Source organism: Carica papaya, chromosome 8 (genome assembly GCF_054855325.1).
Source record: "Carica papaya isolate Zhongbai chromosome 8, ASM5485532v1, whole genome shotgun sequence".
In the NCBI taxonomy this organism is placed as follows: domain Eukaryota; kingdom Viridiplantae; phylum Streptophyta; class Magnoliopsida; order Brassicales; family Caricaceae; genus Carica; species Carica papaya.
This window is the reverse complement of record NC_142316.1, coordinates 9,938,622-10,975,568: the sequence shown is the minus strand read 5'-3', so window position 1 is coordinate 10,975,568 and position 1,036,947 is coordinate 9,938,622. Positions and strand designations below refer to the sequence as shown.

Here is a 1,036,947-nt window from a genome sequence, read left to right as displayed (position 1 = left end):
GGTAGGTCCACTTTGTAGGCATTTTCATTTATTTTGGCTATGATTTGAAATGGACCATCCCCACGAGCATCCAACTTAGATTTCTATTTTGATGGAAATCGTTCTTTGCGCATATGAACCCACACCCAATCTCCGAGTTCAAATGAAATCTTACGCCTTCCTTTATTGACAAGGGATGCTATTTGTTCATTTTTTTCTTTTCAATGTTCTGCCTTTCTTTTTCATGAATTGCTTTAACCAATTTTGCTTTCTTATGTCCATCCAAATTAGAAATGTCACTTATAGGAATAGGCAACAAATCAAGTGGAGTTAAGGGATTAAAACCATACACAATTTCAAAAGGAGAAAACCCAGTAGAAGAATGTATACTCTGATTATAAGCAAATTCAACAAATGGTAGCATATCTTCCCAAGTTTTAACATTCCTTCCAATTAAAGCTACGAATTTGGGCTGTTCAAAAAGCTCATATTTGAACTTTCCACAATTGGCCAGCCCATCATCCACATATTTTTGAGTAAAAACTTGGAGCAATTCTTTAAGCTTCTTTGCCTTTGATCTTGTTACTGATTCGCTGAAACTTTCCAGGTTTGGAACTGTATTTGTGTTTACATCATTTGAAATTTACTCCAAGTATCTTGAGTGTTTACATCATTTGAAACATTTTGATGCTTTTTGAGTATCTTGAGTGTTTTTAACCTTGTTTGCATCATTTCCCCTCCCCTCAAGATACCAGAATGATGCAAATAAGGTTAAAAACATTCAAGATACTCAAAGAGCATCAGAATGTGACTTGGAGCAAATTTTAAATGATGTAAACACAAATACAGTTCTAAACCTGAAAAGTTTCAGCGGACCAGTAACAAGATCAAAGGTAAAGAAGCTTAAAGAGTTGCTCCAAGTTTTTACTCAAAAACATATGGATGATGGGCTGGCCAATTGTGGAAAGTTCAAATATAAGCTTTTTGAACAGCCCAAATTCGTAACTTTAATTGGATTTAAGTGATTTAGGATAATTTGGGCTTGTTTGAGTCTTATTGATAATGGATGAATAAACCTTGTGTATGGACTGGATTAATTGAGTTGTTTTAAGTATTTTAGATTGTTTTATTTTAGTTTGAGTTAATTAAGCTTATATAGTTAAGTATAACTCATTTTGAGCTTAAGTCTTGTCTTAGTATTATTACAATAATGAGCCCATAATTATATAGTGCTACAAACAATTAGTGGTGTTGATTAAGAAGATTGGAGTTACAAGGAGTTACATAACAATTACATGCGCATAATTAGCCTAGTTATTATTGGAGTTACAATTGTAATTACCACATAATTAACCTAGTTATTATGGGAGTTACAATTGTAGTTATTGTATTGTAACTTATCATTGATTTTTTTGGCTATAAATACCAAAAAAACTCTTCTTTGTGGACATCAAGAGTTGTAATCAAACATTTCAGAATTGAGTTGAGAGCGTTTTGGCTTTCTTTTTACTTTATGCACAAGGTGTTGATTTGGAATACAATTGTTATCACTTGTATTTCAATTTTGATTTTTTATTTCAATTGTTCTTGATGCTTGTTTGGATTGGGTTCAAGGGATATCATTTATGTTTCTTGGGTTCTCTTTAACTTCTACCATTTGGGTGATTGAATAAATTTGATTCCTTTTTTACTTGTGATCTAAATTCCGTTCTAAACCAATTGAAGAGTTCTAAGGTTCAAGCAAGGGTCTTGGGGTTCCGCATCAATAACAATGTCATTTTAAGGAGCCAAACTTGAGACTAGACCAACGAGCTTGTGTAGCTTTCAATATTCGGTTTGGCTATAATGAAGAGAAGAAAAGATTACATTTTAATGGATAGGGCTTTAACTAATTTGTGTTAAAATTTGAGATTATTATGTTTATATTTGTAAAGGCCCGGAACTTAAAAGGAAATAAAATCATGAATTAAGTGCGAAAGCGAAATAATAGAGTTTAGGGTTTACAGAAAATGAAGGTTAGTAAAAATCATAAAAACAACTAATGAACCTCTTGATTTAAGTAAATTAATTTATCATAAAAAAACCATTTATTACATATATTTACCGTTGCGAGATTTCTAAAATTGACCTATAGAGACAATAACTCAAATAAGGTTCCAATCTCATTTTCAAGTGAGTAATAACAACCACTTTCCATTTTTATTTGCATACTGGTATCTTTGGAGGCCCATAAGGATGTCCCACTACGCGTGAACCAATATCCAATATTGTTGACTAACCAGCGCTTCCATATCTCGTCCGGTATGAGCGTCAAAAATATTATCTCTCAATACTCCGTCCGGTGTGAGGGTAAATCGAACCGTCCCATACCCCGTTCGATATGAACGTTAAAAATATCATTCCTCGATACCCCGTCCGGTATGAGGCAACGTTCACGGTATGATTCTCTATGTACCCGGTTCGTCTAAAATATCCAATAAGGCTATCATTCATTAATTTACATGACCAAACAATTTTTCGTTTGTATATTAATTTTCAATTTTACAATCAACTGTAAATCATGTAAGACAAGCAATATGTATATTAAAGAAACATAATTGAATCATTTAACCATTCCAGTATATCATCATGTATTTAAAACTGTAAATTCAACAATCAGTTAAGCAGAATAATAAATAAATAACTAACCGATTTCTGCCTCCATTGGTAACCTGTAATTATTCTCAAATTTTTTTAAATTACACAAAATACTATATTACCGATCATTAAGCTTCAATTCCATAATAGATAATAAGGTGATGGATTCTTACCCGAATCAACGCTCGAACTATCGAACTTTCTACTGCACCTACTAGTGATCTTCGGATTTTTTGAATTTTTATGCGGAGGTTAAAATATGTTTTACGTATCTAAAAATGCCCCAAAAAATCCAAAATCGGTGTTAAAAATCTTTTCCAGCTAATTTCAGAATTCTGACACGGTGACACCACCGTGCTCCGGCGATGGCAGTTTGCCTTGGCCTGGGTGTTTTCGGCTAGTTTTAGTCGGTTTTATACTCATTCATGCGAGAAAACATGTTAGGGGGTCTCGGTTGGCCAAAAAAAAATCAAAAATGAAAACCTACCGTCTGGTGCAACAGCTCTGCCGGCTCACTTTTGCGGCTGAATGTTTTTCTTCAGTCAATATATAAAAAATAGAACGGTGAATAAAACGGTAAAAAAATTGCACGAAACGAGAAACGGGAAGGGGTTCATCGGAGGCAATTGCGAGTTTTATTCGCGATTTCTGGCTCACCCGTAGTTCTTTTTGTTCCGATTTGGCCATGGGGGTGCTCGGAATCAAATTCCGAGCTGATGGGAGAATTTTTACCTTTTTTGGCAGTTGGAGATGGCTCCGGCACGACGGCGAGCAGTGGTCGGCTCTCTTTTCCAGTGACTGGTTTTTCTTCTCCGGTGGGAGGTTAGTGATTAGGGTTTGGATTCGGTGTGATGCAAAATATTTATACCCGTCTCGTGTTAATCTAGACCGTTCATCGCGTTTGATCTCAACCGTCTGATCGCGTTTAAAGAAAAAATGGGTCTGGACTGTTCATCGCGAGTTGATCTCGACCATCCGATCGCATTTAAAGAGAAAATGAATCTGTGCTGTTCATTACGTTTAATGTTGACCGACTGATCGCGCTTGAGGAGGGAACAGATTCAGATCGTCCACGCGCGCGGGAACGCTTCCGGGCCGTCCGATCGCGGGGCACGTGGATCACTAGTGTGGCCTCCCGCATGACACCGAGTCAGTGTACCTTGTCACGCGATGCGCTCCGGTTCGTCAAGATTGCTGACTGGGCAGTCTTACATAGTGTAATTTTTTTAATTACATTATGACCCTCAGTTTTCGAATTTTCTTTCAAAAACATCATCCGAACCCAAATTTTCACTCATTTTTCTCAAAATTATTTTTAATTTCATCATCAACTTATTTTTTTTCATAATTCAACACTAAATTAAAATTTATTAATTTCAAAAATCGGTTTTTATACATTTTTTTATGTTAAAATTAATCCCGAATCAAATTTTGGATATGAATATTACAATATCTATAGAAAAAACCGATGAGAGATTTTTCATTATGATAATTTGATAGTACATTACTAATAAAATTGTACGCTCATGTATAAAGAATTTTTCTTCAACAACTCTATAGAATACACATAAATAATATTTATAATAAATATAAAATATATTTCAAGATAAATATAATAAAAATTTTCAATAAATACAAATCCCATCATATAAATATGAAATATTCCTAAGAGAAGATATCTTATTAAGCTACATCAATAGTAAGTTTTAATTTTATTATATTGATAGTCATGCAAATAACAATTGAAGATATCTAAATAATTTTTAAAGAATATAAAATAAACTTAAACATAAAAATAATACATCCACAATTTTTTTAATAAGAAGTAGGAATCAAATTTAAATTATTTATTTTATAAATAGAAATATTATTTCATTTAAACTAAATTTTACTGGGAAATACCACATATCTAATTTAATATTCAAACCCTAAATGTTATATGCATTTGTTTTATTTGTGGGTGATGACGTTAGTTGACGTTTTAAAAAAATATCAATTTGTTTTATTGAAAAATATTAATATTAGAAAATTTATACTATACACATATACATACACGTTTTCCTATATCACCACCTAAGATATAAAAATACTAATAAGACATACACTGAAATAAACACCCACGTTCTTTTTGTCCGTTTAATATTTTGGCCGGTATTTTCTGTCACTACCATCTTCACCATTTCGATTTTCGAACTTCTCTATTCAAACAGAGCTCGGAAAGTAAAGGATTTTCCTGGGAAACAAACAGTACAACCGGAGATTCAACATTAATGGCAACAACAACCACCTTCGATCCCAAAACCCAAATTTACACATCCCCAAGACCACCCATCAACATACCCACAGAACCAAATCTCTCTCTTACCTCGTTCCTCTTCCAATCAATCTCTATTAGTTCTTCGCCACAAAACACCGCCCTCGTTGAATCCGATTCCGACGAAGCTTTGACCTTTGACCAACTCAAAACCAATGTCTGTAAGCTCGCTCATTCTCTTCTCCACCACCTTAGACTCTCTGCAAACGACGTTGTTTTAATCCTCTCTCGTAACTCCATTCACTTGCCCGTTTGCTTCCTCGCCGTCGTCTCTCTCGGCGCAATCTTCACCACCGCAAACCCTGCTTACACGCCGGCCGAAATTTCTCACCAGTTCAATGACTGTAATCCAAAGCTCATCATCACAACACCCGATCTTCTCCAAAAAGTCAAACAATTCAACGTCCCTGTACTCCTCTTAAAACCCATTAAAACCCCGTTGCTAAAGACTGATGATAATGTTTTCCTTTACGAAAACTTACTGGAACTGGCTGGCTCGGTAAATGAGCTTCCAGAGATTGTTGTGAAACAGAGCGATGTTGCCGGGTTTCTTTACTCATCGGGTACGACGGGGATGAGCAAGGGAGTGATTTTAACTCACGGAAATTTTATAGCGGCGGCTCTTATAGCGACGGCAGATCAGGAGCGTTACAAAGAGGAGAGAAACGTGTTTTTGTGTGTTGTCCCGATGTTTCACGTGCTGGGTTTATCGGTAATAGTGTACGCGCAGCTGAGGAGAGGGGACAAGGTCGTGTCGATAGAAAAGTTCGAGCTTGAGAAGCTGTTGAGGTGCGTGGAGAAGCAGAGGGTTACTCACTTGTACATGGTGCCGCCATTGATGCTTGCGCTGGCCAAGAAGAGGAAGTTGATGGAAGAGTATAATCTGTCGTCGTTGAAAGAAATCGTGTGCGGTGCGGCGCCGGTGTCGAAGGAGATGATGGAGGAGTTGGCTAAGAAATTGCCTCGTGTTCCTATTCTTCAGGTTTTTCTTTCCCTTTTTTTTTTTTTTTTTTTTTCTGTATAATATATTTTTCTACGCCGACTGCCAATGTTTGGATCTAAAGGTCTTTAAATTTAAAACTTCATAAACTAGGTTTCTTTCAGTTTGTTTTACTATATATTTTTTTTATTAATATACTCTTTTTAAAATACTAAATTTCACTTAGATAATAACTAATTATTTTACAGTCCAACTTCTATTTTAAAATTAAAATAAAGTATTGATGTGATTTTTTTTATATATAAATATCAATTCAAGTTAATATCCAACCCTTCAAATAAATCGATTTGTGTGATTATTTTAGTTTATCTGTCTCTTTTTCTTCAATTTTTCTATCAAAAGAAACTAAATTTTAAATTTTTATTTAATTTTTAAATAAAATATATTATTATTAAATTTTAAATAAAATGTAAAATTAATAATTAAATTAATTTTATTAAATAAAATTAATACTAAATCTAAATTCTTAAAGTATTTCTTCAATTGGAGTTGGGATAATTATTTAATTAAATTTTATTTAATTCCTAGTTAAATTTATTACATATAATTTTTTAATATTTAAGTTAGCTCATTGTTTAAAAATTCCTTAAATACTTTTTAAGAATATATATTAGTGAAATTGGGCTTGGATGACCCGGGGAGTTAGATTGGGCTTAGGCGACTCAAATTGTGTATGCTTGGGTATTTACTATATTTTAAAATATTTTTATATTTTAATATATATATATATAGAAGACTGTTAAGTATTTTTTGCATATATTCTAATACATTTATTACATGACTTAACTAATAATTTAGAATCGGGTCCAAATCAGACTAAACAACTTTAAATATTTTATATCCATTTATTTTTTCTTTAATTTTTCTAGCATGCAAAGAAAAAAGAAAAAATTGCATTTTTTTAATTTCCTTTCCCTCTAGTTTTTTTTTTCTTTCTCGTCCCCTTTAACTACCTCATAAGACCATAACCTCGACGCTCTAAGAAGGTTGTCACATTTGCATCAAAACATTAGAATATAACTTGGAGGGCTTCACATAAATTAGAAAAATGATATCTTGAACGAGCTATCATAACCTATCTTTAAGTCAGATCTCTAAAAAAATACTATAGACTTATGAAAACTTTAATTCACTAGTCGACAAACAAGACTACACGTGTCTATACTAACAACTAAGGTAAGAAGGTTGATAGTTTATTGGTCACATATAATATCTTAATATTACCTCAAGTTAATCCTCTCATGTGCTTTGTTAATCAATAAAGAACCACGTAAACTCCCAAAAATTACCCTCATGCTGCTACAGGCCCCAATCACTAGGTTCTATAAACATAATAGCAAATGAAGATGAAGGTAGCCTTTTTACTATTTGAACAACCCTTGAGAATCATTGTTGTATTCTCATCATCGTCAACCACATTACTAACTTGACTGTTAAGGGATTTCCCTCGAGCATATCTTTAATATCCATTTCCCCATTGTTTGTTTTACAGGGTGACAAAATAAGAAATTTCACACTATAGCACTTAATACAATTTATTGGACTTCTCCATTTATTCTTAACAAAATGAATACTTGAAAAAAATAAAGAAGAAAAGAAGGTATCATTAATAAGAAATGAAACATAAGATACCTTAGTCATCATGTTTAGGGAATGAAATCTATATGGCCTTTACAAATACTTTGGCCACAAACAAGATGAACTCAGGCCCCATGGAGTGTCACAAGACTTTGGTTTCGGTGAATTTAAAAATAAGAGACCTTAAAAACTGTATGAATTCCCAAGATCTTCTTAGCCAAAAAACTGTATGAATTCCCAAGATATTCTTAGCTACTTAATGATAATAGGCATGACTTTTTCATTGTGTAAGACCTACATAAGCATATAAATCAATAAAGAAAAAATTTTAGAGAGCTCGATATGAAAGGAATGAAACAAAACTATCACTTTCCTTTGTAAGTAACAAGTAGATTTGGATCTTAAGATAAAGAAACAATGGAGAGAATAAGTCTTTCCACGAAATTTCTAAGATTAAGGTAGGATGGTATAGTTGATCCTCCCCTCATTGTTTAACATCCCAACTTACCCTTTTTCACCAGGCTTTAAATTTCTAGACATCAATAACTATAAAAAAACTATAGAATTGATTTATATGGAAAACTTTAAATCTAAGATACTAGTTTATGATGGCATGAATATCATGCTATGTCACATCTTCCCTTTAACTCCTTAAGAGGCTATAGTAGTGGTACTCCACACTTCAAGTATGGTCAAGTTAAACATTTAGATGATTTATAATAATAACCCACTTTATCAATTTTAGAAGATGGAAAAAGAACCTCATATCTCTTTTTAGGTTGAGGGGAAAAAAGTAACTAAGAGAAAACAATTACTTGATTTAACATTTAAGTCTAAGTGGAGGCTATATCATCCACTAGTATTATAAGGACATGGAAATGTTATAGGTCTCTTACTAAAAACACCTTTAACCACCATATGTGCCATAATTATCAAGGCCCACTCATTGGACTAGGTGCCATAATAAAAGCCCATGCCTCACATGTACAAACTCACCAACAAAATCAATATCCATATAAAAACCAATAAATTATAAGGGGCTTTATATATACCATCTAAAGAGATCTAGCCTCCTTTAACTCTAAAAAAAAATGCAAGAGTAACCTCCTCCACTAAAAGGGATAAAAAAGGTTAAAAATTGAGACACCACTGATACATTTAAGGATTATGACTTTGAAGGTTTTGCATTCTCTCATGACAACACCTTGGTTGTTACAGTAATAATATTAAACTTAAGAGTCTACTTAGTAACTAGTCCTTGTGGACAATAAAAGTCCAATTTAATAAAATTAAAGTTATTTTGGATGTGTTTGAACAATTATAATAGTTGGACTTTCCACTAGAGGATTCAATGGCTTAGCCACAAAAAAATAGAAAGCTCAATCAACTTGCCCACAGTTGTAGGGGAGGAGCCCTACATAAGCATGATTATGATAAAATTCCTTATAGCCAAAATCTTTTAACCTATAATGTTATATCTTTTGACCTTAATTTTTTTCTTTAAATAATATTATATTCCCTCATATCAATGATGAAATTTCTGATCCATTCCAAAATTAGTAAAGTCCAAGATGACTAAATGGAATGAGAGCAATGTGACCTTATTAATAAAGTTTTTGGGAAAAGCACCAACGAATTATAACACAAAATCTTGCCTTTAAAAACACAAATCATTGGGGCTAGTTGAGGTGATAGAGGAAGATCCCTTTATTAGTTTTCAAGTAACTATAATAAAACCCCATAAAAAGTAAATATAAGTTCCATATTGAAACACACACTAAAAAAATAGTGGGTATTCATCCTAGATGAACAAAGAAATTTTTTTGGTAAGAACCTTATACAGATACCAAGGCCATAAATGGCATCTTGTTGACTTTCTCTCATTGCATATGCAAATTTGATTGAAGGCCTTAGACACTGAAAAAAGTGGCAATACAAGAGGAAGTTACCATATAGAAACAAATTAGCCTTCCACCAGAACTGAAAATTTAGATTGATATTAGCCATGTTATCTTAGTAAATAAATAAAATAAAAAGTAACGGATGTGTATAAAATTCTTTGGACTTTAATAAAAATGTGCCCATAAAATTCATAATTTATCGTAGACTGTTCATTTGATTGATTCCAAAACAAGGCCCATTCTAAGTAGAACCCTTTTATACATTCTTCAGATATCATCATATCTTAATGCATCTTAAAGACTAAAAAAATTTATTTGATCAACCCTATGAATACTTATCTTTCCAAGAGATGTTATTCAGGTGGAAGAATGTTAGGCCATATGCCAATGCCTGTTTGATGAAGTGTTTAAGCCCAATTGTGGAGGAAATTTATAAGTATCCATTAATAAGTAAAGAAGCATAAGCCAAGACCAACATATTGAAAGATGTGTTCTTGGGTCGAATATAGAAAATTTCTTGATTTCCTAGTATCTTAAAAAAGAATTGATGTTACCTCAAGTAAAATGCAAACTCTCTAAATAATTTTTTTAAAAGTAATAAAAGATATATTAACTCATGATCATGTTTGTAACCTGAAGCATTTATTATTAAATTCACTAAAAACAAGCCTCTTATTCTCTTAACTAATTAAAAATGTTATTTTTTCCCCCTATTACTTGAATAAACCTTTAGAAAAACTCTACAGTTATCCATAAGAGTATCTTACATTTCCTTTAGTTTGATGTTAGTTAAAAAAAGTGGCAAGAAGAAGGTCAAATTCTAATCTCCTTCTTTAGCCAAGTTTTATAAGACTAAAGTCTCAATATTTGATCCTAGAAAAGACAAAAATTATGCTTTTCCAAACTATTACACTTGTGCCATTACTTGTAGGCCCATCTAGTTTTAATGTTAACTGATAAACATTAAGGCCCATCTTACATGATATAGACACTTTAGAAGGACTATTGGAATAAGCTTTTATGAATTATAATTTCCTTTATAAAGCCCAAAGAGGAATCATGGGGCAAGTATTAATTGACTTCTTAGTCAAGATGACACCACAAGAGTAATACATTTGATAAGTCTCAATAGATGAATCCATTGAAGTTGAAGGAAACATAATCTATTTTAGACTATTAGAACATGCACGGGATTTTAAATAACCATAACTCATACAAATTCTATAGAATATGGCTAGGCTTGAAACAAAAATTCACAGACCTTGAATTTTATGACTACCTCTCAAAGATTGAATTTATTAAGTCTAGTGATGAATTTATTAAGTCTAGTGCTATAGCTAGTACTCCCAACCTTGATATGAAGATAACAAACACTACAACACCCAATATTCATGTGCTTGAGATAACCATTATGATCATAAAATATAAGAAAGACTATTGGTTGGGTTGTCGCCCTCGAACCACTAAAAAGGTGTCACATTTAGTTAAAACAACCATATATAACTCAAAAGACTTGTTATACATCAAAATAATTTTATTTTAAATTGCTTAACTTCATTTTCCCCAACCAATGACCCTAAAAGATATTTAGTACTTGTGAAGGCACTAATCCATGAGTTGTTACACAAGGCCATACACATCAATCTCAATCGCCAAGGAAATAAGTTAGTGATAATTGATTAGCCATGTTAATTTATATCCTCAAATAGCAGATATCCCATGATGTCCTCATCTCACCACAAGTCAACCATCCTTTCAGTCTAAATCACATAAAGTTGTGGAAATCACTCGTAAATTATCATACTCTTTAATATCCAAGCTCTTATAAATACCTTGCCAAATAACAATAAAAATAAGAGTTTTATTTATTTCGCAAGTAAATTAGAAATTTCTACACCATAAGAGGGGCATATAATGTTTTAGGGAGTTTTTCCTTTTAAACATGTCCTTAGTGGGTAAATAACAAATTAAGCCAATTGTTTTTTTTTCTCATATAATCACGAGCTTTAGCTTTAAAAGTTGAAATTGAGTTTTTGTCGATTTGACTTTGATATAATAATAGTAAGAGTAAATTATTAAATTAGTTTCTAAAATTTGGTTTCAAATACTTTTTATTAATCTTTGGTCATCGATATATATTTTTATTTTAAATGTCTAGTTTCTTTCTATTTCATAATAGAAAAAATAAAAATAATTATGTTATATGTTTTAAAAAAATAAATAAAAAATAATTTTGACTAACTAACTAAATTAATAAATTAATGACAATAAAAATAGGCCTAATAATATTATTAGATTAATTACTTAGTTAAAATTATTCTTTTCGAGTTATTTTTGAAGCTTTTGAACATGGTTATAACCATTTTAATTTTCTTTTCAGAAATAGAAAGAAACTAGTTATTTGAAATAAATGAAAAATATCAGGCATTAAATTGTAACGAAAATTTAAGAACTAAATTGTATAAGTATCAAACTTTAAAGAATAATTTGATAATTTTACTAATAAAAACTTGTATTTCCTATTAGAATGAATATGGATGTAACCCAAGTTATAAAATAATTGGTTGATGAACCAATTATAAAATAATGGTGAATACGGTACCTGCAGGGATATGGAATGACAGAGACATGTGGGATGATTGCACAAGAATATGCAAAACAAGAGTCTCCTTACCATTCTGGCTCCACTGGAATCCTTGCTTCCACATTTCAATCCAAAATAATTTCAGTCTATTCCTCTAAAGCTCTGCCACCCAATCAACTAGGAGAAATATGTGTTCGAAGCCCCAGTATCACTCAAGGTTAAATGTCAGTTTTTATTAATTACCTTACATATATATGCACACACTCACTAGAATTATATTACTTTTTGTATCAGCTCATTAAATTTTATCATGCTATATTTTGTTAAAAGGACTTTATTTACTTCATCTATGATTTGTTAGGTTATCTTAAAAATCCACAAGCAACGAAGTTAACCATAGATGAAGAAGGGTGGTTACATACAGGAGATCTTGGATATTTTGATGAAGCTGGAAGATTGTTTGTTGTGGATCGAATAAAAGAACTTATCAAGTGTTATGGCTATCAGGTATTATACTTAAATTTAACCTCTTCTTTTACACTTAAACTTACTAAAATAAAACCAAGATGTATAAACATGCTAAGACGAATAAATGAGTAATATAGGGTTTTATTTATGGGAGTCGTTATAATGCCTAAATAACTAAAGGATAATAGGGAGAAAGATAGAAAAAAATACTTGTATGTATAAGAGTTCAGGAAGTGTTACTATGTCAATGTTTTTCACTTATTTATAGAATTCTTATGTCCCTTGGTTTTGTAATTGAAAGTGTTTGTTGGCATTACATAATGAACGTAAGAATTAGTAGTAAAGTCACGAGTAATACTAACCATTGATAGAGAAATGATCGAGAATAATGGAAGAAGAATATATCTCCTTTAAAGAGCCACATTTTGTTACTTGTCATTCTATCTATTGACTTAGCAAGCCATTTTGTGCCATTTATCATGCCATTTTCTACCACATAGCTTTTTATATACTTCAAATTTTGGATGTTGAAAGAAAATGAACTTCACCGACTAAGCTATCTAAGCTATCCAAAACTAATGTTTTTATATAAAAAATGATAGGTAAAAGAGAAGAAAAATACCGAATTTGCACAAGTAATATTCAGTGATGGCGGAAGGCGCAGAAGTGGGCGAATGGAGAGAGAAGCTCTTCGCAGGAGTGGCTGAATGACATGTGTACATATTTACCTACAAAACAACTAGAAAATAGTGCAAGAAAATAGGGAGAGCAGGTAGGGTTTCTCGGGGAAGAAGACGAGTTTAAATACCTGTTTTGTTCCCGAGCCTAGTTGAGCTCGAACACATCGAATCACTCTTTAGTGAAACAGTGCATTTTGGTATGGGTTGGGTTAGTCTATTTTTATATAGGCCCTATAATATCCCCCCTCAAGATGGAGAATAGACGTTTTCTACTCCTATATTGATCATATACTTCTTGAGAAGCTAACTAGATAGAGTTTTAGTGAAAATATGTGCTAGTTATTGCTTGCTACTCACATGCCTCGTGACTATACCCCCTTCATGTACTTTGTCTCTAACTAAATGGCAATCTATCTCAAGGTGTTTGGTTCTTTTATGAAACACAGGATTAACAGTTATATGTATGACAGCCTTGTTATCACAATATAGGTATGTTGCTTCTAAATTACATACTTTAAAGTCATCAAGTAAGTACCTTATCCAAGTTAGTTCATAGCACACACTAGCCATGATTCTATATTCCGCCTCTGCTGAAGATCTTGAAACTGTTTGTTATTTTTAGATTTTCAAGATATCAATGAATTGCCTAGAATAACACAATATCCTATAATAGACTTTCTTGTATCTGAGCATCCTGCCCAGTCATTGTCAGTATAAGCATTTAATTTTAGCTTAGATGTATTTAAGTAAAATAAACCTTGACCTGGTGTACTCTTAACATACCTTAGGACTTTATATACAACCTTTAAGTGACAATTTCTAGGACTCTCCATGAACTAATGTATAACTTGAACAGAGTAAACTAGATCATGTCTTGTCAATGTGAGGTACATCAACATTCTAATCAACCTCTTGTACATTGTTGGATCTATTACTGGCTCTCTTTCATCCTTTGAAAGTTTAATATTCTGGTATAGGGGGAACAATGAGGTTTTTCTTCCTAGAACCCCTGCATCTTTCAAAAAGTCTAAGACATATTTTCTCTAGCATATATAAACCCTTCTCTTTAACCTAGCAATTTCAACGCTAAAGAAATACTCTAATTTTCTTAAATCCTCAATTTTAAATTTGTTATCCAATGTTATCTTTAGTTCTTTAATAACAGATTCATCATTACTTGTCATAATAATATCGTCAACATATATAAGTAGTATGGTAAAGCTCTCACCATTTGTCCTCACCAACAAACTGTAGCTAGCCTTGGATTGCTTGAATCCTTATTGAGTAATAAACTTAAAAATTTTGGCATACCACTGTCTGGATGCTTGCTTAAGCTAAAATAAGTGTTTTTGAAGTCTACATACTTTTCCTTCTCTCCTTTTAAGATGCCTAGGAGGAAGCTCCATATACACTTTCTCATTTAATCTTTATGTAAAAATGCGTTGTTGACATCTAACTATTGAAGGTGCTATCATCTGATTGCAGCTAGAGCCAATAATACTCTTACCAAGACGATTTTGGCTACATGTGAGAATGTCTCTTGATAGTCTATACCTTCTCTTTGAGTGAAGCCCTTAGCAATAAATCTAGCTTTGTGTCTTTCAATGGTCCCATCTACTTTGAATTTTACTTTGTAGACCCACTTGCATCCTATTGCTCTCTTCCCTATTGGTAAATCAACTACTTTCTAAGTCTTGTTTTCTTCAAGAGCTTGGAGTTTGTTTTCCATGGCATTTCTCCAGTTTAGGTCCTTGCTGGCCTCCTTATATGAACTTGGTTCATTATGGGATGCTACAGTAAGTATGTACTTCTTGTGTCCCCTCATAAGTCTACTTTATGTAATTGTGCTTGATAGGGGAACGACACCACCATTGCAGACTTGTGGATCAGACAGCTTTATGCAATCACTGTTTCCTTAAATTTGATCACATATATAGTCCCTTAAGTACTTTAGTGGCCTCTTTGTCCATGTTGATTTTCTCCTTGGAATTTCATTGTCCTTCATATGGTATTCTTTTTTTTTTCCATCAATCATTTTTTGATTGTTGGATACCTCTTTTATCTGTGTGAGGTTCCTAACCTCCATATCTAGGCTATCTTGACCCATCACTTGGTTCCGAGTGTTGTCTTGTATAAAGGTATTTGATTCTAGTTTGTCTATCAATATATTCCTAGGCTTATATATAGTCTGCATATCTTTTATACACTTCTTTTCTTTGTGAGAAAATACTTTTTCATGAAATATTACATTTCTAGAATAATAACCTCATCAGTCTCTTCATCTAGCAATTTGTATCCCTTTATACTAAAAGGATACCCTATGAACACACATCTTCTTACTCTTGTATCAAATTTTCATCTTCCACTCCATAAAGTAGACGTAAAGGCTAAGCACCCAAATACTTTCATGTGACTATAATTTGATTTCTTTCCATGTAGAATATCAAAAAGTGTCTTCCCACCTAACACAGAGGAGAGTGTTTTGTTAATTAAATATGCAACAGTAAGAACAAAATCACTCCAATACTTGGTGTCCATTCCACTTCGAAATTTTAATGCTCTTGCAGTATCGAGTATTTGTTGATGCTTTATCTCCACTCTTCTATTTTGTTATGGAGTTTCCACACAACTTTTCGATGCATAATTCCCTTTTCATCATAGAATCTCTTTATTTGAAATTCTCTTCCTTTATCAATTCTATTCACTCTCATTTTCCTGTCAAATTGAGTCTCAACAAAAGTGCAAAAATATTGTAAATGTGAACCTGTTTCAACCTTACTTTGCATCATATATACCCAAGTACATTTAGTAAAATCATCAACAATCGTCAAAAAATATCTAAATCCATCATAAGAAATTTCATTACAAAGTCCCCAAATGTCACAATGTATTAAATCAAAACGTTGTTCTACTTCATTATTGATATCAGAAAGTGAAAATTTATGCATTTTTGCCAATGGGCATAGATAACATAATTTAGAGTCTTTGTTTGCTAACATATCAAAATTAAAACTAGATTTGGGTGAAGGGTGTCCAAGTCTATAGTACCGCATATCAAAGTCTCTCTCCTCTTTGCTGGAGCTTTGTAGTGTCATTCCTGTAAAGATTTATTGGCTTGCATTTTCTGAATCTTTGGGTTATCTAAGCTAGTATTGTCCATCCTTAATCTCGCCCATCCCAAGTGTCTTCCAGGACAAAAGGTCCTGGATGATACAATGTTATTATAACAAGATTAGACAATATCTAATATCATGTGTTAATCTTCTTGTAGATATTAAATTAAATCTATATAAAGGCAAACATAACATATTGTTTATACAAGCTTATCACTTAATTTTACTACTTCTACATGAGATATATCTACATTTTCTCCATTCGGTAATACAACTTTAGATCCAATATTTGATGTTATCTTAGTATATACTTGTGGTGTGTGTACTGTGTGATCTAAGGCCTCAGTATCAATTATCCAAGTTGTGTGTGTGTTAATATTTTTATCTATTGTGTATACATTAAAACAAAAAAACATACCAGAGAATGCAGTGAGTTTCTGATCCTGAATTTGCTCTGAAGTTACTTATACCATATTGACAGTAGCTTGACTTCGTTGAATAAAGGCCATAATTTGGTGGAGTTAATCCTTTATTAATAAATTGTGCTCTTCTCCCTTGAGTTCAGTTTATGTATCAATAGAGGATACTTGATTGATGGTGGGTTGTCTGGTTTTATTTTGGGTCCTTTGTCCCTTTGCTTGGTTATTATCTTTATAGCATACCTCAGCCGTATGTCTTAACAGATTGCAATGGGTGCATATAGGTCTATTTCGATTAGTATTAAAGCATATTTCCAAAAAATGTCTAGTCTTCTTGTAATAAGTACAATAATACTTCTCCTTATTTAGGCTAACAATTCTCTATGGTTTGTTGGCCTCTTTCATATCCGTGGCTCGATTAGTGATAGATTTCAAAAAAATTTCTCTCATTTTCTCTTCTTGTTGGATGATAGAAAATGGCTCGTTCAAACTAGGAAGAGGCTTCATTGCCAATATTTGGGACATTAAGTTGTTATATGACTCATTAAGACCCATTAAAAACTTCTTTGTGTGATCTCCCTCCTGGTCAATAATCGGTTTAAGCACCCCACATGTAAAGATGGGAATGGGTTTATAATTTATGAGTTCATCGATCAGAAATTTGAGTTTTGAAAAATAAGCCCGTACTGGCTCTTGATTTTACGTAAGTGCAGATATCAACTACTTAATTTGATACACCCTAGTTGCATTTTGTACAACATGCCTTTGTTTTAGTTCATGTCATAGTTTATGTGTTGTTTAAGCATAAAATGTGTCGGTCTTAATATCAGGTGAGAGTGCATTTTATATTAAAATAATCACTATATTTGCATTATTTCCAGTGTGTTCTCAATGGATCCATTGGATTCGTAGGTTGTGTTAGGGTTCCATCTACAAACCCTATTTTGTTTTGTATACTCAAGGTCCGTTCCATAGAAATTGCCCATGTGTAATAATTACTGTCAATAAGTAGTTCCGGGACAAGAACTGCCATAGAATTCAATGATTTATCAAGATAATACGGGCTATTGACATTTGAGGGATTTAGTTTTGTTATGGCCAAATCCCTAAAATTTGGGTTTGGGTTTATAGTAGTTTGATAGAAATTTTGACTCTTTATTCCTAATAAGTTCTGATACCATGAAAGAAAATGAAGTTCACCAACTAAGCTATCGAAAACTAATGTTTTTATATAAAAAAATAATATGTAAAAGAAAAGAAAAATACTGAATTTGGGTAGGCGGTGTTTGGTGACGGTGAAAAGCGTGAAAGCCGGTGAACGGAGAGAGAAGCTCTTTGCAAGAGTGGCTAAATGATGTGTGTACGTATTTACCTGCAAAACAACTAGAAAAGAGTGCAAGAAAACGAAGAAAAAATAAAAGCTTTTAGTGTGCATCGGTGGTAGCAGAGAGGAGAGCAGATAGGGTTTCTCGGAGAAGAAGACGGGTTTAAATACCTGTTTTGTCCGTGAACTCAGTTGATCTCGAACGCACCGAATCACTCTTTAGTGAAATGGTGCGTTTTTGTGTGGGCTGGGTCAGCCTATTTTCATATAGGCCCGATAACAGATGTATCCTATGCTTCTTAATTCCTCCAATAAAGTTTGAAAGAATTCAGTTTTAGAAATTTCTTTAGTTTATGCATTATGTAAAATATTTTACTTTAAATAGTAATAAATTTAATTTAATTATTTTATATATATATTTTTCCAACATATATTTTTTGTGTTACCAATGAGAAATTTGGATGTATCACAATCTTAAGCTAGAGAGTCTTGCCACTAGTGATATCATCGATCATTACACCTACCGCCAACTGTTACCATGTAATGTCCCATGCGTCCTAAAAGTTTTTGGACTTAAATTATATTAATTATTTCATATTTTAAAGTACTATGAAATCCAAGGCCTAAACAATCTTTTGAAATTTAACTTTCATTTTATTGACATAGTTGTTTTGTAAATATAAATAATAAACTATCTCAAAATTATTGAGATAATTAATTATTTTATATTTTATTAGGTAGCACCTGCAGAACTTGAAAAATTGCTACTTTCTCATCCTGAAATAACAGACGCTGTCGTAATTCCGTAAGTTCAAATATATATAATTTTTTTTTACCCATTTTATAAATAAATTGATTAAACTTTCGATCTTATTTGTAGATTTCCAGACGCTAAAGCTGGTGAAATACCAATTGCATTTGTGGTTCGCTCTTCCTATAGCTCGATAAATGAAGATGATATTATGAAATTAATAGCAAATCAAGTAAGCAAGAGAAGAACGAAAAAAAAAAATCTAAATAGAGTTAAAATATAATTAAATAGGATTTGAAGAATTTATTTTTGATGGATTTCTGGTGTATATAGGTTGCACCCTTCAAAAGATTGCGTAAGGTAAGTTTCGTAGCTCATATCCCAAAATCAGCTTCAGGGAAGATCCTAAGGAGAGAGGTTAGAGACAAAGTTAGATCGAAAATTTAATCAAATGGCATTGGTTGGTATGTTAATTATCATATAGTTCATTTGCCAAAGAAATTTTTGTTTGATTATATTTCTTTTAGTCTTTTAACCAATTTTGGGATCACAAGGTTGTAATTTTTTTTTAATCAATTCTCAAAGCACAAAGTTACAATATTTGTATGCTTCTTCATTTTGGTCTGCTCGATTTTCTCTTAGTTATTTTCTTAGCTAGAAAGGAGATTATAAGAAAAACAAAAAAGGGAAAAAAGAAGAGAGAAAGAGAGAAGCATGCATCATTAGTTTTCAGAAAAAAGAAGAAAGAAAGGAATATTTAGAAACTTAGATGAAGGAAAAAGCTGGTAAATGTTGGAGAAAACAACAACAGGAGAAGTTAAAAAAGAGTAATGAGTATGGAGGGAAATATTCGTTGTGTTTGTAATTCTGACAACCCTAAGAAAAGAAAAAAAAAAAAAAAAAAAAAAAAAAAAAAACCCTACAATCATTCCCACAACCAGAAGCAGAAGATTCAATTTAACAAACTCTCTTTCTCTGATCTGACATTTTTTGCTACTCTTTTCTTTTACCTGCAACAAGTAAAAAAAAAGCTACTTCTTTAAAATTCCATTTGTTTCTTGCCCTTCATTTGTTTTCTCTTATTTTTTTTTTTGATTAATTATATTCATTTTCATATATTAAAGTAGATTCTAACATTATATTCATTGCATGGGAATATTATGTTACTTTATTTTTGTCTTAAACTTTGTACTATCCTCCATCTTATATAAATTTTTTTAAGAAAAAAGAAATTGAAAATTAGGCAGTGGAAAAATGTAATTTGCAATTTGAGATAAGGCTCTGGGCATACCTCACATGCTAATCTATCACAGTTTGTTTTGTATACTTCTAGGACTATTTCAGCTCATTGTCAAGGACTTGTAGATAATTGGCCAAGCCCATTTCCTAAACTTCAAAGATTATATAACCCAATTCATCTCTGTCTATATATATATATATATATATATACTTATACACATAAAGTCACAGGCTTTCATTATATGAGTTTCTGTTTTCAACTTTTAATTTAACAACCTTTGACTGTAAGCATACAGAAGAGTCGTTTTCAAGTTGTTGAATGCTTTTTATCATTTCAGCCCTAATTCACCCTCTAATAATTTCTTTACCAAACCCATTCCTCTTTCAATTATTTTTCCAAAATAAAAATAACCATTTTGGTTTAAATCTCTACTCAGTCTTAATAAGCTAATTATACTATTCCTTCTCTATAATTATACATGAACTATCTCTATCATCTTTCTCCTATGCCTCGTCACTTTACCCAAACTTACACCACTACCAAAATTTGCACACCCTTTTGGATTGATGTTACAATTTTGAAAATTCACGTAAAGAAAAAACTTTTTTTTTTTTCTTTTTTCAGATGGGTCTTGATCAATATACACATTGGTTTGTTGAATTAAGTATAGAGTTTCTTGGTGGAGGAGAAGGACTTTGGTGGCCCATTAAAGAGAGGCTTCTAATTTTGACAGAAGATGCCATTGGTATACTAATTGCTATAAAGTTCAATAATTCAATATCACATGCTTCCTCCACAAACTCTCAACTTTCTTTTCTTTACTATTTTGATTTTTGATTTTTCAGTGAATTGAAAATGTTGGGTAGCTTATGTGAAACCCTAGGTCCCACTTCTCTGAAATTTCAGAGAAATTCTAACTAACATGTTTTTGGATTTTTTCCCTCTCAATTTGCTTTGACTTTTACATCTCTTTTCATTTACTTCAAATTCAATGTTAGGAAGTGATTGATGTTTAAGTGTTTGTAAAGTATGATTAATTTAATTAATATATTTCCTATCTATCCATTCAGTCTTTTTTCTTTTCTTTATTCAGCTTTGAATCCTTACCAAAGACCAACAAAATTATGTGCATGCTCTCTAATCACCAACTCTAAACCATACACGTCATTTTCTCAATATTATCTTTAACGGTAAAGAATTGATCTCGTTAATAATAATTTATATGATAGAGATACAAAATTTTATTTTATTTAGTTATAATATCACTACTGCACTCAGTCCCTTAAAAAAAAATCAAGTTTTAAGAGATTTACAATCTATCTCTTAATATCTTTGATTTCAAAAGTATTTGGCAATAGAGTTTTTGACAACTTTAAAGGACTATCATACATGTGCTTGATTTTAATGTAAGCCAATCCTTTAGAGGTTCCTTGTCTCATACAACTAGATTCTAGGAACTATAAGCCATCATCTATTCAATTAGAATTTGGGTTTTTGATCATGAAATCATCTGACCACTTAATAAAACCATGTACCTCAACACCAACCATCACCGCAAAAAGACTAGCAATTGGCAACAATTTAATAATAAATATTTAAAAAGTTTTTGTTATAAACTTGACATTAACTTACATTTTATGTATATAGCCCACTTAGAGGCAAGAGGGATATTCACATCCATAAAAATTATAATTCACCACACACTTATAAAAGGGTAGGGAAAGTTAAAGGCAAATGGGTTATCAAGTATCCTTTAAAACATTTATATCACTATAAAAGTAGCCATTTGGAAAACCCTTTGTGTAAATATTGCATCATCATTTGAACTTTTCATCATTTTTTTTTTGTAGTTTAGAGCCACAAAAAAAGAGACTAACTAGTAGAACTGAAAGATTAAATTAGATTGTTAGAAGAAACAAGGAAAATAACCTTACCTCAATAAAAATATCACTAGTTAGGAATCTTCATGAGATTCAACATTGTGGTAAAAAGAGTATAACTCTCTTTATTTGACCTTCATTTTGAAAACTCGAAACAACATAATCACACAATAGAAAAAGGAAGCCTAATTGGGACAACTTCCTAGATCCTTGGAACATTGTTAAGAAAAAATTGGGATAAGAGACTTATAAACTCTAAATGTGCAAAGACACTGAACTCCTAGATATTTGGAACATTAAGCACCTTAAGAGATATTTTTAATAGGAAGCAAAAATCTAGAATCAGTCAAAAATTTAAATTCTTATCTGCTATAGAAAAAATGTATAATCCCAAAATAACGAGTAAAATCATTAGTCAAGAACAAAGTGCATAATCAATGAAAGAATTACCCATAAATCTCCATTTAACTTTGCACTACTCATGCACACAAAACATGAAAATCTTCAAGTATATCTCAATATTAATAAATTCCCTTTAGCCAAGCTAGAGTACATGTATAAAAGAACAAAAATAAAAAGTTCATCTAGTCTAATCCGAGATATACTAGAATTCTAAATTACCTTTTTGAGGAGAATAATTTTTAGGTTTCCTGAGTCCAATATAGGAGTACAAATAAAACTATAAGTTTTTTTTTTCAAGAATAATAACTTTTAAGTTCCTCCATATGATATAACTTAAGTTGTAAGGTCCATTTTTCAATGATGACAATTTTCAAGTTCACTTAGTATAATCTAGGGATTAATTTAAATTATTAATTTTTCCTTTTAAGGAGAATAAATCTCAAGTTCACTATAATTTAACAGTAAACTTAAATTGAAAGTTTCATTTTCAATGAGAATAATTTTTAAGTTTTGTTAATCTAATTTGCGGGTTCATTAAATTTGAAGTTCTACGTTTAAAGGAGAGCAATTTTCAAGTTTCCTCAGTCTACTATGAAGGGTACACTTAAACTCTAAATTCTTTTTGTTTTTTTTCATAGAGAACATTTTTTGTGCTTTATTGATCTAATCTAACATTTAATTTTTGATGTTTCTTTTTTAAGGAAAATAATTTTTAACTTCTTCCCTCTCAACTCAGGGCATAAAATTCAGTTTAATTTCCTTTTTTTCATGAAAGTAATTTTTAAGTTTTATTATTCTAATCTAATGGGATACACTTAAATTTAAAAGTTTTCTTTTTTAACTAAACTAATTTTTGAGTTTTCTTGGCTTCATTTAAGGTTTATAATAAATGTAATTTTCTAATTTTTTCCATGAAAGAATTAGAATACTCGTATTCAGGATTCAAGCCTAAAAGATTTACTTAGTAGTTTCTTCAGATAAGATTTCTCCATCTCTTTTTATATCATTATTTACTAAAATTAAGAGAATAATAGTAATAAAATTGACTAGGCTTATAAAGAAGCAAGAAAGGGAAATGGAAGAAAAAATGAAAAAACTTGTTGGATCCTAAAATATATAAGCAGTCAAATAGAATCTAATGTACAACTTAGAGCCTTGTTCAAGTCACAATATTTGTTAGGAAAAAAGGATTGAAGCTGCTTATACCCATCGAATCAAAAGCCAACAAGCCCCCAAAATGCCAAATAGTGGCCATTATTTCACTTAGAGCCTCCTTAAAGTATCAAATAAACCTTAGTTGTAAAATTACCATTGATGAAGGTAATCATGATAATTATCCTCAATAAAACACATATATTATGAAGAGATTGGAGTTTTTAAGAAACATAGCAAAAGGAAAGCATGTATGTTTCACAATATGAAAAGTCACCATGATAAGTGCCGCTTACAATTTTTTGACAACTAAAATTAGCTAAAGTATCTTAGCAAAAACACTCTATTCTTTAATAAATAAAAAAGAAAAATTCCTTAAATACACCCAAAGAGGTTTAGAAAACTATTTTAAAAAAATAGGCGGCTTTACACATGCTCAAATGAAATTAAAATAAGAAATTGATTTCCAATTTATGTGGATGACAAGAGACACCATAGTTCCTATTTATATAGAATGGTAAAGAAAACTCATAAATATATTTTTGATGATTTAAGATTTAAATATGTTTATAAATTCTCAACTATTAGTTAAATCACCATATATGATAAGTATTCTAATTTCAAAAGCCCCTTTAAAAGTGAAAATTTACCACCAATGCTAACTAGCATACTCAAACTCAGAAAGGAACTCCTTATCTTTAGATCTTATGACTCATCTCATATGAAACCTAATTTTAAGGAAGACTGTTAGTAGAATTACTATCCTTAATCCATAAAATAGAAGTATCATGTCTCAAGAGATTATTAAGCCATCTCTCAAATGCACATTTTTAAATATGGCAAATGATATGACTCCTAGGTTAAGTCCTCAAAAAGATCATTATGTACGTGCTTAATCTCCTTTCATATCCAAGTTTACTATCTTTAATTAACTTTTTTTACCTTGAAAAACTAGAGTTCAAGAATAATTTAGTCAATTTTTTAAAGACCTAACCCAATAAAATTACTTGACCACCTGACAAGGCCACACATATCTTTACTAGCCATCCTGTGAAGTGACATCCTCATAATTAAGTATAAATAATTTTCTAAAATCACACAAAGATAAACCTCTATGAAACGATAAAATAATTAATAACAAACGACTTAAATCAGGAAGAATAACTCTAAATAGTTATGTATCTCCATGAATATAACATTATAAATACTATATAGAATCAAGACAAAACTAATATTTTTTGCTTTATGAATACCATATAGAATCAAGACAAAATTAATATTTTTTGCTTAAATTCCCTTAAGATTTTAAATCTTTCTCATCTATCCTTTAGCACAACCACTTATTAGATTGTTAGAGAGTTGACATTAAAAATAGTTTTAACATCTAACATAAACTAATCTCTTGTCTGCTTTATAATGAAAGGATATTTCATTTTTCAAACTACACTGATCCCTAATATAATAGAATTAGTTATAAATTAAGCTCCTTGGTTCAAATAGTCCAAGTTTTCTCAATCAATTATGTTATTTACTAATTTGATTTACATTTTTGGGCTTTAACCCTTTGCATCGTCTTTCTAGTTCCAACTCAATGATTCAAATTCCATTTGGTTAGAGAATTGTGGAGGGGTGAGTGGTTGTTATATTTCTGTATTTATAAGCAAAGAAAAGTTTGAATTAAGAAGGTGGAGACATGAATTAATCTTGGATCCGACAAGGAAATATTATCATCCAATCTATGCCTCCTTGTCTTGTCCAGACAACTTTCTTTATTTTCCAATGAATTATGAACATCTCAAGACCTTAATAATGATCACTATCATATTACTTCCTATGTGGAGACAATTACTTTGCTAATCACATCATTAAACCCATCAAAAATAAATTAAATCCTATAATTACCTATACCCATTAAAGATCTATATATATAGATACAAAGCAAAGACGGACTATATGTGTGTATACATATATACATATACATGTAGTTGCTTTCATAATCACTTTGTAGAAAATGAAAATTATATGGATGCATGATCCCATAAAAATGTGTATTGTTTTGGCATTATCAAACGTCCTTTTCTTGAGGAAAGCTCTGCCTTAACGGATCAAATCCTCTCTCTCTCTCTCTCTACATATGTATATATACATATAATTATTTCCTCGTTTGTGGTGCATGATCTCAGAATTTATAAGTGGTAGGGTTAATAGCACATGCGCAGCATATGCAGAGGGACCAACCCTTGTTTCTTCACTCTTAATGGAACCCTAATGAACAAGTTACTTACCAACTTAACCCATTTCATAATTAATCACCAAGGAGTTATTAATTAGCCTTATGGGTATTCATGTGCTTTGATAATGAATAAATATATTTGTAAATAGTTTGTAATCGTTTCAACAAAAGTTTAATTACATTCAAGTTCAGTCAAATTTCAAGTCAAAATTAAAACAAGAATTTCTTTAGATAATTAAACTGAATTTAATTTTTAAAATATATAGTTTGAAAATTTGTGAAGATATTCTTTTATTTACTTATAAATTTAACAAATTTTAACAAAACATATTATAGAAAAAGATTACAGAGAAGTTTATGTTCCAATTGTATATTAAATATTATTTGCAAAATTTAAAATAAAATTTCCGGAGCTTTGAATTTATTAAACTTAAATCTTAAAAAGAAATTATTGTCAAGATAAGTTTAAATTCACGACAGTTAAAAGAATTCAAATTCTAATATTTTAAATTATCACAATTTCTCTTCTTTTTTTAGGGTTTGGCACACCGCATATGAGAGGGACCCATTCTGCGCAGAAGGGTGGAAATCTCTTGACCGTACAATCAAAATTAGGCTGTTGTCATCCTCATGTACTATATATATATATATATATATATATCATACATGCATATATAAATGAATAAGTGGGTATTGTGCTTACCCAAAAAAAAAAAAGATAAAGTAGCAATTATTATTATTTTTTTTTTTAAAAAATAAAACTAAATTTTTTGAAAAAGAAAGAAATATCAATTTTATGAGTTTTTTTTTTTTGAAAAATAAATAAATAGAGAAGAGAAAAAAATAAAATAAAAACTAAAGAATAAAAGAATAGAGAGGAAGACAAAAAGGGGATGAAGGAAAATCATGGAAGATAGAAAGATAACATGTCCACATGGAAAACCAAAACCTCCACGAATAATCATTCATCATTAACTACACAAACTTTTTGTCATTTTCCCTCACCCTCAACTCTTGCCCATCTTCCTATACATACATATATATATATATATATTCTATTTATTTTTTTATTATATATAGGTACGTATATATTGAGGTATATATTGAATTTACCCTACCCCTACCTCTACCCCCTCTTTAGTCTTCTTCAAATAATGTTGTCCCTAACTCCATCACATGGATGATATATGACCTATAAAGAGTTAAGTTTGAAAAAACAAATGCATTTTTCATATGATTTCTCTTTTGTTAAATTTTTGTTTTATAATATTTTTAAATACTATAATCATTTTCATAATGTATTCTCTTTTTCTTGTAGTAGTTAAATTTTTTTTTTAATGTAATTTATAATATATCAGTCCAAACTTTATAAATTTTTCTTTTCAAAATTATGGCTAAATTAAAAGAAGCATGTGTAATAATATTGAAATAAAGATAAAACAAAAGAAATTTAAAACTAATTTATAATAATAATACATAATTACAAAACCTAACTGATAATTAACCCTTTAAATTTAAGCACCTTATAGTTGCGCTGCTAAAACTTTTTATTTTTGTTCGCGTACGTTGAAATTATTCATATGTTGATTTTTATTTCTTTATTATTATTATTATTATTATTTTCAAATCTCATTTTGATTTTAAAGTAACCCTTGTAGTATTTCATGTCTGGTTCTTTTGCCCTTTCCACTAAAAAAAGCAATAAAGAAAAGTAGATTATGTAATATTATTTCTTTTTCTGGGTTCTTGATTTCTTGCTCACCGGGAAAAAGATAAAGAAAGGAAAACCAATGTATTCATACCCTTTTGGTTGTAATTTAGAAGCAGTTTTATTGTATTTATTTCGGTTAAAAAAAAAAATTGTGTGCTTCAAGTATAAAACCTAGGAATCACATTCTTGATGGAACTCAATGAATTTGAGTTCTTCAAACTCTACTCGTCGTGATTTTTCTATTAAATAGGGCTCAAGTTGATAGAAAAATACCTGAATTTAGTTCACGGACTTAATTAATTAAAATTAAAAAATAATAGACATATAAAATTAATTATGTTATAGACAATAATATATGTATATATATATATACACAAAAGACCTAGTCCATTTCTTTCTCTCTTCTTTTTCTCATATATATTTTTTCAAATGGGTCAGGCACAAAGATCAACCTAAGTAGCTTGACAATAGCAAGCCACCACCTTTTTTTAACCCTCAACTAATAAGAGCCTCTTCCAAATTAGCTTCCCCATTGTCATTGTGGGGATGGTATCTTAGAAAGAGAGAGAAATAGAGAGAGAGAGAGGGAGAAAGAAAGAGAGAAAGAGAGAGAGATAGGAAGAGAGAGGGGGAGAGAGAAAAAGAGAGAGGGAGAGAGAGAAAGGGGGACGAAGAGAGAGAGGGAGAGTGATAGGGAAAGAGAGAGGAGAGAGAAAGAGAGAGAGAGAGGAAATTTTAGTTTCTATTTTTATTTTTTTGTTCTTTTTCAAGGTGAAATAGGGAGCAAGTGAGGCAAATGATAGGTGACTAGATGAATGATGATACAAAGACACAAAAACAATAAGGAGTGGCTTAAGCATGATGGTGAAATTATGATGGTGGTGATGGTTCAAGGAAGCAAGAAGCGAAATTCGAAATCAATCAAGGCAGACAAAACAATGATGAAGAATGATAGATTTCGACTGATAATGATAAAGGTAGAAAGGAAGTGTGATATGAATAAAAAAAAAACAGAGAGTGTGAGGTAGCAAGTGTAGTGATGATGGTGAAATATTGATAATAGATGATTTGAGAAGACACAAGGTGATAAGTCCATATCAAAGCTACAAAATTATTTAATGAAAACTGTATTCTTCTAGGGTGAGAATGGACCACAAAAATATGGAATAAGTTAGCTTTATTAATAACTCTGAAAGGGTTTAAATGTAAGAGGAAACTAACAATTATTCATATTTCTCGGGTCATATCTCAAAGAAATAGGACACATATGCAACAACTAAATTTCATTGAAAAATTTAAATGATAACTATTTGATCTATTTTTGAGCAATCAAATTTGTGACCATGATTACCTACTTAAACCAAGTCTTTAGTAACCCAAAATTTTCACGTGAAGTGTCTACAATGCATACTTAGTCAAAATACTTTAGGTTCTTCTTGGGTATTCTTTGGGACCTTTTTGGTTTATCAATAATGCTTTCTTTGGTAGCAACCTTGTGCCCAAGGTTCATATTGACAAATTTATCTTTTACTTTTGAGATGTTTCTCATGTAACATCATCTATTGGCAATATTTTTCATTTGATTAAGCTTTGTACTATAAATTCACACCCTTTTATGACCCCAACAAATGTTTAATAACGCTTTTAGTTTCATAATCGAATCACCATCTTTAGCCACTGGTGGTTATTTAGTACTTATTGTAATTATGTCTCCCATCTTTTTTTTTAAGAGGGACATATCAAACACTAGATAAATGTGAGAGCCTTGTGGCAATTTGAGTTTATAGGCTATTTTTCCAATTCTTTCTCTGATATGATATGGCTTATGAAACCTGCTTACAAGTTTTTGATAGGCTCTTTTAAACACAAATTGTTGGTGGTAGGGATGAAGTTTCAAAAATACAAAGTTGCCCACTTAGTGCTTAATGTCTTGGATTTTCGAATTGACTAGATGTTTTATCCAATTATTTGCAACAACTAAATTTCTTTAAAAGTTTCATAGGAAAACATCTCAAGAAACTAAGCTTTTATCAACTTCATTTACTAGGCAATCACCATTCTAATACGGTGGAATTGTTAGTGGAGTTCTACCGCATAAAGCTTATAAGGGAGTCATTCCTGTAGATGCATGATATGTAGTATTGTAACAAACCTCTGCCCATATGAAAAAAGAATGCCACGCACAAAGTTATTGATAAGCAAAACATCGAAGGTATTGTTTAATATAATGGTTGACCACTTCCATGTGTCCATCCATTTACGGATGGTAGATAAAATTCATCTTCAGCTATGTGACCAAAATTTTAAAGAATGTTTACTAAAAAATGGCTGTTGAATACTATTTTTTTATCGTTAATGATGGATCGAGGCATGCCACGAAGCTTCGCCACTCATTTAAGTAATTTTTCAGCCACTCATTTTCCCATATATGGATGGGAAAATGCCACAAAGTGTGCAGATTTTCTCAACTTTTCAACCATGACCAAAATTAAATTTTTACCATTAAAGGTGGAAGGCCTTCAATGAAGCCTATAGTGATATCATCCCAAAGTTGACAAGGAATTGGAAGTGGTTGAAGAAGTCCAGATGATGATAAACTCTCCACCTTAGTCAGTTGACATACTTCATAATAAGCAACATAATTCAAAATTACTTAGTAGATAGATGTCTGATAAAATTGTTGTACTAGCCTCTTTTATGTTCTCAATACACTAGATTGTCCAACCAATTTATGAATTGTGGAATTTTTGTAAGAGTTGGTGGATGATATTAGAATAAGGATGCACCACCACTTAAATTTTGTAAGAAACTAACCTGCTGCACCAGTAATAAGGATTGTCTAGAGTTTTAGTTGCTTATTTGCTAGTTTTTTTAATATAAGGATTGTCACGTATTTAAGCTTTGATTGTATCCCATAACTAAGTTTGAGACACAAACAATACTTCAAGGCTAGGATTGCCCACCACCCGTTGTAGTGCATTAACTACATTATTCTCCTTACCTGGCTTATATATGATTTCATAATCATAGCCGAGCAATTTAGTCACCCACTTTTGTTGCTCAAGTGTTGTGTTGCTCCAACAAGTGCTTAAGGCTATATTAACCAGTGTGGATATAAAAATTATGACCTAATGAATATGGTATCGATGTCTAATTTACATGAATGATTGTTAATTGCATAGACTGACCATGATCATGAGGTGATGCCCAAGACCTAACTCATGAATGCAGTCAACTTCTTTTGTTGAGTCAAGACTACACTTATACCACCCCTGAAGCATCCCACTCAATGATGAATGGTTCATTAAAATTCGGCATTGCAAGTGTTAGTGTAGTCGTCATCACTTTTTTGAGTTCTTGGAAAACATTTTTTATTTCATTCATTCACACAAATTGTCCCTTTTTTAGAAGGTTAGTGAGAGGATGTGCTATGGTGGCATAATTGCAGATAAATTTCTCATAATAATATGTGAGTTATAATGAGACATTAGTAGACTTAGACCAACTCAACATAGTTTTAATTTTCCCTTGATCCACCTTAACTCCTTGAGGGGTGACAATATGTTTCAGTTATTTTGATTCTTGTATGCAAAAGGCATATTTTCTGATTTTGACAAAAATTTGATATTGCCTTAATATTTCAAAAGCTTTTTGAACATGTTCAAGATATTATTAACGAAAACTAAAATTAAATTTATAGAGATAAGGATGGAATACATAATTCATAATTGCTTGAAAGATAGATAAAGCATTACAAACTCCATAGGGCAATGACTAAGTATTCATAAGTATTGTTATGAGTACAAAATACAATTTTAAGAATGTCTGTGGGATGTATTTATACCTAATAGTATCCTGCATGCAAGTCAGGTTGGTGAAATAAGTAGCTCCATGAATCTCATCAAGTATGTCATCAACAATAGAAATTGGAATGATCTTTAATGGTTATAACATTAAGTGTCTATTGTTAATACAAAAACACCATGAACTGTCTTTTTTCTTTTACCAACAAAACAGGAGATGGAAAAGGTCTAGTATTAGATCTTATAAGCTCCAATTTTAACATGTCATGAACTTGTCTTTCAATTTTAGCTTTTTAAAAATAGGTATAGCTGTATGGTCTCATATTAATGGGCTTAGTGTCTTCTTTTAAATTAATGTGATGATCTACCTATCTAGGGGAGAAAGTTACGAAGGCTTTTGGAATAAGTCTCTATATTACTTTAATAATTGTTTAATCTCAAGATAGATGTTTTGAAACTTAGGTTCTACTGTGGATTGAAGGTAAATAACAAACATGGAGCTCCTTTACCATGCATCCTTAGAAATAGCTTTTACAGATGCAGATCGAATCAATTATGCATCAATCCCTTACAATCTTTGAGTTTGATTATCCCATTGGAGCTCCATTGTTATTGCTTCTAATTGCATACAACTATTCCTAATTATGTCAACTAGTAGACCCGACCAAACCTAGTTGTTCATCTCTCATTCGTGCAAGGCTAAGCTTTTTTCGACGACTTGGCTTGAACATTGTTATACCATCGACTATCGGGATTACGACCTCTAATGAATGTCCTTATCAATACCTTTTGTGTTTTACCTTGTACCCAATTTTTTAATCGTTCGAATTCTTTTTGATAGTCACCTAACAAGGCCATTGTCTAATATTAGAAAAAGCTTCATCAAAGTCCTCACAATTAGTAGGACCAAACCTTACCTAAAGTTCTTGAAAAATTCTCCATCTCACTTTCTCACCTTCTTCCTTACAGGATCTTCTCAACCATTGCCACTATCAATTAGCTTTCAGAATAGAAAGATGCCAAGGACTCTTTTTGTGATTCAAAAGTGTCTTGAAACTAAAAAACAATTATCCACTCTTGTGAACCATTTCATAGGGACATCAGAGAAAAATCAATGAAACTCCAATTTTGCGAATTTAAAAGAGAAGAATTGTCTTCCTCCTCTAAATTCGACCCAAAATTCTTCTATAATGTTATGATGATGTGGAATTGGAGAGTTCTCCGTAGATTTAACATTGTTATTAGTAGAAGTTGTTCGATTAAAGAATAGTAATTATGATATTTTGCTGATGGCATCTTTTAATTGGTGTAACTTATCAGATACACCTACCTCTATTCTGTTAAAGCTAGTTTGAAGTCCTCTTAGGCCATTTTCAATATTTTTAAATCCTTTGTTTGTTTAATGCCATTAAAATTAGGTTTGGTACCAATTATAGGTCCCAATCAAACCTACAAAATTGTTTAATGAAAATTGTATTATGCTTATGATGAGAATGGATCACAAAAATATATGGAATAAACTTGTTTTATTGATGACTTTAAAGGGGTTTAAAGACAATTAGAAACTTATAACTATTCCTATTTCTCAAATCATATCTCTAAGAAATAGGATACATCTACAACAACTGAAAATTCATTTAAAAAATTAAATAATAATTACTGGCCTATCTAAACACTATCTTTAAGAAAAAGGGCACATCTGCAACAAGTAAAAAGAACTCAAAAGTCTAAATGATAACTACTTGTCCTATTCCTAAGCAATCAAATAAATGACCATGATTATCCACTTAGACCAAGTCTTTAGCAACCCAGATTTTTCACATCAAGTGTCTATAGTGCATGAAAGTTTTTAGTCAAAATACTTTGGGTTCTTCCTGGGTATTCATTCTAATCTTCTTGGTTTATAACCAATGATGAAACAAAAGCAGTGGAGATATGAGAAGATGATGACGTGAAGAAAAAGGAAAGGGGAGTGATGCAACCAAAGCATGGTGATGAGGAAGAAAAATTGGTAACGGTTTGATAATGAGAATGGAAGGGAGTTTCAATATGGGCATATTAGATGATGAATATGGATATAAAATGGAGGTTGAGATACAGCTTTAGAGGGGGCTCTAAAATAAATTGTAAAGCGCTTCTATATAAACAAAATAAGAGCCGAACAAGCCAATAGCAAAAAAAAAAAACAAAAATAAAAACAAAAGTCAAAATAGAGTACGCTCGAGAGAAAAATAGTGACTCTTAGTAAAAAAATAGTAAAAGAGTAAAGGAGAAGCTGAAAGCGTGGTCTTCTAGTAAGAGGTTCATTTTCTCCATTTTGTGTTTATAATACTTGTGATGTTCTTTATTTTCTTTAATATGATTACGTATCTTTTATTCTTTTCTATTTTAATTGATGATGAATAATCCTCTTTTCTTTTCCTATTTTATGAAAGAACAAATATGATTGTATGTTAATGGTATTTGATTGATTGGTGGTGGCTCAATATTTCTTAAATATATTATCTAGTTTGACATGTGTGAAACTATAAATGCCTTAATTTGACATAAAAGTAAGTGAAAGTAATATGGGTTAAGGTTAATTTTATGATGGAAGATGAATTTAATTTTTAATATACCATTTTTGATCTCATTTAATTTAAAAGTCCCATTTGAAAATGGAATATCAAGTTTAACTAAGAGAAATTTAATGAAATGTTGTTAATTGCCCACCTGAACCGAATGTTATCAAGGTTTGAGATGTTGCCTTCTCCTTTCCCCTCTTATGAAAATGCATAAACATCAGCTTTCGTAAATTAATTTTTCCTTGGTGATACTAAATGGCAATTTTCTTTTTATTTATTTTGTAATTATTACTATTGCTACTATTATCACTATTAGTATTATTCATTAAAAATTATTCATTTTTAATTCTTATTATTAGTACTATTTATTTTCTTTTTATTTATTATTTTTACTTTAGTATCATTATTATTTTCATAATTTTTATTAATTATTCTTTTATTTTTTTATTTTTATTTTCTTTCATTTTGATGTCTTTACTCTCTAATCTAGTCTATAAGTTTTTCAAAGGTTGAGCTGAGTCTTCACCTATTGAAGTAGAAAGAAAAATTCCTTAACTCAACAGATTATTATGCCCTAGAAATAACTGATCTTGGAGTCTTTGTTTCAATTATGCTTCAAAGGAGACTCCTTGGAATGAATTCATGTGAAATCGTCAAAGTCTGCAACAGGAAAACCCTACATTCGATCTAGTTTGAGTTATAATTGGAGTTGACTTTCTTACCATTTTAGTTTTTAACCTTTCTAGTTACCTTTCTTTTGTCAGTGATCTAGTTTGAGTGGCAGTCCTAGCTGATTTTCAATTTCTTTTTTCAAGAGCTTTCGGCTATTGCTTGTCTTCTTTAAGAGGATTCTTTAAACCATCTTATTGAGTTGAGAATTAGTTCTACTTATTGAGGTAATCTTGGTGTTTTGTCAATTCTTATTACTTTTTTCAATTACTTTAGTTCTCAATAGTAGATTGATTGTGGGTTAAATATGGACAATTGTTTAGAGATTAAGTTTTTGTGCTAAATTGTATGTTAAGATTTCGATCACATTAGTTAATTTTGGGTTCTGAATAATTTGGTATCAGAGCTTAGGTCTTAAATAGATCTTACTATATTGCACAATTTTTACATAATTGTTATCTTTCATTCAATTACCATATCATGTACATCGTGCATCCACTCTTTTATTCATACCCATCATACAAAAAAAAAAAAGTCTATATAGTGTATATTCTTGCACTTTAAGTTTCTTTTTTTATCGTTCATTTGTTTTTTTATAACACTAAGTAGCTAATTGCATCGCAGTTACTTAGCATCATACATAAACACATGACATCTTCATCTGTGTGTTTAAATTTTATTGCATCTAGAAGTGTGTTAGATTACCTTAATTCGAGAGAATTCAATTCTGGTATTCAACTTGAGGGCATAATATTGGGAAAGTAAGTGAAACACGAGAGTCAAACACATGTGGGAGTGTTATTTTCTAACTTTTTTTATAGATTTATCACAATGTTTTTGTCTAATGAATGAATCAATATGAAGCTCTATATGGAAAAGTTCCAAAGAAGGATTAAATAGTTTAATTGGGCGGAAGTAAGGCAAAGATCTCTTACTTCATTAAGAGGTAAAAACTGAATCTAGGAAGAGGAGGGTAATTCATGTGATGACATGGAGGAAAGATTATCCTATCCAAATGAAGATAAACAAAACAGCTTCTATAGATGTTGTTTTGTGAGCGGTAAAATATGTAGCCTACAGATTGATGAAGGTAACTGCACCAATATAGTTAGTTCCAACATGAAAAAGAATGTTGAACATATATGTGCTAAGTGCATTGCATGTAGACACGTTAAGTCTAGGTCACTAACTCATGGTTTGTACACGCCTTTACCTATTCCCAAGGCACCTTGGGTTGATATTTCCATGGATTTTGTTTCGGGATTGCCTAGGACTAAGAAGGGTAGCAATAACATATTTGTTGTCAAAACTAGTTTAACAAAATGACACATTGCATGACATTCCTAAAACTATTATCAATGATGCGATGAATATCGCAAATTTTTTCTTTAGGGATGTTGTTAAATTGCATGATATTCCTAAAACTATTATCAATGACGAGGATACTAAGCCCTTAAGTCACTTTTCACGAGTTTTATAGAATAAGATAGGAACTAAGCAGTTGTTCTCTACGGTTTGTTATGTAACACCCCAAAATCTTTATGTTCGAATGTGGAGTTTTAAACTCTATATTTTTCAAGTATTACGATCTTTAACTTAATTTCTATTGAATATTGAAATTTATGCCGCTTGTGTGTTTTTTAATTTTTAATATTTCACTTTATTAAAATTATGGATTTTATTTTATTTATTTATTTTTTTTATATTTTTGTCAAAGACTATTTTTAAATTTTGTAAAACAAAAAAAAATAGGAGAAATGGAAAAACGATGGGAAAAAATCTTGCGAACCGCAAAAATGACCTACGAGCCCGCGAGCCAGTGCCCCCACCTGCCCGTGTGACTGTGTATCTGCACACGCACACGAGGAGGACTGCGCATGTGCTATAATGCACGTCACGTTGTGCACTGTGCGCATCATCACTTTGTGTGAGCCAGCTTACTGTCATGTCGCGCAATCACATTACATGCCTGCATAATTGTGTGCGCATGCATGTGCATGCGTGGGTGCTTGCATGTGCAGCCTAAGCATAGCCCGTGGACTACAACACCAGCTTGTGCCCTGTTAGTGTGCGTCCCTTCAGCTTGCACATAATCAGCTGTCACTTCTGTTAGCTGTCTGTCGGGTCGCCTGCCATCTGTCCCTGTCGGCCTCCACATGCTGCCATGTGGCAACCACGCACACCACCACATGGCAAACATGTATTTTGTCTCCCATGGCTATTTAAAGCCCCTCAACTTTCTCTTTTCTCCCATTCCTTCCATTTGAGAACTTCTTCACTTAACCAAAGTCTTAGAGAGAAAATTTAGAGAGAAAGCTTAAAAGAGAGAGAGTCTTGGGAAGAGACTGAAAAGCCTTTAATTTTTAAACGGTAATTCACCTTCGTTCCTCTTTAGTTTTCTTTTCATATTTCATCTTAAAAAGGGTACACCCTTAGGCTCTTTGTTCGCTTAAATTTTGGAAAAACTACTTAACAACAAGACTCTATCAAATGATCTTCCTTTCATATCCCAAAAAAAAAAAAACTCATCTAAAAAAACTTAAGATTTTTAGTAAGGAATTTTTAGAGTATTTTCTCATGCATTTCTAAGTGATTTTCTAGATAATTTAACTTGAAATTTTAAACAATCTTGATGCATGAATTTAAAATGTGATTTATTTGTCATCTGATATGAATATGAACATGTGAAATAAAATGCATAATTGACTCAACGCATGATGATTTAAGGTCTGTGCAGGTTTGGCCGTTTGCCTTGCCTTTGGTGATGGTAAAAAGGGTCGTTCTATTGGGCCTTGGCTAGAGAGGATCTACAGATGGCCAATACCGAGTAAAATAACCTTTGTACCATAATATGTTATTAAACCCCCACTAGGACCTAAATATGTGATGATTGTAAATGAAAATCAATGAAACAAGTGAAAAGAATGGAAAAATCCATTTGATCGTTATCTCTGAGGGGTTTCTACTTCAGTATATAAATACGTATCTGAATATATTGCTGAACCACTCCCTATGAATGAGACTGGCGTTCCATATGAGGAGAGTGGGTTCACGATATGATCTGTAGGAGCTACAATGGTGAAGTATGGTCGTGGTTATTAGTTTATGTCTAAAATGAGAAATATGAAAATGAATATGTTACCATTCATAGTGGTTGTTTGGAGATCCCTTTTGCCCTCAGTTGATATAAGTTAGAACAGTTTCATGTGAAGATCTGTAAAAGATGTTAATAAAACTTATCCATATGATAACATGGCTAGAATAGTTGTTTGACATTTCATGATATGTTTGTCTCTATTTTATCTTAATCTTGTTAAGCTTTTAGTTGGTTCAACTAGTTTCACTTACACTGTCTGATTGTGTCTTGACTATCTTACTTATGCTTTGCCTTTATGTCATGTTACAATATCAATGAGTTTTAAAATAAAGATAAAGATATTCTTAATATCTCGAATAAATCCACTATGCGACAAGACGTAAAGGTAAGTCACTTATTTAAGTAAAGATGTTTTATTCTAAAGTTTGATAACCTTTATAAACCTTAGTAGTGGAAGTTTAAATATTATTTCTCTTACTGAGTTATATTGGAACTCACCCAAATCTATATCCCCCCTCATATGATGGAAATGATGATTCGCTTGCTCAGTTGCCTCTTAAAGCCTATTTGGATCCAGTTACAGATCTTTAGGAATATTATGAGTGCTTTATCTATCCGCATTATGATGAATCAACTTATAATGAAAGAAGTGGCTCACCATAAATTTTGTATGTTTATGTATTTTGGCAGCCGTATTCTTGGCCTCAGTTGATGAAATTTGAAACTCAAATTTTCTTGTAAGGGATTTATTTATTTTTGCAGCATATATATATTTTTATTACCTGCACTATATTTATTATGTTATCAGGCTCCCTTTTACCATACCAGGTATATGGGATGTCTCAGTTAGTATCAGAACATGATTCTTGAAAAATTCCTTACATTGAGGTCTAAAGTTTAGGTTTAGAAAGAAATATATGTTAGGAATTCTTAGCCTTAGAAATGATCTATATCGACCTAGTCATCAAACTTTTTTCTAAAACTTTTTGTCTCCCTTTTGTAGGCTTATGACTCGAGGGAGACACTTTGTAGAACAACTGAAGCCAAGGATGCTCAAATCCAGGCTGAGTTTACAGAATTATTCTAAGCCATTTAAGGTCTGACCACTATATTAGGTCACAACCGAGCCCATAATGACCAGCCACCCCCTGTAAATGATCATCGCCCTGTATACTAAACCATCTCCCAGAATATCTCAGAATTTAGGAGATTGAACCCTTCTCACTTTGATGGTGGACCCGACCTTATGGCCGTAGAAGCATGGATTCTGTAAATTGAGAAGCTTTTTTCTATTTTGAATCTTAGCAAGAAATAAAAGGTTCCCTTAACAGCTTTTATGTTTATTGAAGAGACGAACATTGGTTGCAACTTAAGAAAGACACCTTGCCAACTTCGACTACTTGGGGTCATTTCATGGATGCCTCTTTTAACAACTGTCTTTTAGGTTTATATTCAAGAAAAGGAGGAGGAATTCCAAGACTTTCATCAAGGAAACATGGCTATCAGCTAGTATGCCACCCAATTCATCTAGTTGTCCCGGTTTACTCCTAAGATTATAGCCACTTAGAGCTGGAAGGCTCAGAAATTTCTACAGGGTTTTAGAGTTGATATCTTTGATTGAATTACTATATTAAAGCCCAACTCCTATAGTAAGATTCTTGAGTATGCCCAGTTGGCCAAGGAATTCACTGTGGCCTGATATCGACATATTAATCATGTTTGTGCACAACAGTCATAGAAGAGGAAGATTACTGGCCATACCCCTGATCATCTTGATAAATAACCCCGTATGATTCCTGCTACTGTCCTACCCCCACCTCCTAGTAACCCTATTTAGTTTTCCCAAGTATGTCAACATGGTAACCAACTCTGCCACCATTTGAACAATTCCTTCTACAAGTGCGGGAGCATGCAATATTTTGTGAAGGATTGTCCCCAAAAGTCGTAGGATGCTGTTAGATCTATTGTATGTGGGAGAGTCTTCCATCTCAATGATCTTGGTGTAGTAGCTATACCAGCTATTATCTAGGGTATGCTTTCTTTTTATAACTCTAATGCCCGTGCTTTGATTAATACAGGTGTCACCCATTTCTTTGTGTCATATAGATTTGTAAAAAACTTAAGTATTAAACCAGAACCTTTAGGAAGAATTTTAGTGGTAGAAACATCCTCTATGAGACTTTTAGAAGCCTATGTTATATATAAAAACTGTAAAATAAACGTTTCAAGTAAAGAATTGACTATAGATCTTATACTCCTACATTTTCTCGGATTTGATGTAATATTAAGAACAGATTGGTTAAAAAACTATCAAGCTGTCATCGATTGTGATAACAAAACTGTAACTCTGCACTCACCTAGAAGGAAACAATATTAGAATTATAAAAAAATGTTGTTTTGTAAATAAATGTTTTCCAAATGTTTATAAAATTTTATAACCGCATGGTAAGGATTTCTTTTTTTTAAAAAAAAATTTGCTTTTTATTTTCTAACTTCTATGATGCCTAGGCACATGGATCCTGATCCATCAGTTCAGGCAATCCCTATTGTCTATAACTTTTCGAATGTTTTTCCTACGGAACTATTGGGTCTACCTCCTTAGCGGAAGATTGAGTTCTCCATTGGCCTAGTCCCATGAACACAGCCTATATTAAAAATCATCTACTATATGGGCAGAACAGAGCTTTTATAGTTAGAACGTTAGATCAAGCGTTGAGGGAGGAAAAACTCATTAGACTAAGTCATTCTCCTTGCAGTGCCCTGATTTTATTTGTGAAGAAGAAGGATGAATCCCTTAGTTTATGTATTGACTATCAGGAGCTCAACTAGGTGACTATCAAAAGTAAGTACCGTTTATCCTATGTTGACAGCCTGTTTGATCAATTGTAGAGAGCATCAGTCTTCTCTAAAATTTATCTCAGGTCGAGCTATCATCAGTTGAGGGTTAAGGTGGAAAATATTCCTAAAACAGTGTTCCGCTGTAGTTATGGCCAATTTAAATTCAGGGTCATGGCCAATTTAAATTCAGGGTCATGGCCTTTCGATTAACCAATGTCCTTGCTGCCTTCATGGACCTTATGAACTAATTTTTCAAGCTTGCACTAGATCTGTACATCATCGTTTTTATTTATGACATTCTAGTGTATTTCAAGAATCCTCATAAACATACAGTTCACCTAAATCAAGTCTTAGAGACCCTTTGAGGACATCGACTCTATGCTAAGTTAAGTAAATGTTATTTTTGGTTGGACCAGATTTCTTTATTTGGTTATATAATTTCTCCTAATAGAGTTTTTGTTGACCTTTCAATGGTCAAGACTGTCATCAATTGGAGTCAACCAAAAATATCATAGAAGTTCGTAGCTTTTAGGGATTGGTGGGTTATTACCGACGTTTTATCTAGGGGTTCTCCCGTATTGCTGCTCCCTTAACTAGTCTTACTAGAAAGGGTGTCATGTTTGATTGGGATGAAAAATATGAAGATAGTTTTGTTAAACTTAAGCATCGACTGACCATTGCCCCAGTATTGGGCCTCCCTGATAATACCGGATGATTCCAAGTTTCCTATGATACGTCTCATGTTGGTCTAGGATATGTACTCATGCAGCATGGTCAAGTAATAGTATATGGTTCCAGATAACTGAGGCTGTATGAATGTAACTACCCCACTCGAGACCTTGAGCTTGCCGCCATTATCTTTGCTCTGAAGATATGGTGCCACTATCTGTATGGTTAAACTTTTGAAATCTATACTGATTACAAAAGTTTAAAGTATTTATTTTCTCATAAGGAGTTGAACATGAGATAGAGGCATTGGATGGACCTCTTGAAGGACTAGGACTGCAAGATCCTGTATCACCCAAGTAAGAGTAATGTAGTTGCTGATACCCTCAATCAAAAGGACTTAATCATGTTGGCCCAATTAATGGTTTCCAGCTGGAGGATGCTCGAGACAATTTAAGGTCTCTGATTGAACCATTACGGTGACGTTGCATACCTTTCTCAAATTCGGATCCAATCCACTATCTTCAAGAAAATTTGAGAAGCCTAAGCAATAGATCCTAAAATTTCAAAGCACATAGATAAGTTTGCATTCGAAAAAGTCTGTAACTTTAGAATAACTGATGATGGACTTTATAGCTTTCAAGATCGAGTATAGGTACCTAGCGACCTTGAGCTTCGATTGGATGTTCTAAAGGAAACCCTTGCATTTAAGTTGTCTATCCATTTTGGAAGTACCAAGATGTATAAAGATCTGAGGCATTGTTTCTGGATTCCTAATATGAAGAAAGATATTATTGAGTATGTCTTCTAATGTCTCATGTATTAAAGGATCAAGATAGAGTATTAGAGACCCAGTGGCCTTTTGCAAGGTCTCCCCATCTTAAAATGGAAGTGGGAGCATGTGACTATGGACTTAATGATGAGTTTGTCAAGGATGAGTTCATATCATAATGCTATTTGGGTCATTATGGATAGATTGACTAAATCTGCCCATTTCCTTGTAGTTAAGACTACTAACTCAACCTATAAGTTAGTTTGGTTATTGAAAAGATTGTCTGACTCCATGGTGTTCCTACTTCTGTGGTTTCAGACAGGGATCCTCATTTCACCTCTTATTTTTGAGAAAGTTTGTAAGAAGCTCTTAGCTCTAACTTATAACTTCAACACTACTTACCATCCACAAACTGATGGACAGTCTGAATGGACAATTCAAACACTTGAAGACATACTGCGTGCCTATGTACTGGATTTTGGTGGCAATTGGGATCAGTATCTCCCCCTTGTTGAGTTTGCCTACGACAACAGGTATCACTTCAGTATTGGTATGACTCCATTTGATGCTCTCTATGATAGGCCCTAACGATCCCCAACCTATTGGAACGAAATTGGGAACAAACGTCTCCTTGGAATGAATTATGTTTAGGAAATAGTTGACAAGGTTTCCATCATCCAGAAGAATCTCATCACTGCCCAGAGCAGTCAGAAGAGAGGAAAGTTGAATACTCATTTTGTTGGACCTTTTGAGATTTTGGAACGTGTAGGTCTCATGGTGTACCGCCATGCATTGCCCCTAAAATTTAGCGGTCTATATGATATTTTCTTTGTCTCCATGTTTAGAAGGTATCACCACGATCCTTTTCACATCATCCCGCGTCTGTAAAATCTTTTCCGTTCAGACATGTCTTATGCAGATACTTTACCAAGATCATTGATTGGACGGAGAAGGTTCTGGCAATAGGATGATTCCTATGGTCAGGGTGTTATGGCAGCATCACACATTATACGAAGCCACACGGGAATTGGAAGATGAAATGCGCGATAAGTATCCAAAGTTGTTTTAATTTTTTTTCAAATTTGGAGAACCAAATTTTTTGTAAGGTAGGGAGAATGTAACACTTCAAAACCTTTGTTTTCTAATGTTATATTTTAAACTTTATATTTTCCAAATGTTACGACCTTTAACTTAATTTCTATCGGATATTGAAATTTATGTCACTGGTGTGTTTTTAATTTTTAATATTTAACTTTATTAAAATTATGAAATTTATTTTACTTGTTTTATTTTATTTTTATATTTTTGTTAAAGAGTATTTTCAAATTCTATAAAAGAAAAATAAAAGAAAAATAGGAGAAAATAAAAATGGTGGGGAAAAATCTTACGAGTCGCAGAAATGGCCCGCGAGCCACACATCAGCGCGCACACACAAGGCGGACTATGCGCAAGCCTGCACCCACGTAATGTTACGCACTACGCACAACGTTGCATCACGTGAGCCTGTGCGCAGTCACGTCGCACAGTCATGTCCTGCGCCTTTGCACGGTCAGTTGTCCGTCAAGTTGCCTCCCATCCGTCACCGTCAGCCTCCACATGCTGCCACATGGCAGCCATGCACATTGCCACGTGGCAAACATGCATTTTATCTCCATGACTATTTACAGCCCCTCCACTTCCTTTTTCTCTTATTCCTTCCATTTTCTCCTCTTCTTCACTTAACCAAAGGCTTAGATAGAGAAATCTTAGAAGAGAGAGAGAATCTTGGGAAGAGATAGAGAAACCTTCATTTTTCACATAGTAATTCTCCTTCCTTCCTCTTTGAGTTTCTTTTCATATTTCATCTTAAAAAGGACAAACCCTAAGGATTTTTATTCACTTAAATTTTGGAAAAACTACTTAACGACATGATTATACCAAATGACCTTCTTTGCTCCTCCTAAAAATCAAATCGATCTCGAAAAGCTTAAGGTTTTCGGTAAGAAATTTCTAGAGTATTTTCTCATAAATTCTTAAGTGATTTTATAGATAATTTAACTTGAAATTTTGAATGATCTTGATGCATGAATTTGAAATATGATTTTTTTACCATTTGATATGAATATGAACATGTGAAATAAATTGCATGATTGACTCAATGCATGATGATTTGAAGTATATGTGGGTTTGGCCCTTTGCCTTACCTTTGGTGATAGTAGAGAGTGTCATTCTATTGGGCCTTCGCTCAAGAGGATGTCCTAATGGCCAAGTCCGGCTAAAATAGACCTTTATGCCATAATATGTTATTAGACTCCCACCGGGTCCTAAATGCATGATGATTATAAATATAAATCAATGAAACAAGGGAAAAGAATGGAAAAATTTATTTAACTATTATCTCTGAGGGGTTTCTGTTTCTATATCTAAATCTACATTTGAATATATTGGTGAACCACTCCCTGTGAATGAGACTAGCATTCCTTCTGACAAGATTGGATTCGTAATTTAATCTGTAGAGGCCACAACTGCGAAGTATGGTCATGGTCATGAGTCTATTGACTAAAATGATGAATATGGAAATGAATATGTTGTCATTCATAGTGGTTATTTGGGGATCCCTTCTACCCTCAATTGATATAAGTTAGAAGAGCTTCGTGCAAAGGTCTGTAAAAGACATTAATAAAACTTATCCATCTTATAACATGACTAGAATAGTTGTTTGACATTTCATTATATGTTTCTCTTTATTTTATCTTAATCTTGTTATGCTTTTAGTTGGTTCAATTAGTTTCACTTACACTGCCTAATTGTGTCTTGACTATCTTACTTTTTGCTTTACTTTTATATCATGTTACGATATCAAGGTTTAAAAATGAGTTTTAAAACAAAGATAAAGTTTTTCGTAATATCTCGAATAAATTTGCTATGTGACAAGATATGAAAGTAAGACACTCATTTAAGTAAAGGTATTTTATTCTAAAGTTTGATAACCTTTATAAACCTTAGTTGTTTTGGACCTTTTTGAAAATAATTTCAGAAATCTAGGCACAACTATAATATAAGGGGGGCTATTTAAAAACTTTTACAAAATAGGGGTCAACTTGCAAAAAAGAAAAAAAAAGGGCCATCTCAGTGAGCACGACAAACTGCAACACACCGCATGACGGCGGCATCAACATGTGTTTCCACATGAGAAGCCAAGTGGGCGATCTACGTGCTAAACAGACTGGACAAACCACATCCATTCCCACTCACATGAACGGCCAAATCTCAATCCCGCCCTAATTCAAATAAATGGCCCCGATTTCCCATGTGATGGATCCAACGGTCATACGATCGACGGCTTTGATTCGTGGAGCTGATTGATCGAACGGTCCTAAATGCATGATGGAGAAAAATCTAGGTTGGCATAAATAGGAATGATTAAACGGCTCATATTGATCCATGCAGGCCCTAGTGATTGGCCGATATTAGAAAAAGAGAGGTATTTAAACCTCTCTTCAGACGGCACCCAAAACCCTAGCCGACACCCCAACCGGAGAAGAAAAAGAAGGGGCGGCCAGAGAAAGCCTTAGCTGCCGAAAGGACGACAGTGCCACTGGGTTAGAAACCTAAAATAAGCTAGTAAACACAATTTTTCTTGCCGTTCACCTTATTTTTTGCCCCATTTTTTTCCCCTAGGTCATTTAGATTAACCTTAATGCAAGATAAGCCAAGGAAAGCCGCAACCCAAGAGAGAGGGATGGCAGAGCACGGCTGTGCCGCCACACCAGAAGTCGAAACCCAACTGGTAAGGCCAAAACTTCCTTCCTTTCTCTGTAAAACACCTCCTCTCCATGATTTAATCTAAATTTCATCACGAGATTGCCAGGTTTGGCTTGGTAGAGAGAAAAAAAAGGTTGGAGAAGGAGAACCAAACGGTGGAGCCCAGTGGTGCCATCGTGTCGGAACACCCAACCTGACCCCGGTGAGCTCCTCTACTCTTTTTCATTACTTCTTACATATTTTCAAGCTGTTTTGATGTGTGTTTCCTAATTTTACCAGAACTAATAAATTCGAGATTCAGGAACCATCGCAAATCGTAGTTGAAAAAGGTGGTGTTTTGGTCTCTGAACTAGTGTAAAAATCCTTCAATATTTTCCTTGTTATGGTTAAATTAAAGTTTAATTAATAATGAATGAAAAATTCTAAACAATTTTGTGATTCCTTGATGATTAAATATAGGTTGCCGATGGAGCCAATAATCGATTTTTTTATGTTCCTCACTAGTTTATTCATGTCGCATATTCGTTATTTTTATCTCTATTTTTATTTTATTTTATTATTTTTATTTTGTTTATTTATTTTACTTTATTTTATTCTAGTCTATTTCCTTTTAGTTGGCCTAATCCATTTTCATTTTTCTTTCGTTATGTTAATATACTAATCACACACCCTGAATCATGGAAGTGTACTTTATTGCACTCTAGTTTCACATTTTGCTTTGTTTAGTTCCACCTTGTTTTATCGTTTCATTTTATTACTCATGTTATTGCAACGTGTGGTGTTTTTATTTTATTATGATATTTTATTTCACTTTTATTTACGATTTTATCCCATAAAAAATTTCGAAGCACGAATTTCATTTTATTGCATTTTTGAAGTATGGGTCTTGCATGTTACTGGGGGCTAAATAGTAATAGAAAATATGCATGCATAAATCAATATTGTTTAATAAAATGGCTTACTGGATATCATGAAAAAGAGTGTATGAACTTGGTACATAAGGTGAACCCTACCGTGAACGTTACCCTTAGTCGTACAGGGTTAGAAAGTCCTATACCGAAGGGAGTTCATTGATTTCGCTCATACCTGATGGGATATTGAGACAGTCCTTAGTTATGACGCCTATTGCTGGATGGGGTATGGGAATGCCCGATTGATTTACACATAAAGTGTATGTACCCACACGTAGTGGGAGCCCGTAAGGAGTATAGGGACGGCTGATTGATTTACACAGAAAGTGTGTGTATCCATTCATAGCAGGGATTCCTATGGGCTCCCAGCGATACCAGTAGGGAAAAATAAAATGATAGGGTAGAGATGGAGGTGGTAAGTAACCCAACTTTGTACAAAATACTGAAGAACCCAACGTTACATGTCTATTGGAAGGTTTACTATTTGTGATTGAATCATAATTCTAATTTTATCTTAATGTATGACGTTTGAGAGACTACTAGTTATAGAAGAAAAAATTAGTGTTTTCAGTAAAATAAATAAGGAATGCATTAGCATTCTGGTTGTATTAAAAAAGTATTCCATTAGTCATTTTATATTTTCTACAATTTTAATTTTCGTGTCAGTGGTAAAGTGTTGATATTCTTACTAAGCTAGTGTAACTCACCTCTTTCTTATTAACCATTTCATATCAGCACAATCAAGACCCGGATCCCGAATAGTGAGAGATAGCTAGGACATTATCTCTTTCCATTCTGCCAAATTCGAACTGAGGTTAATAATTACTTTGCAGTGGTTTTTTCATTTTAAGTTCTGAACATTCTTTTAGCCCTATTTTGGCATTTTAAGTAAATGTGTAAAGAATATAACGTTTAAACCTTTAATTCTCTCGCTCAATGAAAATTTTAATATTATTATTATGACTAGGCTAAAACGCTCGAAATCTTTGTTAGGGGTTTGGACTTTTACAGTTGGTATCAAGGCTATATCCATTGGAAACATTCTTTGCACGTAGGGTTGGAATGAATTTAATGCAATTCGAATCTCAAATTATTGTCAAGTAATGTAGGTAAGGAAACATGAGGAGAGGAAGGTCCCCGCTAAACAGAGCAGCCCAGGAGGGATCACTATGGGAAGACATTTATCGACTCTTCAAAATACTTGAAAGGTTGATTTTTGCTCAGTAGGCTAGGGAGGAGAAAAGGGAGTTGCTTGATCCCCCTCCACCCTTACCATAGTATGAACCACATCTACATCGAAAGGATCCAGTACCCCCATAATACAACCCAATTCCTCCACAGTACCATCTGATACCTCTGCAATACAATTCAATGCCTCCACCGTATAATATAGTGCTACCACAGGGCCACCCAGTTCCTCCCAACATAATCCAGTTCCCCTCCAACAGGACCTAACTCTGCTCACAATGGACCCGGGCTACATCGAGAGGTACAAGAGACTTAACTCATCTACTTTTACAGGGACATCCACTTTTGAGAAAGCTGAGGACTGATTGGCAGAGACAGAGAAAGCCTTTGCGATACTTGAGGTGATTCCCGAACAGAAGGTTGTCCTTGCCACGTATATGCTCGTAGCTGAGGCAGGACGTTGGTGGCAACTCAAGCAAGCTACTTTACCCACTCGATCACCTGAGAACAGTTTTTGACAGCCTTTAATGCTAAGTACCTTTTAAAACATCTCCGACATCTAAAAGAAATGAAGTTTGCACAACTAGTCCAAGGAGATTTGTCAGCAACAGAGTATGCTTAGAAATTCTTGGAGTTAGTTTGATACTCCCCTGACAGTATGATAGATGAAGGTGGGACGGCAATGAAGTTTGAATGGGTCTTCGTCCTGAGATTAGACAGTAGTTGTATGTGTTTGAGCTTGACACATGTTCGGCAGTCTTGGCCAAGGTACAGTTAATAGAGAGGAACATCCGTATTTTTTCCTCAGCAATGGGAAACTCCAGGCTCCAAATTTCGCATCGCAGACTAGCACCTACTGCACCGAACTAGCAGGATAAGAGGCCAAGGCCAACACCTCAGGCTCCGCTAGGCCTCGATAATAGGACGTGGTAAAGTTTACCAGCACTGCGCTAAAAATCATGAGGACTGACCTTGTAATCGTCTCAACAACACTTGTCGCATATGCAGGAGTGCTCAACACTACGCGAGAGAGTGCCTGAGGAATCAAAATCAGTCCAGACCCACAATCCAGGGCAGAGTCTACATGCTCACTGAGTAGGATATTGAAGCCAACCCATATGTGATTCAGGATGCGTATCCCATTTGTAAACATCTTACACATGTTTTAATTAACACTGGTACTTAGCATTCTTTTGTTTCACATGCTTTTACTCAACATTTAAATGTATTGCCTAAGCAGCTTGATTCTGTATTATTGGTGTCTACATCTGGGAATGGAACATTACTGAGAAATATTACAAACAAATCTTGTAGCATAGAAGTGGCAGGTACGGAACTGAGCGTAGATCTAATAGCATTAGATAGGAAAAATTTTGATGTAATCTTAGGGATGAACTGGCTAGCAGTTTATCATGCTACCGTTGACTATTTCCACAAGAGACTTTTATTCAACATCCATAATGAAAAACCTTTTACTAATTAATCAAATCTCAGATCTTGTTGGCGTATGGTGGTAATGTATTGAATTTAATCATATGTCATTGACTTAATTATTCCTTTTATGCGATAGGCAAACCTAAGGAAGAGATTTGCATCTAAGATATTCCTATTATCTGAAACTTTCTTGATGTATTCCTTGACGAACTACCAGGGCTGCTAGTAGATCGAGAAGTAGAATCCGCCATTGATCTTCAACCTAGCACTCAACCCATCCCGATTGCCTCATGCCAAATGAGTTGTGTCAAATTTGAGGAATTGAGAAAATAGATTGAAAAGTTACAAGACAATGGTTTCATCCGACACAGCATATCTCTTTGGGGTGCCGGAGTTATGTTCATAAGAAAGAGCGATGGGACTTTGAGGTTGCGATTAGACTACAGAGAATTAAACACAATCACAATTAAAAACAAGTACCCCCTCTCCAGGGTTAATGACCTTTTTGATCAGTTAAAGGGTACTCACATTTTCTCTAAGATTGACCTGCAATCAGGATACCATTAGGTGAAGATCAAAGCAAAAAAACTCCTAAGACGGCATTCAGAACCCGATATAGACATTATGAGCTTTTTGTCATGTCGTTCAGATGACTAACGCACCCACAATCTTTATGGATTTGATGAATAGGATCTTTATACCATTCTTAGATCAGTTTGTTATAGCTTTCATTGATAATATCCAATTTTACTTTAAGAACAGGAAAAAACACGCTCTACATCTAACCTAAGTCTTACAGATTCTCAGAGAAAATAAACTATATATAAAGTTGAGTAAATATAGATTTTGACATGAACAAACTTTTTTCCTATGATACATAATATCGAAAGAAAGAGAGTCAGTGAATCCTGACAAGATTGAGGCAGTGACGGGCTGGAAGTAACTGACTGTAGTCAAGGAAATTAAAAGTTTCTTAGGTATGGCAGGTTATTACTGCAGGTTTGTGGAAGAATTCTCAAGTATAACAGCCCTCCTAACACGACTCACGAAAAAAAATGTCAAGTTTGAGTGGAACGAGGAATGTAAAAGAAGCTTGACAGAACTTAAAGAGCGACTGACTACTGCATCAGTGTTGACTCTACCAAATAGAACAAACGAATATACAGTATACAGTGACACATCCTACTAAGGTTCGGGTTATGTTTTGATGCAGCATGGGAGGGTCATAACTTATGGGTCCATGCAACTGAAAAACCATTAAAAGAATTACCCACTCACGATGTGGAGCTTGCTGCAATTATCCACATCTTGAAAATCTAGCGCCATTACTTGTATAGAGAGACGTTTGAAATCTATACAGACCATAAGATCCTGAAACACATATTCACACAAAAAGGCCTCAACATGTGTTAGAGGTGTTGGATATAACTTCTCAAGGATTATGATTATAAGATCTTGTACCACCTAAGCAAGGTCAACGTGGTAGCCAATACTCTTAGTAGAAAGAATGCATGTATGTTAGCTCATATGACGTCCTCCAATTGCAGAATGATAAGGGCCACGCAGCGAATACAACTCTAAGACTTAGAACGGATCACATATCTAGCTCATTTGATAGTACAACTCGAGTTAATATAGAGGATCAAGGAGGCTCAACTAGCCGATTCTACTTTAGCAGCCCTCAGAAAGGATACAGAACTAGAGTTGAATCCAATGTTCTGAGTTTCTGTTGATGGGTTGCTCAAATTCCAAGACAAGATGTGTGTTCCGAGCGATGTCGATTTAAAAAGAGATACCATAATAGAGGCTCACAGTTCGAAGTTCACCATGCACTCGGGAAGTACCAAGATATACGAAAGGATGCAATCTTGATTTTGGTAGAATGGGATGAAAAGAGATATTGACGATTTTGTTTAAAGGTGTCTCACATGCCAACAGGTTAGGACTGAACATCAACGCTTATGCGGGGTACTCCAACCATTACCAATCCCAAAATAGAAATGAAAATATATCACCATGGATTTTATAACAGAATTACCCAAAGCTTGTTCTGGTCGTGATACGATTTGGGTAATAATCGATCGACTCACTAAGTCTTCCCACTTCCTAGCCATTAGATTAACAGACCCCTTAGACAAGCTAGCTAGGATTTATAATTGAGAGATAATTAGGTTGCATGAGATTCCAGTAACAGTGGTATTAAACAGGGACCCCAGGTTTACCTCTAGGTTTTATACCAGTTTTCAACAAGCATGGGGACCAAATTATCACTTAGTACGACATTCTACCTTCAAACAGATGGGTAATCATATAGGACTATTTGAACACTATAGGATATGCTTAGGGCTTATATCTTAGATTTTAGAGGACAATGGGATAATCATTTACCCCTTGATAGAGTTTGCCTACAATAATAGTTACCAGGCAAGTATTAGTATGGATCCGTATGAAGTATTGTATGGTCGACCCTGTAAATCACCAATCTATTGGAAAGAGGTAGGTGACAGAAAATTGATTAGTTCAGACCTTGTAGAGGATACCACAGTGAAGATTTCCAAAATAAAAAAAATATATCCAAATAGCTCAGAGTAGATAGAAGAGCTATATAGACACCCGAATGAGAGATTTAGAATTTGAGACAGATGATCAAGTCTTCCTTAAGGTCACTCCCTTTAAGGGCATCAATAAGTTTGGAAAGAGAGGAAAATTGAATCCTCGATTTATCGGACCATTTAAAATTTTGGATAGAATGAAAACATTCGTTAGAAATTAGTACTGCCACCAGAACTATTCAGGGTTTATGATGTCTTTTATGTGTCAATGTTGCACAAGTACAACCCTAATCCTTCGTATGTTTTATCCTATAAACCGCTCCCACTCCAGGAGGATCTTTCTTACGAAGAAGTACCCATCAGCATCTTGGATTGAAAGGAGAGAGTACTTCGCAATAGGAGAATCCCCTTAATCAAAGTCCTATGGCAGAATCACTCGCAGGACGAGGCTACTTGGGAGATAGAATCGGACTTTAAGATCACTCCCTTTAAGGGCATCACTAGGTTTGGAAAGAGAGAAAAATTGAATCCTTGATTTATCGGACCATTTAAAATTTTGGATAGAATGAAAACATTCGCTACAAATTAGCACTGCCACCAGAACTATTCAGGGTTTATGATGTCTTTTATGTGTCAATATTGCACAAGTACAACCCTGATCCTTCGTATGTTTTAAGTAAATGAGTAAAGAATGTAACCTTTAAATTTTTAATTTCCCTACTCAATGAAAATTTTAGTATTATTATATTATTATTATGATCAGATTAAATGCTTGAAATTCTTGTTAGGAGTTTGAGCTTTTACAAAATATTCTTATCAATTATATTGATCAAGTCTACTCTCTATTCCTTTAAAAAAAAAAAAAGTTTAAGGTTCTTTTGGCTGAATTAAATTAAATTCAAATTCAGATTAAAAAATATATGTTAACTAGAATCATCATGTTAAATTAAATACTAAAAATAAATTAGTCGCAGAATTCACCAACTTAAATTTGGGCATTACCGTGAATCACACATAATTATAAAAAATATATATAATACACACACACACACTCTTATATGAACTTGTACTAACAGTTTGAGAAGAAGAAAAAACAAAGTTGATTAATTATTAGTGCAATTTTGCATGAATAGCTGTAAAACTACATACTACTTATAAAATATCTTGTGATTGATTAATTAAAGAGATGTCATGTGTTGTGTGATAATGATGTGTTAATTATGTTAATTAAGATCTTGTGGAGGGCACTTCAAATTAATTAAAGATTATTATGTTTCATTTAAGGATACGCCAGAGAGATTCCTTTCTTTCATATATACCAGTAAGATTCCCATTAAAGACTCTAAAACATATTAATTAAATATAATTCAATTGGATTAAAATATTACCTCCTTTAAATCAAAAAGCCTAATTGCAAGGGATTTCTCATATGCCCATTTTCCAATTTGTTAAAAAAAATGTAAAGCACACTGCATTATATTGGTGAGCTGGAGAATATTAGTTAATTATATTTTTGTTTAATCTTTTCATACTTTTAAATCCTGACAAATTAAAGAGAAATCCTTGTGATTACAGTGTTTATAGAGTTGCATTATTGAATTTCAGTGGTGGCAGACTGTAATTAATTATAATTTTATCCAACTAAACATAATTATAATTAATTATAATTTTGGATGGCAGGTTACTCTCAAGAATAAAAGACTAATGATTCACATTTAAAGCACAAATTTACTCATTTAGTTTAATATATATATATATATATATATGTATATATATAATTTTTATTTTTGTTGTTAGAAAGCACAAAATTACTCAGATCCCAGCGAATGAAAGTAATTTTAGTTACAAGCAGAATATATTTTTTTACTCTCCACAAAAGTATATAAAGCCAGATTTTGAATATCATACTTTTAAAATATTGTTGGAGTACGTAAAAAAATAAATTTTAAATAATATATTAATTAATTAATTTTTTAATTTCTTAATTTAATATTTGTATATAAAAATATAATAATAATGTATTCTTAATAAAATTATGTCTATTAGAAATTATTCAAATAATTTTATTTTAAAATTAAATCATAATTTGAAATGGATAAGATCAAATCATATTAAAATAATTATTTTAAAATAAGGTAAGTTATTGAAAAAGATTTAAAATGTATGTATTAAATATTATTCAAATAATTTTAGTAATTAATTTTTTTGTGACTGTCTTATTAATGCAATGATAGTGTGCATAAACATCACTTTATTTGCTTATATTGAATGCATATTTGAATCACTTAATATCTAATTTAAATAATTTTGTTTATTTTGATGCAAGTCTAGAAATAAAATTCAAAATCAGAAAAATAGTGCATCAGAACTGGTTCTGTAAAGAGAAAGTAGCAAGTACGTGACTAAGCCTTAGGCAAAGCTTATACCTAGAAATAGCAGCTAACATCAAATCGTGCACAGGCAAGCCTTTGGCAAGGCTTACAACCTAGGCGCGATATCAAATGTAAATTTTTCAGAATCTGTCAAAATAAAAAAAGAAAAAGAGAAGACAAGAAAACAAATAAAAATGAGTCTTTTAAACATGGAAATAGGTCTAGATGAAATGAAGAGAAAAACCTTAGTTGCCCATAACTTGATCCTTTAAATAGAAGAAGAAAAAAAGGCCAATGGCAACAAAAAAAACGAGAAGAAAAACTTCATCTTCTTCCACCATTCTTTCTATAATTTTTCTTAGAACGATTTTTTATTATATCATTCTCAACATGAACACTTAAACATTGATTTCTAGTTAGAGATTTAATTAAAGTTTCAACTTTGGAATTTTGAGATCGAATTATTTTGTTTTTATTCTTATTTAACTTCAGTAGTTGTGTATCCTGCTATGGATAGAAACATTTTTAGCTATTATCTGTTCAATAGGGCCCTGTGTGCACATAATATGATAGCATGTTGTTATTCAAGATTTCTGAATCCGTAATTATTTAGATTATCTTGATACTAGTGGTAAATTAGTGTTATACTATGGGGATATATAACTGAGTTAAATAAACTGCGCGGTTGAGTTTATTAGTTAAAATCGGGTCTTTTTAGCTTTTAATGTTGTTAGTAAACTAAATTATAGGAGTGTCTTCAGGGTTGTTTATTAGCAAGAGTTAACCAACAAACGTCTCTTGGAGAACATATTAGTTATTAAGAGTGTCTCCAATAACTAGAACTGATTTATTTAAAATTAGTAGGAATTATCTTTACATCAATGATCAATCGTACAAGTTGAAACCAATATTACTTCTCTAACTGGAGCTCTCTCATAACTAAATTCTACTACGATATTTTATTGAAGTATTTTCTGTTTCAATTGCCTTAAATTTTTGTTGTTTTATTTAATTACTCTATCCCAAAAAAAAAACCCTCAGTTTTTACTTTTATCACTAACCATAGAAGAATATTGGTTCTTAATTCCTTGCAGATTTAATCTTATTCACCACTAGTACAATTCTTAATTTGTTGTTAGAATATGAATTTATTTTTTGTGGATTCGACACCCATCAAATTTAAGTGTTGTTGCTAGAGAATTGAAGTTAAACTAATTTAATTCTTTTTATAACCATATTTGATCATGAGGAATCACTCCTTTATAATTCAAAAATAAAAAAAACTAATAAGAGTTGAGGAAACAAACTAAGCTGAAGAGGACAGTGAGTAATCCAAACATAATTCTTGAAGGCAATAGTTTGGTCTTGGAATAGAAAAAGTGCATATGGAAGAGGAACGCACATTGAGAGAGTTGTCAGCCCCCCTACTAACCAGCAGCCTCTTTGCATCACTTGTCCAGCCTTAAAAGCTGTGTTTGAGTTAAAATATGGGCTGATTTGTTTATTGCCCAAGTTCTGGGGATTGAAAAACGAAGACCCGCATAAACATCTCAAGGAATTCCATATTATATGCTCAAGCATGAAGCCACAAGGAGTCTCTGAGAAACAGATTAAGCTAAAAGCATTTCCCTTCTTGTTGGATAATATAGCCAAGGATTGGTTGTTCTACCTAGCTCCCGGTTCAATCACAACCTGGTCTGAGATGGTAACATCATTTTTAAATAGGTTTTTCCCCACTTCCCATGTTACAGAATAAGAAGAGAGATATGCAAGATTAAGCAAAATGATACCAAATAGTTCACGATTATTAGGAGAGATTCAAGAGACTGTGCACAAGCTGTCCGCCAAATGACATATCAAAGTAGTCTCTCATGCACTAATTCTATGAATGACTACTACCCACAGAAAGATAGATGTTAGATACAGTAAGTGGCGGAGCCATAATGAATAAGACATCTAGCCAAGTGAGAGACCTTATAGTAATCATGGTTGCTACCTCACAATAGTTCGGGACCACACAAGACACCCTGAGAAGAGTGAATGAGGTAAATATTTCTTTTTTTGAATCTCAAATTTCACAACTAACTACTTTAGTGCGAACTATAGTTGTAGATAATACATAACAGGTTAGAGTTTATGGGATTTGTGTGCATTCTGAACATCTTGCTGATACGTGTCTTACAATTCAAGAAGATGACCAATAGCATGTCTATGCCATAAGAGAATTTTTTGGCCAAATACAAAGAAGATATGACCAATTTTCTAACAATTATAACCCGGGATAGAAGGATCATTCTAACTTTAGTTATGAAGTAAGACAACCGAGTTACTAATAATACTAACTAAGACCACCTCCACAACAACAACTAGCACCTCCAAAATAAGGTATATCTCTTGAAGAGATTGTTAAATCACTTGCTACTAACACCTAACAATTTTAACAGGAGACAAGAGTAAGCATTCAAAATTTGGAGACCCAAATAAGCCAACTAAAAACATCTATGAATGTTCTAGAATCCCAAGACAAACTGTCATCTCAACCCGAGGTTAATCCCAAGAAAAATGTGTTATCACGTTGAGAAATGGTAAAGAATTGTTGGAAAATCCTTGTGTTAAGCCTTAAGCAAGGCTTACGGAAAAGCACAGAACTAGAAGTAGTTGTTAATGATAAGGATGACAAAGGTGAGCTAAATTCTGACAAGTCAGCATCGTTCATAATCCCTCCACCATTTTTAGAAAAGTTTACAAAATTAAGGAAGGAAAAAGAAAATAAGAAGATCTTAAAAACTTTCTGCAAGGTCGAGGTAAACATTCCTTTACTCAATGTAATTAAGCTGGTACCTCGATATATTAAGTTTTTAAAGGTGTGCACCAATAAGAAAAGCTAAGTTGCAATAAAAGAGTAAGTGTAGGGAAAAATATTACAGTTAAAATTCAGATGAAACTACCCCCCAAATACAAGGATCAATATATGTTTACTATTTCTTACAAGATAGGTACTTTAGGGATTAAAAAAAATATCTGTGATTTAGGAGCATCAATAAATACTATGCCTTTGTCCATTTATTTAAGGTTAAATACTAGTCCTTTAAAACAAACAAATGTTATAATTCAGCTAGCCAATAGATCAATTGTTTATCCTGAAGGAGTTCTAAAGAATGTGCTTGTCAAAGTTGATAATCTCATCTTCACTGCTAATTTTTATGTGTTAGATATGGAAGATAATAAATCACTTAATTCCTCTTATATTTTACAAGGAATACCTTTCCTTAGTACGACTAAAACGAAGATAGATGTGCAGGATGGTACGCTCACTATGGAGTTTGATGGAGAAATTATAAATTTTAATATTTATGATGACATGAAGTATCTTAGTGATGTATCTTGTGTGGATAGTGTTGATACTATAGATTCTCTATGTCAAAAACACTTTGATTTAAGCCATGATAAGTTGAACATTGTACTTTCTAATAATTTTGATGTGGACAGTTTAAAATTTTTATGAGAGAATTTTGTTGCTGAAGAGAATCTACAGGATATGGTGCTCGAATTATAAGCATTTAGACCCCAAAAGAGTAATGCACCTTGTGTCAATCTTCATATTTCTCACACAAAAATTCTACTTTTTGTTTTGTAGGCATCAAAGTTAGAGTTCAAATCACTGCAAGAATTAGAGAAAGTTAGGAATGATGCTTATGAGAATTCAAGGACCTAAAAAGAGAAAAAGAAAGCCTTTCAGGATCGAATGGTTTCTGGGAAGCAATTTTTGATAAGGCAAAAAGTTTTACTTTATGATTCTCCTTTAAAGATATTTTTCGAAATATTACCATCAAGATGGTTAGATCCTTTTGTCATTACTAATATATTTCCTGATTTGTGTGTTTAGAATTTTATGGTTAATGTCTAAGATTAGGAAATATGAAAAAAAAAAAGAAAAAAAAGGAGTACAAATAATAATCTACCCCTCTAGTCAAATGAAATTGTGACCAACTAAGTAATAGAGTACATTCATCACAAATGTTTGCCATCGCGTCAAAAGGTTAATAACATTTCAAGATAGGCATAAAATTGTTAGTCAATTGACTATTAGTAGCGTTAGCAGCTACTTAAAACTTTGACCAACTGAGTAACCAAGTACATTCATCATAAATATTTTTTCTCACGTCAAAAGGTTAGCGACACTTCAAGCAAGCAATAAAGTGTTTAAAGTTAACAATGGATATATTTTGTTTTTAGCATGAACTAGTAATATGAAATCCTTATATCTGGACAAGTTTGTTGGTTGTTCTGTTGGGTATTAGTTATTCCCCTAAATAAAACTTTTTGTGTGCTAAAATTTGCCAAACTCTTTCATATCATGTTTGGTTATTAGTCAAAAAGGTTATTCATTAGTGTGGTTCCATAAAACTCAAAACTACAAACTATTAGTTGATGGTTATTTTATAACTCGATGATTGAAATGTAATAGGTGAGTTGTGATGGAATAATTGGGAATAAATGGGTTGAAGGTGAATGGTTGGGAATTAGTGCTTTGTATTGCGTGGTGCCTGAGAGTAAGCACAAGATAAGTGTGGGAGAATTTGATAGTGTATATAAATGTCATTTTTATTGCTTAGATTGAATGTATGTTTGAATCACTTAATGCTTAATTTAGGTGATTTTGCTTATTTTGATGCAGGTATAAAGATAACATTCAAAATCAGAAATATAGCACAACAGAACTGGTTACGTACAAAGACACCAATAAATATGTGTCTAAGCCTTGAGTAAGGCATACATCCAGACGTAGCAGTTGACATCAGATTGTGTAACGACCCCAGAAATTTAAAAGGAAATACATATAATAATCTGAGTGCGGAAGTGAAATAAAATGTTAAGGTTAACATCTCTTACACAATAACCTAAAAGTACTAAATAATATCACAGAATAAGTTCTCTAAAAGAAATACGAGAAATGAGAAAAATAAAGAAAACTATAAAGTATCTAGCATCTACTCGCCGTCTTCTTGTGGATCGGGCTTGGGAATCAGGTTCTCTTGATTTGAAATGGTTAAATAAGGAATGAGCTATACTAGCCCAATAAAGACATCACACTATATCACTGTCACAGAAGTAAAGGTTGGTAGAAAACCGAAAATAACCAATGAAGCACAAATTTTAAACTAATACAATTATTTAAAATAAAACCACTTACCCTTTTTCTTACCCTTGGAGAACCTGTGAAAACAACCTATAAAGACAATAACTTCATACAGATCACAATTTCACGCATAATCAGTGACATAAAACACATCATAAATCCGTATTCATTAACAATAACTGATTATCACCGTTTCACATTTTCACTAGCCTACTAGTATCCATGGGGATCCATAGGGATCCCCGCTACATGTGAACCATTCCCCTTAACAATCTTAATTACAGGGTCATCTCCATACCCCGTCCGGTATGAGCGCCAAAATAATAAACCTCAATACCCCGTCCAATATGAGGGTGAAGTGGGTCGTCCCCATACCCCGTCCGGTATGAGTGCCAAATGATCAAGTCCCCATACTCAGTCCGGTATGAGACAATGTTCACGGTAGGGTTCCCTATGGACCCGGTCCGTCCACCATCTCCCAGGATATCTAGTGAGGCTGTCATCTTATTCGTTTATTAAGTCACATCCCTTTCCTGTTTATTCTTAATCTCCGTTACAAAATTTAAACACAATCACATAAACAATGAACATATAACCGGTAATACAATCATATCTTAAATTTCAAAATCACACAATGGTCAAGTAATACAGTAATACATGCATTTAAAACTCTAAACCAGACACCATCATACCTTTAAACTGTAAAATAAATCAACAGAAAACAACAGAAAATAATGTTTGATTCTGGGCTTCATTAGCAAACCGAAATTAATTATGAATATCTATCTAACTTGTATAAAAGATCATATTATTATTTATTCAAACTTCACATCTATGATAGGAAATAGGATGAGGGGTCCTTACTTGATTTGATGCCGAAAACTAGATTGTTACTGCGCCTACAGGCAGTCTCTAGGTTCCCTAAATTTTTTTTGGGAACTGAAACGCGCTTACGGTACCTACACATGTCCCAAATAACCCAAAAATCATATCCAGGGCCTACTTGGCCAATTTCGAAATTCCGATACGGTAGCTCCGTCGTGCTACAGTGATGGCGTCAGCGCCTGCAGCGGTGATCTGCCTCGGGTTGGTTGTTTTCGATCGTTTTCAGTCGAATTCAACCAAACTTACATCTGTTCCTATGAGAAAACACACTTAGGGCCCTCAGTGGACCGAAAAAATGTAAAAAATCGAAACACATCGGCGGTGGGGCTCTCTCATGCGGCGGCTCCTCTGGCTCATGTTGCAGTTGGGTGTTTTGCTCTGGTCAACCTGTAGATGAGGAAACAGAGATCATAATGGTGGAAAAATCACATCGAAGGGGAATCGGGAAGGGCCTCATCGGAGGCGAAAATCGAAACACCCCGCGGCGGCACCGCTGAGCTTCAGCGGTATTTTTCGGCCAATTGGTCGGTGCTTTCACTCCGATTTAGCCATAGATGGGTTTAGAATCAAATTATGAGCAAATGGTAGAATTTTTACCTCGTTTGGCAGCCAAAAGTTGCTCCGGTGCAGCAACGGGTAGCGGCGGTCGGCTCCCCAGTGGCTGGGTTGTCTTCTCCAGCGAGGGGCTCTGGCGGCTAGGGTTAGGGTTTTGGTGCGGATGGAGTTATTTATACCCATCCACTTTTGATCTGAGCCGTCTATCGCATTTAATCTGGACCGTCCGATCGCTATTAAATAGGGAGTGAATCTAGGCCGTTCATCGCGATTCAATTTAGGCTGTCCGTGCGCAATTCAATATGGGTCGTCCATGTGTGATGCAATCTGGGCCGTCCGTGCACGTTTTTTATCTAGGCCATCCGTGCGCGCGGGAACGGATCTCAGCCGTTCGATCGCGCGCACGCGAATCGCCCACGTGGCTCCCTCCCGCATGGCCTCCCACATCTGCATCTCTGCTAGTTAGCGTGTCCTGGTTGGTCGGGGCTGCTGACCGAGCAGCTGACATGGCACAATTTTTTTAAATTGCGTTGTGACCTCCGGTTTATGATTTTTCTTTCAAAAAGACTCCTAGAACCCAAATTTTCACCCCTTTTCTCCAAAATTATTTTCAATTAAATCCCTAAATAATTTTTACCCCTTTTATTATTGTTATTATTATTATTTCCATTAAATTAAATTAAATTCAATTTAAAATTACATAAATAATAATTATATTCATACAATAATAATTAATAAAAAGAAGAAAAAAAAAGGAGAGGTTGGGTGTTACAGATTGTGCACATGCAATCTTTGGGCAAGGCTTCCACCCTAGGCGCAGCATTAGATGCAAATTTTCCAGAATCTGTCAAAACAAGAAAAAAAATGAGAGAAAATAGGAAAACAAATAAAAAGGAGTCTTTCAAACATGGAAACAGGCCGAGATGAAATGAGAAAAAAAAAAACCCTAGCTACCCACAACTTGACCCTTTAAATAGAAGAAGAAAAAGAGGCCAATGATAGCAAAAAAAACTTCATCTTCTTTCACCATTCTTTCCATATTTTTTCTCATAACAATTTTCTATTATATCATGTTCAACATGAGCGGCTAAATACTGATTTTCAGTTAGAGATTTAATTAAAGTTTCATCTTTGGGATTGTGTGATCAAATTGTTTTGCTTTTATTCTTATTTAACATCAATATTTGTGTATCTTGTTGCGCATACAAACATTGTTATCTGTTATTTGTTCAATAAGGCCATTTGTACACATAACATGATAGCATATTGCCATTCAAGACCCCTGAATCCGTAGTTAGATTATCTTGATGCTAGTGGTAAATTAGTGTCCTACTAAAGAGATATATAATCTAACTTAAATAGACCACATGGTTAAATTTATTGGTTAGAATTGAGTCTTTCTAACTTTTAATGTTGTTAGTACACTAAATTCTAGGAGCATCTCCGAGGTTATTTATTAACAACTATTAACCAACAAGTATCTCTTGTTTAATTTAGGATAAAGGAAAGATTGATTGTTAGGAGCATCTCCAATAAGTAGAACCAGTTTATTAAAATTTGATAAAGAATTATCTCTATATCAATGATCAATCTGCAAGTTGAAACCGATATTACTTCTCTAATTGGAGCTCTCTCATAACTGATTTCTGCTATGATATTTTGCTGAATTATTTTCTATTTTAATTGCCTTAAAGTTTTGTTGTTTTATTTAATCACTTTGTCCTAAAATAAAAACCCCCAACTTTTACTTTTATCACTAGCCATAGAAGAATATTGGTTCTCAATTTCCTGTGGATTCGATCATATTTACCAATATTACAAATCTTAATTTGTTGTTATAGGAATTTGTTTTTTTTTTTCAAAAGAAATAGGCTGGATTGGATTGGGTTAGGATTTAGAAGAAAATAATGTCCAAATCTTATCCATTATATTTACATATATTATATTTATAATTTTTTAATTAAATCATATATATAATTTATATATATAATTCAAGTCAAATGCTAAATTTTACTAGAATTATAGTCGAGTTGGTAGTAAAGTAAATTTGGTAAACTGGCCCCATATATTGGGTGAGTTTGGGTTTATATATTTAGAGTCATGTTCTGTTTTGTAGTTTTGTATTTAAGCCAAGTTAGAGAAACCTACCACGAGTCTAAATTTAAATAAACCACAATATATAGTTAACCATTTAAGTGAACATAAATATTAAAACTAAAATTATTTGGATAAAATAATAAAACTATAAATTACTTTTTATTAAACAAAGAACTAAAATTATCTCAAAGTTCTATTCAATCAAATCAATTTGTTATCAATAGTCTAACTTGTAATTTATGCTAGTCCAAAATAAATTAACATATACAATCATTCATGAAATTTAGAGATATTGTTATACTATTATAATCTATAGAAAATTGAAGTTTCATGAATTAAGTTACTTTACCAAGACTAAAAGCTACTGTTATGTATTTGTTTTGAAGCTATCGAGTCATTACTTATCCGGGGTTTCGGCGAGTAGTGTATAAATCATAATAGCTTATAGTGCCTAAAAACAACATCATTATCACATACTTTTGAGTTGTTAAACTTGATGGTATACTATGTAATCCAAGCTATTTTTTATATTTTATTGCAGGACAAGATATAAGGACAAAACAAGAAAAAACAAGATGAAAAGAGGAATAGTTCGTGAAAAGAGTCACCAGCCCATAAACAGGCCTTAGGCAAGGTTTAGGTCTTGCCCTAGACAACTTAGCCTTGGGTACGGCTAAGAGTAGCATACAGCAGCAGATTTAAATTAAAATGTGTGTTTTTGAAATGTGAAAAAAGGTATTAATCAAGCCAAGATCTGGGGTCAAAAATCAAGGAGAAAATATTCTAGAAGGCTTGGGATAAGCCAAAAATCAAGGAAAATGATCTAATAAAAAAAAAAAGAAAACCCTAGCTCCTTTTCTATAAAGAGGATGACTATCAAAGTAAAATAATCATCTCTCTTCTTCGTCTTTCTTCTTTTCTTTACTCTTAAAGAACTCATTTGTGTTAAAAAGTCCATGAGTGGCTGATTTATTTTCATTTCCTAGTTGATAGATCTAGCAAACTCCAGCAATATATTTGTTAGATCTAATCAAATTAATTAGATTTTTATTTCAGATATGATATTTATTTACATCATGCACCTATATATTTCTTGTTTTCAATCCATTTGAATAGAGCCCGTCATACGAGAAGAGAAACTGCAAGCAACTAGCCGAACTCCTCAAAACTATAATGGTTTGAGTGGTTCTAGCACTTAGTAGCGATCAGTGTCACACTAAGAAAGTAAGTCATCTAGTTGACCGGTTCATACAGGTGAATTTGACATCTTAAATCAAGTCCTTCTAGCTCTTGAGGCCGTTGATAAGTTAAATCTATTAACAATCCTAGGATTATTTGGTAGTAAAGAACAAATTAATGAACGTTTTTTGGTTAGTTTAGGAATAAGGAAGGATTGGTTGACGGAACATTTTTGACAACTATAACTGATTTGGCATATTTTGAAAAATGGATCCTTGCATCTATTATTAACTACATTATTGGATCTAGCTATTTCATCGACTAGGAATTCTTCTTGTACTTGTTTTAATTTCTAATTTCCAGCCAAGAGCTTGTTTAATATTATTCTACTCATTATTTATTTATACTTTGTGTATTGAATCTATAAAAACCTTTTTTGTTTGTCTTTTATTTGCATGTCAAGGAAAAAAATTGGTTTTAAATTCCCTATAGATTATATCCTTCTTACCACTACTACAGTATTGTTTTATTAGTTAATTAGGAATTTATTTTTGGTGGATTCGATACCTATCAAATTTTAGCGTCGTTGTTAGGGAATTGAGATTTACTGATTATTTTCCTTTTTATTTTCCTTACCGCCAAGAGCATAAGGAAACAAATCAAGCTGAAGAGTAAAACATGTCAATAGAACATGGTTTTTACATAAAAGAAAACAACTGTTGAAATAGAAGCATAAACAGGCAGATGGCCGACAAACACACCTTAAGGGAGCTAACAACATCGCTTACTAACCAGAAACCCCTCTACATCACTTATCTAGATCTAGATGTTGCTTTTGATCTAAAATCTGGCCTAATTCACTTGTTGTCCAAGTTTAGGAGTTTAGAGAATGAAAACTCACACAAGTACTGCAAAGAATTTCATGTCATGTGCTTAAAGATGAAGCTGCACAGGGTGTTCGAAGAGCAGATAAAACTGAGGGCATTCCCTTTTTCCTTGGATGATGCAGCCAAAAAATGATTGTTTTACCTATCTCCTCGATCAATCACGACTTGAAAAGAGATGGTAAAAGTCTTCCTAGATCACTTCTTCCCAGCATCTCGAGTAGCAAGTATTAGAAGAGAAATATGTCGAATCCGTCAAAGGGATTCTGAGAGCATACACGATTATTGGGAGAGGTTCAAATGGTTGTGCACAAGTTGCCCATAACATGATATCTCATAACAATCTCTCATTCACTATATTTATAAAGGATTGCTGCCCACAAAAAGAAAAATGTTAAATGTAGCAAATGGCGGTGCCACAATGAACAAAACACATTGAGAAGCTAGAAAATTGATAAAAATCATGACTGTCACTTTACAGTAGTTTGGGAACACACGAGACACCCCAAGAATGGTGAATGAGATAAGTATTTCTTCTCTTAACTTTAAAATTTCTGAACTAACTCATTTGGTGAAAAATATAGGTGCAGGAAATAACCCTCGTGCAAGGATTTGTGGAATTTGTGCGCATCCTGGACATCCTATAGACATGTGTCCTACACTTCAAGATGATGACCAGCAGCAAGTTAATGCGATTGGAGGATTCTCTAGGCAGCCATAAGGGAGATATGACCCTTATTCTAACACTTACAACTTGAGATGGAGGGATCATCCTAACTTTGACTATGGAGTAAGACAACAAAATTTCCAACAATATCAGCCAAGACCACCTCCATACGATAACCAGCACCTTCAAAACAAGGTATATCTCTTAAAGAAATTGTTAAATCACTGGACACAAGAGCAAGCATTCAAAATTTAGAGACCTAAGTGAGCCAATTAGCAACATCTATGAGTAGCATAGAATCCCAAGGCAAATAACAATCTCAAATCAAGGTCAATCTAAGGTAAACTGTAAATGCTATCATATTAAAAAGTGGTAAGGAACTACTGGAAAATTTTAGCCATGGGCAAGGCTTACAAAAAAGCACATAACCAAAAGCCATAGTTGATGGCAAGACATATAAAACAACCTAGATTCTAACTAGTTAACACTATTTCAAATCCCTCCACTATTTCTCCAAAGATTTGCATAATCAAAGAAGGGAAAAAAAAGATAAGGAGATCTTAGAAACTTTTTGCGAAGTCAAGGTAAATATTCTTTTACTCAATATAATTAAGTAGGTACCTTGATATGCTAAATTTTTAAAGGATTTGGGCACCAACAAGAAAAAGTTGAGCTGTAATGAACAGGTAAGTGTGGGAGAAAATGTTTCAGCTATAATTTAGAGGAAACTACTCCCCAAATGCAAGAACCAAGGTATTTTGCTATCTCTTGCAAAATAGGCACTTTAGAAATAAAGAAAGCCATGTGTGATTTAGGAACATTAATAAATGTCATGCTTTTGTCCATTTATTCAAGGCTAAATGTCAGTCTATTAAAAGAAACAAGTGTTATAATTCAGCCAACTGATAGATCAGTTGTTTATCCCGAAAGAGTTCTAGATTATGTGTTTTTCAAAGTTGATAGTCTCATTTTTTCTGCTAATTTTTATGTGTTAGATATGGAAGATAATAAATCATCTAACTCCTATGATATTTTGCTCGAATGACCTTTCCTTAGTACAGATAAGACGAAGATAAATGTGCAGGATGGTACACTTACCATGGAATTTGATATAGAAATGGAAAATTTTAATTTTTATGGTGAAATAAAGCACCATAGTGATGTTTCTTGTGTGTATGGAGTGGATACTATAGATCTTCTAAGTAAAAAAATATTTTGATTCAAGTCATGATGATAAGCTAAACATTGTGTTTTCTAATGATCTTGATGTAGATAGCTTAAAAATTTTATAAGATGATCTTATTGCTAAAGAGAATCCACAAGATATGATGTTCAAATTGGAGGCACTTAAACCTCAAAGGAGCAATGCATCCAGTGTTGACCTTCTAATTTTTTATACAAAACATCTACCCTTTGTTTTGCAGGCACCAAAGCTAGAGCCCAAATCACTACCTGAAGATTTAAAATATGTGTTCTTGGGAGGATAGGAGACCCTTCTAGTGATACATTATAACGAGTTATGTAGGCTATAAGAAGACAAATTGATTCGAGTGCTTAAAAATTGACAATGTCTAGCCTAGTAAATTAAATAAGGGCGTTTGATGGGAGGCAACCCATCTATTTTTCTTCATTCTTTTTTTATTTTTATTATTTACATTAGTGATTTTAATTTACTTATAACATTTTTCTCTGAGTTAACATGAATTTTATGGTGATTAAAGTGCAGGGATAGGGAATTCAGATGCTAGAGTAAAAAAAAACTCTGGAACAACCGAACAAACCTTGCCCAAGGCTTGTGTCAAGCCCATAAGACACAACCATGTACCTAGGAGACATGGTTGTGTGACATGCCTCATCCATACGACATGGTCGTGTGTTACCACAAAAGTGTTTCTTTGAGGGAAACACGGTCGTGTGTCAATCTATACATAAGACTTGTCCAAGGCTTGTGCAAGAATCTTAAGACACGGTCGTGTCGAGTCTGTAACAATGAAATCAATGAAATCAAAAAAAAAATACAATAATATGCATACCCAACATAGTCGTGTGCCATTCCTCATATAAGCCTTATACAAGGCTTATATCACCTGACAACACATTTAGTGGTTCTCAAAATGTAATGTTTACCAATGCACCCTACCTCCAAGTCAAGTAATTAGGGAAGTTAATCTAACACTTCATTTTTATTTTTTATTATTTGCATCACATTGGTAACAATGTGTAGTTTAAGTGCAAGGGAGAGACATTCTGCATTCTACATCTTAGGTAGCTAGTTTTTCTTTTTAGCTTCTCATTCTAGGTATTTAAACCTTACCTAATTTTTGCCACACCGCACACACACCTCCAACAATGTTTTGCTCTAATCTTCACAATTATCTCTATTATTTTTAAACAACTCAAATGGAATATTTCAAAAATTGAATTGCACTTATAACCATCTCCTAGGAATTATAACTTGTTTTTTTTTTATCTTTTTATACTATGAATGGTTTTTTTATTATATATTTAACATGACTCTTTGACGACTGCCTATTTAAAAAAATAATAATTAATTTTTCCTATTTTTTGTGAATATCAATATTCAGAAAGCACTCTTCTACAACTTGTCCGGAATTGTGTGCTTTGAATGAATAAATCAAATTGACTATCATGTGATGAGTGAGATGGACCATAAAACACACTAACAGTGAAAAAAAAAACACGAATAATAATCTACTCTTCTAATCAAATGACTACGAGTAGCGCTTGTCGCTACTTAAAATTGTGACCAACTGAATAACTGGGTGCATTCATCACAAATGTTTGCCCTCGTGTCAAAAGGTTGGTGACATTTCAAGCAAACAAAGGTGCTCAAGCTTTTCTATTTTTGGCATGGACCAATTGCATAAATCTTTATATATCTGGATAGGTTTGGTAGTTGTTCTACTAGGTATTAGCTATTCCCCTCAATGAAATTTTTATGTGCTAAATTTGTAAAACCCTCTCATGTCGTGTTTGGATGTTGTCAAAACGGTTATTCATTGGTGTGGTTCCATGAAACTCAAGCCTACAAATTACTAGTTGATGGTTATTCTTACAACTTAAGGGTTGAGGTGTAACATGCGAGCTGTGATGAAATGATTGGGAGTAAGCGAGTTGAAGATGAAGATATGGAGATTGATGGAGTGTATTATGTAGTGCTTGAAGGCAAACACAAGATAAGTGTGGGGGAGTTTGATAGTGCCTAAAAACGACCTCATTATCACTAATTTTTGAGTTGTTAAACTTGATAGTATGTTATCTAATCCGAGCTATTTTCTATGTTTTGTTGCAGGATATCATATAAGGACGAAATGAGGAAAAACAACATGAAGAGAGTCATCAGTCCAAAAACAAGCCTTAGGCAAGGCTTAGGTCCTACCCCAAACAATTTAGTCTTGGGCACGGCTAAGAGTCATGCGCAGCAGCATATTTAAATTAAAATGTGTGGTTTCCAATTTTCTGTGGATTTGACCCTTCTTACCACTACTACAGTATTATTTTATTGGTTAATTAGGGATTTATTTTTGATGGATTCGACACCTATCAATAGCTAAAATGTATTTTTACTCAAATGGAATAGAACTTAAGATGAAAAAGATGGTCACAATTATTAAAAAGACTATGATAATAAAACTCATTAATATATCAATAGGGAGAATATGGTAGTTGATTCTTGACTTGTAAGCTTGAAATTGCTTAAATTTATTACTCGTAAAAGTAACATGGGAGGGACATGGAAGGATCATTTTAACTTCTAAAATCTTACACAACGTAAAAATAAGAAAACTTAACCACCTAATTTACCCTCCATACTTGAAACTACAACAAAACAATGTAGATTGCAATTCAAGATAACTGTGAAAAATAAAGATGAATAGAAAAGATGTCATGACCCACCCGATAAGTCAATTTTGAATTTCTTGGCTCAACAAAGTGGTCTAAAGCTCCTCACTTGAAGACACTTGAAGAACACTCTCTAAATTAGTAAAAGCTAATTAATAAATAAAGCAAATCATTTGAAATTTTATTAACTGAAAATTATTACTTGTTTTCACAAAGCTCAAGCTAAAGCCTTTATATAGACTCCACTTTTCTAATCTGACTAAGAGTAGATTTACATATTCCTACTTTAACTCTTAAACATACTTAGACTAGGAAAATTAAACAAAATAATAAAATAATTAAATCATAATCTAGATGCATCATTAAATTAATAAAATATTACTAACTTAATTAAAATAGACTCCCTCTCCTCTTAGTCGAACCTCCTTACTCTTTATCTTCTTTAGACTTTAAATTTGACTAAATTCCTTCTCTAATTTCAACATATTACTCACAGGTGGAATTTAGGAATTTGTAGAAGTCCCTTGTAGCTTGGAATTATGGATAAATTAGGAAAAGAGAAGAAGATTCCAAGCCAGACTTAAAACAAGTTGTCTGCTCGTAAGTTGGTTGTTTGCATGCTTCTGGCGTACGCACGGCTGGTATATTCGCGTGCAGCAGAGACTACCCATACATGCGCACTACTACGCGACCTGCTGAAGTGTGTGTGCACTCCTATGCACTTCTGCTATGTGTGGCTTCTACGAGAAATATTCATGCATATGTGAGTGCTCTTTACATGCACATGCACACAAAGTTGTTAGCTTGTGTAACTTCTCTTTGGTGGAATCTCCTTTTCTTCGCGCCTGCAAGTATGTATCTGCGTGTTATGCGGCGTGCATGTACAACATCTTTGCGCTTGTGCTTGCATTTTTGCATTGTGTGCATTGTATGCCCTTCTTCCCGTACGGTTGCAAACTCATGGATAATATTTCTGTGAGATTCCTCCTTAATGCAAGATTGCATCCTTAAAACTAAATTTGGGCCATTTAGGTTCACTTCAAAAAATCACGTTCTATATAACATGGAGATCAGATGTGAAAGCCAAAGATATGAGGTGGTGATAGTACTTTAGATAAACTAATAGTTTAAAGGACTTTAACTATTTGAAGGAGTATGAAGCAATATCCAAATGAATGATTAATCAAACTCATTAAAGAAGTTCTGCAAGAAAGTTGAAGCCTTTAATTCATGAATATAGTTCTTTAAGATTTGATTTTCAACTTATATTCTTATAGGGGATAAGTTAAAGGACTAATTATGAGGGAAACCCATAATACTCCATATGTTGTACATTTAGTGGTATAAAGCCATAGAACCATCTTCTTGATCACTAGTAATGACGTGGTATCAAGCAAGAGAGTTTTAAACTTGTTTTCAAGTGTTTGACTATCAACAAATAAAGGCAAAACATCAAATTCCTTATGACCTATATAGGCTCTTCTAATTCTAGGATGGAAACAGGAACATATCATTAATAGACTTTTTTTATTGGACTTTCAATATAATTTATGGATAATAATGTTATATTAGTGATAATTGATCAGTTAATGAAGAGAGCCCATTTTTAGCCTAACCTTATATAAGAGTTAATGTCTTTATGGAGTTCATTTATCAACTACATCGTGTCTTTTCCCTCAATTTTTGTAGAGTTCATTCAAGGTTTATCAAGAAGATACTAATTTTAATAACTTTCTGCCTCGATTTATTTTTATCTTTTACCTCCTTCTTCCTTGCTCTTTGATTTTCTTTAAAAAATAAAACAAAAAATTAAATTGAGCCTTTTCCTTTCACTTTCTCCTCCTTCTCCCTCTAAACTGCTTTCTTTATTCTGCTCAACCTAAAATTAAGCTTTTTTATAAACCTAGAATGTATCTTCTTGTGTAACAGTTTTCTACTTCTCCACTCATAGTCGTGCTCCACCCCTTGGTTGTCATCCTTCCTTTGATTTAGGCACATTTTACCCCCTATCATTCACATATTCTTTGCTTTACTTTTTTCACATGATGTTGTCTCCTTATCTTCTTCCTTAAAGTGATCCACTTCGTTTCTTGTCATATCTTTCTCAATGTCTTTTTTCTATTGTTAAAAATTCCTCCAAGTCTTTGTTATGGTGCTCGTCAGTTAGTGAGTTGAAAGACATTAAAATAAAAGTTTGAAAACCTTGTTTTTTTGGTTAAATAGATGATAGGGCTAGGATCAAGTTTGAATAGGTCAAATATGGAGCATGTATTAAGGTTGAGCTTGGTTATTTGATGTTGCATTTTTTGTTCTATTTGCTTTTTTAAAAAATAAATAAAATATTATGTCAAGTTTTAACCTATTGTGGTTACATCAATCTAATTATGTTGAAATCTTCTTTTTATTTAAAAACATAATAAACTCTTTAAGACTAAGTTTAGTTTAATCATTACAGTTTCACCAATACACTAATGAATTAAGTACCCTATCTCATTGAATCAAGCATTATATTGTCAACTCATAATACATTTACAACGTGACAAATTATACAATCTCAATGAAATTTGAATTTATAACCTTCAAATAAAATACAGGGATTTTAATTACTAGACCATCATTTTGTTAGTGACTAGTTTCTGTGCAAGTTTTAATGAATTGTTCATGGTTTGATTTAGGAAAATATTAAGATAAAATTTTGTAATGGACTATGTAGGGCATAAGCGTGCCTGATAACATAAATATATACAAGTGCAATAGAAAAATATATACAGTAGAAAAATTAAAAATCCCTTACAACCAAAATATACGATAAGTGTTTATACAACCAAGACCAACAAGGGGTCATTGAATGGATATATACATAAAAGTTACTTAATTACAAAAATATTTTTCATTAAACTACGGACAAAATAAACACTTGTAAATACTCTAGGAATCCAAGAAGGGATCAAATTAAGTTTCGATGGGCAACACTGTGAGTGACTCATCACTATCATCATCTAGGAGTCCAACGAAAGAAATGGTGAGTTCCATGAAACTTAGTAAGGGAAACAATATTTAAAGTACATTGCTAAGGTTTAAAGAGTTAATAGCCTTAAAGTGAACATTCTAACCCAATGAATGGCATACCTTGGAGATCCGTCGATGAGTGAGGTAGACTTAAATATTTAAAAAATATTTATTCTTTAAGAAAATCTTTTAAACATATCAAACAGAGCAATAAACAACAGAGATAGAAAAATTCATATTTTAATATAAAAACTAGTTAAACCAACAATGCAATTGACGAACAAACACAATATATGAAATAAATAACCACATGTTTATGTCTTTTACCATTCCTCGTGCGAAACCGTTCTGATATATATCTACTGAAGGCAGAGGGAATTCTGAAATACCACTTTGAATGACATCGTTTCACTTCATATCAACACGTTACGGTGTGCCAAGCCTCAGCACGTTACGATGTGTCATGCCTCAGCACGCTACGGTGTGCCATGCCTCAGTATGTTACGGTGTGCCACGCCATTATAAGGATGGGTTCTATGACCATAGTTGTACTTGGCCACTGTTGCCCCTACCTACAGTTTCGCAAATCCATTCTCGTTATAGGGAACTCTCATCATTCACAGGAAGCGATTCGCCAATATTTTCATATTCAGAGACAACAAACTAATGGATTTTTAATCCTTTACCTTTTCTCACTCATATCCATCCTTAATTCACATATACCGAACCTGTGGGTTCCTTTCACTTACCTCGGCACAAGGCCCATCATAACACAACTCAAATGAGTACTTAACATATCAACACAATGCAATACGATAGTACATCAGTCATATTCAATGTCACTTGCTTTCATAATCAAGTAAAATAGCAAACAATATCATGCATCATAATGATCAGTTAATTAATCTAAAAAGAGCACTTAGAGGTGTAAATAGAAATACAAGATCCCTTACCAACACTTGGCGAGTAACCAGACTTCTAAAAGTGGGATGGAGGGGTAATTTACATTTTGGACTCCTTTGGCAAATCTTATAGGCTTCTTCCTTGCTTTATCTCTCGAGAACTTCACTTTCTATCTCTAGAATTTTGTTTTCTCTCTCTAGAAAATAGACGCAGGAAGAAGGGAAAATGGAAGTGGATGAAAAGTGAGGGGTAAGGGGTCCATATTTATAGATTTGGAGAGCCGCTGGATACATGCCACTTGGCACAAATCCAGTTTCCCACGTGGTAGTAAGGGAGACGATGCCATGGGACCAGCACAGCAAGGAGGGAATTACCCTGCCAGCGTGTAGGCACTAGTGTGCACGCCTACGCGCACAGTGCCTACAGGCGCATATGTGTGTACTCGTGCAAGCACACGAGCACGTTGGCTTACAGCTGTGGAAAGGAGGATTTTTTCCCCATCCTCCATTTTCTAATTTTTCACCATTTTCTCTCCTTCTTTCCTAAAAAATACTTCAAAAAATACTACGTACATATATTTAAAAAAATTTAAAACACAGGTTAGTTTAAAAAGAAAGCTTTATAAGAACGTATGTAAAAATATTAATTAAAAAAAAAACTTAAATGGCCTTGAGGCCCAAATAGAGTTTTCAACACCACCGACAATGGTGGAAAGGTAGGGGAGTTATTAGGGTTTCGAATAGGGCAGCATGGTAGTCGGGCCAACCGTAACCTGGTTTATGGGCCAAAACGAGTAATGGGCCAAATTTTATTAGGACTCCTAAGCCGGTATGCTTAATGGGTTGTAACCCAAATGAATGGTAGTAAACCCAAAATAACTTTGAGAGTTCAAATTTGAATGGGTCGAGCCTAGATGAGCTAAACTTGGAAATGAACAGTGGGCTTAGGTCATTCTCACAAAAAAAAATATAAATAAAAATAATATATATAATAAATAAATAAATTTTAAATATTTCAATGAGCCATCCACACATAAATGTCTCAATGGGTTGGATGTAAATGAAACAAGGGTAGAGCTTATTTAAGTTTAAGTTGAGTATAAGTCATGGGCTATTAATAGAAGCCCAAATAAACTAGATTTGAAAACTAAAGGAAATAGAGCTGATAAATGGTAGTAAATGGGGGAAATAATTAAAGAAATATAAATGGACCAATATAAAGAGTATGGATCAATAAGAGCTTTTAATATACCAAGTTGGGCCAAAAGCTCATAATGAGAAATAGTAAGGGAATTGTAATATACTAATGGAATAGAAGGGAATTAGGTTAGTTTCTAACTTGCTAATACATAGAAAAAGATAATAACATAAGCTAACTTCAGGGAGATTAAACTTTGAAATTGAGTCTTGTGGGGCATAGGCCTAAATATTGGAATAGGTGCAAGGTGCTTATATAAAAGTAAAAAACATTAAGTAAAGAAAATACACCATATCAAGTAGGAATGAGGAAAAGAAGTTATAACGAAAGAAAAATAAATTATAAACAATATGAACTTAATAATGTGCTTTTGCATAAAATTAAAGACAATGAATATGTACGAAATAATCCAAAGAGTATGTCTTAGAACATTTAAAATTCATTTGACCTTTATATCAAGGAGGAGTGTGTGTGTGTGTGTGTGTCTGTCTGTCTGTCTGTCTGGCCAAAAGCTAATTGATATGGCAGTGGACCCTATTTGATGAAAACCTAGACATAAGAGACCAAGAAGACAACTTGGGAGAAACTGAAAGCACAACTCAAGTTCTGGAGGGATTTATTATCCGAGCTCGTGCCAAAGGCTTTTAAAAGACCTTCAATTTGCTCGTCCAAACTTGGATTACTCAGAAAATAGAATTTGAATCTCAAGAATCTGCAAGAATAGGTCCAAGAAAGCAAGAAGAGCCCCGACCATATCTGGTTCTAGTTTAGGAAGAGAATAGAGATGCAGTCCCGCTCACCCATGCGGGAACTGCACTAAACTAGGAAAAACTGAGTTGGGATTCTCTTGAGGAGGCTTGAAGCCCTCTCCATGAACTCCAACTAACATGCAAAATAAAAACAAAAAAGAGATTGAAAATACAGCTATAAACAAAGAAGGATTCTCCTTACTACAAGCCATCTTCTAGTTTTCTAAAGTTGTTTCCCCAAATTTGCAACAAGAAGAAAAGTCTGCATGGCTACGCAATAAGAAGATGAAGAGAGGAAGAATGTCGAAGATGAGTAGAAAAAGCAAACTAAAAAGAGAGAAGATGAAGAAGATCATACAACATTGGAGAGTGAGTGGTCCAAATGAGGTAAAGTCTTACTTGATTTCTAAATTCCCAAATTGTTTACAACTTTGGAAGAAGTAATATGTCCATCCACTACCTCCACAAAGAATTAAATAATAAAGAGATTAGAAGATGAAGCCATTTAGAATACAAGTGTCAAAGGGAAAAGGGAGTCTAAGTCTATCAAAGAATAGGAGTCTAGCAAAGTTAATTCCAGAATTTTTTATATTGTAATTTTCTTTTAGTTTTTGAGTTTTAGTTAAATCAAATTTCAGTATTTTATTGAGATTAAAACTAAGAACTATATTTAGGAATCTTATTTCCTGATTTGAGTCAAATAAAGATGGTCAACTCTATAAATAGAGGCCACCACTCCTTCTTGTAGAGACAATTCAAACTTCAATAATATTCAGATTATCTTGCTTTACTTTCAAACTTCCAAGAGTGAGTTCAGTGAACGTGTCTTCGACCGACTTGTTGAGCAATGAATTGAGATCACTTATCGAGATAAGTCTCGTAGTGCCTTTTCAATTCCAAATTTTCTCATTTCCCTTTAAAATTAGTTTTTACTCCCTTATTGAGTGCAAGTCAAGTAGAGAGGGTTTACTTAGAGTTTTGAATTTCTAGTTACTGATGTACATGCAGAGTTTTAGATTACATTGTTGATCCCGGGTTCCGCTTCACTATCTCATAGATAATTTTGGATTATGTGGCATTCATCTTTAGATGAAATTTTAAGGTCTAAGTGTCAGTGTCTTAATTATATCGTAACTGTGATCTTGATTTATGAATCATATTGTATTGTATCATATTATATCGTAGCGTGTTAGAGAAATTGTGTGGAATATGATTTGTGCCTAAATTTTATGATATGTTGGAAAATGTGAAAAATTAATTTGAAATAAATATGGAAAGATAGTAATGGAGTTCGACTAATTTAGGTTGACACATTAACTTAATTATATAAGAAATTGAGAGTACTAAACAAAAAGGGACATTTGTGTTGAGATAAGTTAATCTAATTTTGTGAGATATAAACAGTTTTCAACAATGAAATTTTTTATATAAAAAAATATGGTTAATTGGTAGGTAATTAAGATAAATGTAAGGGACTTATATGTATTTTTATTCAGTTCGGTAAATTGAGATTTTTAATTTCTCTTACCGAACAGGTGTAACTCATAACAATCTATCATTTTAGAAGAAGATAACCAAGAGCTGACTCAAGAACAACAAGAACAGTCAGTAAATTGGAGTTTTACTCTCTGTGTGACATTATTAAATAACATTGTCACTCAAGGAGACAGAGATCCAACTGATGAACTTATGTGATGAATTCTATTAGCCGTATAAATTTTACAAATAGTTAAGAGAAATGAAAACTCATGATTTTATCAAACAATTCATATATATGCACATTTCAAACATGAAATTCACAATATGAATTATCAAGGGATTAAATCCATTCAATTAATTTTATCAACAAAAAAAAAAAAAAATTCCATCCAGCTAATTTTGTTTTAAAATGTAAAACCCGCATGATCTTTTTCTCAAGGCAAGCTATAAAATATATGTGCATGACATTAATTGATATCAAATTATATTTGTATTGGAGCGTCGGCAAATCATTCATTTTCCATTTTGGTTTTTTTTTTTTTTTTTTTTTTGAAATTACATGAGGGTTATATATATTACATAGCTAGTCAATTAGGACATCAAAATGTAGTTGGTCCAATTTGGTCACTACATATATTCGATATTTGGTGCTTGTCATATAGTTTTTAACTGTATATATTAAATGTTTGGTGTAGTTTCTGCCAACAAATCCATATCTTATTGTTAAGATTTTCCACTTTCTATTCTTAAGATTCTAGTGTCATTTCCCATACTTTATCTCTTTCTATTTAAATAATATTAATAATAAAACCAAAGTAAATAATTTGACAACAATAATGAATCTTTATTTAAAATTATTTTTTTTTACGATTTTTGTTGTGAGAAAGGTTTATTTACTATTTTAAAAACTTAAAATTAAGTTATTAAATGGTAAAGTATATTTTTATTTAAATTTATTGTGAGTTTGAAAACTAGAAGTTATCAAGTTCAGCCGTAGATAATTGAAGTATGATTTTATTTTTATTTAGGTTTAATATTTTTATTTTTATAATTCAGTCATAAATTACGTTATAATTTAACATAAATTATTTCTTTCCGTGATTCATTCGAGTATTTAATTATTTTGATATAAAACTAGTTAATTATTTTTTGTAAAATTATCTGTATTTTAATATTCAATTGAACTTTTGCAATGTTAATTAATGATTTTATCAAAACATTAAATAAAAATATATATATATATATATACAGCCAGAGACAGCTTCGCCACATCCTGCAGCATTAGGCGAGGTTACTCACTCTGTTCGTATGTTTTCGTACAGTGCTTGAAAGACAGACTTCGCCACCTGATTGAAAGCGGAATCACTAAGGGGGAGTGGATGCCTCTCAAAATGGGTCCATGGTGTCCCTCTCTCCCATCTCTTCTCCATGGATGGTCTTTTTTTTTTTATTTTATTCCGGAGGCTTCAGTTGAGCAAATTTTGGCTATCAAGAATTACTTCAATGTTTTTTTTTTTTTTTTTTTTTACGATAGTTTCATGTCAAAAGATCCAAACTTGCTAAGTCTTGAATATATTTCTCTAGAAATGTCAACAAAAACTTAGATATGAGATTAATACTCTAAGCAACATCTCTCACATGACTGATCTAGTAAGATAGATGTTCATGTTTGCCACTCTCAAATGAACTGCAATACCTATCATGGATTGGGTTCATTTGATGTAATTTATCATATTTTGACTATCATGAACCACACTTCGTCTTGTAGAGTAACGATCAAAACACATTTAAAAATAATTTAACTTCATTAATCATAATAGAATCATAAAAATATTACATTTCTTAAATATAAAATAAAAACATATGACACATTACAAAATAAAAGTACGAAAAAGTAATATTAATCTCAAAGTTTAGCTTCAAAACAATTTTTCTTCCCATCACCACCCATACGACAATAGTATTTTCGGTATCTGAATAGTGATAGAGAAGTGAAATATAATATCCCAGTAAACAATATTATGAAATTACAGCATAATACGTATAATATATAGTTTTTACACACAACAAAACATATTTTGATAACAGATATACAAATTAGAAAATGAATGCACAAATCAAAAAACAGATTGACAGTTGCTACATTATACAATGAACTATATGTAATCATTATTATGGAGAACTAATCAGTTACCATATATTATGTATAGGCACACATACTTAACATTAGTTCTCCATATACATGAACACGAAACAACATACACGGGTGCCCCAAAACATTGTTACCCTCCTAACATGGAACAGTCAGGGTAGCAAATTACATAAATCCCAATATACTCGAACACAAAACAATCATGTATGGGTACAAACTTATCACTTTGTCAATATATCCGAACACATAATGATTATGTCTGGTCACACTGAAGCCTATCATAAAGTAGATGATTTGGAAATAACTTATTTCAATAATGAGTGATACACACATATCAAAATTACATTTCAAAAATAAAAACACAAAATAATATTTATGTCAAATCAAAATTTTAACAAATATTTACTTAACACATACGAAATTATGTATTACACATTTTCTGAAAATATATAGGTTAAAATATCATAACATCTACTTACACTTTTTTATACTAACAATATGCAAAACACTTCAAAGGTACGTAGACTAATGAATCCATAATACCTAACTTATCTTAGGTCTTAAGTTGTCATATTTCAAATCTTTCCTTTTTTACTATCGCTCTATGAATTCCCTTGGCAGTGTTCTGGGATGATTCTGGTAACTTTCTTTCTTTCTCACAAATTTAATTCACACTCTTTTTTTCTTCCTATACCTCTCAGCTTCCCACTCTTTCTCTTTCATTATTCTCCCTCTATTCCCCCATCCTCTATTTATAGGAGTGGGGAGCTGTGAGAGAAATATTACATTATTTCATCATGCCACTTCAACCGAAAGGTTGCATCCTTTCATCATGTCTCTTCACCTGAAAGGTTACCACATTTTTCATCATACCTCTTCACTTAAAAGGTTGTCATCCTTTCATCATGTCTCTTCATGCTTGTTTTAGATTTTCCACTCTCTTTCACTTGCTTCCTCAACCTTTAACTACTTATTTGCTAAAATTTGGGCTTAATATCGAGCCCATTAGACCCTTTTAAGGCTACCTAAGCCCATGAGGCCCATTATCTCATCCTTATCCACCTTTATACCTATATGCATGCTTAATTAACCATACCAAACAAGATAAATCATAGTGAAAAAAATTCGGGATATTACATCATTTTCCCCTTAAAAACGAATTCGGTCCTCCAAATTGAACTTACGCACAATTACAAACAAATGGGGGTACTTAGATTTTATTTTCTCTTCTGGTTTTCAGGTGAATTGTCACGGACTATAACCCATTTTATAGGATAATGACTGGAGCATAATTACTTAAATCACAAAGACTTGAGTTAAGTAAAATAACTTAACTTTATTAATCATAATAGAGTCACAGAAGTGTTACATCTCTTAAATGTAAAATATAAACATATGTACGAGTATCTAATTTTCCTTGCTTACATTACTAAACAAAAGTGTGAACCAGTAACCTTAATCTCAAAGTCTAACTTCAAAAAGTTCTTCCGTATCACCACTCACTCTACAACATATCTTTGTATTTTAAGGGTTATAGGGGGGATGAGATAAAATACTCCAATAAGCGATATTATGAAATCACAGCATAGTACATGCAATATATAGTTTCTTTACACACAATCAAATATATATCATATAATCTTAACAAAACATATACGAATCAGAAGATGAATGCACAAATCAGAAACCAGATTCACACTTATTTCGTTGTATACTTCATCACTATTATAGAGGATCAATCAGTTACCATACATTATGCGTAGGAACAGATACTTATCACTAATTTCACATGTACCTGAATACGGAACGACATACATGAGTAACCCCCGAGCACGAAACGGTTGATGCACACATCAAACTATTTTTTCATACATCCAAACACGAAACGATTATGTATAGATACATACTTATCACTTCGTTAATATATCCAAATACCGAACGGTTATGTATGGCCACATTGAAGCCTAGCATAATCTAGGTATTTCGGAACAATTTCTTTGCATAATGAGTGAAGAGGTATCACATTTCGAAAACACAAAGCAAAATAACACTTATATCAAAGTTTACTTTAACAAATACTTACTTAGCAAATATGAAAGATAAATTAAACTTTGCATATTTTTATACTAAAACTACGATAAGTACTTCAAAACTACGTAGGCTATGAACCCATAATATCTATCTTTAAGAGTCGTAATCTTAATTCCATCAGAGTTCCGGCTTTATTTATGACATTTTCCTCTAAAAAATCTGGTAGAGTTTCAGTATGATTTTCGGTCACTTTTCTTGACTCAAATATATCCAACACAATACTCAAAAATTAATTCCAAAAATCAAAGAGAAACCAAACTTTAAAATTTAATAAAATGCTTACCTTTCCAACGGTTTATAACTTTTTTTTTTATCGTGAACCTTCTTCCTCTTCTCTTCCTCTTCTTCTGCTCTCACAACTTTAGCAGAGTTTTACTAATATTTTTATCTAAAATGCCACAGACCACTACCCGTCTTATAGAGTAATGACCGAAGCATACTTATTTAGATCATATAGACTCGAGTTAAGTAAAATAACTTAATTTTATTAATCATAACTGAGTCGCAAAAGTGTTACATCCCTTCAATGTAAAACATAAATATATGTACGAGTCTCTAAATTTTCTTACTTACATTACTAAATAAAAGTACAAAATAATAACTTTAATATTGGATTCTAGCTTCAGAAATTTTATCTGTATCACTGCTCACTCTGCAGCGGTATCTTCAATATTTAGAGGTTGATAAGGGGTGAGATAAAATATCTCAATAATCGATATTATGAAATCATAGCATAGTACATGTAATATATAGTTTCTTTACACATAATAAAATATATATCATATCATCTTTTCAAAATAGATACGAATCAAAAGATAAATGTACAAATCAGAAAACATATTCATGTTGTATACTTCGTCACTATTATGAAGGATCAATCAGTTACCATACATTATTCGTAATCACATATACTTATCACTGGTTCCCAATGTACCCGAACACGGAACAGCATACATGAGTACCTTGAAATATTACTACCCCCCAAACACAGAACAGTTAAGGCATGTAGATCAAATTGTTTCTCCATACACCCGAACACGGAACGGTTATGTACGGCCAGATTGAAGCCTAGCATAATGTAGGTACTTTCAGAATAACTTCTTCCCGTAATAAGTGATGCACACATATTAAAATCACATTTTAAAAATAAAAAAATAGCACTTATATCGAAGTAAAACTTTAACAAATATTTATCAAATACAAAAGATAATTCGAACACTTTCACATTTTTATACTGAAAATACGAAAAATACTCCAAAATTACGTAAGCTAATGAATCCATAATATCTACTTATATTGCTCTGAAGTGGCGCTGAGAACATCAAATATCTTCTCTAACTCCATGATCCATTGTTCGTCTAATATTGGGTCAGTTGCTCCAGCAAATGATGGTGTGTTCATTTTCTTAAATCTTTCAATGAGTTTTCCATTATTTTTCTCCATCGACTGGATGTTACTGGTACTAGCATTATTACCATTTGTAACACTTTGGCTGTGGACTACGTGTTGAGTTACTACTATGGCCAAGCCTTCAACTATACGCATGAGTCTATCTAGACTCTGCTCGATCCGATCTTCTAGAATCCTTGCCATTTCCTACATTCATGAAATTCAAATTTAGAGACATTTTCCTATGTTTTCCAAGTCTATCTAAGTCTTATGTAACCCTAAACCTCGTATTCAAGGGATGTCCTAGAATCATGCTATGATGCCACTTGTCACGAACCACACCGCATCTTATAAGGTAATGACCCGAGTATACTTTTTTAAATCATATAAACTCAAGTTAAGTAACAAAATTTAACTTTATTAATAATAAAAGAGTCGCAAAAACGTTACATCCCTTAAATATAAAACATAAACATATGTAAGAGGCTCTAAATTTTCTTTAAATATAAAACATAAACATATGTAAGAGACTCTAAATTTTCTTACTTACATTACTAAACAAAAGTACGAAATAGTAACCTTAATATTAGAGTCTAGACTTCAGAAATTTTTTCTATATCACCACTCACTCTACAGTGGTATCTTCAGTATCTGGAGGGTAATAGGAGGGTGAGATAAAATATTCCAATAACCAATATTATGAAATCATAGCATAATATATGCAATATATAGTTTCTTTACACACAACAAAACATATATCGTAATAATCTTTCCAAAACATATACGAATCATAAGGCAAATGCACAAATTAGAAAATAGATTCATGTTGTATACTTCATCACTATTATGGAGGATCAATTAGTTATCATACATTGTGCGTAGGCACAAATACTTATCATTGGTTTTCTATGTACCCGAACACGGAATGACATACATGAGTACCTTGAAACACTGCTACCCCACCGAACATAAAACTGTTAGGGCATACAGATCAGACTGTTTTCCCATACACCTAAACACGAAACAGTTATGTATGGGTACATACTTATCACTTCGCCAATACACACGAACACATAACAGTTATGTACGGTCAGATTGAAGCCTAACATAATACAGGTGCTTTCGAAATAACTTTTTTTCATAATGAGTGATGCATACATATCAAAATTATATTTCGAAAATATAAAACGAAATAATACTTATATCGAAGTAAAACTTTACAAATACTTACTTAGCAAATACGGAAGATAAATAAAACACGTGCACATTTTTATACTGAAAATATGCAAAATACTTCAAAACTACATAGGTTATGAATCCATAATATCCACTTACCTTAGGTCCTTAGCAGTCATAGTCTTAATTCCAGTAGAGTTTTGATTTTATTTATGACCGTTTTCTCTCAAAAATTCGGTAGAGTTTAAGGATGATTTTTTATCACTTTCTTGACTCAAAAATATCCAACACAATACTCAAGAACTAATCCCAAAAATTAAAGAGAAACTGAACTTTAAAACTTAAGAAAAGACTTACATTTCTAATAGTTTATAACCTTCTTTTGATCGTGAGCCTTCTTCCTGGCCCTTAGGCTTCCATCTGCTACTACGTTGGGCACGAACCGAGCCAACTCTATGAACTTTACTCTAGAAACTTCAATTACTTTTGTTCTCGAACAAAGTTAGGGAAATACTTCTCGTAAAATGTTGCTCCAAATGCCTCCCAAAATATCAGTGTCCTAAAGGATCTCTTCTTCATACGCCACTAATGTTCTGTAGCTCCCTTAAATGTGGCTAATTGTACTTTTTACTCTGAATTGGGGTTAAGAACATTGAATATCTTCTCCAACTCCATGATCCACTATTCGACTAATATTGGGTTGGTTGCTCTAACAAATGATGGTGGGTTCATCCTCTTAAATCTTTCAATAAGTTTTCCATTATTTTCCTCCATCGGCTAGGTGTTACTAGTACTAGCATTATTACCGTTAGTAGCACTTTGGCTATGGACTATGTGTTGACTTACCACTGTAGTCAAGCCTTCGACTATACGCATGAGTCTATTTAGACTCTGCTCAATCCAGTCTTTCAGAACCCGATGTGCCTGCTCTTTCGGTATTCTTGCCATTTTCTATATTCATGAAATTCAAATTTAAAGGCATTTTCATATGTTTCACAACTCTATCTAAGGCTCATGTAATCATTAGTCTCATATTTAAGGTATGTCCTAGAATCGTGCTCTGACACTACTTGTCATGGACCACACTCTGTTTTATAGGTAATGACCGGAGCATACTTAGTTATATCACATATACTCGAGTTAAGTAAAATAACTTAACTTTATTAATCATAACAGAGACACAGAAGTGTTACATCCCTTAAATGTAAAACATAAATATATATACGAAACTCTAAATTTTTTTTACTTATATTACTAAATAAAAGTATAAAACAGTAACTTTAATATCATAGTCTAGCTTCAGAAATTTTTTTCATATCACTACTCACTCTATAGCGATATTTTTAATATCTGGAGGGTGATGGGGGGCTGAGATAAAATATCTCAATAAGGAATATTATGAAATCATAGCATAATACATGAAATATATATCATATAATCTTTTAAAATATAAACGAACTAGAAGATGAATGTACAAATCAGAAAACATATTCATGTTGTATACTTCATCACTATTATAGAGGATCAATTAATTACCATAAATTATGCATAGGCATAGATACTTATCACTAGTTCCCTATGTACCCGAATACGGAATGGCATACATGAGTACCTTAAAATACTACTACCTTCTAAACATGGAACAGTTAGGGTACGCAGATCACATTGTTTCTCCATACACCCGAACATGGAACGGTTATGTATAGTTACACACTTATCACTTCGCTAATACACCCGAACACGGAACCGTTATGTACGGGAAGATTGAAGCCTAACATAATACGAGTGCTTTCAGAATAATTTCTTTCCATAATGAGTTATGCACACACATTAAAATTGCATTTTAAAAACAAAAAGCAAAATGACACTTATATCAAAGTAAAACTTTAATAAATACTTAACAAATACGAAATGCAATTCAAACACTTTCACATTTTCACACTTAAAATATGTAAAATACTCCAAAATTATGTAGGCTAATGAATCCATAATGTTTACTTACATTAGGTTCTTAGTAGTCGTAATCTTAATTTCAACAAAGTTTTTACTTTATTTATGATATTTTTCTCTCAAAAATCCGACAGAGTTTCGGGATAATTTTTGGTCACTTTCTTAACTCAAAAATATCTAATACAATACTTAAGAACTAATCCCAAAAATCAAAGAGAAACCAAACTTCAAAACTTAAAAAAATGTTTACCTTTCTAACAGTTTATAACTTTATTTTGATCGTGAGCCTTCTTTCTCTTCTCTTTCTCTTCCTTTGCTCTCATAAATTTAATAGAGTTTCACCAAGATTTTTATCTAAAATCTCAAAATACTCTCAAAAATCACACACTTCGTACTCCCTCTTCTTCCTTCACTTCTATGTTTCTCATTATTTTTCTCTCATCTAGAATGTCTCTTTCTCCTTTATCCTATCCCCTATTTATAGGAGTGAGGAGCCACGAGAGAAAATTTGTCACCATTCCGTCATACCACTTCACCTAAAAGTTACCATATTTCATCACATCACTTCACCTAAAAGTTTACCACTTTTCACATGCCATTTTATCTAAAAAGTCTTTTCATATGTCACTTCATCTAAAAAGTTATCACCTTTCACATGTCATTTCATCTCAAAATTGTTACTTTCTGTAATGTCACTTCATCTAAAAGTTACCACTTTTCACATGTCACTTCATCCAAAAATTATCACTTTCTGTTATATTATTTTATCTAATAGTTACCATTTTTTATTATATCACTTTATTTAAAAGGTTCTCACTTTTTTTCATGCATCTTTATGCTTATTCTAGCTCCTTCATCCTTATTCATTCTTTTTTTTGTTTGACTCTAAACTATGTCTTTAATCTTATTATATATTTTTAAACACATATAAAAGCTAAATTAAATATATTAAAGATTAAAAATTAACTCGGGGTATTTTCAAGCTATCATATAAAACCTCAAAATACTCTCAAAAACTATACACTTCGTACTCCCTCTTCTTCCTTCACCTCTATGCTTCTCACTATTTTTTTCTCATTCAGAATATCTCTTCCTCTCTTATCCCATCCCCTATTTATAGGAGTAGAGACCCACGAGAGAAAAGTTTTCACCATTTCGTCATTCTATTTCATTTAAAAGTTATCACTTTTCGTCATGTCACTTCATCTAAAAAGTTATCACTTTTTACATGTCGTTTTATCTAAAAAAATTTTCACATGTCATTTCATCTAAAATGTTACCACTTTTCACATGACATTCATCTAAAAGTGATCACTTTATGTGATGTCACTTCATTTAAAAATTAAAACTTTTACACATATCACTTCATATAAAAGTTGTCACTTTTCGTTATATCATTCTATCTAAAAGTTATTACTTTTTATCATACTAAAAGTTACTACTTTTTATTAAACCACTTTATTTAAAAGATTCCTAGATTTTTTTCATGTCTTTTCATGCTTATTCTAGCTATTTCATCCTTATCCATATTCTTTTCGTTTGACTCTCAACTATGTCGTTAATCTTATTATATATTTTTAAACACATATAAATGCTAAAATAAATATATCAAACATAAAATTAATTCAGGGATATTTTTAAACTATCACATGAATTCTTCAACGACTTGGTGTTGCCAAAGTACCTTTATTAATAGAATCTTCTTGGACCTGATATTTTTTCCTTGCGATCTAGTATTTTTATAAGGATTTGGACTCTTAATATCTCAAAATGTCTTATGTATTTAAGATTTGACATTCTTTTTATCCCAAATCTCATAATGCCTTTGATTAGCGAGGTCTTTTGAAATACAAGTCACTTATTTCAAATTTTAAGTTTAACTTTTTCTGTTTACTTTGGACAAATGTTTTTTGGCTAACTTAATCCCTTTGATGGTCTCTTACACTAATTTTAATCCAATTTATTTTTCGTTTATTGACTTTTTCTCAACAAATATGTGATTTATATAACCTCCCCTAAAACTTCATATGGTGTTATTTTTCACTGTATTAATAGTTATTATTATATGTGAATCCTAGCCAATACAAAAGGTCTATCTAGTTACTCCATCTCTATATCTGGAATGATAACTATTGTTGTCTGCCAACTCTATTAGAGGTAATTAGTCTTTCCATAATCTCTAAATTCAATAACACAAACTTTAAGCATATCCTTCAGGGTCTGTACCGACTTTCCTTATTCACTATCTATTTAAAACCGAAAGGCCTTACTGAAAGATAGTTTGGTTCTCATAGTATACCATAAGTTAGTCCAAAAACCTATATTTGAAACAGGGATCTTGATTTGCTATAATCGTGATAGGAATATCATGAAAAAGAGTTTGGCTAACTTATTTGATTATGGTAACTCATCACAACATCTTTAGAATATATCCCAACTTAATATTTTATTATCTATTCTTAGTTCATACCCTATAAATAATTTTTACTAAGGTTGGAAATTCTCTATCTTCTAAATAATGTATAATATCAATATTCATTTTGGACACTAGTTGAAAGTAATAAGTGGAGCTTATGGTTTTACCTTAAGGATAATAGATACTTATTAATGAAAAATCGAATCATGATTTCTTAATATCCTTTTGGAACTTTAATTTCATGCTTTTATTTTCTTGAGTTTCTAAGTACTCCCAAGTTGGTTTTTTTTTTGCTAAATACTCCCAACTACGGTTGTTTCTACTCAGAGAATAAGTTTTAGCCATTAAGAACTTGCTTTTTAATCTCATAGATTTAAAACATGATCTAGAATTCTTTATTTTACCTTATGTAGCTCTTCATCAAAAGTATACTATTAACCTCAACTTATCAATGGCTGGTTGATTCCCAAATATCTCAATAATTGAGCAGGCCCTCCTTGGGTCATTAGAACCCTTATCATCGTAATTTATTAGGATCCTTTGTGTAATATGGTCCACCAATAGTCTTACTAGGATCGATGATACTTCTAAGGCAAAAAATTACCAACATGAATAAAAATATTTCTTTCTCATAGAAAAACAAAATTAAATTTATTTTGTGTCTAGATATTACAAAAATGACGAAGAAGAGTGCCCGTAAATATCTCACGATTCTCGATATAAGGTTTTCTCTACTTTGATTTTGGAAGTTAAAGGAAAAGCAGAGACAATGAAGAAGAGTGCCCACAACATCATATGATTCTTGACTAAATATGGAAGACATTTGGGGAAGTGAAGAATGAGGAAGAAAAAAAGTATGAAAGTAGAATTCATTTGCTTCAACATTGGAGTTAATTAGTTTGGTTGATTTCGGGGTCCAGGGTGCCACATATTAGCTTGTAGAGTGGTCACACAACAAAAATTTCCTTTCCTGATAACGGTGTCCATGTGTATGTCTAATGCTTATATCACAAGATAATGGATTACTAACCAAAAAAAATAAAATCACGTAGTACTAAATTCAAAAGGATCAAACATATCATGTAACAAATATTAGATATGATAACCCAAACTTAAATCTTACTGTTATTTTGTTTTAAAAAGAAAAATTGAGTTTGTTAATTCTTATATCAATTGGCATCTACCAAAAGAAAAACGTTCAATGTGATATTCAATAAATAAAGAACAAATGTTAGTTGGATATAATTTATTTTTCTTATGTATAAGTTTCTAGTTTCAAACTTAAATACAAATTATTTTGTTAACACATATAGATATTCAAGTACAAACTCCTCCACCCTGGAAAATAGAATTGTGCAATCAATTTCTTCATATAAAATAAATAATAACCTATACATGATCTATTTGTTAGCTAGTACTGTGCATGGCGTAGGCGTAGTAAATTATTTAGTCTTGCTTATTTTAATTGTATATCTTATAATACTTTACTTAATTCTTAGCACTCTTTGAGAAAAATGCTCTAAGAACAATCGTGATTCAAGCAAGGGAATTGTGGGTGTAGCACCCGGAAAGGAGGAAAAAAAAAAAAAAAAAAAAAAAAAAAAGGGGGGGCCACGTCAGCAGCCACGTCAGCAGTCCCGGCCAACCGGGGCCTGCCACGTGGCAAGACCGCGTCACTCCGAAAGGAGCCACGTTGGCGATCCGCGTGGGTGCGATCCGACGGCCCAGATCAATCGCGCGATCGGACGGCCCAGATTCAATCGCACGGACGGCCCAGATTCAATCAAAAATGAACGGCCCAGATTAAAACGAAATGAACGGCTGTGATCAAAAGGCAAGGGGTTATAAATAGAAACCCCACACCAGACCACAAACCCTAGCCGCCCGCCGCTCGCCGGAGAAGACGAACCAGAGGCCGACCGCCGCCACCCGCCGCCGCACCGGGGAAATTTCCGACCGCCGATCGAGGTTGACCAAAGCCGAATCACCAAAACACGAACCTCGCCGGAGAGCCGCCGTACCCGAGAGCGCCGCCGCCGGTACTGTTAGTGTGTTTCAGTTCCCCGGGAAAAATTCAGGGAAAATTAGGGACGGCCTGCAGGCGCACTGTGAATCGTATTCGGATCCCGAAAACAAGTAAGGACCCCTCACCCTATTTCCTATCACGGTATTAAAGTTCAAAATGATAAAACGGTATTTCTTGAATTAACGAATGTGTGAAATTGCTTAAGGTGGCTAATGGAGCCCGAGTCTAGTGTGATTGGTGATTTACTGTTATTTAGCCTGTTTACAGCTTTAAATGCAAAATGAGGTTTGATGTGTTCATTTTACAGATTTGTGTGCAAATACTACGTTTTTATTAATCATGGGTTGAATGACTGAAAAACTGATACTGTATGTTGTCTGTTCGGCATGAATTACTGTTTTGCTTGTTTGTATGTGAATTGATGATGCTGACTGAGGAAAAGGAAAATGAAAGATTGTGTAGACTGATAATTGTATTATGAGGGTCAGCCTAACTAGATATCCTGGGAGATGGTGGACAGACCAGGTCCGTAGGGAACCCTACCAGGATTGTGGTCTCACATGCCGGACGGGGTATGGAGATCTTATGGTTTTGGCACCCATATCGGACGGGGTATGGGGACGGCCCGTTTCACCCTCATACCGAACGGGGTATTGAGGTTTATGGTTTTGGCGCCCATACCGGACGGGGTATGGGGACGGCCCGTTTCACCCTCATACCGGACGGGGTATTGAGGTTCATGGTTTTGGCGCCCATACTGGACGGGGTATGGGGACGGCCTTGGAAACTGATTATGAATGTTAAAGGTTAACGGGTAGCGGAACCCCTATGGACCCCCACGGATACTAGTAGGCTGGTAAATGAGAAAAAGATATGTTGTACAAGGATTGAATTACAAGAGGCGTGATAAGTGTTATGTTTTACAGCTTATATTATTCCATGATTATGATAATGTTATTATTTTTCTTATATTGTTTTCATAAATTCCACCGAGGTAAGTGGATGGTGAAGGTTTTCATGTTAATAAACGAGTTTATTGTAAATTATGCTCCATTGGTCTTTTTGTGTTTTTCTACCCACCTTTACCTCCGTGACGGTGAGATATCGTGATGTTCTTACTGGGCTAGCGTATCTCACTCCTTATTTAACCATTTCAGATCAGGAAGACATGGTTCCCGAGCCCGTTCCGCAGGAGGACGACGAAGGGGATGCCTAGAGACTCTGTAGTCATACTCATAGTTTTATTTTCGAGTTTCTCTCTTAGTTAGTTTAATCTTTTATATTTTAAGTACGTTTTTGGTTTTTCGTGTAAGGGATGTTAACTGAAATTTTGATCTCGCTTCCGCATTTGATATATTTAAATACTCATTTCATTTTAATATTTCCGGGGCCGTTACAGTTGGTATCAGAGCCGCATTTCCTCGGACCCATCCCTTACACTATAGTCCTTTAAAGAAATACTCACCGATATATCGTTACTCAATCATTCCTTGTGAAAACGAGTACACGGGAATGAGGAGAGGAAGGCCCCCACTAAACCAAGCGGCCAAGATAATTCGCTTCGGGAGGATTTAGACAGACTATTTGAGATGGTGGAGGCTCTCGTAGCTGCCCAGCAAAGGCAAGAGGAGAGAAGGGAGTTACCCGGACCTCCTCCGCTAGCGCAGGTTCAGCCCCCGCTACAGCAGGCTGATCCCGAGCCACCCCGGCAGGAGCCTGTTCCTCCACAGTACCACCCGGCACCACAGCCGCGGTACGACCCGGTACCACAGCCACAGTACCAACAGGTACCGCCACAGCACATTCCAGTGCCCCCACCCCATCAGCAGGCGCCACCACAGGGTCCCCCAGTTCACCATCAGCCAGCCCCAGTCCCTCTACCTCGGGACCCCGCTCCCTCCTTGATCGACCCCGGCTTCATAGAGAGGTACAGGAGACTGAACCCTTCTACTTTTTCAGGGGGATCCTCTTTCGAAGAGGCCCAATACTGGCTGGCGGAGACTGAGAGAGCCTTTGAGACCTTGGGAGTAATTCCTGAGCAGAGGGCTGCCATTGCCTCCTACATGCTGGTAGGGGAAGCAGTACGCTGGTGGGAGCTCAAGCGGGCCACCCTGCCTGTACCAGTTACTTGGGAGCAGTTCCTAGCGGCTTTCCATGCGGAGTATCTCCCTAAACACATCCAACATTTAAAGGAAATGGAATTTGCTCAGTTGGTCCAGGGTAATATGACAGTGTCGGAGTATGCCCGCAAGTTCCTGGAGCTGGGCCGACATGCCCCGGAGACATTGTTGGATGAGGGCCGAAAGGCCAGGAAATTCTAGTGGGGTCTCCGCCCGGCGATCAGACAGCACTTGTTGGTGATGGAGTTCGAGACATATTCGGCAGTCCTGGCAAAGGCGCAGATCATAGAAAGGAGCTTCGACACCCGCCCTCAGCTAACGGGAAGTTCCCGACCTTCAGCCCCGCTCCGCAGGCTAGCGCCTACCATGCCTGTCCAACCCAGTAAGAGACTCAGGCCTGCCGTTCAGGGCCCTCCCCAGGCTATGGGGGCAGCTCGTGGGAAGACCTGCCAGTACTGCGGTAGGGATCATGGGGACCGACCCTGCTACCGCCTCAACAACACCTGTCGCATATGCGGCAGTGCCCAGCACTATGCGAGGGAGTGCCCTAGGAACCAGAATCAAGGGAGGCCTCCAATCCAGGGCAGAGTTTACAACCTTACCCAGAAGGATGCCGATGCAGACCCGGACGTGGTACATGGTAAACCCAAGAAGGAAGTTTGTATCCAAGAGATTCCAGTCGTCCGAGACTTTCCAGACGTATTTCCGGATGAACTGCCCGGTCTACCAGGGGACAGAGAGGTCGAGTTCACCATAGACTTACAGCCAGGAACCCAACCCATCTCGGTAGCTCCTTACCGAATGAGCCGCATCGAGATGGAAGAGCTAAGGAAACAAATCACTGAGCTACAAAACAGTGGCTTCATTAGACACAGCATTTCCCCATGGGGTGCCGGGGTTACTTTTGCAAAGAAAGGAGATGGAACGTTGAGACTGTGTATTGATTATAGAAGGATAAACAAGGTAACAATTAAAAACAAGTACCCTCTCCCCCGGATTAATGACCTTTTCGATCAGTTGCAGGGTGCACAGGTCTTTTCTAAAATAGATCTACGATCAGGTTACCATCAGGTGAAAGTGAGAGCTGAAGACATCCCCAAGACGGCATTCTGAACCAGGTACGGACACTATGAGTTCCTGGTTATGCCGTTTGGGCTAACCAACGCCCCGTCCATCTTTATGGATCTAATGAACAGAATCTTCAGAGAGTTTTTGGATAAATTTATCATCGTGTTCATCGATGATATCTTAGTCTACTCAAAAAGTAGAGAAGAACATGCTCATCATCTTGCCCAAGTCCTCCAGGTACTCAGGGAAAAGAAGTTGTATGCAAAGTTGAGCAAGTGTGGATTTTGGCTCAAGCAAACCGCCTTCCTAGGACATGTTATATCGAAGGAAGCGGTGTCGGTGAACCCCGAAAAGGTTGAAGCGGTACTTGGTTGGGAAAGGCTGACAACAGTTAAGGAAATTCGCAGTTTCCTAGGGATGGCGGGTTATTACCGCCGGTTTGTCGAAGGGTTCTCCAGTCTAGCGGCCCCTCTAACCCGACTCACAAAGAAGAATGCAAGGTTTGAATGGAATGAGAACTGCGAGAGGAGTTTTTCAGAGTTGAAGAAGCGACTGACTACTGCACCAGTGCTGGCTCTACCGAGTGGATCAGGAGGGTACACAGTTTATAGTGATACATCCTATCTGGGCCTGGGTTGTGTCCTAATGCAGCATGGAAAGGTTATAGCATATGGGTCTAGACAGCTAAAGAATCATGAGAAGAACTATCCTACCCATGACTTGGAGCTTGCCGCAATCATACACGCCTTGAAAACCTGGCGCCATTATTTGTATGGGGAGACCTTTCAGATCTACACCGATCATAAAAGTTTGAAGCATATCTTCACTCAGAAGGATCTCAACATGCGTCAGAGAAGGTGGATGGAACTCCTCAAGGACTATGATTGTGACATCCTATACCATCCAGGTAAGGGCAACGTAGTAGCCGATGCCCTCAGTAGGAAGAGTGCAGGCACTCTAGCCCATCTGATGGTTTCGGAATGCAGGTCCATTGGGGCTACGCAGCAGGTTCGACTGCAAGATCTGAAGAGGGCCACATGTTTGAGCCACCTAGCAGTCCAACCCGAGTTAATCCAAAGAATAAAGGAAGCCCAGTCAATCGACCCCGCCCTAGTAAACCGCAAGAAGGATGCAGAACAGGGAGTGAACTCAGAATTTTAGATCTCTGCCGACGGATTGATTCGTTTCAAGGACAGAATGTGTGTCCCAGACGACAATGAATTAAAAAGAGACATCATGACAGAGTCCCATAGTTCAAGGTTCGCCATGCATCCAGGAAGTACAAAAATGTACCAAACTATGCGACCCCGATTCTGGTGGAATGGGATGAAGAGAGATATAGCCGACTTTGTATCTAAGTGCTTGGTATGTCAGCAGGTCAAAGCAGAACATCAACGCCCAGGGGGGTTGCTTCAGCCTTTACCGATTCCAGAATGGAAGTGGGAACACATCACCATGGACTTCGTATCGGGACTACCCAAGGCACGATCGGGACACGATGCCATATGGGTAATTGTTGACCGACTCACTAAGTCTTCCCACTTCCTGGCCATCAGAATGACTGATTCGTTGGACAAGTTGGCAAGAATGTATGTCCGGGAAATAGTCAGACTGCATGGGGTCCCAGTAACAGTGGTATCCGACAGGGATCCCAGATTCACTTCTCAGTTCTGGAATAGTTTCCAGCAAGCTATGGGAACAAAGTTGTCCCTTAGTACTGCCTTCCACCCCCAAACCGATGGACAATCAGAGAGGACAATCCGTACGCTGGAGGATATGCTCCGAGCTTGTGTCCTTGACTCCGGAGGCCATTGGGACGACCATCTACCTCTGATAGAGTTTGCCTACAACAACAGTTACCAAGCAAGCATCGGCATGGCCCCATACGAGGCGCTATACGGGCGTCTGTGCAGGTCACCGATTTGTTGGGAGGAAGTGGGCGATAGAAGATTGTTTGGCCCGGATTTGGTGGAAGAAACCACGTCCAAGATAGTTAAGATCAAGAAGAACATCCAGACAGCTCAGAGTAGGCAGAAGAGCTATGCTGATACCCGGAGGAGAGACCTGGCCTTTGAGAAAGGTGACCGGGTGTTTCTTAAAGTCACCCCCTTCAAGGGAATTAGTAGGTTCGGCAGAAGGGGAAAATTAAACCCCAGATACATTGGACCCTTTGAAATCTTAGACAAGATTGGTACCACTGCCTACAGACTTGCACTGCCCCCTAAGCTCTCCTGGGTTCACAATGTGTTTCATGTATCTATGCTGCGCAAGTACAATCCGGACCCTTCTCATGTCGTGGCTCATGAACCGCTTTCACTACGAGAGGACTTGTCTTATGAAGAAGTACCGGTCAGTATCACGGACCGAGAAAGCAGAATACTCCGTAACCGGGAAATGTCATTTGTAAAAGTCTTGTGGCGGAACCACACGCCTAGGGAGGCGACTTGGGAGCTGGAATCAGAATTTAGGGCCCAATATCCTCATCTGTTTGATCAAGAGTAATGAGGCAAATTTGGGGACCAAATTTCTTTATGGGGGGGAGAGTTGTAGCACCCGGAAAAAAAAAAAAAAAAAAAAAAAAAAAAAAAAAAGGGGGGGCCACGTCAGCAGGCCCGGTCAGCAGTCCGTGCGATCGGACGGCCCAGATTCAATCAAAAATGAACGGCCCAGATTAAAACGAAATGAACGGCTGTGATCAAAAGGCAAGGGGTTATAAATAGAACCCCCACACCAGACCACAAACCCTAGCCGCCCGCCGCTCGCCGGAGAAGACGAACCAGAGGCCGACCGCCGCCACCCGCCGCCGCACTGGGGAAATTTCCGACCGCCGATCGAGGTTGACCGAAGCCGAATCACCAAAACACGAACCTCGCCGGAGAGCCGCCGTACCCGAGAGCGCCGCCGCCGGTACTGTTAGTGTGTTTCAATTCCCCGGGAAAAATTCAGGGAAAATTAGGGACGGCCTGCAGGCGCACTGTGAATCGTATTCGGATCCCGAAAACAAGTAAGGACCCCTCACCCTATTTCCTATCACGGTATTAAAGTTCAAAATGATAAAACGGTATTTCTTGAATTAACGAATGTGTGAAATTGCTTAAGGTGGCTAATGGAGCCCGAGTCTAGTGTGATTGGTGATTTACTGTTATTTAGCCTGTTTATAGCTTTAAATGCAAAATGAGGTTTGATGTGTTCATTTTACAGATTTGTGTGCAAATACTACGTTTTTATTAATCATGGGTTGAATGACTGAAAAACTGATACTGTATGTTGTCTGTTCGGCATGAATTACTGTTTTGCTTGTTTGTATGTGAATTGATGATGCTGACTGAGGAAAAGGAAAATGAAAGATTGTGTAGACTGATAATTGTATTATGAGGGTCAGCCTAACTAGATATCCTGGGAGATGGTGGACGGACCAGGTCCGTAGGGAACCCTACCGGGATTGTGGTCTCACATGCCGGACGGGGTATGGAGATCTTATGGTTTTGGCACCCATATCGGACGGGGTATGGGGACGGCCCGTTTCACCCTCATACCGAACGGGGTATTGAGGTTTATGGTTTTGGCGCCCATACCGGACGGGGTATGGGGACGGCCCGTTTCACCCTCATACCGGACGGGGTATTGAGGTTCATGGTTTTGGCGCCCATACCGGACGGGGTATGGGGATGGCCCTGGAAACTGATTATGAATGTTAAAGGTTAACGGGTAGCGGAACCCCTATGGACCCCCACGGATACTAGTAGGCTGGTAAATGAGAAAAAGATATATTGTACAAGGATTGAATTACAAGAGGCGTGATAAGTGTTATGTTTTACAGCTTATATTATTCCATGATTATGATAATGTTATTATTTTTCTTATATTGTTTTCATAAATTCCACCGAGGTAAGTGGATGGTGAAGGTTTTCATGTTAATAAACGAGTTTATTGTAAATTATGCTCCATTGGTCTTTTTGTGTTTTTCTACCCACCTTTACCTCCGTGACGGTGAGATATCGTGATGTTCTTACTGGGCTAGCGTAGCTCACTCCTTATTTAACCATTTCAGATCAGGAAGACATGGTTCCCGAGCCCGTTCCGCAGGAGGACGACGAAGGGGATGCCTAGAGACTCTGTAGTCATACTCATAGTTTTATTTTCGAGTTTCTCTCTTAGTTAGTTTAATCTTTTATATTTTAAGTACGTTTTTGGTTTTTCGTGTAAGGGATGTTAACTGAAATTTTGATCTCGCTTCCGCATTTGATATATTTAAATACTCATTTCATTTTAATATTTCCGGGGCCGTTACAGTGGGAGTATGAAAATATTTAAAACTTTAATAATTTTAAGAGTTTTATTCTTTAAAAAATTATTTTATAATTTTTTTAATAATCTAATCTACAAAGTAAATTATAATATTATTATTCACTTCATATAACAAATATTAAATTTGATAGCACAATTTAAATTTTATTGTTATTCCATTTAAAAAAATTACTTTATTGATTCTTATATCAATTGGCATCTACAAATATATATATATATATATATATATATATATGTATATGCAATCTTCAAATGCATGTAGAACAAAGCTATGGCTAGATATAATTGGTTTTTCTTATGTTCTAAGTTTTTTAGTTTTGAACTTAAGAACAAATTATTTAATTACGTATGCGTATAAAGATATTCAAATACAAAATCTTCCCCTCTAGAAAATATAAGTATGAAATGAGTGTTTTCATAAATAAAATATTTATATCCTATACATAATCTATTTATTAAATAAGTATTTTACGTAGCATAAAAATTATTTTGTTCCACTTGTTGTTAAACTTATCTTTCATGTATATTTCATAATATCTTACTTAATTAGAAAGAAATTAAATAAAGTAAGTAAGAAATTAAGAATATTAGACATATAAATATTATACTACAAAATCGACAAAAAAATTGCTTCAAACTATATCATGTATGTATATGTATATACACATATAAATTAATTAATTAATTAAGAATATATATCCTAGTGAAAAAAGGTGTTGATAGGGTATATATGTAGATGAGGGTCCATTTGGTTGCTAAAAGAGACAATGAAGTGATTTTTTTTTTTCTTTTTTTTTTTATATAAAACTCAATCAATTAATATAAAAATGGTGTTGATATGTTCATAAATTGGAAGGCATACCTGAAAATTTGAGAATCTATATATGTAAATATTAATATATATATACATATACATATTTTAAATGTGGACCCAAAATCCCCAATTAATTTTGATCTTATTGGCATCTAATTGAATTAATATTATTATTTTGTCCACTTTTTTGGTATCACATGTTTAAAATTTTATCATACCCTTCTTTAATCATTCTCCCTTTATTTGATTCCCAGCTTGCTTCTCGAGATCTCATATGCTTTTACCATCAAACTTTTTTCATAAAATAATATTTAAGCTTTTATTCATTTTTTTTAGAAAATATTTTTAACTTTTAGCTTCTAAATTTACATATTTACATATATTTATATTGTAGGGATGTAGTACTTGTAGAATGATTAAACATTAAATAAATTAGTTTCTTTAGAAAATAATAAGAATGTATTTGAAGTAAACAATTAAATTTTTTTTCTTGTATTTAATTAAATTTAAGTAAATAAAAGTTGTACAATTGATCCCTTTAGGTTATCAGAAAAAATTTATTATTTTTCTTTTTGATGCTTAAAGTTAAGAAAAAATGTAGAATTAATAGATAACAAAATGTCCAAGGTTTTTTTAATGGGTAAAGACAAATTCATAGAAATTTCACTTGAGTTTGTAATAATGAGAGAAGATCTATACGTATATGTATATGTATACATGTATGTATGATGAAGAATTGGCTAGTTATTGAATGTGACGTTTAATATCATGTTGTTTTTGGGTAACATATAGTTTAATTTTGTTAAGATTGGGGACCCAAAGATACGAATTTTGTACTCATGGAACCACACTATATTTTTCTCAAAAAAAAAAAAAAAAAAGGACAATCAATATATTAACTTGGCAATGAAGATTATTTATTAAAGAATTAAATGAATTAATTATAGTGAAAAAAAAATGCATAATGTATGTCACATGCACCACTTTTGACGAGTATATTTGAGTATTTATCTTTGATTATTTAATTTTAATCCCTCTTTTTCTATTTGAAACATGAATTCAAATGGACCACATAAGAGAGAAACAACCTTTGTTGACTTCTTGGATTTCAAATTCACCATCTAAAGTTTAATTCATCTCTATTATTTCCCTCCAAATTTGGCACATTAATTAATTAATTAATTAATTAATCATGTAACTATAGAAATATAATCGGGTGCACATATATTTTTAAAAGGATAATTCTTTTCGATATGATAGTAAAAAATATATATTTTAAATTCAAATTGTAACTAATAATTATTATATATAAAAATAATTTTTTTTTTTATCTTAGACTTTAATTCTTCCATGAAATGAGTGGTTAAGTATGGGCACTAAGACCACCGACCTCTCACAACTTTACACTTAATTCCTAACTACCCATTTGGATTTGGGTAAATAGTCCATGTATAAATTTGGAAACCAAAATTGTCACTTTTAGGATTGTTTTAGAAAAAAATATGAAAATCCCATTTTTATTTATTCATTTATAGAAGTATATAAGATTTTTATATTTTACAGATAAAGTAATTTTTTAGAAAATATTTAAAATTTGCTATTTTCATTATTGTTCGATTAATTATTAATTAAGTTGTTTACTTTCTATGTAACAATCGGAAACAAAAAAAAAAGTTAATAAAAAAAATTTAAAAATAAAGAAAACCCCAAGGGGCAAAAAAAAAAAGAAAGGGTCAGAGAATTAAAAGAAGATTAAGAAGATGAAGAAAAATAAGAGGAGGAGGACGGCGTTGGCACGTAGAAAAGAGCACCACAAACGCCATCACTCGCCGGACGTTCGGAGGTAAGATTGGCGTAGTGCTGACCATCGATCCCTCATTTTGTGTTCATGTATGTATATATATATATATATGTATGTGCAGTTATAGATATGCATATATGCAGTATATATAAATATATATATATATATATTTATGTGTGTGTAACGGGCATGAACATATATGTGCAGTAAATGTGTACGCATTTTATATGTACGTGCGCAGTGTTTATTTTTGCTTTGTAGGCAAGTTCTAAGAAGGTTTAGGAAATTAATCTTACGACATAATTAAATTGGAAATAAATTAATGGGTGAAATTAGACTAATAGAATATGTCCCTCATGACTGATTATATTTTTATAGTTAACAAAATGAATCTTTGTTTTCTTTTATGTATGACGCATAGGTCGGAAGAATTTGTAACTTGGGAGAAACCACGTAAGGGCTGGTAGAAGGTGAACACTGATGGTACTTATCTTGCTGTAACCAATCTCACTTGCTGTGGTAGACTTTTAGGGATGAGGATGGTGTTTGCCTGAGGAAGATTGGCAGATGCTCTATTCTTTAGGCCGAGCTTTGGGGTGCTTTCGATGGCCTTCAACTCCTTTGGAATATTGGATTCCGTAATATTATTCTAAAAATAGATAGCACTCTAGCGGTGCAGTTACTTACTAAAAAGGATTACGGTGCTAATACGCATGTCGCGCTCATTCGTGAGATCAAGCATTTACTGTTGCAGGATTGGCAGGTCCGAATCCAACATATCTATCACAAAATAAATAAATGTGCTGACTGGTTGGCAAATGCTGACTTTTTTCTCTACCGATGGGACTCCACTTTCATGTTCAAGTGTCAAATAATCTTTAACAGCTTCTCACTGACGATATCATAGGTGTCTCTTACTCCCAGATGTGCATGACAATTTTTTAATTTTCTTTTAACTTTTGTCTCTCCTTATACCAAAAAAAAAAAAAAGAAAAATGTAAAGTCAAGTGAAGTTGGGTCCTAATGCTAAAGGATTGGAATTTTCTACACAAGTTTGACAAACCGATTTAGGATCTAAAATTCGTGAGGATCGATCAGTTTACGGAGTTGAGTTCAAGCCTGTAAAGTAGAAAGAGTTGGGTTAGTTTTCATTCGAGACTCCATATTTTTATAAAAAATTTGGTTATTGAATTTAAAATGATTATTTAGAATTTTATATATTATTTTTAAATTATGTCTTAGTTTATATATATATATATATATATTTTTGAAAAAATTTGCATATGAATGTGGATTGCATGTGAACGACTCTATGTAATTGTGTATGTAAATTGATATGGATGCAAGTATGTAGTGTGTTATGCACATATATGCGTAGTTGGATGTGAATTTTCCTTTTAAAAAATAAAATCTCAAAAATATTTGAGTTTTTAAAATTGAAATATAAAATAGAAATAATATTTAAAAAGAAAATAACTTACTGGTTATCGTGAGAGAGAATATACGGACTTGATACATAGGGTGAACCCTACCGTGGATGTGTTTTCAGTCGTACGGGGCTGAGAAATCTCATACCGGATAGGGTTAAAAGTTAGTTTAATGACGCTCATACCGGACGGGATATTGAGACGGTTTATAATTGTGGTGCCCATTACCGGACAGGGTACGGGGACAGCCAATGAATTGTGAAATAAATATTTTATATATCCGCATGTAGTGGGGATCCCTATGGACCCCCAGTGATACTGGTAATAGAAATGACAATATGTAACGGAAATAAAAATAGTAAGTGATCATGGTTTCAGTAAAATGCTAAGAAATCCAAAGTTTCATATTTAGTGATATGTGTTTTGACTATGTTTCTCACTGTGATTCTAACAATATCTTATGATATATGTGGATGACTGCGTGAACTGATAGTATTATTTTTTATGAACACGTACTTGACATGGTTGATAGTATTTGTGAACGAATTAAATTATCTGAATATGAATCTAATATGATTTGATAATATTTATGAATGAAAATAATATATATAATATCTAAATATGAACATGTTTAAAATGTGTAATGAAAAGTATGAGGTTCTTGGTTGTTTTCTTAAGTTATATTTAGCGATAATGATGATGAGTATGATTGTCGGATTTTAGCTTAAATAAAATCTGCATATGTTTTATAAATTTGATGCGATCAATGAATACATGTCTTATTTATGGACACTACCTCTTTTCTTACTGAGCACGTGAAGCTCACCCCAATTCACACCTCCCTCAATGTAAATTAGCTCATATCAGGAGCACGTTCAATGTCGGAAGAAAACTCTGGATAAATTTTTAGAGACTTAGGGAATATTACTTTATAAAATATATTTAATTACCTTATAACAATATAATGTAAAGAGATTTGGTGAGCCTCATGATTTATAGTTTCGTACAAGGGATATATGATTGAATTTTAAATTTTAGAATATTATTGCACAGATTTTGTAATACCTAGGCCCAAAATTTGACCCGGGATTAATTTTAACATTCTAAAAATGTATAAGAATCTATTTTTGAAATTAATTAATTTTAATTTAATATGAAATTATGGAAAAAAAATAGGTTGATAAAGAAATTAAAAATAATTTTGGGAAAAATTGGTGAAAATTTAGGTTCGAATACTATTTTTGAAAGAAAAATCGAAAATTGGGGATCAAAACGCAATTAAAGAAAATTTTACCACGTAGAACCGCTCAATCAGTAGCCTCGATGAACCGAAGCGCACCGCGTGGCAAGGCACGCTGACTCGGTGCCATGCAGGAGGCCACGCTGCCGACCCGCGTGCCCGCGATCGGATGATCCAGAAGCGTTCCTGCGCGCGTGGACGATCCGGATCCGTTCCCTCCTCAGGCGCGATCGGACGGTCATGATCAAACACGATGAACGACCTAAATTCATTCTTTCTTTAAACGCAATCAGACAGTCGAGAACAAATCGTGATAAACAGTCCAGATTTATTTCTTCTTTAAACACAATCGGACGATCGAGATCAAACGCGATGAACGGCCAAGATTAACGCAAGACGGGTACAAATATTTTGCATCATATTGAACTCAAACTCTACCCCCAGCCTCCCGCTAGAGAAGAAGAACCAATTACTGGAGAAGGGAGCCGATCGCCAACCGCCACCCAACCAGAGCCACCTCTAACTACCAAAAAAGGTAAAAATTCTCCTATCCGCTCAAAATTTGATTTCGAGCACCCTCATGGCCAAAACGGAGCAAAAGGAACAGCGGGTGAGTCGAAAACCACGGGTAAAACTCGCAACCTCCTTTGAGGAGCTCCTTTCCGTTTCCCATTTCGTGTGATTTTTCCACAGTTGTGTTCACCGTTCTGTTTTCTACAGGTTGACTGAAGAAAAACTCCTGGCCGCGAAGGTGAGTCGGCGAAGCTGCCTCACCCGAAAAATTCCACCGCCAATAAGTTTCTGTTTTCTAGTTTTTTTCGGTCAACCAAGACCCCCTAACCTATTTTTCGTAGGAATATGTATAAAACCGGCTGAAACCGGCCAGAACTGGCTAAAAACGACCAGGCCAAGGTAAACTACCACCGCAAGCAGTGGTGCCATCACTGGAGCACGACAGCGCCACCATGCTGAAACCTCAAAATTAGCTGGAAAGGGTTTTGTTTTCCACCGATTTTAGATTCCTATGGTATTTTTAAGGATGTGAAGCGTGTTTTAATCTCCGCATAAAAATTTAGGAAACCCGGAGACCGCCAGTAGGCACAATAGAAAGTTCGATATTTTGGACACCGATTCAGATAAGAATCTCTTACCTTATTCTCTGTTAATGAATTAAAGCTTAATAATCGATAATACGGTATTTTATGTAATTTAGAAACTTTAAAAATAATTACAAGTTACTAATGGAGCAGGAACCAATTAATTATTTATTTGTTTGTCCTGTGTAACTGATTGTTTGCTTTTACAGCTTTAAATACATGAGAATATACTGGAATGGTTAAATGATTCAGTTTTGCTTCCTTGATATACATTTATTGATTGTCTTACATTATTTAAGGTTAATTTATAAAATTAAAAATTAATATGCAAACAAAAAATTGCTTGGTTATGTGAATTAGTGAATGGTTGTCTTACTGGATATCCTTCAAGATAGTGGACGGACCAGGTACATAGGAAACCCTACCGTGAACGTTGCCTCATACCGGACGGGGTATCGAGGAATGGTATTTTTAGCGCTTGTAGCAGACGAGGTATGAGGACGACCCGATTCACTCTCATACCAGACGGGGTATTGAGAGATTGTATTTTTGGGGCTCATACCGGACGGGGTATGATGACGGTCGGTTAGTTTACAATGTTTGATATTTGTTCACGCACAGTGGGACATCCCTATGGACCCTCTAGGATACCAGTAGACAAATAAAAAGAGAAAGTTGTCATTCTTGCTCACTTGAATATGAGATTAAAATGTTATTTGAGTTATTGTCTCTATAGGTCGATTTTGAAAATCTAGCAATGGTGAATATATGCAATAAATGATTTTCATTATGATAAATGAGTTTACTTAAATCAAGAGTTTCATTGGTTGTTTTTATGATTTTTACTAACTTTTAGTCTCTGTATTGGTGAGTAGTGTGATATTCTTACTGAGTTAGTGTAGTTCACCCTTTCATTAACTATTTCATATCAAAAGGACCAAGCTCCAAATCTCGATCAACAAGAGGGTTGTGAATAGTTCACCACCCGGACTCCTTTCAAAAGGTAGTGAATGTCGTGTTAGAATGCTCAGTTATTTACCTTTTGTTTATTCCTTTAATTTTCGTTTATTCTTTTAGAAGAAAAATTCTCGTAACCTATTGGACATTCTAAATTATTGTGTAAGGAATGTAAACCCTAAACTATATTATTTTGCTTCCAAATTTAATTTATGACTTTATTTCCTTTTAAGTTCTGAACCTTTACAGTTGGTATTAGAGTCGCGTTCCTCGGAACCATTCCTTACGAAAAGACCTAATGAAACACCAAAAAAAATTAATTATACTCAACCATTCCTTATGAAATTCAAGTACAGACAGATGAGGAGAGGAAGACCCCACTAAACCGAGCAGCCGGGGAGGGTTTGCTTCGAGAGGATGTTGACCGACTATTTAAAATGTTGGAGAGACTCATCACTACCCAGCATGCTTGGGAGGAAGGAGGAACCACCTGACCCTCCCTCGCTGCCACAGTTTAAGCCACCCCTACAACGGGAGGATACTGAGCCACTTCGGTATAATCCTGCTCCTCCACAATACCATCCGACACCACCACAGTATAGTCTGATGCTCCAAATGCATCACCCGGCACCACACAGTACAATCTGATGCCTCCACTGTATAATCCAGTACCACCATAAAGCCATCCGGTCCTTCCCCAGCACAATCCAGTCCCTCTTCCATGGGACCTAGTTCCACCCATGATGGACTCATACTATATTAAAAGGTACAAAAGACTAAACTCATCTACTTTTACAGGGGCATCCTCTTTTGAAGATGTTGAGTACTGGTTAGCTGAGATAGAGAAGGCTTTCATGACTCTTGGGGTGGTTCCTGAACAAATAGTTATATTCGCCACCTATATGCTAGTGGGAGAGGAAGGTCACTGGTGGCAACTCAAGTAGGCCACCCTGCCCGTTCCGATTACTTGGGAATAGTTCTTGATGGCCTTCAATGCAGAGTACCTCCTAGAGCATCTTCGACATCTGAAGAAAATAGATTTTGCACACCTGATCCAGAGTGATATGATTGTGTTAGAGTATGCCCGAAAGTTCTTACAGTTTGGTTGGCATTCCTATAGGAGCATGATGGATGAAGGTAAAAAGGCAAAAATGTTCGAGTGGGGTCTCCGTCCTGAGATTAGACAACAGCTGTATGTGTTTGAGCTCAGTACTTACTTAGCCATTCTAGCCAAAGCACAGCTAGTGGAGAGTAACCTTCGCATTTTTCCTCTAGTAGTAAAGAATCTCAGGGCCCCAGTTTCACATTGCAAACTAACATCCACTGCAACTGTTCAGCAAAATAAGAAACCTAGACCAATGACTCAGGCTCCTCCTTAGATTCCAGCAATAAGACGTGGTAAGACTCGCCAGCATTGTGGCAAGGATCATAGGGACCGACCCTACTATCGCCTCAATAATACTTGTCGTTTATGTGGAAGTGCCCATCATTATGCGATAGAGTGCCCGGGGAATCAAAACTAAGCCAGACCTCTTATTTAGGGCAGAGCTTATAACCTCACTCAATAAGGTGCAAAAGCCAACCCACACGCGATATAGGGTACGTACACTATCTATAATCATCTTACACATGTTTTGATTGATACTGGTGCTTCATATTTATTTGTCTCACATACTTTTACACCAAACTTAAATGTATTACCCAAAAGACTTAATTCTGTATTATTTGTATCTACTCTTGGGCGTAGAACACTACTATGGGAGGTTATATACAGAGCTTGTATCATAGATATAGCAGATATAAAATTGAGTGTGGACCTAATAGAGATTGACACGAGGGACTTTGATGTAATCCTAGGAATGAACTGGCTAGCAGTGTATCACACCACTGTAGATTATTTTTACAAGAAACTTGCATTCAACCCTCCTAATGAACATTCATTTATAAATTAATTAAAAAAATTAAATATTATTCCCTCATGGCAAATTTCTTATTACCAAGTGCCTTAACTTGGCTATTTTCTCTAACTAGGCAAACTTAAAAAAAAACTTGCATTTGAGAGATTCTAATAGTCTGAGACTTTCCGGATGTGTTTCCTAATGAACTATTTAGACTGTCAGTGAACAAAAAAATTAAATTAACCATAGATTTTTAGCCAGACACCCAGCCTATCTCGGTTGTCCCTTACTGCATGAGTCGTGTTGAGATAGAAGAGCTGAGAAAACAGATCAATGAATTACAGAATAGTGGATTCATCCAACATAATGTGTCCCCTTAGGGTGCTGGAATCACATTTGCAAGGAAGAGAGATAGAACGTTAAGGTTATGTATTGACTACAGAGGACTGAACAGGGTCACAATCAAGAATAAATACTCTCTCCTAAGGATCGATGACCTTTTTGATCAGTTGCAGGGTAGCAGGTCTTCTCCAAAATAGACCTGCGTTAAGGTTACCATTAGGTAAAGATCAAGGAAGAAGACATTCTCAAAACAGTTTTTCGAACTAGGTACGGACACTATAAGTTTCTGATCATGCCATTTGGATGAACCAACGCACCATCTATCTTTATGGATTTGATGAACAGGATTTTTAGACAATTCCTAGATCAGTTCGTCATTATATTTATTGATGATATTCTGATCTATTTAAAAAGTAGAGAAAAATACACTCACTATCTGACTCAGGTTTTGCAGGTTCTTAGAGAAAGGAAGTTGTATGCAAATTTGAGTAAGTGTGGATTTTGGCTCGAGCAGACTACCTTCCTATATCACATCATATCAATGGATAGAGTATCAGTAAACACTGAAAAAGTTGAGATAGTGCTTGGTTAGGAGAAATTGACCTCGGTGAAAAAGATTCGTAGCTTTCTGGGGATGGCAGGTTATTACTGCAGGTTTGTAGAAGGATTTTTTAGCCTAGCTGCTCCTTTGACTCGGCTCACAAAGAAGAACGTCAAGTTTGAGTGAAATGAGAACTGTGAAAGGATCTTTTCAGGACTAAAGAAGCGGTTGACTCCTGCACCTATGTTGGCCTTGCCGAGTGGGACAGGTAGATATACAATTTATAGTGATGCCTCCTACCTGGGGTTGGGTTGTGTTCTGATACAGCATATGAAGGTTATGCCTATGGGTCCAGGCAGTTGAAGAGTCATAAAAAAAACTACCCCACCCATGACTTAGAACTTGTCGTGATTATCCACGCCTTGAAGACTTGGCGTTATTACTTGTATAAGAAGATTTTTCAAATCTATACTGACTATAAGAGCTTGAAATACATATTTACTCATAAAGATTTCAACATGCATCAGAGACGATGGATAGAACTCCTCAAGGACTACGATTGCAACATTTTGTATCACTCGGGTAAGGGCAATATGGTAGCCGACACACTCAGCAGAAAAAGTATAGGTATGTTAGCCCACCTAATGATTTTAGAATGTAGGGTAATAGAGGCTGCACAATAGGTACGACTTCAAAACTTGGATAGAGTTATATGTTTGGCCCACCTGACTGTTCAACCTGAGTTGATTCAGAGAATAAAAGAAGCTCAATCCACCGATTCCATCCTAGCAGCCCTTAGGAAAGATGTAGAATAGGGAGTAAATTTAGAATTTCGAGTCTCTACCAATGGGTTGCTCAGATTGCAAGACAGGGTGTGTATTCTATATGACAGTGAACTGAAAAAGGACATCATGACGAAGGCTCATAGTTCAAAGTTTTTCATGCATCCTAGAAGTACTAAAATGTATCAAATTTGCGACCCCAATTTTGCTGGAACATGATGAAAAGAGAGGTGGCCGACTTTGTTTCTAAGTGTCTAGTGTATCAGCAGGTTAAGGCAGAGCATCAATGCCCAGGTGACTACTTCAGCCATTACCGATTTTGGAGTGGAAGTGGGAACACCTAACAATGGATTTCGTGACAAGATTATTTAGGACACGCTCGGGACATGATGTCACTTGGGTAATTGTTGACCGGTTCACTACGTCTTCTCACTTCTTGGCCATCAAGATGACCGACCCCTTGAACAAGCTAGTAATAATGTATATTGGGGAGATAGTCAAGTTGCATGAAGTGCTAGTAACAGTAGTATCCGATAGGGATCCTAGGTTCACTTCTCGATTTTGGTCTAGTTTTCAGCAAGTCATAGGAATAAAACTGTCTCTTAATACTGCATTCCACTCTCAAACTGATGGACAATCAAAAAGGACAATCCGCACACTGAAAGATATACTCTGAGCTTGTGTTCTTAATTTTGGGGGCCATTAGGATGATCATTTATCCTTAATTGAGTTCGCCTACAATAACAACTATCAAGCAAGTATCGACATGGCTCTATACGATGTGTTATATAACCGCCCATGCAGATCACCGATCTATTGGAAAGATGTGGATGATAAAAAATTGTTCGGGCCAGATCTTGTGGAGGAGATTACAGCTAAAATAGTAAAATCATGAAGAACATTCAGACGGTTCAGAGCAGATAAAATAGTTATGCAGACACCCAGATAAGGGATTTAAAATTTGAGAAAGGTGATTGAATGTTCTTTAAGGTCACCCCTTTCAAGAAAATTAATAGGTTTGATAAGAGTAGAAAACTAAATCCCCAGTTTATTGGGTTATTTGATATCTTAGATAGAATTGGTACCAGCGCCTATAGACTAGCACTACCTCCAGAACTATATAGAGTTCATAATTTGTTTCATGTGTCCATGCTACACAAGTACAACTCGGACCCCTCTCACATCTTGGCCCACGAGCCCCTTTCACTCCAGGAGTATCTGTCCTATGAGGAGGTACCGGTGAATATTGTAGATAAAAAAACAGAGTACTCTATAACTGAAAAATTCCCTTCGTTAAGATCCTATGGCAGAATCACACACACAGAGAGGCCACATGGGAGCTAGAATCAGACTTCAGAGCCCAGTATCCCTAACAGTTTGATTAACTGTAAGGGAGATAAATTAGAGGGACTAAATTTTTTTTAAGTGATGAGAGTTGTAATACCCGAGTCTGGAATTTGGCCCAAGATTAATTTTAACATTCTAAAAATGTATAAGAATCTATTTTTGAAATTAATGAACTTTAATTTAATGTGGAATTATGGAAAAAATATATTAAAGATGAAATTGAAATTAATTTTGAAAAAAATGGGTGAAAATTTGAGTTCGGATAGTGTTTTTAAAAGAAAAATCAGAAATTAGAGGTCAGAACGTAATTAAAAAAAATTTTACCATGTAGGAACGCCTGCCCAGTCAGCAGCCTCGATGAACCAAAGCAGGCTGCGTGGCAAGGCACACTGATTCGGTGCCACGTGAAAGGTCACGCTGGCGATCCACGTGCCCCGTGATCGGACGACCTAGAAGCATTCTCGCGCGCGTAGACGGTTCGGATCCGTTTTCTCCTCAAGTGTGATCGGACGATCGCGATCACATACAATCAACGGTCCAGATTCGTTCTCTCTCTAAATGCGATCGAACGGTCGAGATCAAATCACGATGAACGGTCCAGATTTATTTCTTTTTTAAACTCGATCGGACGGTTGAGATCAAACGTGATGAATGACCTAGATTAACATGAGGCGGGTATAAATATTTTGCATCATACTGAACCCAAACCCTAGTCGGCAGCCTCTTGTTGGAGAAAAAGAACCAGTCGCTAGAGAAGGGAGCCGACCACTGACCGCCGCCGCACCAGAGCCACCTCTGACAGCCAAGAAAGGTAAAAATTCTCATATCTACTCGGAATTTGATTTCGAATACCCCCATTAGCAAATTAGAGTAAAAAGAACAGTGGGTGAGCCAAAAATTAAAGGTAAAATGTGGCGACATCGCTGCGGGCAAAGCTCGCAACCTCCTTCGATGAGCCCCTTCTCGTTTTCCGTTTCGTACAATTTTTTCACCGTTGTGTTTACCATTCTGTTTTCTACAAGTTGATCGAAAAAAAACTTTCAGTCCTGAATGTGAGCCGGCAGAGCCACCACACTCATAAAACCTACCCCCACTAGATTTCTTTTTTCTATTTTTTTGGGCTAATTGAGGCCCTCTAACATGTTTTTTCGCATGGATATGTATAAAACCAGCTGAAACTAGTCAAAAACGACCGAAAATAGCCAGGCTGAGGCAAACTGCTGTCGTAGGCGATGATGTCGTGCCGAAGCATGGCGGTAGCGCCTTGTTGGAACCTTAAAATTGGCCGTAAAGGGTTTTACTTCACCAATTTTGGATTTCTATGTTATTTTTAGGGACGTGAAGCGTATTTTAATCTCCGCAGAAAAATTTAGGATATTCGGAGACCACCAGTAGGCACAGTAGAAATTCGGTATTTCGAACACCGATTCGAGTAAGAATCTTTCATCTTATTCTCTGTTAAGAAATTGAAACTTAATAATCGATAATATGATATTTTGTGTAATTTAAAAAACTTTGAGAATAATTATATGTTACTAATGGAGCAGGAACCGGTTAGTTATTTATTTATTTGTCCTGTGTAACTAATTATTTATTTTTATAGCTTTAAATATATGATAATTTACTGAAATTGTTAAATGAATCAGTTGTGTTTCCTTGATGTATATTTATTGATTGTCCTGCGTAATTTACGGTTAATTTATGAAATTAAAAATTAATATGCAAATGAAAATTGCTTGGTTATGTGAATTATAGAATGATTGTCTTACTGGATATTTTAGGAGATGGTTGACGGACTGGATACATAAGGAACCCTACCGTGAATGTTTTCTCATAGCGGACAGGGTATCGAAAAATGACATTTTTGGCGCTCATACCAGACGGGGTATGGGAACGGCCCGATTTATCCTCATACTAGATGGGGTATTGAGAGATGGTTTTTTTGTCGCTCATACCATACGGGATATGATAACGGCCAGGTAGTTTACAATATTGGATGTTGGTTCACGCATAATAGGACATCCTTATGGACCCCTAAGGATCCTAGTAGCCAAATAAAAAGGAAAGTTGTTATTATTTCTCACTTGAATACGAAATTAGAATGTTATTTGAGTTATTGTCTCTATAGGTCGATTTTGGAAATCTCGCAACGGTGAATATATGCAATAAATGGTTTTCCTTATAATAAATAAATTTATTTAAATCAATAGCTCTATTGGTTGTTTTTATGATTTTTACCAACCTTCAGTCTCTACATCGGTGAGTAGTGTGATATTCTTACTGAGTTAGTATATCTCACCATTTCATTAATTATTTCATATCAAGATAACCAAGATCCATATACTGATCAACAAGAAGGTCGTGAATAGTTTACCACCCGGACTCCCTTCAAAAGGTAGTGAAAGTCGTCCTAAAATGCTCAATTATTTTTCTTTTGTTTATTTCTTTGATTTTTATTTGTTTTTTAATAAAGAAAATTTCCGTAGTCATATTGAACATTTTAAATTATTGTGTAAGGAATGTAAATCTTAAACTCTATTATTTCGCTTTCGCATTTAATTTATGATTTTATTTCTTTTTAAGTTCCGAACCTTTACAGATTTATCAGGTTATATGTATGAGTTAGCGTTCATTTCTTTCTAGAGAAAGTGAATTGTTACATTATATATAATTAAATAATATATATTTTAAAAAATAAAATAAAAAATAAAAAATATTTTTATATATAACTTTAGTTTTTCAAAAAAAAAAATCTAATATTTTTTGTTTATTTTACAACTAAAATGAAAATTAAAAATTGACCTCATATTTTGGTCCCCCTTTCCTAGTTCTAAACTTCAAAATTAAGGAATCTTCCCATAAATAAAACAAGGTCAAACTTTACAAACTTTGACCAATTCCCAAAGTGAATCTCATCTCACTTAATTCAGAGGAACAAGATAATTTATTTAAAAAACTAATTTGATGTGGGTTAAAAAATTAATTACATTAATTTATATAATAATAATATTAAAATTTTTTTAAAGATAAATATTGTATAACACGACTTAAATTGGGGTTATCAAGTTAATTCTTAATAATAATAATAATAATTTTTTCAAGAAAGGGAAGCATTTTATTTAATGCAATAATATTAATCGAAAATCGTGAAGCATTAAAAAAAAAGCAGAGCATGTTAGGGATATTGTTTTTTGAAAATAAATATTATGCATCACGTACGAGGAGGTTCTTCTGACTTAAAGTTTATTTATTCATCCCAAGGAATTTTCTGTGAATAATTAAGATTATTTAATTAGGTCAAAATTTGTATTGTTTTGATAAATCCAATTTAAGTATTCTATGTTTAAATAAATTAAAATAAAACCTTTTTTTTTTTAAATGTAAAAATAGTATTATTGTACGAGACAGTGACTCCTCAAAATTCCAATAGATATATTGACACCAGCACACAAGTAATTAACAATAAGTACTTTAATTTAATTAATACAGCGATTATTATGAGTATTTCAAATGTAGCTAAATCAAATTTAATCAAAATACATAAGATTCTAAAATTTAATCCCGTACCCTCATTTTAAATGATTCACATTAATTTAAAAATATTTTTGCAATTATAATATTTAAAACTATGTTGTACATTATAGATCTTGATGTATAACAAAACTGTGAATTAAGATGAATTTTAAAGACTCAATAAGAATAAAATGGTAGTCCAATAACAGAAAAGAAACCTAAAAAATAATTTTTTTCTAATCAAAATTTTAATTGTATAACTTAAAAATGGAATTTTGTTTATTTAAAATAAGTGGGTGAGTGGAAGTGGACAAGTGCCCGTGGGTTGGAAGGCACAAGACAAAACAGAGCCTTGCAAAGAGGGAATTGCAGATAAAACTGTACGGCCAGGCGTGAAAGGAGAGAAAGATATCAATACCAAACCTTTTTCTCTCTCTTACTTTCTAATTAAAAATATTAATAATTAATTTTTCAGGGAATTTAACAGTGTCAGCAGCTTTATTAAAAATTCCCCTTTAATTAATTTTTCAAAACCCAAAAAAATAAAAATAAAATAAAATAAAAGGGCTATTATTATTATATGTATGTATGTATATATATATATGGATTAATTTGATGTACAAAAACAAAAACAAAAAAAGGGAAAAGAAAATGTTGATTTGCTGTCATATAAAGAATCCCAAGATCTGTTGAAGAGCTTCTGACAATTAGTATAGTAGTTTGTTATTTATTAATTTGGAGAGGATTACAGATTATAAAGAGTAGTGGGATCTTAGCTGTTGTTGGATGTGATTTTAGTGCAAGTGTAAAGAAGGTATTTTTGTTTTACTACTTTCTTTTTTAAAAACAAAAAAAAAAAAAAAAATGTGTAGTTGTTTTAGGTGACAAAAAAATTGGATAAACTTTAGATTTTCACTTTTTAACCATCTATATGTATGTATGTATGTATGTATATATAAATATAAATATAAATATAAAAATATATAAATTGTCTAGAGAATCATTCAATATAAATAAATGGTTGATAAATATTTTATGGGAGTTTAACATTTGTATTAGTTTGAGTGATTTGAAGAAGATGTCTCATAAAGTCATTCAAATAACTTTGCAAAAAGATTCTAATTATTTATCATTTAAAAATGTATATATGTAATTCAAGTTTTATTACTTGGTTAATTAAATATAATTTTTTTTTTTAAAATAATTAAATGGTTTAGGCACTTTATATTTTTCAATAAATAGATAAATTAAACAGAAGTTATTGATTATTAATATAACTATAATTATATTTATTATTTTTAAAATTAAGAAATGATTAATTTCATCATTTATGTTAATAAATATTTAAAAAATTATATACATTTAAAAAAAAAACTAAAAAGAAAAAAATATTATATAATGAGAATGCATATTCGAATCAAGTAAAAATATAATTAAAAATAATTATAAGACTTCAAGAGCTTGCATAAACTAAAGAATACCCTCAGAAAGATAGTGCATCTAATTAAAAGATGATCAACATATCTATTCACTTCATAAAAAAAATATAGGTAATTTAAATTTACAGTCTTTGTTTAACAAGACACTAAGCGAAATTTCAAAATTTAAGATGAAAAAATCGAATATGTCCTTTTTGTGGAAGGTTTGCAAGAGAAAAAAGTAATGAATTTTAAAGATAAGCTTTCTAATCCTTTTATTCAAAATAAGTTTGAGGCCTTCTAAAGCCCCAAAATCTTAGTCGTCAAACCATTGGCCCCATGTGTTACATGAAACTAGCCACTCAACCAAGATTATCATTTGCAATATGTCCATTGCCATAACATTACTATGGTCACTATAAGCTAATTCATCCATGTTGAACTTAAATTAATTTATAGGAGGAACTATCCGACCAATCTTAGTGTTATGGTCTCTCCATCTCAAACCATGATTTTAGATACTCTGATCATATACATTTTGGAAGTCAAGTACTAACTTAATGATCACAAGCTTTTCTCTTCATTACGAATAAACTCGATCCTTCTACTCTATAAAAGCTAAGTATTAGATAAAATCGCTCTCCATCTTGCAACACCATCATTATTTAACTCCATATGTAAATTTCAATTAACTCACCTGTCAAAATCAATTGAGAAAATTTAGCTATAATATTACTTTATTTTTTCTGTAATCTCTTAAGATACAACATTAATTATAATCTTACAAGCTCTTAGAAGTTATGTGGCTATTAAATAATAAAATTTACAACATCGTGTCTTATTATACATAAAAAAGAACAAAAAAGTTTTAATTTTATGTAATATGATAAAGAAAAAAACAAACAATAAAAGTGTAAAAAAAATAAAAAGTGAATATGAATTTGTCTTAATTAACAAAACTGTATAAACATGATTGACATATGACGGTCTACTAGCAAAACTAAAAAAAAAAAAGTAACATTATCCAAAAAAAGATTAAATGAGAATTCTTATATGTAATTCCAACCTGAATTATTACATATATGACTGATTAGTGATATTTATGGAATATGAAAAAATATAGTAAAAATAATAAAGTAACCTTTAGATAATACACAATTTAATTATGATATTTATTTCATAATTAAAACTTGAATGCAATCTACGAATCTTCACCATAACATCTATTTAATCTAAAATTTCAATTGTGACTTCTTTATGCATAATTACTTTTTAATATAATTTCCATCTCACATATAGTCTCTTTGTCAATCTTTATCAACTAAACTTACCAAATTTATCACCAACATAGAAGTAATTAACATCTCTTGACTAGGAAGTTTTACCAACATATAAAAATTTAGTTTTGTAACTAAAACTTTAATTATGACATATCTATTTTCATTATTAATATCTTATTAACAAATATTTATACGTATATTTATTCATAGAATTATGTAAGAATGATGTATTTCTATATGAATAAAAACTTAGTGTTATAGAAAATATTAAAAATAATATTGTAAAATTTTTTATATTTTATTATTATTTTTACTATTCTTCTCTTCATTTTTAATTAGTTTGTGTGCAGTTCTGTGAATAAATTAGATGTAAATTTTAAAAATAATAACATCTAGAAAAAGTTTGCATACTGAAATAAAAAGAGCTTTAAAAAGAGAAATAAAAATTTTACCATAAAACCAATTAGACTAATTAACATAAAAAGAAATACAAATTTCAAAATTAATCACATACATAAAATTTACTTATCTAAATAACAAAAACTACTTTTATATATATAAGAAATTGAATATTGAAAATGTTAATGTTGGTTGGGAGTATTTTCATTAAGAAAAAAAAAAGTCCAGAAATTTGAGAGATCTAGAAAGTGGCTAGGATTTAACATGCATGAAAGATTAGCACTAAATATTTATTGATTATTAAAAAAATCAACTAATTTTTTAATATAAATAATTTAGCAACTAATAATAATAATAATAATAATTAATTATACAGTTAAATTATTTAATACAATTAATGCAGGATTTCTTTCAGAAAACAATAACTCTGGAAGGAGATTACTAAAAAAAAAAAACAGTTGATAGTTACGGAAAACATTAATTAGCAAAAAGGCTTCCCAATTAAATAATGAAGAACATAAAAACATTAGTGAAATGGAAAAACAAAAAGATAAAATCCAGAGTTTGGTGTGGTTTGAGTGTGAAGAAGTAAAACCTGGTCAGCCAATGTCTAGTAGACAGACAGAGCGTGAAAGAAGGAGATGAAAAATGAATAGATCAGAGAAATGAATATAAACACTAAACTTGCACAACAAGCCAAAAAACTTTGGAGTTGAAATCAAATTACTCGGCATACACATTTTTACAACTCTGTATAAAATACCAATTAATTAAAATATACAAATTATTGAAAGAAAAAAATAATTTATTTGGTTTTTTATGGATGAAGCTGCTTTGGTCAAAAACCCATCTCTAAGTATTCACACAGTCTTCGGTGTCAGGGTTGCTTCTCTTTCTTCTATTCTCTATCTGTGACACATAAAAAGAAACCCTTTTTCTCTGCAAATTTCCTTATGAGTCATTTTCTGTGTTTTTTACAGAAGAAGCAATACCCAATTACTGCTAATAGTCGTTTGCCTTCTTTCTTCTAGTAAACCAACAGAGATATGAGAGTAAAAACTGACTTCAAAGAACCATGGGATAAAAACAGTAGCTGCAGAGAGAGAGAAAATAAGAAAAAATGAGCTCATAAGCCAGATAGGTAGATAGATAGAAAGATAAATTGAGAGAGAGAGAGAGAGAGAGAGAGAGAGAGAGAGAGAGAGAGAGAGAGAGAGAGAGAGAGAGAGATAATAAAGAGGAGAGAAGGTCAGGTGGGGGTGGGGGTGGTTTGTTTGTTGAATAAAGCTAGGAATTTTGCCAATGTCGCAAGATTCTCAGGAGATAAAGACGATTGAGCAATGGAGATGGTCCGAAATGCAAGGTCTTGAACTCGTCTCTGCTTCTCCTCTCCACCCTTTCAATACAAATAATAATCCACCTACACCACTCCACACAGCAACTCCTCCTCAACATCCATTGACCCCTCATCACGATAGAGAAATGGAGGATAATAATCCTTCTTCTTCTTCTTCTGAACCCAACAAGGATAATGGTGGCAGGGAGAAGCCTGGTGATGTCCCCTCTATTGGGTTTGGAGAGCTTTTCAGATTTGCAGATGGTTTGGATTATGTGTTGATGGGAATTGGGTCTGTTGGAGCATTCGTTCATGGCTGTTCTCTGCCTCTTTTCCTTCGTTTCTTCGCTGATCTCGTCAACTCTTTCGGTTCTAATGCTAACAATATCGACAAGATGATGCAGGAAGTTTTGAAGGTACGTACTGAAATTTTGAAATTTTCGCTGTCAATCAAACTCATGACTATAAAATCAAAACTCTGTGCTTGTGATTTTGCAGTACGCACTCTACTTTCTTGTTGTGGGTGCTGCAATATGGGCATCTTCATGGGCTGGTACGGTTTCTAAAATCAGCTCTGTTCTTAATCACCTGGGTTTCTGGTTATTTATTAATGTAAATTGAGTTGGGTGCAGAGATATCTTGTTGGATGTGGACTGGAGAGAGACAATCCACTAAGATGAGGATCAAGTACCTAGAAGCAGCCTTGAATCAGGACATTCAGTATTTTGACACCGAGGTGCGAACCTCCGACGTCGTATTTGCCATTAACACTGATGCAGTAATGGTCCAGGACGCCATTAGTGAGAAAGTAAAGCTTTAAAGAAATTAAAAAAAAGATTTCTTTTATTTTCGTCTTTTCTGGTTTGGTTACTAAATTTGCCCTTTTCCTCTTTCTGCTCCTTTCTGGCAGCTGGGCAATTTCATTCACTATATGGCAACGTTTGTATCTGGATTTATAGTGGGTTTTACTGCTGTTTGGCAATTAGCTCTGGTAACACTTGCAGTGGTTCCTCTTATAGCCGTGATTGGAGGGATTCACACCACCACATTAGCTAAGCTCTCTGCCAAGACCCAAGATGCTCTTTCCCAAGCAGGAAATATTGTTGAACAGGTAAAGACAAAAGATTTCTATGCTTTCAGCTGTATTTTTCTTTAAAAGAAATTCTTTTGGCATCTGGGTATGGCTGAATTCAAGCTTAATTGCAGACTATAGTGCAAATTCGTGTTGTTTTCGCATTTGTTGGCGAATCAAGAGCATTACAAGCCTACTCATCGGCATTGAGGATAGCACAAAGGATCGGCTACAAGACTGGATTTGCAAAGGGAATGGGACTAGGTGCAACTTACTTTGTTGTTTTCTGTTGCTATGCTCTCCTTCTCTGGTATGGTGGTTACCTTGTTAGGCACCACTTCACCAATGGAGGACTCGCCATAGCTACCATGTTTGCAGTTATGATAGGTGGATTGTAAGTAGTAGTACTACCCTGCAAATGCTCTATTATATAGGTTACTATAGAGGCATTCTTTTGCTCACCATTCTCTTCAATTTTCAGGGCTTTGGGACAGTCTGCTCCAAGCATGTCCGCATTTGCCAAGGCAAAAGTTGCAGCAGCTAAAATTTTCCGTATAATAGACCACAAACCGGCAATTGATCGAAATAGTGATTCGGGTTTGCAATTAGAGTCAGTTTCAGGACTAGTTGAGCTGAAAAATGTCGATTTCTCATATCCTTCGAGGCCAGATATTCGAATCCTCAATAATTTTTCACTTACTGTTCCTGCCGGAAAAACCATAGCTTTGGTTGGAAGCAGCGGCTCTGGTAAGAGCACTGTGGTTTCCCTCATCGAGAGATTCTATGATCCCTCCTCAGGTAAAATGAAAATAAATTTTCATCAAAACAAAGTTGATAAATAGTTTTCATTTGAGTTAATTCTGCTTCTAGGTTGATTTAATTTGTTGAGAATTATCATGATCTTGTATAGGACAAGTGCTGCTAGATGGGCATGACATAAAGACACTGAAACTGAGATGGTTAAGGCAGCAAATAGGGCTTGTAAGCCAAGAACCTGCTCTATTTGCCACCACCATTAAAGAGAACATACTCTTGGGCCGGCCTGATGCAGACCAAGTTGAGATCGAAGAGGCTGCTAGAGTTGCTAATGCCCATTCTTTTATTTTCAAGTTACCGGATGGCTTTGACACACAGGTTAGTAAGATATTAATCTGTAGTTACTTGATAAATTAGCACTATGTAATATCATCCATTAGGGTTACTGAAAACTTTCAATAGCAAACCATTTTTTCCAAGTATGAGATCCCTTAATTAGAATGAATGAAGTGTTGAATTCAACAGCAGATTAACCTACTGTTACTATGGTAGGTCTGTTGTTTTTTATGAAAGCTTGGAAAGATGAGTGGTTTTGATCATTTGGAAGGTGAAAGTTAAACAGGGATCTTGACTAAAAGGGTTTGCCTTGATTTTTAATGGCCTGATGTTGCCAGTATATTATATTAAAAAATGAATGCTTCATTTCGTCAACAAACCGAACCAGGCTTTATATCTGATTATAGTTCTTCCAAAAAAGTCAATGTTGTTAGTGTCCATTCATGCATGCATTTATAAGGAGGGGTAACATGCTTCAGTCAACAATGCATGTGCAGAAATAAGACCAAATTAGGGGTAACAAAGACAATAGAGGATGAAGAGGACCAAGGATTTGCTAGCAATTGAATTATTTCCAAGATTTATTGGTATTAAAATATCAAGATAGGAACAAAAATGCTATATTTATGCCCAGTAAAAACATATTAGCTGACTTGAAGATGACACATGGGAAGAAATTGAGGAAATGTACTTATAATTTGTTTCATTTCAGGTTTGACTGAATTACGCATTAAGGGAAAACCAAGTTTCCTTTCTAAAAACTTTTAATATGCTAAGTGGAATTTAATACAGCAGTTTCCTTCTATATATTACGTAGTCTAGTTAAGAAAACGCCATCTGACCTATACTAAAAAAATGTCCAATAAAGTAAAGAAAATTTCCATATAAAAGAAGCATATTGTAAATTGACCAATGAGGGCAGTCAAAAAGAAGAAAGGAACTTGGGAGCATAGTCGAAATTAAGACAGTTACAAAATTCTACGTTTTATTTTCTTTCTATGTTCTCCCATCTAAATATGTAATCCATGAAGAAAGGTTAATGAGCATGAAACCATATATTTAGACAGTTAAAATAAATTCTAAAGCTTTAAGTATTTTTCCTATAATTCTCACAATTAAATTGATCATTCGCTGTGAATAAAGAGGCAGATGAGCAGGAAAACATACACTAAACAGTAAAATGTGAAATGGCAGGTAGGGGAGAGAGGGTTACAGCTCTCTGGAGGTCAGAAGCAGAGAATAGCTATAGCGAGGGCAATGCTTAAGAATCCAGCAATCCTGCTCTTAGATGAGGCAACAAGTGCACTGGACTCTGAATCAGAAAAGCTGGTGCAGGAAGCCCTTGATCGATTCATGATTGGAAGGACTACTCTTGTCATTGCCCATCGTCTATCTACTATTCGCAAGGCTGACCTTGTAGCAGTGCTACACCAGGGTAGTGTTTCTGAAATTGGAGCACATGATGAGCTCATTGCCAAAGGAGAAAATGGTATTTATGCCAAACTCATCCGAATGCAAGAGGCAGCACAAGAAACTGCCCTCAGTAATGCGAGAAAGAGCAGTGCAAGGTGACTTTCTCCATATTTTTTCTTCTCTTTAATAATGTCACATGGCTGGAAAATTTTTATCAGAGGCTTTTAATTTTTTCTCTTTGCCCAAATATGCTAATGTATTGCAAGGACACAGGATCCATCTTGCTAATATCAAGGTTTGAGGAATAGAAGGGAAAAAAAGATATCAAGGGGCCTCCTCTAACCCATAGAACGAAGTCCTTGTATGGGGCTTGTTGCAATTAATTGCTTAATCTTCTTTTTATTTTTTTGCAGGCCTTCTAGTGCTCGAAACTCAGTAAGCTCTCCTATAATTGCCCGGAACTCCTCTTATGGACGATCACCATACTCACGTAGGTTATCTGACTTCTCGACCTCAGATTTCAGTCTCTCTCTAGATGCGGCACACCCCAGTTATCGGATTGAAAAGCTTGCCTTTAAGGAGCAAGCTAGTTCCTTCTGGCGCCTGGCAAAAATGAATTCTCCAGAATGGGTTTATGCTTTAGTTGGTTCTATAGGCTCTATCATCTGTGGCTCCCTTAGTGCCTTCTTTGCATATGTTCTTAGTGCTGTCCTAAGTGTGTACTACAATCCTGACCATGCATACATGATCAGACAAATTGAGAAATACTGCTATTTGTTAATTGGGCTATCGTCAGCTGCCCTTCTCTTCAACACATTGCAGCACTTCTTCTGGGATATTGTGGGTGAGAATCTCACAAAGAGGGTGAGGGAAAAAATGCTAATGGCTGTGCTTAAAAATGAAATGGCATGGTTTGATCAGGACGAAAATGAGAGTGCTAGAATTGCAGCGAGGCTGGCCCTTGATGCGAACAATGTTAGATCAGCCATTGGAGACCGTATTTCAGTGATTGTGCAAAACACAGCTCTAATGCTAGTAGCCTGTACTGCAGGTTTTGTTTTGCAATGGCGCCTTGCCCTAGTCCTCATAGCTGTCTTCCCTGTGGTTGTTGCTGCCACTGTTTTACAGGTTTGCTTTTCTAACAATCATTTCTCATGCATGCATGACGATTTTTTTAAGATAAATTGGCTCCTGCTCAACATCAGATATATTCCTACATTATTTTTCCAAGTTACTGACCTTCTCTCCAGATAAATTTTGATCTAATAAAAAATAGTCAAAGGTTCAGAAAATCTTGTTGCCACCCTCACTTTTGAGTACATGTGAAACCATTTAACAGAAAAGTCCATGAACTAACTTTTGTTGTTGAACTACCAACAGAAAATGTTCATGCAAGGTTTCTCCGGAGATCTTGAGGGTGCCCATGCCAAGGCCACGCAAATAGCTGGGGAGGCAATAGCCAATGTAAGGACTGTTGCTGCCTTCAATTCAGAGGCAAAGATAGTTGGTTTTTTTTCCACCAACCTTGAAACTCCACTAAGGCACTGCTTTTGGAAGGGACAGATTGCTGGAAGTGGATATGGGGTTGCACAGTTTGCGCTTTATGCTTCCTACGCTCTTGGTCTCTGGTATGCCTCCTGGCTTGTGAAGCATGGCATCTCTGATTTTTCCAAGACAATTCGAGTTTTCATGGTTCTCATGGTTTCGGCCAATGGTGCGGCTGAGACACTGACCTTGGCTCCTGACTTCATAAAGGGTGGTCGAGCTATGCGGTCAGTCTTTGATCTTCTTGACCGCAAAACTGAAATTGAGCCTGATGATACTGACACAATCCCAGTTCCTGACCGACTTCGTGGGGAGGTTGAATTGAAGCACGTTGACTTCTCTTATCCTTCACGCCCTGATGTCCCCATTTTCCGTGATCTTAGTCTACGTGCACGAGCTGGCAAAACTCTTGCCCTTGTGGGTCCAAGTGGTTGTGGTAAGAGCTCAGTCATTGCCCTTGTGGAGCGCTTCTATGAACCATCATCTGGTAGGGTATTGATTGATGGGAAAGACATTCGAAAATACAATCTAAAGTCCCTGCGAAGGCATATTGCAATTGTTCCACAAGAGCCATGTCTGTTTGCTACTACCATCTATGAAAACATTGCTTATGGGCATGAATCAGCAACTGAGGCTGAGATTGTTGAAGCCGCTACACTTGCCAATGCACACAAGTTCATATCTTCCTTGCCTGATGGTTATAAAACCTTTGTTGGTGAAAGAGGGGTTCAACTTTCTGGAGGACAAAAACAGAGAATTGCTATTGCGCGAGCTTTGGTGAGAAAAGCAGATATCATGCTGCTTGATGAGGCAACAAGTGCATTAGATACTGAGTCAGAGAGATCGGTCCAGGAGGCTCTGGACCGAGCTTGCTCAGGGAAGACCACCATTGTGGTTGCTCACCGCTTATCAACTATTAGAAATGCCCATGTGATTGCAGTGATTGATGATGGGAAAGTTGCAGAGCAAGGATCACACTCACATTTGTTGAAAAACTATCCAGATGGGTGCTATGCCCGGATGATACAATTGCAGAGATTCACACATAGCCAGGTTGTTGGAATGACATCAGGTTCGAGCTCGTCAGGAAGACCTAAAGAGGATGATAGAGACAATTAGGGAGATCAAAGAAACATAACACTACAAGAGGAGTATATCCTGGTATACATCCCTTATGATTTTTTGTGTCTTTAATTTGCACTGTTAAATGTTTTTGGTATAGAATAGTATGTGTATTAAGGAATTTTTTTCTTTTTTTTTTCAATGATATATGGATGTTATCTCTATGAATATTTCTAAGAAAATGATAATGAGAAAATAGTTCATTGATAATGAAAATGGTCGATTCTTTTTCCCTTGTGTATTGATTCTACACTTTTTACTTTATGAAAATCAGGATAAAATTGTTGAGACAATAAATTTCCAATATGCACACAATTATACAAAATAAAAAATGAAATAAAAAAAGACGTAAAATTTAATATGATTCGATAAATATTTTTATATTTATAAATTTTATTTTTTATTATAATAAAAATTAAGAGTAATAACTAATAGAATATTAAACTTTTATATAAATAAAGCATTAGAGTTTTTTTTCTTGATATTTTCAGAATATATATATATATATAAGATATTGATAAAGATGTACACAAAATATTTGTAAACAATAATATAATATTTTTAAAATACACACAAAATATACATATAATATTTTTCATAATAAAGCTATGTCACCAAAAAAATATTAATATTGTAGCAAAAGAAGAAAGTCCATGAACATTAACTCTGAATTTTGTCAAGAAAAACAAAATTGGTTAAGTTAAGTGGATACATCATCAAATCAAATCAAATCAAATCAAATCAAATCAAATAATGTAAAACTCGAAGAAGACAGTCCAAAATTATTAAGTGAGGTTGAGGTGGTGGTTGTTGGTTGGACGTGTATAACAAGCTCTGTTTAAAGAGTCAGGGTTGAAACTGGAGAAAGAAACAAAAGTATGAAAAGAGCAGAGGCTGAAAATCGATGGAAAAGTAGATGGGTAGGGAACAAGCGTGAGTAAGGAAAAGAGAGAGAAAGATGATGATGAATTTGTGAGTGGGACAGACATCTCACCTCATCTGTTTGTTGGTAAAAGAAATGTAAGGATGACAATCAAGTAGCTACAAAGATTCACAGCACTTAAATCATGTTAAATGGAGGATGAAGCAATCGAGTAGTGACTACAGAAAGAATACAATCATCATTATATCTCTCTTGAGGAGACCGTACTACGACATGCCTCGAGTTCCTCCAATACAGTAGTTAATTAGGTATTTGGTAACTGAGAAAGAACAAAGTTTGATATCGAATTCATTCCGATTCATAGTTTGATTTTGCTTAACATTCTCACACTTCAATTCCGACTCTGTCAGTTCTCGGCTTGTAATATAACTTTTCTATGTGTAAATTAAAGGATTTAGAGGTTTATATGAGTTACCCAGTTGGAGTTTTTGGTTAACTTTTTCTTTCATATGCATTTTGTCTGTTTCAACATGATTTCTTTATTGATTTTATTTGAAAAAAAAAAAGTTATGATCCAATTCAAATTTAGCATGAGAATGTTTACCATTTAGGTTGTGCAAATTTTATTTTATTGGAGGGTGGACCAGGTCAAGGATCCCTCATGAGCGGCATTTTTCTTTTGAAAAAATAATTTTAAAATTCAAAATAATATGTAAAATTACAATATTAATTTATTACTAACTAAATTAATTCGCTAATCATTAATTGTTATTTAATTAAATTATTAGTAAGTTATTTTGTCTATAAGAAATTTATAAGGTTTGAGTCAGTCTATATTTTATATATAAATACTGAATAAATAATCAGTCTATATTAAAATAAAATATATAATTCAAAAAAATTTCACAAGCAAAATAAATTAAAATGAATGAGACTAGCATTTAAAATGGTGTGATCTTCAAATGATCTCTATCTATTACTTTAGCCATTCATAGTTTAATATTGAAAAGCAATAAATATATTAGCTTTTAAATATCTTAGATAGAATAAAGTTTATATTTTTTCAACAACTTAGTGAACGTGAAAACCTAAAATTAATAAATAATAATTAATAGATATTTATTTATTTATTTAACTTACTAAAATTAACATAATTTAAATTCAAATAAGTTATTAATGTTTAACTCATCAATTACTACTTAGTTAAATGGTTAGTACGTTCTTTTATTTATAAGAAGTCGGGTGTAAAAAGCCCAAAATTCCTATAAAGGATTTCAAATGTTTTAGTCCAATCATAATAATAATAATGACGTTGAATTTTTTTATTTAGCGAAAAAATTAACGGTTCGAATATTACATTTATTGTACATTTACTTAAATATCTTAAATAGGGGTTACGAGAATGCTTTGAAACTTGAAACCAGAGAAACCACTAACAAGTAAATATTATTGACCTCTATTCGAAATTGACAAAGTAGAAAAAAGTACTTGCTTAGCTGGTCTCTTACTGTTCAGAATCTACATATTGGTTGTCCTAATCTAAAATAATTAATAAGAAATGGTGAGCTGTACTAACTCAGTAAGAATATCAAAGTTTTACCACTGACACGGAAAATAAAAAGATTGTAAAAAATATAAAATGACCGATGGAGCAAAATTTTAATGAAATCCATATGCTAGTGCATTTCTTGTCTGTTTTACTGAAAACGTTAATATTTCTTTTTCTGATTAGTGGTATATCAAATACAAAATACTAAATAAAATCATAATAATAATTTAATCACAACAAATATACATTTTAATAGACATATCACATTAGGTTCTTTATTGTTTTGTCTGAAATCGGGTATGCATATCATATTCGTTTCTATCTTACCATATTTATCTATCCCTACTGGTATTACTAGAGGCCATAGGGATTTTCGCTAAGCGTGTGTACATAACATTTCCTTGTACATCATCGGCTATCCCATACCCTGTTTAGTAATGGATGCCACATGCTAAAGATTGTCTTAATACCCTATACGATATAAGTGAAATTAATTTACTCCTAAACCTGTATGGTTGAGGATAATATCAACGGTAGGGTTCTCCCTATATACCAAGTCCGTACACTCTTTCCCATTATATTTGGTAGGTCATTTCATTCAACAATGTTAATTTATGCATACATTTTTTATTTATTTATTATTTAGCTAGCAATGACACATATGCCCATATCCTACACAACATAAGAGTACAAAATTCATATTTCAAAATACAAAAGAGAATAAACTCGTAGAAAAAAGCAAGATAAAATAGGGTAGCAGAATAAGAACTTCAAACGTCACAATATGATGAATAAACAGTGAAACGAACAAATCAATGTGAAATTAAGTATAGTAGGATGTGATAATGAAACAGAATAAATAAAAAATAATGATTCAAAATGCATAATTAATATATTGATTCTAGATAGATATAACGCAAGAAGAACGAAAAATAAATTAGGTCGACTGAGAGAATATAGTTAGAGTAAAATAAGATAAAGTAAACTAAAATAGGACGAAATAAAAATAAATAGATAGAATAAAATGATGATAGAAATAGTGAATAGATAACACAATTAAATTAGTGACGAAAGTAAACAAATTAGTTATTGACTCCATCAGCAACCTGTATTTAATCGTTACGAAATCATAAGACCGTTTAGTACTACCATTTGTTATCGATTTAACTTTAATTTACCGTAACAGTGAAGGGTTGAGAGATTCTTATACTAGGCAAAGTCCAAGACACCACCGTTTTTACTACGGTTCGTAACAGTTTTCAGTTCTTGGATTTATTGGGTTTCCTGGTGAAATATGAAAACGCACATCAAACGGCGTGAAAATATGTAAAGAATGGTGAAAAAAGCAGAAAAAACTCACCGGGGGTCGGGTTGGGGTTCTGATGCGGCGGCAGCGCCAAACTTTATTGTTTGGTTCTCCTTTTTTGGCACTTCTCCCTCTCGACCAAACCGATTTTGGTTGGTTCCTAGTGAAAATTTATTTAAATAGTGGAAATGGGGTGTTTTATGGATAAAGGAGGGGAAAAATTTGGCCTTACCAACGATTTTCATTCTCCGGTGCAGTGGCTCAACCAAGCTTCATCGTCCATCTCTCGTGATTTGCGACTTCTCTCAGTTATCCTACATCAAAAATGGTTTAGGCAGCTAAGGATAGAGAAACGGAAAGAACAAGAAAAAAATTTGGGTTTACCAACACGTTTTGGGTTTCTGGCACGGTGGTGCCAGCGTCTCTCCAATGGCTGAGCTCTCCTCCAGCTGCCCTTCTTCTTCTTCTTTGGTAACCCTATGTTGGCTAGAGTTTTGGGGCTGACTGAAGAGAGGTTTAAATACCTCTCTTCGACCAATCTGGATCGTCCATCCTGAGAGGTGTGGAGGTACGTGGACCGTCCGATCGTGCTTATTTAAAAAATTCATCTGAGCTGTTCGATCTGGGAGACTTTGAGGCATGCGGGCCGTCTGATCGAGCCTGTTTAGGAAGTCAATCTTGGCCATTCACATGCACGGGAGTGGCCTCAAGTTTTTCAATCGGCCTGACACTCGGATTGCCAGCGTGGAGTCCGTGTTGGCGTGGCTGCCATGTGGCGTGCGACAATTCATCGTGCTGCTGACTAGGCGTCCACATGACCTGTTTCTTCTCTTTTTGCGATTAACCCCTGCCTGAATTTTTTTTTTTTAAATAGGTCCCCTTTGTTGTGCTTAGATTTCTGAATTTATTTTTAAAAGGTCCAAAATTAACCCTTTAATTATTTATTTTTCATTTGACGATAAATTAATTTTTAGTCACTCATTCTGCAATAAAATAAAAATAAAAAGGAGTTAAATAAGTGAAAATTCATGAAATTAAACGAATCGAGAGTATTTTTGTTCATTAAAAATTAAATGGTTAAGTCTCAAATTTGGGGTGTTACATCGGGATTTTAAAATGGTACTCTCATTACATGTAGCGCCCGGAAAGGGGCCGAAAAAAAAAAAAAAAGCCACGTTGGCAGCCACATCAGCAGGCCCGGTCAGCAGTCCCGGTCAACCGGGACCTGCCACGTGGCAAGACCACCTCTTTCGGAACGGGCCACGTTGGCGATCCGCGTAGGCGCGATCGGACGGCCCAGATGCAATCGCACGGACGACCCAGATTCAATCAAAAACGGACGGCCCAGATTAAAATAAAATGGACGGCTGAGATCAAAAGGCAAAGGGTTATAAATAGAACCCCCACACTAGACCACAAACCCGAGCCGCCTGCCGCCCAGAAGACGAACCAGAAGCCGGCCGCCGCCACCCGCCGCCGCACCGGGGAAATTTTCAACCGCCGATTGAGGTTGACCGGAGCTGAATCACCAAAACACGAACCTCGCCGGAGAGCTGCCGCACCCGAGAGCACCGCCGCCGGTACCAGTAGTGCGTTTCAGTTCTCCGAGAAAAAAATTCAGGGAAAATTAGGGACAGCCTGTAGGCGCACTGTGAAGCCGTTTTCGGACCCCAAAACGAGTAAGGACCCCTCACCTTATTTCCTATCACGGTTTTAAAGTTCAATAAATGATAAAACGGTATTTCATGAATCAACGAATGTGTGAAATTGCTTAAGGTCGCTAATGGAGCCCAAGTCTAGTGTATTTGTCGGTTAACTGTTATTTGGCCTGTTTTACAGTTTTAAATGCAGCATGAGGTTCGATGTTTTCATTTTATAGTTTCGTGTGCATATTTTACTGTTTTATTGATTATGGATTAAATGACCGGGATATTGATGTTGTATGTTGTCTGTTTAGCATAAATTACTGTTTGCTTGCTTGTATGTGGATTAATGATGCTGACTGAGGAAAAAGAGAATGAAAAATTATGTAAATGGGTAATGGTATAATGTGGTCAGCCTGACTAGATATCCTGGGAGATGGTGGACGGACCGGGTCCGTAGAGAACCCTACCGGGATTGTGGTCTCCCATACCGGACGGGGTATGGGGACGGCCCGTTTCACCCTCATACCGGACGGGGTAATGAGGTCTGTGGTTTGGCGCTCATACCGGACGGGGTATGGGGACGGCTCTGGAATGGATTTCAAGTGTTAAGGATTAACGGGTAGCGGGACCCCTATGGATCCCCATGGATACTAGTGGGCTGGTAAATGAGGAAAAGATATGTTGTATAATGATTGAATTACAAAAGGCGTGATAAGTGTTATGTTTTACTGTTTATATGATTCCAAGATTATGATAATGTTATTGCTTTCGTATATTATTTTATAAATTCCACCGAGGTAAGTGGATGGTAAATGTTTTATTATTAATAAAAGGTTTTGTTGTAAATTATGCTCCATTGGTCTTTTTGTGTTTTCTACCCACCTTTACCTCCGTGACGGTGAGATATCGTGATGTCTTTACTGAGCTAGTGTAGCTCATTCCTTATTTAATCATTTCAGATCAAGAGGACATCGTTCCCGAGCCGGTTCCGCAGGAGGACGACGAAGGGGACGCCTAAAGACTCCCTAGTCACATTCGTAGTTTTTTTTACTTTCAAGTTTCTCCTTTAGATAGTTTAATCTTTTATATTTTATGAGCACGTTTTTGGTTTTCGTGTAAGGGATGTTAACTGAAATTTTGATCTCGCTTCCGCATTTGATATTTTTGAATATAAATTCCATTTTAAATTTCCGGGGCTGCTACATTACATATCTTCATATGAAGTTATATTTGTAATTAGTGTCTCTGAACTACCTAATTAATGAATATATTTACAATTACATAAACTACATAATTTATAATTGTTAATGAATAAAATTGACATTGGTCATTTTTCTGCCAATTTTTCTTTAAACCCTTCTTTAATTTTTTTTTTAAATATTTATATCAGAATATGAATTCCTATTTGTAATTGGTCAATATAAATTATCTATTTAATAAATATAAAAATTTATTAAAAACAATTTAAAAACTACATGAACTATAATTTGTGATTGTAATGAAAATTGACACTGTTAATTTATCTGCAATTTTTTTTTTTCTTCAAATCCTTTTATTTTTCTTCTTTTTAGATCAAAATATGAATTCCTATAAATAAAACTTGTTATTTTTTAAGAGTTTAAGTAGAAGCCATAAAGCTTAGGAAAGAGAACAATGCATGTTCTTCATTAAAATAAAATTTTAAATTATTTTTATCATTTTTAAATAAATTTTTAAACTTTCCATCATATTTCATCATTTTTAAATTATTTGCTTTTATTTAAATAAATTTTGATTTTGTAAATATAGTATTCTCATCATTAAAATAAGTTTCAGAGTGGATTATTTTCCCAATAGTAACCTAAAAATATCTTATTTTGGGTCATTCAACTTCTTTTTCAAGTATCTATGAATTGAAACTATTCAATCTTCTTCTTTGAGCCATAAAAAGGAATTTATATTATAAGAAAATTACAGTTTGTTTGGTATATAAAAAAGCTTTTTAATTTTTAAAAAATTTATATATTTTTTGTAACGCCCCAAACTCAATAATGATGCGCAAATCTACTCATACCATTCTTCATACAATGGGCCACAAAATATGCGCATGCAAAACTCAAAAATTAAACATAAAACCTAACATCTCATATGATATATACTATTTTTATATATACAGAACATGATGTCAAAATATAAAGTTTAACAAAATAAAATGAAAATTTATAAAATATGAACAAAATATACATAAACTGAAACGTTTTCATATGTTCTACTTGCTCGTCACCAGTTCTGGTTCTTCTTTCTCTTATGAAAAATATCAGAATAAAATTTAATGAGTTTCACCAACTCAATAGGTATTCACGTTATTCTAAAATTCAAATTATACATCATGCAAAAATACACAATATGTGATAAATGCGACAATAATATTTTCAATACAAAATTTATTTATAATTTTCACAATTTTCTAAATCAGAATTTACTTATTAAATACAATTATTTTTGACATTCTAATTTCACATATTTCCAATCGGATTTCTCAATTACACTCAAATATCATTTATAACCTCGAAGTATCACTACATATACTCGAAAGAACATATATATACTCGAGAGGTCATCTCTAAAGTTTCATCGTGCTATCCCATTTATGTCGTCATCAAAGAGAAGCGAAAAGGATCTCTCCATCGCATGGATAGGAGACATAATCTCACATTGGTCACATAAGTTATGTTTGCTAGGTGACCCATGCTCATAAATACATATCCACATCTAGATTAGGTTTCAAACTCTATCCATATGCAGATTCACCATACTCACTGAACTTCAGCTACACACACACCATCCCCTCCTCGATTCAGACTAAATGAATAGGTATTTAGGATCCATATACTACTCACTCGTGTTCACTCCTTGTTTTATGATTTCTTCATTTATTTAATTTATTACTTCTTACTCTAATTAATTTTAGTTATTTTCAAATTACACTCTTATTTTATCTTATTATAAATCTCAAAATTTTTCATTTTTATGTCGGGTCACATAACAGTCATGTAGGTCCACAATTGTCAAAAACAACAAAATAGATCAAATGTCCTAAACTCCTCCTAACAAGCTTATGTTGCTTAGATGGTGTTTGGATCTCTGTTCTTCTTAGTATATCGGTGAAGTATCTATACTGGACTCAAACACACATAAAAATTTAGAATACACATGCAATGACTCTTAAAATCTTAAACCAGGTTTGGAATGAAGAAATACTTACCAAATTCCTTCACACAGATCATCTTCTAGGTTCGTTTAATAACCAAAGATCTTGAGGCACAGCTCGGTTCTTCGATACCCACCGAATCACCCTTTAGCGAACCACGTTGACATGAGCGTTCTGCCTTCCGGATTTAGCAAACACACGCACACATATGTGTCAACACATGCTCCCATCGAAAACCTTGATAGAAAAGGGAAAGAGGATTACCAGATTCAGGTTGAGTGCCATGAATACTCGAACAACTTTGTGTTTCAATTCCTAGCCTTTGAAAAATGATTTTCTTGATTCCCCGAGAGAAAACTCCTCACTTGCCGCGACAGGTTGAATTATTCAGTTCACACCTGCATATCCACTCGAGTGAGACGCAAAAAGGGGAACTTGAAGTGGAAAGGGATTAAAACTCACCTATTTTATGAACACCAGTGTCACGTGCAACACAACTTCAGAATTCACTAGCAACGTGGCATTTCCCGATCACAACTCCCTTTTTCCTTTCCTTCCTCCGGCCTCTTGCCTCTGCGACACCTCTTTCTTTCTCTTCGGTCGCGTTTCCTTATCTCCTTTTGGTTTTCCTTGCTTGTCTCTCTCTCTCTTGCAGTGTTCTCTTCTCCCTCTCGGCCCGATCCTCACTTAACTCGACCTCCTCTCTCACTCACTCGAACTCAACTCTCTTCCTCTCTCATTTTTGGCTCTCACTTTACAGAATGAGGAACCCTAATTTGCTCCTTTAAATACTAATTTTTCAAGTCGTTCAATCTTGCAAGATTAGATTTCGACCGTTCAACCGACCACGATTAAGAGCTGTCGGATCCCTCAGATGGTGCGATCTTAACTGTCCATTTCCTGATTTATTATTTGCTCCCTTCCACACCTATTTAATTATGCATTTGACCCTTTTTTTTTACAAGTTTTCACTTAAGTCCTTTAGAATTTAATAAAAACTTCTAATTTCTAAAAATTCTTTCATATGGACCCTTAAGTTCTAATTTAATTTATTTTATCACAAAAATTAAAATTCTTTTATTTATTGACTTATTTACACAAACTTTCTATTGAGAACCGGATATTACATTTTTTTATTTATAAAAATATGTAGAGTTGTTAATAATTAAAAAATTAGTGAAAATAATCGATGAGTTTGAAATTTTGAAAATTTTGTTTTTAGTACTTTATAGAAAACTATTTTGTTTATGTTAGATCATTGCATAAATATGTACTACTTATTCTTCATAAGTGTTCATACAACACAAATTTATTTTTATATAGCAAATGAAGCCTTAGTTTCTCCCAATTTTCCAAGAAAATGGCTCCAAGAATATCATATTTAAAACCCTTTCAATGAGACATTTTATCATGTTTTGTCTTAAAGCATTAGATTATATATACACTAGATGCGCACACATCCTCAAATATAGACACATATATTAATGTTTTGCAATCTATGTGGTTGATTTCTAGGGTTTATCTTTATGTTTAAGATGTAGAGTTTGAGTATAAAGAAATTAATATATATATATATATATATATATATATATATATATATAGAAGTGAATTTTTTTAGCAGATAATTTAGATATTTAACAAAAAAAAAAAAAGAAGAAAACAAGAATGTTTTAGTAATAACTTGGTTGACATTTTCAATGGTAATTTATGCTTTTAGAGCTATTATTAATTCATACTTTTTTATCCATTATCATGATTAAAATTTATCATTAAGATAAATGTAAGTATTTCAATTATGGTATTTAACAAAGCAGCCATCAAATATTATCGAATTTTGGTTGCTTTATGTATTATTTCCCTAGCTATCATTTAGTTGTGTTGTTGTCGATTACGGTTCTCTTACTATCCTGTGTTATCTTTTTTTCCTTATGTATAACTTAGCCACCATTTGTTCTATTTTGTCTGTTAAGGCTACTTTATTGTCACCTAGGGTTATTCTTTTACCATTTGTATTTTTAGTACATATCTTATTTTGCCATTATTTATTGTCCTTCTTTCATGTATAGTTAACTGTCTCTATTGTCTCTTTAGGGCATTTTGGTTCCACATTGGACTATTTCATTTTCATTATTAGCTTTTCTGTTGTTTGCTTGAGCTATCTAGTTGCATATGTTGTTCTTCTATTTATTGAACTATATGTTTAGATAGGTTACCAAACTCCATTATTCCATTATTTCCTATACCTCTCATATGATATGTTCCTGTTGGGAGAATATTTTAGGTATATTCTAATAATATTTTCTGAAAATATTATGAAAATATTCATGGTATTTTGTGTATATAAGGGTTTACAACTTAACTAGTTAGATATACTTTTCATTTTTATTATAGTGAAATAATTTTTATTTGGTCTTACCCATAGATGTGGGCATTTTTGTCGAACCACGTAAATTTTGTGTCTTTTTTTCTTTTTCTTTCTTACTTTATGTGATTGTGTATGTGATTGAGATTTATTTCTACAACAAATTAGTATATGAGCAAAAAAAGAAAAAAGAAAGCTGCCTCTAGGATTTTCTGTTCTCCTTTTGAGGTTTCCCAATTAAGCTAGGGGAGAGAAAGAAAATCAATCACATTTAGGTAATGTTGTTTAGATTCCGTCCGATTACACACGAATAATCGGCATGTGCACAAAGGCGAAGTAATGAACGAATAAGTGGTTTTATGTCTGTGTGGGGTGATTTGTGCAATTTGTTTCCCCTGCGATCAGTTCTTGATCTCCGAATAAGGATGAAGAGGAGGCAAGGATCAAGCGTGTGGCGACATTTCATTATGCACGAATGTGGTTCCTTTGCGACATGCGCGCAAATCCCAAGTTGACTTGTGATTCGCAATTTGCTGCCATGCATTTTACCATGTGTCTTCGATTTATAGATGTACATTTCATTGTGCATTGATGATTTGTAGTTGTGCACGATTTGCAGCTCTGCATAAATTCTATACCCTAGATTTACAATTGTGCGCGACAATGTTTCATTTTGCGCAACTTTGTGCATGGGAACATAGTGGTTTCTGCTTCTTGTACATGGCGGTTGCTATTCTTGCACACAATGGTGTTTTAGGCATGATGACGTTTTTTTTTTTTTTGGGCACAGCTATATAATATCTTCATCTTTTGTAAAGTATGAATTAGAAAATTTTGACATTGGAATGAGTTTTAGTCTATGGAAGATTATAATGACATAATTTCTAATTTTAGAAGATTTATGGAAGAAAATTGAGGAGAAATTTCCATAGGGGATGAAAGAGACTGATAAGACAAAAATGAAAGAGATAACCTTAAGTTCGACTTTTATAAATGTAACTGATAATGTTATGAAAAAATTACTGGAGAAGTTTAGGCATCCGCAGTGTGAAAGAAATTAGAAGAGTTAATGATAAACCCCGAAGGACTAGCAGAATACCCAGAAGGAGAGCACGTGTAGAAGAGGACTGAATAAAAGAAAACATGCAACCAAAGAAGGAAAACGTGAGGAAAAAGGAATCGAGCAAATCTGCTAGCCGTTGCCAAGACTTAGTCCAAACTTTATCCTTTATGCTTTAATTTCCATAAACTTCTTCCTAGTTAGTCGGAGCAACAGTTGAGTCTTCTGTATTTAAGTTCCAAATCAACATCAATAAAATGATCTTTGAATTGCAAAAAAATCTGTGGTTTCTTCTCACCCAAATGAGAAAATCTTATTTATATTCACAGGCTTCTGACTAGGATCTATCAATTGGTATCAAAGCCATACTTATCGAGGAAGAAAGAATATAAAAACTAGAAATCAGTTTGGAAGGGATACAGAACTGTTTGAGCTTGGAGATCGGGTTCGCTGAGAAGTTCTATCAGATTGAAGATAGCCTCCAGCGGCTTGCGGACACTCTGAAGATGAACAGAGAGCACTCCAGTTGCAATATTACAGACCGACCTAGGCAGATGTGAACCTACTGCAATGAGCCAAAACCGCTCATGCAAATGGCAACCTACACAGTACCATCACCGACAGTGGAATTGTAGAACATATTTGCTGAAAATATTCAAAATGATATTGATAATAGCACCGCCGAGGAAGAAAGATGTTCAAATTGTACACTTGATTTCTGCTGTGGTGAGCACGGCAAGATGAGGTTCCCCTTCTATTCTAGCAATATAAACTCCACTTGTGACTCGTTCAAGTTAAACTGTAGTGGGTTAGTTCAGATGATACAGCTAGTGGAGGGAGGAAGATGATATGACGTCGAAAGGGATACAAAAAAGAGACGACAGCGACGACCAGCATCAACTGCGTGCAGTACCTTCTTCGTTGCGGTTGTCTTATTTGCTGTCTCCATGCTCTCGTGATACCGAAAAAAAAAAGGAACAGGTGGAAACGAAAGAGAAAGAAGGCGATCTATGGGAGATATAGTGCTGCTAGGGTTGTTGGGAAATTTTTAGTGAACATATTCTAAGTTGGGTTTGTGGGAGATATAGCGAAATCTGCCATGAGTTGGGAAAAAAAAATCTATTGGGTTAGAGAATCGTGATGATGGAGAGCCGCAGAAAAAAAATGTATTGGGTTGGAGAATGGTGATGGAGAGTAGCAGAAAAAAATATATTGGGTTGGAGAATGGTGATGATGGGGAGCAACAAAAAATATATATATACATATATATTAGGTTGGAGAATGATGATGATGGAGAGCAAAAAAAAAAAAAACTACAAAAGGTTGAACAGAAATAATCCTCTTGAAGAGTTGAGGGAAGCATTCTTAAGTTTGGTGATGATGTGATATTTTTATTTTTATTTTATTTTATTTTTTCTGTATGGATGGATGGAGAGCTTATGCATTTGTTGTCATGTCTTTGAAGAGTCTATCAGAATCTGTGATAAGCTGAAAAAACTTGATTAAAAAATATAAAAAAAAAAACAAAACAGAAGTTTGAGAGTAAACAGTACACAGAGGAGTCGTGCTCAGGAAGAAGACGATTTGTTACTTACATGGAACGAAACACTCACCTTTAGTAAACTCTCTATGTTTCTCTCTTTCTCTCTCTCTATATATATGTATATATGTAAATTGTTGAAATCACTTAAGTTGAACAAGCACTGCAACCCATCCAATTATGTGGTGATCAGAAGTTGTGATGGGAAGACAAAGAAGCTACAATTTTCACTAACTTCGTGATTCATTATAAGTATTTTTGGAGTGAATTGAAAAGGTTCTCAGGTCTGAACCTTGAGGACAAGGTTCAAGTGAAAGAGGAGGGTAATGATAAGCCCCGAAGGACCAGTAAAATACCCAGAAGGAGAGCATGTGCAGAAGAGGACTGAATAAAAGAAAACATGAGGAAAAGAGAACCGAGCTAATCTACTAGCTGTTGCCAAGACTTAGTCCAAATTTTATCCTTTATGCTTTAATTTTCAGAAACTTCTTCCTGGTTAGTCAGAGCAGCAGTTGAGTTTTTTTGTATTTAAGTTCCAAATCAACATCAATAAAATCATCTTTGAATTGCAAAAAAATCTGTGGTTTCTTCTCACCCAAGTGAGAAAATCTTATCTACATTTATAGGCTTTTGACTGGGACATATCATTATACTCCACAAAATCATTGAAAATTTGCCTTTATTAGAAGAAAATACTATATAATATGAGAATGAGTGAAAGTATAACCCATTAAACAACATCTTGATGAATTTAATTCAATTATTATGAACCTAAGTGATATAAAATATTAAGGGTTATTGACGATATGCTTTAATTATTTTGTGGTTCGCTGTCGTTCTTTTATGAAATTTTTGTTGATATTTTGTTGTATGGGAATGATAATATTTTATTGGATGATGTTGGTAATGCACTAAAATTAAAAGAGTTGATTTTTTTTTTTCTTTCAGAAAATAGAATAGAAGGAGAGAGTTTGGTAAGTAAGGGAGGAGCATAAATAAACAAAAGTTCAAAAGCCATATCAGAATCTAGAGTTAAGAAAGAAAATTATTTTGAGTAAGGGAAACAAGGTCACTTTAAGAGAGATTGTCCTTAGTTAAAAGAGAAAATTAACAAACATGAGAATTTTGCAAATATAATTGAAATAAAATAATTTTTATGATAGTGATAATAGTACTATTGGGGAAGTTTTGTCTGTGAGTTCATATCATGGAAATAATTTCTAGATTCTTGATTTTGCTACTATATTTTATGTCCAGATAAACATTGATTTGCTACTTATAAACATATGCGTACTATTATGTATATGGATAATGATAGTTCGTTATCTATAATTGGGTTTGGTAACATTAGATTGAGAATGTTTGATAGAGTTGTCAGAATTATTAAATGTTGGCATGTTGCATAGATGAAGGGAAACTTGATTTCTCTTTTTATACTAGATTCTCAAGGTTATAGATACCATGCATAAAATTTTGTTATCAAAGTGTGTAAATGCTTTATGGTATTCATGAAAGATAGTTTGGAGTTTAGATTATATATTCTTTAAGGTAGTACAATTTTTGGGGGAAGTTGTTATAACATTAGGGAGCAACGATACAAAGTTGTGACATCTACGTCTAGGTCATATAAATAAAATTTGTTTAACAGGTATAAAGAAGAAGTTATGGATTTTTATGAATATTGTGCGTTTGGCAAATAAATCAAGATGAAGTTCAATAAAAGGACAATGTATAAGATCATAGATAAGATGGATTATATTTACTCTAATTTATAGGGTCCAAATAAGTTTCTCTCCAAGAGTGGTGTCAAATACTTCATAACTCTAACTGTGATTACTCTCAAATAATTTGGGTATATATTCTAAAATCATAGGATGAGACGTTCTTAACCTTTATAAATTGGAAGACTATAATTAAATAGGTAGAAAGGAATGTCAAGTGTCTTAAAAATAAAAATGGATTAGAATTTTGTAATCATGCGTTTAATGATTTCTATAATAAAGAATGCATAACGAGATATCACACTTGTGTAGGAACATCACAATAAAATAGTATTATAAAATTCATGAATAGAACATATTATAATAGGGAACGAAACATACTGTCACATTTAGGTTTGAAGATAAATTTTAGACTTAGGCTATTAACACTGCTTGTTTTGATGTTGAACCGATAATCAATAATGTAATCAAAAACTTTGTATATAATATCAACATTCAGAAATCTTAAATCCCTAAATAAATTTTTTCTATTTAACCCAGCAATCAACATGTGATTGTGAACTAAGATAATTGAGATAAACTAAATTGATTAAAATGACACAAAAATTAATTTAACAAGTTAAAATATACTCAGGTAAGGAAATTGATAAAATGCTATAAGGGGTTCTCTTGATAAATTAGATCAATCATTCACTCAACAAAATGGTTAACGAACTCGCTTAAAAAGTAATCACAATAGCATAAGTTAAAACAAATTTTAATTTTATTAATTTTGACTTGATTGTTCAATTATAAACTAAGGTTGTGCCTTTTATATAGGCATTCACCGATTTAATTCTAATTAAAATCAAATATTAAAATTCTAATAAACTTCTTAAATTAAATACAACCCAAATTGCATTAAAATAATAGTAAAAGAACTAAAATTTAGTTAAAAGATAAATTCTTCTCTCTTGAATCATCCGAAGTCTCCTAATAGGATTGTAAGTACTTGTGTTGTACTCAGCTTGTTCTTAAATTAAATAATTAATTTTGTTGAGGTATCCTTGTTAAGAAATTCAAGAATTCTCATTGTTGGAGTAGGAAAGTGGTGGAAGAATTTGGCTAGGTAACTTGAATCATGGCCAAATTCTCTATGTGCCTTAGTTCTTTTTTCTTGTGAAAATTCTTCTTTTTGGATTAAACTCCTTGGCCGCATGGAACTCTTCCTTCTTGCTGGAATTTAATTTAAAAAAGAAGTCTTCTTGATTGTTCTTTGAAGGTGAAGTTGGCTGGTAAGGGTATCCTCCTTGGGATAGAATTCCTGATTGGTTGGGACGGATCTCCCATGCCTTATCCTCTTTAGTTGAGTCTCCTTATTCCTCTAAAAGTCTGAACTGTGACTCCCATGGCTTCCCCTTGCTTTGTTGTGACTCTTCTTCCAAGCGGGACTCAAATTCTTTAAAATTTTCAAAAGGAGGGTTCAAGAAAGGGGGAAGTTTCCTCTCGAGAAAGAAGTTCCATGTAGGCGAGCTTCTCTTTATCCCTATCCACATAGCCACATGGGTGATTCACACATGGCTGCATGTGTGATGCATACTAAAGGGAATCAAGATGGAATGGGCTGGTTTTTAACAAGACTTAGGCTTTTTCCTTACCATATAATTTCCTAAGGATGCCTCAAACCCACTTTTTTGAACAATCTTGGGTTTTTCTGGATGTTAGACCGATTTAAGAGACCAATTTGGGTCCAAATCCAAATCTTGGCAGAAGATGGAGTTACGGAAGTCCTTGTGGGAAGAGGATTCCCATTTCTTACGGAAATCCATCATACCGAGGGATTCTTCTTTCCCATAGGAATCCTCCATGATGTGGGACTCATTTTTCCTCTGTGTGGGCACTTGTCTGCGAATGGATCTTGTGCGTTTAAGATTTCGTTTAGCTTAGCCATGATCATGTCATGTTTCTTGGTTAATAAATCTCAATATTCAACTATTGAGTGCAAAACTCTTTTTTAGTTATGGTATGGTTCACATGCTGATTAGTCTCAGTTGAGAGCATTTGGTTGTCCTGCTTATACTTATTTGAGGAATAGTAGGCTTGAAATGAGGGCAAAGAAATACATATTTATAGGATATGCATATTAAAAGTTGTATAGAGTTGAAGGGATGTAGTGAAAAAGTCTCCAACATTAATTATTAATAGAGATATAATATTAATAAATCTGTTTCATTAAATAGTCAAATGAAGAAAATAGTAGCATAATAAAATCACAGTGTCAGATAAGTGGAGCTAGAGGTTGATACTCTAACAGTTAAGTTCAATAATATAAAGAATGAGGTAAAAGATCTTAATCAAGAAGGTGATGATGGTGCACCTGATCAACAACAATCATATAGTATTATAACAAGTAGGAAGAAAAGATATAGTAGATCACTATAAATGTACAAAAATCTAGTTTTATATGCGTTATCAGTTGTAGAGACAACTAATTTGCAAACACTCGATGGTTATAAGGAAGTTATTCCTAATTCAGATGTAGATAAGTGGATTGGTGCTATGAGTGAAAAAAGTAAGTCACTTCATAAGAACCAGATGTAGCATGAGTGGACTAAGCATATTGATTTCAAATATCACTTGATTCGGGCATTGTATCACGGGGCACTATAATTGTTCAGAAGGTGTCTATACATGAGAATTTTGCAGATATGAGACTTAAGCGATCCTTATTAGCAAATTTAGGCAGTGTGTAAACTTGGTTGGAGTATGCAATTCTCAATAGTGCCTCTATCAGGGCATTTTGGCAAGATAATGGAATGATATGATTATTTTTCTTTATTAATATGATATAAAGAATTCAAGCTAAGGGGAAGATTTTTTTATGTAATTTGATTATGAGAATATTTTAGAAATTTTTTAAAAATATTTTGAAAATACATAAAATTTTACTATTTTATGTATATTCAGGGTTAACAACTTAACTGGTTATATGTACCATTTATTTTCATCATAGTGAAAAACTTCTACTCAGACTTGCCTGTAGATATAGGCTTTTTTACGAACTACAAAAATCTTGTGTTTTTTCTTCTTTTACTCTTTAATCTGTGTGATTGTGTACATGATTCGGATTTATTTCCATAATAGTTCCATTGTGACTTAAAGTATACTCGACTTCTCTTTTTATAATGCCTTCAGTTTATGAAATATTAATCTAACAACTTTTAATACTAATGGCACTCAAAAGCTCAAGGTCAAGCTGTTGGTACTATATGATTTGAGTTCTCATATAGATTCATGTATTATAATATCTACAACTTAGATCTTTAATAATCTCATTATTGATACATATTATAGTTATATAATACAATCCAAATATCCATAAAATCCAAATTTGCACTAACTTGGAGTTATTGAATTGGTATATACTCTGGTATCATTTCTAATGTTCTAAACCTAAGAATCATTGAGCATACAATTCTTTTAAGTTAAAACATTGATACGCGAAAGTATAAAGTCAAATTATTGATAATATGTAACTTGAACCCTCATGTAGAGCTCAATAATCACGTCTCCATAAAGTGCATTAAAGTATCACATTTTCGCGCTTATAAAGTTTCTCAATTTAACAAATATTTAGTTCTTTAGTCAACGATATTTTCATCTTTTTACCAAAAAATCCTAAAATCATTAGATGTAAGTTGTAGAATCTAAGAGCTTTTATCTTCAATTTAAATTGGATGCCAACTCCATCATTTGGCCCCTGCTCCTAAATAAGTTTGCCAATCTTCTTATATATTGATAATCATTGCATGCAGAAGGAGCTTATATCTATTGAACCTCAGTGCTTAACGTACCAAAAATAAATAGTCTCTACCAAATTTCTAGTTAAGCGATTTACAATTACCATAAAAGTTGGTGCGTATTATAGTTGCTTCAAATCTAAATGTTAATGAATATTGGTTATCTTAATACTGTAAGTTAATAATTATTGTTTGTAATCAGTTTTGCATGTTATGTCACCAATTTTTTTATTTGATAATGAATCTACTAGGGAACAAGCTTATGTTTATATGGTGATTGACCTATACACATTTGATCAATATTGTCATTACTTGCATATATTGAATGAAGAAAGCAAAAATGAGGCATGTATAAATGCATTCGGTATGGATCATATGAAAATAATGGAAGTTATTGGTAGAAACAAACTAAATCAAGCTATTTTTTTTTAGAATTTTGCAACTTTTAACAATCTTCAATATCTAGTCTATGTATACTCCAGTTCAATTTAATATATACTCAGTACCTACTACAGTATCAAAGTTCCAATATGCTGAAAACTTTGGCAACTTTTAATGTGTAGAAAATTCATGGAGCTTATCACAAAATTGTTAATGATCTTATTATGCATCTGCCAGAACAAATCCAAGTATATCATGCAACTAGATTGAAAGCACAAACTGGTTCACTACCGATTGAAAGCACAAATAGGTGGACTGTCAAATGCTGATATAAACGAGATGGACCAACCTGGTTTGACCGGACATCCCCACAAACCAGACTACTTCGCCCCGGCCACTGTCATGGGTGAATCAAACCCAAACACAGAGCACGTTCAGAAAAAGAGTCTAACCCAACCGATTAGCGTAGTCCATTATGGGGAAGGGTTAGACTAGGCTTGCAAGCCTAGGTGAAGCCTAAAATTGAGAAAGAATGTGCTCATGGGCTGGTAAGCTGCTGGTTTGATAAGAGTTTAGTAAATTTCTCGGCAAATAGAACAAATAGCCGACATAATTTATTTATCAGAAAATATTAGTTTATTATTCATATAAGCACAATTAAATGCAAATCAATAATCCAAAGCATGTTCCATGTTTTTACTATTCATTTAACTTTTTATCACTTTCTGACCTACCAGAAGAAATGTTCTATCAAGAGACATAATTAGCTGCAGAACAAAACTGATTTAACATTTCTTTTGCCATAAGATAAATAACAATTAAGAAAAAGGCAATTTTTACACACACCCTTCTGCGGCAAGGGCTTGTTTATCTTCCTAAATACTTGGATCACATACTAAAGAAAACATAATGCTCAGATTGACATGAGCTTTGGTCCATTGTCTGGCATGCCCATCCCAGCAGCTAACTCTGCATCGAGTTGAGTGTGCGGTGCAGGCCCCATCATAAGTTTTACACTGCATTTGATTAGAGCAGCATCAGGTACAAAATCCACACAAACTTCGCAGGCAGATAGGAAGCATTAACTTCACATGCAATTGGTAAAAATGCTTCTTTTTATTCTTATTATAAAAAATCATGAACATTACATGAGCTAAAAGATGAAACTTAGTATTTAAAAGAGGATTAAACAAAAAAAATTCTTCTTCCATCTCATTCAAATAAAGCTAAGCCTTTAAGCAATTAAGAGCATTTGAATAGTTTCACATGGATAATATGAAGATAAATTTCTAAACGCAAGACAATGACAATTTTTACAGATCTCAAATTCTATAATACAAATAATTTCAACACTTCCAGGATTCACCAAAATGTGAGTTGACAAAATTCATAAAGCATTGTCATCAACCTTTATAGAGTACCCTCACAAAAACAGTCTAAGTGAAAAAACAAACGAGATGCACAGCCATGAAAGATATATCATTAATGTTACTCACCGCTTCTTATGACGTTTTGTCTTGAAATGCTCATCCCTGACAGATGCATTTGGAAAATATCGGCTGAAATAGTGAACAAAAAGGAATATGTAAAACCAAAAAACAAGAGCACATGGGAATGATTTATGAATATGAACTAGAATATCAAAATAGATAAGAAATCATTTTTCTAAATGTTAAATTATTGTCCTACCTAGGAGTCTTATTGTTATTTTAGTAGTACTTGTGTTAGCAATGCTTGGTCAAATCTCATTTGCACAAATTACTCAGAAAGCATCATACATACTTTTGAAATCTCTTTAAAGAACAGTTCTTACAATTTTCTTATTCAATCAATTCCTTAAAATTTTCTTGATCTTTGGTTGTGAGCGATGCAATCAATTCCTTAAGTGTGATGCTTGGGAATTTCTAAGTGTAATACCTACGAGATACTAGGTTTACCTCAAATTTTTAAGTTGATAAATTAATCCCTTATGTGTATTACAATAACTGGTATGTGCCAAAAGTTCCTACACCCAAAGACCAAAGAATATCCAGCCATTTGAAAAAAAATGAACACAAGAACTAACCCTCACATTGTCGCTACCTCATATCTATCATCCACAACTAGTTGGAGGTGACTGACAAGTCCACCACTATTGGCATTAGATTAATCAAATGCTAGAAAACCAAACTCCAGAAAACCCATCAAATTTTGCATCATTTGCCGCTGCAAGATTGTGTAGCACTTTTTTCATCATATTGCCATGATCAATGCCACATCTCCATACAATGCCTATTGCTTGCAAAAGCCCAGCAACAGATGACTCAGCTGCTAGAACATAGACATCCTCTGATGATAGGAAACCAGCACATGGACCACCGCATGCATGACCAGCAGCTAAGCGTCGTCAAATATGTTAAGCTTTTATGTTTTTCAAGCCAGGTTTGACCAGACCAATTTGATCTCTTCCAAACTGATTTCTCACATTTCCAAACGGGTTCCAAAGTGTTTTTGGAATTTTTCACTAGTTTTGCAATCGGTTTCATCAAATTCTCACTCTGTAGCTCTCTTCCAAATAAAATTTTGAGTATTTGAATCTGTCCATAAATGGGGAAGAGAATAAGCAATCTATGATTGAGAATAAACTAGATACTTCTTAATTTGGCTGCCTTAAGCACAATTTGGCAGTTAAGTGAAAGATGATTGAAATCATTCTCCAACTTCCAAATCCAAATTCACTGTGATAAAATAAGAAGCTGGTCATTCACGAGGACTGTTGCATGAGCCTTATTTCTATCTCCACCGCTTAACGGCTCAATCTTCCAACGCAACTAAATAGACTATCATGGTACATGTATGAATAATAATATTTTGGTAACTAAACAATCTCTTGATTCACAATGATTCAATCCTTTGCTAAGTAGCATTTAGAATGTTCACACATTCTTCAAGGTTGATATTGGGTATTTGATCGATATATTTAGCATGATGATAAATAAGTGTCATCTTAGGTTTGGTAGAAAGAATGTAGTTCTGAAACCAACGACCACGGAAAAGATGAGCAAATATCGACCTTCAAAAAAGGCAACATTTGATGACAATAAACTTTCACGTAAGAAGTTGAACAGAAGGAGGAAGTTGAGGCGCCTATCATACTCATGTTCAATTGAAAGAGCAACTTGACAGACTAGTTTATCAATTAATGGATCTTTTTGTTTTCATGTTCCTTATCAGGTTTTTATGTCCACTTCCTCTGTTTCTATGTTTTATTCCATATTCTTTAGTACGGAAATCAGTCCCTGATTTGTTCTAAATCAGGCGGTAGTCATCAATCTGAAACATCATTCTAACTAAGTAAACCTGGTGGTGCCCTTGACTTGGGTCAATGTGACTTAGTTTTAGAAGCAAGTTGAAAAGACTTGGTTTGTATCATAAAGTGCTTCTATATGCAAAAAAGAATTTGAATAGTTCTGTCTCATACTATGAGCATCACAATTATATTCTTTTACCATTTGATAAATAGAATTTTCATGAACTGCCCGTCAGAAAAATCACGGACTGTAAACTTAAAAAATAATTTACAAGAACTAAATCAAATGAACCAAACCGTTCAGAAGCATACTTAAGCAGAATTTTCGCTTCCAAAAATCTCCAAAAACTAAAACCAATAGCTGCTGGTGTTTGTATTTTTCTCTATTTCTCATAATACTAAAGCAACCAGTCTACGAAGATGGATGCGATAAATTCACGTGTAGGAGGTGATTAAATAACTTACTCGCAGTGTATGCAATAATATTGACCCATGCCCGGTAAATTCTCGTCAAAGGGTAGGGTCTTCTTGTCTGAATCCGGCTTCTGCAGCTCCTCATAAACGGCGTCCTCGCGTGAACAAATTTGCAGTCAAGGAGAGACGCAAGTGTGATTTAATCAAAATTTTCAATCCAATGGAAAAAGAAGAGAACTTAGCAGAGTTATGAAGAGTAAACAACGAAAAAAAGAAAAAAGGAAAGGATATCTTTGACGAGAAATTTAGTGCGGCGAGCAGTCTTGTGTGATAACCTCCTCTTCTTCACCTTTCGGTTCGGGCATTTACCCATTTTCCTTCTTCTTTATAATATTCGATTTCTCGAGGGAACTTCAATTTGAACAGGCGTAGAGCTTTTCCTTCGGCCACTGCGCAAAAATACTAGGGTTTAGGCCTTGCTTGAGAAACCCTAAGAGCCCGATGAAGCAGGCAACAATCGACGCCCAGGTGGTCGAATATTATTATTTTACGTTAAGCCTTGAAAACTGCGTCGTTTTATTTATTTGGCCCATCTCTGCCCCCTCCAAATGATCACTAATTTGTTTATTGGATTATTTCCTAGGCTTGATGGGAGGAAGTGAAAATGGTGTTAGTTTTCATCTAGGCTTCAAACGCTTTCAAGATTTTTCCTTGTCGGCAAGACAAATGAAGTTGAGCCTTAATTTGTAAACAACTCTACCTAAAATCTCTATATGTTAAACTCTTACATCAAATTTTTTCGGAGATAATTAAAAGCCTACCATGTTACTTGAAGTTTATATGATTAGGCTAGATACCTTATTTTTTTCTTCTCACATCCAACTTTTAAAAATAACATATTATACAGAGGTACATGGATAATTAAAGAGATGTCTCTCGTACTAATATCCTACGATCCATTCTCAACTTTAGATAGTTTAAATTTTTTAATAACAAATGTGATTAAAATAAAATAGTTACTATTAAAATTAGATAAATTTATTAATATATTATTTAAGTAGGTTCACTCTTACTCACTTTTCAAGTAGAATTAGTTAGGTAGGTTCACTCTTACGTACTCTTCAAGTAGAATTAGCTAAACGTTATGGGTAATAAACAAAATTATGTTATAATTAAAATATACTATAAATTTTAATTATATTCATATACTTCTGTATAATATATTATTTAAAAAAAGAAAAATAAGTTGCCCAAATAATTTATAATAATGACAATTTTAGTAATATACGGTACCCATTACTAAATGTTAAACATGTACAAACGTAAAACTATTTTTTTAAGGTTAGTTTTTGTTGGTATAGTCTACTTTTAATAATAAATACAGTTTCATTGTTAAAAGTTACACTATAAAAATGCAAATTCTTTGTAAATGTTCAACTTTTACTTATGGATCCATTTCTGTTAATACAAATTCAACTATACAAACAATTTCAATTGTATACCTTTCAGCGTAATTTTTTCATTGGTATAGATCTATTGCTCATTAAAATATTTGTAGCCCAATTTATTTAATCTAGCTAAATGATTAGCGTATTAGCTCATTTTAAAGACCCAAACCCTTTTCTTAAAAAAAAAAAAAAAAACTTTGTCCTACTCTTGTTTGTAGCGTTCCTTCATCATCCCACATGTTCTAACTTCTCATTGTTCAACCATGGCACAACTTCTCACCATTCATAAGAAGCTGCAACTTCCTTCATCCTTCGCAGGCTACACTCTCATCTCCATCTTTCCTTCATCATCGGACCTCGTCTTACTTCATTTCCCTTCTTCATCTTATGGTTCCTCATACTTCATTTTCCTTATTCACCCCACGCCTCTTCTTGCTCTATTTCCCTTCTTTATCGCTGTGCCTCCTTCTTATCAGTCATCTATCTCTAAGTTACTCTTTCATTTCTTGCTTCCATCTCCTTTCTTGGCCTCTAGGTTATGGACGCACCTTTTCCTCCTTAAAGCAAATAAGGAACATTTGTTGATTGTCACTTACTAGATTTCACTCTAATATTTGCCAATTTGAACCACTATTCAAAACATTATCTCAACTCCTTCTTTCTCCCTTATAATCATAGGCTCGAATACTCGACCATTTCGTTTGTTAAGCTCATGAAGTCTAGAACTTGTTAGTTGAGATTTATTAGGTAAAATCCCTCTTCTTCCATTGCTTCATTTATGGGTTAGTTTTATTTTCATATGTATAAAGTTTTATTTTCATATGTATATTCTGGAGCTTGAGGAACGAGATAAAGATGAGAAATAAGGAATCGAAGAGAGAGATTGAGAATAGAGTGTGTGTGTGTGTGAGAGAGAGAGAGAAGCTAGATAAAGAGGAGACGTCCCAAGAAAGATATAAAGAAGATAAATAAAAAGGGCTTAGAAATGCAAGAGATATTGCAGGATATAGGGGAGACAGAGAGGAGTAAAGAAGAAGAAGATAAGGAGAGGAATAAAGAAACACATATGGAGGAGAATAAGGTGCTATATATTTATCATATTTTTTATGCTCTTATTACTTATTTTTGTAAGAAATTTGAATGAATTTTGAGTTAAAAAATCAATTTATAAGCAAACTTTTGATGCATGTTACATTGATGAAGAAAAGAGGAGAAAAAAGTCTGAAGAGAAAAGAAGAGATGAGGTAGAAGTCCAGGCCCAAATCTGCAGTTAAACCTAACCCATCAACACTCAAAACGATGTTGTTTTGAAGCTGAGAAACAGAAGCCAAAATGGCACCATTTTGAAGAAAGAAAAAAAATATCAGGATAAAACAGGCATGTACGCCTCTGGAAGCCCGAAAGACACCAGAAAAGAAGAAGAAGAGACCCGCACGGGATCGACCGAAGGAGGAAGAAGAGGCGTGCGAAACTTCACCTTCTTCTGCCTACAAATGAGAACCAAGAGCAGATCTGGAAAGGACAGATAGGTTAAGAGCCAAAGCGCGAGTAGAAGGCAAAGCTTGGTAGAGGGCTTAAGCAAAAGCAGAGCAAAAAACAGAATATGAAGCAGAGTAGAGCGGGGCGCAGAAGGCAGAAGAGAGCAAAATCATAAGAGAACTCGGAGCGTAGAGGAAAATAAGGCGAGTTTTAAGGAAGCTAGTGGAAGTAAAAGTTGAGAATAATAAAAGTGAAGCGGTAAGCTGAGTGGAGAATCAGATTCGAAGCAGAAGCATGATTACAAATCTTAAGCAGGAAAGTAAGGGAGTTTGGTGAGAGAGAAGCATAGAAAAGTAATTACGTAATGTAATATATTTTTTTAGCTTTCTATTTGCGTATTTTTGGATAAAAATTTCCATTAATTTTTTGATGAAACTCGGAATGTTAGTTTTTTGAACTTTTAGACATTTATTTTTAACTATCAAATGATTATCTATTTCTCAATTATAATTGATTTTGCTTAATCCGTTATGTGCGGCTAAATTTTGTTTGTGGGAGTGATTGATGTAGCCTAAATCGAAGAAATGTTTGTGGTTTGATTTTTAGCTTTTTTTCTAGTTGTAATCTAATAGTATTGAACTTAATTCGATTATATGAATTAGACAACTCACAATTTTATTTGTGATTGATGGTTATAGAGTCATGGAAGTGAAATTCTATTAATTGGACATATATTATTAAACGTTAATTGAGACTTGAACGAGAGTAATATAGTCAAGTTAACGTAGATTGATTGAATTATCAAGAGTTAAACTGCATCAAATTAATAATTAATATAAAATATTAATAGTTGTTAATTGATATGACTAGGGAATACCGGAAAGGAAAGTGAAAGTATATTACAATAATTCAACCACTATAAACTAAATTAAATCGATTACGAAATTAAAACTTAAGTATACCTAAGATTCAAGTAAAATTTAAATAATTCTAGTTTTGATTTTTAATAATAGTAGGATTTTCTATAATTAGTACTTCATACACAATACTTATGGGACGATATTTTTCTTATTACTGTATTACTTGAACGATTTTGTGCACTTGTGAATTCACTTACGAGAGAATTCAAGAGAGAAAAGAGAAACATATAATAGAAAATATTCGAGAATAATTCAAAATTATAGTCAAGTATCCTTTACTTAATCATTCTAGTTAGTAAAGTTATGATTAGTTATTCTCCTATTTATTAAGAACACATATGTTAGTTGTGTAGTCGCCATGTGATAGAATTTATGGACTATTTTTAATTGATTTTATTTCTATATAAGCCTATAAATAGGCACTTTCCTTTGTTGATTAATAACAAGTCAATTTGTTTCCTTATTAATTCTAAATTTTTATGTGATTTATTGTTTTATTAAAAGTATTTATTTGTTGGTCTGTTCTTATTTTCCTACATAATTGGTGTTAGAGCCAAGTTCACTGCTCACTAGATGTTCGACAAAAGTTGTGTAGGAAAGCTTCCATGGTAGTAAATAGGAGTAGTGTGAATGTTACCCAGCCCCTCAATCCCAAATTCAAAGGAGACTCTTATAGGTTTTAGAGCATTATAAATGATGATGTTGTTTAAGTTTAAAGACTTTGGGGCCTTGTGGAGAATAGATATGCTGACCTAGATGAGGAGAATCAGTTGAGGGAAAATAGGAAAAAAACTTTAAGGCATTATTTTTCATCCAACAAGTTATTCATCAAATGATTTTTTTGAGGATTTCAACCATACTACAGCAAAAAGAGCCTACGAAACATTAAAAAAAGACTTTCAAGTCTCAACAAAGGTAATTACATTGAAACTTTAATCTCTACACCGTAATTTTAAAACCTTGTTTATGAAAAGCAATAAGACTATGTAAGATTTTTTGTATAGAGTAATAGACATTGTGAGATAAATGAGATCCTATAGGGAGAAACTTCATGATCAAATTGTTGGTGAAAAAGTTTTAAAGAGTTTGACTCATAAATTTGATCATGTAGCTGCTGCCACTAAGGAATCAGAGGATCTTTATATTTTTTCATTCGATCAATTAATTTGTTCTCACATGAGGCAAAATTGAGTAGATCACTTAAAAAAACTAAAGAGAAGACATTTTAAGTGAAAAGCAACATAACTTCACATGATAATAAGTTGAGAAAAACAACCAATATAGGTGGATATCGTGGTTGAGGTCATTGTAGAGGAATAAGCAATGGTAAAAATTGGCAAGCTAATTGTGAGCAATCTTTAAATGATCAAAAAAGTTATAACAAAAGTGGTATTCAATGCCACTATTGTAATAAGTTTGGGCATACAAAGGCCGAATGCTGAAAATGAGAAAAATAAGTAAGTTATTCTACAGAGACAAAGAAGCAAAGGTGTTGTTCATGGCCTATGAAGTTAAACATGCTGATTCCAATGCAAATGAAGTCTGGAATCTAGACACTGGTTACTCAAGTCATATGTCGTGCCTGAAATCAGTATTCAGTGAGTTTGATGAGTCTCAAAAGACAAAAGTAAGGCTTGGAGACAATAAACCACTTTAAGCTGAAGGCAAAGGGACAATTGCTCTCACTACTTGCACCAGTAATGTCAAGCTTCTCCATGTTGTATTTTATGTTCTTAATATATCTCATAACTTGCTGAGTGTTGGGAAACTAATAGCTAGTGGGTATTCAATGTTATTTGATGGTTCCTCTTGTACTATTAAGGAAAAAGAATAAGGACAGACTATAGTTAATATTTATATGGTAGTAAATAAGATATTTCCTTTAGCTATTTCTACCATAGAAAATCATGCTCTTGTTGCTAATAGTATGGAAAATGACTCCATGTTGTGGCATTTACAGTATAAACATTTAAATTTCAAGGATTAAAATTGTTGAGTACAAAAAGGCATTTCCTGTAAGAAAATCCTCGAGAGCTAAGTGTTGTCTTGATTTAGTTCATGTAGATTTTGTGGGCCTATAAATATAGAATCTTTGGTGGAAATAAATATCTTTTGGTATTTACTGACGAGTTTAATTGTATGAGTTGGATATACTTCTTGAAGTTCAAATTAGAAATCTTTGAAAACCTTCAGAGGTTTAAAACACTTATTGAAAAACAAACTGATAGATGTATAAGGGTGTTTCACATATATAGGGTGGTGAATTTTTATATAATGAATTCAATATTTTTTATGAAGAAAATGGCATTCACAAAGAGTTAACATAACCACATACACCAAAACAAAAGAATCACATGATGGTAGAAATGACAAGAAGCTTGTTGAAAGCAAAGGGATAACTAAACGAATTCTGGGCAGAAGCAGTTATAACGACGATATATTTACTCAATATTTCATCCATAAAAGCTCTCTTGAAAATTAGATCACTTGTGAAGCTTTGACAGATGCAAGGCCTTGGCTAAGCCATTTAAGAGTTTTTAATTCTATTTCCTATACTTTAATTGATTCAAAAAAAAAAAAGGCAAGTATGAAGAATGTAGTTTTCTTGCTTATTCATTATAATCCAAAACATATATATTGTATAACCTTATAAATAACAAAGTGATTATAAGCAGAAGTGTGATGTCTGATGAAAATTCAAGCTACAATTAGGGTAAAACAAATGTAGATTCAACAATTGTATTGTCATCTGAAAGTGAAGATTATTTAAGGACAAAAGTATATACAACTCTTATAACTACAACTTCATCAACATCACAAATAGGGAGCACTCCATCTTCATTTGTAAGGAAAAGTGAAACGTCATTTTCAAATGCTTCTTCTGATGAGACTCCATCAAGGAAGTTCATATGCCATAACGATATATATTACTCCATATAAGCCTTGTTTGCAGCTGAGCCAACTAGCTTTGAAAAAGCAATTAAAAAGGAGTGGTACCAACTCCTTCAAGGCCAAACGGGCCTTGGGCCTTCCGTATGGACTCTATCTTGGACTCTTCTTCATTAATCCAATTTTACACAAATAAGTTAAGGACTTGTTGACCTTTGGGACCTTGAATGTGACAATCTAACTCCCTAACTTAAAAATTTAAATTTCTATGTTAGGGAATCATGGATCATGCTGTTATATTGAATTTTTAGTTGGTCTATTGGACATTATAATTCTCCTTCCAAATTGTCCTAGCCCAACATCTTAAAAGTCCACATGTTGTAGTTGTCAATGGGCCACTTGTGGACTTGAAAAGGGATTGAAATTCAAGCCTTTCTCCTTGTCGTACTCGTGGGAATCAAATTGGAGATACGATTCCTCCTTTTTGTGGGAATTTCTCAACTTGCAAGCGTAAAAGTTCTCAAACGCATGAGCTTTTTCATGGGCTTGGGCACGACCTTTGTTTCTGTGGGATTTCGCTTGCTCTTGGGTTATTAGTTTGCATGTTTACTTATGGGTTAACTTAGGATAATTTTGGCTACCTCGGCTCACATCATGAACTCTCCTATAAAGCATCATTAGGGAGTAACAAAAAGAATCTTTCGATACATTACTGGAACCAATGAGTACAGAGTTTGATATTCGAAGAATTCAGAATATAAGTTATTTGGGTACATTGATAGTGACTGGGGATATTATTTGGATGATAGAAAAATTACCTCAGGCAATGTATTTTCTCTTGGGTTTGAAGTTATTTCTTAGAGTCCAAAGAAGCAAATAACTATAACTTTTTCCTCTTCAAAGGGAGAATATGTGGCTACTACTTCTGTAACATGTCAAGCGGTTTGGATAAGGAGATTAGTTGTAGATTTTGATCAAGAACAAAAGAGTGCAACATAAATTTTTTGTGACAATAGTGTTGCAATCACAATGGCCAAGCGGTTGATAAATTTAGATTTGGTCATAATTAGGGCAATCACTTTGAAATTTTGCAGCACAAATGAACAAGTGGCTGATAAATTTACCAAAGCACTCGCCTATGAGAAATATGTTTATTTTAGATCAAAGCTTTGTGTATATAATTTTGAATCAAAGGGGGAATGTTGAAGAACTATTCAAAATTACAGCTAAGTATCTTTTACTTAGTCATTCCAGTTAGTTAAGTTGTGATTAGTTTTTCTCATATTTTTCAAGGACATATCTCTAAGTTGTGTAGGTGGGCATAGTGGAAAGATTTATGGACTATATTTTAGTTGATTTTGTTTTTATGTAAGCCTATAAATATGTATTTTTCTTTGTTGATCAAGAACAAGTCAATTTGCTTCCTTATTATTCTAAATTCTTTTATGATTTATTGTTCTATTAAAAATTTTGTTTGTTGGTTTGTTCTTATTTTTCAACATATAAGAGAAAAAAAAGGAGAGTTAGGAACTAGAAGAAACCCCAATTTAGGGTAAAAACCTTGAGTTTGAAGGCTTCCTTTTATGATTTAAAAGGTAACATTTTCTTTTAGGCATTTTCCATGAATTATGGTTGATGATCGGTTTTGTGTAGTATTGAAAAATGTAAGTCTTTAGTTTATTAAGTTGAAATGAGTTTAGGCTTTACGAGTTTTTGCTTTTGTTTTTAATCTATTCCATGAAGATATATATGTTTATGTAGATTGTTCTATGGGTTACAGTGCCCTCTAATGAACTGTTGTTATAAATTATTAGTGAAATATATGCAGTGATGATGACTTCCTACTCTTTAAGGCTTGAATATAAAATATTGGATTTGTTCCATGTCCTTATGATTATTATGGTGAAGGAAGATAACCCATTATGATCCATTCAACCCTATAATAATATGCACTTATAAACTTGATTCTTGTATTTTAGCTCATTTCATATTCTTTTCTACATCGTCTATTTTTCAAATAATTTATTTTTCTTCTAATTTAATTTTTATTACCTTTCAAATAATTTAACTGTCAAACCGAACAATGAAAGATTTAATTTTCTTGCAACTTCCACAACTACACAACTTGTCTTAAAATCTTTTCAGGTTTGAGATTTATCTATTGACTTTTTTGGAATAAGCTTTGGAGGCCACAAAGTATCATTGGTGAAGATTATGAGAAGTTGGTGCCTCTTATCAAACTTTTAAAACACTTTTTTGCACCAATCACCATGTCCTATATGCATACACTTGCAAGTAAAAAAGTTGAACATGCTCACCAGATGCCCTTTTACAATAATATTAGTGTCCAGCTATTATAAGTTCTTCTTTTGTTTTCTTTGATTCTTTGCTTTTTTTTTTTTTTTTCATTTCTTAATGTTCAAATGATTTTATATACGATTCTTGACTGATTGGTTTGATTGTCGAGATTGGATTTGCCACCTTTGATATCAACAATATTCAATTGTGATTTATACCTTCACTGGCCAAGCAAATAGTAATTTACCTTTTTTTTGTAATTTTCTTTATTAACTAATTTTTTTACAAATTATGTTCAATATTCTTGATTCTAATAATCTAATTCTATTATTTTACAGTTCTATTTGCCATTGATATGTTCTATAAATTATGTTTAATGTTTTCCATCCATCGTTCATGCAGCTTTATTATTTCACAGCTTTCTCCATTGATAAATGCACTTCATGATTTAAATTATTGCAATAATTGAGGTTTAATTTCTATTTGTAGGTGAAGTATTGATTTGGGAATATCAAAAGTGGGTTAGAAATGAAAGAAGAGATTACAAAGAAAGTTATAGATATTTTGTAAAATTTTAATGTATAATGAATTTTATATATTTTGTAATTTATATCTATATTATAAAATTTTTTGTAAAATTTTTATTAACAGTTTGAAATTGTTTAACTGAATACATGATAGTATATATAACTAAAAATATAAATAAATTAAAATTTAAAAAATTAATTGAAAACATGCATGATATATTCAATATAAATATAAATAATTAGGTCTTATACCAATTGCTGGTATAGATTTATGTCATAACGCATCTTAGAGCTTTAGACAAGATTTGAGTAAATCAATTGACAATATAAATATATAAAATACACAAATTTTAGGTAGTGATGAATAGGTATTTAGAGGATTGGATAATGAATTTTTGCCAGCAATCTATCATACATTGTTAAAGACTAATTTGAACAAACAAAAATTTGTTAGAATTGATCAAAACCTTTAATAACCGATCTTTCGTTAGTATAAACCCAATATCATGGATCATACCCCGTCTTATAGGATAATAACTATAGTATAATTATTTAAATCACATATACTCGAGTTAAGTAAAATAACTTAACTTTATTAATTATAATAGAGTCATAGAAGCATTACATCCTTTAAATATAAAATATAAATATATGTACGAAACTCTAAATTTTATATCTTACATTATTAAACAAAAGTATGAAATAGTAATTTTAATTTTAGAGTTTAGCTTCAAAACTTTTCTTCGTATCACCGCTCATTCTGCAGTGATATCTTCGGTATCTGAAGGGTGATAAAGTAGGTAAGATAAAATATTTTAATAAGCAATATTATGAAATTATAACATAGTATATGCAATATATAGTCTTTTTACACACAACAAAACATATATCATATAATCTTTCTAAAATAGATATACGAATCATAAGACAAATACATAAATCAGAAAACAGATTCACAATTGCTTCGTTGTATACTTCATTATTATTATCAATGATCAATTAGTTACCATACATTATGCGTAGACATACATACTTATCACTGGTTTTCGATGTATCCAAATATGGAATGACATACATGAATACCTTGAAACACTAATATCCCTCGAACACGGAACAGTTAGGGCACGCAAATAAGACCGTTTCTCCATAAGTATGGGTATACATTTATTATTTTGCCAATACACCCGAATACGGAACGATTATGTATGAGTATACACTTATTACTTTACCAATATACCTGAATACGAAACGGTTATGTATGGCTACATTAAAGCCTAGCATAATGCAGACATTTTTAGAACAACTCATTTTCATAATGATTGATGTACACATATCAAAATCATATTTCGAAAACAGAAAGTGAAATAACACTTATATCGAAGTAAAACTTTAACAAATATTTATTTAGCAAATTTCGAAAGACAAATCGAACACTTTCACATTTTTATACTGAAAATACATAAAATACTTCAAAATTACATACACTATGAATCCATAATATATACTTACCTTAGGTCTTTAACAGTCGCAATCTTAATTCCTATAGAGTTTTTGTTTTATTTATCATATTTTTTTTCTAAAAAATTTTGTAAAGTTTTGAGATAATTTTTGGTCACTTTTTTGACTAAAAAATATCCAACACAATACTTAAAAACTAATATTGAAAATTAAAGAGAAACTAAACTTTAAAACTTAAGAAAAGACTTACCTTTCTAATGATTTGTAACCTTCTTTTAATCGTGAGTCGTACTTATCTTTTTTTTCTTTTCCTTTACTTTCACAAATTTAGCAAAATTTTCCTAAGGTTTTATCTAACACCTCACAATATTCTCAAAAATCACACACTTCATACTCTTTCTTTTTTTCTCACCTCTATACTTCTCAATATTTTTCTCTCATCCAATATATCTCTTCCTCCTTCTCCCATCCCTATTTATAAGAGTAAGGAGCTACAAGAGAAAGGTTGCCACCATTCCATCATATCATTTCATCTAAAAATTGCTACCTTTTATCATATCACTTAATTTAAAATGTTACTACTTTTCACATGTCGTTTTATCTAAAAGGTTACCACTTTTTACATGTCACTTCATCTAAAATGTTACCACTTTTCACATGCTACTTCATCTAAAAGTTGTTACTTTCTGATATATTATTCTATTTAAAAGTTACCACTTTTTACATGTCACTTCATCTAAAAGTTATCACTTTCTGTTATGTTATTTCATCTAAAAGTTACCACTTTTCATTATACCATTTTATCTAAAATATTTTCACATTTTTTCATGTCTCTTTATGTTTATTCTAGCTCTTTCTTCCTTATCCATCATTTTTTTGTTTAAATTTGAACTATGTCCTTAACCTTATTATATATTTTCAAACACATACAAATGTTAAATTAAATATATCAAATATAAGAAATCAGGAGTATTTTCGAGCTATCACATCCTCTCCCTTTAAAAAAGAAATTTGGTCCTCCAAATTGGACTTACCAGTGCTCACAAATAGATGTAGGTATTTAGCTTTCATTTCCTCTTCTACCACCTATGTTGCTTCTTCAGTCGAATGATGTTGTCATAGTACCTTTACTAAGGAAATTACCTTGGACCGTAATATATTTTTTTTGCGATCCACTATCTGCACAAGAAGCTCAGTGTAAGGTAGGTTGTCCTGAAGTGCAAGGGGTTCATATCGAAGTACATGCGATGGATCTAGGTGATATTTCTTCAGCATCACACATGAAAAACATTGTGTATATTGGCTAACTCAAGTGGTAATACTAAACGGTAGGCAACAGCTCCTACTCTATTCAATATCTTAAAAGGTCCGATAAATCTATATATGAGTTTTCCTTTCCTCCCAAATCTTATGATCCTTTTAATTGATGAGATTTTAAAAAATACATGGTTTCCTACTTTAAATTCTAAATCTCTTCTCCAATTGTCGGCATAATTTTTCTGTTTACTTTGAGCTGTCAGAAGATATTTTCTGATCAATTTCACATTCTCTGTAGTTTCTTTCACTAATTCAGGTCTAACTAGTTTTTGTTCTCTAAATTCTTCCAACAAATAGGTAATTTGTAAGGTCTTCCATACAAAGCCTCATAGGCTGCCATTTGAGTGTTGGACTAATAACTATTATTATACGCGAACTCAATCAAAGGTAAATGATCGTCCCAATTACCTGACAACTTAATGACACAGACTCGTAGTATATCTTCTAAAGTTTGGATTGGCCATTCCAATTAACCATCTGTCTGAGGATGGAAAGCCATACTAAAGGATAACTTAGTCATCATAGCATTCTGTAGACTAGTCCAAAATCTTGAAGTAAAGGAGGGGATCTCAATCGGAGACGAATGTGACTGAAATTCCATGCAATCTCACAATCTCGTTGATATAGAGCCTAGTTAACTTGTTTAATTGATCATTTACTCTAATAGCCAAGAAATGAGTAGACTTAGTTAGTCTATCAATGATAGCTCAAATGGCATCATGGTGGAATCTTATTTTAGGTAGACCCACCACGGAATTTATGGTAATATGTTCCTATTTCCACTATGTTACCGTCAAGGGCTGAAGTAGTAATGTTGGCCTATGACATTCAGCCTTAACTTGTTAGCAGGTGAAATATTTGAAAATGAACTATGTTATATCCTTCTTTATCCCACTTCATCGATAATTGGTTCTCAAGTTCTGATATATCTTAGTGTTGTCAGGGTGCATAGCAAATCTAGAGCATTGCACTTCTTCTAATATCTCCTCTTTTAGACTGTTTTTATTCAACACACATGCTCTGTTTCTAGACCTCAATGTACCATCTTCTAGTAGTCTGAATTCTGGCCTAAATCCCTTATTAACATCTTCCATAATCGACTAGATTAGATTATTGGGCTTCTCTAATTTTTTGCACCAAAATGGGTTGTACTTTTATATTGGTTAGGTATCTTTCTGATTTCTTATGTCGGACATTCAGGTTCAATTTTTGGAACTCCTCTACTAGTCTCCACCCTGAGGCCATCATGTAGGTAAGAGTGCAAGTACTCTTCCTACTAAGTGCATCTGCAATCATATTATCTTTTTTCGGATGGTATAGGATATTACAATCATAATTCTCTAAGTAAATCCATCCATCTCTTTGATGCATATTAAGTTTTTTATATGAGAACAAATACTTTAAACTTTTATAATCTGTGTGAATTTCGAAACTTTCACCATAAAGATAATGGCACCAGAGCTTTAAGGCAAAAACTATGGTGGCTATTTTTAAGTCATGGGTAGGATAGTTCTGTTCATGATTCTTTAATTGTCTAGAATCATAAGTTATCACTTTTTCGTATTGCATTAACATGCATCCTAATTGAAGCATCACTGTATATAAAGAATCCACTAGTACCATTAGGAATAGTCAATATTGGGGCCATTGTCAATTACTTTTTCGGTTCTTGAAAACTTTGTTTACACTTATCATTCACTCATACTTTGTGTCCTTTCTAGTAAGCAGAGTTAGTGGAGTAGTGATCTTTGAAAAATTTTCAATAAACTTCCTGTAATATTCAGCTAGACTGAGGAAACTTTGAACTTTAGTTACCGTTATAAGTCTTTTTTAGTTTACTACAACTTCTACGTTAGTTGGATCTACTGATATCCCGTCATTTGAAACTATGTGTCCAAGGAAAGCAACATCATCTCACAAAACTCACACTTCTTAAACTTGACATACAACTTTTTTTTCTTAAATATCCCAAGCACTATTACTAGATGCTCTGCATGTTCAGCCTCGCTCAACAAATAGATTAGTTTATCATCAATGAAGATGATGACAAACTTATCCAAGAATGACTAAAATACTCTATTCATTGAATTCATAAATACCACGGGAGCATTTGTTATACCAAAAGGCATGACTAAGAATTCATAATGGCTATACCTAGTCCTGAAGGCAGTCTTGGGAACATCCTTTTTCTTAATCTTCAATTAATGGCATCCAAAACGTAGATCAATATTTGAGAATACTTGGGCTCATTGAAGTTGGTCAAATAGATCATTGATACGAGGTAATAGATACCTATTCTTTATAATAACTTAGTTCAGTTGCCTATAATTCATACAGAATCGCATAGTACCTTCCTTCTTTTTTACAAATAGTATTGGGGCTTCCCATGGTGATACACTTGGGGTGATACACTTGGTCTGATGAAACTCTTGTCTAATAATTCATGCAGTTATTTTTTGAGTTCCTCTAGTTCGGCTTTTGCCATTTGATATAGAGCCTTAGAGATAGGGCTCGTACCAAGAATTAAGTTAATAAAGAACTCGATCTGTCAATCTGATAGTAGACTAGAGAGATCTTCTGGGAAAACATCGAAAAATTCCTTCACCATGGGTATTTTTTGTAGATTAACTTCTTTACTTTTATTCGCCACTATGTAAGTCAAATACCCTGCACATCCCTTCTCAAGTAATCGTTGAGGTTGAATGTAAGATATGGGATATGGATGTTGGGGCTCCCTAATCCCTTTGAATTTAAAGGCTTTATCATTGGGAACACTAAAGGTCACCATCTTTCCATGATAATCTATATTAGTATGGTATGCTATCAACCATTCCTAATATGACGTCAAAATCATGCATATATAAGAGTATGGAATCTACTGGTAACTCTTTGTTGGCAATCTCCATAATACATGCTCGACAGACTGTACTACTAATGATCAAGTCCCTATTGGCTATGGTAAAGACTACTAATACATAATTTAAAGGTGACTGTTCAATATTCAGATGCTAAGTAAACTCATGTGATGCAAAAGAGTGTGTAGATCCTGGGTCTATTAAGACCTTAGCCAAGGTACTAAAAATAGTGAGCATACCTTAGATCACATCCTAGGAGGCTTCAACATCTCTCTCTATAAGGGCATATACTATTTCTTGAGTTCTTGGTCTGGTATGCTTTTTGTTGATAAAAAACTCTTTGATCCAATGTTAAGTACTATCATATCTGAAGTATCCATTTGTCAGCTTATAGTAAAGTTTGTTACCATGGTTCTTTCTACAATTGGGACATATTTGCTCTGACTCTTGTGCTGGGACTATGAGACCCGTCTTTTGCCTTTTATTAGGTTCTTGTGACTCATGGATCTTTTTTTTATTATTTGGTATGAATGGTCGAACTTGTTGGATCTATTATGGCACTGAGATTATAGCTTCTTCTGCAATCTAGGTATGTTCTAATGCTTTTTGGTAGTCATTAGTCTTCAAAACTGAGATTTTATCCCATATCTCCTTATGTAGGCTTCTCTGAAACTTTTTGGCTCTTAAGTTTCCATTTGCTACTAAGTTGGACGCGAATTGAGCCAGCTCTATGAGCTTTTTTGCATATTTTGCCACTCTCATGTTCCCTTGCTTTAACTCTAAGAACTCCATTTGCTTCTATTCTCGAACAAAGTTAGCAAAATACTTATTGTAGAATGTTGTTCCAAATGCTTCCCAAAGGATCGATGTCCTCACGGATCCCTTCTTTAGGCGCCACCAGTGTTCTACAGCTCCTTTGAACATGAATGTGGCTAATTGTACCTTTTGCTCCAAAGTGGAGCTGAGAACCTCGAACATCTTCTCCAACTCCATGATCCACTGCTCGGCTATTATCAGGTCGATTACACCAGTAAATGGTGGTGGATTCATGATCTTGAATCTTTCAATGAGTTTTTCATTATTTTCCTCCATCGATTGGGTGCCACTGGTACTATCATTATTACCGTTAGTAGCACTTTGGGTATGGACTACTTGTTGACCTACCACTATAGCAAAGCCTTCAATTATACGCATGAGTCTATCTAGATTTTGCTTGATCCAATCTTTCGGAACCTAATGTGCCTACACTCTCGGTATCCTTGTCATTTCCTATATTTGTGAAATTCGAACTTAAAGGTATTTCACTATGTTTCACAACTCTATCTAAGTCTCATGTAACCCTAAGTCACATATTCAAAGGATGTCCTAGAATTGTGCTATGATACTACTTATCACGGATCATACTCCGTTTTATAGGATAATGACCAAAGCATACTTGCTTAAATCATATAAACTCGAATTAAATAAAATAATTTAATTCTATTAATTATAACAGAGTCGCAAAAGCATTACATTTCTTAAATGTAAACTATAAACATATGTACGAGACTCTAAATTTTTTTATTTATATTACTAAACAAAAGTATGAAATATTAACTTTAATAAGTCTAGCTTCAAATTTTTTCTCCGTATCACCGCTCACTCTGTAGCTGTATATTCGGTATCTGAAGGGTGATAGAAGGGGTGAGATAAAACATCCTAACTAATAATGTTATGAAATCACAGTATAGTATATGCAATATATAGTTTCTTTACAGACAACAAAATATATACCATATAATCTTTCTAAAACAAATATACGAATTAGAAGAAAAATGCACAAATAAGAAAATAGATTCATAATTGATTCGTTGTATATTTACTCACTATTATGAATGATTAATCAGTTACCATATATTATGTGTATGCACACATAATTATCACTAGTTTTTCATGTACCTGAATACGGAACAGTTAGGGTATGCAGATCAGATTGGTTTCTCATACACCCAAACACAGAACGGTTATGTATAGGAATACACTTATTATTTTGCCAATACACCCAAATACGAAATGGTTATGTACGACTACATTAAAGTCTAGCATAATGCATATGCTTTCAGAATAACTCATTTTCATAATGAGTGATGCACACATATCAAATTCACATTTCGAAAATACAAAGCAAAATAACACTTATATCGAAGCAAAACTTTAACAAATACTTACTTAGTAAATATGAAAGACAAATCAAACATTTTTATGTTTTTATATTGAAAGTGCGTAAAATACTTCAAAATTACGTAGGCTATAAATCTATAATATCCACTTACCTTAGGTTCTTAGCAGTCACAATCTTAATCCCGATAGAGTTTCAGCTTTATTTATGACATTTTTCTCTAAAAAATTTTGTAGAGTTTCAAAATGATTTTTGATCACTTTCTTAACTCAAAAATATCCAATACAATACTCAAAAACTAATCTTGAAAATTAAAGAGAAACTGGACTTCAAAACTTAAGAAAAAAACTTACATTTATAATGGTTTATAACATTCTTTTGACTATAAGCCTTCCTTCTCTTCTTTTCCTCTTCTTTTACTCTCACGAATTTAATAGAATTTCTCCAAAGTTTTTATTTAACACCTCACAATACTCTAAAAAATCACATATTTCAAACTTTCTTTTTTCCTCACCTCTACACTTCTCACTATTTTCTCTCATCGGGAATGTCTCTTCTTCCCTTCTCCCATCCCCTATTTATAGGAGTGGGGAGCCATGAGAGAAAGATTACCACAATTCCGTCATACCATTTCATCTAAAAGTTGTCACCTTTCATCATGTCACTTCATCTAAAAGGTTATCACTTTTCACATACTAATTTATATAAAAGATTACCACTTTTCACATGCCACTTCATTTAAAAGATTACCACTTTTCACATATTATTTCATCTAAAAGATTACCACTTTTGACATGTCACTTCATCCAAAAGTTTATACTTTCTGTTATATCACTTCATTTAAAAGTTACCATTTTTTAAATGTCACTTTATTTAAAATTTGTCACTTTTTGTTATGTTATTTCATCTAAAATTATTACTTTTCATTATAACTCTTCACCTAAAAGGCTCTCACATTTTTTCATACCTTTTCATGTTTATTCTATTTCTTTCATCCTTATATATCATTTTTTTATTTGACTCTAAATTATATTCTTAACCTTATTATATATTTTCAAACACATATAAAACCTAAATTAAATATATAAAACATAAAAAATTAATTCGAAAGTATTTTTAAGCTATCACGCCCAAATAGATTCCTATTAGTATAATTCTCAGGAGCTATATTAACGAAACAATGACCTAGAATGGCAATATTCTTCCTTACTATAAATCAATTTCCATGTGCTAATTTATTAGTTAAAATAAAAAAAAGTTATTCTTTCTTTAAATAGAATATTTCATATACTAAAACTAAACATAAAAGAAATAATATTTATGAAAAACATATATACAACTCATATGTTAATTAAATTTTAAGTGACTATTTGAGAGACAATTTGTAACCAAAAAATAATTTTCAAGGAAAATTTGTTTCGATTTAATATATACATATATATTGTGATGCCCTATTTCCCACTAAGGGTTACACTCGTCAAACACTGACTAATTCGAAAAATTAGTCTGTTATAACACATTTAATACAAAAAAATATAAATTATTTATCACTTGTAACATTGTAATATTAATTTACAAAAGCATGAGGTACAAAATTCGTAGAGTCAAAGCTAAAATCTACCTTACTTGTACAAAGTAGAATACAAAATTCTAATTTAGGTGCTACTGTCCCTCTTCTCTAATACGAAAAAGATGAAAATTTAATTAGGTGAGTATTTCAACATGCTCAGTAAGTATATAAAGTAGACTACACCTTAGACATGCGACATACAATATACAATTAATCATATATGTAAAATTTTTCTTTTCCTTTTAAGAAAACCATGAACTTTAAACAAAAATATTTTTAACTATAACCTATAAGTCCTATAGTGTAAGTTTTGTGAAAGTTTGTTTGATGATTATTGTTGTTCTGTTTTCCTATTATTCTTTTTCTAGTTATGTTCATCAATTCTCGCTCCTAAGCATAGTGTCACTAATAGAACTAGTATCATTGTGGGATTAGAATTCCCATTACCTCATGGGCAGGAACACATACACTCATACACGAATTGGTCACAATAGTTTGTCATAGGTGATCCATAATAGAACATCCATTTCAACCATGTCTGGAAGGGCTTTCATCCACCCATAGGCAAGATTCATCACTCGTTAAATTTCAGTCATATTGTTATAACGTATTTCAAAGGTTTTGTTTTAGTAAGTTCTTTGTTTTTTACTTGCTTATATAGTTGTTTTGTCTCTTGAGTTTTATTTAATTAGTTATTGTTTGGCTTGATAATTGGTTGTATTGATGTATTTGTATATTTATTTATGTTTTACATCTCTTGCTAAGCTATTTACATTCTCTAAGAACTTTGTGACATGTGAAAATTCTTTAATTACACACACATCTTATTCCTCTTTTCAATATATACTCTATTTTATCTATAATATCTGGGCCTAAAATTTAGTCTGGGATTAATTTTAAAATTTAAAAAATATATAAAAATATAATTTTAAAATTAATAAATTTTTATTTAATGTGAAATTAAGGAAAAAAAATAGGTTGAGGATAAAATTAAAAATAATTTTAGGAAAAAGGAATGAAAATTTGGGTTCAGATGGTGTTTTTGAAAGAAAAATCAGAAACTGATAGTCAAAATACAATTAAAGAAAATTGCACCATGTAGGACTGCACAGTCAGCAGCCTTGACGAACTGGAACGCGCTGCGTGGCAAGGCACGCTGAGTCGGTGCCACGCGGGAGGCCACGCTGGCAACTCGCATGCCCGCGATTGGATGGTCCGGAAGCGTTCCCGCGCGCGTGAACGGTCTGGATCCGTTCCCTCCTCAAGTGCGATCGGATGATCGCGATTAAATGTGATGAACAGTCCAGATTCGTTTTCTTTTTAAACGCAATCGGACGATTGAGATCAAATCACGATGAACGGTCCAGATTTATTTATTTTTTAAATGCGATTAAACGGTCCAAATTTAAGTGAGACGGGTATAAATATATCGCATCACACTGAACCCAAACTCTAGCCACTAGCCTCTCATCGGAGAAGAACTAGTCGCCGGAGAAGGGAGTTGACCGCTGCCCACCGCCTGCCGTCGCGCTGGAGCCACATCCGACCGTCAAAAAAGGTAAAAATTCTCCAATCCACTCAGAATTTGATTCCAAGCATCCCCATGACCAAATTGGAGCAAAAAAAAAGGCGGATGAGACAGAAATTGTGGGCAAAGCCCGACGTTGCCACCGCGGGCAAAACTCAAAACTGCCTCCAATGAGTCCCTTCTTTTTTCCTATTTCGTGCGATTTTTTTACCATTTTATCTACAGATTAATAGAAGAAAAACATTCAGCCACAAAGGTGAGCAATCGGAGCCGCAGCATTGGAAAATTTCGTCGCTGGTAGGTTTTCATTTTTTTGACTTTTTCTGGCCAACTGAGGCCCCCTAATGTATTTTCTCACAAGGATGTGTATAAAACCAGTCGAAAACGGTCAGGCCAAGGCAAACTGCCGCCGCAAGCAGTGGTGCCATCGCTGGAGCACGGCGGTGCCGCCGTGCCGGGATTCTAAAATTGATCGAAAAATATTTTTAATACTGATTTTGAATTTTTTGAAATATTTTTAGGTACGTGAAGCGTGTTTTAATCTCCGTAGAAAAATTAAGGAAACCCAGAGACCACAGTAGGTACAGTAAAAAGTTCGGTATTTCGGACACCGATTCGAGTAAGAATCCCTCACTTTATTCTCTATTATGAAATTGAAGATTAATAATCGGTAATATGGTATTTTGTGTAATTTAGAAAACTTTGAAAATAATTATAAGTTACTAATGGAGCCGGAACCGCTTAATTCTTTATTTGTCATGCTTAACTGATTGTTGAATTTAAAGTTTTAAATACATGATGATATATTAGAATGGTTGAATGATTCAGTTGTGCTTCCTTAGTATATATATTACTTGTCTTGCGTGATTTACGATTGATTTGTGAAATCGAAAATTAATATGCAAACGAAAAATTGATTGGTCACGTGAATTAATGAATAGTAGCCTTACTGGATATCCTGAGAATGGTGGATGAATCGGGTACATAGGGAACCCTACCGTGAACGTTGGCTTATACTAGACGGAGTATCGAAGAATAGTATTTTTGGCGCTTATACCAGACGGTGTATGAGGACAACCCAATTCACCCTCATACTGGACGGAGTATTGAAGAATGATAGTTTTAGCGCTCATACCGGACGGGGTATGGAGACAATCGATTAATTGACAACGTTGAATATTGGGTCACATGTAGTGAGACATCTTTATGGGCCTTCAGGGATACCAGTAGCCAAATAAAAAGAAAAAGTGATTGTTATTGCTTACTTGAAAATGAAATTGCAATGTTATTTGAATTATTATATCTCTATAGGTCAATTTTGAAAATCTCGCAACAGTAAATATATGTAATAAATGATTTTTTCTTATGATAAATGAATTTACTTAAATCAAGAACTCCATTGATTTTTTTGTTTATTTTCTTGATTTTCCTAATTTCTTTTAGAAGAGAGATTCTTATATTCTTATTGGACATTCTAAATTAGTGTGATATTCTTACTATATTAGTGTAGCTCACTCTTTCATTAACTATTTCAGATCAAGAGGATCAAGATTCAGATCCTGATCAATGAGAGGATTGTGAATAAGTTTACCGTCCGAACTTCCTTCAAAAGCTAGTGAAGATCATCTTAGAATATTCGGTTATTGATTTTTTTGTTTATTTTCTTGATTTTCCTAATTTCTTTTAGAAGAGAGATTCTTATATTCTTATTGGACATTCTAAATTATTGTGTAAAGAATATAAATTTTAAATTTTATTATTTCGCTTCCGCATTTAATTCACAACTTTATTTTCTTTTAAATTTCAAGCCTTTACATTATCAATTTACTTTTTTTTTCATTTTCAATGAATTTCTCATTCACTCAGCTTTGTTTTGCATTGTTAATTTGAAATTTAATGTTGTGAATAATCTTATTAATTTATTGTGTTTATGTTGCTATTTTAGTTATTATTAATTTATTTTGTGTATTCATTTGTGTTCCAATTTTATTTTATTTAGTTACAATTTTAAAATAATCTTCACTAACTTACCCATAGCGTATGGTGCATTTATATACTTTAAATTCTTTTCAAATTTTACACTCAATCTGTCTAAAGTTCATATTTTTCTCTTTACTTATTTTTATGATATGATAAATTCATTTAATTTGAAATTTATAGATTTAATGCAAGTTTATTTTATTTGATGCTTTAATTTATTTCTGATTTATTATTTTTGTTTAAAAATTTATTTTTTGATTCTAAATCCTATTTTCATCCTACTTTACTGTCTTCATTATTTTCTTCTCATTTCTTTTTATCCCAGTTAACTTAATTTACATGCTAATCATTCTAACCCTGCACATTAACTTATTTTCATTTTGGCCAACCTAATAATCATTTCCCCTTTAGCCATTTTAACACAATTTACTAGTTAATGTTTTAATTAGTTTTGTTTTAAATTTTATTTATTTATTTATTTGTATTCAACTTATTTTCCTCATTAATCTACATTCTTTTTGCCAACCATTTTAATTTTATAAGCACTAAACATACCCATTAGCATACAAGCTTACTAATCTATTCACAATCATCCACATCATCATCATCATCATCATATATAATCAGCAAGAAATCATGCATAATCCGCTCAAGCAGCGAGCAACATGAATGAAATCCATTTTCACACATTCCACCTTACCGTAATTTGGTTATTAATTTTCCATTTCTTATTTCTTAATTTTATCCAAAACTTCTTAAATTTTTATTTCGAAATCCTTTTGAAAACATGTACGTGTGGTTTCAGATTAGTTACTAAATATACTTACCTTTTCATATGACTAAGGCGATTAAGCTCTATAACATAATCCCCAAATCCATTTTCAACCTAAAATGAAACTACATAATTGTTAATAAGAACTTTTCACCTGAAATCAAATATAAGGATTTTCCGAACACTTACCCAACCTCTTCGCGCAATGCTTAGATCGACAAATCATAAAAACATGGAATTTAAACCTGAAATGGAAGATCTCATCTCAATTAGTGAAAAGACCAAGATTTCATATCTCTAAAACATGAATGCATATTCGATTCTATGCATTTTTTGTAACTTTAATCAAACTTCTACTCTAAACAACTCAACTAAAACATATCTAACACTAATATACTCAAATTAATCTAATTTAAGTAAAATTGAATGATGCAAAGATTTCGAGTTTTCGGGTTTACCTTGAACTGGGTTCGGGATTCCCAAAGGAAACATTTCTGGTTCGCTGCATGAAGCGGTTGGACCAGGCTTGGACCTGAATGCAAAAAGAGAACCGGGTTAGAGGTCGATCAGATCAATGGAAAACAAAAACCTAAGACTCCCCTTACCTTGCGGCAGCAAAAAGAGGCGCAGGTTGTGGCCTCCGGGTTTCCTTCGCGCACAAGGCCCTCACATGCACGTCAATCTCTTTATTTCTGCCCTTGGGTTTTCATAGGCACCACCGTGCACATCGCTTCCTCTCTTTCCTTTTCCCTCGCTCACTCCCACGGCGGCATGGACGCCATCCGTGAATCGGAGGCTCTTGACCTCGCCTCCCCTTGCGGCGAAATCTCTCATCCCGCTCGCTTGTGGCTGTAACTACGCACACCTCCTCTTCCCTCGCTTGCTCATGGGCGTATCAATAACTCCCCTTACCTTGCTTGCTCGTGACTTATTTTTCCTCCCTCTCGCACTCGTGGTCATAGCTGCGTACGCTCTCCTCTTTCTCTTCTTCTGCTTGCAGCCTAAGCCGCTTACGTCTCTCTCCTCCTCTCACTCACTCGTGGCCACAACCACTCGCGAGCTTCCCCTTTTTCTCTCTCCTGCTTGCGGTTACTATCACAAGCCCTCTCTTCTCTGTTTTCTCGCTTCCCCTCACTCGAGGTCGCCACCACAAGCCTCCTCTTTTTCTTCTCCCCTCCCTTGCTTACAGTCACCACTGCGAGTGCTTCCTTTCTCCCTCTCTTGGTGGAGATCGTCACTGCACGATCTCCTTCTTTGTCCCTCTCACTTGATGGCACTCGATCCTGAATGAAGGAAAACCTAATCGAGTTTTCTTAAATTCACCCTTTTTTCGCCCATTAGATCTTCACCGTGAGATTTGGCTCATTTACTCGATCGTTCGATTGGCTTGCGCAAGATTCATATATGGGCGTTTGTTTGAATTTAGAAAGGAAGTCCATCTGTAGTTTGGGTGGGAAATCACTACGATTGTTGGATCGCACATTGATTGAGAACGAATATTGGCCATTGGATCAGCCTGGCAAGACGCGATCCTGGCCGTTCGTTTCAATTCTTGTGGGGAATGGCTCCCAATATCGCGTTTAGTTGGAAATCATCCTCACTGTTGGATCACAATCCAAGTGCGAATGGGCTCAAAATCGTCTGATCTACATCAATGCATGCAGACTGTCGGATGGCCCTTACACGAGGATCGCCGTGCACGCAAGCGTACCCTACATGGCCGCCACATGGCAGACGGCCTTTAGGGTCGCGGCCACGTCAAATGCTCATGCGACCTAGCTTTCTGTAATTTCCTTCGTTTAGATCCCTGGACCCTATCTTTACATCCAAAAGGTCCCTGAATTTTTTTTATTTTTCTTGTTTAGGTCTCTAAACTCCTATTTTATTTAATTTTGGATTTAAAATTATTTTTAAATTTTCTTTGAATTTATTTCACAATATTTTATTTAAATAATACCCATTTCTTTTAGAAATTAATTCCTATTTTTCCTAATAATTTTATTTTATTAATTTACGTATTTTAATATTTTTTTTTAATAATTTTAATTCTATTAATCAACGGATTTTAATATTTTTAAAACCCTTCCCAATTTATTTTCTTTTCTGATTTTTTCTCAGATTTTATAAACAATCGAATCCTAATTGCGGGTTGTTACATATATATTAAAGCATTAATTAGGATATTAAAAGGAAAAAAAAAAAAATCTTCATGTTTACAAGGATGTATATATCCTCTATGTATATTGTGGATTGAGTATACATCCTTTCAGATGTCTACATACAAATAAAGAAATAATATTATATGTATGTATTTAATTAATTTCTAGAAAAATACATATACAGAGATTGTAGAATAATATACACCAAAATCAGTTGATGATATACTTTAATACATGAATTTAGTTATTAATTAATTGTAGAAATGGTTACTATTGGTTGATGATTTATGGTTTAATACGGTGAAGATAGGATACAATATATATGTACAAAAGATTTCTATAATACACTTCCAATAACTCTTGTCTTTTGGACATAGTATATTATGATTAATAACTTTTTTATTTGCTTATAAATTTTGGACATACTACAAAAGATTTCTATAATACACTTTATAGTTATCTGGCACATCTAATTTTGTAATGTAATAATTAAGTTTATACTTCATAATTCTTAACTAGGTAAAGCTCAGGCCCAATTTAAAACAATTTTTTCTAAAAAAATAATTAATTATGTTATATATATACAACAAAGTAGAAAAAGAAGTTTTTATTGAGAATAAGATAATGAAATTAAAAATAAAATTTAGAAAATGTAAAGGAAGAAAGAACATACGTATTTGAGAAGAAAAAATATAAGATAATTGAGGAATAAAAAATAAAAAAGGAAAAAGATGACTTTTTAATTAATGAAACCAGATTTTAATTTATTGAGAAAATTATAGTTTATATTATTGCAAAACACGTTTGAGATTCTTTAAAAAGGGTTTATAGCCTTTGAGATTGCCAATTATAAGTCTATAAATTTTATTAACTACATATGTTGGGGTAATAATTATCATAATTATTATAGAAAAATTATTTATTACAAATGCTTGTGTAATGATTAAGAATTGTGATGTCTCCATATGGGCACTGACGTCCAACTAAGCAGACTAAAAGTGTATTTAAAATAACAAAATGCCAAAATATTCGTCCCTTACATTGTATTACAATAATATTATTGTAACGCCCAAGGATTTTTAAAATTTTATTATTATTATTATTAATTTTTTTTAATTTATTTTATAATTTTTAAATTTTAATTGATTTATTTAGTTTAATTTAATATAATTTAATAAAAATAAAAATAACAATAATTATAAAATTGGGTAAAAATATTATTTGGATTTAATTGAAATTAATTTTGGGAAAAAGGAGTAAAAATTAGGATTCTGGGGGTATTTTTGAAAAGAAAATCGGAAACCGGGGGTCAAAATACAATTTAGAAAAATTGCGCCCCGTCAGCGCCACGTCAGCAGCCACGTCAGCGGCCCAGTCAGCAGCCCTGGCCAACCAGGACCTGCCGCGTGGCAAGACCACGTCGACCCGGGAACGGGCCACGAGGGCGATCCGCATGCGCGCGATCGGACGGTCCAGATGCGTCCCCGCGAGCACGGACGGCCCAGATCAAGCGTGCGCACGGACGGCCCAGATGCAAGCGCACAGACGGCCCAGATGCACGCGCACGGACGTCCCAGATTCAATCAAGTATGGACGGCCCAGATTTAATCAAAATGGACGGCTGTGATCAAAAGGCAAAATGGTATAAATAAAACCTCCACACCTGACCACAAAAACCCTAGCCGCCTGCCCTCGCCGGAGAAGACGAACCAGACGCCGGAGGAGCCGGCCGCCGCCACCCGCCGCCGCACCGGGGAGTTTTTCGATCGCCGATCGAGGTAAATTTCATACTCCCGGCTCGTTTTTCAACGCTGAGTTCCCCTGTGGCCAAATCAGAGCCAAAATTCCGGCCAAACAGCCGGAAAACACGACCAAAACCCAGCGCCGCCGCCGCGTCCCTCCTCGATTTTTGCCTCCGATGAGGCCCTTCCCGGCCTCCGTTTGATACAATTTTTATATCACCGTGATCACCATTCTTTTCTCTACAGGTTAATCGGAGCCAAATCACCAAAACACGAACCTCGCCGGAGAGCCGCCGCACTCGAGAGCACCGCCGCCGGTAAGCTTCGGTTTTTTCGTATTTTTTTGGCCCCCGAGGGCCCTAGGGTTGTTTTATCACGGGGACCGATGCAAGTGTGGCCGAATTCAGCCGGAAACGGCAGAAAACAGCCAACCCGAGGCGAATCGTCGCTGCAAGCGACGGCGCCGTCGCCAGAGCACGGCGGAGCCGTCGTGCCAGAATTGCGATATTGGCCGAAAGGGGCCCTGGGTCTAATTTGGGATTTTTTGGGACACGTGCAGGTACCAGTAGTGCGTTTCAGTTCCCCGAGAAAAATTCAGGGAAAATTAGGGACAGCCTGTAGGCGCACTGTAGAGCCGTATGGGGTAAGGACCCCTCACTCTATTTTCTATCACGGTATTAAAGTTCAATAAATGATAAAATGGTATTTCATGAATCAATAGATGTGTGAAATTGTTCAAGGTCGCTAATGGAGCCCGAGTCTGGTGTGTTTGTCGGTCAGCTGTTGTTTGGCCTATTTTACAGTTTTAAATGCAGTATGAGGTCTGATGTTTTCATTTCATAGTTTCGTGTGCATATTTTACTGTTTTTATTGATTATGGGTTGAATGACCGAGAACCCGATGTTGTATGTTGTCTTGTTTGGCATAAATTACTGATTTGCTTGTTTGTGTGTGAATTGATGATGCTGACTGGGGAAAAGGGGAATGAAAGGTTATGTAAATTGATAATTGCATAATGTGGTCAGCCTGACTAGATATCCTGGGAGATGGTGGACGGACCGGGTCCATAGGGAACCCTACCGGGATTGTGGTCTCTCACCCCGGACGGGGTATGGAGACCTTATGTGTTTTGGCGCCCATACCGGACGGGGTATGGGGACGGCCTGTTTCACCCTCATACCGGATGGGGTATTGAGGTTTATAGTTTTGGCGCCCATACCGGACGGGGTATGGGGACGGCCCTGGAATCTGATTACAAGTGTTAAGGGTTCACAGGTAGGGGACCCCTATAGATCCCCATGGATACTAGTAGGCTGGTAAATGAGGAAAAATATGTTGTGTAATGATTGAATTGCAAAAGGCGTGATAAGTATTATGTTATACAGCTCATATGATCTCATGATGATGATAATGTTATTGCTTCCGTATATTGTTTTATGAATTTCACCGAGGTAAGTGGATAGTAAAGGATTTTATTATTGATAAAAGAATTTGTTGTAAATTATGCTCCATTGGCCTTTTTGTGTTTTCTACCCACCTTTACCTCCGTGACGGTGAGATAGTGTGATGTCTTTACTGGGCTGGTGTAGCTCATTCCTTATTTAATCATTTCATATCAGGAAGACATTGTTCCCGAGCCCATTCCGCAGGAAGACGATGAAGGGGACGCCTGAAGACTCCGTAGTTATATTTATAGCTTTTATTTTCGGGTTTCTCTTTTAGTTAGTTTGTTCTTTTATACTTTGAGCACGTTTTTGGTTTTAGTGTAAGGGATGTTAATCAAAATTTTTATTACGCTTCCGCATTTGACCTTTTTAATACACATATTTCATTTTAAAATTCCGGGGCCATTGCAGTTGGTATCAGAGCCGCGTTTCCTCGGATCCATCCCTTACACAATAGTGCCTTAGAGAAATACTCACCGATAGATCGTTTACTCAACCATTCCTTGTGAATGCAGGTACACAGAAATGAGGAGAGGAAGGCCCCCACTAATCCGAGTGGCCCAAGATAATTCGCTTCGGGAGGATTTAAACAGACTATTTGATATGGTGGAAGCTCTCGTAGCTACCCAGCAAAGGCGAGAGGAGAAAAGGGAGTTACCCGGACCTCCTCCGCTATCGCAGGTTGAGCCCCCGCTACAGCAGGCTGATCCCGAGCCACCCCGGCAGGAGCCTGCTCCTCCACAGTACCACCCGGCACCACAGCCGCGGTACGACCCGATACCACAGCCACGGTACCACCAGACACCGCCACAGCACATTCTAGTACCCCCACCACATCAGCAAGTGCCACCACAGGGCCCCCTAGTTCACCCTCAGCCGGCCCCAGTCTCTCTACCCCGGGACTCCGCTCCTTCCTTGATCGACCCCGGCTTCATAGAGAGGTACAGAAGACTGAACCCTTCTACTTTTGCAGGGGGATCCTCTTTTGAAGAGGCCCAATACTGGCTGGCAAAGACTGAGAGAGCTTTCGAGACATTGGGAGTAGTTCCTGAGCAGAGGGCTGCCATTGCCTCCTACATACTGGTAGGGGAAGCAGTACGCTGGTGGGAGCTCAAGCGGACCACCCTGCCTACACCAGCTACTTGGGAGCAGTTCTTAGCGGCCTTCCACGCGGAGTATCTCCCTAAACACATTCAACACCTGAAGGAAATGGAGTTTGCTCAATTGGTCCAGGGAAACATGACAGTGTCGGAGTATGCCCGTAAGTTCCTGGAGCTGGGCTGATATGCCCCGAAGACATTGATGGATGAGGGCCGAAAGGCCAGAAAATTCCAGTGGAGTCTCCGCCCGGAGATCAGACAGCACTTACTGGTAATGGAGCTCGAGACATATTCAGCAGTTCTAGCAAAGGCGCAGATCATAGAAAGAAGCTTCGACACCCACCCTCAGCTAGCGGGGAGTTCCTGACCCTCAGCCCCGCTCTGCAGGCCAGCACCTACCGCGCCTGTCCAACCCAGTAAGAGGCCCATACCCGCTATCCAGGCCCCTCCTCAGGCTACGGGGGCAGCACGTGGGAAGATCTGCCAGCACTGCGGCAGGGATCACGGGGACCGACCCTGCTACTGCCTCAGCAACACCTGTCGTATATGCGGCAGTGCCCAGCACTATGCAAGGGAATGCCCGAGGAACCAGAATCAAAGAAGGCCTCCAATTCAGGACAGAGTTTATAACCTTACCCAGAAGGATGCCGACGCAGACCCAGACGTGGTACATGGTATGTATACTATATCTGGCCACATTGCTCATGTTTTGTTTGACACTGGTGCATCACATTCTTTTGTTTCACATATTCTTGCTTCCAAAATTTGTGTATCACTTGATAGACTTGATTCATTGTTGCTTGTATCTACCACTGGGGGGGAGACATTGCTAGGAGAGGTTATCTACAGGGCATGTGCCGTGGAGATAGCAGATAAGAAACTGAGGGTAGACCTGATAGGGTTAGACACGGGGGATTTTGATGTAATCCTAGGAATGGATTGGCTAGCGGCGTATCACACCACCATAGACTGCTTTAACAAAAAGGTTGTATTTAATCCTCCCAATGATGAGCCATTTACAAGTTAATAAAATCATTCAATACTGATTTTCCCTGATGACAAGTTTTCTTAATTCCCAGTGCCTTAATCTTGTATCTTCTCTAATTAGGTAAGCCCAAGAACGAAGTTTGTATCCAAGAGATTCCAGTAGTCTGAGACTTTCTAGACGTATTTCTGGATGAACTGCCCGGTCTACCGGTGGACAGAGAGGTCGAGTTCACCATAGACTTACAGTCAGGTACCCAGCCCATCTCGGTTACTCCTTACCGAATGAGCCGCATTGAGATGGAAGAACTAAGGAAACAGATCACTGAGTTACAAGACAGTGGTTTCATTAGACACAGCGTTTCCCCTTGGGGTGCCGGAGTTACTTTTGCAAGGAAGGGAGATGGAACATTGAGACTGTGCATGGATTACAGAGCGATAAACAAAGTAACAATTAAGAACAAATATCCTCTCCCTCAGATTGATGACCTTTTCGATCAGTTGCAGGTTGCACAGGTCTTTTCTAAAATAGATCTATGATTAGGTAAAGATAAGAACAGAAGACATCCCCAAGACGGCCTTCCGAACCAGGTACGGACACTATGAGTTCCTGGTCATGCCATTCGGGCTAACCAATGCCCCGGCAATCTTTATGGATCTGATGAACAGAGTTTTCAGAGAGTTCTTGGATCAGTTTGTCATCGTGTTCATCGATGATATCTTAGTCTACTCAAAAAGCAGAAAAGAGCATGCTCACCATCTGGCCCAAGTTTTGCAGGTCCTTAGAAACAAGAGGCTATATGCGAAGTTGAGTAAGTGTGGATTCTGGCTTGAGCAGACTGCCTTCCTAGGACACATCATATCAAAGGAAGGGATATCAGTGAATCCTGAAAAGGTTGAAGCAGTACTTAATTGGGAGAAACTGACATCAGTTAAGGAAATCCGTAGCTTCCTGGGAATGGCAGGTTATTACCGCAGGTTCGTTGAAGGATTCTCCAGTCTAGCAGCTCCTCTAACCTGACTCACAAAGAAGAATGCCAAGTTCGAGTGGAATGAAGACTGCGAAAGAAGTTTCTCAAAATTAAAGAAGTGGCTGACCACTGCACCCGTGCTAGCCTTACCGAGTGGATCGGGAGGATATACAGTTTATAGTGATGCCTCCTATCTGGGCCTGGGTTGTGTCCTGATGCAGCATGGAAAGGTTATAGCATACGGGTCCAGACAATTAAAGAATCATGAGAAGAACTATCCCACCCATGACTTGGAACTTGCCACAATAATTCATGCCTTGAAAACCTAGCGCCATTATTTGTACGGAGAGACCTTTCAGATCTATACCGATCACAAGAGTTTGAAACACATATTCACTCAGAAGGATCTCAACATGCGTCAGAGAAGGTGGATGGAACTCCTTAAGGACTATGATTGTGACATCTTATACCATCCGGGTAAGGGCAACGTGGTAGCAGATGCCCTCAGCAGGAAAAGTGCAGGTATCTTAGCCCATTTGATGGTTTCAGAATGCAGACCAATTGGGGCCACACAACAGGTTCGACTTCATGATCTGAAGAGAGTCACATGTTTGGGCCGCCTGACAGTCCAGCCCGAGTTAATTCAGAGGATAAGGGAAGCCCAAACAGTTGACCCCGCCCTGGTAGCCCGCAAGAAGGATGCAGAACAGGGAGGGAGCTCAGAATTCCGAATATCTACCGATGGACTACTCCGTTTCCAAGACAGAGTGTGTGTCCCAGATGACAGTGAGTTAAAAAGGGACATCATGACAGAGTCCCATGGCTCGAAGTTTGCCATGCATCCAGGAAGCACCAAAATGTACCCAAGCATGCGACCCCAGTTTTGGTGGCATGGGATGAAGAAAGACATAGCCGACTTTGTATCTAAATGTTTGGTATGTCAGTAGGTCAAGGCAGAGCATCAGCGCCCCGGTGGGTTACTTCAGCCTTTATCGATCCCGGAATGGAAGTGGGAACATATCACTATGGACTTCGTATCGGGGCTACCCAAGGCGCGTTCAGGACACGATGCCATATGGGTAATCATTGACCGACTTACCAAGTCTTCCCACTTCTTAGCCATCAGGATGACCGATTCATTGGACAAGTTGGCAAGGATTTATATCCGGGAGATAGTCAGATTGCATGGGGTTCTGGTAACAGTAGTATCCGACAGGGATCCCAAGTTCACCTCTCGGTTTTGGGGCAGCTTCCAGCAAGCTATGGGAACAAAGCTGTCTCTTAGTACTGCCTTCCACCCCCAGACTGATGGACAATCAGAGAGGACAATTCGTACGCTTGAGGATATGCTCCGAGCTTGTGTCCTTGACTCCGGGGGCCATTGGGACGACCATCTACTCCTGATAGAGTTTGCTTACAACAACAGCTACCAAGCAAGTATCGGCATGGCTCCATATGAGGCGCTATATGGGCGCCCGTGCAGGTCATCGATTTGTTGGGAGGAAGTGGGCGATAGAAGATTGTTCAGCCCGGAGTTGGTAGAGGAGACCACGTCCAAGATAGTTAAAATCAAGAAGAACATTCAGACAGCTCAGAGTAGGCAGAAGAGTTATGCAGATACCCGGAGGAGAGACCTAGCGTTTGAGAAAGGCGACCGTGTGTTTCTTAAGGTCACTCATTTCAAGGGAATTAGTAGGTTCGGCAGGAGGGGAAAATTAAACCCTCGATATATTGGACCCCTTGAAATCTTAGACAAGATTGGTACCGCTGCCTACAGACTAGCACTGCCTCCCGAGCTCTCCCGAGTTCACAACGTGTTCCACGTATCTATGCAACGTAAGTACAACCCAGACCCTTCTCATGTCTTGGCTCATGAACCGCTTCCACTCCAAGAGGACTTGTTTTATGAAGAAGTACTGGTCGGTATCACGGACCGAGAGAGCAGAATACTCCGCAACCAGAAAATATTATTTGTAAAGGTCGTGTGGCAGAACCACACGCCCAGGGAGGCTACTTGGGAACTGGAATCAGAATTTAGAGCCCAGTATCACCATTTGTTCGACCAAGAGTAAGAGGCAAATTTGGGGGACCAAATTTCTTTAAGGGGGGGAGAGTTGTAACGCCCAAGAATTTTAAAATTTTATTATTATTATTATTAATTTTTTTTTAAATTTATTTTATAATTTTTAAATTTTAATTGATTTATTTAGTTTAATTTAATATAATTTAATAACTATTGGGTAAAAATATTATTTAGATTTAATTGAAATTGATTATGGGAAAAAGGGGTGAAAATTAGGATTCTGGGGGTATTTTTGAAAAGAAAATCGGAAACCGGGGGTCAAAATGTAATTTAAAAAAATTGCACCCCGTCAGCGCCACGTCAGTAGCCACGTCAGCGGCCCAGTCAGCAGCCCTGGCCAACCAGGACCTGCCGCATGGCAAGACCACGTCGACCCGGGAACGGGCCACGTGGGCGATCCGCGTGCGCGCGATCGGACGGCCCAGATGCGTCCCCGCGCGCACAGACGACCCAGATCAAGCGTGCGCACGGACGGCCCAGATGCAAGCGCACGGACGGCCCAGATGCATGCGCACGGACGGCCCAGATGCACGCGCACGGACGGCCCAGATTCAATCAAGCACGGACGGCCCAGATTTAATCAAAATGGACGGTTGTGATCAAAAGGCAAAATGGTATAAATAAAACCCCCACACCTGACCACAAAAACCCTAGTCGCCTGCCCTCGCCGGAGAAGACGAACCAGACGCCGGAGGAGCCGGCTGCCGCCACCCGCCGTCGCACCGGGGAGTTTTTCGATCGCCGATCCAAGTAAATTTCATACATCTGGCTCGTTTTTCAATGCTGAGTTTCCCTGTGGCCAAATTGGAGCCAAAATCCCGGGTAAACGGCCGGAAAACATAGCCAAAACCCAGCGCCGCCGTCGCGCCCCTCCTCGGTTTTTGCCTCCGATGAGGCCCTTCCCGGCCTCCGTTTGATACAATTTTTATATCACCGTGATCACCATTCTTTTCTCTACAGGTTAATCAGAGCCAAATCACCAAAACACGAACCTCGCCGGAGAGCCGCCGCACCCGAGAGCACCGCCGCCGGTAAGCTTCAGTTTTTTCGTATTTTTTTGGCCCCCGAGGGCCCTAGGGTTGTTTTATCACGGGGACCGATGCAAGTGTGGCCGAATTCGGCCAGAAACGACTGAAAACGGCAAACCCAAGGCGAATCGCCGCCGCAAGCGTCGGCACCGTCGCCGGAGCACGGCGGAGTCGCCGTGCCAGAATTACGATATTGGCCGAAAGGGGCCCTGGGTCTAATTTGGGATTTTTTGGGACACGTGCAGGTACTAGTAGTGTGTTTCAGTTCCCCGAGAAAAATTCAGGGAAAATTAGGGACAGCCTGTAGGCGCATTGTAGAGCCGTATTCGGACCCCGAAACAAGTAAGGACCCCTCACTCTATTTTCTATCACGGTATTAAAGTTCAATAAATGATAAAACGGTATTTCATGAATCAATAGATGTGTGAAATTGTTCAAGGTCGCTAATGGAGCCCGAGTCTGGTGTGTTTGTCGGTCAGCTGTTGTTTGGCCTATTTTACAGTTTTAAATGCAGTATGAGGTCTGATGTTTTCATTTCATAGTTTCGTGTGCATATTTTACTGTTTTTATTGATTATGGGTTGAATGACTGAGAACCCGATGTTATATGTTGTCTTGTTTGGCATAAATTACTGATTTTCTTGTTTGTGTGTGAATTGATGATGCTGACTGGGGAAAAGGGGAATGAAAGGTTATGTAAATTGATAATTGCATAATGTGGTCAGCCTGACTAGATATCCTGGGAGATGGTGGACGGACCGGGTTCGTAGGGAACCCTACTGGGATTGTGGTCTCTCATACCGGACAGGGTCTGGAGACCTTATGTGTTTTGGCGCCCATACCGGACGGGGTATGGGGACGGCCTGTTTCACCCTCATACCGGATGGGGTATTGAGGTTTATAGTTTTGGCGCCCATACCGGACGGGGTATGGGGACGGCCCTGGAATCTGATTACAAGTGTTAAGGGTTCACAGGTAGCGAGACCCCTATGGATCCCCATGGATACTAGTAGGCTGGTAAATGAGGAAAAATATATTGTGTAATGATTGAATTGCAAAAGACGTGATAAGTATTATGTTATACAGCTCATATGATTTCATGATGATGATAATGTTATTGCTTTCGTGTATTGTTTTATAAATTTCACCGAGGTAAGTGGATAGTAAAGGATTTTATTATTGATAAAAGAATTTGTTGTAAATTATGCTCCATTGGCCTTTTTGTGTTTTCTACCCACCTTTACCTCCGTGACGGTGAGATAGTGTGATGTCTTTACTGGGCTGGTGTAGCTCATTCCTTATTTAATCATTTCAGATCAGGAAGACATTGTTCCCGAGCCCGTTCCGCAGGAAGACGGCGAAGGGGACGCCTGAAGACTCCGTAGTTATATTTATAGCTTTTATTTTCGGGTTTCTCTTTTAGTTAGTTTGTTCTTTTATACTTTTAGCACGTTTTTAGTTTTAGTGTAAGGGATGTCAATCAAAATTTTTATTACGCTTCCGCATTTGACCTTTTTAATACACATATTTCATTTTAAAATTCCGGGGCCGTTACAATTATACTGAAACATTAGGGTATCAAATTCTACATACAAACGTTATGAATTTACAAAAAATATCTAATATATCAAAAACAAAATATAAATAAGAAAGTATTACAATGCTTTTACTAAACATCTTGGAATGGATCCAAACAGGCACCATCAAGGATATCTATAAAGTGATCTTCTGGAAAGAGAAGTAGATTATGGTGAGTTTCAATAAACTCAGTAAGATAAATAGTAATTAACTCATACAATCACAATTTTAAAAAAATACTTATTTAACGGTGAATTATTCAGATAACTTACCAAATCAGTCTAATTCATTTTATTTATCTATATTTCATATTATTAAAGCATCTAAACTAAAACTATTATATAAAATGTTCCATAACCCAATGTCATCAGAACATATCAGATCGGATTCAATCTCACAACGGAATCAAATCATATCACTGACTCACGCACCTGGACTTAGACTCTGACTCATCTTTCGACACTGTTTTAATACAACATTATTAATCTTTAATTAAGTTATAATGTTTACGTACCTACGCAAGTAGCCGCCTAAACCTATACCGAAAATGGCATAATATACTGAATAATTCCATGACTAGGGGCACAAATAACAAAACATATATATAAACAGAACACTCAACCACTCTGGTCGCCTTGTCCACTCTTGGTGCACATGATAGTGAACTAAAATATTCACCTAAATTAAACCTTCGTCCATGAGGGGACGCAGAAAACCCATTCATGTGTTCATAAACATACATACATACAACATATGACCCTTCCTAAATAGTAGAGTAAACGAATTTAACCGGACAACTTTATTTATTTTGCCTTATTAGACACTAGATTTGCTCTATTATTTTATTTCATTTATATCTAACCTAGACCTAGGTTAGACAAAAATACCATTTTTACTTTAGTTTATTTAAATCTAACATAGACTTAATTGATTTGCCTAGACCTAGGTCAGACAAAACTCCATTTTTTCCCAAAACAACATTTTTACCAATTTTTTTTAATTGATTTGCAAATTCCAAAAATTCATTTCCAAATTCCCTTAGATTTTTCTTTTGTTTAAAATTCATAATTTATTGCCCATTTTCCTTTTGATTTCTAATTATTTTACCATTCTTATTTTCAAACTTAAGCTCAATTATTTTATTTTACTGTGTTTAATTTTAACTCAATTTTAGTTATTTATTTTCCCAATTTAATTTTAATTTAATTTCAAAATTTCTAAGTCCAATTCCTTTTTACGTCTTTGGATAGTTTGCCCTAGAACCTGCGGCAGGGGGATAAAATCCTATAAGCCTACACTCTCGGCATGTGCATGTCTGGCAGTGCCTATGCCCCACACAACTTGCCAGTGGGACGCATGCCTCAGCATTGTGGGTGCCTAAGGGTGCGTCCCTGTGCACATGCGCGCTCATACTCGGCACAAGCTGTAACGGCCCCGGAAATTTAAAGAAAATGTATGTATTAAAATTTCTAAGTGCGGAAGCGAAATAAAAATTCTGATTAATATCCCTTACACAATAAACAAAACGTATTGAACGTATGAAAGAATAAATTAACTGAAGTAAACACTAGAAATGAATGCTATAAATAAATTTATCAAATCCTTAATCATCTACTCGTCGTCTTCCTGCGGGACAGGCTCGGGAACCAAGTCCTCATGAAATGGTTAAGTAAGGAATGAGCTACACTAGCCCAGTAAAGACATCACACTATCTCACTGCCACAGGAGTAAAGGCTGGTAGAAAATAAAAACGACCAATGGAGCATAATTTATAGCAAACTCATTTATCAATAATAAAAACCTTTATTGTCCACTTACCTCGGTGAGATTCATGAAAGACAGCTTATGAAACACAATAACATCATAAACATCATAAAATCATGCACACTTTATAACATAACACATATCAAACTCTCGTTTTTCAATCATCAGACAACAATTTTTCTCTTTATCAGCCTACTAGTATTCATGGGGATCCATAGGGGGTCCCCACTACACGTGAACCATTCACATTAATAACTTGATTCCAGGGCCGTCACCATACCCATCCGGTATGGGCGCCAAAACCATAAACCTCAATACCCCGTCCGGTATGGGCGCCAAAACATATAAGGTCTCCATACCCCGTCCGATATGAGAGACCACGTTCCCGGTAAGGTTCCCTACGGACCTGGTCCGTCCATCATCTCCCGGGATATCTAGTTAGACTGTCGACATTATCCATTTATCAATTCACATAACTTTTTCCATTTTTCTTGGCCTCAATTATCCAATCAAACATAAATACGTAAACCAGTAATGAATACCAAACAAAATAACACAACATCGGGTTCACCATAATTCAAACCATAATAAATAAAACCGGGATTCATGCATACGAAACCATAAAATAAACACATCAGGTACCATACTGCATTTAAAACTGTAAAATAGATCAAACAACAACTGATCGATAAATACACCAGATTCGGACTCCATTAGCAACCTTAAGCAATTATACACATCTATTAATTCATGAAATACCGTTTTATCATTTATTAAGCTTTAATACCGTGATAGGAAGTAGGGTGAGAGATTCTTATTTGTTTCGGGGTCTGAAATCGGGTTATCACTGCGCCTACGGGCTGTCCCTAAATTTCCTGAATTTTTTTTCGAAAAACTGAAACACACTTCTAGTACCTACACATGTCCCCAAAAAACTCCAAATTAGACCCAGGGCCCCTTCGACCAATATCAGAGTTCCGGCACAGCGGCTCCGCCGTGCTCCGGCGATGCCGCCGTCGCCCACGGCGGCGATCCACCTCGGGTTGGTCGTTTCTGGCTGTTTTCGGTTAAACTCGCATCGATTCCTGTGATAAAACACCCCTAGGGCCCTCGGTGGGCCAAAAAATTACGAAAAACTGAGACTTACCGGCGGCAGAGCTCTCGAGTGCAGAGGCTTCTTCGGCGTGAGTCGCGATTTGATGTTTTGCTCCGGTCAACCTGTAGAGAAAATGACGGTGATCACAGTGGTGTAAAAATTACATCAAACGGAAATCAGGAAGGGCCTCATCGGAGGCAAAAACTAAGGGAAGCCGCGGCGGCACCGCTGGACTTCGGCAGTATTTTTCGACCGGTTGGCCGGTGGTTTGGCTCTGATTTTGCCACAGGTAGATTCAGCATCGATAAATGAGCCAAGAGAAGAAATTTTACCACACTTGGCGGTCGAAAAATCCTCCGGTGTGGCGGTGGTGGCAACGGTCAGTTTCTCCGGTGGCTGGGTCGTCTTCTCCGGCGAGGGTACTAGCGGCTAGGGTTTGGGGTTGGGTGTGGGTGAGGTTATTTATAACCTTCCCCCTTTAATCTCAGCCGTCCATAACGAAATAATGTGAACCGTCTGATCGCGATTAAAATAGAAATAAATCTAGGTCGTCCGTGCGTGATTCGATCTAGACCGTCCGCACGCGTAAGATCTGGGCCGTCCGTGCGCGCTTTTGATCTAGGCCGTCCGTGCGCACGGGAACGGATTTGGGCCGTCCGATCACGCGAACGCGGATTGCTCATGTGGCCCGTCGTGCGTGGCTTCCTGCGTCAGCGTTCCTGCCACGCGGCGTGTCCTGGTTGGCTGGGACTGCTGACGTGGTGCATCCTTTCTAAATTGCGTTTTGACCCCCAGTTTTCGATTTTCTTTTTAAAAACACTCATAGAATCCAAATTTTCACCCTTTTTTCCCAAAATCATTTTCAATTAATTCCCAAAAATAATTTTACTCATTTTTATCATTATTATTATTTTTATCTCTATTAAATAAAATAAAATTAAATTACAACCTTATAAATTAATTAATAAATACAATAAAATCAAATAAAATTCTAATAAAAATAAAAATAAAATAAAAGTTTTTTTTTCTTGGTTGTTACAACTCTCCCCCCCTTAAAGAAATTTGGTCCTCCAAATTTACCTCTTACTCTTGGTCGAACAAATGGGGATACTGGGCTCTAAAGTCTGATTCTAGCTCCCAAGTAACCTCCCTTGATCCAAGAACTCTCTGAAGACCCTGTTCATCAGATCCATAAAGATTGCCAGGGCATTGGTTAGCCCAAATTGCATGGCCAGGAACTCATAGTGTCCGTACCTTGTTTGGAAGGCTGTCTTGGGGATGTCTTCTATTCTTATCTTCACCTGATGGTAACCTGATCGCAGGTATATTTTAGAGAAGACCTGTGCACCCTGCAGCTAATCGAAGAGGTCATCAATCCTGGGAAGGGGATATTTGTTCTTAATTGTAACCTTGTTCAATCCTCTATAATTAATACACAGTCTCCATGTTCGATCTTCCTTCCTGGCAAAAGTGACTTCGGCACCCCAAGGGGACACATTGTGTCTAATAAAACCACTGTCTTGCAATTCAGTGATCTGTTTTCTCAGCTCGTCCATCTCAATGCAGCTCATGCGGTAAGGAGCAACCGAAATGGGCTGGGTACCTAGCTGTAGGTCTATAGCGAACTCGACTTCCCTGTCCACTGACAGTCTGGGTAGTTCGTCCAGAAATACATATGAAAAGTCTCGGACTACCGGAATCTCTTGGATACAAATTTCCTTCTTGGGCTTGCCTAGTTAAATAAAATAGTAAGATTAAGATACTAAAAAATTAAGGAAACTTACCATCAAGGAGTAAGTACTAAATGATTTTATTAATTTGTAAATGGCTCCTCATTGGGAGGATTAAATACAACCTTCTTGTTAAAGCAATCTATAGTGGCGTGATACGCCATTAGCCAATCCATTCCTAAGATTACATCAAAATCCCCCGTGTCTAACCCTATCAGGTCTACAATCAGTTTCCTATTTGCTATCTCCACGACACAAGCCCTGTAGATAACTTTTCCTAATAGTGTTTCACCCCCAACAGTAGACACAAACAACATTGAATCAAGTTTATCAGGTGATACATTAAGTTTGGATGCAAAAACATGTGAAACAAATGAATGCGATGCACCAGTTTCAAATAAAACATGAGCAATATGGTCACAGATAGTGTACATACCCTGTACCACGTCCGGGTCGACGTCGGCATCTTACTGGGTGAGGTTGTAAACCCTGCCCTGAAAAAGAGGTCTTCATTGGTTCTGGTTCCTTGGGCACTCTCTCGCATAGTGCTGGGTACTACCACATATGCGACAGGTGTTGTTGAGGCGGTAGCATGGTCGGTCCCCGTGATCCCTGTCGCAGTGCTGGCAGATCTTTCCATGTGCTGCCCTTAGCGCCTGAGGAGGGGCCTGGATCACTGGTCTGGGCCTCTTATTTGGTTGGACCGGCGCAGTAGGTGCTGGTCTGTAGGGTGGAGCTGAGGGTTGGTGACTCCCTGCTGACTGAGGATGGGTGTTGAAACTCCTCTCCACAATTTGCGCCTTTACTAGAACGACAGAGTATGTCTTGAGCTCCAGTACCAATAAATGTTGCTTGATCTCTGGGCGGAGGCCCCACTGGAATCTCCTGGCCTTCCTGCCCTCATCCATCAATGTCTCCGGGGAGTATCGGCCTAGCTCTAGAAACTTACAAGCATATTCTGATACCGCCATATTTTTCTGGACCAGCTGAACAAACTCCATCTCCTTTAGGTGTCGGATGTGCTCAGGGAGATACTGGATGGTTGACACTTGGCGAGGGAAGAAAATAGTTAGCCTGCAGAGCCTTGGGTGTCGGTGTGAGTGGTGTCTCATCAGTGTGCAGTTCATGACAAACGACTTACATGCCGCAGGGATGCTTGTGAGTGAAAATTTTACGAGACCAAAGAGCCCGCAATTGGGGAAGTTTCAACAAGCATGTCCATGTGTTAGCCTTGCCCAAGGATGGGCATGGGCAGAAAACATTCTTGCGCACAAGCCTTGCCTAAGCGTTGGGGGCAAGGGAAGAACCAGCGCGCGTGTGAATTGTTTGGTGATTTTTCCTTGAAATTTTTTAATTCAAAATACATATATAAATACAAGAATTACAAGAAAATATTTCCTAAAATACATTTGATACATAATATAATAGAATTTGGTTTTACAAAAAGTTCAAATATTACAAGGACATACTTGATATTGAGGTGAACTTCTTGTTTAGCTCCAAGTTAAAACTAATTATGTTATACCAAATTAGTAATTAAAAGATAAAAGAAATGGAAACTATTAGGCTAAGTTTGTCGAAATAAATTTAGAAATACTGGAGGTGAACAAGTACACCATTAAAGGTTTTCTTTAAAATTAACAAATGAAAATAACAAATTTCAATTAAGTGAAATACTGGAAGTAAAATAAACGGTAACTCAAGAGTCAATGTAAAATGTTTATTCAAAAGTCATTAGTCAATGTAAAGTGTCAAAACATTCAAATCCATTTGATTATACATTAAGGAGGGGTGTGTGTGTGTGTGGCCGAAATTCGGTCAAACTGATCGTTAGTGAACCCTATCATGTGGACGAAAAATTAATTATACTCTTTACTGTTTACTCTTTATTATTTATTGTATTATAATGTTACTGTGTCCACAAAGGGATGTATGCGTATGCAGAAGAAATTCAATCAGAGTGATTATTATCCCATCATGCGGACGGATAATCAACTGTATTGTTTAATGGTCATATTTATAAACGATTATTGTGACCAATATTATTGTATCGTTCTGTACTACTCTACAATTATTGTTACTTTATCTACATTGATAGTAAAGATCCCTACTTTCTCTTTGATAGTGATTAAAACGATATCGTATAATGAAATCTCAATGTCTAAATGTTGAAGTGTCAATTGTACTGTTAATTGTAACTGTAACTGTAACTATTAATTGTAAATTGTGAAAGTGAATTGTAATTGTAAAATATAAATATGAAAGTGTAAACTAAAACTATTAACATAATTATTTGAAGTCTGGAGTGTAACTATTAAAATGTAAAGCATATATAATAAAAGTGAATTTTCAAAAGTGTTACAATGTGAATTATAGGTATTAAAATGAAAAGCATAAATGTTAGAGTGAAAAGTGTAAATGTCGAAGTGCAAAAGGTGTATCCGATGTGAATGTGAAAATTGGGCAGAAAATTAATTGAAAGCATGAAATTTAAAATGTATCACTGATATGGATGTGTAAGTGAAATCTAAAAACAAATTCTGAGATAAAAAAGTGAAAAATTCTGTAAGTTTAAAAATTTGAGTAGATAATATGCAAGTTGACACGAATTGTGAAATAAATGGGAAATTTTGAAAGTCTGTAAATGTGGATAGTAAACATCGAAGAATTTTATAAGTCAAAAATTCGAATAATCAAAATAGAAAATTTGTAAATTTGAAGATGTTTATATGTACAATTTGAAAATGAATTTTTCTTTGTAATGCATATTTTTATGTAAATATTCTTATAAATGCATGAGTTGGAAAACGGGTCGTATTGAAATGCATGTGTTAACGTAAATCAATTGTACATCTAGTTAATTAAAAAAAATTTACTTTTTTTCTTTGTAAAATATGACATTATTGTACTATATACATATTTGAATTCTGAGAGTTTTGTTTTGATCTGTTGGTGAGTTACCACAATTTTTTTATTGCGAATGTGATCATTCTAATTCACATCCCACTTTTAGATCAAGGCAAGCTTCAACGAAAGATAGGACAAACAGAAAAGGATTGAGATTTTAAACTTTGAGCATCTATTGAAAATAGCATAGATCTTATAGTTCAAGTGAATGAAAGAATTTAAGAGATTAGCACCTCATGTTACCTTGTAAATTATGTATCAACAAGGGATGTTTAAAATGATAAAAATTTATAATATGTAAACACTTTGTATTATAAATAAAATAGAAAATATTATTTTAATTTATGTGTGCTGACATCCGCACCCAAACAAAAGTGCAGGACGTTACACCAATTGTTAGAGATTCATGTCATACAACATCTTAGGGCTTGACATAAGATTTGAGTAAATCAATCAATAATACAAATACATAGACTACATAAATTTTGGGTAATGATGAGCATGTATTTAGATGATCTTCATACTGAATTTTTGCCAACAATCTATCTATTGTTATATGCGAATTTGTGTAAACAAAATTCCTTTGAAATAGAATCGAAATCTTTAGTAATTAATTCTTCCATTAGAATAGACCCAAAAAGTCATTTTGTCAGTCTTATAGAACTATTTTAAACAAACTTATTAAACAGACGGAAGAGACTTCCATTGATATAGCTCTCAGGAAACAATGACCTAAAATGACAATATTTTTCCTCACTATAAATCAATTTTCTTATGCTGATTTATTGGTTGTAATAAAAGAAATTATTCTTTCTTTAAATACAACATTTCATATGCTAAAACTAAACATAAAAGAAACAAAATTTGGAAATAACATATACACAACTCATACATTAATTAAATTTTAAGTGACTATTTGAGAGAGAATTTGTAACAAAAAAAAAATTGTCGAGGAAAATGTATTTTGGTTTAATATACATATGTATATATAAAAATATATATTAACTTTAATTAGAATATTAAAAGAAAAAACATCTTCATGTTTGCATGGATGGATATATCCTCTATATATATATATATTTTGTGGATTGAATATACATCCTCTAAGATGTCTATATACAAATAAAGAAATAATATTACATGTATATATTTAATTAATTTCTAGAAAAATACATATACATTGTAGAATAATATACACCAAAAATTACTTGATGATATACTTTAATACATGTATTTAATTATTAACTAATTGTAGAAATGATTAATATTGATTGATGATTTATGGTTTAATATAGTGAAAACATGATACAATATACATATATAAAAGATTTGTATAATACACTACCAACACTCTTGTTTTTCGGACAAAACTTGTATACTATGATTTTTATTTGCTTATAAGTTATATGCATCATAAAGCACTGTAGTTATCTGGCACGCCTAATTTTAATGTAATAATTAAGTTTATACTTCATAATTCTTAACGAGGTAAAGCTAATGTAACACCCAAATTATTATTTTTATTTTTGTATTTAAATTTTAGTTTAATATTTAATTTATAAGATTTTAATTCAATTTAATTTAATTTAATGAAAATAAAAATAATAATAATGATAAAATATGGTAAAATTATTTTTTGGATTTAATTGAAATTGATTTTGGGAAAAAAGGGTGAAAATTTGGATTTTAGGGGTGTTTTTGAAAAGAAAATCAGAAACCGGGGATCAAAACGCAATTTAGAAAAGTTGTGCCACGTCAGCAGCCCTGGCCAACCAGGACACGCCGCGTGGCAAGGAACGCTGACACAGGACGGGCCACGTGGGCGATCCGCGTGCGCGCGATCGGACGGCCCAGATCCGTTCCCCCGCGCACAGACGACCCAGATCAAATGTGCGCACGGACGGCCCAGATCTCACGCGTACGGACGGCCCAGATTCAATCAGGCACGGACGGCCCAGATTGCATCGCGATGGACGACCCAGATTTAATCCCAAATAAATCGCGATCGGACGGTCCAGATTAAATCTTGATGGACGGTTGAGATTAAAAGGGAAAGGGTATAAATAACCTCACCCACACCCGACCACAAAACCCTAGCCGCCAGTGCCTCGCCAGAGAAGAAGAACCAGACGCTGGAGGAGCCGGCCGTCGCCACCCGTCACCGCACCGAAAAAATTTTCGACCGCCAAACGAGGTAAATTTTCTCTCATTGGCTCGTTTTTCGATGCTGAATTCGCCTATGGCCAAATCGGAGCCAAACCACCGGCCAATCGGCCAGAAAATACCGCCGAAGTCCAGCGGCGCCGCCACGACTTCCCTCTGTTTTTGCCTCCGATGAGGCCTTTTCCGGTCTCCGTTTGATGCAATTTTTATACCACTGTGATCACCGTCCTTTTCTCTACAGGTTGACCGGAGCAAAACATCAAAACGTGACTTGCACCGGAGAAGCTGCCGCACTTGAGAGCATCGCCACCGGTAAGTCTTGGTTTTTCGTGATTTTTTGGCCCACCGAGGGCCCTAGGGTTGTTTTATCACAGGGACCAATGCAAGTTTGGCCGAATTCGGCCGAAAACGGCCAACCCGAGGTGGATCGCCGTTGCAGGCGGCTGCGCCGTCACCGGAGCACAGTGGAGCTGCCGTGCCGGAATTCTGATATTGGTCGAAAGGGGCCCTAGGTCTGATTTGGGATTTTTTGGGACACGTGCAGGTACCGGTAGTGCGTTTCAGTTTTCAAAGAAAAATTCAGAGAATTCAGAGACAGCCCGTAAGCGCACCGTAGAACCGATTTTAGACCCCAAAACGAGTAAGGATTTCTCACCCTATTTCCTATCACGGTATTAAAGCTTAATAAATAATTGAACGATATTTTGTGACTTTATAGATATGTATAATTGATTGAGGTTGCCAATGGAGCCTGAATCTGATACATTATTGGTCAGTTGTTGTTCGATCTATTTTTCAATATTATATGCACTATGATATTTGATGTATTTATTTTATGGTCTCGTATGCATGAATCATGATTTCTTTTATTATGGTTTGTATTATGGTGAACCCAATATTGTGTTGTCTTGTTTGGTGTCAACTACTGGTCTTCATATTTGTGTATAATTGGATGATTGAAACTAAGGAAAAGGGCAAAAAGGTTATGTGAATTGATAAATGGATAATGTGGACAGCCTGACTAGATATCGTGGGAGATGGTGGACGGACCGGGTCCGTAGGGAACCCTACCGGGAATGTGGTCTCTCATACCGGACGGGGTATGGAGACCTTATGTGTTTTGGCGCCCATACCGGACGGGGTATGGGGACGGCCTGTTTCACCCTCATACCGAACGGGGTATTGAGGTTTATGGTTTTGGCGCCTATACCGGACGGGTTATGGGGACGGTCCTGGAATCAGGTTATTAATGTTAATGATTCACGTGTAGCGGGGACCCCCTATAGATCCCCATTGATACTAGTAGGCTGGTAAAAGAGAAAATTTATTGTCTGATTATTGAAGTGTAAAAGTATGACATGTGTTATGTTACAAAGTCGATATGATTTTATGATGATTATCATGTTATTATTTTCATATGTTATTTTCATGAATCTCACCGAGGTAAGTGGACAGTAAAGGTTTTTATGTTAATAAATGAGTTTGTTATAAATTATGCTCCATTGGTTGTTTTTGTTTTCTAAGGACCTTTACTTTTGTGGCAGTGAGATAGTGTGATGTCTTTACTGGACTAGTGTAGCTCATTCCTTACTTAACCAATTCAGATCAGGAAGACGAGGTTCCTGAGCTCGTTTCGCAGGAAGACGGCGAATTAGACGCCTAAAGACTTTATAGTTCTATTTATAGTTTTTATTTCGAGTATCTCTTTTAATTAGCTTATTCTTTCATGTTTTGAGTACGTTTTCGGTTATTGTGTAAGGGATATTAATCAAAATTTTTATTTAAGCTTCCGCATTTAAGATTTTTAATACATACATCTTCATTTCAATTCCGGGGCTGTTACAATTGGTATCAGAGCCGCGTTCCTCGGACTTATCCCTTACACAATAATGCTTAGAGAAATATCCACCGATAAATCGTTACTCAACTCTTTCGTGTGAAATGCAGGTGCAAAGAAATGAGGAGAGGGAGACCCCCACTAAACCGAGCAGCTCGGGATAATTCTCTCCGGAAAGATGTGGACAGAATATTCGAGATGCTGGAAAGGATCATGGCCGCCCAGCAAGGTCGAGAGGAGAGAAGGGAGTTACCCGAATCTCCCCCACTACCGCGGGTTATGCCACCGCTACAGCAAGCGGATCCCGAGCCACCCCGGCACGAGCTTGCTGCACCACAATACCACCCGGCACCACCGCCGCAATATGAATCAGTGCCCCAGCCACCGTACTGCCCGGCACCGCTACAGTACAGTCCGGTGCCCCGACCATATCAGCAGGTGCCACCACAGGGCCCCCCTGTCTATCCCCAGCCGGGCCCAGTCCCTTTTCCACGGGACCCAGCTCATTCCTTGATCGATTCGGGCTACATAGAGAGGTACAGGAGACTAAACCCTTCCACTTTTGCAGGGGGATCCTCTTTTGAAGATGCCCAGTACTAGCTGGCGGAGACTGAGAGAGCTTTCAAGACCTTGGGAGTGGTTCCTGAGCAGAGAGCTGCCCTTGCTTCCTACATGCTGGTAGGGGAAGCAGGTCGTTGATGGGAGCTCAAGCAGGCCACCCTACCTACACTAGTCACTTGGGAGCAGTTCTTAGCGGCCTTCCATGCGGGGTATCTCCCTAAGCACATCTGACATCTAAAGGAGATGGAGTTTGTTCAACTGGTCCACAGAAACATGACAGTATCAGAATATGCTCGTAAGTTCCTAGAGTTGGGTCGATACTCCCCAGAGACATTGATGGATGAGGGCCGAAAGGCCAGGAGATTCCAGTGGGGCCTCCGCCCAGAGATCAGGCAACACTTGTTGGTACTAGAGCTCAAGACATATTTAGCGGTTCTAGCAAAGGCACAGATCGTGGAAAGGAGCTTCAACACCCGTCCTCAGCCAGCGGGGAGTTCTCGACCCTCAGCTCCGTTCCGCAGGCAAGCACCTACTGTGCCTGTCCAACCAAATAAGAGGCCCAGACCAGCCATATAGGCCCCTCCTCAGGCTCCAGGGGCAGTACGTGGAAAGATCTGTCAGCACTGCGGCAGAGATCATGGGACCGACCATGCTACCGCCTCAACAACACCTGTCGCATATGTGGCAATGCCTAGCATTATGCAAGAGAATGCCCGAGAAACCAGAATCAAGGAAGGCCTCCTATCTAGGGTAGAGCTTACAACCTTACCCAGCAGGATGCCGACGCCGACCCAGATGTGGTACAGGGTATGTATATTATTTGTGACCATATTACTCATGTTTTATTTGACACTGGTGCATCTCACTCTTTTGTTTCATATGTTTTTGCTTCCAAAATTAATGTATCACCTAATAAACTTGATTCATTGTTGTTTGTGTCTACTGCCGGGGGTGAAACATTACTAGGGGAAGTTATCTAGAGGGCTTGTGCCGTGGAGATAGCAAATAGAAAACTGAGTGTAGACCTGATAGGGTTAGACACGGGAGATTTTGATATAATCTTAGGAATGGATTGGCTAGTGGCGTATTATGCCGCCATAGATTGCTTTAACAAGAAAGTTGTATTTAATCCTCCTAACGAGGAGCCATTTACAAATTAATAAAATCATTTAGTACTTATTCCTTGATAGCAAGTTTTCTTAACTTCTAGTGCCTTAATCTTGCTATTTTCTCTGACTAGGCAAGCCTAAGAAGAAAATTTGTATTCAAGAGATTCCGGTAGTCTGAGACTTCCCAGATGTATTTTCGGATGAACTGCCCGGTCTGCCAGTGGACAGGGAAGTCGAGTTCACTATAGACCTACAGCCAGGTACCAAGCCCATTTCGCATTGAGATGGAAGAGCTGAGGCAACAAATAACTGAATTGCAAGATAGTGGTTTTATTAGACATAGTGTGTCCCCTTAGGGTGCTGGAGTCACTTTTACAAGGAAAGGAGATGGAACGTTAAGACTGTGCATTGATTACAGAGGATTGAACAAGATCACGATCAAGAACATGTATCCCCTTCGCCGGGTTGATGACCTCTTCGATCAGCTGCAGGGTGCACAGGTCTTCTCTAAAATAGACCTGCGATCAGGTTACCATCAGGTGAAGATAAGAACAAAAGACATCCTCAAGACGGCCTTCCGAACCAGGTATGGACACTATGAGTTCCTGGTCATGCCATTTGGGCTAACCAATGCCCCGAAAATCTTTATGGATCTGATGAACAGGGTCTTCAGAGAGTTCTTGGATCAATTTGTTATCGTGTTCATTGATGACATCTTAGTCTACTCAAAAAGCAGAGAAGAACATGCTCACCATCTTGCCCAAGTGTAGGTCCTCAGAAACAAGAAGTTATATGCAAAGTTGAGTAAGTATGGATTCTGGCTTGAGCAGACCGCCTTCCTAGGACACATCATATCGAAGGAAGGGGTATCAGTGAATCCCAAAAAGGTTGAAGCGGTACTTGGCTGGGAGAAACTAACATCAGTTAAGGAAATCCCTAGCTTCCTGGGGATGGCAGGTTATTATCGCAGGTTCGTTGTAGGATTCTCCAGTCTAGCAGCTCAACTAACCCGACTCACAAAGAAGAATGTCAAGTTTGAGTGGAATGAGGACTGTGAAAGAAGTTTTTCAGAATTAAAGAAGCGGCTGACTATTGCACCCGTGCTGGCTTTATCGAGTGGATAAGAAGGATATACAGTTTATAGTGATGCCTCCTATCTAGGCTTGGGTTGTGTTCGGATGCAGCATGGAAAGGTTATAGCATATGGGTCCAGACAGTTAAAGAATCATGAGAAGAACTATCCCACCCATGACTTAGAGCTTGCCGCAATCATACACGCCTTGAAAACCTGGCGCCATTATTTGTACGGAGAGACCTTTCATATCTATGCCGATTATAAGAGTTTGAAACACATATTCACTCAGAAGGATCTTAACATGCGTAAGAGAAGGTGGATGGAACTCCTTAAGGACTATGATTGTGATATCTTATACCATCCGGGTGAGGGCAACGTGGTAGCAGATGCTCTCAGCAGGAAAAGTGCAGGTATCTTAGCCCATTTGATGGTTTCAGAATGTAGGCTAATTGGGGCCACACAACAGGTTTGACTTCAGGATCTGAAGAGAGTCACATGTTTGGGCCACCCGACAGTCCAGCCCGAGTTAATCCAGAGAATAAGAGAAGCCCAGTCAGTCGACCCCGCCTTGATAGCCCGCAAGAAGGATGTAGAACAGGGAGTGAGCTCAGAATTCTGAATCTCTGCGGATGGATTACTTCGTTTCCAAGACAGGGTGTGTGTCCCAGATGACAGTGAGTTAAAAAGAGACATCATGACGGAGTCCCATAGCTCGAAGTTTGCCATGCATCCAGGAAGCACCAAAATGTACCAAAGCATACGACCCCGGTTTTGGTGGAATGGGATGAAGAGAGACATAACCGACTTTGTATCTAAATGCTTGGTATGTCAGCAGGTCAAGGCAGAGCATCAGCGCCCAGGTGGGTTACTTCAGCCTTTACCGATCCTGGAGTAGAAGTGGGAACATATCACCATGGACTTTGTATCAGGGCTACCCAAGGCACGTTCAGGACATGATGCCATATGGGTAATTGTTAATTGACTTACCAAGTCTTCCCACTTCCTAGCCATCAGGATGACCGATCTCTTGGACAAGTTGGCAAGAATGTATATATGGGAGATAGTCAGATTGCATGAAGTTCTAGTGACAGTAGTATCCGATAGGGATCCCAGGTTCACTTCTCAGTTTTGGAGTAGCTTTCAGCAAGTTATGGGAACAAAGCTGTCTCTTAGTACTGCCTTCCATCCCCAAACTGATGGACAATCAGAAAGGACAATTCGTACACTTGAGGATATGCTCCGAGCTTGTGTCCTTGACTCTGGGGGCCATTGGGACGACCATCTACCCCTGATAGAGTTTGCCTACAACAACAGCTACCAAACAAGCATTGACATGACTCCATATGAGGCGTTATATGGGCGCCCATGCAGATCACTGATTTGTTGGAAAGAAGTGGGCGATAGAAGATTGTTCGGCCCGGAGTTGGTAGAGGAGACCACGTCCAAAATAGTTAAAATCAGAAAGAACATTCAGACAGCTCAGAGTAGGCAGAAGAGTTATGCAGATATCCGGAGGAGAGACCTAGCGTTTGAGAAAGGCGACCGGGTGTTTTTTAAGGTCACTCATTTTAAGGGAATTAGTAGGTTCGGCAGGAGAGAAAAATTAAACTCCCAATTTATTGGACATTTTGAAATCTTAGACAGGATTGGTACTGCTGCCTACAGACTAGCACTGCCTCCAGAGCTCTCCAGAGTCCACAATGTGTTCCACGTATCCATGGTACGTAAGTACAACCCGGACCCCTCTCATGTCTTGGCTCATGAACCGCTTTCACTCCAAGAGGACTTGTCTTATGAAGAAAAACCAGTCGGTATCACGGACCGAAAGAGCAGGATACTCCGTAACCGGGAAATATCATTTGTAAAGGTCGTGTGGCAGAACCACACGCCCAGGAGGCTACCTGGGAGCTAGAATCAGATTTTAGAGCCCAGTATCCCCATTTGTTCGACCAAGAGTAAGAGGCAAATTTGGGGGACCAAATTTCTTTAAGGGGGCGACAGTTGTAACACCCAAATTACTATTTTTATTTTTGTAATTGAATTTTAGTTTAATTTTTTATATATTTAATTTATAAGATTTTAATTCAATTTAATTTAATTTAATTTAATTTAATGAAAATAAAAATAATAATAATGATAAAATATGGTAAAATTATTTTTTGGATTTAATTGAAATTGATTTTGGGAAAAAGGGGTGAAAATTTAGATTCTGGGGGTGTTTTTAAAAAAAAATCAGAAATCGGGGGTCAAAACGCAATTTAAAAAAGTTGTACCACGTCAGCAGCCCAGTCAGCAGCCCCGGCCAACCAGACACGCCACGTGGCAAGGAAAGCTGACACGGGATGGGCCACGTGGGCGATCCGCGTGCGCGCGATCAGACAGCCCAGATCCGTTCCCGCGAGCACTGACGACCCAGATCAAATGTGCGCACGGATGACCCAGATCTCACGCGTACGGACGGTCCAGATTCAATCAGGCACGGACTGCCCAGATTGCATCGCGATGGACGGTCCAGATTTAATCCCAAATAAATCGCGATCGGACGGTCCAGATTAAATCTTGATGGACGGTTGAGATTAAAAGGGGAAGGGTATAAATAACCTCACCCACACCCAACCACAAAACCCTAGCCGCCAATGCCTCGCCGGAGAAGAAGAACCAGACGCCGGAGGAGCCGGCCGCCGCCACCCGCCGCCGCACCGGAAAATTTTCTGATCGCCAAACGAGGTAAATTTTCTCCCCTTGGCTCATTTTTCGATGCTGAATCCGCCTATGGCCAAATCGGAGCCAAACCACTGGCCAATCGGCCGAAAAACACCGCCGAATTCCAGCGGCGCCGCCGCAGCTTCCCTCTGTTTTTACCTCCGATGAGGTCCTTTCCGGTCTCCGTTCGATGTAATTTTTATACCACTATGATCACCGTCCTTTTCTCTACAGGTTGACCGGAGCAAAACATCAAAACGCGACTCGCGCCGGAGAAGCTGCCGCACCCGAGAGCACCGCCGCCGGTAAGTCTCGATTTTTCATAATTTTTTGGCCCACCGAGGGCCCTAGGGTTGTTTTATCGTAGGGACCAATGCAAGTTTGACCGAATTTGGCCGAAAACAGTCAAAAATGGCCAACCCGAGGTGGATCGCCGCTGCAGGCGGTCGCGCCGTCGCCGTAGCACGGCGGAGCCGCCTTGCCGGAATTCTGATATTGGCCGAAAGAGGCCCTAGGTCTGATTTGGGATTTTTTGGGACCTGTGCAGGTACAGGTAGTGCATTTCAGTTTCTCAGAAAAAATTCAGAGAATTTGGGGACAGCCTGTAAGCGCACCGTAGAGCCGATTTTAGATCCCGAACGAGTAAGGATTTCTCACCCTATTTCCTATAACAGTATTATAGCTTAATAAATAATTAAATGGTATTTTGTGACTTTATAGATATGTATAATTGATTGAGATTGCCAATGGAGCCTGAATCTGATACATTGTTGGTCAGTTGTTGTTTGATCTATTTTTCAGTATTAAATGCAGTATGATATTTGATGTATTTATTTTATGGTCTCGTATGCATGAATCATGGTTTCTTTTATTATGGTTTGTATTATGGTGAACCCGATATTGTATTGTCTTGTTTGGTGTCAATTACTGGTCTACATGTTTGTGTATAATTGGATGATTGAGACCAAAGAAAAGGGCAAAAAGGTTATGTGAATTGATAAATGGATAATGTGGACAGCCTGACTAGATATCCTGAGAGATGGTGGATGGACCGGGTCCGTAGAGAACCCTACTGGGAACGTGGTCTCTCATACCGGACGGAGTATGGAGACCTTATGTGTTTTGGCGCCCATACCGGACGGGGTATGGGGACGGCCCTGGAATCAGGTTATTAATGTTAATGGTTCACGTGTAGCGGGGACCCCCTATGGATCCCCATGGATACTAGTAGGCTGGTAAAAGAGAAAATTTATTGTCTGATTATTGAAGTGCAAAAGTATGACATGTGTTATGTTACAAAGTCGATATGATTTTATGATGATTATAACATTATTGTTTTCATATGTTATTTTCATGAATCTCACCGAGGTAAGTGGACAGTAAAGGTTTTTATGTTAATAAATGAGTTTGTTATAAATTATGCTCTATTGGTTGTTTTTGTTTTCTAACGACCTTTACTCCTGTGGCAGTGAGATAGTGTGATGTCTTTACTAGACTAGTGTACCTCATTCCTTACTTAACCATTTCAGATCAGGAAGACGGAGTTCCTGAGCCCGCTCCGCAGAAAGACGGCGAGTTAGACGCTTAAAGACTTTATAGTTTTATTTATAGTTTTTATTTCGAGTATCTCTTTTAATTAGCTTATTCTTTCATGTTTTGAGTACGTTTTCGGTTATTGTGTAAGGAATATTAATCAAAATTTTTATTTAAGCTTCCGCATTTAAGATTTTTAATACATACATCTTCATTTATATTCCGGGACGCTCAGGCTCAATTTAAAACTATTTTTAAAAAAATAATTAATTATGTTATATATATATATATATATATATATATATATATAAACAAAGTAGAAAAAGAAGTTTTGTTAAAATTTATTGAGAATAAGATAATGAAATTAAAATAAAATTTAGAAGAAGTAATGGAAGAAAGTACGTACGTATTTGAGAAAAAATAAGATAATTGAGAAATAAAAAATAAAAAATAAAAAATATTACTTTTTAATTATGAAACTAGATTTTAATTTATTGAGAAAATTATAGCTTTGTTTTTTTAATCTAATACTGATACAATTATAGTTGTTATATAAATATATTAATTACGTATGTTTGTGGAATGATTAAGGACATGCATAATAAATCATAATTATTGTCGAGGAGAAGCCCGTGCTTAGCTCCAAATTAAAACTACTTTTTTTAAATTTTTTTTATTAAATATAAAATGAAAAAAAAAAGTTTTTCCCCAATTTATTGATTTAAATGTTAAAATATAACTATAACATATTTAACATTTTATAAAAAATTAAAATTATAATTTTTAAATAACAAAAATATTTGTTAATTGAGTTTATTTTTCTGCATTTAATGATAACTAAATATATATATATATATATATACACACACACAATGCATGTAGGTCCATAATAATTAAATAAACATAATATAAAAATTAACTCTCTTTGGAAAATCATTAAAAAGAGCAAAAATTATATTTTATACGGTGAACGGAAGAAAATGAAAGTGTAAAAATAACTAAAAAAATATTCATTAAATTATATTATAATAAAAATATCTAAATAAATAATTAATATAAATAAATAAATAATTGCATTCTTGGGACATATTCTATATAAATATAATTTAGTATTAATAGAATTTAATTTAATTTAATTTATTTTATTTTAATAGAAATAATAATAATAATAAAAGGGATAAAAATTATTTAGGAATTTAATTGAAAATAATTTTGAAGAAAATGGGTGAAAATTTGGGTTCTGTGAGTATTTTTGAAAGAAAAATCGGTCGAAAAATGCCGTCGAAGCTCAACGCTGCCGCCGCCGCCGCGAGGTGTCTTAGTTTTTGCCTCCGATGAGGTCCTTCCTTATTCCCGTTCGATGTGATTTTTTCATTGTTGTAATCACCGTTTCCTCCTCTACAGGTTGATTAGAGCAAAACACCCAACCGCGATGTGAGCTGGAGGAGCCGTCGCACCAGAGAGCCCTATCGCCCGTAAGTTTCGGTTTTCAGTATTTTTTTGGGCCCACCGAGGACCCTAAGTGTGTTTTCTCACAGGAACTGATGCAAGTTTGGCTGAATTCGGCCAAAAACGGCCGAAAATAGCCAACCCGAGCTGGATCGCCGTCACGAGCAGCGGTGCTGTCGCTGGAACACAGCGGAGCCGCAGTGCCAAAATTTTGAAATTGGCCGAGTAGGCCATGGGTCTGATTTTTGGGTTATTTGGGACATGTGTAGGTACTGTAAGCGCGTTTCAGTTCCCGAGAAAAATTCAGGGAACCTAGGGACTGCCCGTAGGCGCAGTGAAAATCTAGTTTTCGACATCCAATCAAGTAAGAACCCCTCACTCTATTTCCTATCATAGAATTAAAGTTCGAATAAATGATAATACTGTATTTTGTGCAATTAATAGATATGCATAATTAATTAAGGTTGCTAATGGAGCCTGAAATCGAACATTATTCCCTGTCAATTCCTGCTTGATTTATTTTACAGTTTAAATGCATTATGGTATCTGGTTTATCTATTCTATGGTTTTAAATGCATGAATCACTACTTACTTCACTACTGTTTGATTTTGGGAATCTAAGATATGCTTGCTTTGTTGGATGTACGTTACTTGTTTATTTATTTATATTTGAGTTGGTAACGGAGACTAAGGACAAATAGGAATGGGATGTAATTTGATAAATGGATAAGATGACAGCCTCACTAGATATCCTGGGAGATGGTGGATGGACCGGGTTCATAGAGAACCCTACCGTGAACGTTGTCTCATACCGGACAGGGTATGGAGACTTGGTCATTTGGCGCTCATACCGGACGGGGTATGGGGACGGCCCGCTTCACCCTCATACCGGACGGGGTATTGAGATTTATTATTTTGGCGATCATACCGGACGGGATATGGGGACGGCCCTGAAATTAAGATTGTTTAAAGGGAATGGTTCACATGTAGCAGGGACCCCTATGGATCCCCATGGATACTAGTAGGTTGGTGAAAAACGAGAAACGGTGATAGTCAGTTATTGTTAATGAATACGAGTTTATGATGTATTTTATGTTACTGATTATGCATGAAATTATGATCTATATGATGTTATTGTCTTTATAGGTTGTTTTCACAGGTTCTCCAAGGGTAAGAAAAATGGTAAGTGGTTTTATTTTAAATAACTGTATTGGTTTAAAATTTGTGCTCCATTGGTTGTTTTCGGTTTTCTACCAACCTTTGCTTCTATGACGGTAATATAGTGTGATGTTCTTATTTGGCTAGTGTAGTTCATTCCTTATTTAACCATTTCAGATCAGGAGGACCTGGTTCCTGAGCCCGATCCACAAGAAGATGGTGAGTAGATGCTAGATACTTTATAGTTTCCTTTATTTTTTCCATTTCTCGTATTTCTTTTAGAGAACTTATTCTGTGATATTGTTTAGTACTTTTAAGTTATTGTGTAAGGGATATTAACCTTAATCTTTTATTTTGCTTCCGCACTCAGATTATTATATGTATTTCCTTTTCGAATTTCCGGGGCCGTTACACATATTCTCCAACATTCTTTAAGAATTGGGTAGTAATTAATTGTTAAAAAAAGAAAAACTTATCGTAGGGATTTTACTCAGACTACATGATTATATGAAATCATTCGCGTTATTGAGTATTTATGGATAGTTGCTGTGTAATGCCCTGTTTTTTAGTATTTCTATATGTACTCTATCTACACAACCTATGCCATACCTTAATACCACCCTGGGACTACACAGGACTAACTTACCCCGGTAATTTAGTTATGGTTACAAGTATTATATGCAACAATAGAAAATCTAGTATTTCTATATGTACACTTTCTACACAACCTAAGCCATACTTTAATACAACCCTAGGACTACACAGAACTAACTTACCCTGGTAATTTAGTTATATTGCATACCAAGTGTGACTGTCTTCCAACGTCACTCCAGTCGTACAAATGTTCTCACCCGTCACCAATATCGGCGACCAACAATCAACTTTCTATCTCTCGACCCTTAGCAGGCCACACACACACAGATACAATTCTCTCCCGTCACCAATATCGGTGACCCAACCCCTTGCCCGTCGGAGTCTCCCGACTATCACCACTATCGGCGATCAACTTACTCTTTCTAGGTAGCGACAACCAATATCGGCGTCCCCCCAATGCTATCAACTCAAGAACAATACCATTCCGTTCTCGATTCACTATATTGTCATGAAGCTCTCCTATACCTTTAACCTATATATCGAACCTACACGCATCTCCCCCTAGAACACACACTAATATTTAACACATACACGCCAGTAATGTTCCCTCGCCAATTCCTAAATTTACAGCAGCTATACCAACCTATATACAACTCACACCCTCACACCACACAACTACGCCAATGCACTTCTATCCCGATACCTTATACCCATGCCCTACAGGCCTCCCTTTCCTTCTCCCTAATTTCCAGCATACACACACTCCACCCATTCCATGCCTACCTCTCCCCACAGCCACACCACACTTCTCCTCTTACACGAATTTCCTCACGCACCGAACTCCTCATTCTCCCTCCTCCTGCGACCTACTTTAAGGATCCCATTCACAATCATGAACTCTCCTCTCTCTCACGGACCTCACATGCCGTTTTCCTTCTTCTCCCTCCTCCTGCGGCCTACTCCAAGTATTACGACTCATAATCACACAATCACGAACTCTCATCTCTCTCACATAACTCACACATCGCTTTCCTCCTTCTCCCTCCTCCCGTGGCCTACTAAAAGTATCACAACTCACAATCACACAATCACGAACTCTCATCTCTCTCACGGAACACTCACACACCGCATTCTTCCTTCTCTCCTCCGGCGGCCTCCTCCATGCACCCCACTCGTACACACAGAAGATATCCTCGCTCTCACGGATCTCACTTACTCACCGAACTCTTCGCTCACTCTTTCCTCCCGCGGCCTCCTCCATGTACTTCCACTCCTCTTACACAGAATCTCCTCACTCTCTCGCAGACCTCTCTCACTCACCGACTTCTTCGCTCTCTCTCTTCCCACGGTATCCTCCGTGAACATCCTTCACTCCTCCACGATTTCACCTACCATCCACACCCGCCTGTTCCCTACATCGTAGTTTTCTACTCTATATACCAAACAAAACCTAGATTTCTCAACCTAAAATCACAAATTCAAAGCCATACCACACCTATACAAGAACTTAAAATTTACCGTACCTCCCATCTCCATCTTCCTTCCTCCCGTGGCTCGCACCATCACGATCCTCTTTCCTTCTCTCTCTCTTCTCGTTTCTCTCCAATCCAGCTCCTCTCTCTCTCTTTCTCATTTCTCTCTAATCCGGCTTCTCTCTCTCTTTTCTATTTTCTTTCTTTTCTTTCCTCTTCCTTTTCTCTTTTTTTTTTCTTTCCCTTCTCCTATTTATACCCCACCAGCATCTCATATTGTCCATCCATCTCACCTCATCCCAACCGTCCACTTACCCTTCTCCAAACGACGTCATTTCCTCATCCACTTCTCCAAACGACGTTGTTTCCTCCTCATCTTCTCCAAACGATGCCGTTTCCTCCCCCTGTTCTCCAAACGGCACTGTTTCACCTCTGAAATCCTCACTATATATACATATATACATACATACCAATTTTTTCTTCTTTTTTTTTACATCCAGTTACTACATATACTTCCCCTCAAAAAAAAAATTTGGTCCCTCAAATTTTGTTACCTTACATCCAAAAAGTTGCGGATAATTTCGTCTCATCTTATCCTCCCGTTCCCACGTTGCTTCTTCATTCGCGTGATGTCTCTATTATATCTTCACCATAGGTATTTCCCTACTCCTCAACTTCTTTTCTTGTCACTCGAGAACCCAGATCAGGTTCTCATCATAAGACAAGTCCTTCTCCAATGGTAACGATTCGTACCTTATAATATGATTCGAATCCGGTGATATTTCCGTAGTAGGGATACGTGGAATACATTGTGAACCCCACTATACCGAGGAGGAAGCACTACCGTGTACGCAACCACCCCCACCTTCTCTAAACTTTTAAATGGCCCTATGAAACGAGGACTTAACTTCCCTTTCTTCCCAAACCTCAACAAACCCTTCATGGGAGATACTTTCAGGAACACATGATCCCCTATTTCAAAGCTCAAATCTCTCATGCGATTGTCTGAGAATCCTTTTTGTCTACTTTGAGCAGCTTGTAAATTATGTCGTATCACCAACACTTTAGCCATAGTTTCCTCCACCATTTTCGGTCCCAACAACTGTCTCTCCCCTACTTCCCCCCCAACACACCGGCGACTTACAGGGCCTACCATACAGAGCTTCATAAGGAGTCATCCCGATGCTAGTATGATAACTATTATTATATGTAAACTCTATTAAAGGCAACATATCCTCCCAATCTCCCCCCATGTCGATGACACATGCTCGCAACATATCCTCCAATACCTGTATTGTCCTCTCCGTCTGCCCATCCGTTTGTTGGTGAAAAGTTGTGCTAAAACTCAATTTAATACCCAACGCCTGTTGTAAACTTCTCCAAAACCTAGAGGTGAATCGAGAATCTCGATAAGAAACAATTGATACGGGAATGCCATGTAACCTTTCTACCTATTTGACACATAGTTTGACCAACTGTTCCACTGAATTAGTCACCTTTATTGCTAAGAAATTGGAAGATTTAGTTAGACGATCAACTACCACACAAATACTATCATGCTTCTTGCGGTTCCTTGCCAACCCGGTCACAAAATCCATGGAGACATGTTCCCATTTCCACTCGGGTATGGGTAAAGGCTGTAACAAACCCCCAGGCCTCTGATGTTTTGCTTTCACTTGCTGGCATATCAAACACTTTGACACATACTCGGCCATATCTCTTTTCATGCCCCTCTACCAGAAACTTTTCTGTAAGTTTTTGTACATCTTAGTACTTCCCAACTGCATGACAAATTTAGTGTCATGTGCCTCACTAAGTATTTCTTCTTGTATCGTACGATCACGGGGAACACACATTCTGGTTTGAAATCTGAGTACACCATCACCTTCCACCGCAAAATCTCTCACTGTCCCCTGTTCCACCCCCTTCCAGATCCTCTGCATCTCGGTGTCCACCATCTGCCCCTCTCTGATTTTCTGAACCAAGGTAGGTTGTGCCCTTAAACTAGCTACATACCTTCCATTATCACCTTCTTGAATACATAGTTGTTGCATGGCTTCCTGTAAACACCACTCCAACACCATCAAATGTGCCAGCACCCCGATACCCTTACGACTGAGGGCATCCGCCATAACATTTCCTCCTCCGGGGTGATACCTGATTCTACAGTCGAAGTCTTTCAATAGGTCCATCCATCTCCTTTGTCGTATATTCAACTCTTGCTGTGTGAACAGATATTGTAAACTCTTATGATCCGTATAAATTTCAAAGGTTTTCCCATACAAATAATGTCGCCACAGTTTTAAGGCATAGACTACTGCAACCAGCTCCAAGTCATGGGTGGGGTAATTCCTTTTGTGTACCCTTAATTGTCGGGACCCATACGCTATAACCTTCCCCGTTGCATTAATACACAACCCAATCCAACATGAGATGCGTCGCTATACACTGCAAAATCACCTTCTCCCAACAGAATGACCAATATTGGGGTGGTGGTAAGTCTGCGTTTCAATTCTTGGAAACTGCTCTCACACCTCTCATCCCATTCAAACTTCACATTCTTTTTCATCAACCTAGTAAGAGGTGCCGCGATACTCGAAAACCCTTGAATAAATCGGCGGTAATACCCTGCCAACTCCAAAAAACTTCTTTACTTCACCACTGCTTCTACCTTCGCTTGGTCCACTGATACCCCATCTTTCGACACAATATTGCCCAAAAATGATATCTGATCCAACTAGAACTCACATTTACTGAGCTTTGCGTACAATTTAACTTCCCGAAGCATCCTTAGCACAGTTGCCAGATGTTCTGCATGTTTCGCTAAATCCCTTGAATAAATCAATATGTCATATATGAAGACAATGACATAATGATCCAACAGGGGTCTGAACACTCGATTCATCAAATCCATAAACACTGCAGGAGCATTCGTTAACCCAAAAGGCATCACCAGAAATTCATAATGCCCATACCTGGTGCGGAACGTCGTCTTAGCAATGTCTTCTGCTTTAACCTGTAGCTGGTGGTACCTCGAATGCAGATCTATTTTTGAAAATACTTGTGCCCCTTGCAACTAATCAAACAAGTGGTCAATCCTTAGTAACAGATACTTATTCTTTATTGTCACTTGATTCAGTTCCCTATAATCAATACACGTTCTCATAGTCCAATCTTTTTTTTTAACAAACAACACTAGGGCCCCCACGGTGACACACTCGGCCGGATGAATTTTTTATCCAGTAACTCTTGTAACTGTTTACTTAGCTCAAGTAGTTCTGACCTCGCCATCCTGTATGGAACCTTGGAGATTGGCTGGGTGTCAGGCTGGAGTTCTATGGTAAACTCGACCTCTCTATTGGGTGACAGCCTCGGAAGGTCGTCCGGAAACACGTCCGGGAAATCTCTCACCACTGGTATCTCCTAGAGTGTAAGCCTCTTACTCTCGTTCCCTATCAAAGACATAGATAAGGTTGTAACTCATGCATATATTCTTTCTAACACATTATTTTAACGCAAAACTCATTTATTCATTGATTTTTCCCATACAGTAAAAGGTTCTTCGTTAGGGATCTTAAACACTACCCTCTTACGGAAACAGTCTACATGCGCATGTTGTGCTGCCAGCCAATCCATCCCCAGTATTACATCAAAATCTTTAATGTCTAGTAAAATTAAATCTACTTTTAATTTCTCCCCTCTATTTCTACTCTACATGAGTTAAACATTACATCGATATATAAAGCGTCATTAGTTGGCGTAGATATTACTAATACCCGATCCAACACCCGAGGTTCCATCCCTATTCTAGACGCGAACCTAGGTGATACAAATGAATGTGTGGCACTAGGGTCAATTAGTACTCTAGCAGGAATATTTAAAATGTAAAGTATATCTTGTATTACTTCCGAAGTAGCGGCTACCTCCGACACTGTTATGGCAAACACCCGTCCTTGAACCAACGGTCTACTAGGCTCTCTCGGCAGAGGGCAATCCCGCACGAAGTGTTGAGTGTTCCCGCACCGATAGCAGCCCCGACTGCCACTCATACATGGCCGATCCCCATGGTTCTTACCGCACTGTGTGCAAATCGGGCCACTCAGAGACACCTGATGACTTGGGGCGGCATCTTGTGCCATTCTTTGCCTCTTCTCTGTTTGGCCGGATGATGGTGGTGGTCGTCTATAACTGGAAGATCCCTTATTATTTTCAACATGTTCCTTATACAGTGCCTCTACTAAATGTACCTTTTCCAATACCATCTGATATACAAGTAACGCAAATATAGCCACTTGGTGATACAATTTCGACCACAACCCCTTCTCGAAACTTCGGGCCTTCTTTGCCTCATTCATCATAACCTCGGGCGCAAACCGGCCCAAATCTGTGTATCTCTCAGCATACTCCACCACAGATAATTTTTCTTGTCTAAGTTCGGTAAACTATGTTTCCTTTCGTTGCCTCAGGAAATCTGGAAAATACTTTGCATTAAAAGCTTCTAGAAACACCTCCCAAGTGATTGGGAAGATTAGAGCTCCTTTTTTTATTTCCACCAACGCTCGGCGAATCCTCTTAACATGAACGTAGCCAGTTGTACCTTCTGTTCCATGGTCACGGTTATTACCTCAAATAATTTTTCTGTCTCTTTTATCCAATCTTCTGCCACCAATGGGTCAGAACCCCCATTAAAGGCAGGAGGGTTTAGCCTTCAGTATTTCTCAATATTGCTTGTATCCACTACACCTTGATGAATTCCCTGTTGTGGCACCGATGCTGTCTCCGATCGTAATTCTCTATCTCTGATCATAGTAGCCAGACTCTCAACTACCCTACAAAGCCGGTTAAAGTCCTCTTGTTGCACGCTGGACTGCCCCACATGGGTTGCCGATGGATTAGTAGTGGGTCTCGGCTGTGCGGAAGGGGGCACGATGTGGTACGGGGGCAGCCCTTGAAATGCGGCGAGTGGCACCTGGTGGAACCCCGGTGCTCGTCGAGGGGCTCCCGGTGAGCCCTGCACCCCCGGAGCAAATTCACGATGAGGTCGGTCCCATCGTTTCTTCGTCACCTCACTTGATCCACCTGCAGAATAGTGACACCCGTTAGTAGTATTCTTAGTTTGCTCTGATAGCAACTGTAACGCCCCATTTTTTTTTCTTAATGGCACAGTCTAAACAATTCCATGACCAAATACGAAAGTCTCATTCCAAATCAATCACACACATAGAAACCTTCATGCAATCCATTTTACAAAATCAAGATAAACTTGCAATCCTACATATACATCACAGAAAAATACAATCTCATACACTTCCAGCAGACACTATCTATACTACTACTAATTTTTACACACTCTATTCCGCCCACAAAAATAATCCTTGCTCTGTTGCGCTATGTGCTAGGCTTGAAAACCAGTAACTCCGATCCCGGCTCTATCCCTACTTCATCTGTGAGTGATAAAGACTGAGTACATATAATTCAATACAGTAAAAATAAAGTTACAAGTATCATATGCAATAACAAGAAACCCAGTATTTCTATATGTACTCTATCTACACAACCTAAGCCATACCTTAATACCACCCTAGGACTACACAGGGCTAACTTACCCCGGTAATTTAGTTATGGTTACAAGTATCATATGCAATAATAGGAAACTCAATATTTCTATATGTACCCTTTCTACACAACCTAAGCCATACTTTAATACCACCCTAGGACTACACAGAACTAACTTACCTCGGTAATTTAGTTATATTGCATACCAAGTGTGACCGTCTTCCGACGTCACTCCAGTCGTACAAATGTTCTCACCTGTCACCAATATCGGCAACCAACAATCAACCTTCTATCTCTCGACCCTTAGCAGGCCACACACACACAGATACAATTCTCTTCCATCACCAATATCGGTGACCCAACCCCTTGCCCGTCGGAGTCTCCTGACCATCACCACTATCAGCGATTAACTTACTCTTTCTAGGTAGCGACAACCAATATCGGCGTCCCACAATGCTACCAACTCAAGAACAATACCATTCCGTTCTCGCTTCACTATGTTGTCATGAAGCTCTCCTATACCTTTAACCTGTATATCGAACCTACACGCGTCTCCCCGTAGGACACACACTAACATTTAACACATAAACACCGGTAATGTCCCCTCACCAATTCCTAAATTTACAGCAGCTATACCAGCCTGTATACAACTCACATCCTCATACCACACAACTACACCAACGCACCTCTATCCCGATATCTTACACCCACGCCCTACAGGCCTCCCTTTCCTTCTCCCTAATTTCTAGCATACACACACTCCACCCATTCCATGCTTACCTCTCCCCACAGCCACACCGCATTTCTCCTCTTACACGAATTTCCTCACGCACCGAACTCCTCCTTCTCCATCCTCCCGCGGCCTACTCTAAAGATCCCATTCACAATCATGAACTCTCCTCTCTCTCTCACGAACCTCACATACTGCTTTCCTTCTTCTTCCTCTTCCCGCAACCTACTCCAAGTATCACGACTCATAATCACACAATCACAAACTCTCATCTCTCTCACGGAACTCACACACCGCTTTCCTCCTTCTTTCTCCTCCCGCGACCTACTCAAAGTATCACAACTCACAATCACACAATCACGAACTCTCATCTCTCTCATGGAACACTCACACACCGCATTCTTCCTTCTCTCTCCTCCCGCGGCCTCTTCCATGCACTCCGCTCGTACACACACAAGATCTCCTCACTTTCACGGATCTCACTCACTCACCGAACTCCTCGCTCACTCTCTCCTCCCCCGGCCTCCTCCGTGTACTTCCACGCCTCTTACACAGAATCTCCTCACTCTCTCGCGGACCTCTCTCACTCACTGACTTCTTCACTCTCTCTCTTCCCGCAGTCTCCTCCGTGAATATCCTTCACTCCTCCATGATTTCACCTACCATCCACACCCGCATGTTCCCTACATCGTAGTTTTCTACTCTATATACCAAACAAAACCTAGATTTCTCAACTTAAAATCACAAATTCAAAGCCACACCACACCTATACAAGAACTTAAAATTTACCGTACCTCCCATCTCTATCTTCCTTCCTCCCCTGGCTCGCACCGTCACGATCCTCTTTCCTTCTCTCTCTCTCTTCTCGTTTCTCTTCAATCCGGCTCCTCTTTCTCTCTTTCTCATTTTTCTCCAATCCGGCTCATCTCTCTCTTTCTCAAACCTTCTCTTTCCCCCCGATCTCTCTCTTCTCTATTTTTTTTCTTTTCTTTCCTCTTTCTTTTCTCTTTTTTTTCCTTTCCCTTCTCCTATTTATACCCCACTAGCCTCTCATCCTGCCCGTCCATCTCACCTCATCCCAACCGTCCACTCTCCCTTCTCCAAACGACGCCGTTTCACCTTTGAAATCCTCACTATATATACATATATACATACATACAAATTTTCTCTTTTTTTTTACATCCAGTTACTACATGCTGGATGCACAATTGGACTGAGAGGAGCACGATAGGGGTCACGACTTGCAATTGGTGAATAATAGTTATAAGGAGCAGCAGCTAGTTCTAATCGAAGAATGTTATTTTACTTACCATGGTTTTAAGCTTCTTATGAGTTTACTTTGTACATGCTATGTTCGATTATAGTTGTTGTTTATTCGCCGTATCCAGTTGGCTTTGTAATGAAGCTTTAATTCTTGATTCCTAGATTTATCACATACCAAGCCATGTACTTCCTATCTTTTTGAACTTTTAGAATGTTATAGTCTTACATTCCTAGATGTTTCAGAAGAAGTTCCAAAACATCTCTTAAGGTTCATATTACCTAATTTTCTTTGAATCCTAATCTTATATAAACGTGTAATCTAATACTACCTTATAATGTCACGAACCATACCCCATTTTATAGGATAATGACCGGAGTATATTTATTTAAATCACATAAACTTGAGTTAAGAAAAATAATTTAACTTTATTAATCATAACATAATCGCGAAAGTGCTACATCCCTTAAATGTAAAATATAAACATATATACGAGACTCTAAATTTTCTTACTTATATTATTAAATAAAAGTACGAAACAATAACCTTATTCTCAGAGTTTAGCTTTAAAAATTTCCTCCATATCACTGCTCACTCTGTAATGGTATCTTCGGTATCAAGAGGGTAATAGATGGGGTGATATAAAGTATTTCAATAAGCGATATTATGAAATCAAAACATAGTACATGCAATATATAGTTTCTTTACACACAATAAAATATATATTATATAATCTTTTAAAAACAGATATACAAATCAAAAGATGAATGCATAAATTAGAAAATATATTTACAATTACTTTGTTGTATACTTTATCACTATTATGGAGGAACAATTAGTTATCATACATTATGCGTAGGCACATACTTATCACTGGTTCTCCCTGTACCCAAACACAGAACGACGTATATAAATACCTTAAAACACTGCTACCCCCCCCAAATATGCAGATCACACTGTTTTCTCATATACCCGAACACGGAATGGTTATGCATGGGTGCATACTTATCACTTTGTCAATAAACTCAAACATGGAATAGTTATATATAGCCCCATTGAAGTCTAGCATAATGCAGGTATTTTCGAAACAATTTCTTTCCATAATGAGTGTTGCACACATATCAAAATCACATTTCGAAAACAAAAAGCAAAACAATACTTATATCAAAATAAAACTTTAACAAATACTTACTTAGCAAATATGGAAGACAAATCAAACACTTTCACATTTTTAAACTTTATAAAATACTTCAAAATTACGTAGGCTATGAATCCATAGTATCTAATTACTTTAGGTCTTTAACAGTTGTAATTTTAATTTCGGTAGAGTTCTAGTTTTATTTATGACATCTTCCTCTCAAAAATCCAGTAGATTTTCTAGATAATTTTTAGTCACTTTCTTGACTCAAAAATATCCAACACAATACTCAAAAACTAATTTCGAAAATTAAAGAGAAACTAAACTTCAAAACTTAAGAAAAAACTCATATTTCTAACACTTTATAACATTCTTTTGACCATGAGTCTTACTCCTCTTTTCTTCCTCTTTCTTTACTCTCACAAATTTAGTAGAATTTTCCTAAGATTTTTATCTAAAACCTCACAATACTCTAAAAAATTACACACTTTGTACTCTTTCTTCTTTCCTCACCTCTATACTTCTCACTATTTTCTCTCATCTAGAATGTCTCTTCCTCCCTTCTCCCAGCCTCTATTTATAGGAGTGGGGAGGCACGAAAGAAAGGTTTTCACCTGTCTATCGTACCATTTCATATAAAAGTTACCACCTTTCATCATATCACTTCATTTAAAAGGTTACCACTTTTTACGTGCTGCTTTATCTAAAATATCTTTTCACATACCACTTCATTTAAAAGTTTCCTATTTTTTACATACCACTTCATCTAAAAGTTATCACTTTTCTTTATGTCACTTTATTTAAAAGTTACTACCTTTCACATGTCACTTCATCCAAAAGTTGCCACTTCTCATTATGTCACGTCATTTAAAAGGTTCTTACCTTTTTTTATGCCTCTTCAAGAATCCCTCACCATATTCTCTATTATGGAATTGAAGTTTAATAATTAATAATATGGTATTTTGTGAAATTTAAAAAACTTTGAGAATAATTCAGGTCACTAATGGAGCCGGAACTGATTAGTTATTTATTTGTCCTGTTTAACTGATTATTTGCTTGTACAGCTTTAAATACATGATAATATATTAAAATAGTTAAATGATTTAGTTGTGTTTCCTTGATATATATATCGCTAATTTTGCGTGATTTATGGTTGATTGTGAAATGTGAAATTTATATGCAAATAGAAAATTGCTTGATGATGTGAATTAATATATGGTTGTCTTACTGAATATCCTGAGAGATGGTGGACAGACCGGGTACATAGAGAATCCTACCGTGAATGTCACCTCATACCGGACGGGGCATTAGGGGATGATATTTTTAGCATTCATACCAGATGGAGTATGAGGACAACCTAGTTCACCCTTATACCAGACGAGGTATTGAGGGATGATATTTTTTGTGCTCATACCGGACGGGGTATGAAAACGGCCAGATAGTTGATAAGTTTAGATATTGGGTTTATGCGTAGGGGGACATCCCTATTGACCCCCAAAGGTACTGGTAAGCAGATAAAAATAGGAAAAGTTGTTATTCTTGTTCACTCGTATAAGAAATCATAATGTTATTTGAGTTATTGTCTCTATAAATTAATTTTGGAAATTTCATAACGGTAAGTATGTAATAAATAGTTTTTATTGGGATAAATGAACTTATTTAAATTAAAAACTCCATTAATCATTTTATGTTTTTTTTACCAACATTCAGTTTTCGTATTGGTGAGTAGTGTGATATTCTTATTGGGCTAGTATAGCTCACCCCTATTAACTATTTCATATCAAGAATATCAAAACCCAGATCTTAATAAGCAGGAGCACTGTGAGTAGGTGTCTCCCAAATTCTATCAAAAGTTAGTGGAGGTTAACCTCCCTATAATATTTATTTACTATTTTCATATATTTTTTTTATTTTTTTTATGAACTGCTATGAAAGGGACATTTTCGTAATCCTATTGGGCATTTAAATTTATGTGTAAGTAATGTAAACCTTAATGTTATTATACACATCCCCATTAAAAAAATGAATTTATTTTCTTTCTAGTTATGGGTTGTTACATCGAAACTCTGCCGAATTTTTTATAGAAAAAAATCATAAATAAAGCTGAAACTTTGCCAGAATTAAGACTACAACTGCTAAGAACCTAAGATAAGTGGATATTATGAATTCATAGCCTACATAATTTTGAAATATTTTATGTATTTTCAGTATAAAATATACACATGTTTAATTTGTCTTTTGTATTTATTAAGTAAGTATTTGTTAAAGTTTTACTTCGTTATAAATATTATTTCGCTTTATGTTTTCAAAATGTGATTTTGATATGTATGCATCACTCATTATAGAAAGAAGTTATCCGAAAGCATTTTCACTATGATAGGCTTCAATTTGGCTATACATAACCGTTCTGTGTTCGAGTGTATTGGTAAAGTGATAAGTGTGTATCCATACATAACCATTCTGTGTTCGACTGTATGGAGAAATAGTATGATCTGCGCGCCCTAACCATTCCGTATTTAGGGGGTAGCAATGTTTCAAGGTACTCATGTATGTCGTTCCGTATTCAGGTATATGAAAAACTAATAATAAGTATCTGTGCCTATGCATAATGTATAGTAACTAATTGATCCTCCATAATGGTGATAAAGCGTACAAGATACATCTGTTTTATGATTTGTGTTTTCGTCTTCTGATTCGTATATGTTTTGGAAAGATTATATGATATATGTTCAATTGTGTGTAAAGAAACCATATATTGCATGTACTATGTTGTGATTTCATACTATTGTTTATCGGGATATTTTATTTTACCCCTCATATCATCCTCCAAATACAGAAGATACAGTTGCAGAGTGAGTGGTGATACAGAAAAAATCTCTGAAGTCTAAACTCTAATATTAAGGTTACTGTTTCTTATTTTTGTTTAGTAATGTAAGTAAAGAAATTTAGAGTCTCGTACATATATTTATATTTTATATTTAAGGGCTGTAACGCTTCTGCGACTCTTTTATTATTAATAAAGTTGTTATTTTACTTAACTCGAGTCTAAATGATTGTAAAAAATATACTACAATCATTATCCTATAAGATGGGGTGTGGTCCGTGACAAGTGGTATCAGAGTATGATTCTAGAACATCACTTGAATACGAAGCTTAGGGTTACATAAGACTTAGAGAGAGTTGGGAAAGATAGGGAAATGTCTCTAAATTTGAATTTCATGAATGTAGGAATTGGCAAGGATATTGAGAGAACAGACACATCAGATTCCAAAAGACTGAATTGAGCAGAGTCTAGATAAGCTCATGAGTATAGTCAAAGACTTGGACATGGTGGTAACTCAACACGTAGTCCATAGCTGAAGTGCTACAAACAGTAATAAATGCTTGTACCAGTAACACCCAGCTGATGGAGGGGAATAATTGAAAACTCATTGAAAGATTTAAGAGAATGAACCCACTATCATTTGTTGGAGCAACCAACTCAATATTAGCTGAACAGTGGATCATGGTGTAATACTTGGGCCCAAAAAATGATACGAGATAATTTTGTTATTTATTTAATTGTTCATTTAAAATAATTAATTAATTTATTTTATTTTTATTTAAGCAAAATTTTGAGAAAAAAATAAATTAGGAACGAGATTTAAAATAATTTTGAAAAAATGGGTGAAAATTTAGGTTTGAATGATGTCTTTGAAAAAAAATTAGAAACAGGGGGTCAAAGTGTAAAAAGAAAAAGTTCGAGCATGTAAGACTACCCAGTCAGCAGCCCCAAAGAATCGGAGCATGCCGTGTGACAAGGCATACTAACGTTAGTGCCACGCGGGCGATCCACGTGCCCCACAGCCCAGGATCGATCCCGCGCATGTGGATGGCCCGGATTCATTTCCCCTTTAGGCGCGATCGGACGGCTAAGATCAATTGCGATGAACGATCCATATTCATTTTTTCCTTAGGCACGATGGACGACCCAAATCAACGCGAGATAAGGATAAATACTTTGCGTCATACAGGAGCCCAAAACCTAGCTGCCAGCCCCCGCCAGAGAAGAAGAACTAGATGCTAGAGAAGGATGTCGACCGCCAATCGCCGCCACATCAAGCCACCGCCAGTCGCCAAAAAAGGTAAAAATTCCCCCTACCCACTCGAATTCGATTCCAAGCACCCTTGTGGTAAAAAAAGGCAAAGTCAGGCGGAGCCGCCGCGGCCAAAATCCCAAAATACCTCCGATGAGCCCTTCTCGCTTCTCATTTCGTGCGATTTTCTGGTCATTGTATTCACTGTTCTTTTTTGTGCAGGTTAGTCGAAGAAAGAATCTCAGCTGCAAAGGAGGACCGGCAAAGCCACCGTACTTGGAGGTCTCTCTCCATTGGTAGGTTCAAATTTTGTGATTTTTTGACCAACCGAGGGCCCTTAACATTTTTTTTTGCAGGGATACATGTAAAACTGACCAAATAGCCAAAATCGGCTAGGCTAAGGCAAACCACCGCCATGCCAGCACCCCAAAAATTGGCCAAAAAGGGTTTTGGACACTAATTTTAGATTTTTGGGATATTTTTAGGTACGTGACGAGTGTTTTGAATCCCGCAGAACATTCAGGGAACCTGGTACTTACTAGGAGGCATAGTAGACAGTTCGACATCTCGAAATATCGATCCGGATAAGTATCCCTCATCTTGTTCTCCGTTACGATAAATTAAGGCTTAGCGACGTATAATTTTGTATTTTTGTGAAAATCTAAAAAATTTTAAAAATAATTACAGGTCACTAGTAGAGCCGGAACCAGTTAGTCCACAATTATCTTGATTTTTTGTTTATTTTCTTATACTGTCCTACTTGCTTTATTTTCATATAGTACATGTTCTTAATTTATAGTTCAAGAGTCTTATCAACTTATCTAATTATTTTAGTTATGTACCGTCAGCATGAATGTAGGTTAATTGATATGTGAATATGATATAAGATATTAGTATGTATTTGTTGGTTGTTTGTTGATAAAAATCTGTATGTGAAAGACTTACTGGTTACCTAGGAAAAGGGCGAATGGGCCCGGTATATAAGGAACTCTACTATGAACGTTATCTCATTCGAACGGGGCTAGAAAGTCCCTTACTGAAAAGGTTTAGGAGATATAGTTCACCCTCATACTGGATAGGGTATCGAGGTAATGGAATATTTGGCGCCCATTAACAGACGGGGTATGGGGACAACTGGTCAATTATAAAATTAGATATTAAGTTCACAAGTAAGGGGGACATCCCTATGGAACTTCAGGGGTACCAGTAAGCAGGTAAGAAAGGAAAGTTATTGTCTTTTGTTCTCTTATGCATGAAAGTGAAAAGTGGTATGGATTGGATTTTCATAGGTTATTTTTGAAAAACTCATTACGGTAAGTATCAAACAAATATCTTCAAGTTTAAAGGTATTTAAATAAAGTAAGAGCTCCATTAGTTATTTTTCTGATTTTTACTAATCTTCAGTTTTTCGTATATATGATTAGCGTGATATTCTTACTGGGTTAATGTAGCTCATTATTTCATTAACTATTTCAGATCAAGAGGACTAGGATCTAAGAATCAATAAGAAGGTTGTGAGTAGTTTACCACTTAGACTCCCTTCAAGTGCTAGTGAAGGTTGTCCTTTGGTACTTTTGTATTTGCTCTTCTTTTCATTTTTTTAATTACCGTTTGTATTTCAGAATAAACATTTCTGTAGTCTTATTGGGTATTATAAATTATTATATAAGAAATGTAAATCCTAACTCTATTAATCACTTCCACATTTAATTTTATGAATTGATGTTCTCAGCGCCACTTCAGAGCAAAAGGTACAATTAACCACATTCATGTTCAAGAGAGCTGCAGAACACTAGTGGTGCTTGAAGAAGGGATCGTTGAGGACACCGATCCTTTGGGAAGTATTTGGAGCGATATTCTACGAGAAGTATTTTTCTAACTTTGTTCGAGAATAAAAGCAAATGGAGTTCCTAGAATTAAAGCAAGGGAATATGAAGGTGGCAGAATATGCAAAAAAGTTTATAGAGCTGGCTCGGTTTGCACCCAACCTAGTAGCGTATGGAAGCCTAAGAGCTAGGAAGTTTCAGAGAGGCCTGCGTAAAGAGATACAAGATAAAATCTCCATTCTGAAAATTAATGACCATCAAGAAGCACTAGAACGAACCCAGATTGCAGAAGAGGCTACAAGTCCAATTCAACAACAGATCTAGCGGGTTTGACCATTCATACCAGACAATAAGATGAAGGTTTATGAGCCACAACAACCTAATAAAAGGTAGAAAACGGATATCTTAGTCCCAACACAAGGGCCAGAACAGATATGTCCCCATTGTAGAAAAACCATGGTAGCAAACCTTGCTACAAGTTGACAAATGGATGCTTTAAATGTGGTAGTACTCAACATCAGATCAAATAGTGTCCTATAAATAAAGAGCAGGTCAGACCAATAACTCAAGGAAGAGTATATGTCATTACAGAGCGAGATGCTCAATCCTCTAAGGATGTAATCCAAGGTATGCTCACTATCTCTAGTACCTTGACTAAAGTTTTAATAAACCCAGGATCTACACACTTTTTTGCATGACATGAGTTTGCTCAACATCTAAACATTAAACAGTCACCGTTAGTTTATGTATTAGTAGTCTCTACCGCAGCCAATAAGGACTTAACCACTAGTACAGTATGTCGAACATGTATTGTTGAGATTGCTAACAGAGAGTTACCGGTAGATCTCATACTCTTAGATATGCATGATTTTGACATCATATTAGGAATGGACTGGTTGGCTACGTACCATGCCAATATAGATTGTCATGGAAAGATGGTGACCTTTAATGTTCCCAATGATAAGGCTTTCAAATTCAAAGGGATTAGGAAGCCCCAACATCCATGTCTCATATCTTGCATTCAAGCTCAACGATTATTTGAGAAATGATGTGCAAGGTATTTGGCTTATGTAGTGGAGAATAAAAGTAGAAAAGTCAATCTAAAATAAATACTAGTGGTGAAGGAATTTTTTGATGCTTTCCTAGAAAATCTTTTAGGTTTACCTGCAGATCGAGAGAACGAGTTCTTCATTGACTTAATTCCTAGTACGAGCCCTATCTCTACGGCTCCATATCGAATGGCGAAAGCCAAATTAGAGGAACTCAAGAAACAGTTGCAGGAATTATTGGATAAGGGTTTCATCAGACCAAGTACATTACCATGGGGATCTTTAGTACTATTTGTGAAGAAGAAAGATGGTACCATGCGACTCTGTATTGATTATAGGCAACTAGGCCAAATTACCATAAAGAATAAGTGTTTGTTGCCTCGTATCAATGATTTATTCGACCAACTTCAAGGAGCCCAAATATTTTTAAAGATTGATCTACATTTTGGATACTATCAACTAAAAATTAAGAAAGAGGATATTCTCAAAACTGCCTTCAGAACTAGGTATGACCATTACGAATTCTTAGTCATGCCTTTTGGTCTAACAAATACTCATGTAGCATTTATGGATTTGATGAATAGAGTATTCTAGCCATTGTTGGATAAGCTTGTCATCATCTTCATTGATGATATACTAATTTATTCATGGAGCAAGGCTGAACATATGGAGCATTTGACAATAGTTCTTAGAATACTTAGGAAATAGAAGATATATGCCATGTTTAAGAAGTGTGAGTTTTTGTTAAATGAGGTTGCCTATCTTGGACATATAGTTTCAAAAGATGGGATATCAGTTGATGTAGTTAAATTAGAAGCAGTAGTAAACTGGTAAAGGCCTACAACGGTAACTGAAGTCCAAAGTTTCCTAGGTCTAGCTACTACAGGAAGTTTATTGAAATTTTTTCAAAGATTGCTACTCCACTAACTCATCTCACTATAAAGGATACAAAGTTTGAGTGGAATTATAAGTGTGAACAAAGTTTTTAAGAACTAAAGAAACGGTTGACAACAGCTCCAGTATTGATTATTCCTAATGGTACTGGTGGATTCTCTATCTATAATAATGCTTCAAAACAAGGGTTGGAATGCATGCTAATGCAACATGAAAAAGTGATAGCTTATGATTTTAGACAATTAAAGAATTATGAGCAGAACTATCCTGCCCATGACTTAGAACTAGTCACCATAATTTTTATCTTAAAGATCTGGTGCCATTATCTATATGGTAAAAGTTTCGAGATTCATACAAACTATAAGAGTTTGAAGTATTTATTCTCGCAGAAAGAACTTAATATGAGCCAAAGCAGATGGATGGAATTACTTAAGGATTATGATTGCAAGATCCTATACTATCTAGGAAAAGGCAATATGGTTGCAAACGCACTTAGTAGGAAGAGTACTTGCACTTTTGCCTACATAATGACCTCATAGTGGAGACTCATAGATGAGTTCCAGAAATTGAATCTAAATGTCTGACATAAGAGATCAGGAGGATACCTAGCTAATGTAAAAGTACAACCTATTTTGATACAAAAAATTAGATAAGCTCAGTAGTCTGATCTTACCTTGAAGTCGATAATGGAAGATTTCAGTAAGGGACTTAGGCTAGAATTCAGACTATTGGAAGATGGTGTATTGAGGTTTGGAAATAGAACATGTGTGCCGAATAATAATAGTATGAAAAATGAGATATTGGAAGAAGTGCATTGCTATAATTTGCTATGCAGCCTAACAAAACTAAGATGTATCAGAACTTGAGGACCAAATATCAGTAAAGTGGGATGAAGAAGGATATAGTAGAGTTTGTTACTAAATGTTTGATATGCCAACAAGTAAAGGCTGAACGTCAAAGACCAGCAGGACTACTTCAACCTTTGCCGGTAGTATAGTGAAAATGGGAACATATTACTATGGATTTCGTGATGGGTCTACCTATAGCAAGATCCCAACATGATGCTATATGGGTTATCGTTGATAGATTAACCAAGTCTACTCATTTTCTGGCTATTAAAGTAAATAACCCACTGGACAAGTTGGTCAGGCTCTATATCAAAGAGATTGTGAGATTGTATGGAATTTCAATCACAATCGTCTCTGATCGAGATCCCCGATTTACTTCAAGATTTTGGATCAGTCTACAAAATGCTATGGGGACCAAACTATCTTTTAGTACGGTTTTCCATCCTCAAATAAATGGTCAATCAGAACAGAAAATTCAAACTCTAGAAGATATGCTACGAGCATGTAGCGTTGAGTTGCGAGGTAACTAGGACGATCATTTACCTTTGATTGAGTTCGCATATAATAATAGTTATCAGTCCAGCATTCAAATGGCACCCTATGATGTTTTGTATGGAAGACCCTGCAGATCACCTATTTGTTGAGAAGAAATTGGAGAACAAAAATTGGTTGGACCGAAATTAGTGGAAGAAAGCACAGAGAAAGTGAAATTGATTCGAAAACAGCTTTTGATAGCTCAAAATAGGCAGAAAAGTTATGTCGACAATCGAGGAAGAGATTTAGAATTTGAAGTAGGTGATCATGTATTTCTGAAAATCTTACCAATTAAAGGGATTATGAGATTTGGGAAAAGAAGAAAACTCAGTTCTCAATTTACTGGACCTTTTGAGATATTGGATAGAGTGGGAGCTGTCGCCTACCGTTTAGCATTGCCACTTAAGTTAGCCAACAAACACAATGTCTTTCATGGGTTGATGTTGAAGAAATATCACCCAGATCCATCGCATGTACTTCGATATGAACCCCTTGCACTTCAGGATAACCTATCTTACATTGAGCTTCTTGTGCAGATAGAGGATCGCAAAGAAATGATATTACGGTCTAAGGTAATCTCCTTTGTAAAGGTATCATGACAGCACCATTCGACTAAAGAAGTCACATGGGAGCCATAAGAGGAAATGAAGGCCAAATACTCACATTTGTTTATGATTACTAGTAAGTCAAATTTAGAGGACCAAATTTTTTTTTTAAGGGGGGGAGGATGTGATAGCTTGAAAATACCTCCGGGTTAATTTCTTATATTTGATATATTTAGTTTAGTTTTACATGTGTTTAAAAATAGATAATTAGGTTAAGAACATAGTGTAGAGTCAAACGAAAAAATGATGAATAAGGATAAAGGAGCTAGAATAAGCATGAAAAAACATGAGAAAATGTGAAATATTTTAAATAAGGTGGTATAATAAAAAGTGATAACTATTAGACAAAATGACATAACAAAAAATGACAACTTTTAGATGAAGTGACATGTGAAAAGATCTTTTAGATAAAATGATAAGTGAAAAGTGGTAACCTTTTAGATGAAGTAATATGCTAAAAGACCTTTTAGGTAAAATGACATGTGAAGAGTGGTAACCTTTTAAGTAAAGTGACATGATGAAAGTTGACAACTTTTAGATGAAATAGTAAGACGAAATGGTGGCAACTTTTTCCTCGTGGCTCCCCACTCCTATAAATAGGGGATAGGAGAAAGGATGAAGAGACATTCCGAATGAGAGAAAAATAGTTAGAAGCATAGAGGTGAAAGAAGAAGAGCGAGTACGAAATGTATGATATTTGAGAGTATTTTGAGATTTTAGATAAAAACCTTGGGAAAACTCTACTAAATTTGTGAGAGTAGAGAAAGAGGAAGAGAAGAAAAATAAGGCTCATGATCAAAAGAAAGCTATAAACAGTTAGAAAGGTAAGTTTTTTTTAAGTTTTGAAGTTCAGTTTCTCTTTAATTTTTGGGATTAGTTTTTGAGTATTGTGTTGAATATTTTAGAATTAAGAAAGTGACCAAAAATCATCTCAAAACTCTGCCGAATATTTTAGAGGAAAAAATCATAAATAAAATCGAAACTCTACCAGAATTAAGACTACGACTATTAAGGACCCAAGGTAAGTAGATATTATGAATTTATAACCTACATAGTTTTGAAGTATTTTACGTATTTTCAGTATAAAAATGTGCACATATTTAATTTATTTTCCGTATTTGTTAAGTAAGTATTTGTTAAATTTTTATTTTGTTATAAATATAATTTCGCTTTATGTTTTCGAAATGTGATTTTGATATGCGTGCATCACTCATTATGAAAAGAAGTTATCTGAAAGCACTTGCATTATGCTAGGCTTCAATCTGGCCGTACATAATCGTTCCATGTTCAAGTGTATTAGCGAAGTGATAAATGTGTACCCATACATAACCTTTCGTATTCAGGTGTATGGGGAGACATCTGATCTGCGTGCCCTAACCATTCCGTGTTTGGGAGGTAGCAGTGTTTCAAAGTACTTATGTATGTCGTTTCATGTTTGGGTACATGAGAAACCAGTGATAAGTATCTGTGTTTATGCATAATGTATGGTAACTGATTGATCTTCCATAATAGTGATGAAGTATACAACATGCATCTGTTTTATGATTTGTGCTTTCGTCTTTTGATTCGTATATGTTTTGGAAAGATTATATGATATATGTTTTATTGTATGTAAAGAAACTATATATTGTATGTACTATGTTGTGATTTCATAATATTATTTATTGAGATATTTTATCTCACCCCTTATATTACCCTCCAGACAAAAAAAATACTACTGCAGAGTGAGCGGTGATACGGAAGAAATCTCTAAAGCCTACACTCTAATATTAAGGTTATTTCATATTTTTGTTTAGTAATATAAGTAAGAAAATTTAGAGTCTCGTACATATATTTATATTTTATATTTAAGAGATGTAACACTTCCGCGACTCTTTTATTATTAATAAAGTTAAGTTATTTTATTTAACTCGTGTCTATATAATTTAAAGAAATATGCTCCGGTCATCACCCTATAAGACAGGGTGTATCCGTGACATTAAAAGTTTCACTTCTTATTTTATCATTGTTGTGTCAATGTCTATTTTATGTTTGGGTTAGAAGTCATTATTGTGTCAATGTCTAGTTTCAATTTGGGTTAAAAGTTCAACTTCTAATGTTTTTTGAGGTATTTATTGTGTCTTTGGTATTCTAATTATTGTAATAAAGTTATTTTGGATACCATTCATGTGTAGAATCACCTTAGTCATGTAAGTTATTTGTAAAACAAAATTTAAGAACTCTTGAGATTTGATATGTGCCTAGATGTGAATTTTCAGTTATTATTATGATATTTATATTGGAAGTAAGCAATTCTTTACTTAATAAATTATCCAAGGGAGTTTTACTTACATATGTAGGTAAAGATAAAGTACTTGGTGAAAATAATAATGAAAAATTTTAAAAGACTATATACACCAAATTTGGAATTAATTATTAATCCAAATAAATGTTTGGGCTAAATAGAAAAAGACTCATGATGAACATTATGTGTCTATATTAGTTTGGGAGCTTTCTTTTATGTCTTAACCATCTTACTACCTTTATAAATAAAAGTCTCATATCAAGATGAAATATAAAGTTTTATGAAGTTGTAAAAATAGTTATAAAGAGATTAAAGTTGTGTTTGAATGACTTTTAGGATAATTTATTAATGTATGATAATAACAACTGTTTTTATTTGAATTGATAGGATAGTAAGGTGACAAATTACTTATTTTGCTTATACCTTATTATATGAAATAATAAATAAAAAAATAAAAAAAATAAAAAATATATAATTAAATAAATATATATTTAATTAAATATATTATATATATGTATATATCTAATTAAATATATTATATATAACTAAATGTATATGTATATATAATTAAAAATATAGATACATGTATATATAATAAAATAAATAATCATCTAAACTCTTGTTTTTGAGAAGAAAAAGCATCTGGTAAAAAACAAAATAAATAGGTATATATATTGAGGGTATAAATGAAAACAAAATCATTCAAACCACACAACTATCGATTCGGTGGTTTGAAAAAACAAAAAAAATTGTAACTTTTGAACCATGCAACAATCATAAAAAAACCATATCATTTGTCTGAAAATACAAATAAATAAAATAAAATAATTAAAAATCATATTATACATTAATATACCACCATTCAAACAAAACCTAAGAGTAAGTTTGCCCCTCCATCAACTCTTTTAAGTTTTCAAATAAATAAGAGATCATGATTCTATCTAAGAAGAAATCATGATGAAACATTCAAGCGACTAACGACGAGAGATCTATGTGCGAATCCTCCAAGAAACCTAAGGGTGTACTTGGAACATCCCATACATCAAAAGAATATAAGAATCAAATATCATTTCATTTCGTTCATATTTTCCATATACATCCTACCTCATGAAATATTTACTCCTGCTATGTATGAAAATGATAACATTTGTAAATCAAATGAAAGTCCGCAACGATAACATACAAATATGTCCTATCTCTGCTTTACAAATTGTAACTCTGTTAAACCTGTAAATATACTAAGTATTCGTCAACAGTAAAGCTAAGTCTGCTCACATTTTGAATCATAGCTTGGTTCTGGGAGCTCTTGGATTTGTTGCTGCTTAACCGTCTCTGTAATATAATAAAGGAATGAGCTACGAAGCCCAGCAAGGTCGATTTAGAACTAAAAACCAACTTACTGAAATAAGAGAACATAAATCCCTACTTTTTTCAATATTTTTGTGCACTCATAACACCAAACACCCATTTGTTCCCTCTCTCTTACAACCCCTATTCTTCTATCTACTGCATGCTAAAATCCACTCAAAATCCCATAACAGCACTCCCTTTACTCCACCCAGAATTCACCCAGAAATCTATAAAACCCTCTCTTTATGCCACACTGTCATAACTCTCCCTATCTCACACCTATTTCCCCAATTTCCTCAACTAATCTGCCCCCAGATATTCCCGACCCAGTCTGCTCTTCTTCTCTTACCTACACCAGCCTCTTACAGTCTGTTCGTACCTCCAGCATGTCCAAGGCAGCAGCTAATCAACCCAGGTCTCCTTAACAGTAGCTAAAATTCCAGATTCCCTGCGTTCACACTGTACCTCTCATTCTCGTTCTAATATCGATTAAAATGCCCCTGCTTCTTGACTCACATTTGCGTATAAACCAGCGGACCATAGTTCCAGTCGCGCGTAATGTCGAACGACCCATCTGAAAAAAAATTGTTGCGATACGAGGACTTCCCAAGAGGTCACCCATCCGAGTACTACTCTCCCCCAAGCACACTTAACTGCAGAGTTCTGATGGGATCCAATGCATTAGTGCTGGTATGATGCCACTTGTTTAATTTTGCGCTTCAAATACATACACTCCTTCTCTTTTCTTCCTCCTCCCGTCATTTGTTTCCTTGTTCGTGCGCACTGCACCTCCCGTACTCGTTCTAATATCAAGTAAAATGCCACGGCGCCGTGACTCACATTTGCGAATAAACCTGCGGACCATAAATCAAGTCACGCGTAACGTCGAAAGAATCATCTGCAAAAAGATGGGTGCAACACGAGGACCTCCCAAGAAAATGGGTGAAATATAAGGACTTCGCAGGAGGTCACCCATCCGAGTACTTTTCTCGCCCAAGCACCCTTAACTGCAGAGTTCTGATAGAATCCGTTGCATTAGTGCTGGTATGATCCCTCATGTTTCATTCTGCACTGCAAATACATACACTCTTTCTCCTTCCATCCCTCCTCCCGTCATTTGTTTCCTTGTGCGTGCACTCTGCATCTCTCTTTCTCGTTCTAATATCAAGTAATATGCCCCGGCACCGTGACTCACCTTTGCAAATGAACCAACGGTTTATAATTCCATTCGCGCGTAACGTCGAACAACCCATCCGAAATAAAATTGGTGCAACACGAGGGCTTGCCAAGTGGTCACCCATCCGAGTACTACTCTCGCCCAAGCACACTTAACTGCGGAGTTCTGATGGGATCCGGAGCTTTAGTGCTGGTATGATCACACCTGTTTAATTTTGCGCTGCAAATACATACACTCCTTCTCCTTTCTTCCCCCTCCCTTCATTTGTTTCCTTGTGCGTTCACACTTCACCTCTCATTCTCGTTCTAATATCGATTAAAATGCCCCTGCTTCTTGACTCACATTTGCGTATAAACCAGCGGACCATAGTTCCAGACGCGCGTAACATCGAACGACCCGTCTGAAAAAAAATTGGTGAGACACGAGGACTTCCAAGGAGGTCACCCATCCGAGTACTAATCTCGCCCAAGCACACTTCACTGCGGAGTTCTGATGGGATCCGGTACATTAGTGCTGGTATGATCGCACCTGTTTAATTTTGCACTGCAAATACATAAACTCATTCCCCTTTCTTCCCCCTCCCGTCATTTGTTTCCTTGTGCGTGCGCACTGCACCTCCCGTTCTCGTTCTAATATCAAGTAAAATGCTACAGCGCCGTGACTCACATTTGCGAATAAACTTGAGGACCATAATTCAAGTCGCGCGTAACGTCGAAAGAATCATCTGGAAAAAAATGGGTACAACACGAGAACTTCACAAGAAAATGGGTGAAATATAAGGACTTCGCAGGAGGTAACCCATGCTAGTACTACTCTCGCCCAAGCACCCTTACCTACGGAAGTCTGATAGAATCCGTTGCATTAGTGCTGGTATGATCGCACCTGTTTCATTTCGTGCTGAAAAAACATACACTCCTTCTCCTTCCCTCCCCCTCCCATCAATTGTTTCCTTGTGCGTTCACACTGCACCTCTCTTTCTCGTTCAAATATCGATTAAAATGGGTGTAACACGAGGACTTCACAAGAAAATGGATGAAATATAAGGACTTCGCAGGAGGTAACCCATGCTAGTACTACTCTCGCCCAAGCACCCTTACCTACGGAGTTCTGATAGAATCCGATGCATTAGTGCTGGTATGATCGCACCTGTTTCATTTCGTGCTGAAAATACATACACTCTTTCTCCTTCCCTCCCCCTCCCATTAATTGTTTCCTTGTGCGTTCACACTGCACCTCTCTTTCTCGTTCTAATATCGATTAAAATGCCCCTGCTTCTTGACTCACATTTGCGTATAAACCAGCGGACCCTAGTTCCAGTCCTGCGTAACGTCGAACGACCCGTCTGAAAAAAAATTGGTGCGACACGAGGACTTCCCAGGAGGTCACCCATCCGAGTACTACTCTCGTCCAAGCACACCTAACTGCGGAGTTCTGATGGGATCCGGTGCATTAGTGCTGGTATGATCGCACCTGTTTCATTTTGTGCTGAAAATACATAAACTCATTCCCCTTTCTTCCCCCTCCCATCATTTGTTTCCTTGTGCGTGCGCACTGCACCTCTCGTTCTCGTTCTAATATAAAGTAAAATGCTACAGCGCCGTGAATCACATTTGCGAAAAAACCTGAGGACCATAATTCAAGTCGCGCGTAACGTCGAAAGAATTATCTGCAAAAAAATGGGTGCAACACGAGGACTTCACAAGAAAATGGGTGAAATATAAGGACTTCGCAGGAGTTAACCCATGCTAGTGCTACTCTCGCCCAAGCACCCTTTCCTACGGAGTTATGATAGAATCTGTTGCATTAGTGCTGGTATGATCGCACCTGTTTCATTTCGTGCTGAAAATACATACAATCCTTCTCCTTCCCTCCCCCTCCCATCAATTGTTTCCTTGTGCGTTCACACTGCACCCCTCCTTCTCGTTCTAATACCGATTAAAATGCCCCTGCTTCTTGACTCACATTTGCAGATAAACCAGCGGACCCTAGTTCCAATAGCGCGTAACGTCGAATGACCCGTCTGAAAAAAAATTGGTGCGACACAAGGACTTCCCAGGAGGTCACCCATCTGAGTACTTCTCTCGTCCAAGCACACTTAACTGCGGAGTTCTGATGGAATCCGGTGCATTAGTGCTGGTATGATCGCACCTCTTTAATTTTGCGCTGCAAACACATACACTCCTTCTCCTTTCTTCCCCCTCCCGTCATTTGTTTTCTTGTGCGTGTGCACTGCACCTCTCGTTCTCATTCAAATATCAAGTAAAATGTCACGGCGCCGTGGCTCACATTTGCGAATAAATCTGCGGACCATAATTAAAGTCGCGCGTAACGTCGAGCGGCACATCTGAAAAAAAGAAAAAGGGTCCAACACGAGAATTTCCCAGGAGGTAACCCATCATTGTACTACTTTCGCCAAAGCACAGTTAACTGCGGAGTTCTGATGGGATCCGGTGCATTTGTGCTGGTGTGACCGCACCTGTTTAATTTCGTGCTGAAAATACATACACTCCTTCTTCCCTCCTCCCTCCCATCATTTGTTTCCTTGTGCGTTCACACTGCACCTCTCATTCTTGTTCTAATATCGATTAAAATCCCCCTGATTCTTGACTCACATTTGCGTATAAACCATTGGACCATAGTTCCAGTCGCGCGTAACGTCGAACGACCAGTCTGAAAAAAAATTGGTGCGACACGAGGACTTCCCAAGAGGTCACCCATCCGAGTACTACTCTCGCCCAAGCACACTTAACAGTAGAGTTCTGATGGGACCTAGTGCATTAGTGCTGGTATGATCGCACCCTTTTAATTCCGCGTTGCAAATACATAAACTCCTTCTCCTTTCTTCCTCCTCCCGTCAATTGTTTCCTTGTGCGTGCGCACTGCACCTCCCGTGCTCGTTCTAATATAAAGTAAAATACTACGGTGCCGTGACTCACATTTGCGAATAAACCTGAGGACCATAATTCAAGTCCCGCGTATCGTCGAAAGAATCATCTGCAAAAAAATGGGTGCAACACAAGGACTTCCTAAGAAAATGGGTGAAATATAAGGACTTTGCAGGAGGTCACCCATCCGAGTACTTTTCTCGCCCAAGCACCCTAAACTGCGGAGTTCTGATAGAATCCGTTGCATTAGTGCTGGTATGATCCCTCATGTTTCATTCTGCACTGCAAATACATACACTCTTTCTTCTCCCATCCCCCCTCCCGTCATTTGTTTCCTTGTGCGTGCACTCTGCATCTCTCTTTCTCGTTCTAATATCAAGTAATATGCCCCAGCACCGTGACTTACCTTTGCAAATGAACCAGCAGTTTATAATTCCATTCGCGCGTAACGTTGAACAACCCATCCGAAAAAAATAGATGCAACACGAGGGCTTCCCAAGTTGTCACCCATCCGAGTACTACTCTCGCCCAAGCACACTTAAGTGCGGAATTCTGATGGGATCCGGGGCTTTAGTGCTGGTATGATCGCACCTGTTTAATTTCGCGCTGCAAATACATACACTCCTTCTCCTTTCTTCCCCCTCCGGTCATTTGTTTCCTTCTGCGTTCACACTTCACCTCTCATTCTCGTTCTAATATCGATTAAAATGCCCCTGCTTCTTGACTCACATTTGCATATAAACCAGCGGACCCTAGTTCCAGTCGCGCGTAACGTCGAACGACCCGTCTGAAAAAAAATTGGTGCGACACGAGAACTTCCCAAGAGGTCACCCATCCGAGTACTACTCTCGCCCAAGCACACTTAACTACGGAGTTCTGATGGGATCCGGTGCATTACTGCTGGAATGATTGCACCTGTTTAATTTCCCGCTGCAAATACATAAACTCATTCCCCTTTCGTCCCCCTCTCGTCATTTGTTTCCTTGTGCGTGCGCACTGCAGCTCCCGTTCTCGTTCTAATATCAAGTAAAATGCTACAGCGCCGTGACTCACATTTGCGAATAAACCTGAGGACCATAATTCAAGTCGCGCGTAACGTCAAAAGAATCATCTGCAAAAAAATGGGTGCAACACGAGGACTTCCTAAGAAAATGGGTGAAATATAAGGACTTCGCAGGAGGTCACCCATCCTAGTGCTACTCTCGCCCAAGCACCCTTAACTTTCGGAGTTCTGATAGAATCTGTTGCATTGGTGCTGGTATGATTGCTCATGTTTCATTCTGCGCTGCAAATACATAAACTTTTTCTCCCTCCATCCCCCCTCCCGTCATTTGTTTCCTTGTGCGTGCACTCTGCATCTCTCATTCTCGTTCTAATATCGATTAAAATGCCCCTGCTTCTTGACTCACATTTGCATATAAACCAGTGGACCCTAGTTCTAGTCGCGCGTAACGTCGAACAACCCGTCTGAAAAAAAAAATTAGTGCGACACGAGGACTTCCCAGGAGGTCACCCATCCAAGTACTACTCTCGCCCGAGCACACTTAACTGCGGAGTTCTGATGGGATCTGGTGCATTAGTGCTGGTTTGATCGCACCCGTTTAAGTTTATGCTGCAAATACATAAACTACTTCTCCGTTCTTCCCCCTCCCGTCATTTGTCTCCTTGTGCGTGCGCACTACACCTCTCGTTCTCGTTCAAATATCAAGTAAAATACCACAGCGCTGTGACTCACATTTGCGAATAAATCTGCGGAACATAATTAAAGTCGCGCGTAACGTCGAACGGCACATCTGAAAAAAAAAAAAATGGGTGCAACACGAGAACTTCCCAAGAGGTAACCCATCATTGTACTACTTTCGTCAAAGCACACTTAACTGCGGAGTTCTGATGGGATCCGGTGCATTTGTGCTGGTGTGACCGCACCTGTTTAATTTTGGGCTGAAAATACATACACTCCTTCTTCCCTCCCCCCCTCCCATCATTTGTTTCCTTGTGCATTCACACTGCACCTCTCCTTCTCGTTCTAATATCGATTAAAATGGCCCAGATTCTTGACTCACATTTGCGTATAAACCAGCAGATTATAGTTCCAGTTGCGCGTAACTTCGAACGACCCGTCTGAAAAAAAATTGGTGTGACACGAGGACTTCCCAAGAGGTCACCCATCCGAGTACTACTCTCGCCCAAGCACACTAAACTGCGGAGTTCTGATGGGATCCGGTGCATTAGTGCTGGTATAACCGCACCCGTTTAATTCCGCGCTGCAAATACATAAACTCCTTCTCCTTTCTACTCCCTCCCATCATTTGTTTCCTTGTGCGTGCGCACTGCACCTCTCGTTCTACTTCAAATATCAAGTATAATACCACGGCGCCGTGACTCACATTTGCGAATAAATCTGCGGACCATAATTAAAGTCGCGCGTAACGTCGAACGGTACATCTGAAAAAAAAAAATGGGTGCAACACGAAAACTTCCCAGGAGGTAACCCATCATTGTACTACTTTCGCCAAAGCACACTTAACTGCGGAGTTCTGATGGGATCCGGTACATTTGTGCTGGTGTGACCGCACCTGTTTAATTTCGTGCTGAAAATACATACACTCCTTCTTCCCTCCCCCCCTCCCATCATTTGTTTCCTTGTGCGTTCACACTGCACCTCTCCTTCTCGTTCTAATATCGATTAAAATGCCCCTGCTTCTTGACTCACATTTGCGTATAAACCAGTGGACCCTAGTTCCAGACGCGCGTAACGTCGAACGACCCGTTTGAAAAAAAATTGGTGCGACACGAGGACTTCCCAGGAGGTCACCCATCTGAGTACAAATCTCGCCCAAGCACACTTCACTGCGAAGTTCTGATGGGATCCAGTGCATTAGTACTGGTATGATCGCACCCGTTTAATTTTGCGCTGCAAATACATAAACTCATTCCCCTTTCTTCCCCCTCCCGTCATTTGTTTCCTTGTGCGTGCGCACTGCACATCCCGTTCTCGTTCTAGTATCAAGTAAAATGCTACAGCGCCGTGACTCACATTTGCGAATAAACATGAGGACCATAATTCAAGTCGCGCGTAACGTCGAAAGAATCATCTGCAAAAAAATGGCTGCAACACGAGGACTTCACAAGAAAATGGGTGAAATATAAGGACTTCGCAGGAGGTAACCCATGCTAGTACTACTCTCACCCAAGCACCCTTACCTACGGAGTTCTGATAGAATCCGTTGCATTAGTGCTGGTATGATCGCACCTGTTTCATTTCGCGCTGCAAATACATATACTCCTTCTCCTTTCTTCCCCCTCCCGTCATTTGTTTCCTTGTGCGTGCGCATTGCACCTCTCGTTCTCGTTCAAATATCAAGTAAAATGCCACGGCGCCGTGACTCACATTTGCGAATAAGCCTGCGGACCATAATTAAAGTCGTGCGTAACGTCGAACGACACATCTGAAAAAAAGAAAATGGGTGCAACACGAGAACTTCCCAGGAGGTAACCCATCATTGTACTACTTTCGCCAAAGCACACTTAACTGCGGAGTTCTGATGGGATCCGGTGCATTTGTGCTGGTGTGACCGCACCTGTTTAATTTCGTGCTGAAAATACATACACTCCTTCTTCCCTCCCCCCCTCCCATCATTTGTTTCCTTGTGCGTTCATACTGCACCTCTCCTTCTCGTTGTAATATCGATTAAAATACCCCTGATTCTTGACTCACATTTGCGTATAAACCAGCGGACCATAGTTCCAGTCGCGCGTAACGTCGAACGACCCGTCTGAAAAAAAATTTGTGCAACACAAGGACTTCCCAAGAAGTCACCCATCCGAGTACTATTCTCGCCCAAGCACACTTGACTGCAGAGTTCTGATGGGATCCAGTGCATTAGTGCTGGTGTGACCGCACCTGTTTAATTTCGTGCTGAAAATACATACACTCCTTCTTCCCTCCCCCCCTCCCATCATTTGTTTCCTTGTGCGTTCACACTTCACCTCTCATTCTCATTCTAATATCGATTAAAATGCCCCTGCTTCTTGACTCACATTTACCTATAAACCAGCGGACCCTAGTTCCAGACGCGCGTAACGTCGAACGACCCGTCTGAAAAAAAATTTGTGCGACACGAGGACTTCCCAGGAGGTCACCCATCCGAGTACTAATCTCGCCCAAGCATACTTCACTGCGGAGTTCTAATGGGATCCGGTGCATTAGTGCTGGCATGATCGCAACTATTTAATTTCGTTCTGCAAATACATAAACTCATTCCCCTTTCTTCCCCCTCCCGTCATTTGTTTCCATGTGCATGCGCACTGCACCTCCCGTTCTCGTTCTAATATCAAGTAAAATGCCACGGTGCCGTGACTCACATTTGCGAATAAACCTGAGGACCATAATTCAAGTCGTGTGTAACGTCGAACGGCACATCTGAAAAAAAAAATGGGTGCAACACGAGAACTTCCCAGGAGGTAACCCATCATTGTACTACTTTCGCCAAAGCACACTTAACTGCAAAGTTCTGATGGGATCCGGTGCTTTTGTGCTGGTGTGACCGCACCTGTTTATTTTCGTGCTGAAAATACATACACTCCTTCTTCCCTCCCCCCCGCCCATCATTTGTTTCCTTCTGCGTTCACACTGCACCTCTCTTTCTCGTTCTAATATCGATTAAAATGCCCCTGATTCTTGACTCACATTTGCGTATAAACCAGCGGACCCTAGTTCCAGTCGCGCGTAACGTCGAACGACCCATTTGAAAAAAAATTGGTGCGACACGAGGACTTCCCAGGAGGTCACCCACCAGAGTGCTACTCTCGCCCAAGCTCACTTAACTGCGGAGTTCTGATTGGATCAGGTGCATTAGTGCTGGTATGATCGCACCCATTTAATTCCGCGCTGTAAATACATAAACTCCTTCCCCTCTCTTCCCCCTCCCGTCATTTGTTTCCTTGTGCGTGCGCACTGCACCTCCCGTGCTCGTTCTAATGTCAAATAAAATGCTACGGTGCTGTGACTCACATTTGCGAATAAACCTGTGGACCATAATTCAAGTCACGCGTATCGTCGAAAGAATCATCTGCAAAAAAATAGGTACAACACGAGGACTTCCTAAGAAAATGGGTGAAATATAAGGACTTCGCAGGAAGTAACCCATCCTAGTGCTACTCTCGCCCAAGCACCCTTAACTTGCGGAGTTCTGATAGAATCCGTTGCATTGGTGCTGGTATGATTGCTCCTGTTTCATTCTGCGCTGCAAATACATACACTTTTTCTCCCTCCATCCCCCCTCCCGTCATTTGTTTCCTTGTGCGTGCACTCTGCATCTCTCATTCTCTTTCTAATATCGATTAAAATGCCCCTGCTTCTTGACTCACATTTGCGTATAAACCAATTGACCCTAGTTCCAGTCGCGGGTAACGTCGAACGACCCGTCTGAAAAAAAAATTAGTGCGGCACGAGAACTTCCCAAGAGGTCACCCATCCGAGTACTACTCTCGCCCAAGCACACTTAACTGCGGAGTTCTGATGGGATACGGTGCATTGGTGCTGGTATGATTGCTCATGTTTCATTTTGCGCTGCAAATACATACACTTTTTCTCCCTCCATCCCCCCTCCCGTCATTTGTTTCCTTGTGCGTGCACTTTGCATCTCTCCTTCTCGTTCTAATATCGATTAAAATGCCCCTGCTTCTTGACTCATATTTGCGTATAAACCAGTGGACCCTAGTTCCAGTCGCGCGTAACGTTGAATGACCCGTCTGAAAAAAAAATTAGTGCGACACGAGGACTTCCCAGGAGGTAGCCCATCCGAGTACTACTCTCGCCCAAGCACACTTAACTGCAGAGTTCTGATGTGATCCGGTGCATTAGAGCTGGTATGATCGCACCTGTTTAATTTCGCGCTGCAAATACATAAACTCCATCTCCTTTCTTCCCCCTCCCGTTATTTGTTTCCTTGTGTGTGCGCACTGCACCTGTCGTTCTCGTTCAAATATGAAGTAAAATGCCACGACATCGTGACTCACATTTGCGAATAAATTTGCGGACCATAATTAAAGTCGCGCGTAACGTCGAACGGCACATCTGAAAAAAAGAAAATTGGTGCAACACGAGAACTTCCAAGGAGGTAACCCATCATTGTACTACTTTCGCCAAAGCACACTTAACTGCGGAGTTCTGATGGTATCCGGTGCATTTGTGCTGGTGTGACCGCACCTGTTTAATTTCGTGCTGAAAATACATACACTCCTTCTTCCCTCCCCCCCTCCCATCATTTGTTTCCTTATGCGTTCACACTGCACCTCTCATTCTCGTTCTAATATCGATTAAAATGCCCCTGCTTCTTGACTCACATTTGCGTATAAACCAGCAGACCCTAGTTCCAGACGCGCGTAACGTCAAACGACCCGTCTGAAAAAAAATTGGTGCGACACGAGGACTTCCCAGGAGGTCACCCATCCGAGTACTAATCTCGCCCAAGCACACTTCACTGTGGAGTTCTGATGGGATCCGGTGCATTAGTGCTGGTATGATCGCACCTCTTTAATTTTGCGCTGCAAATACATAAACTCATTCCCCTTTCTTCCCCCTCCCGTCATTTGTTTCCTTGTGCGTGCGCACTGCACCTCCCGTTCTCGTTCTAATATCAAGTAAAATGCTACAGCGCCGTGACTCACATTTGCGAATAAACTTGAGGACCATAATTCAAGTCGCGCGTAACGTCGAAAGAATCATCTGGAAAAAAATGGGTGCAACACGAGAACTTCACAAGAAAATGGGTGAAATATAAAGACTTCGCAGGAGGTAACCCATGCTAGTACTACTCTCGCCCAAGCACCCTTACCTACAGAGTTCTGATAGAATCCGTTGCATTAGTGCTGGTATGATCGCACATGTTTCATTTCGCGCTGCAAATACATACACTCCTTCTCCTTTCTTCCCCCTCCCGTCATTTGTTTCCTTGTGCGTGCGCACTGCACCTCTCGTTCTCGTTCAAATATCAAGTAAAATGCCACGGCGCCGTCGCTCACATTTGCGAATAAATCTGCGGACCATAATTAAAGTCGCGCGTAACGTCGAGCGGCACATCTGAAAAAAAGAAAAAGGGTCCAACACGAGAACTTCCCAGGAGGTAACCCATCATTGTACCACTTTCGCCAAAGCACACTTAACTGCGGAGTTCTGATGGGATCCGGTACATGTGTGCTGGTGTGACCGCACCTGTTTAATTTCGTGCTGCAAATACATAAACTCCTTATCCTTTCTTCCCCTTCCCGTCATTGTACTACTCTCGCCCAAGCACACTTAACTGCAGAGATCTGATGGGATCCGGTGCATTAGTGCTGGTATGATCGCACCCGTTTAATTATGCGCTGCAAATACATAAACTCCTTCTCCTTTCTTCCCCCTCCCGTCATTTGTTTCCTTGTGTGTGCACACTGTACCTCCCGTGCTCGTTCTAATATCAAGTAAAATGCTACGGTGTCGTGACTCACATTTGCGAATAAACCTGAGGACCATAATTCAAGTCGCGCGTATCGTCGAAAGAATCATCTGCAAAAAAATGGGTGCAACACGAGGACTTCCTGAGAAAATGGGTGAAATATAAGGACTTCGCATGAGGTCACCCATCCTAGTGCTACTCTCGCCCAAGCACCCTTAACTTGCAGAGTTCTGATAGAATCTGTTGCATTGGTGCTGGTATGATTGCTCATGTTTCATTCTGCGCTGCAAATACATACACTTTTTCTCCCTCCATCCCCCCTCCCGTCATTTGTTTTCTTGTGCGTGCACTCTGCATCTCTCCTTATCGTTCTAATATCGATTAAAATGCCCCTGCTTCTTGACTCACATTTGCGTATGAACCAGGGGACCCTAGTTCCAGTCGCGCGTAACGTCGAACGACCCGTCTAAAAAAAAAATTAGTGCGACACGAGGACTTCCCAGGAGTTCACCCATCCGAGTACTACTCTCGCCCAAGCACACTTAATTGCGTAGTTCTGATGGGATTCGGTGAATTAGCGCTGGTATGATCGCACTTGTTTAATTTTGCGCTGCAAATACATAAATTCCTTCCCCTTTCTTCCCCTCCCGTCATTTGTTTCCTTGTGCGTGCGCACTGCACCTCTCGTTCTCATTCAAATATCAAGTAAAATGCCACGGCACCGTGACTCACATTTGCGAATAAATCTGCGGAGCATAATTAAAGTCGCGCGTAATGTCGAACGACACATCTGAAAAAAAGAAAATGGGTGCAACACGAGAACTTCCCACGAGGTAACCCATCATTATACTACTTTCACCAAAGTACACTTAACTGCGGAGTTCTGATGGGATCTGGTGCATTTATGCTGGTATGATCGCACCTGTTTAATTTCGCGCTGCAAATACATAAATTCCTTCTCATTTCTTCCCCCTCCCGTCATTTGTTTCCTTGTGCGTGCGCACTGCACCTCTCATTCTCATTCAAATATCAGGTAAAATGCCACGGCGCCGTGACTCAGATTTGCGAATAAATCTGCGGACCATAATTAAAGTCGCGCGTAACGTCGAACGGCACATCTGAAAAAAAGAAAATGGGTGCAACACGAGAACCTCCCAGGAGGTAACCCATCATTGTACTACTTTCGCCAAAGCACACTTAACTGCGGAGTTCTGATGGGATCCGATGCATTTGTGCTGGTGTGACCGCACCTGTTTAATTTCGTGCTGAAAATACATACACTCCTTCTTCCCTCCCCCCCGCCCATCATTTGTTTCCTTCTGCATTCACACTGCACCTCTCTTTCTCGTTCTAATATCGATTAAAATGCCCCTGATTCTTGACTCACATTTGCGTATAAACCAGCGGACCATAGTTCCAGTCGCGCGTAACGTCGAACGACCCATCTAAAAAAAATTGTTGCGATACGAGGACTTCCCAAGAGGTCACCCATCCGAGTACTACTCTCGCCAAAGCATACTTAACTGCAGAGTTCTGATAGGATCCAGTGCATTAGTGCTGGTACGATGCCACTTGTTTAATTTTGCGCTTCAAATACATACACTCATTCTCTTTTCTTCCTCATCCGTCATTTGTTTCCTTGTGCGTGCGCACTGTACCTCCCGTACTCGTTCTAATATCAAGTAAAATGCCACGGCGCCGTGACTCACATTTGCAAATAAACCTGAGGACCATAATTCAAGTCGCGCGTATCGTCGAAAGAATCATCTGCAAAAAAATGGGTGCAACACGAGGACTTCCTAAGAAAATGGGTGAAATATAAGGACTTCGCAGGAGGTCACCCATCCTAGTGCTACTTTCGCCCAAGCACCCTTAACTTGTGGAGTTCTGATAGAATCCGTTGCATTGGTGCTGGTATGATTGCTCATGTTTCATTCTACGCTGCAAATACATACACTTTTTCTCCCTCCATCCCCCCTCCCGTCATTTGTTTCCTTGTGTGTGCACTCTGCATCTCTCATTCTCTTTCTAATATCGATTAAAATGCCCATACTTCTTGACTCACATTTGCGTATAAACCAGTGGACCCTAGTTCCAGTCGCGCATAACGTCGAACAACCCGTCTGAAAAAAAAAATTAGTGCGACACGAGGACTTCCCAGGAGGTCAACCATCCGAGTACTACTCTCGCCCAAGCACACTTAATTGCAGAGTTCTGATGGGATCCAGTGCATTAGTGCTGGTATGATCGCACCTGTTTAATTTCGCGCTGCAAATACATAAACTCCTTCTCCTTTCTTCCCCCTCCCGTCATTTGTTTCCTTGTGCATGCGCACTGCACCTCTCGTTCTCGTTCAAATATAAAGTAAAATGCCACGGCGCCGTGACTCACATTTGCGAATAAATATGCGGAGCATAATTAAAGTCGCGTGTAACGTCGAACAGCACATCTGAAAAAAAGAAAATGGGTGCAACACGAGAACTTCCCAGGAGGTAACCCATCATTGTACTACTTTCGCCAAAGCACACTTAACTGCAGAGTTCTGATGGGATCCGGTGCATTTGTGCTGGTGTGACCGCACCTGTTTAATTTCGTGCTGAAAATACATACACTCCTTCTTCCCTCCCCCCCTCCCATCATTTGTTTCCTTGTGCGTTCACACTACACATCTCATTCTCATTCTAATATCGATTAAAATGCCCCTGATTCTTGACTCACATTTGCGTATAAACCAGCGGACCATAGTTCCAGTCGCGCGTAACGTCGAACGACCCATCTGAAAAAAAATTGTTGCGATACGAGGACTTCCCAAAAAGTCACCCATCCGAGAACTACTCTCGCCTAAGCACGCTTAACTGCAGAGTTCTGATGGGATCCAGTGCATTAGTGCTGGTATGATGCCACTTGTTTAATTTTGCGCTTCAAATACATACACTCCTTCTCTTTTCTTCCTCCTCCCGTCATTTGTTTCCTTGTTCGTGCGCACTGCACCTCCCGTACTCGTTCTAATATCAAGTAAACTGCCACGGCGCCGTGACTCACATTTGAGAATAAACCTGCGGACCATAAATCAAGTCGCGCGTAACGTCGAACGACCCGTCTGAAAAAAAAAATTAGTGCGACATGAGGAGTTCCCAGGAGGTCAACCATCCGATGACTACTCTCGTCCAAACACACTTAATTGCAGAGTTCTGATGGGATCCGGTGCATTAGTGCTGGTATGATCGCACCTGTTTAATTTCGCGCTGCAAATACATACACTCCTTCTCCTTTCTTCCCCCTCCCGTCATTTGTTTCCTTGTGCGTGCGCACTGCACCTTTCGTTCTCGTTCAAATATCAAGTAAAATGCCACGGCTCCATGACTCACATTTGCGAATAAATCTGCGGACCATAATTAAAGTCGCGCGTAACGTCGAACGGCACATCTGAAAAAAAGAAAATGGGTGCAACACGAGAACTTCCCAGGAGGTAACCCATCATTGTACTACTTTCGCCAAAGCACACTTAACTACGGAGTTATGATGGGATCCGGTGCATTTGTGCTGGTGTGACCGCACCTGTTTAATTTCGTTCTGAAAATACATAACTCCTTCTTCCCTCCCCCCCTCCCATCATTTGTTTCCTTGTGCGTTCACACTGCACCTCTCCTTCTCGTTCTAATAATGGGTGACCACTTGGGAAGCCCTCGTGTTGCACCTATTTTTTTTCGGATGGGTTGTTCGACGTTACCCGCGAATGGAATTATAAACCGCTGGTTCATTTGCAAAGGTGAGTCACGGTGCCGGGGCATATTACTTGATATTAGAATGAGAAAGAGAGATGCAGAGTGCACGCACAACGAAACAAATGACGGGAGGGGGGATGGAAGGAGAAAGAGTGTATGTATTTACAGTGCAGAATGAAACATGAGGGATCATACCAGCACTAATGCAACGGATTCTATCACAACTCCGCAGTTAAGGGTGTTTGGGCGAGAAAAGTACTAGGATGGGTGACCTCCCGCGAAGTCCTTATATTTCACCCATCTTCTTGGGAGGTCCTCGTGTTGCACCCATCTTTCTGCAGATGATTCTTTCTACGTTACGCGCGACTTGATTTATGGTCCGCAGGTTTATTCGCAAATGTGAGTCACGGCGCCGTGGCATTTTACTTGATATTAGAACGAGTACGGGAGGTGCAGTGCGCACGCACAAGGAAACAAATGACGGGAGGGGGAAGAAAGGGGAATGAGTTTATGTATTTACAGCACAAAATTAAACAAGTGGCATCATACCAGCACTAATGCACTGGATCCCATCAGAACTCTGCAGTTAAGTGTGCTTGGGCGAGAGTAGTACTCGGATGGGTGACCTCTTGAGAAGTCCTCGTATCGCAACCATTTTTTTTCAGATTGGTCGTTCGACATTACGCGCGACTGGAACTATGGTCCGCTGGTTTATACGCAAATGTGAGTCAAGAAGCAGGGGTATTTTAATCGAAATTAGAACGAGAAGGAGAGGTGCAGTGTGAACGCACAAGGAAACAAATGATGGGAGGGGGAGAGGGAAGAAGGAGTGTATGTATTTTCAGCACGAAATTAAACAGGTGCGGTCACACCAGCACAAATGCACCGGATCCCATCAGAACTTCGCAGTTAAGTGTGCTTTGGCAAAAGTAGTACAATGATGGGTTACCTCCTGGGAAGTTCTCGTGTTGCACCCATTTTCTTTTTTTCAGATGTGCCGTTCGACGTTACGCGCGACTTTAATTATGGTCTGCAGATTTATTCGCAAATGTGAGTCACGACGCCGTGGCATTTTACTTGATATTTGAACGAGAACGAGAGGTGCAGTGCGCACGCACAAGGAAACAAATGACGGGAGGGGGAAAAAAGGAAGAGTTTATGTATTTGGAGCGCAAAATTAAACAGGTGTGATCATACCAGCACTAATGCACCGGATCCCATCAGAACTCCGTAATTAAGTGTGCTTGGGCGAGAGTAGTACTCGGATGGGTGACCTCCTGAGAATTCCTTGTGTTGCACTATTTTTTTTTTCAGACGGGTCGTTCGACGTTACGCGCGACTGGAACTAGAGTCCACTGGTTTATACGCAAATGTGAGTCAAGAAGCAGGGGCATTTTAATCGATATTAGAACGAGAAGGAGAGATGCAGAGTGCACGCACAAGGAAACAAATGACGGGAGGGGGGATGGAGGGAGAAAAAGTGTATGTATTTGCAGCGCAGAATGAAACATGAGCAATCATACCAGCACCAATGCAACGGATTCAATCAGAACTCCGCAAGTTAAGGGTGCTTGAGCGAGAGTAGCACTAGGATGGGTGACCTCCTGTGAAGTCCTTATATTTCACCCATTTTCTTAGGAAGTCCTCGTGTTGCACCCATTTTTTGCAGATGATTCTTTCGACGATACGCACGACTTAGATTTATGGTCCTCAGGTTTATTCGCAAATGTGAGACACGGCACCGTAGTAATTTACTTGATATTAGAACGAGCACGGTAGGTGCAGTGCGCACGCACAAGGAAACAAATGATGGTAGGGGGAAGAAAGGATAAGGAGTTTATGTATTTGCAGCGCAAAATAAAACGGTTGCGATCATACCAGCACTAATGCACCAGATCCCATCAGAACTCCGCAGTTAAGTGTGCTTGTGCGAGAGTAGTACTCGGATGGGTGACCTCCTAGGAAGTCCTCGTATCGCAACAATTTTTTTTCAGACGGGTCGTTCGACGCTACGCGCGACTGGAACTAGGGTCCGCTGGTTTATACGCAAATGTGAGTCAAGAAGCAGGGGCATTTTAATCGATATTAGAACGAGAAGGAGAGGTGCAGTGTGAACGCACAAGGAAACAATTGATGGAAGGGGGAGGAAAGGAGAAGGAGTGTATGTATTTTCAGCACGAAATGAAACAGGTGCGATCATACCAGCACTAATGCAACGGATTCTATCAGAACTCCGTAGGTAAGGGTGCTTGGGCGAGAGTAGTACTAGCATGGGTTACCTCCTGCGAAGTCCTTATATTTCACCCATTTTCTTGTGAAGTCCTCGTGTTGCACCCATTTTTTTGCAGATGATTCTTTCGACGTTACGCGCGACTTGAATTATGGTCCTCAGGTTTATTGGCAAATGTGAGTCACGGCGCCGTAGCATTTTACTTGATATTAGAACGAGCACGGGAGGTGCAGTGCGCACGCACAAGGAAACAAATGGCGGGAGGGGGAAGAAAGGAGAATGAATTTATGTATTTGCAGCGCGAAATTAAACAGGCGCGATCATAACAGCACTAATGCACCGGATCCCATCAGAACTCTGCAGTTAAGTGTGCTTGGGCGAGATTAGTACTCGGATGGGTGACCTCCTTGGAAGTCCTCGTGTCGCACCAATTTTTTTTCAGACAGGTCGTTCGACGTTACGCGCTTCTGGAACTAGGACCGCTGGTTTATACGCAAATGTGAGTCAAGAAGCAGGGGCATTTTAATCGATATTAGAACGAGAATGAGAGGTGAAGTGTGAACGCACAAGGAAACAAATGACGGGAGGGGGAAGAAAGGAGAAGGAGTGTATGTATTTGCAGCACGAAATTAAACAGGTGCGATCATACCAGCACTAAAGCTCCGGATCCCATCAAAACTCCGCAGTTAAGTGCGCTTGGGCGAGGGTAGTACTCGGATGGGTGACCACCTGGGAAGCCCTCGTGTTGCACCTATTTTTTTTCGGATGGGTTTTTTGACGTTACGCGCGAATGGAATTATAATCCGCTGGTTCATTTGCAAGGGTGAGTCACGGTGCCGGGGCATATAACTTGATATTAGATTGAGAAAGAGAGATGCAGAGTGCACGCACAAGGAAACAAATCACGGGAGGGGGGATGGAAGGAGAAAGAGTGTATGTATTTGCATTGCAGAATGAAACATGAAGGATCATACCAGCACTAATGCAACGGATTCTATCAGAACTCCGCAGTTAAGGGTGCATGGGCGAGAAAAGTACTCGGATTGGTGACCTCCTGCGAAGTCCTTATATTTCACCCATTTTCTTGGGAGGTCCTCATGTTGCACCCATCTTTTTGCAGATGACTCTCTCGACGTTACGCACGACTTTATTTATGGTCCGCAGGTTTATTCGCAAATTTGAGTCACGGCGCCGTGGCATTTTACTTGATATTATAACGAGCACGGGAGGTGCAGTGCGCACGCACAAGGAAACAAATGACGGGAGGAGGAAGAAAAGAGAAGGAGTGTATGTATTTAAAGCGCAAAATTAAACAAGTGGCATCATACCAGCACTAATGCACTGGATCCCATCAGAACTCTGCAGTTAAGTGTGCTTGGGCGAGAGTAGTACTCGGAAGGGTGACCTCTTGGGAATTCCTCGTATCGCAACAATTTTTTTTCTGATGGGTCGTTCGACGTTACACGCGACTGGAACTATGGTCCGCTGGTTTATACGCAAATGTGAGTTAAAAATCAGGGGCATTTTTATCGATATTAGAACGAGAAGGAGAGGTGCAGTGTGAACGCACAAAGAAACAAATGATGGGAGGGGGGGAGGGAAGAAGGAGTGTATGTATTTTCAGCACGAAATTAAACAGGTGCGGTCCCACCAGCACAAATGCACCGGATCCCATCAGAACTCTGCAGTTAAGTGTGCTTGGGCGAGAGTAGTACTCGAATGGGTGACCTCCTGGGAAGTCCTCGTGTCGCACTAATTTTTTTTTTCAGACGGGTCGTTCGACGTTACGCGCGACTGGAACTAGGGTCCATTGGTTTATACGCAAATGTGAGTCAAGAAACAGGGGCATTTTAATCGATATTAGAACGAGAAGGAGAGATGCAGAGTGCACGCACAAGGAAACAAATGACGGGAGGGGTGATGGAGGGAGAAAAAGTGCATGTATTTGCAGCGCAGAAAGAAACATGAGCAATCATACCAGCACCAATGCAACGGATTCTATCAGAACTCCGCAAGTTAGGGATGCTTGGGCGAGAGTAGCACTAGGATGGGTGACCTCCTGCGAAGTCCTTATATTTCACCCATTTTCTTAAGAAGTCCTCGTGTTGCACCCATTTTTTTGCAGATGATTCTTTCGACGATACGCGCGACTTGAATTATGGTCCTCAGGTTTATTCGCAAATGTGAGTCACGGCACCGTAGCATTTTACTTGATATTAGAACGAGCACGGGAGGTGCAGTGCGCACGCACAAGGAAACAAATGGCGGGAGGGGAAAGAAAGGAGAATGAGTTTATGTATTTGCAGCGCGAAATTAAACAGGCGCGGTCATAACAGCACTAATGCACCAGATCCCATCAGAACTCTGCAGTTAAGCGTGCTTCGGCGAGAGTAGTTCTCGGATGGGTGACCTCTTGGGAAGTCCTCGTATCGCAACAATTTTTTTTCAGATGGGTCGTTCGACGTTACGCGCGACTAGAACTATGGTCCGCTGGTTTATACGCAAATGTGAGTCAAGAATCAGGGGCATTTTAATCTATATTAGAACGAGAATGAGATGTGTAGTGTGAACGCACAAGGAAACAAATGATGGGAGGGGGGGAGGGAAGGAGTGTATGTATTTTCAGCACGAAATTAAACAGGTGCGGTCACACCAGCACAAATGCACCGGATTCCATCAGAACTCCGCAGTTAAGTGTGCTTTGGCGAAAGTAGTACAATGATGGGTTACCTCCTGGGAAGTTCTCGTGTTGCACCAATTTTCTTTTTTTCAGATGTGCCATTCGACGTTACGCGCGACTTTAATTATGGTCCGCAGATTTATTCGCAAATGTGAGTCACGGCGCCGTGGCATTTTACTTGATATTTGAACGAGAACGAGAGGTGCAGTGCACACGCACAAGGAAACAAATGACGGGAGGGGGAAGAAAGGAGAAGGAGTTTATGTATTTGCAGCGCGAAATTAAACTGGTGCGATCATACCAGCACTAATGCACCGGATCCCATCAGAACTCCGCAGATAAGTGTACTTGGGCGAGAGTAGTACTCGGATGGGTGACCTCCTTGGAAGTCCTCGTGTCACACTAATTTTTTTTTTCAGAGGGGTCGTTCGACGTTACGCGTGACTGGAACTAGGGTCCATTGGTTTATACGCAAATGTGAGTCAAGAAGCAGGGGCATTTTAATCGATATTAGAACGAGAAGGAGAGATGCAGAGTGCACGCACAAGGAAACAAATGACGAGAGGGGTGATGGAGGGAGAAAAAGTGTATGTATTTGCAGCGCAGAATGAAACATGAGCAATCATACCAGCACCAATGCAACGGATTCTATCAGAACTCCGCAAGTTAGGGGTGCTTGGGCGAGAGTAGCACTAGGATGGGTGACCTCCTGCGAAGTCCTTATATTTCACCCATTTTCTTAAGAAGTCCTTGTGTTGTACCCATTTTTTTGCAGATGATTCTTTCGACGATACGCGCGACTTGAATTCTGGTGCTCAGGTTTACTCGCAAATGTGAGTCACGGCACCGTAGCATTTTACTTGATATTAGAACGAGCACGGGAGGTGCAGTGCGCACGCACAAGGAAACAAATGGCGGGAGGGGGAAGAAAGGAGAATGAGTTTATGTATTTGCAGCGCGAAATTAAACAGGTGCGATCATAACAGCACTAATGCACCGGATCCCATCAGAACTCCGCAGTTAAGTGTGCTTGGGCGAGATTAGTACTCGGATGGGTGACCTCCTAGGAAGTTCTCGTGTCGCACCAATTTTTTTTCAGACGGGTCATTCGACGTTACGCGCGTCTGGAACTAGGGTCCGCTGGTTTATACGCAAATGTGAGTCAAGAAGCAGGGGCATTTTAATCGATATTAGAACGAGAATGAGAGGTGAAGTGTGAACGCACAAGGAAACAAATGACGGGAGGGGGAAGAAAGGAGAAGGAGTGTATGTATTTGAAGCGCGAAATTAAACAGGGGGATCCAGTGCATTAGTGCTGGTATGATGCCACTTGTTTAATTTTGCGCTTCAAATACATACACTCCTTCTCTTTTCTTCCTCCTCCCGTCATTTGTTTCCTTGTGCGTGCGCATTGCACCTCCCGTACTCGTTCTAATATCAAGTAAAATGCCACGGTGCCGTGACTCACATTTGCGAAAAAACCTGCGGACCATAAATCAAGTCGCGCGTAACGTCGAAAGAATCATCTACAAAAAGATGGGTGCAACACGAGGACCTCCCAAGAAAATGGGTGAAATATAAGACTTCGCAGAAGGTCACCCATCCGAGTACTTTTCTCGCCCAAGCACCCTTAACTGCGGAGGTGTGATAGAATCCGTTGCATTAGTGCTGGTATGATCCCTCATGTTTCATTCTGCACTGCAAATACATACAGTCTTTCTCCTCCCATCCCCCCTCCCGTCATTTGTTTCCTTGTGCGTGCACTCTGCATTTCTCTTTCTCGTTCTAATATCAAGAAATATGCCCCGGCACCGTGACTCATCTTTGTAAATGAACCAGCGGTTTATAATTCTATTCGCGCGTAACGTCGAACAACCCATCCGAAAAAAAATAGGTGCAACACGAGGGCTTCCCAAGTGGTCACCCATCCGAGTACTATGCTCGCCCAAGCACACTTAACTGCGGAGTTCTGATGGGATCCGGAGCTTTAGTGCTGGTATGATCGCACCTGTTTACTTTCGCGCTGCAAATACATACACTCCTTCTCCTTTCTTCCCCCTCCTGTCATTTGTTTCCTTGTGCGTTCACACTTCACCTCTCATTCTCGTTCCAATATCGATTAAAATGCCCCTGCTTCTTGACTCACATTTGCGTATAAACCAGCGGACCCTAGTTCCAGACGCGCGTAACGTCGAACGACCCGTCTGAAAAAAAATTGGTGCGACACGAGGACTTCCCAGGAGGTCACCCATCCGAGTACTAATCTCGCCCAAGCACACTTCACTGCGGAGTTCTGATGGGATCCGGTGCATTAGTGCTGGTATGATCGCACCTGTTTAATTTCGCGCTGCAAATACATAAACTCATTCCCCTTTCTTCCCCATCCAGTCATTTGTTTCCTTGTGCGTGCGCACTGCACCTCCCGTTCTCGTTCTAATATCAAGTAAAATGCTACAGCGCCGTGACTCACATTTCCGAATAAACCTGAGGACCATAATTCAAGTCGCGCGTAACGTCGAAAGAATCATCTGCAAAAAAATGGGTGCAACACGAGGACTTCACAAGAAAATGGGTGAAATATAAGGACTTCCCAGGAGGTAACCCATGCTAGTACTACTCTCGCCCAAGCACCCTTACCTACGGAGTTCTGATAGAATCCGTTGCATTAGTGCTGGTATGATCGCACCTGTTTCATTTCGCGCTGCAAATACATAAACTCCTTCTCCTTTCTTCCCCCTCCCGTTATTTGTTTCCTTGTGCGTGCGCACTGAACCTCCCGTTCTCGTTTTAATATCAAGTAAAATGGTACAGCGCCGTGACTCACATTTGCGAATAAACCTGAGGACCAAAATTCAAGTCGCGCGTAACGTCGAAAGAATCATCTGCAAAAAAATGGGTGCAACACGAGGACTTCACAAGAAAATGGATGAAATATAAGGACTTCCCAGGAGGTAACCCATGCTAGTACTACTCTCGCCCAAGCACCCTTACCTACGGAGTTCTGATAGAATCCGTTGCATTAGTGCTGGTATGATCGCACCTGTTTCATTTCGCGCTGCAAATACATAAACTCCTTCTCCTTTCTTCCCCCTCCCGTGATTTTTCTCCTTGTGCGTGCGCACTGCACCTCTCGTTCTCGTTCAAATATCAAGAAAAATGCCACGGCGCCGTGATTCACATTTGCGAATAAATCTGCGGACAATAATTAAAGTCGCGCGTAACGTCGAACGCCACATCTGAAAAAAAAAATGGGTGCAACACGAGAACTTCCCAGGAGGTAACCCATCATTGTACTACTTTCGCCAAAGCACACTTAACTGCAGAGTTCTGATGGGATCCGGTGCATTTGTGCTGGTGTGACCGCACCTGTTTAATTTCGTGCTGAAAATACATACACTCCTTCTTCCCTCCCGCCCTCCCATAATTTGTTTCCTTTTGCGTTCACACTACACCTCTCCTTCTCGTTCTAATATCGATTAAAATGGCCTTGCTTCTTGACTCACATTTGTGTATAAACCAGCGGACCCTAGTTCCAGTCGCGCGTAACGTCGAACGACCCGTCTGAAAAAAAATTGGTGCGACACGAGGACTTCCCAGGAGGTCACCCATCCGAGTACTACTCTCGCCCAAGCACACTTAGCTGCGGAGTTCTGATGGGATCCGGCACATTAGTGCTGGTATGATCGCACCCCTTCCATTCCGCGTTGCAAATACATAAACTCCTTCTCCTTTCTTCCCCCTCCCGTCATTTCTTTCCTTGTGCGTGCGCACTGCACCTCTCGTTCTCGTTCAAATATCAAGTAAAATGCCACGGCGCCGTGACTCACATTTGCGAATAAATCTGCGGACCATAATTAAAGTCGCATGTAACGTCGAACGGCATATCTGAAAAAAAGAAAATGGGTGCGACACGAGAACTTCCCAGGAGGTAACCCATCATTGTACTACTTTCGCCAAAGCACACTTAACTGCGGAGTTCTGATGGGATCCGGTGCATTAGTGCTGGTGTGACCGCACCTGTTTAATTTCGTGTTGAAAATACATACACTCCTTCTTCCCTCCCCCCCTCCCATCATTTGTTTCCTTGTGCATTCACACTGCACCTCTCCTTCTCGTTCGAATATCAATTAAAATGCCCCTTATTCTTGACTCACGTTTACGTATAAACCAGCGGACCATAGTTCCAGTCGCGCGTAACGTCGAACGACCAATCTGAAAAAAAATTGTTGCGATACGAGGACTTCCCAAGAGGTCACCCATCCGAGTACTACTCTCGCCCAAGCACACTTAACTGCAGAGTTTTGATGGGATCCAGTGCATTAGTGCTGGCATGATGCCACTTGTTTAATTTTGCACTTCAAATACATACACTCCTTCTCTGTTCTTCCTCCTCCCGTCATTTGTTTCCTTGTGCGTGCGCACTGCACCTCCTGTACTCGTTCTAATATCAAGTAAAATACAACGGCGGCGTGACTCACATTTGCGAATAAACCTGCGGACCATAAATCAAGTCGCGCGTAAAGTCGAAAGAATCATCTTCAAAAAGATGGGTGCAACACGAGGACCTCCTAAGAAAATGGGTGAAATATAAGGACTTCGCAGGAGGTCACCCATCCGAGTACTTTTCTCGCCCAAGCACCCTTAACTGCGGAGTTCTGATAGAATCCGTTGCATTAGTGCTGGTATGATCCCTCATGTTTCATTCTGCACTGCAAATACATACAGTCTTTCTCCTCCCATCCCCCATCCCGTCATTTGTTTCCTTGTGCGTGCACTCTGCATTTCTCTTTCTCGTTCTAATATCAAGTAATATGCCCCGGCACCGTGACTCATCTTTGTAAATGAACCAGTGGTTTATAATTCTATTCGCGCGTAACGTCTAACAACCCATCCGAAAAAAAATAGGTGCAACACGAGGGCTTCCGAAGTGGTCACCCATCCGAGTACTATGCTCGCCCCAGCACACTTAACTGCGGAGTTCTGATGGGATCCGGTGCATTAGTGCTGTTATGATTGCACATGTTTAATTTCGCGCTGCAAATACATAAACTCATTCTCCTTTCTTCCCCCTCCAGCCATTTGTTTCCTTGTGCGTGCGCACTGCACCTCCCGTGCTCGTTCTAATATCAAGTAAAATGCTACGGTGCCTTGACTCACATTTACGAATAAACTTGAGGACCATAATTCAAGTCGAGCATATCGTCGAAAGAATCATCTGCAAAAAAATGGGTGCAACACGAGGACTTCCTAAGAAAATGGGTGAAATATAAGGACTTCATAGAAGGTAACCCATGCTAGTACTACTCTCGCCCAAGCACCCCTAACTTGCGGAGTTCTGATAGAATCCGTTGCATTAGTGCTGGTATGATCCCTCATGTTTCATTCTGCACTGCAAATACATACAGTCTTTCTCCTCCCATCCCCCATCCCGTCATTTGTTTCCTTGTGCGTGCACTCTGCATTTCTCTTTCTCGTTCTAATATCAAGTAATATGCCCCGGCACCGTGACTCATCTTTGTAAATGAACCAGTGGTTTATAATTCTATTCGCGCGTAACGTCTAACAACCCATCCGAAAAAAAATAGGTGCAACACGAGGGCTTCCGAAGTGGTCACCCATCCGAGTACTATGCTCGCCCCAGCACACTTAACTGCGGAGTTTTGATGGGATCCGGTGCATTAGTGTTGGTATGGTCGCACCTATTTAATTCCGCGCTGCAAATACATAATCTCCTTCTCCTTTCTTCCCCTTCCCGTCATTTCTTTCCTTGTGCATGCGCACTGCACCTACCGTGATCGTTCTAATATCAAATAAAATGCTACGGTGCCGTGACTCACATTTTCGAATAAACCTGAGGACCATAATTCAAGTCGCGCGTATCGTCGAAAGAATTATCTGCAAAAAAATGGGTGAAATATAAGAACTTCGCAGGACGTCACCCATCCTAGTGCTACTCTCGCCCAAGCACCTTTAACTTGCGGAGTTCTGATAGAATCCGTTGCATTAGTGCTAGTATGATGGCTCATGTTTCATTCTGCGCTGCAAATACATACACTTTTTCTCCCTCCATCCCCCCTCCCGTCATTTGTTTCCTTGTGCGTGCACTCTGCATCTCTCCTTCTCGTTCTAATATCGATTAAAATGCCCCTGCTTCTTGACTCATATTTGCGTATAAACCAGTGGACCCTAGTTCGAGTCGCGCGTAACGTCGCCCAAGCACACTTAACTGCGGAGTTCTGATGGGATCCGGTGCATTAGTGCTGGTATGATCGCAACTGTTTAATTTTGCGCTGCAAATACATAAACTCCTTCTCCTTTCTTCCCCCTCCTGTCATTTATTTCCTTGTGCGTGCGTACTGCACCTCTCGTTCTCGTTCAAATATCAAGTAAAATGCCACGGCGCCGTGACTCACATTTGCGAATAAATCTGCGGACCATAATTAAAGTCGCGCGTAACGTCGAACGGCACATCTGAAAAAAAGAAAATGGGTGCAACACGAGGGCTTCCCAGGTGGTCAACCATCCGAGTACTACCCTCGCCCAAGCACACTTAACTGCGGAGTTTTGATGGGATCCGGAGCTTTAGTGCTGGTATGATCGCACCTGTTTAATTTCGCACTGCAAATACATACACTCCTTCTCCTTTCTTCCCCCTCCCGTCATTTGTTTCCTTGTGCGTTCACACTTCACCTCTCATTCTCGTTCTAATATCGATTAAAATGCCCCTACTTCTTGACTCACATTTGCGTATAAACCAGCGGACCCTAGTTCCAGACGCGCGTAACGTCGAACGACCCGTCTGAAAAAAAAATTAGTGCGACACGAGGACTTCCTAAGAAAATTGGTGAAATATAAGGACTTCGCAGGAGGTCACCCATCCTAGTGCTACTCTCGCCCAAGCACCCTTAACTTGCGGAGTTCTGACAGAATCCGTTGTATTGGTGCTGGTGTGATTTCTCATATTTCATTCTGCGCTGCAAATACATACATTCCTTCTCCTTCCCTCCCCCCTCCCATCATTTGTTTCCTTGTGCGTTCACACTGCACCTCTTTTTCTCGTTCTAATATCGATTAATATGCCCCTGCTTCTTGACTCACATTTGCGTATAAACAAGTGGACCATAGTTTCAGTTGCGCGTAACGTCGAACGACATATCTGAAAAGAAATTTGTGCGACACGAGAACTTCCCAGGAGGTCACCCATCCGAGTACTACTCTCGCCCAAGCAATCTTAACTGCATAGTTATGATGGGATCCGTTGCATTAGTGCTGGTATGATCGCACCCGTTTAATTTCGCGCTGCAAATACATAAACTCCTTCTCCTTTCTTCCCCCTCCTGTCATTTGTTTCCTTGTGCGTGCACTCTGCATCTCTCGTGCTCGTTTTAATATCAAGTAAAATGCTACGAAGCCGTGACTCACATTTGCGAATAAAGCTGAGGACCAAAATTCAAGTCGCGCGTAACGTCGAAAGAATCATCTGCAAAAAAATGGGTGCAACACGAGGACTTCCCAAGTGGTCACCCATCCGAGTACTACTCTCGCCCAAGCACACTTAACTGCGGAGTTATGATGGGATCGGTTGCATTAGTGCTGCTATGATCGCACCTGTTTAATTTCGCGCTGCAAATACATAAACTCATTCTCCTTTCTTCCCCCTTCCGTCATTTGTTTCCTTGTGCGTGCACTCTGCATCTCTCTTTCTCGTTCTAATATCAACTAATATGCCTCGGCACCGTGACTCACCTTTGCAAATAAACCAGTGGTTTATAATTCCATTCGCGCGTAACATCGAACAACCCATCCAAAAAAAAAATAGGTGCAACACGAGGGCTTCCCAAGTGGTCAACCATCCGAATACTACTCTCGCCCAAGCACACTTAACTGCGGAGTTCTGATGGGATCCGGAGCTTTAGTGCTGGTATGATCGCACCTGTTTAATTTCGCACTGTAAACACATGCACTCCTTCTCCTTTCTTCCCCCTCCCATCATTTATTTCCTTGTGCGTTCACACTTCACCTCTCATTCTCGTTCTAATATCGATTAAAATGCCCCTGCTTCTTGACTCACATTTGCATATAAACCAGCGGACCCTAGTTCCAGACGCACGTAACGTCGAACGACCCGTCTGAAAAAAATTGGTGCGACACGAAGACTTCCAAGGAGGTCACCCATCCGAGTACTAATCTCGCCCAAGCACACATAACTACGGAGTTCTGATGGGATCCGGTGCATTGGTGCTGGTGTGATCGCACCTGTTTAATTTCGCGCTGCAAATACATAAACTCATTCCCCTTTCTTCCCCCTCCCGTCATTTGTTTCCTTGTGCATGTGCACTGCACCTCCTGTTCTCGTTCTAATATCAAGTAAAATGCCACGGCGCCGTGACTCACATTTGCGAATAAACCTGAGGACCATAATTCAAGTCGCGCGTAACGTCGAAAGAATCATCTACAAAAAAATGGGTGCAACACGAGGACTTAACAAGAAAATGGGTGAAATATAAGGACTTCCCAGGAGGTTACCCATCCTAGTGCTACTCTCGCCCAAGCACCTTTAACTTGCGGAGTTCTGATAGAATCCGTTGCATTAGTGCTAGTATGATGGCTCATGTTTCATTCTGCGCTGCAAATACATACACTTTTTCTCCCTCCATCCCCCCTCCCGTCATTTGTTTCCTTGTGCGTGCACTCTGCATCTCTCCTTCTCGTTCTAATATCGATTAAAATGCCCCTGCTTCTTGACTCATATTTGCGTATAAACCAGTGGACCCTAGTTCGAGTCGCGCGTAACGTCGAACGACCCGTCTGAAAAAAAATTGCTGCGACACAAGGACTTCCCAGGAGGTCACCCATCCGAGTACTACTCTCGCTCAAGCATACTTAACTGCGGAGTTCTGATGGGATCCGGTTCATTAGTACTAGTATGATCGCACCCATTTAATTCTGCGCTGCAAATACATAAACTCCTTCTCTTTTCTTCCCCCTCCCGTCATTTGTTTCCTTGTGCGTGCGCATTGCACCTCCTGTGCTCGTTCTAATATCAAGTAAAATGCTACGGTGCCGTGACTCACATTTGCGAATAAACCTGAGGACCATAATTCAAGTCACACGTATCGTCGAAAAAATCATCTGCAAAAAAATGGGTGCAACAAGAGGACTTCCTAAGAAAATGGGTGAAATATAATGACTTCGCAGGAGGTCACCCATCCTAGTGCTACTCTCGCCAAAGCACCCTTAACTTGCAGAGTTCTGATAGAATCTGTTGCATTTATGCTGGTATGACTGCTCATGTTTCATTCTGCGCTGCAAATACATACACTTTTTCTCCATCCATCCCCCCTCCCGTCATTTGCTTCCTTGTGCGTGCACTCTGCATCTCTCCTTATCGTTCTAATATCGATTAAAATGCCCCTGCTTCTTGACTCACATTTGCGTATAAACCAGTGGACCCTAGTTCCAGTCGCGCGTAACGTCGAACGACCCGTCTGAAAAAAAAGATTAGTGCGACACGAGAACTTCCCAGGAGGTCACCCATCCGAGTACTACTCTCGCCCAAGCACACTTAACTGCTGAGTACTGATGGGATCCGGTGCATTAGTGCTGGTATGATCGCACCTGTTTAATTTCGCGCTGCAATTACATAAACTCCTTCTCCTTTCTTCCCCCTCCCGTCATTTGTTTCCTTGTGCGTGCGCACTGCACCTCTCGTTCTCGTTCAAATATCAAGTAAAATGCCACGGCGCCGTGACTCACATTTGAGAATAAATCTGCGGACCATAATTAAAGTCGCGCGTAACGTCGAACGGCACATCTGAAAAAAAGAAAATGGGTGCAACACGAGAACTTCCCAGGAGGTAACCCATCATTATACTACTTTCGCCAACACACACTTAACTGCGGAGTTCTGATGGGATCCGGTGCATTTGTGCTGGTGTGACCGCACCTGTTTAATTTTGTGCTGAAAATACATACACTCCTCCTTCCCTCCCCCCTCCCATCATTTGTTTCCTTGTGCGTTCACACTGCACCTCTCCTTCTCGTTCTAATATCGATTAAAATGCCCCTGATTCTTGACTCACATTTGTGTATAAACCAGGAGACCATAGTTCCAGTCGCGCGTAACGTCGAACGACCCATCTGAAAAAAAATTGTTGCGATACGAGGACTTCCCAAGAGGTCACCCATCCGAGTACTACTCTCGCCCAAGCACACTTAACTGAAGAGTTCTGATGGGATCCAGTGCATTAGTGCTGGTATGACGCCACTTGTTTAATTTTGTGCTTCAAATACATACACTCCTTCTCTTTTCCTCCTCCTCCCATCATTTGTTTCCTTGTGCGTGCGCACTGCACCTCCCGTACTTGTTCTTATATCAAGTAAAATTCTACAGCACCGTGACTAACATTTGCGAATAAATCTGAGGACCATAATTCAAGTCGCGCGTAACGTCGAAAGAATTATCTGCAAAAAAATGGGTGCAACACGAGGACTTCACAAGAAAATGGGTGAAATATAAGGACTTCGCAGGAGGTAACCCATGCTAGTACTACTCTCGCCCAAGCACCCTTACCTACGGAGTTCTGATAGAATCTGTTGTATTAGTGCTGGTATGATCGCACCTGTTTCATTTCGTGCTGAAAATACATACACTCCTTCTCCTTCCCTCCCCCTCCCATCAATTGTTTCCTTGTGCGTTCACACTGCACCTCTCCTTCTCGTTCTAATATCGATTAAAATGCCACTGCTTCTTGACTCACATTTGCGTATAAACCAATGGACCCTAGTTCCAGTCGCGCGTAACGCCGAACGACCCATCTGAAAGAAAATTTGTGCGACACGAGGACTTCCCAGAAGGTTACCCATCCGAGTACTACTCTCGCCCAAGCACACTTAACTGCAGAGTTCTGATGGGATCTAGTGCATTAGTGCTGGTATGATGCCACTTGTTTAATTTTGCGCTTCAAATACATACACTCCTTCTCTTTTCTTCCTCCTCCTGTCATTTGTTTCCTTGTGCGTGCGCACTGCACCTCCCGTACTCGTTCTAATATCAAGTAAAATGCCACAGCGCCGTGACTCACATTTGCGAATAAACCTGAGGACCATAAATCAAGTCGCGCATAACGTCGAAAGAATCATCTGCAAAAAGATGGGTGCAACACGATGACCTCCCAAGAAAATGGGTGAAATATAAGGACTTCGCAGGAGGTCACCCATCTGAGTACTTTTCTCGCCCAAGCACCCTTAACTGCGGAGTTCTGATAGAATTCGTTACATTAGTGCTGGTATGATCCCTCATGTTTCATTCTGCACTGCAAATACATACACTCTTTCTCCTCCCATCCACCCTCCCGTCATTTGTTTTCTTGTGCGTGCACTCTGCATCTCTCTTTCTCGTTCTAATATCAAGTAATATGCCCCGGCACCGTGACTCACCTTTGCAAATGAACCAGTGGTTTATAATTCCATTCGCACGTAACGTCGAACAACCCATCCAAAAAAAAATATGCGCAACACGAGGGCTTCCCAGGTGGTCACCAATCCGAGTACTACTCTCTCCTAAACACACTTAACTGCGGAGTTCTCATGGGATCTGGGGCTTTAGTGCTGCTATGATCGCACCTCTTTAATTTCGCGTTGCAAATACATACACTCCTCCTTTCTTCCCCCTCCTGTAATTTGTTTCCTTGTGCGTTCACACTTCACCTCTCATTCTCGTTCTAATATCGATTAAAATGCCCCTGCTTCTTGACTCACATTTGCGTATAAACCAGCGGACCCTAGTTCCAGACGCGCGTAAGGTCGAACGACCAATATGAAAAAAAATTTTTGCGACACGAGGACTTCCTAGGAGGTCAACCATCCGAGTACTAATCTCGCCCAAGCACACTTAACTGTGGAGTTCTTATGGGATCCGGGGCTTTAGTGCTGGTATGATCGCACCTGTTTAGTTTCGCGCTGCAAATATGTACACTCCTTCTCTTTTCTTCCCCCTCCCGTCATTTGTTTCCTTATGCGTGCGCGCTGCACCTCCCGTTCTCGTTCTAATATCAAGTAAAATGCTACAGCACCGTGACTCACATTTGCGAATAAACCTGAGGACCATAATTCAAGTCCCGCGTAACGTCGAAAGAATCATCTGCAAAAAAATGGGTGCAAGACGAGGACTTCACAAGAAAATGGGTGAAATATAAGGACTTGGCAGGAGGTAACCCATGCTATCACTACTCTCGCCCAAGCACCCTTACCTACGGAGTTTTGATAGACTCCGTTGCATTAGTGCTGGTATGATCGCACCTATTTCATTTCGTGCTGAAAATACATACACTCCTTCTCTTTTTCTCCCCCTCCCATCAATTATTTCCTTGTGCGTTCACACTGCACCTCTCCTTCTCGTTCTAATATCGATTAAAATGCCCCTGCTTCTTGACTCACATTTGCGTATAAACTAGCGGACCCTATTTTCAGTCGCGCGTAAGGTCGAACGACCCGTCTGAAAAAAAATTGGTGCGACACGAGGACTTCCCAGGAGGTCACCAATCCGAGTACTACTCTCGCCAAAGCACACTTAACTGCGGAGTTCTGATGGGATCCGGTGCATTAGTGCTGGAATGATCGCACCTGTTTAATTTCGCGCTGCAAATACATAAACTCCTTCTCCTTTCTTCCCCCTCCCGTCATTTGTTTCCTTGTGCGTGCGCACTGTACCTCTCGTTCTCGTTCAAATATCAAGTAAAATGCCACGGCGCCGTGACTCACATTTGCGAATAAATCTGCGGACTATAATTAAAGTCGCGCGTAACGTCGAACGGCACATCTGAAAAAAAGAAAATGGGTGCAACACGAGAACTTCCCACGAGGTAACCCATCATTGTACTACTTTCGCCAAAGCACACTTAACTTTGGAGCTCTGATGGGATCCGGTGCATTTGTGCTGGTATGATCGCACCTGTTTAATTTCGCTCTGCAAATACATAAACTCCTTCTCCTTTCTTCCCCCTCCCGTCATTTGTTTCCTTGTGCGTGCACTCTGCATCTCTCTTTCTCGTTCTAATATCAAGTAATATGCCCCAGCACCGTGACTCACCTTTGCAAATGAATCAGTGGTTTATAATTCCATTCGCGCGTAATGTCGAACAACCCATCCAAAAAAAAAATAGGTGCAACACGAGGGCTTCCCAAATGGTCACCCATCCGAGTACTACTCTCGCACAAGCACACTTAACTGCGGAGTTCTGATGGGATCCGGAGCTTTAGTGCTGGTATGATTGCACCTGTTTAATTTCGCACTGTAAATACATACACTCATTCTCCTTTCTTCCCCCTCCCGTCATTTATTTCCTTGTGCGTTCACACTTCACCTCTCATTCTCGTTCTAATATCGATTAAAATGCCCCTGCTTCTTGACTCACATTTGCGTATAAACCAGCGGACCCTAGTTCCAGACGCGTGTAACGTCGAACGACCCGTCTGAAAAAAATTGGTGCGACATGAGGACTTCCCGGGAGGTCCCCCATCCGAGTACTAATCTCGCCCAAGCACACATAACTGCGGAGTTCTAATGGGATCCGGTGCATTAGTGCTGGTGTGATCGCACCTGTTTAATTTCGCGCTGCAAATACATAAACTCATTCCCCTTTCTTCCACCTCCCGTCATTTGTTTCCTTGTGCGTGCGCACTGCACCTCCCGTTCTCGTTCTAATATCAAGTAAAATGCCACGACGCCGTGACACACATTTGCGAATAAACCTGATGACCATAATTCAAGTCACGCGTAACGTCGAAAGAATCATATGCAAAAAAATGGGTGCAACACGAGGACTTAACAAGAAAATGGGTGAAATATAAAGACTTCACAGGAGGTAACCCATGGTAGTACTACTCTCGCCCAAGCACCCTTACCTACGGAGTTCTGATAGAATCTGTTATATTAGTGCTGGTATGATCCCTCATGTTTCATTTCGTGCTGAAAATACATACACTCCTTCTCCTTCCCTCCCCATCCCATCAATTGTTTCCTTGTGCGTTCACACTGCACCTCTCCTTCTCGTTCTAATATCGATTAAAATGCCCTTGCTTCTTGACTCACATTTGCGTATAAACCAGCGGACGCTAGTTCCAGTCACGCGTAACGTCGAACGACCCGTCTGAAAAAAAATTAGTGCGACACGAGGACTTCCCAGGAGGTCACCCATCCTAGTATTACTCTCGCCCAAGCACACTTGACTGTGAAGTTCTGATGGGATCCGGTTCATTAGTGCTGGTATGATCGCACCCATTTAATTCTGCGCTCCAAATACATAAACTTCTTCTCCTTTCTTTCCCCTCCCGTCATTTGTTTCCTTGTGCGTGCGCACTGCACCTCCCGTGCTCGTTCTAATATCAAGTAAAATGCTACGGTGCCGTGACTCACATTTGCGAATAAACCTGAGGACCATAATTCAAGTCGCGCGTATCGTCGAAGGAATCATCTGCAAAAAAATGGGTGCAACACGAGGACTTCCTAAGAAAATGGGTGAAATATAAGGACTTCGCTGGAGGTCACCCATCCTAGTGCTACTCTCGCCCAAGCACCCTTAACTTGCGGAGTTCTGATAGAATCCGTTGCATTGGTGCTGGTATGATTGCTCATGTTTCATTCTGCGCTACGAATACATACACTTTTTCTCCCTCCATCCCCCCTCCCGTTATTTGTTTCCTTGTGCGTGCACTCTGCATCTCTCCTTCTCGTTCTAATATCGATTAAAATGCCCCTGCTTCTTGACTCACATTTGCGTATAAACCACCGGACCCTAGTTCCAATCGCGCGTAACGTCGAACGACCCGTCTGAAAAAAAATATGTGCGACACGAGGACTTCCCAAGAGTTTACCCATCCGAGTACTACTCTCGCCCAAGCACACTTAACTGCGGAGTTCTGATGGAATCCGATGCATTAATGCTGGTATGATCGCACCCGTTTAATTCTGCGCTGCAAATACATAAACTCCTTCTTCTTTCTTCCCCCTCCCATCATTTATTTCCTTGTGCGTGCGCACTGCACCTCCCGTGCTCGTTCTAATATCAAGTATAATGCTACAGTGCCAAGACTCACATTTGCGAATAAACTTAAGGACCATAATTCAAGTCGCGCGTATCGTCGAAAGAATCATCTGCAAAAAAATGGGTGCAACACGAGGACTTCCTGAGAAAATGGGTGAAATATATGGACTTCGCAGGAGGTCACCCATCCTAGTGCTACTCTCGCCCAAGCACCCTTAACTTGCGGAGTTCTGATAGAATCCATTGCATTGGTGCTAGTATGATTGCTCATGTTTCATTCTGCGCTGCAAATACATACACTTTTTTTCCCTCCATCCCTCCTCCCGTCATTTGTTTCCTTGTGCGTGCACTCTGCATCTCTCCTTCTCGTTCTAATATCGATTAAAAAGCCTCTGCTTCTTGACTCACATTTGCGTATAAACCAGTGGACCCTAGTTCCAATCGCGTGTAACGTCGAACGACCCGTCTGAAAAAAAAAATTAGTGCGACACGAGGACTTCCCAGGAGGTCACCCATCCGAGTACTACTCTCGCCCAAGCACACTTATCTGCGGAGTTCTGATGGGATCCGGTTTATTAGTGCTGGTATGATCGCACCAGTTTAATTTCGCGCTGCAAATACATAAACTCCTTCTCCTTTCTTCCCCCTCCCGTCATTTGTTTCCTTGTGCGTGCGCACTGCACCTCTTGTTCTCGTTCAAATATCAAGTAAAATGTCACGGCGCCGTGACTCACATTTGCGAATAAATCTGCGGACCATAATTAAAGTCGCGCGTAACGTCGAACGGCACATCTGAAAAAAAGAAAATGGGTGCAACACCAGAACTTCCCAGGAGGTAACCCATCATTGTACAACTTTCACAAAGGACACTTAACTGCGGAGTTCTGATGGGATCCGGTGCATTTGTGCTGGTGTGACCGCACCTGTTTAATTTCGTGCTGAAAATACATACACTCCTTCTTCCCTCCCCCCCTCCCATCATTTGTTTCCTTGTGCGTTCACACTGCACCTCTCTTTCTCGTTCTAATATCGATAAAAATGCCCCTGATTTTTTACTCTCATTTGCGTATAAACAAGCGGACCATAGTTCCAGACGCGCGTAACGTCGAACGACCCATCTGAAAAAAAATTGTTGCGATACGAGGACTTCCCTAGTGGTCACCCATCCGAGTACTACTTTCGCCCAGGCACACTTAACTGCAGAGTTCTGATGGGATCCAGTGCATTAGTGCTACTATGATGCCACTTTTTTAATTTTGCGCTGCAAATACATACACTCCTTCTCTTTTCTTCCTCCTCCCGTCATTTGTTCCCTTGTGCGTGCGCACTGCACCTCCCGTACTCATTCTAATATCAAGTAAAACGCCACGGCGCCGTGACTCAAATTTGTGAATAAGCCTGCAGACCATAAATCAAGTCGCGCGTAACGTCGAAAGAATCATCTACAAAAAGATGGGTGCAACACGAGGACCTCCCAAGAAAATGGGTGAAATATAAGGACTACGCAGGAGGTCACCCATCCGAGTACTTTTCTCGCCCAAGCACCCTTAACTGCGGAGTTCTGATAGAATCCGTTGCATTAGTGCTCGTATGATCCCTCATATTTCATTCTGCACTGTAAATACATACACTCTTTCTCCTTCCATCCCCCCTCCCGTCATTTGTTTCCTTGTGCGTGCACTCTACATCTCTCTTTCTCGTTCTAATATCAAGTAATATGCCCCGGCACCGTGACTCACCTTTGCAAATGAACCAGCGGATTATAATTCCATTCGCGCGTAACGTCGAACAACCCATCCGAAAAAAAATAGGTGCAACACGAGGGCTTCCCAGGTGGTCAACCATCCGAGTAATACCCTCGCCCAAGCACACTTAACTGCGGAGTTCTGATGGGATCCGGAGCTTTAGTGCTAGTATGATCGCACCTGTTTAATTTCGCGCTGGAAATACATACACTCCTTCTCCTTTCTTCCCCCTCCCGTCATTTGTTTCCTTGTGCGTTCACACTTCACCTCTCATTCTCGTTCTAATATCGATTAAAATGCCCCTGCTTCTTGACTCACATTTTGCGTATAAACCAGCGGACCCTAGTTCCAGATGCACGTAACGTCGAACGACCTGTCTGAAAAAAAATTGTTGCGACACGAGGACTTCCCAAGAGGTCATCCATCCGAGTACTAATCTCGCCCAAGCACAGTTAACTGCGGAGTTCTGATGGGATCCGGTGCACTAGTGCTGTTATGATCGCACCTGTTTAATTTCACGCTGCAAATACATAAACTCATTCTCCTTTCTTCCCCCTCCCGCCATTTGTTTCCTTGTGCGTGCGCACTGCACCTCCCGTGCTCGTTCTAATATCAATTAAAATGCTACAGTGCCGTGACTCACATTTGCGAATAAACCTGAGGACCATAATTCAAATCGCGCGTATCGTCAAAAGAATCATCTGCAAAAAAATGGGTGCGACACGCGGACTTCCTAAGAAAATGGGTGAAATATAAGGACTTCGCAGGAGGTAACCCATGCTAGTGCTACTCTCGCCCAAGCACCCCGAACTTGCGGAGTTCTGATAGAATCCGTTGCATTGGTGCTGGTATGATTGCTCATGTTTCATTCTGCGCTGCAAATACATACACTTTTTCTCCCTCCATCCCCCCTCCCGTCATTTGTTTCCTTGTGCGTGCACTCTGCATCTCTCCTTCTCGTTCTAATTTTGATTAAAATGCCCCTGCTTCTTTACTCACATTTGCGTATAAACCAGCGGACCCTAGTTCCAGACGCGCGTAACGTCGAACGACCCGTCTGAAAAAATATTGGTGCGACACGAGGACTTCCGAGGAGGTCACCCATCCGAGTACTAATCTCGCCCAAGCACAGTTAACTGCGGAGTTCTGATGGGATCCGGTGCACTAGTGCTGTTATGATCGCACCTGTTTAATTTCGCGCTGCAAATACATAAACTCATTCTCCTTTCTTCCCCCTCCCGCCATTTGTTTCCTTGTGCGTGCGCACTGCACCTCCCGTGCTCGTTCTAATATCAATTAAAATGCTACGGTGCCGTGACTCACATTTGCGAATAAACCTGAGGACCATAATTCAAGTCGCGCGTATCCTCGAAAGAATCATCTGCAAAAAAATGGGTGCAACACGAGGACTTCCTAAGAAAATGGGTGAAATATAAGGACTTCGGAGGAGGTCACCCATCCTAGTGCTACTCTCGCCCAAGCACCCCGAACTTACGGAGTTCTGATAGAATCCGTTGCATTGGTGCTGGTATGATTGCTCATGTTTCATTCTGCGCTGCAAATACATACACTTTTTCTCCCTCCATCCCCTCTCCCGTCATTTGTTTCCTTGTGCGTGCACTCTGCATCTCTCCTTCTCGTTCTAATATCGATTAAAATGCCCCTGCTTCTTGACTCACATTTGCGTATAAATCAGTGGACCCTAGTTCCAGTCGCGCGTAACGTCGAACTACTCGTCTGAAAAAAAAAATTAGTGCGACACGAGGACCTCCCAAGAAAATGGGTGAAATATATGGACTTCGCAGGAGGTCACCCATCCGAGTACTTTTCTCGCCCAAGCACCCTTAACTGCGGAGTTCTGAGAGAATCCGTTGCATTAGTGCTGGTATGATCCCTCATGATTCATTCTGCACTGCAAATACATACACTCTTTCTCCTCCCATCCCCCCTCCCGTCATTTGTTTCCTTGTGCGTGCACTCTGCATCTCTCTTTCTCGTTCTAATATCAAGTAATATGCCCCGGCACCGTGACTCACCTTTACAAAAGAACCAGAAGTTTATAATTCCATTCGCGCGTAACGTCGAACAACCCATCCGAAAAAAAATAGGTGCAACACGAGGGCTTCCCAAGTGGTCACCCATCCGAGTAATACCCTCGCCCAAGCACATTTAACTGCGGAGTTCTGATGGGATCCGGAGCTTTAGTGCTGGTATGATCGCACCTGTTTAATTTCGCGCTGCAAATACATACACTCCTTCTCCTTTCTTCCATCTCCCGTCATTTGTTTCCTTGTGCGTTCACACTTCACCTCTCATTCTCGTTCTAATATCGATTAAAATGCCCCTGCTTCTTGACTCACATTTGCGTATAAACCAGCGGACCCTAGTTCCAGACGAGTGTAACGTCGAACAACCTGTCTGAAAAAAAATTGGTGCGACACGAGGACTTCCCAGGAGGTCACCCATCCGAGTACTAATCTCGCCCAAGCACACTTCACTGTGGAGTTCTGATGGGATCCGGTGCATTAGTGCTGGTATGATCGCACCTGTTTAATTTTGCGCTGTAAATACATAAACTCATTCCCCTTTCTTCTCCCTCCCGTCATTTGTTTCCTTGTGCGTGCGCACTGCACCTCCCGTTCTCGTTCTAATATCAAGTAAAATTCTACAGCGCCGTGACTCACATTTGCGAATAAACCTGAGGACCATAATACAAGTCGCGCGTAACGTCGAAAGAATCATCTGCAAAAAAATGGGTGCAACACGAGGACTTCACAAAAAAATGGGTGAAATATAAGGACTTCGCAGGAGGTACCCCATGCTAGTACTACTCTCAGCCAAGCACTTTTACCTACGGAGTTCTGATAGAATCCGTTGCATTAGTGCTGGTATGATCGCACCTGTTTCATTTTCGGCTGTAAATACATACACTCCTTCTCCTTTCTTCCCCCTCTCGTCATTTGTTTCCTTGTGCGTGCGCACTGCACCTCTCGTTCTCGTTCAAATATCAAGTAAAATGGCACGGCACCGTGACTCACATTTGCGAATAAATCTGCGGACCTTAATTAAAGTCACGCGTAAAGTCGAACGGCACATCTGAAAAAAAAAATGGGTGCAACACGAGAACTTCCCAGGAGGTAACCCATCATTGTACTACTTTCGCCAAAGCACACTTAACTGCGGAGTTCTGATGGGATCCGGTGCATTTGTGCTGGTGTGACCTCACCTGTTTAATTTCGTGCTGAAAATACATACACTCCTTCTTCCCTCCCGCCCTCCCATCATTTGTTTCCTTTTGCGTTCATATTGCACCTCTCATTCTCGTTTTAATATCGATTAAAATGCCCCTGACTCTTGACTCACATTTGCGTATAAACCAGCGGACCATAGTTCCAGTCGCGCGTAATGTCGAACAACCTATCTGAAAAGACATTGTTGCGATACGAGGACTTCTCAAGAGGTCACCCATCCGAGTACTACTCTCGCCCAAGCACACTTAACTGCAGAGTTCTGATGGGATCCAGTGCATTAGCGCTGGTATGTTGCCACTTGTTTAATTTTGCACTACAAATACATACACTCCTAATCTTTTCTTCCTCCTCCCGTCATTTGTTTCCTTGTGCGTGCGCACTGCACCTCCCGTACTCATTTTAATATCAAGTAAAATGCCACGGTGCCGTGACTCATATTTGCGAATAAACCTGCGGACCATAAATCAAGTCGCGCGTAACGTCGAAAGAATCATCTGCAAAAAGATGGGTGCAACACGAGGACCTCCCAAGAAAATGGGTGAAATATAAGGACTTCGCAGGAGGTCACCCATCTGAGTACTTTTCTCGCCCAAGCACCCTTAACTGCGTAGTTCTGATAGAATCCGTTGCATTAGTGCTGGTATGATCCCTCATGTTTCATTCTGCACTACAAATACATACACTCTTTCTCCTTCCATCCCCCTTCCCGTCATTTGTTTCCTTGTGCGTGCACTCTGCATCTCTCTTTCTCGTCCTAATATCAAGTAATATGCCCCGGCACCGTGACTCACCTTTGCAAATGAACCAGCGGTTTATAATTCCATTCGCGCGTAACGTCGAACAACCAATTCGAAAAAAAAAAGGTGCAACACGAGGGCTTCCCAAGTGGTCACCCATCCGAGTACTACTCTCGCCCAAGCACACTTAACTACGGAGCTCTGATGGGATCCGGAGCTTTAGTGTTGGTATGATCGTACCTATTTAATTTCGCACTGCAAATACATACACTCCTTCTCCTTTCTTCCCCCTCCCGTCATTTGTTTCCTTGTGCATTCACACTTCACCTCTCATTCTCGTTCTAATATCGATTAAAATGCCCCTGCTTCTTGACTCACATTTGCGTATAAACCAGCAGACCCTAGTTCCAGACGCGTGTAACGTCGAACGACCCGTCTGAAAAAAAATTGGTGCGACACGAGGACTTCCCAGGAGGTCACCCATCCGAGTACTAATCTCGCCCAAGCACACCTCACTACGGAGTTCTGATGGGATCCGGTGCATTAGTGCTGGTATGATCGCACCTGTTTAATTTTGCGCTCCAAATACATAAACTCATTCCCCTTTCTTCCCCCTCCCGTCATTTGTTTCTTTGTGCGTGCGCACTGCACCTCCCATTCTCTTTCTAATATCAAGTAAAATGCTACAGCGCCGTGACTCACATTTGCGAATAAACTTGAGGACCATAATTCAAGTCGCGCGTAACGTCTAAAGAATCATCTGCAAAATAATGGGTGCAACACGAGGACTTCACAAAAAAATGGGTAAAATATAAGGACTTCGCAGGAGGTAACCCATGCTAGTACTAGTCTCACCCAAGCACCCTTACCTACGGAGTTCTGATAGAATCCGTTGCATTAGTGCTGGTATGATCGCACCTGTTTCATTTCGCGCTGCAAAAACATACACTCCTTCTCCTTTCTTCCCCCTCCCGTCATTTGTTTCCTTGTGCGTGCGCACTGCACCTCTCGTTCTCGTTCAAATATCAAGTAAAAAGCCACAGCGCCGTGACTCACATTTACGAATAAATCTGCGGACCATAATTAAAGTCGCACGTAACGTCGAACGGCACATCTGAAGAAAAGAAAATTGGTGCAACACGAGAACTTCTCAGGAGGTAACCCATCATTGTACTACTTTCGCCAAAGCACACTTAACTACGGAGTTCTGATGGGATCCGGTGCATTTGTGCTGGTGTGACCGCACCTGTCTAATTTGATGCTGAAAATACATACACTCCTTCTTCCCTCCCCCCCTCCCATCATTTGTTTCCTTGTGCGTTCACACTGCACCTCTCCTTCTCGTTCTAATATCGATTAAAATGCCCCTGATTCTTTACTCACATTTGTGTATAAACCAGCGGACCGTAGTTCTAGTCGCGCGTAACGTCGAACGACCCATCTAAAAAAAATTGTTGCGATACGAGGACTTCCCAAGAGGTCACCCATCCGAGTACTATTCTCGCCCAAGCACACTTAACTTCAAAGTTCTAATGGGATCCAGTGCAGTAGTACTGGTATGATGCCACTTGTTTAATTTTGCGCTTCAAATATATACACTCATTCTCTTTTCTTCCTCATCCCGTCATTTGTTCCCTTGTGCGTGCGCACTGCACCTCCCGTACTCGTTCTAATATCAAGTAAAATGTCACGGCACCGTGACTCACATTTGCGAATAAATCTGCGGGCCATAAATCAAGTCGCCCGTAACGTCGAAAGAATCATCTGCAAAAAGATGGGTGCAACACGAGGACCTTCCAAGAAAATGGGTGAAATATAAGGACTTCACAGGAGGTCACCCATCCGAGTACTTTTCTTGCCCAAGCACCCTTAACTGCGGAGTTCTGATAGAATCCGTTGCATTAGTGCTGGTATGATACCTCATGTTTCATTCTGCACTGCAAATACATACACTCTTTCTCCTTCCATCCCCCCTCCCGTCATTTGTTTCCTTGTGCGTGCACTCTGCATCTCTCTTTCTCGTTCTAATATCAAGTAATATGCCCCGGCACCGTGACTCACCTTTGCAAATGAACCAGCAGTTTATAATTCCATTCGCGCGTAACGTCGAACAACCCATCCGAAAAAAAATAGGAGTAACACGAGGGCTTCCCAGGTGGTCACCCATCCGAGTACTACTCTCGCCCAAGCACCCTTAACTGCGGAGTTCTTATGGAATCCGAAGCTTTAGTGCTGGTATGATCGCACCTGTTTATTTGTTTCCTTGTGCGTTCACACTGCACCTCTCATTCTCTTTTCTTCCCCCTCCCGTCATTTGTTTCCTTGTGCGTTCACACTTCACCTCTCATTCTCGTTGTAATATCGATTAAAATGCCCCTGCTTCTTGACTCACATTTGCATATAAACCAGCGGACCCTAGTTCCAGACGCGAGTACGTCGAACTACCCGTCTGAAAAAAAAAATTGGTGGGACACGAGGACTTCACAAGAAAATTGGTGAAATATAAGGACTTCGCAGGAGATAACCCATGCTAGTACTACTCTCGCTCAAGTACCCTTACCTACGGAGTTCTGATAGAATCCGTTGCATTAGTGTTGGTATGATCGCGCCTGTTTCATTTCGTGCTAAAAATACATACACTCCTTCTCCTTCCCTCCCTCTCCCATCAATTGTTTCCTTGTGCGTTCACACTGCACCTCTCCTTCTCGTTCTAATATCGATTAAAATGTCCCTGCTTTTTGACTCACATTTGAGTATAAACCAGCAGACCCTAGTTCCAGTTGCGCGTAACATCGAACGACCCATCTGAAAAAAATTTGGTGCGACACGAGGACTTCCCAGGAGGTCACCCATCCGAGTACTACTCTCGCCCAAGCACACTTAACTGCGGAGTTCTGATGGGATCCGGTACATTAGCGCTGGCATGATCACACCCGTTTAATTCCGCGCTGCAAATACATAAACTCCTTCTCCTTTATTCCCCCTCCCGTCATTTGTTTCCTTGTGCGTGCACACTGCACCTCCCGTGCTCGTTCTAATATCAAGTAAAATGCTACGGTGCCGTAACTCACATTTGCGAATAAACCTGAGGACCATAATTCAAGTCGCGCGTATCATCGAAAGAATCATCTGCAAAAAAATGGGTGCAACACGAGGACTTCTTAAGAAAATGGGTGAAATATAAGGACTTCGCAGGAGGTCACCCATCCTAGTGCTACTCTCGCCCAAGCACCCTTAACTTGCGGAGTTCTGATAGAATCCGTTGCATTGATGCTGGTATGATTGCTCATGTTTCATTCTGCGCTGCAAATACATACACTTTTTCTCCCTCCACCCCCCCTCCCGTCATTTGTTTCCTTGTGCGTGCACTCTGCATCTCTTTTTCTCGTTCTAATATCGATTAAACTGGCCATGCTTCTTGACTCACATTTGCGTATAAACCTGTGGACCCTAGTCCCAATCGCACGTAACGTCGAACGACCCGTCTGAAAAAAAAATTAGTGCGACACGAGGACTTCCCAGGAGGTCTCTAATCCGAGTACTACTCTCGCCCAAGCACACTTAACTGCGGAGTTCTGATGGGATCCGGTGCATTTGTGCTGGTATGATCGCACCTGTTTAATTTCGCGCTGCAAATACCTAAACTCCTTATCCTTTCTTCCCCTTCCCATCATTTGTTTCCTTGTGCGTGCGCACTGCACCTCTCGTTCTCATTTAAATATCAAGTAAAATGCTACGGCGCCGTGACTCACATTTGCGAATAAATCTGCGGACCATAATTAAAGTCGCGCGTAACGTCGAACGAAAAATCTGAAAAAAAAAAAAATGGGTGCAACACGAGAACTTCCCATGAGGTAACCCATCATTGCACTACTTTCGCCAAAGAACACTTAACTGCGGAGTTCTGATGGGATGCGGTGCATTTGTGCTGGTTTGACCGCACCTGTTTAATTTCGTGCTGAAAATACATACACTCCTTCTTCCCTCCCCCCTCCCATCATTTGTTTCCTTGTGCGTTCACACTGCACCTCTCCTTCTCGTTCTAATATCGATTAAAATGCCCCTGATTCTTGTCTTACATTTGCGTACAAACCAGCGGACCATAGTTCCAGTCGCGCGTAACGTCGAACGACCCATCTGCAATTAAATTGTTGGGATACGAGAACTTCCCAAGAGGTCACCCATCCGAGTAGTACTCTCGCCCAAGCACACTTAACTGCAGAGTTCTGATGGGATCCAGTGCATTAGTGCTGGTATGTTGCCACTTGTTTAATTTTGCGCTTCAAATACATACACGCCTTCTCTTTTATTCCACCTCCCGTCATTTGTTTCCTTGTGCGTGCGCACTGCACCTCCCGTACTCGTTCTAATATCAAGTAAAATGTCACGGCGCTGTGACTCACATTTGCGAATAAACCTGCGGACCATAAATCAAGTCGCGCGTAACGTCGAAAGAATCATCTGCAAAAAGATGGGTGCAACACGAGGACCTCCCAAGAAAATGGGTGAAATATAAGGACTTCGCAGGAGGTCACCCATCCGAGTACTTTTCACGCCCAAGCACCCTTAACTGCGGAGTTCTGACAGAATTTGTTGCATTAGTGCTGGTATGATCCCTCATGTTTCATTCTGCACTGCAAATACATACACTCTTTCTCCTTCCATCCCCCCTCCTGTCATTTGTTTCCATGTGCGTGCACTCTGCATCTCTCTTTCTCGTTCTAATATCAAGTAATATGCCCCGGCACGGTGACTCATCTTTGCAAATGAACCAGCAGTTTATAATTCCATTCGCGCTTAAAGTCGAACAACCCATCCGAAAAAAATAGGTGCAACACGAGGGCTTCGCATGTGGTCACCCATCCGAGTACTACTCTCGCCCAAGCACACTTAACTGCGGAGTTCTGATGGGATCCGGAGCTTTAGTGCTGGTATGATCGCACCTGTTTAATTTCGCGCTGCAAATACATACACTCCTTCTCCTTTCTTCCCCCGCCCGTCATTTGTTTCCATGTGCGTTCACACTTCACCTCTCATTCTCGTTCTAATATCGATTAAAATGCCCCTGCTTCTTGACTCACATTTGCGTATAAACTAGCGGACCCTAGTTCCAGACGCGCGTAACGTCGAACGACCCGTCTGAAAAACAATTGGTGCGACACGAGGACTTTCTAGGAGGTCACCCATCCGAGTACTAATCTCGCTCGAGCACACATAACTGCGGAGTTCTGATGGGATCCGGTGCATTAGTGCTAGTATGATCGCACCTGTTTAATTTCTTGCTACAAATACATAAACTCATTCCCCTTTCTTCCCCCACCCGTTATTTGTTTCCTTGTGCGTGCGCACTGCACCTCCTGTTCTCGTTATAATATCAAGTAAAATGCTACAGCGTCGTGATTCACATTTGCGAATAAACCTGAGGACCATAATTCAAGTCGCGCGTAACTTCGAAAGAATCATCTGCAAAAAAATGGGTGCAACACGAGGACTTCACAAGAAAATGGGTAAAATACAAAGACTTCGCAGGAGGTAACCCATGCTAGTACTACTCTCGCCCAAGCACCCTTACCTACGGAGTTCTGATAGAATCCGTTGCATTAGTGCTGGTATGATCGCACCTGTTTCATTTCGTGTTGAAAATACATGCACTCCTTCTCCTTCCCTCCCCCTCCCATCAATTGTTTCCTTGTGCTTGCACTCTGCATCTCTCCTTCTCGTTTTAATATCGATTAAAATGCCCCTGCTTCTTGACTCACATTTGCGTATAAACCAGCGGACTCTAGTTCCAGTCGCGCGTAACGTCGAACGACTCGTCTGGAAAAAAATTAGTGCGACACGAGGACTTCCCAAGATGTCACCCATCCGAGTACTGCTCTCGCCTAAGCACCCTTACCTACGGAGTTCTGATGGGATCCGGTGCAATAGTGCTGGTATGATCGCACCCATTTAATTTTGCGCTACAATTACATAAACTCATTCCCCTTTCTTCCCCCTCCCGTCATTTGTTTCCTTGTGCGTGCGCACTGCACCTCCCGTTCTCGTTCTAATATCAAGTAAAATGCAACGGTGCCGTGACTCACATTTGCGAATAAACCTGAGGACTATAATTCAACTCGCGCGTATCATCGAAAGAATTATCTGCAAAAAAATGGGTGCAACACGAGGACTTCCTAAGAAAATGGGTGAAATATAAGGACTTCGCAGGAGGTCACCCATCCTAGTGCTACTCTCGCCCAAGCACCCTTAACTTGCGGAGTTCTGATAGAATCCGTTGCATTGGTACTGGTATGATTGCTCATGTTTCATTCTTCGCTGCAAATACATACACTTTTTCTCCCTCCATCCCCCCTCCCGTCATTTGTTTCCTTGTGCGTGCACTCTACATCTCTCCTTCTCGTTCTAATATCGATTAAAATGCCCCTGCTTCTTGACTCACATTTGCGTATAAACCAGTGGACCCTAATTCCAGTCGCACGTAACGTCGAACGACCCGTCTGAAAAAAAAAAATTAGTGCGACTTGAGGACTTCCAAGGAGGTCACCCATCCGAGTACTACTCTCGCCCAAGCACACTTAACTGCGGAGTTCTGATGGGATCCGGTGCATTAGTGCAGGTATGATCACACCTGTTTAATGTTGGGCTGCAAATACATAAATTCCTTGCCCTTTCTTTCCCCTCCCGTCATTTGTTTCCTTGTGCGTGCGCACTGCACCTCTCGTTCTCGTTCAAATATCAAGTAAAATGCCACGAAGCTGTGACTCACATTTGCGAATAAATCTGCGGAACATAATTAAAGTCGCGCGTAACGTCGAACGGCACATCTGAAAAAAAGAAAATGGGTGCAACACGAGAACTTCCCACGAGGTAACCCATCATTGTACTACTTTTACCAAAGCACACTTATCTGCGGAGTTATGATGAGATCCGATGCATTTGTGCTGGTATGATCGCACCTGTTTAATTTTGCGCTGCGAATACATAAACTCATTCCCCTTTCTTCCCCCTCCCGTCATTTGTTTCCTTGTGCGTGCACACTGCACCTCCCGTTCTCGTTCTAATATCAAGTAAAATGTTACAGCACCGTGACTCACATTTGCGAATAAACCTGAGGACCATAACACAAGTCGCGCATAATGTCGAAAGAATCATCTGCAAAAAAATGGGTGCAACACGAGGACTTCACAAGAAAATGGGTGAAATATAAGGACTTCGCAGGAGGTAACCCATGCTAGTACTACTCTCGCCCAAGCACCCTTACCTACGGAGTTCTGATAGAATCCGTTGCATTAGTGCTGGTATGATCGCACCTGTTTCATTTCGCGCTGCAAATACATACACTCCTTCTCCATTCTTCCCCCGCCCGTCATTTGTTTCCTTAGGCGTGCGCACTGCACCTCTCGTTCTCGTTCAAATATCAGGTAAAATGCCACGGCGCCGTGACTCACATTTGCGAATAAATCTGCGGACTATAATTAAAGTCGCGCGTAAAGTCGAACGGCACATCTGAAAAAAAAATGGGTGCAACACGAGAACTTCCCAGGAGGTAACCCATCATTGTACTACTTTCGCCAAAGCACACATAACTGCGGAGTTCTGATGGGATCTGGTGCATTTGTGTTGGTGTGACCGCACATGTTTAATTTCGTGCTGAAAATACATACACTCCATCTTCCCTCCCCCCCTCCCATCATTTGTTTCCTTGTGCGTTCACACTGCACCTCTCTTTCTTGTTCTAATATCGATTAAAATGCCCCAGATTCTTGACTCACATTTGCGTATAAACCAGCGGACCATAGTTCCAGTCGCGCGTAACGTCGAACGACCCATCTAAAAAAAAATTATTACGATACGAGGACTTCCCAAGAGGTCACCCATCCGAGTACTACACTCGCCCAAGCACACTTAACTGCAGAGTTCTGATGGGATCAAGTGCATTAGTGCTGGTATGATGCCACTTGTTTAATTTTGCGCTTCAAATACATACACTCCTTCTCTTTTCTTCCTCCTCCCGTCATTTGTTTCCATGTGCGTGCGCACTGCACCTCCCGTACTCGTTTTAATATCAAGTAAAATGCCACGGCGCCGTGACTCACATTTGCGAATAAACCTACGGACCATAAATCAAGTCGCGCGTAACGTCGAAAGAATCATCTACAAAAAGATGGGTTCAACACGAGGACCAACCAAGAAAATGGGTGAAATATAAAGACTTTGCATGAGGTCACCCATCCGAGTACTTTTCTCGCCCAAGCACCCTTAACTGCGGAGTTCTGATAAAATCCGTTGCATTAGTGCTGGTATGATCCCTCATGTTTCATTCTGCACTGCAAATACATGCACTCTTTCTCCTCCCATCCCCCCTCCTGTTATTTGTTTCCTTGTGCGTGCACTCTGCATCTCTCTTTCTCGTTCTAATATCAAGTAATATGCCCCGGCACCGTGACACACCTTTGCAAATGAACCAGCGGTTTATAATTCCATTCGCGCGTAACGTCGAACAACCCATCCGAAAAAAAATAGGTACAACACGAGGGCTTCCCAAGTGGTCACCCATCCGAGTACTACTCTCGCCCAAGCACACTTAACTGCGGAGTTCTGATGGGATCCGGAGCTTTAGTCTTGGTATGATCGCACCTGTTTAATTTCGCGCTGCAAATACATACACTCCTTCTCCTTTCTTCCCCCTCCCGTCATTTGTTTCCTTGTGCGTTAACACTTCACCTCTCATTTTCGTTCTAATATCGATTAAAATGCCCCTGCTTATTGACTCACATTTGCGTATAAACCAGCGGACCCTAGTTCCAGACGCGCGTAACGTCGAACGACCCGTCTGAAAAAAAATTGGTGCGACACGAGGACTTCCCATGAGGTCACCCATTCGAGTACTAATCTCGCCCAAGCACACTTAACTACGGAGTTCTGATGGGATCCGGTGCAATAGTGCTGGTATGATCGCACCCATTTAATTTTGCGCTACAATTACATAAACTCATTCCCCTTTCTTCCCCCTCCCGTCATTTGTTTCCTTGTGCGTGCGCACTGCACCTCCCGTTCTCGTTCTAATATCAAGTAAAATGCCACGGCGCCGTGACTCACATTTGCGAATAAACCTGAGGACCATAATTTAAGTCACGCGTAACGTCGAAAGAATCATCAGCAAAAAAATGGGTGCAACACGATGACTTCACAAGAAAATGAGTGAAATATAAGGACTTCGCAGGAGGTAACCCATGCTAGTACTACTCTCGCCTAAGCACCCTTACCTACGGAGTTCTGATGGGATCCGGTGCAATAGTGCTGGTATGATCGCACCCATTTAATTTTGCGCTACAATTACATAAACTCATTCCCCTTTCTTCCCCCTCCCGTCATTTGTTTCCTTGTGCGTGCGCACTGCACCTCCCGTTCTCGTTCTAATATCAAGTAAAATGCAACGGTGCCGTGACTCACATTTGCGAATAAACCTGAGGACTATAATTCAACTCGCGCGTATCATCGAAAGAATTATCTGCAAAAAAATGGGTGCAACACGAGGACTTCCTAAGAAAATGGGTGAAATATAAGGACTTCGCAGGAGGTCACCCATCCTAGTGCTACTCTCGCCCAAGCACCCTTAACTTGCGGAGTTTTGATAGAATCCGTCGCATTTGTGCTGGTATGATTGCTCATGTTTCATTCTGCGCTGCAAATACATACACTTTTTCTCCCTCCATCCCCCCTCCCGTCATTTGTTTCCTTGTGCGTGCACTCTGCATCTCTCCTTCTCATTCTAATATCGATTAAAATGCCCCTGCTTCTTGACTCACATTTGCGTATGAACCAGGGGACCCTAGTTCCAGTCGCGCGTAACGTCGAACGACCCGTCTAAAAAAAAATTTAGTGCGACACGAGGACTTCCCAGGAGGTCACCCATCTGAGTACTACTCTCGCCCAAGCACACTTAACTGCGGAGTTCTGATGGGATCCGGTGCATTAGTGCTGGTATGATCGCACCAAATTAATTTTGCGCTGCAAATACATAAATTCCTTACCCTTTCTTCCCCCTCCTGTCATTCGTTTCCTTGTGCGTGCGCACTGCACCTCTCGTTCTTATTCAAATATCAAGTAAAATGCCACGGCGCCGTGACTCACATTTGCGAATAAATCTGCGGACCATAATTAAAGTCGCGCGTAACGTCGAACGGCACATCTGAAAAAAAGAAAATGGGTGTAACACGAGAACTTCCCAGGAGGTTACCCATCATTGTACTACTTTCGCCAAAGCACACTTAACTGCCGAGTTCTGATGGGATTCGGTGCATTTATGCTGGTATGATCGCACCTGTTTAATTTCGCGCTGCAAATACATAAACTCCTTCTCCTTTCTTCCCCCTCCCGTCATTTGTTTCCTTGTGCGTGCGCACTGCACCTCTCGTTCTCGTTCAAATATCAGGTAAAATGCCACGGTGCCGTGACTTACATTTGCGAATAAATCTGCGGACCATAATTAAAGTCGCGCGTAACGTCGAATGACACATCTGAAAAAAAAGAAAATGGGTGCAACACGAGGACTTCACAAGAAAATGGGTGAAATATAAGGACTTCGCAGGAGGTAACCCACGCTAGTACTACTCTCGCCCAAGCACCCTTACCTACGGAGTTCTGATAGAATCCGTTGCATTAGTGCTGGTATGATCGCACCTGTTTCATTTCGTGCTCAAAATACATACACTACTTCTCCTTCCCTCCCCCTCCCATCAATTGTTTCCTTGTGCGTTCACACTGTACCTCTCCTTCTCGTTCTAATATCGATTAAAATGGCCCTGCTTCTTGACTCACATTTGCGTATAAACCAGCGGACCCCAGTTCCAGTCGCGCGTAACGTCGAACGACCCGTCTGAAAAAAAATTTGTGCGACGCGAGGACTTCCCAGGAGGTCACCCATGCGAGTACTTCTCTCGACCAAGCACACTTAACTGCGGAGTTCTGATGAGATCCGGTGCATTAGTGCTAGTATGATCGCACTCGTTTAATTCTGCGCTGCAAATACATAAACTCCTTCTCCTTTCTTCCCCCTCCCGTCATTTGTTTCCTTGTGCGTGCGCACTGCACCTCCCGTTCTCGTTCTAATATTAAGTAAAATGCTACATCGCCGTGACTCACATTTGCGAATAAACCTGAGGACCATAATTCAAGTCGTGCGTAACGTCGAAAGAATCATCTGCAAAAAAATGGGTGCAACACGAGGACTTCACAAGAAAATGGGTGAAATATAAGGACTTCGCAGGAGGTAACCCATGGTAGTACTACTCTCGCCCAAGTACCCTTACCTACGGAGTTCTGATAGAATCTGTTGCATTTGTGCTGGTTTGATTGCACCTGTTTCATTTCTTGCTGAAAATACATACACTCCTTCTCCTTCCCTCCCCCCATCAATTGTTTCCTTGTGCATTCACACTGCACCTCTCATTCTCGTTCTAATATCGATTAAAATGCCCCTGCTTCTAGACTCACATTTGCGTATAAACCAGCGGACCCAAGTTCCAGACGCGCGTAACGTCGAACGACCCGTCTGAAAAAAAATTGGTGCGACACGAGGACTTCACAAATAAATTGGTGAAATATAAGGACTTCGCAGGAGGTAACCCATGCTAGTACTACTCTCGCTCAAGCACCCTTACCTACGGAGTTCTAATAGAATCCGTTGCATTAATGCTGGTATGATCGCACCTGTTTCATTTCGTGCTGAAAATACATACACTCTTTCTCCTTCCCTCCCCCTCCCATCAATTGTTTCCTTGTGCGTTGACGCTGCACCTCTCCTTCTCGTTCTAATATCGATTAAAATGCCCCTACTTTTTGACTCACATTTGCGTATAAACCAGCGGACCCTAGTTCTAGTCGCGCGTAACGTCGAACGACCCGTCTGAAAAAAAATTCGTGCGACACGAGGACTTCCCAAGAGGTCAACCAACCGAGTACTTCTCTCGCCCGAGCACACATAACTGCGGAGTTCTGAAGGGATCCGGGGCTTTAGTGCTGGTATGATCGCACCAGTTTAGTTTCGCGCTGCAAATACATACACTCCTTCTCTTTTCTTCCCCATCCCGTCATTTATTTCTTTGTGCGTGCACTCTGCATCTCTCTTTCTCATTCTAATATCGATTAAAATGCCCCGGCTTCTTGACTCACATTTGCGTATAAACCAGTGGACCCTAATTCCAGTCGCGCGTAACGTCAAACGACCCGTCTGAAAAAATAATTAGTGCGACACGAGGACTTCCCAAGAGGTCTCCAATCCGAGTACTACTCTCGCCCAAGCACACTTAACTGCGGAGTTCTGATGGGATCCGGTGCATTAGTGATGGTATGATCGCACCTGTTTAATTTCGCGCAGCAAATACATAAACTCCTTCTCCTTTCTTCCCCCTCCCGTCATTTGTTTCCTTGTGCGTGCGCACTGCACCTCCGTTCTCGTTCAAATATCAAGTAAAATGCCACGGCGCCGTGGCTCACATTTGCGAATCAATCTGCGGACCATAGTTCCAGTAGCGCGTAACGTCGAACGACATACACAAAAAAAAATTTTTGCGATACGAGGACTTCCCAAGAGGTCACGCATCCGAGTACTACTCTCGTCCAAGCACACTTAACTGCAGAGTTCTGATGGGATCGAGTGCATTAGTGCTGGCATGATGCCACTTGTTTAATTTTGCGCTTCAAATACATACACTCCTTCTCTTTTCTTCCTCCTCCCGTCATTTGTTTCCTTTTGCGTGTGCACTGCACCTCCCGTGCTCGTTCTAATATCAAGTAAAATGCCACGGCGCCGTGACTCACATTTGCGAATAAACATGCGGACCATAAATCAATTCGCGCGTAACGTCTAAATAATCATCTGCAAAAAGATGGGTGCAACACGAGGACCTCCCAAGAAAATGGATGAAATATAAGGACTTCGCAGGAGGTCACCCATCCGAGTACTTTTCTCGCCCAAGCACCCTTAACTGCGGAGTTCTGATAGAATCCGTTGCAATAGTGCTGGTATGGTCCCTCATGTATCATTCTGCACTGCAAATACATACACTCTGTCTCCTTCCATCCCCCCTCCCGTCATTTGTTTCCTTGTGCGTGCACTCTGCATCTCTCTTTCTCGTTCTAATATCAAGTAATATGCCCCGGCACCGTGACTCACCTTTGCAAATGAACCAGCGGTTTATAATTCCATTCGCGCGTAATGTCGAACAACCCATCCGAAAATATATAAGTGCAACACGAGGGCTTCCCAGGTGGTCACCCATCCGAGTACTACTCTCGCCCAAACACACTTAACTGCGGAGTTCTGATGGGATCCAGAGCTTTAGTGCTGGTATGATCGCATCTGTTTAATTTTGCGCTGCAAATACATACACTCCTTCTCCTTTCTTCCCCCTCCCATCATTTGTTTCCTTGTGCGTTCACACTTCACCTCTTATTCTCGTTCTAATATCGATTAAAATGCCCCTGCTTCTTGACTCACATTTGCGTATAAACCAGCGGACCCTAGTTCCAGACACGCGTAACGTCGAACGACCCGTCTGGAAAAAAATTGGTGCGACACGAGGATTTCACAAGAAAATGCGTGAAATATAAGGACTTCGCAGGAGGTAACCCATGCTAGTACTACTCTCGCCCAAGCACCCTTACCTACGGAGTTCTGATAGAATCCGTTGCATTAGTGCTGGTATGATTGCACCTGTTTCATTTCGTGCTGAAAATACATACACTCCTCCTTCCCTCCCCCTCCCATCAATTGTTTCCTTGTTCTTTCACACTGCACCTCTCCTTCTCGTTCTAATATCGATTAAAATGCCCTGCTTTTTGACTCACATTTGCGTATAAACCAGCGGACCCTAGTTCAAGTCGCGCGTAACGTCGAACGACCCGTCTGAAAAAAAATTGGTGCGACACGAGGACTTCCCAGGAGGTCAACCATCTGAGTACTAATCTCGCCCAAGCACACTTAACTGCGGAGTTCTGATGGGATCCGGTGCATTAGTGCTGGTATGATCGCACCCGTTTACTTTCGCGTTGCAAATACATAAACTCCTTCTCCTTTCTTCCCCCTCCCGTCATTTGTTTCCTTGTGCGTGCGCACTGCACCTCCCGTGCTCGTTCTAATATCAAGTAAAATGCTACGGTGCCGTGACTCACATTTGCGAATAAACCTGAGGACCATAATTAAAGTCGCGCGTATCGTCGAAAAAATCATCTGCAAAAAAATGGGTGCAACACGAGGACTTCCTAAGAAAATGGGTGAAATATAAGGACTTCGCAGGAGGTCACCCATCCTAGTGCTACACTCGCCCAAGCACCCTTAACTTGCGGAGTTCTGATAGAATCCGTTGCATTGGTGCTGGTATGATTGCTCATGTTTCATTTTGCACTGCAAATACATACACTTTTTCTCCCTCCATCCCCCCTCCCGTCATTTGTTTCCTTGTGCGTGCACTCTGCATCTCTCCTTCTCGTTCTAATATGGATTAAAATGCCCCTGCTTCTTGACTCACATTTGCGTATAAACCAGTGGACTCTAGTTCCAGTCGCGCGTAATGTCGAACGACTTGTCTGAAAAAAAAAATTAGTGCGACAAGAGGACTTCCCAGGAGGTCACCCATCTGAGTACCACTCTCTCCCAAGCACACTTAACTGCGGAATTCTGATGGGATCCGGTGCATTAGTGCTAGTATGATCGAACCTGTTTAATTTTGCGCTGCAAATACATAAACTCCTTCTTCTTTCTTCCCCCTCCCGTCATTTGTTTCCTTGTGCATGCGCACAGCACCTCTCGTTCTCGTTCAAATATCAAGTAAAATACCACGGCGATGTGACTCACATTTGGGAATAAATCTGCGGACCATAATTAAAGTCGCGCGTAACGTCGAACGGCACATCTGAAAAAAAGAAAATGGGTGCAACACGAGAAATTCCCAGGATGTAACCCATCATTGTACTACTTTCGCCAAAGCACACTTAACTGCGGAGTTCTGATGGGATCCGTTGCATTTGTGCTGGTATGATCGCACCCGTTTAATTCCGCGCTGCAAATACATAAACTCCTTCTCTTTTCTTCCCCCTCCCGTTATTTGTTTCCTTGTGCGTGCGCACTGCACCTCCCGTGCTCGGTCTAATATCAAGTAAAATGCTACGGTGCCGTGACTCACATTTGCAAATAAACCTGAGGATCATAATTCAAGTCGCGCGTATCGTCGAAAGAATCATCTGCAAAAAAATGGGTGCAACACGAGGACTTCATAAGAAAATGGGTGAAATATAAGGACTTTGCAGGAGGTCACCCATCCTCTTCTCTCGCCCAAGCACCCTTAACTTGCGGAGTTCTAATAGAATCCGTTGCATTGGTGCTGGTATGATTGCTCATGTTTCATTCTGCGCTGCAAATACACACACTTTTTCTCCCTCCATCCCCCCTCCCGTCATTTATTTCCTTGTGCGTGCACTCTGCATCTCTTTTTCTCGTTCTAATATCAATTAAATTGCCCCTGCTTCTTGACTCACATTTGCGTATAAACCAGTGGACCCTAGTTCCAGTCGCGCGTAACGTCGAACGAACCGTTTGAAAAAAAAAATTAGTGCGACACGAGGACTTCCAAGGAGGTCACCCATCCGAGTACTACTCTCGCCTAAGCACATTTAAATGCGGAGTTCTGATGGGATCCGGTGCATTAGTGCTGGTATGATCGCAGCTGTTTAATTTTGCGATGCAAATACATAAACTCATTCCCCTTTCTTCCCCCTCCCGTCATTTGTTTCCTTGAGCGTGCGCACTGCACCTCCCGTTCTCGTTCTAATATCAAGTAAAATGCTACGGCGCCGTGACTCACATTTGCGAATAAACCTGAGGACCATAATTCAAGTCGCGCGTAACGTCGAAAGAATCATCTGCAAAAAAATGGGTGCAACACGAGGACTTCACAAGAAAATGGGTGAAATATAAGGACTTCACAGGGGGTAACCCATGCTAGTACAACTCTCGCCCAAGCACCCTTACCTACAGAGTTCTAATAGAATCCGTTACATTAGTGCTGGTATGATCGCACCTGTTTCATTTCGTGCTGAAAATACATACACTCCTTCTCCTTCCCTCCCCCTCCCATCAATTGTTTCCTTGTGCGTTCACACTGCACCTCTCATTCTCGTTCTAATATCGATTAAAATGCCCCGGTTCTTGACCCACATTTGCGTATAAACCAGCGGACCCCAATTCCAGTCACGCGTAACGTCGAACGACCCGTCTGAAAAAAAATTGGTGCGACACAAGGACTTCCCAAGATGTCACCTATCCGAGTACTACTCTCGCCCAAGCACACTTAACTGCGGAGTTCTGATGGGATCCGGTGCATTAGTTCTGGTATGATCGCACCAGTTTAATTTTCCGCTGCAAATACATAAACTCCTTCTCCTTTCTTCCCCCTCCCGTCATTTGTTTCCTTGTGCGTGCGCACTTCACCTCCCGTGCTCGTTCTAATATCAAGTAAAATGCTACAGTGCTGTGACTCACATTTGCGAATAAACTTGAGGACCATAATTCAAGTCGCGTGTATCGTCGAAAGAATCATCTGCAAAAAAATGGGTGCAACACGAGGACTTCCTAAGAAAATGGGTGAAATATAAGGACTTCGCCGGAGGTCACCCATCCTAGTGCTACTCTCGCCCAAGCACCCTTAACTTGCGGAGTTCTGATAGAATCCGTTGCATTGGTGCTGGTATGATTGCTCATGTTTCATTCTGCGCTGCAAATACATACACTTTTTCTCCCTCCATCCCCCCTCCCGTCAATTGTTTCCTTGTGCGTGCACTCTGCATCTCTCCTTCTCGTTCTAATATCGATTAAAATGCCCCTGCTTCTTGACTCACATTTGCATATAAACCAGCGGACCCTAGTTTTAGTCCTGCGTAACGTCGTACGACCCGTCTGAAAAAAAATTGGTGCGACACGAGGACTTCCCAAGAGGTCACCCATCCGAGTACTACTCTCGCCCAAGCACACTTAACTGCGGTGTTTTGATGGGATCCGGTGCATTAGTGCTGGTATGATCGAACCCGTTTAATTTCGCGCTGCAAATACATAAATTCCTTCTCCTTTCTTCCCCCTCCCGTCATTTGTTTCCTTGTGCGTGCGCATTGCACCTCCCGTGCTCGTTCTAATATCAAGTAAAATGCTACGGAGCCGTGACTCACATTTTCGAATAAACCTGACGACCATAATTCAAGTCGCGCGTATCGTCGAAAGAATTATCTGCAAAAAAATGGGTGCAACACGAGGACTTCCCAAGAAAATGGGTGAAATATAAGGACTTCGCAGGAGGTCACCCATCCTAGTGCTACTCTCGCCCAAGCACCCTTAACTTGCGGATTTCTGATAGAATCTGTTGTATTCGTGCTGGTATGATTGCTCATGTTTCATTCTGCGCTGCAAATACATACACTTTTTCTCCCTCCATCCCCCCTCCCGTCATTTGTTTCCTTGTGCGTGCACTCTGCATCTCTCCTTCTCGTTCTAATATCGATTAAAATGCCCCTGCTTCCTGACTCACATTTGCGTATAAACCAGTGGACCCTAGTTCTAGTCGCACGTAACGTCGTACGACCCGTCTGAAAAAAAATTGGTGCGACACGAGGACTTCCTAAGAGGTCACCCATCCGAGTACTACTCTCGCCCAAGCACACTTAACTGCGGAGTTCTGATGGGATCCAGTGCATTAGTGCTGGTATGATCGCACCCGTTTAATTCTGCGCTGCAAATACATAAACTCCTTCTCCCTTCTTCCCCCTCCCGTCATTCGTTTCCTTGTGCGTGCGCACTGCACCTCCCGTGATCGTTCTAATATCAAGTAAAATGCTACGGTGTCGTGACTCACATTTGCGAATAAACCTGAGGACCATAATTCAAGTCGTGCGTATCGTCGAAAGAATCATCTGCAAAAAAATGGGTGCAACACGAGGACTTCCTAAGAAAATGGGTGAAATATAAGGACTTCGCAGGAGGTCACCCATCCTAGTGCTACTCTCGCCCAAGCACCCTTAACTTGCGGATTTCTGATAGAATCCGTTGCATTCGTGCTGGTAGGATTGCTCATGTTTCATTCTGCGCTGCAAATATACACACTTTTTCTCCCTCCATCCCCCCTCCCGTCATTTATTTCCATGTGCGTGCACTCTGCATCTCTCCTTCTCGTTCTAATATCGATTAAAATGCTCCTGCTTCTTGACTCACATTTGCGTATAAACCAGTGGACCCTAGTTCTAGTCGCACGTAACGTCGAACGACCCGTCTGAAAAAAAAATTACTGCGGCACGAGGACTTCCCAGAAGGTCACCCATCCGTGTACTACTCTCGCCCAAGCACACTTAACTGCGGAATTCTGATGGGATCTGGTGCATTAGTGCTGGCATGATCGCACCTGTTTAATTTTGCGCTGCAAATACATAGACTCCTTCTCCTTTCTTCCCCCTCCCGTCATTTGTTTCCTTGTACGTGCGCACTGCACCTCTCGTTCTCGTTCAAATATCAAGTAAAATGCCACGGCGTCGTGAGTCACATTTGCGAATAAATCTGCAGACCATAATTAAAGTCGCGCGTAATGTCGAACGGCACATCTGAAAAAAAGAAAATGGGTGCAACACGAGAACATCCCTGGAGGTAACCCATCATTGTACTACTTTCGCCAAAGCACACTTAACTGCGGAGTTCTGATGGGATCCGGTGCAATTGTGCTGGTGTGACCGCACCTCTTTCATTTCGCGTTGCAAATACATACACTCCTCCTTTCTTCCCCCTCCCGTCATTTGTTTCCTTGTGCGTTCACACTGCACCTCTCATTCTCGTTCTAATATCGATTAAAATGCCCCTGATTCTTGACTCACATTTGCGTATAAACCAGCGGACCATAGTTCCAGTCACGCGTAACGTCGAACGACCCAACTGAAAAAAAATTGTTGCGATACGAGGACTTCCCAAGAGGTCATCCATCCGAGTACTACTCTCGCCGAAGCACGCTCAACTGCAGAGTTCTGATGGGATCCAGTGCATTAGTGCTGGTATGATGCCACTTGTTTAATTTTGCGCTTCAAATACATACACTCCTTCTCTTTTCTTCCTCCTCCCGTCATTTGTTTCCTTGTGCCTCCCGTACTCGTTCTAATATCAAGTAAAATGCCACGGCACTGTGACTCACATTTGCGAATAAACCTGCAGACCATAAATCAAGTCGCGCGTAACGTCAAAAGAATCATCTGCAAAAAAATTGGTGCAACACGAGTACTTCACAAGAAAATGAGTGAAATATAAGGACTTCGCAGGAGGTAACCCATGCTTGTACTACTCTCGCCCAAGCACCCTTACCTACGGAGTTCTGATAGATTCCGTTGCATTAGTGCTGGTATGATCGCACCTGTTTCATTTCTTGCTGAAAATACATACACTCCTTCTCCTTCACTCCCCCTCCCATCAATTGTTTCCTTGTGCGTTCACACTGCACCTCTCCTTCTCGTTCTAATATCGATTAAAATGCCCCTGCTTCTTGACTCACATTTGCGTATAAACTAGCGGACCCCAATTCCAGTCGCGCGTAACGTCGAACGACCCGTCTGAAAAAAAATTAGTGCGTCACAAAGACTTCCTAGGAGGTCACCAATCCGAGTACTACTCTCGCCAAAGCACACTTAACTGCGGAGTTCTGATGGGATCCAGTGCATTAGTGCTGGTATGATCGCACCCGTTTAATTCCGCACTGTAAAATACATAAACTCCTTCTCCTTTCTTCCCCCTCCCGTCATTTGTTTCCTTGTGCGTGCGCACTGCACCTCCCGTTCTCGTTCTAATATCAAGTAAAATTCTACAGCGCCGTGACTCACATTTGCGAATAAATCTGAGGACCATAATTCAAGTCGCGCGTAACTTCGAAAGAATCATCTGCAAAAAAATGGGTGCAACACGAGGACTTCACAAGAAAATGGGTGAAATATAAGGACTTCGCAGGAGGTAACCCATGCTAGTACTACTCTCCCCCAAGCACCCTTACCTACGGAGTTCTGATAGAATCTGTTGCATTAGTGCTGGTATGATCGTACTTGTTTCATTTCGTGCTGAAAATACATACACTCCTTCTCCTTCCCTCCCCCTCCCATCAATTCTTTCCTTGTGCGTTCACACTGCACCTCTCCTTCTCGTTCTAATATCGATTAAAATGCCCCTGCTTCTTGACTCACATTTGCGTATAAACTAACGGACCCCAATTCCAGTCGCGCGTAACGTCGAACGAGCCGTCTGAAAAAAAATTAGTGCGACACAAAGACTTCCCAGGAGGTCACCAATCCGAGTACTACTCTTGCCAAAGCACACTTAACTGCGGAGTTCTGATGGGATCCAGTGCATTAGTGCTGGTATGATCGCACCCATTTAATTCCGCGCTGTAAATACATAAACTCCTTCTCCTTTCTTCCCCCTCCCGTCATTTGTTTCCTTGTGCGTGCGCACTGCACCTCCTGTGCTCGTTCTAATATAATGTAAAATGCTACAGTGCCGTGACTCACATTTGCGAATAAACCTGAGGACCATAATTCAAGTCGCGCGTATCGTCGAAAGAATCATCTGCTAAAAAATGAGTGCAACATGAGGACTTCCTAAGAAAATGGGTGAAATATAAGGACTTCGCAGGAGGTCACCCATCCTAGTGCTACTCTCGCCCAAACACCCTTAACTTGCGGAGTTCTGATCGAATCCGTTGCATTGGTTCTGGTATGATTGCTCATGTTTCATTCTGCGCTGCAAATACGTACACTTTTTCTCCCTCCATCCCCCCTCCCGTCATTTGTTTCCTTGTGCGTGCACTCTGCATCCCTCTTTCTCGTTCTAATATCGATTAAAATGCCCCTTCTTCTTGACGCACATTTGCGTATAAACAAGTGGACCCTATTTGCAGTCACGCGTAATGTCGAACATTTAATTTTGCGCTGCAAATACATAAACTCCTTCTCCTTTCTTCCCCCTCCCGTCATTTGTTTCCTTGTGCGTGCGCACCGCACCTCTCGTTCTCGTTCAAATATCAAGTATAATGCCACGGCGCCGTGACTCACATTTGCGAATAAATCTGCGGACCATAATTAAAGTCGCGCGTAACGTCGAACGGTACATCTGAAAAAAAGAAAATGGGTGCAACACGAGAACTTCCCAGGAGGTAACCCATCATCGTACTACTTTCGCCAAAGCACACTTAACTGCGGAGTTCTGATGGGATCCGGTGCATTTATGCTGGTGTGACCGCACCTGTTTAATTTCGTGCTGAAAATACATACACTCCTTCTTCCCTCCCCCGCTCCCATCATTTGTTTCCTTGTGCGTTCACTCTGCACCTCTCCTTCTCGTTCTAATATCGATTAAAATGCCCCTGATTCTTGACTCACATTTGCGTATAAACCAGCAGACCATAGTTCCAGTCGCGCGTAACGTCGAACGACCAATCTGAAAAAAAATTGTTGCGATACGAGGACTTCTCAAGAGGTCACCCATCCGACTACTACTCTTGCCTAAGCACATTAACTGCAGAGTTCTGATGGGATCTAGTGTATTAGTGCTGGTATGATGCCACTTGTTTAATTTTGCGCTTCAAATACATACACTCCTTCTCCTTTCTTCCTCCTCCCGTCATTTGTTTCCTTGTGCGTGCGAACTGCACCTCCCGTACTCGTTCTAATATCAAGTAAAATGCCACGGCGCTGGGACTCACATTTGCGAATAAACCTGCGGACCATAAATCAAGTCGCGCGTAACGTCGAAATAATCATCTGCAAAAAGATAGGTGCAACACGAGGACCTCCCAAGAAAATGGGTGAAATATGAGGACTTCGCAGGAGGTCACCCATCCGAGTACTTTTCTCGCCCAAACACCCTTAACTGTGGAGTTTTGATAGAATCCGTTGCATTAGTGCTGGTATGATCCCTCAAGTTTCATTCTGCACTGCAAATACATACACTCTTTCTCCTTCCATCCCCTCTCCCGTCATTTGTTTCCTTGTGCGTGCACTCTGCATCTCTCTTTCTCATTCTAATATCAAGCAATATGCCCCGGCACCGTGACTCACCTTTACAAATGAACCAGCTGTTTATAATTCCATTCGCGCGTAATGTCGAACAACCCATCCGAAAAAAAAAAATAGGTGCAACACGAGGACTTCCCAAGTGGTCACCCATCCGAGTACTAATCTCGCCCAAGCACACTTAACTACGGAGTTCTGATGGGATCCGGGGCTTTAGTGCTGGTATGATCGCGCCTGTTTAGTTTCGCGCTGCAAATACATACACTCCTTCTCCTCTCTTCCCCCTCCCGTCATTTGTTTCCTTGTGCGTTCACACTTCACCTCTCATTCTCGTTCTAATATCGATTAAAATGCCCATACTTCTTGACTCACATTTGCGTATAAACCAGCGGACCCTAGTTCCAGACGCGCGTAACGTCGAACAACCCGTCTGAAAAAAAAATTGGTGCGACACGAGAATTTCACAAGAAAATTGATGAAATATAAGGACTTCACAGGAGGTAACCCATGCTAGTACTACTCTTGCCCAAGTACCCTTACCTACGGAGTTCTGATAGAATCCGTTGCATTAGTGCTGGTATGATCGCACCTGTTTCATTTCGTGCGGAAAATACATACACTCCTTCTCCTTCCCTCCCCCTCCCATCAATTGTTTCCTTGTGCGTTCACACTGCACCTCTCTTTCTCGTTCTAATATCGATTAAAATGCCCCTGCTTCTTGACTCACATTTACGTATAAACCAGCGGACCCTAGTTCCAGTCCTGCGTAACGTCGAACGACCCGTCTAAAAAAAAATTGGTGCGACACGAGGACTTCCCAGGAGGACTTCCCAGGAGGTCACCCATCCGAGTACTACTCTCGCCCAAGCACAATTAACTGCGGAGTTCTGATGGGATCCGGTGCATTAGTGCTGGTATGATCACACCTATTTCATTTGGTGCTGAAAATACATACACTCCTTCTCCTTCCCTCCCCCTCCCATAAATTGTTTCCTTATGTGTTCACACTGCACCTCTCCTTCTCGTTCTAATATCGATTAAAATGCCCATGTTTCTTGACTCACATTTGCGTATAAACCAGCGGACCCTAGTTCCAGTCGCGCGTAACGTCGAACGACTAGTCTGAAAAAAAATTGGTGCGACACGAGGACTTCCCAGGAGGTCACCCATCCGAGTACTACTCTCGCCCAAGCACACTTAACTGCGGAGTTCTGATGGGATCCGGTGTATTAATGGTGGTATGATCGCACCCATCTAATTCCACGCTGCAAATACATAAACTCCTTCTCCTTTCTTCCCCCTCCCGTCATTTGTTTCCTTTTGCGTGCGCACTGCACCTCGCGTGCTCGTTCTAATATCAAGTAAAATGCTACGGTGCCATGACTCACATTTGCGAATAAACCTGAGGACTATAATTCAAGTCGCGCGTATCGTCGAAAGAATCATCTGCAAAAAAATGGGTGCAACACGAGGACTTCCTAAGAAAATGGGTGAAATATAAGGACTTCGCAGGAAGTCACCCATCCTAGTGCTACTCTCGCCAATGCACCTTTAACTTGCGGAGTTCTGATAGAATCCGTTGCATTGGTGCTGGTATGATTGTTCATGTTTCATTCTGCGCTGCAAATACATATACTTTTTCTCCCTCCATCCCCCCTCCCGTCATTTGTTTCCTTGTGCGTGCACTCTGCATCTCTCTTTCTCGTTCTAATATCGAATAAAATGCCCCTGCTTCTTGACTCACATTTGCGTATAAACCAGTGGACCCTTGTTCCAGTCGCGCGTAACCTCGAACGACCCGTCTGAAAAAAAAATTAGTGCGACACGAGGACTTCCCAAGACGTAACCCATTCGAGTACTACTCTCGCCCAAGCACACTTAACTGCGGAGTTCTGATGGGATCCGGTGCATTAGTGCTGGTATGATCGCACCTGTTTAATTTCGCGCTGCAAATACATAAACTCCTTCTCCTTTCTTCCCCCTCCCGTCATTTGTTTCCTTGTACGTGCGCACTGCACCTCTCGTTCTCGCTCAAATATCAAGTAAAATGCCACGGCGCCGTGACTCACATTTGCGAATAAATCTGCGGACCATAAGTAAAGTCGTGCGTAAGGTCGAACGGCACATCTGCAAAAAGAAAATGGGTGCAACACGAGAACTTCCCAGGAGGAAACCCATCATTGTACTACTTTCGCCAAAGCACACTTAACTGCGGAGTTCTGATGGGATCCGGTGCATTTGTGCTGGTGTGACCGCACCTGTTTAATTTTGTGCTGAAAATACATACACTCCTTCTTCCCTCCCCCCCTCCCATCATTTGTTTCCTTGTGCGTTCACACTGCACCTCTCCTTCTCGTTCTAATATCGATTAAAATGCCCCTGATTCTTGACTCACATTTGCGTATAAACCAGCGGACCATAGTTCCAGTCGCGCGTAACGTCGAACGACTCATCTGAAAAAAAATTGTTGCGATACGAGGACTTCCCAAGAGGTCACCCATCCGAGTACTACTCTCGCCCAAGCACACTTAACTGCAGAGTTCTGATGGGATCCAGTGCATTAGTGGTGGTATGATGCCACTTGATTAAATTTGCGCTTCAAATACATACACTCCTTCTCTTTTCTTCCTCCTCTCGTCATTTGTTTCCTTGTGCCTTCCGTACTCGTTCTAATATCAAGTAAAATGTCACGGCGCCGTGACTCACATTTGCGAATAAACATGCGGACCATAAATCAAGTCGCGCGTAACGTCGTAAGAATCATCTGCAAAAAGATGGGTGCAACACGAGGACCTCCCAAGAAAATGGGTGAAATATAAGGACTTCGCAGGAGGTCACCCATCCGAGTACTTTTCTCGCCCAAGCACCCTTAACTGCGGAGTTCTGATAGAATCCGTTGCATTAGTGCTGGTATGATCCCTCATGTTTCATTCTGCACTGCAAATACATACACTCTTTCTCCTCCCATCCCCCCTTCCGTCATTTGTTTCCTTGTGCGTGCACTCTGCATCTCTCTTTCTCGTTCTAATATCAAGTAATATGCCCCGGCACCGTGACTCACCTTTGCAAATGAACCAGCGGTTTATAATTCCATTCGTGCGTAACGTCGAACAACCCATCCGAAAAAAAATAGGTGCAACACGAGGGCTTCCCAAGTGGTCACCCATCCGAGTACTACCCTCGCCCAAGCACACATAACTGTGGAGTTCTGATGGGATCCGGAGCTTTAGTGCTGGTATGATCGCACCTGTTTAATTTCGCGCTGCAAATACATACACTCCTTCTCCTTTCTTCCCCCTCCCGTCATTTGTTTCCTTGTGCGTTCACACTTCACGTCTCATTCTCGTTCTAATATCGATTAAAATGCCCCTGCTTCTTGACTCACATTTGCGTATAAACCAGCAGACCCTAGTTCCAGACGAGCGTAACGTCAAACGACCCGTCTGAAAAAAAATTGGTGCGACCCGAGGACTTCCCAGGAGGTCACCCATCCGAGTACTAATCTCGCCCAAGCACACTTCACTGTGGAGTTCTGATGGGATCCGGTGCATTAGTGCTAGTATGATCGCACCTGTTTAATTTTGCGCTGCAAATACATAAACTCATTCCCCTTTCTTCCCCCTCCCGTCATTTGTTTCCTTGTGCGTGCGCACTGCACCTCTCGTTCTCGTTCTAATATCAAGTAAAATGCTACAGCGCCGTAACTCACATTTGCGAATAAACCTGAGGACCATAATTTAAGTCGCGCGTAACGTCGAAAGAATCATTTGCGAAAAAATGGGTGCAGCATGAGGACTTCACAAGAAAATGGGTGAAATATAAGGACTTCGCAGGAGGTAACCCATGCTAGTACTACTCTCGCCAAAGCACCCTTACCTACGGAGTTCTGATAGAATCCGTTGCATTGGTGCTGGTATGATCGCACCTGTTTCATTTCCTGCTGAAAATACATACACTCCTTCTCCTTCCCTCCCCCTCCCATCAATTGTTTCCTTGTGCATTCACACTGCACCTCTTCTTCTCGTTCTAATATCGATTAAAATGTCCCTGCTTCTTGACTCACATTTGTGTATAAACCAGCGGACCCTAGTTCCAGTCGCGCGTAACGTCGAACGACCCGTCTGAAAAAAAATTGGTGCGACACGAGGACTTCCCAGGAGGTCACCCATCCGAGTACTACTCTCGCCTAAACACACTTAACTGCAGAGTTCTGATGGGATCCGGTGCATTAGTGCTGGTATGATCGCACCCGTTTAATTTCGCGCTGTAAATACATAAACTCTTTCTCCTTTCTTCCCCCTCCCGTCATTTGTTTCCTTGTGCGTGCGCACTGCACCTCCCGTGCTCGTTCTAATATCAAGTAAAATGCTACGGTGCCGTGACTCACATTGGCGAATAAACCTGAGGACCATAATTCAAGTCGCGCGTAACGTCGAAAGAATCATGTACAAAAAAAAGGGTGCAACACGAGGACTTCCTAAGAAAATAGGTTTTAATATAAGGACTTCGCATGAGGTCACCCATTCTAGTGCTACTCTCGCCCAAGCACCCTTAACTTGCGGAGTTCTGATAGACTCCGTTGCATTGGTGCTGGTATGATCGCTCATGTTTCATTCTGCGCTGCAAATACATACACTCTTTCTCCCTCAATCCCCTCTCCCGTCATTTGTTTCCTTGTGCGTGCACTCTGCATCTCTCCTTCTTGTTCTAATATCAAGTAAAATGCCCTGGCATCGTGACTCACCTTTGCGAATGAACCAGCGGTTTATAATTGCATTCGCGCGTAATGTCGAACGATCCATCCGAAAAAAAATGGGTGCAACACAAGGACTTCCCAGGAGGTCACCAATCCGAGTACTACTCCCCCCCAAGCACACTTAACTACAAAGTTCTGATGGGATACGGTGCATTAGTGCTGGTATGATGGCACCTATTTAATTTCGCGCTGCAAATACATACACTCCTTCTTTCTTCCCCTTCCCGTCATTTGTTTCCTTGTGCGTGTACACTGCACCTCTCGTTCTCGTATAAATATCAAGTAAAATGCCACGGCGCAGTGACTCACATTTTCGAATAAATCTGCGGACTATTATTAAAGTCATGCGTAACGTTGAATGGCACATCTGAAAAAAAAAATGGGTGCAACACGAGAACTTCCCAGGAGGTAACCCATCCTTGTACTACTTTCGCCAAAGCACACTTAACTGCGGAGTTCTGATGGGATCCGGTATATTTGTGCTGGTGTGATAGCACCTGTTTAATTTTGTGCTGAAAATACATACAACCCATCTGAAAAAAAATAGGTGCAACACGAGGGCTTCCCAAGTGGTCACCCATCCGAGTACTACTCTCGCCCAAGCACACTTAACTGCGGAGCTCTGATGGGATGCGGAGCTTTAGTGTTGGTATGATCGCACCTGTTTAATTTCGCGCTGCAAAGACATACACTCCATCTCCTTTCTTTCCCCTCCCGTCATTTGTTTCCTTGTGCGTTCACACTTCACCTCTCATTCTCGTTCTAATATCAATTAAAATGCCCCTGCTTCTTGACTCACATTTGCGTATAAACCAGCGGACCCTAGTTCCAGACGCGCGTAACGTCGAACGACCCGTTTGAAAAAAAATTAATGCGACACGAGGACTTCCCAGGAGGTCACCCATCCGAGTGTTAATCTCGCCCAATCACACTTCACTGCGGAGTTCTGATGGGATCCGGTGCATTAATGCTGGTATGATCGCACCTCTTTAATTTTGCGCTGCAAATACATAAATTCATTCCCCTTTCTTCCCCCTCCCGTCATTTGTTTCCTTGTGCGTGTGCACTGCACCTCCCGTTCTCGTTCTAATATCAAGTAAAATGCTACAACGCCGTGACTCACATTTGCGAATAAACCTGAGGACCATAATTCAAGTCGCGCGTAACGTCGAAAGAATCATCTGCAAAAAAATGGGTGCAACACGAGGACTTAACAAGTGGCCACCTATCCGAGTACTACTCTCGACCAAGCACACTTAACTGCGGAGTCATGATGGGATATGTTGCATTAGTGCAAGTATGATCGCACCTGATTAATTTCGCATTGCAAATACATAAACTCCTTCTCCTTTCTTTCCCCTCCCGTCATTTGTTTCCTTGTGCGTTCACACTGCACCTCTCCTTCTCGTTCTAATATCGATTTAAATGCCCCTGCTTCTTGACTCACATTTGCGTATAAACCAGCGGACCCTAGTTCCAGTCGCGCGTAACGTCGAACGACCCGTCTGAAAAAAAATTGGTGCGACACGAGGACTTCCCAGGAGGTCACCCATCCGAGTACTACTCTCGCCCAAGCACACTTAACTGCGGAGTTCTGATGGGATCCGGTGCATTAGTGCTGGTATGATCGCACCCGTTTAATTCAACGCTGCAAATACATAAACTCCTTTCCTTTCTTCCCCCTCCCGTCATTTGTTTCCTTGTGCGTTCACACTTCACCTCTCATTCTCGTTCTAATATCGATTCAAATGCCCCTACTTCTTGACTCACATTTGTGTATAAACCAGCGGACCCTAGTTCCAGACGCGCGTAACGTCGAACGACCCGTCTGAAAAAAAATTGGTGCGACACGAGGACTTCCCAGGAGGTCACCCATCCGAGTACTAATCTCGCCAAAACACACTTCACTGCGGAGTTCTGATGGGATCCGGTGCATTAGTGCTGGTATGATCGCACCTGTTTAATTTTGTGCTGCAAATACATAAACTCTTTCCCCTTTCTTCCCCCTCCCGTCATTTGTTTCTTTGTGCTTGCGCACTACACCTCCCGTTCTCGTTCTAATATCAAGTAAAATGCTACAGCGTCGTGACTCACATTTGCGAATAAACTTGAGGACCATAATTCAAGTCGCGCGTAACGTCGAAAGAATCATCTGCAAAAAAATAGGTGCAACACGAGGACTTCACAAGAAAATGAGTGAAATATAAGGACTTCGTAGGAGGTAACCCACGCTAGTACTACTCTCGCCCAAGCACACTTAACTGCGGAGTTCTGATGGGATCCGCTGCATTAGTGCTGGTATGATCACACCCATTTAATTCAACGCAACAAATACATAAACTCCTTCTCCTTTCTTCCCCCTCCCGTCATTTGTTTTCTTGTGCGTTCACACTTCACCTCTCCTTCTCGTTCTAATATCAATTAAAATGCCCCTGCTTCTTTACTCACATTTGCCTATAAACCAGCGGACCCTAGTTCCAGTCGCGCGTAACGTCGAACGACCCGTCTGAAAAAAAATTGGTGTGACACGAGGACTTCCTAGGAGGTCACCCATCCGAGTACTACTCTCGCCCAAGCACACTTAACTGCAGAGTTCTGATGGGATCCGATGCATTAGTGTTGGTATGATCGCACCTGTTTAATTCAGCGCTGCAAATACATAAACTCCTTTTCCTTTCTTCCCCCTCCCGTCATTTGTTTCCTTGTGCGTGCGCGCTGCACCTCCCGTGTTCATTCTAATATCAAGTAAAATGCTACGGTGCCGTGACTCACATTTGCAAATAAACCTGAGGACCATAATTCAAGTCGCGCGTATCGTCGAAAGAATCATCTGCAAAAAAATGGGTGCAACACGAGAACTTCCTAAGAAAATGGGTGAAATATAAGGACTTCGCAGGAGGTCACCCATCCTAGTGCTACTTTCGCCCAAACACCCTTAACTTGCGGAGTTCTGATAGAATCCGTTGCATTAGTGCTGGTATGATTGCTCATGTTTCATTCTGCGCTTCAAATACATACACTTTTTCACCCATTTTCTTAGGAAGTTCTCGTGTTGCACCCATTTTTTTGCAGATGATTCTTTCGACGTTACGCGCGACTTGTATTATGGTCCTCAGGTTTACTCGCAAATGTGAGTCACGGCACTGTAGCATTTTACTTGATATTAGAACGAGAACGGGAGGTGCAGTGCGCACGCACAAGGAAACAAATGACGGGAGGGGGAAGAAAGGGGAATGAGTTTATGTATTTGTAGCGCAAAATTAAAGAGGTGCGATCATACCACCACTAATGCACCGGATCCCATCAGAACTCCGCAGTGAAGTGTGCTTGGGTGAGATTAGTACTCGGATGGGTGACCTCCTGGGAAGTCCTCGTGTCGCACCAATTTTTTTTCAGACGGGTCGTTCGACATTACGCGCGTCTGGAACTAGGGTCCGCTGGTTTATACGCAAATGTGAGTCAAGAAGCAGGGGCATTTTAATCGATATTAGAACGAGAATGAGAGGTGAAGTGTGAACGCACAAGGAAACAAATGACGGGAGGGGGAATAATGGAGAAGGAGTGTATGTATTTGTAGCGCGAAATTAAACAGGTGCGATCATACCAGCACTAAAGCTCCGGATCCCATCAGAACCCCGAAGTTAAGTGTGCTTGGGCGAGGGTAGTACTCGGATGGGTGACCACTTGGGAAGCCCTCGTGTTGCACCTATTTTTTTCGGATGGGTTGTTCGATGTTACGCGCGAATGGAATTATAAACCGCTGGTTCATTTGCAAAGGTGAGTCACGGTGCCGGGGCATATTACTTGATATTAGAACGAGAAAGAGAGATGAAAAGAGCACGCACAAGGAAACAAATGACGGGAGGAGGGATGGAAGGAGAAAGAGTGTATGTATTTGTAGTGTAGAATGAAACATGAGGTATCATACCAGCACTAATGCAACGGATTCTATCAGAACTCCACAGTTAAGGGTGCTTGGGCGAGAGTAGTACTTCGGATGGGTGACCACTTGGGAAGTCCTCGTGTTGCACCCATTTTCTTGGGAGGTCCTCGTGTTGCACCCATCTTTTTGCAGATGATTCTTTCGACGTTACGCGCGACTTGATTTATGGTCTGCAGGTTTATTCGCAAATTTGGGTCACGGTGTTGTGGCATTTTACTTGATATTATAACGAGTGCGGGAGGTGCAGTGCGCACGCACAAGGAAACAAATGACGGGAGGAGGAAGAAAAGAGAAGGAGTGTATGTATATGAAGCGCAAAATTAAACAAGTGGCATCATACTAGCACTAATGCACTGGATCCCATCAGAACTCTGCACTTAAGTGTGCTTGGGCGAGAGTAGTACTCGGATGGGTGACCTCTTGAGAAGTCCTCGTATCGCAACAATTTTTTTTTCAGATAGGTCGTTCGACATTACGCGCGACTGGAACTATGGTCCGCTGGTTTATAGGCAAATGTGAGTCAAGAATCAGGGGCATTTTAATCGATATTAGAACGAGAAAGAGAGGTGCAATGTGAACGCAAAAGGAAACAAATGATGGGAGGGCGGGAGGGAAGAAGGAGTGTATGTATTTTCAGCACGAAATTAAACAGGTGCGGTCACACCAGCACAAATGCACCGGATCCCATCAGAACTCCGCAGTTAAGTGTGCTTTGGCGAGAGTAGTACAATGATGGGTTACCTCCTGGGAAGTTCTCATGTTGCACCCATTTTTTTTTCAGATGTGCCGTTCGACGTTACGCGCGACTTTAATTATGGTCCGCAGATTTATTCGCAAATGTGAGTTACGGCGCCGTGGCATTTTTCTTGATATTTGAACGAGAACGAGAGATTAAGTGCGCATGCACAAGGAAACAAATGACGGGAGGGGGAAGAAAGGAGAAAGAGTTTATATATTTGCAACGCGGAATGGAAGGGGTGCGATCATACCAGCACTAATGCGTCGGATCCCATCAGAACTCTGCAGCTAAGTGTGCTTGGGCGAGAGTAGTACTCGGATGGGTGACCTCCTGGGAAGTTCTCGTGTTGCACCCATTTTCTTTTTTTCAGATGTGCCGTTCGACGTTACGCGCGACTTTAATTATGGTCCACAGATTTATTCGCAAATGTGAGTCACGGCGCCGTGGCATTTTACTAGATATTTGAACGAGAACGAGAGGTGCAGTGCGCACGCACAAGGAAACAAATGACGGGAGGGGGAAGAAAGGAGAAGGAGTGTATGTATTTTCAGCACGAAATGAAACAGGTGTGATCATACCAGCACTAATGCAACGGATTCTATCAGAACTCCGTAGGTAAGGGTGCTTGGGCGAGAGTAGTACTTGCATGGGTTACCTCCTGCGAAGTCCTTATATTTCACCCATTTTCTTGTGCAGTCCTCGTGTTGCACCCATTTTTTTGCAGATGATTTTTTCGACGTTACGCGCGACTTGAATTATGGTCCTCAGGTTTATTCGCAAATGTGAGTCACGGCGCTGTAGCATTTTACTTGATATTAGAACGAGAACGGGAGGTGCAGTGCGCACGCACAAGGAAACAAATGACGGGAGGGGGAAGAAAGGAGAATGAGTTTATGTATTTGCAGCGCAAAATTAAACAGGTGCGATCATACCAGCACTAATGCACCGGATCCCATTAGAACTCCGCAGTGAAGTCTGTTTGGGCGAGATTAGTACTCGGATGGGTGACCTCCTGGGACGTCCTCGTGTCGCACCAATTTTTTTTCAAACGGGTCGTTCGACATTACTCGCGTCTGGAACTAGGGTCCGCTGGTTTATACGCAAATGTGAGTCCGGAAGCAGGGGCATTTTAATCGATATTAGAACGAGAATGAGAGGTGAAGTGTGAACGCGCAAGGAAACAAATGACGGGAGGGGGAAGAAATGAGAAGGAGTGTATGTATTTGCAGCACGAAATTAAACAGGTGCGATCATACCAGCACTAAAGGTCCGGATCCCATTAGAACTCCGCAGTTAAGTGTGCTTGGGCGAGAGTAGTACTCGGATGGGTCACCACCTGAGAAGCCCTCGTGTTGCACCTATTTTTTTTTTCGGATGGGTTGTTCGACGTTACGCGCGAATGGAATTATAAACCACTGGTTCATTTGCAAAGGTGAGTCACGGTGCCGGGGCATATTACTTGATATTAGGACGAGAAAGAGAGATGCAGAGTGCACGCACAAGGAAACAAATGACGGGAGGGGGGATGGGAGGAGAAAGAGTGTATGTATTTGCAGTGCAGAATGAAACATGAGGGATCATACCAGCACTAGTGCAACGGATTCTATCAGATCTCCGCAAGTTAAGGGTGCTTGGGTGAGAGTAGCACTAGGATGGGTGACTTCCTGCGAAGTTCTTATATTTCACCCATTTTCTTAGGAAGTCCTCGTGTTGTACCTATTTTTTTGCAGATGATTCTTTCGACGATACACGCGACTTGATTTATGGTCCGCAGGTTTATTCGCAAATGTGAGCCACGACGATACACGCGACTTGATTTATGGTCCGCAGGTTTATTCGCAAATGTGAGTCACGGCGCCGTGGCATTTTACTTGATATTAGAACGAGTACGGGAGGTGCAGTGCGCACGCACAAGGAAACAAATGACGGGAGGGGGAAGAAAAGAGAAGGAGTGTATGTATTTGCAGCGCGAAATTAAACAGGTGCGATCATACCAGCATTAATGCACCGGATCCCATCAGAACTCCGCAGTTAAATGTGCTTGGGCGAGAGTAGTACTCGGATGGGTGACCTCCTGGGAAGTCCTCGTGTCGCACCAATTTTTTTTTAGACGGGTCGTTCGACGTTACGCGCGACTTGAACTAGGGTCCGCTGGTTTATACGCAAATGTGAGTAAAAAAGAAGGGGCATTTTAATCGATATTAGAACGAGAAGGAGAGGTGCAGTGTGAACGCACAAGGAAACAAATTATGGGAGGGGGAGGGAAGGAGAAGGAGTGTATGTATTTTCAGCACGAAATGAAACAGGTGCGATCATACCAGCACTAATGCAACAGATTCTATCAGAACTCCGTAGGAAAGGGTGCTTGGGCGAGGGTGCTTGGGCGAGAGTAGTACTAGCATGGGTTACCTCCTACGAAGTCCTTATATTACACCTATTTTCTTGTGAAGTCCTCGTGTCGCACCAATTTTTTTTTCAGACGGGTCGTTCGACGTTACGCTCGTTTGGAACTAGGGTCCGCTGGTTTATACGCAAATGTGAGTCAAGAAGCAGGGGCATTTTAACCGAAATTAGAACGATAATGAGAGGTGAAGTGTGAACGCACAGGGAAACAAATGACGGGAGGGGGAAGAAAGGAGAAGGAGTGTATGTATTTGCAGCGCGAAACTAAACAGGTGCGATCATACCAGCACTAAAGCCCTAGATCCCATTAGAACTCCGCAGTTAAGTGTGTGTGGCGGGATTAGTACTCGGATGGTTGACCTCCTGGGAAGTCCTCGTCTCGCACCAATTTTTTTTCAGACGGGTCGTTCGACGTTACGCGCGTCTGGAACTAGGGTCCGCTGGTTTATACGCAAATGTGAGTCGAGAAGTATGGGCATTTTAATCGAAATTAGAACGAGAATGAGAGGTAAAGTGTGAACGCACAAGGAAACAAATGACGGGAGGGGGAAGAAAGGAGAAGGAGTGTATGTATTTGCAGCGCGAAATTAAACAGGTGCGATCAAACCAGCACTAAAGCTCCGGATCCCATCAGAACTCCGCAGCTAAGTGTGCTTGGGCGAGAGTAGTACTTGGATGGGTGTCCACCTGGGAAGCCCTCGTGTTGCACCTATTTTTTTTCGGATGGGTTGTTCGACGTTACGCTCGAATGGAATTATAAACCGCAGGTTCATTTGCAAAGGTGAGTCACGGTGCCGGGGCATATTACTTGATATTAGGACGAGAAAGAGAGATGCAGAGTGCACGCAAAAGGAAACAAATGACGGGAGGGAGGATGGGAGGAGAAAGAGTGTATGTATTTGCAGTGCAGAATGAAACATGAGGGATCATACCAGCACTAATGCAACGGATTCTATCAGAACTCCGCAGTTAAGGGTGCTTGGGCGAGAAAAGTACACGGATGGGTGACCTCCTGCGAAGTCCTTATATTTCACCCATTTTTTTGGGAGGTCCTCGTGTTGCAACCATCTTTTTGCAGAGGATTCTTTCGACGTTACGCGCGACTTGATTTATGGTCCGCAGGTTTATTTGCAAATGTGAGTCACGGCGCCGTGGCATTTTACTTGATATTAGAACGAGTACGGGAGGTGCAGTGCGCACGCACAAGCAAACAAATGACGGGAGGGGGAAGAAAAGAGAATGAGTGTATGTATTTGCAGCGCAAAATTTAACAGGTGCGATCATACCAGCACTAATGCACCGGATCCCATCAGAACTCCGCAGTTAATTGTGCTTGGGCGAGAGTAGTACTCGGATGGGTGACCTCCTAGGAAGTCCTCGTGTCGCACCAATTTTTTTTCAGACGGAGAGGTGCTCGTGTTGCAACCATCTTTTTGCAGAGGATTCTTTCGACGTTACGCGCGACTTGATTTATGGTCCGCAGGTTTATTTGCAAATGTGAGTCACGGCACCGTGGCATTTTACTTGATATTAGAACGAGTACGGGAGGTGCAGTGCGCACGCACAAGGAAACAAATGACGGGAAGGGGAAGAAAAGAGAAGGAGTGTATGTATTTGAAGCGCAAAATTAAACAAGTGGCATCATACCAGCAATAATGCACTGGATCCCATCAGAACTCTGCAGTTAAGTGTACTTGGGCGAGAGTAGTACTCGGATGGGTGACCTCTTGGGAAGTCCTCGTATCGCAACAATTAAACAGGTGCGATCACACCAGCACTAATGCACCGGATCCCATCAGAACTCCGTAGTGAAGTGTGCTTGGGCGAGATTATTACTCGGATGGGTGACCTCCTAGGAAGTCCTCGTGTCGCACCAATTTTTTTCAGACGGGTCGTTCGACGTTACGCGCGTCTGGAACTAGGGTCCGCTGGTTTATACGCTAATGTGAGTCAATAAGCAGGGACATTTTAATCGATATTAGAACGAGAATGAGAGGTGAAGTGTGAACGCACAAGGAAACAAATGACGGGAGGGGGAAGAAAGGAGAATGAGTGTTTGTATTTGCAGTGCGAAATTAAATAGGTGCGATCATACCAGCACTAAAGCTCCAAATCCCATCAGAACTCCGTAATTAAGTGTGCTTGGGCGAGAGTAGTACTCGGATGGGTGACCACTTGGGAAGCCCTCGTGGTGCACCTATTTTTTTTCGGATGGGTTGTTCGACGTTACGCGCGAATGGAATTATAAACCACTGGTTCATTTCCAAAGGTGAGTCACGGTGCCGGGGCATATTACTTGATATTAGAACGAGAAAGAAAGATGCAGAGTGCACGCACAAGGAAACAAATGACGGGAGGGGGAAGAAAGGAGAAGGAGTTTATGTATTTGCAGCGCGAAATTAAACAGGTGCGATCATACCAGCACTAATGCAACCGATCCCATCATAACTCCGCAGTTATGTGTGCTTGGGCGAGAGTAGTACTCGGATGGGTGACCACTTGGGAAGTACTCGTGTTGCACCCATTTTTTTGCAGATGATTCTTTAGACGTTATGCGCGACTTGAATTTTGGTCCTCAGGTTTATTCGCAAATGTGAGTCACGGCGTCGTAGCATTTTACTTGATATTAAAACGAGCACGGGAGGTGCAGTGTGCATGCACAAGGAAACAAATGACGGGAGGGGTAAGAAAGGAGAAGGAGTTTATGTATTTGCAACGCGAAATTAAATGGATGCTAGCATACCAGCACTAATGCAACGGATCCCATCATAACTCTGCAGTTAAGTGTGCTTGGGCGAGAGTAGTACTCGGATGGGTGACCTCCTGGGAAGTTCTCGTGTCGCACAAATTTTTTTTCAGACGGGTCGTTCGACGTTACGCGCAACTGGAACTATGGTCCACTTGTTTATACGCAAATGTGAGTCAAGAAGCAGGGGCATATTAATCGATATTAGAACGAGAAAAAGAGGTGCAGTGTGAACGCACAAGGAAACAAATGATGGGAGGGGGGAGGGAAGGAGAAGGAGTGTTTGTATTTTCAACACGAAATTAAACAGGTGCTATCACACCAGCACAAATACACCGGATCCCATCAAAACTCCGCAGTTAAGTGTGCTTTGGCGAAAGTAGTACAAGGATGGGTTACCTTCTGGGAAGTTCTCGTGTTGCACCCATTTTTTTTTTCAGATGTGCCATTCGACGTTACGCGTGACTTTAATTATAGTCTGCAGATTTATTCAAAAATGTGAGTCACTGCGCTGTGGCATTTTACTTGATATTTATACGAGAACGAGAGATGCAGTGCACACGCACAAGGAAACAAATGACGGGAAGGAGAAGAAAGGAGAAGGAGCGTACGTATTTGCAGCGCGAAATTAAATAGGTGCCATCATACCAGCACTAATGCACCGTATCCCATCAGAACTCAGCAGTTAAGTGTGCTTGGGTGGGAGTAGTACTCGGATTGGTGACCTCCTGGGAAGTCCTCGTGTTGCACCCATTTTTTTTCGGATGGGTCGTTCGACGTTACGTGCGAATGCAATTATAAACCACTGGTTCATTCGCAAAGGTGAGTCACGATGCTAGGGCATTTTACTTGATATTAGAACGAGAAGGAGAGATGCAGAGTGCACGCACAAGGAAACAAATAACGGGAGAGGGGATGGAGGGAGAAAGAGTGTATGTATTTACAGCGCAGAATGAAACATGAGCGATCATACCAGCACCAATGCAACGGATTCTATCAGAACTCTGCAAGTTAAGGGTGCTTGGGCGAGAGTAGCACTAGGATGGGTGACCTCATGCGAAGTCCTTATATTTCACTTATTTTCTTAGGAAGTCCTCGTATTGCACCCATTTTTTTGCAGATGATTCTTTTGACGTTACGCGCAACTTGAATTATGGTCCTCAGGTTTATTCGCAAATGTGAGTTATGGCACCGTAGCATTTTACTTGATATTAGAACGAGCACGGGAGATGCAATGCGCACGCACAAGGAAACAAATGACGGGAGGGGGAAGAAAGGAGAAGGAGTTTATGTATTTGCAGCGCAAAATTAAATGGGTGTGATCATACCAGCACTAATGCACCGGATCCCATCAGAACTCCGCAGTTAAGTGTGCTTGGGCGAGAGTAGTACTCGGATGGGTGACCTCCTGGGAAGTCTTCGTGTCGCACCAATTTTTTTTCATACGGGTCGTTCGAAGTTACGCGCGACTGGAACTAGGGTCCGCTGGTTTATACGCAAATGTGAGTCAAGAAGCAGGGGCATTTTAATCGATATTAGAACGAGAATGAGAGGTGAAGTGTGAACGCACAAGGAAACAAATGACGGGAGGGGGAAGAAAGGAGAAGTAGTGTATGTATTTGCAGCGCGAAATTAAACAGGTACGATCATACCAGCACTAAAGCTCCGGATCCCATCAGAACTCCACAGGTAAGTGTACTTGGGCGATGGTAGTACTCGGATGGGTGACCTCTTGGGAAGTCCTCGTATCGCAACAATTTTTTTTCAGATGGGTCGTTCGACGTTACGCGCGACTGGAAATATGGTCCGCTTGTTTATACGCAAATGTTAGTCAAGAATCTGGGGCATTTTAATCGATATTAGAACGAGAAGGAGAGGTGCAGTGTGAACGCACAAGGAAACAAATGATGGGAGGGGGGAGGGAAGAAGGAGTGTATGTATTTTCAGCACGAAATTAAACAGGTGCGGTCATACCAGCACAAATGCACCGGATCCCATCAGAACTCCGCAATTAAGTGTACTTTTGCGAAAGTAGTACAATGATGGGTTACCTCAAGGGAAGTTCTCGTGTTGCACCCATTTTCTTTTTTTCAGATGTGCCGTTCGACGTTACGCGCGACTTTAATTATGGTCCTCAGGTTTATTCGCAAATGTGAGTCACGGCACCGTAGCATTTTACTTGATATTAGAACGAGCACGGGAGATGCAATGCGCACGCACAAGGAAACAAATGACGGGAGGGGGAAGAATGGAGAAGGAGTTTATGTATTTGCAGCACGAAATTAAACGGGTGCAATCATACAAGCACTAATGCACCGGATCCCATCAAAACTCTGCAGTTAAGTGTGCTTGGGCGAGAGTAGTACTCGGATGGGGTGACCTCCTGGGAAGTTCTCGTGTTACTCCCATTTTCTTTTTTTCAGATGTGCCGTTCGACGTTACGCGCGACTTTAATTATGGTCTGCAGATTTATTCGCAAATGTGAGTCATGGCGCCGTGGCATTTTACTTGATATTTAAACGAGAACGAGAGGTGCAGTGCGCATGCACAAGGAAACAAATGACGGGAGGGGGAAGAAAGGGGAAGGAGTTTATGTATTTGCAGTACGAAATTAAACGGGTGCAATCATACAAGCACTAATGCACCGGATCCCATCAAAACTCTGCAGTTAAGTGTGCTTGGGCGAGAGTAGTACTCGGATGGGGTGACCTCCTGGGAAGTTCTCGTGTTACTCCCATTTTCTTTTTTTCAGATGTGCCGTTCGACGTTACGCGCGACTTTAATTATGGTCTGCAGATTTATTCGCAAATGTGAGTCATGGCGCCGTGGCATTTTACTTGATATTTAAACGAGAACGAGAGGTGCAGTGCGCATGCACAAGGAAACAAATGACGGGAGGGGGAAGAAAGGGGAAGGAGTTTATGTATTTGCAGGGCGAAATTAAATAGGTGCGATCATACCAGCATTAATGCACCGAATCCAATCAGAACTCTGCAGTTAAGTGTGCTTGGGCGAGAGTAGTACTCAGATGGTTGACCTCCTGGGAAGTCCTCGTGTTGCACTAAATTTTTTTTTCAGACGGGTCGTTCGACGATACGCGCGACTGGAACTAGGGTCCGCTGGTTTATACGCAAATGTGAGTCAAGAAGTAGGGGCATTTTAATTAATATTAGAACGAGAAGGAGAGATGCAGAGTGCACGCACAAGGAAACAAATGACGGGAGGGGGGATGGAGGGAGAAAAAGTTTATGTATTTGCAGCGCAGAATGAAACATGAGCAATCATAACAGCCCCAATGCAACGGATTCTATCAGAACTCCGCAGGTTAAGGGTGCTTGGGCGAGATTAGCACTAGGATGGGTGACCTCCAGCGAAGTCCTTATATTTCACCAATTTTCTTAGGAAGTCCTCGTGTTGCACCTATTTTTTTGCAGATGATTCTTTCGACGATACGCGCGACTTGAATTATGGTCCTCAGGTTTATTCGCAAATGTGAGTCACGGCACCGTAACATTTTACTTGATATTAGAACGAGCACGGGAGGTGCAGTGCGCACGCACAAGGAAACAAATGATGGGAGGGGGAAGAAAGGAGAAGGAGTTTATGTATTTGCAGCGCAGAATTAAACGGGTGCAATCATACCAGCACTAATGCACCGGATCCCATCAGAACTCCGCAGTTAAGTGTGTTTGGGCGAGAGTAGTACTCGGATGGGTGACCTCCTGGGAAGTTCTCGTGTTGCACCCATTTTCTTTTTTTCAGATGTGTCGTTCGATGTTACGCGCGACTTTAATTATTATCCGCAGATTTATTCGCAAATATGAGTCACGGCGCCGTGGTATTTTACTTGATATTAGAACGAGAACGAGTGGTGCAGTGCTCACGCACAAGGAAACAAATGACGAGAGGGGGAACAAAGGAGAAGGAATTTATGTATTTGTAGCGCGAAATTAAACAGATGCGATCATACTAGCACTAATGCACCGGATCCCATCAGAACTCCGCAGTTAAGTGTGCTTGGGCGAGAGTTGTACTCGGATGGGTGACCTCCTGGGAAGTCCTTGTGTCGCACTAATTTTTTTTTCCAGACGGGTCGTTCGACGTTACGCGCGACTGGAACTAGGGTCCACTGGTTTATACGCAAATGTGAGTCAAGAAGATATTAGAACGAGAAGGAGAGATGCAGAGTGCACGCACAAGGAAATAAATGACGGGAGGGGGGATGGAGGGAGAAAAAGTGTATGTATTTGCAGCGCAGAATGAAACATGAGCAATCATACCAGCACCAATGCAACGGATTCTATCAGAACTCCGCAAGTTAAGGGTGCTTGGGTGAGAGTAGCACTAGGATGGGTAACCTCCGGCGAAGTCCTTATATTTCACCCATTTTCTTAGCAAGTCCTCGTGTTGCACCTATTTTTTTGCAGATGATTCTTTCGACGATACGTGCGACTTGAATTATGGTCCTCAGGTTTATTCGCAAATGTGAGTCACGGCACCGTAGCATTTTACTTGATATTAGAACGAGCACGGGAGGTGCAGTTCGCGCGCACAAGGAAACAAATGATGGGAGGGGGAAGAAAAGAGAAGGAGTTTATGTATTTGCAGCGCGGAATTAAACGGGTGCGATCATACCAGCACAAATGCACCGGATCCCATCAGAACTCTGCAGTTAAGTGTGCTTCGGCGAGAGTACTACAATGATGGGTTACCTCCTAGGAAGTTCTCGTGTTGCACCCATTTTCTTTTTTTCAGATGTGCCGTTCGACATTACGCGCGACTTTAATTATGGTTCGCAAATTTATTCGCAAATGTGAGTCACGGCGCCGTGGCATTTTACTTGATATTTAAACGAGAACGAGAGGTGCAGTGCGCACGCACAAGAAAACAAATGACGGGAGGGGGAAGAAAGGAAAAGGAGTTTATGTATTTGCAGCGCGAAATTAAACAGGTGCGATCATACCAGCACTAATGCACCGGATCCCATCAGAACTCCGCAGTTAAGTGTTCTTGGGCGAGAGTAGTACTCGGATGGGTGTCCTCCTGGGAAGTCCTCGTGTCGCACTAATTTTTTTTTTCAGACGGGTCGTTCGACGTTACGCGCGACTGGAACTAGGGTCCACTTGTTTATACGCAAATGTGAGTCAAGAAGCAGGGGCATTTTAATTGATATTAGAACGAGAAGGAGAGATGCAGAGTGCACGCACAAGGAAACAAATGACGGGAGGGGGGATGGAGGGAGAAAAAGTGTATGTATTTGCAGCGCAGAATGAAACATGAGCAATCATACCAGCACCAATGCAATGGATTCTATCAGAACTCCGCAGGTTAAGGGTGCTTGGGCGAGATTAGCACTAGGATGGGTGAACTCCTGCGAAGTCCTTATATTTCACCAATTTTCTTAGGAAGTCCTCGTGTTGCACCCATTTTTTTGCAGATGATTTTTTCGACGATACGCTTGACTTGAATTATGGTCCTCAGGTTTATTCACAAATCTGAGTCACGGCACCGTAGCATTTTACTTGATATTAGAACGAGCACGGGAGGTGTAGTGCGCACGCACAAGGAAACAAATGACGGGAGGGGGAAGAAAGGAGAAGGAGTTTATGTATTTGCAGCGCGGAATTAAACGGGTGCGATCATACCAGCACTAATGCACCGGATCCCATCAGAACTCCGCAGTTAAGTGTGCTTGGGCGAGAGTAGTACTCGGATGGGTGACCTCTTGGGAAGTCCTCGTGTCGCACTAAATTTTTTTTTCAGACGGGTCGTTCGACGTTACGCGCGACTGGAACTAGGGTCCGCTGGTTTATAAGCAAATGTGAGTCAAGAAGCAGGGGCATTTTAATTGATATTAGAATTAGAAGGAGAGATGCAGAGTGCACGCACAAGGAAACAAATGACGGGAGGGGGGATGGAGGGAGAAAAAGTGTATGTATTTGCAGCGCAGAATGAAACATGAGCAATCATACCAGCACCAATGCAAAGGATTCTATCAGAGGTCCGCAGGTTAAGGGTGCTTGGGCGAGAGTAGCATTAGTGCTGGCATGATCCCTCATGTTTCATTCTGCACTGCAAATACACACACTCATTCTCCTCCCATCCCCCCTCCCGTCATTTGTTTCCTTGTGCGTGCACTCTGCATCTCTCTTTCTCATTCTAATATCAAGTAAAATGACCCGGCACCGTGACTCACCTTTGCAAATGAACCAGCGGTTTATAATTCCATTCGCGCGTAACGTCGAACAACCCATCCGAAAAAAAATAGGTGCAACACGAGGGCTTCCCAAGTGGTCACCCATCCGAGTACTACCCTCGCCCAAGCACACTTAACTGCGGAGTTCTGATGGGATCCGGAGTTTTGGTGCCGGTATGATCGCACCTGTTTAATTTCGCGCTGCAAATACATACACTCATTCTCCTTTCTTCCCCCTGCGGTATTTGTTTCCTTGTGCGTTCACACTTTAGCTCTCATTCTCATTCTAATATCGATTAAAATGCCCCTGATTCTTGACTCACATTTGTGTATAAACCAGTGGACCCTAGTTCCAGACGCGCGTAATGTCGAACGACCCGTCTGAAAAAAAATTGGTGCGACACGAGGACTTCCCAAGAGGTCATCCATCTGAGTACTAATCTCACCCAAGCACACTTAACTGCAGAGTTCTGATGGGATCCGGGGCTTTAGTGCTGGTATGATCGCACCTGTTTAGTTTCGCGCTACAAATACATAAACTTCTTTTCTTTTCTTCCCCCTCTCGTCATTTGTTTCCTTGTGCGTTCACACTTCACCTCTCATTCTCGTTCTAATATCGATTAAAATGCCCCTGCTTCTTGACTCACATTTGCGTATAAACCAGCGGACCCTAGTTCCAGTCGCGCGTAACTTCGAACGACCCGTCTGAAAAAAAATTGGTGCGACACGAGGACTTCCCAGGAGGTCACCCATCCGAGTACTACACTCACCCAAGCACACTTAACTGCAGAGTTCTGATGGGATCCGGTGCATTAGTGCTGGTATGATCGCACCCGTTTAATTTCGCGCTGCAAATACATAAACTCCTTCTCCTTTCTTCCCCATCCCGTCATTTGTTTCCTTGTGCGTGCGCACTGCACCTCTCGTGCTCGTTCTAATATCAAGTAAAATGCTACGGTGCCGTGACTCACATTTGCGAATAAACATGAGGACCATAATTCAAGTCGCGCGTAATGTCGAAAGAATCATCTGCAAAAAAATGGGTGCAACACGAGGACTTTCTAAGAAAATAGGTTAAATATAAGGACTTCGCATGAGGTCACCTATCCTAGTGCTACTCTCGCCCAAGCACCCTTAACTTGCAGAGTTCTGATAGAATCCGTTGCATTGGTGCTCGTATGATTGCTCATGTTTCATTCTGCGCTGCAAATACATACACTTTTTCTCCCTCCATCCCCCCTCCCGTCATTTGTTTCCTTGTGCGTGCACTCTGCATCTCTCCTTCTCATTCTAATATCAAGTAAAATGCCCTAGCATCGTGACTCACCTTTGCGAATGAACCAGCGGTTTATAATTGCATTCGCGCGTAACGTCGAGCGACCCATCCGAAAAAAAATGGGTGCAACATGAGGACTTCCCAGGAGGTCACCATAAATCAAGTCGTGCGTAACGTCGAAAGAATCATCTGTAAAAAGATGGGTGCAACACGAGGACCTCCCAAGAAAATGGGTGAAATATAAGGACTTCGCAAGAGGTCACCCATCCGAGTACTTTTCTCGCCCAAGCACCCTTAACTGCGGAGTTCTGATAGAATCCTTTACATTAGTGCCGGTATGATCCCTCATGTTTCATTTTGCACTGCAAATACATACACTCTTTCTCCTCCCATCCCCCCTCCCGTCATTTGTTTCCTTGTGCGTGCACTCTGCATCTCTCTTTCTCGTTCTAATATCAAGTAATATGCCTCGGCACCGTGACTCACCTTTGCAAATGAACCAGCGGTTTATAATTCCATTCGCGCGTAACGTCGAACAACCCATCCGAAAAAAATTGGTGCAACACGAGGGCTTCCCAAGTGGTCACCCATCAGAGTACTACTCTCACCCAAGCACACTTAACTGCGGAGTTTTGATGGGATCAAGAGCTTTAGTGATGGTATGATCGCACCTGTTTAATTTCGCGCTGCAAATACATACACTCCTTCTCCTTTCTTCCCCTCCGATCATTTGTTTCCTTGTGCGTTCACACTTCACCTCTCATTCTCGTTCTAGTATCGATTAAAATGCCCCTGCTTCTTGACTCACATTTGCGTATAAACCAGCGGACCCTAATTCCAGTCGCGCGTAATGTCGAACGACCCGTCTGAAAAAAAATTGGTGCGATACGAGGACTTCCAAACAGGTCACCCATCCAAGTACTACTCTCGCCCAAGCACACTTAACTGCGGAGTTCTGATGGGATCCGGTGCATTAGTGCTGGAATGATTGCACCTGTTTAATTTCGCGCTGCAAATACATAAACTCATTCCCTTTTCGTCCCCCTCCCGTCATTTGTTTCCTTGTGCGTGCGCACTGTAGCTCCCGTTCTCGTTCTAATATCAAGTAAAATGCTACAACGCCGTGACTCACATTTGCGAATAAACCTGAGGACCATAATTCAAGTCGCGCGTAACGTCGAAAGAATCATCTGCAAAAAAATGGGTACAACACGAGGACTTCCTAAGAAAATGGGTGAAATATAAGGACTTCGCAGGAGGTCACCCATCCTAGTGCTACTCTCGCCCAAGCTCCCTTAACTTGCGGAGTTCTGATAGAATCCGTTGCATTGGTGCTGGTATGATTGCTCATGTTTCATTCTGCGATGCAAATACATACACTTTTTCTCCCTCCATCCCCCTCCCGTCATTTGTTTCCTTTTGCGTGCGCACTGCACCTCTCGTTCTCGTTCAAATATCAAGTAAAATGCCACGACGCCGTGACTCACATTTGCGAAAAAACCTGTGGACCATAATTAAAGTCGTGCGTAACATCGAACGGCACATCTGAAAAAAATAAAATGGGTGCAACACGAGAACTTCCCAGGAGGTAACCCATCATTGTACTACTTTCGCCAAAGCACACTTGACTACGGAGTTCTGATGGGATCCGATGCAGTTGTGCTGGTGTGACCGCACCTATTTAATTTCGTGCTGAAAATACATACACTCCTTCTTCCCTCCCCCCTCCCATCATTTGTTTCCTTGTGCGTTCACACTGCACCTCTCCTTCTCGTTCTAATATCGATTAAATGCCCCTGATTCTTGACTCACATTTGCGTATAAACAAGCGGACCATAGTTCCAGTCGCGCGTAACGTCGAACGACCCATCTAAAAAAAAATTGTTTCGATACGAGGACTTCCCAAGAGGTCACCCATCCGAGTACTATTCTCTCCCAAGCACACTTACCTGCTGAGTTCTGATGGGATCCAGTGCATTAGTGCTGGTATGATGCCACTTGTTTAATTTTGCGCTTCAACTACATCCACTCCTTCTCTTTTCTTCCTCATCCCGTCATTTGTTTCCTTGTGCGTGCGCACTGCACCTCCCGTAGTCGTTCTAATATCAAGTAAAATGCCACGGCGCCGTGACTCACATTTGCGAATAAACCTGCTAACAATAAATCAAGTCGCACGTAACGTCGAAAGAATCATCTGCAAAAAGACGGGTGCAACACGAGGACCTCCCAAGAAAATGGGTGAAATATAAGGACTTTGCAGGAGGTCACCCATCCGAGTACTTTTCTCGCCCAATCACCCTTAACTGCGGAGTTCTGATAGAATCCGTTGCATTAGTGCTGGTATGATCCCACATGTTTCATTCAGCACTGCAAATACATACACTCTTTCTCCTTCCATCCCCCCTCCCGTCATTTGTTTCCTTGTGCGTGCACTCTGCATCTCTCTTTCTCGTTCTAATATCAAGTAATATGATCCGGCACCATGACTCACCTTTGCAAATGAACTAGCAGTCTATAATTCCATTAGCGCGTAACGTCGAACAACCCATCCGAAAAAAAATAGGTGCAACACGAGGGCTTCCCAAGTGGTCACCCATCCGAGAACTACCCTCGCCCGAGCACACTTAACTGCGGAGTTCTGATGGGATCTAGTGCATTAATGCTGGTATGATGCCACTTGTTTAATTTTGCGCTTCAAATACATACACTTCTTCTCTTTTCTTCCTCATCCCGTCATTTGTTTCCTTGTGCGTGCGCACTGCACCTCCCGTACTCGTTCTAATATCAAGTAAAATGCCACGGCGCCGTGACTCACATTTGCGAATAAACCTGCTAACAATAAATCAAGTCGCGCGTAACGTCGAAAGAATCATCTGCAAAAAGACGGGTGCAACACGAGGACCTCCCAAGAAAATGGGTGAAATATAAGGACTTCGCAGGAGGTCACCCATCCGAGTACTTTTCTCGCCCAATCACCCTTAACTGCGGAGTTCTGATAGAATCCGTTGCATTAGTGCCGGTATGATCCCTCATGTTTCATTCTGCACTGCAAATACATACACTCTTTCTCCTTCCATCCCCCCTCCTGTCATTTGTTTCCTTGTGCGTGCACTCTGCATCTCTCTTTCTCGTTCTAATATCAAGTAATATGACCCGGCACCGTGACTCACCTTTGCAAATGAACCAGCAGTTTATAATTCCATTAGCGCGTAACGTCAAACAACCCATCCGAAAAAAAATAGGTGCAACACGAGGGCTTCACAAGTGGTCACCCATCCGAGAACTACCCTCGCCCAAGCACACTTAACTGCGGAGTTCTGATGGGATCCGGAGCTTTAGTGCTGGTATGATCGCACCTGTTTAATTTCACGCTGCAAATACATATACTCCTTCTCTTTCTTCCCCCTCCCGTCATTTGTTTCCTTGTGCGTTCACACTTCACCTCTCATTCTCGTTCTAATATCGATTAAAATGCCCCTGCTTCTTGACTCACATTTGCGTATAAACCAGCGGACCCTAGTTCCAGACGCGCGTAACGTCGAACGACGCATCTGAAAAAAAATTGGTGCGACACGAGGACTTCCTAGGAGGTCACCCATCCGAGTACTAATCTCGCCCAATCACACTTCACTGCGGAGTTCTGATAGGATCCGGTGCATTAGTGCTGGTATGATCGCACCTTTTTAATTTTGCGCTGCAAATATATACACTCCTTCTCCTTTCTTCCCCCTCCCGTCATTTGTTTCCTTGTGCGATCATACTTCACCTCTCATTCTCGTTCTAATATCGATTAAAATGCCCCTGCTTCTTGACTCACATTTGCGTATAAACCAGCGAACCATAGTTCCAGACGCCCGTAACGTCGAACGACCCGTCTGAAAAAAAATTGGTGCGACAAGAGGACTTCACAAGAAAATGGGTGAAATATAAGGACTTCGCAGGAGGTAACCCATGCTAGTACTACTCTCGCCCAAGCACCCTTACCTACGGAGTTCTGATAGAATCTGTTGCATTAGTGCTAGTATGATCGCACCTGTTTCATTTCGTGCTGAAAATACTTACACTCCTTCTCCTTCCCTCCCCCTCCCATCAATTGTTTCCTTATGCGTTCACACTGCACCTCTCCTTCTCGTTCTAATATCGATTCAAATGCCCCTGCTTCTTGACTCACATTTGCGTATAAACCAGCGGACCCTAGTTCCAGTCGCGCGTAACGTCGAACGACCCGTCTGAAAAAAAATTGGTGCGACATGAGGACTTCCCAGGAGGTAACCCATCCGAGTACTACTCTCGTCCAAGCACACTTAACTGCGGAGTTCTGATGGGATCCGGTGCATTAGTGCTGGTATGATCGCACCCGTTTAATTCCACGCTGCAAATACATAAACTCGTTCTCCTTTCTTCCCCCTCCCATCATTTGTTTCCTTGTGCGTGCGCACTGCACCTCCCGTGCTCGTTCTAATATCAAGTAAAATGCTACGGTGTCGTGACTCACATTTGCGAATAAACTTGAGGACCATAATTCAAGTCGCGCGTATCGTCGAAAGAATCATCTGCAAAAAAATGGGAGCAACACGAGGACTTCCTAAGAAAATGGGTGAAATAAAAGGATTTCGCAGGAAGTCACCCATCCTAGTGCTACTCTCGCCCAAGCACCGTTAACTTGCGGAGTTCTGATAGAATTTAATGCATTGGTGCTGGTATGATTGCTCATGTTTCATTCTGCATTGCAAATACATACACTTTTTCTCCCTCCATCGCCCCTCCCGTCATTTGTTTCCTTGTGCGTGCACTCTGCATCTCTCTTTTTCGTTCTAATATCGATTAAAATGCTCCTGCGTCTTGACTCACATTTGCGTATGAACCAGTGGACCCTAGTTCCTGTCACGCGTAACGTCGAACGACCCGTCTGAAAAACAATTAGTGCGACACGAGGACTTCCAAAGAGGTAACCCATCCGAGTACTACTCTCGCCCAAGCACACTTAACTGCAGAGTTCTGATGGGATCCGGTGCATTAGTGCTGGTATGATTGCACCTGTTTAATTTCGCGCTGCAAATACATAAACTCCTTCTCCTTTCTTCCCCCTCCCGTCATTTGTTTCCTTGTGCGTGCGCACTGCACCTCTCGTTCTCGCTCAAATATCAAGTAAAATGCCACAGCGCCGTGACTCACATTTGCGAATAAATCTGCGTACCATAATTAAAGTCGCGCGTAACGTCGAACAACCCATCCGAAAAAAAAATAGGTGCAACATGAGGGCTTCTCAGGTGGTGACCCATCCAAGTACTACTCTCGCCCAAGCACACTTAACTACGGAGTTCTGATGGGATCCGAACCTTTAGTGCTGGTATGATCGCACCAGTTTAATTTCGTGCTACAAATACATACACTCCTTCTCATTTCTTCCCCCTCCCGTCATTTGTTTCCTTGTGCGTTCACACTTCACCTCTCATTCTCGTTCTAATATCGATTAAAATGCCCCTGCTTCATGACTCACATTTGCGTATAAACCAGCGGACCCTAGTTCCAGACGCGCGTAACGTCGAACGACCCATTTGAAAAGAAATTGGTGCTACACGAGGACTTCCCAGGAGGTCACCCATCCGAGTACTAATCTCGCCCAAGAAGACTTCACTGCGGAGTTTTGATGGGATCCGGTGCATTAGTGCTGGTATGATCGCACCTATTTAATTTTGCACTGCAAATTCATAAACTCATTCTCCTTTCTTCTCCCTCCCGTCATTTGTTTCCTTGTGCGTGCGCACTACACCTCCCGTTCTCGTTCTAATATCAAGTAAAATGCTACAGCGCCGTGACTCACATTTGCGAATAAACCTGAGAACCATAATTCAAGTCGCGTGTAACGTCGAAAGAATCATCTACAAAAAAATGGGTGCAACACGAGGACTTCACAAGAAAATGGGTGCAATATAAGGACTTCGCAGGAGGTAACCCATGCTAGTACTACTCTCGCCCAAGCACCCTTAGTTACGGAGTTCTGATAGAATCCGTTGCATTAGTGCTGGTATGATCGCACCTGTTTCACTTCGTGCTGAAAATACATACACTCCTTCTCCTTTCTTCCCCCTCCCGTCATTTATTTCCTTGTGCGTGCGCACTGCACCTCTCGTTCTCGTTCAAATATCTAGTAAAATGCCACGGCGCCGTGACTCACATTTGCGAATAAATCTGTGGACCATAATTAAAGTCGCGCGTAAAGTGGAACGGCACATCTGAAAAAAAGAAAATGGGTGCAACACGAGAACTTCCCAGGAGGTAACCCATCATTGTACTACTTTCGCCAAAGCACACTTAACTGCGGAGTTCTGATGGGATCCGGTGCAATTGTGCTGGTGTGACCGCACCTGTTTAATTTTGTGCTGAAAATACATACAATCCTTCTTCCCTCTCCCCCTCCCATCATTTGTTTCCTTGTGCGTTCACACTACACCTCTCCTTCTCGTTCTAATTTCGATTAAAATGTCCCTGATTCTTGACTCAAATTTGCGTATAAACCAGCGGACCATAGTTCCAGTCGCGCGTAACGTCGAACGACCCATCTGAAAAAAAATTGTTGTGATACGAGGACTTCCCAAGAGGTCACCCATCCGAGTACTACTCTCGCCCAAGCACACTTAACTGCGGAGTTCTGATGGGATCCAGTGCATTAGTGCTGGTATGATGCCACTTGTTTAATTTTGCGCTTCAAATACATACACTTCTTCTCTTTTCTTCCTCATCCCGTCATTTGTTTCCTTGTGCGTGCGCACTGCACCTCCCGTACTCGTTCTAATATCAAGTAAAATGCCACGGCGCCGTGACTCACATTTGTGAATAAACTTGAGGACCATAATTCAAGTCGCGCGTAACGTCGAAAGAATAATCTACAAAAAAATGGGTGCAACACAAGAACTTCACAAGAATGTGCCGTTCGACGTTACGCGCGACTTTAATTATGGTCCGCACATTTATTCGCAAATGTGAGTCACGGCGCCGTGGCATTTTACTTGATATTTGAACGAGAACGAGAGGTGCAGTGCGCACGCACAAGGAAACAAATGATGGGAGGGGGAAGAAAGGGGAATGAGTTTATGTATTTGCAGCGCAAAATTAAACAGTTGCGATCATACCAACACTAATGCACCTGATCCCATCAGAACTCCGCAGTTAAGTGTGCTTGGGCGAGATTTGTACTCGGATGGGTGACCTCTTGTGAAGTCCTCGTGTCGCACTAATTTTTTTTTCAGACGGGTCGTTCGACGTTACGCGCGTCTGGAACTAGGGTCCGTTGGTTTATACGCAAATGTGAGTCATGAAGCAGGGGCATTTAAATCGATATTAGAACGAGAATGAGAGGTGAAGTGTGAACGCACAAGGAAATAAATGACGGGAGGGGGAAGAAAGGAGAAGGAGTGTATGTATTTGCAGCGCGAAATGAAACAGGTGCGATCATACCAGCACTAATGCAACGGATTCTATCAGAACTCCGTAGGTAAGGGTGCTTGGGCGAGAGTAGTACTAGCATGGGTTACCTCCTGGGAAGTCTTTATATTTCATCCATTTTCTTGTGAAGTCCTCGTGTTGCACCCATTTTTTTGCAGATGATTCTTTCGACGTAACGCGCGACTTGAATTATGGTCCTCAGGTTTATTCGCAAATGTGAGTCACGACGCTGTAGCATTTTACTTGATATTAGAACGAGAACGGGAGGTGCAGTGCGCACGCACAAGGAAACAAATGACGGGAGGGGGAAGAAAGGGGAATGAGTTTATGTATTTGCAGCGCAAAATTAAACAGGTGCGATCATACCAGCACTAATGCACTAGATCCCATCAGAACTCCGCAGTGAAGTGTGATTGGGCGAGATTAGTACTCGGATGGTTGACCCACTGGGAAGTCCTTGTGTCGCACCAATTTTTTTTCAGACGGGTCGTTCGACGTTACGCACGTCTAGAACTAGGGTCCGCTGGTTTATACGCAAAAGTGAGTCAAGAAGCAGGGGCATTTTAATCGATATTAGAACGAGAATGAGAGATGAAGTGTGAACGCACAAGGAAACAAATGACGGAGGGGGAAGAAAGGAGAAGGAGTGTATGTATTTGCAGCGCGAAATTAAACAGGTGCGATCATACCAGCACTAAAGCCCCGGATCCCATCAGAACTCCGCAGTTAGGTGTGCTTGGGCGAGAGTATTACTCGGATGGGTGACCTCTTGGGAAGTCCTCGTGTCGCACTAATTTTTTTTCCAGACGGGTCGTTCGACGTTACGAGCGACTGGAACTAGGGTCCACTGGTTTATATGCAAATGTGAGTCAAGAAGCAGGGGCATTTTAATCGATATTAGAACGAGAAGGAGAGATACAGAGTGCACGCACAAGGAAACAAATGACGGGAGGGGGGATGGAGGGAGAAAAAGTGCATGTATTTGCAGCGCAGAATGAAACATGAGCAATCATACCAGCACCAATGCAACGGATTCTATCAGAACTCCGCAAGTTAAGGGTGCTTGGGCGAGAGTAGCTCTAGGATGGGTGACCTCCTGCGAAGTCCTTATATTTCACCCATTTTCTTAGGAAGTCCTCGTGTTGCACCCATTTTTTTGCAGATGATTCTTTCGACGATACGCTTGACTTGAATTATGGTCCTCAGGTTTATTCACAAATGTGAGTCACGGCACCGTAGCATTTTACTTGATATTAGAACGAGCACGGGAGGTGCAGTGCGCACGCACAAGGAAACAAATGACGGGAGGGGGAAGAAAGGAGAAGGAGTTTATGTATTTGCAGCGCGGAATTAAACAGGTGCGATCATACTAGCACTAATGCACCGGATCCCATTAGAACTCCGCAGTTAAGTGTGCTTGGGTGAGAGTAGTACTCGATGGGTGACCTCCTGGGAAGTCCTCGTGTCGCACCAATTTTTTTTCAAATGGGTCGTTCGACGTTACGCGCGACTGGAACTAGGTTCTGCTGGTTTATACGCAAATGTGAGTCAAGAAGCAGGGGCATTTTAATCGATATTAGAACGAGAATGAGAGGTTCAGTGTGAACGCACAAGGAAACAATTGATGGGAGGGGGAGGGAAATATAAGGAGTGTATGTATTTTCAGCACGAAATGAAACAGGTGCGATCATACCAGCACTAATGCAACGGATTCTATCAGAGTAGTACTCGGATGGGTGACCTCCCAGGAAGTCCTCGTGTCGCACTAATTTTTTTTTTCAGACGGGTTGTTCGACGTTACGCGCGACTGGAACTAGAGTCCGCTGGTTTATACGCAAATGTGAGTCAAGAAGCAGGGGCATTTTAATCGATATTAGAACGAGAAGGAGAGATGCAGAGTGCACGCACAAGGAAACAAATGACGGGAGGGGGGATGGAGGGAGAAAAAGTGTATGTATTTGCAGCACAGAATGAAACATGAGCAATCATACCAGCACCAATGCAACGGATTCTATCAGAACTCCGCAAGTTAAGGGTGCTTGGGCGAGAGAAGCACTAGGATGGGTGACCTCCTGCGAAGTCCTTATATTACACCCATTTTCTTAGGAAGTCCTCATGTTGCACACATTTTTTTGCAGATGATTCTTTCGACGATACGCGCGACTTGAATTATGGTCCTCAGGTTTATTCGCAAATGTGAGTCACGGCACCGTAGCATTTTACTTGATATTAGAACGAGCACGGGAGGTGCAGTGCGCACGCACAAGGAAACAAATGATGGGAGGGGGAAGAAAGGAGAAGGAGTTTATGTATTTGCAGCGCGGAATTAAACGGGTGCGATCACACCAGCACAAGTGCACCGGATCCCATCAGAACTCCGCAGTTAAGTGTGCTTTGGCGAAAGTAGTACAATGATTGGTTACCTCCTGGAAGTTCTCGTGTTGCACCCATTTTCTTTTTTTCAGATGTGCCGTTCGACCTTACGCGGTGCAGTGCGCACGCACAAGGAAACAAATGACGGGAGGGGGAAGAAAGGAGAAGGAGTTTATGTATTTGTAGCGCATAATTAAAAGGGTGCGAGTATACCAGCACTAATGCACCGGATCTCATCAGAACTCCGCAGTTAAGTGTGCTTGGGCGAGAGTAGTACTCGGATGGGTGACCTCCTGGGAAGTCCTCGTGTCGCACTAATTTTTTTTTTCAGACGGGTCGTTCGACGTTACGCGCGACTAGAACTAGGGTCCACTTGTTTATACGCAAATGTGAGTCAAGAAGCAAGGACATTTTAATCAATATTAGAACGAGAATGAGAGGTGAAGTGTGAACGCACAAGGAAACAAATGACGGGAGGGGGAAGAAAGGAGAAGAAGTGTATGTATTTGCAGCGCAAAATTAAATTGGTGCGATCATACCAGCACTAAAGCTCCGGGTCCCATCAGAACTCCGCAGTTAAGTGTGTTTGGGCGAGAGTAGTACTCGGATGGGTGACCTCTTGGGAAGTCCTCGTATCGCAACAATTTTTTTTCAGATGGGTCGTTCTACGTTACGCGAGACTGGAACTATGGTCCGCTGGTTTATACGCAAATGTGAGTCAAGAATCAGGGGCATTTTAATCGATATTAGAACGAGAAGGAGATGTGCAGTATGAACGCACAAGGAAACAAATGATGGGAGGGGGGGAGGGAAGGAGTGTATGTATTTTCAGCACAAAATTAAACAGGTGCGGTCACACCAGCACAAATGCACCGGATCCCATCAGAACTCTGCAGTTAAGTGTGCTTGGGCGAGAGTAGTACTCGGATGGGTGACCTCATGGGAAGTCCTTATATTTCACCCATTTTTTTGCAGATAATTCTTTCAACGATACGCGCGACTTGAATTATGGTCCTCAGGTTTATTCGCAAATGTTAGTTACGACACCGTAGCATTTTACTTGATATTAGAACGAGCACGGTAGGTGCAGTTCGCACGCACAAGGAAACAAAGGACGGGAGGGGGAAGAAAGGAGAAGGAGTTTATGTATTTGCAGCGTGAAATTAAACGGTTGCGATCATACCAACACTAATGCACCAGATCCCATCAGAACTCCGCAGTTAAGTGTGCTTGAGCGAGAGTAGTACTCGGATGGGTGACCTCCTACGAAGTCCTCGTGTCGCACCAATTTTTTTTCAGACGAGTCGTTCGACGTTAAGCGCGACTGGAACTAGGTTCTGCTAGTTTATACGCAAATGTGAGTCGAGAAGTAGGGGCATTTTAATTGATATTAGAACGAGAAGAAGAGGTGCAGTGTGAACGCACAAGGAAACAATTGATGTGAAGGGAAGGGAAGGAGAAGGAGTGTATGTATTTTCAGCACGAAATGAAACAGGTGCGATGATACCAGTACTAATGCAACGGATTCTATCAGAACTCCGTAGGTAAGGGTGCTTGGGCGAGAGTAGTACTAGCATGGGTTACCTCCTGCGAAGTCCTTATATTTCACCCATTTTCTTGTGAAGTCCTCGTGTTGCACCCATTTTTTTGCAGATGATTCTTTCGACGTTACGCGCGACTTGAATTATGGTTCTCAGGTTTATTCGCAAATGTGAGTCACGTCGCCATGGCATTGTACTTGATATTAGAACGAATACGGGAGGTGCAGTGCGCACGCATAAGGAAACAAATGATAGGAGCAGGAAGAAAAGAGAAGGAGTGTATATATTTGAAGCGCAAAATTAAACAAGTGGCATCATACCAGCACCAATGCACTGGATCCCATCAGAACTCTGCAGTTAAGTGTGCTTGGGCGAGAGTAGTACTCGGATGGGTGACCTCTTGGGAAGTCCTCGTATCGCAATAATTTTTTTTCAGAGGGGTCGTTCGACGTTACGCGGGACTGGAACTATGGTCCGCTGGTTTATACGCAAATGTGAGTCAAGAAGCAGGGGCATTTTAATCGATATTAGAACGAGAAGGAAAGATGCAGGGTGCACGCACAAGGAAACAAATGACGGGAGGGGGGGATGGAGGGAGAAAAAGTGTATGTACTTGCAGCGCAGAATGAAACAAGAACAATCATACCAGCACCAATGCAATGGATTCTATCAGAACTCCGCAAGTTAAGGGTGCTTGGGCGAGAGTAGCACTAGGTTGGGTGACCTCCTGCGAAGTCCTTATATTTCACCCATTTTCTTAGGAAGTCGTCGTGTTCCACCCATTTTTTTGCAGATGATTCTTTCGACGATACACGCGACTTGAATTATGGTCCTTAGGTTTATTCGCAAATGTGAGTCACGGCACCGTAGTATTTTAATTGATATTAGAACGAGCACGGGAGGTGCAGTGCGCACGCACAAGGAAACAAATGACGGGAGGGGGAAGAAAGGAGAAGGAGTTTATATATTTGCAGCGCGGAATTAATGCACTGGATCCCATCAGAACTCTGCAGTTAAGTGTGCTTGGGCGAGAGTAGTACTCGGATTGGTGACCACCTGGGAAGTCCTCGCGTCGCACCAATTTTTGTTCAGACGGGTCGTTCGACGTTACGCGAGACTGGAACTATGGTCTGCTGGTTTATACGCAAATGTGAGTCAAGAATCAGGGGCATTTTAATCGATATTAGAACGAGAAGGAGAGGTGCAGTGTGAACGCACAAGGAAACAAATGATGGGAGGGGGGAGGGAAGAAGGAGTGTATGTTTTTTCAGTACGAAATTAAACAAGTGCGGTCACACCAGCACAACTGCACCGGATCCCATCAGAACTCCGCAGTTAAGTGTGCTTTGCCGAAAGTAGTACAATGATGGGTTACCTCCTGGGAAGTTCTCGTGTTGCACCCATTTTTTTTTTTAGATTTTCCGTTCGACGTTACGCGCGACTTTAATTATGGTCCGCAGATTTATTCGCAAATGTGAGTCACGGCGCCGTGGCATTTTACTTGATATTTGAACGAGAACGAGAGGTGCAGTGCGCACGCACAAGGAAACAAATGACGGGAGGGGGAAGAAAGGAGAAGGAATTTATGTATTTGCAGCGTGAAATTAAACAGGTTCGATCATAGCAACACTAATGCACCGGATCCCATTAGAACTCCGCAGTTAAGTGTGCTTGGGCGAGAGTAGTACTCGGATGGGTGACCTCTTGGGAAGTCCTCGTATCGCAATAATTTTTTTTCAGATGAGTCGTTCGACGTTACGCGCGACTGGAACTATGGTCCGCTAGTTTATACGCAAATGTGAGTCAAGAATCAGGGGCATTTTAATCGATATTAGAACGAGAAGGAGAGGTGCAGTGTGAACGCACAAGGAAACAAATGATGGGAGGGGGGGAGGGAAGAAGGAGTGTATGTATTTGCAGCGCGAAAATAAACAGGTACGATCATACCAGCACAAATTCACCGGATCCCATCAGAACTCCGCAGTTAAGTGTGCTTTGGCGAAAGTAGTACAATGATGGGTTACCTCGTGGGAAGTTCTCGTGTTGCACCCATTTTCTTTTTTTCAGATGTGCGGTTCGACGTTATAAGCGACTTTAATTATGGTCCGCAGATTTATTCGCAAATGTGAGTCACGGTGTCGTGGCATTTTACTTGATATTTGAACGAGAACGAGAGGTGCAGTGTGCACGCACTTGGAAACAAATGACGGGAGGGGGAAGAAAGGAGAAGGAATTTATGTATTTGCAGCGCGAAATTAAACAGGTTCGATCATACCAGCACTAATGCACCGGATCCCATCAGAGCTCCGCAATTAAGTGTGCTTGGGCGAGAGTAGTACTCGGATGGGTGACCTCTTGGGAAGTCCTCGTGTCGCACTAATTTTTTTTTCAGACGGGTCGTTCGACGTTACGCGCGACTGGAACTAGGGTCCACTGGTTTATACGCAAATGTGAGTCAAGAAGCAGGGGCATTTTAATCGATATTAGAACGAGAAGGAGAGATGCAGAGTGCACGCACAAGGAAACAAATGACGGGAGGGGGGATGGAGGGAGAAAAAGTGTATGTAATTGCAGCGCAAAATGAAACATGAGCAATCATACCAACACCAATGCAGCGGATTCTATCAGAACTCCGCAAGTTAAGATGTATTTGCAGCGCAGAATGAAACATGAGCAATCATACCAGCACCAATGCAACGGATTCTATCAGAACTCCGCAAGTTAAGGGTGCTTGGGCGAGAGTAGCACTAGGATGGGTGACCTCATGCGAAGTCCTTATATTTCACCCATTTTCTTAGGAAGTCCTCGTGTTCCACTCATTTTTTTGCAGATGATTTTTTCGACGATACGCGCGACTTGAATTATGGTCCTCAAGTTTATTTACAAATATGAGTCACGGCACTGTAGCATTTTACTTTATATTAGAAGGAGCACGGGAGGTGCAGTGCGCACGCACAAGGAAACAAATGAAAGGAGGGGGAAGAAAGGAGAAGTTGTTTATGTATTTGCAGTGCGGAATTAAACGGGTGCGATCATACCAGCACTAATGCACCGGATCCCGTCAGAACTTTGCAGTTAAGTGTGCTTTGGCGAGAGTAATACTCGGATTGGTGACCTCCAAGGAAGTCCTCGTGTCGCACCAATTTTTTTTCAGACGGGTCGTTCGACGTTACGCGCGACTGGAACTAGGGTCCGCTGGTTTATACGCAAATGTGAGTCAAGAAGCAGGGGCATTTTAATCGATATTAGAACGAGAAGGAGAGGTGTAGTGTGAACGCACAAGGAAACAATTGATGGGAGGGGGAGGGAAGGAGAAGGAGTGTATGTATTTTCAGCACGAAATGAAACAGGTACGATCATACCAGCACTAATGCAACGGATTCTATCAGAACTCCGTAGGTAAGGGTGCTTGGGCGAGAGTAGTACTAGCATGGGTTACCTCCTGCGAAGTCCTTATATTTCACCCATTTTCTTGTGAAGTCCTCATGTTGCACCCTTTATTTTTGCAGATGATTCTTTCGACGTTTCGTGCGACTTGAATTATGGTCCTCAGGTTTATTCGCAAATGTGAATCACGGCGCTATAGAATTTTACTTGATATTAGAACAAGAACGGGAGGTGCAGTGCGCACGCACAAGGAAACAAATGACGGGAGGGGGAATAAAGGGGAATGAGTTTATGTATTTGCAGCGTAAAATTAAACAGGTGCGATCATACCAGCACTAATGCACCGGATCCCGTCAGAACTCCGCAGTTAAGTGTGCTTTGGCGAGAGTAGTACTCGGATTGGTGACCTCCTGGGAAGTCCTCGTGTCGCACCAATTTTTTTTCAGACGGGTCGTTTGACGTTACGCGTGACTGGAATTAGGGACCGCTGGTTTATACGCAAATGTGAGTCAAGAAGCAGGGGCATTTTAATCGATATTAGAACGAGAAGGAGAGGTGCAGTGTGAACGCACAAGGAAACAATTGATGGGAGGGGGAGGGAAGGAGAAGGAGTGTATGTATTTTCAGCACGAAATGAAACAGATACGATCATACCAGCACTAATGCAACGGATTCTATCAGAACTCCGTAGTTAAGGGTGCTTGGGCGAGAGTAGTACTAGCATGGGTTACCTCCTGCGAAGTCCTTATATTTCACCCATTTTCTTGTGAAGTCCTCGTGTTGCACCCATTTTTTGCAGATGATTCTTTCGACGTTTCGCGCGACTTGAATTATGGTCCTCAGGTTTATTCGCAAATGTGAGTCACGGCGCTGTAGAATTTTACTTGATATTAGAACGAGAACGGGAGGTGCAGTGCGCACGCACAAGGAAACAAATGACGGGAGGGGGAATAAAGGGGAATGAGTTTATGTATTTGCAGCGTAAAATTAAACAGGTGCGATCATACCAGCACTAATGCACCAGATCCCGTCAGAACTCCGCAGTTAAGTGTGCTTTGGCGAGAGTAGTACTAGGATTGGTGACCTCCTGGGAAGTCCTCGTGTCGCACCAATTTTTTTTCAGACGGGTCGTTCGACGTTACGCGTGACTGGAACTAGGGTCCGCTGGTTTATACGCAAATGTGAGTCAAGAAGCAGGGGCATTTTAATCGATATTAGAACGAGAAGGAGAGGTGCAGTGTGAACGCACAAGGAAACAATTGATGGGAGGGGGAGGGAAGGAGAAGGAGTGTATGTATTTTCAGCACGAAATGAAACATGGTGCGATCATACCAGCACTAATGCAACGGATTCTATCAGAACTCCGTAGGTAAGGGTGCTTGGGCGAGAGTAGTACTAGGATGGGTTACCTCCTGCGAAGTCCTTATATTTCACCCATTTTCTTGTGAAGTCCTCGTGTTGCACCTATTTTTTTGCAGATGGTTCTTTTGACGTTATGCTCAACTTGAATTATGGTCCTCAGGTTTATTCACAAATGTGTGTCACGGCGCCGTGGAATTTTACTTGATATTAGAACAAGAACGGGAGGTGTAGTGCAACGCACAAGGAAACAAATGACGGGAGGGGGAAGAAAGGGGAATGAGTGTATGTATTTGCAGCGCGAAATTAAACAGGTGCTATCATACCAGCACAAATACACCGGATCCCATCAGAACTCCGCAGTTAAGTGTGCTTTGACGAAAGTAGTACAATGATGGGTTACCTCGTGGGAAGTTCTCGTGTTGCACCCATTTTCTTTTTTCAGATGTGCCGTTCGACGTTACGCGCGACTTTAATTATGGTCCGCAGATTTATTTGCAAATGTGAGTCACGGTGCCGTGGCATTTTACTTGATATTTGAGCGAGAACGAGAGGTGCAGTGCGCACGCACAAGGAAACAAATGACGGGGGGGGGGGGGAATAAAGGAGAAGGAGTTTATGTATTTGCTGCGCAAAATTAAATAGGTGTGATCATAGCAGCACTAATGCACCGGATCCCATCAGAACTCCGCAGTTAAGTGTGCTTGGGCGAGAGTAGTACTCGGATGGGTGACCTCTTGGGAAGTCCTCGTGTCGTACTATTTTTTTTTTCAGACGGGTCGTTCGACGTTACGCGCGACTGGAACTAGGGTCCACTGGTTTATACGCAAATGTGAGTCAATAAGCAGGGGCATTTTAATCGATATTAGAACGAGAATGAGAGGTGAAGTGTTAACGCACAAGGAAACAAATGACGGGAGGGGGAAGAAAGGAGAATGAGTGTATGTATTTACAGCGCAAAATTAAACAGGTGCGATCATACCAGCACTAAAGCCCCGGATCCCATTAGAACTCCGCAGTTAAGTGTGCTTGGGCGAGAGTAGTACTCGGATGGGTGACCACTTGGGAAGCCCTCGTGTTGTACCTATTTTTTTTCGGATGGGTTGTTCGACGTTACGCGCGAATGGAATTATAAACCGCTGGTTCATTTGCAAAGGTGAGTCACGTATCCGGGGCATATTACTTGATATTAGAACGAGAAAGAGAGATGCAGAGTGCACGCACAAGAAAACAAATGACGAAAGGGGGGATGGGAGGAGAAAGAGTGTATGTATTTGCAGTGCAGAATGAAACATGAGGGATCATACCAGCACTAATGCAACGGATTCTATCAGAACTCCGCAGTTAAGGGTGCTTGGGCGAGAAAAGTACTCGGATGGGTGACCTCATGCCAAGTCTTTATATTTCATCCATTTTCTTGGTAGGTCCTCGTGTTGCACCCATCTTTTTGCAGATGATTCTTTCGACGTTACGCGCGACTTGATTTATGGTCCGCAGGTTTATTCGCAAATGTGAGTCATGGCGCTGTGGCATTTTACTTGATATTAGAACGAGTACGGGAGGTACAGTGCGCACGCACAAGGAAACAAATGACGGGAGGGGGAAGAAAGGAGAAGGAGTTTATGTATTTGCAGCGCGGAATTAAACGGGTGCGATCATTCCAGCACTAATGCACTGGATCCCATCAGAACTCTGCAGTTAAGTGTGCTTGGGCGAGTGTAGTACTCGCATGGGTGACCTCTTGGGAAGTCCTCGTATCGCAACAATTTTTTTTTCAGATAGGTCGTTCGACGTTACGCGCGACTGGAACTATGGTCCGTTGGTTTATACGCAAATGTGAGTCAAGAATCAGGGGCATTTTAATCGATATTAGAGCGAGAAGGAGAGGTGCAGTGTGAACGCACAAGGAAACAAATGATGGGAGGTGGGGAGGGAAGAAGGAGTGTATGTATTTTCAGCACGAAATTAAACATGTGCGGTCACACCAGCGCAAATGCACCGGATCCCATCAGAACTACGCAGTTATGTGTGCTTTGGCGAAAGTAGTACAATGATGGGTTACCTCCTGGGAAGTTCTCGTGTTGCACCCATTTTTTTTTTTAGATGTGCCGTTCGACGTTACGTGCGACTTTAATTATGGTCCGCAGATTTATTCGCAAATGTGAGTCACAGTGCCGTGGCATTTTACTTGATATTTGAACGAGAACGAGAGGTGCAGTGCGCACGCACAAGGAAACAAATGACGGGAGGGGGAAGAAATGAGAATGAGTGTATGTATTTGCAGCACGAAATGAAACAGGTGCGATCATACCAGCACTAATGCAACAGATTCTATCAGAACTCCGTAGGTAAGGGTGCTTGGGCGAGAGTAGTACTAGCATGGGTTACCTCCTGCGAAGTCCTTATATTTCACTCATTTTCTTGTGAGGTCCTCGTGTTGCACTGAAGGTCAGGTTTATTCGCAAATGTGAGTCAAGAAGCAGGGGCATTTTAATCAATATTAGAACGAGAATGAGAGGTGAAGTGTGAACGCACAAGGAAACAAATGACGGGAGGGGGAAGAAAGGAGGAGTGTATGTATTTGCAGCGCGAAATTAAAGAGGCGCGATCATAGCAGCACTAAAGCCCCGGATCCCATCAGAACTCCGCAGTTAAGTGTGCTTGGGCGAGAGTAGAACTCGGATGGGTGACCACCTGGGAAGCCCTCGTGTTGCACCTATTTTTTTTTCGGATGGGTTGTTCGACGTTACGCGCGAATGGAATTATAAACCGCTGGTTCATTTGCAAAGGTGAGTCACGGTGCCGGGGCATATTACTTGATATTAGAACGAGAAAGAGAGATGCAGAGTGCACGCACAAGGAAACAAATGACGGGAGGGGGGTTGGAAGGAGAAAGAGTGTATGTATTTGCAGTGCAGAATGAAACATGAGGGATCATACCAGCACAAATGCAACGGATTCTATCAGAACTCCGCAGTTAAGGGTGCTTGGGCGAGAAAAGTACTCGGATGGGTGACCTCATGCGAAGTCCTTATATTTCACCCATTTTCTTAGGAAGTCCTTGTGTTGCACCCATTTTTTTGCAGATGATTCTTTCGACGATACGCGCGACTTGAATTATGGTCCTCAGGTTTATTCGCAAATGTGAGTCACGACGCCGCGACATTGTACTTGATATTTGAACGAGAACAAGAGGTGCAGTGCGCACGCACTTGGAAACAAATGACGGGAGGGGGAAGAAAGGAGAAGGAATTTATGTATTTGCAGCGCGAAATTAAACAGGTGCGATCGTACCAACACTAATGCACCGGATCCCATCAGAACTCTGCAGTTAAGTGTGCTTGGGCGAGAGTAGTACTCGGATGGGTGACCTCTTCGGAAGTCCTCGTGTCGCACTAATTTTTTTTCCAGACGGGTGGTTCGATGTTACGCGCGACTGGAACTAGGGTCCACTGGTTTATACGCAAATGTGAGTCAAGAAGCAGGGGCATTTTAATCGATATTAGAACGAGAAGGAGAGATGCAGAGTGCACGCACAAGGAAACAAATGACGGGAGGGGGGATGGAGGGAGAAAAAGTGTATGTATTTGCAGCACAGAATGAAACATGAGCAATCATACCAGCACTAATGCAAGAGATTCTATCAGAACTCCACAAGTTAAGGGTGCTTAGGCGATTGTAGCACTAGGATGGGTGACCTCCAGCGAAGTCCTTATATTTCACTCATTTTTTTGCAGATAATTCTTTCGACGATACGCACGACTTGAATTATGGTCCTCAGGTTTATTCGCAAATGTCAATCACGGCACCGTAGCATTTTGCTTGATATTAGAACGAGCACGGTAGGTGCAGTGCGCACGCACAAGGAAACAAATGACGGGAGGGGGAAGAAAGGAGAAGGAGTTTATGTTTTTGCAGCGCAGAATTAAACGGGTGCGATCATACCAACACTAATGCACCGGATCCCATTAGAACTCCGCAGTTAAGTGTGCTTGGGCGAGAGTAGTACTCGGATGGGTGACCTCCTGCGAAGTCCTCGTGTCGCACCAATTTTTTTTCAAACGAGTCGTTCGACGTTACGCGCGACTGGAACTAGGTTCCGCTGGTTTATACGCAAATGTGAGTCAAGAATTAGGGGCATTTTAATCGATATTAGAACGAGAAGGAGAGGTGCAGTGTGAACGCATAAGGAAACAAATGATGGGAGGGGGGGATGGAAGAAGGAGTGTATGTATTTTCAGCACGAAATTAAACAGGTGCGGTCACACCAGCACAAATGCACTGGATCCCATCAGAACTCCGCAGTTAAGTGTGCTTTGGCGAAAGTAGTACAGTGATGGGTTACCTCCTGGGAAGTTCTCGTGTTGCACCCCTTTTCTTTTTTTCAGATGTGCCGTTCGACGTTACGCGTGGCTTTAATTATGGTCCGCAGATTTATTCGTAAATGTGAGTCATGACGCCGTGGCATTTTACTTGATATTTGAACGAGAACGAGAGGTGCAGTGCGCACGCACAAGGAAACAAATGACAGGAGGGGGAAGAAAGGAGAAGGAGTTTATGTTTTTGCAGCGCGAAATTAAACAGGTGCGATCATACCAGCACTAATGCACCGGATCCCATCAAAACTCCGCAGTTAAGTGTGCTTGGGCGAGAGTAGTACTCAGATGGTTGACCTCCTGGGAACTCCTCGTGTCGCACTAATTTTTTTTTCAGACGGGTCTTTCGACGTTACGCGCGATTGGAACTAGGGTCCACTGGTTTATACACAAATGTGAGTCAAGAAGCAGGGGCATCTTAATCGATATTAGAACGAGATGGAGAGATGCAGAGTGCACGCACAAGGAAATAAATGACGGGAGGGGGGATGGAGGGAGAAAAAGTGTATGTATTTGCAGCGCAGAATGAAACATGAGCAATCATACCAGCACCAATACAACGGATTCTGTCAGAACTCCGCATGTTAAGGGTGTTTGGGCGAGAGTAGCACTAGGATGGGTGACCTCCTGCGAAGTCCTTATATTTCACCAATTTTCTTAGGAAGTCCTCGTGTTGCATCCATTTTTTTGCAGATTATTCTTTCGACGTTACGCACGACTTGAATTATGGTCCTCAGGTTTATTCGCAAATGTGAGTCACGGCACCGTAGCATTTTACTTGATATTAGAACGAGCACGGGAGGTGCAGTGCGCACGCACAAGGAAACAAATGACGGGAGGGGGAAGAAATGAGAAGGAGTTTATGTATTTGCAGCGCAGAATTAAACGGGTGCGATCATACCAGCACTAATGCACCGGATCCCATCAGAACTCCGCAGTTAAGTGTGCTTAGGTGAGTGTAGTACTCGGATGGGTGATCTCCTGGGAAGTCCTCGTGTCGCACCAATTTATTTTCAGACGGGTCGTTCGACGTTACGCGCGACTGGAACTGGGGTCCGCTGGTTTATACGCAAATGTGAGTCAAGAAGCAGGGGCATTTTAATCTATATTAGAACGAGAAGGAGAGGTGCAGTGTGAACGCACAAGGAAACAATTGATGGGAGGGGGAGGGAAGGAGAAGGAGTGTATGTATTTTCAGCACGAAATGAAACAGGTGCGATCATACCAACACTAATGCAACGGATTCTATCAGAACTCCGTAGGTAAGGGTGCTTGGGCGAGAGTAGTACTAGCATGGGTTACCTCCTGCGAAGTCCTTATATTTCACCCATTTTCTTGTGAAGTCCTCGTGTTGCACCCATTTTTTTGCAGATGATTCTTTCGACGTTACGCGCGACTTGAATTATGGTCCTCAGGTTTATTCGCAAATGTGAGTCACGGCGCTGTAGCATTTTACGTGATATTAGAACGAGAACAGGAGGTGCAGTGCGCACGCACAAGGAAACAAATGATGGGAGGGGGAAGAAAGGGGAATGAGTTTATGTATTTGCAGCCCGAAATTAAACAAGTGCGATCATACCAGCACTAATGCACCAGATCCCATCAGAACTCCGCAGCGAAGTGTGCTTGGCCGAGATTAGTACTCGAATGGGTGACCTTTTGGGATGTCCTCGTGTCCCACCAATTTTTTTTCAGACGGGTCGTTCGACGTTACGCGCGTCTGGAACTAGGGTCCGCTTGTTTATACGCAAATGTGAGTCAAGAAGCAGGGGATTTTTAATCGATATTAGAACGAGAAGGAGAGATGCAGAGTGCACGCAGAAGGAAACAAATGACGGGAGGGGGGATGGAGGGAGAAAAAGTGTATGTATTTGCAGCGCAGAATGAAACATGAGCAATCATACTAGCACCAATGCAACGGATTCTATAAGAACTCCGCAAGTTAAGGGTGCTTGGGCGAGAGTAGCACTAGGATGGGTGACCTCCTGCGAAGTCCTTATATTTCACCTATTTTCTTTGGAAGTCCTCGTGTTGCACCCATTTTTTTGCAGATGATTCTTTCGACGATACGCGCGACTTGAATTATGGTCCTCATGTTTATTCGCAAATGTGAGTCACGGCACCGAAGCATTTTACTTGATATTAGAACGAGCACGGGAGGTGCAGTGCGCACGCACAAGGAAACAAATGACGGGAGGGGGAAGAAAGGAGAAGGAATATATGTATTTGCAGCGCAAAATTAAACGGGTGCGATCATACCAGCACTAATGCACCGGATCCCATCAGAACTTCGCAGTTAAATGTGCTTGGGAGAGAGTAGTACTCGGATGGGTGACCTCCTGGGAAGTCCTCGTGTCGCACCAATTTATTTTCAGACGGGTCGTTCGACGTTACGCGCGATTGGAACTAGGGTCTGCTGGTTTATACGCAAATGTGAGTCAAGAAGCAGGGGCATTTTAATCGATATTAGAACGAGAGGGAGAGGTGCAGTGTGAACGCACAAGGAAACAATTGATGGGAGGGGGAGGGAAGGAGAAGGAGTGTATGTATTTTCAGCACGAAATGAAACAGGTGCGATCATACCAGCACTAACGCAACAGATTCTATCAGAACTCCGTAGGTAAGGGTGCTTGGGCGAGAGTAGTACTAGCATGGGTTACCTCCTGCGAAGTCCTTATATTTCACCCATTTTCTTGTGAAGTTCTCGTGTTGCACCCATTTTTTTGCAGATGATTCTTTCGACGTTACGCGCGGCTTGAATTATGGTCCTCAGGTTTATTCGCAAATGTGAGTCACGGCGCTGTAGCATTTTACTTGATATTAGAACGAGAACGGGAGGTGCAGTGCGCAAGCACAAGGAAACAAATGACGGGAGGGGGAAGAAAGGAGAATGAGTTTATGTATTTGCAGTGCAAAATTAAACAGGTGCGATCATACCAGCACTAATGCACCGGATCCCATCAGAACTCCGCAGTGAAGTCTGCTTGGGCGAGATTAGCACTCGGATGGGTGACCTCCTGGGAAGTCCTCGTGTCGCACCAATTTTTTTTCAAACGAGTCATTTGACGTTACACGCGTCTGGAACTAGGGTCCGCTGGTTTATACGCAAATGTGAGTCAAGAAGCAGGGGCATTTTATGCGATATTAGAACGAGAATGAGAGGTGAAGTGTGAACGCACCAGGAAACAAATGACGGGAGGGGGAAGAAATGAGAAGGAGTGTATGTATTTGCAGCACGAAATTAAACAGGTGCTATCATACCAGCACTAAAGGTCCGGATCCCATCAGAACTCCGCAGTTAAGTGTGCTTGGGCGAGAGTAGTACTCGGATGGGTCACCACCTGAGAAGCCCTCGTGTTGTACCTATTTTTTTTTCGGATGGGTTGTTCGACGTTACGCGTGAATGGAATTATAAACCGCTGGTTCATTTGCAAAGGTGAGTTACGGTGCCGGGGCATATTACTTGATATTAAAACGAGAAAGAGAGATGCAGAGTGCACGCACAAGGAAACAAATGACGGGAGGGGGGATGGAAGGAAAAAGAGTGTATGTATTTGCAGTGCAGAATGAAACATGAGGGATCATACCAGCACTAATGCAACGGATTCTATCAGAACTCCGCAGTCAAGGGTGCTTGGGCGAAAAAAGTACTCAGATGAGTGACCTCCTGCGAAGTCCTTATATTTCACCCATTTTCTTGGGAGGTCCTCGTGTTGCACCTGTCTTTTTGCAGATGATTCTTTCGACGTTATGCGCGACTTAATTTATGGTCCGCAGGTTTATTCGCAAATGTGAGTCACGGCGCCGTGGTATTTTACTTCATATTAGAACTATTACGGGAGGTGCAGTGCGCACGCACAAGGAAACAAATGATGGGATGAGGAAGAAAAGAGAAGGAGTGTATGTATTTGAAGCGCAAAATTAAACAAGTGGCATCATACCAGCACTAATGCACTGGATCCCATCAGAACTCTGCAGTTAAGTTTGCTTGGGAGAGAATAGTACTCGGATGGGTGACCTCTTGGGAAGTCCTCGCATCGCAACAATTTTTTTTTAGATGGGTCGTTCGACGTTTCGCGTGACTGGAACTATGGTCCGCTTGTTTATACGCAAATGTGAGTCAAGAATCAGGGGCATTTTAATCGATATTAGAACGAGAAGGAAAGGTGCATTGTGAACGCACAAGGAAACAAATGATGGGAGGGGGGGAGGGAAGAAGGAGTGTATGTATTTTCAGCACGAAATTAAACAGGTGCGGTCACACCAGCACAAATGCACCGGATCCCATCAGAACTCCACAGTTAATTGTTCTTTGGCGAAAGTAGTACAATGATGGGTTACCTCCTGGGAAGTTCTCGTGTTGCACCCATTTTCTTTTTTCCAGATGTGCCGTTCGACGTTATGCTCGACTTTAATTATGGTCCGCAGATTTATTCGCAAATGTGAGTCACGGCGCCGTGGCATTTTACTTGATATTTGAACGAGAACGAGAGGTGCAGTGCGCACGCACAAGAAAACAAATGACGGGAGGGGGAAGAAAGGAGGAGTTTATGTATTTGCAGCGCAAAATTTAACGGGTTCGATCATACCAGCACTAATGTACCGGATCCCATCAGAACTCCGCAGTTAAGTGTGCTTGGGCGAGAGTAGTACTCGGATGGGTGGCTTCCTAGGAAGTCCTCATGTCGCACCAATTTTTTTTCAGACAGGTCGTTCGACGTTACGCGCGACTGGAACTAGGATCCGCTGGTTTATACGCAAATGTTGTCTGCTGGTTTATACGCAAATGTGAGTCAAGAAGCAGGGACATTTTAATCGATATTAAAACGAGAACGAGAGGTGCAGTGCGCACGCCTAAGGAAACAAATGACGGGCGGGGGAGGGAAGGAGAAGGAGTGTATGTATTTTCAGCACGAAATTAAACAGGTGCGATCATACCAGCACTAATGCAACGGATTCTATCAGAACTCCGTAGGTAAGGGTGCTTGGGCGAGAGTAGTACTAGCATGGGTTACCTCCTGCGAAGTCCTTATATTTCACCCATTTTCTTGTGAAGTCCTCGTGTTGCACCCATTTTTTTGAAAATGATTCTTTCGACGTTACGCGCAACTTAAATTATGGTCCCCAGGTTTATTCGCAAATGTTAGTCACGGCGCCGTGGCATTTTACTTGATATTAGAACGAGAACAGGAGGTGCAGTGCGCACGCACAAGGAAACAAATGACGGGAGGGGGAAGAAAGGGGAATGAGTTTATGTATTTGCATCGCGAAATTAAACAGGTGCGATCATACCAGCACTAATGCACCGGATCCCATCAGAACTCCGCAGTTATGTGTGCTTGGGCGAGATTAGTACTCAGATGGGTGACCTCCTGGGAAGTCCTCGTGTCGCACCAATTTTTCTTCAGACGGGTCGTTCGACGTTACGCGCGACTGGAACTGGGGTCCGCTGGTTTATAGGCAAATGTGAGTCAAGAAGCAGGGGCAATTTAATCGATATTAGAACGAGAAGGAGAGGTGCAATGTGAACGCACAAGGAAACAATTGATGGGAGGTGGAAGAAAGGAGAAGGAGTGTATGTATTTGCAGCGTGAAATTAAACAGGTGCGATCATACCTGCACTAAAGCTCCGGATCCCATCAGAACTCCGCAGTTAAGTGTGCTTGGGCGAGAGTAGTACTCGGATGGGTGACCACTTGGGAAGCCCTCGTGTTGCATTAATTTTTTTTCGGATGGGTTGTTCGACGTTACGCGCGAATAGAATTATAAACCGCTGGTTCATTTACAAAGGTGAGTAACGGTGCCGGGGCATATTACTTGATATTAGATCGAGAAAGAGAGATGCAGAGTGCACGCACAAGGAAACAAATGACGGGAGGGGGGATGGAAGGAGAAAGAGTGTATGTATTTGCAGTGCAGAATGAAACATGAGGGATCATACCAGCACTAATGCAACGGATTCTATCAGAACTCCGTAGGTAAGGGTGCTTGGGCGAGAGTAGTACTAGATGGGTTACCTCCTGTGAAGTCCTTATATTTCACCCATTTTCTTAGGAAGTCGTCGTGTTGTACCTATTTTTTTGCAGATGATTCTTTCGACGATACGCGTGACTTGATTTATGGTCCGTAGGTTTATTCGCAAATGTGAGTCACGGCGCCGTGGCATTTTACTTGATATTAGAACGAGTACGGGAGGTGCAGTGCGCACGCACAAGGAAACAAATGACGGGAGGGGGAAGAAAGGAGAAGGAGTTTATGTATTTGCAGTGCGAAATTAAACGGGTGCGATCATACCAGCACTAATACATTGGATCCCATCAGAACTCTGCAGTTAAGTGTGCTTGGGCGAGAGTAGTACTCGGATGGGTAACCACCTGGGAAGTCCTCTTGTCGCACAAATTTTTTTTCAGACGGGTCGTTAGACGTTATGTGCGACTGGAACTATGGTCCGCTGGTTTATACGCAAATGTGAGTCAAGAATCAGGAGCATTTTGATCGATATTAGAACGAGAATGAGAGGTGCAGTGTGAACGCACAAGGAAACAAATGATGGGAGGGGGGGAGGGAAGAAAGAGTGTATGTATTTTCAGCACGAAATTAAACAGCTGCGGTCACACAAGCACAAATGCACCGGATCCCATTAGAGCTCCGCAGTTAAGTGTGCTTTGGCGAAAGTAGTACAATGATGTGTTACCTCCTGGGAAGTTCTCGTGTTGCACCCATTTTCTTTTTTTCAGATGTGCTGCTCGACGTTACGCGCGACTTTAATTATGTTCTGCAGATTTATTCGCAAATGTGAGTCACGGCGCCGTGGCATTTTACTTGATATTTGAACGATAACGGGAGGTGCAGTGCGCACGCACAAGGAAACAAATGACGGGAGGGGGAAGAAAGGGGAATGAGTTTATGTATTTGCAGCGCAAAATTAAATGAGTGCGATCATACCAGCACTATTGCACCGGATCCCATCAGAACTCCGCAGTTAAGTGTGCTTCGGCGAGATTAGTACTCGGATGGGTGACCTCCTGGGAAGTCCTCGTGTCGCACCAATTTTTTTTCAGACGGGTCGTTTGACATTACGTGCGTCTGGAACTAGGCTCCGCTGGTTTATACGCAAATGTGAGTCAATAAGCAGGGGCATTTTAATCGATATTAGAACGAGAATGAGAGGTGAAGTGTTAACGCACATGGAAACAAATGACGGGAGGGGGAAGAAAGGAGAAGCAGTGTATGTATTTGCAGCGCAAAATTAAACAGGTGCGATCATACCAGCACTAAAGCCCCGGATCCCATCAGAACTCCGCAGTTAAGTGTGATTGCACGAGAGTAGTACTCGGATTGGTGACCTCCTGGGAAGTCCTCGTGTCGCACCAATTTTTTTTCAGACGGGTCGTTCGACGTTACACGGGATTGGAACTAGGGTCCACTGGTTTATACGCAAATGTGAGTCAAGAAGCAGAGGCATTTTAATCGATATTAGAACGAGAAGGAGAGGTGCAGTGTGAACGCACAAGGAAACAATTGGTGGGAGGGGGAGCGAAGGAGAAGGAGTGTATGTAATTTCAGCACGAAATGAAACAGGTACAATCATACCAGCACTAATGCAACTGATTCTATCAGAACTCCGTAGGTAAGGGTGCTTGGGGGAGAGTAGTACTAGCATGGGTTACCTCCTGCGAAGTCCTTATATTTCACCCATTTTCTTGTGAAGTCCTCGTGTTGCACCCATTTTTTGCAGATGATTCTTTCGACGTTACGCGCGACTTGAATTATGGTCCTCAAGTTTATTCGCAAATGTGAGTCACGGCGCAGTAGAATTTTACTTGATATTAGACCGAAAACGGGAGGTACAGTGCGCACGCAAAAGGAAACAAATGACGGGAGGGGGAAGAAAGGGGAATGAGTTTATGTATTAGCAGCGCAAAATTAAACAGGTGCGATCATACCAGCACTAATGCACCGGATCCCATCAAAACTCCGCAGTTAAGTGTGCTTTGACGAGAGTAGTACTCGGATTGGTGACCTCCTCGGAAGTCCTCGTATCGCACCAATTTTTTTTCAGACGGGTCGTTCGACGTTACGCGCCACTGGAACTAGGGTTCGCTGGTTTATACGCAAATGTGAGTCAAGAAGCAGGGGCATCTTAATCGATATTAGATCGAGAAGGAGAGGTGCAGTGTGAACGCACAAGGAAACAATTGATGGGAGGGGGAGGGAAGGAGAAGGAGTGTATGTATTTTCAGCACGAAATGAAACAAGTACGATCATACCAGCACGAAATGAAACAGGCACGATCATACCAGCACTAATGCAACGGATTCTATCAGAACTCCGTAGGTAAGGGTGCTTGGGCGAGAGTAGTACTAGCATGGGTTACCTCCTGCGAAGTCCTTATATTTTACCCATTTTCTTGTGAAATCCTCGTGTTGCACCCATTTTTTTGCAGATTCTTTCGACGTTACGCGCGACTTGAATTATGGTCCTCAGGTTTATTCGTAAATGTGAGTCACGGCGCCGTGGCATTTTACTTGATATTAGAACGAGAACTGGAGGTGCAGTACGCACGCACAAGGAAACAAATGACGGGAGGGGGAAGAAAGGGGAATGAGTTAATGTATTTGTAGCGCAAAATTAAACGGGTGTGATTATACCAGCACTATTACACTGGATCCCATCAGAACTCCTCAGCTAAGTGTGCTTGGGCGAGATTAGTACTCGGATGGGTGACCTCCTGGGAAGTCCTCGTGTCGCACCAATTTTTTTTCAGACAAGTCGTTCGACGTTACGCGCGTCTGGAACTAGTGTCCGCTGGTTTATACGCAAATGTGAGTCAATAAGCAGGGGTATTTTAATCGATATTAGAACTAGAATGAGAGGTGAAGTGTTAACGCACAAGGATACAAATGACGGGAGGGGGAAGAAAGGAGAAGGAGTGTATGTATTTGCAGCGCGATATTAAACAGGTGCGATCATACCAGCACTAAAGCCCCAGATCCCATCAGAACTCCGCAGTTAAGTGTGCTTGGGCGAGAGTAGTACTCAGATGGGTGACCACTTGGGAAGCCCTCGTGTTGTACCTATTTTTTTTCGGATGGGTTGTTCAACGTTATGCGCTAATGGAATTATAAACCGCTGGTTCATTTGTAAAGGTGAGTCACGGTGCCGGGGCATATTACTTGATATTAGAATGAGAAAGAGAGATGCAGAGTACACGCAACGGATTCTATCAGAACTCCGCAGTTAAGGGTGCTTGGGCGAGAAAAGTACTCGGATGGGTGACCTCTTGCGAAGTACTTATATTTCACTCATTTTCTTGGGAGGTCCTCGTGTTGCACCCATCTTTTTGCAGATGATTCTTTCGACGTTACGCGCGACTTGATTTATGGTCCGCAGGTTTATTCGCAAATGTGAGTCAAGGCACCGTGACATTTTACTTGATATTAAAACGAGTACGGGAGGTGCAGTGCGCACGCACAAGGAAACAAATGATGGGAGAAGGAAGAAAAGAGAAGGAGTGTATGTATTTGAAGTGCAAAATTAAACAAGTGGCATCATACCAGCACTAATGCACTAGATCCCATCAGAACTCTACAGTTAACTGTGCTTGGGAGAGTGTAGTACTCGGATGGGTGACCTCTTGGGAAGTCCTCGTATCACAACAATTTTTTTACAAATGGGTCGTTCGACGTTACGCGCGACTGGAACTATGGTCCGCTGGTTTATACGTAAATGTGAGTCAAGAATCAAGGGCATTTTAATCGATATTAGAACGAGAAGGAGAGGTGCAGTGTGAACGCACAAGGAAACAATGATGGGAGGGGGGGGAAGAAGGAGTGTATGTATTTTCAGCACGAAATTAAACAGGTGCGGTCACACCAGCACAAATGCACCGGATCCCATCAGAACTCCGCAGTTAAGTGTGCTTTGGCGAAAGTAGTAAAATGATGGGTTACCTCCTGGGAAGTTCTCGTGTTGCACCCATTTTCTTTTTTTCAGATGTGCCGTTCGATCTTACGCGCGACTTTAATTATGGTCCGCAGATTTATTCGCAAATGTGAGTCACGGCGCCGTGGCATTTTACTTGATATTTGAGCGAGAACGAGAGGTGCAGTGCGCACGCACAAGGAAATAAATGACGGGAGGGGGAATAAAGGAGAAGGAGTTTATGTATTTGCAGTGCGAAATTAAACAGGTTCGATCATACCAGCACTAATGCACCGAATGCCATCAGAACTCCGCAGTTAAGTGTGCTTGGGCGAGAGTAGTACTCGAATGGGTTACCTCTTGGGAAGTCCTCGTGTCGCACTAATTTTTTTTTCAGACGGGTCGTTCTATGTTACGCGCGACTGGAACAAGGGTCCACTGGTTTATACGCAAATGTGAGTCAAGAAGCAAGAGCATTTTAATCGATATTAGAACGAGAAAGAGAGATGCAGAGTGCACGCACAAGGAAACAAATGACGGGACGGGGGATGGAGATAGAAAAAGTATATGTATTCGCAGCGCAGAATGAAACATGAGCAATCATACCAGCACCAATGCAGCGGATTCTATCAGAACTCCGCAAGTTAAAGGTGCTTGGGCGAGAGTAGCACTAGGATGGGTGACTTCCTGCGAAGTTCACCCATTTTCTTAGGATGTCCTCGTGTTGCACCCATTTTTTTGCAGATGATTCTTTCGACGATATGCGCGACTTGAATTATGGTCCTCAGGTTTATTCGCAAATGTGAGTCATGGCACCATAGCATTTTACTTGATATTAGAACGAGCATGGGAGGTGCAGTGCGCACGCACAAGGAAACAAATGACGGGAGGGGGAAGAAAGAATAAGGAGTTTATGTATTTGCAGCGCGGAATTAAACGGGTGCGATCATACCAGCACTAATGCACCGGATCCTCTCAGAACTCCGCAGTTAAGTGTGTTTGGGCGAGAGTAGTACTCGAATGGGTGACCTCCTGGGAAGTCCTCGTGTCGCACCAATTTTTTTTTCAGACGGGTCGTTCGACGTTACGCGCGACTGGAACTAGGGTACGCTGGTTTATACGCAAATGTGAGTCAAGAAGCAGGGGTATTTTAATCGATATTAAAACGAGAAGGAGAGGTGCAGTGTGAACGCACAAGGAAACAAATGATGGGAGGGGGAGAGGGAAGAAGGAGTGTATGTATTTTCAGCACGAAATTAAACAGGTGCGGTTACACCAGCACAAATGCACCGGATCCCATCAGAACTCCGCAGTTAAGTGTGCTTTAACGAAAGTAGTACAATGATGGGTTACCTCATGGGAAGTTCTCATGTTGCACCCATTTTCTTTTTTTCAGATGTGCCGTTCGACGTTACGCCCGACTTTAATTATGGTCCGCAGGTTTATTCGCAAATGTGAGTCACGGCGCCGTGGCATTTTACTTGATATTTGAACGAGAACGAGAGGTGGAGTGCGCACGCACAAGGAAACAAATGACGGGAGGGGGAAGAATGGAGAAGGAGTGTATGTTTTTGCAGCGCAAAATGAAACAGGTGTGATCATACCAGCACTAATGCGATGGATTCTATCAGAACTCCGTAGGTAAGGGTGCTTGGGCGAGAGTAGTACTAGCATGGGTTACCTCCTGGGAAGTCCTCGTGTCGCACTAATTTTTTTATTCAGACGGGTCGTTCGACGTTACGCGCGACTGGAACTAGGGTCCACTGGTTTATATGCAAATGTGAGTCAAGAAGCAGGGGCATTTTAATCGATATTTGAACGAGAATGAGAGATGCAGAGTGCACGCACAAGGAAACAAATGACGGGAGGGGGGATGGAGGGAGAAAAAGTGTATGTATTTGCTGCGCAGAATGAAACATGAGCAATCATACCAGCACCAATGCAACGGATTCTATCAGAACTCCGCAAGTTAAGGGTGCTTGGGCGAGAGTAGCACTAGAATGGGTGACCTCATGCGAATTCCTTATATTTCACCCATTTTCTTAGGAAGTCCTCGTGTTCCACCCATTTTTTTGCAAATGATTCTGTCGACGATACGCGCGACTTGAATTATGGTTTTCAGGTTTATTCACAAATGTGAGTCACGACACCGTAGCATTTTACTTTATATTAGAAGGGGCACGGGAGGTGCAGTGTGCACGCACAAGGAAACAAATGACAGGAGGGGGAAGAAAGGAGAAGGAGATTATGTATTTGCAGCGCGGAATTAAACAGGTGCGATCATACCAGCACTAATGCACCGGATCCCGTCAGAACTCCGCAGTTACGTGTGCTTTGGCGAGAGTAGTACTCGGATTGGTGACCTCCTGGGAAGTCCTCGTGTCGCACCAATTTTTTTTCAGACGGGTCGTTCGATGTTACGCGCGACTGGAACTAGGGTCCGCTGGTTTATACGCAAATGTGAGTCAAGAAACAGGGGCATTTTAATCGATATTAGAACGAGAAGGAGAGGTGCAGTGTGAACGCACAAGGAAACAATTGATGGGAGGGGAAAGGAAGGAGAAGGAGTGTATGTATTTTCAGCAAGAAATGAAACAGGTGCGATCATACCAGCACTAATGCATCGGATTCTATCAGAACTCCGTAGGTAAGGGTGCTTGGGCGAGAGTAGTACTAGCATGGGTTACCTCTTGTGAAGTCCTTATATTTCACCCATTTTCTTGTGAAGTCCTCGTGTTGCACCCATTTTTTGCAGATGATTCTTTCGACGTTACGCACGACTTGAATTATGGTCCTCAGGTTTATTCGCAAATGTGAGTCACGGCGCTGTAGCATTTTACTTGATATTAGAACGAGAACGGGAGATGCAGTGCGCACGCACAAGGAAACAAATGACGGGAGGGTGAAGAAAGGGGAATGAGTTTATGTATTTACAGCGCAAAATTAAATAGGTGTGATCATACCAGCACTAATGCACCGGATCCCATCAGAACTCCGCAGTGAAGTGTGCTTGGGCGAGATAAGTACTCGGATGGGTGACCTCCTGGGAAGTCCTCGTGTCGCACCAATTTTTTTTCAGACGGGTCGTTCGACGTTACGCGCGTCTAGAATTAGGTTCCGCTGGTTTATACGCAAATGTGAGTCAATAAGCAGGGGCATTTTAATCGATATTAGAACGATAATGAGAGGTGAAGTATTAACGCACATGGAAACAAATGACGGGAGGGGGAAGAAAGGAGAAGGAGTGTATGTATTTGCAGCGCGAAATTAAACAGGTGCGATCATACCAGCAATAAAGCCCCGGATCCCATCAGAACTCCGCAGTTAAGTGTGCTTGGGCGAGAGTAGTACTCGGATTGGTGACCTCCTGGGAAGTCCTCTTGTCGCACTAATTTTTTTTCAGACGGGTCTTTCGACGCTACGCGCGACTGGAAATAGGGTCCGCTGGTTTATACGCAAATGTGAGTCAAGAAGCAGGGGCATTTTAATCGATATTAGAACGAGAAGGAGAGGTGCAGTGTGAACGCACAAGGAAATAATTGATGGGAGGGGGAGAAAAGGAGAAGGAGTGTATGTATTTTCAGCACGAAATGAAACAGGTGCGATCATACTAGCGCTAATGCAACGGATTCTATCAGAACTCCGTAGGTAAGGGTGCTTGGGCGAGAGTAGTACTAGCATGGGTTACCTCCTGTGAAGTCCTTATATTTCACACATCTTCTTGTGAAGTCATCGTGTTGCACCCATTTTTTTGCAAATGATTCTTTCGACGTTTCGCGCGACTTGAATTATGGTCCTCAGGTTTATTCGCAAATGTGAGTCACGGCGCCGTGGCATTTTACTTGATATTAGAACGAGAACGGGAGGTGCAGTGCGCACGCAAAAGGAAACAAATGATGGGAGGGGGAAGAAAGGGGAATGAGTGTATGTATTTGCAGCACGAAATTAAACAGGTGCGATCATACCAGCACAAATGCACCGGATCCCATCAGAACTCCGCAGTTAAGTGTGCTTTGGCGAAAGTAGTACAATGATGGGTTACCTCGTGGGAAGTTCTCGTGTGGCACCCATTTTTTTTTTTTCAGATGTGCCGTTCGACGTTACGCGCGACTTTAATTATGGTCCGCAGATTTATTCGCAAATGTGAGTCACGGGGCCGTGGCATTTTACTTGATATTTGAACGAGAACGAGAGGTACAGTGCGCACGCACAAGTAAACAAAAGACGGGAGGGGGATGAAAGGAGAAGGAGTTTATGTATTTGCAGCGCGAAATTAAACAGGTGCGATCATACCAGCACTAATGCACCGGATCCCATCAGAACTCCGCAGTTAAGTGTGTTTGGGCGAGAGTAGTACTCGGATGGGTGACCTCTTGGGAAGTCCTCGTGTCGCACCAATTTTTTTTCAGACGGGTCGTTCGACGTTACGCACGTCTGGAACTTGGGTCCGCTGGTTTATACGCAAATGTGAGTCAAGAAGCAGGGGCATTTTAATCGATATTAGAACGAGAAGGAGAGGTTCTTTGTGAACGCACAAGGAAACAATTGATGGGAGGGGGAGGGAAGGAGAAAAAGTGTATGTATTTGCAACGCATAATGAAACAGGTGCGATCATACCAGCACTAATGCAACGGATTCTATCAGAACTCCGTAGGTAAGGGTGCTTGGGCGAGAGTAGTAATAGCATGGGTTACCTCCTGCGAAGTCTTTATATTTCACCCATTTTCTTGTGAAGTCCTCGTGTTGCACTCATTTTTTTGTAGATGATTCTTTCGACGTTACGCGCGACTTGAATTATGGTCCTCAGGTTTATTCGCAAATGTGAGTCACGGTGCTGTAGCATTTTACTTGATATTAGAACGAGAACGGGAGGTGCAGTGCGCACGCATAAGAAAACAAATGACGGGAGGGGGAAGAAGAGAGAAGTAGTGTATGTATTTGCAGCGCGAAACTAAACAAGTGCGATCATACCAGCACTAAAGCCCCGGATCCCATCAGAACTCCGCAGTTAAGTGTACTTGGGCGAGATTAGTACTCGGATGGTTGACCTCCTGGGAAGTCCTCGTGTCGCACAACTTTTTTTTCAGACTGGTCGTTCGACGTTACGCGCGTCTGGAACTAGGGTCCCCTGGTTTATACGCAAATGTGAGTCAAGAAGTAGGGGCATTTTAATCGATATTAGAACGAGCATGAGAGGTGAAGTGTGAACGCACAAGGAAACAAATGACGGGAGGGGGAAGAAAGGAGGAGTATATGTATTTGCAGCGCGAAATTAAAGAGGTGCGATCATAGCAGCACTAAAGCCCCGGATCCCATCAGAACTCCGCAGTTAAGTGTGTTTGGGCGAGAGTAGTACTCGGATTGGTGACCACCTGGGAAGCCCTCGTGTTGCACCTATTTTTTTTTTGATGGGTTCTTCGACGTTACGCGCGAATGGAATTATAAACCACTGGTTCATTTGCAAAGGTGAGTCACGGTGCTGGAGCATATTACTTGATATTAGAACAAGAAAGAGAGATGCAGAGTGCACACACAAGGAAACAAATGACGGGATGGTGGATGGGAGGAGAAAGAGTGTATGTATTTGCAGTGCAGAATGAAACATGAGGGATCATACCAGCACTAATGCAACGGATTCTATCAGAACTCCGCAGTTAAGGGTGCTTGGGCGAGAAAAGTACTCAGATGGGTGACCTCCTGCGAAGTCCTTATATTTCACCTATTTTCTTGGGAGGTCCTCGTGTTGCACCAATCTTTTTGCAGATGATTCTTTCGACGTTACGCGCGACTTGATTTATGGTCCGCAGGTTTATTCGCAAATGTGAGTCACGGCGCCGTGGCATTTTACTTGATATTAGAACGAGTACGGGAGGTACATTGCGCACGCACAAGGAAACAAATGACAAGAGGAGGAAGAAAAGAGAAGGAGTGTATGTATTTGAAGCGCAAAATTAAGCAAGTGGTATCATACCAGCACTAATGCACTGGATCCCATCAGAACTCTGCAGTTAAGCGTGCTTGGGCGAGAGTAGTACTCGGATGAATGACCTCTTGGGAAGTCCTCGTATCGCAACAATTTTTTTTAGATGGGTCGTTCGACGTTACGCGCGACTGGGTTACCTCCTGCGAAGTCCTTATATTTCACCCATTTTCTTGTGAAGTCCTCGTGTTGCACCCATTTTTTTGCAGATGATTCTTTCGACGTTACGCGCGACTTGAATTATGGTCCTCAGGTTTATTCGCAAATGTGAGTCACGGCGCTGTAGCATTTTACTTGATATTAGAACGAGAACGGGAGGTGCAGTGCGAACGCACAAGGAAACAAATGACGGGAGGGGGAAGAAAGGGGAATGAGTTTATGTATTTGCAGCGCAAAATCAAACAGCTGCGATCATACCAGCACTAATGCACCAGATCCCATCAGAACTCCGCATTTAAGTGTGCTTAGGCGAGAGGAGTACTCGGATGGGTGACCTCCTGGGAATTCCTCGTGTCGCACTAATTTTTTTTTTTAGACGGGTCGTTCGACGTTACGCGCGACTGGAACTAGGGTCCACTGGTTTATACGCAAATGTGAGTCAAGAAGCAGGGGCATTTTAATTGATATTAGAACGAGAAATAGAGATGCAGAGTGCACGCACAAGGAAACAAATGACGGGAGGGGGGATGGAGGGAGAAAAAGTTTATGTATTTGCAGCGCAGAATGAAACATGAGCAATCATCCAGCACCAATGCAACGGATTCTATCAGAAGTCCGCAAGTTAAGGGTGCTTGGGCGAGAGAAGCACTAAGATGGGTGACCTCCTGCGAAGTCCTTATATTTCACCCATTTTCTTAGGAAGTCCTCGTGTTGCACCAATTTTTTTGCGGATGATTCTTTCGACGATACGCGCGACTTGAATTATGGTCCTCAGGTTTATTCGCAAATGTGAGTCACGGCACCGTAGCATTTTACTTGATATTAGAACGAGCACGGGAGGTGCAGTACGCACACACAAGGAAACAAATGACGGGAGGGGGAAGAAAGGAGAAGGAGTTTATGTATTTGCAGCGCGGAATTAAACGGGTGCGATCATACCAGCACAAATGCAACGGATCCCCTCAGAACTCCGCAGTTAAGTTTGCTTTGGCGAAAGTAGTACAATGATGGGTTACCTCCTGGGAAGTTCTCGTGTTGCACCCATTTTCTTTTTTTCAGATGTGCCGTTCGACGTTACGCGTGACTTTAATTATGGTCCGCAGATTTATTCGCAAATGTGAGTCATGGCGCCGTGGCATTTTACTTGATATTTGAACAGGAACGAGAGGTGTAGTGCGCACGCACAAGGAAACAAATGACGGGAGGGGGAAGAAAGGAAAAGGAGTTTATGTATTTGCAGCGCGAAATTAAATAGGTTCGATCATACCAGCACTAATGCACCGGATCCCATCAGAATTCCGCAGTTAAGTGTGTTTGGGCGAGAGTTGTACTCGGATGGGTGACCTCCTAGGAAGTCCTCTTGTCGCACTAATTTTTTTTTTCAGACAGGTCGTTCGACGTTACGCGCGACTGGAACTAGAGTCCACTGGTTCATACGCAAATGTGAGTCAAGAAGCAGGGGCATTTTAATCGATATTAGAACGAGAAAGAGAGATGCAGAGTGCACGCACAAGTAAACAAATGACGGGAGGGGGGATGGAGGGAGAAAAAGTGTATGTATTTGCAGCGTAGAATGAAACATGAGCAATCATACCAGCACCAATGCAATGGATTCTTTCAGAACTCCGCAAGTTAAGGGTGCTTGGGCGAGAGTAGCACTAGGATGGGTGACCTGCGAAGTCCTTATATTTCACCCATTTTCTTAGGAAGTCGTCGTGTTGCACCCATTTTTTTGCAGATGATTCTTTCGACGATACGCGCGACTTGAATTATGGTCCTCAGGTTTATTCGCAAATGTGCGTCACGGCACCGTAGCATTTTACTTGACATTAGAACGAGCACGGGAGGTGCAGTGCGCACGCACAAGGAAACAAATGACGGGAGGGGGAAGAAAGGAGAAGGAGTTTATGTATTTGCAGCGCAAAATTAAACAAGTGCGATCATACCAGCACTAATGCACCGGATCCCGTCAGAACTCTGTAGTTAAGTGTGCTTGGGCGAGAGTAGTACTCGGATGGGTGACCTCCTGGGAAGTCCTCGTGCCGCACCAATTTTTTTTCAGACGGGTCGTTCGACGTTACGTGCGACTGGAACTAGGGTCCGCTGGTTTATACGCAAATGTGAGTCAAGAAGTAGAGGCATTTTAGTCAATGTTAGAACGAGAAGGAGAGGTGCAGTGTGAACGCACAAGGAAACAATTGATGGGAGGGGGAGGGAAGGAGAAGGAGTGTATGTATTTTCAACGTGAAATGAAACAGGTGCGATCATACCAGCACTAATGCAATGGATTCTATCAGAACTCCGTAGGTAAGGGTGCTTGGGCAAGAGTAGTACTAGCATGGGTTACCTCCTGCGAAGTCCTTATATTTCACCCCTTTTCTTGTGAAGTCCTCGTGTTGCACCCATTTTTTTGCAGATGATTCTTTCGACGTTACGCGCGACTTGAATTATGGTCCTCAGGTTTATTCGCAAATGTGAGTCACGGCGCTGTAGCATTTTACTTGATATTAGAACGAGAACGGGAGGTGCAGTGCGAACGCACAAGGAAACAAATGACGGGAGGGGGAAGAAAGGGGAATGAGTTTATGTATTTGCAGCGCAAAATCAAACAGCTGCGATCATACCAGCACTAATGCACCAGATCCCATCAGAACTCCGCATTTAAGTGTGCTTAGGCGAGAGGAGTACTCGGATGGGTGACCTCCTGGGAATTCCTCGTGTCGCACTAATTTTTTTTTTCAGACGGGTCGTTCGACGTTACGCGCGACTGGAACTAGGGTCCACTGGTTTATACGCAAATGTGAGTCAAGAAGCAGGGGCATTTTAATTGATATTAGAACGAGAAATAGAGATGCAGAGTGCACGCACAAGGAAACAAATGACGGGAGGGGGAAGAAAGGAGAAGGAGTTTATGTATTTGCAGCTTGAAATTAAACAGGTGCGATCATACCAGCACTAACTCACCGGATCTTATCAAAACTCCGCAGTTAAGTGTGCTTGGGCGAGAGTAGTACTCGGATGGGTGAGCTCCAGCGAAGTCCTTATATTTCACCCATTTTCTTAGGAACTCCTCGTGTTGCACCCATATTTTCTCAGATTATTCTTTCGACGATACGCGCGACTTGAATTATGGTCTTCAGATTTATTCGCAAATGTGAGTCACGGCACCGTAGCATTTTACTTGATATTAGAACGAGCACGGTTGGTGCAGTGCGCACGCACAAGGAAACAAATGACGGGAGGGGGAAGAAAGGAGAAGGAGTTTATGTATTTGCAGCGCGGAATTAAACGGGTGCGATCATACCAGCACAAATGCAACGGATCCCATTATAACTCCGCAGTTAAGTGTGCTTTGGCGAAAGTAGTACAATGATGGGTTGCCTCCTGGGAAGTTCTCGTGTTGCACCCATTTTTTTTTTCAGATGTGCCGTTCGACGTTACGCGCGACTTTAATTATGGTCCGCAGATTTATTCGCAAATGTGAGTCACAGCGCCGTGGCATTTTACTTGATATTTGAACGAGAACGAGAGGTGCAGTGCGCACGCACAAGTAAACAAATGACGGGAGGGGGAAGAAAGGAGAAGGAGTTTATGTATTTGCAGCGCAAAATTAAACAGGTTCGATCATACCAGCACTAATGCACCAGATCCCATCAGAATTCTGCAGTTAAGTGTGCTTGGGCGAGAGTAGTACTCGGATGGGTGACCTCCTGGGAAGTCCTCTTGTCGCACTAATTTTTTTTTTCAGACAGGTCGTTCGACGTTACGCATGACTGGAACTAGAGTCCACTGGTTCATGCGCAAATGTGAGTCAAGAAGCAGGGGCATTTTAATCGATATTAGAACGAGAAAGAGAGATACAGAGTGCACGCACAAGGAAACAAATGACGGGAGGGGGGATGGAGGGAGAAAAAGTGTATGTATTTGCAGCCCATAATGAAACATGAGCAATCATACAGCACCAATGCAACGGATTCTATCAGAACTCCGCAAGTTAAGGGTGCTTGGGCGAGAGTAGCACTAGGATGGGTGACCTCCTGCGAAGTCCTTATATTTCACCCATTTTCTTAGGAAGTCCTCGTTTTGCACCTATTTTTTTGCAGATGATTCTTTCGATGATACGCGCGACTTGAATTATGGTCCTCAGGTTTATTCGCAAATGTGAGTCACGGCATCGTAGCATTTTACTTGATATTAGAACGAGCACGGGAGGTGCAGTGCGCACGCACAAGGAAACAAATGACGGGAGGGGGAAGAAAAGGGAAGGAATTTATGTATTTGCAGCGCAAAATTAAACCAGTGCGATCATACCACCACTAATGCACCGGATCCCATCAGAACTCCGCAATTAAGCGTGCTTGGGCGAGAGCAGTACTCGGATGGGTGACCTCCTAGGAAGTCCTCATGTCGCAACAATTTTTTTTCAGACGGGTTATTCGACGTTACGCGTGACTGGAACTAGGGTCCGCTGGTTTATACGCAAATGTGAGTCAAGAAGCAGGGGCATTTTAATCGATATTAGAACGAGAATGAGAGGTGCAGTGTGAATGCACAAGGAAACAATTGACGGGAGGGGGAAAAAAGGAGAGGAGTGTATGTATTTGCAGCGCGAAATTAAACAGGTGCGATCATACCAGCACTAAAGCCCCGGATCCCATCAGAACTCTGCAGTTAAGTGTGCTTGGGCAAGAGTAGTACTCGAATGGGTGACCACTTGGGAAGCCCTCGTGTTGCACCTATTTTTTTTTCGGATGGGTTGTTCAACGTTACGCGCGGATGGAATTATAAACCGCCGGTTCATTTGCAAAGGTGAGTCACGGTGCCGGGGCATATTACTTGATATTAGAACGAGAAAGAGAGATGTAGAGTGCACGCACAAGGAAACAAATGACGAGAGGGGGATGGGAGGAGAAAGAGTGTATGTATTTGCAGTGCATAATGAAACATGAGGGATCATACCAGCACTAATGCAACGGATTCTATCAGAACTCCGCAGTTAAGGATGCTTGGGCGAGAAAAGTACTCGGATGGGTGACCTCCTGCGAAGTCCTTATATTTCACCCATTTTCTTGGGAGGTCGTCGTGCTGCACCCATCTTTTTGCAGATGATTCTTTCGACGTTACGCGCGACTTGATTTATGGTCCGCAGGCTTTTTCGCAAATGTGAGTCACGGTGCCGTGGCATTTTACTTGATATTAGAACGAGTACGGGAGGTGTAGTGCACACGCACAAGGAAACAAATGACGGGAGGAGGAAGAAAAGAGAAGGAGCGTATGTATTTGAAGCGCAAAATTAAACAAGTGGCATCGTACCAGCACTAATGCACTGGATCCCATCAGAACTCCGCAGTTAAGTGTGCTTTGGCGAAAGTAGTACAATGATGGGTTACCTCCTGGGATGTTCTCGTGTTGCACCCATTTTCTTTTCTTCAGATGTGCCGTTCGACGTTACGCGCGACTTTAATTATGGTCCGCAGATTTATTCGTAAATGCGAGTCACGGCGACGTGGCATTTTACTTGATATTTGAACGAGAACGAGAGGTGCAGTGTGAACGCACAAGGAAACAAATGACGGGAGGGGGGATGGAGGGAGAAAAAGTGTATGTATTTGCAGCGCAGAATGAAACATGAGCAATCATACCAGCACCAATGCAACAGATTCTATCAGAACACCGCAAGTTAAGGGTGCTTGGGCGAGAGTAACACTAGGATGGGTGACCTCCTGCGAAGTCCTTATATTTCACCCATTTTCTTAGGAAGTCCTCGTGTTACACCCATTTTTTTGCAGATGATTATTTCGACAATACGCGCGACTTGAATTATGGTCCTCAGGTTTATTCGCAAATGTGAGTCACGGCACCGTAGCATTTTACTTGATATTAGAACGAGCACGGGAGGTGCAGTGCGCACGCACAAAGAAACAATTGACGGGAGGGGGAAGAAAGGAGAAGGAGTTTATGTATTTGAAGCGCAGAATTAAACTTATGTGATCATACCAGCAGTAATGCACCGGATCCCATCAGAACTCCGCAGTTAAGTGTGCTTGGGCGAGAGTAGTACTCGGATGGGTGACCTCCTAGGAAGTCCTCGTGTCGCACCAATTTTTTTTCAGACGGGTTTTTCGACGTTACGCGCGACTGGAACTAGAGTCCGCTGGTTTATACGCAAATGTGAGTCAAAAAGTTGGGGCATTTTAATCGATATTAGAACGAGAAGGAGAGGTGCAGTGTGAACGCACAAGGAAACAATTGATGAGAGGGGGAGGGAAGGAGAATGAGTGTATGTATTTTCAGCACGAAATGGAAGAGGTGCGATCATACCAGCACTAATGCAACGGATTCTATCAGAACTCCGTAGGTAAGGGTGCTTGGGCTAGAGTAGTACTAGCATGGGTTACCTCCTGCGAAGTCCTTATATTTCACCCATTTTCTTGTGAAGTTCTCGTGTCGCACCAATTTTTTTTCAGACGGGTCGTTCGACGTTACGCGCGTCTGGAACTAGGGTCCGCTTGTTTCCTTGTGCGTGCACTCTGCATCTCCCGTCATTTGTTTCCTTGTGCGTGCACTCTGCATCTCTCTTTCTCGTTCTAATATTAAGTAATATGCCCCTGCACCGTGACTCATCTTTGCAAATGAACCAGCGGTTTATAATTCGATTCGCGTGTAACGTCGGAAAACCCATCCAAAAAAAAATAGGTGCAACATGAGGGCTTCCCAAGTGGTCACCCATCCGAGTACTACTCTCGCCCAAGCAAACTTAACTGCGGAGTTCTGATGGGATCCGGGGCTTTAGTGCTGGAAAGATCGCACCTGTTTAAATTCGCACTGCAAATACATACACTCCTTCTTCTTTCTTCCCCCTCCCGTCATTTGTTTCCTTGTGCGTTCACACTTCACCTCTCATTCTCGTTCTAATATCGATTAAAATGCCCCTGCTTCTTGACTCACATTTGCGTACAAACCAGCGGACCCTAGTTCCAGACGTGCGTAATGTCAAACGACCCGTCTGAAAAAAAATTGGTGCGACACGAGGACTTCCCAGGAGGTCACCCATCCGAGTACTAATCTCGCCCAAGCACACTTGACAGCGGAGTTCTGATGGGATTCGGTGCATTAGTGCTGGTATGATCGCACCTGTTTAATTTTGCGCTGCAAATACATAAACTCATTCCCCTTTCTTCCCCCTCCCATCATTTGTTTCCTTGTGCGTGCGCACTGCACCTCCCGTTCTCATTCTAATATCAAGTAAAATGCTACAGCGCCGTGACTCACATTTGCGAACAAACCTGAGGACCATAATACAAGTCGCGCGTAACGTCGAAAGAATCATCTGCAAAAAAATGGGTGCAACACGAGGACTTCACAAGAAAATGGGTGAAATATAAGGACTTCGCATGAGGTAACCCATGCTAGTACTACTCTCGCCCAAGCACCCTTACCTACGGAGTTCTGATAGAATCCGTTGCATTAGTGCTGGTATGATCGCACCTGTTTCATTTCGTGCTGAAAATACATACACTCCTTCTCCTTCCCTCCCCCTCCCATCAATTGTTTCCTTGTGCGTTCACACTGCAGCTCTCCTTCTCGTTCTAATATCGATTAAAAATGCCCCTGCTTCTTGACTCACATTTGCGTATAAACCAGCGGACCCAAGTTCCAGTCGCGCTTAACGTTGAACGACCCGTCTGAAAAAAAATTGGTGAGACACGAGGACTTCCCAGGAGATCACCCATCCGAGTACTACTCGCTCCCAAGCACACTTAACTGCGGAGTTCTGATGGGATCCGATGCATTAGTGTTGGTATGATCGCACCCGTTTAATTTCGCGCTGCAAATACATAAACTCCTTCTCCATTCTTCCCCCTCCCGTCATTTGTTTCCTTGTGCGTGCGCACTGCACCAACCGTGCTCGTTCTAATATCAAGTAAAATGCTACGGTGCCGTGACTCACATTTGCGAATAAATCTGAGGACCGTAATTCATGTCGCGCGTATCGTCGAAAGAATAATCTGAGAAAATATGGGTGCAACACAAGGACTTCCTAAGAAAATGGGTGAAATATAAGGACTTCGCTGGAGCTCACCCATCCGAGTACTACTCTCACCCAAGCACACTTAACTGCGGAGTTCTGATAAGATCCGGTGAGTTAGTGCTGGTATGATCGCACCTGTTTAATTTCAAGCTACAAATACATAAACTCCTTCTCCTTTCTTCCCCCTCCCGTCATTTGTTTCCTTGTGCGTGCGCACTGCACCTCTCGTTCTCGTTCAAATATCAAGTAAAATGCCACAGCGCCGTGACTCACATTTACGAATAAATCTGCGGACCATAATTAAAGTCGCGCGCAACGTCGAACGGCACATCTGAAAAAAAAAATGGGTGCAACACGAGAATATCCTAGGAGGTCACCCATCATTGTACTACTTTCGCCAAAGCACACTTAACTGCGAAGTTCTGATGGGATCCGGTGCATTTGTGCTGGTGTGACCGTACCTGTTTAATTTCGTGCTGAAAATACATACACTCCTTCTTCCCTCCCCCCCTCCCATCATTTGTTTCCTTGTGCGTTCACACTTCACCTCTCATTCTCGTTCTAATATCGATTAAAATGCCCCTGCTTCTTGACTCACATTTGCGTATAAACCAGCAGAACCTAGTTCCAGTCGCGCGTAACGTCGAACGACCCATTTGAAAAAAAATTGGTGCGACACGAGGACTTCCCAGGAGGTCACCCATCGAGTACTACTCTCACCCAAGCACACTTAACTGCGGAGTTCTAATGGGATCCGGTGCATTAGTGCTAGTATGATCGCACCTGTTTAATTCCGCGCTGCAAATACATAAACTCCTTCTCCTTTCTTCCCCCTCCCGTCATTTGTTTCCTTGTGCGTGCGCACTGCACCTCCCGTGCTCGTTCTAATATCAAGTAAAATGCTACGGTGCCGTGACTCACATTTGTGAATAAACCTGAGGACCATAATTCAAGTCAAGCGTATCGTCGAAAGAATCATCTGCAAAAAAATGGGTGCAACACGAGGACTTCCTAAGAAAATGGGTGAAATATAAGGACTTCGCAGGAGGTCACCCATCCTAGAGCTACTCTCGCCCAAGCACCCTTAACTTGCGGAGTTCTGATAGAATCCGTTGCATTGGTGCTGGTATGATTGCTCATGTTTCATTCTGCGCTGCAAATACATGCACTTTTTCTCCCTCCATCCCCCCTCCCGTCATTTGTTTCCTTGTGCGTGCACTCTGTATCTCTCCTTCTCGTTCTAATATCGATTAAAATGCCCCTGCTTCTTGACTCACATTTGCATATAAACCAGTGGACCCTAGTTCCAGTCGCTCGTAACGTCGAACGACCCGTCTGGAAAAAAAATTAGTGCGACACGAGGACTTCCCAAGAGGTCACCCATCCGAGTAATACTCTCGCCCAAGCACACCTAACTGCGGAGTTCTGATGGGATCCGGGGCTTTAGTGCTGGTATGATCGCACCTGTTTAATTTCGCGCTGCAAATACATACACTCCTTCTCCTTTCTTCCCCCTCCGTCATTTGTTTCCTTGTGCGTTCACACTTCATCTCTCATTCTCGTTCTAATATCGATTAAAATGCCCCTGCTTCTTGACTCACTTTTGCGTATAAACCAGCGGACCCTAGTTCTAGACGTGCGTAACGTCGAACGACCCGTCTGAAAAAAAATTGGTGCGACACAAGGACTTCCCAGTGGGTCAACCATCCGAGTACTAATCTCGCCCAATCACACTTCACTGCGGAGTTCTGATGGGATCTAGTGCATTAGTGCTGGTATGATCGCACCTGTTTAATTTTGCGCTGCAAATACATAAACTCATTCCCCTTTCTTCCCCCTCCCGTCATTTGTTTCCTTGTGCGTGCGCACTGCACCTCCCGTTCTCGTTCTAATATCAAGTAAAATGCCACGGCGCCGTGACTCACATTTGCGAATAAACCTGAGGACCATAATTCAAGTCGCGCGTAACGTCGAACGGCACATCTGAAAAAAAAAATGGGTGCAACACGAGAACTTCCCATGAGGTAACCCATCATTGTACTACTTTCGCCAAAGCACACTTAACTGCGGAGTTCTGATGGGATGCGGTGCATTTGTGCTGGTGTGACCGCACCTGTTTAATTTCATGCTGAAAATATATACACTCCTTCTTCCCTACCCCCCTCCCATCATTTGTTTCCTTGTGCGTTCACACTGCACCTCTCCTTCTCATTCTAATATCGATTAAAATGCCCCTGATTCTTGACTCACATTTGCGTATAAACCAGCGGACCATAGTTCCAGTCGCGCGTAACGTCGAACGACCCCTCTGAAAAAAAATTGTTACGATACGAGGACTTCCCAAGAGGTCACACATCCGAGTACTACTCTCGCCCAACCACACTTCACTACGGAGTTCTTATGGGATCCGGTGCATTAATGCTGGAATGATCGCACCCGTTTAAGTTTGCGCTGCAAATACATATACTCCTTCTCCTTTCTTCCCCCTCCCGTCATTTGTTTCCTTGTGCGTGCGCACTGCACCTCCCGTGCTCGTTCTAATATCAAGTAAAATGCTATGGTACCGTGACTCACATTTGCGAACAAACCTGAGGACCATAATTCAAGTCGCGCGTATCGTCGAAAGAATCATCTGCAAAAAAATGGGTGCAACACGACGACTTCCTAAGAAAATGGGTGAAATATAAGGACTTCGCAGGAGGTCACCCATCCTAGTGCTACTCTTGCCCAAGCACCCTTAACTTGCGGAGTTCTGATATAATCCGTTGCATTGGTGCTGGTATGATTGCTCATGTTTCATTCTGCGCTGCAAATACATACACTTTTTCTCCCTCCATCCCCCCTCCCGTCATTTGTTTCCTTGTGCGTGCACTCTGCATCTCTCATTCTCGTTCTAATATCGATTAAAATGCCCCTCCTTCTTGACACACATTTGAGTATAAACCAGCGGACCCTAGTTCCAGTCGCGCGTAACGTCAAACGACCCGTCTGAAAATAAATTGGTGCGACACGAGGACTTCCCAGGAGGTCACCCATCCGAGTACTACTCTCGCCCAAGCACACTTAACTGCGGAGTTTTGATGGGATCCGGTGCATTAATGCTGGTATGATCGCACCCGTTTAATTTTGCGCTGCAAATACATATACTCCTTCTCCTTTCTTCCCCCTCCCGTCATTTGTTTCCTTGTGCGTGCGCACAGCACCTCCCGTGCTCGTTCTAATATCAAGTAAAATGCTACGGTGCCGTGACTCACATTTGCGAATAAACTTGAGGACCATAATTCAAGTCGTGCGTATCGTCGAAAGAATCATCTGCAAAAAAATGGGTGCAACACGAGGACTTCCTAAGAAAATGGGTGAAATATAAGGACTTCGCAGGAGGTCACCCATCCTAGAGCTAATCTCGCCCAAACACCCTTAACTTGTGGAGTTCTGATAAAATCCGTTGCATTGGTGCTGGTATGATTGCTCATGTTTCATTCTGCGCTGCAAATACATACACTTTTTCTCCCTCCATCCCCCGTCCCGTCAATTGTTTCCTTGTGCGTTCACACTGCACCTCTCCTTCTCGTTCTAATATCGATTAAAATGCCCCTGCTTCTTGACTCACATTTGCGAATAAACCTGAGGACCATAATTCAAGTCGCGCGTAACGTCGAAAGAATCATCTGCAAAAAAATGGGTGCAACACGAGAACTTTACAAGAAAATGGGTGAAATATAAGGACTTCGCAGGAGGTAACCCATTCTAGTACTACTCTCGCCCAAGCACCCTTACCTATGGAGTTCTGATAGAATCCGATGCATTAGTGCTGGTATGATCGCACCTGTTTCATTTCGTGCTGAAAATACATACACTCTTTCTCCTTCCCTCCCCCTCCCGTCATTTGTTTCCTTGTGCGTGCACTCTGCATCTCTCTTTCTCGTTCTAATATCGATTAAAATGCCCCTGCTTCTTGACTCACATTTGCGTATAAACCAGTGGACCCTAGTTGCAGTCGCGCATAATGTCGAACGACCGGTCTGAAAAAAAAAATTAGTGCGACACGAGGACTTCCCAGGAGGTCACCCATCCGAGTATTACTCTCGCCGAATCACACTTAACTGCGGAGTTCTAATGGGATCCGGTGCATTAGTGCTAGTATGATCGCATATTTCTAATTTCGCGCTGCAAATACATAAACTCCTTCTCCTTTCTTCCCCCTCCCGTCATTTGTTTCCTTGTGCGTGCACACTGCACCTCACGTTCTCGTTCAAATATCAAGTAAAATACCACAGCGCCGTGACTCACATTTGCGAATAAATCTGCGGACCATAATTAAAGTCGCGCGTAACGTCGAACGGCACATTTGAAAAAAAGAAAATGGGTGCAACACGAGAACTTCCCATGAGGTAACCCATCATTGTACTACTTTCGCCAAAGCACACTTAACTGCGGAGTTCTGATGGGATGCGGTGCATTTGTGCTGGTGTGACCGCACCTGTTTAATTTCGTGCTGAAAATACATACACTCCTTCTTCCCTACCCCCCTCCCATCATTTGTTTCCTTGTGCGTTCACACTGCACCTCTCCTTCTCATTCTAATATCGATTAAAATGCCCCTGATTCTTGACTCACATTTGCGTATAAACCAGCGGACCATAGTTCCAGTCGCGCGTAACGTCGAACGACCCCTCTGAAAAAAAATTGTTACGATACGAGGACTTCCCAAGAGATCACACATCCGAGTACTACTCTCGCCCAAGCACACTTCACTGCGGAGTTCTGATGGAATCCGGTGCATTAGTGCTGGTATGATCGCACCTGTTTAATTTTGCGCTGCAAATACATAAACTCATTCCCCTTTCTTCCCCCTCCCGTCATTTGTTTCCTTGTGCGTGCGCACTGCACCTCCCGTTCTCGTTCTAATATCAAGTAAAATGCTACACCGCTGTGACTCACATTTGCGAATAAACCTGAGGACCATAAATCAAGTCGCACGTAACGTTGAAAGAATCATCTGCAAAAAAATGGGTGCAACACGAGGACTTCCCAAGTGGTCTACCATCCGAGTACTACTCTCGCCCAAGCACACTTAACTGCAGAGTTATGATGGGATCTGTTGCATTAGTGGTGGTATGATCGCACCTGATTAATTTCGCACTGCAAATACATAAACTCCTTCTCCTTTCTTCCCCCTCCCGTCATTTGTTTCCTTGTGTGTGCACTCTGCATCTCTCTTTCTCGTTCTAATATCAAGTAATATGCCCCGGCACCATGACTCACCTTTGCAAATGAACCAGCGGTTTATAATTCCATTCGCGCCTAACGTCGAACAACCCATCCGAAAAAAAATAGGTGCAAGACGAGGGCTTCCCAAGTGGTCACCCATCCGAGTACTACTCTCGCCCAAGCACACCTAACTACGGAGTTCTGATGGGATCCGAGGCTTTAGTGCTGGTAAGATCGCACCTGTTTAATTTCGCGCTGCAAATACATACACTCCTTCTCCTTTCTTCCCCCTCCCGTCATTTGTTTCCTTGTGCGTTCACACTTCAGCTCTCATTCTCGTTCTAATATCGATTAAAATGCCCCTGCTTCTTGACTCACATTTGCGTATAAACCAGCGGACCCTAGTTCCAGACGCGCGTAACGTCGAACGACCTGTCTGAAAAAAAATTGGTGTGACACGAGGACTTCCCAGGAGGTCACCCATCCGAGTACTAATCTCCCCCAAGCAAACTTCACTGCGGAGTTATGATGGGATCCGCTGCATTAGTGCTGGTATGATCGCACCTGTTTAATTTCGGGCTGCAAATACATAAACTCATTCCCCTTTCTACCCCCTCCCGTCATTTGTTCCCTTGTGCGTGCGCACTGCACCTCCCGTTCGTGTTCTAATATCAAGTAAAATGCTACAGCGCTGTGACTTACATTTGCGAATAAACCTGAGGACCATAATTCAAGTCGCGCTTAACGTCGAAAGAATCATCTGCAAAAAAGTGGGTGTTACACGAGGACTTCACAAGAAAATGGGTGAAATATAAGGACTTCGCAGGAGGTAACCCATGCTAGTACTACTCTCGCCCAAGCACCCTTACCTACGGAGTTCTGATAGAATCCGTTGCATTAGTGCTGCTATGATCGCACCTGTTTCATTTCGTGCTGAAAATACATACACTCCTTCTCCTTCCCTCCCCCTCCCATCCCTTACCTACGGAGTTCTGATAGAATCCGTTGCATTAGTGCTGCTATGATCGCACCTGTTTCATTTCGTGCTGAAAATACATACACTCCTTCTCCATCCCTCCCCCTCCCATCAATTGTTTCCTTGTGCGTTCACACTCCACCTCTCCTTCTCGTTCTAATATCGATTAAGATGCCCCTACTTCTTGACTCACATTTGCGTATAAACCAGCTGACCCTAGTTCCAGTCGTGCGTAACGTCGAACGACCCGTCTGAAAATAAATTGGTGCGACACGAGAACTTCCCAGGAGGTCACCCATTCGAGTACTATTCTCGCCCAAGCACACTTAACTGCGGAGTTCTGATGGGATCCGGTGCATTAATGCTGGTATGATAGCACCCGTTTAATTTTGCGCTGCAAATACATATACTCCTTCTCCTTTCTTCCCCCTCCCGTCATTTGTTTCCTTGTGCGTGCGCACTGCACCTCCCGTGCTCCTTCTAATATCAAGTAAAATGCTACGGTGCCGTGACTCACATTTGCGAATAAACCTGAGGACCATAATTCAAGTCGCGCGTATCGTCGAAAGAATCATCTGCAAAAAAATGGGTGCAACTCGAGGACTTCCTAAGAAAATGGATGAAATATAAGGACTTCGCAGGAGGTCACCCATCCTAGTGCTACTCTCGCCCAAGCACCCTTAACTTGCAGAGTTCTGATAGAATCCGTTGCATTGGTGCTGGTATGATTGCTCATGTTTCATTCTGCGCTGCAAATACATACACTTTTTTTCCCTCCATCCCCCCTCCCGTCATTTGTTTCCTTGTGCGTGCACTCTGCATCTCTCCTTCTCATTCTAATATCGATTAAAATGCCCCTCCTTCTTGACTCACATTTGCGTATAAACCAGCGGACCCTAGTTCCAGTCGCGCGTAATGTCGAACGACCCGTCTGAAAATAAATTGGTGCGACACGAGGACTTCCCAGGAGGTCACCCAGCCGAGTACTACTCCCGCCTAAGCACACTTAACTGCGGAGTTCTGATGGGATCCGGTGCATTAATGCTGGTATGATCGCACCCGTTTAATTTTGCGCTGTAAATACATATATTCCTTCTCCTTTCTTCCCCCTCCCGTCATTTGTTTCCTTGTGCGTGCGCACTGCACCTCCCATGCTCGTTCTAATATCAAGTAAAATGCTACGGTGCCGTGACTCACATTTGCGAATAAACCTGAGGACCATAATTCAAGTCGCGCGTATCGTCGAAAGAATCATCTGTAAAAAAATGGGTGCAACACGAGGACTTCCTAAGAAAATTGGTGAAATATAAGGACTTCGCAGGAGGTCATCCATCCTAGTGCTACTCTCGCCCAAGCAATCTAAACTTGCGGAGTTCTGACAGAATCCGTTGCATTGGTGCTGGTATGATTGCTCATGTTTCATTCTGCGCTGCAAATACATACACTTTTTCTCCCTCCATCCCCCCTTCCGTCATTTGTTTCCTTGTGCGTGCACTCTGCATCTCTCATTCTCGTTCTAATATCGATTAAAATGCCCCTGCTTCTTGACTCACATTTGCGTATAAACCAGTGGACTCTAGTTCCAGTCGCGCGTAACGTCGAACGACCTGTCTGAAAAAAAAAAATTAGTGCGACAAGAGGACTTCCCAGAAGGTCACCCATCCGAGTACTACTCTCTCCCAAGCACACTTAACTGCAGAATTCTGATGGGATCCGGTGCATTAGTGCTGGTATGATCCCTCATGTTTCATTCTGCACTGCAAATACATACACTCTTTCTCCTTCCATCCCCTCTCCCGTCATTTGTTTCCTTGTGCGTGCACTCTGCATCTCTCTTTCTCGTTCTAATATCAAGTAATATGCCCCGGCACCGTGACTCACCTTTGCAAATGAACCAGCGGTTTATAATTCCACTCGCGCGGAACGTCGAACAACCCATCCGAAAAAAAAATAGGTGCAACACGAGGGCTTCCCAGGTGGACACCCATCCGAGTACTACTCTCGCCCAAGCACACTTAACTGCGAAGTTCTAATGGGATCCAGATCTTTAGTGCTGGTATGATCGCACCTGTTTAATTTTGCGCTGCAAATTCATACATTCCTTCTCCTTTCTTCCCCCTCCCGTAATTTGTTTCCTTGTGCGTTCACACTTCACCTCTCATTCTCGTTCTAATATCGATTAAAATGCCCCTCCTTCTTGACTCACATTTGCGTATAAACCAGCGGACCCTAGTTCCAGACGCGCGTAACGTCGAACGACCCGTCTGAAAAAAAATTGGTGCGACACAAGTACTAAGCTCGCCCATCCGAGTACTAATCTCCCCCAAGAACACTTAACTGCGGAGTTCTGATAGGATCCGGTGCATTAGTGGTGGTATGATCGCACCTATTTAATTTCGCGCTGCAAATTAATAATCACATTCCCCTTTCTTCCTCCTCCCGTCATTTGTTTCCTTGTGCGTGCGCACTGCATCTCCCCTTCTCGTTCTAATATCAAGTAAAATGCTACGGTGCCGTGACTCACATTTGCGAATAAACCTGAGGACCATAATTCAAGTCGCGCGTATCGTCGAAAGAATCATCTGCAAAAAAATGGGTGCAACACGAGGACTTCCTAAGAAAATGGATGAAATATAAGGACTTCGCAGGAGGTAACCCATTCTAGTACTACTCTCGCCCAAGCACCCTTAACTTGCGGAGTTCTGATAGAATCCGTTGCATTAGTGCTGCTATGATCGTACCTGTTTCATTTCGTGCTGAAAATACATACACTCCTTCTCCTTCCCTCCCCCTCCCATCAATTGTTTCTTTGTGCGTTCACACTGCAGCTCTCCTTCTCGTTCTAATATCGATTAAAATGCCCTGCTTCTTGACTCACATTTGTAAATAAACCTGAGGACCATAATTCAAGTCGCGCGTAACGTCGAAAGAATCATCTGCAAAAAAATGGGTGCAACACGAGAACTTTACAAGAATATGGGTGAAATATAAGGACTTCGCAGGAGGTAACCCATGTTAGTACTACTCTCGCCCAAACACCCTTACCTATGGAGTTCTGATAGAATCCGATGCATTAGTGCTGGTATGATCGCACCTGTTTCATTTCGTGCTGAAAATACATACACTCTTTCTCCTTCCCTCCCCCTTCCGTCATTTGTTTCCTTGTGCGTGCACTCTGCATCTCTCTTTCTCGTTCTAATATCAAGTAATATGCCCCGGCACCGTGACTCACCTTTGCAAATGAACCAGCGGTTTATAATTCCACTCGCGCGTAACGTCGAACAACCCATCCGAAAAAAAATAGGTGCAACACGAGGGCTTCCTAGGTGGACACCCATCCGAGTACTACTCTCGCCCAAGCACACTTAACTGCGAAGTTCTGATGGGATCCGGATCTTTAGTGCTGGTATGATCGCACCTGTTTAATTTTGCGCTGCAAATTCATACACTCCTTCTCCTTTCTTCCCCCTCCCGTCATTTGTTTCCTTGTGCGTTCACACTTCACCTCTCATTCTCGTTCTAATATCGATTAAAATGCCCCTCCTTCTTGACTCACATTTGCGTATAAACCAGCGGACCCTAGTTCCAGACGCGCGTAACGTCGAACGACCCGTCTGAAAAAAAATTGGTGCGACACGAGTACTAAGCTCGCCCATCCGAGTACTAATCTCGCCCAAGAACACTTAACTGCGGAGTTCTGATAGGATCCGGTGCATTAGTGGTGGTATGATCGCACCTATTTAATTTCGCGCTGCAAATTAATAAACACATTCCCCTTTCTTCCTCCTCCCGTCATTTGTTTCCTTGTGCGTGCGCACTGCATCTCCCGTTCTCGTTCTAATATCAAGTAAAATGCTACGGTGCCGTGACTCACATTTGCGAATAAACCTGAGGACCAAAATTCAAGTCGCGCGTATCGTCGAAAGAATCATCTGCAAAAAAATGGGTGCAACACGAGGACTTCCTAAGAAAATGGATGAAATATAAGGACTTCGCAGGAGGTCACCCATCCTAGTGCTACTCGCGCCCAAGCACCCTTAACTTGCGGAGTTCTGATAGAATCCGTTGCATTGGTGCTGGTATGATTGCTCATGTTTCATTCTGCGCTGCAAATACATACACTTTTTCTCCCTCCATCCCCCCTCCCGTCATTTGTTTCCTTGTGCATGCACTCTGCATCTCTCCTTCTCGTACTAATATCGATTAAAATGCCCCTGCTTCTCGACTCATATTTGCGTATAAACCAGCGGACCCTAGTTCCAGACGCGCGTAACGTCGAACAACCCGTCTGAAAAAAAATTGGTGCGATACGAGGACTTCCCAGGAGGTCAACCATCCGAGTACTAATCTCGCCAAGCACACTTAACTGCGGAGTTCTGATGGGATCCGGGGCTTTAGTGCTGGTACGATCGCACCTGTTTAGTTTCGCGCTGCAAATACATACACTCCTTCTCCTTTCTTCCCCCTCCCGTCACTTGTTTCCTTGTGCGTTCACACTTCACCTCTCATTCTTGTTCTAATATCGATTAACATGCCCCTGCTTCTTGACTCATATTTGCGTATAAACCAGCGGACCCTAGTTCCAAACGCCCGTAACGTCGAACGACCCGTCTGAAAAAAAATTGGTGCGACACGAGGACTTCACAAGAAAATGGGTGAAATATAAGGACTTCGCAGGAGGTAACCCATGCTAGTACTACTCTCGCCCAAGCACCCTTACCTACGGAGTTCTGATAGAATCTGTTGCATTAGTGCTGGTATGATCGCACCTGTTTCATTTCGTGCTGAAAATACATACACTCCTTCTCCTTCCCCCCTCCTCCCATCATTTGTTTCCTTGTGCGTTCACACTGCACCTCTTTTTCTCGTTCTAATATCGATTAATATGCCCCTACTTCTTGACTCACATTTGCGAATAAACCTGAGGACCATAATTCAAGTCGCCCGTATTGTCGAAAGAATCATCTGCAAAAAAATGGGTGCAACACGAGGACTTCCTAAGAAAATGGGTGAAATATAAAGACTTCGCAGGAGGTCACCCATCATAGTGCTACTCTCACCCAAGCACCCCTAACTTGCGGAGTTCTGATAGAATCCGTTGCATTGGTGCTGGTATGATTGCTCATGTTTCATTCTGCGCTGCAAATACATACACTTTTTCTCCCTCCATCACCCCTCCCGTCATTTGTTTCCTTGTGCGTGCACTCTGCATCTCTCCTTCTCGTTCTAATATCGATTAAAATGCCCCTGCTTCTTGACTCACATTTCCGTATAAACCAGTGGACCCTAGTTCCAGTCGCGCGTAAAGTCGAACGACCCGTCTGGAAAAAAAAATTAGTGCGACACGAGGACTTCCCAGGAGGTCACCCATCCGAGTACTACTCTCGCCCAAGCACACTTATCTGCGGAGTTCTGATGGGATCCGGTGCATTAGTGCTGGTATGATCGCACTTGTCATTTGTTTCCTTGTGCGTGCGCACTGCACCTCTCGTTCTCGTTCAAATATCAGGTAAAATGCCACGGCGCCGTGACTCACATTTGCGAATAAATCTGCGGACCATAATTAAAGCCGCGCGTAACGTCGAACGGCACATCTGAAAAAAAGAAAATGGGTGCAACACGAGAACTTCCCAGGAGGTTACCCATCATTGTTCTACTTTCGCCGAAGCACACTTAACTGCGAAGTTCTGATGGGATCCGGTGCATTTGTGTTGGTGTGACCGCACCTATTTAATTTCGTGCTGAAAATACATACACTCCTTCTTCCCTCCCCCCTCCCATCATTTGTTTCCTTGTGCGTTCACACTGCACATCTCCTTCTCGTTCTAATATCGATTAAAATGCCCCTGATTCTTGACTCACATTTGCGTATAAACCAGCGGACCATAATTCCAGTCGCGCGTAACATCGAATGACCCATCTGAAAGAAAATTGTTGCGATACGAGGACTTCCCAAGAGGTCACCCATCCGAGTACTACTCTCGCACAAGAACACTTAACTGCAGAGTTCTGATGGGATCCAGTGCATCAGTGTTGGTATGATGCCACTTATTTAATTTTGCACTTCAAATACATACACTCCTTCTCTTTTCTTCCTCCTCCCATCATTTGTTTCCTTGTGCGTGCGCACAGCACCTCTCGTACTCGTTCTAATATCAAGTAAAATGCCACGGCGCCATGACTCACATTTGCGAATAAACATGCGGACCGTAAATCAAGTCGCGCGTAATGTCGAAAGAATCATCTGCAAAAAGATGGGTGCAACATGAGGACCTCCCAAGAAAATGGGTGAAATATAAGGACTTCGCAGGAGGTCACCCATCCGAGTACTTTTCTCGCCCAAGCACCCTTAACTGCGGAGTTCTGATAGAATCCGTTGCGTTAGTGCTGGTATGATCTCTCATGTTTCATTCTGCACTGCAAATACATACACTCTTTCTTCTTCCATCCCCCCTCCCGTCATTTGTTTCTTTGTGCGTGCACTCTGCATCTCTCTTTCTCGTTCTAATATCAAGTAATATGCCCCGGCACCGTGACTCACCTTTGCAAATGAACCAGCGGTTTATAATTCTATTCGCGTGTAACGTCGAAAAACCCATCCGAAAAAAAATAAGTGCAACACGAGGGCTTCCCAAGTGGTCACCCATCTGAGTACTACTCTCGCCCAAGCACACTTAACTGCGGAGTTCTGATGGGATCCGGTGCATTAGTGCTGGTATGATCGCACCTGTTTAATTTCGCACTGCAAATACATAAACTCCTTCTCCTTTCTTCCCCCTCCCGTCATTTGTTTCCTTGTGCGTGCGCACTGCACCTCCCGTGCTCGTTCTAATATCAAGTAAAATGCTACGGTGCCGTAACTCATATTTGCGAATAAACCTGATGACCATAATTCAAGTCGCACATATCGTCGAAAGAATCATCTGCAAAAAAATGGGTGCAACACGAGGACTTCCTAAGAAAATGGGTGAAATATAAGGACTTCGCAGGACGTCACCCATCCTAGTGCTACTCTCGCCCAAGCACCCTTAAGTTGCGAAGTTCTGATAGAATCCGTTGCATTGGTGCTGGTATGATTCCTCATGTTTCATTTTGCGCTGCAAATAAATACACTTTTTCTCCCTCCACCCCCCTCCCGTCATTTGTTTCCTTGTGCGTGCACTCTGCATCTCTCTTTCTCGTTCTAATATCGATTAAAATGCCCCTGCTTCTTGACTCACATTTGCGTATAAACCAGTGGACCCTAGTTCCAGTCGCGCGTAACGTCGAACGACCCGTCTGAAAAAAAAATTAGTGCGACACGAGGACTTCCCAGGAGGTCTCCAATCCGAGTAATACTCTCGCCCAAGCACACTTAACTGCGGAGTTCTGATGGGATCCGGTGCATTAGTGCTGGTATGATCGCACCTGTTTAATTTCGCGCTGCAAATACATAAACTCCTTATCCTTTCTTCCCCTTCCCGTCATTTGTTTCCTTGTGCGTGCGCACTGCACCTCTCGTTCTCGTTCAAATATCACGTAAAATGCCACGACGCCGTGACTCACATTTGCAAATAAATCTGCGGACTATAATTAAAGTCGCGCGTAACGTCGAACGGCATATCTGAAAAAAAGAAAATGGGTGCAACACGAGAACTTCCCATGAGGTAACCCATCATTGTACTACTTTCGCCAAAGCACACTTAACTGCGGAGTTCTGATGGGATGCGGTGCATTTGTGCTGGTGTGACCGCACCTGTTTAATTTCGTGCTGAAAATACATACACTCCTTCTTCCCTCCCCCCTCCCATCATTTGTTTCCTTGTGCGTTCACCCTGCACATCTCCTTCTCGTTCTAATATCGATTAAAATGCCCCTGATTCTTGACTCACATTTGCGTATAAACCAGTGGACCATAGTTCCAGTCGCGCGTAACGTCGAACGACCCATCTGAAAAAAAATTGTTGCAATACGAGGACTTCCCAAGAGGTCACCCATCCGAGTACTACTCACACCCATCAGAACTCCATAGTTAAGTGTGCTTTGGCGAAAGTAGTACAATGATGGGTTACCTCCTAGGAAGTTCTCGTGTTGCACCAATTTTCTTTTTTTCAGATGTGTCGTTCGACGTTACGCGCGACTTTAATTATGGTCCGTAGATTTATTCGCAAATGCGAGTCACGGCGCCGTGGCATTTTACTTGATATTTGAATGAGAACGAGATGTGCAGTGCGCACGCACAAGGAAACAATTGACGGGAGGGGGAAGAAAGGAGAAGGAGTGTATATTTTTGCAGCGCGAAATGAAACAGGTGCAATCATTCCAGCACTAATGCAACAGATTCTATCAGAACTCCGTAGGTAAGGGTGCTTGGGCGAGAGTAGTACTAGCATGGGTTACCTCCTGCGAAGTCCTTATATTTCACCCATTTTCTTGTGAAGTCCTCGTGTTGCACCCATTTTTTTGCAGATGATTCTTTCGACGTTACGCGCGACTTGAATTATGGTCCTCAGGTTTATTCGCAAATGTGAGTCACGGCGCTGTAGCATTTTATTTGATATAAGAACGAGAACGGGAGGTGCAGTGCGCACGCACAAGGAAACAAATGACGGGAGGAGGAAGAAAGGGGAATGAGTTTATGTATTTGCAGTGCAAAATTAAACTGGTGCAATCATACCAGCACTAATGTACCGGATCCCATCAGAACTCTGCAGTGAAGTGTGCTTGGGCGAGATTAGTACTCGGATGGGTGACCTCCTGGGAAGTCCTCATGTCGCATCAATTTTTTTTTCAGACGGGTCGTTCGACGTTACGCGCGTCTGGAACTAGGGTCCGCTGGTTTATACGCAAATGTGAGTCAAGAATCAGGGGCATTTTAATCGATATTAGAACGAGAATGAGAGGTGAAGTGTAAACACACAAGGAAACAAATGACGGGAGGGGGAAGAAAGGAGAAGGAGTGTATGTATTTGCAGCGCGAAATTAAACAGGTGCGATCACACCAGCACTAAAGCTACGGATCCCATCAGAACTACGCAGTTAAGTGTGCTTGGGCGAGAGTAGTACTCGGATGGGTGACCACTTGGGAAGCCCTCGTGTTGCACCTATTTTTTTTCGGATGGGTTGTTCGACGTTACGCGCGAATGGAATTATAAACCGTTGGTTCATTTGCAAATGTGAGTCACGATGCCAGGGCATATTACTTGATATTAGAACGAGAAAGAGAAATGCAGAGTGCACGCACAAGGAAACAAATGACGGGAGGGGGGATGGAAGAAGAAAGAGTGTATGTATTTGCAGTGCAGAATGAAACATGAGGGATCAACCAGCACTAATGCAACGGATTCTATCAGAACTCTGCAATTAAGGGTGTTTGGGCGAGAAAAGTACTCGGATGGGTGACCTCCTACGATGTCCTTATATTTCACCCATTTTCTTGGGAGGTCCTCGTGTTGCACCCATCTTTTTGCAGATGATTCTTTCGACGTTACGCGCGACTTGATTTATGGTCCGCAGATTTATTCGCAAATGTGAGTCACGGCGCCGTGGCATTTTACTTGATATTTGAACGAGAACGAGAGGTACAGTGCGCACGCACAAGGAAACAAATGACGGGAGAGGAAGAAAGAAGAAGGAGTTTATGTATTTGCAGTGCGAAATTAAACAGGTGCGATCATACCATCACTAATGCACCGGATCCCATCAGAACTCCGCAATTAAGTGTGCTTGGGCGAAAGTAGTACTCGGATGGGTGACCTCCTGGGAAGTCCTCGTGTCGCACTAATTTTTTTTTCAGACGGGTCGTTCGACGTTACGCGCAACTGGAACTATGGTCCACTTGTTTATACGCAAATGTGAGTCAAGAAGCAGGGGCATATTAATCGATATTAGAACGAGAAAAAGAGGTGCAGTGTGAACGCACAAGGAAACAAATGATGGGAGGGGGGAGGGAAGGAGAAAGAGTGTATGTATTTTCAGCACGAAATTAAACAGGTGCTATCACACCAGCACAAATATACCGGATCCCATCAGAACTCCGCAGTTAATTGTGCCAGTCGCGCGTAACGTCGAATGACCCGTCTGAAAAAAAAATTAGAGCGACACGAAGACTTCCGAGGAGGTAACCCATCCAAGTACTACGCTCGCCCAAGCACACTTAACTGCGGAGTTCTGATTTGATCCGGTGCATTAGAGTTGGTATGATCGCACCTGTTTAATTTCGCACTGCAAATACATAAACTCTTTCTCCTTTCTTACCCCTCCCGTCATTTGTTTCCTTGTGCGTGCGCGCTGCACCTCTCATTCTCGTTCAAATATCAACTAAAATGCCAAGGCGTCGTGACTCACATTTGCGAATAAATTTGCGGACCATAATTAAAGTCGCGCGTAAGGTCGAACGGCACATCTGAAAAAAAGAAAATGGGTGCAACACGAGAACTTCCAAGAAGGTAACCCATCATTGTACTACTTTCGCCAAAGCACACTTAACTGCGGAGTTCTGATGGGATCCGGTGCATTTGTGCTGGTGTGACCGCACCTGTTTAATTTCGTGCTGAAAATACATACACTCCTTCTTCCCTCCCCCCCTCCCATCATTTGTTTCCTTGTGCGTTCACACTGCACCTCTCCTTCTCGTTCTAATATCGATTAAAATGCCCCTGATTCTTGACTCACATTTGCGTATAAACCAACAGACCATAGTTCCAGTCGCGCGTAACGTCGAACGACCCATCTTAAAAAAAATTATTGCGATACGAGGACTTCCCAAGAGGTCACCCATCCGAGTACTACTCTCGCCCAAGCACACTTAACTGCAGAGTTCTGATGGGATCCAGTGCATTAGTGCTGGTATGATGCCACTTGTTTAATTTTGGGCTTCAAATACATACAGTCCTTCTCTTTTCTTCATCCTTCCGTCATTTGTTTCCTTGTGCGTGCGCACTGCACCTCCCGTACTCGTTCTACTATCAAGTAAAATGCCACGGCGCCATGACTCAAATTTGCAAATAAACCTGCAGACCATAAATCAAGTCGCGCGTAACGTCGAAAGAATCATCTGCAAAAAGATGGGTGCAACTCGAGGACCTCCCAAGAAAATGGGTGAAATATAAGGACTTCGCAGGAGGTCACCCATCCGAGTACTTTTCTCGCCCAAGCACCCTTAACTGCGGAGTTCTGATAGAATCCGTTGCATTAGTGCTGGTATGATCCCTCATGTTTCATTCTGCACTGCAAATACATACACTCTTTCTCCTTCCATCCCCCTCCGTCATTTGTTTCCTTGTGCGTGCACTCTGCATCTCTCTTTCTTGTTCTAATATCAAGTAATATGCCCCGGCACCGTGACTCACCTTTGCAAATGAACCAGCGGTTCATAATTCCATTTGCGCGTAACGTCGAACAACCTATCCGAAAAAAATAGGTGCACACTTAACTACGGAGTTCTGATGGGACCCAGAGCTTTAGTGCTGGTATGATCGCACCTGTTTAATTTCGCGCTACAAATACATACAATCCTTCTCCTTTCTTCCCCCTCCGGTCATTTGTTTCCTTGTGCGTTCACACTTCTCCTCTCATTCTCGTTCTAATATAGATTAAAATGCCCCTGCTTCTTGACTCACATTTGCGCATAAACCAGCGGATCCTAGTTCCAGTCGCGCGTAACGTCGAACGGCACATCTGAAAAAAAGAAAATGGGTGCAACACGAGAACTTCCCAGGAGGTAACCCATTATTGTACCACTTTCGCAAAAGCACACTTAACTGCGAAGTTCTGATGGGATCCGGTGCATTTGTGCTGGTGTGACCGCACCTGTTTAATTTCGTGCTGAAAATACATACACTCCTTCTTCCCTCCCCCCCTCCCATCATTTGTTTCCTTGTGCGTTCACACTGCACCTCTCCTTCTCGTTCTAATATCGATTAAAATGCCCCTGATTCTTGACTCACATTTGCATATAAACCAACGGACCATAGTTCCAGTCGCGCGTAACGTCGAACGACCCATCTGAAAAAAAATTGTTGCGATACGAGGACTTCCCAAGAGGTCACCCATCCGAGTACTACTCTCACCAAAGCACACTTAACTGCAGAGTTCTGATGGGATCCAGTGCATTAGAGCTAGTATGATGCCACTTGTTTAATTTTGCGCTTCAAATACATACACTCCATCTCTTTTCTTCCTCCTTCCGTCATTTGTTTCCTTGTGCGTGCGCACTGCACCTCCCGTACTCGTTCTAATATCAAGTAAAATGTCAGGGCACCATGACTCAAATTTGCAAATAAACCTGTGGACCATAAATCATGTCGCGCGTAACGTCGAAAGAATCATCAGCAAAAAGATGGGTGCAACTCGAGGACCTCCCAAGAAAATGGGTGAAATATAAGGACTTCGCAGGAGGTCACCCATCCGGGTACTTTTCTCACCCAAGCACCCTTAACTGCGGAGTTCTGATAGAATCCGTTGAATTAGTGCTGGTATGATCTCTCATGTTTCATTCTGCACTGCAAATACGTACATTCTTTCTCCTTCCATCCCCCCTCCGTCATTTGTTTCCTTGTGCGTGCACTCTGCATCTCTCTTTCTTGTTCTAATATCAAGTATTATGCCCCGGCACCGTGACTCACCTTTGCAAATGAACCAGCGATTCATAATTCCATTTGCGCGTAACGTCGAACAACCTATCCAAAAAAAATAGGTGCAACACGAGGGCTTCCCAAGTGGTCACCCATCCGAGTACTACTCTCGCCCAAGCACACTTAACTGCAGAGTTCTGATGGGACCCGGAGCTTTAGTGCTGGTATGATCGCACCTGTTTAATTTCGCGCTACAAATATATACAATCCTTCTCCTTTCTTCCCCCTCCGGTCATTTGTTTCCTTGTGCGTTCACACTTCACCTCTCATTCTCGTTCTAATATCGATTAAAATGCCCCTGCTTCTTGACTCACATTTGCGCATAAACCAATGGACCCTAGTTCCAGTCGCGCGTAACGTCGAACGACCCGTCTGAAAAAAAAATTGGTGCGACACGAGGACTTCCCAAGAGGTCACCCATCCGAGTACTACTCTCGCCCAAGCACACTTAACTGCGGAGTTCTGATGGGATCCGGCGCATTAGTGATGGTATGATCGCACCAATTTAATTTCGCGCTGCAAATACATAAAGTCCTTCTCCTTTCCTCCCCCTCCCGTCATTTATTTCCTTGTGCGTGCGCACTGCACCTCTCGTTCTCATTCAAAAATCAAGTAAAATGCCACGGCGTCGTGACTCACATTTGCGAATAAATCTGCGGACCATAATTAAAGTCGCGCGTAACGTCGAACGACACATCTGAAAAAAAGAAAATGGGTGCAACACGAGAACTTCCCAGGAGGTAACCCATTATTGTACCACTTTCGCCAAAGCACACTTAACTGCGAAGTTCTGATGGGATCCGGTGCATTTGTGCTGGTGTGACCGCACCTGTTTAATTTCGTGCTGAAAATACATACACTCCTTCTTCCCTCCCCCCCTCCCATCATTTGTTTCCTTGTGCGTTCACACTGCACCTCTCATTCTCGTTCTAATATCGATTAAAATGCCCCTGATTCTTGACTCACATTTGCATATAAACCAGCGGACCATTGTTCAAGTCGCGAGTAACGTCGAACGACCCATCTTAAAAAAAATTATTGCGATACGAGGACTTCCCAAGAGGTCACCCATCCGAGTACTACTCTCGCCCAAGCACACTTAACTGCAGAGTTCTGATGGGATCCAGTGCATTAGTGCTGGTATGATGCCACTTGTTTAATTTTGGGCTTCAAATACATACAGTCCTTCTCTTTTCTTCCTTCTCCAGTCATTTGTTTCCTTGTTCGTGCACACTGCACCTCCCGTACTCGTTCTAATATCAAGTAAAATGCCATGGCGCCGTGACTCACATTTACGAATAAACCTGCGGACCATAAATCAAGTCGCGCATAACGTCGAAAGAATCATCTGCAAAAATATGGGTGCAACACGAGGACCTCCCAAGAAAATGGGTGAAATATAAGGACTTCGTAGGAGGTCACCCATCCGAGTACTTTTCTCGTCCAAGCACCCTTAACTGCGGAGTTCTGATAGAATCCGTTGCATTAGTGCTGGTATGATCCCACATGTTTCATTCTGCACTGTAAATACATACACTCTTTCTCCTTCCATCCCCCCTCCCGTCATTTGTTTCCTTGTGCGAGCACTCTGCATCTCTCTTTCTCGTTCTAATATAAAGTAATATGCCCCGGCACCGTGACTCACCTTTGCAAATGAACCAGCAGTTTATAATTCCATTCGCGCGTAACGTCGAACAACCCATCCGAAAGAAAATAGGTGCAACACGAGGGCTTCCCAAGTGGTCACCCATCCGAGTACTACCCTCGCCCAAGCACTCTTAACTGCGGAGTTCTGATGGGATCCGGAGCTTTAGTGCTGGTATGATCGCACCTGTTTAATTTCGCGCTGCAAATACATACACTCCTTCTCCTTTCTTCCCCCTCTCGTCATTTGTTTCCTTGTGCGTTCACACTTCACCTCTCATTCTCGTTCTAATATCGATTAAAATGCCCCTGCTTCTTGACTCACATTTGCGTATAAACCAGTGGACACTAGTTCCAGACGAGCGTAACGTCGAACGACCCGTCTGAAAAAAAATTGGTACGACACGAGGACTTCCCAGGAGGTCACCCATCCGAGTACTAATCTCGCCCAAGCGCACTTCACTGCGGAGTTCTGATGGGATCCGGTGCATTAGTGTAGGTATGATCGCACCTGTTTAATTTTGCGCTGCAAATACATAAACTCATTCCCCTTTTTTCCCCCTCCCATCATTTGTTTCCTTGTGCGTGCGCACTCCACCTCCCGTTCTCGTTCTAATATCAAGTAAAATGCTACAGCGCCGTGACTCACATTTGCGAATAAACCTGAGGACCATAATACAAGTCGCACGTAACGTCGAAAGAATCATCTGCAAAAAAATGGGTGCAACACGAGGACTTCACAAGAAAATGGGTGAAATATAAGAACTTCGCAGGAGGTAACCCATGCTAGTACTACTCTCGCCCGAGCACTTTTACCTTCGGAGTTCTGATAGAATCCGTTGCATTAGTGCTGGTATGATCGCACCTGTTTCATTTTGCGCTGCAAATACATACACTCCTTCTCCTTTCTTTCCCCTCCTGTCATTTGTTTCCTTGTGCGTGTGCACTGCACCTCTCGTTCTCGTTCAAATATCAAGTAAAATGCCTCGGTGCCGTGACTCACATTTGTGAATAAATCTGCGGACCATAATTAAAGTCACGCGTAACGTCGAACGGCACATCTGAAAAAAAAAAAATAGGTGCAACACGAGAACTTCCCAAGAGGTAACCCATCATTGTACTACTTTCACCAAAGCACACTTAACTGCGGAGTTCTGATGGGATCCGGTGCATTTGTGCTGGTGTGACCGCACCCGTTTAATTTCGTACTTAAAATACATACACTCCTTCTTCCCTCCCGCCCTCCCATCATTTGTTTCCTTTTGCGTTCACGGTGCACCTCTCCTTCTCGTTCTAATATCGATTAAAATGCCCCTGATTCTTGACTCACATTTACGTATAAACCAGCGGACCATAGTTCCAGTCGCGCGTAACGTCGAACGACTCATCTGAAAAAAAATTGTTGCGATACGAGGACTTCCCAAGAGGTCACCCATCCGAGTACTACTCTCGCCCAAGAACACTTAACTGCAGAGTTCTGATGGGATCCAGTGCATTAGTGCTGGTATGATGCCACTTGTTTAATTTTGCGCTTCAAATACATAAACTCCTAATCTTTTCTTCCTCCTCCCGTTATTTGTTTCCTTGTGCGTGCGCACTGCACCTCCCGTACTCGTTCTAATATCAAGTAAAATGCCACGGCGCCGTGACTCACATTTGCGAATAAACCTGCGGACCATAAATCAAGTCGCGCGTAACGTCGAAAGAATCATCTGCAAAAAGATGGGTGCAACACGAGGACCTCCCAAGAAAATGGGTGAAATATAAGAACTATGCAGGAGGTCACCCATCCGAGTACTTTTCTCTCCCAAGCACTTTTAACTGCGGAGTTCTGATAGAATCCGTTGCATTAGTGCTGGTATGATCCCTCATGTTTCATTCTGCACTGCAAATACATACACTATTTCTCCTTCCATCCCCCCTCCCGTCATTTGTTTCCTTGTGCGTGCACTCTGCATCTCTCTTTCTCGTTCTAATATCAAGTAATATGCCCCGGCACCGTGACTCACCTTTGCAAATGAACCAGCGGTTTATAATTCCATTCGCGCGTAACGTCGAACAACCCATCCGAAAAAAAATAGGTGCAACACGAGGGCTTCCCAGGTGGTCACCCATCCGAGTACTACTCTCACCCAAGCAACTTAACTGCGGAGTTCTGATGGGATCCGGAGCTTTAGTGCTGATATGATCGCACCTTTTTAATTTCGCGCTGCGAATACATACACTCCTTCTCCTTTCTTCCCCCTCCCGTCATTTGTTTCCTTGTGCGTTCACACATCACCTCTCATTCTCGTTCTAATATCGATTAAAATGCCCCTGCTTCTTGACTCACAATTGCGTATAAACCAGCGGACCCTAGTTCCAGACGCGCATAACGTCGAACGACCCGTCTGAAAAAAAATTGGTGCGACAAGAGGACTTCCCAGGAGGTCACCCATCCGAGTACTAATCTCGCCTAAGCGCACTTCATTGCGAAGTTCTGATGGGATCCGGTGCATTAGTGCTGGTATGATCGCACCTGTTTAATTTTGCGCTGCAAATACATAAACTCATTCCCCTTTCTTCCCCCTCCCGTCATTTGTTTCCTTGTGCGTGCGCACTGCACCTCCCGTTCTCGTTCTAATATCAAGTAAAATGCTACAACACCGTGACTCACATTTGCGAATAAACCTGAGGACCATAATTCAAGTCGCGCGTAACGTCGAAAGAATCATCTGCAAAAAAATGGGTGCAACACGAGGACTTCTTAAGAAAATGGGTGAAATATAAGGACTTCGCAGGAGGTCACCCATCCTAGTGCTACTCTCGCCCAAGCACCCTTACCTACGGAGTTCTGATAGAATCCGTTGCATTAGTGCTGGTATGATCGCACCTGTTTCATTTCGCGCTGTAAAAACATACACTCCTTCTCCTTTCTTCCCCCTCCCGTCATTTGTTTCCTTGTGCGTGCGCACTGCACCTCTCGTTCTCGTTCAAATATCAAGTAAAATGCCATGGCGCCGTGACTCACATTTCCGAATAAATCTGCGGACCATAATTAAAGTACCGCGTACCGTCGAATGACACATCTGAAGAAAAAAAAATGGGTGCAACACGAGAACTTCCCAGGAGGTAACCCATCATTGTACTACTTTCGCCAAAGCACACTTAACTTCGGAGTTCTGATGGTATCCGGTGCATTTGTGCTGGTGTGACCGCACCTGTTTAATTTTGTGCTGAAAATACATACACTCCTTCTTCCCTCCCCCCCTCCCATCATTTGTTTCCTTTTGCATTCACACTGCACCTCTCCTTCTCGTTCTAATATCGATTAAAATGCCCCTGATTCTTGACTCACATTTGCGTATAAACTAGCAGACCATAGTTCCAGTCGCGCGTAACGTCGAATGACCCATCTGAAAAAAAAATTTTGCGATACGAAGACTTCCCAAGAGGTCACCCATCCGAGTACTATTCTCGCCCAAGGACACTTAACTGCAGAGTTCTGATGGGATCCAGTGAGTAGTGCTGGTATGATGCCACTTGTTTAATTTTGCGCTTCAAATATATACACTCATTCTCTTTTCTTCCTCATCCCATCATTTGTTTCCTTGTGCGTGCGCACTGCACCTCCTGTACTCGTTCTAATATCAAGTAAAATGCCACGGCGTCGTGACCCACATTTGCGAATAAATCTGCGGACCATAAATCAAGTCGCGCGTAACGTCAAAAGAATCATCTGCAAAAAGATGGGTGCAAAACGAGGACCTTCCAAGAAAATGGGTGAAATATAAGGACTTTGCAGGAGGTCACCCATCCGAGTACTTTTCTCTCCCAAGCACCCTTAACTGCCGAGTTCTGATAGAATCCGTTGCATTAGTGCTGGTATGATCCCTCATGTTTCATTCTGCACTGCAAATACATACACTCTTTCTCCTTTCATCCCCCCTCCCGTCATTTGTTTCCTTGTGCGTGCACTCTGTATCTCTCTTTCTTGTTCTAATATCAAGTAATATGCCCCGGCACCGTGACTCACCTTTGCAAATGAACCAGCGGTTTATAATTCCATTCGCGCGTAACGTCGAACAACCCATCCGAAAAAAAATAGGTGCAACACGAGGGCTTCCCAGGTGGTCACCCATCCGAGTACTACTCTCACCCAAGCACACTTAACTGGGGAGTTCTGATGGGATCCGGAGCTTTAGTGCTGATATGATCGCACCTTTTTAATTTCGCGCTGCAAAAACATACACTCCTTCTCCTTTCTTCCCCCTCCCGTCATTTGTTTCCTTGTGCGTTCACACATCACCTCTCATTCTCGTTCTAATATCGTGTCGCACCAATAATTTTTTTAGACGGGTCGTTCGACGTTATGCGCGACTGGAACTGGGGTCCGCTTGTTTATACGCAAATGTGAGTCAAGAAGTAGGGGCATTTTAATCGATATTAGAACGAGAATGAGAGGTGAAGTGTGAACGCACAAGAAAACAAATGACGGGAGGGGGAAGAAAGGAGAAGGAGTGTATGTATTTGCAGCGCGAAATTAAACAGGTGCGATCATACCAGCACTAAAGCTCCGGATCCAATCAGAACTCCCCAGTTAAGTGTGATTGGGCGAGGGTAGTACTCGGATGGTTGACCACCTGGGAATCCCTCGTGTTGCACCTATTTTTTTTCGGATGGGTTGTTCGACGTTACGCGCGAATGGAATTACAAACTGCTGGTTCATTTGCAAAGGTGAGTCACGGTGCCGGGGCATATTACTTGATATTAGAACGAGAAAGAGAGATGCAGAGTGCACGCACAAGGAAACAAATGATGGGAGGGGGGATGGGAGGAGAAAGAGTGTATGTATTTGCAGCGCAGAATGAAACATGAGGGATCATACCAGCACTAATGCAACGGATTCTATTAGAACTCCGCAGTTAAGGGTGTTTGGGCGAGAAAAGTACTCGTATGGGTGACCTCCTACGAAGTCCTTATATTTCACCCATTTTCTTAGGAAGTACTCGTGTTGCACCCATTTTTTTGCAGATGATTCTTTCGACGAAACGCGCAACTTGAGTTATGGTCCTTAGGTTTATTCGCAAATGTGAGTCACGGCACCGTAGTATTTTACTTGATATTAGAACGAGTACGGGAGGTGCAGTGCGCACGCACAAGGAAACAAATGACGGGAGGGGAAAGAAAGGAGAAGGAGCTTATGTATTTGCAGCGCAGAATTAAACGAGTGCGATTATACCAGCACTAATGCACTGGATCCCATCAGAACTCTGCAGTTAAGTGTGCTTGGGCGAGAGTAGTACTCGGATGGGTGACCTCATGGGAAGTCCTCGTGTCGCACCAATTTTTTTCCAGACGGGTCGTTCGACGTTACGCGCGACTGGAACTATGGTCCGCTGGTTTATATGCAAATGTGAGTCAAGAATTAGGTGCATTTTAATCGATATTAGAATGAGAAGGAGAGGTGCAGTGTGAACGCACAAGGAAACAAATGATGGGAGGGGGGGAGGGAAGAAGGAGTGTATGTATTTTCAGGACGAAATAAAGCAGGTGCAGTCACACCAGCACAAATGCACCGGATCCCATCAGAACTCCGCAGTTAAGTGTGCTTTGGCAAAAGTAGTACAATGATGGGTTACCGCCTGGGAAGTTCTCGTGTTGCACCCATTTTCTTTTTTTCAGATGTGCCGTTCGACGTTACGCGCGACTTTAATTATGGCCCGCAGATTTATTCGCAAATGTGAGTCACGGCGCCGTGGCATTTTACTTGATATTTGAACGAGAACGAGAGGTGCAGTGCGCACGCACAAGGAAAAAAATCACGGGAGGGGGAAGAAAGGAGAAGGAGTTTATGTATTTGCAGCGCGAAATAAAACAGGTGCGATCATACCAGCACTAATGCAACGGATTCTATCAGAACTCCGTAGGTAAGGGTGCTTGGGCGAGAGTAGTACTAGCATGGGTTACCTCCTGGGAAGTCCTTATATTTCATCCATTTTCTTGTGAAGTCCTCGTGTTGCACCTATTTTTTTGCAGATGATTCTTTCGACGTTACGCGCGACTTGAATTTTGGTCCTCAGGTTTATTCGCAAATGTGAGTCACGGCACTGTACCATTTTACTTGATATTAAAACGAAAACGGGAGGTTCAGTGCGCACGCACAAGGAAACAAATTACGGGAGGGGGAAGAAAGAAGAAGGAGTTTATGTATTTGCAGCGCGAAATGAAACAGGTGCGATCATACCAGCACTAATGCAACGGATTCTATCAGAACTCCGTAGGTAAGGGTGCTTGGGCGAGAGTAGTACTAGCATGGGTTACCTCCTGCGAAGTCCTTATATTTCACCCATTTTCTTGTGAAGTCCTCGTGTTGCACCCATTTTTTTGCAGATGATTCTTTTGACGTTACGCGCGACTTGAATTATGGTCCTCAGGTTTATTCGCAAATGTGAGTCACGGCGCTGTAGCATTTTACTTGATATTAGAACGAGAACGGGAGCTGCAGTGCGCACGCACAAGGAAACAAATGACGAGAGGGGGACGAAAGGGGAATGAGTTTATGTATTTACAGCAAAAAATTAAACAGGTGCAATCATTCCAGCATTAATGCACCGGATCCCATCAGAACTCCGCAGTTAAGTATGCTTGGGTGAGAGTAGTACTCGGATGGGTGACCTCTTGGGAAGTCCTCGTGTCGCACCAATTTTTTTTCAAACGGGTCGTTCGACGTTACGCGCGACTGGAACTAGGGTCCGCTGGTTTATACGCAAATGTGAGTCAAGAAGCAGGGGCATTTTAATCGATATTAGAACGAGAATGAGAGGTGAAGTGTGAACGCACAAGGAAACAAATGACCGGAGGGGGAAGAAAGGAGAAGGAGTGTATGTATTTGCAGCGCAAAATTAAACAGGTGCGATCATATCAGCACTAAAGCCCCGGATCCCATCAGAACTCCGCACTTAAGTGTGCTTGGGCGAGAGTAGTACTTGGATGGGTGACAACTTGGGAAGCCCTCGTGTTGCACCTATTTTTTTCGGATGGGTATTTCGACGTTACGCGCGAATGGAATTATAAACCGCTGGTTCATTTGCAAAGGTGAGTCATGGTGCCGGGGCAAATTACTTGATATTAGAACGAGAAAGAGAGATGCAGAGTGCACGCACAAGGAAACAAATGACAGGAGGGGGGATGGGAGGAGAAAGAGTGTATGTATTTGCAGTGCAGAATGAAACATGAGGAATCATACCAGCACTAATGCAACGGATTCTATCAGAACTCCGCAGTTAAGGGTGCTTGGGCGAGAAAAGTACTCGGATGGGTGACCTCCTGCGAAGTCCTTATATTTCACCCATTTTCTTGGGAGGTCCTCGTGTTGCACCCATCTTTTTGCAGATGATTCTTTCGACGTTACGCGCGACTTGATTTATGGTTTGCAAGTTTATTCGGAAATGTGAGTCACGGCGCCGTGGCATTTTACTTGATATTAGAACGAGTACGGGAGGTGCAGTGCGCACGCACAAGGAAACAAATGACGGGATGAGGAAGAAAAGAGAAGGAGTGTATGTATTTAAAGCGCAAAATTAAACAAGTGGCATCATACCAGCACTAATGCACTGGATCCCATCAAAACTCTGCAGTTAAGTGTGCTTGGGCGAGAGTAGTACTCGGATGGGTGACCTCTTGGGAAGTCCTCGTATCGCAACAATTTTTTTTCAGATGGGTCGTTCGACGTTACGCGCGACTGGAACTATGATCCGCTGGTTTATACGCAAATGTGAGTTAAGAATCAGGGGCATTTTAATTGATATTAGAACGAGAATGAGAGGTGCAGTATGAACGCACAAGGAAACAAATGATGGGAGGGGGGGAGGGAAGAAGGAGTGTATGTATTTTCAGCACGAAATTAAACAGGTGCGGTCACACCAGCACAAATGCAACCGATCCCATCAGAACTCTGCAGTTAAGTGTGCTTGGGCGAGAGTAGTACTCGAATGGGTGACCTCTTGGGAAGTCCTTATATTTCACCCATTTTTTTGCAGATAATTCTTTGGACGATACGCGCGACTTGAATTATGGTCCTCAGGTTTATTCGCAAATGTGAGTCACGGCACCGTAGCATTTTACTTGATATTAGAACGAGCACGGTAGGTGCAGTTCGCACGCACAAGGAAACAAATGACGGGAGGGGGAAGAAAGGAGAAGGAGTTTATGTATTTGCAGCACGAAATTAAACGGGTGCGATCATACCAACACTAATGCACCAGATCCCATCAGAACTCCGCAGTTAAGTGTGTTTGGGCGAGAGTAGTACTTGGATGGGTGACCTCCTGGGAAGTCCTCGTGTCGCACCAATTTTTTTTCAGACGAGTCGTTCGACGTTACGCGCGACTGGAACTAGGTTTCGCTGGTTTATACGCAAATGTAAGTCAAGAAGCAGGGGCATTTTAATCGATATTAGAACGAGAAGGAGAGGTGCAGTGTGAACGCACAAGGAAACAATTGATGGGAAGGGAAGGGAAGGAGAAGGAGTGTATTTATTTTCAGCACGAAATGAAACAGGTGCGATGATACCAGCACTAACGCAACGGATTCTATCAGAACTCCGTAGGTAAGGGTGCTTGGGCGAGAGTAGTACTAGCATGGGTTACCTCCTGCGAAGTCCTTATATTTCACCCATTTTCTTGTGAAGTCCTCGTGTTGCACCCATTTTTTTGCAGATGATTCTTTCGCCGTTACGCGCGACTTGAATTATGGTCCTCAGGTTTATTCGCAAATGTGAGTCACGTCGCCGTGGCATTGTACTTGATATTAGAACGAGTACGGGAGGTGCAGTGCGCACGCACAAGGAAACAAATGACAGGAGTAGGAAGAAAATAGAAGGAGTGTATGTATTTGAAGCGCAAAATTAAACAAGTGGCATCATACCAGCACTAATGCACCGGATCCCATCAGAACTCTACAGGTAAGTGTGCTTGGGCGAGAGTAGTACTCGGATGGGTGACCTCTTGGGAAGTCCTCGTATCGCAATAATTTTTTTTCAGAGGGGTCGTTCGACGTTACGCGCGACTGCAACTATGGTCCGCTGGTTTATACGCAAATGTGAGTCAAGAAGTAGGGGCATTTTAATCGATATTAGAACGAGAAGGAGAGATGCAGAGTGCACGCACAAGGAAACAAATGACGGGAGGGGGGGATGGAGGGAGAAAAAGTGTATGTATTTGCAGCGCAGAATGAAACATGAGCAATCATACCAGCACCAATGCAATGGATTCTATCAGAACTCCGCAAGTTAAGGGTGCTTGGGCGAGAGTAGCACTAGGATGGGTGACCTCCAACGAAGTCCTTATATTTCACCCATTTTCTTAGGAAGTCGTCGTGTTCCACCCATTTTTTTGCAGATGATTCTTTCGACGATACGCGCGACTTGAATTATGTTCCTCAGGTTTATTCCCAAATGTGAGTCACGGCACCGTAATATTTTAATTGATATTAGAGCGAGCACGGGAGGTGCAGTGCGCACGCACAAGGAAACAAATGACGGGAGGGGGAAGAAAGGAGAAGGAGTTTATGTATTTGCAGCGCAGAATTAAACGGGTGCGATCATACAAGCACTAATGCACTGGATCCCATCAGAACTCTGCAGTTAAGTGTGTTTGGGCGAGAGTAGTACTCGGATTGGTGACCACCTGGGAAGTCCTCGTGTCGCACCAATTTTTTTTCAGACGGGTCGTTCGACGTTACGCGCGACTGGAACTATGGTCCACTGGTTTATACGCAAACGTGAGTCAAGAATTAAGGGCATTTTAATCGATATTAGAACGAGAATGAGAGGTGCAGTGTGAACGCACAAGGAGACAAGTGATGGGAGGGGGGGAGGGACGAACGAGTGTATGTATTTTCAGTACGAAATTAAACAAGTGCGGTCACACCAGCACAAATGCACCGGATCCCATCAGAACTCCGCAGTTAAGTGTGCTTTGCCGAGAGTAGTACAATGATGGGTTACCTCCTGGGAAGTTCTCGTGTTGCACCCATTTTCTTTTTTTCAGATGTGCCATTCGACGTTACGCGCGACTTGAATTATGGTCCGCAGATTTATTCGCAAATGTGAGTCACGGCGCCGTGGCATTTTACTTGATATTTGAACGAGAACGAGAGGTGCAGTGCGCACGCACAAGGAAACAAATGACGGGAGGGGGAAGAAAGGAGAAGGAGTGTATGTATTTGCAGCGCGAAATGAAACAGGTGCGATCATACCAGCACTAATGCAACGGATTCTATCAGAACTCTGTAGGTAAGGGTGCTTGGGCGAGAGTAGTACTAGTATGGGTTACCTCCTGCGAAGTCCTTATATTTCACCCATTTTCTTGTGAAGTCCTCGTGTTGTACCCATTTTTTTGCAGATGATTCTTTCGACATTACGCGCAACTTGAATTATGGTCCTCAGGTTTATTCGCAGATGTCAGTCACGGCGCTGTAGTATTTTACTTGTTGTTAGAACGAGAACGGGAGGTGCAGTGCGCACGCACAAGGATACAAATGACGGGAGGGGGAAGAAAGGGGAATGAGTTTATGTATTTGTAGCGCAAAATTAAACAGGTGCGATCATACCAGCACTAATGCACCGGATCCCATCAGAACTCCGCAGTGAAGTATCCTTGGGCGAGATTAGTACTCGGATGGGTGACCTCCTGGGAAGTCCTCGTGTCGCACTAATTTTTTTTTTCAGACGGGTCGTTCGACGTTACGCGCGACTAGAACTAGGGTCCACTGGTTTATACACAAATGTGAGTCAAGAAGCAGGGGCATTTTAATCGATATTAGAACGAGAAGAAGAGATGCAGAGTGCACGCACAAGGAAACAAATGACGGGAGGGGGGATGGAGGGAGAAAAAGTGTATGTATTTGCAGTGCAGAATGAAACATGAGCAATCATACCAGTACCAATGCAACGGATTCTATCAGAACTCCGTAGTTAAGGGTGCTTTGGCGAGAAAAGTACTCGGATGGGTGACCTCCTGCGAAGTCCTTATATTTCACCAATTTTCTTAGGAAGTCCTCGTGTTGCACCCATTTTTTTGCAGATGATTCTTTCGACGATACGTGTGACCTGAATTATGGTCCTCAGGTTTATTCGCAAATATGACTCACGGCACCGTAGTATTTTACTTTATATTAGAACAAGCACGGGAGGTGCAGTGCGCACGCACAAGGAAACAAATGACGGGAGGGGGAAGAAAGGAGAAGGAGTTTATGTATTTGCAGCGCGAAATTAAACGGGTGCGATCATACCAGCACTAATGCACTAGATCCCATCAGAACTCTGCAGTTAAGTGTGCTTGGGCGAGAGTAGTACTCGAATGGTTGACCTCCTGGGAAGTCCTCGTGTCGCACCAATTTTTTTTCAGAAGGGTCATTCGACATTACGCGCGACTGGAACTATGGTCCACTGGTTTATACGCAAATGTGAGTCAAGAATCAGGGGCATTTTAATCGATATTAGAAAGAGTAGGAGAGATGCAGTGTGAACGCACAAGGAAACAAATGATGGGACGGGGGAGGGAAGAAGGAGTGTATGTATTTTCAGTACGAAATTAAACAAGTGCGGTCACACCAGCACAAATGCACCGGATCCCATCAGAACTCCGCAGTTAAGTGTGCTTTGGCGAAAGTAGTACAATGATGGGTTACCTCCTGGGAAGTTCTCGTGTTGCACCCATTTTCTTTTTTTCAAATGTGCCGTTCGACCTTACGCGCGACTTTAATTATGGTCCGAAGATTTATTCACAAATGTGAGTCACGACGCCGTGGAATTTTACTTGATATTTAAATAAGAACGAGAGGTGCAGTGCGCACGCAAAAGGAAACAAATGACGGGAGGGGGAAGAAAGGAGAAGGAGTGTATGTATTTTCAGCACGAAATGAAACAGGTGCGATCATACCAGCATTAATGCACCGGATCCCATCAGAACTTCGAAGTTAAGTGTGCTTGGGCGAGAGTAGTACTCAGATGGGTGACCTCCTGGGAAGTTCTCGTGTCGCACTAATTTTTTTTTCAGACGGGTCGTTCGACGTTACGCGCGACTGGAACTAGGGTCCACTGGTTTATACGCAAATGTGAGTCAATAAGTAGTGGCATTTTAATCGATATTAGAACGAGAAGGAGAGATGCAGAGTGCACGCACAAGGAAACAAATGACGGGAGGGGGGGATGGAGGGAGAAAAAGTGTATGTATTTGCAGCACATAATGAAACATGAGCAATCATACTAGCACAAATGCAACGGATTCTATCAGAACTCCGCAAGTTAAGGGTGCTTGGGCGAGAGTAGCACTAGGATGGGTGACCTCTTGCGAAGTCCTTATATTTCACCCATTTTCTTAGGAAGTCCTCGTGTTGCACCCATTTTTTTGCAGATGATTCTTTCGACGATACGCGCGACTTGAATTATGGTCCTCAGGTTTATTCGCAAATGTGAGTCACTGCACCGTAACATTTTACTTTATATTAGAACGAGTACGGGAGGTGCAGTGCGCAAGCACAAGGAAATAAATGACGGGAGGGGGAAGAAAGGAGAAGGAGTTTATGTATTTGCAGCGCAGAATTAAACGGGTGCGATCATACCAGCAATAATGCACCGGATCCCGTCAGAACTCCGTAGTGAAGTGTGCTTGGGCGAGATTAGTACTCGGATGGGTGACCTCCTGGGAAGTCCTCGTGTCGCACCAATTTTTTTTCAGACGGGTTGTTTGACGTTACGCACGTCTGGAACTAGGGTCTGCTGGTTTATACGCAAATGTGAGTCAAGAAGCAGGAGCATTTTAATCGATATTAGAACGAGAATGAGAGGTGAAGTGTGAACGCACAAGGAAACAAATTACGGGAGGGGGAAGAAAGGAGAAGGAGTGTATGTATTTGCAACGTGAAATTAAACAGTTGCGATCATACCAGCACTAAAGCTCCTGATACCATCAGAACTCCGCAGTTAAGTGTGCTTGGGAAAAGTAGTACTCGGATGGGTGACCACTTGGGAAGCCCTCGTGTTGCACCAATTTTTTTTCGGATGGGTTGTTCGACGTTACGCACGAATGGAATTATAAACCGCCGGTTCATTTGCAATGGTGAGTCACGGTGCCGGGGCATATTACTTGATATTAGAACGAGAAGGAGAGATGCAGAGTGTATGCACAAGGAAACAAATGAAGGGAGGGGGGATGGAGGGAGAAAAAGTGTATGTATTTTCAGCAAGAAATGAAACAGGTGCGATCATACCAGCATTAATGCAACGGATTCTATCATAACTCTGTAGGTAAGGGTGCTTGGGCGAGAGTAGTACTAGCATGGGTTACCTCCTGCGAAGTCCTTATATTTCACCCATTTTCTTAGGAAGTCCTCGTGTTGCACCCATTTTTTTGCAGATGATTCTTTCGACGATACGCGTGACCTGAATTATGGTCCTCAGGTTTATTCGCAAATATGAGTCACGGCACAGTAGTATTTTACTTTATATTTGAACGAGCACGGGAGGTGCAGTGCATACGCACAAGGAAACAAATGACGGGAGGGGGAAGAAAGGAGAAGGAGTTTATGTATTTGCAGTGCGGAATTAAACGGGTGCGATCATACCAGCACTAATGCACCGGATCCCGTCAGAACTCCGCAGTTAAGTGTGCTTTGGCGAGAGTAGTACTCGGATTGGTGACCTCCTGGGAAGTCCTCGTGTCGCACCAATTATTTTTCAGACGGGTCGTTCGAGGTTACGCGCGATTGGAACTAGGGTTCGCTGGTTTATACGCAAATGTGAGTCAAGAAGCAGGGGCATTTTAATCGATATTAGAATGAGAAGGAGAGGTGCAGTGTGAACACACAAGGAAACAATTGATGCGAAGGGGAAGGAAGGAGAAGGAGTGTATGTATTTTCAGCAAGAAATGAAACAGGTGCGATCATACCAGCATTAATGCAATGGATTCTATCAGAACTCCGTAGGTAAGGGTGCTTGGGCGAGAGTTGTACTAGCATGGGTTTCCTCCTGGGAATTCCTTATATTTCACCCATTTTCTTGTGAAGTCCTCGTGTTGCACCTATTTTTTTGCAGATGATTCTTTCGACGTTACGCGCGACTTGAATTATGGTCCTCAGATTTATTCGCAAATGTGAGTCACAGCGCCGTGGCATTTTACTTGATATTAGAACGAGAACAGGAGGTGCAGTGCGCACGCACAAGGAAACAAATGATGGAAGGGGGAAGAAAGGGGAATGAGTTTATGTATTTGTAGCGCAAAATTAAACGGGTGCGATCACACCAGCACTATTGCACCGGATCCCATCAGAACTCCGCAGTTAAGTGTGCTTCGGCGAGATTAGTACTCGGATGGGTGACCTCCTGGGAAGTTCTCGTGTCGCACCAATTTTTTTTAAGACGGGTCGTTCGACGTTACGCACGTCTGGAACTAGGGTCCGCTGGTTTATACGCAAATGTGAGTCAATAAGCAGGGGCATTTTAATCGATATTAGAACGAGAATGAGAGATGCAGAGTGCACGCACAAGGAAACAAATGACGGGAGGGGGGATGGAGGGAGAAAAAGTGTATGTATTTGCAGCGCAGAATGAAACAGGTGCGATCATACCAGCACCAATGCAACGGATTCTATCAGAACTCCGCAAGTTAGGGGTGCTTGGGCGAGAGTAGTACTAGCATGGGTTACCTCCTACGAAGTCCTTATATTTCACCCATGTTCTTAGGAAGTCCTCGTGTTGCACCCATTTTTTTGCAGATGATTCTTTCGACGATAAGCTCGACTTGAATTATGGTCCTTAGGTTTATTCGTAAATGTGAATCACGGCACCGTAGCATTTTACTTGATATTAGAACGAGCACGGGAGGTACAGTTCGCACGCACAAGGAAACAAATGGCGGGAGGGGGAAGAAAGGAGAATGAGTTTATGTATTTGCAGCGCGGAATTAAACAGGTGCGATCATAACAGCACTAATGCACCAGATCCCATCAGAACTCCGCAGTTAAGTGTGCTTGGGTGAGATTAGTACTCGGATGGGTGACCTCCTAGGAAGTCCTCGTGTCGCACCAATTTTTTTTCTGACGGGTCGTTCGACGTTACGCGCGTCTGGAACTTGGGTCCGCTGGTTTATACGCAAATGTGAGTCAAGAAGCAGGGGCATTTTAATCGATATTAGAACGAGAATGAGAGCTGAAGTGTGAACGCACAAGGAAACAAATGACGGGATGGGGAAGAAAGGAGAAGGAGTGTATGTATTTGCAGCTCGAAATTAAACATGTGCGATCAGACCAGCACTAAAGCTCCGGATCCCATCAGAACTCCGCAGTTAAGGGTGCTTAGGCGAGGGTAGTACTCGGATGGGTGACCACCTGGGAAGCCCTCGTGTTGCACCTATTTTTTTTCGGATGGGTTGTTCGACGTTACCCGCGAATGGAATTATAATCCACTGGTTCATTTGCAAAGGTGAGTCACGGAGCCGGGGCATATTACTTGATATTAGAACGAGAAAGAGAGATGCAGAGTGCACGCACAAGGAAACAAATGACGGGAGGGGGGATGGAAGGAGAAAGAGTGTTTGTATTTGCAGTGCAGAATGAAACATGAGGGATCATACCAGCACTAATGCAACGGATTCTATCAGAACTCCGCAGTTAAGGGTGCTTGGGCGAGAAAAGTACTCGGATGGGTGACCTCTTGCGAAGTCCTTATATTTCACCCATTTTCTTGGGAGGTCGTCGTGTTGCACCCATCTTTTTGTAGATGATTCTTTCGACGTTACGCGCGACTTGATTTATGATTCGCAGGTTTATTCGCAAATTTGAATCACGGCGTCGTGGTATTTTACTTGATATTATAACGAGTACGGGAGGTGCAGTGCGCACGCACAAGGAAACAAATGACGGGAGGAGGAAGAAAAGAGAAGGAGTGTATGTATTTGAAGCGCAAAATTAAACAAGTGGCATCATACCAGCACTAATGCACTAGATCCTATCAGAATTCTGCAGTTAAGTGTGCTTGGGCGAGAGTAGTACTCGGATGGGTGACCTCTTGGGAAGTCCTTGTATCGCAACAATTTTTTTTCAGATGGGTCATTCGACGTTACGCGCGACTGGAACTATGGTCCGCTGGTTTATACGCAAATGTGAGTAAAAAATCAGCGGCATTTTTATCGATATTAGAACGAGAAGGAGAGGTGCAGTGTGAACGCACAAGGAAACAAATGATGGGAGGGGGGGAGGGAAGAAGGAGTGTATGTATTTTCAGCACGAAATTAAACAGGTGCGGTCACACCCGCACAAATGCATCGGATCCCATCAGAACTCCGAAGTTAAGTGTGCTTTAACGAAAGTAGTACAATGATGGGTTACCTCCTGGAAAGTTCTCGTATTGCACCCATTTTCTTTTTTTCAGATGTGACGTTCGACGTTACGCGCGACTTTAATTATGGTCCGCAGATTTATTCGTAAATGTGAGTCACGGCGCCGTTACGCGCGACTGGAACAAGGGTCCACTGGTTTATACGTAAATGTGAGTCAAGAAGCAGGAGCATTTTAATCGACATTAGAACGAGAAGGAGAGATGCAGAGTGCACGCACAAGGAAACAAATGACGGGAGGAGGGATGGAGGGAGAAAAAGTGTATGTATTTGCAGCGCAGAATGAAACATGAGCAATCATACCAGCACCAATACAACGGATTCTATCAGAACTCCGCAAGTTAAGGGTGCTTGGGCGAGAGTAGAACTAGGATGGGTGACCTCTTGCGAAGTCCTTATATTTCACCCATGTTCTCAGGAAGTCCTCGTGTTGCACCCATTTTTTTGCAGATGATTCTTTCGACGATACGCGCGACTTGAATTATGGTCCTCAGGTTTATTTGCAAATGTGAGTCACGACGCCGTGGCATTTTACTTGATATTAGAACGAGTACGGGAGGTGCAGTGCGCACGCACAAGGAAACAAATGACGGGAGGAGGAAGAACAGAGAAGGAGTGTATGTATTTGAAGTGCAAATTTAAACAAGTGGCATCATGCCAGCACTAATGCGCTGGATCCCATCAGAACTCTGCAGTTAAGTGTGCTTGGGCGAGAGTAGTACTCGAATGGGTGACCTTTTGGGAAGTCCTCGTATCGCAACAATTTTTTTTCAGATTGGTCGTTCGAAGTTACGCGCGACTGGAACTATGGTCCGCTGGTTTATACGCAAATGTGAGTCAAGAATCAGGGGCATTTTAATCGATATTCGAACGAGAAGGAGAGGTGCAGTGTGAACGCACAAGGAAACAAATGATGGGAGGGGGGGAGGGAAGAAGGAGTGTATGTATTTTCAGCACGAAATTAAACAGGTGCGGTCACACCAGCACAAATGCACCGAATCCCATCAGAACTCCGCAGTTAAGTGTGCTTTGACGAAAGTAGTACAATGATGGGTTACCCCCTGGGAAGTTCTCGTGTTCCACCCATTTTCTTTTTTTCAGATGTGCTGTTTGACGTTACGCGCGACTTTAATTATGGTCCGAAGGTTTTTTCGCAAATGTGAGTCACGGCGCCGTGGCATTTTACTTGATATTTGAACGAGAACGAGAGGTGCAGTGCGCACGCACAAGAAAATAAATGACGGGAGGGGGAAGAAAGGGGAATGAGTTTATGTATTTGCAGCGCAAAATTAAACAGGTGCGATCATACCAGCACTAATGCACCGGATCCCATCAAAACTCCACAGTTAAGTGTGCTTAGGCGAGATTAGTACTCAGATGGGTGACTTCTTGGGAAGTCCTAGTGTCGCACCAATTTTTTTTCAGACAGGTCGTTCGACGTTACTCGCGTCTGGAACTAGGATCCGCTGGTTTATACGCAAATGTGAGTGATGAAGCAGGGGCATTTTAATCGATATTAGAACGAGAATAAGAGGTGAAGTGTGAACGCACAAGGAAACAAATGACGGGAGGGGGAAGAAAGGGGAAAGAGTGTATGTATTTGCAGCGCAAAATTAAACAGGTGCGATCATACCAACACTAAAGCTCCAGATCCCATCAGAACTCTGCAGTTAAGTGTGCTTAGGGGAGGGTAGTACTCGGATGGGTGACCACTTGGGAAGCCCTCGTGTTGCACCTATTTTTCTTTGGATGGGTTGTTCAATGTTACGCGCGAATGGAGTTATAAACCGCTGGTTCATTTACAAAAGTGAGTCACAGTGCCGGGGTATATTACTTGATATTAGAACGAGAAAGAAAGATGCAGAGTGCACACACAAGGAAACAAATGGCAATAGGGGGGATGGAAGGAGAAAGAGTGTATGTATTTGCAGTGCAGAATGAAACATAAGGGATCATACCAGCACTAATGCAACGGATTCTATCAGAACTACACAGTTAAGGGTGCTTGGGCGAGAAAAGTACTCGGATGGGTGACCTCCTGCGAAGTCCTTATATTTCACCTATTTTCTTAGAAAATCCTCGTGTTGCACCCATTTTTTTGCAGATGATTCTTTCGACGTTACGCGCGACTTGAATTATGGTCCTCAAGTTTATTCGCAAATGTGAGTCACGGCACCGTAGCATTTTACTTGATATTAGAACGAGTACAGGAGGTGCAGTGCGCACGCACAATGAAACAAATGACGGGAGGGGGAAGAAAGGAGAAGGAGTTTATGTATTTGCAGCGCGGAATTAAACGGGTGCGATCACACCAGCACTAAAGCTTCGGATCCCATCAGAACGCCGCAGTTAAGTGTGTTTGGGAGAGAGTAGTACTCGGATGGGTCACCACCTGGGAAGCCCTCGTGTTGCACCTATTTTTTTTTCGGATGGGTTGTTCGACGTTACGCGCGAATGGAATTATAAACCGCTGGTTCATTTGCAAAGGTGAGTCACGGTGCCGGGGTATATTACTTGATATTAGAACGAGAAAGAGAGATGCAGAGTGCACGCACAAGGAAACAAATGACCGGAGGGGGAAGAAAGGAGAAGGAGTGTATGTATTTGCAGCGCGAAATTAAATAGGTGCGATCATACCAGCACTAAAGCCCCGGATCCCATCAGAACTCCGCACTTAAGTGTGCTTGGGCGAGAGTAGTACTCGGATGGGTGACAACTTGGGAAGCCCTCGTGTTGTACCTATTTTTTTTCGGATAGGTTGTTCGACGTTACGCGCGAATGGAATTATAAACCGCTTGTTCATTTGCAAAGGTGAGTCACGGTGCTGGGGCATATTACTTGATATTAGAACGAGAAAGAGAGATGCAGAGTTCACGCACAAGGAAACAAATGACGGGAGGGGGGACGGGAGGAGAAAGAGTGTATGTATTTGCAGTGCAGAATGAAACATGAGGGATCATATCAGCACTAATGCAACGGATTCTATCAGAACTCCGCAGTTAAGGGTGCTCGGGCGAAAAAAGTACTCGGATGGGTGACCTCCTGCGAAGTCCATATATTTCACCCATTTTCTTGGGAGGTCCTCGTGTTGCACCCATCTTTTTGCAGATGATTCTTTCGACGTTACGCGCGACTTGATTTATTGTTCGCAGGTTTATTCGCAAATGTGAGTCACGGCGCCGTGGCATTTTACTTGATATTAGAACGAGTACGGGAGGTGCAGTGCGCACGCACAAGGAAACAAATGACGGGATGAGGAACAAAAGAGAAGGAGTGTATGTATTTGAAGCGCAAAATTAAACAAGTGGCATCATACTAGCACTAATGCACTGGATACCATCAGAACTCTGCAGTTAAGTGTGCATGGGCGAGAGTAGTACTCGGATGGGTGACCTCTTGGGAAGTCCTCGTATCGCAACAATTTTTTTTCAGATGGGTCGTTCGACTGGAACTAGAGTCCGCTGGTTTATACGCAAATGTGAGTCAAGAAGCAGGGGTATTTTAATCGATATTAGAACGAGAAGGAGAGGTGCAGTGTGAACGCACAAGGAAACAATTGATGGGAGGGGGAGGGAAGAAGAAGGAGTGTATGTATTCTCAGCACGAAATGAAACAGGTTCGATCATACCAGCACTAATGCAACAGATTCTATCAGAACTCCGTAGGTAAGGGTGCTTGGGCGAGAGTAGTACTAGCATGGGTTACCTCCTGCGAAGTCCTTATATTTCACCCATTTTCTTGTGAATTCCTTGTATTGCACCCATTTTTTTACAAATGATTATTTCGACGTTACGCGCGACTTGAATTATGGTCCTCATGTTTATTCGCAAATGTGAGTCACGGCGCCGTGACATTTTACTTGATATTAGAATGAGAATGGGAGGTGCAGTGCGCACGCACAAGGAAACAAATGACGGGAGGGGGAAGAAAGGGGAATGAGTTTATGTATTTGCAGCGCGAAATTAAACAGGTGCGATCATACCAGCACTAATGCACCGGATCCCATCAGAACTCCGCAGTTATGTGTGCTTGGGCGAGATTAGTACTCGGATGGATGACCTCCTAGGAAGTCCTCGTGTCGCACCAATTTTTTTTCAGACCGGTCGTTCGACGTACGCACGTCTGGAACTAGGGTCCGCTGGTTTATACGCAAATATGAGTCAATAAGCAGAGGCATTTTAATCGATATTAGAACGAGAATGAGACGTGAAGTGTGAACGCACAAGGAAACAAATGACCGGAGGGGGAAGAAAGGAGAAGGAGTGTATGTATTTGCAGCGCGAAATTAAACAGATGCGATCATACCAGCACTAAAGCTCCGGATCCCATCAGAACTCCACAGTTAAGTGTGCTTGGGCGAGGGTAGTACTCGGATGGGTGACCACTTGGGAAGCCCTCGTGTTGCACCAATTTTTTTTCGGATGGGTTGTTCGACGTTACACGCGAATGGAATTATAAATCGCTGGTTCATTTGCAAAGGTGAGTCACGGTGCTGGGGCATATTACTTGATATTAGAACGAGAAAGAGAGATGTAGAGTGCACGCACAAGGAAACAAATGACGGGAGGGGGGATGGAAGGAGAAAGAGTGTATGTATTTGCAGTGCAGAATAAAACATGAGGGATCATACCAGCACTAATGCAACGGATTCTATCAGAACTCCGTAGGTAAGGGTGCTTGGGCGAGAGTAGTACTAGCATGGGTTACGTCCTGCGAAGTCCTTATATTTCACCCATTTTCTTGTGAAGTCCTCGTGTTGCACCCATTTTTTTACAGATGATTCTTTCGATGTTATGCGCGACTTGAATTATGGTCCTCAGTTTTATTCGCAAATGTGAGTCACGGCGCCGTGGCATATTACTTGATATTAGAACGAGAACGGGAGGTGCAGTGCACACGCACAAGGAAACAAATTACGGGAGGGGGAAGAAAGGGGAATGAGTTTATGTATTTGCAGCACGAAATTAAACAGGTGCGATCACACCAGCATTAATGCACCGGATCCCATCAGAACTCCGCAGTTATGTGTGCTTGGGCGAGATTAGTACTCGGATGGCTGACCTCCTGGGAAGTCCTCGTGTCGCACCAATTTTTTTCAGACGGGTCGTTCGACGTTACGTGCGTCTGGAACTAGGGTCCGCTGGTTTATACGCAAATGTGAGTGAAGAAGCAGGGGCATTTTAATCGATATTAGAACGAGAATGAGAGGTGAAGTGTGAACGCACAAGGAAACAAATGACGGGAGGGGGAAGAAAGGAGAAAGAGTGTATGTATTTGCAGTGCGAAATTAAATAGGTGCGATCATACCAGCCCTAAAGCTCCGGATCCCATCAGAACTCCGCAGTTAAGTGTGCTTGGGCGAGAGTAGTACTCGAATGGGTGACCACTTGGGAAGCCCTAGTTTTGCACCAATTTTATTCAGATGGGTTGTTCGACGTTACGCGCGAATGGAATTATAAACCACTGGTTCATTTGCAAAGGTGAGTCACGGTGCCGGGGCATATTACTTGATTTTAGAACGAAAAAGAGAGATGCATAGTGCACGCACAAGGAAACAAATGACGGGAGGGGGGATGGGAGGAGAAAGAGTGTATGTATTTGCAGTGCAGAATGAAACATGAGGGATCATACCAGCACTAATGCAACGGATTCTATCAGAACTCCGCAGTTAAGGGTGCTTGGGCGAGAAAAGTACTCGGATGGGTGACCTCCTGCGAAGTCCTTATATTTCACCCATTTTCTTGGGAGGTCTTCGTGTTACACCCATCTTTTTGTAGATGATTCTTTCGACGTTACGCGCGACTTGATTTATGGTCCACAGGTTTATTCGCAAATGTGAGTCACGGCACCGTGGCATTTTACTTGATATTAGAACGAGTACGGGAGGTGCAGTGCGCACGCACAAGGAAACAAATGACGGGAGGAGGAAGAAAAGAGAAGGAGTGTATGTATTTGAAGTGCAAAACTAAACAAGTGGCATCATACCAGCACTAATGCACTGGATCCCATCAGAACTCTGCAGTTAAGTGTGCTTGGGCGAGAGTAGTACTCGAATTGGTGACCTCTTGGGAAGTCCTCATATCGCAATAATTTCTTTCAAGATGGGTCGTTCGACGTTACGTGCGACTGGAACTATTGTCCGCTGGTTTATACGCAAATGTGAGACAAGAAGCAGGGGCATTTTAATCGATATTAGAAGGAGAAGAAGAGGTACAGTGTGAACGCACAAGGAAATAATTGACGGGAGGGGGAGGGAAGGAGAAGGAGTGTATGTATTTTCAGCACGAAATGAAACAGGTGCGATCATACCAGCACTAATGCAACGGATTCTATCAGAACTCCGTAGGTAAGGGTGCTTTGGCGAGAGTAGTACTAGCATGGGTTACCTCCTGCGAAGTCCTTATATTTCACCCATTTTCTTGTGAAGTCCTCGTGTTGCACCCATTTTTTTGCAAATGATTCTTTCGACGTTACGCGCGACTTGAATTATGGTCCTCAGATTTATTCGCAAATGTGAGTCACGGTGCCGTGACATTTTACTTGATATTAGAACGAGAACGGGAGGTGCAGTGCGCACGCACAAGGAAACAAATGACATGAGGGGGAAGAAAGGGGAATGAGTTTATGTATTTGCAGCACGAAATTAAACAAGTGCGATCATACCAGCACTAATGCACCGGATCCCATCAGAACTCCGCAGTTATGTGTGCTTGGGCGAGATTAGTACTCGGATTGGTGACCTCCTGGGAAGTACTCGTGTCGCACCAATTTTTTTTTCAGACGGGTTGTTCGACGTTACGCACGTCTGGAACTAGAGTCCGCTGGTTTATACGCAAATGTTAGTCAAGAAGCAGGGGCATTTTAATCGATATTAGAACGAGAATGAGACGTGAAGTGTGAACGCATAAGGAAACAAATGACAGGAGGGGGAAGAAAGGAGAAGGAGTGTATGTATTTGCAGCGTGAAATTAAACAGGTGCGATCATACCAGCACTAAAGCTCCGGATCCCATCAGAACTCCGCAGTTAAGTGTGCTTGGGCGGGAGTAGTACTCGGATGGGTGACCACTTGGGAAGCCCTCGTGTTGCACCAATTTTTTTTCGAATGGGTTGTTCGACGTTACGCGCAAATGGAATTATAAACCGCTGGTTCATTTGCAAAGGTGAGTCACGGTGCCGGGGCATATTACTCGATATTAGAACGAGAAAGAGAGATGCAGGGTGCACGCACAAGAAAACAAATGACGGGAGGGGGGATGGGAGGAGAAAGAGTGTATGTATTTGCAGTGGTGAATGAAACATGAGGGATCATACCAGCACTAATGCAACGGATTCTATCAGAACTCCGCAGTTAAGGGTGCTTGGGCGAGAAAAGTACTCGGATGGGTGACCTCCTGCGAAGTCCTTATATTTCACCCATTTTCTTGGGAGGTCCTTGTGTTGCACACATCTTTTTGCAGATGATTCTTACGACGTTACGCACGACTTGATTTATGGTCCGCAGGTTTATTCGCAAATGTGAGTCACGGCGCCGTGGCATTTTACTTGATATTAGAACGAGTACGGGAGGTGCAGTGCGCACGCACAAGGAAACAAATGACGGGAGGAGGAAGAAAAGAGAAGGAGTGTATGTATTTGAAGCGCAACATTAATCAAGTGGCATCATACCAGCACTGATGCACTGGATCCCATCAGAACTCTGCAGTTAAGTGTGCTTGGGCGAGAGTAGTACTCGGATGGGTGACCTTTTAGGAAGTCCTCGTATCGCAACAATTCTTTTTCAGATGAGTCGTTCGATGTTACGCGCGACTGGAACTATGGTCCGCTTGTTTATACGCAAATGTGAGTCAAGAATCAGGGGCATTTTAATCGATATTAGAACGAGAAGGAGAGGTGCTGTGTGAACGCAAAAGGAAACAAATGATGGGAGGGGGGGAGGGAAGAAGTAGTGTATGTATTTTCAGCACAAAATTAAACATGTGCGGTCACACCAGCACAAATGCACCGGATCCCATTAGAACTCCGCAGTTAAGTGTGCTTTGGCGAAAGTAGTACAATGATGGGTTTCCTCCTGGGAAGTTCTCGTGTTGCACCCATTTTCTTTTTTTCAGATGTGCCGTTCGACCTTACGCGCGACTTTACTTATGGTTTGCAGATTTATTCGCAAATGTGAGTCACGGCGCCGTGGCATTTTACTTGATATTTGAACGAGAATGAGAGGTGCAGTGCGCACGCACAAGGAAACAAATGACAGGAGGGGGAAGAAAGGAGAAGGAGTTTATGTATTTGCAGCGCAAAATTAAACAGGTGCGATCATACCAGCACTAATGCAGCGGATCCTATCAGAACTCCGCAGTTAAGTGTGCTTGGGCGAGAGTAGTACTTGGATGGGTGACCTCTTGGGAAGTCCACATGTTGCACTAATTTTTTTTTCAGACGGGTCGTACGACGTTACGCGCGACTGGAATTAGGGTCCACTGGATTATACGCAAATGTGAGTCAAGAAGCAGGGGCATTTTAATCGATATTAGAACGAGAAGGAGAGATGCAGAGTGCACGCACAAGGAAACAAATGACGGGAGGGGGGATAGAGGGAGAAACAGGTGCGATCATACCAACACCAATGTAACGGATTCTATTAGAACTCCACAAGTTAAGGGTGCTTGGGCGAGAGTAGCACTAGGATGGGTGACCTCCTGCGAAGTCCTTATATTTCACCCATTTTCTTAAGAAGTCCTCGTGTTGTACCCATTTTTTTGCAGATGATTCTTTCGACGATACGCGCGACTTGAATTATAGTCCTCAGGTTTATTTGCAAATGTGAGTCACGACACCGTAGCATTTTACTTGATATTAGAACGAGCACGGGAGGTGCAGTGCGCACGCACAAGGAAAGAAATGACGGGAGGGGGAAGAATGGAGAAGGAGTTTATGTATTTGCAGCGCAGAATTAAACAGGTGCGATCATACCAGCACTAATGCACCGGATCCCATCAGAACTCCGCAGTTAAGTGTGCTTGGGTGAGAGTAGTACTCGGATGGGTGACCTCCTAGGAAGTCTTCGTGTCGCACTAATTTTTTTTCAGACGGGTCATTCGACGTTACGCGCGACTGGAACTAGGGTCCGCTGGTTTATACGCAAATGTGAGTCAAGAAGCAGGGGCATTTTAATCGATATTAGAACGAGAAGGAGAGATGCAGAGTGCACGCACAAGGAAACAAATGACGGGAGGGGGGATGGGAGGAGAAAGAGTGTATGTATTTGCAGTGCAGAATGAAACATGAGGGATCATACCAGCACTAATGCAACAGATTCTATCAGAACTCCGCAGTTAAGGGTGCTTGGGCGAGAAAAGTACTCGGATGGGTGACCTCCTGCGAAGTCCTTATATTTCACCCATTTTCTTGGGAGGTCCTCGTGTTGCACCCATCTTTTTGTAGATGATTCTTTCGACGTTACGCGCGAATTGAGTTATGGTTCGCAGGTTTATTCGCAAATGTGAGTCACGGCGCCGTGGCATTTTACTTGATATTAGAACGAGAACGGGAGGTGCATTGCGCACGCAAAAGGAAACAAATTACGGGAGGAGGAAGAAAAGAGAAATAGTGTATGTATTTGAAGCGCAAAATTAAACAAGTGGCATCATACCAGCACTAATGCACTCGATCCCATCAGAACTCTGCAGTTAAGTGTGCTTGGGCGAGAGTAGTACTCGGATGCGTGACCTCTTGGGAAGTCCTCGTATCGCAACAATTTTTTTTCAGATATGTCGTTCGACGTTACGCGCTACTGGAACTATGGTCCGCTGGTTTATACGCAAATGTGAGTCAAGAATCAGGGGCATTTTAATCGATATTAGAACGAGAAGGAGAGGTGCAGTGTGAACGCACAAGGAAACAAATGATGGGAGGGGAGAGGGAAGAAGGAGTGTATGTATTTTCAGCACGAAATTAAACAGGTGCGGTCACACCAGCACGAATGCACCGGATCCCATCAGAACTCCGCAGTTAAGTGTGCTTTGGCGAAAGTAGTACAATGATGGGTTACCTCATCGGAAGTTCTCGTGTTGCACCCATTTTCTTTTTTTCAGATGTGTCTTTCGACGTTACGCGCGACTTTAATTATGGTCCGCAGATTGATTCGCAAATGTGAGTCACGGCGCCGTGGCATTTTACTTGATATTTGAACGAGAACGAGAGGTGCAGTGCGCACGCACAAGGAAACAAATGACGGGAGGGGGAAGAAAGGAGAAGGAGTTTATGTATTTGCAGCGCGAAATTAAACAGGTGCGATCATACCATCACTAATGCACCGGATCCCATCAGAACTCCGCAGTTAAGTGTGCTTGGGCGAGAGTAGTACTCGGATTGGAGACCTCTTGGGAAGTCCTCGTGTCGCACTAATTATTTTTTCAGACGGGTCGTTCGATGTTACGCACGACTGGAACTAGGGTCCACTGGTTTATATGCAAATGTGAGTCAAGAAGCAGGGGCATTTTAATCGATATTAGAACGAGAAAGAGAGATGCAGAGTGCACGCACAAAGAAACAAATGACGGGAGGGGGAAGAAAAGAAAGGGAGTGTATATATTTGCAGCGCGAAACTAAATTGGTGCGATCATACAAGCACTAAAGCCCCGGATCCCTTCAGAACTCCGCAGTTAAGTGTGCTTGGGCGAGAGTAGTACTCGGATGGTTGACCTCCTAGGAAGTCCTCGTGTCGCACCAATTTTTTTTCAGACGGGTCGTTCGACGTTACGCGCATCTGGAACTAGGGTTCGCTGGTTTATACGCAAATGTGAGTCAAGAAGCAGGGGCATTTAAATCGATATTAGAATGAGAATGAAAGGTGAAGTGTGAACACACAAGGAAACATATGACGGGAGGGGGAAGAAAGGAGAAGGAGTTTATGTATTTGCAGCGCGAAATTAAACGGATGCGATCATACCACCACTAATGCACCGGATCCCATCATAACTCCGCAGTTAAGTGTGCTTGGGCGAGAGTAGTATTCGGATGGGTGACCTCCTGGGAAGTCCTCGTGTCGCACCAATTTTTTTTCAGACGGGTCGTTCGACATTACGCGCGACTGGAACTGGGGTCCGCTGGTTTATACGCAAATGTGAGTCAAGAAGCAGGGGCATTTTAATCGATATTAGAACGAGAAGAAGAGGTGCAGTGTGAACGCATAAGGAAACAATTGATGGGAGGGGAAGGGCAGGAGAAGGAGTATATATATTTTCAGCACGAAATGAAACAGGTTCGATCTTACCAGCACTAATGCAACGGATTTTCTCAGAACTCCGTAGGTAAGGGTGCTTGGGAGAGAGTAGTACTAGCATGGGTTACCTCCTGCGAAGTCCTTATATTTCACCCATTTTCTTGTGAAGTCCTCGTGTTGCACCCATTTTTTTGCAGATGATTCCTTCGACGTTACGCGCGACTTGAATTATGGTCCTCAGGTTTATTCACAAATGTGAGTCACGGCGCTGTAGTATTTTACTTGATATTAGAACGATAACGGGAGGTGCAGTGCGCACGCACAAGGAAACAAATGACGGGAGGGGGAAGAAAGGGGAATGAGTTTATGTATTTGCAGCGCGAAATTAAACAGGTGCGATCATACCAGCTCTAATGCACCAGATCCCATCAGAACTCCGCAGTGAAGTTTGCTTGGGCGAGATTAGTACTCGGATGGGTGACCTCCTGGGAAGTCCTCGTGTCGCACCAATTTTTTTTCAGACGGGTCGTTCGACGTTACGCGCGTCTGGAACCAGGGTCCGCTGGTTTATACGCAAATGTGAGTCAAGAAGCAGGGGCATTTTAATCGATATTAGAACGAGAATGAGAGGTGAAGTGTGAACCCACAAGGAAACAAATGACGGGAGGGGGAAGAAAGGAGTAGGAGTGTATGTATTTGCAGCGCGAAATTAAACAGGTGCTATCATACCAGCACTAAAGCTCTGGATCCCATCAGAACTCCGCAGTTAAGTGTGCTTTGGCGAGAGTAGTACTCGGATGGTTGACCACCTGGGAAGCCCTCGTGTTGCACCTATTTTTTTTCGGATGGGTTGTTCGACGTTACGCGCGAATGGAATTATAAACCGCTGGTTCATTTGCAAAGGTGAGTCACGGTGCCGGGGCATATTACTTGATATTAGAACGAGAAAGAGAGATGCAGAGCGCACGAACAAGGAAACATATGACGGGAGGGGGAAGAAAGGAGAAGGAGTTTATGTATTTGCAGCGCGGAATTAAACGGGTGCGATCATACCAGCACTAATGCACCGGATCCCATCAGAACTCCGCAGTTAAGTGTGCTTGGGCGAGAGTAGTCCTTGGATCGGTGACCTCCTGGGAAGTCCTCGTGTCGCACCAATTTTTTTTCAGACGGGTCGTTCGACGTTACGGGCGACTGGAACTAGGGTCCACATGTTTATACGCAAATGTGAGTCAAGAAGCAGGGGCATTTTAATCGATATTAGAACGAGAAGGAGAGTTGCAGTGTGAACGCACAAGGAAACAATTGATGGGAGGGGGAGGGAAGGAGAAGGAGTGTATATATTTTGAGCACGAAATGAAACAGGTGCGATCATACCAGTACTAATGCAACGGATTCTATCAGAACTCCGTAGGTAAGGGTGCTTGGGCGAGAGTAGTACTAGCATGGGTTACCTCCTGCGAAGTCCTTATATTTCACCCATTTTCTTGTGAAGTCCTCGTGTTGCACCCATTTTTTTGCAGATGATTCTTTCGACGTTACGCGCTACTTGAATTATGGTCCTCAGGTTTATTCGCAAATGTGAGTCAGACGCTGTAGAATTTTACTTGATATTAGAACGAGAACGGGAGGTGCAGTGCGCACGCACAAGGAAACAAATGACGGGAGGGGGAAGAAAGGGGAATGAGTTTATGTATTTCCAGCGCAAAATTAAACAGGTGCGATCATACCAGCACTAATGCACCGGATCCCATCAGAACTCCGCAATTATGTGTGCTCGGGCGAGATTAGTGCTCGGATGGGTGACCTCCTGCGAAGTCCTTATATTTCACCCATTTTCTTGGGAGGTCCTCGTATTGCACCCATATTTTTGCAGATGATTCTTTCGACGTTACGCGCGACTTGATTTATGGTCTGCAGGTTTATTCGGAAATGTGAGTCACGGCACCGTGGCATTTTACTTGATATTAGAACGAGTACGAGAGGTGCAGTGTGCACCTACAAGGAAACAAATGACGGGAGGAGGAGGAAAAAAGGAGTGTATGTTTTTGAAGCACAAAATTAAACAAGTGGCATCATACCAGCACTAATGCATTGGATCCCATCAGAACTCTGCAGTTAAGTGTGCTTGGGCGAGAGTAGTGCTCGGATGGGTGACCTCTTGGGAAGTCCTCGTATCGCAACAATTTTTTTTCAGATGGGTCGTTCGACGTTACGCGTGACTAGAACTATGGTCCGCTGGTTTATACGCAAATGTGAGTCAAGAAAAAGGGGCATTTTAATCGATATTAGAACGAGAAAAAGAGGTGCAGTGTGAACGCACAAGAAAACAAATGATGGGAGGGGGGAGGGAAGAAGGAGTGTATGTATTTTCAGCACGAAATTAAACAGGTGCGGTCACACCAGCACAAATGCACCGGATCCCTTCAGAACTCCACAGTTAAGTGTGCTTTGGCGAAAGTAGTACAATGATGGGTTACCTCCTGGAAAGTTCTCGTGTTGCACCCATTTTCGTTTTTTCAGATGTGCCGTTCGACGTTACGTGCGACTTTAATTATGGTCCGCAGATTTATTCGCAAAGGTGAGTCACGGCACCGTGGCATTTTACTTGATATTTGAACGAGAACGGGAGGTGCAGTGCGCACGCACAAGGAAACAAATGAGGGAGGAGGAAGAAAAGAGAAGAAGTGTATGTATTTGAAGCGCGAAATTAAACAAGTGGCATCATACCAGCACTAATGCATTGGATCCCATCAGAATTCTACAGTTAAGTGTGCTTGGGCGAGAGTAGTGCTCGGATGGGTGACCTCTTGGGAAGTTCTCGTATCGCAACAATTTTTTTTCAGATGGGTCGTTCGATATTACGCGCGACTGGAACTATGGTCCGCTGGTTTATACGCAAATGTGAGTCAAGAATTAGGGGCATTTTAATCGATATTAGAACGAGAAGGAGAGGTGCAGTGTGAACGCACAAGGAAACAAATGATGGGAGGGGGGAGGGAAGAAGGAGTGTATGTATTTTCAGCACGAAATTAAACAGGTGCGGTCACACTAGCACAAATGCACCGGATCCCATCAGAACTCCGCAATTAAGTGTTCTTTGGCGAAAGTAGTACAATGATGGGTTACCTCATGGGAAGTTCTCGTGTTGCACCCATTTTTTTTTCAGTTGTGCCGTTCGATGTTACGCGCGACTTTAATTATGGTCCGCAGATTTATTCGCAAATGTGAGTCAAGGCGCCGTGGCATTTTACTTGATATTTGAACGAGAACGAGAGGTGCAGTGCGCACGCACAAGGAAACAAATGACGGGCGGGGGAAGAAAGGGGAATGAGTTTATGTATTTGCAGCGAGAAATTTAACAGGTGCGATCATACCAGCACTAATGCACCGGATCCCATCAGAACTCCGCAGTGAAGTGTGCTTGGGAGAGATTAGCAGTCGGATGGGTGACCTCGTGGGAAGTCCTCGTGTCGCACCAATTTTTTTTCAGACGGGTCGTTTGACGTTACACGCGTTTGGAACTAGTGTCCGCTGGTTTATACGCAAGTGTCAGTCAAGAAGCAGGGGCATTTTAATCGATATTAGAACGAGAATGAGAGGTGAAGTGTGAACGCACAAGGAAACAAATGACGGGAAAGGGAAAAAAGGAGAAGGAGTGTATGTATTTGCAGCGCGAAATTAAACAGGTTCGATCATACCAGTACTAATGCAACGGATTCTATCAAAACTCTGCAGTTAAGTGTGCTTGGGCGAGAGTAGCACTCGGATGGGTGACCACTTGGGAAGCCCTCGTGTTGCACCTATTTTTTTTCGGCTTGGTTTTTCGACGTTACGCGCGTATAGAATTATAAACCGCTGGTTTATTTGCAAAGGTGAGTCACGGTGCCGGGGCATATTACTTGATATTAGAATGAGAGAGAGAGATGCAGAGTGCACGCACAAGGAAACAAATGACGGGAGGGGGGATGGGAGGAGAAAGAGTGTATGTATTTGCAGTGCAGAATGAAACATGAGGGATCATACCAGCACTAATGCAACGGATTCTATCAGAACTCCGCAGTTAAGGGTGCTTGGGCGAGAAATGTACTCGGATGGGTGACCTCCTGCGAAGTCCTTATATTTCACCCATTTTCTTGGGAGGTCCTCGTGTTGCACCCATCTCTTTGCATATAATTCTTTCGACGTTACGCGCGACTTGATTTATGGTCCGCAGGTTTATTCGCAAATGTGAGTCACGGCGCCGTGGCATTTTACTTGATATTAGAACGAGTACAGGAGGTGCAGTGCACACGCATAAGGAAACAAATGATGGGATGAGGAAGAAAAGAGAAGGAGTGTATGTATTTGAAGCGCAAAATTAAACAAGTGGCATCATACCAGCACTAATGCACTGGATCCCATCAGAAATCTGCAGTTAAGTGTGCTTGGTCGAGAGTACTACTCGGATGGGTGACCTCTTTGGAATTCCTCGTATCGCAACAATTTTTTTTCAGATGGGTCGTTCGACGTTACGCGCGACTGGAACTATGGTCCGCTTGTTTATACGCAAATGTGAGTCAAGAATCAGGGGCATTTTAATCGATATTAGAACGCGAAGGAGAGTTGCAGTGTGAACGCACAAGGAAACAAATGATGGGAGGGAGGGAGGGAAGAAGGAGTGTATGTATTTTCAGCACGAAATTAAACAGGTGCGGTCACACAAGCACAAATGCACCGGATCCCATCAGAACTCCGCAGTTAAGTGTGTTTTGGCGAAAGTAGTACAATGATGGGTTACCTTCTGGGAGGTTCTCGTGTTGCACCCATTTTTTTTTTCAGATGTGCTGTTCGACATTACGCGCGACTTTAATTATGGTCCGCAGATTTATTGACAAATGTGAGTCACGGCGCCGTGGCATTTTACTTGATATTTGAACGAGAACGAGAGGTGCAGTGCGCACGCACAAGGAAACAAATGACGGGAGGGGGAAGAAAGGAGAAAAAGTTTATGTATTTGCAGCACGAAATTAAACAGGTGCGATCATACCAGCACTAATGCACCGGATCCCATCAGAACTACGCATTTAAGTGTGTTTGGGCGAGAGTAGTACTCGGATGGGTGACCTCCTGCGAAGTCCTTATATTTCACCCATTTTCTTGTGAAGTCCTCGTGTTGCACCCATTTTTTTGCAGATGATTCTTTCGACGTTACGCGCGACTTGAATTATGGTCCGCAGATTTATTCGCAAATGTGAGCCACGGTGCCGTGGCATTTTACTTCATATTTGAATGAGAACGAGAGGTGCAGTGCGCACGCACAAGGAAACAAATGACATGAGGGGGAAGAAAGGGGAAGGAATTTATGTATTTGCAGCGCAAAATTAATTTGGTGCGATCATACCAGCACTAATGCACCGGATCCCATCAGAACTCCGCAGTTAAGTGTGCTTGGGCGAGAGTAGTACTCGGATGGGTGACCTCCTGGGAAGTCCTCGTGTCGCACTAATTTTTTTTTAGACGGGTCGTTCGACGTTACGCGCGACTGGAACTAGGGTCCCCTGGTTCATACGCAAATGTGAGTCAAGAAGCAGGGGCATTTTAATCGATATTAGAATGAGAATGAGAGATGCAGAGTGCACGCACAAGGAAACAAATGACGGGAGGGGGGATGGAGGGAGAAAAAGTGTATGTATTTGCAGCGCAGAATGAAACATGAGCAATCATACCAGCACCAATGCGACGGATTCTATCAGAACTCCGCAAGTTAAGGGTGCTTGGGCAAGAGAAGCACTAGGATGGGTGACCTCCTGCGAAATCCTTATATTTCACCCATTTTCTTAGGAAGTTCTCGTGTTGCACCCATTTTTTTGCAGATGATTCTTTCGATGATACGCGTGACTTGAATTATGGTCCTTAGGTTTATTCGCAAATGTGAGTCACGGCACCGTAGAATTTTACTTGATATTAGAACGAGCACAGGAGGTGCAGTGCGCACGCACAAGGAAACAAATGACGAGAGGGGGAAGAAAGGAGAAGGACTTTATGTATTTGCAGTGCAAAATTAAACGGTTGCGATCATAACAGCACTAATGCATCGGATCCCATCAGAACTCCGTAGTTAAGTGTGCTTAGGCGAGAGTAGTACTCGGATGGGTGACCTCCTGGGAAGTCCTCTTGTCGCACTAATTTTTTTTTTTAGATGGGTCGTTCGACGTTACGCGCGAGTGGAAATAGGGTCCACTGGTTTATACGCAAATGTGAGTCAAGAAGCAGGGGCATTTTAATCGATATTAGAACGAGAATGAGACATGCAGAGTGCACGCACAAGGAAACAAATGACGGGAGGGGGGATGGAGGGAGAAAAAGTGTACGTATTTGCAGCGCAGAATGAAACATGAGCAATCATACCAGCACCAATGCAACGGATTCTATCAGAACTCCCCAAGTTAAGGGTGCTTGGGCGAGAGTAGCACTAGGATGGGTGACCTCCTGCGAAGTCCTTATATTTCACCCATTTTTTTGCAGATGATTCTTTCGTCGATACGCGGGACTTGAATTATGGTTCTCAGATTTATTCGCAAATGTGAGTCACGGCACCGTAGCATTTTACTTGATATTAGAACGACCACGGTAGGTGCAGTGCGCACGCACACGGAAACAAATGACAGGAGGGGGAAGAAAGGAGAAGGAGTTTATGTATTTGCAGCGCAAAATTAAACGGGGTGATCATACCAGCACTAATGCACCAGATCCCATCAGAACTCCGCAGTTAAGTGTGCTTGGTCGAGAGTAGTTCTCGGATGGGTGACCTCCTGGGAAGTCCTCGTGTCACACCAATTTTTTTTCAGACGTGTCGTTCGACGTTACGCTCGACTGGAACTGGGGTCCGCTGGTTTATACGCAATTGTGAGTCAAGAAGCAGAGGCATTTTAATCGATATTAGAACGAGAAGGAGAGGTGCAGTGTGAACGCACAAGGAAACAATTGATGGGAGGGGGAGGGAAGGAGAAGGAGTGTATGTATTTTCAGCACGAAATGAAACAGGTGCGATCATACAAGCACTAATGCAACGGATTCTATCAGAACTCCGTAGGTAAGGGTGCTTGGGCGAGAGTAGTACTAGCATGGGTTACCTCCCGCGAAGTCCTTATATTTCATCCATTTTCTTGTGAAGTCCTCGTGTTGCACCAATTTTTTTGCAGATGATTCTTTCGACGTTACGCGCGACTTGAATTATGGTCTTCAGGTTTATTCGCAAATGTGAGTCACGGCGCTTTAGCATTTTACTTGATATTAGAACGAGAACGGGAGGTGCAGTGCGCACGCACAAGGAAACAAATGACGGGAGGGGGAAGAAAGGGGAATGAGTTAATGTATTTGCAGCGCAAAATTAAACTGGTGCGATCATACCAGCACTAATGTACCGGATCCCATCAGAACTCCGCAGTGAAGTGTGCTTGGGCGTGATTAGTACTCGGATTGGTGACCTCCTGGGAAGTCCTCGTGTCGCACCAATTTTTTTTCAGACGGGTCGTTCGACGTTACGCGCGTCTGGAACTAGGGTCCGCTGGTTTATACGCAAATGTGAGTCAAGAAGCAGGGACATTTTAATCGATATTAGAACGAGAATGAGAGGTGAAGTATGAACGCACAAGGAAACAAATGACGGGAGGGGGAAGAAAGGAGAAGGAGTGTATGTATTTGCAGCGCGAAATTAAACAGGTGCGATCATACCAGCACTAAAGCTCCGGATCCCATCAGAACTCCACAGTTAAGTGTGCTTGGGCGATAGTAGTACTCGGATGGGTGACCACTTAGGAAGCCCTCGTGTTGCAATAATTTTTTTTTCATATGGGTCGTTCGACGTTACGCGCGACTGGAACTATGGTCCGCTGATTTATACGCAAATGTGAGTCAAGAATCAGGGGCATTTTAATCGATATTTGAACGAGAAGGAGAGGTGTAGTGTGAACGCACAAGGAAACAAATGATGGGATGGGGGAGGGAAGAAGGAGTGTATGTATTTTCAGTACGAAATTAAACAGGTGCGGTCACACTAGCACAAATGCACCGGATCCCATCAGAACTTCGCAGTTAAGTGTGCTTTAGCGTAAGTAGTACAATGATGGGTTACCTCCTGGGAAGTTCTCGTGCTGCACCCATTTTCTTTTTTTCGGATGTGCCGTTCGACGTTACGCGCGACTTTAATTATGGTCCGCAGATTTATTCGCAAATGTGAGTCACGGCGCTGTGGCATTTTACTTGATATTTTAATGAGAACGAGAGGTACAGTGCGCACGCACAAGGAAACAAATGACGGGAGGGGGAAGAAAGGAGAAGGAGTTTATGTATTTGCAGCGCGAAATTAAACATGTGCGATCATACCAGCACTAATGCACCGGATCCCATCAGAACTCCGTAGTTAAGTGTGTTTGGGCGAGAGTAGTACTCGGATGGGTGACCTCTTGGGAAGTCCTTTTGTCGCACCAATTTTTTTTCAGACGGGTCGTTGGACGTTACGCGCGACTGGAACTAGGGTCCGCTGGTTTATACGTAAATGTGAGTCAAGAAGCAGGGGCATTTTAATCGATATTAGAACGAGAAGGAGAGGTGCAGTGTGAACGCACAAGGAAACAATTGATGGGAGGGGGAGGGAATGAGAAAAAGTGTATGTATTTGCAGTGCAGAATGAAACAGGTGCGATCATACCAGCACTAATGCAACGGATTCTATCAGAACTCCGTAGGTAAGGGTGCTTGGGCGAGAGTAGTAATAGCATGGGTTACCTCCTGCGAAGTCCTTATATTTCACCCATTTTCTTGTGAAGTCCTCGTGTTGCACCCATTTTTTTGTAGATGATTCTTTCGACGTTACGCGCGACTTGAATTATGGTCCTCAGGTTTATTCGCAAATGTGAGTCACGGCGCTGTAGCATTTTACTTGATATTAGAACGAGAACGGGAGGTGCAGCGCACACGCACAAGGAAACAAATGACGGGAGGGGGAAGAAAAGAGAAGGAGTGTATGTATTTGCAGTGCGAAACTAAACAGGTGCGATCATACCAGCACTAAAGCCCTGAATCCCATCAGAACTCCGCAGTTAAGTGTGCTTGGGCGAGATTAGTACTCGGATGGTTGACCTCCTCGGAAGTCCTCATGTTGCACAAATTTTTTTTCAGACTGGTCATTCGACGTTACGCGCATCTGGAACTAGGGTCCGCTGGTTTAAATGCAAATGTGAGTCAAGAAGGAGGGGCATTTTAATCGATATTAGAAGGAGAATGAGAGGTGAAGTGTGAACGCACAAGGAAACAAATGACGGGAGGGGGAAGAAAGGAGGAGTGTATGTATTTGCAGCGTGAAATTTAAGAGGTGCGATCATAGCAGCACTAAAGCCCCAGATCCCATCAGAACTCTGCAGTTAAGTGTGTTTTGGCGAGAGTAGTACTCGGATGGGTGACCACCTGGGAAGCCCTCTGTTGCACCTATTTTTTTTTGGATGGGTTGTTCGACGTTACGCGCGAATGGAATTATAAACTGCTGGTTCATTTGCAAAGGTGAGTCACGGTGCCGGAGCAAATTACTTGATATTAGAACGAGAAAGAGAGGTGCAGAGTGCACGCACAAGGAAACGAATGACGGGTGGGGGGATGGGAGGAGAAAGAGTGTATGTATTTGTAGTGCAGAATGAAACATGAGGGATCATACCAGCACTAATGCAACGGATTCTATCAGAACTCCGCAGTTAAGGGTGCTTGGGCGAGAAAAATACTCGGATGGGTGACCTCCTGCGAAGTCCTTATATTTCACCAATTTTCTTGGGTGGTCCTCGTGTTGCACCCATCTTTTTGCAGATGATTCTTTCGACGTTACGCGCGACTTGCTTCATGGTCCGCAGGTTTATTCGCAAATGTGAGTCACGGCGCCGTGGCATTTTACTTGATATTAGAACGAGTATGGGAGGTGCAGTGCGCACGCACAAGGAAACAAATGACGAGAGGAGGAAGAAAAGAGAAAGAGTGTATGCATTTGAAGCGCAAAATTAAACAAGTGGCATCATACCAGCACTAATGAACTGGATCCCATCAGAACTCTGCAGTTAAGCGTGCTTGGGCGAGAGTAGTACTCGGATGGGTGACCTCTTGGGAAGTCCTCGTATCGTAATAATTTTTTTCCAGATGGGTCGTTCGACGTTACGCGCGACTGGAACTATGGTCCGCTGGTTTATACGCAAATGTGAGTCAAGAATCAAGGGCATTTTAATCAATATTCGAACGAGAAGGAGAGGTGCAGTGTGAACGCACAAGGAAACAAATGATGGTAGGGGGGCAGGGAAGAAGGAGTGTATGTATTTTCAGCACGAAATTAAACAGGTGCGGTCACACCAACACTAATGCACCGGATCCCATCAGAACTCCGCAGTTAAGTGTGCTTTGGCGAAAGTAGTACAATGATGGGTTACCTCCTAGGAAGTTCTCGTGTTGCACCTTTTTTTTTTTCAGATGTGCCGTTCGACGTTACGCGCGACTTTAATTATGGTCCGCAGATTTATTTGCAAATGTGAGTCACGGCGCCGTGGCATTTTACTTGATATTTGAACGAGAGCGAGAGGTGCAGTGCGCACGCACAAGGAAACAAATAACAGTAGGGGGAAGAAAGGAGATGGAGTTTATGTATTTGCAGCGCGAAATTAAACTGGTGCGATCATACCAGCACTAATGCAACGGATTCTATCAGAACTAGGTATGTAAGGGTGCTTGGGCGAGAGTAGTACTAGCATGGGTTACCTCCTGCGAAGTCCTTATATTTCACCCATTTTCTTGTGAAGTCCTCGTGTTGCACCCATTTTTTTGCAGATGATTCTTTCGACGTTACGCGCGACTTGAATTATGGTCCTCAAGTTTATTCGCAAATGTGAGTCACGGTGTTGTAGCTATTTACTTGATATTAGAACGAGAACGGGAGGTGCAGTGCGCACGCACAAGGAAACAAATGACGGGAGGGGGAAGAAAGGGGAATGAATTTATGTATTTGCAGCGCGAAATTAAACAGGTGCGATCATACCAGCACTACTGCACCGGATCCCATCAGAACTCCGCAGTGAAGTGTGCTTCGGCGAGATTAGTACTCGGATGGGTGACCTCCTGGGAAGTCCTCGTCTCGCATCAATTTTTTTTCAGACAGGTCGTTCGACGTTACGCACGTCTGGAACTAGGGTCCGCTGGTTTATACGCAAATGTGAGTCAAGAAGCAAGGGCATTTTAATCGATATTAGAACGAGAATGAGAGGTGAAGTGTGAACGCACAAGGAAACAAATGACGGGAGGGGGAAGAAATGAGAAGGAGTGTATGTATTTGAAGCACGAAATTAAACAGGTGCGATCATACCAGCACTAAAGCTCCGGATCCCATCAAAACTCCGCAGTTAAGTGTGCTTGGGCGAGAGTAGTACTCGGATGGGTCACCACCTGGGAAGCCCTCGTGTTGCACCTATTTTTTTTTTCGGATGGGTTGTTCGACGTTACGTGCGAATGGAATTATAAATCGCTGGTTCATTTGCAAAGGTGGGTCACGGTGCCGAGGCATATTACTTGATATTAGAACGAGAAAGAGAGATGCAGAGTGCACGCACAAGGAAACAAATGACGGGAGGGGGGTTGGAAGGAGAAAGAGTGTATGTATTTGCAGTGCAGAATGAAACATGAGGGCTCATACCAGCACTAATGCAACGGATTCTATCAGAACTCCGTAGCTAAGGGTGCTTGGGCGAGAAACAGTACTCGGATGGGTGACCTCCTGCAAAGTCCTTATATTTCACCCATTTTCTTGGGTGGTCCTCGTGTTGCACCCATCGTTTTGCAGATGATTCTTTCGACGTTACGCGCGACTTGAATTATGGTCCTCAGGTTTATTCGCAAATGTGAGTCACGGTGCTGTACCATTTTACTTGATATTAGAACGAGAACAGGAGGTGCAGTGCGCATGCACAAGGAAACAAATTACGGGAGGGGGAAGAAAGGAGAAGGAGTTTATGTATTTGCAGTGCGAAATGAAACAGGTGCGATCATACCAGCACTAATGCAACGAATTCTATCAGAACTCCGTAGGTAAGGGTGCTTGGGCGAGAGTAGTACTAGCATGGGTTACCTCCTGCGAAGTCCTTATATTTCACCCATTTTCTTGTGAAGTCCTCGTGTTGCACCCATTTTTTTGCAGATGATTCTTTCGATGTTACGCGCGACTTGAATTATGGTCCTCAGGTTTATTCGTAAATGTGAGTCACGGCGCTGTTGCATTTTACTTGATATTAGAACGAGAACGGGAGGTGCAGTGCGCACGCACAAGGAAACAAATTACGGGAGGGGGAAGAAAGGGGAATGAGTTTATGTATTTGCAGTGCGAAATTAAACAGGTGCGATCATACCAGCATTAATGCACAGAATCCCATCAGAACTCCGCAGTGAAGTGTGCTTGGACGAGATTAGTACTCGGATGGGTGACCTCCTGGGAAGTCCTCGTGTCGCACCAATTTTTTTTTAGACGTGTCGTTCGATGTTACGCGCGTCTGGAACTAGGGTCCGCTGGTTTATACGCAAATGTGAGTCAAGAAGCAGGGGCATTTTAATCGATATTAGAACGAGAATGAGAGGTGAAGTGTGAATGCACAAGGAAACGAATGACGGGAGGGGGAAGAATGGAGAAGGAGTGTATGTATTTGCAGCGCGAAATTAAACATGTGCGATCATACCAGCACTAAAGCTCCGGATCCCATCAGAACTCTGTAGTTAAGTGTGCTTGGGCGAGAGTAGTACTCGGATGGGTGACCTCTTGGTAAGTCCTCGTGTCGAACTAATTTTTTTCCAGACGGGTCGTTCGACGTTGCGCGCGACTGGAACTAGGGTCCACTGGTTTATACGCAAATGTGAGTCAAGAAGCAGGGGGATTTTAATCTATATTAGAACGAGAATGAGAGATGCAGAGTGCACGCAAAAGGAAACAAATGACTGGAGGGGGGATGGAGGGAGAAAAAGTGTATGTATTTGCAGCGCAGAATGAAACATGAGCAATCATACCAGCACCAATGCAACAGATTCTATCAGAACTCCGCAAGTTAAGGGTGCTTGGGCGAGAGTAGCTCTAGGATGGGTGACCTCCTGCGAAGTCCTTATATTTCACCCATTTTCTTAGGAAGTCCTCGTGTTGCCCCCATTTTTTTGCAGATGATTCTTTCGACGATACGCGCGACTTGAATTATGGTCCTCAGGTTTATTCGTAAATGTGAGTCACGGCACCGTAGCATTTTACTTGATATTAGAATGAGCACGGGAGGTGAAGTGCGCACGCACAAGGAAACAAATGACGGGATGGGGGAAGAAAGGAGAAGGAGTTTATGTATTTGCAGCGCTGAATTAAACGGGTGGATCATACCAGCACTAATGCACCGGATCCCATCAGAACTCCGCAGTTAAGTGTGCTTGGGCGAGAGTAGTACTCGGATGGGTGACCTCTTGGGAAGTCCTCGTGTCGCACCAATTTTTTTTCAGACGGGTCGTTCGACGTTACGCGCGACTGGAACTAGGGTCCGCTGGTTTATACGCAAATATGAGTAAAAAAGCAGGGCATTTTAATCGATATTAGAACGAGAATGAGAGGTACAGTGTGAACGCACAAGGAAATAATTGATGGGAGGGGAAGGGAAGGAGAAGGAGTGTATATATTTTCAGCACGAAATGAAACAGGTGCAATCATACCAGCACTAATGCAACGGATTCTATCAGAACTCCGTAGGTAAGGGTGCTTGGGCGAGAGTAGTACTAGCATGGGTTACCTCCTGCGAAGTCCTTATATTTCACCCATTTTTTTGTGAAGTCCTCATGTCGCACCAATTTTTTTTCAGACGGGTCGTTCGACGTTACGTGCGTCTGGAACTAGGGTCCGCTGGTTTATACGCAAATGTGAGTCAAGAAGCAGGGGCATTTTAATCGATATTAGAACGAGAACGAGATGTGAAGTGTGAACGCACAAGGAAACAAATGACGGGAGGGGGAAGAAAGGAGAAGGAGTGTATGTATTTGCAGCACAAAATTAAACAGGTGCGATCATACCAGCACTAAAGCTCCGGATCCCATCAGAACTCCGCAGTTAAGTGTGCTTGGGCGAGAGTAGTACTCGGATGGGTGACCACCTGGGAAGCCCTCGTGTTGCTCCTATATATTTTCGGATTGGTTGTTCGACGTTATGCGCGAATGGAATTATAAACCGCTGGTACAATTGCAAAGGTGAGTCACGGTGCCGAGGCATATTACTTGAAATTAGAACGAGAAAGAGAGATGCAGAGTGCACGCACAAGGAAATAAATGACGGGAGGGGGATGGAAGGAGACAGAGTGTATGTATTTGCAGTGCAGAATGATACATGAGGGATCATACCAGCACTAATGCAACGGATTTTATGAGAACTCCGCAGTTAAGGGTGCTTGGGCGAGAAAAGTACTCGGATGGGTGACCTCCTGCGAAGTCCTTATATTTCACCCATTTTCTTGGGAGGTCCTCGTGTTGCACCCATCTTTTTGCAGATGATTCTTTCGACGTTACGCGCGACTTGATTTATGGTCCGCAGGTTTATTCGCAAATGTTAGTCACGGCGCCGTTGCATTTTACTTGATATTAGAACGAGAACGGGAGGTGCAGTGCGCACGCAAAAGGAAACAAATGACGGGAGGAGAAAGAAAAGAGAAGGAGTGTATGTATTTGAAGCACAAAATTAAACAAGTGGCATCATACCAGCACTAATGCACTCGATCCCATCGGAACTCTGCAGTTAAGTGTGCTTGGGCGAGAGTAGTACTCGGATGCGTGACCTCTTGGGAAGTCCTCGTATCGCAACAATTTTTTTTCAGATGGGTCGTTCGACGTTACGCGCGACTGGAACTATGGTCCGCTGGTTTATACGCAAATGTGAGTCAAGAATCAAGGGCATTTTAATCGATATTAGAACGAGAAGGAGAGGTGCAGTGTGAACGCACAAGGAAACAAATGATGGGAGGGGGGAGGGAAGAAGGAGTGTAAGTATTTTATGCACGAAATTAAACAGGTGCGGTCACACCAGCACAAAAGCACCGGATCCCATCAGAACTCCACAATTAAGTGTGCTTTGGCGAAAGTAGTACAACGATGGGTTACCTCATGGGAAGTTCTCATGTTGCACGCATTTTTTTTTCTGACGTGCCGTTCGACGTTACGCGCGACTTTAATTATGGTCCGCAGATTTATTCGCAAATGTGAGTCACGGCGCTGTGGCATTTTTCTTGATATTTGAACGAGAACGAGAGGTGCAGTGCGCACGCACAAGGAAACAAATGACGGGAGGGGGAAGAAAGGAGAAGGAGTTTATGCATTTGCAGCGCGAAATTAAACAGGTGCGATCATACCGTCACTAATGCACCGGATCCCATCAGAACTCCGCACTTAAGTGTGCTTGGGCGAGAGTAGTACTCGGATTGGAGACCTCCTGGGAAGTCCTCGTGTCGCACTAATTATTTTTTCAGACGGGTCGTTCGACGTTACGCGCGACTGGAACTAGGGTCCACTGTTTATACGCAAATGTGAGTCAAGAAGCAGGGACATTTTAATCGATATTAGAATGAGAAAGAGAGATGCAGAGTGCACGCACAAGGAAACAAATGACGGGAGGGGGAAGAAAAGAGACGGAGTGTATGTATTTGCAGCGTGAAACTAAACTGGTGCGATCATACCAGCACTAAAGCCCCGGATCCCATCAGAACTCCGTAGTTAAGTGTGCTTGGGCGAGAGTAGTACTCGGATGGTTGACCTCCTAGGAAGTCCTCGTGTCGCACCAATATTTTTTCAGACGGGTCGTTCGACGTTACGCGCGACTGGAACTAGGCTCCGCTGGTTTATACGCAAATGTGAGTCAAAAAGCATGGGCATTTTAATCGATATTAGAACGAGAAGGAGATGTGCAGTGTAAACGCACAAGGAAACAATTGATGGGAGGGGGAGGGAAGGAGAAGGAGTGTATGTATTTTCAGCACGAAATGAAACAGGTGCGATCATACCAGCACTAATGCAACGGATTCTATCAGAACTCCGTAGGTAAGGGTGCTTGAGCGAGAGTAGTACTAGCATGGGTTACCTCCTGCGAAGTCCTTGTATTTCACCAATTTTCTTGTGAAGTCCTCGTGTCGCACCAATTTTTTTTCAGACGGGTCGTTCGACGTTACGCGCGTCTGGAACTTGGGTCCGCTGGTTTATACGCAAATGTGAGTCAAGAAGCAGGGGCATTTTAATCGATATTAGAACGAGAATGAGAGGTGAAGTGTGAACGCACAAGGAAACAAATGACGGGAGGGGGAAGAAAGGAGAAGGAGTGTATGTATTTGCAGCGCGAAACTAAACAAGTGTGATCATACCAGCACTAAAGCCCCAGGTCCCATCAGAACTCTGCAGTTAAGTGTGCTTGGCGAGTTAGTACTCGAATGGTTGACCTCTTGGGAAGTCCTCGTGTCGCACTAATTTTTTTTCAGACGGGTCGTTCGACGTTACGCGCGTTTGGAACTAGGATCTGCTGGTTTATACGCAAATGTGAGTCAAGAAGTAGGGGCATTTCAATCGATATTAGAACGAGAATGAGAGGTGAAGTGTGAACGCACAAAGAAACAAATGACGGGAGGGGGAAGAAAAGAGAAGGAGTGTATGTATTTTCAGCACGAAATTAAACAGGTGCGGTCACACCAGCACAAATGCATCGGATCCCATCAGAACTCCGCAGTTAAGTGTGCTTTGGCGAAAGTAGTACTTGGATGGGTGACCTCCTGGGAAGTTCTCGTGTCGCACAAATTTTTTTTCAGACGGGTCGTTCGACGTTACGCACGACTGGAACTGGGGTCTGCTGGTTTATACGCAAATGTGAGTCTAGAAGCAGGGCCATTATAATCGATATTAGAACGAGAAGGAGAGGTGCAGTGTGAATGCACAAGGAAACAATTGATGGGAGGGGGAGGGAAGGAGAAGGAGTGTATGTATTTTCAGCACGAAATGAAACAGGTGCGATCATACCAGCACTAATGCAACGGATTCTATCAGAACTCCGTAGGTAAGGGTGCTTGGGCGAGAGTAGTACTAGCATGGGTTACCTCCTGCGAAATCCTTATATTTCACCTATTTTCTTGTGAAGTTCTCGTGTTGCACCAATTTTCTTTTTTTCAGATGTGTCGTTCGACGTTACGCGCGACTTTAATTATGGTCTACAAATTTATTCGCAAATGTGAGTCACGGCGCCGTGGCATTTTACTTGATATTTGAACGAGAACGAGAGGTGCAGTGCGCACGCACAAGGAAACAAATGACGGGAGGGGGAAGAAAGGAGAAGGAGTTTATGTATTTGCAGCGCAAAATTTAACCGATGCGATCATACCAGCACTAATGCCCCAGATCCCATCAGAACTCCGCAGTTAAGTGTGCTTGGGCGAGATTAGTACTCGGATGGGTGACCTCATGGGAAGTCCTTGTGTCGCACAAATTTTTTTTTCAGACGGGTCGTTCGACATTACGCGCGTCTGGAACTAGGGTCTGCTGGTTTATACGCAAATGTGAGTCAAGAAGCAGGGGCATTTTAATCGCTATTAGAACGAGAATGAGAGGTGAAGTGTGAACGCACAAGGAAACAAATGACGGGAGGGGGAAGAAAGAAGAAGAAGTGTATGTATTTACAGCGGAAAATTAAACAGTTGCGATCATACCAGCACTAAAGCTCCGGATCCCATCAGAACTCTGCAGTTAAGTGTGCTTGGGCGAGGGTAGTACTTGGATGGGTGACCACCTGGGAAGCCCTCGTGTTGCACCTATTTTTTTTCGGATGGGTTGTTCGACATTACACGCGAATGGAATTATAAACCGCTGGTTCATTTGCAAAGGTGAGTCACGGTGCCGGGGCATATTACTTGATATTAGAACGAGAAAGAGAGATGCAGAGTGCACGCACAAGAAAACAAATGACGGGAGGGGGGATGGAATGAGAAAGAATGTATGTATTTGCAGTGCGGAATGAAACATGAGGGATCATACCAGCACTAATGCAACGGATTCTATCAGAACTCCACAGTTAAGGGTGCTTGGGCGAGAAAAGTACTCGGATGGGTGACCTCCTGCGAAGTCCTTATATTTCATCCATTTTCTTGGGAGATCCTCGTGTTGCACCCATCTTTTTGCAGATGATTCTTTCGACGTTACGGGCGACTTGATTTATGGTCCGCAGGTTTATTCGCAAATGTGAGTCATGGCGCCGTGGCATTTTTCTTGATATTAGAAGGAGTACGGGAGGTGCAGTGCGCACGCACAAGGAAACAAATGATGGGAGGAAGAAGAAAAGAGAAAGAGTGTATGTATTTGAAGCGCAAAATTAAACAAGTGGCATCATACCCACACTAATGCACTGGATCCCATCAGAACTCTGCAGTTAAGTGTGCTTGGGCGAGAGTAGTACTCGGATGGGTGACCTCTTGGGAAGTCCTCGTATCGCAATAATTTTTTTTTAGATGGGTCATTCAACGTTACGCGCGACTGGAACTATGGTCCGCTGGTTTATACGCAAATGTGAGTCAAGAATCAGGGGCATTTTAATCGATATTAGAACGAAAAGGAGAGGTGCAGTGTGAACGCACAAGGAAACAAATGATGGGAGGGGGGGAGGGAAGAAGGAGTGTATGTATTTTCGGCACGAAATTAAACAGGCGCGGTCACACAAGCACAAATGCACCGGATCCCATCAGAACACTGCAGTTAAGTATGCTTTGGCGAAAGTAGTACAATGATGGGTTAACTCCTGGGAAGTTCTCGTGTTGCACCTATTTTCTTTTTTTCAGATGTGCCGTTCGACGTTACGCGCGACTTTAATCATGGTCCGCAGATTTATTCGCAAATGTGAGTCACGACGCCGTGGCATTTTACTTGATATTTGAACGAGAACGAGAGGTGCAGTGCGCACGCACAAGGAAAAAAATGACGGGAGGGGGAAGAAAGGAGAAGGAGTGTATGTATTTGCAGCGCGAAATGAAACAGGTGCGATCATACCAGCACTAATGCAACGGATTCTATCAGAACTCCGTAGGTAAGGGTGCTTGGGCGAGAGTAGTACTAGCAAGGGTTACCTCCTGCGAAGTCCGTATATTTCACCCATTTTCTTGTGAAGTCCTCGTGTTGCACCCATTTTTTTGCAGATGATTCTTTCGACGTTACGCGCGACTTGTATTATGGTCCTCAGGTTTATTCGCAAATGTGAGTCACGGCGCTGTAGCATTCTACTTGATATTAGAACGAGAACGAGAGGTGCAGTGCGCACGCACAAGGAAACAAATGACGGGAGGGGGAAGAAAGGGGAATGAGTTTATGTATTTGCAGCACAAAATTAAACAGGTGCGATCATACCAGCACTAATGCACCGGATCCAATCAGAACTATGCAGTTAAGTGTGCTTGGGCGAGCTTAGTACTCGGATGGGTGACCTCTTGGGAAGTCTTCGTGTCGCACAAATTTTTTTTCAGACGGGTCGTTCGACGTTACGCGCATCTGGAACTAGGGTCCGCTGGTTAGAACGCAAATCTGAGTCAAGAAGCAGGGCCATTTAAATCGATATTAGAACGAGAAGGAGAGGTGCAGTGTGAACGCACAAGGAAACAATTGATGGGAGGGGGAGGGAAGGAGAAGGAGTGTATGTATTTTCAGCACGAAATGAAACAGGTGCGATCAAACCAGCACAAATGCAATGGATTCTATCAGAACTCCGTAGGTAAGGGTGCTTGGGCGAGAGTAGTACTAGCATGGGTTACCTCCTGCGAAGTCTTTATATTTCACCCATTTTCTTGTGAAGTCCTCGTGTTGCACTCATTTTTTTGCAGATGATTCTTTCGACGTTACGCGCGACTTGAATTATGGTCCTCAGGTTTATTCGCAAATGTGAGTCACGGCGTTGTAGCATTTTACTTGATATTAGAACGAGTACGGGAGGTACAGTGCGCACGCACAAGGAAACAAATGACGGGAGGAGGAAGAAAAGAGAAGGAGTGTATGTATTTGAAGTGCAAAATTAAACAAGTGGCATCATACCAGCACTACAGCCTCGGATCCCATCAGAACTCCGCAGTTAAGTGTGCTTGGGCGAGAGTAGTACTCGGATCGGTGACCACCTGGGAAGCCCTCGTGTTGCACCTATTTTTTTTCGGATGGGTTGTTCGACATTACGCGCGAATGGAATTATAAACCACTGGTTCATTTGCAAAGGTGAGTCACGGTGCCGGGGCATATTACTTAATATTAGAACGAGAAAGAGAGATGCAGAGTGCACGCACAAGGAAACAAATGACGAGAGGGGGAAGAAAGGAGAAGGAGTGTATGTATTTGTAGCACGAAATGAAACAGGTGCGATCATATCAGCACTAATGCAACGGATTCTATCAGAACTCCGTAGGTAAGGGTGCTTGGGCGAGAATAGTACTAGCATGGGTTACCTCTTGCGAAGTCCTTATATTTCACCAATTTTCTTGTGAAGTCCTTGTGTTGCACCCATTTTTTTGCAGATGATTCTTTCGACGTTACGCGCGACTTGAATTATGGTCCTCAGGTTTATTCGCAAATGTGAGTCACGGCGCTGTAGCATTTTACTTGATATTAGAACGAGAACGGGAGGTGCAGTGCGCACGCACAAGGAAACAAATGACGGGAGGGGGAAGAAAGGGGAATGAGTTTATGTATTTGCAGCACAAAATTAAAGAGGTGCGATCATACCAGCACTAATGCACCGGATCCCATCAGAACTCCACAGTGAAGTGTGCTTGGGCGAGATTAGTACTCGGATGGGTGACTTCCTGGGAAGACCTCGTGTCGCACCAATTTTTTTTCAGACGGGTCGTTCGACGTTACGCGCGTCTGGAACTAGGGTCTGCTGGTTTATACGCAAATTTAAGTCAAGAAGCAGGGGCATTTTAATCGATATTAGAACGAGAATGAGACGTGAAGTGTGAACGCACAAGGAAACAAATGACGGGAGGGGAAGAAAGGAGAAGGAGTGTATGTATTTGCAGCGCGAAATTAAACAGGTGCGGTCATACCAGCACTAAAGCTCCAGATCCCATGAGAACTCCACAGTTAAGTTTGCTTGGGCGAGGGTAGTACTCGGATGGGTGACCACTTGGTAAGCCCTCGTGTTGCACCTATTTTTTTTCGGATGGGTTGTTCGACGTTACGCAAATGTGAGTCCAGAATTAGGGGCATTTTAATCGATATTAGAACGAGAAGGAGATGCGCAGTGTGAACGCACAAGGAAACATATGATGGGAGGAGGGGAGGGAAGAAGGAGTGTATGTATTTTCAGCACGAAATTAAACAGGTGCGGTCACACCAGCACAAATGCACCGGATCCCATCAGAACTCCGCAGTTAAGTGTGCTTTGGCGAAAGTAGTACAATGATGGGTTACCTCCTGGGAAGTTCTCGTGTTGCACCCATTTTCTTTTTTTTAGATGTGCCGTTCGACGTTACGCGCGACTTTAATTATGGTCCGCAGATTTATTCGCAAATGTGAGTCACGGCGCCGTGGGATTTTACTTGATATTTGAACGAGAACGATAGGTGCAGTGCGCACGCACAAGGAAAAAAATCACGGGAGGGGGAAGAAAGGATAAGGAGTTTATGTATATGCAGCGCGAAATGAAACAGGTGCGATAATACCAGCACTAATGCAACGGATTCTATCAGAACTCCGTAGGTAAGGGTTCTTGGACGAGAGTAGTACTAGCATGGGTTACCTCCTGGTAAGTCCTTATATTTCATCCATTTTCTTGTGAAGTCCTCGTGTTGCACCCATTTTTTTGCAGATGATTCTTTCGACGTTACGCGCGACTTGAATTTTGGTCCTCAGGTTTATTCGCAAATGTGAGTCATGGCGCTGTACCATTTTACTTGATATTAAAACGAGAACGGGAGGTTCAGTGCGCACGCACAAGGAAACAAATTACGGGAGGGGGACGAAAGGAGAAGCAGTTTATGTATTTGCAGCGCGAAATGAAACAGGTGCGATTATACCAGCACTAATGCAACGGATTCTATCAGAACTCCGTAGGTAAGGGTGCTTGGGCGAGAGTAGTACTAGCATGGGTTACCTCCTGGGAAGTCCTTATATTTCACCCATTTTCTTGTGAAGTCCTCGTGTTGCACCCATTTTTTTGCAGATAATTCTTTCGACGTTACGCGCGACTTGAATTATTGTCCTCAGGTTTATTCGCAAATGTGAGTCACGGCGCTGTAGCATTTTACTTGATATTAGAACGAGAACGGGAGGTGCAGTGCGCACGCACAAGGAAACAAATGACGGGAGGGGGAAGAAAGGGGAATGAGTTTATTTATTTGCAGCGCGAAATTAAACAAGTGTGATCATACCAGCACTAATGCACCGGATCCCATCAGAACTCCGCAGTGAAGTGTGCTTGGGCGAGATTAGTACTCGGATGGGTGACCTCCTGAGAAGTCCTCGTGTCGCACCAATTTTTTTTCAGACGAGTCATTCGACGTTACGCGCGTCTGGAACTAGGGTCCGCTGGTTTATACGCAAATGTGAGTCAAGAAGCAGGGGCATTTTAATCGATATTAGAACGAGAATGAGAGGTGAAGTGTGAACGCACAAGGAAACAAATGACAGGAGGGGGAAGAAAGGAAAAGGAGTGTATGAATTTGCAGCGCGAAAGTAAACAGGTGCGATCATACCAGCATTAAAGCTCCGGATCCCATCAGAACTACGCAGTTAAGTGTGCTTGGGCGAGCATAGTACTCGGATGGGTGACCACTTAAGAAGCCCTCGTGTTGCACCTATTTTTTTTCGGATGGGTTGTTCGACGTTACGCGCGAAGACGGAAGGGGGGATGAGAGGAGAAAAAGTGTATGTATTTGCAGTGCAGAATGAAACATAGGGATCATACCAGCACTAATGCAACGGATTCTATCAGACCTCCGCAGTTAAGGGTGCTTGGGCGAGAAAAGTACTCGGATGGGTGACCTTCTGCGAAGTCCTTATATTTCACCCATTTTCTTGGGAGGTCCTCGTGTTGCACCCATCTTTTTGCATATGATTCTTTCGACGTTACGTGCGACTTGATTTATGGTCCGCAGGTTTATTCGCAAATGTGAGTCAAGGCGCCGTGGCATTTTACTTGATATTAGAACGAGTACGGGAGGTGCAGTGCGCACGCACAAGGAAACAAATGACGGGAGGAGAAAGAAAATCGAAGGAGTGTATGTATTTGAAGCGCAAAATTAAACAAGTGGCATCATACCAACACTAATGCACTGGATCCAATCAGAACTCTGCAATTAAGTGTGCTTTGGCGAAAGTAGTACAATGATGGGTTACCTCCTGGGAAGTTCTCGTGTTGCACCCATTTTCTTTTTTTCAGATGTGCCGTTCGACGTTACGCGCGACTTTAATTATGGTCCGCAGATTTATTCGCAAATGTGAGTCACGGTGCCGTGGCATTTTACTTGATATTTGAACGAGAACGAGAGGTGCAGTGCGCACGCACAAGGAAACAAATGACGGGAGGGGGAAAAAAAAGAGAAGGAGTTTATGTATTTGCAGCGCCAAATTAAAAAGTTGCGATCATACCAGCACTAATGCACCGGATCCCATCAGAACTCTGCAGTTAAGTGTGCTTGGGTGAGAGTAGTACTCGGATGGGTGACCTCCTGGGAAGTCCTCGTGTCGCACTAATTTTTTTTTCAGACGGGTCGTACGACGTTACGCGCGACTGGAACTTGGGTCCCCTGGTTTATACGCAAATGTAAGTCAAGAAGCAGGGGCATTTTAATCGATATTAGAACGAGAATGAGAGGTGAAGTGTGAACGCACAAGGAAACAATTGATGGGAGGGGGAGGGAAGGAGAAGGAGTGTATGTATTTTCAGCGCGAAATGAAATAGGTGCGATCATAACACACTAATGCAATGGATTCTATCATAACCACGTAGGTAAGGGTGCTTGGGCGAGAGTAGTACTAGCATGGGTTACCTCCTGCGAAGTCCTTATATTTCACCCATTTTCTTGTGAAGTCCTCGTGTTGCACCCATTTTTTTGCAGATGATTCTTTCGACGTTACGGGCGACTTGAATTATGGTCCTCAGGTTTATTCGCAAATGTGAGTCACGGCGCTGTAGCATTTTACTTGATATTAGAACGAGAACGGGAGGTGCAGTGCGCACGCATAAGGAAACAAATGACAGGAGGGGGAAGAACGGGGAAAGAGTTTATGTATTTGCAGCGCAAAATTAAACAGGTGTTATTATACCAGCATTAATGCTCCGGATCCCATCAGAACTCCGCAGTTAAGTGTGCTTGGGCGATATTAGTACTTGGATGGGTGACCTCCTGGGAAGTCCTCGTGTCGCACCAATTTTTTTTCAGACGGGTCGTTCGACATTACGCGCGTTTGGAACTAGGGTCCGCTGGTTTATACGCAAATGTGAGTCAAGAAGCAGGGGCATTTTAATCGATATTAGAACGAGAATGAGAGGTGAAGTGTGAACGCACAAGGAAACAAATAACGGGAGGGGGAAGAATGAAGGAGTGTATGTATTTGCAGCGCGAAATTAAACAGGTGCGATGATACCAGCAGCGCGAAATTACCGGATCCCATCAGAACCCCGTAGTTAAGTGTGCTTGGGCGAGGGTAGTACTCGGATCGGTGACCACTTGGGAAGCCCTCGTGTTGCACCAATTTTTTTTCGGATGGGTTGTTCGACGTTTCGCGCGAATGGAATTATAAACCGCTGGTTCATTTGCAAAGGTGAGTCACGGTGCCGGGGCATATTACTTGATATTAGAACGAGAAAGAGAGATGAAGAGTGCACGCACAAGGAAACAAATGACGGGAGGAGGGATGGAAGGAGAAAGAGTGTATGTATTTGCAGTGCAGAATGAAACATGAGGGATCATACCAGCACTAATGCAACGGATTCTATCAGAACTCGACAGTTAAGGGTGCTTGGGCGAGAGTAGTACTCAGATTGGTGACCACTTGGGAGGTCCTCGTGTTGCACCCATCTTTTTGCAGATGATTCTTTTGACATTACGCGCGACTTGATTTATTGTCCGCAGGTATATTCGCAATTGTGAGTCACGGCGTCGTGGCATTTTACTTGATATTAGAACGAGTACGGGAGGTGCAGTGCGCACGCACAAGGAAACAAATGACGGGAAGAGGAAGAAAAGAGAAGGAGTGTATGTATTTGAAGCGCAAAATTAAACAAGTGGCATCATACCAGCACTAATGCACTGGATCCCATCAGAACTCTGCAGTTAAGTGTGCTTGGGCGAGTGTAGTACTCGGATGGGTGACCTCTTGAGAAGTCCTCGTATCGCAACAATTTTTTTTCATATTGGTCGTTCGACGTTACGCGCGAATGGAACTATGGTCCGCTGGCTTATACGCAAATGTGAGTCAAGAATCAGGGGCATTTTAATCGATATTAGAACGAGAAGGAGAGGTGCAGTGTGAACGCACAAGGAAACAAATGATGGGAGGGGGGTAGGGAAGAAGGAGTGTATGTATTTTCAGCACGAAATTAAACAGGTGCGGTCACACCAGCACAAATGCACCGGATCCCATCAGAACTCCGCAGTTAAGTGTGCTTTGGCGAAAGTAGTACAATGATGGGTTACCTCCTGGGAAGTCCTTGTGTTGCACAAATTTTTTTTCAGACGGGTCGTTCGACGTTACGCACGACTGGAACTATGGTCCGCTGGTTTATACGCAAATGTGAGTCAAGAATCAGGGGTATTTTAATCGATATTAGAACGAGAAGGAGAGGTGTAGTGTGAACGCACAAGGAAACAAAAGATGGGAGGGGGGGAGGGAAGAAGGAGTGTATGTATTTTCAGCACGAAATGAAACAGGTGCGATCATACCAGCACTAATGCATCGGATTCTATCAGAACTCCGTAGGTAAGGGTTCTTGGGCGAGAGTAGTACTAGCATGGGTTACCTCCTGCGAAGTCCTTATATTTCACCCATTTTCTTGTGAAGTCCTCGTGTTGCACCCATCTTTTTGTAGATGATTCTTTCGACGTTACACTCGACTTGATTTATGGTCCGCAGGTTTATTCGCAAATGTGAGTCATGGCGCCGTGGCATTTTACTTGATATTAGAACGAGTACGGGAGGTGCAGTTCGCACGCACAAGGAAACAAATGACAGGATGAGGAAGAAAAGAGAAGGAGTGTATGTATTTGCAGCGCGAAATTAAACAGGTGCGATTATATCAGCACTAATGCACTGGATCCAATCAGAACTCTGCAGTTAAGCGTGCTTGGGAGAAAATAGTTCTCGGATGGGTGAACTCTTGGGAAGTCCTCGTATCGCAACATTTTTTTTTAGATATGTCGTTCGACGTTACGCACGACTGGAACTATGGTCCGCTTGTTTATACGCAAATGTGAGTGAAGAATCAGGGGCTTTTTAATCGATATTAGAACAAGAAGGAGAGGTGCAGTGTGAACGCACAAGGAAACAAATGATGGGAGGGGGGGAGGGAAGAAGGAGTGTATGTATTTTCAGCACGAAATTAAACAGGTGCGGTCACACCAGCACAAATGCACCGGATCCCATCAGAACTCCGCAGTTAAGTGTGCTTTGGCGAAAGTAGTACAATGATTGGTTACCTCCTGGGAAGTTCTGGTGTTGCATCCATTTTCTTTTTTTCAGATGTGCCGTTCCACATTACGCGCGACTTTAATTATGGTCCGCAGATTTATTCGCAAATGTGAGTCACGACGCCGTGACATTTTACTTGATATTTGAACGAGAACGAGAGGTGCAGTGTGCACGCACAAGGAAACAAATGACGGGAGGGGGAAGAAAGGAGAAGGAGTTTATGTATTTGCAGTGCAAAATTAAACATGTGCGATCATACCAGTACTAATGCACCGGATCCCATCAAAACTCCGCAGTTAAGTGTGCTTGGGTGAGAGCAGTACTCGGATGGGTGACATCCTGGGAAGTCCTCGTGTCGCACTAATTTTTTTCCAGATGGGTCGTCCGACGTTACGCGCGACTGGAACTAGGGTCCTCTAGTTTATACGCAAATGTGAGTCAAGAAGCAGGGGCATTTTAATCGATATTAAAACGAGAAGGAGAGATGCAGAGTGCACGCACAAGGAAACAATTGATGGGAGGGGGAGGGAAAGAGAAGGAGTGCATGTATTTTCAGCACGAAATGAAACAGGTGCGATCATACCAGCACTAATGCAACGGATTCTATCAGAACTCTATAGGTAAGGGTGCTTGGGCGAGAGTAGTACTAGCATGGGTTACCTCCTGCGAAGTCTTTGTATTTTACCCATTTTCTTGTGAAGTCCTCGTGTTGCACTCATTTTTTTTCAGATAATTCTTTCGACGTTACGCGCGACTTGAATTATGGTCCTCAGGTTTATTCGCAAATGTGAGTCACGGCGCTGTAGCATTTTACTTGATATTAGAACGAGCACGGGAGGTGCAGTGCGCACGCACAAGGATACAAATAACGGGTGGGGGAAGAAAGGGGAATGAGTTTATGTATTTGCAGCGCGAAATTAAACAGGTGCGATCATACCAGCACTAATGCACCGGATCCCATCAGAACTCCGCAGTTATGTGTGCTCGAGCGAGATTAGTACTCGGATGGGTGACCTCTTGGGAAGTCCTCGTGTCGCACCAATTATTTTTCAGACGGGTCGTTCGACATTTCGCGCGTCTGGAACTAGGGTCCGCTAGTTTATACGCAAATGTGAGTCAAGAAGCAGGGGCATTTTAATCGATATTAGAACGAGAATGAGAGGTGAAGTGTGAACGCACATGGAAACAAATGACGGGCGGGGGAAGAAAGGAGAAGGAGTGTATATATTTGCAGCGCGAAATTAAACAGGTGCAATCATACCAGCACTAAAGCTTCGGATCCCATCAGAACTCCGCAGTTAAGTGTGCTTGGGCGAGAGTAGTACTCGGATGATTGACCACTTGCGAAGCCCTCGTGTTGCATCTATTTTTTTTCGGATGTGTTGTTCGACGTTAAGCGCGAATGGAATTATAAACCACTGGTTCATTTGCAAAGGTGAGTCACGGTGCGGGGGCATATTACTTGATATTAGAACGAGAAAGAGAGATGCAGAGTGCACGCACAAGGAAACAAATGACAGGAGGGGGGATGGAAGGAGAAAGAGTGTATGTATTTGCAGCGTAGAATGAAACATGAGGGATCATACCAGCACTAATGCAACAGATTCTATCAGAACTCCGAAGTTAAGGGTTCTTGGGCGAGAAAAGTACTCGGATGGGTGACCTCCTGCGAAGTCCTTATATTTCACCCATTTTCTTGGGAGGTCCTCGTGTTGCACCCATCTTTTTGCAGATGATTCTTTCGACGTTACGCGAGATTTGATCTATGTTCCGCAGGTTTATTCGTAAATGTGAGTCACGGCGCCGTGACATTTTACTTGATATTAGAACGAGTACGGGAGGTGCAGTGCGCACGCACAAGGAAACAAATGACGGGAGGTGGAATAAAAGAGAAGGAGTATATGTATTGAAGCGCAAAATTAAACAAGTGGCCTCATACCAGCACTAATGCACTGGATCCCATCAGAACTCTGCAGTTAAGTGTGCTTGGGTGAGAGCAGTACTCAGATGGGTGACCTCCTGGGAAGTCCTTGTGTCGCACCAATTTTTTTTCAGACGGGTCGTTTGACGTTACGCGCGACTGCAACTAGGGTCCGCTGGTTTATACGCAAATATGAGTCAAGAAGCAGGGGCATTTTAATCGATATTAAAACGAGAAAGAGAGGTGCAGTGTGAACGCACAAGGAAACAATTGATGGGAGGGGGAGAGAAAGAGAAGGAATTTATGTATTTTCAGCACGAAATGAAACAGGTGCGATCATACCAGCACTAATGCAACGGATTCTATCAGAACACCGTAGGTAAGGGTGCTTGGGCGAGAGTAGTACAAGCATGGGTTACCTCCTACGAAGTCCTTATATTTCACCCATTTTCTTGTGAAGTCCTCGTGTTGCACCCATTTTTTTGCAGATGATTCTTTCGACGTTATGCACAACTTGAATTATGGTCCTCAGGTTTATTCGCAAATGTGAGTCATGGCGCTGTAGAATTTTACTTGATATTAGAACGAGAACGAGAGGTGCAGTGCGCACACACAAGGAAACAAATGACGGGAGGGGGAAGAAAGGGGAATGAGTTTATGTATTTGCAGCGCAAAATTAAACAGCTGCGATCATACCAGCACTAATGCACCAGATCCCATCAGAACTCCGCATTTTAGTGTGCTTGGGCGAGAGTAGTACTCAGATGGGTGACCTCCTGGGAAGTCCTCGTGTCGCACTAATTTTTTTTTCAGACGGGTCGTTCGACATTACGCGCGACTGGAACTAGGGTCCACTCGTTTATACGCAAATGTGAGTCAAGAAGCAGGGGCATTTTAATTTATATTAGAACGAGAAAGAGAGATGCAGAGTGCACGCACAAGGAAACAAATGACGGGAGGGGGGATGGAGGGAGAAAAAGTGTATGTATTTGCAGCGCAGAATGAAACATGAGCAATCATACCAGCACCAATGCAACGTATTCTATCAGAACTCCGCAAGTTAAGGGTTCTTGGGCGAGAGAAACACTAGGATGGGTGACCTCCTGCGAAGTCCTTATATTTCACCCATTTTTTTTCAGATGATTCTTTCGACGATACGCGCGACTTGAATTATGGTCCTCAGGTTTATTCGCAAATGTGAGTCACGGCACCGTAGCATTTTACTTGATATTAGAACGAGCACGGGAGGTGCAGTGCGCACGCACAAGAAAACAAATGACGGGAGGGGGAAGAAAGGAGAAGGAGTTTATGTATTTGCAGCGCGGAATTAAACAGGTGCGGTCACACCAGCACAAATGCACCGGATCCCATTAGAACTCCGCAGTTAAGTGTGCTTTGGCGAAAGTAGTACAATGATGGGTTACCTCCTGGGAAGTTCTCGTGTTGCACCCATTTTCATTTTTTCAGATGTGTCGTTCGACGTTACGCGCGACATTAATTATGGTCCGCAGATTTATTCGAAAATGTGAGTCACGGCGCCGTGGCATTTTACTTGATATTTGAACGAGAACGAGAGGTGCAGTGTGCACGCACAAGGAAAGAAATGACGGGAGGGGGAAGAAAGGAGAATGAGTTTATGTATTTGCAGCACGAAATTTAACAGGTTCGATCATACCAGCACTAATGCACCGGATCCCATGAGAACTCTGCAGTTAAGTGTGCTTGGGCGAGAGTTGTACTCGGATGGGTGACCACTTTGGAAGCCCTCGTGTTGCACCTATTTTTTTTCGGATGGGTTTTTCGACGTTACGCACGAATGGAATTATAAACCGCTGGTTCATTTGCAAAGGTGAGTCACGGTGCCGGGGCATATTACTTGATATTAGAACGAGAAAGAGAGATGCAGAGTGCACGCACAAGCAAACAAATGATGGGAGGGGGGGAGGGAAGAAGGAGTGTATGTATTTTCAGCACGAAATTAAACAGGTGCGGTCACACCAGCACAAATGCACCGGATCCCATCAGAACTCCGCAGTTAAGTGTGCTTTGGCGAAAGTAGTACAATGATGGGTTACCTCCTGGGAAGTTCTCGTGTTGCACCCATTTTTTTTTTCAGATGTGCCGTTCGACGTTACGCGTGACTTTAATTATGGTCCGCAGATTTATTCGCAAATGTGAGTCACGGAGCCGTGGCATTTTACTTGATATTTGAACGAGAACGAGAGGTGTAGTGCGCACGCACAAGGAAACAAATGACGGGAGGGGGAAGAAAGGAGAAGGAGTATGTTTTTGCAGCGCGAAATGAAACAGGTGCGATCATTCCAGCACTAATGAAACAGATTCTATCAGAACTCCGTAGGTAAGGGTACTTGGGCGAGAGTAGTACTAGCATGGGTTACCTCCTGTAAAGTCCTTATATTTCACCCATTTTCTTGTGAAGTCCTCGTGTTGCACCCATTTTTTTGCAGATGATTCTTTCGACGTTACGGGCGACTTGAATTATGGTCCTCAGGTTTATTCACAAATGTGAGTCACGGCGCTGTAGCATTTTACTTGATATTAGAACGAGAACGGGAGGTGCAGTGCGCACGCACCAGGAAACAAATGACGGGAGGGGGAAGAAAGGGGAATGAGTTTATGTATTTGCAGCGCAAAGTTAAACAGGTGCGATCATACCAGCACTAATGTACCGGATCCCATCAGAACTCCGAAGTGAAGTGTGCTTGGGCGAGATTAGTACTCGGATGGGTGACCTCCTGGGAAGTCCTCGTGTCGCACCAATTTTTTTTCAGACGGGTCGTTCGACGTTACGCGCGTCTGGAACTAGGGTCCGCTGGTTTATACGCAAATGTAAGTCAAGAAGCAGAGGCATTTTAATCGATATTAGAACGAGAATGAGAGGTGAAGTGTGAACGCACAAGGAAACAAATGACGGGAGGGGAAAGAAAGGAGGAGTGTATGTATTTTCAGCACGAAATTAAACAGGTGCGATCATACCAGCACTAAAGCTCTGGATCCCACCAGAACTCCGCAGTTAAGTGTTCTTGGGCGAGAGTAGTACTCGGATGGGTGACCATTTGGGAAGCCCTCGTGTTGCACCTATTTTTTTTCGGATGGGTTGTTCGACGTTACGCGCGAATGGAATTATAAACCGTTGGTTCATTTGCAAAGGTGAGTCACGGTGCCAGGGCATATTACTTGATATTAGAACAAGAAAGAGAGATGCAGAGTGCACGCACAAGGAAACAAATGACGGGAGGGGGGATGGAAGAAGAAAGAGTGTATGTATTTGCAGTGCAGAATGAAACATGAGGGATCATACCAGCACTAATGCAACGGATTCTATCAGAACTCCGCAGTTAAGGGTGCTTGGGCGAAAAAAGTACTCGGATGGGTGACCTTCTGCGAAGTCCTTATATTTCACCCATTTTCTTGGGAGGTCCTCGTGTTGCACCCATCTTTTTGCAGATGATTCTTTCGACGTTACGCGCGACTTGATTTATGATCCGCAGATTTATTCGCAAATGTGAATCACGGCGCCGTGGCATTTTACTTGATATTAAAATGAGTACGGGAGGTGCAGTGCGCACGCACAAGGAAACAAATGACGGGATGAGGAAGAAAAGAGAATGAGTGTATATATTTGAAGCGCAAAATTAAACAAGTGGCATCATACCAGCAATACTGCACTGGATCCCATCAGAACTCTGCAGTTAAGTGTGCTTGGGCGAGAGTAGTACTCGGATGGGTGACCTCTTGCGAAGTCCTCGTATTGAAACAATTTTTTTTCAGATGGGTCGTTCGACATTACGCGCGACTGGAACTATCGTCCGCTGGTTTATACGCAAATGTGAGTCAAGAATCAGAGGCATTTTAATCGATACTAGAACGAGAAGGAGAGGTGCAGTGTGAACGCACAAGGAAACAAATGATGGGAGAGGGGAGGGAAGAAGGAGTGTATGTATTTTCAGCACGAAATTAAACAGGTGCGGTCACACCAGCACAAATGCAACGGATCCAATCAGAAATTCGCAGTTAAGTGTGCTTTGGCGTAAGTAGAACAATGATGGGTTACCTCCTGGGAAGTTCTCGTGTTGCACCCATTTTCTTTTTTTCAGATGTGCCATTCCACGTTACACGCGACTTTAATTATGGTCCGCACATTTATTCGCAAATGTGAGTCACGGCGCCGTGGCATTTTTCTTGATATATGAACGAGAACGAGAGGTACAGTGCGCACGCACAAGAAAACAAATGACAGGAAGGGGAAGAAAGGGGAAAGAGTTTATGTATTTGCAGCGCAAAGTTAAACAAGTGTTATTATACCAGCACTAATGCACCGGATCCCATCAGAACTCCGCAGTTAAGTGTGTTTGGGCGATATTAGTACTCGGATGGGTGACCTCCTGGGAAGTCCTCGTGTCGCAACAATTTTTTTTCAAACGGGTCGTTAGACGTTACGCGCGACTGGAACTAGGGTCCGCTGGTTTATACGCAAATGTGAGTCAAGAAGCAGGGGCATTTTAATCGATATTAGAACGAGAATGAGAGGTAGTGTGTGAACGCACAAGGAAACAATTGACGGGAGGGGGAAGAAAGGAGAAGGAGTATATGTTTTTGCAGCGCGAAATTAAACAGGAGCGATTATACCAGCACTAAAGCCCCGGATCCCATCAGAACTCCGCAGTTAAGTGTGCTTGGGCGAGAGTAGTACTCGGATGGGTTACCTCCTGCGAAGTCCTTATATTTCACCCATTTTCTTGGGAGGTCCTCGTGTTGCACCCATCTTTTTGTAGATGATTCTTTCGACGTTACACGCGACTTGATTTATGGTCCGCAGGTTTATTCGTAAATGTGAGTCACGGCGCAGTGGCATTTTACATGATATTAGAACGAGTACGGGAGGTGCAGTGCGCACGCACAAGGAAACAAATGACGGGAGGAGGAAGAAAAGAGAAGGAGTGTATGTATTTGAAGCACAAAATTAAACAAGTGGCATCATACCAGCACTAATGCACTGGATCCCATCAGAACTCTGCAGTTAAGTGTGCATGGTCGAGAGTAGTACTCGGATAGATGACCTCCTGGGAAGTCCTCGTATCGCAACAATTTTTTTTCAGATGGGTCGTTCGACATTACGCGTGACTGGAACTATGGTCCGCTGGTTTATACGCAAATGTGAGTCAAGAATCAGGGGCATTTTAATCGATATTAGAACGAGAAGGATAGGTGCAGTGTGAACGCACAAGGAAACAAATGATGGGAGGGGGGGAGGGAAGAAGGAGTGTATGTATTTTCAGCATGAAATTAAACAGGTGCGGTCACACCAGCACAAATGCACCGGATCCCATCAGAACTCCACAGTTAAGTGTGCTTTGGCGAAAGTAGTACAATGGTGGGTTACCTCCTGGGAAGTTCTCGTGTTGCACCCATTTTCTTTTTTTCAGATGTGCCGTTCGACGTTACGCGCGACTTTAATTATGGTCTGCAGATTTATTCGCAAATTTGAGACACGGCGCCGTAGCATTTTACTTGATATTTAAACGAGAACGAGAGGTGCAGTGCGTACGCACAAGGAAACAAATGACGGGAGGGGGAGGAAAGGAGAAGGAGTTTATGTATTTACAGTGCAAAATTAAATAGGTGCGATCATTCCAGCACAAATGCAGCGGATCCCATCAGAACTCCGCAGTTAAGTGTGCTTGGGCGAGAGTAGTACTCGGATGGGTGACCTCCTGGGAAGTCCTCGTGTCGCACTAATTTTTTTTTCAGACGGGTCGTTCGACGTTACGCGCGACTGGAACTAGGGTCCACTGGTTTATACGCAAATGTGAGTCAAGAAGCAGGGGTATTTTAATCGATATTAGAATGAGAAGGAGAGATGCAGTGTGCACGCACAAGGAAATAAATGACGGGAGGGGGGATGGAGGGAGAAAAAGTGTATGTATTTGCAGCGCAGAATGAAACATTAGCAATCATACCAGCACCAATGCAACGGATTCTATCAGAACTCTGCAAGTTAAGGGTGCTTGGGCGAGTGTAGCACTAGGATGGGTGACCTCCTGCGAAGTCCTTATAATTCACCCATTTTCTTAGGAAGTTCTCGTGTTGAACCCATTTTTTTGCAGATGATTCTTTCGACGATACGCGCGACTTGGATTATGGTCCTCAGGTTTATTCGCAAATGTGAGTCACGACACCGTAGCATTTTACTTGATATTAGAACGAGCACGGGAGGTGCAGTGCGCACGCACAAGGAATGAAATGACGGGAGGGAGAAGAAAGGGGAAGGAGTTTATGTATTTGCAGCGCAGAATTAACCGGGTGCGATCATACCACCACTAATGCATCGGATCCAATCAGAACTCAGCAGTTAAGTGTGCTTGGGCGAGAGTAGTACTCGGATGGGTGACCTCTTGGGAAGTCCTCGTGTCGCAACAATTTTTTTTCAGACGGGTCGTTCAACGTTACGCGCGACTGGAACTTGGGTCCGCTGGTTTATACGCAAATGTGAGTCAAGAAGCAGGGGCATTTTAATCGATATTAGAACGAGAATGAGAGATGCAGAGTGCACGCACAAGGAAACAAATGACGGGAGAGGGGAGGGAGGGAGAAAGAGTGTATGTATTTGCAGTGCAGAATGAAACATGAGCGATCAAACCAGCACCAATGCAACGGATTCTATCAGAACTCTGCAAGTTAAGGGTGCTTGGGCGAGAGTAGCACTAGGATGGGTGACCTCATGTGAAGTCCTTTTATTTTACCTATTTTCTTAGAAAGTCCTCGTGTTGCACCCATTTTTTTGCAGATGATTCTTTCGACGTTTCGCGCGACTTGAATTATGGTCCTCAGGTTTATTCGCAAATGTGAGTCACGGCACCGTAGCATTTTACTTGATATTAGAACGAGCACAGGAGGTGCAGTGCGCATGCACAAGGAAACAAATGACGAGAGGGGGAAGAAATGAGAAGGAGTTTATGTATTTGCAGCGCGGAATTAAACAGGTGCGATCATACCATCACTAATGCACCGGATCCCATCAGAACTCTGTAGTAAGTGTGCTTGGGCGAGAATAGTACTCGGATGGGTGACCTCTTGGGAAGTCCTCGTGTCGCACCAATTTTTTTTCAGACGGGTCGTTCGAAGTTACGCACAACTGGAACTAGGGTCCGCTGGTTTATACGCAAATGTGATTCAAGAAGCAGGGGCATTTTAATCGATATTAGAACGAGAATGAGAGGTGAAGTGTGAACGTACAAGGAAACAAATGATGGGAGGGGGAAGAAAGGAGAAGGAGTGTATGTATTTGTAGCGCGAAACTAAACAGGTGCGATCATACCAGCACTAAAGCCCCGGATCCCATCAGAACTCTGCAGTTAAGTGTGCTTGGGGGAGATTAGTACTCGGATGGATGACCTCCTGGGAAGTCCTCGTGTCGCACAAATTTTTTTTTCAGACGGGTCGTTCGACGTTACGGGCGTCTTGAACTAGGGTCCGCTGGTTTATACGCAAATGTGAGTCAAGAATCAGGGGCATTTTAATCGATATTAGAACGAGAATGAGAGGTAAAGTGTGAACGCACAAGGAAACAAATGACCAGAGGGGGAAGAAAGGAGGAGTGTATGTATTTGCAGCGCGAAATTAAACAGGTGCGATCATTCCAGCACCAAAACTCCGGATCCCATCAGAACTTCGCAGTTAAGTGTGCTTGGGCGAGGGTAGTACTCGGATGGGTGACCACTTGGGAAGCCCTCGTGTTGCACCAATTTTTTTTCGGATGGGTTGTTCGACGTTACGCGCGAATGGAATTATAAACCACTGGTTCATTTGCAAAGGTGAGTCACGGTGCCGGGTCATATTACTTGATATTAGAACGAGAAAGAGAGATGCAGAGTGCACGCACAAGGAAACAAATTACGGGAGGGGGGATGGAAGGAGAAAGAGTGTATGTATTTGCAGTGCATAATGAAACATGAGGGATCATACCAGCACTAATGCAACGGATTCTATCAGAACTCCGCAGTTAAGGGTGCTTTGGCAAGAAAAGTACTCGGATGGGTGACCTCCTGCGAAGTCCCTATATTTCACCCATTTTCTTGGGAGGTCCTCGTGTTGCATCCATCTTTTTGCAGATGATTCTTTCGACGTTACGCGTGACTTGATTTATGGTCCGCAGTATTATTCGCAAATGTGAGTCACGGCGCCGTGGCATTTTACTTGATATTAGAACGAGTACGGGAGGTGCAGTGCGCACGCACAAGGAAACAAATGACGGGAGGAGGAGGAAAAGAGAAGGAGTGTATGTATTTGAAGCGCTAAATTAAACAAGTGGCATCATACCAGCACTAATGCGTTGGATCCCATTAGAACTCTGCAGTTAAGTGTGCTTGGGCGAGAGTAGTACTCGGATGGGTGACCTCTCGGGAAGTCCTCGTATCGCAATAATTTTTTTTCAGATGGATCGTTCGACGTTACGCGTGACTGGAACTAGGGTCCACTGGTTTATACGCAAATGTGAGTCAAGAAGCAGGGGCATTTTAATCGATATTAGAACAAAAAGGAGAGATGCAGAGTGCACGCACAAGGAAACAAATGACGGGAGGGGGGATGGAGGGAGAAAAAGTGTATGTATTTGCAGCGCAGAATGAAACATGAGCAATCATACCAGCACCAATGCAACGGATTCTATCAGAACTCCGCAAGTTAAGGGTGCTTGGGCGAGAGTAGCACTAGGATGGGTGACCTCCTGCGAAGTCCTTATATTTCACCAATTTTCTTAGGAAGTCCTCGTGTTGCCCCCATTTTTTTGCAGATGATTCTTTCGACGATACGCGCGACTTGAATTATGGTCCTCAGGTTTATTCGCAAATGTGAGTCACGGCACCGTAGCATTTTACTTGATATTAGAACGAGCACGGGAGGTGCAGTGCGCACGCACAAGGAAACAAATGACGGGAGGGGGAAGAAACGAGAAGGAGTTTATGTATTTGCAGCGCGGAATTAAACGGGTGCGATCATACCAGCACAAATGCACCGGATCTCATCAGAACTCCGCAGTTAAGTGTGCTTTGGCGAAAGTAGTACAATGATGTGTTACCTCCTGGGAAGTTCTCGTGTTGCACCCATTTTTTTTTTTCAGATGTGCCGTTCGACGTTACGCGCGACTTTAATTATGGTCCGCAGATTTATTCGCAAATGTGAGTCACGGCGCCGTGGCATTTTACTTGATATTAGAACGAGAACGAGAGGTGCAGTGCGCACGCACAAGGAAACAAATGACGGGATGTGGAAGAAAGGGAAATGAGTTTATTTATTCACAGCGCAAAATTAAACAGCTGCGATCATACCAGCACTAATGCACCGGATCCCTTCAGAACACCGCATTTAAGTGTGCATGGGCGAGAGTAGTACTCGGATGGGTGACCTCCTGCGAAGTCCTCGTGTCGCACTAATTTTTTTTTCAAACGGGTCGTTCGAAGTTACGCGCGACGGGAACTAGGGTCCACTGGTTTATACACAAATGTGAGTCAAGAAGTAGGGGCATTTTAATCGATATTAGAACAAGAAAGAGAGATGCAGAGTGCACGCACAAGGAAACAAATGACGGGAGGGGGATGGAGGGAGAAAAAGTGTATGTATTTGCAGCGTATAATGAAACATGAGCAATCACACCAGCACCAATGCAATGGATTCTATTAGAACTCCGCAAGTAAAGGGTGCTTGGGCGATAGAAGCACTAGGATGGGTGACCTCCTGCGAAGTCCTTATATTTCACCCATTTTCTTAGGAAGTCCTCGTGTTGCACCCATTTTTTTGCAGATGATTCTTTCGACGATACGCGCGACTTGAATTATTGTCCTCAGGTTTATTCGCAAATGTGAGTCACGGCACCGTATCATTTTACTTGATATTAGAACGAGAACGGGAGGTGCAGTGCGCACGCACAAGGAAACAAATGAAGGGAGGGGGAAGAAAGGAGAAGGAGTTTATGTATTTGCAGCGCGAAATTAAACGGGTGCGATCATACCAGCACTAATGCACCGGATCCCATCAGAACTCCGCAGTTAAGTGTGCTTGAGCGAGAGTAGTACTCGGATGGGTGACCTCCAGGGAAGTTCTCGTGTCGCACCAATTTTTTTTCAGACGGGTCGTTCGACGTTACGCGCGACTGGAACTAGGGTCCACTGGTTTATACGCAAATGTGAGTCAAGAAGCAGGGGCATTTTAATCGATATTCGAACGAGAAGGAGAGATGCAGTGTGCACGCACAAGGAAACAAATGACGGGAGGGGGGATGGAGGGAGAAAAAGTGTATGTATTTGCAGCGCAGAATGAAACATGAGCAATCATACCAGCACCAATGGAACGGATTCTATTAGAACTCCGCAAGTTAGGAGTGCTTGGGCGAGAGTAGCACAAGGATGGGTGACCTCCCGCGAAGTCCTTATATTTCACCCATTTTCTTAGGAAGTCATCGTGTTGCACCCATTTTTTTGCAGATGATTCTTTCGACGATACGCGCGACTTGAATTATGGTCCTCAGGTTTATTTGCAAATGTGAGTCACGGCACCGTAGAATTTTACTTGATATTAGAACGAGCACGGGAGGTGCAGTGCGCACGCACAAGGAAACAAATGACGGGAGGGGGAAGAAACGAGAAGGAGTTTATGTATTTGCAGCGCGGAATTAAACGGGTGCGATCATACCAGCACTAATGCACCGGATCTCATCAGAACTCCGCAGTTAAGTGTGCTTGGGCGAGAGTAGTACTCGGATGGGTGACCTCCTGGGAAGTCCTCGTTTCGCACCAATTTTTTTTCAGACGGGTCGTTCGACGTTACGCGCGACTGGAACTGGGGTCCGCTGGTTTATACGCAATTGTGAATCAAGAAGAAGGGGCATTTTAATCGATATTAGAACGAGAAGGAGAGGTGCAGTGTGAACGCACAAGGAAACAATTGATGGGAGGGGGAGGGAAGGAGAAGGAGTGTACGTATTTTCAGCACGAAATGAAACAGGTGCGATCATACCAGCACTAATGCAACGGATTCTATCAGAACTCCGTAGGTAAGGGTGCTTGGGCGAGAGTAGTACTAGCATGGGTTACCTCCTGCGAAGTCCTTATATTTCACCCATTTTCTTGTGAAGTCCTCGTGTTGCACCCATTTTCTTTTTTTCAGTTATGTCGTTTGACGTTACGTGCGATTTTAATTATGGTCCGCAGGTTTATTCGCAAATGTGAGTCACGGCGCCGTGGCTTTTTACTTGATATTAGAACGAGTACGGGAGGTGCAGTGCGCACGCACAAGGAAACAAATGACGGGAGGAGGACGAAAAGAGAAGGAGTGTATGTATTTGTAGCGCAAAATTAAACAAGTGGCATCATACCAGCACTAATGCACTGGATCACATCAGAACTCTATAGTTAAGTGTGCTTGGTCGAGAGTAGTACTCGTATGGGTGACCTCTTGGGAAGTCCTCGTATCGCAACAATTTTTTTTCAGATAGGTCGTTCGACATTACGCACGACTGGAACTATGGTCCGCTGGTTTATACGCAAATGTGAGTCGAGAATCAGGGGCATTTTAATCAATATTAGAACGAGAAGGAGAGGTGTAGTGTGAACGCACAAGGAAACAAATGATTGGAGGGGGGGAGGGAAGAATGAGTGTATGTATTTTCAGCACGAAATTAAACAGGTGCGGTCACACCAGCACAAATGCACCGGATTCCATCAGAACTCCGCAGTTAAGTGTGCTTTGGCGAAAGTAGTACAATGATGGGTTACCTCCTGGGAAGTTCTTGTGTTGCACTCATTTTCTTTTTTTCAGATGTGTCGTTCGACGTTATGCGCGACTTTAATTATGGTCCATAGATTTATTCGCAAATGTGAGTCACGGCGCCGTGACATTTTACTTGATATTTGAACGAGAACGAGAGGTGCAGTGCGCACGCACAAAGAAACAAATGACGGGAGGGGGGATGGTAGGAGAAAGAGTGTATGTATTTGCAGTGCAGAATGAAACATGAGGGATCATACCAGCACTAATGCAATAGATTCTATCAGAACTCCGTAGTTAAGGGTGCTTGGGCGAGAAAAGTACTCGGATGGGTGACCTCCTGCGAAGTCCTTATATTTCACCAATTTTCTTGGGAGGTCCTCGTGTTCTTTCGACGTTACGCGCGACTTGATTTATGGTCCACAGGATTATTCGCAAATGTGAGTCACGGCACCGTGGCTTTTTACTTGATATTAGAACGAGTACGGGAGGTGCAGTGCGCACGCACAAGGAAACAAATGACGGGAGGAGGAAGAAAAGAGAAGGAGTGTATCTATTTGAAGCGCAAAATTAAACAAGTGGCATCATACGAGCACTAATGCTCTGGATCCCATCAGAACTCTACAGTCAAGTGTGCTTGGTCGAAAGTAGTACTCGGATGGGTGACCTCTTGGGAAGTCCTCGTATCACAACATTTTTTTTTCAGATGGGTCGTTCGACGTAACGCGCGACTGGAACTATGGTCCGCTGGTTTATATGCGAATGTGAGTCAAGAATCAGGGGCATTTTAATCGATATTAGGACGAGAAGGAGAGGTGCAGTGTGAACGCACAAGGAAATAAATGATGGGAGGGGGGAGGGAAGAAGGAGTGTATGTATTTTCAGCACGAAATTAAACAAGTGCTGTCACACCGGCACAAATCCACAGGATCCCATCTGAACTCCGCAGTTAAGTGTGCTTTGGCGAAAGTAGTACAATGATGGGTTACCTCCTGGGAAGTTCTCGTGTTGCACCCATTTTCTTTTTTTCAGATGTGCCGTTCGACGTTACGCACGACTTTAATTATGGTCTGCAGATTTATTCGCAAATGTGAGTCACGGCGCCGTGACATTTTACTTGATATTTGAACGAGAACGAGAGGTGCAGTGCGCGCGCACAAGAAAACAAATGACGGGAGGGGGAAGAAAGGAGAAGGAGTTTATCTATTTGCAGCGCGAAATTAAACATGTCCGATCATACCAGCACTAATGCATCGGATCCAACCAGAACTCTGCAGTTAAGTGTGCTTGGGCCAGAGTAGTACTCGGATGGGTGACCTCCTGGGAAGTCCTCGTGTCGAACTAATTTTTTTTTCAGACGGGTCGTTCGACGTTACGCGCGACTGGAACTAGGGTCCACTGGTTTATACGCAAATGTGAGTCAAGAAGCAGGGGCATTTTAATCGATATTAGAACGAGAAGGAGAGATGCAGAGTGCACGCACAAGGAAACAAATGACGGGAGGGGGCATGGAGGGAGAAAAAGTGTATGTACTTGCAGCGCAGAATGAAACATGAGCAATCATACCAGCACCAATAGAACGGATTCTATCAGAACTCCGCAAGTTAAGGCTGCTTGGGCGAGAGTAGCACTAGGATGGGTGACCTCCTGCGAAGTCCTTATATTTCACCCATTTTCTTAGGAAGTCCTCGTGTTGCACCCATTTTTTTGCAGATGATTCTTTCGACGAGCCAGAGTAGTACTCGGATGGGTGACCTCCTGGGAAGTCCTCGTGTCGCACTAATTTTTTTTTCAGACGGGTCGTTCGACGTTACGCGCGACTGGAACTAGGGTCCACTGGTTTATACGCAAATGTGAGTCAAGAAGCAGGGGCATTTTAATCGATATTAGAACGAGAAGGAGAGATGCAGAGTGCACGCACAAGGAAACAAATGACGGGAGGGGGCATGGAGGGAGAAAAAGTGTATGTACTTGCAGCGCAGAATGAAACATGAGCAATCATACCAGCACCAATAGAACGGATTCTATCAGAACTCTGCAAGTTAAGGCTGCTTGGGCGAGAGTAGCACTAGGATGGGTGACCTCCTGCGAAGTCCTTATATTTCACCCATTTTCTTAGGAAGTCCTCGTGTTGCACCCATTTTTTTGCAGATGATTCTTTCGACGATACGCGCGACTTGAATTATGGTCCTCAGGTTTATTCACAAATGTTAGTCACGACACCGTAACATTTTACTTGATATTAGAACAAGCACGGGAGGTGCAGTGCACACGCACAAGGAAACAAATGACGGGAGGGGGAAGAAAGGTGAAGGAGTTTATGTATCTACAGCGCTGAATTAAACGGGTGCGATCATACCAGCACTAATGCACCGGATCCCATCACAACTCTGCAGCTAAGTGTGCTTGGGCGAGAGTAGTACTCGAATGGGTGACCTCCTAGAAAGTTCTCGTGTCGCACTAATTTTTTTTCAGACGGGTCGTTCGACGTTACGCGCGTTTGGAACTAGGGTCCGCTGGTTTATACACAAATGTGAGTCAAGAAGAAGGGGCATTTTAATCGTTATTAGAACGAAAATGAGAGGTGAAGTGTGAACGCACAAGGAAACAAATGACGGGAGGGGGAAGAAAGGAGAAGGAGTGTATGTTTTTGCAGCGCGAAACGAAACAGGTGAGATCATACCAGCACTAATGCAACGGATTCTATCAGAACTCCGTAGGTAAGGGTACTTGGGCGAGAGTAGTACTAGCATGGGTTACCTCCTGCGAAGTCCTCATATTTCACCCATTTTCTTGTGAAGTCCTCGTGTTGCACCCATTTTTTTGCCGATGATTCTTTCGACGTTACGCGCGACTTGAATTATGGTCCTCAGGTTTATTCGCAAATGTGAGTCACGGTGGTGTAGCATTTTACTTGATATTAGAACGAGAACAGGAGGTGCAGTGCGCACGCACAAGGAAACAAATGACGGGAGGGGGAAGAAAGGGGTATGAATTATGTATTTGCAGCGCAAAATTAAACAGGTGCGATCATACCAGCATTAATACACCGGATCCCATCAGAACTCCGCAGTAAAGTGTGCTTGGGCGAGATTAGTACTCGGATGGGTGACCTCCTGGGAAGTCCTCGTGTCGAACCAATTTTTTTTCAGACAGGTCGTTCGACGTTACGCGCGTCTGGAACTAGGGTCTGCTGGTTTATACGCAAATGTGAGTCAAGAAGCAGGGGCATTTTAATCGATATTAGAACGAGAATGAGAGGTGAAGTGTGAACGCACAAGGAAACAAATGACGGGAGGGGAAAGAAAGGAGAAGGAGTGTATGTATTTGCAGCGCGAAATTAAACAGGTGCGATCATACCAGCCCTAAAGCTCCGCATCCCATCAGAGCTCCGCAGTTAAGTGTGCTTGGGCGAGAGTAGTACTCGGATGGGTGACCACTTGGGAAGCCCTCGTGTTGTACCTATTTTTTTTTCGGATGGGTTGTTCGACGTTACGCGCGAATAGAATTATAAACCGTTGGATCATTTGCAATGGTGAGTCACGGTGCCGGGGCATATTACTTGATATTAGAATGAGAAAGAGAGATGCAGAGTGCACACACAAGGAAACAAATGACGGGAGGGGGGATAGAAGGAGAAAGAGTGTATGTATTTGCAGTGCAGAATGAAACATGAGGGATCATACCAGCACTAATGTAACGGATTCTATCAGAACTCCGCAGTTAAGGGTGCTTGGGCGAGAAAAGTACTCGGATGGGTGACCTCCTGCGAAGTCCTTATATTTCACCCATTTTCTTGGGAGGTCCTCGTTTTGCACCCATCTTTTTGCAGATGATTCTTTCGACGTTACGCGCAACTTGATTTATGGTCCGCAGATTTATTCGCAAATGTGAGTCACGACGCCGTGGCATTTTACTTGATATTAGAACGAGTACGGGAGGTGCAGTGCGCACGCACAAGGAAACAAATGACGGGATGAGGAAGTAACGAGAATGAGTGTATGTATTTGAAGTGCAAAATTAAACAAGTGGCATCATACCAGCAGTACTGCACTGGATCCCTTTAGAACTCTGCAGTTAAGTGTGCTTGTGCAAGAGTAGTATTCGGATGGATGACCTCTTGGGAAGTCCTCGTATCGCAACAATTTTTTTTCAGATGGGTCGTTCGACATTAGGCGCGACTGGAACTATAGTCCGCTGGTTTATACGCAAATGTGAGTCAAGAATCAGGGGCATTTTAATCGATATTAGAACAAGAAGGAGAGGTGCAGTGTGAACGCACAAGCAAACAAATGATGGGAGGGGGGAGGGAAGAAGGAGTGTATGTATTTTCAGCACGAAATTAAACAAGTGCTGTCACACCAGCACAAATGCACCAGATCCCATCAGAACTCCGCAGTTAAGTGTGCTTTGGCGAAAGTAGTACAATGATGGGTTACCTCCTGGGAAGTTCTCGTATTGCACCCATTTTCTTTTTTTCAGATGTGCCGTTCGATGTTACGCGCGACTTTAATTATGGTCTGCAGATTTATTCGCAAATGTGAGTCACGGCGCCGTGGCATTTTACTTGATATTTGAACGAGAACGAGAGGTGCAGTGCGCACGCACAAGGAAACAAATGACGGGAGGGGGAAGAAAGGAGAAGGAGTTTATCTATTTGCAGCGCGAAATTAAACATGTCCGATCATACCAACACTAATGCATCGGATCCAACTAGAACTCTGCAGTTAAGTGTGCTTGGGCGAGAGTAGAACTCGGATGGGTGACCTCCTAGGAAGTCCTCGTGTCGCACTAATTTTTTTTTTCAGACGGGTCGTTCGACGTTACGCGCGACTGGAACTAGGATCCACTGAATTATACGCAAATGTGAGTCAAGAAGCAGGGGCATTTTAATCGATATTAAAACGAGAAGGAGAGATGCAGAGTGCACGCACAAGGAAACATAAGCAATCATACCAGCACCAATGCAACGGATTCTATCAGAATTCCGCAAGTTAAGGCTGCTTGGGCGAGAGTAGCACTAGGATGGGTGACCTCCTGCGAAGTCCTTATATTTCACCCATTTTCTTAGGAAGTCCTCGTGTTGCACCCATTTTTTTACAGATGATTCTTTCGACGATACGCGCGACTTGAATTATGGTCCTCAGGTTTATTCACAAATGTGAGTCACGGCACCGTAACATTTTACTTGATATTAGAATGAGCACGGGAGGTCCAGTGCGCACGCACAAGGAAACAAATGACGGGAGGGGGAGGAAAGGAGAAGGAGTTTATGTATTTGCAGTGCTGAATTGAACGGGTGCGATCATACCACCACTAATGCACCAAATCCAATCAAAACTCCGCAGTTAAGTGTGCTTGGGCGTGACTAGTACTCGGATAGGTGACCTCCTGGGAAGTCCTCGTGTCGCACCAATTTTTTTTCAGACGGGTCGTTCGACGTTACGCACGACTGGAACTGGGGTCCGCTGGTTTATACGCAAATGTGAGTCAAGAAGCAGGGGCATTTTAATCGATATTAGAACGAGAATGAGAGGTGCAGTGTGAACGCACAAGGAAACAATTGATGGGAGGGGGAGGGAAGGAGAAGGAGTGTATGTATTTTCAGCATGAAATGAAACAAGTGCGATCATACTAGAACTAATGCAACGGATTCTATCAGAACTCCGTAGGTAAGGGTGCTTCGGCGAGAGTAGTACTAGCATGGGTTACCTCCTGCGAAGTCCTTATATTTCACTCATTTTCATGTGAAGTCCTCGTGCTGCACCCATTTTTTTGCAGATGATTCTTTCGACGTTACGCGCGACTTGAATTATGGTCCTCAGGTTTATTCGCAAATGTGAGTCACGACGCTGTAGCATTTTACTTGATATTAGAACAAGAACGGGAGGTGCAGTGCGCACGCACAAGGAAACAAATGACGAGAGGGGGAAGAAAGGCGAATGAGTTTATGTATTTGCAGCACAAAATTAAAGAGGTGCGATCATACCAGCACTAATGCACCGGATCCCATCAGAACTCCACAGTGAAGTGTGCTTGGGCGAGACAAGTACTCGGATGGGTGACCTCTTGGGAAGTCCTCGTGTCGCACCAATTTTTTTTCAGACGGGTCGTTCGACGTTACGCGCGTCTGGAACTAGGGTCAGCTGGTTTATACGCAAATGTGAGTCAAGAAGCAGGGGCATTTAAATTGATATTAGAACAAGAAGGAGAGATGCAGAGTGCACATACAAGGAAACAAATGACGGGAGGGGGGATGGAGGGAGAAAAAGTGTATGTATTTGTAGCGCAGTATGAAACATGAGCAATCATAGCAACACCAATGCAACGGATTCTATCAGAACTCCGCAAGTTAAGGGTGCTTGGGCGAGAGTAGCACTAGGATGGGTGACCTCCTGCGAAGTCCTTATATTTCACCCATTTTCTTAGGAAGTCCTCGTGTTGCACCCATTTTTTTGCAGATGATTCTTTCGACGATACGCGCGACTTGAATTATGGTCCTCAGGTTTATTCGCAAATGTGAGTCATGGCACCGTAGCATTTTACTTGATATAAGAACGAGCACGGGAGGTGCAGTGTGCACGCACAAAGAAACAAATGACGGGAGGGGGAAGAAAGGAGAAGGAGTTTATATATTTGCAGCGCAAATTTAAACTGGTGCGATCATACCAGCACTAATGCACCGGATCCCATCAGAACTCCGCAGTTAAGTGTGCTTGGGCGAGAGTAGTACTCATATGGGTGACCTCCTGGGAAGTCCTCGTGTCGTACTAATTTTTTTTCAGACGGGTCGTTCGACGTTACGCGCGACTGGAACTTGGGTCCACTGGTTTATACGCAAATGTGAGTCAAGAAGTAGGGGCATTTTAATCGATATTAGAACGAGAAGGAGAGGTGCAGTGTGAACGCACAAGGAAACAATTGATGGGAGGGGGAGGGAAGGAGAAGGAGTGTATGTATTTTCAGCATGAAATGAAACAAGTGCGATCATACTAGAACTAATGCAACGGATTCTATCAGAACTCCGTAGGTAAGGGTGCTTCGGCGAGAGTAGTACTAGCATGGGTTACCTCCTGCGAAGTCCTTATATTTCACTCATTTTCATGTGAAGTCCTCGTGTTGCACCCATTTTTTTGCAGATGATTCTTTCGACGTTATACGCGACTTGAATTATGGTCCTCAGGTTTATTCGCAAATGTGAGTCACGGCACCGTAGTATTTTACTTGATATTAGAACGAGCAGGGGAAGTGCAGTGCGCACGCACAAGGAAACAAATGACGGGTGGGGGAAGAAAGGAGAAGGAGTTTATCTATTTGCAGGCCGAAATTAAACGGGTGCGTCATATCAGCACTATTGCACTGGATCCCATCAGAACTCCGCAGTTAAGTGTGCTTGGGCGAGAGTAGTACTCGGACGGGTGTCCTCCTGGGAAGTCCTTGTGTCGCACCAATTTTTTTTCAGACGGATCATTCGACATTACACGTGACTGGAACTATGGTCCGCTGGTTTATACGCAAATGTGGGTCAAGAATCAGGGAAATTTTAATCGATATTAGAACGAGAAGGAGAGGTGCAGTGTGAACGCACAAGGAAACAAATGATGGGAAGGGTGGAGGGAAGAAGGAGTGTATGTACTTTCAGCATGAAATTAAACAGGTGCGGTCATACCAGCACTAATGCATCGGATTCTATCAGAACTCCGTAGGTAAGGGTGCTTGGGCGAGAGTAGTACTAGCAAGGGTTACCAACTGCGAAGTCCTTATATTTCACCCATTTTCTTGTGAAGTCCTCGTGTTGCACCCATTTTTTTGCAGATGATTCTTTCGATGTTACGCGCGACTTGAATTATGGTCCTCAGTTTTATTCGCAAATGTGAGTCACGGCGCTGTAGCAATTTACTTGATATTAGAATGAGAACGAGAGCTGTAGTGCGCACGCACAAGAAAACAAATGACGGGAGGGGGAAGAAAGGGGAATGAGTTTATGTATTTGCAGCGCAAAATTAAAGAGGTGCGATCATACCAGCACTAATGCACCGGATCCCATCAGAACTCCGCAGTGAAGTGTGCTTGGGCTAGATTAGTATTCGGATGGGTTGTTCGACGTTACACGGGAATGGAATTATAAACCGCTGGTTTATTTGCAAAGGTGAGTCACGGTACTGGGGCATATTACTTGATATTATAACGAGAAAGAGAGATGCAGAGTGCACGCACAAGGAAACAAATGACGGGAGGGGGGATGGGAGGAGAAAGAGTGTATGTATTTGCAGTGATGAATGAAACAGGTGCGATCATACCAACACTAATGCAACGGATTCTATCATAACTCCGTAGGTAAGGGTGCTTGGGCGAGAGTAGCACTAGCATGGGTTACCTCCTGCGAAGTCCTTATATTTCACCCATTTTCTTGTGAAGTCCTCGTGTTGCACCCATTTTTTTGTAGATGATTCTTTTGACATTACGCGCGACTTGAATTATGGTCCTCACGTCTATACGCAAATGTCAGTCACGGCACCGTAGTATTTTATTTGATATTAGAACGAGCACGGGAGGTGCAGTGCGCACGCACAAGGAAACAAATAACGGGAAGGGGAAGAAAGGAGAAAGAGTTTATGTAATTGCAGCGCGAAATTAAACGGGTGCGATCATACCAGCACTAATGCATCGGATTCTATCATAACTCCGTAGGTAAGGGTGCTTGGGCGAGAGTAGTACTAGCATTGGTTACCTCCTGCGAAGTCCTTATATTTCACCCATTTTCTTGTGAAGTCCTCGTGTTGCACCCATTTTTTTGCAGATGATTCTTTCGACGTTACGCGCGACTTGAATTATTGTCCTCAGGTTTATTTGCAAATGTGAGTCACGGCGCTGTAGCATTTTACTTGATATTAGAACAAGAACGGGAGGTGCAGTGCGCACGCACAAGGAAACAAATGACGAGAGGGGGTAGAAAGGGGAATGAGTTTATGTATTTGCAGCGCAAAATTAAAGAGGTGCGATCATACCAGCACTAATGCACCGGATCCCATCAGAACTCCACAGTGAAGTGTGCTTGGGCGAGATTAGTACTCGGATGGGTGACCTCCTGGGAAGTCTTCGTGTCGTACCAATTTTTTTTCAGACGGGTCGTTCGACGTTACGCGCGTCTGGAACTAGGGTCCGCTGGTTTATACGCAAATGTGAGTCAAGAAGCAGGGGCATTTTAATCGATATTAGAACGAGAATGAGACGTGAAGTGTGAACGCACAAGGAAACAAATGACGGAAGGGGGAAGAAATGAGAAGGAGTGTATGTATTTGCAGCACGAAATTAAACAGGTGCGATCATACCAGCACTAAAGCTCCGGATCCCATCAGAACTCCGCAGTTAAGTGTGCTTGGGCGAGAGTAGTACTCGGATGGGTCACCACCTGGGAAGCCCTCGTGTTGCACCTATTTTTTTTTCGGATGGGTTTTTCGACGTTACGCGCAAATGGAATTATAAACCGCTGGTTCATTTGCATAGGTGAGTCACGGTGCCGGGGCATATTACTTGATATTAGAACGAGAAAGAGAGATGCGGAGTGCACGCACAAGGAAACAAATGACGGGAGGGGGGATGGAAGGAGAAAGAGTGTATGTATTTGTAGTGCAGAATGAAACATGAGGGATCATACCAGCACTAATGCAACGGATTCTATCAGAACTCCGCAGTTAAGGGTGCTTGGGCGAAAAAAGTACTCGGATGGGTGACCTCCTGCGAAGTCCTTATATTTCACCCATTTTCTTGGGAGGTCCTCGTGTTGCACCCGTCTTTTTGCAGATGATTCTTTCGACGTTACGCGCGACTTGATTTATGGTCTGCAGGTTTATTCACAAATGTGAGTCACGGCACCGTGGCATTTTACTTGATATTAGAACGAGTACGGGAGGTGCAGTGCGCACGCACAAGGAAACAAATGACGGGAGGAGGAAGAAAGGCGAAGGAGCGTATGTATTTGAAGCGCAAAATTATACAAATGGCATCATACCAGCACTAATGCACTGGATCCCATCAGAACTCTGTAGTTAAGTGTGCTTGGGCGAGAGTACTACTCGGATGGGTGACCTCTTGGGAAGTCCTCGTATCGCAAAAAATTTTTTTTCAGATGGGTCGTTTGACGTTACACGCGACTGGAACTATGGTTCGCTAGTTTATACGCAAATGTGAGTCAAGAATCAGGGGCATTTTAATCGATATTAGAACGAGAAGGAGAGGTGCAGTGTGAACGCACAAGGAAACAAATGATGGGAGGGGGGGAGGGAAGAAGGAGTGTATGTATTTTCAGCACGAAATTAAACAGGTGCGGTCACACCAGCACAAATGAACCGGATCCCATCAAAACTCCGCAGTTAAGTGTGCTTTGGCGAAAGTAGTACAATGATGGGTTACCTCCTGGGAAGTTCTCGTGTTGCACCCATTTTCTTTTTTTCAGATGTGCCGTTCGACGTTACGCGCGACTTTAATTATGGTCCGCAGATTTATTCACAAATGTGAGTCACGGCGCCGTGGAATTTTTCTTGATATTTGAATGAGAACGAGAGGTGCAGTGCGCACGCACAAGGAAACAAACGATGGGAGGGGGAAGAAAGGAGAAGGAGTTTATGTATTTGCAGCGCAATATTAAACAGTTGCGATCATACCAGCACTAATGCACCGGATCCCATCAGAACTCCGCAGTTAAGTGTGCTTGGGCGAGAGTAGTACTCGGATGGGTGACCTCTTGGGGAAGTCCTGGTGTCGCACTAATTTTTTTTTTCAGACGTGTCGCTCGACGTTACGCGCGACTGGAACTAGGGTCCACTGGTTTATACGCAAATGTGAGTCAAGAAGCAGGGGCATTTTAATCGATATTAGAACGAGAAGGAGAGATGCAGAGTGCACGCACAAGGAAACAAATGACGGGTGGGGGGATGGCGGGAGAAAAAGTGTATGTATTTACAGCGCAGAATGAAACATGAGCAATCATACCAGCACCAATGCAACGGTTTCTATCAGAACTCCACAAGTTAAGGGTGCTTGGGCGAGAGTAGCACTAGGATGGGTGACCTCTTGCGAAGTCCTTATATTTCACCCATTTTCTTAGGAAGTCCTCGTGTTGCACCCATTTTTTTACAGATGATTCTTTCGATGATACGCGCGACTTGAATTATGGTCCTCAGGTTTATTCGCAAATGTGAGTCACGGCACCGTAGCATTTTACTTTATATTAAAACGAGCACGGGAGGTGCAGTGCGCACGCACAAGGAAACAAATGACGGGAGGGGGAAGAAAGGAGAAGGAGTTTATGTATTTGCAGCGCGGAATTAATTGGGTGCGATCATACCAGCACTAATGCACCGGATCCCGTCAGAACTCCGCAGTTAAGTGTGCTTGGGCGAGAGTAGTACTCAGATGGGTGACCTCCTGGAAAGTCCTCGTGTCGCACCGATTTTTTTTTAGACGGGTCGTTCGACGTTACGCGCGACTGGAACTAGAGTCCGCTGGTTTATCCGCAAATGTGAGTCAAGAAGCAGGGGCATTTTAATCGATATTAGAACGAGAAGGAGAGGTGCAGTGTGAACGCACAAGGAAACAATTGATGGGAGGGGGAGGGAAGGAGAAGGAGTGTATGTATTTTCAGCACGAAATGAAACAGGTGCGATCATACCAGCACTAATGCAACGGATTCTACCAGAACTCCGTAGGTAAGGGTGCTTGGGCGAGAGTAGTACTAGCATGGGTTACCTCCTGCGAAGTCCTTATATTTAACCCATTTTCTTGTGAAGTCCTCGTGTTGCACTCATTTTTTTGCAGATGATTCTTTCGACGTTACGCGCGACTTGAATTATGGTCCTCAGGTTTATTCGCAAATGTGATTCACGGCACTGTAGCATTTTACTTTATATTAGAACGAGAACGGGAGGTGCAGTGCGCACGCACAAGGAAACAAATGACGGGAGGGGGAAGAAAGGGGAATGACTTTATGAATTTACAGCGCGAAATTAAAAAGGTGCGATCATACCAGCATTAATGCACCGGATCCCATCAGAACTCCGCAGTGAAGTGTGCTTGGGCGAGATTAGTACTCGGATGGGTGACCTATTGGGAAGTCCTCGTATCGAACCAATTTTTTTTCAGACGGGTCGTTAGACGGTACGCGCGTCTGGAACTAGGGTCCGCTGGTTTATACGCAAAAGTGAGTCAAGAAGTAGGGGCATTTTAATCGATATTAGAACGAGAAGGGGAGGTGAAGTGTGAACGCACAAGGAAACAAATGACGGGAGGGGGAAGAATGGGGAAGGAGTGTATGTATTTGCAGCGTGAAATTAAAGAGGTGCGATCATACCAGCACTAAAGCTCCGGATCCCATCAGAACTCCGCAGTTAAGTGTGCCTGGGCAAGAGTAGTACTCGAATGGGTGACCTCTTGGGAAGTTCTCATATCGCAACAATTATTTTTCAGATGAGTCGTTTGACGTTACGCGTGACTGGAACTATGGTCCGCTGGTTTATACGCAAATGTGAGTCAAGAATCAGGGGCATTTTAATCGATATTAGAACGAGAATGAGAGGTGCAGTGTGAACGCACAAGGAAACAAATGATGGGAGGGGGGGAGAGAAGAAGGAGTGTATGTATTTTCAGCACGAAATTAAACAGGTGCGGTCACACCAGCACAAATGCACCGGATCCCATCAGAACTCCGCAGTTAAGTGTGCTTTGGCGAAAGTAGTACAATGATGGGTTACCTCCTGGGAAGTTCTCGTGTTGCACCCATTTTCTTTTTTTTAGATGTGCCGTTCGACCTTACGCGCGACTTTAATTATGGTCCGCAGATTTATTCGCAAATGTGAGTCACAGCACCGTGGCAGTTTACTTGATATTTGAGCGAGAACTAGAGGTGCAGTGCGCACGCACAAGGAAACAAATGACGGGAGGGTGAAGAAAGAAGAAGGAGTTTATGTATTTGCAGCGCGAAATTAAACAGGTGCGATCATACCAGCACTAGTGCACCGGATCCCATCATAACTCCGCAGTTAAGTGTGCTTGGGCGAGAGTAGTACTCGAATGGGTTACCTCTTGGGAAGTCCTCGTGTTGCACTAATTTTTTTTTCAGACGGGTCGTTCGACGTTACGCGCGACTGGAACAAGGGTCCACTGGTTTATACGCAAATGTGAGTCAAGAAGCAGGGGCATTTTAATCGATATTAGAACGAGAAAGAGAGATGCAGAGTGCACGCACAAGGAAACAAATGACGGGAGGGGGGATGGAGGGAGAAAAAGTATATGTATTTGCAGCGCAGAATGAAACATTAGCAATCATATCAGCACCAATGCAACGGATTCTATCAGAACTCCGTAAGTTAAAGGTGCTTGAGCGAGAGTAGCACTAGGATGGGTGACTTCCTGCGAAGTCCTTATATTTCACCCATTTTCTTAGGAAGTCCTCGTGTTGCACCCATTTTTTTGCAGATGATTCTTTCGACGATACGCGCGACTTGAATTATGGTCATCAGGTTTATTCGCAAATGTGAGTCATGGCACCGTAGCATTTTACTTGATATTAGAACGAGCACGGGAGGTGCAGTGCGCACGCACAAGGAAACAAATGACGGGAGGGGGAAGAAAGGAGAAGGAGTTTATGTATTTGCAGCGTGGAATTAGACGGGTGTGATCATACCAGCATTAATGCACCGGATCCCATCAGAACTCCGCAGTTAAGTGTGCTTGGGCGAGAGTAGTACTCGGATGGGTGACCTCCTAGGAAGTCCTCGTGTCGCACTAATTTCTTTTCAGACAGGTCGTTCGACGTTACGCGCGACTGGAACTAGGGTCCGCTGGTTTATACGCAAATGTGAGTCAAGAAGCAGGGGCATTTTAATCGATATTAGAACGATAAGGAGAGGTGCAGTGTGAACGCACAAGGAAACAATTGATGGGAGGGGGAGGGAAGGAGAAGGAGTGTATGTATTTTCAGCACGAAATGAAACAGGTGCGATCATACCAGCACTAATGCAACGGATTCTATTAGAACTCTGTAGGTTAGGGTGTTTGGGCGAGAGTAGTACTAGCATCGGCTACCTCCTGCGAAGTCCTTATATTTCACCCATTTTCTTGTGAAGTCCTCGTGTTGCACCCATTTTTTTGCAGATGATTCTTTCGACGTTACGCGTTACTTGTATTATGGTCCTCAGGTTTATTCGCAAAAGTGAGTCACGGTGCTGTAGCATTTTACTTGATATTAGAACGAGAACGGGAGGTGCAGTGCGCACGCACAAGGAAACAAATAACGGGAGAGGGAAGAAAGGGGAATGAGTTTATGTATTTGCAGCGCAAAATTAAACAGGTGCGATCATACCAGCACAAATGCACCGGATCCCATCAGAACTCCGCAGTTAAGTGTGCTTTGGTGATAAGTAGTACAATGATGGGTTACCTCATGGAAAGTTCTCGTGTTGCACCCATTTTCTTTTTTTCAGATGTGTCGTTCGACGTTATGCGCGACTTTAATTATGTTCCGCAGATTTATTCGCATATGTGAGTCATGGCGCCGTGGCATTTTACTTGATATTTGAATGAGAATGAAAGGTGCAGTGCGCACGCACAAGGAAACAAATGACGGGAGGGGGAAGAAAGGGGAAGGAATTTATGTATTTGCAGCGCAACATTAAACAGGTGCGATCATACGAGCACTAATGCACCGGTTCCCATCAAAACTTTGCAGTTAAGTGTGCATGGGCGAGAGTAGTACTCGGATGGGTGACCTCCTGGGAAGTCCTCGTGTCGCAATAATTTTTTTTCTGATGGGTCGTTCGACGTTACGCGCGACTGGAACTAGGGTCCACTGGTTTATACGCAAATGTGAGTCAAGAAGCAGGGGCATTTTAATCGATATTAGAACGAGAAAAAGAGATGCAGAGTGCACGCACAAGGAAACAAATGACGGGAGGGGGGATGGAGGGAGAAAAAGTGTATATATTTGCAGCGCAGAATGAAACATGAGCAATCATACCAGCACCAATGCAACGGATTCTATCAGAACTCCGCATGTTAAGGGTGCTTGGGCGAGAGTAGCACTAGGATGGGTGACCTCCTGCGAAGTCCATATCTTTCACCCATTTTCTTAGGAAGTACTCGTGTTGCACCCATTTTTTTGCAGATGATTCTTTCGACGATACGCGCGACTTGAATTATGGTCCTCAGGTTTATTCGCAAATGTGAGTCACGGCACCGTAGCATTTTACTTGATATTAGAACAAGCACGGGAGGTGCAGTGCGCACGCACAAGGAAACAAATGACGGGAGGAGGAAGAAAGGGGAATGAGTTTATGTATTTGCAGCGCAAAATTTAACAGGTGCGATCATACCAGCACAAATGCACCGGATCCCATCAGAACTCCGCAGTTAAGTGTGCTTTGGCGAAAGTAGTACAATGATGGGTTACCTCGTGGGAAGTTCTCGTGTTGCACCCATTTTTTTTTTTTCAGATGTGCCGTACGACGTTACGCGCTACTTTAATTATGGTCCGCAGATTTATACGCATATGTGAGTCAAGAATCAGGGGCATTTTACTTGATATTTGAACGAGAACGAGAGGTACAGTGTGCACGCACAAGGAAACAAATGACGGGAGGGGGAAGAAAGGAGAAGTAGTTTATGTATTTGCAGCGCAAATTTAAACAGGTGCGATCATACCAGCACTAATGCACCGGATCCCATCAGAACTCCGCAGTTAAGTGTGCATGGGCGAGAGTAGTACTCGGATGGGTGACCTCTTGGGAAGTCCTCGTGTCACACTAATTTTTTTTTCAGACGGGTCGTTCGACGTTACGCGCGACTGGAACTAGGGTCCACTGGTTTATACGCAAATGTGAGTCAAGAAGCAGGGGCATTTTAATCGATATTAGAACGAGAAGGAGAGATGCAGAGTGCACGCACAAGGAAACAAATGACAGGAGGGGGGATGGAGGGAGAAAAAGTGTATGTATTTGCAGCGCAGAATGAAACATGAGCAATCATACCAGCACCAATGCAACGGATTCTATCAGAACTCCACAAGTTAAGGGTGCTTGGGCGAGAGTAGAACTAGGATGGGTGACCTCATGCGAAGTCCTTATATTTCACCCATTTTCTTAGGAAGTCCTCGTGTTCCACCCATTTTTTTGCAGATGATTCTTTCGACGATATGCGCGACTTGAATTATTGTCCTCAGGTTTATTCGCAATTGTGAGTCACGGCACCGTAGCATTTTACTTTATATTAGAAGGAGCACGGAAGGTGCAGTGCGCACGCACAAGGAAACAAATGACGGGAGGGGGAAGAAAGGAAAATGAGTTTATGTATTTGCAGCGCGGAATTAAACGGGTGCGATCATACCAGCACTAATGCACCGGATCCCGTCAGAACTCCACAGTTAAGTGTGCTTTGGCGAGAGTAGTACTCGGATTGGTGATCTCCTGGGAAGTCCTCGTGTCGCACCAATTTTTTTTCAGACGGGTCATTCGACGTTACGCGCGACTGAAACTAGGGTCCGCTGGTTTATACGCAAATGTGAGTCAAGAAGCAGGGGCATTTTAATCGATATTAGAACGAGAAGGAGAGGTGCAGTGTGAACGCACAAGGAAACAATTGATGGGAGGGGGAAGGAAGGAGAAGGAGTGTATGTATTCTCAGCAAGAAATGAAACAGGTGCGATCATACCAGCACTAATGCAACGGATTCTATCAGAACTCTGTAGGTAAGGGTGCTTGGGCGAGAGTAGTACTAGCATGGGTTACCTCCTGCGAAGTCCTTATATTTCACCCATTTTCTTGTGAAGTCCTCGTGTTGCACCCATTTTTTTACAGATGATTCTTTCGACGTTACGCGCGACTTGAATTATGGTCCTCAGGTTTATTCGCAAATGTGAGTCACGGCGCCGTTGCATTTTACTTGATATTAGAACGAGAACGAGAGGTGCAGTGCGCACGCACAAGGAAACAAATGACGGGAGGGGGAAGAAAGGGGAATGAGTTTATGTATTTGTAGCGCAAAATTAAACGGGTGTGATCATACCAGCACTGTGGCACCGGATCCCATTAGAACTCTGCAGTTAAGTGTGCTTATGCGAGATTAGTACTCGGATGGGTGACCTCCTAGGAAGTTCTCGTGTCGCACCAATTTTTTTTCAGACGGGTCATTCGACGTTAGGCGCGTCTGGAACTAGGGTCCGCTGGTTTATACGCAAATGTGAGTCAATAAGCAGGGGCATTTTAATCGATATTAGAACGAGAATGAGATGTGAAGTGTTAACGCACAAGGATACAAATGACGGGAGGGGGAAGAAAGGAGAAGGAGTGTATGTATTTGCAGCGCGAAATTAAACAGGTGAGATCATACCAGCACTAAAGCCCCGGATCCCATCAGAACTCCGCAGTTAAGTGTGCTTGGGCGAGTGTAGTACTCGGATGGGTGACCTCTTGGGAAGTCCTCGTATCGCAACAATTTTTTTTCAGATGGGTCGTTCGATGTTACGCGCGACTAGAACTATGGTCCGTTGGTTTATACGCAAATGTGAGTCAAGAATTAGGGGCATTTTAATCGATATTAGAATGAGAAAGAGAGGTGCAGTGTGAACGCACAAGGAAACAAATGATGGGAGGGGGGGAGGGAAGAAGGAGTGTATGTATTTTCAGCACGAAATTAAACAGGTGCGGTCACACCAGCACAAATGCACCGGATCCCATCAGAACTCCGCAGTTAAGTGTGCTTTGGCGAAAGTAGTACAATGATGGGTTACCTCCTTGGAAGTTCTCGTGTTGCACCCATTTTCTTTTTTTCAGATGTGCCGTTCGACCTTACGCGCGACCTTAATTATGGTCCGCAGATTTATTCGAAAATGTGAGTCACGGCGCCGTGGCATTTTACTTGATATTTGAGCGAGAACGAGAGGTGTAGTGCGCACGCACAAGGAAACAAATGACGGGAGGGGGAATAAAGGAGAAGAAGTTTATGTATTTGCAGCGCGAAATTAAACAAGTTCGATCATACCAGCACTAATGCACCGGATCCCATCAGAACTCCGCAGTTAAGTATGCTTGGGCGAGAGTAGTACTCGAATGGGTTACCTCTTGGGAAGTCCTCGTGTCGCATTAATTTTTTTTTCAGACGGGTCGTTCGACGTTACACGCGACTGGAACAAGGGTTCACTGGTTTATACGCAAATGTGAGTCAAGAAGCAGGAGCATTTTAATCGATATTAGAACGAGAAAGAGAGATGCAGAGTGCACGCACAAGGAAACAAATGACGGGAGGGGGGATGGAAGTAGAAAAAGTATATGTATTTGCAGCGCAGAATGAAACATGAGCAATCATACCAGCACCAATGCAACGGATTCTATCAGAACTCCGCAAGTTAAAGGTGCTTGGGCGAGAGTAGTACCCGAATGGGTGACCTCCTGGGAAGTCCTCGTGTCGCCTTAATTTTTTTTTTCAGACGGGTCGTTCGACGTTATGTGCGACTGCAACTAGGGTCCCCTGGTTTATACGCAAATATGAGTCAAGAAGTAGGGGCATTTTAATCGATATTAGAACGAGAAGGAGAGATGAAGAGTGCACGCACAAGGAAACAAATGACGGGAGGGGGAGGGAAGGAGAAAGAGTGTATGTATTTTCAGCACGAAATGAAACAGGTGCGATCATACCAGTACTAATGCATCGGATTCTATCAGAACTCCGTAGGTAAGGTGCTTGGGCGAGAGTAGTACTAGCATGGGTTACCTCGTGCGAAGTCCTTATATTTCACCCATTTTCTTGTGAAGTCCTCGTGTTGCACCCATTTTTTAACAGATGATTCTTTCGACGTTACGCGCGACTTGAATTATGGTCCTCAGGTTAATTCGCAAATGTGAGTCACGACACCGTAGTATTTTACTGGATATTAGAACGAGCACGGGAGGTGCAGTGCGCACGCACAAGGAAAGAAATGACGGGAGGGGAAGAAAGGAGAAGGAGTTTATGTATTTGCAGCGCGGAATTAAACGGGTGCGATCATACCAGCACTAATGCACTGGATCCCATCAGAACTCTGCAGTTAAGTTTGCTTGGCCGAGAGTAGTACTTGGATGGGTGACCTCTTGGGAAGTCCTTGTGTCGCACCAATTTTTTTTCAGACGTGTCGTTCGACGTTACGCGCGACTGGAACTATGGTCCGCTGGTTTATACGCAAATGTGAGTCAAGAAGCAGGGGCATTTTAATCGATATTAGAACGAGAAGGAGAGGTACAGTGTGAACGCACAATGAAACAATTGATGGGAAGGGGAGGGAAGGAGAAGGAGTGTATGTATTTTCAGCACGAAATGAAACAGGTGCGATCATACCAGCACCAATGCTTCGGATTCTATCAGAACTCCGTAGGTAATGGTGCTTGGGCGAGAGTAGTACTAGCATGGGTTACCTCCTGCGAAGTCCTTATATTTCACCCATTTTCTTGTGAAGTCCTTGTGTTGCACCCATTTTTTTGCAGATGAATTATGGTCCTCAGGTTTATTCGCAAATGTGAGTCACGGTGCCGGGGCATATTACTTGATATTAGAACGAGAAAGAGAGATGCAGAGTGCACGCACAAGGAAACAAATGACGGGAGGGGGGATGGAAGGAGAAAGAGTTTATGTATTTGCAGCGCAAAATTAAACGGGTGCGATCATACCAGCACTAATGCACCGGATCCCATCAGAACTCCGCAGTTAATTGTGCTTGGGCGAGAGTAGTACTCGGATGTACCTCACTTCGAGGGAAGTCCTCGTGTCGCACTAATTTTTTTTTCAGACGGGTCGTTCGACGTTAAGCGCGACTGGAACGAGGGTCCACTGGTTTATACGCAAATGTGAGTCAAGAAGCAGGGGCATTTTAATCGATATTAGAGCGAGAAGAAGAGATGCAGAGTGCACGCACAAGGAAACAAATGACGGGAGGGGGGATGGAGGGAGAAAAAGTGTATGTATTTGCAGCCCAGAATGAAACATGAGCAATCATGCCAGCACCAATGCAACGGATTCTATCAGAACTCTGCAAGTTAAGGGTGCTTGGGCGAGAGTAGCATTAGGATGGGTGACCTCCTGTGAAGTCCTTATATTTCACCCATTTTCTTAGGAAGTCCTCATGTTGCACCCATTTTTTTGCAAATGATTCTTTCGACGATACGCGCGACTTGAATTATGGTCCTCAGGTTTATTTTCAAATGTGAGTCACGGCAACGTCGCATTTTACTTGATATTAGAACGAGCACGGGAGGTGCAGTGCGCACGCACAAGGAAACAAATGGCGGGAGGGGGAAGAAAGGAGAATGAGTTTATGTATTTGCAGCGTGAAATTAAACAGGTGCGATCATAACAGCACTAATGCACCGGATCCCATCAGAACTCCGCAGTTAAGTGTGCTTTGGCGAGATTAGTACTCGGATGGGTGACCTCCTAGGAAGTCCTCGTGTCGCACCAATTTTTTTTCAGACGGGTCGTTCGGCGTTACGCGCGTCTGGAACTAGGGTCCGCTGGTTTATACGCAAATGTGAGTCAAGAAGCAGGGGCATTTTAATCGATATTAGAACGAGAATGAGAGGTGAAGTGTGAACGCACAAGGAAACAAATAACGGGAGGGGGAAGAAAGGAGAAGGAGTGTATGTATTTGGTGCGCAAAAATAAACAGGTGCGATCATACCAGCACTAAAGCTCCAGATCTTATCAGAACTCTGCAATTAAGTGTGCTTGGGCGAGGGTAGTACTCGAATGGGTGACCACCGGGGAAGCCCTCGTGTTGCTTCTATTTTTTTTCGGATGGGTTGTTCGATGTTACGCGCGAATGGAATTATAATCCGCTGGTTCATTTGCAAAGGTGAGTCACGGTGCTGGGGCATATTACTTGATATTAGAACGAGAAAGAGAGATGCAGAGTGCACGCACAAGGAAACAAATGACGGGAGGGGGGATGGAAAGAGAAAGAATTTATGTATTTGCAGTGCAGAATGAAACATGAGGGATCATACCAGCACTAATGCAACGGATTCTATCAGAACTCCGCAGTTAAGGGTGCTTGGGCGAGAAAAGTACTCGGATGGGTGACCTCCTGCGAAGTCCTTATATTTCACCCATTTTCTTGGGAGGTTCTCGTGTTGCACCCATCTTATTGCAGATGATTCTTTCGACGTTACGCGCGACTTGATTTATGGTCCACAGGTTTATTCACAAATTTGAGTCACGACACCGTGGCATTTTACTTGATATTATAACGAGTACGGGAGGTGCAGTGCGCACGCACAAGGAAACAAATGACGGCAGGAGGAAGAAAAGAGAAGGAGTGTATGTATTTGAAGCGCAAAATTAAACAAGTGGCATCATACCAGCACTAATGCACTGGATCCCATCAGAACTCTGCAGTCAAGCGTGCTTGGGCGAGAGTAGTACTCGGATGGGTGACCTCTTGTGAAGTTTTGTATCGCAACAATTTTTTTTCAGATGGGTCGTTCGACGTTACGCGCGACTGGAACTATGGTCCGCTGGTTTATACGCAAATGTGAGTCAAAAATCAGGGGCATTTTTATCGATATTAGAACGAGAAGGAGAGGTGCAGTGTGAATGCACAAGGAAACAAATGATGGGTGGGGGGGAGGGAAGGGGTGTATGTATTTTCAGCACGAAATTAAACAGGTGCGGTCACACCAGCACAAATGCACCGGATCCCATCAGAACTCCGCAGTTAAGTGTGCTTTGGCGAAAGTAGTACAATGATGGGTTACCTCCTGGGAAGTTCTCGTGTTGCACCCATTTTCTTTTTTTCAGATGTGCCGTTCGACGTTACGCGCGACTTTAATTTTGGTCCACAGATTTATTCGCCAATGTGAGTCACGGCGCCGTGGCATTTTACTTGATATTTGAACGAGAACGAGAGGTGCAGTGCGCACGCACAAGGAAACAAAGGACGAGAGGGGGAAGAAATGAGAAGGAGTTTATCTATTTGCTGCGCGAAATTAAACAGGTGCGATCATACCAGCACTAATGCATCAGATCCCATCAGAACTCTGCAGATAAGTGTGCTTGGGCGAGAGTAGTACTCGGATGGGTGACCTCCTGGGAAGCTCTCGTGTCGCACTAATTTTTTTTTCAGACGGGTCGTTCGACGTTACGCACGACTGGAACTAGGGTCCACTGGTTTATACACAAATGTGAGTCAAGAAGCAGAGGCATTTTAATCGATATTAGAACAAAGAAACAAATGACGGGAGGAGGGATGGAGGGAAAAAAAGTGTATGTATTTGCAGCGCAGAATGAAACATGAGCAATCATACCAGCACCAATGCAATGGATTCTATCAGAACTCCGTAAGTTAAGGGTGCTTGGGCGAGAGTAGCACTAGGATGGGTGACCTCCTGCGAAGTCCTTATATTTCACCCCTTTTCTCAGGAAGTCCTCGTGTTGCACCCATTTTTTTGCAGATGATTCTTTCGACGATACGCGCGACTTGAATTATGGTCGTCAGGTTTATTCGCAAATGTGAGTCATGGCACCGTAGCATTTTACTTGATATTAGAATGAGCACGAGAGGTGCAGTGCGCACGCACAAGGAAATAAATGATGGGAGGGGGAAGAAAGGAGAAGGAGTTTATGTATTTGCAGCGCAAAATTAAATGGGTGCGATCATACCAGCACTAATGCATCGGATTCCATCAGAACTTCGCAGTTAAGTGTGCATGGGCGAGAGTAGTAGTCGGATGGGTGACCTCCTGGGAAGTCCTCGTGTCGCACCAATTTTTTTTCAGACAGGTCGTTCGACGTTACGCGTGATTGGAACTAGGGTCCGCTGGTTTATACGCAAATGTGAGTCAAGAAGCAGGGGCATTTTAATCGATCTTAGAACGAGAAGGAGAGATGCAGAGTTCACGCACAAGGAAACAAATGACGGGAGGGGGGATGGAGGGAGAAAAAGTGTATGTATTTACAGCGCAGAATTAAACATGAGCAATCATACCAGCACCAATGCAACGGATTCTTTCAGAACTCCGCAAGTTAGGAGTGCTTGGGCGAGAGTAGCACTAGGATGGGTGACCTCCTGCGAAGTCCTTATATTTCACCCATTTTCTTAGGAAGTCCTCGTGTTGCACCCATTTTTTTGCAGATGATTCTTTCGACGATACGCGCGACTTGAATTATGGTACTCAGGTTTATTCGCAAATGTGAGTCACAGCACCGTAGCATTTTACTTGATATTAGAACGAGCACGGGAGGTGCAGTGCGCATGCACAAGGAAACAAATGACGGGAGGGGGAAGAAAGGAGAAGGAGTTTATGTATTTGCAGCTCGGAATTAAACGGGTGCGATCATACCAGTACTAATGCACCGGATCCCATCAGAACTCTGCAGTTAAGTGTGCTTGGGCGAGAGTAGTACTCGGATGGGTGACCTCTTGGGAAGTCCTTGTGTCGCACCAATTTTTCTTCAGACGGGTCGAGAATGAGAGGTGAAGTGTGAACGCACAAGGAAACAAATGACGGGAGGGGGAAGAAAGGAGGAGTGTTTGTATTTGCGGCGCGAAATTAAAGAGGTGCGATCATACCAGCACTAAAGCCCGGGATCCCATCAGAACTCTGCAGTTAAGTGTGCTTGGGCGAGAGTAGTACTCAGATGGGTGACCACCTGGGAAGCCCTCGTGTTGCACCTATGTTTTTTCGGATGAGTTGTTCGACGTTACGTGCGAATGGAATTATAAACCGCTGGTTCATTTGCAAAGGTGAGTCACGGTGTCGGGGCATATTACTTGATATTAGAAGGAGAAAGAGAGATGCAGAGTGCACGCACAAGGAAACAAATGATGAGAGGGGGGATGGGAGGAGAAAGAGTGTATGTATTTGCAGCGCAGAATGAAACATGAGGGATCATACCAGCACTAATGCAACGGATTCTATTAGAACTCCGCAGTTAAGGGTGCTTGGGAGAGAAAAGTACTCGTATGGGTGACCTCCTGCGAAGTCCTTATATTTCACCCATTTTCTTATGAAGTACTCGTGTTGCACCCATTTTTTTGCAGATGATTCTTTCGACGATACGCGCAACTTGAATTATGGTCCTCTGGTTTATTCGCAAATGTGAGTCACGGCACCGTAGTATTTTACTTGATATTAAAACGAGCACGAGAGGTGCAGTGCGCACGCACAAGGAAATAAATGACGGGAGGGGAAAGAAAGGAGAAGGAGTTTATGTATTTGCAGCGCGGAATTAAACGGGTGCGATCATACCAGCACTAATGCACTGGATCCCATCAGAACTCTGCAATTAAGTGTGCTTGGGCGTGAGTAGTACTCGGATGGGTGACCTCATGGGAAGTCCTCGTGTCGCACTAATTTTTTTTCAGACAGGTCGTTCGACGTTACGCGCGACTGGAACTATGGTCCACTGGTTTAAACGCAAATGTGAGTCCAGAATTAGGGGCATTTTAATCGATATAAGAACGAGAAGGAGAGGCGCAGTGTGAACGCACAAGGAAACATATGATGGGAGGGGGGGAGGGAAGAAGGAGTGTATGTATTTTCAGCACGAAAATTAAACAGGTGCGGTCACATCAGCACAAATGCACCGGATCTCATCAGAACTCCGCAGTTAAGTGTGCTTTGGCGAAAGTAGTACAATGATGGGTTACCTCCTGGGAAGTTCTCGTGTTGCACCCATTTTTTTTTTTTTCAGATGTGCCGTTCGACATTACGCGCGACTTTAATTATGGTCCGCAGATTTATTCGCAAATGTGAGTCACGGCGCCGTGGAATTTTACTTGATATTTGAACGAGAACGATAGGTGCAGTGCGCACGCACAAGGAATAAAATCACGGGAGGGGGAAGAAAGGAGAAAGAGTTTATGTATATGCAGCGCGAAATGAAACAGGTGCGATCATACCAGTACTAATGCAACGGATTCTATGAGAACTCCGTAGGTAAGGGTTCTTGGGCGAGAGTAGTACTAGCATGGGTTACCTCCTGGGAAGTCCTTATATTTCATCCATTTTCTTGTGAAGTCCTCATGTTGCACCCATTTTTTTGCAGATGATTCTTTCGATGTTAAGTGCGATTTGAATTTTGGTCCTCAGGTTTATTCGCAAATGTGAGTCATGGCGCTGTACCATTTTACTTGATATTAAAACGAGAACGGGAGGTTCAGTGCGCACGCACAAGGAAACAAATTGCGGGAGGGGGAAGAAAGGAGAAGCAGTTTATGTATTTGCAGCGCGAAATGAAACAAGTGCGATCATACCAGCACTAATGCAACGGATTCTATCATAACTCCGTAGGTAAGGGTGCTTGGGCGAGAGTAGTACTAGCATGGGTTACCTCCTGCGAAGTCCTTATATTTCACCCATTTTCTTGTGAAGTCCTCGTGTTGCACCCATTTTTTTGCAGATGATTCTTTCGACGTTACGCGCGACTTGAATTATGGTCCTCAGGTTTATTCGCAAATGTGAGTCACGACGCTGTAGCATTTTACTTGATATTAGAACGAGAACGGCAGGTGCAGTGCGCACGCACAAGGAAACAAATGACAGGAGGGGGAAGAAAGGGGAATGAGTTTATGTATTTGTAGCGCGAAATTAAACAAGTGTTATTATACCAGCACTAATGCTTCTGATCCCATCAGAACTCCGCAGTTAAGTGTGCTTGGACGATATTAGTAATCGGATTGGTGACTTCCTGGGAAGACCTCGTGTCGCACCAATTTTTTTTCATACGGGTCATTCGACAGTACGCGCGTCTGGAACTAGGGTCCGCTGGTTTATACGCAAATGTGAGTCAAGAAGCAGGGGCATTTTAATCGATATTAGAACGAGAATGAGAGGTGAAGTGTGAACGCACAAGGAAACAAATAACGGGAAGGGGAATAATGGAGAAGGAGTGTATGTATTTGCAGCGCGAAATTAAACAGGTGCGATGATACCAGCACTAAAGCTCCGGATCCCATCAGAACCCCGTAGTTCAGTGTGCTTGGGCGAGGGTAGTACTCGGATCGGTGACCACTTGGGAAGCCCTCGTGTTGCACCAATTTTTTTTCGGATGGGTTGTTCGACGTTACGCGCTAATTGGAATTATAAACCACTGGTTCATTTGCAAAGATGAGTCACGGTGCCGTTGCATATTACTTGATATTAGAACGAGAAAGAGAGATGAAGAGTGCACGCACAAGGAAACAAATGACAGGAGGAGGGATGCAAGGAGAAAGAGTGTATGTATTTACAGTGCAGAATGAAACATGAGGGATCATACCAGCACTAATGCAACAGATTCTATCAGAACTCGACAGTTAAGGGTGCTTGGGCGAGAGTAGCACTCAGATTGGTGACCACTTCGAAACTCCTCGTGTTTCACCCATTTTCTTGGGAGGTCCTCGTGTTGCACCCATCTTTTTACAGATGATTCTTTCGACGTTACGCGCGACTTGATTTATGGTCCGCAGGTTTATTCGCAAATGTGAGTCACGGCGCCGTGGCATTTTACTTGATATTAGAACGAGTACGGGAGGTGCAGTGCGCACGCACAAGGATACAAATGACGGGAAGATGAAGAAAAGAGAAGGAATGTATGTATTTGAAGCACAAAATTAAACAAGTGGCATCATACCAGCACTAATGCACTGGATCCCATCAGAACTCTGCAGTTAAGTGTGCTTGGGCGAGAGTAGTACTCGGATGGGTGACCTCTTGAGAAGTCCTCGTATCGCAACAACTTTTTTTCAGATGGGTCGTTCGACGTTACGCGCGACTGGAACTATGGTCCGCTGGTTTATACGCAAATGTGAGTCAAGAATCAGGGGCATTTTAATCGATATTAGAACGAGAAGGAGAGGTGCAGTGTGAACGCACAAGGAAACAAATGATGGGAGGGGGGGAGGGAAGAAGGAGTGTATGTATTTTCAGCACGAAATTAAACAGGTGTGGTCACACCAGCACAAATGCACCGGATCCCATCAGAACTCCGCAGTTAAGTGTGCTTTGGCGAAAGTAGTACAATGATGGGTTACCTTCTCGGAAGTTCTCGTGTTGCACCCATTTTCTTTTTTTCAGATGTGCCGTTCGACGTTACGCGCGACTTTAATTATGGTCCGCAGATTTATTCGCAAATTTAAGTCACCGCGCCGTGGCATTTTACTTGATATTTGAACGAGAACGAGAGGTGCAGTGCGCACGCACAAGGAAACAAATGACGGGAGGGGGAAGAAAGGAGAAGGAGTTTATGTATTTGCAGCGCAAAATTAAACAGGTGCGATCATACCAGCACTAATGCACCGAAATTAGGGTTCATTGGTTTATACGCAAATGTGAGTCAAGAAGCTGGGGCATTTTAATCGATATTAGAACGAGATGAAGAGATGCAGAGTGCACGCACAAGGAAACAAATGACGGGAGGGGGAATGGAGGGAGAAAAAGTGTATGTATTTGCAGCGCAGAATGAAACATGAGCAATCATACCAGCACCAATGCAACGGATTCTATCAGAACTCCGCAAGTTAAGGGTGCTTGGGCGAGAGTAGCACTAGGATGGTGACCTCCTACGAAGTCCTTATATTTCACCCATTTTCTTAGGAAGTCCTCATGTTGCACCCAATTTTTTGCAGATGATTCTTTTGACGATACGCGCGACTTGAATTATGGTCCTTAGGTTTTTTCGCAAATGTGAGTCACGGCACCGTAGCATTTTACTTGATATTAGAACGAGCACGAGAGGTGCAGTGCGCACGCACAAGGAAGCAAATGACGGGAGGGGGAAGAAAAGAGAAGGAGTTTATGTATTTGCAGCGCGGAATTAAACGGGTGAGATCATACTAGCACTAATGCACCGGATCCCATCAGATCTCCGCAGTTAAGTGTGCTTGGGTGAGAGTAATACTCAGATGGGTGACCTCCTAGGAAGTCCTCGTGTCGCACCAATTTATTTTCAGACGGGTCGCTCGACGTTACGCGCGACTGGAACTAGGGTCCACTGGTTTATACGCAAATGTGAGTCAAGAAGCAGGGGCATTTTAATCGATATTAGAACGAGAAGGAGAGATGCAGAGTGCACGCACAAGGAAACAAATGACGGGAGGGGGGATAGAGGGAGAAAAAGTGTATGTATTTGCAGCGCAGAATGAAACATGAGCAATCATACCAGCACCAATGCAACGGATTCTATCAGAACTCCGCAAGTTAAGGGTGCTTGGGCGAGAGTAGCACTAGGATGGGTGACCTCCTGCGAAGTCCTTATATTTCAAACATTTTCTTAGGAAGTCCTCGTGTTGCACCCATTTTTTTGCAGATGATTCTTTTGACGTTACGCGCGACTTGAATTATGGTCCTCAGGTTTATTCGCAAATGTGAGTCACGGCGCTGTAGGATTTTACTTGATATTAGAACGAGAACGGGAGCTGCAGTGCGCACGCACAAGGAAACAAATTACGAGAGGGGGACGAAAGGGGAATGAGTTTATGTATTTGCAGCAGGAAATTAAACAGGTGCAATCATTCCAGCAGTAATGCACTGGATCCCATTAGAACTCCGCAGTTAAGTGTGCTTGGGCGAGAGTAGTACTCGGATGGGTGACCTCTTGGGAAGTCCTCGTGTCGCACCAATTTTTTTTCAGACGGGTCGATCGACATTATGCGCGACTGAAACTAGGGTCCGCTGGTTTATACGCAAATGTGAGTCAAGAAGCAGGGGCATTTTAATCGATATTAGAACGAGAATGAGAGGTGAAGTGTGAACGCACAAGGAAACAAATGACCATAGGGGGACGAAAGGAGAAGGAGTGTATGTATTTGCAGCGCGAAATTAAACAGGTGCGATCATACCAGCACTAAAGCCCCGGATCCCATCAGAACTCCGCACTTAAGTGTGCTTGGGCGAGAGTAGTACTTGAATGGGTGACAACTTGGGAAGCCCTCGCGTTGCACCTATTTTTTTCGGATGGGTTGTTCGACGTTACGCGCGAATGGAATTATAGACCGCTGGTTCATTTGCAAAGGTGAGTCACTGTGCCGGGGCATATTACTTGATATTAGAACGAGAAAGAGAGATGCAGAGTGCACGCACAAGGAAACAAATGACGGGAGGGGGGATGGGAGGAGAAAGAGTGTATGTATTTGCAGTGCAGAATAAAACATGAGGGATCATACCAGCACTAATGCAACGGATTCTATCAGAACTCCGCAGTTAAGGGTGCTTGGGCGAGAAAAGTACTCGGATGGGTGACCTCCTGCGAAGTCCTTATATTTCACCCATTTTCTTAGGAAGTCCTCGTGTTGCACCCATTTTTTTGCAGATGATTCTTTCGACGTTACGCGCGACTTGATTTATGGTCCACAGGTTTATTCGCAAATGTGAGTCACGGTGCCGTGGCATTTTACTTGATATTAGAACGAGAACGGGAGGTGCAGTGCGCACGCACAAGGAAACAAATGACGGGAGGGGGAAGATAGGGGAATGAGTTTATGTATTTGCAGCGCGAAATTAAACAGGTGCGATCATACCAGCACTAATGCACCGGATCCCATCAGAACTCCGCAGTTATGTGTGCTTGGGCGAGATTAGTACTCGGATGGATGACCTCTTGGGAAGTCCTCGTGTCGCACCAGTTTTTTTCAGACGGGTCGTTCAACATTACGCACGTCTGGAACTAGGGTCCGCTGGTTTATACGCAAATCTAAGTCAAGAAGCAGGGGCATTTTAATCGATATTAGAACGAGAATGAGAGGTGAAGTGTGAACGCACAAGGAAACAAATGACGGGAGGGGGAAGAAAGGAGAAGGAGTGTATGTATTTGGTGCGCAAAAATAAACAGGTGCGATCATACCAGCACTAAAGCTCCAGATCTTATCAGAACTCCGCAATTAAGTGTGCTTGGGCGAGGGTAGTACTCGGATGGGTGACCACCAGGGAAGCCCTCGTGTTGCTTCTATTTTTTTTCGAATGGGTTGTTCGACGTTACGCGCGAATGGAATTATAATCCACTGGTTCATTTGCAAAGGTGAGTCACGGTGCCGGGGCATATTACTTGATATTAGAACGAGAAAGAGAGATGCAGAGTGCACGCACAAGGAAACAAATGATGGGAGGGGGGATGGAAAGAGAAAGAATTTATGTATTTGCATTGCAGAATGAAACATGAGGGATCATACCAGCACTAATGCAACGGATTCTATCAGAACTCCGCAGTTAAGGGTGCTTGGGCGAGAAAAGTACTCGGATGGGTGACCTCCTGCGAAGTCCTTATATTTCACCCATTTTCTTGGGAGGTTCTCGTGTTGCACCCATCTTATTGCAGATGATTCTTTCGACGTTACGCGCGACTTGATTTATGGTCCACAGGTTTATTCACAAATTTGAGTCACGACACCGTGGCATTTTACTTGATATTATAACGAGTACGGGCGGTGCAGTGCGCACGCACAAGGAAACAAATGACGGCAGGAGGAAGAAAAGAGAAGGAGTGTATGTATTTGTAGCGCAAAATTAAATGGGTGCGATCATACCAGCACAAATGCACCGGATCCCATCAGAACTCCGCAGTTTAGTGTTCATTGGCGAAAGTAGAACAATGATGGGTTACCTCCTGGGAAGTTCTCGTGTTGCATCCATTTTCTTTTTTTCAGATGTGCCGTTCGACGTTACGCGCTACTTTTATTATGGTCCGCAGATTTATTCGCAAATGTGAGTCACGGTGTCGTGGCATTTTACTTGATATTTGAACGAGAACGAGAGGTGCAGTGTGCACGCACAAGGAAATAAATGACGGGAGGGGGAAGAAAGGAGAAGGAGTTTATGTATTTGCAGCGCAAAATTAAACAAGTGCGATCATACCAGCACTAATGCACCGGATCCCATCAGAACTTCGCAGTTAAGTGTGCATGGGCGAGAGTAGTACTCGGATGGGTGACCTCTTGGGAAGTCCTCGTGTCGCACTAATTTTTTTTTCAGACGGGTCGTTCGACGTTACGCTCGACTGGAACTAGGGTCCACTGGTTTATACGCAAATATGAGTCAAGAAGCAGGGGCATTTTAATCGATATTAGAACGAGAAGGAGAGATGCAGAGTGCACGCACAAGGAAACAAATGACGGGAGGGGGGATGGAGGGAGAAAACGTGTATGTATTTGCAGCGCAGAATGAAACATGAGCAATCATACCAGCACCAGTTCAACGGTGCGAAGTCCTCGGATGGGTGACCTCATCCGCTTGGGCGAGAGTAGCGCTAGGATGGGTGACCTCATGCGAAGTCCTAATATTTCACCCATTTTCTTAGGAAGTCCTCGTGTTCCACCCATTTTTTTGCAGATAATTCCTTCGACGATACGCGCGACTTGAATTATGGTCCTCAGGTTTATTCACAAATGTGAGTCACGGCACCGTAGCATTTTACTTTATATTAGAAGGGGCACGGGAGGTGCAGTGCGCACGCACAAGGAAACAAATGACGGGAGGGGGAAGAAAGGAGAATGAGTTTATGTATTTGCAGCGCGGAATTAAACGGGTGCGATCATACCAGCACTAATGAATCGGATCCCGTCAGAACTCCGCAGTTAAGTGTGCTTTGGCGAGAATAGTACTCGGATTGGTGATCTCCTGGGAAGTCCTCGTGTCGCACCAATTTTTTTTCAGACGGGTCGTTCAACGTTACGCGCGACTGGAACTAGGGTCCGCTGGTTTATACGCAAATGTGAGTCAAGAAGCAGGGGCATTTTAATCGATATTAGAACGAGAAGGAGAGGTGCAATGTGAACGCACAAGGAAACAATTGATGGGAGGGGGAGGGACGGAGAAGGAGTGTATGTATTTTCAGCAAGAAATGAAACAGGTGCGATCATACCAGCACTAATGCAACGGATTCTATCAGAACTCCGTAGGTAAGGGTGCTTGGGCGAGAGTAGTACTAGCATGGGTTACCTCCTGCGAAGTCCTTATATTTCACCCATTTTCTTGTGAAGTCATCGTGTTGCACCCATTTTTTTGCTGATGATTCTTTCGACATTACGCGCGACTTGAATTATGGTCCTCAGGTTTATTCGCAAATGTGAGTCACGGCGCCGTGGCATTTTACATGATATTAGAACGAGAACGGGAGGTGCAGTGCGCACGCACAAGGAAACAAATGACGGGAGGGGGAAGAAAGGGAAATGAGTTTATGTAATTGTAGCGCAAAATTAAATGGGTGCGATCATACCAGCACTATTGCACCGGATCCCATCTGAACTCCGTAGTTAAGTGTGCTTGGGCGAGATTAGTACTCGGATGGGTGACCTCCTGGGAAGTCCTCGTGTCGCAACAAATTTTTTTCAGACGGGTCGTTCGATGTTAGGCGCGTCTGGAACTAGGGTCCGCTGGTTTATACGCAAATGTGACTCAATAAGCAGGGGCATTTTAATCGATATTAGAACGAGAATGAGAGGTGAAGTGTTAACGCACAAGGAAACAAATGACGGGAGGGGGAAGAAAGGAGAAGGAGTATATGTATTTGCAGCGCGAAATTAAACAGGTGCGATTATACCAGCACTAAAGCCCCGGATCCCATCAGAACTCCCCAGTTAAGTGTGCTTGGGCGAGAGTAGTACTCGGATGGGTGACCACTTGGGAAGCCCTCGTGTTGTACCTATTTTTTTTCGGATGGGTTGTTCGACGTTATGCGCGAATGGAATTATAAACGGCTGGTTCATTTGCAAAGGTGAGTCACGGTGCCGGGGCATATTACTTGATATTAGAACGAGAAAGAGAGATGCAGAGTGCACACACAAGGAAACAAATGACGGGTGGGGGGATAGAAGGAGAAAGAGTGTATGTATTTGCAGTGCAGAATGAAACATGAGGGATCATACCAGCACTAATGCAACGGATTCTATCAGAACTCCGCAGTTAAGGGTGCTTGGGCGAAAAAAGTACTCGGATGGGTGACCTCCTGGGAAGTCCTTATATTTCACCCATTTTCTTGGGAGGTCCTCGTGTTGCACCCATCTTTTTGCAGAAGATTCTTTCGACGTTATGCGCGACTTTATTATGGTCCGCAAGTTTATTCGCAAATGTGAGTCACCGCGCCGTGGCATTTTACTTGATATTAGAACGAGTACGGGAGGTGCAGTGCGCACGCACAAGGAAACAAATGACGGGAGGAGGAAGAAAAGAGAAGGAGTGTATGTATTTGAAGCACAAAATTAAACAAGTGGCATCATACCAGCACTAATGCACTGGATCTCATCAGAACTCTGCAGTTAAGTGTGCTTGGGCGAGAGTAATACTCGGATGGGTGACCTCTTGGGAAGTCCTCGTATCACAACAATTTTTTTTCAGATTGGTCGTTCGACGTTACGCGCGACTGGAACTATGGTCCGCTGGTTTATACGCAAATGTGAGTCAAGAATCAAGGGCATTTTAATCGATATTAGAACGAGAAGGAGAGGTGCAGTGTGAACCCACAAGGAAACAAATGATGGGAGGGGGGGAGGGAAGAAGGAGTGTATGTATTTTCAGCACGAAATTAAACATGTGCGGTCACACCAGCACAAATGCACCGGATCCCATCAGAACTCCGCAGTTATGTGTGCTTTGGGGAAAGTAGTACAATGATGGGTTACCTCTTGGGAAGTTCTCGTGTTGCTCCCATTTTCTTTTTTTCAGATGTGTCGTTCGACGTTACGCGCGACTTTAATTATGGTCCGCAGATTTATTCGCAAATGTGAGTCACGGCACCGTGACATTTTACTTGATATTTGAACGAGAACGAAAGGTGCAGTGTGCACGCACAAGGAAACAAATGACGGGAGGGGGAAGAAAGGGGAAGGAATTTATCTATTTGCAGTGCAAAATTAAATAGGTGCGATCATACCAGCACTAATGCATCGGATCCCATCAGAACTCCGCAGTTAAGTGTGTTTGGGCGAGAGTAGTACTCGGATGGGTGACCTCTTGGGAAGTCCTTGTGTCGCACTAGTTTTTTTTTTAGACGGGTCGTTCGACGTTACGCGCGACTGGAACGAGGGTCCACTGGTTTATACGCAAATGTGAGTCAAGAAGCAGGGACATTTTAATCGTTATTAGAACGAGAAGGAGAGATGCAGAGTGCATGCACAAGGAAACAAATGACGGGAGGGGGGATGGAGGGAGAAAATGTGTATGTATTTGCAGCGCAGAATGAAACATGAGCAATCATACCAGCACCAATGCAACGGATTCTATCAGAACTCCACAAGTTAAGGGTGCTTGGGCGAGAGTAGCACTAGGATGGGTGACCTCATGCGAAGTCCTTATATTTCACCCATTTTCTCAGGAAGTCCTCGTGTTGCACCCATTTTTTTGCAGATGATTCTTTCGATGATACGCGTGACTTGAATTATGGTCGTCAGGTTTATTCGCAAATGTGAGGCACGGCACCGTAGCATTTTACTTGATATTAGAACGAGCACGGGAGGTGCAGTGCGCACGCACACGGAAACAAATGACAGGAGGGGGAAGAAAGGAGAAGGAGTTTATGTATTTGCAGCGTGGAATTAAAGGGGTGCGTCATACCAGCACTAATGCACCGGATCCCATCAGAACTCCACAATTAAGTGTGCTTGGACGAGAGTAGTACTCGGATGGGTGACCTCCTGGGAAGTCCTTGTGTCGCACCAATTTTTTTTTAGACGGGTCGTTCGACGTTACGCGCGATTGGAACTGGGGTCCGCTGCTTTATACGCAATTGCGAGTCAAGAAGCAGGGGCATTTTAATCGATATTAGAACGAGAAGGAGAGGTGCAGTGTGAACGCACAAGGAAACAATTGAGCGGAGGGGGAGGGAAGGAGAAGGAGTGTATGTATTTTCAGCACGAAATGAAACAGGTGCGATCATACCAGCACTAATGCATCGGATCCCATCAGAACTCCACAGTTTAGTGTGCTTGGGCGAGAGTAGTACTCAGATGGGTGACCTCTTGGGAAGTCCTCGTGTCGCACTAATTTTTTTTTTAGACGGGTCATTCGACGTTACGCGGGATTGGAACGAGGGTCCACAGGTTTATACGCAATTGTGAGTCAAGAAGTAGGGGCATTTTAATTGATATTAGAACGAGAAAGAGAGATGCAGAGTGCACGCACAAGGAAACAAATGATGGGAGGGGGAATGGAGGGAGAAAAAGTGTATGTATTTGCAGCGCATAATGAAACATGAGCAATCATACCAGCACCAATGCAACGGATTCTATCAGAACTCCGCAAGTGAAGGGTGCTTGGGCGAGAGAAGCACTAGGATGGGTGACCTCCTGCGAAGTCCTTATATTTCACCCATTTTCTTAGGAAGTCCTCGTGTTGCTCCCATTTTTTTGCAGATGATTCTTTCGACGATACGCGCGACTTGAATTATGGTCCACAAGTTTATTCGCAAATGTGAGTCACGGCACCGTAGTATTTTACTTGATATTAGAACGAGCACGGGAGGTGCAGTGCGCACGCACAAGGAAACAAATGATGGGAGGGGGAAGAAAGGAGAAGGAGTTTATGTATTTGCAGCGCAGAATTAAAAGGGTGCGATCATTCCAGCACAAATGCGCCGGATCCCATCAGAACTCTGCAGTTAAGTGTGCTTTGGCAAAAGTAGTACAACTAGGGTCCGCTGGTTTATACCCAAATGTGAGTCAAGAAGCAGGGCCATTTTAATCGATATTAGAACGAGAATGAGAGGTGCAGTGTGAATGCACAAGGAAACAATTGACGGGAGGGGGAAGAAAGGAGAAGGAGTGTATTTATTTGCAGCGCGAAATTAAACAGGTGCGATCATACCAGCATTAAAGCCCCGGATCCCATCAGAACTCCACAGTTAAGTGTGCTCGGGCGAGAGTTGTACTCGGATGGGTGACCACTTGGGAAGCCCTCGTGTTGCACCTATTCTTTTTCGGATGGGTTGTTCGACGTTACGCGCGAATGGAATTATAAACCACTGGTTCATTTGCAAAGGTGAGTCACGGTGCCGGGGCATATTACTTGATATTAGAACGAGTACGGGAGGTGCAGTGCGCACGAACAAGGAAACAAATGACGGGAGGAGGAAGAAAAGAGGAGTGTATATATTTGAAGCCTAAAATTAAACAAGTGGCATCAAACCAGCACTAATGCACTGGATCCGATCAGAACTCTGCAGTTAAGTGTGTTTGGGCGTGAGTAGTACTCGGATGGGTGACCTCATGGGAAGTCCTCGTCTCGCACTAATTTTTTTTCAGACGGGTCGTTCGACGTTACGCGTGACTGGAACTATGGTCCACTGGTTTATACGCAAATGTGAGTCCAGAATTAGGGGCATTTTAATCGATTTTAGAACGAGAAGGAGAGGTGCAGTGTGAACGCACAAGGAAACATATGATGGGAGGGGGGGAGGGAAGAATGAGTGTATGTATTTTCAGCACGAAATTAAACAGGTGCGGTCACACCAGCACAAATTCACCGGATCCCATCAGAACTCCGCAGTTAAGTTTGCTTTGGCGAAAGTAGTATAATGATGGGTTACCTCCTGGGAAGTTCTCGTGTTGCACCCATTTTCTTTTTTTCAGATGTGCCGTTCGACGTTACGCGCGACTTTAATTATTGTCCGCAGATTTATTCGCAAATGTGAGTCACGGCACCGTGGGATTTTACTTGATATTTGAACGAGAACGAGAGGTGCAGTGCGCACGCACAAGGAAAAAAATCATGGGAGGGGGAAGAAAGGAGAAGGAGTTTATGTATTTGCAGCGCGAAATAAAACAGGTGCGATCATACCAGCACTAATGCAACGGATTCTATCAGAACTCCGTAGGTAAGGGTGCTTGGGCGAGAGTAGTACTAGAATAGGTTACCTCCTGGGAAGTCCTTATATTTCATCCATTTTCTTGTGAAGTCCTCGTGTTGCACCCATTTTTTTGCAGATGATTCTTTCGACGTTACACGCGACTTGAATTTTGGTCCTCAGGTTTATTCGTAAATGTGAGTCACAGCGCTGTACCATTTTACTTGATATTAAAACGAGAACGGGAGGTTTAGTGCGCACGCACAAGGAAACAAATTACGGGAGGGGGAAGAAAGGAGAAGAAGTTTATGTATTTGCAGCGCGAAATGAAACAGGTGCGATCATACCAGCACTAATGCAACGGATTCTATCAGAACTCCGTAGGTAAGGGTGCTTGGGCGAGAGTAGTACTAGCATGGGTTACCTGCTGGGAAGTCCTTATATTTCACCCATTTTCTTGTGAAGTCCTTGTGTTGCACCCATTTTTTTGCAGATGATTCTTTCGACGTTACGCGCGACTTGAATTATTGTCCTCAGGTTTATTCGCAAATGTGAGTCACGGCGCTGTAGCATTTTACTTGATATTAGAACAAGAACGGGAGGTGCAGTGCGCACGCACAAGGAAACAAATGACGGGAGGGGGAAGAAAGGGGAATGAGTTTATGTATTTGCAGCGCGAAATTAAACAAGTGCGATCATACCAGCACTAATGCACTGGATCCCAATAGAACTCTGCAGTGAAGTGTGCTTGGGCGAGATTAGTACTCGGATGGGTGAGCTCCTGGGAAGTCCTCGTGTCCCACCAATTTTTTTTCAGACGGGTCGTTCGACGTTACGCGCGTCTGGAACTAGGGTCCACTGGTTTATACGCAAATGTGAGTCAAGAAGCAGGGGCATTTTAATCGATATTAGAACGAGAATGAGAGGTGAAGTGTGAACGCACAAGGAAACAAATGACAGGAGGGGGAAGAAAGGAGAAGGAGTGTATGTATTTGCAGCGCGAAATTAAACAGGTGCGATCATACCAGCACTAAAGCTCCGTATCCCATCAGAACTATGCAGTTAAGTGTGCTTGGGCAAGCATAGTACTCGGATGGGTGACCACTTGGGAAGCCCTCGTGTTGCACCTATTTTTTTTTGGATGGGTTTTTCGACGTTACGCACGAATAGAATTATAAACCGCTGGTTCATTTGCAAAGATGAGTCACGGTGCCGGGGCATATTACTTGATATTAGAACGAGAAAGAGAAATGCAGAGTGCACGCACAAGGAAACAAATGACGGGAGGGGGGATGGGAGGAGAAAGAATGTATGTATTTGCAGTGCAGAATGAATCATAGGGATCATACCAGCACTAATGCAACGGATTCTATCAGACCTCCGCAGTTAAGGGTGCTTGGGCGAGAAAAGTACTCGGATGGGTGACCTTCTGCGAAGTCCTTATATTTCACCCATTTTCTTGGGAGGTCCTCGTGTTGCACCCATCTTTTTGCAGATGATTCTTTCGACGTTACACGCGACTTGATTTATGGTCCGCAGGTTTATTCGCAAATGTGAGTCACGGCGCCGTGGCATTTTACTTGATATTAGAACGAGTACGGGAGGTGCAGTGCGCACGCACAAGGAAACAAATGACGGGAGGAGGAAGAAAAGAGAATGAGTGTATGTATTTGAAGCGCAAAAATAAAAAAGTGGCATCATACCAGCACTAATGCACTGGATCCCATCAGAACTCTGCAGTTAAGTGTGCTTGGGCGAGAGTAGTACTCGGATGGGTGACCTCTTTGGAAGTCCTCGTATCGCAATAATTTTTTTTCAGCTGGGTCGTTCGACGTTACGCGCGACTGGAACTATGGTCCGCTGGTTTATACGCAAATATGAGTCAAGAATCCGGGGCATTTTAATCAATATTCGAACGAGAAGGAGAGGTGCAGTGTGAACGCACAAGGAAACAAATGATGGGAGGGGGGGAGGGAAGAAGGAGTGTATGTATTTTCAGCACGAAATTAAACAGGTGCGGTCACACCAGCACTAATGCACCGGATCCTATCAGAACTCCGCAGTTAAGTGTGCTTTGGCGAAAGTAGTACAATGATGGGTTACCTCCTGGAAAGTTCTTGTGTTGCACCCATTTTCTTTTTTTCAGATGTGCCGTTCGACGTTACGCACGACTTTAATTATGGTCCGCAGATTTATTCACAAATGGTAGTCACGGCGTCGTGGTATTTTACTTGATATTTGAACGAGAACGATAGGTGCAGTGCGCACGCACAAGGAAACAAATGACGGGAGGGGGAAGAAAGGAGAATGAGTGTATGTATTTGCAGCGTGAAATTAAACAGGTGCGATCATACCAGCACTACAGCCCCGGATCCCATCAGAACTCCGCAGTTAAGTGTGCTTGGGTGAGAGTAGTACTCGGATCGGAGACCACCTGGGAAGCCCTCGTGTTGCACCTATTTTTTTTCGGATGGGTTGTTCGACGTAATGCGCGAATGGAATTATAAACCGTTGGTTCATTTGCAAAGGTGAGTCACGGTGCCGGGGCATATTACTTGATATTAGAACGAGAAAGAAAGATGCAGAGTGCACGCACAAGGAAACAAATGACGGGAGGGGGATGGGAGGAGAAAGAGTGTATATATTTGCAGTGCAGAATGAAACATGAGGGATCATACCAGCACTAATGCAATGGATTCTATCATAACTCCGCAGTTAAGGGTGCTTGGGCGAGAAAAGTACTCGGATGGGTGACCTCCTGCGAAGTCCTTATATTTCACCCATTTTCTTGGGAGGTCCTCGTGTTGCACCCATCTTTTTGCAGATGATTCTTTCGACGTTACGCGTGACTTGATTTATGGTCCGCAAGTTTATTCACAAATATGAGTCACGGCGCCGTGGCATTTTACTTGATATTAAAACAAGTACGGGAGGTGCAGTGCGCACGCACAAGGAAACAAATGATGGGAGGGGGAAGAAAGGAGAAGGAGTGTATGTATTTGCAGCGTGAAATTAAACAGGTCCGATCATACCAGCCCTAAAGCTCCGGATCCCATCAGAACTCCGTAGTTAAGTGTGCTTGGGCGAGAGTAGTACTCGGATGGGTGACCACTTGGGAAGCCCTCGTGTTGCACCAATTTTTTTTTGGATGGGTTGTTCGACGTTACGCGCGAATGGAATTATAAACCGCTGGTTCATTTACAAAGGTGAGTCACGGTGCCAGGGCATATTACTTGATATTAGAACGAGAAAGAAAGATGCAGAGTGCACGCACAAGGAAACAAATGACGGGAGGGGGATGGGAGGAGAAAGAGTGTATGTATTTGCAGTGCAGAATGAAACATGAGGGATCATACCAGCACTAATGCAACGGATTCTATCATAACTCCGCAGTTAATGGTGCTTGGGCGAGAAAAGTACTCGGATGGGTGACCTCCTGCGAAGTCCTTATATTTCACCCATTTTCTTGGGAGGTCCTCGTGTTGCACCCATCTTTTTGCAGATGATTCTTTCGACGATACGCGCGACTTGAATTATGGTCCTTAGGTTTATTCGCAAATGTGAGTCACGGCACCGTAGCATTTTACTTGAAATTAGAACGAGCACGGGAGGTGCAGTGCGCACGCATAAGGAAACAAATGACGGGTGGGGGAAGAAAGGAGAAGGAGTTTATGTATTTGCAGCGCGAAATTAAACAGGTGCGATCATACCAGCACTAATGCACCGGATCCCATCATAACTCCGCAGTTAAGTGTGCTTGGGCGAGAGTAGTACTCGGATGGGTGACCTCTTGGGAAGTCCTCGTATCGCAGTAATTTTTTTTTTTCAGACGGGTCGTTCGACATTACGCGCGACTGGAACTAGGGTCCGCTAGTTTATATGTAAATGTGAGTCAAGAAGTAGGGGCATTTTAATCGATATTAGAACGAGAAGGAGAGATGCAGAGTGCACGCACAAGGAAATAAATGACGGGATGGGGGATGGAGGGAGAAAAAGTGTATGTATTTGGAGCGCAGAATGAAACATGAGCAATCATACCAGCACCAATGCAACGGATTCTATCAGAACTCCGCAGGTTAAGGGTGCTTGGGCGACAGTAGCACTAGGATGGGTGACCTCCGGTGAAGTCCTTATATTTCACCCATTTTCTTAGGAAGTCCTCGTGTTGCACCCATTTTTTTATAGATGATTCTTTCGACGATACGCGCGACTTGAATTATGGTCCTTTGGTTTATTCGCAAATGTTAGTCACGGCACCGTAGCATTTTACTTGATATTAGAACGAGCACGGGAGGTGCAGTGCGCACGCACAAGGAAACAAATGACGGGTGGGGGAAGAAAAGAGAAGGAGTTTATGTATTTGCAGCGCGAAATTAAACAGGTGCGATCATACCAGCACTAATGCACCGGATCCCATCAGAACTCCACAGTTAAGTGTTCTTGGGCGAGAGTAGTATTCAGATGGGTGACCTCTTGGGAAGTCCTCGTGTCGCAGTAATTTTTTTTTTCAGACGGGTCGTTCGACGTTACGCGCGACTGGACTAGGGTCCGCTGGTTTATACGCAAATGTGAGTCAAGAAGCAGGGCATTTTAATCGATATTAGAACGAGAAGGAGAGATGCAGAGTGCACGCACAAGGAAATAAATGACGGGAGGGGGGATGGAGGGAGAAAAAGTGTATGTATTTGCAGCGCAGAATGAAACATGAGCAATCATACCAGCACCAATGCAACGGATTCTATCAGAACTCCGCAGGTTAAGGGTGCTTGGGCGAGAGAAGCACTAGGATGGGTGACCTCCTGCGAAGTCCTTACATTTCACCCATTTTCTTAGGAAGTCCTCGTGTTGCACCCATTTTTTTGCAGATGATTCTTTCGACAATACGCGCGACTTGAATTATGGTCCTCAGGTTTATTCGCAAATGTGAGTCACGGCACCGTAACATTTTACTTGATAGTAGAACGAGCAAGGGAGGTGCAGTGCGCACGCACAAGGAAATAAATGACGGGAGGGGGAAGAAATGGGAAAGAGTTTATGTATTTGCAGTGCGGAATTCACCGGGTGCGATCATACCACCACTAATGCACCGGATCCCATCAGAACTCCGCAGTTAAGTGTGCTTGGGCGAGAGTAGTACTCGGACGGGTGACCTCCTGGGAGGTCCTCGTGTCGCAACAATTTTTTTTCAGACGGGTCGTTCGACGTTACGAGCGACTGGAACTAGGGTCCGCTGGTTTATAGGCAAATGTGAGTCAAGAAGGAGGGGCATTTTAATCGATATTAGAACGAGAATGAGAGGTGCAGTGTGAACGCACAAGGAAACAATTGATGGGAGGGGGAAGAAAGGAGAAGGAGTGTATTTATTTGCAGCGCGAAATTAAACAGGTGCGATCATACCAGCACTAAAGCCCCGGATCCCATCAGAACTCTGCAGTTAAGTGTGCTTGGGCGAGAGTAGTACTCAGATGGGTTACCTCCTGCGAAGTCCTTATATTTCACCCATTTTCTCGGGAGGTCCTCTTGTTGTGCCCATCTTTTTGCAGATGATTCTTTCGACGTTACGCGCGACTTGAATTATGGTCCGCAGGTTTATTAGCAAATGTGAGTCACGGCGCCGTGGCATTTTACTTGATATTAGAACGAGTACGGGAGGTGTAGTACACACGCACAAAGAAACAAATGACGGGAGGAGGAAGAAAAGAGAAGGAGTGTATGTATTTGAAGCGCAAAATTAAACAAGTGGCATCATACCAGCACTAATGCACTGGATCCCATCAGAACTCTGCAGTTAAGTGTGCTTGGTCGAGAGTAGTACTCGGATGGATGACCTCTTGGGAAGTCCTCGTATCGCAACAACTTTTTTTCAGATGGGTCGTTCGACGTTATGCGCGACTGGAACTATGGTCCGCTGGTTTATACGCAAATGTGAGTCAAGAATCAGGGGCATTTTAATCGATATTAGAACGAGAAGGAGAGGTGCAGTGTGAACGCAAAAGGAAACAAAAGATGGGAGGGGGGGAGGGAAGAAGGAGTGTATGTATTTTCAACACGAAATTAAACAGGTGTGGTCACACCAGCACAAATGCACCGGATCCCATCAGAACTCCGCAGTTAAGTGTGCTTTGGCGAAAGTAGTACAATGATGGGTTACCTCCTGGGAAGTTCTCGTGTTGCACCCATTTTCTTTTTTTCAGATGTGCCGTGCAACGTTACGCGCGACTTTAATTATGGTCTGCAGATTTATTCGCAAATGTGAGTCACGGCATCGTGGCATTTTACTTGATACTTGAACGAGAACGAGAGGTGCAGTGCGCACGCACAAGGAAACAAATGACGGGAGGGGGGATGGAAGGAGAAAGCGTGTATGTATTTGTAGTGCAGAATCAAACATGAGGGATCATACCAGAACTAATGCAACGGATTCTATCAGAACTCCGCAGTTAAGGGTGCTTGGGCGAGAAAAGTACTCGGATGGGTGACCTCCTGCAAAGTCCTTATATTTCACCCATTTTCTTGGGAGGTCCTCGTGTTGCACCCATCTTTTTGCAGATGATTCTTTCGACGTTACGCGCGACTTGATTTATTGTCCGCAGATTTATTCGCAAATGTGAGTCACGGCGCCGTGGCATTTTACTTGATATTAGAACGAGTACGGGAGGTGCAGTGCGCATGCACAAGGAAACAAATGACGGGAGGGGGAAGAAAAGAGAAGGAATGTATGTATTTGAAGTGCAAAATTAAACAAGTGGCATCATACCAGCACTTATGCATTGGATCCCATCAGAACTCTGCAGTTAAGTGTGCTTGGGCAAGAGTAGTACTCGGATGGGTGACCTCTTGGGAAGTCCTCGTATCGTAACAATTTTTTTCAGATGGGTCGTTCGACGCTACGCGCGATTGGAACTATGGTCCGCAGGTTTATACACAAATGTGAGTCAAGAATCAGGAGCATTTTAATCGATATTAGAACGAGAAGGAGATGTGCAGTGTGAACGCACAAGGAAACAAATGACGGGAGGGGGAAGAAAGGAGAAGGAGTTTATGTATTTGCAGCGCGGAATTAAACAGGTGAGGTCACACCAGCACAAATGCACCGGATCACATCAGAACTTCGCAGTTAAGTGTGCTTTGGCGTAAGTAGTACAATGATGGGTTACCTCCTGAGAAGTTCTCGTGTTGCACCCATTTTCTTTTTTTCAGATGTGTCATTCGACGTTACCCGCGACTTTAATTATGGTCCGCATATTTATTCGCAAATGTTAGTCACGCCGCCGTGGCATTTTACTTGATATTTGAACGAGAACGAGAGGTACAGTGCGCACGCACAAGGAAACAAATGACGGGAGGGGGAAGAAAGGAGAAGGAGTTTATGTATTTGCAGCGCGAAATTAAACAGGTGCGATCATACCAGCACTAATGCACCGGATCCCATCAGAACTCCGCAGTTAAGTGTGCTTGGGCGAGAGTAGTACTCGGATGGGTGGCCTCCTGGGAATTCCTCGTTTCGCACTAATTTTTTTTCAGACGGGTCGTTCGACGTTACGCACGACTGGAACTAGGGTCCACTGGTTTACACGCAAATGTGAGTCAAGTAGCAGGGGCATTTTAATTGATATTAGAACGAGAAGGAGAGATGCAGAATGCACGCAAAAGGAAACAAATGACGGGAGGGGGGATGGAGGGAGAAAAAGTGTATGTATTTGCAGCGCAGAATAAAACATGAGCAATCATACCAGCACCAATGCAACGGATTCTATCAGAACTCCGCAAGTTAAGGGTGCTTGGGCGAGAGTAGCTCTAGGATGGGTGACCTCCTTCGAAGTCCTTATATTTCACCCATTTTCTTAGGAAGTTCTCGTGTTGCACTCATTTTTTTGCAGATGATTCTTTCGACGATACGCGCGACTTGAATTATGGTCCTCAGGTTTATTCGCAAATGTGAGTCACGGCACCGTAGCATTTTACTTAATATTAGAACGAGCACGAGAGGTGCAGTGCGCACGCACAAGGAAACAAATGACGGGAGGGGGAAGAAAGGAAAAGGAGTTTATGTATTTGCAGTGCAGAATTAAAAGGGTGCGATCATACCAGCACTAATGCACCGGATCCCATCAGAACTCCGCAGTGAAGTGTGCTTGGGCGAGAGTAGTACTCGGGTGGGTGACCTACTTTGAAGTCCTTGTGTCGCACAAATTTATTTTCAGACGGGTCGGTCGACGTTACACGCGACTTGAACTAGGGTTCGCTGGTTTATACGCAAATGTGAATCAAGAAGCAGGGGCATTTTAATCGATATTAGAACGAGGAGAGGTGCAGTGTGAACGCACAAGGAAACAATTGATGGGAGGGGGAGGGAAGGAGAAGGAGTGTATGTATTTTGAGCACGAAATGAAACAGGTGCGATAATACCAGCACTAATGCAACGGATTCTATCAGAACTCCGTAGGTAAGGGTGCTTGGGCGAGAGTAGTACTAGCATGGGTTACCTCCTGCGAAGTCCTTATATTTCACCAATTTTCTTGCGAAGTCCTCGTGTTGCACCCATTTTCTTTTTTTCAAATGTGCCGTTCGACGTTACGCGTGACTTTAATTATGGTCTAAAGATTTATTGGCAAATGTGAGTCACGGCGCCGTGGTATTTTACTTTATATTTGAACGAGAACGAGAGGTGTAGTGCGCAGGCACAAGGAAACAAATGACGGGAGGGGGAAGAAAGGAGAAGGAGTTTATGTATTTGCAGCGCAAAATTTAACAGGTGCGATCATACCAGCACAAAAGCTCCAGATCCCATCAGAACTCTGCAATTAAGTGTGCTTGGGCGAGGGTAGTACTCGGATGGGTGACCACTTGGGAAGCCCTCGTGTTGCACCTATTTTTTTTCAGGTGGGTTGTCCGACGTTATGCGCGAATAGAATTATAAACCGCTGGTTCATTTGCAAAGGTGAGTCACGGTGCCGGGGCATATTACTTGATATTAGAACGAGAAAGAGAGATGCAGAGTGCACGCAAAAAGAAACAAATGACGGGAGGGAGAATGGGAGGAGAAAGAGTGTATGTATTTGCAGTGTAGAATGAAACCTGAGGGATCATACAAGCACTAATGCAACGGATTCTATTAGAACTCCGCAGTTAAGGGTGCTTGGGCGAGAGTAGTACTAGCATGGGTTACCTCCTGCGAAGTCCTTATATTTCACCCATTTTCTTGTGAAGTCCTCGTGTTGCACCCATTTTTTTGCAGAGGATTCTTTCGACATTACGCGCGACTTGAATTATGGTCCTCAGGTTTATTCCCAAATGTGATTCACGGCGCTGTAGCATTTTACTTGATATTAGAACGAGAACGGGAGGTGCAGTGCGCACGCAGAAGGAAACAAATGACGGGAGGGGGAAGAAAGGGGAATGAGTTTATGTATTTGCAGTGCGAAATTAGACAGGTGCCATCATACCAGCACTAATGCACCGGATCCCATCAGAACTCCGCAGTGAAGTGTGCTTGGGCGAGATTAGTACTCAGATGGGTGACCTCCTGGGAAGTCCTCGTGTCGCACTAATTTGTTTTCAGACGAGTCGTTCGACGGTACGCGCGTCTGGAACTAGAGTCCGCTGGTTTATACGCAAATGTGAGTCAAGAAGTAGGGGCATTTTAATCGATATTAGAACGAGAATGAGAGGTAAAGTGTGAACGCACAAGGAAACAAATGACAGGAGGGGGAAGAAAGGAGAAGGAGTGTATGTATTTGTAGCGCGAAATTAAACAGGTGCGATCATACCAACACTAATGCAACGGATTCTATCAGAACTCCGTAGGTAAGGGTGCTTGGGCGAGAGTAGTACTAGCATGGGTTACCTCCTGCGAAGTCCTTATATTTCACCCATTTTCTTGTGAAGTCCTCGTGTTGCACCCATTTTTTTGCAGATGATTCTTTCGACGTTATGCGCTACTTTAATTATGGTCCTCAGGTTTATTCGCAAATGTGATTCACAGCGCTGTAACATTTTACTTGATATTAGAACAAGAACGGGAGGTGCAGTGCGCACGCACAAGGAAACAAATGACGGGAGGGGGAAGAAAGGGGAATGAGTTTATGTATTTGCAGCGCGAAATTAAACAGGTGCGATCATACCAGCACTAATGCACCGGATTGCATCAGAACTCCGCAGTGAAGTGTGCTTGGGCGAGGTTAGTACTCGGATGGGTGACCTCCTGGGAAGTCCTCGTGTCGCACTAATTTTTTTTCAGATGGGTCGTTCGACGGTACGCGCGTCTGGAACTAGGGTCCGCTGGTTTATAAGCAAATGTGAGTCAAGAAGTAGGGGCATTTTAATCGATATTAGAACGAGAATGAGAGGTGAAGTATGAACGCACAAGGAAACAAATGACGGGAAGGGGAAGAAAGGAGTAGGAGTGTATGTATTTGCAGCGCGAAATTAGACAGGTGCGATCATACCAGCACTAAAGCTCCGGATCCCATCAGAACTCCGCAGTTAAGTGTGCTTGGGCGAGAGTAGTACTCGGATATGTGTCCACCTGGGAAGCCCTCGTGTTGCACCTATTTTTTTTTTTCGGATGGGTTGTTCGACGTTACACGCGAATGGAATTATAAACCACTGGTTTATTTGCAAAGGTGAGTCACGGTGCCGGGGCATATTACTTGATATTAGAACGAGAAAGAGAGATGGAGAGTGCACGCACAAGGAAACAAATGACGGGAGGGGGAAGAAAGGAGAATGAGTTTATCTATTTGCAGCGCAAAATTAAACGGGTGCGATCATACCAGCACTAATACACCGTAACCCATCAAAACTCCGCAGTTAAGTGTGCTTGGGCGAGAGTAGTACTCGGATGGGTGACCTCTTGGGAAGTCCTCGTGTCGCACCAATTTTTTTTCAGACGGGTCGTTCGACGTTACGCGCGACTGGAACTAGGGTCCGCTGGTTTATACGCAAATGTGAGTCAAGAAGTAGGGGCATTTTAATCGATATTAGAACGAGAAGGAGAGGTGCAGTGTGAACGCACAAGGAAACAATTGATTGGAGGGGGAGGGAAGGAGAAGGATTGTATGTATTTTCAGCATGAAATGAAACATGTGCGATCATACCAGCACTAATTCAACGGATTCTATCAGAACTCCGTAGGTAAGGGTGCTTGGGCTAGAGTAGTACTAGCATGGGTTACCTCCTGTGAAGTCCTTATATTTCACCCATTTTCTTGTGAAGTCCTCGTGTTGCACCCATTTTTTTGCGGATGATTCTTTCGACGTTACGCGCGACTTGAATTATGGTCCTCAGGTATATTCGCAAATGTGATTCACGGCGCTGTAACATTTTACTTGATATTAGAGCAAGAACGGGAGGTGCAGTGCGCACGCAGAAGGAAACAAATGACCGGAGGGGGAAGAAAGGGGAATGAGTTTATGTATTTGCAGTGCGAAATTAGACAGGTGCCATCATACCAGCACTAATGCACCGGATCCCATCAGAACTCCGCAGTGAAGTGTGCTTGGGCGAGATTAGTACTCGGATGGGTGACTTCCTGGGAAGTCCTCGTGTCGCACTAATTTTTTTTCAGACGAGTCGTTCGACGGTACGCGCGTCTGGAACTAGGGTCCGCTGGTTTATACGCAAATGTGGGTCAAGAAGTAGGGGCATTTTAATCGATATTAGAACGAGAAGGAGAGGTGAAGTGTGAACGCACAAGGAAACAAATGACAGGAGGGGGAAGAAAGGAGAAGGAGTGTATGTATTTGCAGCGCGAAATTAAACAGGTGCGATCATACCAGCACTAATGCAACGGATTCTATCAGAACTCCGTAGGTAAGGGTGCTTGGGCGAGAGTAGTACTAGCATGGGTTACCTCCTGCGAAATCCTTATATTTCACCCATTTTCTTGTGAAGTCCTCGTGTTGCACCCATTTTTTTGCAGATGATTCTTTCGACGTTACGCGCTACTTTAATTATGGTCCTCAGGTTTATTCGCAAATGTGATTCACAGCGCTGTAGCATTTTACTTGATATTAGAACAATAACGGGAGGTGCAGTGCACACGCACAAGGAAACAAATGACGGGAGGGGGAAGAAAGGGGAATGAGTTTATGTATTTGCAGCGCGAAATTAAACAGGTGCGATCATACCAGCACTAATGCACCGGATCGGATCAGAACTCCGCAGTGAAGTGTGCTTGGGCGAGATTAGTACTCGGATGGTGACCTCCTGGGAAGTCCTCGAGTCGCAAAATTTTTTTTTCAGATGGGTCGTTCGACGGTACACGCGTCTGGAACTAGGGTCCGCTGGTTTATAAGCAAATATGAGTCAAGAAGTAGAGCATTTTAATCGATATTAGAACGAGAATGAGAGGTGAAGTGTGAACGCACAAGGAAACAAATGACGGGAGGGGGAAGAAAGGAGAAGGAGTGTATGCATTTGCAGCGCGAAATTAAACAGGTGCGATCATACCAGCACTAATGCAACGGATTCTATCAGAACTCCGTAGGTAAGGGTGCTTGGGCGAGAGTAGTACTAGCATGGGTTACCTCCTGCAAAGTCCTTATATTTCACCCATTTTCTTGTGAAGTCCTCGTGTTGCACCCATTTTTTTGCAGATGATTCTTTCGACGTTATGCTCTACTTGAATTATGGTCCTCAGGTTTATTCGCAAATGTGATTCACGGCGCTGTAGCATTTTACTTGATATTAGAACAAGGACGGGAGGGGGAAGAAAGGAGAAGGAGTGTATATATTTGTAGCGCGAAACTAAACAAGTGCGATCATACCAGAACTAAAGCCCCGGATCCCATCAGAACTCCGCAGTTAAGTGTGCTTGGGCGAGATTAGTACTCGGATGGTTGACCTCCTGGGAAGTCCTCGTGTCGCACCAATTTTTTTTCAGACGGGTCGTTCGACGTTACACGCATCTGAAACTAGGGTCCGCTGGTTTATACGCAAATGTGAGTCAAGAAGCAGGGTCATTTTAATCGATATTAGAACGAGAATGAGAGGTGAAGTGTGAACACACAAGGAAACAAATGACGGGAGGGGGAATAAAGGACAAGGAGTTTATGTATTTGCAGCGCGAAATTAAACAGGTGCGATCATACCAGCACTAAAGCTCCGGATCCCATCAGAACTCCGCAGTTAAGTGTGCTTGGGCGAGAGTAGTACTTGGATGGGTGTCCACCTAGGAAGCCCTCGTGTTGCACCTATTTTTTTTTCGGATGGGTTGTTCGACGTTACGCGCGAATGGAATTATAAACTGCTGGTTCATTTGCAAAGGTGAGTCACGGTGCCGGGGCATATTACTTGATATTAGAACTAGAAAGAGAGATGCAGAGTGCACGCACAAGGAAACAAATGACGGGAGGGGGGATGGAAGGAGAAAGAGTGTATGTATTTGCAGTGCAGAATGAAACATGAGGGATCGTACCAGCACTGATGGAACGGATTCTATCAGAACTCCGCAGTTAAGGGTGCTTGGGCAAGAAAAGTACTCGGATGGGTGACCTCCTGCGAAGTCCTTATATTTCACCCATTTTCTTGGGAGGTCCTCGTGTTGCACCCATCTTTCTGCAGATGATTCTTTCGACGTTACGCGCGACTTGATTTATGGCCCGCAGGTTTATTCGCAAATGTGAGTCACGGCGCCGTGGCATTTTACTTGATATTAGAACGAGTACGGGAGGTGCGGTGCGCACGCACAAGGAAATAAATGACGGGAGGAGGAAGAAAAGATTAGGAGTGTATGTATTTGAAGCGCAAAATTAAACAAGTGGCATCATACCAGCACTAATGCACTGGATCCCATCAGAACTCTGCAGTTAAGTGTGCTTGGGTGAGAGTAGTACTCGGATGGGTGACCTCTTGAGAAGTCCCCGTATCGCAATAATTTTTTTTCAGATAGGTCGTTCGACATTACGTGCGACTGTAACTATGGTCCGCTGGTTTATACGCAAATGTGAGTCAAGAATCAGGGGCATTTTAATCGATATTAGAACGAGAAGGAGTAGTGCAGTGTGAACACCCAAGGAAACAAATGATGGGAGGCGGGGAGAGAAGAAGGAGTGTATGTATTTTCAGCACAAAATTAAACAGGTGCGGTCACACCAGCACAAATGCACCGGATCCCATCAGAACTCCGCAGTTAAGTGTGCTTTGGCGAAAGTAGTACAATGATGGGTTACCTCCTGGAAAGTTCTCGTGTTGCACCCATTTTCTTTTTTTCAGATGTGTCGTTCGATGTTATGCGCGACTTTAATTATTGTCCGAAGATTTATTCGCAAATGTGAGTCACGGAACCGTTGCATTTTGCTTGATATTTGAACGAGAACGAGAGGTGCAGTGTGCACGCACAAGGAAACAAATGACGGGAGGGGGAAGAAAGGAGAAGGAGTTTATGTATTTGCAGCGCGAAATTAAACAGGTGCGATCATTCCAGCATTAATGCACCGGATCCCATTAGAACTCCGCAGTTAAGTGTGCTTGGGCAAGAGTAGTACTCGGATGGGTGACCTCTTGGGAAGTCCTCGTGTCGTACTAATTTTTTTTTCAGACGGGTCGTTCGACGTTACGCGCGACTGCAACTAGGGTCCACTGGTTTATACGCAAATGTGATTTAAGAAGCAGGGGCACTTTAATCGATATTAGAACGAGAATGAGAGATGCAGAGTGCACTCACATGGAAACAAATGACGGGAGGGGGGATGGAGGGAGAAAAAGTGTATGTATTTGCAGCGCAGATTGAAACATGAGCAATCATACCAGCACCAATGCAACGGATTCTATCAGAACTCCGCAAGTTAAGGGTGCTTGGGCGAGAGTAGCACTAGGATGGGTGACTTCCTGCGAAGTCCTTATATTTCACCCATTTTCTTAGGAAGTCCTCGTGTTGCACCCATTTTTTTGCAGATGATTTTTTCGACGATACGCGCGACTTGAATTATGGTCCTCAGGTTTATTCGCAAATGTGAGTCCTGGCACCGTAGCATTTTACTTGATATTAGAACGAGCACGGGAGGTGCGGTGCGCACGCACAAGGAAACAAATGACGGGAGGGGGAAGAAAGGAGAAGGAGTTTATGTATTTGCAGCGCGGAATTAAACGAGTGCGATCATACCAGCACTAATGCACCGGATCCCATCAGAACTCCGCAGTTAAGTGTGTTTGGGCGAGAGTAGTACTCGGATGGGTGACCTCTTGGGAAGTCCTCGTGTCGCACCAATTTTTTTTCAGACGGGTCGTTCCACGTTACGCGCGACTGGAACTAGGGTCCACTGGTTTATACGCAAATGTGAGTCAAAAAGCACGGGCATTTTAATCGATATTAGAACGAGAAGGAGAGGTGCAGTGTGAACGCACAAGGAAACAATTGATTGGAGGGGGAGGGAAGGAGAAGGAGTGTATGTATTTTCAGCACGAAATGAAACAGGTGCGATCATACCAGCACTAATGCAACAGATTCTATAAGAACTCCGTAGGTAAGGGTGCTTGGGCGAGAGTAGTACTAGCATGGGTTACCACCTGCGAAGTCTTTATATTTCACCCATTTTCTTGTGAAGTCCTTGTGTCGCACCAATTTTTTTTCAGACGGGTCGTTCGACGTTACGCGCGTCTGGAACTAGGGTCCACTGGTTTATACGCAAATGTGAGTCAAGGAGCATGGGCATTTTAATCGATATTAGAACGAGAACGAGAGGTGAAGTGTGAACGCACAAGGAAACAAATGACGGGAGGGGGAAGAAAGGAGAAGGAGTGTATGTAATTGCAGCGCAAAATTAAACTGGTGCGATCATACCAGCACTAAAGCTCCGGATCCCATCAGAACTCCGCAATTAAGTGTGCTTGGGCGAGGGTAGTACTCGGATGGGTGACCACTTGGGAAGCCCTCGTGTTGCACCTATTTTTTTTCAGGTGGGTTGTCCGACGTTACGCGCGAATGGAATTATAAACCGCTGGTTCATTTGCAAAGGTGAGTCACGGTGCCGGGGCATATTACTTGATATTAGAACGAGAAAGAGAGATGCAGAGTGCACGCACAAGGAAACAAATGACGGGAGGGGGGATGGAAGGAGAAAGAGTGTATGTATTTGCAGTGCAGAATGAAACATGAGGGATCGTACCAGCACTAATGCAACGGATTCTATCAGAACTCCGCAGTCAAGGGTGCTTGGGCGAGAGTAGCACTAGGATGGGTGACCTCCTGCGAAGTCCTTATATTTCACCCATTTTCTTAGGAAGTCCTCGTGTTGTACCCATTTTTTTGCACATGATTCTTTGGACATTACGCGCGACTTGAATTATGGTCCTCAGGTTTATTCGCAAATGTGAGTCACGGCGCTGTAGCATTTTACTTGATATTAGAACGAGAACGGGAGCTACAGTGCGCACGCACAAGGAAATAAATGACGGGAGGGGGACTTAAGGGGAATGAGTTTATGTATTTCAGCGCGGAATTAAACGGGTGCGACCATACCAGCACTAATGCACCGGATCCCATCAGAACTCCGCAGTTAAGTGTGCTTGGGCGAGAGTAGTACTCGGATGGGTGACCTCTTTGGAAGTCCTCGTGTCGCACCAATTTTTTTTCAGACGGGTCGTTCGACGATACGCGCGACTGGAATTAGGGTCCGCTGGTTTATACGCAAATGTGAGTCAAGAAGCAGGGGCAGTTTAATCGATATTAGAACGAGAATGAGAGGTGAAGTGTGAACGCACAAGGAAACAAATGACCGAACGGGGAAAAAAGGAGAAGGAGTGTATGTATTTGCAGCGCAAAATTAAACAGGTGCGATCATACTAGCACCAAAACTCCGGATCCCTTCAGAACTCCGCAGTTAAGTGTGCTTGGGCGAGGGTAGTACTCAGATGGGTGACCACTTGGGAAGCCCTCGTGTTGCACCTATTTTTTTTCGGATGGATTGTTCGACGTTACGCGCGAATGGAATTATAAACCGCTGGTTCATTTGCAAAGGTGAGTCACGGTGCCGGGTCATTTTACTTGATATTAGAACGAGAAAGAGAGATGCAGAGTGCACGCATAAGGAAACAAATTACGGGAGGGGGATGGGAGGAGAAAGAGTGTATGTATTTGCAGTGCAGAATGAAACATGAGGGATCATACCAGCACTAATGCAACGGATTCTATCATAACTCCGCAGTTAAGGGTGCTTGGGCGAGAAAAGTACTCGGATGGGTGACCTCCTGCGAAGTCCTTATATTTCACCAATTTTCTTGGGAGGTCCTCGTGTTGCACCCATCTTTTTGCAGATGATTCTTTCGACGTTACGCACGACTTGATTTATGGTCCGCAGGTTTATTCGCAAATGTGAGTCATGGTGCCGTGGCATTTTACTTGATATTAGAACGAGTACGGGAGGTGCAGTGCGCACGCACAAGGAAACAAATGACGGAATGAGGAAGAAAAGAGAAGAAGTGTATGTATTTGAAGCACAAAATTAAACAAATGGCATCATACCAGCACTAATGCACTGGATCCCATCACAACTCTGCAGTTAAGTGTGCTTGGGCGAGAGTAGTACTTGGATGGGTGACCTCCTAGGAAATCCTCGTGTCGCACCAATTTTTTTTCAGACGGGTCGTTCGACGTTACGCGCGACTGGAACGAGGGTCCGCTGATTTTTACGCAAATGTGAGTCAGGAAGAAGGGGCATTTTAATCGATATTAGAACGAGAAGGAGAGGTGCAGTGTGAACGCACAAGGAAACAATTGATGGGAGGGGGAGGGAAGGAGAAGGAGTGTATGTATTTTCAGCACGAAATGAAACAGGTGCGATCATACCAGCACTAATGCAACGGATTCTATCAGAACTCCGTAGGTAAGGGTGCTTGGGCGAGAGTAGTTCTAGCATGGGTTACCTCCTGCGAAGTCCTTATATTTTACCAATTTTCTTAGAAAGTCCTCGTGTTGCACCCATTTTTTTGCAGATGATTCTTTCGACGATACGCGCGACTTTAATTATGGTCCTTATGTTTATTCACAAATGTGAGTCACGGCACCTTAGCATTTTACTTGATATTAGAACGAGCACGGGAGGTGCAGTGCGCACGCACAAGGAAACAAATGACGGGAGGGGGAAGAAAGAAGAAGGAGTTTATGTATTTGCAGCGCAGAATTAAACGGGTGCGACCATACCAGCACTAATGCACCGGATCCCATCAGAACTCCGCAGTGAAGTGTGCTTGGGCGAGAGTAGTACTCGGATGGGTGACCTCTTTGGAAGTCCTCGTGTCGCACCAATTTTTTTTCAGACGGGTCGTTCGACGTTACGCGCGACTGAAATTAGGGTCCGCTGGTTCATACGCAAGTGTGAGTCAAGAAGCAGGGGCAGTTTAATCGATATTAGAACGAGAATGAGAGGTGAAGTGTGAAGGCACAAAGAAATAAATGACGGGAGGGGGAAGAAAGGAGAAGGAGTGTATGTATTTGCAGCGCGAAATTAAACAGGTTCGATCATACCAGCACTAATGCAACGGATTTTATCAGAACTCCGCAGTTAAGTGTGCTTCGGCGAAAGTAGTACAATGATGGGCTACCTCCTGGGATGTTCTCGTGTTGCACCCATTTTCTTCTTTTCAGATGTGCCGTTCGACGTTACGCGCGACTTTAATTATGGTCCGCCGATTTATTCGCAAATGTGAGTCACGGCGCCGTGGCATTTTACTTGATATTTGAACGAGAACGAGAGGTGCAGTGCGCACGCACAAGGAAACAAATGACGAGAGGGGGAAGAAAGGAGAAGGAGTTTATGTATTTGCAGCGTGAAATTAAACAGGTGCGATCATACCAGCACTAATGCACCGGATCCCATCAGAACTCCACAGTTAAGTGTGCTTGGACGAGAGTAGTACTCGGATGGGTGACCTCTTGCGAAGTCCTTATATTTCACCCATTTTCTTAGGAAGTTCTCGTGTTGCACCCATTTTTTTGCAGATGATTCTTTCGACGATACGCGCGACATGAATTATGGTTCTCAGGTTTATTCGCAAATGTGAGTCACGGCACCGTAGCATTTTAGTTGATATTAGAACGAGCACGGTTGGTGCAGTGCGCACGCACAAGGAAACAAATGACGGGAGGGGGAAGAAAGGAGAATGAGTTTATGTATTTGTAGCGCGAAATTAAATAGGTGCGATCATACCAGCAATAATGCACCGGATCCCATCAGAACTCCGCAGTTAAGTGTGCTTGGTCGAGAGTAGAACTCGTATTGGTGACCTCCTGGGAAGCCCTCGTGTCGCACTAATTTTTTTTTAGACGGGTTGTTCGACGTTACGCGCGACTGGAACTATGGTCTGCTGATTTATACGCAAATGTGAGTCAAGAAGCAGGGGCATTTTAATCGATATTAGAACGAGAATGAGAGATGCAGAGTGCACGCACAAGGAAACAAATGACGGGAGGGGGGATGGAGGGAAAAAAAGTGTATGTATTTGCAGCGCAGAATAAAACATGAGCAATCATACCAGCACCAATGCAACGGATTCTATCAGAACTCCACAAGTTAAGGGTGCTTGGGCGATAGTAGCACTAGGATGGGTGACCTCCTGCGAAGTCCTTATATTTCACCCATTTTCTTAGGAAGTCCTCGTGTTGCACCCATTTTTTTGCAGATGATTCTATCGACGATACGCGCGACTTGAATTATGGTCCTCAGGTTTATTCGTAAATGTGAGTCACGCCACCGTAGCATTTTACTTTATATTAGAACGAACACGGGAGGTGCAGTGCGCACGCACAAGGAAACAAATGACGGGAGGGGGAAGAAAGGAGAAGGAATTTATGTATTTGCAGCGCGAAATTAAACAGGTGCGATCATACCAGCACTAATGCACCGGATCCCATTAGAACTCCGCAGTTAAGTGTGCTTGGGCGAGAGTAGTACTCAAATAGGTGACCTCCTGGGAAGTCCTCGTGACGCACTTTTTTTTTTTTCAGACGGGTCGTTCGACGTTACGCGCGACTGGAACTAGGGTCCACTGGTTTATACGCAAATGTGAGTCAAGAAGCAGGGGCATTTTAATCGATATTAGAACGAGAAGGAGAGATGCAGAGTTCACGCACAAGGAAACAAATGACAGGAGGGGGGATGGAGGGAGAAAAAGTGTATGTATTTGCAGCGCAGAATGAAACATGAGCAATCATACCAGCACCAATGCAACGGATTCTATTAGAACTCCGCAAGTTAAGGGTGCTTGGGCGAGAGTAGCACTAGGATGGGTGACCTCCTGCGAAGTCCTTATATTTCACCAATTTTCTTAGGAAGTCCTCGTGTTGCACACATTTTTTTGCAGATGATTCTTTCGACGATACGCGCGACTTGAATTATGGTCCTCAGGTTTATTCGCAAATGTGAGTCACGGCACCGTAGCATTTTACTTTATATTAGAACGAGCACGGGAGGTGCAGTGCGCACGCACAAGGAAACAAGTGACGGGAGGGGGAAGAAAGGAGAAGGAGTGTATGTATTTGCAGTGCAAAATTAAACAGGTGCGATCATACCAGCGCTAATGCACCGGATCCCATCAGAACTCCACAGTTAATTGTGCTTGGGCGAGAGTAGTACTCGGATGGGTGACCTCTTGGGAAGTCCTTTTGTCGCACCAATTTTTTTTCAGACGGGTCGTTCGACGTTACGCACGACTGGAACTAGGGTCCGCTGGTTTATACGCAAATGTGAGTCAAGAAGCAGGGGTATTTTAATCGATATTAGAACGAGAAGGAGAGGTGCAGTGTGAACGCACAAGGAAACAACTGATGGGAGGAGGAGGGAAGGAGAAGGAGTGTATGTATTTTCAGCACGAAATGAAGCAGGTGCGATCATACCATCACTAATGCAACGGATTCTATCAGAACTCCGTAGGTAAGGGTGCTTGGGCGAGAGTAGTACTAGCATGGGTTACCTCCTGCGAAGTCCTTATATTTCACCCATTTTCTTGGGAGGTCCTCGTGTTGCACCCATCTTTTTGCAGATGATTCTTTCGACGTTACGCGCGACTTGATTTATGGTCCGCAGGTTTATTTACAAATGTGAGTCACGGCACCGTGGCATTTTACTTGATATTAGAACGAGTACGGGAGGTGCAGTGCGCACGTACAAGGAAACAAATGACGGATGAGGAAGAAAAGAGAATGAGTGTTTGTATTTATAGCGCAAAATTAAACAAGCGGCATCATACCAGCACTAATGCACTGGATCCTATCAGAACTCTGTAGTTAATTGTGCTTTGGCGAGAGTAGTACTCGGATGGGTGACCTCTTAGGAGGTCCTCGTATCGCAATAATTTTTTTTTAGATGGGTCGTTCGACGTTACGCGCGACTGGAACTATGGTCCGCTGGTTTATACGCAAATGTGAGTCAAGAATCAGGGGCATTTTAATCGATATTAGAACGAGAAGGAGGGGTGCAGTGTGAACGCACAAGGAAACAAATGATGGGAGGGGGGGAGGGAAGAAGGAGTGTATGTATTTTCAGCACGAAATTAAACAGGTGCGGTCACACTAGCACAAATGCACCGGATCGCATCAAAACTTCGCAGTTAAGTGTGCTTTGGCGAAAGTAATACAATGATGGGTTACCTCCTGGGAGGTTCTCGTGTTGAACCCATTTTTTTTTTTTCAGATGTGCTGTTCGACGTTACGCGCGACTTTAATTATGGTCTGCAGATATATTTGCAAATGTGGGTCACGGCGCCGTGGCATTATACCTGATATTTGAACGAGAACGAGAGGTGCAGTGCGCACGCACAAGGAAACAAATGACGAGAGGGGGAAGAAAGGAGAATGAGTTTATGTATTTGCAGCGCGAAATTATACAGGTGCGATCATACCAGCACAAATGCACCGGATCCCATCAGAACTCCGCAGTAAAGTGTGCTTTGGGGAAAGTATTACAATGATGGGTTACCTTGTGGGAAGTTCTCGTGTTGCACCCATTTTCTTTTTTTCAGATGTGCCGTTCGATGTTTCGCGCGACTTTAATTATGGTCCGCAGATTTATTCGCAAATGTGAGTCACGGCCCTGTGGCATTTTACTTGATATTTGAACGAGAACGAGAGGTGCAGTGCGCACGCACAAGGAAGCAAATGACAGGAGGGGGAAGAAAGGGGAAGGAATTTATGTATTTGCAGCGCAAAATTAAAAAGGTGCGATCATACCAGCACTAATGCACCGGATCCCATCAGAACTCCGCAGTTAAGTGTGCTTGGGCGATAGTAGTACTCGGATGGGTGACCTCCTAGGAAGTCCTCGTGTCGCACTAATTTTTTTTAGACGGGTCGTTCGACGTTACGCGCGACTGGAACTAGGGCCCCCTGGTTCATACGTAAATGTGAGTCAAGAAGCAGGGGCATTTTAATCGATATTAGAACGAGAAGGAGAGATGCAGAGTGCACGCAAAAAAGAAACAAATGACGGGAGGGGGGATGGAGGGAGAAAAAGTGTATGTATTTGCAGCGCAGAATGAAACATGAGCAATCATACCAGCACCAATTCGAGGCATTCTAACAGAACTCCGCAAGTTAAGGGTGCTTGGACGAGAGTAGCACTAGGATGGGTGACCTCCTGCAAAGTCCTTATATTTCACCAATTTTCTTAGGAAGTCCTCGTGTTGCACCCATTTTTTTGCAGATGATTATTTTGACGATATGCGCGACTTGAATTATGGTCGTCAGGTTTATTCGCAAATGTGAGTCATGGCACCGTAGCATTTTACTTGATATTAGAACGAGCATGGGAGGTGCAGTGCGCACGCACAAGGAAACAAATGACGGGTGGGGGAAGAAAGGAGAAGGAATTTATGTATTTGCAGCGCGGAATTAAACGAGTGCGATCATACCAACACTAATGCACCGGATCTCATCAGAACTCCGCAGTTAAGTGTGCTTGGGCGAGAGTAGTACTCGGATGGGTGACCTCCTGGGAAGTCCTCGTGTCGCACAAATTTTTTTTCAGACGGGTCGTTCGACGTTACGCGCGACTGGAACTGGGGTCTGTTGGTTTATACGCAAATGTGAGTCAAGAAGCAGGGCCATTTTAATCGATATTAGAACGAGAAGGAGAGGTGCAGTGTGAACGCACAAGGAAACAATTGATGGGAGGGGGAGGGAAGGAGAAGGAGTGTATGTATTTTTAGCACGAAATGAAACAGGTGCGATCATACCAGCACTAATGCAACGGATTCTATCAGAACTCCGTAGGTAAGGGTGCTTGGGCGAGAGTAGTACTAGCATGGGTTACCTCCTGCGAAGTCCTTATATTTCACCCATTTTCTTGTGAAGTCCTCGTGTTGCATCCATTTTCTTTTTTTCAGATGTGCCGTTCGACGTTACGCGCGACTTTAATTATGGTCCACAAATTTATTCGCAAATGTGAGTCACGGCGCCATGGCATTTTACTTGATATTTGAACGAGAACGAGAGGTGCAGTGCGCACGCACAAGGAAACAAATGACGGGAGGGGGAAGAAAGGAGAAGGAGTTTATGTATTTGCAGTGCAAAATTAAGCCGGTGCGATCATACCAGCACTAATGCACCGGATCCCATCAGAACTCCGCAGTTAAGTGTGCTTGGGCGAGATTAGTACTCGGATGGGTGATCTCATGGGAAGTCCTCGTGTCGCACCAATTTTTTTTTCAGACGGGTCCTTCGACGTTACGCGCGTTTTAAACTAGGGTCCGCTGGTTTATACGCAAATGTGAGTCAAGAAGCAGGGGCATTTTAATCGCTATTAGAATGAGAATGAGAGGTGAAGTGTGAACGCACAAGGAAACAAATGACGAGAGGGGGAAGAAAGGAGAAGGAGTGTATGTATTTACAGCGGAAAATTAAACAGGTGCGATCATACCAGCACTAAAGCTCGGATCCCATCAGAACTCCGCAGTTAAGTGTGCTTGGGCGAGGGTAGTACTTGGATGGGTGATCACCTGGGAAGCCCTCGTGTTGCACCTATTTTTTTTCGGATGGGTTGTTCAACGTTACGCGCGAATGGAATTATAAACCGCTGGTTCATTTGCAAAGGTGAGTCACGGTGCCGGGGCATATTACTTGATATTAGAATGAGAAAGAGAGATGCAGAGTGCACGCACAAGAAAACAAATGATGGGAGGGGGGATTGAATGAGAAAGAATGTATGTATTTGCAGTGCGGAATGAAACATGAGGGATCATACCAGCACTAATGCAACGGATTCTCTCAGAACTCCGCAGTTAAGGGTGCTTGGGCAAGAAAAGTACTTGGATGGGTGACCTCCTGCGAAGTCCTTATATTTCACCCATTTTCTTGGGAGGTCCTCGTGTTGCACCCATCTTATTGCAGATGATTCTTTCGACGTTACGCGCGACTTGATTTATGATCCGCAGATTTATTCGCAAATGTGAGTCACGGTGCCGAGGCATTTTACTTGATATTAGAACGAGTACGGGATGTGTAGTGCGCACGCACAAGGAAACAAATGATGGGAGGAGGAAGAAAAGAGAAGGAGTGTATGTATTTGAAGCACAAAATTAAACAAGTGGCATCATACCAGCACTAATGCACTGGATCCGATCAGAACTCTGCAGTTAAGTGTGCTTGGGCGAGATTAGTACTCGGATGGGTGACCTCTTGGGAAGTCCTCGTGTCGCACCAATTTTTTTTCAGACGGGTCGTTCGACGTTACGCGCGTCTGGAACTAGGATCCGCTGGTTTATACGAAAATGTGAGTCAAGAAGCAGGGGCATTTTAATCGATATTAGAACGAGAATGAGAGGTGAAGTGTGAACGCACAAGGAAACAAATGACGAGAGGGGAAAGAAAGGGAAAGGAGTGTATGTATTTGCAGCGCGAAATTAAACAGGTGCGATCATACCAGCACTAAAGCTCCAGATCCCATCAGAACTCCGCAGTTAAGTGTGCTTGGGCGAGGGTAGTACTCGGATGGGTGACCACTTGGGAAGCCCTCGTGTTGCACCTATTTTTTTTCGGATGGGTTGTTCGACGTTACGCGCGAATGGAATTATAAACCACTGGTTCATTTGCAAAGGTGAGTCACGGTGCTGGGGCATTTTAATCGATATTAGAACGAGAAGGAGAGATGCAGAGTGCACGCATAAGGAAACAAATGACGGGAGGGGGGATAGAGGGAGAAAAAGTGTATGTATTTGCAGCGCAGAATGAAACATGAGCAATCATACCAGCACCAATGTAATGGATTCTATTTGAACTCCGCAAGTTAAGGGTGCTTAGGCGAGAAAAGTACTTGGATGGGTGACCTCCTGCGAAGTCCTTATATTTCACCCATTTTCATGGGAGGTCCTCGTGTTGCACCCATCTTTTTCCAGATGATTCTTTCGACGTTACGCGCGACTTGATTTATGATCCGCAGATTTATTCGCAAATGTGAGTCACGGCGCCGTAGCATTTTACTTGATATTAGAACAAGTACGGGAGGTGCAGTGCGCACGCACAAGGAAACAAATGACGGGAGGAGGAAGAAAAGAGAAGGAGTGTATATATTTGAAGCACAAAATTAAACAAGTGGCATCATACCAGCACTAATGCACTGGATCCCATCAGAACCCCGCAGTTAAGTGTGCTTGGGCGAGATTAGTACTCGGATGGGTGACCTCTTGGGAAGTCCTCGTGTCGCACCAATTTTTTAATCGATATTAGAACGATGGTTTATACGCAAATGTGAGTCAAGAAGGAGGGGCATTTTAATCGATATTAGAACGAGTACGGGAGGTGCAGAGTGCACGCACAAAGAAACAAATGACGGGAGGGGGAAGAAAAGAGAAGGAGTGTATGTATTTGCAGCGCGAAACTAAACTGGTGCAATCATACCAGCACTAAAGCCCCGGATCCCTTCAGAACTCCGCAGTTAAGTGTGCTTGGGCGAGAGTACTACTCGGAAGGTTGACCTCGTGGGAAGTCCTCGTGTCGCACAAATTTTTTTTTAGACGGGTCGTTCGACGTTAAGCGCGACTAGAACTAGGGTCCGCTGGTTTATACGCAAAGGTGAGTCTAGAAGCAGGGGCATTTTAATCGATATTAGAACGAGAATGAGAGGTGCAGTGTGAACGCACAAGGAAATAATTGATGGGAGGGGGAGGGAAGGAGAAGGAGTGTATGTATTTTCAGCACGAAATGAAACAGGTGCGATCAAACCAGCACAAATGCAACAGATTCTATCAGAACTCCGTAGGTAAGGGTGCTTGGGTGAGAGTAGTACTAGCATGGGTTGCCTCCTGCGAAGTCCTTATATTTCACCCATTTTCTTGTGAAATCCTCGTGTCGCACCAATTTTTTTTCAGACGGGTCGTTCGACGTTACGCGTGTCTGGAACTAGGGTCCGCTGGTTTATACGCAAATGTGAATCAAGAAGTAGGGGCATTTTAATCGATATTAGAACGAGAATGAGAGGTGAAGTGTGAGCGCACAAGGAAACAAATGACGGGAGGGGGAAGAAAGGAGAAGGAGTGTATGTATTTGCAGCGCGAAACTAAACAGGTGCGATCATACCAGCACTAAAGCCCCAGGTCCCATTAGAACTCCGCAGTTAAGTGTGCTTGGCGAGATTAGTACTCGGATGGTTGACCTCCTGGGAAGTCCTCGTGTCGCACCAATTTTTTTTCAGACGGGTCGTTCGACATTACGCGCGTCTGGAACTAGGGTCCGCTGGTTTATACGCAAATGTGAGTCAAGAAGCAGGGGCATTTAAATCGATATTAGAACGAGAATGAAAAGTGAAGTGTGAACGCACAAGGAAACAAATGACGGGAGGGGGAAGAAAAGAGAAGGAGTATATGTATTTGTAGCGTGAAATTAAACAGGTGCTATCATACCAGCACTAAAGCTCCGGATCCAATCAGAACTCCGCAGTTAAGTGTGCTTGGGCGAGAGTAGTACTCGGATGGGTGACCACCTGGTAAGCCCTCGTGTTGCACCTATTTTTTTTCGGATGGGTTGTTCGACGTTACGCGAGAATGGAATTATAAACCGCTGGTTCATTTGCAAAGGTGAGTCACGGTGTCGGGGCATATTACTTGATATTAGAACGAGAAAGAGAGATGCAGAGCGCACGCACAAGGAAACATATGACTGGAGGGGGAAGAAAGGAGAAAGAGTTTATGTATTTGCAGCGCAAAATTAAACGGATGCGATCGTACCACCACTAATGCACCGGATCCCATCAGAACTCCGCAGTTAAGTGTGCTTGGGCGAGAGTAGTACTCGGATCGGTGACCTCCTGGGAAGTCCTCGTGTCGCACCAATTTTTTTTCAGACGGGTCGTTCGACGTTACGGGCGACTGGAACTAGGGTCCGCTGGTTTATACGCAAATGTGAGTCAAGAAGCAGGGGCATTTTAATCGATATTAGAACGAGAAGGAGAGGTGCAGTGTGAACGCACAAGGAAACAATTGATGGGAGGGGGAGGGAAGGAGAAGGAGTGTATGTATTTTGAGCACGAAATGAAACAGGTGCGATCATACCAGCACTAATGCAACGGATTCTATCAAAACTCCGTTGGTAAGGGTGCTTGGGCGAGAGTAGTACTAGCATGGGTTACCTCCTGCGAAGTCCTTATATTTCACCCATTTTCTTGTGAAGTCCTCGTGTTGCACCCATTTTTTTGCAGATGATTCTTTCGACGTTACGCGCGACTTGAATTATGGTCCTTAGGTTTATTCGCAAATGTGAGTCAGACGCTGTAGAATTTTACTTGATATTAGAACGAGAACGGGAGGTGCAGTGCGCACGCACATGGAAACAAATGTCAGGAGGGGGAAGAAAGGGGAATGAGTTTATGTATTTGCAGCGCAAAATTAAACAGGTGCGATCATACCAGCACTAATGCACCGGATCCCATCAGAACTCCGCAGTTATGTGTGCTCGGGCGAGATTAGTGCTCGGATGGGTGACCTCCTGCGAAGTCCTTATATTTCACCTATTTTCTTGGGAGGTCCTCGTGTTGCACCCATCTTTTTGCAGATGATTCTTTCGACGTTACGCGCGACATGATTTATGGTCCGCAGGTTTATTCGCAAATATGAGTCACGGCACCGTGGCATTTTACTTTATATTAGAACGAGTATGAGAGGTGCAGTGCGCACCTACAAGGAAACAAATGACGGGAGGAGGAGGAAAAGAGAAGGAGTGTATGTATTTGAAGCGCAAAATTAAACAAGTGGCCTCATACCAGCACTAATGCACTGGATCCCATCAGAACTCTGCAGTCAAATGTGCTTGGGCGAGAGTAGTGCTCGGATGGGTGACCTCTTGGGAAGTCCTCGTATCGCAATAATTTTTTTTCAGATGGGTCGTTCGACGTTACGCGCGACTGAAACTATGGTCCGCTGGTTTATACACAAATGTGAGTCAAGAAAAAGGGGCATTTTAATCGATATTAGAACGAGAAAAAGAGGTGCAGTGTGAACACACAAGGAAACAAATGATGGGAGGGGGGAGGGAAGAAGGAGTGTATGTATTTTCAGCACGAAATTAAACAGGTGCGGTAACACCAGCACAAATGGACCGGATCCCTTCAGAACTCCACAGTTAAGTGTGCTTTGGCGAAAGTAGTACAATGATGGGTTACCTTCTGGAAAGTTCTCGTGTTGCACCCATTTTCTTTTTTTCAGATGTGCCGTTCGACGTTACATGCGACTTTAATTATTGTCCGCAGATTTATTCGCAAATGTGAGTCACGGCACCGTGGTATTTTACTTGATATTTGAACGAGAACGGGAGGTGCAGTGCGCACGCCCAAGGAAACAAATGACGGGAGGAGGAAGAAAAGAGAAGAAGTGTATGTATTTGAAGCGCAAAATTAAACAAGTGGCATCATACCAGCACAAATGCATTGGATCCCATCAGAATTCTGCAGTTAACTATGCTTGGGCGAGAGTAGTGCTCGGATGGGTGACCTCTTGGGAAGTCCTCGTATCGCAACAATTTTTTTTCAGATGGGTCGTTCGACATTACGCGCGACTGGAACTATGGTCCGCTGGTTTATACGCAAATGTGAGTCAAGAATTAGGGGCATTTTAATCGATATTTGAACGAGAAGGAGAGGTGCAGTGTGAACGCACAAGGAAACAAATTATGGGAGGGGGGAGGGAAGAAGGAGTGTATGTATTTTCAGCACAAAATTAAAGAGGTGCGGTCACACCAGCACAAATGCACCGGATCCCATCAGAACTCTGCAGTTAAGTGTGCTTTGGCGAAAGTAGTACAATGATGGGTTACCTTATGGGAAGTTCTCGTGTTGCACCCATTTTTGTTTTTTCAGATGTGCCGTTCGACGTTACGCGCGACTTTAATTATGGTCCGCAGATTTATTCACAAATGTGAGTCACGGTGCCGTGGCATTTTACTTGATATTTGAACGAGAACGAGAGGTGCAGTGCGCACGCACAAGGAAACAAATGACGGGAGGGGGAAGAAAGGAGAAAAAGTTTATGTATTTGCAGCGCGAAATTAAACAGGTGCGATCATACCAGCACTAATGCACTGGATCGCATCAGAACTCTGCAGTTAAGTGTGCTTGGGCGAGAGTAGTACTCGGATGGGTGACCTCTTGGGAAGTCCTTGTGTCACACTAATTTTTTTTCAGACGGGTCGAGAATGAGAGGTGAAGTGTGAACGCACAAGGAAACAAATGACGGGAGGGGGAAGAAAGGAGGAGTGTTTGTATTTGCGGCGCGAAATTAAAGAGGTGCGATCATACCAGCACTAAAGCCTTGGATCCGCTCAGAACTCCGCAGTTAAGTGTGCTTGGGCGAGAGTGGTACTCGGATGGGTGACCACCTGGGAAGCCCTTGTGTTGCACCTATGTTTTTTCGGATGGGTTGTTCGACGTTACGTGCGAATGGAATTATAAATCGCTGGTTCATTTGCAAAGGTGAGTCACGGTGTCGGGGCATATTACTTGATATTAGAACGAGAAAGAGAGATGCAGAGTGCACGCACAAGGAAACAAATGACGAGAGGGAGGATGGGAGGAGAAAGAGTGTATGTATTTGCAGCGCAGAATGAAACATGAAGGATCATACCACCACTAATGCAACGGATTCTATTAGAACTCCACAGTTAAGGGTGCTTGGGCGAGAAAAGTACTCGTATGGGTGACCTCCTGCGAAGTCCTTATATTTCACCCATTTTCTTGGGAGGTCCTCGTGTTGCACCCATCTTTTTGCATATGATTCTTTCGACGATATGCACAAGTTGAATTATGGTCCTCAGGTTTATTCGCAAATGTGAGTCACGGCACCGTAGTATTTTACTTGATATTAGAACGAGCACGGGAGGTGCAGTGCGCACACACAAGAAAACAAATGACGGGAGGGGAAAGAAAGGAAAAGGAGTTTATGTATTTGCAGCGCGGATTTAAACGGGTGCGATCATATCAGCACGAATGCACTGGATCCCATCAGAACTCTGCAGTTAAGTGTGCTTGGGCGTGAGTAGTACTCGGATGGGTGACCTCATGGGAAGTCCTCGTGTCGCACTAACTTTTTTTCAGACGGGTCGTTCGACGTTACGCGCGACTGGAGCTATGGTCCACTGGTTTATACGCAAATGTGAGTCCAGAATTAGGGGCATTTAAATCGATATTAGAACGAGAAGGAGAGGTGCAGTGTGAACGCACAAGGAAACAAATGACGGGAGGGGGAAGAAAGGAGAAGGAGTTTATGTATTTGCAGTGCGAAATTAATCAGGTGCGATCAAACCAGCACGAATGTAACAGATCCCATCATGACTCCGCAGTTAAGTGTGCTTGGGCGAGAGTAGTACTCGGATGGGTGGCCACTTGTGAAGTCCTCGTGTTGCACCCATTTTTTTGCAGATGATTCTTTCGACGATACGCGCGACTTTAATTATGGTCCTCAAGTTTATTCACAAATGTGAGTCACGGCACCGTAGCATTTTACTTGACATTAGAACGAGCACGGGAGGTGCAACGCACACGCATAAGGAAACAAATGACGGGAGGGGGAAGAAAGGAGAATGAGTTTATGTATTTGCGGCGCAAAATTAAAGAGGTGTGATCATACCAGCACTAATGCACCGGATCCCATCAAAACTCCGCAGTTAAGTGTGATTGGGCGAGATTAGCACTCGGATGGGTGACCTCCTAGGAAGTCCTCGTGTCGCACCAATTTTTTTTCAGACGGGTCGTTCGACGTTACGCGCGTCTGGAACTAGGGTCCGCTGGTTTATACGCAAATGTGAGTCAAGAAGCAGGGGCATTTTAATCGATATTAGAACGAGAATGAGAGGTGAAGTGTGAACGCACAAGGAAACAAATGACAGGAGGGTGAAGAAAGGAGAAGGAGTGTATGTATTTGCAGCGCAAAATTAAACAGGTGCGATCATACAAGCACTAAAGCTCCGGATCCCATCAGAACTCCGCAGTTAAGTGTGCATGGGCGAGGGTAGTACTCGGATGGGTGACCACTTGGGAAGCCCTCGTGTTGCACCTAATTTTTTTCGGATGGGTTGTTCGACATTACACGCGAATGGAATTATAAACCGCTGGTTCATTTACAAAGGTGAGTCACGGTGCCGGGGTATATTACTTGATATTAGAACGAGAAAGAGAGATGCAGAGTGCACGCACAAGGAAACAAATGACGGGAGGGGGGATGGAAGAAGAAAGAGTGTATGTATTTGCAGTGCAGAATGAAACATGAGGGATCATACCAGCACTAATGCAACGGATTCTATCAGAACTCCGCAGTTAAGGGTGCTTGGGCGAGAAAAGTACTCGGATGGGTGACCTCCTGTGAAGTCGTTATATTTCACCCATTTTCTTGGGAGGTCCTCGTGTTGCACCTGTCTTTTTGCAGATGATTCTTTCGAAGTTACGCGCGACTTGATTTATGGTCCGTAGGTTTATTCGCAAATGTGAGTCACGGCACCGTGGCATTTTACTTGATATTAGAACGAGTACGGGATGTGCAGTGCGCACAAACAAGGAAACAAATGACGGGATGAGGAAGAAAAGAGAAGGACTGTATGTATTTGAAGCGCAAAATTAAACAAGTGGCATCATACCAGTACTAATGCACTGGATCCCACCAGAACTCTGCAGTTAAGTGTGCTTGGGAGAGAATAGCACTCGGATGGGTGACCTCTTGGGAAGTCCTCGTATCGCAACAATTTTTTTTTAGATGGGTCGTTCGACGTTACGCATGACTGTAACTATGGTCCGCTTGTTTATACGCAAATGTGAGTCAAGAATCAGGGGCATTTTAATCGATATTAGAACGAGAAGGAGAGGTGCAGTGTGAACGCACAAGGAAACAAATGACGGGAGGGGGGGAGGGAAGAAGGAGTGCATGTATTTTCAGCACGAAATTAAACAGGTGCGGTCACACCAGCACAAATGCACCGGATCCCATCAGAACTCCACAGTTAAGTGTGCTTTGACGAAAGTAGTACAATGATGGGTTACCTCCTGGGAAGTTCTCGTGTTGTACCCATTTTCTTTTTTTCAGATGTGTCGTTCGACGTTACGCGCGACTTTAACTATGGTCCGCAGATTTATTCGCAAATGTGAGTCACGGCACTGTGGCATTTTACTTGATATTTGAACGAGAACAAGAGGTGCAGTGCGCACGCACAAGGAAACAGATGACGGGAGGGAGAAGAAAGGAGAAGTAGTTTATGTATTTGCAGCGCGAAATTAAACAGGTGCGATCATACCAGCACTAATGCACCGGATCCCATCAGAACTCCGCAGTTAAGTGTGCTTGGGCGAGAGTCGTACTCGGATGGGTGAAATCCGGGGAAGTCCTCGTGTCGCACTAATTTTTTTTTTCAGACGGGTCGTTCGACGTTACGCGCGACTGGAACTAGGGTCCACTGGTTTATACGCAAATGTGAGTCAAGAAACAGGGGCATTTTAATCGATATTAGAACGAGAAGGAGAGATGCAGAGTGCACGCACAAGGAAACAAATGACGGGAGGGGGGATGGAGGGAGAAAAAGTGTATGTATTTGCAGCGCAGAATGAAACATGAGCAATCATACCAGCACCAATGCAACGGATTCTATCAGAACTCCGCAAGTTAAGGGTGCTTGGGCGAGAGTAGCACTAGGATGGGTGACCTCCTGCGAAGTCTTTATATTTAACCCATTTTCTTATAAAGTCCTCGTGTTGCACCCATTTTTTTGCAGATGACTCTTTCGACGTTACGCGCGACTTGAATTATTGTCCTCAGGTTTATTCGCAAATGTGAGTCACGGCGCTGTAGCATTTTACTTGATATTAGAACGAGAACTGGAGCTACAGTGCGCACGCACAAGGAAACAAATGACGGGAGGGGGACGAAAGGGGAATGAGTTTATGTATTCGCAGCGCGAAATTAAACAGGTGCGATCATTCCAGCACTAATGCACCGGATCCCATCAAAACTCCGCAGTTAAGTGTGCTTGGGCGAAAGTAGTACTCGGATGGGTGACCTCTTTGGAAGTCCTCGTGTCGCACCAATTTTTTTTCAGACGGGTCGTTCGACGTTACGCGCGACTGGAATTAGGGTCCGCTGGTTTATACGCAAATGTGAGTCAAGAAGCAGGGGCATTTTAATCGATATTAGAATGAGAATGAGAGGTGAAGTGTGAACGCACAAGGAAACAAATGACCGGAGGGGGAAGAAAGGAGGAGTGTATGTATTTACAGCGCGAAATTAAACAGGTGCGATCATACCAGCACTAAAGCCCCGGATCCCATCAGAACTCCGCAGTTAAATGTGCTTGGGCGAGAGTAGTACTCGGATGGGTGACGACTTGTGAAGCCCTCGTGTTGCACCTATTTTTTTCGGATGGGTTGTTCGACGTTACGCGCGAATGGAATTATAAACCGCTGGTTCATTTGCAAAGGTGAGTCACAGTGCCGGGGCATATTATTTGATATTAGAACGAGAAAGAGAGATGCAGAGTGCACGCACAAGGAAACAAATGACGGGAGGGGGGATGGGAGGAGAAAGAGTGTATGTATTTGCAGTGCAGAATTAAACATGAGGGATCATACCAGCACTAATGCATAGGATTCTATCAGAACTCCGCAATTAAGGGTGCTTGGGCAAGAAAAGTACTCGGATGGGTGACCTCCTACGAAGTCCTTATATTTCACCCATTTTCTTGGGAGGTCCTCTTGTTGCACCCATCTTATTGCAGATGATTCTTTCGACGTTACGCGCGACTTGATTTATGGTGACCTCCTGGGAAGTCCTCGTGTTGGACCCATTTTTTTTTGGATGGGTCGCTCGATGTTACGCGCGAATGCAATTATAAACCGCTGGTTCATTCGCAAAGGTGAGTCACGATGCTAGGGCATTTTACTTGATATTAGAACGAGAAGGAGAGATGCAGAGTGCACGCACAAGGAAACAAATGACGGGAGAGGGGATGGAGGGAGAAAGAGTGTATGTATTTGCAGCGCAGAATGAAACATGAGCGATCAAACCAGCACCAATACAACGGATTCTATCAGAACTCTGCAAGTTAAGGGTGCTTAGGCGAGAGTAGCACTCGGATGGGTGACCTCATGCGAAGTCCTTATATTTCCCCTATTTTCTTAGAAAGTCCTCGTGTTGCACCCATTTTTTTGCAGATGATTCTTTCGACGTTACGCACGACTTGAATTATGGTCCTCAGGTTTATTCGCAAATGTGAGTCACGGAACCGTAGCATTTTACTTGATATTAGAACGAGCACGGGAGGTGCAATGCGCACGCACAAGGAAACAAATGACGGGAGGGGGAAGAAAGGAGAAGGAGTTTATGTATTTGCAGCGCAGAATTAAACAGGTGCGATCATACCAGCACTAATGCACCAGATCCCATCAGGACTCCGCAGTTAAGTGTGCTTGGGCGAGAGTAGTACTCGGATGGGTGACCTCCTGGAAAGTCCTCGTGTCGCACCAATTTTTTTTTAGACAGGTCGTTCGAAGTTACGCGCGACTGGAACTAGGGTCCGCTAGTTTATACGCAAATGTGAGTCAAGAAGCAAAGGCATTTTAATCGATATTAGAACGAGAATGAGAGGTGAAGTGTGAACGCACAAGGAAACAAATGACGGGAGGGGGAAGAAAGGAGAAGGAGTGTATGTATTTGTAGCGCGAAACTAAACAGGTGCGATCATACCAGCACTAAAGCCCCGGATCCCATCAGAACTCTGCAGTTAAGTGTGCTTGGGTGAGATTAGTACTCGGATGGATGACCTCCTGGGAAGTCCTCGTGTCGCACCAATTTTTTTTTCAGACGGGTCGTTCGACGTTACGCGCGTCTGGAACTAGGGTCCGTTGGTTTATACGCAAATTTGAGTCAAGAATCAGGGGCATTTTAATCGATATTAGAACTAGAATGAGAGGTAAAGTGTGAACGCACAAGGAAACAAATGACCGGATGGGGAAGAAAGGAGAAGGAGTGTATGTATTTGTAGCGCGAAATTAAACATGTGCGATCATACCAGCACTAAAACTCCGGATCCCATCAGAACTCCGCAGTTAAGTGTTCTTGGGCGAGGGTAGTACTTGGATGGGTGACCATTTGGGAAGCCCTCGTGTTGCACCTATTTTTTTTCGGATGGGTTGTTCGACGTTACGCGCAAATGGAATTATAATCCGCTGGTTCATTTGCAAAGGTGAGTCACGGTGCCGGGGCATATTACTTGATATTAGAACGAGAAAGAGAGATGCAGAGTGCACGCACAAGCAAACAAATGACGGGAGGGGGATGGAAGGAGAAAGAGTGTATGTATTTACAGTGCAGAATGAAATATGAGGGATCATACCAGCACTAATACAACGGATTCTATCAGAACTCCGCAGTTAAGGGTGCTTGGGAGAGAAAAGTACTCGGATGGGTGACCTCCTGCGAAGTCTTTATATTTCACCCATTTACTTGGGAGGTCCTCGTGTTGCACCCATCTTTTTTCAGATGATTCTTTCGACGTTACGCGCGACTTGATTTATGGTCCGCAGGTTTATTCGCAAATGTGAGTCATGGCGACGTGGCATTTTACTTGATATTAGAACGAGTACGGGAGGTGCAGTGCGCACGCACCAGGAAACAAATGACGGGATGAGGAAGAAAAGAGAAGGAGTGTATGTATTTGAAGTGCAAAATTAAACAAATGGCATCATACCAGCACTAATGCACTGGATCCCATCAGAACTCTACAGTTAAGTGTGCTTGGGCGAGAGTAGTACTCAGATGGGTGGCCTCCTGGGAAGTCCTCGTTTCGCACCAATTTTTTTTCAGACGGGTCGTTCGACGTTTCGCGCGACTGGAACGAGGGTCCGCTGGTTTATACGCAAATGTGAGTCAAGAAGCAGGGGCATTTTAATCGATATTAGAACGAGAAGCAGAGGTGCAGTGTGAACGCACAAAGAAACAATTGATGGGAGGGGGAGGGAAGGAGAAGGAGTGTATGTATTTTCAGCACGAAATGAAACAGGTGCGATCATACCAGCACTAATGCAACGGATTCTATTAAAACTTCGTAGGTAAGGGTGTTTGGGCGAGAGTAGTTCTAGCATGGGTTACCTTCTGCGAAGTCCTTATATTTCACCCATTTTCTTAGGAAGTCCTCGTGTTGCACCCATTTTTTTGCAGATGATTCTTTCGACGATACGCGCGACTTTAATTATGGTCCTCAAGTTTATTCACAAATGTGAGTCACGGCACCGTAGCATTTTACTTGATATTAGAACGAGCACGGGAGGTGCAGTGCGCACGCACAAGGAAACAAATGACGGGAGGGGGAAGAAAGGAGAATGAGTTTATGTATTTGCAGCGCAGAATTAAATGGGTGCGATCATACCAACACTAATGCACCAGATCCTATCAGAACTCCGCAGTTAAGTGTGCTTGGGCGAGATTAGTACTCGAATGGGTGACCTCCTGGGAAGTCCTCGTGTCGCACTAATTTTTTTTCAGACGGGTCGTTCGACGTTACGCGTGACTGTAACTAGGGTCCGCTGGTTTATACGCAAATGTGAGTCAAGAACCAGGGGCATTTTAATCGATATTAGAACGAGAAGGAGAGATGCAGAGTGCACGCACAAGGAAACAAATGACGGGAGGGGGAAGAAAGGAGAAGGAGTGTATGTATTTGCAGCGCAAAAATAATCTTATGCGATCACACCAGCACTAAAGCCCCGGATTCCATCAGAACTCCGCAGTTAAGTGTGCTTGGGCGAGAGTACTACTCGGATGGGTGACCACCTGGGAAGCCCTCGTGTTGCACCTATTTTTTTTCGGATGGGTTGTTCGACGTTACGCGCGAATGGAATTATGAACCGCTGGTTCATTTGCAAAGGTGAGTCACAGTGCCGGGTCATATTACTTGATATTAGAACGAGAAAGAGAGATGCAGAGTGCACGCACAAGGAAACAAATGACGGGAGGGGGGATGGGAGGAGAAAGAGTGTATGTATTTGCAGTGCAGAATGAAACATGATGGATCATACCAGCACTAACGGAACGGATTCTATCAGAACTCTGCAGTTAAGGGTGCTTGGGCGAGAAAAGTACTCGAATGGGTGACCTCCTGCGAAGTCCTTATATTTCACCCATTTTCTTGGGAGGTCCTCGTGTTGCACCCATCTTTTTGCAGATGATTCTTTTGACGTTACGCGCGACTTGATTTACGGTTCGCAGGTTTATTCGCAAATGTGAGTCACGGCGTCGTGGCATTTTACTTGACATTAGAACGAGTACGGGAGGTGCAGTGCGCACGCACATGGAAACAAATGGCGGGAGGAGGAAGAAAAGAGAAGGAGTGTATGTATTTGAAGCACAAAATTAAACAAGTGGCATCATACCAGCATTAATGCACTGGATCCCATCAGAACTCTGCAGTTAAGTGTGCTTGGGCGAGAGTAGTACTCGGATGGGTGACCTCTTGGGAAGTCCTCGTATCGCAACAATTTTTTTTCAGATTGGTCGTTCGACGTTACGGGCGACTGGAACTATGGTCCACTGGTTTATACGCAAATGTGAGTCAAGAAGCAGGGGCATTTTAATCGATATTAGAACGAGAAGGAGAGGTGCAGTGTTAACGCACAAGGAAACAATTGATGGGAGGGGGAGGGAAGGAGAAGGAGTGTATGTATTTTCAGCGCGAAATGAAACAGGTGCGATCATACCACACTAATGCAATGGATTCTATCAGAACTCCGTAGGTAAGGGTGCTTGGGCGAGAGTAGTACTCGCATGGGTTACCTCCTGCGAAGTCCTTATATTTCACCCATTTTCTTGGGAGGTCTTCGTGTTGCACCCGTCTTTTTGCAGATGATTCCTTCGACGTTATGCGCGACTTGATTTATGGTCCGCAGGTTTATTCGCAAATGTGAGTCACGGCGCCGTGGCATTTTACTTAATATTAGAACGAGTACAAGAGGTGCAGTGCGCACGCACAAGGAAACAAATGACGGGATGAGGAAGAAACGAGAATGAGTGTATGTAATTGAAGCGTAAAATTAAACAAGTGGCATCATACCAGCACTACTGCACTGGATCCCATCAGAACTCTGCAGTTAAGTGTGCTTGGGCGAGAGTAGTACTCGGATGGGTGACCTCGTGGGAAGTCCTCGTATCGCAAAAATTTTTTTCCAGATGGGTCGTTCGACGTTAGGCGCGACTGGAACTATGGTCCGCTGGTTTATACGCAAATGTGAGTCAAGAATCAGGGGCATTTTAATCGATATTAGAACAAGAAGGAGAGGTGTAGTGTGAACGCACAAGGAAACAAATGATGGGAGGGGGGAGGGAAGAAGGAGTGTATGTATATTCAGCACGAAATTAAACAGGTGGGGTCACACCAGCACAAATGCACCGGATCCCATCAGAACTCTGCAGTTAAGTGTGCTTTGGCGAAAGTAGTACAATGATGGGTTACCTCCTCGGAAGTTCTCGTGTTGCACCCATTTTCTTTTTTCCAGATGTGCCGTTCGACGTTACACGCGACTTTAATTATGGTCCGCAGATTTATTTGCAAATGTGAGTCACGGCGCCGTGGTATTTTACTTGATTTTTGAACGAGAACGAGAGGTGCAGTGCGCACGCACAAGGAAACAAATGACGGGAGGAGGAAGAAAGGAGGAGGAGTTTATGTATTTGCAGCACGGAATTAAACGGGTGCGGTCATACCAGCACTAATGCACCGGATCCCATCAGAACTCCGCAGTTAAGTGTGCTTGGGCGAGAGTAGTACTCGGATGGGTGACCTCTTGGGAAGTCCTCGTGTCGCACCAATTTTTTTTCAGACGGGTCGTTCGACGTTACGCGCGACTGGAACTATAATCCGCTGGTTTATACGCAAATGTGAGTCAAGAATCTGGGGCATTTTAATCGATATTAGAGCGAGAAGATGAGGTGCAGTATGAATGCACAAGGAAACAAATGATGGGAGGGGGGGAGGGAAGAAGGAGTGTATGTATTTTCATCCCGAAATTAAGCAGGTGCGCTAACGCCAGCACAAATGCACCGGATCCCATCAGAACTCCGCAGTTAAGTGTGCTTTGACGAAAGTAGTACAATGATGGGTTACCTCCTGGGAAGTTCTCATGTTGCACCCATTTTTTTTTTCAGATGTGCCGTTTAACGTTACGCGCGACTTTAATTATGGTTCGCAGATTTATTCGCAAATGTGAGTCATGACGCTGTGGCATTTTACTTGATATTTGAACGAGAACGAGAGATGCAGTGCGCACGCACAAGGAAACAAATGACGGGAGGGGGAAGAACAGAGATGTAGTTTATGTATTTGCAGCGCAAACTTAAACGGGTGCGATCAAACCAGCACTAATGCACCGGATCCCATCAGAACTCCACAGTTAAGTGTGCATGGGCGAGAGTGGTACTCGGATGGGTGACCTCTTGGGAAGTCCTCATGTCGCACTAATTTGTTTTTTCAGACGGGTCGTTCAACGTTACGCGTGACTGGAACTAGGGTCCACTGGTTTATACGCAAATGTGAGTCAAGAAGCAGGGGCATTTTAATCGATATTAGAACGAGAAGGAGAGATGCAGAGTGCACGCACAAGGAAACAAATGACGGGAGGGGGGATGGAGGGAGAAAAAGTGTATGTATTTGCAGCGCAAAATGAAACATGAGCAATCATACGAGCACCAATGCAACGGATTCTATCAGAACTCCGCAAGTTAAGGGTGCTTGGGCGAGAGTAGCACTAGGATGGGTGACCTCCTGCGAAGTCCTTATATTTCACCCATTTTCTTAGGAAGTCCTCGTGTTGCACCCATTTTTTTGCAGATGATTCTTTTGACGTTACACGCGACTTGAATTATGGTCCTCAGGTTTATTCGCAAATGTGAGTCACGGCGCTGTAGCATTTTACTTGATATTAGAACGAGAACGGGAGCTGCAGTGCGCATGCACAAGGAAACAAATGACGAGAGGGGGACGAAAGGGGAATGAGTTTATGTATTTGCAGCGGGAAATTAAACAGGTGCAATCATTCCAGCAGTAATGCACCGGATCCCATCAGAACTCCGTAGTTAAGTGTGCTTGGGCGAGAGTAGTACTCGGATGGGTGACCTCTTGGGAAGTCCTTGTCGCACCAATTTTTTTTCAGACGGGTCGTTCGACGTTACGCGCGACTGGAACTAGGGTCCGCTGGTTTATACGCAAATGTGAGTCAAGAAGCAGGGGCATTTTAATCGATATTAGAACGAGAAAAAGAGGTGAAATGTGAACACACAAGGAAACAAATGACCGGAGGGGGAAGAAAGGAGAAGGAGTGTATGTATTTGCATCGCGAAATTAAACAGGTGCGATCATACCAGCACTAAAGCCCCGGATCCCATCAGAACTCCGCACTTAAGTGTGCTTGGGCGAGAGTAGTACTCGGATGGGTGACAACTTGGGAAGCCCTCGTGTTGCACCTATTTTTTTCGGATGGGTTGTTCGACGTTACGCGCGAATGAAATTATAAACCGCTGGTTCATTTGCAAAGGTGAGTCACGGTGCCGGGGCATATTACTTGATATTAGAACGAGAAAGAGAGATGCAGAGTGCACGCACAAGGAAACAAATGAGGGGAGGGGGGATGGGAGGAGAAATAGTGTATGTATTTGCAGTGCAGAATGAAACATGAGGGATCATACCAGTACTAATGCAACGGATTCTATCATAACTCCGCAGTTAAGGGTGCTTGGGCGAGAAAAGTACTCGGATGGGTGACCTCCTGCGAAGTCCTTTTTCACCCATTTTCTTTGGAGGTCCTCGTGTTGCACCCATCTTTTTGCAGATGATTCTTACGACGTTACGCGCGACTTGATTTATGGTCCGCAGGTTTTTTCGCCAATGTGAGTCACGGCACCGTGGCATTTTACTTGATATTAGAACGAGTACGGGAGGTGCAGTGCGCACGCACAAGGAAACAAATGACGGGAGGAGGAAGAAAAGAGAAGGAGCGTATGTATTTGAAGCGCAAAATTAAACAAGTGGCATCATACCAGCACTAATGCACTGGATCCTATCATAACTTTGCAGTTAAGTGTGCTTGGGCGAGAGTAGTACTCGGATGGGTGACCTCTTGGGAAGTCCTCGTATCGCAAAAATTTTTTTTCAGATGGGTTGTTCGACGTTACGTGCGACTTGAACTATGGTCCGCTGGTTTATACGCAAATGTGAGTCAAGAATCAGGGGCATTTTAATCGATATTAGAACGAGAATGAGAGGTGCAGTGTGAACGCACAAGGAAACAAATGACGGGAGGGGGGAGGGAAGAAGGAGTGTATGTATTTTCATCCCGAAATTAAACAGGTGCGCTCACGCCCGCACAAATGCATCGGATCCCATCAGAACTCCGCAGTTAAGTGTGCTTTGACGAAAGTAGTACAATAATGGGTTACCTCCTGGGAAGTTCTCGTGTTGCACCCATTTTCTTTTTTTCAGATGTGCCGTTCGACGTTACGCGCGACTTTAATTATGGTCCGCAGATTTATTCGCAAATGTGAGTCACGGCGCCGTGCAATTTTACTTGATATTTGAATATGAACGAGAGGTGCAGTGCGCACGCACAAGGAAACAAATGACGGGAGGGGGAAGAAAGGAGGAGTTTATGTATTTGCAGCGCAATATTAAATAGGTGCGATCATGCCAGCACTAATGCACCGGATCCCATCAGAACTCCGCAGTTAAGTGTGCTTGGGCGAGAGTAGTACTCAGATGGGTGACCTCCTGGGAAGTCCTCGTGTCGCACTAATTTTTTTTTCCAAACGGGTCGTTCGATGTTAGGCGCGACTGGAACTAGGGTCCACTGGTTTATACGCAAATGTGAGTCAAGAAGCAGGGGCATTTTAATCGATATTAGAACTAGAAGGAGAGATGCAGAGTGCACGCACAAGGAAACAAATGACGGGAGGGGGGATGGAGGGAGAAAAAGTGTATGTATTTGCACCGCAGAATGAAACATGAGTAATCATACCAGCACCAATGCAACAGATTCTATCAGAACTCCGGAAGTTAAGGGTGTTTGGGCGAGAGTAGCACTAGGATGGGTGACCTCTTGAGAAGTCCTTATATTTCACCCATTTTCTTAGGAAGTTCTCGTGTTGCACCCATTTTTTTCCAGATGATTCTTTCGATGATACACGCGACTTGAATTATGGTCCTCAGGTTTATTCGCAAATGTGAGTCACGGAACCGTAGTATTTTACTTTATATTAGAACGAGCACGGGAGGTGCAGTGCGCACGCACAAGGAAACAAATGACGTGAGGGGGAAGAAAGGAGAAGGAGTTTATGTATTTGCAGCGCAGAATTAAACAGGTGCGATCATACCAGCAGTAATGCACCGGATCCCGTCAGAACAACGCAGTTAAGTGTGCTTGGGTGAGAGTAGTACTCGGATGGGTGACCTCCTGGGAAGTCCTTGTGTCGCACCATTTTTTTTTCAGACGGGTCGTTCGATGTTACGCGGGACTGGAACTAGGGTCTGCTGGTTTATACGCAAATGTGAGTCAAGAAGCATGGGCATTTTAATTGATATTAGAACGAGAAGGAGAGGTGCAGTGTGAACGCACAAGGAAACAATTGATGGGAGGGGGAGGGAAGGAGAAGGAGTGTATGTATTTTCAGCACGAAATGAAACAGGTACGATCATACCAGCACTAATGCAACGGATTCTATCAGAACTCCGTAGGTAAGGGTGCTTGGGCGAGAGTAGTACTAGCATGGGTTACCTCCTGCGAAGTCCTTATATTTCACCCATTTTCTTGGGAGGTCCTCGTGTTGCACCCATCTTTTTGCAGATGATTCTTTCGACGTTACGCGCGACTTGAATTATGGTCCTCAGGTTTATTCGCAAATGTGAGTCACGGCGCCGTGACATTTTACTTGATATTAGAACGAGAACGGGAGGTGCAGTGCGCACGCACAAGGAAACAAATGACGGGAGGGGGAAGAAAGGGGAATGAGTTTATGTATTTGTAGCGCAAAATTAAACGGGTGCTATCATAGTAGCATTATTGCATCGGATCCCATCAGAACTCCGTAGTTAAGTGTGCTTGGGCGAGATTAGTACTCGGATGGGTGACCTCTTGGGAAGACCTCGTGTCGCACCAATTTTTTTTCAGACGGGTCGTTAGACGTTACGCGCGTCTGGAACTATGGTCCACTGGTTTATACGCAAATGTGAGTCAATAAGCAGGGGCATTTTAATCGATATTAGAACGAGAATGAGATGTGAAGTGTTAACGCACAAGGATACAAATGACGGGAGGGGGAAGAAAGGAGAAGGAGTATATGTATTTACAGCCCAAAATTAAACAGGTGCGATCGTACCAGCACTAAAGCCCTGGATCCCATCAGAACTCCGCAGTTAAGTGTGCTTGGGCGAGAGTAGTACTCGGATGGGTGACCACTTGGGAAGCCCTCGTGTTGTACCTATTTTTTTTCGGATGGATTGTTTGACGTTACGCGCGAATGGAATTATAAACCGTTGGTTCATTTGCAAAGGTGAGTCACGGTGCCGAGGCATATTACTTGATATTAGAGCGAGAAAGAGAGATGCAGAGTACACGCACAAGGAAACAAATGACGGGAGGGGGGATGGGAGGAGAAAGAGTGCATGTATTTGCAGTGCAGAATGAAACATGAGGGATCATACCAGCACTAATGCAACGGATTCTATCAGAACTCCGCAGTTAAGGGTGCTTGGGCGAGAAAAGTACTCGGATGGGTGACCTCCTGCGAAGTCCTTATATTTCACCCATTTTCTTGGGAGGTCGTCGTGTTGCACCCATCTTTTTGCAGATGATTCTTTTGACGTTACGCGCGACTTGATTTATGGTCCGCAGGCTTTTTCGCAAATGTGAGTCACGGCGCCGTGGCATTTTACTTGATATTAGAACGAGTACGGGAGGTGCAGTGCGCACGCACAAGGAAACAAATGACGAGAGGAGGAAGAAAAGAGAAGGAGCGTATGTATTTGAAGCGCAAAATTAAACAAGTGGCATCATACCAGCACTAATGCATTAGTGCTGGTATGATCGCAACTGCTTAATTTCGCCCTGCAAATACATAAACTCATTCCCCTTTCTTCCCCCTCCCGTCATTTGTTTCCTTGTGCGTGCGCACTGCACCTCCCGTTCTCGTTCTAATATAAAGTAAAATGCCACGGCGCCGTGACTCACATTTGCGAATAAACCTGAGGACCATAATTCAAGTCGCGTGTAACGTCGAACGGCACATCTGAAAAAAAAAATGGGTGCAACACGAGAACTTCCCAGGAGGTAACCCATCATTGTACTACTTTCGCCAAAGCACACTTAACTGCGGAGTTCTGATGGGATCCGGTGCTTTTGTGCTGGTGTGAACGCACCTGTTAAATTTCGTGCTGAAAATACATACACTCCTTCTTCCCTCCCCCCCTCCCATCATTTGTTTCCTTGTGCGTTCACACTGCACCTTTCCTTCTCGTTCTAATATCGATTAAAATGCCCCTGATTCTTGACTCACATTTGCGTATAAACCAGCGGACCCTAGTTCCAGTCGGGCGTAATGTCGAATGACCCGTTTGAAATAAAATTGGTGCGACACGAGGACTTCCCAGGAGGTCACCCATCCGAGTACTACTCTCGCCCAAACTCACTTAACTGCGGAGTTCTGATGAGATCCGGTGCATTAGTTCTGGTATGATCGCACCCGTTTAATTTCGCGCTGCAAATACATAAACTCCTTCTCCTTTCTTCCCCCTCCCGTCATTTGTTTCCTTGTGCGTGCGCGCTGCACCTCCCGTGCTCGTTCTAATGTCAAGTAAAATGCTACGGTGCCGTGACTCACATTTGCGAATAAACCTTGGACCATAATTCAAGTCGCGCGTATCGTCGAAAGAATCATCTGCAAAAAAATAGGTACAACACGAGGACTTCCTAAGAAAATGGGTGAAATATAAAGACTTCGCAGGAAGTCACCCATCCTAGTGCTACTCTCGCCCAAGCACCTTTAACTTGCGGAGTTCTGATAGAATCCGTTGCATTGGTGCTGGTATGATTGCTCCTGTTTCATTCTACGCTGCAAATACATACACTTTTTCTCCCTCCATCCCCCCTCCCGTCATTTGTTTCCTTGTGCGTGCACTCTGCATCTCTCTTTCTCGTTCTAATATCATTTGAAATCCCCTGTTTCTTGACTCACATTTGCGTATAAACCAGTGGACCCTAGTTCCAGTCGCGCGTAACGTCGAACGACCCGTCTGAAAAAAAAATTAGTGCGGCACGAGGACTTCCCAAGAGGTCACCCATCTGAGTACTACTCTCGCCCAAGCACACTTAACTGCGGAGTTCTAATGGGATCCGGTGAATTAGTGCTGGTATGATCGCACTTGTTTAATTTTGCGCTGCAAATACATAAACTCCTTCTCCTTTCTTCCCCCTCCCGTCATTTGTTTCCTTGTGCGTGCACACTGCACCTCTCGTTCTCGTTCAAATATCAAGTAAAATGCCACAACGCCGTGACTCACATTTTCGAATAAATCTGCGGACCAAAATTAAAGTCGAGCGTAACGTCGAACGGAACATCTGAAAAAAAGAAAATGGGTGCAACACGAGAAGTTCCCACGAGGTAACCCATCATTGTACTACTTTCGCCAAAGCACACTTAACTGCGGAGTTCTGATGGGATCCGGCGCATTTGTGCTTGTATGATCGCACCTGTTAAATTTCGCGCTGCAAATACATACACGCATTCCCCTTTCTTCCCCCTCCCGTCATTTGTTTCCTTGTGCGTGCGCATTGCACCTCCCGTTCTCGTTCTAATATCAAGTAAAATGCCACGGCGCCGTGACTCACATTTGCGATTAAACCTGAGGACCATAATTCAAGTCGCGCGTAACGTCGAAAGAATCGTCTGCAAAAAAAATGGGTGCAACACGAGGACTTCAGAAGAAAATGGTTGAAATATAAGGACATCGCAGGAGGTAACCCATGCTAGTACTACTCTCGCCCAAACACCCTTACCTACGGAGTTCTGATAGAATCCGTTGCATTAGTGTTGGTCTGATCGCACCTGTTTCATTTCGTGCTCAAAATACATACACTCATTCTCCTTCCCTCCCCCTCCCATCAATTGTTTCCTTGTGCATTCACACTGCACCTCTCCTTCTCGTTCTAATATCGATTAAAATGCCCTTACTTCTTGACTCACATTTGCGTATAAACCAGCGGACACTAGCTCCAGTCGCGCGTAACGTCGAACGACCCGTCTGAAAAAAAATTGGTGCGACACGAAGACTTCCCAGGAGGTCACCAATCCGAGTACTACTCTCGCCAAAGCACACTTAACTGCGGAGTTCTGATGGGATCCGGTGCATGAGTGCTGGTATGATCGCACCCGTTTAATTCCGCGCTGTAAATACATAAACTCCTTCTCCTTTCTTCCCCCTCCCGTCATTTGTTTCCTTGTGCGTGCGCACTGCACCTCCCGTGCTCGTTCTAATATAAAGTAAAATGCTACGGTGCCGTGACTCACATTTGCGAATAAACCTGAGGACCATAATTCAAGTCGCGCGTATCGTCGAAAGAATCATCTGCAAAAAAATTAGTGCAACACGAGGACTTCCTAAGAAAATGGGTGAAATATAAGGACTTCGCAGGAGGTCACCCATCCTAGTGCTACTCTCGCCCAAGCACCCTTAACTTGCGGAGTTTTGATAGAATCCGTTGCATTGGTGCTGGTATGATCCCTCATATTTCATTCTGCACTGTAAATACATACACTCTTTCTCCTTCCATCCCCCTCCCGTCATTTGTTTCCTTGTGCGTGCACTCTGCATCTCTCTTTCTCGTTCTAATATCAAGTAATATGCCCCGGCACCGTGACTCACCTTTGCAAATGAACCAGTGGTTTATAATTCCACTCGCGCGTAACGTCGAACAACCCATCCGAAAAAAAAATAGGTGCAACACGAGGGCTTCCTAGGTGGACACCCATCCGAGTACTACTCTCGCCCAAGCACACTTAACTGCGAAGTTCTGATGGGATCCAGATCTTTAGTGCTGGTATGATCGCACCTGTTTAATTTTGCGCTGCAAATACATACACTCCTTCTCCTTTCTTCCCCCTCCCGTCATTTGTTTCCTTGTGCGTTCACACTTCACCTCTCATTCTCGTTCTAATATCGATTAAAATGCCCCTGCTTCTTGACTCACATTTGCGTATAAACCAACGGACCCTAGTTCCAGACGCGCGTAACGTCGAACGACCCGTCTGAAAAAAAATTGGTGCGACACGCGTACTAATCTCGCCCATCCGAGTACTAATCTCGCCCAAGAACACTTAACTGCGGAGTTCTGATAGGATCCGGTGCATTAGTGGTGGTATGATCGCACCTATTTAATTTCGCGCTGCAAATTAATAAACACATTCCCCTTTTTTCCTCCTCCCGTCATTTGTTTCCTTGTGCGTGCGCACTGCATCTCCCGTTCTCGTTCTAATATCAAGTAAAATGCTACAATGCCGTGACTCACATTTGCGAATAAACCTGAGCACCATAATTCAAGTCGCGCGTAACGTCGAAAAAATCATCTGCAAAAAAATGGGTGCAACACGAGGACTTCACAAGAAAATGGGCGAAATATAAGGACATCGCAGGAGGTAACCCATACAAGTACTACTCTCGCCCAAGCACCCTTACGTACGGAGTTCTGATAGAATCCGTTGCATTAGTGCTGGTATGATCGCACCTGTTTCATTTCGTGCTAAAAATACATACACTCCTTCTCCTTCCCTCCCCCTCCCATCAATTGTTTCCTTGTGCGTTCACACTGCACCTCTCTTTCTCGTTCTAATATCGATTAAAATGACCCTGCTTCTTGACTCACATTTGCGTATAAACCAGCGGACCCTAGTTCCAGTCCTGCGTAACGTCGAACGACCCGTTTGAAACAAAATTAGTGCGACACGAGAACTTCCCAAGAGGTCACCCATCCGAGTACTACTCTCGCCAAAGCACACTTAACTGCGGAGTTCTGACGGGATCCGGTGCATTAGTGCTGGTATGATCGCACACGTTTAATTCCACGCTGCAAATACATAAACTCCTTCTCCTTTCTTCCCCCTCCCGTCATTTGTTTCCTTGTGCGTGCGCACTGCACCTCCCGTGCTCTTTCTAATATCAAGTAAAATGCTACGGTGCCTTGACTCACATTTGCGAATAAACCTGATGACCATAATTCAAGTCGCGCGTATCGTCGAAAGAATCATCTGCAAAAAAATGGGTGCAACACGAGGACTTCCTAAGAAAATGGGTGAAATATAAGGACTTCGCAGGAAGTCACCCATCCTAGTGCTACTCTCGCCCAAGCACCTTTAACTTGCGGAGTTCTGATAGAATCCGTTGCATTGGTGCTGGTATGATTGCTCATGTTTCATTCTGCGCTGCAAATACATATACTTTTTCTCCCTCCATCCCCCCTCCGGTCATTTGTTTCCTTGTGCGTGCACTCTGCATCTCTCCTTCTCGTTCTAATATCGATTAAAATGCCCCTGCTTCTTGACTCACATTTGCGTATAAACCAGTGGACCCTTGTTCCAGTCGCGCGTAACGTCGAATGACCCGTCTGAAAAAAAAATTAGTGCGACACGAGGACTTCCCAAGAGGTAACCAATTCGAGTACTACTCTCACCCAAGCACACTTAACTGCGGAGTTCTGATGGGATCCGGTGCATTAGTGCTGGTATGATCGCACCTGTTTCATTTCGCGCTGCAAATACATAAACTCCTTCTCCTTTCTTCCCCCTCCCATCATTTGTTTCCTTGTGCGTGCGCACTGCACCTCTCGTTCTCGCTCAAATATCAAGTAAAATGCCACGGCGTCGTGACTCACATTTGCGAATAAATCTGCGGACCATAATTAAAGTCGCGCGTAAGGTCGAACGGCACATCTGAAAAAAAGAAAATGGGTGCAACACGAGAACCTCCCAGGAGGTAACCCATCATTGTACTACTTTCGCCAAAGCACACTTAACTGCGGAGTTCTGATGGGATCCGGTGCATTTGTGCTGGTGTGACCGCACCTGTTTAATTTCGTGCTGAAAATAAATACACTCCTTCTTCCCTCCCCCCCTCCCATCATTTGTTTCCTTGTGCGTTCACACTGCACCTCTCCTTCTCGTTCTAATATCGATTAAAATGCCCCTGATTCTTGACTCATATTTGCGTATAAACCAGCGGACCATAGTTCCAGTCGCGCGTAACGTCGAACGACTCATCTGAAAAAAAATTATTGCGATACGAGGACTTCCCAAGAGGTCACCCATCCAAGTACTACTCTCGCCCAAGCACACTTAACTACAGAGTTCTGATGGGATCCAGTGCATTAGTGCTGGTATGATGCCAATTGTTTAATTTTGCGCTTCAAATACATACACTCCTTCTCTTTTCTTCCTCCTCCCGTCATTTGTTTCCTTGTGCGTGCGCACTGCACCTCCCGTACTCGTTCTAATATCAAGTAAAATGCCACGGCGCCGTGACTCACATTTGCGAATAAACCTGCGGACCATAAATCAAGTCGCGCGTAACGTCGAAAGAATCATCTGCATAAAGATGGGTGCAACACGAGGACATCCCAAGAAAATGGGTGAAATATAAGGACTTCGCAGGAGGTCACCCATCCTAGTTTTTTTCTCGCCCAAGCACCCTTAACTGCGGAGTTCTGATAGAATCCGTTCCATTAGTGCTGGTATGATCCCTCATGTTTCATTCTACACTGCAAATACATACACTCTTTCTCCTCCCATCCCCCCTCCCGTCATTTGTTTCCTTGTGCGTGCACTATGCATCTCTCTTTCTCGTTCTAATATCAAGTAATATGCCCCGGCACCGTGACTCACCTTTGCAAATGAACCAGCAGTTTATAATTCCATTCGCGCGTAACGTCGAACAACCCATCCAAAAAAAATAGGTGCAACACGAGGGCTTCCCAAGTTGTCACCCATCCGAGTACTACTCTCACCCAAGCACACTTAAGTGCGGAGTTCTGATGGGATACAGGGCTTTAGTGCTGGTATGATCGCACCTGTTTAATTTTGCGTATAAACCAGTGGACCCTTTCTTCAAATACATACACTCCTTCTCCTTTCTTCCCCCTCCGGTCATTTGTTTCCTTGTGCGTTCACACTTCACTTCTCATTCTCGTTCTAATATCGATTCAAATGCCCCTACTTCTTTACTCACATTTGTGTATAAACCAGCGGACCCTAGTTCCAGTCGCGCGTAACGTTAAACGACCCGTCTGAAAAAAAATTGGTGCGACACGAGGTCTTCCCAAGAGGTCACCCATCCGAGTACTACTCTCGCCCAAGCACACTTCACTGCGGAGTTCTGATGGGATCCGGTGCATTACTGCTGGAATAATTTCACCTGTTTAATTTCCCGCTGCAAATACATAAATTCATTCCCCTTTCGTCCCCCTCTCGTCATTTGTTTCCTTGTGCGTGCGCACTACAGCTCCCTTTCTTGTTCTAATATCAAGTAAAATGCTACAGCACCGTGACTCACATTTGCGAATAAACCTGAGGACCATAATTCAAGTTGCGCGTAACGTCAAAAGAATCATCTGCAAAAAAATGGGTGCAACACGAGGACTTCCTAAGAAAATTGGTGAAATATAAGGACTTCGCAGGAGGTCACCCATCCTAGTGCTACTCTCGCCCAAACACCCTTAACTTGCGGAGTTCTGATAGAATCCGTTGCATTGGTGCTGGTATGATTGCTCATGTTTCATTCTGCGCTGCAAATACATAAACTTTTTCTCCCTCCATCCCCCCTCCCGTCATTTGTTTCCTTGTGCGTGCACTCTGCATCTCTCCTTCTCGTTCTAATATCAATTAAAATGCCCCTTTTTCTTGACTCACATTTGTGTATAAACCAGTGGACCCTAGTTCCAGTCGCGGGTAACGTCGAACGACCCGTCTGAAAAAAAAAATTAGTGCGACACGAGGACTTCCCAGGAGGTCACCGATCCGAGTACTACTCTCGCCCAAGCACACTTAACTGCGGAGTTCTGATGGGATCCGGTGCATTAGTGCTGGTCTGATCGCACCCGTTTAAGTTCGCGCTGCAAATACATAAACTACTTCTCCGTTCTTCCCCCTCCCGTCATTTGTTTCCTTGTGCGTGCGAACTGCACCTCTTGTTCTCGTTCAAATATCAAGTAAAATGCCACAGTGCCGTGACTCACATTTGCGAATAAATCTGCGGACCATAATTAAAGTCGCGCGTAACATCGAACGGCACATCTGAAAAAAAGAAAATGGGTACAACACGAGAACTTCCCAGGAGGTAACCCATCATTGTACTACTTTCGTCAAAGCACACTTAACTGCGGAGTTCTGATGGGATCCGGTGCATTTGTGCTGGTGTGAGCGCACATGTTTAATTTCGAGCTAAAAATACATACACTCCTTCTTCCCTCCCCCCCTCCCATCATTTGTTTCCTTGTGCATTCACACTGCACCTCTCCTTCTCGTTCTAATATCGATTAAAATGCCCCAGATTCTTGACTCACATTTGCGTATAAACCAGCAGATTATAGTTCCAGTCGCGCGTAATGTCGAACGAACCGTCTGAAAAAACATTGGTGCGACACGAGGACTTCCCAAGGGGTCACCCATCCGAGTACTACTCTCGCCCAAGCACACTAAACTGCGCAGTTCTGATGGGATCCGGTGCATTAGTGCTGGTATGACCGCACCCATTTAATTCCACGCTGCAAATACATAAACTCCTTCTCCTTTCTTCCCCCTCCCGTCATTTGTTTCCTTGTGCGTGCGCACTGCACCTCTCGTTCTCGTTCAAATATCAAGTAAAATACCACGGCGCCGTGACTCACATTTGCGAATAAATCTGCGGACCATAATTAAAGTCGCGCGTAACGTCAAACGGCACATCTGAAAAAAAGAAAATGGGTGCAACACGAGAACTTCCCAGGAGGTAACCCATCATTGTACTACTTTCGCCAAAGCACACTTAACTGCGGAGTTCTGATGGGATCCGGTGCATTTGTGCTTGTGTGACCGCACCTGTTTAATTTCGTGCTGAAAATACATACACTCCTTCTTCCCTCTCCCCCTCCCATCATTTGTTTCCTTGTGCGTTCACACTGCACCTCTCCTTCTCATTCTAATATCGATTAAAATGCCCCTGATTCTTGACTCAAATTTGCGTATAAACCAGCTGACAATAGTTCCAGTCGCGTGTAACGTCGAACGACCCATCTAAAAAAAAATTGTTGCAATATGAGGACTTCCCAAGAGGTCACCCATCCGAGTACTATTCTCTCCCAAGCACACTTAACTGCAGAGTTCTGATGGGATCCAGTGCATTAGTGCTGGTATGATGCCACTTGTTTAATTTTGCGTTTCAAATACCAACACTCCTTTTCTTTTCTTCCTCATCCCGTCATTTGTTTCCTTGTGCGTGCGCACTGCACCTCCCGTGCTCGTTCTAATATCAAGTAAAATGCCACGGCGCCTGACTCACATTTGCGAATAAACCTGCGGACCATAAATCAAGTCGCGCATAACGTCGAAAGAATCATCTGCAAAAAGACGGGTGCAACACGAGGACCTCCCAAGAAAATGGGTGAAATATAAGGACTTCGCAGGAGGTCACCCATCCGAGTACTTTTTTCGCCCAAGCACCCTTAACTGCGAAGTTCTGATAGAATCCGTTGCATTAGTGCTGGTATGATCCCTCATGTTTCATTCTGCACTGCAAATACATACACTCTTTCTCCTTTCATCCCCCCTCCCGTCATTTGTTTCCTTGTGCGTGCACTCTGCATCTCTCTTTCTCGTTCTAATATCAAGTAATATGCCCCGGCACCGTGACTCACCTTTGCAAATGAACCAGCGGTTTATAATTCCATTCGCGTGTAACGTCGAACAACCCATCCGAAAAAAAAATAGGTGCAACACGAGGGCTTCCCAGGTGGTGACCCATCCGAGCACTACTCTCGCCCAAGCACACTTAACTGCGGAGTTCTGATGGGATCCGGAGCTTTAGTGCTGGTATGATCGCACCTGTTTAATTTCGTGCTGCAAATACATACACTCCTTCTCATTTCTTCCCCCTCCCGTCATTTGTTTCCTTGTGCGTTCACACTTCACCTCTCATTCTCGTTCTAATATCGATTAAAATGCCCCTTCTTCCTGACTCACATTTGCGTATAAACCAGCGGACCCCAGTTCCAGACGCGCGTAACGTCGAACGACCCGTTTGAAAAAAAATTGGTGCGACACGAGGACTTCCCAAGAGGTCACCCATCCGAGTACTAATCTCGCCCAAGCACACTTCACTGCGGAGTTCTGATGGGATCCGGTGCATTAGTGCTGGTATGATCGCACCCGTTTAATTTTGTGCTGCAAATACATAAACTCATTCCCCTTTCTTCCCCCTCCCGTCATTTGTTTCCTTGTGCGTGCGCACTGCACCTCCCGTTCTCGTTCTAGTATCAAGTAAAATGCTACAGCGCCGTGACTCACATTTGCGAATAAACATGAGGACCATAATTCAAGTCGCGGGTAACGTCGAAAGAATCATCTGTAAAAAAATGGGTGCAACACGAGGACTTTCTAAGAAAATAGGTGAAATATAAGGACTTCACATGAGGTCACCCATCCTAGTGCTACTCTCGCCCAAGCACCCTTAACTTGCAGAGTTCTGATAGAATCCGTTGCATTGGTGCTGGTTTGATCTCTCATGTTTCATTCTGCGCTGCAAATACATACACTATTTCTCCCTCCATCCCCTCTCCGGTCATTTGTTTCGTTGTGCGTGCACTCTGCATCTCTCCTTCTCGTTCTAATATCAAGTAAAATGCCCTAGCATCGTGACTCACCTTTGCAAATGAACCAGCGGTTTATAATTGCATTCGCGCGTAACGTCGAGTGACCCATCCGAAAAAAAATGGGTGCAACATGACGACTTCCAAGGAGGTCACCATAAATCAAGTCGCGCGTAACGTCGAAAGAATCATCTGCAAAAAGATGGGTGCAACACGAGGACCTCCCAAGAAAATGGGTGAAATATAAGGACTTCGCAGGAGGTCACCCATCCGAGTACTTTTCTCGCCCAAGCACCCTTAACTGCAGAGTTCTGATAGAATCCGTTGCATTAGTGCTGGTATGATCCCTCATGTTTCATTCTGCACTGCAAATACATACACTCTTTCTCCTCCCATCCCCCCTCCCGTCATTTGTTTCCTTGTGCGTGCACTCTGCATCTCTCTTTCTCGTTCTAATATCAAGTAATATGCCCCGGCACCGTGACTCACCTTTGCAAATGAACCAGCGGTTTATAATTCCATTCGCGCGTAACGTCGAACAACCCATCCGAAAAAAATAGGTGCAACACGAGGGCTTCCCAAGAGGTCACCCATTAGAGTACTACTCTCGCCCAAGCACACTTAACTGCGGAGTTCTGATGGGATCCGGGGCTTTAGTGATGGTATGATCGCACCTGTTTAATTTCGCGCTGCAAATACATACACTCCTGTTCCTTTCTTTCCCCTCCGATAATTTTTTTCCTTGTGCGTTCACACTTCACCTCTCATTCTCGTTCTAATATCGATTAAAATGCCCCTGCTTCTTGACTCACATTTGCGTATAAACCAGCAGACCCAAATTCCAGTCGCGCGTAACGTCGAACGACCCGTCTGAAAAAAAATTGGTGCGACACGAGGACTTCCAAAGAGGTCACCCATCCGAGTACTACTCTCGCCCAAGCACACTTAACTGCGGAGTTCTGATTGGATCCGGTGCATTAGTGCTGGCATGATTGCACTTGTTTAATTTCGCGCTGCAAATACATAAACTCATTCCCCTTTCGTCCCCCTCCCGTCATTTGTTTCCTTGTGTGTGCGCACTGTAGCTCCCGTTCTCGTTCTAATATCAAGTAAAATGCTACAGCGCCGTGACTCACATTTGCGAATAAACCTGAGGACCATAATTCAAGTCGCGCGTAACGTCGAAAGAATCATCTGCAAAAAAATGGGTACAACACGAGGACTTCCTAAGAAAATGGGTGAAATATAAGGACTTCGCAGGAGGTCACCCATCCTAGTGCTACTCTCGCCCAAGCACCCTTAACTTGCGGAGTTCTGATAGAATCCGTTGCATTGGTGCTGGTATGATTGCTCATGTTTCATTATGCGCTGCAAATACGTACACTTTTTCTCCCTCCATCCCCCCTCCCGTCATTTGTTTCCTTGTGCGTGCACTCTGCATCTCTCCTTCTCGTTCTAATATGGATTAAAATGCCCCTTTTTCTTGACTCACATTTGTGTATAAACCAGTGGATCCTAGTTCCAGTCGCGTGTAACGTCGAACGACCCGTCTGAAAAGAAAAATTAGTGCGACACGAGGACTTCCTAGGAGGTCACCCATCCGAGTACGACTCTCGCCCAAGCACACTTAACTGCGGAGTTCTGATGGGATCCGGTGCATTAGTGCTGGTATGATCGCACCTGTTTAATTTCGCGCTGCAAATACATAAACTACTTCTCCTTTCTTCCCCCTCCTGTCATTTGTTTCCTTGTGCGTGCGCACTGCACCTCTCGTTCTCGTTCAAATATCAAGTAAAATGCCACGGCGCCGTGACTCACATTTGCGAATAAATTTGCGGACCATAATTAAAGTCGCGCGTAACGTCGCACGGCACATCTGAAAAAAAGAAAATGGGTGCAACACGAGAACTTCCCATGAGGTAACCCATCATTGTACTACTTTCGTCAAAGCACACTTAATTGCGGAGTTCTGATGGGATCCGGTGCATTTGTGCTAGTGTGACCGCACCTGCTTAATTTCGTGCTGAAAATACATACACTCCTTCTTCCCTCCCCCCTCCCATCATTTGTTTCCTTGTGTGTTCACACTGCACCTCTCCTTCTCATTCTAATATCGATTAAAATGCCCATGATTCTTGACTCACATTTGCGTATAAACAAGCGGACCATAGTTCCAGTCGCGCGTAACGTCGAACGACCCATCTAAAAAAATTGTTGCGATACGAGGACTTCCCAAGAGGTCACCCATCCGAGTACTATTCTCTCCCAAGCACACTTACCTGCAGAGTTCTGATGGGATCCAGTGCATTAGTGCTGGTATGATGCCACTTGTTTAATTTTGCGCTTCAACTACATACACTCCTTCTCTTTTCTTCCTCGTCCCGTCATTTGTTTCCTTGTGCGTGCGCACTGCACCTCCCGTACTCGTTTCAATATCAAGTTAAATGCCACGGCGCCGTGACTCACATTTGCGAATAAACCTGCTGACCATAAATCAAGTCGCGCGTAACGTCGAAAAAATCATCTGCAAAAAGACGGGTGCAACACGAGGACCTCCCAAGAAAATGGGTGAAATATAAGGACTTCGCAGGAGGTCACCCATCCGAGTACTTTTCTCGCCCAAGCACCCTTAACTGCGGAATTCTGATAGAATCGGTTGCATTAGTGCTGGTAAGATCCCTCATGTTTCATTCTGCACTGCAAATACATACACTCTTTCTCCTTCCATCCCCCCTCCCGTGATTTATTTCCTTGTGCGTGTACTCTGCATCTCTCTTTCTCGTTCTAATGTCAAGTAATATGCCCCGGCACCGTGACTTACCTTTGCAAATGAACCAGCGGATTATAATTCCATTCGCGCGTAACGTCGAAAAACCCATCCAAAAAAAAATAGGTGCAACACGAGGGCTTCCCAGGTGGTCACCCATCCGAGTACTACCCTCGCCCAAGCACACTTAACTGCGGAGTTCTGATGAGATCTGGAGCTTTAGTGCTAGTATGATCGCACCTGTTTAATTTCGCGCTGCAAATACATACACTCCTTCGCCTTTCTTCCCCCTCCCGTCATTTGTTTCCTTGTGCGTTCACACTTCACCTCTCATTCTCGTTCTAATATCGATTAAAATGCCCCTGCTTCTTGACTCACATTTGCGTATAAACCAGCGGACCCTAGTTCCAGAAGCGCGTAACGTCGAACGACCCGTTTGAAAAAAAATTGGTGCGACACGAGGACTTCCAAGGAGGTCACCCATCCGAGTACTAATCTCGCCCAAGCACACTTAACTGCGGAGTTCTGATGGGATCCGGTGCATTAGTGCTGTTATGATCGCGCCTGCTTAATTTCGCGCTGCAAATACATAAACTCATTCTCCTTTCTTCCCCCTCCCGCCATTTGTTTCCTTGTGCGTGCGCACTGCACCTCCCGTGCTCGTTCTAATATCAAGTAAAATGCTACGGCGCCGTGACTCACATTTGCCAATAATCCTGAGGACCATAATTCAAGTCGCGCGTAACGTCGAAAGAATCATCTGCAAAAAAATGGGTGCAACACGAGGACTTCACAAGAAAATGGGTCAAATATAAGGACTTCGCAGGAGGTAACCCATGCTAGTACTACTCTCGCCCAAGCACCCTTACCTACGGAGTTCTGATAGAATCTGTTGCATTAGTGCTGGTATGATCGCACCTGTTTCATTTCGTGCTGAAAATACATACACTCCTTCTCCTTTCCTCCCCCTCCCATCAATTGTTTCCTTGTGCGTTCACACTGCACCTCTCCTTCTCGTTCTATTATTGATTAAAATGCCCCTGCTTCTTGACTCACATTTGCGTATAAACCAGCGGACCCTAGTTTCAGTCGCGCGTAACGTCGAACGACCCGTCTGAAAAAAAATTGGTGCGACACGAAGACTTCCCAGGAGGTCACCCATCCGAGTACTACTCTCGCCCAAGCACACTTAACTGCGGAGGTGCGATCATACCAGCACTAATGCACTGGAAGTCCTTGTGTTGCACTAATTTTTTTTCAGACGGATCGTTCTACGTTACGCGCGACTGGAACTAGGGTCCGCTGGTTTATACGCAAATGTGAGTCAAGAAGAAGGGGCATTTTAATCGATATTAGAACGAGAAGGAGAGGTGCAGTGTGAACGCACAAGGAAACAATTGATGGGAGGGGGAGGGAAGCAGAATGAGTGTAGGGCCACGCACACACACAAGCATTTTCACCTCCCGTCACCAACACCGGTGACTTATACACTCTCCTACACCTCTCGAGCTTGTTAGGCCACACACACACATATCACCTCCTCACGCCACCAACATCGGCTTACGTGCGACTAGAACTATGGTCCGCTTGTTTATACGCAAATGTGAGTCAAGAATCAGGGGCATTTTAATCGATATTAGAACGAGAAGGAGATGTGCAGTGTGAACGCACAAGGAAACAAATGATGGGAGGGGGGAGGGAAGAAGGAGTGTATGCATTTTCAGCACGAAATTAAACAAGTGCGGTCACACCAGCACAAATGCACCGGATCCCATCAGAACTCCGCAGTTAAGTGTGCTTTGGCGAAAGTAGTACAATGATGGGTTACCTCCTAGGAAGTTCTCGTGTTGCACCCATTTTCTTTTTTTCAGATGTGCCGTTCGACGTTACGCGCGACTTTAATTATGGTCCGCAGATTTATTCGCAAATGTGAGTCATGGCGCCGTGGAATTTTACTTGATATATGAATAAGAACGAGAGGTGCAGTGCGCACGCACAAGAAAACAAATGACGGGAGGGGGAAGAAAGGAGGAGTTTATGTATTTGCAACGCAATATTAAACAGGTGCGATCATACCAGCACTAATGCACCGGATCCCATTAAAACTTCGCAGTTAAGTGTGCTTGGGCGAGAGTAGTAATCAGATGGGTGACCTCCTGGGAAGTCCTCGTGTCGCACTAATTTTTTTTTTCAGACGGGTCGTTCGACGTTATGCGCGACTGGAACTAGGGTCCACTGGTTTATACGCAAATGTGAGTCAAGAAGCAAGGGCATTTTAATCGATATTAGAACTAGAAGGAGAGATGCAGAGTGCACGTACAAGGAAACAAATGACGGGAGGGGGGATGGAGGGAGAAAAAGTGTATGTATTTGCAGCGCAGAATGAAACATGAGCAATCAAACCAGCACCAATGCAACAGATTCTATCAGAACTCCGCAAGTTAAGGGTGCTTGGGCGAGAGTAGCACTAGGATGGGTGACCTCTTGCGAAGTCCTTATATTTCACCTATTTTCTTAGGAAGTCCTCGTGTTGCACCCATTTTTTTGCAGATGATTCTTTCGACGATAAGCGCGACTTGAATTATGGTCCTCAGGTTTATTCGCAAATGTGAGTCACGGAACCGTAGCATTTTACTTTATATTAGAACGAGCACGGGAGGTGCAGTGCGCACGCACAAGGAAACAAATGACGGGAGGGGGAAGAAAGGAGAAGGAGTTTATGTATTTGCAGCGTTGAATTAAACGGGTGCGATCATACTAGTACTAATGTACCGGATCCCATCAGAACTCCGCAGTTAAGTGTGCTTGGGCGAGAGTAGTACTCGGATGGGTGACCTCCTGGGAAGTCCTCGTGTCGCACCAATTTTTTTTCAGACGGGTCGTTCGACGTTACGCGCGACTGGAACTAGGGTCTGCTGGTTTATACGCAAATGTGATTCAAAAAGCAGGGGCATTTTAATCGATATTAGAACTAGAAGGAGAGATGCAGAGTGCACGCACAAGGAAACAAATGACGGGAGGGGGGATGGAGGGAGAAAAAGTGTATGTATTTGCAGCGCATAATGAAACATGAGCAATCATACCAGCACCAATGCAACGGATTCTATCAGAACTCCGCAAGTTAAGGGTGCTTGGGCGAGAGTAGTACTCGGATGGGCGACCTCTTGGGAAGTCCTCGTGTCGCACCAATTTTTTTTCAGACGGGTCGTTCGACATTACGCGCGACTGGAACTAGGATCCGCTGGTTTATCCGCAAATGTGAGTCAAGAAGCAGGGGCATTTTAATCGATATTAGAACGAGAAGGAGAGGTACAGTGTGAACGCACAAGGAAACAATTGATGGGAGGGGGAGGGAAAGAGAAGGAGTGTATGTATTTTGCGCACGAAATGAAGCAGGTGCGATCATACCAGCACTAATGCAACGGATTCTATCAGAACTCTGTAGGTAAGGGTGCTTGGGCGAGAGTAGTACTAGCATGGGTTACCTCCTATGAAGTCCTTATATTTCACCCATTTTCTTGTGAAGTCCTCGTGTTGCACCCATTTTTTTGCAGATGATTCTTTCGACGTTACGCGCGACTTGAATTATGGTCCTCAGGTTTATTCGCAAATGTGATTCACGGCGCTGTAGCATTTTACTTTATATTAGAACGAGAACGGGAGGTGCAGTGCGCACGCATAAGGAAACAAATGACGGGAGGGGGAAGAAAGGGGAATGAGTTTATGTATTTGCAGTGCGAAATTAAACAGGTGCGATCATACCAGCATTAATGCACCGGATCCCATCAGAACTCCGCAATGAAGTGTGCTTGGGCGAGATTAGTACTCGGATGGGTGACCTCCTGGGAAGTCCTCGTGTAGCACCAATTTTTTTTCAGACGGGTCGTTCAACGGTACGCGCGTCTGGAACTAGGGTCCGCTGGTTTATACGCAAATGTGAGTCAAGAAGTAGGGGCATTTTAATCGATATTAGAACGAGAATGAGAGGTGAAGTGTGAACGCCCAAGGAAACAAATGAGAAGGAGTGTATGAATTTGCAGCGCGAAATTAAACAGCTGCGATCATACCAGCACTAAAGCTCCGGATCCCATCAGAACTCCGCAGTTAAGTGTGCCTGGGCAAGAGTAGTACTCGGATGGGTGACTACTTGGGAAGCCCTCGTGTTGCACATATTTTTTTTCGGATGGGTTGTTCGACGTTACGCGCGAATGGAATTATAAACCGCTGGTTCATTTGCAAAGGTGAGTCACGGTGCCGGAGCATATTACTTGATATTAGAACAAGAAGGAGAGATACAAAGTGTATGCACAAGGAAACAAATGAAGGGAGGGGGGATGGAGGGAGAGAAAGTGTATGTATTTGCAGCGCAGAATGAAACATGAGCAATCATACCAGCACCAATGCAACGGGTTCTATCAGAACTCCGCAAGTTAAGGGTGTTTGGGCGAGAGTAGCACTAGGATGGGTGACCTCCTGCGAAGTCCTTATATTTCACCTATTTTCTTAGGAAGTCCTCGTGTTGCACCCATTTTTTTGCAGATGATTCTTTCGACGATACGCGCGACTTGAATTATGGTCCTCAGGTTTATTCGCAAATGTGAGTCACAGCATCGTAGCAATTTACTTGATATTAAAACGAGCACGGGAGGTGCAGTGCGCACGCACAAGGAAACAAATGATGGGAGGGGGAAGAAAGGAGAAGGAATTTATGTATTTGCAGCGCGAAATTATACGGTTGCTATCATACCAGCACTAATGCACCAGATCCCATCAAAACTCCGCAGTTAACTGTGCTTGGGCGAGAGTAGTACTCGGATGGGTGACCTCCTAGGAAGTCCTCGTATCGCAGCAATTTTTTTTCAGATATGTCGTTCGACCTTACGCGCGACTGGAACTAGGGTCCGCTGGTTTATACGCAAATGTGAGTCAAGAAGCAGGGGCAATTTAATTGAAATTAGAACGAGAAGAAGAGGTGTACCCATCTAAAAAAAAATTTTTGCGATACGAGGACTTCCCAAGAGGTCACCCATCCGAGTACTACTCTCGCCCAAGCACACTTAACTGCAGAGTTATGATGGGATCCAGTGCATTAGTGCTGGTATGATGCCACTTGTATAATTTTGCGCTTCAAATACATACGCTCCATCACTTTTCTTCCAACTCCCGTCATTTGTTTCCTTGTGCGTGCGCACTGCAGCTCCCGTACTCGTTCTAATATCAAGTAAAATGCCACGGTGCCGTGACTCACATTGGCAAAAAAACCTACGGACCATAAATCAAGTCGCGCGTAACGTCGTAAGAATCATCCGCAAAAAGATGGGTGCAACACGAGGACCTCCCAAGAAAATGGGTGAAATATAAGGACTTCGCAGGAGGTCACCCATCCGAGTACTTTTCTCACCCAAGCACCCTTAACTGCGGATTTCTGATAGAATCCGTTGCATTAGTACTGGTATGATTGCTCAAGTTTCATTCTGCACTGCAAATACATACACTTTTTCTCCCTCCATCCCCCCTCCCGTCATTTGTTTCCTTGTGCGTGCACTCTGCATCTCTCCTTCTCGTTCTAATATCGATTAAAATGCCCCTGCTTCTTGACTCACATTTGCGTATAAACCAGTGGACCCTAGTTCCAGTCGCGCGTAACGTCGAGTGACCCGTCTGAAAAAAAAAATTAGTCCGACACGAGGACTTCCCAGGAGGTCACCCATTCGAGTACTAATCTCGCCCAAGCACACTTCACTGCAGAGTTCTGATGGGATCTGGTGCATTAGTGCTGGTATGATCGCACCCGTTTAATTCAACGCTGCAAATACATAAACTCCTTCTCCTTTCTTCCCCCTCCCGTCATTTGTATCCTTGTGCGTGCACACTGCACCTCCCGTTCTCGTTCTAATATAAAGTAAAATGCTACAACGCCGTGACTCACATCTGCGAATAAACATGAGGACCATAATTCAAGTCGCGCGTAACGTCGAAAGAATCATCTGCAAAAAAATGGGTACAATACGAGGATTTCACAAGAAAATGGGTGAAATATAAGGACTTCGCAAGAGGTAACCCACGCTAGTACTACTCTCGCCCAAGCACCCTTACCTACAGAGTTCTGATAGAATCCGTTGCATTAGTGCTGGTATGATCACACCTGTTTCATTTCGCGCTGCAAATACATACACTCCTTCTCCTTTTTTCCCCCTCCCGCCATTTGTTTCCTTGTGCGTGCGCACTGCACCTCACGTTCTCGTTCAAATATCAAGTAAAATGCCACGACGCCGTGACTCACATTTGGGAATAAACCTGCGGACCATAAATCAAGTTACGTGTAACGTCGAAAGAATCATCTGCAAAAAGATGGGTGCAACACGAGGACCTCCCAAGAAAATGGGTGAAATATAAGAACTTCGCAGGAGGTCACCCATCCGAGTACTTTTCTCGCCCAAGCACCCTTAACTGCGGAGTTCTGATAGAATCCGTTGCATTAGTGCTGGTATAATCCCTCATGTTTCATTATGCACTGCAAATACATACACTCTTTCTCCTTCCATTCCCCCTCCCGTCATTTGTTTCCTTGTGCGTGCACTCTGCATCTCTCTTTCTCGTTTTAATATCAAGTAATATGCCCCGGCACCGTGACTCACCTTTGCAAATGAACCAGCGGTTTATACCATTCGCGCGTAACGTCGAACAACCCATCCGAAAAAAAATAAGTTCAACACGAGGGCTTCCCAAGTGGTCACCCATCCGAGTACTACTCTCGCCCAAGCACACTTAACTGCGGGGTTCTGATGGGATCCGGGGCATTAGTGCTGGTATGATCGCACCTGTTTAATTTCGCGCTGCAAATACATACACTCCTTCTCTTTTCTTCCCCCTCCCGTCATTTGTTTTCTTGTGCGTTCACACTTCACCTCTCATTCTCGTTCTAATATCGATTAAAATGCCCCTACTTCTTGACTCACATTTGCGTATAAACCAGCGGACCCTAGTTCCAGACGCGCGTAATGTCCAACGACCCGTCTGAAAAAAAATTGGTGCAACACGAGGACTTCCCAAGCGGTCACCCATCCGAGTACTAATCTCGCCCAAACACACTTAACTGCGGAGTTCTGATGGGATCCGGTGCAATAGTGCTGGTATGATCGCACCTGTTTAACTTTGCGCTGCAAATACATAAACTCATTCCCCTTTCTTCCCCCTCCCGTCATTTGTTTCCTTGTGCGTGCGAACTGCACCTCCTGTTCTCGTTCACATATCAAGTAAAATGCCACGGCGCCGTGACTCACATTTGCGAATAAACCTGAGGACCATAATTCAAGTCGCGCGTAACGTCGAAAGAATCATCTACAAAAAAATGAGTGCAACACGAGGACTTCACAAGAAAATGGGTGAAATATAAGGACTTCGCAGGAGGTAACCCATGCTTGTACTACTCTCGCCCAAGCACCCTTACCTACAGAGTTCTGATAGAATACGTTGCATTAGTGTTGGTATGATCGCACCTGTTTCATTTCGTGCTGAAAATACATACACTCCCTCTCCTTCCCTCCCCCTCCCATCGATTGTTTCCTTGTGCGTTCACACTACACCTCTTCTTCTCGTTCTAATGTCGATTAAAATGCCCCTGCTTCTCGACTCACATTTGCGTATAAACCAGCGGACCCTAGTTCCAGTCGCGCGTAAGGTCGAACGACCTATCTGAAAAAAAATTGTTGCGATACGAGGACTTCTCAGGAGGTCACCCATCCGACTACTACTCTCGCCCAAGCACAGTTAACTGCGGAGTTTTGATGGGATCCGGTGCATTAGTGCTGGTATGATAGCACCCGTATAATTTCGCGCTGCAAATACATAAATTCCTTCTCCTTTCTTCCTCCTCCCGTCATTTGTTTCCTTGTGCGTGCGCACTGCACCTCCCGTGCTCGTTCTAATATCAAGTAAAATGCTACGGTGCCGTGACTCACAGTTGCGAATAAACCTGAGGACCATAATTCAAGTCGTGCGTATCGTCGAAAGAATCATCTGCAAAAAAATGGGTGCAACACGAGGACTTCCTAAGAAAATGGGTGAAATATAAGGACTTCGCAGGAGGTCACCCATCCTAGTGCTACTCTCGCCCAAACACCCTTAACTTGCGGAGTTCTGATAGAACCCGTTGCATTTGTCCTGGTATGATTGCTCATGTTTCATTCTGCGCTGCAAATACATACACTTTCTCTCCCTCCATCCCCCATCCCTTCATTTGTTTCCTTGTGCATACACTCTGCATTTCTCCTTCTCGTTCTAATATCAAGTAATATGCCCCGGCACCGTGACTCACCTTTGCAAATGAACCAGCGGTTTATAATTCCATTCGCGCGTAACGTCGAACAACCCATCCGAAAAAAAATAGGTGCAACACGAGGGCTTCCCAAGTGGTCACCTATCAGAGTACTACCCTCGCCCAAGCACACTTAATTGCGGAGTTCTGATGGGATCCAGAGCTTTAGTGCTGGTATGATCGCACCTGTTTAATTTCGCAGTGCAATCACATACACTCCTTCCCCTTTCTTCCTCCTCTCGTCATTTGTTTCCTTGTGCGTTCACACTTCACCTCTCATTCTCGTTCTAATATCGATTAAAATGCCCCTGCTTCTTGACTCACATTTGCGTATAAACCAGCGGACCCTAGTTCCAGACGCGTGTAACGTCGAACGACCCGTCTGAAAAAAATTGGTGCGACACGAGGACTTCCCAAGAGGTCACCCATCCAAGTACTAATCTCACCCAAGCACACTTAACTGCGGAGTTCTGATTGGATCCGGTGCATTAGTGCTGGTATGATCGCAATTGTTTAATTTTGTGCTGCAAATACATAAACTCATTCCCCTTTCTTCCCCCTCCCGTCATTTGTTTCCCTTTGCGTGCGCACTGCACCTCCCGTTCTCCTTCTAATATCAAGTAAAATGATACTGTGCCGTGACTCACATTTGCAAATAAACCTGAGGACCATAATACAAGTCGCGCGTAACGTCGAAAGAATCATCTGCAAAATAATGGGTGTAACACGAAGACTTCACAAGAAAATGGGTCAAATATAAGGACTTCGCAGGAGGTAACCCATGCTAGTACTACTCTCGCCCAAGCACCCTTACCTACGGAGTTCTGATAGAATCCGTTGCATTAGTGCTGGTATCATCGCACCTGTTTCATTTCGCGCTGCAAATACATACACTCCTTCTCCTTTCTTCCCCCTCCCGTCATTTGTTTCCCTGTGCGTGCGCACTGCACCTCTCGTTCTCGTTCAAATATCAAGTAAAATGCCACGGCGCCGTGACTCACATTTGCGAATAAATCTGCGGACCATAATTAAAGTCGTGCGTAACGTCGAACGGCACATCTGAAAAAAAGAAAATGGGTGCAACACGAGAACTTCTCAGGAGGTAACCCATCATTGTACTACTTTCGCCAAAGCACACTTAACTGCAGAGTTCTGATGGGATCCGGTGCATTTGTGCTGGTGTGACCGCACCTGTTTAATTTCGTGCCGAAAATACATACACTCCTTCTTCCCTCTCCCCCTCCCATCATTTGTTTCCTTGTGCGTTCACACTGCACCTCTCCTTCTCGTTCTAATATCGATTAAAATGCCCCTGATCCTTGACTCACATTTGCGTATAAACCAGCGGACCATAGTTCCAGTCGCGCCTAACGTCGAACTACCCATCTGAAAAAAAATTGTTGCGATACGAGGACTTCCCAAGAGGTCACCAATCTGAGTACTACTCTCGCCCAAGCACACTTAACTGCAGAGTTCTGATGGGATCCAGTACAGTAGTGCTGGTATGATGCCACTTGTTTAATTTTGCGCTTCAAATACATACACTCATTCTCGTTTCTTCCTCATCCCGTCATTTATTTCCTTGTGCGCGTGCACTGCACCTCCCGTACTCGTTCTAATATCAAGTAAAATGCCACGGCGCCGTGACTCACATTTGCGAATAAATATGCGGACCATAAATCAAGTCGCGCGTAACATCGAAAGAATTATCTGCAAAAAGATGTGTGCAACACGAGGACCTCCCAAGAAAATGGGTGAAATATAAGGACTTCACAGGAGGTCACCCATCCGAGTACTTTTCTCGCCCAAGCACCCTTAACTGCGGAGTTCTGATAGAATCCGTTTCATTAGTGCTGGTATGATCCCTCATGTTTCATTCTGGACTGCAAATACATACACTCTTTCTCCTTCCATCCCCCCTTCCGTCATTTGTTTCCTTGTGCGTGCACTCTGCATCTCTCTTTCTCGTTCTAATATCAAGTAATATGCCCCGGCACCGTGACTCACCTTTGCAAATGAACCAACGGTTTATAATTCCATTCGCGCGAAACGTCGAACAACCCATCCGAAAAAAAATAGGTGCAACACGAGGGCTTCCCAAGTGGTCAACCATCCGAGTACTACTCTCGCCCAAGCACACTTAACTGCGGAGCTCTGATGGGATGCGGGGCTTTAGTGCTGGTATGATCGCACCTGTTTAATTTCGCGCTGTAAATACATACACTCCTCCTTTCTTCCCCCTCCCGTCATTTGTTTCCTTGTGCGTTCACACTTCACCTCTCATTCTCGTTCTAATATCGATTAAAATGCCCCTGCTTCTTGACTCACATTTGCGTATAAACCAGTGGACCCTAGTTCCAGACGTGCGTAACGTCGAACAACCCGTCTGAAAAAAAATTTTTGCGACACGAGGACTTCCCAGGAGGTCACCCATCTCAGTACTAATCTCGCCCAAGCACACTTCACTGCGGAGTTCTGATGGGATCCGGTGCATTAGTGCTGGTATGATCGCACTTGTTTAATTTTGCGCAGCAAATACATAAACTCATTTCCCTTTCTTCCCCCTCCCGTTATTTGTTTCCTTGTGCGTGCGCACTGCACCTCCCGTTCTCGTTCTAATATCAAGTAAAATGCTACAATACCGTGACTAACATTTGCGAATAAACTTGAGGACCATAATTCAAGTCGCGCGTAACGTCAAAAGAATCATCTGCAAAAAAATAGGTGCAACACGAGGACTTCACAAGAAAATGGGTGAAATATAAAGACTTCGTAGGAAGTAACCCATGCTAGTACTACTTTAGCCCAAGCACCCTTACCTACGGAGTTCTGATAGAATCCGTCGCATTAGTGCTGGTATGATCACACTTGTTTCATTTCGCACTGCAAAAACATACACTCCTTCTCCTTTCTTCCCCCTCCCGTCATTTGTTTCCTTGTGCGTGCGCACTGCACATCTCGTTCTCGTTCAAATATCAAGTAAAATGCCACGGCGCCGTGACTCACATTTGCGAATAAATCTGTGGACCATAATTAAAGTCGCGCGTAACGTCGAACGACACATCTGAAAAAAAAAAATGGGTGCAACACGAGAACTTCCCAGGACGTAACCCATCATTGTACTACTTTCGCCAAAGCACACTTAACTGCGAAGTTCTGATGGGATCCGATGCATTTGTGCTGGTGTGACCGCACCTATTTAATTTCGTGCTGAAAATACATACACTCCTTCTTCCCTCCCCCCTCCCATCATTTGTTTCCTTGTGCGTTCACACTGCACCTCTCCTTCTTGTTCTAATATCGATTAAAATGCCCCTGATTCTTGACTCACATTTGCGTATAAACCAGCGGACCATAGTTCCAGTCGCGCCTAACGTCGAACTACCCATCTGAAAAAAAATTGTTGCGATACGAGGACTTCCCAAGAGGTCACCAATCTGAGTACTACTCTCGCCCAAGCACACTTAACTGCAGAGTTCTGATGGGATCCAGTACAGTAGTGCTGGTATGATGCCACTTGTTTAATTTTGCGCTTCAAATACATTCACTCATTCTCGTTTCTTCCTCATCCCGTCATTTATTTCCTTGTGCGCGCGCACTGCACCTCCCGTACTCGTTCTAATATCAAGTAAAATACTACGGTGTCGTGACTCACATTTGCGAATAGACCTGATGACCATAATTCAAGTCGCGCGTAACGTCGAAAGAATCATCTGCAAAAAAATGGGTGCCACACGAGGACTTTACAAGAAAATGGGTGAAATATAAGGACTTCGCAGGAGGTAACCCATGCTAGTACTACTCTCACCCAAGCACCCTTACCTACGGAGTTATGATAGAATCCGCTGCATTAGTGCTGGTATGATCGCACCTGTTTAATTCTGCACTGCAAATACAAACACTCTCTCTCCTCCCATCCCCCCTCCCGTCATTTGTTTCCTTGTGCGTGCACTCTGCATCTCTCTTTCTCGTTCTAATATCAAGTAATATGCCCCGGCACCGTGACTCACATTTGCAAATAAAATAGCGGTTTATAATTCCATTCGCGTGTAATGTCGAACAACCCATCCGAATACTAATCTCGCCCAAGTACACTTCACTACGGAGTTCTGATGGGATCCGGTGCATTAATGCTGGTATGATCGCACCTGTTTAATTTTGCGCTGCAAATACATAAACTCATTCCCCTTTCTTCCCCCTCCCGTCATTTGTTTCGTTGTGCGTGCGCACTGCACCTCCCGTTCTCGTTCTAATATCAAGTAAAATGCTACAGCGCCGTGACTCACGTTTGCGAATAAACCTGAGGACCATAATTCAAGTTGCGCGTAACGTCGAAAGAATCATCTGCAAAAAAATGGGTGCAACACTTGGGCTTAACTGCGGAGTTCTGATAGAATCCGTTGCATTAGTGCTGGTATGATCCCTCATGTTTCATTCTGCACTGCAAATACATACACTCTTTCTCCTCCCATCCCCCCTCCCGTCATTTGTTTCCTTGTGCGAGCACTCTACATCTATCTTTCTCGTTCTAATAACAAGTAATACGCCCCGGCACCGTGACTCACCTTTGCAAATGAACCAGCGGATTATAATTCCATTCGCGCGTAACGTCGAACAACCTATCCGAAAAAAAATAGAAGCAACACTTGGGCTTCCCAGGTGGTCACCCATCCGAGTACTACCCTCGCCCAAGCACACTTAATTGCGGAGTTCTGATAGGATCTGGAGCTTTTGTGCTGGTATGATCGCACCTGTTTAATTTCGCGCTGCAAATACATACACTCCTTCTCCATTCTTCCCCCTCCCGTCATTTGTTTCCTTGTGCGTTCACACTTCACCTCTCATTATCGTTTTAATATCGATTAAAATGCCCTTGCTTCTTGACTCACAGCTGCGTATAAACCAGCGGACCCAAGTTCCAGACGCGCGTAACGTCGAACGACCCGTCTGAAAAAAAATTGGTGCGACAAGAGGACTTCCTAGGAGGTCACCCATCCGAGTACTAATCTCGCCCAAGCACACATAACTGCGGAGTTCTGATGGGATCCAGTGCATTAGTGCTGGTATGATCGCACCTGTTTAATTTCGCGCTGCAAATACATAAACTCATTTCCCTTTCTTCCCCCTCCCGCCATTTGTTTTCTTGTGCGTGCGCCTTGCACCTCCCGTGCTCGTTTTAATATCAAGTAAAATGCTACGGTGCCGTGACTCACATTTGCGAATAAACCTGAGGACCATAATTCAAGTCGCGCGTATCGTCGAAAGAATCATCTGCAAAAAAATGGGTGCAACACGAGGACTTCCTAAGAAAATGGGTGAAATATAAGGACTTCGCACCAGTTTAATTTCGCGCTGCAAATACATAAACTCCTTCTCCTTTCTTCCCCCTCCCGTCATTTATTTCCTTGTGCGTGCGCACTGCACCTCTCGTTCTCGTTCAAATATCAAGTAAAATGCCACGGCACCGTGACTCACATTTGCGAATAAATTTGCGGACCATAATTAAAGTCGCGCGTAACGTCGAACGGAACATCTGAAAAAAAGAAAATGGGTGCAACACGAGAACTTCCCAGGAGGTAACCCATCATTGTACTACTTTCGCCAAAGCACACTTAACTTCGGAGTTCTGATGGGATCCGGTGCATTTGTGCTGGTGTGACCGCACCTGTTTAATTTCGTGCTGAAAATACATACACTCCTTCTTCCCTCCCCCCCTCCCATCATTTGTTTCCTTGTGCGTTCACACTGCACCTCTCCTTCTCGTTCTAATATCGATAAAAATGCCCCTGATTTTTGACTCACATTTGCGTATAAACAAGCGGATCATAGTTCCAGTCGCGCGTAACGTCGAACGACCCATCTGAAAAAAAATTATTGCGATACGAGGACTTCCCAAGAGGTCACCCATCCGAGTACTACTCTCGCCCAAGCACACTTAACTGCAAAGTTCTGATGGGATCCAGTGCATTAGTGCTGGTATGATGCCACTTGTTTAATTTTGCGCTTCAAATACATACACTCCTTCTCTTTTCTTCCTCCTCCCGTCATTTGATTCCTTGTGCGTGCACACTGCACCTCCCGTACTCGTTATAATATCAAGTAAAATGCCGCGGCGCCGTGACTCACATTTGCGAATAAACCTGCGGACCATAAATCAAGTCGCGCGTAATGTCGAAAGAATCATCTGTAAAAAGATGGGTGCAACACGAGGACCTCCCAAGAAAATGGGTGAAATATAAGGACTTCGCAGGAGGTCACCCATCCGAGTACTTTTCTCGCCCAAGCACCCTTAATTGCATAGTTCTGATAGAATCCGTTGCATTAGTCCTGGTATGATCCCTCATGTTTCATTCTGCACTGCAAATACATACACTCTTTCTCCTTCCATCCCCCCTCCAGTCATTTGTTTCCTTGTGCGTGCACTCTGCATCTCTCTTTCTCGTTCTAATATCAAGTAATATGCCCCGGCATCGTGACTCACCTTTGCAAATGAACCAGCAGATTATAATTCCATTTGCGCGTAACGTCGAACAACCCATTCGAAAAAAAATAGGTGCAACACGAGGGCTTCCCAGGTGGTCACCCATCCGAGTACTACCATCGCCCAAGCACACTTAACTGCGAAGTTCTGATGGGATCTGGAACTTTAGTGCTGGTATGATCGCACCTGTTTAATTTCGCGCTGCAAATACATACACTCCTTCTCCTTTCTTCCCCCTCCCGTCATTTGTTTCCTTGTGCGTTCACATTTCACCTCTCATTCTCGTTCTAATATCGATTAAAATGCCCCTGCTTCTTGACTCACATTTGCGTATAAACCAGCGGACCCTAGTTCCAGACGCGCGTAACGTTGAACGACCCGTCTGAAAAATAATTGGTGCGACACGAGGACTTCCTAGAAGGTCGCCCATCCGAGTACTAATCTCGCCCAAGCACACTTCACGGCGGAGTTCTGATGGGATCCGGTGCATTAGTGCTGGTATGATCGCACCTGTTTAATTTTGCGCTGCAAATACATAAACTCATTCTCCTTTCTTCCCCCTCCCGTAATTTTTTTCCTTGTGCGTGCGCACTGCACCTCCCATTCTCGTTCTAATATCAAGTAAAATGCTACAGCGCCGTGACTCACATTTGCGAATAAACCTGCGGACCATAAATCCAGTCGCGCATAACGTCGAAAGAATCATCTGCAAAAAGACGGGTGCAACACAAGGACCTCCCAAGAAAATGGGTGAAATATAAGGACTTCGCAGGAGGTCACCCATTTGAGTACTTTTTTCGCCCAAGCACCCTTAACTGCGGAGTTCTGATAGAATCCTTTGCATTAGTGCTGGTATGATCCCTCATGTTTCATTCCGTACTGCAAATACATACATTCTTTCTCATTCCATCCCCCCTCCCGTCATTTGTTTTCTTGTGCGTGCACTTTGCATCTCTCTTTCTCGTTCTAATATCAAGTAATATGCCCCAGCACCGTGACTCACCTTTGCAAATGAACCAGCGGTTTATAATTCCATTCGCGCGTAACGTCTAACAACCCATCCGAAAAAAAATAGGTGCAACACGAGGGCTTCCCAGGTGGTCACCCATCCGAGTACTACACTCGCCCAAGCACACTTAACTGCGGAGTTCTGATGGGATCCGGAGCTTTAGTGCTAGTATGATCGCACCTGTTTAATTTTCTGTTGTAAATACATACACTCCTTCTCCTTTCTTCCCCCTCTCGTCATTTGTTTCCTTGTGCGTTCACACTTCACCTCTCATTCTCGTTCTAATAGCGATTAAAATGTCCCTGCTTCTTAACTCACATTTGCGTATAAACCAGCGGACCCTAGTTCCAGACGAGCGTAACGTCGAACGACCCGTCTGAAAAAAATATTGGTGCGACACGACGACTTCCCATGAGGTCACCCATCCGAGTACTAATCTCGCCCAAGCACACTTAACTGCGGAGTTCTGATGGGATCCGGTGCATTAGTGTTGGTATCATCGCACCGGTTTAATTTCGCGCTGCAAATACATAAACTCCTTCTCCTTTCTTCCCCCTCCCGTCATTTGTTTCCTTGTGCGTGCGCACTGCACCTCTCGTTCTCGTTTAAATATCAAGTAAAATGCCACAGCGCCGTGACTCACATTTGCGATTAAATTTGTGGACCATAATTAAAGTCGCACGTAACGTCGAACGGCAAATCTGAAAAAAAGAAAATTGGTGCAACACGAGGACTTCACGAGAAAATGGGTGAAATATAAGGACTTCGCAGGAGGTAACCCATGCTAGTACTACTCTCGCCCAAGCACCCTTACCTACGGAGTTTTGATAGAATCCGTTGCATTAGTGCTGGTATGATCGCACCTGTTTCATTTCGTGCTGAAAATACATACACTCCTTCTCCTTCCCTCCCCCTCCCATCAATTGTTTCCTTGTGCGTTCACACTGCCCTCTCCTTCTCGTTCTAATATCGATTAAAATGACCCTGCTTCTTGACTCACATTTGCGTATAAACCAGCGGACCCCAGTTCCAGTCGCGCGTAACGAACGACCCGTCTGAAAAAAAATTAGTGCGACACGAAGACTTCCCAGGAGGTCACCCATGCGAGTACTACTCTCCCCCAAGCACACTTAACTGCAGAGTTCTGATGAGATCCAGTGCATTAGTGCTGGTATGATCGCACTCGTTTAATTCCGCGCTGCAAATACATAAACGCCTTCCCCTTTCTTCCCCCACCCGTCATTTGTTTCCTTGTGCGTGCGCACTGCACCTCCTGTGCTCGTTCTAATATCAAGTAAAATGCTACAGTGCCGTGACTCACATTTGCGAATAAACCTGACGACCATAATTCAAGTCGCGCGTATCGTCGAAAGAATCATCTGCAAAAAAATGGGTGCAACACGAGGACTTCCTAAGAAAATTGCTGAAATATAAGGACTTTGCAGGAGGTCACCCATCCTAGTGCTACTCTCACCCAAGCACCCTTAACTTGCGGAGTTCGGATAGAATCCGTCGCATTGGTGCTGGTATGATTGCTCATGTTTCATTCTGCGCTGCAAATACATACACTTTTTCTCCCTCCATCCCCCCTCCCGTCATTTATTTCCTTGTGCGTGCACTCTGCATCTCTCCTTCTCGTTCTAATATCGATTAAAATGCTCCTGCTTCTTGACTCACATTTGCGTATGAACCAGGGGACCCTAGTTCCAGTCGCGCGTAACGTCGAACGACCCGTCTAAAAAAAAAATTGGTGCGACACGAGGACTTCCCAGGAGGTCACCCATCCGAGCACTACTCTCGGCCAAGCACACTTAATTGCGGAGTTCTGATGGGATCCGGTGCATTAGTGCTGGTATGATGCCACTTGTTTAATATTGCGCTTCAAATACATACACTCATTCTCTTTTCTTCCTCATCCGTCATTTGTTTCGTTGTGCGTGCGCACTGCACCTCCCGTACTCGTTCTATTATCAAGTAAAATGCCACGACGCCGTGACTCACATTTGCGAATAAACCTGCGGACCATAAATCATGTCGCGCGTAACGTCGAAAGAATCATCTGTAAAAAGAAGGGTGCAACACGAGGACCTCCCAAGAAAATGGGTGAAATATAAGGACTTCGCAGGAGGTCACCCATCCGAGTACTTTTCTCGCCCAAGCACCCTTAACTTGCAGAGTTCTGATAGAATCCGTTGCATTGGTGCTGGTATGATTGCTCATGTTTCATTCTGCGCTGCAAATACATACACTTTTTATCCCTCCATCCCCCCCTCCCGTCATTTGTTTCCTTGTGCGTGCACTCTGCATCTCTCCTTCTCGTTCTAATATCGATTAAAATGCCCCTGCTTCTTGACTCACATTTGCGTATAAACCAGTGGATCCTAGTTCCAGTCGCGCGTAACGTCGAACGACCCGTCTGAAAAAAAAAATTAGTGCGACACAAGGACTTCCCAGGAGGTCACACATCCGAGTACTACTCTCGCCCAAGCACACTTAACTGCGGAGTTCTGATGGGATCCGGTGCATTAGTGCTGGTATGATCGCACCCGTTTAATTCAGCGCTACAAATACATAAACTCCTTCTCCTTTCTTCCCCCTCACGTCATTTGTTTCCTTGTGCGTGCGCACTGCACCTCCCGTTCTCGTTCAAATATCAAGTAAAATGCCACGGCGCCGTGACTCACATTTGCGAATAAATCTGCGGACTATAATTAAAATCGCGCGTAACGTCGAACGGCACATCTGAAAAAAAGAAAATGGGTGCAACACGAGAACTTCCCAGGAGGTAACCCATCATTGTACTACTTTCGCCAAAGCACACTTAACTGCGGAGTTCTGATGGGATCCGGTGCATTTGTGCTGGTGTGACCGCACCTGTTTAATTTCGTGCTGAAAATACATACACTCCTTCTTCCCTCCCCCCCACCCATCATTTGTTTCCTTGTGCGTTCACACCGCACCTCTCCTTCTCGTTCTAATATCGATTAAAATGCCCCTGATTCTTGACTCACATTTGCGTATAAACCAGCGGACCATAGTTCCAGTCGCGCGTAATGTCGAACAACCCATCTAAAAAAAAATTGTTGCGATACGAGGATTTCCCAAGAGGTCACCCATCCGAGTACTACTCTCGCCCAAGCACACTTAGCTGGAGAGTTCTGATGGGATCCAGTGCATCAGTGCTGGTATGATGCCACTTGTTTAATTTTGCGCTTCAAATACTTACACTCCTTCTCTTTTCTTCCTCCTCCCGTCATTTGTTTCCTTGTGCGTGCGCACTGCACCTCCCGTACTCGTTCTAATATCAAGTAAAATGCCACGGCATTGTGACCCACATTTGCGAATAAACCTGCGGACCATAAATCAAGTCGCGCGTAACGTCGAAGGAATCATATGCAAATAGACGGGTGCAACATGAGGACCTGCCAAGAAAATTAGTGAAATATAAGGACTTCGCAGGAGGTCACCGATCCGAGTACTTTTTTCGCCCAAGCACCCTTAACTGTGGAGTTCTGATAGAATCCGTTGCATTAGTGCTGGTATGATCCCTCATGTTTCATTCTGCACTGCAAATACATACACTCTTTTTCCTTCCATCCCCCCTCCCGTCATTTCTTTTCTTGTGTGTGCACTCTGCATCTCTCTTTCTCGCTCTAATATCAAGTAATATGCCCCGGCACCGTGACTCACCTTTGCAAATGAATCAGCGATTTATAATTCCATTCGCGCGTAACGTCGAACAACCCATCCGAAAAAAAAATAGGTGCAACAAGAGGGCTTCCCAGGTGGTGACCCATCCGAGTACTACTCTCGCCCAAGCACACTTAACTGCGGAGTTCTGATGGGATCCGGAGCTTTAGTGCGGGTATGATTGCACCTGTTTAATTTCGTGCTACAAATACGTACACTCCTTCTTATTTCTTCCCCCTCCCGTCATTTGTTTCCTTGTGCGTTCACACTTCACCTCTCATTCTCATCCTAATATCGATTAAAATGCCCCTGCTTCTTGACTCACATTTACGTATAAACCAGCGGACCCTTGTTCCAGTCGCGCGTAACGTCGAACGACCTGTCTGAAAAAAAATTGGTGCGACACGAGGACTTCCCAAGAGGTCACCCATCCGAGTACAAATCTCGCCCAAGCACACTTCACTGCGGAGTTCTGATGGGATCCGGTGCATTAGTGCTGGTATGATCCCACCTGTTTAATTTCGCGCTGCAAATACATAAACTCATTCCCCTTTCTTCCCCCTCCCGTCATTTGTTTCCTTGTGCATGCGCACTGCACCTCCCGTGCTCGTTCTAATATCAAGTAAAATGCTACGGTGCCGTGACTCACATTTGTGAATAAAGTTGAGGACCATAATTAAAGTCGCGCGTATCGTCGAAAGAATCATCTGCAAAAAAATGGGTGCAACACGAGGACTTCCTAAGAAAATGGGTGAAATATTAGGACTTCGCGGGAGGTAACCCATGCTAGAACTACTCTCGCCCAAGCACCCTTAACTTGCGGAGTTCTGATAGAATCCGTTGCATTGGTGCTGGTATGATGGCTCATGTTTCATTCTGCGTTGCAAATACATACACTTTTTCTCCCTCCATCCCCCTTCCCGTCATTTGTTTCCTTGTGCGTGCACTCTGCATCTCTCCTTCTCGTTCTAATATCGATTAAAATGCCCCTGCTTCTTGACTCCCATTTGCGTATAAACCAACGGAACATAGTTCTAGTCGCGCGTAACGTCGAACGACCCGTCTGAAAAAAAAATTGGTGCAACACGAGGACTTCCCAGGAGGTCACACATCCGAGTACTACTCTCGCCCAAGTACACTTAACTGCGGAGTTCTGATGGGATCCGGTGCATTTGTGCTGGTATGATCGCACCCGTTTAATTCCGCGCTGTAAATAGAAAAACTCTTTCTCCTTTCTTCCCCCTCCCGTCATTTATTTCCTTGTGCGTGCGCACTGCACCTCCCATGCTCGTTCTAATATCAAGTAAAATGCTACGGTGCTGTGACTCACATTTATGAATAAACTTGAGGACCATAATTAAAGTCGCGTGTATCGTCGAAAGAATCATCTGCAAAAAAATGCGTGCAACACGAGGACTTCCTAAGAAAATGGGTGAAATATTAGGACTTCGCGGGAGGTAACCCATGCTAGAACTACTCTTGCCCAAGCACCCTAACCTACGGAGTTCTGATAGAATCCGTTGCATTAGTGCTGGTATGATCGCACCCGTTTAATTCCGCGCTGCAAATACAAAAACTCCTTCTCCTTTTTTCCCCCTCCCGTCATTTGTTTCCTTGTGCGTGCGCACTGCACCTCCTGTGCTCGTTCTAATATCAAGTAAAATGCTACGGTGCCGTGACTCACATTTGTGAATAAACCTGAGGACCATAATTCAAGTCACGCGTAATGTCGAAAGAACCATCTGCAAAAAAATGGGTGCAACACGAGGACTTCCTAAGAAAATGGGTGAAATATAAGGACTTCGAAGGAGGTCACCCATCCTAGTGCTACTCTCGCCCAAGCACCCTTAACTTGCGGAGTTCTGATAGAATCCGTTGCATTGGTGCTGGTATGATGGCTCATGTTTCATTCTGCGCTGCAAATACATACACTTTTTCACCCTCCATCCCCCCTCCCGTCATTTGTTTCCTTGTGCGTGCACTCTGCATCTCTCCTTCTCGTTCTAATATCGATTAAAATGCCCCTGCTTCTTGACTCACATTTGCGTATAAATCAGTGGACCCTAGTTCCAGTCGCGCGTAACGTCGAACGACCCGTCTGAAAAAAAAATTAGTGCGACACGAGGACTTCCTAGGAGGTCACCCATCCGAGTACTACTCTCGCCAAAGCACACTTAACTGCGGAGTTCTGATGGGATCCGGTGCATCAGTGCTGCTATGATCGCAACTGTTTAATTTCGCGCTGCAAATACATAAACTCCTTCTCCTTTCTTCCCCCTCCCGTCATTTGTTTCCTTGTGCGTGCGCACTGCACCTCTCGTTCTCGTTCAAATATCAAGTAAAATGCCACGGCGCCGTGACTCACATTTGCGTATAAACCAGTGGACCCTAGTTCCAAACGCGCGTAACGTCGAACGACCCGTCTGAAAAAAAATTAGTGCGACACGAGGACTTCCCAAGAGGTCAACCATCCGGGTACTAATCTCGCCAAACACACTTAACTGCGGAGTTCTGATGGGATCCGGGGCTTTAGTGCTGGTATGATCGCACCTGTTTAGTTTCGCGCTGCAAATACATACACTCCTTCTCCTTTCTTCCCCCTCCCGTCATTTGTTTCCTTGTGCATTCACACTTCACCTCTCATTCTCGTTCTAATATCGATTAAAATGCCCCTGCTTCTTGACTCATATTTGCGTATAAACCAGTGGACCCTAGTTCCAGACAAGCGTAACGTCGAACGACCCGTCTGAAAAAAAATTGGTGCGACACGAAGATTTCACAAGAAAATGGGTGAAATATAAGGACTTCACAGGAGGTAACCCATGCTAGTACTACTCTCGCCCAAGCACCCTTACCTATGGAGTTCTGATAGAATCTGTTGCATTAGTGCTGGTATGATCGCACCTGTTTCATTACGTGCTGAAAATACATACACTCCTTCTCCTTCCCTCCCCCCTCCCATCGTTTGTTTCCTTGTGCGTTCACACTGCACCTCTTTTTCTCGTTCTAATATCGATTAATATGCCCCTGCTTCTTGACTCACATTTGCGTATAAACAAGTGGACCATAGTTCCAGTTGCGCGTAACGTCGAACGACCCGTCTGAAAAAAAATTTGTGCGACACGAGAACTTCCCAGGAGGTCACCCATCCGAGTACTACTCTCGCCCAAGCACACTTAACTGCAGAGTTATGATGGGATCCGTTGCATTAGTGGTGGTATGATCGCACCCGTTTAATTTCGCGCTGCAAATACATAAACTCCTTCTCCTTTCTTCCCCCTCCCGTCATTTGTTTCCTTATGCGTGCGCACTGCACCTCCCGTGCTCGTTTTAATATCAAGTAAAATGGTACGACGCCGTGACTGACATTTGCGAATAAACCTGAGGACCAAAATTCAAGTTGCGCGTAATGTCGAAAGAATCATCTGCAAAAAAATGGGTGCAACACGAGGACTTCCCAAGTGGTCGCCCATCCGAGTACTACTCTCGCCCAAGCACACTTAACTACAGAGTTATGATGGGATCGGTTGCATTAGTGCTCGTATGATCGCACCTGTTTAATTTCGTGCTGCAAATACATAAACTCCTTCTCCTTTATTCCCCCTCCCGTCATTTGTTTCCTTGTGCGTGCACTATGCATCTCTCTTTCTCGTTCTAATATCAAGTAATATGCCCCGGCACCGTAACTCACCTTTGCAAATGAACCAGTGGTTTATAATTCCATTCGCGCGTAACGTCGAACATCCCATCCAAAAAAAAATTGGTGCAACACGAGGGCTTCCCAAGTGGTCACCCATCCGAGTACTACTCTCGCCCAAGCACACTTAACTGCGTAGTTCTGATGGGATCCGAAGCTTTAGTGCTGGTATGATCGCACCTATTTAATTTCGCACAGTAAATACATACACTCCTTCTCCTTTCTTCCCCCTCCCGTCATTTATTTCCTTGTGCGTTCACACTTCACCTCTCATTCTCGTTCTAATATCGATTAAAATGCCCCTGCTTCTTGACTCACATTTGCGTATAAACCAGTGGACCCTAGTTCCAGACGCGCGTAACGTCGAACGACCCGTCTGAAAAAAAATTGGTGCGACACGAGGACTTCACAAGAAAATGGGTGAAATATAAGGACTTGACAGGAGGTAACCCATGCTAGTACTACTCTCGCCCAAGCACCCTAACCTATGGAGTTCTGATAGAATCTGTTGCATTAGTGCTGGTATGATCGCACCTGTTTCATTTCGTGCTGAAAATATATACACTCCTTCTCCTTCCCTCCCCCCTCCCATCATTTATTTCCTTGTGCGTTCACACTGCACCTCTTTTTCTCGTTCTAATATCGATTAATATGCCCCTGCTTCTTGACTCACATTTGCGTATAAACAAGTGGACCATAGTTCCAGTTGCGCGTAACGTCGAACGACCCGTCTGAAAAAAAATTTGTGCGACACGAGAACTTCCCAGGAGGTCACCCATCTGAGTACTACTCTCGCCCAAGCACACTTAACTGCAGAGTTATGATGGGATCCGTTGCATTAGTGGTGGTATGATCGCACCCGTTTAATTTTGCGCTGCAAATACATAAACTCCTTCTCCTTTCTTCCCCCTCCCGTCATTTGTTTCCTTGTGCGTGCACTCTGCATCTCTCTTTCTCGTTCTAATATTAAGTAATATGCCCCGGCACCGTGACTCACCTTTGCAAATGAACCAGTGGTTTATAATTCCATTCGCGCGTAATGTCGAACATCCCATCCGAAAAAAAATTGGTGCAACACGAGGGCTTCCCAAGTGGTCACCCATCCGAGTACTACTCTCGCCCAAGCACACTTAACTGCGGAGTTCTGATGGGATCCGGAGCTTTAGTGCTGGTATGATCGCACCTGTTTAATTTTGCACAGTAAATACATACACTCCTTCTCCTTTCTTCCCCCTCCCGTCATTTATTTCCTTGTGCGTTCACACTTCACCTCTCATTCTCGTTCTAATATCGATTAAAATGCCCCTGCTTCTTGACTGACATTTGCGTATAAACCAGTGGACCCTAGTTCCAGACACGCGTAACGTCGAACGACCCGTCTGAAAAAAAATTGGTGCGACACGAGGACTTCCCAGGAGGTCAACCATCCGAGTACTAATCTCGCCAAGCACACTTGACTGCGGAGTTCTGATGGGATCCGGGGCTTTAGTGCTGGTATGATCGCACCTGTTTAGTTTCGCGCTGCAAATACATACACTCCTTCTCCTTTCTTCCCCCTCCCGTCATTTGTTTCCTTGTGCGTTCACACTTGACCTCTCATTCTCGTTCTAATATCGATTAAAATGCCCCTACTTCTTGACTCACATTTGCGTATAAACCAGCGGACCCTAGTTCCAGACGCGCGTAACGTCGAACGACCCGTCTGAAAAAAAATTGGTGCGACACGAGGACTTCACAAGAAAATTGGTGAAATATAAGGACTTCGCAGGAGATAACCCACGCTAGTACTACTCTCGCTCAAGTACCCTTACCTACGGAGTTCTGAAAGAATCCGTTGCATTAGTGCTGGTATGATCGCACTTGTTTCATTTCATGATGAAAATAAATACACTCCTTCTCCTTCCCTCCCCCTCCCATCAATCTGAAAAAATATTGGTGCGACACGAGGACTTCCCATGAGGTCACCCATCTGAGTACTGCTCTCGCCCATGCACACTTAACTGCGGAGTTTTGATGGGATCCAGTGCATTAGTGCTGGTATGATCGCACCTGGATAATTCTGCGCTGCAAATACATAAAGTCCTTCTCCTTTCTTCCCCCTCCCGTCATTTGTTTCCTTGTGCGTGCGCACTGCATCTCTTGTGCTCGTTCTAATATCAAGTAAAATGCTACGGTGCCGTAACTCACACTTGCGAATAAACCTGAGGACCATAATTCAAGTCGCACGTATCGTCGAAAGAATCATCTGCAAAAAAATGGGTGCAACACGAGGACTTCCTAAGAAAATGGGTGAAATATAAGGACTTAGCAGGAGGTCACCCATCCTAGTCCTACTCTCGCCCAAGCACCCTTAACTTGCGGAGTTCTGATAGAATTCGTTGCATTGGTGCTGGTATGATTGCTCATGTTTCATTCTGCACTGCAAATACATACACTTTTTCTCCCTCCATCCCCCCTCCCGTCATTTGTTTCCTTGTGCGTGCACTCTGCATCTCTCTTTCTCGATCTAATATCGATTAAAATGCCTCTGCTTCTTGACTCACATTTGGGTATAAACCAGTGGACCCTAGTTCCAGTCGCGCGTAACGTCGAACGACCCGTCTGAAAAAAAATTAGTGCGATACGAGGACTTCCCAGGAGGTCTCCAATCCGAGTACTACTCTCGCCCAAGCACACTTAACTGCGGAGTTCAGATGGGATCCGGTGCATTAGTGCTGGTATGATCGCACCTGTTTAATTTCGCGCTGCAACTACATAAACTCCTTCTCCTTTCTTCCCCCTCCCGTCATTTGTTTCCTTGTGCGTGCGCACTGCACCTCTCGTTCTCGTTCAAATATCAAGTAAAATACCACGGCGCCATGACTAACATTTGCGAATAAATCTGCTGACCATAATTAAAGTCGTGCGTAACGTCGAACGGCACATCTGAAAAAAAGAAAATGGGTGCAACATGAGAACTTCCCATGAGGTAACCCATCATTGTACTTCTTTCGCCAAAGCATACTTAACTGCGGAGTTCTGATGGGATCCGGTGCATTTGTGCTGGTATGACCGCACCTGTTTAATTTCGTGCTGAAAATACATACACTCCCTCTTCCCTCCCCCCTCCAATCATTTGTTTCCTTGTGCGTTCACACTGCACCTCTCTTTCTCGTTCTAATATCGATTAAAATGCCCCTGATTCTTGACTCACATTTGCGTATAAACAAGCGGACTATAGTTCCAGTCGCGCGTAACGTCGAACGACCCATCTGAAAAAAAATTGTTGCGATACGAGAACTTCCCAAGAGGTCACCCATCCGAGTACTACTCTCGCCCAAGCACGCTTCACTGCAGAGTTCTGATGGGATCCAGTGCATTAGTGCTGGTATGATGCCACTTATTTAATTTTGCGCTTCAAATACATACACTCCTTCTCTTTTCTTCCTCCTCCCATCATTTGTTTCCTTGTGCGTGCGCACTGCACCTCCCGTACTCGTTTTAATATCAAGTAAAATGCCACGGCGCCGTGACTCACATTTGCGAATAAACCTGCGGATCATAAATCAAGTCGCGCGTAACGTCGAAAGAATCATCTGTAAAAAGATGGGTGCAACACGAGGACCTCCCAAGAAAATGGGTGAAATATAAGGACTTCGCAGGAGGTCACCCATCCAAGTACTTTTCTCGCCCAAGAACCCTTAACTGCGGAGTTCTGATAGAATCAGTTGCATTAGTGCTGGTATGATCGCACCTGTTTCATTTCGTGCTGAAAATACATAAACTCCTTCTCCTTTCTTCCCCCTCCCGTCATTTGTTTCCTTGTGCGTGCGCACTGCACCTCCCGTGCTCGTTCTAATAACAAGTAAAATGCTACGGTGCCGTGACTCACATTTGCGAATAAACCTGAGGACCATAATTCAAGTCGCGCGAATCGTCGAAAGAATCATCTGCAAAAAAATGGGTGCAACACGAGGACTTCTAAAGAAAATGGGTGAAATATAAGGACTTCGAAGGAGGTCACCCATCCTAGTGCTACTCTCACCAAAGCACCCTTAACTTGCGGAGTTCTGATAGAATCCGTTGCATTTGTGTTGGTATAATTGCTCATGTTTCATTCTGCGCTGCAAATACATACACTTTTTCTCCCTCCATCCCCCCTCCCATCATTTGTTTCCTTTTGCGTTCACACTTCACCTCTCATTCTCGTTCTAATATCGATTAAAATGCCCCTGCTTCTTGATTCACATTTGCGTATAAACCAACGGACCATAGTTCTAGTCGCGCGTAACGTCGAACGACCCGTCTGAAAAAAAAATTGGTGCGACACGAGGACTTCCCAGGAGGTCACCCATCCGAGTACTAATCTCGCCCAAGCACACTTAACTGCGGAGTTCTGATGGGATCCAGTGCATTAGTGCTGTTATGATCGCAACCGTTTAATTCCGCACTGCAAATATATAAACAACTTCTCCTTTCTTCCCCCTCCCGTCATTTGTTTCCTTGTGCGTGCGCACTGCACCTCTCGTTCTCGTTCAAATATCAAGTAAAATGCCACGGCGCCGTGACTCACAGTTGCGAATACATCTGCAGACCATAATTAAAGTTGCGCATAACGTCGAACGGCAAATCTGAAAAAAAGAAAATGGGTGCAACACGAGAACTTCCCAGGAGGTAACCCATCATTGTACTACTTTCGCCAAAGCACACTTAACTGCGGAGTTCTGATGGGATCCGGTGCATTTGTGCTGGTATGATCGCACCCGTTTAATTCCGCGCTGCAAATACATAAACTCCTTCTCCTTTCTTCCCCCTCTCGTCATTTGTTTCCTTGTGCGTGCGCACTGCACCTCCCGTGCTCGTTCTAATATCAAGTAAAATTCTACGGTGCCGTGACTCACATTTGCGAATAAATCTGCGGACCATAAATAAAGTCGCGCGTAACATCGAATGGCACATTTGAAAAAAAGAAAATGGGTGCAACACGAGAACATCCCAGGAGGTAACCCATCATTGTACTACTTACGCCAAAGCACACTTAACTGCGAAGTTATGATGGGATCCGTTGCATTTGTGCTGGTGTGACCGCACCTGTTTAATTTCGTGCTGAAAATACATACACTCCTTCTTCCCTCCCCTCTCCCATCATTTGTTTCCTTGTGCGTTCACACTGCACCTCTCCTTCTCGTTCTAATATCGATTAAAATGCCCCTGATTCTTGACTCACATTTGCGTATAAACCAGCGGACCATAGTTCCAGTCGCGCGTAACGTCGAACGACCCATCTGAAAAAAAATTGTTGCAATACGAGGACTTCCCAAGAGGTCACCCATCCGAGTACTACTCTCGCCCAAGCACACTTAACTGCAGAGTTCTGATGGGATCCAGTGCAGTAGTGCTGGTATGATGCCACTTGTTTAATTTTGTGCTTCAAATACATACACTCATTCTCTTTTCTTCCTCATCCCGTCATTTGTTTCCTTGTGCGTGTGCACTGCACCTACCGTACTCGTTCTAATATCAAGTAAAATGCCATGGCGCCGTGATTCACATTTGCGAATAAATATGCGGACCATAAATCAAGTCGCGCGTAACGTCGAAAGAATCATCTGCAAAAAGATGGGTGCAACACGAGGACCTCCCAAGAAAATGGGTGAAATATAAGGACTTCGCAGGAGGTCACCCATCCGAGTACTTTTTTCGCCCAAGCACCCTTAACTGCGGAGTTCTGATAGAATCCGTTGCATTAGTGCTGGTATGATCCCTCATGTTTCATTCTGCACTGCAAATACATACACTCTTTCTCCTCCCATCCCCCTTCCCGTCATTTGTTTCCTTGTGCGTGCACTCTGCATCTCTCTTTCTCGTTCTAATATCTAGTAATATGCCCCGGCACCGTGACTCACATTTGGAAATGAACCAGCGGTTTATAATTCCATTCGCGCGTAACGTCGAACAACCCATCCGAAAAAAAATAGGTGCAACACGAGGGCTTCCCAAGTGGTCACCCATCCGAGTACTACCCTCGCCCAAGCACACTTAACTGCGGAGTTCTGATAGGATCCGGAGCTTTAGTGCTGGTATGATCGCACCTGTTTAATTTCGCGCTGCAAATACATACACTCCTTCTCCTTTCTTCCCCCTCCGGTCATTTGTTTCCTTGTGCGTTCACACTTAACCTCTCATTCTCGTTCTAATATCGATTAAAATGCTCCTGCTTCTTGACTCACATTTGCGCATAAACCAGCGGACCCTAGTTCCAGTCGCGCGTAACGTCGAACGACCCGTCTGAAAAAAAATTGGTGCGACACGAGGACTTCCCAAGAGGTCACCCATCCGAGTACAACTCTCGCCCAAGCACACTTAACTGCGGAGTTCTGATGGGATCCGGTGCATTAGTGCTGGAATGATTTCATCTGTTTAATTTCGCGCTGCAAATAGATAAACTCATTCCCCTTTCGTCCCCCTCCCGTCATTTGTTTCCTTGTGCGTGCGCACTGCAGCTCCCGTTCTCGTTCTAATATCAAGTAAAATGCTACAGCGCCGTGACTCACATTTGCGAAAAAACCTGAGGACCATAATTCAACTCGGGCTTATCGTCGAAAGAATCATCTGCAAAAAAATGGGTGCAACACGAAGACTTCCTAAGAAAATGGGTGAAATATAAGGACTTCGCAGGAGGTCACCCATCCTAGTGCTACTCTCGCCCAAGCACCCTTAACTTGCGGAGTTCTGATAGAATCCGTTGCATTGGAGCTGGTATGATTGCTCATGTTTCATTCTGCGCTGCAAATACATACACTCCTTCTCCTTCCCTCCCCCTCCCATCAATTGTTTCCTTGTGCGTTCACACTGCACCTCTCCTTCTCGTTCTAATATCGATTAAAATGCCCCTGCTTCTTGACTCATATTTGCGTATAAACCAGCGGACCATAGTTCCAGTCGCGCGTAACGTCGAACGATCCGTCTGAAAAAAAATTGGTGCGACACAAGGACTTCCCAAGAGCTCACCCATCCGAGTACTAGTCTCGCCCAAGCAAACATAACTACAGAGTTCTTATGGGATCCAGTGCATTAGTGCTGGTATGATCGCACCCGTTTAATTCTGCGCTGCAAATACATAAACTCCTTCTCCTTTCTTCCCCCTCCCGTCATTTCTTTCCTTGTGCGTGCGCACTGCACCTCCCGTGCTCGTTCTAATATCAAGTAAAATACTACGGTGCCGTGACTCACATTTGCGAATAAACATGAGGACCATAATTCAACTCGCGCGTAACGTCGAAAGAATCATCTGTTAAAAAATGGGTGCAACACGAGGACTTCACAAGAAAATGGGTGAAATATAAGGACTTCGCAGGAGGTAACCCATGCTAGTACTACTCCCGCCCAAGCACCTTACCTACGGAGTTCTGATAGAATCCGATGCATTAGTGCTGGTATGATCGCACCTGTTTCATTTCGTGCTGAAAATACATACACTCTTTCTCCTACCCTACCCCTCCCGTCATTTGTTTCCTTGTGCGTGCACTCTGCATCTCTCCTTCTCGTTCTAATATCGATTAAAATGCCACTGCTTCTTGACTCACATTTGCGTATAAACCAGTGGACCCTAGTTCTAGTCGCACGTAACGTCGGACGACCCGTCTGAAAAAAAAAATTACTGCGGCACGAGGACCATAATTCAAGTCGCGCGTAACGTCGAAAGAATCATCTGTTAAAAAATGGGTGCAACACGAGGACTTCACAAGAAAATGGGTGAAATATAAGGACTTCGCAGGAGGTAACCCATGCTAGTACTACTCTCGCCCAAGCACCTTACCTACGGAGTTCTGATAGAATCCGATGCATTAGTGCTGGTATGATCGCACCTGTTTCATTTCGTGCTGAAAAAACATACACTCTTTCTCCTACCCTACCCCTCCCGTCATTTGTTTCCTTGTGCGTGCACTCTGCATCTCTCCTTCTCGTTCTAATATCGATTAAAATGCCACTGCTTCTTGACTCACATTTGCGTATAAACCAGTGGACCCTAGTTCTAGTCGCACGTAACGTCGGACGACCCGTCTGAAAAAAAAAATTACTGCGGCAAGAGGACCATAATTCAAGTCGCGCGTAACGTCGAAAGAATCATCTGTTAAAAAATGGGTGCAACACGAGGACTTCACAAGAAAATGGGTGAAATATAAGGACTTCGCAGGAGGTAACCCATGCTAGTACTACTCTCGCCCAAGCACCCTTACCTACGGAGTTCTGATAGAATCCGTTGCATTAGTGCTGGTATGACAGCACCTGTTTCATTTCGTGCTGAAAATACATACACTCATTCTCCTTCCCTCCCCCTCCAATCGATTGTTTCCTTGTGCGTTCACACTGCACCTCTCCTTCTCGTTCTAATATCGATTAAAATGCCTCTGCTTCTTGACTCACATTTGCGTATAAACCAGCGGACCCTAGTTCCAGTCGCGCGTAACGTCGAACGACCCGTCTAAAAAAAAATTGGTGTGACACGAGGACTTCCCAGGAGGTCACCAATCCGAGTACTACTCTCGCCAAAGCACACTTAACTGCGGAGTTCTGACGGGATCCGGTGCATTAGTGCTGGTATGATCGCACCCGTTTAATTCCGCACTGCAAATATATAAACAACTTCTCCTTTCTTCCCCCTCCTGTCATTTGTTTCCTTGTGCGTGCGAATTGCACCTCCCGTGCTCCTTCTAATATAAAGTAAAATGCTACGGTGCCGTGACTCATATTTGTGAATAAACCGGAGGACCATAATTCAAGTCGCGCGTATCGTCGAAAGAATCATCTGCAAAAAAATGGGTGGAACACGAGGACTTCCTAAAAAAATGGGTGAAATATAAGGACTTCGCATGAGGTCACCCATCCTAGTGCTACTCTCGCCCAAGCACCCTTAACTTGCGGAGTTCTGATAGAATCCGTTGCATTGGTGTTGGTATGATTGCTCATGTTTCATTCTGCGCTGCAAATACATACACTTTTTCTCCCTCCATCCCCCCTCCCGTCATTTGTTTCCTTGTGCGTGCACTCTGCATCTCTCATTCTCGTTCTAATATCGATTAAAATGCCCCTGCTTATTGACTCACATTTGCGTATAAACCAGCGGACCCTAGTTCTAGACGTGCGTAACGTCGAACGACCCGTCTGAAAAAAAAATTGGTGCGACACGAGAACGTCCCAGGAGGTCACCCATCCGAGTACTTATCTCGCCCGAGCACACTTAACTGCGGAGTTCTGATGGGATCCGGTGCAATAGTGCTGGTGTGATAGCACCCGTTTAATTTTGCGCTACAAATACATAAACTCATTCCCCTTTCTTCCCCCTCCCGTCATTTGTTTCCTTGTGCGTGCGCACTGCACCTCCTGTTCTCGTTCTAATATCAAGTAAAATGCCACGGCGCCATGACTCACATTTGTGAATAAACCTGAGGACCATAATTCAAGTCGCGCGTAACGTCGAAAGAATCATCTGCAAAAAAATAGGTGCAACACTAGGACTTCACAAGAAAATGGGTGAAATATAAGGACTTCGCAGGAGGTAACCCATGCTAGTACTACTCTCGCCCAAGCACCCTTACCTACGGAGTTCTGATAGAATCCGTTACATTAATGCTGGTATGATCGCACCTGTTTCATTTCGTGCTGAAAATACATACACTCCTTCTCCTTCCTCCCCCCTCCCATCAATTGTTTCCTTGTGTGTTCACACTGCACCTCTCCTTCTAGTTCTAATATCGATTAAAATGCCCCTGCTTCTTGACTCATATTTGCGTATAAACCAGCGGACCCTAGTTCCAGTCGCGCGTAACGTCGAACGACCCGTCTGACAAAAAATTAGTGTGACACGAGGACTTCCCAGGAGGTCACAAATCCGAGTACTACTCTCGTCAAAGCACACTTAACTGCGGAGTTCTGATGGGATCCGGTGCATTAGTGCTGGTATGATCGCACCCGTTTAATTCCGCACTGCAAATATATAAACAACTTCTCCTTTCTTCCCCCTCCTGTCATTTGTTTCCTTGTGCGTCCGCACTGCACCTCCCGTGCTCCTTCTAATATCAAGTAAAATGCTACGGTGCCGTGACTCACATTTGTGAATAAACCTAAGGACCATAATTCAAGTCGCGCGTATCGTCGAAAGAATCATCTACAAAAAAATGGGTGGAACACGAGGACTTCCTAAGAAAATGGGTGAAATATAAGGACTTCGCATGAGGTCACCCATCCTAGTGCTACTCTCGCCCAAGCACCGTTAACTTGCGGAGTTCTGATAGAATCCGTTGCATTGGTGCTGGTATGATTGCTTATGTTTCATTCTGCGCTGCAAATACATACACTTTTTCTCCCTCCATCCCCCCTTCCGTCATTTGTTTCCTTGTGCGTGCACTCTGCATCTCTCATTCTCGTTCTAATATCGATTAAAATGCCCCTGCTTATTGACTCACATTTGCGTATAAACCAGCGGACCCTAGTTCCAGACGTGCGTAACGTCGAACGACCCGTCTGAAAAAAAATTGGTGCGACACGAGGACTTCCTAGGAGGTCACCCATCCGAGTACTAATCTCGCCCAAGCACACTTAACTGCGGAGTTCTGATGGGATCCGGTGCAATAGTACTGGTATGATCGCACCCATTTAATTTTGCGCTACAAATACATAAACTCATTCCCCTTTCTTCCCCCTCCTATCATTTGTTTCCTTGTGCGTGCGTACTGCACCTCCTGTTCTCGTTCTAATATCAAGTAAAATGCCACGGCGCTGTGACTCACATTTGCGAATAAATCTGAGGACCATAATTCAAGTCGCGCGTAACGTCGAAAGAATCATCTGCAAAAAAATAGGTGCAACACGAGGACTTCACAAGAAAATGGGTGAAATATAAGGAATTCCCAGGAGGAAACCCATGCTAGTACTACTCTCGCCCAAGCACCCTTACCTACGGAGTTCTGATAGAATCCATTGCATTAATGCTGGTATGATCGCACCTGTTTCATTTCTTGCTGAAAATACATACACTCCTTCTCCTTCCTTCCCCCTCCCCTCAATTGTTTCCTTGTATGTTCACACTGCACCTCTCCTTCTCGTTCTAATATCGATTAAAATGCCCCTGCTTCTTGACTCACATTTGCGTATAAACCAGCGGACCCTAGTTCCAATCGCGCGTAAACTCGAACGACCCGTCTGAAAAAAAATTGGTGCGACACGAGGACTTCCCAGGAGGTCACCAATCCGAGTACTACTCTCGCCAAAGCACACTTAACTGCGGAGTTCTGATGGGATCCGGTGCATTAGTGCTGGTATGATCGCACTCGTTTAATTCCGCACTGCAAATACATAATCAACTTCTCCTTTCTTCCCCCTCCTGTCATTTGTTTCCTTGTGCGTTCGCACTGCACCTCCCGTGCTCCTTCTAATATAAAGTAAAATGCTACGGTGCCGTGACTCACATTTGAGAATAAACCTGAGGACCATAATTCAAGTCGCGCGTATCGTCGAAAGAATCATCTGCAAAAAAATGGGTGAAATATAAGGACTTCGCATGAGGTCACCCATCCTAGTGCTACTCTCGCCCAAGCACCCTTAACTTGCGGAGTTCTGATAGAATACGTTGCATTGGTGCTGGTATGATTGCTCATGTTTCATTCTGCGCTGCAAATACATACACTTTTTCTCCCTTTATCCCCCCTCCCGTCATTTGTTTCCTTGTGCGTGCACTATGCATCTCTCCTTCTCGTTCTAATATCGATTAAAATGCCCCTGCTTCTTGACTCACATTTGCGTATAAACCAGTGGACCCTAGTTCCAGTCGCGCGTAACGTCGAACGACCCATCTGAAAAAAAAATTAGTGCGACACGAGGACTTCCCAAGAGGTCACCCATCCGAGTACTACACTCGCCCAAGCACACTTAACTGCGGAGTTCTGATAGGATCCGGTGCATTAGTGCTGGTATGATCGCACCTATTTAATTTCGCGCTGCAAAAACATAAACTCCTTCTCCTTTCTTCCCCCTCCCGTCATTTGTTTCATTGTGCGTGCACACTGCACCTCTCGTTCTCGTTCAAATATCAAGTCAAATGCCACGACACCGTGACTCACATTTGCGAATAAATCTGCGGACCATAATTAAAGTCGCGCATAACGTCGAACGGCACATCTGAAAAAAAAAAATGGGTGCAACACGAGAAATTCCCACGAGGTAACCCATCATTGTACTACTTTCGCCAAAGCACACTTAACTGCGGAGTTCTGATGGGATCCGGTGCATTTGTGCTGGTATGATCGTACCTGTTTAATTTCGCGCTGCAAATATATACACTCTTTCTTCCCTCCCCCCCTCCCATCATTTGTTTCCTTGTGCGTTCACACTGCACCTCTCCTTCTCGTTCTAATATCGATTAAAATGCCCATGATTCTTGACTCACATTTGCGTATAAACTAGCGGACCATAGTTCCAGTCGCGCGTAACGTCGAACGACTCATCTGAAAAATAATTGTTGCGATACAAGGACTTCCCAAGAGGTCACCCATCCGAGTACTACTCTCGCCCAAGCACACTTAACTGCGGAGTTCTGATGAGATCCGGTGCATTAGTGCTAGTATGATCGAACCTGTTTAATTTTGCGCTGCAAATACATAAATTCCTTCTCCTTTCTTCCCCCTCCCGTCATTTGTTTCCTTGTGCGTGCGCACTGCACCTCTCGTTCTCGTTCAAATATCAAGTAAAATGCCACGGTGCCGTGACTCACATTTGCGAATAAATCTGCGGACCATAATTAAAGTCGCACGTAACGTCGAACGGTAAATCTGAAAAAAAAAATGGGTGCAACACGAGAACTTCCCAGGAGGTAACCCATCATTGTACTACTTTCGGCAAAGCACACTTAACTGCGGAGTTTTGATGGGATCCGGTGCATTAGTGCTGGTGTGACCGCACCTGTTTAATTTCGTGCTGAAAATACATACACTCCTTCTTTCCTCCCCCCCTCCCATCATTTGTTTCCTTGTGCGTTCACACTGCACCTCTCCTTCTCTCTCGAATATCAATTAAAATGCCCCTGATTCTTGACTCACATTTGCGTATAAACCAGCGGACCATAGTTCCAGTCGTGCGTAACGTCGAACGACCCATCTAAAAAAAAATTATTGCGATACGAGGACTTCCCAAGAGGTCACCCATCCGAGTACTACTCTCGCCCAAGCACCCTTAACTGCAGAGTTCTGATGGGATCCAGTGCATTAGTGCTGGTATGATGCCACTTGTTTAATTTTGCGCTTCAAATACATACACTCCTTCTCTTTTCTTCCTCCTCCCGTCATTTGTTTCCTTGTGCGTGCGCACTGCACCTCCCGTACTTGTTCTAATATCAAGTAAAATGCCACGGCGCTGTGACTCACATTTGCGAATAAACCTGCGGACCATAAATCAAGTCGCGCGTAACGTCGAAAGAATCATCTGCAAAAAGATGGGTGCAACACGAGAACCTCCCAAGAAAATGGGTGAAATATAAAGACTACCCATGAGGTCACCCATCCTAGTGCTACTCTCGCCCAAGCACCCTTAACTTGCGGAGTTCTGATAGAATCCGTTGCATTGGTGCTGGTATGATTGCTTATGTTTCATTCTGCGCTGCAAATACATACACTTTTTCTCCCTCCATCCCCCCTCCCGTCATTTATTTCCTTGTGCGTGCACTATGCATCTCTCCTTCTCGTTCTAATATCAAGTAATATGCCCCGGCACCGTGACTCACCTCTGCAAATGAACCAGCTGTTTATATAATTCGCGCGTAACGTCGAACAACCCATCCGAAAAAAATAGGTACAACACGAGGGCTTCCCAAGTGGTCACTCATCCGAGTACTACTCTCGCCCAAGCACACTTAACTGCGGAGTTCTGATGGGATCCGGGGCTTTAGTGCTGGTATGATCGCACCTGTTTAATTTCGCACTGCAAATACATACACTCCTTCTCCTTTCTTCCCCCTCCCGTCATTTGTTTCCTTGTGCGTTCACACTTCACCTCTCATTCTCGTTCTAATATCTATTAAAATGCCCCTACTTCTTGACTCACATTTGCGTATAAACTAGCGGACCCTAGTTCCAGACGCGCGTAACATCGAACGACCCGTCTGAAAAAAAATTGGTGCAACACGAGGATTTCCCAGGAGGTCACCCATCCGAGTACTAATCTCGCCCAAGCACACTTAACTGCAGAGTTCTGAAGGGATCCGGTGCAATAGTGTTGGTATGATCGCACCTGTTTAATTTTTCGCTGCAAATACATAAACTCATTCCCCTTTCTTCCCCCTCCCATCATTTGTTTCCTTGTGCGTGCGAACTGCACCTCCCGTTCTCGTTCACATATCAAGTAAAATGCCACGGCGCCGTGACTCACATTTGCGAATAAACCTGAGGACCATAATTCAAGTTGCGCGTAACATCGAAAGAATCATCTGCAAAAAAATGGGTGCAACACGAGGACTTCACAAGAAAATGGGTGAAATATAAGGACTTCGAAGGAGGTAACCCAAGCTAGTACTACTCTCACCCAAGCACCCTTACCTACGGAGTTCTGATAGAATCCGTTGCATTAGTGCGGGTATGATAGCACCTGTTTCATTTCGTGCTGAAAATACATACACTCCTTCTCCTTCCCTCCCCCTCCAATCGATTATTTCCTTGTGCGTTCACACTGCACCTCTCCTTCTCGTTCTAATATCGATTAAAATGCCCCTGCTTCTTGACTCACATTTGTGTATAAACCAGCAGACCCTAGTTCCAGTCGCGCGTAACGTCGAACGACCTATCTGAAAAAAAATTGTTGCGATACGAGGACTTCCCAGGAGGTCACCCATCCGAGTACTACTCTCACCAAAGCACAGTTAACTGCGGAGTTTTGATGGGATTCGGTGCATTAGAGCTGGTATGATAGCACCCGTTTAATTTCGCGCTGCAAATACATAAATTCCTTCTCCTTTCTTCCCCCTCCTTTCATTTGTTTCCTTGTGCGTGCGCACTGCACCTCCCATGCTCGTTCTAATATCAAGTAAAATGCTACGGTGCCGTGACTCACATTTGCGAATAAACCTGAGGACCATAATTCAAGTCGCGCGTATCGTCGAAAGAATTATCTGCAAAAAAATGGGTGAAATATAAGGACTTCCCAAGAGGTCACCCATCCGAGTACTACTCTCGCCCAAGTACACTTAACTGCAGAGTTCTGATGGGATCCGGTGCATTTGTGCTGGTGTGACCGCACCTGTTTAATTTCGTGCTGAAAATACATACACTCCTTCTTCCCTCCCCCCCTCCCATCATTTGTTTCCTTGTGCGTTCACACTGCACCTCTCCTTCTCGTTCTAATATCGATTAAAATGCCCTTGATTCTTAACTCACATTTGCGTATAAACCAGCGGACCATAGTTCCAGTCGCGCGTAACGTCGAACGACCCATCCGAAAAAAAATTGTTGCGATACGAGGACTTCCCAAGAGGTCACCCATCCGAGTACTACTCTCGCCCAAGCACACTTAACTACTGAGTTCTGATGGGATCCAGTGCATTAGTGCTGGTATGATGCCACTTGTTTAATTTTGCGCTTCAAATACATACACTCCTTCTCTTTTCTTCCTCATCTCGTCATTTGTTTCCTTGTGCGTGCGCACTGCACCTCCCGTACTCGTTCTAATATCAAGTAAAATGCCACAACGCCGTGACTCACATTTCCGAATAAACTTGCAAACCATAAATCAAGTCGCGCGTAACGTCGAAAGAATCATCTGCAAAAAGATGGGTGCAACACGAGGACCTCCCAAGAAAATGGGTGAAATATAAGGACTTCGCAGGAGGTCACCCATCCGAGTACTTTTCTCGCCCAAGCACCCTTACCAGCACTAATGCAACTGATTCTATCAAAACTCCGTAGGTAAGGGTGCTTGGGCGAGAGTAGTACTAGCATGGGTTACCTCCTGCGAAGTCCTTATATTTCAACCATTTTCTTCTGAACTCCTCGTGTTGCACCCATTTTTTGGCAGACGATTCTTTCGACGATATGCGCGACTTGAATTATGGTCCACAGGTTTATTCGCAAATGTGAGTCACGGCACCGTAGCATTTTACTTGACATTAGAACGAGCACGGGAGGTGCAGTGCGCACGCACAAGGAAACAAATGACGGGAGGGGGAAGAAAGGAGAAGGAGTTTATGTATTTGCAGCGCGGAATTAAACAGGTGCGATCATACCAGCACTAATGCACCTTATCCAATCAGAACTCCGCAGTTATGTGAGCTTAGGCGAGAGTAGTACTCGGATGGGTGACCTCCTGGGAAGTCCTCGTGTCGCACCAATTTTTTTTCAAACGGGTCGTTCGACGTTACGCGCGACTGGAACTAGGGTCCGCTGGTTTATACGCAAATGTGAGTCAAGAATCAGGGGCATTTTAATCGATATTAGAACGAGAAGGAGAGATGCAGTGTGAACGCACAAAGAAACAAATGATGGGAGGGGCGGAGGGAAGAAGGAGTGTATGTATTTTCAGCACGAAATTAAACAGGTGCGGTCACACCAGCACAAAAGCACCGGATCCCTTCAGAACTCCGCAGTTAAGTGTGCTTTGGCGAATGTAGTACTCGGATCGGTGACCACCTGGGAAGCCCTCGTGTTGCACCTATTTTTTTTCAGATGGGTTGTTCGACGTTACGCGCGAATGGAATTCTAAACCGCTGGTTCATTTGCAAAGGTGAGTCACGGCGCCGTGGCATTTTACTTGATATTTGAACGAGAGGTGCAGTGCGCACGCACAAGGAAACAAATGACGGGACGGGAAATGGAAGGAGAAAGAGTGTATGTATTTGCAGTGCAGAATGAAACATGAGGGATCTTACCAGCACTAATGCAAAGGATTCTATCAGAATTCCGCAGTTAAGGGTGCTTGGGCGAGGAAAGAACTCGGATCGGTGACCTCCTGCGAAGTCCTTATATTTCACCCATTTTCTTGGGAGGTCCTCGTGTTGCACCCATCTTTTTGCAGATGATTCTTTCGACGTTACGCGCGACTTGATTTATGGTCCGCAGGTTTATTCACAAATGTGAGTCACGGCGCCGTGGCATTTTACTTGATAGTAGAAGGAGTACGGGAGGTGCAGTGCGCACGCACAAGGAAACAAATGACGAGATGTGGAAGAAAATAAAAGGAGTGTATGTATTTGAAGCGCAAAATTGAACAAGTGGCATTATACTAGCGCTAATGCACTGGATCCCATCAGAACCCTGCAGTTTAGTGTGCTTGGGCGAGAGTAGTACTCGGATGGGTGACCTCTTGGGAAGTCCTCGTATCGCAACAATTTCTTTTCAGATGGATCGTTCGACGTTACGCGCGACTGGAACTATGGTCCGCTGGTTTATACGCAAATGTTAGTCAAGAATCAGGGGCATTTTAATCGATGTTAGAACGAGAAGGAGAGGTGCAGTGTGAACGCACAAGGAAACAAATGATGGGAGGGGGGAGGAAAGAAGGAGTGTATGTATTTTCAGCACGAAATTAAACAGGTGCGGTCACACCAGCACAAATGCACCGGATCCCATCAGAACTCCGCAGTTAAGTGTGCTTTGGCGAAAGTAGTTCAATGATCGGTTACCTCCTGGGAAGTTCTCGTGTTGCACCCATTTTCTTTTTTTCAGATGTGCCGTTCGACGTTACACGCGACTTTTATTATGGTCCGCAGATTTATTCGCAAATGTAAGTCACGGCACCGTGACATTTTACTTGATATTTGAACGTGAACGAGAGGTGCAGTGCGCACGCACAAGGAAACAAATGACAGGAGGGGGAAGAAAGGAGAAGGAATTTATGTATTTGCAGCGCGAAATTAAACAGGTGCGATCATACCAGCACTAATGCACCGGATCCCATTAGAACTCCGCAGTTAAGTGTGCTTGGGCGAGAGTAGTACTCAAATGGGTGACCTCCTGGGAAGTCCTTGTGACGCACTATTTTTTTTTTCAAACGGGTCGTTCGACGTTACGCGCGACTGGAACTAGGGTCCACTGGTTTATACGCAAATGTGAGTCAAGAAGCAGGGGCATTTTAATCGATATTAGAACGAGAAGGAGAGATGCAGAGTTCACGCACAAGGAAACAAATGACGGGAGGGGGGATGGAGGGAGAAAAAGTGTATGTATTTGCAGCGCAGAATGAAACATGAGCAATCATACCAGCACCAATGCAACGGATTCTATCAGAACTCCGCAAGTTAAGGGTGCTTTGGCGAGAGTAGCACTAGGATGGGTTACCTCCTACGAAGTCCTTATATTTCACCCATTTTCTTAGGAAGTCCTCGTGTTGCACACATTTTTTTGCATATGATTCTTTCGACGATACACGCGACTTGAATTATGGTCCTCAGGTTTATTCGCAAATGTGAGTCACGGCACCGTAGCATTTTACTTTATATTAGAACGAGCACGGGAGGTGCAGTGCGCACGCACAAGGAAACAATTGACGGGAGGGGGAAGAAAGGAGAAGGAGTTTATGTATTTGCAGCGCGGAATTAAACGGATGTGATCATACCACCACTTACGCACCAGATCCCATCATAACTCCGCAGTTAAGTGTGCTTGGGCGAGAGTAGTACTCGGATGGGTGACCTCCTGGGAAGTCCTCGTGTCGCACCAATTTTTTTTCAGACGGGTCGTTCGATGTTATGCGCGACTGGAACTGGATTCTGCTGGTTTATACGCAAATGTGAGTCAAGAAGTAGGGGCATTTTAATCGATATTAGAACGAGAATGTGAGGTGCAGTGTGAACGCACAAGGAAACAATTGATGGGAGGGGGAGGGAAGGAGAAGAAGTGTATGTATTTTCAGCACGAAATGAAACAGGTGCGATCATACCAGCACTAATGGAACAGATTCTATCAGAACTCCGTAGGTAAGGGTGTTTGGGCGAGAGTAGTACTAGCATGGGTTACCTCCTGCGAAGTCCTTATATTTCACCCATTTTTTTGCGAAGTCCTCGTGTTGCACCCATTTTCTTTTTTTCAAATGTGTCGTTCGACGTTACGCGCGACTTTAATTATGGTCCGCAGATTTATTCGCAAATGTGAGTCACGGCGCCATAGCATTTTACTTGATATTTGAACGAGAACGAGAGGTGCAGTGCGCACGCACAAGGAAACAAATGACGGGAAGGGGAAGAAAGGGGAATGAGTTTATGTATTTGCAGCGCAAAATTAAACAGTTGTGATCATACTAGCACTAATGCACCTGATCCCATCAGAACTCCGCAGTTAAGTGTGCTTGGGCGAGATTAGTACTCAGATGGGTGACCTCCTGTGAAGTCCTCGTGTCGCACTAATTTTTTTTCAGACGGGTTGTTCGACGTTACGCGCGTCTGGAACTAGGGTCCACTGGTTTATATGCAAATGTGAGTCATGAAGCAAGGGCATTTTAATCGATATTAGAACGAGAATGAGAGGTGAAGTGTGAACGCACAAGGGAACAAATGACGGGAGGGGGAAGAAAGGAGAAAGAGTGTATGTATTTGTAGCGCGAAATTAAACAGGTGCGATCATACCAGCACTAAAGCTCCGGATCCCATCAAAACTCTGCAGTTAAGTGTGCTTGGGCGAGAGTAGTACTCGGATGGGTGACCACTTGGGAATCCCTCGTGTCGCAACTATTTTTTTCCGGATGGGTTGTTCGACGTTACGCGCGAATGGAATTATAAACCGCTGGTTCATTTGCAAAGGTGAGTCACGGTGCCGGGGCATATTACTTGATATTAGAACAAGAAAGAGAGATACAGAGTGCACGCACAAGGAAACAAATGACGGGAAGGGGGATGGAAGGAGAAAGAGTGTATGTATTTGCAGTGCAGAATGAAGCATGAGGGATCATACCAGCACTAATGCAACGGATTCTATCAGAACTCGGCAGTTAAGGGTGCTTGGGAGAGAAAAGTACTCGGATGGGTGACCTCCTGCAAAGTCCTTCTATTTCATCCATTTTCTTGGAAGGTCCTCGTTTTGCACCCATCTTTTTGCAGATGATTCTTTCGACGTTACGCGCGACTTGATTTATGGTCCGCAGATTTATTCGCAAATGTGGGTCACGGCGCCGTGGCATTTTACTTGATATTAGAACGAGTACGGGAGGTGCAGTGCGCACGCACAAGGAAACAAATGATGGGATGAGGAAGAAAAGAGAATGAGTGTATATATTTGAAGCGCAAAATTAAACAAGTGGCATCATACCAGCACTACTGCACTGGATCCCATCAGAACTCTGAAGTTAAGTGTCCTTGGGCGAGAATAGTACTCGGATGGGTGACCTCTTGGGAAGTCCTCGTATCGCAACAATTTTTTTTCAGATGGGTCGTTCGACGTTACGCGCGACTGGAACTATGGTCCGCTAGTTTATACGCAAATGTGAGTCAAGAATCAGGGGCATTTTAATCGATATTAGAACGAGAAGGAGAGGTGCAGTGTGAATGCAAAAGGAAACAAATGATGGGAGGGGGGGAGGGAAGAAGGAGTGTATGTATTTTCAGCACAAAATTAAACAGGTGCGGTCACACCAGCACAAATGCACCGGATACCATCAGAACACCGAAGTTAAGTGTGCTTTGGCGAAAGTTGTACAATGATGGGTTACCTCCTGGGAAGTTCTCGTGTTGCACCCATTTTCTTTTCTTCAGATGTGTCGTTCGACGTTACGCGAGACTTTAATTATGGTCCGCAGATTTATTCGCAAATGTGAGTCACGGCGCCGTGGCATTTTACTTGATATTTGAACGAGAACGAGAGGTGCAGTGCGCACGCACAAGGAAACAAATGACGGGAGGGGGAAGAAAGGAGAAGGAGTGTATGTTTTTACAGCGCGAAATGAAACAGGTGCGATCATACCAGCACTAATGCAACGGATTCTATCAGAACTCCGTAGGTAAGGGTGCTTGGGCGAGAGTAGTACTAGCATGGGTTACCTCCTGCGAAGTCCTTATATTTCACCCATTTTATTGTGAAGTCCTCGTGTTGCACCCATTTTTTTTGCAGATGATTCTTTCGACGTTACGCGCGACTTGAATTATGGTCCTCAGGTTTATTCGCAAATGTGAGTCACGGCGTTGTAGCATTTTACTTGATATTAGAACGAGAACGGGAGGTGCAGTGCGCACGCACAAGGAAACAAATGACGGGAGGGGGAAGAAAGGGAAATGAGTTTATGTATTTGCAGCGCAAAATTAAACAGTTGCGATCATACCAGCACTAGTGCACCTGATCCCATCAGAACTCCGCAGTGAAGTGCGCTTGGGCGAGATTAGTACTCAGATGGGTGACCTCCTGGGAAGTCCTCTTGTCGCACCAATTTTTTTTCAGACGGGTCGTTCGACGTTACGCGCGTCTGGAACTAGGGTCCGCTAGTTTATACGCAAATGTGAGTCAAGAAGCAGGGGCATTTTAATCGATATTAGAACGAGAATGAGAGGTGAAGTGTGAACGCACAAGGAAACAAATGACAGGAGGGGGAAGAAAGGAGAAGGAGTGTATGTATTTGCGACGCGAAATTAAACAGGTGCGATCATACCAGCACTAAAGCCTCGGATTCCATCAGAACTCCGCAGTTAGGTGTGCTTGGGCGAGAATAGTACTCGGATGGGTGACCACTTGGGAAGCCCTCGTGTTGCACCTATTTTTTTTCGGATGGATTGTTCGACGTTAGCCGCGAATGGAATTATAAACCGCTGGTTCATTTGCAAAGGTGAGTCACGGTGCCGGGGCATATTACTTGATATTAGAACAAGAAACAGAGATACAGAGTGCACACACAAGGAAACAAATGACGGGAGGGGGAAGAAAGGAGAAGGAGTTTATGTATTTGCAGCGCGAAATTAATCAGGTGCGATCATACCAGCACTAATGCAACAGATCCCACCATAACTCCGCAGTTAAGTGTGTTTGGGCGAGAGTAGCACTCAGATGGGTGACCACTTGGGAAGTCCTCGTGTTGCACCAATTTTTTTGCAGATGATTCTTTAAACGTTACGTGCGACTTGAATTATGGTCCTCAGGTTTATTCGCAAATGTGAGTCACGGCGCTGTAGCATTTTACTTGATATTAGAACGAGAACGGGAGGTGCAGTGCGCACGAACAAGGAAACAAATGACGGGAGGGGGAAGAAATGGGAATGAATTTATGTATTTGCAGCGCAAAATTAAACAAGTGCGATCATACCAGCACTAATGCACCGGATCCCATCAGAACTCCGCAGTGAAGTGTGCTTGGGCGAGTGTAGTACTCGGATGTGTGACCTCTTGGGAAGTCCTTGTATCGCAACAATTTTTTTTCAGAGGGGTCGTTCGACGTTACGCGTGACTGGAACTATGGTCCACTGGTTTATACGCAAATGTGAGTCAAGAATCAGGGGCATTTTAATCGATATTAGAACGAGAAGGAGAGGTGCACAAGGAAACAAATGATGGGAGGGGGTAGGGAAGAAGGAGTGTATGTATTTTCAGCATGAAATAAAGAGGTGCGGTCACACCAGCACAAATGCACCGGATCCCATCAGAACTCTGCAGTTAAGTGTGCTTTAGCGAAAGTAGTACAATGATGGGTTACCTCCTGGGAAGTTCTCGTGTTGCACCCATCTTCTTTTTTTCAGATGTGCCGTTCGACGTTACGCGCGACTTTAATTATGGTCCGCAGATTTATTCACAAATGTGAGTCACGGCGCCGTGGCATTTTACTTGATATTTGAACGAGAACGTGAGGTGCAGTGCGCACGCACAAGGAAACAAATGACGGGAGGGGGAAGAAAGGAGAAGGAGTTTATGTATTTGCAGCGCAAAATTAGACAGGTGCGATCATACTAGCACTAATGCACCGGATCCCATTGGAACTCCGCAATTAAGTGTGCTTGGGCGAGAGTAATACTCGGATGGGTGACCTCTTGGGAAGTCCTCTTGTCGCACTAATTTTTTTTTTCAGACCGGTCGTTCGACGTTATGCGCGACTGCAACTAGGGTCCACTGGTTTATACGCAAATGTGAGTCAAGAAGCAGGAGCATTTTAATCTATATTAGAACGATAAAGAGAGATGCAGAGTGCACGCACAAGGAAACAAATGACGGGAGGGGGAGGGAAGGAGAAAGAGTGTATGTATTTTCAGCACGAAATGAAACAGGTGCGATCATACCAACACTAATGCATCGGATTCTATCAGAACTCCATAGGTAAGGGTGCTTGGGCGAGAGTAGTACTAGCATGGGTTACCTCCTGCGAAGTCCTTATATTTCACCCATTTTCTTGTAAAGTCCTCGTGTTGCACCCATTTTTTTACAGATGATTTTTTCGAAGTTACGCGCGAATTGAATTATGGTCCTCAGGTTTATTCGCAAATGTGAGTCAAGAAGCAGAGGCATTTTAATCGATATTAGAACGAGAAGGAGAGGTGCAGTGTGAATGCACAAGGAAACAATTGACGGGAGGGGGGATGGAGGGAGAAAAAGTGTATGTATTTGCAGCGCAGATTGAAACATGAGCAATCATACCAGCACCAATGCAACGGATTCTATCGTAACTCCGCAAGTTAAGGGTGCTTGGGCGAGAGTAGCACTAGGATGGGTGACCTCCTACGAAGTCCTTATATTTCACCCATTTTCTTAGGAAGTCCTCGTGTTGCACCCATTTTTTTGCAGATGATTCTTTCGACGTTACGCGCGACTTGAATTATGGTCCTCAGGTTTATTCGCAAATGTGAGTCACGACGCCGTTGCATTTTACTTGATTTTTGAACGAGAACGAGAGGTGCAGTGCGCACGCACAAGGAAACAAATGACGGGAGGGGGAGGAAAGGAGAAGGACTTTATGTATTTGAAGCGCGAATTAAACTGGTGCGATCATACCATCACTAATGCACCGGATCCCATCAGAACTCCGCAGTTAAGTGTGCTTGGGCGAGAGTAGTACTCGGATGGGTGACCTCTTGGGAAGTCCTCGTGTCGCACCAATTTTTTTTCAGACGGGTCGTTCGACGTTACGCGGGACTGGAACTAGGTTCCACTGGTTTATGCGCAAGTGTGAGTCAAGAAGCAGGGGCAGTTTAATCGATATTAGAACGAGAATGAGAGGTGAAGTGTGAATGCACAAGGAAACAAATGACCGGAGGGGGTAGAAAGGAGAAGGATTGTATGTATTTGTAGCGCGAAATTAAACAGGTGCGATCATACCAGCACTAAAGCTCCGGGTCCCATCAGAACTCCGCAGTTTAGTGTGCACCTATTTTTTTTCGGATAGGTTGTTCGACGTTACGCGCAAATGGAATTATGAACCGCTGGTTCATTTGCAAAGGTGAGTCACGGTGCCGGGGCATATTACTTGATATTAGAACAAGAAAGAGAGATGCAGAGTGCACGCACAAGGAAACAAATGACGGAGGGGGGATGGAAGGAGAAAGAGTGTATGTATTTGCAGTGCAGAATGAAACATGAGGGATCATACCAGCACTAATGCAACGGATTCTATCAGAACTCCGCAGTTAAGGGTGCTTGGGCGAGAAAAGTACTCGGATGGGTGACCTCCTGCGAAGTCCTTATATTTCACCCATTTTCTTGGGAGGTCCTCGAGTTGCACCCATCTTTTTGCAGATGATTCTTTCGACGTTACGCGCGACTTGATTTATGGTCTGCAGGTTTATTTGCAAATTTGAGTTATGGCGCCGTGTCATTTTACTTGATATTAGAACGAGTACGGGAGCTGCAGTGCGCACGCACGAGGAAATAAATGACGGAAGGAGGAAGAAAAGAGAAGGAGTGTATGTATTTTCAGCACGAAATTAAATAGGTGCGGTCACACCAGCACAAATGCACCGGATCCCATCAGAACTCCGCAGTTAAGTGTGCTTTGGCAAAAGTAGTACAATGATGGGTTACCTCCTGGGAAGTTCTCGTGTTGCACCCATTTTCTTTTTTTCAGATGTGCCGTTCGACCTTACGCGCGACTTTAATTATGGTCCGCAAATTTATTCGCAAATGTGAGTCACGACGCCGTGGCATTTTAGTTGATATTTGAACGAGAACGAGAGGTGCAGTGCGCACGCACAAGGAAACAAATGACGGGAGGGGTAAGAAAGGAGAAGGAGTTTATGTATTTGCAGTGCGAAATTAAACAGGTGCGATCATACCAACTCTAATGCACCGGATCACATCAGAACTCCGCAGTTAAGTGTGCTTGGGCGAGAGTAGTACTCGGATGGGTTACCTCCTCGGAAGTCCTCGTGTCGCTCTAATTTTTTTTTCAGACGGGTCATTCGACGTTACGCGCGACTGGAACTAGGGTCCACTGGTTTATACGCAAATATGAGTCAAAAAGCAGGGGCATTTTAATCGATATTAGAATGAGAAGGAGAGATGCAGAGTGCACGCACAAGGAAACAAATGACGGGAGGGAGGATGGAGGGAGAAAAAGTGTATGTATTTGCAGCGCAGAATGAAACATGAGCAATCATACCAGCACCAATGCAACGGATTCTATCAGAACTCCGCAAGTTAAGGGTGCTTGGACGAGAAAAGTACTCGGATGGGTGACCTCTTACGAAGTCCTTATATTTCACCCCTTTTCTTGGGAGGTCCTCGTGTTGCACCAATTTTTTTGCAGATTATTCTTTCGACGATACGCGCGACTTGAATTATGGTCCTCAGGTTTATTCGCAAATGTGAGTCATGGCACCGTAGCATTTTACTTGATATTAGAACGAGCACGGTTGGTGCAGTGCGCACGCACAATGAAACAAATGACGGGAGGGGGAAGAAAGGAGAAGGAGTTTATGTATTTGCAGCGCGAAATTAAACGGGTGCGATCATACCAGCACTAATGCACCGGATCCCATCAGAACTCCGCAGTTAAGTGTGCTTGGGCGCGAGTAGTACTCAGATGGGTGACCTCCTGGGAAGTCCTCGTGTCGCACCAATTTTTTTTCAGACGGGTCGTTCAACGTTACGCGCGACTGGAACTTGGGTCCGCTGGTTTATATGCAAATGTGAGTCAAGAAGCAGGGGCATTTTTAATCGATATTAGAACGAGAAGGAGAGATGCAGTGTGAACGCACAAGGAAACAATTGATGGGAGGGGGAGGGAAGGAGAAGGAGTGTATGTATTTTCAGCACGAAATGAAACAGGTGCGATCATACCAGCACTAATGCAACGGATTCTATCAGAACTCCGTAGGTAAAGGTGCTTGGGCGAGAGTAGTACTAGCATGGGTTACCTCCTGCGAAGTCCTTATATTTCACCAATTTTCTTGCGAAGTCCTCGTGTTGCACCCATTTTCTTTTTTTCAGATGTGCCGTTCGACGTTACGCGCGACTTTAATTATGGTCCGCAGGTTTATTCGCAAATGTGAGTCACGGCGCTGTAGCATTTTACTTGATATTAGAACAAGAACGGGAGGTGCAGTGCGCACGCACAAGGAAACAAATGACGGGAGGGGGAAGAAAGGGGAATGAGTTTATGTATTTGCAGCCCGAAATTAAACAGGTGCGATCATACCAGCACTAATGCAGCGGATCCCATCATAACTCCGCAGTGAAGTTTGCTTGGGGGAGATTAGTACTCGGATGGGTGACCTCCTGGGAAGTCCTCGTGTCACACCAATTTTTTTTCAGACTGGTCGTTCGACGTTACGCGCATCTGGAACTAGGGTCCGCTGGTTTATACGCAAATGTGAGTCAAGAAGCAGGGGCATTTTTTAATCGATATTAGAACGAGAATGATAGCTGAAGTGTGAACGCACAAGGAAACAAATGACGAGAGGGGGAAGAAAGGAGAAGGAGTGTATGTATTTGCAGCGCGAAATTAAACAGGTGCGATCTTACCAGCACTAAAGCCTCGGATCCCATCAGAACTCCGCAGTTAGGTGTGCTTGGGCGAGAATAGTACTCGGATGGGTGACCACTTGGGAAGCCCTCGTCTTGCACCTATTTTTTTTCGGATGGGTTGTTCGATGTTAGGCGCGAATTGAATTATAAACCGCTGGTTCATTTGCAAAGGTGAGTCACGGTGCCGGGGCATATTACTTGATATTAGAACGAGAAAGAGAGATGCAGAGTGCACACACAAGGAAACAAATGACGGGAGGGGGAAGAAAGGAGAAGGAGTTTATGTATTTGCAGCGCAAAATTAATCAGGTGCGATCATACCAGCACGAATGCAACAGATCCCATCATAACTCCGCAGTTAAGTGTGCTTGGGCGAGAGTAGTACTCGGATGGGTGACCACTTGGGAAGTCCTCGTGTTGCACCCATTTTTTTGCAGATGATTCTTTCAACGTTACGTGCGACTTGATTTATGGTCCTCAGGTTTATTCGCAGATGTGAGTCACAGCGGTGTAGCATTTTACTTGATATTAGAACGAGAACGGGAGGTGCAGTGCGCACGCACAAGGAAACAAATGACGGGAGGGGGAAGAAAGGGGAATGAGTTTATGTATTTGCAGCGCAAAATTAAACAGGTGCGATCATACCAGCACTAATGCACCGGATCCCATCAGAACTCCGCAGTGAAGTGTGCTTGGGCGAGAGTAGTACTCGGATGTGTGACCTCTTGGGAAGTCCTCGTATCGCAACAATTTTTTTTCAGAGGGGTCGTTCGACGTTACGCGCGACTGGAACTATGGTCCGCTGGTTTATTTGCAAATGTGAGTCAAGAATCAGGGGCATTTTAATCGATATTAGAACGAGAAGGAGAGGTGCAGTGTGAACGCACAAGGAAACATTTGATGGGAGGGGGAGGGAAGGAGAAGGAGTGTATGTATTTTGAGCACGAAATGAAACAGGTGCGATCATACCACCACTAATGCAACGGATTCTATCAGAACTCCGTAGGTAAGGGTGCTTGGGCGAGAGTAGTACTAGCATGGGTTACCTCCTGCGAAGTCCTTATATTTCACCCATTTTCTTGTGAAGTCCTCGTGTTGCACCCATTTTTTTGCAGATGATTCTTTCGACGTTACGCACGACTTGAATTATGGTCCTCAAGTTTATTCGCAAATGTGAGTCACGACGCTATTGAATTTTACTTGATATTAGAACGAGAACGGGAGGTGCAGTGCGCACGCACAAGCAAACAAATTACGGGAGGGGGAAGAAAGGGGAATGAGTTTATGTATTTGCAGCGCAAAATTAAATAGATGCGATCATACTAGCACTAATGCACCGGATCCCATCAGAACTCCGCAGTTATGTGTGCTCGGGCGAGATTAGTGCTCGGATGGGTGACCTCCTGCGAAGTCCTTATATTTCACCCATTTTCTTGGGAGGTCCTCGTGTTGCACCCATCTTTTTGCAGATGATTCTTCCGACGTTACGCGCGACTTGATTTATGGTCCGCAGGTTTATTCGCAAATGTGAGTCACGGCACCGTGGCATTTTACTTGATATTAGAACGAGTACGGGAGGTGCAGTGCGCACCCACAAGGAAACAAATGACGGGAGGAGGAAGAAAGAGAAGGAGCGTATGTATTTGAAGCGCAAAATTAAACAAGTGGCATCATACCAGCACTAATGCACTGGATCCCATCAGAACTCTGCAGTTAAGTGTGCTTGGGCGAGAGTAGTGCTCGGATGGGTGACCTCTTGGGAAGTCCTCGTATCGCAACAATTTTTTTTCAGATGGGTCGTTCGACGTTACGCGCGACTGGAACTATGGTCCACTGGTTTATACGCAAATGTGAGTCAAGAAAAATGGGCATTTTAATCGATATTAGAACGAGAAGGAGAGGTGCAGTGTGAACGCACAAGGAAACAAATGATGGGAGGTGGGAGGGAAGAAGGAGTGTATGTATTTTCAGCAAGAAATTAAACAGGTGCGGTCACACCAGCACAAATGCACCGGATCCCATCAGAACTCCACAGTTAAGTGTGCTTTGGCGAAAGTAGTACAATGATGGGTTACCTCCTGGAAAGTTCTCGTACCCATTTTCTTTTTTTCAGATGTGCCGTTCGATGTTACACTCGACTTTAATTATGGTCCGAAGATTTATTCGCAAATGTGAGTCACGGCGTCGTGGCATTTTACTTGATATTTGAACGAGAACGGGAGGTGCAGTGCGCACGCACAAGGAAACAAATGACGGTAGGAGGAAGAAAAGAGAAGAAATGTATGTATTTGAAGTGCAAAATTAAACAAGTGGCATCATACCAGCACTAATGCACTGGATCCCATCAGAATTCTGCAGTTAAGTGTGCTTGGGCGAGAGTAGTAGTCAGATGGGTGACCTCCTGGGAAGTCCTCGTATCGCAACAATTTTTTTGCAGATAGGTCGTTCGACATTACGCGCGACTGGAACTATGGTCCGCTGGTTTATACGCAAATGTGAGTCAAGAATCAGGGGCATTTTAATCGATATTAGAACGAGAAGGAGAGGTGCAGTGTGAACGCACAAGGAAACAAATGATGGGAGGGGGGAGGGAAGAAGGAGTGTATGTATTTTCAGCACGAAATTAAACAGGTGCGGTCACACCAGCACAAATGCACCGGATCCCATCAGAACTCCGCAGTTAAGTGTGCTTTGGCGAAAGTAGTACAATGATGGGTTACCTCATGGGAAGTTCTCGGGTTGCACCCATTTTCTTTTTTTCAGATGTGCCGTTCGAAGTTACGCGCGACTTTAATTATGGTTCGCAGATTTATTCGTAAATGTGAGTCACGGCGCCGTGGCATTTTACTTGATATTTGAACGAGAACGAGAGGTGCAGTGCGCACGCACAAGGAAACAAATGACGGGAGAGGGAAGAAAGGGGAATGAGTTTACGTATTTGCAGTGCGAAATTAAACAGGTGCGATCATACCAGCACTAATGCACCGTATCCCATCAGAACTCCGCAGTGAAGTGTGCTTGGGCGAGATTAGTACTCGGATGGGTGACCTCCTGGGAAGTGCTCGTGTCGCACCAATTTTTTTTCAGACGGGTCGTTTGACATTACGCGCGTTCGGAACTAGGGTCCGCTGGTTCATACGCAAATGTGAGTCAAGAAGTAGGGGCATTTTAATCGATATTAGAACAAGAATGAGAGGTGAAGTGTGAACGCAAAAGGAAACAAATGACGGGAGGGGGAAGAAAGGAGAAGGAGTGTATGTATTTGCAGCGCGAAATTAAACAGGTTCGATCATACCAGTACTAATGCAACGGATTCTATCAGAACTCCGCAGTTAAGTGTGCTTGGGCGAGATTAGTACTCGAATGGGTGACCACTTGGGAAGCCCTCGTGTTGCACATATTTTTTTTCGAATGGGTTGTTCGACGTTACGCGCGAATAGAATTATAAACCGCTTGTTCATTTACAAAGGTGAGTCACGGTGCCAGGGCATATTACTTGATATTAGAACGAGAAAGAGAGATGCAGAGTGCATGCACAAGGAAACAAATGACGGGAGGGGGGATGGGAGGAGAAAGAATGTATATATTTGCAGTGCAGAATGAAACATGAGGGATCATACCAGCACTAATGCAACGGATTCTATCAGAACTCCGCAGTTAAGGGTGCTTGGGCGAGAAATGTACTCGGATGGGTGACCTCCTGCGAAGTCCTTATATTTCACCCATTTTCTTTGGACGTCCTCGTGTTGCACCCATCTTTTTGCATATGATTCTTTCGACGTTACGCACGACTTGATTTATGGTCCGCAGGTTTATTCGCAAATGTGAGTCACGGCACCGTGGCATTTTACTTGATATTAGAACGAGTACGGGAGGTGCAGTGCGCACGCACAAGGAAACAAATGACGGGATGAGGAAGAAAAGAGAAGGAGTGTATGTATTTGAAGCGCAAAATTAAACAAGTGGCATCATACCAGAACTAATGCACTGGATCCCATCAGAACTCTGCAGTTAAGTGTGCTTGGTCGAGAGTAGTACTCGGATGGGTGACCTCCTGGGTAGTCCTCGTGTCGCAACAATTTTTTTTCAGATGGGTCGTTCGACGTTACGCGCGACTGGAACAATGGTCCGCTGGTTTATACGCAAATGTGAGTCAAAAATCAGGGGCATTTTAATCAATATTAGAACGAGAAGGAGAGTTGCAGTGTGAACGCACAAGGAAACAAATGATGGGAGGGAAGGAGGGAAGAAGGAGTGTATGTATTTTCAGCACGAAATTAAACAGGTGCGGTAACACCAGCACAAATGCACCGGATCCCATCAGAACTCTGCAGTTAAGTGTGCTTTGGCGAAAGTAGTACAAAGATGGGTTACCTCCTGGGAAGTTCTCGTGTCGTACCCATTTTCTTTTTTTTAGATGTGCCGTTCGACGTTACACGCGACTTTAATTATGGTCCGCAGATTTATTCGCAAATGTGAGTCATGACGTCGTGGCATTTTACTTGATATTTGAACGAGAACGAGAGGTGCAGTGCGCACGCACAAGGAAACAAATGACGGGAGGGGGAAGAAAGGAGAAGGAATTTATGTATTTGCAGCACAAAATTAAACAGGTGCGATCATACCAGCACTAATGCACCGGATCCCATCAGAACTCTGCAGTTAAGTGTGCTTGTGCGAGAGTAGTACTCGGATGGGTGACCTCTTGGGAAGTCCTCGTGTTGCACTAATTTTTTTTTCAGACAGGTTGTTCGACGTTACGCGCGACTGGAACTAGGGTCCACTGGTTTATACGCACATGTGAGTCAAGAAGCAGGGGCATTTTAATCGATATTAGAACGAGAAGGAGAGATGCAGAGTGCACGCACAAGGAAACAAATGATGGGAAGTGGGATGGAGGGAGAAAAAGTGTATGTATTTGCAGCGCAGAATGAAATATGAGCAATCATACCAGCACCAATTCAACGGATTTTATTAGAACTCCGCAAGATAAGGGTGCTTGGGCGAGAGTAGAACTAGGATGGGTGACCTCCTGCGAAGTCCTTATATTTCACCCATTTTCTTAGGAAGTCCTCGTGTTGCACTCATTTTTTTGCAGATGATTCTTTCGACGATACGCGCGACTTGAATTATGGTCCTCAGGTTTATTCGCAAATGTGAGTCACGGCACCGTAGCATTTTTCTTTATATTAGAACGAGTACGGGAGGTGCAGTGCGCACGCACAAGGAAACAAATGACGGGAGGGGGAAGAAAGGAGAAGGAGTTTATGTATTTACAGCGCGAAATTAAACGGGTGCGATCATACCAGCACTCATGCACCGGATCCCATCAGAACTCCGCAGTTAAGTGTGCTTTGGCGAGAGTAGTACTCGGATTGGTGACCTCCTGGGAAGTCTTCGTGTCGCACCAATTTTTTTTCAGACGGGTCGTTCGACATTACGCGCGACTGGAACTAGGATCCGCTGGTTTATACGCAAATGTGAGTCAAGAAGCAGGGGCATTTTAATCGATATTAGAACGAGAAGGAGAGGTGCAGAGTGATCGCACAAGGAAACAATTGATGGGAGGGGGAGGGAAGGAGAAGGAGTGTATGTATTTTGAGCACGAAATGAACCAGGTGCGATCATACCAGCACTAATGCAACGGATTCTATCAGAACTCCGTAGGTAAGGGTGCTTGGGCGAGAGTAGTACTAGCATGGGTTACCTCCTGCGAAGTCCTTATATTTCAACAATTTTCTTCTGAAGTCCTCGTGTTGCAACCATTTTTTTTGCAGACGATTCTTTCGACGTTACGCGCGACTTGAGTTATGGTCCTCAGGTTTATTCGCAAATGTGAGTCACGGCGCCGTGGCATTTTACTTAATATTAGAACGAGAACGGGAGGTGCAGTGCGCACGCACAAAGAAACAAATGACGGGAGGGGGAAGAAAGGGGAATGAGTGTAAGTATTTGCAGCGCGAAATTAAACAGGTGCGATCATACAAGCACAAAAGCGCCGGATCCCATCAGAACTCCGCAGTTAAGTGTGCTTTGGCGAAAGTAGTACAATGATGGGTTACCTCGTGGGAACTTCTCGTGTTGCAGCCATTTTCTTTTGTTCAGATGTTCCGTTCGACGTTATGCGCGACTTTAATTTTGGTCTGTAGATTTATTCGCAAATGTGAGTCACGGCGTTGTGGCATTTTACTTGATATTTGAACGAGAACGGGAGGTGCAGTGTGCACGCACAAGCAAACAAAAGACGGGAGGGGGAAGAAAGGAGAAGGAGTTTATGTATTTGCAGCGCAAAATTAAACAGGTGCGATCATACCAGCACTAATTCACCGGATCCCATCAGAACTACGCAGTTAAGTGTGCTTGGGCGAGAGTAGTACTCGGATGGGTGACCTCTTGGGAAGTCCTCGTGCCGCATTAATTTTTTTTTTCAGACTGGTCGTTCGACGTTACGCGCGACTAGAACTATGGTCCACTGGTTTATACGCAAATGTGAGTCAAGAAGCAGGGGCATTTTAATCGATATTAGAACGAGAAAGAGAGATGCAGAGTGCACGCACAAGGAAACAAATGACGGGAGGGGGGATGGAGGGAGAAAAAGTGTATGTATTTACAGCGCAGAATGAAACAGGAGCAATCATACCAGCACCAATGCAACGGATTCTATCAGAACTCTGCAAGTTAAGGGTGCTTGGGCGAGAGTAGCACTAGGATGGGTGACTTCCTGCTAAGTCCTTATATTTCACCCATTTTCTTAGGAAGTCCTCGTGTTGTACCTATTTTTTTGCAGATGATTCTTTCGACGATACGCGCGACTTGAATTATAGTCCACAGGTTTATTCGCAAATGTGAGTCACGGCACCGTAGCATTTTACTTGACATTAGAACGAGCTCGGGAGGTGCAGTGCGCACGCACAAGGAAACAAATGACGGGAGGGGGAAGAAAAGAGAAGGAGTTTATGTATTTGCAGCGCGAAATTAAACGAGTGCGATCATACCAGCACTAATGCACCGGATCCCATCAGAACTCCGCAGTTAAGTGAGTTTGGGCGAGAGTAGTACTTGGATGGGTGACCTCCTGGGAAGTCCTCGTGTCGCACTAATTTTATTTCAAACGGGTCGTTCGACGTTACACGCGACTGGAACTAGGGTCCGCTGGTTTATACGCAAATGTGAGTCAAGAATCAGTGGCATTTTAATCGATATTAGAACGAGAAGGAGAGGTGCAGTGTGAACGCACAAGGAAACAAATGATGGGAGGGGGGGAGGGAAGAAGGAGTGTATGTATTTTCAGCACGAAATTAAACAGGTGCGGTCACACCAGCACAAAAGCACCGAATCCCATCAGAACTTCGCAGTTAAGTGTGCTTTGGCGAAAGTAGTAAAATGATGGGTTACCTCCTGGGAAGTTCTCGTGTTGCACCCATTTTTTTTTTTCAGATGTGCCGTTCGACGTTACGCTCGACTTGAATTATGGTCCTCAGGTTTATTCGCAAATGTGAGTCACGGCGCCGTGGCATTTTACTTGATATTAGAACGAGAACGGGAGGTGCAGTGCGCACGCACAAGGAAACAAATGATGGGAGGGGGAAGAAAGGGGAATGAGTTTATGTATTTGCAGCGCGAAATTAAACAGTTGCGATCATACCAGCACTAATGCACCGGATCCCATTAGAACTCCGCAGTGAAGTGTGCTTGGGCGAGATTAGTACTCGGATGGGTGACCTCTTGGGAAGTCCTCGTGTCGCACAAGTTTTTTTTCTGACGGGTCGTTCGACGTTACTCGCGTCTGGAACTAGGGTCCGCTGGTTTATACGCAAATGTGAGTCAAGAAGCAGGGGCATTTTAATCGATATTAGAACGAGAATGAGAGGTGAAGTGTGAACGCACAAGGAAACAAATGATGGGAGGAGGGGAGGGAAGAAGGAGTGTATGTATTTTCAGCACGAAATTAAACAGGTGCGGTCACACCAGCACAAATGCACCGGATCCCATCAGAACTCCGCAGTTAAGTGTGCTTTGGCGAAAGTAGTACAATAATGGGTTACCTCCTGGGATATTCTTGTGTTGCACCCATTTTCTTTTTTTCAGATGTGCCGTTCGACGTTGCGCGCGACTTTGATTATGGTCCGCAAATTTATTCGTAAATGTGAGTCACGGCGCCGTGGCATTTTACTTGATATTTGAACAAGAACGAGAGGTGCAGTGCGCACGCACAAGGAAACAAATGAGGGGAGGGGGAAGAAAGGAGAAGGAGTTTATGTATTTGCAGCTTGAAATTAAACAGGTGCGATCATACCAGCACTAACTCACCGGATCTTATCAGAACTCCGCAGTTAAGTGTGCTTGGGCGAGAGTAGTAATCGGATGGGTGAGCTCCAGCGAAGTCCTTATATTTCACCCATATTCTTAGGAAGTCCTCGTGTTGCACCCATATTTTCTCAGATTATTCTTTCGACGATACGCGCGACTTGAATTATGGTCCTCAGATTTATTCGCAAATGTGAGTCACTGCACCGTAGCATTTTACTTGATATTAGAACGAGCACGGTTGGTGCAGTGCGCACGCACAAGGAAACAAATGACGGGAGGACTTCCCAGGTGGTCACCCTCCATCCCCCCTCAAGTCATTTGTTTCCTTGTGCGTGCACTCTGCATCTCTCTTTCTCGTTCTAATATCAATTAAAATGCCCCTGCTTCTTTACTCACAATTGCGTATAAACCAGTGGACCCTAGTTCCAGTCGCGCGTAACGTCGAACGACCCGTCTGAAAAAAGAAATTAGTGCGACACGAGGACTTCCCAGGTGGTCACCCATCCGAGTACTACTCTCGCCTAAGCAGACTTAAATGCGGAGTTCTAATGGGATCCGGTGCATTAGTGCGGGTATGATCGCAGCTGTTTAATTTTGCGCTGCAAATACATAAACTCATTCCCCTTTCTTCCCCCGACCGTCATTTGTTTCCTTGTGCGTGCGCACTGCACCTCCCGTTCTCGTTCTAATATCAAGTAAAATGCTACAGCGCCGTGACTCACATTTACGAATAAACCTGAAGACCATAATTCAAGTCGCGCGTAACGTCGAAAGAATCATCTGTAAAAAAATGGGTGCAACACGAGGACTTCACAAGAAAATGGGTGAAATATAAGGACTTCGCAGGAGGTAACCCATGCTAGTAATACTCTCGCCCAAACACCCTTACCTACGGAGTTCTGATAGAATCCGTTGCATTAGTGCTGGTATGATCGCACCTGTTTCATTTCGTGCTTAAAATACATACACTCCTTCTCCTTCCCTCCCCATCCAATCAATTGTTTCCTTGTGCGTTCACACTGCACCTCTCCTTCTCGTTCTAATATCGATTAAAATGCCCCTGCTTCTTGACTCACATTTGCGTATAAACCAACGGACCCTAGTTCTAGTCGCGTATAACGTCGAACGACCCGTCTGAAAAAAGATTAGTGCGACACGAGGACTTACCAGGAGGTCACCCATCCGAGTACTAATCTCGACCAAGCGCACTTAACTGCGGAGTTCTGATGGAATCCGGTGCATTAGTGCTGGTATGATCGCACCCGTTTAATTCCGAGTTGCAAATACATAAACTCCTTCTCCTTTCTTCCCCCTCCCGTTATTTGTTTCCTTGTGCGTGCGCACTGCACCTCTCGTCCTCGTTCAAATATCAAGTAAAATGCCACGGCGCCGTGACTCACATTTGCGAATAAATCTGCGGACCCTAATTAAAGTCGCGCGTAACTTCGAACGGCACAACTGAAAAAAACAAAAATGGGTGCAAAACGAGGACTTCACAAGAAAATGGGTGAAATATAAGGACTTCGCAGGAGGTAACCCATGCTAGAATCCGTTGCATTAGTGCTGGTATGATCCCTCATGTTTCATTCTGCACTGCAAATACATACACTCTTTCTCCTCCCATCCCCCCACCCGTCATTTGTTTCCTTGTGCGTGCACTCTGCACCTCTCTTTCTCGTTCTAATATCAAGTAATATGCTCCAGCACGGTGACTCACCTTTGCAAATGAACCAGCGGTTTATAATTCCATTCGCGCGTAACGTCGAACAACCCATCCGAGAAAAAAGAGGCGCAACACGAGGGCTTCCCAAGTGGTCACCCATCCAAGTACTACTCTTGCCCAAGCACACCTAACTGCGGAGTTCTGATAGGATCCGGGGCTTTAGTGCAGGTATGATCGCACAAGTTTAATTTCGCGCTGCAAATACATACACTCCTTCTCATTTCTTCCCCCTCCGTCATTTGTTTCCTTGTGCGTTCACACTTCATCTCTCCTTCTTGTTCTAATATCGATTAAAATGCCCCTGCTTCTTGACTCACATTTGCGTATAAACCAGCAGACCCTAGTTCCAGACTCGCGTAACGTCGAACGACCCGTCTGAAAAAAAATTGGTGCGACACGAGGACTTCCCAGGAGGTCACCCATCCGAGTACTACTCTCGCCTAAGCACACTTAAATGCGGAGTTCTGATGGGATCCGGTGCATTAGTGCTGGTATGATCGCAGCTGTTTGATTTTGCGCTGCAAATACATAAACTCATTCCCCTTTCTTCCCCCTCCCGTCACTTGTTTCCTTGTGCGTTCGCACTACACCTCCCGTTCTCGTTCTAATATCAAGTAAAATGCTACAGCGCCGTGACTCACATTTGCGAATAAACCTGAGGACCATAATTCAAGTCGCGCGTAACGTCGAAAGAATCATCTGCAAAAAAATGGGTGCAACACGAGCACTTCACAAGAAAATGGGTGAAATATAAGAACTTCGTAGGAGGTAACCCATGCTAGTACTACTCTCGTCCAAGCACCCTTACCTACGGAGTTCTGATAGAATCCGTTGCATTAGTGCTGGTATGATCGCACCTGTTTCATTTCGTGCTTAAAATACATACACTCCTTCTCTTTCCCTCCCCCTCCGATCAATTGTTTCCTTGTGCGTTCACACTGCACCTCTCCTTCTCGTTCTAATATCGATTAAAATGCCCCTGATTCTTGACTCACATTTGCGTATAAACCAGCGGACCATAGTTCCAGTCGCGCGTAACGTCGAACGACCCATCTGAAAAAAAATTGTTGTGATACGAGGACTTCCCAAGAGGTCACCCATCCGAGTACTACTCTCGCCCAAGCACACTTGACTGCAGAGTTCTGATGGGATCCTGTGCATTAGTGCTTGTATGATGCCACTTGTTTAATTTTGCGCTTCAAATACATACACTCCTTCTCTTTTCTTCCTCCTCCCGTCATTTGTTTCCTTGTGCGTGCGCACTGCACCTCCCGTACTCGTTCTAATATCAAGTAAAATGCCACGGCGCCGTGACTCACATTTGCGAATAAACCTGCAGACCATAAATCAAGTCGCGCGTAACGTCGAAAGAATCATCTACAAAAAGATGGGTGCAACACAAGGACCTCCCAAGAAAATGGGCGAAATATAAGGACTTCGCAGGAGGTCACCCATCCGAGTACTTTTCTCGCCCAAGCACCCTTAACTACGGAGTTCTGATAGAATCCGTTGCATTAGTGCTGGTATGATCCCTCATGTTTCATTCTGCACTGCAAATACATACACTCTTTCTCCGCCCATCCCCCCTCCTGTCATTTGTTTCCTTGTGGGTGCACTCTGCATCTCTCTTTCTCGTTCTAATATCAAGTAATATGCCCCGGCACCGTGACTCACCTTTGCAAATGAACCAGCGGTTTATAATTCCATTCGCGCGTAACGTCGAACAACCCATCCGAAAAAAAATAGGTGCAACACGAGGGCTTCCCAAGTGGTCACCCATCCGAGTACTACCCTCGCCCAAGCACACTTAACTGTGGAGTTCTGATGGGATCCGGAGATTTAGTGCTGGTATGATCGCACAAGTTTAATTTCGCGCTGCAAATACATACACTCCTTCTCCTTTCTTCCCCTTCCGTCATTTGTTTCCTTGTGCGTTCACACTTCACCTCTCATTCTCGTTCTAATATCGATTAAAATGCCCCTATTTCTTAACTCACATTTGAGTATAAACCAGTGAACCCTAATTCCAGTCACGTGTAACGTTGAATTTCCAGTCTGAAAAAAAAAATTTGTGTGACACGAGGACTTCCCAAGAGGTCACCCATCCGAGTACTAATCTCGCCCAAGCACACTTCACTGCGGAGTTCTGATGGGATCCGGTGCATTAGTTCTGGTATGATCGCACCTGTTTAATTTTGCGCTGCAAATACATAAACTCATTCCCCTTTCTTCCCCCTCCCGTCATTTGTTTCCTTGTGCGTGTGCACTGCACCTCCCGTTCTCGTTCTAATATCAAGTAAAATGCTACAGCGTGGTGACTCACATTTGCGAATAAACCTGAGGACCATAATTCAAGTTGCGCGTAACGTCGAAAGAATCATCTACAAAAAAATGGGTGCAACACGAGGACTTCCCAAGTGGTCACCCATCCGAGTACTACTCTCGCCCAAGCACACTTAACTACGGAGTTATGATGGGATCTGTTGCATTAGTGTTGGTATGATCACACCTGATTAATTTTGCGCTGCAAATACATAAACTCCTTCTCCTTTCTTCCCCCTCCCATCATTTGTTTCCTTGTCCGTGCACTCTGCATCTCTCTTTCTCGTTCTAATATCAAGTAATATGCCCCGGCACCATGACTCACCTTTGCAAATGAACCAGCGGTTTATAATTCCACTCGCGCGTAACGTCGAAAAACCCATCCGAAAAAAAATAGGTGCAACACGAGGGCTTCCCAAGTGGTCACCCATCATTGTACTACTCTCGCCCAAGCACACCTAACTCCGGAGTTCTTATGGGATCCGAGGCTTTAGTGCTGGTATGATTGCACCTGTTTAATTTCGCGCTGCAAATACATACACTCCTTCTCCTTTCTTCCCCCTCCCGTCATTTGTTTCCTTGTGCGTTCACACTTCACCTCTCATTCTCGTTCTAATATCGATTAAAATGCCCCTGCTTCTTGACTCACATTTGCATATAAACCAGCGGACCCTAGTTCCAGACGCGCGTAACATCGAACGACCCGTCTGACAAAAATTTGGTGCGACACGAGGACTTCCCAGGAGGTCACCCATCCGAGTACTAATCTCGCCCAAGCACACTTCACTGCGGAGTTCTGATGGGATTCGATGCATTAATGCTGGTATGATCGCACCTGTTTCATTTCGCGCTGCAAATACATAAACTCATTCCCCTTTCTTCCCCCTCCCGTCATTTGTTTCCTTGTGCGTGCGCACTGCACCTCCCGTTATCGTTCTAATATCAAGTAAAATGCTACAGCGCCGTGACTCACATTTGCGAATAAACCTGAGGACCACAATTCAAGTCGCGCATAACGTCGAAAGAATCATCTGCAAAAAAATGGGTGCAACACGAGGACTTCACAAGAAAATGGGTGAAATATAAGGACTTCGCAGGAGGTAACCCATGCTAGTACTACTTTCACCCAAGCACCCTTACCTACGGAGTTCTGATAGAATCCGTTGCATTAGTGCTGGTATGATCGCACCTGTTTCATTTCGTGCTGAAAATACATACACTCCTTTTCCTTCCCTTCCCCTCCCATCAATTGTTTCCTTGTGCGTTCACACTGCACCTCTCCTTCTCGTTCTAATATCGATTAAAATGCCCCTGCTTCTTGACTCACATTTGCGTATAAACCAGCAGACCGTAGTTCCAGTCGCGCATAACGTCGAACGACCCGTCTGAAAAAAAATTAGTGCGAGACGAGGACTTCCCAGGAGGTCACCCATCCGAGTACTACTCTCGCCCAAGCACACCTAACTGCGAAGTTCTGATAGGATCCGGTGCATTAGTGCTGGTATGATCGCACCGGTTTAATTCTGCGCTGCAAATACATAAACTCCTTCTCCTTTCTTCCCCCTCCCTTCATTCGTTTCCTTGTGCGTGCGCACTGCACCTCCCGTGCTCGTTCTAATATCAAGTAAAATGCTACGGTGCCGTGACTCACATTTGCCAATAAACCTGAGGACCATAATTCAAGTCGTGCGTATCTTCGAAAGAATCATCTGCAAAAAAAATGGGTGTAACACGAGGACTTCCTAAGAAAATGGGTGAAATATAAGGACTTCGCAGGAGGTCACCCATCCTAGTGCTACTCTCGCCCAAGCACCCTTAACTTGCGGATTTCTGATAGAATCCGTTGCATTGGTACTGGTATGATTGCTCATGTTTCATTCTGCGCTGCAAATACATACACTTTTTCACCCTCCATCCCCCCTCCCGTCATTTGTTTCCTTGTGCGTGCACTCTGCATCTCTCTTTCTCGTTCTAATATCGATTAAAATGCCCCTGCTTCTTGACTCACATTTGCGTATAAACTAGTGGACCCTTGTTCCAGTCGCGCGTAACGTCGAACGACTCGTCTGAAAAAAAAATTAGTGCGACACGAGGACTTCCCAAGAGGTCACCCATTCGAGTACTACTCTCGCCCAAGCACACTTAACTGCGGAGTTCTGATGGAATCCGGTGCGTTAGTGCTGGTATGATCGAACCTTTTTAATTTCGCGCTGCAAATACATAAACTCCTTCTCCTTTCTTCCCCCTCCCGTCATTTGTTTTCTTGTGCGTGCGCACTGCACCTCTCGTTGTCGTTCAAATATCATGTAAAATGCCACGGCGCCGTGACTCACATTTGCGAATAAATCTGCGGACCATAATTAAAGTCGCGCGTAACGTCGAACGGCACATCTGAAAAAAAGAAAATGGGTGCAACACGAGAACTTCCCATGAGGTAACCCATTATTGTACTACTTTCGCCAAAGCACACTTAACTGCGGAGTTCTTGTGAAATCCGGTGCATTTGTGCGGGTATGACCGCACCTGTTTAATTTCGTGCTAAAAATACATACACTCCTTCTTCCCTCCCCCCCTCCCATCATTTGTTTCCTTGTGCGTTCACACTGCACCTCTCATTCTCGTTCTAATATCGATTAAAATGCCCCTGATTCTTGACTCACATTTGCGTATAAACCAGCGGACCATAGTTGCAGTCGCGCGTAACGTCGAACGACCCATCTGAAAAAAAATTGTTGCGATACGAGGACTTCCCAAGAGGTCATCCATCCGAGTACTACTCTCGCCCAAGCACACTTAACTGCAGAGTTCTGATGGGATCCAGTGCATTAGTGCCGGTATGATGCCACTTGTTTAATTTTGCGCTTCAAATACATACACTCATTCTCTTTTCTTCCTCATCCGTCATTTGTTTCCTTGTGCGTGCGCACTGCACCTCCCGTACTCGTTCTAATATCAAGTAAAATGCCACAGCGCTGTGACTCACATTTGCAAATAAACCTGCGGACCATAAATCAAGTCGCGCGTAACGTCGAAAGAATCATCTGCAAAAAGAAGGGTGCAACACGACGACCTCCCAAGAAAATGGGTGAAATATAAGGACTTCGCAGGAGGTCACCCATCCGAGTACTTTTCTCGCCCAAGCACCCTTAACTGCGGAGTTCTGATAGAATCCGTTGCATTAGTGCTGGTATGATCCCTCATGTTTCATTCTGCACTGCAAATACATACACTCTTTCTCCTTCCATCCCCCGTCCTGTCATTTGTTTCCTTGTGCGTGCGCACTGCACCTCTCGTTCTCGTTCAAATATCAAGTAAAATGCCACGGCGCCATGACTCACCTTTGCAAATGAACCAGCGGTTTATAATTCCATTCGTGCGTAACGTCGAACAACCCATCTGAAAAAGAATAGGTGCAACACGAGGGCTTCCCAGGTGGTCACCGATCCGAGTACTACTCTCGCCCAAGCACTCTTAACTGCGGAGTTCTGATTGGATCCGGGGCTGTAGTGCTGGTATGATCGCACCTGTATAATTTCGCGCTGCAAATACATACACTCCTCCTTTCTTCCCCCTCCCGTCATTTGTTTCCTTGTGCGTTCACACTTCACCTCTCATTCTTGTTCTAATATCGATTAAAATGCCCCTGCTTCTTGACTCACATTTGCGTATAAACCAGCGGACCCTAGTTCCAGACGCGCGTAACGTCGAACGATCCGTCTGAAAAAAAATTGGTGTGACACAAGGACTTCCAAGGAGATCAACCATCCGAGTACTAATATCGCCCAAGCACACTTAACTGCGGAGTTCGGATGGGATCCGGGGCTTTAGTGCTGGTATGATCGCACCTGTTTAGTTTTGCGCTGCAAATACATAAACTCATTCCCCTTTCTTCCCCCTCCCGTCATTTGTTTCCTTGTGCGTGCGCACTACACCTCCCGTTCTCGTTCTAATATCAAGTAAAATGCTACAGCACCGTGACTCACATTTGCGAATAAACCTGAGGACCATAATTCAAGTCGTGCGTAACGTCGAAAGAATCATCTGTAAAAAAATGGGTGCAACACGAGGACTTCACAAGAAAATTGGTGAAATATAAGGACTTCGCAGGAGGTAACCCATGGTAGTACTACTGTCGCCCAAGCACCCTTACCTACGGAGTTCTGATAGAATCTGTTGCATTTATGCTGGTTTGATCGCACCTGTTTCATTTCGTGCTGAAAATACATACACTCCTTCTCCTTCCCTCCCCCTCCCATCAATTGTTTCCTTGTGCGTTCACACTGCACCTCTCCTTCTCGTTCTAATATCGATTAAAATGCCCCTGCTTCTAGACTCACATTTGCGTATAAACCAGCGGACACGAGTTCCAGTCGCACGTAACGTCGAACGACCCGTCTGAAAAAAAATTGTTGCGACACGAGGACTTCCCAGGAGGTCACCCATCCGAGTACTACTCTCGCCCAAACACACTTACCTGCAGGGTTCTGATGGGATCCAGTGCATTAGCGCTTGTATGATCGCACCCGTTTAATTTCGCGCTGCAAATACATAAACTCCTTCTCCTTTCTTCCCCCTCCCGTCATTTGTTTTCTTGTGTGTGCGCACTGCACCTCCCGTGCTCGTTCTAATATCAAGTAAAATGCTACGGTGCCGTGACTCACGTTTGCGAATAAACCTGACAACCATAATTCAAGTCGCGCGTATCGTCGAAAGAATCATCTGCAAAAAAATGGGTGCAACACGAGGACTTCCTAAGAAAATGGGTGAAATATAAGGACTTCGCAGGAGGTCACCCATCCTAGTGCTACTCTCGCCCAAGCACCCTTAACTTGCGGAGTTCTGATAGAATCCGTTGCATTGGTGCTGGTATGATTGCTCATGTTTCATTCTGCGCTGCAAATACATACACTTTTTCTCCCTCCATCCCCCCTCCCGTCATTTGTTTCCTTGTGCGTGCACTCTGCATCTCTCATTCTCGTTCTAATATCGATTAAAATGCCCCTGCTTCTTGACTCACATTTGCATATAAATCAGTGGACCATAGTTCCAGTCGCGCGTAACGTCGAACGACCCGTCTGAAAAAAAAATTAATGCGACACGAGGACTTCCCAAGAGGTCACCCATCCGAGTACTACTCTCGCCCAAGCACACTTAACTGCGGAGTTCTGATGGGATCTGGTGCATTAGTGCTGGTATGATCGCACCTATTTAATTTCGCACTGCAAATACATAAACTCCTTCTCATTTCTTCCCCCTCCCGTCATTTGTTTCCTTGTGCGTGCGCACTGCACCAACCGTGCTAGTTCTAATATCAAGTAAAATGCTACAGTGCCGTGACTCACATTTGCGAATAAACCTAAGAACCATAATTCAAGTCGCGCGTATCATCGAAAGAATCATCTTCAAAAAAATGGGTGCAACACGAGGACTTCCTAAGAAAATGGGTAAAATATAAGGACTTCGCAGGAGGTCACCCATCCGAGTACTACTCTCGCCCAAGCACACTTAAATGCGGAGTTCTGATGGGATCCGTTGCATTAGTGCTGGTATGATCGCACCTGTTTAATTACGTGCTGCAAATACATAAACTCCTTCTCCTTTCCTCCCCCTCCCGTCATTTGTTTCCTTGTGCGTGCGCACTGCACCTCCCGTTCTCGTTCAAACATCAAGTAAAATGCCACGGCGCAGTGACTCACATTTGCGAATAAATCTGCGGACCATAATTAAAGTCGCGCGTAACGTCGAACGGCACATCTGAAAAAAATAAAATGGGTGCAACACGAGAACTTCCCAGGAGGTAACCCATCATTGTACTACTTTCGGCAAAGCACACTTAACTGCGGAGTTCTGATGGGATCCTATGCATTTGTGCTGGTGTGACCGCACCTATTTAATTTCGTGCTGAAAATACATACACTCCTTCTTCCCTCCCCCCGTCCCATCATTTGTTTCCTTGTGCGTTCACACTGCACCTCTACTTCTCGTTCTAATATCGATTAAAATGCCCCTGATTCTTGACTCACATTTGCGTATAAACCAGCGGAACATAGTTCCAGTCGCGCGTAATGTCGAACGACCCATCTGAAAAAAAATTGTTGCGATACGAGGATTTCCAAAGAGGTCACCAATCCGAGTACTACTCTCGCCCAAGCACACTTAACTGCAGAGTTCTGATGGGATCCAGTGCATTAGTGCTGGTATGATGCCATTTGTTTAATTTTGCGCTTCAAATACATACACTCCTTCTCTTTTGTTCTTCCTCCCGTCATTTGTTTCCTTGTGCGTGCGCACTGCACCTCCCGTACTCATTCTAATATCAAGTAAAATGCTACGGCGCCGTGACTCACATTTGCGAATAAACCTGCGGACCAAATATCAAGTCGCGCGTAACGTCCAAAGAATCATCTGCAAAAAGATGGGTGCAACACGAGGACCTCCCAAGAAAATGGGTGCAACACGAGGACTTCCGAAGTGGTCATCCATCCGAGTACTACTCTCGCCCAAGCACCCTTAACTGCGGAGTTCTGATAGAATCTGTTGCATTAGTGCTGGTATGATCCCTCATGTTTCATTCTGCACTGCAAATACATACACTCTTTCTCCTTCCATCCCTTCTCCCGTCATTTGTTTCCTTGTGCGTGCACTCTGCATCTCTATTTCTCGTTTTAATATTAAGTTATATGCCCCGGCACCATGACTCACCTTTGCAAATGAACCAGCGGTTTATAATTCCATTCGCGCGTAACGTCGAATAACCCATCCGAAAAAAAATATTTGCAACACGAGGGCTTCCCAAGTGGTCACTCATCCGAGTACTACCCTCGCCAGAGCACACATAACTACGGAGTTCTGCTGGGATCCGGAGCTTTAGTGCTGGTATGATCGCACCTGTTTAATTTCGCGCTGCAAATACAAACACTCCTTCTCCTTTCTTCCCCCTCCCGTCATTTGTTTCCTTGTGCGTTCACACTTCACCTCTCATTCTCGTTCTAATATCGATTAAAATGCCCCTGCTTCTTGACTCACATTTGCGTATAAACCAGCGGACCCTAGTTCCAGACATGCGTAACGTCAAACGACCCGTCTGAAAAAAAATTGGTGCGACACGAGGACTTCCCAAGAGGTCACCCATCCGAGTACTAATCTCGCCCAAGCACACTTAACAGCGGAGTTCTGATGGGATCCGGTGCATTAGTGCTGGTATGATCGCACCTGTTTAATTTTGCGCTGCAAATACATAAACTCATTCCCCTTTCTTCCCCCTCCCATCATTTGTTTCCTTGTGCGTGCGCACTGTACCTCCCTTTCTCGTTCTAATATCAAGTAAAATGCTACAGCGCCGTGACTCACATTTGCGAACAAACCTGAGGACCATAATACAAGTCGCGCGTAACGTCGAAAGAATCATCTGCAAAAAAATGGGTGCAACACGAGGACTTCACAAGAAAATGGGTGAATATAAGGACTTCGCATGAGGTAACCCACGCTAGTACTACTCTCGCCCAAGCACCCTTACCTACGGAGTTCTGATAGAATCCGTTGCATTAGTGCTGGCATGATCGCACCTGTTTCATTTCGTGCTGAAAATACATACACTCCTTCTCCTTCACTCCCCCTCCCATCAATTGTTTCCTTGTGCGTTCACACTGCATCTCTCCTTCTCGTTCTAATATCGATTAAAAATGCCCCTGCTTCTTGACTCACATTTGCGTATAAACCAGCGGACCCTAGTTCCAGTCGCGCGTAACGTTCAACGACCCGTCTGAAAAAAAATTGGTGCGACACGAAGACTTCCCAGGAGGTCACCCATCCGAGTACTACTCGCGCCCAAGCACACTTAACTACAGAGTTCTGATGGGATCCGGTGCATTAGTGCTGGTATGATCGCACCCGTTTAATTTCGCGCTGCAAATACATAAACTCCTTCTCCTTTCTTCCCCCTCCCGTCATTTGTTTCCTTGTGCGTGCGCACTGCAACAACCGTGCTCATTCTAATATCAAGTAAAATGCTACGGTGCCGTGACTCACATTTGCGAATAAACCTGAGGACCATAATTCAAGTCGCGCGTATCGTCGAAAGAATAATCTGCAAAAAAATGGGTGCAACACGAGGACTTTCTAAGAAAATGGGTGAAATATAAGGACTTTGCAAGAGGTCAGCCATCCGAGTACTACTCTCGCCCAAACACACTTAACTGCGGAGTTCTGATGGGATCCAGTGCATTAGTGCTAGTATGATCGCACCTCTTTAATTTCGCGCTGCAAATACATAAACTCTTTTTCCTTTCTTCCCCCTCCCGTCATTTGTTTCCTTGTGCGTGCGCACTGCACCTCTCGTTCTCAGTCAAATATCAAGTAAAATGCCACGGCGCCGTGACTCACATTTGTGAATAAATCTGCGGACCATAATTAAAGTCGCGCGTAAAGTCGAACGGCACATCTGAAAAAAAGAAAATGGGTGCAACACGAGAACATCCCAGGAGGTAACCCATCATTGTACTACTTTCGCCAAAGCACACTTAACTGCGGAGTTCTGATGGGATCCGGTGCATTTGTGCTGGTGTGACTGCACCTGTTTAATTTCGTGCGGAAAATACATACACTCCTTCTTCCCTCCCGCCCTCCCATCATTTGTTTCCTTGTGCGTTCACACTTTACCTCTCATTCTCGTTCTAATAACGGTTAAAATGCCCCTGCTTCTTGACTCACATTTGCGTATAAACCAGCGGACCCTAGTTCCAGACGCGCATAACGTCGAACGACCCGTCTGAAAAAAAATTGGTGCGACACGAGGACTTCCCAGGAGGTCACCCATCCGAGTACTAATCTGGCCCAAGCACACTTCACTGCGGAGTTCTAATGGGATCCGGTGCATTAGTGCTATTATGATCGCAACTGTTTAATTTCGCGTTGCAAATACATAAACTCATTCCCCTTTCTTCCCCCTCCCGTCATTTGTTTCCTTGTGCGTGCGCACTGCACCTCCCGTTCTCGTTCTAATAGAGTAAAATGCCACGGCGCCGTGACTCACATTTGCGAATAAACCTAAGGACCATAATTCAAGTCGCGCGTAACGTCGAACGGCACATCTGGATAAAAAAATGGGTGCAACACGAGAACTTCCCAGGAGGTAACCCATCATTGTACTACTTTTGCCAAAGCACACTTAACTGCGGAGTTCTGATGGGATCCGGTTCTTTTGTGCTATTGTGACCGCACCTGTTTAATTTCGTGCTGAAAATACATACACTCCTTCTTCCCTCCCCCCCTCCCATCATTTGTTTCCTTGTGCGTTCACACTGCACCTCTCCTTCTTGTTCTAATATCTATTAAAATGCCCCTGATTCTTGACTCACATTTGCGTATAAACCAGCGGACCCTAGTTCCAGTCCCGCGTAACGTCGAACGACCCGTCTGAAAAAAAATTTGTGCGACACGAGGACTTGCCAGGAGGTCACCCATCCGAGTACTACTCTCGCCCAAGCTCACTTAACTGCGGAGTTCTGATGGGATCCGGTGCATTAGTGCTGGTATGATCGCACCCGTTTAATTTTGCGCGGCAAATACATAAACTCCTTCTCCTTTCTTCCCCCTCCCGTCATTTGTTTCCTTGCGCGTGTGCACTGCACCTCCCGTGCTCGTTCTAATGTCAAGTAAAATGCTACGGTGCCGTGACTCACATTTGCGAATAAACCTGTGGACTATAATTCAAGTCGCGCGTATCGTTGAAAGAATCATCTGCAAAAAAATAGGTACAGCACGAGGACTTCCTAAGAAAATGGGTGAAATATAAGGACTTCGCAGGAAGTCACCCATCCTAGTGCTACTCTTGCCCAAGCACCCTTAACTTGCGGAGTTCTGATAGAATCCGTTGCATTGGTGCTGGTATGATTGCTTATGTTTCATTCTGGGCGGCAAATACATACACTCCTTCTCCTTCCCCCCCCTCCCATCAATTGTTTCCTTGTGCGTTCACACTGCACCTCTCCTTCTCGTTCTAATATCGATTAAAATGCCCCTGCTTCTTGACTCACATTTACGTATAAACCAGTGGACTCTAGTTCCAGTCGTGCGTAACGTCGAACGACCCGTCTGAAAAAAAAATTAGTGCGACACGAGGACTTCCCAGGAGGTCACCCATCCAAGTACTAATCTCGCCCAAGCACAGTTAACTGCGGAGTTCTGATGGGATCCGGTGCATTAGTGCTGGTGTGACCGCACCTGTTTAATTTCGTGCTGAAAATACATACACTCCTTCTTCCCTCCCTGCCTCCCATCATTTGTTTCCTTGTGCGTTCACACTGCAACTCTCCTTCTCGTTCTCATATCGATTAAAATGCCCCTGATTCTTGACTCACATTTGCGTATAAACCAGCGGACCATAGTTCTAGTCGCGCGTAACGTCGAACGACCCATCTGAAAAAAAATTGTTGCGATACGAGGACTTCCAAAAAGGTCACCAATCCGAGTACTACTCTCGACCAAGCACACTTAACTATAGAGTTCTGATGGGATCCAGTGCATTAGTGCTGGTAGGATGCCACTTGTTTAATTTTGTGCTTCAAATACATACACTCCTCTTTTATTCCTCATCCCGTCATTTGTTTCCTTGTGTGTGCGCACTGCACCTCCCGTACTCGTTCTAATATCAAGTAAAATGCCACGGCGCCGTGACTCACATTTGCGAATAAACCTGTGGACCATAAATCAAGTCGCGCGTAACGTCGAAAGAATCATATGCAAAAAGATGGGTGCAACACGAGGACCTCCCAAGAAAATGGGTGAAATATAAGGACTTCGCAGGAGGTCACCCATCCGAGTACATTTCTCGCCCAAGCACCCTTAACTGCGAAGTTCTGATAGAATCCGTTGCATTAGTGCTAGTATGATCCCTCATGTTTCATTCTGCACTGCAAATACATACACTCTTTCTCCTCCCATCCCCCCTCCCGTCATTTGTTTCCTTGTGCGTGCACTCTGCATCTCTCTTTCTCGTTTTAATATCAAGTAATATGCCCTGGCACCGTGACTCACCTTTGCAAATGAACCAGCGGTTTATAATTCTATTCGCGCGTAACGTCAAACAACCCATCTGAAAAAAAATAGGTGCAACACGAGGGCTTCCCAAGTGGTCACCAATCCGAGTGCTACTCTCGCCCAAGCACACTTAACTGCGGAGTTCTGATAGAATCCGTTGCATTAATGCTGGTATGATCGAACCTGTTTAATTTCGCGCTGCAAATACATACACTCCTTCTCCTTTCTTCCCCCTCCCGTCATTTGTTTCCTTGTGCGTTCACAATTCACCTCTTATTCTCGTTCTAATATCGATTAAAATGCCCCTGCTTCTTGACTCACATTTGCGTATAAACCAGCGGACCCTAGTTCCAAATGCGCGTAACGTCAAACGACCCGTCTGAAAAAAAATTGGTGCGACACGAGGACTTCCCAGGAGGTCACCCATCCGAGTACTAATCTCACCCAAGCACAATTAACTGCGGAGTTCTGATGGGATCTGGTGCATTAGTGCTGGTATGATCGCACCTGTTTAATTTCGCGCTGCAAATACATAAACTCATTCCCCTTTCTTCCCCCTCCCATCATTTGTTTCCTTGTGCGTGCGCACTGCACCTCTCGTTCTTGTTCAAATATCAAGTAAAATGCCACGGCGCCGTGACTCACATTTGCGAATAAATCTGCGGACCATAATTAAAGTCGCGCGTAACGTCAAACGGCACATCTGAAAAAAAAAATGGGTGCAACACGAGAACTTCCCATGAGGTAACCCATCATTGTACTACTTTCGCCAAAGCACACTTAACCGCGGAGTTCTGATGGGATCCGGTGCATTTGTGCTGGTGTGACCGCATCTGTTTAATTTCGTTCTGAAAATACATACACTCCTTCTTCCCTCCCCCCTCCCATCATTTTTTTCCTTGTGCGTTCACACTGCACCTCTCCTTCTCGTTCTAATATCGATTAAAATGCCCCAAATTCTTGACTCACATTTGCGTATAAACCAGCGGACCATAGTTCCAGTCGCACGTAATGTCGAACGACCCATCTGAAAAAAAGTTGTTGCGATACGAGGACTTCCCAAGAGGTCACCCATCCGACTACTACTCTCGCCCAAGCACACTTAACTGCAGAATTCTGATGGGATCCAATGTATTAGTGCTGGTATGATGCCACTTGTTTAATTTTGCGCTTCAAATACATACACTTCTTCTCTTTTCTTCCTCATCCCGTCATTTTTTCCTTCTGCGTCCGCACTGCACCTCCCGTTCTCGTTCAAATATCAAGTAAAATGCCACGGCGCCGTGACTCACATTTGCAAATAAATCTGCGGACCATAATTAAAGTCGCGCGTAACGTCGAATGGCACATCTGAAAAAAAGAAAATGGGTGCAACACGAGAACTTTCCAGGAGGTAACCCATCATTGTACTACTTTCGCGAAAGCACACTTAACTGCGGAGTTCTGATGGGATCCGGTGCATTTGTGCTGGTGTGACCGCACCTGTTTAATTTCGTGCTGAAAATACATACACTCCTTCTTCCCTCCCGCCCTCCCATCATTTGTTTCCTTGTGCGTTCACACTCCACCTCTCATTCTCGTTCTAATATCGATTAAAATGCCCCTGATTCTTGACTCACATTTGCGTATAAACCAGCGGACCATAGTTCCAGTCGCCCGTAACATCGAACGACCCATCTGAAAAAAAATTGTTGCGATACGAGGACTTCCCAAGAGGTCACCCATCCGAGCACTACTCTCACCCAAGCACACTTAACTGCAGAGTTCTGATGGGATCCAGTGCATTAGTGCTGGTATGATCACACTTGTTTAATTTTGCGCTTCAAATACATACACTCCTTCTCTTTTCTTCCTCCTCCCGTCATTTGTTTCCTTGTGGGTGCGCACTGCACCTCCCGTACTCGTTCTAATATCAAGTAAAATGCCACGGTGCCGTGACTCACATTTGTAAATAAACCTGCGGACCATAAATCAAGTCGCGCGTAACGTCGAAAGAATCATCTGCAAAAAGATGGGTGCAACACGATGACCTCCCAAGAAAATGGGTGAAATATAAGGACTTCGCAGGAGGTCACCCATCCGAGCACTAATCTCGCCTAAGCACACATAACTGCGGAGTTCTGATGGGATCCGGTGCATTAGTGCTGGTATGATCGCACCTGTTTAATTTTGCGCTGCAAATACATAAACTCATTCCCCTTTCTTCCCCCTCCCCTCATTTGTTTCCTTGTGCATGCGCACTGCACCTCTCGTTCTCGTTCTAATATCAAGTAAAATTCTACAGCGTCGTGACTCACATTTGCGAATAAACCTGAGGACCATAATTCAAGTCGCGCGTAACGTCGAAAGAATCATCTGCAAAAAATTGGATGCAACACGAGGACTTCACAAGAAAATGGGTGAAATATAAGGACTTCGCAGGAGGTAACCCATGCTAGTACTACTCTCGCCCAAGCACCCTTACCTACGGAGTTCTGATAGAATCCGTTGCATTGGTGCTGGCATGATTGCTCATGTTTCATTCTGCGCTGCAAATACATACACTTTTTCTCCCTCCATCCCCCCTCCCGTCAATTGTTTCCTTGTGCGTTCACACTGCACCTCTCCTTCTCGTTCTAATATCGATTAAAATGCCCCTGCTTCTTGACTCACATTTGCGAATAAACCTGATGACCATAATTCAAGTCGCGTGTAACGTCGAAAGAATCATCTGCAAAAAAATGGGTGCAACACGAGGACTTCCTAAGAAAATGGGTGAAATATAAGGACTTCGCAGGAGGTCACCCATCCTAGTACTACCCTCGCCCAAGCACACTTCACTGCGGAGTTCTGATGGGATCCGGTGCATTAGTGCTGGTATGATTGAAACTGTTTAATTTTGTGCTACAAATACATAAACTCATTCCCCTTTCTTCCCCCTCCCGTCATTTTTTTTTTGTGCGTGCGCACTGCACCTCTCGTTCTCGTTCAAATATCAAGTAAAATGCCACGGCGCCGTGACTCACATTTGCGAATAAATCTACAGACCATAATTAAAGTCGCGCGTAACGTCGAACAGCACATCTGAAAAAAAGAAAATGGGTGCAACACGAGAACTTCCCAGGAGGTAACCCATCATTGTACAACTTTCGCCAAAGCACACTTAACTGCGGAGTTCTGATAGGATCCGGTGCATTTGTGCTGGTGTGACCGCACCTATTTAATTTCGTGCTGAAAATACATACACTCCTTCTTCCCAACCCCCCTCCCATCATTTGTTTCCTTGTGCGTTCACACTGCACCTCTCCTTCTCGTTCTAATATCGATTAAAATGCCCCTGATTCTTGACTCACATTTATTTATAAACCAGCGGACCATAGTTCCAGTCGCGCGTAACGTCGAACGACCCCTCTGAAAAAAAATTGTTGCTGTACGAGGACTTCCCAAGAGGTCACACATCCGAGTACTACTCTCGACCAAGCACACTTAACTGCAGATTTCTGATGGGATCCGGTGCATTAGTGCTGGTATGATCGCACCTGTTTAATTTTGCTCTGCAAATACATAAACTCATTCCCCTTTCTTCCCCCTCCTGTCATTTGTTTCCTTGTGCGTGCGCACTGCACCTCCCGTTCTCGTTCTAATATCAAGTAAAATGCTACATCGCTGTGACTCACATTTGCGAATAAACCTGAGGACCATAATTCAAGTCGCACGTAACGTGAAAAGAATCATCTACAAAAAAATGGGTGCAACACGAGAACTTCACAAGAAAATGGGTGAAATATAAGTACTTTGCAGGAGCTAACCCATGCTAGTACTACTCTCGCCCAAGCACCCTTACCTACGGAGTTCTGATAGAATCCGATGCATTAGTGCTGGTATGATCGCACCTGTTTCATTTCGTGCTGAAAATACATACACTCTTTCTCCTTCCCTCCCCCTCCCATCATTTGTTTCCGTGTGCGTGCACTCTGCATCTCTCATTCTTGTTCTAATATCGATTAAAATACCCCTGCTTTTTTACTCACATTTGCGTATAAACTAGTGGACCCTAGTTGCAGTCGCGCATAACGTCGAACGACCCGTCTGAAAAGAAAAATTAGTGCGACACGAGGACTTCCCAGGAGGTCACCCATCCGAGTACTACTCTCGCCCAAGCACACTTAACTGCGGAGTTCTAATGGGATCCGGTGCATTAGTGCTGGTATGATCGAACCTTTTTAAATTCGCGCTGCAAATACATAAACTCCTTCTCCTTTCTTCCCCCTCCCGTCATTTGTTTCCTTGTGCGTGCGCACTACACCTCCCGTGCTCGTTCTAATATCAAGTAAAATGCTACGGTGCCGTGACTCACATTTGCGAATAAACCTGAGGACCATAATTCAAGTCGCGCGTAACGTCGAAAGAATCATCTGCAAAAAATGGGTGCAACACGAGGACTTCCTAAGAAAATGGGTGAAATATAAGGACTTCGCAGGAGGTCACTCATCCTAGAGCTACTCTCGCCCAAGAACCCTTAACTTGCGGAGTTCTGATAGAATCCGTTGCATTGGTGCTGGCAGGATTGCTTATGTTTCATTCTGCGCTGTAAATACATACACTTTTTCTCCCTCCATCCCCCCTCCCGTCAATTGTTTCCTTGTGCGTTCACACTGCACCTCTCCTTCTCGTTCTAATATCGATTAAAATGCCCCTGCTTCTTGACTCACATTTGCGAATAAACCTGAGGACCATAATTCAAGTCGCGTGTAACGTCGAAAGAATCATCTGCAAAAAAATGGGTGCAACACGATGACTTTACAAGAAAATGGTTGAAATATAAGGACTTCGCAGGAGGTAACCCATGCTAGTACTACTCTCGCCCAAGCACCCTTACCTATGGAGTTCTGATAGAATCCGATGCATTAGTGCTGGTATGATCGCACCTGTTTTATTTCGTGCTGAAAATACATACACTCTTTCTCCTTCCCTCCCCCTCCCGTCATTTGTTTCCTTGTGCGTGCACTCTGCATCTCTCTTTCTCGTTCTAATATCGATTAAAATGCCCCTGCTTCTTGACTCACATTTGCGTATAAACCAGTGAACCCTAGTTGCAGTCGCGCATAACGTCAAACGACCGGTCTGAAAAAAAAAATTAGTGCGACACGAGGACTTCCCAGGAAGTCACCCATCCTAGTATTACTCTCGCCCAAGCACACTTAACTGCAGAGTTCTAATAGGATCTGGTGCATAAGTGCTAGTATGATCGCACCTATCTAATTTTGCGCTGCAAATACATAAACTCCTTCTCCTTTCTTCCCCCCCCCCGTCATTTATTTCCTTGTGCGTGCGCACTGCACCTCACGTTCTCGTTCAAATATCAAGTAAAATGCCACGGTGCCGTGACTCACATTTGCGAATAAATCTGCATACTATAATTAAAGTCGCGTGTAACGTCGAACAGCACATCTGAAAAAAAGAAAATGGGTGCAACACGAGAACTTCCCAGGAGGTAACCCATCATTGTACAACTTTCGCCAAAGCACACTTAACTGCGGAGTTCTGATAGGATCCGGTGCATTTGTGCTGGTGTGACCGCACCTCTTTAATTTCGTGCTGAAAATACATACACTCCTTCTTCCCAACCCCCCTCCCATCATTTGTTTCCTTGTGCGTTCACACTGCACCTCTCATTCTCGTTCTAACATCGATTAAAATGCCCCTGATTCTTGACTCACATTTGCGTATAAACCAGCGGACCATAGTTCCAGTCGCACGTAACGTCGAACGACCCCTCTGAAAAAAAATTGTTGCGATACGAGGACTTCCCAAAAGGTCACACATCCGAGTACTACTCTCGCCCAAGCACACTTCACTGCGGAGTTCTGATGGGATCCGGTGCATTAGTGCTGGTATGATCGCACCTGTTTAATTTTGCTCTGCAAATACATAAACTCATTCCCCTTTCTTCCCCCTCCCGTCATTTTTTTCCTTGTGCGTGCGCACTGCACCTCCCGTTCTCGTTCTAATATCAAGTAAAATGCTACAGCGCTGTGACTCACATTTGCGAATAAACCTGAGGACCATAATTCAAGTCGCACGTAACGTTGAAAGAATCATTTGCAAAAAAATGGGTGCAACACGAGGACTTCCCAAGTGGTCACCCATCCGAGTACTACTCTCACCCAAGCACACTTAATTGCGGAGTTATGATGGGATCTGTTGCATTAGTGCTGGTATGATTGCACCTGATTAATTTCGCGCTGCAAATACATAAACTCCTTCTCCTTTCTTCCCCCTCCCATCATTTGTTCACTTGTGCGTGCACTCTGCATCTCTCTTTCTCGTTCTAATATCAAGTAATATGCCCCGGCACCGTGACTCACCTTTGCAAATGAACCAGCGGTTTATAATTCCATTCGCGCCTAACGTCGAACAACCCATCCGAAAAAAAATAGGTGCAACACGAGGGCTTCCCAAGAGGTCACCCATCCGAGTACTACTCTCGCCCAAGCACACCTAACTGCGGAGTTCTGATGGGATCCGAGGCTTTAGTGCTGGTATGATCGCACCCGTTTAATTCCACGCTGCAAATACATAAACTCCTTCTCCTTTCTTCCCCCTCCCGTCATTTGTTTCCTTGTGCGTTCACACTTCACCTCTCATTCTCGTTCTAATATCGATTAAAATACCCCTGCTTCTTGACTCACATTTGCGTATAAACCAGCGGACCCTAGTTCCAGACGCGCGTAATGTCGAACGACCCGTCTGAAAAAAAATTGGTGTGACACGAGGACTTCCCAGGAGGTCACCCATCCGAGTACTAATCTCGCCCAAGCACACTTCACTGCGGAGTTCTGATGGGATCCGGTGCATTAGTGCTGGTATGATCGCACCTGTTTAATTTCGGGCATCAAATACATAAACTCATTCCCCTTTCTTCCCCCTCCCGTCATTTGTTTCCTTGTGCGTGCGCATTGCACCTCCCGTTCTCGTTCTAATATCAAGTAAAATGCTACAGCGCCGTGACTCATATTTGCGAATAAACCTGAGGACCATAATTCAAGTCGCGCGTAACGTCGAAAGAATCATCTGCAAAAAAATGGGTGCAACACGAGGACTTCACGAGAAAATGGGTGAAATATAAGGACTTCGCAGGAGGTAACCCATGCTAGTACTACTCTCGCCCAAGCAACCTTACCTACGGAGTTCTGATAGAATCTGTTGCGTTAGTGCTGGTATGATCGCACCTGTTTCATTTCGTGCTGAAAATACATACACTCCTTCTCCTTCCCTCCCCCTCCCATCAATTGTTTCCTTGTGCGTTCACACTGCACCTCTCCTTCTCGTTCTAATATCGATTAAAATTTCCCTGCTTCTTGACTCACATTTGCGTATAAACCAGCAGACCCTAGTTCCAGTCGCGCGTAACGTCGAACGACCCGTCTGAAAATAAATTGGTGCGACACGAGGACTTCGCAGGAGGTCACCTATCCGAGTACTACTCTCTCCCAAGCACATTTAACTGCGGAGTTCTGATGGGATCCGGTGCATTAATGTTGTTATGATCGCACCCGTTTAATTTTGCGCTGCAAATACATATATTCCTTCTCCTTTCTTCCCCCTCCCGTCATTTGTTTCCTTGTGTGTGCGCACTGCACCTCCCGTGCTCGTTCTAATATCAAGTAAAATGCTACGGTACCGTGACTCACATTTGCGAATAAACCTGAGGACCATAATTCAAGTCGCGCGTATCGTCGAAAGAATCATCTGCAAAAAAATGGGTCCAACACGAGGACTTCCTAAGAAAATTGGTGAAATATAAGGACTTCGCAGGAGGTCACCCATCCAAGTGCTATTCTCGCCCAAGCACCCTTAACTTGCGGAGTTCTTATAGAATCCGTTGCATTGGTGCTGGTATGATTGCTCATGTTTCATTATGCGCTGCAAATACATACACTTTTTCTCCCTCCATCCCCCCTCCCGTCATTTGTTTCCTTCTGCGTGCACTCTGCATCTCTCCTTGTCGTTCTAATATCGATTAAAATGCCCCTGCTTCTTGACTCACATTTGCATATAAACCAGCGGACCCTAGTTCCAGACGCGCGTAACGTCGAACGACCCGTCTGAAAAAAAATTGGTGGGACACGAGGACATCCCAAGAGGTCACCCATTCGAGTACTAATCTCGCCCAAGCACACTTCACTGCGGAGTTCTGATGGGATCTGGTGCATTGGTGCTGGTATGATCGCACCTGTTTAATTTTGGGCTGCAAATACATAAACTCATTCCCCTTTCTTCCCCCTCCCATCATTTATTTCCTTGTGCGTGCGCACTGCAACTCCTGTTCTCGTTCTAATATCAAGTAAAATGCTACAGCGCCGTGACTCACATTTGCGAATAAACCTGAGGACCATAATTCAAGTCGCGTGTAACGTCGAAAGAATCATCTGCAAAAAAATGGGTGCAACACGAGGACTTCACAAGAAAATGGGTGAAATATAAGGACTTCGCAGGAGGTAACCCATGCTAGTACTACTCTCGCCCAAGCACCCTTACCTACGGAGTTCTGATAGAATCCGTTGCATTAGTGTTGGTATGATCGCACCTGTTTCATTACGTGCTGAAAATACATACACTCCTTCTCCTTCCCTCCCCATCCCATCAATTGTTTCCTTGTGCGTTCACACTGCACCTCTCTTTCTCGTTCTAATATAGATTAAAATGCCCCTGCTTCTTGACTCACATTTGCGTATAAACCATCGGACCCCAGTTCCAGTCGCGCGTAACGTCGAACGACACGTCTGAAAATAAATTGGTGCGACACGAGGACTTCCCAGGAGGTCACCCATCCAAGTACTACACTCGCCTAAGCACACTTAACTGCGGAGTTCTGATGGGATCCGGTGCATTAGTGCTGGTATGATCGCACCCGTTTAATTCTACGCTGCAAATACATAAACTCCTTCTCCTTTCTTCCCCCTCCCGTCATTTGTTTCCTTGTGCGTGCGCACTGCACCTCCCGTGCTCGTTCTAATATCAAGTAAAATTCTACGGTGCCGTGACTCACATTTGCGAATAAACCTGAGGACCATAATTCAAGTCGTGCGTAACGTCGAAAGAATCATCTGTAAAAAAATGGGTGCAACACGAGTAGTTCCTAAGAAAATTGGTGAAATATAAGGACTTCGCAGGAGGTCACCCATCCTACTGCTACTCTCGCCCAAACACCCTTAACATGCGGAGTTCTAACAGAATCCGTTGCATTGGTGCTGGTATGATTGCTAATGTTTCATTATGCGCTGCAAATACATACACTTTTTCTCCCTCCATCCCCCCTCCCGTCATTTATTTCCTTGTGCGTGCACTCTGCATCTCTCCATCTCGTTCTAATATCGATTAAGATGCCCCTGCTTCTTGACTCACATTTGGGTATAAACCAGTGGACCCTAGTTCCAATCGCGCGTAACGTCGAACGACCCGTCTGAAAAAAAATTAGTGCGACACGAGGAGTTCCCAGGAGGTCAACCATCCGAGTACTACTCTCGCCCAAGCACACTTAACTGCGGAGTTTTGATGGGATCCGGTGCATTAGTGCTGGTATGATCGCACCTGTTTAATTTCGCGCTGCAAAAACATTAACTCCTTCTCCTTTCTTCCCCCTCCTGTCATTTGTTTCCTTGTGCGTGCGCACTGCACCTCTCGTTCTCGTTCAAATATCAAGTAAAATGCCACGGCGTCATGACTCACATTTGCGAATAAATCTGCGGACCATAATTAAAGTCGCGCGTAACGTCGAACGGCACATCTGAAAAAAAGAAAAGGGGTGCAACACTAGAACTTCCCAGGAGGTAACCCATCATTGTACTACTTTCGCCAAAGCACACTTAACTGCGGAGTTCTGATGGGATCCAGTGCATTTGTGCTGGTGTGACCGCACCTGTTTAATTTCGTGATAAAAATACATACACTCCTTCTTCCCTCCCCCCCTCCCATCATTTGGTTCCTTGTGCGTTCACACTGCACATCTCCTTCTCGTTCTAATATCGATTGAAATGCCCCTGATTCTTGACTCACATTTGCGTATAAACCAGCGGATCATAGTTCCAGTCGCGCGTAACGTCGAACGACCCATCTGAAAAAAAATTGTTGCGATACGAGGACTTCCCAAGAGGTCATCCATCCGAGTACTACTCTCGCCCAAGCACACTTAACTGCAGAGTTCTGATGGGATCCAGTGCATTAGTGCTGGTATGATGCCACTTGTTTAATTTTGCGCTTCAAATATATGCACTCCTTCTGTTTTCTTCCTCCTCCTGTCATTTATTTCCTTGTGCGTGCGCACTGCACCTCCCGTACTCGTTCTAATATCAAGTAAAATGCCACGGCGACGTGACTCACATTTGCGAATAAACCTGAGGACCATAATTCAAGTCGCGCGTAACGTCGAAAGAATCATCTGCAAAAAAATGGGTGCAACACGAGGACTTCACAAGAAAATGGGTGAAATATAAGGACTTCGCAGGAGGTAACCCATGCTAGTACTACTCTCGCCCAAGCACCCTTACCTACGGAGTTCTGATAGAATCCGTTGCATTAGTGCTGGTATCATCGCACCTGTTTCATTTCGTGCTGAAAATACATACACTCCTTCTCCTTCCCTCCCCCTCCCATCAATTGTTTCCTTGTGCGTTCACACTGCACCGCTCCTTCTCGTTCTAATATCGATTAAAATGCCCCTGCTTCTTGACTCACATTTGCGTATAAACCAGCGGAACCTAGTTCCAGTCGCGCGTAACGTCGAACGACTCGTTTGAAAAAAAATTGGTGCGACACGAGGACTTCGCAGGAGGTCACCCATCCGAGTACTACGCTCGCCCAAGGTGCCGTGACTCACATTTGTGAATAAACCTGAGGACCATAATTCAAGTCGTGCGTATCGTCGAAAGAATTATCTGTAAAAAAATGGGTGAAATATAAGGACTTCGCAGGAGGTCACCCATCCTAGTGCTACTATCGCCTAAGCACCCTTAACTTGTGGAGTTCTGATAGAATCTGTTGCATTGGTGCTGGTATGATTGCTCATGTTTCATTCTGTGCTGCAAATACATACACTTTTTCTCCCTCCATCCCCCTCCCGTCATTTGTTTCCTTGTGCGTGCACTCTGCATCTCTCCTTCTCGTTCTAATATCGATTAAAATGCCCCTGCTTCCTGACTAACATTTGCGTATAAACCAGTGGACCCTAATTCCAGTCGCGCGTAACATCGAACCACCCGTCTGGAAAAAAAATTAGTGCGACACGAGGACTTCCCAGGAGGTCACCCATCCAAGTACTACTCTAGCCCAAGCACATCTAACTGCGGAGTTCTGATGGGATCCGGTGTATTAGTGCTGGTATGATCGCACCTGTTTAATTTCGCGCTGCAAATACATAAACTCCTTCTCCTTTCTTCCCCCTCTCGTCATTTTTTTCCTTGTGCGTGCGCACTGCACCTCTCGTTCTCGTTCAAATATCAAGTACAATGCGACGGCGCCGTGACTCACATTTGCGAATAAATCTGCGGACCATTATTAAAGTCGTGCGTAACGTTGAACGGCACATCTGAAAAAAAGAAAATGGGTGCAACACGAGAACTTTCCACGGGGTAACTCATCATTGTACTACTTTCACCAAAGCACACTTAACTGCGGAGTTCTGATGGGATCCGGTGCATTTGTGCTGGTATGATCGCACCTGTTTAATTTTGCGCTGCAAATACATAAACTCATTCCCCTTTCTTCCCCATCCCGTCATTTTTTTCCTTGTGCGTGCGCACTGCACCTCCCGTGCTCCTTCTAATATAAAGTAAAATGCTACGGTGCCGTGACTCACATTTGCGAATAAACCTGAGGACCATAATTCAAGTCGCGCGTATCGTCGAAAGAATCATCTGCAAAAAAATGGGTGCAACACGAGGACTTCCTAAGAAAATGGGTGAAATATAAGGACTTCGCAGGAGGTCATCCATCCTAGTGCTACTCTCGCCCAAACACCCTTAACTTGCGGAGTTCTTATAGAATCCGTTGCATTGGTGCTGGTATGATTTCTCATGTTTCATTCTGCGCTGCAAATACTTACACTTTTTCTCCCTCCATCCCCCCTCCCGTCATTTGTTTCCTTTTGCGTGCGCACTGCACCTCTCGTTCTCGTTCAAATATCAAGTAAAATGCCACGGCGCCGTGACTCACATTTGCGAATAAATCTGCGGACCATAATTAAAGTCGCGCGTAACGTCGAACGGCACATCTGAAAAAAAGAAAATGGGTGCAACACGAGAACTTCCCAGGAGGCAACCCATCATTGCACTACTTTCGCCAAAGCACACTTAACTGCGGAGTTCTGATGGGATCCGGTGCATTTGTGCTGGTGTGACCGCACCTGTTTAATTTCGTGCTGAAAATACATACACTCCTTCTTCCCTCCCGCCCTCCCATCATTTGTTTCCTTGTGCGTTCACACTGCACCTCTCATTCTCGTTCTAATTTCGATTAAAATGCCCCTGATTCTTGACTCACATTTGCGTATAAACCAGCGGACCATAGTTCCAGTCGCGCGTAACGTCGAACGACCCCTCTGAAAAAAAATATTTGCGATACAAGGACTTCCCAAGAGGTCACCCATCCGAGTACTACTCTCGCCCAAGCACACTTAACTGCAAAGTTCTGATGCGATCCAGTGCATTAGTGCTGGTATGATGCCACTTGTTTAATTTTGCGCTTCAAATACATACACTCCTTCTCTTTTCTTCCTCCTCCTGTCATTTGTTTCCTTGTGCGTGCGCACTGCGCCTCCCGTACTCGTTCTAATATCAAGTAAAATGCCACGGCGACGTGACTCACATTTGCGAATAAACCTGAGGACCATAATTCAAGTAGCGCGTAACGTCGAAAGAATCATCTGCAAAAAAATGGGTGCAACACGAGGACTTCACAAGAAAATGGGTGAAATATAAGGACTTCGCAAGAGGTAACCCATGCTAGTACTACTCTCGCCCAAGCACCCTTACCGACGGAGTTTTGATAGAATCCGTTGCATTAGTGCTGGTATCATCGCACATGTTTCATTTCGTGCTGAAAATACATACACTCCTTCTCCTTCCCTCCCCCTCCAATCAATTGTTTCCTTGTGCGTTCACACTGCACCTCTCCTTCTCGTTCTATTATCGATTAAAATGCCCCTGCTTCTTGACTCACATTGGCGTATAAACCAGGGGAACCTAGTTCCAGTCGCGCGTAACGTCGAACGACTCGTTTGAAAAAAAATTGGTGCGACACGAGGACTTTGCAGGAGGTCACCCATCCGAGTACTACTCTCGCCCAAGCACACTTAACTGCGGAGTTCTGATGGGATCCGGTGCATTAGTGTTGGTATGATCGGACCCATTTAATTCCGCGCTGCAAATGCATAAACTCCTTCTCATTTCTTCCCCCTCCCGTCATTTGTTTCCTTGTGCGTGCGCACTCCACCTACCGTGCTCGTTTTGATATCAAAAAATGCTACGGTGCCGTGACTCACATTTGCGAATAAACCTGAGGACCATAATTCAAGTCACGCGTATCGTCGAAAGAATTATCTGCAAAAAAATGGGTGAAATATAAGGACTTCGCAGGAGGTCACCCATCCAACTGCTACTCTCGCCCAAGCACCCTTAACTTGTGGAGTTCTGATAGAATCTGTTGCATTGGTGCTGGTATGATTGCTCATGTTTCATTCTGTGCTGCAAATACATACACTTTTGCTCCCTCCATCCCCCCACCCGTCATTTGTTTCCTTGTGCGTGCACTCTGCATCTCTCCTTCTCGTTCTAATATCGATTAAAATGCCCCTGCTTCTTGACACACATTTGCGTATAAACCAGTGGACCCTACTTTCAGTCGCGCGTAACGTCGAACGTCCCGTCTGAAAAAAAAATTAGTGCGACATGAGGACTTCCCAGGAGGTTACCCATCCAAGAACTACTCTCGCCCAAGCACACTTAACTGCGGAGTTCTGATGGGATCCGGTGCATTAGTGTTGGTATGATCGCACCTGTTTAATTTCGCGCTGCAAATATATAAATTCCTTCTCCTTTCTTCCCCCTCCCGTCATTTGTTTCCAAGTGCGTGCGCACTGCACCTCTCGTTCTCCTTCAAATATCAAGTATAATGCCGCGGCGTCGTGACTCACATTTGCGAATAAATCTGCGGACCATAATTAAAGTCGCGCGTAACGTCGAACGGCACATCTGAAAAAAAGAAAATGGGTGCAACACGAGAACTTCCCACGAGGTAACCCATCATTGTACTACTTTCACCAAAGCATACTTAACTACGGAGTTATGATGGGATCCGGTGCATTTGTGCTGGTATGATCGCACCTGTTTATTTTGCGCTGCAAATACATAAACTCATTCCCCTTTCTTCCCCCTCCCGTCATTTGTTTCATTGTGCGTGCACACTGCACCTCCCGTGCTCCTTCTAATATAAAGTAAAATGCTACGGTGCCGTGACTCACATTTGCGAATAAACCTGAGGACCATAATTCATGTCGCGCGTATCGTCGAAAGAATCATCTGCAAAAAAATGGGTGCAACACAAGGACTTCCTAAGAAAATGGGTGAAATATAAGGACTTCGCATGAGGTCCCCAATCCGAGTACTTTTCTCGCCCAAGCACCCTTAACTGCGGAGTTCTGATAGAATCCGTTGCATTTGTGCTGGTATGATCCCTCATGTTTCATTTTGTACTGCAAATACATACACTCTTTCTCCTTCCAACCCCCCTCCCGTCATTTGTTTCCTTGTGCGTGCACTCTGCATCTCTCTTTCTCGTTCTAATATCAAGTAATATGCCCCGGCACCGTGACTCACCTTTGCAAATAAACCAGTGGTTTATAATTCCATTCGCGCGTAACGTCGAACAACCCATCCGAAAAAAAAATAGGTGCAACACGAGGGCTTCCCAGGTGGTGACCCATCCGAGTTCTACTCTCGCCCAAGCACACTTAACTGCGGAGTTCTGATGGGATCCGGAGCTTTAGTGCTGGTATGATCGCACCTGTTTAATTTCGTGCTGCAAATACATACACTCCTTCTCATTTCTTTCCCCTCCCGTCATTTGTTTCCTTGTGCGTTCACACTTCACATCTCATTCTCGTTCTAATATCGATTAAAATGCCCCTACTTCTTGACTCATATTTGCGTATAAACCAGCGGACCATAAATCAAGTCGCGCATAACGTCGAAAGAATCATCTGCAAAAAGAAGGGTGCAACACGAGGACCTCTAAAGAAAATGGGTGAAATATAAGGAATTCGCAGGAGGTCACCCATCCGAGTACTTTTCTCGCCCAAGCACCCTTAACTGCGGAGTTCTGATAGAATCCATTGCATTAGTGCTGGTATGATCCCTCATGTTTCATTCTGCACTGCAAATACATACACTCTTTCTCCTCCTATCCCCCCTCCCGTCATTTGTTTCCTTGTGCGTGCACTCAACATCTCTCTTTCTCGTTTTAATATCAAGTAATATGCCCCGGCACCGTGACTCACCTTTGCAAATGAACCAGCGGTTTATAATTCCATTCGCGCGTAACATCGAACAACCCATCAGAGAAAAAAAAGGTGCAACACGAGGGCTTCCCAAGTGGTCACCCATCCGATTACTACTCTCGCCCAAGCACACCTAACTGCGGAGTTCTGATGGGATCCGGGGCTTTAGTGCTGGTATGATCGCACCTGTTTAATTTCGCGCTGCAAATACATACACTCCTTCTCCTTTCTTCCCCCTCCGTCATTTGTTTCCTTGTGCGTTCACACTCCATCCCTCCTTCTCGTTCTAATCTAGATTAAAATGCCCCACTTCTTGACTAACATTTGCGTATAAACCAGCGGACCCTAGTTCTAGACGCGCGTAACGTAGAACGACCCGCCTGGAAAAAAATTGGTGCGACACGAGAACTTCCCAGGAGGTCACCCATCCGAGTACTAATCTCGCCCAAGCAAACTTAACTGCGGAGTTCTGATGGGATCCAGTGCATTAGTGCTGGTATGATCGCACCTATTTAATTTCGCGCTGCAAATTCATAAACTCATTCCCCTTTCTTCCCCCTCCCGTCATTTGTTTCCTTGTGCGTGCGCACTGCACCTCCCGTTCTCGTTCTAATATCAAGTAAAATGCTACGGTGCCGTGACTCACATTTGTGAATAAACCTGCGGACAATAAATCAAGTCGCGCGTAACGTCGAAAGAATCATCTGCAAAAAGATGGGTGCAACACGATGACCTCCCAAGAAAATGGGTGAAATATAAGGACTTCGCAGGAGGTCACCCATCCGAGCACTAATCTCGCCTGAGCACACATAACTGCGGAGTTCTGATGGGATCCGGTGCATTAGTGCTGGTATGATCGCACCTGTTTAATTTTGCGCTGCAAATACATAAACTCATTCCCCTTTCTTCCCCCTCCCGTCATTTGTTTCCTTGTGCGTGCGCACTGCACCTCCCGTTCTCGTTCTAATATCAAGTAAAATTCTACAGCGTCGTGACTCACATTTGCGAATAAACCTGAGGACCATAATTCAAGTCGCGCGTAACGTCGAAAGAATCATCTGCAAAAAATGGGTGCAACACGAGGACTTCCTAAGAAAATGGGTGAAATATAAGGACTTCGCAGGAGGTCACTCATCCTAGAGCTACTCTCGCCCAAGAACCCTTAACTTGCGGAGTTCTGATAGAATCCGTTGCATTGGTGCTGGCAGGATTGCTTATGTTTCATTCTGCGCTGTAAATACATACACTTTTTCTCCCTCCATCCCCTCTCCCGTCAATTGTTTCCTTGTGCGTTCACACTGCACCTCTCCTTCTCGTTCTAATATCGATTAAAATGCCCCTGCTTCTTGACTCACATTTGCGAATAAACCTGAGGACCATAATTCAAGTCGCGTGTAACGTCGAAAGAATCATCTGCAAAAAAATGGGTGCAACACGAGGACTTTACAAGAAAATGGTTGAAATATAAGGACTTCGCAGGAGGTAACCCATGCTAGTACTACTCTCGCCCAGGCACCCTTACCTATGGAGTTCTGATAGAATCCGATGCATTAGTGCTGGTATGATCGCACCTGTTTCATTTCGTGCTGAAAATACATACACTCTTTCTCCTTCCCTCCCCCTCCCGTCATTTGTTTCCTTGTGCGTGCACTCTTTATCTCTCTTTCTCGTTCTAATATCGATTAAAATGCCCCTGCTTCTTGACTCACATTTGCGTATAAACCAGTGAACCCTAGTTGCAGTCGCGCATAACGTCGAACGACCGGTCTGAAAAAAAAAATTAGTGCGACACGAGGACTTCACAGGAAGTCACCCATCCTAGTATTACTCTCGCCCAAGCACACTTAACTGCAGAGTTCTAATAGGATCTGGTGCATAAGTGCTAGTATGATCACACCTGTCTAATTTTGCTCTGCAAATACATAAACTCCTTCTCCTTTCTTCCCCCTCCCGTCATTTATTTCCTTGTGCGTGCGCACTGCACCTCACGTTCTCGTTCAAATATCAAGTAAAATGCCACGGTGCCGTGACTCACATTTGCGAATAAATCTGCAGACTATAATTAAAGTCGCGCGTAACGTCGAACAGCACATCTGAAAAAAAGAAAATGGGTGCAACACGAGAACTTCCCAGGAGGTAACCCATCATTGTACAACTTTCGCCAAAGCACACTTAACTGCGGAGTTCTGATAGGATCCGGTGCATTTGTGCTGGTGTGACCGCACCTGTTTAATTTCGTGCTGAAAATACATACACTCCTTCTTCCCAACCCCCCTCCCATCATTTGTTTCCTTGTGCGTTCACACTGCACCTCTCCTTCTCGTTCTAACATCGATTAAAATGCCCCTGATTCTTGACTCACATTTGCGTATAAACCAGCGGATTATAGTTCTAGTCGCGCGTAATGTCGAACAACCTGTCTGAAAAAAAAAATTAGTGCGACACGAGGACTTCCCAGGAGGTCACCCATCCAAGTACTACTCTCGCCCAAGCACACTTAACTACGGAGTTCTGATGGGATCCGGTGCATTAGTGCTGGTTTGATCGCGCCCGTTTAATTCTGCGTTGCAAATACATAAACTCCTTCTCCTTTCTTCCCCCTCCCGTCATTTGTTTCCTTGTGCGTGCGCACTGCACCTCTCGTTCTCGTTTAAATATCAAGTAAAATACCACGGCGCCGTGACTCACATTTGCGAATAAATCTGCGGACCATAATTAAAGTCGCGCGTAACGTCGAACGGTATATCTAAAAAAAAGAAAATTGGTGCAACACGAGAACTTCCCTGGAAGTAATCCATCATTGTACTACTTTCACCAAAGCACACTTAACTGCGGAGTTCTGATGGGATCCGGTACATTTGTGCTGGTGTGACCGCACCTGTTTAATTTCGTGCTGAAAATACATACACTCCTTCTTCCCTCCCCCCCTCCCATCATTTGTTTCCTTGTGCGTTCACACTGCACCTCTCATTCTCGTTCTAATATCGATTAAAATACCCCTGATTCTTGACTCACATTTGCGTATAAACCAGCGGACCATAATTCCAGTCGCACGTAACGTCGAACGACCTGTCTGAAAAAAAATTTGTGCAACACAAGGATTTCCCAGGAAGTCACCCATCCGAGGACTACTCTCGCCCGAGCACGCTTAACTGCAGAGTTCTAATGGGATCCAGTGCATTAGTGCTGGTATAATGGCACCCTTTTAATTTCGCGCTGCAAATACATAAAATCCTTCTCCTTTCTTCCCCTTCCCGTCATTTGTTTCCTTGTGCGTGCGCACTGCACCTCCCGTGCTCGTTCTAATATCAAGTAAAATACAACGGTATCGTGACTCACATTTGCGAATAGACCTGAGGACCATAATTCAAATCGCGCGTAACGTCGAAAGAATCATCTGTAAAAAAATGGGTGCAACACGAGGACTCCACAAGAAAATGGGTGAAATATAAGGACTTCGCAGGAGATAACCCATGCTAGTACTACTCTCGCCCAAGCACCCTTACCTACGGAGTTCTGATAGAATCCGTTGCATTAGTGCTGGTATGATCGCACCTGTTTCATTCTGCACTGTAAATACATACACTCTTTCTCCTCCCATCCCCCCTCCCGTCATTTGTTTCCTTGTGCGTGCACTCTGCATCTCTCTTTCTCGTTCTAATATCAAGTAATATGCCCCGGCACCGTGACTCACCTTTGCAAATAAACCAACGGTTTATAATTCCATTCGCATGTAACGTCCAACAACCCATCCGAATACTAATCTCGCCCAAGCACTCTTCACTGCGGAGTTCTGATGGGATCCGGTGCATTAGTGCTGGTATGATCGCACCTGTTTAATTTTGCGATGCAAATACATAAACTCATTCCCCTTTCTTCCCCCTCCCGTCATTTGTTTCCTTGTGCGTGCGCACTGCACCTCCCGTTCTCATTCTAATATCAATTAAAATGCTACAGCGCTGTGACTCACATTTGCGAATAAACCTGAGGACCATAATTCAAGTCGCGCGTAACGTCGAAAGAATCATCTGCAAAAAAATGGGTGCAACATGAGGACTTCACAAGAAAATGGGTGAAATATAACGACTTCGCAGGAGGTAACCCATGCTAGTACTATTCTCGCCCAAGTACCCTTACCTACGGAGTTCTGATAGAATCCGATGCATATGTGCTGGTGTGTCCGCACCTGTTTAATTTCAAGCTGAAAATACATACACTCCTTCTTCCCTCCCCCCTCCCATCATTTGTTTCCTTGTGCGTTCACACTGCACCTCTCCTTCTCGTTCTAATATCGATTAAAATGCCCCTGATTCTTGACTCACATTTGCGTATATACCAGTGGACCATAGTTCCAGTCGCGTGTAACGTCGAACGACCCATCTGTAAAAAAATTGTTGCGATACGAGAACTTCCCAAGAGGTCACCCATCCGAGTACTACTCTCGCCCAAGCACACTTACCTGCAGAGTTCTGATGGGATCCAGTGCATTAGTGCTGGTATGATGCCACTTGTTTAATTTTGCGCTTCAAATACATACACTCCTTCTCTTTTATTCCACCTCTCGTCATTTGTTTCCTTGTGCGTGCGCACTGCACCTCCCGTACTCGTTCTAATATCAAGTAAAATGCCACTGCACCGTGACTCACATTTGCGAATAAACCTGCGGACCATAAATCAAGTCGCGCGTAACGTCGAAAGAATCATATGCAAAAAGATGGGTGCAACACGAGGACTTCCCAAGAAAATGGGTGAAATATAAGGACTTCGCAGGAGGTCACCCATCCGAGTACTTTTCTCGCCCAAGCACCCTTAATTGCGGAGTTCTAATAGAATCCGTTGCATTAGTACTGGTATGATCCCTCATGTTTCATTCTGCACTGCAAATACATACACTCTTTCTCCTCCCATCCCCCCTCCCGTCATTTATTTTCTTGTGCGTGCACTCTGCATCTCTCTTTCTCGTTCTAATATCTAGTAATATGTCCCGGCACCGTGGCTCACATTTGTAAATGAACCAGCGGTTTATAATTTCATTCGCGCGTAACGTCGATCAACCCATCCGAAAAAAATAGGTGCAACACGAGAGCTTCCCTGGTGGTCACACATCCGAGTACTACTCTCGCCCAAGCACACTTAACTGCGGAGTTCTGATGGGATCCGGAGCTTTAGTGCTGGTATGATCGCACCTGTTTAAGTTCGCGCTGTAAATACATACACTCCTTCTCTTTTCTTCCCCCTCCCGTCATTTGTTTCCTTGTGCGTGCGCACTGCACCTCTCCTTCTCGTTCTAATATCGATTAAAATGCCCCTGCTTCTAGACTCACATTTGCGCATAAACCAGCGGACCTTAGTTCCAGTCGCGCGTAACGTCGAACGACCTGTCTGAAAAAAAATTGGTGCGACACGAGGACTTCCCAAGAGGTCACCCATCCGAGTACAACTCTCGCCCAAGCACACTTAACTGCGGAGTTCTGATTGGATCCGGTGCATTAGTGCTGGAATGATTTCATCTGTTTAATTTCGCGCTGCAAATAGATAAACTCATTCCCCTTTCGTCCCCCTCCCGCCATTTGTTTCCTTGTGCGTGCGAACTGTAGCTTCCATTCTCGTTCTAATATCAAGTAAAATGCTACAGCGCCATGACTCACATTTGCGAATAAACCTGAGGACCATAATTCAACTCGCGCGTATAGTCGAAAGAATCATCTGCAAAAAAATGGGTGCAACACGAGGACTTCCTAATAAAATGGGTATAATATAAGGACTTCGCAAGAGGTCACCCATCCTAGTACTACTCTCGCCCAAGCACCCTTAACTTGCGGAGTTCTGATAGAATCCGTTGCATTGGAGCTGGTATGATTGCTCATGTTTCATTCTGCGCTGCAAATACATACACTTTTTCTCCCTCCATCCCCCCTCCCGTCATTTGTTTCCTTATGCGTGCACTCTGCATCTTTCCTTCTCGTTCTAATATCGATTAAAATGCCCCTGCTTATTGACTCACATTTGCGTATAAACCAGTGGACCCTAGTTCCAGTCGTGCGTAATGTCGAACGACCCGTCTGAAAAAAAAAATTAGTGCGACACGAGGACTTCCCAGGAGGTCACCCATCCGAGTACTAGTCTCGCCCAAGCACACTTAACTGCAGAGTTCTAGTGGGATCCGGTGCATTAGTGCTGGTATGATCGCACCTGTTTAATCTCGCGCTACAAATACATAAACTCCTTCTCCTTTCTTCCCCCTCCCGTCATTTGTTTCCTTGTACGTGCGCAATGCACCTCACGTTCTTGTTCAAATATCAAGTAAAATGCCACGGCGCCGTGACTCACATTTGCGAATAAACCTGAGGACCATAATTCAAGTCGCGCATAATGTCGAAAGAATCATCTGCAAAAAAATGGGTGCAACACGAGGACTTCACAAGAAAATGGGTGAAATATAAGGACTTCGCAGGAGGTAACCCATGCTAGTACAACTCTCGCCCAAGCACCATTACCTACGGAGTTCTGATAGAATCTGATGCATTGGTGCTGGTATGATCGCACCTGTTTCATTTCGTGCTGAAAATACATACACTCATTCTCCTTCCCTCCCCCTCCCATCAATTGTTTCCTTGTGCGTTCACACTGCACCTCTCATTCTCGTTCTAATATCGATTAAAATGCCCCTGCTTCTTGACTCACATTTGCGTATAAACCAGCGGACCATAGTTCCAGTCGCGCGTAACGTCGAACGATCCGTCTGAAAAAAAATTGGTGCGACACAAGGACTTCCCAAGAGGTCACCCATCCGAGTACTACTCTCGCCCAAGCAAACTTAACTGCAGAGTTCTGATGGGATCCAGTGCATTAGTGCTGGTATGATCGCACCTGTTTAATTCTGCGCTGCAAATACATAAACTCCTTCTCCTTTCTTCCCCCTCCCGTCATTTCTTTCCTTGTGCGTGCGCACTGCACCTCCCGTGCTCGTTCTAATATCAAGTAAAATACTACGGTGCCATGACTCACATTTGCGAAGAAATATGAGGACCATAATTCAAGTCGCGCGTAACGTCGAAAGAATCATCTGTTAAAAAATGGGTGCAACACGAGGACTTCACAAGAAAATGGGTGAAATATAAGGACTTCGCAGGAGGTAACCCATGCTAGTACTACTCTTGCCCAAGCACCATACCTACGAAGTTCTGATAGAATCCGATGCATTAGTGCTGGTATGATCGCACCTGTTTCATTTCGTGCTGAAAGTACATACACTCTTTCTCCTTCCCTCCCCCTCCCGTCATTTGTTTCCTTGTGCGTGCACTCTGCATCTCTCCTTCTTATTCTAATATCGATTAAAATGCCCCTGCTTCTTGACTCATATTTGCGTATAAACCAGTGGACCCTAGTTGCAGTCGCACATAACGTCGAACGACCCGTCTGAAAAAAAAAATTAATGCGACATGAGGACCATAATTCAAGTCGCGCGTAACGTCGAAAGAATCATCTGTTAAAAAATGGGTGCAACACGAGGACTTCACAAGAAAATGGGTGAAATATAAGGACTTCGCAGGAGGTAACCCATGCTAGTACTACTCTCGCCCAAGCACCTTACCTACGGAGTTCTGATAGAATCCGATGCATTAGTGGTGGTATGATCACACCTGTTTCATTTCGTGCTGAAAATACATAAACTCCTTCTCCTTCCTTCCCCCTCCCATCAATTGTTTCCTTGTGCGTTCACACTGCATCTCTCCTTCTCGTTCTAATATCGATTAAAATGCCCCTGCTTCTTGACTCACATTTGCGTATAAACCAGCGGACCCTAGTTCCAGTCGCGCGTAACGTCGAACGACCCGCCTGAAAAAAATTTGGTGCGACACGAGGACTTCCCAGGAGGTCACCAATCCGAGTACTACTTTCGCCAAAGCACACTTAACTGCAAAGTTCTGACGGGATCCGGTGCATTAGTGCTGGTATGATCGCACCCGTTTAATTCCGCACTGCAAATACATAAACAACTTCTCCTTTCTTCCCCTTCCTGTCATTTGTTTCCTTGTGCGTGCGCACTGCACCTCCCGTGCTCCTTCAAATATAAAGTAAAATGCTATTGTGCCGTGACTCACATTTGTAAATAAACTTGAGGACCATAATTCAAGTCACGCGTATCGTCGAAAGAATCATCTGTAAAAAAATGGGTGGAACACAAGGACTTCCTAAGAAAATGGGTGAAATATAAGGACTTCGCATGAGGTCACCCATCCTAGTGCTACTCTCGCCCAAGCACCCTTAACTTGCGGAGTTCTGATAGAATCCGTTGCATTGGTGCTGGTATGATTGCTCATGTATCATTCTGCGCTGCAAATACATACACTTTTTCTCCCTCCATCCCCCCTCCCGTCATTTGTTTCCTTGTGCGTGCACTCTGCATCTCTCCTTCTCGTTCTAATATCGATTAAAATGCCCCTGCTTCTTGACTCACATTTGCGTATAAACTAGCGGACCATAGTTCCAGTCGCGCGTAACGTCGAACGACTCATCTGAAAAAAAATTGTTGCGATACGAGGACTTCCCAAGGGGTCACCCATCCGAGTACTACTCTCGCCCAAGCACACTTAACTGCGGAGTTCTGATGGGATCCAGTGCATTAGTGCTGGTATGATCGAACCTGTTTAATTTCGCACTGCAAATACATAAATTCCTTCTCCTTTCTTCCCCCTCCCGTCATTTGTTTACTTGTGCGTGCGCACTGCACCTCTCGTTCTCGTTCAAATATCAAGTAAAATGCCACAGCGCCGTGACTCACATTTGCGAATAAATCTGCGGACCATAATTAAAGTCGCGCGTAACGTCGAACGGCAAATCTGAAAAAAAAAATGGGTGCAACACGAGAACTTCCCAGGAGGTAACCCATCATTGTACTACTTTCGGCAAAGCACACTTAACTGCGGAGTTCTGATGGGATCCGGTGCATTTGTGCTGGTGTGACCGCACTTGTTTAATTTCGTACTGAAAAAACATACACTCCTTCTTCCCTCCCCCCCTCCCATCATTTGTTTCCTTGTGCGTTCACACTGCACCTCTCATTCTCGTTCTAATATCGATTAAAATGCCCCTGATTCTTGACTCACATTTGCGTATAAACCAGCAGACCATAGTTCCAGTCGCGCGTAACATCAAACGACCCGTCTGAAAAAAAATTGGTGCGACACGAGGACTTCCCAGGTGGTCACCAATCCGAGTACTACTCTCGCCCAAGCACACTTAACTGCAGAGTTCTGATGGGATCCAGTGCATTAGTGCTGGTATGATCGCACCCGTTTAATTCCGCGCTGCAAATATATAAACTCCTTCTCCTTTCTTCCCCCTCCCGTCATTTGTTTCCTTGTGCGTGCGCACTGCACCTCCCGTGCTCGTTCTAATATCAATTAAAATACTACGGTGCCGTGACTCACATTTGCGAATAAACCTGAGGACCATAATTCAAGTCGCGCGTATCGTCGAAAGAATCATCTGCAAAAAAATGGGTGGAACACGACGACTTCCTAAGAAAATGGGTGAAATATAAGGACTTCGCAGGAGGTCACCCATCCTAGTGCTACTCTCGCCCAAGCACCCTTAACTTGCGGAGTTCTGATAGAATCTATTGCATTGGTGCTGGTATGATTGCTCATGTTTCATTCTGCGCTGCAAATACATACACTTTTTCTCCCTCCATCCCCCCCTCCCGTCATTTGTTTCCTTGTGCGTGCACTCTGCATCTCTCCTTCTCGTTCTAATATCGATTAAAATGCCCCTGCTTCTTGACTCACATTTGCGTATAAACCAGCGGACCATAGTTTCAGTCGTGCGTAACGTCGAACGACCCCTCTGAAAAAAAATTATTGCGATACGAGAACTTCCAAAGAGGTCACCCATCCGAGTAGTACTCTCGCCCAAGCACACTTAACTGCAGAGTTCTGATGGGATCCAGTGCATTAGTGCTGGTATGATGCCACTTGTTTAATTTTGCACTTCAAATACATACACTCCTTCTCTTTTCTTCCTGCTCCTGTCATTTGTTTCCTTATGCGTGCGCACTGCACCTCCCGTACTCGTTCTAATATCAAGTACAATGACTTGGCGACGTGACTCACATTTGCGAATAAACCTGAGGACCATAATTCAAGTCGCGCGTAACGTCGAAAGAATCATCTGCAAAAAAATGGGTGCAACACGAGGACTTCACAAGAAAATGGGTGAAATATAAGGACTTCGCAGGAGGTAACCCATGCTAGTACTACTCTCGCCCAAGCATCCTTACCTACGGAGTTCTGATAGAATCCGTTGCATTAGTGCTGGTATCATCGCACCTGTTTCATTTCGTGCTGAAAATACATACACTCCTTCTCCTTCCCTTCCCTTCCCATCAATTGTTTCCTTGTGCGTTCACACTGCACCTCTCCTTCTCGTTCTAATATCAATTAAAATGCCCCTGTTTCTCGACTCACATTTGCGTATAAACTAGTGGAACCTAGTTCCAGCCGCGCGTAACGTCGAACGACTCGTCTGAAAAAAAATTGGTGCGACACGAGGACTTCGCAGGAGGTCACCCATACGAGTACTACTCTCGCCAAAGCACACTTAACTGCGGAGTTCTGATGGGATCCGGTGCATTAGTGTTGGTATGATCGCAACCGTTTAATTTCGCGCTGCAAATACATAAACTCCTTCTCCTTTCTTCCCCCTCCCGTCATTTGTTTCCTTGTGCGTGCGAATTGCACCTACCGTGCTCGTTCTAATATCAAGTAAAATGCTACGGTGTCGTGACTCACATTTGCGAATAAACCTGAGGACCATAATTCAAGTCGCGCGTATTGTCGAAAGAATTATCTGCAAAAAAATGGGTGAAATATAAGGACTTCCCAAGAGGTCAGCCATCCGAGTACTACTCTCGCCCAAGCACACTTAACTGCAGAGTTCTGATGGGATCCGGTGCATTTGTGCTGGTGTGACCGCACCTGTTTAATTTCGTGCTAAAAATACATACACTCCTTCCCTCCCCCCCTCCCATCATTTGTTTCCTTGTGCGTTCACACTGCACCTCTCCTTCTCGTTCTAATATCGATTAAAATGCCCCTGATTCTTGACTCACATTTGCGTATAAACCAGCGGACCATAGTTCCAGTCGCGCGTAACGTAGGACGACCCATCTGAAAAAAATTGTTGCGATACGAGGACTTCCCAGGAGGTCACCCATCCGAGTACTACTCTCGCCCAAGCACACTTAACTGCAAAATTCTGATGGGATCCAGTGCATTAGTGCTGGTATGATGCCACTTGTTTAATTTTGCGCTTCAAATACATATACTCCTTCTCTTTTCTTCCTCCTTCCGTCATTTGTTTCCTTGTGCGTGCGCACTGCACCTCCCGTACTCGTTCTAATATCAAGAAAAATGCCACGGCGCCATGACTCAAATTTGCAAATAAACTTGCGGACCATAAATCAAGTCGCGCGTAACGTCGAAAGAATCATCTGCAAAAAGATGGGTGCAACTCGGGGACCTCCCAAGAAAATGGGTGAAATATAAGGACTTCGCAGGAGGTCACCCATCCGAGTACTTTTCTCGCCCAAGCACCCTTAACTGCGGAGTTCTGATAGAATCCGTTGCATTAGTGCTAGTATGATCCCTCATGTTTCATTCTGCACTGCAAATACATACACTCTTTCTCCTTCCATCCCCACTCCGTCATTTGTTTCCTTGTGCGTGCACTCTGCATCTCTCTTTCTTGTTCTAATATCAAGTAATATGCCTCGGCACTGTGACTCACCTTTGCAAATGAACAAGCGGTTCATAATTCCATTTGCGCGTAACGTCGAACAACCTATCCGAAAAAAAATAGGTACAACACGAGGGCTTCCCAAGTGGTCACCCATCCGAGTACTACTCTCGCCCAAGCACACTTAACTGCGGAGTTCTGATGGGACCCGGAGCTTTAGTGCTGGTATGATCGCACCTATTTAATTTCGCGCTGCAAATACATACACTTCTTCTCCTTTCTTCCCCCTCCCGTCATTTGTTTCCTTGTGCGTTCACACTTCACCACTCCGTCATTTGTTTCCTTGTGCGTGCACTCTGCATCTCTCTTTCTTGTTCTAATATCAAGTAATATGCCTCGGCACCGTGACTCACCTTTGCAAATGAACAAGCGGTTCATAATTCCATTTGCGCGTAACGTCGAACAACCTATACGAAAAAAAATAGGTACAACACGAGGGCTTCCCAAGTGGTCACCCATCCGAGTACTACTCTCGCCCAAGCACACTTAACTGCGGAGTTCTGATGGGACCCGGAGCTTTAGTGCTGGTATGATCGCACCTATTTAATTTCGCGCTGCAAATACATACACTTCTTCTCCTTTCTTCCCCCTCCCGTCATTTGTTTCCTTGTGCGTTCACACTTCACCACTCCGTCATTTGTTTCCTTGTGCGTGCACTCTGCATCTCTCTTTCTTGTTCTAATATCAAGTAATATGCCTCGGCACCGTGACTCACCTTTGCAAATGAACAAGCGGTTCATAATTCCATTTGCGCGTAACGTCGAACAACCTATCCGAAAAAAAATAGGTACAACACGAGGGCTTCCCAAGTGGTCACCCATCCGAGTACTACTCTCGCCCAAGCACACTTAACTGCGGAGTTCTGATGGGACCCGGAGCTTTAGTGCTGGTATGATCGCACCTATTTAATTTCGCGCTGCAAATACATACACTTCTTCTCCTTTCTTCCCCCTCCCGTCATTTGTTTCCTTGTGCGTTCACACTTCACCACTCCGTCATTTGTTTCCTTGTGCGTGCACTCTGCATCTCTCTTTCTTGTTCTAATATCAAGTAATATGCCTCGGCACCGTGACTCACCTTTGCAAATGAACAAGCGGTTCATAATTCCATTTGCGCGTAACGTCGAACAACCTATCCGAAAAAAAATAGGTACAACACGAGGGCTTCCCAAGTGGTCACCCATCCGAGTACTACTCTCGCCCAAGCACACTTAACTGCGGAGTTCTGATGGGACCCGGAGCTTTAGTGCTGGTATGATCGCACCTATTTAATTTCGCGCTGCAAATACATACACTTCTTCTCCTTTCTTCCCCCTCCCGTCATTTGTTTCCTTGTGCGTTCACACTTCACCACTCCGTCATTTGTTTCCTTGTGCGTGCACTCTGCATCTCTCTTTCTTGTTCTAATATCAAGTAATATGCCTCGGCACCGTGACTCACCTTTGCAAATGAACAAGCGGTTCATAATTCCATTTGCGCGTAACGTCGAACAACCTATCCGAAAAAAAATAGGTACAACACGAGGGCTTCCCAAGTGGTCACCCATCCGAGTACTACTCTCGCCCAAGCACACTTAACTGCGGAGTTCTGATGGGACCCGGAGCTTTAGTGCTGGTATGATCGCACCTATTTAATTTCGCGCTGCAAATACATACACTTCTTCTCCTTTCTTCCCCCTCCCGTCATTTGTTTCCTTGTGCGTTCACACTTCACCACTCCGTCATTTGTTTCCTTGTGCGTGCACTCTGCATCTCTCTTTCTTGTTCTAATATCAAGTAATATGCCTCGGCACCGTGACTCACCTTTGCAAATGAACAAGCGGTTCATAATTCCATTTGCGCGTAACGTCGAACAACCTATCCGAAAAAAAATAGGTACAACACGAGGGCTTCCCAAGTGGTCACCCATCCGAGTACTACTCTCGCCCAAGCACACTTAACTGCGGAGTTCTGATGGGACCCGGAGCTTTAGTGCTGGTATGATCGCACCTATTTAATTTCGCGCTGCAAATACATACACTTCTTCTCCTTTCTTCCCCCTCCCGTCATTTGTTTCCTTGTGCGTTCACACTTCATCTCTCATTCTCGTTCTAATATTGATTAAAATGCCCTTGCTTCTTGACTCACATTTGCGTATAAACCAGTGGACCCTAGTTCTAGTCGCGCGTAACATCGAACGACCCGTCTGAAAAAAAAAATTAGTGCAACACGAGGACTTCCTAGGAGGTCACCCATCCGAGTACTACTCTCGCCCAAGCACACTTAACTGCGGAGTTCTGATGGGATCCGGTGCATTAGTGCTGGTATAATCGCACCCTCTTAATTCTGCGCTGCAAATACATAAACTCCTTCTCCTTTCTTCCCCCTCCTGTCATTTGTTTCCTTGTGCGTGCGCACTGCACCTCCCGTGCTCGTTCTAATGTCAAGTAAAATGCTACGGTGCCGTGACTCACATTTGCGAATAAAACTGAGGACTATAATTCAAGTCGCGCGTATCGTCGAAAGAATCATCTGCAAAAAAATGGGTGCAACACGAGGACTTCCTAAGAAAATATGTGAAATATAAGGACTTCACAGGAGGTCACCCATCCTAGTGCTACTCTCGCCCAAGCACCCTTAACTTGCGGAGTTCTGGCAGAATCCGTTGTATTGGTGCTGGTATGATTGCTCATATTTCATTCTGCGCTGCAAATACATACACTTTTTCTCCCTCCATCCCCCCTCCCGTCATTTGTTTCCTTGTGCGTGCACTCTGCATCTCTCCTTCTCGTTCTAATATCGATTAAAATGCCCCTGCTTCTTGACTCACATTTGCGTATAAACCAGTGGACCCAAGTTCCAGTCGCGCGTAACGTCGAACGACCCGTCTGAAAAAAAAATTAGTGCGACACTAGGACTTCCGAAAAGGTCACCCATCCGAGTACTACTCTCGCCCAAGCACACTTAACTGCGGAGTTCTGATGGGATCTGGTGCATTAGTGCTGGTACGATCGCACCTGTTTAATTTCGCGATGCAAATACATAAATTCCATCTCCTTTCTTCCCCCTCCCGTCATTTGTTTCCAAGTGCGTGCGCACTGCACCTCTCGTTCTCGTTCAAATATCAAGTACAATGCCACGGCGCCGTGACTCACATTTGCAAATAAATCTGCGTACCATAATTAAAGTCGCGCGTAAGGTCGAACGGCACATCTGAAAAAAAGAAAATGGGTGCAACACGAGAACTTCCCAGGAGGTAACCCATCATTGTACTACTTTCGCCAAAGCACACTTAACTGCGGAGTTCTGATGGGATCCGGTGCATTTGTGCTGGTATGATCGCACCTGTTTAATTTTGCGCTGCAAATACATAAACTCATTCCCCTTTCTTCCCCCTCCCGTCATTTGTTTCCTTGTGCGTGCGCACTGCACCTCCCGTGCTCGTTCTAATATCAAGTAAAATGCTAAGGTGTCGTGACTCACATTTGCGAATAAACCTGAGGACCATAATTCAAGTCACGCGTATCGTCGAAAGAATCATCTGCAAAAAAATGGGTGCAACACGAGGACTTCCTAAGAAAATTTGTGAAATATAAGGACTGCGCAGGAGGTCACCCATCCTAGTGCTACTCTCGCCCAAGCACCCTTAACTTGCGGAGTTCTGACAGAATCCGTTGCATTGGTGTTGGTATGATTGCTCACGTTTCATTCTGCGCTGCAAATACATACACTTTTTCTCCCTCCATCCCCCCTCCCGTCATTTGTTTCCTTGTGCGGGCACTCTGCATCTCTCATTCTCGTTCTAATATCGATTAAAATGCCCATGCTTCTTGACTCACATTTGCGTATAAACCAGTGGACCCTAGTTCCAGTCGCGCATAACATCGAACGACCCGTCTGAAAAAAAAATTAGTGCGACACGAGGACTTCCCAGGAGGTCACCCATCCGAGTACTACTCTCGCCTAAGCACACTTAAATGCGGAGTTCTGATGGGATCCAGTGCATTAGTGCTGGTATGATCGCAGCTGTTTAATTTTGCGCTGCAAATACATAAACTCATTCCCCTTTCTTCCCCCTCCCGTCATTTGTTTCCTTGTGCGTGCGCACTGCACCTCCCGTTCTCGTTCTAATATCAAGTAAAATGCTACAGCGCAGTGACTCACATTTGCTTATAAACCTGAAGACCATAATTCAAGTCGCGCGTAACGTCGAAAGAATCATCTGCAAAAAAATGGGTGCAGCACGAGGACTTCACAAGAAAATGGTTGAAATATAAAGACTTCGCAGGAGGTAACCCATGCTAGTACTACTCTCGCCCAAGCACCCTAACCTACGGAGTTCTGATAGAATCCGTTGCATTAGTGCTGGTATGATCGCACCTGTTTCATTTCGTGCTGAAAATACATACACTCCTTATATTTCCCTCCCCCTCCCATCAATTGTTTCCTTGTGCGTTCACACTGCACCTCTCATTCTCGTTCTAATATCGATTAAAATGCCCCTGCTTCTTGACTCACATTTGCGTATAAACCAGCGGACCCTAGTTCCAGTCGCGCGTAACGTCGAACGACCCATTTGAAAAAAAATTGGTGCGACACGAGGACTTCCCAGGAGGTCACCCATCCGAGTACTACTCTCGCCCAAGCGCACTTAACTACGGAGTTCTAATGGGATCCGGTGCATTAGTGCTGGTATGATCGCACCAGTTTAATTCCGCGCTGCAAATACATAAACTCCTTCTCCTTTCATCACCCTCCCGTAATTTGTTTCCTTGTGCGTGCGCACTGCTCCTCCCGTGCCGTTCTAATATCAAGTAAAATGCTACGGTGCCGTGACTCACATTTGCGAATAAACTTGAGGACCATAATTCAAGTCGCGCGTATCGTCGAAAGAATCATCTTCAAAAAAATGGGTGCAACACGAGGACTTCCTAAGAAAATGGGTGAAATATAAGGACTTCGCAGGAGGTCACCCATCCTAGAGCTACTCTCACCCATGCACCCTTCACTTGCAGAGTTCTGATAGAATCCGTTGCATTGGTGCTGGTATGATTGCTCATGTTTCATTCTGCGCTACAAATACATACACTTTTTCTCCCTCCATCCCCCCTCCCGCCATTTATTTCCTTGTGCGTGCACTCTGCATCTCTCCTTCTCGTTCTAATATCGATTAAAATGCCCCTGCTTCTTGACTCACATTTGCGTATAAACTAGTGGACCCTAGTTCCAGTCGCTCGTAACGTCGAACGACCCGTTTGAAAAAAAAATTAATGCGACACGAGGACTTCCCAAGATGTCACCCATCCGAGTAATACTCTGCCCAAGCACACCTAACTGCGGAGTTCTGATGGGATCCGGGGCTTTAGTGCTGGTATGATCGCACCTGTTTAATTTCGAGCTGCAAATACATACACTCCTTCTCCTTTCTTCCCCCTCCGTCATTTGTTTCCTTGTGCGTTCACACTTCATCTCTCATTCTCGTTCTAATATCGATTAAAATGCCCATGCTTCTTGACTCATATTTGCGTATAAACCAGCGGACCCTAGTTCCAGACGCGCGTAACGTCTAACGACCCTTCTGAAAAAAAATTTGTGCGACACGAGAACTTCCCAGGAGGTCACCCATCCGACTACTAATCTTGCCCAAGCACACTTAACTGCGGAGTTCTGATGGGATCCAGTGCATTAGTGCTAGTATGATCGCACCTATTTAATTTCGCACTGCAAATTCATAAACTCATTCTCCTTTCTTCCCCCTCCCATCATTTGTTTCCTTGTGCGTGTGCACTGCACCTCCCGTTCTCGTTCTAATATCAAGTAAAATGCTACAGCACCGTGACTCACATTTGCGAATAAACCTGAGGACCATAATTCAAGTCGCGCGTAACGTCGAAAGAATCATCTGCAAAAAAATGGGTGCAACACGAGAACTTCACAAGAAAATGGGTGAAATATAAGGACTTCGCAGGAGGTAATCCATGCTATTACTACTCTCGCCCAAGCACCCTTACCTACGGAGTTCTAATAGAATCCGTTGCATTAGTGCTGGTATGATCGCACCTATTTCATTCTGCGCTGCAAATACATACACTTTTTCTCCTTCCCTGCCCCTCCCATCAATTGTTTCCTTGTGCGTTCACACTGCACCTCTCCTTCTCGTTCTAATATCGATTAAAATGCCTCTGCTTCTTGACTCACATTTGCGTATAAACCAACAGACCCTAGTTCCAGTCGTGCGTAACGTCGAACGACCCGTCTGAAAAAAAATTTGTGCGACACGAGGACTTCCTAAGAGGTCACCCATCCGAGTACTAATCTCGCCCAAGCACACTTAACTGCGGAGTTCTGATGGGATCCAGTGCATTAGTGCTGGTATGATCGCACCCGTTTAATTCCGCGCTGCAAATACATAAACTCCCTCTCCTTTCTTCCCCCTCCCGTCATTTGTTTCCTTGTGCGTGCGCACTGCACCTCCCGTGATCGTTCTAATATCAAGTAAAATGCTACGGTGCCGTGACTCACATTTGCGAATAAACCTGAGGACCATAATTCAAGTCGTGCGTATCGTCGAAAGAATCATTTGCAAAAAAAATGGGTGCAACACGAGGACTTCCTAAGAAAATGGGTGAAATATAAGGACTTCGCAGGAGGTCACCCATCCTAGTGCTACTCTCGCCCAAACACCCTTAACTTGCGGATTTCTGATAGAATCCGTTGCATTCGTGCAGGTAGGATTGCTCATGTTTCATTCTGCGCTGCAAATACATACACTTTTTCTCCCTCCATCCCCCTTCCCGTCATTTGTTTCCTTGTGCGTGCACTATGCATCTCTCCTTCTCGTTCTAATATCGATTAAAATGCTCGTGCTTCTTGACTCACATTTGCGTATAAACAAGTGGACCCTAGTTCTAGTCGCACGTAACGTCGAACGACCCGTCTGAAAAAAAAATTGCGACACGAGGACTTCCGAGGAGGTCACCCATCCGAGTACTACTCTCGCCCAAGCACACTTAACTGCAGAGTTCTGATGGGATCCGGTGCATTAGTGCTGGTATGATCTCACCTGTTTAATTTCGCGCTGCAAATACATAAACTCCTTCTCCTTTCTTCCCCCTCCCGTCATTTGTTTCTTTGTGCGTGCGCACTGCACCTCTCGCTGTTGTTCAAATATCATGTAAAATGCCACGGGCCTGTGACTCACATTTGCGAATAAATCTGCGGACCATAATTAAAGTCGCGCGTAACGTCGAACGGCACATCTGAAAAAAAGAAAATGGGTGCAACACGAGAACTTCCGAGGAGGTAACCCATCATTGTACTACTTTCGCCAAAGCACACTTAACTGCGGAGTTCTGATGGGATCGGGTGTATTTGTGCTGGTGTGACCGCACCTGTTTAATTTCGTGCTGAAAATACATACACTCTTCTTTCCTCCCCCCCTCCCATCATTTGTTTCCTTGTGCGTTCACACTGCACCTCTCATTCTCGTTCTAATATCGATTAAAATGCCCCTGATTCTTGACTCACATTTGCGTATAAACCAGCGGACCATAGTTCCAGTCGCGCGTAACGTCGAACGACCCATCTGAAAAAAAATTGATGCGATACGAGGACTTCCCAAGAGGTCATCCATCAGAGTACTACTCTCGCCCAAACACGCTTAACTGCAGAGTTCTGATGGGATCCAGTGCATTAGTGCTTGTATGATGCCACTTGTTTAATTTTGTGCTTCAAATACATACACTCCTTCACTTTTCTTCCTACTCCCGTCATTTGTTTCCTTGTGCGTGCGTACTGCACCTCCCGTACTCGTTCTAATATCAAGTAAAATGCCACGGCACTGTGACTCACATTTGCGAATAAACCTGCGGACCATAAATCAAGTCGCGCGTAACGTCGAAAGAATCATCTGCAAAAAGATAGGTGCAACACGAGGACCTCCCAAGAAAATGGGTGAAATATAAGGACTTCGCAGGTGGTCACCCATCAGAGTACTTTTCTCGCCCAAGCATCCTTAACTGCGGAGTTCTGATAGAATCCGTTGCATTAGTGCTTGTATGATCCCTCATACAAGCAAACAAATGACGCACAAGGAAACAAATGACGGGAGGGGGAAGAAAGGGGAATGAGTTTATGTATTTGCAGCGCGAAATTAAACAGGTGCGATCATACCAGCACTAATGCACTAGATCCCATCAGAACTCCGCAGTGAAGTGTGCTTGGGCGAGATTAGTACTCGGATGGGTGACCTCCTGGGAAGTCCTTGTGTCGCACCAATTTTTTTTCAGACGGGTCGTTCGACGTTACGCGCGTCTGGAACTAGGGTCCGCTGGTTTATACACAAATGTGAGTCAAGAAGCAGGGACATTTTAATCGATATTAGAACGAGAATGAGAGGTGAAGTGTGAACGCACAAGGAAACAAATGACAGGAGGGGAAGAAAGGAGAAGGAATGTATGTATTTGCAGCGCGAAAGTAAACAGGTGCGATCATACCAGCACTAAAGCTCCGGATCCCATCAGAACTCCGCAGTTAAGTGTGCTTGGGCGAGCATAGTACTCGGATGGGTGACCACTTGGGAAGCTCTCGTGTTGCATCTATTTTTTTTCGGATGGGTTGTTAGACGTTACGCGCGAATAGAATTATAAACCGCTGGTTCATTTGCAAAGATGAATCACGGTGCCGGGGCATATTACTTGATATTAGAACGAGAAAGAGAAATGCAGAGTGCACGCACAAGGAAACAAATGACGGGAGGGGGGATGGGAGGAGAAAGAGTGTATGTATTTGCAGTGCAGAATGAAACATGAGGGATCATACCAGCACTAATGCAACGGATTCTATCAGAACTCCGCAGTTAAGGGTGCTTGGGCGAGAAAAGTACTCGGATGGGTGACCTCCTGCGAAGTCCTTATATTTCACCCATTTTCTTGGGTGGTCCTCGTGTTGCACCCATCTTTTTGCAGATGATTCTTTCGACGTTACGCGTGACTTGGTTTATGGTGACCTCCTGGGAAGTCCTCATGTTGCACCCATTTTTTTTCGGATGGGTCGCTCGACATTACGCGCGAATGGAATTATAAACCGCTGGTTCATTTGCAAAGGTGAGTCACGGTGCCGGGGCATATTACTTGATATTAGAACGAGAAAGAGAGATTCAGAGTGCACGCACAAGGAAACAAATGACGGGAGGGGGGATGGAAGGAGAAAGAGTGTATGTATTTGCAGTGCAGAATGAAACATGAGGGATCATACCAGCACTAATGCAACGGATTCTATCAGAACTCCGCAGTTAAGGGTGCTTGGGCGAAAAAAGTACTCGGATGGGTGACCTCCTGCGAAGTCCTTATATTTCACCCATTTTCTTGGGAGGTCCTCGTGTTGCACCCGTCTTTTTGCAGATGATTCTTTCGACGTTATGCGCAACTTGATTTATGGTCCGCAGGTTTATTCGCAAATGTGAGTCACGGCGCCGTGGCATTTTACTTGATATTAGAACGAGTACGGGAGGTGCAGTGCGCACGCACAAGGAAACAAATGACGGGATGAGGAAGAAAAGAAAAGGAGTGTAGGTATTTGAAGCACAAAATTAAACAAGTGGCATCATACCAGCACTAATGCACTGGATCCCATCAGAACTCTGCAGTTAAGTGTGTTTGGGAGAGAATAGTACTCGGATGGGTGACCTCTTGGGAAGTCTTCGTATCGCAACAATTTTTTTTCAGATGGGTCGTTCGACGTTACACACGACTGGAACTATGGTCAGCTGGTTTATACGCAAATGTGAGTCAAGAATCAGGGGCATTTTAATCGATATTAGAACGATAAGAAGAGGTGCAGTGTGAACGCACAAGGAAACAAATGATGGGAGGGGGTGAGGGAAGAAGGAGTGTATGTATTTTCAGCACGAAATTAAACAGGTGCGGTCACACCAGCACAAATGCACCGGATCCCATCAGAACTCCGGAGTTAAGTGTGCTTTGGAGAAAGTAGTACAATGATGGGTTACCTCCTGGGAAGTTCTCGTGTTGCACCCATTTTCTTTTTTTCAGATGTGCCGTTTGACGTTACGCGCGACTTTAATTATGGTTCGCAGATTTATTCGCAAATGTGAGTCACGGCGCCGTGGTATTTTACTTGATATTTGAACGAGAACGAGAGGTGCAGTGCGCACGCACAAGGAAACAAATGACGGGAGGGGGAAGAAAGGAGAAGGAGTTTATGTATTTGCACCGTGGAATTAAATGGGTGCAGTCATACCAGCACTAATGCACCGGATCCCATCATAACTCCGCAGTTAAGTGTGCTTGGGCGAGAGTAGTACCCGGATGGGTGACCTTTTGGGAAGTCCTCGTGTCGCACCAATTTTTTTTCAGACGGGTCGTTCGACATTACGCGCGACTAGAACTATAATCCGCTGGTTTATACGCAAATGTGAGTCAAGAATCTGGGGCATTTTAATCGATATTAGAACGAGAAGGAGATGTGCAGTGTGAATGCACAAGGAAACAAATGATGGGAGGGGGGGAGGGAAGAAGGAGTGTATGTATTTTCAGCCCGAAATTAAACAGGTGCGCTCACACCAGCACAAATGCACCGGATCCCATCAGAACTCCGCAGTTAAGTGTGCTTTGACGAAAGTAGTACAATGATGGGTTACCTCCTAGGAAGTTCTCGTGTTGCACCCATTTTCTTTTTTTCATATGTGCCGTTCGATGTTACGCGCGACTTTAATTATGGTCCGCAGATTTATTCGCAAATGTGAGTCACGGCGCTGTGGCATTTTACTTGATATTTGAACGAGAACAAGAGGTGCAGTTCGCACGCACAAGGAAACAAATGACGGGAGGGGGAAGAACGAAGAAGTAGTTTATGTATTTGCAGCGCGAACTTAAACGGGTGCGATCAAACCAGCACTAATGCACCGGATCCCATCAGAACTCCGCAGTTAAGTGAGCTTGGGCGAGAGTAGTACTCGGATCGGTGACCTCTTGGGAAGTCCTCGTGTCGCACTAATTTTTTTTTTCAGACGGGTCGTTCGACGTTACGCGCGACTGGAACTAGGGTCCACTGGTTTATACGCAAATGTGAGTCAAGAAGCAGGGGCATTTTAATCGATATTAGAACGAGAAGGAGAGATGCATAGTGCACGCACAAGGAAACAAATGACGGGAGGGGGGATGGAGGGAGAAAAAGTTTATGTATTTACAGCGCAGAATGAAACATGAGCAATCATACCAGCACCAATGCAACGGATTCTATCAGAACTCCGCAAGTTAAGGGTGCTTGGGCGAGAGTAGCACTAGGATGGGTGACCTCCTGCGAAGTCCTTATATTTCACCGATTTTCTTAGGAAGTCCTCGTGCTGCACCCATTTTTTTGCAGATGATTCTTTTGACGTTATGCGCGACTTGAATTATGGTCCTCAGGTTTATTCGCAAATGTGAGTCACGGCGCTGTAGCATTTTACTTGATATTAGAACGAGAACGAGAGCTGCAGTGCACACGCACAAGGAAACAAATGACGAGAGGGGGACGAAAGGGGAATGAGTTTATGTATTTGCAGCGGGAAATTAAACAGGTGCAATCATTCCAGTAGTAATGCACCAGATCCCATTAGAACTCTGCAGTTAAGTGTGCTTGGGCGAGAGTAGTACTCGGATGGGTTACCTCTTGGGAAGTCCTCGTGTCACACCAATTTTTTTTCAGACGGGTCGTTTGACGTTACGCGCGACTGGAACTAGGGTCCGCTGGTTTATACGCAAATGTGAGTCAAGAAGCAGGGGCATTTGAATCGATATTAGAACGAGAATGAGAGGTGAAGTGTGAACGCACATGGAAACAAATGACCGGAGGGGGAAGAAAGGAGAAGGAGTGTATGTATTTGCAGCGCGAAATTAAACAGGTGCGATCATACCAGCACTAAAGCCCTGGATCCCATCAGAACTCCGCACTTAAGTGTGCTTGGGCGAGAGTAGTACTCGGATGGGTGACAACTTGGGAAGCCCTCGTGTTGCACCTATTTTTTTCGGATGGGTTGTTCGACGTTACGCGCGAATGGAATTATAAACTGCTGGTTCATTTGCCAAGGTGAGTCACGGTGCTGGGGCATATTACTTGATATTAGAACGAGAAAGAGAGATGCAGAGTGCACGCACAAGGAAACAAATGACGGGTGGGGGGATGGGAGGAGAAAGAGTGTATGTATTTGCAGTGCAGAATGAAACATGAGGGATCATACCAGCACTAATGCAACGGATTCTATCAGAACTCCGCAGTTAAGGGTGTTTGGGCGAGAAAAGTACTAGGATGGGTGACCTCCTGAGAAGTCCTTATATTTCACCCATTTTCTTGGGAGGTCCTCGTGTTGCACCCATCGTTTTGCAGATGATTCTTTCGACGTTACGCGCGACTTGATTTATGGTCCGCAGGTTTATTCGCAAATGTGAGTCACGGCGCCGTGGCATTTTACTTGATATTAGAACGAGTACGGGAGGTGCAGTGCGCACGCACAAGGAAACAAATGACGGGAGGAGGAAGAAAAGAGGAGTGTATGTATTTGAAGCTCAAAATTAAACAAGATGCAACATACCAGCACTAATGCATTGGATCTCATCAGAACTCTGCAGTTAAGTGTGCTTGGGCGAGAGTAGTACTTGGATGGGTGACCTCTTGGGAAGTCCTCGTATCGCAACAATTTTTTTTCAGATGAGCCGATCGACGTTACGCGCGACTGGAACTATGGTTCGCTGGTTTATACGCAAATGTGAGTCAAGAATCAGGGGCATTTTAATCGATATTAGAACGAGAAGGAGAGGTGCAGTGTGAACGCACAAGGAAACAAATGATGGGAGGGGGGAGGGAAGAAGGAGTGTATGTATTTTCAGCACGAAATTAAACAGGTGCGGTCACAGCAGCACAAATGCACCAGATCCCATCAGAACTCCGCAGTTAAGTGTGCTTTGGCGAAAGTAGTACAATGATGGGTTCCCTCCTGGGAGGTTCTCGTGTTGCACCCATTTTCTTTTTTTCAGATGTGCCGTTCGACCTTACGTGCCACTTTAATTATGGTCTGCAGATTTATTCGCAAATGTGAGTCACGGCGCCGTGGCATTTTACTTGATATTTGAGCGAGAACGAGAGGTGCAGTGCGCACGCACAAGGAAACAAATGATGGGAGGGGGAAGAAAGGAGAAGGAGTTTATGTATTTGCAGCGCGAAATTAAACAGGTGCGATCATACCAGCACTAATGCACCGGATCCCGTCAGAACTCCGCAGTTAAGTGTGCTTGGGCGAGAGTAGTACTCGAATGGATTACCTCTTGGGAAGTCCTCGTGTCGCACTAATTTTTTTTTCAGACGGGTCGTTCGACGTTAAGCGCGACTGGAACAAGGGTCCACTGGTTTATACGCAAATGTGAGTCAAGAAGCAGGGGCATTTTAATCCATATTAGAACGAGAAGGAGAGATGCAGAGTGCAAGCACAAGGAAACAAATGACAGGAGGGGGGATGGAGGGAGAAAAAGTATATGTATTTGCAGCGCAGAATGAAACATGAGCAATCATACTAGCACCAATGCAACGGATTCTATCAGAACTCCGCAAGTTAAAGGTGCTTGGGCGAGAGTAGCACTAGGATGGGTGACTTCCTGCGAAGTCCTTATATTTCACCCATTTTCTTAGGAAGTCCTCGTGTTGCACCTATTTTTTTGCAGATGATTCTTTCGACGATACGCGCGACTTGAATTATGGTCCTCAGGTTTATTCGCAAATGTGAGTCATGGCACCGTAGCATTTTACTTGATATTAGAACGAGCACGGGAGGTGCAGTGCGCACGCACAAGGAAACAAATGACGGGAGGGGGAAGAAAGGAGAAGGAGTTTATGTATTTGCAGCGTGGAATTAGACGGGTGCGATCATACCAGCATTAATGCACCGGATCCCATCAGAACTCCGCAGTTAAGTGTGCTTGGGCGAGAGTAGTACTCGGATGGGTGACCTCCTGGGAAGTCCTCGTGTCGCACCAATTTTTTTTCAGACAGGTTGTTCGACGTTACGCGCGACTAGAACTAGGGTCCGCTGGTTTATACGCAAATGTGAGTCAAGAAGTAGGGGCATTTTAATCGATATTAGAACGAGAAGGAGAGGTGCAGTGTGAACGCATAAGGAAACAATTGATGGGAGGGCGAGGGAAGGAAAAGGAGTGTATGTATTTTCAGCACGAAATGAAACAGGTGCGATCACACCAGCACTAATGCAACGGATTCTATCAGAACTCCGTAGGTAAGGGTTCTTGGGCGAGAGTTGTACTAGCATGGGTTACCTCCTACGAAGTCCTTATATTTCACTCATTTTCTTGTGATGTCCTCGTGTTGCACCTATTTTAATCGATATTAGAACGAGAAAAAGAGGTGCAGTGTGAACGCACAAGGAAACAATTGATGGGAGGGGGAGGGAAGGAGATGGAGTGTATGTATTTTCAGCACGAAATGAAACAGGTGCGATCATACCAGCACTAATGCAACGGATTCTATCAGAACTCCGTAGGTAAGGGTGCTTGGGCGAGAGTAGTACTAGCAAGGGTTACCTCCTGTGAAGTCCTTATATTTCACCCATTTTGTTGTGAAGTCCTCGTGTTGCACCCATTTTTTTGCAGATGATTCTTTCGACGTTACGCGCGACTTGTATTATGGTCCTCAAGTTTATTCGCAAATGTGAGTCACGGTGCTGTAGCATTTTACTTGATATTAGAACGAAAACAGGAGGTGCAGTGCGCACGCACAAGGAAACAAATGACGGGAGGGGGAAGAAAGGAGAAGGAGTTTATGTATTTGCAGCGTGGAATTAGACGGGTGCGATCATACCAGCATTAATGCACCGGATCCCATCAGAACTCCGCAGTTAAGTGTGCTTGGGCGAGAGTAGTACTCGGATGGGTGACCTCCTGGGAAGTCCTCGTGTCGCACCAATTTTTTTTCAGACAGGTTGTTCGACGTTACGCGCGACTAGAACTAGGGTCCGCTGGTTTATACGCAAATGTGAGTCAAGAAGTAGGGGCATTTTAATCGATATTAGAACGAGAAGGAGAGGTGCAGTGTGAACGCATAAGGAAACAATTGATGGGAGGGCGAGGGAAGGAAAAGGAGTGTATGTATTTTCAGCACGAAATGAAACAGGTGCGATCACACCAGCACTAATGCAACGGATTCTATCAGAACTCCGTAGGTAAGGGTTCTTGGGCGAGAGTTGTACTAGCATGGGTTACCTCCTACGAAGTCCTTATATTTCACTCATTTTCTTGTGATGTCCTCGTGTTGCACCTATTTTAATCGATATTAGAACGAGAAAAAGAGGTGCAGTGTGAACGCACAAGGAAACAATTGATGGGAGGGGGAGGGAAGGAGATGGAGTGTATGTATTTTCAGCACGAAATGAAACAGGTGCGATCATACCAGCACTAATGCAACGGATTCTATCAGAACTCCGTAGGTAAGGGTGCTTGGGCGAGAGTAGTACTAGCAAGGGTTACCTCCTGTGAAGTCCTTATATTTCACCCATTTTGTTGTGAAGTCCTCGTGTTGCACCCATTTTTTTGCAGATGATTCTTTCGACGTTACGCGCGACTTGTATTATGGTCCTCAAGTTTATTCGCAAATGTGAGTCACGGTGCTGTAGCATTTTACTTGATATTAGAACGTAAACAGGAGGTGCAGTGCGCACGCACAAGGAAACAAATGACGGGAGGGGGAAGAAAGGAGAAGGAGTTTATGTATTTGCAGCGCGGAATTAAACGGGTGCGATCATACCATCACTAATGCACCGGATCCCATCAGAACGCCGTAGTTAAGTGTGCTTGGGCGAGAGTAGTTCTCAGATGGGTGACCTCTTGGGAAGTCCTCGTGTCGCACCAATTTTTTTTCAGACGGGTCGTTCGACGTTACGCTCGACTGGAACTGGGGTCCGCTGGTTTATACGCAATTGTGAGTCAAGAAGCAGGGGCATTTTAATCGATATTAGAACGAGAAGGAGAGGTGCAGTGTGAACGCACAAGGAAACAATTGATGGGAGGGCGAGGGAAGGAGAAGGAGTGTATGTATTTTCAGCACGAAATGAAACAGGTGCGATCACACCAGCACTAATGCAACGGATTCTATCAGAACTCCGTAGGTAAGGGTGCTTGGGCGAGAGTTGTACTAGCATGGGTTACCTCCTGCGAAGTCCTTATATTTCACCCATTTTCTTGTGAAGTCCTCATGTTGCACCCATTTTTTTGCAGATGATTCTTTCGATGTTACGCGCGACTTGAATTATGGTCCTCAGGTTTATTCGCAAATGTGAGTCACGGCGCTAAAACATTTTACTTGATATTAGAACGAGAACAGGAGGTGCAGTGCGCACTCACAAGGTAACAAATGACGGGAGGGGGAAGAAAGGGGAATGAGTTTATGTATTTGCAGCGCAAAATTAAACAGGTGCAATCATACCAGCACTAATGTACTGGATCCCATCAGAACTCCGCAGTGAAGTGTGCTTGGGCGAGATTAGTACTCGGATGGGTGACCTCCTGGGAAGTCCTCGTGTCGCACCAATTTTTTTTCAGACGGGTCGTTCGACGTTACACGCGTCTGGAACTAGGGACCGCTAGTTTATACGCAATTGTGAGTCAAGAAGCAGGGGCATTTTAATCGATATTAGAACGAGAATGAGAGGTGAAGTGTGAACGCACAAGGAAACAAATGACGGGAGGGGGAAGAAAGGAGAAGGAGTGTATGTATTTGCAGCGCGAAATTAAACAGGTGCGATCATACCAGCACTAAAGCTTCGGATCCTATCAGAACTCCGCAGTTAAGTGTGCTTGGGCGAGAGTAGTACTCGGATGGGTGACCACTTGGGAAGCCCTCGTGCTGTACCAATTTTTTTTCGGATGGGTTGTTCGACGTTACGCGCGAATAGAATTATAAACCGTTGGTTCATTTGCAAAGGTGAGTCACGTTGCCGGGGCATATTACTTGATATTAGAAGGAGAAAGAGAGATGCAGAGTGCACGCACAAGGAAACAAATGACGGGAGGGGGGATGGAAGGAGAAAGAGTGTTTGTATTTGTAGTGCATAATGAAACATGAGGGATCATACCAGCACTAATGCAACGGATTCTATCAGAACTCCGCAGTTAAGGGTGCTTGGGCGAGAAAAGTACTCGGATGGGTGACCTCCTGCGAAGTCATTATATTTCACCCATTTTTTTGGGAGGTCCTCGTGTTGCACCCATTTTTTTGCAGATGATTCTTTCGACGTTACGCGCGACTTAATTTATGGTCCGCAGATTTATTCGCAAATGTGAGTCACGGCGCCGTGGCATTTTACTTGATATTAGAACGAGTACGGGAGGTGCAGTGCGCACGCACAAGGAAACAAATGACGGGATGAGGAAGAAAAGAGTATGAGTGTATGTATTTAAAGCGCAAAATTAAACAAGTGGCATCATACTAGCACTAATGCACTGGATCCCATCAAAACTCTGCAGTTAAGTGTGCTTGGGCGAGAGTAGTACTCGGATGGGTGACCTCTTGGGAAGTCCTCGTATTTCAACAAGTCTTTTTCAGATGGGTCGTTCGATGTTACGCGACAGGAACTATGGTCCGCTGGTTTATACGCAAATGTGAGTCAAGAATCAGGGGCATTTTAATCGATATTAGATTGAGAAGGAGAGGTGCAGTGTGAACGCACAAGGAAACAAATGATGGGATGGGGGAGGGAAGAAGGAGTGTATGTATTTTCAGCACGAAATTAAACAGGTGCGGTCACACCAGCACAAATGCACCGGATCCCATCAGAACTTCGCAGTTAAGTGTGCTTTGGCGTAAGTAGAAAAATGATGGGTTACCTCCTGGGAAGTTCTCGTGTTGCACCCATTTTCTTTTTTTCAGATGTGCCGTTCGACGTTACACGCGACTTTAATTAGGGTCTGCAGATTTATTCGCAAATGTGAGTCACGGCGCCGTGGCATTTTACTTGATATTTGAACGAGAACGAGAGGTACAGTGCGCACGCACAAGGAAACAAATGACGGGAGGGGGAAGAAAGGAGAAGGAGTTTATGTATTTACAGCGTGAAATTAAACAAGTGGCATCATGCCAGCACTAATGCACTCGATCCCATCAGAACTCTGCAGTTAAGCGTGCTTGGGCGAGAGTAGTACTCGGATGGATGACCTCTTGGGAAGTCCTCGTATCGCAACATTTTTTTTTCAGATGGGTCGTTCGACGTTACGCGCGACTGGAACTATGGTCCGCTGGTTTATACGCAAATGTGAGTCAAGAATCAGGGGCATTTTAATCGATATTAGAACGAGAATGAGAGGTGCAGTGTGAACGCACAAGGAAATAAATGATGGGAGGGGGGGAGGGAAGGAGTGTATGTATTTTCAGCACGAAATTAAACAGGTGCGGTCACACCAGCACAAATGCACCGGATCCCATCAGAACTCCGCAGTTAAGTGTGCTTTGGCGAAAGTAGTACAATGATGGGTTACCTCCTGGGAAGTTCTCGTGTTGCACCCATTCTCTTTTTTTTCAGATGTGCCATTCGACATTACGCGCGACTTTAATTGTGGTCCGCAGATTTATTCGCAAATGTGAGTCACGACGCCGTGGCATTTTACATGATATTTGAACGACAACGAGAGGTGCAGTGCGCACACACAAGGAAACAAATGAAGGGAGGGGGAAGAAAGGAGAAGGAGTTTATGTATTTGCAGCGCGAAATTAAACAAGTGCGATCATACCAGCACTAATGCACCAGATCTCATTAGAACTCCGCAGTTAAGTGTGCTTGGGCGAGAGTAGTACTCAGATGGGTGACCTCTTGGGAAGTCCTCGTGCCGCAGTAATTTTTTTTTCAGACGGGTCGTTCGACATTACGTGCGACTAGAACTAGGGTCCACTGGTTTATACGCAAATGTGAGTCAAGAAGCAGGGGCATTTTAATCGATATTTGAACGAGAAGGAGAGTTGCAGAGTTCACGCACAAGGAAACAAATAACGGGAGGGGGGATGGAGGGAGAAAAAGTGTATGTATTTGCAGCGCAGAATGAAACATGAGTAATCATACCAGCACAAATGTAACGGATTCTATCAGAAATCCGCAAGTTAAGGGTGCTTGGGCGAGACTAGCACTAGGATGGGTGACCTCCTGCGAAGTCCCTATATTTCACCCATTTTCTCAGGATGTCCTCGTGTTGCACCCATTTTTTTTGCAGATGATTCTTTCGACGATACGCACGACTTGAATTATAGTCCTCAGGTTTATTCGCAAATGTGAGTCACGGCACCGTAGCATTTTACTTGATATTAGAACGATCACGGGAGGTGCAGTGCGCACGCACAAGGAAACAAATGACGGGAGGGGGAAGAAAGGAGAAGGAGTTTATGTATTTGCAGCGCGGAATTAAATGGGTGTGATCATACCAGCACTAATGCACCGGATCCCATCAGAACTCCGCAGTTAAGTGTGCTTAGGCGAGAGTAGTACTCGGATGGGTGACCTCTTAGGAAGTCCTCGTGTCGCACCAATTTTTTTTCAGACGGGTCGTTCGACGTTACGCGCGACTGGAACTAGGGTCTGCTGGTTTATACGCAAATGTGAGTCAAGAAGCAGGGGCATCTTAATCGATATTAGAACGAGAAGGAGAGGTGCAGTGTGAACGCACAAGGAAACAATTGATGGGAGGGGGAGGGAAGGAGATAAAGTGTATGTATTTGCAACGCAGAATGAAACAGGTGCGATCATACCAGCACTAATGCAACGGATTCTATCAGAACTCCGTAGGTAAGGGTGCTTGGGCGAGAGTAGTAATAGCATGGATTACCTCCTGCGAAGTCCTTATATTTCACCCATTTTCTTGTGAAGTCCTCGTGTTGCACCCATTTTTTTGCAGATGATTCTTTCGACGTTACGCACGACTTGAATTATGGTCCTCAGGTTTATTCGCAAATGTGAGTCACGGCGCTGTAGCATTTTACTTGATATTAGAACGAGAACGGGAGGTGCAGCGCGCACGCACAAGGAAACAAATGACGGGAGGGGGAAGAAAAGAGAAGGAATGTATGTATTTGCAGCGCGAAACTAAACAGGTGCGATCATACCAGAGCTAAAGCCCAGGATCCCATCAGAACTCCGCAGTTAAGTGTGCTTGGGCGAGATTAGTACTCGGATGGTTGACCTCCTGGGAAGTCCTCGTGTCGCATAAATCTTTTTTCAGACTGGTCGTTCGACGTTACGCGCGTCTGGAACTAGAGTCCGCTGGTTTATACGCATATGTGAGTCAAGAAGCAAGGGTATTTTAATCGATATTAGAATGAGAATGAGAGGTGAAGTGTGAACGCACAAGGAAACAAATGACGGGAGGGGGAAGAAAGGAGGACTGTATGTATTTGCAGCGCGGAATTAAAGAGGTGCGATCATAGCAGCACTAAAGCCCCGGATCCCATCAGAACTCCACAGTTAAGTGTGCTTGGGCGAGAGTAGTACTCGGATGGGTGACCACCTGGGAAGCCCTCGTGTTGCACCGATTTTGTTTTGGATGGGTTGTTCGACGTTACGCGCGAATGGAATTATAAACCGCTGGTTCATTTGCAAAGGTGAGTCACGGTGCTGGAGCATATTACTTGATATTAGAACGAGAAAGAGAGATGCAGAGTGCACGCACAAGGAAACAAATGACGGGAGGGGGGATGGGAGGAGAAAGAGTGTATGTATTTACAGTGCAGAAAGAAACATGAGGGATCATACCAGCACTAATGCAACGGATTCTATCAGAACTCCGCAGTTAAGTGTGTTTGGGCGAGAAAAGTACTCGGATGGGTGACATCCTGCGAAGTCCTTATATTTCACCCATTTTCTTGGGAGGTCCTCGTGTTGCACCCATCTTTTTACAGATGATTCTTTCGACGCTACGCGCGACTTGATTTATGGTCCGCAGGTTTATTCGTAAATGTAAGTCACGGCGCCGTGGCATTTTACTTGATATTAGAACGAGTACGGGAGGTGCAGTGCGCATGCACAAGGAAACAAATGACGGGAGGAGGAAGAAAAGAGAAGGAGTTTATGTATTTGAAGCGCAAAATTAAACATGTGGCATCATACCAGCACTAATGCACTGGATCCCATCAGAACTTTGCAGTTAAGCGTGCTTGGGCGAGAGTAGTACTCGGATGGATGACCTCTCGGAAAGTCCTCGTATCACAACAATTTTTTTTCAGATGGGTCGTTCGATGTTACACGCGACTGGAACTATGGTCCGCTGGTTTATACGCAAATGTGAGTCAAGAATCAGGGGCCTTTTAATCGATATTAGAACGAGAATGAGAGGTGCAGTGTGAACGCACAAGGAAAAAAATGACGGGAGGGGGAAGAAAGGAGGAGTGTATGTATTTGCACCGCGAAATTAAAGAGGTGCGATCATAGTAGCACTAAAGCCCCGGATACCATCAGAACTCCGCAGTTAAGTGTGCTTGGGCGAGAGTAGTACTCGGATGGGTGACCACTTGGGAAGCCCTCGTGTTGCACCCATTTTTTTTCGGATGGCTTGTTCGACGTTACGCGCGAATGGAATTATAAACCGCTGGTTCATTTGCAAAGGTGAGTCACGGTGCCGGGGCATATTACCAGGAAACAAATGACGGGAGGGGGAAAAAAGGAGAAGGAGTTTATGTATTTGCAGCACGAAATTAAACAGGTGCGATCATACCAGCACTAATGCACCGGATCCCATCAGAACTCCGCAGTTAAGTGTGCTTGGGCGAGAGTAGTACTTGGATGGGTGACCTCCTTGGAAGTCCTCGTGTCGCATTAATTTTTTTTTCAGACGGGTCGTTCGACGTTACGCGCGACTAGAACTAGGGTCCACTGGTTTATACGCAAATGTTAGTCAAGAAGCAGGGGCATTTTAATCGATATTAGAACGAGAAGGAGAGATGCAAAGTGCACGCACAAGGAAACAAACGACGGGAGGGGGGATGGAGGGAGAAAAAGTGTATGTATTTGCAGCGCAGAATGAAACATGAGCAATCATACAAGCACGAATGCAACGGATTCTATCAGAACTCCGCAAATTAAGGGTGCTTGGGCGAGAGTAGCACTAGGATGGGTGACCTCCTGCGAAGTCCTTAAATTTCACCCATTTTCTTAGGAAGTCCTCGTGTTGCACCCATTTTTTTGCAGATGATTCTTTCGACGATACGCGCGACTTGAATTATGGTCCTCAGGTTTATTCGCAAATGTGAGTCACGACACCTTAGCATTTTACTTGATATTAGAACGAGCACGGGAGGTGCAATGCGCACGCACAAGGAAACAAATGACGGGAGGGGAAAGAAAGGAGAAGGAGTTTATGTATTTGCAGCGCGGAATTAAAGGGGTGCGATCATACCAGCACTTATGCGCCGGATCCCATCAGAACTCCGCAGTTAAGTGTGCTTGGGCGAGAGTAGTACTCAGATTGGTGACCTCCTGGGAAGTCCTCGTGTCGCATCAATTTTTTTTTCAGACGGGTCGTTCGACGTTACGCGCGACTGGAACTAGGGTCCGCTGGTTTATACGCAAATATGAGTCAAGAAGCAGGGGCATTTTAATCGATATTAGAACGAGAAGGAGAGGTGCAGTGTGAACGCACAAGGAAACAATTTGTGGGAGGGGGAGGGAAGGAGAAGGAGTGTATGTATTTTCAGCACGAAATGAAACAGGTGCGATCATACCAGCACTAATGCAACGGATTCTATCAGAACTCCCTAGGTAAGGGTGCTTTGGCGAAAGTAGTACAATGATGGGTTACCTCCTGGGAAGTTCTCGTGTTGCACCCATATTCTTTTTTTCAGATGTGTCGTTCGACGCTACGCGCGACTTTAATTATGGTCCACAGATTTAATCGCAAATGTGAGTCACAGCGCCGTGGCATTTTACTTGATATTTGAACGAGAACGAGAGGTGCAGAGCACACGCACAAGGAAACAAATGACGGGAGGGGGAGGAAAGGAGAAGGAGTTTATGTATTTGCAGCGCGAAATTAAACAGGTGCGATCATACCAGCACTAATGCACCAGATCCCATCAGAACTCCGCAGTTAACTGTGCTTGGGCGAGAGTAGTACTCGAATGGGAGACCTCCTGGGAAGTCCTCGTGTCGCACTAATTTTTTTTTTCAGACGAGTCGTTCGACGTTACGCGCGACTGGAACTAGGGTCCACTGGTTTATACGCAAATGTGAGTCAAGAAGCAGGGGCATTTTAATCCATATTAGAACGAGAAAAAGAGATGCAGAGTACACGCACAAGGAAACAAATGACGGGAGGGGGGATGGAGGGAGAAAAAGTGTATGTATTTGCAGCGCAGAATGAAACATGAGCAATCATACCAGCACCAATGCAACGGATTCTATCAGAACTCCGCAAGTTAAGGGTGCTTGGGCGAGAGTAGCACTAGGATGGGTGACCTCCTGCGAAGTCCATATCTTTCACCCATTTTCTTAGGAAGTCCTCGTGTTGCACCCATTTTTTTGCCGATGATTCTTTCGACGATACGCGCGACTTGAATTATGGTCCTCAGGTTTATTCGCAAAAGTGAGTCACGGCACCGTAGCATTTTACTTGATATTAGAACGAGCACGGGAGGTGTAGTGCGCACGCACAAGGAAACAAATGACGGGAGGGGGAAGAAAGGAGAAGGAGTTTATGTTTTTGCAGCGCGGAATTAAAGGGGTGCGATCATACCAGCACTAATGCGCCGGATCACATCCGAACTCCGAAGTTAAGTGTGCTTGGGCGAGAGTAGTACTCGGATTGGTGACCTCCTGAGAAGTCCTCGTGTCGCACCAATTTTTTTTCAAACAGGTCGTTCGACGTTACGCGCGACTGGAACAAGGGTCCGCTGGTTTATACGCAAATGTGAGTCAAGAAGCAGGGGCATTTTAATCGATATTAGAACAAGAAGGAGAGGTGCAGTGTGAACGCACAAGGAAACAATTGATGGGAGGGGGAGGGAAGGAGAAGGAGTGTATGTATTTTCAGCACGAAATGAAACAGGTGCCATCATACCAGCACTAATGCAACGGATTCTATCAGAACTCCGTAGGTAAGGGTGCTTGGGCGAGAGTAGTACTAGCATGGGTTACCTCCTGCGAAGTCCTTATATTTCGCCCATTTTCTTGTGAAGTCCTCGTGTTGCGCCCATTTTTTTGCAGAAGATTCTTTCGACATTACGCGCGACTTGAATTATGATCCTCAGGTTTATTCGCAAATGTGAGTCACGGCACCGTAGCATTTTACTTGATATTAGAACGAGAACGGGAGATGCAGTGCGCATGCACAAGGAAACAAATGACGGGAGGAGGAAAAAAGGGGGAATGTGTTTATTAATTTGCAGCGCGAAATTAAATAGGTGCGATCATACCACCACTAATGCACAGGATCCTATCAAAACTCCGCAGTTAAGTGTTCTTGGGCGAGATTAGTACTCGTGTCGCACCAATTTTTTTTCTAGACGGGTCGTTCGACGTTACTCGCGTCTGGAACTAGGGTCCACTCGTTTATACGCAAATGTGAGTCAAGAAGCAGGGGCATTTTAATCGATATTAGAACGAGAATGAGAGGTGAAGTGTGAACGCACAAGGAAACAAATGACGGGAGGGGGAAGAAAGGAAAAGGAGTGTATGTATTTGCAGCACAAAATTAAACAGGTGCGATCATACCAGCACTAAAGATTCGGATCCCATCAGAACTTCGCAGTTAAATGTGCTTGGGCGAGAGTAGTACTCGGATGGGTGTCCACCTAGGAAGCCCTCGTGTTGCACTTATTTTTTTTTCGGATGGGTTGTTCGACGTTACGCGCGAGTAGAATTATAAACCGCTGGTTCATTTACAAAGGTGAGTCACGGTGCCGGGGCAAATTACTTGATATTAGAATGAGAAAGAGAGATGCAGAGTGCACGCACAAGGAAACAAATGATGGGAGAGGGGATGGAAGGAGAAGAGTGTATGTATTTACAGTGCAGAATGAAACATGAGGGATCATACCAGCACTAATGCACCTGATCCCATCAGAATTCCGCAGTTAAGTGTGCTTGGGAGAGAGTAGTACTCGGATGGGTGACTTCCTGGGAAGTCCTCTTGTTGCACTAATTTTTTTTTTTCAGACATGTCGTTCGACGTTACACGTGACTGGAACTAGAGTCCACTGGTTTATACGCAAATGTGAGTCAAGAAGCAGGGGCATTTTAATCGATATTAGAACGAGAAGGAGAGATGTAGAGTGCACGCACAAGGAAACAAATGACGGGAGGGGGGATGGAGGGAGAAAAAGTGTATGTATTTGCAGCGCAGAATGAAACATGAGCAATCATACCAACACCAATGCAACGGATTCTGTCAGAACTCCGCAAGTTAAGGGTGCTTGGGCGAGAGTAGCTCTAGGATGGGTGACCTCCTGCGAAGTCCTTATATTTCACCCATTTTCTTAGGAAGTCCTCGTGTTGCACCCATTTTTTTGCAGATGATTCTTTCGACGTTACGCGCGACTTGAATTATGGTCCTCAGGTTTATTCGCAAATGTGAGTCACGGCACCGTAGCATTTTACTTGATATTAGAACGAGCACGGGAGGTGCAGTGCGCACGCACAAGGAAACAAATGACGGGAGGAAGAAGAAAGGAGAAGGAGTTTATGTATTTGCAGCGCGAAATTAAACAGGTGCAATCAGACCAGCACTAATGCATCGGATCCCATAAGAACTCCACAGTTAACTGTGCTTGCGCGAGAGTAGTACTCGGATGGGTGACCTCCTGGGAGGTACTCGTGTCGCACTAATTTTTTTTTTCAGACGGGTCGTTCGACGTTATGCGCGACTGCAACTAGGGTCCACTGGTTTATACGCAAATGTGAGTTAAGAAGCAGGGGCATTTTAATCGATATTAGAACGAGAAGGAGAGATGCAGAGTGCACGCACAAGGAAACAAATGACGGGAGGGGGAGGGAAGGAGAAAGAGTGTATGTATTTTCAGCACGAAATGAAACAGGTGCGATCATACGAGCACTAATGCATCGGATTCTATCAGAACTCCGTAGGTAATGGTGCTTGGGCGAGAGTAGTACTAGCATGGGATACCTCCTGCGAAGTTCTTATATTTCACCCTTTTTCTTGTGAAGTCCTCGTGTTGCACCCATTTTTTTGCAGATAATTCTTTCGACATTACGCGCGACTTGAATTATGGTCATCAAGTTTATTCGCAAATGTGAGTCACGGCACCGTAGTATTTTACTTGATATTAGAACGAGTACGGGAGGTGCAGTGCGCATGCACAAGGAAAGAAATGACGGGATGGGGAAGAAAGGAGAAGGAGTTTATGTATTTGCAGCACGGAATTAAACGGGTGCGATCATACCAGCATTAATGCACTGGATCCCATCAGAACTCTGCAGTTAAGTGTGCTTGGGCGAGAGTAGTACTCGGATGGGTGACCTCCTGGGAAACCCTCGTGTTGCCCCTATTTTTTTTGGGATGGGTTGTTTGACGTTACGCGCGACTGGAACTATGGTCCGCTGGTTTATACGCAAATGTGAGTCAAGAATCAGGGGCATTTTAATCGATATTAGAACGAGAAGGAGAGGTGCAGTGTGAACGCACAAGGAAACAAATGATGGGAGGGGAGAGAGAAGAAGGAGTGTATGTATTTTCAGCACGAAATTAAACAGGTGCGGTCACACCAGCACAAATGCACCGGATCCCATCAGAACTCTGCAGTTAAGTGTGCTTTGGCGAAAGTAGTACAATGATGGGTTACCTCATGGGAAGTTCTCGTGTTGCACCCATTTTCTTTTTTTCAGATGTGCCGTTCGACATTACGCGCGACTTTAATTATGGTCCGCAGATTTATTCGCAAATGTGAGTCACGGCGCCGTGGCATTTTACTTGATATTTGAACGAGAACGAGAGGTGCAGTGCGCACGCACAAGGAAACAAATGACGGGAGGGGGAAGAAAGGGGAATGAGTTTATGTATTTGCAGCGCGAAATTAAACAGGTGCGATCATACCAGCACTAATACACCGGATCCCATCAGAACTCCGCAGTGAAGTTTGCTTGGGCGAGATTAGTACTCGGATGGGTGACCTCCTGGGAAGTCCTCGTGTCGCACCAATTTTTTTTCAGACGGGTCATTTGACATTACGCGCGTTTGGAACTTGGGTCCGCTGGTTTATACGCAAATGTGAGTCAAGAAGCAGGGGCATTTTAATCGATATTAGAACGAGAATGAGAGGTGAAGTGTAAACGCATAAGGAAACAAATGACGGGAGGGAGAAGAAAGGAGAAGGAGTGTATGTATTTGCAGCGCGAAATTAAACAGGTTCGATCATACCAGCACTAATGCAACGGATTCTATCAGAACTCCGTAGTTAAGTGTGCTTGGGCGAGAGTAGTACTCGGATGGGTGACCACTTGGGAAGCCCTCGTTTTGCACATATTTTTTTCGGATGGGTTGTTCGACGTTACGCGCGAATAGAATTATAAACCGCTGGTTCATTTGCAAAGGTGAGTCACGGTGCCGGGGCATATTACTTGATATTAGAACGAGAAAGAGAGATGCAGAGTGCACGCACAAGGAAACAAATGACGGGAGGGGGGATAGGAGGAGAAAGAATGTATGTATTTACAGTGCAGAATGAAACATGAGGGATCATACCAGCACTAATGCAACGGATTCTATCAGAACTCCGCAGTTAAGGGTGCTTGGGCGAGAAATGTACTCGGATGGGTGACCTCCTGCGAAGTCCTTATATTTCACCCATTTTCTTTGGAGGTCCTCGTGTTGCACCCATCTTTTTGCATATGATTCTTTCGACGTTACGCACGACTTGATTTATGGTCCGCAGGTTTATTCGCAAATGTGAGTCACGGCGCCGTGGCATTTTACTTGATATTAGAACGAGTACGGGAGGTGCAGTGCGCACGCACAAGGAAACAAATGACGGGATAAGGAAGAAAAGAGAAGGAGTGTATGTATTTGAAGCGCAAAATTAAACAAGTGGCATCATACCAGCACTAATGCACTGGATCCCATCAGAACTCTGCAGTTAAGTGTGCTTGGTCGAGAGTAGTACTCGGATGGGTGACCTCTTTGGAAGTCCTCGTATCGCAACAATTTTTTTTCAGATGGGTCGTTCGAAGTTACGCACGACTGGAACTATTGTCCGCTGGTTTTTACGCAAATGTGAGTCAAGAAGCAGGGGCATTTTAATCGATATTAGAACGAGAGGTAGAGTTGCAGTGTGAACGCACAAGGAAACAAATGATGGAGGGAGGGAGCGAAGAAGGAGTGTATGTATTTTCAGCACGAAATTAAACAGGTGCGGTCACACCAGCACAAATGCACCGGATCCCATCAGAACTCCGCAGTTAAGTGTGCTTTGGCCAAAGTAGTACAAAGATGGGTTACCTCCTGGGAAGTTCTCTTGTCGCACCCATTTTTTTTTTTCAGATGTGCCGTTCGACGTTACGCGCGACTTTAATTATGGTCCGTAGATTTATTCGCAAATGTGAGTCACGGCGTCGTGGCATTTTACTCTCGCCCAAGCACACTTATCTGCGGAGTTCTGATGGGATCCGGTGCATTAGTGCTGGTATGATCGCACCTGTTTAATTTCGCGCTGCAAATACATAAACTCCTTCTCCTTTCTTCCCCCTCCCGTCATTTGTTTCCTTGTGCGTGCGCACTGCACCTCTCGTTCTCGTTCAAATATCAAGTAAAATGCCACGGCGCTGTGACTCACATTTGCGAATAAATCTGCGGACCATAATTAAAGTCGCGCGTAACGTCGAACGACACATCTGAAAAAAAGAAAATGGGTGCAACACGAGAATTTCCCAGGAGGTAACCCATCATTGTACTACTTTCGCCAAAGCACACTTAACTGTGGAGTTATAATGGGATCTGTTGCATTTGTGCTGGTATGATCGCACCCGTTTCATTCCGCGCTGCAAATACATAAACTCCTTCTCTTTTCTTCCCCGTCCCGTCATTTATTTCCTTGTGCGTGCGCACTGCACCTCCCGTGCTCGTTCTAATATCAAGTAAAATGCTACGGTGTCGTGACTCACATTTGCGAATATCAAGTCGCGCGTAACGTCGAAAGAATCATCTGCAAAAAAATGGGTGCAACACGAGGACTTCACAAGAAAATGGGTGAAATATAAGGACTTCACAGGAGGTAACCCATGCTAGTACTACTCTCGCCCAAGCACCCTTACCTACGGAGTTCTGATAGAATCCGTTGCATTAGTGCTGGTATGATCGCACCTGTTTCATTTCATGCTTAAAATACATACACTCCTTCTCCTTCCCTCCCCATCCCATCAATTGTTTCCTTGTGCGTTCACACTGCACCTCTCCTGCTCGTTCTAATATCGATTAAAATGCCCCTGCTTCTTGACTCACATTTGCGCATAAACCAACGGACCCTAGTTCCAGTCACGCGTAATGTCGAACGACCCGTCTGAAAAAAAATTGGTGCGACACGAGGACTTACCAGGAGGTCACCCATCCTAGTACTACTCTCTCCCAAGCGCACTTAACTGCGGAGTTCTGATGGGATCCGGTGCATTAGTGCTGGTATGATCCCACCCGTTTAATTCCGAGTTGCAAATACATAAACTCCTTCTCCTTTCTTCCCCCTCCCGTTATTTGTTTCCTTGTGCGTGCGCACTGCACCTCTCGTCCTCGTTCAAATATCAAGTAAAATGCCACGGCGCCGTGACTCACATTTGCGAATAAATTTGCGAACCATAATTAAAGTCGCGCGTAACTTCGAACGGCACAACTGAAAAAAAAAAATGGGTGCAAAACGAGGACTTCACAAGAAAATGGGTGAAATATAAGGACTTCGCAGGAGGTAACCCATGCTAGTACTACTCTCGCCCAAGCACTTTTACCTATGGAGTTCTGATAGAATCTGTTGCATTAGTGCTGGTATGATCGCACCTGTTTCATTTCCGGCTGCAAATACATACACTCCTTCTCCTTTCTTCCCCCTCTCGTCATTTGTTTCCTTGTGCGTGCGCACTGCACCTCTCGTTCTCGTTCAAATATCAAGTAAAATGCCACGGCGCCGTGACTCACATTTGCGAATAAATCTGCGGACCATAATTAAAGTCGCGCGTAATGTCGAACGGCACATCTGAAGAAAAGAAAATGGGTGCAACACGAGAACTTCCCAGGAGGTAACCCATCATTGTACTACTTTCGCCAAAGCACACTTAACTGCGGAGTTCTGATGGGATCCGGTGCATTTGTGCTGGTGTTACCTCACCTGTTTAATTTCGTGCTGAAAATACATACACTCCTTCTTCCCTCCCGCCCTCCCGTCATTTGTTTCCTTTTGCGTTCACATTGCACCTCTCCTTCTCGTTCTAATATCGATTAAAATGCCCCTTATTCTTGACTCACATTTGCGTATAAACCAGCGGACCATAGTTCCAGTCGCGCGTAATGTCGAACGACCTATCTGAAAAAAAATTGTTGCGATACGAGGACTTCTCAAGAAGTCACCCATCCGAGTACACCTCTCGCCCAAGCACACTTAACTGCAGAGTTCTGATGGGATCCAGTGCATTAGTGCTGGTATGATGCCACTTGTTTAATTTTGCGCTTCAAATACATACACTCCTAATCTTTTCTTCCTCCTCCCGTCATTTGTTTCCTTGTGCGTGCGCACTGCACCTTCCGTACTCGTTCTAATATCAAGTAAAATGCCACGGCGCCGTGACTCACATTTGCGAATAAACCTGCGGACCATAAATCAAGTCGCGCGTAACGTCGAAAGAATCATATGCAAAAATATTGGTGCAACACGAGGACCTCCCAAGAAAATGGGTGAAATATAAGGACTTCGCAGGAGGTCACCCATCCGAGTACTTTTCTCGCCCAAGCACCCTTAACTGCGGAGTTCTGATAGAATCCATTGCATTAGTGCTGGTATGATCCCTCATGTTTCCTTATGCACTGTAAATACATACACTCTTTCTCCTTCCATCCCCCCTCCCGTCATTTGTTTCCATGTGCGTGCACTCTGCATCTCTCTTTCTCGTTCTAATATCAAGTAATATGCCCCGGCACCGTGACTTACCTTTGCAAATGAACCAGCGGTTTATAATTCCATTCGCGCGTAACGTCGAACAACCCATCCAAAAAAAAATAGGTGCAACACGAGGGCTTCCCAAGTTGTCACCCATCCGAGTACTACTCTCGCCCAAGCACACTTAACTACGGAGCTCTGATGGGATCCGGAGCTTTAATGCTGGTATGATCGCACCTTTTTAATTTCGCGCTGCAAATACATACACTCCTTCTTCTTTCTTCCCCCTCCCGTCATTTGTTTCCTTGTGCATTCACACTTCACCTCTCATTCTCGTTCTAATATCGATTAAAATGCCCCTACTTCTTGACTCACATTTGCGTATAAACGAGCGGACCCTAGTTCCAGACGGGCGTAACGTCGAACGACCCGTCTGAAAAAAAATTGGTGCGACACGAGGACTTCCGAGGAGGTCACCCATCCGAGTACTAATCTCGCCCAAGAACACTTCACTACGGAGTTCTGATGAGATCCGGTGCATGAGTGCTGGTATGATCGCACCTGTTTAATTTTGCGCTACAAATACATAAACTTATTCCCCTTTCTTCCCCCTCCCGTCATTTGTTTCCTTGTGCGTGCGCACTGCACCTCCCGTTCTCGTTCTAATATCAAGTAAAATGCTACAGCGCCGTGACTCACATTTGCGAATAAACCAGAGGCGCATAATTCAAGTCGCGCGTAACATCGAAAGAATCATCTGCAAAAAAATGGGTGCAACACGAGGACTTCACAAGAAAATGGGTGAAATATAAGGACTTCGCAGGAGGTAACCCATGCTAGTACTACTCTCGCCCAAGCAGCCTTACCTACGGAGTTCTGATAGAATCCGTTGCATTAGTGCTGGTATGATCGCACCTGTTTCATTTCGCGCTGCAAAAACATACACTCCTTCTCCTTTCTTCCCCCTCCCGTCATTTGTTTCCTTGTGAGTGCGCAATGCACCTCTCGTTCTCGTTCAAATATCAAGTAAAATGCCACGGCGCCGTGACTCACATTTGTGAATAAATCTGCGGACCATAATTAAAGTCGTGCGTAACGTCGAACGGCACATCTGAAGAAAAGAAAATGGGTGCAACACGTGAACTTCCCAGGAGGTAACCCATCATTGTACTACTTTCGCCAAAGCACACTTAACTACGGAGTTCTGAAGGGATCCGGTGTATTTGTGCTGGTGTGACCGCACCTATTTAATTTGGTGCTGAAAATACATACACTCCTTCTTCCCTCCCACCCTCCCATCATTTGTTTCCTTGTGCGTTCACACTGCACATCTCATTCTCGTTCTAATATCGATTAAAATGCCCCTGATTCTTGACTCACATTTGCGTATAAACCAGCGGACCATAGTTCTAGTCTCGCGTAACGTCGAACGACCCATCTGAAAAAAAATTGTTGCGATACGAGGACTCCCAATAGGTCACCCATCCGAGTACTATTCTCGCCCAAGCACACTTAACTGCAGAGTTCTATTGGGATCCAGTGCAATAATGCTGGTATGATGCCACTTGTTTAATTTCGCGCTTCAAATATATACACTCATTCTTTTTTCTTCCTCATCCCGTCATTTGTTTCCTTGTGCATGCGCACTGCACTTCCCGTACTCGTTCTAATATCAAGTAAAATGCTACGGCGCCTTGACTCATATTTGCGAATAAATCTGCGGACCATAAATCAAGTCGCGTGTAACGTCGAAAGAATCATCTGCAAAAAGATGGGTGTAACACGAGGACCTCCCAAGAAAATGGGTGAAATATAAGGACTTCGAAGGAGGTCACCCATCATTGTACTACATTCGCCAAAGCACACTTAACTGCGGAGTTCTGATGGGATCCGGTGCATTAGTGCTGGTGTGACCGCACCTGTTTAATTTCGTGCTAAAAATACATACACTCCTTCTCCTTCCCTCCACCTCCCATCAATTGTTTCCTTGTGCGTTCACACTGCACCTCTCTTTCTCGTTCTAATATCGATTAAAATGCCCCTGCTTCTTGACTCACATTTGTGTATAAACCAGCGGACCCCAGTTCCAGTCGCGCGTAACGTCGAACGACCCGTCTGAAAACTAATTGGTGCGACACGAGGACTTCCCAGGAGGTCACCCATCCGAGTACTACTCTCGCCCAAGTGCACTTAACTGCGAAGTTCTGATGGGATCCGGTGCATTAGTGCTGGTATGATCGCACCCGTTTAATTCTGCGCTGCAAATACATAAACTCCTTCTCCTTTCTTCCCCCTACCGTCATTTGTTTCCTTGTGTGTGCACACTGCACCTCCCGTGCTCGTTCTTATATCAAGTAAAATGCTACGGTGCCGTGACTCACATTTGCGAATAAACCTTAGGACCATAATTCAAGTCGCGCGTATCGTCGAAAGAATCATCTGCAAAAAAATGGGTGCAACACGAGGACTTCCTAAGAAAATGGGTGAAATATAAGGACTTCGCAGGAGGTCACCCATCCTAGTGCTACTCTCGCCCAAGCACCCTTAACTTGCGGAGTTCTGATAGAATCCGTTGCATTGGTGCTGATATGATTGCTCATGTTTCATTCTGCGCTGCAAATACATACACTTTTTCTCCCTCCATCCCCCCTCCCGTCATTTGTTTCCTTGTGCGTGCACTCTGCATCTCTCCTTCTTGTTCTAATATCGATTAAAATGCCCCTGCTTCTTGACTCACATTTACGTATAAACCAGTGGATCCTAGTTCCAGTCACGCATAACGTCGAACAACGCGTCTGGAAAAAAAAATTAGTGCGACGCGAGGAGTTCCCAGGAGGTCACCCATCCGAGTACTAATCTCGCCCAAGAACACTTCACTGCGGAGTTTTGATGGGATCCGGTGCATTAGTGCTAGTATGATCACACCTATTTAATTTTGCGCTGTAAATACATAAACTCATTCCCCTTTCTTCCCCCTCCCGTCATTTGTTTCCTTGTGCGTGCGCACTGCACCTCCCGTTCTCGTTCTAATATCAAGTAAAATGCTACTGCGCCGTGACTCACATTTGCGAATAAACCTGAGGACCATAATTCAAGTCTAGCGTAACGTCGAAAGAATCATCTGCAAAAAAATGGGTGCAACACGAGAACTTCACAAGAAAATGGGTGAAATATAAGGACTTCGCAGGAGGTAACCCATGCTAGTACTACTCTCGCCCAAGCACCCTTACCTACGGAGTTCTTATAGAATCCGAAGCATTAGTGTTGGTATGATCGCACATGTTTCATTTCGTGCTGAAAATACATACACTCCTTCTCCTTCCCTCCCCCTCCCATCAATTGTTTCCTTGTGCGTTCACACTGCACCTCTCCTTCTCATTCTAATATCGATTAAAATGCCCCTGCTTCTTGACTCACATTTGCGTATAAACCAGCGTACCATAGTTCCAGTCGCGCGTAACGTCGAACGACCAGTCAGAAAAAAAATTGGTGCGACACAAGGACTTCCCAAGAGGTCACCCATCCGAGAACTACTCTCGCCCAAGCGCACTTAACTGCAGAGTTCTGATGGGATCCGGTGCATTAGTGCTAGTATGATCACACCTATTTAATTTTGCGCTGTAAATACATAAACTCATTCTCCTTTTTTCCCCCTCCCGTCATTTGTTTCCTTGTGCGTGCGCACTGCACCTCCCGTGCTCTTTCTAATATCAAGTAAAATGCTACGGTTCCGTGACTCACATTTGCGAATAAACCTGACGACCATAATTCAAGTCGCGCGTATCGTCGAAAAAATCATCTGCAAAAAAATGGGTGCAACACGAGAACTTCCTAAGAAAATGGGTGAAATATAAGGACTTCGCAGGAGGTCACCCATCCTAGTGCTACTCTCGCCCAAGCACCCTTAACTTGCGGAGTTCTGATAGAATCCGTTGCATTGGTGCTGATATGATTGCTCATGTTTCATTCTGCACTGCAAATACATACAATTTTTCTCCCTCCATCCCCCCTCCCGTCATTTGTTTCCTTGTGCGTGCACTCTGCATCTCTCCTTCTTGTTCTAATATCGATTAAAATGCCCCTGCTTCTTGACTCACATTTGCGTATAAACCAGTGGATCCTAGTTCCAGTCCCGCATAACGTCGAACAACCCGTCTGAAAAAAAAAATTAGTGCGACACGAGGAGTTCCCAGGAGGTCACCCATCCGAGTACTAATCTCGCCCAAGCACACTTCACTGCGGAGTTCTGATGGGATCCGGTGCATTAGTGCTAGTATGATCACACCTATTTAATTTTGCGCTGTAAATACATAAACTCATTCCCCTTTCTTCCCCCTCCCGTCATTTGTTTCCTTGTGCGTGCGCACTGCACCTCCCGTTCTCGTTCTCATATCAAGTAAAATGCTACTGCGCCGTGACTCACATTTGCGAATAAACCTGAGGACCATAATTCAAGTCGCGCGTAACGTCGAAAGAATCATCTGCAAAAAAATGGGTGCAACACGAGAACTTCACAAGAAAATGGGTGAAATATAAGGACTTCGCATGAGGTAACCCATGCTAGTACTACTCTCGCCCAAGCACCCTTACCTACGGAGTTCTGATAGAATCCGAAGCATTAGTGCTGGTATGATCGCACCTGTTTCATTTCGTGCTGAAAATACATACACTCCTTCTCCTTCCCTCCCCCTCCCATCAATTGTTTCCTTGTGCGTTCACACTGCACCTCTCCTTCTCGTTCTAATATCGATTAAAATGCCCCTGCTTCTTGACTCACATTTGCGTATAAACCAACGTACCATAGTTCCAGTCGCGCGTAACGTCGAACGACCAGTCTGAAAAAAAATTGGTGCGACACAAGGACTTCCCAAGAGGTCATCCATCCGAGAACTACTCTCGCCCAAGCGCACTTAACTGCAGAGTTCTGATGGGATCCAGTGCATTAGTGCTAGTATGATCACACCTATTTAATTTTGCGCTGTAAATACATAAACTCATTCTCCTTTTTTCCCCCTCCCGTCATTTGTTTCCTTGTGCGTGCGCACTGCACCTCCCGTGCTCTTTCTAATATCAAGTAAAATGCTACGGTGCCGTGACTCACATTTGCGAATAAACCTGAGGACCATAATTCAAGTCGCGCGTATCGTCGAAAAATTCATCTGCAAAAAAATGGGTGCAAGACGAGAACTTCCTAAGAAATTGGGTGAAATATAAGGACTTCGCAGGAGGTCACCCATCCTAGTGCTACTCTCGCCCAAGCATCCTTAATTTGCGGAGTTCTGATAGAATCAGTTGCATTGGTGCTGGTATGATTGCTCATGTTTCATTCTGCGCTTCAAATACATACACTTTTTCTCCCTCCATCCCCCCTCCCATTATTTGTTTCCTTGTGCGTGCACTCTGCATCTCTCCTTCTCGTTCTAATATCGATTAAAATGCCTCTGCTTCTTGATTCACATTTGCGTATAAATCAGTGGATCCTAGTTCCAGTCGCGCGTAACGTAGAACAACCCGTCAGAAAAAAAAATTAGTGCGACACGAGGACTTCCCGGGAGGTCACCCATCCGAGTACTACTCCCGCCCAAGCACACTTAACTGAGAAGTTCTGATGGGATCCGGTGCATTAGTGATGGTATGATCGCACCTTATTTTTCACGCCGCAAATACATAAACTCCTTCTCCTTTCTTCCCCCTCCGGTCATTTGTTTCCTTGTGCGTGCGCACTGCACCTCTCGTTCTCGTTCAAATATCAAGTAAAATGCCACGGCGCCGTGACTTACATTTGCGAATAAATCAGCGGACCATAATTAAAGTCGCGCGTAACGTCAAACGGCACATTTGAAGAAAAAAAAAAGGGTGCAACACAAGAACTTCACCAGAAAATGGGTGAAATATAAGGACTTCGCAGTAGGTAACCCATGCTAGTACTACTCTCGCCCAAGCACCCTTACCTACGAAGTTCTGATAGAATCCGTTCCATTAGTGCTGGTATGATCGCACCTGTTTCATTTCGTGCTGAAAATACTCCTTCTCCTTCCCTCCCCCTCCCATCAATTGTTTCCTTGTGCGTTCACACTGCACCTCTCCTTCTCGTTCTAATGTGGATTAAAATGCCGTGACTCACATTTGCGTATAAACTAGCGGACCTTAGTTCCAGTCGCGCGTAACGTCGAACGACCCGTCTGAAATTAAATTTGTGCGACACAAGGACTTCCCAGGAGGTCACCCATCCGAGTACTACTCTCGCCCAAGCACACTTAACTGCGAAGTTCTGATGGGATCCGGTGCATTAGTGCTGGTATGATTGCACCCTTTTAATTTTGCGCTGCAAAAACATAAACTCCTTCTCCTTTCTTCCCCCTCCCGTCATTTGTTTCCTTGTGCGTGCACACTGCACCTCCCGTGCTCGTTCTCATATCAAGTAAAATGCTACGGTGCCGTGACTCACATCTGCGGTTAAACCTGAGGACCATAATTCAAGTCGTGCGTATCGTCGAAAGAATCATCTGCAAAAAAATAGGTACAACACGAGGACTTCCTAAGAATATGGGTGAAATATAAGGACTTCGCAGGAGGTCACCCATCCTAGAGCTACTCTCGCCCAAGCACCCTAAACTTGCGGAGTTCTGATAGAATCCGTTGCATTGGTGCTGGTATGATTGCTCATGTTTCATTCTGCGCTGCAAATACATACACTTTTTCTCCCTCCATCCCCCCTCCCGTCATTTGTTTCCTTTTGCGTGCACTCTGCATCTCTCCTTCTCGTTCTAATATCGATTAAAATGCCCCTGCTTCTTGACTCACATTTGCGTATAAACCAGTGGACCCTAGTTCAAGTCGTGCGTAACGTCGAACGACCCGTCCTAAAAAAAAATTAGTGCGACACGAGGACTTACCAGGAGGTCACCCATCCGAGTACTACTCTCGCCCAAGCACACTTAGCTGCGGAGTTCTGATGGGATCCGGTGCATTAATGCTGTAATGATCGCACCAGTTTAATTTCGCACTGCAAATACATAAAATCCTTATCCTTTCTTCCCCCTCCCGTCATTTATTTCCTTGTGCGTGCGCACTGCACCTCTCGTTCTCGTTCAAATATCAAGTAAAATGTCACGGCGCCGTGACTCACATTTGCGAATAAATCTGTGGAACATAATTAAAGTCGCGCATAACGTCGAACAGGACATCTGAAAAAAAGAAAATGGGTGCAACACGAGAACTTCCCAGGAGGTAACCCATCATTGTACTACTGTCGCCAAAGCACACTTAACTGCGGAGTTCTGATGGGATCCGGTGCATTTGTGCTGGTGTGACCGCACCTATTTAATTTCGTGCTGAAAATACATACACTCCTTCTTCCCTCCCCCCTCCAATCATTTGTTTCCTTGTGCGTTCACACTGCACCTCTCCTTCTCGTTCTAATATCGATTAAAATGCCCCTGATTCTTGATTCACATTTGCGTATAAACAAGCGAACCATAGTTCCAGTCGCGCCTAACGTCGAACGACCCATCTGAAAAAAAATTGTTGCGATACGAGGACTTCCCAAGAGGTCACCCATCTAAGTACTACTCTCGCCCAAGCACACTTAACTGCAGAGTTCTAATGGGATCCAGTGCAGTAGTGCTGGTATGATGCCACTTGTTTAATTTTGCGCTTCAAATACATACACTCATTCTCGTTTCTTCCTCATCCCGTCATTTGTTTCTTTGTGCGTGCGCACTGCACCTCCCGTACTCGTTCTAATATCAAGTAAAATGCCACGGCGCCGTGACTCACATTTGCGAATAAATCTGCAGACCATAAATCAAGTCGCGCGTAACGTCGAAAGAATCATCTGCAAAAAGATGGGTGCAACACGAGGACCTCCCAAGAAAATGGGTGAAATATAAGGACTTCGCAGGAGGTCACCCATCCGAGTACTTTTCTCGCCCAAGCACCCTTAACTGTGGAGTTCTGATAGAATCCGTTGCATTAGTGCTGGTATGATCCCTCATGTTTTATTCTGCACTGCAAATACATACACTCTTTCTCCTTCCATCCCCCCTCCCGTCATTTGTTTCCTTGTGCGTGCACTCTGCATCTCTCTTTCTCGTTCTAATATCAAGAAATATGCCCCGGCACCGTGACTTACCCTTGCAAATGAATCAACGGTTTATAATTCCATTCGCGCGAAACGTCGAACAACCCATCCGAAAAAAAATAGGTGCAACACGAGGGCTTCCCAAGTGGTCACCCATCCGAGTACTACTCTCGCCCAAGCACACTTAACTGCGGAGCTCTGATGGGATGCGGGGCTTTAGTTCTGGTATGATCGCACTTGTTTAACTTCGCGCTGTAAATACATACACTCCTTCTCCTTTCTTCCACCTCCCGTCATTTGTTTCCTTGTGCGTTCACACTTCACCTCTCATTCTCGTTCTAATATCGATTAAAATGCCCCTGCTTCTTGACTCACATTTGCGTATAAACCAGCGGACCCTAGTTCCAGACGCGCGTAACATCGAACAACCCGTCTGAAAAAAAATTTTTGCGACACGAGGACTTCCCAGGAGGTCACCCATCCCAGCACACTTCACTGTGTAGTTCTGATGGGATCCGGTGCATTAGTGCTGGTATGATCGCACCTGTTTAATTTTGCGCTGCAAATACATAAACTCATTCCCTTTTCTTCCCCCCCCCCGTTATTTGTTTCCTTGTGCGTGCGCACTGCACCTCCCGTTCTCGTTCTAATATCATGTAAAATGCTACAACACCGTGACTCACATTTGCGAATAAACGTGAGGACCATAATTCAAGTCGCGCGTAACGTCGAAAGAATCATCTGCAAAAAAATAGGTGCAACACGAGGACTTCACAAGAAAATGGGTGAAATATAAGGACTTCGCAGGAGGTAACCCATGCTAGTACTACTCTAGCCCAAGCACCCTTACCTACGGAGTTCTGATAGAATCCGTCGCATTAGTGCTGGTATGATCGCACCTGTTTCATTTCGCGCTGCAAAAACATACACTCCTTCTCCTTTCTTCCCCCTCCCGTCATTTGTTTCCTTGTGCGTGCGCACTACACCTCTCGTTCTCGCTCAAATATCAAGTAAAATGCCACGGCGCCGTGACTCACATTTGCGAATAAATCTGCGGACCATAATTAAAGTCGCGCGTAAGGTCGTACGGCACATCTGAAAAAAGGAAAATGGGTGCAACACGAGAACTTCCCAGGAGGTAACCCATCATTGTACTACTTTCGCCAAAGCACACTTAACTGCGGAGTTCTGATGGGATCCGGTGCATTTGTGCTGGTGTGACCGCACCTGTTTAATTTCGTGCCGAAAATACATACACTCCTTCTTCCCTCCCCCCTCCCATCATTTGTTTCCTTGTGCGTTCACACTGCACCTCCCCTTCTCATTCTAATATCGATTAAAATGCCACTTATTCTTGACTCACATTTACGTATAAACCAGCGGACCATAGTTCCAGTCGCGCGTAATGTCGAACGACCCATCTGAAAAAAAATTATTGCGATACGAGGACTTCTCAAGAGGTCACCCATCCGAGTACTACACTCGCCCAAGCACACTTAACTGCAGAGTTCTGATGGGATCTAGTGCATTAGTGCTGGTATGATGCCACTTGTTTAATTTTGCGCTTCAAATACATACACTCCTTCTCTTTTCGTCCTTCTCCCGTCATTTGTTTCCTTGTGCGTGCGCACTGCACCTCCCGTACTCGTTCTAATATCAAGTAAAATGCCACGGCGCCTTGACTCACATTTGCGAATAAACCTGCGGACCATAAATCAAGTCGTGCGTAACGTCGAAAGAATCATCTGCAAAAAGATGGGTGCAACACGAGGACCTCCCAAGAAAATGGGTGAAATATAAGGACTTCGCAGGAGGTCACCCATCCGAGTACTTTTCTCGCCCAAGCACCCTTAACTGCGGAGTTCTGATAGAATCTGTTGCATTAGTGCTGGTATAATCCCTCATGTTTCATTCTGCACTGCAAATACATACACTCTTTCTCCTCCCATCCCCCCTCCCGTCATTTGTTTCCTTGTGCGTGCACTCTGCATCTCTCTTTCTCGTTCTAATATCAAGTAATATGCCCCGGCACCGTGACTCACCTTTGCAAATGAACCAGCGGTTTATAATTTTATTAGCGCATAACGTCGAACAACCCATCCGAAAAAAAATAGGTACAACACAAGGGCTTCCCAAGTGGTCACCCATCCGAGTACTACTCTCGCCCAAGCACACTTAACTGCGGAGTTCTGATGGGATCCGGGGCTTTAGTGCTGGTATGATCGCACCTGTTTAATATCGCGCTGCAAATACATACACTACTTCTCATTTCTTCCCCCTCCTGTCATTTGTATCCTTGTGTGTTAACACTTCACCTCTCATTCTCGTTCTAATATCGATTAAAATGCCTCCGCTTATTGACTCACATTTGCGTATAAACCAGCGGACACTAGTTCCAGACGGGCGTAACGTCGAACGACCCGTCTGAAAAAAAATTGGTGCGACACGAGGACTTCCCAGGAGGTCATCAATCCGAGTACTACTCTCGCCAAAGCACACTTAACTGCGGAGTTCTGATGGGATCTGGTGCATTAGTGCTGGTATGATCGCACCTGTTTAATTTTGCGCTGCAAATACATAAACTAATTCCCCTTTCTTCCCCCTCCCATCATTTGTTTCATTGTGCGTGCGCACTGCACCTCCCGTTCTCGTTCTAATATCAAGTAAAATTCTACAGTGCCGTGACTCACATTTGCGAATAAACCTGAGGACCATAATTCAAGTCGCGCGTAACGTCGAAAGAATCATCTGCAAAAAAATGGGTGCAACGCGAGGATTTCACAAGAAAATGGGTGAAATATAAGGACTTCGCAGGAGGTAACCCCTGCTAGTACTACTCTCGCCCAAGCACCCTTACCTACGGAGTTATGATAGAATCCGTTGCACTAGTGCTGGTATGATCGTACCTGTTTTATTTCGTGCTGAAAATACAAACACTCCTTCTCCTTCCGTCCCCCTCCCATCAATTGTTTTCTTGTGCGTTCACACTGCACCTCTCCTTCTCGTTCTAATATCGATTAAAATGCCCCTGCTTCTTGACTCACATTTGCGTATAAACTAGCAGACCCTAGTTCCAGTCGCGCGTAACGTCGAACGACCCGTCTAAAAAAAAATTGGTGCGACACGAGGACTACCCAGGAGGTCATCAATCCGAGTACTACTCTCGCCAAAGCACACTTAACTGCGGAGTTCTGATGGGATCTGGTGCATTAGTGCTGGTATGATCGTACCTGTTTAATTTTGCGCTGCAAATACATAAACTCATTCCCCTTTCTTCCCCCTCCCGTCATTTGTTTCCTTGTGCGTGTGCACTGCACCTCCCGTTCTCGTTCTAATATCAAGTAAAATTCTACAGCGCCGTGACTCACATTTGTGAATAAACCTGAGGACCATAATTCAAGTCGCGCGAAACGTCGAAAGAATCATCTGCAAAAAAATGGGTGCAACACGAGGACTTCACAAGAAAATGGGTGAAATATAAGGACTTCGCAGGAGGTAACCCCTGCTAGTACTACTCTCGCCCAAGCACCCTTACCTACGGAGTTATGATAGAATCCGTTGCACTAGTGCTGGTATGATCGTACCTGTTTTATTTCGTGCTGAAAATACAAACACTCCTTCTCCTTCCGTCCCCCTCCCATCAATTGTTTTCTTGTGCGTTCACACTGCACCTCTCCTTCTCGTTCTAATATCGATTAAAATGCCCCTGCTTCTTGACTCACATTTGCGTATAAACTAGCAGACCCTAGTTCCAGTCGCGTGTAACGTCGAACGACCCGTCTAAAAAAAAATTGGTGCGACACGAGGACTACCCAGGAGGTCATCAATCCGAGTACTACTCTCGCCAAAGCACACTTAACTGCGGAGTTCTGATGGGATCTGGTGCATTAGTGCTGGTATGATCGTACCTGTTTAATTTTGCGCTGCAAATACATAAACTCATTCCCCTTTCTTCCCCCTCCCGTCATTTGTTTCCTTGTGCGTGTGCACTGCACCTCCCGTTCTCGTTCTAATATCAAGTAAAATTCTACAGCGCCGTGACTCACATTTGTGAATAAACCTGAGGACCATAATTCAAGTCGCGCGAAACGTCGAAAGAATCATCTGCAAAAAAATGGGTGCAACACGAGGACTTCACAAGAAAATGGGTGAAATATAAGGACTTCGCAGGAGGTAACCCATGCTAGTACTACTCTCCCCCAAGCACCCTTACCTACGGAGTTCTGATAGAATCCGTTGCATTAGTGCTGGTATGATCGTACCTGTTTCATTTCGTGCTGAAAATACATACACTTCTTCTCCTTCCCTCCCCCTCCCATCAATTGTTTCCTTGTGCGTTCACACTGCACCTCTCCTTCTCGTTCTAATATCGATTAAAATGCCCCTGCTTCTTGACTCACATTTGCGTATAATCCCGCGGACCCTAGTTCCAGTCGCGCGTAACGTCGAACGACCCGTCTGAAAAAAAATTGGTGCGACACGAGGACTTCCCTAGAGGTAACCCATCCGAGTACTACTCTCGCCCAAGCACACTTAACTGCGGAGTTCTGATGGGATCCGGGGCTTTAGTGCTGGTATGATCGCACCTGTTTAATTTTGCGCTGCAAATACATACACTCCTTCTCCTTTCATCCCCCTCCCGTCATTTGTTTCCTTGTGCGTTAACACTTCACCTCTCATTCTCGTTCTAATATCGATTAAAATGCCCCTGCTTATTGACTCACATTTGCGTATAAACCAGCGGACCCTAGTTCCAAACGCACGTAACGTCGAACGACCCGTCTGAAAAAAAATTGGTGCGACACGAGAACTTCCCAGGAGGTCACCCATCCGAGTACTAATCTCGCCTAAGCACACTTAACTGCGGAGTTCTGATGGGATCAGGTGCGATATAACTGGTATGATCACACCTGTTTAATTTTGCGCTACAAATACATAAACTCATTCCCCTTTCTTCCCCCTCCCGTCATTTGTTTCCTTGTGCGTGCGCACTGCACCTCTCGTTCTCGCTCAAATATCAAGTAAAATGCCACGGCGCCGTGACTCACATTTGTGAATAAATCTGCAGACCATAATTAAAGTCGCGCGTAGGGTCGAACGACACATCTGAAAAAAAGAAAATGGGTGCAACACGAGAACTTCCCAGGAGGTAACCCATCATTATACTACTTTCGCCAAAGCACACTTAACTGCGGAGTTCTGATGGGATCCGGTGCATTTGTGCTGGTGTGACCGCACCTGTTTAATTTCGTGCTGAAAATACATACACTCCTTCTTCCCTCCCCCCCTCCCATCATTTGTTTCCTTGTGCGTTCACACAGCACCTCTCCTTCTCGTTCTAATATCGATTAAAATGTCCCTGATTCTTGACTCACATTTACGTATAAACCAGCGGACCATAGTTCCAGTCGCGCGTAACGTCGAACGACCAATCTGAAAAAAAATTGTTGCGATACGAGGACTTCCCAAGAGGTCACCCATCCGAGTACTACACTCGCCCAAGCACACTTAACTGCAGAGTTCTGATGGGATCTAGTGCATTAGTGCTGGTATGATGCCACTTGTTTAATTTTGCGCTTCAAATACATACACTCCTGCTCTTTTCTTCCTTCTCCCGTCATTTGTTTCCTTGTGCTTGCGCACTGCACCTCCCGTTCTCGTTCACATATCAAGTAAAATGCCACGGCGTCGTGACTCACATTTGCGAATAAACCTGAGGACCATAATTCAAGTCGCGCGTAACGTCGAAAGAATCATCTGCAAAAAAATGGGTGCAACACGAGGACTTCACAAGAAAGTGGGTGAAATATAAGGACTTCGCATGAGGTACTCCATGCTAGAACTACTCTCCCCCAAGCACCCTTACCTACGGAGTTCTGATAGAATCCGTTGCATTAGTGCTGGTATGATCGCACCTGTTTCATTTCGTGCTGAAAATACATACACTCCCTCTCCTTCCCTCCCCCTCCCATCGATTGTTTCCTTGTGCGTTCATACTACACCTCTTCTTCTCGTTCTAATATCGATTAAAATGCCCCTGCTTCTTGACCCACATTTGCATATAAACTAGCGGACCCTAGTTCTAGTCGCGCGTAAAGTCGAACGACCTATCTGAAAAGAAATTGTTGCAATACGAGGACTTCCCAGGAGGTCACCCATCCGAGTACTACTCTCGCCCAAGCACAGTTAACTGTGGAGTTCTGATGGGATCCGGTGCATTAGTGCTGGTATGATAGCACCCGTTTAATTTCGCGCTGCAAATACATAAATTCCTTCTCATTTCTTCTCCCTCCCGTCATTTGTTTCCTTGTGCGTGCGCACTGCACCTCCCGTACTCGTTCTAATATAAAGTAAAATGCTACGGTGCCATGACTCACATTTGCGAATAAACCTGAGGACCATAATTCAAGTCGCGCGTATCGTCGAAAGAATCATCTACAAAAAATGGGTGAAACACGAGGACTTCCTAGGAAAATGGGTGAAATATAAGGACTTCGCAGGAGGTCACCCATCCTAGTGCTACTTTCGCCCAAACACCCTTAACTTGCGGAGTTCTGATAGAACCCGTTGCATTGGTGCTGGTATGATTGCTCATGTTTCATTCTGCGCTGCAAATACATACACTTTTTCTCCCTCCATCCCCCCTCCCTTCATTTGTTTCCTTGTGCATACACTCTGCATCTCTCCTTCTCGTTCTAATATCAAGTAATATGCTCCGGCACCGTGACTCACCTTTGCAAATGAACCAGCGGTTTCTAATTCCATTCGCGCGTAACGTCGAACAACCCATCCGAAAAAAAATATGTGCAACACGAGGGCTTCCCAAGTGGTCACCCATCCGAGTACTAGCCTCGCCCAAGCACACTTAACTGCGGAGCTCTGATGGGATGCGGGGCTTTAGTTCTGGTATGATCGCACTTGTTTAACTTCGCGCTGTAAATACATACACTCCTTCTCCTTTCTTCCACCTCCCGTCATTTGTTTCCTTGTGCGTTAACACTTCACCTCTCATTCTCGTTCTAATATCGATTAAAATGCCCCTACTTCTTGACTCACATTTGCGTATAAACCAGCGGATCCTAGTTCCAGATGCGCGTACCGTCGAACGACCCGTCTGAAAAAAAAATTGGTGCGACACGAGGACTTCCCAGGAGGTCACCCATCCGAGTACTAATCTAGCCCAAGCACACTTCACTGCGGAGTTCTGATGGGATCCGATGCATTAGTGCTGGTATGATCGCACCAGTTTAATTTCGCGCTGCAAATACATAAACTCATTCCCTTTTCTTCCCCCTCCCGTCATTTGTTTCCTTGTGCGTGCGCACTGCACCTCCCGTTCTCGTTCTAATATAAAGTAAAATGCTACAGCTCCGTGAATCACATTTGCGAATAAACCTGAGGACCATAATTCAAGTCGCGCGTAACGTCGAAAGAATCATCTGCAAAAGAATGGGTGCAACACGAGGACTTCACAAGAAAATGGGTGAAATATAAGGACTTCGCAGGAGGTAACCCATGCTAGTACTACTCTCGCCCAAGCACCCTTACCTACGGAGTTCTGATAGAATCCGTTGCATTAGTGCTGGTATGATTGCACCTGTTTCATTTCGTGCTGAAAATACATACACTCCTTCTCCTTCCCTCCCCCTCCCATTAATTGTTTCCTTGTGCGTTCACACTGCACGTCTCCTTCTCGTTCTAATATCGATTAAAATGCCCCTGCTTCTTGACTCACATTTGCGGATAAACCAGCGGACCCTAGTTCCAGTCGCGCGTAACGTCGAACGACCCGTCTGAAAAAAAATTGGTGCGACACGAGTACTTCCCAGGAGGTCACCCATCTGAGTACTACTCTCGCCCAAGCACACTTAACTGCGGAGTTCTGACGGGATCCGGTTCATTAGTGCTGGTATGATCGCACCCATTTAATTATGCGCTGCAAATACATAAACTCCTTCTCCTTTCTTCCCCCTCCCGTCATTTGTCTCATTGTGCGTGCGCACTGCACCTCCCGTGCTCGTTCTAATATAAAGTAAAATGCTACGGTTCCGTGACTCACATTTGCGAATAAATCTGCGGACCATAATTAAAGTCGCGCGTAACGTCGAACGGCACATCTGAAAAAAAGAAAATGGGTGCAACACGAGAACTTCCCAGGAGGTAACCCATCATTGTACTACTTTCGCCAAAGCACACTTAACTGCGGAGTTCTGATGGGATCCGGTGCATTTGTGCTGGTGTGACTGCACTTGTTTAATTTCATGCTGAAAATATATACACTCCTTCTTCCCTCCCCCCCTCCCATCATTTGTTTCGTTGTGCGTTCACACTGCACCTCTCCTTCTCGTTCTAATATCGATTAAAATGCCCCTGATTCTTGACTCACATTTGCGTATAAACCAGCGGACCATAGTTCCAGTCGCACGTAACGTCGAACGACCCATCTGAAAAAAAAATTTTGCGATACGAGGACTTCCCAAGAGGTCACCCATCCGAGTACTACTCTCGCCCAAGCACACTTAACTGCAGAGTTATGATGGGATCCAGTGCATTAGTGCTGGTATGATGCCACTTGTTTAATTTTGCGCTTCAAATACATACGCTCCTTCTCTTTTCTTCCTCCTCCCGTCATTTGTTTCCTTGTGCGTGGGCACTGCACCTCCCGTACTCGTTCTAATATCAAGTAAAATGCCACGGTGCCGTGACTCACATTGGCGAAAAAACCTGCAGACCATAAATTAAGTCGCGCGTAACATCGTAAGAATCATCTGCAAAAAGATGGGTGCAACACGAGGACCTCTCAAGAAAATGGGTGAATTATAAGGACTTCGCACGAGGTCACCCATCCGAGTACTTTTCTCGCCCAAGCACCCTTAACTGCGGAGTTCTGAGAGAATCCGTTGCATTAGTGCTGGTATGATCCCTCATGTTTCATTCTGCACTGCAAATACACACACTATTTCTCCTCCCATCCCCCCTCCCGTCATTTGTTTCCTTGTGCGTGCACTCTGCATCTCTCTTTCTCGTTCTAATATCAAGTAATATGCCCCGGCACCGTGACTCACCTTTGCAAATGAACCAGCGGTTTATAATTCCATTCGCGCGTAACGTCGAACAACCCATCCGAAAAAAAATTGGTGCAACACGAGAGCTTCCCAAGTGGTCACCCATCCGAGTACTACTCCCGCCCAAGCACACTTAACTGCGGAGTTCTAATGGGATTAGGAGTTTTAGTGCTGGTATGATCGCACCTGTTTAATTTCACGCTTCAAATACATACACTCCTCCTTTCTTCCCCCTCCCGTCATTTGTTTCCTTGTGCGTTCACACTTCACCTCTCAATCTCGTTCTAATATCGATTAAAATGCCCCTGCTTCTTAACTCACATTTGCGTATAAACCAGCGGACCCTAGTTCAAGTTGCGCGTAACGTAGAACGACCCGTCTGAAAAAAAATTGTTGCGACACGAGGACTTCAAAGGAGGTCACCCATCCGAGTACTACTCTCGGCCAAGCACACTTAACTGCGAAGTTCTGATGGGATCCGGTGCATTAGCGCTGGTATGATCGCACCTGTTTAATTTCGCGCTGCAAATACATACACTCCTTCTCTTTTCTTCCCCCTCCCGTCATTTGTTTCCTTGTGCGTGCGCACTGCACCTCCCGTACTCGTTCTAATATCAAGTAAAATGCCACGGCACCGTGACTCACATTTGCGAATAAACCTGTGGACCATAAATCAAGTCGCGCGTAACGTCGAAAGAATCATCTGCAAAAAGATGGGTGCAAAACGAGGACCTCCCAAGAAAATGGGTGAAATATAAGGACTTTGCAGGAGGTCACCCATCCGAGTACTTTTCTCGCCCAAGCACCCTTAACTGCGGAGTTCTGATAGAATCCGTTGCATTAGTGCTGGTATGATCCCTCATGTTTCATTCTGCTCTGCAAATACATACACTCTTTCTCCTCCCATCCTCCCTCCCGTCATTTGTTTCCTTTTGCGTGCACTCTGCATCTCTCTTTCTCGTTCTAATATCAAGTAATATGCCCTGGCACCATGACTCACCTTTGCAAATGAACCTGCGGTTTATAATTCCATTCGCGCGTAACGTCGAACAACCCATCCGAAAAAAAATAGGTGCAACACGAGGGCTTCCCAAGTCGTCACCCATCCGAGTACTGCGCTCGCCCAAGCACAATTAACTGCGGAGTTCTGATGGGATCCGGAGCTTTAGTGCTGGTATGATCGCACCTGTTTAATTTCGCGCAGCTAATACATTCACTCCTTCTCCTTTCTTCCCCCTCCCGTCATTTGTTTCCTTGTGCGTTCACACTTCACCTCTCATTCTCGTTCTAATATCTTTTAAAATGCCCCTGCTTCTTGACTCACATTTGCGTATAAACCAGCAGACCCTAGTTCCAGATGCGCGTAACGTCGAAAGACCCGTCTGAAAAAAAATTTTTGCGACACGAGGACTTCCCAGGAGGTCACCCATCCGAGTACTAATCTCGCCCAAGCACACTTCACTGCGGAGTTCTGATGGGATCCGGTGCATTAGTGCTGGTATGATCGCACGTGTTTAATTTGGCGCTGAAAATACATAAACTCATTCCCCTTTCTTCCCCCTCCCGTCATTTGTTTCCTTGTGCGTGCGCACTGTACCTCCCGTTCTCGTTCTAATATCAAGTAAAATGCCACGGCGCCGTGACTCACATTTGCGAATAAACCTGAGGACCATAATTCAAGTCGCGCGTAACGTCGAACGACACATCTGAAAAAAAGAAAATGGGTGCAACACGAGAACTTCCCAGGAGGTAACCCATCATTGTACTACTTTCACCAAAGCACACTTAACTGCGGAGTTCTGATGGGATCCGGTGCATTTGTGCTGGTGTGACCGCACCTGTTTAATTTCTTGCTGACAATACATACACTCCTTCTTCCCTCCCCCCCTCCCATCATTTGTTTCCTTGTGCGTTCACACTGCACCTCTCCTTCTCGTTCTAATATCGATTAAAATACCCTTGATTCTTGACTCACATTTGCGTATAAACCAGCGGACCATAGTTCGAGTCGCGCGTAACGTCGAACGACCCATCTGAAAAAAAATTGTTGCAATACGAGGACTTCCCAAAAGGTCACCCATCCGAGTACTACTCTCGCCCAAGCACACTTAACTGCAGAATTCTGATGGGATCCAGTGCATTAGTGCTGGTATGATGCCACTTGTTTAATTTTGCGCTTCAAATACATACACTCCTTCTCTTTTCTTCCTCCTCTCGTCATTTTTTTCCTTGTGCGTGCGCACTGCACCTCCCGTACTCGTTCTAATATCAAGTAAAATGCCACGGCACCGTGACTCACATTTGCGAATAAACCTGTGGACCATAAATCAAGTCGCGCGTAACGTCGAAAGAATCATCTGCAAAAAGATGGGTGCAACACGAGGACCTCCCATAAAAATGGGTGAAATATAAGGACTTCGCAGGAGGTCACCCATCCGAGTACTTTTCTCGCCCAAGCACGCTTAACTGCGGAGTTCTGATAGAATCCGTTGCATTAGTGCTGGTATGATCCCTCATGTTTCATTCTGCACTGCAAATACATACACTTTTTCTCCTCCCATCCCCCCTCCCGTCATTTGTTTCCTTGTGCGTGCACTCTGCATCTCTCTTTCTCGTTCTAATATCAAGTAATATGCCCCGGCACCGTGACTCACGTTTGCAAATAAACCAGCAGTTTATAATTCCATTCGCACGTAACGTCGAACAACCGATCCGAAAAAAAATAGGTGCAACACGATGGCTTCCCAAGTGGTCACCCATCCAAGTACTACGGTCACCCAAACACACTTAACTGCGGAGTTCTGATGGGATCTGGAGCTTTAGTGCTGGTATGATCGCACCTGTTTAATATCCCGCTGCAAATACATACACCCCTTCTCCTTTCTTCCCCCTCCCGTCATTTGTTTCCTTGTGCGTTAACACTTCACCTCTCATTCTCGTTCTAATCTCGATTAAAATGCCCCTGCTTCTTGACTCACATTTGCGTATAAACTAACGGACCCTAGTTCCAGACGCATGTAACGTCGAAAGACCCGTCTGAAAAAAAATTGGTGCGACACGAGGACTTCCCAAGAGCTCACCCATCCGAGTACTTTTCTCGCCCAAGCACACTTCACTGCGGAGTTCTGAGGGGATACGGTGCATTAGTGCTGGTATGATCGCACCTGTTTAATTTTGCGCTGCAAATACATAAACTCATTCCCCTTTCTTCCCCCTCCCGTTATTTGTTTCCTTGTGCGTGCGCACTGCACCTCCCGTTCTCGTTCTAATATCAAGTAAAATGCAACAGCGCCGTGACTCACATTTGCGAATAAACCTGAGGACCATAATTCAAGTCGCGCGTAACGTCGAAAGAATCATCTGCAAAAAAATGGGTGCAACACGAGGACTTCACAAGAAAATGGGTGAAATATAAGGACTTTGCTGGAGGTAACCCATGCTAGTACTACTCTCGCCCAAGCATCCTTACCTACGGAGTTCTGATAGAATCTGTTGCATTAGTGGTGGTATGATCGCACCTGTTTCATTTCGTGCTGAAAATACATACACTCCTTCTCCTTTCTTTCCCCTCCCGTCATTTGTTTCCTTGTGCGTGCGCACTGCACCTCTCGTTCTCGTTCAAATATCTAGTAAAATGTCACGGCGCCGTGACTCACAATTGCGAATAAATCTGTGGACCATAATTAAAGTTGTGCGTAACTTCGAACGGCACATCTGAAAAAAAGAAAATGGGTGCAACACGAGAACTTTCCAGGAGGTAACCCATCATTGTACTACTTTCGCCAAAGCACACTTAACTGCGGAGTTGTGATGGGATCCGGTGCATTTGTTCTGGTGTGACCGCACCTGTTTAATTTCGTGCTAAAAATACATACACTCCTTCTTCCCTCTCCCCCTCCCATCATTTGTTTCCTTGTGCGTTCATACTGCACCTCTCCTTCTCGTTCTAATAACGACTAAAATACCCCTTATTCTTGACTCACATTTGCGTATAAAGCAGCGGACCATAGTTCGAGTCGCGTGTAATATCGAACGACCCGTCTGAAAAAAAATTTGTGCAACACAAGGACTTCACAAGTGGTCACCCATCCGAGTACTACTCTCGCCCAAGCACACTTAACTGCAGAGTTCTGATGGGATCCAGTGCATTAGTGCTGGTATGATCGCACCCGTTTAATTTCGCGCTGCAAATACATAAACTCCTTCTCCTTTCTTCCCCCTCCCGTCATTTGTTTCCTTGTGCGTGTGCACTGCACCTCCCGTGCTCGTTCTAATATCAAGTAAAATACTACGGTGCTGTGACTCACATTTGCGAATAGACCTGAGGACCATAATTCAAATCGCGCGTAACGTCGAAAGAATCATCTGCAAAAAAAAGGGTGCAACACGAGGACCTCCCAAGAAAATGGGTGAAATATAAGGACTTCGCAGGAGGTCACCCATCCGAGTACTTTTCTCGCCCAAGCACCCTTAACTGCGGAGTTCTGATAGAATCCGTTGCATTAGTGCTGGTATGATCCCTCATGTTTCATTCTGCACTGCAAATACATACACTCTTTCTCCTCCCATCCCCCCTCCCGTCATTTGTTTCCTTGTGCGTGCACTCTGCATCTCTCTTTCTCGTTCTAATATCAAGTAATATGCCCCGACACCGTGACTCACCTTTGAAAATGAACTAGCGGTTTATAATTCCATTCGCGCGTAACATCGAACAACCCATCCGAAAAAAGATAGGTGCAACACGAGGGCTTCCCAGGTGATCACCGATCCGAGTTCTACTCTCACCCAAGCACACTTAACTGCGGAGTTCTGATGGGATCCGGTGCTGTAGTTCTGGTATGATCGCACCTGTTTAATTTCGCGCTGCATATACATACACTCCTTCTCATTTCTTCCCCCTCCCGTCATTTGTTTCCTTGTGCGTGCACACTGCACCTCTCGTTCTCGTTCAAATATCAAGTAAAATGCCACGGCGCCGTGACTCACATTTGCGAATAAATCTGCGGACCATAATTAAAGTCGCACGTAACGTCGAACGGCACATCTGAAAAAAAGAAAATGGGTGCAACACGAGAACTTCCCAGGAGGTAACCCATCATTGTACTACTTTCGCCAAAGCACACTTAACTGCGGAGTTCTGATGGGATCCGGTGCATTAGTGCTGGTGTGACCGCACCTGTTTAATTTCGTGCTGAAAATACATACACTCTTTCTTCCCTCCCCCCCTCTCATCATTTGTTTCCTTGTGCGTTCACACTGCACCTCTCCTTCTCGTTCGAATATGGATTAAAATGCCCCTGATTCTTGACTCACATTTGAGTATAAACCAGCGGACCATAATTCCAGTCGCGCGTATCGTCGAACGACCCATCTGAACAAAAATTGTTGCGATACGAGGACTTCCCAATAGGTCACCCATCCGAGTACTACTCTCGCCCAAGCACACTTAACTGCAGAGTTCTGATGGGATCCAGTGCATTAGTGCTGGTATGATGCCACTTGTTTAATTTTGCGCTTCAAATACATACACTCCTTCTCTTTTCTTCCTCCTCCCGTCATTTGTTTCCTTGTGCGTGCGAACTGCAGCTCCCGTACTCGTTCTAATATCAAGTAAAATGCCACGGCGCCGTGACTCACATTTGCGAATAAACCTGCGGATCATAAATCAAGTCGCGCGTAACGTCGAAAGAATCATCTGCAAAATGATGGGTGCAACACGAGGACCTCCCAAGAAAATGGGTGAAATATAAGGACTTCGCAGGAGGTCACCCATCCGAGTACTTTTCTCGCCCAAGCACCCTTAACTGCGGAGTTCTGATAGAATCCGTTGCATTAGTGCTGGTATGATCCCTCATGTTTCATTCTGCACTGCAAATACATACACTTTTTCTCCTCCCATCCCCCCTCCCGTCATTTGTTTCCTTGTGCGTGCACTCTGCATCTCTCTTTTTCGTTCTAATATCAAGTAATATGCCCCGGCACCGTGACTCACCTTTGCAAATGAACCAGAGGTTTATAATTCCATTCGCGCGTAACGTCGAACAACCCATCCGAGAAAAAAAAGGTGCAACACGAGGGCTTCCCAAATGGTCACCCGTCCGAGTACTACTCTCGCCCAAGCACACCTAACTGCGGAGTTCTGATGGGATCCGGGGTTTTAGTGCTGGTATGATCGCACCTGTTTAATTCTGCGCTGCAAATACATACACTCCATCTCCTTTCTTCCCCCTCCGTCATTTGTTTCCTTGTGCGTTCACACTTCATCTCTCCTTCTCGTTCTAATATCGATTAAAATGCCCCTGCTTCTTGACTCACATTTTCGTATAAACCAGCCGACCCTAGTTCCAGACGCGCGTAACGTCGAACGACCCGTCTGAAAAAAAATTGGTGCGACACGAGGATTTCCCAGGTGGTCACAAATCCGAGTACTTATATCGCCCAAGCACACATAACTGGGGAGTTCTGATGGGATCCGGTGCATTAGTGCTGGTATGATAGCACCTGTTTAATTTCGCGCTGCAAATACATAAACTCATTCCCCTTTCTTCCCCCTCCCGTCATTTGTTTCCTTGTGCGTGCGCACTGCACCTCCCGTTCTCGTTCTAATATCAAGTAAAATGCTACAGCGCCGTGACTCACATTTGCGAATAAACCTGAGGACCATAATTCAAGTCGCGCGTAACGTCGAAAGAATCATCTGCAAAAAAAATGGGTGCAACACGAGGACTTCAATAGAAAATGGGTGAAATATAAGGACTTCGCAGGAGGTAACCCATGCGAGTACTACTCTCGCCCAAGCACCCTTACCTACGGAGTTATGATAGAATCCATTGCATTAGTGTGGTATGATCGCACCTGTTTCATTTCGCGCTGAAAATACATACACTCCTTCTCCTTCCCTCCCCCTCCCATCAATTGTTTCCTTGTACGTTAACACTGCACCTCTCCTTCTCGTTCTAATATCGATTAAAATGCCCCTGCTTCTTGACTCACATTTGCGTATAAACCAGTGGACCCTAGTTCCAGTCGCGCGTAACGTAGTACGACCTGTCTAAAAAAAATATTAGTGCAACACGAGGACTTCCCAGGAGGTCACCCATCCGAGTACTACTCTCGTCCAAGCACACTTGACTGCAGAGTTCTGATGGGATTCGGTGCATTAGTGCTGGTATGATCGCACCTGTTTCATTTCGCGTTGTAAATAGATAAACTCTTTGTCCTTTCTTCCCCCTCCCGTCATTTGTTTCCTTGTGCGTGCGCACTGCACCTCTCGTTCTCGTTCAAATATCAAGTAAAATACCACGGCGCCGTGACTCACATTTGCGAATAAATCTGCGGACCATAATTAAAGTTGCGCGTAACGTCGAACGGCACATCTGAAAAAAGGAAAATGGGTGCAACACGAGAACTTCCCAGGAGGTAACCCATCATTGTACTACTTTCGCCAAAGCACACTTAACTGCAGAGTTCTGATGGGATCCAATGCATTAGTGCTGGTATGATGCCACTTGTTTAATTTTGCGCTTCAAATACATACACTCCTTCTCTTTTCTTCCTCCTCCCGTCATTTGTTTCCTTGTGCGTGCGCACTGCACCTCCCGTACTCGTTCTAATATCAAGTAAAATGCCACGGCGCCGTGACTCACATTTGCGAATAAACCTGCGGACCATAAATCAAGTAGCGCATAACGTCGAAAGAATCATCTGCAAAAAGATGGGTGCAACACGAGGACCTCCCAAGAAAATGGGTGAAATATAAGGACTTCGCAGGAGGTCACCCATCCGAGTACTTTTCTCGCCCAAGCACCCTTAACTGCGGAGTTCTGATAGAATCCGTTGCATTAATGCTGGTATGATCCCTCATGTTTCATTCTGCACTGCAAATACATACACTCTTTCTACTCCCATCCCCCCTCCCGTCATTTGTTTCCTTGTGAGTGCACTCTGCATTTCTCTTTCTCGTTCTAATATCAAGTAATATGCCCCGGCACCGTGACTCATCTTTGCAAATGAACCAGCGGTTTATAATTCTATTCGCGCGTAAGGTCGAACAACCCATCCGAAAAAAATAGGTGCAACACGAGGGCTTCCCAAGTGGTCACCCATCCGAGTACTATGCTCGCCCAAGCACACTTAACTGCGGAGTTCTGATCGGATCCGGAGCTTTAGTGCTGGTATGATCGCACCTATTTACTTTCGCGCTGCAAATACATACACTCCTTCTCCTTTCTTCCCCCTCCTGTTATTTGTTTTCTTGTGCGTTCACACTTCACCTCTCATTCTCGTTCTAATATCGATTAAAATGCCCCTGCTTCTTGACTCACATTTGCGTATAAACCAGCGGACCCTAGTTCCAATCGCACATAACGTCGAACGACCCGTCTGAAAAAAAATTGGTGCGACACGAGGACTTCCCAGGAGGTCACCCATCCGAGTACTAATCTCGACCAAGCACACTTCACTGCGGAGTTCTGATGGGATCCGGTGCATTAGTGCTGGTATGATCGCAACTGTTTAATTTTGCACTGCAAATACATAAACTCATTCCCCTTTCTTCCCCCTCCCGTCATTTGTTTCCTTGTGCGTGCGCACTGCACCTCCCGTTCTCGTTCTAATATCAAGTAAAATTCTACAGCGCCGTGACTCACATTTGCGAATAAATCTGAGGACCATAATTCAAGTCGCGCGTAACGTCGAAAGAATCATCTGAAAAAAAATGGGTGCAACACGAGGACTTCACAAGAAAATGGGTGAAATATAAGGACTTCGCAGGAGGTAACCCATGCTAGTACTGCTCTCGCCTAAGCACCCTTACCTACGTAGTTCTGATAGAATCCGTTGCATTAGTGCTGGTATGATCGCACCTGTTTCATTTCGCGCTGCAAATACATAAACTCCTTCTCCTTTCTTCCCCCTCTCGTTATTTGTTTCCGTGTGCGTGCGCACTAAACCTCTCGTTCTCGCTTTAATATCAAGTAAAATGCTACAGCGCCGTGACTCACATTTGCGAATAAACCTGAGGACCAAAATTCAAGTCGCGCGTAACGTCGAAAGAATCATCTGCAAAAAAATGGGTGCAACACGAGGACTTCACAAGAAAATGGATGAAATATAAGGACTTCCCAAGAGGTAACCCATGCTAGTACTACTCTCGCCCAAGCACCCTTACCTACGGAGTTCTGATAGAATCCGTTGCATTAGCGCTGGTATGCTCGCACCTGTTTCATTTCGCGCTGCAAATACATAAACTCCTTCTCCTTTCTTCCCCCTCCCGTGATTTTTTTCCTTGTGCGTGCGCACTGCACCTCTCGTTCTCGTTCAAATATCAAGTAAAATGCCACGGCATCGTGACTCACATTTGCGAATAAATCTGCGGACCATAATTAAAGTCGCGCGTAACGTCAAACGGCACATCTGAAAAAAAGAAAATGGGTGCAACACGAGAACTTCCTAGGAGGTAACCCATCATTGTACTACTTTCGCCAAAGCACACTTAACTGCGGAGTTCTGATGGAATCCGGTGCATTTGTGTTGGTGTGACAACACCTGTTTAATTTCGTGCTGAAAATACATACACTCCTTCTTCCTTCCCGCCCTCCCATCATTTGTTTCCTTTTGCGTTTACACTGCACCTCTCCTTCTCGTTCTAATATCGATAAAAATGCCCCTAATTCTTGACTCCCATTTGCGTATAAACCAGCGGACCATAGTTCCAGTGGCGCGTAACGTCGAACGACCCGTCTGAAAAAAAATTTGTGCGACACGAGGACTTCCCATGAGGTCACCCATCCGAGTACTACTCTCGCCAAAACACACTTAACTGCAGAGTTCTGATGGGATCCAGTGCATTAGTGCTGGTATGATCGCACCCGTTTAATTCTACGCTGCAAATACATAAACTCATTCTCCTTTCTTTCCCCTCCCGTCATTTATTTCCTTGTGCTTGCGCACTGCACCTCCCGTGCTCGTTCTAATATCAAGTAAAATATTACGGTGCCGTGACTCACATTTGTGAATAAACTTGAGGAACATAATTCAAGTTGCGCGTATCGTCGAAAGAATCGTCTGCAAAAAAATCGGTGCAACACGAGTACTTCCTAAAAAAATGGGTGAAATATAAGGACTTCGCAGGAGGTCACCCATACGAGTACTTTTCTCGCCCAAGCACCCTTAACGGCGGAGTTCTAATAGAATCCGTTGCATTAGTGCTGGTATGATCCCTCATGTTTCATTCTGCGCTGCAAATACATACACTCTTTCTCCTCCCATCCCCCCTCCCGTCATTTGTTTCCTTGTGCGTGCACACTGCATCTCTCTTTCTCGTTCTAATATCAAGTAATATGCCCCGACACCGTGACTCACCTTTGCAAATGAACCAGCTGTTTATAATTCCATTCGCACGTAACGTCGAACAACCCATCCGAAAAAACATAGGTGCAACACGAGGGCTTCCCAAGTGGTCACCCATCCGAGTACTACTCTCGCCCAAACACACTTAACTGAGGAGTTCTGATGGGATCCGGAGCTTTAGTGCTGGTATGATCGCACCTGTTTAATTTCGCGCTGCAAATACATACACTCCTTCTCCTTTCTTCCCCCTCCCGTCATTTGTTTCCTTGTGCATTCACACTTCACCTCTCATTCTCGTTCTAATATCGATTAAAATGCCCCTGCTTCTTGACTCACATTTGCGTATAAACCAGCGGATCCTAGTTCCAGTCGCGCGTAACATCGAACGACCCGTCTGAAAATAAATTGGTTCTACACGAGGACTTCCCAGGAGGTCACCCATCTGAGTACTACTCTCGCCCAAGCACACTTAACTACGGAGTTCTGATGGGGTCCGGGGCATTAATGCTGGTATGATCGCACCCGTTTAATTTTGCGCTGCAAATACATATACTCCTTCTCCTTTCTTCCCCCTCCCGTCATTTGTTTCCTTGTGCGTGCGCACTGCACCTCCCGTGCTCGTTCTAATATCAAGTAAAATGCTACGGTGCCGTGACTCACATTTTCGAATAAACCTGAGGACCATAATTCAAGTCGCGAGTATCGTCGAAAGAATCATCTGCAAAAAAATGGGTGCAACACGAGGACTTCCTAAGAAAATGGGTGAAATATAAGGACTTCGCAGGAGGTCACCCATCCTAGTGCTACTCTCGCCCAAGAACCCTTAATTGCGGAGTTCTGATAGAATCCGTTGCATTGGTGCTGGTATGATTGCTCATGTTTCATTCTACGCTGCCGTGACTCACATTTGCGAATAAACCTGATGACCTTAATTCAAGTCGCGAGTATCGTCGAAAGAATCATCTGCAAAAAAATGGGTGCAACACGAGGACTTCCTAAGAAAATGGGTGAAACATAAGGACTTCGTAGGAGGTCACCCATCCTAGTGCTACTCTCGCCCAAGAACCCTTAACTTGCGGAGTTCTGATAGAATCCGTTGCATTGGTGCTGGTATGATTGCTCATGTTTCATTCTACGCTGCAAATACATACACTTTTTCTCCCTCCATCCCCCCTCCCGTCATTTGTTTCCTTGTGCGTGCACTCTGCATCTCTCTTTCTCGTTCTAATATCGATTAAAATACCCCTGCTTCTTGACTCACATTTGAGTATAAACCAGCGGATCCTAGTTCCAGTCGCTCGTAACGTCGAACGACCCGTCTGAAAATAAATTGGTGCGACACGAGGACTTCCCAGGAGGTCACCCATCCGAGTACTAATCACGCCCAAGCACACTTAACTGCGAAGTTCTGATGGGATCCGGTGCATTAATGCTGGTATGATCACACCCGTTTAATTTTGCGCTGCAAATACATGTACTCCTTCTCCTTTCTCTCCCCTCCCGTCATTTGTATCCTTGTGCGTGCGCATTGCACCTCCCGTGCCCGTTCTAATATCAAGTAAAATGCTAAGGTGTCATGACTCACATTTGCGAATAAACCTGAGGACCATAATTCAAGTCGCGCGTATCGTCGAAAGAATTATCTGCAAAAAAATGGGTGCAACACGAGGACTTCCTAAGAAAATGGGTGAAATTTAAGGACTTCGCGGGAGGTCACCCATCCTAGTGCTACTCTCGCCCAAGCACCCTTAACTTGCGGAGTTCTGATAGAATCCGTTGCATTAATGCTGGTATGATTCCTCATGTTTCATTCTGCGCTGAAAATACATACACTTTTTCTCCCTCCATCCCCCCTCCCGTCATTTGTTTCCTTGTGCATGCACTCTGCATCTCTCATTCTCGTTCTAATATCGATTAAAATGTCCCTGCTTCTTGACTCACATTTGCGTATAAACCAGTGGACCCTAGTTCTAGTCGCGCGTAACGTCGAACGACCCGTCTGAAAAAAAAAATTAATGCGACACGAGGACTTCCAAGGAGGTCTCCCATCCGAGTACTACTCTCGCCCAAGCACACTTAACTGCTGAGTTCTGATGGGATCCGGTGCATTCGTGCTGGTATGATCGCACCTGTTTAATTTCGCGCTGCAAATACATAAAGTCCTTCTCCTTTCTTCCCCCTCCCGTCATTTGTTTCCTTGTGCGTGCACTCTGCATCTCTCTTTATCGTTCTAATATCCAGTAATATGTCCCGGCACCGTGACTCACCTTTGCAAATGAACCAGCGGTTTATAATTTCATTCGCGCGTAACATCGAACAACCCATCCGAAAAAAAATAGGTGCAACACGAGGGCTTCCCAGGTGGTCACCCATCCGAGTACTACTCTCGCCCAAGCACACTTAACTGCGGAGTTCTGATGGGATCCGGGGCTTTAGTGCTGCTGTGATCGCACCTCTCTAATTTCGCGCTGCAAATACATACACTCCTCCTTTCTTCCCCCTCCCATCATTTGTTTCCTTGTGCGTTCACACTGCACCTCTCATTCTCGTTCTAATATCGATTAAAATGCCCCTGATTCTTGACTCACATTTGCGTATAAACCAGCAGACCATAGTTCCAGTCGCGCGTAACGTCGAACGACCCATCTGAAAAAAACTTGTTGCAATACGAGGACTTCCCAAGAGGTCACCCATCCGAGTACTACTCTCGCTCAAGCACACTTAACTTGCGGAGTTCTGATAGAATCTGTTGCATTGGTGCTGGTATGATTGCTCATGTTTCATTCTGAGCTGCAAATACATATACTTTTTCTCCATCCATCCCCCCTCCCGTCATTTGTTTCCTTGTGCGTGCACTCTGCATCTCTCTTTCTCGTTCTAATATCGATTAAAATGCCCCTGCTTCTTGACTCACATTTGCGTATAAACCAGTGGACCCTTATTCCAGTCGCGCATAACATCGAACGACCCGTCTGAAAAAAAAATTAGTGCGACACGAGGACTTCCCAAGAGGTAACCCATTCGAGTACTACTCTCGCCCAAGCACACTTAACTGCGGAGTTCTGATGGGATCCGGTGCATTAGTGCTGGTATGATCGCACCTGTTTAATTTCGCGCTGCAAATACATAAACTCCTTCTCCTTTCTTCCCCCTCCCCTCATTTGTTTCCTTGTGCGTGCGCACTGCACCTCTCGTTCTCGTTCAAATATCAAGTAAAATGCCACGGTGCCGTGACTCACATTTGCGAATAAATCTGCGGACCATAATTAAAGTCGCGCGTAAGGTCGAACGGCACATCTGAAAAAAAGAAAATGGGTGCAACACGAGAACTTCCCAGGAGGTAACCCATCATTGTACTACTTTCGCCAAAGCACACTTAACTGCGGAGTTCTGATGGGATCCGGTGCATTTGTGCTGGTGTGACCACACCTGTTTAATTTCGTGCTGAAAATACATACACTCCTTCTTCCCTCCCCCCTCCCATCATTTGTTTCCTTGTGCGTTCACACTGCACCTCTCATTCTCATTCTAATATCGATTAAAATGCCCCTGATTCTTGACTCACATTTGCGTATAAACCAGCAGACCATAGTTCCAGTCGCGCGTAACGTCGAACGACGCATCTGAAAAAAAATTGTTGCGATACGAGGACTTCCCAAGAGGTCACCCATCCGAGTACTACTCTCGCCCAAGCACACTTAACTACAGAGTTCTGATGGGATCCAGTGCATTAGTGCTGGTATGATGCCACTTGTTTAATTTTGTGCTTCAAATACATACACTCCTTCTCTTTTCTTCCTCCTCCCGTTATTTGTTTCCTTGTGCGTGCGCACTGCACCTCCCGTACTCGTTCTAATATCAAGTAAAATGCCATGGCGCCGTGACTCACATTTGCGAATAAACCTGCGGACCATAAATCAAGTCGCGCGTAACGTCGAAAGAATCATCTATAAAAATATGGGTGCAACACGAGGACCTCCCAAGAAAATGGGTGAAATATAAGGACTTCGCAGGAGGTCACCCATCCGAGTACTTTTATCGCCCAAGCACCCTTAACTGCGGAGTTCTGATAGAATCCGTTGCATTAGTGCTGGTATGATCCCTCATGTTTCATTCTGCACTGCAAATACATACACTCTTTCTCCTCCCATCCCCCCTCCCGTCATTTGTTTCCTTGTGCGTGCACTCTGCATCTCTCTTTCTCGTTCTAATATCAAGTAATATGCCCCGGCACCGTGACTCACCTTTGCAAATGAACCAGCAGTTTATAATTCCATTCGCGCGTAACGTCGAACAACCCATCCGAAAAAAAATAGGTGCAACACGAGGGCTTCCCAGGTGGATACCCATCCGAGTACTACTCTCGCCCAAGCACACTTAACTGCGGAGTTCTGATGGGATCCGGAGCTTTAGTGCTGGTATGATCGCACCTGTTTAATTTCGCGCTGCAAATACATACACTCCTCATTTCTTCCCCCTCCCGTCATTTGTTTCCTTGTGCGTTCACACTTCATCTCTCATTCTCGTTCTAATATCGATTAAAATGCCCCTGCTTCTTGACTCACATTTGCGTATAAACCAGCGTACCCTAGTTCCAGACGTGCGTAACGTCGAACGACCTGTCTGAAAAAAAATTGGTGCGACACGAGTACTTCCCAAGAGGTCACCCATCCGAGTACTAATCTCGCCCAACCACACATAACTGTGGAGTTCTGATGGGATCCGGTGCATTAGTGCTGGTATGATCGCACCTGTTTAATTTCGCGCTGCAAATACATAAACTCATTCCCCTTTCTTCCCCCTCCCGTCATTTGTTTCCTTGTGCGTGCGTACTTCACCTCCCGTTCTCGTTCTAATATCAAGTAAAATGCCACGGCGCCGTGACTCACATTTGCGAATAAACCTGAGGACCATAATTCAAGTCGCGCGTAACGTCGAAAGAATCATTTGCAAAAAAATGGGTGCAACACGAGGACTTCACAAGAAAATGGGTGAAATATAAAGACTTCGCAGGAGGTAACCCATGCTAGTACTACTCTCGCCCAAGCACCCTTACCTACGGAGTTCTCATACAATCCGTTGCACTAGTACTGGTATGATCGCACCTGTTTCATTTCGTGCTGAAAATACATACACTCCTTCTTCTTCCCTCCCCCTCCCATCAATTGTTTCCTTATGCGTTCACACTGCACCTCTCCTTCTCGTTGTAATATCGATTAAAATGCCCCTTCTTCTTGACTCACATTTGCGTATAAACCAGCGGACTCTAGTTCCAGTCGAACGACCCATCTGAAAAAAAATTATTGCGATACGAGGACTTCCCAAGAGGTCACCCATTCGAGTACTACTCTCGCCCAAGCACACTTAACTGCAGAGTTCTGATGGGATCCAGTGCATTAGTGCTGGTATGATGCCACTTGTTTAATTTTGCGCTTCAAATACATACAGTCCTTCTCTTTTGTTCTTCATCCCGTCATTTGTTTCCTTGTGCGTGCGCACTGCACCTCCTGTACTCGTTCTAATATCAAGTGAAATGCCACGGCGCCGTGACTCACATTTGCGAATAAACCTGCGGACCATAAATCAAGTCGCGCGTAACATCGAAAGAATCATCTACAAAAAGATGGGTGCAACACGAGGACCTCCCAAGAAAATGGGTGAAATATAAGGACTTCGCAGGAGGTCACCCATCCGAGTACTTTTCTCGCCCAAGCACCCTTAACTGCAGAGTTCTGATAAAATCCGTTGCATTAGTGCTAATATGATCCCTCATGATTTATTCTGCACTGCAAATACATACACTCTTTCTACTCCCATCCCCCCTCCTGTCATTTGTTTCCTTGTGCGTGCACTCTGCATCTCTCTTTCTCGTTCTAATATCAAGTAATATGACCCAGCACCGTGACTCACCTTTGCAAATGAACAAGCAGTTTATAATTCCATTCGCGCGTAACGTCGAACAACCCATCCGAAAAAAATAGGTGCAACACGAGGGCTTCCCAAGTTGTCACCCATCCGAGTACTACTCTCGCCCAAGCACACTTAAGTGCGTAGTCCCGATGGGATCCAGGGCTTTAGTGCTGGTATGATCGCACCTGTTTAATTTCGCGCTGCAAATACATATACTCCTTCTCCTTTCTTCCCCCTCCGGTCATTTGTTTCCTTGTTCGTTCACACTTCACCTCTCATTCTCGTTCTAATATCGATTAAAATGCCCCTACTTCTTGACTCACATTTGCGTATAAACCAGCGGACCCTAGTTCCAGTCGCGCGTAACGTCAAACGACCCGTCTGAAAAAAAATTGGTGCAACACGAGGACTTCCCAAGAGGTCACCCATCCGAGTACTACTCTCGCCCAAGCACACAAAACTGCGGAGTTCTGATGGGATCCGGTGCATTACTGCTGAAATGATTGCACCTGTTTAATTTCCCGCTGCAAATACACAAACTCATTCCCCTTTCGTCCCCCTCTCGTCATTTGTTTCCTTGTGCGTGCGCACTGCAGCTCCCGTTCTCGTTCTAATAACAAGTAAAATGCTACAGCGCCGTGACTCACATTTGCAAATAAACCTGAGGACCATAATTCAAGTCGCGCGTAACGTCAAAAGAATCATCTGCAAAAAAATGGGTGCAACACGAGGACTTCCTAAGAAAATTGGTGAAATATAAGGACTTCGCAGGAGGTCACCCATCCTAGTGCTACTCTCACCCAAGCACCCTTAACTTGCGGAGTTCTGATAGAATCCGTTGCATTGGTGCTGGTAAGATGGCTCATGTTTCATTCTGCGCTGCAAATACATTAACTTTTTCTCCCTCCATCCCCCCTCCCGTCATTTGTTTCATTGTGCGTGCACTCTGCATCTCTACTTCTCGTTCTTATATCGATTAAAATGCCCCTGCTTCTTGACTCATATTTGCGTATAAACTAGTGGACCCTAGTTCCAGTCGCGGGTAACGTCAAACGACCTGTCTGAAAAATAAAATTAGTACGACACGAGGACTTCCCAGGAGGTCACCCATACGAGTACTACTCTCGCCCAAACACACTTAACTGCGGAGTTATGATGGGATCCGGTGCATTAGTGCTGGTTTGATCGCACCCGTTTAAGTTCGCGCTGCAAATACATAAACTACTTCTCCGTTCTTCCCCCTCCCGTCATTTGTTTCCTTGTGCGTGCGCACTGCACCTCTTGTTCTCGTTCAAATATCAAGTAAGATGCCACAGCGCCGTGACTCACATTTGCGAATAAATCTGCGGACCATAATTAAAGTCGCGCGTAACGTCGAACGGCACATCTGAAAAAAAGAAAATGGGTGCAACACGAGAACTTCCCAGGAGGTAATCCATCATTGTACTACTTTCGTCAAATCACACTTAACTGCGGAGTTCTGATGGGATCCGGTGCATTTGTGCTGGTGTGAGCGCACCTGTTTAATTTCGGGCTGAAAATACATACACTCCTTCTTCCCTCCCCCCGTCCCATCATTTGTTTCCTTGTGCATTCACACTGCACCTCACATTCTCGTTCTAATATCGATTAAAATACCCCTGATTCTTGACTCACATTTGCGTATAAACCAGCGGACCATAGTTCCAGTCGCGCGTAATATCGAACGACCCGTTTGAAAAAAAATTGGTGCAACACAAGGACTTCCCAGGAGGTCACCCATCCGAGTACTACTCTCGCCCAAGCACAATTAACTGCAGAGTTCTAATGGGATCCAGTGCATTAGTGCTGGTATGATTGCACCCGTTTAATTTCGCGCTGCAAATAGATAAACTCCTTCTCCTTTCTTCCCCCTCCCGTCATTTGTTTCCTTGTTCGTGCGCACTGCACCTCCCGTGCTCGTTCTAATATCAAGTAAAATACTAAGGTGCCGTGACTCACATTTGCGAATAAACCTGGGGACCATAATTCAAGTCGCGCGTAACGTCGAAAGAATCATCTGCAAAAAAATGGGTGCAACACGAGGACTTCACAAGAAAATGGGTGAAATATAAGAACTTCGCAGGAGGTAACCCATGCTAGTACTACTTTCGCCCAAGCACCCTTACCTACGGAGTTCTGATAGAATCCGTTGCATTAGTGCTGGTATGATCGCACCTGTTTCATTCTGCACTGCAAATACATACACTCTTTCTCCTCCCATCCCCCCCCCCGTCATTTGTTTCCTTGTGCGTTCACTCTGCATCTCTCTTTCTCGTTCTAATATCAAGTAATATGCCCCGGCACCGTGACTCACCTTTGCAAATAAACCAGAGGTTTATAATTCCATTCGCGTGTAACGTCGAGCAACCCATCCGAATACTAATCTCGCCCAAGCACACTTCACTGCGGAGTTCTGATGGGATCCGGTGCATTAGTGCTGGTAAGATCGCACCAGTTAAAATTTGCGCTGCAAGAACATAAACTCATTCCCCTTTCTTCCCCCTCCCGTCATTTGTTTCTTTTTGCGTGCGCACTACACCTCCCGTTCTCATTCTAATATCAAGTAAAATGCTACAGCGCCGTGACTCACATTTGCGAATAAACCTGAGGACCATAATTCAAGTCGCGCTTAACCTCGAAAGAATAATCTGCAAAAAAATGGGTGCAACACAAGGACTTCACAAGAAAATGGGTGAAATATAAGGACTTCGCAGGAGGTAACCCATGCTAGTACTACTCTCGCCGAAGCACCCTTACCTACGGAGTTCTGATAGAATCCGCTGCATTAGTGCTGGTATGATCGCACTTGTTTCATTTCGTGCTGAAAATACATACACTCCTTCTCCTTCCCTCCCCCTCCCATCAATTGTTTCCTTGTGCGTTCACACTGCATCTCTCCTTCTCGTTCTAATATCGATTAAAATGCCCCTGCTTCTTGACTCACATTTGCGTATAAACCAGCGGACCCCAGTTCCAGTCGCGCGTAACGTCGAACGATCCGTCTGAAAAAAAATTGGTGCGACACAAGGACTTCCCAGGAGGTCACCCATCCGAGTACTACTCTCGCCCAAGCACACTTGACTGTGGAGTTCTGATGGGATCCGGTGCATTAGTACAGGTATGATCGCACCCGTTTAATTTTGCGCTGCAAATAAATAAACTCCTTCTCCTTTCTTCCCCCTCCCGTCATTTGTTTCCTTGTGCGTGCCCACTGCACCTCCCGTGCTCGTTCTTATATCAAGAAAAATGCTACGGTGCCATGACTCACATTTGCGAATAAACCTGAGGACCATAATTCAAGTCGCGCGTATCGTCGAAAGAATCATCTGCAAAAAAATGGGTGAAACACGAGAACTTCCAAAGAAAATGGGTGAATTATAAGGACTTCGCATGAGGTCACCCATCCTAGTGCTACACTCGCCCAAGCACCCTTAACTTGCAGAGTTCTGATAGAATCCGTTGCATTGGTGCTGGTATGATTGCTCATGTTTCATTCTGCGCTGCAAATACATACACTTTTTCTCCCTCCATCCCCCCTCCCGTCATTTGTTTCCTTGTGTGTGCACAGTGCATCTCTCCTTCTCGTTCTAATATCGATTAAAATGCCCCTGCTTCTTGACTCACATTTGTGTATAAACCAGTGGACCCTAGATCCAGTCGCGCGTAACGTCGAACGACCCGTCTGAAAAAAAAAAATTAGTGCGACACGAGGACTTCCCAAGAGGTCCCCCATCCGAGTACTACTCTCGCTCAAGCACACTTAACTGCGGAGTTATGATGGAATCCGCTGCATTTGTGGTGGTATGATCGCACCTGTTTAATTTTGCGCTGCAAATACATAAATTCCTTCTCCTTTCTTCCCCCTCCCGTCATTTGTTTCCTTGTGCGTACGCACTACACCTCTCGTTCTCGTTTAAATATCAAGTAAAATGCCACGGCACGTGACTCAAATTTGCAACTAAATCTGCGGACCATAATTAAAGTCGCGCGTAACGTCAAACGGCACATCTGAAAAAAAGAAAATGGGTGCAACACGAGAACTTCCCAGGAGGCAACCCATCATTGTACTACTTTCGCCAAAGCACACTTAACTGCGGAGTTCTGATGGGATCCGGTGCATTTGTGCTGGTATGATCGCACCCGTTTAATTCCGCGCTGCAAATACATAAACTCCTTCTCCTTTCTTCCCCCTCCCGTCATTTGTTTCCTTGTGCGCGGGCACTGCACCTCCCGTGCTCGTTCTAATATCAAGTAAAATGCTACGGTGTCGTGACTCACATTTGCGAATAAACCTGAGGACCATAATTCAAGTTGCGCGTATCGTCGAAAGAATCATCTGCAAAAAAATGGGTGCAACACGAGGACTTCCTAAGAAAATGGGTGAAATATAAGGACTTCGCAGGAGGTCACCCATCCTAGTGCTACTCTCGCCCAAGCACCCTTAACTTGCGGAGTTCTGATAGAATCCGTTGCATTGGTGCTGGTATGATTGCTCATGTTTCATTATGCGCTGCAAATACATACACTTTTTCTCCCTCCATCCCCCCTCCCGTCATTTGTTTCCTTGTGCGTGCACTCTGCATCTCTCCTTCTCATTCTAATATCAATTAAAATGCCCCTGCTTCTTGACTCTCATTTGCGTATAAACCAGCGGACCCTAGTTCCAGTCGCGCGTAACGTCGAACGACCCGTCTGAAAAAAAATTGGTGCGACACGAGGACTTCCCAGGAGGTCAACCATCCGAGTACTACTCTCGCCCAAGCACACTTAACTGCGGAGTTCTGATGGGATTCGGTACATTAGTGCTGGTATGATCGCACCCGTTTAATTTAACGCTGTAAATACATAAACTCCTTCTCCTTTCTTCCCCCTCCCGTCATTTGTTTCCTTGTGCGTGCGCACTGCACCTCTTGTTCTCGTTCAAATATCATGTAAAATGCCACGGTGCCGTGACTCTCATTTGCGAATAAATCTGCAGACCATAATTAAAGTCGCGCGTAACGTCCAACGGCACATCTGAAAAAAAGAAGATGGGTGCAACACGAGGACTTCACAAGAAAATGGGTGAAATATAAGGACTTCGCAGGAGGTCACCCAAGCTAGTACGACTCTCGCCCAAGCACCCTTAACTTGCGGAGTTCTGATAGAATCCGTTGCATTAGTGCTTGTATGATCGCACCTGTTTCATTTCGTGCTGAAAATACATACACTCCTTCTCCTTCCCTCCCCCTCCCATCAATTGTTTCCTTGTGTGTTCACACTGCACCTCTCCTTCTTGTTCTAATATCGATTTAAATGCCCCTGCTTCTTGACTCACATTTGCGTATAAACCAGCGGACCCTAGTTCCAGTCGCGCGTAACGTCGAATGACCCGTCTGAAAAAAAATTGGTGCGACACAAGGACTTCCCAGGAGGTCACCCATCCGAGTACTACTCTCGCCCAAGCACACATAACTGTAGAGTTCTGATGGGATTCGGTGCATTAGTGCTGGTATGATCGCACCCGTTTAATTCAACGCAGCAAATACATAAACTCCTTCTCCTTTCTTCCCCCTCCCGTCATTTGTTTCCTTGTGCGTGCGCACTGCACCTCCCGTGCTCGTTCTAATATCAAGTAAAATGCTACGGTGCCGTGACTCACATTTGTGAATAAACTTGAGGATCATAATTAAAGTCGCGCGTATCGTCGAAAGAATCATCTGCAAAAAAATGGGTGCAACACGAGGACTTCCTAAGAAAATGGGTGAAATATAAAGACTTCGCAGAAGGTAACCCATGCTAGAACTACTCTCGCCCAAACACCCTTACCTACGGAGTTCTAATAGAATCCGTTGCATTAGTGCTGGTATGATCACACCTGTTTCATTTCGTGCTGAAAATACATACACTCCTTCTCCTTCCCTCCCCCTCCCATCAATTGTTTCTTTGTGCGTTCACACTGCACCTCTGCTTCTCGTTCTAATATCGATTAAAATGCCCCTGCTTCTTGACTCACATTTGCGTATAAACCAGCGTACCCTCGTTCCAGTCGCACGTAACGTCGAACGACCCGTCTAAAAAAAAATTGGTGCGACACGAGGACTTCCCAGGAGGCCACCCATCCAAGTACTACTCTCGCCCAAGCACACTTAACTGTAGAGTTCTGATGGGATCTAGTGCATTAGTGCTGGTATGATGCCATTTGTTTAATTTTGCGCTTCAAATACATACACTCCTTCTCTTTTCTTCCTCATCCCGTCATTTGTTTCCTTATGCGTGCGCACTGCACCTCCCGTACTCGTTCTAATATCAAGTAAAATGCCACAGCGCCATGACTCACATTTGCGAATAAACCTGCGGACCATAAATCAAGTCGCGCGTAACGTCGAAAGAATCATCTGAAAAAAGATGGGTGCAACACGAGGACCTCCCAAGAAAATGGGTGAAATATAAAGACTTCGCAGGAGGTCACCCATCCGAGTACTTTTCTCTCCCAAGCACCCTTAACTGCGGAGTTCTGATAGAATCCGTTGCATTAGTGCTGGTATGATCCCTCATATTTCATTCTGCACTGTAAATACATACACTCTTTCTCCTTCCATCACCCTTCCATTCGCGCGTAACGTCGAACAACCCATCCGAAAAAAAATAGGTGCAACACGAGGGCTTCCCAAATGGTCACCCATCCGAGTACTACCCTCGCCCAAGCACACTTAACTGCGGAGTTCTGATGGGATCCGGAGTTTTGGTGCTGGTATGATCGCACATGTTTAATTTCGCGCTACAAATACATACACTCCTTCTCCTTTCTTCCCCCTCCGGTCATTTGTTTCCTTGTGCGTTTACACTTTACCTCTCATTCTCGTTCTAATATCGATTAAAATGCCCCTGATTCTTGACTCAAATTTGCGTATAAACCAACGGACCCTAGTTCCAGACGCGCGTAACGTCGAACGACCCGTCTGCAAAAAAAATTGGTGCGACACGAGGACTTCCCAGGAGGTCATCCATCCGAGTACTAATCTCACCCAAGCACACTTAACTGCAGAGTTCTGATGGGATCCGGGGCTTTAGTGCTGGTATGATCGCACCTGTTTAGTTTCGCGCTACAAATACATACACTCCTTCTCCTTTCTTCCCCCTCCCGTCATTTGTTTCCTTGTGCGTTCACACTTCACCTCTCATTCTCGTTCTAATATCGATTAAAATGCCCCTGCTTCTTGACTCACATTTGCGTATAAACTAGCGGACCCTAGTTCCAGTCGCGCGTAACTTCGAACGACCTGTCTAAAAAAAAATTGGTGCGACACGAGGACTTTCCAGGAGGTCACCCATCCGAGTACTACTCTCGCCCAAGCACACTTAACTGCGGAGTTCTGATGGGATCCGGTGCATTAGTGCTGGTATGATCGCACCCGTTTAATTCCGCGTTGCAAATACATAAACTCCTTCTCCTTTCTTCCCCCTCCCGTCATTTGTTTCCTTGTGCGTGCGCATTGCACCTCCCGTGCTCGTTCTAATAACAAGTAAAATGCTACGGTTCCGTGACTCACATTTGCGAATAAACCTGAAGACCATAATTCAAGTCGCGCGTAACGTCGAAAGAATTATCTGCAAAAAAATGGGTGCAACACGAGGACTTTCTAAGAAAATAGGTGAAATATAAGGACTTCGCATGAGGTCACCCATCCTAGTGCTACTCTCGCCCAAGCACCCTTAACTTGAAGAGTTCTGATAGAATCCGTTGTATTGGTGCTGGTTTGATCGCTCATGTTTCATTCTGCGCTGGAAATACATACACTCTTTCTCCCTCCATCCCCTCTCCCGTCATTTGTTTCCTTGTGCGTGCACTCTGCATCTCTCCTTCTCGTTCTAATATCAAGTAAAATGCCCTAGCATCGTGACTCACCTTTGCGAATGAACCAGCGGTTTATAATTGCATTCGCGCGTAACATCGAGCGACCCATCCAAAAAAAAATTGGTGCAACACGAGGACTTCCCAGGAGGTCACCATAAATCAAGTCGCGCGTAACGTCGAAAGAATCATCTGCAAAAAGATGGGTGCAACACGAGGACCTCCCAAGAAAATGGGTGAAATATAAGGACTTCGTAGGAGGTCACCCATCCGAGTACTTTTCTCGCCCAAGCACCCTTAATTACAGAGTTCTGATAGAATCCTTTGCATTAGTGCTGGTATGATCCCTCATGTTTAATTCTGCACTGCAAATACATACACTCTTTCTCCTCCCATCCCCCCTCCCGTCATTAGTTTCCTTGTGCGTGCACGCTGCATCTCTCTTTCTCGTTCTAATATCAAATAATATGCCCCGGCACCGTGACTCACCTTTGCAAATGAACCAGCGGTTTATAATTCCATTCACGCGTAACGTCGAACAACCCATCCGAAAAAAATAGGTGCAACACGAGGGCTTCACAAGTCGTCACCCATCCGAGTACTACTCTCGCCCAAGCACACTTAACTGTAGAGTTCTCATGGGATCCGGGGCTTTAGTGCTGGTATGATCGCACCTGTTTAATTTCGCGCTGCAAATACATAAACTACTTCTCCTTTCTTCCCCCTCCCGTCATCTGTTTCCTTGTGCGTGCGCACTGCACCTCTTGTTCTCGTTCAAATATCAAGTAAAATGCCACAGCGCCGTGACTCACATTTGCGAATAAATCTGCGGACCATAGTTAAAGTCGCGCGTAACGTCGAACGACACATCTGAAAAAAAGAAAATGGGTGCAACACGAGAACTTCCCTGGAGGTAACCCATCATTGTACTACTTTCGTCAAAGCACACTTAACTGCGGAGTTCTGATGGGATCCGGTGCATTTGTGCTGGTGTGACCGCACCTGTTTAATTTCGTGCTGAAAATACATGCACTCCTTCTTCCCTCCCCCCCTCCCGTCATTTGTTTCCTTGTGCGTTCACACTGCACCTCTCCTTCTCGTTCTAATATCGATTAAAATGCCCTTGATTCTTGACTCACATTTGCGTATAAACAAGCGGACCATAGTTCCAATCGTGCGTAACGTCGAACGACCCATCTAAAAAAAAATTGTTGCGATACGAGGACTTCCCAAGAGGTCACCCATCCGAGTGCTATTCTCTCCCAAGCACACTTAACTGCAGAGTTCTGATGGGATCCAGTGCATTAGTGCTGGTATGATGCCACTTGTTTAATTTTGCGCTTCAAATACATTCAGTCCTTCTCTTTTCTTCCTCATCCCGTCATTTGTTTCCTTGTGCGTGCGCACTGCACCTCCCGTACTCGTTCTAATATCAAGTAAAATGCCACGGTGCCGTGACTCATATTTGCGAATAAACCTACGGACCATAAATCAAGTCGCGCGTAACTTCGAAAGAATCATCTGCAAAAAGACGGGTGCAACACGAGGACCTCCCAAGAAAATGGGTGAAATATAACGACTTCACAGGAGGTCACCCATCCGAGTACTTTTCTCGCCCAAGCACCCTTAACTATGGAGTTCTGATAGAATCCGTTGCATTAGTGCTGGTATGATCCCTCATGTTTCATTCTGCACTGCAAATACATACACTCTTTCTCCTTCCATCCCCCCTCCCGTCATTTGTTTCCTTGTGCGTGCACTCTGCATCTCTCTTTCTCGTTCTAATATCAAGTAATATACCCCCTCACCGTGACTCACCTTTACAAATGAACCAGCGGTTTATAATTCCATTCGCCTGTAATGTCGAACAACCCATCCGAAAAAAATTAGGTGCAACACGAGGGCTTCCCAAGTGGTCACCCATCCGAGTACTACCCTCGCCCAAGCACACTTAACTGCGGAGTTCTGATGGGATCCGGAGCTTTAGTGCTGGTATGATCACACCTGTTTAATTTTGCACTGCAAATACATACACTCCTTCTCCTTTCTTCACCCTGCTGTCATTTGTTTCCTTGTGCGTTCACACTTCACCTCTCATTCTCGTTCTAATATCGATTAAAATGCCCCTGCTTCTTGACTCACATTTGCGTATAAACCAGCGGACCCTAGTTCCAGACGCACGTAACGTCGAATGACCCGTCTGAAAAAAAATTGGTGCGACACGAGGACTTCCTAGGAGGTCACCCATCCGAGTGCTAATCTCGCCCAATCACACTTCACTGCGGAGTTCTGATGGGATCCGGTGCATTAGTGCTGGTATGATCGCACCTCTTTAATTTTGCGCTGCAAATACATAAACTCATTCTCCTTTCTTCCCCCTCCCGTCATTTGTTTCCTTGTGCGTGTGCGTTGCACCTCCCGTGCTCGTTCTAATATCAAGTAAAATGCTACGGTGCCGTGACTCACATTTGTGAATAAACTTGAGGACCATAATTAAAGTCGCGCGTATCGTCGAAAGAATCATCTGCAAAAAAATGGGTGCAACACGAGGACTTCACAAGTGGCCACCCATCCGAGTACTACTCTAGCCCAAGCACACTTAACTGCGGAGTCATGATGGGATCTGTTACATTCGTGCTGGTATGATCGCACCTGATTAATTTCGCACTGCAAATACATAAACTGCTTCTCCTTTCTTCCCTCTCCCGTCATTTGTTTCCTTGTGCGTTCACACTGCAGCTCTCCTTCTCGTTCTAATATCGATTTAAATGCCCCTGCTTCTTGACTCACATTTGCGTATAAACCAACGGACCCTAGTTCCAGTCGCGCGTAACGTCGAACAACCCGTCTGAAAAAAAATTGGTGCGACACGAGGACTTTCCAGGAGGTCACCCATCCGAGTACTACTCTCGCCCAAGCACACTTAACTGCGGAGTTCTAATGGGATCCGGTGCATTAGTGCTGGTATGATCGCACTCGTTTAATTCAACGCTGCAAATATATAAACTCCTTCTCCTTTCTTCCCCCTCCCGTCATTTGTTTCCTTGTGCGTTCACACTTCACCTCTCATTCTCGTTCTAATATCGATTAAAATGCCCTTGCTTCTTGACTCACATTTGCGTATAAACCAGCGGACCCTAGTTCCAGACACGCGTAACGTCGAACGACCCGTCTGAAAAAAAATTGGTGCGACACGAGGACTTCCCAGGAGGTCACCCATCCGAGTACTAATCTTGCCAAAGCACACTTCACTTCTGAGTTCTGATGGGATCCGGTGCATTAGTGCTGGTATGATCGCACCTGTTTAATTTCGCGCTGCAAATACATAAACTCTTTCCCCTTTCTTCCCCCTCCCGTCATTTGTTTCCTTGTGCTTGCGCACTACCCCTCCCGTTCTCGTTCTAATATCAAGTAAAATGCTACAGCGTCGTGACTCACATTTGCGAATCTGAGGACCATAATTCAAGTCGCGCGTAACGTCGAAAGAATCATCTGCAAAAAAATGGGTGCAACACGAGGACTTCACAAGAAAATGGGTGAAATATAAGGACTTCGTAGGAGGTAAGCCACGCTAGTACTACTCTTGCCTAAGCACCCTTACCTATGGAGTTCTGATAGAATCCGTTGCATTAGTGCTGGTATGATCGCACCTGTTTCATTTCATGCTGAAAATACATACACTCCTTCTCCTTCCCTCCCCGTCCCATCAATTGTTTCCTTGTGCATTCACACTGCACCTCTCCTTCTAGTTCTAATATTGATTTAAATGCCCCTGCTTCTTGACTCACATTTGCGTATAAACCAGCGGACCCTAGTTCCAGTCGCGCGTAACGTCGAACGGCACATCTGAAAAAAAGATAATGGGTGCAACACGAGAACTTCCCAGGAGGTCACCCATCCGAGTACTACTCTCACCCAAGCACACTTAACTGCGGAGTTCTGATGGGATCCGGTGCATTAGTGCTGGTATGATCGCACCCGTATAATTCAGCGCTGCAAATACATAAACTCCTTCTCCTTTCTTCCCCCTCCCATCATTTGTTTCCTTGTGCGTGCACACTGCACCTCCCGTGCTCGTTCTAATATCAAGTAAAATGCTACGGTGCCGTGACTCACATTTGTGAATAAACCTGAGGACCATAATTCAAGTCACGCGTATCGTCGAAAGAATCATCTGCAAAAAAATGGGTGCAACACGAGGACTTCCTAAGAAAATGGGTGAAATATAAGGACTTCGCAGGAGGTCACCCATCCTAGTGCTACTCTTGCCCAAGCACCCTTAACTTGCGGAGTTCTGATAGAATCCGTTGCATTGGTGCTGGTATGATGGCTCATGTTTCATTCTGCGCTGCAAATACATACACTTTTTCTCCCTCCATCCCCCCTCCCGTCATTTGTTTCCTTGTGCGTGCACTCTGCATCTCTCCTTCTCGTTCTAATATCGATTAAAATGCCCCTGCTTCTTGACTCACCTTTGCGTATAAACCAGTGGACCCTAGTTCCAGTTGCACATAACGTCGAACGACCCGTCTGAAAAAAAAATTAGTGCGACACGAGGACTTCCCAGGAGGTAACCCATCCGAGTACTACTCTCGCCCAAGCACACTTAACTGCGGAGTTCTGATGTGATCCGGTGCATTAGTGTTGGTATGATCGCACCTGTTTAATTTCGCGCTGCAAATACATAAACTCCATCTCCTTTCTTCCCCCTCCCGTCATTTGTTTCCTTGTGCCTGCGCACTGCACCTCTCGTTCTCGTTCAAATATCAAGTAAAATGCCACAGCACCGTGACTCACATTTGCGAATAAATCTGCGGACCATAATTAAAGTCGCGTGTAACGTCGAACGGCAAATCTGAAAAAAAGAAAATGGGTGCAACACGAGAACTTCCCAGGAGGTAACCCATCATTGTACTACTTTCGCCAAAGCAAACTTAACTGCGGAGTTCTGATGGGATCTGGTGCATTTGTGCTTGTGTGACCGCACCTGCTTAATTTCGTGCTGAAAATACATACACTCCCTCTTCCCTCCCCCCTCCCATCATTTGTTTCCTTGTGCGTTCACACTGCACCTCTCCTTCTCGTTCTAATATCGATTAAAATGTCCCTGATTCTTGACTCACATTTGCGTATAAACCAGCGGACCATAGTTCCAGTCGCGCGTAACGTCGAACGACCCATCTGAACAAAAAATTTTGCGATACGAGAACTTCCCAAGAGGTCACCCATCCGAGTACTACTCTAGCCCAAGCACACTTAACTGCAGAGTTCTGATGGGATCCAGTGCATTAGTGCTAGTATGATGCCACTTGTTTAATTTTGCGCTTCAAATACATACAGTCCTTCTCTTTTCTTCCTCCTCCCGTCATTTGTTTCCTTGTGCGTGCGCACTGCACCTCCCGTACTCGTTCTAATATCAAGTAAAATGTCACGGCGCCGTGACTCACATTTGCGAATAAACCTGCGGACCATAAATAAAGTCGCGCGTAACGTCGAAAGAATCATCTGCAAAAAGATGGGTGCAACACGAGGACCTCCCAAGAAAATGGGTGAAATATAAGGATTTCGCAGGAGGTCACCCATCCGAGTACTTTTCTCGCCCAAGCACCCTTAACTACGGAGTTCTGATAGAATCCGTTGCATTAGTGCTGGTATGATCCCTCATGTTTCATTCTGCACTGCAAATACATACACTCTTTCTCCTCCCATCCCCCCTCCTGTCATTTGTTTCCTTGTGCATGCACTCTGTATCTCTCTTTCTCGTTCTAATATCAAGTAATATGCCCTGGCACCATGACTCACCTTTGCAAATGAACCAGCGGTTTATAATTCCATTCGCGCGTAACGTCGAACAACCCATCCGAAAAAAAATAGGTGCAACACGAGGGCTTCCCAGGTGGACACCCATCCGAGTACTACTCTCGCCCAAGCACACTTAACTGCGGAGTTCTGATGGGATCCGGAGCTTTAGTGCTGGTATGATCGCACCTGTTTAATTTCGCGCTGCAAATACATATACTCCTTCTCCTTTCTTCCTCCTCCCGTCATTTGTTTCCTTGTGCGTTCACACTTCACCTCTCATTCTCGTTCTAATATCGATTAAAATGCCCATTCTTCTTGACTCACATTTGCGTATAAACTAGTGGACCCTAGTTCCAGACGCGCGTAACGTCGAACGACCCGTCTGAAAAAAAATTGGTGCGACACGAGGACTTCCCAAGAGGTCAACCATCCGAGTACTAATCTCGCCAAGCACACTTAATTGCGGGTCTGATGGGATCCGGGGCTTTAGTGCTGGTATGATCGCACCTGTTTAGTTTCGCGCTGCAAATACATACACTCCTTCTCCTTTCTTCCCCCTCTCGTCATTTGTTTCCTTGTGCGTTCACACTTCACCTCTCATTCTCGTTCTAATATCGATTAAAATGCCCCTGCTTCTTGACTCATATTTGCGTATAAACCAGCGGACCCTAGTTCAAAATGAGCGTAACGTCGAACGACCCGTCTGAAAAAAAATTGGTGCGACACGAGGACTTCACAAGAAAATGGGTGAAATATAAGGACTTCGCAGGAGGTAACCCATGCTAGTACTACTCTCGCCCAAGCACCCTTACCTATGGAGTTCTGATAGAATCTGTTGCATTAGTGCTGGTATGATCGCAGCTGTTTCATTTCGTGCTGAAAATACATACACTCCTTCTCCTTCCCTCCCCCCTCCCATCATTTGTTTCCTTGTGCGTTCACACTGCACCTCTTTTTCTCGTTCTAATATCGATTAATATGCCCCTGCTTCTTGACTAACATTTACGTATAAACAAGTGGACCATAGTTCCAGTTGCGCGTAACGTCGAACGACCCGTCTGAAAAAAAATTTGTGGGACACGAGAACTTCCCAGGAGGTCACCCATCCGAGTACTACTCTCGCCCAAGCACACTTTACTGCAGAGTTATGATGGGATCCGTTGCATTAGTGCTGGTATGATCGCACCCGTTTAATTTCGCGCTGCAAATACATACATTTTTTTTCCCTCCATCCCTCCTCCCGTCATTTGTTTCCTTGTGCGTGCACTCTGCATCTCTCCTTCTCGTTCTAATATCGATTAAAATGCCCCTACTTCTTGACTCACATTTGCGTATAAACCAGTGGACCCTAGTTCCAGTCGCGCGTAATGTCGAACGACCCGTCTGAAAAAAAAAATTAGGGCGACACGAGGACTTCCCAGGAGGTCACCCATCCGAGTACTACTCTCGCCCAAGCACACTTATCTGCGGAGTTCTGATTGGATCTGGTGCATTAGTGCTGGTATGATCGCACCGCACCAGTTTAATTTCGCGCTGCAAATACATAAACTCCTTCTCCTTTCTTCCCCCTCCCGTCATTTGTTTCCTTGTGCGTGCGCACTGCACCTCTCATTCTCGTTCAAATATCAAGTAAAATGCCATGGCGCCGTGACTCACATTTGCGAATAAATCTGCGGACCATAATTAAAGTCGCGCGTAACGTCGAACGGCACATCTGAAAAAAAGAAAATGGGTGCAATACGAGAACTTCCAAGGAGGTAACCCATCATTATACTAGTTTCGCCAAAGCGCACTTAACTGCGGAGTTCTGATGGGATCCGGTGAATTTGTGCTGGTGTGACCGCACCTGTTTAATTTCGTGCTGAAAATACATACACTCCTTCTTCCCTCCCGCCCTCCCATCATTTGTTTCCTTTTGCGTTCACATTGCACCTCTCATTCTCGTTCTAATATCGATTAAAATGCCCCTGATTCTTGACTCACATTTGCGTATAAACCAGCAGACCATAGTTCCAGTCGCGCTTAATGTCGAACGACCTATCTGAAAAAATATTGTTGCGATACGAAGACTTCTCAAGAGGTCACCCATCCGAGTACTACTCTCGCCCAAGCACACTTAACTGCAGAGTTCTGATTGGATCCAGTGCATTAGTGCTGGTATGATGCCACTTGTTTAATTTTGCGCTTCAAATACATACACTCCTTCTGTTTTCTTCCTCCTCCCGTCATTTGTTTCCTTGTGCGTGCGCACTGCACCTCCCGTACTCGATCTAACATCAAGTAAAACGCCACGGCGCCGTGACTCAAATTTGCGAATAAACCTGCGGACCATAAATCAAGTCGCGCGTAACATCGAAAGAATCATCTGCAAAAAGATGGGTGCAACACGAGGACCTCCCAAGAAAATGGGTAAAATATAAGGCCTTCGCAGGAGGTCACCCATCCGAGTACTTTTCTCGCCCAAGCACCCTTAACTTGCGGAGTTCAAATAGAATCCATTACATTGGTGCTGGTATGATTGCTCATGTTTCATTCTGCGCTGCAAATACATACACTTTTTCTCCCTCTATCCCCCCTCCCGTCATTTGTTTCCTTATGCGTGCACTCTGCATCTCTCCTTCTCGTTCTAATATCGATTAAAATGCCCCAGCACCGTGACTCACCTTTGCAAATGAACCAGCGGTTTATAATTCCATTCGCGCGTAACATCGAACAACCCATCCGAAAAAAATAGGTGCAACACGAGGGCTTCCCAGGTGGTCACCCATCCGAGTAATACCCTCGCCAAAGCACACTTAACTGCGGAGTTCTGATGGGATCCGGAGCTTTAATGCTAGTATGATCGCACCTGTTTAATTTCGCGCTGCAAATACATACACTCCTTCTCCTTTCTTCCCCCCTCCCGTCATTTGTTTCCTTGTGCGTTCACACTTCACCTCTCATTCTCGTTCTAATATCGATTAAAATGCCCCTGCTTCTTGACTCACATTTGCGTATAAACCAGCGGACCCTAGTTCCAGACGCGCGTAACGTCGAACGACCCGTCTGAAAAAAAATTGGTGCGACACGAGGACTTCCGAGGAGGTCACCCATCCGAGTACTAATCTCGCCCAAACACAGTTAACGGCGGAGTTCTGATGGGATCCGGTGCATTAGTGCTGTTATGATCGCACCTGTTTAATTTTGCGCTGCAAATACATAAACTCATTCTCCTTTCTTCCCCCTCCCGTCATTTGTTTCCTTGTGCGTGCGCACTGCACCTCCTGTGCTCGTTCTAATATCAATTAAAATGCTACGGTGCCGTGACTCACATTTGCGAATAAACTTGAGGACCATAATTCAAGTCGCGCGTATCGTCGAAAGAATCATCTGCAAAAAAATGGGTGCAACACGCGGAATTCCTAAGAAAATGGGTGAAATATAAGTACTTCGCAGGAGGTCACCCATCCTAGTGCTACTCTCGCCCAAGCACCCCTAACTTGCGGAGTTCTGATAGAATCCGTTGCATTGGTGCTGGTATGATTGCTCATGTTTCATTATGCGCTGCAAATACATACACTTTTTCTCCCTCCATCCCCCCTCTCGTCATTTGTTTCCTTTTGTGTGCACTCTGCATTTCTCCTTCTCGTTCTAATATCGATTAAAATGCCCCTGCTTCTTGACTAACATTTGCGTATAAACCAGTGGACCCTAGTTCCAGTCGCGCGTAACGTCGAACGACTCGTCTGAAAAAAATAATTAGTGCGACACGAGGACTTCCCAGGAGGTCACCCATCCGAGTACTACTCTCGCCCAAGCACACTTAGCTGCGGAGTTCTGATGGGATCTGGTGCATTAGTGCTGGTACGATCGCACCAGTTTAATTTCGCGCTGCAAATACATAAACTCCTTCTCCTTTCTTCCCCCTCCCGTCATTTGTTTCCTTGTGCGTGCGCACTGCACCTCTCGTTCTCGTTCAAATATCAAGTAAAATGCCATGGCGCCGTGACTCACATTTGCGAATAAATCTACGGACCATAATTAAAGTCGCGCGTAACGTCGGACAGCACATCTGAAAAAAAGAAAATGGGTGCAATACGAGAACTTTCTAGGAGGTAACCCATCATTGTACTACTTTCGCGAAAGCACACTTAACTTCGGAGTTCTGATGGGATCCGGTGCATTTGTGCTGGTGTGACCGCACCTGTTTAATTTCGTGCTGAAAATACAGACACTCCTTCTTCCCTCCCCCCCTCCCATCATTTGTTTCCTTGTGCGTTCACACTGCACCTCTCCTTCTCGTTGTAATATCGATAAAAATGCCTCTGATTTTTGACTCACATTTGCGTATAAACCAACGGACCATAGTTCCACTCGCGCGTAACATCGAACGACCCATCTGAAAAAAAATTGTTGCGATACGAGGACTTCCCAAGAGGTCACCCATCCGAGTACTACTCTCGCCCAAGCACACTTAACAGCAGAGTTCTGATGGGATCCAGTGCATTAGTGCTGGTATGATGCCACTTGTTTAATTTTGCGCTTCAAATACATACACTCCTTCTGTTTTCTTCCTCCTCCCGTCATTTGTTTCCTTGTGCGTGCGCACTGCACCTCCCATACTCGTTCTAATATCAAGTAAAATGTCACGGCGCCGTGACTCAAATTTGTGAATAAACCTGCGGACCATAAATCAAGTCGCGCGTAACGTCGAAAGAATCATCTGCAAAAAGATGGGTGCAACACGAGGACCTCCCAAGAAAATGGGTGAAATATAAGGACTTCGCAGGAGGTCACCCATCCGAGTACTTTTCTCGCCCAAGCACCCTTAACTGCAGAGTTCTGATAGAATCTGTTGCATTAATACTGGTATGATCCCTCATGTTTCATTCTGCACTGCAAATACATACACTTTTTCTCCTTCCATCCCCCCTCCCGTCATTTGTTTCCTTGTGCGTGCACTTTGCATCTCTCTTTCTCGTTCTAATATCAAGTAATATACCCCGGCACCGTGACTCACCTTTGCAAATGAACCAGCGGTTTATAATTCCATTCGCGCATAACATCGAACAACCCATCTGAAGAAAAATAGGTGCAACACGAGGGCTTCCCAAGTGGTCACCCATCCGAGTACTACCCTCCCCCAAGCACACTTAACTGCGGAGTTCTGATGGGATCTGGAGCTTTAGTGCTGGTATGATCGCACCTTTTTAATTTCGTGCTGCAAATACATACACTCCTTCTCCTTTCTTCCCCCTCCCGTCATTTGTTTCCTTATGCGTTCACACTTCACCTCTCATTCTCGTTCTAATATCGATTAAAATACCCCTGCTTCTTGACTCACATTTGCGTATAAACCAGCGGACCCTAGTTCCAGACGCGCGTAACGTCGAACGACCCGTGTTAAAAAAAATTGGTGCGACACGAGGACTTCCCAGGAGGTCACCCATCCGAGTACTAATCTCGCCCAAGCACACTTCACTGCAGAGTTCTGATGGGATCTGGTGCATTAGTGCTGGTATGATCGCACCTGTTTAATTGTGCGCTGCAAATACAAAATCTCATTCTCCTTTCTTCCCCCTCCCGTCATTTTTTTCCTTATGCGTGCGCACTGCACCTCCCGTTCTCGTTCTAATATCAAGTAAAATACTACAGCGCCGTGACTCACATTTGCGAATAAACCTGAGGACCATAATTCAAGTCGCGCGAGTCGTCGAAAGAATCATCTGCAAAAAAATGGGTGCAACACGAGGATTTCACAAGAAAATGGGTGAAATATAAGGACTTCGCAGGAGGTAACCCATGCTAGTACTACTCTCGCCCAAGCACCCTTACCTACGGAGTTCTGATAGAATCCGTTGCATTAGTGCTGGTATGATCGCACCTGTTTCATTCCTTGCTTAAAATACATACACTCCTTCTCCTTCCCTCCCCCTCCCATCAATTGTTTCCTTGTGCGTTCACACTGCACTTCTCCTTCTCGTTCTAATATCGATTAAAATGCCCCTGCTTCTTGACTCACATTTGCGTATAAACCAGCGGACCCTAGTTCCAGTCGCGCGTAACGTCGAACGACCCGTCTGAAAAAAAATTGGTGCGACACGAGGACTTCCTAGGAGGTCACCCATCCGAGTACTAATCTCACCCAAGCACACTTCACTGCGGAGTTCTGATGGGATCCAGTGCATTAGTGCTGGTATGATCGCACCTATTTAATTTCCCGCTGCAAATACATAAACTCCTTCTCCTTTCTTCCCCCTCCCGTCATTTGTTTCCTTATGCGTTCACACTTCACCTCTCATTCTCGTTCTAATATCGATTAAAATACCCCTGCTTCTTGACTCACATTTGCGTATAAACCAGCGGACCCTAGTTCCAGATGCGCGTAACGTCGAACGACCCGTCTGAAAAAAAATTGGTGCGACACGAGGACTTCCTAGGAGGTCACCCATCCGAGTACTAATCTCGCCCAAGCACACTTCACTGCGGAGTTCTGATGGGATCCGGTGCATTAGTGCTGGTATGATCGCACCTGTTTAATTGTGCGCTGCAAATACAAAATCTCATTCTCCTTTCTTCCCCCTCCCGTCATTTTTTTCCTTGTGCGTGCGCACTGCACCTCCTGTTCTCGTTCTAATATCAAGTAAAATGTCACGGCGCCGTGACTCACATTTGCGAATAAACCTGAGGACCATAATTCAAGTCGCGCGTAACGTCGAAAGAATCATCAGCAAAAAAATGGGTGCAACACGATGACTTCACAAGAAAATGGGTGAAATATAAGGACTTCGCAGGAGGTAACCCATGCTAGTACTAGTCTCGCCCAGGCACCCTTACCTACGGAGTTCTGATAGAATCCGTTGCATTAGTGCTGGTATGATCGCACCTGTTTCATTTCTTGCTGAAAATACATATACTCCTTCTCCTTCCCTCCCCCTCCCATTAATTGTTTCCTTGTGCGTTCACACTGCACCTCTCCTTCTCGTTCTAATATCGATTAAAATGCCCTTGCTTCTTGACTCACATTTGCGTATAAACCAGCGGACCCTAGCTCCAGTCGCGCGTAACGTTGAACGACCCGTCTGAAAAAAAATTGGTGCGACACGAGGACTTCCCAGGAGGTCACCAATCCGAGTACTACTCTCGCCAAAGCACACTTAACTGCGGAGTTCTGATGGGATCCGGTGCATTAGTGCTGGTATGATCTCACCTGTTTAATTTTGCGCTGCAAATACATAAACTCATTCCCCTTTCTTCCCCCTCCCGTCATTTGTTTCCTTGTGCGTGAGCACTGCACCTCCCGTTCTCGTTCTAATATCAAGTAAATTGCCACGGCGCCGTGACTCACATTTGCGAATAAACTTGAGGACCATAATTCAAGTCGCGCGTAACGTCGAAAGAATCATCAGCAAAAAAATGGGTGCAACACGAGGACTTCACAAGAAAATGGGTGAAATATAAGAACTTCGCACGAGGTAACCCATGCTAGTACTACTCTCGTCAAAGCACCCTTACCTACGGAGTTCTGATAGAATCCATTGCATTAGTGTGTTATGATCGCACCTGTTTCATTTCGCGCTGAAAATACATACACTCCTTCTCCTTCCCTCCCCCTCCCATCAATTGTTTCCTTGTGCGTTCACACTTCACCTCTCCTTCTCGTTCTAATATCGATTAAAATGCCCCTGCTTCTTGACTCACATTTGCGTATAAACCAGTGGACCCTAATTCAAGTCGCGCGTAACGTCGTACGACCCGTCTGAAAAAAAAATTAGTGCGACACGAGGACTTCCCAGGAGGTCACCCATCCGAGTACTATTCTCGCCCAAGCACACTTAACTGCGGCTTTCTGATGGGAGCCGGTGCATTAGTGCTGGTATGATCGCACCTGTTTAATTTGGCGCTGCAAATACATAAACTCCTTCTCCTTTCTTCCCCCTCCCGTCATTTGTTTCCTTGTGCGTGCGCACTGCACCTCTCGTTCTCGTTCAAATATCAAGTAAAATGCCACGGCACCGTGACTCACATTTGCGAATAAATCTGGAGACCATAATTAAAGTCGCGCGTAACGTCGAACGGCACATCTGAAAAAAAGAAAATGGGTGCAACACGAGAACTTCCCAGGAGCTAACCCGTCATTGTACTACTTTCGCCAAAGCACACTTAACTGCAGAGTTCTGATTGGATCCAGTGGATTAGTGCTGGCATGATGCCACTTGTTTAATTTTGCGCTTCAAATACATACACTCCTCTTTTCTTCCTCCTCCCGTCATTTGTTTTCTTGTGCGTGCGCACTGCACCTCCCGTACTCGTTCTAATATCAAGTAAAATGAAACGGCGCCGTGACTCACATTTGCGCATAAACCTGCTGACCATAAATCAAGTCGCGCGTAACGTCGAAAGAATCATATGCAAAAAGATGGGTGCAACACGAGGACCTCCCATGAAAATGGGTGAAATATAAGGACTTCGCAGAAGGTCACCCATCCGAGTACTTTTCTCGCCCAAGCACCCTTAACTGCGGAGGTCTGATAGAATCCGTTGCATTAGTGCTGGTATGATCCCTATGTTTCATTCTGCACTACAAATACATACACTCTTTCTCCTCCCATCCCCCCTCCCGTCATTTGTTTCATTGTGCGTGCACTCTGCATTTCTCTTTCTCGTTATAATATCAAGTAATATGCCTCGGCACCGTGACTCATCTTTGCAAATGAACCTGCGGTTTATAATTCTATTCGCGCGTAACGTCGAACAACCCATCCGAAAAAAAATAGGTGCAACACGAGGGCTTCCCACGTGGTCACCCATCCGAGTACTATGCTCGCCCAAGCATACTTAACTGCGTAGTTCTGATGGGATCCGGAGCTTTAGTGCTGGTATGATCGCACCTGTTTACTTTCGCGCGGAAAATACATACACTCCTTCTCATTTCTTCCCCCTCCTGTCATTTGTTTCCTTGTGCGTTCACACTTCACCTCTCATTCTCGTTCTAATATCGATTAAAATGCCCCTGCTTCTTGACTCACATTTGCGTATAAACCAGCGGACCCTAGTTCCAGACGCGCGTAACGTCGAACGACCCGTCTGAAAAAAAATTGGTGCGACACGAGGACTTCCCAGGAGGTCACCCATCCGAGTACTAATCTCGGCCAAGCACACTTCACTGCGGAGTTCTGATGGGATCCGGTGCATTAGTGCTGGTACGATCGCACTTGTTTAATTTCGCGCTGCAAATACATAAACTCATTCCCCTTTCTTCCCCCTCCCGTCATTTGTTTCCTTGTGCGTGCGCACTGCACCTCCCGTTCTCGTTCTAATATCAAGTAAAATGCTACAGCGCCATGACTCACCTTTGCGAATAAACTTGAGGACAATAATTCAAGTCGTGCGTAACGTCGAAAGAATCATCTGCAAAAAAATGGGTGCAACACGAGGACTTCACAAGAAAATGGGTGAAATATAAGGACTTCCCAGGAGGTAACCCAAGCTACTACTACTCTCGCCCAAGCACCCTTACCTACGGAGTTCTGATAGAATCCGTTGCATTAGTGCTGGTATGATCGCACCTGTTTCATTTCGCGCTGCAAATATATAAACTGCTTCTCCTTTCTTCCCCCTCCCGTAATTTGTTTCCGTGTGCGTGCGCACTGAACCTCCCGTTCTCGTTTTAATATCAAGTAAAATTGTACAGCGCCATGACTTACATTTGCGAATAAACTTGAGGACCAAAATTCAAGTCGCGCGTAACGTCGAAAGAATCATCTGCAAAATAATGGGTGCAACACGAGGACTTCACAAGAAAATGGATGAAATATAAGGACTTCCCAGGAGGTAACCCATGCTAGTACTACTCTCGCCCAAGAACCCTTACCTACGGAGTTCTGATAGAATCCGTTGCATTAGTGCTGGTATGATCGCACCTGTTTCAGTTCGCGCTGCATATACATAAACTCCTTCTCCTTTCTTCCCCCTCTCGTGATTTTTTTCCTTGTGCGTGCGCACTGCACCTATCGTTCTCGTTCAAATATCAAGTAAAATCCCACGGCGCCGTGACTCACATTTGCGAATAAATCTACGGACCATAATTAAAGTCGCGCGTAACGTCGAACGGCACATCTGAAAAAAAGAAAATGGGTGCAACACGAGAACTTCCCAGGAGGTAACCCATCATTGTACTACTTTCGCCAAAGCACACTTAACTGCGGAGTTCTGATGGGATCCGGTGCATTTGTGCTGGTGTGACCGCACCTGTTTAATTTCGTGCTGAAAATACATACACTCCTTCTTCCCTCCCCCCCTCCCATCATATGTTTCCTTGTGCGTTCACACTGCGCCTCTCCTTCTCGTTCTAATATCGATTAAAATACCCCTAATTCTGGACTCACATTTGCGTATAAACCAGTGGACCATAGTTCCAGTCGCGCGTAACGTCGAACGACCCATCTGAAAAAAAATTAGTGCGACACGAGGACTTCCCATGAGGTCACCCATCCGAGTACTACTCACGCCCAAGCACACTTAACTGCAGAGTTCTGATGGGATCCAGTGCATTCGTGCTGGTATGATCGCACCCGTTTAATTCTGCGCTGCAAATACATAAACTCCTTTTCCTTTCTTTCCCCTCCCGTCATTTGTTTCCTTGTGCGTGCGCACTGCACCTCCCGTGCTCGTTCTAATATCAAGTAAAATACTACGGTGCCGTGACTCACATTTGCGAATAAACCTGAGGACCATAATTCAACTTGTGCATATCGTCGAAAGAATCATATGCAAAAAGATGGGTGCAACACGAGGACCTCCCAAGAAAATGGGTGAAATATAAGGACTTCGCAGGAGGTCACCCATACGAGTACTTTTCTCGCCCAAGCACCCTTAACTGTGGAGTTCTAATAGAATCCGTTGCATTAGTGCTGGTATGATCCCTCATGTTTCATTCTGCGCTGCAAATACATACACTCTTTCTCCTCCCATCCTCCCTCTCGTCATTTGTTTCCTTGTGCGTGCACTCTGCATCTCTCTTTCTCGTTCTAATATCAAGTAATATGCCCCGACACCGTGACTCACCTTTGCAAATGAACCAGCGGTTTATAATTCCATTCGAACGTAACGTCGAACAACCCATCCGAGTACCACTCTCGCCCAAGCACACTTAACTGCGGAGTTCTGAAGGGATCCAGGGCTTTAGTGCTGGTATGATCGCACCTCTTTAATTTCGCGCCGCAAATACAAACACTCCTCCTTTCTTCCCCCTCCCGTCATTTGTTTCCTTGTGCATTCAAACTTCACCTCTCATTCTCGACCCGTCTGAAAAAAAATTGGTGCGACACAAGGACTTCCCAAGAGGTCACCCATCCGAGTACTACTCTCGCCCAAGCACACTTAACTGCAGAGTTCTGATGGGATCCGGTGCATTTGTGCTGGTATGATCGCACCTGTTTAATTTCGCGCTGCAAATACATAAACTCATTCCCCTTTCTTTCTCTCCCGTCATTTGTTTCCTTGTGCGTGCGCACTGCACCTCTCGTTCTCGTTCAAATATCAAGTAAAATGCCACGGCGCCGTGACTCACATTTGCGAATAAATCTGCGGACCATAATTAAAGTCGCGCGTAACGTCGAACGGCACATCTGAAAAAACAAAAATGGGTGCAACACGAGAACTTCCCATAAGGTAACCCATCATTGTACTACTTTCGCCAAAGCACACTTAACTGCGGAGTTCTGATGGGATCCGGTGCATTTGTGCTGGTGTGACCGCACCTGTTTAATTTCGTGCTGAAAATACATACACTCCTTCTTCCCTCCCCCCTCCCATCATTTGTTTCCTTGTGCGTTCACACTGCGCCTCTCCTTCTCGTTCAAATATCGATTAAAATGCCCCTAATTCTTGACTCACATTTGCGTATAAACCAGCGGACCATAGTTCCAGTCGCGCGTAATGTCGAACGATCCATCTGAAAAAAAATTGTTGCGATACGAGGACTTCCCAAGAGGTCACCCATCCGAGCACTACTCTCGCCCAAGCATAGTTAACTGCAGAATTCTGATGGGATCTAATGCATTTGTGCTGGTATGATGCCACTTGTTTAATTTTGCGCTTCAAATACATACACTACTTCTCTTTTCTTCCTCCTCCCGTCATTTGTTTCCTTGGGCGTGCGCACTGCACCTCCCGTTCTCGTTCAAATATCAAGTAAAATACCACGGCGCCGTGACTCACATTTGCGAATAAATCTGCGGACCATAATTAAAGTCGCATGTAACGTCGAACGGCACATCTGAAAAAAAGAAAATGGGTGCAACACGAGAACTTTCCAGAAGGTAACCCATCATTGTACTACTTTCGCCAAAGCACACTTAACTGTGGAGTTCTGAAGGGATCCGGTGCATTTGTGCTGGTGTTACCGCACCTGTTTAATTTCGTGCTGAAAATACATACACTCCTTCTTCCCTCCCCCCTCCCATCATTTGTTTCCTTGTGCGTTCACACTGCACCTCTTTTTCTCGTTCTAATATCGATTAAAATGCCCCTTTTTCTTGACTCACATTTGTGTATAAACCAGCGGACCATAGTTCCAGTCGCGCGTAACGTAGAACGACCCATCTGAAAAAAAATTGTTGCGATACGAGGACTTCCCAAGAGGTCACCCATCCGAGCACTACTCTCGCCCAAGCACACTTGACTGCAGAGTTCTGATGGGATCCAGTGCATTAGTGCTGGTATGAGGCCACTTGTTTAATTTTGCGCTTCAAATACATGCACTCCTTCTCTTTTCCTCCTCCTCCCGTCATTTGTTTCCTTGTAGGTGCGCACTGCACCTCTCATACTCGTTCTAATATAAAGTAAAATGCCACGGTGCCGTGACTCATATTTGCGAATAAACTTGCGGACCATAAATCATGTCGCGCGTAACGTCGAAAGAATCATCTGCAAAAAGATGGGTGCAACACGAGGACCTCCCAAGAAAATGGGTGAAATATAAGGACTTCGCAGGAGGTCACCCATCCGAGCATTAATCTCGCCCGAGCACACATAACTGCGGAGTTTTGATGGGATCTGGTGCATTAGTGCTGGTATGATCGCACCTGTTTAATTTTGCGCTGCAAATACATAAACTCATTCCCCTTTCTTCCCCCTCCTGACATTTGTTTCCATGTGCGTGCGCACTGCACCTCCCGTTCTCGTTCTAATATCAAGTAAAATTCTACAGCGTCTGACTCACATTTGCGAATAAACCTGAGGACCATAATTCAAGTCGTGCGTAACGTCGAAAGAATCATCTGCAAAAAAATGGGTGCAACACGAGGACTTCACAAGAAAATGGGTGAAATATAAGGACTTCGCAGGAGGTAACCCATGCTAGTACTACTCTCGCCCAAGCACCCTTACCTACGGAGTTTTGATAGAATCCGTTGCATTAGTGCTGGTATGATCGCACCTGTTTCATTTCGTGCTCAAAATACATACACTCCTTCTCCTTCCCTCCCCCTCCCATCAATTGTTTCCTTGTGCGTTCACACTGCACCTCTTCTTCTCGTTCTAATATCGATTAAAATGCCCCTGCTTCTTGACTCACATTTGCGTATAAACCAGCGGACCCTAGTTCTAGTCACGCGTAACGTCGAACGACCCGTCTGAAAAAAAATTTGTGCGACACGAGGACTTCCCACGAGGTCAACCATTCGAGTACTACTCTCGCCTAAGCACACTTAACTGCGGAGTTCTGAAGGGATCCGGGGCTTTAGTGCTGGTATGATTGCACCAGTTTAGTTTCGCGCTGCAAATACATACGCTCCTTCTCTTTTCTTCCCCCTCCCGTTATTTGTTTCTTTGTGCGTGCACTCTGCACCTCCCGTACTCGTTCTAATATCGATTAAAATGCCCCTCCTTCTTGACTCACATTTGCGTATAAACCATCGTTCTAATATCGATTAAAAAATTTGTGCGACACGAGGACTTCCCAAGAGGTCACCCATCCGAGTACTAATCTCGCCCAAGCACACTTAACTGCAGGGTTCTGATGGGATCCAGTGCATTAGTGCTAGTATGATGCCACTTGTTTAATTTTGTGCTTCAAATATATACACTCCTTCTCTTTTCTTCCTCCTCCCGTCATTTGTTTCCTTGTGCGTGCGCACTGCACCTCCCGTACTCGTTCAAATATCAAGTAAAATGCCACTGCGCCGTGACTCACATTTGCGAATAAATCTACGGATCATAAATCAAGTCGCGCGTAACGTCGAAAGAATCATCTGGAAAAAGATGGGTGCAACACGAGGACCTCCCAAGAAAATGGGTGAAATATAAGGACTTCGTAGGAGGTCACCCATCCGAGTACTTTTCTCGCCAAAGCACCCTTAACTTGCGGAGTTCAAATAGAATCCATTACATTGGTGCTGGTATGATTGCTCATGTTTCATTCTGCGCTGCAAATACATACACTTTTTCTCCCTCTATCCCCCCTCCCGTCATTTGTTTCCTTATGCGTGCACTCTGCATCTCTCCTTCTCGTTCTAATATCGATTAAAATGCCCCAGCACCGTGACTCACCTTTGCAAATGAACCAGCGGTTTATAATTCCATTCGCGCGTAACGTCGAACAACCCATCCGAAAAAAAATAGGTGCAACACGAGGGCTTCCCAAGTGGTCACCCATCCGAGTACTACCCTCGCCCAAGCACACTTAACTGCGAAGTTCTGATGGGATCTGGAGCTTTAGTGCTGGTATGATCGCACCTGTTTAATTTCGCGCTGCAAATACATACACTGATTTCCCTTTCTTCCCCCTCTCGTCATTTGTTTCCTTGTGCATTCACACTTCACCTCTCATTCTCGTTCTAATATCGATTAAAATGCCCCTGCTTCTTGACTCACATTTTCGTATAAACCAGCGGATCCTAGTTCCAGACGCGCGTAACGTCGAACGACCCGTCTGAAAAAAAATTGGTGCGACACGAGGACTTCCCAAGAGGTCACCCATCCGAGTACTAATCTCGCCCAAGCACACTTAACTGCAGAGTTCTGATTGGATCTGGTCCATTAGTGCTGGTATGATCGCACCTGTTTAATTTTGTGCTACAAATACATAAACTCATTCCCCTTTCTTCCCCCTCCCGTCATTTGTTTCCTTGTGCGTGCGCACTGCACCTACCGTTCTCGTTCTAATATCAAGTAGAATGCTACAGCGCAGTGACTCACATTTGCGAATAAACCTGAGGACCATAATACAAGTCGCGCATAACTTCAAAAGAATTATCTGCAAAAAAATGGGTGCAACACGAGGACTTCACAAGAAAATGGGTCAAATATAAGGACTTCGCAGGGGGTAACCCATGCTAGTACTACTCTCGCCCAAGCACCCTTACCTACGGAGTTCTGATAGAATCCGTTGCATTAGTGCTGGTATGATCGCACCTGTTTCATTTCGCGCTGCAAATACATACACTCCTTCTCCTTTCTTCCCCCTCCCGTCATTTGTTTCCTTGTGCGTGCGCACTGCACCTCTCGTTCTCGTTCAAATATCAAGTAAAATGCCACGGCGCCGTGACTCACATTTGCGAATAAATCTGCGGACCATAATTAAAGTCGCGCGTAACGTCGAACGACACATCTCAAAAAAAAAAGGGTGCAACACGAGAACTTCCCAGGAGGTAACCCATCATTGTACTACTTTCGCCAAAGCACACATAACTGCGGAGTTCTGATGGGATTCGGCGCATTTGTGCTGGTGTGACCGCACATGTTTAATTTCGTGCTGAAAATACATACACTCCTTCTCCCACCCCCCCTCCCATCATTTGTTTCCTTGTGCGTTCACACTGCACCTCTCCTTCTCGTTCTAATATCGATTAAAATGCCCTTGATTCTTGACTCACATTTGCGTATAAACCAGCGGACCATAGTTCCAGTCAAGCGTAACGTCGAACGACCCATCTGAAAAAAAAAATTGTTGCAATAGGAGGACTTCCCAAGAGGTCACCCATCCGAGTACTACTCTCGCCCAAGCACACTTAACTGCAGAGTTCTGATCGGATCCAGTGCATTAGTGCTGGTATGATGCCACTTGTTTAATTTTGTGCTTCAAATACATACACTCCTTCACTTTTCTTCCTCCTCCCGTCATTTGTTTCCTTGTGCGTGCGCACTGCACCTCTCGTACTCGTTCTAATATCAAGTAAAATGCCACGGCGCCGTGACTCACATTTGCGAATAAATCTGCGGATCACAAATCAAGTCGCGCGTAACGTCGAAAGAATCATCTGCAAAAAGATGGGTGCAACACGAGGACCTCCCAAGAAAATGGGTGAAATATAAGGACTTCGCAGGAGGTCACCCATCCGGGTACTTTTCTCGCCCAAGCACCCTTAACTGCGGAGTTCTGAGAGAATCCGTTGCATTAGTGCTGGTATGATCCCTCATGTTTCATTCCGCAGTGCAAATACATACATTCTTTCTCATTCAATCCCCCCTCCCGTCATTTGTTTTCTTGTGCGTGCACTCTGCATCTCTCTTTCTCATTCTAATATCAAGTAATATGCCCCGGCACCGTGACTCACCTTTGCAAATGAACCAGCGGTTTATAATTCCATTCGCGCGTAACGTTGAACAACCCATCTGAAAAAAAATAGGTGCAACACGAGGGCTTCCCAGGTGGTCACCCATCCAAGTACTACCCTCGCCCAAGCACACTTAACTGCGGAGTTCTGATGGGATCCGGAGCTTTAGTGCTGGTATGATCGCACCTGTTTAATTTTCCGCTGTAAATACATACACTCCTTCTCCTTTCTTCCCCCTCCCGTCATTTGTTTCCTTGTGCGTTCAGACTTCACCTCTCATTCTCATTCTAATAGCGATTAAAATGCCCCTGCTTCTTGACTCATATTTGCGTATAAACCAGCGGACCCTAGTTTAAAACGCGCGTAACGTCGAAGGACCCGTCTGAAAAAAAAATTGGTGCGACACGAGGACTTCCCATGAGGTCACCCATCCGAGTACTAATCTCGCCTAAGCACACTTAACTGCGGAGTTCTGATGGGATCCGGTGCATTAGTGCTGGTATGATCGCACCGACTTAATTTTGCACTGCAAATACATAAACTCCTTCTCCTTTCTTCCCCCTCCCGTCATTTGTTTCCTTGTGCGTGCGCACTGCACCTCTCGTTCTCGTTCAAATATCAAGTAAAATGCCATGGCGCCGTGACTCACATTTGCGAATAAATTTGTGGACCATAATTAAAGTCGCGCGTAACGTCGAACGGCACATCTGAAAAAAAGAAAATGGATGCAACACAAGGACTTCACAAGAAAATGGGTGAAATATAAGGACTTCGCAGGAGGTAACCCATGCTAGTACTACTCTCGCCCAAGCACCCTTACCTACGGAGTTCTGATAGAATCCGTTGCATTAGTGCTGGTATGATCGCACCTGTTTCATTTCGTGCTAAAAATACATACACTCCTTCTCCTTCCCTCCCCCTCCCATCAATTGTTTTCTTGTGCGTTCACACTGCACCTCTCCTTCTCGTTCTAATATCGATTAAAATGGCCCTGCTTCTTGACTCACATTTGCGTATAAACCAACGGACCCCAGTTCCAGTCGCGCGTAACGTCGAACGACCTGTCTGAAAAAAAATTTGTGTGACACGAGGACTTCCCAGGAGGTCACCCATCCGAGTACTACTCTCGCCCAAGCACACTTCACTGCGGAGTTCTGATGAGATCCGGTGCATTAGTGCTGGTATGATCGCACTCGTTTAATTCCCCGCTGCAAATACATAAATTCCTTCTCCTTTCTTCCCCCTCCCGTCATTTGTTTCCTTGTGCGTGCGCACTGCACCTCCCGTGCTCGTTCTAATATCAAGTAAAATGCTACGGTGCCGTGACTCACATTTGCGAATAAACCTGATGACCATAATTCAAGTCGCGCATATCGTCGAAATAATCATCTGCAAAAAAATGGGTGCAACACGAGGACTTCCTAAGAAAATTGGTGAATTATAAGGACTTTGCAGGAGGTCACCCATCCTAGTGCTACTCTCGTCTAAGCACCCTTAACTTGCCGAGTTCTGTTAGAATGCCTCGCATTGGTGCTGGTATGATTGCTCATGTTTCATTCTGCGCTGCAAATACATACACTTTTTCTCCCTCCATCCCCCCTCCCGTCATTTGTTTCTTTTTTGCGTGCACTCTGCATCTCTCCTTCTCGTTCTAATATCGATTAAAATGCCCCTGCTTCTTGACTCACATTTACGTATGAACCAGGGGGCCCTAGTTCCAATCGCGCGTAACGTCGAACGACCCGTCTAAAAAAAAAATTAGTGCGACACGAGGACCTCCTAGGAGGTCACCCATCCGAGTACTACTATCGCCCAAGCACACTTAACTGCGGAGTTCTGATGGGATCCGGTGCATTAGTGCTGGTATGATCGCACCTGTTTAATTTTGCACTGTAAATACATAAATTCCTTCCCCTTTCTTCCCCCTCCTGTCATTTGCTTCCTTGTGCGTGCGCACTGCACCTCTCGTTCTCGTTCAAATATCAAGTAAAATGCCACGGCGCCGTGACTCACATTTGCGAATAAATCTGCGGACCATAATTAAAGTCGCGCGAAACATCGAACGGCACATCTGAAAAAAAGAAAATGGGTGCAACACGAGAACTTCCCACAAGGTAACCCATCATTGTAATACTTTCCCCAAAGCACACTTTACTGCGGAGTTCTGATGGGATCCGGTGCATTTGTGCTGGTATGATCGCACCTGTTTAATTTCGCGCTGCAAATACATAAACTCATTCTCCTTTCTTCCCCCTCCCGTCATTTGTTTCCTTGTGCGTGCGCACTGCACCTCTCGTTCTCGTTCAAATATCAGGTATAATGCCACGGCGCCGTGACTCACATTTGCAAATATATCTGCAGACCATAATTAAAGTCGCGCGTAACGTCGAACAGCACATCTGGAAAAAAAAAATGGGTTCAACACGAGAACCTCCCAGGAGGTAACCCATCATTGTACTACTTTCGCCAAAGCACACTTAACTGCGAAGTTCTGATGGGATCCGGTGCATTAGCGCTGGTATGATCGCACCTGTTTAATTTTGCACTGCAAATACATACACTCCTTCTCCTTTCTTCCCCCTCCCGTCATTTGTTTCCTTGTGCGTGCGCACTGCACCTCCCGTGCTCGTTCTAATATAAAGTAAAATGCTACGGTGCCGTGACTCACATTTGCGAATAAACCTGAGGACCATAATTCAAGTCGCGCGTATCGTCGAAAGAATCATCTGCAAAAAAATGTGTGCAACACGAGGACTTCCTAAGAAAATGGGTGAAATATAAGGACTTCGCAGGAGGTCACCCATCCTAGTGCTACTCTCGCCTAAGCACCCTTAACTTGCGGAGTTCTAATAGAATTCGTTGCATTGGTGCTGGTATGATTGCTCATGTTTCATTTTGCGCTGCAAATACATACACTTTTTCTCCCTCCATCCCCCCTCCCGTCATTTGTTTCCTTATGCGTGAACTCTGCATCTCTCCTTCTCGTTCTAATATCGATTAAAATGCCCCTGCTTCTTGACTCACATTTGCGTATAAACCAGTGGACCCTAGTTCCAGTCGCGCGTAACGTCGAACGACCCGTCTGAAAAAAATAAAGTGCGTCACGAGGACTTCCCATGAGGTCACCTATTTGAGTACTACTCTCGCCCAAGCACACTTAACTGCGGAGTTCTAATGGGATCCGGTGCATTAGTGCTGGTATGATCGCACCTGTTTAATTTCGCGCTGCAAATACATAAATTCCTTCTCCTTTCTTCCCCCTCCCGTCATTTGTTTCCTTGTGCGTGCGCACTGCACCTCTCGTTCTCGTTCAAATATAAAGTAAAATGTCACGGCGCCGTGACTCACATTTGCGAATAAATCTACGGACCATAATTAAAGTCGCACGTAACGTCGAACGGCACATCTAAAAAAAAGAAAATGGGTGCAACATGAGAACTTCCCAGGAGGTAACCCATCATTGTACTACTTTCGCCAAAGCACACTTAACTGCGGAGTTCTGATGGGATCCGGTGCATTTGTGCTGGTATGACCGCACCTGTTTAATTTCGTGCTGAAAATACATACACTCCTTCTTCCCTGCCCCCCTCCCATCATTTGTTTCCTTGTGCGTTCACACTGCACCTCACCTTCTCGTTCTAACATCGATTAAAATGCCCCTGATTCTTGACTAACATTTACGTATAAACCAGCGGACCATAGTTCCAGTCGCGCGTAACGTCGAACGACCAATCTGAAAAAAAATTGTTGCGATACGAGGACTTCCCAAGAGGTCACCCTTCCGACTACTACTCTCGCCCAAGCACACTTAACTGCAGGGTTCTGATGGGATCCAGTGCATTAGCGCTGATACGATGCCACTTGTTCAATTTTGCGCTTCAAATACATACACTCCTTCTCTTTTCTTGCACATCACGTCATTTGTTTCCTTGTGCGTGTGCACTGCACCTCCCGTACTCGTTCTACTATCAAGTAAATTGCCACGGCGCTGTGACTCACATTTGTGAATAAACCTGCGGACCATAAATCAAGTCGCGCGTAACGTCGAAAGAATCATCTGCAAAAAGATGGGTGCAACACGAGGACCTCCCAAGAAAATGGGTGAAATATAAGGACTTCGCAGGAGGTCACCCATCCGAGTACTTTTCTCGCCCAAGCACCCTTAACTGCGGAGTTCTGATAGAATCCGTTGCATTAGTGCTGGTATGATCCCTCATGTTTCATTCTGCACTGCAAATACATACACTCTTTCTCCTCCCATCCCCCCTCCCGTCATTTGTTTCCTTGTGCGTGCACTTTGCATCTCTCTTTCTCGTTCTAATATCAAGTAATATGCCCCGGCACCGTGACTCACCTTTGCAAATGAACCAGCGGTTTATAATTCCATTCGCGCGTAACGTCGAACAACCCATCTGAAAAAAATAGGTGCAACACGAGGGCTTCCTAGGTGGTCACCGATCCGAGTACTACTCTCGCCCAAGCACACTTAACTGCGGAGTTCTGATGGGATCCGGTGCTGTAGTGCTGGTATGATCGCACCTGTTTAATTTCGCACTGTAAATACATACACTCCTTCTCCTTTCTTCCCCCTCCCGTCATTTGTTTCCTTGTGCGTTCACACTTCACCTCTCATTCTCGTTCTAATATCGATTAAAATGCCCCTGCTTCTTGACTCACATTTGCGTATAAACCAGCGGACCCTACTTCCAGACGCTTGTAACGTTGAACGACCCGTCTGAAGAAAAATTGGTGCGACACGAGGACTTCCAAGGAGGTCAACCATCCGAGTACTAATCTCGCCCAAGCACACTTAACGGCGGAGTTCGGATGGGATCCGGGGCTTTAGTGCTGGTATGATCTCACCTGTTTAGTTTTGCGCTGCAAATACATAAACTCATTCCCCTTTCTTCCCCCTCCCGTCATTTGTTTCCTTGTGCGTGCGCACTGCACCTCCCATTCTCATTCTAATATTAAGTAAAATGCTACAGCGCCGTGACTCACATTTGCGAATAAACCTGAGGACCATAATTCAAGTCGCGCGTAACGTCGAAAGAATCATCTGCAAAAAAATGGGTGCAACACGAGGACTTCACAAGAAAATGGGTGAAATATAATGACTTCGCAGGAGGTAACCCATGCTAGTACTACTCTCGCCCAAGCACCCTTACCTACGGAGTTCTGATAGAATCCGTTGCATTTATGCTGGTTTGATCGCACCTGTTTCATTTCGTGTTGAAAATACATACACTCCTTCTCCTTCCCTCCCCCTCCCATCAATTGTTTCCTTGTGCGTTCACACTGCACCTCTCCTTCTCGTTCTAATATCGATTAAAATGCCCCTGCTTCTTGACTCACATTTGCGTATAAACCAGCGGACACGAGTTTTAGTCGCGCATAACGTCGAACGACCCGTCTGAAAAAAAATTGTTGCGATACGAGGACTTCCCAGGAGGTCACCCATCCGAGTACTACTCTCGCCCAAGCACACTTACCTGCAGGGTTCTGGTGGGATCCAGTGCATTAGCGCTTGTATGATCGCACCCGTTTAATTTCGCGCTGCAAATACATAAACTCCTTCTCCTTTCTTCCCCCTCCCGTCATTTGTTTCCTTGTGCGTGCGCACTGCACCTCCCGTGTTCGTTCTAATATAAAGTAAAATGCTACGGTGACGTGACTCACATTTGCGAATAAACCTGAGGACCATAATTCAAGTCGCGCGTAACGTCAAAAGAATCATCTGCAAAAAAATGGGTGAAATATAATGACTTCGCAGGAGGTAACCCATGCTAGTACTACTCTCGCCCAAGCACCCTTACCTACGGAGTTCTGATAGAATCCGTTGCATTTGTGCTGGTTTGATCGCACCTGTTTCATTTCGTGTTGAAAATACATACACTCCTTCTCCTTCCCTCCCCCTCCCATCAATTGTTTCCTTGTGCGTTCACACTGCACCTCTCCTTCTCGTTCTAATATCGATTAAAATGCCCCTGCTTCTTGACTCACATTTGCGTATAAACCAGCGGACACGAGTTCTTGTCGTGCATAACGTCGAACGACCCGTCTGAAAAAAAATTGTTGCGACACGAGGACTTCCCAGGAGGTCACCCATTCGAGTACTACTCTCGCCCAAGCACACTTACCTGCAGGGTTCTGATGGGATCCAGTGCATTAGCGCTTGTATGATCGCACCCGTTTAATTTCGCACTGCAAATACATAAACTCCTTCTCCTTTCTTCCCCCTCCCGTCATTTGTTTCCTTGTGCGTGCGCACTGCACCTCCCGTGTTCGTTCTAATATAAAGTAAAATGCTACGGTGTCGTGACTCACATTTGCGAATAAACCTGAGGACCATAATTCAAGTCGCGCGTATCGTCGATAGAATCATCTGCAAAAAAATGGGTGCAACACGAGGACTTCCTAAGAAAATGGGTGAAATATAAGGACTTCGCAGGAGGTCACCCATCCTAGTGTTACTCTCGCCCAAGCACCCTTAACTTGTGGAGTTCTGATAGAATCCGTTGCATTGGTGTGGAATGATTACTCATGTTTTATTCTGCGCTGCAAATACATACACTTTTTCTCCCTCCATCCCCCCTCTTGTCATTTGTTTCCTTGTGCGTGCAGTCTGCATCTCTCATTCTCGTTCTAATATCGATTAAAATGCCCCTGCTTCTTGACTCACATTTGGGTATAAATCAGCAGACCATAGTTCCAGTCGCGCGTAACGTCGAACGACCCGTCTAAAAAAAAATTAGTGTGACACGAGGGCTTCCCAGGAGGTCACCAATACGAGTTCTACTCTTGCCCAAGCACACTTAACTGCGGAGTTCTGTTGGGATCCGGTGCATTATTGCTGGTATGATCGCACCTATTTAATTTCGCGCTACAAATACATAAACTCATTCTCCTTTCTTCCCCCTCCCGTCATTTGTTTCCTTGTGCGTGCGCACTGCACCAACCGTGCTCGTTCTAATATCAACTAAAATGCTACGGTGCCGTGACTCACATTTGCGAATAAACCTGAGAACCATAATTCATGTCGCGCGTATCGTCGAAAGAATCATCTGCAAAAAAATGGGTGCAACACGAGGACTTCCTAAGAAAATGGGTGAAATATAAGGACTTCGCAGGAGGTCACCCATCCGAGTACTACTCTCGTCCAAGCACACTTAACTGCGGAGTTCTGATCGGATCTGGTGCATTAGTGCTGGTATGATCGCACCTGTTTAATTTTGCGCTGCAAATACATAAACTCCTTCTCCTTTCTTCCCCCTCCCGTCATTTGTTTCCTTGTGCGTGCGCACTGCACCTCTCGTTCTCGTTCAAATATCAATTAAAATGCCACGGCGCCGTGACTCACATTTGCGAATAAATCGGCGGACCATAATTAAAGTCGCGCGTAACGTCGAACGGCACATCTGAAAAGAAGAAAATGGGTGCAACACGAGAACATCCCAGGAGGTAGCCCATCATTGTACTACTTTCGCCGTAGCACACTTAACTGCGGAGTTCTGATAAAATCCGTTGCATTAGTGCTGGTATGATCAAACCTGTTTAATTTCGCGCTGCAAATACATACACTCCTTCTCCTTTCTTCCCCCTCCCGTCATTTGTTTCCTTGTGCGTTCACACTTCACCTCTCATTCTCGTTCTAATATCGATTAAAATGCCCCTGCTTCTTGACTCACATTTGCGTATGAACCAGCGGACCCTAGTTCCAAACGCGCGTAACGTCAAACGACCCGTCTGAAAAAAATTGGTGCGACACGAGGACTTCCCAGGAGTTCACCCATCCGAGTACTAATCTCGCCCAAGCACACTTCACTGCGGAGTTCTGATGGGATCCGGTGCATTAGTGCTGGTATGATCGCACTTGTTTAATTTCGCGCTGCAAATACATAAACTCATTCCCCTTTTTTCCCCCTCCCGTCATTTGTTTCCTTGTGCGTGCGCACTGCACCTCTCGTTCTCATTCAAATATCAAGTAAAATGCCACGGCACCGTGACTCACATTTGCGAATAAATCTGCGAACCATAATTAAAGTCGCGCGTAACGTCGAACGGCACATTTGAAAAAAAAAATGGGTGCAACACGAGAACTTCGCATGAGGTAACCCATCATTGTACTACTTTCGCCAAAACACACTTAACTGCGGAGTTCTGATGGGATCTGGTGCATTTGTGCTGGTGTGACCGCACCTGTTTAATTTCGTGCTGAAAATACATACACTCCTTCTTCCCTCCCCCCTCCCATCATTTGTTTCCTTGTGCGTTCACACTGCACCTCTTCTTCTCGTTCTAATATCGATTAAAATGCCCCTGATTCTTGACTCACATTTGCGTATAAACCAGCAGACCATAGTTCCAGTCGCGCGTAATGTCGAACGACCCATCTGAAAAAAAATTGTTGCGATACGAGGACTTCCCAAGAGGTCACCCATCCGACTACTACACTTGCCCAACAACACTTAACTGCAGAATTCTGATGGGATCCACAGCATTAGTGCTGGTATGATTCCATTTCTTTAATTTTGCGCTTCAAATACATACACTTCTTCTCTTTTCTTCCTCCTCCCGTCTTTTGTTTCCTTGTGCATGCGCACTGCACCTCCCGTTCTCGTTCAAATATCAAGTAAAATGCCACAGCACCATGACTCACATTTGCGAATAAATCTGCGGACCATAATTAAAGTCGTGCGTAACATCGAACGGCACATCTGAAAAAAAGAAAATGGGTGCAACACGAGAACTTTCCAGGAGGTAACCCATCATTGTACTACTTTCGCCAAAGCACACTTAACTGTGGAGTTCTGATGGGATCCGGTGCATTTGCGCTGGTGTGACCGCACCTGTTTAATTTAGTGCTGAAAATACATACACTCCTTCTTCCCTCCCCCCTCCCATCATTTGTTTTCTTGTGCGTTCACACTACACCTCTCCTTCTTGTTCTAATATCGATTAAAATGCCCCTTTTTCTTTACTCACATTTGCGTATAAACCAGCGGACCATAGTTCCAGTCGCGCGTAACGTCGAACGACCCATCTGAAAAAAAATTATTGCGATACGAGGACTTCCCAAGAGGTCACCCATCCGAGCACTACTCTCGCCCAGGCACACTTAACTGCGGAGTTCTGATGGGATCCAGGGCTTTAGTGCTGGTATGATCGCACCTGTTTAGTTTCGCGCTGCAAATACATACACTCCTTCTCTTTTCTTCCCCCTCCCGTCATTTGTTTCCTTGTTCGTACGCGCTAAACCTCCCGTTCTCGTTCTAATATTAAGTAAAATGCTACAGCGCCGTGACTCACATTTGCGAATAAACCTGAGGACCATAATTCAAGTCGCGCGTAATGTCGAAAGAATCATCTGCAAAAAAATGGGTGCAACACGAGGACTTCACAAGAAAATAGGTGAAATATAAGGACTTCGCAGGAGGTAACCCATGCTATTACTACTCTCGCCCAAGCACCCTTACCTACGGAGTTCTGATAGAATCCGTTGCATTAGTGCTGGTATGATCGCACCTGTTTCATTCTGCGCTGCAAATACATACACTTTTTCTCTTTCTCTCCCCCTCCCATCAATTGATTCCTTGTGCGTTCACACTGCACCTCTCCTTCTTGTTCTAATATCGTTTAAAATGCCCCTGCTTCTTGACTCACATTTGCGTATAAACCAGCGGACTCTAGTTCCAGTCAAGCGTAACTTCGAACAACCCGTCTGAAAAAAAACTTGGTGCGACACGAGGACTTCCTAGGAGGTCACCCATCCGAGTACTACTCTCGCCCAAGCACACTTAACTGCGGAGTTCTGATGGGATCCGGTGCATTAGTGCTGGTATGATCGCATAAGTTTAATTCCGCGCTTCAAATACATAAACTCCTTCTCCTTTCTTCCCCCTCCCGTCAATTGTTTCCTTGTGCGTGCGCACTGCACCTCCCGTGCTCATTCTAATATCAAGTAAAATGCTACGGTGCCGTGACTCACATTTGTGAATAAACCTGAGGACCATAATTCATGTCGCGCGTATCGTCGAAAGAATCATCTCCAAAAAATGGGTGCAACACGAGGACTTCCTGAGAAAATGGGTGAAATATAAGGACTTCGCAGGAGGTCACCCATCCTAGTGCTACTCTCGCCCAAGCACCCTTAACTTGCGGAGTTCTGATAGAGTCCGTTGCATTGGTGCTGGTATGGTTGCTCAGGTTTCATTCTGCGCTGCAAATACATACACTTTTTCTCCCTCCATCCCCCCTCCCGTCATTTGTTTCTTTGTGCGTTCACACTGCACCTCTCGTTCTCGTTCAAATATCAAGTAACATGCCACGTCGCCATGACTCACATTTGCGAATTAATCTGCGGACCATAATTAAAGTCGCGCGTAATGTCGAACGGCACATCTGAGGAAAAGAAAATGGGTGCAACACGAGAACATCCCAGGAGGTAACCCATCATTGTACTACTTTCGCCAAAGCACACTTAACTACGGAGTTCTGATGGGATCCAGTGCATTAGTGCTGGTATGATGCCACTATGTTTAATTTTGCGCTTCAAATACATACGCTCTTTCTCCTTTCTTCCTCCTCCCGTCATTTGTTTCCTTGTGCGTGCGCACTGCACCTCCCGTACTCGTTCTAATATGAAGTAAAATGCCACGGCGCCGTGACTCACATTTGCGAAAAAACCTGCGGACCATAAATCAAGTCGCGCGTAACGTCGAAAGAATCATCTGCAAAAAGATGGGTGCAAAACGACGACCTCCCAAGAAAATGGGTGAAATATAAGGACTTCGCAGGAGGTCACCCATCCGAGTACTTTTCTCGCCCAAGCACCCTTAACTGCGGAGTTCTGATAGAATCCGTTGCATTAGTGCTGGTATGATCCCTCATGTTTCATTCTGCACTGCAAATACATACACTCTTTCTCCTCCCATCCACCCTCCCGTCATTTGTTTCCTTATGCGTGCACTCTGCATCTCTCTTTCTCGTTCTAATATCAAGTAATATGCTCCGGCACCGTGACTCACCTTTGCAAATGAACCAGCAGTTTATAATTCCATTCGTGCGTAACGTCTAACAACCCATCCGAAAAAAAATAGGTGCAACATGAGGGCTTCCCAGGTGGTCCCCCATCCGAGTACTACTCTCGCCCAAGCACACTTAACTGCTGAGTTCTGATCGGATCCGGGGCTTTAGTGCTGCTATGATCGCACCTCTTTAATTTCGCGCTGCAAATACATACACTCCTCCTTTCTTCCCGCTCCCGTCATTTGTTTCCTTGTGCGTTCACACTTCACCTCTCATTCTCGTTCTAATATCGATTAAAATGCCCCTGCTTCTTGACTCACATTTGCGTATAAACCAGCGGACCCTAGTTCCAGACGCGCGTAACGTCGAATGACCAGTCTGAAAAAAAATTTGTGCGACACGAGGACTTCCCAGGAGGTCAACCATCCGAGTACTAATCTCGCCCAAACACACTTAACTGCGGAGTTCTGATGGGATCCGGGGCTTTAGTGCTGGTATGATCGCACCTGTTTAGTTTCGCGCTGCAAATACATACACTCCTTCTGTTTTCTTCCCCCTCCCGTCATTTGTTTCCTTGTGCGTGCGCGCTGCACCTCCCATTCTCGTTCTAATATCAAGTAAAATGCTACAGCGCCGTGACTCACATTTGTGAATTAACTTGAGTACCATAATTCAAGTCGCGCGTAACATCGAAAGAATCATCTACAAAAAAAGTGTGCAGCACGAGGACTTCACAAGAAAATGGGTAAAATATAAGGACTTCGCAGGAGGTAACCCATGCTATTACTACTCTCGCCCAAGCACCCTTACCTACGGAGTTCTGATAGAATCCGTTGCATTAGTGCTGGTATGATCGCACCTGTTTCATTCTGCGCTGCAAATACATACACTTTTTCTCCTTCCCTCCCCCTCCCATCAATTGTTTCCTTGTGCGTTCACACTGCACCTCTCCTTCTCGTTTTAATATCGATTAAAATGCCCCTGCTTCTTGACTCACATTTGCGTATAAACCAGCGGACCCTAGTTCCAGTCGCGCGTAACATCGAACGACCCGTCTGAAAAAAAATTGGTGCGACACGAGGACTTCCCAAGAGGTCACCCATCCGAGTACAACACTCGCCGAAACACACTTAACTGCGGAGTTCTGATGGGATCCGGTGCAATAGTGCTGGTATGATCGCACCCGTTTAATTTTGTGCTGCAAATACATAAACTTCTTCTCCTTCTTCTCCCTCCCGTCATTTGTTTCCTTGTGCGTGCGCACTGCACCTCCCGTGCTCGTTCTAATATCAAGTAAAATTCTACGGTGCCATGACTCACATTTGCGAATAAACCTGAGGACCATAATTCAAGTCGCGCGTATCGTCGAAAGAATCATCTGCAAAAAAATGGGTGCAACACGAGGACTTCCTAAGATAATGGGTGAAATATAAGGACTTCGCAGGAAGTCACCCATCCTAGTGCTACTCTCGCCCAAGCACCTTTAACTTGCGGAGTTCTGATAGAATCCGTTGCATTGGTGCTGGTATGATTGCTCATGTTTCATTCTGCGCTGCAAATACATATACTTTTTCTACCTCCATCCCCCCTCCCGTCATTTGCTTTCTTGTGCGTGCACTCTGTATCTCTCTTTCTCGTTCTAATATCGATTAAAATGCCCCTGCTTCTTGACTCACATTTGCGTATAAACCAGTGGACCCTTGTTCCAGTCGTGCGTAACGTCGAACGACCCGTCTGAAAAAAAAATTAGTGCGACACGAGGACTTCCCAAGAGGTAGCCCATTCGAGTACTACTCTCGCCCAAGCACACTTAACTGCGGAGTTCTGATGGGATCTGGTGCATTAGTGCTGGTATGATCAAACCTGTTTAATTTCGCGCTGCAAATACATAAACTCCTTCTCCTTTATTCCCCCTCCCGTCATTTGTTTCCTTGTGCGTGCGCACTGCACCTCTCGTTCTAGCTCAAATATCAAGTAAAATGCCACGGAGCCGTGACTCAAATTTGCGAATAAATCTGCGGACCATAATTAAAGTCGCGCGTAAGGTCGAACGGTACATCTGAAAAAAAGAAAATGGGTGCAACACGAGAACTTCCCAGGAGGTAACCCATCATTGTACTACTTTCGCCAAAGCACACTTAACTGCGAAGTTCTGATGGGATCCGGTTCATTTGTGTTGGTGTGACCGCACCTGTTTAATTTCGTGCTGAAAATACATACACTCCTTCTTCCCTCCCCCCTCCCATCATTTGTTTCCTTGTGCGTTCACACTGCACCTCTCCATCTCGTTCTAATATCGATTAAAATGCCCCTAATTCTTGACTCACATTTACGTATAAAGCAGTGGACCATAGTTCCAGTCGCGCGTAACGTCGAACGACCCATCTGAAAAAAAATTGTTGCAATACGAGGACTTCCCAAGAGGTCACCCATTCGAGTACTACACTCGCCCAAGCACACTTAACTGCAGGGTTCTGATGGGATCCAGTGCATTAGTGCTGGTATGATGCCACTTGTTTAATTTTGCGCTTCAAATACATACACTCCTTCTCTTTTCTTCCTCCTCCCGTTATTTGTTTCCTTGTGCGTGTGCACTGCACCTCCCGTACTCGTTCTAATATCAAGTAAAATGCCACGGCGCCGTGAGTCACATTTGCGAATAAACCTGCGGACCATAAATCAAGTTGCGCATAACGTCGAAAGAATCATCTGTAAAAAGATGGGTGCAACACGAGGACCTCCCAAGAAAATGGGTGAAATATAAGGACTTCGCAGGAGGTCACCCATCCGAGTACTTTTCTCGCCCAAGCACCCTTAACTGCGGAGTTCTGATAGAATCCGTTGCATTAGTGCTGGTATGATCCCTCATGTTTCATTCTGCACTGCAAATACATACACTCTTTCCCCTCCCATCCCCCCACCCGTCATTTGTTTCCTTGTGCGTGCACTCTGCACCTCTCTTTCTCGTTCTAATATCAAGTAATATGCCCCGGCACGGTGACTCACATTTGCGAATAAATCTGCGGACCATAATTAAAGTCGCGCGTAACGTTGAACGGCACATCTGAAAAAAAGAAAATGGGTGCGACACGAGAACTTCCCAGGAGGTAACCCATCATTGTACTACTTTCGCCAAAGCACACTTAACTGCGGAGTTCTGATGGGATCCGGTGCATTCGTGCTGGTGTGAACGCACCTGTTTAATTTCGCGCTGCAAATACATAAACTCCTTCTCCTTTCTTCCCCCTCCCGTCATTTGATTCCTTGTGTGTGAACTCTGCATCTCTCTTTCTCGTTCTAATATCAACTAATATGCCCTGGCACCGTGACTCACCTTTGCAAATGAACCAGCGGTTTATAATTCTGTTCGCGCGTAACGTCGAACAACCCATCCAAAAAAAAATAGGTGCAACACGAGGGCTTCCCAAGTGGTCACCCATCCGAGTACTACTCTCGCCCAAGCACACCTAACTGCGGAGTTCTGATTAGATCCGAGGCTTTAGTGCTGGTATGATCGCACCTCTTTAATTTCGCGCTGCAAATACATACACCCCTTCTCCTTTCTTCCCCCTCCCGTCATTTGTTTCCTTGTGCGTTCACACTTCACCTCTCATTCCCGTTCTAATATCGATTAAAATGCCCCTGCTTCTTGACTCACATTTACGTATAAACCAGCGGACCCTAGTTCCAGACGCGCGTAACATCGAACGACCTGTCTGAAAAAAAATTGGTGCGACACGAGGACTTCCCATGAGGTCACCCATCCGAGTACTAATCTCGCCCAAGCACACTTCACTGCGGAGTTCTGATGGGATCCGGTGCATTAATGCTGGTATAATCGCACCTGTTTAATTTCGCGCTGCAAATACATAAACTCATTCCCCTTTCATCCCCCTCCCATCATTTGTTTCCTTGTGCGTGCGCACTGCACCTCTCGTTCTCGCTCAAATATCAAGTAAAATGCCACGGCGCCGTGACTCACATTTGCGAATAAATCTGCGGACCATAATTCAAGTCGCGCGTAAGGTCGAACGGCACATCTGAAAAAAAAAAAATGGGTGCAACACGAGAACTTCCCAGGAGGTAACCCATCATTGTACTACTTTCACCAAAGCACAGTTAACTGCGGAGTTCTGATGGGATCCGGTGCATTCGTGCTGGTGTGACCGTGCCTGTTTAATTTCGTGCAGAAAATACATACACTCCTTCTTCCCTCGCCCCCTCCCATCATTTGTTTCCTTGTGCGTTCAAACTGCACCTCTCCTTCTCGTTCTAATATCGATTAAAATGCCCATGATTCTTGACTCACATTTGCGTATAAACCAGCAGACCATAGTTCCAGTCGCACGTAACATCGAACGACCCATCTGAAAAAAAATTGTTACGATACGAAGACTTCCCAAGAAAATGGGTGAAATATAAGGACTTCGCAGGAAGTCACCCATCCGAGTACTTTTTTCGCCCAAGCACCCTTAACTGCGGAGTACTGATAGAATCCGTTGCATTAGTGCTGGTATGATCCCTCATGTTTCCTTCTGCACTGCAAATACAAACACTCTTTCTCCTCCCATCCCCCCTCCCGGCATTTGTTTCCTTGTGCGTGCACTCTGCATCTCTCTTTCTCGTTCTAATATCAAGTAATATGCCCCGGCACCGTGACTCACCTTTGCAAATGAACCAGCGGTTTATAATTCCATTCGCGCGTAACGTCGAACAACCCATCCGAAAAAAATAGGTGAAACACGAGGGCTTCCCAAGTGGTCACCCATCCGAGTACTACTCTCGCCCAAGCACACTTAACTGCGGAGTTCTGATGGGATCCGGGGCTTTAGTGCTGGTATGATCGCACCTATTTAATTTCGCGCTGCAAATACATACACTCCTTCTCCTTTCTTCCCCGTCCGGTCATTAATTTCCTTGTGCGTTCACACTTCACCTCTCATTCTCGTTCTAATACGATTAAAATGCCCCTGCTTCTTGACTCACATTTGCGTATAAACCAGCGGACCCTAGTTCCAGTCGCGCGTAACGTCGAACGACCCGTCTGAAAAAAAATTGGTGCGACACGAGGACTTCCCAAGAGGTCACCCATCCGAGTACTAATCTCGCCCAAACACACTTCACTGCGGAGTTCTGATGGGATCCGGTGCATTAGTGCTGGTATGATCGCAACTGTTTAATTTTGCGCTGCAAATACATAAACTCATTCCCCTTTCTTCCCCCTCCCGTCATTTGTTTCCTTGTGCGTGCGCACTGCACCTCCCGTGCTCGTTCTAATATCAAGTAAAATGCAACGGTGCTGTGACTCACATTTGCGAGTAAACCTGAGGACCATAATTCAAGTCGCGCGTAACGTCGAAAGAATCATCTGTAAAAGAATGGGTGCAACACGAGGACTTCCTAAAAAAATGGTTGAAATATAAGGACTTCGCAAGAGGTCACCCATCCTAGTGCTACTCTCGCCCAAGCACCCTTAACTTGCGGAGTTCTGATAGAATCCGTTGCATTGGTGCTGGTATGATTGCTCATGCTTCATTCTGCGCTGCAAATACATACACTTTTTCTTCCTCCATCCCCCCTCCCGTCATTTGTTTCCTTGTGCGTGCACTCTGCATCTCACTTTCTCGTTCTAATATCGATTAAAATGCCCCTTCTTCTTGACTCACATTTGCGTATGAACTAGTGGACTCTAGTTCCAGTCGCGCGTAACGTCGAACGACCTGTCTGAAAAAAAAAAATTAGTGCGATAAGAGGACTTCCCAGGAGGTCACCCATCCGAGTACTACTCTCGCCCAAACACACTTAACTGCGGAATTCTGATGGGATCCGGTGCATTAGTGCTGGTATGATCGAACCTGTTTAATTTCCCGCTGCAAATACATAAACTCCTTCTCCTTTCTTCCCCCTCCCGTAATTTGTTTCCTTGTGCGTGCGCACTGCACCTCTCGTTCTCGTTCAAATATCAAGTAAAATGCCACGGCGCCATGACTCACATTTGCGAATAAATCTGCGGACCATAATTAAAGTCGCGCGTAACGTCGAACGGCACATCTGAAAAAAAGAAAATGGGTGCAACACGAGAACTTCCCAGGAGGTAACCCATCATTGTACTACTTTCGCCAAAGCACACTTAACTACGTAGTTCTGATGGGATCCGTTGCATTTGTGCTGGTATGATCGCACCCGTTTAATTCCGCGCTGCAAATACATAAACTCCTTCTCCTTTCTTCCCCCTCCTGTCATTTGTTTCCTTATGTGTGCGTACTGCACCTCCCGTGCTCGTTCTAATATCAAGTAAAATGCTACGGTGCCGTGACTCACATTTGCGAATAAACCGGAGAACCATAATACAAGTCGCGCGTATCGTCGAAAGAATCATCTGCAAAAAAATGGGTGCAACACGAGGACTTCCTAAGAAAATGGGTGAAATATAAGAACTTCGCATGAGGTCACCCATCCTAGTGCTTCTCTCGCCCAAACACCCTTAACTTGCGGAGTTCTGATAGAATCCGTTGCATTGGTGCTGGTATGATTGCTCATGCTTCATTCTGCGCTGCAAATACATACACTTTTTCTTCCTCCATCCCCCCTCCCGTCATTTGTTTCCTTGTGCGTGCACTCTGCATCTCACTTTCTCGTTCTAATATCGATTAAAATGCCCCTTCTTCTTGACTCACATTTGCGTATGAACTAGTGGACTCTAGTTCCAGTTGCGCGTAACGTCGAACGACCTGTCTGAAAAAAAAAATTAGTGCGATAAGAGGACTTCCCAGGAGGTCACCCATCCGAGTACTACTCTCGCCCAAACACACTTAACTGCGGAATTCTGATGGGATCCGGTGCATTAGTGCTGGTATGATCGAACCTGTTTAATTTCCCGCTGCAAATACATAAACTCCTTCTCCTTTCTTCCCCCTCCCATAATTTGTTTCCTTGTGCGTGCGCACTGCACCTCTCGTTCTCGTTCAAATATCAAGTAAAATGCCACGGCGCCGTGACTCACATTTGCGAATAAATCTGCGGACCATAATTAAAGTCGCGCGTAACGTCGAACGGCACATCTGAAAAAAAGAAAATGGGTGCAACACGAGAACTTCCCAGGAGGTAACCCATCATTGTACTACTTTCGCCAAAGCACACTTAACTACGTAGTTCTGATGGGATCCGTTGCATTTGTGCTGGTATGATCGCACCCGTTTAATTCCGCGCTGCAAATACATAAACTCCTTCTCCTTTCTTCCCCCTCCTGTCATTTGTTTCCTTATGTGTGCGTACTGCACCTCCCGTGCTCGTTCTAATATCAAGTAAAATGCTACGGTGCCGTGACTCACATTTGCGAATAAACCGGAGAACCATAATACAAGTCGCGCGTATCGTCGAAAGAATCATCTGCAAAAAAATGGGTGCTACACGAGGACTTCCTAAGAAAATGGGTGAAATATAAGAACTTCGCATGAGGTCACCCATCCTAGTGCTTCTCTCGCCCAAACACCCTTAACTTGCGGAGTTCTGATAGAATCCGTTGCATTGGTGCTGGTATGATTGCTCATGCTTCATACTGCGCTGCAAATACATACACTTTTTCTTCCTCCATCCCCCCTCCCGTCATTTGTTTCCTTGTGCGTGCACTCTGCATCTCACTTTCTCGTTCTAATATCGATTAAAATGCCCCTTCTTCTTGACTCACATTTGCGTATGAACTAGTGGACTCTAGTTCCAGTTGCGCGTAACGTCGAACGACCTGTCTGAAAAAAAAAATTAGTGCGATAAGAGGACTTCCCAGGAGGTCACCCATCCGAGTACTACTCTCGCCCAAACACACTTAACTGCGGAATTCTGATGGGATCCGGTGCATTAGTGCTGGTATGATCGAACCTGTTTAATTTCCCGCTGCAAATACATAAACTCCTTCTCCTTTCTTCCCCCTCTCGTCATTTGTTTCCTTGTGGGTGCGCACTGCACCTCTCGTTCTCGTTCAAATATCAAGTAAAATGCCACGGCGCCGTGACTCACATTTGCGAATAAATCTGCGGACAATAATTAAAGTCGCGCGTAACTTCGAACGGCACATCTGAAAAAAAGAAAATGGGGCAACACGAGAACTTCCCAGGAGGTAACCCATCATTGTACTACTCTCGCCCAAGCACACTTAACTGCGGAGTTCTGAGGGGATCCGGTGCATTAATGTTGGTATGATCGCACCCGTTTAATTCTGCGCCGCAAATACATAAACTCCTTCTCCTTTCTTCCCCCTCCCGTCATTTGTCGCCTTGTGCGTGCGCACTGCACCTCCCGTGCTCGTTCTAATATAAAGTAAAATGCTACGGTTCCGTGACTCACATTTGCGAATAAACCTTAGGACCATAATTCAAGTCGCGCGTATCGTCGAAAGAATCATCTGCAAAAAAATGGGTGCAACACGAGGACTTCCTAAGAAAATGGGTGAAATATAAGGACTTCGCAAGAGGTCACCCATCCTAGTGCTACTCTCGCCCAAGGACCCTTAACTTGCGGAGTTCTGATAGAATCCGTTGCATTGGTGCTGGTATGATTGCTCATGTTTCATTCTGCGCTGCAAATACATACACTTTTTCTCCCTCCATCCCCCCTCCCGTAATTTGTTTCCTTGTGCGTGCACTCTGTATCTCTCCTTCTAGTTCTAATTTCGATTAAAATGCCCCTGCTTCTTGACTCACATTTGCGTATAAACCAATGGAACCTAGTTCCAGTCGCACATAACGTCGAACGACCCGTCTGAAAAAAAAAATTAGTGCGACATGAGGACTTCCCAAGAGGTCACCCATCCGAGTACTACTCTCGCCCAAGCACACTTAACTGCGGAGTTCTGATGGGATCCGGTGCATTAGTGCTGGTATGATCGCACCCGTTTAATTTCGCGCTGCAAATACATAAACTCCTTCTCCTTTTTTCCCCCTCCCGTCATTTCTTTCCATGTGCGTGCGCACTGCACCTCCCATGCTCGTTCTAATATCAAGTAAAATGCTATGGTGTCGTGACTCACATTTGTGAATAAATCTGAGGACCATAATTCAAGTCGCGCGTATCGTCGAAAGAATCATCTGCAAAAAAATGGGTGAAACACGAGGACTTCCTAAGAAAATGGGTGAAATATAAGGTCTTCGCAGGAGGTCACCCATCCTAGTGCTACTCTCGCCCAAACACCCTTAACTTGCGGAGTTCTGATAGAACCCGTTGCATTGGTGCTGGTATGATTGCTCATGTTTCATTCTGCGCTGCAAATACATACACTTTTTCTCCCTCCATCCCCCCTCCCTTCATTTGTTTCCTTGTGCATACACTCTGCATCTCTCCTTCTCGTTCTAATATCAAGTAATATGCCCCGGCACCGTGACTCACATTTGCAAATGAACCAGCGGTTTATAATTCCATTTGCGCGTAACGTCGAACAACCCATCCGAAAAAAAAATATGTGCAACACGAGGGCTTCCCAAGTTGTCACCCATCCGAGTACTACTCTTGACTAGGCACACTTAACTGCGGAGTTCTGATGGGATCCGGAGCTTTAGTGCTGGTATGATCGCACTTGTTTAATTTTGCGCTACAAATACATAAACTCCTTCTCCTTTCTTCCCCCTCCCGTCATTTGTTTCCTTGTGCGTTCACACTTCACCTCTCATTCTCGTTCTAATATCGATTAAAATGCCCCTACTTCTTGACTCACATTATTGTATAAACCAGCAGACCCTAGTTCCAGACGCGCGTACCGTCGAACGACCCGTCTGAAAAAAAATTGGTGCGACACGAGGACTTCCCAGGAGGTCACCCATCCGAGTACTAATCTCGCCCAAGCACACTTCACTGTGGAGTTCTGATGGGATCCGATGCATTAGTGCTGGTATGATCGCACCAGTTTAATTTCGCGCTGCAAATACATAAACTCATTCCCCTTTCTTCCCCCTCCCGTCATTTGTTTCCTTGTGCGTGCGCACTGCACCTCCCGTTCTCGTTCTAATATAAAGTAAATTGCTACAGCGCCATGAATCACATTTGCGAATAAACCTGAGGACCATAATTCAAGTCGCGCGTAATGTCGAAAGAATCATCTGCAAAAAAATGGGTGCAACACGAGGACTTCACAAGAAAATGGGTGAAATATAATGACTTCGCAGGAGGTAACACATGCTAGTACTACTCTCGCCCAAGCACCCTTAGCTACGGTGTTCTGATAGAATCCGTTGCATTAGTGCTGGTATGATTGCACCTTTTTCATTTCGTGCTGAAAATACATACACTCCTTCTCCTTCCCTCCCCCTCCCATCAATTGTTTCCTTGTGCGTTCACACTGCACCTCTCCTTCTCGTTCTAATATCGATTAAAATGCCCCTGTTTCTTGACTCACATTTTGTGGATAAACCAGCGGACCCTAGTTCCAGTCGCGCGTAACGTCGAACAACCCGTCTGAAAAAAAATTGGTACGACACGAGGACTTCCCAGGAGGTCACCCATCTGACTACTACTCTCGCCCAAGCACACTTAACTGCGGAGTTCTGAGGGGATCCGGTGTATTAGTGCTGGTATGATCACACCCGTTTAATTCTGCGCCGCAAATACATAAACTCCTTCTCCTTTCTTCCCCCTCCTGTCATATGTCGCCTTGTGCGTGCGCACTGCACCTCCCGTGCTCGTTCTAATATAAAGTAAAATGCTACGGTTTCGTGACTCACATTTGCGAATAAACCTTAGGACCATAATTCAAGTCGCGCGTATCGTCGAAAGAATCATCTGCAAAAAAATGGGTGCAACACGAGGACTTCCTAAGAAAATGGGTGAAATATAAGGACTTCGCAAGAGGTCACCCATCCTAGTGCTACTCTCGCCCAAGGACCCTTAACTTGCGGAGTTCTGATAGAATCCGTTGCATTGGTGCTGGTATGATTGCTCATGTTTCATTCTGCGCTGCAAATACATACACTTTTTCTCCCTCCATCCCCCCTCCCGTAATTTGTTTCCTTGTGCGTGCACTCTGTATCTCTCCTTCTAGTTTTAATTTCGATTAAAATGCCCCTGCTTCTTGACTCACATTTGCGTATAAACCAATGGAACCTAGTTCCAGTCGCACATAACGTCGAACGACCCGTCTGAAAAAAAAAATTAGTGCGACACGAGGACTTCCCAAGAGGTCACCCATCCGATTACTACTCTCGCCCAAGCACACTTAACTGCGGAGTTCTGATGGGATCCGGTGCATTAGTGCTGGTATGATCGCACCTGTTTAATTTCGCGCTGCAAATACATAAACTCCTTCTCCTTTCTTCCCCCTCCCGTCATTTCTTTCCATGTGCGTGCGCACTGCACCTCCCATGCTCGTTCTAATATCAAGTAAAATGCTACGGTGTCGTGACTCACATTTGCGAATAAACCTGAGGACCATAATTCAAGTCGCGCGTATCGTCGAAAGAATCATCTGCAAAAAAATGGGTGCAACACGAGGACTTCCTAAGAAAATGGGTGAAATATAAGTACTTCGCAGGAGATCACCCATCCTAGTGCTACTCTCGCCCAAGCACCCTTCACTTGCAGAGTTTTGATAGAATCCGTTGCATTGGTGCTGGTATGATGGCTCATGTTTCATTCTGCGCTGCAAATACATACACTTTTTCACCCTCCATCCCCCCTCCCGTCATTTGTTTCCTTGTGCGTGCACTCTGCATCTCTCCTTCCCTTTCTAATATCGATTAAAATGCCCCTGCTTTTTGACTCATATTTGCGTATAAACCAGTGGACCCTAGTTCCAGTCGCGCGTAACGTCGAACGACCCGTCTGAAAAAAAGAGTAGTGCGACACGAGGACTTCCTAGGAGGTCACCCATCCGAGTACTACTCTCCCCAAAGCACACTTAACTGCGGAGTTCTGATGGGATCCGGTGCATCAGTGCTGGTATGATCGCAACTGTTTAATTTCGCACTGCAAATACATAAACTCCTTCTCCTTTCTTCCCCCTCCCGTCATTTGTTTCCTTGTGCGTGCGCACTGCACCTCTCGTTCTCGTTCAAATATCAAGTAAAATGCCACGGCGCCGTGACTCACATTTGCGAATAAATCTGTAGACCATAATTAAAGTCGCGCGTAACGTCGAACGACACATCTAAAAAAAAAAAAATGGGTGCAACACGAGGGCTTCCCAGGTGGTCAACCATCCGAGTACTACCTTCGCCCAAGAACACTTAACTGCGGAGTTTTGATGGGATCCGGAGCTTTAGTGCTGGTATGATCGCACCTGTTTAATTTCGCGTTGCAAATACATACACTCCTTCTCCTTTCTTCCCCCTCCCGTCATTTGTTTCCTTGTGCGTTCACACTTCACCTCTCATTCTCGTTCTAATATCGATTAAAATGCCCCTACTTCTTGACTCACATTTGCGTATAAACCAGCGGACCCTAGTTCCAGACGCGCGTAACGTCGAACGACCCGTCTGAAAAAAAAGTGGTGCGACACGAGGACTTCACAAGAAAATGGGTGAAATATAAGGACTTCGCAGGAGGTAACCCATGCTAGTACTACTCTCGCCCAAGCACCCTTACCTACGGAGTTCTGATAGAATCCGTTGCATTAGTGCTGGTATTATCGCACCTGTTTCATTCCGTTCTGAAAATACATACACTCCTTCCCCTTCCCTCCCCCTCCCATCAATTGTTTCCTTGTGCGTTCACACTGCACCTCTCCTTCTCGTTCTAATATCGATTAAAATGCCCCTGCTTCTTGACTCACATTTGTGTATAAACCAGTGGACCCTAGTTCCAGTCGCGCGTAACGTTGAACGACCCGTCTGAAAAAAAAATTAGTGCGACACGAGGACTTCCCAAGAGGTCACCCATCCGAGTACTACTCTCGCCCAAACACACTTAACTGCGGAGTTCTGTTGGGATCCGGTGCATTAGTGCTGGTATGATCGCACCTGTTTAATTTCGCCTGCAAATACATAAACTCCTTCTCCTTCCTTCCCCCTCCCGTCATTTACTTCCTTGTGCGTGCGCACTGCACCTCTCGTTCTCGTTCAAATATCAAGTAAAATGCCACGGCGCCGTGACTCACATTTGCGAATAAATCTGCGGAGCATAATTAAATTCGCGCGTAACGTCGAACGGCACATCTGAAAAAAAGAAAATGGGTGGAACACGAGAACTTCCCAGGAGGTAACCCATCATTGTACTACTTTCGCCAAAGCACACTTACCTGCGGAGTTCTGATGGGATCCGGTGCATTTGTGATGGTGTGACCGCACCTGTTTAATTTCGTGCTGAAAATACATACACTCCTTCTTCCCTCCCCCCCTCCCATCATTTGTTTCCTTGTGCGTTCACACTGCACCTCTCCTTCTCGTTCTAATAACGATAAAAATGCCCCTGATTCTTGACTCACATTTGCGTATAAACCAGCGGACCATAGTTCCAGTCGCGCGTAACGTCGAACGACCCATCTAAAAAAAAATTTTTGCGATACGAGGACTTCCCAAGAGGTCACCCATCCGAGTACTACTCTCGCCCAAGCACACTTAACTGCAGAATTCTGATGGGATCCAGTGCATTAGTGCTGGTATGATGCCACTTGTTTAATTTTGCGCTTCAAATACATACACTCCTTCTCTTTTCTTCCTCCTCCCGTCATTTGTTTCCTTGTGAGTGCGCACTGCACCTCCCGTACTCATTCTAATATCAAGTAAAATGCCACGGCGCCGGGACTCAAATTTGCGAATAAACCTGCGGGCCATAAATCAAGTCGCGCGTAATGTCGAAAGAATCATCTGCAAAAAGATGGGTGCAACACGAGGACCTCCCAAGAAAATGGGTGAAATATAAGGACTTCGCAGGAGGTCACCCATCCGGGTACTTTTCTCGCCCAAGCACCCTTAAGTGCGGAGTTCTGATAGAATCTGTTGCATTAGTTCTGGTATGATCCATCATGTTTCTTTCTGCACTGTAAATACATACACTCTTTCTCCTTCCATCCCCCCTCCCATCATTTGTTTCCTTGTGCGTGCACTCTGCATCTCTATTTCTCGTTCTAATATCAAGTAATATGCCCCGGCACCGTGACTCACCTTTGCAAATGAACCAGCGGATTATAATTCCATTCGCGCGTAACGTCGAACAACCCATCCGAAAAAAAATAGGTGCAACAGGAGGGCTTCCCAGGTGGTCACCCATCCGAGCAATACCCTCGCCCAAGCACACTTAACTGCGGAGTTCTGATGGGATCCGGAGCTTTAGTGCTGGTATGATCGCACCTGTTTAATTTCGCGCTGCAAATACATACACTCCTTCTCCTTTCTTCCCCCACCCGTCATTTGTTTCCTTGTGCGTTCACACTTCACCTCTAATTCTCGTTCTAATATCGATTAAAATGCCCCTGCTTCTTGACTCACATTTGCGTATAATCCAGCGGACCCTAGTTCCAGACGCGCGTAACGTCGAACGATCCGTCTGAAAAAAAAATTGGTGCGACACGAGGACTTCCTAGGAGGTCACCCATCCAAGTACTAATCTCGCCCAAGCACACTTAACTGCGAAGTTCTGATGGGATCCGGTGCATTAATGCTGTTATGATCGCACCTGTTTAATTTCGCGCTGCAAATACATAAACTCATTCTCCTTTCTTCCCCCTCCTGCCATTTGTTTCCTTGTGCGTGCGCACTGCACCTCCCGTGCTCGTTCTAATATCAAGTAAAATGCTACGGTGCCGTGACTCACATTTACGAATAAACCTGAGGACCATAATTTAAGTCGTGCGTATCGTCGAAAGAATCATCTGCAAAAAAAGAAAATGGGTGCAATACGAGAACTTCCCAGGAGGTAACCCATCATTGTACTACTTTCGCCAAAGCACACTTTACTTCGGAGTTCTGATAGGATCCGGTGCATTTGTTCTGGTGTAACCGCACCTGTTTAATTTCGTGCTGAAAATACATACACTCCTTCTTCCCTCCCCCCCTCCCATCATTTGTTTCCTTGTGCGTTCACACCGCACCTCTCCTTCTCGTTCTAACATCGATAAAAATTCCCCTGATTTTTGACTCATATTTGCGTATAAACCAGCGGACCATAGTTCCAGTCGCGCGTAACGTCGAACGACCCATCTGAAAAAAAATTATTGCGATACGAGGACTTCCCAAGAGGTCACCCATCCGAGTACTACTCTCGCCCAAACACACTTAACTGCAGAGTTCTGATGGGATCTAGTGCATTAGTACTGGTATGATGCCACTTGTTTAATTTGCGCTTCAAATACATACAATCCTTCTCTTTTCTTCCTCCTCCCGTCATTTGTTTCCTTGTGCGTGCGCACTGCACCTCCCGTACTCGTTCTAATATCAAGTAAAATGCCACGGCGCCGTGACTCAAATTTGCGAATAAACCTGCGGACCATAAATCAAGTCGCGCGTAAAGTCGAAAGAATCATCTGCAAAAAGATGGGTGCAACACGAGGACCTCCCAAGAAAATGGGTGAAATATAAGGACTTCGCAGGAGGTCACCCATCCGAGTACTTTTGTCGCCCAAGCACCCATAACTGCGGAGTTCTGATAGAATCCGTTGCATTAGTGCTGGTATGATCCCTCATGTTTCATTCTGCACGCTAAATACATACACTCTTTCTCCTTCTATCCCCCATCCCGTCATTTGTTTCCTTGTGCGTGCACTCTGCATCTCTGTTTCTCGTTCTAATATCAAGTAATATGCCCCGGCACCGTGACTCACCTTTGCAAATGAACCAGCGGTTTATAATTCCATTCGCGCGTAACGTCGAACAACCCATCCGAAAAAAAATAGGTGCAACACGAGGGCTTCCCAGGTGGTCATCCATCCGAGTACTACCCTCGCCCAAGAACACTTAACTGCGGAGTTCTGATGGGATCCGGAGCTTTAGTGCTAGTATGATCGCACCTATTTAATTTCGCGCTGCAAATACATACACTCTTTCTCCTTTCCTCCCCCTCCCGTCATTTGTTTCCTTGTGCGTTCACACTTCACCTCTCATTCTCGTTCTAATATCGATTAAAATGCCCCTGCTTCTTGACTCACATTTGCGTATAAACCAGCGGACCCTAGTTCCAGACGCGCGTAACGTCGAACGACCCGTCTGAAAAAAAATTGGTGCGACACAAGGACTTCCCAGGAGGTCACCCATCCGAGTACTAATCTCACCCAAGCACACTTCACTGCGGAGTTCTGATCTGATCCGGTGCATTAGTGCTTGTATGATCGCACCTGTTTAATTTTGCGCTACAAATACATAAACTCATTCCCCTTTCTTCCCCCTCCCGTCATTTGTTTCCTTGTGCGTGCGCACTGCACCTCCCGTTCTCGTTCTAATATCAAGTAAAATGCTACAGCGTCGTGACTCACATTTGCTAATAAACCTGAGGACCATAATTCGAGTCGCGCGTAAGGTCGAAAGAATCATCTGCAAAAAAATGGGTGCAACACGAGGACTTCACAAGAAAATGGGTGAAATATAAGGACTTCGCAGGTGGTAACCCATGCTAGTACTAGTCTCGCCCAAACACCCTTACCTACGGAGTTCTGTTAGAATCCGTTGCATTAGTGCTGGTATGATCGCACCTGTTTCATTTCGCGCTGCATAAACATACAATCCTTCTCCTTTCTTCCCCCTCCCGTCATTTGTTTCCTTGTGCGTGCGCACTGCACCTCTCGTTCTCGTTCAAATATCAAGTAAAATGCCACGGCGCCGTGACTCACATTTGCGAATAAATCTTCGGACCATAATTAAAGTCGCGCGTAACGTCGAACGGCACATCTGAAGAAAAGAAAATGAGTGCAACACGAGAACTTCCCATGAGGTAACCCATCATTGTACTACTTTCGCCAAAGCACACTTAACTACGGAGTTCTGATGGGATCCGGTGCATTTGTGCTGGTGTGACCGCACCTGTTTAATTTTGTGCTGAAAATACATACACTCCTTCTTCCCTCCCCCCCTCCCATCATTTGTTTCCTTGTGCGTTCACACTGCACCTCTCCTTCTCGTTCTAATATCGATTAAAATGCCCCTGATTCTTGACTCACATTTGCGTATAAACCAGCGGACCGTAGTTCTAGTCGCGCGTAACGTCGAACGACCCATCTGAAAAAAAATTGTTGCGATACGAGGACTTCCCAAGAGGTCACCCATCTGAGTACTATTCTCGCCCAAGCACACTTAACTGCAGAGTTCTAATGGGATCCACTGCAGTAGTGCTGGTATGATGCCACTTGTTTAATTTTGCGCTTCAAATATATACACTCATTCTCTTTTCTTCCTCATCCCGTCATTTGTTTCCTTGTGCGTGCGCACTGCACCTCCCGTACTCGTTCTAATATCAAGTAAAATGCCACGGCGCCGTGACTCACATTTGCGAATAAATCTGCGGACCATAAATCAAGTCGCGCGTAACGTTGAAAGAATCATCTGCAAAAAGATGGGTGCAACACGAGGACCTTCCAAGAAAATGGGTGAAATATAAGGACTTCGCAGGAGGTCACCCATCCGAGTACTTTTCTCTCCCAAGCACCCTTAACTGCCGAGTTCTGATAGAATCCGTTGCATTAGTGCTGGTATGATCCCTCATGTTTCATTCTGCACTGCAAATACATACACTCTCTCTTCTTCCATCCCCCCTCCCGTCATTTGTTTCCTTGTGCGTGCACTCTGTATCTCTCTTTCTTGTCTAATATCAAGTAATATGCCCCGGCACCGTGACTCACCTTTGTAAATGAACCAGCGGTTTATAATTCCATTCGCGCGTAACGTCGAACAACCCATCCGAAAAAAAATAGTTGCAACACGAAGGCTTCCCAAGTGGTCACCCATCCGAGTACTACTCTCGCCCAAACACACTTAACTGCGGAGTTCTGATGGGATCCGGTGCATTTGTGCTGGTGTGACCGCACCTGTTTAATTTCGCGCTACAAATACATACACTCCTCCTTTCTTCCCCCTCCCGTCATTTGTTTTCTTGTGCGTTCACACTTTACCTCTCATTCTCGTTCTAATATGGATTAAAATGCCCCTTCTTCATGACTCACATTTGCGTATAAACCAGCGGACCCTAGTTCCAGACGCGGGTAACGTCGAACGACCCGTCTGATAGAAAAATTAGTTCGACACGAGGACTTCACAGGAGGTCACCCATCCGAGTACTAATCTCGCCCAAGCACACTTAACTGCGGAGTTCTGATGGGATCAGGTGCATTACTGCTGGTATGATCGCAACTGTTTAATTTTGCGCTGCAAATACATAAACTCATTCCCCTTTCTTCGCCCTCCCGTCATTTGTTTCTTTGTGCGTGCGCACTGCAACTCTCGTTCTCGTTCAAATATCAAGTAAAATGCTATGGCGCCGTGACTCACATTTGCGAATAAATCTGCGGACCATTATTAAAGTCGCGCGTAACGTCGAACGGCACATCTGAAAAAAAGAAAATGGGTGCAACACGAGGACTTTGCAAGAAAATTGGTGAAATATAAGGACTTCGCAGGAGGTAACCCATGCTAGTACTACTCTCGCCCAAGCACCCTTAGCTACGGAGTTCTGATAGAATCCGTTCCATTAGTGCTGGTATGATCGCACCTGTTTCATTTCGTGCTGAAAATACATACACTCCTTCTCTTCCCTCCCCCTTCCATCAATTATTTCCTTGTGCGTTCACACTGCACCTCGCCTTCTCGTTCTAATATCGATTAAAATGCCCCTGCTTCTTGACTCACAATTGCGTATAAACCAGCGGACACCAGTTCAAGTCGCGTATAACGTCGAACGACCCGTCTGAAAAAAAATTGTTGCGACACGAGGACTTCCCAGGAGGTCACCCATCCGAGTACTACTCTCGCCCAAGCACACTTAACTGCGGAGTTATGATGGGATCCGGTGCATAAGTGGTGGTATGATCGCATCTGTTTAATTTTGCGCTGCAAATACATACACGTATAAACCAGCGGACCCTAGTTCCAGACGCGCGTAACGTCGAACGACCCGTCTGAAAAAAAATTGGTGCGACACGAGAACTTCCTAGGAGGTCACCCATCCGAGTACTAATCTCGCCCAAGCACACTTGACTGCGGAATTCTGATGGGATCCGGTGCAATAGTGCTGGTATGATCGCACCCGTTTAATTTTGTGCTACAAATACATAAACTCATTCCCCTTTCTTCCCCCTCCCGTCATTTGTTTCCTTATGCGTGCGCACTGCACCTCCCGTTCTCGTTCTAATATCAAGTAAAATGCCACAGCGCCGTGACTCACATTTGCAAATAAACCTGAGGACCATAATTCAAGTCGCGCGTAACGTCGAAAGAATCATCTGCAAAAAAATGGGTGCAACACGAGGACTTCACAAGAAAATGGGTGAAATATAAGGACTTCGCAGGAGGTAACCAATGCTAGTACTACTCTCGCCCAAGCACCCTTACCTACGGAGTTCTGATAGAATCCGTTGCATTAGTGCTGGTATGATCGTACCTATTTCATTTCATGCTGAAAATATATACACTCCTTCTCCTTCCCTCCCCCTCCCATCAATTATTTCCTTGTGCGTTCACACTGCACCTCTCTTTCTCGTTCTAATATCGATTAAAATGCCCCTGCTTCTTGATTCACAATTGCGTATAAACCAGCAGACCCTAGTTCCAGTCCTGCGTAATGTCGAACGACCCGTCTGAAAAAAAAATGTTGCGACACGAGGACTTCCCAGGAGGTCACCAATCCGAGTACTACTCTCGCCAAAGCACACTTAACTGCGGAGTTCTGACGGGATCCGGTGCATTAGTGCTGGTATGATCGCACCCGTTTAATTTCGCGCTGCAAGTACATAAACTTCTTCTCCTTTCTTCCCCCTCCTGTCATTTGTTTCCTTGTGCGTGCGCACTGCACCTCCCGTGCTCCTTCTCATATCAAGTAAAATGCTACGGTGCCGTGACTCACATTTGTGAATAAACCTGAGGACCATAATTCAAGTCGCGCGTATCGTCGAAAGAATCATCTGCAAAAAAATGGGTGGAACACGAGGACTTCCTAAGAAAATGGGTGAAATATAAGGACTTCGCATGAGGTCACCCATTCTAGTGCTACTCTCCCCCAAGCACCCTAAACTAGCGGAGTTCTGATAGAATCCGTTGCATTGGTGCTGGTATGATTGCTCATGTTTCATTCTGCGCTGCAAATACACACACTTTTTCTCCCTCCATCCCCCTCCCGTCATTTGTTTCCTTGTGCGTGCACACTACATCTCTCATTCTCGTTCTAATATCGATTAAAATGCCCCTGCTTCTTGACTCACATTTGCGTATAAACCAGTAGACCCTAGTTCTAGACGCGCGTAACGTCAAACGACCCGTCTGAAAAAAAAATTAGTGCGACACGAGGACTTCCCAAGAGGTCACCCATCCGAGTACTACTCTCGCCCAAGCACACTTAACTGCGGAGTTCTAACGGGATCCGGTGCATTAGTGCTGGTATGATCGCACCCGTTTAATTCCACGCTACAAATACGTAAACTCCTTCTCCTTTCTTCCCCCTCCCGTCATTTGTTTCCTTGTGCGTGCGCACTGCACCTCCTGTGCTCGTTCTAATATCAAGTAAAATGCTACGGTGCCATGACTCACATTTGCGAATAAACCTGAGGACCATAATTCAAGTCGCGCGTATCGTCGAAAGAATCATCTGCAAAAAAATGGGTGCAACACGAGGACTTCACAAGAAAATGGGTGAAATATAAGGACTTCACAGGAGGTAACCCATGCTAGTACTACTCTCGCCCAAGCACCCTTACCTACGGAGTTCCGATAGAATCCGTTGCATTAGTGCTGGTATGATCGCACCTGTTTCATTTCGCGCTGCAAATACATACACTCCTTCTCCTTTCTTCCCCCTCCCGTCATTTGTTTCCTTGTGCGTGCGCACTGCACCTCTCGTTCTCGTTCAAATATCAAGTCAAATGTCACGGCGCCGTGACTCACATTTGCGAATAAATCTGCGGACCATAATTAAAGTCGCGCGTAACGTCGAACGGCACATCTGAAAAAAAAAAATGGGTGCAACACGAGAACTTCCCAGAAGGTAACCCATCATTGTACAACTTTTGCCAAAGCACACATAACTGCGGAGTTCTGATGGGATCCGGTGCATTTGTGCTGGTGTGACCGCACATGTTTAATTTCGTGCTGAAAATACATACACTCCTTCCCTCCCCCCCTCCCATCATTTGTTTCCTTGTGCGTTCACACTACACCTCTCCTTCTTGTTCTAATATCGATTAAAATGCCCTTGATTCTTGACTCACATTTGCGTATAAACCAGCGGACCATAGTTCTAGTCGAGCGTAACGTCGAACGACCCATCTGAAAAAAAAAAAATTGTTGCGATACGAGGACTTCCCAAGAGGTCACCCATCCGAGTACTACTCTCGCCCAAGCACACTTAACTGCAGAGTTCTGATGGGATCCAGTGCATTAGTGCTGGTATGATGCCACTTGTTTAATTTTGTGCTTCAAATACATACACTCCTTCTCTTTTCTTCCTTCTCCCGTCATTTGTTTCCTTGTGCGTACGCACTGCACCTCCCGTACTCGTTCTAATATCAAGTAAAATGCCACGGCGCCGTGACTCACATTTGCGAATAAATCTGCGGATCATAAATCAAGTCGCGCGTAATGTCGAAAGAATCATCTGCAAAAAGATGGGTGCAACACGAGGACCTCCCAAGAAAATGGGTGAAATATAAGGACTTCGCAGGAGGTCACCCATCCGAGTACTTTTCTCGCCTAAGCACCCTTAACTGCGGAGTTCTGATAGAATCCGTTGCATTAGTGCTGGTATGATCCCTCATGTTTCATTCTGCACTGCAAATACATACACTCTTTCTCCTTCCATCCCCCCTCCCGTCATTTGTTTCCTTGTGCGTGCACTCTGCATCTCTCTTTCTCGTTCTAATATCAAGTAATATGCCCTGGCACCGTGACTAACCTTTGCAAATGAACCAGCGGTTTATAATTCCATTCGCGCGTAACGTCGAACAACCCATCCGAAAAAAAATAGGTGCAACACGAGGGCTTCCCAAGTGGTCACCCATCCGAGTACTACCCTCGCCCAAGCACACTTAACTGCGGAGTTCTGATGGGATCCGGAGCTTTAGTGCTGGTATTATCGCACCTATTTAATTTCGCGCAGCAAATACATACACTCCTTCCCCTTTTTTCCCCCTCTCCTCATTTGTTTCCTTGTGCGTTCACACTTCTCCTCTTATTCTCGTTCTAATATCGATTAAAATGCCCCTGCTTCTTGACTCACAATTGCGTATAAACCAGCGGACCCTAGTTCCAGACGCACGTAACGTCGAACGACCCGTCTGAAAAAAAATTGTTGCGATACGAGGACTTCTCAAGAGGTCACCCATCCGAGTACTACTCTCGACCAAGCACACTTAACTGCAGAGTTCTAATGGGATCCAGTGCATTAATGCTGGTATGATGCCACTTGTTTAATTTTGCGCTTCAAATACATACACTCCTTCTCTTTTCTTCCTCTTCCCGTCATTTGTTTCCTTGTGCGTGCGCAATGCACCTCCCGTACTTGTTTTAATATCAAGTAAAATGCCACGGCGCCGTGACTCATATTTGCGAATAAACTTGCGGACCATAAATCAAGTCGCGCGTAACGTCGAAAGAATCATCTGCAAAAAGATGGGTGCAACACGAGGACCTCCCAAGAAAATGGGTGAAATATAAGGACTTCGCAGGAGGTCACCCATCCGAGTACTTTTCTCGCCCAAGCACCCTTAACTGCGGAGTTCTGATAGAATCCGTTACATTAGTGCTGGTATGATCCCTCATGTTTCATTCTGCACTGCAAATACATACACTCTTTCTCCTCCCATCCCCCTCCCGTCATTTGTTTCCTTGTGCGTGCACTCTGCATCTTTCTTTCTCGTTCTAATATCAAGTAATATGCCCCGGCACCGTGACTCACCTTTGCAAATGAACCAGCGGTTTATAATTCCATTCGCGCATAACGTCGAACAACCCATCCGAAAAAAAATAGGTGCAACACGAGGGCTTTCCAGGAGGTCACTCATCCGAGTACTACTCTCACCCAAGCACACTTAACTGCGGAGTTCTGATGGGATCCGGGGCTGTAGTGCTGGTATGATCGCACCTGTTTAATTTCACGCTGCAAATACATACACTCATTCTCCTTTCTTCCCCCTCCCGTCATTTGTTTCCTTGTGCGTGCGCACTGCCCCTATCGTTCTCGTTCAAATATCAAGTAAAATACCACGACGCCGTGACTACCATTTGCGAATAAATCTGCGGACCATAATTAAAGTCGTGCGTAACGTCGAACGACACATCTGAAAAAAAGAAAATGGGTGCAACACAAGAACTTTCCAAGAGGTAACCCATCATTGTACTACTTTCGCCAAAGCACACTTAACTGCGGAGTTCTGATGGGATCCGGTGCATTAGTGCTGGTGTGACCGCACCTGTTTAATTTCGTGCTGAAAATACATACACTCCTCCTTCCCTCCCCCCTTCCCATCATTTGTTTCCTTGTGCGTTCACACTGCACCTCTCCTTCTCGTTCGAATATTGATTAAAATGCCCCGGATTCTTGACTCATATTTGCGTATAAACCAGCGGACCATAGTTCCAGTCGCGCGTAACGTCGAACGACCCATCTGAAAAAAAATTGTTGCGATACGAGGACTTCCAAGAGGTCACCCATCCGAGTACTACTCTCGCCTATGCACACTTAACTGCAGAGTTCTGATGGGATCCAGTGCAGTAGTGCTGGTATGATGCCACTTGTTTAATTTTGCGCTTCAAATACATACACACATTCTCGTTTTTTCCTCATCCCGTCATTTGTTTCCTTGTGCGTGCGCACTGCACCTCCCGTACTCGTTCTAATATCAAGTAAAATGCCACGGCACCGTGACTCACATTTGCGAATAAACCTGCGGACCATAAATCAAGTTGCGCATAACGTCGAAAGAATCATCTGCAAAAAGACGGGTGCAACACGAGGACCTCCCAAGAAAATGGGTGAAATATAAGGACTTCGTAGGAGGTCACCCATTCGAGAACTTTTTTCGCCCAAGCACCATTAACTGCGGAGTTCTGATAGAATCCGTTGTATTAGTGCTGATATAAGGACTTTGCAGGAGGTCACCCATCCTAGTGCTACTCTCGCCCAAGCACCCCTAACTTGCGGAGTTCTGATAGAATCCGTTGCATTGGTGCTGGTATGATTGCTCATGTTTCATTCTGCGCTGCAAATACATACACTTTTTCTCCCTCCATCCCCCCTCCCGTCATTTGTTTCCTTGTGCGTGCACTCTGCATCTCTCCTTCTCGTTCTAATATCGATTAAAATGCCCCTGCTTCTTGACTCACATTTGTGTATAAAGCAGTGGACCCTAGTTCCAGTCGCGCGTAACGTCGAACGACCCGTCTGAAAAAAAATTTGTGCGACACGAGGACTTTCCAGGAGGTCACCCATCCGAGTACTACTCTCGCCCATGCACTCTTATCTCGGAGTTCTGATGGGATCCGGTGCATTAGTGCTGGTTTGATCGCACCTGTTTAATTTTGCGCTGCAAACACATAAACTATTTCTCCTTTCTTCCCCCTCCCGTCATTTGTTTCCTTGTGCGTGCGCACTGCACCTCTCGTTCTCGTTCAAATATCAAGTAAAATGCCACAGCACCGTGACTCAAATTTGCGAATAAATCTGCGGACCATAATTAAAGTCGCGCGTAACGTCGAACGACACATCTGAAAAAAAGAAAATGGGTGCAACACGAGAACTTCCCAGGAGGTAACCCATCATTGTACTACTTTCGTCAAAGCACACTTAACTGCGGAGTTCTGATGGGATCCGGTGCATTTGTGCTGGTGTGAGCGCACCTGTTTAATTTCGGGCATAAAATACATACACTCCTTCTTCCCTTCTCCCCTCCCATCATTTGTTTCCTTGTGCATTCACACTGCACCTCTCCTTCTCGTTCTAATATCGATTAAAATGCCCCAGATTCTTGACTCACATTTGCGTATAAATCAGCGGATTGTAGTTCCAGTCGCGCTTAACGTCGAACGACCCGTCTGAAAAAAAATTGGTGCGACACGAGGACTTCCCAAGAAGTCACCCATCCGAGTACTACTCTCGCCCAAGCACACTTAACTGCAGAGTTCTGATGGGATCCAGTGCAGTAGTGCTGGTATGATACCACTTGTTTAATTTTGCGCTTCAAATACATACACACATTCTCGTTTCTTCCTCATCCCGTCATTTGTTTCCTTGTGCGTGCGCACTGCACCTCCCGTACTCGTTCTAATATCAAGTAAAATGCCACGTCACCGTGACTCACATTTGCGAATAAACCTGCGGACCATAAATCAAGTTGCGCATAACGTCGAAAGAATCATCTGCAAAAAGACGGGTGCAACACGAGGACCTCCCAAGAAAATGGGTGAAATATAAGGACTTCGCAGGAGGTCACCCATTCGAGAACTTTTTTCGCCCAAGCACCATTAACTGCGGAGTTCTGATAGAATCCGTTGTATTAGTGCTGATATAAGGACTTCGCAGGAGGTCACCCATCCTAGTGCTACACTCGCCCAAGCACCCTTAACTTGCGGAGTTCTGATAGAATCCGTTGCATTGGTGCTGGTATGATTGCTCATGTTTCATTCTGCGCTGCAAATACATACACTTTTTCTCCCTCCATCCCCCCTCCCGTCATTTGTTTCTTTGTGCGTGCACTCTGCATCTCTCCTTTTCGTTCTAATATCGATTGAAATGCCCCTGCTTCTTGACTCACATTTGCGTATAAACCAGTGGACCCTAGTTCCAGTCGCGCGTAACGTCGAACAACCCGTCTGAAAAAAAAATTAGTGCGACACCAGGACTTCCCAAGAGGTCACCCATCCGAGTACTACTCTCGCCCAAGCACACTTAACTGCGGAGTTCTGATGGGATCCGGTGCATTAGTGCTGGTATGATCGCACCTCTTTAATTTTGCGCTGCAAATACATAAACTCCTTCTCCTTTCTTCCCCCTCCCGTCGTTTGTTTCCTTGTGCGTGCGCACTGCACCTCTCGTTCTCGTTCAAATATCAAGTAAAATGCCACAGCACCGTAACTCAAATTTGCGAATAAATCTGCGGACCATAATTAAAGTCGCGCGTAACGTCGAACGGCACATCTGAAAAAAAAAAATGGGTGCAACACGAGAACTTCCCACGAGGTAACCCATCATTGTACTACTTTCGCTAAAGCACACTTAACTGCGGAGTTCTGATGGGATCCGGTGCATTTGTGCTGGTGTGACCGCACCTGTTTAATTTCGTGCTGAAAATACATACACTCCTTCTTCCCTCCCCCCCTCCCATCGTTCTAATATCGATTAAAATGCCCCTGATAATTGACTCACATTAGCGTATAAACCATCGAACCATAGTTCCAGTCGCGCGTAACGTCGAACGACCCATCTGAAAAAAAATTTTTTGCGATACGAGGACTTCCCAAGAGGTCACCCATCCGAGTACTACTCTCGCCCAAGCACACTTAACTGCAGAGTTCTGATGGGATCCAGTGCCTTAGTGCTGGTATGATGCCACTTGTATAATTTTGCACTTCAAATATATACGCTCCTTCGCTTTTCTTCCTCCTCCTGTCATTTGTTTCCTTGTGCGTGCGCACTGCACCTCCCGTACTCGTTCTAATATCAAGTAAAATGCCACGGTGCCGTGACTCACATTTGTGAATAAATCTGCGGACCATAAATCAAGTCGCGCGTAACGTCGAAAGAATCATCTGCAAAAAGACGGGTGCAACACGAGGACCTCCCAAGAAAATGGGTGAAATATAAGGACTTCGCAGGAGGTCACCCATCCGAGTACTTTTTTCGCCCAAGCACCCTTAACTGCGGAGTTCTGATAGAATCCGTTGCATTAGTGCTGGTATGATCCCTCATGTTTCATTCTGCACTGCAAATACATACACTCTTTCTCCTTCCATCCCCCCTCCCGTCATTTGTTTCCTTGTGCGTGCACTCCGCATCTCTCTTTCTCGTTCTAATATCAAGTAATATGCCCCGGCACCGTGACTCACCTATGCAAATGAACCAGCAGTTTATAATTCCATTTGCGCATAACGTCGAACAACCCATCCGAAAAAAAAATAGGTGCAACACGAGGGCTTCCTAGGTGGTGACCCATCCGAGTACTACTCTCGCCCAAGCACACTTAACTGCGGAGTTCTGATGGGATCCGGAGCTTTAGTGCGGGTATGATCGCACCTGTTTAATTTCGTGCTGCAAATACATACACTCCTTCTCATTTCTTCCCCCTCCCGTCATTTGTTTCCTTGTGCGTTCACACTTCACCTCTCATTCTCGTTCTAATATCGATTAAAATGCCCCTGCTTCTTGACTCACATTTGCGTATAAACCAGCGGACCCTAGTTCCAGACGCGCGTAACGTCGAACGACCCGTCTGAAAAAAAATTGGTGCGACACGAGGACTTCCCAGGAGGTCATCCATCCGAGTACTAATCTCTCCCAAGCACACTTCACTGTGGAGTTCTGATGGGATCCGGTGCATTAGTGCTGGTATGATCGCACCTCTTTAATTTTGCGCAGCAAATACATAAACTCATTCCCCTTTCTACCCCCTCTCGTCATTTGTTTCCTTGTGCGTGCGCACTGCACCTCCCGTTCTTGTTCTAATATCAAGTAAAATGCTACAGCGCCGTGACTCACATTTGCGAATAAACCTGAGGACAATAATTCAAGTCACGCGTAACGTCGAAAGAATCATCTGCAAAAAAATGGGTGCAACACGAGGACTTCACAAGAAAATGGGTGAAATATAAGGACTTCGCAGGAAGTAACCAATGCTAGTACTACTCTCGCCCAAGCACCCTTACCTACAGAGTTCTGATAGAATCCGATGCATTAGTGCTGGTATGATCGCACCTGTTTCATTTCGCGCTGCAAATACATACACTCCTTCTCCTTTCTTGCCCCTCCCGTCATTTGTTTCCTTGTGCGTGCGCACTGCCCCTCTCGTTCTCGTTCAAATATCAAGTAAAATGCCACGGTGCCGTGGCTCACATTTGCGAATAAATCTGCGGACCATAATTAAAGTCGCGCGTAATGTCGAGCGGCACATCTGAAAAAAAGAAAAAGGATGCAGCACAAGAACTTCCCAGGAGGTAACCCATCATTGTACTACTTTCGCCAAAGCATAGTTAACTGCGGAGTTCTGATGGGATCCGGTGCATTTGTGCTGGTGTGACCGCACCTGTTTAATTTCGTGCTGAAAATACATACACTCCTTCTTCCCTCCCCCCCTCCCATCATTTGTTTCCTTGTGCGTTCACACTGCACCTCTCCTTCTCGTTCTAATATCGATTAAAATGCCCCTGATTCTTGACTCACATTTGCGTATAAACCAGTGGACCTTAGTTCCAGTCGCGCGTAACGTCGAACGACTCGTCTGAAAAAAAATTGGTGCGTCACGAGGACTTCCCAGGAGGTCACCCATCCGAGTACTACTCTCGCCCAAGCACACTTAACTACAGAGTTTTGATGGTATCTAGTGCATTAGTGCTGGTATGATCGCACCCGTTTAATTTCGCGCTGCAAATACATAAACTCCTTCCCCTTTCTTCCCCCTCCCGTCATTTGTTTCCTTGTGCGTGCGCACTGCACCTCCCGTGCTCGTTCTAATATAAATTAAAATACTACGGTGCCGAGACTCACATTTGCGAATAAACCTGAGGACCATAATTCAAGTCACGCGTATCGTCGAAAGAATCATCTGCAAAAAAGTGGGTGCAACACGAGGACTTCCTAAGAAAATGGGTGAAATATAAGGACTTCGCAGGAGGTCACCCATCCGAGTACTTTTCTCACCCAAGCACCCTTAACTGCGTAGTTCTGATAGAATCTGTTCCATTGGTACTGGTATGATTGCTCATGTTTCATTCTGCACTACAAATACATACACTTTTTCTCCCTCCATCCCCCCTCCCGTCATTTGTTTCCTTGTACGTGCACTCTGCATCTCACATTCTCGTTCTAATATCGATAAAAATGCCCCTGCTTCTTGGCTCACATTTGCGTATAAACTAGTGGACCCTAATTCTAGTCGCGCGTAACATCGAACGACCCGTCTGAAAAATAAAATTTGTGCGACACGAGGACTTCCCAGGAGGTCACCCATTCGAGTACTAATCTCGCCCAATCACACATCACTGCGGAGTTCTTATGGGATCCGGTGCATTAGTGCTGGTATGATCGCACCTGTTTAATTTGGCGCTACAAATACATAAACTCATTCCCCTTTCTTCTCCCTCCCGTCATTTGTATCCTTGTGCGTGCGCACTGCACCTCCTGTTCTCGTTCTAATATCAAGTAAAATACAACAGCGTCGTGACTCACATCTGCGAATAAACCATAGGACCATAATTCAAGTCGAGCGTAATGTCGAAAGAATCATCTGCAAAAAAATGGGTACAACACGAGGACTTCACAAGAAAATGGGTGAAATATAAGGACTTCGCAGGAGGTAACCCATGGTAGTACTACTCTCGCCCAAGCACCCTTACCTATGGAGTTCTGATAGAATCCGTTGCATTATTGCTGGTATGATCGCACTTGTTTCATTTTGCGCTGCAAATACATACACTCCTTCTCCTTTCTTCCCCCTCCCGTCATTTGTTTCCTTGTGCGTGCGCACTGCACCTCTTGTTCTCCTTCAAATATCAAGTAAAATGTCACGGCGCCGTGACTCACATTTGCGAATAAATTTGCGGACCATAATTCAAGTCGCGCGTAACGTCGAACGACACATCTGAAAAAAAGAAAATGGGTGCAACACGAGAACTTCCCCGGAGGTAACCCATCATTGTACTACTTTCGCCAAAGTACACTTAACTGCGGAGTTCTGATGGGATCCGGTGCATTTGTGCTGGTGTGACCGCACCTGTTTAATTTCGTGCAGAAAATATATACACTCCTTCTTCCCTCCCCCCTCCCATCATTTGTTTCCTTGTGCGTCACACTGCACCTCTCCTTCTCATTCTAATATCGATTAAAATGCCCCTGATTCTTGACTCACATTTGCGTATAAACCAGCGGACCATAGTTCCAGTTGCGCGTAACGCCGAACGACCCGTCTGAAAAAAAATTGGTGCGACACGAGGACTTCCCAGGTGGTCACCAATCCGAGTACTACTCTTGCCCAAGCACACTTAACTGCAGAGTTCTGATGGGATCCAGTGCATTAGTGCTGGTATGATCGCACCCGTTTAATTCTGCGCTGCAAATACATAAACTCCTTCTCCTTTCTTCCCCCTCCCGTCATTTGTTTCCTTGTGCGTGCGCACTGCACCTCCCGTGCTCGTTCTAATATCAATTAAAATACTACGATGCCGTGACTCACATTTGCGAATAAACCTGAGGACCATAATTCAAGTCGTGCGTATCGTCGAAAGAATCATCTGCAAAAAAATGGGTGGAACACGAGGACTTCTTAAGAAAATGGGTGAAATATAAGGACTTCGCAGGAGGTCACCCACCCTAGTGGTACTCTCGCCCAAGCACCCTTAACTTGCGGAGTTCTGATAGAATCCGTTGCATTGGTGCTGGTATGATTGCTAATATTTCATTCTACGCTGCAAATACATACACTTTTTATCCCTCCATCCCCCCCTCCCGTCATTTGTTTCCTTGTGCGTGCACTCTGCATCTCTCATTCTCGTTCTAATATCGATTATAATGCCCCTACTTCTTGACTCACATTTGCGTATAAACCAGTGGACCCTAGTTCTAGTCGCGCGTAACGTCGAACGACCCGTCTGAAAAAAAAATTAATGCGACACGAGGACTTCCCAAGAGGTCACCCATACGAGTACTACTCTCGCCAAAGCACACTTAACTGCGGAGTTCTGATGGGATCCGGTGCATTAGTGCTGGTATGATCGCACCTGTTTAATTTCGCGTTGCAAATACATAAACTCCTTCTCCTTTCTTCCCCCTCCCGTCATTTGTTTCCTTGTGCGTGCGCACTGCACCTCTCGTTCTCGTTCAAATATCAAGTAAAATGCCACGGTGCCGTGACTCACATTTGTGAATAAATCTGCGGACCATAATTAAAGTCGCGTATAACGTCGAACGGTACATCTGAAAAAAAAAATGGGTGCAACACGAGAATTTCCCAGGAGGTAACCCTTCATTGTACTACTTTCACCAAAGCACAGTTAACTGCGGAGTTCTGATGGGATCCGGTGCATTTGTGCTGGTGTGACCGCACCTGTTTAATTTCGTGCTGAAAATACATACACTCCTTCTTCCCTCACCCCCTCCCATCATTTGTTTCCTTGTGCGTTCACACTGCACCTCTCCTTCTCGTTCTAATATCGATTAAAATGCCCCTGATTCTTGACTCACATTTGCGTATAAACCAATGGACCCTAGTTCCAGTCGCGCATAACGTCGAACGACCCGTCTGAAAAAAAAATTAGTGCGACACGAGGACTTCCCAAGATGTCATCGATATGAGTACTACTCTCGACAAAGCACACTTAACTGCGGAGTTCTGACGGGATCCGGTGCATTAGTGCTGGTATGATCGCACCCATTTAATTCCGCGCTACAAATACATAAACTCCTTCTCCTTTCTTCCCCCTTCCGTCATTTGTTTCTTTGTGCGTGCGCACTGCACCTCCCATGCTTGTTTTAATATAAAGTAAAATGCTACGGTGCCGTGACTCACATTTGCGAATAAACCTGAGGACTATAATTCAAGTCGCGCGTATCCTCGAAAGAATCATCTGCAAAAAAATGGGTGCAACACGAGGACTTCCTAAGAAAATGGGTGAAATATAAGGACTTCGCAAGAGGTCACCCATCCTAGTGCAACTCTCGCCCAAGCACCCTTAACTTACGGAGTTCTGATAGAATCCGTTGCATTAGTGCTGGTATAATTGCTAATGTTTCATTCTACGCTGTAAATACATACACTTTTTATCCCTCCATCCCCCCCTCCCGTCATTTGTTTCCTTGTGCTTGCACTCTGCATCTCTCCTTCTCATTCTAATATCGATTAAAATGCCCCTGCTTCTTGACTCACATTTGCGTATAAACAAGTGGACTCTAGTTCCAGTCGCGCGTAACGTCGAACGACCCGTCTGAAAAAAAAATTAGTGCGACACGAGGACTTCCCAAGAGGTCACCCATACGAGTACTACTCTCGCCAAAGCACACTTAACTGCGGAGTTCTGATGGGATCCGATGCATTAGTGTTGGTATGATCGGACATGTTTAATTTCGCGCTGCAAATAGATAAACTCCTTCTCCTTTCTTCCCCCTCCCGTCATTTGTTTCCTTGTGCGTGCGCACTGCACTTCCCCTGCTCGTTCTAATATCAAGTAAAATACTACGGTGCCGTGACTCACATTTGCGAATAAACCTGAGGACCATAATTCAAGTCGCGTATAACGTCGAAAGAATCATCTGCAAAAAAATGGGTGCAACACGAGGACTTCACATGAAAATGAGTGAAATATAAGGACTTCGCAGGAGGTAACCCATGCTAGTACTACTCTCGCCGAAGCACCCTTACCTACGGAGTTCTGATAGAATCCGTTGCATTAGTTCTAGTATGATCGCACTTGTTTCATTTCATGCTGAAAATACATACACTCCTTCTCCTTCCCTCCCCCTCCCATCAATTGTTTCCTTGTGCGTTCACACTGCACCTCTCCTTCTCGTTCTAATATCGATTAAAATGCCCTTGCTTCTTGACTCACATTTGCGTATAAACAAGCGGACCCCAGTTCCAGTCGCGCGTAACGTCGAACGACCCGTCTGAAAAAAAATTGGTGCGACACGAGGACTTCCCAAGAGGTCACCTATCCGAGTACTAGTCACGCCCAAGCACACTTAACTGCGGAGTTTTGATTGGATCTGGTGCATTAGTGGTGGTATGATCACACCCGTTCAATTCAGCGCTGCAAATACATAAACTCCTTCTCCTTTCCTCCCCCTCCCGTCATTTGTTTCCTTGTGCGTGCGCACTGCACCTCCCATGCTCATTCTAATATCAAGTAAAATGCTACGGTGCCGTGACTCACATTTGCGAATAAACCTGACGACCATAATTCAAGTCGCGCGTATCGTCGAAAGAATCATCTACAAAAAAATGGGTGCAACACGAGGACTTCCTAAGAAAATGGGTGAAATATAAGGACTTCGCAGGAGGTCACCCATCCTAGTGCTACTCTCGCCCAAGCACCCTTAACTTGCGGAATTCTGATAGAATCCGTTGCATTGGTGCTGGTATGATTGCTTATGTTTCATTCTGCGCTCCAAATACATACACTTTTTCTCCCTCCATCCCCCCTCCCGTTATTTGTTTCCTTGTGCGTGCACTCTGCATCTCTCCTTCTCGTATTAATATCGATTAAAATGCCCCTGCTTCTTGACTCACATTTGCGTATAAATCAGTGGACCCTAATTCCAGTCGCGCGTAACGTCGAACGACCCGTCTGAAAAAAAAAATTAGTGCGACACGAGGACTTCCTAGGAGGTCACCCATCCGAGTACTACTCTCGCCCAAGCACACTTAACTGCAGAGTTCTAGTTGGATCCGATGCATTAGTGTTGGTATGATCGGACATGTTTAATTTCGCGCTGCAAACAGATAAACTCCTTCTCCTTTCTTCCCCCTCCCGTCATTTGTTTCCTTGTGCGTGCGCACTGCACCTCTCGTTCTCGTTCAAATATCAAGTAAAATGCCACGGCGCCGTGACTCACATTTGCGAATAAATCTGCAGACCATAATTAAAGTCGCGCGTAACGTCGAACGGCACATCTAAAAAAAAGAAAATGGGTGCAACACGAGAACTTCCCAGGAGGTAACCCATCATTGTACTACTTTCGCCAAAGCACACTTAACTGCGGAGTTCAGATGGGATCCGGTGCATTTGTGCTGGTGTGACAGCACTTGTTTAATTTCGTGCTGAAAATACATACACTCCTTCTTCCCTCCCCCCTCCCATCATTTGTTTGCTTGTGCGTTCACACTGCACATCTCCTTCTTGTTCTAATATCGATTAAAATGCCCCTGATTCTTGACTCACATTTGCGTATAAACCAGCGGACCATAGTTCCAGTCGCGCCTAACGTCGAACGACCCATCTGAAAAAAAATTGTTGCGATACGAGGACTTCCCAAGAGGTCACCCATCCGAGTACTACTCTTGCACAAGCACACTTAACTGCAGAGTTCTGATGGGATCCAATGCAGTACTGCTGGTATGATGCCACTTGTTTAATTTTGTGCTTCAAATACATACACTCATTCTCGTTACTTCCTCATCCCGTCATTTGTTTCCTTGTGCGTGCGCACTGCACCTCCCGTACTCGTTCTAATATCAAGTAAAATGCCACGGCGCCGTGACTCACATTTGCGAATAAACCTGATGACCATAATTCAAGTCGCGCGTAATGTCGAAGGAATCATCTGCAAAAAAATGGGTGCAACACGAGGACTTCACAAGAAAATGGGTGAAATATAAGGACTTCGCAGGAGGTAACCCATGCTAGTACTACTCTCGCCCAAATACCCTTACCTACGGAGTTCTGATAGAATCCGTTGCATTAGTGCTGGTATGATCGCACCTGTTTTGTTTCGCCCTGCAAAAACATACACTCCTTCTCCTTTCTTCCCCCTCCGGTCATTTGTTTCCTTGTGCGTTCACACTTCACCTCTCATTTTCGTTCTAATAACGATTAAAATGCCCCTTCTTCTTGACTCACATTTGCGTATAAACCAGCGGACCCTAGTTCCAAACGCGCGTAACATCGAACGACCCGTCTGAAAAAAAATTAGTGCGACACGAGAACTTCCTAGGAGGTCACCCATTCGAGTACTACTCTCGCCCAAGCACACTTAACTGCGGACTTGTGATGGGATCCGGTGCATTAGTGCTGGTATGATCGCACCCGTTTAATTCAGCGCTGCAGATACATAAACTCCTTCACCTTTCTTCCCCCTCCCGTCATTTGTTTCCTTGTGTGTGTGCACTGCACCTCCCGTGCTTGTTCTAATATCAAGTAAAATGCTACGGTGTCGTGACTCACATTTGTGAATAAACCTGATGACCATAATTCAAGTCGCGCGTATCGTCGAAAGAATCATCTGCAAAAAAATGGGTGCAACACGAGGACTTCCTAAGAAAATGGGTGAAATATAAGGACTTCGCAGGAGGTCACCCATCCTAGTGCTACTCTCGCCCAAGCAGCCTTAACTTGCGGAGTTCTGATAGAATCCGTTCTATTGGTGCTGGTATGATTGCTCATGTTTCATTCTGCGTTGCAAGTACATACACTTTTTCTCCCTCCATGCCCCCTCCCGTCATTTGTTTCCTTGTGCGTGCACTCTGCATCTCTCCTTCTCGTTCTAATATCGATTAAAATGCCCCTGCTTCTTGACTCACATTTGCGTATAAACAAGGGGACCCTAGTTCCAGTCGCGCGTAACGTCGAACGACCCGTCTGAAAAAAAAATTAGTGCGACACGAGGACTTCCCAGGAGGACACCCATCCGAGTACTACTCTCGCCCAAGCACACTTAACTGCATAGTTCCGGTTGGATCCGATGCATTAGTGCTGGTATGATCGGACATGTTTAATTTTGCGCTGCAAATAGATAAACTCCTTCTCCTTTCTTCCCCCTCCCGTCATTTGTTTCCTTGTGCGCGCGCACTGCACCTTTCGTTCTCGTTCAAATATCAAGTAAAATGCCACGGCGCCGTGACTCACATTTGCGAATAAATCTGCAGACCATAATTAAAGTCGCGCGTAACGTCGAACGGCACATCTGAAAAAAAGAAAATGGGTGCAACACGAGAACTTCCCCGGAGGTAACCCATCATTGTACTACTTTCACCAAAGCACACTTAACTGCGGAGTTCAGATGGGATCCGGTGCATTTGTGCCGGTGTGACAGCACTTGTTTAATTTCGTGCTGAAAATACATACACTCCTTCTTCCCTCCCCCCCTCCCATCATTTATTTCCTTGTGCGTTCACACTGCACCTCTCCTTCTCGTCCTAATATCGATTAAAATGCCCCTGATTCTTGACTCACATTCGCGTATAAACCAGCAGACCATAGTTCCAGTTGCGCGTTACGTCGAACGACCCATCTGAAAAAAAAATGTTGTGATACGAGGACTTCCCTAGAGGTCACCCATCCGAGTACTACTTTCGACCAAGCACACTTGACTGTAGAGTTCTGATGGGATCCAGAGCATTAGTGCTGGTATGATGCCACTTGTTTAATTTTACGCTTCAAATAGATACACTCCTTCTCTTTTCTTCCTCCTCCCGTCATTTGTTTCCTTGTGCGTGCGCACTGCACCTCCCGTACTCGTTCTAATATCAAGTAAAAAGCCACGGCGCCGTGACTCACATTTGCGAATAATCCTGTGGACCATAAATCAAGTCGCGCGTAACGTCGAAAGAATAATCTGCAGAAAGATGGGTGCAACACGAGGACCTCCCAAGAAAATTGGTGAAATATGAGGACTTCGCAGGAGGTCACCCATCCGAGTACTTTACTCGCCCAAGCACCCTTAACTGCGGAGTTCTGATAGAATCCTTTGCATTAGTGCTGGTATGATCCCTCATGTTTCATTCTGCACTGCAAATACATACACTCTTTCTCCTTCCATCCCCCCTCCCGTTATTTGTTTCCTTGTGCGTGCGAACTGCACCTCTCGTTCTCGTTCAAATATCAAGTAAAATGTCACGGCGCCGTGACTCACATTTGCGAATAAATCTACGGACCATAATTAAAATCGCGCTAACGTCGAACGACACATCTGAAAAAAAGAAAATGAGTGCAACACGAGAACTTCCCAGGAGGTAACCCATCATTGTACTACTTTCGCCAAAGCACACTTAACTGTGGAGTTCTGATGGAATCCGGTGCATTTGTGCTGGTGTGACCGCACCTGTTTAATTTCGTGCTGAAAATACATACACTCCTTCTTCCCTCCCCCCCTCCAATCATTTGTTTCCTTGTGCGTTCACACTGCACCTCTCCTTCTCGTTCTAATATCGATTAAAATGCCCCTGATTCTCGACTCACATTTGCGTATAAACCAGCGGACTATAGTTCCAGTCGTGCGTAACGTCGAACGACCTATCTGAAAAAAAATTGTTGCGATACGAGGACTTCCCAAGAGGTCACCCATACGAGTACTACTCTCGACCAAGCACACTTAACTAGAGAGTTCTGATGTGATCCAGTGCATTAGTGCTGGTATGATGCCACTTGTTTAATTTTGCGCTACAAATACATACACTCCTTCTCTTTTCGTCCTCCTCCCGTCATTTGTTTCCTTGCGCGTGCGCACTGCACCTCGCGTACTCGTTCTAATATCAAGTAAAAAGCCACGGCGCCGTGACTCATATTTGCGAATAAACCTGCGGACCATAATTCAAGTCGCGCGTAACGTCGAACGACATATCTGAAAAAAAGAAAATGGGTGCAACACGAGGACTTCACAAGAAAATGGGTGAAATATAAGGACTTCGCAGGAGGTAACCCATGCTAGTACTACTCTCGCCCAAACACCCTTACCTACGAAGTTCTGATAGAATCCGTTGCATTAGTGCTGGTATGATCGCACCTGTTTCATTTCGTGCTGAAAATACGTACACTCCTTCTCCTTCCCTCCCCCTCCCATCAATTGTTTCCTTGTGCGTTCACACTGCACCTCTCCTTCTCGTTCTAATATCGATTAAAATGCCCCTTCTTTTTAATTCACAATTATGTATAAACCAGCGGACCCCAGTTCCAGTCGCGCGTAACGTCGAACGACCCGTCTGAAAAAAAATTGGTGCGACACGAGGACTTCCCAGGAGGTCACCCATCCAAGTACTACTCTCGCCCAAGCACATTTAACTGCGGAGTTCTGATGGGATCCGGTGCATTAGTGCTGGTATGATCGCACCCGTTTAATTTCGCGCTGCAAATACATAAACTCCTTCTCGTTTCTTCCCCCTCCCGTCATTTGTTTCCTTGTGCGTGCGCACTGCACCTCCCGTGCTCGTTCTAATATCATGTAAAATGCTACGGTGCCGTGACTCACATTTGCAAATAAACCTGAGGACCATAATTCAAGTCGCGCGTATCGTCGAAAGAATCATCTGCAAAAAAATGGGTGCAACACGAGGACTTCCTAAGAAAATGGGTGAAATATAAGGACTTCGCAGGAGGTCACCCATCCTAGTGCTACTCTCGCCCAAGCACTCCTAACTTGCGGAGTTCTAATAGGATCCGTTCCATTGGTGCTGGTATGATTGCTCATGTTTCATTCTGCGCTGCAAATACATACACTTTTTCTCCCTCCATCCCCCCTCCCGTCATTTGTTTCCTTGTGCGTGCACACTGCATCTCTCCTTCTCGTTCTAATATCGATTAAAATGCCCCTGCTTCTTGACTCACATTTGCGTATAAACCAGTGGACGCTAGTTCCAGTCGCGCGTAACGTCGAACGACCCGTCTGAAAAAAAATTTGTGCGACACGAGAACTTCCCTGGAGGTCACCCATCCGAGTACTACTCTCGCTCAAGCACACTTAACTGCGGAGTTCTGATGGGATCCGGTGCATTAGTGCTGGTATGATCGCACCCGTTTAATTTTGCGCTGCAAATACATAAACTCCTTCTCCTTTCTTCCCCCTCCCGTCATTTGTTTCCTTGTGCGTGCGCACCGCACCTCCCGTTCTCGTTCTAATATCAAGTAAAATGATACGGTGCCGTGACTCACATTTGCGAATAAACCTGAGGACAATAATTCAAGTCGCGCGTATCGTCGAAAGAATCATCTGCAAAAAAATGGGTGCAACACGAGGACTTCCTAAGAAAATGGGTGAAATATAAGGACTTCGCAGGAGCTCACCCATCCTAGTGCTTCTATCGCCCAAGCACCCTTTACTTGCGGAGTTCTAATAGAATCCGTTGCATTGGTGCTGGTATGATTGCTCATGTTTCATTCTGCGCTGCAAATACATATACTTTTTCTCCCTCCATCCCCCTCCCGTCATTTGTTTCCTTGTGCGTGCACTATGCATCTCTCTTTCTTGTTCTAATATTGATTAAAATGCCCCTGCTTCTTGACTCACATTTGTGTATAAACCAGTGGACCCTAGTTCCCGTCGCGCGTAACTTCGAACGACCCGTTTGAAAAAAAAATTAGTGCGACACGAGGACTTCGCAGGAGGTCACCCATCCGAGTACTACTCTCGCCCATGCACACTTAAATGCGGTGTTCTGAAGGGATCCGGTGCATTAGTGCTGGTATGATCGCATCTGTTTAATTTTGCGCTGTGAATAAATAAACTCATTTCCCTTTCTTCCACATCCCGTCATTTGTTTCCTTGTGCGTGCGCACTGCACCTCTCGTTCTCGTTCTAATATCAAGTAAAATGCCACGGCGCCGTGACTCACATTTGCGAATAAATCTGCGGACCATAATTAAAGTCGCGCGTAACGTCGAACGGCACATCTGAGAAAAAGAAAATGGGTGCAACACGAGAACTTCCCAGGAGGTAACACATCATTGTACTACTTTCGCAAAAGCACACTTAACTGCGGAGTTCTGATGAGATCCGGTGCATTTGTGCTGGTATGATCGCACCCGTTTAATTCCGCGCTGCAAATACATAAACTCCTTCTCGTTTCTTCCCCCTCCCGTCATTTGTTTCCTTGTGCGTGCGCACTGCACCTCCCGTGCTCGTTCTAATATCAAGTAAAATGCTACGGTGCCGTGACTCACATTTGCGAATAAACCTGAGGATAATAATTCAAGTCGCGCGTATCGTCGAAAGAATCATCTGCAAAAAAATGGGTGCAACACGAGGACTTCCTAAGAAAATAGGTGAAATATAAGGACTTCGCAGGAGGTCACCCATCCTAGTGCTTCTATCGCCCAAGCACCCTTTACTTGCGGAGTTCTAATAGAATCCGTTGCATTGGTGCTGGTATGATTGCTCATGTTTCATTCTGCGCTGCAAATACATACACTTTTTCTCCCTCCATCCCCCTCCCGTCATTTGTTTCCTTGTGCGTGCACTCTGCATCTCTCTTTCTTGTTCTAATATCGATTAAAATGCCCCTGCTTCTTGACTCACATTTGTGTATAAACCAGTGGACCCTAGTTCCCGTCGCGCGTAACTTCGAACGACCCGTTTGAAAAAAAAATTAGTGCGACACGAGGACTTCGCAGGAGGTCACCCATCCGAGTACTACTCTCGCCCATGCACACTTAAATGCGGTGTTCTGAAGGGATCCGGTGCATTAGTGCTGGTATGATCGCAGCTGTTTAATTTTGCGCTGTGAATAAATAAACTCATTTCCCTTTCTTCCACATCCCGTCATTTGTTTCCTTGTGCGTGCGCACTGCACCTCTCGTTCTCGTTCTAATATCAAGTAAAATGCCACGGCGCCGTGACTCACATTTGCGAATAAATCTGCGGACCATAATTAAAGTCGCGCGTAACGTCGAACGGCACATCTGAGAAAAAGAAAATGGGTGCAACACGAGAACTTCCCAGGAGGTAACACATCATTGTACTACTTTCGCAAAAGCACACTTAACTGCGGAGTTCTGATGAGATCCGGTGCATTTGTGCTGGTATGATCGCACCCGTTTAATTCTGCGCTGCAAATACATAAACTCCTTCTAGTTTCTTCCCCCGCCCGTCATTTGTTTCCTTGTGCGTGCGCACTGCACCTCCCGTGCTCGTTCTAATATCAAGTAAAATGCTACGGTGCCGTGACTCACATTTGCGAATAAACCTGAGGACCATAATTCAAGTCGCGCATATCGTCGAAAGAATCATCTGCAAAAAAATGGGGGCAACACGAGGACTTCCTAAGAAAATGGGTGAAATATAAGGACTTCGCAGGAGGTCACCCATCCTAGTGCTACTCTCGCCCAAGCACCCTTAACTTGCGGAGTTCTGATAGAATCCGTTGCATTGGTGCTGGTATGATTGCTCATGTTTCATTCTGCGCTGCAAATACATACACTTTTTCTCCCTCCATCCCCCCTCCCGTCATTTGTTTCCTTGTGCGTGCACTCTGCATCTCTCCTTCTCGTTCTAATATCGATTAAAATGCCCTGCTTCTTGACTCACATTTGCGTATAAACAAGGGGAACCTAGTTCCAGTCGCGCGTAATGTCGAACGACCCGTCCGAAAAAAAAATTAGAGCAACACGAGGACTTCCCAGGAGGTCACCCATCCGAGTACTACTCTCGCCCAAGCACACTTAACTGCAGAGTTCTGATGGGATCCGGTGCATTAGTGCTGGTATGATCGAGATGTTTAATTTTGCGCTGCAAATAGATAAACTCCTTCTCCTTTCCTCCCACTCCCGTCATTTGTTTCCTTGTGCGTGCGCACTGCACCTCTCGTTCTCATTCAAATATCAAGTAAAATGCCACGGCACGGTGCTCACATTTGCGAATAAATCTGCGGACCATAATTAAAGTCGAGCGTAACGTCGAACGGCACATCTGAAAAAAAGAAAATGGGTGCAGCATGAGAACTTCCGAGGAGGTAACCCATCATTGTACTACTTTCGCCAAAGCACACTTAACTGCGGAGTTCTGATGGGATCCGGTGCATTTGTGCTGGTGTGACCGTACCTGTTTAATTTCGTGCTGAAAATACATACACTCCTTCTTCCCTCCTCCCCTCCCATCATTTGTTTCTTTGTGCGTTCACACTGGACCTCTCATTCTCGTTCTAATATCGATTAAAATGCCCCTGCTTCTTGACTCACATTTGCGTATAAACCAGCGGACCCTAGTTCTAGACGCGCGTAACGTCGAACGACCCGTCTGAAAAAAAATTGGTGCGACACGAGGACTTTCCAAGAGGTCACCGATCCGAGTACTACTCTCGCCCAAGCACACTTAACTGCGGAGTTCTGATGGGATCCGGTGCATTAGTGCTGGTATGATCGCACCTGTTTAATTTCGCGCTGCAAATACATAAACTCATTCCCCTTTCTTCCCCCTCCCGTCATTTGTTTCCTTGTGCGTGCGCACTGCACCTCCCGTTCTCGTTCTACTATCAAGTAAAATACCACGGCGCCGTGACTCACATTTGCGAATAAACCTGAGAACCATAATTCAAGTCGCGCGTAACATCGAACGGCACATCTGAAAAAAAGAAAATGGGTACAACACGAGAACTTCCCAGGAGGTAACCCATCATTGTACTACTTTCGCCAAAGCACACAAAACTGCGGAGTTCTGATGGGATCCGGTGCATTTGTGCTGGTGTGACCGCACCTGTTTAATTTTGTGCTGAAAATACATACACTCCTTCTTCCCTCCCCCCCTCCCATCATTTGTTTCCTTGTGCGTTCACACTGCACCTCTCCTTCTCGTTCTAATATCGATTAAAATTCCCCTGATTCTTGACTCACATTTGCGTATAAACCAGCGGACCATAGTTTTAGTCACGCGTAACGTCGAACGACCCATCTGAAAAAAAATTGTTGCGATACGAGGACTTCCCGAGAGGTCACCCATCCGAGTACTACTCTCGCCCAAGCACACTTAACTGTAGAGTTTTAATGGGATCCAACGCATTAGTGCTGGTATGATGCCACTTGTTTAATTTAGCGCTTCAAATACATACACTCCTTCTCTTTTCCTCCTCCTCCCGTCATTTGTTTCCTTGTGCGTGCGCACTGCACCTCCCGTACTCGTTCTAATATCAAGTAAAATGCCACGGCGCCGTGACTCACATTTGCGAATAATCCTGCGGACCATAAATCAAGTCGCGCGTAACGTCGAAAGAATCATCTGCAAAAAGATGGGTGCAACACGAGGACCTCCCAAGAAAATGGGTGAAATATAAGGACTACGCAGGAGGTCACCCATCCGAGTACTTTTCTCGCCCAAGCACCCTTAACTGCGGAGTTCTGATAGAATCCGTTGCATTAGTGCTGGTATGATCCCTCATGTTTCATTATGCACTGCAAATACATACACTCTTTCTCCTTCCATCCCCCCTCCCGTAATTTGTTTCCTTGTGCGTGCACTCTGCATCTCCCTTTCTCGTTCTAATATCAAGTAATATGACCCGGCACCGAGACTCACCTTTGCAAATGAACCAGCGGTTTATAATTCCATTCGCGCGTAACGTCGAACAACCCATCCGAAAAAAAATGGGTGCAACACGAAGGCTTCCCAAGTGGTCACCCATCCGAGCACTACCCTCGCCCAAGCACACTTAACTGCGGAATTCTGATGGGATCCGGAGTTTTGGTGCTGGTATGATCGCACCTGTTTAATTTCGCGCTACAAATACATACACTCCTTCTCCTTTCTTCCCCCTCTGGTCATTTGTTTCCTTGTGCGTTCACACTTTACCTCTCATTCTCGTTCTAATATCGATTAAAATGCCCCTGATTCTTGACTCACATGTGCGTATAAACCAGCGGACCCTAGTTCAAGACGCCCGTAACGTCGAACGACCCGTCTGAAAAAAAAATTTGTGCGACACGAGGACTTCCCAGGAGGTCATCCATCCGAGTACTAATCTCACCCAAGCACACTTAACTGCAGAGTTCTGATGGGATCCGGGGCTTTAGTGCTGGTATGATCGCACCTGTTTAGTTTCGCTCTACAAATACATACACTCCTTCTCCTTTCTTCCCCCTCCCATCATTTGTTTCCTTGTGCGTTCACACTTCACCTCTCATTCTCGTTCTAATATCGATTAAAATGCCCCTGCTTCTTGAATCACATTTGCGTATAAACCAGCGGACCCTAGTTCCAGTTGCGCGTAACTTCGAACGACCCGTCTGAAAAAAAATTGGTGCGACACGAGGACTTCCCAAGAGGTCACCCATCCGAGTACTATTCTCGCCCAAGCACACTTTACTCCGGAGTTCTGATGGGATCCGGTGCATTAGTGATGGTATGATCGCACCCGTTTAATTCCGCGCTGCAAATACATAAACTCCTTCTCCTTTCTTCCCCCTCCCGTTATTTGTTTCCTTGTGCATGCGCACTGCACCTCCCGTGCTCGTTCTAATATCAAGTAAAATGTTACGGTGCCGTGACTCACATTTGCGAATAAACCTGAGGACCATAATTCAAGTCGCGCGTAACGTCGAAAGAATCATCTGCAAAAAAATGGGTGCAACACGAGGACTTCCTAAGAAAATAGGTGAAATAAAAGGACTTCGCATGAGGTCACCCATCCTAGTGCTACTCTCGCCCAAACACCCTTAACTTGCAGAGTTCTGATAGAATCCGTTGCATTGGTGCTGGTTTGATCGCTCATGTTTCATTCTGCACTGCAAATACATACACTCTTTCTCCCTCCATCCCCTCTCCCGTCATTTGTTTCCTTGTGCGTGCACTCTGCATCTCTCCTTCTCCTTTCCTCCCCCTCCCGTCATTTGTTTCCTTGTGCGTGCACTCTGCATCTCTCCTTCTCGTTCTAATATCGATTAAAATGCTCCTGCTTCTTGACTCACATTTGCGTATAAACCAGTGGACGCTAGTTCCAGTCGCGCGTAACGTCGAAGGACCCGTCTGAAAAAAAATGTAGTGCGACACGAGGACTTCCCAGGAGGTCACCCATCCGAGTACTACTCTCGCCCAAGCACACTTATCTGCGGAGTTCTGATGGGATCCGGTGCATTAGTGCTGGTATGATCGCACCAGTTTAATTTCGCGTTGCAAATACATAAACTCCTTCTCCTTTCTTCCCCCTCCCGTCATTTGTTTCCTTGTGCGTGCGCACTGCACCTCTCGTTCTCGTTCAAATATCAAGTAAAATCCCACGGCGCCGTGACTCACATTTGCGAATAAATCTGCGGACCATAATTAAAGTCGCGCGTAACGTCGAACGGCACATCTGAAAAAAAGAAAATGGGTGCAATACGAGAACTTCCCAGGAGGTAACCCATCATTGTACTACTTTCGCCAAAGCACACTTAACTGCGGAGTTCTGATGGGATCCGGTGCATTTGTGCTGGTGTGACCGCACCTGTTTAACTTCGTGCTGAAAATACATACACTCCTTCTTCCCTCCTCCCCTCCCATCAATTATTTCCTTGTGCGTTCACACTGCACCTCTCCTTCTCGTTCTAATATCGATTAAAATGCCCCTGCTTCTTGACTCACAATTGCGTATAAACCAGCGGACCCCAGTTCTAGTCGCGCGTAACGTCGAACGACCCGTCTGAAAAAAAAATTGGTGCGACACAATGACTTTCCAGGACGTCACCCATCCGAGTACTACTCTCTCCCAAGCACACTTAACTGCCGAGCTCTGATGGGATCCGGTGCATTAGTGCTGGTATGATCGCACCGGTTTAATTCTGAACTGTAAATACATAAACTCTTTCTCCTTTCTTCCCCCTCCCGTCATTTGTTTCCTTGTGCATGCACACTGCACCTCCCGTGCTCGTTCTAATATCAAGTAAAATGCTACGGTGCCGTGACTCACATTTGCGAATAAACCTGAGGACCATAATTCAAGTCGCGCTTATCGTCGAAAGAATCATCTGCAAAAAAATGGGTGCAACACGAGGAGTTCCTAAGAAAATTGGTGAAATATAAGGACTTTGCAGGAGGTCACCCATCCTAGTGCTACTCTCGCCCAAGCACCCTTAACTTGCGGAGTTCTAATAGAATCCGTTGCATTGGTGCTGGTATGATTGCTCATGTTTCATTCTGCGCTGCAAATACATACACTTTTTTCCCTCAATCCCTCCTCCCGTCATTTGTTTCCTTGTGCGTGCACTCTGCATCTCTCCTTCTCGTTCTAATATCGATTAAAATGCTCCTGCTTCTTGACTCACATTTGCGTATAAACCAGTGGACCCTAGTTCTAGTCGCGCGTAACGTCGAACGACCCGTCTGAAAAAAAAAATTAGTGCGACACGAGTACTTCCCAGGAGGTCACCCATCCGAGTACTACTCTCGCCCAAGCACACTTATCTGCGGAGTTCTGATGGGATCCGGTGCATTAGTGCTGGTATGATCGCACCAATTTAATTTCGCGTTGCAAATACATAAACTCCTTCTCCTTTCTTCCCCCTCCCGTCATTTGTTTCCTTGTGCGTGCGCACTGCACCTCTCGTTCTCGTTCAAATATCAAGTAAAATGCCACGGCACCGTGACTCACATTTGCGAATAAATCTGCGGACCATAATTAAAGTCGCGCGTAACGTCGAACGGCACATCTAAAAAAAAGAAAATGGGTGCAATACGAGAACTTCCCAGGAGGTAACCCATCATTGTACTACTTTCGCCAAAGCACACTTAACTTCAGAGTTCTGATGGGATCCGGTGCATTTGTGCTGGTGTGACCGCACCTGTTTAATTTCGTGCTGAAAATACATACACTCCTTCTTCCCTCCCCCCCCTCCCATCATTTGTTTCCTTGTGCGTTCACACTGCACCTCTCCTTCTCGTTCTAATATCGATAAAAATGCGGCTGATTTTTTACTCACATTTGCGTATAAACCAGCGGACCAGAGTTCCAGTCGCGCGTAACGTCGAACGACCCATCTGAAAAAAAATTGTTGCGATACGAGGACTTCCCAAGACGTCACCCATCCTAGTACTACTCTCGCCCAAGCACACTTAACTGCAGAGTTCTGATGGGATCCAGTGCATTAGTGCTGGTATGATGCCACTTGTTTAATTTTGCACTTCAAATACATACACTCCTTCTCTTTTCTTCCTCCTCCCGTCATTTGTTTCCTTGTGCGTGCGCACTGCACCTCCCGTACTCGTTCTAATATCAAGTAAAATGCTACAGCGCCGTGACTCACATTTGCGAATAAACCTGAGGACCATAATTCAAGTCGCGCGTAACGTCGAAAGAATCATCTGCAAAAAAATGGGTGCAACACGAGGACTTCCTAAGAAAATGGGTGAAATATAAGGACTTCGCAGGAGGTCACCCATCCGAGTACTACTCTCGGCCAAGCACGCTTAACTGCGGAGTTCTGATGGGATCCGGTGCATTAGTGCTGGTATGATCGCACCTGTTTAATTTTGCGCTGCAAATACATAAACTCCTTCTCTTTTCTTCCCCCTCCCGTCATTTGTTTCCTTGTGCGTGCGCACTGCACCTCTCGTTCTCGTTCAAATATCAAGTAAAATGCCACTCCGCCGTAACTCACATTTGCGAATAAATCTGCGGACCATAATTAAAGTCGCGCGTAACGTCGAACGGCACATCTGAAAAAAAGAAAATGGGTGCAACATGAGAACTTCCTAGGAGGTAACCCATCATTGTACTACTTTGGCCAAAGCACACTTAACTGCGGAGTTCTGATGGGATCCAGTGCATTTGTGCTGGTGTGACCGTACCTGTTTAATTTCGTGCTGAAAATACATACACTCCTTCTTCTCTCCCCCCCTCCCATCATTTGTTTCCTTATGCGTTCACACTGCATCTCTCATTCTCGTTTTAATATCGATTAAAATGCCCCTGATTCTTGACTCACATTTGCGTATAAACCAGCAGACCATAGTTCCAGTCGCGCTTAACGTCGAACGACCCTTCTGAAAAAAAATTGTTGCGATACGAGGACTTCCCAAGAGGTCACCCATCCGAGTACTACTCTCGCCCAAGCACGCTTAACTGCAGAGTTCTGATGGGATCAAGTGCATTAGTGCTGGTATGATGCCACTTGTTTAAGTTTGCGCTTCAAATATATACACTCCCTCTCTTTTCTTCCTCCTCCCGTCATTTGCTTCCTTGTGCGTACGCACTGCACCTCCCGTACTCGTTCTAATATCAAGTAAAATGCCACGGCGCCGTGACTCACATTTGTGAATAAACCTGCGGACCATAAATCAAATCGCGCGTAACGTCGAAAGAATCATCTGCAAAAAGATGGGTGCAACACGAGGACCTCCCAAGAAAATGGGTGAAATATAAGGACTTCGCAGGAGGTCACCCATCCGAGTACTTTTCTCGCCCAATCACCCTTAACTGCGGAGTTCTGATAGAATCCGTTGCATTAGTGCTAGTATGATCCCTCATGTTTCATTTTGCACTGCAAATACATACACTCTTTCTCCTCCCATCTCCCCTCCCGTCATTTGTTTCCTTGTGCGTGCACTCTGCATCTCTCTTTCTCGTTCTAATATCAAGTAATACGCCCCGGCACCGTTACTCACCTTTGCAAATGAACCAGTGATTTATAATTCCGTCCTTGTGCTACTCTCGCCCAAGCACCCTTAACTTGCGAAGTTCTGAAAGAATCCGTTGCATTGGTGCTGGTATGATTGCTCATGTTTCATTCTGCGCTGCAAATACATACACTTTTTCTCTCTCCATCGCTCCTTCCGTCATTTGTTTCCTTGTGCGTGCACTCTGCATCTCTCCTTCTCGTTCTAATATCGATCAAAATGCCCCTGCTTCTTGACTCACATTTGCGTATAAACCAGTGGACCCTAGTTCTAGTCGCGCGTAACGTCGAACGACCCGTCTGAAAAAAAAATTAGTGCGACACAAGGACTTCCCAAGAGGTCACCCATCCGAGTACTACTCTCGCCCAAGCACACTTAACTACGGAATTCTGATGGGATCCGGTGCATTAGTGCTGGTATGATCGCACCTATTTAATTTCGCGATGTAAATAGATAAACTCCTTCTCCTTTCTTCCCCCTCCCGTCATTTGTTTCCTTGTGCGTGCGCACTACACCTCTCGTTCTCGTTCAAATATCAAGTAAAATGCCACGGCACCGTGACTCACATTTGCGAATAAATCAGCGGACCATAACTAAAGTCGCGAGTAACGTCGAACGACACATCTGAAAAAAAGAAAATGGGTGCAACACGAGAACTTCCCAGGAGGTAACCCATCATTGTACTACTTTCGCCAAAGCACACTTAACTACGGAGTTCTGATGGGATCCGGTGCATTTGTGCTGGTGTGACCGCACCTGTTTAATTTCGTGCTGAAAATACATACACTCCTTCTTCCCTCCCCCCTCCAATCATTTGTTTCCTTGTGCGTTCACACTGCACCTCTCCTTCTCGTTCTAATATCGATTAAAATGCCCCTGATTCTTGACTCACATTTCCGTACAAACCAGCGGACCATAATTCCAGTCGCGCGTAACGTCGAACGACCCATCTGAAAAAAAATTGTTGCGATACGAGGACTTCCCAAGAGGTCACCCATCCAAGTACTACTCTCGCCCAAGCACGCTTAACTGCAGAGTTAAGATGGAATCCAGTGCATTAGTGCTGGTATGATGCCACTTGTTTAATTTTGCGCTTCAAATAAATACACTCCTTCTTTTTTCTTCCTCCTCCCGACATTTGTTTCCTTGTGCGTTCGCTCTGCACCTCCCGTACTCGTTCTAATATCAAGTAAAATGCCACGGCGCCATGACTCACATTTGCGAATAAACCTGCGGACCATAAATCAAGTCGCGCGTAACGTCGAAAGAATCATCTGCAAAATGATGGGTGCAACACGACGACCTCCCAAGAAAATGGGTGAAATATAAGGACTTCGCAGGAGGTCACCCATCCGAGTACTTTTCTCGCCCAAGCACCCTTAACTGCGGAGTTCTAATAGAATCTGTTGCATTTGTGCTGGTATGATCCCTCATGTTTCATTCTGCACTGCAAATACATACACTCTTTCTCCTCCCATCCCCCCTCCCGTCATTTGTTTCCTTGTGCGTGCACTCTGCATCTCTCTTTCTCGTTCTAATATCAAGTAATATGCCCCGGCACCGTGACTCACCTTTGCAAATGAACCAGCGGTTTATAATTCCATTCGCGCGTAACGTCGAACAACCCATCCGAAAAAAAATAGGTGGAACACGAGGGCTTCCCAAGTGGTCACCCATCCGAGTACTACTCTCGCCCAAGCACACTTAACTACGGAGATCTGATGGGATCTGGGACTTTAGTGCTGGTATGATCGCACCTCTTTAATTTCGCGCTGCAAATACATACACTCCTCCTTTCTTCCCCCTCCCGTCATTTGTTTCCTTGTGCGTTCACACTTCACCTCTCATTCTCGTTCTAATATCGATTAAAATGCCCCTGCTTCTTGACTCACATTTGCGTATAAACCAGCGGACCCTAGTTCCAGACGCGCGTAACGTTGAACGACCAGTCTGAAAAAATATTGGTGCGACACGAGGACTTCCCTGGAGGTCAACCATCCGAGTACTAATCTCGCCCAAGCACACTTAACTGCGGAGTTCTGATGGGATCCGGGGCTTTAGTGCTGGTATGATCGCACCTGTTTAGTTTCGCGCTGCAAATACATACACTCATTCTCTTTTCTTCCCCCTCCCGTCATTTGTTTCCTTGTTCGTGCGCGCTAAACCTCCCGTTCTCGTTCTAGTATCAAGTAAAATGCTACAGCGCCGTGACTTACATTTGCGAATAAACCTGAGGACCATAATTCAAGTCGCGCGTAACGTCGAAAGAATCATCTGCAAAAAAATGGGTGCAACACGAGGACTTCACAAGAAAATGGGTGAAATATAAGGACTTTGCAGGAGGTAACCCATGCTATTACTACTCTCGCCCAAGCACCCTTACCTACGGAGTTCTGATAGAATTCGTTGCATTAGTGCTGGTATGATCGCACCTGTTTCATTATGCGCTGCAAATACATACACTTTTTCTCCTTCCCTCCCCCTCCCATCAATTGTTTCCTTGTGCGTTCACACTGCAGCTCTCATTCTCGTTCTAATATCGTTTAAAAAGCCCCTGCTTCTTGACTCACATTTGCGTATAAACCAGCAGACCCTAGTTCCAGTCGCGCGTAACGTCGAACGACCCGTCTGAAAAAAAATTGGTGTGACACGAGGACTTCCCAAGAGGTCACCCATCCGAATACTACTCTCGCCCAAGCACACTTAACTGCGGAGTTCTGACGGGATCCGGTGAATTAGTGCTGGTATGATCGCACCCGTTTAATTCTACGCTGCAAATGCATAAACTCCTTCTCCTTTCTTCCCCCTCCCGTCATTTGTTTCCTTGTGCGTGCGCATTGCACCTCCCGTACTCGTTCTAATATCAAGTAAAATGCTACGGTGCCGTGACTCACATTTGCGAATAAACCTGAGGACCATAATTCAAGTCGCGCGTATCGTCGAAAGAATCATCTGCAAAAAAATGGGTGCAACACGAGGACTTCCTAAGAAAATGGGTGAAATATAAGGACTTCGCAGGAGGTCAACCATCCTAGTGCTACTCTCGCCCAAGCACCCTTAACTTGCGGATTTCTGATAGAATCTGTTGCATTCGTGCTGGTACGATTGCTCATGTTTCATTCTGTGCTGCAAATACATACACTTTTTCTCCCTCCATCCCCCCTCCCGTCATTTGTTTCGTTGTGCGTGCACTCTGCATCTCTCCATTTCGTTCTAATATCGATTAAAATGCCCCTTCTTCTTGACTTACATTTGCTTATAAACCAGTGGACCCTAGTTCTTGTCGCGCGTAACGTCGAACGACCCGTCTGAAAAAAAAATTAATACGACACGAGGACTTCCTAGGAGGTCACCCATCCGAGTACTACTCTCGCCCAAGCACACTTAACTGCGGAGTTCTGATGGGATCCGGTGCATTAGTACTGGTATGATAGAAACTATTTAATTTTGTGCTGCAAATACATAAACTCCTTCACCTTTGTTTCCTTGTGCGTGCGCACTACACCTCTCGTTGTCGCTCAAATATCAAGTAAAATACCACGGCGCCGTGACTCACATTTGCGAATAAATCTGCGGACCATAATTAAAGTCGCACGTAACGTCGAACTGCACATCTGAAAAAAAGAAAATGGGTGCAACACGAGAACTTCCCAGGAGGTAACCCATCATTGTACTACTTTCGCCAAAGCACACTTAACTACGGAGTTCTGATGGGATCCGGTGCATTTGTGCTGGTGTGACCGCACCTGTTTAATTTCGTGCTGAAAATACATACACTCCTTCTTCCCTCCCCCCTCCAATCATTTGTTTCGTTGTGCGTTCACACTGCACCTCTCCTTCTCGTTCTAATATTGATTAAAATGCCCCTGATTCTTGACTCACATTTGCGTATAAACCAGCGGACCATAGTTTCAGTCGCGCGTAACGTCGAACGACCCATTTGAAAAAAAATTCTTGCGATACGAGGACTTCCCAAGACGTCACCCATCCGAGTACTACTCTCGCCCAAGCACGCTTAACTGCAGAGTTCTGATGGGATCTAATGCATTAGTGCTGGTATGATGCCACTTGTTTAATTTTGCGCTTCAAATACATACACTCCTTCTCTTTTCTTCCTCCTCCCGTCATTTGTTTCCTTGTGCGTGCGCACTGCACCTCCCGTACTCGTTCTAATATCAAGTAAAATGTCACGGCTCCGTGACTCACATTTGCGAATAAACCTGCGGACCATAAATCAAGTCGCGCGTAACGTCGAAAGAATCATATGCAAAAAGATGGGTGCAACACGATGACCTCCCAAGAAAATGGTTGAAATATAAGGACTTCGCAGGAGGTCACCCATCCGAGTACTTTTCTCGCCCAAGCACCCTTAACTGCGGAGTTCTAATAGAATCCGTTGCATTAGTGCTGGTTTGATCCCTCATGTTTCATTCTGCACTGCAAATACATACACTCTTTCTCCTCCCATCCCCCCTCCCGTCATTTGTTTCCTTGTGCGTGCACTCTGCATCTCTCTTTCTCGTTCTAATATCAAGTAATATGCCCCGGCACCGTGACTCACCTTTGCAAATGAGCCAGCGATTTATAATTTCATTCGCGCGTAATGTCGAACAACCCATCTGAAAAAAAATAGGTGCAACACGAGGGCTTCCCAGGTGGTCACCCATCCGAGTACTACTCTCGCCCAAGCACACTTAACTGCGGAGTTCTGATTGGATCCGGGGCTTTAGTGCTGGTATGATCGCACCTCTTTAATTTCGCGCTGCAAATTCATACACTCCTCCTTTCTTCCCCCTCCCGTCATTTATTTCCTTGTGCGTTCACATTTCACCTCTCATTCTCGTTCTAATATCGATTAAAATGCCCCTGCTTATTGACTCACATTTGCGTATAAACCAGCGGACCCTAATTCCAGACGCGCGTAACGTCGAACGACCTGTCTGAAAAAAAATTGTTGCGACACGAGGACTTCCCAGGAGGCCACCCATCCGAGTACTAATCTCGCCCAAGCACACTTAACTGCGGAGTTCTGATGGGATCCGGTGCAATAGTGCTGGTATGATCGCACCCGTTTAATTTTGCGCTACAAATACAAAAACTCATTCACCTTTCTTCCCCCTCCCATCATTTGTTTCCTTGTGCGTGCGCACTGCACCTCCCGTTCTCGTTCTAATATCAAGTAAAATGCCACGGTGTCGTGACTCTCATTTGCGAATAAATCTGCGGACCATAATTAAAGTCACGCGTAACGTCGAACAGCACATCTGAAAAAAAGAAGATGGGTGCAACTCGAGGACTTCACAAGAAAATGGGTGAAATATAAGGACTTCGCAGGAGATAACCCATGCTAGTACTACTCTCGCCCAAGCACCCTTACCAACGGAGTTCTGATAGAATCCGTTGCATTAGTGCAGGTATGATCGTACCTGTTTCATTTTGCTGCTGAAAATACATACACTCCTTCTCCTTCCCTCCCCCTCCCATCAATTGATTCCTGGTGCGTTCACACTGCACCTCTCCTTCTCGTTCTAATATCGATTAAAATGCCCCTGCTTCTTGACTCACATTTGCGTATAAACCAGCGGACCCTAGTTCCAGTCCCACGTAACATCGAACGACAGGTCTGAAAAAAAATTGATGCGACACGAGGACTTCCCAGGAGGTCACCCATTCGAGTACTACTCTCGCCAAAGCACACTTAACTGCGGAGTTTTGATGGGATTCGGAGCTTTAGTGCTGGTATGATCACACCTGTTTAATTTTGCGCTGCAAATACATACACTCCTTCTCCTTTCTTCCCCCTCCCGTCATTTGTATCCTTGTGCGTTAACACTTCACCTCTCATTCTCGTTCTAATATCGATTAAAATGCCCCTACTTATTGACTCACATTTGCGTATAAACCAGCGGACCCTAGTTCCAGACACGCGTAACGTCGAACGACCCGTCTGAAAAAAAATTGGTGCGACACGAGGACTTCCCAGGAGGTCACCCATTCGAGTACTAATCTCGCCCAAGCACACTTGACTGCGGAGTTCTGATGGGATCCGGTGTAATAGTGCTGGTATGATCGAACCCGTTTAATTTTGCGCTACAAAAACATAAACTCATTCCCCTTTCCTCCCCCTCCCGTCATTTGTTTCCTTGTGCGTGCGCACTGCACCTCCCGTTCTCGTTTTAATATCAAGTAAAATGTCACGGCGCCGTGACTAACATTTGCGAATAAACTTGAGGACCATAATTCAAGTCGCGCGTAACGTCAAAAGAATCATCTGCAAAAAAATGGGTACAATTACATACACTTTTTCTCCCTCTATGCCCCCTCCCGTCATTTGTTTCCTTGTGCGTGCATTCTGCATCTCTCCTTCTCGTTCTAATATCGATTAAAATGCCCCTGCTTCTTGACTCACATTTGCGTATAAACCAGTGGACCCTAGTTCCAGTCCCGCGTAACGTCGAACGACCCGTCTGAAAAAAAAAATTAGTGCGACACGAGGATTTCCCAAGAGGTCACCCATCCGAGTACTACTCTCGCCCAAGCACACTTAACTGCGGAGTCCTAACGGGATCCGGTGCATTAGTGCTGGTATGATCACACCCGTTTAATTCCACGCTGCAAATAAATAAACTCCTTCTCCTTTCTTCCCCCTCCCGTCATTTGTTTCCTTGTGCGTGCGCACTGCACCTCCCGTGCTCGTTCTAATATCAAGTAAAATGCTACTGTGCCATGACTCACATTTGCGAATAAACCTGAGGACCATAATTCAAGTCGCGCGTATCGTCGAAAGAATCATCTACAAAAAAATGGGTGCAATTACATACACTTTTTCTCCCTCCATCCCCCCTCCCGTCATTTGTTTCCTTGTGCGTTCAAACTGCACCTCTCCTTCTCGTTCTAATATCGATTAAAATGCCCCTGATTCTTGACTCACATTTGCGTATAAACTAGCGGACCATAGTTCCAGTCGTGCGTAACGTCGAACGACTCATCTGAAAAAAAATTGTTGCGATACGAGGACTTCCCAAGAGGTCACCAATCCGAGTACTACTTTCGCCCAAGCACACTTAACTGCAGAGTTCTGATGGGATCCAGTGCATTAGTGCTGGTATGATGCCACTTGTTTAATTTTGCGCTTCAAATACATACACTCCTTCTCTTTTCTTCCTCCTCCCGTCATTTGTTTCCTTCTGCGTGCGCACTGCACCTCCTGTACTCGTTCTAATATCAAGTAAAATGCCACGGCGCCGTGACTCACATTTGCGAATAAACCTGCGGACCATAAATCAAGTTGCGCGTAATGTCGAAAGAATCATCTGCAAAAAGATGGGTGCAACACGAGGACCTCCCAAGAAAATGGGTGAAATATAAGGACTTTGCAGGAGGTCACCCATCCGAGTACTTTTCTCGCCCAAGCACCCTTAACTGCGGAGTTCTGATAGAATCCGTTGCATTAGTGCTGGTATGATCCCTCATGTTTCATTATGCACTGCAAATACATACACTCTTTCTCCTTCCATCCCCCCTCCTGTCATTAGTTTCCTTGTGCGTGCACTATGCATCTCTCTTTCTCGTTCTAATATCAAGTAATATGCCCCGGCACCGTGACTCACCTTTGCAAATGAACCAGCGGTTTATACCATACGCGCGTAACGTCGAACAACCCATCCGAAAAAAAATAGGTACAACACGAGGGCTTCCCAAGTGGTCACCCATCCGAGTACTACTCTCGCCCAAGCACACTTAACTGCGGAGTTCTGATGGGATCCGGGGCTTTAGTGCTGGTATGATCGCACCTGTTTAATTTAGCGCTTCAAATACATACACTCCTTCTCCTTTCTTCCCCCTCCCGTCATTTGTTTCCTTGTGCGTTCATACTTCACCTCTCATTCTCGTTCTAATATTGATTAAAATGCCTCTACTTCTTGACTCACATTTGCGTATAAACCAGCGGACCCTAGTTCCAGACGCACGTAACGTCGAACGACCCGTCTGAAAAAAAATTGGTGCAACACGAGGACTTCCCAAGAGGTCACCCATCCGAGTACTAATCTCGCCCAAGCACACTTAACTGTGGAGTTCTAATGGGATCCGGTGCAATAGTGCTGGTATGATCGCACCTGTTTAACTTTGCGCTGCAAATGCATAAACTCATTCCCCTTTCTTCCCCCTCCCGTCATTTGTTTCCTTGTGCGTGCGAACTGCACCTCCCGTTCTCGTTCACATATCAAGTAAAATGCCACGGCGCCGTGACTCACATTTGCGAATAAACCTGAGGACCATAATTCAAGTCGCGCGTAACGTCGAAAGAATCATCTGCAAAAAAATGGGTGCAACACGAGGACTTCACAAGAAAATGGGTGAAATATAAGGACTTCGCAGGAGGTAACCCATGCTTGTACTACTCTTGCCCAAGCACTCTTACCTACGGAGTTCTGATAGAATCCGTTGCATTAGTGCTGGTATGATCGCACCTGTTTCATTTCCTGCTGAAAATACATACACTCCCTCTCCTTCCCTCCCCCTCCCATCGATTGTTTCCTTGTGCGTTCACACTGCACCTCTTCTTCTCGTTCTAATATCGATTAAAATGCCCCTGCTTCTTGACTCACATTTGCGTATAAACCAGCGGACCCTAGTTCCAATCGCGCGTAAGGTCGAACGACATATCTGAAAAAAAATTACTGCGATACGAGGACTTCCCAGGAGGTCACCCATCCGAGTACAACTCTCGCCCAAGCACAGTTAACTGCGGAGTTTTGATGGGATCCAGTGCATTAGTGCTAGTATGATAGCACCCGTATAATTTCGCGCTGCAAATACATAAATTCCTTCTCCTTTCTTCCCCCTCCCGTCATTTGTTTCCTTGTGCGTGCGCACTGCACCTCCCGTGCTCGTTCTAATATCAAGTAAAATGCTACGGTGCTGTGACTCACATTTGCGAATAAACCTGAGGACCATAATTCAAGTCGCGCGTATCGTCGAAAGAATCATCTGCAAAAAAATGGGTGCAACACGAGGACTTCCAAAGAAAATGGGTGAAATATAAGGACTTCGCAGGAGGTCACCCATCCTAGTGCTACTCTCGCCCAAACACCCTTAACTTGCGGAGTTCTGATAGAACCCGTTGCATTGGTGCTGGTATGATTGCTCATGTTTCATTCTGCGCTGCAAATACATACACTTTCTCTCCCTCCATCCCCCCTCCCTTCATTTGTTTCCTTGTGCGTGCGCACTGCACCTCTCGTTCTCGTTCAAATATTAAGTAAAATGCCACGGCGCCGTGACTCACATTTGCGAATAAATCTTCGGACCATAATTAAAGTCGCGCGTAATGTCGAACGGCACATCTGAAAAAAAAAAATAGGTGCAACACGAGAACTTCCCAGGAGGTAACCCATCATTGTACTACTTTCGCCAAAGCACACTTAATTGCGGAGTTCTGATGGGATACGGTGCATTTGTGCTGGTGTGACCGCACCTGTTTAATTTCGTGCTGAAAATACATACACTCCTTCTTCCCTCCCCCCCTCTCATCATTTGTTTCCTTGAGCGTTCACACTGCACCTCTCCTTCTCGTTCTAATATCGATTAAAATGCCCCTGATTCTTGACTCACATTTGCGTATAAACCAGCGGACCATAGTCCCAGTCGCGCGTAACGTCGAACGACCCATCTGAAAAAAAATTGTTGCGATACGAGGACTTCCCAAGAGGTCACTCATCCGAGTACTACTCTCGCCAAAGCACACTTAACTGCAGAGTTCTGATGGGATCCAGTGCATTAGTGCTGGTATGATGCCACTTGTTTAATTTTGCGCTTCAAATACATACACTCCCTCTCTTTTCTTCCTCATCCCGTTATTTGTTTCCTTGTGCGTGCGCACTGCACCTCCCGTACTCGTTCTAATATCAAGTAAAATGCAACGGCGTCGTGACTCACATTTGCGAATAAACCTGCGGACTATAAATCAAGTCGCGCGTAACGTCGAAAGAATCATCTGCAAAAAGATGGGTGCAACACGAGGACCACCAAAGAAAATGGGTGAAATATAAGGACTTCGCAGGAGGTCACCCATCCGAGTACTTTTCTCGCCCAAACACCCTTAACTGCGGAGTTCTGATAGAATCCGTTGCATTAGTGCTGGTATGATCCCTCATGTTTCATTCTGCACTGCAAATACATACACTCTTTCTCCTTCCAACCCCCCTCCCGTCATTTATTTCCTTGTGCGTGCACTCTGCATCTCTCTTTCTCGTTCTAATATCAAGTAATATGCCTCGGCACCGTGACTCACCTTTGCAAATGAACCAGTGGTTTATAATTCCATTCGCACGTAACGTCGAACAACCCATCCGAAAAAAAAAATAGGTGCAACACGAGGGCTTCCCAGGTGGTGACCCATCCGAGTACTACTCTCGTCCAAGCACACTTAACTGCGGAGTTCTGATGGGATCCGAAGCTTTAGTGCTAGTATGATCGCACCTGTTTAATTTTGTGCTGCAAATACATACACTCCTTCTCATTTCTTCCCCCTCCCATCATTTGTTTCCTTGTGCGTTCACACTTCACCTCTCATTCCCGTTCTAATATCGATTAAAATGTCCCTGCTTCTTGACTCACATTTGCGTATAAACCAGCGGACCCTAGTTCCAGACGCGCGTAACGTCGAACGACCTGTCTGAAAAATATTTGTGCGACACGAGGACTTCCCAGGAGGTCACCCATCTGAGTACTAATCTCGCCCAAGCACACTTCACTGCGGAGTTCTGATGGGATCCGGTGCATTGGTGCTGGTATGATCGCACCTATTTAATTTTGCGCTGCAAATACATAAATTCATTCCCTTTTCTTCCCCCTCCCGTCATTTGTTTCCTTGTGCGTGTGCACTGCACCTCCCGTTCTCGTTTTAATATCAAGTAAATAGCTACAGCGCCGAGACTCACATTTGCGAATAAACCTGAGGACCATAATTCAAGTTGCGCGTAACGTCGAAAGAATCATCTGCAAAAAAATTGGTGCAACACGAGGACTTTGCAGGAGGTAACCCATGCTAGTACAACTCTCGCCCAAGCACCCTTACATACATAGTTCTGATAGAATCCGTTGCATTAGTGCTGGTATGATCGCACCAGTTTAATTTCGCGCTGCAAATACATAAACTCCATCTCCTTTCTTCCCCCTCCCGTCATTTGTTTCCTTGTGCGTGCGCACTGCACCTCTCGTTCTCGTTCAAATATCAAGTAAAATGCCACGGCGCCGTGACTCACATTTGCGAATAAATCTGCGGACCGTAATTAAAGTCGCGCGTAACGTCAATCGGCACCTCTGAAAAAAAAAATGGGTGCAACACGAGAACTTCCCATGAGGTAACCCATCATTGTTCTACTTTCGCCAAAGCACACTTAACTGCGGAGTTCTGATGGGATCCGGTGCATTAGTGCTGGTGTGACCGCACCTGTTTAATTTCGTGCTGAAAATACATACACTCCTTCTTCCTTACCCCCCTTCCATCATTTGTTTCCTTGTGCGTTCACACTGCACCTCTCCTTCTCGTTCGAATATCGATTAAAATGCCCCTGATTCTTGACTCACATTTGCGTATAAACCAGCGGACCATAGTTCCAGTCGCGCGTAACGTCGAACGACCCATCTGAAAAAAAATTATTGCGATATGAGGACTTCCCAAGAGGTCCCCCATCCGAGTACTACTCTCGCCCAAGCACCCTTAAGTGCAGAGTTCTGATGGGATCCAGTACATTAGTGCTGGTATGATGCCACTTGTTTAATTTTGCGCTTCAAATACATACGCTCCTTCTCTTTTCTTCCTCCTCCCGTTATTTGTTTCCTTGTGCGTGCGCACTGCACCTCCCGTACTCGTTATAATATCAAGTAAAATGCCATGGCGCCGTGACTCACATTTGCGAATAAACCTGCGGACCATAAATCAAGTCGCGTGTAAAGTCGAAAGAATCATCTGCAAAAAGATGGGTGCAACGCGAGGACCTCCCAAGAAAATGGGTGAAATATAAGGACTTCGCAGGAGGTCACCCATCCGAGTACTTTTCTCGCCCAAGCACCCTTAACTGCGGAGTTCTGATAGAATCCGGTGCATTAGTGCTGGTATGATCCCTCATGTTTCATTCTGCACTGCAAATACATACACTCTTTCTCCTTCCATCCCCCCTCCCGTCATTTATTTCCTTGTACGTGCGCACTGCACCTCTCGTTCTCATTCAAATATCAAGTAAAATGCCACGGCGCCGTGACTCACCTTTGCAAATGAACCAGCGGTTTATAATTCCATTTACGCGTAACGTCGAACAACCCATCCGAAAAAAAATAGGTGCAACACGAGGGCTTCCCAAGTGGTCACCCATCTGAGTACTACTCTCGACTAGGCACACTTAACTGCGGAGTTCTGATGGGATCCGGGGCTTTAGTGCTGGTATGATCGCACCTGTTTAAATTCGCGCGGCAAATACATACACTCCTTCTCCTTTCTTTCCCCTCCCGTCATTTGTTTCCTTGTGCGTTCACACTTCACCTCTTATTCTCGTTCTAATATCGATTAAAATGCCCCTACTTCTTGCCTCACATTTGCGTATAAACCAGCGGACACTAGTTCCAGACGAGCGTAACGTCGAACGACCCGTCTGAAAAAAAATTGGTGCGACACGAGGACTTCCCAGGAGGTCACCAATCCGAGTACTAATCTCGCCCAAGCACACTTCACTGCGGAGTTATGATGGGATCTGGTGCATTAGTGCTGGTATGATCGCACCTGTTTAATTTCGCGCTGCAAATACATAAACTCATTCCCCTTTCTTCCCCCTCCCGTTATTTGTTTCCTTGTGTGTGCGCACTGCACCTCCCGTTCTCGTTCTAATATCAAGTAAAATGCTACAGCGCTGTGACTCACATTTGCGAATAAACTTGAGGACCATAATACAAGTCGCGCGTAACGTCGAAAGAATCATCTGCAAAAAAATGGGTGCAACACGAGGACTTCACAAGAAAATGGGTGAAATATACGGACTTCGCAGGAGGTAACCCATGCTAGTACTACTCTCGCCCAAGCACCCTTACCTACGGAGTTCTGATAGAATCCGTTGCATTAGTGCTGGTATGATCGCACCTGTTTCATTTCGTGCTGAAAATACATACACTCCTTCTCCTTCCCTCCCCCTCCCATCAATTGTTTCCTTGTGCGTTCACACTGCACCTCTCCTTCTCGTTCTAATATCGATTATAATGGCCCTGCTTCTAGACTCACATTTGCGAATAAATCTGCGGACCATAATTAAAGTCGTGCGTAACGTCGAATGGCGCATCTGAAAAAAAGAAAATGGGTGCAACACGAGAACTTCCCATGAGGTAACCCATCATTGTACTACTTTCGCCAAAGCATACTTAACTGCGGAGTTCTGATGGGATCCGGTGCATTTGTGCTGGTGTGACCGCACCTGTTTAATTTCGTGCTGAAAATACATACACTCCCTTTTCCCTCCCCCCTCCAATCATTTGTTTCCTTGTGCGTTCACACTGCACCTCTCCTTCTCGTTCTAATATCGATTAAAATGCCTCTGATTCTTGACTCACATTTGCGTATAAACCAGCGGACCATAGTTCCAGTCGCACGTAACGTCGAACGACCCATCTGAAAAAAAATTGTTGCGATACGAGAACTTCCCAAGAGGTCACCCATCCGAGTACTACTCTCGCCCAAGCACGCTTAACTACAGAGTTCTGATGGGATCCAGTGCATTGGTGCTGGTATGATGCCACTTGTTTAATTTTGCGCTTCAAATACATACACTCCTTCTCTTTTCTTCCTCCTCCCGTCATTTGTTTCCTTGTGCGTGCGCACTGCACCTCCCGTACTCGTTTTAATATCAAGTAAAATGCCACGGCGCCATGACTCACATTTGCGAATAAACCTGCGGATCATAAATCAAGTCGCGCGTAACGTCGAAAGAATCATCTGCAAAATGATGGGTGCAACACGAGGACCTCCCAAGAAAATGGTTGAAATATAAGGACTTCGCAGGAGGTCACCCATCCGAGTACTTTTCTCGCCCAAGCACCCTTAACTGCGGAGTTCTGATAGAATCAGTTGCATTAGTGCTGGTATGATCCCTCATGTTTCATTCTGCACTGTAAATACATACACTCTTTCTCCTCCCATCCCCCCTCCCGTCATTAGTGCTGGTATGATTGCACCTGTTTAATTTCGCGCTGCAAATACATAAACTCCTTCTCCTTCCTTCCCCCTCCTGTCATTTGTTTCCTTGTGCGTGCACTCTGCATCTCTCTTTCTCGTTCTAATATCAAGTAATATGCCCCGGCACCGTGACTCACCTTTGCAAATGAACCAGTGGTTTATAATTCCATTCGCGCGTAACGTCGAACAACCCATCTGAAAAAAAAAATAGGTGCAACCCGAGGGCTTCCCAGGTGGACACCCATCCGAGTACTACTCTCGCCAAAGCACACTTAACTGCGGAGTTCTGATGGGATCCAGAGCTTAAGTGCTGGTATGATCGCACCTGTTTAATTTCGCGCTGCAAATACATACACTCCTTCTCCTTTCTTCCCCCTCCCGTCATTTGTTTCCTTGTGCGTTCACACTTCACCTGTCATTCTCGTTCTAATATCGATTAAAATGCCCCTGCTTCTTGACTCACATTTGCGTATAAACCAGTGGACCCTAGTTCCAGATGCGCGTAACGTCGAACGACCCGTCTGAAAAAAAATTGGTGCGACACGAGGACTTCCCAGGAGGTCAACCATCCGAGTACTAATCTCGCCAAACACACTTAACTGCGGAGTTCTAATGGGATCCGGGGCTTTAGTGCTGGTATGATCGCACCTGCTTAGTTTCGCGCTCCAAATACATACACTCCTTTTCCTTTCTTCCCCCTCCCGTCATTTGTTTCCTTGTGCGTTCACACTTCACCTCTCATTCTCGTTCTAATATCGATTAAAATGCCCCTGCTTCTTGACTCATATTTGCGTATAAACCAGCGGACCCTAGTTCCAGACGAGCGTAACGTCGAACGACCCGTCTGAAAAAAATTTTATGCGACACGAGGACTTCACAAGAAAATGGGTGAAATATAAGGACTTCACAGGAGGTAACCCATGCTAGTACTACTCTCGCCCAAGCACCCTTACCTATGGAGTTCTGATAGAATCTGTTGCATTAGTGCTGGTATGATCGCACCTATTTCATTTCTGCTGAAAATACATACACTCCTTCTCCTTCCCTCCCCCCTCCCATCATTTGTTTCCTTGTGCGTTCACACGGCACCTCTTTTTCTCGTTTTAATATTGATTAATATGCCCCTGCTTCTTGACTCACATTTGCGTATAAACAAGTGGACCATAGTTCCAGTTGCGCGTAACGTCGAACGACCCGTCTGAAAAAAAATTTGTGCGACACGAGAACTTCCCAGGAGGTCACCCATCCGAGTACTACTCTCGCCCAAGCACACTTAACTGCAAAGTTATGATGGGATCTGTTGCATTAGTGCTGGTATGATCGCACCCGTTTAATTTCGCGCTGCAAATACATAAACTCCTTCTCCTTTCTTCCCCCTCCCGTCATTAGTTTCCTTGTGCGTGCGCACTGCACCTCCCGTGCTCGTTTTAATATCAAGTAAAATGGTACGACGCCGTGACTCACATTTGCGAATAAACCTGAGGACCAAAATTCAAGTTGCGCGTAACGTCGAAAGAATCATCTGCAAAAAAATGGGTGCAACACGACGACTTCCCACGTGGTCACCCATCCGAGTACTACCCTCGCCAAAGCACACTTAACTGTAGAGTTATGATGGGATCGGTTACATTAGTGCTGGTATGATTGCACCTGTTTAATTTCGCGCTGCAAATACATAAACTCCTTCTGCTTCCTTCTCCCTCCTGTCATTTGTTTCCTTGTGCGTGCACTCTGCATCTCTCTTTCTCGTTCTAATATCAAGTAATATGCCCCGGCACCGTGACTCACCTTTGCAAATGAACCAGTGGTTTATAATTCCATTCGCGCGTAACGTCGAACATCCCATCCGAAAAAAAATTGGTGCAACACGAGGGCTTCCCAAGTGGTCACCCATCCGAGTACTACTCTCGCCCAAGCACACTTAACTGCGGAGTTCTGATGGGATCCGGAGCTTTAGTGCTAGTATGATCGCACTTGTTTAATTTCGCACAGTAAATACATACACTCCTTCTCCTTTCTTCCCCCTCCCGTCATTTATTTCCTTGTGCGTTCACACTTCACCTCTCATTCTCGTTCTAATATCGATTAAAATGCCTCTGCTTCTTGACTCACATTTGCGTATAAACCAGCGGACCCTAGTTCCAGACCCGCGTAACGTCGAATGACCCGTCTGAAAAAAATTGGTGCAACACGAGAACTTCCCAGGAGGTCACCCATCCGAGTACTAATCTCGCCAGAGCACACATAACTGCGGAGTTCTGATGGGATCCGGTGCATTAGTGCTGGTGTGATCGCACCTGTTTAATTTCGCGCTGCAAATACATAAACTCATTCCCCTTTCTTCCCCCTCCCGTCATTTGTTTCCTTGTGCGTGCACACTGCACCTCTCGTTCTCGTTCTAATATCAAGTAAAATACCACGGCGCCGTGACTCACATTTGCGAATAAACCTGAGGACCATAATTCACGTCGCGCGTAACGTCGAAAGAATCATCTGCAAAAAAATGGGTGCAACACGAGGACTTAACAAGAAAATGGGTGAAATATAAGGACTTCCCAGGAGGTAACCCATGCTAGTACTACTCTCGCCCAAGCACCCTTACCTACAGAGTTCTGATTGAATCCATTGCATTAGTGCTGGTATGATCCCTCATGTTTCATTTCGTGCTGAAAATACATACACTCCTTCTCCTTCCCTCGCCCTCCCGTCAATTGTTTCCTTGTGCGTTCACACTGCACCTCTCCTTCTTGTTCTAATATCGATTAAAATGCCCCTGCTTCTTGACTCACATTTGCGTATAAACCAGCGGACCCTAGTTCCAGTCGCGCGTAACATCGAATGACCCGTCTGAAAAAAAATTGGTGCGACACGAGGACTTCCTAGGAGGTCAACCATCCGAGTACTACTCTCGCCCAAGCACACTAAACTGCGGAGTTCTGATGGGATCCGGTTCATTAGTGCTGGTATGATCGCACCCATTTAATTCTGCGTTGCAAATACATAAACTCCTTCTCCTTTCTTCCCCCTCCCGTCATTTGTTTCCTTGTGCGTGCGCACTGCACCTCCCGTGCTCGTTCTAATATCAAGTAAAATGCTACGGTGCCGTGACTCACATTTGCGAATAAACTTGAGGACCATAATTCAAGTCGCACGAATCGTCGAAAGAATCATCTGCAAAAAAATGGGTGCAACACGAGGACTTCCAAAGAAAATGGGTGAAATATAAGGACTTCGAAGGAGGTCACCCATCCTAGTGCTACTCTCGCCAAAGCACCCTTAACTTGCGGAGTTCTGATAGAATCCGTTGCATTTGTGTTGGTATGATTGCTCATGTTTCATTCTGCGCTGCAAATACATACACTTTTTCTCCCTCCATCCCCCCTCCCATCATTTGTTTCCTTTTGCGTTCACACTTCACCTCTCATTCTCGTTCTAATATCGATTAAAATGCCCCTGCTTCTTGACTCACATTTGCGTATAAACCAACGGACCATAGTTCTAGTCGCGCGTAACGTCGAACGACCCGTCTGAAAAAAAAATTGGTACGACACGAGGACTTCCCAGGAGGTCACCCATCCAAGTACTAATCTCGCCCAAGCACACTTACCTGCGGAGTTCTGATGGGATCCGGTGCATTAGTGCTGTTATGATCGCACCCGTTTAATTCCGCAATGCAAATATATAAACAACTTCTCCTTTCTTCCCCATCCCGTCATTTGTTTCCTTGTGCGTGCGCACTGCACCTCTCGTTCTCGTTCAAATATCAAGTAAAATGCCACGGCGCCGTGACTCACATTTGCGAATAAATCTGCGGACCATAATTAAAGTCGCGCGTAACGTCGAACGGCACATCTGAAAAAAAGAAAATGGGTGCAACACGAGAACTTCCCAGGAGGAAACCCATCATTGTACTACTTTCGCCAAAGCACACTTAACTGCGGAGTTCTGATGGGATCCGGTGCATTTGTGCTGGTATAATCGCACCCGTTTAATTCCGCACTGCAAATACATAAACTCCTTCTCCTTTCTTCCCCCTCTCGTCATTTGTTTCCTTGTGCGTGCGCACTGCACCTCCTGTGCTCGTTTTAATATCAAGTAAAATTCTACGGTGCCGTGACTCACATTTGCGAATAAACCTGAGGACCATAATTCAAGTCACGCGTATCGTCGAAAGAATCATCTGCAAAAAAATGGGTGCAACACGAGAACTTCCTAAGAAAATGGGTGAAATATAAGGATTTCGCAGGAGGTCACCCATCCTAGTGCTTCTCTTGCCCAAGCACCCTTAACTTGCGGAGTTCTGATAGAATCCGTTGCATTGGTGCTGGTATGATTGCTCATGTTTCATTCTGCGCTATAAATACATACACTTTTTCTCCCTCCATCCCCCCTCCCGTCATTTGTTTCCTTGTGTGTGCACTCTGCATCTCTCCTTCTCGTTCTAATATCGATTAAAATGCCCCTGCTTCTTAACTCACATTTGCGTATAAACCAGTGGACCCTAGTTCCACTCGCGCGTAACGTCGAATGACCCGTCTGAAAAAAAAAATTAGTGCGACAAGAGGACTTCCCAAGAGGTCACCCATCCGAGTACTACTCTCGCCCAAGCACACTTAACTGCGGAGTTCTGATGGGATCCGGTGCATTAGTGCTGTTATGATCGCACCCATTTAATTCCGCACTGCAAATACATAAAGTCCTTCTCCTTTCTTCCCCCTCTCGTCATTTCTTTCCTTGTGCGTGCGCACTGCACCTCTCGTTCTCGTTCAAATATCAAGAAAAATGCCACGGCGCCGTGACTCACATTTGCGAATAAATCTGCGAACCATAATTAAAGTCGCGCGTAACGTCGAACGGCACATCTGAAAAAAGAAAATGGGTGTAACACGAGAACTTCCCAAGAGGTAATCCATCATTGTACTACTTTCACCAAAGCACACTTAACTGCGAAGTTCTGATGGGATCCGGTGGATTTGTGCTGGTATGATCGCACCTGTTTAATTCTGCGCTGCAAATACATAAACTCCTTCTCCTTTCTTCCCCCTCCCGTCATTTATTTCCTTGTGCGTGCGCACTGCACCTCCCGTGCTCGTTCTAATATCAAGTAAAATGCTACGGTGCCGTGACTCACATTTGCGAATAAACCTGAGGACCATAATTCAAGTCGCGTGTATCGTCGAAAGAATCATCTGCAAAAAAATGGGTGCAACACGAGGACTTCCTAAGAAAATGGGTGAAATATAAGGACTTCGCAGGAGGTCACCCATCCTAGTGCTTCTCTCGCCCAAGCACCCTTAACTTGCGGAGTTTTGATAGAATCCGTTGCATTGGTGCTGGTATGATTGCTCATGTTTCATTCTGCGCTGTAAATACATACACTTTTTCTCCCTCCATCCCCCCTCCCGTCATTTGTTTCCTTGTGCGTGCACTCTGCATCTCTCCTTCTCGTTCTAATATCGATTAAAATGCCCCTGCTTCTTGACTCACATTTGCGTATAAACCAGTGGACCCTAGTTCCAGTCGCGCGTAACGTCGAACGACCCGTCTGAAAAAAAAAATTAGTGCGACAAGAGGACTTCCCAGGAGGTCACCCATCCGAGTACTACTCTCGCCCAAGCACACTTAACTGCGGACTTCTTATGGGATCCGGTGCATTAGTGCTAGTATGATAGCACCATTTTAATTTCGCGCTGCAAATACATAATCTCCTTCTCCTTTCTTCCCCCTCCCATCATTTGTTTTCTTGTGCGTGCGCACTGTACCTCTCGTTCTCGTTCAAATATCAAGAAAAATGCCAGGCGCCGTGACTCACATTTACAAATAAATCTGCGGACCATAAATAAAGTCGCGCGTAATATCGAATGGCACATCTGAAAAAAACAAAATGGATGCAACACGAGAACATCCCAGGAGGTAACCCATCATTGTACTACTTACGCCAAAGCACACTTAACAGCGAAGTTCTGATGGGATCCGCTGCATTTGTGCTGGTGTGACCGCACCTGTTTAATTTCGTGCTGTAAATACATACACTCTTTCTTCCCTCCCCTCTCCCATCATTTGTTTCCTTGTGCGTTCACACTGCACCTCTCCTTCTCGTTCTAATATCGATTAAAATGCCCCTGATTCTTGACTCACATTTGCGTATAAACCAGTGGACCATAGTTCCAGTCGCGCGTAACGTCTAACGACCCATCTGAAAAAAAATTGTTGCAATACGAGGACTTCCCAAGAGGTCACCCATCCGAGTACTACTCTCGCCAAAGCACACTTAACTACAGAGTTATGATGGGATCCAGTGCAGTAGTGCTGGTATGATGCCACTTGTTTAATTTTGCGCTTCAAATACATACACTCATTCTCTTTTCTTCCTCATCCCGTCATTTGTTTCCTTGTGCGTGCGCACTGCACCACCGTACTCGTTCTAAAATCAAGTAAAATGCCATGGCGCCGCGATTCACATTTGCGAATAAATATGCGGACCATAAATCAAGTCGCGCGTAACGTCGAAAGAATCATCTGCAAAAAGATGGGTGCAACACGAGGACCTCCCAAGAAAATGGGTGAAATATAAGGACTTCGCAAGAGGTCACCCATCCGAGTACTTTTTTCGCCCAAGCACCCTTAATTGCGGAATTCTGATAGAATCAGTTGCATTAGTGCTGGTATGATCCCTCATGTTTCATTCTGCACTGCAAATACATACACTCTTTCTCCTCCCATCCCCCTTCCCGTCATTTGTTTCCTTGTGCGTGCACTCTGCATCTCTCTTTCTCGTTCTAATATCTAGTAATATGCCCCGGCACCGTGACTCACATTTGTAAATGAACCAGCGGTTTATAATTCCATTCGCGCGTAACGTCGAACAACCCATCCGAAAAAAAATAGGTGCAACACGAGGGCTTTCCAAGTGGTCACCCATCCGAGTACTACCCTCGCCCAAGCACACTTAACTGCGGAGTTCTGATGGGATCCGGAGCTTTAGTGCTGGTATGATCGCACCTGTTTAATTTTGCGCTGCAAATACATACACTCCTTCTCCTTTCTTCCCCCTCCAGTCATTTGTTTCCTTGTGCGTTCACACTTCACCTCTCATTCTCGTTCTAATATCGATTAAAATGCTCCTGCTTCTTGACTCACATTTGCGCATAAACCAGCGGACCCTAGTTCCAGTCGCGCGTAACGTCGAACGACCCGTCTGAAAAAAAATTGGTGCGACACGAGGACTTACCAAAAGGTCACCCATCCGAGTACAACTCTCGCCCAAGCACACTTAAATGCGGAGTTCTGATGGGATCCGGTGCATTAATGCTGGAATGATTTCATCTGTTTAATTTCGCGCTGCAAATAGATAAACTCATTCTTCTTTCGTCCCCCTCCCGTCATTTGTTTCCTTGTGCGTGCGCACTGCAGCTCCCGTTCTCATTCTAATATCAAGTAAAATGCTACAGCGCCGTGACTCACATTTGCGAATAAACCTGAGGACCATAATTCAACTCGCGCATATCGTCGAAAGAATCATCTGCAAAAAAATGGGTGCAACACGAGGACTTCCTAAGAAAATGGGTGAAATATAAGGACTTCGCAGGAGGTCACCCATCCTAGTGCTACTCTTGCCCAAGCACCCTTAACTTGCGGAGTTCTGATAGAATCCGTTGCATTGGAGCTGGTATGATTGCTCATGTTTCATTCTGCGCTGCAAATACATACACTTTTTCTCCCTCCATCCCCCCTCCCGTCATTTGTTTCCTTGTGCGTGCACTCTGCATCTCTCCTTCTCGTTTTAATATCGATTAAAATGCCCCTGCTACTTGACTCACATTTGCGTATAAACCAGTGGACCCTAGTTCCAGTCGCGCATAACGTCGAACGACCCGTTTGAAAAAAAAATTAGTGCGACACGAGGACTTCCTAAGAGGCCACCCATCATTGTACTACTCTCGCCCAAGCACACTTAACTGCGGAGTTCTTATGGGATCCAGTGCATTAGTGCTGGTATGATCGCACCTGTTTAATTTTGCGCTGCAAATACATAAACTCCTTCTCCTTTCTTCCCCCTCCCGTCATTTGTTTCCTTGTACGTGCGCAATGCACCTCATGTTCTCGTTCAAATATCAAGTAAAATGCCACGGCGCCGTGACTCACATTTGCGAATAAACCTGAGGACCATAATTCAAGTCGCGCGTAATGTCGAAAGAATCATCTGCAAAAAAATGGGTGCAACACGAGGACTACACAATAAAATGGGTGAAATATAAGGACTTCGCATGAGGTAACCCATGCTAGTACTACTCTCGCCCAAGCACCATTACCTACTGAGTTCTGATAGAATCCGATGCATTGGTGCTGGTATGATCGCACCTATTTCATTTCGTGCTGAAAATACATACACTCCTTCTCCTTCTCTCCCCCTCCCATCAATTGTTTCCTTGTGCGTTCACACTGCACCTCTCCTTCTCGTTCTAATATCGATTAAAATGCCCCTGCTTCTTGACTCACATTTGCGTATAAACCAGCGGACCATAGTTCCAGTCGCGCGTAACGTCGAACGATCCGTCTGAAAAAAAATTGGTGCGACACAAGGACTTCCCAATAGCTCACCCATCCGAGTACTACTCTCGCCCAAGAAAACATAACTGCAGAGTTCTGATGGGATCCAGTGCATTAGTGCTGGTATGATCGCACCCGTTTAATTCTGTGCTGCAAATACATAAACTCCTTCTCCTTTCTTCCCCCTCCCGTCATTTCTTTCCTTGTGCGTGCGCACTGCACCTCCCGTACTCGTTCTAATATCAAGTAAAATACTACGGTGCCATGACTCACATTTGCGAATAAACATGAGGACCATAATTCAAGTCGCGCGTAACGTCGAAAGAATCATCTGTTAAAAAATAGGTGCAACACGAGGACTTCACAAGAAAATGGGTGAAATATAAGGACTTCGCAGGAGGTAACCCATGCTAGTACTACTCTCGTCCAAGCACCTTACCTACGGAGTTCTGATAGAATACGATGCATTAGTGCTGGTATGATCGCACCTGTTTCATTTCGTGCTGAAAATACATACACTCTTTCTCATTCCCTACCCCTCCCGTCATTTGTTTCCTTGTGCGTGCACTCTGCATCTCTCCTTCTCGTTCTAATATCGATTAAAATGCCCCTGCTTCTTGACTCACATTTGCGTATAAACCAGTGGACCCTAGTTCTAGTCGCACGTAACGTCGGACGACCCATCTGAAAAAAAAAATTACTGCGGCACGAGGACCATAATTCAAGTCGCGCGTAACGTCGAAAGAATCATCTGTTAAAAAATGGGTGCAACACGAGGACTTCACAAGAAAATGGGTGAAATATAAGGACTTCGCAGGAGGTAACCCATGCTAGTACTACTCTCGCCCAAGCACCCTTACCTACGGAGTTCTGATAGAATCCGTTGCATTAGTGCTGGTATGATAGCACCTGTTTCATTTCGTGCTGAAAATACATACACTCCTTCTCCTTCCCTCCCCCTCCAATCGATTGTTTCCTTGTGCGTTCACACTGCACCTCTCCTTCTCGTTCTAATATCGATAAAAATGCCCCTGCTTCTTGACTCACATTTGCGTATAAACCAGCGGACCCTAGTTCCAGTCGCGCGTAACGTCGAACGACCCGTCTGAAAAAAAATTGGTGTGACACGAGGACTTCCTAGGAGGTCACCAATCCGAGTACTACTCTCGCCAAAGCACACTTAACTTCGGAGTTCTGACGGGATCCGGTGCATTAGTGCTGGTATGATCGCACCCGTTTAATTCCGAACTGCAAATATATAAACAACTTCTCCTTTCTTCCCCCTCCTGTCATTTGTTTCCTTGTGCGTGCGAACTGCACCTCCCGTGCTCCTTCTAATATAAAGTAAAATGCTACGATGCCGTGACTCACATTTGTGAATAAACCGGAGGACCATAATTCAAGTCGCGCGTATCATCGAAAGAATCATCTGCAAAAAAATGGGTGGAACACGAGGACTTCCTAAAAAAATGGGTGAAATATAAGGACTTCGCATGAGGTCACCCATCCTAGTGCTACTCTCGCCCAAGCACCCTTAACTTGCGGAGTTCTGATAGAATCCCTTGCATTGGTGCTGGTATGATTGCTCATGTTTCATTCTGCACTGCAAATACATACACTTTTTCTCCCTCCATCCCCCCTCCCGTCATTTGTTTCCTTGTGCGTGCACTCTGCATCTCTCATTCTCGTTCTAATATCGATTAAAATGTCCCTGCTTATTGACTCACATTTGCGTATAAACCAGCGGACCCTAGTTCCAGACGTGCGTAACGTCGAACGACCCGTCTGAAAAGAAATTGGTGCGACACGAGAACTTCCCAGGAGGTCACCCATCCGAGTACTAATCTAGCCCAAGCACACTTGACTGCGGAGTTCTGATGGGATCCGGTGCAATAGTGCTGGTGTGATCGCACCCATTTAATTTTGCGCTACAAATACATAAACTCATTCCCCTTTCTTCCCCCTCCCGTCATTTGTTTCCTTTTGCGTGCGCACTGCACCTCCTGTTCTCGTTCTAATATCAAGTAAAATGCTACGGCGCTGTGACTCACATTTGCGAATAAATCTGAGGACCATAATTCAAGTCACGCGTAATGTCAAAAGAATCATCTGCAAAAAAATAGGTGCAACACGAGGACTTCACAAGAAAATGGGTGAAATATAAGGAATTCCCAGGAGGAAACCCATGCTAGTACTACTCTCGCCCAAGCACCCTTACCTACGGAGTTCTGATAGAATCCATTGCATTAATGCTGGTATGATCGCACCTGTTTCATTTCTTGCTAAAAATACATACACTCCTTCTCCTTCCTTCCCCCTCGCATCAATTGTTTCCTTGTGTGTTCACATTGCACCTCTCCTTCTCGTTCTAATATCGATTAAAATGCCCCTGCTTCTTGACTCACATTTGCGTATAAACCAGCGGACCCTAGTTCCAATCGCGCGTAACCTCGAACGACCCATCTGAAAAAAAATTAGTGCGACACGAGGACTTCGCAGGAGGTCACCAATCCGAGTACTACTCTCGCCAAAGCACACTTAACTGCGGAGTTCTGACGGGATCCGGTGCATTAGTGCTGGTATGATCGCACCCATTTAATTCCGCACTGCAAATACATAAACTCCTTCTCCTTTCTTCCCCCTCCCGTCATTTATTTACTTGTGCGTGCGCACTGCACCTCCCGTGCTCGTTCTAATATAAAGTAAAATACTACGGTGCCGTGACTCATATTTGCGAATAAACCTGAGGACCATAATTCAGGTCACGCGTATCGTCGAAAGAATCATCTGCAAAAAAATAGGTGCAACACGAGGACTTCCTAAGAAAATGGGTGAAATATAAGGACTTCGCAGGAGGTAACCCATGCTAGTACTACTCTCGCCCAAGCACCCTTACCTACAGAGTTCTGATAGAATCCGTTGCATTAATGCTAGTATGATCGCACCTGTTTCATTTCTTGCTGAAAATACATACACTTTTTCTCCCCCCATCCCCCCTCCCTTCATTTGTTTCCTTGTGCATACACTCTGCATCTCTCCTTCTCGTTCTAATATCAAGTAATATGCCCCGGCACCGTGACTCACCTTTCCAAATGAACCGGCGGTTTATAATTCCATTCGTGCGTAACGTCGAACAACCCATCCGAAAAAAAATTGGTGCAACACGAGGGCTTCCCAAGTGGTCACCCATCCGAGTACTACTTTTCCCGAAGCACACTTAACTACGGAGTTCTGATGGGATCAGGAGCTTTAGTGCTGGTATTATCGCACCTGTTTAATTTCACGCTGCAAATACATACACTCCTTCTCCTTTCTTCCCCCTTCCGTAATTTGTTTCCTTGTGCGTTCACACTTCACCTCTCATTCTCGTTCTAATATCGATTAAAATGCTCCTGCTTCTTGACTCACATTTGCGTATAAACCAGCGGACCCTAGTTCCAGACGTGCGTAACGTCGAACGACCCGTCTGAAAAAAAATTGGTGCGACACGAGGACTTCCCAGGAGGTCACCCATCCGAGTACTAATCTCGCCCAAGCACACTTCACTACGGAGTTCTGACGGGATCCGGTGCATTATTGCTGGTATGATCGCACCCGTTTAATTCTGCGCTGCAAATACATAAACTCCTTCTCCTTTCTTCCCCCTCCCGTCATTTGTTTCCTTGTGCGTGCGCACTGCACCTCCCGTGCTCGTTCTAATATAAAGTAAAATGTTACGGTGCAGTGACTCACATTTGCGAATAAACCTGAGGACCATAATTCAAGTCACGCGTATCGGCGAAAGAATCATCTGCAAAAAAATGGGTGCAACACGAGGACTTCCTAAGAAAATGGGTGAAATATAAGGACTTCGCAAGAGATCACCCATCCTAGTGCTACTCTCGCCCAAGCACCCCTAACTTGCGGAGTTCTGATAGAATCCGTTGCATTTGTGCTAGTATGATTGCTCATGTTTCATTATGTGCTGCAAATACATACACTTTTTCTCCCTCCATCCCCCCCTCCCGTCATTTGTTTCCTTGTGCGTGCACTCTGCATCTCTCCTTCTCGTTCTAATATCGATTAAAATGCCCCTGCTTCTTGACTCACATTTGCGTATAAACCAGTGGACCCTAGTTCCAGTCGCGCGTAACGTCGAACGACCCGTCTGAAAAAAAATTAGTGCGACACGAAAACTTCCCAGGAGGTCACCCATCTGAGTACTACTCTCGCCCAAGCACACTTAACTTCGAAGTTCTGATGGGATCCGGTGCATTAGTGCTGGTATGATCGCACCTGTTTAATATTGCGCTAAAAATACATAAACTCCTTCTCCTTTCTTCCCCCTCCCGTCATTTGTTTCCTTTTGCGTGCGCACTGCACCTCTCGTTCTTATTCAAATATCAAGTAAAATTCCACGGCGTCGTGACTCACATTTGTGAATAAATCTTCGGACCATAATTAAAGTCGCGCGTAACGTCGAACGGCACATCTGAAAAAAGAAAATTGGTGCAACACGAGAACTTCCCATGAGGTAACCCATCATTGTACTACTTTCGCCAAAGCACACTTAACTGCGGAGTTCTGATGGGATCCGGTGCATTTGTGCTGGTGTGACCGCACTTGTTTAATTTCGTACTGAAAATACATACACTCCTTCTTCCCTCCCCCCCTCCCATCATTTGTTTCCTTGTGCGTTCACACTGCATCTCTCATTCTCTTTCTAATATCGATTAAAATGCCCCTGATTCTTGACTCACATTTGCGTATAAACCAGTGGACCATAGTTCCAGTCGCGCGTAATGTCGAATGACCCTTCTGAAAAAAAATTGGTGCGACACGAGGACTTCCCAGGAGGTCAACCATCCGAGTACTACTCTCGCCCAAGCACACTTAACTGCAGAGTTCTGATGGGATCTAGTGCATTAGTGCTGGTATGATCGCACCCGTTTAATTTCGCGCTGCAAATACATAAACTCCTTCTCCTTTCTTCCCCCTCCCGTCATTTGTTTCCTTGTGCGTGCGCACTGCACCTCCCGTGCTTGTTCTAATATAAAGTAAAATACTACGGTGCCGTGACTCATATTTGCGAATAAACCTAAGGACCATAATTCAGGTCACGCGTATCGTCGAAAGAATCATCTGCAAAAAAATGGGTGCAACACGAGGACTTCCTAAGAAAATTGGTGAAATATAAGGACTTCGCAGGAGGTCACCCATCCGAGTACTTTTCTCGCCAAAGCACCCTTAACTACGGAGTTCTGATAGAATCCGTTGCAATTGTACTGGTATGATTGCTCATGTTTCATTCTGCATTGCAAATACATACACTTTTTCTCCCTCCATCCCCCCTCCCGTCATTTGTTTCCTTGTGCGTGCACTCTACATCTCTTCTTCTCGTTCTAATATCGATTAAAATGCCCCTGCTTCTTGACTCACATTTGCGTATAAACCAGTGGACCCTAGTTCTAGTCGCGCGTAACGTCGAACGACCCGTCTGAAAAAAAAAATTAGTGCGACACGAGGACTTCCCAGGAGGTCACCCATCCGAGTACTAATCTCGCCCAAGCACACTTCACTGCGGAGTTCTGATGGGATCCGGTGCATTAGTGCTGGTCTGATCGCACCTATTTAATTTTGAGCTACAAATACATAAACTCATTCCCCTTTCTTCCCCCTCCCGTCATTTGTATCCTTGTGCGTGCGCACTGCACCTCCCGTTCTCGTTCTAACAACAAGTAAAACACTACAGCGCCGTGACTGACATCTGCGAATAAAACTGAGGACCATAATTCAAGTCGCGCGTAACGTCGAAAGAATCATCTGCAAAAAAATGGGTACAACACGAGGACTTCACAAGAAAATGGGTGAAATATAAGGACTTCGCAGGAGGTAACCCATGCTAATACTACTCTCACCCAAGCACCCTTACCTACAGAGTTCTGATAGAATCCGTTGCATTAGTGCTGGTATGATCGCACCTATTTCATTTCGCGCTGCAAATACATACACTCCTTCTCCTTTCTTCCCCCTCCTGTCATTTGTTTCCTTGTGCGTGCGCACTGCACCTCTCGTTCTCGTTCAAATATCAAGTAAAATGCCACGGCGCCGTGACTCACATTTGTGAATAAATCTGCGGACCATAATTCAAGTCGCGCGTAACGTCGAACGGCACATCTGAAAAAAAGAAAATGGGTGCAACACGAGAACTTCCCAGGAGGTAACCCATCATTGTACTACTTTCGGCAAAGCACACTTGATTGCGGAGTTCTGATGGGATCCGGTGCATTTGTGCTGGTGTGACCGCACTTGTTTAATTTCGTACTGAAAATACATACACTCCTTCTTCCCTCCCCCCCTCCCATCACTTGTTTCCTTGTGCGTTCACACTGCACCTCTCCTTCTCGTTCTAATATCGATTAAAATGCCCTTGATTCTTGACTCACATTTGCGTATAAACCAGCGGACCATAGTTCCAGTCGCGCGTAACGTCGAACGACCTGTCTGAAAAAAAATTGGTGCGACACGAGGACTTCCCAGGTGGTCACCAATCCGAGTACTACTCTCGCCCAAACACACTTAACTGCAGAGTTCTGATGGGATCCAGTGCATTAGTGCTTATATGATCGCACCCGTTTAATTTCGCGCTGCAAATACATAAACTCCTTCTCCTTTCTTCCCCCTCCCGTCATTTGTTTCCTTGTGCGTGCGCATTGCACCTCCCGTGCTCGCTCTAATATCAATTAAAATATTACGGTGCCGTGACTCACATTTGGGAATAAACCTGAGGACCATAATTCAAGTCGCGCGTATCGTCGAAAGAATCATCTGCAAAAAAATGGGTGGAACACGACGACTTCCTAAGAAAATGGGTGAAATATAAGGACTTCGTAGGAGGTCACCCATCCTAGTGCTACTCTCGCCCAAGCACCCTTAACTTGCGGAGTTCTGATAGAATCCATTGCATTGGTGCTGGTATGATTGCTCATGTTTCATTCTGCGCTGCAAATACATACACTTTTTCTCCCTCCATCCCCCCCTCCCGTCATTTGTTTCCTTGTGCGTGCACTCTGCATCTCTCATTCTCGTTCTAATATCGATTAAAATGCCCCTGCTTCTTAACTCACATTTGCGTATAAACCAGCGGACCATAGTTCCAGTCGCGCGTAACGTCGAACGACCCCTCTGAAAAAAAATTATTGCGATACGAGGACTTCCCAAGAGGTCACCCATCCGAGTACTACTCTCGCCCAAGCACACTTAACTGCAGAGTTCTGATGGGATCCGGTGCATTAGTGCTTGTATGATGCCACTTGTTTAATTTTGCGCTTCAAATACATACACTCCCTCTCTTTTCTTCCTGCTCCTGTCATTTGTTTCCTTGTGCGTGCGCACTACACCTCCCGTACTCGTTCTAATATCAAGTACAATGCCACGGTGACGTGACTCACATTTGCGAATAAACCTTAGGACCATAATTCAAGTCGCGCGTAACGTCGAAAGAATCATCTGCAAAAAAATGGGTGCAACACGAGGACTTCACAAGAAAATGGGTGAAATATAAGGACTTCGCAGGAGGTAACCCATGCTAGTACTACTCTCGCCCAAGCACCCTTACCTACGGAGTTCTGATAGAATCCGTTGCATTAGTGCTGGTATCATCGCACCTGTTTCATTTCGTGCTGAAAATAAATACACTCCTTCTCCTTCCCTTCCCTTCCCATCAATTGTTTCCTTGTGCGTTCACACTGCACCTCTCCTTCTCGTTCTAATATCGATTAAAATGCCCCTGCTTCTTGACTCACATTTGCGTATAAACCAGCGAAACCTAGTTCCAGTCGCGCGTAACGTCGAACAACTTGTTTGAAAAAAAATTGGTGCGACACGAGGACTTCGCAGGAGGTCACCCATCTGAGTACTACTCTCGCCCAAACACACTTAACTGCGGAGTTCTGATGGGATCTGGTGCATTAGTGTTGGTATGATTGCACCCGTTTAATTCCGTGCTGCAAATACATAAACTCCTTCTCCTTTCTTCCCCCTCCCGTCATTTGTTTCCTTGTGCGTGCGAACTGCACCTACCGTGCTCGTTCTAATATCAAGTAAAATGCTACGGTGCCGTGACTCACATTTGTGAATAAACCTGAGGACCATAATTCAAGTCGCGCGTATCGTCGAAAGAATTATCTGCAAAAAAATGGGTGAAATATAAGGACTTCCCAAGAGGTCACCCATCCGAGTACTACTCTTGCCCAAGCACACTTAACTGCAGAGTTCTGATGGGATCCGGTGCATTTGTGCTGGTCTGACCGCACCTGTTTAATTTCATGCTGAAAATACATACACTCCTTCTTCCCTCCCCCCCTCCCATCATTTGTTTCCTTGTGCGTTCACACTGCACCTCTCCTTCTCGTTCTAATATCAATTAAAATGCCCCTGATTCTTAACTCACATTTGCGTATAAACCAGCGGACCATAGTTCCAGTCGTGCGTAACGTCGAACGACCCATCTGAAAAAAAATTGTTGCGATACAAGGACTTCCCAAGAGGTCACCCATCCGAGTACTACTCTCACCCAAGCACACTTAACTGCAGAGTTCTGAAGGGATCCAGTGCATTAGTGTTGGTATGATGCCACTTGTTTAATTTTGCGCTTCAAATACATACACTCCTTCTCTTTTCTTCCTCATCCCGTCATTTGTTTCCTTGTGCGTGCGCACTGCACCTCCCGTACTCGTTCTAATATCAAGTAAAATGCTACGGCGCCGTGACTCACATTTCCGAATAAACTTGCAAACCATAAATCAAGTCGCGCGTAACGTCGAAAGAATCATCTGCAAAAAGATGGGTGCAACACGAGGACCTCCCAAGAAAATGGGTGAAATATAAGGACTTCGCAGGAGGTCACCCATCCGAGTACTTTTCTCGCCCAAGCACCCTTAACTGCGGAGTTCTGATAGAATCCGTTGCATTAGTGCTAGTATGATTCCTCATGTTTCATTCTGCACTGCAAATACATACACTCTTTCTCCTCCCATCCCCCCTCCTGTCATTTGTTTCCTTGTGCGTGCACTCTGCATCTCTCTTTCTCGTTCTAATATCAAGTAATTTGCCCCGGCACCGTGACTCACCTTTCAAATGAACCAGCGGTTTATAATTCCATTCGCGCGTAACGTCGAACAACCCATCCGAAAAAAATAGGTGCAACACGAGGGCTTCCCAAGTTGTCACCCATCCGAGTACTACTCTCGCCCAAGCACACTTAAGTGCGGAGTTCTGATGGGATCCGGGGTTTTAGTGCTGATATGATCGCACCTGTTTAATTATGCGCTGCAAATACATACACTCCTTCTCCTTTCTTCCCCCTCTGGTCATTTGTTTCCTTGTGCGTTCACACTTCACCTCTCATTCTCGTTCTAATATCGATTAAAATGCCCCTGCTTCTTAACTCACATTTGCGTATAAACCAGCGGACCCTAGTTCCAGTCGCGCGTAACGTCGAACGACCCGTTTGAAAAAAAAATTGGTGCGACACGAGGACTTCCCAAGAGGTCACCCATCCGAGTACTACGCTCGCCCAAGCATACTTAACTGCGGAGTTCTGATGGGATCCGGTGCATTAATGCTGGAATGATTGCACCTGTTTAATTTTTCGCTGTAAATACATAAACTCATTCCCCTTTCGTCCCCCTCTCGTCATTTGTTTCTTTGTGCGTGCGCACTGCAGCTCCCGTTCTCGTTCTAATATCAAGTAAAATGCTACAGCGCCGTGACTCACATTTGCAAATAAACCTGAGGACCATAATTCAAGTCGCGCGTAACGTCAAAAGAATCATCTGCAAAAAAATGGGTGCAACACGAGGACTTCACAAGAAAATGGGTGAAATATAAGGACTTCGCAGGAGGTAACCCATGCTAGTACTACTCTCGCCCAAGCACCCTTACCTACGGAGTTCTGATAGAATCCGTTGCATTAGTGCTGGTATGATCGCACCTGTTTCATTTCGCGCTGCAAATACATAAACTCCTTCTCCTTTCTTCCCCCTCCCGTGATTTTTTTCCTTTTGCGTGCGCACTGCACCTCTCGCTCTCGTTCAAATATCAAGTAAAATGCCACGACACCGTGACTCACATTTGCGAATAAATCTGCGGGCCATAATTAAAGTCGCGCGTAACGTCGAACGACACATCTGAAAAAAAGAAAATGGGTGCAACACGAGAACTTCCCAGGAGGTAACCCATCATTGTACTACTTTTGCCAAAGCACACTTAACTGCGGAGTTCTGATAGAATCCGTTGCATTAGTGCTGGTATCATCGCACCTGTTTCATTTCGTGCTGAAAATAAATACACTCCTTCTCCTTCCCTTCCCTTCCCATCAATTGTTTCCTTGTGCGTTCACACTGCATCTCTCCATCTCGTTCTAATATCGATTAAAATGCCCCTAATTCTTGACTCACATTTGCGTATAAACCAGCGGACCATAGTTCCCGTCGCGCATAACGTCGAACGACCCGTCTGAAAAAAAATTGGTGCGACACGAGGACTTCCCATGAGGTCACCCATCCGAGTACTACTCTCGCCCAAGCACACTTAACTGCAGAGTTCTGATGGGATCCAGTGCATTAGTGCTGGTATGATCGCACTCGTTTAATTCTGCGCTGCAAATACATAAACTCCTTCTCCTTTCTTTCCCCTCCCGTCATTTGTTTCCTTGTGCGTGCGCACTGCACCTCCCGTGCTCATTCTAATATCAAGTAAAATACTACGGTGCCGTGACTCACATTTGCGAATGAACCTGAGGACCATAACTCAAGTTGCACGTTTCGTCGAAAGAATCATCTGCAAAAAAATGGGTGCAACACGAGTACTTCCTAAGAAAATGGGTGAAATATAAGGACTTCGTAGGAGGTCACCCATACGAGTACTTTTCTCGCCCAAACACCCTTAACTGCGGAGTTCTAATAGAATCCATTGCATTAGTGCTGGTATGATCCCTCATGTTTCATTCTCCGCTGCAAATACATACACTCTTTCTCCTCCCATCCCCCCTCCCGTCATTTGTTTCCTTGTGCGTGCACTCTGCATCTCTCTTTCTCGTTCTAATATCAAGTAATATGCCCCGGCACCGTGACTCACCTTTGCAAATGAACCAGCAGTTTGTAATTCCATTCGCGCGTAACGTCGAACAACCCATCCGAAAAAAAATAGGTGCACACGAGGGCTTCCCAGGTGGTCAACCATCCGAGTACTACCCTCGCCCAATCACACTTAACTGCGGAGTTCTGATGGGATCCGGAGCTTTAGTGCTGGTATGATCGCACCTGTTTAATTTCGCGCTGCAAATACATACACTCCTTCTCCTTTCTTCCCCCTCCCGTCATTTGTTTTCTTGTGCGTTCACACTTCACCTCTCATTCTCGTTCTAATATCGATTAAAATGCCCCTACTTCTTGACTCACATTTGCGTATAAACAAGCGGACCCCAGTTCCAGTCGCGCATAACGTCGAACGACCCGTCTGAAAAAATTATTGGTGCGACACGAGGACTTCCCAAGAGGTCACCCATCCGAGTACTACTCTCGCCCAAGCACACTTAACTGCGGAGTTATGATGGGATCCGGTGCGTAAGTGGTGGTATGATCGCATCCGTTTAATTCCGCGCTGCAAATACATAAACTCCTTCTCCTTTCTTCCCCCTCCCGTCATTTGTTTCCTTGTGCGTGCGCACTGCACCTCTCGTGCTCCTTCTAATATAAAGTAAAATGCTACGGTGCCGTGACTCACATTTGCGGATAAACCTGAGGACCATAATTCAAGTCGCGCGTACTACTCTCGCCCAAGCACACTTAACTGCAGAGTTCTGATGGAATCCAGTGCATTAGTGCTGGTATGATACCACTTGTTTAATTTTGCGCTTCAAATACATACACTCCTTCTCTTTTCTTCCTCCTCCCGTCATTTGTTTCCTTGTGCGTCCGCACTGCACCTCCCGTACTCGTTCTAATATCAAATAAAATGGCACGGTGCCGTGACTCAAATTTGCGAATAAACCTTCGGACCATAAATCAAGTCGCGCGTAACGTCGAAAGAATCATCTGCAAAAAGATGGGTGCAACACGAGGACCTCCCAAGAAAATGGGTGAAATATAAGGACTTCGCAGAAGGTCACCCATCCGAGTACTTTTCTCGCCCAAGCACCCTTAACTGCGGAGTTCTGATAGAATCCGTTGCATTAGTGCTGGTACGATCCCTCATGTTTCATTCTGCACTGCAAATACATACACTCTTTCTCCTTCCATCCCCCCTCTCGTCATTTGTTTCCTTGTGCGTGCACTCTGCATCTCTCTTTCTCGTTCAAATATCAAGTAATATGCCCCGGCACCGTGACTCACCTTTGCAAATAAACCAGCGGTTTATAATTTCATTCGTGCGTAACGTCGAACAACCCATCCGAAACAAAATAGGTGCAACACGAGGGCTTCCCAGGTGGTCACCCATCCGAGTACTACCCTCACCCAAGCACACTTAACTGCGGAGTTCTGATGGGATCCGGAGCTTTAGTGCTGGTTTGATCGCACCTCTTTAAATTCGCGCTGCAAATACATACACTCCTTCTCCTTTCTTCCCCCTCCCGTCATTTGTTTCCTTGTGCGTTCACACTTCACCTCTCATTCTCGTTCTAATATCAAGTAAAATGCTACGGTGCCATGACTCACATTTGCGAATAAACAGGTGCGATCATACCAGCACTAATGCACCGGATCCCATCAAAACTCCGCAGTTAAGTGTGCTTTGGCGAGAGTAGTACTCGGATTGGTGACCTCCTGGGAAGTCTTCGTGTCACACCAATTTTTTTTCAGACGGGTCGTTCGACGTTACGCGAGACTTGAACTAGGGTCCACTGGTTTATACGCAAATGTGAGTCAAGAAGCAGGGGCATTTTAATCGATATTAGAACGAGAAGGAGAGGTGCAGTGTGAACGCACAAGGAAACAAATGGTGGGAGGGGGGGAGGGAAGAAGGAGTGTATGTATTTTCAGCACGAAATGAAACAGGTGCGATCAAACCAGCACTAATGCAACGGATTCTATCAAAACTCCGTAGGTAAGGGTGCTTGGGCGAGAGTAGTACTAGCAAGGGTTACCTCCTGCGAAGTCCTTATATTTCAACCATTTTCTTCTGAACTCCTCGTGTTGCACCCATTTTTTGGCAGACGATTCTTTCGACGATATGCACGACTTGAATTATGGTCCACAGGTTTATTCGCAAATGTGAGTCACGGCACCGTAGCATTTTACTTGACATTAGAATGAGCACGGGAGGTGCAGTGCGCACGCACAAGGAAACAAATGACGGGAGGGGGAAGAAAGGAGAAGGAGTTTATGTATTTGCAGCGCGAAATTAAACAGGTGCGATCATACCAGCACTAATGCACCTTATCCAATTAGAACTCCGTAGTTATGTGAGCTTGGGCGAGAGTAGTACTCGGATGGGTGACCTCCTGGGAAGTCCTCGTGTCGCACCAATTTTTTTTCAAACGGGTCGTTCGACGTTACGCGCGACTGGAACTAGGGTCCGCTGGTTTATACGCAAATGTGAGTCAAGAATCAGGGGCATTTTAATCAGTATTAGAACGAGAAGGAGAGATGCAGTGTGAACGCACAAAGAAACAAATGATGGGAGGGGCGAAGGGAAGAAGGAGTGTATGTATTTTCAGCACGAAATTAAACAGGTGCGGTCAGACCAGCACAAAAGCACCGGATCCCATCAGAACTCCGCAGTTAAGTGTGCTTTGGCGAAAGTAGTACTCGGATCGGTGACCACCTGGGAAGCCCTCGTGTTGCACCTATTTTTTTTCAGATGGGTTGTTCGACATTACGCGCGAATGGAATTCTAAACCGCTGGTTCATTTGCAAAGGTGAGTCACGGCGCCGTGGCATTTTACTTGATATTTGAACGAGAACGAGAGGTGCAGTGCGCACGCACAAGGAAACAAATGACGGGACGGGAAATGGAAGGAGAAAGAGTGTATGTATTTGCAGTGCAGAATGAAACATGAGGGATCTTACCAGCACTAATGCAATGGATTCTATCAGAATTCCGCAGTTAAGGGTGCTTGGGTGAGAAAAGAACTCGGATCGGTGACCTCTTGCGAAGTCCTTATATTTCACCCATTTTCTTGGGAGGTCCTCGTGTTGCACCCATCTTTTTGCAGATGATTCTTTCGACGTTACGCGCGACTTGATTTATGGTCCACAGGTTTATTCACAAATGTGAGTCACGGTGCTGTGGCATTTTACTTGATAGTAGAACGAGTACGGGAGGAGCAGTGCGCACGCACAAGGAAACAAATGACGGGATGTGGAAGAAAAGAGAAGGAGTGTATGTATTTGAAGCGCAAAATTGAACAAGTGGCATCATACTAGCGCTAATGCACTGGATCCCATCAGAACCCTGCAGTTAAGTGTGCTTGGGCGAGAGTAGTACTTGGATGGGTGACCTCTTGGGAAGTCCTCGTATCGCAACAATTTCTTTTCAGAAGGATCGTTCGATGTTACGCGCGACTGGAACTATGGTCCGCTGGTTTATACACAAATGTTAGTCAAGAATCAGGGGCATTTTAATCGATGTTAGAACGAGAAGGAGAGGTGCAGTGTGAACGCACAAGGAAACAAATGATGGGAGGGGGGGAGGAAAGAAGGAGTGTATGTATTTTTAGCACGAAATTAAACAGGTGCGGTCACACCAGCACAAATGCACCGGATCCCATCAGAACTCCGCAGTTAAGTGTGCTTTGGCGAAAGTAGTACAATGATCGGTTACCTCCTGGGAAGTTCTCGTGTTGCACCCATTTTCTTTTTTTCAGATGTGCCGTTCTACGTTACGCGCGACTTTAATTATGGTCCGCAGATTTATTCGCAAATTTAAGTCACGGCACCGTGGTATTTTACTTGATATTTGAACGAGAACGAGAGGTGCAGTGCGCACGCACAAGGAAACAAATGACGGGAGGGGGAAGAAAGGAGAAGGAGTGTATGTTTTTACAGCGCGAAATGAAACAGGTGCGATCATACCAGCACTAATGCAACGGATTCTATCAGAACTCCGTAGGTAAGGGTGCTTGGGCGAGAGTAGTACTAGCATGGGTTACCTCCTGCGAAGTCCTTATATTTCATCCATTTTCTTGTGAAGTCCTCGTGTTGCACACAATTTTTTGCAGATGATTCTTTCGACGTTACGCGCGACTTGAATTGTGGTCCTCAGGTTTATTCGCAAATGGGAGTCACGTCGCCGTGGCATTTTACTTGATATTAGAACGAGCACGGGAGGTGCAGTGCGCACGCACAAGGAAACAAATGACGGGAGGGGGAAGAAAGGGGAATGAGTTTATGTATTTGCAGCGCAAAATTAAACAGGTGCGATCATACCAGCACTAATGCACCGGATCCCATCAGAACTTCGCAGTGAAGTGCGCTTGGGCGAGATTAGTACTCAGATGGGTGACCTCCTGGGAAGTCCTCTTGTCGCACCAATTTTTTTTCAGACGGGTCGTTCGACGTTACGCGCGTCTAGAACTAGGGTCCGCTGGTTTATACGCAAATGTGAGTCAAGAAGCAGGGGCATTTTAATCGATATTAGAACGAGAATGAGAGGTGAAGTGTGAACGCACAAGGAAACAAATGACAGGAGGGGGAAGAAAGGAGAAGGAGTGTATGTATTTGCAACGCAAAATTAAACAGGTGCGATCATACCAGCACTAAAGCCTCGGATTCCATCAGAACTCCGCAGTTAGGTGTACTTGGGCGAGAGTAGTACTCGGATGGGTGACCACTTGGGAAGCCCTCATGTTGCACCTATTTTTTTTCGGATGGGTTGTTCGACGTTAGCCGCGAATGGAATTATAAACCGCTGGTTCATTTGCAAAGGTGAGTCACGGTGCCGGGGCATATTACTTGATATTAGAACGAGAAAGAGAGATACAGAGTGCACACACAAGGAAACAAATGACGGGAGGGGGAAGAAAGGAGAAGGAGTTAATGTATTTGCAGCGCGAAATTAATCAGGTGCGATCATAGCAGCACTAATGCAACAGATCCCATCATAACTCCGCAGTTAAGTGTGCTTGGGCGAGAGTAGTACTCAGATGGGTGACCACTTGGGAAGTCCTCGTGTTGCACCAATTTTTTTGCAGATGATTCTTTCAACGTTACGTGCGACTTGAATTATGGTCCTCAGGTTTATTCGCAAATGTGAGTCACGGCGCTGTAGCATTTTACTTGATATTAGAACGAGAACTTCCCAGGAGGCAACCCATCATTGTACTACTTTCGCCAAAGCACAGTTAACTGCGGAGTTATAATGGGATCCGTTGTATTTGTGCTGGTATGATCGCACCCGTTTAATTCCGCGCTGCAAATACATAAACTCCTTCTCCTTTCTTCCCCCTCCCGTCATTTGTTTCCTTGTGCGTGCGCACTGCACCTCTCGTTCTCGTTCAAATATCAAGTAAAATGCCACGGCGCTGTGACTCACATTTGCGAATAAATCTGCGGACCATAATTAAACTCGCGCGTAACGTCGAACGGCACATCTGAAAAAAAAAATGGGTGCAACACGAGAACTTCCCAGGAGGCAACCCATCATTGTACTACTTTCGCCAAAGCACACTTAACTGCGGAGTTATAATGGGATCTGTTGCATTTGTGCTGGTATGATCGCACCCGTTTAATTCCGCGCTGCAAATACATAAACTCCTTCTCCTTTCTTCCCCCTCCCGTCATTTGTTTCCTTGTGCGTGCGCATTGCACCTCTCGTTCTCGTTCAAATATCAAGTAAAATGCCACGACGCTGTGACTCACATTTGCGAATAAATCTGCGGACCATAATTAAAGTCGCGCGTAACGTCGAACGGCACATCTGAAAAAAAAAAAAATGGGTGCAACACGAGAACTTCCCAGGAGGCAACCCATCATTGTACTACTTTCGCCAAAGCACACTTAACTGATGAGTTATAATGGGATCCGTTGCATTTGTGCTGGTATGATCGCACCCGTTTAATTCCGCGCTGCAAATACATAAACTCCTTCTCCTTTCTTCCCCCTCCCGTCATTTATTTCCTTGTGCGTGCGCACTGCACCTCCCGTGCTCCTTCTAATATCAAGTAAAATGCTACGGTACCGTGACTCACATTTGCGAATATCAAGTCGCGCGTATCGCCGAAAGAATCATCTGCAAAAAAATGGGTGCAACACGAAGACTTCCTAAGAAAATGGGTGAAATATAAGGACTTCGCAGGAGGTCACCCATCCTAGTGCTTCTCTCGCCCAAGCACCCTTAACTGCAGAGTTCTGATAGAATTCGTTGCATTGGTGCTGGTATGATTGCTCATGTTTCATTCTACGCTGTAAATACATACACCTTTTCTCCCTCCATCCCCCCTCAAGTCATTTGTTTCCTTGTGCGTGCACTCTGCATCTCTCTTTCTCGTTCTAATATCAATTAAAATGCCCCTGCTTCTTGACTCACAATTGCGTATAAACCAGTGGACCCTAGTTCCAGTCGCGCGTAACGTCGAACGACCCGTCTGAAAAAAAAATTAGTGCGACACGAGGACTTCCCAGGTGGTCACCCATCCGAGTACTACTCTCGCCTAAGCAGACTTAAATGCGGAGTTCTAATGGGATCCGGTGCATTAGTGCTGGTATGATCGCAGCTGTTTAATTTTGCGCTGCAAATACATAAAGTCATTCCCCTTTCTTCCCCCTCCCGTCATTTGTTTCCTTGTGCGTGCGCACTGCACCTCCCGTTCTCGTTCTAATATCAAGTAAAATGCTACAGCGCCGTGACTCACATTTACGAATAAACCTGAGGACCATAATTCAAGTCGCGCGTAACGTCGAAAGAATCATCTGTAAAAAAATGGGTGCAACACGAGGACTTCACAAGAAAATGGGTGAAATATAAGGACTTCGCAGGAGGTAACCCATGCTAGAACTACTCTCGCCCAAGCACCCTTACCTACGGAGTTCCGATAGAATCCGTTGCATTAGTGCTGGTATGATCGCACCTCTTCCATTTCGTGCTGAAAATACATACACTCCTTCTCCTTCCCTCCCCCTCTCATCAATTGTTTCCTTGTGCGTTCACACTGCACCTCTCCTTCTCGTTCTAATATCGATTAAAATGCCCCTACTTTTTGACTCACATTTGCGTATAAACCAGCGGACTCTAGTTCCAGTCGCACGTAACGTCGAACAACCCGTCTGAAAAAAAATTGGTGCGACACGAGGACTTCCTAGGAGGTCACCCATTCGAGTACTACTCTCGCCCAAGCACACTTAACTGCGGTGTTCTGATGGGATCCAGTGCATTAGTGCTGGTATGATCGCATAAGTTTAATTCTGCGCTGCAAATACATAAACTCCTTCTCCTTTCTTCCCCCTCCCGTCAATTGTTTCCTTGTGCGTGCGCACTGCACCTCCCGTGCTCGTTCTAATATCAAGTAAAATGCTACGGTGCCGTGACTCACATTTGCGAATAAACCTGAGGACCATAATTCAAGTCGCGCGTATCATCGAAAGAATCATCTGTAAAAAAATAGGTGCAACACGAGGACTTCCTAAGAAAATAGGTGAAATATAAGGACTTCGCAGGAGGTCACCGATCCTAGTGCTACTCTCGCCCAAGCACCCTTAACTTGCGGAGTTCTGATAGAATCCGTTGCATTGGTGCTGGTATGATTGCTCATGTTTCATTCTGGGCTGCAAATACATACACTTTTTCTCCCTCCATCCCCCCTCCCGTCATTTGTTTCCTTGTGCGTGCACTCTGCATCTCTCTTTCTCGTTCTAATATCGATTAAAATGCCCCTGCTTCTTGACTCACATTTGCGTATGAACCAGTGGACTCTAGTTCCAGTCGCGCGTAACGTCGAACGACCTGTCTGAAAAAAAAAATTAGTGCGACAAGAGGACTTCCCAGGAGGTCACCCATCCGAGTACTACTCTCACCCAAGCACACTTAACTGCGGAATTCTGATGGGATCTGGTGCATTAGTGCTGGAATGATCGAACCTGTTTAATTTCGCGCTGCAAATACATAAACTCCTTCTCCTTTCTTCCCCCTCCCGTCATTTGTTTACTTGTGCGTACGCACTGCACCTCTCGTTCTCGTTCAAATATCATGTAAAATGCCACGGCGCTGTGACTCACATTTGCGAATAAATCTGCGAACCATAATTAAAATCGCGCGTAACGTCGAACGGCACATCTGAAAAAAAAAATGGGTGCAACATGAGAACTTCCCAGGAGGCAACCCATCATTGTACTACTTTCGCCAAAGCACAGTTAACTGCGGAGTTATAATGGGATCCGTTGTATTTGTGCTGGTATGATCGCACCCGTTTAATTCCGCGCTGCAAATACATAAACTCCTTCTCCTTTCTTCCCCCTCCCGTCATTTGTTTCCTTGTGCGTGCGCACTGCACCTCTCGTTCTCGTTCAAATATCAAGTAAAATGCCACGGCGCTGTGACTCACATTTGCGAATAAATCTGCGGACCATAATTAAACTCGCGCGTAACGTCGAACGGCACATCTGAAAAAAAAAATGGGTGCAACACGAGAACTTCCCAGGAGGCAACCCATCATTGTACTACTTTCGCCAAAGCACACTTAACTGCGGAGTTATAATGGGATCTGTTGCATTTGTGCTGGTATGATCGCACCCGTTTAATTCCGCGCTGCAAATACATAAACTCCTTCTCCTTTCTTCCCCCTCCCGTCATTTGTTTCCTTGTGCGTGCGCACTGCACCTCTCGTTCTCGTTCAAATATCAAGTAAAATGCCACGACGCTGTGACTCACATTTGCGAATAAATCTGCGGACCATAATTAAAGTCGCGCGTAACGTCGAACGGCACATCTGAAAAAAAAAAAATGGGTGCAACACGAGAACTTCCCAGGAGGCAACCCATCATTGTACTACTTTCGCCAAAGCACACTTAACTGATGAGTTATAATGGGATCCGTTGCATTTGTGCTGGTATGATCGCACCCGTTTAATTCCGCGCTGCAAATACATAAACTCCTTCTCCTTTCTTCCCCCTCCCGTCATTTATTTCCTTGTGCGTGCGCACTGCACCTCCCGTGCTCCTTCTAATATCAAGTAAAATGCTACGGTACCGTGACTCACATTTGCGAATATCAAGTCGCGCGTATCGCCGAAAGAATCATCTGCAAAAAAATGGGTGCAACACGAAGACTTCCTAAGAAAATGGGTGAAATATAAGGACTTCGCAGGAGGTCACCCATCCTAGTGCTTCTCTCGCCCAAGCACCCTTAACTGCAGAGTTCTGATAGAATTCGTTGCATTGGTGCTGGTATGATTGCTCATGTTTCATTCTACGCTGTAAATACATACACCTTTTCTCCCTCCATCCCCCCTCAAGTCATTTGTTTCCTTGTGCGTGCACTCTGCATCTCTCTTTCTCGTTCTAATATCAATTAAAATGCCCCTGCTTCTTGACTCACAATTGCGTATAAACCAGTGGACCCTAGTTCCAGTCGCGCGTAACGTCGAACGACCCGTCTGAAAAAAAAATTAGTGCGACACGAGGACTTCCCAGGTGGTCACCCATCCGAGTACTACTCTCGCCTAAGCAGACTTAAATGCGGAGTTCTAATGGGATCCGGTGCATTAGTGCTGGTATGATCGCAGCTGTTTAATTTTGCGCTGCAAATACATAAAGTCATTCCCCTTTCTTCCCCCTCCCGTCATTTGTTTCCTTGTGCGTGCGCACTGCACCTCCCGTTCTCGTTCTAATATCAAGTAAAATGCTACAGCGCCGTGACTCACATTTACGAATAAACCTGAGGACCATAATTCAAGTCGCGCGTAACGTCGAAAGAATCATCTGTAAAAAAATGGGTGCAACACGAGGACTTCACAAGAAAATGGGTGAAATATAAGGACTTCGCAGGAGGTAACCCATGCTAGTACTACTCTCGCCCAAGCACCCTTACCTACGGAGTTCTGATAGAATCCGTTGCATTAGTGCTGGTATGATCGCACCTGTTTCATTTCGTGCTTAAAATACATACACTCCTTCTCCTTCCCTCCCCATCCAATCAATTGTTTCCTTGTGCGTTCACACTGCACCTCTCCTTCTCGTTCTAATCTCGATTAAAATGCCCCTGCTTCTTGACTCACATTTGCGTATAAACCAACGGACCCTAGTTCCAGTCGCACATAACGTCGAACGACCCGTCTGAAAAAAAATTAGTGCGACACGAGGACTTACCAGGAGGTCACCCATCCGAGTACTACTCTCGACCAAGCGCACTTAACTGCGGGGTTCTGATGGGATCCGGTGCATTAGTGCTGGTATGATCACACCCGTTTAATTCCGAGTTGCAAATACATAAACTCCTTCTCCTTTCTTCCCCCTCCCGTCACTTGTTTCCTTGTGCGTTCACACTTCACCTCTCATTCTCGTTCTAATATCGATTAAAATGCCCCTACTTCTTGACTCACATTTACGTATAAACCAGTGAACACTAATTCCAGTCGCGCGTAACGTCGAATTTCCAGTCTGAAAAAAAAAAATTTGTGTGACACGAGGACTTCCCAGGAGGTCACCCATCCGAGTACTAATCTCGCCCAAGCACACTTCACTGCGGAGTTCTGATGGGATCCGGTGCATTAGTTCTGGTATGATCGCACCTGTTTAATTTTGCGCTGCACATACATAAACTCATTCCCCTTTCTTCCCCCTCCCGTCATTTGTTTCCTTGTGCGTGCGCACTGCACCTCCCGTTCTCGTTCTAATATCAAGTAAAATGCTACAGCGCCGTGACTCACATTTGCGAATAAACCTGAGGACCATAATTCAAGTCGCGCGTAACGTCGAAAGAATCATCTACAAATAAATGGGTGCAACACGAGGACTTCCCAAGTGGTCACCCATCCGAGTACTACTCTCGCCCAAGCACACTTAACTGCGGAGTTATGATGGGATTTGTTGCATTAGTGCTGGTATGATCACACCTTATTAATTTTGCGCTGCAAATACATAAACTCTTTCTCCTTTCTTCCCCCTCCCATCATTTGTTTCCTTGTGCGTGCACTCTGCATTTCTCTTTCTCGTTCTAATATCAAGTAATATGCCCCGGCACCGTGACTCACCTTTGCAAATGAACCAGCAGTTTATAATTCCATTCGCGCGTAACGTCGAACAACCCATCCGAAAAAAAATAGGTGCAACACGAGGGCTTCCCAAGTGGTCACCCATCATTGTACTACTCTCGCCCAAGCACACCTAACTGCGGAGTTCTGATGGGATCCGAGGCTTTAGTGCTGGTATGATTGCACCTGTTTAATTTCGCGCTGCAAATACATACACTCTTTCTCCTTTCTTCCCCCTCCCGTCATTTGTTTCCTTGTGTGTTCACACTTCACCTCTCAATCTCGTTCTAATATCGATTAAAATGCCCCTTCTTCTTGACACACATTTGCATATATATCAGCGGACCCTAGTTCCAGACGCGCGTAACATCGAACGACCCGTCTGATAAAAAATTGGTGCGACACGAGGACTTCCCAGGAGGTCACCCATCCGAGTACTAATCTCGCCCAAGCACACTTCACTGCGGAGTTCTGATGGGATTCGGTGCATTAATGCTGGTATGATCGCACCTGTTTAATTTCGCGCTGCAAATACATAAACTCATTCCCCTTTCTTCCCCCTCCCGTCATTTATTTCCTTGTGCATGCGCACTGCACCTCCCGTTATCGTTCTAATATCAAGTAAAATGCTACAGCGCCGTGACTCACATTTGCGAATAAACCTGAGGACCACAATTCAAGTTGCTCCTAACGTCGAAAGAATCATCTGCAAAAAAATGGGTGCAACACGAGGACTTCACAAGAAAATGGGTGAAATATAAGGACTTCGCAGGAGGTAACCCATGCTAGTACTACTTTCGCCCAAGCACCCTTACCTTCGGAGTTTTGATAGAATCCGTTGCATTAGTGCTGGTATGATCGCACATGTTTCATTTCGTGCTGAAAATACATACACTCCTTTTCCTTCCCTTCCCCTCCCATCAATTGTTTCCTTGTGCCTTCACACTGCACCTCTCCTTCTCGTTCTAATATCGATTAAAATGCCCCTGCTTCTTGACTCACATTTGCGTATAAACCAGCGGACAATAGTTCCAGTAGCCCGTAACGACGAACGACCCGTCTGAAAAAAAATTGGTGCGACACGAGGACTTCGCAGGAGGTAACCCATCCGAGTACTACTCTCGCCCAAGCACACTTAACTGCGGAGTTCTGATGGGATCCGGTGCATTAATGCTGGTATGATCGCACCTGTTTAATTTTGCGCTGCAAATACATAAACTCCTTCTCCTTTCTTCCCCCTCCCGTCATTTGTTTCCTTGTGCGTGCGAATTGCACCTCCCGTGCTCGTTCTAATATCAAGTAAAATGCTATGGTGCCGTGACTCACATTTGCGAATAAACCTGAGGACCATAATTCAAGTCGCGCGTATCGTCGAAAGAATAATCTGCAAAAAAATGGGTGCAACACGAGGACTTCCTAAGAAAATGGGTGAAATATAAGGACTTCGCAGGAGGTCACCCATCCTAGTGCTACTCTCCCCCAAGCACCCTTAACTTGCGGAGTTCTGATAGAATCCGTTGCATTGGTGCTGGTATGATTCCTCATGTTTCATTCTACGCTGCAAATACATACACTTTTTCTCCCTCCATCCCCCCTCCCGTCATTTGTTTCCTTGTGCGTGCACTCTGCATCTCTCATTCTCGTTCTAATATCGATTAAAATGCCCCTGCTTCTTGACTCACATTTGCGTATAAACCAGTGGACCCTAGTTCAAGTCGTGCGTAACGTCGAACGACCCGTCCTAAAAAAAAAATTTGTGCGACACGAGGACTTCCCAGGAGGTCACCCATCCGAGTACTACTCTCACCCAAGCACACTTAACTACGGAGTTCTAATGGGATTCGGTGCATTTGTGCTGGTGTGACCGCACCTATTTAATTTCGTGCTGAGAATACATACACTCCTTCTTCCCTCCCCCCTCCCATCATTTGTTTCCTTGTGCGTTCACACTGCACCTCTCCTTCTTGTTCTAATATAGATTAAAATGCCCCTGATTCTTGACTCACATTTGCGTATAAACCAGCGGACCATAGTTCCAGTCGCGCCTAACGTCGAACGACCCATCTGAAAAAAAATTGTTGCGATACGAGGACTTCCCAAGAGGTCACCCATCTGAGTACTACTCTCGCCCAAACACACTTAACTGCAGAGTTCTGATGGGATCCAGTGCAGTAGTGCTGGTATGATGCCACTTGTTTCATTTTGCGCTTCAAATACATACACTCATTCTCGTTTCTTCCTCATCCCGTCATTTGTTTCCTTGTGCGTGTGCACTGCACCTCCCGTACTCGTTCTAATATCAAGTAAAATGTCACGGCGCCGTGACTCACATTTGCGAATAAATATGCGGACCATAAATCAAGTCGCGCGTAACGTCGAAAGAATCATCTGCAAAAAGATGGGTGCAACACGAGGACCTCCCAAGAAAATGGGTGAAATATAAGGACTTCGCAGGAGGTCACCCATCCGAGTACTTTTCTCGCCCAAGCACCCTTAACTGCGGAGTTCTGATAGAATCCGTTTCATTAGTGCTGGTATGATCCCTCATGTTTCATTCTGCACTACAAATACATACACTCTTTCTCCTTCCATCCCCCCTCCCGTCATTTGTTTCCTTGTGCGTGCACTCTGCATCTCTCTTTCTCGTTCTAATATCAAGTAATATGCCCCGGCACCGTGACTTACCTTTGCAAATGAACCAACAGTTTATAATTCCATTCGCGCGAAACGTCGAAAAACCCATCCGAAAAAAAATACGTGCAACACGAGGGCTTCCCAAGTGGTCACCCATCCGAGTACTACTCTCGCCCAAGCACACTTAACTGCAGAGCTCTGATGGGATGCGGGGCTTTAGTGCTGGTATGATCGCACCTGTTTAATTTCGCGCTGCAAATACATACACTCCTTCTCCTTTCTTCCACCTCCCGTCATTTGTTTCCTTGTGCGTTCACACTTCACCTCTCATTCTCGTTCTAATATCGATTAAAATGCCCCTGCTTCTTGACTCACATTTGCGTATAAACCAGCGGACCCTAGTTCCAGACGCGCGTAACGTCGAACAACCTGTCTGAAAAAAAAATTTTGCGACACGAGGACTTCCCAGGAGGTCACCCATCGCAGCACACTTCACTGCAGAGTTCTGATGGGATCCGGTGCATTAGTGCTGGTATGATCGCACCTGTTTAATTTTGCGCTGCAAATACAGAAACTCATTCCCCTTTCTTCCCCCTCCCGTTATTTGTTTCCTTGTGCGTGCGCACTGCACCTCCCGTTCTCGTTCTAATATCAAGTAAAATGCTACAACACCGTGACTCACATTTGCGAATAAACCTGAGGACCATAATTCAAGTCGCGCGTAACGTCGAAAGAATCATCTGCAAAAAAATGGGTGCATCACGAGGACTTCACAAGAAAATGGGTGAAATATAAGGACTTCGCAGGAGGTAACCCATGCTAGTACTACTCTAGCCCAAGCACCCTTACCTACGGAGTTCTGGTAGAATCCGTCGCATTAGTGCTGGTATGATCACACCTGTTTCATTTCGCGCTGCAAAAACATACACTCCTTCTCCTTTCTTCCCCCTCCCGTCATTTGTTTCCTTGTGCGTGCGCACTGCACCTCTCGTTCTCGTTCAAATATCAAGTAAAATGCCACAGTGCCGTGACTCACATTTGCGAATAAATCTGCGGACCATAATTAAAGTCGCGCGTAACGTCGAACGACACATCTGAAAAAAAGAAAATGGGTGCAACACGAGAACTTCCCAGGAGGTAACCCATCATTGTACTACTTTCGCCAAAGCACACTTAATTGCGGAGTTCTGATGGGATCCGGTGCATTTGTGCTGGTGACCGCACCTGTTTAATTTCGTGCTGAAAATACATACACTCCTTCTTCCCTACCCCCCTCCCATCATTTGTTTCCTTGTGCGTTCACACTGCACCTCTCCTTCTCGTTCTAATATCGATTAAAATGCCCCTGATTCTTGACTCACATTTGCGTATAAACCAGCGGACCATAGTTCCAGTCGCGCGTAACGTCGAACGTCCCCTCTGAAAAAAAATTGTTGCGATACGAGGACTTCCCTAGAGGTCACACATCCGAGTACTACTCTCGCCCAAGCACACTTCACTGTGGAGTTCTGATGGGATCCGGTGCATTAGTGCTGGTATGATCGCACCTGTTTAATTTTGCGCTGCAAATACATAAACTCATTCCCCTTTCTTCCCCCTCCCGTCATTTGTTTCCTTCTGCGTGCGCACTACACCTCCCGTTCTCGTTCTAATATCAAGTAAAATGCTACAGCGCTGTGACTCACATTTGCGAATAAACCTGAGGACCATAATTCAAGTCGCACGTAACGTTGAAAGAATCATCTGCAAAAAAATGGGTGCAACACGAGGACTTCCCAAGTGGTCACCCATCTAAGTACTACTATCGCCCAAGCACACTTAACTGCGGAGTTATGATGGGATCTGTTGCATTAGTGCTGGTATGATCGCACCTGATTAATTTCGCGCTGCAAATACATAAACTCCTTATCCTTTCTTCCCCCTCCCGTCATTTGTTTCCTTGTGCGTGCACTCTGCATCTCTCTTTCTCGTTCTAATATCAAGTAATATGCCCCGGCACCGTGACTCACCTTTGCAAATGAACCAGCGGTTTATAATTCCATTCGCGCCAAACGTCGAACAACCCATCCGAAAAAAAATAGGTGCAACACGAGGGCTTCCCAAGTGGTCACCCATCCGAGTACTACTCTCGCCCAAGCACACCTAACTGCGGAGTTCTGATGGGATCTGAGGCTTTAGTGCTGGTATGATCGCACCCGTTTAATTCCACGCTGCAAATACATAAACTCCTTCTCCTTTCTTCCCCCTCCCGTCATTTGTTTCCTTGTGCGTTCACACTTCACCTCTCATTCTCGTTCTAATATCGATTAAAATGCCCCTGCTTCTTGACTCACATTTGCGTATAAACAAGCGGACCTTAGTTCCAGACGCGCGAAATGTCGAACGATCCGTCTGAAAAAAAATTGGTGTGACACGAGGACTTCCCAGGAGGTCACCCATCCGAGTACTAATCTCGCCCAAGCACACTTCACTGCGGAGTTCTGATGGAATCCGATGCATTAGTGCTGGTATGATCGCACCTGTTTAATTTCGGGCATCAAATACATAAACTCATTCCCCTTTCTTCCCCCTCCCGTCATTTGTTTCCTTGTGCTTGCGCACTGAACCTCCCGTTCTCGTTCTAATATCAAGTAAAATGCTACAGCGCCGTGACTCACATCTGTGAATAAACCTGAGGACCATAATTCAAGTCGCGCGTAACGTTGAAAGAATCATCTGCAAAAAAATGGGTGCAACACGAGGACTTCACGAGAAAATAGGTGAAATATAAGGACTTTGCAGGAGGTAACCCATGCTAGTACTACTCTCGCCCAAGCACCCTTACCTACGGAGTTCTGATAGAATCCGTTGCATTAGTGCTGATATGATCGCACCTGTTTCATTTCGTGTTGAAAATACATACACTCTTTCTCCTTCCCTCCCCCTCCCATCAATTGTTTCCTTGTGCGTTCACACTGCACCTCTCCTTCTCGTTTTAATATCGATTAAAATGCCCCTGCTTCTTGACTCACATTTGCGTATAAACTAGCGGACCCTAGTTCCAGTCGCGCGTAACGTCGAACGACCCGTCTGAAAATAAATTAGTGCGACACGAGGACTTCCCAGGAGGTCACCCATCCGAGTACTACTCTCTCCCAAGCACACTTAACTACGGAGTTCTGATGGGATCCGGTGCATTAATGCTGGTATGATCGCACACGTTTAATTTTGCGGTACAAATACATATATTCCTTCTCCTTTCTTCCCCCTCCCGTCATTTGTTTCCTTGTGCGTGCGCACTGCACCTCCCGTGCTCGTTCTAATATCAAGTAAAATGCTACGGTGCCGTGACTCACATTTGCGAATAAACCTGAGGACCATAATTCAAGTCGCACGTAACGTCGAAAGAATCATCTGCAAAAAAATTGGGTGCAACACGAGGACTTCAAAAGAAAATGGGTGAAATATAAGGACTTCGCAGGAGGTAACCCATGCTAGTACTACTCTCGCCCAAGCACCCTTACCTACGGAGTTCTGATAGAATCCGTTGCATTAGTGCTTGTATGATCGCACCTGTTTCATTCTGCACTGCAAATACAAACACTCTTTTTCCTCCCATCCCCCCTCCCGTCATTTGTTTCCTTGTGCGTGCACTCTGCATCTCTCTTTCTCGTTCTAATATCAAGTAATATGCCCCGGCACCGTGACTCACCTTTGCAAATAAACCAGCGGTTTATAATTTCATTCGCGTGTAACGTCGAACAACCCATCCGAATACTAATCTCGCCCAAGCACACTTCACTGCGTAGTTCTGAGGGGATCCGGTGCATTAGTGCTGGTATGATCGCACCTGTTTAATTTTGCTTTGCAAATACATAAACTCATTCCCCTTTCTTCCCCCTCCCGTTATTTGTTTCCTTGTGCGTGCGCACTGCACCTCCCGTTCTCATTCTAATATCAAGTAAAATAATATAGCGCCGTGACTCACATTTGCGAATAAACCTGAGGACCATAATTCAAGTCGCGTGTAACGTCGAAAGAATCATCTGCAAAAAAATGGGTGCAACACGAGGACTTCACAAGAAAATGGGTGAAATATAAGGACTTCGCAGGAGGTAACCCATGCTAGTACTACTCTCGCCCAAGCACCCTTACCTACGGAGTTCTGATAGAATCCGATGCATTAGTGCTGGTATGACCGCACCTGTTTAATTTCATGCTGAAAATACATACACTCCTTCTTCCCTCCCCCCCTCCCATCATTTGTTTCCTTGTGCGTTCACACTGCACCTCTCCTTCTCGTTCTAATATCGATTAAAATACCCCTGATTCTTGACCCACATTTGCGTATAAACCAGCGGACCATAGTTCCAGTCGCCCGTAATGTCGAATGACCTGTCTGAAAAAAAATTGGTGCGACACAAGGACTTCCCAGGAGGTCACCCATCCGAGTACTACTCTCGCCCAAGCGCACTTAACTGCGTAGTTCTTATGGGATCCAGTGCAATAGTGCTGGTATGATCGCACCAGTTTAATTTCGAGCTGCAAATACATAAACTCCTTCTCCTTTCTTCCCCCTCCCGTCATTTCTTTCCTTGTGCGTGCGCACTGCACCTCCCGTGCTCGTTCTAATATCAAGTAAAATACTACGGTGCCGTGACTCACATTTGCGAATAAACTTGAGGACCATAATTCAAGTCGCGCGTAACGTCGAAAGAATCATCTGCAAAAAAATGGGTGCAACACGAGGACTTCACAAGAAAACGGGTGAAATATAAGGACTTCGCAAGAGGTAACCCATGCTAGTACTACTCTCGCCCAAGCACCCTTAACTTGCGGAGTTCTGATAGAATCCGTTGCATTGGTGCTGGTATGATTGCTCATGTTTTATTTCGCGCTTCAAATACATACACTTTTTCTCCCTCCATCCCCCTCCCGTTATTTGTTTCCTTGTGCGTGCACTCTGCATCTCTCCTTCTCGTTTTAATATCGATTAAAATGCCCATGCTTCTTGACTTACATTTGCGTATAAATCAGTGGACCCTAGTTCAAGTCGCGCGTAACGTCGAACGACCCTTCCTAAAAAAAAAATTTAGTGCCACACGAGGACTTCCCAGGAGGTCACCCATCCGAGTACTACTCCCACCCAAGCACACTTAACTGCGGAGTTCTGAGGGGATCCGATGCCTTTGTACTGGTATGATCGCACCTATTTAATTTTGCGCTACAAATACATAAACTCCTTTCCCTTTCTTCCCCCTCCCGTCATTTGTTTCCTTGTGCGTGCGCACTGCACCTCTCGTTCTCGATTAAATATCAAGTAAAATGCCACGGCGCCGTGACTCACATTTGCGAATAAATCTGCGGACCATAATTAAAGTCGTGCAAAACGTCGAACGGCACATCTGAAAAAAAGAAAATGGGTGCAACACGAGAACTTTCCAGGAGGTAACCCATCATTGTACTACTTTCGCCAAAGCACACTTAACTGCGGAGTTCTGATGGGATCCGGTGCATTTGTGCTGGTGTGACAGCACCTGTTTAATTTCGTGCAGAAAATACATACACTCCTTCTTCCCTCCCCCCCTCCCATCATTTGTTTCGTGGTGCGTTCACACTGTAACTCTCGTTCTCGTTCTAATATCGATTAAAATGCCCCTGATTCTTGACTCACATTTGCGTATAAACCAGCGGACCATAGTTCCACTCGCGCGTAACGTCGAACGACCCATCTGAAAAAAAATTGTTGCGATACGAGGACTTCCCAAGAGGTAACCCATCCGAATACTACTCTCGCCCAAGCACACTTAACTGCAAAGTTCTGATGTGATCCAGTGCATTAGTGCTGGTATGATGCCACCTGTTTAATTTTGCGCTACAAATACATACACTCCTTCTCTTTTCGTCCTCCTCCCGTCATTTGTTTCCTTGTGCGTGTGCACTGCACCTCCTGTACTCGTTCTAATATCAAGTAAAATGCCACGACGACGTGACTCACATTTGCGAATAAACTTGCGGACCATAAATCAAGTCGCGCGTAACGTCGAAAGAATCATCTGCAAAAAAATGGGTGCAACACGAGGACTTCCTAAGAAAATGGGTGAAATATTAGGACTTCGCGGGAGGTAACCCATGCTAGAACTACTCTCGCCCAAGCACCCTAACCTACGGAGTTCTGATAGAATCCTTTGCATTAGTGCTGGTATGATCGCACCTGTTTCATTTCGTGCTGAAAATACATACACTCCTTTTCCTTCCCTCCCCCTCCCATCAATTGTTTCCTTGTGCGTTCACAGTGCACCTCTCCTTATCGTTCTAATATCGATTAAAATGCCCCTACTTCTTGACTCACATTTGCGTATAAACCATCGGACCCTCGTTCCAGTCGCGCGTAACGTCGAACGACCCATCTGAAAAAAAATTTGTGCGACAGGAGGACTTCCTAGGAGGTCACCCATCCTCGTACTACTCTCGCCCAAGCACACTTAATTGCAGAGTTCTGATGGGATCCAGTGCATTAGTGCTGGTATGATGCCATTTGTTTAATTTTGCGCTTCAAACACATACACTCCTTCTCTTTTCTTCCTCATCCCGTCATTTGTTTCCTTGTGCATGCGCACTGCACCTCCCGTACTCGTTCTAATATCAAGTAAAATGCCACGGCGCCATAACACACATTTGCGAATAAACCTGCGGACTATAAATCAAGTCGCGCGTAACGTCGAAAGAATCATCTGCAAAAAGATGGGTGCAACACGAGGACCTCCCAAGAAAATGGGTGAAATATAAGGACTTCGCAGGAGGTCACCCATCCGAGTACTTTTCTCGCCCAAGCACCCTTAACTGCGGAGTTCTGATAGAATCCGTTGCATTAGTGCTGGTATGATCCCTCATGTTTCATTCTGCACTGCAAATACATACACTCTTTCTCCTCCCATCCCCCCTCCTGTCATTTGTTTCCTTGTGCGTGCTCTCTGCATCTCTCTTTCTCATTCTAATATCAAGTAATATGCCCTGTCACTGTGACTCACTTTTGTAAATGAACCAGCGGTTTATAATTCTATTCGCGCGTAACGTCGAACAACCCATCCGAAAAAAAATAGGTGCAACACGAGGGCTTCCCAGGTGGTCACCGATCCGAGTACTACTCTCGCCCAAGCACACTTAACTGCGGAGTTCTGATGGGATCCGGGGCTGTAGTGCTGGTATGATCGCACCGGTTTAATTTCACGCTGCAAATACATACACTCCTTCTCCTTTCTTCCCCCTCCCGTCAATTGTTTCCTTGTGCGTTCACACTTCAGCTCTCAATCTCGTTCTAATATCGATTAAAATGCCCCTGCTTCTTGACTCACATTTGCGTATAAACCAGCGGACCCTAGTTCCAGACGCGCGTAATGTCGAACGACCCGTCTGAAAAAAAATTGGTGCGACACGAGGACTTCCCAGGAGATCAACCATCTAAGTACTAATCTCGCCCATGCACACTTAACTGTGGAGTTCGGAAGGGATCCGGGGCTTTAGTGCTGGTATGATCGCACCAGTTTAGTTTTGCGCTGCAAATACATACACTCCTTCCCCTTAATTCCCTCTCTCGTCATTTGTTTCCTTGTGCGTGCGCACTGCACCTCCCGTTCTCGTTCTAATATCAAGAAAAATTCTACAGCGCCGTGACTCACATTTGCGAATAAACCTGAGGACCATAATTCAAGTCGCACGTAACGTCGAAAGAATCATCTGCAAAAAAATGGGTGCAACACGAGGACTTCACAAGAAAATGGGTGAAATATATGGACTTCGCAGGAGGTAACCCATGCTAGTACTACTCTCGCCCAAGAACCCTTACCTACGGAGTTATGATAGAATCCGTTGCATTAGTGCTGGTATGATCGCACCTGTTTCATTTCGTGCTGATAATACATACACTCCTTCTCCTTCCCTCCCCCTCCCATCAATTGTTTCCTTGTGCGTTCACACTGCACCACTCTTTCTCGTTCTAATATCGATTAAAATGCCCCTGCTTCTTGACTCACATTTCCATATAAACAAAGGACCATAGTTCCAGTCGCGAGTAACGTCGAACGACCCGTCTGAAAAAAATTGGTGCGACACGAGGACTTCACAGGGGGTCACCCATCCGAGTACTACTCTCGCCCAAGCACACTTAACTGCGGAGTTCTGATGGGATCCGGTGCATTAGTGCTGGTATGATCGCACCCATATAGTTTAGCGCTGCAAATAAATAAACTCCTTATCCTTTCTTCCCCCTCCCATCATTTGTTTCCTTGTGCGTGCGCACTGCACCTCCCGTGCTCGTTCTAATATCAAGAAAAATGCTACGGTGCCGTGACTCACATTTGCGAATAAACCTGAGGACCATAATTCAAGTCGTGCGTATCGTCGAAAGAATCATCTGCAAAAAAAATGGGTGCAACACGAGGACTTCCTAAGAAAATGGATGAAATATAAGGACTTCGCAGGAGGTCACCCATCCTAGTGCTACTCTCGCCCAAGCACCCTAAACTTGCGGAGTTCTGATAGAATCCGTTGCATTGGTGCTGGTATAATGGCTCATGTTTCATTCTGCGTTGCAAATACATACACTTTTTCTCCCTCCATCCCCCCTCCCGTCATTTGTTTCCTTGTGCGTGTACTCTGCATCTCTCCTTCTCGTTCTAATAGCGATTAAAATGCCCCTGCTTCTTTACTCACATTTGCGTATAAACCAACGGACCATAGTTCTAGTCGCGCGTAACGTCGAACGACCCATCTGAAAAAAAAATTGGTGCGACACGAGGACTTCGCAAGAGGTCACCCATCCGAGTACTACTCTCGCCCAAGCACACTTAACTGCAGAGTTCTGATGGGATCCGGTGCATTAGAGCTGGTATGATCGCACCCGTATAATTCAGCGCTGCAAATACATAAACTCCTTCTCCTTTCTTCCCCCTTCCGTCATTTGTTTCCTTGTGCGTGCGCACTGCGCCTCCCGTGCTCGTTCTAATATCAAGTAAAATGCTACGGTGCCGTGACTCACATTTGGGAATAAACCTGAGGACCATAATTCAAGTCGCGCGTATCGTCGAAAGAACCATCTGCAAAAAAATGGGTGCAACACGAGGACTTCCTAAGAAAATGGGTGAAATATAAGGACTTCGCAGGAGGTTACCCATCCTAGTGCTACTCTCGCCCAAGCACCCTTAACTTGCAGAGTTCTGATAGAATCCGTTGCATTGGTGCTGGTTTGATGGCTCATGTTTCATTCTGCGCTGCAAATACATACACTTTTTCACCCTCCATCCCCCCTCCCGTCATTTGTTTCCTTGTGCGTGCACTCTGCATCTCTCCTTCTCGTTCTAATATCGATTAAAATGCCCCTGCTTCTTGACTCACATTGCGTATAAACCAGTGGACCCTAGTTCCAGTCGCGCGTAACGTCGAACGACCCGTCTGAAAAAAAAATTAGTGCGACACGAGGACTTCCTAGTAGGTCACCCATCCGAGTACTACTCTCGCTAAAGCACACTTAACTGCGGAGTTCTAATGGGATCCGGTGCATCAGTGCTGGTATGATCGCAACTGTTTAATTTCGCGCTGCAAATACATAAACTCATTCTCCTTTCTTCCCCCACCCGTCATTTGTTTCCTTGTGCGTGCGCACTGCACCTCTCGTTCTCGTTCAAATATCAAGTAAAATGCCACGGTGCCGTGACTCACATTTGCGTATAAACCAGTGGACCCTAGTTCCAGACGCGCGTAACGTCGAACGACCCGTCTGAAAAAAAATTGGTGCGACACGAGGACTTCCCAGGAGGTCAACCATCCGAGTACTAATCTCGCCAAGTACACTTAACTGCAGAGTTCTGTTGGGATCCGGGGCTTTAGTGCTGGTATGATCGCACCTGTTTAGTTTCGCGCTACAAATACATACACTCCTTCTCCTTTCTTCCCCCTCCCGTCATTTGTTTCCTTGAGCATTCACACTTCACCTCTCATTCTCGTTCTAATATCGATTAAAATGCCCCTGCTTCTTGACTCATATTTGCGTATAAACCAGCGGACCCTAGTTCCAGACGAGCGTAACGTCGAACGACCCGTCTGAAAAAAAATTGGTGCGACATGAGGACTTCACAAAAAAATGGGTGAAATATAAGGACTTCACAGGAGGTAACCGATGCTAGTACTACTCTCGCCCAAGCACCCTTACCTATGGAGTTCTGATAGAATCTGCTGCATTAGTGCTGGTATGATAGCACCTGTTTCATTTCGTGCTAAAAATACATACACTCCTTCTCCTTCGCTCCCCCCTCCCATCATTTGTTTCCTTGTGCGTTCACACTGCACCTCTTTTTCTCGTTCTAATATCGATTAATATGCCCCTGCTTCTTGACTCACATTTGCGTATAAACAAGTGGACCATAGTTCCAGTTGCGCGTAACATCGAATGACCCGTCTGAAAAAAAATTTGTGCGACACGAGAACTTCCCAAGAGGTCACCCATCCGAGTACTACTCTCGCCCAAGCACACTTAACTGCAGAGTTATGATGGGATCCGTTGCATTAGTGCTGGTATGATTGCACCCGTTTAATTTTGCGCTGCAAATACATAAACTACTTCTCCTTTCTTCCCCCTCCCGTCATTTGTTTCCTTGTGCGTGCGCACTGCACCTCCCGTGCTCGTTTTAATATCAAGTAAAATGGTACGACGCCGTGACTCACATTTGCAAATAAACCTGAGGACCAAAATTCAAGTTGCGCGTAACGTCGAAAGAATCATCTGCAAAAAAATGGGTGCAACACGAGGACTTCCCAAGTGGTCACCCATCCGAGTACTACTCTCGCCCAAGCACACTTAACTGCAGAGTTATGATGGGATCGGTTGCATTAGTGCTGGTATGATCGCACCTGTTTAATTTCGCACTGCAAATACATAAACTCCTTCTCCTTTATTCCCCCTCCCGTCATTTGTTTCCTTGTGCGTGCGCTCTGCATCTCTCTTTCTCGTTCTAATATCAAGTAATATGCCCCGGCACCGTGACTTACCTTTGCAAATGAACCAGTGGTTTATAATTCCATTCGCGCGTAACGTCGAACATCCCATCCGAAAAAAAATTGGTGCAACACGAGGGCTTCCCAAATGGTCACCCATCCGAGTACTACTCTCGCCCAAGCACACTTAACTGCGGAGTTCTGATGGGATCCGGAGCTTTAGTGCTGGTATGATCGCACCTGTTTAATTTTGCACAGTAAATACATACACTCCTTCTCCTTTCTTCCCCCTCCTGTCATTTATTTCCTTGTGCGTTCACACTTCACCTCTCATTCTCGTTCTAATATCGATTAAAATGCCCCTGCTTCTTGACTCACATTTGCGTATAAACCAGTAGACCCTAGTTCCAGACGCGCGTAACGTCGAACGACCCGTCTGAAAAAAAATTGGTGCGACACGAGGACTTCCCAGGAGGTCAACCATCCGAGTACTAATCTCGCCAAGCACACTTAACTGCGGAGTTCTGATGGGATCCGGGGCTTTAGTGCTGGTATGATCACACCTGTTTAGTTTCGCGCTGCAAATACATACACTCCTTCTCCTTTCTTCCCCCTCCCGTCATTTGTTTCCTTGTGCGTTCACACTTGACCTCTCATTCTCATTCTAATATCGATTAAAATGCCCCTACTTCTTGACTCACATTTGCGTATAAACCAGCGGACCCTAGTTCCAGACGCGTGTAACGTCGAACGACCCGTCTGAAGAAAAATTGGTGCGACACGAGGACTTCACAAGAAAATTGGTGAAATATAAGGACTTCGCAGGAGATAACCCATGCTAGTACTACTCTCGCTCAAGTACCCTTACCTACGGAGTTCTGAAAGAATCCGTTGCATTAGTGCTGGTATGATCGCACTTGTTTCATTTCATGCTGAAAATAAATACACTCCTTCTCCTTCCCTCCCCCTTCCATCAATCTGAAAAAAAATTGGTGCGACACGAGGACTTCCCATGAGGTCACCCATCCGAGTACTACTCTCGCCCATGCACACTTAACTGCGGAATTCTGATGGGATCCAGTGCATTAGTGCTGGTCTGATCGCACCTGTTTAATTCTGCGCTGCAAATACATAAAGTCCTTCTCCTTTCTTCCCCCTCCCGTCATTTGTTTCCTTGTGCGTGCGCACTGCATCTCCTGTGCTCGTTCTAATATCATGTAAAATGCTACGGTGCCGTAACTCACATTTGCGAATAAACCTGAGGACGATAATTCAAGTCGCACGTATCTTCGAAAGAATCATCTGCAAAAAAATGGGTGCAACATGAGGACTTCCTAAGAAAATGGGTGAAATATAAGGACTTAGCAGGAGGTCACCCATCCTAGTCCTACTCTCGCCCAAGCACCCTTAACTTGCGGAGTTCTGATAGAATCCGTTGCATTGGTGCTGGTATGATTGCTCATGTTTCATTCTGCGCTGCAAATACATACACTTTTTCTCCCTCCATCCCCCCTCCCGTCATTTGTTTCCTTGTGCGTGCACTCTGCATCTCTCTTTCTCGATCTAATATCGATTAAAATGCCCCTGCTTCTTGACTCACATTTGCGTATAAACCAGTGGACCCTAGTTCCAGTCGCGCGTAACGTCGAACGACCCGTCTGAAAAAAAATTAGTGCGATACGAGGACTTCCCAGGAGGTCTCCAATCCGAGTACTACTCTCGCCCAAGCACACTTAACTGCGGAGTTCTGATGGGATCCGGAGCTTTAGTGCTGGTATGATCGCACCTGTTTAATTTCGCACAGTAAATACATACACTCCTTCTCCTTTCTTCCCCCTCCCGTCATTTATTTCCTTGTGCGTTCACACTTCACCTCTCATTCTCGTTCTAATATCGATTAAAATGCCCCTGTTTCTTGACTCACATTTGCGTATAAACCAGCGGACCCTAGTTCCAGACCCGCGTAACGTTGAATGACCCGTCTTAAAAAAATTGGTGCGACACGAGAACTTCCCAGGAGGTCACCCATCCGAGTACTAATCTCGCCCAAGCACACTTACCTACGGAGTTCTGATTGAATCCATTGCATTAGTGCTGGTATGATCCCTCATGTTTCATTTCGTGCTGAAAATACATACACTCCTTCTCCTTCCCTCCCCCTCCCGTCAATTGTTTCCTTGTGCGTTCACACTACACCTCTCATTCTTGTTCTAATATCGACTAAAATGCTCTTGCTTCTTGACTCACATTTGCGTATAAACCAGCGGACCCTAGTTCCAGTCGCGCGTAACATCGAAGGACCCGTCTGAAAAAAAATTTGTGCGACACGAGGACTTCCTAGGAGGTCAACCATCCGAGTACTACTCTCGCCCAAGCACACTTAACTGCGGAGTTCTGATGGGACCCGGTTCATTAGTGCTGGTATGATCGCACCCATTTAATTCTGCGCTGCAAATACATAAACTCCTTCTCCTTTCTTCCCCCTCCCGTCATTTGTTTCCTTGTGCGTGCGCACTGCACCTCCCGTGCTCGTTCTAATATCAAGTAAAATGCTACGGTGCCGTGACTCACATTTGCGAATAAACCTGAAGACCATAATTCAAGTCGCGCGAATCGTCGAAAGAATCATCTGCAAAAAAATGGGTGCAACACGAGGACTTCCAAAGAAAATGGGTGTAATATAAGGACTTCGAAGGAGGTCACCCATCCTAGTGCTACTCTCGCCAAAGCACCCTTAACTTGCGGAGTTCTGATAGAATCCGTTGCATTTGTGTTGGTATGATTGCTCATGTTTCATTCTGCGCTGCAAATACATACACTTTTTCTCCCTCCATCCCCCCTCCCATCATTTGTTTCCTTTTGTGTTCACACTTCACCTCTCATTCTCGTTCTAATATCGATTAAAATGCCCCTGCTTATTGACTCACATTTGCGTATAAACCAACGGACCATAGTTCTAGTCGCGCGTAACGTCGAACGACCCGTCTGAAAAAAAAATTGGTGCGACACGAGGGCTTCCCAGGAGGTCACCCATCCGAGTACTAATCTCGCCCAAGCACACTTAATTGCGGAGTTCTGATGGGATCCGGTGCATTAGTGCTGTTATGATCGCACCTGTTTAATTCCGCACTGCAAATATATAAACAACTTCTCCTTTCTTCCCCCTACCGTCATTTATTTCCTTGTGCGTGCGCACTGCACCTCTCGTTCTCGTTCAAATATCAAGTAAAATGTCATGGCGCCGTGACTCATATTTGCGAATAAATCTGCGGACCATAATTAAAGTCGCGCATAACGTCGAACAGCACATCTGAAAAAAAGAAAATGGGTGCAACACGAGAACTTCCCAGGAGGAAACCCATCATTGTACTACTTTCGCCAAAGCACACTTAACTGCGGAGTTCTGATGGGATCCGGTGCATTTGTGCTGGTATGATCGCACCCGTTTAATTCCGCGCTGCAAATACATAAACTCCTTCTCCTTTCTTCCCCCTCTCGTCATTTGTTTCCTTGTGCGTGCGCACTGCACCTCCCGTGCTCGTTCTAATATCAAGTAAAATTCTACGGTGCCGTGACTCACATTTGCGAATAAACCTGAGGACCATAATTCAAGTCACGCATATCGTCGAAAAAATCATCTGCAAAAAAATGGGTGCAACACGAGAACTTCCTAAGAAAATGGGTGAAATATAAGGATTTCGCAGGAGGTCACCCATCCTAGTGCTTCTCTTGCCCAAGCACCTTTAACTTGCGGAGTTCTGATAGAATCCGTTGCATTTGTGCTGGTATGATTGCTCATGTTTCATTCTGCGCAGTAAATACATACACTTTTTCTCCCTCCATCCCCCCTCCCGTCATTTGTTTCCTTGTGCGTGCACTCTGCATCTCTCCTTCTCGTTCTAATATCGATTAAAATGCCCTTGCTTCTTGACTCACATTTGCGTATAAACCAGTGGACCCTAGTTCCACTCGCGCGTAACGACGAACGACCCGTCTGAAAAAAAAAATTAGTGCGACAAGAGGACTTCCCAGGAGGTCACCCATCCGAGTACTACTCTCGCCGAAGCACACTTTACTACGGAGTTCTGATGGGATCCGGTGCATTAGTGCTGTTATGATCGCACCTGTTTAATTCCGCGCTGCAAATACATAAACAACTTCTCCTTTCTTCCCCCTACCGTCATTTATTTCCTTGTGCGTGCGCACTGCCCCTCTCGTTCTCGTTCAAATATCAAGAAAAATGCCACGGCGCCGTGACTCACATTTGCGAATAAATCTGCGAACCATAATTAAAGTCGCGTGTAACGTCGAACGGGACATCTGAAAAAAGAAAATGGGTGCAACACGAGAACTTCCCAAGAGGTAACCCATCATTGTACTACTTTCACCAAAGCACACTTAACTGCGAAGTTCTGATGGGATCCGGTGCATTTGTGCTGATATGATCGCACCTGTTTAATTCCGCGCTGCAAATACATAAACTCCTTCTCCTTTCTTCCCCCTCCCGTCATTTATTTCCTTGTGCGTGCGCACTGCACCTCCCGTGCTCGTTCTAATATCAAGTAAAATGCTACGGTGCCGTGACTCACATTTGCGAATAAACCTGAGGACCATAATTCAAGTCGCGCGTATCGTCGAAAGAATCATCTGCAAAAAAATGGGTGCAACACGAGGACTTCCTAAGAAAATGGGTGAAATATAAGGACTTCGCAGGAGGTCACCCATCCTAGTGCTTCTCTCGCCCAAGCACCCTTAACTTGCGGAGTTCTGATAGAATCCGTTGCATTGGTGCTGGTATGATTGCTCATGTTTCATTCTGCGCTGCAAATACATACACTTTTTCTCCCTCCATCCCCCCTCCCGTCATTTGTTTCCTTTTGCGTGCACTCTGCATCTCTCCTTCTCATTCTAATATCGATTAAAATGCCCCTGCTACTTGACTCACATTTGCGTATAAACCAGTGGACCCTAGTTCCAGTCGCGCGTAACATCGAACCACCCGTCTGAAAAAAAAATTAGTGCGACACGAGGACTTCCCAGGAGGCCACCCATCCGAGTACTACTCTCGCCCAAGCACACTTAACTGCGGAGTTCTTATGGGATCCGGTGCATTAGTGCTGGTATGATAGCACCATTTTAATTTCGCGCTGTAAATACATAATCTCCTTCTCCTTTCTTCCCCCTCCCGTCATTTGTTTTCTTGTGCGTGCGCACTGTACCTCTCGTTCTCATTCAAATATCAAGAAAAATGACACGGCGCCGTGACTCACATTTACGAATAAATCTGCGGACCATAAATAAAGTCGCGCGTAACATCGAATGGCACATCTGAAAAAAAGAAAATGGGTGCAACACGAGAACATCCCAGGAGGTAACCCATCATTGTACTACTTACGCCAAAGCACACTTAACTGCGAAGTTCTGATGGGATCCGTTGCATTTGTGCTGGTGTGACCGCACCTGTTTAATTTCGTGCTGTAAATACATACACTCCTTCTTCCCTCCCCTCTCCCATCATTTGTTTCCTTGTGCGTTCACACTGCACCTCTCCTTCTCGTTCTAATATCGATTAAAATGCCCCTGATTCTTGACTCACATTTGCGTATAAACCAGCGGACCATAGTTCCAGTCGCGCGTAACGTCGAACGACCCATCTGAAAAAAAATTGTTGCAATATGAGGACTTCCCAAGAGGTCACCCATCCGAGTACTACTCTCGCCCAAGCACACTTAACTGCAGAGTTCTGATGGGATCCAGTGTAGTAGTGCTGGTATGATGCCACTTGTTTAATTTTGCGCTTCAAATACATACACTCATTCTCTTTTCTTCCTCATCCCGTCATTTGTTTCCTTGTGCGTGCGCACTGCACCTACCGTACTCGTTCTAATATCAAGTAAAATGCCGTGGCGCCGTGATTCACATTTGCGAATAAATATGCGGACCATAAATCAAGTCGCACGTAACGTCGAAAGAATCATCTGCAAAAAGATGGGTGCAACACGAGGACCTCCCAAGAAAATGGGTGAAATATAAGGACTTTGCAGGAGGTCACCCATCCGAGTACTTTTTTCGCCCAAGCACCCTTAACTGCGGAGTTCTGATAGAATCCGTTGTATTAGTGCTGGTATGATCCCTCATGTTTCATTCTGCACTGCAAATACATACACTCTTTCTCCTCCCATCCCCCTTCCCGTCATTTGTTTCCTTGTGCATGCACTCTGCATCTCTCTTTCTCGTTCTAATATCTACTAATATGCCCTGGCACCGTGACTCACATTTGCAAATGAACCAGCGGTTTATAATTCCATTCGCGCGTAACGTCGAACAACCCATCCGAAAAATAATAGGTGCAACACGAGGGCTTTCCAAGTGGTCACCCATCCGAGTACTACCCTCGCCCAAGCACACTTAACTGCGGAGTTCTGATGGGATCCGGAGCTTTAGTGATGGTATGATCGCACCTGTTTAATTTCGCGCTGCAAATACATACACTCCTTCTCCTTTCTTCCCCCTCTAGTCATTTGTTTCCTTGTGCGTTCACACTTCACCTCTCATTCTCGTTCTAATATCGATTAAAATGCTCCTGCTTCTTGACTCACATTTGCGCATAAACCAGCGGACCCTAGTTCCAGTCGCGCGTAACGTCGAACGACCCGTCTGAAAAAAAATTGGTGCGACACGAGGACTTCCCAAGAGGTCACCCATCCGAGTACAACTCTCGCCCAAGCACACTTAACTGCGGAGTTCTGATGGGATCCGGTGCATTAGTGCTGGAATGATTTCATCTGTTTAATTTCGCGCTGCAAATAGATAAACTCATTCCCCTTTCGTCCCCCTCCCGTCATTTGTTTCCTTGTGCGTGCGCACTGCAGCTCCCGTTCTCGTTCTAATATCAAGTAAAATGCTACAGCGCCGTGACTCACATTTGCGAATAAACCTGAGGACCATAATTCAACTCGCGCATATTGTCGAAAGAATCATCTGCAAAAAAATGGGTGCAACACGAGGACTTCCTAAGAAAATGGGTGAAATATAAGGACTTCGCAGGAGGTCACCCATCCTAGTGCTACTCTCGCCCAAGCACCCATAACTTGCAGAGTTCTGATAGAATCCGTTGCATTGGAGCTGGTATGATTGCTCATGTTTCATTCTGCGCTGCAAATACATACACTTTTTCTCCCTCCATCCCCCCTCCCGTCATTTGTTTCCTTGTGCGTGCACTCTGCATCTCTCCTTCTCGTTCTAATATCGATTAAAATGCCCCTGCTACTTGACTCACATTTGCGTATAAACCAGTGGACCCTAGTTCCAGTAGCGCGTAACGTCGAACGACCCGTCTGAAAAAAAAATTAGTGCGACACGAGGACTTCCTAGGAGGCCACCCATCCGAGTACTACTCTCGCCCAAGCACACTTAACTGCGGAGTTCTTATGGGATCCGGTGCATTAGTGCTGGTATGATCGCACCTGTTTAATTTTGCGCTGCAAATACATAAACTCCTTCTCCTTTCTTTCCCCTCCCTTCATTTGTTTCCTTGTACGTGCGCAATGCACCTCACGTTCTCGTTCAAATATCAAGTAAAATGCCACGGCGCCGTGAGTCACATTTGCGAATAAACCTGAGCACCATAATTCAAGTCGCGCGTAATGTCGAAAGAATCATCTGCAAAAAAATGGGTGTAACACGAGGACTTCACAAGAAAATGGGTGAAATATAAGGACTTCGCAGGAGGTAACCCATGCTAGTACTACTCTCGCCCAAGCACCATTACCTACTGAGTTCTGATAGAATCCGATGCATTGGTGCTGGTATGATCGCACCTGTTTCATTTCGTGCGGAAAATACATACACTCCTTCTCCTTCCCTCCCCCTCCCATCAATTGTTTCCTTGTGCGTTCACACTGAACCTCTCCTTCTCGTTCTAATATCGATTAAAATGCTCCTGCTTCTTGACTCACATTTGTGTATAAACCAGCGGACCATAGTTCCAGTCGTGCGTAACGTTGAACGATCCGTTTGAAAAAAAATTGCTGCGACACAAGGACTTCCCAAGAGCTCACCCATCCGAGTACTACTCTCGCCCAAGAAAACTTAACTGCAGAGTTCTGATGGGATCCAGTGCATTAATGCTAGTATGATCGCACCCGTTTAATTCTGCGCTGCAAATGCATAAACTCCTTCTCCTTTCTTCCCCCTCCCGTCATTTCTTTCCTTGTACGTGCGCACTGCACCTCCCGTTCTCGTTCTAATATCAAGTAAAATACTACGGTGCCGTGACTCACATTTGCGAATAAACATGAGGACCATAATACAAGTCGCGCGTAACATCGAAAGAATCATCTGTTAAAAAATGGGTGCAACACAAGGACTTCACAAGAAAATGGGTGAAATATAAGGACTTCGCAGGAGGTAACCCATGCTAGTACTACTCTCGCCCAAACACCTTACCTACGGAGTTCTGATAGAATACGATGCATTAGTGCTGGTATGATCGCACCTGTTTCATTTCGTGCTGAAAATACATACACTCTTTCTCCTTCCCTACCCCTCCCGTCATTTGTTTCCTTGTGCGTGCACTCTGCATCTCTCCTTCTCGTTCTAATATCGATTAAAATGCCCCTGCTTCTTGACTCACATTTGCGTATAAACTAGTGGACCCTAGTTCTAGTCGCACGTAACGTCGGACGACCCGTCTGAAAAAAAAAATTACTGCGGCACGAGGACCATAATTCAAGTCGCGCGTAACGTCGAAAGAATCATCTGTTAAAAAATGGGTGCAACACGAGGACTTCACAAGAAAATGGGTGAAATATAAGGACTTCGCAGGAGGTAACCCATGCTAGTACTACTCTCGCCCAAGCACCCTTACCTACGGAGTTCTGATAGAATCCGTTGCATTAGTGCTGGTATGATAGCACCTGTTTCATTTCGTGCTGAAAATACATACACTCCTTCTCCTTCCCTCCCCCTCCAATCGATTGTTTCCTTGTGCGTTCACACTGCACCTCTCCTTCTTGTTTTAATATCGATTAAAATGCCCCTGCTTCTTGACTCACATTTGCGTATAAACCAGCGGACCCTAATTCCAGTCGCGCGTAACGTCGAACGACCCGTCTGAAAAAAAATTGGTGTGACACGAGGACTTCCCAGGAGGTCACCAATCCGAGTACTACTCTCGCCAAAACACACTTAACTGCGGAGTTTTGACGGGATCCGGTGCATTAGTGCTGGTATGATCGCACCCGTTTAATTCCGCACTGCAAATATATAAACAACTTCTCCTTTCTTCTCCCTCCTGTCATTTGTTTCCTTGTGCGTGCGAACTGCACCTCCCGTGCTCCTTCTAATATAAAGTAAAATGCTACGGTGCCGTGACTCACATTTGTGAATAAACCGGAGGACCATAATTCAAGTCGCGCGTATCGTCGAAAGAATCATCTACAAAAAAATGGGTGGAACACGAGGACTTCCTAAAAAAATGGGTGAAATATAAGGACTTCGCATGAGGTCACCCATCCTAGTGCTACTCTCGCCCAAGCACCCTTAACTTGCAGAGTTCTGATAGAATCCGTTGCGTTGGTGCTGGTATGATTGCTCATGTTTCATTCTGCGCTGCAAATACATACACTTTTTCTCCCTCCATCCCCCCTCCCGTCATTTGTTTCCTTGTGTGTGCACTCTGCATCTCTCATTCTCGTTCTAATATCGAATAAAATGCCCCTGCTTATTGACTCACATTTGCGTATAAACCAGCGGACTCTAGTTCCAGACGTGCGTAACGTCGAACGACCCGTCTGAAAAAAAATTGGTGCGACACGAGAACCTCCCAGGAGGTCACCCATCCGAGTACTAATCTCGCCCAAGCACACTTAACTGCGGAGTTCTGATGGGATCCGGTGCAATAGTGCTGGTGTGATCGCACCCGTTTAATTTTGCGCTACAAATACATAAACTCATTCCCCTTTCTTCCCCCTCCCGTCATTTGTTTCCTTGTGCGTGCGCACTGCACCTCCTATTCTCGTTCTATTATCAAGTAAAATGCCACGGCGCTGTGACTCACATTTGCGAATAAATCTGAGGACCATAATTCAAGTCGCGCGTAACGTCGAAAGAATCATCTGCAAAAAAATAGGTGCAACACGAGGACTTCACAAGAAAATGGGTGAAATATAAGGAATTCCCAGGAGGAAACCCATGCTAGTACTACTCTCGCCCAAGCACCCTTACCTACGGAGTTCTGATAGAATCCGTTGCATTAATGCTGGTATGATCGCACCTGTTTCATTTCTTGCTGAAAATACATACACTCCTTCTCCTTCCTTCCCCCTCGCATCAATTGTTTCCTTGTGTGTTCACACTGCACCTCTCCTTCTCGTTCTAATATCGATTAAAATGCCCCTGCTTCTTGACTAACATTTGCGTATAAACCAGTGGACCCTAGTTCTAATCGCGCGTAACCTCGAACGACCCGTCTGAAAAAAAATTGGTGCGACACGAGGACTTCCCAGGAGGTCACCAATCCGAGTACTACTCTCGCCAAAGCACACTTAACTGCGGAGTTCTGACGGGATCCGGTGCATTAGTGCTGGTATGATCGCACCCGTTTAATTCCGCACTGCAAATACATAAACTCCTTCTCCTTTCTTCCCCCTCCCGTCATTTGTTTCCTTGTGCGTGCGCACTGCACCTCCTATTCTCGTTCTATTATCAAGTAAAATGCCACGGCGCTGTGACTCACATTTGCGAATAAATCTGAGGACCATAATTCAAGTCGCGCGTAACGTCGAAAGAATCATCTGCAAAAAAATAGGTGCAACACGAGGACTTCACAAGAAAATGGGTGAAATATAAGGAATTCCCAGGAGGAAACCCATGCTAGTACTACTCTCGCCCAAGCACCCTTACCTACGGAGTTCTGATAGAATCCGTTGCATTAATGCTGGTATGATCGCACCTGTTTCATTTCTTGCTGAAAATACATACACTCCTTCTCCTTCCTTCCCCCTCGCATCAATTGTTTCCTTGTGTGTTCACACTGCACCTCTCCTTCTCGTTCTAATATCGATTAAAATGCCCCTGCTTCTTGACTAACATTTGCGTATAAACCAGTGGACCCTAGTTCTAATCGCGCGTAACCTCGAACGACCCGTCTGAAAAAAAATTGGTGCGACACGAGGACTTCCCAGGAGGTCACCAATCCGAGTACTACTCTCGCCAAAGCACACTTAACTGCGGAGTTCTGACGGGATCCGGTGCATTAGTGCTGGTATGATCGCACCCGTTTAATTCCGCACTGCAAATACATAAACTCCTTCTCCTTTCTTCCCCCTCCCGTCATTTGTTTCCTTGTGCGTGCGCACTGCACCTCCCGTGCTCGTTCTAATATAAAGTAAAATACTATTGTGCCGTGACTCATATTTGCGAATAAACCTGAGGACCATAATTCAGGTCACGCGTATCGTCGAAAGAATCATCTGCAAAAAAATGGGTGCAACACGAGGACTTCCTAAGAAAATGGGTTAAATATAAGGACTTCGCAAGAGGTCACCCATCCTAGTGCTACTCTCGCCCAAGCACCCTTAACTTGCAGAGTTCTGATAGAATCCGTTGCATTTGTGCTAGTATGATTGCTCATGTTTCATTATGTGCTGCAAATACATACACTTTTTCTCTCTCCATCCCCCCCTCCCGTCATTTGTTTCCTAGTGCGTGCACTCTGCATCTCTCCTTCTCGTTCTAATATCGATTAAAATGCCCCTGCTTATTGACTCACATTTGCGTATAAACCAGTGGACCCTAGTTCCAGTCGCGCGTAACGTCGAACGACCCGTCTGAAAAAAAAAATTAGTGCGACACGAGACCTTCCCAGGAGGTCACCCATCTGAGTACTACTCTCGGCCAAGCACAATTAACTTCGAAGTTCTGATGGGATCCGGTGCATTAGTGCTGGTATGATCGCACCTGTTTAATATTGCGCTAAAAATACATAAACTCCTTCTCCTTTCTTCCCCCTCCCGTCATTTGTTTCCTTTTGCGTGCGCACTGCACCTCTCGTTCTTATTCAAATATCAAGTAAAATTCCACGGCGTCGTGACTCACATTTGTGAATAAATCTTCGGGCCATAATTAAAGTCGCGCGTAACGTCGAACGGCACATCTGAAAAAAAAAAAATGGGTGCAACACGAGAACTTCCCAGGAGGTAACCATTCATTGTACTACTTTCGCCAAAGCACACTTAACTGCGGAGTTCTGATGGGATCTGGTGCATTTGTGCTGGTGTGACCACACTTGTTTAATTTCGTACTAAAAATACATACACTCCTTCTTCCCTCCCCCCCTCCCATCATTTGTTTCCTTGTGCGTTCACACTGCATCTCCCCTTCTCTTTCTAATATCGATTAAAATGCCCCTAATTCTTGACTCACATTTGCGAATAAACCTGAGGACCATAATTCAGGTCACGCGTATCGTCGAAAGAATCATCTGCAAAAAAATGGGTGCAACACGAGGACTTCTTAAGAAAATTGGTGAAATATAAGGACTTCGCAGGAGGTCACCCATCCGAGTACTTTTCTCGCCAAAGCACCCTTAACTACGGAGTTCTGATAGAATCCGTTGCATTGGTACTGGTATGATTGCTCATGTTTCATTCTGCACTGCAAATACATACACTTTTTCTCCCTCCATCCCCCCTCCCGTCATTTGTTTCCTTTTGCGTGCACTCTGCATCTCTTCTTCTCGTTCTAATATCGATTAAAATGTCCCTGCTTCTTGACTCACATTTGCGTATAAACCAGTGGACCCTAGTTCTAGTCGCGCGTAACGTCGAACGACCCGTCTGAAAAGAAAAATTAGTGCGACACAAGGACTTCCCAGGAGGTCACCCATCCGAGTACTAATCTCGCCCAAGCACACTTCATTGCGGAGTTCTGATGGGATCCGGTGCATTAGTGCTGGTATGATCGCACCTGTTTAATTTTGCGCTACAAATACATAAACTCATTCCCCTTTCTTCCCCCTCCCGTCATTTGTATCCTTGTGCGTGCGCACTGCACCTCCCGTTCTCGTTCTAACAACAAGTAAAATACTACAGCGCCGTGACTGACATCTGCGAATAAACCTGAGGACCATAATTCAAGTCGCACGTAACGTCGAAAGAATCATTTGCAAAAAAATGGGTGAAATATAAGGACTTCGCAGGAGGTAACCCATGCTAGTACTACTCTCGCCCAAGCACCCTTACCTACAGAGTTCTGATAGAATCCGTTGCATTAGTGCTGGTATGATCGCACCTGTTTCATTTCGCGCTGCAAATACATACACTCCTTCTCCTTTCTTCCCCCTCCCGTCATTTGTTTCCTTGTGCGTGCGCACTGCACCTCTCGTTCTCGTTCAAATATCAAGTAAAATGCCACGGCGTCGTGACTCACATTTGCGAATAAATCTGCGGACCATAATTCAAGTCGCGCGTAACGTCGAACGGCACATCTGAAAAAAAGAAAATGGGTGCAACACGAGAACTTCCCAGGAGGTAACCCATCATTGTACTACTCTCGGCAAAGCACACTTAACTGCGGAGTTCTGATGGGATCCGGTGCATTTGTGCTGGTGTGACCGCACTTGTTTAATTTCGTACTGAAAATACATACACTCCTTCTTCCCTCCCCCCCTCCCATCACTTGTTTCCTTGTGCGTTCACACTGCACCTCTCCTTCTCGTTCTAATATCGATTAAAATGCCCTTAATTCTTGACTCACATTTGCGTATAAACCAGCGGACCATAGTTCCAGTCGCGCTCAACGTCGAACGACCCGTCTGAAAAAAAATTGGTGCGACACGAGGACTTCCTAGGTGGTCACCAATCTGAGTACTACTCTCGCCCAAACACACTTAACTGCAGAGTTCTGATGGGATCCAGTGCATTAGTGCTTGTATGATTGCACCCGTTTAATTCCGCGCTGCAAATACATAAACTCCTTCTCCTTTCTTCCCCCTCCCGTCATTTGTTTCCTTGTGCGTGCGCACTGCACCTCCCGTGCTCGCTCTAATATCAATTAAAATATTACGGTGCCGTGACTAACATTTGGGAATAAACCTGAGGACCATAATTCAAGTCGCGCGTATCGTCGAAAGAATCATCTGCAAAAAAATGGGTGGAACACGACGAATTCCTAAGAAAATGGGTGAAATATAAGGACTTCGTTGGAGGTCACCCATCCTAGTGCTACTCTCGCCCAAGCACCCTTAACTTGCGGAGTTCTGATAGAATCCATTGCATTGGTGCTGGTCTGATTGCTCATGTTTCATTCTGCGCTGCAAATACATACACTTTTTCTCCCTCCATCCCCCCTCCCGTCATTTGTTTCCTTGTGCGTGCACTCTGCATCTCTCCTTCTCGTTCTAATATCGATTAAAATGCCCCTGCTTCTTGACTCACTTTTGCGTATAAACCAGCGGACCATAGTTCCAGTCGCGCGTAACGTCGAACGACCCCTCTGAAAAAAAATTATTGCGATACGAGGACTTCCCAAGAGGTCACCCATCCGAGTACTACTCTCGCCCAAACACACTTAACTGCAGAGTTCTGATGGGATCCGGTGCATTAGTGCTGGTATGATGCCACTTGTTTAATTTTGCGCTTTAAATACATACACTCCTTCTCTTTTCTTCCTGCTCCTGTCATTTATTTCCTTGTCCGTGCGCACTGCACCTCCCGTACTCGTTCTAATATCAAGTACAATGCCACGGCGACGTGACTCACATTTGCGAATAAACCTGAGGACCATAATTCAAGTCGCGCGTAACGTCGAAAGAATCATCTGCAAAAAAATGGGTGCAACATGAGGACTTCACAAGAAAATGGGTGAAATATAAGGACTTCGCAGGAGGTAACCCATGCTAGTACTACTCTCGCCCAAGCACCCTTACCTACGGAGTTCTGATAGAATCCGTTGCGTTAGTGCTGGTATCATCGCACCTGTTTCATTTCGTGCTGAAAATAAATACAGTCCTTCTCCTTCCCTTCCCTTCCCATCAATTGTTTCCTTGTGCGTTCACACTGCACCTCTCCTTCTCGTTCTAATATCGATTAAAATGCCCCTGCTTCTTGACTCACATTTGCGTATAAACTAGCGGAACCTAGTTCCAGTCGCGCGTAACGTCGAACGACTCGTCTGAAAAAAAATTGGTGCGACACGAGGACTTCGCAGGAGGTCACCCATCCGAGTACTACTCTCGCCCAAACACACTTAACTGCGGAGTTCTGATGGGATCTGGTGCATTAGTGTTGGTATGATCGCACCCGTTTAATTCCGTGCTGCAAATACATAAACTCCTTCTCATTTCTTCCCCCTCCCGTCATTTGTTTCCTTGTGCGTGCGCACTACACCTCTCGTTCTCGTTCAAATATCAAGTAAAATGCTACGGTGCCGTGACTCATATTTGCGAATAAACCTGAGGACCATAATTCAAGTCGCGCGTATCGTCGAAAGACTCATCTGCAAAAAAATGGGTGCAACACGAGAACTTCCCAGGAGGTAACCCATCATTGTACTACTTTCGCCAAAGCACGCTTAACTGCGGAGTTCTGATGGGATCCGGTGCATTTGTGCTGGTATGATCGCACCCGTTTAATTCCGCGCTGCAAATACATAAACTCCTTCTCCTTTCTTCCCCCTCCCGTCATTTGTTTCCTTGTGCGTGCGCACTGCACCTCCCGTGCTCGTTCTAATATCAAGTAAAATGCTACGGTGCCGTGACTCACATTTGCGAATAAACCTGAGGACCATAATTCAAGTCGCGCGTATCGTCGAAAGAATTATCTGCAAAAAAATGGGTGAAATATAAGGACTTCCCAAGAGGTCACCCATCCGAGTACTACTCTCGCCCAAGCACACTTAACTGCAAAGTTCTGATGAGATCCGGTGCATTTGTGCTGGTGTGACCGCACCTGTTTAATTTCGTGCTGAAAATACATACACTCCTTCTTCCCTCCCCCCCTCCCATCATTTGTTTCCTTGTGCGTTCACACTACACCTCTCATTCTCGTTCTAATATCGATTAAAATGGCCCTGATTCTTAACTCACATTTGCGTATAAACCAGTGGACCATAGTTCCAGTCGCGCGTAACGTCGAACGACCCATCTGAAAAAAAATTGTTGCGATACGAGGACTTCCCAAGAGGTCACCCATCCGACTACTACTCTCGCCCAAGCACACTTAACTGCAGAGTTCTGATGGGATCCAGTGCATTAGTGCTGGTATGATGCCACTTGTTTAATTTTGCGCTTCAAATACATACACTCCTTCTCTTTTCTTCCTCCTCCCGTCATTTGTTTCCTTATGCGTGCGCACTGCACCTCCCGTACTCGTTCTAATATCAAGTAAAATGCCACGGCGCCGTGACTCACATTTCCGAATAAACTTGCAAACCATAAATCAAGTCGCGCGTAACGTCAAAGGAATCATCTGCAAAAAGATGGGTGCAACATGAGGACCTCCCAAGAAAATGCGTGAAATATAAGGACTTCGCAGGAGGTCACCCATCCGAGTACTTTTCTCGCCCAAACACCCTTAACTGCGGAGTTCAGATATAATCCGTTGCATTAGTGCTGGTATGATTCCTCATGTTTCATTCTACACTGCAAATACATACACTCTTTCTCCTCCCATCCCCCTCCTGTCATTTGTTTCCTTGTGCGTGCACTCTGCATCTCTCTTTCTCGTTCTAATATCAAGTAATTTGCCCCGGCACCGTGACTCACCTTTGCAAATGAACCAGCGGTTTATAATTCCATTCGCGCGTAACGTCGAAATACCCAACCGAAAAAAATAGGTGCAACACGAGGGCTTCCCAAGTTGTCACCCATCCGAGTACTACTCTCGCCCAAGCACACTTAAGTGCGGAGTTCTGATGGGATCCGGGGCTTTAGTGCTGATATGATCGCACCTGTTTAATTTTGCGCTGCAAATACATACACTCCTTCTCCTTTCTTCCCCCTCCGGTCATTTGTTTCCTTGTGCGTTCACACTTCACCTCTCATTCTCGTTCTAATATCGATTAAAATGCCCCTGCTTCTTGACTCACATTTGCGTATAAACCAGCGGACCCTAGTTCCAGTCGCGCGTAACGTCGAACGACCCGTTTGAAAAAAAATTGGTGCGACACGAGGACTTCCCAAGAGGTCACCCATCCGAGTACTACTCTCACCCAAGCATACTTAACTGCGGAGTTCTGATGGGATCCGGTGCATTAATGCTGGAATGATTGCACCTGTTTAATTTTTCGCTGTAAATACATAAACTCATTCCCCTTTCGTCCCCCTCTCGTCATTTGTTTCCTTGTGCGTGCGCACTGCAGCTCCCGTTCTCGTTCTAATATCAAGTAAAATGCTACAGCGCCGTGACTCACATTTGCGAATAAACCTGAGGACCATAATTCAAGTCGCGCGTAACGTCAAAAGAATCATCTGTAAAAAAATGGGTGCAACACGAGGACTTCACAAGAAAATGGGTGAAATATAAGGACTTCGCAGGAGGTAACCCATGCTAGTACTACTCTCGCCCAAGCACCCTAACCTACGGAGTTCTGATAGAATCCGTTGCATTAGTGCTGGTATGATCGCACCTGTTTCATTTCGCGCTGCAAATACATAAACTCCTCCTTCTTTCTTCCCCCTCCCGTAATTTGTTTCCTTGTGCGTGCGCACTGAACCTCCCGTTTTCGTTTTAATATCAAGTAAAATGGTACAGCGCCGTGACTCACATTTGCGAATAAACCTGAGGACCAAAATTCAAGTCGCGCGTAACGTCGAAAGAATCATCTGCAAAAAAATGGGTGCAACACGAGGACTTCACAAGAAAATGGATGAAATATAAGGACTTCCCAGGAGGTAACCCATGCTAGTACTACTCTCGCCCAAGCACCCTTACCTACGGAGTTCTGATAGAATCCGTTGCATTAGTGCTGGTATGATCGCACCTGTTTCATTTCGCGCTGCAAATACATAAACTCCTTCTCCTTTCTTCCCCCTCCCGTGATTTTTTTCCTTGTGCGTGCGCACTACACCTCTCGTTCTCGTTCAAATATCAAGTAAAATGCCACGGCGCCGTGACTCACATTTGCGAATAAATCTGCGGGCCATAATTAAAGTCGCGCGTAACGTCGAACGGCACATCTGGAAAAAAGAAAATGGGTGCAACACGAGAACTTCCCAGGAGGTAACCCATCATTGTACTACTTTTGCCAAAGCACACTTAACTGCGGAGTTCTGATGGGATCCGGTGCATTTGTGCTGGTGTGACCGCACCTGCTTTATTTCGTCCTGAAAATACATACACTCCTTCTTCCCTCCCCCCTCCCATCATTTGTTTCCTTGTGCGTTCACACTGCACCTCTCCTTCTCGTTCTAATATCGATTAAAATGCCCCTAATTCTTGACTCACATTTGCGTATAAACCAGCGGACCATAGTTCCAGTCGCGCGTAACGTCGAACGACCCGTCTGAAAAAAAATTGGTGCGACACGAGGACTTCCCATGAGGTCACCCATCCGAGTACTACTCTCGCCCAAGCACACTTAACTGCAGAGTTCTGATGGGATCCAGTGCATTAGTGCTGGTATGATCGCACTCGTTTAATTCTGCGCTGCAAATACATAAACTCCTTCTCCTTTCTTTCCCCTCCAGTCATTTGTTTCCTTGTGCGTGCGCACTGCACCTCCCGTGCTCGTTCTAATATCAAGTAAAATACTACGGTGCCGTGACTCACATTTGCGAATAAACCTGAGGACCATAACTCAAGTTGCGCGTTTCGTCGAAAGAATCATCTGCAAAAAAATGGGTGCAACACGAGTACTTCCTAAGAAAATGGGTGAAATATAAGGACTTCGTAGGAGGTCACCCATACGAGTACTTTTCTCGCCCAAACACCCTTAACTGCGGAGTTCTAATAGAATCCGTTGCTCTAGTGCTGGTATGATCCCTCATGTTTCATTCTGCGCTGCAAATACATACACTCTTTCTCCTCCCATCCCCCCTCCCGTCATTTGTTTCCTTGTGCGTGCACTCTGCATCTCTCTTTCTCGTTCTAATATCAAGTAATATGCCCCGGCACCGTGACTCACCTTTGCAAATGAACCAGCAGTTTGTAATTCCATTCGCGCGTAACGTCGAACAACCCATCCGAAAAAAAATAGGTGCAACACGAGGGATTCCCAGGTGGTCAACCATCCGAGTACTACCCTCGCCCAATCACACTTAACTGTGGAGTTCTGATTGGATCCGGGGCTTTAGTGCTGGTATGATCGCACCTGTTTAATTTCGCGCTGCAAATACATACACTCCTTCTCCTTTCTTCCCCTTCCCGTCATTTGTTTTCTTGTGCGTTCACACTTCACCTCTCATTCTCGTTCTAATATCGATTAAAATGCCCCTACTTCTTGACTCACATTTGTGTATAAACAAGCGGACCCCAGTTCCAGTCGCGCATAACGTCGAACGACCCGTCTAAAAAAATTATTGGTGCGACACGAGGACTTCCCAGGAGGTCACCCATCCGAGTACTACTCTCGCCCAAACACACTTAACTGCGGAGTTATGATGGGATCTGGTGCGTAAGTGGTGGTATGATCGCATCCGTTTAATTCCGCGCTGCAAATACATAAATTCCTTCTCCTTTCTTCCCCCTCCCGTCATTTGTTTCCTTGTGCGTGCGCACTGCACCTCTCGTGCTCCTTCTAATATAAAGTAAAATGCTACGGTGCCGTGACTCACATTTGCGGATAAACCTGAGGACCATAATTCAAGTCGCGCGTACTACTCTCGCTCAAGCACACTTAACTGCAGAGTTCTGATGGGATCCAGTGCATTAGTGCTGGTATGATACCACTTGTTTAATTTTGCGCTTCAAATACATACACTCCTTCTCTTTTCTTCCTCCTCCCGTCATTTGTTTTCTTGTGCGTCTGCACTGCACCTCCCGTACTCGTTCTAATATCAAGTAAAATGCCACGGCGCCGTGACTCAAATTTGCGAATAAACCTTCGGACCATAAATCAAGTCGCGCGTAACGTCGAAAGAATCATCTGCAAAAAGATGTGTGCAACACGAGGACCTCCCAAGAAAATGGGTGAAATATAAGGACTTCGCAGGAGGTCAGCCATCCGAGTACTTTTCTCGCCCAAGCACCCTTAACTGCGGAGTTCTGATAGAATCCGTTGCATTAGTGCTGGTACGATCCCTCATGTTTCATTCTGCACTGCAAATACATACACTCTTTCTCCTTCCATCCCCCCTCCCGTCATTTGTTTCCTTGTGCGTGCACTCTGCATCTCTCTTTCTCGTTCTAATATCAAGTAATATGCCCCGGCACCGTGACTCACCTTTGCAAATAAACCAGCGGTTTATAATTTCATTCGCGCGTAACGTCGAACAACCCATCCGAAACAAAATAGGTGCAACACGAGGGCTTCCCAGGTGATCACCCATCCGAGTACTACCCTCACCCAAGCACACTTAACTGCGGAGTTCTGATGGGATCCGGAGCTTTAGTGCTGGTATGATCGCACCTCTTTAAATTCGCGCTGCAAATACATACACTCCTTCTCCTTTCTTCCCCCTCCCGTCATTTGTTTCCTTGTGCGTTCACACTTCACCTCTCATTCTCGTTCTAATATCAAGTAAAATGCTACGGTGCCGTGACTCACATTTGCGAATAAACGGGTGCGATCATACCAGCACTAATGCACCGGATCCCATCAGAACTCCGCAGTTAAGTGTGCTTTGGCGAGAGTAGTACTCGGATTGGTGACCTCCTGGGAAGTCTTCGTGTCGCACCAATTTTTTTTCAGACGGGTCGTTCGACGTTACGCGCGACTTGAACTAGGGTCCACTGGTTTATACGCAAATGTGAGTCAAGAAGCAGGGGCATTTTAATCGATATTAGAATGAGAAGGAGATGTGCAGTGTGAACGCACAAGGAAACAATTGATGGGAGGGGGAGGGAAGGAGAAGGAGTGTATGTATTTTCAGCACGAAATGAAACAGGTGCGATCATACCAGCACTAATGCAACGGATTCTATCAAAACTCCGTAGGTAAGGGTGCTTGGGCGAGAGTAGTACTAGCATGGGTTACCTCCTGCGAAGTCCTTATATTTCAACCATTTTCTTCTGAACTCCTCGTGTTGCACCCATTTTTTGGCAGACGATTCTTTCGACAATATGCACGACTTGAATTATGGTCCACAAGTTTATTCGCAAATGTGAGTCACGGCACCGTAGTATTTTACTTGACATTAGAACGAGCACGGGAGGTGCAGTGCGCACGCACAAGGAAACAAATGACGGGAGGGGGAAGAAAGGAGAAGGAGTTTATGTATTTGCAGCGCGGAATTAAACAGGTGCGATCATACCAGCACTAATGCACCTTATCCAATCAGAACTCCGCAGTTATGTGAGCTTCGGCGAGAGTAGTACTCGGATGGGTGACCTCCTGGGAAGTCCTCGTGTCGCACCAATTTTTTTTCAAACGGGTCGTTCGACGTTACGCGTGACTGGAACTAGGGTCCGCTGGTTTATACGCAAATGTGAGTCAAGAATCAGGGGCATTTTAATCGATATTAGAACGAGAAAGAGAGATGCAGTGTGAACGCACAAAGAAATAAATGATGGGAGGGGCGGAGGGAAGAAGGAGTGTATGTATTTTCAGCACGAAATTAAACAGGTGCGGTCAGACCAACACAAAAGTACCGGATCCCATCAGAACTCCGCAGTTAAGTGTGCTTTGGCGAAAGTAGTACTCGGATCGGTGACCACCTGGGAAGCCCTCGTGTTGCACCTATTTTTTTTCAGATGGGTTGTTCGACGTTACGTGCGAATGGAATTCTAAACCGCTGGTTCATTTGCAAAGGTGTGTCACGGCGCCGTAGCATTTTACTTGATATTTGAACGAGAACGAGAGGTGCAGTGCGCACGCACAAGGAAACAAATGACGGGACGGGAAATGGAAGGAGAAAGAGTGTATGTATTTGCAGTGCAGAATGAAACATGAGGGATCTTACCAGCACTAATGCAACGGATTCTATCAGAATTCCGCAGTTAAGGGTGCTTGGGCGAGAAAAGAACTCGGATCGGTGACCTCCTGCGAAGTCCTTATATTTCACCCATTTTCTTGGGAGGTCCTCGTGTTGCACCCATCTTTTTGCAGATGATTCTTTCGACGTTACGCGCGACTTGATTTATGGTCCGCAGGTTTATTCACAAATGTGAGTCACGGCGCCGTGGCATTTTACTTGATAGTAGAACGAGTACGGGAGGTGCAGTGCGCACGCACAAGGAAACAAATGACGGGATGTTGAAGAAAAGAGAAGGAGTGTATGTATTTGAAGCGCAAAATTGAACAAGTGGCATTATACTAGCGCTAATGCACTGGATCCCATCAGAACCCTGCAGTTAAGTGTGCTTGGGCGAGAGTAGTACTCGGATGGGTGACCTCTTGGGAAGTCCTCGTATCGCAACAATTTCTTTTCAGATGGATCGTTCGACGTTACGCGCGACTGGAACTATGGTCCGCTGGTTTATACGCAAATGTTAGTCAAGAATCAGGGGCATTTTAATCGATGTTAGAACGAGAAGGAGAGGTGCAGTGTGAACACACAAGGAAACAAATGATGGGAGGGGGGGAGGAAAGAAGGAGTGTATGTATTTTCAGCACGAAATTAAACAGGTGCGGTCAAACCAGCACAAATGCAACGGATCCCATCAAAACTCCGCAGTTAAGTGTGCTTTGGCGAAAGTAGTACAATGATCGGTTACCTCCTGGGAAGTTCTCGTGTTGCACCCATTTTCTTTTTTTCAGATGTGTCGTTCGACGTTACGCGCGACTTTAATTATGGTCCGCAGATTTATTCGCAAATGTAAGTCACGGCACCGTGGCATTTTACTTGATATTTGAACGAGAACGAGAGGTGCAGTGCGCACGCACAAGGAAACAAATGACAGGAGGGGGAAGAAAGGAGAAGGAATTTATGTATTTGCAGCGCGAAATTAAACAGGTGCGATCATACCAGCACTAATGCACCGGATCCCATTAGAACTCCGCAGTTAAGGGTGCTTGGACGAAAGTAGTACTCAAATGGGTGACCTCCTGGGAAGTCCTCGTGACGCACTATTTTTTTTTTCAGACGGGTCGTTCGACGTTACGCGCGACTGGAACTAGGGTCCACTGGTTTATACGCAAATGTGAGTCAAGAAGCAGGGGCATTTTAATCGATATTAGAACGAGAAGGCGAGGTGCAGTGTGAACGCACAAGGAAACAATTGATGGGAGGGGGAGGGAAGGAGAAGGAGTGTATGTATTTGCAGCACGAAATGAAACAGGTGCGATCATACCAGCACTAATGGAACAGATTCTATCAGAACTCCGTAGGTAAGGGTGCTTGGGCGAGAGTAGTACTAGCATGGGTTACCTCCTGCGAAGTCCTTATATTTCACCCATTTTCTTGCGAAGTCCTCGTGTTGCACCCATTTTCTTTTTTTCAGATGTACCGTTCGACGTTACGCGCGACTTTAATTATGGTCCGCAGATTTATTCGCAAATGTGAGTCACGGCGCCATAGCATTTTACTTGATATTTGAACGAGAACGAGAGGTGCAGTGCGCACGCACAAGGAAACAAATGACGGGAGGGGGAAGAAAGAGGAATGAGTTTATGTATTTGCAGCGCAAAATTAAATAGTTGCGATCATACCAGCACTAATGCTCCTGATCCTATCAGAACTCCGCAGTTAAGTGTGCTTGGGCGAGATTAGTACTCGGATGGGTGACCTCCTGTGAAGTCCTCGTGTCGCACTAATTTTTTTTTCAGACGGGTTGTTCGACGTTACGCGTGTCTGGAACTAGGGTCCACTGGTTTATACGCAAATGTGAGTTATGAAGCAAGGGCATTTTAATCGATATTAGAACGAGAATGAGAGGTGAAGTCTGAACGCACAAGGAAACAAATGACAGGAGGGGGAAGAAAGGAGAAGGAGTGTATGTATTTGTAGCGCGAAATTAAACAGGTGCGATCATACCAGCACTAAAGCTCCGGATCCCATCAGAACTCTGCAGTTAAGTGTGTTTGGGCGAGAGTAGTACTCGGATGGGTGACCACTTGGGAATCCCTCGTGTCGCAACTATTTTTTTTCGGATGGGTTGTTCGACGTTACGCGCGAATGGAATTATAAACCGCTGGTTCATTTGCAAAGGTGAGTCACGGTGCCGGGGCATATTACTTGATATTAGAACAAGAAAGAGAGATACAGAGTGCACGCACAAGGAAACAAATGACGGGAGGGGGGATGGAAGGAGAAAGAGTGTATGTATTTGCAGTGCAGAATGAAACATGAGGGATCATACCAGTACTAATGCAACGGATTCTATCAGAACTCGGCAGTTAAGGGTGCTTGGGAGAGAAAAGTACTCGGATGGGTGACCTCCTGCGAAGTCCTTATATTTCACCCATTTTCTTGGAAGGTCCTCGTTTTGCACCCATCTTTTTGCAGATGATTCTTTCGACGTTAGGCGCGACTTGATTTATGGTCCGCAGATTTATTCTCAAATGTGGGTCACGGCGCCGTGGCATTTTACTTGATATTAGAACGAGTACGGGAGGTGCAGTGCGCACGCACAAGGAAACAAATGATGGGATGAGGAAGAAAAGAGAATGAATGTATATATTTGAAGCGCAAAATTAAACAAGTGGCATCATACCAGCACTACTGCACTGGATCCCATCAGAACTCTGCAGTTAAGTGTCCTTGGGCGAGAATAGTTCTCGGATGGGTGACCTCTTGGGAAGTCTTCGTATCGCAAAATTTTTTTTTTCAGATGGGTCGTTCGACGTTACGCGCGACTGGAACTATGGTCCGCTAGTTTATACGCAAATGTGAGTCAAGAATCAGGGGCATTTTAATCGATATTAGAACGAGAAGGAGAGGTGCAGTGTGAATGCAAAAGGAAACAAATGATGGGAGGGGGGGAGGGAAGAAGGAGTGTATGTATTTTCAGCACAAAATTAAACAGGTGCGGTCACACCAGCACAAATGCACCGGATACCATCAGAACTCCGAAGTTAAGTGTGCTTTGGCGAAAGTAGTACAATGATGGGTTACCTCCTGGGAAGTTCTCGTGTTGCACCCATTTTCTTTTCTTCAGATGTGTCATTCGACGGTACGCGGTACTTTAATTATGGTCCGCAGATTTATTCGCTAATGTGAGTCACGGCGCCATGGCATTTTACTTGATATTTGAACGAGAACGAGAGGTGCAGTGCGCACGCACAAGGAAACAAATGACGGGAGGGGGAAGAAAGGAGAAGGAGTCTATGTTTTTACAGCGCGAAATGAAACAGGTGCGATCATACCAGCACTAATGCAACGGATTCTATCAGAACTCCGTAGGTAAGGGTGCTTGGGCGAGAGTAGTACTAGCATGGGTTACCTCCTGCGAAGTCCTTATATTTCACCCATTTTCTTGTGAAGTCCTCGTGTTGCACCCATTTTTTTTGCAGATGATTCTTTCGACGTTACGCGCAACTTGAATTATGGTCCTCAGGTTTATTCGCAAATGTGAGTCACGGCGTTGTAGCATTTTACTTGATATTAGAACGAGAACGGGAGGTGCAGTGCGCACGCACAAGGAAACAAATGACGGGAGGGGGAAGAAAGGGGAATGAGTTTACGTATTTGCAGCGCAAAATTAAAAAGGTGCGATCATACCAGCACTAATGCACCGGATCCCATCAGAACTCCGCAGTGAAGTGCGCTTGGGCGAGATTGGTACTCAGATGGGTGACCTCCTGGGAAGTCCTCTTGTCGCACTAATTTTTTTTCAGACGGGTCGTTCGACGTTACGCACGTCTGGAACTAGGGTCCGCTGGTTTATACGCAAATGTGAGTCAAGAAGCAGGGGCATTTTAATCGATATTAGAACGAGAATGAGAGGTGAAGTGTGAACGCACAAGGAAACAAATGACAGGAGGGGGAAGAAAGGAGAAGGAGTGTATGTATTTGCAACGCGAAATTAAACAGGTGCGATCATACCAGCACTAAAGCCTCGGATTCCATCAGAACTCCGCAGTTAGGTGTGCTTGGGCGAGAGTAGTACTCGGATGGGTGACCACTTGGGAAGCCCTCGTGTTGCACCTATTTTTTTTCGGATGGGTTGTTCAACGTTAGCCGCGAATGGAATTATAAACCGCTGGTTCATTTGCAAAGGTGAGTCACGGTGCCGGGGCATATTACTTGATATTAGAACGAGAAAGAGAGATACAGAGTGCACACACAAGGAAACAAATGACGGGAGGGGGAAGAAAGGAGAAGGAGTTTATGTATTTGCAGCGCGAAATTAATCAGGTGCGATCATACCAGCACTAATGCAACAGATCCCATCATAACTCCGCAGTTAAGTGTGCTTGGGCGAGAGTAGTACTCAGATGGGTGACCACTTGGGAAGTCTTCGTGTTGCACCAATTTTTTTGCAGATGATTCTTTCAACGTTACGTGCGACTTGAATTATGGTCCTCAGGTTTATTCGCAAATGTGAGTCACGGCGCTATAGCATTTTACTTGATATTAGAACGAGAACGGGAGGTGCAGTGCGCACGCACAAAGAAACAAATGACGGGAGGGGGAAGAAAGGGGAATGAATTTATGTATTTGCAGCGCAAAATTAAACAGGTGCGATCATACCAGCACTAATGCACCAGATCCCATCAGAACTCCGCAGTGAAGTGTGCTTGGGCGAGTGTAGTACTCGGATGTGTGACCTCTTGGGAAGTCCTTGTCTCGCAACAATTTTTTTTCAGAGGGGTCGTTCGACGTTACGCGTGACTGGAACTATGGTCCACTAGTTTATACGCAAATGTGAGTCAAGAATCAGGGGCATTTTAATCGATATTAGAACGAGAAGGAGAGGTGCAGTGTGAACGCACAAGGAAACAAATGATGGGAGGGGGTAGGGAAGAAGGAGTGTATGTATTTTCAGCACGAAATAAACAGGTGCGGTAACACCAGCACAAATGCACCGGATCCCATCAGAATTCCGCAGTTAAGTGTACTTTGGCGAAAGTAGTACAATGATGGGTTACCTCCTAGGAAGTTCTCGTGTTGCACCCATCTTCTTTTTTTCAGATGTGCCGTTCGACGTTACGCGCGACTTTAATTATGGTCCGCAGATTTATTCGCAAATGTGAGTCACGGCGCCGTGGCATTTTACTTGATATTTGAACGAGAACGTGAGGTGCAGTGCGCACGCACAAGAAAACAAATGACGGGAGGGGGAAGAAAGGAGAAGTTGTTTATGTATTTGCAGCGCGAAATTAAACAGGTGCCATCATACCAGCACTAATGCACCAGATCCCATTAGAACTCCGCAGTTAAGTGTGCTTGGGCAAGAGTAGTACTCAGATGGGTGACCTCTTGGGAAGTTCTCGTGTCGCACTAATTTTTTTTTTCAGACGGGTCATTCGACGTTACGTGCGACTGGAACTAGGGTCCACTGGTTTATACGCACATGTGAGTCAAGAAGCAGGGGCATTTTAATCGATATTAGAACGAGAAGGAGAGATGCAGAGTGCACGCACAAGTAAACAAATGACGGGAGGGGGGATGGAGGGAGAAAAAGTGTATGTATTTGCAGCGCAGAATGAAACATGAGCAATCATACCAGCACCAATGCAACGGATTCGATCAGAACTCCGCAAGTTAAGGGTGCTTGGGCGAGAGTAGCACTAGGATGGGTGACCTCCTGCGAAGTCCTTATATTTCACCCATTTTCTTAGGAAGTCCTCGTGTTGCACCCATTTTTTTGCAGATGATTCTTTCGACGTTACGCGCAACTTGAATTATGGTCCTCAGGTTTATTCGCAAATGTGAGTCACGGTGTTGTAACATTTTACTTGATATTAGAACGAGAACGGGAGGTGCAGTGCGCACGCACAAGGAAACAAATGATGGGAGGGGGAAGAAAGGGGAATGAGTTTATGTATTTGCAGCGCAAAATTAAACAGGTGCGATCATACCAGCACTAATGCACCGGATCCCATCAGAACTTCGCAGTGAAGTACGCTTGGGCGAGATTAGTACTCGGATGGGTGACCTCCTGGGAAGTCCTCTTGTCGCACCAATTTTTTTTCAGACGGGTCGTTCGACGTTATGCGTGTCTGGAACTAGGGTCCGCTGGTTTATACGCAATTGTGAGTCAAGAAGCAGGGGCATTTTAATCGATATTAGAACGAGAATGAGAGGTGATGTGTGAACGCACAAGGAAACAAATGACGGAAGGGGGGAAGAAAAGAGAAGGAGTGTATGTATTTGCAGCGCGAAATTAAAAAGGTGCGATCATATCAGCACTAAAGCTCCGGATCCCATCAGAACTCCGCAGTTAAGTGTGCTTGGGCGAGAGTAGTACTCGGATGGGTGACCACCTGGGAAGCCCTCGTGTTGCACCTATTTTTTTTCGGATGGGTTGTTTGACGTTACGCGCGAATGGAATTATAAACCGCTGGTTCATTTGCAAAGGTGAGTCACGGTGCCAGGGCATATTACTTGATATTAGAACGAGAAAGAGAGATGCAGAGTGCACGCACAAGGAAACAAATGACGGGAAGGGGGATGGAAGGAGAAATAGTGTATGTATTTGCAGTGCAGAATGAAACATGAGGGATCATACCAGCACTAATGCAACGGATTCTATCAGAACTCCGCAGTTAAGGGTGCTTGGGAGAGAAAAGTACTCGGATGGGTGACCTCCTGCGTAGTTCTTATATTTCACCCATTTTCTTGGGAGGTCCTCGTGTTGCACCCATCTTTTTGCAGATGATTCTTTCGACGTTACGCGCGACTTGATTTATGGTCCGCAGGTTTATTCACAAATGTGAGTCACGGCGCCGTGGCATTTTACTTGATATTTGAACGAGAACGAGAGGTGCAGTGCGCACGCACAAGGAAACAAATGACGGGAGGGGAGATGGAGGGAGAAAAAGTGTATGTATTTGCAGCGCAGAATGAAACATGAGCAATCATACCAGCACCAATGCAACGGATTCTATCAGAACTCCGCAAGTTAAGGGTGCTTGGGCGAGAGTAGCACTAGGATGGGTGACCTCCTGCGAAGTCCTTATATTTCACCCATTTTCTTAGGAAGTCCTCGTGTTGCACCCATTTTTTTGCAGATGATTCTTTCGACGATACGCACGACTTGAATTATGGTCCTCAGGTTTATTCGCAAATGTGAGTCACGGCACCGTAGCATTTTACTTGATATTAGAACGAGAACGGGAGATGCTGTGCGCACGCACAAGGAAACAAATGACGGGAGGGGGGATGGAGGGAGAAAAAGTGTATGTATTTGCAGCGCAGAATGAAACATGAGCAATCATACCAGCACCAATGCAACGGATTCTATCAGAACTCCGCAAGTTAAGGGTGCTTGGGCGAGAGTAGCACTAGGATGGGTGACCTCCTGCGAAGTCCTTATATTTCACAAATTTTCTTAGGAAGTCCTTGTGTTGCACCCATTTTTTTGCAGATGATTCTTTCGACGATACGCGCGACTTGAATTATGGTCCTCAGGTTTATTCGCAAATGTAAGTCACGGCACCGTAGCATTTAACTTTATATTAGAAGGAGCACGGGAGGTGCAGTGCGCACGCACAAGGAAACAAATGACGGGAGGGGGAAGAAAGGGGAATAAGTTTATGTATTTGCATCGCAAAATTAAACAGGTGCGATCATACCAGCACAAATGCACCGGATCCCATCAGAACTCCGCAGTTAAGTGTGCTTTGGTGAAAGTAGTACAATGATGGGTTACCTCGTGGGAAGTTCTCGTGTTGCACCCATTTTCTTTTTTTCAGATGTGCCGTTCGACGTTACGCGCGACTTTAATTATGGTCCGCAGATTTATTCGCAAATATGAGTCACGGCGCCGTGGCATTGTACTTGATATTTGAACGAGAACGAGAGGTGCAGTGCGCACGCACTTGGAAACAAATGACGGGAGGGGGAAGAAAGGAGAAGGAATTTATGTATTTGCAGCGCAAAATTAAATAGGTGCGATCATACCAGCACTAATGCACCGGATCCCATCAGAACTCCGCAGATAAGTGTGCTTGGGCGAGAGTAGTACTCGGATGGGTGACATCCAGGGAAGTCCTCGTGTCGCACTAATTTTTTTTTCAGACGGGTCGTTCGACGTTATGCGCGACTGGAACTAGGGTCCACTGGTTTATACGCAAATGTGAGTCAAGAAGCAGGGGCAATTTAATCGATATTAGAACGAGAAGGAGAGATGCAGAGTGCACGCACAAGGAAACAAATGACGGGAAGGGGGATGGAGGGAGAAAAAGTGTATGTATTTGCAGCGCAGAATGAAACATGAGCAATCATACCAGCACCAATGCAACGGATTCTGTCAGAACTCCGCAAGTTAAGTGTGCTTGGGCGAGAGTAGCACTAGGATGGGTGACCTCCTGCGCAGTCCTTATATTTCACAAATTTTCTTAGGAAGTCCTTGTGTTGCACCCATTTTTTTGCAGATGATTCTTTCGACGATACGCGCGACTTGAATTATGGTCCTCAGGTTTATCCGCAAATGTGAGTCACGGCACCGTAGCATTTTACTTTATATTAGAAGGAGCACGGGAGGTGCAGTGCGCACGCACAAGGAAACAAATGACGGGAGGGGAAAGAAAGGGGAATGAGTTTATGTATTTGCAGCGCAAAATTAAACAGGTGCGATCATACCAGCACAAATGCACCGGATCCCATCAGAACTCCGCAGTTAAGTGTGCTTTGGTGAAAGTAGTACAATGATGGGTTACCTCGTGGGAAGTTCTCGTGTTGCACCCATTTTTTTTTTCAGATGTGTCGTTCGACGTTACGCGCGACTTTAATTATGGTCCGCAGATTTATTTGCAAATGTGAGTCACGGCGCCGTGCCATTGTACTTGATATTAGAACGAGAAAGAGAAATGCAGAGTGCACGCACAAGGAAACAAATGACGGGAGGGGGGATGGAAGAAGAAAGAGTGTATGTATTTGCAGTGCAGAATGAAACATGAGGGATCAACCAGCACTAATGCAAAGGATTCTATCAGAACTCCGCAATTAAGGGTGCTTGGGTGAGAAAAGTACTCGGATGGGTGACCTCCTGCGAAGTCCTTATATTTCACCCATTTTCTTGGGAGGTCCTCGTGTTGCACCCATCTTTTTGCAGATGATTCTTTTGACGTTACGTGCGACTTGATTTACGGTCCGCATGTTTATTCGCAAATGTGAGTCACGGCGCCGTGGCATTTTACTTGATATTAGAACGAGTACGAGAGGTGCTGTGCGCACGCACAAGGAAACAAATGATGGGAGGAGGAAGAAAAGAGAAGGAGTGTATGTATTTGAAGCGCAAAATTAAATAAGTGGCATCATACCAACACTGATGCACTGGATCCCATCAGAACTCTGCAGTTAAGTGTTCTTGTGCGAGAGTAGTACTCGGATGGGTGACCTCTTGGGAAGTCCTCGTATCGCAACAATTTTCTTTCAGATGGGTCATTCGACGTTACGCGCGACTAGAACTATGGTCCGCTGGTTTATACGCAAATGTGAGTCAAGAATCAGGGGCATTTTAATCGATATTAGAACGAGAAGGAGATGTGCAGTGTGAACGCACAAGGAAACAAATGATGGGAGGGGGGAGGGAAGAAGGAGTGTATGTATTTTCAGCACGAAATTAAACAGGTGCGGTCACACCAACACAAATGCACCGGATCCCATCAGAACTTCGCAGTTAAGTGTGCTTCGGCGAAAGTAGTACAATGATGGGTAACCTCCTGGGAAGTTCTCGTGTTGCACCCATTTTCTTTTTTTCAGATGTGCCGTTCGACGTTACGCGCGACTTTAATTATGGTCCGCAGATTTATTCGCAAATGTGAGTCACGGCGCCGTGGCATTTTACCTGATATTTGAACGAGAACGAGAGGTGCAGTGCGCACGCACAAGGAAACAAATGACGGGAGGGGGAAGAAAGGAGAAGGAGTTTATGTATTTGCAGCGCAAAATTAAACAAGTGCGATCATACCAGCACTAATGCACCGGATCCCATCAGAACTCCGCAGATAAGTGTGCTTGGGCGAGAGTAGTACTCGGATGGGTGACCTCCTGGGAAGTCCTCGTGTCGCACTAATTTTTTTTTTCAGACGGGTCGTTCGACTTTACGCGCGACTGGAACTAGGGTCCACTGGTTTATACGGAAATGTGAGTCAAGAAGCAGGGGCATTTTAATCGATATTAGAACGAGAAGGAGAGATGCAGAGTGCACGCACAAGGAAACAAATGACGGGAGGGGTGATGGAGGGAGAAAAAGTGTATGTATTTGCAGCACAGAATGAAACATGAGCAATCATACCAGAACCAATGCAACGGATTCTATCAGAACTCCGCAAGTTAGGGGTGCTTGGGCGAGAGTAGCACTATGATGGGTGACCTCCTGCGAAGTCCTTATATTTCACCCATTTTCTTAGGAAGTCCTCGTGTTGCACCCATTTTTTTGCAGATGATTCTTTCGACGATACGCGCGACTTGAATTATGGTCCTCAGGTTTATTCGCAAATGTGAGTCACGAAGTAGGGGCATATTAATCGATATTAGAACGAGAAAAAGAGGTGCAGTGTGAACGCACAAGGAAACAAATGATGGGAGGGGGGGGGGAAGGAGAAGGAGTGTATGTATTTTCAGCACGAAATGAAACAGGTGCGATCATACCAGCACTAATGCAACAGATTCTATCAGAACTCCGTAGGTAAGGGTGCTTGGGCGAGAGATGTACTAGCATGGGTTACCTCCTGCGAAGTCCTTATATTTCACCCATTTTCTTATGAAGTCCTCGTGTCGCACCAATTTTTTTTCAGACGGGTCGTTCGACGTTACGGGCGTCTGGAACTAGGGTCCGCTGGTTTATACGCAAATGTGAGTCAAGAAGCAGGGGCATTTTAATCGATATTAGAACGAGAATGAGAGGTGAAGTGTGAACGCACAAGGAAACAAGTGACGGGAGGGGGAAGAAAGGAGAAGGAGTGTATGTATTTGCAGCGCGAAACTAAACAGGTGCGATCATACCAGCACTAAAGCCCCGGATCCCATCAGAACTCCGCAGTTAAGTGTGCTTGGCGAGATTAGTACTCGGATGGTTGACCCCCTGGGAAGTCCTCGTGTCGCACCAATTTTTTTTCAGACGGGTCGTTCGACGTTACGCGCGTCTTGAACTAGGGTCCACTGGTTTATACGCAAATATGAGTCGAGAAGCAGGGGCATTTTAATCGAAATTAGAACGAGAATGAGAGGTAAAGTGTGAACGCACAAGGAAACAAATGACGGGAGGGGGAAGAAAGGAGAAGGAGTGTATGTATTTGCAGCGCGAAATTAAACAGGTGCGATCATACCAGCACTAAAGCTCCGGATCCCATCAGAACTCCGCAGTTAATTGTGCTTGGGCGAGGGTAGTACTCGGATGGGTGACCACTTGGGAAGCCCTCGTGTTACACCTATTTTTTTTCGGATGGGTTGTTCGACGTTACGCGCGAGTGAAATTATAAACCGCTGGTTCATTTGCAAAGGTGAGTCATGGTGCCGGGGAATATTACTTAATATTAGAACGAGAAAGAGAGATGCAGAGTGCACGCACAAGAAATAAAATGACGGGAGGGGGGATGGGAGGAGAAAGAGTGTATGTATTTGCAGTGCAGAATGAAACATGAGGGATCATACCAGCACTAATGCAACGGATTCTATCAGAACTCCGCAGTTAAGGGTGCTTGGGCGAGAAAAGTACTCGGATGGGTGACCTCCTGCGAAGTCCTTATATTTCACCCATTTTCTTGGGAGGTCCTCGTGTTGCACCCATCTTTTTGCAGATGATTCTTTCGACGTTACGCGCGACTTGATTTATGGTCCGCAGGTTTATTCGCAAATGTGAGTCACGGCGCCGTGGCATTTTACTCTATATTAGAACGAGTACGGGAGGTGCAGTGCGCACGCACAAGGAAACAAATGACGGGAGGAGGAAGAAAAGAGAAGGAGTGTATGTATTTGAAGCGCAAAATTAAACAAGTGGCATCATACCAGCACTAATGCACTGGATCCCATCAGAACTCTGCAGTTAAGTGTGCTTAGGCGAGAGTAGTACTAGGATGGGTGACCTCCTGCGAAGTCCTTATATTTCACCCATTTTCTTAGGAAGTCCTCGTGTTGCACCCATTTTTTTGCAGATGATTCTTTCGACGATACGCGCGACTTGAATTATGGTCCTCAGGTTTATTCGCAAATGTGAGTCACGGCACCGTAGCAATTTACTTGATATTAGAACGAGCACGGGAGGTGCAGTGCGCACGCACAAGGAAACAAATGACGGGAGGGGAAGAAAGGAGAAGTAGTTTATGTATTTGCGGCGCGGAATTAAAGGGGTGCGATCATACCAGCACTAATGCGCCGGATCCCATCCGAACTCCGCAGTTAAGTGTGCTTGGGCGAGAGTAGTACTCGGCTGGGTGACCTCCTGGGAAGTCCTCGTGTCGCACCAATTTATTTTCAGACGGGTCGTTCGACATTACGCGCGACTGGAACTAGGGTCCGCTGGTTTATACGCAAATGTGAGTCAAGAAGCAGGGGCATTTTAATCGATATTAGAACGAGAAGGAGAGATGCAGAGTGCACGCACAAGGAAACAAATGACGGGAGGGGGGATGGAGGGAGAAAAAGTGTATGTATTTGCAGCGCAGAATGAAACATGAGCAATCATACCAGCACCAATGCAACGGATTCTATCAGAACTCCGCAAGTTAAGGGTGCTTGGGCGAGAGTAGCACTAGGATGGGTGACCTCCTGCGAAGTCCTTATATTTCATCCATTTTCTTAGGAAGTCCTCGTGTTGCACCCATTTTTTTGCAGATGATTCTTTCGACGATACGCACGACTTGAATTTTGGTCCTCAGGTTTATTCGCAAATGTGAGTCACGGCACCGTAGCATTTTACTTGATATTAGAACGAGAACGGGAGATGCAGTGCGCACGCACAAGGAAACAAATGACGGGAGGAGGAAGAAAGGGGAATGTGTTTATTAATTTGCAGCGCGAAATTAAATAGGTGCGATCATACCACCACTAATGCACCGAATCCTATCAGAACTCCGCAGTTAAGTGTTCTTGGGCGAGATTAGTACTCGGATGGGCGAGCTTAGTACTCGTGTCGCACGAATTTTTTTTCAGACGGGTCGTTCGACGTTACGCGCGTCTGGAACTAGGGTCCGCTGGTTTATACGCAAATGTGAGTCAAGAAGGAGGGGCATTTTAATCGATATTAGAACGAGAATGAGAGGTGAAGTGTGAACGCACAAGGAAACAAATGACGGGAGGGGGAAGAAAGGAGAAGGAGTGTATGAATTTGCAGCGCAAAATTAAACAGGTGCGATCATACCAGCACTAAAGATCCGGATCCCATTAGAACTTCGCAGTTAAGTGTGTTTGGGCGAGAGCAGTACTCGGATGGGTGTCCACCTGGGAAGCCCTCGTGTTGCACCTATTTTTTTTTCGGATGGGTTGTTCGACGTTACGCGCGAGTGGAATTATAAACCGCTGGTTCATTTGCAAAGGTGAGTCACGGTGCCGGGGCATATTACTTGATATTAGAACGAGAAAGAGAGATGCAGAGTGCACGCACAAGGAAACAAATAACGGGAGGGGGAGGGAAGGAGAGAGAGTGTTTGTATTTTCAGCACGAAATGAAACAGGTGCGATCATACCAGCACTAATGCATCGGATTCTATCAGAACTCCATAGGTAAGGGTGCTTGGGCGAGAGTAGTACTAGCATGGGTTACCTCCTGCGAAGTCCTTATATTTCACCCATTTTCTTGTAAAGTTCTTGTGTTGCACCCATTTTTTTGCAGATGATTCTTTCGATGTTACGCGCGACTTGAATTATGGTCCTCAGGTTTATTCGCAAATGTGAGTCAAGAAGGAGGGCATTTTAATCGATATTAGAACGAGAAGGAGAGGTGCAGTATGAACGCACAAGGAAACAATTGATGGGAGGGGGAGGGAAGGAGAAGGAGTGTATGTATTTTCAGCACGAAATGAAACAGGTGCGATCATAGCAGCACTAATGCAACGGATTCTATCAGAACTCCGCAAGTTAAGGGTGCTTGGGCGAGAGTAGCACTAGGATGGGTGACCTCCTGCGAAGTCCTTATATTTCACCCATTTTCTTAGGAAGTCCTCGTGTTGCACCCATTTTTTTGCAGATGATTCTTTCGACGATACGCGCGACTTGAATTATGGTCCTCAGGTTTATTCGCAAATGTGAGTCACGGCACCGTAGCATTTTACTTGATATTAGAACAAGAACGGGAGATGCAGTGCGCACGCACAAGGAAACAAATGACGGGAGGAGGAAGAAAGGGGAATGTGATTATTAATTTGCAGCGCGAAATTAAATAGGTGCGATCATACCACCACTAATGCACCGGATCCTATCAGAACTCCGCAGTTAAGTGTTCTTGGCCGAGATTAGTACTCGGATGGGCGAGCTTAGTACTCGTGTCGCACCAATTTTTTTCAGACGGGTCGTTCGACGTTACGCGCGTCTGGAACTAGGGTCCACTTCTTTATACGCAAATGTGAGTCAAGAAGGAGGGGCATTTTAATCGATATTAGAACGGGAATGAGAGGTGAAGTGTGAACGCACAAGGAAACAAATTACGGGAGGGGGAAGAAAGGAGAAGGAGTGTATGAATTTGCAGCACAAAATTAATCAGGTGCGATCATACCAGCACTAAAGATCCGGATCCCATCAGAACTTCGCAGTTAAGTATGCTTGGGCGAGAGTAGTACTCGGATGGGTGTCCACCTGAGAAGCCCTCGTGTTGCACCTATTTTTTTTCGGATGGGTTGTTCGACGTTACGCGCGAGTGGAATTATAAACCGCTGGTTCATTTGCAAAGGTGAGTCACGGTGCCGGGGCATATTACTTGATATTAGAACGAGAAAGAGAGATGCAGAGTGCACGCACAAGGAAACAAATGACGGGAGAGGGGATGGAAGGAGAAAGAGTGTATGTATTTGCAGTGCAGAATGAAACATGAGGGATCATACCAGCACTATTAAAATTATTTCAAATGCACCCTCCAATTAATTGTTATGATTTTTAAAGTTTGAAGTATCATGAACTATATAATTAATTATTTTATGCCATTTTTAATAAATTTTTAAATTATAATAATTATTTATCATATTATTACTGTCATATTTTAACTTTATATAAATTACGTTAAAGCTAATAGAATCAAAATTTTTACTACGATCTTATTTATAATATCATATTCAAACTCTTTTTTATAGCATCAGCATCCTAAAATATTAAGTAAAATAGATGCTGTAAAGAAAAACATTACGTTATTAAACATTTAAATATTTAGAAACTACAGTTAAGTGTGCTTGGGAGAGAGTAGTACTCGGATGGGTGATCTCCTGGGAAGTCCTCTTGTTGCACTAATTTTTTTTTTCAGACAGGTCGTTCGACGTTACGCGCGACTGGAACTAGAGTCCACTGGTTTATACGCAAATGTGAGTCAAGAAGCAGGGGCATTTTAATCGATATTAGAATGAGAAGGAGAGATGCAGAGTGCACGCACAAGGAAACAAATGACGGGAGGGGGGATGGAGGGAGAAAAAGTGTATGTATTTGCAGCGCAGAATGAAACATGAGCAATCATACCAGCACCAATGCAACGGATTCTGTCAGAACTCCGCAAGTTTAGATTGCTTGGGCGAGAGTAGCACTAGGATGGATGACCTCCTGCGAAGTCCTTATATTTCACCAATTTTCTTAGGAAGTCCTCGTGTTGCACCCATTTTTTTACAGATGATTCTTTCGACGATACGCGCGACTTGAATTATGGTCCTCAGGTTTATTCGCAAATGTGAGTCACGGCACCGTAGCATTTTACTTGATATTAGAACGAGCACGGGAGGTGCAGTGCGCACGCACAAGGAAACAAATGACGGGAGGGGGAAGAAAGGAGAAGGAGTATATGTATTTACAGCGCAAAATTAAACGGGTGCGATCATACCAGCATTAATGCACCGGATCCCATCAGAACTCCGCAGTTAAGTGTGCTTGGGCGAGAGTAGTACTCGGCTGGGTGACCTCCAGGGAAGTCCTCGTGTCACACCAATTTATTTTCAGACGGGTCGTTCGACGTTACGCCCGACTGGAACTAGGGTCCGCTGGTTTATACGCAAATGTGAGTCAAGAATCAGGGGCATTTTAATCGATATTAGAACGAGAAGGAGAGATGCAGAGTGCACGCACAAGGAAACAAATGATGGGAGGGGGGATGGAGGGAGAAAAAGTGTATGTATTTGCAGCGCAGAATGAAACATGAGCAATCATACCAGCACCAATGCAACGGATTCTATCAGAACTCTGCAAGTTAAGGGTGCTTGGGCGAGAGTAGCACTAGGATGGGTGACCTCCTGCGAAGTCCTTATATTTCATCCATTTTCTTAGGAAGTCCTCGTGTTGCACCCATTTTTTTGCAGATGATTCTTTCGACGATACGCGCGACTTGAATTATGGTCCTCAGGTTTATTCGCAAATGTGAGTCACGGCACCGTAGCATTTTACTTGATATTAGAACGAGCACGGGAGGTACAGTGCGCACGCACAAGGAAACAAATGACGGGAGGGGGAAGAAAGGAGAAGGAGTATATGTATTTGCAGCGCAAAATTAAACGGGTGCGATCATACCAGCATTAATGCACCGGATCCCATCAGAACTCCGCAGTTAAGTGTGCTTGGGCGAGAATAGTACTCGGATGGGTGACCTCCAGGGAAGTCCTCGTGTCGCACCAATTTATTTTCAGACGGGTCGTTCGACGTTACGCGCGACTGGAACTAGGGTCAGCTGGTTTATACGCAAATGTGAGTCAAGAAGCAGGGGCATCTTAATCGATATTAGAACGAGAAGGAGAGGTGGAGTGTGAACGCACAAGGAAACAATTGATGGGAGGGGAAGGGAAGGAGAAGGAGTGTATGTATTTTCAGCACGAAATGAAACAGGTGCGATCATAGCAGCACTAATGCAACGGATTCTATCAGAACTCCGTAGGTAAGGGTGCTTGGGCGAGAGTAGTACTAGCATGGGTTACCTCCTGCGAAGTCCTTATATTTCACCCATTTTCTTGTGAAGTCCTCGTGTAACACCCACTTTTTTGTAGATGATTCTTTCAACGTTAAGCGCGACTTGAATTATGGTCCTCAGGTTTATTCGCAAATGTGAGTCACAGCGCTGTAGCATTTTACTTGATATTAGAACAAGAACGGGAGGTGCAGTGCGCACGCACAAGGGAACAAATGACGGGAGGGGGAAGAAAGGGGAATGAGTTTATGTATTTGTAGCCCGAAATTAAACAGGTGCGATCATACCAGCACTAATGCAGCGGATCCCATCATAACTCCGCAGTGAAGTTCTGATGGGATCCAGTGCATTAGTGCTGGTATGATGCCACTTGTTTAATTTTGCACTTCAAATACATACACTCCTTCCATTTTCTTCCTCCTCCCGTCATTTGTTTCCTTGTGCGTGCGCACTGCACCTCCCATACTCGTTCTAATATCAAGTAAAATGCCACGGCACTGTGACTCACATTTGCGAATAAACCTGCGGACCATAAATCAAGTCGCGCGTAACGTCGAAAGAATCATCTGCAAAAAGATGGGTACAACACGAGGACCTCCTAAGAAAATGGGTGAAATATAAGGACTTCGCAGGAGGTCACCCATCCGAGTACTTTTTTCGCCCAAGCACTCTTAACTGCGGAGTTCTGATAGAATCCGTTGCATTAGTGCTGGTATGATCCCTCATGTTTCATTCTGCATTGCAAATACATACACTCTTTCTCCTCCCATCCACCCTCCCGTCATTTGTTCCCTTGTGCGTGCACTCTGCATCTCTCTTTCTCGTTCTAATATCAAGTAATATGCTCCGGCACCGTGACTCACCTTTGCAAATGAACCAGCGGTTTATAATTAAATTCGCGCGTAACGTCGAACAACCCATCCAAAAAAAAAAGGTGCAACAGAGGGCTTCCCAGGTGGTCACCCATCCGAGTACTACTCTTGCCCAAGCACACTTAACTGCAGAGTTGTGATGGGATCCGGGGCTTTAGTGCTGCTATGATCGCACCTCTTTAATTTCGCGCTGCAAATGCATACACTCCTCCTTTCTTCCCCCTCCCGTCATTTGTTTCCCTGTGCGTTCACACTTCACCTCTCATTCTCGTTCTAATATCGATTAAAATGCCCTTCCTTCTTGACTCACATTTGCGTATAAACCAGCGGACCCTAGTTCAAGACACGCGTAACGTCGAATGACCAGTCTGAAAAAAAATTTGTGCGACACGAGGACTTCCGAGGAGGTCAACCATCCGAGTACTAATCTCGCCCAAGCACACTTAACTGCGGAGTTCTGATGGGATCCGGGGCTTTAGTGCTGGTATGATCGCACCTGTTTAGTTTCGCGCTGCAAATACATACACTCCTTCTCTTTTCTTCCCCCTCCCGTCATTTGTTTCCTTGTGCGTGCGCGCTGCACCTCCTGTTCTCGTTCTAATATCAAGTAAAATGATACAGCGCCTTGACTCACATTTGCGAATAAACCTGAGGACCATAATTCAAGTCGCGCGTAACGTCGAAAGAATCATCTACAAAAAAATGGGTGCAACACGAGGACTTCACAAGAAAATGGGTGAAATATAGGGACTTCGCAGGAGGTAACCCATGCTAGTACTACTCTCGCCCAAGCACCCTTACCTACGGAGTTCTGATAGAATCCGTTCCATTAGTGCTGGTATGATCGTACCTGTTTCATTTCGTGCTGAAAATACATACACTCCTTCTCCTTCCCTCCCCCTCCCATCAATTGTTTCCTTGTGCGTTCACACTGCACCTCTCCTTCTCGTTCTAATATCGATTAAAATGCCCCTGCTTCTTGACTCACAATTGCGTATAAACCAGCGGACGCCAGTTCCAGTCGAGCGTAACGTCGAACGACCCGTCTGAAAAAAAATTGGTGCGACACGAGGACTTCCCAGGAGGTCACCCATCCGAGAACTACTCTTGCCCAAACACACTTAACTGCGGAGTTCTGATGGGATCCGGTGCATTAGTGTTGGTATGATCGCACCTGTTTAATGTTGGGCTGCAAATGCATAAATTCCTTGCCCTTTCTTCCCCCTCCCGTCATTTGTTTCCTTATGCGTGCGCACTGCACCTCTCGTTCTCGTTCAAATATCAAGTAAAATGCCACGGCGCCGTGACTCACATTTGCGAATAAATCTGCGGATCATAATTAAAGTCGCGCGTAACGTCGAACGGCACATCTGAAAAAAAAGAAAATGGGTGCAACACGAGAACTTCCCACGAGGTAACCCATCATTGTACTACTTTCACCAAAGCACACTTAACTGCGGAGTTTTGATGGGATCCGGTAAATTTGTGCTTGTATGATCGCACCTGTTTAATTTTGCGCTGCAAATACATAAACTCATTCCCCTTTCTTCCCCCTCCCGTCATTTGTTTCCTTGTGCGTGCGCACTGCACCTCCCGTTCTCGTTCAAATATCAAGTAAAATGCTACGGTGCCGTGACTCACATTTGCGAATAGACCTGAGGACCATAATTCAAGTCGTGCATATCGTCGAAAGAATCATCTGCAAAAAAATGGGTGCAACACGAGGACTTCCTAAGAAAATGGGTAAAATATAAGGACTTCGCAGGAGGTCACCCATCCTAGTGCTACTCTCGCCCAAGCACCCTTAACTTGCGGAGTTCTGATAGAATCCGTTGCATTGGTGCTGATATGATTGCTCATGTTTCATTTTGCGCTGCAAATACATGCACTTTTTCTCCCTCCATCCCCCCTCTTTGTTTCCTTGTGCGTGCACTCTGCATCTCTCCTTCTTGTTCTAATATCGATTAAAATGCCCTGCTTCTTGACTCACATTTGCATATAAACCAGCGGACCCTAGTTCCAGACGTGCGTAACGTCGAAAGACCCGTCTGAAAAAAAAAATTAGTGCGACACGAGGTCTTCCCAGGAGGTCACCTATCTGAGTATTAATCTCGCCCAAGCACACTTCACTGCGGAGTTCTGATGGGATCCGGTACATTAGTGCTGGTATGATCGCACCTGTTTAATTTTGCGCTGCAAATACATAAACTCATTCCCCTTTCTTCCCCCTCCCGTCATTTGTTTCCTTGTGCGTGCGCACTGCACCTCCCGTTCTCGTTCTAATATCAAGTAAAATACTACAGCGCCGTGACTCACATTTGCGAATAAACCTGAGGACCATAATTCAAGTCGCGCGTAATGTCGAAAGAATCATCTGCAAAAAAATGGGTGCAACACGAGGACTGCACAAGAAAATGGGTGAAATATAAGGACTTCGCAGGAGGTAACCCATGCTAGTACTACTCTCGCCCAAGTACCCTTACCTATGGAGTTCTGATAGAATCCGATGCATTAGTGCTGGTATGATTGCGCCTATTTAATTTCATGCTGAAAATACATACACTCCTTCTTCCCTCCGCCCTCCCATCATTTGTTTCCTTGTGCGTTCACACTGCACCTCTCCTTCTCATTCTATTATCGATTAAAATACCACTGATTCTTGATCCACATTTGCGTATAAACCAGCGGACCATAGTTCCAGTCGCGCGTAATGTCGAACGACCCGTCTGAAAAAAAATTGGTGCAACACAAGAACTTCCCAGGAGGTCACCCATCCGAGTACTAATCTCGCCCAAGGACACTTAACTGCAGAGTTCTGATGGGATCCAGTGCAATAGTGCTGGTATGATCGCACCCGTTAAATTTTGCGCTGCAAATAGATAAACTCCTTCTCCTTTCTTCCCCCTCCCGTCATTTGTTTCCTTGTGCGTGCGCACTGCACCTCCCGTGTTCGTTCTAATATCAAGTAAAATACTCAGGTGCCGTGACTCACATTTGCGAATAAACCTGAGGACCATAATTCAACTTGCGCGTAACGTCGAAAGAATCATCTGCAAAAAAATGGTTGCAACACGAGGACTTCACAAGAAAATGGGTGAAATATAAGGACTTCGCAGGAGGTAACCCATGCTAGTACTACTCTCGCCCAAACACCCTTACCATCGGAGTTCTGATAGAATCCGTGGCATTAGTGCTGGTATGATCGCACCTGTTTCATTTCGTGCTGAAAATACATACACTCCTTCTCCTTCCCTCCCCCTCCCATCAAATGTTTCCTTGTGCGTTCACACTGCACCTCTCCTTCTCGTTCTAATATCGATTAAAATGCCCCTGCTTCTTGACTCACATTTGCGTATAAACCAGCGGACAATAGTTCCAGTCGCCCGTAACGTCGAACGACCCGTCTGAAAAAAAATTGGTGCGACACGAGGACTTCCCAGGAGGTCACCCATCCGAGTACTACTCTCGCCCAAGCTAACTTAACTGCGGAGTTCTGATGGAATCCGGTGCATTAGTGCTTGTATGATTGCACCCGTTTAATTTTGCACTGCAAATACATAAACTCCTTCTACTTTCTTTCCCCTCCCGTCATTTGTTTCCTTGTGCGTGCGCACTGCACCTCCCGTGCTCATTCTAATATCAAGTAAAATGCTACGGTGCCGTGACTCACATTTATGAATAAACCTGAGGACCATAATTCAAGTCGCGCGTATCGTCGAAAAAATCATCTGCAAAAAAATGGGTGCAACACGAGAACTTCCTAAGAAAATGGGTGAAATATAAGGACTTCGCAGGAGGTCACTCATCCTAGTACTACTCTCGCCCAAGCATCCTTAACTTGCGGAGTTCTGATAGAATCCGTTGCATTGGTGCTGGTATGATTGCTCATGTTTCATTCTGCGCTTCAAATACATACACTTTTTCTCCCTCCATCCCCCTTCTCGTTATTTGTTTCCTTGTGCGTGCACTCTGCATCTCTCCTTCTCGTTCCAATATCGATTAAAATGCCCCTACTTCTTGATTCACATTTGCGTATAAATCAGTGGACCCTAGTTCCAGTCGCGCGTAACGTCGAACGACCCGTTTAAAACAAAAAATTAGTGCGACATGAGGACTTCACAGGAGGTCACCCATCCGAGTACTACTCCCGCCCAAGCACACTTAACTGCGGAGTTCTGATGGGATCCGGTGCATTAGTGATGGTATGATCGCACCTTATTTTTCACACCGCAAATACATAAACTCCTTCTCCTTTCTTCCCCCTCCCGTCATTTGTTTCCTTGTGCGTGCGCACTGCACCTCTCGTTCTCGTTCAAATATCAAGTAAAATACCACGGCGCCGTGACTCACATTTGCGAATAAATCTGCGGACCATAATTAAAGTCGTGCGTAACGTCGAACGACATATCTGAAGAAAAAAAAATGGGTGCAATACGAGAAACTTCACCAGAAAATGGGTGAAATATAAGGACTTCGCAGGAGGTAACCCATGCTAGTACTACTCTCGCCCAAGCACCCTTACCTACGGAGTTCTGATAGAATCCGTTGCATTAGCGCTAGTATGATCGCACCTGTTTCATTTCGTGCTGAAAATACATACACTCCTTCTCCTTTTCTCCCCCTCCCATCAATTATTTCCTTGTGCGTTCACACTGCACCTCTCCTTCTCGTTCTAATATCGATTAAAATGCCCCTGCTTCTTGACTCACATTTGAGTATAAACCACCGGACCCTAGTTCCAGTCGCGCGTAACGTTGAACGACCCGTCTGAAATTAAATTTGTGCGACACGAAGACTTCCCAGGAGGTCACCCATCCGAGTACTACTCTCGCCCAAGCACACTTAACTGCGGAGTTCTGATGGGATCCAGTGCATTAGTGCTGGTATGATCACACCCGTTTAATTTCGCGCTGAAAATACATAAACTCCTTCTCCTTTCTTCCCCCTCCCGTCATTTGTTTCCTTGTGCGTGCACACTGCACCTCCCGTGCTCGTTCTAATATCAAGTAAAATGCTACGGTGCCGTGACTCACATTTGCGAATAAACCTGAGGACCATAATTCAAGTCGCGCGTATCGTCGAAAGAATCATCTGCAAAAAAATGGGTGCAACACGAGGACTTCCTAAGAAAATGGGTGAAATATAAGGACTTCGCAGGAGGTCACCCATCCTAGAGCTACTCTCGCCCAAGCACCCTTAACTTGCGGAGTTCTGATAGAATCCGTTGCATTGGTGCTGGTATGATTGCTCATGTTTCATTCTGCGCTGCAAATACATACACTTTTTCTCCCTCCATCCCCCTCCCGTCATTTGTTTCCTTGTGCGTGCACTCTGCCTCTCTCCTTCTCATTCTAATATCGATTAAAATACCCGTGCTTCTTGACTCACATTTGCGTATAAACCAGTGGACCATTGTTCCAGTCGCGCATAACGTCGAACGACCCGTCTGAAAAAAAAATTAGTGCGACACGAAGACTTCCCAAGAGGTCACCCATCCGAGTACTACTCTCTCCCAAGAACACTTAACTGCGGAGTTCTGATGGGATCTGGTGCATTAGTGCTGGTATGATCGCACCTGTTTAATTTCGCGCTGCAAATATATAAACTCCTTCTCCTTTTTTCCCCCTCCCGTCATTTGTTTCCTTGTGCGTGCGCACTGCACCTCTCGTTGTCGTTCAAATATCATGTAAAATGCCACGGCGCCGTGACTCACATTTGCGAATAAATCTGCGGACCATAATTAAAGTCGCGCGTAACGTCGAACGGCACATCTGAAAAAAAGAAAATGGGTGCAACACGAGAACTTCCCAGGAGGTAACCCATCATTGTACTACTTTCGCCAAAGCACACTTAACTGCGGAGTTCTTATGAAATCCGGTGCATTTGTGTTGGTGTGACCGCACCTGTTTAATTTCGTGCTGAAAATACATGCACTCCTTCTTCCCTCCCCCCCTCCCATCATTTGTTTCCTTGTGCGTTCACACTGCACCTCTCATTCTCGTTCTAATATCGATTAAAATGCCTCTGATTCTTGACTCACATTTGCGTATAAACCAGCGGACCATAGTTCCAGTCGCGCGTAACGTCGAACGACCCATCTAAAAAAAATTGTTGCGATACGAGGACTTCCCAAGAGGTCATCCATCCGAGTACTACTCTTGCCCAAGCACGCTTAACTGCAGAGTTCTGATGGGATCCAGTGCATTAGTGCTGGTATGATACCACTTGTTTAATTTTGCGCTTCAAATACATACACTCCTTCTCTTTTCTTCCTCCTCTTGTCATTTGTTTCCTTGTGCGTGCGCACTGTACCTCCCATACTCGTTCTAATAACAAGTAAAATGCCACGGTGCCGTGACTCACATTTGTGAATAAACCTGCGGACCATAAATCAAGTCGCGCGTAACGTCGAAAGAATCATCTGCAAAAAGATGGGTGCAACACGAGGACCTCCCAAGAAAATGGGTGAAATATAAGGACTTCGCAGGAGGACACCCATCCGAGTACTTTTCTCGCCCAAGCACCCTTAACTGCGGAGTTTTGATAGAATCCGTTGCATTAGTGCTGGTATGATCCCTCATGTTTCATTCTGCACTGCAAATACATACACTCTTTCTCCTCCCATCCACCATCCCGTCATTTGTTTCCTTGTGTGTGCACTCTGCATCTCTCTTTCTCGTTCTAATATCAAGTAATATGCTCCGGCACCGTGACTCACCTTTGCAAATGAACCAGTGGTTTATAATTCCATTCGCGAGTAACGTCGAACAACCCATCAAAAAAAAAATAGGTGCAACACGAGGGCTTCCCAGGTGGTCACCAATCCGAGTACTACTCTCACCCAAACACACTTAACTGCGGAGTTCTGATGGGATCCGGGGCTTTAGTGCTGCTATGATCGCACCTCTTTAATTTCGCGCTGCAAATACATACACTCCTCCTTTCTTCCCCCTCCCGTCATTTGTTTCCTTGTGCGTTCACACTTCACCTCTCATTCTCGTTCTAATATCGATTAAAATGCCCCTGCTTCTTGATTCACATTTGCGTATAAACCAGCGGACCCTATTTCCAGTCGCGTGTAGCGTCGAACGACCCGTCTGAAAAGAATTTAGTGCGACAAGAGGACTTCCCAGGAGGTCACCAATCCGAGTACTACTCTCGCCCAAGCACACTTAACTGCGGAGTTCTGATGGGATCCGGGGCTTTATTGCTGGTATGATCGCACCTGTTTAATTTCGCGCTGCAAATACATACACTCCTTCTCCTTTCTTCCCCCTCCCGTCATTTGTTTCCATGTGCGTTAACACTTCACCTCTCATTCTCGTTCTAATATCGATTAAAATGCCCCTGCTTATTGACTCACATTTGCGTATAAACCAGCGGACCCTAGTTCTAGACGCGTGTAACGTCGAACGACCCGTCTGAAAAAAAATTGGTGCGACACGAGGACTTCCCAGGAGGTCACCCATCCGAGTACTAATCTCGCCCAAGCACACTTCACTGCGGAGTTCTGATGGGATCCGGTGCATTAGTGCTGGTATGATCACACCTATTTAATTTTGCGCTGTAAATACATAAACTCATTCCCCTTTCTTCACCCTCCCGTCATTTGTTTCCTTGTGCGTGCGCACTGCATCTCCCGTTCTCGTTCTAATATCAAGTAAAATGCTACAGCGCCGTGACTCACATTTGCGAATAAACCTGAGGACCATAATTCAAGTCGTGCGTAACGTCGAAAGAATCATCTGCAAAAAAATGGGTGCAACACGAGGACTTCACAAGAAAATGGGTGAAATATAAGGACTTCGCAAGAGGTAACCCATGCTAGTACTACTCTCGCCCAAGCACCCTTACCTACGGAGTTCTGATAGAATCCGATGCATTAGTGCTGGTATGATCGCACCTGTTTCATTTCTTGCTGAAAATACATACACTCCTTCTCCTTCCTTCCCCCTCCCATCAATTGTTTCCTTGTGCGTTCACACTGCACCTCTCCTTCTCGTTCTAATATCGATTAAAATTCCCCTATTTCTTGACTCACATTTGCGTATAAACCAGCGGACCCTAGTTCCAGTCGCGCGTAACGTCGAACGACCCGTCTGAAAAAAAATTGGTTCGACACGAGGACTTCCCAGGAGGTCACCAATCCGAGTACTACTCTCGCCAAAGCACACTTAACTGCGGAGTTCTGACGGGATCCGGTGCATTAGTGCTGGTATGATCGCACCCGTTTAATTCCGCGCTGCAAATACATAAACTCCTTCTCCTTTCTTCCCCCTCCTGTCATTTGTTTCCTTGTGCGTGCACACTGCACCTCCCGTGCTCCTTCTAATATAAAGTAAAATGCTACGGTGCCGTGACTCACATTTGTGAATAAACCTGAAAACCATAATTCAAGTCGCGCGTATCGTCGAAAGAATCATTTGCAAAAAAATGGGTGGAACACGAGGACTTCCTAAGAAAATGGGTGAAATATAAGGAATTCGCATGAGGTCACCCATTCTAGTGCTACTCTCGCCCAAGCACCCTTAACTTGCGGAGTTCTGATAGAATCCGTTGCATTGGTGCTGGTATGCTTGCTCATGTTTCATTCTGCGCTGCAAATACATACACTTTTTCTCCCTCCATCCCCCCTCCCGTCATTTTTTCCTTGTGCGTGCACTCTGCATCTCTCCTTCTCGTTCTAATATCGATTAAAATGCCTCTGCTTCTTGACTCACATTTGCGTATAAATCAGTGGACCCTAGTTCCAGTCGTGCGTAACGTCGAACGACCCGTCTGAAAAAAAAAAATTAGTGCGACACGAGGACTTCCCAGGAGGTAACCCATGCTAGTACTACTCTCGCCCAAGCACCCTTACCTACGGAGTTCTGATAGAATCCGTCGCATTAGTGTTGGTATGATCACACCTGTTTCATTTTGCGCTGCAAAAACATACACTCCTTCTCTATTCTTCCCCCTCCCGTCATTTGTTTCCTTGTGCGTGCGCACTGCACCTCTCGTTCTCGTTCAAATATCAAGTAAAATGCCACGGCGCCGTGACTCACATTTGCGAATAAACCTGCGGACCATAATTAAAGTCGCGCGTAACGTCGAACGGCACATCTGAAAAAAAGAAAATGGATGCAACATGAGAACTTCCCATGAGGTAAGCCATCATTGTACTACTTTCGTTAAAGCACACTTAACTGCGGAGTTCTGATGGGATCCGGTGCATTTGTGCTGGTGTGACTGCACCTGTTTAATTTCGTGCTGAAAATACATACACTCCTTCTTCCCTCTCCCCCTCCCATCATTTGTTTCCTTGTGCGTTCACACTGCACCTCTCCTTCTCGTTTTAATATCGATTAAAATACCCCTGCTTCTTGACTCACATTTGCGTATAAACCAGCGGACCCTAGTTCCAGTCGCGCGTAACGTCGAACGACCCGTCTGAAAAAAAAATTGGTGCGACACGAGGACTTCCCAGGAGGTCACCCATCCGAGTACTACTCTCGCCCAAGCACACTTAACTGCGGAGTTCTGAGAGGATCCGGTGCATTAGTGCTGGTATGATCGCACTCGTTTAATTCCGCGCTGCAAATACATAAACTCCTTCTCCTTTCTTCCCCCTCCCGTCATTTGTTTCCTTGTGCGTGCGCACTGCACCTCCCGTGCTCGTTCTAATATCAAGTAAAATGCTACGGTGCCATGACTCACATTTGCGAATAAACCTGAGGACCATAATTCAAGTCGCGCGTATCGTCGAAAGAATCATCTGCAAAAAAATGGGTGCAACACGAGGACATCCTAAGAAAATGGGTGAAATATAAGGACTTCGCAGGAAGTCACCCATCCTAGTGCTACTCTCGCCCAAGCACCTTTAACTTGCGGAGTTCTGATAAAATCCGTTGCATTGGTGCTGGTATGATTGCTCATGTTTCATTCTGCGCTGCGAATACATATACCTTTTCTACCTCCATCCCCCGTCCCGTCATTTGTTTCCTTGTGCGTGCACTCTGCATCTCTCTTTCTCGTTCTAATATCGATTAAAATGCTCCTGCTTCTTGACTCACATTTGCGTATAAACCAGTGGACCCTTGTTCCAGTCGCGCGTAACATCGAACGACCCGTCTGAAAAAAAAATTAGTGCGACACGAGGACTTCCCAAGAGGTAACCCATTCGAGTACTACTCTCGCCCAAGCACACTTAACTGCGGAGTTCTGATGGAATCGGGTGCATTAGTGCTGGTATGATCGAACCTGTTTAATTTCGCGCTGCAAATACATAAACTCCTTCTCCTTTATTCCCCCTCCCGTCATTTATTTCCTTGTGCGTGCGCACTGCACATCTCGTTCTCGCTCAAATATCAAGTAAAATGCCACGGCGCCGTGACTCACTTTTGCGAATAAATCTGCGGACCATAATTAAAGTCGCGCGTAAGATCGAACGGCACATCTGAAAAAAAGAAAATGGGTGCAACACGAGAACTTCCCAGGAGGTAACCCATCATTGTACTACTTTCGCCAAAGCACACTTAACTGTGGAGTTCTGATGGGATCCGGTGCATTTGTGCTGGTGTGACCGCACCTGTTTAATTTCGTGCTGAAAATACATACATTCCTTCTTCCCTCCCCCCCTCCCATCATTTGTTTCCTTGTGCGTTCAAACTGCACCTCTCCTTCTCGTTCTAATATCGATTAAAATGCCCCTGCTTCTTGACTCACATTTGCGTATAAACCAGTGGACCCTAGTTCTAGTCCCGCGTAACGTCGAACGACCCGTCTGAAAAAAAATTGGTGCGACACGAGGACTTCCCAGGAGGTCACCCATCCGAGTACTTCTCTCGCCCAATCACACTTAACTGCGGAGTTCTGATGGGATCCGGGGCTTTAGTGTTGGTATGATCGCACCTGTTTAATTTTGCGTTGCAAATACATACACTGCTTCTCCTTTCTTCCCCCTCCCGTCATTTGTTTCCATGTGCGTTAACACTTCACCTCTCATTCTCGTTCTAATATCGATTAAAATGCCCCTGCTTATTGACTCACATTTGCGTATAAACCAGTGGACCCTTGTTCCAGTCGCGCGTAACATCGAACGACTCGTCTGAAAAAAAAATTAGTGCGACACGAGGACTTCCCAAGAGGTAACCCATTCGAGTACTACTCTCGCCCAAGCACACTTAACTGCGGAGTTCTGATGGAATCGGGTGCATTAGTGCTGGTATGATCGAACCTGTTTAATTTCGCGCTGCAAATACATAAACTCCTTCTCCTTTATTCCCCCTCCCGTCATTTATTTCCTTGTGCGTGCGCACTACACATCTCGTTCTCGCTCAAATATCAAGTAAAATGCCACGGCGACGTGACTCACATTTGCGAATAAATCTGCGGAACATAATTAAAGTCGCGCGTAACGTCGAGCAGCACATCTGAAAAAAAGAAAATGGGTGCAACACGAGAACTTCCCAGGAGGTAAGACATCATTGTACTACTTTCGCCAAAGCACACTTAACTGCGGAGCTCTGATGGGATCCGGTGCATTTGTGCTGGTGTGACCGCACCTGTTTAATTTCGTGCTGAAAATACATTCACTCTTTCTTCCCTCCCCCCCTCCCATCATTTGTTTCCTTGTGCGTTCACACTGCACCTCTCATTCTCGTTCTAATATCAATTAAAATGCTCCGGATTCTTGACTCACATTTGCGTATAAACCAGCGGACCATAGTTCCAGTCGCACGTAACGTCTAATGACCCGTCTGAAAAAAAATTGGTGCGACAAGAGGACTTCCCAGGTGGTTACCCATCCGAGTACTACTCTCGCCCAAGCACACTTAACTGCAGAGTTCTGATGGGATCCAATGTATTAGTGCTGGTATGATCGCACTCGTTTAATTCCGCACTGCAAATACATAAACTCCTTCTCCTTTCTTCCCCCTCCCGTCATTTGTTTCCTTGTGCGTGCGCACTGCACCTCCCGTACTCGTTCTAATATCAAGTAAAATGCCACGGCACTGTGACTCACATTTGCGAATAAACCTACGGACCATAAATCAAGTCACGCGTATCGTCGAAAGAATCATCTGTAAAAAAATAGGTACAACACGACGACTTCCTAAGAAAATGGGTGAAATATAAGGACTTCGCAGGAGGTAACCCATGCTAGTACTACTCTCGCCCAAGCACCCTTACCTACGGAGTTCTGATAGAATCCGTTGCATTAGTGCTGGTATGATCCCTCATGTTTCATTCTGCACTGCAAATACATACACTCTTTCTCCTTTCATCCCCCCTCCCGTCATTTGTTTCCTTGTGCGTGCACTCTGCATCTCTCTTTCTCGATCTAATATCAAGTAATATGCCCCGGCACCGTTACTCACCTTTGCAAATGAACTAGCGGTTTATAATTCCATTCGCGCGTAACGTCGAACAACCCATCCGAAAAAAAATTAATGCAACACGAGGGCTTCCCAAGTGGTCACCCATCCGAGTACTACTCTCGCCCAAGCACACTTAACTGCGGAGTTCTGATGAGATCCGGAGCTTTAGTGCAGGTATGATCGCACCTGTTTAATTTCACGCTGCAAATACATACACTCCTTCTCCTTTCTTCCACCTCCCATCAATTGTTTCCTTGTGCGTTCACACTGCACCTCTCCTTCTCGTTCTAATATCGATTAAATTGCCCCTGCTTCTTGACTCACATTTGCCTATAAACCAGCGGACCCCAGTTCCAGTCGCGCGTAACGTCGAACGACCCGTCTGAAAAAAAATTGGTGCGACACGAGGACTTCCCAGGAGGTCACCCATCTGAGTACTAATCTCGCCCAAGCACACATAACTGCGGAGTTCTGATGGGATCCGGTGCATCAGTGCTGGTATGATCCCACCTGTTTAATTTCGCGCTGCAAATACATAAACTCATTCCCCTTTCTTCCCCCTCGCGTCATTTGTTTCCTTGTGCGTGCGCACTGCACCTCCCGTTCTCGTCCTAATATCAAGTAAAATGCTACAGCACCGTGACTCATATTTGCGAATAAACCTGAGGACCATAATTCAAGTCGAGCGTAACGTCGAAAGAATCATCTGCAAAAAAATGGGTGCAACACGAGGACTTCACAAGAAAATGGGTGAAATATAAGGACTTCGCAGGAGGTAACCCATGCTAGTACTACTCTCGCCAAAGCACCCTTACCTACGGAGTTCTGATAGAATCCGTTGCATTTGTGCTGGTTTGATCGCACCTGTTTCATTTCGTGCTGAAAATACATACACTCCTTCTCCTTCCCTCCTTCTCCCATCAATTGTTTCCTTGTGCGTTCACACTGCACATCTCCATCTCGTTCTAATATCGATTAAAATGCCCCTGCTTCTTGACTCACATTTGCGTATAAACCAGCAGACCATTGTTCCAGTCGTGCGTAACGTCGAACGACCCGTCTGAAAAAAAATTGTTGCGACACGAGGACTTCCCAAGAGGTCACCCATCCGAGTACTACTCTCGCCCAAGCACACTTAACTGAAGGGTTCTGATGGGATCCAGTGCATTAGCACTTGTATGATGCCACTTGTTTAATTTTGCGCTTCAAATACATATACTCCTTATCTTTTCTTCCTCCTCCCGTCATTTATTTCCTTGTGCGTGCGCACTGCACCTCCAGTTCTCGTTCTAATATCAAGTAAAATGTCACGGCGCCGTGACTCACATTTGCGAATAAACCTGCGGACCATAAATCAAGTCGCGCGTAACATCGAAAGAATCATCTGCAAAAAGATGGGTGCAACGCGAGGACCTCCCAAGAAAATGGGTGAAATATAAGGACTTCGCAGGAGGTCACCCATCCTAGTGCTACTCTCGCCCAAGCACCCTTAACTTGCGGAGTTCTGATAGAATCCGTTGCATTGGTGCTGGTATGATTGCTCATGTTTCATTCTGCGCTGTAAATACATACACTTTTTCTGCCTCCATCCCCCCTCCCGTTATTTTTTTCCTTGTGCGTGCACTCTGCATCTCTCATTCTCGTTCTAATATCGATTAAAATGCTCCTGCTTCTTGACTCACATTTGCGTATAAACCAGTGGACCCTAGTTCCAGTCGCGCGTAACGTCGAACGACCCGTCTGAAAAAAAAAATTAGTGCAACACTAGGAATTCCCAGGAGGTCACACATCCGAGTACTACTCTCGCCCAAGCACACTTAACTGCAGAGTTCTGATGGGATCCGGTGCATTAGTGCTGGTATGATCACACCTGTTTAATTTTGCGCTTCAAATACATAAACTCCTTCTCCTTTTTTCCCCCTCCCGTCATTTGTTTCCTTGTGCGTGCGCACTGCACCTCTCATTCTCGTTTAAATATCAAGTAAAATACCACAGCGCCGTGACTCACATTTGCGAATAAATCTGCGAACCATAATTAAAGTCGCGCGTAACGTCGAACGGTACATCTGAAAAAAAGAAAATGGGTGCAACACGAGAACTTCCCTGGAGGTAATCCATCATTGTACTACTTTCACCAAAGCACACTTAACTGCGGAGTTCTGATGGGATCCGGTGCATTTGTGCTTGTGTGACCACACGTGTTTAATTTTGTGCCGAAAATACATACACTCCTTCTTCCCTCCCCCCCTCCCATCATTTGTTTCCTTGTGCGTTCACACTGCACCTCTCCTTCTCGTTCTAATATCGATTAACCCTGATTCTTGACTCACATTTGCGTATAAACCAGCGGACCATAGTTCCAGTCGCGCGTAACGTCGAACGACCCATCTAAAAAAAATTGTTGCGATATGAGGACTTCCCAAGAGGTCACCCATCCGAGTACTACTCTCGCCCAAGCACACTTAGCTACAGAGTTCTGATGGGATCCAGTGCATCAGTGCTGGTATGATGCCACTTGTTTAGTTTTGCGCATCAAATACTTACACTCCTTCTCTTTTCTGCCTCCTCCCGTCATTTGTTTCCTTGTGCGTGCGCACTGCACCTCCCGTACTCGTTCTAATATCAAGTAAAATGCCACGGCGCCGTGACTCACATTTGCGAATAAACCTGCGGACCATTAATCAAGTCGCGCGTAAAATCGAAAGAATCATCTGTAAAAAGATGGGTGCAACACGAGGACCTCCGAAGAAAATGGGAGCAACACGAGAACTTCCCAAGTGGTCACCCATCTGAGTACTACTCTCACCCAAACACACTTAACTGCGGAGTTATGATGGGATCGGTTGCATTAGTGCTGGTATGATCACACCTGTTTCATTCTGCACTACAAATACATAAACTCCTTCTCCTCCCTTCCCCCCTCCCGTCATTTGTTTCCTTGTGCGTGAACTCTGCATCTCTCTTTCTCGTTCTAATATCAAGTAATATGCCCTGGGACCGTGACTCACCGTTGCAAATGAACCAGCGGTTTATAATTCCATTCGCGCGTAACGTCGAACAACCCATCCGAAAAAAATAGGTGCAACACGAGGGCATCCCAAGTTGTCACCCATCCGAGTAATACTCTCGCCCAAGCACACTTAACTGTGGAATTCTGATGGGATCCGGGGCTTTAGTGCTGGTATGATCGCACCTGTTTAATTTCGCGCTGCAAATACATACACTCCTTCTCCTTTCTTCCCCCTCCGGTCATTTGTTTCCTTGTGCGTTCACACTTCACCTCTCATTCTCGTTCTAATATCGATTAAAATGCCCCTGCTTCTTGACTCACATTTGCGTATAAACCAGTGGACCCTAGTTCCAGACGCGCGTAACGTCGAACGACCCGTCTGAAAAAAAATTGGTGCGACACGAGGACTTCCCAAGAGGTCACCCATCCGAGTACTACTCTCGCCCAAGCACACTTAACTACGTAGTTCTGATGGGATCTGGTGCATTACTGCTGGAATGATTGCACCTCTTTAATTTCCCGCTGCAAATACATAAACTCATTCCCCTTTCGTCCCCCTCTGGTCATTTGTTTCCTTGTGCGTGCGCACTGCAGCTCCCGTTCTCGTTCTAATATCAAGTAAAATGTTACAGCGCCGTGACTCACATTTGCGAATAAACCTGAGGACCATAATTCAAGTCGCGCGTAACGTCAAAAGAATCATCTGCAAAAAATCGGTGCAACACGAGGAGTTCCTAAGAAAATGGGTGAAATATAAGGAATTCGCAGGAGGTCACCCATCCTAGTGCTACTCTCGCCCAAGCACCCTTAACTTTCGGAGTTCTGATAGAATCCGTTGCATTGGTGCTGGTATGATTGCTCATGTTTCATTCTGCACTGTAAATACATAAACTTTTTCTTCCTCCATCCCCCGTCCCGTCATTTGTTTCCTTGTGCGTGCACTCTGCATCTCTCCTTCTCGTTCTAATATCGATTAAAATGCCCCTGCTTCTTGACTCACATTTGCGTATAAACCAGTGGACCCTAGTTACAGTCGCGCGTAACGTCGAACAACCCGTCTGAAAAAAAAAATTAGTGCGACACGAGGACTTCCCAAGAGGTCACCCATCCAAGTACTACTCTCGCCCAAGCACACTTAACTGTGGAGTTCTGATGGGATCCGGTGCATTAGTGCTGGTTTGATCGCACCCGTTTAAGTTCGCGCTGCAAATAGATAAACTACTTCTCCGTTCTTCCCCCTCCCGTCATTTGTTTCCTTGTGCGTGCGCACTGCACCTCTCGTTCTCGTTCAAATATCAAGTAAAATACCACAGCGCCGTGACTCACATTTGCGAATAAATCTGCGGACCATAATTAAAGTCGCGCGTAACGTCGAACGGCACATCTGAAAAAAAGAAAATGGGTGCAACAAGAGAACTTCCCAGGAGGTAACCCATCATTGTACTACTTTCGTCAAAGCACACTTAACTGCGGAGTTCTGATGGGATCCGGTGCATTTGTGCTGGTGTGACCGCACCTGTTTAATTTCGGGCTGAAAATACATACATTCCTTCTTCCCTCCCCCCCTCCCATCATTTGTTTCCTTGTGCATTCACATTGCACCTCTCCTTCTCGTTCTAATATCGATTAAAATGGCCCAAATTCTTGACTCACATTTGCGTATAAACGAGCGGATTATAGTTCCAGTCGCACGTAACGTCGAACAACCCGTCTGAAAAAAACAATTAGTGCGACACGAGGACTTCCCAGGAGGTCACCCATCCAAGTACTACTCTCGCCCAAGCAAACTTAACTGTGGAGTTCTGATGGGATCCGATGCATTAGTGCTGGTTTGATCGCACTCGTTTAATTTTGCACTGCAAATACACAAACTCCTTCTCCTTTCTTCCCCCTCCCGTCATTTGTTTCCTTGTGCGTGCGCACTGCACCTCTAATTCTCGTTTAAATATCAAGTAAAATACCACAGCGCCGTGACTCACATTTGCGAATAAATCTACAGACCATAATTAAAGTCGCGCGTAACGTCGAACGGTACATCTGAAAAAAAGAAAATGGGTGCAACACGAGAACTTCCCTGGAGGTAATCCATCATTGTACTACTTTCACCAAAGCACACTTAACTGCGGAGTTCTGATGGGATCCGGTGCATTTGTGCTGGTGTGACCGCACCTGTTTAATTTCGTGCTGAAAATATATACACTCCTTCTTCCCTCCCCCCCTCCCATCATTTGTTTCCTTGTGCGTTCACACTGCACCTCTCCTTCTCGTTCTAATATCGATTAAGGAGTGTATGTATAATTCCATTCGCGTGTAACGTCAAACAACCCATCCGAAAAAAAATAGGTGCAACACGAGGGCTTCCCAAGTGGTCACCCATCCGAGTACTACTCTCGCCCAAGCACACTTAACTGCGGAGCTCTGATGGGATGCCGAGCTTTAGTGCTGGTATGATCGCACCTGTTTAATTTCGCGTTGCAAATACATACACTCCTCCTTTCTTCCCCCTCCCATCATTTGTTTCCTTGTGCGTTCACACTTCACCTCTCATTCTCGTTCTAATATCGATTAAAATGCCCCTGCTTCTTGACTCACATTTGCGTATAAACCAGCAGACCCTAGTTCCAGACGCGCGTAACGTCGAACGACCCGTCTGAAAAAAAATTGGTGCGACACGAGGACTTCCCAGGAGGTCACCCATCCGAGTACTAATCTCGTCCAAGCACACTTCACTGCGGAGTTCTGAGGGGATCCGGTGCACTAGTGCTGGTATGATCGCACCTTTTTAATTTTGGACTGCAAATACATAAACTCATTCCCCTTTCTTCCCCCTCCCGTCATTTCTTTCCTTGTGCGTGCGCACTGCACCTTCCGTTCTCCTTCTAATATCAAGTAAAATGCTACGGTGCCGTGACTCACATTTGCGAATAAACCTGAGGACCATAATTCAAGTCGCGCGTATCGTCGAAAGAATCATCTGAAAAAAATGGGTGCAACACGAGAACTTCCTAAGAAAATGGGTGAAATATAAGGACTTCGCAGGAGGTCACCCATCCTAGTGCTACTCTCGCCCAAGCGTCCTTAACTTGCGGAGTTCTGATAGAATCTGTTACATTGGTGTTGGTATGATTGCTCATGTTTCATTCTGCGCTTCAAATACATACATTTTTTCTCCCTCCATCCCCCCTCCCGTCATTTGTTTCCTTGTGCGTGCACTCTCCATCTCTCTTTCTCGTTCTAATATTAATTAAAATGCCCCTGCTTCTTGACTCACATTTGCGTATAAACCAGTGGACCATAGTTCCAGTCGCGCGTAACGTCGAACGACCCGTCTGTAAAAAAATTGGTGCGACACGAGGACTTCCCATGAGGTCACCCATCCGAGTACTACTCTCGCCCAAGCACGCTTTACTGCAGAGTTCTGATGGGATCCAGTGCATTAGTGTTGGTATGATGCCACTTGTTTAATTTTGCGCTTTAAATACATACACTCCTTCCCTTTTCTTCATCCTCCCGTCATTTGTTTCCATGTGCGTGCGCACTGCACCTCCCGTACTCGTTCTAATATCAAGTAAAATGCCACGGCGCCGTGACTCACATTTGCGACTAAACCTGCGGACCATAAATTAAGTCGCGCGTAACGTCCAAAGAATCATCTGCAAAAAGATGGGTGCAACACGAGTACCTCCCAAGAAAATGGGTGAAATATAAGGACTTCGCAGGAGGTCACCCATCCGAGTACTTTTCTCGCCCAAGCACCCTTCACTGCGGAGTTCTGATAGAATCCGTTGCATTAGTGCTGGTATGATCCCTCATGTTTCATTCTGCACTGCAAATACATACACTCTTTCTCCTCCCATCCCCCCTCCCGTCATTTGTTTCCTTGTGCCTGCACTCTGCATCTCTCTTTCTCGTTCTAATATCAAGTAATATGCCCCGGCACCGTGACTCACCTTTGTAAATTAACCAGCGGTTTATAATTCCATTCGCGCGTAACGTCGAACAACCCATCCGAGAAAAAAAAGGTGCAACACGAGGGCTTCCCAAGTGGTCACCCATCCGAGTACAACTCTCGCCCAAGCACACCTAACTGCGGAGTTCTGATGGGATCCGGGGCTTTAGTGCTGGTATGATCGCACCTGTTTAATTTCGTGCTGCAAATACATACACTCCTTCTCCTTTCTTCCCCCTCCGTCATTTGTTTCCTTGTGCGTTCACACTTCATCTCTCCTTCTCGTTCTAATATAGATTAAAATGCTCCTGCTTCTTGAGTCACATTTGGGTATAAACCAGCAGACCCTAGTTCCAGACGCGCGTAGCGTCGAACGACCCGTCTGAAAAAAAATTGGTGCGACACGAGGACTTCCCAGGAGGTCACCCATCCGAGTACTAATCTAGCCCAAGCACACTTAAGTGCGGAGTTCTGTTGGGATCCGGTGCATTAGTGCTGGTATGATCGCACCTATTTAATTTCGCACTACAAATTCATAAACTCATTCCCTTTTCTTCCCCCTCCCGTCATTTGTTTCCTTGTGCGTGCGCACTGCACCTCTCGTTCTCGTTCTAATATCAAGTAAAACGCTACAGCGCCATGACTCACATTTGCGACTAAACCTGAGGACCATAAAACAAGTCGCGCGTAACGTCGAAAGAATCATCTGCAAAAAAATTGGTGCAACACGAGGACTTCACAAGAAAATGGGTGAAATATAAGGACTTCGCAGGAGGTAACCCATGCTAGTACTACTCTTGCCCAAGCACCCTTACCTACGGAGTTCTGATAGAATCCGTTGCATTAGTGCTGGTATGATCGCACCTGTTTCATTTCGCGCTGCAAATACATACACTCCTTCTCATTTCTTCCCCCTCCCGTCAATTGTTTCCTTGTGCGTGCGCACTGCACCTCTCATTCTCGTTCAAATATCAGGTAAAATGCCACGGCACTGTGACTCACATTTGCGAATAAATCTGCGGACCATAATTAGAGTCGCGGGTAACGTCGAACGGCACATCTAAAAAAAAAATGGTTGCAACACGAGAACTTCACAGGAGGTAACCCATCATTGTACTACTTTCGCCAAAGCACACATAACTGCGTAGTTCTGATGGGATCCGGTGCATTTGTGCTGGTGTGATCGCACATGTTTAATTTCGTGCTGAAAATACATACACTCCTTCTTCCCTCCCCACCTCCCATCATTTGTTTCCTTGTGCGTTCACACTGCACCTCTCCTTCTTGTTCTAATATCGATTAACATGCCCCTGATTCTTGACTCACATTTGCGTATAAACCAACGGACCATAGTTCCAGTCGCGCGTAACGTCGAACGACCTATTTGAAAAAAAATTGTTGCGATACGAGGACTTCCCAAGAGGTCACCCATGCGAGTACTACACTCGCCCAAGCACACTTAACTGCAGAGTTCTGATGGGATCCAGTGCATTAGTGCTGGTATGATCGCACCCGTTTAATTCCGCACTGCAAATACATAAACTCCTTCTCCTTTCTTCCCCCTCCCGTCATTTGTTTCCTTGTGCGTGCGCACTGTACCTCCCGTACTCGTTCTAATATCAAGTAAAATGCCACGGCGCCATGACTCACATTTGCGAATAAACCTGCGGACCATAAATCAAGTCGCGCGTAACGTCGAAAGAATCATCTGCAAAAAGATGTGTGCAACACGAGGACCTACCAAGAAAATGGGTGAAATATAAAGACTTGGCATGAGGTCACCCATCCGAGTACTTTTCTCGCCCAACCACCCTTAACTGCGGAGTTCTGATAGAATCCGTTGCATTAGTGCTGGTATGATCCCTCATGTTTCATTCTGCACTGCAAATACATACACTCTTTCTCCTCCCATCCCCCCTTTCGTCATTTGTTTCCTTGTGCGTGCACTCTGCATCTCTCTTTCTCGTTCTAATATCAAGTAATATGCCCCGGATCCGTGACTCACCTTTGCAAATGAACCAGCGGTTTATAATTCCATTCGCGCGTAACGTCGAACAACCCATCCGAAAAAAAAATAGGTACAACACGAGGGCTTCCCAAGTGGTCACCCATCCGAGTTCTACTCTCGCCCAAGCACACTTAACTGCGGAGTTCTAATGGGATCCGGGGCTTTAGTGCTGGTATGATCGCACCTGTTTAATACATACACTCCTTCTCCTTTCTTCCCCCTCCCGTCATTTGTTTCCTTGTGCGTTAACACTTCACCTCTCATTCTCGTTCTAATATCGATTAAAATGCTCCTGCTTATTGACTCACATTTGCGTATAAACCAGTGGACCCTAGTTCCAGTCGCGCGTAACGTCGAACGACCCGTCTGAAAAAAAAATTAGTGCGACACGAGGACTTCCCAGGAGGTCACCCATCCGAGTACTACTCTCGCCAAAGCACACTTAACAGCGAAGTTCTGATGGGATCCGGTGCATTAGTGCTGGTATGATCGCACATGTTTAATTTTGCGCAGCAAATACATAAACTCCTTCTCCTTTCTTCCCCCTCCCGTCATTTGTTTCATTGTGCGTGCACACTGCACCTCTCGTTCTCGTTCAAATATCAAGTAAAATGCCACGACACCGTGACTCAAATTTGCGAATAAATCTGCAGACCATAATTAAAGTCGCGCGTAACGTCGAACGGCACATCTGAAAAAAAGAAAATGGGTACAACACGAGAACTTCCCACGAGGTAACCCATCATTGTACTACTTTCGCCAAAGCACACTTAACTGCGGAGTTCTGATGGGATCCGGTGCATTTGTGCTGGTATAATCGCACCTGTTTAATTTCGCGCTGCAAATACATACACTCATTCCCCTTTCTTCCCCCTCCCGTCATTTGTTTCCTTGTGCGTGCGCACTGCACCTCCCGTTCTCGTTCTAATATCAAGTACAGTGCCACGGCGCCGTGACTCGCATTTGCGAATAAACCTGAGGACCATAATTCAAGTCGCGTGTAATGTCGAAAGAATCATCTGCAAAAAAATGGATGCAACATGAGGACTTCACAAGAAAATGGGTGAAATATAAGGACTTCGCAGGAGGTAACCCATGCTAGTACTACTCTCGCCCAAGCACCCTTACCTACGGAGTTCTGATAGAATCCGTTGCATTAGTGCTGGTATGATCGCACCTGTTTCATTTCTTGCTTAAAATACATAAACTCCTTCTCCTTCCTTCCCCCTCCCATCAATTGTTTCCTTGTGCGTTCACACTGTATCTCTCATTCTCGTTCTAATATCGATTAAAATGCCCCTGCTTCTTGACTCACATTTGCGTATAAACCAGCGGACCCTAGTTCCAGTCGCGCGTAACGTCGAAGGACCCGCCTGAAAAAAAATTGGTGCGACACGAGGACTTCCCAGGAGGTCACCAATCCGAGTACTACTCTCACCAAAGCACACTTAACTGCGGAGTTCTGACGGGATCCGGTGCATTAGTGCTGGTATGATCGCACCTGTTTAATTCCGCGCTGCTAATAAATAAACTCCTTCTCCTTTCTTCCCCTTCCCGTCATTTGTTTCCTTGTGCGTGCGCACTGCACCTCCCGTGCTCCTTCTAATATGAAGTAAAATACTACGGTGCCGTGACTCACATTTGCGAATAAACCTGAGGACCATAATTTAAGTTGCGCGTATCGTCGAAAGAATCATCTGCAAAAAAATGGGTGGAACACGACGACTTCCTAAGAAAATGGGTGAAATATAAGGACTTCGCATGAGGTCACCCATCCTAGTGCTACTCTCGCTTAAGCACCCTTAACTTGCGGAGTTCTGATAGAATCCGTTGCATTGGTGCTGGTATGATTGCTCATGTTTCATTCTGCGCTGCAAATACATACACTTTTTCTCCCTCCATCCCCCCTCCCGTCATTTGTTTCCTTGTGCGTGCACCCTGCATCTCTCCTTCTCGTTCTAATATCGATTAAAATGCCCCTGCTTCTTGACTCACATTTGCGTATAAACCAGTGGACCCTAGTTCCAGTCGCGCATAACATCGAACGACTCGTCTGAAAAAAAAATTAGTGCGACACGAGGACTTCCCAGGAGGTCACCCATCCGAGTACTACTCTCGCCCAAGCACACTTAACTGCAGAGTTCTGATGGGATCCAGTGCATTAGTGCTAGTATGATCGCACCCATTTAATTCCGCGCTGCAAATATATAAACTCCTTCTCCTTTCTTCCCCCTCCCGTCATTTGTTTCCTTGTGCGTGCGCACTGCACCTCCCGTGGTCGTTCTAATATCAATTAAAATACTACGGTGCCGTGACTCACATTTGCGAATAAACCTGAGGACCATAATTCAAGTCGCGCGTATCGTCGAAAGAATCATCTTCAAATAAATGGGTGGAACACGACGACTTCCTAAGAAAATGGGTGAAATATAAGGACTTCGCAGGAGGTCACCCAACCTAGTGCTACTCTCGCCCAAGCACCCTTAACTTGCGGAGTTCTGATAGAATCCATTGCATTAGTGCTGGTATGATTGCTCTTGTTTCATTCTGCGCTGCAAATACCTACACTTTTTCTCCCTCCATCCCCCCCTCCCGTCATTTGTTTCCTTGTGCGTGCACCCTGCATCTCTCCTTCTCGTTCTAATATCGATTAAAATGCTCCTGCTTCTTGACTCACATTTGCGTATAAACCAGCGGACCATAGTTCCAGTCCCGCGTAACGTCGAACGACCCCTCTGAAAAAAAATTATTGCAATACGTGGACTTCCCAAGAGTTCACCCATCCGAGTACTACTCTCGCCCAAGCACACTTAACTGCAGACTTCTGATGGGATCCAGTGCATTGGTGCTGGTATGATGCCACTTGTTTAATTTTGCGCTTCAAATACATACACTCCTTCTCTTTTCTTCCTGCTCCTGTCATTTGTTTCCTTATGCGTGCGCACTGCACCTCCTGTACTCGTTCTAATATCAAGTACAATGCCACGGCGACGTGACTCACATTTGCGAATAAACCTGAGGACCATAATTCAAGTCGCGCGTAACGTCGAAAGAATCATCTGCAAAAAAATGGGTGCAACACGAGGACTTCACAAGAAAATGGGTGAAATATAAGGACTTCGCAGGAGGTAACCCATGCTAGTACTACTCTCGCCCAAGCACCCTTACCTACGGAGTTCTAATAGAATCCGTTGCATTAGTACTGGTATCATCACACCTGTTTCATTTCGTGCTGAAAATACATACACTCCTTCTCCTTCCCTTCCCTTCCCATCAATTGTTTCCTTGTGCGTTCACACTGCACCTCTTCTTCTCGTTCTAATATCAATTAAAATGCCCCTACTTCTCGACTCACATTTGCGTATAAACCAGTGGACCCTAGTTCCAGTCGCGCGTAACGTCGAACGACCCGTCTGAAAAAAAATTGGTGCGACACGAGGACTTCCTAAGAGGTCACCCATCCGAGTACTACTCTCGCCCAAGCACACTTAACTGTGGAGTTCTGATGGGATCTGGTGCATTAGTGCTGGTATGATCGCACCCGTTTAATTCCGCGCTGCAAATACATAAACTCATTCCCCTTTCTTCCCCCTCCCGTCATTTGTTTCCTTGTGCGTGTGCACTGCACCTCCTGTGCTATTTCTAATATCAAGTAAAATACTACGGTGCCGTGACTCACATTTGCGAATAAACCTGCGGACCATAAATCAAGTCGCGCGTAACGTCGAAAGAATCATCTGCAAAAAGATAGGTGCAACACGAGGACCTCCCAAAAAAAAGGGTGAAATATAAGGACTTCGCAGGTGGTCACCCATCCGAGTACTTTTCTCGCCCAAGCACCCTTAACTGCGGAGTTCTGATAGAATCCGTTGCATTAGTGCTTGTATGATCCCTCATGTTTCATTCTGCACTGCAAATACATACACTCTTTCTCCTCCCATCCACCCTCCCGTCATTTGTTTCCTTGTGCGTGCACTCTGCATCTCTCTTTCTCGTTCTAATATCAAGTAATATGCTCCGGCACCGTGACTCACCTTTGCAAATGAACCAGCGGTTTATAATTCCATTCGCGCGTAACGTCGAACAACCCATCCAAAAAAAAAATAGGTGCAACACGAGGGCTTCCCAGGTGGTCACCCATCCGAGTACTACTCTCGCCCAAGCACACTTAACTGCGGAGTTCTGATGGGATCTGGGGCTTTAGTGCTGCTATGATCGCACCTCTTTAATTTCGCGCTGCAAATACATACACTCCTCCTTTCTTCCCCCTCCTGTCATTTGTTTCCTTGTGCGTTCACACTTCACCTCTCATTCTCGTTCTAATATCGATTAAAATGCCCCTGCTTCTCGACTCACATTTGCGTATAAACCAGCGGACCCTAGTTCCAGACGCGCGTAACGTCGAACGACCAGTCTGAAAAAAAATTTGTGCGACACGAGGACTTACTAGGAGGTCAACCATCCGAGTACTAATCTCACCCAAGCACACTTAACTGCGGAGTTCTGATGGGATCCGGGGCTTTAGTGCTGGTATGATCGCACTTGTTTAGTTTCGTGCTGCAAATACATACACTCCTTCTCTTTTCTTCCCCCTCCCGTCATTTGTTTCCTTGTGCGTGCGCGCTGCACCTCCCGTTCTCATTCTAATATCAAGTAAAATGCTACAGCGCCGTGACTCATATTTGCGAATAAACCTGAGGACCATAATTCAAGTCGCGCGTAATGTCAAAAGAATCATCTGCAAAAAAAATGGGTGCAACACGACGACTTCACAAGAAAATGGGTGAAATATAAGGACTTCGCAGGAGGTAACCCATGCTAGTACTACTCTCGCCCAAGCACCCTTACCTACGGAGTTCTGATAGAATCCGTTGCATTAGTGCTGGTATGATCGCACCTGTTTCATTTCGTGCTGAAAATACATACACTCATTCTCCTTCCCTCCCCCTCCCGTCAATTGTTTCCTTGTGCGTTCACACTGCACCTCTCCTTCTCGTTCTAATATCGATTAAAATGCCCCTACTTCTTGACTCACAATTGCGTAGAAACCAGCGGACCCCAGTTCCAGTCGAGCGTAATGTCGAACGACCCGTCTGGAAAAAAATTGGTGCGACACGAGGACTTCCCAGGAGGTCACCCATCCGAGAACTACTCTTGCCCAAGCACTCTTAACTGCGGAGTTCTGATGGGATCCGGTGCATTAGTGATGGTATAATCGCACCCGTTTAATTTCGCGCTACAAATACATAAACTCCTTCTCCTTTCTTCCCCCTCCTGTCATTTGTTTCCTTGTGCGTGCGCACTGCACCTCCCGTTCTCGTGTTAATATTAAGTAAAATGCCACGGCGCCGTGACTCACATTTGCGAATAAACCTGAGGACCATAATTCAAGTCGCGCGTAACGTCGAAAGAATCATCTGCAAAAAAATGGGTGCAACACGAGGACTTCACAAGAAAATGGGTGAAATATAAGGACTTCGCAGGAGGTAACCCATGCTAGTACTACTCTCGGCCAAGCACCCTTACCTACGGAGTTCTGATAGAATCCGTTGCATTAGTGCTGATATGATCGCACCTGTTTCATTTTGTGCTAAAAATACATACACTCCTTCTCCTTCCCTCCCCCTCCAATCAATTGTTTCCTTGTGCGTTCACACTGCACCTCTCTTTCTCGTTCTAATATCGATTAAAATGGGTGCAACACGAGGACTTCACAAGAAAATGGGTGAAATATAAGGACTTCCCAGGTGGTCACCCATCCGAGTAATACCCTCGCCCAAGCACACTTAACTGCGGAGTTCTGCTGGGATCCAGAGCTTTAGTGCTGGTATGATCGCACATGTTTAATTTCGCGCTGCAAATACATACACTCCTTCTCCTTTCTTCCCCCTTCCGTCATTTGTTTCCTTGTGCGTTCACACTTCACCTCTCTTTCTCGTTCTAATATCGATTAAAATGCCCCTGCTTCTTGACTCACATTTGCGTATAAACCAGCGGACCCTAGTTAGAGTCCTGCGTAACGTCGAACGACCCGTCTGAAAAAAAATTAGTGCGACACGAGGACTTCCCAGGAGGTCATCCATCCGAGTACTACTCTCGCCCAAGCACAATTAACTGCATAGTTCTGATGGGATCCGGTGCATTAGTGCTGGTATGATCGCACCTGTTTCATTTTGTGCTGAAAATACATACACTCCTTCTCCTTCCCTCCCCCTCCCATCAATTGTTTCCTTATGCGTTCACACTGCACCTCTCCTTCTCGTTCTAATATCGATTAATATGTCCCTGTTTCTTGACTCACATTTGCATATAAACCAGCGGACCCTAGTTTCAGTCGTGCGTAACGTCGAACGACCCGTCTGAAAAAAAATTGGTGCGACACGAGGACTTCCCAGGAGGTCACCCATCCGAGTACTACTCTAACCCAAGCACACTTAACTGGGGAGTTCTGATGGGATCCGGTGCATTAATGCTGGTATGATCGCACCCATCTAATTCCATGCTGCAAATACATAAACTCCTTCTCCTTTCTTCCCCCTCCCGTCATTTGTTTTCTTTTGCGTGCGCACTGCACCTCCCGTGCTCGTTCTAATATCAAGTAAAATGCTACGGTGCCGTGACTCACATTAGCGAATAAACCTTAGGACCATAATTCAAGTCGCGCGTAACGTCGAAAGAATCATCTGCAAAAAAATGGGTGCAACACGAGGACTTCCTAAGATAATAGGTGAAATATAAGGACTTCGCATGAGGTAACCCATCCTAGTGCTACTCTCGCCCAAGCACCCTTAACTTGCGGAGTTCTGATAGAATCCGTTGCATTGGTGCTGGTATGATCGCTCATGTTTCATTCTACGCTGCAAATACATACACTCTTTCTCCCTCCATCCCCTCTCCCGTCATTTGTTTCCTTGTGCGTGCACTCTGCATCTCTCCTTCTTGTTCTAATATCAAGTAAAATGCCCTGGCATCGTGACTCACCTTTGCGAATGAACCAGCGGTTTATAATTGCATTCGCGCGTAACGTCGAACGATCCATCCGAGAATAAATGGGTGCAACACGAGGACTTCCCAGGAGGTCACCAATCCGAGTACTACTCCCGCCCAAGCACACTTAACTGCTAAGTTCTGATGGGATACGGTGCATTAGTGCTGGTATGATGGAACCTATTTAATTTCGCGCTGTAAATACGTACACTCCTTCTCTTTTCTTCCCCTTCCCGTCATTTGTTTCCTTGTGCGTGTGCACTGCACCTCTCGTTCTCGTATAAATATCAAGTAAAATGCCACGGCGCAGTGACTCACATTTTTGAATAAATCTGCGGACTATAATTAAAGTCGCGCGTAACGTCGAATGGCACATCTGAAAAAAAAAAATGGGTGCAACACGAGAACTTCCCAGGAGGTAACCCATCCTTGTACTACTTTCGCCAAAGCACACTTAACTGCGGAGTTCTGATGGGATCCGGCATATTTGTGCTGGTGTTATAGCACCTATTTAATTTCGTGTTGAAAATACATACACTCTTTCTCCTTCCCTCCCCTTCCCATCATTTGTTTCCTTGTGCGTTCACACTGCACCTCTTTTTCTCGTTCTAATATCGATTAATATGCCCCTGCTTCTTGACTCACATTTGCGTATAAACAAGTGGACCATAGTTCCAGTTGCGCGTAACGTCGAACGACCCGTCTGAAAAAAAATTTGTGCGACATGAGAACTTCCCAGGAGGTCACCCATCCGAGTACTACTCTCGCCCAAGCACACTTAACTGCAGAGTTATGATGGGATTCGTTGCATTAGTGCTGGTATGATCGCACCCGTTTAATTTCGCGCTGCAAATACATAAACTCCTTCTCCTTTCTTCCCCCTCCCGTTATTTGTTTCCTTGTGCGTGCGCACTGTACCTCCCGTGCTCATTTTAATATCAAGTAAAATGTTACGACGCCGTGACTCACATTTGCGAATAAACCTGATGACCAAAATTCAAGTCGCGCGTAACGTCGAAAGAATCATCTGCAAAAAAATATGTGCAACACGAGAACTTCACAAGTGGTCACCCATCCAAGTACTACTCTCGCCCAAGCACACTTAACTGCGGAGTTATGATGGGATCGGTTGCATTTGTGCTGGTGTGACCGCACCTATTTAATTTTGTGCTGAAAATACATACACTCCTTCTTCCCTACCCCCCTCCTATCATTTGTTTCCTTGTGCATTCACACTGCACCTCTCCTTCTTGTTCTAATATCGATTAAAATGCCCCAGATTCTTGACTCACATTTGCGTATAAACAAGCGGATTATTGTTCCAGTCGTGCGTAACGTCGAATGACCCGTCTGAAAAAAAATTGGTGTGACACGAGGACTTCCCAGGAGGTCACCCATCCGAGTACTAATCTCGCTCAAGCACACTTCACTGCGGTGTTCTGATGGGATCCGGTGCATTAGTGCTGGTATGATCGCGCCTGTTTAATTTCGCGCTGCAAATACATAAACTCATTCCCCTTTCTTCCCCCTCTCGTCATTTGTTTCCTTGTGCGTGCGCACTGCACCTCCCGTTCTCGTTCTAATATCAAGTAAAATGCTACAGCGCCGTGACTCACATTTGCGAATAAACCTGAGGACCATAATTCAAGTCGCGCGTAACGTCGAAAGAATCATCTGCAAAAAAATGGGTGCAACACGAGGACTTCACAAGAAAATGGGTGAAATATAAGGACTTCGCAGGAGGTAACCCATGCTAGTACTACTCTCGCCCAAGCACCCTTACCTACGGAGTTCTGATAGAATTCGTTGCATTAGTGCTGGTATGATCGCACCTGTTTCATTTCGTGCTGAAAATACATACACTCCTTCTCCTTCCCTCCCCCTCCCATCAATTGTTTCCTTGTGCGTTCACACTGCACCTCTCCTTCTCATTCTAATATCGATTAAAATGTCCCTGCTTCTTGACTCACATTTGCGTATAAACAAGCGGACCCCAGTTCCAGTCGCGCGTAACGTCGAATGACCCGTCTGAAAAAAAATTGGTGTGACACGAGGACTTCCCATGAGGTCACCCATTCGCGTACTACTCTCGCCCAAGCACACTTAATTGCGGAGTTCTGATTGGATCCGGTGCATTAGTGCTGGTATGATCGCAACCGTTTAATTCCGCACTGCAAATACATAAACTCCTTCTCCTTTCTTTCCCATCCCGCCATTTGTTTCCTTGTGCGTGCGCACTGCACCTCCCGTGCTCGTTCTAATATCAAGTAAAATGCCACGGCGCCGTGACTCACATTTGCGAATAAATCTGCAGACCATAATTAAAGTCGCTCGTAACGTCGAACGGCACATATGAAATAAAGAAAATGGGTGCAACATGAGAACTTCCCAGAAGGTAACCCATCATTGTACTACTTTCGCCAAAGCACACTTAACTGCGGAGTTCTGATCGCACCTGTTTCATTTCGCAGGAGGTAACCCATGCTAGTACTACTCTCGCCCAAGCACCCTTACCTACGGAGTTCTGATAGAATTCGTTGCATTAGTGCTGGTATGATCGCACCTGTTTCATTTCGTGCTGAAAATACATACACTCCTTCTCCTTCCCTCCCCCTCCCATCAATTGTTTCCTTGTGCGTTCACACTGCACCTCTCCTTCTCATTCTAATATCGATTAAAATGCCCCTACTTCTTGACTCACATTTGCGTATAAACCAGTGGACCCTAGTTCCAGTCGCGCGTAACGTCGAACGACCCGTCTAAAAAAAAAAATTAGTGCGACACGAGAATTTCCCAAGAGGTCACCCATCCGAGTACTACTCTCCCCCAAGAACACTTAACTGCTGAGTACTGATGGGATCCGGTGCATTAGTGCTGGTATGATCGCACCTGTTTAATTTCGCGCTGCAATTACATAAACTCCTTCTCCTTTCTTCCCCCTCCCGTCATTTGTTTCCTTGTGCGTGCGCACTGCACCTCTCGTTCTCGTTCAAATATCAAGTAAAATGCCACGGCGCCGTGACTCACATTTGCGAATAAATCTGCAGACCATAATTAAAGTTGCGCGTAACGTCGAACGGCACATATGAAAAAAAGAAAATGGGTGCAACACGAGAACTTCCCAGGAGGTAACCCATCATTGTACTACTTTCGCCAAAACACACTTAACTGCGGAGTTTTGATGGGATCCGGTGCATTTGTGTTAGTGTGACCGCACCTATTTAATTTCGTGCTGAAAATACATGCACTCCTTCTTCCCTCCCCCACTCCCATCACTTGTTTCCTTGTGCGTTCACACTGCACCTCTCCTTATCATTCTAATATCGATTAAAATACCCCTGATTCTTGACTAACATTTGCGTATAAATGAGCGGACTATAGTTCCAATCGCGCGTAACGTCGAACGACCGATCTGAAAAAAAATTGTTTCGATACGAGGACTTCCCAAGAGGTCACCCATCCGAGTACTACTCTCGCCCAAGCACACTTAACTACAGGGTTCTGATGGGATCCAGTGCATTAGCGCTGGTATGATGCCACTTGTTTAATTTTGCGCTTCAAATAGATACACTCCTTCTCTTTTCTTCCTCATCCCGTCATTTGTTTCCTTGTGCGTGCGCACTGCACCTCCCGTACTCGTTCTAATATCAAGTAAAATGCCACGGCGCCGTGACTCACATTTGTGAATAAACCTACGCACCATAAATCAAGTCGCGCGTAACGTCGAAAGAATCATCTGCAAAAAGATGGGTGCAACACGAGGACCTCCCAAGAAAATGGGTGAAATATAAGGACTTCGCAGGAGGTCACCCATCCGAGTACTTTTCTCGCCCAAGCACCCTTAACTGCGGAGTTCTGATAGAATCCGTTGCATTAGTGCTGGTATGATCCCTCATGTTTCATTCTGCACTGCAAATACATACACTCTTTCTCCTCCCATCCCCCCTCACGTCATTTGTTTCCTTGTGCGTGCACTCTGAATCTCTCTTTCTCGTTCTAATATCAAGTAATATGCCCCGGCACCGTGACTCACCTTTCCAAATGAACCAGCGGTTTATAATTCCTTTCGCGCGTAACGTCGAACAACCCATCCGAAAAAAAATAGGTGCAACACGAGGGCTTCCCAGGTGGTCACCGATCCGAGTACTACTCTCGCCCAAGCACACTTAACTGCGGAGTTCTGACGGGATCCGGGGCTGTAGTGCTGGTATGATCGCACCTGTTTAATTTCCCGATGCAAATACATACACTCCTTCTCCTTTCTTCCCCCTCCCGTCATTTGTTTCCTTGTGCGTGCGCACTGCACATCTCGTTCTCGTTTAAATATCAAGTAAAATGCCACGGCGCCGTGACTCACATTTGCGAATAAATCTGCGGACCATAATTAAAGTCGCGCGTAACGTCGAACAGCACATCTGAAAAAAAGAAATTGGGTGCAACACGAGAACTTCCCAGGAGGTAACCAATCATTGTACTACTTTCGCCAAAGCACACTTAACTGCGGAGTTCTGATGGGATCCGGTGCATTAGTGCTGGTGTGACTGCACCTGTTTAATTTCGTGTTTAAAATACATACACTCCTTCTTCCCTCCCCCCTCCCATCATTTGTTTCCTTGTGCGTTCACACTGCACCTCTCCTTCTCGTTCGAATATCGATTAAAATGCCCATGATTCTTGACTCATATTTGCGTATAAACCAGCGGACCATAGTTCCAGTCGCACGTAACGTCGAACGACCAATCTGAAAAAAAATTGTTGCAAAACGATGACTTCCCAAGAGGTCACCCATCTGAGTACTACTCTCGCCCAAGCACACTTAACTGCAGAGTTCTGATGGGATCCAGTGCATTAGGGCTGGCATGATGCCACTTCTTTAATTTTGCACTTCAAATTCATACACTCCTTCTCTGTTCTTCCTCCTCCCGTCATTTGTTTCCTTGTGCGTGCGCACTGCACCTCCCGTACTCGTTCTAATATCAAGTAAAATGCCACGGCGCCGTGACTCACATTTGCGAATAAACCTGCGGACCATAAATCAAGTCGCGCGTAAAGTCGAAAGAATCATCTGCAAAAAGATGGGTGCAACACGAAGACCTCCCAAGAAAATGGGTGAAATATAAGGACTTCGCAGGAGGTCACCCATCCGAGTACTTTTCTCGCCCAAGCACCCTTAACTGCGGAGGTCTGATAGAATCCGTTGCATTAGTGCTGGTATGATCCCTCATGTTTCATTCTGCACTGCAAATACATACACTCTTTCTCCTCCCATCCCCCCTCCCGTCATTTGTTTCCTTGTGCGTGCACTCTGCATTTCTCTTTCTCGTTTTAATATCAAGTAATATGCCCCGGCACCGTGACTCATCTTTGCAAATGAACCAGCGGTTTATAATTCTATTCGCGCGTAACGTCTAACAACCCATCCGAAAAAAAATAGATGCAACACGAGGGCTTCCCAAGTGGTCACCCATCCGAGTACTACTCTCGCCCAAGCACACTTAACTGCATAGTTCTGATGGGATCCGGAGCTTTAGTGCTGGTATGATCGCACCTGTTTACTTTTCCGCTGCAAATACATACACTCCTTCTCCTTTCTTCCCTCCTGTCATTTGTTTCCTTGTGCGTTCACACTTCACGTCTCATTCTCGTTCTAATATCGATTAAAATGCCCCTGTTTCTTGACTCACATTTGCGTATAAACCAGCGGACCCTAGTTCCAAACGTGCGTAACGTCGAACGACCCGTCTGAAAAAAAATTGGTGCGACACAAGGACTTACCAGTGGGTCACCCATCCGAGTACTAATCTCGCCCAAGCACACTTCACTGCGGAGTTCTGATGGGATCTAGTGCATTAGTGCTGGTATGATCGCACCTGTTTAATTTTGCGCTGCAAATACATAAACTCATTCCCCTTTCTTCGCCCTCCCGTCATTTGTTTCCTTGTGCGTGCGCACTGCACCTCCCGTTCTCGTTCTAATATCAAGTAAAATGCTACAGCACCGTGACTCACATTTGCGAATAAACCTGAGGACCATAATTCAAGTCGCGCGTTACGTCGAAAGAATCATCTGCAAAAAAATGGGTGCAACACGAGGACTTCACAAGAAAATGGATGAAATATAAAGACTTCCCAGGAGGTAACCCATGCTAGTAATACTCTCGCCCAAGCACCCTTACCTACGGAGTTCTGATAGAATCCGTTGCATTAGTGCTGGTATGATCGCACCTGTTTCATTTCGCGCTGCAAATACATAAACTCCTTCTCCTTTCTTCCCCCTCCCGTAATTTGTTTCCTTGTGCGTGCGCACTGAACCTCCCGTTCTCGTTTTAATATCAAGTAAAATAGAACAGCGCCGTGACTCACATTTGCGAATAAACCTGAGGACCATAATTCAAGTCCCGCGTAACATCGAAAGAATCATCTGCAAAAAAAATGGGTGTAACACGAGGACTTCACAAGAAAATGGATGAAATATAAGGACTTCCCAGGAGGTAACCCATGCTAGTACTACTCTCGCCCAAGCACCCTTACCTACGGAGTTCTGATAAAATCCGTTGCATTAGTGCTGGTATGATCGCACCTGTTTCATTTCGCGCTGCAAATACATAAACTCCTTCTCCTTTCTTCCCCCTCCTGTGTTTTTTTCCTTGTGCGTGCGCACTGCACCTCTCGTTCTCGTTCAAATATCAAATAAAATGCCACGGCGCCGTGACTCACATTTGCGAATAAATCTGCGAACCATAATTAAAGTCGCGCGTAACGTCGAACGGCACATCTGAAGAAAAGAAAATGGGTGCAACACGAGACCTTCCCAGGAGGTAACCCATCATTGTACTACTTTCGCCGAAACACACTTAACTACGGAGTTCTGATGGGATCCGGTGCATTTGTGCTGGTGTGACCGCACCTGTTTAATTTTGTGCTGAAAATACATACACTCCTTCTTCCCTCCCCCCCTCCCATCATTTGTTTCCTTGTGCGTTCACACTGCACCTCTCCTTCTCGTTCTAATATCGATTAAAATGCCCCTGATTCTTGACTCACATTTGCGTATAAACCAGCGGACCATAGTTCCAGTCGCGCGTAACGTCGAACGACCCATCTGAAAAAAAATTGTTGCAATACGAGGACTTCCCAAGAGGTCACCCATCGGAGTACTATTCTCGCCCAAGGATACTTAACTGCAGAGTTCTGATGGGATCCAGTGCAGTAGTGCTGGTATGATGCCACTTGTTTAATTTTGCGCTTCAAATATATACACTCATTCTCTTTTTTTCCTCATCCCGTCATTTATTTCCTTGTGCGTGCGCACTGCACCTTCCGTACTCGTTCTAATATCAAGTAAAATACCACGGTGCCGTGACTCACATTTGCGAATAAATCTGCGGACCATAATTCAAGTCGCGTGTAACATCGAAAGAATCATCTGCAAAAAGATGGGTGCAACACAAGGACCTTCCATGAAAATGGGTGAAATAGAAGGACTTCGCAGGAGGTCACCCATCCGAGTACTTTTCTCTCCCAAGCACCCTTAACTGCGGAGTTCTGATAGAATCCGTTGCATTAGTGCTGGTATGATCCCTCATGTTTAATTCTGCACTGCAAATACATACACTCTTTCTCCTTCCATCCCTCCTCCCGTTATTTGTTTCCTTGTGCGTGCACTCTGTATCTCTCTTTCTTGTTCTAATATCAAGTAATATGCCCCGGCACCGTGACTCACCTTTGCAAATGAACCAACGGTTTATAATTCCATTGGCGCGTAACGTCGAACAACCCATCCAAAAAAAAATAGTTGCAACACGAGGGCTTCCCAAGTGGTCACCCATCCGAGTACTACTCTCGCCTAAGCACACTTAACTGCATAGTTCTGATGGGATCCGGAGCTTTAATGCTGGTATGATCGCACCTATTTAATTTCGCGCTGCAAATACATACACTCCTTCTCCTTTCTTCCCCCTCCCGTCATTTCTTTCCTTGTGCGTTCACACTTCACCTCTCATTCTCGTTCTAATATCGATTTAAATGCCCTTGCTTCATGACTCACATTTGCGTATAAACCAACGGACCCTAGTTCCAGACGCGCGTAACGTCTAACGACCCGTCTGAAAAAAAAATTAGTGCGACACGAGGACTTCACAAGAGGTCACCCATCCGAGTACAAATATCGCCCAAGCACACTTAACTGCGGAGTTCTGATGGGATCAGGTGCATTAGTGCTGGTATGATCGCAACTGTTTAATTTTGCGCTGCAAATACATAAACTCATTCCCCTTTCTTCCCCCTCCCATCATTTGTTTCCTTGTGCGTGCGCACTGCACCTCTCGTTCTTGTTCAAATATCAAGTAAAATGCCACGGCGCCGTGACTCACATTTGCGAATAAATCTGCGGACCATAATTAAAGTCGCGCGTAACGTCGAACGGCACATTCTTGTGAAGTTCTCGTGTTGCACCCATTTTTTTGCAGATGATTCTTTCGACGTTATGCGCGACTTGAATTATGGTCCTCAGGTCTATTCGCAAATGTGAGTCACGACACCGTAGTATTTTACTTGATATTAGAACGAGCACGGGAGGTGCAGTGCGCACGCACAAGGAAACAAATGACGAGAGGGGGAAGAAAGGAGAAGGAGTTTATGTATTTGCAGCACAAAATTAAACGGGTGCGATCATACCAGCACTAATGCACTGGATCCCATCAGAACTCCGCAGTTAAGTGTGCTTGGGCGAGAGTAGTACTCGGATGAGTGACCTCCTGGGAAGTCCTTGTGTTGCACCAATTTTTTTTCAGACGGGTCGTTCGACATTACGCGCGACTTGAACTATGGTCCACTGGTTTATATGCAAATGTGAGTCAAGAATAAGGGGTATTTTAATCGATATTAGAACGAGAAGGAGAGGTGCAGTGTGAACGCACAAGGAAACAAATGATGGGAGGGGGAGAGGGAAGAAGGAGTGTATGTATTCTCAGCACGAAATTAAACAGGTGCGGTCACACTAGAACAAATGCATCGGATCCCATTAGAACTCCGCAGTTAAGTGTGCTTTGGTGAAAGTAGTACAATGATGGGTTACCTCCTGAGAAATTCTCGTGTTGCACCCATTTTCTTTTTTTCAGATGTGTCGTTCGACGTTACGTGCAACTTGAATTATGGTCCTCAGGTTTATTCGCAAATGTGAGTCACGGCACCGTGGCATTTTACTTGATATTAGAACGAGACCGGGAGGTACAGTGCGCACGCACAAGGAAACAAATGACGGGTGGGGGAAGAAAGAGGAATGAGTTTATGTATTTGCAGCGCCAAATTAAACACGTGCGATCATACCAGCACTAATGCACTGGATCCCATCAGAACTCTGCAGTGAAGTGTGCTTGGGCGAGATTAGTACTCGGATGGGTGACCTCCTGGGAAGTCCTCGTGTCGCACCAATTATTTTTCAGACGGGTCTTTCGACGTTACGCGCGTCTGGAACTAGGGTCCGCTGGTTTATACGCGAATGTGAGTCAAGAAGCAGGGGCATTTTAATCGATATTAGAACGAGAATGAGAGGTGAAGTGTGAACGCACAAGGAAACAAATGACGGGAGGGGGAAGAAAGGAGAAGGAGTGTATGTATTTGTAGCGCGAAATTAAACAAGTGTGATCATACCAGCACTAAAGCTCCGGATCCCATCAGAACTCCGCAGTTAAGTGTGCTTGGGCGAGCGTAGTACTCGGATGGGTGACCACTTGGGAAGCCCTCGTGTTGCACCTATTTTTTTTCGAATGGGTTGTTCAACGTTACGCGCGAATGGAATTATAAACCGCTGGTTCATTTGCAAAGGTGAGTCACGGTGCCGGGGCATATTACTTGATATTAGAACGAGAAAGAGAGATGCAGAGTGCACGCACAAGGAAACAAATGACGGGAAGGGGGATGGGAGGAGAAAGAGTGTATGTATTTGTAGTGCAGAATGAAACATGAGGGATCATACCAGTACTAATGCAACGGATTCTATCAAAACTCCGCATTTAAGGGTGCTTGGGCGAGAAAAGTACTCGGATGGGTGACCTCCTGCGAAGTCCTTATATTTCACCCATTTTCTTGGAGGTCCTCGTGTTGCACCCATCTTTTTGCAGATGATTCTTTCGACGTTACGCGCGACTTGATTTATGGTCCACAAGTTTATTCGCAAATGTGAGTCACGGCGCCGTGGCATTTTACTTGATATTAGAACGAGTACGGGAGGTGCAGTGCGCACGCATAAGGAAATAAATGACGGGAGGGGGAAGAAAGGAGAAGGAGTTTATGTATTTGCAGCGCGGAATTAAATCGGTGCGATCATACCAGTACTAATGCACCGGACCCCATCAGAACTCTGTAGTTAAGTGTGCTTGGGCGAGAGTAGTACTCGGATGGGTGACCTCCTGGGAAGTCCTCGTGTCGCACCAATTTTTTTTTAGACGGGTCGTTCGACGTTACGCGCGACTGGAACTAGGGTCCGCTGGTTTATACGCAAAGGTGAGTCATGGTGCCGGGTCATATTACTTGATATTAGAACGAGAAAGAGAGATGCAGAGTGCACGCACAAGGAAACAAATGACGGGAGGGGGGATGGAAGGAGAAAGAGTGTATGTATTTGCAGTGCAGAATGAAACATGAGGGATCATACCAGCACTAATGCAACGGATTCTATCAGAACTCCGCAATTAAGGGTGATTGGGCGAGAAAAGTACTCGGATGGGTGACCTCCTGCGAAGTCCTTATATTTCACCCATTTTCTTGGGAGGTCCTCGTGTTGCACCCGTCTTTTTGCAGATTATTCTTTCGACGTTACGCGCGACTTGATTTATTGTTAGCAGGTTTATTCGCAAATGTGAGTCACGGCGCCGTGGCATTTTACTTGATATTAGAACGAGTACGGGAGGTGCAGTGCGCACGCACAAGGAAACAAATGACGGGATGAGGAAGAAAAGAGAAGAAGTGTATGTATTTGAAGCGCAAAATTAAACAAGTGGCATCATACCAGCATTAATGCACTGGATCCCATCAGAACTCCGCAGTTAAGTGTGCTTGGGCGAGGGTAGTTCTCGGATGGGTGATCACTTGGGAAGCCCTCGTGTTGCACCTATTTTTTTTCGGATGGGTTGTTCGACGTTACGCGCTAATGGAATTATAAACTGCTAGTTCATTTGCAAAGGTGAGTCACGGTGCCAGGTCATATTACTTGATATTAAAACGAGAAAGAGAGATGCAGAGTGCACGCACAAGGAAACAAATGACGGGAGGGGGGATGGAAGGAGAAAGAGTGTATGTATTTGCAGTGCAGAATGAAACATGAGGGATCATACCAGCACTAATGCAACGGATTCTATCAGAACTCCGCAGTTAAGGGTGATTGGGCGAGAAAAGTACTCGAATGGGTGACCTCCTGCGAAGTCTTTTCACCCATTTTCTTGGGAGGTCCTCGTGTTGCACCCGTCTTTTTACAGATGATTCTTTCTACGTTACGCGCGACTTGATTTATTGTTACCAGGTTTATTCGCAAATGTGAGTCACGGCGCCGTGGCATTTTACTTGATATTAGAACGAGTACGGGAGGTGCAGTGCGCACGCACAAGGAAACAAATGACGGGATGAGGAAGAAAAGAGAAGGAGTGTATGTAGTTGAAGCGCAAAATTAAACTAGTGGTATCATACCAACACTAATGCACTGGATCCCATCAGAACTCAGCAGGTAAGTGTGCTTGGGAGAGAATAGTACTCGGATGGGTGACCTCTTGGGAAGTCCTCGTATTGTAACAATTTTTTTTTAGATGGGTCGTTCGACGTTACGCGCGACTGGAACTATGGTCCGCTTGTTTATAGGCAAATGTGAGTCAAGAATCAGGGGCATTTTAATCGATATTAGAACGAGAAGGAGAGGTGCAGTGTGAACGCACAAGGACACAAATGATGGGAGGGGGGAGGGAAGAAGGAGTGTATGTATTTTCAGCACGAAATTAAACAGGTACGGTCACACCAGCACAAATGCACCGGATCCCATCAGAACTCCGCAGTCAAGTGCGCATTGGCGAAAGTAGTACAATGATGGGTTACCTCCTGGGAAGTTCTCGTGTTGCACCCATTTTATTTTTTTCAGATGTGCCATTCGATGTTACGCGCGACTTTAATAATGGTCCGCAGGTTTTTTCGCAAATGTGAGTCACGGCGCCGTGGCATTTTACTTGATATTTGAACGAGAACGAGAGGTGCAGTGCGCACGCACAAGGAAACAAATGACGGGAGGGGGATGGAGGGAGAAAAAGTGTATGTATTTGCATCGCAGAATGAAACATGAGCAATCATACCAGCACCAATGCAACGGATTCTATCAGAACTCCGCAAGTTAAGGGTGCTTGGGCGAGAGTAGCACTAGGATGGGTGACCTCCTGCGAAGTCCTTATATTTCACCCATTTTCTTAGGAAGTCCACGTGTTGTACCCATTTTTTTGCAGATGATTCTTTCGACGTTACGCGCGACTTGAATTATGGTCCTCAGGTTTATTCGCAAATGTGAGTCACGGCGTTGTAGCATTTTACTTGATATTAGAACGAGAACGGGAGCTACAGTGCGCACGCACAAGGAAACAAATGACGGGAGGGGGACGAAAGGGGAATGAGTTTATGTATTTGCAGCGCGAAATTAAACAGGTGCAATCATTCCAGCACTAATGCACCGGATCCCATCAGAACTCCGCAGTTAAGTGTGCTTGGGCGAGAGTAGTACTTGGATGGGTGACCTGTTTGGAAGTCCTCGTGTCGCACCAATTTTTTTTCAGACGGGTCGTTCGACATTACGCGCGACTGGAATTAGGGTCCGCTGGTTTATACGCAAATGTGAGTCAAGAAGCAGGGGCATTTTAATCGATACTAGAACGAGAATGAGAGGTGAAGTGTGAACGCACAAGGAAACAAATGATCGGAGGGGAAGAAAGGAGAAGGAGTGTATGTATTTGCAGCGCGAAATTAAACAGGTGCGATCATACCATCACTAAAGCTCTGGATCCCATCAAAACTCCGCAGTTAAGTGTGCTTGGGCGAGAGTAGTACTCTGATGGGTGACCACTTGGGAAGCCCTCGTGTTGCACTAATTTTTTCCTGATGGGTTGTTCGACGTTACGCGCGAATGGAATTATAAACCGCTAGTTCATTTACAAAGGTGAGTCACGGTGCCGGGGCATATTACTTGATATTAGAACGAGAAAGAGAGATGCAGAGTGCACGCACAAGGAAACAAATGACGGGAGGGGGGATGAGAGGAGAAAGAGTGTATGTATTTGCAGTGCAAAATGAAACATGAGGGATCATACCAGCACTAATGCAAAGGATTCTATCAGAACTCCGCAGTTAAGGGTGCTTGGGCGAGAAAAGTACTCGGATGGGTGACCTCCTGCGAAGTCCTTATATTTCACCCATTTTCTTGGGAGGTCCTCGTGTTGCACCCATCTTTTTACAGATGATTCTTTCGACGTTACGCACGACTTGATTTATGGTGACCTCCTGGGAAGTCCTCATGTTGCACCCATTTTTTTTCGGATGGGTCGCTCGACGTTACGCGCGAATGCAATTATAAACCGCTGGTTCATTCGCAAAGGTGAGTCACGATGCTAGGGCATTTTACTTGATATTAGAACGAGAAGGAGAGATGCAGAGTGCACGCGCAAGGAAACAAATGACGGGAGAGGGGATGGAGGGAGAAATAGTGTATGTATTTGCAGCGCAGAATGAAACATGAGCGATAAAACGAGCACCAATGCAACGGATTCTATCAGAACTCTGCAAGTTAAGGGTGTTTGGGCGAGAGTAGCACTAGGATAGGTGACCTCATGCGAAGTCCTTATATTTCACCTATTTTATTAGAAAGTCCTCGTGTTGCACCAATTTTTTTGCAGATGATTCTTTCGACGTTACGCGCGACTTGAATTATGGTCCTCATATTTATTCGCAAATGTGAGTCACGGCACCGTAGCATTTTACTTGATATTAGAACGAGCACGGGAGGTGCAGTGCGCACGCACAAGGAAACAAATGACGGGAGGGGGAAGAAAGGAGAAGGAGTTTATGTATTTGCAGCGCAGAATTAAACGGGTGCGATCATACCAGCACTAATGCACCGGATCCCATCAAAACTCCGCAGTTAAGTGTGCTTGGGTGAGTGTAGTACTCGGATGGGTGACCTCCTGGGAAGTCCTCGTGTCGCACCAATTTTTTTTCAGACGGGTCGTTCGAAGTTACGCGCGAATGGAACTAGGGTCCGCTGGTTTATACGCAAATGTGAGTCAAGAAGCAGGGGCATTTTAATCGATATTAGAACGAGAATGAGAGGTGAAGTGTGAACGCACAAGGAAACAAATGACGGGAGGGGGAAGAAAAGAAAAGAAGTTTATGTATTTGTAGCGCGAAACTAAACAGGTGCGATCATACCAGCACTAAAGCCCCAGATCCCATCAGAACTCTGCAGTTAAGTGTGCTTGGGTGAGATTAGTACTCAGATGGATGACCTCCTGGGAAGTCCTCGTGTCGCACCAATTTTTTTTCAGACGGGTCGTTTGACGTTACGCGCGTCTGGAACTAGGGTCCACTGGTTTATACACAAATGTGAGTCAAGAATCAGGGGCATTTTAATCGATATTAGAATGAGAATGAGAGCTAAAGTGTGAACGCACAAGGAAACAAATGACCGCAGGGGGAAGAAAGGAGAAGGAGTGTATGTATTTGCAGCGCGAAATTAAACAGGTGCGATCATACCAGCACCAAAACTCCGGATCCCATCAGAACTCCGCAGTTAAGTGTGCTTGGGCGAGGGTAGTACTCGGATGGGTGACCACTTGGGAAGCCCTCGTGTTGCACCTATTTTTTTTTCGGATGGGTTGTTCGACGTTACGCGCGAATGGAATTATAAACCGCTGGTTCATTTGCAAAGGTGAGTCACGGTGCCGGGTCATTTTACTTGATATTAGAATGAGAAAGAGAGATGCAGAGTGCACGCACAAGGAAACAAATGACGGGATGGGGGATGGGAGGAGAAAGAGTGTATGTATTTGCAGTGCAGAATGAAACATGAGGGATCATACCAGCACTAATGCGACGGATTCTATCAGAACTCCGCAGTTAAGGGGTGCTTGGGCGAGAAAAGTACTCGGATGGGTGACCTCCTGCGAAGTCCTTATATTTCACCCATTTTCTTGGGAGGTCCTCGTGTTGCACCCATCTTTTTGCAGATGATTCTTTCGACGTTACGCGCGACTTGATTTATGGTGACCTCCTGGGAAGTCCTCATGTTGCACCCATTTTTTTTCGGATGGGTCGCTCGACGTTATGCGCGAATGCAATTATAAACCGCTGGATCATTCGCAAAGGTGAGTCACGATGCTAGGGCATTTTACTTGATATTAGAACGAGAAGGAGAGATGCAGAGTGCACGCACAAGGAAACAAATGACGGGAGAAGGGATGGAGGGAGAAATAGTGTATGTATTTGCAGCGCAGAATGAAACATGAGCGATAAAACGAGCACCAATGCAACGGATTCTATCAAAAATCTGCAAGTTAAGGGTGCTTGGGCGAGAGTAGCACTAGGATGGGTGACCTCATGCGAAGTCCTTATATTTCACCTATTTTCTTAGAAAGTCCTCGTGTTGCACCCATTTTTTTGCAGATAATTCTTTCGACGTTACGCGCGACTTGAATTATGGTCCTCATGTTTATTCGCAAATGTGAGTCACGGCACCGTACCATTTTGCTTGATATTAGAACGAGCACGGGAGGTGCAATGCGCACGCACAAGGAAATAAATGACGGGAGGGGGAAGAAAGGAGAAGGAGTTTATGTATTTGCAGCGCGAAATTAAACGGGTGCGATCATACCAGCACTAATGCACCTGATCCCATCAGAACTCCGCAGTTAAGTGTGCTTGAGCGAGAGTAGTACTCGGATGGGTGACCTCTTGGGAAGTCCTTGTGCGTGCACTCTGCATCTCTCTTTCTCGTTCTAATATCAAGTAATATGCCCCGACACCGTGACTCACCTTTGCAAATGAACCAGCAGATTATAATTCCATTCGCGCGTAACGTCGAAAAACCCATCCGAAAAAAAATAGGTGCAACACGAGGGCTTCCCAGGTGGTCACCCATCCGAGTACTACCCTCGCCCAAGCGAACTTAGAACTTAACTGCGGAGTTCTGATGGGATCCGGAGCTTTAGTGCTGGTAAGATCGCACCTGTTTAATTTTGCGCTGTAAATACATACACTCCTTCTCCTTTCTTCCCCCTCCCGTCATTTGTTTCCTTGTGCGTTCACACTTCACCTCTCATTCTCGTTTTAATATCGATTAAAATGCCCCTGCTTCTTGACTCACATTTGCGTATAAACTAGCGAACCCTAGTTCCAGACGCGCGTAACGTCGAATGACCCGTCTGAAAGAAAATTGGTGCGACACGAGGACTTCCCAGGAGGTCACCCATCCGAGTACTACTCTCTCCCAAACACACTTAACTGCGGAGTTCTGATGGGATCCGGTGCATTAGTGCTGGTATGATCGCACCCGTTTAATTCCGCGCTGCAAATACATAAACTCCTTCTCCTTTCTTCCCCCTCCCGTCATTTGTTTCCTTGTGCGTGCGCACTGCACCTCCCGTTCTCGTTCTAATATCAAGAAAATGCTACAGCACCGTGACTCACATTTGCGAATAAACCTGAGAACCATAATTCAAGTCGCGCGTAACATTGAAAGAATAATCTGCAAAAAAATGGGTGCAACACGAGGACTTCACAAGAAAATGGGTGAAATATAAGGACTTCGCAGGAGGTAAGCCATGCTAGTACTACTCTCGCCCAAGCACCCTTACCTACGGAGTTCTGATAGAATCCGTTGCATTTGTGCTGGTATGATCGCACCTGTTTCATTTCACGCTGCAAATACATACACTCCTTCTCCTTTCTTCCCCCTCCCGTCATTTGTTTCCTTGTGCGTGCGCACTGCACCTCTCGTTCTCGTTCAAATATCAAGTAAAATGCCACGGCGCCGTGACTCACATTTGCGAATAAACCTGCGAACCATAATTAAAGTCGCGCGTAACGTCGAACGGCACATCTGAAAAAAATAAAATGGGTGCAACACGAGAACTTCCCAGGAGGTAACCCATCATTGTACTACTTTCGCCAAAGCACACTTAACTGCGGAGTTCTGATGGGATTCGGTGCATTTGTGCTGGTGTGACCGCACCTATTTAATTTCGTGCTGAAAATACATACACTCCTTCTTCCCTCCCCCCCTCCCATCATTTGTTTCCTTGTGCGTTCACATTGCACCTCTCCTTCTCCTTATAATATTGATTAAAATACCCTTGATTCTTGACTCACATTTGCGTAAAAACCAGCGGACCATAGTTGCAGTCGCGCGTAACTTCGAACGACCCGTCTGAAAAAAATTGGTGCAACACAAGGACTTCCCAGGAGGTCACCCATCCGAGTACTACTCTCGCCCAAGCACACTTAACTGCAAAGTTCTAATGGGATCCAGTGCATTAGTGCTGGTATGATCGCACCCGTTTAATTTCGCGCTGCAAATACATAAACTGCTTCTCCTTTCTTCCCCCTCCCGTCATTTGTTTCCTTGTGCGTGTGCACTGCACCTCCCGTGCTCGTTCTAATATCAAGTAAAATACTACGGTGCCGTGACTCACATTAGCGAATAGACCTGAGGACCATAATTCAAGTCGCGCGTAACGTCGAAAGAATTATCTGCAAAAAAATGGGTGCAACACGAGGACTTCACAAGAAAATGGGTGAAATATAAGGACTTCACAGGAGGTAACCCATGCTAGTACTACTCTCGCCCAAGCACCCTTACCTACGGAGTTCTGATAGAATCTGATGCATTAGTGCTGGTATGACTGCACCTGTTTAATTTCATGCTGAAAGTACATACACTCCTTCTTCCCTCTCCCCCTCCCATCATTTCTTTCCTTGTGCGTTCACATTGCACCTCTACTTCTCGTTCTAATATCGATTAAAATACCCCTGATTCTTGACCCTCATTTGCGTATAAACCAGCGGACCATAGTTCCAGTCGCGCGTAATGTCGAACAACCCGTCTGAAAAAAAATTGGTGCAACACAAGGACTTTCCAGGAGGTCACCCATCCGAGTACTACTCTCGCCCAAGCACACTTAACTGCGGAGTTCTGATGGGATCCAGGCAATAGTGCTGGTATGATCGCACCCGTTTAATTTCGCACTGTAAATAGATAAACTCCTTCTCCTTTCTTCCCCCTCCCGTCATTTGTTTCCTTGTGCGTGCGCACTGCACCTCCCGTGCTCGTCCTAATATCAAGTAAAATACTACGGTGCCGTGACTCACATTTGTGAATAAACCTGAGGACAATAATTCAAGTCGCGCGTAATGTCGAAAGAATCATCTGCAAAAAAATGGGTGCAACACGAGGACTTCACAAGAAAATGAGTGAAATATAAGGACTTCGCAGGAGGTAACCAATGCTAGTACTACTCTCGTCGAAGCACCCTTACCTACGGAGTTTTGATAGAATCCGCTACATTAGTGCTGGTATGATCGCACTTGTTTCATTTCGTGCTGAAAATACATACACTCCATCTCCTTCCCTCCCCCTCCCATCAATTGTTTCCTTGTGCGTTCACACTGCACCTCTCCTTCTCGTTCTAATATCGATTAAAATGCCCCTGCTTCTTGACTCACATTTGTGTATAAACCAGCGGACCCCAGTTCCAGTCGCGCGTAACGTCGAACGACCCGTCTGAAAAAAAATTGGTGCGACACGAGGACTTCCCAAGAGGTCACCCATCCGAGTACTACTCTCGCCCAAGCGCACTTAACTGCGAAGTTCTGATGGGATCCGGTGCATTAGTGCTGGTATGATCGCACCCTTTTAATTCTGCGCTGCAAAAACATAAACTCCTTCTCCTTTCTTCCCCCTCCCGTCATTTGTTTCCTTGTGCGTGCGCACTGCACCTCCCGTGCTCGTTCTAATATCAAGTAAAATGCTACGGTTCCGTGACTCACATTTGCGAATAAACTTGAGGACCATAATTCAAGTCGCGCGTATTGTCGAAAGAATCATTTGCAAAAAAATGGGTGCAACACGAGGACTTCCTAAGAAAATGGGTGAAATATAAGGACTTCGCAGGAGGTCACCCATCCTAGAGCTACTCTCGCCCAAGAACCCTTAACTTGCGGAGTTCTGATAGAATCCGTTGCATTGGTGCTGGTATGATTGCTCATGTTTCATTCTGCGTTGCAAATACATACACTTTTTTTCCCTCCATCCCCCCTCCCGTCATTTGTATCCTTTTCCGTGCACTCTGCATCTCTCCTTCTCGTTCTAATATCGATTAAAATGCCCCTGCTTCTTGACTCATATTTGCGTATAAACCAGTGGACCCTAGTTCCAGTCGTGCGTAACGTCGAACGACCCGTCTGAAAAAAAAATTAGTGCGACACGAGGACTTCCCAGGATGTCACCCATCCGAGTACTACTCTCGCCCAAGCGCACTTAACTGCGAAGTTCTGATGGGATCCGGTGCTTTAGTGCTGGTATGATCGCACCCTTTTAATTCTGCGCTGCAAAAACATAAACTCCTTCTCCTTTCTTCACCCTCCCGTCATTTGTTTCCTTGTGCGTGCGCACTGCACCTCCCGTGCTCGTTCTAATATCAAGTAAAATGCTACGGTGCCGTGACTCACATTTGCGAATAAACCTGAGGACCATAATTCAAGTCGCGCGTATCGTCGAAAGAATCATCTGCAAAAAAATGGGTGCAACACGAGAACTTCCTAAGAAAATGGGTGAAATATAAGGACTTCGCAGGAGGTCACCCATCCTAGTGCTACACTCGCCCAAGCACCCTTAACTTGCGGAGTTCTGATAGAATCCATTGCATTGGTGCTGGTATGATTGCTCATGTTTCATTCTGCGCTGCAAATACATACACTTTTTCTCCCTCCATCCCCCCTCCCGTCATTTGTTTCCTTGTGCGTGCACTCTGCATCTCTCCTTCTCGTTCTAATATCGATTAAAATGCCCCTGCTTCTTGACTCGCATTTGCGTATAAACCAGGGGACCCAAGTTCCAGTCGCGCGTAACATCGAACGACCCGTCTGAAAAAAAAAATTAGTGCGACACAAGGACTTCCAGGAGGTCACCCATCCGAGTACAACTCTCGCCCAAGCACACTTAACTGCGGAGTTCTTATGGGATCCGGTGCATTAGTGCTGGTATGATCGCACCTGTTTAATTTCGCGCTGCAAATACATAAACTCCTTCTCCTTTCTTCCCCCTCCCGTCATTTGTTTCCATGTGCGTGTGCACTGCACCTCTCGTTCTCGTTCAAATATCAAGTAAAATACCACAGTGCAGTGACTCACATTTGCGAATAAACCTGCGGACCATAATTTAAGTCGCGCGTAACGTCGAACGGCACATCTGAAAAAAAGAAAATGGGTGCAACACGAGAACTTCCCAGGAGGTAACCTATCATTGTACTACTTTCGCCAAAGCACACTTAACTGCGGAGTTCTGATGGGATCCGGTGCATTTGTGCTGGTGTGACCGCACTTGTTTAATTTCGTGCTGAAAATACATACACTCTTTCTTCCCTCCCCCCCTCCCATCATTTGTTTCCTTGTGCGTTCACACTGCACCTCTCCTTCTCGTTCTAATATCGATTAAAATGCCTTTGATTCTTGACTCACATTTGCGTATAAACCAGCGGACAATAGTTCCAGTCGCGCCTAACGTCGAACGACCCATCTAAAAAAAATTTGTTGCGTTACGAGGACTTCCCAAGAGGTCACCCATCCGAGTACTACTCTCGTCCAAGCACACTTAACTGCAGAGTTCTGATGGGATCCAGTACAGTAGTGCTGGTATGATGCCACTTGTTTAATTTTGGGCTTCAAATACATACACTCATTCTCGTTTCTTCCTCATCCCGTCATTTGTTTCCTTGTGCGTGCGCACTGCACCTCCCGTACTCGTTCTAATATCAAGTAAAATATCACGGTGCCGTGACTCACATTTGCGAATAAATCTGCGGACCATAAATCAAGTCGCGCGTAACGTCGAAAGAATCATCTGCAAAAAGATGGGTGTAACACGAGGACCTCCCAAGAAAATGGGCGAAATATAAGGACTTCGCAGGAGGTCACCCATTTGAGTACTTTTCTCGCCCAAGCACCCTTAACTGCGGAGTTCTGATAGAATCCGTTGCATTAGTGCTGGTATGATCCCTCATGTTTCATTCTGCACTGCAAATACATACACTCTTTCTCCTTCCATCCCCCCTCCCGTCATTTGTTTCCTTGTGCGTGCGCACTGCACCTCTCGTTCTCGTTCAAATATCAAGTAAAAAGCCACGGCGCCGTGACTCACATTTGCAAATAAATCTGCGGACCATAATTAAAGTCGCGCAAAACGTCGAACGGCACATCTGAAAAAAAGAAAATGGGTGCAACACGAGAACTTCCCAGGAGGTAACCCATCATTGTACTACTTTCGCCAAAGCACACTTAACTGCGGAGTTTTGATGGGATCCGGTGCATTTGTGCTGGTGTGACCGCACCTGTTTAATTTCGTGCTGAATATACATACACTTCTTCTTCCCTCTCCCCCTCCCATCATTTGTTTCCTTGTGCGTTCACACTGCACCTCTCCTTCTCGTTCTAATATCGATTAAAATGCCCCTGATTCTTGACTCACATTTGTGTATAAACCAGCGGAATATAGTTCCAGTTGCGCGTAACGTCGAACGAACCATCTGAAAAAAAATTGTTGTGATATGAGGACTTCCCAAGAGGTCATCCATCCGAGTACTACTCTCGACCAAGCACACTTAACTGCAGAGTTCTGATGGGATCCAGTTCATTAGTGCTGTTATGATGCCACTTGTTTAATTTTGCGCTTCAAATACATACACTCCTTCTCTTTTCTTCCTCCTCCTATCATTTGTTTCCTTGTGCGTGCGCACTGCACCTCCCGTACTCGTTCTAATATCAAGTAAAATGCCACGGCGCCTGACTCACATTTGCGAATAAACCTGCAGACCATAAATCATGTCGCGCGTAACGTCGAAAGAATCATCTGCAAAAAGATGGGTGCAACACGAGGACCTCCCGAGAAAATGGGTGAAATATAAGGACTTCGCAGGAGGTAACCCATCCGAGTACTACTCTCACCCAAGCACACTTAACTGCAGAGTTCTGATGGGATCCGGGGCTTTAGTGCTGGTATGATCGCACCTGTTTAATTTCACGCTGCAAATACATACACTCCTTCTCCTTTCTTCCCCCACCCGTCAATTGTTTCCTTGTGCGTTCACACTGCACCTCTCATTCTCGTTCTAATATCGATTAAAATGCCCCTGCTTCTTGACTCACATTTGCGTCTAAACCAGCGGACCCTAGTTCCAGTCGCGCGAAACGTCGAACAACCCGTCTGAAAAAAAATTATTGCGACACGAGGACTTCCCAGGAGGTCACCCATCCGAGTACCACTCTCGCCCAAGCACACTTAACTACGGAGTTCCGATGGGATCCGGTGCATTAGTGGTGGTATGATCGCACCCGGTGAATTCTGCACTGCAAATACATAAACTCCTTCCCATTTCTTCCCTCTCCCGTCATTTATTTCCTTGTGCGTGCGCACTGCACCTCCCGTGCTCGTTCTAATATCAAGTAAAATGTTACGGTGCCGTGACTCACATTTGCGAATAAACCTGAGGACCATTATTCAAGTCGCGCGTATCGTCGAAATAATCATTTGCAAAAAAATGGGTGTAACACGAGGACTTCATCAAAAAATGGGTGAAATATAAGGACTTCGCAGGAGGTCACCCATCCTAGTGCTACTCTTGCCCAAGCACCCTTAACTTGCGGAGTTCTGATAGAATCCGTTGCATTGGTGCTGGTATGATTGCTCATGTTTCATTCTGCGCTGCAAATACATACACTTTTTCTCCCTCCATCCCCCCTCCCGTCATTTGTTTCCTTGTGCGTGCACTCTGCATCTCTCTTTCTTGTTCTAATATCGATTAAAATGTCCCTTCTTCTTGACTCACATTTGCGTATAAACCAGTAGACCCTAGTTCCAGTCGCGCGTAACGTCGAACGACCCGTCTGAAAAAAGAATTAGTGCGACAAAAGGACTTCCCAGGAGGTCACCCATCCTAGTGCTACTCTCGCCCAAGCACCCTTAACCTGCGGACCCCTGATAGAATCCGTTGCATTGGTGCTGGTATGATTGCTCATGTTTCATTCTGCGCTGCAAATACATACACTTTTTCTCCCTCCATCCCCCCTCCCGTCATTTGTTTCCTTATGCGTGCACTCTGCATCTCTCCTTCTCGTTCTAATATCAATTAAAATGCCCCTGCTTCTTGACTCACATTTGCGTATAAACTAGCGGACCATAGTTCCAGTCGCGCGTAACGTCGAACGACCCGTCTGAAAAAAAAATTTAGTGCAACACGAGGACTTCCCAAGAGGTCACCCATCCGAGTACTACTCTCGCCCAAGCACACTTAACTGCGGAGTTCTGATGGGATCCGGTGCATTAGTGCTGGTATGATCGCACCTGTTTAATTCCGCGCTGCAAATACATAAAATCCTTCTCCTTTCTTCCCCCTCCCGTCATTTGTTTCCTTGTGCGTGCGCACTACACCTCCCGTGCTCGTTCTAATATCAAGTAAAATGCTACGATGCCGTGACTCACATTTGCGAATAAACCTGAGGACCATAATTCAAGTCGCGCGTATCGTCGAAAGAATCATCTGCAAAAAAATGGGTGCAACACGAGGACTTCCTAAGAAAATTGGTGAAATATAAGGACTTCGCAGGAGGTCACCCATCCTAGTGCTAATCTCGCCCAAGCACCCTTAACCTGCGGAGATCTGATAGAATCCGTTGCATTGGTGCTGGTATGATTGCTCATGTTTCATTCTGCGCTGCAATTACATACACTTTTTCTCCCTCCATCCCCCCTCCCGTCATTTGTTTCCTTGTGCGTGCACTCTGCATCTCTCCTTCTCGTTCTAATATCAATTAAAATGCCCCTGCTTCTTGACTCATATTTGCGTATAAACAAGTGGACCCTAGTTCCAGTCGCGCGTAACGTCGAACGACCTGTCTGAAAAAAAAAATTAGTGCGACACGAGGACTTCCCAGGAGGACACCCATCCGAGTACTACTCTCGCCCAAGAACACTTAACTGCGGAGTTCTGATGGGATCCGGTGCATTAGTGCTAGTATGATCGCACCTGTTTAATTTCGCGCTGCAAATACATAAACTCCTTCTCCTTTCTTCTCCCTCCCGTCATTTGTTTCCTTGTGCGTGCGCACTGCACCTCTCGTTCTCGTTTAAATATCAAGTAAAATGCCACGGCGCCGTGACTCACATTTGCGAATAAATCTGCGAACCATAATTAAAGTCGCGCGTAACGTCGAACGGCACATCTGAAAAAAAGAAAATGGGTGCAACACGAGAACTTCCTAGGAGGTAACCCATCATTGTACTACTCTCGCCAAAGCACACTTAACTGCAGAGTTCTGATTGGATTCGGTGCATTTGTGCTGGTATGATCGCACCCGTTTAATTCCGCGCTGCAAATACATAAACTCCTTCTCTTTTCTTCCCCCTCCCATCATTTGTTTCCTTGTGCGCGCGAACTGCACCTCCCGTGCTCGTTCTAATATCAAGTAAAATGCTACGGTGCCGTGACTCACATTTGCGAATAAACCTGAGGACCATAATTCAAGTCGCACGTATCGTCGAAAGAATCATCTGCAAAAAAATAGGTGCAACACGAGGACTTGCTAAGAAAATGGGTGAAATATAAGGACTTCGCCGGAGGTCACCCATCCTAGTGCTACTCTCACCCAAGCACCCTTAACTTGCGGAGTTCTGATAGAATCCGTTGCATTGGTGCTGGTATGATTGCTCATGTTTCATTCTGCGCTGCAAATACATACACTTTTTCTCCCTCCATCCCCCCTCCCGTCATTTGTTTCCTTGTGCGTGCACTCTGCATCTCTCCTTCTCGTTCTAATATCTTCTTGACTCACATTTGCGTATAAACCAGTGGACCCTAGTTCCAGTCGCGTGTAACGTCGAACGACCCGTCTGAAAAAAAAAATTAGTGCGACACAAGGACTTCCCAGGAGGTCACCCATCAGAGTACAACTCTCGCCCAAGCACACTTAACTGCGAAGTTCTGATGGGATCCGGTGCATTAGTGCTAGTATGATCGCATCTGTTTAATTTCGCGCTACAAACACATAAATTCCTTCTCCTTTGTTCCCCCTCCCGTCATTTGTTTCCTTGTGCGTGCGCACTGGACCTCTCGTTCTCGTTCTAATATCAAGTAAAATACCACGGCGCCGTGACTCATATTTGCGAATAAATCTGCGGACAATAATTAAAGTCGCACGTAACATCGAACGACACATCTGAAAAAAAGAAAATGGGTGCAACACGAGAACTTCCCAGGAGGTCACCCATCCGAGTACTACTCTCGCCCAAACACACTTAACTGCGGAGTTCTGATGGGATCCGGTGCATTAGTGCTGGTATTATTGCACCCGTTTAATTCCGCGCTGCAAATACATAAACTCCTTCTCCTTTCTTCCCCCTCCCATCATTTGTTTCCTTGTGCGTGCGCACTGCACCTCCCGTGCTCATTCTAATATCAAGTAAAATGCTACGGTGCCATGACTCACATTTGCGAATAAACCTGAGGACCATAATTCAAGTCGCGCGTATCGTCGAAAGAATCATCTGCAAAAAAATTGGTGCAACACGAGGACTTCCTAAGAAAATTGGTGAAATATAAGGACTTCGCAGGAGGTCACCCATCCTAGTGCTAATCTCGCCCAAGCACCCTTAACCTGCGGAGTTCTGATAGAATCCGTTGCATTGGGGCTGTTATGATTGCTCATGTTTCATTCTGCGCTGCAAATACATAAACTTTTTCTCCCTCCATCCCCCCTCCCGTCATTTGTTTCCTTGTGCGTGCACTCTGCATCTCTCCTTCTCGTTCTAATATTAATTAAAATGCCCCTACTTCTTGACTCACATTTGCGTATAAACCAGCGGACCCTAGTTCCAGTCGTGCGTATCGTCGAACGACCCGTCTGAAAAAAAAATTTAGTGCAACACGAGGACTTCCCAGGAGGTCAACCATCTGAGTACTACTCTCGCCCAAGCACACTTAACTGCAGAGTTCTGATTGGATTCGGTGCATTAATGCTGGTATGATCGCACCTATTTAATTTCGCGCTGCAAATACATAAACTCCTTCCCCTTTCTTCCCCCTCCCGTCATTTGTTTCCTTGTGCGTGCGCACTGGACCTCTCGTTCTCGTTTAAATATCAAGTAAAATGCCACGGCGCCATGACTCACATTTGCGAATAAATCTGCGGACCAAAATTAAAGTCGCGCGTAACGTCGAACGGCACATCTGAAAAAAAGAAAATGGGTGCAACACGAGAACTTCCCAGGAGGTCACCTATCCGAGTACTACTCTCGCCCAAGCACACTTAACTGCAGAGTTTTGATGGGATCCGGTGCATTAGTGCTTGTATGATTGCACCCGTCTAATTTCGTGCTGCAAATACATAAACTCCTTCTCCATTCTTCCCCCTCCCATCATTTGTTTCCTTGTGCGTGCGCACTGCACCTCCCGTGCTCGTTCTAATATCAAGTAAAATGCTACGGTGCCGTGACTCACATTTGCGAATAAACCTGAGGACCATAATTCAAGTCGCGCGAAACGTCGAAAGAATCATCTGCAAAAGAATGGGTGCAACATGAGGACTTTCTAAGAAAATAGGTGAAATATAAGGACTTCGCATGAGGTCACCCATCCTAGTGCTACTCTCGCCCAAGCACCCTTAACTTGCAGAGTTCTGATAGAATCCGTTGTATTGGTACTGGTTTGATCGCTCATGTTTCATTCTGCGCTGCAAATACATACACTATTTCTCCCTCCATCCCCTCTCTCGTCATTTGTTTCCTTGTGCGTGCACTCTGTATCTCTCCTTCTCGTTCTAATATCAAGTAAAATGCCCTAGCATCGTGACTCACCTTTGCGAATGAACCAGCGGTTTATAATTGCATTCGCGCGTAACGTCGAGCGACCCATCCGAAAAAAAATGGGTGCAACATGAGGACTTCCCAGGAGGTCACCATAAATCAAGTCGCGCGTAACGTCGAAAGAATCATCTGCAAAAAGATGGGTGCAAGAGGACCTCCCAAGAAAATGGGTGAAATATAAGGACTTCGCAGGAGGTCACCCATCCGAGTACTTTTCTCGCCCAAGCACCCTTAACTGCGGAGTTCTGATAGAATCCTTTGTATTAGTGCTGGTATGATCCCTCATGTTTCATTTTGCACTGCAAATACATACACTCTTTCTCCTCCCATCCCCCCTCCCGTCATTTGTTTCCTTGTGCGTGCACTCTGCATCTCTCTTTCTCGTTCTAATATCAAGTAATATGCCCCGGCACCGTGACTCACCTTTGCAAATGAACCAGCGGTTTATAATTCCATTCGCGCGTAACGTCGAACAACCCATCCGAAAAAAATAGGTGCAACACGAGGGCTTCCCAAGTGGTCACCCATCTGAGTACTACTCTCGCCCAAGCACACTTAACTGCAGAGTTCTGATGGGATCCGGGGCTTTAGTGATGGTATGATCGCACCTGTTTAATTTCGCGCTGCAAATACATACACTCCTTCTCCTTTCTTCACCCTCCGGTCATTTGTTTCCTTGTGCGTTCACACTTCACCTCTCATTCTCGTTTTAATATCGAGTAAAATGCCCCTGCTTCTTGACTCACATTTGCGTATAAACCAGCGGACCCTAATTCTAGTCGCGCGTAACGTCGAACGACCCGTCTGAAAAAAAATTGGTGCGACACGAGGACTTCCAAAGAGGTCACCCATCCGAGTACTACTCTCGCCCAAGCACACTTAACTGCGGAGTTCTGATGGGATCCGGTGCATTAGTGCTGGAATGATTGCACCTGTTTAATTTTGCGCTGCAAATACATAAACTCATTCCCCTTTCGTCCCCCTCCCGTCATTTGTTTCCTTGTGCGTGCGCACTGTAGCTCCCGTTCTCGTTCTAATATCAAGTAAAATGCTACAGCGCCGTGACTCACATTTGCGAATAAACCTGAGGACCATAATTCAAGTCGCGCGTAACGTCGAAAGAATCATCTCCAAAAAAATGGGTACAACACGAGGACTTCCTAAGAAAATGGGTGAAATATAAGGACTTCGCAGGAGGTAACCCATGCTAGTACTACTCTCGCCCAAGCACCCTTAACTTGCGGAGTTCTGATAGAACCCGTTGCATTGGTGCTGGTATGATTGCTCATGTTTCATTCTGCGCTGCAAATACATACACTTTTTCTCCCTCCATCCCCCCTCCCGTCTTTTGTTTCCTTGTGCGTTCACACTGCACCTCTCGTTCTCGTTCTAATATCGATTAAAATGCCCCTACTTCTTGACTCACATTTGCGTATAAACCAGCGGACCCTAGTTCCAGACGCGTGTAACCTCGAACGTCCCGTTTGAAAAAAAATTGGTGCGACACGAGGACTTCCGAGGAGGTCACACATCCGAGTACTAATCTCGCCCAAGCACACTTCACTGCGGAGTTCTGATGGGATCCGGTGCATTAGTGCTGGTATGATCGCACCCTTTTAATTCCACGCTGCAAATACATAAACTCCTTCTCCTTTCTTCCCCTTCCCGTCATTTGTTTCCTTGTGCGTGCGCACTGCACCTCCCGTGCTCGTTCTAATATCAAGTAAAATGCTACGGTGCCGTGACTCACATTAGCGAATAGACCTGAGGACCATAATTCAAGTCGCGCGTAACGTCGAATGGCACATCTGAAAAAAAAAATGGGTGCAACACGAGAACTTCCCAGAAGGTAACCCATCCTTGTACTACTTTCGCCAAAGCACACTTAACTGCGGAGTTCTGATGGGATCCGGTGTATTTGTGCTGGTGTGATAGCACCTGTTTAATTTCGTGTTGAAAATACAAACACTCCTTCTCCTTCCCTCCCCCCTCCCATCATTTATTTCCTTGTGCGTTCACACTGCACCTCTTTTTCTCGTTCTAATATCGATTAATATGCCCCTGCTTCTTGACTCACATTTGCGTATAAACAAGTGGACCATAGTTCCAGTTGCGCGTAACGTCGAACGACCCGTCTGAAAAAAAATTTGTGCTACACGAGAACTTCCCAAGAGGTCACCCATCCGAGTACTACTCTCGCCCAAGCACACTTAACTACAGAGTTATGATGGGATCCGTTGCATTAGTGCTGGTATGCTAGCATCCATTTAATTTCGCGTTGCAAATACATAAACTCCTTCTCCTTTCTTACCCCTCCCGTCATTTGTTTCCTTGTGCATGCACACTGCACCTCCCGTGCTCGTTTTAATATCAAGTAAAATGCTACGACGCCGTGACTCACATTTGCGAATAAACCTGAGGACCAAAATTCAAGTCGCGCATAACGTCTAAAGAATCATCTGCAAAAAAATGGGTGCAACACGAGTACTTCCCAAGTGGTCACCCATCCGAGTACTACTCTCGCCCAAGCACACATAACTGCGGAGTTATGATGGGATCGGTTGCATTAGTGCTGGTATGATCGCACCTGTTTAATTTTGCGCTGCAAATACATAAACTCCTTCTCCTTTCTTCCCCCTCCCGTAATTTGTTTCCTTGTGCGTGCACTCTGCATCTTTCTTTCTCGTTCTAATATCAAGTAATATGCCCCGGCACCGTGACTCACCTCTGCAAATGAACCAGTGGTTTATAATTCCATTCGCGCGTAACGTCGAACAACCCATCCGAAAAAAAATAGGTGCACCACGAGGGCTTCCCAAGTGGTCACCCATTCGAGTACTACTCTCGCCCAAGCACACTTAATTGCGGAGTTCTGATGGGATCTGGAGCTTTAGTGCTGGTATGATCGCACCTATTTAATTTCGCACTACAAATACATACACTCCTTCTCCTTTCTTCCCCCTCCCGTCATTTGTTTCCTTGTGCGTTCACACTTCACCTCTCATTCTCGTTCTAATATCGATTAAAATGCCTCTGCTTATTGACTCACATTTGCGTATAAACCAGCGGACCCTAGTTCCAGACGCGCGTAACGTCGAACGACCCGTCTGAAAAAAATTGGTGCGACACGAGGACTTCCCAGGAAGTCACCCATCCGAGTAATAATCTCGCCCAAGCATACTTCACTACGGAGTTCTGATGGGATCCGGTGCATTAGTGCTGGTGTGATCGCACCTGTTTAATTGTTGCGATACGAGGACTTCCCAAGAGGTCACCCATCCGAGTACTACTCTCGCCCAAGTACATTTAACTGCAGAGTTCTGATGGGATCCAGTGCATTATTGCTGGTATGATGCCACTTGTTTAATTTTGCGCTTCAAATACATACGCTCCTTCTCTTTTCTTCCTCCTCCCGTCATTTGTTTCCTTGTGCGTGCGCACTCCACCTCCCGTACTCGTTCTAATATCAAGTAAAATGCCACGGCGCCGTGACTCACATTTGCAAATAAACCTGCGGACCATAAATCAAGTCGCGCGTAACGTCGAAAGAATCATCTGCGAAAAGATGGGTGCAACACGAGGAACTCCCAAGAAAATGGGTGAAATATAAGGACTTCGCAGGAGGTCACCCATCCGAGTACTTTTCTCGCCCAAGCACCCTTAACTGCGGCGGAGTTCTGATAGAATCCGTTGAATTAGTGCTGGTATGATCCCTCATGTTTCATTCTGCACTACAAATACATACACTCTTTCTCCTCCCATCCTCCCTCCCGTCATTTGTTTCCTTTTGCGTGCACTCTGCATCTCTCTTTCTCGTTCTAATATCAAGTAATATGCCCCGGCACCGTGACTCACCTTTGCAAATGAACCTGCGGTTTATAATTCCATTCGCGAGTAACGTCGAACAACCCATCCGAAAAAAAAATAGGTGCAACATGAGGGCTTCCCAGGTGGACACCCATCCGAGTACTACTCTCGCTCAAGCACACTTAACTGCGGAGTTCTGATGGGATCCGGAGCTTTAGTGCTGGTGTGATCGCACCTGTTTAATTTCGCGCTGCAAATACATACACTCCTTCTCCTTTCTTCCCCCTCCCGTCATTTGTTTCCTTGTGCATTCACACTTTACCTCTCACTCTCGTTCTAATTTCGATTAAAATGCCCCTGCTTCTCGACTCACATTTGCGTATAAACCAGCGGACCCGAGTTCCAGACGCGCGTAACGTCAAACGACCCATCTGAAAAAAAATTGGAGCGACATGAGGACTTCCCAAGAGGTCAACCATCCGAGTATTAATCACGCCAAGCACACTTAACTGCGGAGTTCTGATGGGATCCGGGGCTTTAGTGCTGGTATGATCGCACCTGTTTAGTTTCGCGCTGCAAATACATATACTCCTTCTCCTTTCTTCCCCCTCCCGTCATTTGTTTCCTTGTGCGTTCACACTTCACCTCTCATTCTCGTTCTAATATCGATTAAAATGCCCCTGCTTCTTGACTCACATTTGCGTATAAACCAGCGGACCCTAGTTCGAGACGAGCGTAACGTCGAAAGAATCATCTGCAAAAAGATGGGTGCAACACGAGGACCTCCCAAGAAATTGGGTGAAATATAAGGACTTCGCAGGAGGTCACCCATCTGAGTACTTTTCTCGCCCAAGCACCCTTAACTGCGGAGTTCTGATAGAATCCGTTGCATTAGTGCTGGTATGATCACTCATGTTTCATTCTGCACTGCAAATACATACACTCTTTCTCCTCCCATCCTCCCTCCCGTCATTTGTTTCCTTTTGCGTGCACTCTTCATCTCTCTTTCTCGTTCTAATATCAAGTAATATGCCTCGGCACCGTGACTCACCTTTGCAAATGAACCTGCGATTTATAATTCCATTCGCGCGTAACGTCGAACAACCCATCCGAAAAAAAAATAGGTGCATCACGAGGGCTTCCCAGGTGGACACCCATCCGAGTACTACTCTCGCCCAAGCACACTTAACTGCGGAGTTCTGATGGGATCCGGAGCTTTAGTGCTGGTATGATCGCACCTGTTTAATTTCGCGCTGCAAATACATACACTCCTTCTCCTTTCTTCCCCCTCCCGCATTTGTTTCCTTGTGCGTTCACACTTTACCACTCATTCTCGTTCTAATTTCGATTAAAATGCCCTTGCTTCTCGACTCACATTTCCGTATAAATCAGCGGACCCTAGTTCCAGACGCGCGTAACGTCGAACGACCCGTCTGAAAAAAAATTAGTGCGACACGAGGACTTCCCAGGAGGTCAACCATCCGAGTACTAATCTCGTCAAACACACTTAACTGCGGAGTTCTGATGTGATCCGGGGCTTTAGTGTTGGTATGATCGCACCTGTTTAGTTTCGCGCTGCAAATACATACACTCCTTCTCCTTTCTTCCCCCTCCCGTTATTTGTTTCCTTGTGCGTTCACACTTCACCTCTCATTCTCGTTCTAATATCGATTAAAATGCCCCTGCTTCTTGACTCACATTTGCGTATAAACCAGCGGACCCTAATTCCAGACGAGCGTAACGTCGAACAACCCGTCTGAAAAAAAATTGGTGCGACACGAGGACTTCACAAGAAAATGGGTGAAATATAAGGACTTCGCAGGAGGTAACACATGCTAGTACCACTCTCGCCCAAGCACCCTTACCTACGGAGTTCTGATAGAATCTGTTGCATTAGTGCTGGTATGATCGCACCTGTTTCATTTCGTGCTGAAAATACATACACTCCTTCTCCTTCCCTCCCACTACCATAATTTGTTTCCTTGTGCGTTCACACTGCACCTCTCCTTCTCGTTCTAATATTGATTAAAATGCCCCTTCTTTTTGACTCACATTTGCATATAAACCAGCGGACCCTAGTTCAAGTAGCGCGTAACGTCGAACGACCCGTCTGAAAAAAAATTGGTGCGACACGAGGACTTCCCAGGAGGTCACCCATCCGAGTACTACTCTCGCCCAAGAACAATTAACTGCGGAGTTCTGATGGGATCCGGTGCATTAGTGCTGGTACGATCGCACCTGTTTAATTTCGCGCTGCAAATACATACACTCCTTCTCTTTTCTTCCCCCTCCCGTCATTTGTTTCCTTGTGCGTGCGCACTGCACCTCCCGTACTCGTTCTAATATCAAGTAAAATGCCACGGCGCCGTGACTCACATTTGCCAATAAACCTGCGGACCATAAATCAAGTCGCGCGTAACATCGAAAGAATCATCTGCAAAAAGATCATTGCAACACGAGGACCTCCCAAAAAAATGGGTGAAATATAAGGACTTCGCAGGAGGTCACCCATCCGAGTACTTTTCTCGCCCAAGCACCCTTAACTGCGGAGTTCTGATAGAATCCGTTGCATTAGTGCTGGTATGATCCCTCATGTTTCATTCTGCACTGCAAATACATACACTCTTTCTCCTCCCATCCTCCCTCCCGTCATTTGTTTCCTTTTGCGTGCACTCTGCATCTCTCTTTCTCGTTCTAATATCAAGTAATATGCCCCGGCACCGTGACTCACCTTTGCAAATGAACCTGCGGTTTATAATTCCATTCGAGCATAACGTCGAACAACCCATCCGAAAAAAATTAGGTGCAACACGAGGGCTTCCCAGGTGGACACCCATCCGAGTACAACTCTCGCCCAAGCACACTTAACTGCGGAGTTCTGATGGGATCCGGAGCTTTAGTGCTGGTATGATCGCACCTGTTTAATTTCGCGCTGCAAATACATACACTCCTCCTTTCTTCCCCCTCCCGTCATTTGTTTCCTTGTGCGTTCACACTTTACCTCTCATTCTCGTTCTAATTTCGATTAAAATGCCCATACTTCTCGACTCACATTTGCGTATAAACCAGCGGACCCTAGTTCCAGACGCGCGTAACGTCGAACGACCCGTCTGAAAAAAAATTGGTGCGACACGAGGACTTCCCAGGAGGTCAACCATCCGAGTACTAATCCCGCCAAGCACACTTAACTGCGGAGTTCTGATGGGATCTAGGGCTTTAGTGCTGGTATGATCGCACCTGTTTAGTTTCGCGCTGCAAATACATACACTCCTTCTCCTTTCTTCCCCCTCCCGTCATTTGTTTCCCTGTGCGTTCACACTTCACCTCTCATTCTCGTTCTAATATCGGTTAAAATGCCCCTGCTTCTTGACTCACATTTGCGTATAAACCAGCGGACCCTAGTTCCAGACGAGCGTAACGTCGAACGACCCGTCTGAAAAAAAATTGGTGCGACACGAGGACTTCACAAGAAAATGGGTGAAATATAAGGACTTCGCAGGAGGTAACCCATGCTAGTACTACTCTCGCCCAAGCACCCTTACCTACGGAGTTCTGATAGAATCTGTTGTATTAGTGCTGGTATGATCGCACCTGTTTCATTTCGTGCTGAAAATACATACACTCCTTCTCCTTCCCTCCCCCTCCCATAATTTGTTTCCTTGTGCGTTCACACTGCACCTCTCCTTCTCGTTCTAATATCGATTAAAATGCCCCTTCTTTTTTACTCACATTTGCGTATAAACCAGCGGACCCTAGTTCAAGTCGCGCGTAACGTCGAACGACCCGTTTGAAAAAAAATTTAGGCGACACGAGGACTTCCAGGAGGTCACCCATTCGAGTACTACTCTCGCCCAAGCACACTTAACTGCGGAGTTCTGATGGGATCCGGGGCATTAGTGCTGGTATGATCGCACCTGTTTAATTTCGCGCTGTAAATACATACACTCCTTCTCTTTTCTTCCCCCTCCCGTCATTTGTTTCCTTGTGCGTGCGCACTGCACCTCCCGTACTCGTTCTAATATCAAGTAAAATGCCACGGCGCCGTGACTCACATTTGCGAATAAACCTGCGGACCATAAATCAAGTCGCGTGTATCGTCGAAAGAATCATCTGCAAAAAAATGGGTACAACACGAGGACTTCCTAAGAAAATGGGTGAAATATAAAAACTTCGCAGGAAGTCACCCATCCTAGTGCTACTCTCACCCAAGCACCCTTAACTTGCGGAGATCTGATAGAATCCGTTGCACTAGTGCTGGTATGATCCCTCATGTTTCATTCCGCACTGCAAATACATACACTCTTTCTCCTCCCATCCCCCCTCCCGTCATTTGTTTCCTTGTGCGTGCACTCTGCATCTCTCTTTCTCGTTCTAATATCAAGTAATATGCCCCGGCACCGTGACTCACCTTTGCAAATGAACCAGTGGTTTATAATTCCATTCGCGCGTAACGTCGAACAACCCATCCGAAAAAAAAATAGGTGCAACACGAGGGCTTCTCAGGTGGTGACCCATCCGAGTACTACTCTCGCCCAAGCACACTTAACTGCGGAGTTCTAAGGGGATCCGGACCTTTAGTGCTGGTATGATCGCACCTGTTTAATTTCGTGCTGCAAATACATACACTCCTTCTCATTTCTTCCCCCTCCCGTCATTTGTTTCCTTGCGCGTTCACACTTCACCTCTCATTCTCGTTCTAATATAGATTAAAATGCCCCTGCTTCCGGACTCACATTTGCGTATAAACCAGCGGACCCTAGTTCCAGACGCGAGTAACGTCGAACGACCCGTTTGAAAAAAAATTGGTGCGACACGAGGACGTCCCAGGAGGTCACCCATCCGAGTACTAATCTCGCCTAAGCAGACTTCACTGCGGAGTTCTGATGGGATCCGGTGCATTAGTGCTGGTATGATCGCACCTGTTTAATTTTGCGCTGCAAATACATAAACTCATTCTCCTTTCTTCCCCCTCCCGTCATTTGTTTCCTTGTGCGTGCGCACTGCACCTCCCGTTCTCGTTCTAATATCAAGTAAAATGCTACAGCGCCGTGACTCACATTTGCGAATAAACCTGAGGACCATAATTCAAGTCGCGCATAACGTCGAAAGAATCATCTGCAAAAAAATGGGTGCAACACGAGGACTGCACAAGAAAATGGGTGAAATATAAGGACTTCGTAAGAGGTAACCCATGCAAGTACTACTCTCGCCCAAACACCCTTACCTACGGAGTTCTGATAGAATCCGTTGCATTAGTGCTGGTATGATCCCACCTGTTTCATTTCGTGCTGAAAATACATACACTCCTTCTCCTTTCTTCCCCCTCCCGTCATTTGTTTCCTTGTGCGTGCGCACTGCACCTCTCGTTCTCGTTCAAATATCTAGTAAAATGCCACGGCACCGTGACTCACAATTGCGAATAAATTTGTGGACCATAATTAAAGTCGCGCGTAACGTCTAACGGCACATCTGAAAAAAAGAAAATGGGTGCAACACGAGAACTTCCCAGGAGGTAACCCATCATTGTACTACTTTCGCCAAAGCACACTTAACTGCGGAGTTCTGATGGGATCCGGTGCATTTGTTCTGGTGTGACCGCACCTGCTTAATTTCGTGCTGAAAATACATACACTCCTTCTTCCCTCTCCCCCTCCCATCATTTGTTTCCTTGTGCGTTCACACTGCACCTCTCCTTCTCGTTCTAATATCGATTAAAATTCCCCTTATTCTTGACTCACATTTGCGTATAAACCAGTGGACCATAGTTCAAGTCGCACGTAACGTCGAATGACCCGTCTGAACAAAAATTGTTGCGATACGAGGACTTCCCAAGAGGTCACCCATATGAGTACTACTCCCGCCCAAGCACACTTAACTGCAGAGTTCTGATGGGATCCAGTGCATAAGTGCTGGTATGAGGCCACTTGTTTAATTTTGCGCTTCAAATACATACACTCCTTCTCTTTACTTCCTCCTCTCGTCATTTGTTTCCTTGTGCGTGCGCACTGCACCTCCCGTACTCGTTCTAATATCAAGTAAAATGCCACGGCGCCGTGACTCACATTTGCAAATAAACCTGCGGACCATAAATCAAGTCGCGCGTAACGTCGAAAGAATCATCTGCAAAAAGATGGGTGCAACACGAGGACCTCCCAAAAAAATGGGTGAAATATAAGGACTTCGCAGGAGGTCACCCATCCGAGTACTTTACTCGCCCAAGCACCCTTAACTGCGGAGTTCTGATAGAATCCGTTGCATTAGTGCTGGTATGATCCCTCATTTTTCATTCTGCACTATAAATACATACACTCTTTCTCCTCCCATCCCCCCTCCCGTCATTTGTTTCCTTGTGCGTGCACTCTGCATCTCTCTTTCTCGTTCTAATATCAAGTAATATGCCCCGGCACCGTGACTCACCTTTGCAAATGAACCAGCGGTTTATAATTCCATTCGCGCGTAACGTCGAACAACCCATCCGAGAAAAAAAAGGTGCAACACGAGGGCTTCCCAAGTGGTCACCCATCCGAGTACTACTCTCGCCCAAGCACACCTAACTGCGGAGTTCTGATGGGATCCGGGGCTTTAGTGCTGGTATGATCGCACCTGTTTAATTCCACGCTGCAAATACATACACTCCTTCTCCTTTCTACCCCCTCCGTCATTTGTTTCCCTGTGCATGCGCATTGCACCTCCCGTTCTCGTTCTAATATCAAGTAAAATGCTACAGCGCGGTGACTCACATTTGCGAATAAACCTGAGGACCATAATTCAAGTCGTGCGTAACGTCGAAAGAATCATCTGCAAAAAAATGGGTGCAACACGAGGACTTCACAAGAAAATGGGTGAAATATAAGGACTTCGCAGGAGGTAACCCATGCTAGTACTACTCTCGCCCAAGCACCCTTACCTACGGAGTTCTGATAGAATCCATTGCATTAGTGTGGTATGATCGCACTTGTTTCATTTCGCGCTGAAAATACATACACTCCTTCTCATTCCCTCCCCCTCCCATCAATTGTTTCCTTGTGCGTTCACACTGCACCTCTCCTTCTTGTTCTAATATCGATTAAATTGCCCCTTCTTCTTGACTCACATTTGCGTATAAACCAGTGGACCCTAGTTCCAGTCGCGCATAACATCGTACGACCGGTCTAAAAAAAATATTAGTGCGACACGAGGACTTCCCAGGAGGTCACCCATCCGAGTACTACTTTCGCCCAAGCACACTTAACTGCGGAGTTCTGAGGGGATTCGGTGCATTAGTGATGGTATGATCGCACCTGTTTAATTTCGCGCTGCAAATAGATAAACTCCTTCTCCTTTCTTCCCCCTCCCGTCATTTGTTTCCTTGTGCGTGCGCACTGCACCTCTCGTTCTCGTTCAAATATCAAGTAAAATGCCACAGCGCCGTGACTCACATTTGCGAATAAATCTGCGGACCATAATTAAAGTCGCGCGTAACGTCGAACGGCATATCTGAAAAAAGGAAAATGGGTGCAACACGAGAACTTCCCAGGAGGTAACCCATCATTGTACTACTTTCGCCAAACCACACTTAACTGCAGAGTTCTGATGGGATCGAGTGCATTAGTGCTGGTATGATGCCACTTGTTTAATTTTGCGCTTCAAATACTTACACTCCTTCTCTTTTCTTCCTCCTCCCGTCATTTCTTTCCTTGTGCGTGCGCACTGCACCTCCCGTACTCGTTCTAATATCAAGTAAAATGCCTTGGCGCCGTGCCTCACATTTGCGAATAAACCTGCGGACCATAAATCGAGTCGCGCGTAATGTCGAAAGAATCATCTGCAAAAAGATGGGTGCAACACGAGGACCTCCCAAGAAAATGGGTGAAATATAAGGACTTCGCAGAAGGTCACCCATCCGAGTACTTTTCTCGCCCAAGCACCCTTAACTGCGGAGGTGTGATAGAATCCGTTGCATTAGTGCTGGTATGATCCCTCATGTTTCATTCTGCACTGCAAATACATACACTCTTTCTCCTCCCATCCCCCCTCCCGTCATTTGTTTCCTTGTTCGTGCACTCTGCATTTCTCTTTCTCGTTCTAATATCAAGTAATATGCCCCGGCACCGTGACTCATCTTTGCAAATGAACCAGCGGTTTATAATTCTATTCGCGCGTAACGTCGAACAACCCATCCGAAAAAAAATGGGTGCAACACAAGGGCTTCCCAAGTGGTCAACCATCCGAGTACTATGCTCGCCCAAGCACACTTAACTGCGGAGTTCTGATGGGATCCGGAGCTTTAGTGCTGGTATGATCGCACCTGTTTACTTTCGCGCTACAAATACATACACTCCTTCTCCTTTCTTCCCCCTCCTGTCATTTGTTTCCTTGTGCGTTCACACTTCACCTCTCATTCTCGTTCTAATATCGATTAAAATGACCCTGCTTCTTGACTCACATTTGCGTATAAACCAGCGGACCCTAGTTCCAGATGCGCGTAACGTCGAACGACCCGTCTGAAAAAAAATTTGTGCGACACGAGGACTTCCTAGGAGGTCACCCATCCGAGTATTAATCTCGCCCAAGCACACTTCACTGCGGAGTTCTGATGGGATCCAGTGCATTCGTGCTGGTATGATCGCACCTGTTTAATTTCGCGCTGCAAATACATAAACTCATTCCCCTTTCTTTCCCCCTCCCGTCATTTGTTTCCTTGTGCGTGCGCAATGCACCTCCCGTTCTCGTTCTAATATCAAGTAAAATGCTACAGTGCTGTGACTCACATTTGCGAATAAACCTGAGGACCATAATTCAAGTCACGCGTAACGTCGAAAGAATCATCTGCAAAAAAATGGGTGCAACACGAGGACCTCCCAAGAAAATGGGTGAAATATAAGGACTTCCCAGGAGGTAACCCATGCTAGTACTACTCTCGCCCAAGCACCCTTACCTACGGAGTTCTGAAAGAATCTGTTGCATTAGTGCTGGTATGATCGCACCTGTTTCATTTCGCGCTGCAAATACATAAACTCTTTTTCTTTTCTTCCCCCTCCCGTGATTTTTTTCCTTGTGCGTGCGCACTGCACCTCTCGTTCTCGTTCAAATATCAAGAAAAATGCCACGGCGCCGTGACTCACATTTGCGAATAAATCTGCGGACCATAATTAAAGTCGCGCGTAACATCGAACGGCACATCTGAAAAAAAAAATGGGTGCAACACGAGAACTTCCCAGGAGGTAACCCATCATTGTACTACTTTCGCCAAAGCACACTTAACTGCGGAATTCTGATGGGATCCGGTGCATTTGTGCTGGTGTGACCGCACCTGTTTAATTTCGTGCTGAAAATACATACACTCCTTCTTCCCTCCCGCCCTCCCATCATTTGTTTCCTTTTGCGTTCACATTGCACATCTCCTTCTCGTTCTAATATCGATTAAAATGCCCCTGATTCTTGACTCACATTTGCGTATAAACCAGCGGACCATAGTTCCAGTCGCGCGTAATGTCGAACGACCTATCTGAAAAAAAATTGTTGCGATACGAGGACTTCTCAAGAGGTCACCCATCCGAGTACTACTCTCGCCAAAGCACACTTAACTGCAGAGTTCTGATGGGATCGAGTGTATTAGTGCTGGTATGATGCCACTTGTTTAATTTTGCGCTTCAAATACATACACTCCTTCTCTTTTCTTCCTCCTCCCGTCATTTGTTTCCTTGTGCGTGTGCACTGCACCTCCCGTACTCGTTCTAATATCAAGTAAAATGCCACGGCGCCGTGAATCACATTTGCGAATAAACCTGCGGATCATAAATCAAGTCGCGCGGAACGTCGAAAGAATCATCTGCAAAAAGATGGGTGCAACACGAGGACCTCCAAAGAAAATGGGTTAAATATAAGGACTTCGCAAGAGGTCACCCATCCGAGTACTTTTCTCGCCCAAGCACCCTTAACTGCGGAGTTCTGATAGAATCCGTTGCATTAGTGCTGGTATGATCCCTCATGTTTCATTCTGCACTGCAAATACATACACTCTTTCTCCTCCCTTCCCCCCTCCCGTCATTTGTTTCCTTGTGCGTGCACTCTGCATCTCTCTTTCTCGTTCTAATATCAACTAATATGCCCCGGCACCGTGACTCACCTTTGGAAATGAACCAGCGGTTTATAAATCCAGACGCGCGTAATGTCGAACGACCCGTCTGAAAAAAAATTGGTGCGACACGAGGATTTCCCAGGAGGTTACCCAACCGAGTACTACTCTCGCCCAAGCACACTAAACTGCAGAGTTCTGATGGGATCCGGTGCATTAATGCTGGTATGATGCCACTTGTTTAATTTTGCGCTTCAAATACATACACTCATTCTCTTTTCTTCCTCCTCCCGTCATTTGTTTCCTTGTGCGTGCGAACTGCACCTCCCGTACTCGTTCTAATATCAAGTAAAATGCCACGGCGTCGTGAATCACATTTGCGAATAAACTTGCGGACCATAAATCAAGTCGCGCGTAACGTCGAAAGAATCATCTGCAAAAAGATGGGTGCAACAAGAGGACCTCCTAAGAAAATGGGTGAAATATAAGGACTTCGCAGGAGGTCACCCATCCGAGTACTTTTCCCGCCCAAGCACCCTTAACTGCGGAGTTTTGATAGAATCCGTTGCATTAGTGCTGGTATGATCCCTCATGTTTCATTCTGCACTGCAAATACATACACTCTTTCTCCTCCCAACCCCCCTCCCGTCATTTGTTTCCTTGTGCGTGCACTCTGCATCTCTCTTTCTCGTTCTAATATCAAGTAATATGCCCCGGCACCGTGACTCACCTTTGCAAATGAACCAGCGGTTTATAATTCCATTTGCGCGTAACGTCGAACAACCCATCCGAGAAAAAAAAAGGTGCAACACGAGGGCTTCCTAAGTTGTCACCCATCCGAGTACTACTCTCGCCCAAGCACACCTAACTGCGGAGTTCTGATGGGATCCGGGGCTTTAGTGCTGATATGATCGCACCTGTTTAATTCCGCGGTGCAAATACATACACTCCTTCTCCTTTCTTCCCCCTCCGTCATTTGTTTCCTTGTGCGTTCACACTTCATCTCTCCTTCTCGTTCTAATATCGATTAAAATGCCCCTGCTTCTTGACTCACATTTGCTTATAAACCAGCGGACCCTAGTTCTAATCGCGCGTAACGTCCAACGACCCGTCTGAAAAAAAAAATTAGTGCGACACGAAGACTTCCCAGGAGGTCACCCATCCGAGTACTACTCTCGCCCAAGCACACTTTTCTGCGGAGTTCTGATGGGATCCGGTGCATTAGTGCTGGTATGATAGCACCTGTTTAATTTCGCGCTGCAAATACATAAACTTATTCCCCTTTCTTCCCCCTCCCGTCATTTGTTTCCTTGTGCGTGCGCACTGCACCTCCCATTCTCGTTCTAATATCAAGTAAAATGCTACAGCGCCGTGACTCACATTTGCGAATAAACCTGAGGACCATAATTCAAGTCGCGCGTAACGTCGAAAAAATCATCTGCAAAAAAATTGGTGCAACACGAGGACTTCATAAGAAAATGGGTGAAATATAAGGACTTCCCAGGAGGTAACCCATGCTAGTACTACTCTCGCCGAAGCACCCTTACCTACGGAGTTCTGATAGAATCCATTGCATTAGTGTGGTATGATCGCACCTGTTTCATTTCGTGCTGAAAATACATACACTCCTTCTCCTTCCCTCCCCCTTTCATCAATTGTTTCCTTGTGCGTTCACACTGCACCTCTCCTTCTCTGCAAAAAGATGGGTGCAACACGAGGATCTCCCAAGAAAATGGGTGAAATATAAGGACTTCGCAGGAGGTCACCAATCCGAGTACTTTTCTCGCCCAAGCACCCTTAACTGCGGAGTTCTGATAGAATCCGTTGCATTAGTGCTGGTATGATCCCTCATGTTTCATTCCGCACTGCAAATACATACATTCTTTCTCATTCCATCCCCCCTCCCGTTATTTGTTTTCTTGTGCGTGCACTCTGCATCTCTCTTTCTCGTTCTAATATCAAGTAATATGCCCCGGCACCGTGACTCACCTTTGCAAATGAACCAGCGGTTTATAATTCCATTCGCGGGTAACGTCTAACAACCCATCCGAAAAAAAAATAGGTGCAACACGAGGGCTTCCCAGGTGGTCACCCATCCGAGTACTACCCTCGCCCAAGCACACTTAACTGCAGACTTCTGATGGGATCCGGAGCTTTAGTGCTGGTATGATCGCACCTGTTTAATTTTTCACTGTAAATACATACACTCCTTCTCCTTTCTTCCCCCTCCCATCATTTGTGGCGTTCAAACTTCACCTCTCATTCTCGTTCTAATAGCGATTAAAATGTCCCTGCTTCTTGACTCACATTTGCGTATAAACCAGCGGACCCTAGTTCCAGACGCGCGTAACGTCGAACGACCCGTCTGAAAAAAAAATTGGTGCGACACGAGGACTTCCCATGAGGTCACCCGGTGCATTAGTGCTGGTATGATCGCACCTGTTTAATTTTGCGCTGCAAATACATAAACTCATTCCCTTTTCTTCCCCTCCAGTCATTTGTTTCCTTGTGCGTGCGCACTGCACCTCCTGTTCTCGTTCTAATATCCAGTAAAATTCTACAGCGCCGTGACTCACATTTGCGAATAAACCTGAGGACCATAATACAAGCCGCGCGTAACGTCGAAAGAATCATCTGCAAAAAAATGGGTGCAACACGAGGACTTTACAAGAAAATGGGTGAAATATAAGGACTTCGCAGGAGGTACCCCATGCTTGTACTACTCTCGCCCAAGCACTTTTACCTACGGAGTTCTGATAGAATCCGTTGCATTAGTGCTGGTATGATCGCACCAGTTTCATTTTCGGCTGTAAATACATACACTCCTTCTCCTTTCTTCCCCCTCCCGTCATTTGTTTCCTTTTGCGTGCGCACTGCACCTCTCGTTCTCGTTCACATATCAAGTAAAATACCACGGCGCCGTGACTCACATTTGCGAATAAATCTGTGGACCATAATTAAAGTCGCGCGTAACGTCGAACAGCACATCTGAAAAAAAAAATGGGTGCAACACGAGAACTTCCCAGGAGGTAACCCATCATTGTACTACTTTCGCCAAAGCACACTTAACTGCAGAGTTCTGATGGGATCTGGTGCATTTGTGCTGGTGTGACCGCACCTGTTTAATTTCGTGCTGAAAATACATACACTCCTTCTTCCCTCCCACCCTCCCATCATTTGTTTCCTTTTGCATTCACATTGCACCTCTCATTCTCGTTCTAATATCGATTAAAATGCCCCTGATTCTTGACTCACATTTGCGTATAAACCAGCGGACCATAGTTCCAGTCGCGCGTAATGTCGAACGACCTATCTGAAAAAACATTGTTGCAATACTAGGACTTCTCAAGAGGTCACCCATCCGAGTACTACTCTCGCCCAAGCACACTTAACTGCAGAGTTCTGATGGGATCCAGTGCATTAGTGTTGGTATGATGCCACTTGTTTAATTTTGCGCTTCAAATACATACACTCCTAATCTTTTCTTCCTCCTCCCGTCATTTGTTTCCTTGTGCATGCGCACTGCACCCCCGTACTCCTTCTAATATCAAGTAAAATGCCACGGCGCCATGACTCACATTTGCGAATAAACCTGCGGACCATAAATCAAGTCGCGCGTAACGTCGAAAGAATCATCTGCAAAAAGATTGGTGCAACACGAGGACCTCCCAAGAAAATGGGTGAAATATAAGGACTTCGCAGGAGGTCACCCATCCGAGTACTTTTCTCGCCCAAGCACCCTTAACTGCGGAGTTCTGATAGAATCCGTTGCATTAGTGCTGGTATGATCCCTCATGTTTCATTCTGCACTGCAAATACAAACACTCTTTCTCCTTCCATCTCCCCTCCCGTCATTTGTTTCCTTGTGTGTGCACTCTGCATCTCTCTTTCTCGTTCTAAAATCAAGTAATATGCCCCGGTACCGTGACTCATCTTTGCAAATGAACCAGCGGTTTATAATTCTATTCGTGCGTAACGTCGAACAACCCATCCGAAAAAAAATAGGTGCAACACGAGGGCTTCCCATGTGGTCACCCATCTGAGTACTATGCTCGCCCAAGCACACTTAACTGCATAGTTCTGATGGGATACGGTGCTTTAGTGCTGGTATGATCGCACCTGTTTACTTTCGCGCTGCAAATACATACACTCCTTCTCCTTTCTTCCCCCTCCTGTCATTTGTTTCCTTGTGCGTTCACACTTCACCTCTCATTCTCGTTCTAATATCGATTAAAATGCCCCTGCTTCTTGACTCACATTTGCGTATAAACCAGTGGACCCTAGTTCCAGACGCGCGTAACGTCGAACGACCCGTCTGAAAAAAAATTGGTGAGACACGAGGACTTCCCAGGAGGTCACCCATCCGAGTACTAATCTCGCCCAAGCACACTTCACTGCGGAGTTCTAATGGGATCCGGTGCATTAGTGCTGGTATGATCGCACTTGTTTAATTTCGCGCTGCAAATACATAAACTCATTCCCCTTTCTTCCCCCTCCCGTCATTTGTTTCCTTGTGCGTGCGCACTGCACCTCCCGTTCTCGTTCTAATATCAAGTAAAATGCTACAGCGCCGTGACTCACATTTGCGAATAAACCTGAGGACAATAATTCAAGTCGCGCGTAACGTCGAAAGAATCATCTGCAAAAAAATGGGTGCAACACGAGGACTTCACAAGAAAATTGGTGAAATATAAGGACTTCCCAGGAGGTAACCCATGCTAGTACTACTCTCGCCCAAGCACCCTTACCTACGGAGTTCTGATAGAATCCGTTGCATTAGTGCTGGTATGATCGCACCTGTTTCATTTCGCGCTGCAAATACATAAACTGCTTCTCCTTTCTTCCCCCTCCCGTAATTTGTTTCCTTGTGCGTGCGCACTGAACCTCCCGTTCTCGTTTTAATATCAAGTAAAATGGTACAGCGCCGTGACTCACATTTGCGAATAAACCTGAGGACCAAAATTCAAGTCGCGCGTAACGTCGAAAGAATCATCTGCAAAAAAATGGGTGCAACACGAGGACTTCACAATAAAATGGATGAAAAATAAGGACTTCCCAGGAGGTAACCCATTCTAGTACTACTCTTGCCCAAGCACCCTTACCTACGGAGTTCTGATAGAATCCGTTGCATTAGTGCTGGTATGATCGCACCTGTTTTATTTCGCGCTGCAAATACATAAACTCCTTCTCCTTTCTTCCCCCTCCCGTGATTTTTTTCCTTGTGCGTGCGCACTGCACCTCTCGTTCTCGTTCAAATATCAAGTAAAATCCCACGGTGCCGTGACTCACATTTGCGAATAAATCTGCGGACAATAATTAAAGTCGCGCGTAACGTCGAGCGGCACATCTGAAAAAAAGAAAATGGGTGCAACACGAGAACTTCCCAGGAGGTAACCGATCATTGTACTACTTTCGCCAAAGCAAACTTAACTGCAGAGTTCTGATGGGATCCGGTGAATTTGTGCTGGTGTGACCGCACCTGTTTAATTTCGTGCTGAAAATACATACACTCATTCTTCCCTCCCCCCCTCCCATCATATGTTTCCTTGTGCGTTCACACTGCACCTCTCCTTCTCGTTCTAAAATCGATTAAAATGCCCCTAATTCTGGACTCACATTTGCGTATAAACCAGTGGACCATAGTTCCAGTCACGCGTAACGTCGAACGACCCGTCTGAAAAAAAATTAGTGCGACACGAGGACTTCCCATGAGGTCACCCATCCGAGTACTACTCACGCCCAAGCACACTTAACTGCAGAGTTCTGATGGGATAGCATTAGTGCTGGTATGATGCCACTTGTTTAATTTTAGGCTTCAAATACATACACTCCTTCTCTTTTCTTCCTCCTCCCGTCATTTGTTTCCTTTTTCGTGCGCACTGCACCTCCCGTACTCGTTCTAATATCAAGTAATATGCCCCGGCACCGTGACTCACCTTTGCAAATGAACCAGTGGTTTATAATTCCATTCGCGCTTAACGTCGAACATCCCATCCGAAAAAAAATAGGTGCAACACGAGGGCTTCCCAAGTGGTCACCCATCCGAGTACGACTCTCGCCCAAGCACACTTAACTGCGGAGTTCTGATGGGATCCGGGGCTTTAATGCTGGTATGATCGCACCTGTTTAATTTCGCGCTGCAAATAAATACACTCCTTCTCCTTTCTTCCCCCTGCCGTCAATTGTTTCCTTGTGCATTCACACTGCACCTCTCATTCTCGTTCTAATATCGATTAAAATGCCCCTGCTTCTTGACTCACATTTGCGTATAAACCAGCGGACCCTAGTTGTACTACTTTTGCCAAAGCACACTTAACTGCGGAGTTCTAATGGGATCCGGTGCATTTGTGCTTGTATGATCGCACCCGTTTAATTCCGCGTTGAAAATACATAAACTCCTTCTCCTTTCATCCCCCTCCCGTCATTTGTTTCCTTGTGCGTGCGCACTGCACCTCCCGTGCTCGTTCTAATATCAAGTAAAATACTACGGTGCCGTGACTCACATTTGCGAATAAACCTGTGGACCATAATTCAAGTCGCGCGTATCGTCGAAAGAATCATCTGCAAAAAAATGGGAGCAACACGAGGACTTCCGAAGAAAATGGGTGAAATATAAGGACTTCGCAGGAGGTCACCCATCCTAGTGCTTCTCTCGCCCAAGCACCCTTAACTTGTGGAGTTCTGATAGAATCCGTTGCATTGGTGCTGGTATGATTGCTCATGTTTCATTATGCGCTGCAAATACATACACATTTTCTCCCTCCATCCCCCCTCCCGTCATTTGTTTCCTTGTGCGTGCACTCTGCATCTCTCCTTCTCGTTCTAATAACGATTAAAATGCCCCTGCTTCTTGACTCACATTTGCGTATAAACCAGTGGACCCTCGTTCCAATCGCGCGTAACATCGAATGACCCGTCTAAAAAAAAATTAGTGCAACACGAGGACTTCCCAGGAGGTCACCCATCCGAGTACTACTCTCGCCCAAGCACACTAAACTGCAGAGTTATGATGGGATCCGATGCATTAGTGCTGGTATGATCGCACCTGTTTCATTTCGTGCTGAAAATACATACACTCCTTCTCCTTCCCTCCCCCTCCCCTCAATTGTTTCCTTGTGCGTTCACACTGCACCTCTCCTTCTCGTTCTAATATCGATTAAAATGCCCCTGCTTCTTGACTCGCAATTGCGTATAAAGCAGCGGACCCCAGTTCCAGTCGCGCGTAACGTCGAACGACCCGTCTAAAAAAAAATTGGTGCGACACAAGGACTTCCCAGGAGGTCACCCATCCGAGTACTACTCTCGTCCAAGCACACTTAATTGCGGAGTTCTCATGGGATCCGGTGCATTAGTGCTGGTATGATCGCACCCCTTTAATTCCACGCTGCAAATACATAAACTCCTTCTCCTTTCTTCCCCCTCCCGTCATTTGTTTCCTTGTGCGTGCGCACTGCACCTCCCGTGCTCGTTCTAATATCAAGTAAAATACTACGGTGCCGTGACTCACATTTGCGAATAAACCTGACGACCATAATTTAAGTCGCGCGTATCGTCGAAAGAATCATCTGCAAAAAAATGGGTGCAACATGAGGACTTCCTGAGAAAATGGGTGAAATATAAGGACTTCGCATGAGGTCACCCATCCTAGTGCTACTCTCGCCCAAGCACCCTTAACTTGCGGATTTCTGATAGAATCCGTTGCATTCGTGCTGGTATGATTGCTCATGTTTCATTCTACGCTGCAAATACATATACTTTTTCTCCCTCCATCCCCCCTCCCGTCATTTGTTTCCTTGTGCGTGCACTCTGCATCTCTCCTTCTCGTTCTAATAACGATTAAAATGCCCCTGCTTCTTGACTCACATTTGCATATAAACCAGTGGACCCTCGTTCCAGTCGCGCGTAACGTCGAACGACCCGTCTAAAAAAAAATTAGTGCGACACAAGGACTTCCCAGGAGGTCACCCATTCGAGTACTACTCTCGCCCAAGCACACTTAACTGCGGAGTTCTGATGGGATCCTGTGCATTAGTGCTGGTATGATCGCACCTGTTTAATTGTGCGCTGCAAATACATAAATTTCTTCCCCTTTCTTCCCCCTCCCGTCATTTGTTTCCTTGTGCGTGCGCACTGCACCTTTCGTTCTCGTTCAAATATCAAGTAAAATGCCACGGTGCCGTGACTCACATTTGCGAATAAATCTGCGGACCATAATTAAAGTCGCGCGTAACGTCGAACGACACATCTGAAAAAAAGAAAATGGGAGCAACACGAGAACTTCCCAAGAGGTAACCCATCATTGTACTACTTTCCCCAAAGCACGCATAACTGCGGAGTTCTGATGGGATCCGGTGCATTTGTGCTGGTGTGACCGCATATGTTTAATTTCGTGCTAAAAATACATACACTCCTTCTTCCCTCCCCCCCTCCCATAATTTGTTTCCTTGTGGGTTCACACTGCACCTCTCCTTCTCGTTCTAATATCGATTAAAATGCCCTTGATTCTTGACTCACATTTGCGTATAAACCAGCGGACCATAGTTCCAGTCGCGCGTAACGTCGAACGACCCATCTGAAAAAAAATTATTGTGATACGAGGACTTCCCAAGAGGTCACCCATCCGAGTATTACTCTCGCCCAAGCACACTTAACTGCAGAGTTCTGATGGGATCCAGTGCATTAGTGCTGGTATGATGCCACTTGTTTAATTTTGTGCTTCAAATACATACACTCCTTCTCTTTTCTTCCTCCTCCCGTCATTTGTATCCTTGTGCGTGCGCACTGCACCTCCCGTACTCGTTCTAATATCAAGTAAAATGCCACGGTGCTGTGACTCACATTTGCGAATAAACTTGCGGACCATAATCAAGTCGCGCTAACGTCGAAAGAATCTTCTGCAAAAAAGATGGGTGCAACACGAGGACCTCCCAAGAAAATGGGTGAAATATAAGGACTTCACTGGAGGTCACCCATCCGAGTACTTTTTTCACCCAAGCACCCTTAACTGCGGAGTTCTGATAGAATTCGTTGCATTAGTGCTGGTATGATCCCTCATGTTTCATTCTGCACTGCAAATACATACACTCTTTCTCCTTCCATCCTCCCACCTGTCATTTGTTTCCTTGTGCGTGCACTCTGCATCTCTCTTTCTCGTTCTAATATCAAGTAATATGCCCCGGCACCGTGACTCACCTTTGCAAATGAACCAACGGTTTATAATTCCATTCACGCGTAACGTCGAACAACCCATCCGAGTGGTCACCCATCCGAGTACTACCCTCGCCCAAGCACACTTTACTGCGGAGTTCTGATGGGATCCGGAGCTTTAGTGCTGGTAATGATCGCACCTGTTTAATTTTGTGCTGCAAATACATACACTCCTTCCCCTTTCTTCTCCCTCTCGTCATTTGTTTCCTTGTGCGTTCACACTTCACCCCTCATTCTCGTTCTAATATCGATTAAAATGCCCCTGCTTCTTGACTCACATTTGCGTATAAACCAGCGGACCCTAGTTCCAGACGCGCGTAACGTCGAACGACCCGTCTGAAAAACAATTGGTGCGACACGAGGACTTCCCAATAGGTCACCCATCCGAGTACTAATCTCGCCCAAGCACACTTAACTGCGGAGTTCTGATTGGATCCGGTGCATTAGCGCTGGTATGATTGCAATTGTTTAATTTTGTGCTGCAAATACATAAACTCATTCCCCTTTCTTTCCCCTCCCGTCATTTGTTTCCTTGTGCGTGCGCATTGCACCTCCCGTTCTCGTTCTAATATCAAGTAAAATGCTACAGCGCCGTGACTCACATTTGCGAATAAACCTGAGGACCATAATACAAGTCGCGCGTAATGTCGAAAGAATCATTTGAAAAAAAATGGGTGCAACACGAGGACTTCACAAGAAAATGGGTCAAATATAAGGACTTCGCAGGAGGTAACCCATGCTAGTACTACTCTCGCCCAAGCACCCTTACCTACGGAGTTCTGATAGAATCCGTTGCATTAGTGCTGGTATGATCGCACCTGTTTCATTTCTCGCTGCAAATACATACACTCCTTCTCCTTTCTTCCCCCTCCCGTCATTTGTTTCCTTATGCGTGCGCACTGCACCTCTCGTTCTCGTTCAAATATCAAGTAAAATGCCACGGCGCCGTGACTCACATTAGCGAATAAATCTGCGGACCATAATTAAAGTTGCGCGTAACGTCGAACGGCACATCTGAAAAAAAGAAAATGGGTGCAACACGAGAACTTCCCAGGAGGTAACCCATCATTGTACTACTTTTGCCAAAGCACACTTAACTGCAGAGTTCTGATGGGATCCGGTGCATTTGTGCTGGTGTGACTGCACCTGTTTAATTTTGTGCCGAAAATACATACACTCCTTCTTCCCTCCCCCCCTCCCATCATTTGTTTCCTTGTGCGTTCACACTGCACATCTCCTTCTCGTTCTAATATCGATTAAAATGCCCCTGATTCTTGACTCACATTTGCGTATAAACCAGCGGACCATAGTTTCAGTCGCGCGTAACGTCGAACGACCCATCTGAAAAAAAATTGTTGCGATACGAGAACTTTCCAAGAGGTCACCCATCCGAGTATTACTCTCGCCCAAGCACACTTAACTGCAGAGTTCTTATGGGATCCAGTGTATTAGTGCGGGTATGACGCCACTTGTTTAATTTTGCGCTTCAAATACATACACTCTTTCTCTTTTCTTCCTCCTCGCGTCATTTGTTTCCTTGTGCGTGCGCACTGCACCTCCCGTACTCCTTCTAATATCAAGTAAAATGCCACGGCGCCGTGACTCACATTTGCGAATAAACCTGCGGACCATAAATCAAGTCGCCCGTAACGTCGAAAGAATCATCTGCAAAAAGATGGGTGCAACACGAGGATCTCCCAAGAAAATGGGTGAAATATAAGGACTTCGCAGGAGGTCACCCATCCGAGTACTTTTCTCGCCCAAGCACCCTTAACTGCGGAGGTCTGATAGAATCCGTTGCATTAGTGCTGGTATGATCCCTATGTTTCATTCTGCACTGCAAATACATACACTCTTTCTCCTCCCATCCCCCCTCCCGTCATTTGTTTCCTTGTGCGTGCACTCTGCATTTCTCTTTCTCGTTCTAATATCAAGTAATATGCCCCGGCACCGTGACTCATCTTTGCAAATGAACCAGCGGTTTATAATTCTATTCGCGCGTAACGTCGAACAACCCATCCGAAAAAAAATAGGTGCAACACGAGGGCTTCCCAAGTGGTCACCCATCCGAGTACTATGCTCGCCCAAGCACACTTAACTGCGTAGTTCTGATGGGATCCGGAGCTTTAGTGCTGGTATGATCATACCTGTTTACTTTCGCGCTGCAAATACATACACTCCTTCTCCTTTCTTCCCCCTCCTGTCATTTGTTTCCTTGTGCGTTCACACTTAACCTCTCATTCTCGTTCTAATATCGATTAAAATGACCCTGCTTCTTGACTAACATTTGCGTATAAACCAGCAGACCCTAGTTCCAGACGCGCGTAACTTCGAACGATCCGTCTGAAAAAAAATTAGTGCGACAAGAGGACTTCCCAGGAGGTCACCCATCCGAGTACTAATCTCGCCCAAGCACACTTCACTGCGGAGTTCTGATGGGATCCGGTGCATTAGTGCTGGTATGATCGCACGTGTTTAATTTCGCGCTGCAAATACATAAACTCATTCCCCTTTCTTCCCCCTTCCGTCATTTGTTTTCTTGTGCGTGCATACTGCACCTCCCAATCTCGTTCTAATATCAAGTAAAATGCTACAGCGCCGTGACTCACATTTGCGAATAAACCTGAGGACAATAATTCAAGTCGCGCGTAACGTCGAAAGAATCATCTGCAAAAAAATGGGTGCAACACGAGGACTTCACAAGAAAAGGGGTGAAATATAAGGACTTCCCAGGAGGTAACCCATGCTAGTACTACTCTCGCCCAAGCACCCTTACCTACGGAGTTCTGATAAAATCCGTTGCATTAGTGCTGGTATGATCGCACCTGTTTCATTTCGCGCTGCAAATACATAAACTGCTTCTCCTTTCTTCCCCCTCCCGTAATTTGTTTCCTTGTGCGTGCGCACTGAACCTCCCGTTCTCGTTTTAATATCAAGTAAAATGGTACAGCGCCATGACTCACATTTGCGAATAAACCTGAGGACCAAAATTCAAGTCGCGCGTAACGTCGAAAGAATCATCTGCAAAAAAATGGGTGCAACATGAGGACTTCACAAGAAAATGGATGAAATATAAGGACTTCCCAGGAGGTAACCCATGCTAGTACTACTCTCGCCCAAGAACCCTTACCTACGGAGTTCTCATAGAATCCGTTGCATTAGTGCTGGTATGATCGCACCTGTTTCATTTCGCGCTGCATATACATAAACTCTTTCTCCTTTCTTCCCCCTCCCGTGATTTTTTTCCTTGTGCGTGCGCACTGCACCTATCGTTCTCGTTCAAATATCAAGTAAAATCCCACGGCGCCGTGACTCACATTTGCGAATAAATCTGCGGACCATAATTAAAGTCTCGCGTAACGTCGAACGGCACATCTGAAAAAAAAAATGGGTGCAACACGAGAACTTCCCAGGAGGTAACCCATCATTGTACTACTTTCGCCAAAACACACTTAACTGCGGAGTTCTGATGAGATCCGGTGCATTTGTGCTGGTGTGACCGCACCTGTTTAATTTCGTGCTGAAAATACATACACTCCTTCTTCCCTCCCCCCCTCCCATCATATGTTTCCTTGTGCGTTCACACTGCGCCTCTCCTTCTCGTTCTAATATTGATTAAAATGCCCCTAATTCTGGACTCACATTTGCGTATAAACCAGTGGACCATAGTTCCAGTCGCGCGTAACGTCGAACGACCTGTCTGAAAAAAAATTAGTGCGACACGAGGACTTCCCATGAGGTCACCCATCCGAGTACTACTCACGCCCAAGCACACTTAATTGCAGAGTTCTGATGGGATCCAGTGCATTAGTGCTGGTATGATCGCACCCGTTTAATTCCGCGCTGCAAATACATAAACTCCTTCTCCTTTCTTTCCCCTCCCGTCATTTATTTCCTTGTGCGTGCGCACTGCACCTCCGGTGCTCCTTCTAATATCAAGTAAAATACTACGGTGCCGTGACTCACATTTGTGAATAAACCTGAGAACCATAATTCAAGTTGGGCGTATCGTCGAAAGAATCATCTGCAAAAAAATGGGTGCAACACGAGTACTTCATAAGAAAATAAGTGAAATATAAGGACTTCGCAGGAGGTCACCCATACGAGTACTTTTCTCGCCCAAGCACCCTTAACTGCGGAGTTCTAATAGAATCCGTTGCATTAGTGCTGGTATGATCCCTCATGTTTCATTCTGCGCTGCAAATACATACACTCTTTCTCCTCCCATCCCCCCTCTCGTCATTTGTTTCCTTGTGCGTACACTCTGCATCTCTCTTTCTCGTTCTAATATCAAGTAATATGCCCCGACACCGTGACTCACCTTTGCAAATGAACCAGCGGTTTATAATTCCATTCGCACGTAACGTCGAACAACCCATCCGAAAAAACATAGGTGCAACACGAGGGCTTCCCAGGTGGTCACCCATCCGAGTACTACTCTCGCCCAAGCACACTTAACTGCGGAGTTCTGATGGGATCCTGGGCTTTAGTGCTGGTATGATCGCACCTCTTTAATTTCGCGCCGCAAATACAAACACTCCTCCTTTCTTCCCCCTCCCCGTCATTTGTTTCCTTGTGCGTTCACACTTCACCTCTCATTCTCGACCCGTCTGAAGAAAAATTGGTGCGACACAAGGACTTCCCAAGAGGTCACCCATCCGAGTACTACTCTCGCCCAAGCACACTTAACTGCAGAGTTCTGATGGGATCCGGTGCATTAGTACTGGTATGATCGCACCCGTTTAATTCCGCGCTGCAAATACATAAACTCCTTCTCCTTTCTTCCCCCTCCCGTCATTTGTTTCCTTGTGCATGCGCACTGCACCTCCCGTGCTCGTTCTAATATCAAGTAAAATGCTACGGTGCCGTGACTCACATTTGCAAATAAACCTGAGGACCATAATTCAAGTCGCGCGTATCGTCGAAAGAATCATCTGCAAAAAAATGGGTGCAACATGAGGACTTCCTAAGAAAATGGGTGAAATATAAGGACTTCGCAGGAGGTCACCCATCCTAGTGCTACTCTCGCCCAAGCACTCTTAACTTGCGGAGTTCTAAAAGAATCCGTTGCATTTGTGCTGGTATGATTGCTCATGTTTCATTCTGCGCTGCAAATACATACACTTTTTCTCCCTCCATCCCCCCTCCCGTCATTTGTTTCCTTGTGCGTGCACTCTGCATCTCTCCTTCTCGTTCTAATATCGATTAAAATGCCCCTGCTTCTTGACTCACATTTGCGTATAAACCAGCGGACCCTAGCTCCAATCGCGCGTAACGTCGAACGACCCGTCTGAAAAAAAATTAGTGCGACACGAGGACTTCCCAGGAGGTCAACCATCCGACTACTACTCTCACCCAAGCACACTTAACTGCGGAGTTCTGATGGAATCCGATGCATTAGTGCTGGTATGATCGCACCCGTTTAATTTCGCGCTGCAAATACATAAACTCCTTCTCCTTTCTTCCCCCTCCCATCATTTATTTCCTTGTGCGTGCGCACTGCACCTCCCGTGCTCGTTGTAATATCAAGTAAAATTCTACAGTGCCGTGACTCACATTTGCGAATAAACCTGAGGACCATAATTCAAGTCGCGCGTATCGTCGAAAGAATCATCTGCAAAAAAATGGGTGCAACACGAGGACTTCCTGAGAAAATGGGTGAAATATAAGGACTTCGCAGGAGGTCACCCATCCTAGTGCTACTCTCGCCCAAGCACCCTTAACTTACGGAGTTCTGATAGAATCCATTGCATTGGTGCTGGTATGATTGCTCATGTTTCATTCTGCGCTGCAAATACATACACTTTTTTTCCCTCCATCCCTCCTCCCGTTATTTGTTTCCTTGTGCCTGCACTCTGCATCTCTCCTTTTTGTTCTAATATCGATTAAAATGCCCCTGCTTCTTGACTCACATTTGTGTATAAACTAGTGGACCCTAGTTCCAGTCACGCGTAACGTCGAACGACCCGTCTGAAAAAAAAATTAGTGCGACACAAGAGCTTCCCAGGAGGTCACCCATCCGAGTACTACTCTCGCCCAAACACACTTATCTGCAGAGTTCTGATGGGATCCGATGCATTAGTGTTGGTATAATCGCGCCTGTTTAATTTCGCGCTGCAAATAGATAAACTCCTTCTCATTTCTTCCCCCTCCCGTCATTTGTTTCCTTGTGCGTGCGCACTGCACCTCTCGTTCTTGTTCAAATATCAAGTAAAATGCCACGGCGCCGTGACTCACATTTGCAAATAAATCTGCGGACCATAATTAAAGTCGCGCGTAACGTCGAACGGCACATCTGAAAAAAAGAAAATGGGTGCAACACGAGAACTTCCCAGGAGGTAACCCATCATTGTACTACTTTCGCCAAAGCACACTTAACTGCGGAGTTCTGATGGGATCCGGTGCATTTGTGCTGGTGTGACCGCACCTGTTTAATTTCTTGCTGAAAATACATACACCCCTTCCCTCCCCCCCACCCATCATTTGTTTCCTTGTGCGTTCACACTGCACCTCTCCTTGTCGTTCTAATATTCATAAAAATGCCCCTGATTTTTGACTCACATTTGTGTATAAACCAGTGGACCATAGTTCCAGTCGCGCGTAACGTCTAACGACCCATCTGAAAAAAAATTGTTGCGATACGAGGACTTCACAAGAGGTCACCCATCCGAGTACTACTCTCGCCCAAGCACGCTTGACTGCAGAGTTCTGATGGGATCCAGTGCATTAGTGCTGGTATGATGCCACTTGTTTAATTTTGTTCTTCAAATACATACACTCCTTCTCTTTTCTTCCTCCTGCCGTCATTTGTTTCCTTGTGCGTGCGCATTGCACCTCCCGTACTCGTTATAATATCAAGTAAAATGCCACGGTGTCGTGACTCAAATTTGCGAATAAACCTGTGGACCATAAATCAAGTCGCGCGTAACGTCAAAAGAATCATCTGCAATAAGATGGGTGCAACACGAGAACCTCCCAAGAAAATGGGTGAAATATAAGGACTTCGCAGGAGGTCACCCATCCGAGTACTTTTCTCGCCCAAGCACCCTTAACTGCGGAGTTCTGATAGAATCCGTTGCATTAGTGCTGGTATGATCCCTCATGTTTCATTCTGCACTGCAAATACATACATTCTTTCTCCTTCCATCCCCCCTCCCGTCATTTGTTTCCTTGTGCGTGCACTCTGCATCTCTCTTTCTCGTTCTAATGTCAAGTAATATGCCCCAGCACCGTGACTCACCTTTGCAAATGAACCAGCGAATTATAATTCCAATCGCGCGTAACGTCGAACAACCCATCCGAAAAAAAATTGAAGCAACACGAGGGCTTCCCCGGTGGTCACCCATCCGAGTACTACCCTCGCCCAAGCACACTTAATTGCGGAGTTCTGATGGGATCTGGAGCTTTAGTGCTGGTATGATCGCACCTGTTTATTTTTGCGCACCAAATACATACACTCCTTCTCCTTTCGTCCCCCTCCCGTCTTTTGTTTCCTTGTGCGTTCACACTTCACCTCTTATTCTCGTTCTAATATCGATTAAAATGCCCCTGCTTCTTGACTCACATTTGCGTATAAACCAGCGGACCCTAGTTCCAGACGCGCGTAACGTCGAACGACCCGTCTGAAAAAAAATTGGTGCGACACGAGGACTTCCTAGGAGGTCACCCATCCGAGTACTAATCTCGCCCAAGCACACTTAACTTACAGAATTCTGATAGAATCCGTTGCATTGGTGCTGGTATGATTGCTCATGTTTCATTCTGCGCTGCAAATACATACACTTTTTCTCCCTCCATCCCCCCTCCCGTCATTTGTTTCCTTGTGCGTGCACTCTGCATCTCTCCTTCTCGTTCTAATATCGATTAAAATGCCCCTGCTTCTTGACTAACATTTGCGTATAAACCAGTGGACCCTAGTTCCAGTCGCGCGTAACGTCGAACGACCCGTCTGAAAAAAAAAATTAGTGCAACACTAGGAATTCCCAGGAGGTCACCCATCCGAGTACTACTCTCGCCCAAGCACACTTGACTGTAGAGTTCTGATGGGATCCGGTGCATTAGTGCTGGTATGATCACACCTGTTTAATTTTGCGCTGCAAATACATAAACTACTTCTCCTTTTTTCTCCCTCCCGTCATTTGTTTCCTTGTGCGTGCGCACTGCACCTCTCGTTCTCGTTCAAATATTAAGTAAAATGCCACGGCGTCGTGACCCACATTTTCGAATAAATCTGCAGACCATAATTAAAGTCGCGCGTAATGTCGAACGGCACATCTGAAAAAAAGAAAATGGGTGCAACACGAGAACTTCCCAGGAGGTAACCCATCATTGTACTAGTTTCGCCAAAGCACACTTAATTGCGGAGTTCTGATGGGATCCGGTGCATTTGTGCTGGTGTGACCGCACCTGTTTAATTTTGTGCTGAAAATACATGCACTCCTTCTTCCCTCCCCCCCTCCCATCATTTGTTTCCTTGTGCGTTCACACTGCACCTCTCATTCTCGTTCTAATATCGATTAAAATGCCCCTAATTCTTGACTCACATTTGCGTATAAACCAGTGGACCATAGTTCCAGTCGCGCATAACGTCGAACGACCCATCTGAAAAAAAATTGTTGCGATACGAGGACTTCTAGAAAGGTCACCCATCCGAGTACTACTCTAGCCCAAGCACACTTAACTGCAGAGTTCTCATGGGATCCAGTGCATTAGTGCTGGTATGATGCCACTTGTTTAATTTTGCGCTTCAAATACATACACTCCATCTCTTTTCTTCCTCCTCCCGTCATTTGTTTCCTTGTTCGTGCGCACTGCACCTCCCGTACTCGTTCTAATATCAAGTAATATGCCCCGGCACCGTGACTCACCTTTACAAATGAACCAGCGGTTTATAATTCCATTCGCGCGTAACGTCGAACAACCCACCCGAAAAAAAATAGGTGCAACACGAGGGCTTCCCCGGTGGTCACCCATCCGAGTACGACTCTCGCCCAAGCACACTTAACTGCGGAGTTCTGATGGGATCCGGGGCAATAATGCTGGTATGATCGCACCTGTTTAATTTCGCGCAGCAAATAAATACACTCCTTCTCCTTTCTTCCCCCTCCCGTCAATTGTTTCCTTGTGCATTCACACTGCACCTCTCATTCTCGTTCTAATATCGATTAAAATGTCCCTGCTTCTTGACTCACATTTGTGTATAAACCAGCGGACCATAGTTCCAGTTGCGATCATACCAGCACTAATGCACCGGATCCCATCAGAACTCCGCAGTTAAGTGTGCTTGGGCGAGAGTAGTACTCGGATAGGTGACCTCCGGGGAAGTCCTCTTGTTGCACTAATTTTTTTTTTCAGACGGGTCGTTCGACGTTATGCGCGACTGGAACTAGGGTCCACTGGTTTATACGCAAATGTGAGTCAAGAAACAGGGGCATTTTAATCGATATTAGAACGAGAAGGAGAGATAGAGAGTGCACGCACAAGGAAACAAATGACGGGAGGGGGGATGGAGAGAGAAAAAGTGTATGTATTTGCAGCGCAGAATGAAACATGAGCAATCATACCAGCACCAATGCAACGGATTCTATCAGAACTCCGCAAGTTAAGGGTGCTTGGGCGAGAGTAGCACTAGGATGGGTGACCTCCTGCGAAGTCCTTATATTTCACCCATTTTCTTAGGAAGTCCTCGTGTTGCACCCATCTTTTTGCAGATGATTCTTTCGACGATACGCGCGACTTGAATTATGGTCCTCAGGTTTATTCGCAAATGTGAGTCACGGCACCGTACCAATTTACTTGATATTAGAACGAGCACGGGAGGTGCAGTGCGCACGCACAAGGAAACAAAAGGCGGGAGGGGGAAGAAAGGGGAAGGAGTTTATGTATTTGCAGCGCGAAATTGTACGGGTGCGATCATACCACAACTAATGCACCGGATCCCATCAGAACTCCAGAGTTAAGTGTGCTTGGGCAAGAGTAGTACTCGGATGGGTGACCTCCTGGGAAGTCCTTATGTCGCAACAATTTTTTTTTCAGACGGGTCGTTCGACGTTACACGCGACTGGAATTAGGGTCCGCTGGTTTATACGCAAATGTGAGTCAAGAAGCAGGGGCATTTTAATCGATATTAGAACGAGAAGGAGAGGTGCAGTGTGAACGCACAAGGAAACAAATGATGGGAGGGGGGGAGGGAAGAAGGAGTGTATGTATATTCAGCACGAAATTAAACAGGTGCGGTCACACCAGCACAAATGCACCGAATCCCATAAGAACTCCGCAGTTAAGTGTGCTTTGGCGAAAGTAGTACAATGATGGGTTACCTCCTGGGAATTTCTCGTGTTGCACCCATTTTCTTTTTTCCAGATGTGTCGTTCGACATTACGCGCGACTTGAATTATGGTCCGCAGATTTATTCACAAATGTGAGTCACGGCGCCGTGGTATTTTACTTGATATTTGAACGAGAACAAGAGGTGCAGTGCGCACGCACAAGGAAACAAATGACGGGAGGGGAAAGAATAGAGAAGGAGTGTATGTATTTGCAGCGCGAAATGAAACAGGTGCGATCATACCAGCACTAATGCAACGGATTCTATCAGAACTCCGTAGGTAAGGGTGCTTGGGCGAGAGTAGTACTAGCATGGGTTACCTCCTGCGAAGTCCTTATATTTCACCCATTTTCTTGTGAAGTCCTCGTGTTGTACCCATTTTTTTGCAGATGATTCTTTCGACGATACGCGTGACTTGAATTATGGTCCTCAGGTTTATTCACAAATGTGAGTCACGGCACCGTAGTATTTTACTTTATATTATAACGGGCACGGGTGGTGCAATGCTCACGCACAAGGAAACAAATGACGGGAGTGGGAAGAAAGGCGAAGGAGTTTATGTATTTGCAGCGTGAAATTAAACGGGTGCGATCATACCAGCACTAATGCACTGGATCCCATCAAAACTCCGCAATTAAGTATGCTTGGGCGAAAGTAGTACTCGGATGGGTGACCTCCTGGGAAGTCCTCGTGTCACACTAATTTTTTTTCAGACGGGTCGTTCGACGTTACGCGCGACTGGAACTATGGTCCACTGGTTTATACGCAAATGTGAGTTAAGAATCAGGGGCATTTTAATCGATATTAGAACGAGAAGGAGAGGTGCAGTGTGAAAGCACAAGGAAACAAATGATGGGAGGGGGGGAGGGAAGAAGGAGTGTATGTATTTTCAATACGAAATTAAACAGGTGCGGTCACACCAGCACAAATGCACCGGATCCCATCAGAACTCCGCAGTTAAGTGTGCTTTGGCGAAAGTAGTACAATGATGGGTTACCTCCTGGGAAGTTCTCGTGTTGCACCCATTTTCTTTTTTTCAGATGTGCCGTTCGACGTTACGCGCGACTTTAATTATGGTCCGCAGATTTATTCGCAAATTATGAGTCACGGGCCTGTGGCATTTTACATGATATTTGAACAACAACGAGAGGTGCAGTGTGCACGCACAAGGAAACAAATGACGGGAGGGGGAAGAAAAGAGAAGGAGTTTATGTATTTGCAGCGCGAAATTAAACAGGTGCGATCATACCAGCACTAATGCACCGGATCCCATCAGAACTCCGCAGTTAAGTGCGCTTGGGCGAGAGTAGTACTCGGATGGGTGACCTTCTGGGAAGTCCTCGTGCCGCAATTTTTTTTTCAGACGGGTCGTTCGACGTTACGTGCGACTAGAACTAAGGTCCACTTGTTTATACGCAAATGAGAGTCAAGAAGGATGAGCATTTTAATTGATATTAGAACGAGAAGGAGAGATGCAGAGTGCACGCACAAGGAAACAAATTACGGGAGGGGGGATGGAGGGAGAAAAAGTGTATGTATTTGCAGCGCAGAATGAAACATGAGCAATCATACCAGCACGAATGCAACGGATTCTATCAGAAATCCGCAAGTTAAGGGTGCTTGGGCGAGAGTAGCACTAGGATGGGTGACCTCCTGCAAAGTCCTTATATTTCACACATTTTCTTAGGAAGTACTCGTGTTGCACCCATTTTTTTTGCAAATGATTCTTTCGACGATACGCACGACTTGAATTATGGTCCTCAGGTTTACTTGATATTAGAACGATCACGGGAGGTGCAGTGTGCACGCATAAGGAAACAAATGACGGAAGGGGGAAGAAAGGAGAAGGAGTTTATGTATTTGCAGCGCGGAATTAAACGGGTGCGATCATACCAGCACTGATGCACCGGATCCCATCAGAACTCCGCAGTAAAGTGTGCTTGGGCGAGAGTAGTACTCGGATGGGTGACCTCTTAGGAAGTCCTCGTGTCGCACCAATTTTTTTCAGCAGGGGCATTTTAATCGATATTAGAACGAGAAAGAGAGGTGCAGTGTGAACGCACAAGGAAACAATTGATGGGAGGGGGAGGGAAGGAGAAAAAGTGTATGTATTTGCAGCGCAGAATGAAACAGGTGCGATCATACCAGCACTAATGCAACGGATTCTATCAGAACTCCGTAGGTAAGGGTGCTTGGGCGAGAGTAGTAATAGCATGGATTACCTGCTGCGAAGTCCTTATATTTCACCCATTTTCTTGTGAAGTCCTCGTGTTGCACCCATTTTTTTACAGATGATTCTTTCGACGTTACACGCGACTTGAATTATGGTCCTCAGGTTTATTCGCAAATGTGAGTCACGGCGCTGTAACATTTTACTTGATATTAGAACGAGAAAGGGAGGTGCAGCGCGCACGCACAAGGAAACAAATAACGAGAGGGGGAAAGAAAGAGAAGGAATGTATATGTTTGCAGCGCGAAACTAAACAGGTGCGATCATACCAGCACTAAAGCCCCGGATCCCATCAGAACTCCGCAGTTAAGTGTGCTTGGGCGAGATTAGTACTCGGATGGTTGACCTCCTGGGAAGTCCTCGTGTCGCAATAAATTTTTTTTCAGACTGGTCGTTCGACGTTACGCGCGTCTGGAACTAGGGTCCGCTGTTTTATACGCAAATGTGAGTCAAGAAGCAGGGCATTTTAATCGATATTAGAACGAGAATGAGAGGTGAAGTGTGAACGCACAAGGAAACAAATGACGGGAGGGGGAAGAAAGGAGGAGTGTATGTATTTGCAGCGCGAAATTAAAGAGGTGCGATCATAGCAGCACTAAAGCCCCGGATCCCATCAGAACTCCACAGTTAAGTGTGCTTGGCGAGAGTAGTACTCGGATGGGTGACCACTTGGGAAGCCCTCGTGTTGGACCTATTTTTTTTTGGATGGGTTGTTCGATGTTACGCACGAATGGAATTATAAACCGCTGGTACATTTGCAAAGGTGACTCACGGTGCCGGGGCATATTACTTGATATTAGAACGAGAAAGAGAGATGCAGAGTGCACGCACAAGGAAACAAATGACGGGAGGGGGAAGAAAGGAGAAGGAGTTTATGTATTTACAGTGCAGAATGAAACATGAGGGATCATACCAGCACTAATGCAACGGATTCTATTAGAACTCCGCAGTTAAGGGTGCTTGGGCGAGAAAAGTACTCGGATGGGTGACATCCTGCGAAGTCCTTATATTTCACCCATTTTCTTGGGAGGTCCTCGTGTTACACCCATCTTTTTGCAGATGATTCTTTCGACATTACGCGCGACTTGATTTATGGTCCGCAGGTTTATTCGCAAATGTGAGTCACGGCGCCGTGGCATTTTACTTGATATTAGAAGGAGTACGGGAGGTGCAGTGCGCACGCACAAGGAAACAAATGACTGGAGGGGGAAGAAAGGGGAATGAGTTTATGTATTTGCAGCGCGAAATTAAACAGGTGCGATCATACCAGCATTAATGCACCGGATCCCATCAGAACTCCGCAGTTAAGTGTGCTTGGGCGAGATTAGTACTCAGATGGGTGACCTCCTAGAAAGTCCTCGTGTCGCACCAATTTTTTTTCAGACGGGTCGTTCGACGTTACGCGAGTCTGGAACTAGGGTCCACTGGTTTATACGCAAATGTGAGTCAAGAAGCAGGGGCATTTTAATCGATATTAGAACGAGAAGGAGAGATGAAGTGTGAACGCACAAGGAAACAAATGACGGAGGGGGAAGAAAGGAGAAGGAGTGTATGTATTTGCAGCGCGGAATTAAACAGGTGCGATCATACCCGCACTAAAGCCCCGGATCCCATCAGAACTCCGCAGTTAGGTGTGCTTGGGCGAGAGTAGTACTCGGATGGGTGACCACTTGGGAAGCCTTCGTGTTGCACCTTTTTTTTCTCGAATGGGTTGTTTGACGTTACGCGCGAATGGAATTATAAACCGTTGGTTCATTTGCAAAGGTGAGTCACGTTGCCGAGGCATATTACTTGATATTAGAACGAGAAAGAGAGGTGCAGAGTGCACGCACAAGGAAACAAATGACGGGTGGGGGGATGGGAGGAGAAAGAGTGTATGTATTTGCAGTGCAGAATGAAACATGAGGGATCATACCAGCACTAATGCAACGGATTCTATTAGAACTTCACAGTTAAGGGTGCTTGGGCGAGAAAAGTACTCGGATTGGTGACCTCCTGTGAAGTCCTTATATTTCACCCATTTTCTTGGGAGGTCCTCGTGTTGCACCCATCTTTTTGCAGATGATTCTTTTGACTTTACGCGCGACTTGATTTATGGTCCGCAGGTTTATTCGCAAATGTGACTCATGGCGCCGTGGCATTTTACTTGATATTAGAATGAGTACGGGAGGTGCAGTGCGCACGCACAAGGAAACAAATGACGGGAGGAGGAAGAAAAGAGAAGGAGTGTATGTATTTGAAGCGCAAAATTAAATAAGTGGCATCATACCAGCACTAATGCATTGGATCCCATCAGAACTCTGCAGTTAAGGGTGCTTGGGCGAGAGTAGTACTCGGATGGGTGACCTCTTGGGAAGTCCTCGTATCGCAATAATTTTTTTTCAGATGGGTCGTTTTACGTTACGCGCGACGTGAACTATGGTCCGCTTGTTTTTACGCAAATTTGAGTCAAGAATCAGGAGCATTTTAATCGATATTCGAACGAGAAGGAGAGGTGCAGTGTGAACGCACAAGGAAACAAATGATGGGAGGGGGGAGGAAAGAAGGAGTGTATGTATTTTAAGCACAAAATTAAACAGGTGCGGTCACACCAGCACTAATGCACTGTATCCCATCAGAACTCCGCAGTTAAGTGTGCTTTGGCGAAAGTAGTACAATGATGGGTTACCTCCTGGGAAGTTCTCGTGTTGCACCCATTTTTTTTTTCAGATGTACCGTTCGACGTTACGCGCGACTTTAATTATGGTCCGCAGATTTATTCGCAAATGTGAGTCACGGCGCCGTGGCATTTTACTTGATATTAGAACGAGAACGGGAGGTGCAATGCGCACACACAAGGAAACAAATGACGGGAGGGAGAAGAAAGGGGAATGAGTTTATGTATTTGTGACGCGAAATTAAACAGGTGCGATCGGACCAGCACTAATGCACTGGATCCCATCAGAACTCCGCAGTTATGTGTGCTTGGGCGAGATTAGTACTTGGAAGGGTGACCTCTTGGGAACTCCTCGTGTCGCACCAATTTTTTTCAGACGGGTTGTTCGACGTTACGCGCGTCTGGAACTAGGGTCCGCTGGTTTATACGCAAATGTGAGTCAAGAAGCAGGGGCATTTTAATCGATATTAGAACGAGAATGAGAGGTGAAGTGTGAACGCACAAGGAAACAAATGACGGGAGGGGGAAGAAAGGAGAAGGAGTGTATGTATTTGCAGTGCGAAATTAAACGGGTGGGATCATACCAGCACTAAAGCTCCGGATCCAATCAGAACTCCGCAGTTAAATGTGCTTGGGCGAGAGTAGTACTCGGATGGGTGACAACTTGGGAAGCCCTCGTCTTGCACCTATTTTTTTTCGGATGGGTTGTTCGACGTTACGCGCGAATGGAATTATAAACCACTGGTTCATTTGCAAAGGTGAGTCACGGTGCCGAGATATATTACGTGATATTAGAACGAGAAAGAGAGATGCAGTGCGCACGCACAAGGAAACAAATGACGGGAGGGGGAAGAAAGGGGAATGAGTTTATGTATTTGTAGCGCGAAATTAAACAAGTGCGATCACACCAGCACTAATGCACCGGATCCCATCAGAACTCCGCAGTTATGTGTGCTTGGGCGAGATTAGTTCTCGGATGGGTGACCTCCTAGGAAGTCCTCGTGTCGCGCCAATTTTTTTCAGACGGGTCGTTCGACGTTACGCGCGACTGGAACTATGGTCCGCTGGTTTATACGCAAATGTGAGTCAAGAATCAGGGGCATTTTAATCAATATTAGAACGAGAAGGAGAGGTGCAGTGTGAACGCACAAGGAAACAAATGATGGGAGGGTGGGAGGGAAGAGGGAGTGTATGTATTTTCAGCACGAAATTAAACAAGTGCGGTCACACCAGCACAAATGCACCGGATCCCATCAGAACTCCGCAGTTAAGTGTGCTTTGGCGAAAGTAGTACAATGATGGGTTACCTCCTGGGAAGTTCTCGTGTTGCACCCATTTTCTTTTTTTCAGATGTGCCGTTCGACGTTACGCGCGACTTTAATTATGGTCCGCAGATTTATTCGCAAATGTGAGTCACGGCGCCTTGGCATTTTACTTGATATTTGAACGAGAACGAGAGGTACAGTGCGCACGCACAAGGAAACAAATGACGGGAGGGGGAAGAAAGGAGAAGGAGTGCATGTATTTGCAGCGCGAAACTAAACAGGTGCGATCATACCAGCACTAAAGCCCCGGATCCCATCAGAACTCCGCAGTTAAGTGTGCTTGGGCGAGATTAGTACTTAGATTGTTGACCTCCTCGGAAGTCCTCGTGTCGCACCAATTTTTTTTCAGACGAGTCGTTCGACGTTACACGCGTCTGGAACTAGGGTCCGCTGGTTTATACACAAATGTGAGTCAAGAAGCAGGGGCATTTTAATCGATATTAGAACGAGAATGAGAGGTGAAGTGTGAACGCACAAGGAAACAAATGACGGGAGGGGGAAGAAAGGAGAAGGAGTGTATGTATTTGCAGCGCGAAATTAAACAGATGCGATCATACCAGCACTAAAGCTGCGGATCCCATCAGAACTCCGCAGTGAAGTGTGCTTGGGCGAGAGTAGTACTCGGATGGGTGAGCACTTGGGAAGCCCTCGTGTTGCACCTATTTTTTTTCGGATGGGTTGTTCTACGTTACGCGCGAATGGAATTATAAACCGCTGGTTCATTTGCAAATGTGAGTCACGGTGCCGGGGCATATTACATGATATTAGAACGAGAAAGAGAGATGCAGAGCGCACGCACAAGGAAACATCTTACGGGAGGGGGAAGAAAGGAGGAGTTTATGTATTTGATGCGCGAAATTAAACGAGTGCGATCATACCAGCACTAATGCACCGGATCCCATTAGAACTCCGCAGTTAAGTGTGCTTGGGCGAGAGTAGTACTCGGATGGGTGACCTCCTGGGAAGTGCTCTTGTCGCACCAATTTTTTTTCAGACGGGTCGTTCGACATTACGCGCGACTGGAACTAGGGTCCGCTGGTTTATACGCAAATGTGAGTCAAGAAGCAGGGCCATTTTAATCAATATTAGAACGAGAATGAGAGGTGCAGTGTGAACGCACAAGGAAATAATTGATGGGAGGGGGAGGGAAGGAGAAAGGGTGTATGTATTTTCAGCACGAAATGAAACAGGTGAGATCATACCAGCACTAATGCAACGGATTCTATCAGAACTCCGTAGGTAAGGGTGCTTGGGCGAGAGTAGTACTAGCATGGGTTACCTCCTGCGAAGTCCTTATATTTCACCCATTTTCTTGTGAAGTCCTCGTGTTGCACCCATTTTTTTGCAGATGATTCTTTCGACGTTACGCGCGACTTGAATTATGGTCCTCAGGTTTATTTGCAAATGTGAGTCACGACGCTGTAGAATTTTACTTGATATTAGAACGAGAACGGGAGGTGCAGTGCGCACGCACATGGAAACAAATGACGGGAGGGGGAAGAAAGGGGAATGAGTTTATGTATTTGCAGCGCAAAATTAAACAGATGCGATCATACCAGCACTAATGCATCGGATCCCATCAGAACTCCGCAGTTATGTGTGCTCGGGCGAGATTAGTGCTCGGATGGGTGACCTCCTGCGAAGTCCTTATATTTCACCCATTTTCTTGGGAGGTCCTCGTGTTGCACCCATCTTTTTGCAGATGATTCTTTCGACGTTATGCGCGACTTGATTTATGGTCCACAGGTTTATTCACAAATGTGAGTCACGACACCGTGGCATTTTACTTGATATTAGAACGAGTACGGGAGGTGCAGTGCGCACCCACAAGGAAACAAATGACGGGAGGAGGAAGAAAAGAGAAGGAGTGCATGTATTTGAAGCGCAAAATTAAACAAGTGGCATCATACCAGCACTAATGGACTAGATCCCATCAGAACTCTGCAGTCAAGTGTGCTTGGGCGAGAGTAGTGCTCGGATGGGTGACCTCTTGGGAAGTCCTCGTATCGCAATAATTTTTTTTCAGATGAATCATTCGACGTTACGCGCGACTGGAACTATGGTCCGCTGGTTTATACGCAAATGTGAGTCAAGAAAAAGGGGCATTTTAATCGATATTAGAACGAGAAGGAGATGTGCAGTGTGAACGCAGAAGGAAACAAATGATGGGAGGGGGGAGGGAAGAAGGAGTGTATGTATTTTCAGCACTAAATTAAACAGGTGCGGTCACACCAGCGCAAATGCACCGGATCCCATCAGAACTCCACAGTTAAGTGTGCTTTGGCGAAAGTAGTACAATGATGGGTTACCTCAAGCGAAGTTCTCGTGTTGCACCCATTTTTTTTTTTCAGATGTGCTATTCGACGTTACGCGCGACTTTAATTATGATCCGCAGATTTATTCGCAAATGTGAGTCACAGCGCCATGGCATTTTACTTGATATTTGAACGAGAACGAGAGGTGCAGTGCGCACGCACAAGGAAATAAATGACGGGAGGGGGAAGAAAGGAGAAGGAGTTTATGTATTTGCAGCGCGAAATTAAACAGGTGCGATCATACCAGCACTAATGCACCAGATCCCATCAGAACTCCGTAGATAAGTGTGCTTGGGCGAGAGTAGTACTCGGATGGGTGACCTCCTGGGAAGTCCTCGTGTCGCACTAATTTTTTTTTTCAGACGAGTCGTTCGACATTACGCGCGACTGGAACTAGGGTCCACTGGTTTATACGCAAATGTTAGTCAAGAAGCAGGGGCATTTTAATCGATATTAGAACGAGAAGGAGAGATGCAGAGTGCACACACAAGGAAACAAATGACGGGAGGGGGGATGGAGGGAGAAAAAGTGTATGTATTTGCAGCGCAGAATGAAACATGAGCAATCATACCAGCACCAATGCAATGGATTCTATCAGAACTCCGCAAGTTAGGGGTGCTTGGGCGAGAGTAGCACTAGGATGGGTGACCTCCTGCGAAGTCCTTATATTTCACCCATTTTCTTAGGAAGTCCGCGTGTTGCACCCATTTTTTTGCAGATGATTCTTTCGACGATACGCGCGACTTGAATTATGGTCCTCAGGTTTATTCGCAAATGTGAGTCACGGCACCGTAGCATTTTAATTGATATTAGAACGAGCACGGGAGGTGCAGTGCGCACGCACAAGGAAACAAATGGCGGGAGGGGGAAGAAAGGAGAATGAGTTTATGTATTTGCAGCGCGAAATTAAAGAGGTGCGATCATAATAGCACTAATGCACCGGATCCCATCAGAACTCCGCCGTTAACTGTGCTTGGGCGAGATTAGTACTCGGATGGGTGACCTCCTGGGAAGTCCTCGTGTCGCACCAATTTTTTTTCAGACGGGTCGTTCGACGTTACGCGCGTCTGGAACTAGGGTCCGCTGATTTATACGCAAATGTGAGTTAAGAAGCAGGGGCATTTTAATCGATATTAGAACGAGAATGAGAGGTGAAGTGTAAACGCACAAGGAAACAAATGACGGGAGGGGGAAGAAAGGAGAAGGAGTGTATGTATTTGCAGCGCAAAATTAAACAGGTTCGATCATACTAGCACTAAAGCTCCGGATCCCATCAGAACTCCGCAGTTAAGTGTGCTTGGGCGAGGGTATTACTCGGATGGGTGACCACCTGGGAAGCCCTCGTGTTGCACCTATTTTTTTTCAGATGGGTTGTTCGACGTTACGCGCGAATGGAATTATAATCCGCTGGTTCATTTGCAAAGGTGAGTCACGGTGCCGGGGCATATTACTTGATATTAGAACGAGAAAGAGAGATGCAGAGTGCACGCACAAGGAAACAAATGACGGGAGGGGGATGGAAGGAGAAAGAGTGTATGTATTTACAGTGCAGAATGAAATATGAGGGATCATACCAGCACTAATGCAACGGATTCTATCAGAACTCCGCAGTTAAGGGTGCTTGGGCGAGAAAAGTACTCGGATGGGTGACCTCCTGCGAAGTCCTTATATTTTACCCATTTTCTTGGGAGGTCCTCGTGTTGCACCCATCTTTTTGCAGATGATTCTTTCGACGTTACGCGCGACTTGATTTATGGTCCACAGGTTTATTCGCAAATTTGAGTCATGGCCCTGTGGCGTTTTACTTGATATTAGATCCAGTACGGGAGGTGCAGTGCGCACGCACAAGGAAACAAATGACGGGAGGAGGAAGAAAACAGAAGGAGTGTATGTATTTGAAGCGCAAAATTAAACAAGTGGCATCATACCAGCACTAATTCACTGGATCCCATCAGAACTCCGCAGTTAAGTGTGCTTGGGCGAGAGTAGTACTCGGATGGGTGACCTCTTGAGAAGTCTTCGTATCGCAACAATGTTTTTTCAGATAGGTCGTTCGACATTACGCGCGACTGGAACTATGGTCCGCTGGTTTATACGCAAATGTGAGTCAAGAATCAGGGGAATTTTAATCGATATTAGAACGAGAATGAGAGGTGCAATGTGAACGCAAATGGAAACAAATGATGGGAGGGCGGGAGGGAAGAAGGAGTGTATGTATTTTCAGCACAAAATTAAACAGGTGCGGTCACACCAGCACAAATGCACCGGATCCCATCAGAACTCCGCAGTTAAGTGTGCTTTGGCGAAAGTAGTATAATGATGGGTTACCTCCTAGGAAGTTCTCGTATTGCACCCATTTTCTTTTTTTCAGATATGCCGTTCGACGTTACGCGTGACTTTAATTATGGTTCGCAGATTTATTCGCAAATGTGAGTCACGGCGCCATGGCATTTTACTTGATATTTGAACGAGAACGAGAGGTGCAGTGCGCACGCACAAGGAAACAAATGACGGGAGGGGGAAGAAAGGAGAAGGAGTTTACGTATTTGCAGCGCGAAATTAAACTGGTGCGATCATACCAGCACTAATGCACCAGATCCCATCAGAACTCCGTAGATAAGTGTGCTTGGGCGAGAGTAGTACTCGGATGGGTGACCTCCTGGGAAGTCCTCGTGTCGCACTAATTTTTTTTTTCAGACGGGTCGTTCGACGTTACGCGCGACTGGAACTAGGGTCCACTGGTTTATACGCAAATGTGAGTCAAGAAGCAGGGGCATTTTAATCGATATTTGAACGAGAATGAGAGATGCAGAGTGCACGCACAAGGAAACAAATGATGGGAGGGGGGATGGAGGGAAAAAAAGTGTATGTATTTGCAGCGCAGAATGAAACATGAGCAATCATACTAGCACCAATGCAATGGATTCTATCATAACTCTGCAAGTTAAGGGTGCTTGGGCGAGAGTAGCACTAGGATGGGTGACCTCCTGCGAAGTCCTTATATTTCACCCATTTTCTCAGGAAGTCCTCGTGTTGCACCCATTTTTTTGCAGATGATTCTTTCGACGATACGTGCGACTTGAATTATGGTCCTTAAGTTTATTCGCAAATGTGAGTCACGGCACCGTAGCATTTTACTTGATATTAGAACGAGAACGGGAGGTGCAGTGCGCACGCACAAAGAAATAAATAATGGGAGGGGGAAGAAAGAAGAAGGAGTTTATGTATTTGCAGCGCGGAATTAAACGGGTGCGATCATACCAGCACTAATGCATCAGATTCTATCAGAACTCCGCAGTTAAGTGTGCTTGGGTTAGAGTAGTACTCGGATGGGTAACCTCTTGGGAAGTCCTCGTGTCGCACATATTTTTTTTCAGACGGGTCGTTCGACGTTACGCGCAATTGGAACTAGGGTCCGGTGGTTTATACGCAAATGTGAGTCAAGAAGCAGGGGCATTTTAATCGATATTAGAACGAGAAGAAGAGGTGCAGTGTGAACGCACAAGGAAACAATTGATGGGAGGGGGAGGGAAGGAGAAGGAGTGTATGTATTTTGAGCACGAAATGAAACTGGTGCGATCATACCAGCACTAATGCAACGGATTCTATCAAAACTCCGTAGGTAAGGGTGCTTGGGCGAGAGTAGTACTAGCATGGGTTACCTCCTGCGAAGTCCTTATATTTCACCCATTTTCTTGTGAAGTCCTCGTGTCGCACCAATTTTTTTTCAGACGGGTCGTTCGATGTTACGCTCGTTTTGAACTAGGGTCCGCTGGTTTATACGCAAATATGAGTCAAGAAGCAGGGGCATTTTAATCGATATTAGAACGAGAATGAGAGGTGAAGTGTGAACGCACAAGGAAACAAATGACGAGAGGGGGAAGAAAGGAGAAGGAGTGTATGTATTTGCAGCGCGAAACTAAACAGGTGCGATCATACCAGCACTAAAGCCCCGGATCCCATCAGAACCCCGCAGTTAAGTGTGTTTGGCGAGATTAGTACTCGGATGGTTGACCTCCTGGGAAGTCCTCGTGTCGCACCAATTTTTTTTCAGACGGGTCGTTCGACGTTACGCGCGTCTGGAACTAGGGTCCACTAGTTTATACGCAAATGTGAGTCAAGAAGCAGGGGCATTTTAATCGATATTAGAACGAGAATGAGAGGTGAAGTGTGAACGCACAAGGAAACAAATGACGGGTGGGGGAAGAAAGGAGAAGGAGTGTATGTATTTGCAACGCGAAATTAAACAGGTGCGATCATACCAGCACTAAAGCTTCGGATCCCATCAGAACTCAGAAGTGAAGTGTGCTTTGGCAAGATTAGTACTCGGATGGGTGACCTCCTGAGAAGTCCTCGTGTCGCACCAATTTTTTTTCAGACGGGTCGTTCGACGTTACGCGCGACTGGAACTAGGGTCCGTTGGTTTATACGCAAATGTGAGTCAAGAAGCAGGGGCATTTTAATCGATATTAGAACGAGAATGAGAGGTGAAGTGTGAACGCACAAGGAAACAAATGACGGGAGGGGGAAGAAAGGAGAAGGAGTTTATATATTTATAGCGTTGAATTAAACGGGTGAGATCATACCAGCACTAATGCACCGGATCCCATCAGAACTCTGTAGTTAAGTGTGCTTGGGCGAGAGTAGTACTCGGATGGGTGACCTCCTGGGAAGTCCTCGTGTCGCACCAATTTTTTTTCAGACGGGTTGTTCGACGTTACGCGCGACTGGAACTAGGGTCCGTTGGTTTATACGCAAATGTGAGTCAAGAAGTAGGGGCATTTAAATCGATATTAGAACGAGAAGGAGAGGTGCAGTGTGAACGCACAAGGAAACAAATGACGGGAGGGGGAAGAAAGGAGAAGGAGTTTATGTATTTGCAGCGCGAAATTAAACAGGTGCGATCATACCAGCACTAATGCACCAGATCCCATCAGAACTCCGTAGATAAGTGTGCTTGGGCGAGAGTAGTACTCGGATGGGTGACCTCCTGGGAAGTCCTCGTGTCGCACTAATTTTTTTTTTCAGACGAGTCGTTCGACGTTACGCGCGACTGGAGCTAGGGTCCACTGGTTTATACGCAAATGTTAGTCAAGAAGCAGGGGCATTTTAATCGATATTAGAACGAGAAGGAGAGATGCAGAGTGCACACACAAGGAAACAAATGACGGGAGGGGGGATGGAGGGAGAAAAAGTGTATGTATTTGCAGCGCAGAATGAAACATGAGCAATCATACCAGCACCAATGCAATGGATTCTATCAGAACTCCGCAAGTTAGGGGTGCTTGGGCGAGAGTAGCACTAGGATGGGTGACCTGCTGCGAAGTCCTTATATTTCACCCATTTTCTTAGGAAGTCCGCGTGTTGCACCCATTTTTTTGCAGATGATTCTTTCGACGATACGCGCGACTTGAATTATGGTCCTCAGGTTTATTCGCAAATGTGAGTCACAACACCGTGGCATTTTACTTGATATTTGAACGAGAACGAAAGGTGCAGTGCGCACGCTCAAGGAAACAAATGACGGGAGGGGGAAGAAAAGAGAAGGAGTGTATGTATTTGCAGCGCGAAATTAAACAGGTGCGATCCTACCAGCACTAAAGCTCCGGATCCCATCAGAACTCCGCAGTTAAGTGTGCTTGGGCGAAAGTAGTACTCGGATGTGTGACCACCTGGGAAGCTCTCGTGTTGCTCCTATTTTTTTTCGGATGGGTTGTTCGACGTTACGCGCGAATGGAATTATAAAACGCTGGTTCATTTTTAAAGGTGAGTCACGGTGCCGGGGCATATTACTTGATATTAGAACGAGAAAGAGAGATGCAGAATGCACGCACAAGGAAACAAATGACGGGAGGGGGGATGGAAGGAGAAAGAGTTTATCTATTTGCAACGCAAAATTAAACGGGTGCGATCATACCAGTACTAATGCACCGGATCCCATCAGAACTTCGCAATTAATTGTGTTTGTGCGAGAGTAGTACTCGGATGGGTGACCTCCTGGGAAGTCCTCGTGTCGCACTAATTTTTTTTTTCAAACGGGTCGTTCGACGTTAAGCGCGATTGGAACGAGGGTCCACTGGTTTATACGCAAATGTGAGTCAAGAAGCAGGAGCATTTTAATCGATATTAGAACGAGAAGGGGAGATGCAGAGTGCACGCACAAGTAAACAAATGACGGGAGGGGGGATGGAGGGAGAAAAAGTGTATGTATTTGCAGCGCAGAATGAAACATGAGCAATCATACCAGCACCAATGCAACGGATTCTATCAGAACTCCGCAAGTTAAGGGTGCTTGGGCGAGAGTAGCACTAGGATGGGTGACCTCTTGCGAAGTCCTTATATTTCACCCATTTTCTTAGGAAGTCCTCGTGTTTCACCCATTTTTTTGCAGATGATTCTTTCGACGATACGCGCGACTTTAATTATGGTCCTCAAGTTTATTCACAAATGTGAGTCACGGCACTGTAGCATTTTACTTGATATTAGAACGAGCACGGGAGGTGCAACGCACACGCACAAGGAAACAAATGACGGGAGGGGGAAGAAAGGAGAATGAGTTTATGTATTTGCGGCGCAAAATTAAAGAGGTGCGATCATACCAGCACTAATGCACCGGATCCCATCAGAACTCCGCAGTGAAGTGTGATTGGGCGAGATTAGCACTCGGATGGGTGACCTCCTAGGAAGTCCTCGTGTCGCACCAATTTTTTTTCAGACGGGTCATTCGACGTTACGCGCGTCTGGAACTAGGGTCCGCTGGTTTATATGTAAATGTGAGTCAAGAAGCAGGGGCATTTTAATCGATATTAGAACGAAAATGAGAGGTGAAGTGTGAACGCACAAGGAAACAAATGACAGAAGGGTGAAGAAAGGAGAAGGAGTGTATGTATTTGCAGCGCAAAATTAAACAGGTGTGATCATACCAGCACTAAAGCTCCGGATCCCATCAGAACTCCGCAGTTAAGTGTGCTTGGGCAAGGGTAGTACTCGGATGGGTGACCTCCTGGGAAGTCCTTGTGTCGCACTAATTTTTTTTTCAGACGGGTCGTTCGACGTTATGCGCGACTGGAACTAGGGTCCACTGGTTTATACGCAAATGTGAGTCAAGAAGATATTAGAACGAGAAAGAGAGATGCAGAGTGCACGCACAAGGAAACTAATGACGGGAGGGGGGATGGAGGGAGAAAAAGTGTATGTATTTGCAGCGCAGAATGAAACATGAGCAATCATACCAGCACCAATGCAACGGATTCTATCAGAACTCCGCAGGTTAAGGGTGCTTGGGTGAGATTAGTACTAGGATGGGTGACCTCCTGCGAAGTCCTTATATTTCACCAATTTTCTCAGGAAGTCCTCGTGTTGCACCCATTTTTTTGCAGATGATTCTTTCGACGATACGCGCGACTTGAATTATGGTCCTCAGGTTTATTCGCAAATGTGAGTCACGGCACCGTAGCATTTTACTTGATATTAGAACGAGCACGGGAGGTGCAGTGCGCACGCACAAGGAAACAAATGACGGGAGGGGGAAGAAAGGAGAAGGAGTTTATGTATTTGCAGCGCAGAATTAAACTGGTGTGATCATACCAGCACTGATGCACCGGATCCCATCAGAACTCCGCAGTTAAGTGTGCTTGGGCGAGAGTAGTACTCGGATGGGTGACCTCTTGGGAAGTCCTCGTGTCGCACTAAATTTTTTTTCAGACGGGTCGTTCGACGTTACGCGCGACTGGAACTAGGGTCCGCTGGTTTATACGCAAATGTGAGTCAAGAAGCAGGGGCATTTTAATTGATATTAGAACGAGAAGGAGAGATGCAGAGTGCACGCACAAGGAAACAAATGACGGGAGGGGGGATGGAGGGAGAAAAAGTGTATGTATTTGTAGCGTAGAATGAAACATGAGCAATCATACTAGCACCAATGCAACGGATTCTATCAGAACTCCGCAGGTTAAGGGTGCTTGGGCGAGAGTAGCACTAGGATGGGTGACCTCCTGGGAAGTCCTTTTGTCGCACTAATTTTTTTTTCAGACGGGTCATTCGACGTTACGCGCGTCTGGAACTAGGGTCCGCTGGTTTATACGTAAATGTGAGTCAAGGAGCAGGGGCATTTTACTAGATATTTGAACGAGAACGAGAGGTGCAGTGCGCACGCACAAGGAAACAAATAACGGGAGGGGGAAGAAAGGAGAAGGAGTGTATGTATTTTCAGCACGAAGTGAAACAGGTGCGATCATACCAGCACTAATGCAACAAATTCTATCAGAACTCCGTAAGTAAGGGTGCTTGGGCGAGAGTAGTACTAGCATGGGTTACCTCCTGCGAAGTCCTTATATTGCACCCATTTTCTTGTGAAGTCCTCGTGTTGCACCCATTTTTTTGTAGATGATTCTTTCGACGTTACACGCGACTTGAATTATGGTCCTCAGGTTTATTCGCAAATGTGAGTCACGGCGCTGTAGCATTTTACTTGATATTTGAACGAGAACGGGAGGTGTAGTGCGCACGCACAAGGAAACAAATGACGGGAGGGGGAAGAAACGAGAATGAGTTTATGAATTTGCAGCGCAAAATTAAACAGGTGCGATCATACCAGCACTAATGCACCGGATCCCATCAGAACTCCGCAGTGAAGTCTTCTTGGGCGAGATTAGTACTCGGATGGGTGACCTCCTGAGAAGTCCTCGTGTAGCACCAATTTCTTTTCAAATGGGTCGTTCGACGTTACGAGCGTCTAGAACTAGGGTCCGCTGGTTTATACGCAAATGTGAGTCAAGAAGCAGGGGCATTTTAATCGATATTAGAACGAGAATGAGAGGTGAAGTGTGAACGCACAAGGAAACAAATGACGGGAGGGGGAAGAAATGAGAGGGAGTGTATGTATTTGCAGCACAAAATTAAACTGGTGCGATCGTACCAGCACTAAAGGTCCGGATCCCATCAGAACTCCGCAGTTAAGTGTGCTTGGGCGAGAGTAGTACTTGGATGGGTCACCACCTGAGAAGCCCTCGTGTTGCACCTATTTTTTTTTCGGATGGGTTGTTCGACGTTACGCGCGAATGGAATTATAAACCGCTGGTTCATTTGCAAAGGTGAGTCACGGTGCCGGGGCATATTACTTGATATTAGAACAAGAAAGAGAGATGCAGAGTACACGCACAAGGAAACAAATGACGGGAGGGGGGATTGGAGGAGAAAGAGTGTATGTATTTGTAGTGCAGAATGAAACATGAGGGATCATACCAGCACTAATGCTACGGATTCTATCAGAACTCCGCAAGTTAAGGGTGCTTGGGCGAGAGTAGTACTCGGATGGGTTACCTCTTGGGAAGTCCTCGTGTCGCACTAATTTTTTTTCAAACAGGTCGTTCGACGTTACGCGTGACAGGAACTAGGGTCCACTGGTTCATACGCAAATGTGAGTCAAGAAGCAGGAGCATTTTAATCGATATTAGAACGAGAAAGAGAGATGCAGAGTACACGCACAAGGAAACAAATGACGGGAGGGGGGATTGGAGGAGAAAGAGTGTATGTATTTACAGCGCAAAATGAAACATGAGGGATCATACCAGCACTAATGCAACGGATTCTATCAGAACTCCGCAAGTTAACGGTGCTTGGGCGAGAGTAGCACTAGGATGGGTGACTTCCTGCGAAGTCCTTATATTTCACCCATTTTCATGGGAGGTCCTCGTGTTGCACCCATCTTTTTGCAGATGATTCTTTCGACGTTATGCGCGACTTGATTTATGGTCCGCAGGTTTATTCGCAAATGTAAGTCACGGCGCCGTTGGATTTTACTTGATATTAGAACGAGTACGGAAGGTGCAGTGCGCACGCACAAGGAAACAAATGACGGGAGGAGGAGGAAAAGAGAAGGCGTGTATGTATTTGAAGCGCAAAATTAAACAAGTGGCATCATACCAGCACTAATGCACTGGATCCCATCAGAATTCTGCAGTTAAGTGTGCTTGGGCGAGAGTAGTACTCGGATGGGTGACCTCTTGAGAAGTCCTCGTATCGCAATAATTTTTTTTCAGATGGGTCGTTCGACGTTACGCGCGACTGGAACTATGGTCCGCTGGTTTATACGCAAATGTGAGTCAAGAATCAGGGGCATTTTAATCGATATTAGAACGAGAAGGAGAGGTGCAGTGTGAACGCACAAGGAAACAAATGATGGGAGGGGGGAGGGAAGAAGGAGTGTATGTATTTTCAACACGAAATTAAACAGGTGCGGTCACACCAGCACTAATGCACCGGATCCCATCAGAACTCCACAGTTAAGTGTGCTTTGGCGAAAGTAGTACAATGATTGGTTACCTCCTGGGAAGTTCTCGTGTTGCACCCAATTTCTATTTTTCAGATGTGCCGTTCGACGTTACGCGCGACTTTAATTATGGTCCGCAGATTTATTCACAAATGTGAGTAACGGCGCCGTGACATTTTATTTGATATTTAAACGAGAACGAGAGGTGCAGTGCGCACGCACAAGGAAACAAATGACGGGAGGGGGAAGAAAGGAGAAGGAGTGTATGTATTTGCAGTGCGAAATTAAACAGGTGCGATCATACCAGCACTAAAGCCCCGGATCCCATCTGAACTCCGCAGTTAAGTGTGCTTGGGCGAGAGTAGTACTCGGATCGGTGACCACCTGGGAAGCCCTCGTGTTGCACCTATTTTTTTTCGGATGGGTTGTTCAACGTTACGCGCGAAAGGAATTATAAACCGCTGGTTCAGTTGCAAAGGTGAGTCACGGTGCCGGGGCATATTACTTGATATTAGAACGAGAAAGAGAGATGCAGAGTGCACGCACAAGGAAACAAATGACGAGAGGGGGGATGGGAGGAGAAAGAGTGTATGTATTTGCAGTGCAGAATGAAACATGAGGGATCATACCAGCACTAATGCAACGGATTCTATCAGAACTCCGCAGTTAAGGGTGCTTGGGCGAGAAAAGTACTCGGATGGGTGACCTCCTGCGAAATCCTTATATTTCACCCATTTTCTTGGGAGGTCCTCGTGTTGCACCCATCTTTTTGCAGATGATTCTTTCGACGTTACGCGCGACTTGATTTATGGTCCGCAGGTTTATTCACAAATGTGAGTCACGGCGCCGTGGCATTTTACTTGATATTAGAACGAGTACCGGAGGTGCAGTGCGCACGCACAAGGAAACAAATGACGGGATGAGGAAGAAAAGAGAAGGAGTGTATCTATTTTAAGCGCAAAATTAAACAAGTGGCATCATACCAGCGCTAATGCACTGGATCCCATCAGAACCCTGCAGTTAAGTGTGCTTGGGCGAGAGTAGTACTCGGATGGGTGACCTCTTGGGAAGTCCTCGTATCGCAACAATTTTTTTTCAGATGGGTCGTTCGACATCACGCGCGATTGGAACTATGGTCTGCTCATTTATACGCAAATGTTAGTCAAGAATCAGGGGCATTTTAATCGATATTAGAACGATAAGGAGAGGTGCAGTGTGAACGCACAAGGAAACAAGTGATGGGAGTGGGGGAGGGAAGAAGGAGTGCATGTATTTTCAGCACGAAATTAAACAGGTGCGGTCACACCAGCACAAATGCACCGGATCCCATCAGAACTCCACAGTTAAGTGTGCTTTGGCGAAAGTAGTATAATGATGGGTTACCTCCTGGGAAGTTCTCGTGTCGCACCCATTTTCTTTTTTTCAGATGTGCCGTTCGACGTTACGCACGACTTTAACTATGGTCCGCAAATTTATTTGCAAATGTGAGTCACGGCGCCGTGGCATTTTACTTGATATTAGAACGAGAACGAGAGGTGCAGTGCGCACGCACAAGGAAACAAATGACGGGAGGGGGAAGAAAGGAGAAGGAGTTTATGTATTTACAACGGAAAATTAAATAGGTGCGATCATACCAGCACTAATGCACCGGATCCCATTAGAACTCCGCAGTTAAGTGTGCTTGGGCGAGAGTAGTACTCAGATGGGTGACCTCCTGGGAAGTCCTCCTGACGCACTATTTTTTTTTTCAGACGGGTCGTTCGATATTACGCGCGACTGGAACTAGGGTCCACTGGTTTATACGTAAATGTGAGTCAAGAAGTATGGGCATTTTAATCGATATTAGAATGAGAAGGAGAGATACAGAGTGCACGTACAAGGAAACAAATGACGGGAGGGGGGATGGAGGGAGAAAAAGTGTATGTATTTGCAGCGCCGAATGAAACATGAGCAATCATACCAGCACAAATGCAATGGATTCTATCAGAACTCCGCAAGTTAAGGGTGCTTGGGCGAGAGTAGCACTAGGATGGGTGACCTCCTGCGAAGTCCTTATATTTCACCCATTTTCTTTGGAAGTCCTCGTGTTGCACACATTTTTTTCAGATGATTCTTTCGACGATACGCGCGACTTGAATTATGGTCCTCAGGTTTATTCGCAAATGTGAGTCACGGCACCGTAGATTTTTACTTGATATTAGAACGAGCATGGGAGGTGCAGTGCGCACGCACAAAGAAACAAATGACGGGATGGGGAAGAAAGGATAAGGAGTTTATGTATTTGCAGCGCGGAATTAAACGGTTGTGATCATACCAGCACTAATGCACCGGATCCAATCAGAACTCCGCAGTTAAGTGTGCTTGGGCGAGAGTAGTACGCGAATGGGTGACCTCATGGGAAGTCCTCGTGTCGCACCAATTTTTTTTCAGACGGGTCGTTCGACGTTACGCGCGACTGGAACTGGGGTCCGCTTGTTTATACGCAAATGTGAGTCAAGAAGCAGGGGCATTTTAATCGATATTAGAATGAGAAGGAGAGGTGCAATGTGAACGCACAAGGAAACAATTGATGGGAGCGGGAGGGAAGGAGAAGGAGTGTATGTATTTTCAGCACGAAATGAAACAGGTGCGATCATACCAGCACTAATGCAACGGATTCTATCAGAACTCCGTAGGTAAGGGTGCTTGGGCGAGAGTAGTACTAGCATGGGTTACCTCCTGCGAAGTCCTTATATTTCACCCATTTTCTTGTGAAGTCCTCGTGTTGCACCCATTTTTTTGCAGATGATTCTTTCGACGTTACGCGCGACTTGAATTATGGTCCTCAGGTTTATTCGCAAATGTGAGTCACGGCGCTGTAGCATTTTACTTGATATTAGAACGAGAACGGGAGGTGCAGTGCGCACGCACAAGGAAACAAATGACGGGAGGGGGAAGAAAGGGGAATGAGTTTATGTATTTGCAGCGCGAAATCAAACAGGCGCGATCATACTAGCACTAATTCACCGGATCTCATCAGAACTCCGCAGTGAAGTGTGCTTGGGCGAGATTAGTACTCGGATGGGTGACCTCCTGGGAAGTCCTCGTGTCGCACCAATTTTTTTTCAGACGGGTCGTTCGACGTTACGCGCGACTGGAACAATAATCCGCTGGTTTATACGCAAATGTGAGTCAAGAATCTGGGGCATTTTAATCGATATTAGAACGAGAAGGAGAGGTGCAGTGTGAATGCACAAGGAAACAAATGATAGGAGGGGGGGAGGGAAGAAGGAGTGTATGTATTTTCAGCACAAAATTAAACAGGTGCGGTCACACCAGCACAAATGCAACCGATCCCATCATAACTCCGCAGTTAAGTGTGCTTGGGCAAGAGTAGTACTCGGATGGGTGACCACTTGGGTAGTTCTCGTGTTGCACCCATTTTTTTGCAGATGATTCTTTCGACGTTACGCGCGACTTGAATTTTGGTCCTCAGGTTTATTCGCAAATGTGAGTCACGGCGTCGTAACATTTTACTTGATATTAAAATTAGCACGGGAGGTACAGTGCGCACGCACAAGGAAACAAATGACGGGAGGGGGAAGAAAGGAGAAGGAGTTTATGTATTTGCAGCGCGAAATTAAACGGGTGCGATCATACCAACACTAATGCAACGGATCCCATCATAACTCTGTAGTTAAGTGTGCTTGGGCGAGAGTAGTACTCAGATGGGTGACCTCCTGGGAAATTCTCATGTCGCACAAATTTTTTTTCAGACGGGTCGTTCGACGTTACGCGCAACTGGAACTATGGTCCACTTGTTTATACGCAAATGTGAGTCAAGAAGCAGGGGCATATTAATCGATATTAAAACGAGAAAAAGAGGTGCAGTGTGAACGCACAAGGAAACAAATGATGGGAGGGGGGAGGGAAGGAGAAAGAGTGTATGTATTTTCAGCACGAATTCAAACAGGTGCTATAACACCAGCACAAATATACCGGATCCCATCAGAACTCCGCAGTTAAGTGTGCTTTGGCGAAAGTAGTACAAGGATGGGTTACCTCCTGGGAAGTTCTCGTGTTGCACCCATTTTTTTTTTCAGATGTACCATTCGACGTTACGCGCGACTTTAATTATAGTCCGCAGATTTATTCAAAAAAATGAGTCACTGCGCCGTGGCATTTTACTTGATATTTATACGAGAACGAGAGGTGCAGTGCACACGCACAAGGAAACAAATGACGGGAAAGGGAAGAAAGGAGAAGGACTGTACGTATTTGCAGCGCGAAATTAAATAGGTTCCATCATACCAGCACTAATGCACCGTATCCCATCAGAACTTAGCAGTTAAGTGTGCTTGGGCAGGAGTAGTACTCGGATTGGTGACCTCCTGGGAAGTCCTCGTGTTGCACCCATTTTTTCTCGGATGGATCGTTCGACGTTACGCGCGAATGCAATTATAAACCGCTGGTTCATTCGCAAAGGTGAGTCACGATGCCAGGGCATTTTACTTGATATTAGAACAAGAAGGAGAGATGCAGAGTGCACGAACAAGGAAACAAATGACGGGAGAGGGGATGGAGGGAGAAAGAGTGTATGTATTTGCAGCGTAGAATGAAACATGAGCGATCATACCAGCACCAATGCAACGGATTCTATCAGAACTCCGCAAGTTAAGGGTGCTTGGGCGAGAGTAGCACTAGGATGGGTTACCTCATGCGAAGTCCTTATATTTCACCTATTATCTTAGGAAGTCCTCGTGCTGCACCCATTTTTTTACAGATGATTCTTTCGACGTTACGCGCGACTTGAATTATGGTCCTCAGGTTTATTCGCTAATGTGAGTCACGGCACCGTAGCATTTTACTTGATATTAGAACGAGCACGGGAGGTGCAGTGCGCACGCACAAGGAAACAAATGACGGGAGGGGGAAGAAAGGAGAGGGAGTTTATGTATTTGCAGCGCGGAATTAAACGGGTGCGATCATACCAGCACTAATGCACCGGATCCCATCAGAACTCCGCAGTTAAGTGCGCTTGGGTGAGAGTAGTACTCGGATGGGTGACCTCCTAGGAAGTCCTCGTGTCGCACCAATTTTTTTTCAAATGGGTCGTTCGACGTTACGCGCGACTGGAACTAGGGTCCGCTAGTTTATACGCAAATGTGAGTCAAGAAGCAGGGGCATTTTAATCGATATTAGAACGAGAATGAGAGGTGCAGTGTGAATGCACAAGAAAACAATTGATGGGAGGGGGAGGGAAATATAAGGAGTGTATGTATTTTCAGCACGAAATGAAACAGGTGCGATCATACAAGCACTAATGCAACGGATTCTATCAGAACTCCGTAGGTTAGGGTGCTTGGGCGAGAGTAGTACTAGCATGGGTTACCTCCTGCGAAGTCTTTATATTTCAACCATTTTCTTGTGAAGTCCTCGTGTTGCAACCATTTTTTTGCAGATGATTCTTTCGACGTTACGTGCGACTTGAATTATGGTCTTCAGGTTTATTCGCAAATGTGAGTCACGGCGCTGTAGCATTTTACTTGATATTAGAACGAGAACGGGAGGTGCAGTGCGCACGCACAAGGAAACAAATGACGGGAGGGGGAAGAAAGGGGAATGAGTTTATGTATTTGCAGCGCAAAATTAAACAGCTGCGATCATACCAGCACTAATGCACTGGATCCCATCAGAACTCCGCATTTAAGTGTGCTTAGGCGAGAGTAGTACTCGGAATGGTGACCTCCTGGGAAGTCCTCGTGTCGCACTAATTTTTTTTTTCAGACGGGTCGTTCGACGTTACGCGCGACTGGAACTAGGGCCCACTGGTTTATACGCAAATGTGAGTCAAGAAACAAGGGCATTTTAATCAATATTAGAACGAAAATGAGAGGTGAAGTGTGAACGCACAAGGAAACAAATGACGGGAGGGGGAAGAAAGGAGAAGAAGTGTATGTATTTGCAGCGCGAAATTAATTAGGTGCAATCATACCAGCACTAAAGCTCTGGGTCCCATCAGAACTCCGCAGTTAAGTGTGCTTGGGCGAGAGTAGTACTCGGATTGGTGACCACTTGGGAAGCCCTCGTGTTGCACCTATTTTTTTTCGAATAGGTTGTTCGACGTTACGCGCAAATGGAATTATGAACCGCTGGTTCATTTGCAAAGGTGAGTCATGGTGCTGGGGCATATTACTTGATATTAGAATAAGAAAGAGAGATGCAGAGTGCACGCACTAGGAAACAAATGACGGAGTGGGGATGGAAGGAGAAAGAGTGTATGTATTTGCAGTGCAGAATGAAACATGAGGGATCATACTAGCACTAATGCAACGGATTCTATCAGAACTCCGCAGTTAAGGGTGCTTGGGCGAGAAAAGTACTCGGATGGGTGACCTCCTGCGAAGTCCTTATATTTCACCCATTTTCTTGGGAGGTCCTCGAGTTGCACCCATCTTTTTGCAGATTATTCTTTCGACGTTACACGCGACTTGATTTATCGTCCGCAAGTTTATTTGCAAATTTGAGTCATGGCGGCGTGGCATTTTACTTGATATTAGAACGAGTACGGGAGGTGCAGTGCGCACGCACAAGTAAACAAATGACGGAAGGAGGAAGAAAAGAGAAGGAGTGTATGTATTTGAAGCGCAAAATTAAACAAGTGGCATCATACCAGCACTAATGCACTGGATCCCATCAGAACTCTGCAGTTAAGTGTGCTTGGGCGAGAGTAGTACTCGGATGGGTGACCTCTTGGGAAGTCCTCGTATCGCAACAATTTTTTTCAGATTGGTCGTTCTACGTTACGCGCGACTGGAACTATGGTCCGCTAGTTTATACGCAAATGTGAGTCAAGAATCAGGGGCATTTTAATCGATATTAGAACGAGAAGGAGAGGTGCAGTGTGAACGCACAAGGAAACAATGATGGGAGGGGGGGAGGGAAGGAGTGTATGTATTTTCAGCCTGAAATTAAACAGGTGCGGTCACACCAGCACAAATGCACCGGATCCCATCAGAACTCTGCAGTTAAGTGTGCTTGGGCGAGAGTAGTACTCGGATGGCTGACCTCTTGGGAAATCCTTATATTTCACCCATTTTTTTGCAGATAATTCTTTCGACAATACGCGCGACTTGAATTATGGTCCTCAGGTTTATTCGCAAATGTGAGTCACGGCACCGTAGCATTTTACTTGATATTAGAACGAGCACGGTAGGTGCAGTTCGCACGCACAAGGAAACAAATGACGGGAGGGGGAAGAAAGGAGAAGGAGTTTATGTATTTGCAGCGCGAAATTAAACGGTTGCGATCATACCAACACTAATGCACCGGATCCCATCAGAACTCTGCAGTTAAGTGTGCTTGGGCGAGAGTAGTACTCGGATGGGTGACCTCCTGCGAAGTCCTCGTGTCGCACCAATTTTTTTTCAGACGAGTCGTTCGACGTTACGCGCGACTGGAACTAGGTTCCGCTAGTTTATACGCAAATGTGAGTCGAGAAGCAGGGGCATTTTAATTGATATTAGAACGAGAAGGAGAGGTGCAGTGTGAACGCACAAGGAAACAATCGATGGGAAGGGAAGGGAAGGAGAAGGAGTGTATGTATTTTCAACACGAAATGAAACAGGTGCGATGATACCAGTACTAATGCAACGGATTCTATCAGAACTCCGTAGGTAAGGATGCTTGGGCGAGAGTAGTACTAGCATGGGTTACCTCCTGCGAAGTCCTTATATTTCACCCATTTTCTTGTGAAGTCCACGTGTTGCACCCATTTTTTTGCAGATGATTCTTTCGACGTTACGCGCGACTTCAATTATGGTCCTCAGGTTTATTCGCAAATGTGAGTCACGTCGCCGTGTCATTGTACTTGATATTAGAACGAGTACGGGAGGTGCAGTGCGCACGCATAAGGAAACAAATGATAGGAGCAGGAAGAAAAGAGAAGGAGTGTATGTATTTCAAGCGCAAAATTAAACTAGTGGCATCATACCAGCACTAATGCACTGGATCCCATCAGAACTCTGCAGTTAAGTGTGCTTGGGCGAGAGTAGTACTCGGATGGGTGACCTCTTGGGAAGTCCTCGTATCGCAATAATTTTTTTTCAGAGGGGTCGTTCGACGTTACGCGCGACTGGAACTAGGTTCCCCTTGTTTATACGCAAATGTGAGTCAAGAAGCAGGGCATTTTAATCGATATTAGAACGAGAAGGAGAGATGCAGAGTGCACGCACAAGGAAACAAATGACGGGAGGGGGGATGGAGGGAGAAAAAGTGTATGTATTTGCAGCGCAGACTGAAACATGAGCAATCATACCAGCACCAATGCAACGGATTCTATCAGAACTCCGCAAGTTAAGGGTGCTTGGGCGAGAGTAGCACTAGGATGGGTGACCTCCTGCGAAGTCCTTAAATTTCACCCATTTTCTTAGGAAGTCCTCGTGTTGCACCCATTTTTTTACAGATGATTCTTTCGACGATACGCGCGACTTAAATTATGGTCCTCAGGTTTATTCGCAAATGTGAGTCACGGCACCGTAGTATTTTAATTGATATTAGAACGAGCACGGGAGGTGCAGTGCGCACGCACAAGGAAACAAATGACGGGAGGGAGAAGAAAGGAGAAGTTGTTTATGTATTTGCAGTGCGGAATTAAACGGGTGCGATCATACCAGCACTAATGCACCGGATCCCGTCAGAAGTTTGCAGTTAAGTGTGCTTTGGCGAGAGTAGTACTCGGATTGGTGACCTCCTGGGAAGTCCTCGTGTCGCACCTATTTTTTTTCAGACAGGTCGTTCGACGTTACACGCGACTGGAACTTGGGTCCGCTGGTTTATACGCAATTGTGAGTCAAGAAGCAGGGGCATTTTAATCGATATTAGAACGAGAAGGAGAGGTGTAGTGTGAACGCACAAGGAAACAATTGATGGGAGGGGGAGGGAAGGAGTGTATGTATTTTCAGCACGAAATGAAACAGGTACGATCATACCAGCACTAATGCAACAGATTCTATCAGAACTCCGTAGGTAAGGGTGCTTGGGCGAGAGTAGTACTAGCATGGGTTACCTCCTGCGAAGTCCTTATATTTCACCCATTTCCTTGTGAAGTCCTCGTGTTGCACCCATATTTTTGCAGATGATTCTTTCGACGTTTCGCGCGACTTGAATTATGGTCCTCAGGTTTATTCGCAAATGTGAATCACGGCGCTGTAGAATTTTACTTGATATTAGAACGAGAATGGGAGGTGCAGTGCGCACGCACAAGGAAACAAATGACGGGAGGGGGAATAAAGGGGAATGAGTTTATGTATTTGCAGCGCAAAATTAAACAGGTGCGATCATACCAGCACTAATGCACCGGATCCCGTCAGAACTCCGCAGTTAAGTGTGCTTTGGCGAGAGTAGTACTCGGATTGGTGACCTCCTGGGAAGTCCTCGTGTCGCACCAATTTTTTTTCAAACGGGTCGTTCGACGTTACGCGTGACTGGAACTAGGGTCTTCTGGTTTATACGCAAATGTGAGTCAAGAAGCAGGGGCATTTTAATCGATATTAGAACGAGAAGGAGAGGTGCAGTGTGAACGCACAAGGAAACAATTGATGGGAGGGGGAGGGAAGGAGAAGGAGTGTATTTATTTTCAGCACGAAATGAAACAGGTACGATCATACCAGCACTAATGCAACGGATTCTATCAGAACTCCGTAGTTAAGGGTGCTTGGGCGAGAGTAGTACTAGCATGGGTTACCTCCTGCGAAGTCCTTATATTTCACCCATTTTCTTGTGAAGTCCTCGTGTTGCACCCATTTTTTTGCAGATGATTCTTTCAACGTTTCGCGCGACTTGAATTATGGTCCTCAGGTTTATTCGCAAATGTGAGTCACGGCGCTGTAGAATTTTACTTGATATTAGAACTAGAACGGGAGATGCAGTGTGCACGCACAAGGAAACAAATGACGGGAGGGGGAAGAAAGGGGAATGAGTTTATGTATTTGCAGTGCAAAATTAAACAGGTGCGATCATACCAGCACTAATGCACCAGATCCCGTCAGAACTCCGCAGTTAAGTGTGCTTTGGCGAGAGTACTACTCGGATTAGTGACCTCCTGGAAAGTCCTCGTGTCGCACCAATTTTTTTTCAGACGGGTCGTTCGACGTTACGCGTGACTGGAACTAGGGTCCGCTCGTTTATACGCAAATGTGAGTCAAGAAGTAGGGGCATTTTAATCGATATTAGAACGAGAAGGAGAGGTGCTGTGTGAACGCACAAGGAAACAATTGATGGGAGGGGGAGGGAAGGAGAAGGAGTGTATGTATTTTGAGGACGAAATGAAACATGGTGCGATCATACCAGCACTAATGCAACGGATTCTATCAGAACTCTGTAGGTAAGGGTGCTTGGGCGAGATTAGTACTAGCATGGGTTACCTCCTGCGAAGTCCTTATATTTCACCCATTTTCCTGTGAAGTCTTCGTGTTGCACCTATTTTTTTGCAGATGATTCTTTTGACGTTACGCGCAACTTGAATTATGGTCCTCAGGTTTATTCACAAATGTGAGTCACGGCGCCGTGGAATTTTAGTTGATATTAGAACAAGAACGGGAGGTGCAGTGCGCACGCACAAGGAAACAAATGACGGGAGGTGGAAGAAAGGGGAATGAGTGTATGTATTTGCAGCGCGAAATTAAACAGGTGCGATCATACCAGCACAAATGCACCGGATCCCATCAGAACTCCGCAGTTAAGTGTGCTTTGACAAAAGTAGTACAATGATGGGTTACCTCGTGGGAAGTTCTCGTGTTGCACCCATTTTCTTTTTTTCAGATGTGCCGTTCGACGTTACGCGCGACTTTAATTTTTGTCCGCAGATTTATTCGCAAATGTGAGTCACGGTGCCGTGGCATTTTACTTGATATTTGAGCGAGAACGAGAGGTGCAGTGCGCACGCACAAGGAAACAAATGACGGGAGGGGGAATAAAGGAGAAGGAGTTTATGTATTTGCAGCGCGAAATTAAACAGGTTCGATCATACCAGCACTAATGCACCGGATCCCATCAGAATTCTGCAGTTAAGTGTGCTTGGGCGAGAGTAGTACTCGGATGGGTGACCTCTTGAGAAGTTCTCGTATCACAAGAATTTTTTTGCAGATGGGTCGTTCGACGTTACACGCGACTGGAACTATGGTCCGCTGGAATATACGCAAATGTGAGTCAAGAATCAGGGGCATTTTAATCGATATTAGAACGAGAAGGAGAGGTGCAGTGTGAACGCACAAGGAAACAAATGATGGGAGGGGGGAGGGAAGAAGGAGTGTATGTATTTTCAGCACGAAATTAAACAGGTGCGGACACACCAGCACAAATGCACCGCATCCCATCAGAACTCCGCAGTTAAGTGTGCTTTGGCGAAAGTAGTACAATGATGGGTTACCTCATGGGAAGTTCTCGTGTTGCACCCATTTTCTTTTTCTCAGATGTGTCGTTCGACGTTACGCGCGACTTTAATTATGGTCCGCAGATTTATTCGCAAATGTGAGTCACGGCGCCGTGGCATTTTACTTGATATTTGAACGAGAACGAGAGGTGCAGTGCGCACGCACAAGGAAACAAATGACGGAAAGGGGAAGAAAGGATAAGGGGTTTATGTATTTGCAGCGCGAAATTAAACAGGTGCGATCATACCAGCACTAATGCACCGGATCCCATCAGAACTCCGCAGTTAAGTGTGCTTGGGCGAGAGTAGTACTCGGATTGGAGACCTCCTGGGAAGTCCTCGTGTCGCACTAATTTTTTTTTCAGACGGGTCGTTCGACGTTACGCGCGACTTTAATTATGGTCCGCAGATTCATTTGCAAATGTGAGTCACAACACCGTGGCATTTTACTTGATATTTGAACGAGAACGAAAGGTGCAGTGCGCACGCTCAAGGAAACAAATGACGGGAGGGGGAAGAAAAGAGAAGGAGTGTATGTATTTCCAGCGCGAAATTAAACAGGTGCGATCCTACCAGCACTAAAGCTCCGGATCCCATCAGAACTCCGCAGTTAAGTGTGCTTGGGCGAGAGTAGTACTCGGATGTGTGACCACCTGGGAAGCTCTCGTGTTGCTCCTATTTTTTTTCGGATGGGTTGTTCGACGTTACGCGCGAATGGAATTATAAAACGCTGGTTCATTTGCAAAGGTGAGTCACGGTGCCGGGGCATATTACTTGATATTAGAACGAGAAAGAGAGATGCAGAATGCACGCACAAGGAAACAAATGATGGGAGGGGGGATGGAAGGAGAAAGAGTTTATGTATTTGCAACGCAAAATTAAACGGGTGCGATCATACCAGTACTAATGCACCGGATCCCATCAGAACTCCGCAATTAATTGTGTTTGTGCGAGAGTAGTACTCGGATGGGTGACCTCCTGGGAAGTCCTCGTGTCGCACTAATTTTTTTTTTCAAACGGGTCGTTCGACGTTAAGCGCGATTGGAACGAGGGTCCACTGGTTTATACGCAAATGTGAGTCAAGAAGCAGGAGCATTTTAATCGATATTAGAACGAGAAGGGGAGATGCAGAGTGCACGCACAAGTAAACAAATGACGGGAGGGGGGATGGAGGGAGAAAAAGTGTATGTATTTGCAGCGCAGAATGAAACATGAGCAATCATACCAGCACCAATGCAACGGATTCTATCAGAACTCCGCAAGTTAAGGGTGCTTGGGCGAGAGTAGCACTAGGATGGGTGACCTCATGCGAAGTCCTTATATTTCACCCTTTTTCTTAGGAAGTCCTCGTGTTGCACCCATTTTTTTGCAGATGATTCTTTCAACGATACGCGCGACTTGAATTATGGTCCTCAGGTTTATTCGCAAATGTGAGTCACGGCACCGTAGCATTTTACTTGATATTAGAACGAGCACGGGAGGTGCAGTGCGCACGCACAAGGAAACAAATGACGGGAAGGGGAAGAAAGGAGAAGGAGTTTATGTATTTGCTGCGCAAAATTAAACTAGTGCGATCATACTAGCACTAATGCACCGGATCCCACCAGAACTCCGTAGTTAAGTGTGCTCGAGCGAGAGTAGTACTCGGATGGGTGACCTCCTAGGAAGTCCTCGTGTCGCACCAATTTCTTTACAGACGGGTCGTTCGACGTTACGCGCGACTGGAACTGGGGTCCGCTCGTTTATACGCAATTGTGAGTCAAGAAGCAGGGGCATTTTAATCGATATTAGAACGAGAAGGAGAGGTGCAGTGCGAACGCACAAGGAAACAATTGATGGGAGGGGGAGGGAAGGAGGAGTGTATGTATTTTCAGCACGAAATGAAACAGGTGCGATCATACCAGCACTAATGCAACGGATTCTATCAGAACTCCGTAGGTAAGGGTGCTTGGGCGAGAGTAGTACAAACATGGGTTACCTCCTGCGAAGTCCTTATATTTCACCCATTTTCTTGTGAAGTCCTCGTGTTGCACCTATTTTTTTGCAGATGATTCTTTCAACGTTACGCGCGACTTGAATTATGGTCCTCAGGTTTTTTCGGAAATGTGAGTCACGGCGCTGTAGAATTTTACTTGATATTAGAACGAGAACGGGAGGTGCAGTGCGCACGCACAAGGAAACAAATGACGGGAGGGGGAAGAAAGGGGAATGAGTTTATGTATTTACAGCGCAAAATTAAACAGTTGCGATCATACCAGCACTAATGCACCAGATCCCATCAGAACTACGCATTTAAGTGTGCTTGGGCGAGAGTAGTACTCGGATGGGTGACCTCCTGGGAAGTCCTTGTGTCGCACTAATTTTTTTTTTCAGACGGGTCGTTCGACGTTACGCGCGACTGGAACTATGATCCACTGGTTTATACGCAAATGTGAGTCAAGAAGCAGGGGCATTTTAATTAATATTAGAACGAGAAAGAGAGATGGAGAGTGCACGCACAAGGAAACAAATGACGGGAGGGGGGATGGAGGGAGAAAAAATGTATGTATTTGAAGCGCAGAATGAAACATGAGCAATCATACCAACACCAATGCAACGGATTCTATCAGAACTCCGCAAGTTAAGGATGCTTGGGCGAGAGTAGCACTAGGATGGGTGACCTCCTACGAAGTCCTTATATTTCACCCATTTTCTTAGGAAGTTCTCGTGTTGCACCCATTTTTTTCAGATGATTCTTTCGACGATACGCGCAACTTGAATTATGGTCCTCAGGTTTATTCGCAAATGTGAGTCACGGCACCGTAGCATTTTACTTGATATTAGAACGAGAACGGGAGGTGCAGTGCGCACGCACAAGGAAAGAAATGACGGGAGGGGGAAGAAAGGGGAATGAGTTTATGTATTTGCAGCGCAAAATTAAAAAGGTGCGATCATACCAGCACTAATGCACCGGATCCCCTCAGAACTTCGCAGTGAAGTGTGCTTGGACGAGATTAGTACTCGGATGGGTGACCTCCTGGGAAGTCCTCGTGTCGCACCAATTTTTTTTCAGACGGGTCGTTCGACGTTACGCGCGTCTGGAACTAGGGTCTGCTGGTTTATACGCAAATGTGAGTCAAGAAGCAGGGGCATTTTAATCGATATTAGAACGAGAATGAGAGGTGAAGTGTGAACGCACAAGGAAACAAATGACGGGAGGGGGAAGAAAGGAGAAGGAGTGTATGTATTTGCAGCGCGAAATTAAACAGGTGCGATCATACCAGCACTAAAGCTCGGCATCCCATCAGAGCTCCGCAGTTAAGTGTGCTTGGGCGAGAGTAGTACTCGGATTGGTGACCACTTGGGAAGCCCTCGTGTTGCACCTATTTTTTTTCGGATGGGTTGTTTGACGTTATGCGCGAATGGAATTATACATACACTCCTTAATCTATATTAAAACGAGAAGGAGATGTGCAGTGTGAACGCACAAGGAAACAAATGATGGGAGGGGGGGAGCGAAGAAGGAATGTATGTATTTTCAGCATGAAATTAAACAGGTGCGGTCATACCAGCACTAATGCATCGGATTCTATCAGAACTCCGTAGGTAAGGGTGCTTGGGCGAGAATAGTACTAGCATGGGTTACCTCCTGCGAAGTCGTTATATTTCACCCATTTTCTTGTGAAGTCCTCGTGTTGCACCCATTTTTTTGAGGTGTCGATGCAACCTGTCATACTAATCGATGTTATAACATCACTTCTCAACATAAATCAACTAGAATTTCATTTCCAACATATGTCTAACATAAATTCGTCAATGACATCACAATAAGTATAGAATCAATAATTATCACTTGCAGTCATTATTCCTTCATTTCAAACAGAGATAAATACCTAATAACCATTGATGCATACGTAGAGCATAAATCTGCAAAATAATTTCAAACTCCTATTAGGATCACTTCCATGGCCTCAGTTATGGACACACACACTCCCACATATATAGCCCATACCATGGCTACCTATATAGAATGGGTATATATATATTTGACAACACATTTATTCCTACTTTCCTATTTTTTTAAAAAAGAAAAACCATCCCCGCTAGTCATTACCCTTTTTTTACTACTATTTTACTGTTTTATTTTTATATTTTCTCTTCTCAGTTTTCCCATTTTCCCCATTTTTCTACAATAACCCATCCATAACATCAATTTTATTTTCTCATCTATAAACCCACACTCAATTGGCTCATAACCTACAGATAGATTAGCAGACAAGGTAATAGTGTTGAGTATCATCGATAACATATTGCATTAAACCTACTGACCTTCTAGTGATCCCCTACAAACCTTACATTACAACTCAATCAGATGTCATTACAGAATCAGAACAGAAGGCAAAATAAATGACCCTTACCGGGCCACTCACATCAATTTTATTAACACATGCAACATGTATCTCATGTGTGACCACAGCAAATATCAACCAACATACAATGCATTTATTTATTAAGCATATCCCAACCGCTAGTCGGCCATACACTCACACATAATTATCTTGCACACTAGAAACAACCAACAAATTTTCAGGTTCTATTTCCCTAGCTTAGGCTTAGTTCCCCTACATGCCAGCTCATATTTCCTCACACTGAACTCTTATACATTCTATATATTTGTTATCCCTTTTCATCAGTTCTCATCTCTTCGGGTCTAATGGTTTTCTATTCTGTTTTACCTTTTTCCCCTACTCAGTTTCTGTATAAAGATAGCATATTTGTGTTCTCTTTCATCTCTATGTTGGATCCAGGCCTGCCATTTCCTTTTTCCCCAATTTTTCCATATCATAACCTACTCTTTCTCTTCCTTCTCCACTTCTCAGTATCCGTTCATGCTTTCTCCTCACCCGACTATCCTATTCGATTTTCCCAGCTTAACCCCTTCAGATCTGGTTATTTCTAAAATATATTTAGTTCATCAGCAAATTTGATTTAACTAACATTACTCTTACCTTCAAAAATTAGTTAATTTTTAAAATTTAAAGCTACAGGTGTTTCACATTTTTTATGTACACATATGGTGTACATAAAAAAAATGTGTGGTAAAGTTGAATTTATCTTTTTGATTTTGTCATAATATTATTGTATAAGAGACCTTAATCAAAATCCTAACAAGATATAACAATTCTAATTTGGTAGAAATTTGTGATATGCAACTGAATTTTTTTTGTCTTCAAATGCATTTGTTATTTTCTAAGAAACAATAGTTTTTTGAAAAATTGGATATTTTTCCTAATATTCAAAAGTCTTGCCTTCATGAAAAATGTGATCATTAATTCTTTTTCTTTTTTTGTTAAGTATAAATGCTTGAAGAACATACTAAATTTTTTATTTCATCCCTAAATTCTCATTAATTCTTTTCATTGATTGTGTGGATTTTATTAATTAATATGAAGTATTTTTTGTTTCTTTTGAAAAATTTACTATACTTTACAATAATATGATTAATTATGTTAATATAGTATTTTAATTTAAATCATATATTTATATACCAATATATAAAAATTGTCTAAAATTTTATATCAGAAATATGATCTAATTGTTAATAAAAATTATAAAGTACCTTTTAACATCCTACATAGTGTAATATAAAAAATATAAATCGACAGTGATAACATTTTAAATTATAAACTAAAGGTTTATATGGTCGCAATATTTAGCACCTTGTGAGTCTTTTAAATGATTGTATACTCGTACAAACTTTATTTTATAATATTAACTTAACTTATTACGGATCTAATAATTTTAATTAATGTGCTACAATTGTATGTTTTTTGAGTTAGCTTTAACTTATTACTGACCTTGTACGCAATTTTAAAAGATAATTATACATAAAAAATTATTCCACCATATGATCTATTAGAGCTTAAAAATGAAAATTTCATCCTCCTTGGAAGTTTTTCTATTCCAGTAATTAATTTGTTCTCTCTTCCTCTTAGGTCACAGTCAATAATGTTTTTCCTCACATTATATTGTCTCTTCATTTTCACATCAATTTTTAGCCTTAAAACTAATTTTTAGCCTCAATTTTTTTTTTCACATGATGTATAAATGGATGTGAATAAATATATATATATATATATATAAAAGATGAAATTCTTAATTAATATTAAGTAAGTGCGATTGGTGGCATAGAGTTGCAATTATCAATTCAATGTGTACTATTCCAAAACATTAAGTCTTGTGATAAAATAAACTACAATTAAGATACTGATTACTTTTATAACATTTTGACTTACTTTGCTTGTTTGAGTATCTATCATTTGTCACATAACTTTGATAGGTATAAAGAATACATATAAGATCTCCTATTTGTATAGAAGTAAAAAACAATTCAAATTTTCATTTGTCCCTCGACTTTTATGAGAAGAAAGAATACCTACAAGATCTACTATTTGTGTAGAAGTACAAAATCAAATACTACAAGCTTATTGTAAACATAAACAACATATCAAGGCTCATTGGTGGAAAACAACAATTCTATTAGGGCGAGTTCATTACTTGCACAAGGTATAAAAAGGACCAACGATTTCACCTTCGCACTACTAGGGATTACAGGCTCTACCATGATACTTTGGATAATAAAAGATGGAGGTTCCCCGACTGGCATTATGAGAGGTAAACCTTTATCATTATTTTTTTGTATATGAATATATTAATATGCAATTCCACTACATGTTATCCAGAGTAATGTGTATATATGTCTTTCTAAAAGATGAACTGTGATGCTGACTAAGAAAGGGCAAGTCGCAAAACTTGCAGAGGGTGTACAAGAGATCCAAAATTCATAATGCACCTCTTGTGTCTCTTTTGGTTGCTACAAGTGTTACTTTAGGGACTGTCAGTGCTGCACTTACATTTATTATATGGAGAATGCAAAGCCCTAATTTCTCCTAATCATCACTCTGTCTTAATGATTACGCATATTAGAAGTTTCATTTTTTAAACTTTATATAAACTATATGTAAACTTCAGACTGCATGATCATGTTTTTTTATTAACGGCCAGAGCTTGACGACCACTTTTAATTAGAATATGGATGCATGTACCATCTTCCACCGCATAGTACACATATCCTAACAGTGCTAGTGGCAGCATCTGCAGAGGCTCTGGGCATAAAAGTGGAGGACGACAACGCTCTCTAACTAGTTGTCGTTTGTTCAGGTTCTGTGATGGCCATGCATTAGATGCTCTTATCAAAAGTGTTTGTTGCTATCTGTTGGGTGATGATTAGACTTGAAAATTTGTGTTTGGAATTTGAATTTTGGAGACGAGAAAGAAAACTCTTTGGAATTAATAAGAGAAGAACAAAAGGATAATAGAGGATATATATATCCTTTTTTATTTCAAAACTTCTCTAGCAATAATGCTATATATTGTTAAAATAGGAATATTTATATTTATAAAATATGTATATATAAAGTATATTTAAAAGAAGTATGAGAAATCCTTGAATTTATTTTTTGATTTATCATAATTCTATTATTTAAGAGAATTTAACTGAAATCCTTAAATGAAATAAAGAATATGATATAATAGCCTACTTCTCTATTAAGGAGGGAGCGCTATTCCATGCACATAACTTGGTAATTTTACACAGCAATAAGCAAAAATTTAAGATTCAATCATCTCCTATATGGAATTATAAGTCATGAGGCTTACAAAATTCTTGATATTGCATTGTTATAATATAATTAAACTGACATTACAAGATAAAACTCTCAAGATCACTAAAGATTCTTTAAAGTCTTTATTCGACCTTGAACTTGCTCCTGATCTTGACTGATTTGCACTGGAGGATGTGAATTGGAGTCAGCTTCACGAATTAAGTAAGAATGAGGGGCAGTGCCCAAAACAAAGACATGCACACACTCAATCACACAAGATTCACAAAATAAATACATATCTTCTTTAAAACCAATTCCCAATCAATACAGTAACCATAATTTCATATATCTCAACGAGTCACTCTTTCACATATGATTTCATAGATATCAAAAATACTCTAACATTACATTTACATAAACAAATAATATTGTTCACTGGTTTCATAACACTTGCACTTGCCACTGAATTACTTATCATTGCATATGTCAATATCACTTTCACTTTACACTATTCACTTATCACTTTTCAGTTGCACTTGCCTTCTCAGTCATATTTTTTAGGTTTATAATTTCTATTTTTTCGTCTTTTAAGAGTTTCATTGCATGATGCCATTTTTGTAGGTATCAACAAGGGCACTAAGGATTCCCTCTACCATGTGGGTACATCATTTATCACTTATCACTTATCATTTATCACTTGTCACTTATCACTTGTCACTTATCACTTGTCATTTATCACTTATAACTTCCTCAATGCACCCGAACACAGAACAGTTACGCATTGGGTATCACTTATCACTTTTCACATAGACCTGAACACGAAATGGTAATGTATGAGACTTTCCAGCCATGTATAGTTGAGGTCGTATACACTGGTAGGGTTCACCACACTTCACTTGCCAAAATGGCCACACACACACACACTCTCCTCGTTGATACCTGTTAAACGCATTTCCACGTCTTTTAAATGTTCTTATTTTATTATTTTACAACTCAATCCCATCACTCTAACACAGCTACCTATACAACTTAGATGCTTACATATTTTCACTCATAAAAAGTATAAACTTTTTATAGATACTCCGATACATAATTTAACCTTCACGACTATTTAACTATCAACCAATGCACATATGCACACCATTTATACCAACAATTTCATACATACACATACATGTACAGTTTTACATACATATATACATAGCCTTACTAGTTTACCTAAATCTAAAGGATAATCTCAATAACCACAACACGAATACATTTTTACTTGTATACACTACACCTCTTTCATTTACTCTAATTCACGAATTATTCATTTACACATATTATATTTCTCATACATTCATTATGCGTGGACAGAAATCATGTGTATATAGGTTTATACATATCGTATCATACACATAAACTTGTTTTACATATTTAATTACAAATATTCCTGAAGCACCCACACGCGATAACATACATACACATGATGAATTTACTAAAAACATGTTAGAAACTTAAACAATTTATAAAATCTATAAAATATTTACTTTAAAGAAAATAAAATTTTTATAAAAATATTAGCGTCTCTTGATGATATTAACCTAATCCCTTACCTACAGTAGAATCGAAAAAAGTATCGAAATCCTTAGTAGCTCAAGTCTATGCTCTCCACTAAATCTAGCATTTTTCAGATAATTTTCTCATTTACAAATAGAAAATACATAGGTTCAATGATGGAAACTTGTGGAAATAATTAGAATACAAAAGCAGGATTAAGTTTTACCATAGCACAATTTCGATCACCGGAATCGCCACACACCACCATACACGTGTCCTTGGTTCACCACACGCTGTCGTCAGAGCGTCGCATGCCACCTCATGCTCGGCTATTGAAACCAGCACGCACCACCAGAACCACCCACATACTGCAATGCTTTGGCTAGAAATCATCACAGAATGAGCCACGCACGTAGATCAGGCTCGAATATGGCAGAATTACGCTGGAGAAAGGTGTGGATGCGTGGAACCATGCGCAGCCAATGTCGTGGTTCACCTTCTTATCTGCATGCACTGTTATGTGTTCTCTCTTTCCAGCCTTCTAGTTATGGGCCTATTTGTCGTACCGCACACCGCACGCACCAAACTGCCTCACTGCCGGTCTGGTATGTTTCCTCCTGCTCTCTCTCTCTCCCCAAGCTCCTTTCTCTCTCTTTACGACAAACTCTCTCTCTCTCTCTCTACTAATTGGACTCTATTTCTCTTCCTTCTTCTCGATTTCTTCTCTCTTTTTTAATAGGTAGAAGGACAGAAAGCCCTACAAGCCTCTTCTTCCTTCTTCTGCATTGTGTATGTCCAGGCTTTTTCTTCTTCTTCTTCGGTTGCCAGAGGCATACACACCCTTTTTTTTTCCTATTTCTTTCATCAAAACAACATCATTTTTTCCCTTCTTACTCTTGATGCCCAACTTTAAAATGACATCATTTTAAGCAAGGGCTTATCCCTGTTTCTCTGGGTCGGGTTGTTACATCTGATTTAGTAGAAACTAGTGACAAGCTATTAGCTTTCTTTTAAATATATGCAGATATTATTTCCTAAAAAATTGAATGAGTTATTAAAGAATTGGATGTTTTTCCTAATACTCAAAATTCTTCAGTTCTAAAAAAATGGGATCATTAAATATTTTTGAGAGATAAAAGATAAAATGATTAAATAGATTGGTAGTAAGCCACCACAAAAAATGGGACATGGTCAAAGATTGTCTCAGTCTAAAACATTAGTATATCCTATATAAATGGCAAAACAAACAAAATAAATTTTCTCAAAATTCTGTTGAAGGGACTATAAAGTCTTCGCTATCACTAAAAACTATAAAGTCTTAGCTACAAAACTTTTTTTTTTATGGGATGACTAATATTAGAGTAATATATCCCATTAATAATTCAATCTAACATGCTTAAACTAAGCATATGGGATTCATTTATCATAGTTCATTAAAAAATAGTAACTAGATAATTATATATCAAATTTAAACCAATAGATGATTAGTGTTGTTAGAAGTCTCATAAACAGATATTTGAGCTTTTCTCGATGCTCTTGAGGAATAAAAAATCTTTTAATAATAATATACAACATTACGATCAATTTTAAGAGCATTTTTCTTAGGAGTTACAAGAGCCGAATTCCCAAGTTAATTGTTTTCCTCATAAAAAACTTTACTAGCTCTACTTCATCGTCATCAAACTTGTAAACTGATATCTTGTTAAACTTAATATTGTATGGATCAGGAATAAATATATCAAGTTTGTTCTTCTAGTGAAGCTCCTAGTGAGATGTGTGAGGAAAATTGAAGCCATTCAGCTGCAGTAATAATTTTAATATCATCCATATAGTTAGTAATTTATCATAAAGAAAACCATCCAATAAAAACACATCTACAATGGAAAATGATGTTAGTATGGATTGCATGAGTGAAGCCTTACCGAGTGAAAATGAGTGGAACATGGTCTTAGGTCCCGTATGATTTTGCTAGTACAAATCTTTTCCAAAGCTTCCTACTTTAAACTTTATGACCTAAAATTTAGACTATAGAAAATATTAATATCAAATATTTAGATTTTGTATTTGTGCCTGAAGATTAAGAAGAATGGAAAGAAACTTGTTTTTTTTTCTTTCTTCAAATAAATGGAGGTTAAGTGCGTACCTTTGAGTTTAATCAATAATAAATAACTTCAGAGGTTATTAGGCTTTGGAAAACTAACTTTTTGCTATACTTTTTTGTTACACCAATTAAGAAGACTGAGTTTAATTGAATAACAATTGAATTATGATGGAGGGATAAATGACATATGGTTGAGTATTTTATATAGGCCACATAAAATTTAGATTTTATTACACTACAATTTAAAAAATCTTTGAATTAAATAAAGAATCTATGGCTATTTGCAAAGTGGTTATATTTTTTGAAAATTTGAACTTAAATGAAGAATCTATCACTATTTTAGACGCGATTTTATTATATTCATGTAATATCTTACTTAATATAACTAAAATTAATTAAAAATAATGATTTGACTAATTCTGTGGTCACCAACTATATTAAAAATAACTTTTGAATTTTAATCCATGTGCTAAAGAGCTTATTCGTCATTTATTTTTTTAAAAGTGATTAAAGACAATTCTATCGAGATAATGATAGAAGTTTATCACCAAACTTAATGTAAAAAGCCATGTTAAACAAAAACGTCGATTGTTCTTTAAATAATGTGATTAGTTATTTTAATGCAATATCTCTACTTTAAATCATGTATTTATATACCAATATGTAAATATTGGTTAGTAATTAACCTTGAAAACATGATCTAATTTTAAAAAATATTTTGAAATACCCTTTAACATCCTTCTGAAAGTATAGTGTAATATAAAAATATAAGTCGATAATGATAATAATGTAAAATACACAGAGAAGGTAACAAACTTTCCACGATACTTTTGTTTTGCATCAATCAAGAGGACTAACTAATTATTGAAGAACAATTACAATATAAGAAGAGAATAAATGTGTAGGGTTGATTATTTTGTGCAGTCTGTGAAAAACGTAAGTGTGACATCCAGATGCCCAAGAGCAACAATGTCAAATTTATCTATTAAATAAAATTTTTGTTTTTAAATATACTATCTATTATATTTGAAGTTTTACTATAAAATTTTATTATTTTAATAGTTATAACCCTACTGCATGCAGATGCCTAAACCGATACCAAGGAGGCAGTAAGGACACCACTATGTCTATGAAAGAGGAATTACAGTTATATCAGTAAATGGTAAACTGTAAACAGTTCAGTATCCACCAAATCTAAGAGCAGGGTTCCTATTAGTAAACAGTAAGTAATGACAACAGTCATAACAATAATTTTGGTAATACCTCTCCTGAATACCGAATAAACGTATTTACTAAATATTTTAGTTATTAAATTTTGATTAGTTCTTTTTATTCTTTCATGATTATTCATCTAGAGTCCATCTTTTACCCATAATTCCCTCATTTAACTTTTTTTTTTCTAGAGATTTATTTATTTTATTTCATTTTGATAATTTATTTCTTTTATTCATTTTTATTATTATATATATGTATTTAATTTTATTTTGATAATTTACTTCTTTTATTTACTTTATTATATAATTTATTACACTTTTCTTGATTTATTTTTTTAATTATTTTAAATCTAGTATATTTCGTTCATTTTCTAGATTTAATTTTTTTTTTCTCCTAATTTTGCTCTTTGCAGAAAACTAACCCGCAAGGAGATATATATATATATTTTCTTTTCCAAACCCATACCTTCCCTTCTTGTTTATGTTTTTCCATCTTACCATCCTTTAATAAACAATTTATCAAATGTAAGTATACACAAACATCCATCCAATTTACAGATTTTATACCAAATGGACACATGACACACACACAAACACACACATTCATTCAATCCTAAAACCACATAGAGATTAGATTTGAAAATAAATTTATTCATAATGCTTCTATCAAACACCATTGTATGCATAAAATTTATTACTATAAGTCTTACCTTCCTAAAGAATTCAAAAACAATCCACATGCGCGAATAAATCAACTTTAGATGATCAGAAAACACAGATGGATATTACAATAAGTCTTATTTTATACTATAACTTATGAAATCATTGAACTCAAGTAAAGAATCATAAACTATTTAAAGTAAATAAAGAATTGTCGCTATTTAAAATGTGACGAGTAAGAAACAATTTAGTTAAGATAATGTTAAAAGTTAATCATGCTGCAATATTTTTTTTTGTATTATAAGTAACAAAAACTCGATCTTTTGGTCTTTTTAATCTAAAAAATCCTCTAAAAATTTATATAGTTTTGCAACTTTTTTTAAATTTTTAGAAGATGAGTTTTATGAGAATTCAGAATTTTGGATGAAGATGGTGAGTGCTATTGGAACAATGAAGCCCAAAAGGAAAAATCACTTATGGAAAATGATATAGATGGAAATAGCTTTTAATATTTTCTGCTGACTATTTCTTAATTTCGTAATTTTTGTCTTTAAAAGACCAATTTAATGATAACATTTAACCAAGTCCACCCTCTTCACATTTCTTTACCATCCGTACACACGTATCTATGTATAATTATTACCTTAATAATTGATTAAAATTAGATAATTAAGTGTTAAGTACTTTAGAATATAAATAAATTCTCATTGTTTCTTTTCATAGATTGCTTTATTTTTATTACTTAATGTGATACATTTGTTTGTTTCTTTTAAAAAATCTCCTATACTTTATAATAATGTAATTAGTTATTTTAATTCAATATTTTAATTTAAATCATATATTTATATACCAATGTATAAAAATTTGTTAAAATTTAATATTGGAAACATAATCTAATTGTTAATGAAAATTTCAAAATACCTTTTAACACCCTATTTAGTGTAATATAAAAAATATAAATCGATAATAATAATATTTTAAACGGTAAACTAAAGGTTTACGTGGTCACAATATTTAGCACCCTGTAACCCTTTAAAATGATTAAATACTCGTACAAATGTTACTTTGTAATATTAACTTAATTTATTACTGATCTTGTAAGTTTAATATTTTCTATACATGAAATCCAACACAACCTTAACCTCCCGTAACCTCCCGTAATCATCACTCTAGCTTAATGATTATGTAGATGGTAAGTTTAATCTTTCATAGTATATATCAACTATACATAAAATTTAGACTGCATGATCATGTTTTTTGATTAACAGCCCGAGCTTGATCACCACTTTCAACTAGAATTTTGATGCATGTGCCATCTTCCATTGCATAGTACACAAATTCGTACAGTGCTAATGGAAACATTTCTAGAGGCTCTGGGTGTGGTGGAGGTGGATCACAAGGCTCTCTAAGTAGTCGTAGTTTGTTCAGGTTCCGTGGTTGCCATGCATTGGATGCTCTTATCAAAACTGCTTGTTGCTGTATGAGGGGTGATGATTAGACTTGAAAATTTGTGTTTGGAATTTCAATTTTGGAGAAGAGAAAGAAAACACTTTGGAATTAATGATAGAAGAACTCAAGGACAACTAATATGAGTTCTTATGTAGCCATCCAAGAAAAACACCTCTACAATGGAAAAATGATGTTGGTGTGAATTGCACAAGTGAAGCCGTAAGGAGCAGGAAGGAGTGCAACATGGTCTTGGGTCTTATAAGATTATGCTGGTATAGATCTTCTCTAAAGTATCCTCCTTTAAACCTTATGACCTTAGATTTAGACTGTCAAAAATATTAACATCGAATATCTAAATTTTATATTTTTACTTGAAGATTAAGAAAAATGGAAAGAATTTTTTTTTCTTCGAATGAATGGAGGTTAAGTGCATACTCTTGAGTTTAATATATAATAAATAACTTGAGAGGTTATGTAGAATTTGGAAAACTAACTTTTCACTATACTTCTTTGTTGCACCAGTCAAGAAGACTAAGTTTAATTGAAGAACAATTGAATTGTGATGGACGCATAAATTACATACAGTTGAGTATTTTATGTATGCCGTGGAAAATATAGGTTTTATTATACTATAACTTATGAAAATTTTGAACTTAAATGAAGAATCTTTGGCTACTTTGAAAGTAGTTTCATTTTTTGAAATCTTCAACTTAAATAAAGAATCCATTACTATTTGAGATGCAATTTTATTATATTTATGTGATATCTTACTTAATATATATATATATAATGATTAAAAATATTGATTTGATTAATTTTATGGTTGCCAACTTTATTAAAATTAACTTTTGGATTTTAATCCATGCACTAAACAACTTATTCATCATTTATTTTTTTAAACACTAAAAAGATAATTTTATTAAGATAATGATAGAACTTTATACCCACAGATAAGGTAAAAAGTCATGCTATACAAAAAACGTCGATTGTTCTTTAAAATAATGTGATTAGTTATTTCAATGCAATGTCTCTACTTTAAATCATGTATTTATACACCAATATATAAATATTGGCTAGCAATTAACCTTAAAAATATGATTTAATTGTTAAAAAATATTTTAAAATACCCTTTCGCATCCTACTCAAAGTATAGTATAATATAAAAACATAAGTCGATAACAATAACAATGTAAAATACACAGAGAAGGTAACAAACTTTCCAAGATACTTTTGTTTTGCATCAATCAAGAGGACTAACTAATTATTAAAGAACAATTACAGTGTAAAGGAGAATAAATGTGTAGAGGCGATTATTTTGTCTAGGTGGTAAAAAACGTAAGTCTTATTTTATACTATAACTTATGAAATCTTTGAACTCATTTAAAGAATCATAAACTATATAAAGTAAATAAAGACTTGTGGCTATTTAAAATATTATTTCTTAAATGGAGAATCTATGGCTATTTGATACTTAACTTTATTATACTTATTAGATATTTTACTTAATTTATATAAAATTCTTATGAACATTGATTTTATTAGTTCTATGGCTGCCTTTATAGTACAAAATGAGTCACTTCAAATAAAATTTACTTTTGAATTTAATCTTTGTGCAGAAAAACTTTTTAGTCATTTACTTTGAAAAGTAAGAAATAATTTTGTTTAGATAATGTTAAAACTTTTGATGAGTGACGAATCCACCAAAAATAAATTCCTAATTAACCAATAAAATAATATTGTAGTAGTGGTGAGGAGGATCGCATCCATAAGGAACTAGAAACCAATTATCTTTCTTGACTAATGAGTAAAAAGCATACAAGGGGGGTTTTGTAGATTCCAATATGCGAAATATAAATTAAGCAATGAGCAAAATAAGCTTAAACAAACTCTTGGCTGCAAATTAGAAACTAAAAAAATTATAAGAAGAACTCCTAGTCAACGAAATAGCTTGCTCCAGTAGTAAAATTGAGCAAAGATGTAAAGGTTCATTTTACCAAAAATATAGCAAATCAGTTATAGTTATCAGAAATGTTCCGACAACCAATCCTTCCTTATTCCTAAACCAACAAGGAAAAGTTCGTTAGTTGGTTATTTGCTGCCAAACAGTCCTGGGAACATACAAAGGATTTAACTTGTCAATGGCCTTGAGAGCTAGAAGGACGTGATTCAAGTTGCTGGATTCATCCGCGTGAACCGATCAACTAAACTACTTACCACCTCAGTGCGGCACTGATCACTACTTGGTACTGGAATAACTTAAACAATTACGGATTTAAGGAGTTCAGCAAGCTACTTGCAGTCATTTGACGAGAGGAATATATTATTATTTGTGTTTTTCTTTTTTTCATTTCATTTTAAATGCATTTTACGCTCCAGCTCACACTTTTACTCTAACTATTTTTGAAAGTGAGTGCGTTTTATGCTCCATCTCACTCATCACATGATAGATAATTTGATTTATTCTTTTAAAGCATACAATTCCGAACAAATTATAGAGCAATTCTTTCTAAGTATTAATATTCACCCGAAAATAAGAGAAAATTATTATTTTTTAATAGGCAACTCTCAAACAAGTCATGTTCAATATGTAATCAAAGATATAATTCTAAATTAATATTAAGTAAGTTGGATTGGTGGCGTAGAACTGCAATTATCAATAAAATATGTACTATTCCAAAACATGAATTCTTATGATAAAATAAACTACTATTATGATATTGATTACTTTTATAACACTGTGACTTAGTTTACTTGCTTAATTATCTGTCATTTGTCACGTGACTTTTATAGGTACAAGGAATACATATAAGATCTCCTATTTGTGTAGAAGTAAAAGATCATTCAATTTTTCATTTGTTCCCATGACTTTTATGGGAGGAAGAAAAACCTAAAAGATCTCCTATTTGTATATAAGTACAAAATTAAATACTACAAGCTTTTTGTAAACCTAAAATATAGATCAAGACTCATTAGTGGAAAGTAGCAGTTCAATCGAGGCGAGTTCATGACCTGCACAAGGTGTAAAAAGGACCAATGATTATGCCTCCGCACTACTAAGGAGTACAAACTCTACCATGATGTTTTGGCTAATAAAAGGTGGAGGTGCCCTGACTGCATTATGAGTGGTAAATCTTTATCATTATTTTGGTTGTATATGTATATATTTATGTGCAAATTCACTACATGTTATGTAGAGTAGTGTGTATATATATGTTTCTAAACGATAAATTGTGGTGCTGATTAAGAAAGGACAAGTCGCAAAACTTGCCGAGGGTGTACAAGAGATCCAAAATAAAGAATGCACCTCTTGAGTCTCCTTTGGCTACAAGTGTTGCTTTAGGGACAATCAGCTCCGCACCTGCATTTATTATATGTAGAATGCACAACCCTAATCTCCTTTAATCATTACTCTAGCTTAATGATTACGCATATTAGAAGTGTCATCTTTCAAAATTTATGTGAGACATTTTTTTGTTTCTTTTATAAAATCTATAATACTTTACAATAATGTGATTAGTTATTTTAATGTAAAATTTTAGTGTAAATCATATATTTATATACTGATATATAAAAACTGATTAAAATTTAATATTGAAAACATAATCTAATTGATAATGAAAATTTTAAAATACTTTTTAACATCCTACATAGTGTAATATAAAAAATATAAGTCAATAATGATAACATTTTTAACTGTAAACTAAAGGTTTACATGGTCACAACATTAGCACCTTATGAGCCTTTAAAATGATTGAATACTCATACAAACTTTACTTTGTAATATTAACTTAACTTATTACTAATATTGTAAGTTTAATTAATGTGATATATTTGTAAGTTTTTTGAGTTTGCTTTAACTTATTACTAACCTTGTACGAAATTTTAAAAGATAATTATACATAGAAAAATTATTCCACTACATGGTCTATTAGAGCTTAAAAATAAAAAATTCATCCTCCTTGGAAGCTTTTCTATTCAAGTAATCAATTTGTTCTCTCTTCCTCTTACCTCACAGTCAACATTTTTTTTCCTCACATTATGTTGTCTCTTCATTTTCACCTCAATTTTAATACTGAGGCCAAAGTGGCTTAAAAATACAACACAAATATAAAGACCACTTCTTTCACTACACTATTAGACTCATCAGAGTGCGGGCACAGTCATGCACTCAGACTTGTGGATCCACGGGATCCTCATGGACTTTCAAGGGTAGGTCTACCTGTGGTTCCTCACTTTCTTCCTCATTCGGGGGGGGGGGGGGGAGGGGAGCATGAAAAGAGTGAGTTCCATATACACAGTAAGAAAAATAGTATTAAATTAACATTGTAAGATTTCAAATGTTAATTATTTTATTTTTTCCGTTTAACTTCCTTGTTTATCTATCTCACATTCTGATAAAACCATTTATTTGTTAAGAAAATGATACGTTAGCACAGAAAGTCAAACATACATCATGCCAAATAATAGAGAAAAATCAAATAAATCATGAAATGCACAGACTTTCGTGTCATGCTTCACGAAGTCTTTACAACTTCCATGAATAATGCATTGCCGTTTCTGACCGAATTCGGCCACACTTGCATCGGTCCCTGCGATAAAAAAACCCTAGGGCCCTCGGTGGACCAAAAATTCACAAAAAACCGAAGCTTACCGGCGGCGGTGCTCTCGGGTGCGGTGGCTCTCTGGCGTGAATTGTGTTTTGATGATTTGGCTTCGATCAACCTGTAGAAAAAAGAACGGTGATCACAGTGGTATAAAATTTGCATCGAACGGAGGCCGGGAAGGGTCTCATCGGAGGCAAAAACTGAGGAGAGGCACGGTGGCGGCGCTGGGCTTCGGCTGAGTTTTTCGGCCGTTTGGCCGGTGGTTTGGCTCCGGTTTGGCCATAGGCGAACTCCGCGTCGAAAAACGAGCAAGGGGGAGAAAAATTACCTCGATCGGCGGTCGAAAATTTCCCCGGTGCGGCGGCGGGTGGCGGCGGCATGCTCCTCCGGCGACTGGTTCTTCTTCTCCGGCGAGCACTGGCGGCTAGGGTTTCTTTGGTCAGGTGTGGGTGGGGGTTTTTATACCCTTCGCCTTTTAATTTTGACCGTTCATCAAGATTGAATCTGGGCCGTTCGATCGCGATTTAATTGGGATTAAATCTGGGCCGTTCATCGCGATGCAATCTGGGCTGTCCGTGACTGATTGAATCTGGACCGTCCGTACGCGTGAATCTGGGCCGTCCGTGCGCGCGGGAACGGATCTGGGCCGTCCGATCGCGCGCACGCGGATCGCCCCCGTGGCCTGTCCCCTGGCCAGCGTGTCCTTGCCACGCGGCGCATCCTGGTTGGCCGGGGCTGCTGACCGGGCCGCTGACGTGGCTGCTGACGTGGTGCTGACGTGGCACAACTTTTTTAAATTATGTTTTGACCCCCGGTTTCCGATTTTCTTTTCAAAAATACCCCCAGAATCCAAATTTTCACCCCTTTTTCCCAAATCAATTTAAATTAAATCCAAATAATATTTTTACCCAATTTTATCATTATTATTATTTTTATTTTTATTAAATTAAATTAAATTAAATAAATCAATTAAAATTTCAATAATTACAAAATAAACTAAATAAAATAAATTAAAAATTAATAATAATAATAATAAAATTAATGGGTGTTACAACATCTACGATCAAATTAATGAAAAAGGATTTTGGTATTGATTGCACAAGTGAAGCCTTTCCGAGTGGGAACGAGTGTAACATGGTCTTGGGTCCTGTACAATTTTGCTGGTACAAACCTTCTCCAAAGAATTCTCCCTTAAACCTTATGAATCGAGATTTAGATTGTAGAAAAAATAAATATCGAACATATAGATTTTATATTTGTGCCAGAAGATTAAGAATAAAAAGAAACTTTTTTTTTTCTTTCTTCGAATGAATGGAGGTTCAGTGCACACCCTTGAGTTTAATCTATAATAAATAACTTGAGAGGTTATGTAAACTTAAGAAATCAAACTTTTTGCTATACCTCTTTGTTGCACCAGTCAAGAAGACTAAGTTTAATTGAAGAATAATTGAATTGTGACAAGAGGATAAATGACATACGATTGATTATTTTATATAGGCCGTGGAAATTGTAGATTCTATTCCGAAAACGGTTTCATTTTTTAAAATCTTTAACTTAAATGAATAATCAATCGCTATTTGAGATACGATTTTATTTTATTTATGTGATATCTTTCTTAATATATATAAAATAATTAAAATCATTAATTTAATCAATTTTATGGTCACTAACTATATTAAAATTAAAATTTGAATTTTAATCCATGCCCTAAAAGACTTATTCGTCATCTATTTTTTTAAAAGTTAAAAAAGATAATTTTATTGAGATAATGATAGAAGTTTATCACCACGCATAAGTTAAAAGCCGCATTATACAAAAACATCAACTGTACTTTAAAGTAATTTGATTAATTATTTAATAATATATCTCTACTTTAAATCATGTATTTACATATCAATATATAATGTTTTGTTAGTAATTAACCTTAGAAAAAAAATCTAATTGTTAATAAAAATTTTGAAATACCCTTTAACATCCTACTCAAAGTATAGTGTAATATAAAAATATAAGTTGATGATGATAATGATATAAAATACATAGAGAAGGTAGCTAACTTTCCATAATACTTCTTTTTTGCATCAATTAAAAGGACTAACTAATTATTGAAGAACAATTATAATGTAAAAAGAGAATAAATGTGTAAGGTTGATTAGTTTGTGCAGTCTGTAAAAAACGTAAGTGTGACGTCCCGATGCCCGAGAGCAACAACGTCAAATTTATTTATTAAATAATTATTTTTAAATATACTACTACAAAACATTCCATCCCTTACAAGCATACAATTATTTTACCTCTATTCAAAATATACAAAAGTCATCTTATCTTAATCCTTGTGGAACAGATCCAAACAGGCGTTCAGAGGCATATCTTCATTATAATACAGGGAATTGGATTACGGGTGAGTTCCTTGAATTTATTTTTTGATTTATCATATCCTATTATTTAAGAGAATTTTACTAAAATCCTAAATAAAATAAATAATCTGATTTAGTAGAAACTAATGATATGCTGTTGGCTTTCTTTTAAATATATGCATATATTATTTCCATAAAAATAATGGTTTATTAAAGAATTAAATATTTTTTCTAATACTCAAAATTCTTAGCTTCAACAAAATTGAGATCATTAAAATATTTTTAGAGATAAAAGATAAAATGATTAAATAGATTGGTAGTAAGCCACCACCTAAGAATGGTACATGGTTAAAGATCGTCTCAGCCTAAAAAATTAGTATATCTTATATAAATAGTAAAACAAACAGAGTAAATTTTCTCAAAATTCTGTTGAAGTGACTATAAAGTATTAGCTATCACTAAAGACTATAAAGTCTTAGCTACAAAAGCTTTCTTTTGATGGGATGACTAATATTGGAGTAATGTATCCCATTAATAATTCAATCTAACATGCTTAAACTAAGCATATGGGATTTATTTATCATAGTTCATTAAAAAATAGTAAATAGATAATTATATATCAAATTTAAACCAATAGATGATTAGTGTTGTTGGAAGTCTCATAAACAGATATTCGAGCTTGTCTCGATGCTCTCGAGGAATAAAAAAGCTTTTAATAATAACATACAACATTACGATCAATTTTAAGAGCATTTTTCTTAGGATGTACAAGAACCAAATTCCCAAGATAATTGTTTTCCTCATAAAAAGCTTTACTAGCTCTACTTCATCCTCATCAAACTTGTAAACTGATATCTTGTTAAACGTAATCTTGTATGGATCAACAAATATATCAAGTTCGTTCTTCTAGTGAAGCTCCTAGTGAGATGTGTGAAGTAAATTGAAGCCATTTAGTTGGAGTAATAATTTTAAATGTATCCATATCATTAGTAATTTATCATAAAGAAAATCTTCCAAGAAAAATACATCTATAATGGAAAAGGATGTTGGTATTGAGGGAACAAGGGAATCCTTACCAAGTGGAAACGAGTGCAACATGGTCTTGGGACCTGTAAGATTTTGCTGGTACAGATTTTCTCCAAAGCTTCATCATTTAAACCTTATGACTTGAGATTTACACTGTAGAAAATATTAACATCCAATATCTAGATATTATTTTTGTGCATGAAGATTAAGAAAAATGGAAAGAAACTTGTTTTTTTATTCTTTCTTCGAATGAATGTAGGTTAAGTGCATAACTTTGAGTTTTATTATAATAAATAACTTGAGAGGTTATGTAGTCTTTGGAAAACAAACTTTTCACTATACTTTTTTATTGCATCAATCAAGAACACTGAGTTTAATTAAAGAACAATTGAATTGTTATAGGAAGATAAATGACATATAGTTAAGTATTTTATATAGGTCGGAGGAAATATAGATTTTATTATACTATAACTTAAAAAATCTTTGAACTTAAATGAAAAATCTATGGCTATTTTGAAAGTGGTTTCATTTTTTAAAATCTTGAACTTAAATGAAGAATCCAACACTATTTGAGATGCGATTTTATTATATTTATATGATATCTTACTTATTATATATACAAAGTAATTAAAAACATTGATTTGATTAATTATATGGCCGCCAACTATAGTAAAATTAACATTTGAATTTTAATCCATGCACTAAAGAACTTATCCATCATTTATTTTTTCAAAAGTTTAAACAAACAATTCTATTAAGATAATAATAGAAGTTTATCACCACACATAAGATAAAAAATCGAGTTACATAAAAAGTCAACTGTACTTTACAATAATGTGATTAGTTATTTTTATGCAATATCTCAACTTTAAATCATGTATTTATATACCAATATATAAAAATTGGTTAGTAATTAACCTTAGAAACATGATCTTATTGTTAATAAAAATTTTGCAATACCCTTTAACATCCTTCTCAAAGTATAGTGAAATATAAAAACATAAGTGCATAACGATAACAATATAACCAACTTTCCATAATCCTTTTTTTTGCATCACTCAAGAGGACTAACTAATTATGAAAGAACAATTACAATGTGAGAAGAGAATAAATGTGTAGGGTTGATTATTTTGTGTAGGTTGTGAAAAATGTAAGTCTTATTTTACACTATAATTATGAAATCTTTGAACTCAAATATAGAATCAAAAACTTTTTAACGTAAATAAAGAATTGTGATTATTTAAAATATGATTTCTTAAATAAAGATCCATGACTATTTAGGACGTGATTTTATTGTACTTATTAGATATTTTACTTAATTTATATAAAATACTTATAAATATTGATTTTATTAGTTCTACGGCTGAAATTATAGTACAAAATGAGTCATTTCAAATAAAATTTATATTTGAATTTAATCTTGGTGAGAATAACTTATTAGCCATTTACTTTGAAAAGTAATAAACAATTTTGTTGAGATATGTTAAAAGTTTATCAC

The 1,036,947-nt window shown here is 43.6% G+C and overlaps 3 protein-coding genes, 2 long non-coding RNA genes, 200 other non-coding genes and 1260 pseudogenes across 208 annotated transcripts; 584 read left to right on the top strand and 881 right to left on the bottom strand.

Moving 5' to 3' along the window:
• The first annotated feature begins 4,658 nt into the window (after positions 1-4,658).
• On the top strand, positions 4,659-20,936 carry LOC110810751 (putative CoA ligase CCL10). Of its 4 annotated transcripts, XM_088209689.1 has the most exons (6): positions 4,661-5,912; positions 12,018-12,210; positions 12,355-12,500; positions 18,735-18,802; positions 18,878-18,980; positions 19,082-19,348. In XM_088209689.1, the coding sequence occupies exons 1-6, from the start codon at positions 4,887-4,889 to the stop codon at positions 19,193-19,195; spliced, it is 1,650 nt and encodes a 549-aa protein (XP_088065815.1). In that variant the 5' UTR covers positions 4,661-4,886; the 3' UTR covers positions 19,196-19,348. The 4 variants fall into 4 exon arrangements, 3 of the variants coding, with proteins under 3 accessions (XP_088065816.1, XP_088065815.1, XP_088065817.1); XR_015814016.1 differs by lacking the exon at positions 18,735-18,802 and having other exon boundaries at positions 4,664-5,912; XM_088209690.1 differs by lacking the exons at positions 18,735-18,802; positions 18,878-18,980; positions 19,082-19,348 and adding an exon at positions 20,613-20,936 and having other exon boundaries at positions 4,659-5,912.
• A 96,050-nt stretch (positions 20,937-116,986) lies between these two features.
• ABCB1 (ATP binding cassette subfamily B1) lies at positions 116,987-123,946 on the top strand. Its single transcript, XM_088209218.1, has 10 exons — positions 116,987-117,888; positions 117,971-118,025; positions 118,105-118,280; positions 118,383-118,583; positions 118,679-118,938; positions 119,026-119,342; positions 119,455-119,678; positions 120,831-121,204; positions 121,463-122,177; positions 122,430-123,946. Exons 1-10 carry the CDS (start codon positions 117,439-117,441, stop codon positions 123,711-123,713), a joined length of 4,056 nt encoding a protein of 1,351 aa, XP_088065344.1. The 5' UTR covers positions 116,987-117,438; the 3' UTR covers positions 123,714-123,946.
• Positions 123,947-143,805: 19,859 nt separating this feature from the next.
• LOC110810754 (zinc finger (C2H2 type) family protein) lies at positions 143,806-147,441 on the bottom strand. Its single transcript, XM_088209819.1, has 4 exons — positions 147,128-147,441; positions 146,888-146,996; positions 144,630-144,692; positions 143,806-144,149 (listed from the first exon to the last, which is right to left on the bottom strand). Exons 1-4 carry the CDS (start codon positions 147,207-147,209, stop codon positions 144,047-144,049), a joined length of 357 nt encoding a protein of 118 aa, XP_088065945.1. The 5' UTR covers positions 147,210-147,441; the 3' UTR covers positions 143,806-144,046.
• A 649-nt stretch (positions 147,442-148,090) lies between these two features.
• Positions 148,091-150,228, top strand: LOC148241943 (uncharacterized). Its single transcript, XR_015814116.1, has 2 exons — positions 148,091-149,365; positions 149,488-150,228. It is a non-coding gene; the product is annotated as an uncharacterized LOC148241943 (long non-coding RNA).
• A 15,476-nt stretch (positions 150,229-165,704) lies between these two features.
• LOC148241942 (uncharacterized) lies at positions 165,705-171,720 on the bottom strand. The gene is made up of 3 exons (XR_015814010.1): positions 170,641-171,720; positions 170,494-170,567; positions 165,705-170,280 (listed from the first exon to the last, which is right to left on the bottom strand). It is a non-coding gene; the product is annotated as an uncharacterized LOC148241942 (long non-coding RNA).
• A 57,291-nt stretch (positions 171,721-229,011) lies between these two features.
• On the bottom strand, positions 229,012-229,129 carry LOC148241941 (5S ribosomal RNA; annotated as a pseudogene).
• Positions 229,130-229,690: 561 nt separating this feature from the next.
• On the bottom strand, positions 229,691-229,809 carry LOC148241940 (5S ribosomal RNA; annotated as a pseudogene).
• A 205-nt stretch (positions 229,810-230,014) lies between these two features.
• Positions 230,015-230,133, bottom strand: LOC148241939 (5S ribosomal RNA; annotated as a pseudogene).
• An 823-nt stretch (positions 230,134-230,956) lies between these two features.
• Positions 230,957-231,075, bottom strand: LOC148241938 (5S ribosomal RNA). The gene has a single exon (XR_015815550.1). It is a non-coding gene; the product is annotated as a 5S ribosomal RNA (ribosomal RNA).
• Positions 231,076-231,634: 559 nt separating this feature from the next.
• LOC148241937 (5S ribosomal RNA) lies at positions 231,635-231,753 on the bottom strand (annotated as a pseudogene).
• Positions 231,754-231,962: 209 nt separating this feature from the next.
• Positions 231,963-232,081, bottom strand: LOC148241936 (5S ribosomal RNA; annotated as a pseudogene).
• A 203-nt stretch (positions 232,082-232,284) lies between these two features.
• LOC148241935 (5S ribosomal RNA) lies at positions 232,285-232,403 on the bottom strand (annotated as a pseudogene).
• A 559-nt stretch (positions 232,404-232,962) lies between these two features.
• LOC148241934 (5S ribosomal RNA) lies at positions 232,963-233,081 on the bottom strand (annotated as a pseudogene).
• Positions 233,082-233,286: 205 nt separating this feature from the next.
• On the bottom strand, positions 233,287-233,405 carry LOC148241933 (5S ribosomal RNA; annotated as a pseudogene).
• Positions 233,406-233,968: 563 nt separating this feature from the next.
• Positions 233,969-234,087, bottom strand: LOC148241932 (5S ribosomal RNA; annotated as a pseudogene).
• A 210-nt stretch (positions 234,088-234,297) lies between these two features.
• On the bottom strand, positions 234,298-234,416 carry LOC148241931 (5S ribosomal RNA; annotated as a pseudogene).
• A 204-nt stretch (positions 234,417-234,620) lies between these two features.
• Positions 234,621-234,739, bottom strand: LOC148241930 (5S ribosomal RNA; annotated as a pseudogene).
• A 208-nt stretch (positions 234,740-234,947) lies between these two features.
• Positions 234,948-235,066, bottom strand: LOC148241929 (5S ribosomal RNA; annotated as a pseudogene).
• Positions 235,067-235,270: 204 nt separating this feature from the next.
• LOC148241928 (5S ribosomal RNA) lies at positions 235,271-235,389 on the bottom strand (annotated as a pseudogene).
• Positions 235,390-235,624: 235 nt separating this feature from the next.
• Positions 235,625-235,743, bottom strand: LOC148241927 (5S ribosomal RNA; annotated as a pseudogene).
• A 209-nt stretch (positions 235,744-235,952) lies between these two features.
• LOC148241926 (5S ribosomal RNA) lies at positions 235,953-236,071 on the bottom strand (annotated as a pseudogene).
• Positions 236,072-236,275: 204 nt separating this feature from the next.
• Positions 236,276-236,394, bottom strand: LOC148241925 (5S ribosomal RNA; annotated as a pseudogene).
• A 204-nt stretch (positions 236,395-236,598) lies between these two features.
• On the bottom strand, positions 236,599-236,717 carry LOC148241924 (5S ribosomal RNA; annotated as a pseudogene).
• A 207-nt stretch (positions 236,718-236,924) lies between these two features.
• LOC148241923 (5S ribosomal RNA) lies at positions 236,925-237,043 on the bottom strand (annotated as a pseudogene).
• A 204-nt stretch (positions 237,044-237,247) lies between these two features.
• On the bottom strand, positions 237,248-237,366 carry LOC148241922 (5S ribosomal RNA; annotated as a pseudogene).
• A 562-nt stretch (positions 237,367-237,928) lies between these two features.
• On the bottom strand, positions 237,929-238,047 carry LOC148241921 (5S ribosomal RNA; annotated as a pseudogene).
• A 207-nt stretch (positions 238,048-238,254) lies between these two features.
• Positions 238,255-238,373, bottom strand: LOC148241920 (5S ribosomal RNA; annotated as a pseudogene).
• Positions 238,374-238,582: 209 nt separating this feature from the next.
• On the bottom strand, positions 238,583-238,701 carry LOC148241919 (5S ribosomal RNA; annotated as a pseudogene).
• A 204-nt stretch (positions 238,702-238,905) lies between these two features.
• Positions 238,906-239,024, bottom strand: LOC148241918 (5S ribosomal RNA). The gene has a single exon (XR_015815254.1). It is a non-coding gene; the product is annotated as a 5S ribosomal RNA (ribosomal RNA).
• A 563-nt stretch (positions 239,025-239,587) lies between these two features.
• LOC148241917 (5S ribosomal RNA) lies at positions 239,588-239,706 on the bottom strand (annotated as a pseudogene).
• Positions 239,707-240,405: 699 nt separating this feature from the next.
• LOC148241916 (5S ribosomal RNA) lies at positions 240,406-240,524 on the bottom strand (annotated as a pseudogene).
• A 208-nt stretch (positions 240,525-240,732) lies between these two features.
• Positions 240,733-240,851, bottom strand: LOC148241915 (5S ribosomal RNA; annotated as a pseudogene).
• A 209-nt stretch (positions 240,852-241,060) lies between these two features.
• On the bottom strand, positions 241,061-241,179 carry LOC148241914 (5S ribosomal RNA; annotated as a pseudogene).
• An 884-nt stretch (positions 241,180-242,063) lies between these two features.
• Positions 242,064-242,182, bottom strand: LOC148241913 (5S ribosomal RNA; annotated as a pseudogene).
• A 209-nt stretch (positions 242,183-242,391) lies between these two features.
• On the bottom strand, positions 242,392-242,510 carry LOC148241912 (5S ribosomal RNA; annotated as a pseudogene).
• Positions 242,511-243,040: 530 nt separating this feature from the next.
• LOC148241911 (5S ribosomal RNA) lies at positions 243,041-243,159 on the bottom strand (annotated as a pseudogene).
• Positions 243,160-243,368: 209 nt separating this feature from the next.
• On the bottom strand, positions 243,369-243,487 carry LOC148241910 (5S ribosomal RNA; annotated as a pseudogene).
• A 701-nt stretch (positions 243,488-244,188) lies between these two features.
• LOC148241909 (5S ribosomal RNA) lies at positions 244,189-244,306 on the top strand (annotated as a pseudogene).
• A 204-nt stretch (positions 244,307-244,510) lies between these two features.
• Positions 244,511-244,629, top strand: LOC148241908 (5S ribosomal RNA; annotated as a pseudogene).
• A 206-nt stretch (positions 244,630-244,835) lies between these two features.
• LOC148241907 (5S ribosomal RNA) lies at positions 244,836-244,954 on the top strand (annotated as a pseudogene).
• A 562-nt stretch (positions 244,955-245,516) lies between these two features.
• On the top strand, positions 245,517-245,635 carry LOC148241906 (5S ribosomal RNA; annotated as a pseudogene).
• A 559-nt stretch (positions 245,636-246,194) lies between these two features.
• On the top strand, positions 246,195-246,313 carry LOC148241905 (5S ribosomal RNA; annotated as a pseudogene).
• A 204-nt stretch (positions 246,314-246,517) lies between these two features.
• LOC148241904 (5S ribosomal RNA) lies at positions 246,518-246,636 on the top strand. Its single transcript, XR_015815352.1, has one exon. It is a non-coding gene; the product is annotated as a 5S ribosomal RNA (ribosomal RNA).
• A 561-nt stretch (positions 246,637-247,197) lies between these two features.
• LOC148241903 (5S ribosomal RNA) lies at positions 247,198-247,315 on the top strand (annotated as a pseudogene).
• A 204-nt stretch (positions 247,316-247,519) lies between these two features.
• LOC148241902 (5S ribosomal RNA) lies at positions 247,520-247,638 on the top strand (annotated as a pseudogene).
• Positions 247,639-248,201: 563 nt separating this feature from the next.
• On the top strand, positions 248,202-248,320 carry LOC148241901 (5S ribosomal RNA; annotated as a pseudogene).
• A 201-nt stretch (positions 248,321-248,521) lies between these two features.
• LOC148241900 (5S ribosomal RNA) lies at positions 248,522-248,640 on the top strand (annotated as a pseudogene).
• A 209-nt stretch (positions 248,641-248,849) lies between these two features.
• Positions 248,850-248,968, top strand: LOC148241899 (5S ribosomal RNA; annotated as a pseudogene).
• A 563-nt stretch (positions 248,969-249,531) lies between these two features.
• Positions 249,532-249,650, top strand: LOC148241898 (5S ribosomal RNA; annotated as a pseudogene).
• An 803-nt stretch (positions 249,651-250,453) lies between these two features.
• Positions 250,454-250,572, bottom strand: LOC148241897 (5S ribosomal RNA). Its single transcript, XR_015814280.1, has one exon. It is a non-coding gene; the product is annotated as a 5S ribosomal RNA (ribosomal RNA).
• Positions 250,573-250,777: 205 nt separating this feature from the next.
• Positions 250,778-250,896, bottom strand: LOC148241896 (5S ribosomal RNA). The gene has a single exon (XR_015815914.1). It is a non-coding gene; the product is annotated as a 5S ribosomal RNA (ribosomal RNA).
• Positions 250,897-251,131: 235 nt separating this feature from the next.
• LOC148241895 (5S ribosomal RNA) lies at positions 251,132-251,250 on the bottom strand (annotated as a pseudogene).
• A 561-nt stretch (positions 251,251-251,811) lies between these two features.
• Positions 251,812-251,930, bottom strand: LOC148241894 (5S ribosomal RNA; annotated as a pseudogene).
• Positions 251,931-252,134: 204 nt separating this feature from the next.
• LOC148241893 (5S ribosomal RNA) lies at positions 252,135-252,253 on the bottom strand. Its single transcript, XR_015814672.1, has one exon. It is a non-coding gene; the product is annotated as a 5S ribosomal RNA (ribosomal RNA).
• A 209-nt stretch (positions 252,254-252,462) lies between these two features.
• LOC148241892 (5S ribosomal RNA) lies at positions 252,463-252,581 on the bottom strand (annotated as a pseudogene).
• A 204-nt stretch (positions 252,582-252,785) lies between these two features.
• On the bottom strand, positions 252,786-252,903 carry LOC148241891 (5S ribosomal RNA; annotated as a pseudogene).
• A 561-nt stretch (positions 252,904-253,464) lies between these two features.
• LOC148241890 (5S ribosomal RNA) lies at positions 253,465-253,583 on the bottom strand (annotated as a pseudogene).
• Positions 253,584-254,144: 561 nt separating this feature from the next.
• LOC148241889 (5S ribosomal RNA) lies at positions 254,145-254,263 on the bottom strand (annotated as a pseudogene).
• A 785-nt stretch (positions 254,264-255,048) lies between these two features.
• On the bottom strand, positions 255,049-255,167 carry LOC148241888 (5S ribosomal RNA; annotated as a pseudogene).
• A 562-nt stretch (positions 255,168-255,729) lies between these two features.
• LOC148241887 (5S ribosomal RNA) lies at positions 255,730-255,848 on the bottom strand (annotated as a pseudogene).
• Positions 255,849-256,053: 205 nt separating this feature from the next.
• Positions 256,054-256,172, bottom strand: LOC148241886 (5S ribosomal RNA; annotated as a pseudogene).
• Positions 256,173-256,378: 206 nt separating this feature from the next.
• On the bottom strand, positions 256,379-256,497 carry LOC148241885 (5S ribosomal RNA). The gene has a single exon (XR_015814793.1). It is a non-coding gene; the product is annotated as a 5S ribosomal RNA (ribosomal RNA).
• A 204-nt stretch (positions 256,498-256,701) lies between these two features.
• On the bottom strand, positions 256,702-256,820 carry LOC148241884 (5S ribosomal RNA; annotated as a pseudogene).
• Positions 256,821-257,381: 561 nt separating this feature from the next.
• On the bottom strand, positions 257,382-257,500 carry LOC148241883 (5S ribosomal RNA; annotated as a pseudogene).
• Positions 257,501-258,063: 563 nt separating this feature from the next.
• On the bottom strand, positions 258,064-258,182 carry LOC148241882 (5S ribosomal RNA; annotated as a pseudogene).
• Positions 258,183-258,391: 209 nt separating this feature from the next.
• LOC148241881 (5S ribosomal RNA) lies at positions 258,392-258,510 on the bottom strand (annotated as a pseudogene).
• A 203-nt stretch (positions 258,511-258,713) lies between these two features.
• On the bottom strand, positions 258,714-258,831 carry LOC148241880 (5S ribosomal RNA; annotated as a pseudogene).
• A 560-nt stretch (positions 258,832-259,391) lies between these two features.
• LOC148241879 (5S ribosomal RNA) lies at positions 259,392-259,510 on the bottom strand (annotated as a pseudogene).
• An 881-nt stretch (positions 259,511-260,391) lies between these two features.
• LOC148241878 (5S ribosomal RNA) lies at positions 260,392-260,510 on the bottom strand (annotated as a pseudogene).
• A 559-nt stretch (positions 260,511-261,069) lies between these two features.
• On the bottom strand, positions 261,070-261,188 carry LOC148241877 (5S ribosomal RNA; annotated as a pseudogene).
• A 209-nt stretch (positions 261,189-261,397) lies between these two features.
• On the bottom strand, positions 261,398-261,516 carry LOC148241876 (5S ribosomal RNA; annotated as a pseudogene).
• A 206-nt stretch (positions 261,517-261,722) lies between these two features.
• Positions 261,723-261,841, bottom strand: LOC148241875 (5S ribosomal RNA). Its single transcript, XR_015815301.1, has one exon. It is a non-coding gene; the product is annotated as a 5S ribosomal RNA (ribosomal RNA).
• Positions 261,842-262,045: 204 nt separating this feature from the next.
• LOC148241874 (5S ribosomal RNA) lies at positions 262,046-262,164 on the bottom strand (annotated as a pseudogene).
• Positions 262,165-262,723: 559 nt separating this feature from the next.
• Positions 262,724-262,842, bottom strand: LOC148241873 (5S ribosomal RNA; annotated as a pseudogene).
• A 561-nt stretch (positions 262,843-263,403) lies between these two features.
• Positions 263,404-263,522, bottom strand: LOC148241872 (5S ribosomal RNA; annotated as a pseudogene).
• Positions 263,523-264,085: 563 nt separating this feature from the next.
• LOC148241871 (5S ribosomal RNA) lies at positions 264,086-264,204 on the bottom strand. Its single transcript, XR_015814412.1, has one exon. It is a non-coding gene; the product is annotated as a 5S ribosomal RNA (ribosomal RNA).
• Positions 264,205-265,414: 1,210 nt separating this feature from the next.
• Positions 265,415-265,533, bottom strand: LOC148241870 (5S ribosomal RNA; annotated as a pseudogene).
• A 206-nt stretch (positions 265,534-265,739) lies between these two features.
• On the bottom strand, positions 265,740-265,858 carry LOC148241869 (5S ribosomal RNA; annotated as a pseudogene).
• A 561-nt stretch (positions 265,859-266,419) lies between these two features.
• LOC148241868 (5S ribosomal RNA) lies at positions 266,420-266,538 on the bottom strand (annotated as a pseudogene).
• Positions 266,539-267,456: 918 nt separating this feature from the next.
• Positions 267,457-267,575, bottom strand: LOC148241867 (5S ribosomal RNA). The gene has a single exon (XR_015814555.1). It is a non-coding gene; the product is annotated as a 5S ribosomal RNA (ribosomal RNA).
• A 205-nt stretch (positions 267,576-267,780) lies between these two features.
• On the bottom strand, positions 267,781-267,899 carry LOC148241866 (5S ribosomal RNA). The gene has a single exon (XR_015815253.1). It is a non-coding gene; the product is annotated as a 5S ribosomal RNA (ribosomal RNA).
• Positions 267,900-268,460: 561 nt separating this feature from the next.
• LOC148241865 (5S ribosomal RNA) lies at positions 268,461-268,579 on the bottom strand (annotated as a pseudogene).
• A 204-nt stretch (positions 268,580-268,783) lies between these two features.
• Positions 268,784-268,901, bottom strand: LOC148241864 (5S ribosomal RNA; annotated as a pseudogene).
• Positions 268,902-269,462: 561 nt separating this feature from the next.
• Positions 269,463-269,581, bottom strand: LOC148241863 (5S ribosomal RNA; annotated as a pseudogene).
• A 205-nt stretch (positions 269,582-269,786) lies between these two features.
• On the bottom strand, positions 269,787-269,905 carry LOC148241862 (5S ribosomal RNA; annotated as a pseudogene).
• A 563-nt stretch (positions 269,906-270,468) lies between these two features.
• On the bottom strand, positions 270,469-270,587 carry LOC148241861 (5S ribosomal RNA; annotated as a pseudogene).
• A 203-nt stretch (positions 270,588-270,790) lies between these two features.
• Positions 270,791-270,908, bottom strand: LOC148241860 (5S ribosomal RNA; annotated as a pseudogene).
• Positions 270,909-271,469: 561 nt separating this feature from the next.
• On the bottom strand, positions 271,470-271,588 carry LOC148241859 (5S ribosomal RNA; annotated as a pseudogene).
• A 567-nt stretch (positions 271,589-272,155) lies between these two features.
• Positions 272,156-272,274, bottom strand: LOC148241858 (5S ribosomal RNA; annotated as a pseudogene).
• A 562-nt stretch (positions 272,275-272,836) lies between these two features.
• On the bottom strand, positions 272,837-272,955 carry LOC148241857 (5S ribosomal RNA; annotated as a pseudogene).
• A 532-nt stretch (positions 272,956-273,487) lies between these two features.
• On the bottom strand, positions 273,488-273,606 carry LOC148241856 (5S ribosomal RNA; annotated as a pseudogene).
• Positions 273,607-274,165: 559 nt separating this feature from the next.
• Positions 274,166-274,284, bottom strand: LOC148241855 (5S ribosomal RNA). Its single transcript, XR_015815789.1, has one exon. It is a non-coding gene; the product is annotated as a 5S ribosomal RNA (ribosomal RNA).
• Positions 274,285-274,489: 205 nt separating this feature from the next.
• LOC148241854 (5S ribosomal RNA) lies at positions 274,490-274,608 on the bottom strand (annotated as a pseudogene).
• Positions 274,609-275,167: 559 nt separating this feature from the next.
• On the bottom strand, positions 275,168-275,286 carry LOC148241853 (5S ribosomal RNA; annotated as a pseudogene).
• Positions 275,287-275,850: 564 nt separating this feature from the next.
• Positions 275,851-275,969, bottom strand: LOC148241852 (5S ribosomal RNA; annotated as a pseudogene).
• Positions 275,970-276,857: 888 nt separating this feature from the next.
• Positions 276,858-276,976, bottom strand: LOC148241851 (5S ribosomal RNA; annotated as a pseudogene).
• Positions 276,977-277,180: 204 nt separating this feature from the next.
• LOC148241850 (5S ribosomal RNA) lies at positions 277,181-277,298 on the bottom strand (annotated as a pseudogene).
• A 561-nt stretch (positions 277,299-277,859) lies between these two features.
• LOC148241849 (5S ribosomal RNA) lies at positions 277,860-277,978 on the bottom strand (annotated as a pseudogene).
• A 205-nt stretch (positions 277,979-278,183) lies between these two features.
• On the bottom strand, positions 278,184-278,302 carry LOC148241848 (5S ribosomal RNA). Its single transcript, XR_015814451.1, has one exon. It is a non-coding gene; the product is annotated as a 5S ribosomal RNA (ribosomal RNA).
• A 235-nt stretch (positions 278,303-278,537) lies between these two features.
• Positions 278,538-278,656, bottom strand: LOC148241847 (5S ribosomal RNA; annotated as a pseudogene).
• Positions 278,657-279,218: 562 nt separating this feature from the next.
• Positions 279,219-279,337, bottom strand: LOC148241846 (5S ribosomal RNA). The gene has a single exon (XR_015815908.1). It is a non-coding gene; the product is annotated as a 5S ribosomal RNA (ribosomal RNA).
• Positions 279,338-279,546: 209 nt separating this feature from the next.
• Positions 279,547-279,665, bottom strand: LOC148241845 (5S ribosomal RNA; annotated as a pseudogene).
• Positions 279,666-280,229: 564 nt separating this feature from the next.
• On the bottom strand, positions 280,230-280,348 carry LOC148241844 (5S ribosomal RNA; annotated as a pseudogene).
• Positions 280,349-281,258: 910 nt separating this feature from the next.
• Positions 281,259-281,377, bottom strand: LOC148241843 (5S ribosomal RNA; annotated as a pseudogene).
• Positions 281,378-281,583: 206 nt separating this feature from the next.
• LOC148241842 (5S ribosomal RNA) lies at positions 281,584-281,702 on the bottom strand (annotated as a pseudogene).
• An 883-nt stretch (positions 281,703-282,585) lies between these two features.
• On the bottom strand, positions 282,586-282,704 carry LOC148241841 (5S ribosomal RNA; annotated as a pseudogene).
• A 555-nt stretch (positions 282,705-283,259) lies between these two features.
• LOC148241840 (5S ribosomal RNA) lies at positions 283,260-283,378 on the bottom strand. The gene has a single exon (XR_015814514.1). It is a non-coding gene; the product is annotated as a 5S ribosomal RNA (ribosomal RNA).
• A 563-nt stretch (positions 283,379-283,941) lies between these two features.
• On the bottom strand, positions 283,942-284,060 carry LOC148241839 (5S ribosomal RNA; annotated as a pseudogene).
• Positions 284,061-284,269: 209 nt separating this feature from the next.
• On the bottom strand, positions 284,270-284,388 carry LOC148241838 (5S ribosomal RNA; annotated as a pseudogene).
• A 559-nt stretch (positions 284,389-284,947) lies between these two features.
• On the bottom strand, positions 284,948-285,066 carry LOC148241837 (5S ribosomal RNA; annotated as a pseudogene).
• A 558-nt stretch (positions 285,067-285,624) lies between these two features.
• On the bottom strand, positions 285,625-285,743 carry LOC148241836 (5S ribosomal RNA; annotated as a pseudogene).
• A 561-nt stretch (positions 285,744-286,304) lies between these two features.
• On the bottom strand, positions 286,305-286,423 carry LOC148241835 (5S ribosomal RNA; annotated as a pseudogene).
• A 561-nt stretch (positions 286,424-286,984) lies between these two features.
• Positions 286,985-287,103, bottom strand: LOC148241834 (5S ribosomal RNA). Its single transcript, XR_015815345.1, has one exon. It is a non-coding gene; the product is annotated as a 5S ribosomal RNA (ribosomal RNA).
• A 562-nt stretch (positions 287,104-287,665) lies between these two features.
• LOC148241833 (5S ribosomal RNA) lies at positions 287,666-287,784 on the bottom strand (annotated as a pseudogene).
• A 209-nt stretch (positions 287,785-287,993) lies between these two features.
• On the bottom strand, positions 287,994-288,112 carry LOC148241832 (5S ribosomal RNA; annotated as a pseudogene).
• Positions 288,113-288,979: 867 nt separating this feature from the next.
• LOC148241831 (5S ribosomal RNA) lies at positions 288,980-289,098 on the bottom strand (annotated as a pseudogene).
• Positions 289,099-289,658: 560 nt separating this feature from the next.
• Positions 289,659-289,777, bottom strand: LOC148241830 (5S ribosomal RNA; annotated as a pseudogene).
• A 752-nt stretch (positions 289,778-290,529) lies between these two features.
• Positions 290,530-290,648, bottom strand: LOC148241829 (5S ribosomal RNA; annotated as a pseudogene).
• An 885-nt stretch (positions 290,649-291,533) lies between these two features.
• On the bottom strand, positions 291,534-291,652 carry LOC148241828 (5S ribosomal RNA). Its single transcript, XR_015814791.1, has one exon. It is a non-coding gene; the product is annotated as a 5S ribosomal RNA (ribosomal RNA).
• A 560-nt stretch (positions 291,653-292,212) lies between these two features.
• Positions 292,213-292,344, bottom strand: LOC148241827 (5S ribosomal RNA; annotated as a pseudogene).
• Positions 292,345-292,549: 205 nt separating this feature from the next.
• LOC148241826 (5S ribosomal RNA) lies at positions 292,550-292,668 on the bottom strand. The gene has a single exon (XR_015814800.1). It is a non-coding gene; the product is annotated as a 5S ribosomal RNA (ribosomal RNA).
• A 562-nt stretch (positions 292,669-293,230) lies between these two features.
• On the bottom strand, positions 293,231-293,349 carry LOC148241825 (5S ribosomal RNA; annotated as a pseudogene).
• A 208-nt stretch (positions 293,350-293,557) lies between these two features.
• Positions 293,558-293,676, bottom strand: LOC148241824 (5S ribosomal RNA; annotated as a pseudogene).
• Positions 293,677-293,880: 204 nt separating this feature from the next.
• On the bottom strand, positions 293,881-293,998 carry LOC148241823 (5S ribosomal RNA; annotated as a pseudogene).
• A 548-nt stretch (positions 293,999-294,546) lies between these two features.
• On the bottom strand, positions 294,547-294,665 carry LOC148241822 (5S ribosomal RNA). Its single transcript, XR_015815530.1, has one exon. It is a non-coding gene; the product is annotated as a 5S ribosomal RNA (ribosomal RNA).
• A 205-nt stretch (positions 294,666-294,870) lies between these two features.
• Positions 294,871-294,989, bottom strand: LOC148241821 (5S ribosomal RNA; annotated as a pseudogene).
• A 559-nt stretch (positions 294,990-295,548) lies between these two features.
• LOC148241820 (5S ribosomal RNA) lies at positions 295,549-295,667 on the bottom strand (annotated as a pseudogene).
• Positions 295,668-296,229: 562 nt separating this feature from the next.
• LOC148241819 (5S ribosomal RNA) lies at positions 296,230-296,348 on the bottom strand (annotated as a pseudogene).
• Positions 296,349-296,552: 204 nt separating this feature from the next.
• Positions 296,553-296,671, bottom strand: LOC148241818 (5S ribosomal RNA; annotated as a pseudogene).
• Positions 296,672-296,716: 45 nt separating this feature from the next.
• On the bottom strand, positions 296,717-296,835 carry LOC148241817 (5S ribosomal RNA; annotated as a pseudogene).
• Positions 296,836-297,040: 205 nt separating this feature from the next.
• Positions 297,041-297,159, bottom strand: LOC148241816 (5S ribosomal RNA; annotated as a pseudogene).
• Positions 297,160-297,688: 529 nt separating this feature from the next.
• LOC148241815 (5S ribosomal RNA) lies at positions 297,689-297,807 on the bottom strand. Its single transcript, XR_015814868.1, has one exon. It is a non-coding gene; the product is annotated as a 5S ribosomal RNA (ribosomal RNA).
• A 204-nt stretch (positions 297,808-298,011) lies between these two features.
• On the bottom strand, positions 298,012-298,130 carry LOC148241814 (5S ribosomal RNA; annotated as a pseudogene).
• Positions 298,131-298,365: 235 nt separating this feature from the next.
• On the bottom strand, positions 298,366-298,484 carry LOC148241813 (5S ribosomal RNA; annotated as a pseudogene).
• Positions 298,485-298,689: 205 nt separating this feature from the next.
• LOC148241812 (5S ribosomal RNA) lies at positions 298,690-298,808 on the bottom strand (annotated as a pseudogene).
• A 630-nt stretch (positions 298,809-299,438) lies between these two features.
• On the top strand, positions 299,439-299,557 carry LOC148241811 (5S ribosomal RNA; annotated as a pseudogene).
• A 205-nt stretch (positions 299,558-299,762) lies between these two features.
• LOC148241810 (5S ribosomal RNA) lies at positions 299,763-299,881 on the top strand. Its single transcript, XR_015815791.1, has one exon. It is a non-coding gene; the product is annotated as a 5S ribosomal RNA (ribosomal RNA).
• A 561-nt stretch (positions 299,882-300,442) lies between these two features.
• LOC148241809 (5S ribosomal RNA) lies at positions 300,443-300,560 on the top strand (annotated as a pseudogene).
• Positions 300,561-300,765: 205 nt separating this feature from the next.
• Positions 300,766-300,884, top strand: LOC148241808 (5S ribosomal RNA; annotated as a pseudogene).
• A 206-nt stretch (positions 300,885-301,090) lies between these two features.
• LOC148241807 (5S ribosomal RNA) lies at positions 301,091-301,209 on the top strand. Its single transcript, XR_015814696.1, has one exon. It is a non-coding gene; the product is annotated as a 5S ribosomal RNA (ribosomal RNA).
• Positions 301,210-301,772: 563 nt separating this feature from the next.
• LOC148241806 (5S ribosomal RNA) lies at positions 301,773-301,891 on the top strand (annotated as a pseudogene).
• Positions 301,892-302,096: 205 nt separating this feature from the next.
• LOC148241805 (5S ribosomal RNA) lies at positions 302,097-302,215 on the top strand (annotated as a pseudogene).
• A 619-nt stretch (positions 302,216-302,834) lies between these two features.
• On the top strand, positions 302,835-302,953 carry LOC148241804 (5S ribosomal RNA). The gene has a single exon (XR_015815898.1). It is a non-coding gene; the product is annotated as a 5S ribosomal RNA (ribosomal RNA).
• A 574-nt stretch (positions 302,954-303,527) lies between these two features.
• Positions 303,528-303,645, top strand: LOC148241803 (5S ribosomal RNA; annotated as a pseudogene).
• Positions 303,646-303,850: 205 nt separating this feature from the next.
• On the top strand, positions 303,851-303,969 carry LOC148241802 (5S ribosomal RNA). Its single transcript, XR_015814336.1, has one exon. It is a non-coding gene; the product is annotated as a 5S ribosomal RNA (ribosomal RNA).
• A 560-nt stretch (positions 303,970-304,529) lies between these two features.
• On the top strand, positions 304,530-304,648 carry LOC148241801 (5S ribosomal RNA). Its single transcript, XR_015815027.1, has one exon. It is a non-coding gene; the product is annotated as a 5S ribosomal RNA (ribosomal RNA).
• A 243-nt stretch (positions 304,649-304,891) lies between these two features.
• LOC148241800 (5S ribosomal RNA) lies at positions 304,892-305,009 on the top strand (annotated as a pseudogene).
• A 6-nt stretch (positions 305,010-305,015) lies between these two features.
• On the top strand, positions 305,016-305,134 carry LOC148241799 (5S ribosomal RNA; annotated as a pseudogene).
• Positions 305,135-305,338: 204 nt separating this feature from the next.
• On the top strand, positions 305,339-305,457 carry LOC148241798 (5S ribosomal RNA; annotated as a pseudogene).
• A 205-nt stretch (positions 305,458-305,662) lies between these two features.
• LOC148241797 (5S ribosomal RNA) lies at positions 305,663-305,781 on the top strand (annotated as a pseudogene).
• Positions 305,782-305,986: 205 nt separating this feature from the next.
• LOC148241796 (5S ribosomal RNA) lies at positions 305,987-306,105 on the top strand (annotated as a pseudogene).
• Positions 306,106-306,311: 206 nt separating this feature from the next.
• LOC148241795 (5S ribosomal RNA) lies at positions 306,312-306,430 on the top strand (annotated as a pseudogene).
• Positions 306,431-306,637: 207 nt separating this feature from the next.
• Positions 306,638-306,756, top strand: LOC148241794 (5S ribosomal RNA; annotated as a pseudogene).
• A 561-nt stretch (positions 306,757-307,317) lies between these two features.
• On the top strand, positions 307,318-307,436 carry LOC148241793 (5S ribosomal RNA). Its single transcript, XR_015814432.1, has one exon. It is a non-coding gene; the product is annotated as a 5S ribosomal RNA (ribosomal RNA).
• A 205-nt stretch (positions 307,437-307,641) lies between these two features.
• On the top strand, positions 307,642-307,760 carry LOC148241792 (5S ribosomal RNA; annotated as a pseudogene).
• A 203-nt stretch (positions 307,761-307,963) lies between these two features.
• Positions 307,964-308,082, top strand: LOC148241791 (5S ribosomal RNA; annotated as a pseudogene).
• Positions 308,083-308,291: 209 nt separating this feature from the next.
• LOC148241790 (5S ribosomal RNA) lies at positions 308,292-308,411 on the top strand (annotated as a pseudogene).
• A 209-nt stretch (positions 308,412-308,620) lies between these two features.
• Positions 308,621-308,740, top strand: LOC148241789 (5S ribosomal RNA; annotated as a pseudogene).
• Positions 308,741-308,949: 209 nt separating this feature from the next.
• On the top strand, positions 308,950-309,068 carry LOC148241788 (5S ribosomal RNA; annotated as a pseudogene).
• A 563-nt stretch (positions 309,069-309,631) lies between these two features.
• On the top strand, positions 309,632-309,750 carry LOC148241787 (5S ribosomal RNA). The gene has a single exon (XR_015814404.1). It is a non-coding gene; the product is annotated as a 5S ribosomal RNA (ribosomal RNA).
• Positions 309,751-309,959: 209 nt separating this feature from the next.
• Positions 309,960-310,078, top strand: LOC148241786 (5S ribosomal RNA; annotated as a pseudogene).
• A 546-nt stretch (positions 310,079-310,624) lies between these two features.
• LOC148241785 (5S ribosomal RNA) lies at positions 310,625-310,743 on the top strand (annotated as a pseudogene).
• Positions 310,744-310,952: 209 nt separating this feature from the next.
• LOC148241784 (5S ribosomal RNA) lies at positions 310,953-311,071 on the top strand. The gene has a single exon (XR_015815369.1). It is a non-coding gene; the product is annotated as a 5S ribosomal RNA (ribosomal RNA).
• Positions 311,072-311,634: 563 nt separating this feature from the next.
• Positions 311,635-311,753, top strand: LOC148241783 (5S ribosomal RNA). Its single transcript, XR_015815779.1, has one exon. It is a non-coding gene; the product is annotated as a 5S ribosomal RNA (ribosomal RNA).
• A 515-nt stretch (positions 311,754-312,268) lies between these two features.
• LOC148241782 (5S ribosomal RNA) lies at positions 312,269-312,387 on the bottom strand. The gene has a single exon (XR_015815847.1). It is a non-coding gene; the product is annotated as a 5S ribosomal RNA (ribosomal RNA).
• Positions 312,388-312,591: 204 nt separating this feature from the next.
• On the bottom strand, positions 312,592-312,710 carry LOC148241781 (5S ribosomal RNA; annotated as a pseudogene).
• A 205-nt stretch (positions 312,711-312,915) lies between these two features.
• Positions 312,916-313,034, bottom strand: LOC148241780 (5S ribosomal RNA; annotated as a pseudogene).
• Positions 313,035-314,029: 995 nt separating this feature from the next.
• On the bottom strand, positions 314,030-314,148 carry LOC148241779 (5S ribosomal RNA; annotated as a pseudogene).
• A 204-nt stretch (positions 314,149-314,352) lies between these two features.
• On the bottom strand, positions 314,353-314,471 carry LOC148241778 (5S ribosomal RNA; annotated as a pseudogene).
• Positions 314,472-315,035: 564 nt separating this feature from the next.
• LOC148241777 (5S ribosomal RNA) lies at positions 315,036-315,154 on the bottom strand (annotated as a pseudogene).
• An 881-nt stretch (positions 315,155-316,035) lies between these two features.
• On the bottom strand, positions 316,036-316,154 carry LOC148241776 (5S ribosomal RNA; annotated as a pseudogene).
• A 560-nt stretch (positions 316,155-316,714) lies between these two features.
• LOC148241775 (5S ribosomal RNA) lies at positions 316,715-316,833 on the bottom strand. Its single transcript, XR_015814590.1, has one exon. It is a non-coding gene; the product is annotated as a 5S ribosomal RNA (ribosomal RNA).
• A 204-nt stretch (positions 316,834-317,037) lies between these two features.
• LOC148241774 (5S ribosomal RNA) lies at positions 317,038-317,156 on the bottom strand (annotated as a pseudogene).
• A 559-nt stretch (positions 317,157-317,715) lies between these two features.
• LOC148241773 (5S ribosomal RNA) lies at positions 317,716-317,834 on the bottom strand (annotated as a pseudogene).
• Positions 317,835-318,395: 561 nt separating this feature from the next.
• Positions 318,396-318,514, bottom strand: LOC148241772 (5S ribosomal RNA; annotated as a pseudogene).
• A 206-nt stretch (positions 318,515-318,720) lies between these two features.
• LOC148241771 (5S ribosomal RNA) lies at positions 318,721-318,839 on the bottom strand (annotated as a pseudogene).
• A 205-nt stretch (positions 318,840-319,044) lies between these two features.
• Positions 319,045-319,163, bottom strand: LOC148241770 (5S ribosomal RNA; annotated as a pseudogene).
• A 235-nt stretch (positions 319,164-319,398) lies between these two features.
• On the bottom strand, positions 319,399-319,517 carry LOC148241769 (5S ribosomal RNA; annotated as a pseudogene).
• A 209-nt stretch (positions 319,518-319,726) lies between these two features.
• On the bottom strand, positions 319,727-319,845 carry LOC148241768 (5S ribosomal RNA; annotated as a pseudogene).
• Positions 319,846-320,051: 206 nt separating this feature from the next.
• On the bottom strand, positions 320,052-320,168 carry LOC148241767 (5S ribosomal RNA; annotated as a pseudogene).
• A 426-nt stretch (positions 320,169-320,594) lies between these two features.
• LOC148241766 (5S ribosomal RNA) lies at positions 320,595-320,713 on the top strand (annotated as a pseudogene).
• Positions 320,714-321,273: 560 nt separating this feature from the next.
• LOC148241765 (5S ribosomal RNA) lies at positions 321,274-321,392 on the top strand (annotated as a pseudogene).
• A 204-nt stretch (positions 321,393-321,596) lies between these two features.
• Positions 321,597-321,715, top strand: LOC148241764 (5S ribosomal RNA; annotated as a pseudogene).
• Positions 321,716-322,277: 562 nt separating this feature from the next.
• On the top strand, positions 322,278-322,395 carry LOC148241763 (5S ribosomal RNA; annotated as a pseudogene).
• Positions 322,396-323,253: 858 nt separating this feature from the next.
• LOC148241762 (5S ribosomal RNA) lies at positions 323,254-323,371 on the top strand (annotated as a pseudogene).
• Positions 323,372-323,493: 122 nt separating this feature from the next.
• Positions 323,494-323,612, top strand: LOC148241761 (5S ribosomal RNA; annotated as a pseudogene).
• Positions 323,613-323,819: 207 nt separating this feature from the next.
• LOC148241760 (5S ribosomal RNA) lies at positions 323,820-323,938 on the top strand. Its single transcript, XR_015815424.1, has one exon. It is a non-coding gene; the product is annotated as a 5S ribosomal RNA (ribosomal RNA).
• Positions 323,939-324,139: 201 nt separating this feature from the next.
• LOC148241759 (5S ribosomal RNA) lies at positions 324,140-324,258 on the top strand (annotated as a pseudogene).
• Positions 324,259-324,463: 205 nt separating this feature from the next.
• LOC148241758 (5S ribosomal RNA) lies at positions 324,464-324,582 on the top strand (annotated as a pseudogene).
• A 560-nt stretch (positions 324,583-325,142) lies between these two features.
• Positions 325,143-325,260, top strand: LOC148241757 (5S ribosomal RNA; annotated as a pseudogene).
• Positions 325,261-326,119: 859 nt separating this feature from the next.
• On the top strand, positions 326,120-326,238 carry LOC148241756 (5S ribosomal RNA; annotated as a pseudogene).
• A 207-nt stretch (positions 326,239-326,445) lies between these two features.
• On the top strand, positions 326,446-326,564 carry LOC148241755 (5S ribosomal RNA; annotated as a pseudogene).
• Positions 326,565-326,768: 204 nt separating this feature from the next.
• LOC148241754 (5S ribosomal RNA) lies at positions 326,769-326,887 on the top strand (annotated as a pseudogene).
• Positions 326,888-327,096: 209 nt separating this feature from the next.
• Positions 327,097-327,215, top strand: LOC148241753 (5S ribosomal RNA; annotated as a pseudogene).
• Positions 327,216-327,859: 644 nt separating this feature from the next.
• LOC148241752 (5S ribosomal RNA) lies at positions 327,860-327,978 on the top strand (annotated as a pseudogene).
• A 560-nt stretch (positions 327,979-328,538) lies between these two features.
• Positions 328,539-328,657, top strand: LOC148241751 (5S ribosomal RNA; annotated as a pseudogene).
• A 558-nt stretch (positions 328,658-329,215) lies between these two features.
• LOC148241750 (5S ribosomal RNA) lies at positions 329,216-329,334 on the top strand (annotated as a pseudogene).
• Positions 329,335-329,540: 206 nt separating this feature from the next.
• On the top strand, positions 329,541-329,659 carry LOC148241749 (5S ribosomal RNA; annotated as a pseudogene).
• Positions 329,660-329,893: 234 nt separating this feature from the next.
• On the top strand, positions 329,894-330,012 carry LOC148241748 (5S ribosomal RNA; annotated as a pseudogene).
• Positions 330,013-330,224: 212 nt separating this feature from the next.
• LOC148241747 (5S ribosomal RNA) lies at positions 330,225-330,343 on the top strand (annotated as a pseudogene).
• A 206-nt stretch (positions 330,344-330,549) lies between these two features.
• Positions 330,550-330,668, top strand: LOC148241746 (5S ribosomal RNA). The gene has a single exon (XR_015814693.1). It is a non-coding gene; the product is annotated as a 5S ribosomal RNA (ribosomal RNA).
• Positions 330,669-331,228: 560 nt separating this feature from the next.
• Positions 331,229-331,347, top strand: LOC148241745 (5S ribosomal RNA; annotated as a pseudogene).
• An 834-nt stretch (positions 331,348-332,181) lies between these two features.
• LOC148241744 (5S ribosomal RNA) lies at positions 332,182-332,300 on the top strand (annotated as a pseudogene).
• A 561-nt stretch (positions 332,301-332,861) lies between these two features.
• Positions 332,862-332,980, top strand: LOC148241743 (5S ribosomal RNA; annotated as a pseudogene).
• A 532-nt stretch (positions 332,981-333,512) lies between these two features.
• Positions 333,513-333,631, top strand: LOC148241742 (5S ribosomal RNA). The gene has a single exon (XR_015815457.1). It is a non-coding gene; the product is annotated as a 5S ribosomal RNA (ribosomal RNA).
• A 204-nt stretch (positions 333,632-333,835) lies between these two features.
• LOC148241741 (5S ribosomal RNA) lies at positions 333,836-333,954 on the top strand (annotated as a pseudogene).
• Positions 333,955-334,163: 209 nt separating this feature from the next.
• LOC148241740 (5S ribosomal RNA) lies at positions 334,164-334,282 on the top strand (annotated as a pseudogene).
• Positions 334,283-334,844: 562 nt separating this feature from the next.
• On the top strand, positions 334,845-334,963 carry LOC148241739 (5S ribosomal RNA; annotated as a pseudogene).
• Positions 334,964-335,522: 559 nt separating this feature from the next.
• LOC148241738 (5S ribosomal RNA) lies at positions 335,523-335,641 on the top strand (annotated as a pseudogene).
• A 561-nt stretch (positions 335,642-336,202) lies between these two features.
• On the top strand, positions 336,203-336,321 carry LOC148241737 (5S ribosomal RNA; annotated as a pseudogene).
• Positions 336,322-336,880: 559 nt separating this feature from the next.
• LOC148241736 (5S ribosomal RNA) lies at positions 336,881-336,999 on the top strand (annotated as a pseudogene).
• Positions 337,000-337,204: 205 nt separating this feature from the next.
• On the top strand, positions 337,205-337,323 carry LOC148241735 (5S ribosomal RNA; annotated as a pseudogene).
• Positions 337,324-338,207: 884 nt separating this feature from the next.
• LOC148241734 (5S ribosomal RNA) lies at positions 338,208-338,326 on the top strand (annotated as a pseudogene).
• A 206-nt stretch (positions 338,327-338,532) lies between these two features.
• LOC148241733 (5S ribosomal RNA) lies at positions 338,533-338,651 on the top strand (annotated as a pseudogene).
• Positions 338,652-339,235: 584 nt separating this feature from the next.
• On the top strand, positions 339,236-339,354 carry LOC148241732 (5S ribosomal RNA). Its single transcript, XR_015815182.1, has one exon. It is a non-coding gene; the product is annotated as a 5S ribosomal RNA (ribosomal RNA).
• A 205-nt stretch (positions 339,355-339,559) lies between these two features.
• On the top strand, positions 339,560-339,678 carry LOC148241731 (5S ribosomal RNA). Its single transcript, XR_015815132.1, has one exon. It is a non-coding gene; the product is annotated as a 5S ribosomal RNA (ribosomal RNA).
• A 559-nt stretch (positions 339,679-340,237) lies between these two features.
• LOC148241730 (5S ribosomal RNA) lies at positions 340,238-340,356 on the top strand (annotated as a pseudogene).
• A 204-nt stretch (positions 340,357-340,560) lies between these two features.
• Positions 340,561-340,679, top strand: LOC148241729 (5S ribosomal RNA; annotated as a pseudogene).
• A 209-nt stretch (positions 340,680-340,888) lies between these two features.
• Positions 340,889-341,007, top strand: LOC148241728 (5S ribosomal RNA; annotated as a pseudogene).
• Positions 341,008-341,212: 205 nt separating this feature from the next.
• On the top strand, positions 341,213-341,331 carry LOC148241727 (5S ribosomal RNA; annotated as a pseudogene).
• Positions 341,332-341,889: 558 nt separating this feature from the next.
• Positions 341,890-342,008, top strand: LOC148241726 (5S ribosomal RNA; annotated as a pseudogene).
• Positions 342,009-342,594: 586 nt separating this feature from the next.
• LOC148241725 (5S ribosomal RNA) lies at positions 342,595-342,713 on the top strand (annotated as a pseudogene).
• A 205-nt stretch (positions 342,714-342,918) lies between these two features.
• On the top strand, positions 342,919-343,037 carry LOC148241724 (5S ribosomal RNA; annotated as a pseudogene).
• Positions 343,038-343,500: 463 nt separating this feature from the next.
• LOC148241723 (5S ribosomal RNA) lies at positions 343,501-343,617 on the top strand (annotated as a pseudogene).
• A 202-nt stretch (positions 343,618-343,819) lies between these two features.
• LOC148241722 (5S ribosomal RNA) lies at positions 343,820-343,938 on the top strand (annotated as a pseudogene).
• A 209-nt stretch (positions 343,939-344,147) lies between these two features.
• On the top strand, positions 344,148-344,266 carry LOC148241721 (5S ribosomal RNA; annotated as a pseudogene).
• Positions 344,267-344,819: 553 nt separating this feature from the next.
• Positions 344,820-344,938, top strand: LOC148241720 (5S ribosomal RNA; annotated as a pseudogene).
• A 205-nt stretch (positions 344,939-345,143) lies between these two features.
• LOC148241719 (5S ribosomal RNA) lies at positions 345,144-345,262 on the top strand (annotated as a pseudogene).
• A 209-nt stretch (positions 345,263-345,471) lies between these two features.
• Positions 345,472-345,590, top strand: LOC148241718 (5S ribosomal RNA; annotated as a pseudogene).
• A 563-nt stretch (positions 345,591-346,153) lies between these two features.
• On the top strand, positions 346,154-346,272 carry LOC148241717 (5S ribosomal RNA; annotated as a pseudogene).
• A 558-nt stretch (positions 346,273-346,830) lies between these two features.
• On the top strand, positions 346,831-346,949 carry LOC148241716 (5S ribosomal RNA). Its single transcript, XR_015814591.1, has one exon. It is a non-coding gene; the product is annotated as a 5S ribosomal RNA (ribosomal RNA).
• A 205-nt stretch (positions 346,950-347,154) lies between these two features.
• On the top strand, positions 347,155-347,273 carry LOC148241715 (5S ribosomal RNA; annotated as a pseudogene).
• Positions 347,274-347,832: 559 nt separating this feature from the next.
• Positions 347,833-347,951, top strand: LOC148241714 (5S ribosomal RNA; annotated as a pseudogene).
• A 209-nt stretch (positions 347,952-348,160) lies between these two features.
• Positions 348,161-348,279, top strand: LOC148241713 (5S ribosomal RNA). Its single transcript, XR_015815972.1, has one exon. It is a non-coding gene; the product is annotated as a 5S ribosomal RNA (ribosomal RNA).
• A 559-nt stretch (positions 348,280-348,838) lies between these two features.
• LOC148241712 (5S ribosomal RNA) lies at positions 348,839-348,957 on the top strand (annotated as a pseudogene).
• A 202-nt stretch (positions 348,958-349,159) lies between these two features.
• On the top strand, positions 349,160-349,278 carry LOC148241711 (5S ribosomal RNA; annotated as a pseudogene).
• A 206-nt stretch (positions 349,279-349,484) lies between these two features.
• Positions 349,485-349,603, top strand: LOC148241710 (5S ribosomal RNA; annotated as a pseudogene).
• Positions 349,604-349,839: 236 nt separating this feature from the next.
• On the top strand, positions 349,840-349,957 carry LOC148241709 (5S ribosomal RNA; annotated as a pseudogene).
• Positions 349,958-350,264: 307 nt separating this feature from the next.
• On the top strand, positions 350,265-350,383 carry LOC148241708 (5S ribosomal RNA; annotated as a pseudogene).
• Positions 350,384-350,945: 562 nt separating this feature from the next.
• Positions 350,946-351,064, top strand: LOC148241707 (5S ribosomal RNA; annotated as a pseudogene).
• A 209-nt stretch (positions 351,065-351,273) lies between these two features.
• On the top strand, positions 351,274-351,392 carry LOC148241706 (5S ribosomal RNA; annotated as a pseudogene).
• A 560-nt stretch (positions 351,393-351,952) lies between these two features.
• LOC148241705 (5S ribosomal RNA) lies at positions 351,953-352,071 on the top strand (annotated as a pseudogene).
• A 559-nt stretch (positions 352,072-352,630) lies between these two features.
• On the top strand, positions 352,631-352,749 carry LOC148241704 (5S ribosomal RNA; annotated as a pseudogene).
• Positions 352,750-353,310: 561 nt separating this feature from the next.
• On the top strand, positions 353,311-353,429 carry LOC148241703 (5S ribosomal RNA; annotated as a pseudogene).
• A 207-nt stretch (positions 353,430-353,636) lies between these two features.
• Positions 353,637-353,755, top strand: LOC148241702 (5S ribosomal RNA; annotated as a pseudogene).
• A 562-nt stretch (positions 353,756-354,317) lies between these two features.
• LOC148241701 (5S ribosomal RNA) lies at positions 354,318-354,436 on the top strand (annotated as a pseudogene).
• A 204-nt stretch (positions 354,437-354,640) lies between these two features.
• On the top strand, positions 354,641-354,759 carry LOC148241700 (5S ribosomal RNA; annotated as a pseudogene).
• A 1,244-nt stretch (positions 354,760-356,003) lies between these two features.
• LOC148241699 (5S ribosomal RNA) lies at positions 356,004-356,122 on the top strand (annotated as a pseudogene).
• A 591-nt stretch (positions 356,123-356,713) lies between these two features.
• On the bottom strand, positions 356,714-356,832 carry LOC148241698 (5S ribosomal RNA; annotated as a pseudogene).
• A 205-nt stretch (positions 356,833-357,037) lies between these two features.
• Positions 357,038-357,156, bottom strand: LOC148241697 (5S ribosomal RNA; annotated as a pseudogene).
• A 560-nt stretch (positions 357,157-357,716) lies between these two features.
• On the bottom strand, positions 357,717-357,835 carry LOC148241696 (5S ribosomal RNA; annotated as a pseudogene).
• A 235-nt stretch (positions 357,836-358,070) lies between these two features.
• LOC148241695 (5S ribosomal RNA) lies at positions 358,071-358,189 on the bottom strand (annotated as a pseudogene).
• Positions 358,190-358,396: 207 nt separating this feature from the next.
• Positions 358,397-358,515, bottom strand: LOC148241694 (5S ribosomal RNA; annotated as a pseudogene).
• Positions 358,516-358,719: 204 nt separating this feature from the next.
• LOC148241693 (5S ribosomal RNA) lies at positions 358,720-358,837 on the bottom strand (annotated as a pseudogene).
• Positions 358,838-359,399: 562 nt separating this feature from the next.
• Positions 359,400-359,518, bottom strand: LOC148241692 (5S ribosomal RNA; annotated as a pseudogene).
• A 204-nt stretch (positions 359,519-359,722) lies between these two features.
• Positions 359,723-359,841, bottom strand: LOC148241691 (5S ribosomal RNA; annotated as a pseudogene).
• A 207-nt stretch (positions 359,842-360,048) lies between these two features.
• Positions 360,049-360,167, bottom strand: LOC148241690 (5S ribosomal RNA; annotated as a pseudogene).
• A 204-nt stretch (positions 360,168-360,371) lies between these two features.
• LOC148241689 (5S ribosomal RNA) lies at positions 360,372-360,490 on the bottom strand (annotated as a pseudogene).
• A 561-nt stretch (positions 360,491-361,051) lies between these two features.
• LOC148241688 (5S ribosomal RNA) lies at positions 361,052-361,170 on the bottom strand. Its single transcript, XR_015815522.1, has one exon. It is a non-coding gene; the product is annotated as a 5S ribosomal RNA (ribosomal RNA).
• A 917-nt stretch (positions 361,171-362,087) lies between these two features.
• LOC148241687 (5S ribosomal RNA) lies at positions 362,088-362,206 on the bottom strand (annotated as a pseudogene).
• A 209-nt stretch (positions 362,207-362,415) lies between these two features.
• Positions 362,416-362,534, bottom strand: LOC148241686 (5S ribosomal RNA; annotated as a pseudogene).
• Positions 362,535-362,738: 204 nt separating this feature from the next.
• Positions 362,739-362,857, bottom strand: LOC148241685 (5S ribosomal RNA; annotated as a pseudogene).
• A 205-nt stretch (positions 362,858-363,062) lies between these two features.
• On the bottom strand, positions 363,063-363,181 carry LOC148241684 (5S ribosomal RNA; annotated as a pseudogene).
• A 205-nt stretch (positions 363,182-363,386) lies between these two features.
• LOC148241683 (5S ribosomal RNA) lies at positions 363,387-363,505 on the bottom strand (annotated as a pseudogene).
• Positions 363,506-363,710: 205 nt separating this feature from the next.
• LOC148241682 (5S ribosomal RNA) lies at positions 363,711-363,829 on the bottom strand (annotated as a pseudogene).
• A 672-nt stretch (positions 363,830-364,501) lies between these two features.
• On the bottom strand, positions 364,502-364,620 carry LOC148241681 (5S ribosomal RNA; annotated as a pseudogene).
• Positions 364,621-365,181: 561 nt separating this feature from the next.
• On the bottom strand, positions 365,182-365,300 carry LOC148241680 (5S ribosomal RNA). Its single transcript, XR_015815264.1, has one exon. It is a non-coding gene; the product is annotated as a 5S ribosomal RNA (ribosomal RNA).
• Positions 365,301-365,864: 564 nt separating this feature from the next.
• Positions 365,865-365,983, bottom strand: LOC148241679 (5S ribosomal RNA; annotated as a pseudogene).
• Positions 365,984-366,190: 207 nt separating this feature from the next.
• Positions 366,191-366,309, bottom strand: LOC148241678 (5S ribosomal RNA; annotated as a pseudogene).
• Positions 366,310-367,540: 1,231 nt separating this feature from the next.
• On the bottom strand, positions 367,541-367,659 carry LOC148241677 (5S ribosomal RNA; annotated as a pseudogene).
• An 879-nt stretch (positions 367,660-368,538) lies between these two features.
• On the bottom strand, positions 368,539-368,656 carry LOC148241676 (5S ribosomal RNA; annotated as a pseudogene).
• Positions 368,657-369,573: 917 nt separating this feature from the next.
• Positions 369,574-369,692, bottom strand: LOC148241675 (5S ribosomal RNA). The gene has a single exon (XR_015815980.1). It is a non-coding gene; the product is annotated as a 5S ribosomal RNA (ribosomal RNA).
• A 156-nt stretch (positions 369,693-369,848) lies between these two features.
• Positions 369,849-369,967, bottom strand: LOC148241674 (5S ribosomal RNA; annotated as a pseudogene).
• A 557-nt stretch (positions 369,968-370,524) lies between these two features.
• On the bottom strand, positions 370,525-370,643 carry LOC148241673 (5S ribosomal RNA; annotated as a pseudogene).
• A 206-nt stretch (positions 370,644-370,849) lies between these two features.
• LOC148241672 (5S ribosomal RNA) lies at positions 370,850-370,968 on the bottom strand. The gene has a single exon (XR_015814546.1). It is a non-coding gene; the product is annotated as a 5S ribosomal RNA (ribosomal RNA).
• Positions 370,969-371,529: 561 nt separating this feature from the next.
• LOC148241671 (5S ribosomal RNA) lies at positions 371,530-371,648 on the bottom strand (annotated as a pseudogene).
• Positions 371,649-371,857: 209 nt separating this feature from the next.
• LOC148241670 (5S ribosomal RNA) lies at positions 371,858-371,976 on the bottom strand (annotated as a pseudogene).
• A 905-nt stretch (positions 371,977-372,881) lies between these two features.
• LOC148241669 (5S ribosomal RNA) lies at positions 372,882-373,000 on the top strand (annotated as a pseudogene).
• Positions 373,001-373,206: 206 nt separating this feature from the next.
• Positions 373,207-373,325, top strand: LOC148241668 (5S ribosomal RNA; annotated as a pseudogene).
• A 558-nt stretch (positions 373,326-373,883) lies between these two features.
• Positions 373,884-374,002, top strand: LOC148241667 (5S ribosomal RNA; annotated as a pseudogene).
• A 308-nt stretch (positions 374,003-374,310) lies between these two features.
• On the bottom strand, positions 374,311-374,429 carry LOC148241666 (5S ribosomal RNA; annotated as a pseudogene).
• A 209-nt stretch (positions 374,430-374,638) lies between these two features.
• On the bottom strand, positions 374,639-374,757 carry LOC148241665 (5S ribosomal RNA; annotated as a pseudogene).
• Positions 374,758-374,961: 204 nt separating this feature from the next.
• Positions 374,962-375,079, bottom strand: LOC148241664 (5S ribosomal RNA; annotated as a pseudogene).
• Positions 375,080-375,912: 833 nt separating this feature from the next.
• Positions 375,913-376,031, bottom strand: LOC148241663 (5S ribosomal RNA; annotated as a pseudogene).
• An 881-nt stretch (positions 376,032-376,912) lies between these two features.
• Positions 376,913-377,031, bottom strand: LOC148241662 (5S ribosomal RNA). Its single transcript, XR_015814838.1, has one exon. It is a non-coding gene; the product is annotated as a 5S ribosomal RNA (ribosomal RNA).
• Positions 377,032-377,237: 206 nt separating this feature from the next.
• Positions 377,238-377,356, bottom strand: LOC148241661 (5S ribosomal RNA). The gene has a single exon (XR_015814371.1). It is a non-coding gene; the product is annotated as a 5S ribosomal RNA (ribosomal RNA).
• Positions 377,357-377,565: 209 nt separating this feature from the next.
• Positions 377,566-377,684, bottom strand: LOC148241660 (5S ribosomal RNA; annotated as a pseudogene).
• A 204-nt stretch (positions 377,685-377,888) lies between these two features.
• On the bottom strand, positions 377,889-378,006 carry LOC148241659 (5S ribosomal RNA; annotated as a pseudogene).
• A 561-nt stretch (positions 378,007-378,567) lies between these two features.
• On the bottom strand, positions 378,568-378,686 carry LOC148241658 (5S ribosomal RNA). Its single transcript, XR_015815715.1, has one exon. It is a non-coding gene; the product is annotated as a 5S ribosomal RNA (ribosomal RNA).
• A 205-nt stretch (positions 378,687-378,891) lies between these two features.
• Positions 378,892-379,010, bottom strand: LOC148241657 (5S ribosomal RNA; annotated as a pseudogene).
• A 235-nt stretch (positions 379,011-379,245) lies between these two features.
• On the bottom strand, positions 379,246-379,364 carry LOC148241656 (5S ribosomal RNA; annotated as a pseudogene).
• Positions 379,365-379,573: 209 nt separating this feature from the next.
• Positions 379,574-379,692, bottom strand: LOC148241655 (5S ribosomal RNA; annotated as a pseudogene).
• Positions 379,693-379,896: 204 nt separating this feature from the next.
• LOC148241654 (5S ribosomal RNA) lies at positions 379,897-380,014 on the bottom strand (annotated as a pseudogene).
• Positions 380,015-380,575: 561 nt separating this feature from the next.
• On the bottom strand, positions 380,576-380,693 carry LOC148241653 (5S ribosomal RNA; annotated as a pseudogene).
• A 205-nt stretch (positions 380,694-380,898) lies between these two features.
• Positions 380,899-381,017, bottom strand: LOC148241652 (5S ribosomal RNA; annotated as a pseudogene).
• Positions 381,018-381,580: 563 nt separating this feature from the next.
• LOC148241651 (5S ribosomal RNA) lies at positions 381,581-381,699 on the bottom strand (annotated as a pseudogene).
• Positions 381,700-382,581: 882 nt separating this feature from the next.
• LOC148241650 (5S ribosomal RNA) lies at positions 382,582-382,700 on the bottom strand (annotated as a pseudogene).
• A 325-nt stretch (positions 382,701-383,025) lies between these two features.
• LOC148241649 (5S ribosomal RNA) lies at positions 383,026-383,144 on the top strand (annotated as a pseudogene).
• A 560-nt stretch (positions 383,145-383,704) lies between these two features.
• LOC148241648 (5S ribosomal RNA) lies at positions 383,705-383,823 on the top strand (annotated as a pseudogene).
• A 204-nt stretch (positions 383,824-384,027) lies between these two features.
• On the top strand, positions 384,028-384,146 carry LOC148241647 (5S ribosomal RNA; annotated as a pseudogene).
• A 917-nt stretch (positions 384,147-385,063) lies between these two features.
• Positions 385,064-385,182, top strand: LOC148241646 (5S ribosomal RNA; annotated as a pseudogene).
• Positions 385,183-385,387: 205 nt separating this feature from the next.
• LOC148241645 (5S ribosomal RNA) lies at positions 385,388-385,506 on the top strand (annotated as a pseudogene).
• A 560-nt stretch (positions 385,507-386,066) lies between these two features.
• Positions 386,067-386,184, top strand: LOC148241644 (5S ribosomal RNA; annotated as a pseudogene).
• A 204-nt stretch (positions 386,185-386,388) lies between these two features.
• On the top strand, positions 386,389-386,507 carry LOC148241643 (5S ribosomal RNA; annotated as a pseudogene).
• A 205-nt stretch (positions 386,508-386,712) lies between these two features.
• On the top strand, positions 386,713-386,831 carry LOC148241642 (5S ribosomal RNA). The gene has a single exon (XR_015814283.1). It is a non-coding gene; the product is annotated as a 5S ribosomal RNA (ribosomal RNA).
• Positions 386,832-387,391: 560 nt separating this feature from the next.
• On the top strand, positions 387,392-387,509 carry LOC148241641 (5S ribosomal RNA; annotated as a pseudogene).
• Positions 387,510-388,071: 562 nt separating this feature from the next.
• LOC148241640 (5S ribosomal RNA) lies at positions 388,072-388,190 on the top strand (annotated as a pseudogene).
• A 204-nt stretch (positions 388,191-388,394) lies between these two features.
• On the top strand, positions 388,395-388,513 carry LOC148241639 (5S ribosomal RNA; annotated as a pseudogene).
• A 563-nt stretch (positions 388,514-389,076) lies between these two features.
• On the top strand, positions 389,077-389,195 carry LOC148241638 (5S ribosomal RNA; annotated as a pseudogene).
• Positions 389,196-389,757: 562 nt separating this feature from the next.
• LOC148241637 (5S ribosomal RNA) lies at positions 389,758-389,876 on the top strand (annotated as a pseudogene).
• Positions 389,877-390,079: 203 nt separating this feature from the next.
• On the top strand, positions 390,080-390,198 carry LOC148241636 (5S ribosomal RNA; annotated as a pseudogene).
• Positions 390,199-390,407: 209 nt separating this feature from the next.
• LOC148241635 (5S ribosomal RNA) lies at positions 390,408-390,526 on the top strand. The gene has a single exon (XR_015814273.1). It is a non-coding gene; the product is annotated as a 5S ribosomal RNA (ribosomal RNA).
• A 563-nt stretch (positions 390,527-391,089) lies between these two features.
• Positions 391,090-391,208, top strand: LOC148241634 (5S ribosomal RNA; annotated as a pseudogene).
• Positions 391,209-392,091: 883 nt separating this feature from the next.
• On the top strand, positions 392,092-392,210 carry LOC148241633 (5S ribosomal RNA; annotated as a pseudogene).
• A 559-nt stretch (positions 392,211-392,769) lies between these two features.
• LOC148241632 (5S ribosomal RNA) lies at positions 392,770-392,888 on the top strand (annotated as a pseudogene).
• Positions 392,889-393,449: 561 nt separating this feature from the next.
• LOC148241631 (5S ribosomal RNA) lies at positions 393,450-393,568 on the top strand (annotated as a pseudogene).
• Positions 393,569-393,773: 205 nt separating this feature from the next.
• Positions 393,774-393,892, top strand: LOC148241630 (5S ribosomal RNA; annotated as a pseudogene).
• Positions 393,893-394,453: 561 nt separating this feature from the next.
• LOC148241629 (5S ribosomal RNA) lies at positions 394,454-394,571 on the top strand (annotated as a pseudogene).
• Positions 394,572-394,775: 204 nt separating this feature from the next.
• Positions 394,776-394,894, top strand: LOC148241628 (5S ribosomal RNA; annotated as a pseudogene).
• A 625-nt stretch (positions 394,895-395,519) lies between these two features.
• LOC148241627 (5S ribosomal RNA) lies at positions 395,520-395,637 on the top strand (annotated as a pseudogene).
• A 204-nt stretch (positions 395,638-395,841) lies between these two features.
• Positions 395,842-395,960, top strand: LOC148241626 (5S ribosomal RNA; annotated as a pseudogene).
• Positions 395,961-396,169: 209 nt separating this feature from the next.
• On the top strand, positions 396,170-396,288 carry LOC148241625 (5S ribosomal RNA; annotated as a pseudogene).
• A 205-nt stretch (positions 396,289-396,493) lies between these two features.
• Positions 396,494-396,612, top strand: LOC148241624 (5S ribosomal RNA; annotated as a pseudogene).
• Positions 396,613-397,172: 560 nt separating this feature from the next.
• On the top strand, positions 397,173-397,291 carry LOC148241623 (5S ribosomal RNA; annotated as a pseudogene).
• Positions 397,292-397,497: 206 nt separating this feature from the next.
• On the top strand, positions 397,498-397,616 carry LOC148241622 (5S ribosomal RNA; annotated as a pseudogene).
• Positions 397,617-398,177: 561 nt separating this feature from the next.
• Positions 398,178-398,295, top strand: LOC148241621 (5S ribosomal RNA; annotated as a pseudogene).
• Positions 398,296-398,842: 547 nt separating this feature from the next.
• LOC148241620 (5S ribosomal RNA) lies at positions 398,843-398,961 on the top strand (annotated as a pseudogene).
• A 204-nt stretch (positions 398,962-399,165) lies between these two features.
• LOC148241619 (5S ribosomal RNA) lies at positions 399,166-399,284 on the top strand (annotated as a pseudogene).
• A 560-nt stretch (positions 399,285-399,844) lies between these two features.
• On the top strand, positions 399,845-399,963 carry LOC148241618 (5S ribosomal RNA; annotated as a pseudogene).
• A 204-nt stretch (positions 399,964-400,167) lies between these two features.
• LOC148241617 (5S ribosomal RNA) lies at positions 400,168-400,286 on the top strand (annotated as a pseudogene).
• Positions 400,287-401,523: 1,237 nt separating this feature from the next.
• Positions 401,524-401,642, top strand: LOC148241616 (5S ribosomal RNA; annotated as a pseudogene).
• A 206-nt stretch (positions 401,643-401,848) lies between these two features.
• LOC148241615 (5S ribosomal RNA) lies at positions 401,849-401,967 on the top strand. Its single transcript, XR_015815893.1, has one exon. It is a non-coding gene; the product is annotated as a 5S ribosomal RNA (ribosomal RNA).
• A 561-nt stretch (positions 401,968-402,528) lies between these two features.
• LOC148241614 (5S ribosomal RNA) lies at positions 402,529-402,646 on the top strand (annotated as a pseudogene).
• Positions 402,647-402,850: 204 nt separating this feature from the next.
• Positions 402,851-402,969, top strand: LOC148241613 (5S ribosomal RNA; annotated as a pseudogene).
• Positions 402,970-403,178: 209 nt separating this feature from the next.
• LOC148241612 (5S ribosomal RNA) lies at positions 403,179-403,297 on the top strand (annotated as a pseudogene).
• Positions 403,298-403,829: 532 nt separating this feature from the next.
• LOC148241611 (5S ribosomal RNA) lies at positions 403,830-403,948 on the top strand (annotated as a pseudogene).
• Positions 403,949-404,509: 561 nt separating this feature from the next.
• Positions 404,510-404,627, top strand: LOC148241610 (5S ribosomal RNA; annotated as a pseudogene).
• A 203-nt stretch (positions 404,628-404,830) lies between these two features.
• Positions 404,831-404,949, top strand: LOC148241609 (5S ribosomal RNA; annotated as a pseudogene).
• Positions 404,950-405,158: 209 nt separating this feature from the next.
• Positions 405,159-405,277, top strand: LOC148241608 (5S ribosomal RNA; annotated as a pseudogene).
• A 206-nt stretch (positions 405,278-405,483) lies between these two features.
• LOC148241607 (5S ribosomal RNA) lies at positions 405,484-405,602 on the top strand (annotated as a pseudogene).
• A 205-nt stretch (positions 405,603-405,807) lies between these two features.
• Positions 405,808-405,926, top strand: LOC148241606 (5S ribosomal RNA; annotated as a pseudogene).
• A 559-nt stretch (positions 405,927-406,485) lies between these two features.
• LOC148241605 (5S ribosomal RNA) lies at positions 406,486-406,604 on the top strand (annotated as a pseudogene).
• Positions 406,605-406,809: 205 nt separating this feature from the next.
• LOC148241604 (5S ribosomal RNA) lies at positions 406,810-406,928 on the top strand (annotated as a pseudogene).
• A 205-nt stretch (positions 406,929-407,133) lies between these two features.
• Positions 407,134-407,252, top strand: LOC148241603 (5S ribosomal RNA; annotated as a pseudogene).
• Positions 407,253-407,810: 558 nt separating this feature from the next.
• On the top strand, positions 407,811-407,929 carry LOC148241602 (5S ribosomal RNA; annotated as a pseudogene).
• Positions 407,930-408,162: 233 nt separating this feature from the next.
• On the top strand, positions 408,163-408,280 carry LOC148241601 (5S ribosomal RNA; annotated as a pseudogene).
• A 203-nt stretch (positions 408,281-408,483) lies between these two features.
• On the top strand, positions 408,484-408,602 carry LOC148241600 (5S ribosomal RNA; annotated as a pseudogene).
• Positions 408,603-408,811: 209 nt separating this feature from the next.
• Positions 408,812-408,929, top strand: LOC148241599 (5S ribosomal RNA; annotated as a pseudogene).
• Positions 408,930-409,132: 203 nt separating this feature from the next.
• Positions 409,133-409,251, top strand: LOC148241598 (5S ribosomal RNA; annotated as a pseudogene).
• Positions 409,252-409,457: 206 nt separating this feature from the next.
• Positions 409,458-409,576, top strand: LOC148241597 (5S ribosomal RNA; annotated as a pseudogene).
• A 205-nt stretch (positions 409,577-409,781) lies between these two features.
• Positions 409,782-409,900, top strand: LOC148241596 (5S ribosomal RNA; annotated as a pseudogene).
• An 883-nt stretch (positions 409,901-410,783) lies between these two features.
• On the top strand, positions 410,784-410,902 carry LOC148241595 (5S ribosomal RNA; annotated as a pseudogene).
• A 207-nt stretch (positions 410,903-411,109) lies between these two features.
• LOC148241594 (5S ribosomal RNA) lies at positions 411,110-411,228 on the top strand (annotated as a pseudogene).
• Positions 411,229-411,463: 235 nt separating this feature from the next.
• Positions 411,464-411,582, top strand: LOC148241593 (5S ribosomal RNA). Its single transcript, XR_015815744.1, has one exon. It is a non-coding gene; the product is annotated as a 5S ribosomal RNA (ribosomal RNA).
• Positions 411,583-412,143: 561 nt separating this feature from the next.
• LOC148241592 (5S ribosomal RNA) lies at positions 412,144-412,262 on the top strand (annotated as a pseudogene).
• Positions 412,263-412,794: 532 nt separating this feature from the next.
• On the top strand, positions 412,795-412,913 carry LOC148241591 (5S ribosomal RNA; annotated as a pseudogene).
• A 559-nt stretch (positions 412,914-413,472) lies between these two features.
• LOC148241590 (5S ribosomal RNA) lies at positions 413,473-413,591 on the top strand (annotated as a pseudogene).
• A 205-nt stretch (positions 413,592-413,796) lies between these two features.
• Positions 413,797-413,915, top strand: LOC148241589 (5S ribosomal RNA; annotated as a pseudogene).
• Positions 413,916-414,119: 204 nt separating this feature from the next.
• Positions 414,120-414,238, top strand: LOC148241588 (5S ribosomal RNA; annotated as a pseudogene).
• A 209-nt stretch (positions 414,239-414,447) lies between these two features.
• Positions 414,448-414,566, top strand: LOC148241587 (5S ribosomal RNA; annotated as a pseudogene).
• Positions 414,567-415,125: 559 nt separating this feature from the next.
• Positions 415,126-415,244, top strand: LOC148241586 (5S ribosomal RNA; annotated as a pseudogene).
• A 202-nt stretch (positions 415,245-415,446) lies between these two features.
• On the top strand, positions 415,447-415,564 carry LOC148241585 (5S ribosomal RNA; annotated as a pseudogene).
• Positions 415,565-416,125: 561 nt separating this feature from the next.
• LOC148241584 (5S ribosomal RNA) lies at positions 416,126-416,243 on the top strand (annotated as a pseudogene).
• A 204-nt stretch (positions 416,244-416,447) lies between these two features.
• On the top strand, positions 416,448-416,566 carry LOC148241583 (5S ribosomal RNA; annotated as a pseudogene).
• A 560-nt stretch (positions 416,567-417,126) lies between these two features.
• Positions 417,127-417,245, top strand: LOC148241582 (5S ribosomal RNA; annotated as a pseudogene).
• A 205-nt stretch (positions 417,246-417,450) lies between these two features.
• On the top strand, positions 417,451-417,569 carry LOC148241581 (5S ribosomal RNA). The gene has a single exon (XR_015815485.1). It is a non-coding gene; the product is annotated as a 5S ribosomal RNA (ribosomal RNA).
• A 917-nt stretch (positions 417,570-418,486) lies between these two features.
• On the top strand, positions 418,487-418,605 carry LOC148241580 (5S ribosomal RNA; annotated as a pseudogene).
• Positions 418,606-418,810: 205 nt separating this feature from the next.
• LOC148241579 (5S ribosomal RNA) lies at positions 418,811-418,929 on the top strand (annotated as a pseudogene).
• Positions 418,930-419,491: 562 nt separating this feature from the next.
• On the top strand, positions 419,492-419,609 carry LOC148241578 (5S ribosomal RNA; annotated as a pseudogene).
• Positions 419,610-420,167: 558 nt separating this feature from the next.
• LOC148241577 (5S ribosomal RNA) lies at positions 420,168-420,286 on the top strand. Its single transcript, XR_015815906.1, has one exon. It is a non-coding gene; the product is annotated as a 5S ribosomal RNA (ribosomal RNA).
• Positions 420,287-420,846: 560 nt separating this feature from the next.
• Positions 420,847-420,964, top strand: LOC148241576 (5S ribosomal RNA; annotated as a pseudogene).
• A 528-nt stretch (positions 420,965-421,492) lies between these two features.
• LOC148241575 (5S ribosomal RNA) lies at positions 421,493-421,611 on the top strand (annotated as a pseudogene).
• Positions 421,612-421,816: 205 nt separating this feature from the next.
• On the top strand, positions 421,817-421,935 carry LOC148241574 (5S ribosomal RNA). The gene has a single exon (XR_015814880.1). It is a non-coding gene; the product is annotated as a 5S ribosomal RNA (ribosomal RNA).
• Positions 421,936-422,494: 559 nt separating this feature from the next.
• Positions 422,495-422,611, top strand: LOC148241573 (5S ribosomal RNA; annotated as a pseudogene).
• Positions 422,612-422,816: 205 nt separating this feature from the next.
• Positions 422,817-422,935, top strand: LOC148241572 (5S ribosomal RNA; annotated as a pseudogene).
• Positions 422,936-423,140: 205 nt separating this feature from the next.
• LOC148241571 (5S ribosomal RNA) lies at positions 423,141-423,259 on the top strand (annotated as a pseudogene).
• A 239-nt stretch (positions 423,260-423,498) lies between these two features.
• LOC148241570 (5S ribosomal RNA) lies at positions 423,499-423,617 on the top strand (annotated as a pseudogene).
• A 206-nt stretch (positions 423,618-423,823) lies between these two features.
• On the top strand, positions 423,824-423,942 carry LOC148241569 (5S ribosomal RNA). Its single transcript, XR_015815899.1, has one exon. It is a non-coding gene; the product is annotated as a 5S ribosomal RNA (ribosomal RNA).
• A 561-nt stretch (positions 423,943-424,503) lies between these two features.
• LOC148241568 (5S ribosomal RNA) lies at positions 424,504-424,621 on the top strand (annotated as a pseudogene).
• Positions 424,622-424,825: 204 nt separating this feature from the next.
• LOC148241567 (5S ribosomal RNA) lies at positions 424,826-424,944 on the top strand (annotated as a pseudogene).
• A 563-nt stretch (positions 424,945-425,507) lies between these two features.
• On the top strand, positions 425,508-425,626 carry LOC148241566 (5S ribosomal RNA; annotated as a pseudogene).
• Positions 425,627-426,185: 559 nt separating this feature from the next.
• On the top strand, positions 426,186-426,304 carry LOC148241565 (5S ribosomal RNA; annotated as a pseudogene).
• Positions 426,305-426,863: 559 nt separating this feature from the next.
• LOC148241564 (5S ribosomal RNA) lies at positions 426,864-426,982 on the top strand (annotated as a pseudogene).
• A 204-nt stretch (positions 426,983-427,186) lies between these two features.
• Positions 427,187-427,305, top strand: LOC148241563 (5S ribosomal RNA; annotated as a pseudogene).
• A 171-nt stretch (positions 427,306-427,476) lies between these two features.
• LOC148241562 (5S ribosomal RNA) lies at positions 427,477-427,595 on the top strand (annotated as a pseudogene).
• Positions 427,596-428,512: 917 nt separating this feature from the next.
• Positions 428,513-428,631, top strand: LOC148241561 (5S ribosomal RNA). Its single transcript, XR_015815528.1, has one exon. It is a non-coding gene; the product is annotated as a 5S ribosomal RNA (ribosomal RNA).
• A 205-nt stretch (positions 428,632-428,836) lies between these two features.
• Positions 428,837-428,955, top strand: LOC148241560 (5S ribosomal RNA; annotated as a pseudogene).
• Positions 428,956-429,731: 776 nt separating this feature from the next.
• LOC148241559 (5S ribosomal RNA) lies at positions 429,732-429,850 on the top strand (annotated as a pseudogene).
• A 559-nt stretch (positions 429,851-430,409) lies between these two features.
• Positions 430,410-430,528, top strand: LOC148241558 (5S ribosomal RNA; annotated as a pseudogene).
• A 202-nt stretch (positions 430,529-430,730) lies between these two features.
• Positions 430,731-430,852, top strand: LOC148241557 (5S ribosomal RNA; annotated as a pseudogene).
• A 531-nt stretch (positions 430,853-431,383) lies between these two features.
• Positions 431,384-431,501, top strand: LOC148241556 (5S ribosomal RNA; annotated as a pseudogene).
• A 204-nt stretch (positions 431,502-431,705) lies between these two features.
• On the top strand, positions 431,706-431,824 carry LOC148241555 (5S ribosomal RNA; annotated as a pseudogene).
• An 880-nt stretch (positions 431,825-432,704) lies between these two features.
• On the top strand, positions 432,705-432,823 carry LOC148241554 (5S ribosomal RNA; annotated as a pseudogene).
• Positions 432,824-433,032: 209 nt separating this feature from the next.
• Positions 433,033-433,151, top strand: LOC148241553 (5S ribosomal RNA; annotated as a pseudogene).
• A 559-nt stretch (positions 433,152-433,710) lies between these two features.
• On the top strand, positions 433,711-433,829 carry LOC148241552 (5S ribosomal RNA; annotated as a pseudogene).
• Positions 433,830-434,034: 205 nt separating this feature from the next.
• On the top strand, positions 434,035-434,153 carry LOC148241551 (5S ribosomal RNA; annotated as a pseudogene).
• A 1,237-nt stretch (positions 434,154-435,390) lies between these two features.
• Positions 435,391-435,509, top strand: LOC148241550 (5S ribosomal RNA; annotated as a pseudogene).
• Positions 435,510-436,041: 532 nt separating this feature from the next.
• LOC148241549 (5S ribosomal RNA) lies at positions 436,042-436,160 on the top strand (annotated as a pseudogene).
• Positions 436,161-436,369: 209 nt separating this feature from the next.
• On the top strand, positions 436,370-436,488 carry LOC148241548 (5S ribosomal RNA; annotated as a pseudogene).
• A 204-nt stretch (positions 436,489-436,692) lies between these two features.
• On the top strand, positions 436,693-436,811 carry LOC148241547 (5S ribosomal RNA; annotated as a pseudogene).
• A 559-nt stretch (positions 436,812-437,370) lies between these two features.
• LOC148241546 (5S ribosomal RNA) lies at positions 437,371-437,489 on the top strand. The gene has a single exon (XR_015814297.1). It is a non-coding gene; the product is annotated as a 5S ribosomal RNA (ribosomal RNA).
• A 202-nt stretch (positions 437,490-437,691) lies between these two features.
• On the top strand, positions 437,692-437,810 carry LOC148241545 (5S ribosomal RNA; annotated as a pseudogene).
• Positions 437,811-439,020: 1,210 nt separating this feature from the next.
• On the top strand, positions 439,021-439,139 carry LOC148241544 (5S ribosomal RNA; annotated as a pseudogene).
• A 205-nt stretch (positions 439,140-439,344) lies between these two features.
• On the top strand, positions 439,345-439,463 carry LOC148241543 (5S ribosomal RNA; annotated as a pseudogene).
• Positions 439,464-440,021: 558 nt separating this feature from the next.
• Positions 440,022-440,140, top strand: LOC148241542 (5S ribosomal RNA; annotated as a pseudogene).
• A 209-nt stretch (positions 440,141-440,349) lies between these two features.
• LOC148241541 (5S ribosomal RNA) lies at positions 440,350-440,468 on the top strand. The gene has a single exon (XR_015814882.1). It is a non-coding gene; the product is annotated as a 5S ribosomal RNA (ribosomal RNA).
• Positions 440,469-441,030: 562 nt separating this feature from the next.
• Positions 441,031-441,149, top strand: LOC148241540 (5S ribosomal RNA; annotated as a pseudogene).
• A 561-nt stretch (positions 441,150-441,710) lies between these two features.
• Positions 441,711-441,828, top strand: LOC148241539 (5S ribosomal RNA; annotated as a pseudogene).
• Positions 441,829-442,033: 205 nt separating this feature from the next.
• LOC148241538 (5S ribosomal RNA) lies at positions 442,034-442,152 on the top strand (annotated as a pseudogene).
• A 203-nt stretch (positions 442,153-442,355) lies between these two features.
• LOC148241537 (5S ribosomal RNA) lies at positions 442,356-442,474 on the top strand. The gene has a single exon (XR_015815541.1). It is a non-coding gene; the product is annotated as a 5S ribosomal RNA (ribosomal RNA).
• A 561-nt stretch (positions 442,475-443,035) lies between these two features.
• On the top strand, positions 443,036-443,153 carry LOC148241536 (5S ribosomal RNA; annotated as a pseudogene).
• A 561-nt stretch (positions 443,154-443,714) lies between these two features.
• LOC148241535 (5S ribosomal RNA) lies at positions 443,715-443,833 on the top strand (annotated as a pseudogene).
• A 208-nt stretch (positions 443,834-444,041) lies between these two features.
• On the top strand, positions 444,042-444,160 carry LOC148241534 (5S ribosomal RNA; annotated as a pseudogene).
• A 561-nt stretch (positions 444,161-444,721) lies between these two features.
• Positions 444,722-444,840, top strand: LOC148241533 (5S ribosomal RNA). The gene has a single exon (XR_015814912.1). It is a non-coding gene; the product is annotated as a 5S ribosomal RNA (ribosomal RNA).
• Positions 444,841-445,401: 561 nt separating this feature from the next.
• Positions 445,402-445,520, top strand: LOC148241532 (5S ribosomal RNA). Its single transcript, XR_015814568.1, has one exon. It is a non-coding gene; the product is annotated as a 5S ribosomal RNA (ribosomal RNA).
• Positions 445,521-446,084: 564 nt separating this feature from the next.
• On the top strand, positions 446,085-446,202 carry LOC148241531 (5S ribosomal RNA; annotated as a pseudogene).
• Positions 446,203-446,406: 204 nt separating this feature from the next.
• LOC148241530 (5S ribosomal RNA) lies at positions 446,407-446,525 on the top strand (annotated as a pseudogene).
• An 862-nt stretch (positions 446,526-447,387) lies between these two features.
• LOC148241529 (5S ribosomal RNA) lies at positions 447,388-447,506 on the top strand (annotated as a pseudogene).
• Positions 447,507-447,715: 209 nt separating this feature from the next.
• LOC148241528 (5S ribosomal RNA) lies at positions 447,716-447,834 on the top strand (annotated as a pseudogene).
• Positions 447,835-448,834: 1,000 nt separating this feature from the next.
• On the top strand, positions 448,835-448,953 carry LOC148241527 (5S ribosomal RNA; annotated as a pseudogene).
• Positions 448,954-449,158: 205 nt separating this feature from the next.
• On the top strand, positions 449,159-449,277 carry LOC148241526 (5S ribosomal RNA; annotated as a pseudogene).
• Positions 449,278-449,511: 234 nt separating this feature from the next.
• LOC148241525 (5S ribosomal RNA) lies at positions 449,512-449,630 on the top strand (annotated as a pseudogene).
• Positions 449,631-449,835: 205 nt separating this feature from the next.
• On the top strand, positions 449,836-449,954 carry LOC148241524 (5S ribosomal RNA; annotated as a pseudogene).
• Positions 449,955-450,837: 883 nt separating this feature from the next.
• LOC148241523 (5S ribosomal RNA) lies at positions 450,838-450,956 on the top strand (annotated as a pseudogene).
• Positions 450,957-451,786: 830 nt separating this feature from the next.
• On the top strand, positions 451,787-451,905 carry LOC148241522 (5S ribosomal RNA; annotated as a pseudogene).
• Positions 451,906-452,464: 559 nt separating this feature from the next.
• LOC148241521 (5S ribosomal RNA) lies at positions 452,465-452,583 on the top strand (annotated as a pseudogene).
• Positions 452,584-453,144: 561 nt separating this feature from the next.
• LOC148241520 (5S ribosomal RNA) lies at positions 453,145-453,263 on the top strand. The gene has a single exon (XR_015814456.1). It is a non-coding gene; the product is annotated as a 5S ribosomal RNA (ribosomal RNA).
• A 559-nt stretch (positions 453,264-453,822) lies between these two features.
• Positions 453,823-453,940, top strand: LOC148241519 (5S ribosomal RNA; annotated as a pseudogene).
• A 1,543-nt stretch (positions 453,941-455,483) lies between these two features.
• Positions 455,484-455,602, top strand: LOC148241518 (5S ribosomal RNA; annotated as a pseudogene).
• A 205-nt stretch (positions 455,603-455,807) lies between these two features.
• Positions 455,808-455,926, top strand: LOC148241517 (5S ribosomal RNA). The gene has a single exon (XR_015815746.1). It is a non-coding gene; the product is annotated as a 5S ribosomal RNA (ribosomal RNA).
• A 562-nt stretch (positions 455,927-456,488) lies between these two features.
• Positions 456,489-456,606, top strand: LOC148241516 (5S ribosomal RNA; annotated as a pseudogene).
• Positions 456,607-456,811: 205 nt separating this feature from the next.
• On the top strand, positions 456,812-456,930 carry LOC148241515 (5S ribosomal RNA; annotated as a pseudogene).
• Positions 456,931-457,139: 209 nt separating this feature from the next.
• LOC148241514 (5S ribosomal RNA) lies at positions 457,140-457,259 on the top strand (annotated as a pseudogene).
• Positions 457,260-457,822: 563 nt separating this feature from the next.
• Positions 457,823-457,941, top strand: LOC148241513 (5S ribosomal RNA). The gene has a single exon (XR_015815117.1). It is a non-coding gene; the product is annotated as a 5S ribosomal RNA (ribosomal RNA).
• A 559-nt stretch (positions 457,942-458,500) lies between these two features.
• LOC148241512 (5S ribosomal RNA) lies at positions 458,501-458,619 on the top strand (annotated as a pseudogene).
• A 205-nt stretch (positions 458,620-458,824) lies between these two features.
• LOC148241511 (5S ribosomal RNA) lies at positions 458,825-458,943 on the top strand (annotated as a pseudogene).
• Positions 458,944-459,147: 204 nt separating this feature from the next.
• On the top strand, positions 459,148-459,266 carry LOC148241510 (5S ribosomal RNA; annotated as a pseudogene).
• Positions 459,267-459,475: 209 nt separating this feature from the next.
• LOC148241509 (5S ribosomal RNA) lies at positions 459,476-459,594 on the top strand (annotated as a pseudogene).
• Positions 459,595-460,156: 562 nt separating this feature from the next.
• Positions 460,157-460,275, top strand: LOC148241508 (5S ribosomal RNA). The gene has a single exon (XR_015815293.1). It is a non-coding gene; the product is annotated as a 5S ribosomal RNA (ribosomal RNA).
• Positions 460,276-460,834: 559 nt separating this feature from the next.
• LOC148241507 (5S ribosomal RNA) lies at positions 460,835-460,954 on the top strand (annotated as a pseudogene).
• A 209-nt stretch (positions 460,955-461,163) lies between these two features.
• On the top strand, positions 461,164-461,282 carry LOC148241506 (5S ribosomal RNA; annotated as a pseudogene).
• Positions 461,283-461,843: 561 nt separating this feature from the next.
• Positions 461,844-461,962, top strand: LOC148241505 (5S ribosomal RNA; annotated as a pseudogene).
• A 209-nt stretch (positions 461,963-462,171) lies between these two features.
• On the top strand, positions 462,172-462,290 carry LOC148241504 (5S ribosomal RNA). The gene has a single exon (XR_015815510.1). It is a non-coding gene; the product is annotated as a 5S ribosomal RNA (ribosomal RNA).
• A 562-nt stretch (positions 462,291-462,852) lies between these two features.
• On the top strand, positions 462,853-462,971 carry LOC148241503 (5S ribosomal RNA; annotated as a pseudogene).
• A 559-nt stretch (positions 462,972-463,530) lies between these two features.
• LOC148241502 (5S ribosomal RNA) lies at positions 463,531-463,649 on the top strand (annotated as a pseudogene).
• Positions 463,650-463,854: 205 nt separating this feature from the next.
• LOC148241501 (5S ribosomal RNA) lies at positions 463,855-463,973 on the top strand (annotated as a pseudogene).
• Positions 463,974-464,177: 204 nt separating this feature from the next.
• On the top strand, positions 464,178-464,296 carry LOC148241500 (5S ribosomal RNA; annotated as a pseudogene).
• A 209-nt stretch (positions 464,297-464,505) lies between these two features.
• Positions 464,506-464,624, top strand: LOC148241499 (5S ribosomal RNA; annotated as a pseudogene).
• A 207-nt stretch (positions 464,625-464,831) lies between these two features.
• LOC148241498 (5S ribosomal RNA) lies at positions 464,832-464,951 on the top strand (annotated as a pseudogene).
• Positions 464,952-465,510: 559 nt separating this feature from the next.
• Positions 465,511-465,629, top strand: LOC148241497 (5S ribosomal RNA; annotated as a pseudogene).
• Positions 465,630-466,163: 534 nt separating this feature from the next.
• Positions 466,164-466,284, top strand: LOC148241496 (5S ribosomal RNA; annotated as a pseudogene).
• A 562-nt stretch (positions 466,285-466,846) lies between these two features.
• On the top strand, positions 466,847-466,965 carry LOC148241495 (5S ribosomal RNA; annotated as a pseudogene).
• A 205-nt stretch (positions 466,966-467,170) lies between these two features.
• LOC148241494 (5S ribosomal RNA) lies at positions 467,171-467,289 on the top strand (annotated as a pseudogene).
• Positions 467,290-467,850: 561 nt separating this feature from the next.
• Positions 467,851-467,967, top strand: LOC148241493 (5S ribosomal RNA; annotated as a pseudogene).
• A 201-nt stretch (positions 467,968-468,168) lies between these two features.
• LOC148241492 (5S ribosomal RNA) lies at positions 468,169-468,287 on the top strand (annotated as a pseudogene).
• A 209-nt stretch (positions 468,288-468,496) lies between these two features.
• Positions 468,497-468,615, top strand: LOC148241491 (5S ribosomal RNA). The gene has a single exon (XR_015815271.1). It is a non-coding gene; the product is annotated as a 5S ribosomal RNA (ribosomal RNA).
• Positions 468,616-469,149: 534 nt separating this feature from the next.
• On the top strand, positions 469,150-469,268 carry LOC148241490 (5S ribosomal RNA; annotated as a pseudogene).
• A 561-nt stretch (positions 469,269-469,829) lies between these two features.
• Positions 469,830-469,948, top strand: LOC148241489 (5S ribosomal RNA). The gene has a single exon (XR_015815443.1). It is a non-coding gene; the product is annotated as a 5S ribosomal RNA (ribosomal RNA).
• A 111-nt stretch (positions 469,949-470,059) lies between these two features.
• LOC148241488 (5S ribosomal RNA) lies at positions 470,060-470,178 on the top strand (annotated as a pseudogene).
• Positions 470,179-470,738: 560 nt separating this feature from the next.
• Positions 470,739-470,857, top strand: LOC148241487 (5S ribosomal RNA; annotated as a pseudogene).
• Positions 470,858-471,062: 205 nt separating this feature from the next.
• On the top strand, positions 471,063-471,181 carry LOC148241486 (5S ribosomal RNA; annotated as a pseudogene).
• A 1,242-nt stretch (positions 471,182-472,423) lies between these two features.
• Positions 472,424-472,542, top strand: LOC148241485 (5S ribosomal RNA; annotated as a pseudogene).
• A 562-nt stretch (positions 472,543-473,104) lies between these two features.
• LOC148241484 (5S ribosomal RNA) lies at positions 473,105-473,222 on the top strand (annotated as a pseudogene).
• A 204-nt stretch (positions 473,223-473,426) lies between these two features.
• LOC148241483 (5S ribosomal RNA) lies at positions 473,427-473,545 on the top strand (annotated as a pseudogene).
• Positions 473,546-474,305: 760 nt separating this feature from the next.
• Positions 474,306-474,424, top strand: LOC148241482 (5S ribosomal RNA; annotated as a pseudogene).
• A 561-nt stretch (positions 474,425-474,985) lies between these two features.
• On the top strand, positions 474,986-475,104 carry LOC148241481 (5S ribosomal RNA; annotated as a pseudogene).
• A 205-nt stretch (positions 475,105-475,309) lies between these two features.
• Positions 475,310-475,428, top strand: LOC148241480 (5S ribosomal RNA; annotated as a pseudogene).
• Positions 475,429-475,987: 559 nt separating this feature from the next.
• Positions 475,988-476,106, top strand: LOC148241479 (5S ribosomal RNA; annotated as a pseudogene).
• A 204-nt stretch (positions 476,107-476,310) lies between these two features.
• LOC148241478 (5S ribosomal RNA) lies at positions 476,311-476,429 on the top strand (annotated as a pseudogene).
• Positions 476,430-476,989: 560 nt separating this feature from the next.
• Positions 476,990-477,108, top strand: LOC148241477 (5S ribosomal RNA; annotated as a pseudogene).
• A 209-nt stretch (positions 477,109-477,317) lies between these two features.
• Positions 477,318-477,436, top strand: LOC148241476 (5S ribosomal RNA). The gene has a single exon (XR_015814794.1). It is a non-coding gene; the product is annotated as a 5S ribosomal RNA (ribosomal RNA).
• A 563-nt stretch (positions 477,437-477,999) lies between these two features.
• LOC148241475 (5S ribosomal RNA) lies at positions 478,000-478,118 on the top strand (annotated as a pseudogene).
• A 559-nt stretch (positions 478,119-478,677) lies between these two features.
• LOC148241474 (5S ribosomal RNA) lies at positions 478,678-478,796 on the top strand. The gene has a single exon (XR_015814788.1). It is a non-coding gene; the product is annotated as a 5S ribosomal RNA (ribosomal RNA).
• Positions 478,797-479,001: 205 nt separating this feature from the next.
• LOC148241473 (5S ribosomal RNA) lies at positions 479,002-479,120 on the top strand (annotated as a pseudogene).
• Positions 479,121-479,679: 559 nt separating this feature from the next.
• Positions 479,680-479,796, top strand: LOC148241472 (5S ribosomal RNA; annotated as a pseudogene).
• Positions 479,797-480,002: 206 nt separating this feature from the next.
• Positions 480,003-480,121, top strand: LOC148241471 (5S ribosomal RNA; annotated as a pseudogene).
• A 209-nt stretch (positions 480,122-480,330) lies between these two features.
• Positions 480,331-480,449, top strand: LOC148241470 (5S ribosomal RNA; annotated as a pseudogene).
• Positions 480,450-481,011: 562 nt separating this feature from the next.
• On the top strand, positions 481,012-481,129 carry LOC148241469 (5S ribosomal RNA; annotated as a pseudogene).
• A 205-nt stretch (positions 481,130-481,334) lies between these two features.
• Positions 481,335-481,453, top strand: LOC148241468 (5S ribosomal RNA; annotated as a pseudogene).
• An 805-nt stretch (positions 481,454-482,258) lies between these two features.
• Positions 482,259-482,377, top strand: LOC148241467 (5S ribosomal RNA; annotated as a pseudogene).
• A 525-nt stretch (positions 482,378-482,902) lies between these two features.
• LOC148241466 (5S ribosomal RNA) lies at positions 482,903-483,021 on the top strand (annotated as a pseudogene).
• A 917-nt stretch (positions 483,022-483,938) lies between these two features.
• Positions 483,939-484,057, top strand: LOC148241465 (5S ribosomal RNA; annotated as a pseudogene).
• Positions 484,058-484,262: 205 nt separating this feature from the next.
• On the top strand, positions 484,263-484,381 carry LOC148241464 (5S ribosomal RNA; annotated as a pseudogene).
• Positions 484,382-484,941: 560 nt separating this feature from the next.
• On the top strand, positions 484,942-485,059 carry LOC148241463 (5S ribosomal RNA; annotated as a pseudogene).
• A 204-nt stretch (positions 485,060-485,263) lies between these two features.
• On the top strand, positions 485,264-485,382 carry LOC148241462 (5S ribosomal RNA; annotated as a pseudogene).
• A 209-nt stretch (positions 485,383-485,591) lies between these two features.
• On the top strand, positions 485,592-485,710 carry LOC148241461 (5S ribosomal RNA; annotated as a pseudogene).
• A 559-nt stretch (positions 485,711-486,269) lies between these two features.
• Positions 486,270-486,388, top strand: LOC148241460 (5S ribosomal RNA; annotated as a pseudogene).
• Positions 486,389-486,947: 559 nt separating this feature from the next.
• Positions 486,948-487,066, top strand: LOC148241459 (5S ribosomal RNA; annotated as a pseudogene).
• A 564-nt stretch (positions 487,067-487,630) lies between these two features.
• LOC148241458 (5S ribosomal RNA) lies at positions 487,631-487,749 on the top strand (annotated as a pseudogene).
• Positions 487,750-488,310: 561 nt separating this feature from the next.
• On the top strand, positions 488,311-488,429 carry LOC148241457 (5S ribosomal RNA; annotated as a pseudogene).
• A 205-nt stretch (positions 488,430-488,634) lies between these two features.
• Positions 488,635-488,753, top strand: LOC148241456 (5S ribosomal RNA; annotated as a pseudogene).
• Positions 488,754-488,989: 236 nt separating this feature from the next.
• On the top strand, positions 488,990-489,107 carry LOC148241455 (5S ribosomal RNA; annotated as a pseudogene).
• A 204-nt stretch (positions 489,108-489,311) lies between these two features.
• Positions 489,312-489,430, top strand: LOC148241454 (5S ribosomal RNA; annotated as a pseudogene).
• Positions 489,431-490,317: 887 nt separating this feature from the next.
• On the top strand, positions 490,318-490,436 carry LOC148241453 (5S ribosomal RNA; annotated as a pseudogene).
• A 209-nt stretch (positions 490,437-490,645) lies between these two features.
• LOC148241452 (5S ribosomal RNA) lies at positions 490,646-490,764 on the top strand. Its single transcript, XR_015814877.1, has one exon. It is a non-coding gene; the product is annotated as a 5S ribosomal RNA (ribosomal RNA).
• A 561-nt stretch (positions 490,765-491,325) lies between these two features.
• Positions 491,326-491,444, top strand: LOC148241451 (5S ribosomal RNA; annotated as a pseudogene).
• Positions 491,445-492,004: 560 nt separating this feature from the next.
• On the top strand, positions 492,005-492,123 carry LOC148241450 (5S ribosomal RNA). Its single transcript, XR_015815699.1, has one exon. It is a non-coding gene; the product is annotated as a 5S ribosomal RNA (ribosomal RNA).
• A 560-nt stretch (positions 492,124-492,683) lies between these two features.
• Positions 492,684-492,802, top strand: LOC148241449 (5S ribosomal RNA; annotated as a pseudogene).
• A 559-nt stretch (positions 492,803-493,361) lies between these two features.
• LOC148241448 (5S ribosomal RNA) lies at positions 493,362-493,480 on the top strand (annotated as a pseudogene).
• A 205-nt stretch (positions 493,481-493,685) lies between these two features.
• On the top strand, positions 493,686-493,804 carry LOC148241447 (5S ribosomal RNA; annotated as a pseudogene).
• A 208-nt stretch (positions 493,805-494,012) lies between these two features.
• LOC148241446 (5S ribosomal RNA) lies at positions 494,013-494,131 on the top strand (annotated as a pseudogene).
• Positions 494,132-494,690: 559 nt separating this feature from the next.
• LOC148241445 (5S ribosomal RNA) lies at positions 494,691-494,809 on the top strand (annotated as a pseudogene).
• A 205-nt stretch (positions 494,810-495,014) lies between these two features.
• LOC148241444 (5S ribosomal RNA) lies at positions 495,015-495,133 on the top strand (annotated as a pseudogene).
• A 235-nt stretch (positions 495,134-495,368) lies between these two features.
• LOC148241443 (5S ribosomal RNA) lies at positions 495,369-495,486 on the top strand (annotated as a pseudogene).
• Positions 495,487-496,007: 521 nt separating this feature from the next.
• LOC148241442 (5S ribosomal RNA) lies at positions 496,008-496,126 on the top strand (annotated as a pseudogene).
• Positions 496,127-496,331: 205 nt separating this feature from the next.
• LOC148241441 (5S ribosomal RNA) lies at positions 496,332-496,450 on the top strand. The gene has a single exon (XR_015814294.1). It is a non-coding gene; the product is annotated as a 5S ribosomal RNA (ribosomal RNA).
• A 562-nt stretch (positions 496,451-497,012) lies between these two features.
• Positions 497,013-497,130, top strand: LOC148241440 (5S ribosomal RNA; annotated as a pseudogene).
• A 204-nt stretch (positions 497,131-497,334) lies between these two features.
• Positions 497,335-497,453, top strand: LOC148241439 (5S ribosomal RNA; annotated as a pseudogene).
• A 209-nt stretch (positions 497,454-497,662) lies between these two features.
• On the top strand, positions 497,663-497,781 carry LOC148241438 (5S ribosomal RNA; annotated as a pseudogene).
• Positions 497,782-498,343: 562 nt separating this feature from the next.
• Positions 498,344-498,462, top strand: LOC148241437 (5S ribosomal RNA). The gene has a single exon (XR_015814957.1). It is a non-coding gene; the product is annotated as a 5S ribosomal RNA (ribosomal RNA).
• A 559-nt stretch (positions 498,463-499,021) lies between these two features.
• On the top strand, positions 499,022-499,140 carry LOC148241436 (5S ribosomal RNA). Its single transcript, XR_015814722.1, has one exon. It is a non-coding gene; the product is annotated as a 5S ribosomal RNA (ribosomal RNA).
• Positions 499,141-499,699: 559 nt separating this feature from the next.
• Positions 499,700-499,818, top strand: LOC148241435 (5S ribosomal RNA). Its single transcript, XR_015816031.1, has one exon. It is a non-coding gene; the product is annotated as a 5S ribosomal RNA (ribosomal RNA).
• A 205-nt stretch (positions 499,819-500,023) lies between these two features.
• LOC148241434 (5S ribosomal RNA) lies at positions 500,024-500,142 on the top strand. The gene has a single exon (XR_015814490.1). It is a non-coding gene; the product is annotated as a 5S ribosomal RNA (ribosomal RNA).
• Positions 500,143-501,379: 1,237 nt separating this feature from the next.
• On the top strand, positions 501,380-501,498 carry LOC148241433 (5S ribosomal RNA). Its single transcript, XR_015814695.1, has one exon. It is a non-coding gene; the product is annotated as a 5S ribosomal RNA (ribosomal RNA).
• Positions 501,499-502,031: 533 nt separating this feature from the next.
• Positions 502,032-502,150, top strand: LOC148241432 (5S ribosomal RNA; annotated as a pseudogene).
• A 235-nt stretch (positions 502,151-502,385) lies between these two features.
• Positions 502,386-502,504, top strand: LOC148241431 (5S ribosomal RNA; annotated as a pseudogene).
• A 561-nt stretch (positions 502,505-503,065) lies between these two features.
• LOC148241430 (5S ribosomal RNA) lies at positions 503,066-503,184 on the top strand (annotated as a pseudogene).
• Positions 503,185-503,746: 562 nt separating this feature from the next.
• LOC148241429 (5S ribosomal RNA) lies at positions 503,747-503,865 on the top strand (annotated as a pseudogene).
• Positions 503,866-505,074: 1,209 nt separating this feature from the next.
• Positions 505,075-505,193, top strand: LOC148241428 (5S ribosomal RNA; annotated as a pseudogene).
• Positions 505,194-505,402: 209 nt separating this feature from the next.
• On the top strand, positions 505,403-505,521 carry LOC148241427 (5S ribosomal RNA; annotated as a pseudogene).
• A 561-nt stretch (positions 505,522-506,082) lies between these two features.
• LOC148241426 (5S ribosomal RNA) lies at positions 506,083-506,201 on the top strand (annotated as a pseudogene).
• A 563-nt stretch (positions 506,202-506,764) lies between these two features.
• Positions 506,765-506,883, top strand: LOC148241425 (5S ribosomal RNA). Its single transcript, XR_015814489.1, has one exon. It is a non-coding gene; the product is annotated as a 5S ribosomal RNA (ribosomal RNA).
• Positions 506,884-507,089: 206 nt separating this feature from the next.
• Positions 507,090-507,207, top strand: LOC148241424 (5S ribosomal RNA; annotated as a pseudogene).
• Positions 507,208-507,767: 560 nt separating this feature from the next.
• On the top strand, positions 507,768-507,886 carry LOC148241423 (5S ribosomal RNA; annotated as a pseudogene).
• A 205-nt stretch (positions 507,887-508,091) lies between these two features.
• Positions 508,092-508,210, top strand: LOC148241422 (5S ribosomal RNA). The gene has a single exon (XR_015815819.1). It is a non-coding gene; the product is annotated as a 5S ribosomal RNA (ribosomal RNA).
• Positions 508,211-508,771: 561 nt separating this feature from the next.
• Positions 508,772-508,890, top strand: LOC148241421 (5S ribosomal RNA; annotated as a pseudogene).
• A 175-nt stretch (positions 508,891-509,065) lies between these two features.
• On the top strand, positions 509,066-509,184 carry LOC148241420 (5S ribosomal RNA; annotated as a pseudogene).
• A 559-nt stretch (positions 509,185-509,743) lies between these two features.
• LOC148241419 (5S ribosomal RNA) lies at positions 509,744-509,861 on the top strand (annotated as a pseudogene).
• Positions 509,862-510,066: 205 nt separating this feature from the next.
• Positions 510,067-510,185, top strand: LOC148241418 (5S ribosomal RNA; annotated as a pseudogene).
• A 205-nt stretch (positions 510,186-510,390) lies between these two features.
• LOC148241417 (5S ribosomal RNA) lies at positions 510,391-510,509 on the top strand (annotated as a pseudogene).
• Positions 510,510-511,067: 558 nt separating this feature from the next.
• LOC148241416 (5S ribosomal RNA) lies at positions 511,068-511,186 on the top strand (annotated as a pseudogene).
• Positions 511,187-512,393: 1,207 nt separating this feature from the next.
• Positions 512,394-512,512, top strand: LOC148241415 (5S ribosomal RNA; annotated as a pseudogene).
• Positions 512,513-512,721: 209 nt separating this feature from the next.
• Positions 512,722-512,840, top strand: LOC148241414 (5S ribosomal RNA; annotated as a pseudogene).
• A 111-nt stretch (positions 512,841-512,951) lies between these two features.
• On the top strand, positions 512,952-513,070 carry LOC148241413 (5S ribosomal RNA; annotated as a pseudogene).
• A 560-nt stretch (positions 513,071-513,630) lies between these two features.
• LOC148241412 (5S ribosomal RNA) lies at positions 513,631-513,749 on the top strand (annotated as a pseudogene).
• Positions 513,750-513,954: 205 nt separating this feature from the next.
• On the top strand, positions 513,955-514,073 carry LOC148241411 (5S ribosomal RNA; annotated as a pseudogene).
• A 205-nt stretch (positions 514,074-514,278) lies between these two features.
• LOC148241410 (5S ribosomal RNA) lies at positions 514,279-514,397 on the top strand (annotated as a pseudogene).
• Positions 514,398-514,602: 205 nt separating this feature from the next.
• LOC148241409 (5S ribosomal RNA) lies at positions 514,603-514,721 on the top strand. Its single transcript, XR_015814796.1, has one exon. It is a non-coding gene; the product is annotated as a 5S ribosomal RNA (ribosomal RNA).
• An 883-nt stretch (positions 514,722-515,604) lies between these two features.
• On the top strand, positions 515,605-515,723 carry LOC148241408 (5S ribosomal RNA; annotated as a pseudogene).
• A 209-nt stretch (positions 515,724-515,932) lies between these two features.
• LOC148241407 (5S ribosomal RNA) lies at positions 515,933-516,051 on the top strand (annotated as a pseudogene).
• Positions 516,052-516,614: 563 nt separating this feature from the next.
• On the top strand, positions 516,615-516,733 carry LOC148241406 (5S ribosomal RNA; annotated as a pseudogene).
• Positions 516,734-516,935: 202 nt separating this feature from the next.
• On the top strand, positions 516,936-517,054 carry LOC148241405 (5S ribosomal RNA; annotated as a pseudogene).
• A 995-nt stretch (positions 517,055-518,049) lies between these two features.
• On the top strand, positions 518,050-518,168 carry LOC148241404 (5S ribosomal RNA; annotated as a pseudogene).
• Positions 518,169-518,373: 205 nt separating this feature from the next.
• LOC148241403 (5S ribosomal RNA) lies at positions 518,374-518,492 on the top strand (annotated as a pseudogene).
• A 206-nt stretch (positions 518,493-518,698) lies between these two features.
• Positions 518,699-518,817, top strand: LOC148241402 (5S ribosomal RNA). Its single transcript, XR_015814517.1, has one exon. It is a non-coding gene; the product is annotated as a 5S ribosomal RNA (ribosomal RNA).
• Positions 518,818-519,022: 205 nt separating this feature from the next.
• Positions 519,023-519,141, top strand: LOC148241401 (5S ribosomal RNA; annotated as a pseudogene).
• A 235-nt stretch (positions 519,142-519,376) lies between these two features.
• LOC148241400 (5S ribosomal RNA) lies at positions 519,377-519,498 on the top strand (annotated as a pseudogene).
• A 556-nt stretch (positions 519,499-520,054) lies between these two features.
• LOC148241399 (5S ribosomal RNA) lies at positions 520,055-520,173 on the top strand (annotated as a pseudogene).
• Positions 520,174-520,378: 205 nt separating this feature from the next.
• Positions 520,379-520,497, top strand: LOC148241398 (5S ribosomal RNA; annotated as a pseudogene).
• Positions 520,498-521,058: 561 nt separating this feature from the next.
• Positions 521,059-521,176, top strand: LOC148241397 (5S ribosomal RNA; annotated as a pseudogene).
• A 559-nt stretch (positions 521,177-521,735) lies between these two features.
• Positions 521,736-521,853, top strand: LOC148241396 (5S ribosomal RNA; annotated as a pseudogene).
• Positions 521,854-522,056: 203 nt separating this feature from the next.
• On the top strand, positions 522,057-522,175 carry LOC148241395 (5S ribosomal RNA; annotated as a pseudogene).
• A 209-nt stretch (positions 522,176-522,384) lies between these two features.
• LOC148241394 (5S ribosomal RNA) lies at positions 522,385-522,503 on the top strand. Its single transcript, XR_015815858.1, has one exon. It is a non-coding gene; the product is annotated as a 5S ribosomal RNA (ribosomal RNA).
• A 204-nt stretch (positions 522,504-522,707) lies between these two features.
• On the top strand, positions 522,708-522,826 carry LOC148241393 (5S ribosomal RNA; annotated as a pseudogene).
• Positions 522,827-523,033: 207 nt separating this feature from the next.
• LOC148241392 (5S ribosomal RNA) lies at positions 523,034-523,152 on the top strand (annotated as a pseudogene).
• Positions 523,153-523,715: 563 nt separating this feature from the next.
• LOC148241391 (5S ribosomal RNA) lies at positions 523,716-523,832 on the top strand (annotated as a pseudogene).
• A 205-nt stretch (positions 523,833-524,037) lies between these two features.
• On the top strand, positions 524,038-524,156 carry LOC148241390 (5S ribosomal RNA; annotated as a pseudogene).
• Positions 524,157-525,034: 878 nt separating this feature from the next.
• On the top strand, positions 525,035-525,153 carry LOC148241389 (5S ribosomal RNA; annotated as a pseudogene).
• A 206-nt stretch (positions 525,154-525,359) lies between these two features.
• Positions 525,360-525,478, top strand: LOC148241388 (5S ribosomal RNA). Its single transcript, XR_015814410.1, has one exon. It is a non-coding gene; the product is annotated as a 5S ribosomal RNA (ribosomal RNA).
• Positions 525,479-526,041: 563 nt separating this feature from the next.
• On the top strand, positions 526,042-526,160 carry LOC148241387 (5S ribosomal RNA; annotated as a pseudogene).
• A 559-nt stretch (positions 526,161-526,719) lies between these two features.
• LOC148241386 (5S ribosomal RNA) lies at positions 526,720-526,838 on the top strand (annotated as a pseudogene).
• A 205-nt stretch (positions 526,839-527,043) lies between these two features.
• Positions 527,044-527,162, top strand: LOC148241385 (5S ribosomal RNA; annotated as a pseudogene).
• An 817-nt stretch (positions 527,163-527,979) lies between these two features.
• Positions 527,980-528,098, bottom strand: LOC148241384 (5S ribosomal RNA; annotated as a pseudogene).
• Positions 528,099-528,302: 204 nt separating this feature from the next.
• Positions 528,303-528,421, bottom strand: LOC148241383 (5S ribosomal RNA; annotated as a pseudogene).
• A 560-nt stretch (positions 528,422-528,981) lies between these two features.
• LOC148241382 (5S ribosomal RNA) lies at positions 528,982-529,100 on the bottom strand (annotated as a pseudogene).
• A 209-nt stretch (positions 529,101-529,309) lies between these two features.
• Positions 529,310-529,428, bottom strand: LOC148241381 (5S ribosomal RNA; annotated as a pseudogene).
• A 560-nt stretch (positions 529,429-529,988) lies between these two features.
• On the bottom strand, positions 529,989-530,107 carry LOC148241380 (5S ribosomal RNA; annotated as a pseudogene).
• A 561-nt stretch (positions 530,108-530,668) lies between these two features.
• Positions 530,669-530,787, bottom strand: LOC148241379 (5S ribosomal RNA; annotated as a pseudogene).
• An 877-nt stretch (positions 530,788-531,664) lies between these two features.
• On the bottom strand, positions 531,665-531,783 carry LOC148241378 (5S ribosomal RNA; annotated as a pseudogene).
• Positions 531,784-532,345: 562 nt separating this feature from the next.
• LOC148241377 (5S ribosomal RNA) lies at positions 532,346-532,464 on the bottom strand (annotated as a pseudogene).
• A 209-nt stretch (positions 532,465-532,673) lies between these two features.
• LOC148241376 (5S ribosomal RNA) lies at positions 532,674-532,792 on the bottom strand (annotated as a pseudogene).
• A 204-nt stretch (positions 532,793-532,996) lies between these two features.
• LOC148241375 (5S ribosomal RNA) lies at positions 532,997-533,115 on the bottom strand (annotated as a pseudogene).
• Positions 533,116-533,674: 559 nt separating this feature from the next.
• LOC148241374 (5S ribosomal RNA) lies at positions 533,675-533,793 on the bottom strand (annotated as a pseudogene).
• Positions 533,794-534,018: 225 nt separating this feature from the next.
• LOC148241373 (5S ribosomal RNA) lies at positions 534,019-534,137 on the bottom strand (annotated as a pseudogene).
• A 563-nt stretch (positions 534,138-534,700) lies between these two features.
• LOC148241372 (5S ribosomal RNA) lies at positions 534,701-534,819 on the bottom strand (annotated as a pseudogene).
• A 209-nt stretch (positions 534,820-535,028) lies between these two features.
• LOC148241371 (5S ribosomal RNA) lies at positions 535,029-535,147 on the bottom strand (annotated as a pseudogene).
• A 204-nt stretch (positions 535,148-535,351) lies between these two features.
• On the bottom strand, positions 535,352-535,470 carry LOC148241370 (5S ribosomal RNA; annotated as a pseudogene).
• A 209-nt stretch (positions 535,471-535,679) lies between these two features.
• LOC148241369 (5S ribosomal RNA) lies at positions 535,680-535,798 on the bottom strand (annotated as a pseudogene).
• A 204-nt stretch (positions 535,799-536,002) lies between these two features.
• Positions 536,003-536,120, bottom strand: LOC148241368 (5S ribosomal RNA; annotated as a pseudogene).
• A 561-nt stretch (positions 536,121-536,681) lies between these two features.
• LOC148241367 (5S ribosomal RNA) lies at positions 536,682-536,800 on the bottom strand. Its single transcript, XR_015814923.1, has one exon. It is a non-coding gene; the product is annotated as a 5S ribosomal RNA (ribosomal RNA).
• Positions 536,801-537,005: 205 nt separating this feature from the next.
• On the bottom strand, positions 537,006-537,124 carry LOC148241366 (5S ribosomal RNA). Its single transcript, XR_015816048.1, has one exon. It is a non-coding gene; the product is annotated as a 5S ribosomal RNA (ribosomal RNA).
• Positions 537,125-538,119: 995 nt separating this feature from the next.
• On the bottom strand, positions 538,120-538,238 carry LOC148241365 (5S ribosomal RNA). The gene has a single exon (XR_015815334.1). It is a non-coding gene; the product is annotated as a 5S ribosomal RNA (ribosomal RNA).
• A 205-nt stretch (positions 538,239-538,443) lies between these two features.
• Positions 538,444-538,562, bottom strand: LOC148241364 (5S ribosomal RNA; annotated as a pseudogene).
• A 563-nt stretch (positions 538,563-539,125) lies between these two features.
• Positions 539,126-539,244, bottom strand: LOC148241363 (5S ribosomal RNA). Its single transcript, XR_015815546.1, has one exon. It is a non-coding gene; the product is annotated as a 5S ribosomal RNA (ribosomal RNA).
• Positions 539,245-539,453: 209 nt separating this feature from the next.
• On the bottom strand, positions 539,454-539,572 carry LOC148241362 (5S ribosomal RNA; annotated as a pseudogene).
• A 201-nt stretch (positions 539,573-539,773) lies between these two features.
• On the bottom strand, positions 539,774-539,891 carry LOC148241361 (5S ribosomal RNA; annotated as a pseudogene).
• A 561-nt stretch (positions 539,892-540,452) lies between these two features.
• Positions 540,453-540,571, bottom strand: LOC148241360 (5S ribosomal RNA). The gene has a single exon (XR_015814963.1). It is a non-coding gene; the product is annotated as a 5S ribosomal RNA (ribosomal RNA).
• A 205-nt stretch (positions 540,572-540,776) lies between these two features.
• Positions 540,777-540,895, bottom strand: LOC148241359 (5S ribosomal RNA; annotated as a pseudogene).
• A 1,171-nt stretch (positions 540,896-542,066) lies between these two features.
• LOC148241358 (5S ribosomal RNA) lies at positions 542,067-542,185 on the top strand (annotated as a pseudogene).
• Positions 542,186-542,391: 206 nt separating this feature from the next.
• On the top strand, positions 542,392-542,510 carry LOC148241357 (5S ribosomal RNA; annotated as a pseudogene).
• Positions 542,511-543,073: 563 nt separating this feature from the next.
• LOC148241356 (5S ribosomal RNA) lies at positions 543,074-543,192 on the top strand. The gene has a single exon (XR_015815456.1). It is a non-coding gene; the product is annotated as a 5S ribosomal RNA (ribosomal RNA).
• Positions 543,193-543,398: 206 nt separating this feature from the next.
• On the top strand, positions 543,399-543,518 carry LOC148241355 (5S ribosomal RNA; annotated as a pseudogene).
• Positions 543,519-544,077: 559 nt separating this feature from the next.
• Positions 544,078-544,196, top strand: LOC148241354 (5S ribosomal RNA; annotated as a pseudogene).
• Positions 544,197-544,382: 186 nt separating this feature from the next.
• LOC148241353 (5S ribosomal RNA) lies at positions 544,383-544,501 on the top strand (annotated as a pseudogene).
• Positions 544,502-545,062: 561 nt separating this feature from the next.
• On the top strand, positions 545,063-545,181 carry LOC148241352 (5S ribosomal RNA; annotated as a pseudogene).
• Positions 545,182-545,322: 141 nt separating this feature from the next.
• Positions 545,323-545,440, bottom strand: LOC148241351 (5S ribosomal RNA; annotated as a pseudogene).
• Positions 545,441-546,003: 563 nt separating this feature from the next.
• Positions 546,004-546,122, bottom strand: LOC148241350 (5S ribosomal RNA; annotated as a pseudogene).
• Positions 546,123-547,033: 911 nt separating this feature from the next.
• Positions 547,034-547,152, bottom strand: LOC148241349 (5S ribosomal RNA; annotated as a pseudogene).
• Positions 547,153-547,357: 205 nt separating this feature from the next.
• Positions 547,358-547,476, bottom strand: LOC148241348 (5S ribosomal RNA). The gene has a single exon (XR_015814917.1). It is a non-coding gene; the product is annotated as a 5S ribosomal RNA (ribosomal RNA).
• Positions 547,477-548,035: 559 nt separating this feature from the next.
• LOC148241347 (5S ribosomal RNA) lies at positions 548,036-548,154 on the bottom strand (annotated as a pseudogene).
• Positions 548,155-548,715: 561 nt separating this feature from the next.
• LOC148241346 (5S ribosomal RNA) lies at positions 548,716-548,834 on the bottom strand (annotated as a pseudogene).
• A 204-nt stretch (positions 548,835-549,038) lies between these two features.
• LOC148241345 (5S ribosomal RNA) lies at positions 549,039-549,157 on the bottom strand (annotated as a pseudogene).
• Positions 549,158-549,720: 563 nt separating this feature from the next.
• On the bottom strand, positions 549,721-549,839 carry LOC148241344 (5S ribosomal RNA; annotated as a pseudogene).
• An 883-nt stretch (positions 549,840-550,722) lies between these two features.
• LOC148241343 (5S ribosomal RNA) lies at positions 550,723-550,841 on the bottom strand (annotated as a pseudogene).
• A 202-nt stretch (positions 550,842-551,043) lies between these two features.
• Positions 551,044-551,162, bottom strand: LOC148241342 (5S ribosomal RNA). The gene has a single exon (XR_015815519.1). It is a non-coding gene; the product is annotated as a 5S ribosomal RNA (ribosomal RNA).
• A 562-nt stretch (positions 551,163-551,724) lies between these two features.
• LOC148241341 (5S ribosomal RNA) lies at positions 551,725-551,843 on the bottom strand (annotated as a pseudogene).
• A 1,437-nt stretch (positions 551,844-553,280) lies between these two features.
• Positions 553,281-553,399, bottom strand: LOC148241340 (5S ribosomal RNA; annotated as a pseudogene).
• Positions 553,400-553,604: 205 nt separating this feature from the next.
• Positions 553,605-553,723, bottom strand: LOC148241339 (5S ribosomal RNA; annotated as a pseudogene).
• A 471-nt stretch (positions 553,724-554,194) lies between these two features.
• LOC148241338 (5S ribosomal RNA) lies at positions 554,195-554,313 on the bottom strand (annotated as a pseudogene).
• Positions 554,314-554,517: 204 nt separating this feature from the next.
• Positions 554,518-554,635, bottom strand: LOC148241337 (5S ribosomal RNA; annotated as a pseudogene).
• A 561-nt stretch (positions 554,636-555,196) lies between these two features.
• LOC148241336 (5S ribosomal RNA) lies at positions 555,197-555,315 on the bottom strand (annotated as a pseudogene).
• Positions 555,316-555,520: 205 nt separating this feature from the next.
• Positions 555,521-555,639, bottom strand: LOC148241335 (5S ribosomal RNA; annotated as a pseudogene).
• A 560-nt stretch (positions 555,640-556,199) lies between these two features.
• LOC148241334 (5S ribosomal RNA) lies at positions 556,200-556,318 on the bottom strand. Its single transcript, XR_015814346.1, has one exon. It is a non-coding gene; the product is annotated as a 5S ribosomal RNA (ribosomal RNA).
• A 206-nt stretch (positions 556,319-556,524) lies between these two features.
• LOC148241333 (5S ribosomal RNA) lies at positions 556,525-556,643 on the bottom strand (annotated as a pseudogene).
• Positions 556,644-557,202: 559 nt separating this feature from the next.
• Positions 557,203-557,321, bottom strand: LOC148241332 (5S ribosomal RNA; annotated as a pseudogene).
• Positions 557,322-557,883: 562 nt separating this feature from the next.
• On the bottom strand, positions 557,884-558,002 carry LOC148241331 (5S ribosomal RNA; annotated as a pseudogene).
• Positions 558,003-558,565: 563 nt separating this feature from the next.
• Positions 558,566-558,684, bottom strand: LOC148241330 (5S ribosomal RNA; annotated as a pseudogene).
• Positions 558,685-558,893: 209 nt separating this feature from the next.
• On the bottom strand, positions 558,894-559,012 carry LOC148241329 (5S ribosomal RNA; annotated as a pseudogene).
• Positions 559,013-559,216: 204 nt separating this feature from the next.
• On the bottom strand, positions 559,217-559,334 carry LOC148241328 (5S ribosomal RNA; annotated as a pseudogene).
• Positions 559,335-559,896: 562 nt separating this feature from the next.
• LOC148241327 (5S ribosomal RNA) lies at positions 559,897-560,015 on the bottom strand (annotated as a pseudogene).
• A 205-nt stretch (positions 560,016-560,220) lies between these two features.
• LOC148241326 (5S ribosomal RNA) lies at positions 560,221-560,339 on the bottom strand (annotated as a pseudogene).
• Positions 560,340-560,901: 562 nt separating this feature from the next.
• On the bottom strand, positions 560,902-561,020 carry LOC148241325 (5S ribosomal RNA; annotated as a pseudogene).
• Positions 561,021-561,936: 916 nt separating this feature from the next.
• On the bottom strand, positions 561,937-562,055 carry LOC148241324 (5S ribosomal RNA; annotated as a pseudogene).
• A 205-nt stretch (positions 562,056-562,260) lies between these two features.
• Positions 562,261-562,378, bottom strand: LOC148241323 (5S ribosomal RNA; annotated as a pseudogene).
• A 560-nt stretch (positions 562,379-562,938) lies between these two features.
• LOC148241322 (5S ribosomal RNA) lies at positions 562,939-563,057 on the bottom strand (annotated as a pseudogene).
• A 205-nt stretch (positions 563,058-563,262) lies between these two features.
• LOC148241321 (5S ribosomal RNA) lies at positions 563,263-563,381 on the bottom strand (annotated as a pseudogene).
• A 205-nt stretch (positions 563,382-563,586) lies between these two features.
• LOC148241320 (5S ribosomal RNA) lies at positions 563,587-563,705 on the bottom strand (annotated as a pseudogene).
• Positions 563,706-564,265: 560 nt separating this feature from the next.
• On the bottom strand, positions 564,266-564,384 carry LOC148241319 (5S ribosomal RNA; annotated as a pseudogene).
• Positions 564,385-564,589: 205 nt separating this feature from the next.
• Positions 564,590-564,708, bottom strand: LOC148241318 (5S ribosomal RNA). Its single transcript, XR_015815984.1, has one exon. It is a non-coding gene; the product is annotated as a 5S ribosomal RNA (ribosomal RNA).
• A 205-nt stretch (positions 564,709-564,913) lies between these two features.
• Positions 564,914-565,031, bottom strand: LOC148241317 (5S ribosomal RNA; annotated as a pseudogene).
• A 424-nt stretch (positions 565,032-565,455) lies between these two features.
• On the bottom strand, positions 565,456-565,574 carry LOC148241316 (5S ribosomal RNA; annotated as a pseudogene).
• A 561-nt stretch (positions 565,575-566,135) lies between these two features.
• On the bottom strand, positions 566,136-566,254 carry LOC148241315 (5S ribosomal RNA). The gene has a single exon (XR_015815365.1). It is a non-coding gene; the product is annotated as a 5S ribosomal RNA (ribosomal RNA).
• A 209-nt stretch (positions 566,255-566,463) lies between these two features.
• Positions 566,464-566,582, bottom strand: LOC148241314 (5S ribosomal RNA; annotated as a pseudogene).
• Positions 566,583-566,785: 203 nt separating this feature from the next.
• On the bottom strand, positions 566,786-566,903 carry LOC148241313 (5S ribosomal RNA; annotated as a pseudogene).
• Positions 566,904-567,820: 917 nt separating this feature from the next.
• LOC148241312 (5S ribosomal RNA) lies at positions 567,821-567,939 on the bottom strand (annotated as a pseudogene).
• Positions 567,940-568,148: 209 nt separating this feature from the next.
• LOC148241311 (5S ribosomal RNA) lies at positions 568,149-568,267 on the bottom strand (annotated as a pseudogene).
• A 531-nt stretch (positions 568,268-568,798) lies between these two features.
• On the bottom strand, positions 568,799-568,916 carry LOC148241310 (5S ribosomal RNA; annotated as a pseudogene).
• A 561-nt stretch (positions 568,917-569,477) lies between these two features.
• On the bottom strand, positions 569,478-569,596 carry LOC148241309 (5S ribosomal RNA). The gene has a single exon (XR_015815849.1). It is a non-coding gene; the product is annotated as a 5S ribosomal RNA (ribosomal RNA).
• Positions 569,597-569,801: 205 nt separating this feature from the next.
• On the bottom strand, positions 569,802-569,920 carry LOC148241308 (5S ribosomal RNA; annotated as a pseudogene).
• Positions 569,921-570,480: 560 nt separating this feature from the next.
• On the bottom strand, positions 570,481-570,599 carry LOC148241307 (5S ribosomal RNA; annotated as a pseudogene).
• A 1,399-nt stretch (positions 570,600-571,998) lies between these two features.
• On the bottom strand, positions 571,999-572,117 carry LOC148241306 (5S ribosomal RNA; annotated as a pseudogene).
• A 562-nt stretch (positions 572,118-572,679) lies between these two features.
• LOC148241305 (5S ribosomal RNA) lies at positions 572,680-572,798 on the bottom strand (annotated as a pseudogene).
• A 559-nt stretch (positions 572,799-573,357) lies between these two features.
• LOC148241304 (5S ribosomal RNA) lies at positions 573,358-573,476 on the bottom strand (annotated as a pseudogene).
• Positions 573,477-574,037: 561 nt separating this feature from the next.
• LOC148241303 (5S ribosomal RNA) lies at positions 574,038-574,156 on the bottom strand. The gene has a single exon (XR_015815503.1). It is a non-coding gene; the product is annotated as a 5S ribosomal RNA (ribosomal RNA).
• A 559-nt stretch (positions 574,157-574,715) lies between these two features.
• LOC148241302 (5S ribosomal RNA) lies at positions 574,716-574,834 on the bottom strand (annotated as a pseudogene).
• Positions 574,835-575,366: 532 nt separating this feature from the next.
• On the bottom strand, positions 575,367-575,485 carry LOC148241301 (5S ribosomal RNA). Its single transcript, XR_015815370.1, has one exon. It is a non-coding gene; the product is annotated as a 5S ribosomal RNA (ribosomal RNA).
• Positions 575,486-575,693: 208 nt separating this feature from the next.
• LOC148241300 (5S ribosomal RNA) lies at positions 575,694-575,812 on the bottom strand (annotated as a pseudogene).
• A 204-nt stretch (positions 575,813-576,016) lies between these two features.
• LOC148241299 (5S ribosomal RNA) lies at positions 576,017-576,135 on the bottom strand (annotated as a pseudogene).
• A 207-nt stretch (positions 576,136-576,342) lies between these two features.
• Positions 576,343-576,461, bottom strand: LOC148241298 (5S ribosomal RNA; annotated as a pseudogene).
• A 204-nt stretch (positions 576,462-576,665) lies between these two features.
• On the bottom strand, positions 576,666-576,783 carry LOC148241297 (5S ribosomal RNA; annotated as a pseudogene).
• A 558-nt stretch (positions 576,784-577,341) lies between these two features.
• On the bottom strand, positions 577,342-577,460 carry LOC148241296 (5S ribosomal RNA; annotated as a pseudogene).
• A 205-nt stretch (positions 577,461-577,665) lies between these two features.
• Positions 577,666-577,784, bottom strand: LOC148241295 (5S ribosomal RNA; annotated as a pseudogene).
• Positions 577,785-578,667: 883 nt separating this feature from the next.
• On the bottom strand, positions 578,668-578,786 carry LOC148241294 (5S ribosomal RNA; annotated as a pseudogene).
• Positions 578,787-578,990: 204 nt separating this feature from the next.
• On the bottom strand, positions 578,991-579,108 carry LOC148241293 (5S ribosomal RNA; annotated as a pseudogene).
• A 644-nt stretch (positions 579,109-579,752) lies between these two features.
• Positions 579,753-579,871, top strand: LOC148241292 (5S ribosomal RNA; annotated as a pseudogene).
• Positions 579,872-580,075: 204 nt separating this feature from the next.
• On the top strand, positions 580,076-580,194 carry LOC148241291 (5S ribosomal RNA; annotated as a pseudogene).
• An 876-nt stretch (positions 580,195-581,070) lies between these two features.
• On the top strand, positions 581,071-581,189 carry LOC148241290 (5S ribosomal RNA; annotated as a pseudogene).
• A 209-nt stretch (positions 581,190-581,398) lies between these two features.
• LOC148241289 (5S ribosomal RNA) lies at positions 581,399-581,517 on the top strand (annotated as a pseudogene).
• Positions 581,518-582,079: 562 nt separating this feature from the next.
• Positions 582,080-582,198, top strand: LOC148241288 (5S ribosomal RNA; annotated as a pseudogene).
• A 563-nt stretch (positions 582,199-582,761) lies between these two features.
• On the top strand, positions 582,762-582,880 carry LOC148241287 (5S ribosomal RNA; annotated as a pseudogene).
• A 205-nt stretch (positions 582,881-583,085) lies between these two features.
• LOC148241286 (5S ribosomal RNA) lies at positions 583,086-583,204 on the top strand (annotated as a pseudogene).
• Positions 583,205-583,765: 561 nt separating this feature from the next.
• LOC148241285 (5S ribosomal RNA) lies at positions 583,766-583,883 on the top strand (annotated as a pseudogene).
• Positions 583,884-584,087: 204 nt separating this feature from the next.
• Positions 584,088-584,206, top strand: LOC148241284 (5S ribosomal RNA; annotated as a pseudogene).
• Positions 584,207-584,770: 564 nt separating this feature from the next.
• Positions 584,771-584,889, top strand: LOC148241283 (5S ribosomal RNA; annotated as a pseudogene).
• Positions 584,890-585,094: 205 nt separating this feature from the next.
• Positions 585,095-585,213, top strand: LOC148241282 (5S ribosomal RNA; annotated as a pseudogene).
• A 205-nt stretch (positions 585,214-585,418) lies between these two features.
• On the top strand, positions 585,419-585,537 carry LOC148241281 (5S ribosomal RNA; annotated as a pseudogene).
• Positions 585,538-585,742: 205 nt separating this feature from the next.
• LOC148241280 (5S ribosomal RNA) lies at positions 585,743-585,861 on the top strand (annotated as a pseudogene).
• A 191-nt stretch (positions 585,862-586,052) lies between these two features.
• Positions 586,053-586,171, top strand: LOC148241279 (5S ribosomal RNA; annotated as a pseudogene).
• Positions 586,172-586,380: 209 nt separating this feature from the next.
• LOC148241278 (5S ribosomal RNA) lies at positions 586,381-586,499 on the top strand (annotated as a pseudogene).
• A 916-nt stretch (positions 586,500-587,415) lies between these two features.
• LOC148241277 (5S ribosomal RNA) lies at positions 587,416-587,534 on the top strand. Its single transcript, XR_015815785.1, has one exon. It is a non-coding gene; the product is annotated as a 5S ribosomal RNA (ribosomal RNA).
• An 830-nt stretch (positions 587,535-588,364) lies between these two features.
• On the top strand, positions 588,365-588,483 carry LOC148241276 (5S ribosomal RNA; annotated as a pseudogene).
• A 209-nt stretch (positions 588,484-588,692) lies between these two features.
• On the top strand, positions 588,693-588,811 carry LOC148241275 (5S ribosomal RNA; annotated as a pseudogene).
• Positions 588,812-589,373: 562 nt separating this feature from the next.
• LOC148241274 (5S ribosomal RNA) lies at positions 589,374-589,492 on the top strand. The gene has a single exon (XR_015815790.1). It is a non-coding gene; the product is annotated as a 5S ribosomal RNA (ribosomal RNA).
• Positions 589,493-590,056: 564 nt separating this feature from the next.
• LOC148241273 (5S ribosomal RNA) lies at positions 590,057-590,175 on the top strand (annotated as a pseudogene).
• Positions 590,176-590,382: 207 nt separating this feature from the next.
• LOC148241272 (5S ribosomal RNA) lies at positions 590,383-590,501 on the top strand (annotated as a pseudogene).
• A 205-nt stretch (positions 590,502-590,706) lies between these two features.
• LOC148241271 (5S ribosomal RNA) lies at positions 590,707-590,825 on the top strand (annotated as a pseudogene).
• A 205-nt stretch (positions 590,826-591,030) lies between these two features.
• Positions 591,031-591,149, top strand: LOC148241270 (5S ribosomal RNA; annotated as a pseudogene).
• A 913-nt stretch (positions 591,150-592,062) lies between these two features.
• On the top strand, positions 592,063-592,180 carry LOC148241269 (5S ribosomal RNA; annotated as a pseudogene).
• A 203-nt stretch (positions 592,181-592,383) lies between these two features.
• LOC148241268 (5S ribosomal RNA) lies at positions 592,384-592,501 on the top strand (annotated as a pseudogene).
• Positions 592,502-592,707: 206 nt separating this feature from the next.
• On the top strand, positions 592,708-592,825 carry LOC148241267 (5S ribosomal RNA; annotated as a pseudogene).
• A 203-nt stretch (positions 592,826-593,028) lies between these two features.
• On the top strand, positions 593,029-593,147 carry LOC148241266 (5S ribosomal RNA; annotated as a pseudogene).
• Positions 593,148-593,356: 209 nt separating this feature from the next.
• LOC148241265 (5S ribosomal RNA) lies at positions 593,357-593,475 on the top strand (annotated as a pseudogene).
• Positions 593,476-593,680: 205 nt separating this feature from the next.
• LOC148241264 (5S ribosomal RNA) lies at positions 593,681-593,799 on the top strand (annotated as a pseudogene).
• Positions 593,800-594,682: 883 nt separating this feature from the next.
• On the top strand, positions 594,683-594,801 carry LOC148241263 (5S ribosomal RNA; annotated as a pseudogene).
• Positions 594,802-595,010: 209 nt separating this feature from the next.
• LOC148241262 (5S ribosomal RNA) lies at positions 595,011-595,129 on the top strand (annotated as a pseudogene).
• A 562-nt stretch (positions 595,130-595,691) lies between these two features.
• On the top strand, positions 595,692-595,810 carry LOC148241261 (5S ribosomal RNA; annotated as a pseudogene).
• Positions 595,811-596,370: 560 nt separating this feature from the next.
• On the top strand, positions 596,371-596,489 carry LOC148241260 (5S ribosomal RNA; annotated as a pseudogene).
• A 209-nt stretch (positions 596,490-596,698) lies between these two features.
• LOC148241259 (5S ribosomal RNA) lies at positions 596,699-596,817 on the top strand (annotated as a pseudogene).
• A 563-nt stretch (positions 596,818-597,380) lies between these two features.
• LOC148241258 (5S ribosomal RNA) lies at positions 597,381-597,499 on the top strand. The gene has a single exon (XR_015814806.1). It is a non-coding gene; the product is annotated as a 5S ribosomal RNA (ribosomal RNA).
• A 204-nt stretch (positions 597,500-597,703) lies between these two features.
• On the top strand, positions 597,704-597,822 carry LOC148241257 (5S ribosomal RNA; annotated as a pseudogene).
• A 208-nt stretch (positions 597,823-598,030) lies between these two features.
• Positions 598,031-598,149, top strand: LOC148241256 (5S ribosomal RNA; annotated as a pseudogene).
• A 204-nt stretch (positions 598,150-598,353) lies between these two features.
• Positions 598,354-598,472, top strand: LOC148241255 (5S ribosomal RNA; annotated as a pseudogene).
• Positions 598,473-599,176: 704 nt separating this feature from the next.
• On the bottom strand, positions 599,177-599,295 carry LOC148241254 (5S ribosomal RNA; annotated as a pseudogene).
• A 559-nt stretch (positions 599,296-599,854) lies between these two features.
• Positions 599,855-599,973, bottom strand: LOC148241253 (5S ribosomal RNA; annotated as a pseudogene).
• A 522-nt stretch (positions 599,974-600,495) lies between these two features.
• LOC148241252 (5S ribosomal RNA) lies at positions 600,496-600,614 on the bottom strand (annotated as a pseudogene).
• A 204-nt stretch (positions 600,615-600,818) lies between these two features.
• On the bottom strand, positions 600,819-600,937 carry LOC148241251 (5S ribosomal RNA; annotated as a pseudogene).
• A 1,238-nt stretch (positions 600,938-602,175) lies between these two features.
• LOC148241250 (5S ribosomal RNA) lies at positions 602,176-602,294 on the bottom strand (annotated as a pseudogene).
• Positions 602,295-602,500: 206 nt separating this feature from the next.
• Positions 602,501-602,619, bottom strand: LOC148241249 (5S ribosomal RNA; annotated as a pseudogene).
• Positions 602,620-602,824: 205 nt separating this feature from the next.
• LOC148241248 (5S ribosomal RNA) lies at positions 602,825-602,943 on the bottom strand (annotated as a pseudogene).
• A 205-nt stretch (positions 602,944-603,148) lies between these two features.
• On the bottom strand, positions 603,149-603,267 carry LOC148241247 (5S ribosomal RNA; annotated as a pseudogene).
• A 205-nt stretch (positions 603,268-603,472) lies between these two features.
• LOC148241246 (5S ribosomal RNA) lies at positions 603,473-603,591 on the bottom strand (annotated as a pseudogene).
• A 559-nt stretch (positions 603,592-604,150) lies between these two features.
• On the bottom strand, positions 604,151-604,269 carry LOC148241245 (5S ribosomal RNA; annotated as a pseudogene).
• Positions 604,270-604,832: 563 nt separating this feature from the next.
• Positions 604,833-604,951, bottom strand: LOC148241244 (5S ribosomal RNA; annotated as a pseudogene).
• Positions 604,952-605,160: 209 nt separating this feature from the next.
• Positions 605,161-605,279, bottom strand: LOC148241243 (5S ribosomal RNA; annotated as a pseudogene).
• Positions 605,280-605,483: 204 nt separating this feature from the next.
• Positions 605,484-605,601, bottom strand: LOC148241242 (5S ribosomal RNA; annotated as a pseudogene).
• A 560-nt stretch (positions 605,602-606,161) lies between these two features.
• On the bottom strand, positions 606,162-606,280 carry LOC148241241 (5S ribosomal RNA; annotated as a pseudogene).
• A 202-nt stretch (positions 606,281-606,482) lies between these two features.
• On the bottom strand, positions 606,483-606,601 carry LOC148241240 (5S ribosomal RNA; annotated as a pseudogene).
• Positions 606,602-607,160: 559 nt separating this feature from the next.
• Positions 607,161-607,279, bottom strand: LOC148241239 (5S ribosomal RNA; annotated as a pseudogene).
• A 562-nt stretch (positions 607,280-607,841) lies between these two features.
• LOC148241238 (5S ribosomal RNA) lies at positions 607,842-607,960 on the bottom strand. Its single transcript, XR_015815308.1, has one exon. It is a non-coding gene; the product is annotated as a 5S ribosomal RNA (ribosomal RNA).
• Positions 607,961-608,195: 235 nt separating this feature from the next.
• LOC148241237 (5S ribosomal RNA) lies at positions 608,196-608,314 on the bottom strand (annotated as a pseudogene).
• Positions 608,315-608,523: 209 nt separating this feature from the next.
• LOC148241236 (5S ribosomal RNA) lies at positions 608,524-608,642 on the bottom strand (annotated as a pseudogene).
• Positions 608,643-609,525: 883 nt separating this feature from the next.
• On the bottom strand, positions 609,526-609,644 carry LOC148241235 (5S ribosomal RNA; annotated as a pseudogene).
• A 205-nt stretch (positions 609,645-609,849) lies between these two features.
• LOC148241234 (5S ribosomal RNA) lies at positions 609,850-609,968 on the bottom strand. Its single transcript, XR_015814516.1, has one exon. It is a non-coding gene; the product is annotated as a 5S ribosomal RNA (ribosomal RNA).
• Positions 609,969-610,527: 559 nt separating this feature from the next.
• Positions 610,528-610,646, bottom strand: LOC148241233 (5S ribosomal RNA). Its single transcript, XR_015815144.1, has one exon. It is a non-coding gene; the product is annotated as a 5S ribosomal RNA (ribosomal RNA).
• Positions 610,647-610,881: 235 nt separating this feature from the next.
• Positions 610,882-611,000, bottom strand: LOC148241232 (5S ribosomal RNA; annotated as a pseudogene).
• Positions 611,001-611,209: 209 nt separating this feature from the next.
• Positions 611,210-611,328, bottom strand: LOC148241231 (5S ribosomal RNA; annotated as a pseudogene).
• Positions 611,329-611,532: 204 nt separating this feature from the next.
• On the bottom strand, positions 611,533-611,651 carry LOC148241230 (5S ribosomal RNA; annotated as a pseudogene).
• A 205-nt stretch (positions 611,652-611,856) lies between these two features.
• On the bottom strand, positions 611,857-611,975 carry LOC148241229 (5S ribosomal RNA; annotated as a pseudogene).
• A 204-nt stretch (positions 611,976-612,179) lies between these two features.
• Positions 612,180-612,298, bottom strand: LOC148241228 (5S ribosomal RNA; annotated as a pseudogene).
• Positions 612,299-612,858: 560 nt separating this feature from the next.
• On the bottom strand, positions 612,859-612,977 carry LOC148241227 (5S ribosomal RNA; annotated as a pseudogene).
• An 880-nt stretch (positions 612,978-613,857) lies between these two features.
• LOC148241226 (5S ribosomal RNA) lies at positions 613,858-613,976 on the bottom strand (annotated as a pseudogene).
• Positions 613,977-614,181: 205 nt separating this feature from the next.
• LOC148241225 (5S ribosomal RNA) lies at positions 614,182-614,300 on the bottom strand (annotated as a pseudogene).
• Positions 614,301-614,507: 207 nt separating this feature from the next.
• On the bottom strand, positions 614,508-614,626 carry LOC148241224 (5S ribosomal RNA; annotated as a pseudogene).
• Positions 614,627-614,829: 203 nt separating this feature from the next.
• On the bottom strand, positions 614,830-614,947 carry LOC148241223 (5S ribosomal RNA; annotated as a pseudogene).
• Positions 614,948-615,156: 209 nt separating this feature from the next.
• On the bottom strand, positions 615,157-615,275 carry LOC148241222 (5S ribosomal RNA; annotated as a pseudogene).
• A 204-nt stretch (positions 615,276-615,479) lies between these two features.
• On the bottom strand, positions 615,480-615,598 carry LOC148241221 (5S ribosomal RNA; annotated as a pseudogene).
• A 235-nt stretch (positions 615,599-615,833) lies between these two features.
• On the bottom strand, positions 615,834-615,952 carry LOC148241220 (5S ribosomal RNA; annotated as a pseudogene).
• A 590-nt stretch (positions 615,953-616,542) lies between these two features.
• On the bottom strand, positions 616,543-616,661 carry LOC148241219 (5S ribosomal RNA; annotated as a pseudogene).
• A 208-nt stretch (positions 616,662-616,869) lies between these two features.
• Positions 616,870-616,988, bottom strand: LOC148241218 (5S ribosomal RNA; annotated as a pseudogene).
• Positions 616,989-617,192: 204 nt separating this feature from the next.
• On the bottom strand, positions 617,193-617,311 carry LOC148241217 (5S ribosomal RNA; annotated as a pseudogene).
• Positions 617,312-617,872: 561 nt separating this feature from the next.
• On the bottom strand, positions 617,873-617,991 carry LOC148241216 (5S ribosomal RNA; annotated as a pseudogene).
• A 916-nt stretch (positions 617,992-618,907) lies between these two features.
• On the bottom strand, positions 618,908-619,026 carry LOC148241215 (5S ribosomal RNA; annotated as a pseudogene).
• A 210-nt stretch (positions 619,027-619,236) lies between these two features.
• LOC148241214 (5S ribosomal RNA) lies at positions 619,237-619,355 on the bottom strand (annotated as a pseudogene).
• Positions 619,356-619,559: 204 nt separating this feature from the next.
• Positions 619,560-619,678, bottom strand: LOC148241213 (5S ribosomal RNA; annotated as a pseudogene).
• Positions 619,679-619,883: 205 nt separating this feature from the next.
• LOC148241212 (5S ribosomal RNA) lies at positions 619,884-620,002 on the bottom strand (annotated as a pseudogene).
• A 205-nt stretch (positions 620,003-620,207) lies between these two features.
• LOC148241211 (5S ribosomal RNA) lies at positions 620,208-620,326 on the bottom strand (annotated as a pseudogene).
• Positions 620,327-620,531: 205 nt separating this feature from the next.
• Positions 620,532-620,650, bottom strand: LOC148241210 (5S ribosomal RNA). Its single transcript, XR_015815464.1, has one exon. It is a non-coding gene; the product is annotated as a 5S ribosomal RNA (ribosomal RNA).
• Positions 620,651-621,209: 559 nt separating this feature from the next.
• On the bottom strand, positions 621,210-621,328 carry LOC148241209 (5S ribosomal RNA; annotated as a pseudogene).
• Positions 621,329-621,889: 561 nt separating this feature from the next.
• On the bottom strand, positions 621,890-622,008 carry LOC148241208 (5S ribosomal RNA; annotated as a pseudogene).
• Positions 622,009-622,567: 559 nt separating this feature from the next.
• Positions 622,568-622,686, bottom strand: LOC148241207 (5S ribosomal RNA). The gene has a single exon (XR_015814764.1). It is a non-coding gene; the product is annotated as a 5S ribosomal RNA (ribosomal RNA).
• A 561-nt stretch (positions 622,687-623,247) lies between these two features.
• LOC148241206 (5S ribosomal RNA) lies at positions 623,248-623,366 on the bottom strand (annotated as a pseudogene).
• A 209-nt stretch (positions 623,367-623,575) lies between these two features.
• Positions 623,576-623,694, bottom strand: LOC148241205 (5S ribosomal RNA; annotated as a pseudogene).
• A 204-nt stretch (positions 623,695-623,898) lies between these two features.
• Positions 623,899-624,016, bottom strand: LOC148241204 (5S ribosomal RNA; annotated as a pseudogene).
• A 1,028-nt stretch (positions 624,017-625,044) lies between these two features.
• LOC148241203 (5S ribosomal RNA) lies at positions 625,045-625,163 on the bottom strand (annotated as a pseudogene).
• A 209-nt stretch (positions 625,164-625,372) lies between these two features.
• On the bottom strand, positions 625,373-625,491 carry LOC148241202 (5S ribosomal RNA; annotated as a pseudogene).
• A 565-nt stretch (positions 625,492-626,056) lies between these two features.
• Positions 626,057-626,175, bottom strand: LOC148241201 (5S ribosomal RNA; annotated as a pseudogene).
• A 204-nt stretch (positions 626,176-626,379) lies between these two features.
• Positions 626,380-626,497, bottom strand: LOC148241200 (5S ribosomal RNA; annotated as a pseudogene).
• Positions 626,498-627,057: 560 nt separating this feature from the next.
• LOC148241199 (5S ribosomal RNA) lies at positions 627,058-627,176 on the bottom strand (annotated as a pseudogene).
• Positions 627,177-627,706: 530 nt separating this feature from the next.
• Positions 627,707-627,825, bottom strand: LOC148241198 (5S ribosomal RNA; annotated as a pseudogene).
• A 209-nt stretch (positions 627,826-628,034) lies between these two features.
• On the bottom strand, positions 628,035-628,153 carry LOC148241197 (5S ribosomal RNA; annotated as a pseudogene).
• A 560-nt stretch (positions 628,154-628,713) lies between these two features.
• Positions 628,714-628,832, bottom strand: LOC148241196 (5S ribosomal RNA; annotated as a pseudogene).
• A 560-nt stretch (positions 628,833-629,392) lies between these two features.
• LOC148241195 (5S ribosomal RNA) lies at positions 629,393-629,511 on the bottom strand (annotated as a pseudogene).
• Positions 629,512-629,714: 203 nt separating this feature from the next.
• LOC148241194 (5S ribosomal RNA) lies at positions 629,715-629,833 on the bottom strand. The gene has a single exon (XR_015815158.1). It is a non-coding gene; the product is annotated as a 5S ribosomal RNA (ribosomal RNA).
• Positions 629,834-630,068: 235 nt separating this feature from the next.
• On the bottom strand, positions 630,069-630,187 carry LOC148241193 (5S ribosomal RNA; annotated as a pseudogene).
• A 916-nt stretch (positions 630,188-631,103) lies between these two features.
• Positions 631,104-631,222, bottom strand: LOC148241192 (5S ribosomal RNA; annotated as a pseudogene).
• A 209-nt stretch (positions 631,223-631,431) lies between these two features.
• LOC148241191 (5S ribosomal RNA) lies at positions 631,432-631,550 on the bottom strand (annotated as a pseudogene).
• A 206-nt stretch (positions 631,551-631,756) lies between these two features.
• On the bottom strand, positions 631,757-631,875 carry LOC148241190 (5S ribosomal RNA). The gene has a single exon (XR_015815512.1). It is a non-coding gene; the product is annotated as a 5S ribosomal RNA (ribosomal RNA).
• A 209-nt stretch (positions 631,876-632,084) lies between these two features.
• Positions 632,085-632,203, bottom strand: LOC148241189 (5S ribosomal RNA; annotated as a pseudogene).
• A 204-nt stretch (positions 632,204-632,407) lies between these two features.
• LOC148241188 (5S ribosomal RNA) lies at positions 632,408-632,526 on the bottom strand (annotated as a pseudogene).
• Positions 632,527-633,714: 1,188 nt separating this feature from the next.
• Positions 633,715-633,832, bottom strand: LOC148241187 (5S ribosomal RNA; annotated as a pseudogene).
• A 560-nt stretch (positions 633,833-634,392) lies between these two features.
• Positions 634,393-634,511, bottom strand: LOC148241186 (5S ribosomal RNA). Its single transcript, XR_015815110.1, has one exon. It is a non-coding gene; the product is annotated as a 5S ribosomal RNA (ribosomal RNA).
• A 205-nt stretch (positions 634,512-634,716) lies between these two features.
• LOC148241185 (5S ribosomal RNA) lies at positions 634,717-634,835 on the bottom strand (annotated as a pseudogene).
• Positions 634,836-635,398: 563 nt separating this feature from the next.
• On the bottom strand, positions 635,399-635,517 carry LOC148241184 (5S ribosomal RNA; annotated as a pseudogene).
• A 559-nt stretch (positions 635,518-636,076) lies between these two features.
• LOC148241183 (5S ribosomal RNA) lies at positions 636,077-636,195 on the bottom strand (annotated as a pseudogene).
• A 978-nt stretch (positions 636,196-637,173) lies between these two features.
• On the bottom strand, positions 637,174-637,292 carry LOC148241182 (5S ribosomal RNA; annotated as a pseudogene).
• A 561-nt stretch (positions 637,293-637,853) lies between these two features.
• On the bottom strand, positions 637,854-637,972 carry LOC148241181 (5S ribosomal RNA; annotated as a pseudogene).
• Positions 637,973-638,179: 207 nt separating this feature from the next.
• On the bottom strand, positions 638,180-638,298 carry LOC148241180 (5S ribosomal RNA; annotated as a pseudogene).
• Positions 638,299-638,502: 204 nt separating this feature from the next.
• On the bottom strand, positions 638,503-638,621 carry LOC148241179 (5S ribosomal RNA; annotated as a pseudogene).
• Positions 638,622-639,183: 562 nt separating this feature from the next.
• Positions 639,184-639,301, bottom strand: LOC148241178 (5S ribosomal RNA; annotated as a pseudogene).
• A 560-nt stretch (positions 639,302-639,861) lies between these two features.
• LOC148241177 (5S ribosomal RNA) lies at positions 639,862-639,980 on the bottom strand (annotated as a pseudogene).
• A 205-nt stretch (positions 639,981-640,185) lies between these two features.
• On the bottom strand, positions 640,186-640,304 carry LOC148241176 (5S ribosomal RNA; annotated as a pseudogene).
• A 200-nt stretch (positions 640,305-640,504) lies between these two features.
• Positions 640,505-640,622, bottom strand: LOC148241175 (5S ribosomal RNA; annotated as a pseudogene).
• A 560-nt stretch (positions 640,623-641,182) lies between these two features.
• Positions 641,183-641,301, bottom strand: LOC148241174 (5S ribosomal RNA). The gene has a single exon (XR_015814954.1). It is a non-coding gene; the product is annotated as a 5S ribosomal RNA (ribosomal RNA).
• A 243-nt stretch (positions 641,302-641,544) lies between these two features.
• Positions 641,545-641,663, bottom strand: LOC148241173 (5S ribosomal RNA). The gene has a single exon (XR_015814953.1). It is a non-coding gene; the product is annotated as a 5S ribosomal RNA (ribosomal RNA).
• A 243-nt stretch (positions 641,664-641,906) lies between these two features.
• On the bottom strand, positions 641,907-642,025 carry LOC148241172 (5S ribosomal RNA). The gene has a single exon (XR_015814952.1). It is a non-coding gene; the product is annotated as a 5S ribosomal RNA (ribosomal RNA).
• A 243-nt stretch (positions 642,026-642,268) lies between these two features.
• LOC148241171 (5S ribosomal RNA) lies at positions 642,269-642,387 on the bottom strand. Its single transcript, XR_015814951.1, has one exon. It is a non-coding gene; the product is annotated as a 5S ribosomal RNA (ribosomal RNA).
• Positions 642,388-642,630: 243 nt separating this feature from the next.
• On the bottom strand, positions 642,631-642,749 carry LOC148241170 (5S ribosomal RNA). Its single transcript, XR_015814950.1, has one exon. It is a non-coding gene; the product is annotated as a 5S ribosomal RNA (ribosomal RNA).
• Positions 642,750-642,992: 243 nt separating this feature from the next.
• Positions 642,993-643,111, bottom strand: LOC148241169 (5S ribosomal RNA). The gene has a single exon (XR_015814949.1). It is a non-coding gene; the product is annotated as a 5S ribosomal RNA (ribosomal RNA).
• Positions 643,112-643,318: 207 nt separating this feature from the next.
• Positions 643,319-643,437, bottom strand: LOC148241168 (5S ribosomal RNA). The gene has a single exon (XR_015815288.1). It is a non-coding gene; the product is annotated as a 5S ribosomal RNA (ribosomal RNA).
• Positions 643,438-643,999: 562 nt separating this feature from the next.
• Positions 644,000-644,118, bottom strand: LOC148241167 (5S ribosomal RNA; annotated as a pseudogene).
• A 209-nt stretch (positions 644,119-644,327) lies between these two features.
• Positions 644,328-644,446, bottom strand: LOC148241166 (5S ribosomal RNA; annotated as a pseudogene).
• Positions 644,447-645,008: 562 nt separating this feature from the next.
• LOC148241165 (5S ribosomal RNA) lies at positions 645,009-645,127 on the bottom strand (annotated as a pseudogene).
• A 559-nt stretch (positions 645,128-645,686) lies between these two features.
• On the bottom strand, positions 645,687-645,805 carry LOC148241164 (5S ribosomal RNA). Its single transcript, XR_015815782.1, has one exon. It is a non-coding gene; the product is annotated as a 5S ribosomal RNA (ribosomal RNA).
• Positions 645,806-646,366: 561 nt separating this feature from the next.
• On the bottom strand, positions 646,367-646,484 carry LOC148241163 (5S ribosomal RNA; annotated as a pseudogene).
• Positions 646,485-646,688: 204 nt separating this feature from the next.
• Positions 646,689-646,807, bottom strand: LOC148241162 (5S ribosomal RNA; annotated as a pseudogene).
• A 559-nt stretch (positions 646,808-647,366) lies between these two features.
• Positions 647,367-647,485, bottom strand: LOC148241161 (5S ribosomal RNA; annotated as a pseudogene).
• Positions 647,486-648,045: 560 nt separating this feature from the next.
• Positions 648,046-648,164, bottom strand: LOC148241160 (5S ribosomal RNA; annotated as a pseudogene).
• A 209-nt stretch (positions 648,165-648,373) lies between these two features.
• LOC148241159 (5S ribosomal RNA) lies at positions 648,374-648,492 on the bottom strand (annotated as a pseudogene).
• A 205-nt stretch (positions 648,493-648,697) lies between these two features.
• LOC148241158 (5S ribosomal RNA) lies at positions 648,698-648,814 on the bottom strand (annotated as a pseudogene).
• A 443-nt stretch (positions 648,815-649,257) lies between these two features.
• Positions 649,258-649,376, top strand: LOC148241157 (5S ribosomal RNA; annotated as a pseudogene).
• A 204-nt stretch (positions 649,377-649,580) lies between these two features.
• Positions 649,581-649,699, top strand: LOC148241156 (5S ribosomal RNA). Its single transcript, XR_015814580.1, has one exon. It is a non-coding gene; the product is annotated as a 5S ribosomal RNA (ribosomal RNA).
• A 1,318-nt stretch (positions 649,700-651,017) lies between these two features.
• LOC148241155 (5S ribosomal RNA) lies at positions 651,018-651,136 on the top strand (annotated as a pseudogene).
• Positions 651,137-651,345: 209 nt separating this feature from the next.
• Positions 651,346-651,464, top strand: LOC148241154 (5S ribosomal RNA; annotated as a pseudogene).
• Positions 651,465-651,668: 204 nt separating this feature from the next.
• LOC148241153 (5S ribosomal RNA) lies at positions 651,669-651,787 on the top strand (annotated as a pseudogene).
• Positions 651,788-651,996: 209 nt separating this feature from the next.
• On the top strand, positions 651,997-652,115 carry LOC148241152 (5S ribosomal RNA; annotated as a pseudogene).
• Positions 652,116-652,678: 563 nt separating this feature from the next.
• Positions 652,679-652,797, top strand: LOC148241151 (5S ribosomal RNA; annotated as a pseudogene).
• Positions 652,798-653,002: 205 nt separating this feature from the next.
• On the top strand, positions 653,003-653,121 carry LOC148241150 (5S ribosomal RNA; annotated as a pseudogene).
• Positions 653,122-653,678: 557 nt separating this feature from the next.
• LOC148241149 (5S ribosomal RNA) lies at positions 653,679-653,796 on the top strand (annotated as a pseudogene).
• Positions 653,797-653,999: 203 nt separating this feature from the next.
• On the top strand, positions 654,000-654,118 carry LOC148241148 (5S ribosomal RNA; annotated as a pseudogene).
• A 209-nt stretch (positions 654,119-654,327) lies between these two features.
• LOC148241147 (5S ribosomal RNA) lies at positions 654,328-654,446 on the top strand (annotated as a pseudogene).
• A 562-nt stretch (positions 654,447-655,008) lies between these two features.
• On the top strand, positions 655,009-655,127 carry LOC148241146 (5S ribosomal RNA). Its single transcript, XR_015815768.1, has one exon. It is a non-coding gene; the product is annotated as a 5S ribosomal RNA (ribosomal RNA).
• Positions 655,128-655,950: 823 nt separating this feature from the next.
• On the top strand, positions 655,951-656,069 carry LOC148241145 (5S ribosomal RNA). The gene has a single exon (XR_015815767.1). It is a non-coding gene; the product is annotated as a 5S ribosomal RNA (ribosomal RNA).
• Positions 656,070-656,892: 823 nt separating this feature from the next.
• Positions 656,893-657,011, top strand: LOC148241144 (5S ribosomal RNA; annotated as a pseudogene).
• A 559-nt stretch (positions 657,012-657,570) lies between these two features.
• LOC148241143 (5S ribosomal RNA) lies at positions 657,571-657,689 on the top strand (annotated as a pseudogene).
• A 205-nt stretch (positions 657,690-657,894) lies between these two features.
• LOC148241142 (5S ribosomal RNA) lies at positions 657,895-658,013 on the top strand (annotated as a pseudogene).
• Positions 658,014-658,573: 560 nt separating this feature from the next.
• On the top strand, positions 658,574-658,692 carry LOC148241141 (5S ribosomal RNA; annotated as a pseudogene).
• A 201-nt stretch (positions 658,693-658,893) lies between these two features.
• Positions 658,894-659,012, top strand: LOC148241140 (5S ribosomal RNA; annotated as a pseudogene).
• A 210-nt stretch (positions 659,013-659,222) lies between these two features.
• Positions 659,223-659,340, top strand: LOC148241139 (5S ribosomal RNA; annotated as a pseudogene).
• Positions 659,341-659,541: 201 nt separating this feature from the next.
• On the top strand, positions 659,542-659,660 carry LOC148241138 (5S ribosomal RNA; annotated as a pseudogene).
• A 210-nt stretch (positions 659,661-659,870) lies between these two features.
• Positions 659,871-659,989, top strand: LOC148241137 (5S ribosomal RNA; annotated as a pseudogene).
• A 563-nt stretch (positions 659,990-660,552) lies between these two features.
• LOC148241136 (5S ribosomal RNA) lies at positions 660,553-660,671 on the top strand (annotated as a pseudogene).
• Positions 660,672-661,230: 559 nt separating this feature from the next.
• LOC148241135 (5S ribosomal RNA) lies at positions 661,231-661,349 on the top strand (annotated as a pseudogene).
• A 202-nt stretch (positions 661,350-661,551) lies between these two features.
• Positions 661,552-661,670, top strand: LOC148241134 (5S ribosomal RNA; annotated as a pseudogene).
• Positions 661,671-662,230: 560 nt separating this feature from the next.
• LOC148241133 (5S ribosomal RNA) lies at positions 662,231-662,347 on the top strand (annotated as a pseudogene).
• Positions 662,348-662,551: 204 nt separating this feature from the next.
• Positions 662,552-662,670, top strand: LOC148241132 (5S ribosomal RNA; annotated as a pseudogene).
• Positions 662,671-662,834: 164 nt separating this feature from the next.
• Positions 662,835-662,953, top strand: LOC148241131 (5S ribosomal RNA). Its single transcript, XR_015814771.1, has one exon. It is a non-coding gene; the product is annotated as a 5S ribosomal RNA (ribosomal RNA).
• A 562-nt stretch (positions 662,954-663,515) lies between these two features.
• LOC148241130 (5S ribosomal RNA) lies at positions 663,516-663,634 on the top strand (annotated as a pseudogene).
• Positions 663,635-664,168: 534 nt separating this feature from the next.
• Positions 664,169-664,287, top strand: LOC148241129 (5S ribosomal RNA; annotated as a pseudogene).
• A 563-nt stretch (positions 664,288-664,850) lies between these two features.
• On the top strand, positions 664,851-664,969 carry LOC148241128 (5S ribosomal RNA; annotated as a pseudogene).
• An 858-nt stretch (positions 664,970-665,827) lies between these two features.
• Positions 665,828-665,946, top strand: LOC148241127 (5S ribosomal RNA; annotated as a pseudogene).
• A 206-nt stretch (positions 665,947-666,152) lies between these two features.
• Positions 666,153-666,271, top strand: LOC148241126 (5S ribosomal RNA; annotated as a pseudogene).
• A 564-nt stretch (positions 666,272-666,835) lies between these two features.
• LOC148241125 (5S ribosomal RNA) lies at positions 666,836-666,954 on the top strand (annotated as a pseudogene).
• Positions 666,955-667,515: 561 nt separating this feature from the next.
• LOC148241124 (5S ribosomal RNA) lies at positions 667,516-667,634 on the top strand (annotated as a pseudogene).
• A 203-nt stretch (positions 667,635-667,837) lies between these two features.
• LOC148241123 (5S ribosomal RNA) lies at positions 667,838-667,956 on the top strand (annotated as a pseudogene).
• A 209-nt stretch (positions 667,957-668,165) lies between these two features.
• Positions 668,166-668,284, top strand: LOC148241122 (5S ribosomal RNA). Its single transcript, XR_015815016.1, has one exon. It is a non-coding gene; the product is annotated as a 5S ribosomal RNA (ribosomal RNA).
• A 205-nt stretch (positions 668,285-668,489) lies between these two features.
• On the top strand, positions 668,490-668,608 carry LOC148241121 (5S ribosomal RNA; annotated as a pseudogene).
• Positions 668,609-669,168: 560 nt separating this feature from the next.
• On the top strand, positions 669,169-669,286 carry LOC148241120 (5S ribosomal RNA; annotated as a pseudogene).
• A 203-nt stretch (positions 669,287-669,489) lies between these two features.
• On the top strand, positions 669,490-669,608 carry LOC148241119 (5S ribosomal RNA; annotated as a pseudogene).
• Positions 669,609-669,987: 379 nt separating this feature from the next.
• On the bottom strand, positions 669,988-670,106 carry LOC148241118 (5S ribosomal RNA; annotated as a pseudogene).
• Positions 670,107-670,648: 542 nt separating this feature from the next.
• Positions 670,649-670,767, bottom strand: LOC148241117 (5S ribosomal RNA; annotated as a pseudogene).
• Positions 670,768-671,333: 566 nt separating this feature from the next.
• LOC148241116 (5S ribosomal RNA) lies at positions 671,334-671,452 on the bottom strand (annotated as a pseudogene).
• A 204-nt stretch (positions 671,453-671,656) lies between these two features.
• Positions 671,657-671,774, bottom strand: LOC148241115 (5S ribosomal RNA; annotated as a pseudogene).
• A 561-nt stretch (positions 671,775-672,335) lies between these two features.
• Positions 672,336-672,454, bottom strand: LOC148241114 (5S ribosomal RNA; annotated as a pseudogene).
• Positions 672,455-672,659: 205 nt separating this feature from the next.
• Positions 672,660-672,778, bottom strand: LOC148241113 (5S ribosomal RNA; annotated as a pseudogene).
• A 563-nt stretch (positions 672,779-673,341) lies between these two features.
• Positions 673,342-673,460, bottom strand: LOC148241112 (5S ribosomal RNA; annotated as a pseudogene).
• Positions 673,461-674,341: 881 nt separating this feature from the next.
• On the bottom strand, positions 674,342-674,460 carry LOC148241111 (5S ribosomal RNA; annotated as a pseudogene).
• Positions 674,461-675,023: 563 nt separating this feature from the next.
• Positions 675,024-675,142, bottom strand: LOC148241110 (5S ribosomal RNA; annotated as a pseudogene).
• A 559-nt stretch (positions 675,143-675,701) lies between these two features.
• LOC148241109 (5S ribosomal RNA) lies at positions 675,702-675,820 on the bottom strand (annotated as a pseudogene).
• A 563-nt stretch (positions 675,821-676,383) lies between these two features.
• Positions 676,384-676,502, bottom strand: LOC148241108 (5S ribosomal RNA). The gene has a single exon (XR_015815488.1). It is a non-coding gene; the product is annotated as a 5S ribosomal RNA (ribosomal RNA).
• Positions 676,503-677,061: 559 nt separating this feature from the next.
• LOC148241107 (5S ribosomal RNA) lies at positions 677,062-677,180 on the bottom strand (annotated as a pseudogene).
• Positions 677,181-677,742: 562 nt separating this feature from the next.
• Positions 677,743-677,861, bottom strand: LOC148241106 (5S ribosomal RNA; annotated as a pseudogene).
• Positions 677,862-678,408: 547 nt separating this feature from the next.
• On the bottom strand, positions 678,409-678,527 carry LOC148241105 (5S ribosomal RNA; annotated as a pseudogene).
• A 562-nt stretch (positions 678,528-679,089) lies between these two features.
• Positions 679,090-679,208, bottom strand: LOC148241104 (5S ribosomal RNA; annotated as a pseudogene).
• A 209-nt stretch (positions 679,209-679,417) lies between these two features.
• LOC148241103 (5S ribosomal RNA) lies at positions 679,418-679,536 on the bottom strand (annotated as a pseudogene).
• A 203-nt stretch (positions 679,537-679,739) lies between these two features.
• LOC148241102 (5S ribosomal RNA) lies at positions 679,740-679,857 on the bottom strand (annotated as a pseudogene).
• A 561-nt stretch (positions 679,858-680,418) lies between these two features.
• On the bottom strand, positions 680,419-680,537 carry LOC148241101 (5S ribosomal RNA; annotated as a pseudogene).
• An 871-nt stretch (positions 680,538-681,408) lies between these two features.
• Positions 681,409-681,527, bottom strand: LOC148241100 (5S ribosomal RNA; annotated as a pseudogene).
• A 203-nt stretch (positions 681,528-681,730) lies between these two features.
• On the bottom strand, positions 681,731-681,848 carry LOC148241099 (5S ribosomal RNA; annotated as a pseudogene).
• Positions 681,849-682,409: 561 nt separating this feature from the next.
• On the bottom strand, positions 682,410-682,528 carry LOC148241098 (5S ribosomal RNA). The gene has a single exon (XR_015814915.1). It is a non-coding gene; the product is annotated as a 5S ribosomal RNA (ribosomal RNA).
• Positions 682,529-682,733: 205 nt separating this feature from the next.
• Positions 682,734-682,852, bottom strand: LOC148241097 (5S ribosomal RNA; annotated as a pseudogene).
• A 559-nt stretch (positions 682,853-683,411) lies between these two features.
• On the bottom strand, positions 683,412-683,530 carry LOC148241096 (5S ribosomal RNA; annotated as a pseudogene).
• Positions 683,531-684,089: 559 nt separating this feature from the next.
• LOC148241095 (5S ribosomal RNA) lies at positions 684,090-684,208 on the bottom strand (annotated as a pseudogene).
• A 559-nt stretch (positions 684,209-684,767) lies between these two features.
• On the bottom strand, positions 684,768-684,886 carry LOC148241094 (5S ribosomal RNA). Its single transcript, XR_015815191.1, has one exon. It is a non-coding gene; the product is annotated as a 5S ribosomal RNA (ribosomal RNA).
• A 205-nt stretch (positions 684,887-685,091) lies between these two features.
• LOC148241093 (5S ribosomal RNA) lies at positions 685,092-685,210 on the bottom strand (annotated as a pseudogene).
• A 209-nt stretch (positions 685,211-685,419) lies between these two features.
• Positions 685,420-685,538, bottom strand: LOC148241092 (5S ribosomal RNA; annotated as a pseudogene).
• A 204-nt stretch (positions 685,539-685,742) lies between these two features.
• Positions 685,743-685,860, bottom strand: LOC148241091 (5S ribosomal RNA; annotated as a pseudogene).
• Positions 685,861-686,420: 560 nt separating this feature from the next.
• LOC148241090 (5S ribosomal RNA) lies at positions 686,421-686,539 on the bottom strand (annotated as a pseudogene).
• Positions 686,540-687,099: 560 nt separating this feature from the next.
• On the bottom strand, positions 687,100-687,218 carry LOC148241089 (5S ribosomal RNA; annotated as a pseudogene).
• Positions 687,219-687,424: 206 nt separating this feature from the next.
• On the bottom strand, positions 687,425-687,543 carry LOC148241088 (5S ribosomal RNA). The gene has a single exon (XR_015815569.1). It is a non-coding gene; the product is annotated as a 5S ribosomal RNA (ribosomal RNA).
• Positions 687,544-688,102: 559 nt separating this feature from the next.
• LOC148241087 (5S ribosomal RNA) lies at positions 688,103-688,221 on the bottom strand. The gene has a single exon (XR_015815384.1). It is a non-coding gene; the product is annotated as a 5S ribosomal RNA (ribosomal RNA).
• A 209-nt stretch (positions 688,222-688,430) lies between these two features.
• LOC148241086 (5S ribosomal RNA) lies at positions 688,431-688,549 on the bottom strand (annotated as a pseudogene).
• A 204-nt stretch (positions 688,550-688,753) lies between these two features.
• Positions 688,754-688,871, bottom strand: LOC148241085 (5S ribosomal RNA; annotated as a pseudogene).
• Positions 688,872-689,432: 561 nt separating this feature from the next.
• LOC148241084 (5S ribosomal RNA) lies at positions 689,433-689,551 on the bottom strand (annotated as a pseudogene).
• Positions 689,552-689,753: 202 nt separating this feature from the next.
• Positions 689,754-689,872, bottom strand: LOC148241083 (5S ribosomal RNA; annotated as a pseudogene).
• Positions 689,873-690,432: 560 nt separating this feature from the next.
• On the bottom strand, positions 690,433-690,551 carry LOC148241082 (5S ribosomal RNA; annotated as a pseudogene).
• A 205-nt stretch (positions 690,552-690,756) lies between these two features.
• On the bottom strand, positions 690,757-690,875 carry LOC148241081 (5S ribosomal RNA; annotated as a pseudogene).
• Positions 690,876-691,084: 209 nt separating this feature from the next.
• Positions 691,085-691,203, bottom strand: LOC148241080 (5S ribosomal RNA; annotated as a pseudogene).
• A 204-nt stretch (positions 691,204-691,407) lies between these two features.
• On the bottom strand, positions 691,408-691,525 carry LOC148241079 (5S ribosomal RNA; annotated as a pseudogene).
• Positions 691,526-692,086: 561 nt separating this feature from the next.
• Positions 692,087-692,205, bottom strand: LOC148241078 (5S ribosomal RNA; annotated as a pseudogene).
• Positions 692,206-692,410: 205 nt separating this feature from the next.
• On the bottom strand, positions 692,411-692,529 carry LOC148241077 (5S ribosomal RNA; annotated as a pseudogene).
• Positions 692,530-693,092: 563 nt separating this feature from the next.
• Positions 693,093-693,211, bottom strand: LOC148241076 (5S ribosomal RNA; annotated as a pseudogene).
• Positions 693,212-693,415: 204 nt separating this feature from the next.
• Positions 693,416-693,534, bottom strand: LOC148241075 (5S ribosomal RNA; annotated as a pseudogene).
• Positions 693,535-694,094: 560 nt separating this feature from the next.
• LOC148241074 (5S ribosomal RNA) lies at positions 694,095-694,213 on the bottom strand (annotated as a pseudogene).
• A 209-nt stretch (positions 694,214-694,422) lies between these two features.
• Positions 694,423-694,541, bottom strand: LOC148241073 (5S ribosomal RNA; annotated as a pseudogene).
• Positions 694,542-694,745: 204 nt separating this feature from the next.
• Positions 694,746-694,863, bottom strand: LOC148241072 (5S ribosomal RNA; annotated as a pseudogene).
• A 561-nt stretch (positions 694,864-695,424) lies between these two features.
• On the bottom strand, positions 695,425-695,543 carry LOC148241071 (5S ribosomal RNA; annotated as a pseudogene).
• Positions 695,544-696,426: 883 nt separating this feature from the next.
• LOC148241070 (5S ribosomal RNA) lies at positions 696,427-696,545 on the bottom strand (annotated as a pseudogene).
• An 887-nt stretch (positions 696,546-697,432) lies between these two features.
• On the bottom strand, positions 697,433-697,551 carry LOC148241069 (5S ribosomal RNA; annotated as a pseudogene).
• Positions 697,552-697,756: 205 nt separating this feature from the next.
• LOC148241068 (5S ribosomal RNA) lies at positions 697,757-697,875 on the bottom strand (annotated as a pseudogene).
• Positions 697,876-698,792: 917 nt separating this feature from the next.
• LOC148241067 (5S ribosomal RNA) lies at positions 698,793-698,911 on the bottom strand (annotated as a pseudogene).
• A 204-nt stretch (positions 698,912-699,115) lies between these two features.
• LOC148241066 (5S ribosomal RNA) lies at positions 699,116-699,234 on the bottom strand (annotated as a pseudogene).
• Positions 699,235-699,794: 560 nt separating this feature from the next.
• LOC148241065 (5S ribosomal RNA) lies at positions 699,795-699,913 on the bottom strand. Its single transcript, XR_015815517.1, has one exon. It is a non-coding gene; the product is annotated as a 5S ribosomal RNA (ribosomal RNA).
• A 205-nt stretch (positions 699,914-700,118) lies between these two features.
• On the bottom strand, positions 700,119-700,237 carry LOC148241064 (5S ribosomal RNA; annotated as a pseudogene).
• An 806-nt stretch (positions 700,238-701,043) lies between these two features.
• Positions 701,044-701,162, bottom strand: LOC148241063 (5S ribosomal RNA). Its single transcript, XR_015815321.1, has one exon. It is a non-coding gene; the product is annotated as a 5S ribosomal RNA (ribosomal RNA).
• A 563-nt stretch (positions 701,163-701,725) lies between these two features.
• On the bottom strand, positions 701,726-701,844 carry LOC148241062 (5S ribosomal RNA; annotated as a pseudogene).
• A 205-nt stretch (positions 701,845-702,049) lies between these two features.
• On the bottom strand, positions 702,050-702,168 carry LOC148241061 (5S ribosomal RNA; annotated as a pseudogene).
• Positions 702,169-702,697: 529 nt separating this feature from the next.
• On the bottom strand, positions 702,698-702,816 carry LOC148241060 (5S ribosomal RNA). Its single transcript, XR_015814467.1, has one exon. It is a non-coding gene; the product is annotated as a 5S ribosomal RNA (ribosomal RNA).
• Positions 702,817-703,025: 209 nt separating this feature from the next.
• LOC148241059 (5S ribosomal RNA) lies at positions 703,026-703,144 on the bottom strand (annotated as a pseudogene).
• Positions 703,145-703,347: 203 nt separating this feature from the next.
• Positions 703,348-703,465, bottom strand: LOC148241058 (5S ribosomal RNA; annotated as a pseudogene).
• A 561-nt stretch (positions 703,466-704,026) lies between these two features.
• On the bottom strand, positions 704,027-704,145 carry LOC148241057 (5S ribosomal RNA). The gene has a single exon (XR_015815949.1). It is a non-coding gene; the product is annotated as a 5S ribosomal RNA (ribosomal RNA).
• A 202-nt stretch (positions 704,146-704,347) lies between these two features.
• On the bottom strand, positions 704,348-704,466 carry LOC148241056 (5S ribosomal RNA; annotated as a pseudogene).
• Positions 704,467-705,013: 547 nt separating this feature from the next.
• Positions 705,014-705,131, bottom strand: LOC148241055 (5S ribosomal RNA; annotated as a pseudogene).
• A 560-nt stretch (positions 705,132-705,691) lies between these two features.
• LOC148241054 (5S ribosomal RNA) lies at positions 705,692-705,810 on the bottom strand (annotated as a pseudogene).
• Positions 705,811-706,015: 205 nt separating this feature from the next.
• On the bottom strand, positions 706,016-706,134 carry LOC148241053 (5S ribosomal RNA; annotated as a pseudogene).
• Positions 706,135-706,697: 563 nt separating this feature from the next.
• Positions 706,698-706,816, bottom strand: LOC148241052 (5S ribosomal RNA; annotated as a pseudogene).
• Positions 706,817-707,025: 209 nt separating this feature from the next.
• Positions 707,026-707,144, bottom strand: LOC148241051 (5S ribosomal RNA; annotated as a pseudogene).
• Positions 707,145-707,348: 204 nt separating this feature from the next.
• Positions 707,349-707,467, bottom strand: LOC148241050 (5S ribosomal RNA; annotated as a pseudogene).
• Positions 707,468-708,657: 1,190 nt separating this feature from the next.
• Positions 708,658-708,776, bottom strand: LOC148241049 (5S ribosomal RNA; annotated as a pseudogene).
• Positions 708,777-709,340: 564 nt separating this feature from the next.
• LOC148241048 (5S ribosomal RNA) lies at positions 709,341-709,459 on the bottom strand (annotated as a pseudogene).
• A 208-nt stretch (positions 709,460-709,667) lies between these two features.
• On the bottom strand, positions 709,668-709,786 carry LOC148241047 (5S ribosomal RNA; annotated as a pseudogene).
• A 561-nt stretch (positions 709,787-710,347) lies between these two features.
• Positions 710,348-710,466, bottom strand: LOC148241046 (5S ribosomal RNA; annotated as a pseudogene).
• A 564-nt stretch (positions 710,467-711,030) lies between these two features.
• LOC148241045 (5S ribosomal RNA) lies at positions 711,031-711,149 on the bottom strand (annotated as a pseudogene).
• A 557-nt stretch (positions 711,150-711,706) lies between these two features.
• Positions 711,707-711,826, bottom strand: LOC148241044 (5S ribosomal RNA; annotated as a pseudogene).
• Positions 711,827-712,062: 236 nt separating this feature from the next.
• On the bottom strand, positions 712,063-712,181 carry LOC148241043 (5S ribosomal RNA; annotated as a pseudogene).
• Positions 712,182-712,272: 91 nt separating this feature from the next.
• LOC148241042 (5S ribosomal RNA) lies at positions 712,273-712,391 on the bottom strand. The gene has a single exon (XR_015815818.1). It is a non-coding gene; the product is annotated as a 5S ribosomal RNA (ribosomal RNA).
• Positions 712,392-712,597: 206 nt separating this feature from the next.
• On the bottom strand, positions 712,598-712,716 carry LOC148241041 (5S ribosomal RNA; annotated as a pseudogene).
• A 205-nt stretch (positions 712,717-712,921) lies between these two features.
• Positions 712,922-713,040, bottom strand: LOC148241040 (5S ribosomal RNA). Its single transcript, XR_015814543.1, has one exon. It is a non-coding gene; the product is annotated as a 5S ribosomal RNA (ribosomal RNA).
• Positions 713,041-714,035: 995 nt separating this feature from the next.
• LOC148241039 (5S ribosomal RNA) lies at positions 714,036-714,154 on the bottom strand (annotated as a pseudogene).
• Positions 714,155-714,363: 209 nt separating this feature from the next.
• Positions 714,364-714,482, bottom strand: LOC148241038 (5S ribosomal RNA; annotated as a pseudogene).
• Positions 714,483-715,365: 883 nt separating this feature from the next.
• LOC148241037 (5S ribosomal RNA) lies at positions 715,366-715,484 on the bottom strand. Its single transcript, XR_015814302.1, has one exon. It is a non-coding gene; the product is annotated as a 5S ribosomal RNA (ribosomal RNA).
• Positions 715,485-715,689: 205 nt separating this feature from the next.
• LOC148241036 (5S ribosomal RNA) lies at positions 715,690-715,808 on the bottom strand (annotated as a pseudogene).
• Positions 715,809-716,013: 205 nt separating this feature from the next.
• LOC148241035 (5S ribosomal RNA) lies at positions 716,014-716,132 on the bottom strand (annotated as a pseudogene).
• A 205-nt stretch (positions 716,133-716,337) lies between these two features.
• On the bottom strand, positions 716,338-716,456 carry LOC148241034 (5S ribosomal RNA; annotated as a pseudogene).
• Positions 716,457-716,661: 205 nt separating this feature from the next.
• Positions 716,662-716,780, bottom strand: LOC148241033 (5S ribosomal RNA; annotated as a pseudogene).
• A 559-nt stretch (positions 716,781-717,339) lies between these two features.
• Positions 717,340-717,458, bottom strand: LOC148241032 (5S ribosomal RNA). Its single transcript, XR_015814475.1, has one exon. It is a non-coding gene; the product is annotated as a 5S ribosomal RNA (ribosomal RNA).
• Positions 717,459-718,020: 562 nt separating this feature from the next.
• On the bottom strand, positions 718,021-718,139 carry LOC148241031 (5S ribosomal RNA; annotated as a pseudogene).
• Positions 718,140-718,348: 209 nt separating this feature from the next.
• Positions 718,349-718,467, bottom strand: LOC148241030 (5S ribosomal RNA; annotated as a pseudogene).
• Positions 718,468-718,670: 203 nt separating this feature from the next.
• On the bottom strand, positions 718,671-718,788 carry LOC148241029 (5S ribosomal RNA; annotated as a pseudogene).
• Positions 718,789-719,349: 561 nt separating this feature from the next.
• On the bottom strand, positions 719,350-719,468 carry LOC148241028 (5S ribosomal RNA). The gene has a single exon (XR_015815739.1). It is a non-coding gene; the product is annotated as a 5S ribosomal RNA (ribosomal RNA).
• An 881-nt stretch (positions 719,469-720,349) lies between these two features.
• Positions 720,350-720,468, bottom strand: LOC148241027 (5S ribosomal RNA; annotated as a pseudogene).
• Positions 720,469-720,676: 208 nt separating this feature from the next.
• On the bottom strand, positions 720,677-720,795 carry LOC148241026 (5S ribosomal RNA; annotated as a pseudogene).
• Positions 720,796-721,009: 214 nt separating this feature from the next.
• LOC148241025 (5S ribosomal RNA) lies at positions 721,010-721,128 on the bottom strand (annotated as a pseudogene).
• A 204-nt stretch (positions 721,129-721,332) lies between these two features.
• On the bottom strand, positions 721,333-721,450 carry LOC148241024 (5S ribosomal RNA; annotated as a pseudogene).
• A 561-nt stretch (positions 721,451-722,011) lies between these two features.
• Positions 722,012-722,130, bottom strand: LOC148241023 (5S ribosomal RNA; annotated as a pseudogene).
• Positions 722,131-722,336: 206 nt separating this feature from the next.
• Positions 722,337-722,455, bottom strand: LOC148241022 (5S ribosomal RNA; annotated as a pseudogene).
• A 563-nt stretch (positions 722,456-723,018) lies between these two features.
• LOC148241021 (5S ribosomal RNA) lies at positions 723,019-723,137 on the bottom strand. The gene has a single exon (XR_015814850.1). It is a non-coding gene; the product is annotated as a 5S ribosomal RNA (ribosomal RNA).
• Positions 723,138-723,346: 209 nt separating this feature from the next.
• On the bottom strand, positions 723,347-723,465 carry LOC148241020 (5S ribosomal RNA; annotated as a pseudogene).
• A 204-nt stretch (positions 723,466-723,669) lies between these two features.
• Positions 723,670-723,787, bottom strand: LOC148241019 (5S ribosomal RNA; annotated as a pseudogene).
• Positions 723,788-724,348: 561 nt separating this feature from the next.
• Positions 724,349-724,467, bottom strand: LOC148241018 (5S ribosomal RNA). Its single transcript, XR_015815578.1, has one exon. It is a non-coding gene; the product is annotated as a 5S ribosomal RNA (ribosomal RNA).
• A 205-nt stretch (positions 724,468-724,672) lies between these two features.
• Positions 724,673-724,791, bottom strand: LOC148241017 (5S ribosomal RNA). The gene has a single exon (XR_015814298.1). It is a non-coding gene; the product is annotated as a 5S ribosomal RNA (ribosomal RNA).
• A 559-nt stretch (positions 724,792-725,350) lies between these two features.
• Positions 725,351-725,469, bottom strand: LOC148241016 (5S ribosomal RNA; annotated as a pseudogene).
• A 205-nt stretch (positions 725,470-725,674) lies between these two features.
• Positions 725,675-725,793, bottom strand: LOC148241015 (5S ribosomal RNA). Its single transcript, XR_015814932.1, has one exon. It is a non-coding gene; the product is annotated as a 5S ribosomal RNA (ribosomal RNA).
• Positions 725,794-726,352: 559 nt separating this feature from the next.
• Positions 726,353-726,471, bottom strand: LOC148241014 (5S ribosomal RNA; annotated as a pseudogene).
• Positions 726,472-727,030: 559 nt separating this feature from the next.
• On the bottom strand, positions 727,031-727,149 carry LOC148241013 (5S ribosomal RNA; annotated as a pseudogene).
• An 884-nt stretch (positions 727,150-728,033) lies between these two features.
• LOC148241012 (5S ribosomal RNA) lies at positions 728,034-728,152 on the bottom strand (annotated as a pseudogene).
• A 205-nt stretch (positions 728,153-728,357) lies between these two features.
• On the bottom strand, positions 728,358-728,476 carry LOC148241011 (5S ribosomal RNA; annotated as a pseudogene).
• Positions 728,477-729,393: 917 nt separating this feature from the next.
• On the bottom strand, positions 729,394-729,512 carry LOC148241010 (5S ribosomal RNA; annotated as a pseudogene).
• Positions 729,513-729,716: 204 nt separating this feature from the next.
• Positions 729,717-729,835, bottom strand: LOC148241009 (5S ribosomal RNA). The gene has a single exon (XR_015814855.1). It is a non-coding gene; the product is annotated as a 5S ribosomal RNA (ribosomal RNA).
• Positions 729,836-730,577: 742 nt separating this feature from the next.
• On the bottom strand, positions 730,578-730,696 carry LOC148241008 (5S ribosomal RNA). Its single transcript, XR_015815881.1, has one exon. It is a non-coding gene; the product is annotated as a 5S ribosomal RNA (ribosomal RNA).
• Positions 730,697-730,904: 208 nt separating this feature from the next.
• On the bottom strand, positions 730,905-731,023 carry LOC148241007 (5S ribosomal RNA; annotated as a pseudogene).
• Positions 731,024-731,554: 531 nt separating this feature from the next.
• Positions 731,555-731,673, bottom strand: LOC148241006 (5S ribosomal RNA; annotated as a pseudogene).
• A 203-nt stretch (positions 731,674-731,876) lies between these two features.
• Positions 731,877-731,994, bottom strand: LOC148241005 (5S ribosomal RNA; annotated as a pseudogene).
• Positions 731,995-732,907: 913 nt separating this feature from the next.
• LOC148241004 (5S ribosomal RNA) lies at positions 732,908-733,026 on the bottom strand (annotated as a pseudogene).
• Positions 733,027-733,201: 175 nt separating this feature from the next.
• Positions 733,202-733,320, bottom strand: LOC148241003 (5S ribosomal RNA; annotated as a pseudogene).
• A 561-nt stretch (positions 733,321-733,881) lies between these two features.
• LOC148241002 (5S ribosomal RNA) lies at positions 733,882-734,000 on the bottom strand. Its single transcript, XR_015814790.1, has one exon. It is a non-coding gene; the product is annotated as a 5S ribosomal RNA (ribosomal RNA).
• A 205-nt stretch (positions 734,001-734,205) lies between these two features.
• On the bottom strand, positions 734,206-734,324 carry LOC148241001 (5S ribosomal RNA; annotated as a pseudogene).
• A 560-nt stretch (positions 734,325-734,884) lies between these two features.
• Positions 734,885-735,003, bottom strand: LOC148241000 (5S ribosomal RNA; annotated as a pseudogene).
• Positions 735,004-735,208: 205 nt separating this feature from the next.
• Positions 735,209-735,326, bottom strand: LOC148240999 (5S ribosomal RNA; annotated as a pseudogene).
• A 561-nt stretch (positions 735,327-735,887) lies between these two features.
• On the bottom strand, positions 735,888-736,006 carry LOC148240998 (5S ribosomal RNA). Its single transcript, XR_015815967.1, has one exon. It is a non-coding gene; the product is annotated as a 5S ribosomal RNA (ribosomal RNA).
• Positions 736,007-736,212: 206 nt separating this feature from the next.
• Positions 736,213-736,331, bottom strand: LOC148240997 (5S ribosomal RNA). The gene has a single exon (XR_015814812.1). It is a non-coding gene; the product is annotated as a 5S ribosomal RNA (ribosomal RNA).
• Positions 736,332-736,894: 563 nt separating this feature from the next.
• LOC148240996 (5S ribosomal RNA) lies at positions 736,895-737,013 on the bottom strand (annotated as a pseudogene).
• A 563-nt stretch (positions 737,014-737,576) lies between these two features.
• Positions 737,577-737,695, bottom strand: LOC148240995 (5S ribosomal RNA; annotated as a pseudogene).
• Positions 737,696-737,904: 209 nt separating this feature from the next.
• On the bottom strand, positions 737,905-738,023 carry LOC148240994 (5S ribosomal RNA; annotated as a pseudogene).
• Positions 738,024-738,231: 208 nt separating this feature from the next.
• LOC148240993 (5S ribosomal RNA) lies at positions 738,232-738,350 on the bottom strand (annotated as a pseudogene).
• A 561-nt stretch (positions 738,351-738,911) lies between these two features.
• Positions 738,912-739,030, bottom strand: LOC148240992 (5S ribosomal RNA; annotated as a pseudogene).
• A 209-nt stretch (positions 739,031-739,239) lies between these two features.
• On the bottom strand, positions 739,240-739,358 carry LOC148240991 (5S ribosomal RNA; annotated as a pseudogene).
• Positions 739,359-740,240: 882 nt separating this feature from the next.
• LOC148240990 (5S ribosomal RNA) lies at positions 740,241-740,359 on the bottom strand (annotated as a pseudogene).
• A 205-nt stretch (positions 740,360-740,564) lies between these two features.
• Positions 740,565-740,683, bottom strand: LOC148240989 (5S ribosomal RNA; annotated as a pseudogene).
• Positions 740,684-741,242: 559 nt separating this feature from the next.
• On the bottom strand, positions 741,243-741,361 carry LOC148240988 (5S ribosomal RNA; annotated as a pseudogene).
• A 529-nt stretch (positions 741,362-741,890) lies between these two features.
• Positions 741,891-742,009, bottom strand: LOC148240987 (5S ribosomal RNA; annotated as a pseudogene).
• A 914-nt stretch (positions 742,010-742,923) lies between these two features.
• LOC148240986 (5S ribosomal RNA) lies at positions 742,924-743,042 on the bottom strand (annotated as a pseudogene).
• A 532-nt stretch (positions 743,043-743,574) lies between these two features.
• Positions 743,575-743,693, bottom strand: LOC148240985 (5S ribosomal RNA; annotated as a pseudogene).
• Positions 743,694-743,900: 207 nt separating this feature from the next.
• On the bottom strand, positions 743,901-744,019 carry LOC148240984 (5S ribosomal RNA; annotated as a pseudogene).
• Positions 744,020-744,550: 531 nt separating this feature from the next.
• Positions 744,551-744,669, bottom strand: LOC148240983 (5S ribosomal RNA; annotated as a pseudogene).
• Positions 744,670-744,872: 203 nt separating this feature from the next.
• LOC148240982 (5S ribosomal RNA) lies at positions 744,873-744,991 on the bottom strand (annotated as a pseudogene).
• A 560-nt stretch (positions 744,992-745,551) lies between these two features.
• On the bottom strand, positions 745,552-745,670 carry LOC148240981 (5S ribosomal RNA). Its single transcript, XR_015815119.1, has one exon. It is a non-coding gene; the product is annotated as a 5S ribosomal RNA (ribosomal RNA).
• Positions 745,671-746,914: 1,244 nt separating this feature from the next.
• Positions 746,915-747,033, bottom strand: LOC148240980 (5S ribosomal RNA; annotated as a pseudogene).
• A 202-nt stretch (positions 747,034-747,235) lies between these two features.
• On the bottom strand, positions 747,236-747,354 carry LOC148240979 (5S ribosomal RNA; annotated as a pseudogene).
• Positions 747,355-747,912: 558 nt separating this feature from the next.
• Positions 747,913-748,031, bottom strand: LOC148240978 (5S ribosomal RNA; annotated as a pseudogene).
• Positions 748,032-748,592: 561 nt separating this feature from the next.
• LOC148240977 (5S ribosomal RNA) lies at positions 748,593-748,711 on the bottom strand (annotated as a pseudogene).
• A 209-nt stretch (positions 748,712-748,920) lies between these two features.
• LOC148240976 (5S ribosomal RNA) lies at positions 748,921-749,039 on the bottom strand (annotated as a pseudogene).
• Positions 749,040-749,242: 203 nt separating this feature from the next.
• On the bottom strand, positions 749,243-749,360 carry LOC148240975 (5S ribosomal RNA; annotated as a pseudogene).
• Positions 749,361-749,925: 565 nt separating this feature from the next.
• LOC148240974 (5S ribosomal RNA) lies at positions 749,926-750,044 on the bottom strand (annotated as a pseudogene).
• A 205-nt stretch (positions 750,045-750,249) lies between these two features.
• LOC148240973 (5S ribosomal RNA) lies at positions 750,250-750,368 on the bottom strand (annotated as a pseudogene).
• Positions 750,369-750,573: 205 nt separating this feature from the next.
• Positions 750,574-750,692, bottom strand: LOC148240972 (5S ribosomal RNA). The gene has a single exon (XR_015814839.1). It is a non-coding gene; the product is annotated as a 5S ribosomal RNA (ribosomal RNA).
• Positions 750,693-751,578: 886 nt separating this feature from the next.
• On the bottom strand, positions 751,579-751,697 carry LOC148240971 (5S ribosomal RNA). The gene has a single exon (XR_015815249.1). It is a non-coding gene; the product is annotated as a 5S ribosomal RNA (ribosomal RNA).
• Positions 751,698-751,901: 204 nt separating this feature from the next.
• On the bottom strand, positions 751,902-752,020 carry LOC148240970 (5S ribosomal RNA; annotated as a pseudogene).
• Positions 752,021-752,584: 564 nt separating this feature from the next.
• Positions 752,585-752,703, bottom strand: LOC148240969 (5S ribosomal RNA; annotated as a pseudogene).
• Positions 752,704-752,912: 209 nt separating this feature from the next.
• Positions 752,913-753,031, bottom strand: LOC148240968 (5S ribosomal RNA; annotated as a pseudogene).
• A 563-nt stretch (positions 753,032-753,594) lies between these two features.
• LOC148240967 (5S ribosomal RNA) lies at positions 753,595-753,713 on the bottom strand (annotated as a pseudogene).
• Positions 753,714-753,922: 209 nt separating this feature from the next.
• Positions 753,923-754,041, bottom strand: LOC148240966 (5S ribosomal RNA; annotated as a pseudogene).
• A 563-nt stretch (positions 754,042-754,604) lies between these two features.
• LOC148240965 (5S ribosomal RNA) lies at positions 754,605-754,723 on the bottom strand (annotated as a pseudogene).
• Positions 754,724-754,931: 208 nt separating this feature from the next.
• LOC148240964 (5S ribosomal RNA) lies at positions 754,932-755,050 on the bottom strand (annotated as a pseudogene).
• A 563-nt stretch (positions 755,051-755,613) lies between these two features.
• On the bottom strand, positions 755,614-755,732 carry LOC148240963 (5S ribosomal RNA). The gene has a single exon (XR_015815230.1). It is a non-coding gene; the product is annotated as a 5S ribosomal RNA (ribosomal RNA).
• A 562-nt stretch (positions 755,733-756,294) lies between these two features.
• Positions 756,295-756,413, bottom strand: LOC148240962 (5S ribosomal RNA; annotated as a pseudogene).
• A 205-nt stretch (positions 756,414-756,618) lies between these two features.
• On the bottom strand, positions 756,619-756,737 carry LOC148240961 (5S ribosomal RNA). Its single transcript, XR_015815462.1, has one exon. It is a non-coding gene; the product is annotated as a 5S ribosomal RNA (ribosomal RNA).
• A 560-nt stretch (positions 756,738-757,297) lies between these two features.
• On the bottom strand, positions 757,298-757,416 carry LOC148240960 (5S ribosomal RNA; annotated as a pseudogene).
• Positions 757,417-757,979: 563 nt separating this feature from the next.
• LOC148240959 (5S ribosomal RNA) lies at positions 757,980-758,098 on the bottom strand. Its single transcript, XR_015814956.1, has one exon. It is a non-coding gene; the product is annotated as a 5S ribosomal RNA (ribosomal RNA).
• A 562-nt stretch (positions 758,099-758,660) lies between these two features.
• On the bottom strand, positions 758,661-758,779 carry LOC148240958 (5S ribosomal RNA; annotated as a pseudogene).
• A 209-nt stretch (positions 758,780-758,988) lies between these two features.
• On the bottom strand, positions 758,989-759,107 carry LOC148240957 (5S ribosomal RNA; annotated as a pseudogene).
• Positions 759,108-759,667: 560 nt separating this feature from the next.
• On the bottom strand, positions 759,668-759,786 carry LOC148240956 (5S ribosomal RNA; annotated as a pseudogene).
• A 208-nt stretch (positions 759,787-759,994) lies between these two features.
• On the bottom strand, positions 759,995-760,113 carry LOC148240955 (5S ribosomal RNA; annotated as a pseudogene).
• Positions 760,114-760,317: 204 nt separating this feature from the next.
• On the bottom strand, positions 760,318-760,435 carry LOC148240954 (5S ribosomal RNA; annotated as a pseudogene).
• A 561-nt stretch (positions 760,436-760,996) lies between these two features.
• LOC148240953 (5S ribosomal RNA) lies at positions 760,997-761,115 on the bottom strand (annotated as a pseudogene).
• A 206-nt stretch (positions 761,116-761,321) lies between these two features.
• LOC148240952 (5S ribosomal RNA) lies at positions 761,322-761,440 on the bottom strand (annotated as a pseudogene).
• A 210-nt stretch (positions 761,441-761,650) lies between these two features.
• LOC148240951 (5S ribosomal RNA) lies at positions 761,651-761,769 on the bottom strand (annotated as a pseudogene).
• A 204-nt stretch (positions 761,770-761,973) lies between these two features.
• Positions 761,974-762,091, bottom strand: LOC148240950 (5S ribosomal RNA; annotated as a pseudogene).
• A 560-nt stretch (positions 762,092-762,651) lies between these two features.
• Positions 762,652-762,770, bottom strand: LOC148240949 (5S ribosomal RNA). Its single transcript, XR_015815470.1, has one exon. It is a non-coding gene; the product is annotated as a 5S ribosomal RNA (ribosomal RNA).
• A 205-nt stretch (positions 762,771-762,975) lies between these two features.
• LOC148240948 (5S ribosomal RNA) lies at positions 762,976-763,094 on the bottom strand (annotated as a pseudogene).
• A 563-nt stretch (positions 763,095-763,657) lies between these two features.
• Positions 763,658-763,776, bottom strand: LOC148240947 (5S ribosomal RNA; annotated as a pseudogene).
• Positions 763,777-763,980: 204 nt separating this feature from the next.
• Positions 763,981-764,098, bottom strand: LOC148240946 (5S ribosomal RNA; annotated as a pseudogene).
• A 560-nt stretch (positions 764,099-764,658) lies between these two features.
• LOC148240945 (5S ribosomal RNA) lies at positions 764,659-764,777 on the bottom strand (annotated as a pseudogene).
• Positions 764,778-764,981: 204 nt separating this feature from the next.
• On the bottom strand, positions 764,982-765,099 carry LOC148240944 (5S ribosomal RNA; annotated as a pseudogene).
• Positions 765,100-765,661: 562 nt separating this feature from the next.
• LOC148240943 (5S ribosomal RNA) lies at positions 765,662-765,780 on the bottom strand (annotated as a pseudogene).
• Positions 765,781-765,872: 92 nt separating this feature from the next.
• Positions 765,873-765,991, bottom strand: LOC148240942 (5S ribosomal RNA; annotated as a pseudogene).
• A 559-nt stretch (positions 765,992-766,550) lies between these two features.
• Positions 766,551-766,669, bottom strand: LOC148240941 (5S ribosomal RNA; annotated as a pseudogene).
• Positions 766,670-767,230: 561 nt separating this feature from the next.
• Positions 767,231-767,349, bottom strand: LOC148240940 (5S ribosomal RNA). The gene has a single exon (XR_015814347.1). It is a non-coding gene; the product is annotated as a 5S ribosomal RNA (ribosomal RNA).
• A 562-nt stretch (positions 767,350-767,911) lies between these two features.
• Positions 767,912-768,030, bottom strand: LOC148240939 (5S ribosomal RNA; annotated as a pseudogene).
• A 205-nt stretch (positions 768,031-768,235) lies between these two features.
• LOC148240938 (5S ribosomal RNA) lies at positions 768,236-768,353 on the bottom strand (annotated as a pseudogene).
• Positions 768,354-768,914: 561 nt separating this feature from the next.
• On the bottom strand, positions 768,915-769,033 carry LOC148240937 (5S ribosomal RNA). The gene has a single exon (XR_015815658.1). It is a non-coding gene; the product is annotated as a 5S ribosomal RNA (ribosomal RNA).
• Positions 769,034-769,238: 205 nt separating this feature from the next.
• LOC148240936 (5S ribosomal RNA) lies at positions 769,239-769,356 on the bottom strand (annotated as a pseudogene).
• A 560-nt stretch (positions 769,357-769,916) lies between these two features.
• On the bottom strand, positions 769,917-770,035 carry LOC148240935 (5S ribosomal RNA; annotated as a pseudogene).
• A 209-nt stretch (positions 770,036-770,244) lies between these two features.
• On the bottom strand, positions 770,245-770,363 carry LOC148240934 (5S ribosomal RNA; annotated as a pseudogene).
• Positions 770,364-771,343: 980 nt separating this feature from the next.
• On the bottom strand, positions 771,344-771,461 carry LOC148240933 (5S ribosomal RNA; annotated as a pseudogene).
• Positions 771,462-771,670: 209 nt separating this feature from the next.
• Positions 771,671-771,789, bottom strand: LOC148240932 (5S ribosomal RNA; annotated as a pseudogene).
• Positions 771,790-771,993: 204 nt separating this feature from the next.
• On the bottom strand, positions 771,994-772,112 carry LOC148240931 (5S ribosomal RNA; annotated as a pseudogene).
• A 659-nt stretch (positions 772,113-772,771) lies between these two features.
• LOC148240930 (5S ribosomal RNA) lies at positions 772,772-772,890 on the bottom strand. Its single transcript, XR_015814474.1, has one exon. It is a non-coding gene; the product is annotated as a 5S ribosomal RNA (ribosomal RNA).
• A 208-nt stretch (positions 772,891-773,098) lies between these two features.
• LOC148240929 (5S ribosomal RNA) lies at positions 773,099-773,217 on the bottom strand (annotated as a pseudogene).
• A 165-nt stretch (positions 773,218-773,382) lies between these two features.
• LOC148240928 (5S ribosomal RNA) lies at positions 773,383-773,500 on the bottom strand (annotated as a pseudogene).
• Positions 773,501-774,062: 562 nt separating this feature from the next.
• LOC148240927 (5S ribosomal RNA) lies at positions 774,063-774,181 on the bottom strand. Its single transcript, XR_015815098.1, has one exon. It is a non-coding gene; the product is annotated as a 5S ribosomal RNA (ribosomal RNA).
• A 205-nt stretch (positions 774,182-774,386) lies between these two features.
• On the bottom strand, positions 774,387-774,505 carry LOC148240926 (5S ribosomal RNA; annotated as a pseudogene).
• Positions 774,506-775,068: 563 nt separating this feature from the next.
• Positions 775,069-775,187, bottom strand: LOC148240925 (5S ribosomal RNA; annotated as a pseudogene).
• A 204-nt stretch (positions 775,188-775,391) lies between these two features.
• LOC148240924 (5S ribosomal RNA) lies at positions 775,392-775,510 on the bottom strand (annotated as a pseudogene).
• Positions 775,511-776,072: 562 nt separating this feature from the next.
• On the bottom strand, positions 776,073-776,191 carry LOC148240923 (5S ribosomal RNA; annotated as a pseudogene).
• A 563-nt stretch (positions 776,192-776,754) lies between these two features.
• On the bottom strand, positions 776,755-776,873 carry LOC148240922 (5S ribosomal RNA; annotated as a pseudogene).
• Positions 776,874-777,075: 202 nt separating this feature from the next.
• On the bottom strand, positions 777,076-777,194 carry LOC148240921 (5S ribosomal RNA; annotated as a pseudogene).
• Positions 777,195-777,757: 563 nt separating this feature from the next.
• LOC148240920 (5S ribosomal RNA) lies at positions 777,758-777,876 on the bottom strand (annotated as a pseudogene).
• Positions 777,877-778,083: 207 nt separating this feature from the next.
• Positions 778,084-778,202, bottom strand: LOC148240919 (5S ribosomal RNA; annotated as a pseudogene).
• A 205-nt stretch (positions 778,203-778,407) lies between these two features.
• Positions 778,408-778,526, bottom strand: LOC148240918 (5S ribosomal RNA; annotated as a pseudogene).
• Positions 778,527-779,089: 563 nt separating this feature from the next.
• LOC148240917 (5S ribosomal RNA) lies at positions 779,090-779,208 on the bottom strand (annotated as a pseudogene).
• A 559-nt stretch (positions 779,209-779,767) lies between these two features.
• Positions 779,768-779,886, bottom strand: LOC148240916 (5S ribosomal RNA; annotated as a pseudogene).
• Positions 779,887-780,449: 563 nt separating this feature from the next.
• Positions 780,450-780,568, bottom strand: LOC148240915 (5S ribosomal RNA; annotated as a pseudogene).
• Positions 780,569-780,777: 209 nt separating this feature from the next.
• Positions 780,778-780,896, bottom strand: LOC148240914 (5S ribosomal RNA; annotated as a pseudogene).
• Positions 780,897-781,777: 881 nt separating this feature from the next.
• On the bottom strand, positions 781,778-781,896 carry LOC148240913 (5S ribosomal RNA; annotated as a pseudogene).
• Positions 781,897-782,786: 890 nt separating this feature from the next.
• LOC148240912 (5S ribosomal RNA) lies at positions 782,787-782,905 on the bottom strand (annotated as a pseudogene).
• Positions 782,906-783,791: 886 nt separating this feature from the next.
• Positions 783,792-783,910, bottom strand: LOC148240911 (5S ribosomal RNA; annotated as a pseudogene).
• An 886-nt stretch (positions 783,911-784,796) lies between these two features.
• Positions 784,797-784,915, bottom strand: LOC148240910 (5S ribosomal RNA). The gene has a single exon (XR_015815663.1). It is a non-coding gene; the product is annotated as a 5S ribosomal RNA (ribosomal RNA).
• A 561-nt stretch (positions 784,916-785,476) lies between these two features.
• Positions 785,477-785,595, bottom strand: LOC148240909 (5S ribosomal RNA; annotated as a pseudogene).
• Positions 785,596-786,156: 561 nt separating this feature from the next.
• Positions 786,157-786,275, bottom strand: LOC148240908 (5S ribosomal RNA; annotated as a pseudogene).
• Positions 786,276-786,484: 209 nt separating this feature from the next.
• On the bottom strand, positions 786,485-786,603 carry LOC148240907 (5S ribosomal RNA; annotated as a pseudogene).
• A 561-nt stretch (positions 786,604-787,164) lies between these two features.
• Positions 787,165-787,283, bottom strand: LOC148240906 (5S ribosomal RNA; annotated as a pseudogene).
• Positions 787,284-787,492: 209 nt separating this feature from the next.
• LOC148240905 (5S ribosomal RNA) lies at positions 787,493-787,611 on the bottom strand (annotated as a pseudogene).
• A 561-nt stretch (positions 787,612-788,172) lies between these two features.
• On the bottom strand, positions 788,173-788,291 carry LOC148240904 (5S ribosomal RNA; annotated as a pseudogene).
• Positions 788,292-788,498: 207 nt separating this feature from the next.
• Positions 788,499-788,617, bottom strand: LOC148240903 (5S ribosomal RNA; annotated as a pseudogene).
• Positions 788,618-788,821: 204 nt separating this feature from the next.
• On the bottom strand, positions 788,822-788,940 carry LOC148240902 (5S ribosomal RNA; annotated as a pseudogene).
• Positions 788,941-789,149: 209 nt separating this feature from the next.
• On the bottom strand, positions 789,150-789,268 carry LOC148240901 (5S ribosomal RNA; annotated as a pseudogene).
• An 883-nt stretch (positions 789,269-790,151) lies between these two features.
• LOC148240900 (5S ribosomal RNA) lies at positions 790,152-790,270 on the bottom strand (annotated as a pseudogene).
• Positions 790,271-790,476: 206 nt separating this feature from the next.
• Positions 790,477-790,595, bottom strand: LOC148240899 (5S ribosomal RNA; annotated as a pseudogene).
• A 205-nt stretch (positions 790,596-790,800) lies between these two features.
• LOC148240898 (5S ribosomal RNA) lies at positions 790,801-790,919 on the bottom strand (annotated as a pseudogene).
• Positions 790,920-791,540: 621 nt separating this feature from the next.
• On the bottom strand, positions 791,541-791,659 carry LOC148240897 (5S ribosomal RNA). The gene has a single exon (XR_015814416.1). It is a non-coding gene; the product is annotated as a 5S ribosomal RNA (ribosomal RNA).
• Positions 791,660-791,868: 209 nt separating this feature from the next.
• Positions 791,869-791,987, bottom strand: LOC148240896 (5S ribosomal RNA; annotated as a pseudogene).
• Positions 791,988-792,192: 205 nt separating this feature from the next.
• LOC148240895 (5S ribosomal RNA) lies at positions 792,193-792,311 on the bottom strand (annotated as a pseudogene).
• Positions 792,312-792,873: 562 nt separating this feature from the next.
• On the bottom strand, positions 792,874-792,992 carry LOC148240894 (5S ribosomal RNA). Its single transcript, XR_015815765.1, has one exon. It is a non-coding gene; the product is annotated as a 5S ribosomal RNA (ribosomal RNA).
• A 209-nt stretch (positions 792,993-793,201) lies between these two features.
• On the bottom strand, positions 793,202-793,320 carry LOC148240893 (5S ribosomal RNA; annotated as a pseudogene).
• Positions 793,321-793,525: 205 nt separating this feature from the next.
• LOC148240892 (5S ribosomal RNA) lies at positions 793,526-793,643 on the bottom strand (annotated as a pseudogene).
• A 236-nt stretch (positions 793,644-793,879) lies between these two features.
• Positions 793,880-793,998, bottom strand: LOC148240891 (5S ribosomal RNA; annotated as a pseudogene).
• Positions 793,999-794,530: 532 nt separating this feature from the next.
• Positions 794,531-794,648, bottom strand: LOC148240890 (5S ribosomal RNA; annotated as a pseudogene).
• Positions 794,649-795,463: 815 nt separating this feature from the next.
• LOC148240889 (5S ribosomal RNA) lies at positions 795,464-795,582 on the bottom strand. Its single transcript, XR_015815431.1, has one exon. It is a non-coding gene; the product is annotated as a 5S ribosomal RNA (ribosomal RNA).
• Positions 795,583-795,791: 209 nt separating this feature from the next.
• Positions 795,792-795,910, bottom strand: LOC148240888 (5S ribosomal RNA; annotated as a pseudogene).
• Positions 795,911-796,113: 203 nt separating this feature from the next.
• On the bottom strand, positions 796,114-796,231 carry LOC148240887 (5S ribosomal RNA; annotated as a pseudogene).
• A 561-nt stretch (positions 796,232-796,792) lies between these two features.
• LOC148240886 (5S ribosomal RNA) lies at positions 796,793-796,911 on the bottom strand (annotated as a pseudogene).
• A 202-nt stretch (positions 796,912-797,113) lies between these two features.
• On the bottom strand, positions 797,114-797,232 carry LOC148240885 (5S ribosomal RNA; annotated as a pseudogene).
• Positions 797,233-797,791: 559 nt separating this feature from the next.
• LOC148240884 (5S ribosomal RNA) lies at positions 797,792-797,910 on the bottom strand (annotated as a pseudogene).
• A 562-nt stretch (positions 797,911-798,472) lies between these two features.
• On the bottom strand, positions 798,473-798,591 carry LOC148240883 (5S ribosomal RNA; annotated as a pseudogene).
• Positions 798,592-798,781: 190 nt separating this feature from the next.
• Positions 798,782-798,900, bottom strand: LOC148240882 (5S ribosomal RNA; annotated as a pseudogene).
• Positions 798,901-799,103: 203 nt separating this feature from the next.
• On the bottom strand, positions 799,104-799,224 carry LOC148240881 (5S ribosomal RNA; annotated as a pseudogene).
• Positions 799,225-799,782: 558 nt separating this feature from the next.
• On the bottom strand, positions 799,783-799,901 carry LOC148240880 (5S ribosomal RNA). Its single transcript, XR_015814804.1, has one exon. It is a non-coding gene; the product is annotated as a 5S ribosomal RNA (ribosomal RNA).
• Positions 799,902-800,103: 202 nt separating this feature from the next.
• Positions 800,104-800,222, bottom strand: LOC148240879 (5S ribosomal RNA; annotated as a pseudogene).
• A 564-nt stretch (positions 800,223-800,786) lies between these two features.
• Positions 800,787-800,905, bottom strand: LOC148240878 (5S ribosomal RNA; annotated as a pseudogene).
• Positions 800,906-801,110: 205 nt separating this feature from the next.
• Positions 801,111-801,229, bottom strand: LOC148240877 (5S ribosomal RNA; annotated as a pseudogene).
• A 403-nt stretch (positions 801,230-801,632) lies between these two features.
• Positions 801,633-801,751, bottom strand: LOC148240876 (5S ribosomal RNA). Its single transcript, XR_015815552.1, has one exon. It is a non-coding gene; the product is annotated as a 5S ribosomal RNA (ribosomal RNA).
• Positions 801,752-802,152: 401 nt separating this feature from the next.
• Positions 802,153-802,270, bottom strand: LOC148240875 (5S ribosomal RNA; annotated as a pseudogene).
• A 558-nt stretch (positions 802,271-802,828) lies between these two features.
• LOC148240874 (5S ribosomal RNA) lies at positions 802,829-802,947 on the bottom strand. Its single transcript, XR_015814418.1, has one exon. It is a non-coding gene; the product is annotated as a 5S ribosomal RNA (ribosomal RNA).
• Positions 802,948-803,152: 205 nt separating this feature from the next.
• Positions 803,153-803,271, bottom strand: LOC148240873 (5S ribosomal RNA; annotated as a pseudogene).
• Positions 803,272-803,506: 235 nt separating this feature from the next.
• LOC148240872 (5S ribosomal RNA) lies at positions 803,507-803,625 on the bottom strand (annotated as a pseudogene).
• Positions 803,626-803,830: 205 nt separating this feature from the next.
• LOC148240871 (5S ribosomal RNA) lies at positions 803,831-803,949 on the bottom strand (annotated as a pseudogene).
• Positions 803,950-804,513: 564 nt separating this feature from the next.
• On the bottom strand, positions 804,514-804,632 carry LOC148240870 (5S ribosomal RNA; annotated as a pseudogene).
• An 885-nt stretch (positions 804,633-805,517) lies between these two features.
• LOC148240869 (5S ribosomal RNA) lies at positions 805,518-805,636 on the bottom strand (annotated as a pseudogene).
• Positions 805,637-805,840: 204 nt separating this feature from the next.
• On the bottom strand, positions 805,841-805,959 carry LOC148240868 (5S ribosomal RNA). Its single transcript, XR_015815359.1, has one exon. It is a non-coding gene; the product is annotated as a 5S ribosomal RNA (ribosomal RNA).
• A 531-nt stretch (positions 805,960-806,490) lies between these two features.
• LOC148240867 (5S ribosomal RNA) lies at positions 806,491-806,609 on the bottom strand (annotated as a pseudogene).
• Positions 806,610-807,167: 558 nt separating this feature from the next.
• Positions 807,168-807,286, bottom strand: LOC148240866 (5S ribosomal RNA; annotated as a pseudogene).
• Positions 807,287-807,492: 206 nt separating this feature from the next.
• Positions 807,493-807,611, bottom strand: LOC148240865 (5S ribosomal RNA; annotated as a pseudogene).
• Positions 807,612-807,816: 205 nt separating this feature from the next.
• LOC148240864 (5S ribosomal RNA) lies at positions 807,817-807,935 on the bottom strand (annotated as a pseudogene).
• A 563-nt stretch (positions 807,936-808,498) lies between these two features.
• LOC148240863 (5S ribosomal RNA) lies at positions 808,499-808,617 on the bottom strand (annotated as a pseudogene).
• Positions 808,618-808,820: 203 nt separating this feature from the next.
• On the bottom strand, positions 808,821-808,938 carry LOC148240862 (5S ribosomal RNA; annotated as a pseudogene).
• A 643-nt stretch (positions 808,939-809,581) lies between these two features.
• LOC148240861 (5S ribosomal RNA) lies at positions 809,582-809,700 on the bottom strand (annotated as a pseudogene).
• A 205-nt stretch (positions 809,701-809,905) lies between these two features.
• LOC148240860 (5S ribosomal RNA) lies at positions 809,906-810,023 on the bottom strand (annotated as a pseudogene).
• Positions 810,024-810,582: 559 nt separating this feature from the next.
• On the bottom strand, positions 810,583-810,701 carry LOC148240859 (5S ribosomal RNA; annotated as a pseudogene).
• A 529-nt stretch (positions 810,702-811,230) lies between these two features.
• Positions 811,231-811,349, bottom strand: LOC148240858 (5S ribosomal RNA; annotated as a pseudogene).
• A 204-nt stretch (positions 811,350-811,553) lies between these two features.
• Positions 811,554-811,672, bottom strand: LOC148240857 (5S ribosomal RNA; annotated as a pseudogene).
• Positions 811,673-812,231: 559 nt separating this feature from the next.
• LOC148240856 (5S ribosomal RNA) lies at positions 812,232-812,350 on the bottom strand (annotated as a pseudogene).
• Positions 812,351-812,912: 562 nt separating this feature from the next.
• On the bottom strand, positions 812,913-813,031 carry LOC148240855 (5S ribosomal RNA; annotated as a pseudogene).
• Positions 813,032-813,240: 209 nt separating this feature from the next.
• LOC148240854 (5S ribosomal RNA) lies at positions 813,241-813,359 on the bottom strand (annotated as a pseudogene).
• A 563-nt stretch (positions 813,360-813,922) lies between these two features.
• Positions 813,923-814,041, bottom strand: LOC148240853 (5S ribosomal RNA; annotated as a pseudogene).
• A 208-nt stretch (positions 814,042-814,249) lies between these two features.
• On the bottom strand, positions 814,250-814,368 carry LOC148240852 (5S ribosomal RNA; annotated as a pseudogene).
• Positions 814,369-814,931: 563 nt separating this feature from the next.
• Positions 814,932-815,050, bottom strand: LOC148240851 (5S ribosomal RNA; annotated as a pseudogene).
• A 1,208-nt stretch (positions 815,051-816,258) lies between these two features.
• LOC148240850 (5S ribosomal RNA) lies at positions 816,259-816,377 on the bottom strand. Its single transcript, XR_015815848.1, has one exon. It is a non-coding gene; the product is annotated as a 5S ribosomal RNA (ribosomal RNA).
• An 886-nt stretch (positions 816,378-817,263) lies between these two features.
• LOC148240849 (5S ribosomal RNA) lies at positions 817,264-817,382 on the bottom strand (annotated as a pseudogene).
• A 559-nt stretch (positions 817,383-817,941) lies between these two features.
• On the bottom strand, positions 817,942-818,060 carry LOC148240848 (5S ribosomal RNA; annotated as a pseudogene).
• A 979-nt stretch (positions 818,061-819,039) lies between these two features.
• On the bottom strand, positions 819,040-819,158 carry LOC148240847 (5S ribosomal RNA; annotated as a pseudogene).
• Positions 819,159-819,719: 561 nt separating this feature from the next.
• LOC148240846 (5S ribosomal RNA) lies at positions 819,720-819,838 on the bottom strand (annotated as a pseudogene).
• A 559-nt stretch (positions 819,839-820,397) lies between these two features.
• Positions 820,398-820,516, bottom strand: LOC148240845 (5S ribosomal RNA; annotated as a pseudogene).
• Positions 820,517-821,076: 560 nt separating this feature from the next.
• On the bottom strand, positions 821,077-821,195 carry LOC148240844 (5S ribosomal RNA; annotated as a pseudogene).
• A 205-nt stretch (positions 821,196-821,400) lies between these two features.
• On the bottom strand, positions 821,401-821,519 carry LOC148240843 (5S ribosomal RNA; annotated as a pseudogene).
• Positions 821,520-822,081: 562 nt separating this feature from the next.
• Positions 822,082-822,200, bottom strand: LOC148240842 (5S ribosomal RNA). The gene has a single exon (XR_015814724.1). It is a non-coding gene; the product is annotated as a 5S ribosomal RNA (ribosomal RNA).
• A 208-nt stretch (positions 822,201-822,408) lies between these two features.
• LOC148240841 (5S ribosomal RNA) lies at positions 822,409-822,527 on the bottom strand (annotated as a pseudogene).
• Positions 822,528-822,731: 204 nt separating this feature from the next.
• Positions 822,732-822,850, bottom strand: LOC148240840 (5S ribosomal RNA). Its single transcript, XR_015815344.1, has one exon. It is a non-coding gene; the product is annotated as a 5S ribosomal RNA (ribosomal RNA).
• A 562-nt stretch (positions 822,851-823,412) lies between these two features.
• Positions 823,413-823,531, bottom strand: LOC148240839 (5S ribosomal RNA). The gene has a single exon (XR_015815393.1). It is a non-coding gene; the product is annotated as a 5S ribosomal RNA (ribosomal RNA).
• A 563-nt stretch (positions 823,532-824,094) lies between these two features.
• On the bottom strand, positions 824,095-824,213 carry LOC148240838 (5S ribosomal RNA; annotated as a pseudogene).
• A 204-nt stretch (positions 824,214-824,417) lies between these two features.
• On the bottom strand, positions 824,418-824,536 carry LOC148240837 (5S ribosomal RNA; annotated as a pseudogene).
• A 562-nt stretch (positions 824,537-825,098) lies between these two features.
• On the bottom strand, positions 825,099-825,216 carry LOC148240836 (5S ribosomal RNA; annotated as a pseudogene).
• Positions 825,217-825,776: 560 nt separating this feature from the next.
• Positions 825,777-825,895, bottom strand: LOC148240835 (5S ribosomal RNA; annotated as a pseudogene).
• Positions 825,896-826,100: 205 nt separating this feature from the next.
• LOC148240834 (5S ribosomal RNA) lies at positions 826,101-826,219 on the bottom strand (annotated as a pseudogene).
• An 881-nt stretch (positions 826,220-827,100) lies between these two features.
• LOC148240833 (5S ribosomal RNA) lies at positions 827,101-827,219 on the bottom strand (annotated as a pseudogene).
• Positions 827,220-827,425: 206 nt separating this feature from the next.
• Positions 827,426-827,544, bottom strand: LOC148240832 (5S ribosomal RNA; annotated as a pseudogene).
• A 563-nt stretch (positions 827,545-828,107) lies between these two features.
• LOC148240831 (5S ribosomal RNA) lies at positions 828,108-828,226 on the bottom strand (annotated as a pseudogene).
• A 205-nt stretch (positions 828,227-828,431) lies between these two features.
• LOC148240830 (5S ribosomal RNA) lies at positions 828,432-828,550 on the bottom strand (annotated as a pseudogene).
• A 560-nt stretch (positions 828,551-829,110) lies between these two features.
• On the bottom strand, positions 829,111-829,228 carry LOC148240829 (5S ribosomal RNA; annotated as a pseudogene).
• A 206-nt stretch (positions 829,229-829,434) lies between these two features.
• On the bottom strand, positions 829,435-829,553 carry LOC148240828 (5S ribosomal RNA; annotated as a pseudogene).
• Positions 829,554-830,366: 813 nt separating this feature from the next.
• On the bottom strand, positions 830,367-830,485 carry LOC148240827 (5S ribosomal RNA). The gene has a single exon (XR_015814462.1). It is a non-coding gene; the product is annotated as a 5S ribosomal RNA (ribosomal RNA).
• Positions 830,486-830,635: 150 nt separating this feature from the next.
• LOC148240826 (5S ribosomal RNA) lies at positions 830,636-830,754 on the top strand (annotated as a pseudogene).
• Positions 830,755-831,312: 558 nt separating this feature from the next.
• Positions 831,313-831,431, top strand: LOC148240825 (5S ribosomal RNA; annotated as a pseudogene).
• Positions 831,432-831,635: 204 nt separating this feature from the next.
• LOC148240824 (5S ribosomal RNA) lies at positions 831,636-831,754 on the top strand (annotated as a pseudogene).
• Positions 831,755-832,315: 561 nt separating this feature from the next.
• Positions 832,316-832,433, top strand: LOC148240823 (5S ribosomal RNA; annotated as a pseudogene).
• A 204-nt stretch (positions 832,434-832,637) lies between these two features.
• On the top strand, positions 832,638-832,756 carry LOC148240822 (5S ribosomal RNA; annotated as a pseudogene).
• Positions 832,757-833,319: 563 nt separating this feature from the next.
• LOC148240821 (5S ribosomal RNA) lies at positions 833,320-833,438 on the top strand (annotated as a pseudogene).
• Positions 833,439-833,643: 205 nt separating this feature from the next.
• Positions 833,644-833,762, top strand: LOC148240820 (5S ribosomal RNA; annotated as a pseudogene).
• Positions 833,763-833,967: 205 nt separating this feature from the next.
• LOC148240819 (5S ribosomal RNA) lies at positions 833,968-834,086 on the top strand (annotated as a pseudogene).
• A 423-nt stretch (positions 834,087-834,509) lies between these two features.
• On the bottom strand, positions 834,510-834,628 carry LOC148240818 (5S ribosomal RNA; annotated as a pseudogene).
• Positions 834,629-835,501: 873 nt separating this feature from the next.
• LOC148240817 (5S ribosomal RNA) lies at positions 835,502-835,620 on the bottom strand (annotated as a pseudogene).
• A 559-nt stretch (positions 835,621-836,179) lies between these two features.
• LOC148240816 (5S ribosomal RNA) lies at positions 836,180-836,298 on the bottom strand (annotated as a pseudogene).
• Positions 836,299-836,861: 563 nt separating this feature from the next.
• LOC148240815 (5S ribosomal RNA) lies at positions 836,862-836,980 on the bottom strand (annotated as a pseudogene).
• Positions 836,981-837,187: 207 nt separating this feature from the next.
• Positions 837,188-837,306, bottom strand: LOC148240814 (5S ribosomal RNA; annotated as a pseudogene).
• A 207-nt stretch (positions 837,307-837,513) lies between these two features.
• On the bottom strand, positions 837,514-837,632 carry LOC148240813 (5S ribosomal RNA; annotated as a pseudogene).
• An 872-nt stretch (positions 837,633-838,504) lies between these two features.
• LOC148240812 (5S ribosomal RNA) lies at positions 838,505-838,623 on the bottom strand (annotated as a pseudogene).
• A 559-nt stretch (positions 838,624-839,182) lies between these two features.
• Positions 839,183-839,301, bottom strand: LOC148240811 (5S ribosomal RNA; annotated as a pseudogene).
• Positions 839,302-839,509: 208 nt separating this feature from the next.
• On the bottom strand, positions 839,510-839,628 carry LOC148240810 (5S ribosomal RNA; annotated as a pseudogene).
• Positions 839,629-839,833: 205 nt separating this feature from the next.
• On the bottom strand, positions 839,834-839,952 carry LOC148240809 (5S ribosomal RNA; annotated as a pseudogene).
• A 205-nt stretch (positions 839,953-840,157) lies between these two features.
• Positions 840,158-840,276, bottom strand: LOC148240808 (5S ribosomal RNA; annotated as a pseudogene).
• Positions 840,277-840,481: 205 nt separating this feature from the next.
• On the bottom strand, positions 840,482-840,600 carry LOC148240807 (5S ribosomal RNA; annotated as a pseudogene).
• Positions 840,601-841,159: 559 nt separating this feature from the next.
• Positions 841,160-841,278, bottom strand: LOC148240806 (5S ribosomal RNA). The gene has a single exon (XR_015814626.1). It is a non-coding gene; the product is annotated as a 5S ribosomal RNA (ribosomal RNA).
• A 563-nt stretch (positions 841,279-841,841) lies between these two features.
• Positions 841,842-841,960, bottom strand: LOC148240805 (5S ribosomal RNA; annotated as a pseudogene).
• A 203-nt stretch (positions 841,961-842,163) lies between these two features.
• On the bottom strand, positions 842,164-842,281 carry LOC148240804 (5S ribosomal RNA; annotated as a pseudogene).
• A 561-nt stretch (positions 842,282-842,842) lies between these two features.
• On the bottom strand, positions 842,843-842,961 carry LOC148240803 (5S ribosomal RNA; annotated as a pseudogene).
• Positions 842,962-843,831: 870 nt separating this feature from the next.
• LOC148240802 (5S ribosomal RNA) lies at positions 843,832-843,948 on the bottom strand (annotated as a pseudogene).
• A 204-nt stretch (positions 843,949-844,152) lies between these two features.
• LOC148240801 (5S ribosomal RNA) lies at positions 844,153-844,271 on the bottom strand (annotated as a pseudogene).
• A 205-nt stretch (positions 844,272-844,476) lies between these two features.
• Positions 844,477-844,595, bottom strand: LOC148240800 (5S ribosomal RNA; annotated as a pseudogene).
• Positions 844,596-844,800: 205 nt separating this feature from the next.
• LOC148240799 (5S ribosomal RNA) lies at positions 844,801-844,919 on the bottom strand (annotated as a pseudogene).
• Positions 844,920-845,124: 205 nt separating this feature from the next.
• LOC148240798 (5S ribosomal RNA) lies at positions 845,125-845,243 on the bottom strand (annotated as a pseudogene).
• A 559-nt stretch (positions 845,244-845,802) lies between these two features.
• On the bottom strand, positions 845,803-845,921 carry LOC148240797 (5S ribosomal RNA; annotated as a pseudogene).
• Positions 845,922-847,111: 1,190 nt separating this feature from the next.
• LOC148240796 (5S ribosomal RNA) lies at positions 847,112-847,230 on the bottom strand (annotated as a pseudogene).
• A 563-nt stretch (positions 847,231-847,793) lies between these two features.
• Positions 847,794-847,912, bottom strand: LOC148240795 (5S ribosomal RNA; annotated as a pseudogene).
• A 209-nt stretch (positions 847,913-848,121) lies between these two features.
• On the bottom strand, positions 848,122-848,240 carry LOC148240794 (5S ribosomal RNA; annotated as a pseudogene).
• Positions 848,241-848,444: 204 nt separating this feature from the next.
• On the bottom strand, positions 848,445-848,562 carry LOC148240793 (5S ribosomal RNA; annotated as a pseudogene).
• A 1,239-nt stretch (positions 848,563-849,801) lies between these two features.
• On the bottom strand, positions 849,802-849,920 carry LOC148240792 (5S ribosomal RNA; annotated as a pseudogene).
• A 205-nt stretch (positions 849,921-850,125) lies between these two features.
• Positions 850,126-850,244, bottom strand: LOC148240791 (5S ribosomal RNA; annotated as a pseudogene).
• Positions 850,245-850,801: 557 nt separating this feature from the next.
• LOC148240790 (5S ribosomal RNA) lies at positions 850,802-850,920 on the bottom strand. Its single transcript, XR_015815892.1, has one exon. It is a non-coding gene; the product is annotated as a 5S ribosomal RNA (ribosomal RNA).
• Positions 850,921-851,483: 563 nt separating this feature from the next.
• On the bottom strand, positions 851,484-851,602 carry LOC148240789 (5S ribosomal RNA; annotated as a pseudogene).
• A 561-nt stretch (positions 851,603-852,163) lies between these two features.
• On the bottom strand, positions 852,164-852,282 carry LOC148240788 (5S ribosomal RNA; annotated as a pseudogene).
• A 205-nt stretch (positions 852,283-852,487) lies between these two features.
• On the bottom strand, positions 852,488-852,605 carry LOC148240787 (5S ribosomal RNA; annotated as a pseudogene).
• Positions 852,606-853,165: 560 nt separating this feature from the next.
• LOC148240786 (5S ribosomal RNA) lies at positions 853,166-853,284 on the bottom strand (annotated as a pseudogene).
• Positions 853,285-853,489: 205 nt separating this feature from the next.
• LOC148240785 (5S ribosomal RNA) lies at positions 853,490-853,608 on the bottom strand (annotated as a pseudogene).
• A 205-nt stretch (positions 853,609-853,813) lies between these two features.
• Positions 853,814-853,932, bottom strand: LOC148240784 (5S ribosomal RNA). Its single transcript, XR_015814369.1, has one exon. It is a non-coding gene; the product is annotated as a 5S ribosomal RNA (ribosomal RNA).
• Positions 853,933-854,137: 205 nt separating this feature from the next.
• LOC148240783 (5S ribosomal RNA) lies at positions 854,138-854,255 on the bottom strand (annotated as a pseudogene).
• A 424-nt stretch (positions 854,256-854,679) lies between these two features.
• On the bottom strand, positions 854,680-854,798 carry LOC148240782 (5S ribosomal RNA; annotated as a pseudogene).
• Positions 854,799-855,359: 561 nt separating this feature from the next.
• On the bottom strand, positions 855,360-855,478 carry LOC148240781 (5S ribosomal RNA; annotated as a pseudogene).
• A 204-nt stretch (positions 855,479-855,682) lies between these two features.
• On the bottom strand, positions 855,683-855,801 carry LOC148240780 (5S ribosomal RNA; annotated as a pseudogene).
• Positions 855,802-856,006: 205 nt separating this feature from the next.
• LOC148240779 (5S ribosomal RNA) lies at positions 856,007-856,125 on the bottom strand (annotated as a pseudogene).
• Positions 856,126-856,687: 562 nt separating this feature from the next.
• LOC148240778 (5S ribosomal RNA) lies at positions 856,688-856,806 on the bottom strand (annotated as a pseudogene).
• Positions 856,807-857,015: 209 nt separating this feature from the next.
• On the bottom strand, positions 857,016-857,134 carry LOC148240777 (5S ribosomal RNA; annotated as a pseudogene).
• A 563-nt stretch (positions 857,135-857,697) lies between these two features.
• Positions 857,698-857,816, bottom strand: LOC148240776 (5S ribosomal RNA; annotated as a pseudogene).
• Positions 857,817-858,024: 208 nt separating this feature from the next.
• LOC148240775 (5S ribosomal RNA) lies at positions 858,025-858,143 on the bottom strand (annotated as a pseudogene).
• A 562-nt stretch (positions 858,144-858,705) lies between these two features.
• LOC148240774 (5S ribosomal RNA) lies at positions 858,706-858,824 on the bottom strand (annotated as a pseudogene).
• Positions 858,825-859,033: 209 nt separating this feature from the next.
• LOC148240773 (5S ribosomal RNA) lies at positions 859,034-859,152 on the bottom strand (annotated as a pseudogene).
• A 203-nt stretch (positions 859,153-859,355) lies between these two features.
• LOC148240772 (5S ribosomal RNA) lies at positions 859,356-859,473 on the bottom strand (annotated as a pseudogene).
• A 561-nt stretch (positions 859,474-860,034) lies between these two features.
• Positions 860,035-860,153, bottom strand: LOC148240771 (5S ribosomal RNA). The gene has a single exon (XR_015815116.1). It is a non-coding gene; the product is annotated as a 5S ribosomal RNA (ribosomal RNA).
• A 205-nt stretch (positions 860,154-860,358) lies between these two features.
• LOC148240770 (5S ribosomal RNA) lies at positions 860,359-860,477 on the bottom strand (annotated as a pseudogene).
• Positions 860,478-861,039: 562 nt separating this feature from the next.
• LOC148240769 (5S ribosomal RNA) lies at positions 861,040-861,158 on the bottom strand (annotated as a pseudogene).
• Positions 861,159-861,717: 559 nt separating this feature from the next.
• Positions 861,718-861,836, bottom strand: LOC148240768 (5S ribosomal RNA; annotated as a pseudogene).
• Positions 861,837-862,815: 979 nt separating this feature from the next.
• Positions 862,816-862,934, bottom strand: LOC148240767 (5S ribosomal RNA; annotated as a pseudogene).
• Positions 862,935-863,495: 561 nt separating this feature from the next.
• On the bottom strand, positions 863,496-863,614 carry LOC148240766 (5S ribosomal RNA). The gene has a single exon (XR_015814698.1). It is a non-coding gene; the product is annotated as a 5S ribosomal RNA (ribosomal RNA).
• Positions 863,615-864,173: 559 nt separating this feature from the next.
• Positions 864,174-864,292, bottom strand: LOC148240765 (5S ribosomal RNA; annotated as a pseudogene).
• A 559-nt stretch (positions 864,293-864,851) lies between these two features.
• LOC148240764 (5S ribosomal RNA) lies at positions 864,852-864,970 on the bottom strand (annotated as a pseudogene).
• Positions 864,971-865,534: 564 nt separating this feature from the next.
• LOC148240763 (5S ribosomal RNA) lies at positions 865,535-865,653 on the bottom strand (annotated as a pseudogene).
• Positions 865,654-866,542: 889 nt separating this feature from the next.
• On the bottom strand, positions 866,543-866,661 carry LOC148240762 (5S ribosomal RNA; annotated as a pseudogene).
• Positions 866,662-867,194: 533 nt separating this feature from the next.
• Positions 867,195-867,313, bottom strand: LOC148240761 (5S ribosomal RNA; annotated as a pseudogene).
• Positions 867,314-867,517: 204 nt separating this feature from the next.
• LOC148240760 (5S ribosomal RNA) lies at positions 867,518-867,636 on the bottom strand (annotated as a pseudogene).
• A 561-nt stretch (positions 867,637-868,197) lies between these two features.
• Positions 868,198-868,315, bottom strand: LOC148240759 (5S ribosomal RNA; annotated as a pseudogene).
• Positions 868,316-868,875: 560 nt separating this feature from the next.
• Positions 868,876-868,994, bottom strand: LOC148240758 (5S ribosomal RNA). Its single transcript, XR_015815197.1, has one exon. It is a non-coding gene; the product is annotated as a 5S ribosomal RNA (ribosomal RNA).
• Positions 868,995-869,199: 205 nt separating this feature from the next.
• Positions 869,200-869,318, bottom strand: LOC148240757 (5S ribosomal RNA; annotated as a pseudogene).
• A 205-nt stretch (positions 869,319-869,523) lies between these two features.
• LOC148240756 (5S ribosomal RNA) lies at positions 869,524-869,642 on the bottom strand (annotated as a pseudogene).
• A 204-nt stretch (positions 869,643-869,846) lies between these two features.
• LOC148240755 (5S ribosomal RNA) lies at positions 869,847-869,964 on the bottom strand (annotated as a pseudogene).
• Positions 869,965-870,523: 559 nt separating this feature from the next.
• On the bottom strand, positions 870,524-870,642 carry LOC148240754 (5S ribosomal RNA; annotated as a pseudogene).
• Positions 870,643-870,847: 205 nt separating this feature from the next.
• LOC148240753 (5S ribosomal RNA) lies at positions 870,848-870,966 on the bottom strand (annotated as a pseudogene).
• Positions 870,967-871,883: 917 nt separating this feature from the next.
• On the bottom strand, positions 871,884-872,002 carry LOC148240752 (5S ribosomal RNA; annotated as a pseudogene).
• Positions 872,003-872,205: 203 nt separating this feature from the next.
• Positions 872,206-872,324, bottom strand: LOC148240751 (5S ribosomal RNA; annotated as a pseudogene).
• A 560-nt stretch (positions 872,325-872,884) lies between these two features.
• Positions 872,885-873,003, bottom strand: LOC148240750 (5S ribosomal RNA; annotated as a pseudogene).
• A 206-nt stretch (positions 873,004-873,209) lies between these two features.
• Positions 873,210-873,328, bottom strand: LOC148240749 (5S ribosomal RNA; annotated as a pseudogene).
• Positions 873,329-874,141: 813 nt separating this feature from the next.
• Positions 874,142-874,260, bottom strand: LOC148240748 (5S ribosomal RNA). Its single transcript, XR_015814454.1, has one exon. It is a non-coding gene; the product is annotated as a 5S ribosomal RNA (ribosomal RNA).
• Positions 874,261-874,410: 150 nt separating this feature from the next.
• Positions 874,411-874,529, top strand: LOC148240747 (5S ribosomal RNA; annotated as a pseudogene).
• An 882-nt stretch (positions 874,530-875,411) lies between these two features.
• On the top strand, positions 875,412-875,530 carry LOC148240746 (5S ribosomal RNA; annotated as a pseudogene).
• A 1,211-nt stretch (positions 875,531-876,741) lies between these two features.
• LOC148240745 (5S ribosomal RNA) lies at positions 876,742-876,860 on the top strand (annotated as a pseudogene).
• Positions 876,861-877,424: 564 nt separating this feature from the next.
• On the top strand, positions 877,425-877,543 carry LOC148240744 (5S ribosomal RNA; annotated as a pseudogene).
• Positions 877,544-877,749: 206 nt separating this feature from the next.
• On the top strand, positions 877,750-877,868 carry LOC148240743 (5S ribosomal RNA). The gene has a single exon (XR_015815448.1). It is a non-coding gene; the product is annotated as a 5S ribosomal RNA (ribosomal RNA).
• An 884-nt stretch (positions 877,869-878,752) lies between these two features.
• LOC148240742 (5S ribosomal RNA) lies at positions 878,753-878,871 on the top strand (annotated as a pseudogene).
• A 564-nt stretch (positions 878,872-879,435) lies between these two features.
• Positions 879,436-879,554, top strand: LOC148240741 (5S ribosomal RNA; annotated as a pseudogene).
• A 205-nt stretch (positions 879,555-879,759) lies between these two features.
• LOC148240740 (5S ribosomal RNA) lies at positions 879,760-879,878 on the top strand (annotated as a pseudogene).
• A 205-nt stretch (positions 879,879-880,083) lies between these two features.
• On the top strand, positions 880,084-880,202 carry LOC148240739 (5S ribosomal RNA; annotated as a pseudogene).
• Positions 880,203-880,407: 205 nt separating this feature from the next.
• Positions 880,408-880,526, top strand: LOC148240738 (5S ribosomal RNA; annotated as a pseudogene).
• A 202-nt stretch (positions 880,527-880,728) lies between these two features.
• LOC148240737 (5S ribosomal RNA) lies at positions 880,729-880,847 on the top strand (annotated as a pseudogene).
• Positions 880,848-881,056: 209 nt separating this feature from the next.
• Positions 881,057-881,175, top strand: LOC148240736 (5S ribosomal RNA; annotated as a pseudogene).
• A 563-nt stretch (positions 881,176-881,738) lies between these two features.
• LOC148240735 (5S ribosomal RNA) lies at positions 881,739-881,857 on the top strand (annotated as a pseudogene).
• A 206-nt stretch (positions 881,858-882,063) lies between these two features.
• LOC148240734 (5S ribosomal RNA) lies at positions 882,064-882,182 on the top strand. The gene has a single exon (XR_015815836.1). It is a non-coding gene; the product is annotated as a 5S ribosomal RNA (ribosomal RNA).
• Positions 882,183-883,454: 1,272 nt separating this feature from the next.
• LOC148240733 (5S ribosomal RNA) lies at positions 883,455-883,573 on the top strand (annotated as a pseudogene).
• A 209-nt stretch (positions 883,574-883,782) lies between these two features.
• On the top strand, positions 883,783-883,901 carry LOC148240732 (5S ribosomal RNA; annotated as a pseudogene).
• A 562-nt stretch (positions 883,902-884,463) lies between these two features.
• LOC148240731 (5S ribosomal RNA) lies at positions 884,464-884,582 on the top strand (annotated as a pseudogene).
• An 883-nt stretch (positions 884,583-885,465) lies between these two features.
• LOC148240730 (5S ribosomal RNA) lies at positions 885,466-885,584 on the top strand (annotated as a pseudogene).
• Positions 885,585-885,793: 209 nt separating this feature from the next.
• LOC148240729 (5S ribosomal RNA) lies at positions 885,794-885,912 on the top strand. The gene has a single exon (XR_015815978.1). It is a non-coding gene; the product is annotated as a 5S ribosomal RNA (ribosomal RNA).
• A 918-nt stretch (positions 885,913-886,830) lies between these two features.
• Positions 886,831-886,948, top strand: LOC148240728 (5S ribosomal RNA; annotated as a pseudogene).
• Positions 886,949-887,153: 205 nt separating this feature from the next.
• Positions 887,154-887,272, top strand: LOC148240727 (5S ribosomal RNA). The gene has a single exon (XR_015814828.1). It is a non-coding gene; the product is annotated as a 5S ribosomal RNA (ribosomal RNA).
• Positions 887,273-887,832: 560 nt separating this feature from the next.
• Positions 887,833-887,951, top strand: LOC148240726 (5S ribosomal RNA; annotated as a pseudogene).
• Positions 887,952-888,185: 234 nt separating this feature from the next.
• LOC148240725 (5S ribosomal RNA) lies at positions 888,186-888,304 on the top strand. The gene has a single exon (XR_015815833.1). It is a non-coding gene; the product is annotated as a 5S ribosomal RNA (ribosomal RNA).
• An 879-nt stretch (positions 888,305-889,183) lies between these two features.
• On the top strand, positions 889,184-889,302 carry LOC148240724 (5S ribosomal RNA; annotated as a pseudogene).
• Positions 889,303-890,533: 1,231 nt separating this feature from the next.
• On the top strand, positions 890,534-890,652 carry LOC148240723 (5S ribosomal RNA; annotated as a pseudogene).
• A 1,183-nt stretch (positions 890,653-891,835) lies between these two features.
• On the top strand, positions 891,836-891,954 carry LOC148240722 (5S ribosomal RNA; annotated as a pseudogene).
• Positions 891,955-892,515: 561 nt separating this feature from the next.
• Positions 892,516-892,634, top strand: LOC148240721 (5S ribosomal RNA). The gene has a single exon (XR_015814692.1). It is a non-coding gene; the product is annotated as a 5S ribosomal RNA (ribosomal RNA).
• A 1,217-nt stretch (positions 892,635-893,851) lies between these two features.
• LOC148240720 (5S ribosomal RNA) lies at positions 893,852-893,969 on the bottom strand (annotated as a pseudogene).
• Positions 893,970-894,171: 202 nt separating this feature from the next.
• On the bottom strand, positions 894,172-894,290 carry LOC148240719 (5S ribosomal RNA; annotated as a pseudogene).
• Positions 894,291-894,849: 559 nt separating this feature from the next.
• Positions 894,850-894,968, bottom strand: LOC148240718 (5S ribosomal RNA; annotated as a pseudogene).
• A 210-nt stretch (positions 894,969-895,178) lies between these two features.
• LOC148240717 (5S ribosomal RNA) lies at positions 895,179-895,297 on the bottom strand (annotated as a pseudogene).
• Positions 895,298-895,853: 556 nt separating this feature from the next.
• Positions 895,854-895,972, bottom strand: LOC148240716 (5S ribosomal RNA; annotated as a pseudogene).
• A 557-nt stretch (positions 895,973-896,529) lies between these two features.
• On the bottom strand, positions 896,530-896,648 carry LOC148240715 (5S ribosomal RNA; annotated as a pseudogene).
• Positions 896,649-897,207: 559 nt separating this feature from the next.
• Positions 897,208-897,326, bottom strand: LOC148240714 (5S ribosomal RNA; annotated as a pseudogene).
• Positions 897,327-897,889: 563 nt separating this feature from the next.
• On the bottom strand, positions 897,890-898,008 carry LOC148240713 (5S ribosomal RNA; annotated as a pseudogene).
• A 562-nt stretch (positions 898,009-898,570) lies between these two features.
• On the bottom strand, positions 898,571-898,689 carry LOC148240712 (5S ribosomal RNA; annotated as a pseudogene).
• A 561-nt stretch (positions 898,690-899,250) lies between these two features.
• LOC148240711 (5S ribosomal RNA) lies at positions 899,251-899,369 on the bottom strand (annotated as a pseudogene).
• Positions 899,370-899,578: 209 nt separating this feature from the next.
• LOC148240710 (5S ribosomal RNA) lies at positions 899,579-899,697 on the bottom strand (annotated as a pseudogene).
• Positions 899,698-899,900: 203 nt separating this feature from the next.
• Positions 899,901-900,018, bottom strand: LOC148240709 (5S ribosomal RNA; annotated as a pseudogene).
• A 561-nt stretch (positions 900,019-900,579) lies between these two features.
• LOC148240708 (5S ribosomal RNA) lies at positions 900,580-900,698 on the bottom strand (annotated as a pseudogene).
• A 202-nt stretch (positions 900,699-900,900) lies between these two features.
• LOC148240707 (5S ribosomal RNA) lies at positions 900,901-901,019 on the bottom strand (annotated as a pseudogene).
• A 205-nt stretch (positions 901,020-901,224) lies between these two features.
• Positions 901,225-901,343, bottom strand: LOC148240706 (5S ribosomal RNA). Its single transcript, XR_015814386.1, has one exon. It is a non-coding gene; the product is annotated as a 5S ribosomal RNA (ribosomal RNA).
• Positions 901,344-901,902: 559 nt separating this feature from the next.
• On the bottom strand, positions 901,903-902,021 carry LOC148240705 (5S ribosomal RNA; annotated as a pseudogene).
• Positions 902,022-902,584: 563 nt separating this feature from the next.
• On the bottom strand, positions 902,585-902,703 carry LOC148240704 (5S ribosomal RNA; annotated as a pseudogene).
• A 533-nt stretch (positions 902,704-903,236) lies between these two features.
• Positions 903,237-903,355, bottom strand: LOC148240703 (5S ribosomal RNA; annotated as a pseudogene).
• A 562-nt stretch (positions 903,356-903,917) lies between these two features.
• LOC148240702 (5S ribosomal RNA) lies at positions 903,918-904,036 on the bottom strand (annotated as a pseudogene).
• Positions 904,037-904,245: 209 nt separating this feature from the next.
• LOC148240701 (5S ribosomal RNA) lies at positions 904,246-904,364 on the bottom strand (annotated as a pseudogene).
• A 204-nt stretch (positions 904,365-904,568) lies between these two features.
• On the bottom strand, positions 904,569-904,687 carry LOC148240700 (5S ribosomal RNA). The gene has a single exon (XR_015815516.1). It is a non-coding gene; the product is annotated as a 5S ribosomal RNA (ribosomal RNA).
• Positions 904,688-904,893: 206 nt separating this feature from the next.
• Positions 904,894-905,012, bottom strand: LOC148240699 (5S ribosomal RNA; annotated as a pseudogene).
• Positions 905,013-905,221: 209 nt separating this feature from the next.
• On the bottom strand, positions 905,222-905,340 carry LOC148240698 (5S ribosomal RNA; annotated as a pseudogene).
• Positions 905,341-905,544: 204 nt separating this feature from the next.
• On the bottom strand, positions 905,545-905,663 carry LOC148240697 (5S ribosomal RNA; annotated as a pseudogene).
• A 560-nt stretch (positions 905,664-906,223) lies between these two features.
• On the bottom strand, positions 906,224-906,342 carry LOC148240696 (5S ribosomal RNA; annotated as a pseudogene).
• A 205-nt stretch (positions 906,343-906,547) lies between these two features.
• On the bottom strand, positions 906,548-906,666 carry LOC148240695 (5S ribosomal RNA; annotated as a pseudogene).
• A 1,241-nt stretch (positions 906,667-907,907) lies between these two features.
• Positions 907,908-908,026, bottom strand: LOC148240694 (5S ribosomal RNA; annotated as a pseudogene).
• Positions 908,027-908,235: 209 nt separating this feature from the next.
• Positions 908,236-908,354, bottom strand: LOC148240693 (5S ribosomal RNA; annotated as a pseudogene).
• Positions 908,355-908,552: 198 nt separating this feature from the next.
• LOC148240692 (5S ribosomal RNA) lies at positions 908,553-908,670 on the bottom strand (annotated as a pseudogene).
• A 236-nt stretch (positions 908,671-908,906) lies between these two features.
• LOC148240691 (5S ribosomal RNA) lies at positions 908,907-909,025 on the bottom strand (annotated as a pseudogene).
• A 205-nt stretch (positions 909,026-909,230) lies between these two features.
• Positions 909,231-909,349, bottom strand: LOC148240690 (5S ribosomal RNA; annotated as a pseudogene).
• Positions 909,350-909,554: 205 nt separating this feature from the next.
• LOC148240689 (5S ribosomal RNA) lies at positions 909,555-909,673 on the bottom strand (annotated as a pseudogene).
• A 562-nt stretch (positions 909,674-910,235) lies between these two features.
• Positions 910,236-910,354, bottom strand: LOC148240688 (5S ribosomal RNA; annotated as a pseudogene).
• A 209-nt stretch (positions 910,355-910,563) lies between these two features.
• Positions 910,564-910,682, bottom strand: LOC148240687 (5S ribosomal RNA; annotated as a pseudogene).
• Positions 910,683-910,888: 206 nt separating this feature from the next.
• LOC148240686 (5S ribosomal RNA) lies at positions 910,889-911,007 on the bottom strand (annotated as a pseudogene).
• Positions 911,008-911,216: 209 nt separating this feature from the next.
• On the bottom strand, positions 911,217-911,335 carry LOC148240685 (5S ribosomal RNA; annotated as a pseudogene).
• A 169-nt stretch (positions 911,336-911,504) lies between these two features.
• Positions 911,505-911,623, bottom strand: LOC148240684 (5S ribosomal RNA; annotated as a pseudogene).
• Positions 911,624-911,825: 202 nt separating this feature from the next.
• LOC148240683 (5S ribosomal RNA) lies at positions 911,826-911,944 on the bottom strand (annotated as a pseudogene).
• A 560-nt stretch (positions 911,945-912,504) lies between these two features.
• LOC148240682 (5S ribosomal RNA) lies at positions 912,505-912,623 on the bottom strand (annotated as a pseudogene).
• Positions 912,624-913,183: 560 nt separating this feature from the next.
• On the bottom strand, positions 913,184-913,302 carry LOC148240681 (5S ribosomal RNA; annotated as a pseudogene).
• A 204-nt stretch (positions 913,303-913,506) lies between these two features.
• LOC148240680 (5S ribosomal RNA) lies at positions 913,507-913,625 on the bottom strand (annotated as a pseudogene).
• Positions 913,626-913,860: 235 nt separating this feature from the next.
• Positions 913,861-913,979, bottom strand: LOC148240679 (5S ribosomal RNA; annotated as a pseudogene).
• Positions 913,980-914,185: 206 nt separating this feature from the next.
• Positions 914,186-914,304, bottom strand: LOC148240678 (5S ribosomal RNA; annotated as a pseudogene).
• A 204-nt stretch (positions 914,305-914,508) lies between these two features.
• On the bottom strand, positions 914,509-914,627 carry LOC148240677 (5S ribosomal RNA; annotated as a pseudogene).
• A 561-nt stretch (positions 914,628-915,188) lies between these two features.
• On the bottom strand, positions 915,189-915,307 carry LOC148240676 (5S ribosomal RNA; annotated as a pseudogene).
• A 192-nt stretch (positions 915,308-915,499) lies between these two features.
• LOC148240675 (5S ribosomal RNA) lies at positions 915,500-915,618 on the bottom strand (annotated as a pseudogene).
• Positions 915,619-915,827: 209 nt separating this feature from the next.
• Positions 915,828-915,946, bottom strand: LOC148240674 (5S ribosomal RNA; annotated as a pseudogene).
• Positions 915,947-916,505: 559 nt separating this feature from the next.
• Positions 916,506-916,624, bottom strand: LOC148240673 (5S ribosomal RNA; annotated as a pseudogene).
• Positions 916,625-917,186: 562 nt separating this feature from the next.
• Positions 917,187-917,305, bottom strand: LOC148240672 (5S ribosomal RNA; annotated as a pseudogene).
• A 1,240-nt stretch (positions 917,306-918,545) lies between these two features.
• Positions 918,546-918,664, bottom strand: LOC148240671 (5S ribosomal RNA; annotated as a pseudogene).
• Positions 918,665-919,225: 561 nt separating this feature from the next.
• On the bottom strand, positions 919,226-919,344 carry LOC148240670 (5S ribosomal RNA; annotated as a pseudogene).
• Positions 919,345-919,546: 202 nt separating this feature from the next.
• Positions 919,547-919,665, bottom strand: LOC148240669 (5S ribosomal RNA; annotated as a pseudogene).
• A 560-nt stretch (positions 919,666-920,225) lies between these two features.
• LOC148240668 (5S ribosomal RNA) lies at positions 920,226-920,344 on the bottom strand (annotated as a pseudogene).
• Positions 920,345-920,843: 499 nt separating this feature from the next.
• Positions 920,844-920,962, bottom strand: LOC148240667 (5S ribosomal RNA; annotated as a pseudogene).
• Positions 920,963-921,167: 205 nt separating this feature from the next.
• Positions 921,168-921,286, bottom strand: LOC148240666 (5S ribosomal RNA; annotated as a pseudogene).
• A 205-nt stretch (positions 921,287-921,491) lies between these two features.
• LOC148240665 (5S ribosomal RNA) lies at positions 921,492-921,610 on the bottom strand (annotated as a pseudogene).
• Positions 921,611-922,171: 561 nt separating this feature from the next.
• Positions 922,172-922,290, bottom strand: LOC148240664 (5S ribosomal RNA; annotated as a pseudogene).
• A 208-nt stretch (positions 922,291-922,498) lies between these two features.
• On the bottom strand, positions 922,499-922,617 carry LOC148240663 (5S ribosomal RNA; annotated as a pseudogene).
• Positions 922,618-922,822: 205 nt separating this feature from the next.
• Positions 922,823-922,941, bottom strand: LOC148240662 (5S ribosomal RNA; annotated as a pseudogene).
• A 205-nt stretch (positions 922,942-923,146) lies between these two features.
• On the bottom strand, positions 923,147-923,265 carry LOC148240661 (5S ribosomal RNA; annotated as a pseudogene).
• Positions 923,266-923,469: 204 nt separating this feature from the next.
• Positions 923,470-923,588, bottom strand: LOC148240660 (5S ribosomal RNA; annotated as a pseudogene).
• A 559-nt stretch (positions 923,589-924,147) lies between these two features.
• On the bottom strand, positions 924,148-924,266 carry LOC148240659 (5S ribosomal RNA; annotated as a pseudogene).
• Positions 924,267-924,880: 614 nt separating this feature from the next.
• On the bottom strand, positions 924,881-924,999 carry LOC148240658 (5S ribosomal RNA; annotated as a pseudogene).
• A 209-nt stretch (positions 925,000-925,208) lies between these two features.
• LOC148240657 (5S ribosomal RNA) lies at positions 925,209-925,327 on the bottom strand (annotated as a pseudogene).
• Positions 925,328-926,210: 883 nt separating this feature from the next.
• Positions 926,211-926,329, bottom strand: LOC148240656 (5S ribosomal RNA; annotated as a pseudogene).
• Positions 926,330-926,538: 209 nt separating this feature from the next.
• LOC148240655 (5S ribosomal RNA) lies at positions 926,539-926,657 on the bottom strand (annotated as a pseudogene).
• A 202-nt stretch (positions 926,658-926,859) lies between these two features.
• LOC148240654 (5S ribosomal RNA) lies at positions 926,860-926,979 on the bottom strand (annotated as a pseudogene).
• Positions 926,980-927,539: 560 nt separating this feature from the next.
• LOC148240653 (5S ribosomal RNA) lies at positions 927,540-927,658 on the bottom strand (annotated as a pseudogene).
• Positions 927,659-927,861: 203 nt separating this feature from the next.
• Positions 927,862-927,980, bottom strand: LOC148240652 (5S ribosomal RNA; annotated as a pseudogene).
• A 917-nt stretch (positions 927,981-928,897) lies between these two features.
• LOC148240651 (5S ribosomal RNA) lies at positions 928,898-929,016 on the bottom strand (annotated as a pseudogene).
• Positions 929,017-929,220: 204 nt separating this feature from the next.
• On the bottom strand, positions 929,221-929,338 carry LOC148240650 (5S ribosomal RNA; annotated as a pseudogene).
• A 236-nt stretch (positions 929,339-929,574) lies between these two features.
• On the bottom strand, positions 929,575-929,693 carry LOC148240649 (5S ribosomal RNA; annotated as a pseudogene).
• A 206-nt stretch (positions 929,694-929,899) lies between these two features.
• Positions 929,900-930,018, bottom strand: LOC148240648 (5S ribosomal RNA; annotated as a pseudogene).
• Positions 930,019-930,224: 206 nt separating this feature from the next.
• On the bottom strand, positions 930,225-930,343 carry LOC148240647 (5S ribosomal RNA; annotated as a pseudogene).
• A 426-nt stretch (positions 930,344-930,769) lies between these two features.
• Positions 930,770-930,888, top strand: LOC148240646 (5S ribosomal RNA; annotated as a pseudogene).
• A 204-nt stretch (positions 930,889-931,092) lies between these two features.
• LOC148240645 (5S ribosomal RNA) lies at positions 931,093-931,211 on the top strand (annotated as a pseudogene).
• Positions 931,212-931,420: 209 nt separating this feature from the next.
• LOC148240644 (5S ribosomal RNA) lies at positions 931,421-931,539 on the top strand (annotated as a pseudogene).
• Positions 931,540-931,744: 205 nt separating this feature from the next.
• Positions 931,745-931,863, top strand: LOC148240643 (5S ribosomal RNA). Its single transcript, XR_015815133.1, has one exon. It is a non-coding gene; the product is annotated as a 5S ribosomal RNA (ribosomal RNA).
• Positions 931,864-932,422: 559 nt separating this feature from the next.
• Positions 932,423-932,541, top strand: LOC148240642 (5S ribosomal RNA; annotated as a pseudogene).
• Positions 932,542-933,101: 560 nt separating this feature from the next.
• LOC148240641 (5S ribosomal RNA) lies at positions 933,102-933,220 on the top strand (annotated as a pseudogene).
• Positions 933,221-934,097: 877 nt separating this feature from the next.
• On the top strand, positions 934,098-934,216 carry LOC148240640 (5S ribosomal RNA; annotated as a pseudogene).
• A 564-nt stretch (positions 934,217-934,780) lies between these two features.
• Positions 934,781-934,899, top strand: LOC148240639 (5S ribosomal RNA; annotated as a pseudogene).
• Positions 934,900-935,103: 204 nt separating this feature from the next.
• On the top strand, positions 935,104-935,222 carry LOC148240638 (5S ribosomal RNA; annotated as a pseudogene).
• A 995-nt stretch (positions 935,223-936,217) lies between these two features.
• Positions 936,218-936,336, top strand: LOC148240637 (5S ribosomal RNA; annotated as a pseudogene).
• A 205-nt stretch (positions 936,337-936,541) lies between these two features.
• On the top strand, positions 936,542-936,660 carry LOC148240636 (5S ribosomal RNA; annotated as a pseudogene).
• A 205-nt stretch (positions 936,661-936,865) lies between these two features.
• LOC148240635 (5S ribosomal RNA) lies at positions 936,866-936,984 on the top strand. Its single transcript, XR_015815859.1, has one exon. It is a non-coding gene; the product is annotated as a 5S ribosomal RNA (ribosomal RNA).
• Positions 936,985-937,982: 998 nt separating this feature from the next.
• Positions 937,983-938,102, top strand: LOC148240634 (5S ribosomal RNA; annotated as a pseudogene).
• Positions 938,103-938,226: 124 nt separating this feature from the next.
• On the bottom strand, positions 938,227-938,352 carry LOC148240633 (5S ribosomal RNA; annotated as a pseudogene).
• A 205-nt stretch (positions 938,353-938,557) lies between these two features.
• Positions 938,558-938,676, bottom strand: LOC148240632 (5S ribosomal RNA; annotated as a pseudogene).
• Positions 938,677-939,238: 562 nt separating this feature from the next.
• LOC148240631 (5S ribosomal RNA) lies at positions 939,239-939,357 on the bottom strand (annotated as a pseudogene).
• A 203-nt stretch (positions 939,358-939,560) lies between these two features.
• Positions 939,561-939,679, bottom strand: LOC148240630 (5S ribosomal RNA; annotated as a pseudogene).
• Positions 939,680-940,237: 558 nt separating this feature from the next.
• LOC148240629 (5S ribosomal RNA) lies at positions 940,238-940,355 on the bottom strand (annotated as a pseudogene).
• Positions 940,356-940,914: 559 nt separating this feature from the next.
• LOC148240628 (5S ribosomal RNA) lies at positions 940,915-941,033 on the bottom strand. The gene has a single exon (XR_015815560.1). It is a non-coding gene; the product is annotated as a 5S ribosomal RNA (ribosomal RNA).
• A 562-nt stretch (positions 941,034-941,595) lies between these two features.
• LOC148240627 (5S ribosomal RNA) lies at positions 941,596-941,714 on the bottom strand (annotated as a pseudogene).
• Positions 941,715-942,277: 563 nt separating this feature from the next.
• Positions 942,278-942,395, bottom strand: LOC148240626 (5S ribosomal RNA; annotated as a pseudogene).
• A 209-nt stretch (positions 942,396-942,604) lies between these two features.
• On the bottom strand, positions 942,605-942,723 carry LOC148240625 (5S ribosomal RNA; annotated as a pseudogene).
• Positions 942,724-942,926: 203 nt separating this feature from the next.
• LOC148240624 (5S ribosomal RNA) lies at positions 942,927-943,046 on the bottom strand (annotated as a pseudogene).
• Positions 943,047-943,610: 564 nt separating this feature from the next.
• Positions 943,611-943,729, bottom strand: LOC148240623 (5S ribosomal RNA; annotated as a pseudogene).
• Positions 943,730-944,286: 557 nt separating this feature from the next.
• LOC148240622 (5S ribosomal RNA) lies at positions 944,287-944,405 on the bottom strand (annotated as a pseudogene).
• Positions 944,406-944,610: 205 nt separating this feature from the next.
• LOC148240621 (5S ribosomal RNA) lies at positions 944,611-944,729 on the bottom strand (annotated as a pseudogene).
• An 890-nt stretch (positions 944,730-945,619) lies between these two features.
• LOC148240620 (5S ribosomal RNA) lies at positions 945,620-945,738 on the bottom strand. Its single transcript, XR_015815857.1, has one exon. It is a non-coding gene; the product is annotated as a 5S ribosomal RNA (ribosomal RNA).
• Positions 945,739-946,301: 563 nt separating this feature from the next.
• LOC148240619 (5S ribosomal RNA) lies at positions 946,302-946,420 on the bottom strand (annotated as a pseudogene).
• Positions 946,421-946,629: 209 nt separating this feature from the next.
• LOC148240618 (5S ribosomal RNA) lies at positions 946,630-946,748 on the bottom strand (annotated as a pseudogene).
• A 546-nt stretch (positions 946,749-947,294) lies between these two features.
• Positions 947,295-947,413, bottom strand: LOC148240617 (5S ribosomal RNA; annotated as a pseudogene).
• Positions 947,414-947,622: 209 nt separating this feature from the next.
• On the bottom strand, positions 947,623-947,741 carry LOC148240616 (5S ribosomal RNA). Its single transcript, XR_015815807.1, has one exon. It is a non-coding gene; the product is annotated as a 5S ribosomal RNA (ribosomal RNA).
• Positions 947,742-948,304: 563 nt separating this feature from the next.
• Positions 948,305-948,423, bottom strand: LOC148240615 (5S ribosomal RNA; annotated as a pseudogene).
• Positions 948,424-948,632: 209 nt separating this feature from the next.
• LOC148240614 (5S ribosomal RNA) lies at positions 948,633-948,751 on the bottom strand (annotated as a pseudogene).
• A 992-nt stretch (positions 948,752-949,743) lies between these two features.
• Positions 949,744-949,862, bottom strand: LOC148240613 (5S ribosomal RNA; annotated as a pseudogene).
• Positions 949,863-950,067: 205 nt separating this feature from the next.
• LOC148240612 (5S ribosomal RNA) lies at positions 950,068-950,186 on the bottom strand (annotated as a pseudogene).
• Positions 950,187-950,747: 561 nt separating this feature from the next.
• On the bottom strand, positions 950,748-950,866 carry LOC148240611 (5S ribosomal RNA; annotated as a pseudogene).
• A 207-nt stretch (positions 950,867-951,073) lies between these two features.
• Positions 951,074-951,192, bottom strand: LOC148240610 (5S ribosomal RNA; annotated as a pseudogene).
• Positions 951,193-951,398: 206 nt separating this feature from the next.
• LOC148240609 (5S ribosomal RNA) lies at positions 951,399-951,517 on the bottom strand (annotated as a pseudogene).
• Positions 951,518-951,722: 205 nt separating this feature from the next.
• On the bottom strand, positions 951,723-951,841 carry LOC148240608 (5S ribosomal RNA; annotated as a pseudogene).
• Positions 951,842-952,046: 205 nt separating this feature from the next.
• Positions 952,047-952,165, bottom strand: LOC148240607 (5S ribosomal RNA; annotated as a pseudogene).
• A 204-nt stretch (positions 952,166-952,369) lies between these two features.
• Positions 952,370-952,488, bottom strand: LOC148240606 (5S ribosomal RNA; annotated as a pseudogene).
• A 6-nt stretch (positions 952,489-952,494) lies between these two features.
• On the bottom strand, positions 952,495-952,612 carry LOC148240605 (5S ribosomal RNA; annotated as a pseudogene).
• Positions 952,613-953,177: 565 nt separating this feature from the next.
• On the bottom strand, positions 953,178-953,296 carry LOC148240604 (5S ribosomal RNA; annotated as a pseudogene).
• A 205-nt stretch (positions 953,297-953,501) lies between these two features.
• On the bottom strand, positions 953,502-953,619 carry LOC148240603 (5S ribosomal RNA; annotated as a pseudogene).
• A 561-nt stretch (positions 953,620-954,180) lies between these two features.
• Positions 954,181-954,299, bottom strand: LOC148240602 (5S ribosomal RNA). The gene has a single exon (XR_015815070.1). It is a non-coding gene; the product is annotated as a 5S ribosomal RNA (ribosomal RNA).
• A 204-nt stretch (positions 954,300-954,503) lies between these two features.
• On the bottom strand, positions 954,504-954,621 carry LOC148240601 (5S ribosomal RNA; annotated as a pseudogene).
• Positions 954,622-955,180: 559 nt separating this feature from the next.
• Positions 955,181-955,299, bottom strand: LOC148240600 (5S ribosomal RNA; annotated as a pseudogene).
• A 560-nt stretch (positions 955,300-955,859) lies between these two features.
• LOC148240599 (5S ribosomal RNA) lies at positions 955,860-955,978 on the bottom strand. Its single transcript, XR_015814439.1, has one exon. It is a non-coding gene; the product is annotated as a 5S ribosomal RNA (ribosomal RNA).
• A 202-nt stretch (positions 955,979-956,180) lies between these two features.
• LOC148240598 (5S ribosomal RNA) lies at positions 956,181-956,298 on the bottom strand (annotated as a pseudogene).
• Positions 956,299-956,857: 559 nt separating this feature from the next.
• LOC148240597 (5S ribosomal RNA) lies at positions 956,858-956,975 on the bottom strand (annotated as a pseudogene).
• A 562-nt stretch (positions 956,976-957,537) lies between these two features.
• On the bottom strand, positions 957,538-957,656 carry LOC148240596 (5S ribosomal RNA; annotated as a pseudogene).
• Positions 957,657-957,861: 205 nt separating this feature from the next.
• Positions 957,862-957,980, bottom strand: LOC148240595 (5S ribosomal RNA; annotated as a pseudogene).
• Positions 957,981-958,543: 563 nt separating this feature from the next.
• LOC148240594 (5S ribosomal RNA) lies at positions 958,544-958,662 on the bottom strand (annotated as a pseudogene).
• A 204-nt stretch (positions 958,663-958,866) lies between these two features.
• On the bottom strand, positions 958,867-958,984 carry LOC148240593 (5S ribosomal RNA; annotated as a pseudogene).
• A 561-nt stretch (positions 958,985-959,545) lies between these two features.
• LOC148240592 (5S ribosomal RNA) lies at positions 959,546-959,664 on the bottom strand. The gene has a single exon (XR_015814754.1). It is a non-coding gene; the product is annotated as a 5S ribosomal RNA (ribosomal RNA).
• Positions 959,665-960,222: 558 nt separating this feature from the next.
• Positions 960,223-960,341, bottom strand: LOC148240591 (5S ribosomal RNA; annotated as a pseudogene).
• An 888-nt stretch (positions 960,342-961,229) lies between these two features.
• On the bottom strand, positions 961,230-961,348 carry LOC148240590 (5S ribosomal RNA; annotated as a pseudogene).
• A 205-nt stretch (positions 961,349-961,553) lies between these two features.
• LOC148240589 (5S ribosomal RNA) lies at positions 961,554-961,672 on the bottom strand (annotated as a pseudogene).
• Positions 961,673-962,234: 562 nt separating this feature from the next.
• LOC148240588 (5S ribosomal RNA) lies at positions 962,235-962,353 on the bottom strand (annotated as a pseudogene).
• Positions 962,354-962,557: 204 nt separating this feature from the next.
• Positions 962,558-962,675, bottom strand: LOC148240587 (5S ribosomal RNA; annotated as a pseudogene).
• Positions 962,676-963,236: 561 nt separating this feature from the next.
• Positions 963,237-963,355, bottom strand: LOC148240586 (5S ribosomal RNA; annotated as a pseudogene).
• Positions 963,356-963,916: 561 nt separating this feature from the next.
• On the bottom strand, positions 963,917-964,035 carry LOC148240585 (5S ribosomal RNA; annotated as a pseudogene).
• Positions 964,036-964,241: 206 nt separating this feature from the next.
• On the bottom strand, positions 964,242-964,360 carry LOC148240584 (5S ribosomal RNA; annotated as a pseudogene).
• An 815-nt stretch (positions 964,361-965,175) lies between these two features.
• Positions 965,176-965,294, bottom strand: LOC148240583 (5S ribosomal RNA). Its single transcript, XR_015815017.1, has one exon. It is a non-coding gene; the product is annotated as a 5S ribosomal RNA (ribosomal RNA).
• An 823-nt stretch (positions 965,295-966,117) lies between these two features.
• LOC148240582 (5S ribosomal RNA) lies at positions 966,118-966,236 on the bottom strand (annotated as a pseudogene).
• Positions 966,237-966,440: 204 nt separating this feature from the next.
• Positions 966,441-966,558, bottom strand: LOC148240581 (5S ribosomal RNA; annotated as a pseudogene).
• Positions 966,559-967,118: 560 nt separating this feature from the next.
• Positions 967,119-967,237, bottom strand: LOC148240580 (5S ribosomal RNA). Its single transcript, XR_015815392.1, has one exon. It is a non-coding gene; the product is annotated as a 5S ribosomal RNA (ribosomal RNA).
• Positions 967,238-967,442: 205 nt separating this feature from the next.
• Positions 967,443-967,561, bottom strand: LOC148240579 (5S ribosomal RNA; annotated as a pseudogene).
• Positions 967,562-967,796: 235 nt separating this feature from the next.
• LOC148240578 (5S ribosomal RNA) lies at positions 967,797-967,915 on the bottom strand (annotated as a pseudogene).
• A 563-nt stretch (positions 967,916-968,478) lies between these two features.
• Positions 968,479-968,597, bottom strand: LOC148240577 (5S ribosomal RNA; annotated as a pseudogene).
• Positions 968,598-969,121: 524 nt separating this feature from the next.
• On the bottom strand, positions 969,122-969,240 carry LOC148240576 (5S ribosomal RNA). Its single transcript, XR_015814787.1, has one exon. It is a non-coding gene; the product is annotated as a 5S ribosomal RNA (ribosomal RNA).
• An 804-nt stretch (positions 969,241-970,044) lies between these two features.
• Positions 970,045-970,163, bottom strand: LOC148240575 (5S ribosomal RNA; annotated as a pseudogene).
• Positions 970,164-970,368: 205 nt separating this feature from the next.
• LOC148240574 (5S ribosomal RNA) lies at positions 970,369-970,487 on the bottom strand (annotated as a pseudogene).
• A 561-nt stretch (positions 970,488-971,048) lies between these two features.
• LOC148240573 (5S ribosomal RNA) lies at positions 971,049-971,167 on the bottom strand (annotated as a pseudogene).
• A 532-nt stretch (positions 971,168-971,699) lies between these two features.
• LOC148240572 (5S ribosomal RNA) lies at positions 971,700-971,818 on the bottom strand (annotated as a pseudogene).
• An 852-nt stretch (positions 971,819-972,670) lies between these two features.
• LOC148240571 (5S ribosomal RNA) lies at positions 972,671-972,789 on the bottom strand (annotated as a pseudogene).
• A 563-nt stretch (positions 972,790-973,352) lies between these two features.
• LOC148240570 (5S ribosomal RNA) lies at positions 973,353-973,471 on the bottom strand (annotated as a pseudogene).
• Positions 973,472-973,675: 204 nt separating this feature from the next.
• LOC148240569 (5S ribosomal RNA) lies at positions 973,676-973,793 on the bottom strand (annotated as a pseudogene).
• A 560-nt stretch (positions 973,794-974,353) lies between these two features.
• Positions 974,354-974,472, bottom strand: LOC148240568 (5S ribosomal RNA; annotated as a pseudogene).
• A 205-nt stretch (positions 974,473-974,677) lies between these two features.
• Positions 974,678-974,796, bottom strand: LOC148240567 (5S ribosomal RNA; annotated as a pseudogene).
• A 235-nt stretch (positions 974,797-975,031) lies between these two features.
• LOC148240566 (5S ribosomal RNA) lies at positions 975,032-975,150 on the bottom strand (annotated as a pseudogene).
• A 561-nt stretch (positions 975,151-975,711) lies between these two features.
• Positions 975,712-975,830, bottom strand: LOC148240565 (5S ribosomal RNA; annotated as a pseudogene).
• Positions 975,831-976,034: 204 nt separating this feature from the next.
• Positions 976,035-976,153, bottom strand: LOC148240564 (5S ribosomal RNA; annotated as a pseudogene).
• Positions 976,154-976,713: 560 nt separating this feature from the next.
• Positions 976,714-976,832, bottom strand: LOC148240563 (5S ribosomal RNA). The gene has a single exon (XR_015814803.1). It is a non-coding gene; the product is annotated as a 5S ribosomal RNA (ribosomal RNA).
• Positions 976,833-976,944: 112 nt separating this feature from the next.
• On the bottom strand, positions 976,945-977,063 carry LOC148240562 (5S ribosomal RNA). Its single transcript, XR_015815442.1, has one exon. It is a non-coding gene; the product is annotated as a 5S ribosomal RNA (ribosomal RNA).
• A 561-nt stretch (positions 977,064-977,624) lies between these two features.
• On the bottom strand, positions 977,625-977,743 carry LOC148240561 (5S ribosomal RNA; annotated as a pseudogene).
• Positions 977,744-978,305: 562 nt separating this feature from the next.
• LOC148240560 (5S ribosomal RNA) lies at positions 978,306-978,424 on the bottom strand (annotated as a pseudogene).
• A 209-nt stretch (positions 978,425-978,633) lies between these two features.
• Positions 978,634-978,752, bottom strand: LOC148240559 (5S ribosomal RNA; annotated as a pseudogene).
• A 201-nt stretch (positions 978,753-978,953) lies between these two features.
• Positions 978,954-979,071, bottom strand: LOC148240558 (5S ribosomal RNA; annotated as a pseudogene).
• Positions 979,072-979,632: 561 nt separating this feature from the next.
• LOC148240557 (5S ribosomal RNA) lies at positions 979,633-979,751 on the bottom strand (annotated as a pseudogene).
• A 533-nt stretch (positions 979,752-980,284) lies between these two features.
• Positions 980,285-980,403, bottom strand: LOC148240556 (5S ribosomal RNA; annotated as a pseudogene).
• Positions 980,404-980,612: 209 nt separating this feature from the next.
• On the bottom strand, positions 980,613-980,731 carry LOC148240555 (5S ribosomal RNA; annotated as a pseudogene).
• Positions 980,732-981,259: 528 nt separating this feature from the next.
• LOC148240554 (5S ribosomal RNA) lies at positions 981,260-981,378 on the bottom strand (annotated as a pseudogene).
• A 167-nt stretch (positions 981,379-981,545) lies between these two features.
• LOC148240553 (5S ribosomal RNA) lies at positions 981,546-981,664 on the top strand (annotated as a pseudogene).
• Positions 981,665-982,227: 563 nt separating this feature from the next.
• LOC148240552 (5S ribosomal RNA) lies at positions 982,228-982,346 on the top strand (annotated as a pseudogene).
• Positions 982,347-982,551: 205 nt separating this feature from the next.
• On the top strand, positions 982,552-982,670 carry LOC148240551 (5S ribosomal RNA; annotated as a pseudogene).
• Positions 982,671-983,233: 563 nt separating this feature from the next.
• Positions 983,234-983,352, top strand: LOC148240550 (5S ribosomal RNA; annotated as a pseudogene).
• A 204-nt stretch (positions 983,353-983,556) lies between these two features.
• Positions 983,557-983,675, top strand: LOC148240549 (5S ribosomal RNA; annotated as a pseudogene).
• Positions 983,676-983,885: 210 nt separating this feature from the next.
• LOC148240548 (5S ribosomal RNA) lies at positions 983,886-984,004 on the top strand (annotated as a pseudogene).
• A 525-nt stretch (positions 984,005-984,529) lies between these two features.
• On the top strand, positions 984,530-984,648 carry LOC148240547 (5S ribosomal RNA). The gene has a single exon (XR_015815099.1). It is a non-coding gene; the product is annotated as a 5S ribosomal RNA (ribosomal RNA).
• Positions 984,649-985,135: 487 nt separating this feature from the next.
• On the top strand, positions 985,136-985,254 carry LOC148240546 (5S ribosomal RNA; annotated as a pseudogene).
• Positions 985,255-985,456: 202 nt separating this feature from the next.
• On the top strand, positions 985,457-985,574 carry LOC148240545 (5S ribosomal RNA; annotated as a pseudogene).
• A 559-nt stretch (positions 985,575-986,133) lies between these two features.
• On the top strand, positions 986,134-986,252 carry LOC148240544 (5S ribosomal RNA; annotated as a pseudogene).
• A 204-nt stretch (positions 986,253-986,456) lies between these two features.
• Positions 986,457-986,575, top strand: LOC148240543 (5S ribosomal RNA; annotated as a pseudogene).
• Positions 986,576-987,136: 561 nt separating this feature from the next.
• On the top strand, positions 987,137-987,254 carry LOC148240542 (5S ribosomal RNA; annotated as a pseudogene).
• A 203-nt stretch (positions 987,255-987,457) lies between these two features.
• LOC148240541 (5S ribosomal RNA) lies at positions 987,458-987,576 on the top strand (annotated as a pseudogene).
• Positions 987,577-987,783: 207 nt separating this feature from the next.
• On the top strand, positions 987,784-987,902 carry LOC148240540 (5S ribosomal RNA; annotated as a pseudogene).
• Positions 987,903-988,106: 204 nt separating this feature from the next.
• LOC148240539 (5S ribosomal RNA) lies at positions 988,107-988,225 on the top strand (annotated as a pseudogene).
• Positions 988,226-988,430: 205 nt separating this feature from the next.
• LOC148240538 (5S ribosomal RNA) lies at positions 988,431-988,549 on the top strand (annotated as a pseudogene).
• A 203-nt stretch (positions 988,550-988,752) lies between these two features.
• Positions 988,753-988,871, top strand: LOC148240537 (5S ribosomal RNA; annotated as a pseudogene).
• A 209-nt stretch (positions 988,872-989,080) lies between these two features.
• On the top strand, positions 989,081-989,199 carry LOC148240536 (5S ribosomal RNA; annotated as a pseudogene).
• Positions 989,200-989,404: 205 nt separating this feature from the next.
• LOC148240535 (5S ribosomal RNA) lies at positions 989,405-989,523 on the top strand (annotated as a pseudogene).
• A 202-nt stretch (positions 989,524-989,725) lies between these two features.
• On the top strand, positions 989,726-989,844 carry LOC148240534 (5S ribosomal RNA; annotated as a pseudogene).
• Positions 989,845-990,049: 205 nt separating this feature from the next.
• Positions 990,050-990,168, top strand: LOC148240533 (5S ribosomal RNA; annotated as a pseudogene).
• Positions 990,169-991,079: 911 nt separating this feature from the next.
• Positions 991,080-991,198, top strand: LOC148240532 (5S ribosomal RNA; annotated as a pseudogene).
• Positions 991,199-991,406: 208 nt separating this feature from the next.
• Positions 991,407-991,525, top strand: LOC148240531 (5S ribosomal RNA; annotated as a pseudogene).
• Positions 991,526-992,088: 563 nt separating this feature from the next.
• LOC148240530 (5S ribosomal RNA) lies at positions 992,089-992,207 on the top strand (annotated as a pseudogene).
• Positions 992,208-992,412: 205 nt separating this feature from the next.
• On the top strand, positions 992,413-992,531 carry LOC148240529 (5S ribosomal RNA; annotated as a pseudogene).
• Positions 992,532-993,091: 560 nt separating this feature from the next.
• On the top strand, positions 993,092-993,209 carry LOC148240528 (5S ribosomal RNA; annotated as a pseudogene).
• Positions 993,210-993,413: 204 nt separating this feature from the next.
• On the top strand, positions 993,414-993,532 carry LOC148240527 (5S ribosomal RNA; annotated as a pseudogene).
• Positions 993,533-993,741: 209 nt separating this feature from the next.
• LOC148240526 (5S ribosomal RNA) lies at positions 993,742-993,860 on the top strand. The gene has a single exon (XR_015814589.1). It is a non-coding gene; the product is annotated as a 5S ribosomal RNA (ribosomal RNA).
• A 563-nt stretch (positions 993,861-994,423) lies between these two features.
• On the top strand, positions 994,424-994,542 carry LOC148240525 (5S ribosomal RNA; annotated as a pseudogene).
• Positions 994,543-995,101: 559 nt separating this feature from the next.
• Positions 995,102-995,219, top strand: LOC148240524 (5S ribosomal RNA; annotated as a pseudogene).
• A 205-nt stretch (positions 995,220-995,424) lies between these two features.
• On the top strand, positions 995,425-995,543 carry LOC148240523 (5S ribosomal RNA; annotated as a pseudogene).
• A 205-nt stretch (positions 995,544-995,748) lies between these two features.
• LOC148240522 (5S ribosomal RNA) lies at positions 995,749-995,867 on the top strand (annotated as a pseudogene).
• A 205-nt stretch (positions 995,868-996,072) lies between these two features.
• On the top strand, positions 996,073-996,191 carry LOC148240521 (5S ribosomal RNA; annotated as a pseudogene).
• Positions 996,192-996,754: 563 nt separating this feature from the next.
• Positions 996,755-996,873, top strand: LOC148240520 (5S ribosomal RNA; annotated as a pseudogene).
• Positions 996,874-997,079: 206 nt separating this feature from the next.
• LOC148240519 (5S ribosomal RNA) lies at positions 997,080-997,198 on the top strand (annotated as a pseudogene).
• Positions 997,199-997,761: 563 nt separating this feature from the next.
• LOC148240518 (5S ribosomal RNA) lies at positions 997,762-997,880 on the top strand (annotated as a pseudogene).
• A 205-nt stretch (positions 997,881-998,085) lies between these two features.
• LOC148240517 (5S ribosomal RNA) lies at positions 998,086-998,204 on the top strand. The gene has a single exon (XR_015815932.1). It is a non-coding gene; the product is annotated as a 5S ribosomal RNA (ribosomal RNA).
• A 545-nt stretch (positions 998,205-998,749) lies between these two features.
• LOC148240516 (5S ribosomal RNA) lies at positions 998,750-998,868 on the top strand. The gene has a single exon (XR_015814367.1). It is a non-coding gene; the product is annotated as a 5S ribosomal RNA (ribosomal RNA).
• Positions 998,869-999,755: 887 nt separating this feature from the next.
• LOC148240515 (5S ribosomal RNA) lies at positions 999,756-999,874 on the top strand (annotated as a pseudogene).
• Positions 999,875-1,000,079: 205 nt separating this feature from the next.
• On the top strand, positions 1,000,080-1,000,198 carry LOC148240514 (5S ribosomal RNA; annotated as a pseudogene).
• Positions 1,000,199-1,000,405: 207 nt separating this feature from the next.
• Positions 1,000,406-1,000,525, top strand: LOC148240513 (5S ribosomal RNA; annotated as a pseudogene).
• A 562-nt stretch (positions 1,000,526-1,001,087) lies between these two features.
• LOC148240512 (5S ribosomal RNA) lies at positions 1,001,088-1,001,205 on the top strand (annotated as a pseudogene).
• Positions 1,001,206-1,001,408: 203 nt separating this feature from the next.
• On the top strand, positions 1,001,409-1,001,527 carry LOC148240511 (5S ribosomal RNA; annotated as a pseudogene).
• Positions 1,001,528-1,001,736: 209 nt separating this feature from the next.
• LOC148240510 (5S ribosomal RNA) lies at positions 1,001,737-1,001,855 on the top strand. Its single transcript, XR_015815309.1, has one exon. It is a non-coding gene; the product is annotated as a 5S ribosomal RNA (ribosomal RNA).
• Positions 1,001,856-1,002,416: 561 nt separating this feature from the next.
• LOC148240509 (5S ribosomal RNA) lies at positions 1,002,417-1,002,534 on the top strand (annotated as a pseudogene).
• A 204-nt stretch (positions 1,002,535-1,002,738) lies between these two features.
• LOC148240508 (5S ribosomal RNA) lies at positions 1,002,739-1,002,857 on the top strand (annotated as a pseudogene).
• A 209-nt stretch (positions 1,002,858-1,003,066) lies between these two features.
• On the top strand, positions 1,003,067-1,003,185 carry LOC148240507 (5S ribosomal RNA; annotated as a pseudogene).
• Positions 1,003,186-1,003,746: 561 nt separating this feature from the next.
• On the top strand, positions 1,003,747-1,003,865 carry LOC148240506 (5S ribosomal RNA; annotated as a pseudogene).
• Positions 1,003,866-1,004,424: 559 nt separating this feature from the next.
• Positions 1,004,425-1,004,543, top strand: LOC148240505 (5S ribosomal RNA; annotated as a pseudogene).
• A 204-nt stretch (positions 1,004,544-1,004,747) lies between these two features.
• On the top strand, positions 1,004,748-1,004,866 carry LOC148240504 (5S ribosomal RNA; annotated as a pseudogene).
• A 205-nt stretch (positions 1,004,867-1,005,071) lies between these two features.
• LOC148240503 (5S ribosomal RNA) lies at positions 1,005,072-1,005,190 on the top strand (annotated as a pseudogene).
• Positions 1,005,191-1,005,396: 206 nt separating this feature from the next.
• On the top strand, positions 1,005,397-1,005,515 carry LOC148240502 (5S ribosomal RNA; annotated as a pseudogene).
• An 887-nt stretch (positions 1,005,516-1,006,402) lies between these two features.
• On the top strand, positions 1,006,403-1,006,521 carry LOC148240501 (5S ribosomal RNA; annotated as a pseudogene).
• A 559-nt stretch (positions 1,006,522-1,007,080) lies between these two features.
• On the top strand, positions 1,007,081-1,007,199 carry LOC148240500 (5S ribosomal RNA; annotated as a pseudogene).
• Positions 1,007,200-1,007,406: 207 nt separating this feature from the next.
• On the top strand, positions 1,007,407-1,007,525 carry LOC148240499 (5S ribosomal RNA; annotated as a pseudogene).
• A 560-nt stretch (positions 1,007,526-1,008,085) lies between these two features.
• On the top strand, positions 1,008,086-1,008,203 carry LOC148240498 (5S ribosomal RNA; annotated as a pseudogene).
• A 199-nt stretch (positions 1,008,204-1,008,402) lies between these two features.
• LOC148240497 (5S ribosomal RNA) lies at positions 1,008,403-1,008,521 on the top strand (annotated as a pseudogene).
• Positions 1,008,522-1,008,726: 205 nt separating this feature from the next.
• LOC148240496 (5S ribosomal RNA) lies at positions 1,008,727-1,008,845 on the top strand (annotated as a pseudogene).
• Positions 1,008,846-1,009,404: 559 nt separating this feature from the next.
• Positions 1,009,405-1,009,523, top strand: LOC148240495 (5S ribosomal RNA; annotated as a pseudogene).
• A 560-nt stretch (positions 1,009,524-1,010,083) lies between these two features.
• On the top strand, positions 1,010,084-1,010,202 carry LOC148240494 (5S ribosomal RNA; annotated as a pseudogene).
• A 553-nt stretch (positions 1,010,203-1,010,755) lies between these two features.
• On the top strand, positions 1,010,756-1,010,874 carry LOC148240493 (5S ribosomal RNA; annotated as a pseudogene).
• A 559-nt stretch (positions 1,010,875-1,011,433) lies between these two features.
• On the top strand, positions 1,011,434-1,011,552 carry LOC148240492 (5S ribosomal RNA; annotated as a pseudogene).
• A 560-nt stretch (positions 1,011,553-1,012,112) lies between these two features.
• Positions 1,012,113-1,012,231, top strand: LOC148240491 (5S ribosomal RNA; annotated as a pseudogene).
• A 213-nt stretch (positions 1,012,232-1,012,444) lies between these two features.
• Positions 1,012,445-1,012,559, top strand: LOC148240490 (5S ribosomal RNA; annotated as a pseudogene).
• Positions 1,012,560-1,012,762: 203 nt separating this feature from the next.
• On the top strand, positions 1,012,763-1,012,881 carry LOC148240489 (5S ribosomal RNA; annotated as a pseudogene).
• A 209-nt stretch (positions 1,012,882-1,013,090) lies between these two features.
• Positions 1,013,091-1,013,209, top strand: LOC148240488 (5S ribosomal RNA; annotated as a pseudogene).
• A 206-nt stretch (positions 1,013,210-1,013,415) lies between these two features.
• Positions 1,013,416-1,013,534, top strand: LOC148240487 (5S ribosomal RNA; annotated as a pseudogene).
• A 206-nt stretch (positions 1,013,535-1,013,740) lies between these two features.
• Positions 1,013,741-1,013,859, top strand: LOC148240486 (5S ribosomal RNA; annotated as a pseudogene).
• Positions 1,013,860-1,014,422: 563 nt separating this feature from the next.
• Positions 1,014,423-1,014,541, top strand: LOC148240485 (5S ribosomal RNA; annotated as a pseudogene).
• A 556-nt stretch (positions 1,014,542-1,015,097) lies between these two features.
• Positions 1,015,098-1,015,216, top strand: LOC148240484 (5S ribosomal RNA; annotated as a pseudogene).
• A 562-nt stretch (positions 1,015,217-1,015,778) lies between these two features.
• Positions 1,015,779-1,015,897, top strand: LOC148240483 (5S ribosomal RNA; annotated as a pseudogene).
• A 205-nt stretch (positions 1,015,898-1,016,102) lies between these two features.
• Positions 1,016,103-1,016,221, top strand: LOC148240482 (5S ribosomal RNA; annotated as a pseudogene).
• The last annotated feature ends 20,726 nt before the right edge of the window (positions 1,016,222-1,036,947 follow it).

What these genes read in the sequence shown, in the direction of transcription:
- LOC110810751 (XM_088209689.1), top strand. Translation starts at nt 4,887, where the DNA reads ATGGCAACAACAACCACCTTCGATCCCAAAACCCAAATTTACACATCC. An exon ending in AAGCCCCAGTATCACTCAAG is followed by an intron (nt 12,211 to 12,354) that starts GTTAAATGTCAG and finishes ATGATTTGTTAG; the next exon opens with GTTATCTTAAAAATCCACAA. An exon ending in TGAAATTAATAGCAAATCAA is followed by an intron (nt 18,981 to 19,081) that starts GTAAGCAAGAGA and finishes TGGTGTATATAG; the next exon opens with GTTGCACCCTTCAAAAGATT.
- ABCB1 (XM_088209218.1), top strand. Translation starts at nt 117,439, where the DNA reads ATGTCGCAAGATTCTCAGGAGATAAAGACGATTGAGCAATGGAGATGG. An exon ending in ATGGGCATCTTCATGGGCTG is followed by an intron (nt 118,026 to 118,104) that starts GTACGGTTTCTA and finishes AGTTGGGTGCAG; the next exon opens with AGATATCTTGTTGGATGTGG. An exon ending in AGGACGCCATTAGTGAGAAA is followed by an intron (nt 118,281 to 118,382) that starts GTAAAGCTTTAA and finishes CCTTTCTGGCAG; the next exon opens with CTGGGCAATTTCATTCACTA.
- LOC110810754 (XM_088209819.1), bottom strand. Translation starts at nt 147,209, where the DNA reads ATGGGTAAATGCCCGAACCGAAAGGTGAAGAAGAGGAGGTTATCACAC. An exon ending in CACTAAATTTCTCGTCAAAG is followed by an intron (nt 146,997 to 147,127) that starts ATATCCTTTCCT and finishes AAATTTGTTCAC; the next exon opens with GCGAGGACGCCGTTTATGAG. An exon ending in TATTATTGCATACACTGCGA is followed by an intron (nt 144,693 to 146,887) that starts GTAAGTTATTTA and finishes TCACTATTTCAG; the next exon opens with CCGATATTTTCCAAATGCAT.